The sequence below is a fragment of the Heterodontus francisci genome, chromosome 7 (assembly GCF_036365525.1).
Source record: "Heterodontus francisci isolate sHetFra1 chromosome 7, sHetFra1.hap1, whole genome shotgun sequence".
Taxonomy (NCBI): Eukaryota; Metazoa; Chordata; class Chondrichthyes; order Heterodontiformes; family Heterodontidae; genus Heterodontus; species Heterodontus francisci.
The window spans coordinates 15,386,516-16,224,015 of NC_090377.1; the positions used below are offsets into that span (position 1 = coordinate 15,386,516).

The window sequence follows — 837,500 nt, forward strand, 5'->3', positions numbered from 1 at the left end:
GAAATTTGGTTTCTAGACCTGATTTTTTTTTTAGAGTTTCGGGCCTAGGCAGCTGAAGTCACGGTGCCCAATGGTGGAGCGATTAAAATCAGGATTGCGCAAGATGCCAGAATTGGGGAAACACAGAGTTTTCGGAGAGAAGTAGGGCTAGAGGAGGCTACAGAGATAGGGAAGGGGCGAGGCCGTGGAGGGATTTAAACACAATGATGAGCATTTTTAAATTGTGGCGTTGCTGGACTGGGAACCAATGTATAAACCTCTCCGCTGCTGTACCTCTCTCTCCTCATTTAAGACACTCCTTTGGCCAAGCTTTAGGTCACCTGTTCTAATATTTCCTTGGGTGGCTCGGTGTCAAATATTGTTTGATAATTTTCTCCCTGTGAAGTGCCTTGGCACATTTTACTGCATTAAGAGTGCTATACAAATGCAAGTTGTTGTTGTAGCTGCTGTTTGGTGCAATGCTTCGGCACTCAGGTTTTTTTTATTCGTTCCTGGAATGTGGGCGTCGCTGGCTAGGCCAGCATTTATTGCCCATCCCTGGTTGCCCTTGAGAAGGCGGTGGTGAGCTGCCTTCTTGAACCCCTGCAGTCCTTGGGGTGTAGGCGCACCCACAGTGCTGTTAGGAAGTGTCAAGGTCCAAACTCATTAGGAATGCTGGGCTCCACATAGAGTTCCAGAGAGACCAGGAATGTCTCAGTGGGTTTACTCCCATTGAACCAGGTGGTGTTGACCCGACAGGGACATTCTCCGTGTGGCTTGTGGAATATTGACTGTTTTGTACTGAAGAACGAACTCAAGCGTCAGAAGAAGACAAGTTGAGGTGCTTGTCGAGAGAAGAAAGTGACTGAAATTGACTGTGAGTCAATCAAGTACACTCAGGTTAAGAGAAAAAGCCTCTCCGAAGCTTTAGTATGAGATTGCCGCAGATTGCAATCATTTAAATAAGACCTTCCAGAAGCAGCAATTCCTAATTTATGAGTTCCACTGTGTATCTATACAAGTATTAAATATTTATTAAGCAAAATCCTTTCTTGGTGACTAATGGTCTCATCAATTGTAAACTGTGACCTCTGGATCACTTACCACAGACCTCAAACTGACTGATACAAGCTAATGTACTGGGGGTGGGTGCTGAGCAGGAGGCTCACACTTAACAGAGATCACAGCGGATGCATTTCAAACAACTGCAGTTTTATCAAGCTTGGCTGCCCCTGGGCTTTGTGGTCATTTTGTTTCAGCTGTCAAATTTTCTTCCCCCTCCCCCACCACTACCTTTCTCTCATCCTCCTCTCACTGGGTCATGATTCCATGGGTGCCATCAGTTTTCCAGCAACTTGCCCAAGAGGCTGTTCAGCTGTGAAGGCACCACCTCACAGCCCACTCTTATCCTAACGTGATGCCCCTCCACGCACACAGCAACTTGTTTTTTTGTATTTATATAGCGCCTGTAATGTAGTTGTAGCCCCACAGGCACAATTATTAAACAAAATTTGACACCAAATTACATGAGGAGATATTAGGACAGGTGGGCAAAGAGGTGGTCAAAGAGGTGGTTTTAAGAAGTGTTTTAAAGGAGGAGAGAGAGGCAGAGAGGTTTAGGGAGGGAATTCCAGAGCTTAGGGAATCGGCAGCTGAAGACGCGGCCGCCAATGGTGGAGCGGTGGAAATTGGGGATGCTCAAGAGGCCAGAATTGGAGGAGCGCAGAGATCTCGGAGGGCTGTAAGGCTGGAGGAGCTTACAGAGATAGGGAAGGGCGAGGCCACGGATGGATTCCCTCCAGCATCTGACCGTGATCAAGAGCAAAATGTCTGGGCGATTTGTGTTTTTCTTTCGACTTTCTCCCAAGTTGAGGTCTTATTCGTGACAGTTCTAGATTGCCCCTGATTGCTGACTCAATGCAGATCAAGGGTCAAAAGTGGGACCTCCCTCACCTATTTGCCAAGTGATAGCCAGGCTCAGTTGGTACATTCTCACTTTCCAGTGAGAAGGCTGTAGGCTGCGCTCACAAATGGCCTTGAGTATGTATTCTCAGCTAACATTTCAGTGCAGCGCTTGGAAATGCTGGATGGCAATCCCTTTGACTTCTAACACTCAGCCCTCGATGTTAACGAGGAGGTGGGATGTATGCGGGGGAAGCTCACTAGTGGGTGGCGACCACGGCTCGGCTGGGACGTGGAGGTCCTGCCGATTCCAATGGCTAGACCCAAGAGATGGTGGCCCCAAGAGCAAGTGCCACAAGCAGGAAGTATTAGCCTCACCACCACAAGAATTTTGTACCAATGAATAATGCCTTCAATGCCTTTGAGAGCAGAAAGGATATAGAGGCACAAGTGATACCAGGTTATAATAATCAGGAAAGACTGAACAGGCTGGAGATTATTCTTGTAGAAAAGAGAAAGCTGAAGGGTGACCTGATAGAGGGCTTTACGATTCTGAAGGGGCTTGTTAAGGTAGACATAGAAATGATATTTCCACTTTTGGGAAGTCCAAAACTAGAGGATATAAATATAAGGTCATCACAAATAAATCCAATAGGGAATTCAGAAGAAATTGCTTTATCCAGAGAGTAGTGAGAATCTGGAACTCGCTACCAGAAGGGATAGTTGAATTGGGGGAGTACTCTAGGTCCGAGAGGCTAAGGAATCCCTAAGGACCTGGGGAGTGAGTAGGGGAGGAAGAGAACTCCTGGCCCACTGGAAGTGATGAAAGGAACTGATCTTCAACACTTTCTTTAACCAATGGGCACTTGCCGCCTTGGACCTGTTGCCGAGTAACCCGCAGTGTGAAACTCCTCCTGATATTCGCCAATGGCCTGATTTGGGGGCTGGAAGGAGGCAGACGGGTTGGAACTGGGAGATAGAACTTTCAAATTTGAAACCCTCCTATCCACTATTCCCGCTGGACTGTGTGGGAGGGTGGGATGGGGAAAAATTGGGGCCTCAGTATCTGAGTTCAAACATGAAGCACAACTTTACAAATCATCGGGAAATGGTGGCATAATGGTAATGTCACTGACCAGTGGCCTATGCTAATTCCCTGAAGACCCCTGTTCAAAGCCCATAATGGAATTTAAATTCCATTAATTAATAATAATCTGGGATTGAAAACTAATTTCATTAATGGTACTATGAAACTATCATCAATTGTTGCAAAAACCCATCTACTGCATAAATGTCCTTTCGGGAAGAAAACCTGCCATCCTTACCTGGTCTGGTCTACATTTGACTCCAGACCCATAACAATGTGGTTAACTCTTAACTACCTGCTAAAATGGCCTAGTAGGTCACTCAGATGTCAAAGGCAACAAATGTCAGCACTTGCTCATGATGCCCACACCCCATGAAAGAATAAACAAAATCCAAAAGGTACCAGTACTTGTAACTGTGAGACAGTGCTGACTATTTTGGGGGTACATCACCAGCATTTGTTTGACTCAGTCCCATATGGGCCAGTGCTATTGGCTGGGGAGAGGGGGAGGGGGAAGTGGTGACAGAATGTTGAGTGGGGGTCCGCACTGTGTCCTTTTAAGGTTATTCCTGCATTTCTAATAAATGAACTGTGGAACAATGTGTTCAATTCACATGAAATTCTTCTCCTTGCTATATTAGGCATTAACCCATTTTTTGAGTGAGTTTATGACTTCCCTAAAGATCATAAGAACTAGGAGCAGGAGTAGGCCGTCCGGCCCCTCGAGCCTGCTCCGCCATTCAATAAGATCATGGCTGATCTTTTCGTGGACTCAGATCCACTTACCCGCACTCTCACCGTGTCCCTTCATTCCTTTATTGTTCAAAAAGATATCTACCTTAGCTTTAAAAACGTTTACTGAAGAAGCGTCAACTACTTCACTGGGCAAGGAATTCCATAGATTAACAACCCTCTGGGTGAAGAAGTTCCTTCTTAATTCAGTCCTAAATCTGCTCCCTCTAATCTTGAGGCTATGCCCTCTTGTCCTAGCTTCACCTGCCAGTGGAAACATCCTCTCTACTCTTATCGTATCTATTCCCTTTATGATTTTATATGTTTCTATAAGATCCCCCCTCATTCTTCTGAATTCCAATGAATATAATCCCAATCTACTCAGTCTCTCCTCATAAACCAACCCCCTCAACTCCGGAATCAACCTAGTGAACCTCCTCTGCACCCTCTCCAGTGCCCGTACATCCTTTCTCAAGTAAGGAGACCAAAACTGCACACAGTACTCCAGGTGCGGCCTCACCAGTACCTTATACAGCTGCAACATAACCTCTCTGCTTTTAAACTCAATCCCTTTACCAATGAAGGACAAAATTCCATTTGCCTTCCTAATTACTTGCTGTACCTGCAGACCAACCTTCTGCGATTCATGCACAAGGACACCCAGGTCCCTCTGCATAGCAGCATGCTGCAACTTTTTACCATTCAAGTAATAATCCTTTTTACTGTTATTCCTACCGAAATGAATGACTTCACATTTATTAACATTGTATTCCATCTGCCAGACCTTTGCCCACTCACTCAATGTATCTATGTTCCTCTGCAAAGTTTCAGTCATCTGCACACTTTGCTCTGCCACTCATCTTAGTGTCATCTGCAAACTTTGACACCCTACATGTGGTCCCCAACTCCAAATCATCTATATAAATTGTGAATAATTGCGGTCCCAACACCGATCCCTGAGGCACACCACTAGTGACTGATTGCCAGCCAGAATAGCACTCATTTATCCCCACTCTCTGCTTCCTGTTAGTCAACCAATCCTCTATCCATGCTAATACTTTACCCCTAACGCCATGCATCCTTATCTTATGCAGCAGCCTCTTGTGCGGCACCTTGTCGAAGGCCTTTTGGAAATCTAGGTACACCACATCCACTGGGTCCCCATTGTCCACCTTGCTCGTAATGGCATCATAGAATTCCAAAAGATTTGTCAAGCATGACCTGCCCTTCATGAACCCATGCTGCGTCTGCCCAACGGGACAATTTCTATTGAGATGCCCTGCTATTTCTTCCTTGATAATAGACTCAAGCATCTTCCCCACTACAGAGGTTAAGCTAATCGGTCTATAATTCCCCATCTTTTGTCTACCTCCCTTTTTAAACAGTGGCATCACATCTGCTGCTTTCCAATCTGCTGGGACTACCCCAGAGTCCAGCGAATTTTGGAAAATTACCGCCAGTGCACCTGCTATTTCTCCCGCCATCTCTTTTAGTACCCTAGGATGCATTCCATCAGGGCCAGGAGACTTATCAATCCTCAGCTCCATTCGCTTGCCCAACACTACCTCTTCCATAATAATGATTGTTTCCAGGTCCTCACCTACGTTCGTCTCTTTGTCAATTACTGGCATGTTATTAATGTCCTCCACTGTGAAGACCGATACAAAATACCTGTTCAACGCCTCGGCCATTTCATCATATCCCATAACTAAATTCCCCTTCTCATCCTCTAAAGGACCAACATTTACTTTAGCCACTCTTTTTCGTTTTATATATTTATAGAAACTTTTGCTATCTGTCTTTATATTCTGTGCTAGTTTTTTCTCATGTTCTATCTTATTTTTCTTTATAGCTCTTTTTGTGGCTTTCTGTTGACCTTTAAAGTTTTCCCAATCTTCTAGTTTCATGCTGTTTTTGGCCACTTTGTATGCCTTCTCTTTCAATTTGATAGCCTCCCTTATTTCCTTAGACACCCATGGCAGATTACCCCTTTTCTTCCAGTCCTTCCTTTTCACTGGAATATACTTTTGCTGAGCACTTTGAAAAATTGCTTTGAAAGTCCTCCACTGCTCGTCAACTGTCCCACCATAAAATCTTTGTTTCCAGTCTACTTTAGCCAAGTCCTCCCTCATTCTATTGTAGTCCCCCTTGTTCAAGCGCAGGACCCTGGTATTGGATTTTATCTTCACACTCTCCATCTGTATTCTAAATTCATCCATACTGTGATCACTCCTTCCAAGAGGATCCCTAACTATGAGGTCATTAATTATTCCTGTCTCATTACACAGGACTAGATCTAGGATAGCTTGCTCCCTCATCGGTTCCATTACATACTGTTCAAGAAAACTATCACGGATACACTCAATGAACTCCTCCTCAAGGCTACCCTGACTGAGCTGGTTCGACCAATCTACATGTAGATTAAAATCCCCCATGATAATTGCCGTACCATTTTTACAGGCATTAGTTATTTCTTTGTTTATTGCCCGCCCCAATGTGATGTTATTATTTGGTGGCCTATAGACTACGCCTATCAATGACTTTTTCTTCTTCGAGTTTCTAATTTCCACCCAAATGGATTCAACCTCATTCTCCATAGAGTAGCAGAGTTTCAAGTAAAAGGTGGGATAGTGTAGTTAGAAATAGACTGTGTTATTATTTATTTATATATTGGATATGGGCATCGCTGGCATTTATTGCCCATCCCTAATTTCCCTCGAGGAGGCAGTGGTGAGCCGCCTTCTTGAACCGCTGCAGTACATGCGGTGTTTAAAGTGATAGAGAAGTTTAGAATGAGCGGAAATGGGTATGAGATTAAATATAAGAGAATTAGGACAAAGAGCAGGAGAAATCTTTTCTTTTAATGAGGTTGCAAAATGCACTACCAGAATTAGTGATTGAATCAGAGATCATATCAACATTTAAGATTAGGTTAGATGATTGAAGGAAAAAGCAAACACAGGGATAGGGAAATGGAGCAAAATAATAGCACTTGGACTACTGCTCGTGTGAAGGATCAAATCAAACATGGACTGGTTGAGCTGAACAGGCTGTTTCCATGTTGTAATGTCTAAAGACAAGGTAATAAAATCCTTCAATCCATCTCTTTTCCCCAGGTCAGCAACTGAAATTATTCCCTCCACTAGCCATTCTCACTTTAGAGTAGGAACTTCCCCCTAATGTCCAACATTCTGCCCCAAGTCAGAAGGTTTAGGGTTCATGCCCCACTCCAGAGACACAAGTGCAAATCCAGTCTGACGCACCCAGTGCTGGCACTGAGGGAGTGCTGCACTGTCAAAGGTGCCGTCTTTCAGAAGAGACATTACGCTGAGACCCTGTTTGCCCTGACAGGTGGATGCAAAAGATTCTATGGCACAATTTTGAAGAGAGCAGGGGATTTCTCCCCAGTGTTATGGCCAATATTTATTCCTCAATCAACATCACTTAAAAAATATTTTTGTGGTCATTGTTACATTGTTCTTTGTGGGAGCTTGCTGTGCGCAAATTGGCTACTGTGTTTCTCTACATTACAATAGTGACTACGCTTCAAAAGTACTTAAATGAAAGCAAAATACTGCAGATGCTGGAAATCTGAAATAAAAACAAAAAGGGCTGGAAATACTCAGCAGGTCTGGCAGCGTCTATGGAGAGAGAAGCAGAGCTAATGTTTCAGGTCAGTGACCTTTCATCCGAACAGGCTGCCAAGTATTACTGGGCGGCCTCCTCAGGTGCTGAAGTGCCTGTCCGCCGCTGGTAAGATACCAGCAGCAGTAGGAGGAGACCCTTAAGTGGCAATTAATTGGCCACTTAAAGGCCTCAGTTGGCCTGGGGTGGGTGGGCCATTTGCCAACCCACTCCCCCCACCTTGCCGCTGGTAAAATAGCAGTGGGGGCGGGCAGGTGACAGCAGGGTACCCTCCCCCCCCGCCTCCCACTCGATTTAACGCCCCGCCCCCCGCTGCCCAGCCCACTCCCAAAGGGGCGTAAAATTCCGGTCATGGCATGTGAGTCTGAAATGGGACTAACTGTACGACTAATGTCCTAAAAGGCAGCAATTAAAGAATTCAGCTACAGGGCTTTGTTTTCATCGATGCATTTTGCTTCATTTAACAGCTGCACTGCAGAATCTGCAGCCGTACAATCGTCCCATCAACAGGAGCTGGATGACATCACTATCAATGAACAGGACAATCAATCAGGCCTGGTTTCCATGGCAACCCTGGATTGCGGCGCAGAATGCAATCGGAAGCCTGCTGGTGTTGTTCGGCAGACAGACTGTGTAAATAAGCTGGTTCTTTATTGCTTTTGACTGTGAGACGAGAACACTAGAGGACCCGACGATTTACCTCATGGACAAGGGGATAAGATGAGGAAGTTTGTTTGTGACTAATTGCAGCTCTATTGCAGTTTGAACCAACACAATCCGTTTAGCTGTCAGTTGTGTGCCAACTGACGCATTGTGTTATTGATGAACTCTTGAGAGAGGCAATAGTGGGAACATAGCAACATAGGAATTGTCAACGCAGGAAGACTAAGGTTCATCTAGTGCGCGTTCTACCATCCTGGTAGTCGCATAAAGCAATGTTCATGGATTTGTTGGCTAATCATAGCAATCAATCTCTATCAATGAGTCTACAACAGACCCAGACACGAGGCAAGGAAGACTGTGTCGAGAAAGTCAGATGGTTTATACATTGACTAATGGATACCCGGGAGTGAGATACAGGCTGGAATCTAATCGAGAGGTTCAGGTGGTTTATATATAGAATAATGGATACCCGGGAGTGAGTTACAGGCTGGAATCTAATCGAGAGGTTCAGGTGGTTTATATATAGAATAATGGATACCCGGGAGTGAGATACAGGCTGGAATCTAATCGAGAGGTTCAGGTGGTTTATACATTGACTAATGGATACCCGGGAGTGAGATACAGGCTGGAATCTAATCGAGAGGTTCAGATGGTTTATATATAGAATAATGGATACCCGGGAGTGAGTTACAGGCTGGAATCTAATCGAGAGGTTCAGATGGTTTATATATAGAATAATGGACACCCGGGAGTGAGTTACAGGCTGGAATCTAATCGAGAGGTTCAGGTGGTTTATACATTGACTAATGGATACCCGGGAGTGAGTTACAGGCTGGAATCTAATCGAGAGGTTCAGATGGTTTATATATAGAATAATGGATACCCGGGAGTGAGTTACAGGCTGGAATCTAATCGAGAGGTTCAGATGGTTTATATATAGAATAATGGATACCCGGGAGTGAGTTACAGGCTGGAATCTAATCGAGGGGTTCAGATGGTTTATATATAGAATAATGGATACCCGGGAGTGAGTTACAGGCTGGAATCTAATCGAGAGGTTCAGGTGGTTTATACATTGACTAATGGATACCCGGGAGTGAGTTACAGGCTGGAATCTAATCGAGAGGTTCAGATGGTTTATATATAGAATAATGGATACCCGGGAGTGAGTTACAGGCTGGAATCTAATCGAGAGGTTCAGATGGTTATAATATAGAATAATGGATACCCGGGAGTGAGTTACAGGCTGGAATCTAATCGAGAGGTTCAGGTGGTTTATACATTGACTAATGGATACCCGGGAGTGAGTTACAGGCTGGAATCTAATCGAGAGGTTCAGATGGTTTATATATAGAATAATGGATACCCGGGAGTGAGTTACAGGCTGGAATCTAATCGAGAGGTTCAGATGGTTTATATATAGAATAATGGATACCCGGGAGTGAGATACAGGCTGGAATCTAATCGAGAGGTTCAGGTGGTTTATATATAGAATAACAAATACCCAGGAGTGAGTTACAGACTGGAATCTAATCGAGGGGTTCAGATGGTTTATATATAGAATAATGGATACCCGGGAGTGAGTTACAGGCTGGAATCTAATCGAGAGGTTCAGATGGTTTATATATAGAATAATGGATACCCGGGAGTGAGTTACAGGCTGGAATCTAATCGAGAGGTTCAGATGGTTTATATATAGAATAATGGATACCCGGGAGTGAGTTACAGGCTGGAATCTAATCGAGAGGTTCAGATGGTTTATATATAGAATAATGGATACCCGGGAGTGAGTTACAGGCTGGGATCTAATCGAGAGGTTCAGATGGTTTATATATAGAATAATGGATACCCGGGAGTGAGTTACAGGCTGGAATCTAATCGAGAGGTTCAGATGGTTTATATATAGAATAATGGATACCCGGGAGTGAGTTACAGGCTGGAATCTAATCGAGAGGTTCAGATGGTTTATATATAGAATAATGGATACCCGGGAGTGAGTTACAGGCTGGAATCTAATCGAGAGGTTCAGATGGTTTATATATAGAATAATGGATACCCGGGAGTGAGTTACAGGCTGGAATCTAATCGAGAGGTTCAGGTGGTTTATATATAGAATAATGGATACCCGGGAGTGAGATACAGGCTGGAATCTAATCGAGAGGTTCAGATGGTTTATACATTGACTAATGGATACCCGGGAGTGAGATACAGACTGGAATCTAATCGAGAGGTTCAGATGGTTTATACATTGACTAATGGATACCCGGGAGTGAGATACAGGCTGGAATCTAATCGAGGGGTTTAGATGGTTTATATATAGAATAATGGATACCCGGGAGTGAGTTACAGGCTGGAATCTAATCGAGAGGTTCAGATGGTTTATATATAGAATAATGGATACCCGGGAGTGAGTTACAGGCTGGAATCTAATCGAGAGGTTCAGATGGTTTATATATAGAATAATGGATACCCGGGAGTGAGTTACAGGCTGGAATCTAATCGAGAGGTTCAGATGGTTTATATATAGAATAATGGATACCCGGGAGTGAGTTACAGGCTGGAATCTAATCGAGAGGTTCAGGTGGTTTATATATAGAATAATGGATACCCGGGAGTGAGATACAGGCTGGAATCTAATCGAGAGGTTCAGATGGTTTATTTATAGAATAATGGATACCCGGGAGTGAGATACAGACTGGAATCTAATCGAGAGGTTCAGATGGTTTATATATAGAATAATGGATACCCGGGAGTGAGATACAGACTGGAATCTAATCGAGAGGTTCAGATGGTTTATATATAGAATAATGGATACCCGGGAGTGAGATACAGACTGGAATCTAATCGAGAGGTTCAGATGGTTTATATATAGAATAATGGATACCCGGGAGTGAGATACAGACTGGAATCTAATCGAGAGGTTCAGATGGTTTATATATAGAATAATGGATACCCGGGAGTGAGATACAGACTGGAATCTAATCGAGAGGTTCAGATGGTTTATATATAGAATAATGGATACCCGGGAGTGAGTTACAGGCTGGAATCTAATCGAGAGGTTCAGGTGGTTTATATATAGAATAATGGATACCCGGGAGTGAGTTACAGGCTGGAATCTAATCGAGAGGTTCAGGTGGTTTATATATAGAATAATGGATACCCGGGAGTGAGTTACAGACTGGAATCTAATCAAGAGGTTCAGATGGTTTATATATAGAATAATGGATACCCGGGAGTGAGTTACAGGCTGGAATCTAATCGAGAGGTTCAGATGGTTTATATATAGAATAATGGATACCCGGGAGTGAGTTACAGGCTGGAATCTAATCGAGGGGTTCAGATGGTTTATATATAGAATAATGGATACCCGGGAGTGAGTTACAGGCTGGAATCTAATCGAGAGGTTCAGATGGTTTATATATAGAATAATGGATACCCGGGAGTGAGTTACAGGCTGGAATCTAATCGAGAGGTTCAGGTGGTTTATATATAGAATAATGGATACCCGGGAGTGAGTTACAGGCTGGAATCTAATCGAGAGGTTCAGGTGGTTTATATATAGAATAATGGATACCCGGGAGTGAGTTACAGACTGGAATCTAATCGAGAGGTTCAGATGGTTTATATATAGAATAATGGATACCCGGGAGTGAGTTACAGGCTGGAATCTAATCGAGAGGTTCAGATGGTTTATATATAGAATAATGGATACCCGGGAGTGAGATACAGGCTGGAATCTAATCGAGAGGTTCAGATGGTTTATATATAGAATAATGGATACCCGGGAGTGAGTTACAGGCTGGAATCTAATCGAGGGGTTCAGATGGTTTATATATAGAATAATGGATACCCGGGAGTGAGTTACAGGCTGGAATCTAATCGAGGGGTTCAGATGGTTTATATATAGAATAATGGATACCCGGGAGTGAGTAACAGGCTGGAATCTAATCGAGAGGTTCAGATGGTTTATATATAGAATAATGGATACCCGGGAGTGAGTTACAGGCTGGAATCTAATCGAGAGGTTCAGGTGGTTTATATATAGAATAACAAATACCCAGGAGTGAGTTACAGACTGGAATCTAATCGAGGGGTTCAGATGGTTTATATATAGAATAATGGATACCCGGGAGTGAGTTACAGGCTGGAATCTAATCGAGGGGTTCAGATGGTTTATATATAGAATAATGGATACCCAGGAGTGAGTTACAGGCTGGAATCTAATCGAGAGGTTCAGGTGGTTTATATATAGAATAACAAATACCCAGGAGTGAGTTACAGACTGGAATCTAATCGAGGGGTTCAGATGGTTTATATATAGAATGATGGATACCCGGGAGTGAGTTACAGGCTGGAATCTAATCGAGGGGTTCAGATGGTTTATATATAGAATAATGGATACCCGGGAGTGAGTTACAGGCTGGAATCTAATCGAGAGGTTCAGGTGGTTTATATATAGAATAACAAATACCCAGGAGTGAGTTACAGACTGGAATCTAATCGAGGGGTTCAGATGGTTTATATATAGAATGATGGATACCCGGGAGTGAGTTACAGGCTGGAATCTAATCGAGGGGTTCAGATGGTTTATATATAGAATAATGGATACCCGGGAGTGAGTTACAGGCTGGAATCTAATCGAGAGGTTCAGGTGGTTTATATATAGAATAACAAATACCCAGGAGTGAGTTACAGACTGGAATCTAATCGAGGGGTTCAGATGGTTTATATATAGAATGATGGATACCCGGGAGTGAGTTACAGGCTGGAATCTAATCGAGGGGTTCAGATGGTTTATATATAGAATAATGGATACCCGGGAGTGAGTTACAGGCTGGAATCTAATCGAGAGGTTCAGGTGGTTTATATATAGAATAATGGATACCCGGGAGTGAGTTACAGACTGGAATCTAATCGAGGGGTTCAGATGGTTTATATATAGAATAATGGATACCCGGGAGTGAGTTACAGGCTGGAATCTAATCGAAGGGTTCAGATGGTTTATATATAGAATAATGGATACCCGGGAGTGAGGTACAGGCTGGAATCTAATCGAGAGGTTCAGGTGGTTTATATATAGAATAATGGATACCCGGGAGTAAGTTACAGACTGGAATCTAATCGAGGGGTTCAGATGGTTTATATATAGAATAATGGATACCCGGGAGTGAGTTACAGGCTGGAATCTAATCGAGGGGTTCAGATGGTTTATATATAGAATAATGGATACCCGGGAGTGAGATACAGGCTGGAATCTAATCGAGGGGTTCAGATGGTTTATATATAGAATAATGGATACCCGGGAGTGAGATACAGGCTGGAATCTAATCGAGAGGTTCAGATGGTTTATACATGAAACAGAAGCAAAAATTCAGAGGATGCTGGAAATCTGAAGTAAATACAGTAAATGCTGGAAATACTCAGCAGGTCTGTCAGTATCTGCGGAAAGAGAAATCAAGTTAATGTTTCAGATCGATGACTTTTCATCAGAACCAGAAGACGTTAGTGATGTAACAGGTTTTAAGCAAGTACAGAGGAAGGGAAAGGGGGAGAAAGGAGAGCGAACAAAGGAGAAGGTCTGTGATGTGGTGGCGGGCAGGAGAGATTAAATGACATAAAGGGATGAATGTACAAGGCAAAAGGTGTGGGAATGGACAAATAATGAAATAAAAAATGGATCCAGAGGATCTGCAAATGGCAACAGCAGAACCATCACTAACAGCTACTGTCAGTGAAAATGAGGTCTGTGGTTATGATCAACATTGTTGAACTCAACGTTGAGTCCAGAAGGCTGTAATCGAAAGATAAGGTGCTTATTCTCAAACTTGCATTGAGCTTCATTGGACCAATGTTGGAGGCTATGGACAGAAAGGTCAGAGTGAGATTGGGGCAAAGAATTAAAATGACAGGCAACCGGAAGCTCGGGGTCACATTTGCAGACTGGATGGAGCTGTTCAACGAAGCAACATAGAGGAGACTGCATTGTGATCAGCGAATACGACATGCTAAATGGAAAGAAGTACAAGTAACTAATTGTTTCACCTAGAAGACGTGTTTGGGGCCCTGGATAGTGAGAAAGATAGAATTGAAAGGGCAGGTGTTGTATCTCCTGCATTTGCATGGGAAGGTGCTGTGGGGAGGGGATTGGATGTTGGAGTTGATGAAAAAGGGGACCAGGATGTTGGGGAGACAACGGTCTCTGCGGAATGCTGAAAGGAGAGAGGGGAGGGGAAGATGTGTTTAGTGATGACATCATGCTGGAGGTGGTGGAAATGGTGGAGGATGATCCATTGAATAGGAAGGTGAGGACAAGGGGAACCCTATCATGGTTCTTGGAGGGAGAGGAAGGGGTGAGGGTAGTAGTGCAGGAATTAGGACAGATACGTCCGATATACGGACAGCAATAAAAATCAGTAGTAGAGGTCTGGAAACACTCAGCAGGTCAGGCAGCATCTGTGGGAGAGCGAAACAGAGTTGAAGTTTTAGGTTGATGACCTTTCATCACTACTGTTTTCAAGCAAATACAGAGGCAGGGACAAAGAGTGTTGGGAGAAAGGTGGAGGAAAGGACAAAGTGAAGGTGTGCCATAGGAGGGCAGGGAGTGATTAAATGACAAGGGATGATGGCACAAGGCAGGCGGGGGTGGGGGGAGGTTGTGGGGGTGGGGGGGTGGGGGGGTGGTGGGGATTGGTAATGAGGCAAGAAAAGAAACAAATGATGGGTCCAGAGAAGCCGGAAATGGTTTCTGTGGAATAGCAGAGGGGGAGGGAAACATGGAAAATCTGGCAAAGAGAAGTAGCCTGGGAATGTGATAAAGATGGAGACTATGTGCGGACCACCCCACTGGCTGTGCACCCATGGGGGAATCCCCAAACCCCTAGCAGCAGCCCAGAACTTCCTCCTTTTCCAGTGAGTCTGATGCTGTCATCCTCCATTGTCAGCACCTGCTGTCCCAGAGAAGAATGGCTCAGTTCTAACATTGGGTTAATTTAAAAAAAATTTTTGCAGTCACCTTGACCTTTCCTGATTTTTCTTCCTCAGCATTCCCTCCCTGGCTGTCGGAGGTCCAGCTCTGACGCGGCCTATGGGACTACGGAGACCGCCAAGGCCCAGCGTGAATGCCGCCTGCGCCCCCATTTCAGCGACCCCATGCCAGCGGACGCAGTCAAGCGGAAGCAGCTGGAGATGAGGATAGCAGCAGCTGCCTGGGGCCTCGGCCAGAAAAGACGCCAAGACAAGGACTGCAGCGGTGGGTCTGAGTAAAACACCCTGCTTTGGAAGTCAAGGTTTTAGCTATGGCTCCATTGGGTAGCACTCTTGCCTCAGAGTCAGAAAGTAGTGGGGTCAAGTTCTGCTCCATAACACACACTGTGGGAGAAATTTGTTCATATAGCGCTGCTTCTAGTGGCACCTTGCAGACCTACACCATTCCCTGGGGGCAGAGAGTGCCACGGGCTGCTATCTTCCTGGCCCATGTGCCGTTCTTCAGTGATATCATTGAACAAAATTCACCCCCTTAACCTAGGTTGACACTCTTGTGACGCTACTGAGGGAGTGCTGCACTGTCAGAGGTGCTGTCTTTAGGATAAGATTCTAAAATTGAGGGCCCATTTTTCCTCTCAGGTGGATGTAATAGATCCTACGGCACTATGTTGAAGACGTATATAGTCTCATCCAAAAGACATCACCTCTGACAATGCAGCACTCCCTCTGTACTGCACTAGGAACATCAGGTTAGATTTTGTGTTCAGGTCTCTGGAGTGGGATGTGAATACACAGACAGGTGATTCAGAGGTGACAGTGCCACATTGAGCCACAGTTGACAATAAATTGCATGTTTCAAAGTTGTACGATGTTGCAATTTCTGCACTTGAGATGGGGGGGAAGAGAGGGTAGGAACACAAGGAATCTCTTGGCACTTCCGACCCTGATTCCTGGCTTTTCAGAGAAGGGGACAATAGTGCATGCGCATCACCACATCACCACGCCCAGTGACTCAGTGGGCAGGTCCAAGGTGCAAACTCTGCTCTGTGCTGAGTTAGCCAGTGTTGGGCAGAAGGGGTGCTACAGCTGGTCTCAACACACTGGTCAAAGAAGGGGATAAGGTAGCCAGACGTCCCAATCCAGTTTGCTGTCTACTGATCCACTGAGAATTGTTGGATGACAAGAGGGTGCAGCTGGAATTGATGCTCTGTCCACTCACCGCCACAAATCAAATAACTTGCTGAGACTCCCTCTCATGACTCACACGTGAAAAATTATCATTTGGGCTTATATTCTCTTGAGTTTAGAAAAAAAATAGAGATGATCTCATTGAAATGTGTAAGACTCTGACAATGTGGATGTGGAGAGGCTGTCTCCCCTGGCTGGAGAGTCTGAAACAGAGGCCATCGTCTCATGATCAGGGTCATTTAGGTCAGATGGTTTCACAGGTCGGCGCAACATCGAGGGCCGAAGGGCCTGTACTGTGCTGTAATGTTCTATGAAATGAGGAGAAATTTCTTCACTCAGAAGGTTGTGAATCTTTGGAATTCTCTACCCTGAGAGCTGTAGATGCTCAGTCGTCGACAGATGCTCGGACTGAGATTGATAGATTTTTGGACTCTAAGGAAATTAAGGGATAGGGCAGGAAAGTGGAGTTGAGGCAGAAAATCAGCCATAAGTTATTGAATAGTGGAGGAGGCTCAAACGGAGCCATGGTGACTCTTGCTCCTACTTCTTAACTTTTTATGTATAGAGGTTGCCTGGTACAGGGACTGACGAATGTGTTCTGATCCTGTGACCAACTGTGTTCTTTGTCCCCTGCCCTTCCAAAATCTACAGAAGCATAGAAATTAAACATTGAAAGGAAGTTTTTAACTGATATTGAGAGAAGATGAGTGTAGCAGTAATTACTGTGAATGATGAGTGCTTACTACTAGATTTATCCCCTTGGTATTCAGTTATAATTTAACCTACATTTGTTCCTAAAGTATTCCCATTTGTTACTTTATTATATCACACATTATGATTACACATTGACAGTGTGTGTTAATATTCCAGAACACTGTATTAATATCCACGACGATGTATGTTAATATCACAGGATGATGTATGTTTTTTTTAAATTCGTTTATGGGATGTGGGCGTTGCTGGCCAGGCCAGCATTTATTGCCCATCCCTAATTGCCCTTGAGAAGGTGGTGGTGAGTATCCCATGACGATATGTGTTAATATCCCATGACGATGTATGTTAGTATCCCATGCCGATGTATGTTAGTATCCCATAATGATGGGCCGCACTTTGTGGAGCTGCTGCGATATTAAACATGATGGCTCATTTAAATAGTCGGGGCGGACCGCCCCACACGATGTCGTGGAGAGGGCGGGCAGTCCATCCCCATCAATGGCCTCAGCTGCCCTTGCACAGGTGCTGATGTCATTTTTAAAGGGCTTTGAGTCCTATCGTGACATTTACATATTTAAAGGAGATTTGATTTTATAAAATAAAATAAGTTGATCTTGCCCCTCTCCTACCCCCCAAACAACCATAGATTTAATTACCTGCCCTCTCCGCCACCCCCCCCCCCCGAAATACTTAACTTTTGCACCTGTCCTTCCGCCCCCCCCCCCAAAGATCATCAACTATAAACTTTACCCCTTCCCACCATCCCCTACACAAATGAAAAGACTCTCTCCCCCCACCCCGACCTCACACTGAAAAACTGACCTGGATCCCCCCCCCACCCCCCGCCCCCCCACATGTGTTCCACCTCGGATCCCCGGATGGGTACCCGAAGGTGCAGCAGTGCCGTCCCACCGGCATGAATATTGCTCCGGGATGGATGGTGGGAACGCGACATTCATTAATTCAGGTATGTAAATTAATTAACATTGAAATGGGGCTCCCATCGCCGAACGGCGGGGGCAGGCTGCCACGAGGCCTCGCCACCGCCAGCAATATGGGGCCAGGCCTTCCTGGCGTCGAGGTCTGTGGTGGCCCCCTCCCCAACCACGACCCCCATCGTTGGGAGGCTGTAAAATTCATCCCAATGTGTGTTAATATTCCATGGCAGTGTATGTTAGTATCCATGATGATGTGTATTAGTGTCTCAGGATAACGTGTCTTACTATCCCATGACAGTATGTGTTAATATCCCATGACAGCGTGTAATTATCCCATGATGATCTGTAATATCCCATGGTGATGTGCATTAATATCCCATGATGATATGTTAGTATCCCATGACAATGTATGCTGAGTGGACTCACAAGGCCATCTGGAATAGATTGGCATGTAGACCTAGAGAAAGCCGTGAAATAATTTGCAAATGGGGTGAAAAGAGCCAGCATGGACTTGATGGGCCGAAGGGCCCCCTTCTATGCTGTTATGACTCTATTGACCAGTGTTCATATCCCATGACGATGTGTGTTAATTTCCCGTAACGATGTGTGTTAATTTGCCATGACGATGTATGTTAATTTTCCCGTAACAATGTATGTTACAACCTTATGGTGCTGTGTTGATCACTTTAGTACTGGTACCACAGTATCAGTAATCAGTATAGTCCTGTGCTTTTCTGTTTCTTTCCGTATCCGGTGCATCAAGAAATCTAACAACGGTTGTGATTTTACGATGTCTGATACACAGATCCACTTTCCAACCAGTGCAACAGGACAGCCGACTCCTCTCCGAGCTCAAAGCCAAGAGACAATCACCTGGGACCTGGCTCCAGCCACAGATCGAAGCATCGCTGGAGTAACCTGAGCACGGACAGCGGCGTGGTGGGACTAAATGACAGGAGCGAAGAGAGGGAGGAAGAAGACGAAGAGTGGGCGAGGAAGAGCAAACCGGCGGAGGTGGAGAGAGCAGACAGCGGTATTGGGCCGGCCATGGCCAAGAAATGGAAGAGCCGCGTGGGGGAGAGGGCACGCTCCGTGCAGGCCTGGGTGGCTCACCGACCCTGTGTTGACTGCGGGGAGAGAGACATCTTGGAGGCAGACCCGAGGGCCACGGTGAAGAGACGGGAAAACCTCTGTGGCAAGTGCGCAAAGCGCAGGACGGAGCGCAAGGAGGCTATCCTGGAGTTTGTCAACACGGAGTCCAGCTACGGGGAGGACCTGCGCATCATCAAGGAGGAGTTTCAACTCCCCATGCAGGCGGCCGGACTCCTGACCCCAGAACAGCTAGCTGTGATCTTCAGTAACATACAGGAACTCATAGAAGTCAACGAGAGATTTCTGGAGCGGCTGCATGACTCCACTGAACAAGCATTTGACCAGGTGAGCAGACACCTGCATCAAAAACATCCAAACAACAGCTCTCTCTCTCTAACCCGCAAGATAAACTTTATACATCCCAAAACATCACAGCCAATGAAGCACTTTTGAAGTGTGTCACTATTGTCATGTTGGAAATATTGGCCAGGATAGGAGAATTCCTCTTCTCTTTGAAATAGTGCCATGGTATCTTGTACATACAGGGCCCTTTTATTTTGCTTGAGGGGGCCTGTTTCCCCAGGCCCCATTTATATACATTTTAAATAAATAACTTTATTAAAAACAGGTAAAAACAAAACTCAAACTAAAATGCCATTCTCGGCATCGATGATGCACTCCAGCCCCTGTGGTGCCTATCTAACCCCGTGTTGTACCTGCCCTGGGAGTGTTTGATAGGACAGTGTAGAGGGAGCTTTACTCTGTATCAAGCCCCTTTTTTTTAACAAGGTGGCCTTTACACCCCAGGCCCCTTTTATGTATTTCATGTCGAGGGGGCCCTTATTCCTCAGGCCCTCCTTATATACGTTTTATAAAATAACTTTATTAAAACAGATTAGTAAAACAAAACTCAAATTAAGATGCCATTCTCAGCATCAATGATGCACTCCAGCCTCTGCAGTGCCTTTCTAATCCTGTTTTTTTTCTCTTTCCTGTCCTGGGAATGTTTGATGGGGACAGTGTAGAGGGAGCTTTACTCTGTATCTAATCCTGGTTTTTTTTTGTTTTTTTTTGTTTTTTTTTTAGCTTTACTCTGTAGCTAACTCCTGTTTTTTTCTCTCTTTTTTTAGTGTAGAGGGACATTTATTCTGTATCTAAACCCGTTTTTTTTTCCATTAAGGTGGCCTTTATACCCCGGGCCCCTTTTATATTTTTCACGTCGAGGGGGCCTTTATTTCTCAGGCCCCCTTTATATACATATTTACATTTTTAAAATAACTTTATTAACACCACATAAGTAAACAAAAAACTCAAATTAAAATGCCATTCTCGACATCGATGATGCACTCCAGTCCCTGCGGTGCCCACCGGTCGCGGAAGGCCTCAAGCGTACCGGCAGACACCGCATGCTCCTTCTCCAGGGACACCCGGGCGCGAACGTAACCGCGGAAGAGGGGCAGGCAATCAGGGAGGACGGACCCCCCAACGGCCCGCAGCCTGGACCTGTGAATTGCCACCTTGGCCAGGCCCAGGAGCAGACCGACGAGGAGATCCTCCTCCCGGCCCACGCCCCTCCGCACCGGGTGCCCAAAGATCAGGAGCGTGGGACTGAAGTGTCGCCAGAACTTGAGGAGCAGCCCCTTCAAATACTCAAAGAGGGGCTGCAACCTCACACATTCCGTATATATGTGGAACACGGACTCATCCAGGCCGCAGAAATTACAGGCGGCCTGGGAGTCCGTGAACCTACTTAAAAGCCTATTGCACAGGACTGCCCTATGCAACACCCTCCACCCCAGGTCCCCGATGTAAAGGGGGAAGACTCCCGCGTAGAGAGACCTCCATCGGGGTTTCCCCTCGCCGCCAGATGGCAACGCGGACCGCCAGGGCGTGTCCGGCAGGCTGACGAGGGCGAGGAAGTGGAGAGTGTGCAGGAGCAGCCCGTACAGGAAACCCCTCCGCACCGATTGGAATGGCACAGAGGGCATTTCTGAGAGGCGGCTCGGGTTGTGCGGGACAGGCTCCTGAGGAGGGTTTCGGGGCCTGGGTCCGATGAGCAGTTCCGGCCGAGCGGGAGTCAGCTCGGCCCGAAGCGTTCCGCACTCCTGAGCCCCCTTGCCACCCGCAGTGAGGGGCGTCCCGGGGGTTACGGCTACACATCCGCCCGCCGGACCGTCCCCGGAGTCGGCCGCCCGGACAGCCGAGGCGCTCACCTCCGCCGGCGGGGGAGTGCCCTGACTGGAGGCTACCATGTTCCAGACTCAGAATAGATCCTGGTAAAAGACAGGCAACTCCCTCAGAGAAGCGCGGCTAACGGACTCCACCGGGAGCTGCGTGTCGTCTTGAAGGCAGAGACACTGGCGGAAAAAATACGTCGCCAGCGCACACCATGTAGGAGGACGCTCGACGTACAGGTATCTCTGCAGGGTCCGAAGGCGGAGAGTCGCAGCCTGGGTGCGGACGCACACCAGCGACTGACCGCCCTCCTCAATCAGGAGACTCAGGACCGTGGCAGAGACCCAGTGTTTCCTCTTACCCCAGAAGAAATCGACGAGTTTCTTCTGGATCTTGGTGGCGAATGCAGGGGGCGGGGCCAAAGTGACCAACCGGTACCACAGCATGGAGGCCACCAGTTGGTTTATGACCAGCGCTCGGCCTCTGTAGGAAAGCACTCGGAGCAGTCCTGCCCAGCGCCCCAGCCGAGCGGTGACGTTCGCCTCCAACTCCTCCCAGTTTGCCGGCCAGGCTTCCTCAGCGGGGCTAAGGTGGACTCCCAGATAGAGGAGGTGCGTGGTGCTCCACGCAAAAGGTGTCATCTCCTCCGGCAGGGAGTCCACCCGCCACTGACCCACCAGGAGTCCGGAACATTTCTCCCAATTGATCCTCGCGGAGGACGCGGCAGAAAAGGTCTGCTGGCAGTCGCGCATCCTCCGCAAGTCAACGGGATCTGTGACCGCGAGGAGCACGTCGTCGGCGTAAGCCGAGAGGACGACCCGCATGGCTGGCTCGCGCAGAACCAATCCCGTCAACCTCCTGCGAAGCAGGCACAGGAAGGACTTCACGCAGATGGTGTACAATTGGCCGGACATGGGGCATCCCTGACGCACTCCTCTCCCAAAGCGAAGGGGCGCCGTCAAGGACCCGTTATCCTTGACGAGATACTCTGCGGCGACGTATAAAAGTTGGACCCGGGCCACGAAATGCGGCCCGACACCGAAAGCGCTCAGAGTCCCGAAAAGATATTCGTGATCCACCCTGTCGAACGCCTTCTCCCGATCGAGGGAGAGAAAAGTGACCGACTGACCAGTCCTCTGGGAAAGATGGATCAGATCCCGGACCAGGTGGATATTGTCCTGGATGGACCGGCCCGGGACTGTGTAGGACTGGTCGGGGTGGATCATGTGGGTCAAAACGGAGCCCAGCCCGTGCTGAGGAGGGAGACCGGGCGCCAGTTTTTAAGCAGGCGGTGATCGTCCCTCTTCGGCAGCAGGACGATGACCGCCCTGCGCCACGAGAGGGGCATCTCCCCGGACGCCAGGCTTTCCCCCAGGACCCGCGCGTAATCGTCCCCCAGGACGTCCCAGAACGCCCTGAGGAACTCCACGGTCAGCCCGTCCAGCCCTGGGGATTTGCCCCTTTCTAACCCTGTGTTGTACCTGTCCTAGGAGTGTTTGATAGGACAGTGTAGAGGGAGCTTTACTCTGTATCTAACCCGATTTTTTTTTTTTCTTCGTTTTTGTTTCTTTTTCTTTTTTTTTTCTTTGACAGTGTAGAGGGAGCTTTACTCTGTATCTAACCCCGTTTTTTGTTCTGTAGAGGGAGCTTTACTCTGTATCTAACCCGATTTTTTTCCTTTTGTTTTCTTTTTCCCTGTATCTAACCCATGCCGAACCCGTCCTGGGAGTGTTTGATGGGACAGTGTAGAGGGAGCTTTAATCTGCATCTAACCTGATTTTATTTATTTATTTTTTTTTTCTTTTTCATTTTTTTTTCTTTGACAGTGTAGAGGGAGCTTTACTCTGTATCTAACCCCCGCTTTTTTTTTCTTTAAGGTGGCCTTTATACCCCAGGCCCCTTTTATATTTTTCACGTCGAGGGGGCCTTTATTCCTCAAGCCCCCTTTATATACATATTTACAGTTTTAAAATAACTTTATTAAAACCAGATAAATCAACAAAAAACTCAAATTAAAATGCCATTCTCGGCATCAACGATGCACTCCAGTCCCTGCGGTGCCCACCGGTCGCGGAAGGCCTCAAGCGTACCGGCGGACACCGCATGCTCCTTCTCCAGGGACGCCCGGGCGCGAACGTAACCGCGGAAGAGGGGCAGGCAATCGGGGAGGACGGACCCCCCGACGGCCCGCAGCCTGGACCTGTGAATTACCATCTTGGCCAGGTCCAGGAGCAGACCGACGAGGAGATCCCCCTCCCGGCCCAAGCCCCTCCGCACCGGGTGCCCAAAGATCAGGAGCGTGGGACTGAAGTGCAGCCAGAATTTGAGGAGCAGCCCCTTCAGATACTCAAATAGGGGCTGCAACCTCGCACACTCCGTATAAACGTGGAACACGGACTCGTCCAGGCCGCAGAAAGTACAGGCGTTTCTTTCTTCGTGCTGTACTTGTCCTGGAAGTGTAGAGGGTGATTTACTCTGTATCTAACCCGTGCTGTACCTGTGCTGGGAGTGTTTGATGGGACAGTGTAGGGGGTGTTTTACTCTGTATCTAACGCCATGCTGTACCTGCCCTGGGAGTATTTGATGGGACAGTGTAGAGGGTGATTTACTCTGTATCAAACTGTTACAGTGCAGAAGGAGTCCATTCGGCCCATCGTGTTTACACCCATGCTGTAACTGCCCTGGGAGTGCTTAAAGGGCTTTTGGGAGATGGAGGACAGCATCACACCTGTATTCAGACAATATTTCAATATCTACACACATATGTATTTCCCACTGGATAGCAATTGGGAGCAGGAACCATGGCTGATTTTATGTCACCTCCTAATCTTTGACATACCGAGTCCAATGGTAGTTCACCAACTGTAATCCTGGCTGAGATTGGTAAACACAAAATGGCTTAGAGATTGGCCCTGGTGCCGTACTACACTAGGTGTTGGCATCACTAACCTGGGCCATCCTTGCTTACACTGCCGAGTGGCTGGAAAAAGTTGATATCCAAAGAGTAGTCTGGAAAGATAGCTTTAAAATGTGGCAAGAAATCAATTTTAAAAAAAAAACACTGACCCCTCAAAATATATATACCATAATCGCAATAACTTCAATTCTGTTCTCTGCGTCTTGTCTCTCTGTGTTCAGACAGTGGAGTACATAAATTTGCAACACAGAAATAGGCCATTCAGCCCACTGGTCTATGCCGGTGTTTATGCTTCAAACGAGTCCCCTCCCACCCTTCTTCATATAAGCCCATCAGTATATGCTTCTATGCCTTTCTCTCTCATGTGTTTATCTAGCTTCCCCTTAAATGCATCTGTGCTATTCATCTTAATTACTCCATGTGGTAGTGAGTTCCACATTCTCACTACTCTCTGTGTACAAAAGTTTATCAACCAGCGTAGGTTTTAGTAAAATGCCAAGTCCCCTCCTGGACAGTACTGATGGTAAGTGGTCCTCAGAGTGTGGAACTGAACTGTACAGAGCAGAAACTGCCCACGTTAGATCCCTTATTCATTCTGTCTTAGCTGATCTCAGACGTGGAGAGGGGATGTCCTGCATGTGGCTCCAAACTAGGGGAGGGGATAGGGAAATATATAACCCAATGACTCCTGATAGGAAGTGTTGCCTGTGTGGACACAAATGGGGGATGGGGACTGCCTCAACTGCGATGCTGTAACGAGCTGACGACACTCTCTACAAAGGCCGACAAGTGACGAATGGCCACTTTTGGTGAAATCTTACATCGGTGTTTGTCAGCAGCTTCATGAGAGGAGGGGAAGAAATGGAAAAGTCAGACACCATGAGAGTGCACCTTGTACCTCCGTAAGCTTCAGCCTGCCCAGAACTCTGCTGCCCATGTCCTTACCCTCACCAAGTCCCGAACAACCATCACCCTCACTGTGTTCACTTGACCTAAATTGGCTCCAGGTCCGGTCACACTACGATTCTAAAATTCTCACCCTTGTTTTCAAATCACTCCATGGCCTCATCACCCTCCCGCCACTGCCTCCCCCAATCTCTTTAACCTCCTCCAGCCCTAAACCCTCTGAGATGTCCGCAGTCCTCCAATTCTGGCCTTTTTGTGCATCCCTGATTTCAATTGCTCCGCCATTGGTGGCTGCGACTTCAGCTGCCGAGGCCCTCAGCTGTGGAATTCACTCCCGAGATCTCTTTCCTCCTTTAAGACACTTCTTAAAACCTACCTCTTTGACCGAGGCAAGTCCTAATATCTCCTGCTGTGGCTTGGTGTCAAACTTTAATGCTCCTGAGAAACACCTTGGGAACATTTTACTATGTTAAAGTTGCTATATAAATGCAAGTTGTTGTTGCTTTTTAAATTGTCCATTCTTTTTAATGTGTTGCCAGGACGACGAGGACTTTTTAACAGTGTGCATTGGCGAGATGTTCCTAGAGTTTGTTAACATGCTGCCAGCATTTCAGACTTACTGCATCCACCAGTCTACCTCCATCAACATGCTCAATACTCTGGAGAAAGAGAAGGAACTCCTCAGGTCGAAATTCCATCAACTCTTTACACTTTGTAGAAACCTGGTAAAAATCACATAGAAACATTCAAAACACAGGAACAGGAACAGACTATTTAATGGGCCAAGTCTGATCTGTACTTCAAATCCACTTACCCACCTTTGTTCTGTTTCCTTTAATACCCTTAGCGAACAAAGATTTATCAAACGCTGACCTGAAATTTTCAGTTTCAATTCAGTGGACAGTTATTTGGCAAGGACTAATTTGCAGGGTTGTGGGGGAAAAAGCTGGGGTGTGGGATTAAATTGGACAGCTCTTTCAAAAGAGGCCAAATGGCTTCTTCTTAAATGCGTCTACGCTATGCTTTTTAAAAAAATTATTCTTTCGTGGGATGTGGGCGTCGATGGCAAGGCCAGCATTTATTGCCCATCCCTAATTGCCCTTGACATCTGAGTGGCTTGCTAGGCCATTTCAGAGGGAGGTTAAGAGTCAACCACATTGCTGTGGGTCTGCAGTCACATGTAGGCCAGACCAGGTGAGACCGACAGATTTCCTTCCCTCAAGGACATTAGTGAAACAGATGAGTTTCTACGACTAATTGATGATGGTTTCATGGTACCATTACTGAGACTATCTTTCAATTGCAGATTTTTATTAATTAATTGAATTTAAACTCCACCAGCTGCCATGGTGGGCTTTGAACCTATGTCCCCAGGGCATTAGCCTTCATCCCAACTAGTCCTTGTGCTACTGAGTTCCACATTCCCACCACTCTCAGAGTAAGGTGACTATATATTTATGGGCCCTTGTTTTGGTCTCATCTAGAAGTGAAAGCAGCTTCTCCACGTCCATCTTATCAAACCCCTCCTAATCTTAGAGCCCCTATCAGTCAACCCCTCAGCCTTCTCTGTTCAATCGTTCTTGATAGATATAAGTGGTGTACCGCAGGGATCGGTGCTGGGGCCCTTGCTGTGTGTCGTGTACGTTAATGATTTAGATGTGAATATAGGAGGTATGTTCTGGTACCATCCTTGCAAATCTTTTATTGCACTTTCTCCATTGTCTCTGTATCATTTCTGTAATATGGAGACCAGTACTCCAAGTGTGGTCTAACCAATGTTCAATACAAGTTTAACATAGCTTCACTGCTTTTTAATTCTATGCCCCTAGACTAGTCGAAGGGTTAATAAGGGTCCTGTGAACCCAAGCATTTTGATGTTTACAAGGAGTTCTTCACACTGTCACCTCCTGATCCTGAATCAGAACATGGGAACATAGGAACAGGAGGAGGTCATTTAGCCCCTTGAGCTTGTTCTGCCATTCAATGAGATCATGACTGATCTGTGACCTAACTCAATAACCCTTAATTTCTTTGGTTAACAAAAACCTATCAATCTCAGATCTAAAATTAACAAATGATCGAGCGTCAATTACCATTTGCAGAAGACAGTTCCAGATCACCTTTTATGTGGCAGGAGGCAGAGGGTGATGGTCGAGGGTTGTTTCTGCACGTCGAGGGTGGAAGCCTGTGGCCAGTAGTGTACCACAGGGATCGGTGCTGGGACCCTTGCTGTGTGTACTGTACGTTAATGATTTAGACGTGAATATAAGAGGTATGATCAGTAAGTTCACAGATGACACGAAAATTGGTGGTGTAAATAGTGAGGAGGAAAGCCTTAGTTTAGTTTAGTTTAGTTTAGTTTAGAGATACAGCACTGAAACAGGCCCTTCGGCCCACCGAGTCTGTGCCGACCATCAACCACCCATTTATACTAATCCTACACTAATTCCATATTCCTACCACATCCCCACCTGTCCCTATATTTCCCTACCACCTACCTATACTAGGGGCAATTTATAATGGCCAATTAACCTATCAACCAGCAAGTCTTTGGCATGTGGGAGGAAACCGGAGCACCCGGAGGAAACCCACGCAGACACAGGAAGAACTTGCAAACTCCACACAGGCAGTACCCAGAATTGAACCTGGGTCGCTGGAGCTGTGAGGCTGCGGTGCTAACCACTGCGCCACTGTGCCACCCCAGCTTAGATGGGCTGGTAAGATGGGCGGAGCAGTGGCAAATGGAATTTAATCCTGAGACGTGTGAGGTGATGCATTTTGGGAGGAGTAACAAGGCAAGAGAATATACAATTGATGGTAGGACCATAGGAAGTACAGAGGGTCAGAGGGACCTTGGTGTACTAGTCCATAGATCACTGAAGGCAGCAGCACAGGTAGATAAGGTATTTAGGAAGGCATATGGGATACTTGCCTTTATTAGCCGAGGCATAGAATATAAGAGCAGGAAGGTTATGATGGAGCTGTTAGGCCACAGCTGGAGTACTGTGTACAGTTCTGGGCACCACACTATAGGAAGGGTGTGATTGTACTGGAGAGGGTGCAAAGGAGATTCACCAGGATGTTGCCTGGGCTGGAGCATTTCAGCTATGAAGAGAGACTGAAAAGGCGAGGGCTGTTTTCCTTAGAGCAGAGAAGGCTGACGGGGGAGATGATCGAGGTATATAAAATTATGAGGGGCATTGATAGATTGGATAGGAAGAAACTTTTTCCCTTAGTGGAGGGGTCAATAACCAGGGGGCATAGATTTAAGGTAAGGGGGCAGGAGGTTTAGAGGGGATTTGAGGAAAAATATTTTCACCCAGAGGGTGGTTGGAATCTGGAACACACTGCCTGAAGGGGTGGTAGAGGCAGGAACCCTCACAACATTTAAGAAGTATTTAGATGAGCACTTGAAACGCCATAGCATACAAGGCCTTTATTTCCAAGTGCTGGAAAATGGGATTAGAATAGATAGGTGCTTGATGGCCGGCACAGACACGATGGGCCGAAGGACCTGTTTCTGTGCTGTATAACTCTATGACTCTATAAAGTGTTTCCTAATTTCACTCCTGAAAGATTTGGCTCGAACCTCTAGACTATGCTGCCTAGTCCTAGACTCCCCAAGTAAATAAGATTTCCAGGCAAAAGGTTCAATTTGCTTGTGAAACCTGTCTCAGCTCTGTCCTTTCCTGTCACTCTTCCAGTTATAACCTATTAGACAATCAATTACTTGATTATACTAGTCAATGCTGTTTAAGCAAGCTTGCTCTGGGTTAATATAATGTTCTATTGCTTGCTTCCAGGATTTTCCTGGACGTGTCCCAGAATGACAACACTGCGCTCCGTCGCATGAATCTGCGGTCCTTCCTAATGGCTCCGCTGCAAAGGGTCACCAAGTACCCCCTGCTCCTCAGCCGGATCAGCAACTCTACTCCAGAGTACCACCCAGACCACTGTGGCCTGCGGGAGGCCAAGAGCAGGGTGGAGTCCCACCTGGAGCACATCAACATGAAGACCAAACAGGAGGGTGCCCCGCCCTGGTCCCTGCGCTCCTTCCGCCGTGACAGCCGGCGCAACCGGGAGGTCGTCAACATCGAGATGAGGGAGATCGCCATCAAGGCAGTGGGGTGGCCGCGAGAGGACACGCGGTTCGCCATGGAGGGAACACTGCAGTCTTCGCAGCCCAGCGACGGTCAGTGGGCCAAGAAGGGGAGCAGGTCGCTCAAATTCCAGAACCTTCACGTGCTCCTGATGGTCAACGCCGGACGGGAGCTCGAGCCCAGCCAAGAAGGGACAGCGGGCGAACACGGCTGGGAGCCGCTGCCAGTGCGGGATGCCGCGCTGGTGCTGATCCGGGACAAGAGTGGCGGCAAGTTTGCTTTGTTCCGACGCCCGATCCACCTTAGCAACTGCGTGGTCTCCTCGGACCCGGACTGCGATGACACGTTTGAGCTGCTGGACATCCGCAAGGAGGCGTTTGTCTTCCGGGACGCCGACAAGCACCGGACCCGCCACTGGTTCAGGCTGATCAAGCGCTTCTCGCGGGACCTGGGCTCATGGCGGAAGAGGCGCAACGCGCTTCCCAACATCATGATCAACGCGACTTACAGCAGGGCCTGAGCCCAAAATGGGGTCCATCTTGCCACCACCCCCCAAATAAAACAATGTTACAGGCACAGTTACCGAGTGGGGTAGAGGGACAAGCGAGATGGGGAGGGTGCAGATGTTCATCCTTCTGAACAGGGGTGCCAGCACTTCAGGATTTGCTGGAGTCTCCAGGGATTGAAGGTTAACCTCGCCAACACTGCTGGAGGGGCAGGGGGGAAATCATTAGGGCATTAAAGAGATTATTTTCTTTAAACACTTTCCCTAATTAGTTGTAAAAATACTGGAGATGAGACATAAAGGTTCTTTGACTGACAGTGAAGAGCAATATTCCCTCTAAGCTGCGTGTGCACAGGCCGTGCACAAGTTGTCCTCTTTAAGATACCATGCAAGTAAGTTTAACAGCACCACGCACTTAAATGAATAGGCCGCACTCAACAACAAAAAAGTTAGAGGGGACGCTAGTCAAAGATCATCCAATCGGGTAATAAAGAGTCTATTCGCTTACCAATTGGCATCAGAAAGGTGGTGCGTCGCAATGACATGTCGGGCAACCAATGGCAGGAGGGTGGGGACAGGGCATTCAGAGGCAGGAGGGTCACATGACGAAACCTCCAGGAATACGTCCAACTAGTGTTGGCAACCCTACTTCTGAGTTTGGCTATCTTTACCTCAGTGCTTCACTTGGTGTCTTAGCGCCAATTGGAGTACAGCACACAATAGATTTAACCGTCTTTTTCCATCTATACTTCCACATGGGGCAGCTCGGTGAGGGGGGGGGGGGGTGGGGAAGGGGGGGGGGGCGGGTGGGGTTGGGGTCAGCGAGCATGACTTGGCGTTCTGATTTGCTGCTGATGCACTGAAAACCTTCTTGAGTATTGCCCCCATATTGTCAGATAGATAAAGTAATGGGGGTAAGGGTTGCCAACTCTGGTCGGAGGCATGACCTCCCACCCTCAGTCAAATATCTGTATTCCGCCCACCCGCCCTCTCCAATATTATTATAACTCATAAACAAAAGTATTCAAAGATAACGAAGAAGGAACACAATTGTTTTAATGCCAGTATGATTTTTACCCCCTGGGTTTTGCTCACAGCAGTGTACTGGAGATTAACCTCCAATTCGTGAAGACTCCAGGCCAATCCTAGCCAGTTGGCAACCCTAAGTGAAGGGAGTGGGGGTTGGGGAGTTGGGAGGGGAATGAACTTTTACGTGTTTAAAAACACAGATATTTCATGTCCCGTTTTCATTTTAGAGGTTTGTGGTTATAAACTTGAACCTGCGGCCTAAAATCAGACAGGTCATTACGCCCAAGCCCGGTGCAGTTTTCAATGCGGTTTCCCATCTTCACATTGGACAAGTCAAGATGAAAAGCGACTGCTACAACTGTATCTTGTGTATCAGTCTAACTTATGAAGCACTTTCTGTCGGTATCTCTCTGCCAGGAGCATCCGCTTAACCGCACGTGGTTGATTTGACTGAACTGATTAATAGAACAGCAACGTAGCAGTGTTTGACACTCGATTTAACATAGTTCAGTCTCCTCACTCATTGTCCTCAGAAACAAAACCAGTTTCAGTTTGAATCAGCAGTCTGTTTATCCGTTTTGGTTTTTAAATGATCTATTTTATATCTATATGTATATATAATCTGGCATCTGGCACACACCCGTTACACCAGTGGTTCTCAAAGTGTGGTCTGCGGAGCACTGGTGGTCCGCGAGGGTCCTCCAAGTGGGCTGGTCCAAAATGCACGTCCCTGATGTGCAACGACACGGTCAAGGCCATACAAGAGAACAGGCTAGAACCCGCATTTCCAACGCTGATGCGGCATGAGTCGTCATAAGCGTGAACATGGTAGTTTTATAAGCAAGATTTATGTTCCTGTTACAACATACAACTACGAGATGGGATTTTCAACACTGGTGAGACTTAAAACAAAGAAGAGGAACTGGCTGAACGTGGAGCCTGACATGAGACTGAAGCTGTCCAGCTCGGGACCAGGCATCGCCTCATTGGTGTTTAATCAAAAACAGCGCCATTCTTCCCATTAATTCTGATCAGTTTAGTTTTGCGATAGCAAGTGAAAGCGGGTGGGTTCGGACCTGGTAGGTGGTCTGTGGGGTCTTTTACCCTGCCTCAGTGGTCCGCGGACGAAAGAGTTTGAGAACCACTGCGTTATGCATCAGGTGTCACACTGTAGATGTCCCACTTTGTTACGGGTACAAAGCAACTGGGAAAAAATGAACGGCTGTTACTGAACCGCAGCCTGAAATTTACAAGATGTTACAACTTCCCTCTGACTGGCATCAGCCTATTTATGAGCGGTCAACATTTATCTATTTAAAGCAGTTGTCTTAAAGGCTAAAAATTATATCTGTGCTTCAGACTCCACATTGCCCGTAAGCAGGGCGTCAGGGGGTCAGCCAGTGTTTTATATATATATATTATATAAAGATCACACATTTCAGTGTCATCTCAGCAATACATAGGTCTGCTACCTCACTCAAGTTGGGTTACAAATTGCAATAAACAGGGAGGGAAGTGGAGTCGGTGCTGCAGTGGTTAGACCCCATTGTGATCTGGGTTGAAATCTAATCCAGACTAATGGGATGACTGTCTCCTTTGCTGGCTGTAAAGGATCCGCTTGGCATGAAGTTTAGTCAGTCTCATTCCTCAGCACTAACATGGCTCAACCTCGAGCACAAGATTTAATAAAAAAAAGTTTTAAAAAAAAGTAATGTACCCAAAACACAAATTAATATATCCATGTTTATAAAAGCACCTGCCAATAAATGTCACACTCTCATTAGCCCCGCCCTCAGTGAAGGCTCAGCAGTGCCACTACTGGTAGGAGAGTATAACTACAGCGTGAGCCGTTTACATGCACAGTTTGCATTATAACCCGATTAGTCATTGTCCATTGAGTTCATTGTCTTGAAACCCTACCTTCCTCTCCCCACGGATGCTGCCTGTCCTGCTGAGTGTTACAACTTGTACTTATTGTTATGACCAGGTGAGAAAGGTGTCTTGGGGTCCCTTTCAGCCTTCACTGGTCTTACTGTAACAGGGTTTTATTTTTTAAACACTCCGTGTTTTGAGCTCCCCCTTGGTAAATCCTTGCTCACCGCTTTCCAATTATAAGGCAAAGAAATGAGCACATACAGGCTTTCTTAGGTTTAAAGAAGAAAAGTGAAATTTATTAAAACTTAAAACTCTAATTCAGTTAACGCCGACGGATACACTCCGTGCCCCATGCTAGCATGCATACGCAATACACACATGCAAATAGAGACAGAAAAGAGCAGAAGAAAAATAAAGTGAAGAGGTTTGAGGCAATATCTGAAGAGTTGTTACGGTTCTTCGAGCTCACTGTAGAGTCCTTGATTCTTGCTTTTCGTTGGGGCCCAGTATTCTTATTAAACCTTTCTCACTTGAGGAGACTTTTCTCTCTTGGGGTTCAGGTGTCTTCAGTGAGTTTCAGTTCCGTGAGAAAGAGATGAGAGCAGACAGGAGAGAGATGCAGGAGCCAGGAGCTTTCTGTCTTCAAACAGTTTCTCTAATTTAAAACTCTCAGTTCAAAACTCTGCTACATCCAGTTAGTCATGTGACTAAACTGGTCTGACCACGTCTGTTCTGTGTATTGGGAGCAGGGACTGGTTCCTTTGTTCCAACACTGTCTGCTAGGATACAAAAATGTCTTTCCGGCTAGGGGCCTGGCAATTCCTTGTAATAGGACCTCTTTTCTTCCCAGCAACAATTTGAAGTTTAATATCCATGTGGCGAAATTAATGTGCCTCATTCTTGGCAGGTGGGGGCCTGCATGACATTATACAGTGCCTTTAATGTCGAAAAAGTCCCAAGATACTCCAGCATTTTCTGTTAATATCCCATTATAAATGTGAACATAGGAATTTAGAATGGAAATGTAAAGAAAAAGACTTTGAAACAGGGACCGAATTCCCTCTGTGCATTCCAAGAGGGACTACAATTGGCCGTGTGTAATATCATTAGGGTTCAGTTATTGAACAAATACACCAATGCAACAATGCACAAACCAGGCTGCATTTAAGACTTAAATGTAAGCAAAATACTGTGGATGCTGGAAATATGAAATAAAACCAGAAAGTGCTGGAAATACTCAGCAGGTCTGGCAGCATCTGTGGAGAGAGAACAGTAACGTTAATTCTGTGAATCTATCCATTGATGCTGCCAGACCTGCTGAGTATTTCCAGCGTTTTCTGCATTTAAACCTTCTTTCCCACCTGCCCTCCTCTAGGAGATAACTCAGCTACCATAGTTGCACACATCCCACCTACACCCGCACCCGCCCCCCACCCCACTATCTCACCCAAATGGCCATTCTTCACATGTGAACCTAGATGGAGAGTTGCAGCAAGATATTCCTCCATGGCGGGCAGCGTTGTTTCTGAGCCTGACCTTGGTCCTCACACCGAGCAGTTTCCAGAATAAATGCCAGTCAGAAGCAGGAACTGTGACAGATCTTTCCCTTCTCTAACCCAGTGAGGGCTGAGACCCCCACCTGAGATCAGCTTACTCACCACAGACCTTCCTGTTCTACATGGCTCAGTTCCGTGTTGATCACTTTACCAATGGAGCCACTGGTGCCAAGGCTGCTTTTTGCTTTAGTTACTCCAACACATTTATTGTCTGTTTTGGTCATCTGACCTAATATCTCCTTATGTGGCTCGGTGTCATATTTTGCTTTATAACGCTCCTGTGAAGCGCCTTGGGATATTTTATTACGTTAAAGGCGCTATATAACTATAAGTTGTTGTTGTTGTTGTCTTAAATGTAAGATTTAAAGGGTGTTGCCAGGAACTCTCCAAGATCTCTGCTCTCCTCCAATTCTCACCTCTTGCAATTCCCTGCATTTCTTCACTCCACAATTGCTGGCTGTGCCTGCGGCTGCCTCAGTCCTAAGCTCTGGAATTCCCTCCCTAAACCTCTCCGCCTCTCTTTCCTCTTTAAGAGTCACCTATCCTAATAGTTCCTGATGCTGTCTGGTGTCAAGTGTTGTTTGATAATGCTCCTGTGAAGCTCCTTGGGACGTTTTTTACTATGTTAAAGGTGTTATGTAAATGCAATGTTGTTGTTGACCTGCAATCATGCAGACAATGTGTGTCTCGGGCGTATAGGAACATAGCAGGGGGCGGAACTGGAAGAAGTCACTCTGCTCCATCTGGCCAGGTCCAAATTTCAAATACTATCCCGCCCTACCCTGTCTCAAGCCCCTCAGTTGCCTTCTCTGATTTGTTCTTGTCTGTGCTGATAGCATCTACCCTATTGCCATCTTAGGGGCGGCACAGTGGCGCAGTGGTTAGCACCGCAGCCTCACAGCTCCAGCGACCCGGGTTCGATTCCGGGTACTGCCTGTGTGGAGTTTGCAAGTTCTCCCTGTGTCTGCGTGGGTTTCCTCCGGGTGCTCCGGTTTCCTCCCACATGCCAAAGACTTGCAGGTTGATAGGTAAATTGGCCATTATAAATTGCCCCTAGTGTAGGTAGGTGGTAGGGAAATATAGGGACAGGTGGGGATGTGGTAGGAATATGGGATTAATGTAGGATTAGTATAAATGGGTGGTTGATGGTCGGCACAGACTCGGTGGGCTGAAGGGCCTGTTTCAGTGCTGTATCTCTAAAACTAAAACATTAGACAGACTGTTCCATGTACTTGTGAACCTCTATGTAGAATACATAAAGCTAAACCGTCCATTCTTCCCTCTTCTGTGGTTGGATCTGTGCTTCCTCGTCACAGAGCTTGTCAAAGACATTATTGGTGTTGAGTTAAACTCAACCCTGTATAATCTTGAGTATCTCAATTGGATCCGGAAGATCTTGATGTCCATAGTCTTGTGTGCTTATGTAATATGACCCGTATTTCCTCCACTCCCAGTGACTATGAATTACACAATGGAAGATTTGATACTCAATAAATGTTATCTGTATCGTCAAACAAAAATGACATTTAGCCTTCAAAATGGCAGATTGGTGATACCAGACATCCCAACACTGCCATCTCATAAATTAAGAAACAAATTCCTAAAAATCAAGAGATTTGGCATAAAAATCATGAGTTTTTTTTTCAAATATAAGCCAAATGGAGATTGACAATTGGTTTATAAACATCCATAGTGATTTATTTAATCTCTGACAAGTTGGAGCTCTTTATAAAAGCTTTATTACTGAATCTGTCTGAAAATGCTTTACAAAAAATCTTTAAAAAAAACCTCCCTGTTTTCCCCGCTTGTGTTCCCCTCCATTTTCCACACCAGTCAAGGAGGTTAAATGGCTAATTCGAGCCAGATGAGGGATGTGAGTCCAGCCCAACTGGCAATTGAGGCTCCAGGAACAACAGGGCCATTGTATCTCGGCTGGATTAAAGCCCAGATCATAAAGGTAAACGGCCAACCCCTAACCCATTGCACAGACCAGGTCTCCACTGATCGCACTTCGGAAACTCTGCCGTCTGAGCAGATTTAAGGCTCCAAAATTGCATTGAAACTAGGAAAGGTGGAATACTCCAGACTCAAGGCGTCTCACTCATTCCCCTGTGTTGACAGATCCCATTCTTTAAAACGAGCAGAGCTGCAAGGGATTAACTGGGCCGGGCTCTCTTTAACCTAAACACTCACTGAGATCTCCTCCAAAACCTCTAGCCCAAAACCAACAGTAGAACCCAGGCTACAATTTCTGGGACGAGCCATTACTTCAGGTCAACACACGGACGCCAGCCTGGAGGGATAAAGCCTGGCTCGGGTATTAAATTAAAACCCGACCCCCAGGTCCGACCCGACAACAGCCAACTCCACCCCGACACGTAGTCGGGTTTGGTCGGGTAGCCAGGCTTTATTGCAGAGTGCGGAGTCCGGACTGCACGTTTCCCGCCTTGACGTCCTGAATGTTCATCTGCAGATCACTTCCCGGAGCAAGGCAGCACCGTCCACGTCCAGCCTGACCCGACCCGCGCCCGAACGCTGGACCCGGTAGAGGCACCCAACTCGATCCGAACCCGACACTTGTCGTTGGGTCTGGTTGGGTAGCTATGCTTTATGGAGGGACCCCCCACAACCCCACTGACTTCAAGAGCTACCGCCACTGCTGAGGTCTCTCGACCACAGTTAGTGGCCACAGGTCTGTGCTCTCTCTCTTCCCTGGGCCTGGAACAATGTGGGAATTGCCTCCTCCTGTGCTGCTTCCTTCTATCTAATCCTGCCCTGAGAAAAGCAAAATACTACAGAGGCTTAGCAATGTGAACTGCAAATGGCAGAGCAATGGAAGTTGGAGAGGTGCAAGAACACAGAGATGTTAGAGGGCTGTAGAGCTGGAGGAGGTTACAGAGATAGGCAGGGGCAAGGGTCATGGAAGGATTTGAAAACAAAGATGGGACTTTTAAAATCGAGGCATTGCCGGACTGGGAGCCAATGTAGGTCACAAGGATCACAAGAAAACCAATTGGATATAACGTGAAAAAACATGCGTTGAACCAGAGAATGAATGGAATACGAAATCTGTCAGTTTACCAAGAATATAGGTGATTGACCATCACGGACAAATCCTTGAATGGATTATCAACAAGATAAGAACGAGGCAAACCAGGATTCGTATTCGGCAATGCTTCATAATTTGTTGTTTGCTCATGGAACTAATGGTTTTTTAAAATAAAGAATGAAATATTTCAACAAGTACGGCAGAAACTAGATAAAAGCGAGGCTAGCGAGCAAGGTGGTGCCTGGGTTAATGCTAGCACAAAACCGTATTGAATTAACTGGCACGTCAAACTTTGAGTGAATGGGCTGTAATCAGTCTATCATTTATATCCAGCCAGGGAATCACGTGGAGAGGATATTGCCTTCCTTTCAGAGGTACTGAAGTAAGTTAGAAGGCACTAAGAAAGTGCATCTCTTGTGATAATTTCGTGAGAATTTGCGTGTCTGTAAAATTGTCACGGGGTAACTAGTTTCCAGACTGAGTCTGGAAACTCACGATTCCATGCAATCCCACTGCTTCCAGAGTTGGCCAATCAGACTTAAGATTGGGCAATTTAAATGTCCTATTTTACAGTCTTATTTAAGATAATTGGCAAAAGAACCAGAGGAGAGCTAAAAAAAAAGGCTTTTCTTTCAATTTCTTTGAATACTTCTGTTTATTAGTTGTAACATATTGGAGATTTTGGGGGGGTGGGGGGGGGGAGAAAGGTTATTTGACTGAGAGTCAAGAACTATCCAGTTGGGTACTGAAGAATCTGATGAGTCATTTACAGCATTGAAGGAGGCCATTCAGCCCATCAAGTCCTTGCCGTGTTGGGTGACGACCGGTGGGAGTGTGGGGTGGGGGCGGTTAGAGGCAGGTTCATGGGATAAAACCTCTAGGAATATATTCAACCAGAGTTGGCAACGCTTTGTCCTGGGGATATGAAAGGTGCTATATAAATGCAAGCTATTTCTTTATATTAAAGATGCTTGTAGTCCTGAAGAGTTATGCAGTGTGGGGTCAACGGAAGCAGGGAAGGATGAAGCAGATGGTTAGGAGGGAAGCAAGCAAGGATGGGCGGAAGCAGGCTAGGATAGAGGCACTGCAATAAGCACAAGTGACTAAAGCAAATGGAGGCCAAGAAAAGTTATGTAAAAGGATATCATACTGTTCTGGCAAGTGAAATTGTACTGTCCTATTTCCATATACTTTTAATCTTTTAGCTAAGAATGCCTGTGATTTATTCGGAACGTGAGGGGGGCTTTAAGCAGGAATTAAATATCCGCCACTACGAGTTCTCAGGGCCCCATCTCGTTTGTTCTGCTTGAGCTGTGATGCTAAGAGCTGATGTATTAGCTGTAGGATTAACTTCACTGTCAGCTGTAATCCCAAATGGACTTTACCGATACTTGAAGTTTATTTACTGCTCTGCTTTGTTCCTTGAACCTACTCACTGGGAACTCTTCGACGATACCCATTTCTCTGCTCATGAGACAGCTAGGAAGGACAATCTTTCTGACCATCTCACCTCCTCCATCCACAACCTCCATTCACAATGTCCACCCTTTCTTAAATGTTTATGATCAGCAACAATAAACATAAGAAAAGGGGGGAGAAAAAGGGGGCAGAGGTTATGACCTAAAATGCTCGCAGTGTGGTCTCCTCTACATCTCTAAAAACAGACTGGGTGACTGCTTTGCAGAACATCCCCGTTCAGTCTGCAAGCGTGACCCCCCCCCCCCCCCCCCCCCCCACCCACCCCCTCAAGATTCCAGTTACATGCCATTTCAAATCCCCACCTTGCTCCCACTCTGACCTTTCTGTCCTTGGAGCTCAATGTAAGCTCAAGGAACAGCACCTCCTCTTTCGACTGGGCACTTTACAGCCTTCCAGACTCAACACTGAGTTCAATCATTTTAGATCATAACCTCTGTCCCATTTTTTTCCCTTTTCTCTTTTTTTTTGCAGAATTTTCCAACCCCCCCCCCCCCACCCCCGACTTTTTTCTTAATCTCTTTACTCTGTGTTCAGACTGCTGCTATACAGTAATTTATACCTCATCCAGACACATCTTTTGTTCCTTTACTTGGCTTTGTATCATGAAACCTTTTGTCATTTAATATCTCCTGCCCTCTACCCTATCACAGACCTTCCCTTTTGTTCTTCCCCAGCCCCCTTTCTCTTGCTCAAAACCTAATACATTTCTAACCTTTGCCAGTTCTGATGAAAAGTCATCGACCTGAAACATTAACTTGGCTTTTCTCCCCACGGATGTTGCCTGACCCGCTGAGTATTTCCAGCTTTTCCTGTTTTTGTTTCAGATTTCCAGCATCCGCAGCATTTTGCTTTAGCAAAAAAATTTTTTAAATGCTCACCTTGGTTTTCAAATCCTACCTCGATTTGCCCCTCCCTATCTCTGCAACCTCCTCCAAACCTCCAACCCTCCAAGATCGCTGCACTTCTCCAGTCCTGGCCTCTTGCACATCCCTGATCACTCCACCATTGGCAACTATGCTTTCAGCTGCTTAAGCCTTAAGCTCTGGAATTCCCTCCCTAAACCTCTCCGTCTCTCTCTCCTCCTTTAAGACACTCCTTAAAACCTACCTCTTTGACCAAACTTTTGGTCACCTGTCCCAACATCTCCTTATATGGCTCAATATCAAATGTTTGAGAACGCTCCTGCAAAGTTTCTTGGGATGTTTGACTATATTAAAGGCACTATATAAATGCAATTTGTTATTGTTGATTTAGGGCTCACACCTGTGACCTCACAAACTCCTTTAGTTTGTTTTCTATCTTTGCCCACAGTGTGGATGCTCACCATCACTTGGAAGTCTGACCAGAGGGAGGGAAGACAAGTCATTCTTTTCTTGGGAATGTGAGGAACTCTGAATTGATTCTCCACTTTGTAATTCAGTGGCATCGGTGCATATGCAAATTTCTCTGATTTGCGTTCTGATGCAGGCTGCTTTGAACGTTTGAAACCAGACTGAACTGCTGATCCTTCTGTGAGGCATTCATCGTCTTGTGGCTGGTTGTTTGGTCAGTCAAGTGTCTGACCTGCATGGAAATCCATCACCATGCTTGATGAAAGTCTCCGAGCCAAACCACTGAGAAACCCACATCGGCAGAGTCTGTTTGTCCAACATGGAGTGCAAACTCTCTGCCTCTTGGGATATCCTGCACATACACACTTCCAGGCAGCTTAGACAGAGATTAGCAAGAACCAATGTATAGTCAATGTACACCAATGAATTATTGAGTATATTCAACACTGAGATTGATAGATTTTTGGACACTAACGGAATCAAAGGATATGGGGATAGGGCAGAAAAGCGTAGTTGATTTAATTCAGCAGAGCAGACTTGAGGGGTCATATGAACTCTCACGTGTATGTAAGAATATTACAGGAATTTAACCATATAAAATCTACTGGCACTGCACGTGAGGAAGTTTCCTGCTACTTATCCAGTGACCCTATGCATTAAGGTACTGGCTTGCACGGTCTAACTGGGCATGACGGGTCTAACCCTCTATGTACCATTAATGAACCGAGACCAATAATCAACAATGCCCTGGATTACTGCAGACCTGGCTTGGGTGTTGCATTGGTTCTGGTCTTTCAGCACTGCAGTTTAACCTTGCAGCCACTGAGGGAGTGCTGCACTGTCGGAGGTGCCATCTTTCGGATGAGATGTTAATCCAAGTCCCCATGTGCTTTCCTCAGTGGACATAAAAGATGCCATGCACTATATTGAATAAGAGCAGGAGAGTCATCCCTGGTGCCCTGGTCAATATTTATCCCTCAATCAACATCACCTGATCATTATCACATTGTTGTTTGTGGGAGCTTGCTGTGCATAAATTGGCTGCCACCTTCCTACAGTGCAACAGTGACTACACTTGAAAAGTACTTCACTAGCGGTAAAGCACTTTGGGACACCCTTAGGATATGGATGGCGCTATAAAAATGCAAGTCTTTGCAGTATTGCCCAAGGTGAATTTCTAGCCCCATCTCTGCCAGATGGGATAGGGGATGAGATCACGGCTTGAGTTCTTTACTGAGGATTAAAATTCACTGAAAGCCTCATTAACTAATCTGCACACATTATGCGATGCAGAACTAAATAGGAGGGGGGGGGGGGGGGGGGGGTTGCGGATTGAGAGCTGTTTCCAAAAATTAAATATTTTGGTATCCAATTTGCACTTCATAAACCTACAGAAAGCCTACTCAAAAACCTGCCATGTGATTGACCTGCCAATCACAAATCAGATGTAAATACAGCACCAAAGTGGTGAAAATAATTAGCAGAAACAATTATGGGACAATGTGATGACCTGAGTGCTGAGTACAATGTTAGTCGTTGTGTGTGGACTGTTTTTTCTCGGTGTGCGATCCCTCTAAATCTTTTTTGCCTGGTCGCACAGCTGGGCAATTTAGTGGTGATAGTGCCTGTGTGCCTCCTAAAGAGGCAGGTCTTCACAAAAACCAGTAGTGGCCAATCAGCTCGGGAAAAAACAAAGCAGGAAAAATAGAAAGACTTGCATTGGTGCCTTTCACAACCTCAATACGTCCCAAAGTGCTTTACAACCAATAAAATATTTTTGAAGTGTAGTCACATTTGTAATGTAAGAAATGTGGCAGCCAATTTGTGCACAGCAAAGTCCCACAGAGGGGAGACAGTGGTGTAGCAGTAATGTCACTGGACCAGTAATCCAGAGCCCTTACTAATGCTCTGGGGACAGGGGTTTGAATCCCACCACGGCAGATGGTGAAATTTGAATTCAATTAATAAATCTGGAATTAAAAGCTAGCCTAATGGTGACCATGAAACCATCGTCAATTGTTGTAAAAACTCATCTGGTTGACGAATCTCCTTTAGGGAAGGAAATCTGTTGTCCTTACCTGGTCTGGCCTACATGTAACTCCAGACCCACAGCAATGTAGTTGACTCTTAAATAGCAAGCCATTCAGTTCAAGGGCAATTAGGGATGGGCAACAGATGCTGGCTGAGCCAGTGACGCCCACATCCCACAAATAAAAAAGTCAGTAATGTGATAATGACCGGATAATCTGTTTTTAGTTGAGGGATAGAATAAAAGGGGAGAACTCACCTGCTCTTCTTCAAAATAGTACCATGGGATCTTTTACATCTGCCTAAAATGGTACATGGTTTAACATCTCATCTAAAAGCATAGCACTCCCTTGAATTGCCAACTTAAATTCCGTACTCAAGTCACTGGAGTGGGACGTGAACCTGTAACCTTCTAACTCAAGTGATGAGAGTGTTTCCAATTGAGCCACAGCTAACATCTAAACAAACAGTTAGCTAATATTGTGTGGCCATTACAAAATTATCCTGGAAATAAGATCCCTGATGGTCTCAAAAGCAAACAATATAAAATTTTTAATACACTCTGAGTACTATCAAAAATTTCTTTCTAAATGTTTTAAGGAACTTAGAAACAGAAGTAAGCCATTCAACCTCTCGAGCCTGTCCTGCCATTTAATTAGATCATGGCTGATCTGTATCTTAACTCCATCTACCCACCTTGGTTCCGTGGCAGTATTCTTTACATAACCATACCTCACTCGTGAACCTGTATATCCTCCAACTCAATACATGCAACACTAGGAGAGATCTACTGGTGATACTTTTAAAGCAGAGCACATTTCAGTCTGAAATTTAGGCGCTTATTACGTAGGTCACCTTACTGTATATCTAGTCTTCGGCAGACACCAAATGGAGTATCTTTCTGTGTTTGATAGCCTGTCAGTGTCTGGATCGTGACTACATCGTAACTGTCCCCTTTTTACACAAACCGTAGTTACGCCACCTACAAAGTTACAAGCAAAGATTCAGGCTGTTGTTTTGTAGTGAAAATAATTGCTCATACTTAGTCCTGAAACTTCAAGACTCATGAGAAACCAACTTGTGAATTGTGTTTTAACTTTGTAAATGTTTTTTTTCCTCTGGAATTTTTTTGTAGCATAACTGTAGTTAATTCCTTCCAATTTAAAACTCGGACCGGGCGTTACTGAGGTGTGTATAGTGTATTATTGTGCATCTTATAATAATTAAAAACACAATTCTAAAGAACATGCACAGATGTTTTCTTCATTCTCAGAAGTTCTCAGTACACCTGCGGGATGGCAAGGCCGCTGCTTTCAGAGAAGAATGGAATGTGATCCCCAGAACAACAATAAAAATCCTACCAGGTAATTTTCATTTTTGCTGGTCGAGCAGTAAATTTGCAGAATGGATTGTTTGCCTGCTATATGACCCACCCAATTTACAACTCCACTGAAATTAAACTACCCCCCTCAATGTAATGAAAACAGCATTTGACTGCATATGAACACTGTGACTACAAGAGGTCAGAGGCTCGGAATCCTGTGGCGAGTAACTCACCTCCTGACTCCCCAAAGCCTTTCCACCATCTACAAGGCACAAGTCAGGAGTGTGATGGAATACTCTCCACTTGCCTGGATGGGTGCAGCTCCAACAACACTCAAGAAGCTCGACACCATCCAGGACAAAGCAGCCATTTGATCAGCTCCCTATCCATCATTCACTCCCTCCACCACCAGTGCAGTGGCAGCAGTGTGTACCATCTATAAGATGCACTGCAGCAACTCACCAAGGCTCCTAAGACAGCACCTTCCAAACCCAGGACTTCTACCACCTAGAAGGACAAAGGCAGCAAACGCATGGAAATACCACCACCTCTAAGTTCTCCTCCGAGTCACACACCACCCTGACTTGGAGCTATATTGCTGTACCTTCACTGTTGCTGGGTCAAAATCCTGGAACTCCCTTCCTAACAGTACTGTGGGAGTACCTACACCAGTTGGACTGCAGCAGGCTCACCACCAACTTCTCAAAGGCAATTAGGGATGGGCATCAAAATGCCAGCCTTGCCAACGACACTCACATTCCATGAACAAAAAAAAAACATCAAGCCAGTTGCCCTGAAAATTCCCTCCCTAAACCTCTCTATCCTCCTTTAAGGCACTCCTTAAAACTTACCGTATATGAACAGCCTTTTGGTCTCCTATCCTCAGATTACCTTATGTGGATCGGTATCAAATTGTATCTGATAATCACAGTATGGTTACAGCACAGGAGGCCATTCTGCCCATCGTGTTCATGCTGCTTCTTTGTAAGAGCAACTCAGCTAGTCCCACTTTCCGCTTTTCCCCATAGCCCTGCATTTTCTTTTCTCTTTAATTATCCAATTCTCTTTTGAAAGCTACAATCGAACCTGCCTCCACGACACTTTCAGACAGTGCATTCCCGATCCTAACCACTCGCTCAGTAAAAATGTTTTTCCTCATGTTGCCTCTGGTTCTTTTGCCAATCACCTTAAATCAGTGTCCTCAACCCTTCCACCAATGGGAACAGCTTCCCCCTATCTACTCTGTCGAGACCCCTCATGATTGTGAACACCTCTATCAAATATCCTCTCAATGTCTTGATTTACCGGTTTGGGACATTTTGCTACGTTAAACAAGAACACAAGAATTAGGAGCAGGAGTAGGCTGTTCGGCCCCTCACGCCTGCTCCGCCATTCGATAAGATCATAAAGGTGATAAGATTGATTAAAGGTGCTACAGAAATACAAGTTGTTGTTGTTAAGGACAGAAAGTGAACAGGAGTAAAAGGTTTAAAAGGGAAAGATAGGTTAGTGTTTATGAGTGGGACCCACAATCTTCTGACTCAGAGGTGATCGATACAGCTGCAAGCCTTTTCTTCCTTTGACATGCTTACACGTGCAAGGTGCATTTTACATTCAAATCAAAGAAAAATACTGTAACTTAACCAGGGAAACGACTGCCTTCAGTTTTGGCTTTAAAACAATTAGTTTTTTTTCTGGAAATGCATTTACAAAATGGTGCCGGGGAATTCAAGTTTAAAATTCACTTGCAAGTGGTGACCTGGACTGGGCTGCAGTGCCTCAGATGTCAGCCATCTGTTAGTAGCTCACCAATTTTCACACAAGAACAAGGGCAGTGGGCTTGGCAGGCTATTCAACCACAAGGCGCATCGCAGTTTCTCCTGCTGTTGTCCTCACCTGCTAACCACCAGCATATGCTGCAGCAGGGGTTACCAGATAGCTAACCCTGGGTGAATATTCCCTCACTCAAACCTGGATACATTAGTAGATGTCAGTTATGGCTCAGTGGGTAGCACTAATGCCTGAGTCAGAAGATTGTTGGGTCCTACTCCAGGGACTTGAACATATAATCCAGGCTAGCACTCCAGTGCAGTTCAGAGGGACTACCGCACTCTCAGAGGGGCCCTCTTTTGGATGAGATGGTGAAAAAAATACTTGCACCTTTCATGACTGCAGGATATGCCAAAGCACTTACTTTGAAGTGTAGTCACTTTTGTAATGTAGAAAATGTGGCAATTAATTTGCACACTGTAAGGTCCCACCAGAAAATCAGATTTAGAGATGATGGTTGAGGGATAAATATTGGCCAGGGCACTGGGGAGAACTTCCCTGATCTTCTTCGAAATAGTGCTATGGGATCTTTTATGTCCACCTGAGGGGGCAGATGGAGCCACAGTTTAACATCTCATCCAAAAGGTGGCACTTCTGATAATGCAACACGTCCCTTACTGCTACACAGGAGCATCAACCTACATTATGTGCATAAGTTTCTGGAGTGGGTACTGATCCCAGTGGTGAGTGCTACTCACTGAGATACAGCTAGGCTGAGGCCCCATGCGTCCTTTCGGGTGGATGTGAAATATTTCATGACGTTATTTTAAAGAGTAGGGAGATGGGTAAATAGTTAACCCTCAATCAACGTCACAAAAATAGCACAGCAGGTTATCTGGTCATTCTCACATTGCTATTTGTGGGACTTTGCTGTGTGTGTAAATCACAACAGTTGATTATACTTCGAAAGCTATGTCATTGGCTGTAAAGCGCTTTGAGGAGTACGGAGGTCATTAATGGTGCTACATAAATGCAAGTCTTTTTTTTATTGAGGGCAATCATAATAACCTCAATTTTTGTTCCACCTAAGACCAGCCAAACAACTGATACTGTCTGCAGAGCCTCCATGTTCTCTACGATTCCATACCACACTATGAATCAGATTCTCAAAGAGCAGGCGGCCATTCGGCCCATCATGCCTATGCCGATTGTTCGAAAAAACTATCCAATTGGTCCCACTCCCCCCTGCAATTTTGCCTCTTCAGGTATTTATTCAATTCCTTTTGAAAGTTACTATGGAATCTATTTCCACCGTCCTTTCAAGCAACACGTTCCAGTCCGGCAGAACCATTCACCCACCTCCAGCATTTCCCCTCCACCTGGACCCTTCCCTCTGGCTTCTTACCCACTCTTGATCTTTTCATTGAAAACTGTCAGCGAGACATCGCTATCCCCCATCACTCACTCTAACCTGTCCCCCTCTGAACTCTGTTCTCTCGGGTCTAACCCTGACATTGTCATCAACCTGCAGACAAGGTTGGTGCTGTTGTTATCTGGAGTACCGAACTCTACCTTGCAGAGGCTCAGCGCCAACTCTCAGACAATTCTTCCTACTTCCCCCGGACCATGACCCCACCACCAAACATCAAGCTACTGTCCACAGGATGGTCACTGAGCTCATCTCCTCTGGAGATCTTCCCTCTACAGCTTCCAATCTCATAGTCCCACAGACCCGGACAGCCCGCTTCTACCTCCTTCCTAAAATCCACAAACAGGATTGTCCTGGCAGACCCACGCTTTCAGCCTGGTCCTGCCCCACTGAACTTATTTCTTCCTATCTTGACTATCAATTCTCCCCTGGTCCAGTCTTTTCCCACCTACATCCGTGACTCTTCTGACGCCTTACGCCATTCTGACAATTTCCAGTTTCCTGGCCCCAACCGCCTCCTCTTCGCTATGGACGTCCAATCTCTCTACACCTCCATCCCCCACCAGGACGGGTTGAGGGCTCTCTGCTTCTTCCTTGAACAAAGGCCCAACCAATCCCCATCCACCAACACCTTCCTCCGCCTGGCTGAACTTGTTCCCACATTGAACAATTTCTCCTTCAATTCCACTCACTTCCTTCAAGTAAAAGGTGTTTCTTTGGGTACTCGCATGGGTCCTAGTTATGTCTGTCTGTTTGTGGAATATGCCAAACATTCCTTGTTCCAGTCCTACTCAGGCCCCCACCCCAACTCTTTTTCCAGTACATTGATGACTGTGTCAGTGCTATTTCCTGCTCCCGCCCCGAACTGGAAAACTTTGTCAACTTTGCTTCCAATTTCCACCCTTCTCACCTTTACATGGTCCATCTCTGATTCTTCCCTTCCCTTCCTCGACTTCTCTGTCTCCATCTCTGGGGATAGGCTGTCTACTAATCTCCATTATAAGCCTACCGACTCCCACAGCTACCTCGACTACACTCCTTCACACCCTGCCTCCTGTAAGGACTCCATTCCATTCTTTCAGTTTCTCTGTCTCCGACTCATCTGCTCTGATGATGCTACCTTCCACGACAGTGCTTCTGATATGTCTTCCTTTTTCCTCAATCGAGGATTCCCCCCCACAGTGATTGACAGGCCCTCATCCGTGTCCAGCCCATTTCCCGCAGCTCTACCCTCACCCCTTCCCCTCCCTTCCTGAACCGCGACCGGGTTCCCCTTGTCCTCACTTTCCACCCCAACCGCCTCCACATCCAAAGGATCATCCCCTGCCATTTCCGCCACATCCAGAGTGATACCACTATCAAACACATCTTCCCCTCTCTTCCTGTCAGCATTCCGAAGGGATCGTTCCCTCCGCGACACCCTGGTCCACACCTCCATTACCTCCTATACCTCGTCCCATTCCCACGGCACGTTCCCATGCAATTGCAGGAGGTGTAATAGCTGCCCTTTTACCTCCACGCTCATTATCCAAAGGCCTTGAACACTCCTTTCAGGTGAAGCAGCGAGTTACTTGTTTCAATTTAGTTTACTGTATTCACTGCTCACAATGTAGTCTTCTCTACATTGGGGAGACCAAATCCAGATTGGGTGACTGCTTTGCGGATCACCTCTGCTCACTCCGAAAGCATGACCCCGAGCTTCTGGTCGCTTGCCATTTCAACACACCCCCTGCTCTCATGCCCACATATCAATCCTGGGCTTGCTGCAGTGTTCCACTGAACATCAATGCAAGCTCGAGCAACAGCATCACATTTACCAATTAGGCACGCTACAGCCTGTAGTTCAATTATTTCAGAGCATGACGGGCCCCCCTTTTATTTTTAGTTACCTTTTCTTTTTTGTTTATTTTATTTTAGTTCGTTTCATCATTTTTTTTAACCACATATTTTTTCCATGTTTGTGCTTTGGGCCAGGGCTGTTCATTTTTCTGTCAATTAACACCCTCTCTGCACTAATACTGTCTTTTAGCACACCATTAACATACTATTTGCCTTTGCTCCATGATCTTCATGTCAGCTATTCTCTGTGACCCTGTCCTATAACACCTTCCCTTTTGTTATCTCTTGCCCCACCACCGGTTTATTTGCTTAAAACCTATCACATTTCTAAACTTTGCCAGTTTTGATGAATGGTCACTGACCTGAAATGTTAACTCTTCTTCTCTCTCCACAGACTGCTGAGTATTTTCAGCATTTCTTGTTTTTATTCCAGATCATAATAACTTGCTGCATTAAAAAAAAGGTCTCATCTCCTGCTTTGCTTCTTTGCCAATGATCTTAAATCTGTGTCCTCTGCTTACTGACCCTCCTACCAGTGCAGTTTCTCTTTATTTATTCTGTCAAAGCCCTTCACGCTTTTGAAAACCTCTAATAAATCTTCTCTTAACCTTCTCTGCTCTCAGGAGAACCCCAGCTTCTCCAGTCTCGGAACATAACTGAAGTCCCTCAACCCTGGTACCAAGCTAGAAAATATACTTTCCAAACGCACAGTGGCGCAGTGGTTAGCACCGCAGCCTCACAGCTCCAGCGACCCGGGTTCAATTCTGGGTACTGCCTGTGTGGAGTTTGCAAGTTCTCCCTGTGTCTGCGTGGGTTTCCTCCGGGTGCTCCGGTTTCCTCCCACATGCCAAAGACTTGCAGGTTGATAGGTAAATTGGCCATTATAAAAAAAATTGCCCCTAGTATAGGAAGGTGGTAGGGAAATATAGGGATAGGTGCGGATGTGGTAGGAATATGGAATTAATGTAGGATTAGTATAAAAATGGGTGGTTGATGGTCGGCACAGACTCGGTGGGCCAAAGGGCCTGTTTCAGTGCTGTAGCTCTAAATTAAAAAAAAAATTAAACCCTTGACATCCTTCCCAAAGTGCCGTTCCCAAAATTCAACACAAAGTACACCAGCCAAGGCCTAACCAATGTTTTATCAAGGTTTAGTGTAACTTCCTTGCTATTTTTATTCTGTGCCTTTAATTATAAAGCCAGAATTCAGAAATCAACCTAGAAAATTAAAATACTGAGGTGCCTCTCTGCCACTTGAATGACCCATCAAAGCCATTGTCTGGGATCAACCAGGAAAGGTGGAGACTTGGGGTGAGGTAGTGGTGGGGCAGCATTGTCAGGAGAGGAGCTGTGAAAATAGGGAGGGTGGAAGAGAGGGAGTCGAAGAGGAAAAGCGTGGTAACAAATACGACTATAAATCTGTTAATGAACTGGCACTTTACATTGTGGGAGCACAATGCCCCCTCATGGCGGAATATCATCCCAGTTATAGGAACTACACAGAGTCACGAGATAATCAAGGAAGCTATTCAGTCTATCTTGCTTCATCTAGCCTGGAAAACCTTTCAATCCCCCCCCCCCCCCATTTCAGCATTTAACTGTTCCTTAAATAACTCCAGGGTTATCGTCTCCACTAATGTATCTGGAAGATCAGTCCACGTATTGACTACTGTGCGTGGGAGGAGTTTCCTGACATCAGTGCGAAGTTTGCTTTACACTAGTTGGACCCCAAGGCCTACTCTTCGCAGTTTAATTTGAAGTAACATTCTGGAGTTACCTTTTCCATTCAGTTGCCTATCTTCAGGATCCTCGCATTCATCAGATTGAATCAGAATTCAAATTCCATATCGGGCACAGACGGAGTGGACCGAATGGCCACCTTTGTTGTATCATTCTACAAAATCTTCTTCCCTCCCCCCCACCCCGCCTCCCCAAAGCAAGACCACAAGCATGCCTCTACATTTAGTTTATTCCATTCGCAATACATAAAAGTCGAATCTAAAATTAAATGACTGAACACAAACTTTAGTGGCAAGGGTAGGATGAATTGTACATTTTCAGGAATGCTCAGCAGTTTTTAAAAAAAAATTAGTGGCATGGATTTTTCTTGAAAAACAAAATAAGGCTGTGCAGACCCCATTAAGGGAGAACTAAACCTCTTAAACACTAGATTGCAGCAGTGCAGGATAATTTCACTTCTTTTGCCACATGCCAGAGTCATGGTGTAACCAACATCTTCCTCATCTCCAACACCACAGTTATATCACAAATAATGTCCATCAATAATCAATTTCTCTTCCTCAAACCCCGCCCTCCCCCTCACCAAAAACTATTTTCCCGCCACCTTGCCCTCGGCGGACTCATCCCCTCTCCCTAGCCCCCGTATTGACAGGTCATACACCACTTCCTCTATCTTTTTCACGTCGTACTTTAGGCCGTCGTAGCGCTTCCGCAGGGAGTCGTTCTTCAGGTTGAGCAGGCGGAATCCGGAATCCAGCTCGTTGATAAAGGAGGAGATTCGGAGGGGTCGGGAGTAGTCGCCAGCGGTGACACTGTTCAGAGCGAGCCTCGACTACCCAGCGGCGAGCAGGAAGAGAACAGGAAACGCTGCGTTATTACAAGAGTTGGCATTAGCAAACTCTTTTTATTACCCCTCCCATTAACCTCCTCTTCTCCTCTGTAGCCCCTATTCATTCCCTACCCCATTCACTCCCTCCCCCCAACGCTAGTGTTGCCTCCTTGCCCCCATCACAAATGTTCTCCACTCTCACCTGAAGAAGTTGAGAGGGACATGGGGATATAGGAACATAGAAAGATAGGAACAGGAGTTAGCCATTCGGCCCCTCGAGCCTGTCCCATCATTCAATGAGAACATGGCTGATCTGCGGCCTAACTGCTTTTGGCCCATATCCCTTAATATCTTTGCTTAACAAAAATCTATCTATCTCAGATTTAAAATTAACTGTTCTAGCTTCAACTGCTGCTTGTGGGAGAGAGTTCCAAACCTCTACCACCCTAAGCGTATATTGTAAAGAGGGAACAGCCTGGTGATATGGGTGAGGAAGAGGGGGTATTAGGACATGAGCTGCCCTCAGATTCCTCGCCCATGTAGCCATTGCTCATGTAGGTTTCTAAGCTATGAATGAATATCAGTAAACTATTCCTTTAAGGGGCGGAGAGTGGGGAGGATATCTCAACACACCTAGTCCTGCCCTCACCCAACATCCACACTCAGAAGGGGACTTTGGATAGTGATCAGGATTTAGAGCCTTGGCTCATTTTTCTCTCCCTAATATTACTGGACTGGTAATCCAGATACCCAGACTAACGCTCCAGAGCCATGCGTTCAAATCCCACCACGGCAGCTGGGGGAATTCAAATTCAATTCATTAATATATGAAATTAAATGTTGGTCTCATTAATAATGATCATGAAACTGCTGGATTGTTGTAAAATTCCAACTGGTTCATTAATGCCCTTCATGGGAGGAAATCTGCCGTCCTTACCCAGTGACTTCAGACCCACAGAAATCTGGTTGACTCTTGACTGCCCTCTGAAATGGCTTAGCAAGCCTCTCAGTTGTATCAAATTGCTACAAGAAAAAATGCATGTGGGTGTACTTACACCACACTACCACAGTGGTTCAAGAAAGCGGCTCACGCCAGCCTTCAAGGGCAATGAGGGACGGGCAACAAATGCTGGTCTTGCCAACAATGCCCACATCCCAAAAAGGAATTTTTTTAAAAATTGGTGGGATGAGATGAAGTTGGGTGGAAGGAGGCTCATGTGGAGCATGCACCAGTTGGGCTGAATGGCCGGTTTCAGAGCTGCACAGTATTATTCCATTGTAGCAAAGCCCAATCTTTTCCTCACTTCACATTCACGCCTGCACACTTCTCTAACAAGTAGGAATTCTGGCCGATTTTCCCCTTCCTAGTCTATCCTCGACTTCCAACATCAAGAGTTGCCCGGACACTTTCTCCTTGGGGAGACTGGACAATCTAAAGAAATCTCACCTATTGTCCATGCTCATGCACACCCTTCTCCAACTGTATTTCCCAGAGAGAAACCCTAATATGTGGACGTTCGACCACGGATAGGAACGAGTGCAAGTGAAAACTCAAGGGAAAGGGCAAACAAAATAACTACTGTAACATTTGAAGTAAGAGCTAGTTAGCATTCATTTAACACACTAATCAACTGATTAGATAGAGTGTAATTGATGATCAAGAGATCACAAGGAAATAATCGGTGATTCACATAGATGTGCAGCAATCAGCAGCATGGATCCTCTCCGACTTCTCCCATTTCCTAGTCCTGCAAAAGAGAGGTTAATTGCTTCCTCCCTGATTATAGGGATATACAAGATGGACTTCTTTTGTCCATCTATTTTGCCAGGAATTCTGGTCGATTTTCCCCCTTCCCTAATCTATCCTTGACTCATTATTTCAGGAGTGAGTTACGGACTGGAATCTGATTGATGTGTTAGATGATTTACCTACAGAATAGCAGATATCCAGGAGTGAGTTACAAGCTGTAGTCCAATCAAGGGATTTAGAAGGTTGGCAAGTAGAAAGTTTGTGGAGAATAATATTGCAGTACAAGATATCTGTGGCTCTCAGTGAGTTGTGTAAACATTCAATCTCACAAGCAGTAGTCATTTACTCTGCTGGTCCATTTGCCTTCAAGCGACATTCCATCAAACATTACCATGTCTTACCAGTTCATTAGCTAGGATCAGCAGTCCTGAAAGATAATCCTCGATATCGAGATGAAAGCCTTTGTCTCGGTGCACTTCAACTGCATCCCACCCCCAAAAAAAGGTATAATTAGGCATGGTAGTAGCACCTCCAGTGAATTAAACAGTACGCGCAAATAATGCACAGCGCACAGAATCTTACAGCACAGAAGGCGGCCATTCGGCCCATTGTGCATGTGTAAGCTCGTTGAAAGAGCTATCCAATTAATCCCATTCACCTGCGCTTTCCCCTGGGGCCTGCAAAATTTTCCCCAAGTATTTATTCAATTCGCTTTTGAAAGTTACTATTGAATCTTCTTCCGCTGCTCTTTCAGGCAGGGCAATTCCAGATCACAAAAACTTGCTGTATAAAATATGTCTCTCATCTCTCCCTTTCTTTTTTAAACTAGTCACTTTAAATCTGAGTCCTCTGATAACTGGTAATTCTGCCAGTGGAAATTATTTCTCCTTAGTTACTCTGTCAAAAACCCTCTTGATTTTAAATACATCCACTAAAGTGTGGTGTCCAGATTTGGACACAATACTCCAGCTGAGGCCTAATCAGTGATTTATAAATCATAGCATAACTACCTTACTTTTGTAACGTACACCTCTATTTATAAATCCCAGGATCTTATGCTTTTTTAAAAAAACAGTTGGAGCAACTAGTCCTGCCATCTTCAAAAATTTGGGTATGTGAACCCCAGGTTTCTCTGTTACTGCAACCCCTTAAAATTGTACCATTTGATTGATATCGCCTCTCCTCATTCTTCCAAGTTATCGGGTGGACAGAAAAGTGACAAATGGAAATCAATCTGGAGAGTGTGAGGTAATGCATTTTGAGTAGGCAAAAAAGGCAAGGGAATACACAATAAATGACAGGATATCGAGATGTGTAAACAAACAGAGGGACCTTGGAGTACATGTCCACAGATCCCCGAAAGTGGCAAGACAGTAGATAAAGGTGGTCAATAAGGCATATGAGATACTTGCCTTTATTAGCCAAAGCATACAATTTAAGAGCAGGGAGGTTATATTAGAACTGTAGAAAATACCAGTAAGGCCACAGCTAGAGTACTGCGTTCAGTTCTGGCCTTTTCTGGTTGGCACAGACATGATCGGCTGAATAGCCTCTCCTGTGTGGCAAATCTTTTATTTTTATTCATTCATGGGATGTGAACATTGCTGGCAAGGTGGCATTTATTGCCCATCCCTAATTACCCTATGAGAAGGTGGTGTTGAACCTCCTTCCTGAACTGCTGCAGTCCATATGGTGTAACTACACTCACGTGCTTTTCGGGAGGGAGCTCCAGGATTTTGACCCACTGACAGTGAAGGAACGATGATAATGTTTCCAAGTCAAAACGGTGTGCGACTTGGAGGGGAACTTGCAGATGGTGGTGTTCCCATTATCTGCTGCCTTTGTCACTCTAGTTGGTAGAGGTTGCAGATTTGGAAGGTGCTGTCAAAGGAGCCTTGGCGAGTTGCTGCAGTGCATCTTTTAGATGGTACACACTGCTGCCACTGTGCGCCAGAGGGAATGAATGTTTAAGGTGATGGATGGGGTGCCAATCAAGTGGGCTGCTTTGCCTGGATGGTGTCGAGCTTCTTGAGTGTTACTGGAGCTGCACCCATCCAGGCAAGTGAGGAGTATTCACACTCCTGACTTGTGCCTTGTATATGCTGGACAGGGCTTGGGGGTCAGAAGGTGAGTTACTTGCTGCAGAATTCCCAGCCTCTGGCCTGGTCTTGTAGCCACAGTATTTATATGGCTGGTCCAGTTAAGTTTCGGGTCAATGGTAAGCCCCAGGATGTTGACAATGTGGGATTCAGCAATGATAATGCTGTTGAATGTCCGATCTATGTTTCTAAGAAGCGTTTCCTAATTTCTCCCTTGAAAGGTCCGGTTCTAATTTTTAGACTCTGTACACATTACTCCTAATGTAGTCTAACCAGGGATTCATACAGCTATAGCTAAATTTCCTCCCTTTTATATTCTAGCCCTCTAGATAGAGAGACTAATATTAAATTTTTTTGCACTTGACCATTGCATTCACGAACGAACATCAACAGCGAGTGTTGACAGGCTCTTCCATTATTGGAGGTGGGGTGGGGGTGAAGTTCATCACAACCACATCCAATCCTGTATGCTCATACTCCCCTGGCCACACATAACCCTGAGCACTGAGGCACAACTCTGACAACACTACAGCCTGTGATTGGATCCTGGTCCCCTTGCTGCCTCTGTCCAATATACTTGACAACTGGTCCGCTGAGAAAATGCAATGCATATTTTAAACAATGTTTTAACGGCAGAAAAAAAAAAATCAATGCAGAGAAGTGTGCAGTGATGGATTTTAGAGAAAAACATAGAAACTTTATGGCACAGAAAGAGACCATTTGGCCCATCCTATCTGTGCCGGCTGATGAAGAGCTATCCAGCTTAATCCCACTTTCCAGCTCTTGATCTGTAGCCCCTTAGGTCACAGCATCTCAAGTGTTTTTTTTAAACACTATGAGGATTTCTGCCTCTACCGCCCTTTTAGGTAGTGAGTTCCAGACCCCCACCACCCTTTGGGTGAAAAAAATTACCCCTCAACTCCCCTCTAATCATTCCAACAATCACTTTAATTCTGTGCTTGGTTATTGATCTGTTACAGGAAATAGGTCCTTCCTATCTGCACTAACCAGGTCCCTCAGAATTTTCAACACTTCAATTAAATCTCCCCTCAGCCTCCTCTGTTCCAAAGAAAACCCAGCCTATTCTTCGCACAGAGAGTGGTAGAAGTGTGGAACTCTCGCTGTAGATCTTACTTCAATTAATAATTTTAAATTGGAGATTGATAGATTTTTGCTAGCCAAAGTTATTAAGGGATATGGAGCCAAGGTGGCTGGATAGGGTTCGGATTCAGATCAGCCATAATCTCAGCGAATAGTGGAACAGACTCAAGGGGCTGTATTGCCTACTCCAGCAAGATAACAAAAGGATGGCCGGTATCCACAAAGCTGTCAAACAGCATGAGCCAGCTTCATCAAGATGGGGGCGGCGGGTGGGGGGGCAGATGCGGGTGCAGGATGAAAGTAAGGACGTGTACTTCACACATTTGGCTGGCCAGTTACCTAGGCAACCTTGCATCATATTTGATACACAAGAAATAGGAGCAGGAGTAAGCCATTCAGCCCGTCATGCCTGCTGTGCAACTCACTATAATCACGGCTAATCATCTACCTCGGCTCCACTTTTCTGCACTATCCCCACATCCCTTGATTTCCTTAGTGACAAAAAAAAAAATCCATCAATGTCAACCTTGAACATACTCAGCGACTGAGCACCTACAGCCCTCTGGGGAGAATTCCAAAGATTCACAACCCTCTGAGGGAAGAATTTTCTCCTCATCTCACTCCTAAATGGCCAACATCTTATTCTAACACAATGAACCCTAATTCAAGACTTTCCAGCCAGGGGAAACATCCTTCCAGCATCTAGCCTGTCAAGCCCCTTGAGAATTTTATGTTTCAATAAGATCACCCCTCATTCCTCCAAACTCTTGGGAATATAGGCCTAGTCTACTCAATCTCTCCTCATAGGACAATCCCCTTATCCCAGTAATGCAATCTACAAGATGACTGTGGGTTATAAAGAACAGTGGTACATCAGAATTGGGTAAAATAGGGAACTGGAACCTGCGTGATGCATTCCTTTCAGGAACATGCTTAGCTTCCCTTCTGCTACGGCAATGACCAGATCAGGAATCACCCACAAGGGAAATCCACACCCTACATTTGGTGGCACAGTGTATTTTCACAGCAACACACAAGAGGCAGGGATGGTGGCCCTTAAAATTATATCCAGGTCCTTGCTTTGCGGGCCAGAAGCTTTATGAAGGAGAGCTGTCTTGCAGCTACAGCAGCTTAACAAAATCACCGACAGAAATAAGGGAACAGCAGCGTGACGCACCTCCTAGTATTCCTGCAACAGCTTCCCGAGTCACCAAGGTTTCCGACTCCAGATAGACCACGAATGCTGCCAGGAAGATGAGGCGCTGCAGCACGAACCTCCAATGCTCATTAAATCTGGATAACAAAATGTGCGTCAGATAAGCATTTGTGTCGGCACTCAGGACACCGCAATGCATGGTAGTGTAATGCTTACAATACTAGATTAATAATCCAGAGAACCCGAGTTCAAATCTTACTATAGGAGTTTGAGAATTTTAATTCAGTTTTTAAAAAAAATCTAGAAATATGAAAACTGGTATCAGTAATGGTGACCACAAAGCTGTCATAAACTGGTTCACTAACATCCTTTAGGGACAGAAACCTGCCTTGGTCTGGCCTAAAGGAGACTCTAGTCCCTCACCAACATGATGACTGACTCTGAAATAATGTGTTCTGATGAAAGGTCACAGACCTGAGACGTTAACTCTGTTTCTCTCTCCACAGATGCTGCCTGATCTGCTGAGTATTTCCAGCACTTTCTGTTTTTATTATGACCGACTCTGAACTTTCCTTTGAAGTGGCCTCATCAAGTTGTAACTAAGGATGGGCAGTAAGTGCCAGTAGTGTGAATTTAAAATAAGAAATACAGTGAATCCTGACACCAGATCCAGTTTCCCAGACAGGTGACAGCAATAAAAGCTGTTGTGGTCCCTCGTACGAATCTTTCTTTAAAAAAATACATATTTTGGGTGTAGCTTTAACAGCACACCAAGTTTATCTTGGTGAATAGCTGAATCATACAAATGAGGAAGATCCCAGGCTTGATGACAGGCTGTGTTAATAGTTGGCGATAGGAATGTTGCAATCGGCCTTGGGAGTTGGGGAAGGAAAGTCGGCCAGGATTCTCTAGAGGAACAAAAAAAACAAAAGTCAAAAGAGAAAAGTGGAGTTACAAACGTGAAGGAAAATGCCAGGCAGGAAAAGACCAGCCGGTTCATCGAGCCAACCACACAGCTCAATGGCTGCAACGTCGTGGCTAAACACTGGAAAATTCCTCCCCGAGTCCTTCAGCTGATCAAAACCAGCTCAGATGATCACAGAGACCATGCATTGTCTGTAAAACCACTTGCATTCTCGATGATGCAATCTCTGCCCCAGTCAGGAACCAGTCCAGTTCACTCTTAAGAACTACAGAAAGTCCACACCCAACACACCAGCCGGCAATCCATTTCACAGGGTCACTAGTCTCTCGCAAAGTAAGAACTGCCCAACATCCATTCTATTCCTTCTCTTACATGGTTTAAACTCATGTCCCCGGTTCTTCCCAAACTGGAATAATCTATGAATAGGCACAGAACCCAGTCAAGATTTCATTAGTTTATAAGCCTCAATCAGGTCACCTTAAAGTCTCAAATAAAAGCAAAATACTGCGGATGCTGGAAATCTGAAATAAAAACAAGAAATGCTAGAAATACTCAACAGGTCTGGCAGCATCTGTGGAAAGAGAAGCAGAGCTAACGTTTCGGGTCAGTGACCCTTCTTCGGATCACTGGGTCACTGACCCTAAACGTTAACTCTGCTTCTCTTTCCACAGATGCTGCCAGACCTGTTGAGTATTTCTAGCATTTCTTGTTTTTATTTCACCATAAAGTCTCCGTTGCTCTAAAGTAAATAGATCCAGCTCGTTCATCCTTTCTATGGTAACTTGTGACTCAAGTGATGGCTCATTTGGTCAACTCACTTCCCATAACAAGACATTCAATACCAGGTTCAACGTCTAGTCAGAGTGGCGACAGGGAAGGCAAAGGCTGAAAGTGAATGGCGCAATCATATCACACAAGCCACATACTATTCTCTCCATATTGCAACCAGTGCTCTGAAATCTACCCCATAGGGTCAATGGAGTACATCCCAGGGCACTGCAAGGAAGATGGTGGTGTAGTGGTAATGTCACTACACTAGTAATCCAGAGACCCAGGCTACTGCCCACATGGGTTCAAATCCCAGCATGGCAACTGGTGGAATTTAAATTCAATTAATTAATTAAAGTCTGGGAGTGAAATCTAGTCTCAGTAATGGTGTCATGAAACTATGTTCAAATGTTGTAAAAACCCATCTGTTTCACTAATGTCCTTTAGGGAAGGAAATCTGCCATCCTTACCTGGTCTGGCCTACATATGACTGCAGACCGACAGCAATGTGGTTGACTCTTAACATCACTCTGAAATGGCCTAGCAGGTCACTCAGTTGTCAAGGGTAATAAGGGGTGGGGAACAAATTTAGGCCTTGCTAGCGATGCCCACGTCCCATGAATGAATGAAACAAAAAGCCTAATCACAATGTACAACATGTACACTGGTTCAAGGGGATGGCACACCACCTTCTCAGGGAAATCAGACCTGAGCTATATAGTGATGGCCACACCTTGAAAATGAATAAGGAACTGCTTTTAAAGAGAAGCTACTCTGATTGAGGTTAAGCATTGATGCCCAAGACCCTGATGACATGGGTGGGTTTGCGCAGGTTTCATTCTACGTGGCAAAGACAACAATAGAAAATGCAGGAAATCAAAACTGCCCATATTTGTTAAGAGGATGATGGTGCGCCGACATAACAGTCTCTGCCCTCAAGTGAATGTTCTGGATGTATCCAGAGACATTCTTCAGAAAAGTCCACAGTTTCAGTTCTGATGAAAGTCCTTCACTCAAAATGTTAACGTGTCTTTTTTTCTTCACAGATACTGATGGGTTTTTATTTCCATCTGTGTTTCCTGTTTCTATTCCCATTTCCATTTCCAGCAGTTGTATTATAATTTTCGTCACCAACCTGTAGTACTGGTCTGCAGGGAACTTGGTCTTCAGTTCTACTAGATGTGTCTTCACGGCATCAAAATGTTCACGGGCTTTCTGGCACTTATTTGGTACTAAGACACACAAAGAAAAACAATGACTTGGACCGATATAATTCATTAATAAGACATCTCATCGTGGTAAAACTATAAAGCTCATCACCATCGAGTCATACCTTTCAAAGAGCAGGGAAGTATTTTCCGGTGTCCTGGGGTCAATATTTACTCCTCAATCACCATCACTAAAACAGATTAACTAGTCATTAACACACTGCTGTTTGTGGGAGCTTACTGTGCAAAAATTGGTTGCCGTTTTTCCTATATTACACCAGTGACTACACTTCAAAAAGTGCTTCATTGGTTGTAAGAGCTTTGGGATGTCCTGAGGTTGTGAAAGACACTTTTCTTTCCTTCTGTTGCCCACTAATTTTTAGTTGACAGACACAATCACCATCAAAAGCAGCTTTTGAGAGAATAACAACACACTACGCTACCATTGGTCGTAGTTTAGTGCCTGCAGTTTGCCACACAATGAGCTTCTTATCTCAAGTACTCCACTGTGGGAAATTGTCAATTGGGGACCATGCACTTCCCCACAGGAACAGAATGAAAACTTATCAGATCGATATTTAGTAAGTATCTGATTCTATCGCTTCCGTATTGAAGCTGGGATAATCCTGCCCCAGCAATATTTTCTTGCCTACTTTTACTAGAGAGCAAGAAAAGGAGAGGGTAATAGCACCAAATCAGTTTGACCATAAAGCCCAACTAGTCACGAAAGCAGCGACACAACAAGCAGTAATATGTATATATCCAGTAAGGCCACCTGGCACATCCCACCCATGGGGACTTGCTGCAAGAGCAATGTACTTATTTCCACTCCCCTACCTGACTATTTTTTTCTTGTTTCAAGGCGGTGAAGTAGCAGATACAGGGAAGAAAATAGAAGACAAAAGAAAGACACACACATATAAAGACAGAAGTGAATGAGAAAACAAAATTCCAAAAAACAAATCAAAGAGCCAGAATATTCTACTACATTAGATTTCTTCCTCCCTGGTAACAACACAGGAGGCCATTCGACCCATCAGACCTGTGCTAGTTCTTTGGGTGAGCTATCCAATTAATTCCACTCCCCAGCTCTTTTGCCTTAGCCCAACAAATGTTTTCCCTCATACTTACTGTCTTTAAAGCCGGATGTCTGATGCACATTCTGTAGCAGGGTTAGAATCTCACGAGCTGTCTGTTCGAGGCCTTGAACAACTTTTCTTATTTCCTATAAACATCAACAGAAATGACAGAATGGGGTGAATACAGCAGCACTGGGTGTTAATGAAAGGAAGATCTCAGAATCCACCATTTAGTCAGCAACAATTTGTGGATTTATCTTAAAAATGACATTGAAATGTCCAGCGGACATGGCAAGCCACTCTATCAAAGCATGCTTTCCTAAATCCTTGTTGTCTTCTCTGAAGTGTTGGATGGTGCACAATATACCAAACGTGGTGTCATTGAGTTAAACTGTAATTGAAAAAGCTAAGTTGTCAATAGAACCTTAGGAAATATGCAAACTAACGTAGATTTTTAGGCATGAGAGCAACTCAGTGGAACCTGGAATAAAAGCAAAATACTGCAGATGCTGTAAGTCTGAAATAAAAACAGAAAGTGCTGGATATACTCAGCAGGTCTTGCAGCATCTGTGGAGAGAGAAACAGAGTTAAAGTTTCATCTCTCTCCACTGATGCTCCCAAAACTGCTGAGTAGTTCCAGCACTTTCTGTTTCTAGTTCAGCGGAATCTGGCCTCACCCGACCAGGGAAAGTCTACTGCTCTATGTAAACTCAACATTCCTACGTTGAGGTCTTCGCCATCGGTCTGTGGGTAGTATTCTCGCATTGGAGTCAGAAGATTGTGGGTTCCAAGCTCTGCTCCAGAGATTTGAGTACAAAATCTCGGCTGACACCCCCAGGGCAGCACCGAGGGGAGTGCTCCACTGCCGCAGGTGCCATCTGTCAGGTGAGATGTTAAACACAGGCCCTATCTGCCCTGTCAGGTGGGCGCAAAAGATCCCAAGACATCCGGCATGGACTCTATAGGCCGAACGGCCTCCTTCTGTGCCGTAGATGACTCTAAAGACTATTTCGAAGAGCAGGGTGGGTTCTCCCTGGCTTCCTGGGCCAGTATTTATCCCTCAGTCCCCACCCTGGGGGCTCCGTGGTCTCTTGCTGTGCTCACGACTCCTCCACTAGCTGCACCCATTGGCTGCAGAGTTTCCCAATCAGGGCTTGGGCCCCCTGGCTGCCTGGAAACCCACCTCCCTGACATCCTGGTCCGCGGCGAGGGAGCTCTGGATAACACTGAACAAATCCGTCACCGACATCACCGCCAAGACACTGACAGAATAAACAGCCCAAACGTTCCAGCCACCGACAGAAGCTGCAGCTTCTCCTTCTCTGCAGCCGCGGCGGGGAGAGACATGCGACAGACCCCGAGGGGTCCTTCCCTATCGCTGGTCGCATATAATGCCCATCCGCAAATTAGCCTGATTTTTCTTTTTAATTATTAAAAAAAAATCTACAAGCATCATTAATTGTAAAAAAATTATCTATGGTGAAGCACTACGTCGAAAGAGCTACAATCATTCTTAACGTAGAAGTTGTTTTGTTCTTTTTGATTTTTTTTTTCTGGCGGCATCTGTTCGGACACCCCCCCCAACCGGGGTTTAACCTCTGACCTCCCGGACATCACTTCCTCCTTTCTCTTTCCGCCATTGAAGTTGCTGGAGCGGAGTTTTGGCCATGGTGAGTGCGAGCGGATCCAATCCGTCGCCATCAGCCTTATTACGGCCGCTTGATTGTCAAATAAGATAAATATCTGTCCCGAAAGGCTCGGTGGGGCTTTCGGCATCGGTATTGGAGTGAACGTTTTAACGATTAAATAAATAACCCATTTTTTTGTCAGTTAAGGGGGACGCTTAGGCCTGTAACTGGGCCTCGCTGGGCAGCGGATGGGGATTTAAATCTTTCGTTGGTCCCCCTTTTTAAAGTGGACGTAGGAGCAGAGGGACCTGGGGTATATGTGCACAAACCGTTGAAGTTGACAGGGCTTTAAAAAGGCCTACGGGATCCTGAGCTTTAGAAATAGAGACAAATCAAGGAAGTTATGGTCAATCTTTATAAAACACTGGTTTAACCTCACTGGAGCATTGTGCCCAATTCTGGTCACCACACTTTAGGAAGGATGTGATGGCTTTAGAGAGGGTGCAGAAGAGATTCGCGAGAGTTGTTCCAGAGATGGGGAACTTTGGTTACGTGAATAGACTGGAGGAGCTGGGATTGTTCTCCATAGAGAAGAGATTTGATAGAGATGCTCAAAATCCTGAGGGGTCTTAGACTGAGTTTAAAGTAAAAGGAATTAAATGTATGTAATGCCTTTTATGATGTCCGAAAGTGTTTTACAGCTAATTAAGTACTTTTCAAGAGCAATGATTGTTGTAATGTAGGAAAAACAGCAGCTAATTTGTGCACAGCAAGCTCCCACGTACAACATTCTGATAATGACCAGTTAATTTTTTTTTTTGATGTTGATTGAGAGATAAATTTTGGCCACAGCACTGGGGAGAACTGCTCTGCTTCCAAATAGTGGCCGTGAGATGGAAGGCCTCGGTTTAATGTCTCATTCAAAAGACGGCACCTTTTGACAGTGCAGCATTCCATCAGTACTGGCACTATAGTGTCGATCTCTCTTTGTGCTCAAGTCCTGGAGTGGGACTTGAACCCACAGCCTTGTGATTGAGGCGAGAGTGCTAGCAACTGAGCCAAGGCTGACACAGCCAATAGAAACTGTTCCCGTTGGAAGAATGGTTGAGAACCAGTGGGCACTTATTTAAGGTGATTGATAGAAGGAAAAACCTTTTTGTGCAGTGAGTGGTTAGGATCTGGAATGCACTACCTGAGTTTGTTGAGGCATATTCAAGCGGGGCCTTCAAAAGGGAATTGGATAAACACCTGAAGGAGAAAAAAAATTGCAGGTCTACGGGGAAAGCTAAATTTGGCCTTGCAGAGAGCTAGCACAAATGCACCAGGCCGAATGGCTTCCATCTATGCTGTAACCATTCTATGATCCTGTGACTTAACAGTTCGTTTATTTGGTTTGCTTTATTCTTGCAGCCATCCCACAAAACCTTCAGGATAAAGCGCTTCCTAGCCAAGAAGATGAAGCAAAACAGGCCGATTCCACAGTGGATCCGCATGAAAACTGGCAACAAGATCAGGTGCGGGTTTACCAGACCCTGGAGGCTGCGTAGTCCCTCTGTCTCAACTTGTTTGCTGCTGAGACCCTCTTTCATGCCCTTGTTATCTCCGGACTTGAGCATTCTAATGCACTCCTGGCTGGCATCCCAAGTTCTACCCTCTGTAAACTTGCAGTCTTCCAAGACTGCATCCAATGACCTAACTTGCTCCATGTCCCATTCGCCCATCACTCCCCGTGCTCACTGACCTACATTGGCTCCCAGTCTACCAACACCTTGTTTTTAAAAAATTCATGTCCTTGTTTTCAAGTCCCTCCATGGTCTCAACCCTCCCTAACCTCCTCGATAACTGCATTCTTCTAGTGGCAGCAGTGTGTACCATCTACAAGATGCACTGCAGCAACGCACCAGGGCTCCTTAGACAGCACCTTCCAAACCTGCGACCTCTACCAACTAGAAGGACAAGGGCAGCAAATGCACCACCTGCAGGTTCCCCTCCAAACCACACACCATCCTGACTTGGAACTATATCGCTGTTCCTTCACTGTCACTGGGTCAAAATCCTGGAACTCCCTAAAAGCACTGTGGGTGTATCTACCTCCCATGGACTGCAGCAGTTCAAGAAGTCGGCTCACGACTACCTTCTTAAGGGCAACTAGGGATGGGCAATAAATGCTGATCTAGCCAGCGACATCCACAACCAATGAATGAATAAAAAAAAAAATTCTGGCCTGTTGAGCATCCCTAATTTTAATAGATCCACCCATTGGTGGCTGTGTCTTCAGCTGCTAAGGCATTAACTTCTGGACTTCCTTACAACTCTGACTCTCTACCTCACTTTTCCTTTAAGATGCTTTAAAACCTACCTCTAGCCAAGCCTTTTGGCCATCTGCCCTAATATCTTAGTATGTGGCTTTGTGTCAGATTTTGTTTGACGCCCTTGTGAAGTTAAAGGTGCTGTGTAAATGTTGTAAGGATGGTGATTATAACTGTGAATAGCGTTATTTTTTATCTGCATATGTCAAAATAGTTGCGAGTGTGTCTGTATTTATAGTGTATGTAAAAGTTATCCTGACAAAAGAAACAGGGGAAATGAGATGATCTAGAATCTGTTGCTTGAAAGTGTGGTGGGAGTAGATTCAATTGTAATTTTCAGCAAGGAATTGGATATGGTAATTTTTGCAGGGCCAAGGGGAAAATGCAGGGAAGCTGACTTGAGCACAATGGGCCGAATGGCCCGTGTAGTAAGTTTCTGTGAAGTCATGCACTATCCAACCTCTGACATATAGCGTTGCTGGATCAGTATCCTGGAATTCCTGACCCAGCACCATTAGGGGTGTACCATCAGCACAATGGGGATTCATGAAAGAGACCCAACACTGCCAGATTCTGAGACTCCGGGATGGGCAATAAATAATACCCACCTCCAAGAATCAAAATACATATTTCACTAAAATTGTGCATATATTGTAGAACTATAGGAAGGACTACCTAGCACAGAAATAATGGCTCTGTGGCTTTCTCCTGTACTGTATGATACTGTTATAGAATATATAATTTGTGTATGTGTAAGGACAACCCATCCAAGTTCATTAGTTAGAAAACTGTTATAAATGTATTCATTCCTCAATATCAGGGTAATATCATCTGTAGTGAGTTCTTTGGGCCTTTTTTGTTGGGAATGTAGATTGAACAGTGGATCCTGGATACACCAGGTTAGGATCTTGGTTTTTCAGGAGAAACTTCCTCAGCCTGTATTTGCGTTCAACTTCAAGCAGTACGTCAGGCCTCATATTTGGAGGTGCCTTCATTGATTTTTCACCAGGTTTCCTCATCTTGATCAAGATGTTCCCGCTTGTGGCTGTTTATTTTGCACTATTTGAGTCACCTTTGAGCAGTCTCTGGGTTGCTTTTGCAGTTCAGAACATCACTTCCCGGTTGTCAACGTGCTGTTTGTTTATTAGACATTTGCACCACGTGCCTTGACTATCGTAACCATGTTTTCAAGATTGGAGCATCTGCTTCGCATTTAAGCTTTTTTTGAAAAAGAAAAAGACATAACCAGGCAGTTTAGGTGAGACAAGATGAAAAACCATCCAACTATGAGGCCCGTGGTATTGCTGAAAGTAAACACCAACTGAGAAAGTCTCCTGAGAAACCCAAGATCCCCAGCCTGGTGTATCTGGGATCCACTGTTCATTTTACAGGTGTTCATTCCCAGTAAAAAAAAAAAAATAGGGCTCATCAAAGCACTGGGTGCAAAAAAAAAAATGACATTGTGGATGACATGTATATTTGCACATTTGTGTGTGTGCGCCTGTATAGAGAATATATAATGTTTGCAAAGCTCATTCAACTGGTCAGTTTATCCTTCAGCTGTCCCAAGACTGTTTACACTGATGCAGATTTGGTTCTAGTCTGGCGTTGTTGTTTTATGCTGCCTGATAATGCGCAGAGCTCCTATCCCAGCCAGTCAACTTGAAATGCATTGATGGCTTATGTGTTATACTCCATGTGATGCTAACCTTGATGGGGATGGGGGAGCAGGGGGAGATTAGATTTTCTTAAGGGAGAGGGTTCTCTCTGGTGTTTCAGATTGGGTCTAACTCTAAGATTGTATTCTCAGTTCCCAGTGGAAACTGCTTTTAGCAGTCCGGAAGTGATCTTTAATGAAGCCTCCCGAGGTGTTTTATGGTATAAAGTGTACAATAGTTAAAAGATTGAGATAACTGACGCTTAATTGAAGAAAGGCTTTGAGATTATTTGTATGTAGTAAGGCGAGTGTTTAGGGAGGGGGTCCCAGGGAGGAAGAAGACATACTTGTATTTGTATTGTGCCTTTACAACCTCAGGATGCCCCAAAGTGCTTTGCAGCCAGTTTGCACACCACAAGCAACAGTGAGATAAATGACCAGATAATCTGTTTCTATGATGTTGATTGAGGAATAAATATTCACCAGGACACCAGGGAGAACTCCTCTTAAAAGATCGCATGGCAATATTTCTACATCCACCTGAGAGGATATTCAGGACCTCTGTTTTAACATCTTATCCAAAAGACAGCACCTGACACTGTATCACGTCCTCAGTACTGCTGGGTGGCTGGTTTGAACTTATGTCATTTTGTTTTATGAATAGTTAGAGAAGGTGGTCAAGAAGACGTATTGATGCTTTCCTTTATTGGCTGAGGCCTAGAGTATAAGAGCAGGGAGATTGTGCTAGAACTGTGTAAAATATGGTTAGAGTGTGGCTAGAGTACTGGGTACAGTTTTGGTCATCGCATAACAGGAAGGATATGATCACTAGAGAGGGTACAGAGGAGATTTACAAGGAAGTTGCCAGGAATTGAGAATTTTAGCTGTGAGGAAAGATTGAATAAGCTGGATTTTGTCCTCTTTGAACCAAATGGCTGAAGGAAGATTTAATTGAGGGGCTGAGATATAGTGGATTGGAAGGATCTGTTTCACTTATTAGAGAGATAATAACCAAGGGGCATAGATTTAAAGTAATTGGAAGGATTATAGGGGAGAGGAGTTTAGGAGAGGTCTGGAACTCGCTGCCTGAAAGAGGCAGGAACTCTGAGTGCATTTAAAAACACTTGGATATGCATTTGAGGTGCTGTAATATACAGGGCTATGGACCAAGACCTGGAAGGTGAGATTAGACTGGATAGCTCTTTTTCAGCTGGCATGGACAGGTGGGATGAATGGCCTCGTTCTGTGCTGTAATCTTTCTGTTTCTAATTAGCTATAATACTGAAGAACTCCAATTGTTGATAATCATCTGTCAAAGCTCCCTCATTTAACAACCTTATTAATGCTAAATAAATGCCATAATTTTAAATGAGGTGGTTAGATTTTTGTTAAAACAAAAGTATTAAAGTTTATTGAGGTAAGCAAGTTAAGATGCGGCTACATAAAGAACTAAGTGAATAGTGGAACAGACTTGAGGGAGGCTGGGTGGTCTACTCCTGTTCCTGTGTCCACTCTCCTTTTTTCTTGTAGTTTATCTCACACTTGTGATCAGTGTTGGTCCTCTCTGCACGGAACTTCTATTTGGTTTGGAATCCCCTAGACATGCAACAGAGGATTGGCCCTCAACCTCATAGTCTGGTCCTGTAGCAAAAGAGGGTGAATGGTTGTGGGGGAGAGAGGCTAAGTCTTCCAGGGAGTTGTAACAGATGGTCACCTCTTCCCAAAGCTTCTGATTTCCTGGGTTAAGAAGTTCATGTTGAATAAGCCTGCAATGTAATGGAAAGCAAAATACTGCGGATGCTGGAAATCAAATAAAAACAAGAAATGCTGGAAATACTCAGCAGGTCTGGCAGCATCTGTGGAGAGAGAAGCAGAGTTAGCGTTTCGGGTCAGTGACCCTCCTGTCTGCAAGAGCAACTCACCTCGTCCCACTTCCCGGTCTTTTCCCCACAGCCCTGCAAATTTTTTCTCTTCAGATAATTATCCAATTCTCTTTTGAAGGCCTCGATTGAATCTGCCACCACCACACTGTCAGGCAGTACATTCCAGATCCTAACCACTCGCTGCGTTAAAGTTTTTCCTCGCAGTTGCTGCTTTTGTTAATCACCTTAAATTGTCCTCTGGTTCTCGATCCCTCAGCCAATGGGAACAGTTTCTCACCATCTGCTCTGTCCAGATTTCACATGTTTTTGAACACCTCTATCAAATCTCCTCTTAATCTGTGTTCTCCAAGGAGAACAGACCCAGCTTCTCCAACCGATCTGTGTAACTAAAGTTCCTCATCCCTGGAACCATGCTCGTGAATCTTTTCTGCATCCTCTCTAATGCCTTCACATCTTCCTAAAATGTCCAGAACTGGATACAATACTCCAGTTGAGGTCAAACCAGTATTTGATACAGGTTTATCATAACTTCCTTGGTTTTTGTACTCTTATGCCTCTATTTATAAAGCCCAGGATCTCGTGCTTTATTAACTGCTTTCTCAGCCTGCCCTGCCACTTACAATGTATTGTGCTCCTGTACCCACTTTAGACCTGTACCCTTTAATTTATATTGTCTCTCCTCATTCTTCTGACAAAAACAAATCACTTCACACTTTTCTGCATTACATTTAACCTGCCACTTGTCTGCCCATTCCATAATCCTGTCAATGTCCACTTGAAGTTTATCCATATTCTCCTCTCAATTCACTATTTCCAAGTTTTGTGTCATTCGCAAGTTTTGAAATTCTGCCCTCTCCACCCAAGTCTAGGTTATTAATAGAAAGAAAAGCCGGGGTCTTCACACCTGAATCCTAGGGAGTGATAGTCGTTTACAGCACAGAAGGGGACCATTCGGCCTATTGAGTACATGCCAGCTCTCCGTGGAGCTATGCAGTTAGACCCACTCCCTGGCTTGCTCCCTGCAAGTCTATTTCTCTCTGGGATCCATCCAACTTTCTCTTGGAAGCAGAGGCAATCACTGACTTCACCACCCTTGTGGACTGAGTTTCAGGTCATTACTACCTGCTGTGTTTTTAAAAAAAAAAAAGTGCTTCCTCATATCCCCCTGCATCTTTTGTCCAAAACTTTCAATCTGTGACCGCCTTGGGTTACAGCAAGGGGCTAGCACCTAAAACTCTGCACCTCTGAGTGGATGTGTATCCAATCTGTCAGGAGGATGGTGAGAGCACTCGTTTTATGGTCAGTTCTTTGTCCTCACCGTGCCTCATGAGGCGTTCTTGTTAGAGCATAGCTACAGGACCCGACCATGTGTGTCGGGATTGGGTCGGATGCACTCTATCACCACTTCCGGTACGTGGCTCCAATGTTAATGTACTTTTTGGACTTGAAAGATTGTTTAATTACATTTTTTTTTAAGTTTGTGCAGATCAGCAACAAAGTGAAAAACAAGAAGCTAGGTTAACAGATGGTCGGGTCGGATGTGGTTCTTTCAGACCCGAACCGGCCTTTAGTTCTTGTGCCAAAAGTCTGCATAGCAACACTCGAGTACACATTTATCATCAGTCACGCCACAACTATTGACTGACCGCCTTAGAAGCACACATCTGGGTCTCTGGGCAAAAGCTGGAGTAACTGAGCATGATCATGTGTGGGCTGTTGATGTATTAGGTATGGCCTACTGCTCATTCAGGGCTTTTTTGATCAAAATTCAAATCCAACAGATGAGAATTAAAAGCAGTAGACTATTCCCCTCAATGCCACAAACTTCAGCATTATAAGGGTGCTCTCTCTTCAGTACTTTATCCCTTCGGTACCATATAGCTTAAAATGCTTCCAGATTTTGTGTATACTGAGCTGTATAACAGGAGAAAGTAGGCTGGGAGACATTTGATGAATAAAGCTACTGTTATACTATGAGACCTGTACTCAGCATCCAGTTCCTTACACAGCACGTCAGTGTAAACCTGTCTGCATTTGGTATGGACACCCATTAGGAAAAGCTTTTTATTTTTAAAACTGGATCTTGGCAACTGGTCTCTGCTAATGGGATAAAATTGCCGTTTGTCTTGCAGCTGACTGCATAAAGACCTCTGTATCAGGACCTGCTAGTGCTCTTGTAGATGGAATAAAAGTAGCTTGATTATCATGTAAGGAATGAATTGGATACTGATTTTTCTCCCTCTTTTCCTCACTCCCCAAAGCTTGTTAAACATCCACTATTCTTAATCTCCAGTAAACCCAACAGGCTTGCCAATCTGTCATACTGCTCGATGGGTGGAAAGGCCAGGAAACTGATGAGTCTTGAGATAGCTTGACATTACTTCAGGTCTTGAGATTCTCCAAGTTAGAGGGTGTGAGGTGGGGAGCAGAATACACCTGTTGCTGTTTTGCCTCCTTGTCAGCTTGAGGTCATGAATCAGACACTGTGCAACTAGTCAGATATAGACCCGACTGGGTAAGGATGGCAGGTTCTGTTAGCTGGAAGATATTAATGAACTAGTTGCATTCATGATGAAAGTTAACTCTTCTTCTGGTGCTGGCCCACAAATTATATATACTGAGTTCAGTGACAACCTTTCCAGGGTGAGTCAAACTCCTGACGGTTGTTTTACAGGTTTTGTACTTGTCTTGCTTTTTAAAAAAAAAATACAAAAGATTTTAAATGAAGTTTGAATGATGGCTTGCAATAAATTGTAATCTAGCGGGCAATGCTTTACCAGCATGTCAGTCGTCTCAATGAATAGCAATTAACTGTCCTTTTTTCCCTCAAGTTTCTGTAAAAGCAGGTCTGCAATTGCAGTGCTTCCTTCTGTGATGTGCTGTCATTTACCCTGCTGAGATCAAAGGCTGTCAATGCATTCTATTTAGTCTTGCCTTCCAGGGGTGAGATTTGGTTATAACAGCTACATGTGTTTGTAAAATTGCTTCGCATCTTAAATGTTAGCTATTCAGCTTTTTTAAAAAAAAAAGTTAAAGCAAAGTGCCTTGAGCTATGTCTGAAATTTGCTCAATGATTACTACTTTTGTAGTAGAATTTGGAAAGAACTAATACAACGAGCCTTAATCACAGCTATTTCTTATACTTGTAGGTACAACTCCAAGAGGAGACACTGGAGAAGGACTAAGCTGGGCTTGTAAAGGGATTCATCACCATTGGCACACTACCATCAACAGCTATTTCTCAATGGACCATGTGGGGCAAAAGACATTTTTTTTGTTTTCTATTGTGGAAAATAAATTAGATTTATCAACTTAATGTGCTGCAGTTTTACCTGAAATATAGTTAATGTGCTTTGGCTTCCCTATTGCTACCTGAGTTGGAAAATTCACTATTTCCCAAATAGAGCTTCTGACCATATCTGTGCCATTACTAAAGTTTTTTGTTTCCCCCTTTAACATTGCCCTACTCTACCCCTGCTGAAACCCTCCCACATTCTACCCTCTAAATTTGTTCATCCAAAACTTTTTTTTTTGGGTAGAGGGAGCTTTACTCTATCTAACCCTGTGCTGTACCTGTCCCAGGAGCGTTTGATGGGATAGTGTAGAGACTCTCCTGCCTATATCCTTACTTTAGAGTCCAAGTAGTCATTCCTGTGCTTGCTGCCCTACTTTGCTTAACCTGGAACCAATGCTTTAAAATACTCATCCTCTTACTCAAATCCTGCCAGCCCCACAACCTTCTGTGCACTATCTCCAATTTTAATTGCTCCACTGGTAGCAGCTATGGCTTCAGCTGCCTTGGCCCTAAATTCTAGAATTCTCTTCTCTCCTTTGAAGATGCTCCTTAAAACTTACCTCTTAGATCAAGTTTTTGACCAGCTGCCCTAAAATCACCTTGTGTGGTTCAGTCAGATTTTGCTTTAATACTCCTATAAAACATCTTGATTTATCAAAGGCACAATATCAATGCAGTGCCATTAAAAATGGCCCAGATTGTGGGCTGTCTTGTGTGCTCCACTCAACCGTCACTTTTTAAGCTCAGAATTTGCCCTGGACATGCAAGCTGATAATGTGGTGAGGGCATCTGGGACCTTGAATGATGAGACCATTTAACCAGTGAGCTAAAGAATGGCTGGGAAGGAAAAACAATGTCAAATCGGGTACAAGAGAAGGAAATACAGGAAAAATAATTTAAAAACTCATTACTAGTAGGAGTGAGACTCCAGTTTAACGCACAAAGCAATTCATGGGTATCTCCAAGTTGGACAATTTAGACAAACTCCATCAAAATTAGTGTTATTTTGGCAGCAAAATTCAAACAATGATGGCCAGATTTGTGTGAGCCGAGTGAGGTTTATAGTGCATGTCACAAGCGGATTAGTGTATGAATATGGGTGATAACATTATACATGCTCAGATTTTTCCTTAAAAGCAAAATAACTGCTGCTGTTGGAAATCAAAAACAATGCTGCAAATATAACTTAGATTACACAAAAGTACTGGCTTCAGAGTAAGACTGAGCCAAGTGGACACGGAAAAAAAGCAAAATACTACAGATGTTGGAAAAATCTCATGCAGCATCTGTACAGAAAGAAATAACATTAACTTTCCAGGTCAATGACCCCCTGACTAAGGGACACAAACTACTTCTACATGAGGGCTGCCATTACAAATTTATCAAATGTGTGAAATTGCACCAAGTGCTTAGCACTTCTGGATAGTGTATGATTTGCAGTAAACCAGTAAAAGGAATTAAGGGGAAGAAACCATAGCTTAAAACTAATTGGGTTAAAGACAACATACATTTAGGTTGCCCCAAAGAATTACTGTTGGATTATAGTCAAGTGTTTATGTAGACATGAACAGCAGTCAAAATGCACAGAAAGGCTCTTATAGGACATATGGAAAGGGGAAGTAGTAAAAAGAAAAATGGAGGTTAGCAGAGATCTGGGATCAGGAAAGGATAGCAGGCAACAAAAAAGATTGTATTTACATAGCACCTTTCATGACCCCAGTATATTCCAAAGTGTTTTACAGCCAATTAAGTACTTAACAACTGTGACATCATAATGAGAAACAGCAGCCAATTTGTTCACAGGAAGGTTCAACAAACAGCATTGCAATAATGACCAGAATATTTTTTTTTTTAGTGACGTCAGTTGAGGGATTAAATACTGGCCCAGAGGTTTTGGGGGTGGGGGTGGGTGCAGAAATTCCCCTGCTCCTGCCATGTGAATATATGAAAATGTAGGAAAATGAGACAGGGCAAAACATTACTTTTTTTTTTTATAAACAAAAATTAATTCCTTTATTATTTGAAAGAATCGGAAGGCAATTGAAGCCTAGTAAATGTCAGTACAAGCTAACAGTGCGCATCATCCTTGCTGACATCTTGCATCTCTAATATATTACAGCGCTCAATAAAATTTTTTAAAAATCTGAAAGATGCAAAAAAACCCAAAAAAGGATTAATCCCACACTCCCAATTACAATGATCGAGCAGCAGACACAAAAGCAAGTCAAGAGTGGGAAAAACTGCCAAGGTGATTTTCTTCGTGGGGAAGGAATAAAGCAAAGTACAACTATAAACAATCTGTTCAACATACAGTATAATAGAATTTATTTGGGGAGGAAGAAAGTTGGTTTCCATCTTATTGTGATGACTTTAAGTACAAGCAGTTTATGCATATATAAGCAGAATAAAATAGGGAGCAAAAAGATTGACAAAATAAAGTGATCAACTTCCTTCAAGCCCATTTTTGCTACCAACTTAAAGGTGGGAGTAGTTTCTAGCCTACTCCCGGTAGCACTCGAGTCCAAGAAAATCTGAGTTATCTAACAGCTTAAAAAATTAAGTAATCCAAATATTGGACGAACAAATCCAGAGCCTGCAAATAAGACCATCTCTAATAAATCCAAGAGGGAATTTAGGAGAAACATTTTTACCCAGATTAGTGAGAATGTGGAACTCACTACCACAGGGAATAGTTCAGGCAAATAGCACAGATGCAGTTAAAAGGAAGCAAGATAAGGGAGAAAGGAATACACAGTCAAATGAGAAGGGTGGTGTGGCCTGTTCCTTTGCTTAAACATATAAACAAAACAGTAAAGTGGGAATTTAGTGCCTCTCCCCCCACCCCACCCCCCAAAAAAAACTGGAGTAAAGTGACTTAGGAGAAGGCTATGCACAAGTCTGAAGGGATCCAGGCAGAACAAGACTCAACTAAGAAATGACTACTTTGCAGACCACATGATAGCACCCTCACCAGGATGTTGGATTTTGATGGCAGGGTTTAACAATCCTTGGGCACACTTGGGGGTGGTGGGGCATGGGAGAACTACAATGGTTATGAGTCATCATAAACATCTACTTTTTGACTGCATGGAAGTGGGGGCTGCTTACTGAACATCCAGTGGCCAGAGCCATATTCCCTACTAAGCCAGAAGAGAGGGCAAGAGTTTCATAAATACATTCATTACAAGAAATGTTTCCATTTTTATATTTTTATTGGGGGCACAGGGAGAATGGTTGGTTAAAAACCCCACCATAAATAAAACGCTTCAAGTGGATCTGCGAGCGGCTTGCTTGGACACAAAAGTGTTGGACAATCTTTCCTGAGGACCCTAGAAGCTAACTTTACCTAATCGGTGTACAATATGATCAAGATCCTACTGTGGCACCAGTGCATCAGAATATAGGGAAAAAAACTTCCAACATCTGGCAAAGAAACATTACATGTGTAAAGTCTTCATAACCAATAATTAGACCCCACCTTCTATTTTCCAGAACTGATCCACTCTGCAGTTGAGGTTCAAACCCTGTCCATTTATTCAATGGCACGTGGCTGCTCTTTAAGATTGCTTTTCATTACATGTTACACTGATTTGGCATAGAATTCACCATTAAAACTTTACAACACGATTAATATAGATTTTTTTGGGAAACCATCACATCCAATATCCCACGCGCTGCTCTGCAAGAACATCAGATTGCATCCAAGTTAACAATTCTGCATTTCAGCTAGTCCTACTTTGAATGCTTATTACTATGCAACAGGTCAATCTGGGTGAGTAGGTGGGATATGCGAAAGACCATACAAGAGCTATCTTGTTAACAAGTCATATTACCCAATCCAATGGGATAATCAGGACATGATGTATTCCTCAGGCTATGAAAAGGATCCATGAATGCTGCACTCTTCATGGTGGACATTCGAGAGGCTAAGCTTATAGTTTCTCTTCCCCAGTATCTGTAACCTTTGCTGTAAATCTGCAGGGAGTGCTCATGAGTGACACTTCAAAGTCTGAGGTTAAACACGGGCATAAAAAGCAAATCCCAATATTGTTTTGACCTTTTCAGTGAACATGGGACGAGATGTGACCATGGAAAATGCGTCCACGCGTTTTCCAGGTCTCTCAAAGCTTCTGTATCAAGGATCCCAGTAACTGACCAGTTCCAGGTGGTGTGTTGTGCATGTGTCGGTGAGGTTTGAAGGAGAGAGATGTGTATTGCGTTTTTATTGTCACGAGAACTGCAACTTGTCAATCACCACCTGCCCAGGAACACTCGGGACAGACGCACTCATTCTGCCAGAAAACTAGAAGATAAAAAAAATCTAAGTTTGGATACGGCATGGTATTCAAATGCAACAAATGAGGGATGCAAACTGGCACCAAGCCAGATGTAATTAAATCAACATAGTGTGCGTTATACAGAGGTGAAATCAGAATCTCCACTCTGATGAAAACTACTTGGAATCTAGTAAAGGCAGTGCAGTGGAGCGTCACAGAACAGAATGCCCGCACCATCAATCCAGCCCATAGCAAGCTCACTGCACCATGAATCCAGCCCATAATATGCTCACGAATCGTGAATCCAGCCCATAATACACTATGCATCATCACTTTTGCTTTACTCATTTCTCTGATCAAATCATGCTAAGTTGATTATTTCAAAGCCCTGGGGTGTTACAAGATGTTTTTAAAATATGCAATTGCTTTTAGGTACCTTTTCTAACACAGCTCTCAGGGGACCCCCTTCTTTATCAATTGTGTGCTCACACACCTTATCCTAGGTCTCAACTTACTGATCAGGTTGTGTCGCCAGTGTAAAATCTTGTACACTATCGGTGAATTCCAGGTTCCACAAGAGCAGTCAAAATTGGGAACAGTTGAAAGCCAGGACAAACAACTGGCTCAAGACCCTTGTCCTAGACTTGTAGCAGGAAACTCAGCACTGTACAGAGCAGTGTCCAACTCAGTGCCATGTCTTCACACAGATACCCAGACTAGGTTTCAAAAAAGCCACAGCATTCCTGTTTGAGGCAGGCACTGAAACAGTTTGTTCAACTCTGCCGAATTACAAACATTTAAAAACGAATCCCCGCTTATTCTCAACTCTGGCGCCTTCGGGTAGCCCTGCAAGGTTCATGTGTCTTTTAATTTGAACCCTGGCGAATCTCCCTTTCCCTAACCCAGGAGTGCTGCAGCCAACAGCAGCCTCTCTCCTCAGCTATTCTGGCTGACCTCAGCTGACTAAGCACTGGGTGGGATTTGAACCTTTCGCTACCTTCATCTGGCTCAGAGACTGTAGCAGAACTGCACAAGGATAGATCATGACAGTGACCTTTTCTGAATGGGCATCTTCCTTATGAGAGTCTGTTACAGAGCTTCCACGATTTCTCGCAAGGGCAACTAACTAGAGCTCCCAAGTAGCAGGGATAGCAAGATAGAGTGTGCAAATGTATTAAATACACAGAGCTGAAAGAGATAACTAAAGATAATTAGAAATTAAGTAATTAGAGCCACTTTTCATTAAAGCGAGAGGGAGAAAGAAAATGTCCACAGTAAACACCCACTAAAGGGGATATCTCGAATGCCGACCTTAACCTTTAGTGCAGTACTCCCGCTGCATCACACAAAACCTCAGCAGCATCTAGCACAATAACACGGAAACCAGGACATCTGCATGGAGACGCACACGGGGTGTCACTTCTCTTAAAGCAGAGGCTGCTGAAAGTAGTTAGAGTGTTGCTGAGGGATATGCTGGGCTTGGGAGGCCATGGGGTAGCCTGCAGCTGGAGGTCCGCTGACAGTAGTGTTCTGATAGGTGGGCATGTCGTTATTCAGTCCTGCTTGCGCAGCGTAGGGAGCGGCTGGTCCGGCTGTCACCTGAAGGCTTGCTGCTTGGTTCATATACATTTGTGGAGGTCCAGTGCTGTTTGAAAAAATTTTTTTTATTTGTTAAAGAAAAGGTTGGTTGCAAGAAAATTTGCTGCAGGCAGACCTCTGCTAAAAGGCTGCATATATTGACACAAGTCCAGGCGAGAATGGAGATGATGGGGGAATTCTCCCATCAATCAAGCCTGGAGACGGCACTACTGTAATGTGACTGGGATTGGTTTTAAGCAATTTGTGTGATGTAACTATCCTCCATTCAGTACACTTTGCTGGAAAATTAAATGACTTGCATCTTTAGAAGGCATTTGAGGCCATAGAGGAGTAAGGCTCATTGAATCAGACTCAGAATCATAGAATGGTCACAGTAAAGAAAGTGGCCATTCAGCTTGTCGTATCTGTGCTGACTATGAATTACACAGTTGTAATACGCCACTGTTTCCCCATAACCCTGCAATTTCTCTCTTCAGGCGCTCATCCAATTCCCTTTTGAAAGCCATGACTGAATCTGCCTCCACCACATTCTCAGGCAGTGCATTCCAGATCCAAACCACTCGCTGCATAAAAAAGATTTCCTCATGTAGTTGTTGGTTCTTTTGCCAATCACCTCAAATCGGTGTCCTCTGGTTCTAGACCCGTTTTGCCACTGGGAGCAGTTTCTCCTCATCTAATCTGTCCAGAGCCCTCATGATCTTGAACACCTCTATAAAATCCCCTCTCAACCTTCTCTGAGGAGAACTGCCCTAGTTTCGCTTATCTAGCCATGTAACTGAAGTTCTTCATTCCCAGACCCATTCTTGTCAATCTTTTCTGAACCCTCTGCAATTCCCTTCACATCCTTCCTAAAGTACAGTGCCCAGAATTGGACAATACTTCAGTTAAAGACAAACCAATTTTCTAAAGATCCACCATAACTTCCTTGTTTTTGCGCACTCTACTTCTATTCATTAAGCCCAGGATCCCGTTTTAACTACTTTCTCAACCTGCCCTGCCACCTTCAACAATCTGTGCACATATACCCCCCTCAGGTCCCTCTGCTCCTGCACCCCCTTTAGAATTGTATCCTTTATTTTATATTGCTTTTTCTCATTCTTCCTGCCAAAATGAATTATTGATAAATCAGCTAGCTATACGGAAAGCCGCTTAACAAGAGAATACAGAAAGTGACTAATTAATGGAAGTACCAATGATGTGGGGACATAGATTAGCAAAGTTCCACTGGGACCTGTTCCTGGTCTAATAATGTTTCCATTCCTCAAATGGCATGAGGGCACAGCTGATGAAATAACAGGTCTCCCTCGGTTCTTCCACACCCTTCAATATCTTACCATTGATTGTACACTTCTATTCATAGAATCAGAGCACAGGAGGGGGCCATTCAGCCCATCATGCCTGTGCCAGCTCTCTGAAAGAGCTAAACAATTAGTCCCACTTCCCCATTCTTTTCCCCATATCCTTAGACTTTTCCTTTTCAGCTAATTATCGAATTACAGTTTAAAAAGTTACTATTGAACCTGCTTCCACCACCCTTTCAGGTAATGCATTCCAGATCACAGCAACTCGCTGTAGAAGAGAAAAAAAAAACATTCTCAACTCCCCTTTGGTCAAGAAGAAACACAGTTGTGAATGGGAACATGTAGAAGGGCAGGGAAGCGAGAGACATAAAAGAACGTGTTACCTAGGACATTAGAGTGGGCCAGAAAAAGTCTCTACAAGAAAGAGTGACGAGGGAGTGATGCTTAATTTACTTTGACACCCCCCCCCCCCCCCCCCCCCCCCACCATTTCAAAATAAGATATTCCAGCCCTTCTTATTGTCTCTCCTTGGATCACACCAAGACAGCTGGCCAGCGATCTGCTTCTCGGCCTCTGCTAGTTTGCAGCCAGATACCTAAAAGCACACAGGAGCCTCAGAGTCAGCTTTTCACCTTGTTTTCTCCCTCTGGGGGAGGGTTGAGAGCACACCTGGCCTCCACATAACAGTGGTGCCGAGACCAGCAAGTCAACGCTTGGTGGGACAGAAAGGCACCATTCCCGCTTCAGGGCATCGATTTAATGTCTCCTCTGAAAGACAGCAGCTCTGACAGTGAGGCACTCCCTCTGGACTGCACTAGGAGTGTCAGCCTAGATTTTTGTACTCATACTTCTGGAGTGGGCTTGAGACAAATGACCTTGACTTGATGGATGATATGCGAGTGCAGAATAGGGCTTGGTTGTCCACCGTAGTCAGATACGGTAAAGCTGTCGGAACACTGTGTGACTAGCCCGAGTGCAAGTGAAAACCTTCAGTGAAGGAGGAAAAACAGCTCGCGTGAACTGCATTATAAAGTTAGTCTTAACTTTTGAGACCACTGTACCTCAGGTAGGACATCTGACTGCTCTGGGTTGCAGTGGCAGAGTTTATAGTTGGGGGCAGAGACCTCAGTGCGCCAATCTGATCAGGTCCTAAACTGTAGCCCTGGCTGGCCGTCACCTGCGAGATGCCCGCTGGCATGTAGGTCCCACTCTGGGACTGTCCTGGATACACCTGTGGAGAACAAAAAAGTAGCACATTACTAACATTTTCAGGAGATAAAAATACCTCATAGTAGGAAAATAGAAACACATGGTATTAAAGGGATGGTGGCAACTTGGGTATGGAATTGTCTAAGAAATAGGAGGCAGACTGTGGCGGTGGACAGATGTTTTCCTGACTGGACAGAAGTATGCAGTGGGGTCCACTGTTATTCCCGTTATGGATAAATGACCTGGACTTGGGTATTGGGCATACAATGTCAAAGCGAGGATGACACAAAACTTGGCAATGTACAGTGAACAGGATAGCAGTAGACATCAGGAGGACGGACTGGTGAAATGGACAGATGTAATTTAATGTGGGTAGGCATGAAGTGATGTGCTTTGGGAGAAACAACATGGAGAGGCAGTATAATTCTAATGGTACTACTTTGAGGAAGATACAAAAATAGAGGGGTCCGAAGGTGCATATTCACAAATCTGTGAAGGTGGCAGGGAAATTTGAGAAGATGGTTAAGAAAGCATATGGATAATTGGCTGTGTAAAAAGAGAGTGTCATTGAATACAAAAACAAGGAAGTCATGATAAACCCTCATAAATCTCTGGTTAGGCCACAGCTGGAGTGTTATGTATAATTCTGGACACCACAGGATGCCAAGGCCCTGGAGAGGGTACAGAGGTGGTTTACTAGGGATGAGGGATTTCAATTGCAGGAAGAGATTGGAGAAGCTGAAAATGTTGTCCTTGGAGCAGAGCAGGTTAAAGGGAAAAATAAAAAAGTGTTCAAAATTAGGTGGGGTTTTGATACAGCAAGTAGGGAAAAACTATTTTCTCTGGCAAGTGGGTCAGTAACCAGAGGTCATAAATTTAAAATAATTGGCAAAAGAACTAGAGGGGAAATGAGGAGAAATATCTTCACGGAGAGGGCTAAGATCTGGAATGCAATACCTTTCGAGGTGGTGGAATCAGATTCCAAAGGAACTTTTAAAAGTCAATTGAACATGTATTTGAAGAGGACCAATGCGCAGGGTTAAGGGGTATGGGATTCAATTGGACAGAACCGGCAGACTTGAGATTAATGGCCTCTTCCTATGCTGTAAAATTCTATGCTCACTGTGATTACAAAGGTTAAGAGAAAAACAAATGCCCTGGTTAAAGCTTAAAGCGCTCATTCACTGCTTTCTACATTCCTTTTAGCTTTAGATATTGTGTATCTATATATTACCTGAGAACACAGAAGGTTTCGGGGAGATTTATTAGAGATGCTCAAAATTATATGGGATTTTGAAAGAGTATATATTGAGAGAAACTGTTTCCATTGGCAGGACGGTCAATAACCAAAGGTCATAGATTTAAGAAAATTGGCCAAAAAAAGAGGGGAGATGAGGGAAAAATGTATTAAAAATAAAGTGAGTTGCTGTTATCTGGAATACACTGTCTGAAAGGGAAGTAGAAGATTCAATAGTAATTTTCAAAAGGGAATTGGATAAATACTTGATGAAAATTTTGCACGGCTGTGGAGGAAAAAGCAGGGGAGAATAGGACTAATTGGATAGCTCGTTCACAGAGCCTGCACAGAAACAATGGGCCCAAGGGCTTCCTTCTGTGCTGTATAATTTTGTGTCTAAAGCACTTAGTCCTTTATCTTAGGGTGAACTATTACATTTTTCTGACTGTGCAAAACCAAACATTGGATTTCAAAAATGGGAAACTGAAGTTCTATATTGCAGATAATAGTGTTAATGTTATCTAGATAGTGTTGTCTAGTCAGTGTCAGCAAATCCAGAGAACAAATTTAACAAAAAGGGGGAGGGTGGGTATGTGTGGAGAAAGTAAGTTCAAATCAATAAAATTATATTAAAATACCTTCTTTGACTGGCAAATTTGCTGAAAAACACACATCACTCGGCTAAGGATGCAAGACAGCCTGGGCTTTAGCAGTCAATGAATGTCAGGAAGTGAAAATTATCCTCTCTCCAACCTCCTTCCTGCCCCATCCCTAAATTAAAATGGAATACATCACAGGTCTACTCACACTCTCATCTCTTAACCGTGCTGAAGAGTCAAAAGATGTGAATGCATGTAGACTTGTGACTTGATCAAGGCAAAGAGAGTCTAGAGAGATACAGGCAGGCAGAGATCTGAGCTTGCAGATTCTGACTGAATGCTCAAACCATTCCAAGTTACTATCCACAACCCCCAGTCACAGCCCCAATCGAAAAGCCAATATGGTAGACCACAACTTTTCCAAACCAAGACAATTTCTCAATGGTAACTGTTAGAATTCAATGTAAACATAAAGAGCTGTTTTAACAAAATTTAAACTCTCTGATAAATCATCATCCCTAATGGAATGTTTTCAATATTCTTAGTTAGTTGAGCACTGGACTGGGTTTGAACCTGATGGTGTTCACTCAGCATTTCACTTTTCCAAGGTGGATGGAACAGGAGCCATACATTAGAATGTGGCGTGAGAGGAGGGCATAGGCACTCTGCACAGTGCTCCTCAAGTTACCGTCTTCAGACAGTCCCTGGCCCTCAACAACAATGGAACACTGCGTCAAGGTGCTGACCGCAAGATACGTCTACTGCTCTCAACACACATGGCACATTAACATTTTTACATTGTAATAAATTTCACCTGCGTGTCCAATTCTGTGCTCAACAGGAGGAATGTCAACACTGGGGAATGGAACACATTTTGTACCCAATGCCTGAATTTAATACTTCAGGTGGTCAAGTCTAACATGAATTAGTTGCAGAGTGAAGCTCCCCCCAATCTCTCTCAAATTTGTTCCTTGTCCTCAATCTCAGCAAAAAAAGTCCCTACTGCACCAGTACCACATTTCCCCCCACCCCTCCCCCACAACTCCCTTTCAAGCATCAAGGTTGGCAAGTTTCCCTGTCATGCTCTGGAACTAACCTGCATAGGAACAGTGGCTGACTGTTGTGCATAGTAAGCCTGCGACTGGGTCTGAGGCTTGGAATACATGGAAGAGTACATAGGCACGTCATTCATCAGTTTGTTGTACAGCTCCAGGGCTTCTAAAACTTTCACATTCAGCTCCGACAGCTCAGAGTGCTTCCTGAATAAGAGTGTGATGGGAAAGGTCACTTGAGAGCAGTTATTATATGCAAAGAACAAAAAACATATTTCCAAGTCATGGGACCATTTGTAGATTTAACTTAATGTCATTTGAAAATAGTTTTTATGTCAAATGATGGTAAAGACTGAACCAAATTTCCGTAACATACAAAGACAGGTTGACATTTTAACTTCACCCATGAACAATGTGTTCTGACTAAATTCCTCTGCTCGCTATTTTCAAACAGATTGTAACACAAAGTTTAGAATTTCTACCCTACATAGTTCAAACAATGCAAACATATTGCTCAAACTAACTTCACTCGATTCTACAGGTTCCCTCCACTGGTGTTCCTTAACCTCTTAACAACCACTTGCTTTCCTTCTATCTCTAGCCTAGTGGAATAAGCGCTGGTGTCACGTACAAAATGTGCAAAGGATCAGCACACGACAGGTTAATTACAAGGAAAACTGCCAAATGTGAAACAGTGAACATTTCTGGCGAGTTCATGGAGCTCCAATGCTTTATGTGCAAGAACAGAAAATGATTTAGCTCTTGCTATTCCAGACCAGAAGAGAGTTTGCACAGACTAGGATAAGCAATGCCTCGATTTTAACATTCTCAACCTTTATTTCAAATCTCTCTATTGCCTCACCACCACCGCCCCCTCCTCCTATTTCTGTAACCTCCTCCTATAATACTCAGATATATGTGCTCCTCCAATTTTTCTTTTCTTTGCTGAAAATAGAGACATTATGTCGAAGCTTTTTGTCTTGCACTCATCAGGACAATCCGCAAGAATACCAATGTAAGGGAAAACAACAAATTTATACCATACGAGAAGAGTGCTGACTGGTTGGCAAGTGCACTCTGATTGGTAGGGGCGTTGCCATGGCGAATGCATCAGTTAACAGTGACTGACAGTTAACTGCCAAGCTTTATTTGAAATTTAAACTAGACAGCTTGACTCCAGTTAGTCAAGGCAGTGCCCGGAGGAATGAACCAGCGAATGGCTATCACTCATTTCGTTTAGCTGAAACAGGCGTAACGTTTATATTCTTTCTGTCTGCAAAGAACAGGGCCCTGTGTATAAATATATATAGCTTCCAGTATGCACAAATCTTCAACTGCCCAGGTCCTAAAATCTGGGATCCCCTCACTAAACTTCTCTGCCTCTCTACCTCTCTCTCTGCCTTTAAAACTCTCCTTAAAAGCTATCTTTGACCAAGCTTTCTTCATCTGCCCCAATATCTCATTATGTGGCCTGCTGTCAAATTTTGTTTGATAACAGTCCTGTGAAGGGCCTTGGGACGTTTTACAATGTTAAAGGCGCTATATAAACATAAGCTGTTGTTGAAGGTCCCGGGGTCGAGTTCAATTCCACATCCTCAGTGCAGTAGCTGCCCTCAGGTTCAAGAGAGAACTGGCCAAGGCTCCTGCTACCAATCTCTGTCTAATAACCCATCTGACATGAAGACTGGGTCAAGTGCATCAGTAATGCACCCTGCGGTAAAATAGCTCATCTGAGCTCTCAGAATTGCAACGGAGTGAGGTATTAGAGGAGGGCTGACATGCAGGACTGGATCCCAGTGGGTACCAGTACACTCAGGGAGGAGGAGGAGTAAGAAAGTGCACTGAGTGTTTTACGGAGCTGCTTTATCCTTCAACCATTCTCACTGGCTGGAAAACTCGAAACACAGAATCCCAGTGCTGAGGGGGTTTTGCTCCACCAGCCTCTGAGCAGTCACTGCAGCGTGGCTGCCCCGATGTGCGTGATGTCTGTGGAAACAGCAGCATGGAAAAGGAAGTCAAACACATTATGGAAAAACAAATGCTTTTGCCTTTTTACTTACTTGTATTTTAAAAATGAGTAAGAACGCAATGCTCAGAACAAATCATTAACTTGTGTTTGGGCAGTATGCAGTGACATACAATGCCAGAGATGGGACACAGGCGTGAACCCGCAATTATGCATGTGTCTGGCAAGTTTGGGCCAGGCAAGGTAACCACCGGAGCAACAGGGAGCAGAGAAAAAATAAATTCTGAGTTAGATTGGCTGCAAAATACAACCGAAAACTAATCAGGAAAATGAATTACTTATCTGGTTTCCTACCTGTCTATCTCTTCAAGCTTTTCATCAATAATTGGTCCCATTTGTTGGCAGACATCTGGAAATAAAGACACAAGACAGGTCATTTGTCAAAAGCTGAATGAGCAAAAACAAGGTCAGCACTTGAGATTAGGAATTTGAGTCCGTACAGTGCGAGGCCCTCAAACCCAAGACCAATTGCTAACTCTCCAGTTCACTATCGTGCATTCGCAGGCCCGATGCTTTTTTTTGGATGTTTAAAAAAATTTTATTTTAAAGATACAGCACTGAAGCAGGCCCTTCGGCCCACTGAGTCTGTGCCGACCATCAACCACCCATTTATACTAATCCTACACTAATCCCATATTCCTACCACATCCCCACCTTCCCTATATTCCCCTACCACCTACCTATACTAGGGGCAATTTATAATGGCCAATTTACCTATCAACCTGCAAGTCTTTGGCTGTGGGAGGAAACCGGAGCACCCAGCGAAAACCCACGCAGTCACAGGGACAACTTGCAAACTCCGCACAGGCAGTACACAATTGAACCCGGGTCGCTGGAGCCGTGAGTCTGCAGTGCTAACCACTGCGCCACTAAGAAAAGGTGAGTCCAACAGTGCTCACCCTATGCATTACAGAGTAGCCTCTTACTCATTCTATCTATGAGACAGAGCAGCTTGGTTCCCACCCTATCCATTATACAGGATAGCCTTGTATTCACAGTATGTAGATAGTCCAACTAGGGAAGAGGCCGTACTGGACCTGGTATTGGGGAATGAGCCCGGCCAAGTGGTCGAAGTCTCAGTAGGGGCGCATTTTGGGAACAGCGACCATAATTCCTTAAGTTTTAAGGTACTTGTGGATAAGGATAAGAGGAGCGCTCGGGTGAAGGTGCTAAATTGGAGGAAGGCTAATTATAACAATATTAGGCAGGAACTGAAGAATTTAGACTGGGGGCAGCTGTTGGAGGGTAAATCAACATCTGACATATGGAAGTCTTTCAAACATCAGTTGATTAGAATCCAGGACTGGCATATTCCTGTGAGGAAGAAGGATAAATTTGGCACGTTTCGGGAACCTTGGATAACGAGGGATATTGTGAGCCTAGTCAAAAAGAAAAAGGAAGCATTCGTAAGGGCTAGAAGGCCAGAAACAGACGAATCCCTTGAGGAATATAAAGACAGTAGAAAGGAACTTAAGCAAGGAGTCAGGAGGGCTAAAAGGGGTCATGAAAAGTCATTGGCAAACAGGATAAAGGAGAATCCCAAGGCTTTTTATATGTATATAAAGAGCAAGAGGGTAACCAGGGAAAGGGTTGGCCCACTCAAGGACAGAGGAGGGAATCTATGTGTGCAGCCAGAGGAAATGGGCGAGGGACTAAATGAGTACTTTGCATCAGTATTCACCAAAGAGAAGGACTTGGTGGATGATGAGTCTAGGGAAGGGAGTGGAGATAGTCTGGGTCATGTTGTTATCAAAGAGGTGGTGGTGTTGGGCGTCTTGCAAAGCATCAAGGTAGATAAGTCCCCAGGGCCAGATGGGATCTACCCCAGAATACTGAGGGAGGCAAGGGAAGAAATTGCTGGGGCCTTGACAGAAATCTTTGTATCCTCATTGGCGACAGGTGAGGTCCCAGAGGACTGGAGAATAGCCAATGTTGTTCCTTTGTTTAAGAAGGGTAGCAAGGATAATCCAGGAAATTATAGGCCGGTGAGCCTTACGTCAGTGATAGGGAAATTATGAGAGAGGATTCTTTGGGACAGGATTTACTCCCATTTGGAAACAAATGAACTTATTAGTGAGAGGCAGCATGGTTTTGTGAAGGGGAGGTCATGTCTCACTAACCTGATTGAGTTTTTTTGAGGAAGTGACGAAGATGGTTGATGAAGGAAGGGCAGTGGATGTTGTCTATATGGACTTTAGTAAAGTCTTTGACAAGGTCCCTCATGGCAGACTGGTACAAAAGGTGAAGTCACACGGGATCAGAGGTGAGCTGGCAAGATGGATACAGAACCGGCTCGGTCATAGAAGACAGAGGGTAGCAGTGGAAGGGTGCGTTTCTGAATGGAGGGATGTGACTAGTGGTGTTCCGCAGGGATCAGTGCTGGGACCTTTGCTGTTTGTAGTATATATAAATGATTTGGAGGAAAATGTAGCTGGTCTGATTAGTAAGTTTGTGGACAACACAAAGGTTGGTGGAGTTGTGGATAGTGATGAGGATTGTCAGAGGATACAGCAGGATATAGCTCGTTTGGAGACTTGGGCGGAGAAATGGCAGATGGAATTTAATCCGGACAAATGTGAGGTAATGCATTTTGGAAGATCTAATGCAGGTGGGAAGTATACAGTAAATGGCAGAACCCTTAGGAGTATTGACAGGCAGAGAGATCTGGGCGTACAGGTCCACAGGTCACTGAAAGTGGCAATGCAGGTGGATAAGGTAGTAAAGAAGGCATACGGCATGCTTGCCTTCATCGGTTAGGGCATAGAGTATAAAAATTGGCAAGTCATGCTGCAGCTGTACAGAACCTTAGTTAGGCCACACTTAGAATACTGCGTGCAATTCTGGTCGCCACACTACCAGAAGGACGTGGAGGCTTTGGAGAGGGTACAGAGGAGGTTTACCAGGATATTGCCTGGTCTGGAGGGCATTAGCTATGAGGAGAGGTTGGATAAACTCGGATTGTTTTTACCGGAACAATGGAGGTGGAGGGGCGACATGATAGAGGTTTACAAAGTTATGAGTGCCATGGACAGAGTGGATAGTCAGAAGTTTTTTCCCCAAGGTGGAAGTCAGTTACTAGGGGACATAGGTTTAAGGTACGAGGGGCAAAGTTTAGAGGGGATGTGCGAGGCAAGTTCTTTATACAGCGGGTGGTGAGTGCCTGGAACTTGCTGCCGGGAGAGGTGGTGGAAGCAGGTATGATAGCGGCGTTTAAGAGGCATCTTGACAAATACATGAATAGGATGGGAATAGAGGGATACGGTCCCCAGAAGTGCAGAAGGTTTTAGTTTCGACAGGCATCAAGATCGGCGCAGGTTTGGAGAGCCGAATGGCCTGTTCCTGTGCTGTTCTTTATTCACCCTAAGTCTGTACCTCAGGAACTGTTAGTTTCAGCACCTTTTTTTTTTTATTTGCTTCATGGGATGTGGGCGTCACTAGCAAAGCCAGCATTGGCTGCCAGCCCTAATTGCCCTCAAGAAGATGGTGGTGAGCTTCCTTCTTGAACCGCTGCAATCCATCCGGTGCAGGTACACCCACAGTGCTGTTAGGGAGGGAGTTCCATGATTTTGACCCAGTGACAGTGAAGGAACGGCAACCTATTTCCAAGTCAGGATGGTGTGTGGCCTGGAGGGGAACTTGCAGTTGGTGGTGTTCCCATGTGTCTGCCCTTGTCCTTCAAGATGGCAGAGGTCACGTGTTTGAAAGGTGCTGTCGAAGGAGCCTTGGCGAGTTGCTGCAGTGCATCTTGTATATGGTACACACTGCTGCCACTGCACGGTGGTGGAGGGAGTGAATGTTGAAGGTAGTTGATGGGGTGCTGATCAAGCTGGCTGCTTGAGTGTTGTTGGAGCTGCACCCATCCAGGCCAGTGGTGAGTATTCCATCACACTCTTGACTTGTGCCTTGTAGATGGTGGACAGGCTTTGGGGAGTCAGGAGTTGAGTTACTCGCTACAGAATTCCTGTCTCTGACCTGCTCTTGTAGCCACAGTATTTATATGGCTGCTCCAGTTGTTCTGCATCAATGGTAACCCCCCCCCAGGATGTGATAGTGGGGGATTCAGTGATGGCAATGCCATTAAATGTCAAGGGGAGATGGTTAGATTCTCTCTTATTGAAGATGGTCATTGCCTGGCACTTGTGTGGTGCAAATGTTATTTGCCACATATCAGCCCAAGCCTGGATGTTGTCCAGGTCTTGCTGCATACAGACATGTGCTGCTTCAGTATCTGAGGAGTTGCGAATGGTACTGAACATCATACAATCATCAGTGAACATCCCCATTTCGCACCTTATGATGGAGGGAAGGTCATTGAAGCAGCTGAGAAGAGTTTCTCAGGGTAGCGTCCTATGGCTCAGATGATTGGTTGTAGCTGTTGGAGGCCATCATCCTTTGTGCAAGGCACCCGATATAAAAGGTAGCCATATGGAACTTGTTTGTTTAATTTCTATTTCAGATGGTTCAGTCTTTCATATTGCAACACCACAGACAGCTGATAAGCTGTTCAAACAGTTGAGACATTGCAATCTGTGTTTTGGTGTAGAATGGGCAGAGCTGGTCGTCAGCTCTAGGGCTGACGGAACTGAAGGGACTCAAAAGCACCCCAGACCAGTCGACTCTACAAAGTCCTCCTCACTAACATCTGGACTCGTGACAAAACTGGGAGAGCTGCCCTGCAGACGTCAAGCAACAGCCCAAGAGTCATACTCTCAGAATCATACCTTACAGCCAATATCCCAGACTCCTCCATCACCATCCTTGGGTATGCCCTGTCCTACTGGCAGGACAGACACACCATCGGTAGCGGCACAATGGTATACGGTCAGGAGGGAGTGGCCCTGGGAGTCCTCAAGATTGACGCTGGGCTCCAGGAAGTCTCATGGCATCAGGTCAAATAAGGGCAAGGAAACCTCCTGCTGATTACCACCTACTGCCCTCCTGCAGCTGATGAATCAATACTCCTCCATCTTGAACACCACTTGGAAGAAACAGAAGCCAGCAAGGGCACAGAATGTATCCATGCACAGCAAGGTCCATCACCAAGAATGGTTCAGAAGTACTACTAGTGACTGAGTCCTGAAGGACATAACTGCCAGCCTGGGCTTGCGGCAGGTAGTGAGAACACTAATACAAGGGGAAAAGCCTGCTTGATCTCATCCTCACCAAACTACCCTTTTCAGATGTATCTGTCCATGGCTGGTAGCAGTGACCACTGCACAATCCTCGTGGAGACAAAGTTCTGACTTCACACCAAGAATACCTTCTTTTGTGTTTTGTGGCACCACCACCATGCTAAATGAGATAGATTCAGAACAAATCTAGCAGCTCAAACTTGGCATCCATGAAGTGTTGTGAGCAATCAGCAGCAGCAGAATTAAATTCCACCACAATCTGTAACCTCATGGCCTGGCATATCCCTCACTCTATCATCAGGCTAGGGGACAACCCTGGTTCAATAAAGAATGTAGAAGAGTAGCACTGGGCATACCTAAACATGAGGCACCAGCCTGATGAAGCTACAACATAGCACTACATGCATGCTAAAGAGTGGAAGCAGCATGCTATAGACAGAGCTAAGCAATCCCACAACCAATGGATCAGATCAAAACTCTGCAGTGCTATCACATCCAGTAATGAATGGCAGTAGATAATGAATCTATCCAGAGGAGGCGGCTCAATGAACATCCCCAATCACAGTTTTGGAGGCCAATCATCACGACAGGAGTTCCTCAAGGCAGCTTCCTAGGCTCAACCATGGTCAGCGGCTTCAATGACTTGACCTCCATCAGGTGGTCATAAATGGCGACGTTCGCTGATGATTGTAGAGTATTCAGTTCCATTTGCAACTCCTCAGATAATGAAGCAGTCTGTGCCCAACATGCAGCAAGACCTGGACAACATTCAGGCTTGGGCTGACAAGCAGCAAGTGACAGGCAATGACCATCTCCAAACGAACATACAAATTAGGAGAAGTAGGCCACTCTGACCCTCGAGCCTGCTCTGCCATTCAATAAGATCATGGCTGATCGGACTGTAACCTCAACTCCACATTCCCGCCTACCTCCGATAACCTTTCACCTCCTTGCTCATCAAGAATTTATCGACCTCTGCCTTAAAAATATTTAAAGACACTGCTTCCACTGCCTTTTGAGGAAGAGTTCCATGACCCTCAGATTCTCATCTGTGTCTTAAATGGGCGACTCCTTACTTTTAAATAGTGACTCCCAGTTCTAGATTCTCCCACAAGGGGAAACATCCTTTCCACATCCACCCTGTCAAGACCCCTCAGGATCTTATATTTTTCAATCAAGTCGCGTCTTACTCTTCCAAACTCCAGTAGATACAAGACTAGCGAGTCCAACCTTTCCTCATAAGACAAACTGCTCATTCCAAGTATTAATCTAGTAAACATTCTCTGAACTGCTTCCAACGCATGTACATCCTTCTTTAAACAAGGAGACCAATACTGCACACAGACTCCAGATGTGGTCTCACCAATGCCCTGTATAACTCCAATAAGTGAGAAAGTCTCATCATCTCCCCTTGCCATTCAATGGCATTACCGTCATCAAATCCACACCATCAAAATCTTGGGGAAGTCACCATTGATCAGAAACTTAACTGGACCAACCACAAATTCTGTGGCTCCAAGAGCAGCTCAGAGGTGGGAATTCTGCAGCGACTGAATAAACTTCTGATGCCCCAAAGCCTGTCCACCATCTACAAGGCACAAGTCAGGAGTGTGATGGAATACTCTCCGCTTGCCTGGATGAGTGCAGCTTTAACAACACAAGAAGCTCAACACCATCCAGGAAAAAGCTGCCTGCTTGATTTGCACCTCATCCACCACCTTAAACATTCACTCCCTCCACCATCGGCACATAGTGGTAGCAGTCTGTACCACATACAAGATGCACTGCAGCAACTTACCGAGACTCCTTCAACAGCACCTTCCACATCCACAACCTCTACCATCAAAAGGGCAGCAGGCTCATGGGAACACCATCACCTGCAAATTCCCTGCAAGTCACACACCATCCTGAATTGGAACTATATCGCCGTTCCTTCACTGTCGCTGGATCAAAATCCTGGAACTCCTTCTGTAATAGCACCGTGGATGCACGTAAACCACACTGACTGCAGTGGTTCAAGACAGCAGCTCACCACTACCTTCTCAAGGGCAATTAGAGATGGGCAATAAATGTCATCTTGCCAGCAAAGCCCACAGCCTGCGAATGTATTAAAATATTATTTCACTATATATTAGAGGGCCTTAACCTACATGAGCTGATGTAACCTTTGTTATATTAAAGAGGTGTTCAATTGCTGAGCTCAACTGCACCTCAGCATTTTCATTCATTTAAAAGAAATGTCAGTGCAACATCAGCTTAAGGGAGCTAGTTTCAGTAAACATTGGGAGCCAGTCCCACTAACCACCTGCAATGGGAACTGCACGGTGCACAGCAGAATCGTCATGATGGACACTCTCCCCAGACCAAACAGAGGGAAAGAGCCAGGGTGAAAGCACGTTTAAAATATCTGGATTAAGTGTTCAAAAATCATGAAGGGTTGAGACAGAGGTAGAAAAGAGAAACTGTTTCCGTGGCCGAAAGACTGATAACCAGAGGGCACAGATTTAAGGAGACTGGCAAAAGAACTAGAGAACATGAGGAAAAACTGTTTTAAGCGTTGAGTGGTTAGGACTTGGAATGTACTGCCTGGTAGGGTGGTGGATACAGATTCAAGAATAGTCTTCAAATTGGATAAATACTTAGAGAAAAGTTTGCTGTGATACTGGGAAAGAGCAGGGGAGTAGGACTAACTGGACTGCTCTTTGATGGGCCGAATGGCCTCCTTCTGTGCTGTACTATGATTCTATGAAATGATGAGCAAGAAAAAGGATTTATCCATGGACTGTATTTACAGATAATAAAACCGGCATTGGCGTTCATTGTCTGAGGCTGGTTACCTTCTAGATGTAGCAGTTCTGCTGAATCAGGCTGTTGATCGGTGGGAATTGCGTTTTGAAGCAACTGCAAAACCTGGTCCATCTTATCCTGCAAAAATGCATGCATTTCAAAAAAAAGTTGAACATTAAAAACAGTAATGGGCACAGGTAATCCAAACTTAGTTTTTAAGCATACACGCAAGGGTAGATGCTGAATGTTCATGGGCTGTGATATCCCATCACCAATCTAACATCCAATACTGCAAGGGCATTCCAGGATGCAGAGGTGACTGTTGTGCTCAATTTTTTTTTTAAAACTATACCCCTTTCCGCTAAACTATCTCCTTGTTTCATTCCTATAATTACTCTCCTGAATATCTTTTTGGCTTTTATACATTCAGCTTGGCGTCACCGAATCACTGCTTCTTGATGGAAAGGAAAAGGAAAGGACTTGCATTTATGTAGAATGCTGAGCCACAGATGTGACTCCAAGATGAAGGGGTTGTCTTAGGAAGAAAGGTTGAGCAGGTTGGGCCTATACTCATTGAAGTTTAGCAGAATGAGAGGTGATCTTATTGAAACATTCAAAACTCTGAGGGGGCTTGACAGGATAAATGCGGAGAGGATTCCCCCTTGTGGGGGAATCTAGAACTAAGAGACAGAGTTTCAAAATAAGGGGCCTCCCATTTAAGATAGAGGGGAGGAGGAATTTCTTCTCTCAGAGGGGCGTTAATCTTTAGAATTCTCTACCTCAGAGAGCAGTGGAGACTGGGTCATTGAATATATTCAAGGCTGAGTTGGACAGATTTTTGATCTACAAGGGCTAAGGAGGCAGGCAGGAAAGTGGAGTTAAGGCCACAATCAGACCAGCCATGCAACTGAAATAAAAGCAAAATACTGCAGATGCTGGAAATCTGAAACAAAAACAAGAAATGCTGGAATCACTCAGCAGGTCTGGCAGCATCTGTGGAAAGAGCAGAGTTAACGTTTCGGGTCGGTTCCGAAGAAGGGTCACTGACCCAAAACGTTAACTCTGCTTCTCTTTCCACAGATGCTGCCAGACCTGCTGAGTGATTCCAGCATTTCTTGTTTTTGTTTCAGCCATGATACTGAATGGCATAGCAGGCTCGAGGGGTCGAATGGCCTACTCATGCTCCTATTTCTTATGTTATGTTCTTATGTTCAAAAGTTTGACCAAAGAGGTAGGTTTTAAGGAGCGGCAGATAGAGGTGCTGAGAGACTCAGAGGAAGAAATTTCAGAGCTTGGGAGCTAGGCAGTGGAAGGTATGTCCGTCAACATTGGAGATAAGGAAATCAAGAACATGCAAGAGGCCGCAGTTAGCGGAATGCAGAGCACCCTGGTGACAATCACCTTCTAGGCTCAGTGTAAGAGCAGCCGGTTGGGTGAAGTACTGGAGGCCTGCCAGCATCTAGTGACAGTCTGCATTTCCAGGGAAGGAGAAAGAAAATGGCAAAAACAGAGATAAAAGCGTCAAAACCGGAACAAAATCTGCATACCTCGTCTATATAAACCGGTTCAGGCTCCGAAGGCTGAACATCTTGTACAGTTGTCTCCTCCGTGACAACAATCTTCTCTGTAGTCAATGCAGAACAAATAGATTCCCATTAGTAAAGTCACAAATTCCTTTAAGCATGTATGCATGTGCTATTCACACTGTGCCATACTAACACTGCTGCTTATATCACAAGCTCCCAATTCCTTACACAGACTGATATGAACCAAAGGATAGAATCTTTCTATTGTGCTACAGTAATAAGGCAAGTATCTAAAAGCAGTGTGCAGTTACGTCCTCGAAAGGGTATGGAAGTGAGCACAGATACAGAGCACACAATGAAGATTTACAAAGTTCTGTCCTCATGGGTAAAGAGCCGGGAGTGGAACTAACTGGATTGCTCTTTGAAGCCAGCGTTGACTTGATGGGCCAAATACCCTTCCTCTGTGCTATACTAGTCTATGATCCTCCTATCCACTGGCTGTGCAGCAATAAAACACTAACACTGCACAACCCTTGCTATTTGTTCTCTAAAGTGAAAAACATTGTACCAAACCTTGAAAAGAGAAAAAGATTCAAAAACAAAACCTCTTGACTCCCAAGTCTAGAATAGACTGCAGTTAAATACTTTGCTCTTTGCTGCAATCCAAAGGCCACGATAACCCAGAAGGACCCGCAATAAACATACAAGGACAACCCCAACATAGCCTGTTATCTGAAAGAAGTTGTACTGTCAGAAAGAGAACAAGATGGAAAGGTTTAGGGGGTGCTGAAAACACAGGATATCAGGCATTCCATTTGAGCAGGAACTATTTCTTCATCGACACACTGTACTTATCAGACACTGTTGAAATACTATGATTACCAAACAAAACTTCTCAGATCATTTCAAACCTCCTGGGATCAGATACTAAGATTCTTCCTTTGAAAATAAATTCTGATCTGGTGTATACACACCATCACAGGAATACAGCACATGGCAGCAGGAACTATTTATTTACACAGGACCTCAAACAGATTCAACAGGAAGATGCCAGGAAGATGGCTGCCATCAGGACACTACACAGTTAAGGAATAGCTAGAAACTCCAATGGGAGGAGAGCAGGATTGGTATTCTGAACCCATGTGAACAAAACAGACTGAATGGCTGCCTTCATCCTGTTCCCACATTCATCCAAACCCATCCTGTGGCTTTTGGTGCTGAACAGTTACTGTCTCCCATATACTTCACTCTCACTGGCAGCTATGGCACTTACTCCAGAGTTACTTGCAAGGCAAACAGTGGATACTGGGTGGAGGGAGAGAGAAAAGTTTATGGTGCCAACTAAAGCCCATGAGCAAAGCTTGAGCAGTTTGTCAAGTTATCTGCAACCAGTGACTAAACTACTGTTTGGAATTCTGTTTAATGTTCCAACAAACATTCCGAAAATGGATTTTAAAAACACACACACACACACACACACACACACACTCCCACACTGCTGTTGAATTTGAGTGGTGCAGAATGACACACACACACACCAATGTCAAAAGGTCCTCGATCTGAAACACCATCTGTCTCTCCACAGATGGTGCCTGACCTGCTGAGCATTTCCAGCATTTTCTGTTTTTCTTTCAGATTTTCAGCATTCACAGTATTTTATTTTTGTACTGCATTTCACAAGATAATTATGGGTGGCGGCAGCGACAATGCTAAAAATGGCCTCACCACAATGGGTCTAGGGATGAAGGGAAATGAAAAGTCAGGGTTGTTGTCCTGTGACCCCTGACTGACAGCAGACAAAACAGGATTGAGCGCAGCCGAGATATTCCTCTCCGCCCTCCAAAGTTGACAAAACAACATCTTGTATTTACGTAGCACCTTTAATGTACAAAACATCCCAAGGGGATTCACAGAAGCGTTAAACAAAATTTGACACCAAGTCACATATTAGGATGGATGATGAAAAGCTTGGTTAAAGACGTAGGTTTAAAGCAGTGTCTTAAAAGGAGGAAAGAGAGGTAGAGGGGTAAAAGGAGAGAATTCAAGAGTTTAGTGCCCTGGGCAGCTGAAGGCACGGTGCCAATGGTATATACATACATACGAATGAGCAGAAGGGGAGGCCATTCGGCCCCTCGAGCCTGCTCCGTCATTTGATAAGATCATGGCTGATCTGATTGAAGCCACAACTCTACTTTCCTGTCTACTCCCCATACCCTGACTCCCTTGAATATTTTTTTTTTTATTTTAGAGATACAGCACTAAAACAGGCCCTTCGGCCCACCGAGTCTGTGCCGACCAACCATTTATACTAATCCTACATTAACCCCATATTCTCTACCACATCCCCACCATTCTCCTACCACCTACCTGCACTAGGGGCAATTTACAATGGCCAATTTACCTATCAGCCTGCAAGTCTTTGGCTGTGGGAGGAAACCGGAGCACCCGGCGGAAACCCACGCAGACACAGGGAGGACTTGCAAACACTGCACAGGCAGTACCCAGAACTGAACCCGAGTCGCTGGAGCTGTGAGGCTGCGGTGCTAACCACTGCGCCGCCCAAAATTGTCCATCAAGAATCTATCTAACTCGGTCTTAAAAATATTCAATGACCCTGCCTCCACTGCTCTCTGGGGAAGAGAATTCCACAGACTAATGACCGAGAGAAAAATTTTCCCCTCATCTCCATCTTAAATGGGAGACCTCTAATTTTTAAACCGTGCCTCCCAGTTCTAGTCTCTCCCATAAGGGTAAATATCCTCTAAGCATCCACCCCGCCAAGTCCCCTCAGGATCTTATGTGTTTTAATAAGATCACCTCTCATTCTTCTAAATTCCAATGGATACAGGCCGAACCTGTCTAACCTTTCCTCTTAAGATAATCCCTTCATCCCAGGAATCAGTCAAGAGAACCTTCTCTGAACTGCTTCCAATGCAATTATATCATTTCTTAAGAAAGGAGACCAAAACTGTACACAGTACTCCAGATGTGGTCTCCCCAATGCCCTGTACAACTGTGGCAAAACTTCGCTACTTTTATATTCCCCTTGCAATAAATAACATTTCATTTGACTTCCTAATCACTTGCTGCATCTGCATACAAACTTTGTGAATCATGTACCAGGACACCCAGATCCCTCTGTACCATAGTTCTGCAATCTCTCTCCATTTAAATAATATTCTGCTTTTCTATTCTTCCTGCCAAAATGGACAAGTTCACACTTTCCCACATTATACTCCATCTGCCAAACTTTTGCCCAGTCACTTAACCTATGTATACCCCTTTGCAGACTCTATGTCCTCTTCACAACTTACTTTCTTATCTATCTTTGTGTCATCAGCAAATTTAGCTACCATACATTCCAGCCCTTTATCCATCATTGATATAGATTGTAAATATTTGAAGCTCCAGCACTGACCCCGTGGCACTCCACTAGTTTAGTTTAGAGATACAGCACTGAAACAGGCCCTTCAGCCCACCGAGTCTGTGCCGACCATCAACCACCCATATATACTAATCCCATATTCCTACCACATCCCCACCTGTCTCTATATTTTCCCTACTACCTACCTATACTAGGGGCAATTTATAATGGCCAATTTACCTACCAACCTGCAAGTCTTTTGGCTTGCAGGTTATAGCTTGCCAACCTGAAAATGCCCCATTTATCCCTACTCTGCTTCATGTTAGCTACCCAATCCTCTATCAGTGCTAATATGTCACCCCTACACCATGAGCTCTTATTTTAGTAGAACCATTAAAACTGGGGATGTGCAAGAGGCCAGAATTGGAGGCAAGTAGAGACCTTGGAAAGTTGTAGGGGGTTACAGAGATAGGGAGGGGTAAGTGCATGGAGAGATTTGAAAACAAGGATGAGAAATTAAAAAAAATTAAGGCATTGCCAGACCGGGGGTTAATGTAGGTCAGTGAACACCGGAGTCGTGGGCAAATAGAACTTGGTGCAAGTAGGATATGGGCAGCTGAGATTTTGGAAGAACATACGTTTACAGCAGGTTGCACCTTCCAGGTGCTCAACTTTTGAGCACGAGGGTAAGAGAATATCACAGCTAAGCTCAAGCCTGCATCGCTTGATGCAGTCAGGGGTCACGAGACAGCAACCAGGATCAGAAACCCTGACGTTTCTTCCTCCTAGTTTGTCAAGGCCAATTGTAGCAATGCTGCTGCCCAACCTATCTCATTTATTTCCAAAGAACCTAAAGGTTCCTGTATCACTTATTAGCATGAGGGGTAACATATTAGCAATGATCCAACTACATCAGGCTAAGGGGTCAGCCATTTAGGACAGAGATGAGAAGAACTTTCATCACTCAGAGGGTTGTGGTTCTTTGGAATTCTCCACCCAGAGGGCTGTGGATGCTCAAGTCATTCAGAATATTCAAGACCGAGATCGATAGATTTTTAGCCACTAAGGAAATCAAGGGATACAGGGATAGTGCAAGAACATGGAGCTGAGAAAGCCTGGAATGAAGGACTTATGAAGAAACGTTGAACAGGTTGGGCCTTTACCCATTGCAGTTTAGAAGAATGAGAGGTGATCTTTTTGAAACATTCAAGATCCTGGAGGGACTTGATGGGGTGGATGTTTCCTCTTGTAGGGGACTAGAACTAGGGGACACGGTTAAAAAAAAATTAGGGGTCTCCCTTTTAAGATGGAGATGAGGAAATTTTTTTCTCTGAGGACCATTAGTCTGTGGAATTCTCTTCCCCAGAAAACAGCGGAGGCTGTGTAATTGAATTTATCCAAGGCTGAGTTAGACAGATTTTTAACAGACAAGGGAGTCAAGGGTTATGCGGGGGGCAGACAGGAAAGTGGAATTGCGACAACAATCAGATGCGACATGATTTTATCAAATGGCGGAGCAGACTTGAAGGACTGAATGGCCTACTTCTGCTGCAAATTTAAACAGACAAGCCTTTTCAGTACCTTTTGACAAACAAACAACACTGAAATCAGAACACCCATCACACATAGGTTTATCGACGCAAGACCCTCTCTTAAAAGTAATCTTTTACAGACAGGCTTCATAATATTTTGGCCATGGAAGGAGCATTTACATCAGCCTGTGACTGAATCCTTTCACTACTTCACCATGTTCTCCAAAGGAAGAGCGTGATGATTGCAAAACAACTGTTAGACCACAGCAAGTTGGCCACACTTACCTGGCTCAGGGTCTGCATTCAGACTGGTTGATACAAAATTAGAAGGAAAAAGCCCAACTCCTCTTTTTGTCTCTCCTCTCCACCAGTTAGGGTCACTAAACAAGACAGCAAAATATAGATTGTAACCACATGAGTCTGGATATTAGGGAGTTTATGCAATGCTGTTGTAGTCATTTTATTGAAACCTTAACTTAGCCTCAGTATTGGAAATGGCTGCTTTGTGCACCTGAAAAAAAAACTGGCTGCTCAGCCCACATCGATATAAAACTCCTAGCTATCTGGTTCATTGCTTCTCTATACTAGCACATTCCATGCATTCACAGGTGTATTTAAATAAGAGATCTTTACAGCTTTTCAGTATTAATCTTCCCTTGATGGTGCAGTACCCAAGCAAGGCAGGGTTTTAAAACCCCAGTTCAGAACATTAACTAAACTGTAGTTGGTTGGCCATTTGTTTGATTCAAGAACTGGGAAGTCTGTCCTTCAGTTTTTTCAAACCCGGATATAGACTCCTTTGAACTTTATCTGATCAAGAATGGAAAGAGTTGCAGCTAATTGTGGTGTGGAAAATTGCCTCACTTTTATTATGGAAACAGTTGTTAGATATCCAAAGTTTTGAAAGATTAAGTCAAAAATTACAGATGTTCTTTATCCAAATCAGTAAGCTCCATCAAAAGCACACTGCGGATCAAAAGGAACCGATCTGACAAGCACCCATTAACTAGTATTTAATCATAACGAACTCCTTCATTCGGAGTTAAACATATCAAAAAAAAAATTAAAACTATTATGGTGTCCAAAGAATCTAACCAACACGCACCAGTCATTGTGATAGATAGGAACAGGAGGAGGCCATTCAGTTTCTTGAGCCTGTTTCGTCATTCAATTAGATCATGGCTGATCTGCATCTTAACTCCATTCACCTGCCTTGGTTCTGTACCCCTGAATTCTCTTGCCTAACAAAAATCCATCAATCTCAGTCTTGAAACCTTCCATTGTCCCCCAACTTCGACAGCTTTTTGGGGATAAAGAGTGCTTCAGATTTCCACTACCACGTGTGAAGAAGTGCTTCCTAACATCACCCCTGAACAGCCTAGCTCTAATTTTAAGATTATGCCCCCTTGTTCTGGACACCAGAGGAAATTGTTTCTCTCTATACATCCCATGAATGCCTTTAATCATTTTAAACACCTGAATTAGATTATATAACTTGCATGAAAATAAATGCTGATATAATCTATACTCCAATAATACAGAGCACATCAGATACCTTGCCAGCTAACATCTACAAGTCAGTCTACTAGCATGAATAGATAAGGAAGCAGTTTGTGCCCACATGCAGCAAGACCTGGACAACATTCTGGCTTGGGCTGCCAAACAAATGCCAGCCAATGACAATCTCCAAGAGAGAATCAAACCACTTCCCTTTGACATTCAACAGCATTACCATCACTGAATGCCCCACCAACATCCTGGGGTTACCACTGACCAGAAACTTAAAATGGACCAGCCATATAAATACTGCGGCTAAAAAATCAAGTCAGAGGCTGGGAATTCTGTGGTTAGCAACTCACCTCATGGCTCCCCAAAGCCTGTCCACCATCGGCAAGGCACAAGTCAGGAGTGTAATGGAATACACTCCACTTGCCTGAATGAGCGCAACTCCAACAACTCAAAGCTCGATGTTATCCAGGACAAAGCAGCCTGCTTGATTGGCACCCCATCCACCAACTTCAACATTCACTCCCTCGTGTACTGTATCTGCAGTGTGTACCAAGTACAAAATACACTGCAGTAATTTGCTAAGGCTTCTACAGCAGCCCTTCCAAATCCAGCAGGAGATGCATGGGACCATCACCACTTGTAAGATCCCCTCCATTACATACCATCCTGACTTGGAAATATATCGCCTTCACTATTACTGGGTCAAAATCCTGGAACTCCCTCCCTAGCAACACTGTGGGTGTACCTACACCCCACGAACTGCAGCGGTTCAAGGCAGCGGCTCACCACCACCTGCTCAAGGGCCACTAGGGACGGGCAATAAATGCTGGCTTTACCAACAATGCCCACATTCCACGAATGAACAAAAACGACGACAGTCAGTGCCAAGGTAGACATTACTATTAAGTCTGGGTAATGCATCATGCTCACGGCCTTCTGCGGTTTACTTATTACAACCAGCTTCAACCAAGGAAAGAAAAGAACTTAACAAAATGAAACCCGGAGGTGGGGACGGGGTGAAGAATCGCAGCTTGTGGATTTGGTGCCATTGACTGGTAGTTTGCCTTCTGCATAACTCACATTGGTCAGAGTTCTCAGAAGACACAAGCCTACAATATCACACCAACCAAATTTGACTCCAACTGGGAAGACTCTAAAGATAAGAACCACTGGTGTCGGACACTGAGCTGTTGAACCGATGTAATAAGGGGTACTGTGAACAGCACTTAAACCCATCTGGAATCAAGCAAGGGGTACTGTGAACTATACTTACACCTTCCTCAACTCACAGAACTTGCTGTTGAGTCAGAAAACAAAGAACTGCTCAGCACTCTGCTCAATGAACGCAAATTCAGCAGGAAAGTAAGCCGCTGATAAAACCACGTAGGGACTGGGCTGGCAAGATGTTAATCAGGAGTCACAAGTGTGTCTGTCACATCAGGAACGGCAAAGTAAAAATGTGTAAAATGCTATACGAAGTATTGCAGCTAACAGCTACACCATTCTGAAGAAAGCAAACCAATATTCCCCCCTCTCTATCGACTTCTGAGTCCAATTTATTTTACTCATCCAGAGCATTGTACGGAAAGTATTTATCTTTTAAATTCTGACTCACAAGCTCTCCAAATCAGATCGACTTTACAGAACCAAACGACAGGAAATAATTTTGTAGGGTTTCCCTGATCTTGAAGCATCAGATGTGGTTCAGTTGGTAGCACTCTTGCCTCAGAGTCAGAATGTTGTGGGCTCGCATCCCACTCCGGAGACATGACCACATAATTTAAACTGACACTTGGTTCAGTACTTAGGGAGTGCCATTATTTAGCCATTTATTCAGGGATTCCACAATAAAGTTACACCAGAACATCGAGAACCTTCCTATGATCCCTTGTTCAGGTTCATTAATATTAAAAAATGCAGAACAAATTGCATTGATGTAGCTCCTTTAACATAGTAAAACGTCCCAAGGTGCTTCACAGAAGCGTCATCAGACAAAATTTGACAGACCCAATGTCGACCATCAACTGTTAGCCATGGCTCAGTTGGTAGCACTCTCGCCTCAGAGTCAAAAGGTTCTAGGTCCTACTTGAGACTTCAGCACAAAAATCAAGACTGACACTCCAGCGCAGTACCAATGTGTCCTGACCATTTATCCCAAAAATCAACATCACAATAATAGATTTGATCATTTACTGCTGTTTGTGGGAGCTGGCAGTGAATAAACTGGCTGCTGCTTTTCCTACATTTCATAAGTATTTCATTGGCTGTAAAGTGCTTTGGGATGTCTTGTGGCCATAAAAGGTTTTCTTTGTCCTCCCTTAGTTGTCTCTCTCTGGTACTCCTCCGCCCCATCATTTACATTTCTCTTATTTTTCAGATTTTACCTTTGTCTCCATAATTTTGGGTGATAGAGGTAGCAACAGGGAAGAACTCGGGCGGTAGACAGAAGCAGCAGCAGTGGTGGGATCCGCATCTGGTTCATGCCTGGAAGCGATGCTGCCATATCCCGAGGTAAGAGTCTGCGGTTAGTGTCTGCCTTTGGGGCTCAGGGCTACTATGAGCCTGGGAGCAATCATTTGGGGTATCTTCCCTGTTGCACTGCCCAACAACCAGAGGGCCACATATAACTGGTAAGTACTTGAGAAGGAAACATTTGTAGAGCTATGGGGAAAGGGCAGGGGAGTGCGACTAATTGGATAGCTCTTTTAAAAGCGCAGGCACAATGGGCTGTACAATTCTACTAAACTGCTAACCTGCTGGCATTTCAGCTGTGAAGTCAGTTGCTGGGGAGGATCTGGACATGCACAATTTGGCAGTGGCAACTCTACCCCCACTCCAAGGTGAAATACAGTGCCTTTGTTCAGTAACAGATAAGAAGCTTGACAAATCAAGTCATTTCAAACTATACCTGTCATCTAAAATAGTGATAATTTCTCCAGCTTTGAAAGTAAGCTCATTGTCTTCAACAGCCTCAAAGTCGTACAGGGCACGAACCATGCGGATTTCAGTTCTGTGGCTGTTTGGAGCATTTTCTGTTGAAGGGTAGATAGACTTGGTCTCTGTCTGTTGCTGTTTCTGCTCCTGCAAAGAAAGTTCAATAGCTGGAAAACCAAACAAAAAAAAACTATGAATATTTAGTAGCATACACGATCCTCTACTGCATTGTCGCGTTTTCTCTTAAAAAGTTGACATTTGTTCAGTGGGTCAACGAAACCAATTAATTACACCTTCCCTTTGTTTGAGGGATTTTTCACAACATCCAACCATAATATATTAAAAATTTCACACCTTGCGCACACTTCAACTTCATGGTTGGACGAGATAAACAGCACACACTTTTTCCCATAATAAATTCCTATATCCACATTTCTTACTGGGAATTGCCTATGTTAACATGTCACAGTGCAATTACAACCTCCCACCAGAGGACAATCATAGCATGTAAAGTTTACACAGGCATTTTCCACTATAAATGAGAACAGAGATTTATTATGGAAATGATAGAGTGCTCAACTTTAAAATGTTGACTGAATTATATCCGTGCGCCCTGGACTAATTAGCCTTTGAAACTTATTTCCACAAGAGCAACTGGGTAATTACTTTATTGCACTACTTTGCTTCATATTTTGCAATGCCCTGCAGCTCTTGGACAGCGCGCACATTGGGCTGCTTTTGAAACCTTTGCCAGACAGCAAGCATCATTGTTGCTAGCTGAACCACAGTAAACAGAGCACTACTTTCCAGGAACTCAAACGCTCTTCCATGCTGCAAAGCACTCTTTTTTGCCACTGACAACTCCTGCGGAGCGCTCTACAAGGCTCGCTATGCTTTCCTGCCTGACTGAAGAATGTGCTTTTTTCTTCGGAGATTTAAGGGTCCATGTACACAGATCAAAATGTAGTGGTCAGGTACAAAGAAAATCAAATAAGCTAATAGAATGTTAGCCTTTTTATCTAGAGGGCTATAATATAAAAAGGGAAGGAAACTTTGTTAGAGCTAATCAAAGCCCGGTTAGACCACATCTGGAATACTGTGTACAGCACTGAGCACCACAACTTAAAAAAGGATGTATTGTCCTTTCAAGGAGTACAGATTCACTAGAATGTTAGCAGGCCTCCAAGGGTTAAATTATGCAAACAGATTACATAAAACAAGCTTGTTCCCTGGAATATAGTGTTAAGGGGTGATTTGATTGATGTTTTTAGAATTTTGAAAGGAATAGACTTTTTTCACCTGGTGGGGGAGTCTAAGGCAAGGAGACACACATCGTGAAAATCAGAGCCAGGTCATTCAGGAGGGAAGTTAGGAAATACTTTTTCACGTCCAGCATGGTAGAACTGTCTGGAACACCCTCCACGAAGTTCAATTACTAATTTTAAATCTCAGATCAAGAGATTTTTGCTAGCCAAAGGTATTAAGGGATATGGAGCCAAGATGGGAGGATGAAGTTAGGATACAGATCAGCCATGATCGCACTGAACGGCGAAGCCACATGTCCATGCTTGGCCGATAGTCTCGTCATGCTGTAACTGTGACATGAAGTTGACAGCGCACCAATGTGGTTGCAAGCTCTCTGAAATTTGGGTTCATTAAAGGAATGGGTACTAGCATTGGGACTTTCCCCATTTTAGTCACCCAGCGTCAGCACTCCCAGGTAGGTATGCTGTGGTTAGATGCAGAGTCAAGAGTAGAGCACTTCACCTCTGTATTATGAGAAGTGTCCCACTGGTGGACCAATAGGACATTTTCCATATCTTTCTTGTGGTGTTTGCCCAGGTGTCCTGACTAGTGAACTCGAGTGCAATTTTATGCTGTAGGATCATTCCATTACAAATCCGGCCTGGATCTGAACCCAGATCCCAGAATAGAAAAGCCACTATGCACTGAGCCAGAGGTAGGCTTTTTTTCACCCCTGCTCCTGGATTCCTGTTTTAGAGTACAGTTCCACAGGTGCCAGGTCTGCTCCAGTTCTAAACACAAGTGGCTGTTATTCACAAGCGAAGTTCACAAGTGAATTCCAGCAGACTATTTAAACTTGGAGGGCATCACATGCACATTACTGTCTGACCCTGGAAAGCAAGCAGCTATGAGTGGGAAACTTGGCCAATTTTTAAACCACTCCCATCTTTGAAAGTGCTGACGGTAACTGCAACAATCCTCCTCCTAGCCTGTGATCCACCACCCAGACAGAGGAGGGTGGTGAAGTGGGGAGGGGGTTTGCATGCAGTGCGTAGAACAGGTCCTTACTAGTTTGCATGATTCAGCTATCCACTGGATAAACTCACTGAGCCTTTATGGAGTGAACAGCACCAGAATAGCAAACCTTTCGATAATCAAGCTTTCTCTCTTCCCACTCCACCTGGCAACATGCCATCAGTCCTGGCTTATTTTGAACGCAATCACCACAAATTTAAAAATAAAAGATTCATGTAATGACTGTTATTCCTTACCTTTAGCTAGATCTACATCTTCAGTATTTCTACTTATTGCTGCAGTGCCATTTTTAGATGAATTTGAAGTGCTCTGGCTCTGTTTAAAGAAAAAGAACATGCATATATTCTCCAAAATACATACTCTGTCCCACTACCACTAGAGTGCAGTTTGACTTCAATACTTATTTGCTCAGCGTCCCTCTTTTCTCCCTCTGCTGTGTAAAATGTTGAGAACTGCACCATGAAAAGGAAGGTTTCTGTTCTATTGTAAAAAGTGTGGAAAGTTTAGCAGAGAAAGAACCCATTTGACCCACAGTGCCTGTGGCAGCACCGAATCCACATCAGAGCTATTTAATCCCATTTTCCTGCCCTTTCACTGCATCTTTCAAAGTTTTTCTTTAAGTGTTCGTATCTAATTTCCACCCCTCTTCAAATGTCAATTTGTAATGTACTCTAGACTCGCATTTGCATGAAAATGTCTTCTAATGCTCATCTACATTAACTTGGTCTATACAATTGGTAATTTACAACAAAAATTAGATTAAATTAGCCAAGAATGACCAACCCGTAACAAATCCATAACTAAACCTGATTAGCTCATTCCTTCAAATGTTCAATAAACATAACCACAATTCATACCTCTAGCAGCTCTTCTACTACTTCCAACATGATGCTAACTGCTCTCCTTTCTTCCCTTGTTTTGAACAGGATGCAATGTTTACCAACTTACAGCCCTTTGAATCTTCAAAAGAATTTTGGGAACTTTCTGGCTGCTGCCTCTTCCATTTCATCATTAACATGTCAGGGTCTGGTGCAGGAGCAGCACCAGGCATACCTCAAAACGAGGCGTCAACCTAGTGAGGCTACGACTCAGGGCTACTTGCATGCCAACCAGCGGAAGCAACATGCGATAGACAGGGCTAAGCGATCCCACAACCAACGGATCAGGTCTCAGCTCTGCAGTTCTAACACATCCTGTCGTGAGTGGTCGTGGACAATTAAACAACTAACTGGAGGAGGTAGCTCCACAAATATCCCCATCCTCAATGATGGGGGAGCCCAGCACATCAGTGCAAAAGAAATGGCTGAAGCATTTGCAACAGTCGTCAGCCAGAAGTGCCGAGTTGATGATCCATCTCAGCCTCCTCCTGAAGTCCCCAGCATCACAGATGCCAGATTTCAGACAATTCGATTCACTCCGCGTGATATCAAGAAACGACTAAAGGCACTGGATACTGCAAAGGCTATGGGTCCTGACAACATTCTGGCAATAGTACTGAAGACATGTGCTCCAGAACTTGCCACACCCCTAGCCAAGCTGTTCCAGCATAGCTACAACACTGGCATCTACGGCAATGTGGAAAATTGCCCACATGTGCCCTGTACACAAAAAGCAGGACAAATCCAACCCCAATTACTGCCCAACAATCTACTCTCACTCGTCAGTAAAGTGATGGAAGGTGTTGTTAACAGTGATAAAGTAGCACTTACTTAGCAATAACCTGGTCAGTGACGCTCAGTTTGGGTTCCGCCAGGGCCACTCAGCTTCTAATCTCATTACAGCCTTGGTTAAAACATGGACGAAAGACCTGAACTCAAGAGGTGAAGTACGAGTAACTGCTTTTGACATCAAGGCAGCATTTGACCGAGTATGGCATCAAGCAGCCCTAGCAAAATTGAAGTCAATGGGAATCAGGGAGAAAACTCTCTGCTGGTTGGAATCGTACCTAGTGCAAAGGAAGATGGTTGTGGCTGTTGGAGGTCAATCATCTGAGCTCCAGGACATCACTGCAGGCGTTCCTCAGTTTAGTGTCCTGGGCCCAACCATCTTCAGCTGCTTCATTAATGACCTTCCTTCAATCATAAGGTCAGAAGTGGGGATGTTCACTGATGATTGCACAATGCTCAGCACCATTCGCAACTCCTCAGATACTGAAGCAGTCAGTGTAGAAATGCAGCAAGACCTGGACAATATCCAGGCTTGGGCTCATAAGTGGCAAGTAACATTCGCGCTGAAGTAATTTATGACTTTAACCCATTAAGATTCACATTGCCTAGGGGTGTAATTTGGGACTGCACTGGCTGTCTCAGACAGAGGAAAGCCTGCAGCACCATCATTAGCAAAAGCCTGGAGAAGTGCTGGTTTCATTTGAAGGTAATGTACCAGTAGCTGTCTATAATCCTCCTGCAAATTCTGATCACGCAGAGACACCCAGGACCTACAATTCTACCATGGATACCTATACCCTATCGTGCACCAGTCATTAGGCCACCCAATTGTGCAGGTGTGCACTTTATCATTAAGGAATGTTGTGGGTCTGGGGTATCAGTCTGATTATCCCATTAGATATCTGCTATCCCTTCCTCCTGGGGGTCAGCCACAATAGTACCATGTGCTCGACCTGAACCATCAGCATCAAAATTATCTCTCTCAAAGACTACCACCTGAACTGCCTGAGGCGGCTGAATGGGATTCTGTAACCTACTGAAACAAGCTGATGGTTCACCCTATGGGAAAATTAAGCTAATCCCTTCTTCATTAGCCATTATATCTGAACTGAACCTGAACTAGAAATTAGAATATGTCAGGACCTAATCTCAACTAGGACTTAAAAGTGAACTTAAGGAAATTTCCAAACCTCAAAAGTAGAATGAGGGAGTTCTGATTTAAGATCCACAAACTGTGATCAAGAGTTTGCCATCTCTAGATTCTTAAATCTGGGTCTTAATACCACTGACAGTAAACATTCCTTCTGTACTTACAAATCTAAAATAAACATTACAGGATTCTGTTAACATAGGACATGTTTTTGGGTGCCAACTGAAGTGATTTATGAATTTAACCCCTAAACCAAATCAGGCATACATCCCTATGCATCTCCCTTAATTAAGTTCAAACCAGACAAATTCTTATAGACACTTATTTGGGTCCAAAGAATTGAACTAGTTTTCCCTCAAAGAAAGAAAATTAACAGAATATTACCATCTTTCGGATAGCCTATTTTAAAAATAATTATGGCTAAGTCATACATATCCCAGATATAAGGGTCTGGGAAACTCTCTCCAATATGTATCTCCCCACTTAAGGGGAGACAGAGAGGGGGTTCTTGTAGTTGTATACAGAATGCTACAAGACGATTTATTAACTTTTATATATTTAAAGAATTGAACATGTAATACCCTCAAGTGGATAAGTATATCACAATATCACTAAGAGATGTAACACATATTATTTCTAAAATAGAATCCAAAAGTTCAACCTTGCTAATATTACAGCAAAATATCTTAGAATATCCATCAAAATTTAAAGTAAACTTTTACCTTAAATTCCCCGAGTAAGCCATAGGGTGAGTAGTATTGATGAGGAATTCAACACTAATTTTTGCTTCAGAAACCCTTGTTTATACTATTTCTAAAGGTATGATCTGATCTTTTAGCATATAGGTGTTACCTTACTGTGCGTTTTTCCTGCTTTTGAAATCCATATATGGTAGTATTAACTAATATCTCCACTTAATGTTTTCCCCTGCTCTTGAAATTGTGAGCATTTATCTGGTCAAAATGTTTATAATTATGTTTACTTGATATCTGTTCCTAGAAGTACCATTCCATTTATTTTATTATCTACAATTGTGTGGTGACCTTTTGAGTTGATCTGTCTACATTTTACCAACACTATCAATTAAGTTTATTGCTACCTCTTACTGATGTCACACAGGATGTTTCAATGTGTGTTTATCCTCCAAGTCCCTGGCAACAGAAACACTGAAATGGATTTTCCAACTTAAAAGGCGTTTCTGGTTCACATTCTATTGTAACAGGGACCTTGAAATTCCTATCTCTACCTTCTTAAAGGGGAATGTCAGTGAATCTTGAAAACTGACCATTTATTCAATCTTTAATTCTAAAAAGGTATAATATATTAACCATATCTAAATTCTACTCAATTAAGCCTATTATACCCATGTTTCATCACAGTGCCACACAGCTGTCAGGCAGTGACCATCTCCAACTAGAGAGAATCTAACCATCTCCCCTTGATATTCAATGGCATTATGATCATCGAATCTCCCACTATCAAGATGCTGGGGGTTACCATTGACCAGAAACTGAACTGGAGTAGCCATATAAATACCATGGCTACAAGAGCAGGTCAGAGGCTAGGAATCCTGCAGCGAGTAACTTACCTCCCGACTCCCCAGAGCCTGTCCACCATCGACAAGACACAAGTCAGGAGGGTGATGGAATACTTTCCACTTACCTGGATGGTGCAGCTCCTACAACACTCAAGAAGCTCGACACCACCTGGAACAAAGCAGCCTGCTTGATTGGCACCCCATCCACAAACACTCTCTCCTTCCACCACGTGTCTCTGCTGCTGCTTTATCCTTAACTTTAAGACTGCCCTCTCATCTTTGGTGAATGCGTACAAGCTTTTGCATGGTTTTCTCCACACCACTCTCAAGGAAATTAAGTGGGTGACATGACAACACAGTCCACATGATTCTATAGGAGGAGTGAGCTTCACAGGCTAAATGATTATAGAAACCTATAAAATTCTAACAGGACTTGACAGGGTAGATGCAGGAAGGATGTTCTCGATGGTGGGGGAGTTCAGAACCAGGGGTCATAGTCTGAAGATATGGGGTAAACCTTTCAGGACTGAGATGAGGAGAAATTTTTTTCACTCAGAGTGGTGAGCTTGTGGAATTCGCTACTGCAGAAAACAGTTGAGGCCAAAACATTGTATGTTTTCAAGAAGGAGTTAGATATAGCTCTTGGGTCTAAAGGGATCAAAGGGTATGGGGCGAAAGCAGGAACAGGCGACTGAGTTGGATGATCAGCCATGATCATAATGAATGGCGGAGCAGGCTCGAAGGGCCGAATGGCCTACTCCTGCTCCTATTTTCTATGTTTTATCATTCAGCTTTCAATTTCTTCACTGTAGCTGGGTCAAAATCCTGGAACTTCCTAACAGCACTGTAGGTGTAGCTACATCACATGGACTGCAACGGTTCTAAACGGTGGCTCACCACTACCTTCTTGAGGGCAATTAGCAAGGGCAATAAATGTTGGTCTTGCCAATGACACCCATGTCCCATGAACTAATTTTTAAATAACTGCCTAAACCCCCAAACTCTGGAATTCCCACCCTTAATCTCTCAACCTCTTGCTACTCCTTGAAGACACCCCTCAAAACATAACATCACCTAATCTCTCCCTGTGGCTTGCTGTCAAATTTTGTTTGATAACTCCTCTGTGGAGCACCTTGGGACATTTTACTACATTAAAAACTTTTTATAAATGCTTGTTATCATCACTATGAAGGGTGAATGGATGAGACACAGCACTTAATGTACAGATACCTCCCATACTAAAATTTAGGGTGTTTGGGGCAAAGTCAATACATTGTTCTCTTTTCAAACAGAGGTGCTACATTCCAGTGCAACACCTCCTAAACCCACAACCCCCACCACCTAGAATGACGAAGCCAGCAGTTGTACAGGTACACAAAGTTAGTCTTCTAGTCACATACCATTCCAACGTGCACACATATCACTATCCCTTCATTGTTGCTGGGTTAAAATCCTGAAGCCCCCTTGGGGGAGATGGTGGCATAGTGGTAATATTGCTGAGCTAGTAATCTAGAGGCCGAGGCTAATGACCCGAGGACGTGTACAAATCCCACCACAGCAGCTGCTGGAATTTAAATTCAATTAATAAACTAAAAAATCTGGAATTGAAAAGTAGTCTCAGTAATGGTGCCATGAAACTATCACTGATTGTGGTAAAAACTCATCTTGTTCACCAATATCCTTTAGGGAAGGAAATCTGCCATCCTTACCTGGTCTGGCCTACATGTCACTCCAGATCCACAGCAATGTGGTTGACTCTTACCTGCCCTCTAAAATGGCCTACCAAGCCACTCAGTTGTCAAGCACAATTAGGGATGGGCAACAAATACTGGCTTTGCCAATGACACCCACATCCCACAAAAGAATATAAAAAAAAATTCCCTACCCATCAGCACTGTAGGAATATTTTCATCACATGGACTCCAGCAGGTCAAGGAGGGGGTAGGAATGGGCAATAAATGCCAACCTCACGACAGCCACATCTCATGAATTAATATTTTAAAAAATACCTGGGAACCAGCTGAAGGAAAGGAGATGCCATCTTCTTTAAGTGCTTTAATGGTAGCAGCAATAAGACTGAGCTGGGGATCCTTTTGAAACTCCTCCACCCATTCCACCATTAATGCCTTCAGCTTTTCGCACACTTTTGGATGAGCCTGTAAACAAACAGTAAGGTGCAGCTCATTATACTGCGCAGCTAATATATTTTTGAAAAAGCCTGATCTATATAATCAGCAACTCTTCCAAGAGCAAGAGTTCTCAGTTCCTTGGCCAACATTTCCCTCGCATCTGTCAACGTTCCCCCTTCAATCAATTCCATCGTGAATGGATTCACTTCATCACCATTTATGGGATCTTGTTATGCACAAAGGGCTGCTATCATTTGTCCACATAAACAGTCACTGTGCTTCAATGTAATTCATTGTACGAGAAGCACTGTAAGACATTCCTGAGACGAGATAAGACGCTATATAAATGCACATCTTTTCTCAATAATATTATAACTAGTAATTATATACCAGCATAAAAATTTTCATTGACAACTTGGTCAGTAGCCTGGCGAGCATGGACTGCCTCTTGGTGCAGCAATAAACCCTAGAGTTGGAACTCACATGCTCAAACCCTGATCTACGTCCAGTTGTCTAACTTTAGATCAGATATAATGCCCAGTTACTGGCCTGACCTCAGATAAGCTTACCGCTCCTACCCTTTCTCCAGTGATCCTGTTTGTAACGGCATGGGAGCATGTGTATAGCAAATAAGAACAAGATCTGACTTGGCTGCAACACACCTGCAGTTTGGACTCTCACATGAAGAATGGCAAGCCAGAACTGTGCCCCAGGAAGAGTCAGATCCTCCATTAGGGAAAACATTGGACAAATCAAAAGACAATTACAAACTGAACCTTCAGATCTTCCTACACTGGCAAGATCGGTGACATACACACTAAATTTACCCGTGTAGCATGCTGATCTCACCAGCAATAACCTCCTCTATACTTTCCTGCATTTCTAATTAGAATTGCATTGAATTTACAACACAGAAAACAGACTATTCAGCCTCACTAATTCAAAGTTTGTGATTATACATTACACAAGATTCCTCCCAGCCTTCTTAATCATCAGCTTAACCTTTCATTCCTTCCTTTCTCATGTGTTCATCTAGCTTCCCCTGAAATGCCTTCATGTTGTTCGCCTCAACTACTCCTTATAGTAGCAAATTCCACATTCTAACTACTCACTGGGTAAAGATGATTCTCCTGAATTTCCTATTGGACTTATCAGTGACCATCTTATACTTATGACCTCTAGTTTTGGACTCCCTCTATCAAACCCTTTCATAATCTTAAAGGCGTCTTTCAGGTCATCCCTCAGGTTTCTCTTTTCTAGAGAAAAGAGCCCCAGCCTGGTCAGTATTTTCTGATAGTTAAAACCTGGTAGCACCCTTGTAAATCTTTCTTGTACCTTCTCCAGTGCCTCTATATCCTCTTTTTAACATGGAGACTAGAACTGGGGCGGTACAGTGGCGCAGTGGTTAGCACCGCATCCTCACAGATCCAGCGATCCGGGTTCGATTCTGGGTACTGCCTGTGCGACGTTTACAAGTTCTCCCTATGACCGCGTGGGTTCCCGCCGGGTGCTCCGGTTTCCTCCCACAGCCAAAGACTTGTAGGTTAATAGGTAAATTGGCCATTGGAAATTGCCCCGAGTGTAGGTAGGTGGTGGGAATATGGGATTAATGTAGGATTAGTATAAATGGGTGGTTGCTGGTCAGCACAGACTCGGTGGGCCGAAGGGCCTGTTTCAGTGCTGTATCTCTCTATGACTCTCTATAACTGTACACAAGTTGAACACAACTTGTCTGCTTTTCAATTCTATCCCTCTAGAAATTAACTCCAATGCTTGGTTTGCTATAACACCACAGCAAACATGGCTAGGACAGAAAGGAATTCAGCTCTAGTACTCAGCTCTTTTGAGAGAATATCAAAAGTACCAGGTTACAGTAATTTGGACACGAACAGGTACGTGCATGCCTTTCTTTATCAAGACTGAAAGTGGCCAGAAAACCAGCGTGAATGAAGGAAAACCCCGACTGCTACCATTTGTATTGGTTGGGGCGGAGCTATTATGAACATTTTAATTGTTTCAGTGGCAGAATGGTGCAAGCGGCCCAGGAAATTTTGGCCTGGCATAAAATCTACAATAGCTCACTCACCCCATAATTTCCTTGAACTTCTGCGCGGGAATAATGGCGATGCAGATACACTATTACTACGGCAAGAGTTTGTAGAAATATCCAGGCCATTATAATTGTTACATTTTCAGATTGTGTGCGCTTAACTGTGGCTAACACCTTTCATCAAAATGGAATGGAGACAAAAGCAACAGCAACACCACCATTACAAACTCATCCGAGTCAATTGTTCAGAGATTACTGGAAAGTCGGATTTACTGTACCTTATTATACACACTTAACAAATTTCCAACTTCACTTGTGAAGTCACGAGAACATATTTCTAGGTGAAAAATCTTCCCACAGTTTGAGACACAGGCACCTAGTAACTGTAAAATGAGACAGCAGAGCGAAGACTGTTAGTTTTACTTTGTCAATCAGGAGATCAGCAGATGCTGAATACCTGGAAGAAGGTTTAAAAAGAGCATCAGAAACACAACAAATTAATAAACAGTGACTAATTGGACCTCTGAAAGATATTTAAATGTAGCCACAGAACTACGCAGGTCGTTACACTGCTGTCATATCGCAATAGAAACCCTTACTTTGCTACTACTTACTGACAGGAAACACTTAACAAGCAGAGAGTTGCGCCAGAAATGAGTGTTCCCAAGACAACTTTCCATTCTAAATACCAATGATAGATCGCTCTTTCATAAACCCAGGTGTCCACACAGTGGGAATCACAATGACATGGTTGAGGGTGACTGTGATTTACCCCTTTTCAATTTTTTTCTTTAAAAGGTATGGCAATGATTTTTTGGCAGGAATATTTGAGTACTGGTGTGATACCAGTAGCAGAGGTTAGTTCTAAGAGTTATAGAGCTGGCCAGCTCAAACAAAGCTTGACTGGTGGACGCTCATTAACTCAGGCATGTCTTCGACAACTAAACTCTTATTGCACCATTTACAAACATAGCTTCAATGTGGCATTAGGCAACGCCCTCCGGCACTGACTGTTCGCGCACGCATACTCCCAGAAGAAATCTTGTAGGTGCTTTCCTCCTCTCAAGTTGGACATCAACGGAGCTTAATTATGATACCTCACAAACAGCATAGTCTCAAAAGAGTACAATCTGGGGAAGAAGGGGCATTCCTGGTCGGTATGGCTGAGTGCCACAAACAGGTCAGATTTCCTTACTCAGCTATGTACTTTGAGAAGAGTTGGAAGAGAAAGCTTCATCTTAAACTCTGCATGAGCAAAGAAATGAAAAGGCAGGCACTGAAATGGCCTCACTCACCGTTAACGCCTTCATTGCCACGTGAGGATTTTTGTGATTTACTCTCTTAATGATGGCCTTCAAACAATCTTTAGGCCTGAAGTTAAAGTAATGGAAAAACTGCTTGCATTAAAGTAAAAATAGAGAGACACAAATAATGCTTGCAAAATATATATCAAATATAATAAAAGGTAAAATTGACACTCCAGCTGTTGCACTTTGTTGCATATGCAAAACAATCCAAGATGCTTTCTACGCTGGGCTGCCAACAGGCAGATTCCAGTCTCCAGCATTCTCAGACCAAATAACAATTAAACTGAGTGACCTTTAAACTCTACTTAAATTACAATTAGGTTCTTAAGAATGCCAGTCTGACCTGAAATGAATGACAAGCTGGATGACAAAAATACAAAGCAATTTCCCGTTGCCGTCTTAAATAGGCACATGCCTGCAACTTAGTTACATACGAATACCCTTCAGCAGAGTTATGTTACATGGCTCCTGACTTTATTAAACAATGCATCCTCTGACTGTCAGCGATGCCACACGAGGGCCGCGAATATAAACAGAAAAAGCTGAAAGTTCTGACTGAATGCCTCCCCTAAAGCATCCACCTTGTCTTTGCTCATTTCAGATGCTGTGTATTTCGCAAATTTAGTTTTTCTTTCATATTCTCATCAAGTTTTATCAATTTCTAATTATGCTGAATAAATCATTTTTGGATAAATCAAGTCAAAGGCATTTTAAAAGATATTATGACATTTCAACAGTCGCCAGCACTGACAGTTCGATCAGAAATCACTGATGAACAGTAGTTACATAGTCTCTGTATTTGAGCACTCAAACTGTGATCCTGCAGTGATCACTGCCCCGATCAGTGGAGGAGGCAGAAACCTTCAACTCTTTTAAAAGATACCTGAACATGCACTTGAAGTGGGATTAGATTGGGGTGCAAGTTTTCCAGCCAGCACAGACATGATGGGCTGAACGGCCTCCTTCTGTGCTGTAACTGTTCTATGATTCTGCTGGGGCTCTCCACAACTCAAGGTGACACAGTAAGGAAATTACACACAATATTACGAGTAACCTAAATTCTACACTGGTAATAATTGTCACGCACAAATGCAGTGTATTTATGGGTTATCCACCAATGCCTCACCCAAGTGGGCATTATTTGCATGTGAGAGTCATCAACAGGCAATTGCAGAAAGTCTCACTGGATAGTGATCAGGGGGTAGAACAATGATCAATTTCCCTCCTCAAAATTGGGACACAAAGCTAATTGTTGTGATTACATTACCACTCTGGCTGTAATCAGGCCACTCAGCACAGGCCAGAGATCCAACCCAGCACAGTCCTCGTCTGTACGGCTCAATTACTCGCTTGCTAAATCCCTCCACGCCATCAAGCAAACTCCTAAAACAGACATGCTTAAAAAAAAGAGGGGAAAGTGAAAGGGGAAGAGAAAATACATTAAAATATATTTCCCATCCATACCCATTTGGTGTAGTCCCAACACGATCACAGATATCCATGATCAGAGTCCAGTCTTCACTGGTGTTGTGCTCATTCGTGGCCTTTTCTGGATAAAAAAAAGAGACATGTTACTAACAGTTCAGCACATAATCAAATGCTTTTTTTGGGGAGGGGTATTATTTATGCATAAAATGTCACTGGTGGACAGTGAAATGCATTATGCATCTGGGTACAACATCTGTAGTCAGATACAACATGGGACATATGCAGTAGGAAGTATCGATTTACCTCGTTCCAACAACGTCTTGAGAGATGCAGGCACATTCTCTACGGCACCTGTTTCCCACACAGACCATGCTCACAGCCACCAAGTGAGCCCGTCAATTCAGTGTTAAATAGTGCTGAGAGCTTTTGTCCGCTAAGAACTCGGCTCCTCTCCTGATAGCGCTGACTGCTGTCGGTTGAGGCGCTGGTAGTGCTTTAGCACCTTGCCCAAGTGAGGTTATTCCACCATGAAGGTATAACATCTGAGCATAGCCTCACCTCATATCCCAGTCACCGAACAACAACTGCAAGAGTCCCAAGTGGATCCCTCTCACTGTGCCCCATTTTGTCAGCCTAGGGGCATAGACAGCAAATTGTGATTGATAACAGATAATTCAGCACAGGCCAGAAACAGAACCCAAGAATTTCTTGATCTATGAAGCTCAGAACCACGCCTGTGCGCTTAGCCACAAAGCCATTTGGGAGCAGGAAAGGCATTTTGAGTCACTGGGTTGTCCAGTCCTCTACTGGGAAGGAATCATGCGTCAAAATGTGTTGACACCACCCCGTACAAAGTAAACAAAATGCCATAGCAAAAATATTCCCAGTTGTTCAATTTGTAAACTTAGCTGCAATTCTAATTATCAAGAAGCTACAGCTGTGCGGCAAAGCACTGTAGCAAAGCATCCCAAGAAACATCAGACACAGAACAGAAGTTGGAAGAGTGGATCAAGGAGGCTTTAGAAGGTGAGTAAGAGATACAGCAAGGTGGAAGAGTACAGAAGATAGATCTGAAATACACACACAGCTAAAGGCTCTACCAGTTATGGAATAGAGGGGCAGCACAACAGACTAGAGTGAAGTGAGTGAACAATACAGCACAGGAGGCGTCATTTGGCCCAACAAGTCTGCGCCGGCTCTTTCAAAAAGCAATCCCACCCCAATTCCCCCATTCCTGCAATCTTTTCTCCTTCAGTTCCCTTTTGAAAGATACTACTGAATCTGTTTCCACCCCCCCCCCCCCCCCCCTTCATCAGGCAGTGCATTACAAATCATAACCACTCGTTGCATTAGAAACTTTCTCTCACATCACCTCTGGTTGTTTTGCCAATCACCCTCAATCTGTATTTTCTGCTTATCGACCCTTCAGTCATTGGAAACAGTTGCTTATTATTAATTTTATCTAAACACTTCAGAATTTTGAATACCTCTATCAAATAGCCTCTCAGCCTTCTTTGTTCCAAGAATGACCCCAGCTTCTCCAGTTTATCCACAACTGTAAACTCAGCTATAAAAACTCAGACTGTCTCTCCCATGCCTGTAACTTGTTTCTTTGATTGTAAGTGTCAAGATTACCATGGTCACGGGACAAGGTGTTGCATCTCCATCCCTGATCACATTGGAAGTGGTTAGCAAATTCCACTACCTTGGGTCCACGGTAACAGACTATCTGTCCCTTGATGCAGAGCTCGATACACGGATAGGAAAGCAGCTACCACTTTTGGCTGACTTGCGCAACACACATGGGCAACACCAAGCTGGCCCTTAGGACCAAGCTGATGGTTTATAAGGCCTGTGTCCTTCGGACCTTTCTGTATGGCTGTTTCATATCTCGCAGGGAATCGAGGGTTATGGGGAGGGTGCAGGAAAGTGGAGTTGAAGCCCAAAATCAGCCATGATCGTATTGAATGGCAGAGCAGGCTTGATGGGCCATATGGTCTACTTCTGCTCCTATTTCTTGTGTTCTTGAAACATAGGTGACTTGCAGCTACCAGGAAAAGCAGCAGTCCTCTCAAAGGCAGAGCTCCCAAGTGTGTTGGTACTAATCAAACAGAGGCGGCTTTGGTGGTTCAGACACGTCCACAGGATGGAAGACTGTCTGTATGGCGAGGTAGCCGGGTCAGATGACCAGTGGAACGCCCAAAGCTCCGCTTCAAGGATGCTTGCAAGCATGACGTGAAGGCCCTAAAAACATCGACTATTGCATCTGGGAGTCACTAGCTGGCAAACAAGGGAAATGGTGACACATCCTGTGGACTGGTGTGCACTACCATGATGCCCAGTAGCTACAGCAGCTTGGCAACAGGCACCAACATTAAAAACTTACAGCGTCACTTAGCAGCTTCAGGTGCAGCACTTGTGGCAGAACCTGCCCGTCAAGGATTGGTCTTCACAGCCATCAGCAAAGGTGCACCAAGAGAAGACAACATCACATAAATGGAATGTTTACTGTGTGCCCATCATCTTTCATAGATGGAAGGATGCCAACCATAATCTTATATTTTTGAAACTATTATGTTGAGACCAGATGGTTGCAGAGATAGGGATGATTAAGACATGGAGGGGTTTACAAAAAAAAAAGATAAGGAGTTTGAAATCACTGGTGCTCAAAAGGAGAAAGTGGAGGGGCACCAATTAAACAGGAAGGTTGCAAAATACAGCAAACCCTATCCTACCCTTTAATTAGCCAATCAACAAACAAGACACTGCTTCAGGTGAGGGCTACAGTTCAAACTTCTCTAAATTTAGAATAATATTCAGCCTTCCATTTTCCTAAATGGCATTTTCTCCTAAAATGCGGTGAAACCTTCATCCCAGTTTGCACATTAGAGTGGAACTAAAGCGAAATATTCTTTGTAGAATAACTAAACACTGATTTAAGCACAGACTCTTCATATAATCAACTAGCAACATCAGATCTACTTCAACAGCTGCTTTCATGCAGGCTGTATTTCAGAGTAGGAGCGACAGGAACCCTAGGGAAATAAACAGCAATTCTGCTAAAATATTTTCTTTCTATAAACCCTTTCCTGCTCTCAATGCGCAACATACAGCCGAGATGATCAGATGACCTACTTTCCATCCTGGGAGCTGCAACGAAACAGTTAGGATGGATGGATCTCAGCCCCACCTCAAGGGCAAATTTCCCACCTTCACTTGAGGGCCCCCCAAAATGTGACATGACCGAGATCGAGGATTCCTCACATAGAGCACTATGCATCCTGCTACTCTATGGTGCTGCACTCACTCACTCTAATCAATAACAATTTATACTTATATAGCGGCTTTAACATTTTAAAACATCCCAAGGCACTTCACAGGAGCATTATAAATCAAAGTATGACACCGAACCACAAAAGGAGAGAATAGGTCAGATGACTAAAAACTTGGTCAAAGAAGTATGTTTTAAGCAGCGTCTTAAAGGAGGAAGGCGAGGTGGAGAGACAGAGAAGCGTAGGGAGGGTAGTCCAGAGCTTAGGGCTGAGGCAACTGAAGGCACAGCCTTCAATGATGGAGCAATTAAAATAGGGGATCCACAAGAGGCCACAATTAGAGGAGTGCAGATATCTTGGAGGGTTGTGGGGCTGGAGAAGATTAGAGATAGGGAAGGGCAAGGCCATGGAGGGATTTGAAAACAAGGATCAGAATTTTAAAATCAATACGTTGCTTGACCGGGAGCCAATGTAGGTCAGTGAGCACAGGGGTGATAGGGGAATGGGACTTGGTGCAAGGTAAGACAAGGGCATCAGAGTTTTGGATTACCTCAAATTTATGGAGTGCATAATGTGGGAGACCATCCAGGAGTGCACTGAAATAGTCAAGTTTAGAGGCAACAAGACACGAATGAGGCTTTCAGCAACAGATGAGCCGAGACGGGGCAAAGTCAAGCGATGTTATGGAGGTGGAAATAGGCGGTGTTAATGATAACATAAATATGAAGACAGAAGCTCATCTTGGGGTCAAATGTAACACCAAGGTTGCCAAAAGACTGGCTTAATCTGACTCTTGCCAGGTAGAGGATGGAGTCAGTAGCTAGAAAATGGGGTTTGGAGCAGGGACCGAAAACCATGGCTTCAAGTCTTGCCAATATTTAACTGGAGAAATTTCTACTCATCCATTACTGTACGTCGGAAAAGCAGTCTGGTAATTTAGCAACAGTGAAGAAGTCGGAAGTGGTGGTGAGGTAGAGCTGAGTGTCATCAGCATACATGTGAGGGGCAGCATGCAGATGAGATATAGGAGGGAGCCAAGGATAAACCCTTAAGGGGCACCAGGGGCAACAGTACAGAAGCAGGCAGTGAAGCCATTGCAGGTGATTCTCTGGCTACGATTAGATAAATAAGAATGGTACCAGGTGAGAGCAGTCCCACCCAGCTGGATGACAGAGGACAGGCGTTGGAGAAGGATGGTGTGGTCAACTGTGCTAAAGGCTGCAGGCAGGTTGTGTCAAAAAGGATGAGGAGGGAAATCGTACCTTTGTTACAGTCACATAGGATGTTATTTGTGACTTTGATAAGAGCTGTTTTGGTACTGTAGCAGGAGCAGAAACCTGATTGAGGGATTCAAACATGGAGTTCTGGGAAAGATGGGAACAGATTTGGAAGGTGACAACATGTTCAAGGACTTTGAAGGTGGGACAGTAGTTTGTAAGGGCAGTGGGCTGAAGGATTTTTTATTTTTGAGGAGAGGAACGATGTCAAAATATTTAAAAGGAGAGAGAGGAACAACACCTGAAGAAAGAGAACCGTTTTCAATATTGGCTAACATGGGGACCAGAAGGAGAAGTTGGGTGATTGGCAGTTTAATGGGAATAGGATCGAGGGAACAGGAGGTGGGTCTCGTGGACAAGATGAGCTCAGAGAGTGCATGGAGAGAGAGAGGAGAGAACTAGAGAAAGATGCAAGTTTCGGACTAGGGCAGGGGAAAGCATTATAGGAAGTTTGCCAGGTCGGCTAGCGGAAAGGAGGGATGTGAGGATCGAGGGGAAAGGAGTTTAAAACAGAATGTTTGCAGCAGAGAAAAAAAGCTGGGGGTTATATTTGCATTCCAAGATGATCCTGAAATAGTAAGCAGTGTTAGCAGACGAGAGCATGACCCGAGAGTGTTTCAAGTGATCCAGCCAGATATTGTCGTGGATGGCTAAACCAGGTGTCCGCCATATCCTTTCAAGTCTATGTCCCTTGGACTTAAAAGGAGCAGAGATGAGGGCTGTACCAGGGGAACGGCCAGTGTGAGAGAGACTGATCTTTTTATTGGGGTCTAGGGCATCAAAGGTGAAGGTGAATTTCTTGGGATGAGAGGGTTGCCCCATGATGATAGGCTGAATAAATTGGGTTTATACTCTCTGTAGTTTAGAAGAATGAGAGATGATCCTATTGAAACATTTAAGATTCTAAAGGGACTTGATAGGGTAGACACAGAGGTTGTTGCCCCTTGCTGGGGAATCTACAACACAAGGGCACAGCATCAAGATAAGGGGCCAATTATTTAGGACTGAGATGAGGAGAAATTTCTTCACTCATAGGGTTGCATATCTTTGGAATTCGCTACCCCAGAGTGTGTTATGGATGCGTCATCATTGAGTATATTCAAGGCTGGGACAGACAGACTTTTGGTCTCAGGGAATTAAGGGATAGGGGAAGTGGGCAGGAAAGTGGAATTGAGACTGAGGATCAGCCACGATCATACTGAATAGCGGAGCAGGCTTGAGGGGTCATCTGGTCTAACTCCTGCTCCTAGTTCTTCGGTTATGTTCATTAGGCTACAGGGGAAAATTGTAATCCTCAACACAAACGATGATTTAAATGAGGAAAATTAGATGTGCAGGAGGGCAAGAGAGAATAACCAAAGTACTTTTTGAAGTGCCATCACTGTTGGAATGCAGGAAACATGGTAGCCAATTTGCACATAGCAAGTTCCCACAAACAGCAATGTGATAAAGACAAGATCTTCAGTCTTCAGTGATGTCCGTTGAAGAATAAATATTGGCTAGCACATCAGGGTGAGCTCCACTGCTTGTCAAAATAATGCCATGGGATCTTTTACATTTACCCGAAAAGGAAGATAGGTCCCCGGTTAAATGTCTTATCCCAAGGATGGTACCTGCAACCAGTGTCAGCACTCCCTCAGAACTGCACTGGGAGTATCAGCCTAGATTTTGCGCTCAAGTCCCTGGAGCGAATTCTTGTACTCACAACCTTCTGACTCAGAGGCGGGAGTGCTACCCACTGAGCCCGGGCTAGCAGAACAGTTCCATTGCAATCAGTGCTATAATGCTATCTATTGAAAATGGCAACTCGATCAAATTAAATTCCTATACTGCAACATATACTCTGCCTAATGATGCTGAAGTGCAAACTTTGAATGTGCACAATAACTGGACACATTTTTTGATAAGATTCCACAGCTATTCTTGTTATGTTGGTTAAACTAAGAATGGCCCCTTGACAGTGTTTAAATAAGCTAACAGAGCTGCAATTCAAAATCTAAACTCGAATAAAGACAGTGAGAGAAAAATGGGTTATTTGTCTCATCATGGCAGAACCACGCCAGCACATTACTACCAAAAATAAAAAGCTACACCAAAAGTCTATTCGAGAACTACAGGAAGAATTAGCCTTCAGATCATTTATTTTCTCTTGCTTTTTATTCTGCTCATTACCCACAATTAAAACTCAGGAAAGGCTGCCTAGTCACTGCTATGTCTACCCAGATAAAACTAGAGCTGCATTCTTCCCCCACTCGTCATTCATCATAAAACCTATCCAGGACAGGTAGTTGAGGCTGGGACTTGAAATTTGGACTCTCAGGTCAGATTCCATCTACTGCAGTTTCACTCACTTTTTTTTTTCCAAGGCCACAATCCCAAATTCCTTTCAGGCCGACTCTTAAAACATGTTGCAACATACTGCATTAAAAAGCCACAGTGCGCACTTCTGATTTCAATTGTACCACGTGGGCAGTTGCAAAGGCTCTTCCCTGCTGGGATATTAAGAGGGAAGGGAGGAGCGGGGAGGTGGAGAAGTTTTAATAAACTCTTTCACACCATTCTGACTTGGAAATATATCTTTGTTTCTTTGCTGTTACTGGGTCAAAATCCTGGAACTCCCTCCCTAACAGCACTGCGGGTGTAGCTACACCACATGAACTGCAGTGATTCAAGGCGGCAGCTCACCACCTTGTCAAGGACAATTAGAAATGGGCAATAAATACTGGCCAAGCCAGGAACACCCACATCTCGAAAACAAAAAAAAAAAATCTGGAATAACACTGCCTCCTAAAATAATTCCCTTACTATCCTCTTAAGGAGCGGAAAACAGCACTGAGTCCCATTTGGCCAACATTGCACAGCCACTGATAAGGTTGATTTTTAGTCAGGTCTGGGTATTAAGGGATATGGAGCAAGTGCAGGTAAATGGATTGAAATATGATCAGCCAGGATCTTACTAAATGACGGGATGGGAGGAAAGTGTCATTAGGAGAATCATTGCTCTTGCTGCTGAAGTTACAGGGTCTGCTTGTAGCAAGAGGTCTACCAACGTCAAGTCCTTCAAAGGCTAGCCCATTCAGTCAATGGTGGAACCTTGTAGACCATTCGTCCATCCTATACATCATACCTAAAACAAGGAGGCTGCAAAAAAAAAATCTGCTGCCAATTTAGAAAAATAACTTTTGAAACATCCTCTCTAATGCCCCATGACAAATTGCAGGAAATTGCATGTTCTATGACTCACTAGAATTGCAAACATCATATAACTGGAAAAGTTCTCTTGTCAGGGAGTTGTGAAGTTTACTTTTAAAAGGGAGGTCATGATCCCATACCATACATCAGCAGCCTGTTCCAGAGAGCGATGACTCTCTAGTGCCTGACATCCAAACTAACACTTCATCCGTGGGTTAATCATAGAACAATATAGCACAGAGGGTGGCCATTCTGCCCATCGAGTCTGTGTCAGCTCTTTTGAAGAGCAATCCAACTAGCCCCACTCTTGGGCTCTTTCCAAATATACCTGCAATTTTATCTCCTTCAGGTATTTATCCAGTTCCCTTTTGAAAGCTACTATGGAATCTATTAATGCGCCTACAGTCAACCTCACGGTCCAGATGGATTTGGGGTACAGATCAGCCATGACCTAATTGAATGGCGTAACAGTCTCGAGAGGCTGACTGACCCCTACTCTGTTCCTTCCGTTTTTACACAATCACACAGAGAACTAGACAGATGAAAGGAAATGGAAAAGGTTAACCTCATCAATTGCTGCTGAGAGTTGGAGAGCAAGAAACGATATGCACCTACAGTCAACCTCATGGTACGTCATTTGTGTCCACAGAAGTTTGGAAAGACAATATCTGTATTTACACTGTTGGGACCAGACATGGGAACTAAAATGATATTTTTTGGCACTTATACATTCCTATGTGCATTTCACAATATACGTGGACATACTTCAAGGACGTCTTAATTTAGTCAGTGACAACATATAATCCTGTTCAAATAAACTAAGCAAATCTAAACTGTACATGCCTGTATTTCAAACCGTCAATAATGTAGATAAAACAGCAGCTCCAGAAGCCTGTTTCAAATGTTCTCCATCCCCTTTATCTGCCATCAGATACCAAACACTAACCTGACAAGATATGGAAGTGCTATTCGAAATGCTGACCTGGGATTCCCCCCGTCCAAATACTGTCCAGCTTCTGCTCTTAAAACAAATACATGTCTTTGTAGGTCAAATTGTCATCCAATATATGAAGACATTGGAATAGGCCAATGTAGATCACGATTTAGATCATTTTAAATGCCAACCAGCATTCCCGAGGGATCGCTATAGATCACTGGATGCAGTTTGTCAGACAACACATAGCTATCTATCCCTCTCAGCTTGTTGCAGATAACGACCCATTAAGTTCCAATTAAGTTATGCCTCCAAAATGTCACACTGCATATTTCATTCTTATTGTTCTTTTAAAGGGCTGACATATATTGAAATAGGCATGGGGATTGGGGGGTGCAATAATTAAGGCTAGTACCATTGTGAGTACTGAAACTGTTTCTGCTGCTTCCTGTAGAGGCAAGTAAACAGCGTCAACATTTCTCACCATATGGAGCCTCTGTACTAACAGGTAATGTTATCGGAGATAGAGATTTATCACTGACCCAACAGAACACCACTCAGATAAATTCCCTACATTGTAACAGTCAGAGTCATTTGCGGCACAAGGCGGCCATTTGGCCCACTGAGTCCATGCTAGCTCTCCACAGAGCTATGCAGTCAGTCCCACTCCCTGGCGCTATCTCTCAGGTGCCCATCCAACTTCCTCTTGAAGTCACTGATCGTCTCCGCTTCCACCACCCTTGTGTGCAGCGAGTTCCAGGTCACTACCACCCACTGGGTAAAAAAAATGATACCTCATTTTCCCCCTGCATCTTTTGCCCAAAACTTACAGTCCGAGTCCCCTTGTTCTATATGTTAATGGGAACAGATTTTCCATGTCTAACTTATCTAAACCGGTCAATCTTGAACACTTCTATTAAGTCTCCCCTCAATCTCCTTTGTTCCAAGAAGAACAAACCCAGCTTTTCCAACCTAACCTTGTAACTAAAATCCTCCATCCCGGGAACTATTCTGATAAATCTCCTCTGCATTTCTTTAAAAAAAAAAATAATTTGACTCTAAAGCACTTTGGAACATGATGCTATATAAATGCAAGTCTTTCTCTGGGAAATTTTTTCTATTTACACCACAAATCTGACACGGATTTCAATACTTTATTCAACGGTAGACCGATAGTGTCAACAGATTATTAATTCCAAGCTCTATCTTTGCAACAATTGTCACAGGGTATTGTCACATTTTTGCATTTTGCAATAACTAGCTCTGTAGCAATGAATCCTGCATTAATAGCGTAAGTCCATTTCTAGGGTATTAAACATACAAAATTTCAAACCATTAATGCTGAATGACTAGATAGTAACCCAACAAATTTCACTAACCACAACTGCAAAGTTCAGGTGCTCTGGGTTCATTATATGAAGTAACTCCACCAAAAAAATTACACAGCGCTAGGGTGGGTCAAATCAACCAGGGTTTCTATTCTTAATATCACCTTGCAATATGTCAGAGGTCAAGTTAAGGCTTGACATTAATGATTTACACAGTAAAATAGGCAGCTAACAGTCACAATCTCGGCTTGTAGATGAAGTTTGGCTAGGTTGGACAAGGCATCGTCCTCAGGAAGCAAGATTGCAAAGTATAAAGACTGTATTACAAGTATTGCTATTTTATTGCAAATATATTCAATGCACCTACAATCAGCAGGACAAGCCATCTTTATCAGAAGACAACTCAACAGCACAGAAAGAGGTCGTTCGGCCTGTCGTGTCCATGCCACCAGCTCAGCTAGTCCCACTCCCCCACCTTTTACCCATAGCTCTACAGTTTTTTTTCTTTAGTTAATTACTCAATTCCCTTTTGAAAGCCACAATTGCACCTGCCAGCACCACACACTCAGGCAGTCCATTCCAGATCCTAACCACTGACGCATAAAAAAAGATTTTCCTCATGTCGCCATTGCTTCTTTCTCCATCCACCTTAAATCAGCGTCCTCTGGTTCTCAACCCTTCTACCAATGGAAACAGTTTCTCCCCATCTACTCTGTCCAGATGCCTTATAATTTTGAGCACCTATCAATTGTCCTCTCAACCTTCTGTTCGCTATGGAGAACAGCTCCAGCTCCTCCAATTCAACCACATAACTAAAGTCTCTATTCCCCAGAACCATTCTTGTAAATCTTTTCCATCATCTCTCCAATGCCTTTACATCCTTCCCAAAGTGCAGTGCCCAGAATTGGACACAACATTCCAGTTGAACCCAAACCAGTGTTTTATAAAGGCTCACCAAAGCTTCCTTGCTTTACGAACATACGAACTCGGAGTAGGCCACTCGGTCCTTCGAGCCTGCTCCACTATTCAATATGTTCATGGCTGAACTGATTACTCCACATTTCCACCTACCTCCGATAACCTTTCACTCCCCTTTGCTTATCAAGTATCTAAATACCTCTGCCTTAAAAATATTCAAAGACTCTGCTTCCACCACCTTTTGAGGAAGAGATTTCCAAAGACTCATGACCTTCAGAGAAATAATTTCTCATCTCTGTCTTAAATGGTCGACCCCTTATTTTTAAACAGTAACCCCTAGTTCTAGATGCTCCCACAAGGGGAAACATCCTTTCCACATCCACCCTGAAACATATAAGATCCTGAGGGATCTTGACAATCAAGTGGCCTCTTACACTTCTAAATTCCAGCGGATACAGGGCTAGCCTGTACAATCTTTCCTTGTAAGACAGCCCGCTCATTCTAGGTATTAGTCTAGTAAACCTTCTCTGTACTGCCTCCAATGCATTTACATCCTTCCTTAAATAAGGAGATCAGTACTGTACACAGTACTCCAGATGTGATCTCACCAATGCTCTGTATAGCTAAAGCATAACCTCCCTACTATTGTATTCAATTCCCCTCACAATAAACAATAACATTCTATTAGCTTTCCTAATTACGCGCTGTGCCTGCATACTAACCTTTTGCGATTCATGCACTAGGCCACCCAGATCCCTCTGCATCTCAGAGCTCTGCAATCTCTCACCATTTAGATAATATGCTTGTTATTCTTCCTGCCAAAGTGGACAATTTCACACTTTCACACATTATACTCCATTTGCCACGTCTTTGGCTACTCACAACCTATCTACATCCCTTTGTAGCCCCCTTATGTCCTCTTCATAAGTTATTTACCTACCTATCTGTGTCATCAGCAAATTTAACAACCATACCTTTGGCCCCTTCATCTAAGTCAATTATATAAATTGCAAAATGTTGAGGCCCCAGCACAGATCCCTGCGGCACATCATTTGTTACATCTTGCCAACCGGAAAATGACCCATTTATGCCTACTGTTTCCTGTTAGCTAGCCAATCTTCTATCCATGCCAATATGTTACCCCTACACCATGAGCTTTTTCTGCAATAACCTTTGATGTGGCACTTTATCAAATGTCTTCTTGTGTCTTTTGTCCTCTATGCCACGATTAATGAAATCCAGAACCCCATATGCCTTTTTAACCACTTTTTCAACCTGCCCTAGCACCTTCAACCATTTATGCACATATACCCCCAGGTCCCTCTGCTCTTGCACTCCCTTTAGAATTGTAACCTTTAATTTATGTTGCCTCTCCTCGTTCTTCCTATCAAAAGTATCACTTCATACTCTTCTGCATTAAAGTTTATCTGCCACTTGTCCACCCATTCCATCAGCATGTCTATATTCTCTTGAGGTTTATCACTATCCTCTTCACAGTTGACAATACCTTCAAGTCATCTGCAAATATTGCAATTGTGCGCTGCATACCCAAGTGAAGGTCATTAATAAAAATCAAGAAAAACAGTGGTCCTAATACCGACCTCTGGGGAACCCTAGCCCGAAAACCACTACTTTCTGTTTCCAGTCAGCCAACTTTTTTTTCTATGTCACTCATACAGCACTGAAACAGGCCCTTTGGTCCACCGAGTCTGTGCCGACCAACAACCACCCATTTATACTAATCCTACATTAATCCCATATTCCCTACCACATCCCCACCATTCCCCTACCACCTACCTACACTAGGGGCAATTTACAATGGCCAATTTACCTATCAACCCGCAAATATTTGGCTGTGGGAGGAAACTGGAGCGCCCGGCGGAAACCCACGCGGTCACAGGGAGAACTTGCAAACTCCGCACAGGCAGTACCCAGAACCGAACCAGAGTCGTTGGAGCTGTGAGGCTGCAGTGTTAGCCACTGCGCCGCCCCAAGTTTGTACTCATGCTTCCACTGTCCCTTTTATTCCATGGGCTTTAAGTTTGCTAACAAGCCTATTATGTGGCACTTTATCAAATGCATTTTGGAAGTCCATGTACACCACATCAAACGCATTACCCTCATCAATCCTGTTACCTTATCAGAAGACTCAATCAAGTTATTTAAATATGATTTGCCTTTAACAAATCGTGCTGGCTTTTTAAAATTAATCCACATTTGTCCAATTGACTTAATTTTATCTCAAATTATTGTTTCTAAAAGCTTCGTAAGAGGTTGTAGTTATCTGCCCAAGGGCAGGTCCTCTGCTCATTTCTCCACACCACGCGCCTTCCTCTTCAGTTCTTCGTAGCAGCCTTCCATTGACAATTTCAAGTTGTCTATCATCATTGTCTTTCTCCCTCTTAGTCTACATCCCTCTAATCTTCCTTCAATCACCTGCTTCAGCAAGTTCCCATACCTTAGAATATGGCCATTCCAACCTTGTTGCCTTTTCTTGATATTCACTAATGATCTATTCTCCTCCAATATCCTGAGAACAACTGCATTGCTCTTTTCTTTTGCAAGAGACTATTCACAATTCTCAACTGAACGGAAATCCCACCATGGCAGCCCCTTAAAAATCTATAACCCCTCCAGCGCTACACTCCCCAACCCCAAAATTCTGCGTTCCCCTAACTAGGTCTCTTGTGCAAACCCTTTCCCTACACCCTACCACCAGTAGCTGGGCTTTTAGCCGCCTGAATAGAATTACATAGAATTTACAGCACAGAAAGAGGCCATTAGGCCCATCTGGCATTTAGGTTCCACACAAGCGTCCTCCCACCCTCCTTCATCTCACTATCAGTATATGTTTCTATTTCTCTTGCCCTCCTGTTCTTATCTAGCTTCTCCTTGAATGCTATTCACCTCAACTACTCTACATGGTAGCAATTTCCACATTCTAACCTAGGCCCCACACTATGGAACCCCATCCCTAATGGCTCCCTACCTCCCACTTTAAGACTTTCTTGAAACCCACCTCTGAACATGGTTTTGGTCACTCTTCCCAGTCTCCTCTTTTGACCTGGCATGCTTTTTTAAAACTGCAATTCTGCAGAGTTTGTGATGCGTTCCTACATTAAAGACAGTATATAAATTGTTGTTGTAACATGAAAAATGTGATGAGTCAGGGTGTCGTTGTCTTCAAATAGCATTGCGTTGTGTGGAACATTCTAGTAAGGGAGCTATGTTAAAGGTGGATCCAGAATAAATGTCTAATTGAGAGGAATTTAAAAACTGAGTCACCCAGGAGACGAGGTCTCACCAATAGAACTCCTTTGGAAAATCAACCAGTTCAAAAAAATTAAGATCAATTTTAGCATACCTGCCAATTCCCTCCCCATTTTAACTTTTTGTTTCAATGCTAAATGCTGGCAACATCTGCTGAGGAGTTAAAGAACCCAACATCTTGCAAGGATCACTATTATACTGTGGGTATGGACTTGTAGTTAGGCACTAGCCAGTGAGAAACCAAAGCTATGCAAGACACTCAGGATTTGTATCTCACACTGCTTCCCTACATTACAATAGTGACTACACTTCAAAAGTATTTCATTGGCTGTAAAGCGTCCTCGGATGTTGCAAAAAGTGTTGTATAAATACAAGTCTTTCCTTTTATCTGAATTTGATAGAATCATACAACACAGGAGGCGGCAATTCAGTCCATCATCTCTGTGCCAGCTCCTGGAAAGAGCTCTCTAATTAGTCTACTGCCTTATCCTTTCCACATGGTGCTGCAAACTTTACTTTTTCAAGTATATATCCAATTCCCTTTTGAAAGTTACTCTTGAATCTGCTTCCACCGCCCTTTCAGGCAGCGCATTCCAGATCATAATAACTCGCCGTGTAAAAGAATCCAAAATACATCACTTCACATTTCTCTGTATTAAATTTCATCTACCACTTGTCTGCCCATTTCACGAGTCTGCCTATGTCCTTCTATCATCCTCAATGTTTATGACATTTACAAGTAGTGTGTCATCTGCAAATGTTGAAATTATGTCCTGTATACCCAAGATCAGGTTATTAATACATCACAAAAAGAGCGGTGGTCCCAATACTGAGCACTAGGAGATACTGTATACTTGCCTCCAGCCAGAAGAATAATTGTTCACCACCACCTTTTGCTTTCTGTCTCTTGGCCAATTTCACATGCACGCTGCCACTGCCTCTCTAATCACTGGTCTTGAAGGATAGCTTTGTACTAGCAGCGCAATTTGAATCAGTACAAAGCAGAAACTACTTCAAGCTGTGAACTGCAGAGCACACCAGGCCTATAAGAAAATGTCTTCCAAAATTGTGTGTGGGGAACCCATGCAGACATCGACAATACAATCACAATGTGAATTCTGTATATGACAACTTGGTGCTTTTTTTCCTGTTGCTGCCCACTAGCGAGCTCCTAGGACTCACCCCACCTCACCCCAGCAAATATCGATACTCCAAGCGATCCTGTATCCGAAATTCTAAAAGACCGCTTCCACTACTCAAAGGGAAAAGGCACTTTGGCTGCAGGAAACACTCATAAGCATGCAACCACACAAAGAACATGGTAATAAGTAAACAATTCCAGAAAAAATGCGGAATAAAGAATTTGACAGAGTTCACATGTGTAAAATATATCCAACAGCTGACCTCATGCAACCCCTGACAGTGGAGCATGCAGTTTGAAAACCTATCCCATTAGGGAACTGAATCATTGGGTCCTGATAATCATTCAACAAAACTTACAATATTTTATACCAAACTCCTCCAAGGCACAAAAGTGAGTAACATTCAGTGGAAATTTAGTGTGTACGCACTCGTGTTATTTTTACTGCTTTTTAAATGTCTGTTGTGAAACGGAGGTCTCCAGCAGTGTTCATCCATCAATAATCTTTACAAGATAAAGACAAAGAAGTGTACCTTGGCTCATCTGCCGAGAAAAACCTACTATTCTCTCCATGCTCCCAAATCCCCAAAGCAGCTGACTGACTGCATCTTAAATGGTTCCAAGGTTACACTCTCCAGTCTTCCATAATAATTCACACAAGGAATCAGCCTTATGTCTCGTCTCAACACCTCCAGACTAGTAAATTCCAGCATGCAACTCAGTAAAGGAAACTGAACACAGTACTTAAGCTGTAGTCTGGCCAGAGAACAGGATTGTTTCAACACGAGTTCACACCAACCTGTCTGCAATGAAAATTAAAATGGGCAAATTTGTCTCTCAATTCCCTTTCATTATTACGCAGTTACAGGGGCAGAAAGGCTACAAGCTTCGGTCACAGTTTGTGACGTCCCTCCTGGGTATCCATTATTCTATATATAAACTGCCTGAACCCCTCAATTAGATTCTGTAACTCACATGCAGATTTTCATTACTTTCTGTGCAATTAGCATTGTAGATGATTACTTTGAAAGAAAAGTTAGACAAAGTTATCTATTTACCCTTTCCCAATTCACATGTTAAGTGAGACAGTATCTGTTAGTGTTTATTTTTCTGATTTTAAGTTGATGGGTTACTTTTCCTGTCATTCTATCTGGATAAAAATATATTTTTCATGAAATGCGCCAAGCCACACTTTAGGGAGTGCCTGTATGAAAATACTACTAATGCTTCTAACTTATCTATGCGCCAACACTGACTCAGCACAGCCAAAGGTGTGATATCAGAAGCACAAAGCTCCAGTCTTTGCATTTATATAAAAAAAAAGTTGCGTGTGCAAGTTTTGGACACTTCAGAAAAAAAGGAGATATTTTATTAACTTACAGTGCTGCACAAATGCCTTTCCTGCCACCTTCACAAGTCCATTGAACAGGACTTTACAGAAAGTCCTTGATAACAGCACCTTTACAGTGCAGCAGCATATTTGCCGAAGTTGCTCAATACACTTAAAAATAAAGGGTACCAATCCAACCATGCTTTTGCTTGAGGGGCACTTTCAGAATGTTGCAATGTCTGGGGGTTCTGTAGTTACCCAGAAGGTTAGCTCCCACTTACAATCAGGCCACTGTGACCAGTTATCAAATGAAGACATGACATTCCCCCAGGAAAATAAAACTACACGAGTTCTAATTGATAGCTCTATTTTAATGGGGTCCTTTCACCACCTAAACAAGAGCTGGGATAAGTCTGCCACACTTATCTTCTTAGGGAAGAGTGAATCCAAGCTCAGTCAAATCTGGGAGTGCTTTGAACAAAGGTTCTGAAGTGCACAGAACATTGTGTATACTGAGGCCCACGGCTTCTTGCGAGTCTGCTGACATACATAGCCACAGTCATAGCAATTCTGTGAACAATGTCATCACTGCTCCGTACCATAGCTAAACAAAATATTCACGGTAACAAGAGTCTTTACTTGCTGGTAAAGCAATTGTGTGGACGCGCTGTACAGATCAGGGGGGGTGACCAAGTTCCTGATTTGTGCTGGTACAGCCTAGATCAAATTTAGGAGCCTACAAATGCCCTCAACATTTAATGGGGGCAGGGGTTAACGAAATAATCTACAGTTTCCACTCCCGATTGCTATGCAGCGATTTCTATCGGAAAGTGCTTGCGTGCAGATGTTTAGTGAAAGCAGGCCTGGGTTCTACTGTGCTGCCCTTGCCCCCACAATGTTTGGTTATGGCATTCACAACTGAGGATCACACAAGAAATGTCCACTTGGATAAGGTAGTGGATGGGCTTCTCGTGCAGTTATACTCCAGCATATGTCAGTGTCTTCAGGAGATGGAATAAACTGGCAAAGAAATGAAGGGGAAGCAAAACTCAACCAATCATACAAGATACAAGGGCGGCACAGTGGTTAGCACCGCAGCCTCACAGCTCCAGCGACCAGTGTTCAATTCTGGGTACTGTCTGTGTGGAGTTTGCAAGTTCTCCCTGTGTCTGCGTGGGTTTCCTCCGGGTGCTCCGGTTTCCTCCCACATGCCAAAAGACTTGCAGGTTGATAGGTAAATTGGCCATTATAAATTACCCCTAGTATAGGTAGGTAGTAGGGAAATATAGGGACAGGTGAGGATGTGATAGGAATATGGAATTAGTGTAGGATTAGTATAAATGGGTGGTTGATGGTTGGCACAGACTCGGTAGGCCGAAGGGCCTGTTTCAGTGCTGTACCTCTAACTAACTATCACTGCCACCCCTTAAATGCATGGTTTAGTTTTTTAGTTTAGTCTACAAACATTCACTCCCTCCACCACCGACGCACAGTGGCAGCAGTGTGTACCATCTACAAGATGCACTGCAGCAATGCACCAAGGCTCCTTAGACAGCACCTTCCAAACCCGCGACCTCTACCAACTAGAAGGACAAGGGCAGCAAATACATGGGAATACCAACACCTGCAAGTTCTCCTCCAAGTCACACACCATCCTGACTTGGAACTATATCGCCGTTCCTTCACTGTCGCGGAGTCAAAATCCTGGAACTCCCTTCCTAACAGCACTGTGGGTATACCTACCCCAAATGGACTGCAGCGGTTCAAGAAGGCAGCTCACCACCACCTTCTCAAGGGCAATTAAGGATGGGCAATAAATGCTGGCCTGGCCAGCGACGCCCACATCCCTGAATGAATAATAAAAAAAAACTTCCGTAAACATGAGCTCACCCAAAACTCTACTGCCCATCTCATATCTCGCACTAAGTCCCATTCACCTATCACCCCTGTGCTCACTGACGTACATTTGCTCCCGGTCTAACAAAGCTTCAATTAGAAAATTCTCATCCTTGATTTCAAGTCCCTCCCAATCTCCTCTAGCCCTACAACCCTCAAGAGAACTCTTCACGCCTCTAATTCTGGCCTCTTGCCCACCCCTGAATTTCATCGCTCCACCACTGGCAGTCGGGTATTAGGTCCTTAGCTCTGGAATGCCCTCCCTAAACCTCTCCATCTCTCTTTCCTCCTTAAAACCTATCTCTCTCACCAAGCTTTTGGCTACTATCACCTTATGCGGCTCCATGTCAAACTTTCACAGAACCACAGAATGGTTACAACACAGTCGGAGGCCATTCAGCCAGTCATGTCTGTGCTTATCCAATTCCCTTTTGAAAAACATGATTGAATCTGCCTCCACCACACACTCAGGCACTGCATTTAGATCCTAATCATTCGCCGCGTAAAAGAGATTTTCCTCATGTCGCTGTTGGTTCTTTTGCCATTCACCTTGAATCAGTGTTTGTTTGATAACACTCCCGTGAAGTGCCTTAGAATGTTTTATGTTAAAGGCACCATATAAATAAACGTTGTTTCCAGTCAACAGAAGGGTCACAGAAAAGCAACTTAAAATTCCCATACAATGCATAGACATATTTACACACAGTGGGTACCCAAGGGGCTGGAGGGTATGTTGACCACCAATTGCAATATCAATTAATTTATAAGATTCCTTTGATTTAGAGTCAAAGTTATACAGCACAGAAACAGGCCCTTTGGCCACACCACCACCCCGCCCACCCCCCCCCCCCCCCCCCCCGTGTCCGTGCTGACCATCAAGCACCTATCTAATCTAATCCCATTTTCCAGCACTTGGCCCGTAGCCTTGTATGCTGTGGGTTTCAAGTGCTCATCTAAATACTTCTTAAATGTTGTGAGGGTTCCTGCCTCTCCTACCCTCTCAGGTAGTGCATTCCAGATTCCAACCACCCTTTGGGTGAAAAAAAACTTTTCCTCAAATCCTCTCTAAACCTCCTGCCCCTTACCTTAAATCTATGCCCCCTGGTTATTGACACATCTGCTAAGGGAAAAAGTTTCTTCCTATCTACGCCCCTCATAATTCTGTATACCTCAATCAGGTCCCCCCCCTTAGCCTCCTCTGCTCTAAGGAAAACAACTCTAGCCTATCCAGTCTCTCTTCATAGCTGAAATGCTCTAGCCCTCTGCAGTGTAATCACATCCTTCCTATAGTGTGGCAACCAGAACTGTACACAGTACTCCAGCTGTGGCCTAGCTAGTGTTTTATGCAGCTCCATCATAACCTCCCAGATTTTATATTCTATGCCTCGACTAATAAAGGCAAGTATCCAATATGCCTTCCTAACCACCTTATCTACCTGCTGCCTTCAGTGATCTATGGACAGGTACACCAAGGTCCCTCTGACCTCTGTACTTCCTAGGGTCCTATTCCCTTGCCTTGTTAGTCCTCCCAAAATGCATCACCTCAAACTTCTCAGGATTAAATTCCACTTGCCACTGTTCTGCCCATCGATATCATTCTGTAATCTAAGGCTTTCCTCCTCACTATTTATGACACCAATTTTTGTGTCATCTGCTAACATACTGATCATACCTCCTATATTCACGTCTCAATCATTAATGTATCCCACAAACAGCAAGGGTCCCAGCACCAATCCCTGCGGTACACCATTGGTCACAGGCTTCCAATCGCAAAAGCAACCCTCGACCATCATCCTCTACCTCCTGCCACTAAGCCAATTTTGGATCCAATTTGCCCTGGATCCCATGGGCTCTTACCTTCTTGGCAAATCTCCCATGCGGGACCTTATCAAAAGCCTTACACACCTAATCACCTCCTCGAAAAATTCAATCAGATTTCTTAGATGTGATCTCCCCCTGACAAAGCCACACTGACTATCCTTGATTAATCCCTGCCTCTCCAAGTGGAGATTAATCCTGTCCCTCAGAATTTTTTTCCAATAGCTTCCCTACCACTGATGTTCGACTCACTGGCTTGTAATTAACTGGTTTATCCCGACTACCCTTCTTGAATAATGGTACCACAATCACTGTCCTCCAGTCCTCTGGCACCTCTCCTGTGGCCAGAGAGAATTTGAAAATTTGTGTCAGAGCCCCTGCTATCTCCTCCCTTGCCTCACATAGCAGCCTGGGATACATCTCATCTGGGCCTGGGGATTTGTCCATTTTTAAGCCCGCTAAAAAACAGCTAATACCTCCTCCCTTTCAATGCCAATTTGTTCTAGTATCTCACAATCCCCCTCCTTGATCTCTTCACCTACATCGTCCTTCTCCATTGTGAACACAGATCAAAAGTAATCATTTAAAACCTCCTACTTCCTCCAGCTCTACACGCAGATTGCCACTTTGTCCCTATTGGGCCCTACTCTTTCCCTGGTTATCCTCTGTCCTTAATATACTTATAAAACGCCTTGGGGTTTTCCTTTATCTTGCCCGCCAGTGTTTTTACATGCCCCCTCTTCGCGCTCCTAATTACTTTTTTTTTAAAGTACCCCCTACACTTTCTATACTCTTCTAGGGCCTCCACTGTTTTCAGCCCTCTGAATCTGACATAAGCCTCCTTTTTTTTCTTTATCCAATCCTCTATATCCCTCGACATCCAGGGGTCCTTGGACTTATTGGTTCTAGCCTTCACCTTTACGGGAACATGTTGGAACTGAACTCTCACTATTTCCTTTTTGAATAACTCCCACTGGTCTGATGTAGACTTTCCTACAAGTAGCTACTCCCAGTCCACTTTGGCCAGATCCTGTTTTATCATATTGAAATCAGCCTTCCCCCAATTCAGTACCTTTATTTTGGGCCATCATTGTCATTTTCCGAAACGACCTTAAATCTTAGAGTTATGGTCACTATCCCCGAAATGCTCCCCCACTGACACTTCTACCACTTGTCTGGATTCATTCCCCAAGATTAGGTCCATTACCACCCCTTCTCTTGTAGGACTCGCTACGTGCTGGCTCAAAAAGCTCTCCTGGATGTACTTTAAGAATTCCGCCCCCTTTTGCACCAAGACAATCCCAGTTAATATTGGGGAAGTTGAAATCCCCTATTATGACCCCATTAGTTTTACACCTCTCTGATGTGCCTACATTAGGGCGGCACAGTGGCTAGCACCGCAGCCTCACAGCTCCAGGGACCCGGGTTCAATTCTGGGTACTGTCTGTGTGGAGTTTGCAAGTTCTCCGTGTCTGCGTGAGTTTCCTCCAGGTGCTCCAGTTTCCTCCCACCGCCAAAGATTTGCAGGTGATAGGTAAATTGGCTGTTATAAATTGCCCCTAGTATAGGTAGGTGGTAGGGCATATGGGATTACTGTAGGGTTAGTATAAATGGGTGGTTGTTGGTCGGCACAGACTCGGTGGGCCGAAGGGCCTGTTTCAGTGCTGTATCTCTAAATAAATAAAAAAATCTGCTCCTCTATCTCTCCCTGACTGTTTGGAGGCTTGTAGTACACTCCCAGCAAAGTGATTGCCCTCTTTTGTTTTCAAGTTCTACCCATATGGCCTCATTTGAGGAACCTTCTAAGATATCATCCCTCCTTACTGCAGTAATTGACTCCTTGATTAATAATGCGACGCCACCTCCTCTTTTACACCCCCGCTGTCACGCCTGAAGATTCTATACTCTGGAATATTGAGCTGCCAGTCCTGCCCTTCCCTCAAACATGTCTCTGTGATAGCAATATCATATTCCCATGTGTTAATCAATGCCCTCAATTCATCTGCCTTACTTGTAAGACTCATTGCATTAAAATAGATGCAATCCAGCCTTGCATTATTCACTTGTGCCTTAACAGGTTTATATTTGCTCTGCCTTCCAGACTGACTGGATGTTGGTCCCGTTCTGGTTCAGGTGCAACCTGTCCAACTTGTACAGGGTCCCACCTTTGCTGGAAGCAGACCCAGGGATCCAGGAAATTAAAGCCCTCCCTCCTGCACCATCTCTTCATCCACGCATTCATCTGCTCTATCCTCCTACTCCTATACTCACTAGCACGTGGCACCGGGAGTAATCCAGAGATTACAACCTTTGCAGTCCTGCTTTTTAATCTGCTACCTAGCTCCCTAAATTCTTGTCGCAGGATCTCATCCCACTTTCTACCTATATCATTGGTACCAATGTGAACCTCGACCTCTGACTGTTCACCCTCCCCCTTCAGGATGTCCTGACATCCTTGACCCTAGCACCAGAAGGAAACATACCATCCTGGTGTCACACCTATCTGTATCCCTTATGATAGGGAACTCTATCACTATAATGCTTCCATTCTTTTTCCTCCCCTCCTGTGCAGCTGAGCCAACCATGGTGCCACAGACTTGGCTCTTACTGCATTCCCCTGTGAAGCCATCTCCCCCAACAGTATCCAAAGTGGAAAATCTGTTAGAGAGGGAGATGTACCCAGGGGACTCAAAGAACAAAAGATAATTACAGCACAGGAACAGGCCCTTCGGCCCTCCAAGCCTGCGCCGATCCAGAGCCTCTCTCTAAACATGTCGCCTATTTTCTAAGCTTCTGTATCTCTTTTCTTCCTGCCCATTCATGTATCTGTCTAGATACATCTTAAAAGACTCCATCGTGCCCGCATCTACCACCTCCGCTGGCAATGCGTTCCAGGTGCCCACCACCCTCTGCGTAAAGAACTTTCCACGCATATCCCCCCTAAACTTTTCCCCTTTCACTTTGAACTCGTGTCCTCTAGTAATTGAAACCCCCACTCTGGGAAAAAGCTTCTTGCTATCCACCCTGTCTATACCTCTCATGATTTTGTACACCTCAATCAGGTCCCCCCTCAACCTCCGTCTTTCTAATGAAAATAATCCTAATCTACTCAACCTCTCTTCATAGCTAGCGCCCTCCATACCAGGCAACATCCTGGTGAACCTCCTCTGCACCCTCTCCAAAGCATCCACATCCTTTTGATAATGTGGCGACCAGAACTGTACGCAGTATTCCAAATGTGGCCGAACCAAAGTCCTATACAACTGTAACATGACCTGCCAACTCTTGTACTCAATGCCCCGTCCGATGAAGGAAAGCATGCCGTATGCCTTCTTGACCACTCTATTTACCTGCGTTGCCACCTTCAGGGAACAGTGGACCTGAACACCCAAATCTCTCTGGACATCAATTTTCCCCAGGACTTTTCCATTTACTGTATAGTTCACTCTTGAATTGGATCTTCCAAAATGCATCACCTCGCATTTGCCCTGATTGAACTCCATCTGCCATTTCTCTGCCCAACTCTCCAATCTATCTATATTCTGCTGTATTCTCTGACAGTCCCCTTCACTATCTGCTACTCCACCAATCTTAGTGTCGTCTGCAAATTTGCTAATCAGTCCACCTATACTTTCCTCCAAATCACTAATGTATATCACAAGCAACAGTGGTCCCAGCACGGATCCCTGTGGAACACCACTGGTCACACGTCTCCATTTTGAGAAACTCCCTTCAACTGCTACTCTCTGTCTCCTGTTGCCCAGCCAGTTCTTTATCCATCTAGCTAGTACACCTTGGACCCCAAGCGCCTTCACTTTCTCCATCAGCCTGCCATGGGGAACCTTATCAAACGCCTTACTGAAGTCCATGTATATGACATCGACAGCCCTTCCGTCATCAATCAACTTTGTCACTTCCTCAAAGAATTCTATTAAGTTGGTAAGACATGACCTTCCCTGCACAAAACCATGTTGCCTATCACTGATGAGCCCATTTTCTTCCAAATGGGATTAGATCCTATCCCTCAGTATCTTCTCCAGCAGCTTCCCTCCCACTGACGTCAGGCTCACCGGTCTATAATTACCTGGATTATCCCTGCTACCCTTCTTAAACAAGGGGACAACATTAGCAATTCTCCAGTCCTCCGGGACCTCACCCGTGTTTAAGGATGCTGCAAAGATATCTGTTAAGGCCCCAGCTATTTCCTCTCTCGCTTCCCTCAGTAACCTGGGATAGATCCCATCCGGACCTGGGGACTTGTCCACCTTAATGCCCTTTAGAATACCCAACACTTCCTCCCTCCTTATGCCGACTTGACCTAGAGTAATCAAACATCTGTTCCTAACCTCAACATCCGTCATGTCCCTCTCCTCGGTGAATACCGATGCACTACCTGCCTAGTTCTTGTACTCTGCCTGGTGGTCACCCATTCCCTTTCTGCCCCTGAGCAGTCTTTACATTTAGGGTTTAGTTCCTTTTCAGTTGTGCCCCTCTACAAAGGAGGCACTTTCATTTGCTTCCATTTAATGACACCGGTTGTTAAAATGGCATACGGGATCCTTGGCTTCCTAAATAAAGGCACAGAATACAAAAGCAAGAAAGTTATGCTAAACCTTTGTAAGAGATTGGTTAGGCCCTAGCTGGACCGAATGGCCTTCTCCTGTGCTGTATCATTCTATGGTCAATATTTCCTGCCTACAACTTAAGGCGGTGACTCATACACAGATTTGGTACCCTATGACTATTACATTTAAGTTGTTTAAAAGTTACATAGAAAATAGTAATTTATATAAAACCAAAAGCCAATAGATAGGAAAACCCCTGATCATCTCAGCCGTAACTTACCGACATCTTGGTCGAATGGGTTGTTGGCGAAGAATGGCATGGTTGAAATTAAATAGGAAACCTTTTAACTGGGGGTAAATATCCTCTAGAGGTAGGCCGCGGCGTTTCTCCCGCTCTAACCCCACAACACCCGCTCCTCTGCCAGTCTTTGGCGCATCCTAACAGCCGAGGCCTCCGACCAATTTCCCCCCCTCCCCCCTTTCTTCGCCTTTAGTTATTTGTTTGCTACACGAATTGAAGCACCCCCAACGAAATAACTATTCCCCGTCCAACAAATCTGCCAGGAGCTAAATGACGTCGCGGGAGGTGGGGAAAAATAAAATAAATAATAACTTGAGCGCCGGTCAGGTGATTCCTTTCGCCTCCGCCCCGCTTTCTTCCATTGGAGGTGTCGTTCCGCGGTCCTCCAGTGTATTCAGCCAAGCTAGAGGGCAGCACTGGGAGAAGTGCTGGAGGCGCAATTCGCTATCAGCCGGGCCAGGGGGCAGCACTGGGAGAAGAGCTGGAGGCGCAATTCTCTGTCAGCCGGGCCAGGGGGCAGCACCGAGCAATAAATGCAGGCGGCGTAGTTCACTGTTCGTCCGTCAAGGGGGGGCGGGGCGAGGCGAGGCGAGGCGAGGCGAGGCCGGGGCGGGGCAGCGCAGCACCAAGCACATATTGCGCATGTGCGGTGGAGCTGGTGGTTGGCGCTCAGTGACGGATTGATCACCATGGCGGCGGTGACTGGGAGCTGGTCGGAGCAGAAACGTGGGATTAGTGATGGGCCGCAGAGGAAAAGAAGAGGCCCAGGACCCATCGCCACCGCCTATATGGTCGTTTACAACGTGGTAATGACAGCTGGGTGAGAAGTTGCACTTTTAAAGCTGGGCGACAGATTATTCCGTATTCTGCGCAGGGACCGTCCGCAAATTGCTACCTCTCTTTGTGAGCGTACAAAGGCCCCTACTGTGTTTTTTTAGCGTCGTCTTAAATAATGTTGTAATAATGCCATAGGTTTATGTAGAAAAATAATTATACATTCAAAGATAACATTCCGCTTTATTCCTCCTTATTCTCCATTCTTGCAGAATTGGTTGCCTTTTATGGATGGTCCCTAAATGAGTGAGTTTAGTACAGGATGGAGGAAAATTATTTGTGGGAGAACTATATGAAATGCAACAAAGTTCTGCATATATATTGTAATAGAAGGAATACTCCTTTTTGCCTTCCATTGAAGCTTTATTTACATTAGTGGGCTAAATGGTGTTACAGTCGAGGTAGGAAGTGTGTATGCAAATCACTGATGAATATCATTGCAATGCATATGTGTACCCATGTTGTGTAAAAAAAAAAGCAACTACAACTTTGTTCCAGTGTAGTTCTCCTCTTCAGGACTCAGCTGAGAAGCTCTATCAGTGCACTGTTGCTTCATACTGAACTGAGTTGTCAGGCTTTTTGATGTGGAGGAGAGTGGTGCCAAGCTGGGAGCTTGGTACATATTTATCTCGATAGATGGAGAGAATGTATTTATCTCCAACTGGCAGATATCTGGGAGCAGGTTGACTGACTGTCCTTGGTTTGAAATGCCTCCTGAAAGAATAGATAAAAGCAATTATATTGTTTCAGTTCTCCCCTGCTCTGCATGTAGAAAAACAACATTTTATGTTCCTGAAAAAAAAAGAAATGGTAATATTCAAGGTTATCAAAAGATTTCTTTATTTATAGCTCTCTGTTGAAGCTTCTGTACAAGACAATAACTTGTAATTATATGGTGGTTGTTATGTGAAAGCACATTTTTGAGCACTCTACAAAGATAACCCTGAACTGGAAAGGGGGCAGGACAAATGCAGGCTGTGGGGGGCACAGTATTAAAACAAAAAGGCTTTTGAAGGCAGTTAAAAGTTTAAAAAAAAACAAAGATGTGCACGTCATCAGGGTCTCAAAGCATTTTACAGCAAATACTTTTTGAAGTGTAGTTGCTGTTGAAGTGTAGGAAATGTGGCAATCACTTCATGCACAGAAAGATCCCACAAATAACAATGAAATAATGGCCGGATTGTCTGTTTTGTGAAGTAATGTTATTTGAAGGATAAATTAGGGCACCAACCAGGAAGAACTCCCCTGCTTTTTGAAACAGTGTCGTTGGATCTTTTACAGTTTAATGTCTCAATGGAAAGACAGCACCTCTGGCAGTCTTCCTGAAAGGACTGGCAGGGCCTTAGTTTGATGTCTGAACTGAAAGATGGAAGAAAGATGAAGACAGAGCGAGTTAGGGATGCAGAATGGTTTTGAGAAGGAGTAGGGATGGATGGCTGATCAGTTTCTGATAGTGGAATGTGATAACTGGGGGAGTAGTCAATAACCTGGAGTCACAGCAACACGGGTGAAACATTTGGAGAGATTTAATTGGGTTATGTGAGGTTGTGGCGCAGTTTGGGATTGAGACAGGGATCTTGACAGTTTTTTTTTATACCCACTTCTTTTCTCCACCCCCCCCCCAAAAAAAAATTTGTCTTCAGCCAAAGGTGACCAGTTGCATGAGGTACACTAATCTCAGTCCCGAAAACAACCTCATCCTGCAATGGTCGAGGAATATTTTTTTTTCTGTCTTGCTGGTGAATTCATCTTTTAGGTTGCTTTTTTTCAATTTCCTCCTCATTGACCTACTAAATGTATCCCGAAGGAACTGGGTAATTGCACTTGTATCAAGTCAGATTTTCAACCCTGGGAGAGCTAGGAAACATTAGCACAAGGTAGTTTGGCTGCTTTCCTCTGTTCCCTCTTCTCTTGTGGAGCAACCATTTCCCTCTGGAACTTGGTCAAGTTGCCATTCTTCCCATCAGCATGAACAGTGAATATTCATGATCTATCTGACTCTGGAAGATTTCGTAGCCAAGTCATGGGAACACGGGGACAGGAGCAGGCCAGTTTGCACTGCAACTTGTTCTGCCATTCAATGAGATCATGGCTGATCTGCAAATTAACTCCTTATACCCATTTTTTGGCCAATATCCCTTAATGCCCCAGTGAATAAAAATTTTAAATCTGAGATCGATAAATTAACAATTGACCTAGCATCAATTGCCGTTTATGGATGAGATTCCAAACTTCTACCAGCCTTTCTCTTTCCTAATTTCACTCCTGAAAAGTCTCACTCTAATTTTGACTATGCCACCTAGTCCTCGACTCCCCTACTAGCACAGTTTCCTTATCTGTTCCCCTTAATAGCTTGAAAGGGAGGCAGACTAGTGATTCAGAGCCCAGGCTAATGCTCTAGGGAAATGGTTTCAAATCCCACCACAGCAGATGGTGAAATTTGAATTCCATTAATAAATCTGGAATTAAATTCTAGTCTAATGGTGACCATTGGCGGTTGGTGTAAAAGAAAAATCCATCTGGTTCTTTTTAGGGAATGTCCACTAGGGAAGGAAATCTGCTGTCCTTATCTGGTCTGGGCTACATAGACTCCAGACCCACATTTTGGCTCTGAAATGGCCTAGGAAGCCACTTAGTTCAAGGGCAATTAAGGGTGGGCAATAAATGCTGGCCTAGCCAGTGATGCCACGTCCCACGAATGAATAAAAACAAAAATCGCCCTTAACCTTCTAAATTCCTGTCCTGTCCTCGCTCGGCATCTTCACGCGTGCAGCTCTGGTTGTGGGGTAGGGGTGTGTGGTGTCTGCAAGATGATGCTGCATAGTCCAGAGCAAGAAATACCTGAATTTTTTTTCCCCCCTTCTCTAATTTAAGGGAGATGTAGCTGACTCGGCACAGAACTGGGAGGCAGCTGTGGCTCAGTGTGTGGTATGCTCACCTCTTGATTCAGAATGTTGTGTGGGTTCAAGTCCTATTCCAGAGACTTTAGCACAAAAGTATCAGCACTACTGAAGGAGTTCTGCACTGAGGTGCTATGTTTTGGATGAGACGTTAAACAGAGGCCCTGTTTGCTCTCAGGCGGACATAAAAGATCTCGTGATGCTATTTTGAATGCCCAGTATCCTGGGCCAATATTTATCCCTCAACCAACATCGTAAAAACAGATTCTGGTCATTTATCACATACTGCTTGTGGGGCCTTGCTGTACACAAATTAATTGGTTTTAAAACACTTTGGGATGTCCTGAGGTGGTGAAAGGCACTATATAAATGCAAGTCTTCCTCTCAGATCTCCCTTATCTGCATTGCTCAAATCTGGAGAGTTTTTTATGCTTTTTTGTAAATTGTACTTTGGCTAATGTGGTTAATTAGATTTTCTCTTCTGGGTCTGATTAAAGAAGCTTCTTGATGAGAGAGAGGCTTTAGTGCTTTGTGATGATGGTGGATTTTCTTTTGTTAAACAGGCCTGGGATTCAGACTCAATTACGCTCTGCATTTACTCCAGAATCGCTGACCTGATCTATTGCATTCTCATAAATGTGTCTATTTAAGGAAAATACCGAGGGATTACTCTTGTCCTAATATCTGTGACTTCTACCTCTGTTGCATTGCAGTGTCGGAGAAATTTAAAGAAAAACAGAGCCGAGCCATTTTGCTGTTTCTTTCTGATCTGGAGCTGTGAGCTTAACAAGCATCTGCCATTCTACAACCTGCCCTTAGCAGTGGCCGTTGGTCTTTAATTGTCTATGAACTTAAAAGGGCAGGAGAACTTAAACTTAGCAGCAGAATGTTACATGGGACATTACATGGTCTAAGTCCTATCTTAATATCAATGCTGATCAAAAAGGCTAATGAAATGCTGGCCTTTATATCTGGAGGACTAGAATACAAGGGGATAGAAGTCATGCCTCAGCTGTACTAAGCCCTAGTTAGATCACACATGCTGTGAGCAATTCTCAGCACCACAACCTAGGAAGGATATATTGGTCATGGAAGGAGTGCAGTGTAGATTTACCAGAATGATACCTAGGCTCCAAGGGTTAAATTACGAGGAGGAATTGCACAAACTAGGGTTGCATTCCCTGGAATTCAGCAGGTTAAGGAGTGATTTGATCAAAGTTTTCAAGCTATTAAGTGGCACAGGTACAGTTGATCGAAACTATTTCTACTGGTTGCGGAGTCTCGGACTAAGGGGCACAGTCTAAAAATTAGAGAAAGACCTTTTCAGGAGTGAAATTAGGAAACTCTTCTACGCACAAAGGGTGGTAAAAGTTTGGAACTCTGTTCTGCAAATGGCAACTGATGCTAGATCAATTGTAAATTTTAAATCTGAGATTGATAGATTTTTGTTAACCAAAGTTATTGAAGGTATAAGGAGTTAGGTTGCAGGTCAACCATTGAATGGTAGAGCAAGCTCAAGGTGCTGAATAGCCTCCTCCTGTTCCTATCTCCTTTACTATGAGTGACACAAAAGCGCTTCGTTCAGTATTCAAAATAAATTGTGGGGAAGTGAGATGTAAAGTTGCCAGAAGTCACTGGCGCTTATTAACTAAGGTGAGAGAGTTGGATGTTTGATCCCCATTCACTGTTCTGTTGGTTGATGTCAGCCATGATGGTAGCACTGCTGCGATTGGCCTCTGCTCCCCTAGATTAAAGAGGGGAAAAGTCACCCTTGTGGGGGGGGGCAGTGTCCCTACTCCTACTTACTGTCCAACCATATCCGCTGGCAAGTGTGTGTGTTTAGGTTGGACCAAGGTTGAATTGTGTGTCACTTGCGCAGGCTCCATCATGACGAAAGGAGACTTCAGAGAAACTGGTGGTTGGTACAAGGGGAGGAACATTACCACATGCAAAGAGGCATTTCAGTAAAGGTGACCGTGTGGATGTTGCTCAAGCAGGAGGGTGTGAATAATAAACCTGAAATCACAGTAGAGTTCTGATGAAAGGTCATAGACCTGAAATATTAACTTTGTTTCTATCTCCAAAGATGCTGCCAGACCTGTTGAGTATTTTCAGCACTTTCTGTTTTCATTATCACAGTAGTGTAAATTGGTGTACTTGGAAAAAAAATTGCACTGCCCTAGAATTAGTTTAAACTTTGTCCTTCACTACCAATACTGAGCTCGCTTTTTTGGGGATAAGAAGCCAGGAGCTTTCCATAGAGAAAAAAGGAGAGCAAATCATCGAGAATTTCACTTGCAAGACCTGGGCTACCTTCAAGTTTCCTCCATTGGTCAGTCTTGCATTCAGAATTACCAGGAACCTAGAAGCAGAAGGCTGTGACAGGAGTGTGCAGGAGAGTGGGTGAGAACATGGGACACCCGGTAGATCTAGGGGCTTGGGGGAAAAGCGTAGAGGACGCAAATTTGGAATGAAGAGCATGCAACAAATCATAGTCGTAATGTCGGCTCTGTTGAAATTATTAATAGATGCAACTCAACAACCTGGACTTGGACAAAATAAAGTTTCTGCCTTATGAGAAATGTCTTATCAATTAGAAGTGGGTTAAAAGGCATCTAATCACAAAAATTAGAAAACGTGAACTGACGGCTGCTGGGCAGCAACACCTCAATTTAAAAATTATCATCCTTACTTTCAAATGGCCTCATTTTCTCCCCCACCCCACTACATCTCTGTAACCTCCAGCAGTCCTCCAATTCTGTCCTGCACATCCCTGATTTTAATAGCTCCACCATTGGTGGCAGTGTCTTTGACTGCCTAGACCCTAAGTTCTGGTATTCTCACCCTACACCTCTGGTCCTCTTTTTTTCCTCCTTTAGGAGGCTCCTTGATACCTTCTTCTGTGACCAAACTTTTAATCATCTGCCCTAATAACTGCTTATGTGGCTTGGTGTCAAATTTTGTTTGATAATTGTGTCTGTGAAGCACTTTGGGGCGGTTTGCTATGTTAAAGGTGCGATTATAAATGCAGGTTGTTGTTGAGCTGAGAGTAGATAGCTTAGTCTTTCATCTCAACCAGAGTAGTCACCTGAAGTGATTAAAGGTCAGTGAGCTTCCACAATGGTTAACACTGGTTAAATGCAACTGAGTCAGGCTGACCTAGAGGGTACAAAGGTTCAGTCTGCAGCCAGTGCTAAATTAGCTGATTTCCACTGCAGGAGAAATTGGGTTGTTGCAATTGGTGTCAAAAGAACAAAGATAATTACAGCACAGGAACAGGCCCTTCGGCCCTCCAAGCCTGCGCCGATCCAGATCCTCTCTCTAAACATGTCGCCTATTTTCTAAGCTTCTGTATCTCTTTTCTTCCTGCCCATTCATGTATCTGTCCAGATACATCTTAAAAGACTCCATCGTGCCCGCATCTACCACCTCCGCTGGCAATGCGTTCCAGGTGCCCACCACCCTCTGCGTAAAGAACTTTCCACGCATATCCCCCCTAAACTTTTCCCCTTTCACTTTGAACTCGTGTCCTCTAGTAATTGAAACCCCCACTCTGGGAAAAAGCTTCTTGCTATCCACCCTGTCTATACCTCTCATGATTTTGTACACCTCAATCAGGTCCCCCTTCAACCTCCGTCTTTCTAATGAAAATAATCCTAATCTACTCAACCTCTCTTCATAGCTAGCGCCCTCCATACCAGGCAACATCCTGGTGAACCTCCTCTGCACCCTCTCCAAAGCATCCACATCCTTTTGATAATGTGGTGACCAGAACTGTACGCAGTATTCCAAATGTGGCCGAACCAAAGTCCTATACAACTGTAACATGACCTGCCAACTCTTGTACTCAATGCCCCGTCCGATGAAGGAAAGCATGCCGTATGCCTTCTTGACCACTCTATTTACCTGCGTTGCCACCTTCAGGGAACAGTGGACCTGAACACCCAAATCTCTCTGGACATCAATTTTCCCCAGGACTTTTCCATTTACTGTATAGTTCACTCTTGAATTGGATCTTCCAAAATGCATCACCTCGCATTTGCCCTGATTGAACTCCATCTGCCATTTCTCTGCCCAACTCTCCAATCTATCTATATTCTGCTGTATTCTCTGACAGTCCCCTTCACTATCTGCTACTCCACCAATCTTAGTGTCGTCTGCAAATTTGCTAATCAGTCCACCTATACTTTCCTCCAAATCATTAATGTATATCACAAACAACAGTGGTCCCAGCACGGATCCCTGTGGAACACCACTGGTCACACGTCTCCATTTTGAGAAACTCCCTTCTACTGCTACTCTCTGTCTCCTGTTGCCCAGCCAGTTCTTTATCCATCTAGCTAGTACACCTTGGACCCCAAGCGCCTTCACTTTCTCCATCAGCCTGCCATGGGGAACCTTATCAAACGCCTTACTGAAGTCCATGTATATGACATCGACAGCCCTTCCGTCATCAATCAACTTTGTCACTTCCTCAAAGAATTCTATTAAGTTGGTAAGACATGACCTTCCCTGCACAAAACCATGTTGCCTATCACTGATGAGCCCATTTTCTTCCAAATGGGATTAGATCCTATCCCTCAGTATCTTCTCCAGCAGCTTCCCTCCCACTGACGTCAGGCTCACCGGTCTATAATTACCTGGATTATCCCTGCTACCCTTCTTAAACAAGGGGACAACATTAGCAATTCTCCAGTCCTCCGGGACCTCACCCGTGTTTAAGGATGCTGCAAAGATATCTGTTAAGGCCCCAGCTATTTCCTCTCTCGCTTCCCTCAGTAACCTGGGATAGATCCCATCCGGACCTGGGGACTTGTCCACCTTAATGCCCTTTAGAATACCCAACACTTCCTCCCTCCTTATGCCGACTTGACCTAGAGTAATCAAACATCTGTTCCTAACCTCAACATCCGTCATGTCCCTCTCCTCGGTGAATACCGATGCAAAGTACTCGTTTAGAATCTCACCCATTTTCTCTGAGTCCAAGCATAACATTCCTCCTTTGTCCTTTAGTGGGCCAATCCTTTCTCTAGATACCCTCTTTCTCCTTATATATGAATGAAAGGCTTTGGGATTTTCCTTAACCCTGTTTGCTAAAGATATTTCATGACCCCTTTTAGCCCTCTTAATTCCTCGTTTCAGATTGGTCCTACATTCCCGATATTCTTTCAAAGCTTCGTCTTTCATCAGCCGCCTAGACCTTATGTATGCTTCCTTTTTCCTCTTAGCTAGTCTCACAATTTCACCTGTCATCCATGGTTCCCTAATCTTGCCATTTCTATCCCTCATTTTCACAGGAACATGTCTCTCCTGCACGCTAATCAACCTCTCTTTAAAAGCCTCCCACATATCACATGTGGATTTACCTTCAAACAGCTGCTCCCAATCTACATTTCCCAGCTCCTGCCGAATTTTGGTATAGTTGGCCTTCCCCCAATTTAGCACTCTTCCTTTAGGACCACTCTCGTCTTTGTCCATGAGTATTTTAAAGCTTACGGAATTGTGATCACTATTCCCAAAGTAGTCCCCTACTGAAACTTCAACAACCTGGCCGGGCTCATTCCCCAACACCAGGTCCAGTATGGCCCCTTCCCGAGTTGGACTATTTACATACTGCTCTAGAAAACCCTCCTGGATGCTCCTTACAAATTCTGCTCCATCTGGACCTCTAACATTAAGCGAATCCCAGTCAATGTTGGGAAAATTAAAATCTCCTATCACCACCACCCTGTTGCTCCTACATCTTTCCATAATCTGTTTACATATTTGTACCTCTATCTCACGCTCGCTGTTGGGAGGCCTGTAGTACAGCCCCAACATTGTTACCGCACCCTTCCTATTTCTGAGTTCTGTCCATATTGCCTCACTGCTCGAGTCCTCCATAGTGCCCTCCTTCAGCACAGCTGTGATATCCTCTTTGACCAGTAATGCAACTCCTCCACCCCTTTTACCTCCCTCTCTATCCCGCCTGAAGCATCGATATCCTGGGATATTTAGTTGCCAATCATGCCCTTCCCTCAACCAAGTCTCAGTAATAGCAATAACATCATACTCCCAGGTACTAATCCAAGCCCTAAGTTCATCTGCCTTACCTACTACACTTCTTGCATTAAAACAAATGCACCTCAGACCACCAGTCCCTTTATATTCATCATCTGCTCCCTGCCTGCTCTTCCCCTTAGTCACACTGACTTCATTATCTAGTTTCTTACAGGCTTTTGTTACTACCTCCTCACTGTCAACTGACCTCAATTGGTTCCCATCCCCCTGCCACATTAGTTTAAACCCTCCCCAACAGCGTTAGCAAAAGCACCGCCAAGGACATTGGTTCCAGTCCGGCCCAGGTGTAGACCGTCCAATTTGTAATAGTCCCACCTCCCCCAGAACCGGTCCCAATGTCCCAAAAATCTGAACCCCTCCTTCCTGCACCATCTCTCAAGCCACGCATTCATCCTGACTATTCTTTCATTTTTACTCTGACTATCACGTGGCACTGGTAGTAATCCTGAGATTACTACCTCTGAGGTCCTACTTTTTAACTTGGCTCCTAACTCCCTAAACTCTGCTTGTAGGACCTCATCCCGTTTTTTACCTATATCATTAGTGCCTATGTGCACAATGACAACTGGCTGTTCACCCTCCCCCTTTAGAATGTTCTGCAGCCGATTTGAGACGTCCCTGACCCGTGCACCTGGGAGGCAACATACCATTCGGGAGCCTCGTTTTCGACCACAGAACCGCCTATCTACTCCCCTTACAATCGAATCCCCTACGACTATAGCCCTTCCACTCTTTTTCCCGCCCTTCTGAGCAGCAGAGCCAGCCACGGTGCCATGGACCTGGCTACTGCTGCCTTCCCCTGGTGAGCCATCTCCCTCAACAGTATCCAAAACGGTATACTTGTTTTGGAGGGAGATGACCGCAGGGGACTCCTGCGCTGCCTTCCTGCTCTTTCTCTGCCTTTTGGTCACCCATTCCCTTTCTCCTTCAGCAATCCTAATCTGCGGTGTGATCAATTCACTGAACGTGCTATCCACGACCTCCTCAGCATCGCGCATGCTCCAAAGTGAGTCCATCCGCAGCTCGAGAGCCGTCATGCGGTCTAACAAGAGCTGCAGCTGGACACACTTCCTGCACGTGAAGGAGTCAGGGACATCAGCCATGTCCCTGAGCTCCCACATTGAGCAAGAGGAGCATGATACGGGTCTGAGATCTCCTGCCATTTTTAATCTTAAGTTTAAACTTAGTTAAATGAAAAAGGAACGAAAAGTTTTTCCCAATCACAATAAAACCAGAGAAATCGAAAAAGCCTGACCTTATAAACACCCCACCGAGTCCTTTTTTTTTTGGTTAGAGGAGGAGGGCGGGTGGGAGACACTACAAGTGTGGTGTCTCGGGTTCAGAAACCGCCCAAATATATAGTGTTTTACTTACCCAGCAGCCCCCTGGCCTCCGCCGAAAAACAAAAGGAAATTAAATTTACTTTCAAACTGACTTTCCCAGCTGCTCACACGCTGCTCCCGAAAAAGCTGCTGCACTGAAAGGGGCTGATGGGCTAAGAGACGGGAACGCAGCAGGTTCCGAGAAGTATTCACAAATCTTTAAAGATGGCAGGGCAAGTTGATAAGGTGGTTAAGAAAGCATATGGAATTTTTAGCTTTGTAAATGGGTACATTGAATGCAAAGACAAGGACAGTGCTAAACCTTTACAAATCCCTGGTTAGGTCTCTGCTGAAGTGTTGTGTACAATTTTGGGCACCACACTTTAGGAAAGATGTTAAGGCCCTGGAGAGGGTGCAGGGAATGTATACCAGGATGATATCAGGGATAACCGGCTTCTTCAATTATATGGAGAGGTTGGGAAAGCTGAGATTTTTCTCCTTGGAGCAGAAAAGATTAACAATTTGCAAATTCTCCCTGTGACAGCGTGGGTTTTAGCCGGGTGCTCCGGTTTTCTCCCACAGCCAAAGACTTGCAGGTGATGGGTAAATTGGCCGTTGTAAATTGCCCCTAGTGTAGGTAGGTGGTAGGGAATATGGGATTACTGTAGGGTTAGTATAAATGGGTGGTTGTTGGTCGGCACTGACTCGGGCCGAAGGGCCTGTTTCAGTGCTGTATCTCTAAAATAAAAAAAATAAAATAAAATTGATCTAGCATCAATTGCTATTTGTGGAAGAGAGTTCCAAACTTCTGCCACCCTTTGCATGAAGAGGTGTTTCCTAATTGCACTAATTGGCTCTAATTTTTAGACTACTCCCCAACCAGTGGAAATAGTTTCTCGGTAAAACAGGAGTCTGTGCTCTCTGGTCTGTTCCCAGGGATGCACACCGAGATAAACATCAACTGCTGCTGGAGGATCATCAACTCCGTGAAAGACGCTCTTTGGTTTGCCCAAAATTTCCTGGTCTTCCACTGCAAAGAGTTGTCCACGATCGAATGTTGCAGACTGGCACATTCCAAGGTCCAGGACTATGTGCTGAGGGACGCACTAAAGCTTGGGGCAGTCGCTGCAAAAGCTGAATGGGGAAAAACCACTGTGTAAGGTCCTCCCGCCATAGTGAACTGAGGGGCTGGACCCTTGGGAAACCCCTCAGGCTGTATGCACCAAAGTATGGTTTTGCTGTGTAATGCAAACGTGCATTGCATGTAAAATGGAAGCATTGTGAGACAACTCACGTTCTCTATTGAAGAAAACTGATTTGTTTTGCACTTTCTGGAATGTCAACTTGGAACTATTTTGAACTGTTATGTAGTGTATTTTTTTTTTACAGATTTTTATGAATAAAGTATATTTTTCGGGAAAAAAATCTACCCTATCCGTTCCCCTTTAATTTTTTGAAAACTTCAATCAAGTCACCCTTTAACCTTCTAAATTCCAGGGAATGCAACCCTAGTTTGTGTAATCTGTATTGTAGCTTAACCCTTAGAATCCAGGTAATATTCTAGTACATCTACACTGCACTCCCTCTAAGAATAATATATTTTTCCTCAGGTGTGGTGCCCAGAACTGCTCACAGTAATCCAGATGTGGCGTAAGCTGAAGCATAACTTCTACCCCCTTGTATTCCATTAGCCTTTTTGATTATTTTCTGTACCTGTTTGTGCCATTTTAATATTTCCATATCTGGAGAGGTATGTACAATTTGAGTTACCTATGAACAACTTCCCAAAGAGTTAGTTACCATTTAAGCCCCTCTGCCATGGAATCCACTAGCTTTTTTTTCCACAAGGCCTGCCTTGTGTGACTCCATCTATCATTGGACTCTGTCTCACTCCCCGGCCCTCCGTTGGACAATCCTGACTCTCTTGCGTTCTGGTTCTCATTTGCAGTGGGGAAAGGTCAGTGTAATCTGTTCATTCACCAATCATTGGCATCTCATTCTTGGGAAGGATCAGTCAACCAGTGAGGTGGTTTAAAATTCACCACAGGCAGCACTCTCAATCGCCTGACTTGCCAAGTGTGAAACTTAAGCTGATCTAAAACTGTGCAGCCCATATGTTAACTTGCACTAAGTCCCGTTCACCTGTGCTCGCTGACCTACATTTGTTCACTACCTGCACCCTCGCTTCGCGCTCTCTCCTCCTCTCTCCTCCCTGTTCGAGCAAACCTTTGGGCGCCTATCCTAATATCTCCTCTTCGGCTCTGCATCAATTTTATTCTGATGATGTTCCTGTGAAGCAACTTGGGATGTTTCACTATGTCAAAGGTGCTGTATAAATGCAAGTTGCTGCTGTTGAACCAGGCATTAAACTGTTGGAATTCTGTCAAGGGAAGTTGGTGTGGGTAATGGGAATGTTAACATGGCTTCAGTAGGAGATGCTGTTCTGAGGCTGTGGCTACGGCATGTTGGAGAGTAATAGAGGAGAGCTTTACTGTGTCTTTAGTAGCTCGGAGTCCCCAATGTTGGTGCTGATCTGCATGATGTTGTGCCTACTTAATAAATGTTTTCATTTCCAGATGGCTAGTCATCGCTGTGGGACTAATTCGAGCTGGCTTGGCAAGGGGCACATACCACGGTCTCTATTATTCCATTGAGAAGCCACTGAAGTTCTTCCAAACAGGAGCGTTGCTGGAGGTGGGTGGTGCAGATGGTCCTTTTTTTATCAGCCAGGTAGAGCTGGGCTGTTCCCTGGCAACACATTCCTTATGTCAAACATGGTTGAAACATTTGTTTTACTTCGATCCTGACAGCTGCAGAGTTTGAAAGTTGAGTCAGCAATGGTCACACCGCGGGTAGTGACGACGCAGTAATAGTAGGAGCTGCCCTTTACAGTAACGTCAGCAGTCTTGAGTCTATCTTAGAACTTCAGGGTTCCTGTAACATTTTGCCCTTTATCGGGTGGCACAAGAACTGCCAGTTGCTCGTATTTAACAGTGATTGTTCTCCATTAATTAATCTTGAATGAAAATGTGCTTTTCTGCAGCAGATACTGGAGCTTCTCTGGTTAGAGGGAGCTTGGCTGTATTAGTACCATGGGGAGACTGATGGATGGTGTTTTGGGTGGGACTGGATGTTTGCTAGTGGGACTAATTGGCGAGTATGATTGGTAGGAATTGGGGAAGCCTGGCTTTGTGCTTCAAGGTGCATTCCATTAGAGTTATATTTGCTGATCACATAAGGAATGTTCCTGGGATGGAGGGATTTTCCTATGAGGAAAGATTAAATAGACTGGGCCTTTATTCTCTGGAGTTCAGAAGAATGAGAGGTGATCTCATTCAAAATACAAAATTCTTACAGGGCTCCACAGGGTTGAGTCCAGAACCAGGAAACATGGAATGTCCCTTTTGAAGCTGCTTTAATAATCGATGGTTAGAGGACAAACTTCTGTAACAGCTTTCACAACTTAAAACGTCCCAAAGAGCTTCACAGCCGATGAAGTACTTCTGATATATAAACAGGATGTGCTGGAAATACTCAGCAGGTCAAGCAATAACTGTGGAGAGAGAAAAACAGTTAACATTTCAGCTCTGTGACCCTTCATCAGAACTGGAAGATGTTGCAGATGCAACAAGTTGCAAGGGAAGGTCTGTGATGGGATAGAATGCAGGAGTAATTATAAATGAACAGCAGAATCAATATCAGCACCCACTGTCTGAATAATGAGAGCAGTGGATATGACCTGCAATTGTTGAACGTAGTGTTGAGTGCAGAAGGTTGTAAAGTGCCATTCCTTGAGCTTCCATTGAACTTAATTGGAACAATGTAGGAGGCTGAGGGCAGAGAAGTCAGTGGGAGTAGGATGGAGAATTAAAATAGCAAGCGACTGGATGTTCTTGACGCTAATGAACAGAGTTGTTCTGCAAAGCGATCACTTGTGTAGCAACAACTGTTGTGGAGAAAACGCTACAGCCCAATTTGTGCATAGCTTGGCCCCACAATCATCCATAAGATAAGTGATTAAAAACATGAAAATTTTGGAAAAATTAAGTTTAAGTAGAATTTGAAGAGAAATGGAGTTAGTGTTTCAATTCAATGATCTTTGATCAGAACTGAGACATTAACTCTGTTTCTCTCCCTATTCATTTGTGGGATATGGGCGCTGGCTGACTAGGCCAGCATTTATTGCCCATCCGTAATTTCCCTTGAGAAGGTGGTGGTGAGCTGCCTTCCTGAACCGCTGCAGTCCATGTGGGGTAGGTACACCTACAGTGCTGTTTGGAAGGAGTTCCAGGATTTTGACCCAGCAACCGTGAAGGAACGGCGGTATAGTTCCAAGTCAGGATGGCGTGTGGCTTGGAGGGGAAATTGCTGGTGGTGGTGGTCCCATGCATCTCCTGATTCCCTTGTCTTCTAGGTGGTTTTGGTTATGCGTTTGGAAGGTGCTGTCGAAGGAGAAGTTGAGTTGCTGTAGTGCATCATGTAGATGGTACACGTTGCTGCCACTGTGTGTTGAAGGCAGTGAATGTTGAAGGTGATGGATGGGGTGCCAGTCAAGTAGGCTGCTTTTCTTGAATGGTGTCAAATTCCTTGAATGTTGGAGCTGCACCCATCCAGGCAAGTAGATGGTATTCCATCACACTCCTGATTTGTGCCTTGTAGATGGTGGACAGGCAGGTTTCTAGTCAATGGTAACCCCCAGGATGTTGATGGTGGAGGATTCAGTGATGGTAATGCCATTGAACATCAAAGGAAGATGGTTGAATTCTCTCTTATTGGAAATTATCATTGCCTGGCACTTGTGTGGCGCGAATGTTACTCCACAGATGCTGCCTAATCTGAGTGTTTTTAGCATTTTCTGTTTTTGAATTTCCAGCATCCACAGTATTTTTCTCTTTTTGTTTTTAATGTTTTAGTGATGTTGGTTAAGGGACAAATGTTGGCCAGAATGCCTAGCAAACTCTCCATTTCTTCTCTGTATTCTACGCCCAGTTGAGAAGGCAGATGAGTTTGATATCTCGACCAAAAAGCAGCACCTCTGACAGTGTAGCACTCCCTCAGCACTGCGTTAATATGTCATCCTGGATATGTGCTCCGTCTCTAGAGTGGGTCTTGATCCCATGACTCGGGAAAGAGCCAATTGATGCTAAAATGAATGTACTAAAGGGGGCGTAATGTGCCAGGGAATGGAAGTAAGTGTGCATGTTAACATAACAGGGTCCTGATCTCTGCCGTGCTCTGATAAGAAGGCAACAAGCAAAGATTTGAAGAATCATGCATGGAAGGGTAGAAGGTCAGCATGCATCAAACCTGTGGCCCCCTTCGCGCACTTCTGCAGTGATTGCAAGCTGTTTGAGAGCAGTTGAATTGTATGTGGTGAGGATGCGGATGAAACTGGCTTATAAAGAATTGGCAATATGAATTGGCAATCTTTTTTAAATTCATTCATAGGGTGTAGGAATCGCTGACCAAGCCTAGTTGCCCTTGAGAAGGTGGTGATGATCTGCTTTCTTGAATACAATTGAATGGCTTGCTATATAATTTCAGAAGGCAATTAAGAGTCAACCACCTTGCTTTGGTTCTGGAGTCACAGATTGCCAAACCAAGCAAAGGCAGCAGATTTTCTTCCCGAAGGAGCATTAGTGAACCGGATGGATTTTTACGACAATCCATTACTGAGGCAGCCTTTTATTGCAGATTTATTTAACTGAGTTTAAATTCCATAGCTGGTGTGATTTTTTTATTTTGGAACTCAAATCTCTGGTTCATTAGTCCAGGCCTCTGGATTACTAGTCCAATTACTAGTCGACTACACTACTGTTCCCCTAGCTATTGAAGGCCAAATGTGTGTGTAATGAGAACTCTACTACACTGGTCGAACTGGAGCTGAAGCATATTTGGCAGAGTAAAGGGACTTCTGACTGCTCTACGTCGTGGGTTCAAGTCACCCCCCCCCCCCCCCCCCCCCCCCCATAGTCTTAAGCAAAAATTCTAGGCTGATGCTCCAGTGCAGTACTGAGGGAGTGCTGCATTGTTGAAAGTGCCAACTTTCAGATGAGACCTCAAACCGAGGTCCTCATCTACTTCCATCATGGGACGTAAAAGATCACATGTCACTGTTCGAAGAAGAGCAGGGGAGTTCTTCCCAAAATCCTGACCATTATTTATCCCTCAACCAATATCAAAAAGGCTGCGTTTGCTGACAGCGCCAGCACTAGGTGGCGCTGCAATGGCACAAGCGCAAATGCAGCCTGTGCCACTAAAACGTCACAGCCTGCGACCACAGGGTGCTGCCAGGATTAAAGATGGCACTGCTCAAATAATCACACGATGGCAACCTAAACACATGGCAGCATACAATGGCAGAAGGGGAGGGAGCGGGAGGGGAGGGAGCGAGCGGGTGGGCGAGCCAGCGGTCAGGGGTGTGGAAGCGAGCGGACGGGACTGTGAGCGAGCCGGCCGGTGGCTGTGAGAAAGCGGGGGTGGGCAGGTGAGCGAGCAGGCGGGGGTCAGGAGTGGGCGGCGGGTGGAAGGAGGAAAGCGCACCCGCCACCAGCAAGGTCTTCGGCCGGCTCTCCCCGCACCCGCTCTCTACCCGCTCCCCAGACCCCCCCTTTTTCTCCCCCCCCACCCCCCCAACCCTGCTCTCTCCGGCTCGGATCCCCCACCATCTGCCCGCGTTGCTCAATGACGCCATTTGCGCATGTACCAACCCCATCTGCCCGCGTTTATGACGTCATCTGCGCATGCAGCAACCAGTCCTGGCACTGCGGAACGCAGCACATGCGCAAAGGGTAGGGACCAATCTGCGCATGTGCGCAGTTTGGCACAGTCGGATGATGTAAGCTGCCGGCTGCGTTGTCAGTAATCACTTTGTATCAAAAAAAACATCTGGTCATTATCACATTGGTGTTTGTGAGCTTGCTGTGCACAAATTAGCTGCCATCTTTCCTGCATTACAACAATGATTGCACTTCCAAAGTACTTCATTGGCTGTACAGTGCTTTGAGACATTGAGATTGTGAAAGGTGCTATATTAGTGCAAGTCTTTCTTTTCTGTGAATGCTTCAAGATGTTTTATGTTTGCGAAACTCAAAAGCAGTTTATCATTTGATTATTTTTCATGGAATTTTGTGGTATGAATGATTTAGTTAATGAGATGTTGCAGTGTGAGCACTTTAGGGAATGGAATGTTTTGTGACTCAGCAGCTGAACTCTTGTAGTCCTGTGTGTTCCATAATTCAGTCTATAAAATGGGTGCAAGAGTGGGAGCATACTAAGTATTTGTCTCTTCTGTTTCTTTCAGATCCTTCATTGTGCTGTAGGTATGTATGCATCTCTAGTCCCCAAGGACAAGGTAATTGTTTCATTAAAAGAAACTTCCATAATCTATTAAGAATTTTATTTACAGCAGCTACTTCTTTTAACACTTTCCTATTGGACGTTGTTAAAACCCTTACTTATAAAAGGGTGTACCTCTAGCTCAGTGAGCTATACCAAGAGTGATCTGCTATATTTAAAAAAAAAAACCACCCTGGTTTAGTTACTTAACCGAAAGGAGTGGGTTTGTCAAATCGCTGTTGGTGGATCTTGATAGTATTTATACCCAGCAATATGCCGATTCAAAAGCAATAATTTGAGGCGTACTCCTGGGGTTGTGAAGGAAAGAGACATTGGTGCAGTGGGTTAACTCTCTCTCGTCTTTCACCTGTGAGCTGGGTTTCAAACAGTCTGAGCTACGGAAGCTGTCTGAGTTTTTGAATGAAATGAATTTTGGTACACCTTGACTAAGGTCCATGAGGGCAGAGCCGCGTGATTCGCTGTGGGTTTTCATGTTCGCTCAAAAGCTGCAGTGGCGGCTAATATGGGAAATTCAAGATGATAATTTATTAAAGTTCTCTCAAGCCGGGGCTGAGATATGTTGTGAGGGCAGAGTTTAGAGTCATAGTCAGAGTCGTACAGCATAGAAACAGGCCCTTCGGCCCACCGCATCCATGCCGACCATAATGCCTATCTATACTAATCCCACCTGCCTGCATTAATTCCATATTCCTCTATGCCTTGCTCGTTCAAGTACCTGTCCAGTTGCCTTTTAAATGTCGCTAGTTCCTGCTTCCACCACCTCCGGCAGCTCATTCCAGATACCCACTATTCTTTGTGTGAAAAATGTACCCCTTTAATCCTCCTCCCTCTCACCTTAAATCTATGCCCTCTAGTTTTATCACCCCTACCATGGGAAACAGACTCTGGCTATCTACCCTATCTATGCCTCTCATAATTTTATATACCTCTATCATGTCCCCTCTCAGCCTCCTTCGCTCCAGGGAAAACAGACCCAGCCTATCCAATCTCTCTTTACAGCTCAAGCCCTCTAAACCAGGCAACATCCTTGTGAATCTTTTCTGCACCCTCTCTAGCTTAATCACATCTTTTCTGTAGTGCGGCGGCCAGAACTGCACACAATACTCCAAATGCGGCCTAACCAACGTTATGTACAACTGTGCCATGACATCCCAACTCTTGCCTTCATCGGCCGAGGCATTAAGTACAAGCATGCCATACGCCTTCTTCGCCACCCTGCCTACCTGTGTTGCCACTTTCAGGGAACTATGTACTTGCACCCCAAGGTGTCTCTGCTCAACAACACTCCCCAGGGCCCTGCCATTCACTATATGTCCTGCCCTGGTTTAACTTCCCAAAATGCATCACTTCACACTTGTCTGTGTTAAATTCCATTTGCCACTCCCTTGCCCACTGTCCCAGTTGATCTATATCCTGTTGTAACCTTAGACAACCCTTTTCACTGTCCACTATACCACCAATTTTGGTGTCATCTGCAAACTTACTAATCATGCCCCCTACATTCACATCCAAGTCATTAATATAGATGATAAACAACAGAGGGCACACCACTGGTCACCGGCCTCCCATCTGAAAAGCAAGCCTCCACTACCACCCTGTGCCTCCTATCACCAAGCTAATTTTGTATCCAATTTGCTAGCTCACCCTGGGTCCCATGCGTTTGAACCTTCTGGACCAGCCTATCATGCAGGACCTTGTCAAAGGCCTTGCTAAAGTCCATGTCGACAATGTCCATTGCCCTGCCCTCGTCAATCCTCTTGGTCACCTCCTCAAAAAACTCAATCAAATTCGTGAGACATGATTTCCCACGCACAAAGCCCTGCTGACTATCCCTAATCAAAACATGCCTTCCCAGATGCATATCAATCCTGTCTCTCAGAATCCCTTCCAATAACTTTCCCACCACTGACATAAGGCTCACCGGCCTGTAGTTCCCTGGCTTTACCCTGCTGCCCTTCTTAAATAAAGGCACAACATTAGCTATCCTCCAGTCTTCCGGTACCTCACCCGTGGCTAACGATGATACAAAAATCTCTGCCAGGGCCCCAGCAATCTCCTCCCTTGCTTCCCAGAGCATCCTAGGATACACCTGGTCAGGCCGTGGGGATTTATCCACCTTAATGCACTTCAAGACCTCCAACACCACCTCTTTTTGTAATGTTGATATGCTCCAGGATATCGGTGTTCCCTCCCTTGAACTCACTAGCTTCCATGACCACCTCCACAGTAAATACGGACGAGAAATATTCATTTAAGACCTCGTCCATTTCCTGTGGCTCCACGCATAGATTGCCACACTGATCCTTAAGGGGACCTACTCTCTCTCCCGAGCTACCCTTTTACTCTTAATATACTTATAGAATCTTTTAGGATTCTCCTTTTATCTTATCTGCCAGGGAAATCTCATGGCCGCTTTTCGCCCTCGTAACTTCCTTCTTAAGTGTACTGCTACATCCCCTATACTCCTCGAGGGACTCGCCTGATCCCAGCTGCCTATACCTGACATATGCCTCCTTCTTTGTCCTGACCAGATCCTAAATAACTCTAGTCAACCAAGGTTCCCTGAACTTGCCAGCCTTGCTCTTCAATCTAACAGGAACATGCCGGCCCTGAACTCTTCCTATCTCTCTTTTAAAAGCCTCCCGCTTGCCAGACATCCCTCTTACCTGTAAGCAGCCTCTCCCATTCAATTTTTGAGAGTTCCTGTCTGATGCCATCGGAATTAGCCTTCCCCCAGTTTAGGACTTCAATCTGAGGACCAGTCCTATCCTTTTCCAGAACTATCTTGAAGCTAATAGAGTTATGGTCACGGGTCCCAAAGTGCTCCCCCACTGACACACCAACCATCTGCCCATCCTCATTTCCTAAGAGGAGGTCGAGTGTAGCCCCTTCTCTAGTAGGGCCATCCACATATTGCTTCAGAAAACTATCCTGGACACACTTAACAAATTCTTCCCCATCTGATCCCTTAGCACTAAGGCAGTCCCAGTCAATATGAGGGAAGTTAAAATCTCCTACTATTACAACCCTATAATTCCTACACCTATCTGTGATTTCCCTACATATATGCTCCTCCACATCCCTCTGACTATTGGGCCTGTAGTATAATCCCATCAAAGTGATCACCCCTTTCTTATTTCTAAGTTTTACCCATATGGCCTTGCTGGACGTTTTCCCCCTCCCCACCGCAGGCTATCCTTGCTAAGTACTGCTGCGATGTCCTCCCTAATCAATAGTGCAACACTTTTTCTCCACCCCCCCCCCCCCCCCCCCCTTACCTCCACCTCTGTCACGCCGGAAGTTGGTACCCCGGAACATTGAGCTGCCAGTCCTGCCCATCCCTCAACCATGTTTCCGTAATAGCTATAATATCTTAGGAGGAGGTTTGATGCTGCATCTGGCCTTGCTATACCTGACCTGGGAGTGAATGATGCTAAAGATGTAAAATATTTAATTCCCTGCGGTGACATCACATGCCTTGATGAATGCTAAAATTCACAACAAAAAAAAAGCTTGAGGTGAAGATTCACAAATAACACCTGTGAAGTTAAACCCAATTGCTGTAAGTTCATTCATTGAGAGTTCCTCACTTCTTCATTCTTCTTTTTATTCTTGATATCACCTTTAGTGGCAGAATCCACACTTCTGAACCACTCAGTTTTAAAGCCTCAAATATTATGGGATGTCCTTGCTCCCCTGGATTTCAACACCAAACCATATTTTGTGTTTAATGCCCAATCGCATCACTGTAGCGTCGGTGCTGCTGTAGAGGAAGTACAGTTTGAAACGGGAACAAAACAGTGAGTGAGTGAGCCTTAGTACACTTCTGTTCAGTCGATTCCGACCTTCGAATGGAATTTATGCCCCGACAGTGTCTACACGCAATTGAAACTAATTTGTGCTGGTGCTAAACTCGTGTGAATACATTTTTAAAATTTTATTGGACCAGTTACACTCCTCGCTTCTTGTAGCCCTGGGGATCATTTTTTTTAAGGAAGCAAAGCACTATAATTTGGAGACATAATTATAGACTCATTTCAGAACTGAAGAAGGCCATTCAGCCTGCTGTGCCTGTGCTAACCCTTTCAAAGAACTATACTGTTAGGACCAGGTGAGAAAGGTGTCTAGAGGTCTCTTTCAGCCTTCACCTGGTCGTCTTGTAACAGGATTTAATTTTTTAAAGAGTGTTTTGAGCTCCCCCTTTTTGTTTTTATTTTTTTATTCATTCATGGGATGTGGGCGTAGCTGGCCAGGCCAGCATTTTTATTGCCCTTCCCTAATTGCCCTTGAGAAGGTGGTGGTGAACTGCCTTCTTGAACTGCTGCAGTCCATTGGGGTAGGTACACCCACAGTGCTGTTAGGAAGGGAGTTCCAGGATTTTGACTCAGTGACAGTGAAGAAACCGTGATATAGTTCCAAGTCAGGATGGTGTGTGACTTGGAGGGGATCGTGCAGGTGATGGTGTTTCCATGCATTTGCTGCCGTTGTCCTTCTAGGTGCTAGAGATCGCGAGTTTGGAAGGTGCTGTCTAAGGAGCCTTGGTGCATTGCTGCAGTGCATCTTGTAGATGGTGTACACTGCTGCCACTGTGCCTCAGTGGTGGAGGGAGTGAATGTTTGTTTGTAGATGAGGTGCCAATCAAGCGGGCTGCTTTGTCCTGGAAGGTGTCGAGCTTCTTGAGTGTTGTTGGAGCTGCACCCCTCCAGGCAAGTGGCGAGTATTCCATCACACTCCTGACTTGTGCCTTGTAGATGGTGGACAGGCTTTGGGGAGTCAGGAGGTGAGTTACCCGCCTCAGGATTCCTAGCCTCTGTCCTGCTATTGTAGCCACAGTATTTATATGGCTACTCCAGTTCCGTTTCTGGTCAATGGTAGCCCCTAGGATGTTGATAGTGGGGGATTCAGCAATGGAAATGCCATTGAATGTCAAGGGGAGATGGTCATTGTCTGGCACTTGTGTGGCGCGAATGTTACTTGCCACTTATCAGCCCAAGCCTGGATATTGTCCAGGTCTTGCTGCATTTCTACACAGACTGCTTCAGTATCTGAGGAGTCACAAATGGTGCTGAACATTGTGCAATGATCAGCGAACAGCCCACTTCTGACCTTATGATTGAAGGTAGGTCATTGATGAAGCAGCTGAAGATGGTTGGGCCTAGTACACTACCCAGAGAAACTCCTGCAGTGATGTCCTGGAGCTCAGATGATTGACCTTCAACAACGACAACCATCTTCCTTTGCGCTAGGTATGACTCCAGCCAGCGGAGGGTTTTCCCCCTGATTCCCATTGACTTCAGTTTTGCTAGGGCTCCTTGATGCCACATTCGGTCAAATGCTGCCTTGATGTCAAGGGCAGTCACTCTCACCTCAGCTCTTGAGTTCAGCTCTTTTGTCCATGTTTGAACCAAGGCTGTAATGAGGTCAGGAGCTGAGTTGCCCTGGTGGAACCCAAACTGAGCGTCACTGACCAGGTTATTGTTCACTGCTTTCCAATCATAAGGCAAAGAAATAAGCACAAACAGGCCTTCTTGGGGTTAAAGAAGAAAAATTGAATTTATTACAACTTAAACTCTAATTCGGTTAACGCCTACGGATATACACCATGCCCCACGCCAACATGCATACGCGATAAGTATGTGCAAATAGAGACAGAAAAGAGCAGAAATTAAAGGAGAGGTTTGAGGCAATCTCTGATGAGGGGTTTTTGATGCTGTGCTTCGAGCTTGCTGTAGTTCTTGCTTTTCGTTGGGGCCCATTATTCTTAAACCTTCGCTGTAAGAGACTTTACACCCTTGGGGGTTCAATTGTCTTCAATGGTTTCTGAAGCTGGGGTGAGAGAGATGAGAGCAGACAGGAGAGAGGTCTTTTCCAGTCCAGGAGCAAACCGCTTTCAGAGTTCAAATTCAAAAAACTCCAACAGCCAGTTAGTCAAAGAACAAAGAAAATTACAGCACAGGAACAGGCCCTTCGGCCGTCCAAGCCGACGCCGATCCAAATCCTCTATCTAAACCTGTCGCCTATTTTCTAAGGGTCTTTATCTCTTTACTTCCTGCCCATTCATGTATCTGTCTCGATACATCTTAAAAGACGCTATCGTGCCCGCGTCTACCACCTCCGCTGGCAATGCGTTCCAGGCACCCACCACCCTCTGCGTAAAGAACTTTCCACGCATATCCCCCCCTATTTTTCCCCTCTCACTTTGAACTCGTGACCCCTTGTAATTGAATCCCCCACTGAGGGAAAAAGCTTCTTGCTATCCACCCTGTCTATACCTCTCATGATTTTGTACACCTCAATCAGGTCCCCCCTCAACCTCCGTCTTTCTAATGAAAATAATCCTAATCTACTCGACCTCTCTTCATAGCTAGCGCCCTCCATACCAGGCAACATCCTGGTGAACCTCCTCTGCACCCTCTCCAAAGCATCCACATCCTTTTGGTAATGTGGCGACCAGAACTGCACGCAGTATTCCAAATGTGGCCGAACCAAAGTCCTATACAACTGTAACATGACCTGCCAACCCTTGTACTCAATACCCCGTCCGATGAAGGAAAGCATGCCATATGCCTTCTTGACCACTCTATTGACCTGCGTTGCCACCTTCAGGGAACAATGGACCTGAACACCCAAATCTCTCTGTACATCAATTTTCCCCAGGACTTTTCCATTTACTGTATAGTTCACTCTTGAATTGGATCTTCCAAAATGCATCAACTCGCATTTGCCTTGATTGAACTCCATCTGCCATTTCTCTGCCCAACTCTCCAGTCTATCTGTATTCTGCTGTATTCTCTGACAGTCCCCTTCACTATCTGCTACTCCACCAATCTTAGTGTCGTCTGCAAACTTGCTAATCAGACTACCTATACTTTCCTCCAAATCATTTATGTATATCACAAACAACAGTGGTCCCAGCACGGATCCCTGTGGACCACTACTGGTCACACGTCTCCATTTTGAGAAACTCCCTTCCACTGCTACTCTCTGTCTCCTGTTGCCCAGCCAGTTCTTTATCCATCTAGCTAGTACACCTTGGACCCCATGCGCCTTCACTTTCTCCATCAGCCTACCATGGGGAACCTTATCAAACGCCTTACTGAAGTCCATGTATACAACATCTACAGCCCTTCCCTCATCAATCAACTTTGTCACTTCCTCAAAGAATTCTATTAAGTTGGTAAGACATGACCTTCCCTGCACAAAACCATGTTGCCCATCACTGATAAGCCCATTTTCTTCCAAATGGGAATAGATCCTATCCCTCAGTATCTTCTCCAGCAGCTTCCCTACCACTGACGTCAGGCTCACCGGTCTATAATTACCTGGATTATCCCTGCTACCCTTCTTAAACAAGGGGACAACATTAGCAATTCTCCAGTCCTCCGGGACCTCACCCGTGTTTAAGGATGTTGCAAAGATATCTGTCAAGGCCCCAACTATTTCCTCTCTCGCTTCCCACAGTAACCTGGGATAGATCCCATCCGGACCTGGGGACTGTGGTCCACCTTAATGCCTTTTAGAATACCCAACACTTCCTCCCTCCTTATGCCGACTTGACCTAGAGTAATCAAACATCTGTCCCTAACATCAACATCCGTCATGTCCCTCTCCTCGGTGAATACCGATGCAAAGTACTCGTTTAGAATCTCACCCATTTTCTCTGACTCCACGCATAACTTTCCTCCTTTGTCCTTGAGTGGGCCAATCCTTTCTCTCGTTACCCTCTTGCTCCTTATATATGAATAAAAGGCTTTGGGATTTTCCTTAACCCTGTTCGCTAAAGATATTTCATGACCCCTTTTAGCCCTCTTAATTCCTCGTTTCAGATTGCGCCTACAATCCCGATATTCTTTCAAAACTTCGTCTTTCTTCAGCCACCTAGACCTTATGTATGCTTCCTTTTTCCTCTTAGCTAGTCTCACAATTTCACCTGTCATCCATGGTTCCCTAATCTTGCCATTTCTACCCCTCATTTTCATAGGAACATGTCTCTCCTGCACGCTAATCAACCTCTCTTTAAAAGCCTCCCACATATCAAATGTGGATTTACCTTCAAACAGCTGCTCCCAATCTACATTCCCCAGCTCCTGCCGAATTTTGGTATAGTTGGCCTTCCCCCAATTTAGCACTATTCCTTTAGGACCACTCTCGTCTTTGTCCATGAGTATTCTAAAACTTACGGAATTGTGATCACTATTCCCAAAGTAGTCCCCTACTGAAACTTCAACCACCTGGCCCGGCTCATTCCTCAACACCAGGTCCAGTATGGCCCCTTCCCGAGTTGGACTATTTACATACTGCTCTAGAAAACCCTCCTGGATGCTCCTTACAAATTCTGCTCCATCTAGACCTCTAACACTAAGTGAATCCCAGTCAATGTTGGGAAAATTAAAATCTCCTATCACCACCACCCTGTTGCTCCTACATCTTTCCATAATCTGTTTACATATTTGTACCTCCATCTCACGCTCGCTGTTGGGAGGCCTGTAGTACAGCCCCAACATTGTTACCGCACCCTTCCTATTTCTGAGTTCTGCCCATATTGCCCCTCAGCTCGAGTCCTCCATAGTGCCCTCCTTCAGCACAGCTGTGATATCCTCTTTGACCAGTAATGCAACTCCTCCACCCCTTTTACCTCCCTCTCTATCCCGCCTGAAGCATCGGTATCCTGGGATATTTAGTTGCCAATCATGCCCTTCCCTTAACCAAGTCTCAGTAATAGCAATAACATCACACTCCCAGGTACTAATCCAAGCCCCAAGTTCATCTGCCTTACCTACTACACTCCTTGCATTAAAACAAATACACCTCAGTCCACCAGTCCCTTTGCTTTCATCATCTGCTCCCTGCCTACTCTTTCCCTTAGTCACGCTGACTTCATTATCTAGTTCCTTACAGGATTTAGTTACTACCTCCTTTCTCTCCACTGACCTCATTTGGTTCCCATACCCCTGCCACATTAGTTTAAACCCTCCCCAACAGCGTTAGCAAAAGCACCCCCAAGGACATTGGTTCCAGTCCGGCCCAGGTGTAGACTGTCCAATTTGTAATAGTCCCACCTCCCCCAGAACCGGTCCCAATGTCCCAAAAATCTGAACCCCTCCCTCCTGCACCATCTCTCAAGCCACGCATTCATCCTGACTATTCTTTCATTTCTACTCTGACTATCACGTGGCACTGGTAGCAATCCTGAGATTACTACCTCTGAGGTCCTACTTTTTAACTTGGCTCCTTACTCCCTAAATTCTGCTTGTAGGACCTCATCCCGTTTTTTACCTATATCATTGGTGCCTATGTGCACAACGACAACTGGCTGTTCACCCTCCCCCTTCAGAATGTTCTGCAGCCGATCTGAGACATCCCTGACCCGTGCACCTGGGAGGCAACATACCATTCGGGAGTCTCGTTTTCGACCACAGAACCGCCTATCTACTCCCCTTACAATCGAATCCCCTATGACAATAGCCCTTCCACTCTTTTTCCCGCCCTTCTGAACAGCAGAGCCAGCCACGGTGCCATGAACCTGGCTACTGCTGCCTTCCCCTGGTGAGCCATCTCCCTCAACAGTATCCAAAACGGTATACCTGTTGTGGAGGGAGATGACCGCAGGGGACTCCTGCGCTGCCTTCCTGCTCTTTCTCTGCCTTTTGGTCACCCATTCCCTTTCTCCCTCAGCAATCCTAATCTGCGGTGTGACCAATTCACTGAACGTGCTATCCACTACCTCCTCAGCATCGCGGATGCTCCAAAGTGAGTCCATCCACAGCTCCAGAGCCGTCATGCGGTCTAACAAGAGCTGCAGCTGGACACACTTCCTGCACGTGAAGGAGTCAGGGACATCAGCCATGTCCCTGAGCTCCCACATTGAGCAAGAGGAGCATATCACGGGTCTGAGATCGCCTGCCATTTTTAATCTTAAGCTTAAACTTAGTTAAATGAAATAGGAACGAAAAGTTTTTAACCAATCACACGATTAAAAAAAAAAGAGAAATAGAAAAAGCCTTAGCTTATCTACACACCACCGAGTCTTTTTTTTTTTGGTTAGAGGAGGAGGGCGGGTGGGAGACACTACAGGTGTAGTGTCTCGGGTTCAGAAACGGCCCAAATATATAGGGTTTTACTTACCCAGCAGCCCCCTGGTCTCCGCCGAAAACAAAAAGAAATTAATTTTACTTTAAACTGACCTTCCCAGCTGCTCACTCGCTCGCACTCTCTGCTCCCGAAAAAGCTGCTGCAATGAAAAGTCATGTGACTAAACTGGTCTGACCACATCTGTTTGTGTATTCGGCCATCTTAGCAGTTAACCTGGAATGCTACCCCCTCCACCTTCAACGTCTGGTAATCAAAAGTCCATTGTGGATTAAATTGGAGCAGGGAGTGGCCCCTTTGTCCTTTCCAAGCACTGTTAGTATGCAAATGTCTTTCCAGTCAGGGGCTTGGCAACCCCTTGTAAAAGGCCTCCTTTTCTTTCCAGCAACAATTTTAAAATTTTAATGTCCATGTGACAAAATATATGTGCCTCATTCTTGGCAGGTGGGGGCCTGCGTGACATATACAATTATCCTACTCCCTGCTCTTTCTCCATAGCCCTGCAATTTTTTCTTTTTCAAGTATTTATCCAATTCCCCTTTGAAAGTTACTGTTGAATCTGCTTCCATCGCCCTGTCAGGCAGTACATTCTAGATCATAACAACTTGCTGTGTTTATATAAAAAAAAAATCTAATTTCCCTCTATTTGTTGCCAATTTACCTTAAATCTGTGTCCTCTGGTTATTGACCAGAACACTGTCTGTGAAAATGCTCATTTTGAATGATTATAGGTGATGCTTTATGACAGTGTTACCAACATGCAGCCCTGAGATCTATCAACTCCAGTCATAACTGTATAGAAATCTCTTCTGGTTTTGGTTGCAGAAGTTTACAGTGCTGCAGGTCTCAAAGCTGCTCTTGGCAATGTTGTCTCATTGATAGATGAATCCTAAACAAGAAACCTTTACTTCATGCTACGCAACAAAATGGCCCACAAAGATTTTGCAAAAGAATCAGAGGCTGGATGGCGAGAAAAATTTTTTATGCAGCGATTTGTCCTGATCAGGAATGCACAGCCTGAAAGGGTGTTGGAAGCCAATTCTATAGAAACTTGGGGGAATTGGATAAATACTTCAAGGGGAAAAATTTGTGGAGCGATGGAGAAAGAAAGAGAATAGGCCTACCTGGATAATTCTGCCAAAGAGCCAGCACCGGAATGATGGGCGGAGCAGCCTCCTTTTGTGCTCTATAATGCTACGATTCTATCTTTCTTCTTTGGCCTCCTTGTCTCGAGAGACAATGGGTATGTGCCTGGAGGTGGTCAGTGGTTTGTGGAGCAGCGCCTGGAGTGGCTATAAAGGCCAATTCTAGAGTGACAGGCTCTTCCACAAGTGCTACAGATAAAATTGGTTGTCGGGGACAGTTGGCTCTCCCCTTGCGCTTCTGTCTTTTTTCCTACCAACTGCTAAGTCTCTTCGACTCACCACATTTTAGCCCCACCTTTATGGCTGTCCGCCAGCTCTGGCGATCGCTGGCAACTGACTCCCACGACTTGTGATCAATGTCACAGGACTTCATGTCGCGTTTGCAGACGTCTTTAAAGCGGAGACGTGGACGGCCGGTGGGTCTGATACCAGTGGCGAGCTCGCTGTACAATGTGTCCTTGGGGATCCTGCCATTTTCCATGCGGCTCACATGGCCAAGCCATTTCAAGTGCCGCTGGCTCAGTAGGGTGTATATGCTGGAGATGTTGGCCGCCTCGAGGACTTCTGTGTTGGAGATACGGTCCTGCCACCTGATGCCAATGATTCTCCGGAGGCAGCGAAGATGGAATGAATTGAGACGTCGCTCTTGGCTGACATACATTATCCAGGCCTCGCTGCTGTAGAGCAAGGTACTGAGGACACAGGCTTGATACACTTGGACTTTTGTGATCCGTGTCAGATTCTATAACTCTAGTCTAACCCAATGCCTTGCTCAGGGCCCACTCTCTGGAATGTTATAAGGCACACAGTGCCATCGTTGTGTCTGCTATTCCCCCGCACACTGAGCGTCTGACTTTAACCCATGTGGGTGATTGTCAAACAAAGAAAGGCACTTCCCCACAGGGCAGAAAGGAAGGAAATGGAAGCATCAGTAGTTCTATTTTACGCTGTCCTTTCTGCTTGTTCAATGGGAACTCCTCTGTAATAGCAATCACAGAACCCACTCCAAATTCAGGTATGCAGCACCAAGGGTACATGGTGCAGCATGTCTGTCATGGGTCATAGGTGAAGGAGAGGCAGGCAGTAAAAGACGGTTCAACCTCTCAAGTGCCACCACGCTGCGGACTAAAACCCCTCTTGTGTGGGAACTAAGCACCCGAATAGGAAGGATGGAGCCCAAGAACTGAGATTTGTCATTTGGAGGAAATCCACCAATCTCACTACTGGCAGTCGTGCCGTCAGCTGGCTAAGCCCTAAACCCCTCTGCCTCTCTTGCCTTGTAAGTCACTCCTTTAAAACCTACCTCTTTGACCAATCTTTTGATCACCTGTCCCACTATCTCCATGCATGCTTCAGTCCAATTTTGTTTGAATTTGCTCCTGTGAAGTAAATTTAAAGGGACTATATAAATGTAAATTGTTGTTTTACAGGAATCGTTCCGTCCTCCGTGGTCCTGACTGGGTTCCAGGTGATGTCACGTGTGTTCTTGACCTGGGCAGTTACACACAGTGTGAAACAGGTAAGGGAGAAAGGAGGGAAAAATCCAGGACCATAATCGTATCAGCGTGTGTTTCATTGACCCTCCCATTTATAATGAACGATGCACCTCCACCCTGCTCATTCTGGGAAAGAATGTTGCCCAGTACCTCATTCAAGTGGCCACCCTTAACATGTGATCCCGCGTTGTGCTTGCAGTCTATTCCAATATGGAACCAATTGCAGCAGAGCCTAATCCTGTGCAAGCTCTTTTCAATGGCCAAGGTGGATCTGTCTTTTGATCATGGAATGATACAGTACAGAAGGAGGCCATTTGGCACATCGTACATGTGCCAGCTCTTGAGCTATCCACTCTGTTCTTTCTAAGAACTTATCCAATTTTCTTTTGGATGTTGCAGTTGAATCTGTTGATAGTTCTTTGCTACTGATCACTTTGCTGGCTGTCCTCCTTTCTTTTCACTTCCCCCATAATGTCTCCTTCTCTTAGGCAAAGGGTATTGAGCTCATTTGCAGCATCTCTATTACTTTCCGAGTTAACAGGTCAGGTCCTGGACATGGGCATTTCCTGTTGTGTATGCCCCAGTTTAACAAGGGACAGTATGCTCACCAGCCTTGCCATTGAACAGGAACTACGTGAAAAGAGTTAACACGATGAACTTTCCAGTTGGAAGTGCTGCAGTGCAGTCATTGAGGTAAAGGAGTAACATAATTGGTGTCAGGATGCAAATAGTGCTGGCAGTGTCAGTTATTGAGGTATTGGCTGTGGCTCAGTAGATACAGCACTTCTGCCTCCGAGTCCAAAGGATCCAAAGTCTTGAACACAAATTCTAGGCTGATGCTCCCATTGCAGCACTGAGGGAGTGTTGGAGCATCAGAGATGCCATCTGAGATGAGTTAAACTGATGCCCCACCTGCCCCCTCAGCTTGAAGTAAAAGATCCCACGGTGCTATTTCGATGAAGGTCGGGGGAATGCACCTTGGTGTCTTGACCAATATTTATTCCTCAACCAACATCATTGAAACAGATTATTTGGTCATTATCACTTTGCTTGTGGGATCTTGCTGTGTGTAAATTGCCTGTGTTGTGTTTCCTACATTACAACAGTGACTGCATTTCAAAGTATACTTAATTGGTTGTAAAGTGTTTTGGGACATCCTGAGTCTTGACAGACACTATATAATTGCATTTCTGTCGTCTTTCATGCCTAGTTGCTGACTTACAGCTGTGTGCCTTGCATTAGGAGTCAACCGTGTAATGTGGGACTGGAGTCATAGTTAGTTCTCCTCCCTGGGGGACATTAGCGAGCCAACTGTGTTTCTTTTGACAATCTGGCAGCCTTCGTTTGTCCCCATAATTCAATTTCATGACTTACTATAGTGAGATTTGAACTCTGAATTCTGAAGTTTTGATAGAGTAAATGAGAAACTGTTTCCACTGGCATGCAGCTCAGGAGCCAGAGGACATAGATTTAGGGTAATTGGAAAGGAAACCAGCGAAGAGATGAGAATTTTTAAGCAACGAGTTTTTCTATCCTGGAATGCGCTGCCTCAAAGGGCAGTGGAAGCAGATTCAATAATAACTTACAAAAGGGAATTGGATAAATCCTTAAAATAGGGATAAGAAATTGTAGGGCTATGGGGAAAGAGCAGAGGACATTGGACTAATTTGATAGCTCTTTCAAAGAGCAGTAACAGGCCTGATGGGCTGAATGGCCTACTTCTGTGCTGTACGATGCCAGGAATTACAAGGACAGAAGGCCGGCGCAGTGGTTAGCACCGCAGCCTCACAGCTCCAGGGACCCAGGTTCGATTCTGGGTACTGCCTGTGCGGAGTTTGCAAGTTCTCCCTGTGACCGTGTGGGTTTTCGCCGGGTGCTCTGGTTTCCTCCCACAGCCAAAGACTTGCAGGTGGTAGGTAAATTGACCATTGTAAATTGCCCCTAGTGTAGGTAGGTGGTAGGGCATATGGGATTACTGTAGGGTTAGTATAAATGGGTGGTTGTTGGTCGGCACAGACTCGGGCTGAAGGGCCTGTTTCAGTGCTGTATTTCTAAATAAATAAAAAAATAAATAACTGTAGTCGCTACACTACCATGTCTTGTTTATGTAAATGCTTTGCCACCCTGAAGGTGGCAACGCAGGTAAATAGAGTGGTCAAGAAGGCATACGGCATGCTTTCCTTCATCGGACGGGGTATTGAGTACAAGAGTTGGCAGGTCATGTTACAGTTGTATAGGACTTTGGTTCGGCCACATTTGGAATACTGTGTGCAGTTCTGGTCGCCACATTACCAAAAGGATGTGGATGCTTTGGAGAGGGTGCAGAGGAGGTTCACCAGGATGTTGCCTGGTATGGAGGGCGCTAGCTATGAAGAGAGGTTGAGTAGATTAGGATTATTTTCATTAGAAAGACGGAGGTTGAGGGGGGACCTGATTGAGATGTACAAAATCATGAGAGGTATAAACAGGGTGGATAGCAAGAGGCTTTTTCCCAGAGTGGGGGATTCAATTACTAGAGGACACGAGTTCAAAGTGAGAGGGGAAAAGTTTAGGGGGGATATGCGTGGAAAGTTCTTTACGCAGAGGGTGGTGGGTGCCTGGAACGCGTTGCCAGCGGAGGTGGTAGATGCAGGCACGATGGCGTCTTTTAAGATGTATCTAGACAGATACGTGAATGGGCAGGAAGTAAAGAGATACAGACCCTTAGAAAATAGGCGACATGTTTAGATAGAGGATCTGGGTCGGCGCAGGCTTGGAGGGCCGAAGGGCCTGTTCCTGTGCTGTAATTTTCTTTGTTCTTTGGGTAAATCTCATTGTCTCTATGAACTGCTTCTGCTGTTTTTGTTTCACTTTGTTTTTATGCTCCTCAGGTACAGAGTGAGGACAGCGTGCTCCTGTTTGTCACCGCATGGACACTCACTGAAATCGTGCGTTATTCCTTTTACACCTTCAGCCTCCTGAACCACCTGCCTTACGTGATCAAATGGGCCAGGTAATGTTTCGCCAAAGAGGTCCTGGCTCAGTAACTCATTTCTATTATGTTGCAATGTGCGTCCCAAGGCAGAACTTAATTGGCAAAGTGACATAGATGAGGAGCGCTGTGGTTGCAAATTATGAAGCATATAAGGGAGTGTAAATCGCAGCTCAACTGATGAAGAAAGTAACCTCTTTTTTGAACTTTTCTGCCTTCTCTTCCACCCCTCCCAGTGGCCCAGGGAGTTCACCCAGTAAGATACTGAGCCAGGAAGATCCCAGAACAAACTGTTGCTCTGTACTGAATTGGTGTTACAGTAGGGATTTGGTGCTATAAATGGGGAGAGGGAGGAACCGTAAGCCTGGACTCTTCTCCCACCCCTCCCCCATCACCCATGATCGCTGCCTAGTGACCTCGGATGGAATTGGTCATAAGTAACAAGTGGTGATGCCCCTTTGGCTGAATAGCCTGCTGACCATCAAGGCTTATGCACAATAAATCTCCACTTGGGGGAGATGGTGGTGTAGTGGTAATGTCACTGGGCTAGCAATGCAGAGGCCCAGGTTAATGCCTGGGGTTACTGGTTCAAATTCCACCATGGCAGCTGGTAGAATTTAAATTCAATTAATCAATAAAATATCTGGAATTGAAAGCCACTCTCATTAATGGTGCCATGAAACTATTAGCAATTGTCGTTTTTAAAAAAAAACTCATCTGGTTCACTCTCCTTTTTAGGGAAGGAGATCTGCCATCCTTACGTGGTCTGGCCTACATGTGACTCTAGACCCGCAGCAATGTGTTTGACTCTTAACTGCACTAGCAAGCCACTCAGTTGTCATGGGCAATACGGATGGGCAACAAATGCTGGCCTTGCCAGTGACACCCACATTCCATGAAAGAATAATTAAAAAAAAAAAGGCAACCAGCAGCTCTGAAAATGTGCACAAAGTTGTGTGTGCATGGAGAGCTCAACAACAATAATTTGTATTTATATAGCACCTTTTAAATCACATTCAGCACAGCTAGAGCTTATGATGGGGCTTTTTTTAAAGTGCATAGCTTGCTCTGAAATTGGATATATTGCAAATACTCATCTCCCTACCACCCAGTTGGCTTGCCGCAGTCAACGGGCATCTCTTATATGGTCAAACTATGACAGAAGGAAACACAAACTCCTAACCTCTCGTCAAAAGGTGGGAAAAGAACAAAAATTCTGCTGGAACATGAGAACAATGCTCTACTCTGGTGACAACAACTGCATCCAACGACACTCAGCCCTGGTGGCCCATGAGCTAGCCAGATGAGACATTGAAGTCTGCTTCTCCGAGCAAGGCAGCCTAACAGAACACAATGCTGGCTACGCCCTCTATTGGTCAGGTAGACCTCAAGCTGAACAACACCTCTTTGGCATCAGCTTCATGGTGAAGACTATCGCCACTGTCGTCCTTGTAATTCCTGGCATCATACAGCACAGAAGGAGGCCATTCAGCCCATCAGGTCTGTTATGATGCTCTTTGAAAGAGCTATCGGCACAGTGGCTAGCACCGCAGCCTCACAGCTCCTGTGACCTGGGTTCGATTCTGGGTTCTGCCTGTGTGGAGTTTGCAAGTTCTCCCTGTGGCTGTGTGGGTTTCCACTGGGTGCTCCTGTTTCCTCCCACAGCCAAAGACTTGATAGGTAAATTGGCCATTGTAAATTGCCCTTAGTGTAGGTAGGTGGTAGGAGAATTGTGGGGATGTGATGAGGAATATGGGATTAATGTAGGATTAGTATAAAATGGGTGGTTGATGGTCGGCACAGACTCAGTGGGCCAAAGGGCCTGTTTCAGTGCTGTATCTCTAAATAAACAAATAAATAAACTTTCAAGCCTGCCAGTCGGCCACTCCTGAACGCATCATTTCCCTGCGCCTGCCCCTCCAAGATCAGCAGCATGCAACCCTCATCAGTGTTTATGCTCCAACCCTGAAGGCTAACCCAGCTGACAAAGATAAGTTCTACAGTGATCTCTGTGAACTCATCCAGAATACCCCGCCCCAGGACAAAATTGTCATCCTTGGCGATTTCAACACCAGAGTGGGCTGTGACAGCGTGGCATGGAAAAGAGTGCTCAGAAACCATGGAGTTAGAAACTGTAATGAAAACTGATGTTTACTTTTGGAATTCTGTGCAGAAAAGCAGCTGTCCATAACACCTTTCATTAAAAAGATCGGTTCATGACCACATAGATGCATTCCCATTCTAAACACTGGCACCTGAGTTTACATCTTGGTGCACCGGTATGACCGAAAGGACATCCTGCATACTAGAGTCATGCCCAGTGCTGACTGTCATACAGACCATCGGCTTGTTCGTTCAAAGCTGAACTTCCACTTCCAGCCTAAGCCCAAGAACAGGCCTAGAGACTACCCATCAAAGAAATTTTGAGTCAGCAACTTGCACATCTCATCTTGCAGAGATAGATGTCAAGTGACCTTACAGACTAGACTGGAACATCCTGATCTCACTGCTGATTCCACTCCAGAAGAACTGGAGTCAGAGTCGTACAGCATAGAAACAGGCCCTTCTGCCTACCGCGTCCATGCCAACCATAATGCCTATCTATACTAATCCCATCTGCCTGCATTAATTCCATATCCCTCTGTGCCTTGCTCATTCAAGTACCTGTCCAGATGCCTCTTAAATGTCGCTACTGTTCCTGTCTCAGGCAGCTCATTCCAGATATCCACCATTCTTTGTGAAAAATTTACCCCTTTGATCCCCTTTAAACCTCCTCTCTCTCCTTAAATCCATGCCTCTAGTTTTAGTCACCCCTACCATGGGAAACAGACTCTGGCTATCTACCCTGTCTATGCCTCTCATAATTTTATATACCTCTATCATACCTCTGGGAATGCATCAAAGCTGCAGTACTGGATACTTCCAATGAGGTCATTGGACCCAGCAGCAAGAAGAATGGGGACTGGTTTGATGAAAATGACAAGGAAATTCAAGTTCTGCTAAAAATTTAAAAGGTCATCTCAGCTGGCCAGCCAAGAGAAAAAGACAGTCTATCGTCAAGCATGCAGCACCCTTCAATGTAAATTGAGGAACATCCAAGATGACTGGATTGCACTTATGGAAAAACTCAACTGTACACTGATACTGGCGACATAGGTTTCTATGAAGCACTGAAATCTGTCTATGGACCAGCATATCAAACTCAAAACCCCTTGAGGAATGCCGATGGCACTAGTGCATGATGCTGCCATCATTCGAATCCAACAACAGCCTGTTAAAGAAGAATTGGATGAGAGCTAAACTCTGGAGGAAACTGTGACTGCCATCAACCAGATGAAAAACAACAAAGCCCCGGAGCCGATGGAATTTCACTTGAAGCATGGTGGCCCTGCCCTATACACCAGACTCGTCCATGAGTTTTTCACGGCCTGCTGGGAACAGGGCAGGATTCCATGGGATCTTTGTGATGCCATTATCACCTTTTGTACAAAAACAAAGGAGAAAAATCCGACTGCTCCAACTACCATGGGATCACCTTCCTTTCTATTGCTGGGAAAATCCTGGCTAAAATACTTCTGAACAGGCTTGTGCCTATCATTGCGGAAGAAAACCTCCCAGAGAGTCAGTGTGGTTTCAGAGCAAGCAGAGGCACCACAGACATGGTATTGTAACTCCAGACAATTACAAGAAAAGTGTCATGACCAAAGCAAAGGCCTATACGTCACTTTCATAGACCTCACCAAGGCATTCGACACTGAGCAGAGATGGACTTTGGAAAATCCTTGAAAAACTTGGATGCCCACCCAGGTTCCTGGCCATGGTGAAGCAGTTTCATGAAAATCAGTATGAACAAGTCAAGCAAAACAGCGAACTCTCAAGTCCCATCTGTATCTCCAATGGCGTGAAGCAGGATGTGTGTTGGCCCCGACCCTATTAATCGTTTTTAGCATGATGCTGCAGAAGGCAACGGAAGACCTTGAGGGAGTTTACATACTTCAGGACTGAGTGAGGCCTTTTCAACTTCAGGCTCGCACAAAGACACAAAAACTCATCTGGGAACTTCTTTTCGCCGATGACTGACTGGCTCTCCTGGCCCACAGTCAGTCAGACCTGCAATGTATAACACTTTTCCGAGGTCGCAGAACTCTTCAGCCTAAAAATCAGTTTCAAGAAAACTGAAGTCTTGCATCGGCCTGCACCCCAAAAAGAATATAGACCGCCAAGCATTGTCATCGAGGGAACCAAGCTGAATGTCGTCAAGCAGTTTAGTTATTTGGGGAGCATCAATTCGTTTGATGCCATCATAGGCAAGGAAGTGGACAATAGTCTTTCAAAAGCAAACAGTACATTCAGTAGACTCTACAAACGTGTGGAGAAACCACAGCCTCAGAGCACAGATCAAACTCAGTGTACAAGCCATAGTCCTCACTACCCTTCTGTATGGCGCTGAGTTATGGGTCCTATACCGACATCATGTACGCCTTCTAGAGTGCTTCCATCAGCGCTGCTTCCGTAGCATCCTCAAGATCTGCTGGCAGAACCACATCTCAAACATTGAAGTCCTGGAAACAGCCAACATCACCAGCATTGAGGCCATCCTCCTGCAAAGCCAACTGCATTGGGCGGGTCACGTTGCCCGGACGACAGTCACCCGCCCAAGATCGTGTTGTATGGAGAGCTGACCACTGGTAAAAGAAACCAAGGGGCCCCAAGTAAATGTTTCAAGGACTCCCTGAAGCAGTCTCTCTCCATGTGCCACACTGACCAACGCCAGTGCGAAGTGCAGGCCATAGAACGTGATGTCTGGAGATGCTACATCAGGAGGGCTGCATACATCGGAGACTGAGTGAAGAACCAGCATGAAAGAGAAAAGGAGGAGAAGGATAGATCCAATTGCCCCAAGCAGCGACTACCCCTTCACCTGTACCCTCTGGGCAAATCTGCAGGTCAGAGATGGGCCTAACTAGCCACTAGCAGGCCCGCAACCGATGGCTACAACATTCCCAAAATCTTTGTCTGCGAAGAAATGCCAAGCCAATGATTTATTCCACACATTTACTTGCCTTTTTGCACTACATTTGTACCGTATATTTGGGGTTGAAACTGAGGACTAGAATTTGGGGAAATTTTAAATGTTCTGGCGAATGGGCATGTGTTAATTCTATCCCCCCATTCCCACCCCACCCCACAACCCTCTAAGTAAAATTGTGGCCATCTGTAGCAACAACCTAAACTGAAAATTCTCAGGCCTGCCAGCAGATGACAGAAGAGATGAGTTAAAATCCTAAGCAGATCCCTCCGCAGGACCTCACCAATGAAGGGTCTCCTCATCCTGAATTTTGACTTTACATGCTGACATCTTGCTTTGTATTTCCAAGCATTTGCAGTTTGTTTTTTTGCTTGTCTTTGCAGCCCTTTGTAACTTGTATGGAAAACGTAGCTGTGGTGTGCGACGGAATCTCCCCGCTGCCCCCGATCAACAGAATATAACCCACACCCCATCTGTAAGACGGGAGTTATTTTTGTGAATGTGTGGGGAGAATTTGCATTGCTTTGTTTCCTGGCTGTTTGCCGCTTGTCTGTTATGAGGAATGTCAAAATACCTGCTGCCGTTAATAGCTGGAGCCGTTAACCACAGTCGTGTACTCTATTGGCTGAAGTTTAACATTACTGGTTGAGTGTTCCTATTATTATACGTGTAATTTACTGGGGGGAGGTGGTGCAGATGGGGGGATTCTACCTTTATTTCCTAAAAGTTGCTGCACTTTAGAGCAAGTCCTTTTCTGCAAAGTGCTTGGCATAGAATTTGCAGCACTGCAATGGGCCATTTGATCCAACATCTTTGTGCCAGTGTTTATGCTGCACACATACCTCCTCTCACTCTACTTCCTCTCGCCCTATCAACATATCTTTTTTTTTTCTTCCTTATGTTTATCAAGCTTCTCCTTAAATGCATCTATGATATTGTCTCAACTATGACTTAAGGTTTTGGGCAAGAGATACAGGGGGTGTGAGGAACTTTTTTACAGAGCAAGTGGTAATGACCTGGAGCTTGCTGCCTATGAGCCTGGTGGAAGCGGAGACGATGAATGATTTCAAAAGGAAATTAGATGGGCACTTGAAGGAAATAAACTTGCAGGGCCATAGGGATAGAAAAGGGAAATCTGCCTGGCTGGATTACTCTATAGAGCTGGCAAGGACTTTCTCAGCTGGTAGCACTCTTGTCTCAAGTCAGTAGACAGTGGGTTCACGCCCAACTTCAGGACTTGAGCACATAATCTACACTCCAATGCAGTAATGAGGGAACAATGCATTAGATTTAATATCAACTTTAGGAAGGGAGTTCAATAAATATTTGGGAAATGTTTTGGGGGGGAAAAAATAGAGTGGGACGAATTGAATAATCATTATAAAGCCAGCGCAGACATGATGGGCCAAATGGCCTCCAGGGTGGCTCAGCCCGTCCATTGTGCAGCACATTTACCCATTGAACTATCTCGTGACCAAAAGGAACTGCATCTCCTAAATGATGTTTAGAAATTTTTGTATTTGCCAGTGTCTTCCCTCATTCCTGCATGTTGCTTAGGAATAGGAGGCCATTCAGTCCCGTGAGCCTGCGCCGCCATTCATTTAGGTCACGGCTGATCTGCTCAATCACATTTACCCACCTTTCCTCAATCTCCCTTAACTAAAGTCTATCCATCTCAAAATTGAATGTTTCAATTTCTCTAGCATTCTCGTATTTCCAGGCTGTGGGGCAAGAGCAGTGAAGTAAGTGTGACTAATTGGATAGCTCTTTCCAAAAGCCAGCTGAGGCATTGTGGGACGAATGGCATCCTTTAGTTCTCTCTCATTCTCTGAAATCTGCCTGTGTACACGGAGGAGACTTTGTACTGTAGAATCCCATACAGACCAGAAAGCTGTATGATTCAGTCTCCTGAGACATCGTGAGTGGAGCTATGACTATGACTATCGTGTAGCATTTGTGACATCTAAAGGGATAGTTCTACGCCAAGATGCTGTTTGAAAATGATAAATGGATTCCCATTTTTGATGATGCCAAGAGGCCCTGATTTTTTTTAAAAAGTTGCTAATTGCCTAGGGGAAAAGTAGATACAATTATCCCATTGACCACGAAGAGATGGAGTTATTTTACTTATGGCATTCTGGCAAAGCCCTCAGGCTCAGCAAGTCAGTCCAGTGCCTACCTTTAGAAGGATATGTTGATGGGGTTAGATGACGAGGGGTGGGAGGAGGCTTGTGTGGTGCATAATCCTGTTGGCCCAAATGGCTTATTTCTGTGCTGTAAATACTTGGCAAGACCTTGTAAGGTGTCTGCTGTCAGGCTGCTGACCAGTCCCAAAACTGAAAACACAGCGACAATATAGAAAGAAAAGAAAGACTTGCATTTATATAGCGACTTTCGCAACCTCAGGACGTCCCAAAGCGCTTTATAGCCAATGAAGTACTTTATACTGTAGGAAATACAGCAGCCAATTTGCGCACAGCAAGCTCCCACAAACAGCAGTATGATTTTTTGTTTCTTTGCGAATGATCAGATCATTTTTTTTTTTTAAATTGAAGTTGTTTCAGGGATAAGTATTGGCCAGGACATTGGGGAGAACTCTCTGCTGCTCTATAAAATAATGCGATGGGATTTTTTACATCTGCCTGAGAGGGCAGAGGGGACCTTTCATACATTCAAAGAATACGGACGCTTTTGTATTTGTGCTAGTGTGTCTCTCTCTCCATTAAGTGTACAAACAATCCTGGAGATTTGATACAGCCCATTATCTTCCTCCACTCACCTATTCCCCACCCTGTGTCCCAAAGAATTGATCCAAATAATTTTGCCACTGAATCTGAATTCGCATTCTTCGACTCTAAACTGGTGGTAGTCCAGGTAATGGGAATGCAGTCTCTCCTTTTTCATTTAAGCTGCTGTTACAACTATTTCTTTGCCTGAATGTACTGGCTGCTTTGTGTTTTGCATATTGCTCAGAGGGACCTCTGACCATCTTCTGTGGCCCTTGTGTTGGAGCAGCATACAGTGTTTGTAAACTCTAACCCTGGGAATGGGATGCAGTGTGAGTGCAGACTCTAACCCTGGGAATGGATGCATTGTGTGTAACCCTGTGAATGGGATGTAGTCTGTGTGTAGCCTGTAACCCCTAGAATGGGATGCAGTGTGAGTGTAGACTCTAACCCTGAAATTGTGGGAAAGCAGAGTGTTCTAAGAAATGCGCGACTGAAGGTTTCATTTAAAAGTTCTCTGCTTTCCCTCCTGCCTAGGTACACGCTGTTTATCGTTCTGTATCCAATGGGTGTCACAGGAGAGCTGCTGACAATATATGCAGCTCTGCCTCACGTTCGAAGGATTGGCTTGTATTCGGTGACCCTGCCAAACAAGTACAACATCTCCTTCGACTATTACACAGTCCTGATCCTAGTCATGATTTCCTACATTCCGCGTAAGTAAATATGTCATTTCGTTGCTGGGATCCAAAATGGCTGAATGTCTGTTAGGCTGAATATAATATCATTGCAAACTGGTTTCATAAAATGATGCAGTACAAATGAGGCCATTTGGCCCATCATGCCTGTACTTGTTCTTGGAAAGAGCTAGCCTATTAGGGTACCACACCCCTTGCCTTGTCTCCATGGCCTTGCAAATTTTTTCCCTCCAAGTCTTTATCCAATTTCCTTTTGGAAGTTTTTATTACATCTGCTTCCACTGTCCTTTTAAGTCAGTGTATTCCAGATCATCTTGATTTGCTCTGTAAAAGCATTTTTCCTCCTCTCTTCTCTGGTTCTTTTGCTAATTACTGTAAATCTGTGCCCTCTGTTTGCTGACCCTTCTGCCACTGGAAACAGTTTCACCTTGTTTATCAAGACACTTCATAATTTCCCCTTAACCTTCTCTGCAGTCTGGAGAACAATTTCAGCTCCTCCACTCTCCATGTAAATTGAAGTCCCTCAGCCCTAGTATCATTCTAGTCAATCTCCTCTGCACCCTGTCCAAGGTTTATTTATCTGTGCAGTGAAGGAGAAGTGCAATGCAATGTGGCTACCTGACAAAGATTCTCTGAGAAAGCTGCCGCGGTCATCTCCCTACTCTCTGAAGCTTGGAAGTCCTTCTGAGCAGGAGGTTCGGTTTCAGCCCTTGTTAGTTGATAACTCATCGGGAGCCGGGGTTGCTACTCTCTGGGTTCATGCCCCTACACTAGGGCGAGGGTAAGGTCAAATAGCCTGGCAGGATGCACAATGTTTTTTACACGCAAGCCTAGATAGTCATTGGGACAGGCTACCACAGGTCTGGAATTGTGCCCCAGGAAGAGGTAAGCACGGGATGTTACAGCACAAACTGGCCATTGAGTCTATCAAGTCTGCACCAGTGTTTTCTCTGAGCCACCCAGTCTAATCCCACTCCTCTTATCATGCCCTTTACTACTTTCTGTTAAGTGACTATTAAATTTATTTTAAATGAATTTACGGACTTGACTCAGCAACTGTTTGTGGCAGAGAATTCCACCTTTAACCACCCTTTGTGCAAAGAAATATTACTTCCTGTGGAATCATATGGTACAGGAGGAGGCTGTTCAGCCCATTGGGCTTATGGCCACTGTCTGAAAGAACTCCCAGACAGTTGTTACAATCTGGAATGGAAGGGTGATTGAAGCAGATTCAATGGTAACTTTCAAAAAGGAAATTGGATTTATGCTTGAAAAAATTACAAGGATATGGGAAATGCAGGAGTGAGACACAAATTGGATAGCCCTACCAAAGAGCTATCACAGGCACGATGGGCCTGCTGTGAGGTATCATTCTATGATGTAATTAGTCCCACTTCCCTGTTCCCATAACCCTGCAGATATTTCCTGTTCAAGTATTTCTCCAATTCCCTTTTGTGAAAAGTTACTATTTAATTTGCTTCCTCGTCAGGCAGTGCATTCCAGATCATAAACTCACTGCCTATTTGAAATAAGTAAATAAATTCTACTCGCCTTCCACTATGTCCTCTGGTTAGTCTCCCCTCTAATCTTTCTGATGGCCTTAAATTTATACCTTCAAGGGATGAGGGCACGAAGCTCTGTGGGGAGAGAGCAAACGAAAAGCCAAAATAAAAGATGCTTTCCTTGGAGTATTTTAAGAAACTTGACCTGAAAATGTTTTTCTTCCCTCCCTCTCCCCAAATTAGGAAACAAAAGGGTGGTAGAAGTTTGGAACACTCTTCCACAAACAGCAATAGATGCTAGATGAGTTAATTTAAAATCTGAGATTGACAGAAATTTGTTAACGAAGTTTGTTATGGGGCATGGTACAAAGGCGTGTATGTGGAGTTATGTTGCAGATCATTGGATAGTGGACCAGGCTCACAGGATGAAATGGCCTCTTCCTGTTTCTATACTCCTAACTCAATCTTTCTGAATCAGTTTTTCCACAGCTCTATTTCCACATGCTTCGCCAGAGGCGGAAGGTCCTGACCAGCACAGAAGAGAGCAAGAAGAGCGAATAGCCACAGCCCCCTTCATTGTGGGGGGAGGGGGGTGTAGGGAAAGAGCATCTCAAGACGATCTCCCTTTCTGCTAGATTATTGTGCTACCGTCTGATGAACTCAACCAATGTAATTGCCATGGTTTTGATTGAGTGTCAAACACTAGTCACAAAGCTGTCCAAAGGGGCAGCGTTCCTTATGTTGGCCAACTGAAAACGGACCCTCCAAAACCTGAATTTAGGTTGTACTCCCAGTGTGCTCAGGAGAGGGGAGGCGAAAAGGGGTAATTCTATCTTTTTATAGTCACTGTCATCAAGGGTCCTGAGGAGCGGTGGCCAAACAGACCTCCGATTTCACGTCACCTCTTCAATTGCATTATTTCCCGACTGCTCCACCAGATGGCACAGTCCCTTCAATAAAACAACTAGAGGGGAGGGAGTCCATCTCGTCGGTTGCTGGACGTGGAGATCTAGCAGCAACTCTTAAGACCTATTAAAAGTCCGAATGTCCAGAGGCCAGATCCTTTTATTTTGAGCACCATTGAGGTTGGTTAATGGTCATTCATCTTCTATCAACGTCACTCCCTTCAGTATCCCAGGGCCCTTTGTGGGAGTCCTGGAAGCAGGGCCACCTGCTGAGGTTGGACCCCAGAAGGGGAAGAAGATATCCTTGACGAGATGTTCTGATGAAATGGGTATTGTGGTTGCCCTGCGGAGTTGAGCATCAGCTGCTTGAACGAGTGTCCGGCTTCGCTTGGTTGAGTAGCCAAGGCTGTTCCCACTGCCTTTGGTTTGAGTTTGGCATAGGGATGCCAACTCTGGTGGATGCATTCCTGGAGGTGTCATCAAATGACTTGGCACCAACTGCTTTCCACCCCCCCCCCCCGCCCCAAACACCTGCCATTGGTTGTCCGTGCCCAAACTTGTGGCATGCCACCTTCTTGCACCATTCAGAAAGCAAATAGACTTTGTTCCCTACTTGGACGATTCTTGACTGTTAATCAAAAACTGCCTTTTTTACCCCATGTCTGATTTTATTTTTAACAAAATCTCCATCTGAAATTCTTTATAAAGAAAAACACAATTTCTAAATGCTCCCTATGATTTTGCTCCTCGGTGTTTTTCTCAGCAATGTCCTGGAAATTAATCTTTAATTCCTGGAGACTCCAGGGCACTCCTGGAGGGTTGGCAACCCTAGACTGGTGATGCCTCTGGTATCGCTAGTCATACTTTTCATTGAACCACCTTCATGGAAACCATAGTTAGGACCTGTACCGTGTGACCTATTTGTTTTGTTTTATTTTCCTGTCTGCATATTACTCATCTCACACCCAACAACTATCTTTTGAAAGTAAGACTGTTCTGTTTGCGTTTTTGCTTTGACCTCAAAGGCAAAGGCCACTTGTAAATGTGAACAGTTTGTGGTTAAATGCTGCTGCTGCTTTAGGAACACTTGACTGATTGCAGCTTTCCAGCAAAGTTGACCATTCCAAACTCTAATGACAGTTTGTCATAAAACTGGAAGATTGATAATTCTGCAATTTTTTTAAACAGGTCTTTGTGGCCTCTAACTGGATCATGTAATGTTGAAAAACATTTTTTTTAACAAAACATTTAAGGGCATGTCTGGCTCAGCTTGAGTGTCTCAGATCTTAATATGTTCTTTTGTATATTTGGGATTGCTCTTTGTAAATTAAGGATGTGAGCGCATAGGGTTCTCAAGTTTGCACTTTTATTTGCATGAAGAATTTGTAATGAAACTTTCCTAAATGTCTTTTGGTTGTGTAGATGGGAGAAGAAAGTAACAGATTACTGTGACGCGATTGCTCATTATCGCGTTTGCCAATTTGTCCATCCTCTCTCGGAGAAAATGAGCATGGTTTCCATAAATGCTCATTTTGTTTCTCAAACCGTGTGCTTCCTATTTCTTATGTAATGCAGTCGCCAGGCTTTGCCGACGCAGGTCTTCTTAGGCTGGGCATTTTTGCTTAAACCTGTTTAAGTTGTCTTGGTGATGTTAGCTTTGTCTAAGATTTAAAACAAATCACAGATCAACTCATAAATGCTTTTGCCTGTGTTAATAAACTCTTGTGAAACAGCAGCGATGTCACAGTCTCTTATTCATAGAGTAAGAGTGAAGACACATTTCCCTCTCTAGAGGTTGTGCCGATGTGCAAGTGAATTGATAACTATTAGCTGCAGTACAGCAAAGCTACCACTGAAAGGTGCTACAGGTCAAAAAATTAATCACAGTACAGTCAAGATGTTTGTATTTGTAACAGTGGACCAGACTCTTAAACTGTGCCTGTAGTCCTATCTTCCCCACCTTGTTGCTATAGTGTTTCCAACTCTCCAGGGTTGACATGGAGTCCCCAAGAATTGGAGATTAATATCCAGGACACTGAGGAAAACCATCAAAAAAAAAATTGTGATTTCATCTTTGAACACTTTTCTGTGTTTAGTTGTAAAAATATTGGTGGGGGGTGGTGGAGAAAGGCCGTTTGGATGATTCTTGATTCTGAAAATCAGGAAATGAAGAATATTTGCTTTCCAATTGGCCGTGGGAAGATGGTGCCTCGTGGGGATGGGTCTCAGCTGCCTAGTGGTGGGGAGTGTGGAATAATATTTGGTGTGTGTATGTCTGTACTGTGGCAATGCTCATTGTCTCATTGAGGAGGAGCTCCCAGGACCTTCTGCCTGCCTAGTGAGGGCTCAAGCCTGGGCACCAATCCGTGGCTACCTCTTTGTGTTTCTCCAAGATGACATGACTGGCGATGGAAGCTAGGAATCAAGTCTATCCTCTCTGGTAGGCTCTAACCCAATGCCCTAAAGCAGCCTGTTCCACAGTGAATGACTCAATGACCGGGGTACCCTGCAGGTCAAAGCCCTATGTGACAGTGATCCTAGCTGGACATATCTAGGTACACTGAGTACAGCTCAGCCATTTGGTTCAACTCATTCATGCCAGTATTTTTGCTCCACATGCCCTTCCTCCCACTCCCCTTCATCTAACCTAATCAGCATCACTTTCTATTCCTTTCTCCCTCGTGCTTATCTAGCTTCCCTTTAAACACAACTGTTCTGTTCACCATCAACTACTCCTCGTGGTAGCACATTCTACTTTCTTACCACGCGTTGGGTGAAGAAACTGCTCCTGAGTTTTTGTATTTATTAGTGCTACTAAGTGGGTCAAGTACACAGATTTAGCTGGTTATTTCAGATTGCCAGCATCCGCAGTATTTTGCTTTTATTTTAGTGTTCAAGTCTCTGGAGAGGGGCTTAAAATCACAACCTTTCTGACTCAGAGGCAAGAATGTGAGCCACACATGAGGACTACATCATTAACATCAGTTTGGCAACCCTGTTGGGCACCCCAAGGAACCTTGTCCAGATAAGACCTCTAAAGATGTTTACAAGAGGTTAATCAGTCTAGCCAGTCAGACAAATCCTTTTGCAATTCTCTTACTGATCTTGTAAAAAAAACTGCCTCTTCAAAATATGTATTCATATTTGTTCCATTGAGAACATAGATCACAGACATTGCAAGATTTAGATAAGCACCAGTATATCCCCATACACTACTGCAGGATAACTGAAGTGGTTAACAAAGAGTGTTCTGGTATCCTATGCTAATAACTCCTTTCAAGAACAGACACTTTCCTTTGAAATTCAGTGTGCTAAACAAAGGCTCATCAAAGCCAGTACCGCTTATAACTTTTAAGCACAAAGTCATTGAAAATGTTCTCTTGCAATGCTAATGAGGGTTGTTCATTTACATTCTCTGGGTTTGGACAATTCAACCCAGACTAGACATGAGACACTTTCGAATTAGATACTTGGTTCAAAGCATCTTTAACATTAATTGATTTCCTAATGTAAATAAAAGAAAATCTTGCATCCTTGTAGCACTTTCCTAAGTGCTTAACAGTCAATTACAACAGTGACTACACTTCAAAAATACTGGTTGTAAAGTGCCTTGTTGTGCACTGTGGTTGTGAAAGGCATTATATAAATGCAAGTCTTTCTTTCAATTAAGTACTTTTGAAGTTGTAGGGAAATGTGGCAGCCAGTTATTGCACAGCAAGATCCCACAAATAGGTTATGAAAGGTGCTATATAAATGCAAGTCTCTTTTTTTGGAGCAAAAAATGCACACCGAAGCTGAGATATTGAGGGAGAAATGCTAGCCCTCAGTTTGTTGCTAGACTGTGCAACACATGGAACAGTGTCGAATATCTTATTTCCTAGTACTAATGCATTTTTATGACTTTGTACAAGATAAGCAAGTTTCAAAGTGCATGTTTGCCATTTACTGACAATCTCCATTAATTGATAACTTGCAGGCCTGTGAACGACTTTCAGAAAACTATGATTTGGTAACACTTTGAATCTGGAAATCTGGGTGCTCAGTATTTTATAAATTGATTTTTTTTTGTTGATAATGGTAAATAGTATTTGCCTTTATATGGCACCATTGGAACATCACAAACCCTTTTGTACAATGATTTAATGTTAATGTGCAAAAGAGCTGGTATGTAAGCTATAGAGGAGGCATTCAACACCACCAATATGTCACAAAGGATCTGGTTGCAAAGAGTTGCTAGGCACATGTAAACAGTGCACCACAAGGCACTTTACAGCCAATGAAATATTATCTTGTACTCAAATTATGGGAGTTCAAATCCCATCATGGCAGTTTAAGAACTTAATTTCAGTTTTAAAAACATTTATTAAAAATCTAAATAAAGCTGGTATTAGTAAAAGAAACCATGAAGTTGTCAGATTGTCGTAAAAACCCGACTGGTTCTCTGATGTCCTTTAGTGAAAGAAACCTGCTGTCCTTACCCAATCAGGCCTATATGTGACTCCAGTCCCACACCAACGTAGTCGACTCTTAATTTTCCTCTAAAATGGCCAAGCTAGTCAATCACATGTATCCCACAGCTACAAAAAAGAATGAGATGAAGGCACTGTGGGAGAAATTTCTCTAAGCGTACTGTAGCGGTTATAAGAAGAAGGCTTACTTTCTCAAGGGCAACTCCAAGATTTTCTACAAATCACACACCATCTTGACTGGGGCATATATCAACCATTCCTTCATTGTCGCTGGGTGAAAGTCCTGAAACTCCCTAACCAACAGGACTGGGGGAGAATCTTCACGGACTATAGCCGTTCAAGGAGACAGCTCACCACCAGCTTCTCAAGGACAATTAAGGATGGGCAATAAAGGCTGCCCTTGCCACATTCACAAAGAATGAATAAAAATACTGCAACGTGACAAAGCTGATTTTCAACAGCACTAGTGGAGAGAGGAATGGAAGATGGCCATTTAGCATGGCAAGCCTGTTCGTGTCATGTGCAATCTAGGTCCTAACTGCAGTGGCACAATTCAAGGAAGGGGGTTCTTTCCCAATCAACACTGCCATTGACCATTTATCTCATTGCTGTGTATGGGACCCTATCTGTGCACAGAATGTCTGTCGTGTTTTCCTGTATAATGGTCACTGCACTATAAACAGCAATTTATTGTGTGCAAAGTGACTTGGAATGTTTCTGGAAGACATGATAAGGAACTGCATTAAACCTTTTTCTTCCTTCCGCTTTCTGTCTCCAGCAGTCATGGTGACATCATTGTGGTACTACAATGGTGTTACATGAGCTTCCTATTAGGACAGTTAATGGCTGCTGTCAGGGAGTAGAAAATGAGCCTTTTAGATGTGTCTTTAATATGTAGATAAAAAGGAAATAATGCTCAGAATTTAATACTGGGCTAGCAGTAATACTGGTGTATTAAATAGAAGTTACTTGGAATATGGAGTTTTTAGTTTCTAATCAGTTTACTTAACTTTTATTCAGCGCCAGGAACTGAGAAACCCCCCCAACTCCATATTCCTACCCATTTCTAATGTTTGTACTGGTATAAATAAACACCAGAATTTCCTCGGAGCAGCTCCTGCTCTGCTGTCGTAACTTCACCATAAGTGCAGTGGAAATCGTGTTTGTTCCGAGGGAAGTTTGACCCAAATAATTTGTCAAAACATCAAAACATCTTAAGAAAAAAAGTAGGAATTTGCCTTTTCATAACCTCAGGATGCTCCAACACTCCACAGCCAGTGAAGTACTTTTGAAGTGTTATAATGTAAGAAAAATGCCACAGCCAATTTGCATGCAGGCAGATTCCACAAACAGCAATGAGATAATGACCAAAAAATTGGCTTTAACAATTTTGGGGTGAACATTAACCCTGTCTCCTACATTGTACCTCCTTAAAATACAATATTTTACATCCACCTGAGAAGAAAGGAAGACTTTTACTTTAACATCTCATTTCTAAGACAGCACCTTCCTCAGTACAACATCAGAAATGTTAACCTAGCTTTCACTCACGGGCTCCTCCAGTGGAACTGGAACCTACAACCTTCAATATCCAGCAAGCAAGAGTGCTAGCAACTGAGTCACAGCTGACACCTAGCAAATAGGGGGACTCCACCAACTTTTCCTAGTTCATGGGAAGGACTTTATTTAACAACACCATTCACAGTTTGGATAAAGGTGAGGGAGAAATTGTAGTTACGACGTTCTGTGTTTTATATCTGATTTAGCCAGCATGTGGTCACAATTTTCATAAATTATTTTGGAAAAATCGTTTTTAATTAGCTATAAATATAACACAGGAAATTGTGTTTAGACTTAATTCTTTGTTTTGAGGTTACCCATGTTTAAAATGGGACAAGACTCTTCTTTGCGAAACAAACTAAGGATTGCTAAATGGCCTTAAACACATAATAACTTTTATCCGGGTTTATCCAAATACGGTATGGTAAACAGTCTTGCTTTCTAAGAAAACTAAAAAAAAAATTACTTGCACTAACTTGGCACCTTTAAGAATACCAAAATTCACACAACAATTTGAGTTTTGGAATGTAGTGGTTGTTGTGCAGACAAACAGAATGGCCATCTTGCGCACAGCAAGATCACACAAATGCCAAAGTGTCTTTTTGGAGCTTATAATGGTTGAGAATAAAAATAATAGCCAGAAAACTCAGAGTACCTCCCCCCCCCCCCACCACCCCCCCACCTTCTTCGAATAGTAACAATATTCAATTGAATGAGTAGAATTGAAAAGCAGAGTATTTATTTTAAACTTGTATAGAACCTTGTTTAGATCACACTTGTCTGAATGGTTACTGTGCTTATATTATGAAAAGTATATAGAGGCATTGGAAAAGGTGTTAAAAAAATTTATAAGCGTGATACCAGAAGTGTGAAGTTATACCTACCAGGAAAGATTGAACAAACTGGAGCTCTTTTCTCCAGAACAGAGAAGGACGAGGAGTCACCCAATAAAGGTCTTTAAAATTATGAAATTATGAAAGTGTTTGATAGGGTAGTCATGGAAAAGATGTTTCCAGAACTAGGGGCCACAATTATAAGATAGTTACTAATAAATCCAATCATGAATTCAGAAGAAACCTCTTTACCCAGAGAGTGGTGAGAATGTGGAACTTGCTACCACAGAGAGTGGTTGAGGTGAATAGCATAGGTGCATTTAAGAGGAATTTAGATAAGCACATGAGGGAGAAAGGAACAGAAGGATGCGTTGATAGGGTGAGATGAAGTAGGGTGGGAGGAGGCTTGTGTGAAGCATAAAGATGTCTATCAGGTCTCCCCTCAGCCATCCCTTTTCCAGAGAAAAGAACCTCAGACTGTTTACTCTTTCCTAATACTGGGAGCGACCTGAGGGTGGTCGCGGGGAAGCCTTCCATGACTACTGTGGAGTTGGGGTGATGGGGTTCAGGGGAGCACTCCTGCTCCTCCAGACTCCACACATGTTCTACTGTGATAGACCACTAAAGAGTCCTGAGCGGGACAGGTCCTAACGCTACGACCCATTCATCGCCTACAAATTTCTCAGTGGAATCCTCTCACGGGCTTTAGTCCCCCAATTTGCATACTTGAGGAGCCTAATACCTGTAGTAGGTGCCCACCTACGTCAGCCGCCTAAAAATAGCATACACCACAAGTTTAGCAATGGGCAACGCCTGTGCAGATAGAGTGCAGGCTATTCCACTGATAAATTGGTATGTGTTGCACCAATTTTTTCCCCCTCTCCCTCATATTGGGTAATTTCAAGGGGAATCAAATATAAAAGTAGGGAAGTTTTACTACAGCTGTACAGGACCTTAGTGAGACCACATCCGGAGTACTGTATACCGTTTTGGTCTCCTTATTTGAAAGAGGATATAAATGCTTTAGAAGCAGTTCAGAGAAGGGCGCAGGGCGGCACAGTGGCGTAGTGGTTAGCACCGCAGCCTCACAGCTCCAGGGACCCGGGTTCGATTCCGGGTACTGCCTGTGTGGAGTTTGCAAGTTCTCCCTGTGTCTGCGTGGGGTTTCTCCGGGTGCTCCAGTTTCCTCCCACAAGCCAAAAGACTTGCAGGTTGATAGGTAAATTGGCCATTATAAATTGTCACTAGTATAGGTAGGTGGTAGGGAAATATAGGGACAGGTGGGGATGTTTGGTAGGAATTTGGGATTAGTGTAGGATTAGTATAAATGGGTGGTTGATGTTCGGCACAGACTCGGTGGGCCGAAGGGCCTGTTTCAGTGCTGTATCTCTAATCTAAAATTCACAAGAAGGTTCACGCAACTAATTCTGGGAATGAAGGGTTTATCTTATAAAGAAAGGTTGAACAGGTTTGGCCTTTGCCCAATGGAGTTTGGAAGAATGAGAGGTGATCTTATTGAAACATATAAGATCCTGAGGGGACTTGATAGAGTGGATAGGCTTAAAATGCAGAATAATGTCAAGAAGACAAGGTTAAGGGCACTTTACCTGAATGCATGCAGCATTTGCAACAAGGTAGATGATTTACAAACCCAAATAGAGGTAAATGGGTATGATCTAATAACGGAAACATGGCTACAGGGTGACCAAGACTGGGAACTGAATATTCAAGGATATTAGACATTTAGGAAGGACAAAAAAAAAAGGAAAAGGAGGTGCTGTTGTGCTGATAATAAGGGATGGGATCAGTATATTAGTAAGGGAAGATCTCAGATCAGAAGAACAAAATGTAGAATCTGTTTGGGTGGAGCTAAGAAACAGTAAGGGGCAGCAAACATTGGTAGGAATTGTTTATAGGCCACCAAGCAGTAGTGGTAGTGTGGGGCATGGCATTAATCAGGAGAGTAGAGAAGCATGTGGCATGGGTAATACAGTAATCATGGGTGACTTCAATCCGCATATAGACTGGGTAAACGTAATGAGAACTAATGCTGTGAGGATGAGTTTCTGGAGTGTGTTAGGTTTGGTTTTTTTAGAGCAGTATGTTGAGGAACCAACTAGAGAACAGGCTATTTTAGATCTAGTTTTATGTAATGAGAAAGGGCTAATTAATAATCTTGTTGTAAAAGAAACTTTAGGAATGAGTGACCATAATATGATAGATTTTTACATTATGTTTGAAAGTGAGGTAGTTCAATCTGAAGCCAGGGTGTTAAATTTGAACAAAGGAAATTATGAAGATATGAGGGGCAAATTGGCTGAGGTGGATTGGGAATATACATTAAAAGGTATGACTGTACATAGGCAATGTATAGTCTTTAAAGAAATATTACATAGTTTGCAGCAACTATACATTCCGCCAAGGCACAAAAACCCCAAAAGTAAAGGCAGTCACCATGGATAACAAAGAAAGTTAAGGATTGTATAAGATTAAAAGAAAAGGCATATAAAGTTGCCAGAAATAGTAGTAAAACCTGAGGATTGGGAGGATTTTAGAATACAGCAAAGAAGGACGAAGAAACTGATAAAGAAAGGGAAAATAGAATATGAATGTAAACTAGCAAAAAATATAAAACGGACTGTAAAAGCTTCTACAGGTACATAAAAAGGAAACGTTTGACTAAGACAAATGTGGGTCCATTACAGGCAGAGTCAGGAGAATTTATAATGGGGTATAGAGTAATGGCAGAGAAGCTATGTGATTACTTTGTGTCTGTCTTCACTGAGGAAGATACAAGAAATCTCTCAGGATTAGAGATCCCAGGGATTTGGGGGAATTAGGAATTGAAGGAAATTAGTATTAGTAAGAAGGTTGTATTGGAGAAATGAATGGGGCTGAAGGTTGATAAGTCCCCAGGCCCTGATATTCTACATCCCAGAGTGTTGAAAGCGGTAGCTATGGAGATAGTGGATGCATTGGTGATCATCTTCCAAAATTCTATAGATTCTGGAATGGTTCCTGCCATTGGAGGTCGTAAATGTCACCCCACTATTTAAGAAGGGAGGGAGAGAGAAAACAGGGAATTACAGACCTGTTAGCCTTACATCAGTCATTGGAAAAATGCTAGAATCTATTCTAAATGATATGATAAATGGACACTTGGATAATAATGATCCGATTGGGCATAGTCAACATGGATTTATGAATGGGAAATCATGTTTGACGAACCTGGTAGAGTTTTTTGAGGATATTACGAACAGAATTGATAAAGGTGAGTTGGTGGACATGGTATACTTGGATTTTCAGAAGGCTTTTTGATAAAGTGCCCCACAGGAGGTCAGAGTGACTGCCCTTGACATCAAGGCAGCATTTGACCGAGTATGGCATCAAGGAGCCCTAGCAAAACTGAGGTCAATGGGAATCAGGGGGAAAACTCTGCGCTGGTTGGAGGCATACCTAGTGCAAAAGAAGATGGTTGTGGTTGTTGGAAGTCAATCATCTGAGCTCCAGGACATCACAGCAGGAGTTCCTCAGGGTAGTGTCCTAGGCCCAACCACCTTCAGCTGCTTCATCATACCTTCCTTCAATCATAAGTTCAGAAGTGGGGATGTTCGCTGATGATTGCACAATGTTCAGCACCATTCGCAACTCCTCAGATACTGAAGCAGTCCGTGTAGAAATGCAGCAAGACTTCGACAATATCCAGGCTTGGGCTGATAAGTGGCAAGTAACATTTGTGCCACACAAGTGCCAGGCAATGACCATCTCCAACGAGAGAGAATCTAACCATCTCCCCTTGACATTCATTGGCATTACCATCGCTGAATCCCCCACTATCAACATCCTAAGGGCTACTATTGACCAGAAACTGAACTGGAGTAGCCATATAAATACCATGGCTACAAGATCAGGTCAGAGGCTAGGAATGTTGTGGCGAGTAACTCACCTCCTGACTTCCCAAAGCTGTCCATCATCTACAAGGCACAAGTCAGGAGTGTGATGGAATACTCTTTACTTGCCTGGATGGGTGCAGCTCCAACAACACTCAAGAATCTCGACACCATCCAAGTCAAAGCAGCCCGCTTGATTGGCACCCCATCCACAAACATTCACTCCCTCCACCACCGATGCACAGTGGCAGCAGTGTGTACCATCTACAAGATGCACTGCAGCAATGCACCAAGGCTCCTTAGACAGCACCTTCCAAACCCGCGACCTCTACCAACTAGAAGGACATGGGCAGTAAATGCATGGGAACTCCACCACCTGCAGGCTCCCCTCCAAGTCACACACCATTCTGACTAGGAATTATATTGCTGTTCCTTCACTGTCACTGGGTCAAAATCCTGGAACTGCCTTCCCAATAGCACTGTGGGTGTACCTACCCCACATGGACTGCAGCGGTTCAAGAAGGCACCTTCTCAAGGGCAATTAGGGATGGACAATAAATGCTGGCCTGGCCAACGACGCCCACATCCCATGAATGAATTAAAAAAAGGAGGTTGGTTAGCATAAGCACATAGGATAGGAGGTAATATACTGGCATGGATTAAGGATTGGTTAACAAGCAGAAAGCAGAAAACAGGCAGAATAGGAATAAACGGGTCATTCTCGTGTTGGCAGGCTGTGTCTAGTGGGGTACTGCAGGGATCAGTACTTGAGCCCCAGCTGTTCACAATATATATCCATGATTTGGATGTGGGGACCAAATGTAGCATTCCCAAGTTCGCAGATGACACAAAACTGGGTGGGATCGTGTCTTGTGAGAAAGAGACAAAGTGGCTTCAAGGGGATTTGGACAGACTTAGTGAGTGGGCAAGAACATGGCAGATGGAATATAATGTGGAAAAATGTTAGGATATCCACTTTGGTAGGAGGAATAGATGTGCAGAGTATTTCTTAAATTGTAAGAGATCAGAAAGTGTAGATGTACAAAGGGACCTGGGTGTCCTTGTCAATAAGTCACTGAAAGTGAATATGCAGGAAGGCTAATGGTATGTTAGCCTTTATCGCAAGAGGATTTGAGTACAGGAGTAGTGAAGACTTGCTTCAATTGTATAGAACCTTGGTTAGACTGCACTTGGAGTATTGTGTGCAGGTTTGGTTCCCTTACCTTAGGAAGGATATTATTGCCATAGAGGGATTGCAACGAAGGTTCACCAGACTTGTTCCCAGGATGGCGGGACTGTCCTATGAAGAGAGATTGGGGAAACTGAGCCTGTATTTTCTAGAGTTTTGGAAAATGAGGGGTAATCTCATTGAAGCCTGCAAAATACTGCAAAAGAGTTTATACAGAGCAAGCTTCTACAAACAGCAATGTGATAATAACCAGGTTAAATATTGGCCAGGATACCAGGGAGAACTCCCCTGCTCTTGTTCAAAGTAGTGCCATAGGAATTTGTATGTCCACCTGAGAGGGCAGACAGGACTTTGGTTTATCACCTTACCCGACAGACAACGCCACCGACAGCGCAGGACTCCCTCGGTATTGCACTGGAGTGCCAGCCTAGGTGTTGTGTTCAAGTCCCTGGAGTGGGACTTGAACCCACGACATATCTGACTCAGAGGTTAGAGAGGGCTACCACTAAGTAAAGTGAGTAGTAAAAAGAGTGTAATTAGGTAAAGTGACTCATATGGAGACAGCACAGACTTGACGTGCCAAACGATATGGTTTCTGTGCCAGAATATTCTATGATACAATTTGCTGCTGTTAATGGGATCTTGCTACAAGTACGATGCTGCCCTTTGCAATGCTTCTGAGACACTTGATCAGTTATTATATAAATGGAAGTCTTTTATTTTTGATTCCCCTCTTTGCCAGGATACCTTTTGCAGCATTAATGTCATTATAAAAGTGTAATGTGTTGTTTATGTATGAATTAAAATTTGAATCCAGCACAAACAATGTCAGTCATAAACTAAAGTCTTCCGTGTGTTAACTGCTGTTGTTTTTTAACTTCTGCAATGAACAGCTGTCATATGTAGTGGCACACTGTATAGACTAAATATTTGTCATATTGCTCACAATGCTCGCTGAACATGGCATTTGGATCGTGCTATACAGGTGTATCACCACATGGGAAATGTTTTATGAGCTCAAACTTGCAACATCATTTGACTGACTGGTGGGTCTCCTTAGGAAAATGCAACATCTTTAAAAAGTAATAATAGCGCCACTCAGGTAAATCCACACTTGCCACAGTGATTCATCCATCACCATCCCTGGGTGTGCCCTGTCCCACCAGCTAAGTTTCTTAGTTGATGGTTGGGGATTTGATGATGATAATGTCATGGGATGGCAAGGGGAGATGGTTAGGCTCTTTCATTGGAGATAGTTGCTTATGTGGCATGAATGTTAGATGCCCAAGTCTGGATGTTGTCCAGGCCTTCCTGCATGTGGGCATGGACTCCTTCATTTTCCGACGAATTGTGAATGGAGCTGGAAACTGCGCAATTGTCAGTGAATAGCCCTACTTCTGGATTAGCTCCAATTGTAAGACTATTCCCGCTTGTTCTGGATTTGCTCTGATGACACCCAGTTCTATGTCACCACCACCTCTCTCGATCCCTCCACTGCCACTCAATTGTCAGACTGCTTGTCCGACATCCAGTACTGGATGAGCAGACATTTCCTCCAATTATATATTGGGAAGACTGAAGCTATTATCTTTGGTCGCTGTAGCAGACTCTGTTCCCAAGCCACCAACTCCACCCTCCTCCATGGTCATTGGCAGAACCAGAATGTTCGCAACCTCGCCGTCCTATTTGACCCCACATCCTCTCCATCACCAAGATCACCTACTTCCATCTCCATAAGATTGCCTGTCTCCGCCCCTACCTCAGCTAATCTGCTGCTGAATTCCTTATCTGTGCCTTAGTTACCTCTAGACTTGGCTATTTCAATGCTCTCCTGACTGGCCTTCCATCTCCCATCGAAAACTTCAGCTCATCCAAAACAAGGCTTCCCGTACCCTAACTTGCACCAGTTCCTGTTCATCACACCCCTGTGTTCTGTGACTTACATTGGCTCCCGGTCCGGCAACACCCGGATTTTATAATTCTCAACCTTGTTTTCAGATTCCTCCATTGTCTCCTCCTTCCCTATCTCTGTAACCTCCTTCAGCCATATAGCTCTCCAATATCTGTACTCCAATTCTGGCATCCATATTTTCCATCATCCCACTTTTTGTGGCCTAGGCCCTAAGCTTTGGAATTTCCTCACCAACCTCTCCGATTCTCCATTTCTCTCTCCACCTTTACGATGCTTCTTAAAACCTACCTCTTTCACCAAGCTTTTGGCCACCTATCCTAATGTCTCGTTATGTGGCTTGGAGTCAATTTTTGTCTGATAATGCTCCTGTGAAGCCCCTTGTGTTGTTTTACTACATTTAAGGCACTATATAAATGCATGTTGCTACTGATGAATCAAGATGCAGAACTCTGTGCATGAGAACTTCAACCTGTCCACAGAGCTTCACTCTTTCTAGTGTTAGTTTGTAATATTTGGATAATTATCTGAAGAGAAAAGAAATGCAGGGCTATGGGGAAAAGACAGGGGAGTGGGACTAGCTGAGTAGTTTGTACAAAAAGCCGGCATGGAAAGATGGGCTGAATGGCCTCCTTCTGTGCTTCTATGATGCTAGGAAACAACACCGGAAGCACTCATTGCATCCAAACATTAAAAAGGACTCAAAGGAAGTTTTAAATATGAACATATGAACAATGTCAGAAAGGAAATAGACCTCAGGTTCATCAATCCATTCTTGTGAAACACAATATACAGACTCCCCACCCAAAGTCATGTGATCTCCTGGGCGAGGCGACGAGTCAAATAAAAACTCAAACCAATTTGGGAAAACTAATCTTGGAAACTCTTCGCTGATCCCCTTAGACGGCTGAAACTAATCCAGGAGATCACTCTGGCCCTCATTGATGTCATGCTGTGCCTATCTTTTATACAAGGCAATACCTACTCCAAGCAGAAACCGGTTGAGCTCTCATTTGAAGCAATTCACTTTCCTTATCAGATTAATAAGGCCAAAAAAGTAGACCAAGCAATAGGGTTTATTTCTAGAGGGACAGAACTGAAAAGAGCATCGAACCTTGGTTAGAACATACTTAGAGTACTGTGTACAGTTTTGGTCACCATATTATAAAAAGGGTTATAGAGCCACTGGCAAGGGTTCAAAAAAGATGTACAAGGATGATACCAGAAATGTGAGGTTATACCCATCAGGAAAGGATGTACAGGTTGTGTCTCTTTACTCTTGAAAAGGGAAGACTGAGGGGTGATTCAATAGAGGTCTTTAAAATTATGAAAGGTTTTGACAGAGTAGACACAGAGAGGGTGTGGGGAAGAGCAAAATTAGAGGCTATTAATATATCACCAAAAAAATCCAAAAGGGAATTCAGAAGAAACTTCTTTCCCCAAAGAGTGGTGAGAATGTGGAACTTGCTGGTACAGGGAGTAGTTGAAGCAAATAATATAAATCCATTTAAGGGGAGGCTAGATAAGCATGCGAGGGAGAAAGAAATACAGGGTTATGCTGATAGTCAGATAAGGAAGGATGGGAGGAGGCATGAGTGGAGCAGAAATGCCAACATAGACTGTTTGAGCTGAATTGCCTGTTTCTGTGCTGTATATTCTATATAAACACAAAAGTCCGAGTGTATCAGGCCTGTGTCCTCAGTACCTTGCTCTATGGCAGCGAGGCCCGGACAACGTATGTCAGCCAAGAGCGACGTCTCAATTCATTCCATCTTCGCTGCCTCCGGAGAATACTTGGCATCAGGTGGCAGGACCGTATCTCCAACACAGAAGTCCTCGAGGCGCCCAACATCCCCAGCTTGTACACATTACTGAGTCAGCGGCGCTTGAGATGGCTTGGCCATGTGAGCCGCATGGAAGATGGCAGGATCCCCAAGGACACATTGTACAGTGAGCTCGCCACTGGTATCAGAACCACTGGCCGTCCATGTCTCCGCTATAAAGACGTCTGCAAACGCGACATGAAATCGTGTGACATTGATCACAAGTCGTGGGAGTCAGTTGCCAGCGTTCGCCAGAGCTGGCGGGCAGCCATAAAGACGGGGCTAAAGTGTGGCGAGTCGAAGAGACTTAGCAGTTGGCAGGAAAAAAGACAGAGGCGCAAGGGGAGAGCCAACTGTGTAACAGCCCCGACAAACAAATTTCTCTGCAGCACCTGTGGAAGAGCCTGTCACTCCAGAATTGGCCTTTATAGCCACTCCAGGCGCTGCTTCACAAACCACTGACCACCTCCAGGCGCGTATCCATTGTCTCTCGAGATAAGGAGGCCAAAGAAGAAGATTTAATATAATTCCATGAGCTGGCAGCCTGATCCAGAAGTCCACCATTCTCTGGAAATTGAACAACCTCCTGACATCTAACCTGGAGCTGGCCTTACACACATTAAAATTTTGACCCCTATCTTTTCTTCCCTATCATACTTAGTTTAATCAAGCTGTCTACATGAACAAATCTTATAAACCTTGATGAAATCACCCCTTAGTCTATATTTCTTTGTGCTTTGAACCTACCTTAGAGACTCAGATGTTTCAAATGGGGAACTAAACTAGTAATCCTCCTCCTCAAAATATTTCCAAAACCTCAGTATCACCCATCACCCCAATGATACCCCCAAAATGCAGCACCGCACCAGACTGTAGTTATATCGTATATATGAATTCAGATTGGTATGAGTGCGTGCTTGGCGAGAATCTTACACAGTTTGTCTTCGGCATTGATGCATAACTGGCAGTATAACTAGAGCTAAGGAAGAAAATGACAACCCTGCAGCAGCAAATCACAGCAGAGAACAAATCGAAACATGGCATAACATCAATAGCGATTTCCAAACTTATTATTTCCTTGAAGAAACAAAGTAGCTTCCAATTTAAAAAGAAACCTGATGATGAATTTACTGCAGTAAGATATCAATGGACTTGTCACATGGACAGAAAAGTGGCCAAAGGAATTCAATGTGGAGAAGTGTGAAGTAATGCATTTGGGAAGGACAAACAAGGCAAGAGAATACACAATAAATGGTAGGTTTCTGAGAAGTGTAGCAGTACAAAGGGACCTTGGAGTGTATGTCTACAGATCCCTGAAGGTAGCAGGACAGGTAGATAAGGTGGTCAAAAAGGCATACAGGATATTTGCCTTTAGTGGCCAAGGCCTAGAGTATAAAAGCAGGGAGGTTATGCTAGAACTACATAAAACACTAGTTAGATCACAACTAGAGTACTGAGTACGGTTCTGGTCAACACAATACAGAAAAGATGTGATAACACTAGAGAGGGTTCAGAAGAGATTTATGAGGATGGTGCCAGGAATGGAGAATTTTAGCTATGATGAAAGTTTGGATAGGCTGGGTTTGTTTTCTTTGGAGCAGAGGGGGCTGAGGGGAGATTTAATTGAAGTGTATAAAATTATGAGGGGCATTGATACAGTGGATAGGAAGGATCTATTTCTGTTACCTAAGGAAGGATGCACTTGTCATAGAGGGAGTGCAATGAAGTTTCAACAAACTGATTCCTGGGATGGCGGGATTGTCCTATGAGGAGAGATTGAGGAGGTTGGACCTGTATTCTCTAGAGTTTAGATGAATGAGAGGCGATCTCATTGAGACATACAAAATTCTTATAGGGCTCGACAGAAAAGATGCAGGAAGGATGTTTCCCCTGGTTGGTGAGTGTAAAACAAGGGGACACAGTCTCAGAAAACGGGTAGGCCATTTAGGACTGAGATGCGGAGGAATTTCTTTGGATACGTGCTTGACATGCCGTAACCTACAGGGCTACAGACCAAGAGTTGGCAGGTGGGTGACTCTTTTTCTGCTGGCAGGACACAATGGGCTGAATGGCCTCCTGTGCCATAGATAAATAGAACCATATCTGTGCCACAGATCTTTCGATATTTCAAGGTTTTTTCCCTCCCCAATGGTATATTTAAGTCATTAATCTTCTGCAAAACTTCCACATGCAAGGGTTAAGCAGCCACCCCATTGTCAGCTAGGAATTCAAGTCCAACCCCCGATTTTAACCCATTCAAAGCCCCTCACCCAGAAACACAAAGTTAAAATCGAGCCCCAAGCCGAGCGAGGTGTGCGTAGCCCCGCCCACTGGTCGCCGCAGTCAAACCTGATGAGCCATTGTGACGCAACCTGACCGCGGCCAATCGAGAGGCCGGGAAGGCGTGCGCGGACCAATGAGAGCTGGGGGGGGAGGAGTCTGTAGGGAGGCGGGGTCTACTTGGCCATGGATCAAGTTTGACTGGCGCACAAAGAGGGTGCGGAGATCCGGGGCAATGTCCACTGGCAAAAGGCAGCGCTGTGAAGCGCAGGAAAAGCTGCACTGCATTCACCCCAATTACTACTTGTCTTTCCAAATAACTGCTTCATGTTTTAATGCATTTTCCTCCCCCTCTCAACATCATCACAGAATTTTTGGACCTATTTGCATCAACAATCAATCTTAACCATACTGCAGGAAGGAGGCAAAGAATGCGTGTTTTTGTGCAAATCTATTGCCTTGTTTTTAATTTGGGGGGAGATGCAAAACTAAAGTAGCAGGAATGCATGCAGGATGTGCCATTCTTTCAACAATGCACACACCAGCGTTCTGTTAAATGGGACCATCCATCTCTTTAAAAAAAATGCTCACGTATCCTTTATGTGTAAATTGTGGATCGACAAGGCTGATCTGATGGCAAGCTCGTTTGCATTCAGCCGGGGTTTTTTGGGAGGGGGGGGGGGGTGAGAAATGCTTTGAATCGGGGTTCGGGGTTTGGGGGGGGCGCGGGGGTTTAACAGTCTGAGCTCATTCCCCACTCCCTCCTCTGATGTATTTTCCTTGCTCTAAATGAAACTAGCAGCCTTGCTTCGCTGCTGTGCTTGCTCCGCCCAGCACTGGCAGTCGATTCAGGGTCAGTTTTATTCCTCCACTCAGTTGGAGCGATGAAGAAGCTAAAGAAGCATCTCTACTTCTCCGAAAGAAAAGGGAAGGGGTGATTAAAACGGCAGGAGCGTTGCTTCTGAGTCCTGCTGACTGACAAGAAGAAGGAGCATTTGGTGGAACTTTCCTTGGGATGTGAACCCATCTCTCCTGAGCTCTGGATAATATACTGTGTGGGAATAACTCACGAAATCGGAGCTTCCCAGAACCGTCTTTTGCTGCTATGGGAAGATAAAACCATTTTATTTCCAAGCATTGCACGTCCAGAAGCTTTCATTTTAATAAAGAAGTGTATATCCTTAATGATATATGCTTAAAATGGAGATGGTACCGACTCCTGGTTTCTTATGTTTTCCTTAGACCTGGATTCACATGAAGATCACCGGTAAGGGAATTGGGAGGTAATTTTTCAAGTTCAGAAAAACTTCAGATTATTGTCACAGTTTAAAAGACTGGTTTTATATATATATATATATTAAAAAGACCTGGAATTTGTAATTTGCCTTGGAGTCTATGGGATTAGTCGATTTGAGAGACGTTCAGGAATTATTCCAGCAAGGACCACACAGATAATAATAAATTAGAAGGTTTTGGAGTGTTTTACAGTGGTTTAAGCGGTTGTGGAGATCTGATCTAGTGGATGCGTAAAGAGGAATTGAAGACGTTAAGTGGAGGAAGCGGGTTGCAAGTTGTATAAAGGAAGACTTGCCTGGGGCAGACCATGTCCAGGGCAAACAGTGTGAGTCCCCCGGGTGCTGGACCACCTCCTATAGGAGGAAATGAGCACCGGGCGGCTTGGGCAGAGGGTCAAGAGGGCCCCTTGCAGTCCAGAGCCAACGGTGTCCTGATGCCTGGCAGGAGAACCAGGGACAAGCGGTGGAGGGATGATGATGAGCAAGAGGATTGCCAACAGCACCTACCGGGCAAAATCAGCAGACTGAGCTTCCGATCCAAGTCAGCCTGGCAAGAGCAGCTGGGCAGGGAAGGGGGTCCAGGGAGCCGCAACAATGTGGTCAGACCCAGGCATCAGCTCCAACTGGATGGAGAGGTTAGACCCAAGTCGGTGGAAGTGGGACTGGACGACACAGCTGGGTCCAAGCTGGCAGACCTTAACTCCTCGGCTTCCGATGTGAAGATTTCCTTCGCGGACTGCTGCTATGGACTGCTTCATATCTTCCAGTCCAAGAAGTTCCAATCCACGAAATTGGAGAGACTTTACCAACGTTATTTCTTCCGACTGAACCAGAGCAGCCTGACCATGCTGATGGGGGTCTTAGTGCTGGTCTGCGCCGTCATGCTGGCTTTCCATTGCGCCCACGGGAGCTACGAGGTCCCTTACCTGGTAGTCTTGGTCTTGGCCATCGTCCTGGTCCTCGTGCTGATGGTGGTCTGCAACCGCAACGGATTCCACCAGGACCACATGTGGATCATCTGCTACCTGGTCATTCTGGTGATCCTAACAGTGGAGATCATCGGGGTCCTCCTGGCGGAGCCCCGCTCTGCATCGGAAGGGATCTGGTGGACTGTCTTCTTCATTTACATCATCTACACCCTGCTGCCCATCAGGATGAGAGCCGCGGTAATCAGCGGCATCCTCCTGTCAGCCCTACACCTCGGCATTTCCTGGGTGAGAAACCTGGTGGACCCTTTCCTGTGGAAACAGGTAAGAATTTTGTTGGAAAATAAATCATTAGCTTTGCTTGATGATAGAATGTGTGATTTAAAGGGGATTCTGGTAGTTCCTCCAGACAGCTACCTTACTGCTACCTTACCTCGAGACAGCTACCTTACTGCTGGCTAGTAGCCCTTTTTTGATGTTGGATCTGGATGCTTGTGGCATTGATTGGATTTCTCACTGTGCATTTATAAGTTACCTGATTTATGCTCAATTATTTGACCAGCTGTTTTCAGAGGCCGGTTCAGAAATTGTTTGTGGTAATATACCAGCCTGAGTTTGCAAGGATTCTACTGAGACATTAGTACTGCTTGGAACATGTTAGATGAGCTGTTGCTTATTTTTAGTGTTGGTTATTGCAGTGATTGGTCATCGTGGCATCAGGGTGATATGCATGCATGAGACCTTCTTAATCGCCCTCTCAATACTTCACATTGCTTGTAATCGAAACTGGTTATGGAAACAATAGGCAGGGGAAAATATTGGATCAAGGGTGATCCCATTGTGGCATTTGTGATCCTAAAAAAGTACTGAGAGGCTGAACCCAAAGAATGCGTGTTGTTATAATCTACATATAGACATGGACTCTCTTGCTCAGAGAAAGAAGGTGATTGGGTGGTTTAGATTGAACATTTTGAGTTAAGAGTGGTGAATCTATGAAACAGACGAGGCATTGGGACTGGATGTTGTTGACAGGGAACTGCACAGGCATTTGTCTGAGGGGGTAAGAGTGAGAGGTTGGTGTATGGTCGTCTTTGAACTTTGGGACCAAACACACAGGACATGTGTTCCTGCCCCCCTCTGTCCCCGTGTTCTTGTACTAAATTGGTTTGTATGAAATCAGCAACCTTGTAATGCATTGTATGGAAATGCTGAGATAAGTATTCTGAGTATTAACAGAAACAGGAGCCTGCCAAGGCTAGTACAAAACCCATTCTCTGTTTCATTACTATTCCACTGGGTCATGTCTAAATCTGGCTCTTTTATCAACTGGCTTCTGTCAACATTGGCATATTTTCCAACTTTTAATTTTGAAGCAGTTTGTTGAGTTGAGTTGGATCTAAGGGGAATATCCACTCATTATGCAACACCTTACAAAGTCATTTTTATTTCTGTAAAAATGGTATTTAAAAACACAATGGGGTGTCAGTCGACTGCGCTGCATCACTGGTAAGTCTGGGTGGTTGTTACATCGAAAGAGCAGGTTGTATTCTTCTTAAAGGGGCATTGTCTTTTTTTGTCTTAAAATTTGTCATAGCGTATTTGTAAATGTTGGATATTTTCCTCCCTCCTCTCCACCACTTGTACTGCCCAGCCCACCCCTACCAGAAGAGATCAGCTAACTCTCCACAGACTTGGGACCAAACTTGGTGTATTCATAGTCTATATGACTGAGCCACTTGCTGTATCCATGAAGTGTCCCGTCAGTAGAAGCCTATTGTTTCAATTTGTTAATCTTTCCTCACTTACTGCACCCGTCACACCCTCAGAGATCTTGCGATTCTTATAATTTTCAAAATCTGATTTCAGAAGACTGCAAAATTATTTCACACTCTTAATCTCCTGCAGTCTTCCGAGATCATGACTGGGATTTCTTATCGCCTGCACATTGCATAAATTTTGCATATTTCTACATATTCTTCCATGTATTCTTTGCTGTATATTTGTTAGGAGTACAAATGTATTGGAAAAATGATGTTTTAAATGAATGTTTTTTTGTTAACCTTCCTGTCTCTGGTTAAAACCAATCCAATCCTCAGTGTACCCCCTAGGTTTGTTGCAGTGCAAAGGCCCCCTGTGAGGAACATAATTTGAACATAAGTTCTTATAATCATTGAAGTTTTATTTAGATTGAAATCACTGACACTGAAGTATGTATCGCTGAAATACTGAGTTCTACTTCTTTCATCCCGGTGGTGCTGTTCCCAGTCTATAGTGGCTATGGGGAACTAGGACTATTACGGTCAGTGCCTCTTGTACTCAAAACTGAATGCACCGGGGAGCAAAGAAAGGGAGAGAAGTTGTTTCATTAGTGAGTTATGTGTGTTTTTTATGGCGTCCTGGTTATTCGCTCCTTCGCCCACCTTCAGCACCACACAGATATACTGATAAAATTGAACAATGGGAGCTGTGGAAGGTTGGTAAAGTCACTGCTTTAAGTGGACCTTCTTCATGTTTGAAACTAGACGGCGAGGATTGGCTTGTTATTTGTCATTGGGAACTGAGTCCAATCTTCGTTCTCACATGAGGTTCACATACATACGCTTTCCAGCAAGAATCGCTCGATGGTGATAATAGTGATAATATTCTTTCTCCTCCCTAACCCAGAGATGCTGAAGGCAATTAAAATGGAAACCCACTGAGTGAAACTGAATTGTACAATGAAGGTGATGTGCTTTAATTTTGAAATGGATCGATGGGGCAGAGGAGTTCAGAATCTGCTTTATTAGGTTGGTGTAAGATGGGTTCTTGGAATAAATTCCAAAATGTCTTTTTTTGTTTACATTTGTTGATTAAAGTCAGCCTCATTTAAAAGGGTAAGTGTTGGACAACTGGATTCTCATTTCCCATTTTAAAGCGGTGTTCTGATTACTCTATGCCTCATTAGAACTATTGAATGTTTTTGGCTGTGGAAGTCCATGAGAACAGGATTTTAAAAAAAATAAACACTCAAGGTGTAAGAAGTAACACGCATGTTTCCCTCAGCAAGGAAATAATGAAGTATCTTGTGCCTCATAAATGCCACATTTATTGACTTTGAAAAGCAGCTCTCTTACGGACATGCCTGATGCCTGGCTCTAGGCCCTGATGCCATGGTGGGTTACCATGGAAACCCCATCTCTGCTTTACAGTCTCTGGATCCTGAAGCCAAACAAGCGTATTCCTTTCTTGACTGAGGATGTGTGGGTGGGTAAGAATGTAATGTTAATGGGGCGCGGAGGTGGGTGGAGAGAGTGGGAAGCACAGCAAGACTGTCGGGTCTGTCGAAAGAAAAAAATCCAGCCATTTTATTGAAAGGTAGTTCTGTACATTTTCAATGACTGCTCAGCTCTTAAAGGGACAGTGCTGAATTCCTTAAGCACTTCTTGGTTAGCCCATTTAAAGGGACACCATCTTCATTTCAGAGTCCCTTTTTACTGTTTGCTTGCCAGCACGCACAGATCAAAGAATGAATTGTCCAAAAATGCCTCTGCGCCTTCTCTTTATTTCACTCCCCTTTGCTGGTGTCACTTAAATTGCCATCCTTTATGTGTGAGTGTCAGGCAGGCTGGCCAACTATAGTCGGGATGGAAAGGGCGGGGGGAATGGGTTTTAGGCGTTTCAGGTGGACCTGCTGTCCTTGCCTGATATGAATGTTCCAGTGGGGATCCTTGCATAGGAATTAGGATTGGGAAGTCTGATTGAGTTACTTTTTAAACTACCACCCACCTCCCCCCCATTGGCTCGGCCAAGTGTGGCCCAAGGGTGCAGAAAACAATTGTAGGCCTAACATTTCCTGCAAGAAGGTTTGTACATTCAATTAGCCTACCTGTTGCATGTCTTTCAGTCTCTGTGGGGTTGGGGAACAAATTGTATTGCTCTGTGTACCTCTTGTTTTCCCAAATTCTAAATTTATCATCACTTCCTAAGGAATGAGCGTGTGCATGAGTATTGCAGCTAGTGTGCCCATCATGGCAAATGTTGTACTCCTGTTACAGATGTTCACAAGCAGTAACAAGCGTTAACCTCAGCAGTTTCTAAGCAGCTTGGAGTTAGGTGGCCTTAAAGGTACAGGTCGGTTTAGCAAATAAAGATTATAACTGTGGTCCGGGCTACTCATGTGCAACGCTATGGGAGTGCTGCATTTTTGACGAAAAAAATTGCATTTTCATTTTGTGTCCTGTAAATGAAACAAGCTGTGATTGTTGTGTATTTGCGCAAGCAACTTAGGGAAGAAGCAGAGGCTATTTGCTGCATTTAGCCCAGTTCTTTCAACAGAGCATATACAAGGTTGAGCTGATGTACATTCACTCGTGTCTTACAATGGGATGCAGCCGCATGGCAAAAGTGTGGTTCAGAAGCTGTTGCCCTCGTAAATATGAAGCAAGAATGATCTGAGGGGCAGAGGGGATCTACAAGAACCTTGCAAGCTTCTGTCAAATCTACGCAGAAAGGTAAGAGGTCAGAATTCCTCCTCTTGACATTAGTGATCAGCCATGTGCCTTCTCTGTTCACCATCCCCAAGAGCTTGAATGCCTCCCTTGTGTTCTGGTGCCAAAACTGGACATATGCCAGCGTGTAGTTTGTCCAGAGCACTGCATATCCCCCAGCTGATACTGTAATGATTTAATAGGAGGAAGCATTAGGAAACGCGTAAGAATAGGCAACTTCTCTGGCCTTTCTGGCTGGTAATTGGTGTTTGCTCCATGGGGAGAGGAAGGGGATCTTGCCTTTTTAAGGGGAAGTGAAAATTTGAGACGGTCAGAATAACTTGCATCTGTAACTAAAGAATTTGCAGGCTGAGTGTTCAACTGAATATGAGACAAAACGATCCCTGAAATGTTGAACATCTCCAATTTAAGCTGGCAGCAGAAAAATTTACTTTGCAGCCTTGAACCCTCCCTCTCCTAATTTTCAGCTTCGTAATGAACCTGACTCTCATCTATCCGACCATCTCAAAGAGGAACGGGGCCAGCTTGTGTTGTCCTATCTATAACTGACCCTAGGTTACGGAGGTGCTTCCTCAATTACCTGTGATGTATCATTCTTTCCCTTTCAATCTTTCCTGTTGTGAAGGTTGGAGCACAGTTCTGTCACAGCTTCCTCTGGTCCCTCATCTAAGTGTAACAGCCTAAATAGTGAGTGCTGGCTGGCCGGCCATGTATAGCTCAGTCAAGTCCTCTGCACATCACCACTGCCCACCTGCACCAGCTTTCCAGCAGGGTAATCATTAGCAATGAGAACCCTGGCAGTATTTTTTAATCTTCGCTTTCCCAGGCAGGGAGGGAGAGGTTGGCTGCTAAGGTGAGTTGCTGTATCATCCCAATTGAATAACAAACATGCATTTACCTAACGTCTTTCACAACCTCAGGATGTCCCAGAGCAAATGAAGCACTTTTTGAAGTGTTTGTGATGGAGGAAACGTGATGATCAATTTGCACACAGCAAGGTCTCACCCACAGCAATCAGATAAATGACCCATCTCTTTTAGTGCTGTAGCTTCAGGGATAAATATTGGCCAGAACGCCCCTGCTCTTCTTTGAAATGGTGCGATGCGATCTTTTATGTCCACCTGAGAGGGAAGACAGAGCCTCGGTTTAACGACTTATCCGAAAGCCTAGATTTTGTACTAATGTCTGTAAAGTAGGGCTTGTACACGTGACCTTCTGACTTAGCGGTGAGAGCACTATCCATGGAGCTGGTGCTGACACCAAGGCTGAGCTGCATAATCATACCTGAGTCTCATCTTTTCTGTGGCTTGTACCATTGATGGAGCCCTGAATGTTCTACATAGTATAGATGATGACATGCACAGATTTAGCAACCAAGGACCAGTTGGATCTTGAATTCATTTCCAGGTGTGAAACTGCTGCCATGCGCAGTGCAGTTTGCTGAACAGCACACTGGTTCTTATCACTTCCCTTTGTTGGGGAGATTGGAAACAGTTGCAGCTTCCAGTCATTCATGTGTGGACAGATGTTAACTTATCACTAACCATTTCTCTGCAGTCATGGTTGACCTTTACAAGGAGGAGCTATTTGCTTCTTTTATGCAATCGCCTGCTGTTTGCCCATTGACTGTTTATGGATTTAATATTCCCTGTATGAGCACAACTAACTTTCCTTTAGCAACGAGTAGGGGGTGAATAAGGAGAGAGGGCAGTCAACGTGAACTATTCACCTCAGCCTCTTGGGATGTGACCAGGTCTTCTGTGAACCGTTATATTTGGGTAGTTCTATTGAGGAACCATTTTCTTGACTGTTCAGCACTGTGTTGGAAGCACTGTAAGCAAGATTCCAATGCCGCACTAATGCTTAAACATGCTATTTGTTGTTTCTCTCTCATCCCCTGATGCTGAACAAGGCTGACAGCCATCTGGTACCTTGTGCAACTGGGGATTCTTCCTCTATAAGCATAGATGATGAAGCCCTCCAAACAGCATTGACCCATTTAGTTTAAAGTGCCAATTGGAAAATTGAGGCTTGAGTGTTGGCAGGCTGTGATCAACACCCTGGCAAGGCAAATAAAAGTCATTTTCCCCCAATATCTCCCTGGACCTTTACTTGGTCAGAAATGTCTCTAAGCCCTTACCAAAAAGTTAGTGGCTTCGTCACGGCAGTTATTTGTTACGTAGATAAATGCGACAGCTAATTTGTACACAGTGAGGTCTTACAAACAGCAATGAGGTAAATCATTAGTTACGTGGAACATATTGAGGAACAGATGTTGGTAAAGTCTGTAAGAGAGCTCTCTACTCTTCATCAAGTAGTTCTGTTGGCTTTGCTGCACTCCCTCAGTACTGCACTAGAGTACAAGTCTGAGATGTCAGTTGAATTGTGGAGCATTCTGCTGACTGATATACAAAATCCTCTCCTTTCCTCACCCAGCATCTACACCTACAGTTTCCAGCAGTCAGGAGCAGAAATTTAGAGTAATATTCCCCTCCCCTATCCCAGGAGCACTGATGCAAACTCTGGGGTCCTAATAGTTGCTTTGGCTAAGGCTTCAACATTGTTCAACATTGGGCAGGAGTTGAACCTTGAGCATACCTGGCATGTACAGCACAGCTGCTCAGTGGGTCATGAACTTCCTCACTGAGCCATTTGGAGGGAGCTAAGCTTTGGTTGGGATGGGGTAGTGAGAAGGAACTGTCATGTTATGTAACTGATGTTACATAAGGGTCAGGTAAGACTATCAAGGATATGGAGCTAAGGCTCCATATATGTAGTTGAGGTACAGATCACCCATGATCTAACTGAATGGCTGAACAGGCTCGAGGGAGTGAATTGCCTCTCCTGTACCTATGTGTTTTGATACCGCTTAATGCGATTTTATTTTAGGTTAGGAAATAAGTGAAGGTTTTCCATGTAAATCAGACATGATCCTGTTGGTGGAACAGGCTCAAGGGTGAATGGTCACCTCCTGTTCCTTTGTGTTTCAACACAACTTAACACCATTTCATTCTTGGTTGGGAAACAAATGAATTAAGCTTTTCCATGTAAACCAAGTGGCAGTTTTTTGTTCCTATGTTCCTTGCTCACTGTAATGTGACTACAGCAGCCCTTTTGCATAATGCTGATCTCCCGGCGGGGAGCAGAACCTCAATATCGTGAGGTGGGTCGGCGGTGGTGGGGGCACGTGTGCACACGGAAGTTAAAGGTCACCTTGAGCGGAGAGGGACCAAAAGGTGGAGTGGGAGAAGCCATACCCATGGGAACCTCTTAACATTACTTGAGGAGCACAAATTCTGTACAGCAATGAAAGGTAGGAACTGAACACAAGGCTAGGCCTCTTGAGAATGGAGAGATCAATGGAGGTAAAAGTTGGCAAGATATAGTATGGTGCCATGGGCAACTGTATTGTTTCCTGTATTTTGTGAATTTTACATGTGTTTTTTAGTAAAGGTGTCTGAGAAAGTAATATACCCAATATTAGCATTTCCTACATGCCCTTGTTTGGGGGAAATCACACGGCTGTTTGAATTAATTAAAAGTATGACCTTTCTTTTGTGCTGTGGACGCATTTGAAGAATGATATACAAGATATGCAGTGATGAGGGAGACGACTCCTGTGGAGTTATTCTTGAGTTTTTGGAGGATCTGCTGCTCTATAACAATCAGATATGATGCCTTGTAACAGATAAGGTACCATGAAAACTCTTACTTTACCAGCTGATTCTTTTGCTTTCTTGTTCATATCTTACTAAGCTCTTCAATTAAGATTTGCTGTTGAGTTACTGTGGCTGAATCCTTTGATTGTGACAGGGAATTCGCATAGAAAATCTCGAGAAATAAGGAGATGTTTTTGATTTTAAATCCTAGGTCTTTTATCCATTAACTCGAACCTCTAGCACCTAAAAGGTCAAGGGAACGTCATCACCTCTTAGTTACCCTCTAGGTCACGCACATTCACAACTTGGACACAAATCGGCTTTTCCTTCATGGTTATAAATCCTGGAACTTCTTACTTAACAGCACTACGGGAGCACCTTCCCCACGCAGACTGCAGCGGTTCAAGAAGAAAGTCCAAGAAAGTCCACTATTGAACATTGGCCAGTGCAGGGAGAACTCTCTTGCTGTGCTTCAAAATAGTGCCATGGGTAAATCAAAGGATGTGCCAAAGTGTGACAAATGTGATGGTTATAGGACGTGTGCATTACACCCAAAGCCTTTAAAAAGTAAGATTGGGAGCACTGCGAGTGTTGAAAGTGTAAAAGGTCTAATCTAGCCAGTGCACACTGCAATACACCATTACAATGTGATTTGAATGCTGTGTCTTTGTTAGTGAATGGTTAATCAAATGGGATTGCGGATGATTCTCTTCATATTAATTTAATTGTGTCCTGTAACTGATCTCACTAGCAGGATTATTTTCCCTTTGACACGGACAGATCCTACAACATCTCAGGAGACTTGTAGTTGCGAGTTGGTAAGTAACTGTAATGGAATCTTTAGATTAATCATCTTTTAATTTCCAGGGACATCGGAAAGATCTGACAATGTCTGGAAAGTTGAATGTGGTTGTACTGATATATAGATGGCTCTCTGTGAAGACCACCTTGGAAGATGACATCAGTTGAGAGGAATACAGCCTAGGGTGATGAAAACAAACCCACACGGAGGTGTTAGAAGCACTTTGATAGTTCATGGATTTCTGTAACTGTCTTCAGCCTAAGCATTTGATTGATCAATCAGGATTACTAAAACTAATGTCATTGACAGCAGATCTGAAAGGAAGATTAGGAAATGCTAAACAGAAATGATGTTAACTAGTAGTTGCTGGGAGAGAGACCTCAGAATTCGATGAGACCCAATCAGGCTACAACTCCACTGTTAATGTATGGATTCACTAGTGAACTCGCAAGGTTTTGCTGTAAGTGTTGCTGTTAAGTATATGTTTAAATATTGTCAATGATAGTTATTACCATATGCTTAATAAATCTGTGAATATTTGTTCATAAGGCAGTGAACCCTGTTATTTTGAATATTAACTTATAAGTAAGAACATCGATTCTCCAAAATCAACAATTGAAGATTTACATCGGTGAGTTTAATTTTATATTCTGTTCTACTTTAGCATACTCCTTAACTCTTCTACTTTTTAGTTGCTAAGAGAATCAAGGAATCTGGGGATAGGATGAGAAAGTGGAGTTGAGGTAGAAGATCAGCCATGATCTTGTTGAATGGTGGAGCAGGCTGGAGGAGGAGGCCTATACCTGCTCCTATTTCTTATGTTCTTATAACTGTTTAATGGTGCAAAGAGGAATTTATGTGAATGTGTTTATGGGTGTATTAGAAATTAAACCAATAAATGTCAATTTGAGCAAGAACATCAAAGATTCTGTATCAACTAATCAGTCAAGGCGCCTACTTGGATTCTCATTGTTGGAGGCAAATTGCCCGGATTCATGTGCCAGAGATACAATGAGGTAGTAGGGACCTGATTGCACTATTGCCTATGAAAATTATACCATTTATTAAAGTATTGCTTTGTTAATTGCATAAGATTCTAAACCACTGACTTGACTCCCAGTTTTTCTTGTAAAAATTGTATCTGTTTTCATTGGACTTATTTACAATAAGCCATTAATGTTCATTATACTGAACCAACATGGGGTCCACTTCTGGAAAGGTGGAGAAGTTTTTTCTTTTAAAACATAGGTCTTTCGTTCACCAACTTGACCTCCACCACCTAGAAGGACAAGAGAACACCATCACCTTCTGTTTTCCCTCCAAGTCTCACACTATCCTGAATCAGCCATTCCTTCATTGTCTTTGTGTCAAAATCCTGGAACTCCCTATGTAACAGGACTGTAGGAGCACCTTTAGCACATGGACTGTGTTATGGCATGACCGCTCAAGACAAAGCCCCCAATCAATATATATAAAATTCTGACTATGGTGGGAGCAATGCACTGTCAATTCAGTCCCGCCGCTCCACGGGTCACATCATACATATCTTAAAGCTTTCCAAATCAAAGAAAGGCACAGCTGAATTGAAACAATCTAGTAACCCCCGAATGAGGCTAACAAACCAGGTATCTTTGGATATCAACAAATGAACTGTTTATCTTAAACACGACTAAGATAAACCAATATCTAAAGATCTTATATCTTATTTAAAAAATCTAACTCCTGCATTCGCATACATATACTCAAACTAATAGTATTTTTATTGTTTAATTAGATGCCCGAAAAAATAGAAATAACAATGAAGTCTTTGCAGATTTATGCTCCTGATGAAATGGAATCTTCAATGTAGAAATGTTCCAAGGTTGCTTGAAGTCTTTGCAGTTGTCCGATGGGGGGAAAAAAGTTCTTCAATGATGGGAAATTCAGCAGTCCAGTTCAGCAGTTGAAGTGTTATTCTTTTTTCCAGCAATTAGAAATTTGCTATTATTTTTTTAAAGAATTAATCTGGCTTGACTTTTTAGAATTTTGAGAGATAAATAAACAAACTAACTTCTCTTCCTTCAGTTTAAATTTGCCTGACAGCTCTCCTTTCAGCTGCTAACATGCAGCTGTCTCCCTGGTTATGAAAAAAGAAGTTTTTTGCCAGCCAGTTTCAAAAGTCAAACGGCAACATTGTATGTCTGGTTCTCCCTCTCTGTATCCAGGCAACCAAGATGCACCTTCACTCAGTCTCTGGAGCTTGCTGCCTTAAAGATATACTGCTCTCTTACAGCCTTAAAGACACACCGCATATTTCCCGAGGAAAAGAAAAGGATCATGTCAACTGCACCTACTCAGAGTTGGACACTAAAACTGGCCTTGCAGTGATGCCCATATATCGAGAAAGAATAACAAAAAACTTCTAATGCTACTTCTGTCGTTTCATGATCAGGCTCCAAACCGAGTTAATGCATTTAGTCCTTTCATCTCTGAGATCTGGGCTCAGACCCTGCATAGGTTCTCCAAAACAGAGATGAGGAGAAATTACTTCTCTCAAAGGGTTGTGAGTCTGTGGAATTCACGACCCCAGAATGCGGTGGATGCAGGGACATTGAGTAAATTTAAGGAGGAGATAGACAGATTTTTAATTAGTAATGGGTTGAAGGGTTATGGAGAACGGGCAGGAAAGTGGAGTTGAGGCCAAGATGAGATCAGCCATGATCGTATTGAATGGCGGAGCAGACTCGAGGGGCTGAATTGCCTACTCCTGCTCCTAGTTCTTATGTTCTTATAGGTTGATGGGACAAAGTCTTCTGGTTTTTCCGCCCTACACAAACATCTTGCATGAAACGAGTTCAGGTAGTCATCCAGTTCTGGTGTAATGTTGACATTAACTCTGTTTCTCTGTCCAGAGATGCTGCCAGATCTGCTGAGTGTTTGCCAGCATTTTCTGTTTTTTTAATTTCAGATAGTCTTGGCTCTGTTTCACTGCAAGATTTCACCCTGTAAGATTTAAGATAGTTATGGAAAAGGACAAAGGTGGACCGGAAATAAAGGTACTGAATTGGGGGAAGGCCGATTTCAATATGATAAAACAGGATCTGGCCAAAGTGGACTGGGAGCAGCTATTTGTAGGAAAGTCTACATCAGACCAATGGGAGTCATTCAAAAAGGAAATAGTGAGAGGTCAGGTCCAACATGCCCCCGTAAAGGTGAAGGGTAGAACCAATAAGTCCAGGGAACCCTGGATGTCAAGGAATATAGAGGATTGGATAAGGAAAAAAGGAGGCTTATGGCAGATTCAGAGTGCTGAAAACAGCAGAGGCACTAGAGGAGTGTAGGAAATGTATGGGAATACTTAAAAAAATTAATTAGGAGAGCGAAGAGGGGGCATGAAAAAAACACTGGCGGGAGAGATAAAGGAAAATCCCAAGGTGTTTTATAAGTATATTAAGGGGAAGAGGATAACCAGGGAAAGAGTAGGCCTCATTAAGGACCAAAGTGGCAATCTGTTTGTGGAGCCAGAGGATGTAGGTGAGGTTTTAAATGATTACTTTTCATCTGTGTTCACTTTGGAGAAGGACGATGAAGGTGTAGAGATCAGGGCGGGGGATTATGATATATTTGAACAAATTAGCATTGAAAGGGAGGAGATATTAGCTCTTTTAGTGGGTTTAAAAGTGGATAAATTCCCAGGCCCTGATGAGATAAATCCCAGGCTGCCATGTGAGGCAAGGGAGGAGATTGAAGGGGCTCTGATACAAATTTTCAAATCCTCTCTGGCCACAGGGGACAGGGGACTGGAGAACAGCGAATATGGTACCATTATTTAAGAGGGTTACAGGGAGAAACAAGGTAATTACAGGCCTGTGAGTCTAACATCAGTGGTTGGGAAACTATTGGAAAAAATTCTGAGGGACAGGATTGATCTCCACTTGGAGAGGCAGGGATTAATCTGGGATAGTCAGCATGGCTTTGTCAGGGGGAGATCATGTCTAACAAATTTGATTGAATTTTTCGAGGAGGTGACTAGGTGTGTAGATGAGGGTAAAGCAGTTGATGTAGTCTACATGGACTTCAGTAAGGCTTTTAATAAGGTCCCGCATTGGAGATTGGTCAAGAAGGTAAGAGCCCATGGGATTCATGGCAATTTGTCAAATTGGATCCAAAATTGGCTTAGTGGCAGGAGGCAGAGGGTGATGGTCGAGGGTTGTTTTTGCGATTGGAAACCTGTGACCAGTGGTGTACCGCAGGGATCGGTGCTGGGACCCTTACTGTTTGTAGTGTACATTAATGATTTACACATGAATATAGGAGGTATGATCAGTAAGTTCGCATATGACACGAAAATTGGTGGTGTCGTAAGTAGTGAGGAGGAAAGCCTTAGATTACAGGACGATATGGATGGGCTGGTAAAATGGGCAGGGCAATGGCAAATGGAATTTAATCCTGAGAAGTGTGAGGTGATGCGTTTTGGGAGGACTAATAAGGCAAGGGAATATACAATGGATGGTAGGACCCTAGGAAGTACAGAGGGTCAGAGGGACCTTGGTGTACTTGTCCATAGATCACTGAAGGCAGCAGCACAGGTAGATAAGGTGATCAGGAAGGCATATGGGATCCTTGGCTTCATTAGCCAAGGCATAGAATATAAGAGCAGGGAGGTTATGATGGAGCTGTATAAAATGCTAGTTAGGCCACAGCTGGAGTACTGTGTACAGTTCTGGTCGCCACACTATAGGAAGGATGTGATTGCACTGGAGAGGGTGCAGAGGAGATTCACTAGGATGTTGCCTGGGCTGCAGCATTTCAGCTATGAAAAAAGACTGGATAGGCTAGGGTTGTTTTCCTTAGAGCAGAGAAGGCTAAGGGGGGACCTGATTGAGGTATACAAAATTATGAGGGGCATAGATAAGGTAGATAGGAAGAAACTTTTTCTCTTAGTGGAGGTGTCAATAACCAGGGGGCATAGATTTAAGGTAAGGGGCAGGAGGTTCAGAGGGGATTTGAGGAAAACTTTTTTTACCCAGAGGGTGGTTAGAATCTGGAACACACTGCCTGAAGGGGTGGTAGAGGCAGGAACCCTCACAACATTTAAGAAGTATTTAGATGAGCACTTGAAATGCCATAGCACGTAAGGCTACTGGCCAAGTGTTGGAAAATGGGATTAGAATAGATAGGCTTGATGGCTGGCGGGGACACGGGCCAAAGGGCCTGTTTCTGTGCTGTATAACTATGACTGTATGACTGCCGAGAACAGCTCGCAGTTTTAGAGAATATTGAGGTTGAATTTGCAATCACACCGATGGTTCAAGAACAGCTAGGCTGGAAATGGAAACAAAAGAATCGCATTGGTGCAGTCGAGGATGTTCTAGAGTATGGTTTGTGTTAAGACATATTCTAAGGGAAGAGAGAAAGGTGAATTATTGTGTACTTGGCTGTGCTTTTCCTGATCTAAATTTCAAGTCTGAAGCTTTGATTTCTAGATGGACATTTACTGTAACACTATTATTGGGATTACAAAGTTATGTTTTGATTGAGTGTGCTAACTGCTTACTTCCGTTATGTGGAAAGTTTGGAGTACCTGGGATTGTTCTCCTTTGAGCAGAGATGCATGCATATGAACATACGAATTAGGAGCAGAAGTAGGCCATTCAGCCCCTCTAGCCTGCTTCGCCATTCAATAAGATCATGGCTGATCTGTTTGTGTCTCGAATTCCACATTCCCATCTACCACCCCCCCCCCCACCGCCCCATAATCTTTGATTCTGTTGCCTAGCAAGAATCTATCTACCTCCGCCTTAAAAATATTCAATGACCCCGCCTCCACCACCTACTGAGGCAGAGTTCCAAAGTCGCACAACCCTCCGAGAGAAAAAATTTCTCCTCATCTCTGTCCTAAAAGGGTGACCCCTAATTTTAAAACAGTATCCCCTAGTTCTGAGATTGTTAGCGGGGAGACCTAACAGAGGTATTAAAAATTATGAAGGATTTTGACAGGTCAAGTGGAGAGAAACTGTTTCCTCTGACTAGTGGGTCAGTAACCAGAGATCCTAGACTGAAATTAATTGGCAAAAGAACTAGAGGGAAAATGAGGAGAATTTTTTTTTCACATAGTAAATTTAAAGATCTGGAATGCACAACCTGAAGGGATGGTTGAATCAGATTGCTTAGGACTTGCAAAAGGACATGTGCTTGAAGAGAACTAATTTGCAGGGCTGTGGGGAAAAAATTGGAGTGTGGAACTAAATTCGATAGCTTTTTCAAAAAGCCCAGCATGATGGGTCAAATGGCCTCCTTTTGTGCTGCAGGTGTATTATTCTATGATTCTAACTACTCTGGTCTGTTTGCAGGACTTCTTCTTTGGTGTGTTCTGTCCCTGTATAGGACTTCATGCTGGGCTCCCTGGCATGTCAATATGCTGTCACCATTCACCACGAGCTCCTGGCAGAGATGTGGGTAAGCCACTGAGAACTGATCAGCTTGCATAACTTGACACAAAACATTTGACATTTCTCTTAAAAAACATTGCAATTGTATTTGAGCAGTAGTTGCTGTAGAAACCGTTCGTATTCCAAACCTTCATTTTAATAATTTAATTCTCCTCAGTCATATTTCCGCAGAACGTGGGAAGGTTTTGTTGCAGAATCTCACTGAATGAAGTTGGCATGTTCTTACCAAATAAGGACACTTGTGTCTTGAAACTAAATGTGCGTGCAGTAACCTATTCAATCCTCAGCTCATGTTAACTTAGTCAACAAGCCAACCTTTGTAAATATTACTGCATGATAACGGGGGTGTTCAGTTACTTGTAGCGTTGAAACTTAAAGGGGCTTCTACATTGCTAGAGCATTGTTATGATCTGCTGTCTCAATGGTGACCCTCTCTTGATGGCCTTTTAGATGTGACATGAGCATGCTGATGAGTGGCAGAAGGTCAGTGCCAAGTGCCATGCCTCTCCGCTTGGTGCAAATGCTGATGGAGCTTTGAAGTGGCGCCTCCTGAACCAGTCTCAGATGAGCCTCAGCGGAAACTGGAGCAAAGTGACGCAGGGAAACGACTCTCACTGAACTGGAAGAAAGGAAGATGGTAAATATTGGAGCATCTTTTAGAGCATGGGACCAGTTCAATCAGCCTAGCACTGTGTGGAGCTTTTGCAGATGTTGTTTTCTGAGCATTTCTGCCACTGAGGTCTAATGATAATCCATTGCTGGGAGATGTTTAGGAGGGAATAGTTCAGTGCATATCTGATTTTGGAGAAGGGTAACCGAATTGGACTTCAAATCATTTACATTCAGTCTCTTATCGGGGTACTGGGGAAAGGGTGGCCTGGTAGAACTGCAGTGCTGATTAATGTTGGGAGACTGAGTGCAATGGAGAGCCGAGACCACATCCAAGCAGTAGAGTATCGGGAGTGGAAGTGTTGGCCAATGTGTTGGAATTACCCCTAATTCTATTGATGTAGCGCAATCTACCCTGTATTACCAGTTGGAAATGGAAACCTAATCAATGGCAAAGCAGTTGGGCCATTCAGCTGTCACCTGTGATTTTAAATATGAAGTAAGAAAGCAAAAAAATAGGAATTTAAGAAAAGCCTTATCCTTGCCAATATGGCTTCCTGCCACCATGAGTACAATGATGGCTCCACAGAGACATCCAGAGCATTGCAAAAACATGGCTGACTACCAAATCTGAAGAAGGTGTTATCTCACAACCCACTCCTTTCGCTGCCTTGTGATCGAGATTAGACCCAATTGCATTTCAACCAATATCCAAACATAGTCAATCATCTTTACTCTCTGATCTTACTCCTGAGGACTGTTGACAATTTCTGAAGGTTCTTTCATGCTGCCTGTGATCACCATTTTTGTGTCTATAGAGACTCGTAGAAATATAGGAATAGGACCATAGGAACTGGAGAAGGCCATTCAGCCCCTCAAGCCTATTCAGCCATTCAGTTAGATTATGGCTGATCTGTATCTTAACTCTATCTACCTGCCTTGGTTCCACATCCCTTAATATCCTTACCTAACAAAAATCTATCAATCTTAGTTTTCAAATTTTCAGTTGCTCCCTGCTGCCACCTCCCCCCTCCCCTAACAATCAACAGTGTTTTGGGGGAGAGGATTCAGAAGGGTCACTGACCTGAAACGTTAACTCTGCTTCTCTCCCCACAGATGCTGCCAGACCTGCTGAGTATTTCCAGCATTTCTTGTTTTTATTTCAGATTTCCAGCATTCGCAGTATTTTGCTTCTAATTTTAGTTCTGGATTTCCCCCACCAGCAGAAATAGTTTCTCTCTACCTACGCTATCAACTCCTTTAATCATTTTAAAAATACCTGAATTAGATCACCCCTTAATCTTCAATATTCAAGGGAATTCTAGTCTCTGTCCTCATAATTGAACCTTTTTAGCCCCAATTTCAATGATGAGGCACCTCTTCACCTCCTTTTCACTGTACAGGATGCAACACTCGGTGGCAACAGGAGCATGGGGGCGGAGGGTGGATCACAGGGATCCCCATGGTTACCTTCCCAAAAGCTATACCTTTAGTCTGGCAGGGTCACTGACCCCATGCTGCTGGTTGCCTAACTTTGGGGCTGTTCATACCATGGGTCAGAGATGCAGGAGGAAAGTGGCTTTGTTCAGTCTGCTGCCAGCAGAAGTCAGGTTTAGCAGTATGGACGCCACCTCCCAGAATCCAAATGCAAGAGCGCCAGTACAAAAATGACTTTAGAATCACTTGGGGTTGAGTCTGCAATCGTCCCTTATCCTTTATCTTGACCTTACTGTGAAGGTTGATTGAAATGAAGGGGAAACAGTTTCCACTAGCGGGAGGGTCAGTAAGAGGACACAGATTTAAGATAATTGGCAAAAGAACCAGAGGGGAGATGAGGAAATGTTTTTTTATACAGCAACTTATTATGATCTGGAATGCACTGCCTGAAAGGGTGGTGAAAGCAGATTCAATCGTAACTTTCAAATGCGAGTTGGACAAACAGCTGAAAAGAAAGATAGTTACAGGGCTATGGGGAAACAGCAGAGGAGTGAGACTAATTGGGTAGCTTTTTCAGATAGCTGGCACAGGTGTAATGGGCCGAATTGCCTTCCTGTGCACTGCATGATTCTATGCAGTGCTTATATGAATGGCAGTGATTGTACAGAGATTACATTATGTGCTGTACAGTTCATTAATTCTGTTTACTCGAATTACACCTGATTTACTGAGGGCCTCCACTTTCTATGTTTGGGATAATGGTTGCTAGCATGGGGAATGACTTTTGCCCGTGAATAAAGTGAAACAATGAGGTAAAATCATGACCAACGAGTTTCGGGAAGTAATTTCAAAACTCACCAAACTTATATCGACACCATAAATGTGATTTTGTCCTCCCCTAGTCCCCAGAACGCATTTCAAAGAGAGAAACGGGCTAATTTTATGAGTAGAGAACCTTAGTCTGAGTTGTCCTCCTTTCAGATCTAATGTGTATTTCGAGCACATTCTGATTTTACCTGAAAACGCTGGATTTTGTAGAAAGAAAAAAAATGTAGCACCCTCTCCTTAACCGACATCCTCCCATTTTGTTTTTGGTAGAAAACCCAATATTATTATCCGGTCACAACATATGAACATACATACTAGGAGCAGGAGTAGGCCACTTGACCCTTCGAGCCTGCTCCTCCATTCAACAAGATCGTGGGATCATGGCTGATCTGATTGTAACCTCAACTCCACATTCCTGCCTCCCCATAACCTTTCACCCCATGTTTATCAAGAATCTATCTACCTCTGCCTTAAGAATATTCAAAGACTCTGCTTCCATTGCCTTTTGAGGAAGAGAGTTCCAAAGACTCACGATCCTCTGAGAGAAAAAAGATTTCTTCTCATCTCTGTCTTAAATGGCCAATCCCTTATTTTTAAACAGTGACCCCTAGTTCTAGATTCCCCCACAAGGGGAAACATCCTTTCCACATCCACCCTGTCAAGACCCCTCAGAATCATTTATGGTTCAATCAAGTCACCTCTTATTCTCCTAAACCTAGCCTGTCCAACTTTTCCTCATAAGGCAACCCGCACATTCCAGGTATTAGTCTAGTAAACCTTCTCTGAACTGCTTCCAATGCATTTAAATCCTTCTTTAAGTAAGGAGACCAATACTGCACACAGTACTCCAGATGTGGTCTCACCAATACCCTGTATAGCTGAAGCATAACACCCTACTTTTGTATTCAGTTCCCTTTGCAATAAATTATAACATTCTATTAGATTTCCTAATTAGTTGCTGTGCCTGCATACTAACCTTTTGCGATTCATGCACTAGGATGCCCAGATCCCTCTGCATCTCAGAGCTCTGCAATCTCTTATCATTTAGATGATATGCTTCTTTTTATTCTTCCTGCCAAAATGGACAATTTCACATTTTCCCACATTATACTCCATTTGCCAGATCTTTGCACACTCACTTAACCTATCTATATCCCTTGGTAGACTCATTATGTCTTCTTCACAACTTTAATTTCCTACCTATCTTTGTTTCATCAGCAAATTTAGCAACCATACCTTTGGTCCCTTCATCCATGTCATGATATAAATTGTAAAAAGTTGAGGCTCCAGCACTGATCTCTGCAGCATACCACTCGTTACATCTTGCCAATCAGAAAATGACCCATTTATGCCTACTCTCTGTTTCCTGTTAGCTAGCTAATCTTCTATCTATGCCAAAATGTTACCCCCCTACAGCATGAGTTTTTATTTTCCACAATAACCTTTGATGTGGCACCTTATCAAATGCCTTCTGGAAATCTAAGTACAGTACGTCCACCAGTTCCCCTTTATCCACAGCACATGTTACCTCTTCAAAGAATTCCAATAAATTGGTTAAACATGATTTCTTTTTCACAAAACCACGTTGACTCTGCCTGATTACTTTGAACTTTTCGAAGTGTCCTGCTATAACGTCTTTAATAATAACTTCTAACATTTTACATAAGACTGATGTTAAGCTATCTGGCCTGTAGTTTCTTGCTCTCTGTCTCCCTCCTTTTTGAATAAAAGAGTTACTTTGGCTATTTTTCAATCTAACGGAACCTTCCCCGAATCTAGGGAATTTTGGAAAATTAAAACCAATGCATCAACTATCTCATTAGCCACTTCTTTTAACACCCTAGGATGAAGTCCATCAGGACCCGGGGACTTGTCAACCCGCAGCTCCAACAATTTGCTCAGTACCACTTCCCTGGTGATTGTAATTTTCTTGAGTTCCTCCCTCCCTTCCATTTCCTGATTTACAGCTATTTCTGGGATGTTACTTGTATACTGTGAAGACCGACGCAAAATACCTGTTCAATTCATCTGCCATCTCCTTATTTTGCTTTATTAATTCCTCAGACTCACTTTCTATAGGACCAACATTCACTTTGTTTCCTCTTCTTTTTTATATATCTATAGAAACTCTTACTGTCTGTTTTTATATTTATAGCTAGCTTTCTCTCGTACTTTAATTTTTCCTCCCTTATTATCTTTTAGTCGTTCTTTGCTGTTTTTTATATTCTGTCCAATCTTCTGGCCTGCCACCCATCTTTGTATAATTATATGCTTTTTCTCTAAGTTTGATACTATCTTTAACTGTTTTAGTTAACCACGGATGGCAGGTCCCACCCTTGGAATTTTTCTTTCTCATTGGAATGTATCTATTCTGTGCATTCTGAAATATCCCCTTAAATGTCTGCTACTGCATCTCTATTGACCTATCCCTTAACCTACGTTGCCAGTTCACTTTAGCTAGGTTTGCTTTCATGCCCACATAATTGCCCTTATTAAGTTTAAAATACTAGTCTTAGACCCACTCTTCACTCCCTCAAACTGGATGTAAAATCCAATCATATTATGATCACTGCTGCCTAGGGGTGCCTTCACGATGAGGTCATTAATCTCGTTGCACAATACCAGGTCTAATATAGCCTATTCTCTGGTTGGCTCCAGAGCGTGCTGTTCTAAGAAACTATCCTGAAAATATTCTATGAATTCCTCATCTAGGCTACCTTTGCCATTCGTATTTTTCCAGTCTATCTGTAGATTAAAATCCCCCATTATTATTTTATTTAGAGATACAGCACTGAAACAGGCCCTTCGGCCCACCGAGTCTGTGCCGACCAACAACCACCCATTTATACTAACCCTAGAGTAATCCCATATTCCTTATCACCTACCTACAATTTACAATGGCCAATTTACCTATCACCTGCAAGTCTTTGGCTGTGGGAGGAAACCGGAGCACCCGCGAAAACCCATGTGGTCGCAGGGAGAACTTGCAAACTCCACACAGGCAGTACCCAGAATTGAACCCGGGTCGCTGGAGCTGTGAGGCTGCGGTGCTAACCACTGCGCCACTGTACCTTTCTGACAAGTACCCATTATTTCTTTCTTTATACCCCGTCCTGCCATGTGGTTACTCTTAGGGAGCCTGTACACCACTCCCATAAGAGACAGGTGGTCCAATTGCCACTAATCCCACAACCAATGCTGGCCTGAGAGGGGTTCTTCAGAAGGCCATGGCCAAGATTCTTCACCATTGCAGCATGCACTTTCCGCATGTCGCTCAATGCAACTTGTATCTCCTTCTCTCACGGTCTTCCTCATGGTGGAGAAGATCCCTATGTCTTGGAGTCCTGTGGTCAGCTGTAATGATTGAAGGTCAGGTGCTTCTTGACGTTTCCCATCTTCAGAGAGAGCAAGCTCTGAGTGTCCTGGAGGTATTGTGTGACTGGCCGATTCTGGCCAGGTGCCCTAACAGGGACAAACACCTTTTGGCAATCGTGAGACCTAGGGGAGGGTGAGCTATCATCTTTCTGACATGCTAAGATTGGTACATGGATATGCAAGCCTCTTTGTAGCACTACATTGAATAAAGAAATTAATTGCCTTAGAATTAACTTGAATAAGTACACACTGTTCTTTCCACTTAGTTCATCTAAAGTTCCATTTAATCTTGTAATTCTTACCTCCACCACCACCCCCTAAGGCCCTTAAGTTAAAGAAGCATTATTGTACATAAATCAGACCATTGACTATGTACCTAAGGAATTGATTTGTCCCAAGCTATTTGTGTTTATTTCAGAAGAGAGTCCTTTTCAGCTGCTGAATTTGCAACGTGCTAAAAGTGAGGTGAGAGTGACTGCCCTTGACATCAAGGCAGCATTTGACCGAGTATGGCATCAAGGAGCCCTAGCAAAACTGGTGTCAATGGGAATCAGGGGGAAAATTCTCCACTGGTTGGAGTCATACCTAACGCAAAGGAAGTGGTTGTTGGCGGTCAATTATCTGAGCTCCAGGACATCACTGCAGGAGTTCCTCAGGGTAGTGTCCTAGGCCCAACCATCTTCAGCTGCTTCATCAATGACCTTCCTTCAATCATAAGGTCAGAAGTGGGGATGTTCGCTGATGATTGCGCAATGTTCAGCACCATTCGTGACTCCTCAGATACTGAAACAGTCCGTGTAGAAATGCAGCAAGACCTGGACAATATCCAGCTTGGGCTGATAAATGGCAAGTAACATTCGCAGCAAATGCATGGGAACACCACCACCTGCAAGTTCTCCTCCAAGCCACACACCATCCTGACTTGGAACTATATCGCCGTTCCTTCACTGTCGTTGGGTCAAAATCCTGGAAGTCCCTTCCTAACAGCACTGTGGGTGTACCTACCCCACATGGACTGCAGTGGTTCAACCACCACCACCTTCTCAAGGGCAATTAGGGATGGGCAACAAATGCTGGCCTAGCCAGTGACGCCCACATCCCATGATGAATAAAACAAAAAATTGTCAATTCCATTGCTCTCACGGCTGATCTACCACCCTCTGTAAACTTGAGCTTATTCAAAATTCTGCTGCCGGTATCCTAATTCACAAGTCGTGTTCACCCATCATCTCCTGTGCTTGCTGACCTACATTGATTTCCAGTCCAACAATCCCTCAAATTTACAATTCTCAACCTTGTGTTCAAATCCCTTCATGGCCTCATTCCTCTCTGTCTCTGCAACCTCCTGAAGCCCTGCACTCCTCCCCAAGATCTCTGCGCTCTTCCATTTCTGGCCTCTTGTCCATCCCCAATTTCCTTCAACCCACCATTGGCAGCTATGTCTTCAGTTGCTTTTTTTTTATTCATTCAACGGATGTGGGCATTGCTGGCCAGGCCAGCATTTATTGCCCATCCCTAATTGCCCTTGAGAAGGTGGTGGTGAGCTGCCTTCTTGAACCGCTGCAGTCCATGTGGGGTAGGTACACCCACAGTGCTGTTAGGAAGGGACTTCCAGGATTTTGACCCAGCGACAGTGAAGGAACGGCGATATAGTTCCAAGTCAGGATGGTGTGTGGCTTGGAGGGGAACTTGCAGGTGGTGATGTAACAATGCATTTGCTGCCCTTGTCATTCTAGTTGGTAGAGGTCGTGGGTTTGGAAGGTGCTGTCTAAGGAGCCTTGGTGCGTTGCTGCAGTGTATCTTGTAGATGGTACACATTGCTGCCACTGTGTGGTGGTGGTGGAGGGAGTGAATATTTGCAGATGGGGTGCAATCAAGCGGGCTGCTTTGTCCTGGATGGTGTCGAGCTTCTTGAGTGTTGTTGGAGCTGCACCCATCCAGGCAAGTGGAGAATATTCCATCACACTCCTGACTTGTACCATGTAGATGGTGGACAGGCTTTGGGAAGTCAGGAGGTGAGTTACTCGCTGCAGGATTCCTAGCCTCTGACCTGCTCTTGTAGCCACGTAGCCACGGTATTTATATGGCTACTCCAGTTCAGTTTCTGGTCAATGGTAGCCGCTAGGATGTTGATCGTGGGGGATTCAGTGATGGTAATGCCAATGAATGTCAAGGGGAGATGGTTAGATTGTCTCTTGTTGGACATGGTCATTGCCTGGCACTTGTGTGGCACGAATGTTACTTGCCACTCATCAGCCCAAGCCTGGATATTGTCCAAGTCTTGCTGCATTTCTACATGGACTGCTTCAGTATCTGAGGAGTCACGAATGGTGCTGACCACTGTGCAATCATCAGTGAACATCCCCACTTCTGACCTTATGATTGAAGGAAGGTCATTGATGAAGCAGCTGAAGATGGTTGGGCCTGGCCCTGAGGATCTCCTGCAGTGATGTCCTGGAGCTCAGATAATTGACCTCCAACAACCACAACCATCTTCCTTTGCGCTAGGCATGACTCCAACCAGCAGAGGATTTTCCCCCTGATTCCCATCGACCTCAGCTTTGCTCGGGCTCCTTGATGCCGCACTCGGTCAAGTGCTGTCTTCATGTCAAGGGCAGTCACTCTCACCTCACCTCTTCAGTTCAGCTCTTTTGTTCATGCTTGAACCAAGGCTGTAGTGAGGTCAGGAGCTGAGTGGCCCTGGCCCGAAGTTCTTAAATACCCTTCCTAAACCTCTCCACCTCCCTCTGCTCCTTTTAGAAGCTCCCGAAAAGCAACCTCTGCCCAAGCTTTTGATTACCTATCCTAATATCTCCTTTTGTGTGATTTTTCTCCTGTGAAGCGCATTGGGCCATTTCACTATGTTAAAGGTGCTACATAAATGCAATGTTATTGTTTTCTATTACATTACATCAGGTTATTGATACAAACTACGGTCCTCAATCATTGGAAAATGCCGACTGTATGGACAGCTGCCTTTGAAGTGGACCTCACCAGTGAGTTCATTTTACATTTTCTTTTTCAGTGAAGGTATGAACCTGTTGCATGACTGAAGACTGAAAATCCATTTGAATGTTTGCTGCGATCGTTAAGATAAGGAAACCATGTCATGTAGAACAGGATCCGAGTGACTGAGCTCAATGTGCACAGTAGGCCTTGATCACAGCGATTTTCTATGAGACCCTATTATATCATTCTGTGGTTTTAGATTTCTTTACTTTTAATTAAAAATGTCGTACTTGGTGTAGCCTTGCATCTGTACTAAACTATGCAAACTGAACAGGGCCTGTTCAGTCTAATTACTTTGACTTTGTCATAAATATAAATAGTCACTAATAAATCCAATAGGAACTTCAGGAGGAACTTCTCTACCCAGAGAGTGGTTAGAATGTGGAACTCGCTACCACAGGGAGTGGTTGAGATGAATAGAATCGATACATTTAAGGGGATGCTAGATAAACACATTAGGGAGAAAGGAACAGAAGGATATACTGATACTGTTAGATAAGGTCGGCTGGAAGGAGGCTCGAATGGAGTATAAACATAGGCATAGACCAGGTGGGCCGAATGGCCTGTTTCTGCGCTGTGAAATCTTTGTCATTCTATGTACTGAATGTTTCTGGGAGAGGGACATGAACCCTCGGCAGCAAAAAAAAACATTACAAACATCCCTTCCGATTCCTTTCTTTTAACTCATGTGGAGGAATCAGTTCAGCCATAAACATATTGAATGGCGGAGCAGGCTCAAAGAGCTGAGTGGCCGACTCCTGCTCCTAATTCATATGTTCGTATGTCCTCAGGGAAATGAAGGGATTTAAGCGCGAGAATGAAAAATTAAAATCTGAGGTGTTGCAGGACTGGGAGCCAATGTAGGCCAGGAGGTGCTCGGTGAGTGGGATTTGCTGTTTGATAGGATAAGGGCAGCAGAGTTTTGGATGAGTTGAAGTTCATGAACAGTAGAGGATGTGAGGTCAGCCTGGAGAGCATTGGTATGGATGAGGCTGGAGACGATAAAGGCATGAGTTTCATGGGTGGAGGCGGTGGTGGAGATGGGGAAAAGGACCATACGGATTGTATTGCCTTCGCCAAGTCAATCAGATGCTTCTTCTCAACATTTTCCCCTTAACTCGAGGTTTACCTACATCGAGCATCTACAAATCAGCAGTGGATTAGATTTCGGTTTTATGATAAATTAGGAAGTAGACAGTCTTTGTGATGGAGAAGATATGAAAAGTCAATTGGATAAATACTTGAAGGGGAGAAAACTTACAGGGCTATGGGGAAACAGCAGAGGAGTGATAGTAATTGGAGAGCTCTTTCAAAGAGACAGCAGGGGCACAATTGACTGAATGGCCTCCTTCTGTGCTGTAAAATTCAATGATTCTATAATCCTAAGTGCCAAGTCAGTACCATATCCTTCCTGATGCTCTGGCCTTTAGAGACTGACAGCAACTTCAATGAAAACGTGTAAGATGCTTTGAGGCTGATGAATGGAGAAGAACAGGATAACAAAACAAAATGGCTCTTCTTAACCATCTTTGCTTGACCTTATGTGGCTAAGTGTAAAATTTTGTCTGGTAACACTCTTGTGAGGTACTTTACTTTGTACGTTAAAAGGCACTATGTAAGTTCAAAGTTGTTGTTGTTGTTGGTCATATATTCCTTCCTTCATGAATAATTTCACTGTGAGGAAGTTGCCAGAACAGAGGTTCTTTGAGGGCAACAGCTTTGATGATGCTTTACTGAATAGCAGTCGTTCAGTCTGTGAAAACTACACAATTTGTTCAATTCATTCTCAAAATATGAGCAATGATTGTAAGGCCTCCTTTTATTGTCCATCTCCATATGTTCTTGAAAGAAAGATTTGCATTTTTATAGTGCCTTTCATGGCCTCAAGACGTCCCAAAACACTTTACAGCCAAGGAAGTACTTTTGAAGTGTTGTCACTGTCCGTAATGTGGGAAACACGGCGCACAATTTGCACGCAGCAAGACCCGACAAGCAGCAGTGTGATAAATGACTCGATCATCTGTTTTGGTGATGTTGCTTGTAGGATCAATATTGACCAGGACACTGGGGAGAAGTTTGAAATACTGCTTTTATGTCCACATGAGAGGGATGTTGGGATGACGGTGCAACTCTCCCTCAGCATTGTACTGTAACATCAGATTTTATGCTTAGGTTTCTGGAGCAGGGCTTGGACCTGTGACTTTCTCATTCAGAGTGCTATCACTGAGCCATGGGCCCCTCTACTTGGATTGCTGCGGTTCGTATGGTGAAGATGCTCCCACACTGCTTTTAGGTGGGGATCCCAGGGTTTTGACCTGGCTCCAATAAAGGAATGACACATTCAGCCCATTAGCTGTGAACTGTAGTGCTCCTTAGTTTGACCATGCACCACCTGGGAGTACATGGGCCTCTACCCTGACATTAATTGATGACGAAAATGTGAGAGAGGTCACAGGGTAACTGGTGTGAGGAGTGAAAATGATGTAATGCTGGTGAAATAGGAATGGTGTTGGTGAAACTGGGGTCAAGGCAAACTGTTGGGGACTTTTAATTTGCCGGTGATGGACCATTGAGGGGTAGATATTCTGCTTAGGGCAGAGAAGGTTAAGGGGAGATTTAATAGTTGTATTCGAAATTATGAAGAATTCTGATTTACGATAAATGGCAAAAGAACTAGACGGGAGATGAGGATTTTTTTTTTTGACGCAGTGTGTTGTTGGGCAACGAACATCGGCCTCACAAGCGGTGCCAGTATCCCGAGAATGAATTGAACAAATTGTGTGGTTATCACAGATGAACCACTGCTAGCAGTAGAACATCATCAAAGCTCTTGCCTCCAAAAGAGGCTCTGTTCTGTCAGCACCAACTTCCTCACATTGTTATTGTTCATGCTGAAGAGAGACTACGAACAGCAACAACATCTCGCATTCATAAAGTGCCTTCAAAGTAATAAAATTCCCCAAGGCGCTTGACAGAAGCGTTATCAAACAAAATTTGGATTGCGCCGACTGGAAGGGTGATTAGAAGCTGATTCAGTAGTAACTGGCACAGCAGAATTTGATAGAGGCTTGAAAAGGAAAAAAAGGTGCAAAGTTATGGCGAATGAGCAGGACGAGTGGGAGGAAGAGCCCTCTCAGAGAACTGGCACAGTCGCCATGAGTCGAATGGGCTTCTCCTGTGCTGTTTGAGTCGGTGATGAGATATTGAGTGAGGGCGCATGATTGGAAAATATTTAGCTTCCCCGCACTGACATCCCTCACTCCAAACATAAAAATTCCAGTACGTTTGAAGTGAATCCAGAAAATCTTCAGTCAACGTCCTGCCGGAATCTGTTTTGCATGGATATTAGAAAGCTCCCAGATCGCTCAAAGGCAGGGGCACATCTTGTTCTTTTTTGAAGCCAGTTTGAATTCAGACATTTGTAATCTCATGACTGATAAATATATAATGAAGTACTTCAAGTTACTACTTGGTTAGCGCGCACGTCCTGTTGTTTGGCTTGCGTTGTGGAAATGTTAAGTACTTTCAGTAATATTTAAAATCTTCCCTGAGGAATGTTGTTTTTTTAATCCATGTATGCTGTCATTCTGGGATTTGATGATTTGTATTTTTTGGCCATGAGTCAAAAACACAACTGTGCTTCATTTTGAGTTTGTGCACAGAACAGGGGTCTCTTGTAGGAAAGTAACAAGCCGAGTGGTGGGATTTATCTGACCCTAAGTCCACTCTTTCTCTCTTGCTCCTTGGGACTTTAGAATCCTACTTAGAAGGCCCAGTGGTGAATTCAGATCACCGTGGTGACAGGGGTTCTCATGGTTTTGGCCTGCTGAGCAAGTAGGAATTGGATGAATATCTGAAAAAGGAAAATGTAAGAGGGTATGGAGGGGAAAGGGCAGGGCAATTGGACTTAGCCTTTTCAGAGAGCTGGCACAGCTGCTGTGGGTTGAATGGTTCCTTCATGTGTTGTAACAACGTGTGATTCTATAAGAAGATTGTGGGTTCAAGGCCCGCTATGAGCATGAGCCATAATCTAAGCTGACACTCCAATGCAGGACTGAAGGAATGCTGCTTTGTTAGAGGTTCCATGTTTTGGATGATTTGGATGAGACATTAAACTACAGCCCTGTCTGTCTTCTTAGGTTGATGTAAAAGGTCCCATGGCTCTATTCAAATATGAGGAGCGTGTTTTGGTGCCCTGTCCAAAAGGCAAACCCCCCGACCCCCCCCCCCCCACCCCAACTCCCGTCAATAATTAAGGGGTGATATTTAAGCCCATAACCCTTCACACAAAAGGGCAGTGCTGGGTAGAGGCCTGCTACCCGATGGGGCCCGACAACATATGTCGGGTTCGGGTCGGGTCGGGCCCATCTTCGTGCTCCGGCTTTCGGGCTCGGGTCAGGTTGGGCCAAGTCCAAGTCGAGTCGGGTCGGGTCGGGCCGGACACACATGGGGTCAGTGATGTGCCGGTAAGTATTAAAAATAAAAAACTTACCTGAGCTGGGAGTCCGGGACGAAACTGAATCTGCGCAGTGACTTCAATATGACGCATGCGCGGCAGCTTCGTGGAGGTTCCGAGTCGGGAGGTAAGTAAACGGATGGCCAGGTCTGGCTCGGATCGGGTCGAGTCAGGGCGGGCTTGGGTCGGGTCGGGCTTGGGGCAAAAGCGGAGGGACTCGGTGGTTCAGTCGGGTTCGTTTTAACCCGGCCTAAAGTAGGCCTCTAGTGCTAGGCAATGAAGGGATTTGAGCACAAGGAAGAGAATTTTAATAGCTGGGTGTTTCCCGACCGGGAGCCAATGTAGTTCAGCGAGCACGGGGTGGGGGTGATAGGTGAACAGAACTTGGTGCGAGTTGGGATACAGGCAGCAGAGTTTCGGATGAGCTGCATTTTGCTGACAGTTTCTCAATCAAGCCCATGCTTTACCCTGAATTCCCCACAGCTTTGAGCTTCACTAAATACCTTTCATGAGGGACTTTGTTAAATACCTTCCAGAAGTCTAGATACTCTATTTCATAGGACTCACTGCAATCCACTTTGGATGTTACTTCCTCAAGGAAGTCAAGGAATTTGGACAGGCAGGATCCTCCCCTTCTGAATCATACTGTTTACTAGATAAATATTTTACAGGTACTCAAATTTGCTTATGGTAATTGATAATTTTCATTATTTTAATGGAACACTTCAACAGTACCTCCCAGACCTGGGTCACCATCACCTAGAAGGACAAGGGCAGCAGATGCATGGGAACACCACGACCTGCAAGAGACACAGCATCCTGATTTGGACAAAAATTGGCTGTTCCTTCATAGCTACTGGATCAACATCCTGGCACTGCCTCCCTAACTGCATGGTGGGTGTACCTACACCAGATGGATTGCAGCGGTTCAAGAAGACAGCTCAACACCGCCTTCTAAAGGGTAACTAAGGGTTGGACAATATATCCTGAGAATTAATTAAAAACATAAACGGGGGACCCCTTATTCTGAAACTGTGCCCCCTAGTTCTAGATTCCCCTATGAGGGGAAACATTCTCTCAGATCTACCCTGTCAAGCCCCCTAGCGAATCTTCTCTGAACTGCTTCCAATGCAGGTATAACCCTCCTTAAGTAAGGAGACCAAAACTGTACACAGAACTCTAGGTGTGGTCTCACCAATGCCCGCTACAATAGTAGCAAGACTTCCCTGTTTTATACTCCATCCCCCCTTACAATAAAGGCCAATATTCCATTTGCCTTCCTAATTACTTGCTGCACCTGCATGCCAACCTTTTGTGATTCGTGTACAAGGATGCACAGATCCCTCTGTACTGCAGCAGTCTGCAGTCTGTGTCTGTGATTCTCCCCACAGTGAGGATATTGTGAAAGGGTTAAAATAACGAGAAACTCCTCTCCCTAGCCTTGCATCACACTTTCCAGATCATTCCAGTGTAGGTCAACAGAATTGATCTGTTCTGCAGATAAAAGCAACAAGTTACCTGTCGGAATACATGATTAACGTGGCAATCAGTTACCAAGGAGACCCGTTGGCGGGGGATGCATAGTGATCAGCACATCATGCAGCGCACCTGGTTGGCGTGGTGACGGGATAATTCTGAGGGCGTCGTTTGAAGCAAATGGTAAAATAAAAAGGCCGGCCGTGAGAAGTGAGGTCAACAGAAAAGAAAAGTAAAGAGAAAACGAGAAGCGGAATCCACTCAAGCTGAACGGGCTGTGTAAGCGAGCTACTTTGGTACTGTGCCAAAAATAACCACTGCAGCACAGAATCCTCACCAAAGGACTCTTGAGAGGGATCCATCACAGAATCAGATCGAATGTACAGCACAGAAACAGGCCATTCGGCCCAACTATTTATGCCAGTGTTTATGCTCCATGTGAGCCTCCTTCCACTCCTCTTCATTTAATCCCATCAATTTATCCTACTGTTACTTTCTCCCTCATATGTTTATTTAGCTTCCCCTTAAACGTTAGTCACCTCAACTACTCCTTGTATTAGGGTGTTCCACATTCTCACCGCTATCTGTGCAAAGAAATTTCTCCTGAATTCTCTATTGGATTTATTAATGACTAACTTATTCTTATGAGCCCTAGTTCTGGTCTCCCCCAAAACATTTTCTTTGCATCTACCCTAACAAATCTTTTCATAATCTTAAAGACCTCGACCAGATCATCCTTCAGCCTTCTCTTTTCTGGAGAAAAGACCCTTAACCTGTTCAGCCTTTCCTGCTAGTTACAGTCTCTCAGTTCTGCTATCATGTTTGAAAATCTTTTTTTCACCTTCACCAAAGCCTCGATGTCCTTTTTTATAATACGGAGACTAGAACTGTGCACAGTCCTCCAAGTACAGTTTGATATAAGGTTAACATCACTTCTCTGCTCTTCAATTCAATTTCTCTAAAAAATAAACTCTAGGGCTCGGTTTGCCAATGGCTTTATTAAGCTGCACTGCTGCTTTCAATGATTTGTGAAAGTGCACCCCCAGACCCTGTAGTTCCTCAATCCCGTTGATATTCATGATATTTTACACAGACTACGAAGGGTTGCCTGTCGATTTTATAAAAAGGTTTGTAGTTGTAACTAAAGGATAATGAACAGATATTCTGTTTATTTAACAAGGTTGATTGAGAGATAAATATTGGCCAGGACACCAGGGAGAATTCTCCTACTTTTCTTCAAAAGTAGGATCTTTTACGTTCATTTGAGAGGGCAGATGGGGCCTCGGTTTAATGCCTCATTTGGAAGATGACACTGCTGATAGTGCAGCACACCCTCAGTACTGGACTGGAGTGTCGGCCTGGAGTTTTGTGCTCAAGGTTGTTAGGTCTGGTTGGGTGTATTACTGGAGATCTCATCACATGAATGCCCTCCTGCAATCGTCCTCCCATGTCAAGCAACCTTCTTACAGCCCACCGCCCCTATCGTCAATGTTTTTATAAATAATAAACAAAATGGTTTAACAAAATCTTTAAAATGCACAAAACTATTTTGTGTGATTTTTTTTTTCTCCTGGGTTTTTACTTCCTCCACCCTCTTTAGTTCCCGCCTCCCCCCCACCCCCCATTCATCACCCCCAACGGACACCAGCCCGTCACACTCATAACTGATGGGTGACTAACCTGTCCGGGACTGTCAGTCTGGGAAGCAACTGGATTGGGTTCACTTCAACATGTAACAAGACAGGAAATGGGAGCCCGTGACAGCATTAGTGTCCCTGTACTCCTTTGTGCTCATTGGGTTGAGGGATGTTATTGTTGGGAAGTGGAATATGTTTGATTTCAGACACATTCAACATTCCCAGGTCATCTGTAAGATAATTCGATGCACACGAAGCTCCCTCTAAAACAAAAGCTAAATATTGCAAGTGCTGGAAATCCAAAATAAAAAGAGAAAATGCTGGAAATACTCAACAGGTCTGGCAGCACTGTTTACTATTCCAGGATCATCTTGGAATGCAAAAATACCCCCCTGCTTTTTTTCTGTACTGCAAACATTCTTTTTTAAACCCCTCTCCCCTCCATCTTCACATCCCTCCTTTCCGCTAGCCGACCTGGCAAACTGCCTATAATGCTTCCCCCTGCCCTAGTCCTGAACTTGCATCTTTCTCTAGTTCTCTCCTCTCTCTCCTCATGCCCTCTCTGAGCTCATCTTGTCCACGAGACCCACCTCCTGTTCCCTTGATCCGATTCCCGCTAACCTGCCAAACGCCCAACTTCTCTTCCCCGGTCCCCATGTTAGCCAGTATTGCAAACGGTTCTCTTTCTTCAGGTATATAATAAAAGCAAAATACTGCAGATGCTGGAAATCTAAAATAAAAACAAAAAGTGCTGGCAATACTCTGCAGGTCTGGCAGCATCTGTGGAGAGAGAAACAGAGTTAACGTTTCAGGTCAATAATCTTTCATCAAAACACCCTTTGCTCTGCCTCAGCCTGGGCCACGGCCACAATCTGAATAATATTCAGCTTTGGACACCAACCTTTCATCTCTGGGATCATGTGTAGCCCTGAAATTCCTCTTTCTGCAGTATGTAAAGGTCCCATTTTGAAGTGAGTTTTGACAGTTTTACCCCAGTTCTTAGTGTGCACGAGCCCCGAGCATAAAGGTGCACTTAAATATGGCACAAATTTGAAGTCGTAATTAGAACTTGCATTTATGTAGCGCCTCTCATGACCTCAGGCCATCCCGAAGTGCTTTATGGCCAATGAAGAACTATGTTCACATTGTAATGTGAGAAATGCAGCAGCCAATTTGAGCACAGCAAGCTCCCACAAACAGCAATCAGATAATGTCCGGATCATCTGTTTTAATGATGTAGGTTGAGGGATAAATATTGGCCAGGTTACTGGGGAAAATTCCTCTGCTCTTCTTCAAAATAGTGCCGTGGAATCTTTTATGTCTGCCTGAGAGGATAGACGGGGTCTTGGTTTAATGTCCCATCTGAAAGACGGCACCTGTGACAGTGCAGTGCTCCCTCAGTACTGCATTGGGAGGATCAGCCTGGATTTTTGTGCTGAGAGTCTCTGGAGTGGGATTTAAACCCACAGCCCTTTCGGGCTGAACTTCCAGACCCTCCCAGAGTCGGACCGGAGGTGGGGGTGGAGTGGGGGGTGGCCAGAAAATGCCGGCGCTGGCCGATGCATCAGTTCAGGACTCCATTCCCGACACTGGTAATGTTAAACAGGCAGGAGGAAAAGCGAGACAGGAATCCCACTCTCCTCCCTGGTGACGCCAACTAAAGTAGTTTAAAAGCTGGTTCAGAGCTTGTTGCAGGGGAGAGTGGAATTTTTAATGGGCACATGGATTTCAGCAGGTGCCTGTTGCAGATTGGCTGAAGGGAGGTGGGTACGGAGTGGGGAGCCAGTCATGGTTGCCCCAGGGCATCGCCCCAGCCCCATAAGTGGGTCAGTGGGGCAAAGAGGGACCTGGCATTTGGTAAGGAGTTGGGCATTGCACAGGTGGCGGGAAGAGTGGGCACTCATTGCTTGGACATTGAAAGGAATCAGCATCCCCTGGCATGAAGGGGGCAGAAGAACAGGGGGCAAAGCTGCCAAGGACAAATGGGTAGCCTCCTGTCCAAAAGACATACTGCAGCTGGCAATGGGAGCACGACTGCCAGATTTTGGGTGCAGTGGCGATAAGGGGCAATACCCTCCACAGGAAGGGTGGAACCCTGAGCAGGGCATGGGAGAGGAAAGACGGGCAGGAAGGCAATGGAGGCCATATCCTCACCACAGGATCTACCCCCAAAGACAGAACGACCTGGAGACAACCGAGGCACGGTGCCACAGGAGACTGTGACCCTCCAGCTGGTTGGTCACTCATATCTGTGACCTCGTCGCTGAAGACCTTGCACCTCACAGCACTGGTCATTGTGCTCTGCCAGTGGCCGTCAATGTCACTATGGCCTTGAACCTCTTTGCTTCTGGCTCCTTCCAAGGATCAGCTATGGACCTTAGTGGCATCTTGGAAATGGCTGTACACCACTGCATCTCACTGGTCACTGCTGCCCTGTGTGCAAGAGCTGGGTGCTACATCTAGTTTCAGGCAGATGGGGCTTTGCTGGCACAAAAGGCAGTGTGGGTTTTTCCTCCATCGCTGTATTCCCCCAGGTGCAGGGCATCATCAATTGCACCCATGTGGCCATCAAGGCACCGAGTGACCGGCCTTTGAGACCCATCAACAGAAAGGGCTTCTGCTTCCTCAACGTTTAGCTGGTCTGTGACTACAGAGAGCTTCCTCCATGTGTGCGTCACTTTCCTGGCAGCTGTCATGACTCCTTCCTCCTCCGCCAATCAATACTGCCACAGATCTTCACTCCAACCAAAGAATGGATCGTAGGGGACAAGGGGTATCCCTTGAAGATATGGCTATTCACCCCTTCACAGGAGCTCCAGACAGTGGCATGGAGGCTATACAACCAGTGTCACCTGCTCAGTATGACAACCATTGAGCAGGCCATCCAGCTTCTGAAGTTGAGATTCCAGTGCCTGGACCAGTCCGGTGTTGCTCAACAAGGTGGCCTCCTCCTGCCACCCTTCAGGAAGAGGACCTCCCTCCTCTCCCTCATAGTCTCCAACATTAGATCCAGATCGGCAGCCCTGCCCTGGTGCCAGGCCTCAACTCTCCTGTGACATTTTACTTCCCTCTGGTGCTGTGGAAGGCTTTGGCACAATCCGCAGATCACTCCCTCAGGCCGACCAGCAGCCTCAGTGATGGCTGCGGTGGGGAGTTCAAATCAGTGCCACGCTTCATCTGACCCGCCTCCGTTCCCACCCTCACTGGCTCTAATTGGAACAGGTAACCCAACTCCATCCCAGTTAAGGCCTCACCCCCATGAAAATGTTAACTTTAATCAGTTTCCACCTGTTCCTGATCTAAAAACAAATCCAGTTCTTCTTTCCTCCCTCCGTGGCAAAAATGCCTAGATCCGCAGCCTTTTGGGGGAGAGATTTCGAGATTTCCACTACCCCATGTATGAAAAATCTAGCTTGTATTCCCTTGAGTTTGGAAGGTTAAGAGGTGATCTGATCGAGGTGTTTAAAATGTTAAATGTCAATTCAGTAGACACAGAGAAATTGCTTCCTCTGATGGGAGGAATCAAGGATGAGGGGACAGAATCTTGACATTAGAGATCAGCCATTGAGGAGGGAAGTCAAGAAACACAGCTTCACACAAAGGTTAGTGGAACTCTGTCGAACTCTGGAACTCTCTACCCCAAAAGGCTGTGGATGCTGGGGGGACAATTTGAGTTTTCAAGACTGGGATCGAAGGACAGAAACAGACAGACAGGAATCATTTTCTGCTGGGTAAGTGTATTGAGGATTATGGATCAAACGCGAGTAAATGGAGTTGAGGTACAGATCAACCATGATCTAACTGAATGATGGAGCAGGCTCTTGATGTTCCGACAATGTGTTGAGGTTTGCTCTGGGATGGGAAGAGGACCATTAGATGTCAAGCCGGAGATCCCACTCCAGATCGCGATCCAACGACTGCTGCTGCATAGTGTGCGTGTGAACCCCGATGCCAGACAGGATCTCAGTAGGCTCTGGCGCTCTCCGTGATCAGGAAGTACGCAGGTGCTGACCGTCTAGCCTCTCTCAGGAATAATGGCCACTTGGGTGAGGTGCCAGAGACTGTGGAGACTCAGGCAGAGTGGAGAAGGATAGGTGGAGAGGTGGGGGAAGGGAGTGAGGGGAGGTGGCGGTGTAGTAGGTTAGCTCGGTTTGATGTGGTAGTTGCTGCTGAGCTGAAACAGAAGTTAGACAAGATAATATATTTGAGAAAGTAAATATTCTGGACAAAAGCCAAGATGTGAATCAACTTCTCATCTCTCAAAGGAAATAAAATTTTCCAGCTCATCTCGAAGGTTTTCAATCTCTCCTTTCCACATTTTAATTAACCACAAGAGGGGAAGAGAGTGAAAGACTGATAAGAAATAATATTTAGACGCTCAAATACACACATTCACAGACCCATCCCCACACAACACACACTCACCCCCCACACATACTCTCACACACACACACACACTCACACATGCTCACACACAATCACATCCACACACACACTAACACTCACACACATGCCCACACTTACTGTTACGACCAGGTGAGAAAGGTGTCTAGGGGTCCCTCCCAGCCTTCACCTGGTCTTCCTGTAACAGTGTTTAATTTTAAACACACAGTGTTTTTCACTCCCCCTTGGTGAATCCTTGTTCACCGCTTTCCAATTATAAGGCAAAGAAACCAGCACAAACAGGCTTTCTTAGGTTTAAAGAAGAAAAGTTGAAATTTATTAAACTTGGACTTAAACTCTAATTCAGTTGATGCCTATGGATACACGACGCACCCCCGCTAGCATGCTTACGCGATACACGCATGCGAACAAAAAAAATGCAGAAGAAAAATAAAGTGGAAAAGTTTGAGGCAATACCTGAAAAGTTTTTGTTACGGTTCTTCAAGCTCACTGTAGAGTCCTTGATTTTAGGTAGATCTTGCTTTTCATTGGGGCCCAGTATTCTTCTTAAATCTTGTTCGCTGTAGGAGACTTTTCTCTCTTGGGTTTCATGTGTCCTCAAGTGGATTCAGAGGCTTGAGAGAAAGAGATGGGAGCAGACAGAAGAGATCTTCTCAGTCCAGGAGCAAACAGACACTCTGAGTTCAAACTGTACAGTTCAGGTTGCCAAGCAGGTTAGTCATGTGACTAACTGGTCTGACCACATCTTGGATTGTATCACCCTAGCAGTCTCTAGAATGGTCCTCTTACACATAATACCTGGTGATCAAGGTCCATTGTAGATTGAATGTGTCAGGGAATGGTCCTTCGTCATTCCAATCACCGTCTGTTAATATGCAAATGTCTTTTCGAGCCACGGCTGATCTGTTTAACTCCAGTAACAGTTTGAAATCAATGTTTATGACAAAATTAATGTGCCTCATTCTTGGCAGGCGGGGGCCTAGCATGACACTTACCCACACACACATACCCATATGCACACTCACTCACACACGATCACACACACACACCACACTCACCAACAAACACACACTCACACACAGACGCACATACACCTTAATGATTATTGTCTGTCACACGAGGGCTTTCTCTGCCTTCTCAGTCACTTGTGAAGTCATTAAGTCTCCCTCTTGTTGACAGTAGTCAGTGGTCCATGGAGATTGGTATGTGACTGCATCGGATGAGCGGAGCTGGAATTCTACTCGCACCCCCGAAAACTCAAATGACTGGTTCAATATCATTATTCTAGGTGAGCACTTGCTTAATATAGAACCATAGAATTATAGAAAAATTGCAGCACAGAAGGAGGCCATTCAGCCCGTTGTGTCCGTGCTGGCCAAAAAATACTAGCCGCCCAATCTAATCCCACTTTCCAGTATCTGGTCCATAGCCTTGCCGGTTACAGCACTTCAGGTGCATGTCCAGGTACCTTTTAAAAGAATTGAGGCCTCCACCACTGATCGGGGCAGTGAATTCCAGACATCCACCACCCTCTGGGTGAAAAAGTTATTCCTCATGTCCCCTTGAATCCTTCTAACAATCACCTTAAATCTGTGCCCCCTGGTAATTGACCTCTCCGCTAGGGGAAACAGGTCCTTCTTGTCTACTCTATCTAGGCCCCACATAATTTTATACACCTCTATTAAGTCACTCTTCAGCCTCCTCTTCTAAGGAAAACAACCCTAGCCTATCCAATCTTTCCTCATAGCTGCAACTTTCGAGCCCTGGCAACATTCTTGTAAATCTTCTCTGTACTCTCTCCAGAGCAATTATATCCCCTCTGTAATGCGGTGACCAGAACTGTACGCAATACTCCAGCGTTTTATAGAGTTCCAGCATTACATCCCTGCTTTTGTATTCTACACCTCGTCCAATAAAGGAAAGCATTCCATGTGCCTTCTTCACCACTCTATCTACCTGTCCTGCCACCTTCAGGGACCTGTGGACATGCACTCCAAGGTCTCTCACTTCTACTATGCCTCTCAATATCCTCCCATTTATTGTGTATTTCCTCGCTTTATTTGCCCTCCCCAAATGCATTACCTCACACTTCTCTGGATTGAATTCCATTTGTCACTTTTCCGCCCACTTAACCAAAATTTCTGGAGTCTATGGCTATCCTCTTCACTATCAACTACACGACCAATTTTTGTGTCATCAGCAAACTTCCCAATCATGCCTCCCACATTTAAGTCCAAATCCTTAATATATATCACAAACAGCAAGGGACCCAACACTGAGCCCTGTGGAACACCACTGGAAACAGCTTTCCATTCAGAATAACATCCATCAGCTACTACCCTTTGTTTCCTGTCCCTGAGCCAATTCTGGATCCAACCTGCCACATTCCCCTGTATCCCATGGGCTTTCATTTTACTGACCAGTCTGCCATGCGGGACCTTGTCAAATGCCTTACTAAAATCCATGTAGACCACATCCACTGCACTACTCTCATCAATCCTCCTTGTTACTTCCTCAAAAAACTCTATTAAGTTAGTAAGACGACCTTCCCTTAAAAATCCCTGCTGACTATCCCTGATTAATCCATGCCTTTCTAAGTGACAGTTTATCCTGTCCCTCAGAATAGATTCTAACAATTTACCCACCACTGAGGTCGGACTGACTGACCTATAATTATTTGGCCTATCCCTCGCACCCTTTTTTAAACAATGGTACAACGTTCGCAGACTTCCAATCATCTGGTACCTCTCCTGTATCTAGTGAGGATTTGAAGATGATCCTCAGCGCAACCACTATTTCTTTTCTGGCTTCCTTTAACAACCTGGGATGCAATCCATCCGGCCCCGGCGATTTATCCACTTTCAAGGATGTCAGACCCTCTAGTACTTCCTCTCTCATTATTTACTAAAAAGGAGGTTTGTCGTCTACTTAAAAGAAGAGAACTTATAATTCAGAGCGCTGCCTGTGGGGAAGTAGAGGGTCAAAATGTAAAATGTAAAATAGCAAGGTTAGAGATGTTAGGGTTTAAGAAGAGGTAAATGAGGAAGATGTGGCATCAAGATAGCCACATGAAAGTATGATGTTGTGGTATTAATGGAGACCAAGCTTAAAGAAGAGCAAGACTGGGTACTACATATTTCTGGATACAAGGTGTTCAGGAAAGATACGGAAGAAAAGGGGGAGAGGTGGCAGTTTTGATTAAGGAGAACTTTGCAGTGCTGGAGAGAGAGGATGTGGCAGAGTTGTCAAGGACAGAATCTATTTGGCTGGAGCTGAGGAACAAAAAAAAGGTATAATTACATTGCTCTGTGTAGTATATAGGCTGTTATGACTGAGGTGGGAGGAGTGAACTGTATTTTCTAGTTCCACATCTCCACAGGTCACAACATATGTTTACCCAGTTACCGATATGGTCAATCATATGTTCTATTCTTTATCCCACAATAAAATATACCAACCAGGTTTCTTTAATAAACAACAAAATTATTAGTTTATTATAAAACAAGACTTATCCAGTAATGAAGCAAAGCCTTAACACACAGATTGAAATATGAAAGTTCCCTTTTTAAATACCCAACATGTACACGCACACACACACTGGTTAAAGGGAAAAAAAAGGAATTTTCTCTGCAGAGGTCTTTTACAAAAAAAAAATCAACATAAAAGAATACTTTGGCCAAATACTTGTTAATTCTTGAAGAAAAAGGATGAGCTATGTTGTGTCCCAAAAATGGCATACAGTCTGGCGTCCAAGTACACGTAGATGAGTCACTGGGATGTTTTTCTGGAGCAGTTCTTTTCAGAGAATTAATCCGGCAGGCCTTCCAGGAGCGTCTCAGGAGAAGTGTGACATCAGGTGTTTTAGCTCTCACACACTGGATTCTTTTGCAAAGAGGTAGAGAAAGAGGAATTGAGTGTTTTTCAGCAGGCTACAAACCCAACTGTTTTCAACACAGTCCACACCCCAACTGAACCAAAACAATATCCCAAAAGCGAAACCTCCTGACCACCATAAATCTTGACATATTACTTCTCTGTAAACATCTCCCCCAAGTCGCCAAGGTTTCTGTTATTTATTGAGCTTAAGGCATGTAATATCCACTAAAGGTTTGTTTTCAAACACGACGTCTCAGTGACCCTTGTAAAAAAAAAACACATCCATGGAATCTTTTCAGTTTTCCCAAATGAACCAATGCCCATAATTCTAAAATATGAGACCTCAAAAAAACTTTTTTTTAAAAAAGAAGCACTTTCATAACAAGGTCACTAACCAGCGAGAAAGATGTAATGGAAAAAATTTGCAAGGAAGTTACAGAGAGATGTAAGAATTATAGAGTGGTTATAATGAGGGACTTTAATTATCTGAATATAGACTGGGATAGTAGTAGTGTAAAGGGCAGAGAGGGGCAAGAGTTCCTAGAGTGTGTTCAGGAGAATTTTCTACAGTGGTATGTTTCCAGTCCAATGAGAAATGAGGCACTTCCAGACCTGGTTCTTGGGAATGAGGTGGGCCAAGTGGATCAAGTGTCAGTAGGGGAACATTGTATCATAAGGTTTAGGTTTGCTATGGAAAAGGACAAAGAGCAATCCAGAGCAAGAATAATTAACTGAGGGAAAACAAACTTCAATGGGGTAAGAATGGATCTGACCCAGATAAATTGGAATCAAATATTGGCAGGCAAAACGGTCACTGAACAATGGGCTGCCGTTAAAGAAGCGATAGTTCAGGCACAGTCAAGGTATATTCCCATAAAGGGGAAAGGTAGGGCAAACAAATACTGAGCTCCTTAGATGATGAAAGAGATAGAAGAGGGGACAAAAATGCTTTTGACAGATCTCAGGTGGATAACACAACCGAAAACATGTTTAACTAACTTGATGGAGTTTTTTGATGAGGTAATAGAGAAGCTTGATCAGGGTGATGCAGTTGATGTAATGTACATGGCCTTCCAAAAAACATTTGATAAAGTGCCACACAACAGAATTGTGAGCAAAATTATAGCTCATGGAATAAAAGGAACAGTAGAAACATAGATACGAAATTGGCTGAATGACAGGAAACAGAGTAGTGGTTACTGGATGTTTTTTGGACTGGAGGAAGGTTTGTAGTGAAGTTCCCCAGGGGTCAGTGTTGGGACCCTTACTGTTCCTCATATATATTAATGACCTAAACCTTGGTGTACAGGATACAATTTCAAAATTTGCAGATGATACAAAAATTGAAAGCATTGTGAAATGTGAGGAGGATAGTGTCGAACTTCGAAAGGACATAGACAGGTTGGCTAAATGGACAGACAACTGGCAGATGAAATGTTACTGCAGAGAAGTGTGAAGTGATTTATTTTGGTAGGAAGAACGTAAAGAGAAAATATAAAATAAAGGGTGCATAAAGGGGGTTCAGGTGCAGAGGGACCTGGGTGTATATGTGCATAAATCATTGAAGGTAGCAGGACAGGTTGGGAGCATGGTTAATGGAGCATACAGTATCCTAGGCTTCATTAATAGGGGAATAGAGTACAAAAGCAAGGAAGTTACGTTAAACTTGTATAGAACACTGGTTCAGCCTCAACTGGAATATTGGGTTGGAGTTTGTTCTCCCCCATGTGTCGGGTTCCGTGACAGAGGTGGGGGGAGGGCCTGAAGATGACTCCGGATGAGGTCTGTCATGGAGCTCGATGCCGGAGGGCCCAGCCCGATCCTCCCAGCGGCAGCGAGGCTCTGTGGAAGGCCCCCCCCCCCGCTGGGAAATGGGACCATGGCAGCCATTCATGATCCCCATCGGGGAAACGAGGCTGGTGGAGAGTGGGGAGGGGGTAAGTTTATCAGTGTGCGTGGGGAGGCGGAGTGGAAGGGGTCAAATACACGTAATGGGTGTAGGGGATGGTGGGAAGTGTTGAACCTTTAACTTTGTGCAGTTTATGGGGGGGGTAAGGTCAGATGTAAAAGTATTTTGTGGGGGGGTGGAGAGAAAATAGTTATTGTAATTGTTATGGGGGGTGGGAAAGGGGTGTTAGAAATTTATTTATTTAATTTTGGGGGGTCTGTCAATAAAAATTTAAATTGGGCAGCAGGGCTCGCTGCCCTTTGAAAAGGGCGCCAGCGCCTGTGCACAGGAAGCTGACGCATTGCCGGGGCTGGACTGCCCACCCCATGAGATTGGGGCGGCCGGGCCACCCCAGCTGTTTAAATGAGCCGCTGCGCTAAAGATCGCGGTGGCACTTTGGTGTGCACGGGCCGCCAAATTTTGAGCTTGTCGCTGACATCGGCAGTGGGCTCTTAAAATCCAGCCCACTGTGTCCAGTTCTGGGCATCACACTTTCGGAAAGATGTTGAAGGCATTGGCGAGAGTGCAGAAAAGGTTCACAAGAATGGTTCCAGGTATGAGATACTTCAGTTATGTGGATAAATTGGAGAGGTTGGGACTGTTTTCTTTAGAAAAGAGAAGGTTGAGAGGAAATTTGATAGAGGTATTCAAAATCATGAGGGGGCTGGACAGGATAGATAGGGAAAAACTGTTCCCATTGGTGGAAGGATCGAGAACGAGAGGGCACAGATTTAAGGTCATTGTCAAAGAAGCAATGGCGAGGAAAATCTTTTCCGCACAGCGAGTGGTTAGGATCTGGAATGCACGGCGAGAGTGTGGTGGAGGCAGGTTCAATCGAGGCATTCAAGAGGGAATTGGATTGTTATCTGAAAAGGAAGAATGTGCAGGGCTATGGGGAGAAGGCAGTGAAATGGCACTAGGTAAATTGCTTTATCGGAGAGCCGGTGCAGACACGATGGGCTGAATGGCCTCCTGCGTTGTAACGATTCTGAGATTGTGAATTTAGGTTTTACAAACCTGATAATTGTTAGAGTAAAGCTGGTACAGGAAACGCAAAAATAATGCAGAGGTTATTTTTTAAAACAACTCTGTTAGGATTCTTCAAAAATTGTGCCGTGGTTATTTAATACTTGGATCATTATTTTTATAGTTAGATTAAGGAGCTCCACAGTTTAGAAATAACTTCATTCATGGGATGTGGGTGTCACTGGCAAGGTCAGCATTTATTGCCCATTCCTAATTGCCCTTGAGAAGGTGGTGGTGAGCTGCCTTCTTGAACCGCTGCACTCCTTGGGGTGTGGGTACACCCAGTGCTGTTAGGAAGGGAGTTCCAGGATTTTGACCCAGCGACAGTGAAGGAACGGCGATATAGTTCCAAGTCAGGATGGTGTGTGACGTGGAGGGGTACTTGCAGGTGGTGGCGTTCCCGTGCATCTGCTGCCCTTTCATTCTGGGTGGTTGAGGTTACGGATTTGGGAGGTGCTGTCAAAGGAGCCTTTGTGCGTTGCTGAAGTGCGCCGGTGGTGGAGGGAGTGAATGTTTAAGATGGTGAATGAGGTGCTAAACAAGTGGGCTGCTTTGTCCTGGATGGTGTCAAGCTTATTGAGTGTTTTTGCAGTGCCACCCATTCAGGCAAGTAAAGAATATTTGAGGTTGTCGTAAAATAGTTCTTCCTCCCATCTTCCCAAAATCTTAAATCTGTGTACTGTAGTCCTTGTGTACCATCAGTTGATGGGAACACCTTTTCTTTGTCTACCTTATCTAAACCTGTCATAATCTTGTACACCATTATCGAATCTCCCCTCAATCTCCTTTGGTCCAAGGAGAACAACCTCAGCTTCTCCAACTTAACGTTGTAGCTAAAATCTCTAATCTCTGGAACCATTCTGGTAAATCTCCTCTGCACCCTCTCAAGGACCCTCACATCCTTCCTAAAGTGTGGTGACCAGAACTGGATGCAATACTCTAGCTGTGGCCTAACCAGAGCTTTATAGAGTCTTAGAGTCATTTACAGCACAGCAGGAGGTCATTCGGTCCATCGAGTCCATGCCGGCTCTTGTACTCAATACATTTGGTGTTCCAGAGGCCAGCTCCACCTGTCAAGCTTACTCCACACCAATTACTAATCCAAGCTTACATGAGTAACAGCCTTGGGCAAAGTGACATGGGAGAACATAAAATGGCTTTTAATAATGAAATCCAGCGATCAAACCCTAATCGTTTTATTTTTAGTTCCTAAACAGCTCTTATTTTTAGCATTTACAGTTGGAGTTGAATTTTTCTGAGTGATTGGTGAAGTTTGCTAAGTGCTAATGGCCTAATTAGACAGCAGGGGACCTGGTATCTGAGCAGAGCAATGGTGTCTTTTAGTCAGTTGTTTAATGGCACTTCCTATTTCCTCACCCGCTTTGTTGGCTGTGGCTCAGTCAGCCGCACTCTTGCGGTTGTTGGTTCAAGCCCCACTCTAGGTACCTGAGCACCAAATCTAAGCTGACACCCACCGTAGGGTGCACTACTGAGGGAGTGCTGCATGGTCAGCGATGCTGTCTTTCAGATGTGATGTAGATTTGAAGGTGTTGAATGGGATGTGCTGGTGCATGGTGCTACACCTCCCACCACATAGCGGCTGAGTTGCCGCTAGACTTGACTATTCCAACTCGATCCTGGCTGGCCTCCCACATTCTACCCTCCGTAAACCTGAGACCAATCAAAACTCTGCTGCCCATGTCCTTACTTACTCCATGTCCTGGCCACCCCTGTGCTCGCTGGCCTACATTGGCTCCCAGTCAAGCAAAGCCACGATTTGAAAATTCTCATCCTTCTTTTCAAGTGCCTCCATAGCCTTGGCCCTCCCTATCTCTGTTATCTCCTCCGGCCACACAGCCCTCCAAGATATCTGCACTCATCTAATTTTGGCCCCTTGAGCATCCTCGATTTTAATCGCCCCACCATTTGTGGCCATGCCTTCAGCTGCCTGGGCCCTAAGCTCTGGAATTCCCTTCCTAAACCTCTCCACCTCTCTATCTCTCTTTGTCCTTTAAGACGGTCCTTGAAACCTGCCTGTTTGACCAAGCTTTTGGCCACCTGCCCTAATATTGCCTTATGTGGCTCAGTGTCCAATGTTGCTTCATAACGTTCCTATGAAAAGTCTTGGGATATTTTATTACATTTTAGGTGCTATATAAATGCACATTGTTGTTGAATTGGTGAACTTACTATCCATTACCAAAGGACCAGGCAAGAGGAAATCAGTCCAAAAATGCATGAAGGGAAGGGTCAACATATCCTCAAAGAGCAAACTCCTCGGTAATGGGATAATCATCATGACAATCCTAAGCAGTTGGCGTCAATGTTTGATGCTTAGTGTCAGAATTTAATTTCCAAGTCAGTCCGAGCTCCCAGTTGGTACATTGCGATTGACAAGTTAATTGTTAGGGGAGGATTCGAAAGGTAAGAGGTTTCAAGTTGAAAATGTTGAGATCAGCCAGCACATCAAGATGATTATATAATTAAGAGCAAGGATGGATTTCTTCAAAAAAAAATTGTGTTTGTGGGTTTGATAGCCTACATGAGGTGTGCCAAGGCTGTGTGCAGTGAAGGTCAAGTTGACATCACCTCTCCAATAACACTGTCTTCTACTAATAAAATGCAAAACTCGTGACATCCTGAAAACTGATTGCTTGAACTTTTTGGCAAAGCTTTTCTGTGCGGGAAGGGTTTCACTGTTTCTCCACTTCTGGCCCTTGGCATCAGTCTTGTCTGGCAGCCAACTAGACAGTTAGAAATGCTAACTGTTGTTACAATAAAGGTATCATCTGTGGCTCAGTTGGCAGCACTCTCTCCCCTGAGTCAGGAGGTTGTGGGTTCACGCTCTCACTGCAGGACTGGAACTCAAAAATCAAGGCTGACGCTCCATTGCAGTACTGAGGGAGTGCTGCACTATCAGCCGTGACACCTTTCAAATGAGACGTTAAACCGAGGCCCCACCTGCTCTCTCAGGTGAAAAATCTTGTGCCACTATTGCGAAAAAGAGCAGGGGAGTTCTCCCCGATGTCCTGGCAAATATTTATCCCTCAATCAGAATCACCAAATCAGAGTATCTGGTCATTATTACCTTCTTGTGGGAGCTTGCTGTGCACAAATTGGCTGCTGTGTTTCCGACATTACAACGGTGATTAGGCTTCAAAAGTACTTTATTGGCTGTAAAGCGCCGTGAGACATCCTGTGGTCATGAAAGGCGCTATATAAATGCGAGCCTTTTTGTAATAATTTACCGAAGCAGCAATGTAACAAACTGCGTTGGAGTATCAGAAATGCCAGGACATGGAGTAATTGGATGGCTAGTTGGCATAAGTGAATTTTTTTCAAAGCAGCATATTTAAACAAAGGATCAAGGCCAATAATGTATGGCTGGGCCTCACCGGTGTTGTTTTCACCATTGCAGGTCTTCTTGGCCATTGTCTGCATGTCTCACTCCACCTGCTAGTGCAGACAGGTGTTCTGATTTAGGATTTATCCGCCAATGAGACAACAGCATGCAGAATAGCCCTGTGCAAATCCCAAGCCATGAAATTTAAACCAGGAATAAGCTGTCAGCTCACCCCTAAAGCATTGAAATTTAAATTGAAAAGATATGGTGACAATGTTCGATGCAGTAGAGCAAGTCTGGAGCATAAACCCTGACATGGACCTGTTGGGCCGAATGGCCTGTTTCTATGCTGTAAATTCTGTGTAATTCTATGAAAAGTGAACTAGGGCCCAATTTAGGCAGAGCCTTAAAAACTGGCCTGAACCAAATTCTACCCCAATAACTTTACTTGGGGCAAAGATATATAGATGTAGAAGTTCTAACAAAGCACCTACTGACTTTAACATGGTAAAAGCTACTTCACACAAGGGCTATCAAACAAAATTTGACATGGAGCCACAAAGGGCGATATTAGGACAGATGATCAAAAGCTTGGCCAAAGAGGTTTAAAGGAGCTAGAGAGATACTGAGGTGGAGAGGCTTAGGGAGGGAGTTCCAAAGCTTCAGGTCTAGGCAGCTGAAGGCATAGCCACCAATGCCCGGGTGATGAATATTGGGGATTCGCAAGAATTGGAGAGGCACTGATCTCGGACTGTTGTAGGCCTGGTGGAGGTTACAAGGATAATACGGCTTCAAGCATGAAAACAGAAAATGCTGGAAGTACTCAGCAGGTCTGGCAGCATCTGTGGCGATAGTGGTGTAGTTGTAATACCATTGAGCTACTAATCCAGCAGCCTAAGCTAAGGCCCTGGAGATGTGGGTTCAAATCCCACCACGGCAGCTGGTGGAATTTAATTCAGTTGATTAAAAGTTCTGGATTGGACGTTAGTCTCAGTAATAATGCCATGAAATTATTATTGATTGTTGCAAAAAGCCCATCTAGTTCACTAATGTCCTTTTGGGAAAGAAATCCTCTGTTCTTACCTGGTTTGGCGTACATGTGACTCCCGCCCCACAGCAATGTGGTTGACTCTTAGCAAGCCGCCGAGTTGTTAAGGGCATTTAGGGATGAGCAACAAATGCTGGCCCTGCCAGTGATGCCCACATCCCATGAAAGAATAAAAAAAAACCATAGTGCTCAACCCGGCACCGGCCCTCAATGACCTTCACCGCAGGATATTTTCTGGGGTCAGGGACATTGGGCGAGGTGCAGGCAGAAAGTCTTGCCATGCTGAAGATGCCTCACCACAGAGTCTGAACAGAAAATTCAGGAGTGGCTTGTTTTCCCAAAACAACAGCAGCTTAATGCCAGCAATATTATAGTAGGATAAATCAAAATCCGAGCATAGAATACATGTGCACCAACATTTTTCCATTCATTCCCAATGTATAGAAATCAGGCAGACTCAATCCCTTCCCTGTCATTCCCTGTGTGGGATACAGATCCCTCATTGTATAGAATTTCAATTAATGAAGTCCTTTCCTGTTCATAAATTGAGTTCCCAAATGAATCAAAAACCCTTAGAATTCTAATAATTCCTAATTCCAAGTATGAATGATAGAATCTTGCAGCACAGAAGCAGACTATTCGGGTGTGTTGGCTCTTTGCATGTTCTAGAGTTGCTCAGTGAGGAGGGAGGTTTATTGCTGATTCCATAAAACATAATCACCTCGCTTCTCGATCTGTCCTGCAGGCAGTTGCATGTTTTACGGATCTAATCTCTTTTGTGTAAAGTTTATTTATAGTTAGTGTTTTGCTTTTGTCCATGGAGAATTGCTGAATCAATGAATTAAATGCAATGTAATGAAAGCATTTTCAAGCTGGCTATTTTTGTCCCTGTTCATTGAAATCTCCAGTTAAGCATAAACTCTGCACTCAGCAGTTCCGTTTATTACTTTCCCATCGTCCAAACATGACAACCTGCAAATCTCAGTTCCAGAAATCTGTTCTGCTTTCTTTATAGAATTGTCTTTTCATTCCTCAGAAGGCTTTGACTTTCAATAGATTTCTGTAGAATGGGAAAGATAGAAACAAGTTACATTTACACAGTGCCTTTCACAACCTCACGCTGTTGCGAAGCACTTTACAGCCAATGGAATATTTTTGAAGTGTAGTCACTATTGTAATGTAGGAAACATGGCAACCAATTTGTGCACAGCAAGATCCTGCAAAAAGCAATGTGATAATGATCAGATAATTTGGTTTAGGTAAAAGCAAAATACTGCAGATGCTGATAATCTGAAATAAAAACAGAAAGTGCTGGAAATACTCAGCAGGTCTGGCAGCATCTGTGGAGAGAGAAGCAGAGTTAACTGATGAAAGGTCACAGACCTGAAACATTAAATCTGGGTTTAGGTGCTGGTTGAGAGATGAACATTGGCCGGGGTTAACGTCCCTGCTCTTCTTCAAAATAGTGCCGTGGGATCTTTTTACATCCACCTGAGAAGGAAGAAGGAGCCTCAGTTTAATGTCTCATCTGAAAGATGGCACCTCCAACTGTGTTTCCTCAGCACTGCATGTTAGTGTTCATAGTGTAGGGAGGTGGTGGCATAGGGGTAATGGCACTAGACTAGTAAACCAGAGTCCCAGGCTAATGCTCTGGAGACATTGATTCGAATCTCACCAAGCCGATCAGAGAATGGCTCTCTGCTTCAAGTTCTTTCTTTTAGTCTTTCTCTGGAACTACTGAGAATTGCTCCTTCATATTTGCATACATCAAAGATACATGTCACAAGTAAGACCTCATGACATATCTATTCCCAAATCCTTTTGAAGACAGGCCATTCACATAAACAGCTGTAGTTATTTACTTCAAAGCTACTTCCCTTGAACAAGATTTCTTGACCTCTTTGAAAAGCAGGCTTTATTAACCATTATGTTCCTGTGCTATAGTTAATGGATTCCTTTACTTTTTTTCTTATTCATTCATGTGATATGGTTGTCACTGGCAATCCCAACATTTATTGTTCATCCGTAATTGCCCTTGAGAAGGTGGTGGTGAAACAGATTCCTTAACTGCTGCAGTCCATGTGGTGTAGGTAACACCCAGAGTGCTGCTACGCAGGGAGTTCCAGGATTTTGACCCATTGGAGATGAAGTAACAGTGATATATTTCCAAGTCAGGATGGTGTGTGTCTTGGAGGGGAACCTGCAGGTGGAGGTGTTCCCATTTGTCTGCTGCCCTTGCTCTTCAGGGGAATTCTCTCAGGTGTCCTGGCCAATATTTATCCCTCAAGCAGCACCACAGCAATAGATGATCTGGCCATTACACACTGCTGTTTGTGGGAGCTTGCTGTGCACAATGTGGCTGCTGTGTTTACTTCATTACAGCGTTGACTGAATTGGCCGAAAAGCAGTTTGGGATGACCTGAGGTGGTAAACAGTCTTATAGAAATGCAAGTTCTTTCTTATTGGCAGTTGGAATTGTCTTTGCCAGGAACTGCTCACACTGCTAACCATCATAATAGGAAACTCAGGGCAACGAGCCATTGGATGACTTGTAAAGTTATATTGCATATGAACATATGAATTAGGAGCGGGAGTAGGCCACTCAGCCCTTCGAGCCTGCTCTGCAATTCAATAAGTTCATGGCTGAACTGATTACTCCACATTTCCACCTACCCCTGATAACCTTCCACCCCCTTGCTTATCAAGAATCTATCTACCTCTGCCTTAAAAATATTCAAAGACTCTGCTTCCACCGCCTTTTGAGGAAGAGAATTCCAAAGACTCACGACCTTCAGAGAAATAATTTCTCCTCATCTCTGTCTTAAATCGGCGAGCCCTTATTCTTAAACAGTGACCCCTAGTTCTAGATTCTCCCACATCCTTTCCACATCCACCCTGTCAAGGCTCTGGAGTTGCCACTCTTGATAATGCTCGCGGTTTCCATTTTCAGCAACCCTGCAGCAAGTGTCTCTCAAGATAAGAAAGAATTCTGTCACTTCCTTATTTCTTTCCCTCTTTTCCTGTTTGATTTTTATTGTACAATTCCTATTGCTGGTCAGGTCTCTCAAGTGGCGAGGACCAGACGACTCTGCCGATTGTGGGCTGTCTGCCACAAGCTGGAGAAGACCCCATTGCCAACTGATGTCACAGCGAGCGACATGTGTCTGATCCTGTTTTCTCAACCTCAGGATGCCCCAATTAAGTACTTTATGAAGTGGCCTCACTATTGTAGTGTGGGAAATGTGGTAGCCACTTGGTGCACAGGAAGATCACGCAAACAGCAATGTGTGATAAATGACCAGATCATTTGTTTTTATAGTTGGGAGATAAATATTAGCCATGTCACTGTGGAGAATCCACCTGCTCCTCTGTGAAATAGTGCCCGAGGATCACATATGTCCATTGAGAGGGCAGACGAGGCCTTGGCTTAGTGTCTAAGGTTCTGCAGATTCCCATTAAAGAGTGGTATTGTCCCTGAGGTATGGGTCGGCCTCCATTCTGATCTGTTTGCTGAGGGGACACGAGGCGGGAAATAGCTTAATTATTCAAAAAAAAAGTAATCAATTTTGCCAATGTTTGTGGTCTGTCTCTGTGGTCTGATATAGAATCATAGGAGATACAACACAAAAGGAGGCTATTCAGCCCATCGTACCTGTGCCAACTCTTTGGTAGAGCTATCCAATTAATCCCGTTCTCCTGCTTTTTCTCCCTTCAAGTACTTATCCAGTTTGCCTTTACAATTGAACCTGCTTCCACCACACTCTCAGGCAGTACATTCCAGATCACAACAACTCGCTGCATAAAAAAGTTTTTCTTCACCTCGCCTCTGGTTCTTTAGCCAATCATGTGTCCTCTGGTTACCGACCTTTCTGACATAAGAAAGAGTTTCTCTTTATTTACTCTACCAAACCTTTCATGATTTTGAACAGCTCTAGCAAACCTCCTCTTAGCCTTTTCTGCTCTAAGGAGAACAGCCCCAGCAACTCCAGTCTCTCCACATTACTGAAGACCCTCATCCTTGGCAGCATTTTAATAAGTCTCTCCCACACCTCTGTGCCCCTGTAACTTGGTTCACTTAACAACTGCAATCCAACTGGCCAAAATGGGGCAGGGTTTCCCATTCATCCGTTGGGAGTTGAGCGGGATCAGGTGCAATGCTTGTTTTACACTCCACCCGATTTCACGTTCCATTTATGTCAGTGGGGAGTAATATCGGAAAAAGGAAAGGCTTGCATTTATATAGCACCTTTCATGACCACTGGACGTCTAAAAGCTCTTTACAGCCAATGAAGCACTTTTTGAAGTGTAGTCACTGTTGTGATGTAGAAAACATAGCAGCCAATTTGCACACAGCAAGCTCCCACAAACAGCAATGTGATAATGACCAGATAATCTGCTTTTGTGATGTTGATTGAGGGATAAATATTGGCCAGGACACTGGGGAGAACTCCCCCAATCTTCTTCAAAATAGTGCCATCGAATCTTTTATGTTCACCTGAGAGGGCAGACGGGGCCTCAGTTTAATGTCTCATCTGAAAGATGGCATGTTCAACAATGCAGCACCCCCTCAGTATTGCAGTGTCAGCCTTCATATTTGTCCTCAAGCCCTGTCATGGGACTTGAACCAAGGCCCTTCCGAGTGCTACCAACTGAGCCACAGCTGACATTGAAAGGGAATAAAACTGAAATTCCACCCGAACCCGTGGGATTACCGCCTGGTTAAAATTCTCCCCAAAGAGAGTGGAGGTGATGGCAGGTTTTAAATAAAAACAAGAAAATGCTGGAAATACTCAGAAGGTCATGCAGCATCTGTGGAGAGAAGCATCAACTCGGCTTCTCTCTCCACTGACGCTGCCAGACCTGCAGAGTATTTCCAGCACTTCCTGTTTTTATTTCATATTTCCAGCATCTGCAGTATTTTGCTTTTATTATGATGGCAGGTTTAATCCTGATTCTAATGTCTCAAACTGCTTCAGGTCGGGTGTGTTTACTTGCCTGGGCGAGTTTTATTTCGGAATGTATCATCTCACTGCTCGACACAAACTCGTGAGCTGTTCACATGTTCAGTGTAACAGGGAACCAGAGACCATCAGCAATGTGATAATTAGATTCTTGGCACAATCTACATTTAGAGCGATTCCAGACACAGTCTCCTTAAAATTCAATTGCTTGCGCAGGGTTCTCATTCATTTCGACAGAAAAGATATTTCTGCCTATACATTGTTCTTTTGTTAAATATTTTTGTTTCGATAATGCAGAGGGCTGATGACACAATTTGGAGAAATCAAGCTTACTGAACAAGTTGGGGTACGGATTAATGTTAATGTATATAGTTATAGCTGCCCAGGTTTGATAGCTCTGTCCAACTCTGTCTCTCTCGCTCTGTCTGTCGCTCTCTGGGGGAATTTTAACCCCCACCCCACAAAAAAAAAAAGAATGAGTTTAGGGTTGAGTGGGACATTAAAATGTCAAAAAACCTCAGACCTAAACCCAATCGGACTCGAATCCGCCCACTTCCAGTTTTAACAGAGGCAAGCGGGTAACAAATCTGCTGCCTGGAGAACAGATTGTTGATTTAAATATTTTAATGAGGCCATGTGCCTGAGATTTTATCTCCCTTCCAGCTTTAACATGGGCTAGCCGCGTTACCCGGATCTTGGGAAATGCAGCAGCTAAAGAGAGGACTGCTGCATGGAATAGGCAAGGTGCTTTTCCAGCACTGCTTGTGGACCGGGCGGAGCAGGATTGCTTTCTGGTGGGCGTCCAAGCCAAACTCTTCCCCACTCCCCGCAATTGGACTCTCTACCCCGTGATCAGACTGCCCCATCCCCCACCACCTCACAATTGGACACCACCTCCGCCTGCAATTTTCCCTTTAAATTTGGCGAAGGTGACATTTGAAAATTGATGGAACAAGACTGCAATTTGGATGTCACTGTTAAAAAGGATTGCTAATGGCAGTGGGAAAAGTGGATACAATTTTTCCTTTGACCAGGAGGAGGCGTTACTTTTTCTTAAGAACAGTTTAGTGAAGACCGAGGACTGCCAGTGACTACCTGAGTCAGGAACCTGTAAGTTCCCAGATTTGATCCTGGGGCTGGTCTGAGGTATTTCCCCTGTGTTCGCTGACCTACATTGGCTCCAGTCAGGCAACGCCTCAATTTAAAAATTCTCATCCTTGTTTTCAAATCCCTCCATGGCCTCATCCCTCCCTATCTCTGTAACCTCCTTCAGTCCTACGATGCTCTGAGAGTTGTGTGCTCCTCCAATTCTGGCCTCTTGCACATCCTAGATTTTCAACGCTCCGCCATTGGTGGCCGTGCCTGCCGCTCTGGAATTCCCTCCCTAAACATCTCCGTCTCTCTCTCCTCCTTTAAGATGCTCCTTAAAACCTACCTGTTTGATCAAGCTTTTGGTCATCTTCCCTAATATCTCTGTATGTGGCTAGGTGTCAAGTTTCATCTGATTTGTGCTCTTGTGAAAGGCCTTGGGTTGTTTTACGATGTTAAAGGCACTATATAAATGGAAGTTGTTGTTGTTTTGGTTATCTGACCTCAGCTTGGGAAGTAGCTCAGGATGCCATGGTTGGACCCATTGCCCCTGGATTAGGGAGGGAGGAAATCAGTTAGAGTTCCTGCTCCTAATCACCGCTCAGTGACAACATCCCTGATTTTAATTGTTCCCCCATTGGCGATCATGCCTAGGCCCTAAGCTCTGGAATTCCCTCCCTAAATTCTCCACCTCTCTCCCTCTCCTTGCTCCTGATCACTACTCAAGCCAATCCATGCTTGGATGGTCCACAGTCCATCCTTGTCAAAGCTCACAAAAGATTGGAGATACTTGGGATGAGGCACCTGGCGCTCATGGAGCTGTGTCTTAGGTTGCCAACTCTCCAGGATTGCCCTGGAGTCTCCAGGAACTCAAGATATAATTCCAGGATGCTGCCTGTGGTGAAACCCTGGAAGGAAAATCATAGGGGCATTAAACAAAATTGTGTTTTTAACAGAAATTTCATCAAAGACTTTGGTTATTGGTTACAAAAACTATCTGACAGGCAGTCATGAATCATCCAATCAGGTAATGAAGGCTCCGCTCGCTTTCTGATTGGCTGTGGGAAGGCAGGGCACCATGAGGGCAACCAATGACGGGAGTGTGGGGGTGGGGTGGTTTGAGGAAGGAGGTCATATGATGAAACCTTCATGAAGTTGGCAACTCTATCCCTCACTCCGGCAATTCCCAGCCCCCCTCCCCCCGGCCATTCCCCCACCGCCCAATCTCTCCAGCCATTGTGTGCTGCCATGTGTTTATGTTGCCTTTGTGTGATTATTTGAGCAGTGCCACCTTTAATCCTGGCAGCTGCCTGAATGTCGCAGACTGTGACGTTTTAGTGGAACAGGCTGCATTTGCGCATGTGTCAGTGCAGCGCCACCTAGTGGTTGCATTGTCAGCAAACACAGCCTTACAAGAATGTTGCCCAGGCTTGAAAGTTGCAGCTATGAGGAAAGATTGGATAGGCTAGGATTGTTTTCCTAAGAACAGAGGAGGCTGAGGGGTAACTTAATTGAGGTGTACAAAATGATGAGGGGCCTAGATAGAGTAGACATGAAGAGCCTGTTTCCTCTAGCGGAGAGGTCAATTACCAGGAGGCGCAGATTTAAGATGATTGGTAGAAGGATTCGAGGGGACATGAGGAAAAACTTTTTCACCCAGAGGGTGGTGGGTGTCTGGAATTCACTGCCAGAATCGGTGATGGAGGCAGAAACCCTCAACTCATTTAAAAGGTACCTGGACATGCACCTGAAGTGCTGTATGCGGCAAGGCTATGGACCAGGTGCTGGAAAGTGGGACTAGATTGGGTGGCTATTTTATTCCCCAACTGGCACAGACACGATGGGCTGAATGGCCTCCTTCTGTGCCGTAATTTTTCTATGGTTCTAACTCTCATTGGAGATATTCCTGGTGGTTTCATCTCATGACCTCCTGCCTCCAATCACCACCCCACCTCATCATCTCCAACATTTTTATAAGGAAGAAATGAAGGGCTTCAAAGAATTTTTTCTTTAAAGTGCACGATTTGTAAAATTGTCCCGCTTGATTTATCTCCTGGGTTTTTGCTCATAGCAAGGGACCTGGAGATTAACCTTCAATTGCTGGAGAATCTAGGGCAATCCTGGAGGGTTGGCAACTGTAGTTGCAGCGCCCAGTGACAAGAACCTTTGCGATCCCCTGTATGAGGTTAAGTAGCCTGGCTGTCATGGCAACACATTTTGAGGTAAATGCTGTGAAAATTCTTTCATCCCGACCGATGACCTTTTCGTGCAAGGGAAGCTCTCACCCGTGCGTGGTCTGACTGATGCCTTGTTTCTAACTGGGCCCCGCTGCCTTGAACCTTCCAATCCATCTGCTTTCTTCACTGTTGCCATGCCGGCTGTGTTCTATTTACGCAACCATCTTCTGGTATCTTTTGAAGTTCAAAGCAGTGACGCAGGAGCATGACTGAAACGCGGATTGTGTGTTTTTCAATCATCTGTCCTTTCTGACATCCTCCCCTCTTCCCCATCCACCCTCAGCTTCGTGGACACTCATGGTCAGCCTCTAGTTCTTCCTCAATATTCATGTGCAAGTCTACAGCGTGAATAGTGAGTGGGCATCACTGTACAGGCCAAGCTTCATAGTATCAGAGTACGATACAGCACAGCCACTCCAAGCCACACACCATCCTGACTTGGAACTATATCGCCGTTCCTTCACTGTCGCTGGGTCAAAATCCTGGAACTCCCTTCCTAACAGCACTGTGGGTGTACCTACCCCTCATGGACTGCAGCGGTTCAAGAAGGCAGCTCACCACCACCTTCTCAAGGGCAATTAGGGATGGGTAATAAATGCTGGCATAGCCAGTGATGCCCACACCCCATGAATGAATAAAAGAAAATCCCAGCTTCTCAAGTCTCTCAACATAATTTAAGTCCCTCAACCCTGGTACCATTCTAGTAGGTAATAGATTGAAAGCGGTATGGGGGTCGACTTTGACTTTTGGTTGCAAGTGCATGTTGAATTTAGCAGGTGAGCTGTGGATGCCAAACAGGGGTCCTGATGGGGCCTCAGGAGTATTGGGAGGCTAGCAGAAGTTTGCAGAGTTTTTTTTTAGAGATACAGCACTGAAACAGGTCCTTCGGCCCACCGAGTCTGTGCCGACCATCAACCACCCATTTATACTAATCCTACACTAATTCCGTATTTTTACCACATCCCCACCTGTCCCTATATTTCCCTACCACCTACCTATACTAGGGGCAATTTATAATGGCCAATTTACCTATCAACCTGCAAGTCTTTGGCATGTGGGAGGAAACCGGAGCACCCGGAGGAAACCCACGCAGACACAGGGAGAACTTGCAAACTCCACACAGGCAGTACCCAGAATTGAACCCGGGTCGCTGGAGCTGTGAGGCTGCGGTGCTAACCACTGCGCCACTAGCCTGGAGAGGGAAATGGATTGAGGGGGAAGTGGAGTGAGGGAGATGCGATGCTAAGAAAGTGTGGGAGGCTGGCCCACAGTAAAGAGCCAGGAGCAGGAGCACCATTTGCCTTTCAGATCACCAGTACCACAGGGGCTGAGCGCTCATATCCCAAGCTCCTTACATTCCCTTAAAATTCCAAGCGAGGTCCAAATCACGTGGTTAGGACTCCGATGGGTGAAAGAGGCCTACTGCTTGTTTCAGGCAGGCACACAGACGCTCAGCATTAGGACCTCTATGAAAGTCTTAGCAGGCCAATCGGCATGGTTACGGTGGCATAAAGGGTATTTACCCCATTGTTTCAGGCCCTTGTTGCCCTGGTAATTAATGCTGACCTTTGCCCTGGGTGAGAATCGACCCCTATAAGTGTAGAACAGCTAACGGCTTTTAAACTGACTAGAGGATAACTGGAGTAACAAAGTGCCAAAGATACTCCAATTAACCTGCCAACCTGCCCAAGGACGGTAGACCTAAGTCCCAGTTACTCATTATTTAACTATAATGTGTAATTTAATCCGACTTATATAGAATTGCATCAGATTTATAGCAGAGAAACAGGCCATTCAGCACCACCTGGCCCATGCCGATGTTTATGCTCCACACGAGCCTCCTCCCACCCCTCTCCATGTCACCCCATCAGCATCTCCCTCTATTCCTTTTTTCCTCATGTCCTTATATAACTTCCATTTAAATGCATCTAGACTATTTGCCTCAACTACTTTTTGTGGTAGTGAGTTCTACATTCTTTCAACTCCCTAGGTAAAGAAGATTCTCCTGAATTCCCTATTGGATTTATTAGTGATTGTCTTATATTGATGACGCTTTGCTTTGGATTCTCCCCAAGTGAACTACATTTAAAAGCAAAGCATCCCACTCTTGAATGGGAAGTATCCTGTTCTCCAGTGCGATCAATGGAAGGTTCTAGCAAGGCTCAAACAAGCACAAATCAACCAACTATGCCTGTAAGTAATATTTCTGTCTTTCTATTCCACAGTCTGGGATCCCTCAGTCTGTTTGTCCCTGCCGTCTCCAAACTTTTGTCAAACCTTGCCCACAAAGGAAGAGATTTACAGTAGCGGTATCTCTTTTTTTCTTTCTCAGCGGCTTCCCTCGATGTTTATGGGCTCTTGCTTGACATTACCAAGTGAGACAGCCAACACGTCGATTGAAATTACGAACATGTACGAAATTGGTGGATAGGAAGAAAGCAGCTGGTCCATCAAGACTGGGGTAGATTTTCCATTTGATTAGGCTGGAGTTTTTCACTGCGATTCGTCTGAAATCAGCAAAAGCTGCAAAAAAAGGGTCGCGGAATTTGGGCGGCACAGTGGCGCAGTGGTTAGCACCGTAGCCTCACAGCTCCAGCGACCCGGGTCCAATTCTGAGTACTGCCTGTGTGGAGTTTGCAAGTTCTCCCTGTGACTGCGTGGGTTTTCGCCGGGTGCTCCGGTTTCCTCCCACAGCCAAAGACTTGCAGGTTGTTAGGTAAATTGGCCAATATAAATTGCCCCTTGTGTAGGTAGGTGATTGAGGGAAGTTGGGGATGTGGTAGGAATATGGGATTAATGTAGGATTAGTATAAATGGGTGGTTGATGGTCGGCACAGACTCGAAGGGCCTGTTTCAGTGCTGTATCTCTAAATAAATAAATAAAATTTTCAGTGCAAATTACTTACAGTGCAATTCGAGTTTCCACAATCTTTTAGGCTAGTTTTTAAAACATTGTGCTGGAGCCAACACCGCCCACAAAACAACCCACCTATCCAGGATGAATGAATCACTCATTGCGAGTCGTCAAGGGGGCTCTAAAGATTTAACTGGTTTTTCTGGGTGTAAGGATGCAAATAGGTGTATTATCAAAACTCTTTGAATTTATTTTTTTCTTAATTTATGAAGAAGCATACCCCTGTGCCTCAATATAACTAGCAAATAGTTCTGTATATTTTTTAGAAGTTGTTTTCAGTCATTTAAAATGAGGTTACTCACAGGTGTTGGGTTGACACAATAATTTAAAATGCTTCTCGCTGTTCTGATAACCCCGTTTTCAGCTCTATTAATCAAACTGCACCGAGTTACCACCCTTAAATATATCAAGGAATATTGCTTGAATAAGAAAGAAAATGGAAGACTTGCATTTATATTATGTTTTTCATGACCGTGGGACATTTCAAAGTGCTTTACAGCCAATGAAGACTTTTGAAGTCTAATCGGTGTTGTAACGAAGCAAATGTTTTTTTGAAAAGTTACATTTTATAATGCTGTCCGCTCATGCAGATGAGTTTGAGCCGAAAAGAAAACCCATCTCAAAACGGGAATGAAAGGATGTTTGATCATGTAGGAGATCATGTGATGAAATCTCAAGGAATGTGTCCATCCAGAGTTAGCAATGCCCAATGCAGCTGGTGTTTATTGTCTTGGGCCCCATGATAGTAATGGGTGGACTAAAGGCAGATGAGCAGCTTTTACCAGTCCCGCTTGTAGAATTGTTAATTTCATGTTAGTTTTAGTTTTGACTTAAAAGGTGCAGAATATACAAAGATTGGAAAGGCTGGAAAAGGCCAGATGGTCCATCGAGACTGACCCACATTCTGGAGCATTGGGAATAGACACTTCCGCGACCCCCACCTCCTCACAGCCATGTAAACTCCTGGGAGAGGCAAACAAACAAACAGAAAATTCCCCGGAGCAACAAGGGAAAAATTACTTTCGGAAAATCCCTCTCCGACTCCCTAAGGCAACTGAAACCAATTCCAGGAGCTCGCACGGGACGGGTGTTATCTGTAAAGACAGTGACCTTCTCCAAAGGGAATCCAAAGGTCCTCTACAGCAGTGGCTCTCAAACTAGAGTCCGTGGACCCTCAGTGGGTGGGGGGAGGGTCCACAGAGACTTCCCAGGAGGTCTGCAAAAACAGTGTGAAAGTGCTTTACCAAGCAGGGCCAGCATTAAGGGTGGGTGACTTTGGTGGCCAGATGCAGGAACAGGAGTGCGGCCACCCCTTATACAGTGCAGAGTGGGCTGGCTGTTTGACCTAGATGGGAGTGAAGCAGTGCTGAGAATGGCTCAAGGATAACTATATCTGTAATTAATCTGTAAGTAAATATCTCTAAGTAAATACCTATTTTCTTAAAAGTTATGAAGACACATTTTACATGCAGAACTTTCATATTAGGAGTATTATGTAGTATTATAATTTAGAGGTGACATGTCAAGATTTATGAGGGTCAGGAGTTGGTTTGGCTCCTGAGATATTGTTTTGGTTCAGTTGGGGTGTGGACAGTGTTGAAAAGCAATTGGTTTTGTAGCCTGCTGAAAAAGAAACCCCCTGCACATCTCTCCTGCACATCTCTAAGAGACCCTGAGAAATGCAGTGTGCCAGCTCCTCTTTCCCGACCTCTTTGAAAAAACCCTGCAAATCCAGAGTGTGATAACTGAAACCCCTGTTGCCACATTTCTTCTGCAAAACCTATCAGAATAATTCTTGACATCTCCAGGATGACTGCTTCTGAAAAAAATCCCAGTGACCCGTCTTAGTGTACCCAGATGCCAGTCCAAATAGGGACAACTGACGTCCTTCCATATCTTTTTTTTCAAGAATTAGCAAGTATTTGGCCTAAGTATTTTTTTTTTGGTCCTTTTTGTAAGAGTTCTGCAGAGAAATATTCTTTATTTTAACGTGTGTGTGTGTGTGTGTGTGTGTGTGTGTGTGTGTGTGTGTGTGTGTGTGTGTGTGTGTGTGTGTGTGTGTGTGTGTGTGTGTGTGTGTGTGTGTGTGATTTAAAAAGGGAACTTTCATATTTCATATTTCAATCTGTGTGTTAATGCTTTGCTTCATTAATGGATAAGTCTTGTTTTACAATAAACTGATGGGGGCTCGCCGGCTAGTGTGTGAGGCAAAAAGATACCAACAGCACGGTTTCAATCCCCATACTGGCTGTGTAGTTCATGGAGGCTTGCCTCCTCGCCTTACCCCGCAGTTGTGGAGTGGTGACCCTCAAGCTATAATCACCAACTGTCTCTCTCAACTGGGAGAGATGCCTATGGTCCTTTGGAACTATGGCTACAACAACAACAATAATAAACTGATAATTACTAGGGGTCACGAGTTCAAAGTGAGAGGGGAAAAGTTTAGGGGGGATATGCGTGGAAAGTTCTTTACGCAGAGGGTGGTGGGTGCCTGGAACGCGTTGCCAGCGGAGGTGGTAGACGCGGGCACGATAGCGTCTTTTAAGATGTATCGAGACAGATACATGAATGGGCAGGAAGCAAAGAGATACAGACCCTTAGAAAATAGGCGACAGGTTTAGATAGAGGATCTGGATCGGCGCAGGCTTGGAGGGCCGAAGGGCCTGTTCCTGTGCTGTAACTTTCTTTGTTCTTTGTTCTTTGTTTATTTTATTCTGGAATAAAGAGTAGAGTATATGATTGACCGTATTGGTAACTGGATGAATATTTAAAATATTTGTTGTGACCTGTGGAGAAGTGGAACGAGAAAAGACAGGGCACTCCTCCCGCCTCAGTCATAACGATATCATTCTGATTTTGGATTTATTTCAGTTGGCTAAGTCCAAATACAGAGTTAATTGGGGGGGGGGGGGGGGGGTGAGGGGTTGTGATTTCACTCTTCTTTGATCATTATTATAAGATGTCGCTCCCTGACCAACAAGATGGCAAGGTACCAACTATTAAGTACTTTTTAATGTCACTGTGAGATACGTCCTGGGATGTGCATGAGGGCAGTCTGTTGCTTCTCTTTTACACTCTCCCCACAACCAATAACATGGCATGCCACATGGCAAGGAGTGGGGCAGGTCATCCAGAGATATAACCTGAGTAAGTTCAGAGCTGTCAGCCCTGGCTCAGTGGGTAGCACTAAAATAAAAGCAAAATACAGCAGATGCTGGAAATCTGAGATTAAAAACAAGAAATGCTGGAAATACTCAGCAGGTCTGGCAGCATCTGTGGAGAGAGAAGCAGAGTTAACGTTTCAGGTCAGTGACCCTTCATCAGAACTGGCAGATATTAGAAATGTAAAAGGTTTTAAGCAAGTAAAGCAGGGGGTGGGGCAAGAGATAACAAAAGAGGTGTTGATAGGACAAGGTCACAGAGAATAACTGACCAGAAGATCATGGAACAAAGGCCAATGGTATGTTAATGGTGTGCTGAAAGACAAAGCGTTAGTACAGAGAGGGTGTCAATAGACTGTAAAGCACAAAGCACTCCAAGCGCAAACATTAAAAAAAACAGAAAGTGGGTAAGCACAGTAGAAACAAACTAAAAAAAAACTAAAATAAAATAACCAAATATAAAAGGTAAAAAAAGGAAAAAATAACTGAACATAAAAAGGGGGCCCATCATTCTCTGAAATTATTGAACTCAATGTTCAGTCCAGCAGGCTGTAACTTGCCTAATCGATAAATGAGAAGCTGTTCCTCAAGCTTGCATTGATGTTCACTGGAACACTGCAGCAAGCCCAGGACTGATATGTGGGCAAGAGAACAGAGGGGGGTGTTGAAATGGCAAGCGACCGGAAGCTCAGGGTCATGCTTTTGGACTGAGAGGTGATCTGCAAAGCAGTCACCCAATCTGCGTTTGGTCTCCCCAGTGTAGAGAAGACCACATTGTGAGCAGTGAATACAGTATACTAAATTGAAAGAAGTACAAGTAAATCGCTGAAAGGAGTGTTTGGGACCTTGGATAGTGAGGAGAGAGGAGGTAAATGGGCAGGTATTACACCTCCTGCAATTGCAGGGGAAGGTGCTGTGGGAACGGGACGAGGTGGTGGGGGTAATGGAGGAGTGGACGAGGGTGTCACGGAGGGACTGATCCCTTCTCTTTTGTTATCTCTTGCCCCACCCCCTGCTTTACTTGCTTAAAACCTTTTACATTTCGAATATTTGTCAGATCTGCCAGTTCTGATGAAGGGTCACTGACCTGAAACGTTAACTCTGCTTCTCTCTCCGCAGACGCTGCCAGACCTGCTGAGTATTTCCAGCATTTCTTGTTTTTAAATTTCAGTGGGTAACACGCTTGTTTCAAAGTCAGAAGGTTGTGGATTCCAGACCCACTCCAGAAACATTAACATAAAATCTAGGTTAAACTGAGGGTGTGCTGCACTGTTGCAGGTGCTGTTTCTCAGGTGAGATGTTTAAACCAAGGTACTGTTTGTTCTCTCAGGGGGATGTACAACAAGCCCGTGGCATTAAAGGGGGAAGGGCAGGGGAGATATCCCCAGTGTCTTGGCCAATGTTTATCCTCAACCAATATCACTAAAGTAAATTGTCTGTTCATCCTCTCACTGCTGTTTGTGAGACTGAGCTGCATGTGTAAATTGGCTGCTGGGTTTCCTACCTCACACTTCTGAAGTGGTGAAAGGTGTTTTTTTTTAATTCATTCATGGGATGTGGGCGACGCTGGCCAGGCCACCATTTATTGCCCATCCCTAATTGCCCTTAAGAAGGTGGTGGTGAGCTGCCTTCTTGAACCGCTGCAGTCCATTTGGGATAGGTATACCCACAGTGCTGTAAGGAAGGGAGTTCCAGGATTTTGACCCAGCGACAGTGAAGGAACGGCGATATAGCTCCAAGTCAGGATGGTGTGTGACTTGGAGGGGTACTTGCAGGTGGTGGTGTTCCCATGTATTTGCTGCCCTTGTCCTTCTAGTTGGTAGAGGTTGTGGGTTTGGTAGGTGCTGTCTAAGGAGCCTTGGTGCGTTGCTGCAGTGCATCTTGTAAATGGTACACACTGCTGCCACAGGTGGTGGAGGGAGTGAATGTTTGTGGATGGGGTGCCAATCAAGCGGGCTGCTTTGTCCTGGATGGTGTCGAGCTTCTTGAGTGTTGTTGGAGCTGCACCCATCCAGGCAAGTGGAGAGTATTCCATCACACACCTGACTTGTGCCTTGTAGATGGTGGACAGGCTTTGGGGAGTCAGGAGATGAGTTACTCGCCTCAGGATTCCTAGCCTCTGACCTGCTCTTGTAGCCATGGTATTCATATGGCTACTCCAGTTCAGTTTCTGGTCAATGGTAGCCCCTAGGATGTTGATAGTGGGGGATTCAGCGATGGTAATGCCATTGAATGTCAAGGGGAGATGGTTAGATTCTCTCTTGTTGGAGATGGTCATTGCCTGGCACTTGTATGGTGCGAATGTTACTTGCCACTTATCAGCCCAAGCCTGGATATTGTCCAGGTATTGCTGCATTTCTACACGGACTGCTTCAGTATCTGAGGAGTCATGAATGGTGCTGAACATTGTGCAATCATCAGCGAACATCCCCACTTCTGATCTTATGTTTGAAGGAAGGTCATTGATGAAGCAGCTGAAGATGGTTGGGCAAGATATTTCAATGCAAGATATTTCATTTGATTGTCAAACTAAGAGATTATTACCTTTGGGTGGTGCTGCAGCAACAGACATCCTGCTGGAATGGGCCATTAATTAACCTGTTGATTTGTATCTACATTTGGAACATTGCCTCTCAATCTTTGCGTTTCTCCCATGCAGGTTTTTCCAACCCTCCCAGACTGCCTGGGAGTCTTTTGAAACAGACAAACTGATCTTGTGGGCGCCGCTGCAGTCGACCCAGAGAGGAAAAGTATTTCCGTGTTTTGCTTTGGGCCTTTGACATGTGGAGAGTATTCCATCACATTCCTGACTTGTGCCTTGTTCGATAAGGTGCCACATAAAAGGTTATTGCACAAAATAGGAGCTCAGGATATTCAGGGTAATGTGTTGGCATGGATTGAGGATTGGGCGGCACAGTGGCGCAGTGGTTAGCACCGCAGCCTCACAGCTCCCGGGACCCGGGTTCGATTCCAGCTACTGCCTGTGTGGAGTTTGCAAGTTCTCCCTGTGTCTGCGTGGGTTTTCTCCGGGTGCTCCGGTTTCCCCCAACAAGCCAAAAGACTTGCAGGTTGATAGGTAAATTGGCCATTATAAATTGTCACTAGTATAGGTAGGTGGTAGGGAAATATAGGGATAGGTGGGGATGTTTGGTAGGAATATGGGATTAGTGTAGGATTAGTATAAATGGGTGGTTGATGTTCGGCACAGACTTGGTGGGCCGAAGGGCCTGTTTCAGTGCTGTATCTCTAATCTAATCTAATCTAAACACACAGAAGGCAGAGAGTCGGGATCAACGGGTCTTTTTCAGGTTGGAAAGCTGTAACTAGTGTGGTGCCACAAGGATCGGTCCTAGGGCCACAGCTATTTACTATCTATATTAATGACTTAGAGGAAAGGACAGAGTGTTGTGTATCCAGATTTGCTGATGATACAAAAATAGGTGGGAGGGCATGTTGTGATGAGGACACAAAGAATCTGCAAAGGGATATAGATAGGTTAAGTTGAGTGGGCAAAAATTTGGCAGATGGTGTTCAATGTGGGAAAGTGTGAGGTAATCCACTTTGGTAGGAAAATAAAAAGGCAGATTACTATTTAGATGGAGAAAGACTACAAAATACTGCAGTACAGAGGGATCTGGGTGTTCTGGTGCATGAAACACATTCTCTCAGGGTATAAAATGACGTTATATTCTCTCTGTGTAAAGTGATGTTATAGTTGCTCTCTGTAAATTGATGTTATATTCTCTCCTTTTTTTAATTCTTTCACGGGATGTGGGCATCACTGGCTAGGCCAGCATTTGTTGCCCATTCTTAAGTGCCCCTGAGAAGGTGGTGGTGAACCACTGCAGTTCATGTGGTATGGGTACACCCACAGTGCTGTTAGGAAGGGAGTACCAGGAATTTGACCCAGCGACAGTGAAGGAACAGTGATATAGTTCCAAGATAGGATGGTGTGTGGCTTGGAGGGGAACTTGCACGTGGTGGTGTTCTCATGCATCTGCTGTACTTGTCCTCTAGGTGGTAAAAGTCACTGGTTTGGAAGGTGCTGTCGAAGGAGCCTTCTTGAGTTGCTGCAGTGCATCTTGTAGATAGTACACACAACTGCCACTGTGCGTCGGTGGTGAAGGGTAGTGAATGTTGAAGGTGGTGGATGGGGTGCTGATCAAGCGGGCTGCTTTGTCCTGGCTGATGTCGAGCTTCTTGAGTGGTGTTGGAGCTGCACCCATCCAGGCAAGTGGAGCGTATTCCATCACACTCCTGACTTGTGCCTTGTAGAAGGTGGACAGGTTTTGGGGAGTCAGGAGATAAGTTACTTGCCACAGAATTCCCAGCTTCTGACCTGCTGTTGCAGCCACAGCATTTATGTGGCTGGTCCAGTTCAGTTTCTGGTTAATGGTGACCCTGAGGATGTTGATAGTGGGGGATTCAGCAATCATAATGCCATTGAATGTCAAGGGGAGATGGTTGGATTCTCTCTTGTTGGAGATGCTCATTGCCTGGCACTTGTGTGGCGCAAATGCAACTTGTAACATGTAAAGCGATGTTATATTCTTTCTGTATAAAGTGACGTTTTATTCTCTCCTGGTATAAAGCAAGTTATATTCACTCCATGTAAAGTGATGCTATATTCTCTGCTGGTATAAAGTGATTTTTATTCCTTCTGTGTAAAGTGATGTTATAGTCTCTCTGTGTAGTTTAACGTTATATTCTGTCATATAGACTCATGGACTTTCTTTCCCATGCCATTAACATGTTCTCCTTGACTAAAAGCGTCAAGAAAACCATAGTCATAGGACAAGGTTTGCATCTTCGACCCTGATCACACGATATAACACCCCAAATGAGATGTATCCCAGACTGTTGTGTGAGGCAAGGAAGGTGATAGCAGGGGCACTGACAAAAATTTTCAGATCCTCTCTGGCCACAGGAGAGGTACCAGAGGATTGGAGGACAGCGAATGCTGTACCATTATTCAAGAAGGGTAGCAGGGATAGACCAGGGAATTACAGGCCGGTGAGTCTAACATCAGTGGTTGGGAAACTATTGGAAAAAATTCTGAGGGACAGGATTAATCTCCACTTGGAGAGGCAGGGAATAATCAGGGATAGTAGGGGGAGATCGTGTCTAACTAACTTGATTGAATTTGTCGAGGCGGTGACTAGATGTGTAAGTGAGGGTAAAGCAGTTGATGTAGTCTACACGGACTTCAGTAAGGCTTTTGATAAGGTCCCGCATGGGAGATCGGTTAAGAAGGTAAGAGCCCATGGGATCCAGGGCAACTTGGCAAATTGGATCCAAAATTGGCTTGGTGGCAGGAAACAGAGGGTAATGGTCGAGGGTTGTTTTTGCGATTGGAAGCCTGTGACCAGTGGTGTACCACAGGGATCGGTGCTGGGACCCTTGCTGTTTGTAGTGTACATTAATGATTTAGATATGAATATAGGAGGTATGATAAGTAAGTTCGCAGATGACACGAAAATTAGTGGTGTCATAAATAGTGGGGAGGAAAGCCTTAGATTACAGGACGATATAGATTGGCTGGTAAGATGGGCAGAGCAGTGGCAAATGGAATTTAATCCTGAGAAGTGTGAGGTGATGCATTTTGGGAGGACTAACAAGGCAAGGGAATATACAATGGATGGTAGGACCCTCGGAAGTACAGAGGGTCACAGGGACCTTGGTGTACTTGTCCATAGATCACTGAAGACAGCAGCACAGATAGATAAGGTGGTTAGGAAGGCATATGGGATACTTGCCTTTATTAGCCGAGGCATAGAATATAAGAGCAGGGAGGTTATGATGGAGTTGTATAAAGCGCTAGTTAGGCCACAGCTGGAATACTGTGTACAGTTCTGGTCGCCACACTATTGGAGGGATGTGATTGCACTGGAGAGGGTGTAGAGGATATTCACCAGGATGTTGCCTGGGCTGGAGCATTTCAGCTATGAAGAGAGACTGAAAAGGATAAGGGTGTTTTCCTTAGAGCAGAGAAGGATGAGGGGGGACATGATTGAGGTATACAAAATTATGAGGGGCATTGATAGGTTAGATAGTAAGAAACTTTTTCCCTTCGTGGAGGGAACAATAACCAGGGGGCATAGATTTAAGGCAAGGGGCAGGAGGTTCAGAGGGGATTTGAGGAAACATTTTTTCACCCAGAGGGCGGTTGGAATCTGGAATACACTGCCTGAAGGTGTGGTAGAAACAGGAACCCTCACAACATTTAAGAAGTATTTAGACGAGCACTTGAAACGCCATAGCATACAAGGCTACGGGCCAAGTGCTGGAAATGGGATTAGAACGGTTAGGTGCTTGATGGCCGGTACAGACATGATGGGCTGATGGGCCTGTTTCTGTGCTGTATGACTCTATGACCCCACTGGAAGAGGTTAGCAAATTCTGCTACCTTGGGTTCACTGTGACAGACAATCTGTCTCTTGATGCAGAGCTCAGAACATGCATAGGGAAAGCAGCCACCACCTTTGGTCGATTGCCAAACGTGCATGGGATAACACCAAGCTGACCCTTAGGACCAAGTTGATGGTTTATAAGGCCTGTGTTCTCAGCTCCTTGCTGTATGGCTGTGAAACAACGGCGACTTACAGCTACCAGAGTAAGAAGTTCAATTATTTCCATCTTCACTATCTGCCGCACATTATGGGTGTTTCCAGGCAGGACAAAATCACAAATGTGGCGGTCCTCTCAGTGGCAGAGCTCCCAAGTGTGTTGGCACTAATCAACCAGAGGCTGCTTCTATGGTTCGGACATGTCCGCAGGATGGAAGACCGTCGCATACCCAAGGACCTTCTGTATGGTGAGGTAGCTGGGGCCAGACGACCAGTGGGGCGCCCAATGCTCCGCTTCAAGGATGCTTGCAAGCGTGACATGAAGGTCCTAAATGTCGACTATCACACCTGGACGTCACTAGCTGACGAAAGAGGGAAATGGGGACACATCCTGTGGACTGGTGTGCACTACCATGATGACCAGTGGCTACAGCAGCTTGGCATCAGGCGGCAACGTCAAAAACAACAACTCACAGCTTCACTTGGCAGCTTCACGTGCAGCACTTGTGGCAGTGTGAAGGATTGGCCTTCACAGCCATCAACAAAGGTGCACCAAGAGAAGACACCCCACATAAATGGATTGTTTGCTGCATGTCCAACAACTTTCATAGATGGAAGGATGCCAACACAACCTATTCTCTCCATGTAAAGTGACGTAATATTCCCTCCTATAAAGTGATTTTTTTTTATTCTCACTGTGTAAAGTGACATTCTGTTCTCTCCTGGTATAAAGTGATTTTTTTATTTCTTCTATGTAAACTGATGTTCTATTCTCTCCTGGTATAAAGTGATGTTATATTCTCTCCTGGTTTAATGTGATGTTATATTTTCTCCTGGTATAAAATGATGTTACATTTTCTCCTGGTATAAAGTGATGTTATATTCTCTCCTGGTATAAAGTGATGTTATATTCTCTCCTGGTTTAATGTGATGTTACATTTTCTCCTGGTATAAAGTGATGTTATATTCTCTCCTGGTATAATGTGATGCTATATTTTCTCCTGGTATAAAGTGACGTTTTATTCTCTTCATGTAAAGTGACGTTATAATCTGTCTTGGTATAAGGTCATGTAAGGACATTATATTCTCTTCTAGGGGAAGGTGATGTTATATTCCCTCCTGGTATAAAGTAATACTATTTTCTCTCCTGGCATAAAGTGATGTCATTTTCTCTCCTGCTACAAAGTGATGTTATATTCGCTCCTGGTGTAAAGTAATGTTATATTTTTTTCCATGAAAAGTGATGTTATATTTGCTATTTGTTTTTTCGGTACACTGCCACCTTAGTTAGTCGAGCTAGAGAAATTCTTAGTCTGTAGTAGTTAAACATTTATAACTATTTACACTCCACTCTAGCCTGTGTGACTCCTCCATAAGCCATGCTACATCTAGCTTCACATCTCTCTCCCATGTGATCTCTTACATCACCATGGTAGGAGATATTCTTTACACTCCCTCAAGATTAATCTTTTCAGATCTTTATACTACATCTCGCCCCAAGTCTTTATCCAAATATATATTTACATATATTTACATTCTTATTTACATACTACCCCATCTCCCCTCAAGTCTCTGACTTCATAAATTCAATCTGACATGAGGCTTCATAACTCTCAGTGTTCTTGTTGTCGTCAGATGTGAAAGATTGGTAGTCTTTCTCTGATCGCTTGTGTCTTGACTTGGACGGCCTTTATTGAGGTTTGCAGTATTCGGTACTTTCTGAATTTCTGGTTCAACATCTGATTCGTCTATATGTATGACCGAGTGATGTCTTTGATGTAAATGAATTAGATTCCTTCTATTTCTCTGTATAGTACCTTCTGGAGTTCTTAGTAAGTAAGATCGCTGTTGATTCTCCTCTTTCTGGAGAATTACTCCGTCTCTGTTTGGTCTCATAGCCATACCTTTGACCTTCTGACAACTTCTGTAGGTTTCTAGTATGGTACTTCCTGTTATAATTATGGGCTTGTTTCTTTCGGTAAGACTTTTCTTTGCCTTCTATTCTCGAATATGGTAAAGTTTCTTCTGTGTTTGAAGAAGATTCTCATCCTCTTACCCTTGGGACTCTGTTGTGACCAACCTTTCTCACAATATTGGTGGAATGGATGTATTCTTCATCTTGCCTCTGTGCCTGACAAATTTGTTGGAGGCTATTTAAGCCTGCCAGCCATTGTGATGCAGTGACCTGCGAATATGACTCAATTCAAATTTGGCAGATGTCTCATTAAGACCTTGTCTGGCAATAACATCATCTGCTATAACCCCGATAGAATATAGCAGCGTATTCACTTGCTCTGCTTCAGACTGGCTGTCTAACTTAGATGCAAATCTGTATCTGAGAAACGTTTTACTCTGTATTACCCAGTTTTGAATCTGATTGGGTCCCTTTTGATTTTGGAAACTCTCTGACATTCCCAATTTTTGATCCATGTTGCTTTTAGAGTGTTCCCCTTTAAGAACAGGTTATCTTGCTTTAATGGAGTTGACACAGCCGTTGAGAGTTCCCTCCTGTTTTTAATAGGCTGTTCTAGGGTTTTCCCCCTTTCTTTGAGAACTTCAGTTTATTTGTTTTTCTTCAGGCCTGGTTGCCTTAATGGAGTGTCCCTGCTGTGTTTGGAGTTTTCCCATGCTTTTTGGCAATTCGTGTGCTTTTCCAGGGTTTCCCTGCTCTTCACCCATGTGTTCCCCGAGTGAAGGATTGGGTTTTTCACTATTTTTTTTCTCTAGTAAGATGCCTCCAGAAAATAACTTTAAGTCCTTCCAAGGTTTTTAACACGATTCCTCAACCATTGGCACTGTAACACACTGGTATTTATTTGCAGGCAACCACGCTTCTGTTCTGTGAAGCTTCTCTCAGCCTCTTCTCAATATCTGCAGTTTTTTGGCACTTTTTTCCAGGTCAGACCTTTTCAGTTAGTTGCTTCAAATTCTTCTTCTGGGTGTAGCATTGTAAGAACTTCTGTTGTTCTTGATCCCACCACTGATCACCATGTTATATGTTTGTTTGGTAATGCTGGCACCTTAGTTAGTTGAGCTAGAGAGATTCTTTGTAGCAGTTAAACATTAATCTTTATTACAGTATAACTATTTACACTCCACATTAGCCTGTGTGATTCCTCCAAAAACCACGCTACATCTCACTTTGAGTCTCTCTCCCATGTGATCTGTTACATCATGCTAGGAGGTAATCTTTACACTCTCTCAAGATTAACCTTGTCAGAGCCATATACTGCAATATTCTCTCCGTGTAAAGTGAAGTTATATTCTCTCCTGGTGTAAAGTGATGTTATATTCTTTCTGTGTAAATTGATGTTATATTCTCTCCATCTAAAATAATGTTATATTCTTTCCTGGTATAAAGTGATGTTATATTACCTCCTGGTATAAAGTGATGTTACATATGACTTGGTATAAAGTGAAGTTATATTCTCTCCTGGTATAAAGTAATGTTATATTTTGTCCTTATAAACTGATGTTATATTCTCCGTGATATCAAGTGATGCTATATTCTCTTTGTGTAAAGTGCTAAAACATTCTCTCCCTGTAAAGGCACATTATATTCTGTCCTTGTTGTTACTACCAGGGTAGGAGTAATGCACTGTTAATTGAGTCCCACTACTCCACAGGTCACAGAATATTAGTAAAGTTTCCCACCTACTGGAAAATAGCCAAATTAAACACTCTATTTGTCCCCAGAATAAAGCACATCAAACCAGGTTTCTTTAAACAACAACAAAATTAATATTTATTAATAAACTAAATCTTAAAGCTCCCTTTAAAATGCAGGGCTTCCTCTCTGCAAAGCAGCCATCCTCCACAGAGAGCAGAAACTCTTCTTTTCCTGGGTCTTTTCCTCTTTCCAGGGGTCTTTTTCTTTCGCCAGGCAGACCACACCTCAAATGTAGGAATTCTTTTTCCAAGAGAGGCAAATCTTATTTTTAGAGAGTAGGTCTTTTATTCTCTGACCTGCAAACACAGGTCGCAGCGAGCTCACTGCAATGCTGTTCAGCTCACTGGTCTTTATCATACTACAAAACTGAAAATAAAACCCTAACAATAAGTCATGTGACGGTCATAAATCTTCCTGTTATTTCCCTGTTGAGTTGCTTGGTGTCGTGCAGTTTGTCACACACAGTTCACAATTCCAAGTTTCAGCATTCAATGTTCAGAGAAAAATCCTTTTTCTCAGTCTTTTAAAAGCACACTGAATTCTTAACTTTCAAATAAAAAAACAAAACTCTTGTGACATTGTAAAGTGATGTTTTATTCTCTCCCGGTGTAAATTGATATATTTTCTGCTGGTATAAAGTGATGTTATATTTGCTCCTGGTATAAAGTGATGTTATATTTGCTCCTGGTATAAAGTGATGTTATATTCTCTCCATGTAACATGATATTACAATCTCTCCTGGTATAAAGTGATGTTATATTTGCTCCTGGTATAAAGTGATGTTATATTCTCTCCATGTAACATGATATTACAATCTCTCCTGGTATAAAGTGATGTTATATTCTCTCCATGTAACATGATATTACAATCTCTCCTGGTATAAAGTGATGTTATATTCTCTCCATGTAACATGATATTACAATCTCTCCTGGTATAAAGTGATGTTATATTCTCTCCATGTAACATGATATTACAATCTCTCCTGGTATAAAGTGATGTTATATTTGCTCCTGGTATAAAGTGATGTTATATCCATGTAACATGATATTACATTCTCTCCTGGTATAAAGTGATGTCATACTCCCTCCTGCTGTAAAGTGATGTCATATTCTCTCTGGGTATAAAGTGATGTAATATTCTCTCTCTGTAGAGTGACGTTCTATGCTTTCTGTGTTCAGTATTATATTCTGACGCAGCATAAAGTGATATTACATTCTCTCCTTAGAGACAGGGATATTCTCTTCTGGTATAAAGTTATGTTATATTCTCAACTCATATAAAGTGATGTTTTATTCAGTACTGGTACAAAGTGATGTTATATTCTTTCTGTGTAAGGTGATGTTATATTCCCTCCCAGTATAAAGTGATGTATTCTGTACTGGTATAAAGTGATGTTATATTCCCTCAACGATTCTATCAGGGCATAAAGTTATGTTATTTTCTCTCCTGTTAAAAAGTGACCTTATATTCTATCTCGGTAAAGTGTTATATTCTCACGGTGTAAAGTGATGTTAAATTCTATCCTGGTATAAAGTGATATATTGTCTCCTGTTATAAAGTGATGTTCTATTCTCACTGTGTAAAGTGATGTTGGACTCTCTTCTGATATAAATGGTGGTTATATTCTGACCCCGTATGAAATGATATTACATTCTCACTGGGTATAAAGTTATATCCTCTCCCCGTATAAAGTGATATCATATCTTTTCTTGTCAAAAATTGATGTTATATTCTCTCTGTATAAAGTGGCGTTATATTTTCTCAGTGAAAATTGATTTATATTCTCTCCATGCAAAATGATGTAATGTTCACTGCTGGAGGGAAGTGATGTTATATTCCCGACTGGGATAAAGTGCTGTTATGTTCTCTCTGGGTATGAATTGATGTTATATTCTCTCCTGGTAGAAAGTCATATTATATTTTGTTCTGGTAGGTTACATTCTCTATGTGTAAACTGATGTTGTATTCTTTCCTGTTACAAAGTGACATTCTATTTTTTCCTAGGATTAAGTGATTTAAATTCTCTCCATGTAAAGTGATTTTAAATTCTTTCCACAAAAAGTTGGCCAGAATTCTACGTCCTCCGCACAAGCAGGCTGGTGGCTGTGGGGAGCGGAAAATTGATTGGGAGGTGGGGGTTTATGCCCCTGCTGCAATTTTACACGGGGTGGCGGTGAGAAACGGTCCACCCTCCCCAGGCCAATCAAGGCCCTTAAGTGGCCAATTAGCTAACACTTAAGGGCCTCCTCCTGCCACCGTTGGTATTGGCTCAGGCCCCCTCCTGGCGGCCTTCTTTCGGACACCTTGTGCCCCACGGAGGGCCCCCCACGGCCCAACTGCCCCTACTGCAAAATACTCCCGCCCGCCCCTCCCCTCCCCCAGCCCCCGCAACTTACCTTGCCGGGCCCGGCCGATTGTCTCCAGCGACACCCCAAAAACCTATCTTGGTTCTGGGGCCACCATCCCTTTTGCTTCTGTTGGCCAGGTGTAGTCCCAGCAGAGGCCACCGCACCCAGTGGCACTGTGAGGACTGAAAGCAGCTGGCCTGCCTATGGCCAGCAGCTCCATTAGGTGGGACTTCCTGCCTCAGAGAGGTGGAAGTCCCGCCCAAGACCAATTAAGGGCCTGGGGTGCGAAAAGTCCCAGTGTGGCTCCCCAGGCCGGGCAAAGGAAGGTTCACCACCGACTTTTTGGCCAGTGGGCGGGGCCTCCCACAATGGAAAATTCCAGCTGTGATGTTATATTCTCTCCTGCTATAAAGTGATGTCAAAGTCATAGAGTTATACAGCACAGAAACAGGCCCTTCGGCCATCGTGTCCGTACTGGCCATCTATTCTAATCCCATTTTCCAGCACTTGGCCCGTAGCCTTGTATGCTATGGCCTTTCAAGTGCTCATCTAGATACTTTTTAAGTGTTGTGAGGGTTTCTGCCTCTACCAGATCTTCAGGCAGTGCGTTCCAGATTCCAACCACCCTCTGGGTGAAATTTGTTTTCCTCAAATCCCCTCTAAGCCTCCTGCCCCTTACCTTAAATCTATGCCCCCGGTTATTGACACCTCCGCTAAGGGAAAAAGTTTCTTCCTATTTACCCTATCTATGCCCCTCATAATTTTGTATACCTCAATCAGGTCCCCCCTCAGCCTTCTCTGCTCTAAGGAAAACAACCCTAGCCTATCCAGTCTTTCTTCATAGTTGAAGTTCTCCAGCACAGGCAACATCCTGGTGAATATTCTCTGCAATACAATGTTATATTGTCTCTGGGCATAAAGTGATGTTGTAATTCTCTTCTGGTATATTGCGACATTGGGCTGGATCTTATGTTGGTGGCGGCTGTAAAAGATGGCGGCCTGCAGGCACGGGTTTTACCCCATGGAGCCGCTTCGATCTTATATATGGCGGCTCATTAACATCGCCTGGGTGGACCGCCACCCCCCTGATGATGTGGAGGGGGCGAGCGGGCCATTCCTGGTGATGGCGTCTGGCGCCATTTTTAATGGGCTTCAAGCCCTTAGAAGAAATTTTAATTTTTAAAAGGACCGAAATGTTAAAATTTAATTTATACATTACATTACCTCTGCACTCCCCTCACCCTCAACCTCAAGGAATAATCGAGTCATTAATAGGCCATTCCCCGCCCCCCAAAAAAAACTTTGATTCAGATCACGATCTTTCCCCCTGACCGTCAATAAACCTAACCCTCAACCTCTTCCTAGCCTACCTCCCCCACCAATCCAAAAGTTTGACCCCGCTCCCTTGCCCCGCACTGAGAAACTTACTTCCACCACCACCACTTCTCTGGAACGTTGCCCATTTGAGAGTTGAGAAAACAGGACCTGGCGAGGAGACAGTTTTCAACCATCTGGGCAGAGTGTCTGGACCATCAAAGTTGGTTTTTCAGGAGTTTTGCCTGAATGCTTGTGGAGCTGGCTTCAAGAAGGACACTAGCGTTTGTTTGACGGTCCTCCCATTGAATCCGGAGGATGCGGCAGAGGCATTGCTGATGGAATTTCTCTAGTGCTCTTATGTGTCGCTGATACATAGTCCAGGTCTCACTGCAGTGCAGGAGTGTAGTGACAACAACTGCTTTGTACACTAGGACTTTTTTTGACTTGCAAAAGTCTTTGTTGTCAAACACTGTTGTCCAACAGTGTTGGAGCTCCTTGTCAATGGTGGCCTTTTGAGAGAGGTGGCTGCCAAGCAAAGGGAAGCGCTCAACATATTCCCAAGTCTCTTCTTCAACATATATGGGAGGTGGAATATTTGGCTGACCGGGTGTGGGCTGATATATGAATTTTAGTTTGGCAACATTCAAGGACAGGCCGAGTCTCTTGTATGCAGAATTGAAGAGACCGAGAGCAGCTTGCAAATCTGGTGCAGAGTGGGCAACAACACTGCAGTCGTCCACAAACTGTAGATCATGCGTGTCCATTGTGATCAGTTTAGTTTTGGCATGGAGGCAACTGAGGTTAAAGAGTTTTCCCTCTAGATGGTGTTTAATACTCACACCAGAGGGCAGCTGAGCTTTGAAGAGGTGAATAGCCACTGTCAGGTAGATTGTAAATAGTATGGGGTCTATCATACAGCCTTGCTTGACCCTGGCTCAGATTTTGAAGGCATGTTTCAGATCTCCCACTCAAGACAGTTGCAGTCATATCATCATGGAGCAATTGCAGGATTGTGATTCTTGGATGCCCAAATCTTTGCAGTACAATCCACAGAATCTCATGATTTACTGAGTCAAATGCTTTGGTCAAGTTGATGAATTCCTGAAGAGTTCCTGGTGTTGTCCTCGCCATTTTTCCTGGATTTGTCTGGCAACAAAGACCATGTTGGAGGTTCCTCTGGAAGGTCTGAAGCCACACTGCGTCTCTGGGAGGATTTCCTCAGCCACAAAGACGTAGGCCATTCAGGATGATGCATGTCAGGATTTTCCCTGCTATGGACAAGAGAGAAATAACTCAATAGTTTCCACAGCATGATTTATTTCCTTCTTGATAGTTACAATTGTCACATTCCTGAAGACGGAGGGGAGTTCTTTTTCCTCCCAAATACATAGGATGAGTGCATGGGGTCTTGAAGTGATCAAAAGTCCACCAGCTTTGAAGACCTCAGCTGGAACACAATCGGGGCCGCAGACTTTTTTGTTTTTCATCCGTTTGATTGCTTTTTGCAGCTCTCCCATTGATGGTTCCATTCATCCATGGATACTGCCACAGGATACTGGGGATAGCCTGAAGAATATCAGCTACCACTGTGCATTCATGGTTGAGGAGTTGTGGAAAGTGTTCTTTCCAGCGTTGACAGATGGCATTGTCATCGGTAAGAAGAGAGACACCATCCTGTGAGCGAGGGGGATTTTGTCCATTTGACCTTGGTCTATCGATGGCCCTGATGGCTTCAAAAAAGCTTCTCATGTCATGATGGTCGGCTTATTGTTGGATCTCTCAGGCTTTCTATTACCACCACTTGTTCTTTATCTTACAATTTGTCTTTGGGTGTCAGCCTTGAGCTGTTGGAATGCTGCCTTCTTGACTTCTGACCTTGGGCTGTTCTGCCAGGCAACGAAGGCTGATCGTTTTTGTTCCAGGAAGTCACATATTTCAGCATCGTTTTCATCGGACCAGTCCTGGTGATGGCGATGCTCGAACCAAATGGTCTGGACACAGGAGTCTAGTGCAGCTGACTTCATTTGTTCCCACTGTTCTGAAATTGAGTTGGATGCGTGAAGATTTTCCAGATTGGTTGTGAGCTGCACTTGGAATTCCTCTCCTCGGTCGGGCTGCTTTAGGGCTGAGACATTGATCTTCTTCCTTTTGGACTATTGGGTCTTGTGATGCCTTGGTGCTAGGTGAATGTTCATCACCGACCGAACAAGTCGATGATCTGTCCAGCAGGCATCAGTTCTCTGCATGGATCAAGTGATAAAGTCATCACTTAAATCTTTGACTCAAGCAATGGCGAATTCTAGGAGGTGCTTTGATCTAAGATGCCTCCATGTGGTTTTGTATTTGCCCTTCTGGTGTAAGAGGGTGTTTGTTATAATGAGGCCATGCCGAGTACACTTTGTCAGCAGGACAACATTTGCATTGGCTTTTTCCACCCCATTTTTCCGAATGGTTCCACTCCAGACATTGGAGTTACAGCCAACCCTGGCATTAAAGTCCCTCGGAAGGGTGATCTTTTCTTCTTTTGGGATGGCAGCGAGGACTTCATCAAGGTCAGAATAGAACTTTTCCTTAATATCTTCATCGGAGTCAAGGGTCGGGCATAAGCGCTGAATATGGTGGCATATTGATTATGGCTGAGCTATGGGTGATGTATCATGAGCCTTTCATTTATGCAGTTGGGGAGTTCTGGCAATGCATCCAAGATCCTATTCCAGATGACAAAACCAACACCGTGGACACGAGGGTCCCTGTCAGCCTTGTCTATTCTCTCTTGGTATAAAGTGATGCATTCTCTCCATGTACGTGATATATTCTCTCCTGATATAGAGTGATGTTATATTTTCTCTGTGTAAAGTGATGTTATAGTCTTTCCTGGTATTAAAGGATGTTATATTCTGACACCGCATAAAGTGATTTTACATTGTCTCTTGTTATAAACCGATGTTTACTTCTCCTTGTATAAAGTGATGCTATTTTTCATCCTGTTATAAAGTGACATTATATTCTTTCCATGTAAATTGATGTTATATTCTTTCCTGGTATAAATGGTGGTTATATTCTGATCCTATATAAAGTGATATTACATTTATCTCTGAGTATAAAGTAATATTTTCTCATCTCCTGGTATAAAGTGATCATATATTTTCTCCTGTTATAAAGTGTTATTATAGTCTCTCTGTTTAAAGTAATGTTTTATTCTCTCAGTTTAAAGTGATGTTACATTTACTTCAGGTAAAATGATGTTATATTCACTGCTGGTGGAAAGTGATGTTATAGTGCCTCCCAGTATACCGTGATGTTATACTCTTTCCATGAACTGTGATGTTATATTCTCTCCTGACACAGTGGCGCAGTGGTTAGCACTGCAGCCTCACAGCTCCAGCAACCCGGGTTCAATTCTGGGTACTGCCTGTGTGGAGTCTGCAAGTTCTCCCTGTGTCTGCGTGGGTTTCCTCCGGGTGCTCTGGTTTCCTCCCACATGCCAAAGACTTGCAGGTTGATAGGTTAACTGGCCATTATAAATTGCCCCTAGTATAGGTAGGTGGTAGGGAAATATAGGGACAGGTGGGGATGTGGTAGGGATATGGGATTAGTGTAGGATTAGTATAAGTGGGTGGTTGATGGTCGGCACAGACTTGGTGGGCCGAAGGGCCTGTTTCAGTGCTGTATCTCTAAATTAAAAATTAAATTAAATGGAGGTTATCTTCTGACATCATATAAAGTGATATTACATTGTATATCGGTATAAACTAATGTTTTCTTCTCTTCTGGTATAAAGTGATGTTATTTTTTCCCCTGTTATAAAGTGACATTATATTCTTGCCATGTAAATTGATGTTATAGTCACTCCTGGTATAAATGGAGGTTACATTTTCTCCATGTAAAGCAATGTATATTCTCTCCCCTGGTATAAAGTTATGTTGCATTCTGTCTGTGTGAACTGATGTTTTATCTCTGTGTAAAGCGACATTTTATTTTCTCCTCATATAAAGTGATATTAAATTCTCTCCATGTAAAGTGCTGTTATATGCTCTGCTGGTATAAAGTGATGCTTTTTAGTCTCGGTATAATTTTTTTTATTCTTTAGATGTTAAGTGATGTTATATTCTCTCCTCTTATAAAGTGATGTTATAGTGTGTCCTGGTAAAAAATAATTTTTTTATTCTCTCTCTGTAAAGCGATGTTAAATTCTCTCCATGAAATGTATTGTTATATGCTCTGCTGGTATAAAGTAATGTTTTATTCTCTCCTGGTATAAAATGTTTTTTAATTCTCTGTGTGTGAAGTGACAATATATTCTCTCCAGTTTTAGGTATAAAGTGATTATATTCTTTCTGTGAAAAGTGATGTTATATTCTCTGATGGTATGAAGTGACATTATATTCACTCCGTGTAGAGTGTAGTTATATTCTGCCTGCATAAAGTGATGCTACATTCTCTCCAGGTATTCTCTCCTGTTATAAAATGATATGATATTCCCTCCTGTTGTAAAGTGATGTTATATTGTCTCCTGGTATAAATGGTGGTTATATTCTGATCCTGTATAAAATGATATTACATTCTCACTGGGTATAAAGTGATGTTTTATTCTCTCCTGGTATAAAATGTTTTTTCATTGTGTGTGAAGTGACAATATATTCTCTCCAGTTTTAGGTATAAAGTGATTATATTCTTTCTGTGAAAAGTGATGTTATTTTCTCTGTTGCTATAATGTGCTATATTCTCTCCATAAAGTGATGTTATCTTCTCTTCTGGTAGAAAATGATTGCTTATTCTCTCCGTGTAAAGTGGTGGTGTAGTGGTGATGTCACTGGACTAATTATCCTGATGCCTAGACTAATGCTCTGGGGGCATGGATTCCAATACCACCACAGCAGGTGGTGAAATTTGAATTCAATTAATATATCTGGAATTAAAAGCTAGTCTAATGGTGATCATGAAGCCATTGTCGATTGTTGTTAAAAATCCATCTGGTTCACTAATGCCCTTTAGGGAAGGAAATCTGCCAAACTTACCTTGTCTGGCCTACATATGTCTCCAGACCTGGTTGACTCTTAAATTCCCTCTGAAACAGTCTAAAAAGCCACACAGTTGTATCAAACTGCCACAAAGCCTAAAAAAAGGAATGAAACCAGACGGATCACCCGGCATTGACCCAGGCACTGGAAATTACAATGGCAAACCCAGCCCTGTTGACCCACTAACATTTGGGAGCCTGTCCCAAAATTGGGAGAGCTGTCCCACAGACTAGTCAAGCAACAGCCTGACATAGTCATACTCACAGAATCATACCTTACAGACAATGCCCCTGACATCGCCATCCCAGAGGTGGCGGAAGCCAAACTGAGCGTCACTGAGCCATTATACAGTGGTATACAGTCAGGAGGAAGTTGCCCTGGGAGTCCTCAACATCGACTCAGGACCCCATGAAGTCTCATAGCATTAGGTCAAACATGGGCAAGGAAACCTCCTGCTGATTACTACCTACTGCCCCTCTTTGGCTGATGAATCAGTGCTTCTCTGTGTTGAACACCAATTGGAAGAGGGTAGCAAGAACACAAAACGTACTCTGGATGCGGGACTTCAATGTCTATCACCAAGACTGGTTTGGTAGTACCACGACTGACTGAGCTGGCCGAGTCCTAAAAGACATAGCTGCTAGACTGGGTCTGCAACAGGTGGTGAGGGAACCAATAAAAGGGAAAAAACTACTTGACCTCTGTTATGCCCAAGGCGGGAGGAGTGCGCTATTTATTCTAGTTGCACTTCTTCACAGGTCACAACATAGAACATAGAACATTACAGCGCAGTACAGGCCCTTCAGCCCTCGATGTTGCGCCAACCTGTGAAACCATCTGACCTACACTATTCCATTTTCATCCATATGTCTATCCAATGACCACTTAAATGCCCTTAAAGTTGGCGAGTCTACTACTGTTGCAGGCAGGGCGTTCCACGCCCCTACTACTCTCTGAGTAAAGAAACTACCTCTCACATCTGTCCTATATCTATCACCCCTCAACTTAAAGCTATGTCCCTATTTAAATCTATTTAAATTTTTCCCACTTACCGACAGGGTCAATCATAGACCCTATTTTTTGTCCCAGAATAAAACACACCAACCAGGTTCCTTTAATAAACGACAAAATTATCAGTTTATTATAAAACAAGTCTTAACCTGTAATGAAACAAAGCATAAACACACAGATCTCAATATAAAAGTTTATTTTTTACTTTAGCCCCTCACACAGACACACACACATACACCAGTTAACCAAAAAAAAGAGATTTATTCTTTAGCGATCTATTACAAAAAAACCAACAAAAAAAAATACGTTGGCCAAAATAATTGTTAATTCTTGAAGAAAAGAAAAAGATATGAAAAGTTGTTAGCGGAAACCAAACTGAGCGTCACTGAGCAGGTTATTGCTAAGCACATGCTTCGTGATAGCACTGTCGACAACACCTTCCATCACTTTACTGATGATCAAAGGTAGACTGATAGGGCAGTAATTGGCTGGGTTGGATCTGTCCCGTTTTTTGTGATGTCATATTCTTTGCTGCTAAACATAGAAACATAGAAAATAGGAGCAGGAGTAGGCCATTCGGCCCTTCGGGCCTGCTCTGCCATTCAAAAAAGATCATGGCTGATCGTCTAATTCTGTACTCTGTTCCCGCTTTCTCCCCATATCTCTTGATCCCTTTGGCATTAAGTATAAGGTGATGTTATGTTCATTCCGTGTAAAGTGATGTTATATTGTTTCAGGCATAAATTCATGTTATATTCTCTCGGTGTAAAATGATGTTGTATTCTCTCTTTGTATCAAGTGATGATATATTCTTTCATTGTAAGTGATGTGATATTGTCTCCTGGTATGAATGGATGTTACATTCTGATCCTGTATAAAGTGGTTTTATATTGCTCACAGTATACAGTGATGTTTTATTCTCTCCGTGTAAAGTTATGTTATTCTCTCTCCTGGTATAATGTTAAGGTATACTCTCTCCTGTTATATTCCCTCCTGGTATAAAATGATTTCTTATTCTCTCTGTGTAAAGTGACATTATATACTCTTCTGTTATAAATTTGACAGGGGGATGGGATACAGAGTGGAGGTACAGTAGGGGGTGATGCATAGCCAAATATAGAAGAGAAACGAAGTCAGTCTGGATGGCAGAGCAAATATAGACCTGTTGAGGCACAAGCAAATAATGCAACGCTGGATTGCATCTAATTTAATGCAAGGAGTCTTACAAGTAAGGCAGATGAATTGAGGGCTTTGATTAACACATGGGAATATGATATTATTGCTATCACAGAGACATGGTTGAGGGAAGGGCAGGACTTATACTTATAAAGCGCCTTAGGATTTATAAGTATATTAAAGGCATCTCATTTTCCAGGGTATAGAATCTTCAGGCGTGACGGGGGTGGGGGGGCGGGGGTGGATGTAAAAGAGGAGGTGGCATTGCACTATTGATCAAGGAGTCAATTACTGCAGTAAGGAGGGATGATATCTTAGAAAGTTCTTCAAATGAGGCCATATGGGTAGAACTTAAAAACAAAAAGGGGGCAATCACTTTGCTGGGAGTGTACTACAGGCCTCCAAACAATCAGGGAGAGATAGAGGAGCAGATATGTAGGCAAATCTCAGAGAGGTGTAAAAATAATAGGGTAATAATAGTAGGGGATTTCAACTTCCGCATTATCAACTGGGATAGTCTTAGTGCAAAAGGCTTAAAGGGGGCCCTTCAGCCCACTGAGTCTATGCTGACCATCAACCACCCATTTATACTAATCCTACATTAATCCCATATTCCCACAATTCTCCTACCACCTACCTACACTAGGGGCAATTTATAATGGCCAATTTACCTATCAACTTGCAAGTCTTTGGCATGTGGGAGGAAACTGGGGTACCCAGCGGAAACCCATGTGGTCACAGGGAGAACTTGCAAACTCCACACAGGCAGCGCACAGAACTGAACCCGGGTCGCTGGAGCTGTAATGCTAACTACTGCACCACTGTGCTGCCCACTGAGGAAATGATCTGAGGAAATGAAGCCTGATAAGTGATTGAAGTGTCAGTGGGGGAGCATTTCGGGCATAGTGACCATAACGCTGTAAGATTTAAGGTAGTTATGGAAAAGGAGAAAGATGGACCGGAAATAAAGGTACTGAATTGGAGAAGGCCGATTTCAATTTCATAAAACAGGATCTAGCCAAAGTGGACTGGGAGCAGCTACTTGTAGGAAAGTCTACATCAGACCAGTGGGAGTCATTCAAAAAGGAAATAGTGAGGGTTCAGGGCCAACATGTTCCCATAAAGGTGAAGAGTAGGACCAATCAGTCCAGGGAACCCTGGATGTCAAGGGATATAGAGGATTGGATAAGGAAAAAAAAGGTTTATGGCAGTTTCAGGAGGCTGAAAACAGCGGCGGCCCTGGAGGAGTATAGAAAGTGTAGGGGGTACTTAAAAAAGTAATTAGGGGAACAAAGAAGGGGCATGAAAAAACACTGGTGGGCAAGATAAAGGAAAATCCTAAGGTGTTTTATAAGTATATTAAAGGCAAGAGGATAACCAGGAATGGAGTAGGGCCCATTAAGGACCAAAGTGGCAACGTGTGTGGAGCTGGAGGACGTAAGTGAGGTTTTAACTGATTACTTTTCATCTGTGTTCACTATGGAAAAGGATGATGTTGGTGTAGAGATCAGGGAGGGGGATTGTGATATACTTGAACAAATTAGCATTGAAAGGGAGGAAGTATTAGCTATTTTAGTGGGCTTAAAAGTGGATAAATCCCCAGACCCAGACGAGATGTATCCCAGGCTGCTATGTGAGGCAAGGGAAGAGATCGCAGGGGCTCTGACACAAATTTTCAAATCCTCTCTGGCCACAGGAGAGGTGCCAGAGGACTGGAGGACAGCGAATGTGGTACCATTATTCAAGAAGGGTAGTAGGGTAAACCAGTAATTACAAGCCAGTGAGTCTAACATCAGTGGTAGGGTATTGGAAAAAATTCTGAGGGACAGGATTAATCTCCAATTGGAGAGGCAGGGATTAATCAAGGATAGTCAGCATGGCTTTGTCAGGGGGAGATCATGTCCAACAAATTTGATTGAATTTTTTGAGGAGGTGACTAGGTGTGTAGATGAGGGTAAGGCAGTTGATGTAGTCCACATTGACTTCACTAAGGCTTTTGATAAGGTCCCATGTGGGAGATTGGTCAAGAAGGTAAGAGCCCATGGGATCCAGGACAATTTGGCAAATTGGATCCAAAATTGGCTTAGTGGTAGGAGGCAGAGGGTAATGGTTGAAGGTCGTTTTTGTGATTGGAAGCCTGTGACCAGTGGTGTACCGCAGGGATCGGTGCTGGGACCCTTACTGTTTGTAGTGTACATTAATGATTTAGACGTGAATATAGGAGGTATGATCAGTAAGTTCACAGATGACAGGAAAATTGGTCGTGTCGTAAATAGTGAGGAGGAAAACATTAGATTACAGAATGATATGGATGGGCTGGTAAGATGGGCAGAGCAGTGGCAAATGGAATTTACTCCTGAGAAATGTGAGGTGATGCATTTTGGGAGGACTAACAAGTCAAGGGAATATACAATGGATGGTAGGACCCTCGGAAGTACAGAGGGTCACAGGGACCTTGGTGTACTTGTCCATCGATCACTGAAGACAGCAGCACAGGTATATAATGTGGTTAGGAAGGCACATGGGATACTTGCCTTTATTAGCCAAGGCTTAAAATATAAGAGCAGGGAGGTTATGATGGAGCTGTGTAAAATGCTAGCTAGGCCACAGTTGAAGTACTGTGGACAGTTCTGGTCACCACACTATAGGAAGGATGTGATTGCACTGGAGAGGGTGCAGAGGAGATTCACCAGGATGTTGCCTGGGCTGGAGCATTTCAGCTATGAAGAGAGACTGGATAGGCTAGGGTTGTTTTCCTTAGAGCAGAGAAGGCTGAGGGGGGGATCTGATTGAGGTATACAAAATTATGAGAGGCATAGATAGGGTAGATAGGAAGAAGCTTTTTCCCTTAGCAGAGGTGTCAATGACCAGGGGGCATAGATTTAATGTGAGAGGCAAGAAGTTCAGAGGGGATTTGAGGAAAAATTTTTTCAACCAGAGGGTGGTTGGAATCTGGAACACTCTGCCTGAAGGAGTGGTTGAAGCAGGAACCCTCACAACATTAAGGAAATATTTAGATGAGCACTTGAAACGCCATAGCATACAAGGCTACAGGCCAAGTGATGGCAAATGGGATTAGAATAGGTAGACTTGATGGCCGGTGTGGACACGGTGGGCCAAAGGGCCTGTTTCTGTGCTGTATAACGCTATGACTCTATGATATATTGTCTGCTGGTATAAGCGATGTTCTACTCTTTCCATGAAAAGTGATGTTATATTCTCTCCTGGTATAAATGGAGGCTATATTCTGACCCCTTATAAAATGATGTTACATTTTCTGGGTGTAGAGGGATGTTTTCTTCTCTCCTGCTATAAAGTGATGTTATATTCTTTCCCTGCAAAGTCACATCTATTCTCTCCGTGAAATGTGTTGTTATACTCTTTTTGTGTAAAGTAATATTAAATTCTAAGTACGTTAAGAAAGTAATTAAAGTAAATTAACTAATAACATAAGTAACAATGGCAGGACAGGTGATATGTTGCAGCTGTGGCATGTGGGAGATCCTGGAAGCCAAGGCGATCCAGAACAAACGCGTCTGTGTAAGCAGCTAGAGGAATTCCGGATCAGGATTATTGATCTGGAAGCCCCGAACTGCAAGCACTGCGCAACATCAGGGAACGGGAGAAATACCTGGACAGTTTGTTCCAGAAGATGGTCACACCTCTTAGAACAGGGTCATCTGTTTTGGTCAGCAGTGAGGGACAGGAGGATGTGACAGTGAGTGAGGCAGGTAAAGGGACTGAGCAGACAGCTGTGGAGGAGCCTCAGACTTTGCTATTGTCAAACAGGTTTGAGGTGCTCTCAACCTATTTGGATGAAAGCGAGGTCTGCAAGGTGGATGAGCAGACTGGTCATGGCACTGTGGTACAGGAAGCCATTCAAGTGGGGGGGAGCAAAAAGGAATGTAGTGGTAGTAGGGGATAGGATAGTGAGGGGGATTGACACTGTTCTGTGCAGCCGAGAGCAAGAGTCCCGAAGGCTGTGTTGTCGACCCGGTGCCAGGGTTCAGAACATCTGCTCAGGGCTGGACAGGAACTTGGAGTGGGAGCGTGGGTGGGTGGGGGGGTGGGGGAGGATCCAGTTGTCATCGTCCATGTAGGTACCAACAGCAAGGCAGGACTAGGAAAGAGGTTCTGCTTAGACAGTATGAGCAGCTAGGCAACAAATTGAATAGCAGTACCTCAAGGGTAATAATCTCTGGGTTATCACTTGAGCCACGTGCCAATTGACAGAGGGAACAAGATTAGTGAAGTGAATACATGGCTGAAGTGTGGGAGAAGTGGGTTTTGGTTTGTGGGGCACTGGCGCCAGTACTGGGGAAAATGGGGGCTGTACCTTTGGGGCGGTCTGCACCTGAACTGTGCTGGGACCAATCTTCTAGCAAACCATATAACTAGGGAAGTAGAGAGGGCATTAAACTAAACGGGGTTGTGGTGGGGGTGGGGGATGCTGGTGGGGTGAGGGATCAAGCCTGGGTAGATATAGCAAATCAAGGGGTAGAGTTAAGGCAGGAGAGCAGAATAGTAATATGGGAAATGAAGGTCAGAGAATGGCAGGAAGGGACAGAGAGAAAAAACCTAATAACAAACCAACAGTAAAGTCCAGATGTTACAAAGATAACAACAAAATAAAACTAAAGGCTTTGTATCTGAATGCACGTAGCATTCACAACAAAGTAGACGAACTGATAGCACATATTGAAGTAAATAAATATGACCTGATAGCCATTACGGAGATGTGGCTGCAGGATGACAAGGATTGAGGAGTATATAACATTCAAGAAGAATAGGAAGCTAGGTAAAGTGGAGGGGTACTGTAAATCAAAGAAGGCATTGGTGCAATAGTTAGAGATGACCTTGGTTCAGGAGATCAGGATGTAGAATCAGTTTGGGTGGAGATGAGGAATAATAGGGGAAAGAAGTCACTAGTGGGAGTGGTGTACAGGCCCCCTAACAGTAACCACAATATAGGACGAAGTATGCAAGAAAAAATAATGGATGCTTGTGATAAAGGGACAGCAATAATCATGGGTGATTTTAATCCACATATAAACTGGGAAAAATCAGATTGGCAACAGTAGCCTGGATGAGGAGTTCATAGAATGCTTTTGAGAGAGTTTCTTAGATCAGCATGTTCTGGAACCAACCAGAGTGCAGGTTATATTAGACTTGGTATTGTGTAATGTGACAGAATTAATTAATGACCTCAGAGTAAAAGCACCTCTAGGTAGCAGTGACCACAATGTGATTGAATTTTACATCCAGTTTGAAAGAGAGAGGAGTGGGTCTAAGACTAGTATTTTAAACTTAAATAAGGGCAACTATGTGGGCATGAAAGCTGAGCTAGCTGAAGTGAACAGGGTTACTAGGCGAGGAGATAGTTCAATAGAGAAGCAGTGGCAGACATTTAAGTGGATATTTCAGAATACTCAGAATAAGTATATCCTACTATTAAAAAAATTCTAAGGGAGGATCCACAATGTGTGGTTAACTAAAAACGGTAAGGAACGCATTAAGGAAAAAGCACATAATTGTGCAAAGATGAATGGCAGGGCAGAATGTCAAGAATAGCAGAGAATGACTAAAAGGTTAATCAGATAAATAAATTAGGGTATGAGAGGAAGCTAGCTAGAAATGTAAAAACGGATAGCAAGAGTTTCTACAGGTATTTAAAAAGGAAAAGAGTAAGTAAAGTGAGTGTTGGTCCTCGAGAGAGTGAGAATGGGGAGTTAATAGTAGATAATAAGGAAATGGCAGATGAAATGAACAAATATTTTGCTTCTGTCTTCACTAACAAGGATACAAAAACATTCCAATAATAGCTATAAATCAAGAGGTGTAAGGAAGAGAGGAACTGCCTGAAATTACAATCACCAGGGAAGCGGTACTGAGCAAGCTGATGGAGCTGTGGGCTGACAAGTTCCCGGGTCCTGATGGGCTTCATCCTAGGGTCTTAAAAGAGGTGGCTAATGAGGTAGTAGATGCTTGGGGTTAATTTTTCAAAATTTGCTAAATTCTGGAAAGGTACCATCAGACTGGAAAGTAGCAAATATAACCCTTCTTTTCAAGGGGGGGGGGGAGGGGGGGAGGCAGAAAACAGGTAACAATAGGCCAGTTAACTTGACGTCTTTCGTGGGAAGGTGTTAGAATAGATCATTAAGGAGGCTATAGCTGGGCACTTAGAAAAACTCAAGGTAATCGGGAATAGTCAACATGGTTTTGTGAAAGGGAAATCATATTTAACCGATTTATTGGAGTTCTTTGAAGGAGTAACATGCGCTGTGGATAAAGGGGAGCCTGCTCACATACTGTACTTGGTTTTCCAAAGGGCATTTGACAAGGTGCCACATAAAGGTTATTGTGCAAAGTAGGAGCTCATGGTGTAGGGGGTAACATATTAGCATGGATAGAAGATTAGCTAGCTGACAGAAACTAGAGAGTATGCATAAATGGGTCCTTTTCTGATTGGCAGGATGTGACGAGTGGAGTCCCGCAGGGGTCTGTGCTGGGGCCTCAACTTTTTACAATTTATATCAATGAGTTAGATGAGGGGAGCGATAGCATGGAAGCTAAATTTATAAATGGCACAAAGATAGGTAGGAAAGTATGTTGTGAAGAGGCCATAAGGACCTTGCAGACTGATATAGATAGGTTGAGTGAATGGGCAAAAATCTGGCAGATGGAGTATAATGTGGGCAAATGTGAAGTTGTTTACTTTGGCAGGAAGAATGAAAAAGCAGTGTATTTCTTAAGCAGAGATCTACTGAAGAATTCTGAGGTGCAGAGGGATGTAGGTGTTCTCGTGCACAAGTCACAAACAGTTAGTATGTAGGTACAGCAAGTAATAAAGAAGGCTAATGGAATGCCATCCTTTATTACAAGAGGAATTGAAAATAAAAGTAAGGATGTTATGCTTCATTTATACAGGGCATTGGTGAGATCACATCTCAAATACTGTATGCAGTTTTGGTCTCCTTATTTAAGGAAGGATGTGACTGCGTTGGAGGCAGTTCAGAGGAAGTTTAAGAGATTGATACCTGGAATGAGCGGGTTGTCTTATGAGGAAAGGGTGGACAGACTGGACTTGTTTTCACTTGAGTTTGGAAGAGTGAGGGGAGACTTGATTGAAGTTTATAAGATCCTGAACAGTCTTGACAAGGTGAATGTGGAAAGGATGTTTCCTGTTGTGGGTGAGTCCAGAACTAGGGGGCACTGTTTTAAAATTAGGGTTCGCCCTAAAGGCCTGCTACCCGACCCGAACCCAACGGGACCCGACGACGTGTTTGGTTCTGGTCGGGTCGGGTTGCACTTCTGGCTCCGGCATTCAGGCTCAGGTCGGGCCGGGTCGGACACGCTCTATCACAGGTAAGTGGCTCCAATGTTAATTTAATTTGTGGATGAGAAAGGTGGTTTTGTTACAGTTATTTAAGCTTGTGCAGATCAGCAACAAAGTGAAAAATGGAAGGCAAGTTAACTGATGGTCGGGTCAGGTCAGCTGTGGGAAAAAATGGAAGGACTCAGGCCGGGTCGGACTCGGGTTGGATTTGGGCCTGTCGGGCTCGAATCGGGGTTTTTTTTGCAGACCCGCACAAGCCTTTTGTTCGCCCTTTTAGGACAGAGATGAGGAGAATTTTTTTCTCTCAGAGGGTTGTGTGACTTTGGAATTCCCTGCCTCAGAAGGGGCTGGAGGCGAGGTCATTGACTATTTTTAAGGCGGAGGTAGATAGATTCCTGTTAGGTAAGGGAATCAAAGATTATCGAGGTAGATGGGAGTGTGGAATTCAAGAAAGAAACAGTCAGCCAAGATCTTATTGAATCGCGAAACAGGAATGATGGGCCAAATGGCCTACTTCCGCTCCGAACTCGTATGGTTGTATGTTCTGCTGGTCTAAAGTATTTTTTATTGTCTCTTAGTATAAAAGGATGTTTTATTATCTCCTAGCAAAAACTGGCATTAAACTCCCTCCTGTTACAAAATGATATGATATTCTCTCCTGGTATAAATGGAGGTTAAATTCTGACCCTGTATAAAGTGATATTACATTATCTCTGGGTGTACAGAGATGCTTTCTTCTCTCCTCAAATAATTTGATGATATATTCTGTCCGTGAAAAGTATTGTTATATTCCTTTTGTGTAAAGTGATGTTAAATTCTCTAGATCTAAATGTTGTTATTATCTATCCTGGTATAATATGATGCTATATTCCCTCCTGGCATAAAATAATATATTGTTTCCTGGTATAAAGTGATGTTATAATTCTCTGCTCGTAAAAGTGATGTTATATTCCTTCAAGGTATAAAGTGATATGTTCTCCCCTGGTATACAGTGGTGTTATATTCTCTCCTGGTGTACAGTGGTGTTATATTCCCTCCTGGTACACAGTGGTGTTATATTCTCTCCTGATATACAGTGGTGTTATAATCTCTCCTGGTATACAGTGGTGTTATAATCTCTCCTGGTATACAGTGGTGTTATATTCTCTCCTGGTATACAGTCGTGTTATATTCTGTCCTCGTGTACAATGGTGTTATATTCTCTCCTGATATACAGTGGTGGTATATTCTCTCCTAGTGTACATGGTGCTATATTCTCTCCTGGCATACAGTGGTGTTATATTCTCTCCTGAAATACAGTGGTGTTATGTTCTCTGCTGGTTTACAGTGATGTTATATTCTCTCCTGGTATACAGTGATGTTATATTCTGTCCTCGTGTACAGTGGTGTTATATTCTCTCCTGGTATACAGTCGTGTTATATTCTCTCTTGACATACAGTGGTGTTATATTCTCTGCTGGTATACAGTGGTGTTATATTCTCTTCTGATATACAGTGGTGTTATATTCTCTGCTGGTTTACAGTGATGTTATATTCTCTCCTGGTATACAGTGATGTTATTTTCTGTCCTCGTGTACAGTGGTGTTATATTCTCTCCTGGTATACAGTCGTGTTATATTCTTTCCTGATATACAGTGGTGGTATATTCTCTCCCAGTGTACATGGTGTTATATTCTCTCCTGGCATACAGTGGTGTTATATTCTCTCCTGATATACAGTGGTGGTACATTCTCTCCTAGTGTACATGGTGTTATATTCTCTCCTGGCATACAATGGTGTTATATTCTCTCCTGATATACAGTGGTGTTATATTCTCTGCTGGTTTACAGTGATGTTATATTCTCTCCTGGTATACAGTGGTATTATATTCTCTCCTGGTATACAGTGGTGTTATATTCTCTCCGAATATACAGTGGTATTATATTCTCTCCTGGTATACAGTGGTGTTATATTCTCTCCTGGTATACAGTCGTGTTATATTCTGTCCTCGTGTACAGTGGTGTTATATTCTCTCCTGATATACAGTGGTGGTATATTCTCTCCTAGTGTACATGGTGTTATATTCTCTCCTGATATACAGTGGTGGTATATTCTCTCCTAGTGTACATGGTGTTATATTCTCTCCTGGCATACAGTGGTGTTATATTCTCTCCTGAAATACAGTGGTGTTATGTTCTCTGCTGGTTTACAGTGATGTTATATTCTCTCCTGGCATACAGTGGTGTTATATTCTCTCCTGAAATACAGTGGTGTTATATTCTCTCCTGGTATACAGTGGTGTTATATTCTGTCCTCGTGTACAGTGGTGTTATATTCTCTCCTGGTATACAGTCGTGTTATATTCTCTCCTGACATACAGTGGTGGTATATTCTCTGCTGGTATACAGTGGTGTTATATTCTCTTCTGATATACAGTGGTGTTATATTCTCTGCTGGTTTACAGTGATGTTATATTCTCTCCTGGTATACAGTGATGTTATATTCTGTCCTCGTGTACAGTGGTGTTATATTCTCTCCTGGTATACAGTCGTGTTATATTCTCTCCTGACATACAGTGGTGGTATATTCTCTGCTGGTATACAGTGGTGTTATATTCTCTCCTGGTATACAGTGATGTTATATTCTGTCCTCGTGTACAGTGGTGTTATATTCTCTCCTGGTATACAGTCGTGTTATATTCTCTCCTGACATACAGTGGTGGTATATTCTCTGCTGGTATACAGTGGTGTTATATTCTCTTCTGATATACAGTGGTGTTATATTCTCTGCTGGTTTACAGTGATGTTATATTCTCTCCTGGTATACAGTGATGTTATATTCTGTCCTCGTGTACAGTGGTGGTATATTCTCTTCCAGTGTACATGGTGTTATATTCTCTCCTGGCATACAGTGGTGTTATATTCTCTCCTGATATACAGTGGTGGTATATTCTCTCCTAGTGTACATGGTGTTATATTCTCTCCTGGCATACAATGGTGTTATATTCTCTCCTGATATTCAGTGGTATTATATTCTCTCCTGGTATACAGTGGTGTTATATTCTCTCCGAATATACAGTGGTATTATATTCTCTGCTGGTATACAGTGGTGTTATATTCTCTCCTAATATACAGTGGTATTATATTCTCTCCTGGTATACAGTGGTGTTATATTCTCTCCTAATATACAGTGGTATTATATTCTCTCCTGGTATACAGTGGTGTTATATTCTCTCCGAATATACAGTGGTATTATATTCTCTGCTGGTATGCAATGATGTTATATTCTCTCCTGGTGTCAAGTGGTGTTATATTCTCTGCTGTTTTACAGTGAAGTTTCATTCTCTCCTAATATACAGTGGTATTATATTCTATCCTAATATACAGTGGTGTTATATTAGAATTAGAATTAGAACATTACAGCGCAGTACAGGCCCTTCGGCCCTCGATGTTGCGCCGACCTGTGAAACCATCTGACCTACACTATTCCATTTTCATCCATATGTCTATCCAATGACCACTTAAATGCCCTTAAAGTTGGCGAGTCTACTACTGTTGCAGGCAGGGCGTTCCACGCCCCTACTACTCTCTGAGTAAAGAAACTACCTCTGACATCTGTCCTATATCTATCACCCCTCAACGTAAAGCTATGTCCCCTCGTGTTTGCCATCACCATCCGAGGAAAAAGACTCTCACTATCCACCCTATCTAACCCTCTGATTATCTTATATGTCTCTATTAAGTCACCTCTCCTCCTCCTTCTCTCCAACGAAAACAACCACAAGTCCCTCAGCCTTTCCTTGTAAGACCTTCCCTCCATACCAGGCAACATCCTAGTAAATCTCCTCTGCACCCTTTCCAAAGATTCCACATCCTTCCTATAATGCGGTGACCAAAACTGCACGCAATACTCCAGGTGCGGTCTCACCAGTGTTTTGTACAGCTGCAGCATGACCTCGTGGCTCCGAAACTCGATCCCCCAACTAATAAAAGCTAACACACCATATGCCTTCTTAACAGCCCTATTAACCTGGGTAGCAACCTTCAGGGATTTATGTACCTGGACACCAAGATCTCTCTGTTCATCTACACTACCAAGAATCTTCCCATTAGCCCAGTACTCTGCATTGCTGTTACTCCTTCCAAAGTGAATCACCTCACACTTTTCCGCATTAAACTCCATTTGCCATCTCTCAGCCCATTCTCTCCTAATATACAGTGGTATTATATTCTCTGCTGGTATGCAATGATGTTATATTCTCTCCTGGTCTGAAGTGGTGTTATATTCTCTCCTGGTATACAGTGGTGTTATATTCTCTGCTGGTTTACAGTGAAGTTATATTCTCTCCTAATATACAGTGGTATTATATTCTCTCCTGGTATACAGTCGTGTTATATTCTCTCCTGATATGCAGTGGTGGTATATTCTGTCATGGTATCAATGGTGTTATATTCTCTCCTGGTGCACAGTGGCGTTACATTCTTTGCTGGTGTACAGTCTTGTTATATTCCCTCCTGCTATAAGGTGTTGTTATATTCTCTGCTTATGTACAGTGCTGTTATATTCTTTCCTGGTATACAGTGATGTTATATTCTCTCCTGGTATACAGTGGTATTATATTCTCTCCTAGTATACAGTGCTGTTATATTCTCTCCTGATATAGTGGTGTTATATTCTCTCCTGGTATAAAGTGCTCTTATATTCTCTCCTGATATACTTTGGTGTTATATTCTCTGCTGGTATACAGTGGTGTTACATTCTTTCCTGGTATAAACTGCTGTTATATTCTCTCCTGGTATACAGTGCTGTATTCTCTCCTGGTCTACAGTGCTGTTATATTCTCTCCTGGTGTACAGTCCTGTTAAATTCTCTCCTGGTATACAATGGTGTTATATTCTCTCCTGGTGTAAAGTGCTGTTATATTCTCTCCTGATATACAGTGGTGTTATATTCTCTCCTGGTATACAGTCCTGTTATGTTCTCTCCTGGTGTACAGTCCTGTTAAATTCTCTCCTGGTACACGGTGGTGATATATTCTCTCCTAGTATAAAGTGATCTTATATTCTCTCCTGGTACAAAGTGCTGTTATAGTCTCTCCCAGTATACAGTGGTGTTATATTCTCTGCTGGTATAAAGTGGTGTTATATTATTTCCTGGTATACTTTGGTGTTATATTTTCTCCAGGTATAAAGTGACGTTATATTCTCTCCTGGTATATAGTGTTATATTCTCTTCTGGTATGCAGTGGTATTATGTTCTATTCTGTTCTAAAATGCTGTTATATTCTCTCCTGGTATATAGTGCTGTTATATTATTTCCTAGTATACTTTGGTGTTATATTCTATGCTGGTATACAGTGATGTTACATTCTCTCCTGGTAGACAGTGGAGTTACATTCTCTCCTGGTATACAGTGGTGTTATATTCTCTCCTGGTATACAGTGGTGTTATATTGTCTCCTGGTATACAGTGGTGTTATATTCTCCTGGTATACAGTGGAGTTACATTCTCTCCTGGTATGCAGTGATGTTATATTCTCTCCTGGTATACAGTGGTGTTATATTCTCTCCTGGTATACAGTGGTGTTATATTCTCCTGGTATACAGTGGAGTTACATTCTCTCCTGGGATGCAGTGATGTTATATTCTCTCCTGGTATACAGTGGAGTTACATTCTCTCCTGGTATGCAGTGATGTTATATTCTCTCCTGGTATACAGTGGTGTTATATTCTCCTGGTATACAGTGGAGTTACATTCTCTCCTGGTATGCAGTGATGTTATATTCTGTCCTGGTATACAGTGGTGTTATATTCTCCTGGTATACAGTGGAGTTACATTCTCTCCTGGTATGCAGTGATGTTATATTCTCTCCTGGTATACAGTGGAGTTACATTCTCTCCTGGTATGCAGTGATGTTATATTCTCTCCTGGTATACAGTGGAGTTACATTCTCTCCTGGTATGCAGTGATGTTACATTCTCTCCTGGTATGCAGTGATGTTATATTCTCTCCTGGTATACAGTGGAGTTACATTCTCTCCTGGTATGCAGTGATGTTACATTCTGTCCTGGGATGCAGTGATGTTAAATTCTCTCCTGGTATACAGTGGTGTTATATTCTCTCCTGGTATGCAGTGATGTTACATTCTCTCCTGGTATGCAGTGATGTTATATTCTCTCCTGGTATGCAGTGATATTAAATTCTCTCCTGGTATACAGTGATGTTACATTCTCTCCTGGTATGCAGTGATGTTACATTCTCTCCTGGTATACAGTGGTATTATATTCTCTGCTGGTATACAGTGATGTTACATTCTCTCCTGGTATGCAGTGATGTTATATTCTCTCCTGGTATGCAGTGATGTTATCTTCTCTCTTGGTATACAGTGGTGTTATATTCTCTCCTGGTCTACAGTGGAGTTACATTCTCTCCTGGTATGCAGTGATGTTATCTTCTCTCCTGGTATGCAGTGATGTTACATTCTCTCCTGGTATGCAGTGATGTTACATTCTCTCATGGTATACAGTGGTGTTACATTCTCTCCTGGTATACAGTGATGTTACATTCTGTGTTGGTATGCCGTGATGTTAAATTCTCTCCTGCTATACAGTGATGTTACATTCTCTCCTGGTATACAGTGGTGTTATATTCTCTCCTGGTATACAGTGATGTTACATTCTCTCCTGGTATACAGTGGTGTTACATTCTCTCCTGGTATACAGTGGTGTTATATTCTCTCCTGGTATACAGTGATATTACATTCTCTCCTGGTATGCAGTGATGTTACATTCTCTCATGGTATACAGTGGTGTTACATTCTCTCCTGGTATACAGTGATGTTACATTCTCTCATGGTATACAGTGGTGTTACATTCTCTCCTGGTATACAGTGATATTACATTCTCTCCTGGTATGCAGTGATGTTACATTCTCTCCTGGTATACAGTGGTGTTACATTCTCTCCTGGTATGCAGTGGAGTTACATTCTCTCCTGGTATGCAGTGATGTTATCTTCTCTCCAGGGATGCAGTGATGTTACATTCTCTCATGGTATGCAGTGATGTTATCTTCTCTCCTGGTATACAGTGGTGTTATATTCTCTCCTGGTATACAGTGATATTACATTCTCTCCTGGTATGCAGTGATGTTACATTCTCTCATGGTATACAGTGATGTTACATTCTCTCATGGTATACAGTGGTGTTACATTCTCTCCTGGTATACAGTGATGTTACATTCTGTGTTGGTATGCCGTGATGTTAAATTCTCTCCTGCTATACAGTGATGTTACATTCTCTCCTGGTATACAGTGGTGTTATATTCTCTCCTGGTATGCAGTGATGTTACATTCTCTCCTGGTATACAGTGATGTTATCTTCTCTCCTGGTATGCAGTGATGTTACATTCTCTCCTGGTATGCAGTGATGTTACATTCTCTCATGGTATGCAGTGATATTACATTCTCTCCTGGTATACAGTGGTGTTATATTCTCTCCTGGTACACAGTGGTGTTATATTCCCTCCTGGGATGCAGTGATGTTAAATTCTCTCCTGGTATACAGTGGTGTTATATTCTCTCCTGGTATGCAGTGATGTTACATTCTCTCCTGGTATGCAGTGATGTTATATTCTCTCCTGGTATGCAGTGATATTAAATTCTCTCCTGGTATACAGTGATGTTAAATTCTCTCCTGGTATGCAGTGATGTTACATTCTCTCCTGGTATGCAGTGATGTTACATTCTCTCCTGGTATGCAGTGATGTTACATTCTCTCCTGGTATGCAGTGATGTTACATTCTCTCCTGGTATGCAGTGATGTTACATTCTCTCCTGGTATGCAGTGATGTTATATTCTCTCCTGGTATGCAGTGATATTAAATTCTCTCCTGGTATACAGTGATGTTAAATTCTCTCCTGGTATGCAGTGATGTTACATTCTCTCCTGGTATGCAGTGATGTTACATTCTCTCCTGGTATGCAGTGATGTTACATTCTCTCCTGGTATACAGTGATGTTACATTCTCTCCTGGTATGCAGTGATGTTACATTCTCTCCTGGTATGCAGTGATGTTATATTCTCTCCTGGTATGCAGTGATATTAAATTCTCTCCTGGTATACAGTGATGTTACATTCTCTCCTGGTATGCAGTGATGTTACATTCTCTCCTGGTATACAGTGGTATTATATTCTCTGCTGGTATACAGTGATGTTACATTCTCTCCTGGTATGCAGTGATGTTATATTCTCTCCTGGTATGCAGTGATGTTATCTTCTCTCCTGGTATACAGTGGTGTTATATTCTCTCCTGGTCTACAGTGGAGTTACATTCTCTCCTGGTATGCAGTGATGTTATCTTCTCTCCTGGTATGCAGTGATGTTACATTCTCTCCTGGTATACAGTGATGTTACATTCTCTCCTGGTATGCAGTGATGTTACATTCTCTCCTGGTATGCAGTGATGTTACATTCTCTCATGGTATACAGTGGTGTTACATTCTCTCCTGGTATACAGTGGTGTTACATTCTCTCCTGGTTACAGTGGAGTTACATTCTCTCCTGGTATGCAGTGATGTTATCTTCTCTCCAGGGATGCAGTGATGTTACATTCTCTCATGGTATGCAGTGATGTTATCTTCTCTCCTGGTATGCAGTGATGTTACATTCTCTCCTGGTATACAGTGATGTTACATTCTCTCATGGTATGCAGTGATGTTATCTTCTCTCCTGGTATGCAGTGATGTTACATTCTCTCCTGGTATACAGTGATGTTATCTTCTCTCCTGGTATGCAGTGATGTTACATTCTCTCCTGGTATGCAGTGATGTTACATTCTCTCATGGTATGCAGTGATGTTATCTTCTCCCCTGGTATACAGTGATGTTACATTCTCTCCTGGTATACAGTGATGTTACATTCTCTCATGGTATGCAGTGATGTTATCTTCTCTCCTGGTATGCAGTGATGTTACATTCTCTCCTGGTATACAGTGATGTTATCTTCTCTCCTGGTATGCAGTGATGTTACATTCTCTCCTGGTATGCAGTGATGTTACATTCTCTCATGGTATGCAGTGATGTTATCTTCTCCCCTGGTATACAGTGGTGTTATATTCTGTCCTCGTGTACAGTGGTGTTATATTCTCTCCTGGTATACAGTGATGTTATATTCTCTCCTGGTATACAGTGATGTTATATTCTGTCCTCGTGTACAGTGGTGTTATATTCTCTCCTGGTATACAGTCGTGTTATATTCTCTCCTGACATACAGTGGTGGTATATTCTCTGCTGGTATACAGTGGTGTTATATTCTCTTCTGATATACAGTGGTGTTATATTCTCTGCTGGTTTACAGTGATGTTATATTCTCTCCTGGTATACAGTGATGTTATATTCTGTCCTCGTGTACAGTGGTGTTATATTCTCTCCTGGTATACAGTCGTGTTATATTCTCTCCTGATATACAGTGGTGGTATATTCTCTTCCAGTGTACATGGTGTTATATTCTCTCCTGGCATACAGTGGTGTTATATTCTCTCCTGATATACAGTGGTGGTATATTCTCTCCTAGTGTACATGGTGTTATATTCTCTCCTGGCATACAATGGTGTTATATTCTCTCCTGATATTCAGTGGTATTATATTCTCTCCTGGTATACAGTGGTGTTATATTCTCTCCGAATATACAGTGGTATTATATTCTCTGCTGGTATACAGTGGTGTTATATTCTCTCCTAATATACAGTGGTATTATATTCTCTCCTGGTATACAGTGGTGTTATATTCTCTCCTAATATACAGTGGTATTATATTCTCTCCTGGTATACAGTGGTGTTATATTCTCTCCGAATATACAGTGGTATTATATTCTCTGCTGGTATGCAATGATGTTATATTCTCTCCTGGTGTCAAGTGGTGTTATATTCTCTGCTGTTTTACAGTGAAGTTTCATTCTCTCCTAATATACAGTGGTATTATATTCTCTCCTAATATACAGTGGTGTTATATTAGAATTAGAACATTACAGCGCAGTACAGGCCCTTCGGCCCTCGATGTTGCGCCGACCTGTGAAACCATCTGACCTACACTATTCCATTTTCATCCATATGTCTATCCAATGACCACTTAAATGCCCTTAAAGTTGGCGAGTCTACTACTGCTGCAGGAAGGGCGTTCCACGCCCCTACTACTCTCTGAGTAAAGAAACTACCTCTGACATCTGTCCTATATCTATCACCCCTCAACGTAAAGCTATGTCCCCTCGTGTTTGCCATCACCATCCGAGGAAAAAGACTCTCACTATCCACCCTATCTAACCCTCTGATTATCTTATATGTCTCTATTAAGTCACCTCTCCTCCTCCTTCTCTCCAACGAAAACAACCACAAGTCCCTCAGCCTTTCCTTGTAAGACCTTCCCTCCATACCAGGCAACATCCTAGTAAATCTCCTCTGCACCCTTTCCAAAGATTCCACATCCTTCCTATAATGCGGTGACCAAAACTGCACGCAATACTCCAGGTGCGGTCTCACCAGTGTTTTGTACAGCTGCAGCATGACCTCGTGGCTCCGAAACTCGATCCCCCAACTAATAAAAGCTAACACACCATATGCCTTCTTAACAGCCCTTTTAACCTGGGTAGCAACCTTCAGGGATTTATGTACCTGGACACCAAGATCTCTCTGTTCATCTACACTACCAAGAATCTTCCCATTAGCCCAGTACTCTGCATTGCTGTTACTCCTTCCAAAGTGAATCACCTCACACTTTTCCGCATTAAACTCCATTTGCCATCTCTCAGCCCATTCTCTCCTAATATACAGTGGTATTATATTCTCTGCTGGTATGCAATGATGTTATATTCTCTCCTGGTCTGAAGTGGTGTTATATTCTCTCCTGGTATACAGTGGTGTTATATTCTCTGCTGGTTTACAGTGAAGTTATATTCTCTCCTAATATACAGTGGTATTATATTCTCTCCTGGTATACAGTCGTGTTATATTCTCTCCTGATATGCAGTGGTGGTATATTCTGTCATGGTATCAATGGTGTTATATTCTCTCCTGGTGCACAGTGGCGTTACATTCTTTGCTGGTGTACAGTCTTGTTATATTCTCTCCTGCTATAAGGTGTTGTTATATTCTCTGCTTATGTACAGTGCTGTTATATTCTTTCCTGGTATACAGTGATGTTATATTCTCTCCTGGTATACAGTGGTATTATATTCTCTCCTAGTATACAGTGCTGTTATATTCTCTCCTGATATAGTGGTGTTATATTCTCTCCTGGTATAAAGTGCTCTTATATTCTCTCCTGATATACTTTGGTGTTATATTCTCTGCTGGTATACAGTGGTGTTACATTCTTTCCTGGTATAAACTGCTGTTATATTCTCTCCTGGTATACAGTGCTGTATTCTCTCCTGGTCTACAGTGCTGTTATATTCTCTCCTGGTGTACAGTCCTGTTAAATTCTCTCCTGGTATACAATGGTGTTATATTCTCTCCTGGTGTAAAGTGCTGTTATATTCTCTCCTGATATACAGTGGTGTTATATTCTCTCCTGGTATACAGTCCTGTTATGTTCTCTCCTGGTGTACAGTCCTGTTAAATTCTCTCCTGGTACACGGTGGTGATATATTCTCTCCTAGTATAAAGTGATCTTATATTCTCTCCTGGTACAAAGTGCTGTTATAGTCTCTCCCAGTATACAGTGGTGTTATATTCTCTGCTGGTATAAAGTGGTGTTATATTATTTCCTGGTATACTTTGGTGTTATATTTTCTCCAGGTATAAAGTGACGTTATATTCTCTCCTGGTATATAGTGTTATATTCTCTTCTGGTATGCAGTGGTATTATGTTCTATTCTGTTCTAAAATGCTGTTATATTCTCTCCTGGTATATAGTGCTGTTATATTATTTCCTAGTATACTTTGGTGTTATATTCTATGCTGGTATACAGTGATGTTACATTCTCTCCTGGTAGACAGTGGAGTTACATTCTCTCCTGGTATACAGTGGTGTTATATTCTCTCCTGGTATACAGTGGTGTTATATTGTCTCCTGGTATACAGTGGTGTTATATTCTCCTGGTATACAGTGGAGTTACATTCTCTCCTGGTATGCAGTGATGTTATATTCTCTCCTGGTATACAGTGATGTTATATTCTCTCCTGGTATACAGTGGTGTTATATTCTCCTGGTATACAGTGGAGTTACATTCTCTCCTGGTATGCAGTGATGTTATATTCTGTCCTGGTATACAGTGGTGTTATATTCTCCTGGTATACAGTGGAGTTACATTCTCTCCTGGTATGCAGTGATGTTATATTCTCTCCTGGTATACAGTGGAGTTACATTCTCTCCTGGTATGCAGTGATGTTATATTCTCTCCTGGTATACAGTGGAGTTACATTCTCTCCTGGTATGCAGTGATGTTACATTCTCTCCTGGTATGCAGTGATGTTATATTCTCTCCTGGTATACAGTGGAGTTACATTCTCTCCTGGTATGCAGTGATGTTACATTCTGTCCTGGGATGCAGTGATGTTATATTCTCTCCTGGTATACAGTGGAGTTACATTCTCTCCTGGTATGCAGTGATGTTACATTCTCTCCTGGTATGCAGTGATGTTATATTCTCTCCTGGTATACAGTGGAGTTACATTCTCTCCTGGTATGCAGTGATGTTACATTCTGTCCTGGGATGCAGTGATGTTACATTCTCTCCTGGTATGCAGTGATGTTACATTCTCTCCTGGTATACAGTGGTATTATATTCTCTGCTGGTATACAGTGATGTTACATTCTCTCCTGGTATGCAGTGATGTTATATTCTCTCCTGGTATGCAGTGATGTTATCTTCTCTCTTGGTATACAGTGGTGTTATATTCTCTCCTGGTCTACAGTGGAGTTACATTCTCTCCTGGTATGCAGTGATCTTATCTTCTCTCCTGGTATGCAGTGATGTTACATTCTCTCCTGGTATGCAGTGATGTTACATTCTCTCCTGGTATGCAGTGATGTTACATTCTCTCATGGTATACAGTGGTGTTACATTCTCTCCTGGTATACAGTGGTGTTACATTCTCTCCTGGTATGCAGTGGAGTTACATTCTCTCCTGGTATGCAGTGATGTTATCTTCTCTCCAGGGATGCAGTGATGTTACATTCTCTCATGGTATGCAGTGATGTTATCTTCTCTCCTGGTATACAGTGGTGTTATCTTCTCTCCTGGTATACAGTGGTGTTATATTCTCCTGGTATACAGTGGAGTTACATTCTCTCCTGGTATGCAGTGATGTTATATTCTCTCCTGGTATACAGTGGAGTTACATTCTCTCCTGGTATGCAGTGATGTTATATTCTCTCCTGGTATACAGTGGAGTTACATTCTCTCCTGGTATGCAGTGATGTTATATTCTCTCCTGGTATACAGTGGAGTTACATTCTCTCCTGGTATGCAGTGATGTTACATTCTGTCCTGGGATGCAGTGATGTTAAATTCTCTCCTGGTATACAGTGGTGTTATATTCTCTCCTGGTATGCAGTGATGTTACATTCTCTCCTGGTATGCAGTGATGTTACATTCTCTCCTGGTATGCAGTGATGTTACATTCTCTCCTGGTATGCAGTGATGTTACATTCTCTCCTGGTATACAGTGATGTTACATTCTCTCCTGGTATGCAGTGATGTTACATTCTCTCCTGGTATGCAGTGATGTTACATTCTCTCCTGGTATACAGTGATGTTACATTCTCTCCTGGTATGCAGTGATGTTACATTCTCTCTTGGTATACAGTGGTGTTACATTCTCTCCTGGTATGCAGTGATATTAAATTCTCTCCTGGTATACAGTGATGTTACATTCTCTCCTGGTATGCAGTGATGTTACATTCTCTCCTGGTATCCAGTGGTATTATATTCTCTGCTGGTATACAGTGATGTTACATTCTCTCCTGGTATGCAGTGATGTTATATTCTCTCCTGGTATGCAGTGATGTTATCTTCTCTCCTGGTATACAGTGGTGTTATATTCTCTCCTGGTCTACAGTGGAGTTACATTCTCTCCTGGTATGCAGTGATGTTACATTCTCTCCTGGTATACAGTGATGTTACTTTCTCTCCTGGTATGCAGTGATGTTACATTCTCTCCTGGTATGCAGTGATGTTACATTCTCTCATGGTATACAGTGGTGTTACATTCTCTCCTGGTATACAGTGGTGTTACATTCTCTCCTGGTTACAGTGGAGTTACATTCTCTCCTGGTATGCAGTGATGTTATCTTCTCTCCAGGGATGCAGTGATGTTACATTCTCTCATGGTATGCAGTGATGTTATCTTCTCTCCTGGTATACAGTGATGTTACATTCTCTCCTGGTATACAGTGATGTTACATTCTCTCATGGTATGCAGTGATGTTATCTTCTCTCCTGGTATGCAGTGATGTTACATTCTCTCCTGGTATACAGTGATGTTATCTTCTCTCCTGGTATGCAGTGATGTTACATTCTCTCCTGGTATGCAGTGATGTTACATTCTCTCATGGTATGCAGTGATGTTATCTTCTCCCCTGGTATACAGTGGTGTTATATTCTCTCCTGGTATACAGTGGTGTTATATTCCCTCCTGGTATGCAGTGATGTTACATTCTCTCCTGGTATGCAGTGATGTTACATTCTCTCCTGGTATACAGTGGTGTTATATTCTCTCCGAATATACAGTGGTATTATATTCTCTCCTGGTATACAGTGGTGTTATATTCTCTCCTGGTATACAGTCGTGTTATATTCTGTCCTCGTGTACAGTGGTGTTATATTCTCTCCTGATATACAGTGGTGGTATATTCTCTCCTAGTGTACATGGTGTTATATTCTCTCCTGATATACAGTGGTGGTATATTCTCTCCTAGTGTACATGGTGTTATATTCTCTCCTGGCATACAGTGGTGTTATATTCTCTCCTGAAATACAGTGGTGTTATGTTCTCTGCTGGTTTACAGTGATGTTATATTCTCTCCTGGCATACAGTGGTGTTATATTCTCTCCTGAAATACAGTGGTGTTATATTCTCTCCTGGTATACAGTGGTGTTATATTCTGTCCTCGTGTACAGTGGTGTTATATTCTCTCCTGGTATACAGTCGTGTTATATTCTCTCCTGACATACAGTGGTGGTATATTCTCTGCTGGTATACAGTGGTGTTATATTCTCTTCTGATATACAGTGGTGTTATATTCTCTGCTGGTTTACAGTGATGTTATATTCTCTCCTGGTATACAGTGATGTTATATTCTGTCCTCGTGTACAGTGGTGTTATATTCTCTCCTGGTATACAGTCGTGTTATATTCTCTCCTGACATACAGTGGTGGTATATTCTCTGCTGGTATACAGTGGTGTTATATTCTCTTCTGATATACAGTGGTGTTATATTCTCTGCTGGTTTACAGTGATGTTATATTCTCTCCTGGTATACAGTGATGTTATATTCTGTCCTCGTGTACAGTGGTGTTATATTCTCTCCTGGTATACAGTCGTGTTATATTCTCTCCTGATATACAGTGGTGGTATATTCTCTTCCAGTGTACATGGTGTTATATTCTCTCCTGGCATACAGTGGTGTTATATTCTCTCCTGATATACAGTGGTGGTATATTCTCTCCTAGTGTACATGGTGTTATATTCTCTCCTGGCATACAATGGTGTTATATTCTCTCCTGATATTCAGTGGTATTATATTCACTCCTGGTATACAGTGGTGTTATATTCTCTCCGAATATACAGTGGTATTATATTCTCTGCTGGTATACAGTGGTGTTATATTCTCTCCTAATATACAGTGGTATTATATTCTCTCCTGGTATACAGTGGTGTTATATTCTCTCCGAATATACAGTGGTATTATATTCTCTGCTGGTATACAGTGGTGTTATATTCTCTCCGAATATCCAGTGGTATTATATTCTCTCCTGGTATACAGTGGTGTTATATTCTCTCCTAATATACAGTGGTATTATATTCTCTCCTGGTATACAGTGGTGTTATATTCTCTCCGAATATACAGTGGTATTATATTCTCTCCTGGTATACAGTGGTGTTATATTCTCTCCTAATATACAGTGGTATTATATTCTCTCCTGGTATACAGTGGTGTTATATTCTCTCCGAATATACAGTGGTATTATATTCTCTGCTGGTATGCAATGATGTTATATTCTCTCCTGGTGTCAAGTGGTGTTATATTCTCTGCTGTTTTACAGTGAAGTTTCATTCTCTCCTAATATACAGTGGTATTATATTCTCTCCTAATATACAGTGGTGTTATATTAGAATTAGAATTAGAACATTACAGCGCAGTACAGGCCCTTCGGCCCTCGATGTTGCGCCGACCTGTGAAACCATCTGACCTACACTATTCCATTTTCATCCATATGTCTATCCAATGACCACTTAAATGCCCTTAAAGTTGGCGAGTCTACTACTGCTGCAGGAAGGGCGTTCCACGCCCCTACTACTCTCTGAGTAAAGAAACTACCTCTGACATCTGTCCTATATCTATCACCCCTCAACGTAAAGCTATGTCCCCTCGTGTTTGCCATCACCATCCGAGGAAAAAGACTCTCACTATCCACCCTATCTAACCCTCTGATTATCTTATATGTCTCTATTAAGTCACCTCTCCTCCTCCTTCTCTCCAACGAAAACAACCACAAGTCCCTCAGCCTTTCCTTGTAAGACCTTCCCTCCATACCAGGCAACATCCTAGTAAATCTCCTCTGCACCCTTTCCAAAGATTCCACATCCTTCCTATAATGCGGTGACCAAAACTGCACGCAATACTCCAGGTGCGGTCTCACCAGTGTTTTGTACAGCTGCAGCATGACCTCGTGGCTCCGAAACTCGATCCCCCAACTAATAAAAGCTAACACACCATATGCCTTCTTAACAGCCCTATTAACCTGGGTAGCAACCTTCAGGGATTTATGTACCTGGACACCAAGATCTCTCTGTTCATCTACACTACCAAGAATCTTCCCATTAGCCCAGTACTCTGCATTGCTGTTACTCCTTCCAAAGTGAATCACCTCACACTTTTCCGCATTAAACTCCATTTGCCATCTCTCAGCCCATTCTCTCCTAATATACAGTGGTATTATATTCTCTGCTGGTATGCAATGATGTTATATTCTCTCCTGGTCTGAAGTGGTGTTATATTCTCTCCTGGTATACAGTGGTGTTATATTCTCTGCTGGTTTACAGTGAAGTTATATTCTCTCCTAATATACAGTGGTATTATATTCTCTCCTGGTATACAGTCGTGTTATATTCTCTCCTGATATGCAGTGGTGGTATATTCTGTCATGGTATCAATGGTGTTATATTCTCTCCTGGTGCACAGTGGCGTTACATTCTTTGCTGGTGTACAGTCTTGTTATATTCTCTCCTGCTATAAGGTGCTGTTATATTCTCTGCTTATGTACAGTGCTGTTATATTCTTTCCTGGTATACAGTGATGTTATATTCTCTCCTGGTATACAGTGGTATTATATTCTCTCCTAGTATACAGTGCTGTTATATTCTCTCCTGATATAGTGGTGTTATATTCTCTCCTGGTATAAAGTGCTCTTATATTCTCTCCTGATATACTTTGGTGTTATATTCTCTGCTGGTATACAGTGGTGTTACATTCTTTCCTGGTATAAACTGCTGTTATATTCTCTCCTGGTATACAGTGCTGTATTCTCTCCTGGTCTACAGTGCTGTTATATTCTCTCCTGGTGTACAGTCCTGTTAAATTCTCTCCTGGTATACAATGGTGTTATATTCTCTCCTGGTGTAAAGTGCTGTTATATTCTCTCCTGATATACAGTGGTGTTATATTCTCTCCTGGTATACAGTCCTGTTATGTTCTCTCCTGGTGTACAGTCCTGTTAAATTCTCTCCTGGTACACGGTGGTGATATATTCTCTCCTAGTATAAAGTGATCTTATATTCTCTCCTGGTACAAAGTGCTGTTATAGTCTCTCCCAGTAGACAGTGGTGTTATATTCTCTGCTGGTATAAAGTGGTGTTATATTATTTCCTGGTATACTTTGGTGTTATATTTTCTCCAGGTATAAAGTGACGTTATATTCTCTCCTGGTATATAGTGTTATATTCTCTTCTGGTATGCAGTGGTATTATGTTCTATTCTGTTCTAAAATGCTGTTATATTCTCTCCTGGTATATAGTGCTGTTATATTATTTCCTAGTATACTTTGGTGTTATATTCGATGCTGGTATACAGTGATGTTACATTCTCTCCTGGTAGACAGTGGAGTTACATTCTCTCCTGGTATACAGTGGTGTTATATTCTCTCCTGGTATACAGTGGTGTTATATTGTCTCCTGGTATACAGTGGTGTTATATTCTCCTGGTATACAGTGGAGTTACATTCTCTCCTGGTATGCAGTGATGTTATATTCTCTCCTGGTATACAGTGGTGTTATATTCTCTCCTGGTATACAGTGGTGTTATATTCTCCTGGTATACAGTGGAGTTACATTCTCTCCTGGTATGCAGTGATGTTATATTCTCTCCTGGTATACAGTGGAGTTACATTCTCTCCTGGTATGCAGTGATGTTATATTCTCTCCTGGTATACAGTGGTGTTATATTCTCCTGGTATACAGTGGAGTTACATTCTCTCCTGGTATGCAGTGATGTTATATTCTCTCCTGGTATACAGTGGAGTTACATTCTCTCCTGGTATGCAGTGATGTTATATTCTCTCCTGGTATACAGTGGAGTTACATTCTCTCCTGGTATGCAGTGATGTTACATTCTCTCCTGGTATGCAGTGATGTTATATTCTCTCCTGGTATACAGTGGAGTTACATTCTCTCCTGGTATGCAGTGATGTTACATTCTGTCCTGGGATGCAGTGATGTTAAATTCTCTCCTGGTATACAGTGGTGTTATATTCTCTCCTGGTATGCAGTGATGTTACATTCTCTCCTGGTATGCAGTGATGTTATATTCTCTCCTGGTATGCAGTGATATTAAATTCTCTCCTGGTATACAGTGATGTTACATTCTCTCCTGGTATGCAGTGATGTTACATTCTCTCCTGGTATACAGTGGTATTACATTCTCTGCTGGTATACAGTGATGTTACATTCTCTCCTGGTATGCAGTGATGTTATATTCTCTCCTGGTATGCAGTGATGTTATCTTCTCTCCTGGTATACAGTGGTGTTATATTCTCTCCTGGTCTACAGTGGAGTTAAATTCTCTCCTGGTATGCAGTGATGTTATCTTCTCTCCTGGTATGCAGTGATGTTACATTCTCTCCTGGTATACAGTGATGTTACATTCTCTCCTGGTATGCAGTGATGTTACATTCTCTCATGGTATACAGTGGTGTTACATTCTCTCCTGGTATACAGTGGTGTTACATTCTCTCCTGGTCTACAGTGGAGTTACATTCTCTCCTGGTATGCAGTGATGTTATCTTCTCTCCAGGGATGCAGTGATGTTACATTCTCTCATGGTATGCAGTGATGTTATCTTCTCTCCTGGTATACAGTGGTGTTATCTTCTCTCCTGGTATGCAGTGATGTTACATTCTCTCCTGGTATACAGTGATGTTATCTTCTCTCCTGGTATGCAGTGATGTTACATTCTCTCCTGGTATGCAGTGATGTTACATTCTCTCATGGTATGCAGTGATGTTATCTTCTCTCCTGGTATACAGTGATGTTACATTCTCTCCTGGTATACAGTGGTGTTATCTTCTCTCCTGGTATGCAGTGATGTTACATTCTCTCCTGGTATACAGTGATGTTATCTTCTCTCCTGGTATGCAGTGATGTTACATTCTCTCCTGGTATACAGTGATGTTATCTTCTCTCCTGGTATGCAGTGATGTTACATTCTCTCCTGGTATGCAGTGATGTTATCTTCTCTCCTGGTATACAGTGGTGTTATATTCTCTCCTGGTCTACAGTGGAGTTAAATTCTCTCCTGGTATGCAGTGATGTTATCTTCTCTCCTGGTATGCAGTGATGTTACATTCTCTCCTGGTATACAGTGATGTTACATTCTCTCCTGGTATGCAGTGATGTTACATTCTCTCCTGGTATGCAGTGATGTTACATTCTCTCATGGTATACAGTGGTGTTACATTCTCTCCTGGTATACAGTGGTGTTACATTCTCTCCTGGTCTACAGTGGAGTTACATTCTCTCCTGGTATGCAGTGATGTTATCTTCTCTCCAGGGATGCAGTGATGTTACATTCTCTCATGGTATGCAGTGATGTTACATTCTCTCCTGGTATGCAGTGATGTTACATTCTCTCATGGTATACAGTGGTGTTACATTCTCTCCTGGTATACAGTGGTGTTACATTCTCTCCTGGTCTACAGTGGAGTTACATTCTCTCCTGGTATGCAGTGATGTTATCTTCTCTCCTGGTATACAGTGGTGTTATCTTCTCTCCTGGTATGCAGTGATGTTACATTCTCTCCTGGTATGCAGTGATGTTACATTCTCTCATGGTATGCAGTGATATTACATTCTCTCCTGGTATACAGTGGTGTTATATTCTCTCCTGGTATACAGTGGTGTTATATTCCCTCCTGGGATGCAGTGATGTTTAATTCTCTCCTGGTATACAGTGATGTTACATTCTCTCCTGGTATGCAGTGATGTTACATTCTCTCATGGTATACAGTGGTGTTACATTCTCTCCTGGTATACAGTGGTGTTACATTCTCTCCTGGTATGCAGTGATGTTACATTCTCTCATGGTATACAGTGGTGTTACATTCTCTCCTGGTCTACAGTGGAGTTACATTCTCTCCTGGTATGCAGTGATGTTATCTTCTCTCCAGGGATGCAGTGATGTTACATTCTCTCATGGTATGCAGTGATGTTATCTTCTCTCCTGGTATACAGTGGTGTTATCTTCTCTCCTGGTATGCAGTGATGTTACATTCTCTCCTGGTATACAGTGATGTTATCTTCTCTCCTGGTATACAGTGGTGTTATCTTCTCTCCTGGTATGCAGTGATGTTACATTCTCTCCTGGTATACAGTGATGTTATCTTCTCTCCTGGTATGCAGTGATGTTACATTCTCTCCTGGTATGCAGTGATGTTACATTCTCTCATGGTATACAGTGGTGTTACATTCTCTCCTGGTATACAGTGGTGTTACATTCTCTCCTGGTCTACAGTGGAGTTACATTCTCTCCTGGTATGCAGTGATGTTATCTTCTCTCCAGGGATGCAGTGATGTTATCTTCTCTCCTGGTATACAGTGGTGTTATCTTCTCTCCTGGTATGCAGTGATGTTACATTCTCTCCTGGTATACAGTGATGTTATCTTCTCTCCTGGTATGCAGTGATGTTACATTCTCTCCTGGTATACAGTGATGTTATCTTCTCTCCTGGTATACAGTGGTGTTATATTCTCTCCTGGTCTACAGTGGAGTTAAATTCTCTCCTGGTATGCAGTGATGTTATCTTCTCTCCTGGTATGCAGTGATGTTACATTCTCTCCTGGTATACAGTGATGTTACATTCTCTCCTGGTATGCAGTGATGTTACATTCTCTCCTGGTATGCAGTGATGTTACATTCTCTCATGGTATACAGTGGTGTTACATTCTCTCCTGGTATACAGTGGTGTTACATTCTCTCCTGGTCTACAGTGGAGTTACATTCTCTCCTGGTATGCAGTGATGTTATCTTCTCTCCAGGGATGCAGTGATGTTACATTCTCTCATGGTATGCAGTGATGTTATCTTCTCTCCTGGTATACAGTGGTGTTATCTTCTCTCCTGGTATGCAGTGATGTTACATTCTCTCCTGGTATACAGTGGTGTTATCTTCTCTCCTGGTATGCAGTGATGTTACATTCTCTCCTGGTATGCAGTGATGTTACATTCTCTCATGGTATGCAGTGATATTACATTCTCTCCTGGTATACAGTGGTGTTATATTCTCTGCTGGTATACAGTGGTGTTATATTCCCTCCTGGGATGCAGTGATGTTTAATTCTCTCCTGGTATACAGTGATGTTACATTCTCTCCTGGTATGCAGTGATGTTACATTCTCTCCTGGTATACAGTGGTATTATATTCTCTGCTGGTATACAGTGATGTTACATTCTCTCCTGGTATGCAGTGATGTTAAATTTTCTCCTGGTATGCAGTGATGTTACATTCTCTCCTGGTATACAGTGGTGTTATATTCCCTCCTGGTATGCAGTGATGTTACATTCTCTCCTGGCATACAGTGGTGTTATATTCCCTCCTGGTGTGCAGTGATGTTACATTCTCTCCTGGTATGCAGTGATGTTACATTCTCTCCTGGTATGAAGTGATGTTACATTCTCTCCTGGTATGCAGTGATGTTACATTCTCTCCTGGTATACAGTGATGTTACATTCTGTCCTTGTATACAGTGGTGTTATATTCACTCCTGATATACAGTGGTGTTATGTTCTCTCCTGGTATACAGTGGTGTTATAATCTCTCCTGGTATAAAGTGATGTTACATTCTCTCCTGGTATACAGTGGTGTTACATTCTCTCCTGGTATACAGTGGTGTTACATTCTCTCCTGGTCTACAGTGGAGTTACATTCTCTCCTGGTATGCAGTGATGTTATCTTCTCTCCAGGGATGCAGTGATGTTACATTCTCTCATGGTATGCAGTGATGTTATCTTCTCTCCTGGTATACAGTGGTGTTATCTTCTCTCCTGGTATGCAGTGATGTTACATTCTCTCCTGGTATACAGTGATGTTATCTTCTCTCCTGGTATGCAGTGATGTTACATTCTCTCCTGGTATGCAGTGATGTTACATTCTCTCATGGTATGCAGTGATATTACATTCTCTCCTGGTATACAGTGGTGTTATATTCTCTCCTGGTATACAGTGGTGTTATATTCCCTCCTGGGATGCAGTGATGTTTAATTCTCTCCTGGTATACAGTGATGTTACATTCTCTCCTGGTATGCAGTGATGTTACATTCTCTCCTGGTATACAGTGGTATTATATTCTCTGCTGGTATACAGTGATGTTACATTCTCTCCTGGTATGCAGTGATGTTACATTCTCTCCTGGTATGCAGTGATGTTACATTCTCTCCTGGTATGAAGTGATGTTACATTCTCTCCTGGTATGCAGTGATGTTACATTCTCTCCTGGTATGAAGTGATGTTACATTCTCTCCTGGTATGCAGTGATGTTACATTCTCTCCTGGTATGAAGTGATGTTACATTCTCTCCTGGTATGCAGTGATGTTACATTCTCTCCTGGTATGCAGTGATGTTACATTCTCTCCTGGTATGAAGTGATGTTACATTCTCTCCTGGTATGCAGTGATGTTACATTCTCTCCTGGTATACAGTGGTGTTATATTCACTCCTGATATACAGTGGTGTTATGTTCTCTCCTGGTATAAAGTGATGTTACATTCTCTCATGGTATACAGTGGTGTTATATTTTCTCCTGGTAAACAGTGTTATTATATTCTCTCCTGGTATACAGTGGTGTTATATTTTCTCCTGGTAAACAGTGTTGTTATATTCTCTCCTGGTATGCAGTGATGTTAAATTCTCTCCTGGTATACAGTGATGTTACATTCTCTCCTGGTATACAGTAGAGTTACATTCTCTCCTGGTATGCAGTGATGTTAAATTCTCTCATGGGATACATTGGTGTTACATTCTCTCATGGCATACAGTGGTGTTATATTTTCTCCTGGTAAACAGTGTTGTTATATTCTCTCATGGTATGCAGTGATATTACATTCTCTCCTGGTATACAGTGGTGTTATATTCTCTCCTGGTATACAGTGGTGTTATATTCCCTCCTGGTATGCAGTGATGTTACATTCTCTCCTGGTATACAGTGGTGTTATATTCTCTCCTGGTATACAGTGGTGTTATCTTCCCTCCTGGTATGCAGTGTTGTTATATTCTCTCATGGTATACAGTGGTGTTATATTTTCTCCTGGTAAACAGTGTTGTTATATTCTCTTTTGGTATACAGTGGTGTTATCTTCTCTCCTGGTATGCAGTGATGTTACATTCTCTCCTGGTATACAGTGATGTTATCTTCTCTCCTGGTATGCAGTGATGTTACATTCTCTCCTGGTATGCAGTGATGTTACATTCTCTCATGGTATGCAGTGATGTTATCTTCTCCCCTGGTATACAGTGATGTTACATTCTCTCCTGATATGCAGTGATGTTACATTCTCTCCTGGTATGCAGTGATGTTACATTCTCTCCTGGTATACAGTGGTGTTATATTCTCTCCTGGTATACAGTGGTGTTATATTCCCTCCTGGTATGCAGTGATGTTACATTCTCTCCTGGTATGCAGTGATGTTAAATTTTCTCCTGGTATGCAGTGATGTTACATTCTCTCCTGGTATACAGTGGTGTTATATTCCCTCCTGGTGTGCAGTGATGTTACATTCTCTCCTGGTATGCAGTGATGTTACATTCTCTCCTGGTATACAGTGGTGTTATATTCCCTCCTGGTGTGCAGTGATGTTCCATTCTCTCCTGGTATGCAGTGATGTTAAATTCTCTCCTGGTATACAGTGATGTTACATTCTCTCCTGGTATACAGTGGTGTTATATTCCCTCCTGGTATGCAGTGGTGTTATATTCCCTCCTGGTATGCAGTGATGTTACATGCTCTCCTGGTATGCAGTGATGTTCCATTCTCTCCTGGTATGCAGTGATGTTACATGCTCTCCTGGTATGCAGTGATGTTAAATTCTCTCCTGGTATACAGTGATGTTACATTCTCTCCTGGTATACAGTGGTGTTATATTCCCTCCTGGTATGCAGTGATGTTACATACTCTCCTGGTATGCAGTGATGTTAAATTCTCTCCTGGTATACAGTGATGTTACATTCTCTGCTGGTATACAGTGGTGTTATATTCCCTCCTGGTATGCAGTGATGTTACATTCTCTCCTGGTATGCAGTGATATTACATTCTCTCCTGGTATGCAGTGATGTTACATTCTCTCCTGGTATACAGTGGTGTTATATTCCCTCCTGGTATGCAGTGATGTTACATTCTCTCCTGGTCTGCAGTGATGTTACATTCTCTCCTGGTATGCAGTGATGTTACATTCTCTCCTGGTATACAGTGGTGTTATATTCCCTCCTGGTATGCAGTGATGTTACATTCTCTCCTGGTATGCAGTGATGTTAAATTTTCTCCTGGTATACAGTGATGTTACATTCTCTCCTGGTATACAGTGGTGTTATATTCCCTCCTGGTATGCAGTGATGTTACATTCTCTCCTGGTATACAGTGGTGTTATATTCCCTCCTGGTATGCAGTGATGTTCCATTCTCTCCTGGTATGCAGTGATGTTAAATTCTCTCCTGGTATACAGTGATGTTACATTCTCTCCTGGTAAACAGTGGTGTTATATTCCCTCCTGGTATGCAGTGATGTTACATTCTCTTGTGGTATGAAGTGATGTTACATTCTCTTTTGGTATGCAGTGATGTTACATTCTCTCCTGGTATACAGTGATGTTACATTCTGTCCTTGTATACAGTGGTGTTATATTCACTCCTGATATACAGTGGTGTTATGTTCTCTCCTGGTATACAGTGGTGTTATAATCTCTCCTGGTATAAAGTGATGTTACATTCTCTCATGGTATACAGTAGAGTTACATTCTCTCATGGTATACAGTGGTGTTATATTTTCTCCTGGTAAACAGTGTTGTTATATTCTCTCCTGGTATACATTGGTGTTACATTCTCTCATGGTATACAGTGGTGTTATATTTTCTCCTGGTAAACAGTGTTGTTATATTCTCTCCTGGTTTACATTGGTGTTACATTCTCTCATGGTATACATTGGTGTTACATTCTCTCATGGTATACAGTGGTGTTATATTTTCTCCTGGTAAACAGTGTTGTTATATTCTCTCATGGTATACAGTGGTGTTATATTTTCTCCTGGTAAACAGTGTTATATTCTCTCCTGGTATACATTGGTGTTACATTCTCTCATGGTATACATTGGTGTTACATTCTCTCATGGTATACAGTGGTGTTATATTTTCTCCTGGTAAACAGTGTTGTTATATTCTCTCCTGGTATAGATTGGTGTTACATTCTCTCATGGTATACATTGCTGTTATATTCTCTCCTGGTATAAAGTGGTGTGATATTCCCTGCTTGTATACAGTGATGTTATATTCTCTCCCGGTATAATGTGAGGTTACATTCTCTCCTGGTATACAGTGATGTTATATTCTCTCCCGGTATAATGTGAGGTTACATTCTCTCCCGGTATACAGTGCTGTTATATTCTCTCCTGGTATATACTGGTGTTATATTCTCTCCAGATATACAGTGGTGTTATGTTCTCTCCTGGTAAAACAGTGGTGTTATACTCTCTCCTGGTATAAGGTGCTGTTGTATTCTCTCCTGCTATCGAGTGGTTTTATATTCTCTCCTGGTGCAATCTGCTGTGATATTCTCTTCTGTTATACAGTGGTGGTATATTTTCTCGTGGTATAATAGCTATTGTATTCTCTTTTGGTATTCATTGCTGTTATATTCCCTCCTGGTATAAAGTGAAGTTATGTTTTCTCCTGGAATACAGTGTTGTTATATTCTCTCCTGATATACAGTGGTGTTGTATTCTCTCCTGATATACAGTGGTGTTGTATTCTCTCCTGATATACAGTGCTGTTATATTCTGTCCGGGTATACAGTAGTGCAATGTACTCTACTGCTATAAAGTGCTGTTATATTCTCCCTTGGTATGCTATGGTAGTATATTTTCTCCTGGTAAACAGTGTTGTTATATTCTCTCATGGTATACAGTGGTGTTATATTCTCTCCTGGTATACAGTGGTGTTTTATTCCCTCCTGGTATGCAGTGATGTTACATTCTCTCCTGGTATACAGTGGTGTTATATTCTCTCCTGGTATACAGTGGTGTTATATTCTCTCCTGGTATACATTGGTGTTACATTCTCTCATGGTATACAGTGGTGTTATATTTTCTCCTGGTAATCAGTGTTGTTATATTCTCTCCTGGTATACATTGGTGTTACATTCTCTCATGGTATACAGTGGTGTTATATTTTCTCCTGGTAAACAATGTTGTTATATTCTCTCCTGGTATACATTGGTGTTACATTCTCTCATGGTATACAGTGGTGTTATATTTTCTCCTGGTAAACAGTGTTGTTATATTCTCTCCTGGTATACATTGGTGTTACATTCTCTCATGGTATACAGTGGTGTTATATTTTCTCCTGGTAAACAGTGTTGTTATATTCTCTCCTGGTATAGATTGGTGTTACATTCTCTCATGGTATACATTGCTGTTATATTCTCTCCTGGTATAAAGTGGTGTGATATTCCCTGCTTGTATACAGTGATGTTATATTCTCTCCCGGTATAATGTGAGGTTACATTCTCTCCCGGTATACAGTGCTGTTATATTCTCTCCTGGTATATACTGGTGTTATATTCTCTCCAGATATACAGTGGTGTTATGTTCTCTCCTGGTATACAGTGGTGTTATACTCTCTCCTGGTATAAGGTGCTGTTGTATTCTCTCCTGCTATCGAGTGGTTTTATATTCTCTCCTGGTGCAATCTGCTGTGATATTCTCTTCTGTTATACAGTGGTGGTATATTTTCTCGTGGTATAATAGCTATTGTATTCTCTTTTGGTATTCATTGCTGTTATATTCCCTCCTGGTATAAAGTGAAGTTATATTTTCTCCTGGAATACAGTGGTGTTATATTCTCTCCAGGTATACAGTGGTGTTATATTCTCTCCTGGTATACATTGGTGTTACATTCTCTCATGGTATACAGTGGTGTTATATTTTCTCCTGGTAATCAGTGTTGTTATATTCTCTCCTGGTATACATTGGTGTTACATTCTCTCATGGTATACAGTGGTGTTATATTTTCTCCTGGTAAACAGTGTTGTTATATTCTCTCCTGGTATACATTGGTGTTACATTCTCTCATGGTATACAGTGGTGTTATATTTTCTCCTGGTAAACAGTGTTGTTATATTCTCTCCTGGTATACATTGGTGTTACATTCTCTCATTGTATACATTGCTGTTATATTCTCTCCTGGTATAAAGTGGTGTGATATTCCCTGCTTGTATACAGTGGTGTTATATTATCTCCTGGCATAAATTGCTTTTAAATTCTCTATTACTATAGAGTCTTTTTATATTCTCTCCTGGTACAAATTGTTATATTCTCTCCTGGTATTCAGTGGTATTATATTTTCTCCTGGTATAATAGCTATTGTATTCTCTTTTGGTATTTATTGCTGTTATATTCCCTCCTGGTATAAAGTGAAGTTATATTCTCTCCTGGTATACAGTGGTGTTATATTCTCTCCTGGTAGACAGTGGTGTTATATTCTCTCCTGGTATACAGTGGTGTTATATTCCCTCCTGGTATGCAGTGATGTTACTTTCTCTCCTGGTATACAGTGGTGTTATATTCCCTCCTGGTATGCAGTGATGTTACATTCTCTCCTGGTATGCAGTGATGTTACATTCTCTCCTGGTATACAGTGGTGTTATATTCCCTCCTGGTATGCAGTGATGTTACATTCTCTCCTGGTATGCAGTGATGTTACATTCTCTCCTGGTTTGCAGTGATGTTAAATTCTCTCCTGGTATACAGTGATGTTACATTCTCTCCTGGTACACAGTGGTGTTATATTCCCTGCTTGTATACAGTGATGTTATATTCTCTCCCGGTATAATGTAAGGTTACGTTCTCTCCTGGTATACAGTGATGTTATATTCTCTCCTGGTATATACTGGTGTTATATTCTCTCCAGATATACAGTGGTGTTATGTTCTCTCCTGGTAAAAGAGTGGTGTTATACTCTCTCCTGGTATAAGGTGCTGTTGTATTCTCTCCTGCTATCGAGTGGTTTTATATTCTCTCCTGGTGCAATCTGCTGTGATATTCTCTTCTGTTATACAGTGGTGGTATATTTTCTCGTGGTATAATAGCTATTGTATTCTCTTTTGGTATTCATTGCTGTTATATTCCCTCCTGGTATAAAGTGAAGTTATGTTTTCTCCTGGAATACAGTGTTGTTATATTCTCTCCTGATATACAGTGGTGTTGTATTCTCTCCTGATATACAGTGGTGTTGTATTCTCTCCTGATATACAGTGCTGTTATATTCTGTCCGGGTATACAGTAGTGCAATGTACTCTACTGCTATAAAGTGCTGTTATATTCTCCCTTGGTATGCTATGGTAGTATATTTTCTCCTGGTAAACAGTGTTGTTATATTCTCTCATGGTATACAGTGGTGTTATATTCCCTGCTTGTATACAGTGATGTTATATTCTCTCCCGGTATAATGTGAGGTTACATTCTCTCCTGGTATACAGTGGTGTTATACTCTCTCCTGGTATAAGGTGCTGTTGTATTCTCTCCTGCTATCGAGTGGTTTTATATTCTCTCCTGGTGCAATCTGCTGTGATATTCTCTTCTGTTATACAGTGGTGGTATATTTTCTCGTGGTATAATAGCTATTGTATTCTCTTTTCGTATTCATTGCTGTTATATTCCCTCCTGGTATAAAGTGAAGTTATATTTTCTCCTGGAATACAGTGGTGTTATATTCTCTCCTGGTATACAGTGGTGTTATATTCTCTCCTGGTATACATTGGTGTTACATTCTCTCATGGTATACAGTGGTGTTATATTTTCTCCTGGTAATCAGTGTTGTTATATTCTCTCCTGGTATACATTGGTGTTACATTCTCTCATGGTATACATTGCTGTTATATTCTCTCCTGGTATAAAGTGGTGTGATATTCCCTGCTTGTATACAGTGGTGTTATATTATCTCCTGGCATAAATTGCTTTTAAATTCTCTATTACTATAGAGTCTTTTTATATTCTCTCCTGGTACAAATTGTTATATTCTCTCCTGGTATTCAGTGGTATTATATTTTCTCCTGGAATAATAGCTATTGTATTCTCTTTTGGTATTTATTGCTGTTATATTCCCTCCTGGTATAAAGTGAAGTTATATTCTCTCCTGGTATACAGTGGTGTTATATTCTCTCCTGGTAGACAGTGGTGTTATATTCTCTCCTGGTATACAGTGGTGTTATATTCCCTCCTGGTATGCAGTGATGTTACTTTCTCTCCTGGTATACAGTGGTGTTATATTCCCTCCTGGTATGCAGTGATGTTACATTCTCTCCTGGTATGCAGTGATGTTACATTCTCTCCTGGTATGCAGTGATGTTACATTCTCTCCTGGTATACAGTGGTGTTATATTCCCTCCTGGTATGCAGTGATGTTACATTCTCTCCTGGTATGCAGTGATGTTACATTCTCTCCTGGTTTGCAGTGATGTTACATTCTCTCCTGGTATACAGTGGTGTTATATTCCCTCTTGGTATGCAGTGATGTTACATGCTCTCCTGGTATGCAGTGATGTTAAATTCTCTCCTGGTATACAGTGATGTTACATTCTCTCCTGGTATACAGTGGTGTTATATTCCCTCCTGGTATGCAGTGCTGTTACATTCTCTCCTGGTATGCAGTGATATTACATTCTCTCCTGGTATGCAGTGATGTTAAATTTTCGCCTGGTATACAGTGATGTTACATTCTCTCCTGGTATACAGTGGTGTTATATTCCCTCCTGGTATGCAGTGATGTTACATTCTCTCCTGGTATACAGTGGTGTTATATTCTCTCCTGGTATACAGTGATGTTACATTCTCTCTTGGTAAACAGTGTTGTTATATTCTCTCCTGGTATGCAGTGATGTTAAATTCTCTCCTGGTATACAGTGATGTTACATTCTCTCCTGGTATACAGTGGAGTTACATTCTCTCCTGGTATGCAGTGATGTTATATTTTCTCCTGGTAAACAGTGTTGTTATATTCTCTCATGGTATGCAGTGATATTACATTCTCTCCTGGTATACAGTGGTGTTATATTCTCTCCTGGTATACAGTGGTGTTATATTCCCTCCTGGTATGCAGTGATGTTACATTCTCTCCTGGTATACAGTGGTGTTATATTCTCTCCTGGTATACAGTGGTGTTATATTCCCTCCTGGTATGCAGTGTTGTTATATTCTCTCATGGTATACAGTGGTGTTATATTTTCTCCTGGTAATCAGTGTTGTTATATTCTCTCCTGGTATACATTGGTGTTACATTCTCTCATGGTATACAGTGGTGTTATATTTTCTCCTGGTAAACAGTGTTGTTATATTCTCTCCTGGTATACAGTGGTGTTACATTCTCTCATGGTATACAGTGGTGTTATATTTTCTCCTGGTATGCAGTGATGTTATATTCCCTCCTGGTATGCAGTGATGTTACATTCTCTCCTGGTATGCAGTGATGTTACATTCTCTCCTGGTATGCAGTGATGTTAAATTTTCTCCTGGTATACAGTGATGTTACATTCTCTCCTGGTATACAGTGGTGTTATATTCCCTCCTGGTATGCAGTGATGTTACATTCTCTCCTGGTATGCAGTGATGTTAAATTTTCTCCTGGTATACAGTGATGTTACATTCTCTCCTGGTATACAGTGGTGTTATATTCCCTCCTGGTATGCAGTGATGTTACATTCTCTCCTGGTATACAGTGGTGTTATATTCCCTCCTGGTATGCAGTGATGTTACATTCTCTCCTGGTATGCAGTGATGTTAAATTCTCTCCTGGTATACAGTGATGTTACATTCTCTCCTGGTATACAGTGGTGTTATATTCCCTCCTGGTATGCAGTGATGTTACATTCTCTCCTGGTATGCAGTGATGTTACATTCTCTCCTGGTATACAGTGGTGTTATATTCCCTCCTGGTATGCAGTGATGTTACATTCTCTCCTGGTATACAGTGGTGTTATATTCTCTCCTGGTATACAGTGGTGTTATATTCCCTCCTGGTATGCAGTGTTGTTATATTCTCTCATGGTATACAGTGGTGTTATATTTTCTCCTGGTAATCAGTGTTGTTATATTCTCTCCTGGTATACATTGGTGTTACATTCTCTCATGGTATACAGTGGTGTTATATTTTCTCCTGGTAAACAGTGTTGTTATATTCTCTCCTGGTATACATTGGTGTTACATTCTCTCATGGTATACAGTGGTGTTATATTTTCTCCTGGTAAACAGTGTTGTTATATTCTCTCCTGGTATACATTGGTGTTATATTTTCTCCTGGTAAACAGTGTTGTTATATTCTCTCCTGGTATAGATTGGTGTTACATTCTCTCATGGTATACATTGCTGTTATATTCTCTCCTGGTATAAAGTGGTGTGATATTCCCTGCTTGTATACAGTGATGTTATATTCTCTCCCGGTATAATGTGAGGTTACATTCTCTCCCGGTATACAGTGCTGTTATATTCTCTCCTGGTATATACTGGTGTTATATTCTCTCCAGATATACAGTGGTGTCATGTTCTCTCCTGGTATACAGTGGTGTTATACTCTCTCCTGGTATAAGGTGCTGTTGTATTCTCTCCTGCTATCGAGTGGTTTTATATTCTCTCCTGGTGCAATCTGCTGTGATATTCTCTTCTGTTATACAGTGGTGGTATATTTTCTCGTGGTATAATAGCTATTGTATTCTCTTTTGGTATTCATTGCTGTTATATTCCCTCCTGGTATAAAGTGAAGTTATGTTTTCTCCTGGAATACAGTGGTGTTATATTTTCTCCTGGTATAATAGCTATTGTATTCTCTTTTGGTATTTATTGCTGTTATATTCCCTCCTGGTAGAAAGTGAAGTTATATTCTCTCCTGATATACAGTGGTGTTGTATTCTCTCCTGATATACAGTGCTGTTATATTCTGTCCGGGTATACAGTAGTGCAATGTACTCTACTGCTATAAAGTGCTGTTATATTCTCCCTTGGTATGCTATGGTATTATATTTTCTCCTGGTAAACAGTGTTGTTATATTCTCTCATGGTATGCAGTGATATTACATTCTCTCCTGGTATACAGTGGTGTTATATTCTCTCCTGGTATACAGTGGTGTTATATTCCCTCCTGGTATGCAGTGATGTTACATTCTCTCCTGGTATGCAGTGATGTTACATTCTCTCCTGGTATGCAGTGATGTTACATTCTCTCCTGGTATACAGTGGTGTTACATTCTCTCCTGGTATACAGTGGTGTTATATTCCCTCCTGGTATGCAGTGATGTTACATTCTCTCCTGGTATGCAGTGATGTTACATTCTCTCCTGGTATGCAGTGATGTTACATTCTCTCCTGGTATACAGTGGTGTTATATTCCCTCCTGGTATGCAGTGATGTTAAATTTTCTCCTGGTATACAGTGATGTTACATTCTCTCCTGGTATACGGTGGTGTTATATTCCCTCCTGGTATGCAGTGATGTTACATTCTCTCCTGGTATGCAGTGATGTTAAATTTTCTCCTGGTATACAGTGATGTTACATTCTCTCCTGGTATACGGTGGTGTTATATTCCCTCCTGGTATGCAGTGATGTTACATTCTCTCCTGGTATGCAGTGATGTTAAATTCTCTCCTGGTATCCAGTGATGTTACATTCTCTCCTGGTATACAGTGGTGTTATATTCCCTCCTGGTATGCAGTGATGTTACATTCTCTCCTGGTATACAGTGGTGTTACATTCTCTCCTGGTATGCAGTGATGTTACACTCTCTCCTGGTATGCAGTGATGTTACATTCTCTCATGGTATACAGTGGTGTTACATTCTCTCCTGGTAGACAGTGATGTTACATTCTGTCCTGGTATACAGTGGTGTTATATTCTCTCCTGGTATACAGTGGTGTTACATTCTCTCCTGGTATACAGTGATGTTACATTCTGTCCTGGTATACAGTGATGTTAAATTCTCTCCTGCTAGACAGTGATGTTACATTCTCTCCTGGTATACAGTGGTGTTATATTCTCTCCTGGTATACAGTGATGTTACATTCTCTCTTGGTATACAGTGGTGTTACATTCTCTCCTGGTATGCAGTGATGTTAAATTCTCTCCTGGTATACAGTGATGTTACATTCTCTCCTGGTATACAGTGATGTTATATTCTCTCCTGGTATACAGTGGTGTTATATTCACTCCTGATATACAGTGGTGTTATGTTCTCTCCTGGTATACAGTGGTGTTATAATCTCTCCTGGTATAAAGTGATGTTACATTCTCTCATGGTATACAGTGGTGTTATATTTTCTCCTGGTAAACAGTGTTGTTATATTCTCTCCTGGTATACAGTGGTGTTATATTTTCTCCTGGTAAACAGTGTTGTTATATTCTCTCCTGGTATGCAGTGATAGAACATAGAACATAGAACATACAGCACAGAACAGGCCCTTCGGCCCACAATGTTGTGCCGATCCTTTGTCCTCTGTCAAGGACAATTTAATCTATACCCCATCATTCTCCTTTATCCATATACCTATCCAAAAGCCTTTTGAAAGTCCCTAAAGTTTCTGACTCAACAACTTCCCCGGGCAAGGCATTCCATGCCTCGACCACTCTCTGGGTAAAGAACCTTCCCCTGACATCCCCCTTATATCTCCCACCCTTCACCTTAAATTTATGACCCCTTGTAACGCTTTGCTCCACCCGGGGAAAAAGTTTCTGACTGTCTACCCTATCTATTCCCCTGATCATCTTATAAACCTCTATCATGTCACCCCTCATCCTTCTCCTTTCTAATGAGAAGAGGCCTAGAATGTTCAGCCTTTCCTCGTAAGACTTATTCTCCATTCCAGGCAACATCCTGGTAAATCTCCTCTGCACCCTCTCCAAGGCTTCCACATCCTTCCTAAAATGAGGCGACCAGAACTGCACACAGTACTCCAAATGAGGCCTTACCAAGGTCCTGTACAGCTGCATCATCACCTCACGGCTCTTAAATTCAATCCCTCTGCTAATGAACGCTAACACCCCATATGCCTTCTTCACAGCCCTATCCACTTGAGTTGCAACTTTCAATGATCTATGCACATAGACCCCAAGGTCTCTCTGCTCCTCCACATGCCCAAGAACCCTACCGTTAACCCAGTATTTTGCATTCATGTTTGTCCTTCCAAAATGGACGACCTCACACTTTTCAGGGTTAAACTCCATCTGCCACTTTTCAGCCCAGCACTGCAACCTATCCAAGTCCCTTTGCAGACGACAATAGCCCTCCTCGGTATCCACAACTCCACCAACCTTTGTATCATCTGCAAATTTACTGACCCACCCTTCGACTTCCTCATCCAAGTCGTTAATAAAAATCACAAACAGGAGAGGACCCAGAACTGATCCCTGCGGCACGCCACTGGTAACTGGGCTCCAGGCTGAGTATTTACCATCTAAGACCACTCTCTGCCTTCTATCAGTTAGCCAATTCTTAATCCAACTGGCCACATTCCCCACTATCCCATGCCTCCTGACTTTCTCCATAAGTCTACCATGGGGGACCTTATCAAATGCCTTACTAAAATCCATGTACACCACATCCACTGGTTTACCCTCATCCACTTGCTTGGTCACCTGCTCAAAGAATTCAATCAGGCTTGTGAGGCAAGACCTACCCCTCACAAAACCGTGCTGACTGTCCCGAATCAAGCAGTGTCTTTCCAGATGCTCATAAATCCTATCCCTCAGCACCTTTTCCATCAACTTGCCTACCACCGAAGTAAGACTAACTGGCCTGTAATTCCCAGGGTTGTTCCTATTCCCTTTCTTGAACAGGGGCACAACATTTGCCACCCTCCAATCACCTGGTACCACCCCCGTCAGCAGAGAAGATGAAAAGATCATTGCCAGCGGCTCTGCAATTTCATCCCTTGCTTCCCATAACATCCTTGGATATACCCCGTCAGGCCCGGGAGACTTGTCTATCTTCAAGTTATTCAAAAACCCCAACACATCTTCCCTCCTAACGAGCACTTCCTCGAGCTTACCAGTCTGTTTCACACCGTCCTCTTCAGTAATACACCCCTTCTCATTCGTAAATACCGAAGAGAAGTACTCATTCAAAACCTCACTTATCTCTTACGGCTCAACACACAGTCTCCCGCTATTGTCCTTGACCGGACCTACGGTCCCCCTAGTCATCCTCATATTTCTGACATACGCGTAAAAGGCCTTGGGGTTTTCTTTTATCCTACCCGCCAAGCATTTTTCATGCCCTCTCTTAGCTCTCCTAATCCCTTTCTTCAGATCCTTCCTGGCCATCTTGTATCCCTCCAGAGCTATGCCTGTGCCCTTTTTCCTCAACTTTATATACGCATCCTTCTTCTTCCTAACAAGACTCTCAACCTCTCTTGTCAACCACGGTTCCCTCACATGACCATCCCTTCCCTGTCTGACAGGGACATGCTTATCAATGGCCCCTACTATCTGCTCCTTGAAAAAGTTCCACATTTCGACCGTGCCCTTCCCTGCCAGCATATGCTCCCAACTTATGCTCCTCAGTTCCTGCCTGACAGCATCATATCTACCCTTCCCCCAATTGTAAACCTTGCCCTGTTGCACATACCTATCCCTCTCCATTACCACAGTGAATGCTACAGAATTGTGATCACTATCTCCAAAGTGCTCGCCCACCAACAGCTCTATCACTTGCCCTGGTTCATTACCTAGTACCAAATCCAATATTGCCTCCCCTCTGGTCGGGCAGTCTACATACTGAGTCAGAAAAGCTTCCTGGACATACTGCACAAACACTACCCCATCCAAACTATTCTCTCCTGGTATACAGTGATGTTAAATTCTCTCCTGGTATACAGTGATGTTACATTCTCTCCCGGTATACAGTGGAGTTACATTCTCTCCTGGTATGCAGTGATGTTAAATTCTCTCATGGGATACATTGGTGTTACATTCTCTCATGGCATACAGTGGTGTTATATTTTCTCCTGGTAAACAGTGTTGTTATATTCTCTCATGGTATGCAGTGATATTACATTCTCTCCTGGTATACAGTGGTGTTATATTCTCTCCTGGTATACAGTGGTGTTATATTCCCTCCTGGTATGCAGTGATGTTACATTCTCTCCTGGTATACAGTGATGTTACATTCTCTCATGGCATACAGTGGTGTTATATTTTCTCCTGGTAAACAGTGTTGTTATATTCTCTCATGGTATGCAGTGATATTACATTCTCTCCTGGTATACAGTGGTGTTATATTCTCTCCTGGTATACAGTGGTGTTATATTCTCTCCTGGTATGCAGTGATGTTACATTCTCTCCTGGTATGCAGTGATGTTACATTCTCTCCTGGTATACAGTGGTGTTATATTCCCTCCTGGTATGCAGTGATGTTAAATTTTCTCCTGGTATACAGTGATGTTACATTCTCTCCTGGTATACGGTGGTGTTATATTCCCTGCTGGTATGCAGTGATGTTACATTCTCTCCTGGTATGCAGTGATGTTACATTCTCTCCTGGTATACAGTGGTGTTATATTCTCTCCTGGTATACAGTGGTGTTATATTCTCTCCTGGTATGCAGTGATGTTACATTCTCTCCTGGTATGCAGTGATGTTACATTCTCTCCTGGTATACAGTGGTGTTATATTCCCTCCTGGTATGCAGTGATGTTATATTCCCTCCTGGTATGCAGTGATGTTAAATTTTCTCCTGGTATACAGTGATGTTACATTCTCTCCTGGTATACGGTGGTGTTATATTCCCTCCTGGTATGCAGTGAAGTTCCATTCTCTCCTGGTATGCAGTGATGTTACATTCTCTCCTGGTATGCAGTGATGTTACATTCTCTCCTGGTATACAGTGGTGTTATATTCCCTCCTGGTATGCTGTGATGTTACATTCTCTCCTGGTATGCAGTGATGTTACATTCTCTCCTGGTATGCAGTGATGTTACATTCTCTCATGGTATACAGTGGTGTTACATTCTCTCATGGTATACAGTGATGTTACATTCTGTCCTGGTATACAGTGGTGTTATATTCTCTCCTGGTATACAGTGGTGTTACATTCTCTCCTGGTATACAGTGATGTTACATTCTGTCCTGGTATACAGTGGTGTTATATTCTCTCCTGGTATACAGTGGTGTTATATTCCCTCCTGGTATGCAGTGATGTTACATTCTCTCCTGGTATGCAGTGATGTTACATTCTCTCATGGTATACAGTGGTGTTACATTCTCTCCTGGTATACAGTGATGTTACATTCTGTCCTGGTATGCAGTGGTGTTATATTCTCTCCTGGTATACAGTGGTGTTATATTCCCTCCTGGTATGCAGTGATGTTACATTCTCTCCTGGTATGCAGTGATGTTACATTCTCTCATGGCATACAGTGGTGTAACATTCTCTCCTGGTATACAGTGATGTTACATTCTGTCCTGGTATACAGTGGTGTTATATTCTCTCCTGGTATACAGTGGTGTTACATTCTCTACTGGTATACAGTGATGTTACATTCTGTCCTGGTATACAGTGATGTTAAATTCTCTCCTGCTATACAGTGATGTTACATTCTCTCCTGGTATACAGTGGTGTTACATTCTCTCCTGGTATACAGTGATGTTACATTCTCTCTTGGTATACAGTGGTGTTACATTCTCTCCTGGTATGCAGTGATGTTAAAATCTCTCCTGGTATACAGTGATGTTACATTCTCTCCTGGTATACAGTGATGTTATATTCTCTCCTGGTATACAGTGGTGTTATATTCACTCCTGATATACAGTGGTGTTATGTTCTCTCCTGGTATACAGTAGTGTTATAATCTCTCCTGGTATAAAGTGATGTTACATTCTCTCATGGTATACAGTGGTGTTATATTTTCTCCTGGTAAACAGTGTTGTTATATTCTCTCCTGGTATACAGTGGTGTTATATTTTCTCCTGGTAAACAGTGTTGTTATATTCTCTCCTGGTATGCAGTGATGTTAAATTCTCTCCTGGTATACAGTGATGTTACATTCTCTCCTGGTATACAGTGGAGTTACATTCTCTCCTGGTATGCAGTGATGTTAAATTCTCTCATGGGATACATTGGTGTTACATTCTCTCATGGCATACAGTGGTGTTATATTTTCTCCTGGTAAACAGTGTTGTTATATTCTCTCATGGTATGCAGTGATATTACATTCTCTCCTGGTAACAGTGGTGTTATATTCTCTCCTGGTATACAGTGGTGTTATATTCCCTCCTGGTATGCAGTGTTGTTATATTCTCTCATGGTATACAGTGGTGTTATATTTTCTCCTGGTGAACAGTGTTGTTATATTCTCTCATGGTATACAGTGGTGTTATATTTTCTCCTGGTAAACAGTGTTATATTCTCTCCTGGTATACATTGGTGTTACATTCTCTCATGGTATACATTGGTGTTACATTCTCTCATGGTATACAGTGGTGTTATATTTTCTCCTGGTAAACAGTGTTGTTATATTCTCTCCTGGTATAGATTGGTGTTACATTCTCTCATGGTATACATTGCTGTTATATTCTCTCCTGGTATAAAGTGGTGTGATATTCCCTGCTTGTATACAGTGATGTTATATTCTCTCCCGGTATAATGTGAGGTTACATTCTCTCCCGGTATACAGTGCTGTTATATTCTCTCCTGGTATATACTGGTGTTATATTCTCTCCAGATATACAGTGGTGTTATGTTCTCTCCTGGTATACAGTGGTGTTATATTCACTCCTGATATACAGTGGTGTTATGTTCTCTCCTGGTATACAGTAGTGTTATAATCTCTCCTGGTATAAAGTGATGTTACATTCTCTCATGGTATACAGTGGTGTTATATTTTCTCCTGGTAAACAGTGTTGTTATATTCTCTCCTGGTATACAGTGGTGTTATATTTTCTCCTGGTAAACAGTGTTGTTATATTCTCTCCTGGTATGCAGTGATGTTAAATTCTCTCCTGGTATACAGTGATGTTACATTCTCTCCTGGTATACAGTGGAGTTACATTCTCTCCTGGTATGCAGTGATGTTAAATTCTCTCATGGGATACATTGGTGTTACATTCTCTCATGGCATACAGTGGTGTTATATTTTCTCCTGGTAAACAGTGTTGTTATATTCTCTCATGGTATGCAGTGATATTACATTCTCTCCTGGTAACAGTGGTGTTATATTCTCTCCTGGTATACAGTGGTGTTATATTCCCTCCTGGTATGCAGTGTTGTTATATTCTCTCATGGTATACAGTGGTGTTATATTTTCTCCTGGTGAACAGTGTTGTTATATTCTCTCATGGTATACAGTGGTGTTATATTTTCTCCTGGTAAACAGTGTTATATTCTCTCCTGGTATACATTGGTGTTACATTCTCTCATGGTATACATTGGTGTTACATTCTCTCATGGTATACAGTGGTGTTATATTTTCTCCTGGTAAACAGTGTTGTTATATTCTCTCCTGGTATAGATTGGTGTTACATTCTCTCATGGTATACATTGCTGTTATATTCTCTCCTGGTATAAAGTGGTGTGATATTCCCTGCTTGTATACAGTGATGTTATATTCTCTCCCGGTATAATGTGAGGTTACATTCTCTCCCGGTATACAGTGCTGTTATATTCTCTCCTGGTATATACTGGTGTTATATTCTCTCCAGATATACAGTGGTGTTATGTTCTCTCCTGGTATACAGTGGTGTTATACTCTCTCCTGGTATAAGGTGCTGTTGTATTCTCTCCTGCTATCGAGTGGTTTTATATTCTCTCCTGGTGCAATCTGCTGTGATATTCTCTTCTGTTATACAGTGGTGGTATATTTTCTCGTGGTATAATAGCTATTGTATTCTCTTTTGGTATTCATTGCTGTTATATTCCCTCCTGGTATAAAGTGAAGTTATGTTTTCTCCTGGAATACAGTGGTGTTATATTTTCTCCTGGTATAATAGCTATTGTATTCTCTTTTGGTATTTATTGCTGTTATATTCTCTCCTGGTATACAGTGGTGTTATATTCTCTCCTGATATACTGTGGTGTTATAATCTCCTGGTATAAACTGCTTTTATATTCTCTCCTGCTATCGAGTGGTTTTATATTCTCTCCTGGTGCAATCTGCTGTGATATTCTCTTCTGTTATACAGTGGTGTTATATTTTCTCCTGGTATAATTGCTATTGTATTCTCTTTTGGTATTTATTGCTGTTATATTCCCTCCTGGTATAAAGTGAAGTTATATTCTCTCCTGGTATACAGTCGTGTTATATTCTCTCCTGGTATACAGAGGTGTTATATTCTCTACTGCTATAAAATGCTGTTATATTCTCTCCTGATAAACAGTGATGTTATATTATCTTCTGGTGTACAGAGGTGTTATATTCTCTCCTGGTATAAAGTGATGTTATAGTCTGTCCTGATATATAGCATTGTTATGTTGTCTCCTGGTACAATGTGCCGTTTATTCTTTCCTGGTATAAGGTGCTGTTGTATTCTCTGCTGGTGTACAGTGGTGTTATATTCCCTTCCGGTATACAGTAGTGTTATATTCTCTCCTGGTATAAACTGCTTTTATATTCCCTCCTGCTATAGAGTGGTTTTATATTCTCTCCTGGTGCAATCTGCTGTGATATTCTCTTCTGTTACACAGTGGTGTTATATTTTATTCTGGTATAATTGCTATTGTATTCTCTTTTGGTATTCATTGCTGTTATATTCCCTCCTGGTATAAAGTGAAGTTATATTCTCTCCTGGTATACAGTCGTGTTTATTCTTTCCTGGTATACAATGCTGTTATATTCTCTCCTGTATGCACTGGTGTTATATTCTCGCCTGGTATACTGTGGTGTTATATTCTCTCCTGATCTACAGTGGTGTTGTATTCTCTCCTGGTATGGAATGGAGTTATATTCTCTCCTGATATACAGTGGTGTTGTATTCTCTCCTGGTATACAGTGCTGTTATATTCTGTCCGGGTATACAGTGGTGTTATGGACTCTACTGCTATAAAGTCCTGTTATATTCTCTGTTGGTAAACTGAGGTGTTATATTTTCTCCTGGGATACAGTGCTATTGTAATCTCTCCTGATATACAGTGGTACTATATTCTGTGCTGGTACAAAGTGCTGTTATATTCTCACCTGGTATAAAGTGGTGTTATATGCTCTCCTGCTGTACAGTGGTGTTTTATTCATTCCTGATGTAAATTGCAGGTATATTCCCTCCTGGTATATAGTGGTGTTATATTCTCTCCTGATATACAGTGGTGTTGTATTCTCTCCTGATATACAGTGGTGTTGTATTCTCTCCTGATATACAGTGGTGTTGTATTCTCTCCTGATATACAGTGCTGTTATATTCTGTCCGGGTATACAGTAGTGCAATGTACTCTACTGCTATAAAGTGCTGTTATATTCTCCCTTGGTATGCTATGGTATTATATGTTCTCCTGGTAAACAGTGCTCAGATATTCTCTCCAGTTCCAAAGTGCTGTGAAACTCTCTCCTGGTATACAGTGCTGTTGTATTCTCTCCTGGTACGAGGTGCTATGATATTCTCTCCTGATAAACAGTGGTGTTATATTCCCTCCTGGTATACAGTGGTGTTATATTCTCCACTGGTACACAGTGGTGTTATATTCTCTGCTGGTAAAAAGTGCTGTTATAGTCTCTCCTGGTATGCATGCTGTTATATTCCCTCCTGGTATACAGTGGTGTTATATTCTCTCTTGGTATACAGTGGTGTTATATTCTCTCCTGGTATACAGTGGTGTTATACTCTCTCCATGGAATAAATGCTGTTATATTCTCTCCTGCAGTGCAGTGGTGTTATATTGTCTCCTGCTGTACAGTGGTGATATGTTCTCTCCTGGCATAAAGTGCTGCTGTAATCTCTCCTGGTATAAATTGCAGTTTTATTCTCTCCTGATATACAGTTGTGTTATATTCTCTCCTGGTATAGAATGGTGTTATATTCTCTCCTGATATACAGTGGTGTTGTATTCTCTCCTGGTATAGAATGGAGTTATATTCTCTGCTGGTACAAAGTGCTGTTATATTCTCTCCTGGTACAGAATGGTGTTATATTCTCTCCTGATATACAGTGGTGTTGTATTCTCTCCTGGTATACAGTGCTGTATATTCTGTGCAGGTATACAGTGGTGTTATAGACTCTACTGCTATTTTTTTTTAGAATATTACAGCGCAGTACAGGCCCTTCGGCCCTCGATGTTGCGCCGATCATCTGACCTACACTATTCCATTTACATCCATATGTCTATCCAATGACCACTTAAATGCCCTTAAAGTTGGCGAGTCTACTACTGTTGCAGGCAGGGCGTTCCACGCCCCTACTACTCTCTGCGTAAAGAAACTACCTCTGACATCTGTCCTATATCTTTCACCCCTCAACTTAAAGCTATGTCCCCTCGTGTTTGCCATCCTCATCCGAGGAAAAAGACTCTCACTATCCACCCTATCTAACCCTCTGATTATCTTGTATGTCTCTATTAAGTCACCACTCCTCCTCCTTCTCTCCAACGAAAACAACCCCAAGTCCCTCAGCCTTTCCTCGTAAGACCTTCCTTCCATACCAGGCAACATCCTAGTAAATCTCCTCTGCACCCTTTCCAAAGCTTCCACATCCTTCCTATAATGCGGTGACCAGAACTGCACGCAATACTCCAGGTGCGGCCTCACCAGAGTTTTGTACAGCTGCATCATGACCTCGTGGCTCCGAAACTCGATCCCCCTACTAATAAAGGCTAACACACCATATGCCTTCTTAACAGCCCTATTAACCTGGGTAGCAACTTTCAGGGATTTATGTACCTGGATACCAAGATCTCTCTGCTCATCTACACTACCAAGAATCTTCCCATTAGCCCAGTACTCTGCATTGCTGTTACTCCTTCCAAAGTGAATCACCTCACACTTCTCCGCATTAAACTCCATTTGCCATCTCTCAGCCCAGCTCTGCAGCCTATCTATGTCCCTCTGTACCCTACAACACCCTTCGACACTATCCACAACTCCACCGACCTTCGTGTCATCCGCAAATTTACTAACCCACCCTTCTACACCCTCATCCAGGTCGTTTATAAAAATGACAAACAGCAGTGGCCCCAAAACAGAACCTTGCGGTACACCACTAGTAACTAAACTCCAGGATGAACATTTGCCATCAACCACCACCCTCTGTCTTCTTTCAGCTAGCCAATTTCTGATCCAAAGCTCTAAATCACCTTCAACCCCATACTTCCGTATTTTCTGCAATAGCCTACCGTGGGGAACCTTATCAAACGCCTTACTGAAATCCATATACACCACATCCACGGCTTTACCCTCATCCACCTGTTTGGTCACCTTCTCGAAAAACTCAATAAGGTTTGTTAGGCACGACCTACCTTTCACAAAACCGTGCTGACTATCGCAAATGAACTTATTCTTTTCAAGATGATTATAAATCCTGTCTCTTATAACCTTTTCCAACATTTTACCCACAACCGAAGTAAGGCTCACAGGTCTATAATTACCAGGGCTGTCTCTACTCCCCTTCTTGAACAAGGGGACAACATTTGCTATCCTCCAGTCCTCCGGCACTACTCCTGTCGACAATGACGACATAAAGATCAATAACAACGGCTCTGCAATCTCCTCCCTGGCTTCCCAGAGAATCCTAGGATAAATCCCATCTGGCCCAGGGGACTTATCTATTTTCACTCTTTCCAAAATTGCTAACACCTCCTCCTTGTGAATCTCAATCCCATCTAGCCTAGTAGGCTGTATCTCAGTAATCTCCTCGGCAACATTTTCTTTTTCTACTGTAAATACTGACGAAAAATATTCATTTAACGCTTCCCCTATCTCCTCTGATTCCGCACACAACTTCCCACTACTATCCTTGATTGGCCCTGTTCTAACTCTTATCATTCGTTTATTCCTGATATACCTATAGAAAGCCTTAGGGTTTTCTTTGATCCTATCCGCCAATGACTTCTCGTGTCCTCTCCTTGCTCTTCTTAGCCCTCCCTTTAGATCCTTCCTGGCTAGCTTGTAACTCTCAAGCGCCCTAACTGAGCCTTCACGTCTCATCCTAACATAAGCCGCCCTCTTCCTCTTGACAAGCGCTTCAACTTCTTGAGTAAACCACGGCTCCCTCACTCGACAACTTCCTCCCTGCCTGACAGGTACATACTTATCAAGGACACGCATTAGCTGCTCCTTGAATAAGCTCCACATTTCGTTTGTGCCCATCCCCTGCAGTTTCCTTCCCCATCCTACGCATCCTAAATCTTGCCTAATCGCGTCATAATTTCCTTTCCCCCAGCTATAATTCTTGCCCTGCGGTATATACCTGTCCCTGCCCATCGCTAAGGTAAACCTAACTGAATTGTGATCACTATCGCCAAAGTGCTCACCTACATCTAAATCGAACACCTGGCCGGGTTCATTACCCAGTACCAAATCCAATGTGGCATCGCCCCTGGTTGGCCTGTCCACATACTGTGTCAGAAAACCCTCCTGCACACACTGGACAAAAACAGACCCATCTAAAGTACTCGAACTATAGTATTTCCAGTCAATATTTGGAAAGTTAAAGTCCCCCATAACCACTACCCTGTTACTCTCGCTCCTGTCGAGAATCATCTTCGCTATCCTTTCCTCTACATCTCTGGAACTATTCGGAGGTCTATAGAAAACTCCCAACAGGGTGACCTCTCCTCTCCTGTTTCTAACCTCGGCCCATACTACCTCAGTAGACGAGTCCTCAAACGTCCTTTCTGCCGCTGTAATACTTTCCTTGATTAACAATGCCACACCCCACCCCCTCTTTTACCCTCTTCTCTGTTCTTACTGAAACATCTAAATCCCGGAACCTGCAACATCCATTCCTGCCCCTGCTCTACCCATGTCTCTGAAATGGCCACAACATCAGGATCCCAGGTACCAACCCATGCTGCAAGCTCACCCACCTTATTCCGGATGCTCCTGGCGTTGAAGTAGACACACTTTAAACCAAGTTTTTGCTTGCCAGTGCCCTCTTGCGTCCCTGTAACCTTATCCTCTACCTCACTACTCTCAACAGCCTGTACACTGGAACTACAATTTAGGTTCCCATTCCCCTGCTGATTTAGTTTAAACCCCCCCGAAGAGCACTAACAAATCTCCCCCCCAGGATATTGGTACCCCTCTGGTTCAGGTGAAGACCATCCTGTTTGTAGAGGTCCCACCTACCCCAGAAAGAGCCCCAATTATCCAGGAAACCAAAACCCTCCCTCCTACACCATCCCTGCGGCCATGTGTTCAACTCCTCTCTCTCCCTATTCCTCTCTTCGCTAGCACGTGGCACAGGCAACAACCCAGAGATAACAACTCTGGTTGTTCTCGCTCTAAGCTTCCACCCTAGCTCCCTGAATTTCTGCCTTAAATCCCCATCTCTCTTCCTACCTATGTCGTTGGTGCCTATGTGGACCACGACTTGGGGGTGCTCCCCCTCCCCCTTAAGGATCCCAAAAACACGATCGGAGACATCATGTACCCTGGCACCTGGGAGGCAACACACCAACCGTGAGTCTCTCTCGTTCCCACAGAACCTCCTATCTGTTCCCCTAACTATGGAGTCCCCAATGACTAATGCTCTGCTCCTCTTCCCTTTTCCCTTCTGAGCAACAGGGACAGACTCTGTGCCAGAGACCTGCACCCCATTGCTTACCCCTAGTAAGTCGTCCCCCCCAACAGTATCCAAAACGGTATACCTGTTGTTGAGGGAAACGGCCACAGGGGATCCCTGCACTGCCTGCTGGTTCCCTTTCCTTCCCCTGACGGTAACCCATCTACCTACTTCTTTTACCTGAGGTGTGACTGCCTCCCTATAACTCCTGTCAATAATCCCCTCCGCCTCCCGAATGATCCGAAGTTCATCCAGCTCCAGCTCCAGCTCCAGTTCCCTAACGCGGTCTGCGAGGAGCTGGAGTTGGGTGCACTTCCCGCAGATGCAGTCAGCAGGGACACTCTTGGCGACCCCTACCTCCCACATTCTGCAGGAGGAACATACAACTGCCTTTACCTCCATTCCCACTATTCTAGATTCCCAATAAATCTACAGAAAAACCAAACGAAAAAAAAAAAGTCAAAACTTGTTCGCTTAGCAATCCGACGGACTGAACTTTTTAAATAAAAAGCTTACCTTATCAACACACTAGAGTCCTTTTTTTTTTGGTTAGAGGAGGAGGGTGGGTGGGAGACACTACACGTGTAGTGTCTCGGGTACTGCCACTGCCCAAATAAATAGTTTTCCCCTACCCAGCAGTCCCCTGGTCCTCCGAAACAAAAGGGGATTAACTTGTAACTTACTGAAATTGACCGCTCAGCTGAAAGTCCGCTCCGCACCTCGTTCTGTCAAGGCTGCTCCTCGCAAAAGACAAAGATTTTAAAACTGCCCAAATAAATAGTTTTCCCCTACCCAGCAGTCCCCAGTCCTCCGAAACAAACTGCTGTTATATTCTCTCTTGGTATACTGAGGTGTTATATTTTCTCCTGGTATACAGTGCTATTGTATTCTCTCCTGGTATACAGTGGTATTGTTTATGTTTAGTTCAGAGATAAAGCACTGAATCAGGCCCTTCGGCCCACCGAGTCTGTGCCGACCATCAACCACCCATTTATACGAATCCTACACTAATCCCATATTCCTACCACATCCCCACCTGTCCCTATATTTCCCTACCACCTACCTATACTAGGGGCAATTTATAATGGCCAATTTACCTACCAACCTGCAAGTCTTTTGGCTTGTGGGAGGAAACCGGAGCACCCGGAGGAAACCCACGCAGACACCGGGAGAACTTGCAAACTCCACACAGGCAGTACCCAGAATTTATTATATTCTCTGCTGGTACAAAGTGCTGTTATATTCACTCCTGGTATACAGTGGTACTATATTCTCTCCTGATATACAGTGGTATTATATTCTGTGCTGGTACAAAGTGCTGCTTTATTCTCACCTGGTATAAAGTGGTGTTATATGCTCTCCTGCTGTACAGTGGTGTTTTATTCATTCCTGACATAAATTGCAGGTATATTCCCTCCTGGTATATAGTGGTGTTATATTCTCTCCTGATATACAGTGGTGTTGTATTCTCTCCTGATATCCAGTGGTGTTGTATTCTCTCCTGATATACAGTGGTGTTGTATTCTCTCCTGATATACAGTGCTGTTATATTCTGTCCGGCTATACAGTAGTGCAATGTATTCTACTGCTATAAATTGCTGTTATATTCTCCCTTGGTATGCTATGGTATTATATGTTCTCCTGGTAAACAGTGCTCAGATATTCTCCCCAGTTCCAAAGTGCTGTTGTATTCTCTCCTGGTACGAGGTGCTATGATATTCTCTCCTGATATACAGTGGTGTTATATTCTCTCCTGGTATACAGTGCTGTTATATTCTCTCCTGCAATACAGTGGTGTTATATTCTCTCCTGGTATACAGTGCTGTTATATTCTCTCCTGCAATACAGTGGTGTTATATTCTCTACTGCAGTGCAGTGGTGTTATATTGTCTCCTGGTATACAGTGGTGTTATATTCTCTCCTGCAGTGCAGTGGTGTTATATTGTCTCCTGGTATACAGTGGTGTTATGTTCCCTCCTGGTATACAGTGCTGTTGTATTCCCTCCTGGTATACAGTGCTGTTATATTCTCTCTTCGTTTACAGTGGTGTTATATTCTCTCCTGGTATACAGTGCTGTTATATTCTCTCTTGGTATACAGTAGTGTTATATTCTGTCCTGGTATACAGTGGTGTTATACTCTCTCCTGAAATAAAGTGCTGTTATATTGTCTCTCTGTATACAGTGGTGTTATATTCTCTCCTGCAGTGCAGTGGTGTTATATTGTCTCCTGGTATACAGTGGTGTTATATTCTCTCCTGGTATACAGTGGCGTTATAGTCTCTCCTGGAATAAAGTGCTGTTATATTGTCTCTCCGTATACAGTGGTGTTATATTCTCTCCTGCAGTGCAGTGGTGTTATATTGTCTCTTTGTATACAGTGGTGTTATATTCTCTCCTGCAGTGCAGTGGTGTTATATTCTCTCCTGGTATACAGTGGTGTTATATTCTCTCCTGGTATACAGTGCTGTTATATTCTCTCCTGGTATACAGTGGTGTTATATTCTCTCTTGGTATACAGTGGTGTTATATTCTCTCCTGCAGTGCAGTGGTGTTATATTCTCTCCTGGTATGCAGTGGTGTTGTATTCTCTCCTGGTATACAGTGCTGTTATATTCTCTCCTGGTATACAGTGGTGTTATATTCTCTCCTGGTATACAGTGGTGTTAAATTCTCTCCTGGTATACAGTGGTGTTATACTCTCTCCTGAAATAAAGTGCTGTTATATTGTCTCTCCGTATACAGTGGTGTTATATTCTCTCCTGCAGTGCAGTGGTGTGATATTGTCTCCTGGTATACAGTGGTGTTATATTCTCTCCTGGTATACAGTGGTGTTATAGTCTCTCCTGGAATAAAGTGCTGTTATATTGACTCTCCGTATACAGTGGTGTTATATTCTCTCCTGGTCTAAATTGTGGTTTTATTCTCTCCTGATATACAGTGGTGTTATATTCTCTCATTGTATAAAATGCTGTTATATTCTCTCCTGGTATAAAGTGATTTTATATTCTCCCCTGGTATAATGTCGTATTTTATTCTTTCCTTGTGCACCGTGGTGTTATATTTCCTCCTGATATACAGTGCTGTGATATTCTCTCCTGGTATACAGTGCTGTTATATTCTCTCCTGTATACAGTGCTGTTATATTCTCTCCTGGTACGAGGTGCTATGATAATCTCTCCTGATATTCAGTGGTGTTATATTCTCTCCTGGTATACAGTGGAACTATATTCTCTCCTGGTATACAGTGATGTTATATTCCCTCCTGGTATACAGTGCTGTTATATTCTCTCCTGGTATACAGTGCTGTTATATTCTCTCCTGGTATACTGTGGTATTATATTCCCTCCTGGTATACAGTGCTGTTATATTCTCTCCTGGTATACTGTGGTGTTATATTCTCTCCTGGTATAGAGTGGTGTTATATTCCCTCCTGGTATACAGTGCTGTTATATTCTCTCCTGGTATACAGTGCTGTTATATTCTCTCCTGGTATACAGTGCTGTTATATTGTCTCCTGGTATACAGTGGTGTTATATTCTCTCCTGGTACAAAGTGCTGCTATATTCTCTCCTGGTATAGAGTGGTGTTATATTCCCTCCTGGTATACAGTGCTGTTATATTCTCCCCTGATAGACAGTCGTGTTATATTGTCTCCTGGTATACAGTGCTGTTATATTCTCTCATGGTATAAAATGCTGATATATTCTCACCTGGTACAAAGTGATGTTATATTCTCCCCTGGTATAATGTCGTGTTTTATTCTTTCCTTGTATACCGTGGTGTTATATTTTCTCCTGGTATACAGTGCTGTTGTATTCTGTCCGGTTATGCTGTGGTGTTATATTCTCTCCTGCAGTACAGTGGTGTTATATTCTCTACTGGTATACAGTGGTGTTATATTCTCTCCGGCTATAAAGTGGTGTTATATTCTCTCCTGCAGTACAGTGGTGTTATATTCTCTACTGGAATCGAGTGGTGTTATATTCTCTCCTGATATACAGTGGTGTTATATTCTCTCCTGCAGTACAGTGGTGTTATATTCTCTCCGGCTATAAAGCGGTGTTATATTCTCTCCTGCAGTACAGTGGTGTTATATTCTCTCTGGTATAGAGTGCTGTTATATTCTCTCCAGCTATAAAGTGGTGTTGTATTCTCTCCTGATGTATAGTGGTTTTAAATTCTCTCCTGATATACTGGGGTGTTGTATTCTCTCCTGATGTACAGTGGTGTTGTAGTCTATCCTGATATACAGTGGTGTTATATTCTCTCCTGATGTATAGTGGTTTTAAATTCTCTCCTGATGTACAGTGGTGTTGTATTCTCTCCTCATGTACAGTGGTTTTAAATTCTCTCCTGATATACTGGGGTGTTGTATTCTATCCTGATATACAGTGGTGTTATATTCTCTCCTGATGTATAGTGGTTTTAAATTCTCTCCTGAGGTACAGTGGTGTTTTATTCTCTCCTGGTATACAGTGGTGTTATATACTCTCCAGATATCCAGTGATGTTATATTCTCTCCTGGTATACAGTGCTGTTATATTCTCTCCTGCTATAGAGTGGTTTTATATTATCTCCTGGTGTAATCTGCTGTGATATTCTCTTCTGATATACAGTGGTGTTATATTTTCTCCTGGTATAAACTGAAGTTATATTCTCTCCTGGTATACAGTGGTGCTATATTCTCCCCTGGTATACAGTGGTATAATATTCTCTCCTGATATACGGTGGTGCTAAATTCTCTCCTGATATACAGTGGTGTTGTATTCTCTCCTGATGTATAGTGGTTTAATTTCTCTCCTGATATACTGGGGTGTTGTATTCTCTCCTGATCTTCAGTGGTGTTATATTCTCTCCTGATATATAGTGGTTTTAAATTCTCTCCTGATATACAGTGGTGTTATATTCGCTCCTGATGTATAGTGGTTTAAATTCTCTCCTGATATACAGCGGTGTTGTATTCTCTCCTGATATACAGTGGTGTTGTATTCTCTCCTGATATACAGTGGTGTTATATTCTCTCCTGATGTATAGTGGTTTAAATTCTCTCCTGATATACAGCGGTGTTGTATTCTCTCCTGATGTATAGTGATTTAAATTCTCTCCTGATATACAGTGGTGTTATATTCTCTCCTGTTATATAGTGATTTAAATTCTCTCCTGATATACAGTGGTGTTGTTGTCTCTCCTGATGTATCGTGGTTTTAAATTCTCTCCTGATATACAGTGGTGTTATATTCTCTCCTGTTATTTAGTGATTTAAATTCTCTCCTGATGTACAGTGGTGTTGTATTCTCTCCTGATATACAGTGGTGTTGTATTCTCTCCTGATGTATAGTGGTTTTAAATTCTCTCCAGATATACAGTGGTGTTGTATTCTCTCCTGATGTATAGTGGTGTTGTATTCTCTCCTGCTAGAAAGTGGTTTTAAATTCTCTCCTGATATACAGTGGTGTTGTATTCTCTCCTGATGTATAGTGGTGTTGTATTCTCTCCTGATATACAGTGGTTTTAAATTCTCTCCTGATATACAGTGGTGTTGTTATCTCTCCCGATGTATAGTGGTTTTAAATTCTCTCCTGATATACAGTGGTGTTGTATTCTCTCCTGATGTATAGTGGTTTTAAATTCTCTCCTGATATACAGTGGTGTTATATTCTCTCCTGACATACCGTGGTGATACATTCTCTCCTGATATACAGTGGTGTTATATTCTCTCCTGTTATATAGTGACTTAAATTCTCTCCTGATATACAGTGGTGTTGTAGTCTCTCCTGATATATAGTGGTTTAAATTCTCTCCTGATATATTGGGGTGTTGTATTCTCTCCTGATGTACAGAGGTGTTGTATTCCCTCCTGATGTACAGTGGTGTTGTAGTCTCTCCTGATGTACAGTGGTGTTATATTCTCTCCTGTTCTATAGTGATTTAAATTCTCTCCTGACATACAGTGGTGTTGTATTCTCTCCTGATGTACAGTGGTGTTGTTGTCTCTCCTGGTGTACAGTGGTGTTATATTCTATCCTGATATACAGTGGTGTTGTAGTCTCTCCTGATGTACAGTGGTGTTATATTCTCTCCTGATATATAGTGGTTTAAATTCTCTCCTGATATACAGTGGTGTTGTATTCTCTCCTGATGTACAGAGGTGTTGTAGTCTATCCTGATACACAGTGGTGTTGTATTCTCTCCTGATGTACAGTGGTTTTAATTTCTCACCTGATATACTGGGGTGTTGTATTCTGTCCTGATGTACAGTGGTGTTGTAGTCTATCCTGATATACAGTGGTGTTGTATTCTCTCCTGTTGTTCAGTGGTTTTAAATTCTCACCTGATATACTGGGGTGTTGTATTCTGTCCTGATGTACAGTGGTGTTGTAGTCTATCCTGATATACAGTGGTGTTATATTCTCTCCTGATATACAGTGGTGTTGTATTCTCTCCTGATGTATAGTGGTGTTGTATTCTCTCCTATTATATAGTGATTTAAATTCTCTCCTGATGTACAGTGGTGTTGTAGTCTCTCCTGATATACAGTGGTGTTATATTCTTTCCTGTTATATAGTGATTTAAATTCTCTCCTGATGTACAGTGGTGTTATATTCTCTCCTATTATATAGTGATTTAAATTCTCTCTTGATGTACAGTGGTGTTGTAGTCTCTCCTGTTATACAGTGGTGTTATATTCTTTCCTGTTATATAGTGATTTAAATTCTCTCCTGATATACAGTGGTGTTGTATTCTCTCCTGATGTGCAGTGGTGTTGTTGTCTGTCCTGATATACAGTGGTGTTATATTCTTTCCTGTTATATAGTGATTTAAATTCTCTCCTGATATACAGTGGTGTTGTATTCTCTCCTGATGTGCAGTGGTGTTGTTGTCTCTCCTGATATACAGTGGTGTTATATTCTCTCCTGATGTGCAGTGGTGTTGTTGTCTCTCCTGATATACAGTGGTGTTGTATTCTCTCCTGATGTGCAGTGGTGTTGTTGTCTCTCCTGATATACAGTGGTGTTATATTCTCTCCTGATGTACAGTGGTGTTGTATTCTCTCCTGATGTATAGTGATTTAAATTCTCTCCTGATATACAGTGGTGTTATATTCTCTCCTGTTATATAGTGATTTAAATTCTCTCCTGATATACAGTGGTGTTGTATTCTCTCCTGATGTGCAGTGGTGTTGTAGTCTCTCCTGATATACAGTGGTGTTATATTCTCTCCTTATATATGGTGGTTTTAAATTCTCTCCTGATATACAGTGGTGTTATATTCTCTCCTGATGTATAGTGGTTTAAATTCTCTCCTGATATACAGTGGTGTTGTATTCTCTCCTGATATACAGTGGTGTTGTATTCTCTCCTGATGTACAGTGGTTTTAATTTCTCACCTGATATACTGGGGTGTTGTATTCTGTCCTGATGTACAGTGGTGTTGTAGTCTATCCTGATATACAGTGGTGTTGTATTCTCTCCTGATGTTCAGTGGTTTTAAATTCTCACCTGATATACTGGGGTGTTGTATTCTGTCCTGATGTACAGTGGTGTTGTAGTCTATCCTGATATACAGTGGTGTTATATTCTCTCCTGATATACAGTGGTGTTGTATTCTCTCCTGATGTATAGTGGTGTTGTATTCTCTCCTATTATATAGTGATTTAAATTCTCTCCTGATGTACAGTGGTGTTGTAGTCTCTCCTGATATACAGTGGTGTTATATTCTTTCCTGTTATATAGTGATTTAAATTCTCTCCTGATGTACAGTGGTGTTATATTCTCTCCTATTATATAGTGATTTAAATTCTCTCCTGATGTACAGTGGTGTTGTAGTCTCTCCTGATATACAGTGGTGTTATATTCTTTCCTGTTATATAGTGATTTAAATTCTCTCCTGATATACAGTGGTGTTGTATTCTCTCCTGATATACAGTGGTGTTATATTCTCTCCTGATGTATAGTGGTTTAAGTTCTCTCCTGATATACAGTGGTGTTGTATTCTCTCCTGATATACAGCGGTGTTGTATTCTCTCCTGATGTATAGTGATTTAAATTCTCTCCTGATATACAGTGGTGTTGTATTCTCTCCTGATGTGCAGTGGTGTTGTTGTCTCTCCTGATATACAGTGGTGTTATATTCTCTCCTGATGTACAGTGGTGTTGTATTCTCTCCTGATGTATAGTGATTTAAATTCTCTCCTGATATACAGTGGTGTTATATTCTCTCCTGTTATATAGTGATTTAAATTCTCTCCTGATATGCAGTGGTGTTGTATTCTCTCCTGATGTGCAGTGGTGTTGTAGTCTCTCCTGATATACAGTGGTGTTATATTCTCTCCTTATATATGGTGGTTTTAAATTCTCTCCTGATATACAGTGGTGTTATATTCTCTCCTGATGTATAGTGGTTTAAATTCTCTCCTGATATACAGTGGTGTTGTATTCTCTCCTGATATACAGTGGTGTTGTATTCTCTCCTGATGTACAGTGGTTTTAATTTCTCACCTGATATACTGGGGTGTTGTATTCTGTCCTGATGTACAGTGGTGTTGTAGTCTATCCTGATATACAGTGGTGTTGTATTCTCTCCTGATGTTCAGTGGTTTTAAATTCTCACCTGATATACTGGGGTGTTGTATTCTGTCCTGATGTACAGTGGTGTTGTAGTCTATCCTGATATACAGTGGTGTTATATTCTCTCCTGATATACAGTGGTGTTGTATTCTCTCCTGATGTATAGTGGTGTTGTATTCTCTCCTATTATATAGTGATTTAAATTCTCTCCTGATGTACAGTGGTGTTGTAGTCTCTCCTGATATACAGTGGTGTTATATTCTTTCCTGTTATATAGTGATTTAAATTCTCTCCTGATGTACAGTGGTGTTATATTCTCTCCTATTATATAGTGATTTAAATTCTCTCCTGATGTACAGTGGTGTTGTAGTCTCTCCTGATATACAGTGGTGTTATATTCTTTCCTGTTATATAGTGATTTAAATTCTCTCCTGATATACAGTGGTGTTGTATTCTCTCCTGATGTGCAGTGGTGTTGTTGTCTCTCCTGATATACAGTGGTGTTATATTCTCTCCTGATGTACAGTGGTGTTGTATTCTCTCCTGATGTATAGTGATTTAAATTCTCTCCTGATATACAGTGGTGTTGTATTCTCTCCTGATATACAGTGGTGTTGTATTCTCTCCTGATGTACAGTGGTTTTAATTTCTCACCTGATATACTGGGGTGTTGTATTCTGTCCTGATATACAGTGGTGTTGTATTCTCTCCTGATATACAGTGGTGTTATATTCTCTCCTGATGTATAGTGATTTAAATTCTCTCCTGATATACAGTGGTGTTGTATTCTCTCCTGATATACAGTGGTGTTGTATTCTCTCCTGATGTATAGTGATTTAAATTCTCTCCTGATATACAGTGGTGTTGTATTCTCTCCTGATATACAGTGGTGTTGTATTCTCTCCTGATGTATAGTGGTTTAAATTCTCTCCTGATATACAGTGGTGTTGTATTCTCTCCTGATATACAGTGGTGTTGTATTCTCTCCTGATGTACAGTGGTTTTAATTTCTCACCTGATATACTGGGGTGTTGTATTCTGTCCTGATGTACAGTGGTGTTGTAGTCTATCCTGATATACAGTGGTGTTGTATTCTCTCCTGATGTTCAGTGGTTTTAAATTCTCACCTGATATACTGGGGTGTTGTATTCTGTCCTGATGTACAGTGGTGTTGTAGTCTATCCTGATATACAGTGGTGTTATATTCTCTCCTGATATACAGTGGTGTTGTATTCTCTCCTGATGTATAGTGGTGTTGTATTCTCTCCTATTATATAGTGATTTAAATTCTCTCCTGATGTACAGTGGTGTTGTAGTCTCTCCTGATATACAGTGGTGTTATATTCTTTCCTGTTATATAGTGATTTAAATTCTCTCCTGATGTACAGTGGTGTTATATTCTCTCCTATTATATAGTGATTTAAATTCTCTCCTGATGTACAGTGGTGTTGTAGTCTCTCCTGATATACAGTGGTGTTATATTCTTTCCTGTTATATAGTGATTTAAATTCTCTCCTGATATACAGTGGTGTTGTATTCTCTCCTGATGTGCAGTGGTGTTGTTGTCTCTCCTGATATACAGTGGTGTTATATTCTCTCCTGATGTACAGTGGTGTTGTATTCTCTCCTGATGTATAGTGATTTAAATTCTCTCCTGATATACAGTGGTGTTATATTCTCTCCTGTTATATAGTGATTTAAATTCTCTCCTGATATACAGTGGTGTTGTATTCTCTCCTGATGTGCAGTGGTGTTGTAGTCTCTCCTGATATACAGTGGTGTTATATTCTCTCCTTATATATGGTGGTTTTAAATTCTCTCCTGATATACAGTGGTGTTATATTCTCTCCTGATGTATAGTGGTTTAAATTCTCTCCTGATATACAGTGGTGTTGTATTCTCTCCTGATATACAGTGGTGTTATATTCTCTCCTGATGTATAGTGGTTTAAGTTCTCTCCTGATATACAGTGGTGTTGTATTCTCTCCTGATATACAGCGGTGTTGTATTCTCTCCTGATGTATAGTGATTTAAATTCTCTCCTGATATACAGTGGTGTTATATTCTCTCCTGTTATATAGTGATTTAAATTCTCTCCTGATATACAGTGGTGTTATATTCTCTCCTGTTATTTAGTGATTTAAATTCTCTCCTGATGTACAGTGGTGTTGTATTCTCTCCTGATATACAGTGGTGTTGTATTCTCTCCTGATGTATAGTGGTTTTAAATTCTCTCCTGATATACAGTGGTGTTGTATTCTCTCCTGATGTATAGTGGTGTTGTATTCTCTCCTGATATACAGTGGTGTTGTATTCTCTCCTGATATATAGTGGTTTTAAATTCTCTCCTGATATTCAGTGGTGTTGTATTCTCTCCTGATGTATAGTGGTGTTGTATTCTCTCCTGATATACAGTGGTGTTGTATTCTCTCCTGATATATAGTGGTTTTAAATTCTCTCCTGATATACAGTGGTGTTGTATTCTCTGCTGATGTATAGTGGTTTTAAATTCTCTCCTGATATCCAGTGGTGTTGTATTCTCTCCTGATGTATAGTGGTTTTAAATTCTCTCCTGATATACAGTGGTGTTAGATTCTCTCCTGTTATATAGTGATTTAAATTCTCTCCTTATATACAGTGGTGTTGTAGTCTCTCCTGATATATAGTGGTTTAAATTCTCTCCTGATATATTGGGGAGTTGTATTCTCTCCTGATGTACAGTGGTGTTGTATTCTCTCCTGATGTACAGTGGTGTTGTAGTCTCTCCTGATGTACAGTGGTGTTATATTCTCTCCTGTTCTATAGTGATTTAAATTCTCTCCTGATATACAGTGGTGTTATATTCTCTCCTGTTATATAGTGATTTAAATTCTCTCCTGATGTACAGTGGTGTTGTAGTCTCTCCTGATATACAGTGGTGTTATATTCTTTCCTGTTATATAGTGATTTAAATTCTCTCCTGATGTACAGTGGTGTTATATTCTCTCCTATTATATAGTGATTTAAATTCTCTCCTGATATACAGTGGTGTTGTATTCTCTCCTGATGTGCAGTGGTGTTGTTGTCTCTCCTGATATACAGTGGTGTTATATTCTCTCCTGATGTACAGTGGTGTTGTATTCTCTCCTGATGTATAGTGATTTAAATTCTCTCCTGATATACAGTGGTGTTATATTCTCTCCTGTTATATAGTGATTTAAATTCTCTCCTGATATACAGTGGTGTTGTATTCTCTCCTGATGTGCAGTGGTGTTGTAGTCTCTCCTGATATACAGTGGTGTTATATTCTCTCCTTATATATGGTGGTTTTAAATTCTCTCCTGATATACAGTGGTGTTATATTCTCTCCTGATGTATAGTGGTTTAAATTCTCTCCTGATATACAGTGGTGTTGTATTCTCTCCTGATATACAGTGGTGTTATATTCTCTCCTGTTATATAGTGATTTAAATTCTCTCCTGATATACAGTGGTGTTATATTCTCTCCTGTTATTTAGTGATTTAAATTCTCTCCTAATGTACAGTGGTGTTGTATTCTCTCCTGATATACAGTGGTGTTGTATTCTCTCCTGATGTATAGTGGTTTTAAATTCTCTCCTGATATACAGTGGTGTTGTATTCTCTCCTGATATATAGTGGTTTTAAATTCTCTCCTGATATACAGTGGTGTTGTATTCTCTCCTGATGTATAGTGGTGTTGTATTCTCTCCTGATATACAGTGGTGTTGTATTCTCTCCTGATATATAGTGGTTTTAAATTCTCTCCTGATATACAGTGGTGTTGTATTCTCTGCTGATGTATAGTGGTTTTAAATTCTCTCCTGATATACAGTGGTGTTGTATTCTCTCCTGATGTATAGTGGTTTTAAATTCTCTCCTGATATACAGTGGTGTTAGATTCTCTCCTGTTATATAGTGATTTAAATTCTCTCCTGATATACAGTGGTGTTGTAGTCTCTCCTGATATATAGTGGTTTAAATTCTCTCCTGATATATTGGGGTGTTGTATTCTCTCCTGATGTACAGTGGTGTTGTATTCTCTCCTGATGTACAGTGGTGTTGTAGTCTCTCCTGATGTACAGTGGTGTTATATTCTCTCCTGTTCTATAGTGATTTAAATTCTCTCCTGATATACAGTGGTGTTATATTCTTTCCTGTTATATAGTGATTTAAATTCTCTCCTGATGTACAGTGGTGTTATATTCTCTCCTATTATATAGTGATTTAAATTCTCTCCTGATGTACAGTGGTGTTTTAGTCTCTCCTGATATACAGTGGTGTTATATTCTTTCCTGTTATATAGTGATTTAAATTCTCTCCTGATATACAGTGGTGTTGTATTCTCTCCTGATGTGCAGTGGTGTTGTTGTCTCTCCTGATATACAGTGGTGTTATATTCTCTCCTGATGTACAGTGGTGTTGTATTCTCTCCTGATGTATAGTGATTTAAATTCTCTCCTGATATACAGTGGTGTTATATTCTCTCCTGTTATATAGTGATTTAAATTCTCTCCTGATATACAGTGGTGTTGTATTCTCTCCTGATGTGCAGTGGTGTTGTAGTCTCTCCTGATATACAGTGGTGTTATATTCTCTCCTTATATATGGTGGTTTTAAATTCTCTCCTAATATACAGTGGTGTTATATTCTCTCCTGATGTATAGTGGTTTAAATTCTCTCCTGATATACAGTGGTGTTGTAGTCTCTCCTGATATATAGTGGTTTAAATTCTCTCCTGATATATTGGGGTGTTGTATTCTCTCCTGATGTACAGTCTTGTTGTATTCTCTCCTGATGTACAGTGGTGTTGTAGTCTCTCCTGATGTACAGTGGTGTTATATTCTCTCCTGTTCTATAGTGATTTAAATTCTCTCCTAATATACAGTGGTGTTATATTCTCTCCTGTTATATAGTGATTTAAATTCTCTCCTGATATACAGTGGTGTTGTATTCTCTCCTGATGTATAGTGGTGTTGTTGTCTCTCCTGGTGTACAGTGGTGTTATATGCTCTCCTGATATACAGTGGTGTTGTAGTCTCTCCTGATGTACAGTGGTGTTATATTCTCTCCTGATATATAGTGGTTTAAATTCTCTCCTGATATACAGTGGTGTTGTATTCTCTCCTGATGTACAGTGGTGTTGTAGTCTATCCTGATACACAGTGGTGTTATATTCTCTCCTGATATACAGTGGTGTTGTATTCTCTCCTGATGTATAGTGGTGTTGTATTCTCTCCTATTATATAGTGATTTAAATTCTCTCCTGATGTGCAGTCGTGTTGTAGTCTCTCCTGATATACAGTGGTGTTATATTCTTTCCTGTTATATAGTGATTTAAATTCTCTCCTGATGTACAGTGGTGTTATATTCTCTCCTATTATATAGTGATTTAAATTCTCTCCTGATGTACAGTGGTGTTGTAGTCTCTCCTGATATACAGTGGTGTTATATTCTTTCCTGTTATATAGTGATTTAAATTCTCTCCTGATATATAGTGGTGTTGTATTCTCTCCTGATGTGCAGTGGTGTTGTTGTCTCTCCTGATATACAGTGGTGTTATATTCTCTCCTGATGTACAGTGGTGTTGTATTCTCTCCTGATGTATAGTGATTTAAATTCTCTCCTGATATACAGTGGTGTTATATTCTCTCCTGTTATATAGTGATTTAAATTCTCTCCTGATATACAGTGGTGTTGTATTCTCTCCTGATGTGCAGTGGTGTTGTAGTCTCTCCTGATATACAGTGGTGTTATATTCTCTCCTTATATATGGTGGTTTTAAATTCTCTCCTGATATACAGTGGTGTTATATTCTCTCCTGATGTATAGTGGTTTAAATTCTCTCCTGACATACAGTGGTGTTGTATTCTCTCCTGATATACAGTGGTGTTATATTCTCTCCTGATGTATAGTGGTTTAAGTTCTCTCCTGATATACAGTGGTGTTGTATTCTCTCCTGATATACAGCGGTGTTGTATTCTCTCCTGATGTATAGTGATTTAATTTCTCTCCTGATATACAGTGGTGTTATATTCTCTCCTGTTATATAGTGATTTAAATTCTCTCCTGATATACAGTGGTGTTATATTCTCTCCTGTTATTTAGTGATTTAAATTCTCTCCTAATGTACAGTGGTGTTGTATTCTCTCCTGATATACAGTGGTGTTGTATTCTCTCCTGATGTATAGTGGTTTTAAATTCTCTCCTGATATACAGTGGTGTTGTATTCTCTCCTGATGTATAGTGGTGTTGTATTCTCTCCTGATATACAGTGGTGTTGTATTCTCTCCTGATATATAGTGGTTTTAAATTCTCTCCTGATATACAGTGGTGTTGTATTCTCTCCTGATGTATAGTGGTGTTGTATTCTCTCCTGATATACAGTGGTGTTGTATTCTCTCCTGATATATAGTGGTTTTAAATTCTCTCCTGATATACAGTGGTGTTGTATTCTCTGCTGATGTATAGTGGTTTTAAATTCTCTCCTGATATACAGTGGTGTTGTATTCTCTCCTGATGTATAGTGGTTTTAAATTCTCTCCTGATATACAGTGGTGTTGTATTCTCTCCTGATATATAGTGGTTTTAAATTCTCTCCTGATATACAGTGGTGTTATATTCTCTCCTGTTATATAGTGATTTAAATTCTCTCCTGATATACAGTGGTGTTGTAGTCTCTCCTGATATATAGTGGTTTAAATTCTCTCCTGATATATTGGGGTGTTGATGTACAGTGGTGTTGTATTCTCTCCTGATGTACAGTGGTGTTATATTCTCTCCTGTTATATAGTGATTTAAATTCTCTCCTGATATACAGTGGTGTTGTATTCTCTCCTGATGTATAGTGGTGTTGTTGTCTCTCCTGATATACAGTGGTGTTGTATTCTCTCCTGATGTGTAGTGGTATTGTTGTCTCTCCTGGTGTACAGTGGTGTTATATGCTCTCCTGATATACAGTGGTGTTGTAGTCTCTCCTGATATATAGTGGTTTAAATTCTCTCCTGATATACAGTGGTGTTGTATTCTCTCCTGATGTACAGTGGTGTTGTAGTCTATCCTGATACACAGTGGTGTTGTATTCTCTCCTGATGTACAGAGGTGTTGTAGTCTATCCTGATATACAGTGGTTTTAAATTCTCACCTGATATACTGGGGTGTTGTATTCTGTCCTGATGTACAGTGGTGTTGTAGTCTATCCTGATATACAGTGGTGTTATATTCTCTCCTGATATACAGTGGTGTTGTATTCTCTCCTGATGTACAGTGGTGTTGTTGTCTCTCCTGATATACAGTGGTGTTATATTCTCTCCTGATGTACAGTGGTTTTAAATTCTCACCTGATATACTGGGGTGTTGTAGTCTATCCTGATATACAGTGGTGTTGTATTCTCTCCTGATATACAGTGGTTTTAAATTCTCACCTGATATACTGGGGTGTTGTATTCTGTCCTGATGTACAGTGGTGTTGTAGTCTATCCTGATATACAGTGGTGTTATATTCTCTCCTGATATACAGTGGTGTTGTATTCTATCCTGATGTACAGTGGTGTTGTATTCTCTCCTATTATATAGTGATTTAAATTCTCTCCTGATGTACAGTGGTGTTGTAGTCTCTCCTGATATACAGTGGTGTTATATTCATTCCTGTTATATAGTGATTTAAATTCTCTCCTGATATACAGTGGTGTTGTATTCTTTCCTGATGTACAGTGGTGTTGTTGTCTCTCCTGATATACAGTGGTGTTATATTCTTTCCTGTTATATAGTGATTTAAATTCTCTCCTGATATACAGTGGTGTTGTATTCTCTCCTGATGTACAGTGGTGTTGTTGTCTCTCCTGATATACAGTGGTGTTATATTCTTTCCTGTTATATAGTGATTTAAATTCTCTCCTGATATACAGTGGTTTTGTATTCTCTCCTGATGTACAGTGGTGTTGTTGTCTCTCCTGATATACAGTGGTGTTATATTCTCTCCTGATGTACAGTGGTGTTGTATTCTCTCCTGATATACAGTGGTGTTATATTCTCTCCTTATATATGGTGGTTTTAAATTCTCTCCTGATATACAGTGGTGTTATATTCTCTCCTGATATATAGTGGTTTTAAATTCTCTCCTGATATACAGTGGTGTTGTATTCTCTCCTGATGTACAGTGGTGTTGTTGTCTCTCCTGATATACAGTGGTGTTATATTCTCTCCTGATATATAGTGGTGTTATATTCTCTCCTGTTATATAGTGGTTTTAAATTCTCTCCTGATATACAGTGGTGTTGTTGTCTCTCTTGATGTATCGTGGTTTTAAATTCTCTCCTGATATACAGTGGTGTTGTATTCTCTCCTGATATACAGTGGTGTTGTATTCTCTCCTGATGTATAGTGATTTAAATTCTCTCCTGATGTACAGTGGTGTTGTATTCTCTCCTGATATACAGTGGTGTTGTATTCTCTCCTTATGTGGAGTGGTTTTAAATTCTCTCCTGATATACAGTGGTGTTGTATTCTCTCCTGATGTATAGTGGTGTTGTATTCTCTCCTGATATACAGTGGTGTTGTATTCTCTCCTGATATATAGTGGTTTTAAATTCTCTCCTGATATACAGTGGTGTTGTATTCTCTCCTGATATACAGTGGTGTTGTATTCTCTCCTGATATATAGTGGTTTTAAATTCTCTCCTGATCTCCAGTGGTGTTGTATTCTCTCCTAATGTATAGTGGTTTTAAAGTCTCTCCTGATATACAGTGGTGTTGTTGTCTCTCTTGATGTATCGTGGTTTTAAATTCTCTCCTGATATACAGTGGTGTTGTATTCTCTCCTGATATACAGTGGTGTTGTATTCTCTCCTGATGTATAGTGATTTAAATTCTCTCCTGATGTACAGTGGTGTTGTATTCTCTCCTGATATACAGTGGTGTTGTATTCTCTCCTTATGTAGAGTGGTTTTAAATTCTCTCCTGATATACAGTGGTGTTGTATTCTCTCCTGATGTATAGTGGTGTTGTATTCTCTCCTGATATACAGTGGTGTTGTATTCTCTCCTGATATATAGTGGTTTTAAATTCTCTCCTGATGTACAGTGGTGTTGTATTCTCTCCTGATGGATAGTGGTGTTGTATTCTCTCCTGATATATAGTGGTTTTAAATTCTCTCCTGATATACAGTGGTGTTGTATTCTCTCCTGATGTATAGTGGTGTTGTATTCTCTCCTGATATACAGTGGTGTTGTATTCTCTCCTGATATATAGTGGTTTTAAATTCTCTCCTGATATACAGTGGTGTTGTATTCTCTCCTGATATACAGTGGTGTTGTATTCTCTCCGGATATATAGTGGTTTTAAATTCTCTCCTGATATACAGTGGTGTTATATTCTCTCATTGTATAAAATGCTGTTATATTCTCTCCTGGTATAAAGTGATTTTATATTCTCCCCTGGTATAATGTCGTATTTTATTCTTTTCTTGTGCACCGTGGTGTTATATTTCCTCCTGATATACAGTGCTGTGATATTTTCTCGTGGTATACAGTGCTGTTGTATTCTGTCCGGGTCTGCTGTGGTGTTATATTCTCTCCTGCAGTACAGTGGTGTTATATTCTCTACTGGTATACAGTGGTGTTATATTCTCTCCGGCTATAAAGTGGTGTTATATTCTCTCCTGCAGTACAGTGGTGTTATATTCTCTACTGGTATACAGTGGTGTTATATTCTCTCCGGCTATAAAGCGGTGTTATATTCTCTCCTGCAGTACAGTGGTGTTATATTCTCTACTGGTATAGAGTGGTGTTATATTCTCTCCTGATATACAGTGGTGTTATATTCTCTCCTGCAGTACAGTGGTGTTATATTCTCTACTGGTATACAGTGCTGTTATGTTCTCTCCGGCTATAAAGTGGTGTTATATTCTCCCCAGCTATAAAGCGGTGTTATATTCTCTCCTGCAGTACAGTGGTGTTATATTCTCTCTGGTATAGAGTGCTGTTATATTCTCTCCAGCTATAAAGTGGTGTTGTATTCTCTCCTGATGTATAGTGGTTTTAAATTCTCTCCTGATATACTGGGGTGTTGTATTCTCTCCTGATGTACAGTGGTGTTGTATTCTCTCCTGATGTATAGTGGTTTTAAAGTCTCTCCTGATATACAGTGGTGTTGTTGTCTCTCTTGATGTATCGTGGTTTTAAATTCTCTCCTGATATACAGTGGTGTTGTATTCTCTCCTGATATACAGTGGTGTTGTATTCTCTCCTGATGTATAGTGATTTAAATTCTCTCCTGATGTACAGTGGTGTTGTATTCTCTCCTGATATACAGTGGTGTTGTATTCTCTCCTTATGTAGAGTAGTTTTAAATTCTCTCCTGATGTACAGTGGTGTTGTATTCTCTCCTGATGTATAGTGGTGTTGTATTCTCTCCTGATATACAGTGGTGTTGTATTCTCTCCTGATATATAGTGGTTTTAAATTCTCTCCTGATGTACAGTGGTGTTGTATTCTCTCCTGATATATAGTGGTTTTAAATTCTCTCCTGATGTACAGTGGTGTTGTATTCTCTCCTGATATACAGTGGTGTTGTATTCTCTCCTGATGTATAGTGGTGTTGTATTCTCTCCTGATATACAGTGGTGTTGTATTCTCTCCTGATGTATAGTGGTGTTGTATTCTCTCCTGATATATAGTGGTTTTAAATTCTCTCCTGATGTACAGTGGTGTTGTATTCTCTCCTGATATACAGTGGTGTTGTATTCTCTCCTGATGTATAGTGGTGTTGTATTCTCTCCTGATATACAGTGGTGTTGTATTCTCTCCTGATGGATAGTGGTGTTGTATTCTCTCCTGATATATAGTGGTTTTAAATTCACTCCTGATATACAGTGGTGTTGTATTCTCTCCTGATGTATAGTGGTGTTGTATTCTCTCCTGATATACAGTGGTGTTGTATTCTCTCCTGATATATAGTGGTTTTAAATTCTCTCCTGATATACAGTGGTGTTGTATTCTCTCCTGATATACAGTGGTGTTGTATTCTCTCCGGATATATAGTGGTTTTAAATTCTCTCCTGATATACAGTGGTGTTATATTCTCTCATTGTATAAAATGCTGTTATATTCTCTCCTGGTATAAAGTGATTTTATATTCTCCCCTGGTATAATGTCGTATTTTATTCTTTTCTTGTGCACCGTGGTGTTATATTTCCTCCTGATATACAGTGCTGTGATATTTTCTCGTAGTATACAGTGCTGTTGTATTCTGTCCGGGTCTGCTGTGGTGTTATATTCTCTCCTGCAGTACAGTGGTGTTATATTCTCTACTGGTATACAGTGGTGTTATATTCTCTCCGGCTATAAAGTGGTGTTATATTCTCTCCTGCAGTACAGTGGTGTTATATTCTCTACTGGTATACAGTGGTGTTATATTCTCTCCGGCTATAAAGCGGTGTTATATTCTCTCCTGCAGTACAGTGGTGTTATATTCTCTACTGGTATAGAGTGGTGTTATATTCTCTCCTGATATACAGTGGTGTTATATTCTCTCCTGCAGTACAGTGGTGTTATATTCTCTACTGGTATACAGTGCTGTTATGTTCTCTCCGGCTATAAAGTGGTGTTATATTCTCCCCAGCTATAAAGCGGTGTTATATTCTCTCCTGCAGTACAGTGGTGTTATATTCTCTCTGGTATAGAGTGCTGTTATATTCTCTCCAGCTATAAAGTGGTGTTGTATTCTCTCCTGATGTATAGTGGTTTTAAATTCTCTCCTGATATACTGGGGTGTTGTATTCTCTCCTGATGTACAGTGGTGTTGTAGTCTATCCTGATATACAGTGGTGTTATATTCTCTCCTGATGTATAGTGGTTTTAAATTCTCTCCTGATGTACAGTGGTGTTGTATTCTCTCCTCATGTACAGTGGTTTTAAATTCTCTCCTGATATACTGGGGTGTTGTATTCTCTCCTGATATACAGTGGTGTTGTATTCTCTGCTGATGTATAGTGGTTTTAAATTCTCTCCTGATATACAGTGGTGTTGTATTCTCTCCTGATGTATAGTGGTTTTAAATTCTCTCCTGATATACAGTGGTGTTAGATTCTCTCCTGTTATATAGTGATTTAAATTCTCTCCTGATATACAGTGGTGTTGTATTCTCTCCTGATGTATAGTGGTGTTGTAGTCTCTCCTGATATACAGTGGTGTTATATTCTCTCCTTATATATGGTGGTTTTAAATTCTCTCCTGATATACAGTGGTGTTGTATTCTCTCCTGATGTACAGTGGTGTTGTTGTCTCTCCTGATCTTCAGTGGTGTTATATTCTCTCCTGATATATAGTGGTTTTAAATTCTCTCCTGATATACAGTGGTGTTGTTGTCTCTCTTGATGTATCGTGGTTTTAAATTCTCTCCTGATATACAGTGGTGTTGTATTCTCTCCTGATATACAGTGGTGTTGTATTCTCTCCTGATATATAGTGGTTTTTAATTCTCTCCTGATATACAGTGGTGTTGTATTCTCTCCTGATGTACAGTGGTGTTGTTGTCTCTCCTGATCTTCAGTGGTGTTATATTCTCTCCTGATATACAGTGGTGTTGTTGTCTCTCTTGATGTATCGTGGTTTTAAATTCTCTCCTGATATACAGTGGTGTTGTATTCTCTCCTGATATACAGTGGTGTTGTATTCTCTCCTTATGTGGAGTGGTTTTAAATTCTCTCCTGATATACAGTGGTGTTGTATTCTCTCCTGATGTATAGTGGTGTTGTATTCTCTCCTGATATACAGTGGTGTTGTATTCTCTCCTGATATATAGTGGTTTTAAATTCTCTCCTGATATACAGTGGTGTTGTATTCTCTCCTGATATATAGTGGTTTTAAATTCTCTCCTGATGTATAGTGGTGTTGTATTCTCTCCTGATGGATAGTGGTGTTGTATTCTCTCCTGATATATAGTGGTTTTAAATTCTCTCCTGATATACAGTGGTGTTGTATTCTCTCCTGATATATCGTGGTTTTAAATTCTCTCCTGATGTATAGTGGTGTTGTATTCTCTCCTGATATACAGTGGTGTTGTATTCTCTCCTGATATATAGTGGTTTTAAATTCTCTCCTGATATACAGTGGTGTTGTATTCTCTCCTGATATATAGTGGTTTTAAATTCTCTCCTGATGTATAGTGGTGTTGTATTCTCTCCTGATGTATAGTGGTGTTGTATTCTCTCCTGATATACAGTGGTGTTGTATTCTCTCCTGATATATAGTGGTTTTAAATTCTCTCCTGATGTATAGTGGTGTTGTATTCTCTCCTGATGGATAGTGGTGTTGTATTCTCTCCTGATATATAGTGGTTTTAAATTCTCTCCTGATATACAGTGGTGTTGTATTCTCTCCTGATGTATAGTGGTGTTGTATTCTCTCCTGATATACAGTGGTGTTGTATTCTCTCCTGATATATAGTGGTTTTAAATTCTCTCCTGATATACAGTGGTGTTGTATTCTCTCCTGATATACAGTGGTGTTGTATTCTCTCCTGATATATAGTGGTTTTAAATTCTCTCCTGATCTCCAGTGGTGTTGTATTCTCTCCTGATGTATAGTGGTGTTGTATTCTCTCCTGATATACAGTGGTGTTGTATTCTCTCCTGATATATAGTGGTTTTAAATTCTCTCCTGATATACAGTGGTGTTGTATTCTCTCCTGATGTACAGTGGTGTTGTTGTCTCTCCTGATATACAGTGGTGTTATATTCTCTCCTGATATATAGTGGTGTTATATTCTCTCCTGATATATAGTGGTTTTAAATTCTCTCCTGATATACAGTGGTGTTGTTGTCTCTCTTGATGTATCGTGGTTTTAAATTCTCTCCTGATATACAGTGGTGTTGTATTCTCTCCTGATATACAGTGGTGTTGTATTCTCTCCTGATGTATAGTGATTTAAATTCTCTCCTGATGTACAGTGGTGTTGTATTCTCTCCTGATATACAGTGGTGTTGTATTCTCTCCTGATATACAGTGGTGTTGTATTCTCTCCTTATGTGGAGTGGTTTTAAATTCTCTCCTGATATACAGTGGTGTTGTATTCTCTCCTGATGTATAGTGGTGTTGTATTCTCTCCTGATATACAGTGGTGTTGTATTCTCTCCTGATATATAGTGGTTTTAAATTCTCTCCTGATATACAGTGGTGTTGTATTCTCTCCTGATGGATAGTGGTGTTGTATTCTCTCCTGATATATAGTGGTTTTAAATTCTTTCCTGATATACAGTGGTGTTGTATTCTCTCCTGATGTATAGTGGTGTTGTATTCTCTCCTGATATACAGTGGTGTTGTATTCTCTCCTGATATACAGTGGTGTTGTATTCTCTCCTGATATACAGTGGTGTTGTATTCTCTCCTGATGTATAGTGGTGTTGTATTCTCTCCTGATGTATAGTGGTGTTGTATTCTCTCCTGATATACAGTGGTGTTGTATTCTCTCCTGATATACAGTGGTGTTGTATTCTCTCCTGATATATAGTGGTTTTAAATTCTCTCCTGATGTACAGTGGTGTTGTATTCTCTCCTGATATACAGTGGTGTTGTATTCTCTCCGGATATATAGTGGTTTTAACTTCTCTCCTGATATACAGTGGTGTTATATTCTCTCATTGTATAAAATGCTGTTATATTCTCTCCTGGTATAAAGTGATTTTATATTCTCCCCTGGTATAATGTCGCATTTTATTCTTTCCTTGTGCACCGTGGTGTTATATTTCCTCCTGATATACAGTGCTGTGATATTTTCTCGTGGTATACAGTGCTGTTGTATTCTGTCCGGGTCTGCTGTGGTGTTATATTCTCTCCTGCAGTACAGTGGTGTTATATTCTCTACTGGTATACAGTGGTGTTATATTCTCTCCGGCTATAAAGTGGTGTTATATTCTCTCCTGCAGTACAGTGGTGTTATATTCTCTACTGGTATACAGTGGTGTTATATTCTCTCCGGCTATAAAGCGGTGTTATATTCTCTCCTGCAGTACAGTGGTGTTATATTCTCTACTGGTATAGAGTGGTGTTATATTCTCTCCTGATATACAGTGGTGTTATATTCTCTCCTGCAGTACAGTGGTGTTATATTCTCTACTGGTATACAGTGCTGTTATGTTCTCTCCGGCTATAAAGTGGTGTTATATTCTCCCCAGCTATAAAGCGGTGTTATATTCTCTCCTGCAGTACAGTGGTGTTATATTCTCTCTGGTATAGAGTGCTGTTATATTCTCTCCAGCTATAAAGTGGTGTTGTATTCTCTCCTGATGTATAGTGGTTTTAAATTCTCTCCTGATATACTGGGGTGTTGTATTCTCTCCTGATGTACAGTGGTGTTGTAGTCTATCCTGATATACAGTGGTGTTATATTCTCTCCTGATGTATAGTGGTTTTAAATTCTCTCCTGATGTACAGTGGTGTTGTATTCTCTCCTCATGTACAGTGGTTTTAAATTCTCTCCTGATATACTGGGGTGTTGTATTCTCTCCTGATATACAGTGGTGTTGTATTCTCTGCTGATGTATAGTGGTTTTAAATTCTCTCCTGATATACAGTGGTGTTGTATTCTCTCCTGATGTATAGTGGTTTTAAATTCTCTCCTGATATACAGTGGTGTTAGATTCTCTCCTGTTATATAGTGATTTAAATTCTCTCCTGATATACAGTGGTGTTGTATTCTCTCCTGATGTATAGTGGTGTTGTAGTCTCTCCTGATATACAGTGGTGTTATATTCTCTCCTTATATATGGTGGTTTTAAATTCTCTCCTGATATACAGTGGTGTTGTATTCTCTCCTGATGTACAGTGGTGTTGTTGTCTCTCCTGATCTTCAGTGGTGTTATATTCTCTCCTGATATATAGTGGTTTTAAATTCTCTCCTGATATACAGTGGTGTTGTTGTCTCTCTTGATGTATCGTGGTTTTAAATTCTCTCCTGATATACAGTGGTGTTGTATTCTCTCCTGATATACAGTGGTGTTGTATTCTCTCCTGATATATAGTGGTTTTTAATTCTCTCCTGATATACAGTGGTGTTGTATTCTCTCCTGATGTACAGTGGTGTTGTTGTGTCTCCTGATCTTCAGTGGTGTTATATTCTCTCCTGATATACAGTGGTGTTGTTGTCTCTCTTGATGTATCGTGGTTTTAAATTCTCTCCTGATATACAGTGGTGTTGTATTCTCTCCTGATATACAGTGGTGTTGTATTCTCTCCTTATGTGGAGTGGTTTTAAATTCTCTCCTGATATACAGTGGTGTTGTATTCTCTCCTGATGTATAGTGGTGTTGTATTCTCTCCTGATATACAGTGGTGTTGTATTCTCTCCTGATATATAGTGGTTTTAAATTCTCTCCTGATATACAGTGGTGTTGTATTCTCTCCTGATATATAGTGGTTTTAAATTCTCTCCTGATGTATAGTGGTGTTGTATTCTCTCCTGATGGATAGTGGTGTTGTATTCTCTCCTGATATATAGTGGTTTTAAATTCTCTCCTGATATACAGTGGTGTTGTATTCTCTCCTGATATATCGTGGTTTTAAATTCTCTCCTGATGTATAGTGGTGTTGTATTCTCTCCTGATATACAGTGGTGTTGTATTCTCTCCTGATATACAGTGGTGTTGTATTCTCTCCTGATATATAGTGGTTTTAAATTCTCTCCTGATATACAGTGGTGTTGTATTCTCTCCTGATGTACAGTGGTGTTGTTGTCTCTCCTGATATACAGTGGTGTTATATTCTCTCCTGATATATAGTGGTGTTATATTCTCTCCTGATATATAGTGGTTTTAAATTCTCTCCTGATATACAGTGGTGTTGTTGTCTCTCTTGATGTATCGTGGTTTTAAATTCTCTCCTGATATACAGTGGTGTTGTATTCTCTCCTGATATACAGTGGTGTTGTATTCTCTCCTGATGTATAGTGATTTAAATTCTCTCCTGATGTACAGTGGTGTTGTATTCTCTCCTGATATACAGTGGTGTTGTATTCTCTCCTGATATACAGTGGTGTTGTATTCTCTCCTTATGTGGAGTGGTTTTAAATTCTCTCCTGATATACAGTGGTGTTGTATTCTCTCCTGATGTATAGTGGTGTTGTATTCTCTCCTGATATACAGTGGTGTTGTATTCTCTCCTGATATATAGTGGTTTTAAATTCTCTCCTGATATACAGTGGTGTTGTATTCTCTCCTGATGGATAGTGGTGTTGTATTCTCTCCTGATATATAGTGGTTTTAAATTCTTTCCTGATATACAGTGGTGTTGTATTCTCTCCTGATGTATAGTGGTGTTGTATTCTCTCCTGATATACAGTGGTGTTGTATTCTCTCCTGATATACAGTGGTGTTGTATTCTCTCCTGATATACAGTGGTGTTGTATTCTCTCCTGATGTATAGTGGTGTTGTATTCTCTCCTGATGTATAGTGGTGTTGTATTCTCTCCTGATATACAGTGGTGTTGTATTCTCTCCTGATATACAGTGGTGTTGTATTCTCTCCTGATATATAGTGGTTTTAAATTCTCTCCTGATCTCCAGTGGTGTTGTATTCTCTCCTGATGTATAGTGGTTTTAAAGTCTCTCCTGATATACAGTGGTGTTGTTGTCTCTCTTGATGTATCGTGGTTTTAAATTCTCTCCTGATATACAGTGGTGTTGTATTCTCTCCTGATATACAGTGGTGTTGTATTCTCTCCTGATGTATAGTGATTTATATTCTCTCCTGATGTACAGTGGTGTTGTATTCTCTCCTGATATACAGTGGTGTTGTATTCTCTCCTTATGTAGAGTGGTTTTAAATTCTCTCCTGATATACAGTGGTGTTGTATTCTCTCCTTATGTAGAGTGGTTTTAAATTCTCTCCTGATATACAGTGGTGTTGTATTCTCTCCTGATGTATAGTGGTGTTGTATTCTCTCCTGATATACAGTGGTGTTGTATTCTCTCCTGATATATAGTGGTTTTAAATTCACTCCTGATATACAGTGGTGTTGTATTCTCTCCTGATGTATAGTGGTGTTGTATTCTCTCCTGATATACAGTGGTGTTGTATTCTCTCCTGATATATAGTGGTTTTAAATTCTCTCCTGATGTACAGTGGTGTTGTATTCTCTCCTGATATACAGTGGTGTTGTATTCACTCCGGATATATAGTGGTTTTAACTTCTCTCCTGATATACAGTGGTGTTATATTCTCTCATTGTATAAAATGCTGTTATATTCTCTCCTGGTATAAAGTGATTTTATATTCTCCCCTGGTATAATGTCGCATTTTATTCTTTCCTTGTGCACCGTGGTGTTATATTTCCTCCTGATATACAGTGCTGTGATATTTTCTCGTGGTATACAGTGCTGTTGTATTCTGTCCGGGTCTGCTGTGGTGTTATATTCTCTCCTGCAGTACAGTGGTGTTATATTCTCTACTGGTATACAGTGGTGTTATATTCTCTCCGGCTATAAAGTGGTGTTATATTCTCTCCTGCAGTACAGTGGTGTTATATTCTCTACTGGTATACAGTGGTGTTATATTCTCTCCGGCTATAAAGCGGTGTTATATTCTCTCCTGCAGTACAGTGGTGTTATATTCTCTACTGGTATAGAGTGGTGTTATATTCTCTCCTGATATACAGTGGTGTTATATTCTCTCCTGCAGTACAGTGGTGTTATATTCTCTACTGGTATACAGTGCTGTTATGTTCTCTCCGGCTATAAAGTGGTGTTATATTCTCCCCAGCTATAAAGCGGTGTTATATTCTCTCCTGCAGTACAGTGGTGTTATATTCTCTCTGGTATAGAGTGCTGTTATATTCTCTCCAGCTATAAAGTGGTGTTGTATTCTCTCCTGATGTATAGTGGTTTTAAATTCTCTCCTGATATACTGGGGTGTTGTATTCTCTCCTGATGTACAGTGGTGTTGTAGTCTATCCTGATATACAGTGGTGTTATATTCTCTCCTGATGTATAGTGGTTTTAAATTCTCTCCTGATGTACAGTGGTGTTGTATTCTCTCCTCATGTACAGTGGTTTTAAATTCTCTCCTGATATACTGGGGTGTTGTATTCTCTCCTGATGTACAGTGGTGTTGTAGTCTATCCTGATATACAGTGGTGTTATATTCTCTCCTGATGTATAGTGGTTTTAAATTCTCTCCTGATATACTGGGGTGTTGTATTCTCTCCTGATGTACAGTGGTGTTGTAGTCTATCCTGATATATAGTGGTTTTAAATTCTCTCCTGATGTACAGTGGTGTTGTATTCTCTCCTGATATATAGTGGTTTTAAATTCTCTCCTGATACACAGTGGTGTTATATTCTCTCCTGGTATACAGTGGTGTTATACTCCCTCCTGAAATAAAGTGCTGTTATATTGTCTCTCCGTATACAGTGGTGTTATATTCCCTCCTACAGTGCAGTGGTGTCATATTGTCTCCTGGTATACAGTGGTGTTATATTCTCTCCTGGTATACAGTGGTGTTATAGTCTCTCCTGGAATAAAGTGCTGTTATATTGTCCCTCCGTATACAGTGGTGTTATATTCTCTCCTGGTATACAGTGGTGTTATAGTCTCTCCTGGAATAAAGTGCTGTTATATTGTCCCTCCATATCCAGTGGTGTTATATTCTCTCCTGGTATACAGTGGTGTTATACTCCCTCCTGAAAGAAAGTGCTGTTATATTGTCTCTCTGTATACAGTGGTGTTATATTCTCTCCTGCAGTGCAGTGGTGTTATATTGTCTTCTGGTATACAGTGGTGTTATACTCTCTCCTGGAATAAAGTGCTGTTATATTGTCTCTCCGTATACAGTGGTGTTATATTCTCTCCTGGTATACAGTGGTGTTATACTCTCTCCTGGAATAAAGTGCTGTTATATTGTCTCTCCGTATACAGTGGTGTTATATTCTCTCCTGGTATAAATTGTGGTTTTATTCTCTCCTGATATACAGTGCTGTTATATTCTCTCATTGTATAAAATGCTGTTATATTCTCTCCTGGTATAAAGTGGTTTTATATTCTCCCCTGGTATAATGTCGTATTTTATTCTTTTCTTGTACACGGTGGTGTTATATTTCCTCCTGATATACAGTGCTGTGATATTCTCTCCTGATATACAGTAGTGTTATATTCTCCCCTGATATAAAGTGCTGTTATATTCTCTCCTGGTACGAGGTGCTATGATAATATCTCCTGGTATTCAGTGCTGTTATATTCCCTCCTGCTATACAGTGGTGTTATATTCTCTCCTGGTATAGAGTGGTGTTATATTCTCTCCTGGTATACAGTGCTGTTATATTCTCTCCTGGTATACAGTGCTGATATATTCTCTTCTGGTATACTGTGGTGTTATATTCTCTCCTGGTATACAGTGATGTTATATTCTCGTCTGCTATACAGAGGTGTTATATTCTCTCCTGGTATACAGAGGTGTTATATTCTCTCCTGATACAAGTTGCTGTTGTATTCTCTCCTGGTATAAAGTGCTGTGATATTCTCTCCTGGTACAAAGTGCTGTGATAATCTCTCCTGGTATACAGTGGTGTTATATTCTCCCCTGGTATACAGTGGTGTTTTATTCTCTCCTGGTATACAGTGGTGTTATATACTCTCCAGATATCCAGTGATGTTATATTCTCTCCTGGTATACAGTGCTGTTATATTCTCTCCTGCTATAGAGTAGTTTTATATTATCTCCTGGTGTAATCTGCTGTGATATTCTCTTCTGATATACAGTGGTGTTATATTTTCTCCTGGTATAAACTGAAGTTATATTCTCTCCTGGTATACAGTGGTGCTATATTCTCCCCTGGTATACAGTGGTGTAATATTCTCTCCTGATATACGGTGGTGCTAAATTCTCTCCTGATATACAGTGGTGTTGTATTCTCTCCTGATGTATAGTGGTTTAATTTCTCTCCTGATATACTGGGGTGTTGTATTCTCTCCTGATCTTCAGTGGTGTTATGTTCTCTCCTGATATATAGTGGTTTAAATTCTCTCCTGATATACTGGGGTGTTGTATTCTCTCCTGATGTATAGTGGTTTAAATTCTCTCCTGATATACAGCGGTGTTGTATTCTCTCCTGTTATTTAGTGATTTAAATTCTCTCCTGATGTACAGTGGTGTTGTATTCTCTCCTGATGTATAGTGGTTTTAAATTCTCTCCTGATATACAGTGGTGTTGTATTCTCTCCTGATGTATAGTGGTTTTAAATTCTCTCCTGATATACAGTGGTGTTATATTCTCTCCTGTTATATAGTGACTTAAATTCTCTCCTGATATACAGTGGTGTTGTAGTCTCTCCTGATATATAGTGGTTTAAATTCTCTCCTGATATATTGGGGTGTTGTATTCTCTCCTGATGTACAGAGGTGTTGTATTCTCTCCTGATGTACAGTGGTGTTGTAGTCTCTCCTGATGTACAGTGGTGTTATATTCTCTCCTGTTATGTAGTGATTTAAATTCTCTCCTGATATACAGTGGTGTTGTATTCTCTCCTGATGTACAGTGGTGTTGTTGTCTCTCCTGGTGTACAGTGGTGTTATATTCTATCCTGATATACAGTGGTGTTGTAGTCTCTCCTGATGTACAGTGGTGTTATATTCTCTCCTGATATATAGTGGTTTAAATTCTCTCCTGATATACAGTGGTGTTGTATTCTCTCCTGATGTACAGAGGTGTTGTAGTCTATCCTGATACACAGTGGTGTTGTATTCTCTCCTGATGTACAGTGGTTTTAAATTCTCACCTGATATACTGGGGTGTTGTATTCTGTCCTGATGTACAGTGGTGTTGTAGTCTATCCTGATATACAGTGGTGTTATATTCTCTCCTGATATACAGTGGTGTTGTATTCTCTCCTGATGTATAGTGGTGTTATATTCTTTCCTGTTATATAGTGATTTAAATTCTCTCCTGATGTACAGTGGTGTTATATTCTCTCCTATTTTATAGTGATTTAAATTCTCTCCTGATGTACAGTGGTGTTGTAGACTCTCCTGATATACAGTGGTGTTATATTCTTTCCTGTTATATAGTGATTTAAATTCTCTCCTGATATACAGTGGTGTTGTATTCTCTCCTGATGTACAGTGGTGTTGTTGTCTCTCCTGATATACAGTGGTGTTATATTCTTTCCTGTTATATAGTGATTTAAATTCTCTCCTGATATACAGTGGTGTTGTATTCTCTCCTGATGTGCAGTGGTGTTGTTGTCTCTCCTGATATACAGTGGTGTTATATTCTCTCCTGATGTACAGTGGTGTTGTATTCTCTCCTGATGTACAGTGGTGTTGTAGTCTCTCCTGATATACAGTGGTGTTATATTCTCTCCTTATATATGGTGGTTTTAAATTCTCTCCTGATATACAGTGGTGTTATATTCTCTCCTGATGTATAGTGGTTTAAATTCTCTCCTGATATACAGTGGTGTTGTATTCTCTCCTGATATACAGCGGTGTTGTATTCTCTCCTGATGTATAGTGATTTAAATTCTCTCCTGATATACAGTGGTGTTATATTCTCTCCTGTTATATAGTGATTTAAATTCTCTCCTGATATACAGTGGTGTTATATTCTCTCCTGTTATATAGTGATTTAAATTCTCTCCTGATATACAGTGGTGTTATATTCTCTCCTGTTATTTAGTGATTTAAATTCTCTCCTGATGTACAGTGGTGTTGTATTCTCTCCTGATATACAGTGGTGTTGTATTCTCTCCTGATGTATAGTGGTTTTAAATTCTCTCCTGATATACAGTGGTGTTGTATTCTCTCCTGATGTATAGTGGTGTTGTATTCTCTCCTGATATACAGTGGTGTTGTATTCTCTCCTGATATATAGTGGTTTTAAATTCTCTCCTGATATACAGTGGTGTTGTATTCTCTCCTGATGTATAGTGGTGTTGTATTCTCTCCTGATATACAGTGGTGTTGTATTCTCTCCTGATATATAGTGGTTTTAAATTCTCTCCTGATATACAGTGGTGTTGTATTCTCTGCTGATGTATAGTGGTTTTAAATTCTCTCCTGATATACAGTGGTGTTGTATTCTCTCCTGATGTATAGTGGTTTTAAATTCTCTCCTGATATACAGTGGTGTTAGATTCTCTCCTGTTATATAGTGATTTAAATTCTCTCCTGATCTCCAGTCATGTTATATTCTCTCCTGATATACCGTGGTGATACATTCTCTCCTGATATACAGTGGTGTTATATTCGCTCCTGTTATATAGTGATTTAAATTCTCTCCTGATATACAGTGGTGTTATAGTCTCTCCTGATATATAGTGGTTTAAATTCTCTCCTGATATATTGGGGTGTTGTATTCTCTCCTGATGTACAGTGGTGTTGTATTCTCTCCTGATGTACAGTGGTGATGTAGTCTCTCCTGATGTACAGTGGTGTTATATTCTCTCCTGTTCTATAGTGATTTAAATTCTCTCCTGATATACAGTGGTGTTATATTCTCTCCTGTTATATAGTGATTTAAATTCTCTCCTGATATACAGTGGTGTTGTATTCTCTCCTGATGTATAGTGGTGTTGTTGTCTCTCCTGGTGTACAGTGGTGTTATATTCTCTCCTGATATATAGCGGTTTAAATTCTCTCCTGATATACAGTGGTGTTGTAGTCTCTCCTGATGTACAGTGGTGTTATATTCTCTCCTGATATATAGTGGTTTAAATTCTCTCCTGATATACAGTGGTGTTGTATTCTATCCTGATATACAGTGGTTAAAATTCTCACCTGATATACTGGGGTGTTGTATTCTGTCCTGATGTACAGTGGTGTTGTAGTCTATCCTGATATACAGTGGTGTTATATTCTCTCCTGATATACAGTGGTGTTGTATTCTCTCCTGATGTACAGTGGTGTTGTTGTCTCTCCTGATATACAGTGGTGTTATATTCTCTCCTGATGGACAGTGGTTTTAAATTCTCACCTGATATACTGGGGTGTTGTATTCTGTCCTGATGTACAGTGGTGTTGTAGTCTATCCTGATATACAGTGGTGTTGTATTCTCTCCTGATATACAGTGGTTTTAAATTCTCACCTGATATACTGGGGTGTTGTATTCTGTCCTGATGTACAGTGGTGTTGTAGTCTCTCCTGATATACAGTGGTGTTATATTCTTTCCTGTTATATAGTGATTTAAATTCTCTCCTGATATACAGTGGTGTTGTATTCTCTCCTGATGTACAGTGGTGTTGTTGTCTCTCCTGATATACAGTGGTGTTGTATTCTCTCCTGATGTACAGTGGTGTTGTTGTCTCTCCTGATATACAGTGGTGTTATATTCTCTCCTGATGTACAGTGGTGTTGTATTCTCTCCTGATGTATAGTGGTGTTGTAGTCTCTCCTGATATACAGTGGTGTTATATTCTCTCCTTATATATGGTGGTTTTAAATTCTCTCCTGATATACAGTGGTGTTATATTCTCTCCTGATATATAGTGGTTTTAAATTCTCTCCTGATATACAGTGGTGTTGTATTCTCTCCTGATGTACAGTGGTGTTGTTGTCTCTCCTGATATACAGTGGTGTTATATTCTCTCCTGATATATAGTGGTGTTATATTCTCTCCTGATATATAGTGGTTTTAAATTCTCTCCTGATATACAGTGGTGTTGTTGTCTCTCTTGATGTATCGTGGTTTTAAATTCTCTCCTGATATACAGTGGTGTTGTATTCTCTCCTAATATACAGTGGTGTTGTATTCTCTCCTGATGTATAGTGATTTAAATTCTCTCCTGATGTACAGTGGTGTTGTATTCTCTCCTGATATACAGTGGTGTTGTATTCTCTCCTTATGTAGAGTGGTTTTAAATTCTCTCCTGATATACAGTGGTGTTGTATTCTCTCCTGATGTATAGTGGTGTTGTATTCTCTCCTGATATACAGTGGTGTTGTATTCTCTCCTGATGTATAGTGGTATTGTATTCTCTCCTGATATACAGTGGTGTTGTATTCTCTCCTGATATATAGTGGTTTTAAATTCTCTCCTGATATACAGTGGTGTTGTATTCTCTCCTGATGTATAGTGGTGTTGTATTCTCTCCTGATATACAGTGGTGTTGTATTCTCTCCTGATATATAGTGGTTTTAAATTCTCTCCTGATATACAGTGGTGTTGTATTCTCTCCTGATATACAGTGGTGTTGTATTCTCTCCTGATATATAGTGGTTTTAAATTCTCTCCTGATATACAGTGGTGTTGTATTCTCTCCTGATGTATAATGGTGTTGTATTCTCTCCTGATATATAGTGGTTTTAAATTCTCTCCTGATATACAGTGGTGTTGTTGTCTCTCTTGATGTATCGTGGTTTTAAATTCTCTCCTGATATACAGTGGTGTTGTATTCTCTCCTGATATACAGTGGTGTTGTATTCTCTCCTGATGTATAGTGATTTAAATTCTCTCCTGATGTACAGTGGTGTTGTATTCTCTCCTGATATACAGTGGTGTTGTATTCTCTCCTTATGTAGAGTGGTTTTAAATTCTCTCCTGATATACAGTGGTGTTGTATTCTCTCCTGATGTATAGTGGTGTTGTATTCTCTCCTGATATACAGTGGTGTTGTATTCTCTCCTGATATATAGTGGTTTTAAATTCTCTCCTGATATACAGTGGTGTTGTATTCTCTCCTGATGGATAGTGGTGTTGTATTCTCTCCTGATATATAGTGGTTTTAAATTCTCTCCTGATATACAGTGGTGTTGTATTCTCTCCTGATGTATAGTGGTGTTGTATTCTCTCCTGATATACAGTGGTGTTGTATCCTCTCCTGATATATAGTGGTTTTAAATTCTCTCCTGATATACAGTGGTGTTGTATTCTCTCCTGATATACAGTGGTGTTGTATTCTTTCCTGATATATAGTGGTTTTAAATTCTCTCCTGATATACAGTGGTGTTGTATTCTCTCCTGATGTATAGTGGTGTTGTATTCTCTCCTGATATATAGTGGTTTTAAATTCTCTCCTGATATACAGTGGTGTTGTATTCTCTCCTGATGTATAGTGGTGTTGTATTCTCTCCTGATATACAGTGGTGTTGTATTCTCTCCTGATATATAGTGGTTTTAAATTCTCTCCTGATATACAGTGGTGTTGTATTCTCTCCTGATGTATAGTGGTTTTAAATTCTCTCCTGATATACAGTGGTGTTGTATACTCTCCTGATGTATAGAGGTTTTAAATTCTCTCCTGATATACAGTGGTGTTGTATTCTCTCCTGATATATAGTGGTTTTAAATTCTCTCCTGATATCCAGTGGTGTTGTATTCTCTCCTGATGTATAGTGGTTTTAAATTCTCTCCTGATATACAGTGGTGTTGTATTCTCTCCTGACATACCGTGGTGATACATTCTCTCCTGATATATAGTGGTTTTAAATTCTCTCCCGATACACAGTGGTGTTGTATTCTCTCCTGATGTACAGTGGTTTTAAATTCTCACCTGATATACTGGGGTGTTGTATTCTGTCCTGATGTACAGTGGTGTTGTAGTCTATCCTGATATACAGTGGTGTTATATTCTCTCCTGATATACAGTGGTGTTGTATTCTCTCCTGATTTATAGTGGTGTTATATTCTTTCCTGTTATATAATGATTTAAATTCTCTCCTGATGTACAGTGGTGTTATATTCTCTCCTATTTTATAGTGATTTAAATTCTCTCCTGATGTACAGTGGTGTTGTAGACTCTCCTGATATACAGTGGTGTTATATTCTTTCCTGTTATATAGTGATTTAAATTCTCTCCTGATATACAGTGGTGTTGTATTCTCTCCTGATGTACAGTGGTGTTGTTGTCTCTCCTGATATACAGTGGTGTTATATTCTTTCCTGTTATATAGTGATTTAAATTCTCTCCTGATATACAGTGGTGTTGTATTCTCTCCTGATGTGCAGTGGTGTTGTTGTCTCTCCTGATATACAGTGGTGTTATATTCTCTCCTGATGTACAGTGGTGTTGTATTCTCTCCTGATGTACAGTGGTGTTGTAGTCTCTCCTGATATACAGTGGTGTTATATTCTCTCCTTATATATGGTGGTTTTAAATTCTCTCCTGATATACAGTGGTGTTATATTCTCTCCTGATGTATAGTGGTTTAAATTGTCTCCTGATATACAGTGGTGTTGTATTCTCTCCTGATATACAGCGGTGTTGTATTCTCTCCTGATGTATAGTGATTTAAATTCTCTCCTGATATACAGTGGTGTTATATTCTCTCCTGTTATATAGTGATTTAAATTCTCTCCTGATATACAGTGGTGTTATATTCTCTCCTGTTATATAGTGATTTAAATTCTCTCCTGATATACAGTGGTGTTATATTCTCTCCTGTTATTTAGTGATTTAAATTCTCTCCTGATGTACAGTGGTGTTGTATTCTCTCCTGATATACAGTGGTGTTGTATTCTCTCCTGATGTATAGTGGTTTTAAATTCTCTCCTGATATACAGTGGTGTTGTATTCTCTCCTGATGTATAGTGGTGTTGTATTCTCTCCTGATATACAGTGGTGTTGTATTCTCTCCTGATATATAGTGGTTTTAAATTCTCTCCTGATATACAGTGGTGTTGTATTCTCTCCTGATGTATAGTGGTGTTGTATTCTCTCCTGATATACAGTGGTGTTGTATTCTCTCCTGATATATAGTGGTTTTAAATTCTCTCCTGATATACAGTGGTGTTGTATTCTCTGCTGATGTATAGTGGTTTTAAATTCTCTCCTGATATACAGTGGTGTTATATTCGCTCCTGTTATATAGTGATTTAAATTCTCTCCTGATATACAGTGGTGTTATAGTCTCTCCTGATATATAGTGGTTTAAATTCTCTCCTGATATATTGGGGTGTTGTATTCTCTCCTGATGTACAGTGGTGTTGTATTCTCTCCTGATGTACAGTGGTGATGTAGTCTCTCCTGATGTACAGTGGTGTTATATTCTCTCCTGTTCTATAGTGATTTAAATTCTCTCCTGATATACAGTGGTGTTATATTCTCTCCTGTTATATAGTGATTTAAATTCTCTCCTGATATACAGTGGTGTTGTATTCTCTCCTGATGTATAGTGGTGTTGTTGTCTCTCCTGGTGTACAGTGGTGTTATATTCTCTCCTGATATATAGTGGTTTAAATTCTCTCCTGATATACAGTGGTGTTGTAGTCTCTCCTGATGTACAGTGGTGTTATATTCTCTCCTGATATATAGTGGTTTAAATTCTCTCCTGAGATACAGTGGTGTTGTATTCTATCCTGATATACAGTGGTTAAAATTCTCACCTGATATACTGGGGTGTTGTATTCTGTCCTGATGTACAGTGGTGTTGTAGTCTATCCTGATATACAGTGGTGTTATATTCTCTCCTGATATACAGTGGTGTTGTATTCTCTCCTGATGTACAGTGGTGTTGTTGTCTCTCCTGATATACAGTGGTGTTATATTCTCTCCTGATGGACAGTGGTTTTAAATTCTCACCTGATATACTGGGGTGTTGTATTCTGTCCTGATGTACAGTGGTGTTGTAGTCTCTCCTGATATACAGTGGTGTTATATTCTTTCCTGTTATATAGTGATTTAAATTCTCTCCTGATATACAGTGGTGTTGTATTCTCTCCTGATGTACAGTGGTGTTGTTGTCTCTCCTGATATACAGTGGTGTTGTATTCTCTCCTGATGTACAGTGGTGTTGTTGTCTCTCCTGATATACAGTGGTGTTATATTCTCTCCTGATGTACAGTGGTGTTGTATTCTCTCCTGATGTATAGTGGTGTTGTAGTCTCTCCTGATATACAGTGGTGTTATATTCTCTCCTTATATATGGTGGTTTTAAATTCTCTCCTGATATACAGTGGTGTTATATTCTCTCCTGATATATAGTGGTTTTAAATTCTCTCCTGATATACAGTGGTGTTGTATTCTCTCCTGATGTACAGTGGTGTTGTTGTCTCTCCTGATATACAGTGGTGTTATATTCTCTCCTGATATATAGTGGTGTTATATTCTCTCCTGATATATAGTGGTTTTAAATTCTCTCCTGATATACAGTGGTGTTGTTGTCTCTCTTGATGTATCGTGGTTTTAAATTCTCTCCTGATATACAGTGGTGTTGTATTCTCTCCTGATATACAGTGGTGTTGTATTCTCTCCTGATGTATAGTGATTTAAATTCTCTCCTGATGTACAGTGGTGTTGTATTCTCTCCTGATATACAGTGGTGTTGTATTCTCTCCTTATGTAGAGTGGTTTTAAATTCTCTCCTGATATACAGTGGTGTTGTATTCTCTCCTGATGTATAGTGGTGTTGTATTCTCTCCTGATATACAGTGGTGTTGTATTCTCTCCTGATGTATAGTGGTGTTGTATTCTCTCCTGATATACAGTGGTGTTGTATTCTCTCCTGATATATAGTGGTTTTAAATTCTCTCCTGATATACAGTGGTGTTGTATTCTCTCCTGATGTATAGTGGTGTTGTATTCTCTCCTGATATACAGTGGTGTTGTATTCTCTCCTGATATATAGTGGTTTTAAATTCTCTCCTGATATACAGTGGTGTTGTATTCTCTCCTGATATACAGTGGTGTTGTATTCTCTCCTGATATATAGTGGTTTTAAATTCTCTCCTGATATACAGTGGTGTTGTATTCTCTCCTGATGTATAATGGTGTTGTATTCTCTCCTGATATATAGTGGTTTTAAATTCTCTCCTGATATACAGTGGTGTTGTTGTCTCTCTTGATGTATCGTGGTTTTAAATTCTCTCCTGATATACAGTGGTGTTGTATTCTCTCCTGATATACAGTGGTGTTGTATTCTCTCCTGATGTATAGTGATTTAAATTCTCTCCTGATGTACAGTGGTGTTGTATTCTCTCCTGATATACAGTGGTGTTGTATTCTCTCCTTATGTAGAGTGGTTTTAAATTCTCTCCTGATATACAGTGGTGTTGTATTCTCTCCTGATGGATAGTGGTGTTGTATTCTCTCCTGATATATAGTGGTTTTAAATTCTCTCCTGATATACAGTGGTGTTGTATTCTCTCCTGATGTATAGTGGTGTTGTATTCTCTCCTGATATACAGTGGTGTTGTATTCTCTCCTGATATATAGTGGTTTTAAATTCTCTCCTGATATACAGTGGTGTTGTATTCTCTCCTGATATACAGTGGTGTTGTATTCTTTCCTGATATATAGTGGTTTTAAATTCTCTCCTGATATACAGTGGTGTTGTATTCTCTCCTGATGTATAGTGGTGTTGTATTCTCTCCTGATATATAGTGGTTTTAAATTCTCTCCTGATATACAGTGGTGTTGTATTCTCTCCTGATGTATAGTGGTGTTGTATTCTCTCCTGATATACAGTGGTGTTGTATTCTCTCCTGATATATAGTGGTTTTAAATTCTCTCCTGATATACAGTGGTGTTGTATTCTCTCCTGATGTATAGTGGTTTTAAATTCTCTCCTGATATACAGTGGTGTTGTACACTCTCCTGATGTATAGTGGTTTTAAATTCTCTCCTGATATACAGTGGTGTTGTATTCTCCCCTGACATACCGTGGTGATACATTCTCTCCTGATATATAGTGGTTTTAAATTCTCTCCCGATATACAGTGGTGTTGTATTCTCTCCTGATGTATAGTGGTTTTAAATTCTCTCCTGATATACAGTGGTGTTATATTCTCTCCTGACATACCGTGGTGATACATTCTCTCCTGATATATAGTGGTTTTAAATTCTCTCCCGATATACAGTGGTGTTGTATTCTCTCCTGATGTATAGTGGTTTTAAATTCTCTCCTGATATACTGGGGTGTTGTATTCTCTCCTGATGTATAGTGGTTTTAAAGTCTCTCCTGATATACAGTGGTATTATATTCTCTCCTGTTATATAGTGATTTAAATTCTCTCCTGATGTACAGTGGTGTTGTATTCTCTCCTGATATACAGTGGTGTTGTATTCTCTCCTGATGTATAGTGGTTTTAAATTCTCTCCTGATATACAGTGGTGTTGTATTCTCTCCTGATGTACAGTGGTGTTGTATTCTCTCCTGATATATAGTGGTTTTAAATTCTCTCCTGATTTACAGTGGTGTTGTATTCTCTCCTGATATACAGTGGTGTTGTATTCTCTCCTGATATATAGTGGTTTTAAATTCTCTCCTGATATACAGTGGTGTTGTATTCTCTCCTGGTGTATAGTGGTGTTGTATTCTCTCCTGATATATAGTGGTTTTAAATTCTCTCCTGATATACAGTGGTGTTGTATTCTCTCCTGATGTATGGAGGTTTTAAATTCTCTCCTGATATACAGTGGTGTTGTATTCTCTCCTGATATATAGTGGTTTTAAATTCTCTCCTGATATACAGTGGTGTTGTATTCTCTCCTGATGTATAGTGGTTTTAAATTCTCTCCTGATATACAGTGGTGTTGTATTCTCTCCTGATGTATAGTGGTTTTAAATTCTCTCCTGATATACAGTGGTGTTATATTCTCTCCTGACATACCGTGGTGATACATTCTCTCCTGATATATAGTGGTTTTAAATTCTCTCCCGATATACAGTGGTGTTGTATTCTCTCCTGATGGATAGTGGTTTTAAATTCTCTCCTGATATACAGTGGTGTTGTATTCTCTCCTGATGTATAGTGGTTTTAAATTCTCTCCTGATATACAGTGGTGTTGTATTCTCTCCTGATATATAGTGGTTTTAAATTCTCTTCTGCTGTACAGTGGTGTTATATTCTTTCCTGTTATATCGTGATTTAAATTCTCTCCTGATATACAGTGGTGTTGTATTCTCTCCTGATGTACAGTGGTGTTGTTGTCTCTCCTGATATACAGTGGTGTTATATTCTCTCCTGATATATAGTGGTGTTATATTCTCTCCTGATATATAGTGGTTTTAAATTCTCTCCTGATATACAGTGGTGTTGTTGTCTCTCTTGATGTATAGTGATTTAAATTCTCTCCTGATGTACAGTGGTGTTGTATTCTCTCCTGATATACAGTGGTGTTGTATTCTCTCCTGATGTATAGTGGTTTTAAATTCTCTCCTGATATACAGTGGTGTTGTATTCTCTCCTGATGTACAGTGGTGTTGTATTCTCTCCTGATATATAGTGGTTTTAAATTCTCTCCTGATTTACAGTGGTGTTGTATTCTCTCCTGATATACAGTGGTGTTGTATTCTCTCCTGATATATAGTGGTTTTAAATTCTCTCCTGATATACAGTGGTGTTGTATTCTCTCCTGGTGTATAGTGGTGTTGTATTCTCTCCTGATATATAGTGGTTTTAAATTCTCTCCTGATATACAGTGGTGTTGTATTCTCTCCTGATGTATGGAGGTTTTAAATTCTCTCCTGATATACAGTGGTGTTGTATTCTCTCCTGATATATAGTGGTTTTAAATTCTCTCCTGATATACAGTGGTGTTGTATTCTCTCCTGATGTATAGTGGTTTTAAATTCTCTCCTGATATACAGTGGTGTTGTATTCTCTCCTGATGTATAGTGGTTTTAAATTCTCTCCTGATATACAGTGGTGTTATATTCTCTCCTGACATACCGTGGTGATACATTCTCTCCTGATATATAGTGGTTTTAAATTCTCTCCCGATATACAGTGGTGTTGTATTCTCTCCTGATGGATAGTGGTTTTAAATTCTCTCCTGATATACAGTGGTGTTGTATTCTCTCCTGATGTATAGTGGTTTTAAATTCTCTCCTGATATACAGTGGTGTTGTATTCTCTCCTGATATATAGTGGTTTTAAATTCTCTTCTGCTGTACAGTGGTGTTATATTCTTTCCTGTTATATCGTGATTTAAATTCTCTCCTGATATACAGTGGTGTTGTATTCTCTCCTGATGTACAGTGGTGTTGTTGTCTCTCCTGATATACAGTGGTGTTATATTCTCTCCTGATATATAGTGGTGTTATATTCTCTCCTGATATATAGTGGTTTTAAATTCTCTCCTGATATACAGTGGTGTTGTTGTCTCTCTTGATGTATAGTGATTTAAATTCTCTCCTGATGTACAGTGGTGTTGTATTCTCTCCTGATATACAGTGGTGTTGTATTCTCTCCTTATGTAGAGTGGTTTTAAATTCTCTCCTGATATACAGTGGTGTTGTATTCTCTCCTGATATATAGTGGTTTTAAATTCTCTCCTGATATACAGTGGTGTTGTATTCTCTCCTGATGGATAGTGGTGTTGTATTCTCTCCTGATATATAGTGGTTTTAAATTCTCTCCTGATATACAGTGGTGTTGTCTTCTCTCCTGATGTATAGTGGTGTTGTATTCTCTCCTGATATACAGTGGTGTTGTATTCTCTCCTGATATATAGTGGTTTTAAAGTCTCTCCTGATATACAGTGGTGTTGTATTCTCTCCTGATGTATAGTGGTGTTGTATTCTCTCCTGATATATAGTGGTGTTGTATTCTCTCCTGATGTATAGTGGTTTTAAATTCTCTCCTGATATACAGTGGTGTTGTATTCTCTCCTGATGTATAGTGGTGTTGTATTCTCTCCTGATATATAGTGGTGTTGTATTCTCTCCTGATGTATAGTGGTTTTAAATTCTCTCCTGATATACAGTGGTGTTGTATTCTCTCCTGATGTATAGTGGTTTTAAATTCTCTCCTGATATACAGTGGTGTTGTATTCTCTCCTGATATATAGTGGTTTTAAATTCTCTCCTGATATACAGTGGTGTTGTATTCTCTCCTGATGTATAGTGGTGTTGTATTCTCTCTTGATATATAGTGGTTTTAAATTCTCTCCTGATATACAGTGGTGTTGTATTCTCTCCTGATGTATAGAGGTTTTTAATTCTCTCCTGATATACAGTGGTGTTGTATTCTCTCCTGATATATAGTGGTTTTAAATTCTCTCCTGATATACAGTGGTGTTGTATTCTCTCCTGATATATAGTGGTTTTAAATTCTCTCCTGATATACAGTGGTGTTGTATTCTCTCCTGATGTATAGTGGTGTTGTATTCTCTCCTGATATATAGTGGTTTTAAATTCTCTCCTGATATACAGTGGTGTTGTATTCTCTCCTGATGTATAGAGGTTTTTAATTCTCTCCTGATATACAGTGGTGTTGTATTCTCTCCTGATATATAGTGGTTTTAAATTCTCTCCTGATATACAGTGGTGTTGTATTCTCTCCTGATGTATAGTGGTTTTAAATTCTCTCCTGATATACAGTGGTGTTATATTCTCTCCTGACATACCGTGGTGATACATTCTCTCCTGATATATAGTGGTTTTAAATTCTCTCCCGATATACAGTGGTGTTGTATTCTCTCCTGATGTATAGTGGTTTTAAATTCTCTCCTGATATACAGTGGTGTTATATTCTCTCCTGACATACCGTGGTGATACATTCTCTCCTGATATATAGTGGTTTTAAATTCTCTCCCGATATACAGTGGTGTTGTATACTCTCCTGATGTACAGTGGTTTTAAATTCTCTCCTGATATACAGTGGTGTTGTATACTCTCCTGATGTATAGTGGTTTTAAATTCTCTCCTGATATACAGTGGTGTTGTATACTCTCCTGATGTATAGTGGTTTTACATTCTCTCCTGATATACAGTGGTGTTGTATTCTCTCCTGATATATAGTGGTTTTAAATTCTCTCCCGATATACAGTGGTGTTGTATTCTCTCCTGATGTATAGTGGTTTTAAATTCTCTCCTGATATACAGTGGTGTTGTATTCTCTCCTGATATATAGTGGTTTTAAATTCTCTCCTGATATACAGTGGTGTTGTATTCTCTCCTGACATACCGTGGTGATACATTCTCTCCTGATATATAGTGGTTTGAAATTCCCTCCTGATATACGATGGTGTTATATTCTCTCCTGACATACCGTGGTGATACATTCTCTCCTGATCTTTAGTGGTTTTAAATTCTCTCCTGATATACTGGGGTGTTGTATTCTCTCCTGATGTATAGTGGTTTTAAAGTCTCTCCTGATATACAGTGGTGTTATATTCTCTCCTGTTATATAGTGATTTAAATTCTCTCCTGATGTACAGTGGTGTTGTATTCTCTCCTGATATACAGTGGTGTTGTATTCTCTCCTGATGTATAGTGGTTTTAAATTCTCTCCTGATATACAGTGGTGTTGTATTCTCTCCTGATGTACAGTGGTGTTGTATTCTCTCCTGATATATAGTGGTTTTAAATTCTCTCCTGATTTACAGTGATGTTGTATTCTCTCCTGATATACAGTGGTGTTGTATTCTCTCCTGATATATAGTGGTTTTAAATTCTCTCCTGATATACAGTGGTGTTGTATTCTCTCCTGATATACAGTGGTGTTGTATTCTCTCCTGATATATAGTGGTTTTAAATTCTCTCCTGATATACAGTGGTGTTGTATTCTCTCCTGGTGTATAGTGGTGTTGTATTCTCTCCTGATATATAGTGGTTTTAAATTCTCTCCTGATATACAGTGGTGTTGTATTCTCTCCTGATGTATAGAGGTTTTAAATTCTCTCCTGATATACAGTGGTGTTGTATTCTCTCCTGATATATAGTGGTTTTAAATTCTCTCCCGATATACAGTGGTGTTGTATTCTCTCCTGATGTATAGTGGTTTTAAATTCTCTCCTGATATACAGTGGTGTTATATTCTCTCCTGACATTCCGTGGTGATACATTCATTCCTGATATATAGTGGTTTTAAATTCTCTCCCGATATACAGTGGTGTTGTATTCTCTCCTGATGGATAGTGGTTTTAAATTCTCTCCTGATATACAGTGGTGTTGTATTCTCTCCTGATGTATAGTGGTTTTAAATTCTCTCCTGATATACAGTGGTGTTGTATTCTCTCCTGATATATAGTGGTTTTAAATTCTCTTCTGCTGTACAGTGGTGTTATATTCTTTCCTGTTATATCGTGATTTAAATTCTCTCCTGATATACAGTGGTGTTGTATTCTCTCCTGATGTACAGTGGTGTTGTTGTCTCTCCTGATATACAGTGGTGTTATATTCTCTCCTGATATATAGTGGTGTTATATTCTCTCCTGATATATAGTGGTTTTAAATTCTCTCCTGATATACAGTGGTGTTGTTGTCTCTCTTGATGTATAGTGATTTAAATTCTCTCCTGATGTACAGTGGTGTTGTATTCTCTCCTGATATACAGTGGTGTTGTATTCTCTCCTGATGTATAGTGGTTTTAAATTCTCTCCTGATATACAGTGGTGTTGTATTCTCTCCTGATGTACAGTGGTGTTGTATTCTCTCCTGATATATAGTGGTTTTAAATTCTCTCCTGATTTACAGTGGTGTTGTATTCTCTCCTGATATACAGTGGTGTTGTATTCTCTCCTGATATATAGTGGTTTTAAATTCTCTCCTGATATACAGTGGTGTTGTATTCTCTCCTGGTGTATAGTGGTGTTGTATTCTCTCCTGATATATAGTGGTTTTAAATTCTCTCCTGATATACAGTGGTGTTGTATTCTCTCCTGATGTATGGAGGTTTTAAATTCTCTCCTGATATACAGTGGTGTTGTATTCTCTCCTGATATATAGTGGTTTTAAATTCTCTCCTGATATACAGTGGTGTTGTATTCTCTCCTGATGTATAGTGGTTTTAAATTCTCTCCTGATATACAGTGGTGTTGTATTCTCTCCTGATGTATAGTGGTTTTAAATTCTCTCCTGATATACAGTGGTGTTATATTCTCTCCTGACATACCGTGGTGATACATTCTCTCCTGATATATAGTGGTTTTAAATTCTCTCCCGATATACAGTGGTGTTGTATTCTCTCCTGATGGATAGTGGTTTTAAATTCTCTCCTGATATACAGTGGTGTTGTATTCTCTCCTGATGTATAGTGGTTTTAAATTCTCTCCTGATATACAGTGGTGTTGTATTCTCTCCTGATATATAGTGGTTTTAAATTCTCTTCTGCTGTACAGTGGTGTTATATTCTTTCCTGTTATATCGTGATTTAAATTCTCTCCTGATATACAGTGGTGTTGTATTCTCTCCTGATGTACAGTGGTGTTGTTGTCTCTCCTGATATACAGTGGTGTTATATTCTCTCCTGATATATAGTGGTGTTATATTCTCTCCTGATATATAGTGGTTTTAAATTCTCTCCTGATATACAGTGGTGTTGTTGTCTCTCTTGATGTATAGTGATTTAAATTCTCTCCTGATGTACAGTGGTGTTGTATTCTCTCCTGATATACAGTGGTGTTGTATTCTCTCCTTATGTAGAGTGGTTTTAAATTCTCTCCTGATATACAGTGGTGTTGTATTCTCTCCTGATATATAGTGGTTTTAAATTCTCTCCTGATATACAGTGGTGTTGTATTCTCTCCTGATGGATAGTGGTGTTGTATTCTCTCCTGATATATAGTGGTTTTAAATTCTCTCCTGATATACAGTGGTGTTGTCTTCTCTCCTGATGTATAGTGGTGTTGTATTCTCTCCTGATATACAGTGGTGTTGTATTCTCTCCTGATATATAGTGGTTTTAAAGTCTCTCCTGATATACAGTGGTGTTGTATTCTCTCCTGATGTATAGTGGTGTTGTATTCTCTCCTGATATATAGTGGTGTTGTATTCTCTCCTGATGTATAGTGGTTTTAAATTCTCTCCTGATATACAGTGGTGTTGTATTCTCTCCTGATGTATAGTGGTGTTGTATTCTCTCCTGATATATAGTGGTGTTGTATTCTCTCCTGATGTATAGTGGTTTTAAATTCTCTCCTGATATACAGTGGTGTTGTATTCTCTCCTGATGTATAGTGGTTTTAAATTCTCTCCTGATATACAGTGGTGTTGTATTCTCTCCTGATATATAGTGGTTTTAAATTCTCTCCTGATATACAGTGGTGTTGTATTCTCTCCTGATGTATAGTGGTGTTGTATTCTCTCTTGATATATAGTGGTTTTAAATTCTCTCCTGATATACAGTGGTGTTGTATTCTCTCCTGATGTATAGAGGTTTTTAATTCTCTCCTGATATACAGTGGTGTTGTATTCTCTCCTGATATATAGTGGTTTTAAATTCTCTCCTGATATACAGTGGTGTTGTATTCTCTCCTGATATATAGTGGTTTTAAATTCTCTCCTGATATACAGTGGTGTTGTATTCTCTCCTGATGTATAGTGGTGTTGTATTCTCTCCTGATATATAGTGGTTTTAAATTCTCTCCTGATATACAGTGGTGTTGTATTCTCTCCTGATGTATAGAGGTTTTTAATTCTCTCCTGATATACAGTGGTGTTGTATTCTCTCCTGATATATAGTGGTTTTAAATTCTCTCCTGATATACAGTGGTGTTGTATTCTCTCCTGATGTATAGTGGTTTTAAATTCTCTCCTGATATACAGTGGTGTTATATTCTCTCCTGACATACCGTGGTGATACATTCTCTCCTGATATATAGTGGTTTTAAATTCTCTCCCGATATACAGTGGTGTTGTATTCTCTCCTGATGTATAGTGGTTTTAAATTCTCTCCTGATATACAGTGGTGTTATATTCTCTCCTGACATACCGTGGTGATACATTCTCTCCTGATATATAGTGGTTTTAAATTCTCTCCCGATATACAGTGGTGTTGTATACTCTCCTGATGTACAGTGGTTTTAAATTCTCTCCTGATATACAGTGGTGTTGTATACTCTCCTGATGTATAGTGGTTTTAAATTCTCTCCTGATATACAGTGGTGTTGTATACTCTCCTGATGTATAGTGGTTTTACATTCTCTCCTGATATACAGTGGTGTTGTATTCTCTCCTGATATATAGTGGTTTTAAATTCTCTCCCGATATACAGTGGTGTTGTATTCTCTCCTGATGTATAGTGGTTTTAAATTCTCTCCTGATATACAGTGGTGTTGTATTCTCTCCTGATATATAGTGGTTTTAAATTCTCTCCTGATATACAGTGGTGTTGTATTCTCTCCTGACATACCGTGGTGATACATTCTCTCCTGATATATAGTGGTTTGAAATTCCCTCCTGATATACGATGGTGTTATATTCTCTCCTGACATACCGTGGTGATACATTCTCTCCTGATCTTTAGTGGTTTTAAATTCTCTCCTGATATACTGGGGTGTTGTATTCTCTCCTGATGTATAGTGGTTTTAAAGTCTCTCCTGATATACAGTGGTGTTATATTCTCTCCTGTTATATAGTGATTTAAATTCTCTCCTGATGTACAGTGGTGTTGTATTCTCTCCTGATATACAGTGGTGTTGTATTCTCTCCTGATGTATAGTGGTTTTAAATTCTCTCCTGATATACAGTGGTGTTGTATTCTCTCCTGATGTACAGTGGTGTTGTATTCTCTCCTGATATATAGTGGTTTTAAATTCTCTCCTGATTTACAGTGATGTTGTATTCTCTCCTGATATACAGTGGTGTTGTATTCTCTCCTGATATATAGTGGTTTTAAATTCTCTCCTGATATACAGTGGTGTTGTATTCTCTCCTGATATACAGTGGTGTTGTATTCTCTCCTGATATATAGTGGTTTTAAATTCTCTCCTGATATACAGTGGTGTTGTATTCTCTCCTGGTGTATAGTGGTGTTGTATTCTCTCCTGATATATAGTGGTTTTAAATTCTCTCCTGATATACAGTGGTGTTGTATTCTCTCCTGATGTATAGAGGTTTTAAATTCTCTCCTGATATACAGTGGTGTTGTATTCTCTCCTGATATATAGTGGTTTTAAATTCTCTCCCGATATACAGTGGTGTTGTATTCTCTCCTGATGTATAGTGGTTTTAAATTCTCTCCTGATATACAGTGGTGTTATATTCTCTCCTGACATTCCGTGGTGATACATTCATTCCTGATATATAGTGGTTTTAAATTCTCTCCCGATATACAGTGGTGTTGTATTCTCTCCTGATGTATAGTGGTTTTAAATTCTCTCCTGATATACAGTGGTGTTGTATTCTCTCCTGATGTATAGTGGTTTTTATTTCTCTCCTGATATACAGTGGTGTTGTATTCTCTCTTGATATATAGTGGTTTTAAATTCTCTTCTGCTGTACAGTGGTGTTATATTCTTTCCTGTTATATAGTGATTTAAATTCTATCCTGATATACAGTGGTGTTGTATTCTCTCCTGATGTACAGTGGTGTTGTTGTCTCTCCTGATATACAGTGGTGTTATATTCTTTCCTGTTATATAGTGATTTAAATTCTCTCCTGATATACAGTGGTGTTGTATTCTCTCCTGATGTACAGTGGTGTTGTTGTCTCTCCTGATATACAGTGGTGTTATGTTCTCTCCTGATGTACAGTGGTGTTGTATTCTCTCCTGATGTATAGTGGTGTTGTAGTCTCTCCTGATATACAGTGGTGTTATATTCTCTCCTTATATATGGTGGTTTTAAATTCTCTCCTGATATACAGTGGTGTTATATTCTCTCCTGATATATAGTGGTTTTAAATTCTCTCCTGATATACAGTGGTGTTGTATTCTCTCCTGATGTACAGTGGTGTTGTTGTCTCTCCTGATATACAGTGGTGTTATATTCTCTCCTGATATATAGTGGTGTTATATTCTCTCCTGATATATAGTGGTTTTAAATTCTCTCCTGATATACAGTGGTGTTGTTGTCTCTCTTGATGTATCGTGGTTTTAAATTCTCTCCTGATATACAGTGGTGTTGTATTCTCTCCTGATATACAGTGGTGTTGTATTCTCTCCTGATGTATAGTGATTTAAATTCTCTCCTGATGTACAGTGGTGTATTCTCTCCTGATATACAGTGGTGTTGTATTCTCTCCTTATGTAGAGTGGTTTTAAAATCTCTCCTGATATACAGTGGTGTTGTATTCTCTCCTGATATACAGTGGTGTTGTATTCTCTCCTGATATATAGTGGTTTTAAATTCTCTCCTGATATACAGTGGTGTTGTATTCTCTCCTGATGGATAGTGGTGTTGTATTCTCTCCTGATATATAGTGGTTTTAAATTCTCTCCTGATATACAGTGGTGTTGTATTCTCTCCTGATGTATAGTGGTGTTGTATTCTCTCCTGATATACAGTGGTGTTGTATTCTCTCCTGATATATAGTGGTTTTAAATTCTCTCCTGATATACAGTGGTGTTGTATTCTCTCCTGATATACAGTGGTGTTGTATTCTCTCCTGATATATAGTGGTTTTAAATTCTCTCCTGATATACAGTGGTGTTGTATTCTCTCCTGATGTATAGTGGTGTATTCTGTCCTGATATATAGTGGTTTTAAATTCTCTCCTGATATACAGTGGTGTTGTATTCTCTCCTGATGTATAGTGGTTTTAAAGTCTCTCCTGATATACAGTGGTGTTATATTCTCTCCTGTTATATAGTGATTTAAATTCTCTCCTGATGTACAGTGGTGTTGTATTCTCTCCTGATATACAGTGGTGTTGTATTCTCTCCTGATGTATAGTGGTTTTAAATTCTCTCCTGATATACAGTGGTGTTGTATTCTCTCCTGATGTACAGTGGTGTTGTATTCTCTCCTGATATGTAGTGGTTTTAAATTCTCTCCTGATTTACAGTGGTGTTGTATTCTCTCCTGATATACAGTGGTGTTGTATTCTCTCCTGATATATAGTGGTTTTAAATTCTCTCCTGATATACAGTGGTGTTGTATTCTCTCCTGATATACAGTGGTGTTGTATTCTCTCCTGATATATAGTGGTTTTAAATTCTCTCCTGATATACAGTGGTGTTGTATTCTCTCCTGGTGTCTAGTGGTGTTGTATTCTCTCCTGATATATAGTGGTTTTAAATTCTCTCCTGATATACAGTGGTGTTGTATTCTCTCCTGATGTATAGAGGTTTTAAATTCTCTCCTGATATACAGTGGTGTTGTATTCTCTCCTGATGTATAGTGGTTTTAAATTCTCTCCTGATATACAGTGGTGTTGTATTCTCTCCTGACATACCGTGGTGGTACATTCTCTCCTGATAGATAGTGGTTTTAAATTCTCTCCCGATATACAGTGGTGTTGTATTCTCTCCTGATGTATAGTGGTTTTAAATTCTCTCCTGATATACAGTGGTGTTGTATTCTCTCCTGATGTATAGTGGTTTTAAATTCTCTCCTGATATACAGTGGTGTTGTATTCTCTCCTGATATATAGTGGTTTTAAATTCTCTCCTGCTGTACAGTGGTGTTGTATTCTTTCCTGTTACATAGTGATTTAAATTCTCTCCTGATATACAGTGGTGTTGTATTCTCTCCTGATGTACAGTGGTGTTGTTGTCTCTCCTGATATACAGTGGTGTTATATTCTCTCCTGATGTACAGTGGTGTTGTATTCTCTCCTGATGTATAGTGGTGTTGTAGTCTCTCCTGATATACAGTGGTGTTATATTCTCTCCTTATATATGGTGGTTTTAAATTCACTCCTGATATACAGTGGTGTTATATTCTCTCCTGATATATATTGGTTGTAAATTCTCTCCTGATATACAGTGGTGTTATATTCTCTCCTGATGTACAGTGGTGTTGTATTCTCTCCTGATGTATAGTGGTGTTGTAGTCTCTCCTGATATACAGTGGTGTTATATTCTCTCCTGATATATAGTGGTTTTAAATTCTCTCCTGATATACAGTGGTGTTATATTCTCTCCTTATATATGGTGGGTTTAAATTCACTCCTGATATACAGTGGTGTTATATTCTCTCCTGATATATAGTGGTGTTATATTCTCTCCTGATATATAGTGGTTTGAAATTCTCTCCTGATATACAGTGGTGTTGTATTCTCTCCTGATATATAGTGGTTTTAAATTCTCTCCTGATATACAGTGGTGTTGTATTCTCTCCTGATATACAGTGGTGTTGTATTCTCTCCTGATATATAGTGGTTTTAAATTCTCTCCTGATATACAAGGGTGTTGTATTCTCTCCTGATGTATAGAGGTGTTGTATTCTCTCCTGATATATAGTGGTTTTAAATTCTCTCCTGATATACAGTGGTGTTGTTGTCTCTCTTGATGTATCGTGGTTTTAAATTCTCTCCTGATATACAGTGGTGTTGTATTCTCTCCTGATGTATAGTGATTTAAATTCTCTCCTGATGTACAGTGGTGTTGTATTCTCTCCTGATATACAGTGGTGTTGTATTCTCTCCTTATGTAGAGTGGTTTTAAATTCTCTCCTGATATACAGTGGTGTTCTATTCTCTCCTGATGTATAGTGGTGTTGTATTCTCTCCTGATATACAGTGGTGTTGTATTCTCTCCTGATATATAGTGGTTTTAAATTCTCTCCTGATATACAGTGGTGTTGTATTCTCTCCTTATGTATAGTGGTGTTGTATTCTCTCCTGATATACAGTGGTGTTGTATTCTCTCCTGATATATAGTGGTTTTAAATTCTCTCCTGATATACAGTGGTGTTGTATTCTCTCCTGATATACAGTGGTGTTGTATTCTCTCCTGATATATAGTGGTTTTAAATTCTCTCCTGATATACAGTGGTGTTGTATTCTCTCCTGATGTATAGTGGTGTTGTATTCTGATATATAGTGGTTTTAAATTCTCTCCTGATATACAGTGGTGTTGTATTCTCTCCTGATGTATAGAGGTTTTAAATTCTCTCCTGATATACAGTGGTGTTGTATTCTCTCCTGATATATAGTGGTTTTAAATTCTCTCCTGATATACAGTGGTGTTGTATTCTCTCCTGATGTATAGTGGTTTTAAATTCTCTCCTGATATACAGTGGTGTTGTATTCTCTCCTGACATACCGTGGTGATACATTCTCTCCTGATATATAGTGGTTTTAAATTCTCTCCCGATACACAGTGGTGTTGTATTCTCTCCTGATGTATAGTGGTTTTAAATTCTCTCCTGATATGCAGTGGTGTTATATTCTCTCCTGACATACCGTGGTGATACATTCTCTCCTGATATATAGTGGTTTTAAATTCTCTCCCGATATACAGTGGTGTTGTATACTCTCCTGATGTATAGTGGTTTTAAATTCTCTCCTGATATACAGTGGTGTTGTATTCTCTCCTGATGTATAGTGGTTTTAAATTCTCTCCTGATATACAGTGGTGTTGTATTCTCTCCTGATATATAGTGGTTTTAAATTCTCTCCTGATATACAGTGGTGTTGTAGTCTCTCCTGACATACCGTGGTGATACATTCTCTCCTGATATATAGTGGTTTTAAATTCCCTCCTGATATACGATGGTGTTATATTCTCTCCTGACATACCGTGGTGATACATTCTCTCCTGATATATAGTGGTTTTAAATTCTCTCCTGATATACAGTGGTGTTGTATTCTCTCCTGATGTATAGTGGTTTTAAAGTCTCTCCTGATATGCAGTGGTGTTATATTCTCTCCTGTTATATAGTGATTTAAATTCTCTCCTGATGTACAGTGGTGTTGTATTCTCTCCTGATATACAGTGGTGTTGTATTCTCTCCTGATGTATAGTGGTTTTAAATTCTCTCCTGATATACAGTGGTGTTGTATTCTCTCCTGATGTACAGTGGTGTTGTATTCTCTCCTGATATATAGTGGTTTTAAATTCTCTCCTGATTTACAGTGGTGTTGTATTCTCTCCTGATATACAGTGGTGTTGTATTCTCTCCTGATATACAGTGGTGTTGTATTCTCTCCTGATATACAGTGGTGTTGTATTCTCTCCTGATATATAGTGGTTTTAAATTCTCTCCTGATATACAGTGGTGTTGTATTCTCTCCTGGTGTATAGTGGTGTTGTATTCTCTCCTGATATATAGTGGTTTTAAATTCTCTCCTGATATACAGTGGTGTTGTATTCTCTCCTGATGTATAGAGGTTTTTAATTCTCTCCTGATATACAGTGGTGTTGTATTCTCTCCTGATATATAGTGGTTTTAAATTCTCTCCTGATATACAGTGGTGTTGTATTCTCTCCTGATGTATAGTGGTTTTAAATTCTCTCCTGATATACAGTGGTGTTGTATTCTCTCCTGATGTATAGTGGTTTTAAATTCTCTCCTGATATACAGTGGTGTTATATTCTCTCCTGACATACCGTGGTGATACATTCTCTCCTGATATATAGTGGTTTTATATTCTCTCCCGATATACAGTGGTGTTATATTCTCTCCTGACATACCGTGGTGATACATTCTCTCCTGATATATAGTGGTTTTAAATTCTCTCCCGATATACAGTGGTGTTGTATTCTCTCCTGATGTATAGTGGTTTTAAATTCTCTCCTGATATACAGTGGTGTTATATTCTCTCCTGACATACCGTGGTGATACATTCTCTCCTGATATATAGTGGTTTTAAATTCTCTCCCGATATACAGTGGTGTTGTATTCTCTCCTGATGTATAGTGGTTTTAAATTCTCTCCTGATATACAGTGGTGTTGTATTCTCTCCTGATGTATATTGGTTTTAAATTCTCTCCTGATATACAGTGGTGTTGTATTCTCTCCTGATATATAGTGGTTTTAAATTCTCTCCTGATAGACAGTGGTGTTGTATTCTCTCCTGACGGATAGTGGTTTTAAATTCTCTCCTGATATACTGGGGTGTTGTATTCTCTCCTCATCTACAGTGGTGTTGTATTCTCTCCTGATGTACAGTGGTGTTGTAGTCTATCCTGGTATACAGTGGTGTTATATTCTCCCCAGCTATAAAGTGGTGTTATATTCTCTCCTGCAGTACAGTGGTTTTATATTCTCTACTGGTATACAGTGCTGTTATATTCTCTCCGGCTATAATGTGGTGTTCTATTCTCTCCTGGTATAATTGTTATTCTCTTCTCTTTTGGTATTCATTGCTGTTATATTCTCTCCTGATCTACAGTGGTGTTATATTCTCTCCTGATATACAGTGGTACTATTTTCTCTGCTGGTACAAAGTGCTGTTATATTCTCTCCTGATATACAGTGGTACTATAATCTCTCCTGCTGTACAGTGGTGTTTTATTCATTCCTGATATAAATTGCAGGTAAATTCCCTCTTGGTATATCGTGGTGTTATATTCTCTCCTGATATACAGTGGTGTTATATTCCCTCCTAGTATACAGTGGTGTTATATTCTCTCCTGATATACAGTGGTGATATATTCCTCCTTGGTATACTGTGGTATTATATTTTCTCCTGGGAAACAGGAGAAATATTCTCTCCGGTTACAAAGTGCTGTTATACTCTCTCCTGGTATACAGTGCTTTTGTATTCTCTCCTGATATACAGTGGTGTTATATTCTCTCCTGATATACAGTGGTGTTATATTCCCTCCTGGTATACAGTGGTGTTATATTCTCTCCTGGTATACGGTGGTGTTATATTCTCTCCTGATATACAGTGGTGTTATATTCCCTCCTGGTATACAGTGCTGTTATATTCTCTCCTGATATACAGTGGTGTTATATTCTCTCCAGATATACAGTGGTGTTATATTCCCTCCTAGTATACAGTGGTGTTATATTCTCTCCTGATATACAGTGGTGTTATATTCTCTCCTGGTATACAGTGGTGTTATATTCTCTCCTGATATACAGTGGTGTTATATTCTCTCCTGGTATACAGTGGTGTTGTATTCACTCCTGGTATACAGTGGTGTTATATTCTCTCCTGATATACAGTGGTGTTATATTCCCTCCTGGTACACAGTGGTGTTATATTCTCTCCTGGTATACAGTGGTATTATATTCTCTCCTGATATACATTGGTGTGATCTTCTCTCCTGGTATACAGTGGTACTATAATCTCTCCTGATATACAGTGGTGTTATATTCTCTGCTGGTACAAAGTGCTGTTATATTCTCACCTGGTATACAGTGGTATTATATTCTCACCTGGTATAAAGTGGTGTTATATTCTCTCCTGGTATACAGTGGTACTATAATCTCTCCTGATATACAGTGGTGTTATATTCTCTGCTGGTACAAAGTGCTGTTATATTCTCACCTGGTATAAAGTGGTGTTATATGCTCTCCTGCTGTACAGTGGTGTTTTATTCATTCCTGATATAAATTGCAGGTAAATTCCCTCTTGGTATATCGTGGTGTTATATTCTCTCCTGATATACAGTGGTGTTATATTCCCTCCTAGTATACAGTGGTGTTATATTCTCTCCTGATATACAGTGGTGATATATTCCTCCTTGGTATACTGTGGTATTATATTTTCTCCTGGGAAACAGTGCTGTTATATTCTCTCCGGTTACAAAGTGCTGTTATACTCTCTCCTGGTATACAGTGCTTTTGTATTCTCTCCTGATATACAGTGGTGTTATATTCTCTCCTGATATACAGTGGTGTTATATTCCCTCCTGGTATACAGTGGTGTTATATTCTCTCCTGGTATACGGTGGTGTTATATTCTCTCCTGATATACAGTGGTGTTATATTCCCTCCTGGTATACAGTGCTGTTATATTCTCTCCTGATATACAGTGGTGTTATATTCTCTCCAGATATACAGTGGTGTTATATTCCCTCCTAGTATACAGTGGTGTTATATTCTCTCCTGATATACAGTGGTGTTATATTCTCTCCTGGTATACAGTGGTGTTATATTCTCTCCTGATATACAGTGGTGTTATATTCTCTCCTGGTATACAGTGGTGTTGTATTCACTCCTGGTATACAGTGGTGTTATATTCTCTCCTGATATACAGTGGTGTTATATTCCCTCCTGGTACACAGTGGTGTTATATTCTCTCCTGGTATACAGTGGTGTTATATTCTCTCCTGCAATACAGTGGTGTTATAGTCTCTCCTGGTATACAGTGGTGTTATATTCTCTCTTGGTATACAGTGCTGTTATATTCCCTCCTGGTATACAGTGGTGTTATATTCTCTCCTGGTATACAGTGGTGTTATATTCTCTCCTGCAATACAGTGCTGTTATATTCCCTCCTGGTATACAGTGCTTTTGTATTCTCTCCTGATATACAGTGGTGTTATATTCCCTCCTGGTATACAGTGGTGTTATATTCTCTCTTGGTATACAGTGCTGTTATATTCCCTCCTGGTATACAGTGCTGTTATATTCTCTATTGATAAACAGTGGTGTTATATTCCCTCCTGGAATAAAGTGCTGTTATATTTTCTCTCCGTATACAGTGGTGTTATATTCTCTCCTGCAGTGCAGTGGTGTTATATTGTCTCCTGGTATACAGTGGTGTTATACTCTCTCCTTGAATAAAGTGCTGTTATATTTTCTCTCCGTATACAGTGGTGTTATATTCTCTCCTGGTATACAGTGGTATTATATTCTCTCCTGATATACATTGGTGTGATCTTCTCTCCTGGTATACAGTGGTACTATAATCTCTCCTGATATACAGTGGTGTTATATTCTCTGCTGGTACAAAGTGCTGTTATATTCTCACCTGGTATACAGTGGTATTATATTCTCACCTGGTATAAAGTGGTGTTATATTCTCTCCTGGTATACAGTGGTACTATAATCTCTCCTGATATACAGTGGTGTTATATTCTCTGCTGGTACAAAGTGCTGTTATATTCTCACCTGGTATAAAGTGGTGTTATATGCTCTCCTGCTGTACAGTGGTGTTTTATTCATTCCTGATATAAATTGCAGGTAAATTCCCTCTTGGTATATCGTGGTGTTATATTCTCTCCTGATATACAGTGGTGTTATATTCCCTCCTAGTATACAGTGGTGTTATATTCTCTCCTGATATACAGTGGTGATATATTCCTCCTTGGTATACTGTGGTATTATATTTTCTCCTGGGAAACAGGAGAAATATTCTCTCCGGTTACAAAGTGCTGTTATACTCTCTCCTGGTATACAGTGCTTTTGTATTCTCTCCTGATATACAGTGGTGTTATATTCTCTCCTGATATACAGTGGTGTTATATTCCCTCCTGGTATACAGTGGTGTTATATTCTCTCCTGGTATACGGTGGTGTTATATTCTCTCCTGATATACAGTGGTGTTATATTCCCTCCTGGTATACAGTGCTGTTATATTCTCTCCTGATATACAGTGGTGTTATATTCTCTCCAGATATACAGTGGTGTTATATTCCCTCCTAGTATACAGTGGTGTTATATTCTCTCCTGATATACATTGGTGTGATCTTCTCTCCTGGTATACAGTGGTACTATAATCTCTCCTGATATACAGTGGTGTTATATTCTCTGCTGGTACAAAGTGCTGTTATATTCTCACCTGGTATACAGTGGTATTATATTCTCACCTGGTATAAAGTGGTGTTATATTCTCTCCTGGTATACAGTGGTACTATAATCTCTCCTGATATACAGTGGTGTTATATTCTCTGCTGGTACAAAGTGCTGTTATATTCTCACCTGGTATAAAGTGGTGTTATATGCTCTCCTGCTGTACAGTGGTGTTTTATTCATTCCTGATATAAATTGCAGGTAAATTCCCTCTTGGTATATCGTGGTGTTATATTCTCTCCTGATATACAGTGGTGTTATATTCCCTCCTAGTATACAGTGGTGTTATATTCTCTCCTGATATACAGTGGTGATATATTCCTCCTTGGTATACTGTGGTATTATATTTTCTCCTGGGAAACAGTGCTGTTATATTCTCTCCGGTTACAAAGTGCTGTTATACTCTCTCCTGGTATACAGTGCTTTTGTATTCTCTCCTGATATACAGTGGTGTTATATTCTCTCCTGATATACAGTGGTGTTATATTCCCTCCTGGTATACAGTGGTGTTATATTCTCTCCTGGTATACGGTGGTGTTATATTCTCTCCTGATATACAGTGGTGTTATATTCCCTCCTGGTATACAGTGCTGTTATATTCTCTCCTGATATACAGTGGTGTTATATTCTCTCCAGATATACAGTGGTGTTATATTCCCTCCTAGTATACAGTGGTGTTATATTCTCTCCTGATATACAGTGGTGTTATATTCTCTCCTGGTATACAGTGGTGTTATATTCTCTCCTGATATACAGTGGTGTTATATTCTCTCCTGGTATACAGTGGTGTTGTATTCACTCCTGGTATACAGTGGTGTTATATTCTCTCCTGATATACAGTGGTGTTATATTCCCTCCTGGTACACAGTGGTGTTATATTCTCTCCTGGTATACAGTGGTGTTATATTCTCTCCTGCAATACAGTGGTGTTATAGTCTCTCCTGGTATACAGTGGTGTTATATTCTCTCTTGGTATACAGTGCTGTTATATTCCCTCCTGGTATACAGTGGTGTTATATTCTCTCCTGGTATACAGTGGTGTTATATTCTCTCCTGCAATACAGTGCTGTTATATTCCCTCCTGGTATACAGTGCTTTTGTATTCTCTCCTGATATACAGTGGTGTTATATTCCCTCCTGGTATACAGTGGTGTTATATTCTCTCTTGGTATACAGTGCTGTTATATTCCCTCCTGGTATACAGTGCTGTTATATTCTCTATTGATAAACAGTGGTGTTATATTCCCTCCTGGAATAAAGTGCTGTTATATTTTCTCTCCGTATACAGTGGTGTTATATTCTCTCCTGCAGTGCAGTGGTGTTATATTGTCTCCTGGTATACAGTGGTGTTATACTCTCTCCTTGAATAAAGTGCTGTTATATTTTCTCTCCGTATACAGTGGTGTTATATTCTCTCCTGCAGTGCAGTGGTGTTATATTCTCTCCTGGTATAAATTGCAGTTTTATTCTCTCCTGATGTATAGTGGCTTAAATTCTCTCCTGATCTACAGTGGTGTGTATTCTCTCCTGATATTCAAGGCAGTTATATTATCTCCTGGTATACAGTGGTGTTATATTCTTTACTGGTATACAGTGCTGTTGTATTCTCTCCTGGTATACAGTGGTATTATGTTCTCTGCTGGTACAAAGTGGTGTTATATTCTCTCCTGCTGGACAGTGGTCTTATATTCTCTACTGGTATACAGTGGTGTTATATTCTCTACTGCTAGACAGTGGTGTTCCATTCCGTACTGCTGTACAGTGGTGTTATATTCTGTACTGCTGTACAGTGGTGTTATATTCTGTACTGTTGTACAGTGGTGTTATATTCTGTACGGCTGTACAGTGGTGTTATATCCTGTACTGCTGTACAGTGGTGTTATATTCTGTACGGCTGTACAGTGGTGTTATATTCTGTACTGCAGTACAGTGGAGTTATATTCTGTACTGCTGTACAGTGGTGTTATATTCTTTACGGCTGTACAGTGATGTTATATTCTGTACTGCTGGACAGTGGTGTTCCATTCTGTACTGCTGTACAGTGGTGTTATATTCTGTACTGCTGTACAGTGGTGTTATATTCTGTACTGCTGGACAGTGGTGTTCCATTCTGTACTGCTGTACAGTGGTGTTATATTCTGTACTGCTGTACAGTGGTGTCATATTCTGTACTGCTGTACAGTGGTGTTCCATTCTGTACTGTTGTACAGTGGTGTTATATTCTGTACTGCTGTACAGTGGTGTCATATTCTTTACTGCTGTACAGTGGTGTTATATTCTGTACTGCTGTACAGTGGTGTCATATTCTGTACTGCTGTACAGTGGTGTTGCATTCTGTACTGCTGTACAGAGGTGTTATATTCTGTACTGCTGTACAGTGGTGTTATATGCTGTACTGCTGTACAGTGGTGTTCCATTCTGTACTGCTGTACAGTGGTGTTATATTCTGTACTGCTGTACAGTGGTGTTCCATTCTGTACTGTTGTACAGTGGTGTTATATTCTGTACTGCTGTACAGTGGTGTTATATTCTGTACTGCTGTACAGTGGTGTTGTATTCTGTACTGCTGTACAGTGGTGTTATATTCTGTACTGTTGTACAGTGGTGTTATATTCTGTACTGCTATACAGTGGTGTTATATTCTGTACTGCAGTACAGTGGTGTTATATTCTGTACTGCTGTACAGTGGTGTTATATTCTGTACTGCTGTACAGTGGTGTTGTATTCTGTACTGCTGTACAGTGGTGTTATATTCTGTACTGCTGTACAGTGGTGTTGTATTCTGTACTGCTGTACAGTGGTGTTATATTCTGTACTGCTGTACAGTGGTGTTATATTCTGTACTGCTGTACAGTGGTGTTGTATTCTGTACTGCTGTACAGTGGTGTTATATTCTGTACTGCTGTACAGTGGTGTTATATTCTGTACTGCTGTACAGTGGTGTTATATTCTGTCCTGCTATACAGTGTTGTTATAGTCTCTCCTGCTATACTGCAGTGTTATATTCTCTCCAGATATACAGTGGTGTTATATTCTCTCCTGATATACATTGGTGTTTTTTCTCTCCTGGTATAATGTAGTGTTATATTCTCTCCTGATATACATTGGTGTGATCTTCTCTCCTGGTATACAATGGTGTTATATTCTCTCCTGATATACATTGGTGTGATCTTCTCTCCTGGTATACAATGGTGTTATATTGTCTCCTGGTATACAGTAGTGTTATATTCTCTCCTGATATACATTGGTGTGATCTTCTCTCCTGGTATACAATGGTGTTATATTCTCTCCTGGTATACTGTAGTGTTATATTCTCTCCTGATATACATTGGTGTGATCTTCTCTCCTGGTATACAATGGTGTTATATTCTCTCCTGGTATACAATGCTGTTATATTCTCTCCTGGTATACTGTAGTGTTATATTCTCTCCTGATGTACATTGGTGTGATCTTCTCTCCTGGTATACAATGGTGTTATATTCTCTCCTGGTATACTGTCGTGTTATATTCTCTCCTGATATACATTGGTGTGATCTTCTCTCCTGGTATACAATGGTGTTATATTCTCTCCTGGTATACTGTAGTGTTATATTCTCTCCTGATATACATTGGTGTGATCTTCTCTCCTGGTATACAATGGTGTTATATTCTCTCCTGGTATACTGTAGTGTTATATTCTCTCCTGATATACATTGGTGTGATCTTCTCTCCTGGTATACAATGGTGTTATATTCTCTCCTGGTATACTGTAGTGTTATATTCTCTCCTGCTATACAATGGTGTTATATTCCTTCCTGATATACCGTGGTGTTATATTCTCTCCGGGAAAACAGTGCTGTTATATTATCTTCTGGTTTACAGTGGTGTAAAACTCTCTCCAGGTACAAAGTGCTGCTATATTTTCACCTGGTATACAGTTGTATTATATTCTCTCCTGGTATTATGTGGTTTTAAATTCTCTCCTGATATACAGTGGTGTTGTATTCTCTCCTGATGTACAGTGGTGTTGTATTCTCTCCTGATGTACAGTGGTGTTATATTCTCTCCTGATATATAGTGGTTTTAAATTCTCTCCTGATATACAGTGGTGTTGTATTCTCTCCTGATATACAGTGGTGTTGTATTCTCTCCTGATGTATAGTGGTTTTAAATTCTCTCCTGATATACAGTGGTGTTATATTCTCTCCTGATATACAGTGGTGTTGTATTCTCTCCTGATATACAGTGGTGTTGTATTCTCTCCTGATGTATAGTGGTTTTAAATTCTCTCCTGATATACAGTGGTGTTATATTCTCTCCTGATATATAGTGGTGTTGTATTCTCTCCGGATATATAGTGGTGTTATATTCTCTCCGGGAAAACAGTGCTGTTATATTATCTTCTGGTGTACAGTGGTGTAAAACTCTCTCCAGGTACAAAGTGCTGCTATATTTTCACCTGGTATACAGTTGTATTATATTCTCTCCTGGTATTATGTGGTTTTAAATTCTCTCCTGATATCCAGTGGTGTTGTATTCTCTCCTGATGTACAGTGGTGTTATATTCTCTCCTGATATCTAGTGGTTTTAAATTCTCTCCTGATATACAGTGGTGTTGTATTCTCTCCTGATATACAGTGGTGTTGTATTCTCTCCTGATGTATAGTGGTTTTAAATTCTCTCCTGATATACAGTGGTGTTATATTCTCTCCTGATATATAGTGGTGTTGTATTCTCTCCTGATGTATAGTGGTTTTAAATTCTCTCCACACATACCGTGGTGTTATATTCTCTCCTGATATACAGTGGTGTTGTACTCTCTCCTGATGTACAGTGGTGTTGTAGTCTATCCTGATATACAGTGGTGTTATATTCTCTCCTCATCTACAGTGGTGTATTCTCTCCTAATGTACAGTGGTGTTGTCGTCTATCCTGATATACAGTGGTGTTATATTCTCTCCTCATCTACAGTGGTGTTATATTCTCTCCTCATCTACAGTGGTGTTGTATTCTCTCCTGATATACAGTGGTGTTATATTCTCTCCTCATCTACAGTGGTGTTGTATTCTCTCCTGATGTACAGTGGTGTTGTAGTCTATCCTGATATACAGTGGTGTTATATTCTCTCCTCATCTACAGTGGTGTTGTATTCTCTCCTGATGTACAGTGGTGTTGTAGTCTATCCTGATATACAGTGGTGTTATATTCTCTCCTCATCTACAGTGGTGTTGTATTCTCTCCTGATGTACAGTGGTGTTGTAGTCTATCCTGATATACAGTGGTGTTATATTCTCTCCTCATCTACAGTGGTGTTATATTCTCTCCTGATATACAATGCAGTTATATTATCTCCTGGTATACAGTGGTGTTGTATTCTCTCCCGATGTATAGTGGTTTTAAATTCTCTCCTGATATACAGTGGTGTTGTATTCTCTCCTGATGTATAGTGGTTTTAAATTCTCTCCTGATATACAGTGGTTTTATATTCTCTCCTCATCTACAGTGGTGTTGTATTCTCTCCTAATGTACAGTGGTGTTGTCGTCTATCCTGATATACAGTGGTGTTATATTCTCTCCTCATCTACAGTGGTGTTATATTCTCTCCTGATATACAATGCAGTTATATTATCTCCTGGTATACAGTGGTGTTGTATTCTCTCCCGATGTATAGTGGTTTTAAATTCTCTCCTGACATACAGTGGTGTTATATTCTCTCCTGATATACAGTGGTGTTGTATTCTCTCCTGATATACAGTGGTGTTAAATTCTCTCCTGATATACAGTGGTGTTATATTCTCTCCTGATATATAGTGGTGTTGTATTCTCTCCCGATGTATAGTGGTTTTAAATTCTCTCCTGACATACCGTGGTGTTATATTCTCTCCTGATATACAGTGGTGTTATATTCTCTCCTGATATACAGTGGTGTTGTATTCTCTCCTGATATACAGTGGTGTTATATTCTCTCCTGATATACAGTGGTGTTATATTCTCTCCTGATATACAGTGGTGTTGTATTCTCTCCTGATATACAGTGGTGTTGTATTCTCTCCTGATATACAGTGGTGTTATATTCTCTCCTGATATACAGTGGTGTTGTATTCTCTCCTGATATACAGTGGCGTTATATTCTCTCCTGATATACAGTGGTGTTATATTCTCTCCTGATATACAGTGGTGTTATATTCTCTCCTGATATACAGTGGTGTTATATTCTCTCCTGATATACAGTGGTGTTGTATTCTCTCCTGATATACAGTGGTGTTATATTCTCTCCTGATATACAGTGGTGTTATATTCTCTCCTGATATACAGTGGTGTTGTATTCTCTCCTGATGTACAGTTGTGTTGTAGTCTATCCTGATATACAGTGGTGTTGTATTCTCTCCTGATATAGAGTGGTGTTGTATTCTCTCCTGATATACAGTGGTGTTATATTCTCTCCTGATATACAGTGGTGTTATATTCTCTCCTGATATACAGTGGTGTTATATTCTCTCCTGATATACAGTGGTGTTGTATTCTCTCCTGATATACAGTGGTGTTATATTCTCTCCTGATATACAGTGGTGTTATATTCTCTCCTGATATACAGTGGTGTTGTATTCTCTCCTGATATACAGTGGTGTTATATTCTCTCCTGATATACAGTGGTGTTGTATTCTCTCCTGATATACAGTGGTGTTATATTCTCTCCTGATATATAGTGGTGTTGTATTCTCTCCTGATGTACAGTTGTGTTGTAGTCTATCCTGATATACAGTGGTGTTATATTCTCTCCTGATATACAGTGGTGTTTTATTCTCTCCTGATATATAGTGGTTTTAAATTCTCTCCTGATATAAAGTGGTGTTTTATTCTCTCCTGATATACAGTGGTGTTGTATTCTCTCCTGATATAAAGTGGTGTTTTATTCTCTCCTGATATATAGTGGTTTTAAATTCTCTCCTGATATAAAGTGGTGTTTTATTCTCTCCTGATATATAGTGGTTTTAAATTCTCTCCTGATATAAAGTGGTGTTTTATTCTCTCCTGATATACAGTGGTGTTGTATTCTCTCCTGATATAAAGTGGTGTTTTATTCTCTCCTGATATATAGTGGTTTTAAATTCTCTCCTGATATACAGTGGTGTTGTATTCTCTCCTGATATACAGTGGTGTTTTATTCTCTCCTGATATATAGTGGTTTTAAATTCTCTCCTGATATACAGTGGTGTTGTATTCTCTCCTGATATAAAGTGGTTTTAAATTCTCTCCTGATATAAAGTGGTGTTTTATTCTCTCCTGATATATAGTGGTTTTAAATTCTCTCCTGATATAAAGTGGTGTTTTATTCTCTCCTGATATACAGTGGTGTTGTATTCTCTCCTGATATAAAGTGGTGTTTTATTCTCTCCTGATATATAGTGGTTTTAAATTCTCTCCTGATATAAAGTGGTGTTTTATTCTCTCCTGATATACAGTGGTGTTGTATTCTCTCCTGATATAAAGTGGTGTTTTATTCTCTCCTGATATACAGTGGTGTTATATTCTCTCCTGATATACAATGCAGTTATATTATCTCCTGGTATACAGTGGTGTTGTATTCTCTCCCGATGTATAGTGGTTTTAAATTCTCTCCTGACATACAGTGGTGTTATATTCTCTCCTGATATACAGTGGTGTTGTATTCTCTCCTGATATACAGTGGTGTTAAATTCTCTCCTGATATACAGTGGTGTTATATTCTCTCCTGATATATAGTGGTGTTGTATTCTCTCCCGATGTATAGTGGTTTTAAATTCTCTCCTGACATACCGTGGTGTTATATTCTCTCCTGATATACAGTGGTGTTATATTCTCTCCTGATATACAGTGGTGTTGTATTCTCTCCTGATATACAGTGGTGTTATATTCTCTCCTGATATACAGTGGTGTTATATTCTCTCCTGATATACAGTGGTGTTGTATTCTCTCCTGATATACAGTGGTGTTGTATTCTCTCCTGATATACAGTGGTGTTATATTCTCTCCTGATATACAGTGGTGTTGTATTCTCTCCTGATATACAGTGGCGTTATATTCTCTCCTGATATACAGTGGTGTTATATTCTCTCCTGATATACAGTGGTGTTATATTCTCTCCTGATATACAGTGGTGTTATATTCTCTCCTGATATACAGTGGTGTTGTATTCTCTCCTGATATACAGTGGTGTTATATTCTCTCCTGATATACAGTGGTGTTATATTCTCTCCTGATATACAGTGGTGTTGTATTCTCTCCTGATGTACAGTTGTGTTGTAGTCTATCCTGATATACAGTGGTGTTGTATTCTCTCCTGATATAGAGTGGTGTTGTATTCTCTCCTGATATACAGTGGTGTTATATTCTCTCCTGATATACAGTGGTGTTATATTCTCTCCTGATATACAGTGGTGTTATATTCTCTCCTGATATACAGTGGTGTTGTATTCTCTCCTGATATACAGTGGTGTTATATTCTCTCCTGATATACAGTGGTGTTATATTCTCTCCTGATATACAGTGGTGTTGTATTCTCTCCTGATATACAGTGGTGTTATATTCTCTCCTGATATACAGTGGTGTTGTATTCTCTCCTGATATACAGTGGTGTTATATTCTCTCCTGATATATAGTGGTGTTGTATTCTCTCCTGATGTACAGTTGTGTTGTAGTCTATCCTGATATACAGTGGTGTTATATTCTCTCCTGATATACAGTGGTGTTTTATTCTCTCCTGATATATAGTGGTTTTAAATTCTCTCCTGATATAAAGTGGTGTTTTATTCTCTCCTGATATACAGTGGTGTTGTATTCTCTCCTGATATAAAGTGGTGTTTTATTCTCTCCTGATATATAGTGGTTTTAAATTCTCTCCTGATATAAAGTGGTGTTTTATTCTCTCCTGATATATAGTGGTTTTAAATTCTCTCCTGATATAAAGTGGTGTTTTATTCTCTCCTGATATACAGTGGTGTTGTATTCTCTCCTGATATAAAGTGGTGTTTTATTCTCTCCTGATATATAGTGGTTTTAAATTCTCTCCTGATATACAGTGGTGTTGTATTCTCTCCTGATATACAGTGGTGTTTTATTCTCTCCTGATATATAGTGGTTTTAAATTCTCTCCTGATATACAGTGGTGTTGTATTCTCTCCTGATATAAAGTGGTTTTAAATTCTCTCCTGATATAAAGTGGTGTTTTATTCTCTCCTGATATATAGTGGTTTTAAATTCTCTCCTGATATAAAGTGGTGTTTTATTCTCTCCTGATATACAGTGGTGTTGTATTCTCTCCTGATATAAAGTGGTGTTTTATTCTCTCCTGATATATAGTGGTTTTAAATTCTCTCCTGATATAAAGTGGTGTTTTATTCTCTCCTGATATACAGTGGTGTTGTATTCTCTCCTGATATAAAGTGGTGTTTTATTCTCTCCTGATATACAGTGGTGTTGTATTCTCTCCTGATATAAAGTGGTGTTTTATTCTCTCCTGATATATAGTGGTTTTAAATTCTCTCCTGATATAAAGTGGTGTTATATTCTCTCCTGATATATAGTGGTGTTGTATTCTCTCCTGATATAAAGTGGTGTTTTATTCTCTCCTGATATATAGTGGTTTTAAATTCTCTCCTGATATACAGTGGTGTTGTATTCTCTCCTGATATTTAGTGGTTTTAAATTCTCTCCTGATATACAGTGGTGTTGTATTCTCTCCTGATATTTAGTGGTTTTAAATTCCTTCCTGATATACAGTGGTGTTGTATTCTCTCCTGATATTTAGTGGTTTTAAATTCTCTCCTGATATACAGTGGTGTTGTATTCTCTCCTGATATAAAGTGGTGTTTTATTCTCTCCTGATATTTAGTGGTTTTAAATTCTCTCCTGATATACAGTGGTGTTTTATTCTCTCCTGATATTTAGTGGTTTTAAATTCTCTCCTGATATACAGTGGTGTTGTATTCTCTCCTGATATTTAGTGGTTTTAAATTCTCTCCTGATATACAGTGGTGTTGTATTCTCTCCTGATATAAAGTGGTGTTTTATTCTCTCCTGATATTTAGTGGTTTTAAATTCTCTCCTGATATACAGTGGTGTTGTATTCTCTCCTGATATAAAGTGGTGTTTTATTCTCTCCTGATATTTAGTGGTTTTAAATTCTCTCCTGACATACCGTGGTGTTATATTCTCTCCTGATGTATAGTGGTGTTATATTCTCTCCTGACATACCGTGGTGTTATATTCTCTCCTGATGTACAGTGGTGTTGTATTCTCTCCTGATATAAGATGGTGTTTTATTCTCTCCTGATATATAGTGGTTTTAAATTCTCTCCTGATATACTGTGGTGTTGTATTCTCTCCTGATATATAGTGGTTTTAAATTCTCTCCTGATATACAGTGGTGTTGTATTCTCTCCTGATATAAAGTGGTGTTTTATTCTCTCCTGATATTTAGTGGTTTTAAATTCTCTCCTGATATACAGTGGTGTTGTATTCTCTCCTGATATATAGTGGTTTTAAATTCTCTCCTGATATACAGTGGTGTTGTATTCTCTCCTGATATAAAGTGGTGTTTTATTCTCTCCTGATATTTAGTGGTTTTAAATTCTCTCCTGACATACCGTGGTGTTATATTCTCTCCTGATATATAGTGGTGTTATATTCTCTCCTGACATACCGTGGTGTTATATTCTCTCCTGATGTACAGTGGTGTTGTATTCTCTCCTGATATAAGATGGTGTTTTATTCTCTCCTGATATATAGTGGTGTTGTATTCTCTCCTGATATACAGTGGTGTTGTATTCTCTCCTGATGTACAGTGGTGTTATATTCTCTCCTGATGTATAGTGGTGTTTTATTCTCTCCTGATATTTAGTGGATTTAAATTCTCTCCTGACATACCGTGGTGTTATATTCTCTCCTGATGTACAGTGGTGTTGTATTCTCTCCTGATGTACAGTGGTGTTATATTCTCTCCTGATGTATAGTCGTGTTTTATTCTCTCCTGATATTTAGTGGATTTAAATTCTCTCCTGACATACCGTGGTGTTATATTCTCTCCTGATGTACAGTGGTGTTGTATTCTCTCCTGATGTACAGTGGTGTTGTATTCTCTCCTGATGTACAGTGGTGTTGTATTCTCTCCTGATATAAGATGGTGTTTTATTCTCTCCTGATATATAGTGGTGTTGTATTCTCTCCTGATATAAAGTGGTGTTGTATTCTCTCCTGATATAAGATGGTGTTTTATTCTCTCCTGATATATAGTGGTGTTATATTCTCTCCTGATATATAGTGGTGTTGTATTCTCTCCTGATATAAAGTGGTGTTTTATTCTCTCCTGATATATAGTGGTTTTAAATTCTCTCCTGATATACAGTGGTGTTGTATTCTCTCCTGATATTTAGTGGTTTTAAATTCTCTCCTGATATACAGTGGTGTTGTATTCTCTCCTGATATTTAGTGGTTTTAAATTCCTTCCTGATATACAGTGGTGTTGTATTCTCTCCTGATATTTAGTGGTTTTAAATTCTCTCCTGATATACAGTGGTGTTGTATTCTCTCCTGATATAAAGTGGTGTTTTATTCTCTCCTGATATTTAGTGGTTTTAAATTCTCTCCTGATATACAGTGGTGTTTTATTCTCTCCTGATATTTAGTGGTTTTAAATTCTCTCCTGATATACAGTGGTGTTGTATTCTCTCCTGATATTTAGTGGTTTTAAATTCTCTCCTGATATACAGTGGTGTTGTATTCTCTCCTGATATAAAGTGGTGTTTTATTCTCTCCTGATATTTAGTGGTTTTAAATTCTCTCCTGATATACAGTGGTGTTGTATTCTCTCCTGATATAAAGTGGTGTTTTATTCTCTCCTGATATTTAGTGGTTTTAAATTCTCTCCTGACATACCGTGGTGTTATATTCTCTCCTGATGTATAGTGGTGTTATATTCTCTCCTGACATACCGTGGTGTTATATTCTCTCCTGATGTACAGTGGTGTTGTATTCTCTCCTGATATAAGATGGTGTTTTATTCTCTCCTGATATATAGTGGTTTTAAATTCTCTCCTGATATACTGTGGTGTTGTATTCTCTCCTGATATATAGTGGTTTTAAATTCTCTCCTGATATACAGTGGTGTTGTATTCTCTCCTGATATAAAGTGGTGTTTTATTCTCTCCTGATATTTAGTGGTTTTAAATTCTCTCCTGATATACAGTGGTGTTGTATTCTCTCCTGATATATAGTGGTTTTAAATTCTCTCCTGATATACAGTGGTGTTGTATTCTCTCCTGATATAAAGTGGTGTTTTATTCTCTCCTGATATTTAGTGGTTTTAAATTCTCTCCTGACATACCGTGGTGTTATATTCTCTCCTGATGTATAGTGGTGTTATATTCTCTCCTGACATACCGTGGTGTTATATTCTCTCCTGATGTACAGTGGTGTTGTATTCTCTCCTGATATAAGATGGTGTTTTATTCTCTCCTGATATATAGTGGTGTTGTATTCTCTCCTGATATACAGTGGTGTTGTATTCTCTCCTGATGTACAGTGGTGTTATATTCTCTCCTGATGTATAGTGGTGTTTTATTCTCTCCTGATATTTAGTGGATTTAAATTCTCTCCTGACATACCGTGGTGTTATATTCTCTCCTGATGTACAGTGGTGTTGTATTCTCTCCTGATGTACAGTGGTGTTATATTCTCTCCTGATGTATAGTGGTGTTTTATTCTCTCCTGATATTTAGTGGATTTAAATTCTCTCCTGACATACCGTGGTGTTATATTCTCTCCTGATGTACAGTGGTGTTGTATTCTCTCCTGATGTACAGTGGTGTTGTATTCTCTCCTGATGTACAGTGGTGTTGTATTCTCTCCTGATATAAGATGGTGTTTTATTCTCTCCTGATATATAGTGGTGTTGTATTCTCTCCTGATATAAAGTGGTGTTGTATTCTCTCCTGATATAAGATGGTGTTTTATTCTCTCCTGATATATAGTGGTGTTGTATTCTCTCCTGATGTATAGTGGTGTTGTATTCTCTCCTGATGTATAGTGGTTTTAAATTCTCTCCTGATATACTGTGGTGTTGTATTCTCTCCTGATGTATAGTGGTGTTGTATTCTCTCCTGATGTATAGTGGTGTTGTATTCTCTCCTGATGTATAGTGGTTTTAAATTCTCTCCTGATATGCAGTGGTGTTGTATTCTCTCCTGATATATAGTGGTGTTGTATTCTCTCCTGATGTACAGTGGTGTTGTAGTCTATCCTGATGTATAGTGGTTTTAAATTCTCTCCTGATATACTGTGGTGTTGTATTCTCTCCTGATGTATAGTTTTAAATTCTCTCCTGATATACAGTGGTGTTATATTCTCTCCTGATATATAGTGGTTTTAAATTCTCTCCTGATATACAGTGGTGTTGTATTCTCTCCTGATATATAGTGGTTTTAAATTCTCTCCTGATATACAGTGGTGTTATATTCTCTCCTGATATATAGTGGTTTTAAATTCTCTCCTGATATACAGTGGTGTTTTATTCTCTCCTGATATATAGTGGTGTTGTATTCTCTCCTGATATATAGTGGTTTTAAATTCTCTCCTGATATACCGTGGTGTTATATTCTCTCCTGATATATAGTGGTGTTGTATTCTCTCCTGTTATTTAGTGGATTTAAATTCTCTCCTGACATACCGTGGTGTTATATTCTCTCCTGATGTACAGTGGTGTTGTATTCTCTCCTGATGTATAGTGGTTTTAAATTCTCTCCTGATATACAGTGGTGTTGTATTCTCTCCTGATGTACAGTGGTGTTGTATTCTCTCCTGATGTATAGTGGTGTTGTATTCTCTCCTGATGTATAGTGGTGTTGTATTCTCTCCTGATGTATAGTGGTTTTAAATTCTCTCCTGATATACAGTGGTGTTGTATTCTCTCCTGATGTACAGTGGTTTTAAATTCTCTCCTGATATACAGTGGTGTTGTATTCTCTCCTGATATATAGTGGTTTTAAATTCTCTCCTGATGTACAGTGGTTTTAAATTCTCTCCTGATATACAGTGGTGTTGTATTCGCTCCTGATGTACAGTGGTTTTAAATTCTCTCCTGATATACAGTGGTGTTGTATTCTCTCCTGATATATAGTGGTTTTAAATTCTCTCCTGATGTACAGTGGTTTTAAATTCTCTCCTGATGTACAGTGGTGTTATATTCTCTCCTGATATATAGTGGTTTTAAATTCTCTCCTGATGTACAGTGGTGTTATATTCTCTCCTGATGTATAGTGGTTTTAAATTCTCTCCTGATATACTGTGGTGTTGTATTCTCTCCTGATGGATAGTGGTGTTGTATTCTCTCCTGATGTATAGTGGTGTTGTATTCTCTCCTGATGTATAGTGGTTTTAAATTCTCTCCTGATATACTATGGTGTTGTATTCTCTCCTGATGTATAGTGGTGTTGTATTCTCTCCTGATGTATAGTGGTGTTGTATTCTCTCCTGATGTATAGTGGTTTTAAATTCTCTCCTGATATACTGTGGTGTTGTATTCTCTCCTGATGTATAGTGATTTTAAATTCTCTCCTGATATGCAGTGGTGTTGTATTCTCTCCTGATATATAGTGGTGTTGTATTCTCTCCTGATGTATAGTGGTGTTGTATTCTCTCCTGATGTATAGTGGTTTTAAATTCTCTCCTGATATACTGTGGTGTTGTATTCTCTCCTGATGTATAGTGGTGTTGTATTCTCTCCTGATGTATCGTGGTTTTAAATTCTCTCCTGATATACTGTGGTGTTGTATTCTCTCCTGATGTACAGTGGTGTTGTATTCTCTCCTGATGTATAGTGGTGTTGTATTCTCTCCTGATATATAGTGGTGTTGTATTCTCTCCTGATATATAGTGGTGTTGTATTCTCTCCTGATGTATAGTGGTTTTAAATTCTCTCCTGATATACAGTGGTGTTGTATTCTCTCCTGATATATAGTGGTGTTGTATTCTCTCCTGATATACCGTGGTGTTATATTCTCTCCTGATGTACAGTGGTGTTGTATTCTCTCCTGATTTATAGTGGTTTTAAATTCTCTCCTGATATACAGTGGTGTTGTATTCTCTCCTGATATACAGTGGTATTGTATTCTCTCCTGATGTATAGTGGTTTTAAATTCTCTCCTGATATACAGTGGTGTTGTATTCTCTCCTGATGTACAGTGGTGTTGTATTCTCTCCTGATGTACAGTGGTGTTGTATTCTCTCCTGATTTATAGTGGTTTTAAATTCTCTCCTGATATACAGTGGTGTTGTATTCTCTCCTGATATACAGTGGTGTTGTATTCTCTCCTGATGTATAGTGGTTTTAAATTCTCTCCTGATATACAGTGGTGTTGTATTCTCTCCTGATGTACAGTGGTGTTGTATTCTCTCCTGATGTATAGTGGTGTTGTATTCTCTCCTGATGTACAGTGGTGTTGTATTCACTCCTGATGTATAGTGGTTTTAAATTCTCTCCTGATATACAGTGGTGTTGTATTCTATCCTGATGTATAGTGGTTTTAAATTCTCTCCTGATATACAGTGGTGTTGTATTCTCTCCTGATGTACAGTGGTTTTAAATTCTCTCCTGATATACAGTGGTGTTGTATTCTCTCCTGATATATAGTGGTTTTAAATTCTCTCCTGATGTACAGTGGTTTTAAATTCTCTCCTGATATACAGTGGTGTTGTATTCTCTCCTGATGTACAGTTTTTTTAAATTCTCTCCTGATATACAGTGGTATTGTATTCTCTCCTGATATATAGTGGTTTTAAATTCTCTCCTGATGTACAGTGGTTTTAAATTCTCTCCTGATGTACAGTGGTGTTATATTCTCTCCTGATATATAGTGGTTTTAAATTCTCTCCTGATGTACAGTGGTGTTATATTCTCTCCTGATGTATAGTGGTTTTAAATTCTCTCCTGATATACAGTGGTGTTGTATTCTCTCCTGATGTATAGTGGTGTTGTATTCTCTCCTGATGTATAGTGATTTTAAATTCTCTCCTGATATGCAGTGGTGTTGTATTCTCTCCTGATGTATAGTGGTGTTGTATTCTCTCCTGATGTATAGTGGTGTTGTATTCTCTCCTGATGTATAGTGGTTTTAAATTCTCTCCTGATATACTGTGGTGTTGTATTCTCTCCTGATGTATAGTGGTGTTGTATTCTCTCCTGATGTATAGTGGTGTTGTATTCTCTCCTGATGTATAGTGGTTTTAAATTCTCTCCTGATGTATTGTGGTTTTAAATTCTCTCCTGATATACAGTGGTGTTGTATTCTCTCCTGATATATAGTGGTGTTGTATTCTCTCCTGATATATAGTGGTGTTGTATTCTCTCCTGATATATAGTGGTGTTGTATTCTCTCCTGATATACCGTGGTGTTATATTCTCTCCTGATATATAGTGGTGTTGTATTCTCTCCTGATATATAGTGGTGTTGTCATCTCTCCTGATATACAGTGGTGTTGTATTCTCTCCTGATATATAGTGGTTTTAAATTCTCTCCTGATATACAGTGGTGTTATATTCTCTCCTGATATATAGTGGTGTTGTATTCTCTCCTGATATATCGTGGTTTTAAATTCTCTCCTAATATACAGTGGTGTTATATTCTCGCCTGATATATAGTGGTTTTAAATTCTCTCCTGATATATAGTGGTTTTAAATTCTCTCCTGATCTACAGTGGTCTTATATTCTCTCCTGATATATAGTGGTTTTAAATTCTCTCCTGACATACCGTGGTTTTATATTCTCTCCTGATATATAGTGGTTTTAAATTCTCTCCTGACATACCGTGGTTTTAAATTCTCTCCTGATATGCAGTGGTGTTATATTCTCTCCTCATCTGCAGTGGTGTTGTATTCTCTCCTGATATATAGTGGTTTTAAATTCTCTCCTGATATACAGTGGTGTTATATTCTCTCCTGATATATAGTGGTGTTGTATTCTCTCCTGATGTATAGTGGTTTTAAATTCTCTCCTGATATACAGTGGTGTTATATTCTCTCCTGATATATAGTGGTTTTAAATTCTCTCCTGATATACAGTGGTGTTATATTCTCTCCTGATATATAGTGGTGTTGTATTCTCTCCTGATATATAGTGGTTTTAAATTCTCTCCTGATATATAGTGGTTTGAAATTCTCTCCTGATATACAGTGGTGTTATTTTCTCTCCTCATCTACAGTGGTGTTGTATTCTCTCCTGATGTACAGTGGTGTTATAGTCTATCCTGATATATAGTGGTTTAAATTCTCTCCTGATACACAGTTGTGTTATAGTCTATCCTGATATATAGTGGTTTAAATTCTCTCCTGATATACAGTGGTGTTGTAGTCTATCCTGATATATAGTGGTTTAAATTCTCTCCTGATATACAGTGGTGTTGTAGTCTATCCTGATATACAGTGGTGTTATTTTCTCTCCTCATCTACAGTGGTGTTGTATTCTCTCCTGATGTACAGTGGTGTTATTGTCTATCCTGATATACAGTGGTGTTATATTCTCTCCTGCAGTACAGTGCTGTTATATTCTCTCCGGCTATAAAGTGGTGTTATATTCTCTCCTGAAGTACAGTGGTGTTATATTCTCTGCTGGTACAAAGTGCTGTTGTATTCTCACCTGGTATACAATGGTGTTATATTCTCTCCTGCAGTACAGTGGTGTTATATTCTCTGCTGGTACAAAGTGCTGTTGTATTCTCTCCTGGTGTACAATGGTATTGTGTTCTCTGCTGGTACAAAGTGCTGTTATATGCTCTCCGGCTATAAAGTGTTCTGATATTCTCTACTGGTATACAGTGGTGTTATATTCTCTACTGGTATACAGTGCTGTTATATTCTCTCCTACTGTACAGTGGTGTTTTCTTCTTTCCTGGTTTTCAGTGCTGTTCTATTCTCTCCTGGTACGAAGTGCTGTGATATTCTCCCTTGATATACAGTGGTGTTTTATTCTCTCCTGCAGTACAGTGGTGTTATATTCTCTCCTGGTATACTGTAGTGTTATATTCTCTCCTGATGTACATTGGTGTGACCTTCTCTCCTGGTATACAATGGTGTCATATTCTCTCCTCGTATACAGTGGTGTTATATTCTCTGCTGGGAGAACGTGCTGTTAAAATCTCTCCTGGTATAAATTGCTGTTACATTCTCACCTGGTTTAAAGTGCTGTGATATTCTCTCCTGATATGCAGTGGTGTTATATTCTCTGCTGTTATAAAGTGCTTTTGTATTATCTCCTAGTATATAGTGGTGTTATATTGACTCCTGTAAAACAGTGCTGTTATATTCTCTCCTGGTACAAAGAGCTGTTATATTCTCTCCTTGTTTCCAGTGGTGATATATTCTCTCTTGAGAAACTGCGCTGTTATGTTTTGTCATGGTATTCAGTGATGTAATCATTCTTTGCTGCTATAAAGTGTTGTTATATCATCTCCTGGTATAAAATTATGTTATATTCTCTCCTGATATAAAGTGATGTTATGCTCTCTCTGTGTTGAGTGATGTTATTTTTCCTCCCGGTATAGATGAAGTTTATATTGTAACCCCCTATAAAGTGATATGACATTCTCTCTGGGTATAAACTGATGTTTTTGACTCTCCTGGTACAAAGTTGTGTATTCTCTCCATGAAAATTGTTATATTCTTTTTGTGTAAAGATATATTATATTCTCTGCTTTTAAATTGATGTTATATCCTCTCCTGGTATTAAATTGTTATTTTCTGTACTGTGATAAAGTGTCGTTATATTCTCTCCAGGTAAAGTGATGTTATATTCTCTCCTGTAATAAAGTGATGAGATATCTTCTGTGAAAAGCACATGAATACATTTAAATAACATTGACCACAATCTTACCGGTTGTCCGGGATCTTCCTTGTGGTGGCTCGCACTCACGGTCCTTCACTTTTCCATTCAGGGAAAGCTGGCACCACTGAGGTGGGGGAAGAGGGGAACTTAGGAATTATAGTGTAGTGGAGGGTGGATGGGATCCAATTCGCATGTCTAGTGTAGAGAATGCGGGACGGGTGGCCTCTGCACTTTGAACAGTTGGAGACGAAAGATCAAATGTTCCATGTAAGTGTTTTGGTGGGGGTGAGGGCAACTCTTCTATGTCAGTGTTATTGGGGATGGGGGAAGGTGCAAATTTTTTTTGTGGTGTACTGTAGGGTATTTAAATTTAATGGCATGTCTGGCTGCCCTTTGAGAATGACTCCAGCGCCTGTGCAGAGGCAGTTGATGCTGTTGCCGCTGTCAGAGACCACCCCCACCAAGTGACTGGGGTGGTGGGGGAGTGGCGGTGAAATGGCCCAACCAGCGTATTGTTGTGAGCTACTGCGCACGAGATCGCGGCGGTATGGTGGCGCACCGCACGATCCGTGTAAAGTGATGATATATTTTGTACCTGCATAATGTGATGTTATATTCTGTACTGGTTTCAGGTGCTGCTAAATGCTCTCCAGGTATAAAGTGATGTTTTATTATTCGTTCCTGGGATGAGGGCTTTGCTGGCTAAGCCACCATTTATTGCCCATCCCTAATTGCCCCTTGAGAATGTGGTGGTAAACTGTGATGTTATATACACTGCTGGCATAGAATCACAGAATCACAGAATAATGCAGTGAAGAGGCCCTTCGGCCCATCGAGTCTGCACCGATGCATTAAAACACCTGACCTGTCTACCTAATCCCATTTGCCAGCACTTGGCCCATAGCCTTGAATGTTATGATGTGCCAATTGCTCATCCAGGTACTTTTTAAAGGATGTGAGGCAACCCTCCTCTACCACCCTCCCAGGCAGGGCATTCCAGACCGTCACCACCCTCGGGGTAAAGAAGTTCTTCCTCAAATCCCCCTTAAACCACCCGCCCCTCACCTTAAACTTGTGACCCCTCGTAACTGAGCCTTCAACTAAGGGGAACAGCTGCTCCCTATCCACCCTGTCCATGCCCCTCAGTCTTGTACACCTCGATCAGGTCACCCCTCAGTCTTCTCTGCTCCAGTGAAAACAACCCAAGCCTATCCAACCTCTCTTCATAGCTTAAATGTTCCATCCCAGGCACCATCCTGGTGAATCGCCTCTGCACCCCCTCCAATGCAATCACATCCTACCTATAATGTGGCAACCAGAATTGCACACAGTACTCCAGCTGTGGCCTTACCAAAGTTCTATACAACTCCAACATGACCTCCCTGCTTTTGTAATCTATGCCTCAATTGATAAAGGCAAGTGTCCCATATGCCTTTTAAACCACCCTATTAACCTGCCCTTCTGCCTTCAGAGATCTATGGACAAACATGCCAAGGTCCCTTTGTGCCTCTGACCTTCCCAGTGTCAGGCCATTCATTGAATACTTCCGTGTCACATTACTCCTTCCAAAGTGTATCACCTCACACTTTTCAGCATTAAATTCCATCTGCCACTTTTCTGCCCATTTGACCATCCCGTCTCTATCTTCCTGTAACCCAAGACACTCCAGCTCACTGTTAACCACTCGGCCAATCTTTGTGTCATCCGCGAACTTTCTGATCCTACCCCCCACATAGTCATCTATGTCGTTTATATAAATGACAAACAATAGGGGACCCAGCACAGATCGCTGCGGTACGCCACTGGACACTGAATTCCAGTCACTAAAACAGCCGTCTGTCATCACTCTCTGTCTCCTACAGCTAAGCCACTTTTGAATCCACCTTATCAAGTTACCCTGTATTCCATCTGCATTTGCTTTCTTGATAAGTCTCCCATGTGGGACCTTGTCAAAGGCTTTGCTGAAATCCATGTAAACTACATCAACTGCACTACCCTCATCTACACACCTGGTCACATGCTCAAAAAATTCAATCACATTTGTTAGGCATGACCTCCCTCTGACAAAGCCATGCTGACTATTCCTAATCCAATTTTGCCTCTCCAAGTGGTGATAGATTCTCTCCTTCAGAAATTTCTCCAATAGTTTCCCTACCACTGACGTGAGACTCACTGGTCTGTATTCCCTGGCTTATCGCTACAACCTTTCTTAAATAGTGGGACCACATTAGCTGTTCTCCAGTCCTCTGGCACCTCCCCCGTGGTGGGAGAGGAATTAAAAATTTGGGTCAGAGCCCCTGCAATCTCCACCCTCACCTCCCACAGCATCCTGGGACACAAATCGTCCGGACCTGGAGATTTGTCCACTTTTAAGCCTTCCAAAACCTCCAATACCTTGTCACTCCCTTTGACAATTTGCTCAAGAACCTCAGTCTCTCTCTCTAAGTTCCGTATCTACACCCTTTTTCTCTTGGGTGAAGACAGATGTGAAGTATTCGTTCAACACCCTACCAATGTCCTCTGGCTCTGCCCAGAAATTTGCCCCTTGGTCCCTAATGGGTCCTACTCTTTCCTTGGTTATCCTCTTCCCATTGATATAGAATATCTTGGAATTTTCCCTATTTTTACCAGGCAGAGCTTTCTCATATCCCCTCTTTGCTCTCCTAATTGCTTTCTTAAGCTCCATCCTACACTTTCTGTACTCCACTAATGCTTCCATTGACTTGCTGTCCTTGCATTTGCTGAAAGCCTCTCTTTTCCTACTCATCGTACCCTGAATGGTTCTGGTCATCCATGGTTCTCTGGGCTTGTTGCTCCTACCTATTACCCTCGAGGGAACATGTTGGGCCTGTACCCTCCCCATTTCCTTTTTGAATGCCCTCCACTGCTCTTCTGTAGATTTCCCAACAAGTAACTCTTTCCAGTCTAACTTGGCCAGATCCTGCCTTATTTTACTAAAATTCACTCTCCCCCAATCCAATACCTTTTTTTGCAACTTGTCTATTTCTTTCTCCATAACAAGCTTGAATTGTACCATGTTGTGGTCGCTATCACCAAAATGCGCCCCCACCAACACATCAACCACCTGTCCGGCTTCATTCCCCAGAATTAGGTCCAGCACTGCACCCTCCCTGGTTGGCTCCTCTACATATTGAGCTAAAAAGTTCTCCTGTATACATTTTAAGAACTCCACTCCATCTGAGCTCTTAACACGATGACTATCCCAATTAATGTTGGGAAAGTTGAAATCACCTAATATAATTACCCTATTATTTTTACACACCTCTGTAAATTGTGCACATATTTGCTCCTCAATTTCCCGCTGACTATCTGGAGGTCTATAATAAACACCTAGCAATGTGGCTGTCCCTTTGTTTTCCTAAACTCTACCCATAAAGCTTCATTTGATGCCCCCTCCAAGAAATCATCTCTCCTTACTGCAGTAACTGACTCCTTAACTAATATTGCAATGCCCCCTCCTCTTTTACTCCCTCCTCTGGCTCGCCTGAAGATTCTATGTCCCGGGATATTGAGCTGCCAATCCTGCCCCTCCCTCAACCATGTCTCTGTGATGGCTACTATATCAATTCCACGTGTCAATCATTGCCCTTAACTCATCCGTTTTATCTGCAATACTCCTGGCATTAAAGTAGAGGCCTTCCATCCTGGTCTTACTCCCTTGAAACTTACTTCCGCTGTATTCCCTCTGACTTGTTCGCTTTCCTGTGTTTAGCTGTGTCCCTATTCTGCTAGGAGTCTGCGTCCTCTCCCCCTGCCAAATTAGTTTAAACTCCTCCCAACAGCACTAGCAAACCCGCCAGCAAGGATGTTAGTCCCCCTCTGGTTCAGATGTAGACCGTTCCGCTTGTACAGGTCCCACCTTCCCCAGAAACGGTCACAGTGGTCCAGGAATCTAAAACCCTCCCTCCTGCACCAACTCTTAAGCCACGCATTCATCTGTGCTATTCTCCTATTTCTATACTTGCTAGCACGTGGCACTGGGAGTAATCCGGAGATTACAACCAGAGAGGTCCTGCTTTTTAGTCTACTGCCTAACTCCCTGAATTCTTGATGCAAGACCTCATCCCTCTTTCTACCTCTGTCATTGGTACCAACATGTACCATGACCTCTGCCTCATCACCCTCCCCATTCAGGATGCCCTGCAGCCGTTCAGTGACATCCCGGACCCTGGCACCTGGGAGGCAATACACCATCCTGGAGTCATGTTGACGGCCACAGTAGCGCCTATCTGTCCCCCTGACTATAGAATCCCCTATTGCTATTGCTCTTCCTCTCTCTCCCCCTTCCTGTGCAGACAGGCTGCTTGCGGTGCCAGAAGCTTGGCTCTGTCTGCACCCCCTGGAGGAACCAGCCTCATCAGCCTCCAAAATGGAACACCAATTTGAAAGCGGGACCCCAGGGGACTCCTGAACTACCTGTCTGTTTCTCTTGGACTGCCTGGTGGTCACCCATTCCCTTCCTTCCTCAAGTCCCTTCAGCTGCGGTGTGACCACCTCTCTATACGTGTTATCCACAATGCTCTCAGACTCGCGGATGCTCCACAGTGTTTCCAGCCGCCGTTCCAGCTCTGAAACCTGAGCTTCCAGGAGCTGCAGCTGGACACACTTCCTGCACACATGCTGGTCCCGGGGACTGGAAATGTTCCCGCATTCCCACATGCAGCAAGAGGAGCAAACCACGGCTGCAAGCTCTCCTGCCATGACTAAACCCTTTAAATTTAAAACTTTAGAAGATTATAATTTTAAAAAAACAACTAAGTCTTGCTAAAACAATGACTTACAATTCAAACCACTTTGAAAAATACCCACCAGGACTTACTCACCAGTCTTTGGAAACTTTTGGCTCCCCTCACTCTGAGGACAGGTAGAAAATGAAAGGAGCTCCTCGCTCCCTCCTCACCGAACTTCCTCAGTCACCAAACTTCCCCTTTAACACTCTAATGCAACCCAAGTCAGCACTCCAGTGCAAAGAAGTGATTGATTGATTGTTTTATTTTCTCTGTGTAAAGTGATGTTATATTCCCTGCTGGTATTAATGGATGTTATATTCTGACCCCGTCTTAAGTGATACTACATTCTCTCTGGGGATAAAGTGATGTTAGATTCTCTCTGTATATCATGATGCTATATTTTCTCCGGTTATAAAGTGACTTTATATTCTTTTTGTGTAAAGTGATGTTATATTCTCACCTGGGGGTAAGTGATGTGATATTGCCTCCTTGTTCAAAGTGATGTTATATTCTCCCCTGATATAAAGTGATGTTATATTCTGTCTGAGCAAATTAATGTTATATTCTCTCCTGGTATAAATTGACATTGTATCCTCTTTATGTAAAGTGATGCTCTATTCTTACCATGTAAAATGACATTATATTTTCTCCATGTAAAACATGGGGCGGCACAGTGGCGCAGTGGTTAGCACTGCAGCCTCACAGCTCCAGCGACCCGGGTTCAATTCTGGGTACTGCCTGTGTCTGCGTGGGTTTCCTCCGGGTGCTCCGGTTTCCTCCCACATGCCAAAGATTGATAGGTAAATTTGCCATTATAAATTGCCCCTACTATAGGTAGGTGGTAGGGAAATTTAGCAACAGGTGGGGATGTGGTAGGAATATGGAATTAGTGTCGGATTAGTATAAGTGGGCGGTTGATGGTCAGCACAGACTCGGTGGGCCGAAGGGCCTGTTTCAGTGCTGTATCTCTAAATAAAAATAAAGTGACATTATACTATCTCTTGGTAAAAAATGATTTCGTATTCTCTGTGTGTAAAGTGACGTTAGATTTGCTCCTGTTCTAAAATGCTCTTACATGTCTCCTGGTATAATGTGATGTTATATTCTCTCCGTATAAAGTGTAGTTACGATCTCTCCGGGTAAAGTAATGTTTTATTCTCTGCTGGTATTAAGTAATGTTATATTCTCCGTGTATAAATAGAAGTTATATTCTATTCTGGTCTAACGTGATGTTATAATTCTCTCCTAGTGTATCGGGATGTTCTATACTCTCCATGTAAAGTTACATTATATTCTTTCCATGTGAAGTGATGTTATATTTTTTCCGTGTAATGTGGTGTTATATTCACCCCTGGGGGAAAGTGATGTTATATGCTCTCTGTGCAAAGTGATTTTGTTTTCTCTCCTGCTATAAAATGATGTTATATTCTCTCCTGGTATAAAGTGATGTTATATTCTTGTTAATTGTGTATTACAGAGATACTGTGGCATAGTGGTAATGTTAATGAATCAAGTGGTCCAGGCTATTGCCCTTGGGACACATGTTCAAATCTCTGGTGGAATGGTGGAATTTAAATTCAATTAATAAAAAAAGTGTGGAATTGAAAGCTAGTCTCAGTAATGTTGCCATGAAAGTATCATCGATTGTTCGAAAAACCCATACATTTCACTGATGTCCTTTAGCGAAGGGACTGCCGTCCTTACCTGGTCTGGCCTACATGTGACTTCAGACCCACAGCAATGTTTTTAACTCTCAAATACTCTCTGTGACGGCAAACCAAGCCATTCAGTTGTCAAGGGCAATTCTGGATGGGCAACAAATGCTGGCACTGCCAGCAACATGCACATCCCATGAAAGAATAAAAACAATTGTTTTTAATTATGTGCAGGTGGAGGGCATTAATTGGGGTGGTACTTGAGCATATATTAGGAGACACTTACTGAAACTGGGTTTGAGTTAGGAGCTACATGTTTGTAATCTTTCACTCGGTGAATAAATGTAAGACTGCGTAAAGATTGGCTCTGGTTTCATCCTTCAAAAACTGGCTTTCTGGAATAGAACATGGTAGCAGAGGATGGTTGTCTAAAGATGAATGTTGGAAATTTAAAAAAACAATTCAGACAGAAGTCTACATTCTTAGTAACTGTTGTGAGAAATGGCAGAAAGCAAGTGTAAATTGTTAGGGTATAAATACCCTCCGATATTCTCCGAGTCTGAACCGTATGACCCAGTGGAAGAATGAAGTGGATATATGGACATGGGTTACATCCCTACCAAAGAGGAAACATGTTATAGCTTTGGTGTTGTCACATCCTACCAAAAGTAAAACCAGAAGTAAAGTATTTTGTGAACTGGGTGCACCTCGGTTGGATACTGATGAAGGTTTGGATCTTCTATTTGAATTCTTGGATGAAATTTACAAGAAAGTTGACCTACTAAATGCCTGTGAGGCATGGTCAGACTTTGATAGATTTCAGAAAACAGATTGTTATTCAGTGGAAGAATATGGTAGAAGCAGCTAAGATGTTTCCCCTGGTTGGAGAGTCTAGAACCAGGGGACACAATTTCAAAATAAGGGGGAAGCCACTTAGGACAGAGATGAGGAGAAATTTCTTTACTCAGGGGGTTGTGAATCTTTGGAATTCTCTGCCCCAGAGGGCTGTGGAAGCTCAGTCATTGAGTATGTTTAAAGCAGAGATTGACAAGATTTCTAAACACAAATGACATAAGGGGATATGAGGATAGTGTGGGAAAAAGGCATTGAAGTGGATGATCAGCCATGATCATATTGAATGGCAGGCAGGCTCGATGGGCTGAATGGCCTACACCTGCTCCTATGTTCTTATGTTCCTATACAATGGACTTTAACATACTGTATCGAAGATTGAGAACACTCAATTTAGAGATCCCTGGTTCAGCACTAGCATTTAAATTGCTGGATTATGCTCAGGTGTCACATATGGACAGGCTCCTGGTTCTAACTGCTGTTCCATTCTTGGAAAAGGACTCCCTGTTGGATCAGATGTCTGCTGCCTTAAATGAATTCCTGGGGAAACAGTTATTTCAAGCACCCTTGGAGCAAATGGGACATTCTGCGCTGCCACAAAGAATAGAGGACTCGATGATTGCCGGATATTAGACGCAAGCATCAGTACAGTGGAAGAGTTACAGACAAGCGGAATGAGGATGAAAGCACCTTTAGCAGATCTGGCTATTACAGCAGAAGACAGAATTGGAGCTGCCATAATTGGCGAATGAATCGCAGGAATGCCCAAGGAACAGTTAATGGGTGCTTCAGGTGTGACTTGAAGTATCATTATGCAATGAACTCCCCAAAGCGGAGAGGCAGGGTCCTCGAAATGACACATGACACAGAGAATTCTGAGGCAGAAAATGGAGATGATGAATCTGAATGAATTGCACTGGTCACAAGGAGTCTTAGTCCTGTGATGAATGTGTTAGTTGCAGATTCGTTCAACTATACTATGCCATGATGTGGTCTCTAGTGAGAATGCTGTTTGCTGTTGAGTATACCTTCTATGAAGAAGGCACAAATAAAACTTGACATGGAGCATTATAAGGCAATTGTTTTTGGAAAGTCAGTAGATCTGCAGTTTACCTAGTCAGGGAATTACTCTATCCCCTTAACCAAACCTGATGTTTCTCGTCAGAGTGTTAGCGAGATATTAATGGCATCAGGTGATAACAATTAGAGAGAAAAAAATTGTCTTAAAGTTACACAAACAATTTGCTCACCTTTCTTGTCAAAGATTAAAAATCCTGCCAAAGGATGCAGTTATGGCTGATGAAGAGGATACAAGGCTAATAGAAGAGATTAGTGAAAAGTGTGAAATCAGTAAAAAGTATCGGAGTACTTTTGCTGTGAAAATACTGCTTTTGTGGAGGCAGTGGATATGGGGATCTAGTTGTCAAATATTTTAGGTGAGATTCTGTACAAGGTGCATAGCGAAGATCGTATATCCATGAAATATTATGTGGATAACTGTTCCTTGTGGAATAATGTGAGTGTGAGTGTGAAAAGGTTACAGATTGACCTTGCTGGCTTGAAACAAATGTTGGAGAGAAAGGAAATCTCTAAAGCTAAATGGCTAGATGCAAGTCATCAGCTGTACAAAGAAACTGTTAGGGGTCCTAGAAGAGGGACATCTCACAATTTAATGCTTTGTACAGAATCTGGAATTTATTTTGACTTGTTTTGAAATGTTGTTTGTGCCTGTTAAACTCTAAGTTTTATTTAAAGAGAAAGAGGGAATCTGTTAATTGTATATCAGTTGTGTTTAATTATATGCAGGTGGACGGTGTTAATTGGGGGTTGTACTTGAGCACATATAGGAGACACTCACTGAAACTGGGTGAAGCGTTCGAGTTCTGAGCCATATGTTTCTAATCTTTTACTCTGTGAATAAAAGTAAGATTGCGTAAAGATTGGCTCTGGTTTCATCCTTCAAAAACAGGCTTTCTGGAATAGAATAATTTTCTCCATGTAAAGTGATGTTATTTTTGCCCCAGGGGTAAAGCGATGTTATCTGATATAAAATGATGTTTTAGTCTCTCCGTGAAAAGTGATGTTATGTTCTCTGACGGTAAAGAGATATTTCCCCATATTTCATGGTCAGTGGTGAATGAATGATGTTCGCCATTTATTGTGTTTAGTCCTATTCACAGGGCTTTCGTGTGATTTTTCACAGGAACCTACCATAGTTAGAGATCCTTTTTAACACGTTGTCCTGCACTGGGGTCTGTGGGGTGTATGCGTGTGAGAGCGGGGCAAGTTGAAGCATGACTTTTCAACCAATCGCATTGAAGAATCCTTACTGAGTTACAAATTAGAAATTTAATTAAGTGTAAAATTGTGTACGGAAGGCAAAATAAAGATTAGGAAGGAAATTTGGAATTAAGATTTAGCTGTGAGAGAGAGAATGAAAAAGTAAAATAAGTATTTTAATTTCTGTTTTTTAAATCTTGTCCAATGACTAATCTCTGCAGTAATGAGATGTCGCTCTTGTAAAAGTATATTTTTGGTGTCAGATGGTTGTTTAATAGTAATTAAGATTTAACACTTTGTTAAAAATTGACTTACTCTTGAATGGACAAGCCCTAAGTTTCTCTGGCGTGTTTAGTCGGTATTTAATGAGTCAGTATCGCGACTTCACTCCTTTCGTGTTTAAATGCTGAGGCTTTTGTCCAGGTACCAGTATATCAAAGCTTGTGCAGGACCAGAGAACTCCGACAATAACTTCCTGTATTCCGCATTTAACTGCGCATATGTGGACTCTGGAGCTGCGGTCCAATTTATTTCTTAATAACAATGTGCGCTGATACCCTCACTATTCTTCTTAATGCAAAATCCTGGCCATTATATTCTCCCCAAGTGAAGTGATGTTATATTGTAGAATCATGGAATAGTACAGCACAGAAGGAGGCCATTCAGCCAATCGAATCTGCACCAGCTCTTTCGAGGAGTAATCCAGTTAGTCCCCAATCCCCCGCTGTTTCGCCATATCACTGCAATTTTATCTCTTTTAAGTATTTATCCAATTTGCTTCTGAAGTCTACTATTAAATCTGTATCACCATCCTATCAGACAGTACACTTAGGAACATAGGATCATAGGAAATAGGAACAGGAGTAGGCCATTCAGCCCATTGAGCCCGGTCCGCCATTCAAACAGGTCATGGCTGATCTTCTACCTCTACGCCATTTTCCCCCACTATCCCCATATCCCTTGATGTCGTTAGTATCCAGAAATCTATTGATTTCTGTCTTGAACACGCTCAATGATTGAGCTTCCACAGCCCTCTGGGAGAGAGAATTCCACAGATTCACCACCCTCTGAGTAAAGAAACTCCTCTCAGTCTTAAATGGCCTGCCCTTATTCTGAGACTGTGTCCCCTGGTTTTAGACTCACCAGTTAGGTGAGTTCTTTTGGGCCTCCTTATCTCGAGAGACAATGGATACGCGCCTGGAGGTGGTCAGTGGCTTGTGAAGCAGCGCCTGGAGTGGCTATAAAGGCCAATTCTGGAGTAACAGGCTCTTCCACAGGTGCTGCAGAGAAATTTGTTTGTTGGGGCTGTTGGACAGTTGGCTCTCCCCTTGCGCCTCTGTCTTTTTTCCTGCCAACTACTAAGTCTCTTCGACTCGCCACAATTTAGCCCTGTCTTTATGGCTGCCCGCCAGCTCTGGCGAATGCTGGCAACTGACTCCCACGACTTGTGATCAATGTCACACGATTTCATGTCGCGTTTGCAGACGTCTTTATAACGGAGACATGGACGGCCGGTGGGTCTGATACCAGTGGCGAGCTCGCTGTACAATGTGTCTTTGGGGATCCTGCCATCTTCCATGCGGCTCACATGGCCAAGCCATCTCAAGCGCCGCTGACTCAGTAGTGTGTATAAGCTGGGGATGTTGGCCGCTTCAAGGACTTCTGTGTTGGAGATATAGTCCTGCCACCTGATGTCAAGTATTCTCCGAAGGCAGCGAAGATGGAATGAATTGAGACGTCGCTCTTGGCTGGCATACGTTGTCCAGGCCTCGCTGCCGTAGAGCAAGGTACTGAGGACACAGGCCTGATACACTCGGACTTTTGTGTTCCGTGTCAGTGCGCCATTTTCCCACACTCTCTTGGCCAGTCTGAACATAGCAGACTCTCAGTCTTAAATGGCCTGCCCTTATTCTGAGACTGTGTCCCCTGGTTTTAGACTCACCAGTCAGGTGAGTACATCCACCCTATAAGAATTTTATAAGTGTCAATGAGTTCATCTCTCATTCTTCAAAACTCTGGAGAATACAGGCCCAGTTTCTGCAATCTCTCCTCATAAGACAATCCCGCCATCCCAGGAATCAATCTGGTGAACCTCCATTGCACTCTCGCTATGGCAAGTATATCCTTCCTTAGATAAAGAGAGCAAAACTGTACACAATACTCAAGGTGCGGTCTCACCAAGACTCTATACAATTGCCGCAATACATCTTTACTCCTATACTCAAATCCGCTTGCAATAAAGGCCAACATACCATTTGCCTTCCTAATGCTTGCCGCACCTGCATACTAGCTTTTAGTGGCTCATGAACAAGGACACCCAGGTCCCTTTGGACATCAACATTTCCCAACCTATCACCATTTAAGAAACACTCTGCCTTTCTGTTTTTTTTCTACCAAAGTGGATAACTTCACACTTATTCACATTATATTCCATCTGCCATGTTCTTGCCCATTCACTTAGCCTGTCCAAATCCCCTTGCAGCCTCCGCACAACTTACATTCCCATCAAGTTGTGTCATCAGCAAATTTGGAAATACTACATTTGGTCCCCACATCCAAATCATTGATATAGATTGTAAACAGCTGTGGCCCAAACACTGATCCTTGTGGTATCCCACTAGTAACAGCCTGCCATCCTGAGAATGACCGGTTTATTCCTACTCTCTGCTTTCTGTCTGTTAACCAATTCTCAATCCATAGCGGTACATTACCCCTAGTCCCATGTTCTCTAATTTTGTTTACTAACCTCCTGTGTGGGACCTTATCAAAAACCTTCTGAAAATCCAAATACACCACATCCACTGGTTCTCCTTTATCCATGCTACAAGTAACATCCTCAGAATTTCCAACAGGTTTGTCAAATATGATTTCCCTTTCATAAATCACTTCAAATTCTAATCATTCTTTTCATGAGAAGGTTTTTCCTCATGTTGCCTCTGGTTATTTTGCCAATCACTTTTAATCTGTGACCTCTGCTTATCAACCCTTCAGCCATTGGAAACAGCTTCTCTTTATTATATTCTATCTAAACCCTCCACGATTTTAAACACCTCTATCAAACTTCCTCTTAGTCTTCTCTGCTCTAAGGGGAACAACCCCAGCTTCTCTGGTCTGTCCACGCAACAGTAATGCTTCATCCCTGGAAGCATGCTAGTAAATCAATCTCTTCTGTACTCTCAGCAAAGCTTTCACATCCTTTTAAAGTGTGGTGCTAAGAATTCCATCTGGGGCCGAACTGGTGTTTCTTATATATTTAGCATAACTTCCTGGCTATTGTACTCTATGCCTCTTTTTCTAAAGCCTAGGATGCTGTATGCTTTATTCACTACTTTCAACCATGCCAGGTGGCACCACCCATTTAAAATTGAACCATTTAGCATTCTTCTTACCAAAGATATCACCTCATACTTTTTGGTTGAATTTCAAGTCTGTATTTTTGCCATATAACATGGTGTTCTCTCCGTATAAAGTGACGATATAGTCTCCACATATAAGGTGATGTTATATTCTCTGTCGTAACAGTGTGAGAGAGCGAGACAATGGCCGGAATTTTATAGCACCCAATGCACAATACTCCCCCACCTCCCCCCCCCCCCCCCCCCCCCCCCCCAACCGACCCCCCACCTTGCCTCACCGGGGCCCGGCCAATTATCCCAAGGCCCCAAAAACATACCTGAGTTCAGGAGCCGTCCTTCCTGTTGCTTCCGATGGCTGGGTGTATTCCCAGCAGTGGCCACCGCTCCCGGTGGCACTGCCGGGACTAACAGCTGCCAACCCACTGATTGGCTGGCAGCTCCATTAGGCAGGACTTCCTGCCTCAAGGAGGTGGAAGTCCCGCCCAAGACAATTAAGGGCCTGGGGAGCGAAAAGTCCCGGCGTGGCTCCCTAGGCCCAGCAGAGGTGGGCTCGCCCCTGACTTTTCGACTGGTGGGCAGGGCCTCCATCCAACATAAAATTCCAGCCAATATGTGAGCCATAGGCTTTTGAGAGCTCTGATCAGGGTACAACTTTAAGAAACTATGTAAATAATCAGAAGGACTAAGGCAATGTAGTGCAGCTTTAAGAAACCATTGACCTTAATTGTCTTTAAGCAGGGGAGGGGTGAGACTATGGAGTGATTTGACAACAAGGATGAGAATTTTAAAATCAAGATGTCGGTTGACTGGGTCAGCGAGCGCTGGGGTGATAGGGGAACAGGTCTTTGTGCAAGTTAAGACACGGGCAGCAGAGCTTTGGATGACCTCAAGTTTATGGAGGGTAGAATGTGGGAGACCAGCCATGAGTGTGCTGGAATAGTCAAGTCCAGAGGCATGAATGATGGTTTCAGCAGCAGATGAGCTGGCATGGGGTGAAGTTGGGCAATGTTACGGAGGCAGAAATAGGCAGTCTTAGTGATGACCACATTTATCTTAGCTAAACGTTTCCTTTTTATGTACCTATAGAAGCTTTTACAGTCCGTTTTTATGTTTTGTGCTAGTTTACATTCATATTCTATTCACCCTTTCTTTATCAGTTTCTTGGTTCTCCTTTGCTGTACTCTAAAGTCCTCCCAATCCTCAAGTTTACTGCTATTTCTGGCAACTTTATAGGCCTTTTCTTTCAATCTTATACAATCCTTAACTTTCTTTGTTAGTCACGGTTGACTGCCTTTACTTTTGGGGGGGTTTGCGCCTTGAAGGAATGTACAGTTGCTGTAAATGATGTAATAATTCTTTGAAGACTATCCATTGTCTATGCACGGTTATACCTTTTCATGTATTTTCCCAATCCACCTCAGCCAATTTGCCCCTCATACCTTCATAATTTTCTTTATTCAAATTTAACACCCTGGCCTCAGATTGAACTACCTCACTTTCAAACAGAATGTAAAATTCTATCATATTATGGTCACTTATCCCTAAAGCTTCTTTTACAACAAGATTATTAATTCGTCCTTTCTCATTTCATAATATTAGATCTAAAATAGCCTGTTCTCTAGTCGGTTCCTCTACATACTGCTCTAGAAAACCATCCCTAACGCAATCCAGAAACTCGTCCTCCACAGCATTAGTGCTCATTAGGTTTACCCAGTCTATATGCGGATTGAACTCACCCATGATTACTGTATTACCTATGTTACATGCTTCTTTAATCTCCTGATTAATGCCATGCCCCACACTACCACTACTGTTTGGTGGCCTATAAACAACAACTACCAATGTTTGCTGCCCCTTGCTGTTTCTTAGCTCCACCCAAACAGATTCCCCATTTTGTTCTTCCTCCCTTACTAATGTACTCATCCCATCCCTTATTATCAGCACAACACCACCTCCTTTTCTTTTTTACCTGTCCTTCCTAAATATCAAATATCCTTGAATATTCAGTTCCCAGTCTTGGTCACCCTGTAGCCATGTTTCCGTAATGGCAATTAGATCATACCCATTTACTTCTATTTGGGGCTTTAAATCATCTACCTTCTTGCGAATACTGCATGCATTCAGGTAGAGTGCCCTCAACCTTGTCTTCTTGACATTATTCTGCATCCTAAGCCTGGTTGATGCTCGCCTTTGTTTCGTCTGCCTTCTAATGTCACTTGCTACTTTTCTGCCTCCTGTTACCAGCTTTACTTCCTTCCAGTTTGAGCTACCCCTCAGGTTCCCATCCCCCTGACAAGCTAGTTTAAACCCTCCCCAACAGCACTAGCAAATCTCCCTGCGAGGATATTAGTGCCATTCCTGTGAAGGTGTACCCCGTCCATCTTGTACAGGTCCCACCTGCCCCAGAACTGGTCCCAATGCCTCAGAAATCTGATGCCCTCCCTCCTATACCAGTTCTCCAAGGTTTAATCTCAGACTGTTGCCAGGGAGAGGGATGGAGTCGGTAGCTAGGGAACAGAGTTTGGAGCGGGGACCGAAAACAATGGTTATAGTCTTCCCAATATTTAATTGGAGGAAATTTCTGCTCATTCAGTACTGTATGTCAGATAACCAGTCTGATAATTTATTAACAGTGAGGGAGTCGCGAGAAGTGGTGGTGAGGTAGAGCTGAGTGTCGTCAGCGTACGTGTGAAAACTAATGCTGTTTCAGATAATGTCACTGAGGGACAGCATGCAGATGAGAAATAAGCAGGGGCCAAGGATAGATCCTTGGGGGACACCAGAGGTAATGGTGCTGGAATGGGAGGAGAAGCCATTGCAAGTGATTCTCTCACTATGATTAGATAGATAAGAATGGAACCAGGTGAGCGCAGTCCCACCCAACTGGACAACAGTGGAGAGGCATTGGAGGAGGATGGTGTGGTCAACCATGTCAAAGGCTGCAGACAGGTTGAGAAAGATGAGGAGGGACAGTTTACCTTTGTTTCAGTCATATGGGATGTCATTTGTGACTTTGTTAAGAGCCGTTCCGGTTCTGTGTCGGGGTGGAAACCTGATTGGAGGGATTCAAACATGGAGTTCCGGAAAAGATGGGCACGGATTTGGGAGGTGACAACATATTGAAGGACTTTGGAGAGGAAAGGGTGGTTGAAGATGGGGTGGTCGTTTGCAAGGATGGTAGGGTTAAAGGTTGTTTTTTTTGAGGAGAGGAGAGGGGTGATGACAGAAGATTTAAAGGAGAGAGGGACAGCACCTGAGGATAGAGAAATGTTAACAATCTGGGTAACATGGCAACCGGGAGGAGAACTTGGGTGGTCAGCAGTTTAAAGGGAATATGGTTGAGGGAGCAGGAGGTGGGTCTCATGGACAACATGAGCTCGGAGAGGGAATGAAGGGAGATAGAAGAGAAACTAGAGAATAATACAAATACAGGGATAGGGCAGCAGGGAACCTTAGAGGAAGTTTGGCCAGTGGGCTAAGGGAAGGGAGGGATGCGACAGAGGCAGCTGATGGGTTGGTCTTGATCTTAGTAACAAAGAACTCCATGAGCTCCTTCTTGTTGGAGGTGAGGGTGGAGGAGACAGGGGAGAGGGGTTTAAGAAGATGGTTTGCAGTAGAGAAGAGAAGCCAGTGGTTATCTTTGCATTTCAGAATGATCCTGGAATAGTGAGCAGTTTTAGTAGATGAGAGCAGGACTCGATAGTGCTTTATGTGGCGGTGAATGGTTAAACTAGTTGCCATATCCTTTCAAATCTGTATCCCTTGGAGTTAAGTGAGCAGAGATGAGGGTCCTACCTGGTGAATGGCCACAATGAGAGAGTAATGGTTTTACTGGGGACTAAGGCAATAAAGGTGACAGTGAGGGGGTGGCTGAGCAAATTAGTATCTGCAGAAATATTGTGGTGAACGCAGGGTCAAAGGTCAGACAGCTGGTATTTTGAAAGTGCAGTTGTAAGTGAATGGAGGATAGTTTCTTCCGGGGTGGATACAGAAGGAAATAGGGATCGGGTGTGGAAGGGAGCTGTGGGTGGAGAGAGATACATGGAAGTGATCATAGATGTACTTATCTGAGATTGATACGATGGAACTAGCAAGATCACATGAGATGGCAAGGTCATGCTGTCTCGCCACTCAATTCATTGCATTCTTACCCTCCCTAAAACTCCCCCCCCCCCCCTCTCCATGTAAACTCCCCATATATATTCACATACAAAGGACAAAATTTACTCTCACGTGGAGAAGAATGGGTTAATAGGGGCAGCCAGTATGAAATTGTTACAGTTAATTGTGCCTGACTAACCTGATTGATGAAAGTTGTGCAGTAGATGGTGTACAAGTGGACTTACGAAATGCATTTGATAAAGTGCCATATAACAGACTAATTTGGAAAATAGAAGCAAACAGTAATAAGGGGACGGTGGTAACTTGGGTATGTTATTGGCTAAGGGATAGGAGGCAGATTGTAGTGGTGAATGGATGTTTTTCTGACAGGTGCGGAGTTTGTAGTGGTTCCATCTAAATGGTACTATTTGAGAGAGTGCAAGAGGCGAGGGACCTGGGGGTGCATAATCACAAATCCTTGACAGAGACAGAGGAAGTTAAAAAGTCAGTTAGAAAGCGCACGAGATATTTGGCTCACAAGCAGGGGCATTGAATTCAAGAACAAGGAAGTCATGCTAAACCTTTACAAATCCCCGGTTACACCTCAAATTATGATTTTGTACAGTTCTAGGCACCACACTCAAGGAAAAGATAGAGCAGCTTGACCAGAGTGATACCAGCGATGAGGGACTTCGCTTATCGACAGAGATTGTAGAAGCTGCGATTGTTCTCCTTAGGGCAGAGAAGTTTAACAGAAGACCTAATCGAGACTTTCCAAATTGTGAGAGGTTTTGATGGAGCAAGTAGGAGGAAACTGTTGCCTCTGGAGAGTCAGTAAACAGAGATCGCAGTTTTAAAATAATTGGTAAAAGAACTAGAAATTTTTCAAGTAAGTTATTACCACCCAGAGGGTGGTTGGAATCTGGAACACACTTCCTGAAAAGGTGGTAGAGGCAGGAACCATCACAACATTTAAGAAGTATTTAGATGAGCACTTGAAATGCCAAATGCATACAAGGTACGGGCCAAGTGCTGGAAAATGGGATTAGAATAGATAGGTACTTCTTGACCGGCACAGGCATGATGGGCCGAAGGGCCTGTTTCTGTGCTGTATAACTCCAAGACTCTATGATCTGGAACTGGTTGCCTGAAAGGGCGGTAGACTCAAATTCCATAGGAATCTCAAAAGGCAATTGGCCATGTATTTGAACAGAACAAATTTTCTGGATTATGGGGAAAAGGCTAAAGTGTGGGACTAAATTGGACCGTTCTTTCAAAGAGCTGGTAAGATTCTATGGCGATGAAATTCAGTAACCCCTGAAAATGGGCGTGGGGATTGAGATGTGCAACTTATCCGTGCCCGTGGCTTCTAATGCAAGCAGCACGCAAATGTCATGCTGCCTGCCAATTTAAATGATCATAGCTCCCCCCCCAGGCCTCCCGTCCATATCTCAGGCCCGCGGATCCAGCCCGCGATCCGGCTGCGACCCGCACTTGCTGCCCAGGAACCTGAGCTCCAGACTCACCCGGAAGTGGATCCGCGTGCACCACTCAGCACGGGATAGTGCGGATTCTGAGTGGGGTCACCCCCATAACCACCTGCTGCTCCCTGTCCCGGCTTCCGGGTAGCAAATACTTCCTGTCCGGTTCCATACATTTGTGCGTGCGTGTGTGTATTTTGTGGTGAAACCTCCAAGATCAGATAGTACAGGATCCAAAGTGATATTCTAGAATCAATTGACAGGCCAGATGGAAACCTTTGGTGGGCCCATGAGCCGTGTGTTGGGCAACCCTGGATTAGAATGTGAAACCTGCTACCACATGGAGTGATTGAGGTGAATAGCAGAGATGCATTTAAGGGGAAGCTGGATAAACACATGAGGGAGAAAGGAATTAAAGGATATATTGATGGGGTGAGATGAAGAAGGCTGGGAGGAGGCTCGTGTGAAGCATCAACACTGGCATGGACCAGTTGGGCCGAATGGCCTGTTTCTGCCCTGTACACTGTATGTACCTCAATGTAAAGTGATGTTATATTATTCCTGTATAGAGTCATTTATATTCGCTCTGTATAAAGAGATGTTATATTCTCCTGGGTTTGTTAATTTGGCAGTCAGTGGTGGCTCAGTTGATCACACTCCTGCCTCTGTATCTAGAAGTTTGTGGGTTTAAGTCCCACTCCAGGAGATGAGCATAAACATTCAGGCTTACACTCCAATGCAGTACTGAGGTCGTGCTGCAATGTTGGAGGTGCTGTCTTTTGAATGAGACATTAAATGGAGGCCCAGTCTGTCCTATCAGCTGAGTGTAAAAGATCCCAAGGCATTATTTCGAAGAAGAGCAGGGGAGTTATCCCCTTGTGCCCTGGCCAACATTTACCCTCAATTAATAGCACAAAAACAGATGATCTGGTCATTATCACATTTCTATTCGTGGGATCTTGCTGTGTGCAAATTGACTGCCGCCTTTCTTACATTACAACAGTCACTACACTTCAAAAGTACTTCATTGTCTGCAAAGCGCTTTGGGATGTCCTGAGGTTGTGAAAGGTGCTAGATAGATGCAAGCTTTTTTCAGTAATATGGTGTCAACTCCATGCAAAGAGAATGGTTCCAGGGATGAGGAACTTCAGTTACATGGATACATTGGAGCAGCTGGGCCAGTTCCCTTTGGAGAAGAGAAGATTAAGAGGAGATTTGATAGAGGTATTAAAAATTATAAGGGCCTGGATAAAGTAGATAGGGAGAAGCTGTTCCCATTGGCGGAAGGGTTGAGAACCAGAGGACACCGATATAAGGTGATTGGCAAAAGAAGCAGAGGTGACACGAGGAAAAACATTTTTACACAGCGAGTGGTTGGGATCTGGAATGCACTGTCTGAAAGTGTGGTGGAGGCAGAGTCAATCATGGCTTTCAAGAGGGAATTGGACAATTATCAGGAAAAAGGCGGGTGAGTGGGACTAGGTGAGTTGCTGTTGCGTAGACATGATGGGGCCAAATGGCCTCATTCTGGCTGTAACTATTCTATCATTCAAAGTGCAATTTTTTTTACTATCTTAGGCCAGTTACTACGAGACTGTTAACCATTGCTTTCTCTTTGTGCCACAGTTGGGTGAATATTAGCCTGGTGGTTGACCAACTGAAAGAAAGAGGGTTTGCGTTCGCTCAACACCGTTTCACGTCTCTCCAAAGTGGCAGGACACTGGGGGCCTCCAGTGAAAGGACCATACGGAGGTATTTGTTCACGCAAAAGAGTGATCCTCACTTTGGACTGTTGCCATGTGCAGGTGGCAGAGGGAAGGTTTCGCTAGCTGTCCCTTTCACTTGTGGTGCGGTATCCCATCATAGTTGTGGGGCGGAGGGGACAGTGCTGCCTCAGCTCAGCACTTCAGAGCTGGTTCCTGGTTAAATGATCACTACTGTGAGCAGTGCTGGGTGTGGTGATTCACTGGGACCTCATGAGCAGCAGCCTGGAGGGAAGCCAAGTTAGAAGTACAAACAGATGTCTGAATTATGTTGGTCACAGATTCATTCCAACCTTCATTTCACACGGATGCTAGTTTATTTCGGCTCAGTCGTGTTTTTAAGACTGCAGGCTGCTGCTGTTTTATAGAGTCATACAGCACAGAAGGTGGCCATTCAGCCCATCCTGCCTGTGCCAACTTTTTGAAAGAGCTGTCCAATTAATCTCACTGCCCTGCTCTTTCCCCATAGCCCTACATTTTTAAAAATTCCCTTTTCAAGCATTTATTCAATTCCCTTTTGAAAGTTACTATTGAATCTGCTTCCACTGCCCTTTCAGGCAGCGCATTCCAGATCACAACAACTCGCTGGGTCAAAAGATAACTCCTCATCGCCCTCTCTGGTGTTTTTGCCAATTGCCTTAAGGTTTTGTCCTCTGGTTATCGACACTTCTTTCAGTGAAAACAGTTTCTCTTTATTTGTTCTATCAAAACCCTTCATGAATTTGTACACCTCTATTAAATCTCCCCTTCACCTTCTCTGCTGTAAGGAAAAAAATCCCAGCTTCTCTAGTCTCGCCACATAACTCACCCCTGGTATCATTCTGGTAAATCTCTGCTTTCTCTCTGAGGCCTTAACATCCTTCCTAAAGTGCGGTGCCCAGAATTGGACACAATACTCCAACTGGGGCCTAACCAGTGATTTATGAAGTGCCTTGTGTGTTCTCCTGAGTCATTTGTTCTGGTCTGGCTCTAGTCATGTGCGTCTGCTTTCTTTTCTTTCTGATGTTAAATTTGTAAAGGACCTGGCCAGGCTACACTTAAATTCCTGTACCATAAAGAAGCACGGAAAGTGTGCAAAAAAGATGAAAAAAGGATGATGCTAGAACTGAGAAATTACAGCTGTCGGAAAAGATTGAAGAGATTGGTACTTTTATCTTTAGAAAATAGCTTTGAGAAGACCTGTTAGAGGTCTTTAAAATGATGAATGGGTTGCAAAGGGGTAGATGTGGAGAGAATATTTCCCACTTGTGGGACAATTCAGAACTACAGGCCAGACATGCAAGGTAGTTCCTAATAAATCCAATAAGGAAATACATTTCTTTACTCAGAGTGATTAGAATGTGGTACTCGCCACCACACGAAGTTGTTGAGGCAAATAGCTTAGATGATTTCAAAAAGAAAATTGACAAGTATATGAGAGAGAAGGGAATAGAAAAATATGTTGAAAGATGTGCTGAAAGGCTGAGATGAGGTAGATGGAATGGGAGGAGACGCGGAATGGAATATAAGCATCAGCACAGACTACTTGGGCCTGAATGTTCTGCTTCTGTGTTGATTATTCTGTCATTCAATCCAGACTTACAACAAGGACTTGCATTTATAAAGCAGCTTTAATGTAGTAAAATGACCCAAGGTGCTTCACAGGAGCGTAATCAAACAAAATTTGGCACCGAGCCACATGAAATGATATTAGGATAGGTGACCAAAAGCTTGGTTAAAGGGTAGGTTTTAAGGAGCGTCTTGAAGGAGGAGAGAGAGGTAAAGATTTAGAGCAACTAAAGGCCTAGCTGCATAGTGGAGCAACTAAAATTGGGGAGTTAGTGATGTTTTATTGGCTGATTGTGTTTCTGACCTCTTTCTGAGCTCCATTTGTGTTGCATTGTGTTTGTATATCTGTGAAAATTCATTTAAACGAACAGGTTAGCAAAAATCTAATTGATAAGTAAGGACATTAATTATTGGTCAAGGTGAATACCTTGTAAACTAGTGAACTTTTGGAAGCAATTAATTGTTAAAAGTCTCTTCCTGTGGATTACCCCAGTGCAGAGTGTTAATCTAGGCTGATGATCCAGTGCGGTACTGAGGGAGAGCTGCACTGTTTGAGGTGCCGTCTGTCAGATAAAATGTTAAACTGGGGTCCCGTCTGTCGGATGGATGTAAAAGATCCCATGGCACTATTTAAAAGTAGGGCAGGGGAGTTCTCCCTGGTGTCCTGGCCAATATTTATCCTTCAATCAATATCCCTTTAAGAAAAAAAGGTTATCTAGTCATTATCACATTATTGTTTGTGGGATCTTGCTGTGCCACGTTTCCTAGATTTACAATAGTGACTTCACTTCAGAAATTACTACATTGGCTGTAAAGTGTTTTGGAACATCCTAAGGTTGTGAAAGGTGCTATATAAATGCAAGTTATTTCTCTTTTTAATCAGCTGCTGCATTGGAAGTCTGGAGTTGTGGCTTCAGAGGGTAGATGAATGCAAATAAGATAAAAGGACATTTGTGGAATAACTCATAAGAGGGTGAATTTAGAAGCAGGACTCTGCATGATAGTGTGCCTTGGAGTCAAATGAAGTAAATATTTATTTTCTAAATAAAACTGCCTTTACTATACTTCATTGTGTTACAGAAATAGAAAAGACACTGGCAAGTTTTTGAGGGATTTTGGTAAATTTGCAGTCATATTTGGGGTTGTCAACTCTGATTGGAGCCATTCCTAGAGGTTTGATCACATGATGCCTGACCATGCAGCACCTACCAATGTTACTGCATTTACCTTCTAAAGGTTCAGTCCCCTGTTGTTCAGGGTTTTTGCTCCTGGTTTGGCGCCAATGGCTGTTGTGCGAGAAGTTCCAAGAACCAGGTGGTCACCCGTGAGCAGGCGAGGTGGGGAAACTGAGGGGCAGAGGCTGGGGGGGGGGGAAGAGAGTAAACTGAGGGTGGGGGACAGGGGAATCCGAGGATACCCACTCGACTGCCAGCTCTCCAGCCCCCTCCCCATTGTGCTTCGCACTATCACACTCTCTGTGCGGTGGGAAATTCAAATCATAGAATCTGCTGGAGGCAATGCAGGAGGGTATAACCCTTAATTCTGAGAGGGTTGGCAACCCGTGGTCATGTATGAGGCTTGTGGAGTTGGATGTTACATTCCTGATAGTTAGGGAATGGCATGTTCGACATTGCGAAGTCATCTGGTGCCTTGAATGTGCAGGGTGCAGGAAAGAAACGTTAATCAGAACAAAAAATTGAATCAGCTTAAAAAATTTTAATTGCAGGCTTCAAAAACTTCCTGGGCCTCCGAACTCCATCAGGTTCAGTAGCACCAAACTAATTTCATTTAATACCTCAGTGCCAGAGTCAGAGTTGAAAGATACTTCACTTGTGAGCACACTGACTATTACGTGGCTACAGCGCTCTCGGCTCCATGTGAAAAACAGCACGTGAATAATAAATAGGCCTTTCTTTTTCCCTGGGACTGAGCCAAGTTCCACAATACCCCCTCCCTTGCTCCCAGCCCAGTCAGTGTGGGTTTTTTGTTTTAACTCATTCTTGGGATGTGGGCATCACTGTCAAGGCTGCCATTTATTGTCCACCCCTATTAATTGAGCAGCTCTCTCGGCCATTTCAGAGAGCAGTTAAGAGCCAACCACGCTGGTGTGAGACCAGAGTCACCGATAGGCCCAGACCAGGTAAGGACATGAATGATCTCGTTGAGTTCTTGCTCCAATCCAACAGCTTCGTAGTCACATTTGCTGATACCGGTTTCTTTCTTAATTCCAGATTTTTAAAAAAAATCAACATTCAAATTACTAAACTACCACGACAGGATGTGAATTCATGTCCTCTGGATCATTAGTCCAGTAATGTAACTCATACACTAACACACCTTCTGAGGCCCTAGATCGCTGATGCGGAGTGGGTCAGGCTAGCTTTGGGTTTGTGTTGTTCCACTGGCTCGAAGTTGGGAAGGTCAATTTGTGTTCACGACCTCGCCTCCCTTCGCCCTGATATAGTAGCATGGACAGAGGATTGGTTAGCAGACAGGAAGCAGAGAGTAGGGATATATGGGACATTTTCAAAGTTGGCAGGCTGTGACTAACGGATCAGCGCTGGGGCCTCAGCTATTTACAACTGAGATTAATGACTTAGAGGAAGGGACCGAGAGTAATGTATCTACTTTTGCTGACCATATAAGGTTAGGTGGGAATGCAAGCTGTGAGGACACAAAGAGGCTGCAAAGAGACATAGACAGGTTAAGTGAGTGAGCAACAAGGTGGCAGATGGAGTATAATGTGGTTATTCACTTTGTTAGTGACAATAGAAAAGCAGTATTTTTTTAAAAGGTGTGAAACTTGTAAATGTGGATGTTCAGAGAGCCTTGGGTGTATTCGTACAAGGAGCACAAAAGGTTAGCATGCAAGTACAGCAAGCGATTCGGAGAGCAAATGGCATGTTGGCCTTTATTGCAAGGGGATTGAAGTACAAGAATAAAGACTTGCCACAACTGTACAGGGCTTTGGTGAGACCACACCTGGGGCTGGCATTTTACAAGCCATCTTCAAATATGGCGGCACGCACGCGCTGGCTTTACTCCGCGGAGCTGCCGCAATATTAAACGCAGCAGCTCATTCACATAGCTGGAGCGGATCGCTCCCCCAACCCTCCCATGACCAGGAGAGGGTGGGCAGTGCATCCCCGGCAACGGCATTAGCTGCCACTGCGCAGGCGCGATTTCTAAAGGGCTTCCAGCCCTTACATTTCAATTTAAAGTTTAAAAGGGATAGTTCAATAAAATTTATTGAAGAGAATTACATACATATTTCCAGCCCCTCTTCCACTCCCCCAATAACCATACACTCATTCCTTTCCCGCTCCGCTGCCCCCCCCCAAATACTTACCTTGTGTACCTGACTGTCCCCCCCCCTCAAAGTTCACAAACTTTTAACTTTATCCATCCTCCACCAATAACATTTGTTTAACCACCCCCCCCCCCCACCCACCCCACCAGCTCCTGCACTGTAATACCTATCTGCTCCCCCCTCCCCACTAGTGTCCTGCATCCGATCTCCAAACGGAGGTCCAAAGGCACGGGAGTGCTAGCCACCACCACCAAATGGCACCTGAACAGACGGTGAGAGCAGGTATTTAATTCATTGATGAACATTTTTTTGACTATGTAAATTTGGCTTCCGTTGCCGAGCGACGGCAGGGGTTGGGGGTGTGTCACCACGAGGCCTCGCTGCTGCCGGCAATATGAGGCCAGGGCCAGGTCTTCCCGTCGTTGAGGCCCGTGGCGGGCCTTTACCGGAGCCATTTTCTGGCCCACCCCCCCACCCCCCCCCGCCATGACCCCCGACGTCAGGGGGGCCTGAAAAGTCACACCCTGGAATACTGTGTGCAATTTTATTCTACATATGTAAGGAAGGATATACTTGTATTGGAGGCAATACAGCGAAGGTTCACTAGATTGATCCCTGGGATGAGAGGGTTGTCCAATGATGGGAGACTAAGTAAATTGTGTCTATAATTCTTAGTTTAGAGATACAGCACTGAAACAGGCCCTTCGGCCCACTGAGTCTGTGCCGACCATCAACCACCCATTTATACTAATCCTACACTAATCCCATATTCCTACCACATCCCCACCTGTCCCTATATTTCCCTACCACCTAACTATACTAGGGGCAATTTATAATGGCCAATTTACCTACCAACCTGCAAGTCTTTTGGCTTGTGGGAGGAAACCGGAGCACCCGGAGAAAACTCACGCAGACACAGGGACAACTTGAAAACTCCACACAGGCAGTACCCAGAATTGAAACCGGGTCGCTGGAGCTGTGAGGCTGCGGTGCTAACCACTGCGCCACTGTGCCGCCCTTCTTGAGTTTAGAAGAATGAGAGGTGATCTCATTGAAACATTCAAGATTATGAAGTGTCTTGACCAGGGTAGATACTGACACTTTTCCGCTGGCTGGGAATATAGAACAAGGGGGCACAGTTTTAGGATAAGGGGCCTGTCATTTAGGACTGAGATGAGGAGAAATTTCTTCCCTCAAAGGGCTGTGAATCTTTGAAATTCTCTACCTCCATCGCTGAATATATTTAAGGCTGAGATGTTTGGTCTCTCAGCGAATCAAGGGATATGGGGAGCAGGCGGAAAAAGTGGAGTCTAAGCCCATGATCATACTGAATAGTGGAGCAGGCCCGATGGGCCGTATGGTTTACTCCTGCTCCTACTTCTTATGTTCTTATGTCCTAAACCTGTCTCTGATTGGAGGCGCAGGTTGGGGAGACCTGGTGGGAGTGATGGGCGGAGTAGCAGGGAAAGGAAGCACACTGGCGTAAAGTGTGTGTCTAATGCAATGCTTGGGAGATTGATCTTCCATTGCAGGAGCCTCTCGGACAGCCTGGAGGGTTGGCACTCAAATAGGCCTTGCATCTGAGAACCCGTATGTGAAGCCAGCCAAATACATTGAAAATTTGCTTTTGCTGCCAATTGTATGAGTCCTAAGCAGGGAAATCTTGATCCAGCTCCAAGTAGACATGAGTCCATGGCCCATATATCAGATATAATTGATATTAAACTGGCCATCACCCTCTTCAAGAATGCAATTATGATTTGTATAGGAAATGGAAATGTTACACTATATTAATGGAAATCTGCTGAGGATAAGATTAAATATCTTGTTGGGACAGTATGAAGAAAGCTTTAGTCCATCCCATACCTGGCCTGAGAATGCATCAATCTCACATCTTCAAGGGATATCTCTGCTGAAGACCATCAGTTTGACTGGTATCAGTAGAGTTTGATGATCTGATTTGAAATCTTTAAACTAAAACATATATCATTTGATTTTCCTTCAAATGATTTGCCTTCCAAGTGCCAACTGGGAGCACCATCACCTTCAGGTCACAAGCCATCCCAACTTGGTACATATCCTGGCGTTCCTTCATCGTCGCTGGGGATCAGTATCCTGGAACTTCCCTCCCTGACAGCACTGTGGGAGCACCATCACCGACATCACTACAGCGGTTCAATGAGAAAGCCTACCGCAATGTTTGTAGTGAGCAGTTAGGGCCAGACAAAAAAAACACAGTCTTATCAGTGGCGCCCACATCTGGTAAACAAATGAAGAAAAATAATTTGCGAGCAGGATTTATACTTTGTGCACAGTTACATTTGTATATAAACGCGTGTTCCCTCTACCTTCCAAGGTGTGTCAGTCTTGGCTCAGTTGGTAGCACTCTTGCCTCTGAGTTAGAAGGTCCTTTGTTTATGTCCCGCTGCAGAGACTTGAGTGGAAAGACTCCTAGTGCAGTACTGAGAGAGTGCTGCACTGGCGGAGAGAAATTAGCCCGAGGCCTCGTCTGCCCTCCTGGGTAGATGTGAAAGATGCCATGGCACAATTTCGAAGAAAAGCAGGGTAGTTCTCCTTCGTGTCCAGGCCAATATTTATCCCTCAACCAGCAGCACTTAAACAAACTGTTTGTTATCATATTGCTTTTCTGGGAGCTTTCTGTGTGCAAATTGACTGTGATGTTCCCTTCATTACAACATTGACTACACTTCAAAAAGCTCTTCATTAGCTGTGATGTGCTTTGGGAAGTGCTGAGGTTATCCCAGTGCAAGTCTTACTTGTCTTTTTCACTCCATCTGTTGATCACACTGGTTGAATTGGAGCATCCACCCTGGAGCATTCCATCAAAAATGAAAAGATGGGACAGAGCAGCCCCTCCCCCACCCTTCCCCATTAAGAATTCATCTTTTGTGATTCAATTACTGCCAAAGGCAATAAGCCAGGGTTGGGGGCAGGACACCAAACATCTGCATAAAGTGTTGCACTGAAACAGGTGAACCTCTTTGTTTGCATCAAAAAAAAAAGAAAAAAAAATCAGCAGACAACTTTTCATTGGGATGTGACTGTTCTCTCGGCCTCGTTGCACGGTGTCAAAACAACGATTAATTATAAAAGAGAAAGTGCTGGAAATATTCAGCAGGTCTGGCAGCATCTGTGTAGAGAGAAACAGAGTTAACGTTTCAGGTCCGTGACCTTTCATCGGAACTGGCAAAAGTTAGAAATGTAACAGTCTTTGAGCAAGTGAAGGGTCACAAAGCGGTCTCCTCTACATTGGGAGACCAAGCATAGATTGGGTGATCGCTTTGCAGAACACCTTCGCTTGGTCCGCAAACATGACCCCGAGCATCCGGGAGTTTGTCATTTTAATTCACCACACTGGTCACACGCCCACGTCTTTGGTTGGCTGCGGTGTTCCAGTGACGGTCAACGCAAGCTCGAGGAACAGAACCTCACTAAGCCTTCTGGATTCAATATTGAGTTCAATAATTTCAGACCATGAGCCCCATTATTACCCATTTATTTATTTAATATATTTTCATTTTTAAATTTATTTTCTAACCACTTGCTAGTCTTAAACTTGTTTTCGCTTTTGGACACAGCTGTGTCTTTTACTACGACTATTTTAACTATTTCGCGCCTTATTTTCATTCTGTTCCATTAGATCTGTCGTTAATCTCTCCTGCCCTCCATCCTATCACACACCTTCCCTTTGGTTCTTCTTTCCCTCTCCCCGGTTTCACTTGCTCAAAGCTTATTACACTTCTAACTTTTGCCGATTCTGATGACAGGTCACTGACCTGAGATGTTAACTCTTTCTCTCTCCACAGATGCTGCCAGATCTGCTGAATATTTCCAGCACTTTCTGTTCTCATTTCAGAGTTCCCACATCCACAGTACTTTGCTTTTATTAAATATTGAAGTCCTCAATCTATTGGTTGTGACAAAGGAGCTGCAGTGGAAAAGGAGAATTCTGTGTTTCTCAATTTTCTGCAGCCTCTCCTTTCCTCTTTTGGCAGTCTCCTGTATGATGGCCAGGCATTATTTTGTCTTTCTTTTTAAAATATGAGAACCACTTTGAAAAGCCAGACCCATCAGTCAGCAGCCTGCAGGCTCGCTTCCCCTTAAGGACATATTGTCCTTGTGAGAGTGTGCAGCAGAACGTTTAGTTGTTTCATGCACATGGTGAACTCAGTCACGTCACAGTGAACCCTCGTGTGACTGCTTTTTAGTGTTCATTCATGGGATGTGGGCATCGCTGGTAAGGCCAGCATTTATTGCCCATCGCTAATTGCCCTTGAGAAGGTGGTGGTGAGCCGCCTTGAATGCAACTGAGTGGCTTGCTCGGCCATTTCAGATGGCAGATAAGAGTCAACCACATTGCTGTGGGTCTGGAGTCACATATAGGCCAGATCAGGCAAGGTTGGCAGATTGCCTTCCCTAAAGGATAGTAAAGGACATGCTGTCCACGTGACAGGAATGTCACATGTCTCTCCTGGCTGTTGCTCATCTTCAAAGGAGGAAAGATTTGACAAAGGCTGTTTTCGTGTGAAGAGTGTGCACCTTTTCAGATGGTTTGATCTCCTGAATAGCCTTTAAGTGCCAGTTGTGACTCAGTGAGTGGCACTCTTTCCTCTGAGTCAGTCAGTTGTAGATTCAAGTCCCACAACAGATTAGACTGAGGGAGTACTGCAATGCGGCAGGTGCCATCTTTTGGATGGGGCATTAAAACTGAGGCCCTGTCTTCTCTCTCAGGTGAACGGAAAAGATCCCATGGCACACAATTTGAAGAAGAGCAAGGGAATTCTCCACAGAGTCCTGAATAATACTAATCCCTCAATCAACATCATTGAAAAACAGATTATCTGGTCATTATCACATTGCAAGAAACTTGTATTTATATAATGCTTTTCAGGATGTCCCAAACTGCTTTTACAACCAATGAAGTACTTTCTGATTTGTGGTCACTGTTGCAATGTAGAAAACACAGCAGCCAATACGTGTACAACTAGATCACACAAATAACCATGTGGGAATGACCCAGATAACTTGTTTTTAGTGGCGTTGATTGAAAATAAATAGTATCCAAAATACATGGAACAATTACAGAACTACAAGGTTTATTTTGCCAGTGTGCCCAGGAGTTAAATTTTAAATCAGTGCTATCACCTCCTGCAATTCTTCTGTATAATTTCAACGACTAAGCTTTAAAAAGCATTTCATTGGCTGTGAAGTCATGGAGGTCATGGAAGACACTCTGTAACGCAGGTCCTTTCTTTTGAAGTGCTTTGTCAGTATTGGATCGGGAGAAATAAAGTATTATGATTGGGACGACACTCCAGGGCGATGACTTGGCTCAACGCACATGTGCTGCGTTTGTGTACTTTAGACAGACGGTGTGTGTCGGGGAGGTGAGAAGGGGAGGCAGCGTTGGCAAGGAGAGCTGTCGGAATGGTAGGCAGCTGGTTGTTTGGGTAATAGCTCCCACTGCCGCGGGACAATCATTTTACGTGGCGGGTGTTTGATCGGTGAGCAGTGGTGCTGTGGATGTGTTTGAACTGATATTTTCCAGCTGTGTTTGACCAAAGCTGCATACTGTCGCTCTCCATGTACATATTGCTCAAATGTTATTTAATACCCTAAACTAGAAAACAACATTAACTTGGCTGGACCGCCTGTACGGTAGTCTAATCGTTATGCAGTTGGCCTAGTAACCTAGAAGCTGTGTGTTTAAATCCCAGCATAATTTTAGCATTGCATTGAATGAATGTGGTTGCTTGTGATCTAGCGCTGTTTTGTTGCAAAAACTCAATTGATTCATTAATGGCCTTCAAGGAAGGGATTAAAACAGAAAATGCTGGAAATACTCAGCAGGTTAGGCAGCATCTGTAGAGAGAGAAACAGAGTTAACATTTCAGGTTGGTAGCCATTCCTGAGAACCCATTCAGAATCAGTTCTGACAAAAGGTCATCAGCCTGAAACATTAACTCTGTTTCTCCACAGACGCTGCCTGACCTGTTGAGTATTTCCAGCATTTTCTGCTTTTATTTCAGATTTCCAGCATCCGCAGCATTTTGCTTTCTCTTCAAGGAAGGGATTTTGCCGACTCATCATCTTGCCTCTTGCGACTCAAGTGCCATAACCTTCTCAAGCATCTAAGGATGAGTGATAAAGCTTCACCCATGTTCCAGGAACAAATGGGAACAAGACTGCCCATTTAATCATCAGGATCTGCAAAGATTCTCTGACTGTCTCTGTTTTCTACAGATCGTTCAATTCGCTCTGCTGTCTGTAGATCCCTGTGACTTTGCTGTCTTGAATCTGATTGATGTTGTAGCTGAGTTTATACTTAGAGCAGAGGTCAGTAACTGAAACTCTGGCAGATTTATGTCCTTAGACCACTCCCGAAAGCCTGTCATACTGAGAAGACTGAGGGGTGACCTGATTGAGGTGTACAAGATTATGAGGGGCATGGACAGGGTGGCCAAGAGAGTGTGGGAAAATGGCGCACTGACACGGAACACAAAAGTCCAAGTGTATCAAGCCTGTGTCCTCAGTACCTTGCTCTACAGCAGCGAGGCCTGGACAACGTATGTCAGCCAACAGCAACGTCTCAATTCATTCCACCTTCGCTGCCTCCGAAGAATCCTTGGCATCAGGTGGCAGGACTGTATCTCCAACACAGAAGTCCTCGAGGCGGCCAACATCCCCAGCAGATACACCCTACTGAGCCAGCGGCGCTTGAGATGGCTTGAGCTGCATGGAAAATGGCAGGATCCCAGAGGACACATTGTACAGCGAGCTCGCCACTGGTATCAGACCCACGGGCCGTCCATGTCTCCGCTTTAAACACGTCTGCAAGCGCGACATGAAGTCCTGTGACATTGATCACAAGTCGTGGGAGTCAGTTGCCAGCGATCGCCAGAGCTGGCGGGCAGCCGTAAAGGCGGGGCTAAAGTGTGGCGAGTTGAAGAGACTTAGCAGTTGGCAGGAAAAAAGACAGAGGCGCAAGGGGAGAGCCAACTGTGTAACAGCCCCGACAACCAATTTTATCTGCAGCACCTGTGGAAGAGTCTGTCACTCTAGAATTGACCTTTATAGCCACTCCAGGCGCTGCTCCACAAACCACTGACCACCTCCAGGCGCTTACCCATTGTCTCTCGAGATAAGGAGGCCAAAGAAGAAGAAGGACAGTGTGGATAGGGAGTAGTTGTTCCCCTTAGTTGAAGGGTCAGTTACGAGGGGACACAAGTTTAAGGTGAGGGGCAGGAGGTTTAAGGGGGATTTGAGGAAGAGATTTTTTACCCAGAGGGTGGTGACGGTCTGGAATGCCCTGCCAGGGAGGGTGGTAGAGGCAGGTTGCCTCACATCCTTTAAAAACTACCTGGATGAGCACTTGGCACGTCATAACATTCAAGGCTATGGGCCAAGTGCTGGCAAATGGGATTAGGTAGACAGGTGGGCGGCACAGTGGCGCAGTGGTTGGCACCGCAGCCTCACAGCTCCAGCGACCCGGGTTCAATTCTGGGTACTGCCTGTGTGGAGTTTGCAAGTTCTCCCTGTGTCTGCGTGGGTTTTCGCCGGGCACTCCGGTTTCTTCCCACCACCAAAAGACTTGCAGGTTGATAGGTAAATTGGCCAATATAAATTGCCCCTAGTATAGGTAGGGGAATATAGGGACAGGTGGGGATGTGGTAGGAATATGGGATTAGTGTAGGATTAGTATAAATGGGTGGTTGATGGTCGGCACAGACTCGGTGGGCCGAAGGGCCTGTTTCAGTGCTGTATCTCTTAATAAATAAAAAAAGGTCAGGAGTCTTTAATACATCGGTGCAGACTCAATGGGCCGAAGGGCCTCTTCTGCACTGTATTATTCTGTGATTCTGAGACCAAGGCTAACATTTTAGTGCTCTTAATGGGTGAAACTGGCTCCCAGGGATCAATTCTGAGATTGTTCCAGTGTATCATGGCTCAGCGACCCACTGGATCTACATGCCAAGTCATCAAGAGAGTAATCGCCAATTAGAGCATTTTACAATACAGTTAATACTAGGAACAACTTTCCTGGGAATTTGCTAAGCTGGATGTAGCACCTCATTAAGGCATTGCTGAATTACAGGATGTAGAATTTGCAGCACAGAAACAGGCCATTTTTTTTTTATTCATTCATGCTGGGCCAGCATTTATTGCTCATCTCTAATTGCCCTTGAGAAGGTGGTGTTGAGCTGCCTTCTTGAACCGCTGCAGTCCATGTGGGGTAGGAACACCCACAGTGCTGTTAGGAAGGGAGTTCCAGGATTTTGACCCAGTGACAGTGAAGGAATGGCGATTTAGTTCCAAGTCAGGATGGTGTGTGGCTTGGAGGGGAACTTGCAGGTGGTGGTGTTCCCATGCATCTGCTGCCCTTGTCCTTCTCGGTGGTAGAGGTCACGGGTTTGGAAGATGCTGTCGAAGGAGCCTTGGTGCATTGCTGCAGTGCATCTTGTAGATGGTACACACTGCTGCCACTGTGCGTCGGTGGTGGAGGGAGTGAATGTTGAAGGTCGTGGATGGGGTGCTACTCAAGCGGGCTGCTTTGTCCTGGATGGTGTCGAGCTTCTTGAGTGTTGCTTTTTTTTTATTTCCAAAATATACTTTATTCATAAAAATCTGTAAAAATTACATTACCAGTTTCAAACAGCACCAAGTCAAAAAATACAAACAGTGCAAGGGAGGTCTGTTTGCTTCATTACAATCATGAGTTGCCTCACAACCCTTCCATTTCACATTTGTCATGCCAATTACATTTTTACATTTTACAGCAAATGAAAATTTTCCCTATACAGTTCGAGGGGTTTCCCATGGATCCAGCCCCTCCGTTCGGCTTGGTGGGGAGGACCTTACACTGTGGTCTTTCCCCATTGAGCCTTTGCTGCGGCTGCCCCAAGCTTTAGTGCGTCCCTCAGCATGTAGTCCTGGACCTTGGAATGTGCCAGTCTGCAACATTCGGTCGTGGACAACTCTTTACGCTGGAAGACCAGCAAGTTTTGGGCAGACCAAAGGGCGTCTTTCACCGAATTGATAGTCCGTGTTGCTGGAGCTGCACCCATCCAGGCAAGTGGAGAGTATTCCATCACACTCCTGACTTGTGCCTTGTAGATGATGGACAGGCTTTGGGGAATCAGAGGGTGAGTTACTCACCACATAATTCCCAACCTCTGACCTGCTGTTGTAGCCACAGCACACCTATTCAGCCCAACTCGTCCTTATCGGTATTTATGCTCCACGCAAGCCTCCTCCCACCCCTCTTCATCTCACCCCATCAACATATCCTTCTATTTCTTTCTCCCTCATGTGCATATCTGGCTTCCCCTTAAATGCATCTATGCTAATTGCCTCAACTACTCCTTGTGCTGGATTGACACAGTTTCTTTTGTTCCAATCTGTTGTAGCTTGGATTGGTGCAGCTTCATTTGTATGGATGCAGTGTGGCATGGGGTGGTAGAGATTGAGCTCAGTCGTGTTGGCTGCCTGTTAGAATACCTGCCCATTATCCCTACTTTCTGTCTCCTGCTGCTCAGCCAATTTCCTAACCAGGACAATAATTTGCCTTCAATCCTATGGCTTCAAATTTCGCTAACAGTCTCTTATGAGGGACATTAGCAAATGCTTTCTGGAAGTCCATACAAATAGCATCCATAGAAATTCCCCTGTCCACTACTTTAGTCACCTCTTCAAAGCGTTCTATCAGTTTCCTATAATTATGAAGGTTAAGTCCTGCTTTGTGTCTGAACTGCGTTAGCTCCTGTTGATAGCTCTGCTCGCTCATGCACTACCCAGTATGGAACTAAATCATGCAGACTTGTAATGTTGTAAGATTTAGATTCAGGAGTCGCAGATGCCCAAGAAGGAAGTCGAGCTCATAATGTGATTTTTAAAGTAGTTTATTAAGAAGCAACAGCTTAAGTATAATGTATAGGTTTAATAGACAGAAAAACATATGACCGTGACAGGTGAGAATGGTTTCCCGATCCCAGAAAGCAAACGGACAATGAAGCCGATTTCTGCAGCTGGAGGTGGCAGTCTCTTGTCTGTTCTGTTCGCCGCTGCCTTCTCTTTGTTCACTGTCTTCCCGAGCTCACTGAGATGTCAGGAGGTTTGTTCCAGGTCTTCTTCTGCCTGATGAGGACTGCCCTCTGATTCTCTGAGCATCCATTGATATACCTTATTTCTGGGGGCTGGTAGCTCACCCTATGTCAATCACTTGTTCGAGCCCTTCTAACCAATGGCTACAGGACAGGCACCTGAGGTGTCCGAGGTGGTCACCTCCCCCTTGCCCATCACTTTAGCTTGAGGTCATCTTACAGTTTGTTGGGGGCTATTTGTTAGCCTTTACTAGCATTTGTATAGATAGGAGGGAGTCTTCTGATGCCTTGTGCACCCTCTTACCAGCTTAGGAATGACTATAGTGTCTAAAGCCTTTTATATGGCCCCCTCAGGAACGTCCTTGGCCCCTATCTTTGTTTATACCAGTGGTATCCCTGGCTGCTAAAATCTGCTTCTCTGTCCCTTGGGGAGAGAGGGAGAGAGAAAACAGCTTTTCTGCAGGTGGTCTCATACTGTGCCTACTATTTCCATTAGAATTTTATGCTACACTGAGAAGTATATTTATTTATTAAAAGTCCCATTTCTTACAATGCCCCCAGGTTCAGGCCCTGATCAGTGTTGAGTGTGGCCACATCTTGGCCTAAGAAAGCAGACAGTCAGCAGCTCAGGTTTGTCACTGCAGATTGCTCTCCAGTGACCCCTGTTGGATAGTGCAAAGGTTTGCACTGTCAGGTACAGTTGCCAACCCTCCGGAAATACCCTGGAGTCTCCAGGAATTAACAAGTAATCTCCCAAGACATAGCTGCGAGCAAAACTCAGGAGAAAAATCATAAGTACGTTTGAAAAAAAATTGTCCTTTTTAAAAAATATATTCTTGGAACACTCTTGTTTCTTCTTCTTCTTCTTCTTTGGCCGAGAGACAATGGGTAAGCGCCTAGAGGTGGTCAGTGATTTGTGAAGCAGCGCCTGGAGTGGCTATGAAGGCCAATTCTAGAGTGACAGACTCTTCCACAAGTGCAGCAGATAAAATTGGTTGTCGGGGCTGTTACACAGTTGGCTCTCTCCTTGTGCTTCTGTCTTTTTTCCTGCCAACTGCTAAGTCTCTTCGACTCGCCACTCTTTAGCCCCGCCTTTATGGCTGCCCGCCAGCTCTGGCGATCACTGGCAACAGACGCCCACGACTTGTGATCAATGTCACAGGACTTCATGTCGCATTTGCAGACGTATTTAAAGCGGAGACATGGACGGCCGGTGGGTCTGATACCAGTGACGAGCCCGCTGTGCAATATGTCCTTGGGGATCCTGCCATCTTCCATGTGGCTCACATGGCCAAGCCATCTAAAGCACCGCTGACTCAGTAGGGTGTATATGCTGGGGATGTTGGCCGCCTCGAGGACTTCTGTGTTGGAGATATGGTCCTGCCATCTGATGCCAAGGATTCTCTGGAGGCAGTGAAGATGGAATGAGTTGAGACGTCGCTCTTAGCTGACATACGTTGTCCAGGCCTCACTGCCGTAGAGCAAAGTACTGAGGACACAGGCTTGATACACTCGGACTTTTGTGTTCCGTGTCAGTGCACCATTTTCCCACACTCTCTTGGCCAGTCTGGACATAGCAGCGGACGCCTTTCCCATGCACTTGTTGATTTCTGCATCAAGAGACAGGTTACTGGTGATAGTTGAGCCTAGGTAGGTGAACACTTGAACCACTTCCAGAGCATGGTCGCCGATATTGATGGATGGAGCATTTTGACGTCCTTTCCCACGTTGTTCGTTTTCTTGAGGTTGATGGTTAGGTCAAATTCGTTGCAGGCAGCCGCAATCCAGTCGATGAGTCTCTGCAGACACTCTTCTGTGTGGGATGTTAATGCAGCATCGTCAGCAAAGAGGAGTTCCCCGATGAGGACCTTCCATACTTTGGTCTTCGCTCTAAGACGGGCAAGGTTGAACAACCTGCCATCTGATCTTGTGTGGAGGAAAATTCCTTCTTCTGAACACTTGAATGCATGTGAGAGCAGCAGTGAGAAGAAGATCCCAAACAGTGTAGGTGCGAGAACACAGCCCTGTTTAGTTTAGTTTAGTGATACAGCACTGAAACAGGCCCTTCGGCCCACCGAGTCTGTGCCAACCATCAACCACCCATTTATACTAATCCTACACTAATTCCATATTCCTACCACATCCCCACCTGTCCCTATATTTCCCTACCACCTACCTATACTAGGGGCAATTTTATAATGGCCAATTAACCTATCAACCAGCAAGTCTTTGGCATGTGGGAGGAAACCGGAGCACCCGGAGGAAACCCACGCAGACACAGGGAGAACTTGCAAACTCCACACAGGCAGTACCCAGAATTGAACCCGGGTCGCTGGAGCTGTGAGGCTGCAGTGCTAACCACTGCGCCACTGTGCCGCCCTTTCACGCCATTCAGGATGGGAAAGGGGTCTGATGAGGTGCCGCTATGCTGAATTGTGCCTTTCATATTGTCATGGAATGAGGTGATGATACTTTGTAGATTTGGTGGACATCCGATCTTTGCTAGTAGTCTGAAGAGACCATGTCTGCTGACGAGGTCAAAAGCTTTGGTGAGATCAATGAAAGCATCGTAGAGGGGCATCTGTTGTTTGTGGCATTTCTCCTGTAGCTGATGAAGGGAGAACAGCATGTCAATAGTGGAATAAAAGAAAAACACTGCGGATGCTGGAAATCTGAAATAAAAACAAGAAATGCTGGAACCACTCCGCAGGTCTGGCAGCATCTGTGGAAAGAGAAGCAGAGTTAACGTTTTGGGTCAGTGACCCTTCTTCGGAACTGACCCGAGACGTTAACTCTGCTTCTCTTCCCACAGATGCTGCCAGACCTGCTGAGTGGTTCCAGCATTTCTTGTTTTTATGTCAACAGTGGATCTCTCTGCTCGAAAGCCGCACTGTGCCTCAGGGTAAACATGTTCAGCCAGCTTCTGGAGTCTGTTTAAAATGACTCGAGCGAAGACTTTCCCCACTAAGCTGAGCAGGGAGATTCCATGGTAGTTGTTGCAGTCGCCGCGGTCACCCTTGTTCTTATAGAGGGTGATGATATTGGCATCGCGCATGTCCTGAGGTACTGCTCCCTCTCCCAGCACAGGCAAAGCAGTTCATGTAGTGCTGAGAGTATAGCAGGCTTGGCACTCTTGATTATTTCAGGGGTAATGCCATCCTTTCCAGGGACTTTTCCACTGGCTAGAGAATCAATGGCATCACTGAGTTCTGATTTTGTTGCTGTACGTCCAGCTCATCCATGACTGGCAGAGACTGGGCTGCATTGAGGGCGGTCTCAGTGACAACATTTTCCGTGGAGTACAGTTCTAGGTAGTGCTCCACCTTGCGTCGGTCAGTGATTGTGTCCCCTGATTTAGGCTTGAGGGGGGCGATCTTCTTGATGGTTGGCCCAAAAGCTCTCTCAATGCCATCATACATTCCTCTGATGTTTCCGGTGTCGGAGGCCAGCTGAATACGACTGCATAGGTGTTGCCAGTAGCCATTTGCGCAGCGCCTGGCTGTTCTTTGTGCAGCGCTTCTGGAGCGTTTATTAGTGATAAAACATAGTGGGTAAAGGCTATTTGACTGACAGTCAAGGATCAGCCAATTGGATATTGAAGCATCTGATGGCTTTCCAAAAGCAAAATATTGCAGAAGCTCAGTGTTACATTCAGAAAGCTGTAAAGTGACTAATCAAAACAAGAGGTGCAGATTGATATCGATAGGTTGAGTGAGTGGGCAAAAATCTGACAGATGGAGTATAATGTGGAAAATGTGAAGTTGTTCACTTTGGCAGGAAGAATAAAAAAGCTGAGTATTACTTAAACGGCAAACGACAGCAGAATTCCGAGGTACAGAGGGATCTAGGTATTCTAGTGCATGAGTCACAAAAAGTTAGTGTACAGGTACAGCAATTAATAAAGAAGGCTAATAGAATGCTATCCTTTATTACGAGAGGATTTGAAAATAAAAGTAAGGATGTTATGCTTCAGTTATACAGGGCATTGGTGAGACCACATCTCGAATACTGTGTGCAGTTTTGGTCTCCTTATTTAAGGAAGGATGTAAATGCGTTGGAGGTGATTCAGAGGAGGTTTACTAGATTGATACCCGGGGAATGAGCAGGTTATTTTATGAGGAAAGGTTGGACAAACTGGGCTTGTTTTCACTGGAGTTTAGAAGAGTGAGGGGAGACTTGATTGAAGTATATAAGATCCTGGACAGTCTTGACAAGGTGAATGTGGAAAGGATGTTTCCTCTTGTGGGGGAGTCCAGAACTAGGGGGCACTGTTTTAAAATTAGGGATCGCCCTTTTAGGACAGAGATGAGGAGAAATTTTTTCTCTCTGAGGGTTGTGCAACTTTGGAACTCTCTGCCTCAGAAGGTGGTGGAGGCGGGGTCATTGAATAATTTTAAGGCGGAGGTAGATAGATTCTTGTTAGGCAAGGGAATCAAAGGTAGATGGGAGTGTGGAATTTGAGACGCAAACAGATCAGCCATGATCTTATTGAATGGCAGAGCAGGCTAGAGGGGCTGAGTGGCCTACTTCTGCTCCTAATTCGTATGCTCGTATGTTTGTATTCCTGAAGCTTGTTGGCTTTCGGATTGTTGGAGGAAGGTGACGCGTTATTAAGACAGATGTGTGAGGTGACCAATGGCAGGAGTGTGGGGGCGGGGCAGTTGGAGCCAGGTGATGACACCTCCAGGAATATGTCTAACTAGAGTTGGCAACTCTAGGTGGGAATGGGCTCCACTTGGGACAGCCTACCGGGGTCAAGCAATTCTCAAGCACCTATCGTCCAGACTCAGCATCTGAGCATTGGTCAGTCGGGGGGAGGGGTTTACCCCAGTGGGATTGGAGGGATGGTGAGAAGCAGGGGTCAGGCACCTAAAGGAGAGGAGAAAATGAGTGGGGAAGAAAGAATAAACAGAAGATTGGATCTTGCCTGTATTGAATATGGAGGCTGTTTAGTGTCTCACGGGTCATGGTAGTGATAGAGGAATTGCACGTTATAATCACGTTGACAATCTCAATGCATGTCCAAGCCTCACAACACAGCTTTTCCCATGTATTAATGGGACTAAAAATAGACAAGGTGCATCGAAGAGATGTTCAAACAAAACAACTACACTCTTAAAACTGGGCAGTGCAAATGTCAACACTACGAGGGCCTGCAAGGAAACAAGCGGACGGCAATCATTAATGAATGGGGAAATCCAGCAGCGGTTTTTAGGGGTGGGAAAGCCATCTGTCAGCTTAAACTGAACAAAGTACACAATGACACACAGTGGTTAAACGATTAGGGCAACAGAAATACACACTGAATTGTAATAATTATACAGCTGCGTGCTTCAAATGAGATTGTCATGGGTGGCTTGCTTATTATTGCGTACATATTGTTTTTGAAAAATGGCCAATCTGCTATTTTGGTACCTCACTTAATCATTCGGACTGTGCTCACTTCCAAGTTAATGCACGTGCAGCGATGTATCGAAGGTGCAGCACAGAAACAGGCCATTCGGCCCATCAGGTTCATGGCAGTATTTACGCTCCACACAAGCCTCCTCTTGCCCTTCCTCATCTCACTCTATCAGCATATCCTTCTATTCCTTTCTCCCTCATATATTTACTTAGCTTCCTCTTAACTTCTATTCTTCTCGATCACTCCATGTGGTAGTTTTTTAAAAAATTCATTCACAGGATGTGAGTAGTGCTGGCAAGGCCAGCATCTATTTCCCATCATGGCAGTTTACATACAGAAGGAGGACATTCGGCCCATCATGTCCATGCCAGCTGACAATTAGCCATCCAGCCTAATCCCACTTTCCAACACTTGGTCCGTAATCTTGTAGGTTACGGCACTTCAAGTACATATCGGAGTACTTTTTAAATGTTATGAGGGTTCCTGCCTCTACCACCCTTTCAGGCAGTGAGGTCCACATCCCCACCACCCTCCAGATGAAAGAATTTCCCCTCGAATCCCTTCTAAGCCTCCTGCCTCTTAACATAAATCTATGCCCCCTTGTTACGGATCCCTCAACCATGGCGAATCTACTCTATCTAGATCCCCCCCCTCGCCCCGCATAATTTTACACACTTCATTTAGGTCTGCCCTCAGCCTCCTCTGTTCCAAAGAAAACAATGCTAACCTATCCTATCTTTCCTCATTTACTAAAATTTTCCAGTCCAGGCAACATCCTCGTAAGTGAGAAGGTGGCGAGCCGCCTCCTTGAAGCGCTGATTAGCGATTGGTACAACTGGGAGGTTTGCTAGGCCATCTCAGAGGGTAGTTAAGAGTCAACCACATTTGTGTGTGTCCTGGAGTCACTTATAGGTATGGTCATATGGTCACAGACCAGGTAAGGACGGCAGATTTCCTGCCCTAAAGGGCATTAGTGAACCATATGGATTTTTTACAAGGCAGTAGTTTCATGGTCACCATTACAAATGCCAAGCTGTTTAATTCAGACATATTTAATTAACTGAATTTAAATTTCCTATCTACTGCGCTAGGATTTAAACTCATGGGCTGAATTTTATGAGGGACATAGGGACCCTGGCATCGAGTTAAAAAGCGGGTCCCAAGCCCACACTTGCCACAGGCCTTCTAATTGGCTACCTGTGGGCCCGCCGTCCAATTAAGGATGGCGGGCGGACTACTGATGCTCCCAGACCAATCAGAGGGACGGCAGCTCTGAAGCCTTAGCAATGCCACTGGGAGGAATGGCCGCCGCTGTGGTATGCAGGAGACATGAAGCCTCCTCGCAGTATGTTGAAAAAAGAATAAATAAATTCACAGGACCGAGGGTCAGAGGGGAAACCCTCTCTGGGGAGATCGTTGGGGCTGCAAGTGCTGCCTTCCTTCCTTGCCCGCAGCCCCCTTTTTGGGCCTTGACCCCCCACCCCGGGCTGCTCCTGAGAGGCCGCCCCCATTTAGCTGGCGGCCTCCCCATGCAGCTGGGTTGGTGGTGGGGCGGGGGGGGGTCTCCCCAATTATCAGCAAAATGCCAACGACACCATAAAATGGTCCCCAATTAGGCATTTAATTACCATCATTGGTAAAATGCCTTCACTGCCAGACTGTGACGGGGATCCGATAAGATGCGACTCCCCTCCCCACCTCCTGGGGGCTGGTAAAATCCTGGCCCACATCTCTGGATCATTAATCTAGGCCTCTGATTACTAGTCCAATAACATAACCACAATGTTACTGTATCCATTGTTTCACATTCCACTAGCTAGACATATTTCCTGGGAATGTTATATTCGTGCTGAGCATACTCACATCGAATCCCTCTTCCCACGGTTCCCCTGCTCCAAAAATAAGTTAATTCTTCCAATAAAATAACAAAGAGAGAAATCCAAGATGAGGTATTTGCACTGAAGCATCCCCCGGCAGTAATTTGGGGTTTGTTGTGTTTATATAAAGTTTGATCCCCTGAAAGAGTGAGGAGGAGCTTCACACAGAAGCTATGGGGTCAGTCATTTCGGACTGAGATGAGGGAGAAATGTCTCCACTCAAAGGGTTGTGAATCTTTGGAATTCTCTATCCCAGAGAGCTTTGAGTATATTCAAGACAGAGGTCGATAGATTTTTGGGTATTAGGGGATATGGGGATAGTGCAGGAAGGTGAGGTTGAGATAGAAGATCAGCCATGATCTTATTGAATGGCGGAGCAGGCTCAAAGGGACAAATGGCCGACTACTGCCCATATTTTTTAATGTTCTTACGTTGTTATAAAAAGAATTTCTATTGATATAGCGCCTTTCCCGAACTCAGGACGTCTCAAAGCGCTTTAAAGCCAATGAAGGTTTTTCTCAAGCACAGTTTCTGTTCGAAAGCATGGAAACACAGTGGCCAATGCACGCACTGCACGATCCCACAAACAACTAGATAAATGACCAGATCGGTTTTTTTTTGTTTAGTAATGTTGAGATCGACTAGTGATCATTAAACGAGGCAGTCCCTAAATAAGATATCCCCTTGCTGATCCTCATGTATTTGAGATCCCAAGGAAGGTCATTTAGTTTTGGCCATACCCTCTACTGCTCAAAATCACAGAAGGTCACCTTCCTGGAGTCTGGGCAGAATTCACAACCTCAGCACAATGCGATCTAACTAAGGGAGAAAAATGAATGGCATGGGAGATCAGCACGAATTAACATTTATTTCAAGTGACATAGTTTGATTGTTGCAGCATCAATAAAGAAAAGGGACTGGAGTTCCTTTGTTGGTACGATGTACTCACTTGTGTGAAATTAAAAATACTTGGCTCTGTTTCTTTTGGCTCTGAGTGTGAGAGTGTCTGTTTTTATTTTCCAGTTCTCCCATGCCATGCCTCATAGAATCATACAGCACAGAAGGAGGCCATTTGGCCCTTTGCTCCTGTGCCAGCTCTTTGAAACAGCCATTCAATTAGTCCCGTCCCACTACGCCACTCTTTCCCCGTAACCCTGCAAATATTGTCTTTCTCAGTATTTATCCCATTTACTTTTGAAAGTCATTGTTGAATCGGCTTCCGTCACCCTTTCAGTCAGTGCATTCCAGATCACAACTAACTGAGTAAAAAAAATTTCACCATCTCCCCTCTGGTTCTTTTGCCAATTTTCGTAAATCTGCGTCCTTTGGTTACTGGCATACTCCCCAGAACTTTCTCCGCTCTAAAGAGATCAATCCCAGCTTCTCTAGTCTCTGCACATGACTGCAATCCCTTATCCCTGGTTCCAGTAAATCTCCTCTACATCCTCTCCAAAGCCTTAACATTCTTCCTAAAGTGTGGTCCCCAGAATTAGATACAGTGCTCCAGCTGAGGCCTAACCTTCTCCAAGGCCTTGGTATCACCTGAGATTGAGACGGTGGCTGACGATCTTCAAATGAGATGGTAAGGCCAGTTAAGGGCCATCAACTATGTCCATTGTGCGAAAGGTTAGCTTAGGTTTTGGCTATAAACAGACTGCTGACTCACTGTTGAGGCTCATCTACAATGTTAATCTTGGCCGCAGATTACAGTTTGCTGAATTATTTCAAGTCAGTTCGGCACATAACTATTTCCCTTCCCTCATCTGTCTCTTTAGATGCATAGCCAATGATCTCCCCAAGGAACACTGTAAATATACATTCTGACTTCAAAAAGGAGCAGATCCTGGAAGTGAGACCAGACTATGATCTGTTTTGGTATCCTTGGAGTTTAATTAGTAGAAGGGTTCTCATTAACAGAATCATTTTTCAAACAATTTAACATGAGTGGGCTATATTGAGCTCGTGTGTCTGTTTTGTCAAACCCAACTTGTCAATTGTTTGTACTCAGAACAAGATTTTCCATAAACCAGAGTTAAAAATAGCTGCTTTGTGAATATTTGCACTGAGACCCAATGCATCATTCACTTACTATTTCCATCCAAACTATAGAAATGGTAAAACATTTCGACAGAATGCCTGTCTCCAATCAAGTAATTGAGCAACAGTTTACATTTCATATTTAAATGTTTATTGAGATAATGAGTTTCATGAAATGTTAGTTGTGGCTCAGTGGGTCACTTGCTTGCCCCTGAGTTAGAAGGTTGTGGGTTCAAGTCCTATTTTGGAGACTTGTACATACAATCTGGGCTGACTCTCCCGATGCAGAACTGAGGGATTCTTTTAGATAAGACTTTCAGCTGAGGCCCCGTCTGCCCTCTCAGGTGGACATAAAATATCCCACGGTAGAATGTCAAAGAAGAGCAGGGGAAATAGTTGCAGTGCCCTGGCCAATGTTAATCCATCAACCAACATCGCTAAAACAGATTATCTGGTCAATAGCTCATTGCTGTCTGTGGAAGTTTGCTGTGTGAAAATTGGCTGTCATGTTCCCTACATTACGACAGTCATCACACCTCAAAAGCATTTCATTAGCAGTAAAGCACTCTGGGACGTTCTGGGGTCATGAAAGGCGCTATGGAAATGCAAGTTATTTCTTTTTCTTGATTTGTACAATAGAGGTTATTGGAAGTGAGTCGGAGATTTGTCCATTGGAGGTTTGTACAATGGGAGTGATCAGAAAGGCATTGAGTCCATGGGAAATTTGTGCAATGGGCTGAAATGTCATCCGTTGAGAATCTGTGCAATGAGAGTGAATGGGAAGGATTTGCCTGTTGGGAGATTTGTACAACTGGAGTGAATGGAAAGATTTTTGATCTGTTGCACCATTGTTCCTACATTCCTTCCTATGTGACTGCTTATTGATGCTTCAGATTTATCAAAAATAGAGTCTCACTGAGGATTTCAATGCACGTCTCCATAGTCAACTAAGACATCCTCAAGACATTATTTCAAAGCTATTTAAACCCTATGTAGGATTAGGTCTGTCAAAATAATATATGTGGATTGCATACAATAACCATGAACCCGGAGTGACCCTGTTTAAGCATTTATCTTAATAAAGCACATTTTGCCACATGTTGAGTCCATTTGGTGTACTCTGGCTGTTTTTGTCCACTTTTCCACTACTGTTCCAAAGGGATAATATCAATGTGGATGGGGTCAGGGTGTTGGATGGGGGCATCTTTGATGGGAGGGATTTCTGAGCCCGGGGAGCTAATTTTAGAAACAGATGTGACGACATAATTGTTGGCTTATAACTACCATCTGCCCGGAAATGTGTACCACAAGGTCTAATGTCCCCTCGCCCATCGTGCGACTTGGCACCAGGCTGTTGCTCAATATTGGCACAGCCTGGACTGACAAAAATCACATTTGCGTCACGGCAGCAGTGAGGAGGCATCCAAAATGTTTGTATTTCCAGTGACAGAATAGGGTTTAAATAGCTTTGAAATAATGTCTTGAGGATGTCTTAGTTGACTATGGAGACGTGCATTGAAATCCTCAGTGAGACTCTATTTTTGATAAATCTGAAGCATCAATAAGCAAGCACATAGGAAGGAATGTAGGAACAAGATTGCAACATCTGGCCTCTAGAGCCTGTTGTCACATTCTATTTGATAATGGTGAGCTGTGGCTCAGTTGGTAGCACATCTTGCTTCTGACTCAGAAGGTTGTGAGTTCAAGTCCCACTCTAAAGACTTAGACACAAATAAGAATTTAGGTTGACACTCCAGTATGAGTACTTTTTTTTTTATTTGTTCATGGGATGTGGGCATCGCTGGCTAGGCCAGCATTTATTTCCCATCCCTAATTGCCCACTGAATGCATTTAAGAGTCAACCACATTGCTGTGGGTCTGGAGTCACAGACCAGGTAAGGACGGCAGATTTCCTTCCCTAAAGGACAAACTAAGGGAGTGCTGCACTGTTGGAGGTGCCGTCTTTCAGATGAGGCCCTCCCTCCCCTCTTAGGCGGATGTTAAAGATCACATGGCAGGGCAGTCCTGGTTAATATTTATCCCTCAATAACACCGCCAAAAAAAACATTTATCTGCTCTTTATCACATTGCTGTTTGTGAGAGTTTGCTGTGAGCAAATTGGCTGCCATGTTTCCTACATTACAACAGTGTCTACACTTCAAAAGTACTTGATTGGCTGTAAAGCTCTTTGGGATATTCTGTGGTTGTGAAAAGCGCTATATAAATGCAAGTCTATTTTGCTTTTTATCTTCACCCTTACCTGACATAAATACTGGCAGAATTTGAACATGTTATTTATGCCTAACTGTAAATACAATTTCATGAAATTCTCCAGTCAGTCAAATTGCAGCCGATGAAATCAGATTGTCTATCGCAGGAACCCAGCGAGAATTCCTTTTTATTGTGTGGAGTGCTGACGCAAATATCATTTCTTCAGTTCCACAGTAGGTTATCACATGCCTGCTACCTGTAGTGGTGACTAATGATATTCATCTTCAAGTCTTCAAGAAGAAAGTTATGGTGAACCTTTATTAAAATAAAAACACTGGTTTTGCCTCAACAGGAGTATTGTGTCCAATTCTGGGCATCACACTTTAGGAAGGATGTGAAGGCTTTAGAGAGGGTGCAGAAAAGATTTACGAGAATGAGTCTGGGGACTTCAGTTCAATGGATGGATTGGAGAAGTGGGTGTTGTTCTTTCCAGAGAAGAGAAGGTTGAGAGAAGATTTGATAGAGGTGTTTAAAATCATGAGGCATCTAGAGCAGAAACTATTCCCACTTGTGGAAGGGCACAGATTGAAGCTGATTGGCAAAAGAACCAAAGGCGGCAAGTGGTTAGGATCTGGAATGCACCGCCTGAGAGTGTGGTGGAGGCAGATTTAATTGCAGCTCTCCAAAGGGCTAAGCACCTGAAGGGAAAAAAATTACAGGGCTACGGGGAAAGAGCAAAGGAAAGGGACGAGCTAAATTGCTCTCGCAGAGAGCCAGCACAGACCCAGCAGGCCGAATGGCCTCCTCTGTGCTGTAACCATCCTATCATAAGCCATTGGAACTTGGGCTGGAAGCATCAGGTAGTTTATCACAGGATGGGGTTGGTTGCAGCCCTGTTCAATGGCTCCTCAAATGGTAAGTTCACCATTTGGAGTTGAGCCAAATGGGAGGTGTCAGGGTTTGACTGCCAACCTGGACTGAGTTAGCTGAGCTCAATTGGGAGGTGGTCTCAGGAAAAGGAGGGGAGTGAGGTGGCAGGGGTTAATGGGAGGGGTGGACGTGGGGTGATGAAATCAGCCAGGCTTTTGGGATTGCTATCCTTTCTGTAAAGTGTGTGGGGGTTTTGGGTTAGGGCAGGATTTGCTTTCACTATGAAATCTTTCATGCTGCTGGCCAGCATTCATTTACTCCCTTCCTAACAGCACTGTCTACCCCACATGGACTGAAGCAGTTCAAGAAGGTGGCTCACTACCATCTTCTCAAGGGCAATTAGGGATGGGCAATAAGTGCTGGCCTAGCCAGCGACGCTCACATCCCATCAATGAATAAAAAAAATTGCGAAGAATGGCCAGTTGGTTGAGGCACTGGGAGAGTTCCAGCTGGTGGAACCAATTGTGGCAGGGAGGTGGGGGGGTGGGGGGGGGTGGATTAGTTAGGGGTTAGGGAGAATGTTTTGGTTGATAGGAAGTTGTGGCTCTTGAATACATTGAGGAAGACTCAACGGCGCTCTACAAAAAGGCCGGTCTTTCAGAGGACAAAATGCAAGAGTCTGGCGACGATCCTGAGTGTTCATGGGATAAATAAACCTATTTAAAACTCATTAGCCTTGCACATCCGACTTAGTTGTTGGTCTGTGATTGTTTCAATTTATCAACTCACAAGGAGGGAGAGTTGTGAGTGAGCAGGAGTGTACACAGTGCAATCAGTCACCGGCAAGGAAAAGTAAACCCATTAGCAGCTTGCTACTGTGCTCCTGAATCAGTATCAGACAATCTGTCTTTATGTGGGCCATACACTAGCAATTGTCAGCGTCACTTATCTACCAGGATAGGTCTATTCATAGCGTGTTCTATTTAGCGGTATGTCCGTGGAATGATACGGCACAGGACACCCATCGTGTCTGTGCTGGCTCTCTGAAAGAGCTATCCAATTAGTTTCAATCCCTGCTGCTCTTTTCCCTATCGCCCTGCAAATTTTTCCTTTTCAAGTATTTATCCAATTCCCTTTTGAAAGTTGTTATTAAATCTGCTTCCACCGCCCTTTCAGGCAGCGCATTCCTGATCACAACAACTCACTGCATTAAAAAAAGTCTCCTCACTTCCCCCTCAGTTCCTTTGTCAATTGTCTTAAATCTGTAAATCTTACATCTATAACTTTTCCCTTTGTAACACGAGATGAGAAGTCGCTTATCTTACTGGAACACTGAATCTACCTCCAAAGCTTTACAGGAGAAATGATGCACAATAGTTTTTTTTATTTGTCAAGGAGTCAAAAGGAAAAGTCCTCTGTTAGAGGTCAGTGTGGGTTTTGCATGGAATATTAGTGTAGGGGATAACCTGGTAGCTGGAAATCAGTGTTGTCAATAAGTGGTGAAACAACCCAGTGTTTAAGGGTTAGGGCTTTAAAAATGTTGACGGCTGATGTGGGAGTAGAGAACTCGGTGTGGGCTACAAACCACCATGTCAAATTAAGAAGAAAGACAGTCTTCCCTATGCAGAGATAAGAACATAGTTTTAACAAGGTCAGCTTTGGTCAACTAATTCTAAATTGGGAATGCTCAAGTGATTTGGAGTCATGAGTTTGCTAAACTTAATGGATGAATGCTTCATGACTTAGTGCGTCAGAGAAGTCACAAGAGGCAGTACACAACTTGTTAATGGTACGTGACCTAGACAGCATACAGGGAATTGAAATGGTGGCTCCCCTGGCTAATATTGACCATGAAATGATCAAGTTCGACATGATTTGGGATCACTGAGGATTAGAAACCCGGTATATAATTTTCAAAGGCCTAACACCAAAGATTTTTTAAAAATTCTTTCATGGGATGTGGGCGTCAGTGGCTAGGCCAGCATTTATTGCCCATCCCTAACTGCCCTTGAGAAGCTGGTGGTGAGCTGCCTTCTTGAACCGCTGTAGTCCATGTGGGGTAGGTACACCCACAGTGCTGTTAGGAAGGGACTTCCAGGATTTTGACCCAATGACAGTGAAGGAATGGCGATATAGTTCCAACTCATGATGGTGTGTGGCTTGGAGGGGAACTTGCAGGTGGTGGTGTTCCCATGTCTGAACCAGATGCTGCCAGCATTTGCTGCCTTTGTCCGTCTAGGTGGTAGAGGTCGTAGGTTTGGAAGGTTCAATCTAAGGAGCCTTGATGAATTGCTAAAGTGCATCTTGTAGATGGTACACCCTGCTGTCACTGTGCGTTGATGGTGGAGAGAATGATTGTTTGCGGATGGGGTGCCAATCAAGCAGGCTGCTTTGTTCTGGAAGGTGTCGAGCTTCTTGAGTGTTGTTGGAGCTGCACCCATCCAGGCAAGTGGAGAGTATTCCATCACACTCCTGATTTGTGCCTTGTGGATGGTGGACAGGCTTTGGGAGTCAGGAGGTGAGTTACTCGCCGCAGGATTCCTAGCCTCTGAGCTGATCTTGTAGCCACGTATTTATATTCCGAAGAAGGGTCACTGACCCGAAACGTTAACGCTGCTTCTCTTTTCACAGATGCTGCCAGACCTGCTGAGTGGTTCCAGCATTTCTTGTTTTTATTTCAGATTTCCAGCATCCGCAGTATTTTGCTTTTATTTATATGGCTACTCCAGTTCAGTTTCTGGTCAATGGTAACCCCTCAGATGTTGATAGTGGGGGTTTCAGCGATTGCAATGCCATTGAATATCAAGGGGAGATGGTTAGATTCTCTCTTGTTGGAGATGGTCATTGTGTGGCACTTGTGTGGCGCGAATGTTACTTGCCACTTATCAGCCCAAGCCTGGATATTGTCCAGGTCTTGCTGAATTTCTACACAGACTGCTTCAGATTCTGAGGAGTCACGAATGGTGCTGAATATTGTGCAATCATCAGCGAACATCCCCACTTCTGACCTTATGATTGAAGGAAGGTCATTGATGAAGCAGGGTGAAGATGGTTGGGCCTAGGAGACTACCCTGAGGAACTCCTGCAGTGATGTCCTGGAGCTCAGATGATTGACCTCCAACAACCACAACCATCTTCCCTTGCACTAGATGCGACTCCAGCCAGTGGAGAGTTTCCTCCCTGATTTCCATTGACTCCAGTTTTGCTAGGGCTCCTTGATGCCATACTCAGTCAAGTGTTGCCTTGATGTCAAGGGCAGTCACTGTCACCTCACCTCTTGAGTTCAACTCTTTTGTCCATGTCTGAACCAAGGCTGTAATGAGGTCAGGAGCTGAGTGGCCCTGGCGGAACCCAAACTGAGCGTCAGTGAGTAGGGTTATTGCTAAGCAAGTGCCACTTGATGGCACTGTCTATGACATCTTCCATCACTTTACTGATGATTGAGAGTAGACTGATGTGGCGGTAATTGGCCGCGTTGGACTTGTCCTGCTTTATGTGTAGAGGACGTACCTGGGCAATCTTCCACATTGCTGGGTAGATGCCAATATTGTAGCTGTACTGGAACAGCTTGGCTCGGTGTGCGGCACGATCTGAAGCACAAGTCTTCAGTACTATTGCTGGAATGTTGTCAGGGCCCATTGCCTTTGCAGTATCCAGTGTCTTCCGTCGTTTCTTGATATCACGTGGAGTGAATCGAATTGGCTGAAGACTAGGATATAAAAAAGGTGGACGGGGTAGCATTATTAGTTAAGGAATCAATAACAGCTTTGAGGAGGGATGATATGCTAAATGAATCATCAAATGAGGCGATATGGGTAGAGCTCAGAAATAGAAATAGGGGCAGCCACACTACAAGGAGTGTACTGTAGACCACAAATAGTGAGAGGGAGGTAGAAGAACAAATATGTAGGCAAATTTCTGAGTGCAAAAACAATGGGGCAATAATAATGAAGAAAGAACAAAGAACAGTACAGCACAGGAACAGGCCATTCGACCCTCCAAGCCTGCGCCGATCTTAATGCCTGCCTAAACTAAAACCTTGTGCACTTCCGGGGACGGTATCCCTCTATTCCCATCCTATTCATGTATTTGTCAAGATGCCTCTTAAACGTCGCTATCGTACCTGCTGGCACCACCTCCCCCGACAGCAAGTTCCAGGCACTCACCACCCTCTGTGTAAAGAACTTGCCTCGCACATCCCCTCTAAACTTTGTCCCTCTCACCTTAAACCTATGTCCCCTCGTAACTGATTCTTCCACCCTGGGAAAAAGCTTCTGACTATCCACTCTGTCTATGCCGCTCATAACTTTGTAAACCACTGTCATGTCACCCCACCACCTCCATCGTTCCAGTGAAAACAATCCGAGTTTATCCAACCTCTCCTCATATCTAATGCCCTCCAGACCAGGCAACATCCTTGGTAAATCTCTTCTGTACCCTCTCCAAAGCCTCCACGTCCTTCTGGTAGTGTGGCGACCAGAATTGCACGCAATATTCTAAATGTGGCCTAACTAAAGTTCTGTACAGCTGCAGCATGACTTGCCATAGTTGGGGATTTCAACTACCCTAATATCAACTGGGATACAAACAGTGTGAAGGGCACAGAGGGGACAAAATTCTTGAACTAAGTTCAAAAAAACTTTTTTAGCCAGCACCTGTAGCAAGCCCAATGAGAGGGGGTGCCTCTAGATTTAATCTTCAGTATTGAGGCTGGGCAAGTTGAGGAAGTAACAGTGGGTGACCATTTTGGAGATAGTGACCATAATACAGTAAGTTTTAGCATAATCATAGAAAAGGACAAAGATAAAACAGGAGTAAAAGTTCTAAATTGGGGGAAGGCAATTTTAAGAAATTGAGAGGTGACCTGGCAAAAGTGGACTGGATACAGCTACTTGAAGGAAAATCAGTGACAAACCAGTGGGAGGCATTCAAAAGCGAGATACTACAGGCACAGTGTAGGCATGTCCCCACAAAGATAAAGGGTGGTACAGCCAAATCTAGAGGCCCCTGGTTATCTAGAAGCTTACAGGGTAAGTTAAAGCAGAAAAAGAAAGCTTATGATGATCATAAAAAGCTTAATACTTTAGAAAGCCTAGAGGAGTATAGAAAGTGCAGGGGTGAAGTAAAAATGGAAATTAGAAAAACAAAGTGAGGAAAAATTATTGGAAAATAAAATCAAGGAAAACCCAAAAATGTTTTATCAGTACATTAAGAGCAAGAGGATAACTAAGGAAAGGGTGGGGCCTATCAGAGATGTACAAGGGAACATATGTGTGGATGCAAAAGATGTGGGCAGGGTTCTTAATGATTTTTTTGTCCCTGTCTTCACAAAGGAGAGGGTTGATGTAGACATTGTAGTTAAAGAGGAGGAGTGTGAAATATTAGATACGATGAGCATAATGAGAGAGGAAGTAGAGAGGGTCTGACATCCTTGAAAGTGGATAAATCGCCAGGGCCAGATAGATTGCATCCCAGGTTGTTAAAGGAAGCCAGGGAGGAAATAGTGGTTGCGCTGAGGATCATCTTCAAATCCTCACCAGATACAGGAGAGGTACCTGATATTTGGAGCTCTGCGACCATTCTACCATTGTTTAAAAAGGGTGCGAGGGATAGGCCAAATAGTTATAGGCCGGTCAGTCTGATCTCGGTGGTGGGTAAATTGTTAGAATCTATTCTGAGGGACAGGATAAACTGCCACTTAGAAAGGCACGGATTAATCAGGGGTAGTCAGCATGGATTTGTTAAGGGAAGGTCATGTCTTACTAACTTAATTGAGTTTTTTGAGGAAGTAACAAGATGAGGGTAGTGCAGTGGATGTGATCTACATGGATTTTAGTAAGGCATTTGACAAGGTTCCACATGGCAGACTGGTCAGTAAAATGAAAGCCCATGGGATACAGGAGAATGTGGCAGGTTGGATCCAAAATTGGCTCAGCGCCAGGAAACAAAGGGTAGTAGTTGATGGATGTTTTTTGTGAATGGAAAGCTGTTTCCAGTGGCGTACCACAGGGCTCGGTGTTGGGCCCCTTGCTATATGTAGTATATATTAATGATTTGGCCATAAATGTGAGAGGCATGATAGGGAAATTGCTGATGACACAAAAATTGGCTGTGTAGTTGATAGTGAAGAGGATAGCCATAGACTCCAGAAAGATATCAATGGCTTGGTTGAGTGGGCAGAAAAGTGGCAAATGGACTTCAATCCTGAAAAGTATAGGTAATGTATTTGGGAAGGGCAAATAAAATGAGGGAATATACAATAAACTGGAGGATATTGAGAGGGGTAGAAGAAGTGAGAGACATTGGAGTGCATGTCCACAGGTCTCTAAAGGTGGCAGGACAGATAGAGTGGTGAAGAAGACATATGGAATGCTTTCCTTTATTGGCCGAGGTGTAGAATTCAAAAGCGGGGATGGAATGCTGGAACTGTATAAAACGCTGGTTAGGCCACAGTTGGAGTAGTGTGTATAGTTCTGGTCACCACATTACAGAAAGGACAGAAAAACAAGAAATGCTGGAATCACTCAGCAGGTCTGGCAGCATCTGTGGAAAGAGAAGCAGAGTGAACGTTTCGGGTCAGTGACCCTTCTTCGGAACTGACAAATATTAAAAATGTCACAGGTTATAAGCAAGTGAGGTGGGGGTGGGGCAAGAGATAACAAAGGAGAAGGTATAGATTGGACAAGGCCACATAGCTGACCAAAAGGTCATGGAGCAAAGGCAAAGGACGTAATTGCTCTGGAGAGAGTACAGAGGAGATTTACAAGAATATTGCCAGGGCTGGAAAATTGCAGTTATGAGGAAAGCTTGGATCGACTAGGTTTGTTTTCCTTAGAACAGAGGAGGCTGAGGGGTGACTTAATAGAGGTGTACAAAATTATGAGGGGCCTAGATAGTGTAGACGGGAAGGACCTGTTTCCCCTAGCGGAGAGGTCAATTACCAGGGGGGCACAGATTTAAGGTGATTGGTAGAAGGATTAGAGGGGACATGAGAAAAACCTTTTTCACCCAGAGGGTGGTGAGTGTCAGGAATTCACTGCCAGGAATGGTGGTGGAGGCAGAAACCCTCAATTCTTTTAAAAGGTACCTGGGCATGCACCTGAAATGCTGCAATCGGCAAAGCTACGGACCGGGTGCTGGAAGGTGGGATTAGATTGGGTGACTAGTTTTTTTTTTCTCCGGCCGTCATGGACATAATGAGCTGAATGACCTCCTTCTGTCCAGTAATTTTTCTGTGGTAATTTTTTTATGATTCTATGCTGGAGACTTCAGGAGGAGGCCGAGATGGATGATCAACTTGGCACATCCGGCTGAAGATTGTTGCAATTGCTTCAGCCTTATCTTTCTCACTGATGTGCTGGGCTCCCCCATCATTGAGGATGGGGATATTTTGGAGCCACCTCCTCCAGTTAGTTGTTTAATTGTCCACCACCATTCACGACTGGATGTGACAGGACTGCAGAGCTTAGATCTGGTCCGATGGTTATGGGATCGCTTAGCTCTGTCTATCGCATGCTGCTTAGGCTGTTTGGCAGCAAGTAGTCCTGTGTTGCAGCTTCACCAGGTTGACAACTCATATAGAATGGAACAGTACAGAAGGATACCATTGAGGCTTCATTGAAAAGAGTGCGGAGAGTGGGAGAGGCTTCATTGAAAAGAGCGCCGAATGCTGGGAGAGGCTAGCGAACCATCGAGCCTTCCCTCTAGGCTACCCTCTAGCCTACCCTCTGGCCTACCCTCTGGCCTATCCTCTGGCCTATCCTCTGGCCTACCCTCTGGCCTACCCTCTGGCCTACCCTCTGGCCTATCCTCTGGCCTAACCTCTAGCCTACCCTCTAGCCTACCCTCTAGCCTACCCTCTGGCCTACCCTCTGGCCTATCCTCTGGCCTATCCTCTGGCCTATCCTCTAGCCTCTATCTATTATCTACCCTCTAGCCTATCCTCTGGCCTATCCTCTGGCCTATCCTCTAGCCTCTACCTATTATCTATTCTCTAGCCTATACTCTGGCCTATCCTCTGGCCTATCCTCTAGCCTACCCTCTAGCCTATCCTCTAGCCTATCCTCTGGCCTATCCTCTAGCCTACCCTCTGGCCTATCCTCTGGCCTATCCTCTGGCCTATCCTCTAGCCTATCCTCTAGCCTATCCTCTGGCCTACCCTCTAGCCTACCCTCTGGCCGATCCTCTAGCCTACCCTCTGGCCTACCCTCTGGCCTATCCTCTGGCCTTCCTTCTAGCCTACCCTCTAGCCTATCCTCTAGCCTTCCCTCTAGCCTTCCCTCTAGCCTACCCTCTGACCTACCCTCTGACCTACCCTCTGACCTACCCTCTGACCTACCCTCTGGCCTATCCTCTAGCCTACCCTCTAGCCTATCCTCTAGCCTTCCCTCTAGCCTACACTCTAGCCTATCCTCTAGCCTTCCCTCCAGCCTACCCTCCGGCCTACCCTCTGGCCTACCCTCTGGCCTATCCTCTGGCCTATCCTCTGGACTATCCTCTGACCTATCCTCTGGCCTATCCTCTAGCCTACCCTCTAGCCTACCCTCTGGCCTATCCTCTGGCCTATCCTCTGGCCTATCCTCTGGACTATCCTCTGGCCTACCCTCTGGCCTACCCTCTGGCCGATCCTCTAGCCTACCCTCTGGCCTATCCTCTGGCCTATCCTCTAGCCTATCCTCTGGCCTATCCTCTGGCCTACCCTCTGGCCTACCCTCTAGCCTACCCTCTAGCCTACCCTCTGGCCTACCCTCTGGCCTATCCTCTGGCCTATCCTCTGGCCTTCCCTCTAGCCTACACTCTAGCCTACACTCTAGCCTACACTCTAGCCTATCCTCTAGCCAATCCTCTAGCCTTCCCTCCAGCCTACCCTCTGACCTACCCTATGGCCTTCCCTCTGGCCTATCCTCTAGCCTACCCTCTAGCCTACCCTCTGACCTACCCTCTGGCCTACCCTCTAGCCTACCCTCTAGCCTACCCTCTGGCCGATCCTCTAGCCTACCCTCTGGCCTATCCTCTGGCCTTCCCTCTAGCCTACACTCTAGCCTACACTCTAGCCTACCCTCTAGCCAATCCTCTAGCCTTCCCTCCAGCCTACCCTCTGACCTACCCTATGGCCTACCCTATGGCCTACCCTATGGCCTATCCTCTAGCCTACCCTCTGACCTACCCTACCCTCTGGCCTATCCTCTAGCCTACCCTCTAGCCTACCCTCTAGCCTACCCTCTGACCTACCCTCTGGCCTATCCTCTAGCCTATCCTCTGACCTACCCTCTGGCCTACCCTCTAGCCTATCCTCTGACCTACCCTCTAGCCCACCCTCTAGCCTACCCTCTAGCCTACCCTCTGACCTACCCTCTGGCCTATCCTCTAGCCTATCCTCTGACCTACCCTCTAGCCTAACCTCTGGCCTATCCTCTAGCCTATCCTCTGACCTACCCTCTAGCCTACCCTCTGACCTATCCTCTAGCCTATCCTCTAGCCTATCCTCTAGCCTATCCTCTAGCCTATCCTCTGGCCTATCCTCTGGCCTATCCTCTGGCCTATCCTCTAGCCTACCCTCTGGCCTATCTGGCCTATCCTCTAGCCTATCCTCTAGCCTTCCCTCGCCTACCCTCTGGCCTACCCTCTGGCCTACCCTCTGGCCTCCCCTCTGGCCTATCCTCCAGCCTACCCGCTAGCCTACCCGCTAGCCTACCCTCTGGCCTATCCTCTAGCCTTCCCTCTTGCCTACCCTCTGGCCTACCCTCTGGCCTACCCTCTTGCCTACCCTCTGGCCTACCCTCTGGCCTACCCTCTAGCCGACCCTCTAGCCTTCCCTCTAGCCTACCCTCTAGCCTATCCTCCAGCCTACCCGCTAGCCTACCCTCTGGCATATCCTCTAGCCTACCCTCTAGCCTTCCCTATAGCCTACCCTCTAGCCTATCCTCTGGCCTATCCTCCAGCCTACCCGCTAGCCTACCCGCTAGCCTACCCTCTGACCTACCCTCTGGCCTACCCTCTAGCCTACCCTCTGACCTACCCTCTGGCCTACCCTCTAGCCTACCCTCTAGCCTACGCTCTGGCCGATCCTCTAGCCTACCCTCTGGCCTATCCTCTAGCCTTCCCTCCAGCCTACCCTCTGACCTACCCTATGGCCTACCCTCTGGCCTATCCTCTGGCCTACCCTCTGGCCTACCCTCTAGCCTACCCTCTGGCCGATCCTCTAGCCTACCCTCTGGCCTATCCTCTGGCCTTCCCTCTAGCCTACACTCTAGCCTACCCTCTAGCCTACCCTCCAGCCAATCCTCTAGCCTTCCCTCCAGCCTACCCTCTGACCTACCCTATGGCCTACCCTATGGCCTACCCTATGGCCTACCCTATGGCCTATCCTCTAGCCTACCCTCTGACCTACCCTACCCTCTGGCCTACCCTCTAGCCTACCCTCTAGCCTACCCTCTAGCCTACCCTCTGACCTACCCTCTGGCCTATCCTCTAGCCTATCCTCTGACCTACCCTCTAGCCCACCCTCTAGCCTACCCTCTAGCCTACCCTCTGACCTACCCTCTGGCCTATCCTCTAGCCTATCCTCTGACCTACCCTCTAGCCCACCCTCTAGCCTACCCTCTAGCCTACCCTCTGACCTACCCTCTGGCCTATCCTCTAGCCTATCCTCTGACCTACCCTCTAGCCTAACCTCTGGCCTATCCTCTAGCCTATCTGACCTACCCTCTAGCCTACCCTCTGACCTATCCTCTAGCCTATCCTCTAGCCTATCCTCTAGCCTATCCTCTGGCCTATCCTCTGGCCTATCCTCTAGCCTACCCTCTGGCCTATCTGGCCTATCCTCTAGCCTATCCTCTAGCCTTCCCTCGCCTACCCTCTGGCCTACCCTCTGGCCTACCCTCTGGCCTCCCCTCTGGCCTATCCTCCAGCCTACCCGCTAGCCTACCCGCTAGCCTACCCTCTGGCCTATCCTCTAGCCTTCCCTCTTGCCTACCCTCTTGCCTACCCTCTGGCCTACCCTCTTGCCTACCCTCTGGCCTACCCTCTAGCCGACCCTCTAGCCTTCCCTCTAGCCTACCCTCTAGCCTATCCTCCAGCCTACCCGCTAGCCTACCCTCTGGCATATCCTCTAGCCTACCCTCTAGCCTTCCCTATAGCCTACCCTCTAGCCTATCCTCTGGCCTATCCTCCAGCCTACCCGCTAGCCTACCCGCTAGCCTATCCTCTAGCCTACCCTCTAGCCTACCCTCTAGCCTACCCTCTGGCCTACCCTCTGGCCTATCCTCCAGCCTACCCGCTAGCCTACCCGCTAGCCTACCCGCTAGCCTACCCTCTGGCCTACCCTCTAGCCTACCCTCTAGCCTTCCCTCTAGCCTACCCTCTAGCCTACCCTCTAGCCTACCCTCTGGCCTACCCTCTGGCCTACCCTCTGGCCTACCCTCTCGCCTTCCCCCTAGCCTACCCTCTAGCCTCTCCTCTAGCCTACCCTCTGGCCTACCCTCTGGCCTACCCTCTGGCCTATCCTCTGGCCTATCCTCTGGCCTATCCTCTAGCCTACCCTCTAGCCTACCCTCTGGCCTACCCTCTGGCCTACCCTCTGGCCTACCCTCTCGCCTTCCCCCTAGCCTATCCTCTAGCCTATCCTCTGGCCTATCCTCTAGCCTTCCCTCGAGCCTCCCCTCTGGCCTACCCTCTGGCCTCTCCTCTAGCCTACCCGCTGGCCTACCCTCTGGCCTATCCTCTAGCCTACCCTCTAGCCTTCCCTCTAGCCTTCCCTCTAGCCTACCCTCTAGCCTACCCTCTAGGCTACCCTCTAGCCTACCCTCTAGCCTACCCTCTGACCTATCCTCGAGCCTACCCTCTAGACTACCCTCTAGCCTACCCTCTAGCCTACCCTCTAGTGTCTCCTCTAGCCTACCCTCTAGCCTTCCCTCTAGCCTACCCTCTGGCCTATCCTGTAGCCTACCCTCTAGCCTTCCCTCTAGCCTACCCTCTGGCCTACCCTCTGGCCTACCCTCTGGCCTACCCTCTGGCCTATCCTCTGGCCTATCCTCTGGCCTACCCTCTAGCCTTCCCTCTAGCCTAACCTCTGGCCTATCCTCTAGCCTACCCTCTAGCCTTCCCTCTAGCCTACCCTCTGGCCTACCCTCTGGCCTACCCTCTGGCCTACCCTCTAGCCTACCCTTGGCCTATCCTCTAGCCTACCCTCTAGCCTACCCTCTAGCCTATCCTCTGGCCTATCCTCTAGCCTATCCTCTAGCCTATCCTCTGGCCTATCCTCTGGCCTATCCTCTGGCCTACCCTCTAATCTTCCCTCTAGCCTACCCTCTGGCCTACCCTCTGGCCTACCCTCTGGCCTACCCTCTGGCCTTCCCTCTGGTCTTCCCTCTGGCCTACCCTCTGGCCTACCCTCTGGCCTACCCTCTGGCCTACCCTCTGGCCTATCCGCTGGCCTATCCTCTAGCCTACCCTCTAGCCTATCCTCTAGCCTATCCTCTAGCCTATCCTCTAGCCTCTACCCTCTGGCCTACCCTCTAGCCTACCCTCTAGCCTCCAGCCTATCCAGTTCAGTGGAACAAGCCCTTCAAAGAAAATCAAGTGTGACATCACAGGCAGGCTGGTCGGTGATTGGTTTGGGAAGTAGCTACTTGTCTAGTTAATGGTTAAGATCCATTCTAATCCTAACATTTAAAATAGTAAAGAAACTAGTGGTAAGCTTAATAAAATATATAATAGTTGGAAAATAAAATAAATAATTGAATAAAATAATTAAGTCGTTAATTAAAACACGTTAAGGATGGCAGGACAGGTGATGTGTCACGGCTACAGCATGTGGGAGCTCCTGGATGCCAGTGTGATCCAGGGCAAACACGTCTGCAGTAAGTGTTTGTGGCTCGAAGAACTTCGGCTGAGAGTCATTGAACTGGAGTCCAAGCTGCAGATACTGCGACACATCAGGGAGGGGGAAGGTTACCTGGACATTTTGTACCAGGAGGCAGTCACACCCCTCAGGATAGGGTATTCTGATTTGGTCAATGGTCAGGGACAGGATAGTGTGGCTGAAGCTGAGGCAGGTAAGGGGACCCAGAGGGCAGGAGTGCAGGAGTCTCGGCCTTTGCGCTTGTCCAACAGGTATAAGATTCTTTCAGCTTGTTTGGATGAGAGTGGGGGCTGCAGGGTGGATGAACAACCTGACCATGGGACCATGGTACAGGAAGCCATTCAAGTGCAGGGAGAAAAAAGGAATGTAGTGGTCGTAGGGGACAGTATAGTTAGGGGGATTGACACTATTCTCTGCAGCGAAGAGTGAGAGACCAGACGGCTGTGTTGCCTGCCTGGTGCCAGGGTTCGGGGCATCTGCTCAGGGCTGGAGAGGAGCTTACAGCGGGAGGGGGAGGATCCAGTCGTCATGGTTCATGTAGGTACCAATGACATAGGCAGGACAAGGAAAGAGGTTCTGCATAGTCAGTATGAGGAATTAGGCATTAAATTAAGAAACAGAACCTCAAAGGTAATAATCTGAGTCACATACAAATTGGCATAAGGTAAATAAAATTAGAGAAATTAATGCGTGGCTCAAAGACTAGTGTGGTAGAAGTGGGTTCCGGTTTGTGGGGCACTGGCACCAGTACTGGGGAAAGTGGTGGTTGTACCATTGGGACGGTCTACACCTGAACCATGCTGGGGCTGGTGTTCTAGCGAGCCACGTAGCTAGGGCAGTGGAGAGGGTTTTAAACTGAATACTGGGGGCAAGGGATCTAATTTGGGAAGATATGGTAAATCAAGGAGCAGAGATAAGGCAAGAGAGGACAGTATTAATATGGGAAATAATAAACAGACTATGACAGGAAGGGACAGAATGTACAAATCTAAGAATAAATCAACAGATCAGGCTAGAGGTTACAAAAATAATAAAAGGACAAAACTAAAGGCTGTGTATCTGAATGCACGTTTGAAACAAAACAGATGAACTGAGAGCGCAAATAGAAATAAATAAGGAAGATCTGATAGCCATTACAGTGACATGGCTGCAGGATGACATAGATTGGGGCCTGAATATTGAAGGGTGCATGGCATTTAGGAAAGACAGGAAGCTTGGAAAAGGTGGAGGGGTGACTCAGTTAATTAATAATGGTATTAGTGCAATAGCGAGGGATGACCTAAGTTCAGGAGACCAGGATATAGTAGCAGTTTAGGTAGTGATGAGGAATCAGAAAGGCAAGAAGTCACTTGTGGGAGTGGTGTGCAGGCCACCTAATGTTAACCACACTGTAGGAGGGGGTATAAAAGGAAGAAATAATGGCAGCTTGTCAGAAAGGTACGGCTATAATCATGGGGGATTTTAACCTACATATAGACTGGAAAAATCAGATGGGCAGAGGTAGCCTAGATGAGGAGTACATAGAATGTTTTTGGGATAATTTCTTGGAACTGTACGTTCTGGAGCCAACCAGAGAGCAGGCTATACTAGACCTGGTATTGTCCAATGAGATAGGATTAATTAATGACTTCATAGTTAAGGCACTCCAAAGTAGCAGCGATCATAATATGGTTGAATTTTACATTCAGTTTGAGGGAGAGAAGAGTGGATCCAAGACAAGTATTTTAAACTTAAGGGCAATTATGAGCGCATGAAAGCCCTCTAGCAAATTAGGTTAAGGGATAGGTCAACAGAGATGCAGTGGCAGACATTTAAGGGGATATTTCAGAATACACAGAATAGATGCATTCCAATGAGAAAGAAAAATTTCAAGGCGGTGGGGGGGACCCGCCATCCGTGGTTAACTAAAAGATTTAAAGATAGTATCAAACTTAAAGAAAAAGCCTGTCATTGTGCAACGATGGGAGGCAGGTCAGAAGATTGGACAGAATATAAAAACAGCAAAGAATGACTAAAAGATTGATAAGGAAGGTAAAATTAGAGTACAAGAGAAAGCTAACGAGAGATATAAAGAGTCTTTATATATATAAAGAGTTTCTATAGATATTTAAAAAAGAAAAGTTAACAAAGTGAACGTTGGTCCAATAGAAAGTGAATCTGGGGAATTAATAATGGATAATAAGGAGATGGCAGATGAATTGAACAGGTATTTTGCATCGGTCTTCACTATTGAGGATACAAGTAACATCCCAGAATTAGCTGTGTGTCAGGAAATGGAAGGGAGGGAGGAACTCAAGAAAATTACATTCACCAGGGAAGTAGTACTGAACAAACTGTTGGAGCTGCGGGCTGACAAGTCCCCTGGTCCTGATGGACTTCATCCTAGGGCCTTAAAAGAAGTGGCTAGTGAGATTGTTGATGCGTTAGTTTGATTTTTCCAAAATTCCCTAGATTTGGGGAAGGTTCCGCTAGACTGGGGCGGCACAGTGGCGCAGTGGTTAGCACCGCAGCCTCACAGCTCCAGCGACCCGGGTTCAATTCTGGGTACTGCCTGTATGGAGTTTGCAAGTTCTCCCTGTGTCTGCGTGGGTTTCCTCCGGGTGCTCCGGTTTCCTCCCACATGCCAAAGACTTGCTGGTTGATAGGTTAATTGGCCTTTATAAATTTCCCCTAGTATAGGTAAGTGGTAGGAAAATATAGGGATGGGTGGGGATGTGGTAGGAATATGGAATTAGTGTCCTTTCTTTTGGGCCTCCTTATCTCGAGAGACAATGGATACGCGCCTGGAGGTGGTCAGTGGTTTGTGAAGCAGCGCCTGGAGTGGCTATAAAGGCCAATTCTAGAGTGACAGGCTCTTCCACAGGTGCTGCAGAGAAATTTGTTTGTCGGGGCTGTTGCACAGTTGGCTCTCCCCTTGCGCTTCTGTCTTTTTTCCTGCCAGCTATTAAGTCTCTTCGACTCGCCACATTTTAGCCCTGTCTTTATGGCTGCCCGCCAGCTCTGGCGAACGCTGGCAACTGACTCCCACGACTTGTGATCAATGTCACAGGATTTCATGTCGCGTTTGCAGACGTCTTGAAAGCGGAGACGTGGACGGCCGGTGGGTCTGATACCAGTGGCGAGCTCGCTGTACAATGTGTCTTTGGGGATCCTGCCATCTTCCATGCGGCTCACATGGCCAAGCCATCTCAAGCGCCGCTGACTCTTTAGTGTGTACAAGCTGGGGATGTTGGCCGCCTCGAGGACTTCTGTGTTGGAGATACGGTCCTGCCACCTGATGCCAAGTATTCTCCGGAGGCAGCGAAGATGGAATGAATTGAGACGTCGTTCTTGGCTGACATACGTTGTCCAGGCCTCGCTGCCATAGAGCAAGGTACTGAGGACACAGGCCTGATACACTCGGACTTTTGTGTTCCGTGTCAGTGCGCCATTTTCCCACACTCTCTTGGCCAGTCTGGACATAGCAGTGGAAGCCTTACCCATGCGCTTGTTGATTTCTGCATCTAGAGACAGGTTACTGGTGATAGTTGAGCCTAGGTAGGTGAACTCTTGAACCACTTCCAGAGCGTGGTCGCCAATATTGATGGATGGAGCATTTCTGACGTCCTGCCCCATGATGTTCGTTTTCTTGAGGCTGATGGTTAGGCCAAATTCATTGCAGGCAGCCGCAAACCTGTCGATGAGACTCTGCAGGCACTCTTCAGTGTGAGATGTTAAAGCAGCATCGTCAGCAAAGAGGAGTTCCCTGATGAGGACTTTCCGTACTTTGGACTTCGCTCTTAGACGGGCAAGGTTGAACAACCTGCCCCCTGATCTTGTGTGGAGGAAAATTCCTTCTTCAGAGGACTTGAACGCATGTGAAAGCAGCAGGGAGAAGAAAATCCCAAAAAGTGTGGGTGCGAGAACACAGCCCTGTTTCACGCCACTCAGGATAGGAAAGGGCTCTGATGAGGAGCCACCATGTTGAATTGTGCCTTTCATATTGTCATGGAATGAGGTGATGATACTTAGTAGCTTTGGTGGGCATCCGATCTTTTCTAGTAGTCTGAAGAGACCACGTCTGCTGACGAGGTCAAAGGCTTTGGTGAGATCAATGAAAGCAATGTAGAGGGGCATCTGTTGTTCACGGCATTTCTCCTGTATCTGACGAAGGGAGAACAGCATGTCAACGGTCGATCTCTCTGCACGAAAGCCACACTGTGCCTCAGGGTAGACGCGCTCGGTCAGCTTCTGGAGCCTGTTCAGCATGACTCAAGCAAAGACTTTCCCCACTATGCTGAGCAGGGAGATTCCACGGTAGTTGTTGCAGTCACCGCGGTCACCTTTGTTTTTATAGAGGGTGATGATATTGGCATCACGCATGTCCTGTGGTACTGCTCCCTTGTCCCAGCACAGGCAAAGCAGTTTATGTAGTGCTGAGAGTATAGCAGGCTTGGCACTCTTGATTATTTCAGGGGTAATGCTGTCCTTCCCAGGGTCTTTTCCGCTGGCTAGAGAATCAATGGCATCACTGAGTTCCAATTTGGTTGGCTGTATGTCCAGCTCATCCATGACTGGTAGAGGCTGGGCTGCATTGAGGGCAGTCTCAGTGACAGCATTCTCCCTGGAGTATAGTTCTAGGTAGTGCTCAACCCAGCGGTCCATTTGTTTGCGTTGGTCAGTGATTATGTCCCCTGATTTAGATTTGAGGGGGGCGATCTTCTTAATGGTTGGCCCAAGAGCTCTCTTCATGCCATCATACCTTCCTCTGATGTTTCCGGTGTCTGAGGCCAGCTGAATATGACTGCATAGGTGTTGCCAGTAGTCGTTTGCGCAGCGCCTGGCTGTTCTTTGTGCAGTGCTTCTGGCTGCTTTAAGTGCTGCGGATGTTAAATCGCTGGGGGCTTTCTTGTAGTTCAACAGTGCAATGCGCTTAGCGGCTATGACAGGTTCCAGCTCTTCATTATGAGATTGAAACCAGTCTGCATTTCTCTTCGTGTAGGATTAGTGTAGGATTAGTATAAATGGGTGGTTGATGGTCGGCACAGACTCAGTGGGCCGAAGGGCCTGTTTCAGTGATGTATCTCTAAACTAAACTAAACTAAACTGGAAAATAGCGAATGTAACTCCTTTATTCAAAAAGAGAGGGAGACAGAAAGCAGGAAACTACAGGCCAGTTAGCTTTACATCTGCCTTCGGGAAAATGTTAGAAGCTATTATTAAAGACATTATAGCAGGGCACTTAGAAAAATTCAAGGTAATCAGGCAGAGTCAACATGGTTTTGTCAAAGGGAAATCATGTTTAACCAATTTATTGGTGATCTTTGAGGGAGTTACATGTGCTGTGGATGAAGGGGAACTGGTGGATGTATTGTACTTAGATTTCCAGAAGGCATTTGATAAGATGCCACATCAAAGGTTATTGCAAAAAATGAAAGCTCATAGTTTAGGGGGTAATATATTGGCATGGATAGAAGATTGGCTAGCTAACAGGAAACAGAGAATAGGCGTAAATGAGTAATTTTCTGGTTGACAAGATGTAACGAGTGGTGTGCCACAGGGATCTGTGCAGGGGCCTCAATTTTTTACAATTTATATAAATGACTTAGATGAAGGAATCGAAGGTTTGGTTGTTAAATTTGCTGATGACACATAGATAGATAGGAAAGTAAGTTGTGAAAAGGACATAAGGAGGCTACAAAGGGATATAGATAGGTTAAGTGAGTGGGCAAAGACCTGGCAGATGGAGTGTAATGTGGGAAAGTGGGAAATTGTCCATTTAGGCAGGAAGAATAACAAAGAAGCATATTATCTAAATGGTGAGAAATTGCAGAGGTCTGAGATGCAGAGGGATCCTGGTGCATGAATTGCAAAAGGTCAGTATGCAGGTTCAGCACGTAATTAGGAAAGCTAATCGAATGTTATCGTTTATCGCGAGGGGAATTGAATACAAAAGTAGGGAGGTTATGCTTCAGCTATAAAGGGCATTGGTGAGACCACATCTGGAGTACTGTGTACAGTATTAGTCTCCTTATTTAAGGAAGGATGCAAATCCTTGGAAGCAGTTCAAAGAAGGTTTACTTGACTGATACCTGGAATGGGCGGGCTATCTTATGAGGAAAGATTGGACGGGCTCGGCTTGTCTCTGCTGGAATTTAGAAGAAGCAGAGGCAACTTGATTGTAACATATAAGATCCTGAGGGGTCTTGACAGGATGGATGGGAAAGGATGTTTCCCCTTATGGGAGAATCTAGAATCAGGGGTCACTGTTTACATATAAAGGGTCGCCCTTTTAAGACAGATGATTTTTTTTTATTCATTCGTGGGATGTGGGCGTCACTGACTATGCCAGCATTTATTGCCCATCTCTAATTGCCCTTGAGAAGGTGGTGGTGAGCTGCCTTCTTGAACCGCTGCAGTCCATGTGAGGCAGGTACACCCACAGTGCTGTTAGGAAGGGACTTCCAGGATTTTGACCCAGTCACAGTGAAGGAACGGTGATACAGTTCCAAGTCAGGATGGTGTGTGACTTGGAGGGGAACTTGCAGGTGGTGATGTTCTCATGCATCTGCTGCTCTTGTCCTTGGAGGTGGTAGAGGTCGCGGGTTTGGAAGGTGCTGTCGAAGGAGCCTTGGCGTATTGCTGCAGTGCATCTTGTAGATGGTACACACTGCTGCCACTATGCGTTGGTGGTGGAGGGAGTGAATGTTTGTGGATGGTGTGCCAATCAAGCGGGCTGCTTTGTTCTGGATAGTGTCGAGCTTCTTGAGTGTTGTTGGAGCTGCACCTATCCAGGCAAGTGGAGAGTATTCCATCACACTCCTGACTTGTGCCTTGTAGATGATGGACAGGCTTTGGGGAGTCAGGAGGTGAGTTACTCGCCTCAGGATTCCTAGCCTCTGACCTGCTCTTGTAGCCACAGTATTTATATGGCTACTCCAGTTCAGTTTCTGGTCAATGGTAGCCCTAGGATGTTGATAGTGGGGAATTCAGTGATGGTAATGCCATTGAATGACAAGGGGAGATGGTTAGATTCTTTCTTGTTGGAGATGGTCATTGCCTGGCACTTGTGTGGCGCAAATGTTACTTTAATGAGGAGAAATTCTTTCTCTCAGAGGGTCGTGAGTCTTTGGAATTCTCTTCCTCAAAAGGCAGTGGAAGCAGAGTCTTTGAATATTTTTAAGGCAGAGGTAGATAGATTCTTGATAAGCAAGGGGGTGGAAGGTTATCGGGGGTAGGTGGAAATGTGGAGCAATCAGTTCAGCGATGAACACATTGAATGGCGGTGCAGGCTCGAGGGGCCGAGTGACCTACTCCTGCTCTTAATTCGTGTGTTTGTATGTTCATATATATTTGGCCCATCTTACTTGTCCTAGCCCCCTGACTTGAATCCTATTCCCCTGCTCTTTTCCCATAACCCTATCTTTTTTCTTTCTCATATATTTATCCTCTTCCCTTATAAAAGCCATCACAGTTCTGGTTCCCCTACTGTTTCTGGTAGAGCACTCACGTCCTAAGAAATGGTTGTACAGAAAAAGTTTTCTAACCTCTTTGATGATGACCTTAAGTTGATGTCATCTAGTTACCAACTCACTGTGCATGGAAATAGTTGACTCCAATGTGACTGATCAAAACCCATCATAATTTTGAACATCTCTATTAGACTTCCTCATAATCTTCTCTGCTGTCATCTTCTCATCTTTTGGATGCCCTCTCAGATGGGCGTAAAAGATACCATGGTACTATTTTGAAGAAGAGCAGGGGAGTTTTCCCCAATGTCCTGTTCAATATTTATCCCTCAGACAACATCACAAAGGAATATTATCAGGTTATTTATCACACAGCTGTTTGTGGGACCTTGCAGGCACAAATTGGCTTCCGTTTCCTGCATTAACACAGGTTTACACTTCAAAATTACTTCATTGGCTGTGAAGCAGCTTGGGACATCCTGAGGTCATGAAAAGTGCTACATAAATGCAAGTTCTTTCTTTTATCTTATAACTAAAGCCTCTCATCCCTTACATAGAGGCATATAAGATAATAAATGTATGGAAAAGGTAGTTTCTGAAAATTACCTCAAACTAAATTACAAACTAAACTTGGGACAAGAGGAAGGAGATTCCAATTTCCTCACACAAGGAGTGACCAACACATTCAATGAACTCCTGTCTGTGAAAAAGAAAGACTTGCGTTTTGTTCTTTTGGCAATGTTTTGTCAGATAATCGCTCCTATAATGGGCCTTTGGATGCCTTACGCTATAAATGCAAGTTGTTTCTGTTGTTGTGTTGTGTCTTTGTTGGCAGATAGGTGAATTTGGAAGCTAAATCTAGGGGGAAAAATGTAGACCCTTCCATGCCTCAGAAAAGGGAGCTGTATCTGGCAATACATTGTTCATGTTGATAAATGCATTGGCTTAATACATCATGGTTGGTATTTATTATTTAATTACTGTGATTGTAACTAATAAATATTATTCATTAATAATCAAGTAACAGATGTCCTTCGTGCATTGTACAAAAACAATGCTATAAAATAAATGACAGCGTTGGCATGAAGATTTCACTGGTGACAGTGACGTAGATCAATAGTGATGGAAATGGGAACATAGGAAAAGGAGGAGGACATTTAGCCCCTCAAAACTGTTCCGCCATTCAATGAGATCATGCCTTTGGCTCATACCCTTTAATACCTTTGGCTAACAAAAATCTATCAAGCTCAGCTTTTAAAATTAACAATTATCTCGCATCAATTGCTGTTTGCTAAAGAGAGTTCCAAACTTCTACCAAACTTGTGTGTAGACTATACCCCCCAGTCCTAGAGACCCCAGCCAAAGGAAATAGTTTTCTCTCTATCCACCCGATCTGTTCCCCTTAATCGCTTGAAAACGTTGATCAAATCACCCCTTCTAAAATCCAGGAAATACAACCCTAGTTTGTGTGGTCTCTCCTTGTAATTTAATCCTTGGAGTCCAGGTATCATTCTGGTAAATCTATGCTTCCTAAGTGTGGTGCTGAAAATTGCTCCGAGTACTCCGGGTGTGGTTGAACCAGGGCTTTGTATAGCTGAAGAATGGCCTCTGTCCCTTGTAATCTAGTCCTTGAAATATAAAGGCCAGAATTCCAACAGCCTTTTTGATTATTTTCTGTACCTGTTCATGACATTTTAATGATTTATGTGCCTGGATACCCAAGTTTCTTTGGACCTCTACTGTTTCTAGCTTTTCACCGTTTAGAAAGTACCTTCTTTTATTCTTTTTTGGTCCAAAGTGCATGACCTCACATTTGCTTACATTGAAATCAATTTGCCACAGTTTCGGCTATTCACTTAATCAATATCGCTGTAATGTTGCACTTCCACCTACACTGCTTACAACGCCACTTCATAGAATCATTGAATTGTTACAGCACAGAAGGAGGCCATTTGGCCTGTCATGTCTATGCTGGCTCTCTGCAAGAGCAACTTACCTTGTCCCACTTCCCAGTAAAGTCTGGCTACGCGACCCGAACCTGCCCAAACCCGACTACATGTGTCAGGTTCAGGTCTGGTCAGGTGTCAGCATTCGGGCTCAGGTCGGGTTCGGGTTACAAAGAACAAAGAACAGTACAGCACAGGAACAGGCCATTCGGCCCTCCAAGCCTGCGCCGATCTTGGTGCCTGTCTAAACTAAAACCTTCTGCACTTCCGGGGACCGTATCCCTCTATTCCCTTCCTATTCATGTATTTGTCAAGATGCCTCTTAAACGTCGCTATCGTACCTGCTTCCACCACCTCCCCCGGCAGCAAGTTCCAGGCACTCACCACCCTCTGTGTAAAGAACTTGCCTCGCACATCCCCTCTAAACTTTGCCCCTCTCACCTTAAGCCTATGTCCCCTAGTAACTGACTCTTCCACCCTGGGAAAAAGCTTCTGACTATCCACTCTGTCCATGCCGCTCATAACTTTGTAAACCTCTATCATGTCGCCCCTCCACCTCCGTCGTTCCAGTGAAAACAATCCGAGTTTATCCAACCTCTCCTCATAGCTAATGCCCTCCAGAGCAGGGCAACATCCTGGTAAACCTCTTCTGTACCCTCTCCAAAGCCTCCACGCCCTTCTGGTAGTGTGGCGACCAGAATTGCATGCAATATTCTAAATGTGGCCTAACTAAGGTTCTGTATAGCTGCAACATGACTTGCCAATTTTTATACTCTATGCCCCGACCGATGAAGGCAAGCATGCCGTATGCCTTCTTGACTACCTTATCCACCTGCGTTGCCACTTTCAGTGACCTGTGGACCTGTACGCCCAGATCTCTCTGCCTGTCAATACTCCTAAGGGTTCTGCCATTTACTATATACTTCCCACCTGCATTAGACCTCCCAAAATGCATTACCTCACATTTGTCCGGATTAAACTCCGGGTTAGCTGTGTTCGAGCTTTTTTTTGTATTGTTTTCTTTTTAATCTACCTTTTGACATGTTTCTATTTTTCTATATTAATAACATGTTTGATATTTTCGGGTCAGGTTTGGGTTGGCTGTGGTCGGGTCGGGCCTGGGTCGGGTTTTAATTTTATACTCGAGCCAGGCTTTACTTCCCAGTCTTTTCCCCATAGCCTTGCAAATTTTTGCTCTTCAGCTAATTATCCAGTTTTCCTTTGAAGGCCGCAATTGAACGTGCCTCCACTCTCAGGCAGTGCATCCCAGATCCTAACCACTCGCTGCAAAAAAAACATTTTTCTCCATGTCGTCTATAGTTCTTTTGCCAATCACCTTAAATCGGTGTCCTCTGGTTCTGGATCCTTTGGCTAGTGGGAACAGTTTCTCCTTATCTACTCTGTCCCAACCCCTTATGATTTTGAACACCTCTATCAATTCTCCTCTTAATCCTCTAATCACCACGGAGAACAGACACAGCTTCTCCAACCTATCCACGCAACTGAAGATTGTCATCTTTGGAACTATTCTTGTGAATCTTTTCTACACCTTCTCTAATGCCTTCACATCCTTACTAAAGTGTGGTGCCCAGAACTGGACACAATACACCAGTTGAAGCCGAATCAGTGTTCTCTGCAGTTTTATCATAACTTCCTAGTTCTTGTATTTCATGATGCATAGAATGAAACAGTTGAATGATCTCCTCTGGCCTTGGCTGCCTTGAGACTGTCCTACAGAGGCCCACATTCCCTGTGGCTTTGCATAACCTATTCTAAAGGGATTTCTCAGCAAGTGAGCTCTTACTGTGACAAATGAGGTTTAGATGTTTAACCAAAAAAAATGCACATACGCAGTTTCACACTAAACATATCTTTGCTTCAGCTGCATTGTACACGCAGGTTAGATACAGAGACAAAGCTCAGGAATTGCTGTTGTCCATATTGGTATCTGAGTATGCAGCACGTCCGTTTGATATACCTCTGTCTGCTATTTTCCTGGAGGCATTATCCTGCTTTCTATTAACTTGCTTAATGTCTCCCTTAAAGAAAGACTTACATTTACTGTATATTGTACCTTTTGTGACCTCGGGCCATCTCAAAGCACTTTGCAGCCAACCAAGTAATCTTGAAGTCAAGTCACCGTTGTAATACAGGAAAAGCGGCAGCCAATTTACTCACAGCAAGATCCCACAAACCGTAATGAGATAATGACCAGATAATCAGTTTTTTTTTCATGATGTTGGTTGAGGGACAAATATTGGCCCAGGGTACTGGGCGCATTTCCCTGCTCATCTTGCAAATTGTGGCCATGGGATCTTTTATATCCAATTGAGAGGGCAGACGGGGCCTCAGTTTCATGTCTCATCCAAAAGACGAGCATTAAATAGCGTACAGATGGAAGTCATGCAGCCGAGTTGATGCTAACCACCATGTATCTGCAGGCGGTGCAGACGACAGTCTGAATTAACATTGTACACGAGCAATTCTCTCCTGTTCTGATTTATTTTTCTTCTCTTCTGCTTCTATCTCTTTTGCTTCCTGCTTCTCTTTGCCTTCTTTATTACTTCCCTGTCCTCTTAATTATGGAATCATACACCACACGTGGAGGTCGTTCAGTCCATCAGGCCTGTGCTGGCCCTCTGCAAGAGCTCTCCACCTTTTCTTTTTCCTTCCTCTGTATGCTCCTCTGAACTGATATATTTGGATTGCACTCCTAATGAACTAAGAATCAGTCCATTAATTCCTTTGCTGAGCAGGATGTTTCATGCTGTGGGCACAGAATGCTTTGCACATTCCTGGTTTATTTTCTGTTTTTATGCCTTCCAAAAATTAAGGATTCTCAATTTTGCTGCCTTGTAGGGCATTGAGTCAAACAGACCATGAACGTCCCAGCTTTAACTCCTGGTCTCCTGCTTTATGACATTGGTAAAAGCCTGCCTAAGGCCCACCTCTTTGGCCAAGCCTTTGGTCACCTGCCCTAATATCTCCTTTTATGGCTTGGTGTCAACTCTAATTGGGTCCTGTAAAGCACCTTGGGATGTTCTATTATGTTAAAAGGCACTATATAAATGCAAGTTGTTGGTCTGAGTTACTTAATCTCAGATAGGGAGCAGCACAATTGCCACAGTTAGCCTCAGCTCCCTGTTCTCCCTCCTCCCCTCGCTTGTGCGCTTCCTCTCTCTCTCTCTCTCCCTCTCACTTTGCCCCGTGCATCACATAACGATAGCTAACCCTGAGCACAGAGATTCACCCCAGACCGAAAGCCAAATGATCACTCACGCTTGTCTCAGTGATGCACAAACTTAAGGCTGGGGGTACTTAGTATGGGGTGAGTTTACTTTTGTTACCTCAGTCAACAACAACAACTTACATTTATATAGCAACTGCAAAGCAATAAAATGTCCCAAGGTGCTTCGCAGGATCATTATGAAACAAAATATGGCACCGAGCCACATCAGGAGATATTAGGTTAGAAGACCAAAAGCTTGGTCAAAGAGGTAGGTTTTAAGGAGTGTCTTAAAGGAGGAAAGTGAGGTGGAGAAGCAGAGAGATGTAGGGAATGTATTCCAGAGCTTGGAGCCTAGGCAACTGAAGACACGACCACCAATGGTGGAGCAATTAAAATTGGGGATGTTCAAGAGGCCAGAATCAGAGGATCGCAAATATCTCAGAGTGTTGTGGGGCTGGAGCAGATTACAGAGATAGGGAGGGCCGAAGCCATTTAGGAATTTGAAAACAAGGATGCAAATTTTAAAAATCAAGACACTGGTTGGCTGGGAGCCAATATAGGTCAGTGAGCACAGGGGTGATAAGTGAATGGCACTTGGTGCAAGTTAAGATATGGGCAGCAGAATTTGGATGACCTCAGGTTTACAGAGGGTAGAATGTGGGAGACCAGCCAAGATTGCATTGGAATAGTCAAGTCTAGAGGTAGCGAAGGCATGAATGAGGGTTTGAGCAGAAGCTGAGTTGAGGTAGGAACGAAGTCGGGTGATTTTACAGAGGTGGTAATAGGCGGCCTTAGTGATGGCACAAAAGTGAGGTCGGAAGCTCATAATGGGGTTAAATATGACACCAAGATTGCGAACAGACTGTTTTAGTCTCAGACTGTTGCCAGGGAGAGGGATGGAGTCAGTAACTAGAGCGGGGATATTACTAAGTAACTACAAGTCAAAAGTACTTCTTTGACTGTAAAGCGCTTTGGGATGTCCTGAGGTTGTAAAAGACACTTTCGGAATCTGAGTTCTTTCCCTTTTATTGTGCCTTTATAGGCCCTCCTATAAGCTATCGCATTCTTCTGGTGTTAGCCGTAGCTCAGTGGGTAGCACTTTTGCCTCTGATTCTTAAAATTGGGAGTTCATGTCCCACACTAGAGGGTGACGCTCCCAGCACAGTGCTGAGGGAGTACTGCACTGTTGGAGCTGTTGTCTTTCAGATGAGATCTGAAATGGAGGCCCTGTGCCCTCTCAGGTGGGTATCAAAGATCCCATGGTACTATTTCAAGTTAAGAGTAGGGATGTTATCCCCAGTGTCCCGGGCCAATGTTTAATCTCTCAACAAACATCTCTAAAACAGTTGGTCTGATCATAATCATGTTGCTGTTTGTGGGAGCTTGCTGTGTGTTTGGCTACTGCATTTCCTACATTACAACAGTGACTGCACTTCAAAAGGACTTCTTTAGTGCAAAGCGCTTTGGGAGGTCTTGAGGTTGAGAAAGGCGCTATAGAAATGCGAGTTCTTTATCCTTTATATGGTCCCCTTTAAGATGTCTCTTTTCAAAGCTGAAACGCTGTAGTTTATGAAGTCACTGATCATCAACCATCCCTCTAACATCGTGCTTCAGTCGCTTTGCACCCCACCCTGGTCACTCACAATCAGCACAGTGATGTTTCAACGTGAATTATGTATGTCGAGCAAAGAAGATTAAGGGAAGATTTAACAGAAGTTTTAAAATTATGAAGGGTTTTGTGAGGATAGATAAGGAGAAAATGTTTACACTGGCAGGAGAGTCGGTAACCAGAGGACATAGAATTAAGATAAATGACAAAAGAACTAGCGGGGGGGGCGATGAGGAGAATATTTTTTACACAGTGAGTTGTGATCTGGAATGCACTGCCCAAAAGGGCAGTAGAAGCAGATTCAATAGTAACTTTCAAAAAGGAATTGGATAAATACTTGAAAAGGAAAGAATTGCAGGGGCTATGAGGAAAAAGTGCGAAGAGTGGGACTAATTGGATAGCTCTTTCAAAGAACCAGCACCAGCATAATGGGTGGAATGGCCTCCTTCGGTGCTGGATGACTCTGTGTAAAGAGAAACGTTCGCTGACACATTTTCAGCAAGACAACGCCTATTTTTGATAGGAGGGGAAAAAATAAATAAGTAAAAACATCACCTGAATAGACATGTGGACAAATATATTGCGCTGGGTCATATGTAAGATCAGATACAAGTATGGGGTAAATGGGGGAATTGTTCAAAGGAGCTGAAAGACTCACACTGGAGGGTATTTTCCTCTTTGATCTTTGAACGGTGAAAGGATTCCTTTGTGGGTGGTGAGCAATCAAGTAACAATGAAGGGATTGTGAAACAATATGAAACAATACTTATCATTAATTAATGAACATGATTGGCAAACTGACTTTGTAAGAGATTATAACACTGCCTCTGGGGGTACTAACGAGCATCATACCTTTTAAGATCTTAATCAAGAAAAGTTCTCTGTTATAAAAACAAAAAATGCTGGAAATACCCAACAGGTCTGGCAGCATTTGTAAAGAGGGAAGCAGAATTAACGTTTCAGGTCAGTGACCTTTCATCAGAACTGGCAAAGGTTAGAAATGTAATAGGTTTTAAGCAAATAAAGCAGGGGTGGGGCAAGATTTTGTCCCATTTCCTGAAATGATTAATTATCTCTTTGCAGAGGATGTATATTCCTAATGGTTACAGGATATAGTGTAGCGAATTTAATGCAGCTATCACTGAGATTCAGTCAAGCCATGGGCTTGTGAAGTCTTTCTACAATATAGAGAAGGAGGAACTGCTTTACACAGAGAGTGGTGAGAATGTAGAACTCGCTACCACAAGGAGCAGTTGAGGCAAATAGCATAGATACATTTAAGGGAAAGCTGGATAAGCATATTGAGGGAGAAAGAAATAGAAGGGTATGTTGCTGTGATTAGATGAAGAGGGATGGGAGGAAGCTCATGTGGAGCATGACCTCCATTTAACCCCATTCCCCAACTTAAACATTCATTTTCTTCACCACCGACGCACAGTGGCAGCAGTGTGTACCATCTACAAGATGCACTGCAGCAACTCACCAAGGCTGCTTCGACAGCACCTTCCAAACCCTCACTCTCTACCACCTAGTAGAACAAGAACAAACAGGCAGATGGGACACCATCATCTGCAAGTTCCCCTCCAAGTCATACACCATTCTGACTTGGAACTATATAATTGTTCCTTTGCTATTGCTGGGTCAAACTCCTGGAACTCCCTCCCAAACAGCACTGTGGGTGTACCTACCCCACATGGACTGTAACGGTTCAAGAAGGCTCACTTATTCTCCCTCAATAAGCTCACCACCACCTCCCAAGGGCAATTAGGGATGGGCAATAAATGCTGGCCTAGCCAGCGATGCCCACATCCCATGAACGAATAAAAACAAATAACCACCAGTATGTCTCTCTTGGGCCAAATTGCCTGTTGTGCTGTGAATCTTTGCAGTGCGATTTAACTTATGCCTCACAAATTGAGTTGAACAAAGTATGTAGATAGCCAGATCAATTTAGATAGCATTTATAAACCATTTCATCAACTACAGCTCACTCCGTTATTAATTCAACCTTAAAGTCCAGAGACACAACGTGATGATGCAAAGTCAGTTGATACTAAGTGAGTTATCTCTTGCATCCCCTCTCTGAGTCATGTGGCTCAGTTGGTAACACACTGACCTCTGAGTCAGAGGTTCTGGCTTTCAAGGCCCACTCCAGAGACTTTGAGCACAAAATCTAGATTGGTGCTCAGTGCAATATTGAGGGAGTGCTGCATTATCAGAGGTGCTGTCTTTCAGGTGAGATGTTAAATTGAGTTCTTCCCAGTGAATTAAACAATGTTTATCTTCAGTCAACATAATTAAAAACAAAAACAGATTGTCTGGTCATTATATAATTGCCATTTGTGTGATCTTGCTGTGCACAAATTATTTGCTGCGTTTCCTATATAACAACAGTGACTACACTTCAAAAGTATTTCATTGGCTGTGAAGCACTTTGGGACATCCTGAGGTTATGAAAGGTGCTATATAAATGCAAGACTTTCTTTCTAAACCTCTCTACCTCTCTTTCCTCCTTTAAGACACTCCTTAAAACCTACCTCTTTGACCAACTTGTCCTGTCCTAATAGCTCCTGATGTGGCTCGGTGTCAAATTTCTATCTGATGAGGCTCCTGCAAATTTCCTTGGGATGTTTTGCTCCATTAAAGGTACTATATAAATGCAAGCTGTTGTTGTGATGTGTGTAGTCAATGTTTCGGGGAAGTTATACACAACTCTTCTATCTCATTTTCTCCAAAGGAAATAAAAACAAATCTGCCAGACACTTTTCCACTATGGTTAGACCCCCTTTAAGAAAAGGGAGTTTTAGTTATTATTTTACGGTGTTGGTTCAGCCTCATTAGTCAAGGGCACACAATAGTTCTCCCTGTGAGGCATGCCTTTAAATCACAGTCGTTGTAACTGGGGATGAGTTTTTCTAATTAACACAGCAGGCCCCAATGATTTCATCAGGCAGAAGGCCCATTTGTAGCTCTGACGAGATATTGCTAAATTAATGGCTTTTTCACTGTCATCACTGGCTCGAGAACCAACACAGCACAGTAATAACAGAACTTAGTGCCAGCAACAAGCGTCCCCAGCTCAGGCAGATCAAAGCAGAGGCAGATTTAAGAGACTCCCTACCTAATCTTGGGGGCCTTAATCCCAACCTCAATAGAAGATTCCTAGCTGCAAGGCTTCATTACATAATATTTACAGCAAAGAAACAGGCCATTCAGCCCAACTCGTCCATACTGGTGTTTCTGCTCCAAATGAGCCTTCTCCCACCCTTTCTCTAACCCCAACAATATATCCTTCTATTCCTTTCTGACTCATGTGCTTATCTAGCTTCCCATCATATACAAATGAACCATAGAATCTTACAGCACAGAAGGAGGCCATTCAGCCTGTCATGCCTGTGCTTGTTTTTTTTGGCTGTTCTTGAGATAGATTGAGGGGGTGGGGGGCGGGTGGGGGGTGGAATCGTGCTAGGTTTTCCCTTCTGATCAGAATCTAGTGAGCCCTACTGGGAAGTGTGTGGGTGCATGTGCCAAGTGAGAACAGATTCTGAGCTCAACTACACTGCCCGCCCCCCCCCCCCCCCCTCAACCCCGCACAAGGTCAAATAGCCTACTGAAACTGTTGAGATCCACACGAGCAGTCAAGCTTCTGGGAGACACATCCTGAGAGTCAGCGCCTTTGGGAAATGAGGGAATTTCACAACTCTGCCTTGGCTATTTAATTCTCCCTAAACATCGGTGGGTCACTTCTGGAACAATCCATGACATCCTACCGCCCAACATTTCTCAGCATAAGCAAGAGCTCCTGATGTTTAGCAGGAGAGATGCTGTGACCATTTTGATTTGCAGGAAACTGCTGCAGTTCCTCCGTATTGTAAACTAAGATAATGTTTGACCTTCCTAATGGCATTTGGGATCTTGATAAACTATTTACTGCTTCGTTAAGGAGGGTTCTGCTTGGAACAGACTTCCATAAGCTTCAGATAAAAGCGGCCAATTTGCTGATTTTTATGACTTGGCCCATTTAGTCAGCCACTCAATTCAAACATATCTTAAACAAAATGCACCAAGACTTCACATGAAAGTCATTAGGAGCCTAAATGATTCTGCTCTTTAGGGGGTTTTGGCAAAGTTCCATGGATAATAGTGGATACTTTGGGAGATGTTACAAACAGAATGAGAGAGCTTGCAGTGTAACACAAGGTGAATGTAAGGCAGACATCGTAAACCACAGGGGCCAAACCTCAGGGAGTCTGTCCGTGTCATCTCAACCCCACACATGTAATACACATCAGAGCATCATAGAATACATCCAAAATCAGCAATTGGCCTTTCCTCCACTTAGCTTTTTTGCTGATAGTTGGCGAGGAAACAGGATGGAGAGGGGCTCCAGTGATTCCATCAGGTCTTGAGCTGTCAGCGTACAGGAGCCTCTGATAGTTTGTGAATGCTAACAAACCTCTCATGAAGTTGCTCATAGCGAATCGAAGGTTGTGTTGTTTGATGACTGGAGTGTTGGTGCTATTTTCCTACTAAAGTGTAGCTGTCCGTAACCTTAATGTGTCTGGGGTGTGTGCATATTTGTGTATATGCACTCTTTGTGTGTATATTAATGTTGCGTTTAGGTGTATATGTGTAGTCTGTGTATACATAGTGTGCATTATGTATATTTTGTCTGTATATGTATGTGTCTGGTGTGAGTGAAGTTTTACACAGTTTCCAGCCTCTCAATGTACTCTGGCGGGAGGGCCTTATACAGTGGCTTTTCTCCATTGAGCTTTGCAGCAGCTGCCCCAAGCTTTAGTGCGTCCCTCAGCACATAGTCCTGGACCTTGGAATGTGCCAGTCTGCAACACTCAGTCGTCGGCAGCTCTTTGCACTGGGAGATCAGCAAGTTTCGGGGCATGATCATATTGAATGGTGGAGCAAGTCTATTCCTGCCCCCAATTCTTATGTTCTTCGGCTACATTTGATTGCACATTTACATTACACTAACTGAACTCCCTCAAATTGATTCAACTTATACAGTGTGATGGATTGACAGCATCAAGGCCAACAAAAGTTGCAGCTATCTAAAAGTTGCAAAAGCATTCTGACTCTCTGCCTGCTGCCACTCGCGATGTGGCACCAAGTTTTTAAATGCCAAAAATATAGACAAGAAAAGCTGCTTTGCTGGTCTGTACAAGAATAGTCAAGTCAAAGTCAAAAACAGTACTGCAGTGCATGCTGTCTCTTGCCATAGGAACTGACTGTTTATGTCAGCCACAGGCGGTGCTTTGATTGCAGGGGCTACTGGAAAGCACATCTTGAAATGGTAACACTGGCAGCACAAAATACTCCTGTTTCCAGTGTAAAAATTGGTATACCTAAATGCCGTGGATACTGGAGCAGCACAGAGGCTGGAATTCTGCGGCGAGTGACTCACCTCCTGATTCCCCAGTGCCCGTCCACCACCTTCAAGACACAAGTCAGGAGTGTGATGGAATACTCTCCACTTGCCTGGATGGGTGCAGCTCCAACAACACTCAAGAAGCTCAACACCATCCAGGACGAAGCAGCCCGCTTGATTGGCACCCCGTCCACCACCTTAAACATTCACTCCTTCCATTACAGGCACATAGTGTACCATCTACAGCACTGCAGCAACTCACCAAGACTCCTTTGACAGCGCCTTCCAAATCTGCGTCCTCTACCACCTAGAAGGACAAGGGCAGCAGATGCATGGGAACACCACCACCTGCAAGGTCTACTCCAAGCCACACACCATCCTGACGTGGAACTATATTGCTGTTCCTTCACTGTTGCTGGGCCAAAGTCCTGGCACTCCCTCCCTATCGGCACTGTGGGAGTACCTACACCACATGGACTGCAGTGGTTCAAGATGGCAGCTCACCACCATCTTCTCAAGGGCAGTTAGGGATGGGCAATAAATGCTGCTGACACCCACATCCTGAGAATGAAGAGTAACAAAAATAATGCCCAGTGTTTAGGATCAGTGGTTGTGGCTGAGGTAATTCATTCTGTTACACAAGGTAAGAAGTAAACACAGCCAGTGAACAGAACAATCAGGGCACTGAAATGATTCAGCAGCTTGAGCACTGATTAAATGACACTAAAACAAAGTAGACAGTTGAATTAATAGAAATCCATGGTCTGGGTATTCTGCCAGTAGTCATAAACTAGTCCTTAGTAGAGTTATTTCTTGGCAACATAGATTGTTGGGGAGGGTTTTTTGTGCTTTGTCAGGAGCCCTTAATGTTGTCAGCTGCTCTGCAGTTAATTGAATTTTGTGTTTTTTGAATTGATTGAAGCTAAACTATCTTGTCTGTCAAAGTGTGGCCATCATTTTAGGTTCCAATGAATGTACAACACAGAAGCAGACCATACAGCCGAACAGATCCATTCCGATTTGGATGCTCCACACGAGCTTCCTCTCACCCTATCACAATAACCCTCTATTCCTTTCTCCATCAAGTGTTTATCTTGTTTCCCTTTGAATGCATCTATACTATTCACCTCAATTACTCCCTGTCGCAGTGAGTTCCACGGTCTCACCACTCTCTGAATGAAGAGGTTTCTCCTGAATTCCCCATTCGGTTCATTAGTGACTATCATATATTGATATGATATTGAGACTTGTCACCAAAAGGAAGAATGCGAGAGGTTGTTAAGATATGGTGATAAATCCCTCTGATTGGAATGGATAACCGTGAACGTGTTACCGAAGGATGGGTTTGCAGTGTTCCTCAAAGTATTGAACAGAGAAAGACTCCAACCAATGCATCTATTAACATCGTCGCTACATAAAACCACCACGGAGAAGAAAGGAAAGAATTGTTTTTGTATAACACCTTACCACATAGGAATTGCTAGGCGAGATAAGAACAAGGTCCGTCTAGTTCAACTTCTGCCATTCTTGACTAATCATAGCAATCAATCTCTATCAATTAGTGTGCAACAGACCCAGACATGGGGCGAGGAAAACCCTCAAATTGTGGAGAGCATTGGGAACCATGGGTGTTGAGTTATCTTTGTCCCTCCTAAGCACACTACACTCACCACATGTCACGTCTCAAAGTACTCCTATATCTCAAAAAGTTAATTTCTGAAAGAAATGATCTAATTTGCAATTAAATGAAGCAATAGTAACAGCTTCCACCGTCTTCCTAGGGAGGCTATTTCATAGATTGACACTTGCTCGCCGAAATATTGTTTCCACAAATTAATTTTGAAATTATCCCCTTCCAGCGCGGGCCGTGTCCTCTGTTCTGGACAACTGAAACAGCTTGTCATGGTCTAACATTACTTAGTCCCGTTTTGAATCCTAAAAACATTCAAATCACCCTTTCCCAATGACAGTGTGCTCAATTTATATCATTGCACTTTGTAATTCAATCACTCCATTCCTCAATGATTCTGTATCCTTTCAATAGCTGCAATATCTTTTATGTACTTTGTTAATCAGAACTGTGCATAGTATTCTAAGTGTGGTCGAACCAATGATTTATAATTCTATTAGAAATATCTCGAGAACACAGCCCTGTTTTTTTGGGATTTTTTTGGGATTTTCTTCTCCCTGCTGCTTTCACATGCGTTCAAATCCTCTGAAGAAGGAATTTTCCTCCACACAAGATCAGGGGGCAGGTTGTTCAACCTTGCCCGTCTAAGAGCGAAGTCCAAAGTACGGAAAGTCCTCATCAGAGAACTCCTCTTCGCTGACGATGCTGCTTTAACATCTCACACTGAAGAATGCCTGCAGAGTCTCATCGACAGGTTTGCGTCTGCCTGCAATGAATTTGGCCTAACCATCAGCCTCAAGAAAACGAACATCATGGGGCAGGATGTCAGAAATGCTCCATCCATCAATATTGGCGACCACACTCTGGAAGTGGTTCAAGAGTTCACCTACCTAGGCTCAACTATCACCAGTAACCTGTCTCTAGATGCAGAAATCAACAAGCGCATGGGTAAGGCTTCCACTGCTATGTTCAGACTGGCCAAGAGAGTGTGGGAAAATGGCGCACTGACACGGAACACAAAAGTCCGAGTGTATCAGGCCTGTGTCCTCAGTACCTTGCTCTACGGCAGCGAGGCCTGGACAACGTATGCCAGCCAAGAGCGACGTCTCAATTCATTCCATCTTCGCTGCCTTCGGAGAATACTTGGCATCAGGTGGCAGGACTATATCTCCCACACAGAAGTCCTCGAAGCGGCCAACATCCCCAGCTTATACACACTACTGAGTCAGCGGCGCTTGAGATGGCTTGGCCATGTGAGCCGCATGGAAGATGGCAGGATCCCCAAAGACACATTGTACAGCGAGCTCGCCACTGGTATCAGACCCACCGGCCGTCCATGTCTCCGTTATAAAGACGTCTGCAAACGCGACATGAAATCGTGTGACATTGATCACAAGTCGTGGGAGTCAGTTGCCAGCATTCGCCAGAGCTGGCGGGCAGCCATAAAGACAGGGCTAAATTGTGGCGAGTCGAAGAGACTTAGTAGTTGGCAGGAAAAAAGACAGAGGCGCAAGGGGAGAGCCAACTGTGCAACAGCCCCAACAAACAAATTTCTCTGCAGCACCTGTGGAAAAGCCTGTCACTCCAGAATTGGCCTTTATAGCCACTCCAGGCGCTGCTTCACAAACCACTGACCACCTCCAGGCGCGTATCCATTGTCTCTCGAGATAAGGAGGCCCAAAAGAAAGAAAGAAATATCTCCAATTGTGTTGCGTACAGTGAATAACTTTGAAGTGTACTGACTGTTATGTAAACAAGCATGGGAACTATTTCACACACACATCTCACAAACAGCAATGAGATCAATAGCTATTGCATTATAAACCATTTGTTCCACCAATCCGATCAACTGATTCTAATGTATAGCTTCCTCAGGGGTTACATTTTGTGTTTGGTGTAGTACTGAGTCATTACGGAGCTGAAAAATCCCAGGTTTGTTGCCAAGTTAGTGTTGCATTTCCTAATTTCAGCTGGGCTGCTACAAACAGCCTCTATAGGCCAGAGAGGAGAATAGCATGCATTAGGGTTCCGTTTTGGATCACTGCCCAGTGCTGGGGCTTCAATCTGATGCCTCCCATGGTGGGACAGCCTACCAATGATGCTCACTAAGTGGATTCATTCATGAGGAATGGTCTTTTGAGCGAGTTAACAAAATGAAACGTGTCAATTTAGTCCTCACCCTGTCCCCAGTGGGCATGGGCACACAGTGTAAAACTGGCACAGATAGACCATCAGAACACTTTACATTCTATATAGCACCAAGTCACATTTCTCATGGCACTTCACACTCACAGTGAATTACTTTCAAATGTAATGATTATTGGCGAGCCCAGCAGTCAGTTTGCTCACAACAAGATCCCAGCACCAGCAATAAGTTGAATGGCTTATTTTATTGATGTTGCTTGAGAGAGGAATATTAGCCAAGAAACTGGAAGAATTCCCAGCTCTTCCAATTGGTGCCATGAGATCTTTTAGCTTCCACCTGGATCACTGAAGCAGGACCCATGTTCAACATCTTGGGCTAAGGGATGGCACCGCTGACAGTGCAGCACTCTCTCAACACTGCACCCCAGTGTCAATCTACATTATGTGCTCAAGTCCTGGACTGAGGCTTGAACCTAGAACCTTCTGCTTCATTTCAAAGATTGAGACCATGAAAAAATCTATGAAAAATTGTTCCCATTTTGGCTGTATAAAATGTTGGTGGGTGGTTTGGTGAGTATTTACTATAACCAGGCCCAGTGCCATACAATTAGTGTTGTAACTTCTGTAAAGGGCTATTTTCTGTTTATAAATGAAGAGACGACATTAATTCTGTTTCTCTTTTCACAGATGCTGTCTGACCAGGTGAGTATTTCCAGCATTTCCTGTTATTATAGATAGTAGGGCAGCACAGTGGCACAATGGTTAGCACCGCAGCCTCTCAGCTCCAGAGATTCTGGGTTCTGCCTGTGCGGAGTTTGCAAGTTCTCCCTGTGACCGCGTGGGTTTTCCGCCGGGTGCTCCGGTTTCCTCCCACAGCCAAAGACTTGCAGGTTGATAGGTAAATTGGCCATTGTAAATTGCCCCTAGTGTAGGTAGGTGGTAGGGGAATTGAGGGAAGGTGGGGATGTGGTAGGAATATGGGATTAATGTAGGATTAGTATAAATGGGTGGTTGATGGTCGGCACGGACTTGGTGGGCCGAAGGGCCTGTTTCAGTGCTGTATCTCTAAATAAATAGATCTAACCTTGAGCTCTAAAATTTATTTTCATTACTTAGTACTGCCTTGAACCACTTCCAGCTGAAAAGTAATGGAAATTAAGAAGTGAAATCTTGGAACTCAGAAGAAATGATGCCACACCAAAACTGCTGAAAACAAGACTACATGTATCCTTAAGTCAATATTTATGCAATGTGATCTTGCCAGTGTTTAATATTTGTCTTCATACATTTTCCTGAGCAACTGTAACAATTTGGATTTTGTCTGAACTGAATTTCTTAATTTATAATAATTCTGTCATGTTAATTCCTGCATTTTTCTCAAAGCGTGACATTTCAGTAGCTGGTGTACTGAGCCAGTGTTGCCTTTTATGGTCCCCAGATCTTGCTATCTTTTAACTATGTTCTAGGTAAGTAAAAGGCACAGTTCAGATTGCAGGGGCTGTGAGGTCTCAAGAAAGTATCTCGCAGCAAAACCTGGAAATTGTAACTGTGTGCTCCAGTGCTGGTTTGGAGTCAGGCTGGTTACGTAACCTTAAACGGTGCAGCTTTTCAGAATTTGCATCTGCTGAAGACTGCTGAAAAAAAATGAGGAGAAAACCAAAATGGAAACATGTACATATATGGGTATTAAGAGTTCACATCGCCACTGATTAAGGGCAGATCATGTCATGATCATGTGATTGCCTCCAGCTGTCTAAGCTCTGGAATTCCCTCCTTAAATCTCTCCGCCTCTCTAACTTTCTCTCCCCCCCCCACTTTAAGACGTTCCTTAAAACTTCACTATATGACCAAGCTTTTGGTCACTTGTCCTAATATCTCCTTGTGCGACTCAGTGTTAATTTTTGCTTGATCATGCTCCTGTGAATCCTCTTGGGACATTTTCCTATGTTAAAGGTACTATATAAATGCAGGTTGTTGTATATAAAGAACGGCCTTGAGGAGGATGAACAGAGCAGGAGCAGTAAAGGAGAAAGGATCAGATGATTTAAACACTCGTGGTCACCTGTTGTCCAAAGGATTGTCAGTTCTCCTTTACTGGCTTGTTACGACATGTAACCAGTTGTAATAGATTATTAAAATTACTGATTGCTACCATATTGGTCGTCTCATCAATGTTAGTCTACTGTTACTATGGTCTTATAAAGTGTTAATCAGTAAAAGAAGTGGGGTGATTGTTATGTACAACCTCAAGCATTTTATGCTATTGTCAACAAGAGGGTACCTTCTAAGGTTTAAGTGTCATTCCATTCCCTTTGCATTGCGGAGGTTAGTCATACTCATGAATCAAAGGATTGAGATGGCCTTTGTCTCTCTTGGTCTGTTAGACACAAGGCGCTAACGGGCAACAACAGGAAGGCATGCTCCAGTTAGCTTTGAATACACTTATTAGAAAAGTGAACCTACACATGCAAAATAAGTGCGTTGCATCATTATTATTTTACTGTAAATGGAGGAACGTTGCAAATAGACCATTTCTCAATGCATTCCTGTCACTTTTACATCACATAAACGAGTTGTTTGCAGTCTGGTACCAGGTCGCACAAGAGTGCTTTTCAATGTCCCCTGTGAAGGGAGGAGAATGCTGAAATGTGTGATGTTTCAGGAGGTCGTGGCTGACTTTAAGCTTCAGAATCCTTTGCGCAGTGAGTGTCAGGAACGCCTGAAGCACGCGACTGGGTTCATCGACCCAGAGTTGGGCATCGGGCCTCGTTTCTGTAAAACCAGGGGAAGCTGCAGTTGCCAATTAGGGCAGCTCCTCCCGGTCAGGACCTTCCCAGGAAGCTCCTGGGTTGTGGGTCTTGATTGAATTGAAAAGAAGTGACTGAATGTCTGCATTGATCTAGTTTGTGGATTGATTTGCATTATTGGACAAAGGGTAATATAAGTCAACAGCAATTTGCACATTATATTCCCTGAATTTTTCTTATCAGTCTATCATCAGTCTATCTCTGCTGATTCATGATAGCAAGAGTCCAGTATATGATAAGCACTCATTGGGGTGAGGGTAGAAATCTCCTGGCGGTCGATTGTAACTTTGGCAGACAATTGGCAGAAACCACGGAGAAAATGGCTTAAATGGCATTCACGCCATTTCTCCATGGTTTCTATGAGCAGGAACAGGCTATTCAGCCCCTCGAGCCTGTTCCATCATTCAATCAGATCATGGCTAAATTCCTGTCAAAGTTGCAGCAGCTGCTCAGGGGAATCCCCAAAGAAAGTCCTCCTTGCCAGGAGTTTAAACCTGGATCATCACTGTGACAATAATGTATTTTTTCTGCATATCAGATGAATGATTTGAATTCCTTATGACTAATAATGGTACGCAAAGGATTAATGCAAACTTTTGTGAATTGTCTCTGCAAGGTACAAAAACACATTTGGTTCTAGCTGGTGAAAGTTGGCTTTATGAGCATCTGGGTCTTGGTTTCTATTGGAATTAAAGGTGGTTTTATTGCACTATTGTTGACTGAGGCTTTGGGTTGTACTTGTTTTGTCATTCCTTTGGTGACTGGATGGATGAAGCAATGGGCTAGAATTTTGCTGTCAAAGTTATGGTGAAGCTAATGGTGCTCTCCAGTATTTATTGGTAAATGGGGCAGTAGCTTCAGGCAAGGAGCAGATGCACGGTTAAATGCGGATATCCAAAGGTTGCACCCCCTGCATCATTAGCTTTGCAAAATGGCATTTCTCTGTCTGCCTCATCATTGATGAACATTGAGTTGTGTGAACATAAGAACATAAGTGCATGAGTAATAGAAGCAGCAGGCGGCCGTTTAGCTCTTTGATCCCGCTCCGCCATTTAGTAAGATCATGGCTGATCTTACAGCTGTTGTTGTATTTGAACGATCAATATAAGCTAAACTCGTGACAGATATTTAAGACCAGTAATTATTGGCATATGCATCCTTTTAATGATGTGATCGGTCTTATTGTCAATCAACCTCTCTGGTACAGAAAGTGTGGATTCTCATTCCTTCAGGTTGTGAATTGTTTTGGGAGATATTTGAAAAAGTTTTTTTCTCACTTTTGTTTACAGCCCTTTTTTCTCTCTCTCTTAATTCAATATTCCTTTCCCTGATTTTCAGTCTGTACCTGATTTGATATTGAATTCACCCCCTTTAATTCACCCTCCTTTTTAGTCCTTTCTCTGTTTATTTCCCAATCCTCAGATCTCATTAGTTAAGGCGATATCCTGTTGGTTGCCCTTTTCACTCTGGCCCTGGATGCCCTGTTTCCCTTGCAATGCCATTACCAGCTCGCACTTTCAGTAACTTACAAGGCAAATTATTTTTGAGCTGAAGGGTGCAGAGAGATGCTGTTAGATTTTTTAAAATTCATTTATGGGATGTTGGCGTTGCTGACGAGGCCATTTATTGCCCATCCTTAATTGCCTTTGAGAAGTTGGTGGTGAGCTGCTTTCTTGAACCACTGCAGTCCATGTGGATTATAGATTTCTATACAACTGAGTGGCTTTCTGGGCAATTTCAGAGAGCATTTAAGAGTCAACCTCATTGCTGTGGGTCTGGAGTCACAAAAAAGCCAGACTGGGTAAGGGCGGTAGATTTCCTTACCTGAAAGGCATTAGTAACCAGATGAGTTTTTAACCACAATCCAGTAGTTTCATGGTAACTTTTTAGTTCATATTTACTTAATTAACTGAATTTAAATTCCCCAGCTGCTGTGGTGGTGGGATTTAAACTCATGTCTCTGGGTTATTAGACCAGGTCTCTGTGTAACATAACCACTATGTTACAGCAAAATATTGCCCACTAGGTTTCAATAATCATAGATATTTCAACTGGAGGTTAAATATCTCTTACATTTGACCAACACTGGCCCACGAGCCAAATCTCCATCAAGGAAGGAGAAGGCAGTAACTGTCAGCCTTGCCTCATTAGTAGTGCTCTCACCTCTGAGTCACAAGGTTTAAGCCACTCTCTTGAGCATGTGATCCAGGTCTGTGCAGGCAGCAGGAGATTTGTAGTGGGCCACAATCCCCTACAAGGCCTAGGGGTCGATGAGCTGCTTGTCTTGTTTGTTGGTACTGCCCAGGGAGGCTCCCAATCTGTGCCAGGTTGACTGTTCTTGAACAATCCTCATTAATGCCTTTGTCAGCTCTAGACTTGACAATTACAACAGCTGGCCTCCCACCTTGCACCATCCATTAATAAGTTCATTTAAAACACTGCTGCCTGTATCCGAACGCTTCAGTTTTAAAATTGTCATCCTCGTTTTTCAAATCCCTCCATGACCATGCACCTGCTGTCTCTCTAATTTCCTCCAGCCCTCCAACCCCCCGGGATCTCTCTGCTTTTATAACTCTGTTCTCTTGTGCATCCCCCATTTTACTCACTCCACAATTGGTAGCCATGCCTTCAGTGGCCTAAGTCCTAAGCTCTGGAATTCCCTCCCAAAACCTCTCTGCCTCACTACTTCTCTCTCTCTATGACTCTAAGACGCTCCTTAAAACCTACTTCTTTGACCAAGCTTTTGGTCATCTGTCCTAATATCGTCTTGTGTGGCTCAGTGTCAAATATTGTTTTGATAAGCGTCCCTGTGAAGTGTCTTGGGACGTTCTACTACATTAAAGGCATTATATAAATGCAAGGTTTTGTATGTATATGCTGATGTTGGATGCGAATGTTGGGCTCAGTGATGAATTCCCACATGACTGAATATCTTGTTGGCTCTTGTGATCCAGATTCAAACTTATAGAATGGCAAATTGGGCAGATACCACAGTGGATCATACATCACAATGAGATCATGCGAAGCTGGCAGGGGTGGCGGGAGGGGGGGAGCGCAGGTGAGCAGAAATTGGAGAAGCTGGGGAGGGGAAAAGAGATGTGACAACAATATCACATTGGGAGAAATACATAAATATAGTTTTCACAACTGGTAAAAGCTTTTATCTGCTCTTTTGTTTGCCTTCATAGTTTTAGATGTTGTAATCTTTATGTTATAATAATGGTCTGTTTTCAACCTGTAAAATTCTTCCTCTTTCAGCTGGTCTCCAACGTGCTGATCTTCTCCTGCACCAACATTGTTGGGGTCTGCACCCATTACCCAGCGGAGGTGTCCCAGAGGCAGGCATTTCAGGAGACGCGCGAGTGCATCCAGGCTAGATTGCACTCACAGAATGAAAACCAACAGCAGGTAAGAATCCAGACGTCAGTGTTAAATGGGGCCACGTGTGCTGATTACAAAGGCCAAGAAAACACCTCGTAACAGGAAGACTTGTATTTTCATATCACACCTTTCACGATCACAGAACGTCCTAAAGTGCTTTAGAGTCATGGAGTCGTAGAGTTATACAGCACAGAAACAGGCCCTTCAGCCCACTGTGTCTGTGCCGGCCATCAAGCACCTATCTATTCTAATCCCATTTTCCAGCACTTGACCCGTAATCTTAGATTAGATTTTAGATTAGATTAGATTAGAGATACAGCACTGAAACAGGCCCTTCGGCCCACCGAGTCTGTGCCGAACATCAACCACCCATTTATACTAATCCTACATTAATCCCATATTCCTACCAAACATCCCCACCTGTCCCTATATTTCCCTACCACCTACCTATACTAGTGACAATTTATAATGGCCAATTTACCTATCAACCTGCAAGTCTTTTGGCTTGTGGGAGGAAACCGGAGCACCCGGAGGAAACCCACGCAGACACAGGGAGAACTTGCAAACTCCACACAGGCAGTACCCAGAATTGAACCCGGGTCCCTGGAGCTGTGAGGCTGCGGTGCTAACCACTGCGCCACTGTGCCGCCCTGCTTGTATGCTATGACGTTTCAAGTGCTCATCTAAATACTTCTTAAATGTTGTGAAGGTTCCTGCCTCTACCACCCCTTCAGGCAGTGTGTTCCAGATTCCAACCACCCTCTGGGTGAAAACGGTTTTCCTCAAAACCCCTCTAAACCTCCTGCCCCTTGCCTTAAATCTATGCCCCCTGGTTATTGACACCTCCGCTAAGGGAAAAAGTTCCTTCCTATCTAACCTATCAATGCCCCTCATAATTTTGTATACCTCAATCAGGTCCCCCCTCGGCCTTCTCTGCTCTAAGGAAAACAACCCGAGCATTTTCAGTCTCTCTTCATAGCTGAAATGCTCCAGCCCAGGCAACATCCTGGTGAATCTCCTCTGCACCCTCTCCAGTGCAATCACATCCTTCCTATAGTGTGGTGCCCAGAACTGTACACAGTACTCCAGCTATGGCCTAACTATCATTTTATACAGCTCTCTGCTCTTATATTCTATGCCTCAGCTAATAAAGGCAAGTATCCCATATGCCTTCCTAACCACCTTATCTACCTGTGCTGCTGCCTTCAGTGATCTATGGACAAGTACACCAAGGTCCCTCTGACCCACTGTACTTCCGAGGGTCCTACCATCCATTGTGTATTCCCTTGCCTTGTTAGTCCTCCCCAAATGCATCACCTCACACTTATCAGGATTAAATTCCATTTGCCACTGCTCCGCCCATCTTACCAGCCAATCTGTATCGTCCTGTAATCTAAGGCTTTCCTCCTCAGCCAATATATAGCCAATTAAGTACTTACTGAAGTGTTGTCACTGTTGTAAACACAGAGCCAATTTTGTGCATAGCAAATTCTCACAAACAGGAATATGATAAAGACCAGAATATATGTTTTTATAAGTTGAGGGATAATTATTTGCCAGAATAGTGTTATGGAAATTTTCACATCCACGTGAGAGGACAGACAGTCAGTTTAGCATCTCATGTGGAAAAGTGCACCTCCAACAGTGCGACACTCCCTCAGTGCTGCACTGGAGTCTCAGGCTGAATCAAGTGCTTAAATCTCTGGAGTGGGACTTGAATTCACAACCTGTGATTCAGAGTTGAGTCTGCTACCAGCTGAAGGCTGACACAGTGGAAGAGAGGTTGAGTTCCACCATCGAGTTTAGGAAGGGTTGAGTAAGACACTCGTGGGATATACCCCCAGAGTTCCGATTGGAGAACTGGCACAATAGTGTTGCAAAAATGACCACAACAACTTGCATTTATATAGCACCTTTAATATCGCAAAACATTCCAAGGTTCTTCACAGGAGTGAAATCACTCAAAAATTGACACTGAGCCAAAGAAGGAGAAATTAGGACAGGTGAGGTAGGTTTTAAGGAGTTTTTTTTATTCGTTCGCGGGTTGCGGGCATCGCTGACTAGGCCAGCATTTATTGCCCATCCCTAATTGCCCTTGAGAAGGTGGTGGTGAGCTGCCTTCGTGAACCGCTGCAGTCCTTGGAGTGTAGGTGTACCCACAGCAATTGTAATGCCATTGAATGTCAAGGGGAGACAGTTAGATTCTCTCTTGTTGGAGATGGTCATTGTCTGGCACTTGTGTGGCACGTATTTTACTTTCCACTTATTAGCCCAAGCCTGGATGTTGTCCAGGTCTTGCTGCATCTGGACACGGGCTGCTTCAGTATCTGAGGAGTCGCGAATGGTGCTGAACATCATGCAGTCATCAGTAAACATCCCCACTTCTGCCCTTATGATGGAGGGAAGGTCATTGATGAAGCAGCTGAAGATGGTTGGGTCTAGGACACAACCCTGAGGAACTCGTGCAGTGGTGTCCTGGGACTGAGGTGATTGACCTCCAACAACCACAACCATCTTCCTTTATGCTAGGTACGACTCCGACAAGTGGAGAGTTTTCCCTGATTCCCATTGACTCCAGTCAAGGAGCTCACTCAAGCAGGTCACTCTCACCTCACCTCTTGAGTTCAGCTCTTTTGTCCATGTTTGGACCAAGGCTGTAATGAGGTCAGGAGCTGAGTGGCCCTGGGTGGAACCCAAACTGAGCGTCAGTGAGCAGGTTATTGCTGATCAAGTGCCGCTTGATAGCACTGTCGACGACCCCTTCCATCACTTTGCTGATGATCAGGAGTAGACTGATAGGGCGGTAATTGGCCAGGTTGGATTTGTCCTGCTTTTTGTGTGCAGGACATACCTGGGCAATTTTCCACATTGCCGAGTAAATGCCAGTGTTGTAGCTGTACTGGAACAGCTTTGCTAGGGACGCAGATAGTTCTGGAGCACAAGTCTTCAGTACTAGTGCCGGAATGTTGTCAGGGCCCATAGCTTTTACAGTATCCAGTGCCTTCAGCCATTTCTTGATTTCACATGGAGTGAATTGGATTGGCTGAAGACTCGCATCTGCTCCCTTGTCGTAAAGGAGGAAAGAGTGGTGGAGAGGCAGAGAGATTTAGGGAGGGAATTCTAAACTTATGACCTAGGTGGCTGAAAACACGACTGCCAATGTTGGAGTAAAGGAAGGTTGGGATGCACAAGAGGCCAGAGTTGGAGGAAAGCAGAGACCTCAGAGGATTGTAGGGCACAGAGGGGGTTACAGAGATAGGAACGGGTGAGGACATGGAGGGATTTAAAAACTAGGATGAGAATTTTAAAATAGAAGATGTTGAAGGAGGATGGTGTGCTCAACCATGTCAGACTGGTCAAGAAGGACAAGGAGGAATGGTTTCCCATGACCATAATTACATATGACACCATTTGTGATTTTGACTGTGGTCATTTCAGTGTTGTGATGGGATCCAAACATGGAATAATGGGAAGGTTGGGCGTGAATTTGGAAGGCAACAACACATTCAAGGACTTTGGAAAGGAAAAGACAGTTGTTGGTGGAGCAGTAGTTTGCAAGGACAGAGGGTTCTAGGGTGGGTAATTGAGGAAGGGGTTGATGATGGCAGATTTGAAGGGGATGAGGACAGTACCTGAGGAAAGGGAACCATTAACGATATCAGCTAACGTGGGGGCCAGGAAGGGAAGTTGGGTGGTCAACAGTTTGGGGAGGAATCGAGTCGAGGGAGCAGGAGGTAGGTTTCATTGACATGATCAGCTCGGAGAGATAGGAAAGAAACTAGAAAAAGATGCGGGTTCAGGGCTAGGGCAGGGGGATCTTTAGGGGAAGTTTGGTCTGGTGGGCTAGGGGTTGGAGGCGAAGTGGCAGAGGCAGTTGAATGGATTGTCACAATATTAGTGGCAAAGGGCAAAGAAGTCCATGAGCTCCTCGCACTTGTGGTTGAAGGTGAGGCTGGAGGGAGTGGGAGGAGGGTTTAAGGAGACAGTTGATAGCACGGAAAAAGAAGGCGGAGTTCTCTCTGCATTTTAGGGTGAAAATAGTGAGCAGTTCGACAGAGGAGAGTAGGGGGCAAATTTGGGGGCTGTACCAAGGGGGACGTACTAAGGGTGGGCAAGTGTAAGGGATTTACTGGGGGAAAGATGGAACAAAGAACAAAGAAAATTACAGCACAGGAACAGGCCCTTCGGCCCTCCAAGCCTGCGCCGATCCAGATCCTCTATCTAAACGTCGCCTATTTTCTAAGGGTCTGTATCTCTTTTCTTCCTGCCCATTCATGTATCTGTCCAGATACATCTTAAAAGACGCCATCGTGCCCGCATCTACCACCTCCGCTGGCAACGCTTTCCAGACACCCACCACCCTCTGCGTAAAGAACTTTCCACGCATATCCCCCCTAAACTTTTCCCCTTTCACTTTGAACTTGTGTCCTCTAGTAATTGAATCCCCCACTCTGGGAAAAAGCCTCTTGCTATCCACCCTGTCTATACCTCTCATGATTTTGTACACCTCAATCAGGTCCCCCCTCAACCTCCGTCTTTCTAATGAAAATAATCCTAATCTACTCAACCTCTCTTCATAGCTAGCGCCCTCCATAGCAGGCAACATCCTGGTGAACCTCCTCTGCACCCTCTCCAAAGCATCCACATCCTTTTGGTAATGTGGCGACCAGAACTGCACGCAGTATTCCAAATGTGGCCGAACCAAAGTCCTATACAACTGTAACATGACCTGCCAACTCTTGTACTCAATACCCCGTCCGATGAAGGAAAGCATGCCGTATGCCTTCTTGACCACTCTATTTACCTGCGTTGCCACCTTCAGGGAACAGTGGACCTGAACACCCAAATCTCTCTGGACATCAATTTTCCCCAGGACTTTTCCATTTACTGTATAGTTCACTCTTGAATTGGATCTTCCAAAATGCATCACCTCACATTTTCCCTGATTGAACTCCATCTGCCATTTCTCTGCCCAAATCTCCAATCTATCTATATTCTGCTGTATTCTCTGACAGTCCCCTTCACTATCTGCTACTCCACCAATCTTAGTGTCGTCTGCAAACTTGCTAATCAGTCCACCTATACTTTCCTCCAAATCATTAATGTATATCACAAACAACAGTGGTCCCAGCACGGATCCCTGTGGAGATGAGGATGTGACTGTGCAGGTCAGTAGATGCAGAACAAGAAAAATTTGAAGCCGCTCAATTCGAAATTCAAAGATAATTCAAATTTATATTGTGCTCTTCAAAAAGCAGTTTTATTCCAATTGATCAATTCAAGTCATTGAATAATTCAGATTTTACTTTGAGCAACAATGTCTAATTATCAGTAAACTGCAGCACACAGAGGGAAAAGTGGGTGTATCAAATTGTGCTAAACACCTGAATAATTCATACGATAGGTTTAAATTATATGAATAATGAATGTTTCTCAAAAACCACTTATGAATATGTTAAATGAGCATGTAAGGGAAATATTTAACACTAATAGGATTCAGGCGGCAGCTCAGGTGTGAGAATTGGCCAAGGACCCAAACTAAGGAGATGACAAATCTGCCAGAGTTCTAAGCTCCTGGAACCTCTCATGGTAGTCTGAATGTCTGAGGAGGACAGGATTCTCAATAACACTCAATGCACAGATAGAAGAAAAGAACTTGTATTTATATAGCGCCTTTCATGACCTCAGGATTCACAAGACCTGGACAACATCCAGGCTTGGGCTGATAAGTCGCAAATAACATTCGATTTACACAATTGCCAAGCAATGACCATCTCCAACAAGAGAGAATCTAACCATTTCCCCTTGACAGTCAATGGCATTACCACTGCTGAAGCCCTGACTATTAACATTCTGGGGCTACCATTGACCAGAAACTGAACTGGAGCAGACATATAAATACCATGGCTACAAGAGCAGGTCAGAGGCTAGTAATTCTGCGGCGAGTAACTCACCTCCTGACTCTCCAAAGCCTGTCCACCATCTACAAGGCATAAGTCAGGAGTGTGATGGAATACTCTCCACTTGCCTGGATGGATGGAGCTCCAACAACACTCAAGAAACTCGACACCATCCAGGACAAAGCAACCTACTTGATTGGCACCCCATCCACAAACATTCACTCCCTCCACCACCGACGCTCAGTGGCAGCAGTGTGTACCATCTACAAGATGCACTGCAGCAACATACCTTCGAAGCACCTTCCAAACCCGCGACCTCTCCCTGGAAGGACAAGGACAGCAGATGCATGGGAACGCCACCACCTGCAAGTTCCCCTCCAAGCCACACACCATCCTGACTTGGAACTATATCACCATTCCTTCACTGTCGCTGGGTCAAAATCCTGGAACTCCCTCCCTAACAGCACTGTGGGTGTATCTACCCCACATAGACTGCAGCGGTTCAAGAAGGCAGCTCACCACCACCTTCTCAAGGGCAATTAGGGATGGGCAATAAATGCTGGCCTAGCCAGCGACGCCCACATGCCATGAATGATTAAAAATATTTTTTTTTTAAGAATGTCCCAAAATGCGTTACAGCCAATGAAGTATGTTAAACATGCATAGAACCTTGGTTTGACCACACTTGGAGTACTGTGCACAGTTCTGGTCTCCATGTTACAAAAGGCCCCAGAGACGGTGCAAAAAAGATTTCCTAGAATGATACCAGAACTGAGAGGTTACACCTATCAGGTAAGATTGAACCGGCTGGGACAGAAAAGATTGAGGGATGAGCTGATAGAGGTCATTAAGATTATGAAAGGGTTTGATAGGGTAGATGCAGAGAAAGTGTTTCCACTTGCAGGTGAGACCTTAATTTGGGATCATAGGTGTAAGATAGTTCACTGGGGAATTCAGGAGGAACTTCTTTACCCAGAGAGTGTTTAGAATGTGGAACTCGCTACCACAGGGAGTGGTTGAGGTGAATAGTATAGATGCCTTTAAGGGGAAGTTAGATTTGCACTTGAGGAAGAAAGGATTAGAAGGATATATTAATAGGTTGGATGAAGAAGGGTGAAAGGAAGTTTGTGAGGAGCATAAAGATTGTCAGGTCAAAAGGTCTGTTTCAGTGCTGTAAATACTCTGTAATACTTTGTAAAGTACTTTTGAAGTGGTGTCACTTCATGGAAGAGCAGGGGAGTTCCACCCAGTGTCCTGGCCAACATTACCAAAATCAGGGAGAGACATTGGCATAGTGGTAATGTCACTGAGCTCGTAATCCAGTCTAATGTTCTGGGGGTATGGGTTCAAATCCCACCAAGGTAGCTGGTGGGATTTGAACTTAATCAATAAAAATATGAAATTTAAAGCTAGTCTCAGTAACGGTGTCAAGAAACTCTCATCAATTGTAGTAAAAACCCATCTGGTTCACTAATGCCCTTTAGGGAAGGAAATCTACAGTCCTCACCTGGTCTGGCGTACATGTGAATCCAGACCATTTGACTCTTAAAAGCTCTCTGAAATGCCAAAGCAACCCACTCACTTATTAAGGGCAATTAGGGATGGGCAACAAATGCCTGCGACGCCCACATCCCAAAAAAGATGATCTAGTCATTATCTCATTGCTGTTTGTGGGATCTTGCTGTGCATAAATTGGCTGTTGTGTTTCCTACATTACAACTGTGGCTACACTTCAAAAAGTACTTAATTGGTTATAAAGTGCTTTGGGATGTCCTGAGATCATGAAAGGTGCTAAGTAAAATTATTTTTTTTAATTTTACCGAATAGCCCTACATGTGTGGCCTCCCTGATGGTTATTTTGCGACCCTTTACCTGTGAAGGTCTCAGACTCGATCCTTGGTCTGTGCTGAGTGAGCTGGTTGCAGTCAGTCAGGATGCTACAGCTAGGCCTGGTGTGCCTTGACCAGAGAGAGGGGAGAAAGATCGGGCCTAGTCCCTGTTCCAGATTACGTGCCGGATTGAGTTTCCAAGTGTTTCCAGCCAACGCGTTCAGGAGCGAAAGGAAGAATGTTGGAGAGGAATTCCTTACCTTGGTTGACCATTTAAATTGCTTCCTCCCCGCACAGGAACGACTCCTGTTGTCAGTGCTTCCGCGGCACGTTGCCATGGAGATGAAGGCCGACATTAACGCAAAACAGGAGGACATGATGTTTCACAAGATTTACATACAGAAGCACGACAATGTCAGGTAGGTGATGCCACCTTTGCCATTGGTATCTCAACCTGGTCTCTGCGTGTTGCCAATTCATCAATATCACCATGCGTTATAGAGGATTAGAAAGGGCAGTGACTGCATGGATATGAAATTGGCTGAGGCTGAAAGCTATCCAGAAGTAAACAGTTGTTTATCAGATCAGAGGAAAGTATACAGTGGTGTCCCCCAAGACAGTAGTATTAGGATCACTGCACTTTTTGGTACTTATTATTGATACTTTTGATATTCATTAATGAATAATGAGTATGATGGGTACAATTTCAAACAAACTGAGATGAAAGTCTGGAAATGTAGTAAACAATCAGGAGGACATCGACAGACTGGTGAAATGGGCAGGCGCATGGCAGATGAAATTTAACGCAGGGAAGTGTTAAGTGATACATTTTGTTGGTAAGATTGAGGAGAGGCAATATAAAATAAATGGTGCAATTTAAAGGAGGTGCAGGAACAGAGAGACCTGGTAGGCGTGTGTGCACAAAATCTTGAGGGTGGCAAGACACACTGAGAAGGCATATGGGATTCTGGGATTTAGAGTATATGCTAAATCACTGGTTAGGCCTCAGCTGGAGTATTGTGTCCAATTCTGGGCACCACACTATGGGAAGGATATCAAGGCCTTGAAGAGGGCACAGAGGAGATTTACTGGACTGGTACCAGGGCTGAGGGACTTTAGTAATGCGGACAGACTAGTGGAACTGGGATTATTCTCTTTAGAGTAAAGAAGATTAAGGGGAGATTAACCGAGATGTTCAAATTTATGACATTTTTGATAAAGTAAATAGAAATTATTTCCCCAGGCAGGAGGGTCGGTAACCAGGGGACACAGATTTCAGTTAATTGACAAAAGAACCAGGGAGGAGATGAGGAGAATATATTTTACATTCTGATGAAGGGTGACTGACCTGAAACGTTAACTCTGCTTCTCTCTCCACGGATGCTGCCGGACCTGCTGAGTATTTCCAGCACTTTTTGTTTTTATTTATTTTACGTTACTAGTTGTTGTGATCTGGAACTCGCTGCCTGAAAGGACGGTGAAAGCAGACTCAATAGTAACTTTCAAAAGGGAATTGGATAAATACTAGAAAATGAAAAATTTGCAGGGATATGGGGAAGGCGCAGGAGGGGCTGATATTAATTGCATAGCTCTTTAAAAGAGTTGGCACAGATTTAATGGGCCAAATGGCCTTTTTTCTGTGCTGTATGGTTCTATGGTGAAGGAATCCAGAACAAAGGAGCAGAATCTTAAAATTACAGCTAGGCCATTTAGAAGAGTTATTCGGAAGCAAATTTTTCAAATAAAGGATAGTGGAAACCTGGAGCCCTGCTGAAAAGATTGTGGATACTTTTTTTTAGTCATTTGCAGAATATGAGCATCACTGGCAAGGCCATCATTTATTGGCCATCCCTAGTTGCCCTTGAGAAAATCCAACTAAGTAATTTGTTAGGTAATTTTAACAGCATTTAAGAGTCAACCACATTGCTGTGGGTCTGGAGTCACATGTAGGCCAGACTGGGCAAGGACAGCAGATTTCCTTCCCTAAAGGGCATTAGTGAACCAGATGGGCTTTTACAACAATCCAGTAGTTTTCTTTGCATGATCACTATTACTAACTTTTTAATTCTAGATTTTATTTAATTAATTGAATTGTAATGCCCCAGCTGTTGTGGGGGGATTTGAACTCAGATTTCTGGATTATTAGGTCTAGTAATATAACCACCATGCTACCATATCAAGCCAGGGGACCATTGGCATTTTCAAGACTGAGATGGATAGATTTTTATTGGGTAAGATTATCAAGGGATATGGAGTTGAGATAGAGATGAGTTATGATCTGATTGAATGGCGGTATAGTCTTGATTGGACAAATGGTCTACTCCTGTTCCAAATGTTCAAACACTCAGATAGTTCCAGTTTTTGATGCTCCATTATCTGCTGCTGTTTGAGTGTCTCCTGTGCTGTTGGAGAAAGTACTAGTGCAAGTTTGCAGGATGTTGAACAGTGGAATGACTGTGAGTGATAGGCCTGGCATCAGGTGGCAGGACCGTATCTCCAACACAGAAGTCCTCGAGGCGGCCAACATCCCCAGCTTATACACACTACTGAGTCAGCGGCGCTTGAGATGGCTTGGCCATGTGAGCCGCATGGAAGATGGCAGGATCCCCAAAGACACATTGTACAGCGAGCTCGCCACTGGTATCAGACCCACCGGCCGTCCATGTCTCCGCTTTAAAGACGTCTGCAAACGCGACATGAAATCCTGTGACATTGATCACAAGTCGTGGGAGTCAGTTCCCAGTGTTCGCCAGAGCTGGCGGGCAGCCATAAAGGCGGGGCTAAAGTGTGGCGAGTCGAAGAGACTTAGTAGTTGGCAGGAAAAAAGATAGAGGCGCAAGGGGAGAGCCAACTGTGTAACAGCCCCGACAAACAAATTTCTCTGCAGCACCTGTGGAAGAGTCTGTCACTCTAGAATTGGCCTTTATAGCCACTCCAGGCGCTGCTTCACAAACCACTGACCACATCCAGGCGCTTACCCATTGTCTCTCGAGATAAGGAGGCCAAAGAAGATAGGCCTGTGGAAATCCTGGCGTTTCTGGCATTTTCTCACGGGATGGCAGCAGAATGAACATGGCGGTTGAGCAGTAATAAGAAAAGACAATTGTCTGACCCTTATGTAAAGGCCAGCACGAAGTAAGGGTGGCAACCTAAATGGGCAGTTGGTGAGTGAACACAGGATTGCTTTAAGACACTTGTGCCTGTGCTGCACCTGAAATATGGGGTATTTTAAAATGCCGAAGAAAAAGTCATGCTAAGTGTATGAAAATTATTGAGTAGGCTGCATTTATAAGTGTTTTTCTTTCATAAGGATGTCAAGGCCAGTGAAAGGTGCAATAATAATTCAATAGGATAATACTCAGAGAATGTGAGACGTCAGTTTGAGGAGAAACAAGGTCTCATTTTACTGGAATATGGAATGCTAAAGGGAGATCTGAGGGAGGTGGTCAAAATTATGAGGGATTTTGATAAGGTTAATGAAGAAAACTGATTTTCACTGGTCAGAGTCGGTAATTAGAAAGTATAAATTCAAGGTTATCACCAAAAGTACAAAGTGAAGCTTAGAAGATTGTTTTTTTTACCCCAAGGGCTTTAAGGAATGCCTGACCAGAAACAGCACTGGGAGCAGAATCCATAATCGCTATTAAAAGGGAAGTGGATTTGAAAAAGGAAAGTTTAATAGGTTGTAAGGAAATGGCAGAGAAGTGGAGCTCCTCAAAGAGTGGCCTGCAGAGACAGGATGGGCCGAATGACCTCCTACTATGCTGTAAAATTATGTGGAATTCACGGCACTCCTTTACTGGTCCAATTGGCACTGTTCTATCTGGACAACGGCAACATCCCAAGGTGCTTCACAGGAGGGTATCAGACAGAATTTGACACCAAGCCACACAGAGATATTAGGTCAGCTGACCAAAAATTTGGCCAAAGAGGTCGGTTTTAAGGGGTGTCTTAAAGGAGGAGAGAGAAGCGGAAATGTTTAGGGGAGGGAATTCCAGAGCTTAGGGTCCAGGCAGCTGAAGGCACGGCCCCCAGTGATGATGAAAATCAGGGATGCACACGAGGCCAGAATTAGGAGGAGAGCAGATATCTCAGAGATTTGTGGGGCTGGAGGAGATTGGGAGAGGTCGAGGCCATGAGGAGATTTGAAAATCGGGGATGCAGATTTTAACACCAAGCTCTGCGATTTGCGTTGGTGCTTTACAAGTGAGCTGAGCCTTTCTGACGAGGAGATCCTGCCAGATTCCAGGCAGCTGAACATAATGATGAGTTTATAAAATCTAGCAGCCTTTGCATGGGCCTCAAAACTGACCTGGGGTGCGCACTGGTCTTCAACACAGCCTGACTATTAAATTATCCAGTAGCCGTAAAAACGAAAAGGTGACCAAAGGGAGTAAGAAAGGTGTCTGGTTGAGCTGAGAAGATGGGGGTAGGGGGGAGTGCGGCCCTGGTGTAACGGTCACGACTAAGGGAAGTGGCTGTGATGTATAATTCAGCCCATTCTATTCCTGGCCTCTGCACAGCAAACTGTGAAGCTCTCAGCCAGAATGCCATCAGGCTTTGTGAATGTAGGAGAGGGACGGAGTCACATTGATGGGCGAAATAGAGCAGTGAGCCACAGGCAGCCTGGTCTGAGGAACACCAAGAGGGAATGACTTCAATGAGATTCCAGTTTGTTGTAACTGTAAACAGTTTAAAATGCTGAGTAGTAAACTTCAGTTCCGAAACTCCATGATAGAGGAAGGTGGCCATCTATCTGTATTATTATTTAGAAGAAAGTAATTCTTTTTCCTTGAAAGAGGAGAGCTATTGAACATTTCTGTGACAAGGTAAGAGATGGAAATTTTTGGAAATAGCAGCAATATCAGACAAACCAGCTCCGTTCTTCAACGACAAACCTGCATTTATATAGCGCCTTTAATGTTGTAAAATGTCCCAAGGTGCTTCACAGGAGCATAATCAGACAAAAAGATTGATACCACGTGAAAGAAGGGGACATTGGGACAGGTGGTCAAGCTTGGCGGGTTTTAAGGTTTGTCTTGCAAGAGGATCTAATGGAGGACAGGCCGAGAGGTTTCGGGAGGGAATTCCGGAGCTTAGGGACTAGGCAGCTGAAGCCACAGTCTCCAGTGGCAGGGGGCAAGGAGTGGGGATGTGCAAGAGGCCAGAGTTGGGGAGATCTCGGAAGATTGTGGAGCTGGAGGAGGTGGCAGAAATAAGGGGGCATAAGGCAACTGATCCGTAAACTGGGACAGGATTACAATATCTGGCTGAGTTTCAGTGCATTGACTCTGCATTACAAACGCCCGCTGTCGATTGCTCCTTTCATAAGCGACACAGCCCAACCTCAGACTCTGAGCAGCTGATATCCCTCCATCTGCTATTTGTAGCGCACAAGTTAAGCTACTTCAATGTGTGTTTTATTAACGCAGTTGAAGTCAAAGTGCTAATTAAATGCGCTTAAGAATAGCACAGAAGAATTTTCCAACCATTCAGCGGACTGTAGTTTAAACAAATTCATTTAAGTAGGAGCAATCCACTAGCTTCATTGTATTGTGGATAATGACTGCTTTTGTGGAATACAGCCTAATATAATGCAGGGAGAACACTAGATCTGCTTTGAACAATATTTTAACAGCAAACACTTTGAATATGGGGAGGCGGTGGCATACTAGACTAGTAATCCAGAGCCCCAGACTAATGCTATGGGGATATGGGTTTGAATCCCACCACGGCAGATGGTGCAATTTAAATTTAATTAATAAATCTGGAATTAGAAAGCTAGTCTATTGGTGATCATGGAACCATTGTCGATTGTTATCCCTTTAGGGATAAAGGAAGGAAATCTGCCGTCCTGACCTGGTCTGGCTACGTGTGACTCCAGACCCACAGCAAGCCACTCAGTTGTGTCAAACCACTGAAAAGCCTTATGAAACTGGCTGGACCACCCGGCATCGACCTAAGCACCTGAAACGACAGCAGCAAACCCAGCCCCGTCGATCCTGCAAAGTTCCCTTTATTAATACCTGGGGGCTTGTGCCAAAATTGGGAGAGCTGTCCCACAGACTAGTCAAGCAACAGTCTGACATAGTCATGATCCTAGAATCATACATTGCAGACAATGTCCCAGACACCACCATCATCATCCCCGAGTATGTCCTGTCCCACTGGCAGGACAGACCCAGCAGAGGTGGCGGCACAGTGGTATACAATCAGCTGGGAGTTCTCAACATCGACTCTAGACCCCATGAAGTCTCATGGCATCAGGCCAAACGTGGTCAAGGAAACCTCCTGCCTACAGCCTCCACCCCCCCCCCCCCCACTACCTCGGCTGATGAATCAGTACTTCCCCATGTTGAACACCAATTGGAAGAAGCACTGAGGGTAGCAAGGGCACAGAATGTACTCTGGGTGGGGTACTTCAATGTCTGTCACCAAGAGTGGCTCGGTAGCACCACTACTGGCCATCTCTACTGGGTCTCCCCAGCGTAGAGCAAACAGCATTGTGAGTAGCGAATCCAGTCTACTAAATTGAGAGGTGTATACATAAATCGCTGCTTCACCTGGAAGGAGCGTTTGGGGCCTTTTTAAAAGCAGAAGCGGTTTAGAAACTTCTAAAGGTGAGGTTTTATCTTTGCACTGTCACGAAGCAGAAGAAGCATTCAGCAAAATCGTTGGCAAATTGAGGTCCAGCTTCTGTGACAAATGTTTAATATCCCGATACCTAAGGGAGCCCTCGCTAAAGCTGCTTTGTTGATCTGGGCACTTGAGCCCTGACCAGGACAGTCTGATGGGGTTAAAATCTCTTCTGCCTGCTGCCTGGTAAGGGTTCTGATGTGGAATGGGGGTTTTGGAAGTCTAAACTTGGTTCCTGGCTGGTATAGATTCACAGTGTTCCAGGAGACAAAAGGCCATTGTCTGATCCACAGCACTCTGAACACACCTCAACTTCTCAATTTAAGTACAAACAAAAAATGCTGGTGGGGAGAAAAATAAACTAGAGCTAATGTTTCAGGTCACTGACCTTTCACCCCGTCGTACTCATCTTTTTGTCCTCCCAGCATCTAAGGTTTGCACCTCCAATGCAGGAGGCGCTGTAGTGGTATACAACACAGCATTGCTTTGTCCTGCCTCGCGCTAAGGCCTACCGCTTCCCAAAAGTTGGCCTTTGTAATGGCGGCCTTATCCTTTCTCCCGATTGGCAGCCTCTTTCCTCTGTGCCTGGGCTCCTGCTCCTGATCATCGTCCAGCTGTTCCTGTTGACATTGAGTGAGGGCAGGAGCAGCCTCCAATTGTCATGCACCCACCCCATGGTCGAATTTCCTCAGGGTTTCAGCCACTTCCAGGTTGTCCCAAGGCAAAATCTTTCCCCGTCCCTGGACCTGGCCAATGATGGGGACTCTCTTGATTGGATATTCTTACTAACCCCAGGTTCAGTCGGCTTATTGATGGAGAGAATGCCGAGGGAGATGTGAATTGATACATTTTGGTCAGAAGGATGGTGGGAGGTAATATAAACTAAATGGTACAATTTTAAAGGGGGAGCACTAACCTGGGGTGCACGCGCCCAAATCTTTGAAGGTGGCAAGATAAGTTGAGAAGGCTTTTTTTAAAAACTATGGGATCCTTGGTTTATTAGTAGAGGCACATCTTAATGCTGCATCCCCTAATATGATGGGCAAGGGAGGATCGAGGGGGGGGAATTATTAAATTGGTAAAAATGTCAAACCTGATCATTTATCATTCTCTGGTCTTAAAAAAGAGAAAGAGGGAAGCAGAACAGGAGAGAGATGGACACAGAAGGTAAGGCAAAGACAGAGAGGCCAGGCAGGAGAGAGAGAGAAATGAAAGAGAAAAGCAAACTAGATGAGGAGAGAAAGAGACGGACAATCACGAGAGGAGCGAGCGAGCATCAACACAGCACAAAGACAAGAGGGGCACGGAAGAGCAACCATATCCTGTGACTTACTGCGCGTGGGAGATCTGATGGTTTTATATATAAAGAACTCTTGTGTCTACTATGCATCAGTTACAACAAAAAAACTTGCATTTATATAACGCCTTTCATGACCACAGGATATCCCTAAGTATTTTACAGCCAATGAAGTACCTTTGAAGTGTGGTTATGGATTTAAAGTAGAAAACACAGCAGCCAATGTACACAGAGCAAGCTCCCACAAACAGCAACGCGATGATGACCAGTATATCTTTTTTAGACAGCTATCCATATCTTAACGCATCAAGTCCCATTCCCCTATCACCCCTGTGCCGTCTGACCAATATGCTCCCGGTCAAGCAACGCATTGATTTTAAAACTCTCATTCTTGCTTTCAAATCCCCCCATGGCCTCACTCCTCCCTATCTCTGTCATCTCCTCCAGCCCCACAACCCTCCAAGATATCTGTACTCCTCTAATTCTGGTTTCTTGTGCATACCTGATTTTAATTGCTCCACCATTGGCGGCCACACCTTCAGTTGCCGAGGCCCCAAGCTCTGGAATATCCTCCCTAAACCTCTCTGCTTCTCCGCCTTGTTTTTCTCCTTTATGAAACTGCTTAAAACATACATCTTTGGTCATCTGACCTAATATCTCCTTTTGTGGCTCGATGCCATACTTTGTTTCATAATGCCCCTGGAAAGCACCTTGAGACGTTTTATTAAGTTAAAGGCGCTATATGAAGATAAGTTGTTGCTGTTGTTGTTGGATAAATATTGCCCTAGACACCGGGGATAATGCCCCTGCTCTTCTTCAAAAGAGTGCCATGGGATTTTTTACATCGACCCAAAAGGGCAGACAGGGTCTCAGTTTAACATCTCGTCCAAAAGACAGCATTACCTCAGAACTAGTACGGGAGTGTCAGTCTAGATTTTTATGCAGGGGTGGGGGGGGAACCCTCCTAATTGGGCCCTCTGTGGTCCATAAAGGGGCTCCCCGACAGCAATGGCTATCCCTGGGGACACATCCTCTCTGCCCTCACCAAGCAATAGCACCCTCCCCCCCACCTCGCTAGGGCCTGCCTGACTGGTCCTGGCGACCCCGCCCCCCCCCCCCACCACACCTCCACTTCCACCTCCACCAGTCCCCCTTCTCTCAACTCACCTCCTTCTGATGGCATCCTCTCGGCTGGTTGCAGTCCCAGCAGTGGCCACCGCTCCCAGTGGAGCTGCTGAGACTGAAGAGCTGCCAGCCCTCTGATTGGCCAGCAGCTCCTGGAGGTGGGCTCTTGACCTCTAAAGTGTCAAGGCAGGTCTTGGGGAGTCTTTGCAATCCACGTGGTAAAACAACCGACAGCGACTCATTGCCCAGTCTGCGCCGCTCCCAAGTCTCTCTTCCTTCGAAACCAATGAGATATTTTTTGAAATGCGGTCACTGCTGCCATGTAGGGATGCACAGCAACCAGTAGCGCACAGCAAAATTCCACAGGCAGCGCCAAGGTAATGACTGGATCATCTGTTTTTTATTCCTATTGGTTGAGAGATATATATCGGCCAGGACACCCGGAACAACACCCCTGCTCTTAAGAACATAAGCAAAAGGTGCAGCGGTAGGCTATTTGGCCACTTGGGTCTGCTCTGCCATTCAGTAGGATCATAGCTGATCTTCTACCTCAAGTCCATTTTCCCACCCTATCCCCATATCCCTTGATTGACTCCGTATCCAAAAATCTATCGATCTCTGTCTTGAATATACTTAATGACTGAAAAGTTCCAAAGAATAACAGCACTCCCAAGAAATTTCTTCTCTTAGTTCTAAATGACCGACCACGTATCCTGAGTCAGTGACCTTGTGTTCTAGACTCTCCAGCCAGGGGAAAGAACCTCTCAGTGTCTACCCTGTCAAATCCCCTAAGAATGTTTCAGTCTGCCGGTTATAACCTATTAATGCAAGCAATGATTGTTTGTCACTGAATTTTCCTAAAATAGAATGGATTCTGCAAATGGCGCGGAAAATGTCCTTATATATATTTTTTTTAACTAGTGCGAGGCAATGTTTTTGTTAGTTGGCATGATAGAAGCCAGCTGTTCCCCAGCCAGTAATGCACTTCAGAAGATCTGCTGTTGACAGTTCTGCTAATGCGTAGGAATGGGCTCCAGCACTAAAACTTCTCCATGCACAGACCAAAGCAACAGCAGCAATAAAACCACTGAGCTCACTGGTGGATAATCATTGAGTTCTGCAAGCAAAGTCTCAGCAATCCGCACCTCTGTCCTGCCTCCTACCAAGGCTGTCGGAGGCTTTAATGCTGTTCGTATATTTTTAGCCTCCATTGACTGCTTACTGGAACCAGTCTCGTTTGCTCTCAAGCAGCCAGTAAAAAAAGAAAAAGACTTGTATTTATATAGCATCGTTCATAGGGTTGGGGGTTGGTTAGTTCTGTTGCCTAGACAGCTAGAGTGTGATGCAGAAAGATGCTAAAAACACAGGTTCAATCCCCATGCCAGCTGTGGTAGTTTCCCCCATGCTTGAGGAGTGGTACCCCTCAAGCTATACATTACCACCTGTCTCTCCCTATGCCTATGGTCCTTTGGGACTACAGCCAGAACAACAGCTACCAAATGTTTACAGCCAATAAAGTACTTTTGCAATGTTGTCACTGTTGTAATGTAGGGAAACTCAGCAACCTATTTGCAAACATCAAGGACCCATTAACAGCAACGTGATAATGACCCGTGCATCTGTTTTTTTTTGTGATGTTGATTGATGGATAAATATCAACCAGGCCATTGGGGATAACTCCCCTGTTCTTCTTCGAAATAATGCCATGGGATCTTTTACACCCAGCTGAGAGGGCAGACAGTGCCTTGGTTTAACGTCTCATCGGAAAAGCAGCACCTCCAACATTGCAGCACTCCCTCAGTACTGCACTGGGATTGTTAGCCAGTCTCTGACTGGGATCTGAAACCCAAAGCCTTCTGAACTCAGAGGTGAGATTACTACCCACTGTTGAAAATGACCAGATCATCTGTTTCTGTGACGTTGGTTGAAGAATAAATATCAGCCCAGGTCACTGGGGAAAACTCTCCCGCTCTTCTTCGAAATAGTGCCATAGAATCTCTTACGTCCACCTGAGAGGATTAGGTGACACCGACCTTGGTTTTTGAAAACCTGCAGATGTGGGAAGGCAGGAACTTTAGGGAAATGGGCCACTTCTGTGGGAATGCAGTAATAACCTTTCCAATAAAGCTTCATCTTAAATTGATTCAGTGTGACAATCTGTACATACACCTTGGCAGTCAAGCATCACATGGCAGCCAGATTCCTTCAAGCCTGGCTTTGTCACAAATCCACGAGACAGCAGGCTGCTCAGAGCCGACTTCTTAAGCTGCAGTTATTTCTGGAAATCGATACGAGACCGTGTTTAAAAGCTGAAGCAGATGGGACTGTAGCTCGTGATGGTTTTGGAGGTGTTCTCTTTTGGTCTCGTTTACCTATTGTGAAGGTCAATTGCAATTCATCCCGACAGCCAAAGCTTGAAGCTCCTCTCCCGCCACTGCTACAGGGATGGGACAGCTCCTAACAAATGTCATACAGTACCTTCAGCTGCCTAGGCCCTAAACTAGGGAATTCACTACCTCAATCTCTCCGTCTCTCTTCCCCTTTAAAAGGCTGCTTAAAACCTACCTCTTTGACCAAGCGTTTGGTCAATGTTCCTAAATGTCTCATTGGCTGGGGGTCAAATCTTGTCCAATTACACACCCGTTAGGGGTCTGGGACGTTTTACTAGATCAAAGGCGCTATATAAATACAAGTTATTGTTGTGTCTTTATAGCGTTTTACAGCCAATGAAGGATGTTTTGAACTGGCTCACTGATTGTTAATGCCACAGCCAATGTGCGCACATCAATCTCCCTCAAAAAGCAATATGATAATGACAAAATAAGCTGTTTAGGTTCTGGTTGAGGGATAAATATTGACACACAAGGGACAACTCCCCTGCTCTTCTTGGAAAACCTTCAGTACTGCACAGGGACTATCAGACAATCGAGTCTCCGGGTGCGACTTCTACCGTCTGACTCCGAGGCAAGAGTGCTACCCAGTGAGCTACAGCTGACAACAAGAAAAGACATTCCAACCCATTATGATGCAAATGCTTATTAGCCCCTGAGATTATGGAATGATGCAGCACAGAACGAGGCCATTCGGCCCATTGAGCCAGTGATGAAATAACAAATCCCCTAGTGTCTCCTGTCGTCCTGGCTACCAATTTATACAGCATTAATATAACTTCTCTGAATGATTTCATCCTTTGGGCCTTTCTCTTTAAACCTAGCACTTGAAGGCATCTATTTTCCAGATCATGTCTGTGGAAAAATAATCCAACACATCTCAAAATTGGCTTAGCCCAAGTCTGCTAATATACTGCATCGCTGACATTCTCCGCTAGCTCAGCCTACGGGATAGGAGGACTTTGCAAGTCACTTACCTTGTGGGTTGTGCTTTCCTGTTTCTTTGATGTTCCTATCTACCAAAATACAGCAAAAGAAGCCCACATCCGGTGCAAAAGTTCGAGAAGCTGCGTCAGTCTGGAATTTTTCACTGCAACCATTGCTGGCCAGCACATTATGTAAACTCCAGAACTCTGCTGCTTGTATCCTAACACGCACCAAATCTCACTCACCCATCACTCCTGTGCTTGCTGATCTACATTGTCCCCCGGTCCAGCAATGCCTCAATTTTAAAATTCTCATCCTTGTTTTCAAATCCCTCCGTGACATCGCCCTTCCCTATCTCTGTAACATCCTCCAACCCTACAACTCTCCAAGTTTTCTGCACTCCTCCAATCCTGGCTATTTGTGCATCCTCGATTTTCATCACTCCACTATTGGCTCCGGAAGCTCTGGAATTCCCTCCCTAAACCTCTCTCTCTCTCCTTTAATATGTTCCTTAAAACTTACCTTTTTGACCAAGCTTTTGGCCATCCAGCTAGCATCTTCTCATGTGGCTTGGTGCCAAATTTTGTTTGATAATTGCTCCTGTAAATTCATTATATAAATTCAACTTGTTGCTATTGTTACAAATGACCGGATTAGTGGTGTCAGCTGTGGCACTCTAGCCTCTGAGTCAGAGGTATCTGGACTCAAGCCCCACTCCAGGGACCTCAGCATCCAATCTAGGTGAAGTACTGAGGGAGTGCTGCATTGTTGGAGGTACCGTCTTTCGGATCATATGTTAAACCGAGGCCCTGTCTGCCATCTCAGTTGGGCGAGAAAGATCCCATGGCGGGGGCAGTTCTACCTGATGCCTCGATTTATCGCTCAAGCAACATCAGTGAGAAACATTATAATATTGGGTCATGCTCCCCATTGCTGTTTGTGGGATCTTGCTATGCTTAAATTGTTGCTGCTTTTCCAACATTAGTTCATTGGCTGTAAAGCATTTTGGAATGTCCTTAGGTTTTGAAAGGTGCTATATAAATGCACGTCTTCTCTTTCTTTATATGATCAGAGTGAACCTTTAAATTTTCAAAGCTGTGGTTGGATAGATTGACCTGCACTAGTTGCAAAGTTGACTTTTTCCTCCTAATGTAGATCCCTGTAAAACACAGGGAGAGGTCTTTTAAATGGAACTAAATGTACTTCATGGAATTTATTGAGATAGTATGATTAGAACTATTTTGTAGCTGTATGCTAGAATGTCGACAGCGCCTTCTGGAAGCTTCTATCTATGCTTCATTGGTTCAGATCCTCTCCATTACCAGTTAAACATGTGTAAAAATTATTTCCGTCAGAATGTGTAACATTTTCCATTCCGTATTAAATAAACAAAGTTCTTATCAAATTGGATGTTAACAAGAGGAATTAAATCATTGAGCTCTGTTTGCATTAGAGGATAACTTCACCATTTTCTATCATATTTTAACATTAAGCCCCCTTATTCTGCATTTCCCAACCAGAAGAAATAAAGAACTTGCATTTATATAGAGCCTTCACAACCTTAGGCTTTCCTAAAGCACATTACACCCGAGGAAGTGCTTTTTTGAAGTATAATCAATGTTGTAATGCAGGAAATTCAGCAATCAATTTGTGCACAGCAAGTTCCCATAAACAACAATGTGATAATTGAGCAAATACAACAACAACAACATGCATTTATAAAGTGATTTTAACGTAGCAAAATTTGACAGTGTTCCAAGTAAGGAGATATGAGAGATGACCAAAAGCTTGGTCAAAGAGGTTGGCTTTTTGAGCATCTTAAAGGAGGAGAGTCTTAATGACAATACAATAGCAAAATACCGTGGATTCTGTAAACCTGCAATAAATGCAGAAAATGCTGGAAATACTCTGCAGGTCTGGCAGCATCGTTGGGGAGAGGAACAGCGTTAATGGGCAGGATTTTCCCACGGGTATCGCGACCCCGATGACAGGACCACCTGGGGTTCCCGAGGCCACACTTGCCGGGAGCCAGACCAGCAGAGCTATTTTCCCCGAGGCGAGCTCCAGATGCTGCTGTCAAATTGCCGGCGGTGCCGCAAAATCACCCCTAATTATGACCTTAACTTTTTAAATTGCCTGCCTGCCTCCACTTCCCAGGGCGCTCCTGGAAAACATCCCGACATGGCTCCCCCCTATTTACCCAGCACCCTCCCATCCCCCACCTCCGCTCCCACTACCACGGGGCCAGATAACTAATGTTTCTGGTCACTGACTTTTCGTTGGAACTGGAAAACGTGAGAGATGCAACAGGTTTTCAACAAGTACAGAGGCAGGGATAAGAGAGAAGGGAGGAAAAGAACAAAAGGGAGGGTCTGTGATAGGGTTGAAAGCAGGAGAGATTAAACAACAAAAGGTGATGGTAATGGGACAGGTAAAGAAACAAAAGATGGGTGTAAAGGAGGTGTAAACCTCTGAGTCTCCCTAGCCGGTCAGCCATCATGAACTACCGGGTACAAGGGAACAGCCATAAGAGGTGAAAAAGCAATACTGCGATGAAATTTCTGCTGCAAAGACACTTGTCTTGGAGAAGAGTGCAGTGTTGCAGCCTCGTTTTAACTTTAAAATTAGAGATAGGCTGTTCAGGGGTGATGGAAGGAAGCATTTCTTCATACAAAGGGTAGTGGAAATCTAGAACTCACTCCCCCAAAATGCTGTTGAGGCTGGGAGTCAATGAAAATTTCCAAACCGAGGTCAATAGATTTTCGTTAGGCAAATGTTAGAGAAACTTGTAAGCCTGTTTGTGAAGAAGACACTGAGACTAGGATGATTAGGTGGAGACTGTTTATTGCTTGCCATAGAGCTTACTTCAACACTGCTAACAACACCCAGCCAGTCGTGGCCAGCGCTTTATATATACATCTTACATTGAACCAATCAACGCCTGTTCACCCTATTAACTTTAACTACTTGGTATTTAAAATCCATTAACTATTAGACACCAACAGCAAGGACAGTAAGGGCCATGGAGTAAAGTGGGGAAGTGGAGTTAAGATGCAGATCTGCCATGATCTATTTGAATGGAGGGGCAGGCGTGAGGGGCTAATGGGCCTCCTTCTGTTCCTATGTTGGCATGACTGTAAAATTATTATTTTTAATCCACAGTTCAAAAACAAAGTTGAAAATGATAAAAAGCCAACTGAGTGTGGTTACACAGCAGGGAACTTCACCTCATAAATCAAACCATGCTAACTTTTGCGGCACAAGAAAACTCAACAGCTCTGCTTCTGATTGTTCCAGGAAAAGATATCCAGGAAACATTGACCCTTGAATTAACTTTAACTCAGTGCTGGGACATCAGATGCAAAGGAGATGCTATACACCACTATTCTATCATCACTCCTTTGGTGGAAGCCATTCTAATGGCAAGAGGCCACCTTGCCCCTTCTCACTCCAACCATGCTGATCTCCCTTTGGCCCCTTCACCTAGGTTGCTCAGTGCACAGGCTATATACACTCTCCCTTTCAATAAATGTAAAGTGGACTGGAGTATAAAAGTAGGGATGTCTTGCTACAACTATACAAGGAATTGGTGAGACCACACCCTCGAGTACTGCGTACAGTTTTGGTCTCCTTATTTAAGTAGGGATATATTTACATTGGAGGCAGTTCAGGGAAGGTTCACTAGGTTGATTCCAGGGATGAAGGAGTTGACTTATGAGGAAAGGTTGAGCAGGTTGGGTCTATACTCATTGGAGTTTAGAAGATTGAGAGGTGATCTTATTGAAACATATAAGATTCTGAGGGGGCTTGACAGGGTAGATGCTGAGAGGAAGTTTCCCCTCTTGGGGGAGTCTAGAACTAGGGGGAACAGTTTCAAAACACAAAGCGACTTCTGACAACGCAGTCCAGTGCCGACGTCAACAGAGCGCTCCAAACTTCGCACATGCGTAGAATGGACTCTTGCTGTCAGTGTGGTGCTGCGCATGCGCAGCCTACGTCAGCACCTGGCTCGCCAGGACAAATTTGCAGATTGCAACGTCTGATCACCGCTTGCTCCCCGCCTCGCCACTTCTCCCCACTCAGCCGCTCGCTTCCGTTTCACCACCCCCACTACCTAACTTTGGGCCACTCGCTCCTGGCCTTGCCACTTCCTCCCCTCTGCTTCCCTGCTCCCTCCCGCTTCTGCTTCCCGCTTCTTCCCGCGATCGCCGCCTTTCTTCCCCACACAGGGGAAGTGGGGGAGCGAGAGAGTGACGTGATAGGCAGGGGAGGGGAGGGAGACTGTGAGCGGGAGGGAGCAGGGAGCAGAGGGAATGAAGCGGCGAGGCCGGGGGCGAGTGGCCCAAGGTGGGGGGATGGTGGTGAAACGGGGAGCGAGTGGCTGAGGGGAGAAGTGGCAAGGTGTGGAGCATGCGGCGAGCAGATGAGAGCGGGAGGCAGAGGCGAGAAGCTTGGTGGCAGGAGGGTAAGGGCTACTGTTGGCAGTGGAATGGAGGCGGCAATAACAGCCACTGTGGGCATTTGGGTTTCATTTGTTTTTGTTTTTGTGATAAATTGAGCAGCGCCATCTTTACTACTGTCAACGGCCAAAAACGTCGCAGTCAGTGACGTTTCAGTGCATGAGGCTACATTTGCGCATGTGCAAGCACTGCGCCACCTAGTGGTTGCGTTGTCAGCAAATGCAGCCTTCAAAATAAGGGGCCTCCCATTTAAGACTGAGATGGGGAGGAATTTCTTGTCTTTGAGAGTCGTTAATCTTTGGCATTCTGTACCCAAGGGAGCAGTGGCGGCTGGGTCAATGAATATATTCAAGGCTGAGTTAGACAGATTTTTGATCTACAGGAAAGTCAAGGGTTATGGGGGCAGGCAGGAAAGGAGAGTTAGGCCACAATCTGATCAGCCATGATCTTATTGAATGGCAGAGCAGGTTCGAAGGGCCAAATGGCCTACTCCTGCATCTATTTCTTAAGTTCTTTTCTGTGCTGGTGAAGCACAAAAACTTTGGACCCTTTCCCTGAATGTGCCACTGTAAACTCTACATCTCCCCAACAAAAACGTCACAGTTCAACACTCAGATATATCCCTTTTTTTTTTCTTCTTTATTCATTCTTGAGATAGGGGTGTTGTTGGGAAGGCCCTAGTAGAACTTCAGGCCACTTCAAAGGGCAGATAAGAGTCAAACCATGTTGGTATGGAGTCGGGGGTGACCTTTTGTCAATGCTGCTCTGATGAAGAGTCCCCACTTGAAACATTGGCCCTAATTCTCCAGTGGGAATGACAGTGAAACTGTCAGTGCTCACCGTCATTAGTCCACTGAGACTGACAGCAACCTTGGGAGCCCGCACATGCGCAGAATAATGCGGAAATCCACAATTTGCTGTCAGTGTTCTAAGCTCCGCCAGAGGGTGTACTTAGGTGCCCCAGAGTGCAATCCCGAAGCAATCAATGAATTGATGAAAACTTCCAGTGTTACGCTGTTAGTCTCGCTGTGAAAACTCTTGAAAAAAATTACATCTTGCTGAATGAGGTGTAACTGAGTTTTTAATGGTGTGTGAAGTTCATACTTACTGCTGAATAGCCTCAATGGCCCTGAAAAGCTAATTTTGTATTTGTGAAATGTCAAATTTCTCCATTATGATAAAAAAAATTGCATAGTTTTAATTTTTTTAAAGATTGTTTACGATATTTTAGTTTCTATCTTAATCCAGCCATAATTATTTAGTTCGCTGTCTGAAAAGTGAAGGATAATCAGTGTTTGTAATTTCCTGGTTTGTTGTCTGTGAGAATGTTTTAATGTAATTGGCTGCTTAGCCTATCTGACGATATCACTGCTGCTGCACCCCTGGAGATTCTCTTGACTTGGTGCCAGCTTCAAACTGGCATTGGGAAAGGGGAAATCTACACCACAGAAATTGCTAGATCTTTCTGGACCACTCTCTTTGAGGTCAGCAGTGAGTGCCATCACTTGACTGCAAAATCCAATCCAATAGCACACATTTATTTCTTTCAAACCCAACTGTGTATCTCCAGCATTTTCTCTCTTCATTTTTCATGTTCCTGAATGTTTGATGTAATTATTGCAGCTGCAGTCCCAGCAGCTATAGGCCAGTTAGTTTAACATCAGTGGTAGGTAAAGTTTAAGAAACAATAATCAGGAAAAAATCAGCAGGCACTTGGAGAGGTTTGAGTTAATTGAGGACTTACCAGCACGGATTTGTAAAAGGTAGATCATGTTTGACTAATCTAATTGAAGCATCGGAGATGGTTGACAAAGGGAATGCAGTGGATATTGTCTCTATGGATTTTACCTAAGTATTTGATAAAGTACCACATAAAAGGCTGGTTAACAAAATTGAGGCTCAAGGAATAGGAAGGTCATAAAAAAATTGGCTGAAGGACAGAAAACAGCTAGTCATGGTAAATGGTTGTTTTTCAGACTTGAGGGTGGAGGACAACACTGTTCCCCAAGGTTCAATGCTAGGACCACTGCTTTTTTTAACTATATATAAATTACCTGGATCTTGGAATACAGCAGAATTTCAAAATTTATTGATGATACCAAACTTGAAGAAGTGGCAAACAGTAAAAATGATACAAATCGCCTGCAACAGGACATAGATAGGCGAGCAGAATGAGCAGACAGGTGGCAGATAGAATTTAATACTGACAAAGTGATGCACTTTGGCTGAAGGGATAAAGTGAGCCAATATAGACGTAATGGCACAGTTCTAAAGAGTATGCCGGAACAGAGGGACCTGGGGATGCACGTGCATCGATCTTTGAAGGTGGCAGGACAGAGTGAGAGAGTGGTTAGTAAAGCATATGGGATCTTGGGCTTCATAAATAGAGGGTATTGAGTACAAAAGCAGAGAAGTTATGCTGAACTTTATAAAGCTCTTTTACGTCCCAACTAGAGTATTGCATCCAGTTCTCGTCACAACACTTTAGGAATGATGTGAGGGTCCTTGAGAGGGTGCAGAAGAGATTTGTCAGAATGGTTCCAGGGATGAGGGATTTTAGTTACAAGATTAGGTTGGAAAAGCTGATGTTATTCTCCTTGGAGCAAAGGAGATTGAGGGGAGATTTGATAGAGATTATAACAGGCTTCAATAATTTAGACAAGGAAAACTGTTCCCATTAACTGACGGTACAAGGACTAGAGGATGCAGATTGAAGGTTTTGGGCGAGAGATGCAGGGGGAATAGGAGGAAGAACTTTTTTACGCAGTGGGTGGTAATGACCTGGAGCTCACTGCCCACAAGGGTGGTGGAAGCAAAGATAATCAATGACTTCAAAAGGAAATTGGATACATACTTGAAGGAAATAAACTTTCAGGGTTGAGGGGATCGAGCAGGGGAGTGGGACTGTGGATCTTTCCTCGGAGAGCTGGCATGAACTCGATGGGCCGAATGGCCTCCGTCTGTGCCATATTTGAATCTATAGCATTTTTTTCTTTCAGTCTCAACTGTGTATGTTCAGCATATTCTCTTTTCACTTCTCATATCTTCAGATGTTTGATGTAATTATTGCAGGTCATTGGAGACCTATGGGAGGATGAAATTGGTTTTGGATGACAGCAAATTAGCTGTAATGGAAAATAAAGATTGGGTGAGCTCTAAAAACAGGTTGCTGATTCGCTGTTGCTCATTTCATGCCCCCTGCCCCAAAGATCAGTTTGACCCCCGTTGTTTCACTGGTAGTGTCCTTGGTTGCAAGGGATCTTTCCTTGTGATGTAATGGAAATTTTGTGACTGCAGAAATATGTGTATAATAGCATAGTGGTAATGTTACTGGATAGTGACTAATTCTATGGAGTCTTGAGTTCAAATCTTGCTCGGGGAATTTAAATTCATTTAATTATTTCTTTTAATCCGCTCATGGGATGTGGGTGTTGCTGGCTAGGCCAGCATTTATTGCCCATCCCTAATTGCCCTTGAGAAGGTGGTTGTGAGCTGCCTTCCTGAACCACTGCAGTCCTTTGGGTGAAGGTACACCAACAGTGTGCTAGGAGGGGAGTTCCAGGATTTTGACCCAGCGACAGTGAAGGAACGGCAGTATAGTTCCAAGTCAGATGGTGTGTGGCTTGGAGGGTAACTTACAGGTGGTGCTGTTCCCATGCATTTGTTACCCTTGTCCTTCTAGGTGACAGAGGTCGTGGGTTTGGAAGGTGCTGTCAAAGGAGCCTTGGTGATTTGCTGCTGTGCATGTTGTAGATGGTACACACTTCTGCCAATGTGTGTCGGGGGTGGAGAGAGTGTATGTTGAAGGTGGTAGATGGGGTGCCAATCAAGCGGGCTACTTTGTCCTGGAAGGTGTCGAGCTTCTTGAATGTTGTTGGAGCTGCACCCGTCCAGGCAAGTGGAGAGTACTCCATTGCACTCCTGACTTGTGCCTTGTAGATGGTGGCCAGTCTTTGGGGAGACAGGGGTTGAGTTATTCGCCACAGAATTCGCAGCCTCTGACCTGTTCTTGTAGCCACAGCATTTATGTAGCTGGTCTAGTTCAGTTTCTGGTCAATGGTGACCCGCAGGTAGTTGATAGTGGGGGATTCAGCAATGGTAATGCCATCGAACGTCAAGGGGAGATGGTTAGATTTTCTCTTGTTTGAGATGGTCATTGCCTGGCACTTGTGTGGCGTGAATGTTACTTACCACTTACCAGCCCAGCTAGGACAGTGTCCAGGTCTTGCTACATATGGACATGGGCTGCTTCAGTAGCTGAGGAGTCATGAATAGCTGAACATTGCGCAGTCATCAGCGAACATTCCCACTTCTGATCTTATGATAGAGGGAAGGTCAGTGATGAAGCAGCTGAAGATGATTGGGCCTAGGGCATTGCCCTGAGGAACTCCTGCAGTGATGTCCTGGGACTGAGATGATTGACCTCCAACAACCAGAACCATCTTCCTTTGTGCTAGGTATGACTCCAACCAGCAGAGAATTTTCCCCCTGATTCCCATTGACTCCAGATTTGCTAGGCCTCCTTGATGTCATACTCAGTCAAATGCTGCCTTTATGTCAAGGGCAGTCACTCTCACCTAATTTCTGGAGTTCAGCTCTTTTGTCCATGTTTGGACCAAGGCTGTAATGAGGTCAGGAACTGAGTGGCCCTTGGCGGAACCCAAACTGAACGTCAGTGAGCAGGTTATTGCTGAGCAAGTGCTACTTGATAGCACTGTTGACGACCCCTTCCATCACTTTGCTAATGATCAGGAGTAGACTGAAAGGGCGGTAAATGGCCAGGTTAGATTTGTCTTGCTTTTTGTGTACAGAACATACCTGGGCAATTTTCCACATTGCCAGGTAGATGCCAGTGTTGTAGCTGTACTGGAACAGCTTGGCTCGGGGTGCGGCTAGTTCTGCAGCACAATTCTTCAGTACTATTGCCGGAGTGTTGTCAGGGCCCATAGCCTTTGCAGTATCCAGTGCCTTCAGCCTTTATTTATCACAAGTAATGAATTGGATTGGCTGAAGACTGGCATCTATAATGCTGGGGACTGCAGGAGGAGGCCAAGATGGATCATCCACTCGGCACTTCTGGCTGAAGATGGATGCAAATGCTTCAGCCTTGTCTTTTGCACCATTGCTGGGCTCCCCCATCATTGAGGATGGGGATATTTGTGGAGCCTCCTCCTCCTGTCAGTTGTTTAATTATCCACCACCATTCACAACTGGATGTGGCAGGACTGCAGAGCTTAGATCTGATCCGTTGGCTGTGGGATCGCTTAGTCCTGTCTATCGCATGCTGCTTCTGCTGTTTGACATGCAAGTAGTATGTGTTGTAGCTTCACCAGGCTAACACTTCATTTTGAGGTATGCCTGGTACTGCTCCTGGCATGCCCTCCTGCACTCTTCACTGAACCAGGGTTGGTCCCCTGCCTTGATGGTAATGGTAGAGTTAGGGTATATGCCAGGTCATGAGGTTGCCGATTGCGGTTTAGTACAATTCTGCTGCTGCTGATGGTCCACAGTGCCTCATGGATGCCCAGTTTTGCATTGCTGGATCTGTTCGAAATCTATCCCATTTAACACAGTGGTAGTGCCACACAACACAATTGAGGGTATCCTCAATGTGAAGGCAGGGCTTCGTTGCGACAAGGACTGTGCCGTAGTCACTCCTACCAATACTGTCATGAACAGATGCATCTGGTATAGGTAGATTGGTGAGGATGCTGTCAAGTAGGTTTTTCTCTCGGTTCTCTCACCACCTGCCGCAGACCCAGTCTAGCAGCTATGTCCTTTAGGACTTGGCCTGTAGTGGTGCCACTTAGCCACTCTTGGTGATGGACATTGAAGTCCCCCAACCAGAGTACATTCTGTGCCCTTGCTACCCTTAGTGCCTCTTCCAATTGATGTTCAACATGGAGAAGCACTGATTCATCAGCTGAGGGAGGAGCATTAGGTGGTAATCAGCAGGAGGTTTCCTTGCCCACGTTTGATCTGATACCATGAGACTTCATCAGGTCCGGAATCAATGTTGAGGACTCCCAGGGCAACTCCCTCCTGATGGTATATCACTGTGCACCACCTTTGGGATGGTGTTGGTGTAGTCAGGGACATTGTCTGCAAGATATTATTCCCTGAGTATGACTATGTTAGGCTGTTGCTTGACTAGTCTGTGGGACAGCTCTCCCAATTTGGCACAAGACCCCACATGTTAGTAAGGAGGACGTTGCAGGGTCAACAGGGCTGGGTTTACCCTTGTCATCTCCAGTGCCTAGGTCGATGCCGGATGTCCAGTTTCATTCCTTTTCGTAGGCTTTTTAGTAGTTTAATACAACTAAGTGACTTACTAGGCCATTTCAGAGGGCATTTAAGAGTCAACCACATTACTGTGGGTCTGGAATCACATGTAGGCCAGACCAGGTCAAGATGGCAGATTTCCTTCCCTAAAGGGCATTGGTGAACCAGATGGGTTTTTACAACAAGTGACAATAGCTTTCAAATCCAGATTTATTCATTGAATTCAAATTCCATCATTTGTTGTGGTGGGATTCGAACCCCTGCCCCCAGAGCGTTAGCCTGGGACTCTGGGTTACTGTTCTAGTGGCATTACCACTGCGCCACCACCACCCCTCTTAATAAAACTGGAATAAAAAGCTTGTCTCATTCATATTCATGCAACTACTGAATTGTTGTAAAAATCAATCTGGTTTACTAATGTCCTTCAGGGGTGGAAATCTGCTGTACTTACCTGGTCTGGCCTGCATGTGACTCCAGATCCACAGCAATGTAGTTACTTTTAACTGCCCTCCGAAATGGCCATTAAATTGTATTAAACCGCTACAGGAAATAGCACTGTGGGTGCCCCTCTACCACATGGACTGCAGCAGTTCAAGAAGCAGCTATGAGGAAAGATTGGATAGGCTGGGGTTGTTCTCCATGGAACATAGAAGACTGAGGGAGATCTGATTGAAATGTACAAAATTTTGAGGGGCCTGGATAGAGTGGAGGTGAAGGGTCTGTTCAACTTAGCAGAGAGGTCAGTGACTAGGGATCATAGATTTAAAGTGATTGGTAGAAAGATTGGAGGGGAGATGAGGAAAAGTTTTTTTTTACCCAGAGGGTGGTGGGGGTCTGGAACTCATTGCCTGAAAGGGTAGTTGAGGCAGAAACCCTCAACTCATTCAAAAGGAGTCTGGATATGCACCTCAAGTGCCGTAATCTTCAGGACTACGGACCAAATGCTGGAAGGGGGATTAGAATAGGTGAATCATTTTTCAGCCAGCACAGACACGATGGGCCAAGTGGCCTCTTACTGTGCCGTAAACTTTCCATGATTTCTATGATTCTAAGGCGGCTCACCACCACCTTCTCAAGGGCAGTTGGGATGGGCAATAAATTCTGGGCTTGCCCGCAACACTCACATCCCAAGAACAAATTAAAAAAATCCACAGTGATGATCACTTGAAGGAATCGCTGAGTTTATTCAAAACTTTTCTGGAGTACAGTTCAGAAAGATCCTGATCGCAAGGGCTCCCTTGGCCTGAAGTTAGCATCGTGTAAACATGCTGTTAATGGCGGTGTCTACAATATTCCTTTGTGTGTGGGACAATCCAGCACACATATTAATATGATTGACTGTGTGGTCAAAATGCAGCCTCAATGCATTTCCAGTGGGACTACTCCCTGTTTCCTTTCCTCCTACTCTTTTCCCGAGGGTGCTACATCTTGCTTGAGGGGGACAGTTCCACAAAAAGCTGGCTATGCCCCACCTTCCCAGCACCTCTGCCAGTCTATGTTGCCACCTTTGAGGTTCCATGAACAAACTCTTTCACTTCTCCCTGGTATAAGCGGTTGCTTCAGTCGTGCTCGGAATGCCACCCAAGTTCTGAGCCCAGATGACCTTAACGTCCTGCTGATTCACTCCCTGGATTGAAAGTCTGCAAGAGACATAACGACCTTCATTGCTAAGCGATTAGCAGGATGTAAATCATTTATGATCACAAGATTAATACAGATGAAAAAGGCCATTTGTCCACCCTTACTCATCCATCTAGAAAGCCATCCTAGCGTCCACTGCTTCTTAACTGGTTCCAAGCGTTTTGCCTCTGCTCCCCTACCTTGGATTTTTTAAAATGAAGACCTTCCCGACAACAGTCCAAAATTTATCTTTGAAGTGCTTTGCTCACTTGTTCTATTCTCACTGTTTTAATTTGATGAGAGAAAGCTGTTTTTGGTTCATTCGGAGGCCTGTTTGAAGAGTTTTTTAAAAATTCATCCTCGAGATGTGGGCAAGGCCAGCATTTGTTGCCCATCCCTAATTGCCTTTGAGAAGATGGCGGTGAGCTGCCTTCTTGAAACGCTGCAGTCCTCGTGGATGCGTGCCGTTCCCAGGAGGGACACAGCTCTCTCAACATGAAGCTCAGAGCTTGTTTCAAAGATGAGGAAGAAACCCCCAGCTTTGTCTCGGCAGTGACCATTAACCTGCTGTCATAACGCAATTAATCTGATTATGTTCAATAAGGAGATTGTTGGAAAGCCTAAATTCTGGTGAGATGTTCCTCTCAGTAAAATCCAATTAATTAGACTGATGTGCTCATGAGATAGGACTGAAATATTTAAGTTTACTTCATTAACACAGCAATGCTCGTTAAATTATTAAGTAGTGTGAAATAATTTTTGCTCGTATGTCCCACATTTGCATTGCCATGTTCTTAAGGAGCCATTGCTGTGAGGCAAAAGATCTGATGTGAGTTATGTTATGACTGTGTACACTTGGCTCAGTTGGTAGCATTCTTCCCTTTCTGCTTCAGAAGGTTGTGCGTTCAAATCTCATGCCCGGCCTTGAGCAAGTAATCAAAGATTCAATGCAATAGAATCATACAACACAGAGGGAGGCCATTTGGCCCATCGTATCTGTGCTGGCTCTTTGAAAGAGCTATCCAATTGGTCCCACTTCTCCATAGTGCAGCAGTTTTATTTCCTTTTCAAGTATTCTTGAAAGTTACCGCGGAATCTGCTTCCACCACCCTTTCACACAGTGCATTCCAGATCATAACTCGTTGCATGAAAAAAATCTTATCTCCCCTCTTTATCTTTTGCTGATGATGCTGATGAGTTTTTAAAAATGTTGGTGAGAGGGCACCTTCATGTTGAAGCACCCTCTCAGTTACTTACCCTTTACTGCAGGCTGCTGCTCATCTCAAGCTGGAAGGCCTCTGATTGGTCCTCCAGGTTTGAGAGCCTGCCTGCCACACTTAATTGGACAAGGAACCTGTCTCTACCAATTCAGGGGGCGGCCCGGTCAAAATCACAAAGAGTGACTGCTTCCCCCTGGGGGGGATGGGTTCAGGATCCAGAAACAGTCCCAACTCAAGTTTCCTGTCCTTGAAGTGAAAATTCAGCCTTTGCTCCATATCCCTTAATACCTTTGGATAATAAAAATCTATCAATCTCAGAATTAAAATTAACAATTGATAATAGCGTTGATTGCCATTTGTCGAGGAGAGTTCCAAACTTTTACCACCCTTTTTGTCTAGACGTCTTACCTCATTTCACTCCTGAAAGGTTTGGCTCTAATTTTTAGACTGGTCCTAGACTCCCAAGCCCGCGGAATTTTTCTCTCCATCTATCCTATTTGTTCCCCTTAATATCTTGAAAACTGCGATCAAATTCCTCTTCAACCTTCTAAATTCTAGGGAATACAACCCGAGTTTGTGTAATCTCTCCTTGTAATTTAACCCTTGGAGTCCAGGTATCATTCTGGTAAATCTATGCTGTACTCCCTTCAGGGCCCATATATCCTTCTTAAGGTGTGCTGCCCAGAACTGCTCACAGTAACTCCAGGTGTGGTCTGACCACAGTAACTCCAGGTGTGGTCTGACCACAGTAACTCCAGGTGTGGTCTGACCACAGTATTCCTACCCAGCAGTTCCATTCACCAGGTTGATGCCAGAATGGGGTTTCAACACACAACCAACGCCATTGCTAATTCAGTATCATAACTGCTATACAACCCCTACTCATCACGGTTCCTATTACCTCACTGCTACCTGTCAGTTCATGTCTGCTCTCCTCAAACTACAAATTACCACAAGTGATATTAATGAGCCTGTGTGTTTGGACAGGTGCTCCAATACCAGTGTCTTCTCTCAGGCCAACATCCCCAGTATCGAGACACTGGTCACGGCTAGTCAGTTACGTTGGGTGGGTCACATCGTCTTCATGCCTGCCACAAGGCTCCCAAAACAAGGTTTCTATTCCGAGCTCTGTCATGACAAGAGGTTACCGGGGGCAGATGAAACGCTGCAAGGATGTCCTGAAAAAATGTGACATCTCCAGTGATCCGTGGGAATCTCTTGCCCGAGACCACCCAAAATGGAAAAGAAGCATCCGCGAAGGTGCCAGCCAGTTCGAGCAACGTCAACATGCCCAGGCAGCGACCAAGTGCAAACAGCGGAAGGAGCGTTCGGAAATTCGAGCATCCCATTCACTCGCCTCAACAAGCACCACCTGCCCCACTCATGGCAGAGTGTGCGGATCCAGAATTAGACTATTCAGTCACCTAAGGACCCGCAACCCTGGAGTGGAAGAACGTCATCCTCGTTCCCGAGGGACTGCCTAAGAAGAGGAAGACAAATCCCATTGATACTGAATTGGTCAACTCATTCATTAAAATGGCGGACTGAAGGAATGTTACACAAGCGCATTCCAGTCAATCTGTAAGTATCCTCGCCACAATATCAATCTTTCCCACCTCAGGGATGGCTCATAACTTGGGAGCCTGGTTTGATCCTGCAGCTTTCTCTGGAGAAGCAGTGAAAATACGTTATGAATCTAAGTTGCTCTGACAGCAGTAATACCGGAGGGAGATTGATAGTTTCCAACAATTATCCATTACGTCGGGATTTTTTTTCCCTCTCCTTCGTGTTTTTAAAATACACAGTAGATGAATAATAGGTGTTTGCATTCAGTTGTTCAACAGTTCCCAGGCACTGAGTTTCTAAGGTGATAATTGCTAAGCGCTGCAGGGATGTTTATTCTCTGTGTAATGTAGCATTGAACATCTATAAGCAGCAGTTAGAAATGTTTGGCATCACGATTCCAATGGGTTCTGTTTTGCCAGCACAAGGGGCACAAGATAATGCCAGAAATGGGCGATGCAGGTCCCAAATAATGGGGATTGGGGCCATTAACCCTGGTAGGAGTTGACCAATCTTCCAGGGTTGTCCTGGAGTCTCCAGGAATTAAAGATTGAGCCCCTGGGCATAGCTTCCAGCAACCCTGAAGAAAAATCATAGAGGCATGAAAAAAATTGTGTGTTTATTTTCATTTTCATTTGAACCCTTGTTTATAAGTTATAAGGAGAAGGGGGGGGGGGGGAGAGAGAAAGCTATTTGACTGAGAGTCAAGGGTCATCCAATCGGGTAACAAGGAGTCTGTTGGCTTTCCCATTGGCCACGGGAAGGTGGTGTGATGTGAGATGGACATGTTGGGTGACCAATGGTGGGAGCATGTGGGGACGGGGCAGTTGTAGACCAGAATCTCATGTGACAATGCTCCAGGCAGGCATCCAACTTGAGTTGGAAACCCTAGTCCCAGGACAGACAAGCCTTTTCTACCAGCTAGGTCCCCAGGGACCTCTTTGGGCCAAAAAAAAAGGCAGCAGGAAAGGACCTTTAGCGCCACCTGGCGGAACAAGCTCCCAGGATCAATTCCTTTACTTCTACAGCCAGGTCTTGTGCTAGCTTTCAGTCAACGAGCATTCCCCGCAAGCCTTTTAAGGAAAAGAAAGACTTGAATTTACATACTGTCTTCCATCACATCCCAAAGTGCTTCACAGCCAATGAAGTACTTTTGAAGCATTGTTACTGTTGGTAATGGAGCAGCCATTTTGCACAGAGCAAGATCCCACAAGCAGCAATGAGATAATGAAGATCTGTTTTGGGTTTTGGTCAAGACCCTGGGCAGAACTCCCCTGCTATGGTAATCATTTACATCCACCTGACAGGACAGATGGGGCCTCAGTTTAACATCTGAGGTACAAGGCAGTACCTCTGACAGTGCAGTGTCAGCCAGTTTTTCACTTAATCCCTTAAGCAAGTCTTGAACCCACAATCTTCAGAGGTAAGAGTGCTACCCAGTGAGCCGCAGCTAACTCTAAGGTGTAGCTGCTTCCACTGGTTGGTGAGTCAGTCACTAGAGAGCATCAATTTTAGATAGTTCCCAAAAGAATGAAGGGAAAGATTAAAAGAATTTTCTTTTGTTTTACTCAGAGTGTTGTTAGCACGAGGAATGCATAATCAGAAACAACGGCAGAGCAGAATCCCTAGAAGCTTTTAAAAGGGAAGTGGATAAATAATTGAAAAAGCAAAATTTAAGAGTACGTGGAAAGGTCATGGGAATAGGGCTAAATTGAAGAGCTTCATTGGAGACGCATCACAGACACAATGGGCCGAATGGCCTTCTTCACGACTCTATTCTGAAATATTTATCATTTGCTGCAAAAACCATTGTGGATAACGTACGAACTTAAAAAGTAGGAGCAGGAGTAGCCCATAGTGCTCTTTAAGTCTGTTCCGCCATTCATGAAGAAAATAAAGGCTTGCATTTCTATAGCATCCAAATGCTTTACAGCCAGTGAAGTACTTTTGAAGTGTAGTCTCTGTTGCAATGCAGGAAGCATGGCAGCTAATTTGTGCACAAAACAAACAGCAATGTGATAATGATCAGATAATCTGTGTATTTTGGTGGTGCTGATTGAGGGATAAGTATTGTCCAGGGTGGGGAGAACTCCCCTGCTCTTCTGTGAAATGCACCACGGGATCTCTTACGTCCACCTGGGAGGGCAGACGGGTCCTTGGTCTCATCCAAAAGACAGCACTTCCAACAGTGCAGCACTCCTTCAGTACTAGTCCTAGATTTTGTGCTGAAGTCCTGCAGTGGGACTTAAACCTACAACATGGCCGATCTTATACGTCAACTCCACTTTCCCCTCTCTATCCCCATATCCCTTGATTCCCTTTGCACCCAAAAAATTTCCTTGATTGTCAAAAAGTGAAACATAGGATGCTAGTACAGAGAAAATATGAAATAAATGAAGAATTTATTGATCAAACAATACCGAAGTTATTGATTGCAATAGGATAGGAACTTAGGTAAGGAACCCAGACACTCCTGAAATATGGTACAGAAACACCCAAAGCAAAGAGCCTTCAATCTACCCCAACAGCCTGCCTCAGCGTAACATCCCCAGCGGTCTCACCCAAGTGAAAGACGTGGGAGTTAATTGGGAAAGAGTTAATTTCGGGTCATTTAGTTGTAAATGAGGAGGAGTTATTCTGCTGACAGTTCATGGACTGATTCAGCCCAAACACGTTTCACAAAAGACCTCTCCATGTATAAAATTGATCTATATATATAATTGTTTTGTTGGCTGATGCTCGTACTATTTAACAGTGCTGTGCTAAATCCTGGATAAACACAAAAAGCATTAGATTTTGGCATTAGGTTGTGTGTTCTGGATGTTTGTTTTCTTTCACTTATTTTAAATACATCTCTGGGTGTCTGTGATACTCCTGCTGCTGAGCAGTGACAGACTTAGGCAGTGGTGACACTCTGCAGACATTGCAGCCTTTATGCTGGTTCTTCGATAGCCAGAGCTTGCATTTGTTTATTCCAGACACTCAGCCCCCTGCTCTCCCCCACCTCCCCCCACACTGATCTTCCCAGCTGCTCTTTTCATCCGCCTGAGGGGGAGGGGGTCAGAGTGGAATTTTACAGATTTTTTTCCCTTTATTGGGCCTGAGATTTTTTCCTCTGGCATTTTGCCTCTCCCAGGAGATTACATAGTTGTGGCCGGGTTGGTTGGGCCGGAGGTAAGGAGTGTTTAGTTATGGCTCTCTGGCCATCGTGGCGTGGACCAGCTGGTCAATTCCTGCCCATCACGTTTGTATGGTCATATGTTTCCTGAAGTGGCCCCAAACTCATTCTGGAATATTCTTACCCCCTTGCCCCCCCCCCAAACCCAGACACATCAGTGAGGAGGGTGAGCAACACAACAGAACCCAATCTCAATCCCACATGAGTTCAGCAACCGCACTCTTTGTGGGGGGATAGTTTTAAATTTAGAATTAATTTTCATTTGTATAGCATCTTTTCATGACCTCAGGATGTCCCAAAGAGCTTTACAGTCGAAAAGGTACTTTTTAAAATGCAGTCACTGTTGTTGGAAACGTGGCGGCCAATGTGCACAGAGTACAATCTCACAAACTGAAATGGCCTGTCTTTTAGTGATTTTTAGTTGAGGGATAAATACTGGCCCGGACACCAAGGAGAATGCCCTTGTTCTTCTGAAATAGTGCCACAGGATCTTTTACCTGAGAGGGCAGGCAGGGCCTCGGTTTAACATCTCATCTGAAAGATAGTACCTCTGACAGTGTTGTACTTGACAACAGATCTGGAGTAGGAACCCTAACTTTGAGTCCCCGCCGTTCACAAGCCCAGCAATGCCGTGGACAAACTCAGACTTTAAACCAAGGCCCCACTTTCCATCTTGTGTGGGCAAAAAAGATCCCTTGGCACTATTCTCAAGAAGAGCAGGGGAGCTCTCCCCAGTGTCCTGACCAATATTGATCCCTCAAGCAGCATCACTAAAAGAACACATTATCTAGTCGTCATCACACTGCTGTTGTGGGATCTTGCTGTGCACAAATTGTCTGCTGAATTTCCTACATTATAACAGTGACTACACACCTACTTGACCTCAGCCTCACCAATCTGCCTGTCGCAGATGCATCTGTTCGTGACAATATTCATAGGAGTGAGCACCGCACATTCCTTGTGGAGACAAAGTCCCGTCTTCACGTTGAGGGTACCCAGCATTGTGTTGTGTGGCACTACCACTGTGCTAAATGTGATAGATTTCAAACAGATTTAGCAACTCAAAAATGGGCATCCATGAGGCACTGTGGGCCAACAGCAGCAGCAGAACTGTATTCAACCACAATCTGTAACCTCATGTCTCGGCATATCCCCCACTCTACCATTACCATCAAGCTGGGGGACCAACCCTGGTTGAAGAGTGCAGGAGGGCATGCCTGGAGCAGCACCTGGCATACCTAAAAAAAAAAAAGGGTGTCCGCCTGGTGAAGCTACAACACAGGACTACTTGCATGCCAAATAGCGGAAGCAGCATGAAATAAAGAGGGCTAATGATCCCACAACCAACGGATCAGAGGTAAGCTCTGCCACATCCAGTCATGAATGGTGGTGGACAATTAAACAACTGACAGGAGGAGGAGGCTCCACAAATATCCCATTCCTCAACGATGAAGGAGCCCAGCAATTCAGTGCAAAAGACAAGGCTGAAGCATTTGCATCCATCTTCAGCCAGAAGTGCTGAGTGGATGATCTATCTCGGCCTCCTCCTGAGGTCCCAAGCATCACAGATGCCAGTCTTCAGCCAATCCAATTCACTCCACGTGATATCAGGAAACGGCTGAAGACACCGGATACTGCAAAGGCTATGGGCTCTGACAACATTCCGGCAATAGTTCTGAGACCTGTGCTCCAGGACTTGCCGCGCCCCTAGCCAAGCTGTTCCAGTACAGCTACAACACTGGCATCTACCCTGCAATGTGGAAAATTGCCCAGGTATGTCCTGTACACAAAAAGCAGGACAAATCCAACCCAGCCAATTACCGCCCTATCAGTCTACTCTCGATCATCAGCAAAGTGATGGAAGGGGTCATCGACAGTGCTATCAAGCAGCACTTGCTTAGCAATAACCTGCTCACTGACAGTCAGGACATCACTGCAGGAGACCGTTAGGGTTGTGTCCTAAGCCCAACCATCTTCAGCTGCTTCATCAATGACCTTCCCACTATCATAAGGTCAGAAGTGGAGATGTTCGCTGATGACTGCATCGTGTTCAGCACCATTCACAACCCCTCAGATACTGAAGCAGCCTGTATCCATATGCAGCAAGGCCTGGACAACATCCAGGTTTGGGCTGATAAGTGGCAAGTAACATTCGGGTCACACAAGTGCCAGGCAGTGACCATCTCAAACAAGAGAGAATCTAACCATCTCTACTTGCCGTTCAACGGCATTACCATCGCTGAGTCCCTCACTAGGAACATCCTGGGGGTCACTATTGATCAGAAACTGAACTGGACCAGCCACATAAATGCTGTGGCTACAAGAGCAGGTCAGAGGCTAGGATTCCTGAGGCAAGTAACTCACCTCCTGACTCCCCAGTGACTGTCCACCATCAACAAGACACAAGTCAGGACTGTGATGGAATACTCTCCACTTGCCTGGATGGGTGCAGCTCCAACAACACTCAAGAAGCTCAACACAATCCAGGACAAAGCAGCCCATTTAATTGGCACTCCAAATACCACCTTCAACATTCACTCCCTTCACCACCGACGCACAGTGGCAGCAGTGTGTACCATCTACAAGATGCTCTGCAGCAACGCACCAAGACTCCTTAGACAGCATCTTCCAAACCCGCGACCTCTACCACCTAGAAAGACAAGGGCAGTAAATGCATGGGAACACCACCACCTGCAAGTTTCCCTCCAAGCCACACACCATCCTGACTTGGAACTATATCGCCGTTCCTTCACTGTCACTGGGTCAAAATCCTGGAACTCCCTTCCTAACAGCACTGTGGGTGTACCTGCACTACAAGGACTGGTTCAAGAAGGCAGCTCACCGCCACCTTCTCAAGGGCAATCAGGGATAGGCAATAAATGCTGGCTTTGCCAGTGACACCCACATCCCCGAACGAATAAAAAAAACCCTTGGCTGCAGTGTAGTTTGGGATGTCCTGATGTTGTGAAAGGGGCAATTGTTTCTTTCTTATTTCATGGTCATTATTTGTAATTGGACTCCTGCTTTGGTGTTCAAAAGGTTACAACTGCCTGACATTACAGGCATAAAACCCTGGTAGATTTAACAAGAGTCACTTCGTTGCTGTACAAATTAGTCACCGGGTTGTTTAAAATGCTTTCAAATCTCTCTGAACCATCTCGCTCTTCATCACATCTTCCCCCTCCCCACTCCCTCCTCCAGCCCTCTTCACCCCATGGTTTTAAAGTTATTTTAAGGGGGCTAACGAAAGGGGAAAAAAGCGGTGTTTCTGCAACTTCACGATTAAAATTTTTCTTTTTTTCTCTCTCTTTCCTGTTTGTCTGTTCCAGCATCCTCTTTGCAGATATCGAAGGCTTCACCAGTCTGGCCTCACAGTGCACGGCGCAAGAACTGGTCATGACACTCAATGAGCTCTTCGCCAGGTTCGACAAGCTCGCAGCAGTAAGTGAGCGCCTCCTGAAGTGTACTGTTACGCTCCATCTTGTAATATTCTGCAGTTGTCTGGGCCTTTTGTTACTTTGCGGGCCTTAAAAGGAAAGCTGTTCTGCAGTCTTGACATTTCTCTTTCTCCAGCCACCCTTTGCTCACATATGTTTCTCCCTTGTTTTTCCTTTCCCAGGAGAACCATTGCCTGCGTATTAAGATCCTCGGCGATTGCTATTATTGTGTTTCAGGTCTACCTGAGGCTCGGGCTGACCACGCGCACTGTTGCGTCGAATTGGGGGTGGATATGATTGAGGCCATCTCGTAAGTATGACAGCCTTTCACCTCATCCACCTCTCAGCCCCTGGATCTCTGTCTTTGTCATTATAAAACAAAATATGACACCAAGCCACTAAAGGAGATATTAGGGCATATGACCAAAAACTTGGTCAAAGAGATAGGTTTTAAAGAGTGTCTTAAAGGAGGAAAGTAAGGTGGAGAGACAGGGAGGTGTAGGGAGGGTATTCCAGATCTTGGACCTGGGCAACTGAAGGCACAGCCACCAATGGTGGAGCGATTAAAATCAGGGAGGCACAAGAGGCTAGAATTAGAGGAGTGCAGATATCTTGGAGGGTTGTGGGGCTGGAGGAGATTACAGAGATAGGGAGGGGCGAGGCCATGGAGGGATTAGAAAACAAGGATGAGAATTTTAAAATCAAGGCGTTGTTCAACTAGGAGCCAATGTAGGTCAGTAAGCATAGGGGTGATAGGGGAACGGGACTTGTTAAGACACGGGCAGCAGAATTTTCCTTGATCTCAAGTTTACAGATAGTAGAATGTGGGAGACCAGCCAGGGGTAAACTAGGAGTAAAGGGGCTATGTCCACCAAGCAGGCATGAGGAGGCCTGGTAACAGTAATAAGGGATTGAATATTTGCCCACACACTAAGCTTGTTCATTCCCAGGATCTCATGACCCTTATCTGTTCTCTCTGCATCCCCCATCCTCCTCCTATACTTTCAGATTTTTAAAACTTGGCATCGCTTGAGATTGCCTACAAAATAAACACATGTACAGATATTTCATTCCCTTATATATATATATATATATTTACATGGGCAGATGACAAGAATTTCTTTTTAATGTAATGAGTTGTTGTGATCTAGAATGCACTGCCTGAAAGGGCGGTGGAAGCAGATTCAATAGTAAGTTTCAAAAGGGAATTGGATAAATACTTGAAAAGGAAAAAATTTGAAGGGCAATGTGGAAAGATAACGGAGTGGGACTATTGGATAGCTCTTTTAAGAGTTGGCATGGGAATATTGGGCCGAGTGGCCTTCTGTGCTGTATGATTCTATATACGGGAGATCTGCTAGATTGTCTAAATTGTATGTGAATAGTAGAAGTTGCTCATTTCAGTTAATGGTTAGGTTTCTACAAAAAAACACCCTCAACAACTGGATCTTTGTAGACTGTCACCCCCATCTCTGACCTTCCTTCCCTCTCCAAACTTCTCAAATTCTGCCCATTTCTGTGCTCATCCTTCCCAGTGTTCAGAATTTATCCTGACAAGTTTGCAACACTGCCAAAGCACCAGAATTGCCCTAACCAAAGTCGCAAAGGACGTCCTCTGTGACTGTGACCGCAGTGCGGTATCCCTCCTCAACCTTTGACGTGGCCAGTCGCACCATTCTCCTCCAATGCTTCTTCTTCATTCTCCACTTCAAGTGGAACTACCCGCTCACCACGTGAAAGAAAGACTTGCAATTATAAAGCGCCTTTCACGACCTCAGGACTTCCCAAAGCACTTCATATTCAATCAAGTACTTCTGAAGTATAGAAAATTTAGCAGTCAGTTTGCACACAGTAAGCTCCCACAAACAACAATGTGATAAATGACCAGATCATGTAGCTTCAGTTTAACATTGAATCTGAAAGACAGCGCCTCCAATAGTGAAGCACTCCCTCAGTACTGCACAGGGAGCACCAGCCTGGATGACGTGCTCAAGTGGGTCTTGTGCCCACAACCTTCTGTTCTAGAACCAAGCCTGTTACCTACAAATGCACAACTGACATGGTGGGGTGGGGTGGGGGTGAGTAATATTTTTTATTTATTTTTTTTTATTTTAGAGATGCAGCACTGAAACAGGCCCTTCGGCCCACCAAGTCTGTGCCGACCATCAACCACTCATTTATACTAATCCTACACTAATTCCATATTCCTACCACATCCCCACCTGTCCCTATATTTCCCTACCACCTACCTATACTAGGGGCAATTTATAATGGCCAATTTACCTATCAACCTGCAAGTCTTTGGCATGTGGGAGGAAACCGGAGCACCCGGAGAAAACCCACGCAGACACAGGGAGAACTTGCAAACTCCACACAGGCAGTACCCAGAATTGAACCCGGGTCGCTGGAGCTGTGAGGCTGCGGTGCTAACCACTGCGCCACTGTGCCGCCCTAGGACATACCTGCATCCTACCACCTTGGTTAACCTCAGTCAGAGCAGCTAGTTCCTGGCCACTGAATAAAGAAAGTTCACTTTCCATTGCTCAGCATCTTTGCTGGTGTTTTGGAAATCACATTCCACAGCCTGCCCATTTTGAACGCAAGCTACAAGTCAGCAAGTGGTGGAGGTTTGTCCAATTTTAAGAAAGAGAGACTAGTGTTTATATAGCACCTATCATGACTATGGGACATCCCAAAGACACTAAGGCAAATGAAGCATTTTTGAAATGTAGTCACTGTTGTAATGTAGTTTAGTTTAGAGATACAGCACTGAAACAGGCCCTTCGGCCCACCGAGTCTGTGCCGACCATCAACCACTCACTTATACTAATCCTACACTAATCCCATATTCCTACCACATCCCCACCTGTCCCTATATTTCCCTACCACCTACCTATGCTAGGGGCAATTTCTGATGGCCAATTTACCTATCAACCTGCAAGTCTTTGGCATGTGGGAGGAAACCGGAGCACCCGGAGAAAACCCACGCAGACACAGGGAGAACTTGCAAACTCCACACAGGCAGTACCCAGAATTGAACCCGGGTCGCTGGAGCTGTGAGGCTGCGGTGCTAACCACTGCGCCACTGTTCAGCCAATTTGTGCACAGCAAGCTCCCACAAATAGCAACATGATAATGACCAGGTAATCTATTTTTGTGATGTTGGTTGAAGGATAAGTATTGGCCAGGACACCAGGGATAACTCCCTGCTATTCTTTGAAATCATGACATGGAATCTTTTAGATTTACCCAAGAGGGCAGACTGGGACGCATATTAACATTTCATCCAAACAACAGCACCTCTGACAGCTCAGCACTCCCTCAGTGCTGTGCTGGGGTGTCAGGCTTAGGTTCTGGAAGGGGACTTGACACCACAACATTCTGACTTAAAGGCAAGAGGGTTACTCACTGAGCCATGTCAACCATTACAAAGGAAGCAACATCCATTCAAATGGCAAGTGTCATCTGACTAGGCAGTCAACCTCCCCAGAAGGAGTTGGTATCAGTTTCCAGCAAGGGTACGCCAGGCCCTGAGGGAAGAGGCCGGACGTTTCAGAAGATGTAGCACAGTGTGCTTGAGATCACTTCCCGAGCTTCACATTGGCGAGATGTATTAAAAACTGCGAGAGTAGAAAGTTAATGAGACTGCTGTCATAGTCCTTGCTTTCCCTGTCTTTTGGGTCGGGTTCAAATTAAGATATCATCCAAATTAATTAGCAAATTGTCTGTAATTATAATATAGCTTCTTTAAAAGGTGTTTTTCATTGTAGACACTAATTAGTACCAAGGGAAGTACCCTTGATCATTTGATAATGAGATACAGAAATGTCATCCAGTCTTGGCTTCATGATGTGGCCTATCTTTGCTCACAGTTAAATTAATATTTTACTAACACTCCTATGGAAATAAAATAAGAATCATATCTCCACAAGTAGGATGTCGTCTTACTCTCTTGATCTTCAAAAATTTGCTAAAGAACTCACTAAAATTAATTTTCGGCTGAAGTCTCAGCACAAGTATAATAAATAGCATTGCTGGTGACCAGCACTGTCTGCATGGGTTTCCCTTGACGGTTCAGCTAATAACGGCACTTTCCAATGTGGTGACGAGGCCGGAAGGGAAAGCAAGTCCCAGGTTATACCCCTGTCTCCGCGGAGTTTGGTGAAAACCAGGCAGACATTCGGGTGTACTGCAGGTTGGCTACCGTGCAGGAGAAAGGGGATGGGGGGGGGGGAGGGCCGAGGGGGAAGGGGAGGAGAGATGGGGAGAGGGAGACGGGGAGGGTAAGAGATGGAGGAGGGAGAGGCGGGAGGTAGGAGAGGAGAAAGAAAGGAGGAGGGGAGACAGGAGACGAGAGAGAAGGGAGAAAGGAAGGGAAGACATGGAGGAGGGAGAGGCTGATGGTAGGAGAGGAGAAAGAAAGGAGGAGGGGAGACAGGAGACGAGAGAGAAGGGAGAAAGGAGAGGAAGGAGAGGGGAAAGAGGAAAGGTGGATGAGGGGGAATATCAACTAGCATTCCCAATGACTCCCATTGGAAAGTGGATGTCAGGCAAGGGCAGGATTGCCAACCCTCAGTCCCTCTAGGCCCACATGTGAAGAGTGGCCACTTGGCAATTTATTAGAAGGTGGCTGAAGATGGCGGCCCAGCAGAATGTGATACCTTCAAGAAGAGGAAAGAGGTCAAATGACTGCAGTTGTGAGGCTCCCTTGTAACAACCTATCGGGCTGCCACCCCTTTATCCACATAAGAAATGTAACATTCATTTTTTCAAGAGAGCATGTTGGTCCTAAAAATATACCAGTGATATCTTCATTCTCATTACCTGACTCCATCGCTTTATTCCCACCATTCCTCGTTAGTCACACATCCCAATCTGTCCTTCTGAATCAGTGTGAATTGGGGAATAATACGCCCACTCAGGATACAGGTTAGCCTAGAGGCTGCTCATGCTAGATTTAATTTAATGGATTGCTCAATTAATTCAGATGAGGCCAAGAAGATCTGGTTACCATGGCAACACAGGCAATCGGTTTATATAGGTTGGCCAGTGTCTTTTCTCTTTAAAGAAGTACAAATGGGATGAGGCTTAGCTTTGGTAAGCAGCCGTGAGGTGAGGGACTTAAGTTAGATTGGGATTCTAGAGAAGATGGGATTGTTCTCCCTTAGAGCAGAGAAGGTTTAGGGGAGATTTAACAGAGATGTTCAAATTAGTGAGGATGATAAGAAAGTAGATAAGGAGAAACCATTTCCACCGGCAGGATGGTCAATAATTAAAGGACACAGATTTAAGATATGACAAAAGAACCCTGAGGAGACTAGGATTTTTTTTTTTTACGCAGCAAGTTGTTGTGATCTGCAATGCACTGCCTGAAAGGGCAGATTCAATAGTAACTTTCAAAATGGAATTAATAAATATTCGAAAAGGAAATATTTTCAGGACTATGGAGAAAGAGCAGGGGGATTGGGACCAATTGGCTGGCTCTTTCAAAGAGCCAGCACAGTTACGATGGACAGAATGGCCTCCTCCTGTATGTATGATTCTAAATGGCTTATATGGAGAAAGAACTACATCAATGATATTGGTAGGGTGAGGGAGAATTACTTATTATAGAAGTTTAATTATAAAAGTAAGAAAGACTTGCATTTATATAGCACCTTTTATGATTTCAGGACGTCCCAAAGTGCTTTACAACCACTTAAATACCTCTGAAGTGTTGTTCACTGCTTTAATGTAGGAAACTTTGCAGACAATTTGCGCACAGCAAGCTCCCACAAACAGCAATGTGATAATGACCAAATGATCTGTATTAGTGATGTTGGTTGAGAACATAAGAGTTAGGAGTAGGAGTAGGCCATTCGGCCCCTCAAGCCTGCTCCACCATTCAATTAGATCGTGGCTGATTTTCTACCGCAACTCCACTTTCCTGCCCAAACCTCATAATCCCATGATTCCCTTGGTGCCCAAGAATTCATTGATCTCAGTCTTGAATATACTCAACGACTGAGCATCTGCAGCTCTCTGGATAGAGAATTCCAAAGATCAATGGATAAATATTGACCAGCACGCCAGGGAGAACTCCCCTGCTCTTCTTCAAAACATTAGATTTGTTAGAAAAACAAGAAATGCTGGATTCACTCAGCAGGTCTGGCAGCATCTGTGGAAAGAGAAGCAGAGTTAACGTTTCGGGTCAGTGACCCTTCTTCGGAACTGACAAATATTAGAAAAGTCACAGATTATAAACAAGTGAGGTGGGGGTTGGGCAAGAGATAACAAAGGAGAAGGTGCAGATTGGACCAGGCCACATAGCTGACCAAAAGGTCACAGAGCAAAGGCAAACAATATGTTAATGGTGTTTTGAAAGACAAAGCATTAGTACAGATTAGGTGTGAATATACTGAATATAGAACATCAGCAAGTGCAAACCTGAAGAAAAACAACCTGAAAAAAACAGTGGGTAAGCAAACTGAACAAACTAAGATGAAATGAAATAAATGCAAAAAATGTAAAAAGGAATGCAAAAAAAAGGAAGAAAAAATAACTAAAAATGACTAAAAATGAAAGTAAAGTGGGGGGCTGTCATGCTCTGAAATTATTGAACTCAATGTTCAGTCCGGCAGGCTGTAGTGTGCCTAATCGGTAGATGAGATGCTGTTCCTCGAGCTTGCGTTGATGTTCACTGGAACACTGCAGCAATCCCAGGACAGAGATGTGAGCATGAGAGCAGGGGGGAGTGTTGAAATGGCAAGCAACCGGAAGCTCAGGGTCCTGCTTGCGGACTGAGCGGAGATGTTCCGCAAAGCGGTCACCCAGTCTGCGCTTGGTCTCCCCAATGTAGAGGAGACCACACTGTGAGCAGCGAATACAGTATACTACATTGAAAGAAGTACAAGTAAATCGCTGCTTCACCTGAAAGGAGTGTTTGGGGCCTGGGATAGTGAGGAGAGAGGAGGTAAATGGGCAGGTATTACACCTCCTGCGATTGCAAGGGAAGGTGCCCTGGGACGGGGACGAGGTGGTGGGGGTAATGGAGGAGTGGACCAGGGTGTCGCGGAGGGAACGATCCCTTCGGAATGCTGACAGGGGAAGGGAGGGGAAGATGCGACTGGTAGTGGCATCACGCTGGAGGTGGCGAAAATGGCGGAGGATGATCCTTTGGATATGGAGGCTGGTGGGATGAAAAGTGAGGACAAGGGGAACCCTGTCACGGTTCTGGGAGGGAGGGGAAGGGGTGAGGGTAGAGGTGCGGGGAATGGGTCGGACACGGTTGAGGGCCCTGTCAACCACAGTGGGGGGAAATCCTCGGTTGAGGAAAAAGGAGGTCATATCAGAAGCACCGTCATGGAAGGTAGCATCATCAGAGCAGATGCGTCGGAGACGGAGAAACTGGGAGAATGGAATGGAGTCCTTACAGGAGGTAGGGTGTGAAGAAGTGTAGTCGAGGTAGCTGTGGGAGTCAGTGGGCTTATAATGGATATTGGTAGACAACCTATCCCCAGAGATGGAGACAGAGAAGTCGAGGAAGGGAAGGGAAGTGTCAGAGATGGACCATGTAAAGGTGAGAGAAGGGTGGAAATTGGAAGCAAAGTTGATAAAGTTTTCGAGTTCGGGGCGGGAGCAGGAAACGGCACCGATACAGTCATCAATGTACCGGAAAAAGAGTTGTGGGGGGGGGGCCTGAGTAGGACTGGAACAAAGAATGCTCGACATATCCCACAAAAAGACAGGCATAACTAGGACCCATGCGGGTACCCATAGCGACACCTTTTACTTGAAGGAAGTGCGTGGAGTTGAAGGAGAAGTTGTTCAATGTGAGAACAAGTTCAGCCAGGCGGAGGAGGGTGGTGGTGGATGGGGACTGGTTGGGCCTCTGTTCCAGGAAGAAGCGGAGAGCCCTCAAACCATCCTGGTGGGGGATGGAGGTGTAGAGCGATTGGACGTCCATAGTGAAGAGGAGGCGGTTGGGACCAGGAAACTGGAAATTGTCAAAATGACGTAGGGCGTCAGAAGAGTCACGGATGTAGGTGGGAAGAGACTGCACCAGCGGAGAAAAGATAGAGTCTAGATAGGAAGAAATAAGTTCAGTTGGGCAGGAGCAGGCTGACACAATGGGTCTGCCGGGACAGTCCCGTTTGTGGATTTTGGGAAGGAGATAGAAGCGGGCTGTCCGGGGTTGCGGGACTATGAGGTTGGAAGCTGTAGAGGGAAGATCTCCAGAGGAGATGAGGTCAGTGACAGTCCTTTGGATGGTGGCTTGATGTTCGGTGGTGGGGTCATGGTCCAGAGGGAGGTAGGAAGAGGTGTCTGTGAGTTGGCGTTGAGCTTCTGCAAGGTAGAGGTCGGTACGCCATACAACAACAGCACCACCCTTGTCTGCAGGTTTGATGACCATGTCGGGGTTAGACCTGAGAGAACGGAGTGCCTCAAGTTCAGAGGGGGACAGGTTAGAGTGAGTGAGGGGGGCAGAGAAATTGAGACGACCAATGTCTCGCCGACAGTTTTCAATGAAGAGATCAAGAGCGGGTAAGAGGCCAGGGTGAGGGGTCCAGGTAGAGGGAGAATACTGGAGGCGGGTGAATGGGTCTGCTGGTCGGGGGGAGGACTCCTGGTCAAAGAAGTGAGCCCGGAGGCGGAGGCGACGGAAGAAGAGCTCAACGTCATGCCGAGTGCGAAATTCATTGAGGTGGGGGTGTAAGGGGATAAAACTGAGTCCTTTGCTGAGTACAGAACGCTCAGCATCAGAGAGGGGGAGGTCAGAGGGTATAGTGAATACACGGCAAGGGGTCAGATCAGAAGGGGTGGGGTCAGAGGGAAGTGAAGCGGAAGGAGGATCTGGAGGGGCATTAGTCCCCATCAGCTGCTGGAGCTTGCGTTCCTTAACACCTGAAAGGAAGAAAAAAAGTTTTTTGTTAATGCGTCGGATGAGACGTAAGATGAGATGAAACTGCGGAGTAGAACAGATTTGAGATAAGGTGAGACGGTGCTGCTGGAGAGAGAGGTCCAGTGTGTGCATATGGCGGCGCATAGCACTGAGTGTAGATCTCAGGATGCGGCGAGAGTAGCAGTCCGAGGAACGTTGTATTTCTCGGAGATACCTGTGATCCTGGGTGGTTTCAAAGCATGATGGGTGAAACTGCAGTTGGAATCCACGTGGAATCAGTCGGAGCCGGAGACAGTCACTGAGGAAGGAGATGTGGCTGTGAAAACGAGTTTTGGTAGATACCTTATCAAACACCAGGAGGGAAATAGAAAGCAATGAAGGTGAACAAGGTAAAAGAGACAAACGAAAATCCCGTCGGAGAGAAGAGCAGAACTTCTTCAAGGTAGGCATTCCTGGAAGAGAAGTGGCAGTGAATTAAACACTAAAATAAAAGCAAAATACTGCGGATGCTGGAAATCTGAAACAAAAACGGGAAATGCTGGATTCACTCAGCAGGTCTGGCAGCATCTGTGGAAAGAGAAGCAGAGTTAACGTTTCGGGTCAGTGACCCTTCTTCGGAACTGACAAATATTAGAAAATATTAGATTTGTTACATCCACCTGAGAGAGCAGACAGGGCCTCAGTTTCACATCAGAAAGGCAGTACCTCCAACAGTGCTGGTATTGGCAGTGTCAGCCTAACCTTTATGCTGTAGTCACTGGAGCAGAACGTGAACTCACAACCTTTGGACTTTGTAGGCAAGAATGCTATTCACTGAGCCACTGCTACATTAACCTGTTGTGTGGGTGTTTAATGTTGACTATGGCTGCCCAAATTAGGCAGGATCTTCTATTACTGGCACCTTGATAATAAAACTTGTCCTGCACTCCTACCCATCACCAACAACAACAACACATTTATATAGGGCCTGTAATGTAATAAAACACCCCAAGCCACTTTACAGGAGTATGATTAAAAAAAAATATAACACTGAGCCACATACCAAAGCTTGGTCAAAGTGGTAGGTATTAAGGAGCATCTTAAAGGAGAAAGGTGAGGCAGAGAGGTGTAGCCAGGATATTCCAGAGTTTGGGGTCTAGACAACTGGAGGTGCAGCCACCAATGATGGAATGATTAAAATCAGGGATATACAAGTGGCCAGAATTAGATGAGCACAGATATCTTGGAGGGTTGTGGGGCTGGAGGAGATTACAAAGAACAAAGAACAAAGAAAATTACAGCACAGGAACAGGCCCTTCGGCCCTCCAAGCCTGCGCCGATCCAAATCCTCTATCTAAACATGTCGCCTATTTTCTAAGGGTCTGTATCTCTTTTCTTCCTGCCCATTCATGTATCTGTCTAGATACATCTTAAAAGACGCCATCGTGCCCGCATCTACCACCTCCGCTGGCAACGCGTTCCAGGCACCCACCACCCTCTGCGTAAAGAACTTTCCACGCATATCCCCCCTAAACGTTTCCCCTTTCACTACAGAGACAGGGAGGGGCGAGGCCATTGAGGGATTTGAAAATAAGGTTGAGAATTTTAAAATCAAGACTTTGCTTGACCGGGAGCCAATGTAGGTCAGTGACCACAGGGGTAATAGGGGAACAGGACTTGGTGCGAGTTAAGACACGGGCAGCAGAGTTTTGGATCTCCTCAATTTTACAGACAGAGAATGTAGGTGATCAGCTAGGAGTGCATTGGAATAGTCAAGACGAGAGGTAACGAAGACATGAATGAGAGTTTCAGCAGGAGATGAACTGAGACAGGGGCGAAGTTGGGCGATGTTACTGAGGTGGAAATAGGCAGTCATCGCAGGGTCAAATGTGACACCAAGGTTGCAAACAGACTAGCTTAATCTTTGACCGCTGCCAAGGAGAGGGATGGAGTCGGTAGCTAAGGAAGGGAGTTTGGAGTGGGGATCGAAAATAATGGATTCAGTCTTCCCAATATTTAACTGGAAGAAATTTCTGCTCATTCAGTACTGTATGTTGGATAAGCAGTCTGTTAGTTTAGCAACAGTGGAGGAGTCGATAGAGTTTGTGGTGAGGCAGAGTTGAGTGTGATGTCGCCGAGGGACAGCATGTAGTTGAGACATAGGAGGGGGGCAAATATAGATCCTTGGGGACACCAGAGGTAACGGTGTGGGAGCAGGAAGAGAAGCCACTTGAAATTAAAAAAAAGAAATTGAAGCTGAGAAGAATATTACCCAGCAGGGCTGATGTTAACTTAATTTATAGAGTCATTAAAATTTCATTTCAGCATTTAATAGGGCTGTGTGGAATGCTTTCAGATGTGGGGGCGTACATTGTATGGATTTAACCCGTAACATTTGAAAAGGACAGTTTGACTGCCAAGCATTAACTCCTCAAAGTAATTCTGATTTCTGTAGCAAAACATGGAGCAACTTAAAAAAAGAAAGACTTGCATTTATATAGCACTTTTCACAGCCTCCCAAAATGCTCTCCTTCCAATTAAGTCCTTTTGAAGCGTAGTCATTGTTGAAAACACAGCAGCAATTTGCACACAGCAAGCTCCCACAAACAGCAATGTGATAATGACTAGATCATCTATTTGGGTGATGTTGGTTGAGGGATAATTATCGGTCAGGACACTAGGGAGAACAGCCCTGCTGTTTTTTGAAGTAGTGCATTCGGATCTTTTACATCTGCTGGTGAGGGCAGATGGGGCTTCAGCTTAAAATCTTATCCAGAAAATGGCACCTCCAACAGTACAGCACTCCCTCAGTGTCCGTCTGGATTTTGTGCAAGTTCCTGGAGTAAGACTCACAATCTTCTGACTCAGAGATGTAAGAGCTACTCACTGAGCCATGGCTGACCCTATAAGCACCTATTCATCGATTTATATCCATACCCTTCAACATCCTTGCATTGCTTGTATGTTCTCATTCCTTCTTTTTCTGCCCAAAATATACTAACTTACACAATTATCCACATTATATTGTATCTGCCACCAGGCTGCCCACTCTACTAACCTGTCCATATCTTCTCCAGTCCTCCTCCTACCAAACCCCTACTTTTCAGCATACTTTGAGATTATGCTTTCCATATCCAAGCCCAAATCATCTATAGACACACCTTGAGCAAAGGGTGACCCACCACTGACCCCTGAGCACACTGCTTCTGACCTTTCTCCAACCTGAGCAACATCGACTGGCGCTGACTCTATGATTCCTGCCCATCATCCATCTCTCTGATAGCAGGGCATTTGGAAAAATTCAAGGTAATCAGGCAGAGTCAACATAGTTTTGTGAAAGGGAAATCATGTATAAGCAATTTATTGGAGTGCTTTGAGGGAGTTACATGTGCTGTAGATAAAGGAGAACCGGTTGATATATTGTACTTAGATTTCCAGAAGGCATTTGATAAGGTGTTACATCAAAGGTTATTGCACAAAATAAAAGCTCATGGTGTAGGGGGTAACATATTGGCATGGATATAAGATTGGCTAGCTAACAGGAAACAGAGAGTAGGCATAAATGGGTCATTTTCTGGTTGGCAAGATGTAACGAGTGGTGTGCCACAGGGATCTGTGCTGGGGCCTCAACATTTTACAATTTATATAAATGACTTAGATGAAGGGACCGAAGGTATGGATGCTAAATTTGCTGATGACACAAATATAGGTAAGAAAGTAACTTGTGAAGAGGACATAAGGGGGCTACAAAGGGATATCAATAGGTTAGGTGAGTGGGCAAAGACCTGGCAAATGGAGTATAATGTGGGAAAATGTGAAATTGTCCACTTTGGCAGGAAGAATAAAAAGAAGCATATTATCTAAATGGTGAGAGATTGCAGATGGTGAGAGAGCTCTGCGATGCAGAGGGATCTAGGTGTCCTAGTGCATGAATAGCATAATGTTAGTATGCAGGTACAGCACGTAATTAGGAAACCTGATAGCATGTTATCATTTATCACGAGGGAACTGAATACAAAAGTGGAGAGGTTATGCTTCAGCTATACAGGGCATTGGTGAGACCACATCTGGAGTACTGTGTGCAGTACTGGCCTCCTTATTTAAGGAAGGATGTAAATGTGTTGGAGGCATAACAGAGAAGGTTTACTAGACTAATACCTGGAATGGGTGGGCTGTCTTATGAGGAAGGATTGGACAGGCTTGGCTTGTATCCGCTGGAAGTTAGAAGAGTAAGAGGCGACTTCATTGAAACATATAAGATCCTGAGGGGTCTTGACAGGGTGGATGTGGAAAGGATGTTTCCCCTTGTGGGAGAATCTAGAACTTTAAGGGGTCGCCCATCTGTACTCTCAGGTGGACGAAAAGGATCCCATGGCCACTATTTTGAAGAAGAGCAGGGGAGTTATCCCTGGCCAATATTTGTCCTTCAATCAATATCACTAAAACAGACTACCTGGTCATTTTCACATTGCTGTTTGTAGGAGTTTACAGTGCTCACATTGGCAGTATTTCCTACATTACAACAGTGACTATGCTTCAAAAGTACTTCCCTGATTCTAAAGCACTTTGGGATGTCCTGTGGCCATGAAAGGCACTATATAAATGCAGCTTTTTTTTTAGTGTAGTGTCAGTTGTGGGCGAACTCATTGAATCCATCATTGTGTAGAAGTTGGCATAGTAGTAATGTCACTGAACTCGTAATCCAGAGGCCCAGGCTAATTTCCTGGGGCATGGACTGAAATCCCACCATGGCAGCTGGTGGAATTTAAATTCAATTAATAAATTTTAAAAATATGGAATTAAAAACTAGTCTCAGTAATGGTACTTTGAATCTATTATTGAATGTTGCAAAAACCCATCTCATTCACTAATGTCCTTTAGGGAAGGAAATCTGCCTTCCTTACCTGGTCTGGCCTACATATGACTCCTGACCCACAGCAATATAGTTGACTCTTAACTGCCCTCCGAAATGGCCTAGCAAACCACTCAGTTCAAGGGTAATTAGGGATGGGCAAAAAATGCTGGCTTGCCAGTGATGCACACATACCATGAAAAAATTAAAAAAAATTGAGATAAAATGAGTGAGCCTTCAGAAATACTCAGGTTAATCAAGTGTTGGATGGGGTGGAGGATGCATATTTTCTGTGTCAAGAAAAACGATGTGCCAAATGAGGAATTTTAATTAATCGGTTGGAAACTTATATTAAACTTTTAATGGAAAAAATCCTGCAGTTAACTTTTTAAAAACTGACAGCCAAGATGGCCACTGCAATTTGCATCTGAAATACTTTTTGACATTCCAAAGCCTCCAACAGGAGACACATGTCTGAGGACTCTGGTCCCAAAACAATGGCTTGCTGTAAGTGATTGAAATACCTAAGATTGCTTCATTAGCCAGCCTGACAGACTGACTTTGAAAGAGCAAACCCCTCCAAGTGTAAATATTGGCATCCTGGGGAGATGGACATTCCTAACCTTGAATCTCATTAGAAGGTTCCAGAGAATACAATGAAGCAGTCATGTGACCATTTGTTCATCTCTGTGAAAGCTGGTAGTTTCCTTAAACAAAGAGAGACAAGCAGTGACTCAGATTGTGCAGCAGCAGAAAGGCTGTGTGCCTCCCACTCTCTCTCTCCCTCTCCAGATAACACTACAAGTTTGAAAGCTGTCTGCGACTGTGGACCTTCTAAGCCTACAGATTGCTACAGACAAAGAGTGCCACCTACAAGACAGCCTCCAAGAAAACCCTGAGCCAAGCGGGCCAGCCACAAAGTGCACTTTGACCAGCCAAAGACTTCAAGAATACAACTTTAGCCTGAAGACCACAGAATCATCCAACCTCACAGACTGTATATTTAACTTTATTCTGGACTTGAATCCAACCACAAAATCTACTTTTCACTCTGTAAACTATTTGTGTATGTGTGGTTCTCATGTGAATGTGTGCATGAATGTGTGGCATATTTTTTATTATTTTATTTGGATCGTGTTTAGATTGTTAAGTATAATAAACTCACCTCTTGTTTAAACTCAAGAAAACCTGTCTGATTGGTTCTTTCACGATCACATTAAAAGTAAAAGGTAAAACGCTCACTGAGGTAGTAAGCATATCCTGTTTAAAAAGGAATAAGCCCTGTTACGGTCAAATATGAGGAAGGACAAGGAGGGGAGCATGTGACCCCTCCCCCCCTCCTCACCTGGCCATAACATCTGATACACAATCTATCAAAAGGCTGGACAGGTCAGGGGGTCTTTACCTTCACCATTGTTTGTATATTTGTATGCCTTGAAAAGGGGCAGGAGAAAATTGGAGAGGGAAGAATGCCCTTCAGTGCATTTAACTGTGGTATCAAAGATCCTCTTAGTTGCTGAAGGATGATAATATCATTAGTGGAGCAAAGTTAAATTATGGGCGTTAATACTGCAGTTCAGATGACCTGGGTCCCTAGCTCAGCTGGAAATTCAAGTCCATTATGTGGTGAAGATTTTATGAACTTTCTGACATCACTTTCCTTACGTTCGTAAATGGTTAGGATTTATGATTTCCTGCATGTACCCAACTCACATTGCAAAGTTGCTATTAGAGCCACTTTTTTCTCACTCATTGTGATAGCACTTACATTCTAATTGGTAAATGACCGAGATAATGACGTGTTAGTTACTGCCAAGCAGCCTCTCTGGTACCAAACGTTTACTATTGCAAGTCTCATTCTTTCAGCTTTTAGAATTTTTTGCAGAACTTTTTAAAAGAAAATGTCCGATTTTAAATGTTTTTTTTTTCTCACTTTTTCTTTCCCTCTCTCTTTAATTTTTCCTCTCTTTCCTTCTCTTTCTGTACTTGGTTTGACGTTGAATTCACCCCCTTTAATTCACCCTCCTTCTCAGTCCTTCCACTGTTTCTTTCCCAATCCTTAAATCTCACTGGTTAAGGAGATACCCTGTTAGTTGCTCTGCTTCCCTTGCTGCGTCGTTATCAGCTCACACTTTCAACAACTTAGTGGGGCAAAGTTGTTACGAGCGGATGGGTACAGGGGAAAGTTTAACTAAAGGCAGGTGCAATTAAATGCCCTGATGCAGCAAACTCTGAGGTGCCCTCTCAGGTGGATGTAAAAGATCCCCTAGCTCTATTTCAAAGAAGAGCAGTGGGGTTTTTATTTTATTTAGAGATACAGCACTGAAACAGGCCCTTCGGCCCACCGAGTCTGTGCCGACCAACAACCACCCATTTATACTAACCCTACAGTAATCCCTTATTCCCTATCACCTACCTACACTAGGGGCAATTTACAACGGCCAATTTACCTATCAACCTGCAAGTCTTTGGCTGTGGGAGGAAACCGGGGAAAACCCACGCAGTCACAGGGAGAACTTGCAAACTCCACACAGGCAGTACCCAGAATCAAACCCGGGTCCCTGGAGCTGTGAGGTTCTCCCACACCTTCTGACCAATATATCCCTCAACCAGCACAATTAAAACAGATTATCTGATTATCATCACATTGCTGGTTGCAGGAGCTTGCTGTGCATAAATTGGCTGCCACGTTTCCTACATTATAACAGTGACTACACTGTAAAGCGCTTTGGGATGTCCTGAGGTCGTGAAAGGCGTGGGAGAAATGCAAGTCTTTCTTTTCTAATTAGCAACCTTTCTTGTCTTTCTTTCCATTTAATGAAAACTACTATGGTTGTTGCTCCGCTAAATAATTATTTTCCCAGACCTCCAGTAAACTATTCAATGCACTCTTCCTCTTCTGTGCATCTTCACTCTATCAAAATCAAAGGCCTCATCATCTGACCATTCTTTCACAGGCCCCGAAAACAATTTCAGCTCCCCCAGTCTTCCCTTCGTCCGATCAGTCTCCAGACCTTCAAGTAGCCACTTGAGTAAAGTGTTCATGATAGCTCATTCCAAGAGCCAGCACAGGTACGACAGGCTGAATCACCCTCTTCTGGGCTGTAAGATTCTATTCGATAAGAATCCTTCCATTGGGGTAAGATTTCAGCCCCAATTTGACCTCAATGCATAACAATGGACTTACTGTCAGCAGCTAATCTAGCATTAATGTATAAGTGATTAGTTCACTCAATTAGTCAGGGGCATAAGATGAGTTGCCTAATTTCTAGTAAGTGTAATTTACCAGGGAATGTGGATGAACATACCAAGGGAAATTCAAAGTTGCTACATTCAATGGAGAGGCACTGTACCCAAAGGGAGTGCAGGTTGGAAAATTTGTGCTGCGGTTTTTGCAGCTCCATCTCCAGTCTGTGGTCTCTTGGATTGCAGTTCCCCATTGGGAATATGGGATCAGAAGGGTTACTCTAGCCTATCCAGTCTGAGACGCCACCTGCAGAAGGGGCAAAAACTATGGCCAAGAAATCCGGCTGCGCACTGCCCAATTTTCGTGCACTAAGCAGCCTCTGAATCCTCTGTTATAACAGGCTAGGAAACGTATGCTGATTGTGAGCCTGTAGTACATCATCCACCATATTGTTTAAGGCCATTAAAAAAAACAGTTTAGGCAAACAGCTCTAAATGTGGCCTACCAGCTGATGCTTAAAGCGACTGCCTGTTAGGCCGCAGCCAACAAAGTAAATTCTTAAAAAGAAGCAGGCATTCTTATCCCAACCCCACATCCTTTAAGGAATGCAGGCTGTTGCTCACCTCCCCTCGTCTCAATCGCCATTGGTCCTTCCCCTTAGCCACTGCTACCTCCCAACCCCGTCACCATACCCCCCCCTCCCCCATCCCACCCCTCTCCCCACCTCACCTTCCTGACTTACCTGGGGGCTGTAGCAATGCCATGCAGCTGCCTGATCTTCAACAACAACAACTTGCATTTATGTAGCATCTTTAATATAGTATAGATCTTTGAAGGTTGCAGGACATATTGAGAGAGTAGTTAGCAAGGCATATGGTATCTTGGGCTTCATAAATAGAAGTATTCAGTGCAAAAGCAGGGAAGTTATGATGAACCTTTATAGAACTCTGGTTAGGCCACAACTAGAGTATTGCGTTCAGTTCTGGTCACCACACTTTAGAAATGATGTGAGGGTCCTTGAGAGGGCACAGAGGAGATTTACCAGAATAGTTCCAGAGATGAGGGATTTTAGGTACGAGGTTAGGTTGGAGAAGCTGGGGTTGTTCTCCCTGGAGCAAAGGAGATTGAGGGGTGTATAAGATTATGACAGGTTTAGATAAGGTAGACAAAGAAAAGCTGTTCCCATTAGCTGATGGTACAAGGACTAGGGGATGCAGATTTAAGGTTTTGGGCAAAAGATACAGGAGTACATGTCAGGAAGGATTTTTTTACTCAGCAAGTGGTAATGACCTGGACTGGCTGCCTACGATGGTGGAAGCGGAGATGATCAATGATTTCAAAAAGAAATTGGAGGGGCACTTGTCAGAAATAAATTTGCAGGGCTACAGGGACAGAGCTGGGGAATGGGACTGACTATTGCTCTACAGGGAGCCAGCATAGACTCGATGGGCCAAATGGCCTCTTCGTTTGCCTATTGACTCTATGACTCTGGTAAAATTTCCCAATGCACTTCACAGGAACCTAATCAGACAAAATTTGACACTGAGTTACCAATGGAGATATTAGGACAGATGACATAAGAAGTAGGAGTCCCTCAAGCCTGCTCTGCAGTTCAATATGATCATGGCTGATCTTCTGCCTCAACTCCATTTTCCTGCCTGCTCTCCATATCCCTCGATTCCCTGAGTTACCAAAGGCTTGATCAAAGAGGTAGGTTTTAAGAAGCATCATAAAGGGGAAAAGAGTGGTAGGGAAGTAGAGAGGTTTAGGGAGTGAATTCCAGAGCTTGGGGCCCAGGCAGCTGAAGGCATGGCCACCAATAGTAAAGTGATTAAAATCGGGGCTGCTCAGAGAACAGAATTGGAGGAGGGCAGATATCTCAGAGTGTTGTGGGGATGGAGGAGGTTACAGAGATAGGGAGGGGAGAGGCCTTGGAGGGATTTGAAAACAAGGATGAGAAGTATAAAATTCTTCAACCATGCTTTCGCCTGCAACTGTCCACAGCTCATCGGCTCATTGTAAACAAGGCCCGACACTCAAAATCGTGGGCACGGTGGGCTTCACCATTCAGGCACAGGGATTTTTTTCTGTGTCCCGATAAAGGCTTCGCCCGAATTTCTAGGTCACTACTGTTTACATGATTAAATGCACAAAACTATTTTCGTACTCACAGATATTGGCCAATATTCAAACAGTTTCTCATGTACAACTCATAAATATCATTGTAAGTTCCACAAAGTTTTGAAAGAGCATTGTAAGTTTCATCAGCAGAGGTTCTGTCCTAAAAATCTTAACCCCTTCGACAACCCCTTTCAGCGAGCATTGCCCCCTTTAACAGCTGTGGCTCACACTCTTGCCTCTCAGTTCAGCAGGTTGTGTGTTCAAATCCCATGCCATGGACTTGATCACAAAATCTAGGCTGACACTCCCAGTGCCATGCAGAGGGTGTGCTGCACTGTCAGAAGTGCTGTCTTTCAAATGAGATGTTAAACCCAGGCCCTGCCTGCCCTTTCAGGTAGATGTAAAAGATCTTATGGCAATGTTTTGAACAAGAGCAGGGGAGTTCTCCCCAGTGTCCTGGCCAATATTTATCCCTCAACCAACATTACTACAATGGATGAGCTGGTCATTTATCCCATTGCTGTTTGTGGGCGCCGCACTTGAGGAAAGACGTGAGGGCATTGGAGTACAGAAAATATTCACGAGAATCGTTCCAGGGATGAGGAATTTCAATTATGAAGATAGATTGGAGAAGTTAGGACTGTTTTCCTTGGAGAAGAGAAGACTGAGAGGTGATTTAATAGAGGTATTCAAAATCATGCGAGGTCTGGACAGAGTAGATAGGGAGAAACTTGGCTGGCCCAGAGAAGTCAGAGGGTGGTAGTAGATGGAAAGTATTCAACATGGAGCTCGGTGACCAGTGGTATTCCACAAGGATATGTTCTGGGACCTCTGCTCTTTGTGATTTTTATAAATGACTTGGATGAAAATGTGGAAGGCTGGGTTAGCAAGTTTGCCGATGACACGAAGGTTGCTGGAGTTGTGGATAGTGTGGAAGGCTGTTCTAGGTTGCAACGGGACATTGACAGGATGCAGAGCTGGGCTGAGAAGTGGCAGATGGAGTTTAACCTGGAAAAGTGTGAAGTGATTCATTTTGGAAGGTCGAATTTGAATGCGGAATACAGGCTTAAAGACAGGATTCTTGGTAGTGTGGAGGAACAGAGGGATCTTGGGGTCCATGTCCATAGATCGCTCAAAGTTGCCACCCAAGTTGATAGGGTTGTTAAGAAGGCGTATGGTGTGTTGGCTTTCAGTAACAGGGGGATTGAGTTTAAGAGCCGCGAGGTTATGCTGCAGCTCTATAAGGCCCTGGTTCGACCACACTTGGAATATTGTGTTCAGTTCTGGTCGCCTCATTATAGGAAGGATGTGGAAGCTTTAGAGAGGGTGCAGAGGAGATTTACCAGGATGCTGCCTGGACTGGAGGGCATGTCCTACGAAGAAAGATTGAGGGAGCTAGGGCTTTTCTCATTGGAGCGAAGAAGGATGAGAGGTGACTTGATAGAGGGGTACAAGATGATGAGAGGCATAGATAGAGTGGATAGTCAGAGACTTTTTCCCAGGGTGGAAAGGGCTCTCACCAGGGGGCATAATTTTAAGGTGATTGGAGGAAGGTTTCGGGGAGATGTCAGAGGTAGGTTCTTTACACAGAGAGTGGTGGGTGTGTGGAATGCGCTGCCAGCAGTGGTAGTAGAAGCAGATACATTAGGGGCATTTAAGCGACGCTTGGATAGGTACATGGATGATAATAGAATGAAGGGTAGGTAGTTAGTTTGATCTTAGAGTAGGTTAAAGGTTCGGCACAACATCGTGGGCTGAAGGGCCTGTCCTGTGCTGTACTGTTCTATGTTCTATGTTCTATAAACTGTTCCCACTCATGAAAGGATCGAGAACGAGAGGGCACAGATTTAAAGTACTTGGTAAGAGAGGCAAAAGTGACCTGAGGAAAAACTTTTTCACACAGCGAGTAGTTAAGGCCGGGAATGCACTGCCTGAGAACGTGGTGGAGGCAGGTTCAACTGAAACATTCAAAAGGGAATTAGAAGGCTATATGGAAAGGAGGAATGTGCAGGATTATGGGGAGAAGGCAGGGGAATGGAACTGAGGGAGTTGCTCTTTCAGAGAGCTGGTGTGGACACGATGGGCAGAATGGCCTCCTTCTGCACTGTAACGATTCTGAGATTGTTATGTGCAAATTGGCTGCCGTGTTTCCTAAATTACCACAGTGACTAAACTTCAAAAGACAAAGTACATAATTGCTGTGAAGCATTGGGATGTCCTGAGGTACTGAAAGGTACCCTATAAATCAAAGTCTTTCTTTTCTCTTTAGTTCTGGTCTCTCTGTATTTCTCCTTTAGCCCCTCCCAAGAACATTGAACCTCGCAAGTCTTTTTTTAAAAGAAAACACTCACTTAAATGAATATGTCAACTGTCTGAATAGTAATGCGTGAAATATGAACATGATGCTTCATTTGAAATAATTTCTGCTCTTGCCTCCTCTAGTTTGGTGCGAGAGGTGACGGGGGTGAATGTAAACATGCGAGTCGGGATTCACAGCGGGCGAGTGCACTGCGGGGTCCTGGGACTCCGCAAGTGGCAGTTCGACGTGTGGTCAAATGATGTCACCTTGGCCAATCAAATGGAAGCTGGAGGCAAGGCTGGGTAAGAGTTATATCTCTGTCTGAAACTGAAGAAGTAACAAGGCCCCTATAAATGAGCTCCATATCACTACCATTCCCAACCCAGTACACGACAACCTCCCCTTGCCCCTCCATTTATCCTGCACAACATAGGAACATAGGAGCAGGTGTAGGCCATTCAGCCCATTGAGCCTGCTCCACCATTCAATATGATCATGGCTGATCATCCACTTCAATGCCTTTTTCCCACACTATTCTCACATGTCATTGGTATTTAAAAATCTGTCAATCTCTGCTTTAAACATACTCAATGACTGAGCTTCCACAGCCCTCTGGGGTACAGAATTCCAAAGATTCACAACCCTCTGAGTAAAGAAATTTCTCCTCATTTCTGTCCTAAGTGGCTTCTCCCTTATTTTGAAATTGTGTCCCCTGGTTCTAGACTCCCCAACAAGGGGAAACATCTTACCTGCATCTACCCTGTCTATCCCTTTAAGTATTTTGTAGGTTTCAATGAGATCACCTCTCATTCTTCGAAACTCGAGTGAATACAGGCCCAGTTTCCCCAATCTCTCTTCATAGGACAGTCCTGCCATCCCAGGAACAAGTCTGGTGAACCTTTATTGCACTCCCTCTATGGCAATAATATCCTTCCGAAGGTAAGGGAACCAAAACTGCACACAGTACTTCAGCTGCACTCTAACCAAGCTTCTATACAATTGTAGCAAGACTTCATTACTCCTATACTCAAATCCTCTTGCGATAAAGGCAAACATTCTTAATTGCTTGCTGCACCTGCATTTTGGCTTTCAGTGACTTATTGACAAAGTCACCCAGGTCCCGCTGTACATCTACACTTTCTAATCTCTTACCATTTAAGAAATACTCTGCACATCTGTTCCTCCTACCAAAGTGGATAACCTCTCATTTTTCCACGTTATATTCCATCTGCCACATTCTTGCCCACTCACTAAGTCTTTCCAAATCCCCTTGAAGCAGCTTTGCATCTTCCTCACAACACATATTCCCACCTAACCTTGTGTCATCTGCAAACATGGAAATACTACATTTGGTCTCCACATCCAAATCATTGATATATATTTTGAACAGCTGGTGCCCAAGCACTGATCCTTGCCGTACCCCACTAGTCACAGCCTGCCAACGCGAGAATAACCCGTTTATTCCTACTCTCTGTTTTCTACCCGTTAACCAATCCATAATCCATGCCAGTATATTACCTCCTCTCCCTTGTGCTTTAATTTTGCTGACCAACTTTATCAAAGGCCTTTTGAAAATCCATGTATACCACATCCACCGATTCCCCTTTATCAATTCTGTTAGTAACATCCTCAAAAAACTCCAACAGGTTCATCAAATATGATTTCCCCATTCATAAATCTGGGGAAATGAGGTGCGACACCTTTGGGAGTGGGGAGGAGGTATGCTTATTAGTGAGGGAGGGGGGAGCGGGATCAAACTAACTTGATTGGTCTAGGGCTGATGGGAAGGGGTAAAGGTAACAGGTTCTGAACTTTGTGTGGTGGGGAAGGTCATATATTCAAGCTAAGTATTTCGGGTGGGGGTGGGGGCATGAATGACATGTAATGCTATTGGGGGGAGGTGGGAGAGGGGCTGGAATATTTCTGCAATTATTCTTAATAAGTTTACATGCACTGTCCCTTTACTAATTTAAACTATCAGTAAGGGCTCTAAGCCCTTAAAAAATGGTGGCGGCGCTGGACACCTACCTCTTTGACCAAGCTTTTGGTTGCCTGTCCTGATACCTCCTTAGGTGGCTCAGTGTCAACTATTGTCTGATTAAGTTCCTGCAAAGCACTTTGGGACTTTTTAAACTACATTGAAGGTTCCATTTAAATGCAAGTTGTTGTTGAATGCTTTTTTTGAACATGGGCTGCCCAGCAAATCCCATTCAAAGTATGAAGAAAAGGTGAAAGGAGAGGCAGTGTGGGGGGTTGGGGATGGATGAACAAGTGCACTGCCCTGGAGAGGAGTGGGTTAACCAGCTCGCCTGGCTATTCTGGCTATTTTTCACTCTGCAAAGTGATATTTGTGAACTGAATCTCTTAATAATCTCTCACTTCATTAACTGGTGAGGGCTAGAGCGAGTCTAAAAGTATCTCTGGTTACAGGTTTTCGGTAATGTAACAGTAACTCTGTGCTTCCAGTCTCGGTATTATTTAAAGGAGTCGGGTTACAGTTATATGAAGAGGAGCCAGTAGCCTTATTGCAACAATCAAAAAATATTATTTCACTGGCCCGATCTCCTAGATACTGGGATTAGCATTGAGTTATTTTTTTTGTTGTTTTTTTCTGCTTCTGTTTAAGCGCATGGTCAGGCTTTGGCTGCAATTACTGTGCCTTACAAACTGGGGAGATCCCAGGATCGATATACCGATAGCTGTCAGCAGAGATAAAGGCAGATTCTCATCCTTGGGATTAGGAAGGGGGAAGAGCAGAGATCTCTCACCTCCTCTCTCACACACTGACTCTCACATTGTCTCCATCTTTCATACTCTCTGCCTCTCACACTGTCTATGTCTCTCACAGTCTCCATCTGCCGCTCTCACACTGTCTCTCAAACACTGTCTCATACTGTCTCTCACTCAGTCTCTCACACTCTCCATCTGTCTCTCTCACTCTGTCTCTCATACACTGTCTCATACTGGTGCTCTCTCTCTTTCACTTTGCCTCTCACATTTTGTCACACACTCTCCCTCTATCCCATACACTCTCAGCTCCTGCTAGTTGTTCACTGACTCCTGCACCCTCCTTCCCTGGGAAGACAGCGGGAGAGAGAGCGCGAGAGAGATTCCCCAATTTTAAAAGAGAAGCAATGCACACGAGTTCTGAAGCAGGTCCCCAGAGCATCTTACAACTTAGCATACAAGTTCCTTGACTCTCCTCCGACACCCAGGGCCAGGGCCAGGGCCAGGGCCAGCATCTTGGCTAGCAGAGCAGGATCAGCAACTTAGCAGCAAGATTCTGCAGCCTGGGACCCGTGGGATCAGGGAATGGGAGAAGGCATTCACTATGGTTAGGGATCGGAGGTAGGTGCAGAGGCTGGGGCTGGGGGTCCTTGTGTGTTCTGAGAGGGAGCTGCATCGGACTGGGGAGGGAGAGGGGGTGGCCACAAGCAGTTTTGGAGTTCTGACAGAAGTAAGTCTTTAAAACCTTTGCTGCTCTCCCTCTATAGCAAGAACATCCTTCCTCAGATAAGGAGACCAAAACTGCACACAATATTCCAGGTGTGGCCTTGCCAAGGCCCTGTAAAATTGCAGCAAGACATCCCTGCTCCTGTACTCGAATCCTCTCGCTATGAAGGCCAACATACCATTTGCCTTTTTTACTGCCTGTTGCACCTGCATGCTTACCTTCAGCGACCGGTGTACGAGAACACCCAGGTCTCACTGCATATTCCCTTCTCTCAGTTTATAGCCGTTCAGATAATAATCTGCCTTCCTGCTTTTGCTACGAAAGTGGATAACCTCACATTTATCCACATTATATTGCATCTGCCATGCATTTGCCCACTCACGCAACTTGTCCAAATTACCCTGAAGCCTCTCTGCATCCTCCTCACAACTCACCCTCCCACCTAGTTTTGTGTCATCTGCAAATTTGGAGATATTACATTTAGTTCCCTCTAGGATGAAGGTGGCTGTGAGAGGAACTTGGGGCGAAGTGGTGTTCCCATGATATTGCTGCTCTTCTCCTTCACAGACAAGATACGAAAGGGTACCTGACACCCATGAAACTGTATCCCTGATGACGTCATTGTCTTCAGGAATGAAGAGGAGAACTTTGGTGAAGGGGGAAAAATTAATAAGATTTTCAGCCTGGTGAACTTTCTGGCAGTCTGGAAGTTAAAACCTAGAAAGATTGCCAATGATGAGTCGATTGGAACTTGCATCACTTAATCCAGCCTATAACTTACACCCGGGTGTCCTTTAGTCTATATAATGGTCAGTTGGCAGAGCGTCAGAAACCAGAGGGCGCAGATTTAACATAAGTGGCAAAGGAAACAACTTTTTTACGCAACAAGTTGTTATGATTTGGATTTCACTGCCTGGGAGGGTGGCGGAAGCACATTCAGTAGTAACTTTCAAAAGGAAATTGGATAAATACTTGAAAGGGAAAAACAAATAAGGACTATTGGGAAAGGACAGGGGGAGTGGGACTAGTTGGATAGCTCTGCCATAGAGCCAGCATGGCTGCGATGGGATGAATGGCCTCCTTCGATGCTGTATCATTCCATGATTCTACAGTATAAAACAGCTGAACCCTTGATTAGATTCCAGCCTGTAACTCACTCCCTGCTATCCATTATTCCATCGTTATGGCCAGGTCAGGAGGGGGGCACAGTCCCCCCTTACCCTTCCTCTTATTTGACTGCAACAGGGTTTATTCCTTTTTAAACAGTGGTTGTACCTACCACCCCAGTGAGTGTTTTATATTTTACCTTTAATGTGATCGTGAAAGAACAAATCAGACAGGTTTTCTTGAGTTTAAACAAGAAAGAGGTAAGTTTGTTATTCTTAACAATCTAAACCCGATCTAAAATAATAAAAAAAAAGCTACACATTCATGCTCACATTTACACGAGGATCTCTCTCACACACACATAAATAGATTACAAAGAGGAAAGTAGGTTTTTAGATTAAAATCCAGAATAAATAAAAATTAGATACACCGTCTGATGTTCGATGATTCGGTTGCCTTCCAGCTGCTTGAAGTCTTTGCCTGGTCAAAGTGCACTTTGTGGCTGGCCCACTTGACTCAGGGTTTTCTTGGAGGCTGTCTTGTATGTGGCTCTCTTCCCCTGGTCTCTGTAGCAATCTGTAGGCTTGGAGGGTCCACAATCACAGACGGTTTTCAAACTTGATGTTTTCTGGAGAGCCTTCTCTGCTGCTGCAGCCTCAGTTACTGCTTGTCTCTGTGTAACCAAACTCCCAGTTTTACACAGCCTGGGGAGACGGTCACATGGTTCTATCAATCCCTTTTGTTTTTAATGAGGTCCAAAGTCTGAAAGCCCAAAACCTCTCTCAGGTGGTATTAGCAGTGTTTATCCCCTGCAGGGATGTCTCCACTCATGAATGCCTCAAGATGGCTTTGAATGTTCCGCTAACGAGGATGATCTGGATAATCTACTCAGTTAGCCAAAGCATGGTCCTGGCTGGGCTTCTTGTTAGACTTGTGTCTCCAATTCAATGTTCTGGAATGTGAGGTATTTCAGATGCAAATTGCAGTGGCCATCTTGGTTGCCAGTTTTTTAAAAAGTTAACTGTAGGAGTTTCTCCATGAAAAGTTTAATATAAGTTTCGAACCAATGAATTAATATTTCTCATTTAGCATATTGTGTTTTCTTGACACCATATATAAACCTCCTAAACTCCTCAAATAGATTCTAGCCTGTAAATCATTCTCCAATGTCCATTATTCACTATGTATCTAAACCCTTGGATTAGTTTTAGTTGTAATTGGCAGACTCAGATCTGATGGGAAGATGGAGAGTTGGTGGTTTTAGATTGGTATTTTACTTGATTGCTTGATTTGCGCGTGCTGTTCTCAATCTATTCACTTTCTGAAAGTTGTCTCTTCCTGCTTGCAGGCGAATCCACATAACGAAAGCCACACTGAACTATCTGAACGGGGATTACGAGGTGGAGGCAGGTTCTGGAGGCGAGAGGAATGTTTACTTGAAGGACCACAATATTGAGACCTACCTCATCGTGGGATGTAGCCAGAAACGGGTAAACCAAAGGATTTCATTAGAAGCAAAGAAGGAGGAGCAGAAGAAGGCCATTCAGCCCCTTGAGTCTGCTGCAACATTTGATAAGATCATGTCTGATCTTCTACCTCAACTCCACCTTCCTGCCCTAACCCACTATTACTTGATGCCCTCAGTGCCCAAAAATCTATTGATCTCTGTCTTGAATATACTCAACGACTGAGCATCCATAGTCCCCTGGTGTAGAGAATTCCAAAGATTCACCAAGTGAGAAAATGTCTCCCATCTCAGTCCTGGATGGCCATGGCCATTTCTTGGGAATCTCCACGATTATCCTATAGATTATGATATACACCAGCACAAAATTGTCAAAAGAACTGGTAGGGGAGATGAGGAGTGTTTATTGTAACGCAGCGAGTTGTTATGATCTGGGATGTGCTGCCTGAAAGGATGATAGAAGCAGATTTTATAGTAAGCTTTGAATGGAAATCACAGAATTCTCAGAATTGTTACAACGCCGAAGGAGGCCATTTGGGCCATCATGTCTGCACCAGCTCTCTGAAAGAGCAATTCACTTCGTGCCATTCCCCTGTCTTCTCTCTATAGCTCTGCGCATTCTTCCTTCTCATATAATGGTCTAATTCCCTTTTGAATGCTTCAATTGAACCCCAGGGCTTTGTCTGTTTTCTTTTATTTAATGGCACCTGCCTCCACCACACTCTCAGGCAGTGCATTCCAGACCTTAACCACTCGCTGTGTGAAAAAGTTTTTCCTCGCGTCGCTTTTGCTTCTCTTACCAAATACTTTAAATCCGTGCCCTCTCGTTCTCGATCCTTTCACGAGTGGGAACAGTTTCTCTCTATCTACTCTGTCGAGACCCCTCAAGATTTTGAATACCTCTATCAAATCACCTCTCAGCTTTCTCTTCAAGGAAAACAGTCTGAACTTCTCCAATCTATCTTCATAACTGAAGTTCCTCATCCTTGGAACCATTCTCGTGAATCTTTTTCTGTACTCTCTCCAATGCCCTCACGTCTTTCCTAAAGTGCGGCACCCAGAACTGAACACAATACTCCAGCTGAGGCCAAACTGCTTATATAAGTTCAACATAACTTCCTTGCTCTTGTACTCTATGCCCCATTAATAAAGCCCAGGATATTGTATGTCTTATGAACCGCTTTCTCAACCTGTCCTGCCACAGTCAATAACTTATGCACATATGCACCCAGATCCCTCTGCTCCTGCACCCCCTTCAGAATTTCACTCTATTTTATATTGTCTCTCCATGTTCTTCCTACCAAAATGAATCACTTCACATTTCTCTGCATTGAACTTCATCTGCCACCTGTCCGCCCATTCCACCAACTTGCCTATGTCCTTTTGAAGTTCTACACTATCCTCCTTACAGTTCACAATTGTTCCAAGTTTTGTATAATTCTCAAACTTTGAAATTGTGCCCTGTACACAAGGTCTAGGCCATTAATATATATCAGGAAAAACAAGGGTCCCAACACTGACCCTTGAATAAATACTTGAAAAATAAATATTTGTAAAGGTATGGGGGAAGAACAGGGGCAGTGGTGGGACTAGGGACTAATTTGATAGCTCTACCAAACAGGGTGGAAAAGTTATGACAGTAGCAGCTGTTAGAATATCTTAAAAAAATAAGGGGAAAGTTGTTTTATTTTGTTGGAAAAAATCTCTGGTGATAAGACGAGTACTACTAAAGTGCTTTTTTTTAAACTTTAGATTGAAGTGGGTAGAACAAGGCCCCTAGTATAATTAGTATTTTTTAATTAAGGGAGTAACTAATTAATCTGAGGGTAAGTCATGGCAGGAGAGCTCAGCCCCGTGATCTGCTCCTCCTGCACTACATGGAAAATCAGGGACGCTTCCAGCAGCTACTGGCTACCCGCATTATGAAGCTGAAGCTGCGGGTGGATTCACTGTGGAGCATCCGCGATGCTGAGGACGTCGTGGATAGCACGTATAGTGAGGTGGTCTCACCGCAGGTAATGGCTGCACAGGCAGAAAAGAGATGGGTGAGCACCAGACGGAGTAGTGGGCGCAGGCAGGTAGTGCAGCAGTCCCCTGTGGCCATCCCCCTCTCAAACACGTATATTGCTTTGGATACTGTTGGGGGTGATGACCTCCCAGGGGAAAGCAACAACAGCCAAGTTCGTGGCACCACGGAGGTCTCTGCTGCACAGCAGGGGAGGAAAAGGATTGGAAGAGCGAGAGTGAAAGGGGATTCTATTGTAAGGGGTGCAGATAGGCATTTCTGTGGCCACAAACGAGACTCCAAGATGGTATGTTGCTTCCCTGGTGCTAGGGTCAAGGATGTCTTGGAGAGGCTGCAGGACATTCTGAAAGGGGAGGGTGAGCAGCCAGAGGTCGTGGTCCATATTGGTACTAACGACATAGGCAGGAAGAGAGATGAGGTCCTGCAAAGTGAATATAGGGAGTTAGGCAGGAGGTTAAAAAGCAGGACCTTTAGGGTTGTAATCTCAGGATTACTCCCTGTGCCACGTGCTAATGAGGTTAGGAATAGGCGGATTAGGCAAATGAATGCGTGGCTGAAGAGCTGGTGTAGGCGGGAGGGCTTCAGCTACTTGGATCATTGGGATCTCTTCTGGTGCAGAGGTGACCTGTACAAGAAGGACGGGTTGCATCTAAATTGGAGGGGAACCAATATCCTTGTGGGGAGGTTTGCTAGTACTACTCGGGAGGGTTTAAACTAGCCTTGCAGGGAGGTGGGTCTCAAAGTAGTAGTCTCTCAGATGAGATAGTTGAGGCAAATGTAGAGCTTAAAGCAAGCAAGTCCAGTAGGCAGGCCGGGCAGGGGCAGGACAGGGAGCGTGGAAGGTCTGGTAGGCTAAACTGCATTTACTTTAATGCAAGAAGCCTTACAGATAGGGCAGATGAAGTCAGAGCATGGATCGGTACATGGGATTGTGACATTATAGCTATTATGGAAACGTGGTTGAAGGACGGGCAGGACTGGCAGCTCAATGTTCCGGGGTACCGATCTTTCCGGCGTGACAGAGGTGGAGGTAAGAGAGGAGGGGGAGTTGCACTATTGATTAGGGAGGACATCACAGCAGTACTTAGAGAGGATATCCCAGGAGAATGTCCAGCGAGGCCATATGGGTAGAACTTAGAAATAAGAAAGGGGCGATCACTTTGATGGGATTATACATATAGGCCCCCCAATAGTCAGAGGGATGTGGAGGAGCATATATGTAGGGAAATCACAGATAGGTGTAGGAATTATAAGATTGTAATAGTAGGTGATTTTTACTTCCCTAATATTGACTGGGACTGCCTTAGTGCTAAGGGATCAGATGGGGAAGAATTTGTTAAGTGTGTCCAGGATAGTTTTCTGAAGCAATATGTGGATGGCCCTACTAGAGAAGGGGCTACACTCGATCTCCTCTTAGGAAATGAAGATGGGCAGGTGGTTGATGTGTCAGTGGGGGAGCACTTTGGGACCAGTGACCATAACTCTATTAGCTTCAAGATAGTTATGGAAAAGGATAGGACTGGTCCTCAGGTTGAAGTCCTAAATTGGGGGAAGGCTAATTTCGATGGCATCAGACAGGAACTCTCAAAGGTTGAATGGGAGAGGCTGTTTACAGGTAAAGGGACGTCTGGCAAGTGGGAGGCTTTTAGAAGTGAGATAGGAAGAGATCAGGGCTGGCATGTTCCTGCTAGATGGAAGGGCAAGGCTGGCAAGTTTAGGGAACCTTGGTTGATGAGGGATATTGAGGGTCTGGTCAGGACAAAGAAGGAGGCATATGTCAGGTATAGGCAGCTGGGATCGAGCGAACCCCTCGAGGAGTATAGGGGATGTAGGAGTACACTAAAGAAGGAAATTAGGAGGGTGAAAAGGGGTCAAGAGATTTCCCTGGCTGATAAGATAAAGGAGAATCCTAAAAGAGGGAGGGGCCATCCTTCACTCGCTCATTTCATGTGTACAGTGCTCATTACTTTGGTAGGCTGGTTGTATATCATTTGGTATGCATATGTTAATCGTTAAAACTCTTAAAGTCAAAGGTTAAATCATTTTCATTTTGTTTCTAATCATCAATTCCAGTCCACTGGTTGCTTCTCCTTTACTGCCATGGTCAGGCTAAGGCACTATTGATATCTGAGGATGCTATAACATTATGACTTAGTAATCTGGCATTAATTCTAGTACTGTATTTATTGTGATACTTAAATATCACAGTCATGGTGTAAAGATACAGTAACTTTATTTTGGGAAAAAATTGATTTTATACTTTTTTTGCTAGAGAAGTATATTAAGAGGAAAAGGGTAGCTAGGGAGAGAGTAGGTCCCCTTCAGGATCAGTGTGGTAATCTATGTGTGGAGCCACGGGAAATGGGCGAGGTCTTAAATGAATATTTCTCATCCGTATTTACCGTGGAGAAGGTCATGGAAGCTAGTGAGTTCAAGGGTGGAACACCAATATCCTGGAGCATATCAACATTACAAAGGAGGAGGTGTTGGAGGTTTTGAAGTGCATTAAGGTGGATAAATCCCCAGGGCCTGACCAGGTGTATCCTAGGATGCTCTGGGAAGTAAGGGAGGAGATTGCTGGGGCCCTGGCAGAGATTTTTGTATCATCGTTAGCCAGGGGTGAGGTACCGGAAGACTGGAGGATAGCTAATGTTATGCCTTTATTTAAGAAGGGCAGCAGGGATAAGCCAGGGAACTACAGGCCGGTGAGCCTTACATCAGTGGTGGGAAAGTTATTGGAAGAGATTCTGAGAGTCAGGATTTATATGCATCTGGAAAGGCATGGTCTGATTAGGCAATAGTCAGCATGGCTTTGTGTGTGGGAAATCATGTCTCACGAATTTGATTGAGTTTTTCGAGGAGGTGACCAAGAGGATTGACGAGGGCAGGGCGATGGACGTTGTCTACATGGACTTTAGCAAGGTCTTTGACAAGGTCCTGCGTGGTAGGCTGGTCCAGAAGATTCGAACACATGGGATCCAGGGTGAGCTAGCAAATTGGATACAAAATTGGCTTGGTGATAGGAGACAGAGGGTGGTAGTGGAGGGTTGTTTTTCAGATTGGAGGCCGGTGACCAGTGGTGTGCCGCAGGGATCGGTGCTGGGCCCTCTCTTGTTTGTCATATATATTAATGACTTGGATGTGAATGTAGGGGGCATGATTAGTAAGTTTGCAGATGACACCAAAATTGGTGGTATAGTGGGCAGTGAAGAAGGTTGTCTCAGGTTACAACAGGATATAGATCAACTGGGAAAGTGGGCAAGGGAGTGGCAAATGGAATTTAACACAGACAAGTGTGAAGTGATGCATTTTGGGAAGTTAAACCAGGGCAGGACATATACAGTGAATGGCAGGGCCCTAGGGAGTGTTCTTGAGCAGAGAGACCTTGGGGTGCAAGTACATAGTTCCCTGAAAGTGGCAACACAGGTAGACAGGGTGGTGAAGAAGGCATATGGCATGCTTACCTTCATCGGCCGAGGCATTGAGTACAAGAGTTGGGACGTCATGTTACAGTTGTACATAACTTTAGTTAGGCCGCATTTGGAGTACTGTGTGCAGTTCTGGTCGCCGCACTACAGGAAAGATGTGATTAAGCTAGAGAGGGTGCAGAAAAGATTCACAAGGATGTTGCCTGGTTTGGAGGGCTTGAGTTATAAAGAGAGATTGGATAGGCTGGGTCTGTTTTCCCTGGAGTGAAGGAGGCTGAGAGGGGACATGATAGAGGTATATAAAATTATGAGAGGCATAGATAGGGTAGATAGCCAGAGTCTGTTTCCTATGGTAGGGGTGACGAAAACTAGAGGGCATAGATTTAAGGTGAGAGGGAGGAGGTTTAAAGGGGATCAAAGGGGTAAAATTTTCACACAAAGAATAGTGGGTATCTGGAATGAGCTGCCTGAGGAGGTGGTGGAGGCAGGAACAGTAGCGACATTTAAGAGGCATCTGGACAGGTACTTGAATGAGCAAGGCATAGAGGGATATGGAATTAATGCAGGCAGGTGGAATTAGTATAGATAGGCATTATGGTCAGCATGGTCGCCGTGGGCCGAAGGGCCTGTTTCTATGCTGTACGACTCTATGATTCTATGACTCTATAACACTGTAATAAAGAGCATGATAGATACAAATGTGACAGGGTATATCTTGACTCTGTACAATAGCAAATGAACAGACCATTTCTTTTCCTAATGTACTGCCTCAGTAGTGCATGTTTAGACTTTGCACTCAAGCCTCTGGAGTGGGGTTTGAGCTGACAGCTCTCTAAGGCAAAAGTGAGAGTGCTACCCACTGAGCCACAACTGATACTATATAAATCAGCTGGAGGTTGCAGAGATTTCTGAATGAGGAGGGTCTTGAATCTGATGCTTCGACAGGGTCCCTGTGGAGATCTGAGAGGATGAGGGTGATGGGCCAGTAAGACGAGATGTAAGTGGGGGGGAGAGTTTGGGACCAGTTGGAGTCTTTAAACAGGCAGCTTCAGAGGCTGGAGAGGGGGAGAGGTTCTTGCTGGTGGTGGGTGTGAGGTGAAGGCAGAAGGAGGTGGCCGTGAGGCAGTGGCCGAATTATCAACCTCTAAAGATTAAGAGGACATTGGCACAATCTGGTAGCAATGCATCTTGTTTTCACTGTTGTTCAAACACCAACGCACCAGCCAGCTGAAAATGTCATAGACAGAACAAGATTAAATCTCTATTTCACAGCAAATCAGACTGCGAACAAAGCAAAACCCCATTTCGATTCCTCTGTCAGAGACAGCATCTTGTCACAAAGCCTTCATGTCTAGACATTTATTTTCACTTGTAAAGATCACATTGAATGACTCACTGAGTCACCTGATACCAGTTGCCAATAAAGTTTCACAGAGTTAAACTATCAGGGTTGATATTAAGACTCAAAGAAATCTTGAGGAATTTACTCAGCCAGTTTTCCCGATCGCTTGGCGTAAGATTGTTGGAATTCCCGTTTCCCTGTGCATCCAGACGTCGTGACAACAGGGGCCGCGTGGGAGAATCCTCAGAGAATATCCCCCCACAGTGGTTCACTAGATGGATGTGTGACACTACAGTCCCAGACTAGAGCCCTGTCTGTGCAGATTTCAGTGCTCTGGAAGCTACAGGCCCTTTCAGTTCAAAGGATGGGGAACCTCAGCCAGGGACCCCTTCACATAATCACCAGCAGTGAGTCTTCATTGGAGTGTGCGTGCACATTTCTTAAAGGAGAAGAGAGAGGTAGTGAGGTTGAGAGGTTTAGGGAGGGAATTGCAGAGCTTAGGACCAAGCCTGCTGAAGGCACAGCTACCAATGGTGGGGCAAAGGATATGCACAAGAGACCAGAGTTGGACGAATGCAGAGATCTAAGAGGGGAAAGCTTTGAGATACGGTATATGAGTATTTTGAGACATAACATGTGGTAAGTGTGGAATGCTAGGGGAAAATGGGTGACTTTAGAACCGTGTTTCTCAAAGCTCTTCACCACTGGGGGTTTTCCTAACCGCCTGTCTGGGTCTGTTGTAGAATAATTGATAGAGATTGGTTGCTATGATTAGTCAACAGCCCCATTATCATTGTATCGTGAGATTACCAGGAAGGTGAACTAGACAGCCCTTGGCCTTTCCTCATCTCGCTATTCTTACGCTGCTAATTCAAAGCCAGAAAATTACCATTTTTTGCAGAAATTCCTCTGTTGTGACACTAATGAACTCTACTCCATGTTATAACATGACAGCGGATGTGTCCAGAATGTTACATTATAGCCCTAGCAAAGATGCAATGTTAGCTCTGGTAATGGGTTTATATTGCATTATATCTGGTCCATTAGCTCAATTGGTTAGATGGCCAGAGTATGATACAGAAAAATGCCAACAGTGTGGGTTTAATCCCCACACCAGCTGTGGTAGTTCATGGAGGCCTGCTTCCTCACCTTACCCCAAGCTTGAGGAGTGGTGACCCTCAAGTTATACATCACCAACTGTCTCTCTCTAATAGAGAGATGTCTATGGTTCCCTGGGACTATAGCTACAACAACAACATCTGCAGCATAGAGGAAATCACATAGAATTGATCACACTGATTCAGCCTAACAGGTCCATGCTGGTGTTAATGTTCCACACGAGCCTCCTTCCACCCCTAACCGTATTAATATAACTTCCTGTTCCTTTCTCTCTCATGTGTTCATCTAGTTTTTCCATAAATGTACCTATGTTACTCATCTCAACCACTCCAAGCAGTAGCGAGTTCCATATTCTCACCACTCTCTAGGTAAAGATATTTCCCCTGAATTCCCTATTTGATTTATTGCTGACCTGCTTATATTTGTCATCCAAACGCAAAATAATGCAGATGCTGCAAATCTGAAACAGAACGTTCTGGAAATACTCATCAGGTATGGAGAGAGGGAAGCAGAGTTAATGTTTCAGGTCTGCGTGACATTTCAGATTCTGGTGAAAGGTCCCGCAGGCCAACCCTGTTTCTCTCTCCACAGATGCTGCCTGACCTGCTGAGTATTTCCTATATTTGTGGTCCCTAATTTTGGAGTCACCCAGAAATGGAAACATCTTCTCTACTTCTACCCTCTCGAACCCCTTCAAAATTGTAATGACCTCAATCAGGTCACCCCCTCAACGTTCTCTGTTCCAGAGAAAAGTGCCCGAGCCTAGTCAGTCTTTCCTGATAGTTATCATCCCTCAATTCTGGTATCGTCTTTGTAAATCCTCTCCCATTCATAGAATAGTATAGCACAGAAGGAGGCCATTCAGCCCATTATATCTAAAACTGAATCCCAATTCTCAAACTGCTGCTGTGGGATTTAAACTCACTCTCCAACTGCATATTTAGTCCAAGTCCATGGGCCTACTAGTCATAGAGTCATAATGGCACAGAAGGAGGCCATTTGGCCCATCGGGTCTATGCAGGCTAGTCCAGTGACATAACCATTACACTGCTGTGCCCCTTCTCCCTCCTCGTTCTTATTCTCTTGCTTTAAGTTTGTTGCAACTTCTGTTTCCTCCGGAAAGCTCTTCCCTTTCAAGGCTAACGCTGGCCCTGCTTCATTTTGTTTGCAGAAGGATGAGAAGGCAATGATTGCAAAACTCAACAGGGCGCGGTCCAACTCGATATCCAACATTGGCTCACCGTGGAACGTGGAGCGTCAGTTCTACAACCATATCTCCAAAGAGATGAAAACAATGGTAAGGAAATAAAACACATATCTCACTATCAAATCAATTCAAGAAATATGGGTACTATTAGTGATTTGCAACCTGACAGATCTGCACAATGTCTGCATTGCTCCTTGTGAATATTTCTCACTTGTGCTTGTGACTTGTCGCAGCAAATGATGTTCTATTGTTCAGAAGCAAATATTATTTATGTTATGTTATGTTATTGTGGTATTGGGACACCTAATACGCAAATGTAGAAGTGTATAGGATTTATTGTATTTACATTTCACAAGACAAAAAATTAACACTGAACCGCATAAGGAGATAGTAAAACAGGTGGCCAAAAGCTTGGACAAAGAGGCAGGTTTTAAGGATCTTCCAACAACCTAAAGGAGGTTGGAGAGATGGAGATATTTAGAGAGGGAATTGCAGAGTTAAGGGCCATGGTGACTTTACATGCCCACCCATTGGTTAGTAGGTGAGTTGGTCTGCCTGAAAGTTCCTGGTCTTCTAGCGCAAAGAGTTGTCCACGACCGAGTGTTGCAGACTGGCACATTCCAAGGTCCAGGACTATGTGCTGAGGGACGCACTAAAGCTTGGGACGGCCGCGGAAAAGGCTCAATGGGGAAAGACCACTGTGTAAGGTCCTCCCGCCGTAGTGAACTGAGGGGCTGGACCCATGGGAAACCCCTCGGGCTGTATACACCAAATATGGGTTTGCTGTAAAATGTATATGGCATGTTAAATGGAATGGAAGGGTTGTGAGGTGACTCACTCCCGTATTGAAGAAAACTGATTTCCTTTGCACTTCTTGGAATGTCAACTTGGTGCTGTTTAGAACTGTTTTGTAATGTATTTTTTACAGATTTTTATGAATATATTTTTGGGATAAAAAGTAGGTGAATTATGCATCTGTCCACATTGGGGAGGCAGTGCTGTTGTGGTAATGTCATTGGACTAGTAATCCAGAGCCCAGGCTAATGCTCTGGGGACGTTGGTTTGAATCCCACCACAACAGCTGGTGGAATTTGGATTCAATTAATAAATCTGGAATTAAAAAGTTAGTCTAATGGTGACCATGAAACCATTGTTGTAAAACCCATCTGTTTCACTAATGTCCTTCAGGGAAGGAAATCTGCTGTCCTTACCTGGTCTGACCGACATGTGACTCCAGATCCACAGCAATGTGGTTAATTCTTAAAATGCTCTAACAAGCCAGGCAATAAATGCTGGCCTAGCCAGAGATGCTCACATCCCACAAAAACAAATTAAAAAAAAAATATTGTCAGAAATTCTGACGCATTAAAAATTCCTGCTCGGCCCATGGAGGTTTAATGGTGGTGGTTCAGAGGGGTCTCCTGTCCCCATGCACCATAAACATGCCTATCCAGCATCAAGGCCCTCGCAGCCCTTATCCCAGTCCCCGGTGATCTACATTGACTCCTGGTCCCCCTTCAATTTAAAAGTCTCATCCCTTCATGGCCTTGCACCTCCCTACAACAGCCCTGTTCCTCTGTCTTCCCTTTGCCCAACATTAGGTTGCCGTATTCTCAATTGTCTATGGCTCACACTCTCCTCCATAAAAACCCTCCTTAAAACCCACGTCTTTAACGAAGCTTCCTTCGTCATTCTTCCTAATAACATGGAGGATTGTGGGACTGGAGGAGATTGCAGAGATAGGGAGGGGCGAGGCCATGGAGGGATTTGAAAACAAGGATGAGAATTTTAAAATCAAGACGTTGCTCGACTGGGAGCCAATGTAGGTCAGCGAGCACGGGGTTAATAGTGGAGCAGGACTTGGTGTGAGTTAGGTAAGACATGGGCATCAGAGTTTTGGATGACCTCAGGTTTATGAAGAGTAGAATGTGGGAAAATAGCCAGGCGTATGTTGGAATAGTCAAGTCTAGAGGTAACGAAGGCATCTTAAGGGAGGAAAGAGAGGCGGAGAGCATTAGGGAGGGAATTCCCTCAGCAGCTGAAGGCAGTGCTGCCAATGGTGGAGCGATTAAAATAAGGGATGTGCAGGAGACCAGAATTGGAGGATTATCTGACTAATGGTCTACAAAGCACCTTGGAGATTATTTCTACAATAAAGCTGCCATGCAATCACAATCTATTCCTGTTGTTAAGGAGATAATTGGTTTAAAGACTTGCATTTTTATCGCGCATTATCACATCTCTGAGAGAACATTGCGAAATGCTTCACACAACCACTTAGTCCTAAATATCCAACCAACTTGACCAGGATGCTCCAGGACTGGTTGCTAGGAGATGGCTGAACCTGTGTGTTGCCACTCCATGGCCAGATGCACTCACACTGTCTTATTCTTTGCTCTTGACTAATCATCAGTTAAAATCATCTTTCATTTTACAGTTTAAAAAATTATTCGCCTCTGGTAACAGAGGAAAGTTAATCGAAAATTATGGAACAGAATTCCACACAGTATCAATTTTTGCAGTTTTTAAAAATACTGTTGTTTGCAAGATGTGTGTCATCAGCATCCCTCACATTGTCACAGCGGATCAGATTAGATGATAAATCAATCCATCCACATTCAGTAGTTAGGCCACACTTAGAATATTGCGTGCAATTCTGGTCGCCACACTACCAGAAGGACGTGGAGGCTTTGGAGAGGGTACAGAAGAGGTTTACCAGGATGTTGCCCTGGTCTGGAGGGCATTAGCTATAAGGAGAGGTTGGATAAACTCGGATTGTTTTCGCTGGAACGACAGAGGTGGAGGGGCGACATGATCGAGGTTTACAAAGTTATGAGCGGCATGGACAGAGTGGATAGTCAGAAGCTTTTTCCCAGGGTGGAAGAGTCAGTTACTAGGGGGCATAGGTTTAAGGTGAGAGGGGCAAAGTTTAGAGGGGATGTGCGAGGCAAGTTCTTTACACAGAGGGTGGTGAATGCCTGGAACTTGCTGCCGGGGTAGGTGGTGGAAGCAGGTACGATAGCGACGTTTAAGAGGCATCTTGACAAATACATGAATAGGATGGGAATAGAGGGATACGGTCCCAGAAGTGCAGAAGGTTTTAGTTTAGCCAGGCATCAAGATCGGCGCAGGCTTGGAGGGCCGAATGGCCTGTTCCTGTGCTGTACTGTTCTTTGTTCTTTGTTCTATTCACATTGGGTTTGTGAATATGCAGCAATGGCTTGTGATCAGGCATGTCACCAAGGCACTGAGAGCAATGGGCTTTCAGAGAAGCTGCTTAATGCACTGGTATTCAATACAGCACAGTATACATCACTGATATACAGCACTGATATACAGGACAGCACTGGTATACAGCACTGATACACAGCACTGAGACACAGCAAATACAGCACTGGTGTACAGTGACCTTACGCTTACCCAACAGGAGGTGCTGTTTAGTGTGAAATATATATATCAAAGGAACATAGGAATGTAAGAAATAGGAGCAGGAGTAGGCCATTCGGCCCCTTGAACCTGCTCCACCAGTGACCTAGATCATGGCTGATCTTCTACCTCAATGCCATTTTCCTGCACTATCCCCATATCCCTTGATGTCTTTAATATCTAGAAATCTATCGATCTCTGTCTTGAACATACTCACTGACTGAGCCTCCACTGCCCTCTGGGGTAGAGAATTCCAAAGATTCACCACCCTCCGAGTGAAGAAATTCCTCCTAGTCTCAGTCCTAAATGGCTTATCTCTTCTGAGACTGTGTCCCCTGGTACTGGACACCCCTCAGCCATGGGAAACATCCTTCCTGCAACAACCCTGTTGAGCCCTATAAGAATTTTGTATGCTTCAATGAGATCACCTCTCATTGAAACTCTCGAGAACACAGGCCCAGTCTCCTCAATCTCTCCTTATAGGACAATCCCACCATCCCAGGAATCAGTCTAATGAACCTTTGTTGCACTCCCTCTCTGGTAAGTATCACATATATCACCTCATATATATATATGTATATATATTAACTTGTGTCTGCAGTTTCTAGGAGCTGGGTGAAGCCACAGAACAACATCTGTTGTTTACTGCTGAAGAAAAGTCATAGAGTCATTTACTGCAAAGATGGAGGCCATTCAGCCCATTAATTCCATGCTGGCTCCCTGTAGAGCAATCCAATCAATCCCATTCCCCCACTCTATCCCCATAGCCCTGCAGTTTTATTTCCCTCAAGTGCCTATCCAATTTTCTTTTGAAATCATTGATCGTCTCCACTTGCACCACTCTCGTAGGCAGCGAGTTCCAGGTCATTACCACTCACTGGGTAAAAACGTTCTTCCTCACATCACCCCTGCATCTCTTGTCCAAAAACATTTAATCTATCTTTCCTAGACTTTGTACCATCAGCTAATGAGAACAGCTTTTCTTTGTCTAACTTATCTAAACCTGTCATAATTTTGAACATCTCTATTAAATATCCCCTCAATCTCCTTTGTTCCAAGGAGAACAACCCAACTTCTCCAACCTAACCTTGTAGCAAAAATCCCTGATCCCTGGAACCATTCTGGTAAATCTCCTCTGCGCTCTTTCAAGGACCCTCGCATCCTTCCTAAAGTGTGGTGACCAGAACTGAATGCAATACTCTATCTAGTTGTGGCCTGACCAGAGTTTCATAAAGTCATAGAAAAGCTCAATAATTAACATCCTTGCATCATAACATAGAGAAAAAAGGGGAAAAAATGTTTTTTAAAGTTTTTTGAGATATGGATTTAATTTTGGATGATAAACATTTCAAAACACTCTCCAGTGAAAATGAAAATCAAAAGTTTGCATTTATGTAGTGGCTTTCATGACCTCAGGAAGTCCCAAAGCACTTGACAGCCTATCACATACCTTTGACGTGTAGCCATTGTTGTAATGCAGGAAATGTGGCAGCCAATTTGTACACAGCAAGCTCCCAACAAACAGCAGTGCAGTAATGACTAGATAATCTGTGTTTTTTAGTGGTGTTTGTTGAGGGACAAATATTGACCAGGACGCTGTGAAGAGCTCCCCTGCTCTTCTTCGAAATAGTGCCATGGGATCTTTTACATAAACCTGAGAGGACAGATGGGACCTCCACTTAGCATCTTATTTGAAAGATGGGATGTCTGATGGTGCAGCACTCCCTCTGTACTGGCATTAAGTGCATCAGCCTAGATTCTGCAGTCAAGTCTCTGGAGTGGGATTATGAACTCACAACCTTCTGTCTTAGAGGCAAGAGTGCTACTCACTGAACCAAGGCTGACACCAGCAGGGCATTCCTTGGTAACCAGGTGGCAGGTTTAGCAGGCTGCAACCCTGTGTACTCGCCGCCAATGATGTAGTTGCATGTATTTTAAAAGACCCATTTAACCAGTGTTGCCATGGAAACATTTCTGAGCAAATAAGCATGTTGTGATAACCAAGATCTCAGTTGCAAACTGTTACTGTTTAACTACAGTTCAACGGCAAATTAACGCAGACATCTCAAAAGTGGCAGTTCACAATTTCACAGGCGTGAAAGAAGATTAACAAGCAAGCGTGTTAAATGGCTTATTCTTACACGTGAACGGAATGAACCCTGCCCCGCACCACGCCGTGTAACCGGATAAACTATTGCACTAGAGGTATTGATCACAAGTGGCGGCATGATCAGACCGGAAGCGATTTTCCTAATTAGGTCCTAATCTTGTACATTAGATAAAATGTGGACTCAGTTGGTTGCATGACCCTCTCTAGGTCAGAAAGCTGTGGGTCTCAAGTCCCTACTAGGACTGGACTGGAGATGTTGTTTGCAATTAGGTGTCAACTGTGGCTCAGCTGCCAGTATGCAGAAGGTGGTGGGTTCAAGTTCCACTCTAGAGAGTCAAGCACAAAATCTAGGCTGTCACACCTCGTGCCAGTACTGAGGGAGTGAAGGCTCCTGGTTCAGATGAAATGTTAACCCAAGGCTCTGTCTTCCCTCTCAGATGCCACTATTTCGAAGAAGAGCAGGGGAGTTCTCCCCAGTGTCCTGGCCAATATTTATCCTTCAACCAACATAATTAAAAACAGATTATCTGGTTATTATCACATTGCTGTCTGTGGGAGCTTGCTGTGCACAAATTGGCTACCATATTTCCTACATTACAACAGTGACTACACTTCAAAGGTACTTCATTCCTGGGAGTTCCTGAGGTTGTGAAAGGTGCTATATAAATGCAAATTCTGTCTCTCACTTCCTGCACCAAACTAACCTTGTTGTAAGGTACCTTGTTCACATGGACATCAGGTGGCATCAAAGTAACTCCAATGTGATAATTGCCAATGTATGTACAAGTTCGAGCGCTTGCGTGAGCAAATATGAGATGGTGAACACACACAGAGACAACATTAACCCATGTATGACATTAAAATTAAAAGGAACCATCTGATCCATTGAGAATTTGGGCAACAGCATGTGGCCTCCTGTTGTACTGTCCTCTGAAGCACAGCATTGCACTGTAATCAGGTGAAGTGGATGCTATCTCAAACCCATTGTAGCTATCAAAACATGTGAGAGCGATAGGTTAGAGTCCTAACATTTCAGCTTTGGGTTCAGTTCCAGGTTGGATTAATGGAATGGTTTTCTACTTCCTGTGTGGAAGTAGGGTTCTGCGTGGCATATCTTTCAGATGAGCTGTTCAGTCAAGGCCCCGTCTGCCCTCTCAGGTGGATGTAAAAGATCCCTGGCACTATTTCGAAGAAGCGCAGGGGAATTCTCTCCAATATTTATCCCTCAATCAACATCACAAAAGCAGGTTATCTGATCATTATCACATTGCTGTTTGTGGGAGCTTGCTGTGCGCAAAGTGGCTGCAGTATTTCCTACATTAAAACAGTGGCTACACTTCGAAAAGCACTTCATTGTCTGTCAAGTGCTTTAGGATGTCCTGAGATCATGAACGGCGCTATAGAAATGCAAGTCTGTTTTTTTTAAGGTTTGCGCATGGCATTAGTCCGGTTCTCATTGGGCATGAGTTCTAGTCTGGCACTGCTTGACAATCTCATTTGGGCAGCTCACACTGATACCCTACGTGGGAACGTTTAGCTCCTCGAGCCTGTTCCAGAAGTCGGAAAAGGGATTGGGCTGATGGTTATGAATGGCTGGAAGATGTGTCCACATGTGATAGATGACTGTTTTATCAAAATGTGTAAGACAAGCCATTCAAAACCATGAAAAAAAGGTTAACGGGAGTTACATAAAATCCTTTGGAGGAGAAGATCGGCAACTGACCATCCCTACATGTTATTAGCACAAGTGACCAAGATGGGCACCCAAGGACAGGTTACGGTTTGGGCTGAAATGTTGGGTGTGGAGAAGGAAGTGTGAGGGGCACAGTCAACCAATACAGCGAAGGTTCACTAGATTGGCCCCTGCGTTGAGAGGTTGAGTAAATTGGGCCTATATCGAAGAATGAGAGGTGATCTCATTGAAACGTTCAAGATTATGAAGGGGTTTGACAGAGTAGACACTGAGACATTATTTCACCTGGATGGGGAATATAGAACAAGCGGCACAGTTTCAGAATAAGGGGCCGATCATTCAGGACTGAGATGAGGAGAAATCTCTTCACTCAAAGGGTTGTGAATCTTTGGAATTCTCTACCCCAGAGGGCTGTGGATGCTCCATCATTGAATACATCTAAGGCTGAGATAGATAGATTTTTGGTCTCTTAGGAACTCAAGGGTTTTGGGCAGCGGGCGGGAAAGTGGAATTGAAGCCCAAGATCAGCCATGATCATATTGAATGGCGGAGCAGGCTCGATGGGCCATATGGTCCATATTGAGGATGCAAGTAACATCCTAGTATTAGCTATAAGTCAGGAAATGGAAGGGAGGGAGGAACTCAAGAAAATTACAATCACCAGGGAAGTGGTACTGTGCAAATTGTTGGAGCTGCGGGCTGACAAGTCCCCGGGTCCTGATGGACTTCATCCTAGGATGTTAAAAGAAGTGGCTAGCGAGATAGTTAATGCATTAGTTTTAATTTTCCAAAATTCCTTAGATTTGGGGAAGGTTCCATTAGATTGGAAAATAGCGACTGTAACTCCTTTATTCAAAAAGGGACGGAGAAGAAAGCAGGAAACTACAGGTCAGTTATCTTAACATCTGTCTTAGGGAAAATGTTAGAAACTATTATTAAAGACGTTTTAGCAGGGCATTTAGAAAAATTCAAGGTAATCAGGCAGAGTCAATATGGTTTTGTGAAAAGGAAATCATGTTTAACCAATTTATTGGAGTTCTTTGAGGGTGTTACATGTGCTGTAGAATAAGGGAAACCAGTGGATGTATTGTACTTAGATTTCCAGAAGGCATTTGATAAGGTGTCACATCAAAGGTTATTGCAGAAAATAAAAGCTCATGGTATAAGGGATTGCATATTGGCATGGATAGAAGATTGGTTAGCTAACAGGAAACAGAGAGTAGGCATAAATGGGTCATTTTCTGGTTGGCAAGATGTAACGAGTGGTGTGCCACAGGGATCTGTTCTGGGGCCTCAACATTTTACAATTTATATAAATGACTTAGATGAAGGGACCGAAGGTATGGTTGGGGCGGCACAGTGGCGCAGTGGTTAGCACCGCAGCCTCACAGCTCCAGCGACCCAGGTTCAATTCTGGGTACTGCCTGTGTGGAGTTTGCAAGTTCTCTCTGTGTCTGCGTGGGTTTCCTCCGGGTGCTGCGGTTTCCTCCCACATGCCAAAGACTTGCAGGTTGATAGGTTAATTGGCCATTATAAATTGCCCCTAGTATAGGTAGGTGGTAGGGAAACATAGGGACAGGTGGGGATGTGGTAGGAATATGGAATTAGTGTAGGATTAGTATAAATGGGTGGTTGATGGTCGGCACAGACTCGGTGGGCCGAAGGGCCTGTTTCAGTGCTGTATCTCTAAACTAAACTAAACTAAACTTGCTATGACACATAAGGAGGCTACAAAGGGATATAGATAGGTTAAGTGAGTGGGCAAAGATCTGGCAGATGGAGTATAATGTGGGAAAGTGTGAAATTGTCCACTTTGGCAGGCAGAATAAAAAAGAAGCATATTATCTAAATGGTGAGAGATTGCAGAGCTCTGAGATGCAGAGAGATCTGGGTGTCCTAGTACATGAATTGCAAAAGGTCAGTATGCAGGTAGAGTACATAATTAGGAAAGCTAATAGAATGTAATTGTTTATCGTCAGGGGAATTGAATACAAAAGTAGGGAGATTATGCTTCAGCTATCCAGGGCATTGGTGAGACCACATCTGGAGTACTGGTACTGGTCTCCTTATTTAAGGAAGGATGTAAATGTGTTGGAGGCAGTACAGAGAAGGTTTACTAGACTAATACCTGGAATGGGAAGCTGTCTTACGAGGAAAGATTGGACAGGCTAGGCTTGGAATTTAGAAGAGTAAGAAGCGACTTGATTGAAACATATAAGATCCTGAGGGGTCTTGACAGGGTGGATGTGGAAAGGATGTTTCCCCTTGTTGGACAATCTAGAACTTTAAGGGGTCGCCCATTTAAGACAGAGATGAGGCGAATTTTTTTCTCTCAGAGCATCGTGATTCTTTGGAATTCTCTTCCACAAAAGGCAGTGGAAGCAGAGTCTTTGAATATTTTTAAGGCGGAGGTAGATAGATTCTTGATAAGCAAGGGGGTGGAAGTCTATCGGGGGTAGGTGGAAATGTGGAGCAATCAGCATGAACTTATTGAATGGTGGAGCAGGCTCAAAGGGCTGAGTGGCCTACTCCTGCTCTTAATTCGTATATTTGTATGGTCTACTCTTGCTTCTATTTCTTATGTTCTTATATGTTTGGAATTAATTCAGGTAGAGTTTGGAAACGGTAACCCGAAGGATTTCAGCAATGTAAGTTAAAGGCTGCAGGGGAAGGGGGGGATCTGAATTTCAGCATTTCTTCCAACAATTAACTAAAAATAACATAAATTAAAGTGGAAGCTAAATAAGTGCATGGGGGAGAAAGGAATATGAGGATAAGCTGCAGAGTTAGATGGAGTGATGCTTTGGAGCATAAACACCAGCATAGACCAGTTGGGCCAAATGGCCTGTTTCTATGCTCTAAATTCTATGTAAACACTTCCCTTTTACCTGATGTGAATGTTGTTCAACTCTATTGGCTCATACCCCGGAAAAATAAAAAGTCGAGTGTTTGTAGGTTTTCTTTTGCCTATTTTTAGTAAATCTCCTGAAACACTCCCAAAATACATATCTTGTTCAAAAAATATTGAAATGGGTTCCCACTGTGTTTGATTGTGCTGAGGCCAGCAGTTGGCATGGTAACTGTTTAGACTGTGCAAAGCGTTAACTGTATCCGTGCTCTTCACTTCAGTTCTATCTTCAGGATTAACTCATCTGCTGCTGATTCAGGTCTGGGCACCAAACGTCAGTGAGGATATATTGGCCTTGGAGAGGGTGCAGCACAGATTCGCCAGAAAGATACTGAGGCTAAAAGGGTTAAATTATGAGGATAGGTTGCATAGACTAGGCTTGCATTCATAACCTTGGAGACCAGTTTGATCCTGTGCTGAGCTTCCGACCCCATGTACTTCCCCCTCGATAACATCACCCATCTCTGCTCCTGCCTTCAGCTCATCTGCTGCCAAAACCCTCATCCATCTGTTTGTTACCTCTAGACTTGACTTTTCCAACACTGTCCTGGCCTTTCACCCTCCATAAAATTGAGCCCATCTCGTACTCTGCTGCCCGTATCCTAATTCGCATCAAGTCCTGTTCATTCATCACCCTGTTCTTGCCGACTTACATTGGCTCCCAGTCAATGCCTCGATTTTAAAATTCTCATCCTTCTTTCAAATTCCTCCATTGTCTCACCCTTCCCTATCTCTGTAACCTTCTCCAGCCCTACAACCCTCCGAAATAGCTACACTTCTGCAATTCCCAAGCTGCTATGCCTTCAACCACGTAAAATAAGAAGAAATAGGAGCCATTCGGCCCCTTGAGCCTGCTCCACCATTCATAGCTGATCTGATTGTGGTCTTAACTCTACTTTCCTGCCTGCCCCCCATAACCCTTGACACCCTTATAGATTAAAAATCAAACCCAGCCTTGAATATATTCAACGATCCAGCCTCCAGTGCTCTCTGGGGAAGAGAATTCCAAAGATTAACAACCCTCTGAAAGAAGAAATTCCTCCTCATCTCAGTTTTAAAAGGGAGACCCCTTATTTTGAGACTGTGTCCCCTTGTTCTAGATACCCCCACGAGGGGAAACATCCTCTCAGCATCTACCCTGACAAGCCCTCTCAGAATTTTATATGTTTCAATAAGATCAGCTCTCATTCTAAACTCGGCATGGACTCAATGGGCCAATGACCTCCTTCTGTGCCAGAGATGACTCTATGACTTAATGACTTTAATTCCAATGAGCATAGGCACAACTTGATCAACCTTTCCTTATAGGATAACCCCTTTATCCCAGGAATCAGCCTAGTGAACCTTCTCTGAACCGTTTCCAATGCAAGTATATCCCTATATCCCTCCTCAAATAAGGAGACCAAAACTGTGCACTCTAGGTGTAGTCTCACCAATGCCCTGTATAGTTGTAGCAAGACTTCAGTACTTTTCTACTCCACCCTCCTTGCAATAAATGTTAACATTCCATTTGCCTTCCTAATTATTTGCTGTACCTGCATGCTAACTTTTTGTGATTTATGTACAAAGACACCCAGATCCCTCTTTATCGAAGCATTCTGCAGTCTCTCTCCATTTAAATAATATTCTGCATTTCTATTCTTCCTGCCAAAGTGGACAACCTCACATTTTGCCACATTATACTTCATTTGCCATTTTCCTTTCCTACTCACTTAACCTATCTGTATCACTTTGCAGACACTTTTGTGTCTTCCTCACAACTTGCTTTCCTACTTATCTTTGTATCGTCCACAAATTTGGCTACAATACAGTCGGTCCCTTTGTCCAAGCCATTAATATAGATCATAAATAGTTGAGGCCCCAACACTGATCCCTGTGGCACTCCTTTCGTTACGGTTTGCCAACCTGAAAATGGACCATTTATCCTGACTCTCAGTTTCCTGTTAGTTAGCCAATCCTCTATCCATGCTAATATATTACCCCCAACACCATGGGCTGTTATCTTCTGTAGTGACCTTTTGTGTGGCACCTTATCGAATGCCTTTTGGAAATCCAAGTACACCACTACTTGTTCCCCTTTATCCACCTTGCTTGTTACAGCCTCAAAGAACTCCAATAAATTTGTCAAACACGATTTTCATTTCATAAAACCATGTTGAGGCTTCCTGATTTTCTAAATGTCCTGCTACGACTTCCTTAATGATGGATTCTAGCATTTTCCTAATGACAGACTTTAGGCTAACTGGCATATAGTTTCCTGCTTTCTGTCTCCCTCCTTTACTGATTAGACGTGTTACGTTTGTGGTTTTCCAATCCATGGGGACCTTTCTAGAATCTAGGGAATTTTGTAAGATGACAACCAATGCAACCACTACCTCTGCAGCTGTTTCTCTTAACACCCAAGGATGCAGGCTAGCGGGTCCAAGGGACTTGTTAGCCTTTAGTCCCATTAATTTTTCCAACACTTTTTCTTAGTGATAATGATTGTTTTAAGTTCCTCCCTCCTTTATGCCTCTTGATTTTTTACTATTCTAGGCATGCTTTTTGTGTCTTCTACTGTAAAGACAGATTCAAAATACTTGTTCAACTTCTCTGCCATTTCCTTGTTTCTCATTATTAATTCCCCAGTCTCATCCTCCTAGGGACCAACACTTCCTTTAGCTACTTTTTCCTTTTTATATATTTGTAGAAGCTTTTACTGTTGTTTTTATATTTCTTGCTAGTTTACTCTCTTACTCTAATTTCTGCCCCTTTATATTTTTATTCATACTTTGCTGGATTCTAAAATTTTCACAATCGTCTGGCCTACCACTAATCCTTGCAGCATTGTATGCCTTTTCTTTCATTTTGATATCATCCTTAACTTCCTTAGTTAGCCACGGTTGGTGCATCCTTCTCACAGAGTCTTTGTTTCTCAATGGAATATATCTTTGTTGAGAGTTATAAAATATCTCCTTAAATGTCTGCGTCTGCTTCTGTACTGTCTTACCTTTTAACTTATTTTCCCAGTCCACTTTAGTGAATTCTGTTTTCATACCCTTGTAATTGCCTTTATTTAAGTTTAAGACACTACTTTCGGGCCCAAATTTCTCACCTGCAAACTGAATGTGAAATTATATCGTGTTATGATCACTCTTGCCTAGAGGATCCTTTAAAATGAGGTCATTTATTAATCCTGTCTCATTACACATTACCAGGTCTAAAATAGCCTGCTCCCGGGTTGGCTCCAAAACGTATTGTTCTAAAAACTGTCCATGATACGCTCTATACGCTCATTCTCCAGGCTACCTTTGCCAATTTGATAAGTCCAATCTATATGAAGATAATTATTGCAGTACCTTTCCTACTCTGTCCTACAGTGTAGCTTCTGTTAGAAGGTCTGCAAACTACTCCCACCAGTGACTTTTCTTTGCTATTTCTTATTTCCACCCAAACTGATTTTACATCTTGATTTTCTGAGCAAAGATAATTTCTCACTACTATACTGATCTCATCCCTTATTAATTGAAGTACCACACCTCCTTTTCCTTTCTTCCTATCCTTCCAAAATGTCAAATACCCTTGAATATTTATTTCCCAGCCTTGGTCACTTTTCAACCACGTCTGTGTAATGGCTATCATATCAGACCCATTTATTTCTATTTATGCTGTCAATTCACCTATCTTGTTATGAGTGCTGCGTGCATTCAGATAACGAGCCTTTAATTCTGTCTTTTTATCATTTTTCCCTAGTCTGACCTTATTTGCTGTTACACACCGATGTTTGTATGCTCTGTCCCTTCCCGTCACGCTCTGGTTATCATTACCCGTATCATTACCCTGCACTGTTGCCTTGTCCTTTCTCGTTAACTTTCTAAATTTTCCCTCACCTGAACCTTCCCTCCCCACCCCAACTATTTAGTTTAAAACCCTCTCTTCACCTCTAGTTATATGATTCACCAGAGTGGGTCTGGTGAAGGCCGTCCCAATGGTACAGCTCCCTCTTTCCGCATTACTGGTGCCACCTGGGCTCTAAGCTCTGGCATTTCCTTCATAAACCTCTCCGCCTCTCACTCCTCTTTTAAGTCACTCCTTAAAACCTACCTCTTTGACGAAGCATTTGATCACTTGTCCTAATGTTTCCTTCTTTGGCTTAATGTCAATTTTTGTCTGATAACGCCTCTGGGACATTTAATTATGTTAAAGGCACTTGATAACTGTAAGTTCATGTTGAAGGCACAAGGCTACAGTTCCATGGCCGTTGGCACCCTTTCAGTACATTCCCCTTGTAATCCTTCTTCAGGCCTAAGGGCCTTGTTTTATGAATGACCACTCCTAGTATGAAGCCTCATTTGTCAGGAGTACATACTGAAAAATCAAGGGCATGCTCCCTGTAATTGACCAGCCATATTTTGAAAGAAAACAGGATGTTCAACCATAGCAGTCATCACAGTCAAGTCTGGCCCTGTCCTTGTGTATACCTCCACATGCATGAAGTTTGCAACATGGGGGGGTGGTTGTGGTTTCTGTTTAGTGATCTAGAGTCTAGAGCTAGGGGTCATAGTTTCATGGGAAGGGGCATCTATTTAGGACTGAGACGAAGAGAAAATTTTTGTTCCATCAGTCTTTGGAATTCTCTACCCCAGAGGGCTGTGGATGCTTAATTGTTGAGTATATTCAAGACTGAGAATGATCGATCTTTGGGCACTAAAGGAATTGAGGGACATGGGGAGTGGGCGGAAATGTGGAGCTGATATATAAGTTCAGGCATGATCTTGTTGAATGATGGAGCAGACTTGTGGGGCCAAATGGCCTAATCCTGCTCCTGTTGCTGATGACTCAAAAGTAGGAGGGAATGTAAGTTGTGAGGAAGATGCAAGGAGGCTTCAAGGGGACTTGCACAGGTTAAGTGAATGGACAAGAACATGGGAGATGAAATAGAATGTGAATAAATGTGAAGTTAGACACTTTGGTAGAAAAAACAGAATAACAGAGGTTGGGAAGTGTTGATGTCCAAAGGAACCTGAGTGTATTTGTTCATGAGTCACTAAAAGTTAACATACAGGTGCAGCAAGCAATGGGAAGGTATATGGTACGTTGGCCTTCAGTGCAAGGGGTTTTGAGTACAGGAGTAAAGAAGTCTTGCTGCAATAGTATAAAGCCTTTGTGAGACTGCACCTGGAGTATTGCATACAGTTTTGGTCTCCTCATCTAAGGAATGATATACTTGCCATAGAGGGAGTGCAAAGGACGTTCACCAGACTAGTCCCTGGGATGGCGGGATTGTCTTATGCAGAGTGATTGAGGAAACTGGGCCTGTATTCTCTAGAGTTTCAAAGAATGAGAGGTGATCTCATTGAAACTTACAAAATTCTTACAGGGCGTGACAGGGTGGATGTGGATAGGATGTTTCCCCTGGCTGGTGAGTCTAGAACTAGGGGACATAGTCTCAGAATAAGGGGTAGACCATTTAAGACTGAGATGAGGAGGAATTTCTTCACTCAGAGGGTGGTGAATCTTTGGAATTCTCTACCCCAGAGGGCTGTGGAAGCTCAATCATTGAGCATGTTCAAGACGGAAATCGATAGATATCTGGATACTAATGACTTTAAGAGATATGGGGATAGCGTGGGAAAGTGGCGTTGAGGTAGATGATCAGCCATGATCTAATTGAATGGCAGAACAGGCTCGGTGGGCTGAATGACCTACTCCTGCTCCTTTGTTCATATGTTTCTATGTTTCTTATATTCTAATGATCTTATGATCAGCAATGGAATTTTTTTCTGCCTTATCCAGTGATGCTGAGCTTAGTTATATCACCCTACACCCCCGTCTCATGTTCAGCTTCAGAACGAGTGAATATTGTGAGGAAGCAGAAATCTCACCTTCAGTTAAATATCATAGAAGGAGGCCATTCAGCCCTTCGAGTCAGCACCAGCTCTTTCAAAGAGCAATCCAGTTAGTCCCACTCCCACCGCCCCCTTTCCCTCTATCCCTGCAATTTTTTTCTCCTTCAAGTATTTATCCAATTCTCTTTTGAAAGCTACTATTGAATCAATGTCACCTCTAGTTTTTTTCCCCAATAACCTTAGATTGATGCCCTCTGGTTGTCAACCCTCCAACCATTGGAAACAGTTTCTCTTTATTTATTCTATGTAAACCCTTCATAAGAACATAAGAACTAGGAGCAGGAGTAGGCAATTCAGCCCCTCGAGCCTGCTCCGCCATTCAATATGATCATGGCTGATCTCATCTCAGCCTCAACTCCACTTTCTTGCCTGTTCTCCATAGCCCTTCAACCCTTTACGAATTATAAATCTGTCTATCTCCTCCTTAAATTTACTCAATGTCCCGGCATCCACCACACTTTGGGCTAGTGAATTCCATAGACTCACAACCCTTTGAGAGAAGTAATTTCTCCTCATCTCTGTTTTAAATCTGCTATCCCTTATCCTAAAACTATGACCACTCGTTCTAGAATTCCCCACAAGAGGAAGTATCCTCTCTACGTCTACTTTGTCAATCCAAGAAGTATCTTAAAGGAGGAGAGAGAGGTGGAGAGGCGGAGAGGTTTAAAGTGGAAATTCCAGAACTTACGCTAAAAGTTGTTGATGATGCTATCTTTTGGTTGAGACATTAAACCAAGGCCCTGTCTGCTGTCTCAGATGGGCATGAAAAATGGCATGTATTGTTTGGAGAAGTGCACTGTGATGTCTGTAGATTTTGTGCTAAGGATCTCTGGAGTGGGACTTGAACCCACTATTGGCATTACCATCACAGAATCCTCCACCATTAACACCCTGAGGGGGGGTACCATTGTTCAGATATTGAACTGGACCAGCCACATAAATACCGTGGCTACAAGAGCAGGTCAGAGGCTGGGAATTCTGTGGCGAGTAACTCACCTCCTGACTCCCCAAAGCCTGTCCACCATCTACAAGGCACAAGTCAGGAGTGTGATGGAATACTCTCCATTTGCCTGGATGGGTGTAGCTCCAACAACACTCAAGAAGCTTGACACCATCCAGGACAAAGCACCCCATCCACCACCTTAAACACTCACTCCCTGAACCACCAATGCACAGTGGCAGTAGTGTGTACCATATACAAGATGCACTGCAGCAACTCACCAAGGCTCCTTCGACAGCACCTTCCAAACCCGCAACCTCTTCCACCGAGAGGGACAAGGGCAGCAGATGCATTGGAACACCACCACCTGCAAGTTCCCTTCCAAGCCACAAACCGACCTAGCTTGGAACTATATCGCCGTTCCTTCACTGTCGCTGGGTCAAAATCCTGGAACTCCCTTCCTAACAGCACTGTGGGTGTACCTACCCCACATGGACTGCAGTGGTTCAACAAGGCGGCTCACCACCACCTTCTCAAGGGCAATTAGGGATGGGCAATAAATGCTGGCCTTGCCAGTGACACCCACATTCCATGAACAAATAAAAAAAAAACTTCCAACTGAGAAGTGAGAGTGCTACTACGTTAACACAGCTGTAAAATGAACAAGCCTTAAGTGAATCTATGGATTAGAGAAACTTTCACTCCCTCCACACAGTAATGATCAAGTGGAACTGCAAAAATGGTTACGGCTGCATTATGTATTGCCTCCAGAAAAAAAATATTGGGATCAGATCAGAATTGGAGGTAACAGACTGTGACGATCAAATGCTCCTTTTGAAATGATTGTATTTTGTTGCTGGGGCTGTGAGTTATACATGGCAGAGCAGCACCCAGGATTCAATAGCAGAGATAGATACATGTTTCTGAGCTGCACTTGGTATCATTTAGGAAGCAAGGAGCGTTTCTATGGAACCTTCCCTCAGTGGATCAATCAGGGGCTAAACTGGATTGCACATAATTTGTTGGTGGAGAGTGCTTGTTGGTCCTAATGACCTTCTCTCGACCCAGGCTGTCTTATGGGGCTGAGTTTTGTTGCACTTGCCGAAAAGGCAGAAGGTATCCCCCCCCGGCCATTTAATACCCCCCACACCCCCACAATGTGATTCTACAGTGCCAGGCCAATTAACAGCCTGGTGCTGGGATCCCTTTAAAAACTGGGAGCCCACCTCCAAGTGCTGCCCGCCAATCCCAGAGCCAGCCGCTCAGTAGTATTGGCAGCGTCACTGGGAGTGATGGCCGTTGCCAATACTGTACTAGGCATTGGGCCCAGTACGGATCTGGGGACCCAGATCTAAGGTAAGTGAGGTGGGGCCGCCGGGGCTAGGCCCTGGCGATGGATGGGCGTCCAGCACAGATTGCCAACAGAGGAGGACTTCCCCTGCCCCAAGCCAGCAAGGAGGTTGCCTCATTTTACTGTGTGCCCTCCCCTGCATGATGGAGGCCCCCCCACTCCCACCTCGCTGCTGGCTTGATGCCAGCACTGAGGCAAGAGGCCCTTAAGTGGCTGTAATCAGGCCTCTGAGTGGGAAGGTTGTCTTCAGCGTATCCTGCCCCTGACAAAATTGAGGTGTGACAGGAAGGCGATGAGCCCTCCGCGTCCCCTCGCCTCCCATCGCAATTCTGTGGCACCGCCCCCCCTCCCCCGCCGCACCTCCTAGCCCGTTTCCGGGGGGAGCCCATAAAATTGAGCCCATGTTTTGAAAAGCTTTCACTGTGTAGATAGTGCTGTTCAACAACAAGAAGAACCTGCATTAATGCAATGAAATCTCCCCAAGGGGCTTCACAGGTGCGACTCTCCAATAAAATTTGACACCAGAAGCTTAGTCAAAGAGGTAGGTTTTAATGAGTGTCTTAAAGGAGGAAGGAGAGGTGGAGAGGTTTAAAGTGGGAATCCCAGAACTTACTCTTGGCAGCTGAAGGCATGGTCACCAAAGGTGGAGCATTAAAAATTGAGGATGTGTAAGAGACCAGAATCGGAGGAGCGTATGTATCTCAGAGGGTTCGGGATCTGGAGGAGGTTTTTAGTTATTAATACACAAATCAGCATGTTGTTCAGTTGATGCTAATGAGTTGTTTTTGTTCTGTCTCCTCGTTTCTAGGGCATTGTGGACTATATGGCCAAGGATAAGTAAGTGATGTATCTTTTTCAAGAAAATATATTACTGTCACCTGGTGATATGACAAAACAATCAAGAATATTAACCCTTTGCAATGTATGCCTCAGAACTCTATGTTGTCAGCTGTGGCTCAGTATGTAGTACTTTTCACCTCTGAAGTCAAAGGTCATAGGTTCAAGTCCAACTTCAGAAGACTGAGCACAAAATCCAGGCTGCTACTTCAGTACAATACTAAGGGGGAGCTGCAGTGTTGGAGGTGACATCTTTCAGGGGAGACAGGGGAGTTCTCCCTGGTGTCCTAGGCTAATATTAATCCCTCAACTGACATCACAAAAACAGATTATCTGCTTATTATCTCATCGCTGTTTGTTGGACTTTGCTGTATGCAAATTAGTTGCTGTGTTTCCTGCATTACTCCAGTGACAACATTTGAAAAAGTATTTGAGTGGCTGTTAAGGGCTTTGGGATGTCCTGAAGTTGCGAAAGGCACTACATAAATGCAAATCTTTCTTGCATGTCTCTCAATTCATAGGATGCCAGTTCTGGGATGTTACACAGAGAGAAGTAATAATGTAGAAACTTAAAAAATATAAGTGCTTGATGTAGCTTTATGCATTTGGTATGTGAAAGTAGCTCTTGAGCTAGTCACTGCTTATTTTTATTCGTTCCTGGGATGTGAACATCGCTGGCAAGGCCAGCATTTATTGCCCATCCCTAATTGCCCTTGAGAAGGTGATGGTGAGCTGCCTTCTTGAACCGCTGCAGTCCATTTGGGGTAGGTACACCCACAGTGCTGTTAGGAAGAGAATTCCAGGATTTTGACCCAGCGACAGGGAAGGAACGGCGATATAGTTCCAAGTCAGGATGGTGTGTGACTTGGAGGGGAACTTGCAGGTGATGGTGTTCCCATGCATTTGCTGCCCTTGTCCTTCTAGTTGGTAGAGGTCGCGGGTTTGGAAGGTGCTGTCTAAGGAGCCTTGGTGCATTGCTTCAGTGCATCTTGTAGATGGTACACACTGCTGCCACTGAGCGTCGGTGGTGGATGAGTGAATGATTGTAGATGGGGTGCCAATCAAGTGGGCTGCTTTGTCCTGGATGGTGTCGAGCTTCTTGAGTGTTGTTGGAGCTGCAGCCATCCAGGCAAGTGGAGAGTATTCCATCACACTCCTGACTTGTGCCTTGTAGATGGTGGACAGGCTTTGGGGAGTCAAGAGGTGAGTTACTCGCCTCAGGATTCCTAGCCTCTGACCTGCTCTTGTAGCCACGGTATTTATATGGCTACTTCAGTTCAGTTTCTGGTCAATGATAGCCCGTAGGATGTTGATAGTGGGGGATTCAGCGATGGTAATGCCATTGAATGTCAAGGGGAGATGGTTAGATTCTCTCTTGTTGGAGATGGTCATTGCTTGGCACTTGTGTGGCGTGAATGTTACTTGCCACTTATCAGCCCAAGCCTGGATATTGTCCAGGTCGTGCTGCATTTCTACATGGACTGCTTCAGTATCTGAGGAGTCACGAATGGTGCTGAACATTGTGCAATCATCAGCAAACATCTGACCTTGTGATTGAAGGAAGGTCATTGATGAAGCAGCTGAAGATGGTTGAGCCTAGGACACTACCCTAAGGAACTCCTGCAGTGATGTCCTGGAGCTCAGATGATTGACTTCCAACAACCACAACCATCTTCCTTTGCGCTAGGTATGACTCCAGCCAGCGGAGGGCTTTCCCCCTGATTCCCATTGACCTCAGTTTTGCTCGGGCTCCTTGATGCCATACTCGGTCAACTGCTACCTTGATGTCAAGGGCAGTCACTCTCACCTCACCTCTTGAGTTCAGCTCTTTTGGCCATGTTTGAACCAAGGCTGTAATGAGGTCAGGAGCTAAGTGGCCTGGGTGGAACCCAAACTGAGCGTCACTGAGCAGGTTATTGCTAAGTAAGTGCCGCTTGATGGCACTGTTGATGACACCTTCCATCACTTTACTGATGATTGAGAGTAGACTGATGGAGCGGTAATTAGCCGGGTTGGACTCGTCCTGCTTTTTGTGCACAGGACATACCTGGGCACTTTTCCACATTGCAGGGTAGATGCCAGTGTTGAAGCTGTACTGGAACAGCTTGGCTAGGGGCGCGGCAAGTTCTGGAGCACAGGTCTTCAGTACTATTGCAGGAATATTGTCGGGGCCCATAGCTTTTGCGGTATCCAGTGCCTTCAGTCGTTTCTTGATATCACGTGGAGTGAATCGAATTGGCTGAAGTCTGGCAGGAGGCAGAGATCGATCATCAACTCGGCACTTCTGGCTGAAGATTGTTGCAAATGCTTCAGCCTTATCTTTCGCACTGATGTGCTGGGCTCCCCCATCATTGAGGATGGGGATATTTGTGGAGCCACCTCCTCCAGTTAGTTGTTTAATTGTCCACCACCATTCACGGCTGGATGTGGCAGGACTGCAGAGCTTAGATCTGATCCGTTGGTTATGGGATCGCTTAGCTCTGTCTATTGCATGCTACTAACGCAGCTTGGCATGCAGATAGTCCTGGGTTGTAGCTTCACCAGGTCGACACCTCATTTTGAGGTATGTCTGGTGCTGCTCCTGGCATGCCCTCCTGCACTTTTCATTGAACAAGGGTTGGTCTCCTGGCTTGAAGGTAATGGTAGAGTAAGGGATATGCCAGGCCATGAGGTTACAGATTGTAGTTGAGTACAATTCTGCTGCTGATGATGGCTCACAGCGCCTCATGGATGCTCATGGATGTCTTGCGCAAAACCTTCAATCGGTGTCCCCTAGTCCTTGTACCATCAGCTAGTGGGAACTTTTAGCTTAACCCTCATATCAAAAGAGCAACCCATCAGCACCAGTGTGATATTTTTCCAGTTTCCCATATTTGCAATTTCTGTTGCCTTTCTGAGTGGGATCACCAACACAGTGCCAAATCATTTGATTAAGGAATCTGTATCATTCGAGGGTTTCTTAAACGGGGAACTACAGCAGAATTCCAAGGTGCAGAGGAATCTAGGTGTTCTAGTGCATGAGTCACTAAAAGTTAGCATGCAGGTACAGCAAGTAATAAAGAAGGCTAATGGAATGCTATCCTTTATCACGAGAGGAATTGAAAATAAAAGTAAGGATGTTATGCTTCAGTTATACAGGGCATTGGTGGGGCCACATCTCGAATACTGTGTGCAGTTTTGGTCTCCTTATTTCAGGAAGGATGTGTTGGTGGCAGTTCAGAGGAGGTTTACTAGATTGATACCTGCAATGAGAAGGTTGTCTTATGAGGAAAGGTTGGACAGACTGGGCTTGTTTTCACTGGAGTTTAAAAGAGTGAAGGGAGACTTGATTGAAGTTTATAAGATCCTAAACGGTCTTGACAAGGTGGATGTGGAAAGGATGTTTCCTCTTGTGGGTGATTCCAGAACTAGGGGGCACTGTTTTAAAATTAGGGGTTACCCTTTTAGGACAGAGATCAGGAGAATTTATTTTCTCTCAGAGGCTTGTGCCATTGTTGTTTCCGGTGCCTAGGTCAATGCCATGTGGTCCGTCCAGTTTCATTCCTTTTCTTAGACTTTGTAGCGGTTTGATACAACCGAGTGGCTTGCTGAGCCATGAGGGCATTTAAGAGTCAAGCACATTGCTGTGGGTCTGGAGTCACATGTAGGCCAGACCAGGTATGGACGGCAGATTTCCTTCCCTAAAAGACATTAGTGAACCAGATGGGCTTTTACAACAATCGACAATGGTTTCATGGTCACCACTGGACTAGCTTTTAATTCCAGATTTATTAATCGAATTCAAATTCCACCATCTGCCGTGGTGGGATTCAAACCCATGTCCCCAGAGCTATCTAAGGAAATGTAACAGATCCCTTGGTACTAAGAAGCCGGGGGAGTTCCTGCCGGTGCCCTACCCAATATTTATCCCACAACCAATATCACTATAAATGGATTATCTGGTCACTTTTCTCATTGCTGTTTGTGGGACCTTGTCTTGTTAGCTGACATACAACTTCAAGGCTCCTTCGACAGTACCTTCCAAACCTGTGACCTCTGCCACCTAGAAGAAGGGCAGCAGGTGATTGGGAACACCAGCACCTGCAAGTTTCCTCCAAGTCACACACCATCCTTACTTGTATATCATCATTCCTTCACCGTCACTGGGTCAAAATCCTGGAACTCCCTCCCAGACAGCACTGTGGGTGTACCAGGACTGCAGCGGTTTAAGATGGTGGCTCACCACCACCTTCTCAAGGGCAATTAGGGATGGGCAATAAATGCTGTCCTAGCCAGCGACGCCCACATCCCACGCATGAATAAAAAAAATTGTCTGTCAAGTGCTTTAGGATGTCCTGAGGATGCACCAAAAGTAGCACCATTCTTACCTCTAGACATACAGTCAGGCTTCTGCTCGATGTCAAGTCATGTCTCACAGAAGGAAATAACAAAGATCAAAGGTACAAGTGAAGTACTAACTTCAGAGACTGCAAATACGAGGGCATCGATGAAGCGTCATGTTGAGTGGATGAGCAGTTTCTATTGCATGTTGACTTGAAGTGTGATAAACACCCATCCCAGCTATTAGTCTAAATCTTCCTTTCGCAGGACCTTGTAGTTGTGGAGCTACAAAGCTCACCTGCTTTAGTCTTCCCTTTCTTCTGAAATCTACAAGCTTTTAAAAACCCAAGCTTTTCGTCAGTCACACACTACCTTGTGCTACCTCCCTCTGGACAGTAATCTCCATAAACACTAGCTAAGTTCAGAAATATCTATATTGGAAGGAAGAAAAGAAGGAAGGAAGATAAATGAATAGTTAGATAGCTGAATGGATAGATGGAAGGATAAAGAGGTAGTGGGATGGATAGATGGTTGGATAGATAGACGGACAGATAGATAAACAGATAGATGGATGGATAAAGCAGCAGATAGAGAAATGTATCGATGGATGTTGATGAACATGATAGCCTGATTGAGATGTCTGTGCTCAAAAGGGATTGATTTTAAAGAAGGAGATTTGCCAAGACAATTCCTTAAAGACAAGGTCCAAGAATTTCTGTTGGGTGCAATCCTGTGAACTGGGTGCAAACTGTGTTCAAAATACCAGATTTACAGGGTGGGGTTTTTTTGGCTCAAGTTTCTGCTCAAACGTATTTGCACATCAGAATGGAAAATCTTCCATGAAACAGTGCAATCAGGCAATGTTTCTGCACTTAACTTTTTTTTTAAAATTATATTGAAAAATACTCCATGATATATTGAAGAGTGGCAACCTGGTGCAGTTTAATTAATAAAAAAATAAGCATTTTTAATCAGAGTATCAAGACCACCACTTGTAAGTAACCTGATTTAAATAAGTGAAAATGACTTTTAAAAAACTGAACGGAGCTATTTACTAGTTAAATTGGTTAGTTTCTTAGTAAATTCAAAAAAAATGTATTTAAAAACATTTACAAGGTGACTTGCACCTAAAAATAACAGTTTAATTTTAAGAGCCTCTTTGAAGGCTTGCAAATGGGTACAATTACTGACAAGTTTTTGTGGGCGGGACTGGCTCCCAGTTTGATGGTTTTTAAGCCAGCTCAAACGATTGCAGAAACTTGATTTTGTGCTGAATGTCATTTGCGCTTAAAATTACGCAATCGTTTGCGCTGGTTTGGTCAATTTCGGGCAAACTTCGCTGGGAAAAAAAACCAATGCAACCGACAGGAAACTCCCAGCCAAGGTTTCTTTCCAACAGAACCGATTTCAAAGCGGGCAAGTCAGCACCAGGAAGATGACCTCAGAATATCTTGCAGAACCTTCTGAGTTTGGTCTGGAAATGATCCAAGATGTTACTGTGCAGAATTAATTCCCAAATTCCCAAATTGAATCCTAAAGATGCCTGAATGCCTGAATGCACACTATAATCTAATATCCTGTCTTCTTTCATTTCCAGTCTGTAAATATGGCCTATAATCCACTTTATACTCTGCACTGTCCTTACTCACCCTCAAATTTCAGCACGAGCTCGTGCACTCATCTCTGATCCACATCAGAATTTTGTGTCATAAAGTTTAATCGCTCAGATGGAACCACGCTGGAACACGCCCCTGGTTAGCATTTGTAATTTTATTGAATCATTTGTGGGGCGTGGGTGTCACTGGCAAGGCTGGCATTTATTGCCCATCCATAGTTGCCATCGAAAAGGTGCTGGTGAATCGCCTTCTTGAGCCACTGCAGTCCGTGTGGTGAAGACGTTTGTACAGTACTGTTAGGGAGGGTGTTCCAGGATTTGGACCCAGCGACGATGAAGGATCAGCCAATATAAGTCCTCGTCGGGGTGGGGTGTGTGATTTGGAGGGGTCTTGCAGGTGGTGATCTTCCCAAGTGCCTGCTGTGCTGGTGCTTCTAGGTGTTAGATGTGGCGGGTTCGGGAGCTGCTGTCAAAGAGAGCAAGAGCGGATGGAATATGTAAAAATAAAATTGTTGAAGGTCTGAAATAGAAACAGAAAATACTGGAAATGCACAGCGGATTCATCAGAAATGGACAGAGATTCTTCATGGGAAAGGGAGGACTGGTGAGCCTCTGTATTGGACTGGCCATAACAAAGAGGGGAGGGAGAATTAATAAGTAAAGGTTACGATTGAATTCAGTGCAGATAGGAGCTAATGGTTAGTGTTTTTTGCTTTATTCATTCTTGGGATGTGAATGTCACTGGCAATGCTGGCAATTACTGCCCTTCCCTAATTGCACTGAGGAGGTAATGTTGATGGGCAGCCTTCTTGAATCACTGCAGTGCATATGGAGAGGGTACTCAGTGGTGGTTTGATCTGACTCAGTGCGTCACTTGTCCACTTAAGAGGGCGGTTAAGAGTCAATCACAGTGTGGGACTAGAGTCCCATATAGGGCCAGACCAAGTAAGGACGGCAGATCTCCTTCCCTAAAGGCTGTCAGGTACATTTGATAGATCACAAGTTCTGCACAGATGAAGAACGCTCGACAGCTCATTTGGTCTCATCCACCCAGAATACCAACAATACAATCTCCCAGTACCTAGATGTTTCTGAAAGCCGTCCAGTGTCCTACCCTCAGCTAAGCTTCCTGGAAATGCATTCCTGCTATTGATCATTTTCTGACTAAAAGAGCTGAATAGAAATTGTTTCTTTGTTCAAACTGAAGTACTGGATAATAGATAAAGGGAAAAAGTCAATCATTTTCTCCTTGAGATGTTTGAGATAATTGAGTGGTGTTCAAAATTATGAAGCGGTTTTGATAGAGTAAATAAGAAGAAACTGTTCCCACTGGCAAGAGAGTCGGTAATCAGAGGACACGGATTTAGGGTAATGGGCAAAAGAACCAGAGGCAACATGAGGAAAAACATTCGACACAGCGAGTTGTTGTGACCTGGAAGGCACTGCCTGAAAGGGTAATGGAAGCAGATTCAATAGTAACTTCCAAAAGGGAATTTAGGGGGAAAGATTTTCAGGTCTATTGGGAGAAAGAGCAGGGGAGATTGGGACTAATTGGACAGCTCTTTGAAAGAGCCAACACAGGCATGATGGGTTGAATGGCCTCTTTCTGTGCTGAATGATTCTATGAAGCAAGACAGCTTGAAAATGTAAAGGGGCAAACTTTAATGGCGCTGTCATCAGTTCAGATTCCTTCACATATGTGGCCTCCACCCAGGCTGCGTACAATATCAGAGCTGCATGGCCCTTAGCACAAAACGATCGCTGTTGGGGGTCTCTCGGCTCATTCACTTTGTACCTCATGATGTGGAAGAATAGCACAGACTATAGGGGTTTATCACTTCAGCATTGCATCAATGACGTCCTGTAGATGTGAACAGTGTAGTAAGGAGTCACAGGAACCCATCCTGGGGAGACACATAGTGGGTAATCTTAACTTTGTATGATAGCGTCGAACAATAGTGGGTTGGTGGCCAGTTTGCATCTCATCCCATCGCTGACTCGCTTCTACACAATCACACAAAGTCAGAATCAGCCCCATATCATTGTATTGTTGTAGTGTTTTGAAATGGCAATTGCATTGTGCATTGTGTACTCTAGAGGCTGCTGTAGATCTCATGCCAGCAAAGAGAAAGTGAAACCAAGACAGAATAAATGGAGAAGCCTTTATGTTCAGCTGCTGCAGTCTTTGTCTCTTAAACTTTGCCTCATCCCTTATACTAAACTTGGCTAAACCTCACTCGAGGACATCACAATAATAAACAGCTTGGATTTATATAGCACCTTTAACATATTAAAAATGTCCCAAAGTGCTTCACAGGAGGGTTATCAAACAAAATTCAACACTGAGCCACATAACGAGATAATAACAGTTCCGAAGAAGGGTCACTGACCCGAAACGTTAACTCTGCTTCTCTTTCCACAGATGCTGCCAGACCTGCTGAGTGGTTCCAGCATTTCTTGTTTTTATTTGAGATAATAACAGTAATGGGAGTTGTTGAGTATTCATTGCAAAATTGTAACTTATTGAAATATTGAAAGAATTAACTATATAGAATAATGAGAATTCGAGGGAATAATTTATTGGGTTCTGATGTATCCTAAACTGCGAGAGGGGGGAATGGGTTGGGTAGCTATGATAGTTTCCTTGAAAAAAGCAAAACCGGAGTCTGGATGAATACATGCTATTCTTGCGCGCAGTCTCGTGATTGATCACATACTGGAGACAAGCCAAGGAGCAATCTATGACATGAGGAAGTAGGAAATAAATGAAAGAAAACGTGCATTTATTTAGCGCCTTGCACATGCTCACGACGTCCCAAAGCAGTTCACAGCCTAAGAATTACGTTCGAAGGTCAGTCACTATCATTTCAGAGCAGCCACCACACGCACAGCAGGATCCCACACCAACCCTATGCCATGTCACCACTGAAGGCTGGAGAAGCCGGGATTCCACACACAAATTAGATAAACAATTATTCATGCTGCTTTTTGGTCAACAGATAAACGTTGGCTTGAACACCTCCTCTGCTCTTTCTTTGCAAAGTGCTATGGGGGAATCTTACACAAAGACTGCGGCGCCAACAACGTGGAACCTCCCTCAGGGCAGGAGTGGGGTGGTGGTGGTTACTGCACTGCTGGATAGGCCTTGAACCCATGATATTCTGATTCAGAGACAAGAGTCAAGAGGGGGCCTTGGCTTGCTGCCTTATAGTTGGTTTGTGGGTTGCACAGTTGACCATTTAAGGAATGGAACATTCAGTCTCTGACAGCTCAACAACTATTGGTAGAGGTCTACAATAGTTCACCAGGCTTGCCCAGTAGCTCAGGGGAACAGTGTAAACATAGCAGACAGAGGAAGGAATATTATAAAAAGGGATATAACTTCAAAATGTTATGCTGGTGAAAGAGTTGACTATGCAGTTTGAGGTAAGTTACATTTGTTGATTTATTTTTTTGTCTTCCTTTAGCAGAAGCACTCAAGAAAACATGAATACTGAAGATGAGGTGGATGAGTTCCTCGGGCGAGCAATCGATGCTAGAAGCATAGATCGGCTACGTTCTGAGCATGTGCGAAAATTTCTACTCACGTTCAGGAAAACCGAGCTAGAAAAGAAGGTAAATGTTCATACGAATATAAGATATAGGAGCAGGTGTAGGCCATACGGCCCCTCGAACCTGCTCCGCCATTCAATAAAATTATGGCTGATCTAGCATATCTCCACCTTCGCATCCTATCCCCATATTCCGTTATTCCCTTAGTGCCCAAAAGTCTATCAATCTGTCTTGCATATACTCAACGACTGAGCATCCACAGCCCTCTGGGGTAGAGAATTCCAGGAATTCATAAGCCTCTGAGTGAAGAAGTTTATCCTCATCGCTGTCTTAAATGGCTGATTCCTTATCCTGAAAGTACTAAACTTTCTGACCAGGAGAAACAGGCTCTCAGCGTCCACCCTGTTAAGCCTCTAAGAATATTATATTTTTCAATGAGATCACCTCTCATTCTTCAATTCCAGAGAGAATAGACCCATTCTACTTAATCCCTCCTCATAGGACAATCCCTTCATCTCAGGAAGTAATAACTACTGCTGTCTTTGTGTTTCCAGCATTTTCTGTTTTTATTTCAGATATCCGGCATCTGCAGTATCTTGCTTTTGTATCAGTCACCTCCATTTCAGTTTAAGTTACTAGCTTCACCATTTGTTGGTTTAAGATTACATCTCTTTCTGTCAGATGTTAACTGTGGCTCCACTGATAGCACGCTTACCTTTTGAGTTAGAAGGCTGTGGGTTCAAGTCCCACTCAATGAGATGCTGACACTCCATTGCAGTACTGCGAGGGTGCTGTCTTTCAGATGCAATGTTAAATCGAGGCCCCACCTACCCTCCCAGGTGAATGTAAATGATTCCAAGGCAGTGTGTAGAGGAAGAGCAGGAATGTTATCCCGAGTGTCCTGGCTAATATTAATCCATCAATCAACATCACTGAAAGCAGATTATCTGGTCATTATCACATTGCTGTTTGTGGGAGCTTGCTGTGTGTAAATCGGCTGCTGCCTTTCCTACATTATAACAGTGACTAGACTACAAAAGTTAGTTCATTGGCTTTAAGGTGCTTTGCGATGTCCTGAGGTTGTGAAATATGCAGCTCCAACGGGAAAAAAATCTTAAATCCAACAACAACAACTTACATTTATATAGCACCTTTAACGTAATAAAACATCCCAAGGCACTTCACAGGAACATTACAAAGCAAAATATGAAACCGAGCCACATAAGGAGATATTAGATCCGATGGCCAAAAGCTTGGTCAAAGTGATAGGGTTTTAAGGAGTGTCTTAAAGAAAGCGAGATAGAGAGGTGGAGAGGTTTAGGGAGGGAATTCCAGAGCTTAGGGCCCAGGTTACTGAAGGCATGTCTACCAATAGTGTGGCGATTAAAATGGGGGATGCTCAAGAGGCCAGAATTAGATGAGCGCAGATATCTCGGAGGGTTGTGGGGCTGGAGAAGATTACAGAGACAGGGAGCAACAAGGTCCTGGAGGGATTCGAAAACAAGAATAAGAATTTTTTTAAAAGACACTGTTTACCCAGGAGCCAATGCAGGTCAGTGAGTATAGGGGCCATAGGGGAACGAGACTTGGTGTGAGTTAAGACAAGAACAAAGAATAATGTTACCAGGGATGAGGGATTCAGTGATGAGGAGATGTTGGAAAAGTTAGGACTGTTCTCCTTGGAACTGAGAATGTGAAGAGGTGACCAAATAGAGGTTTACAAGATGATGAGAGGTTTTGATAGAGAAAAACTATTCCCTCTGGCGAGTGGGTCAATAACCAGAGGTCATAGATTTAAAATCATTGGCAAAAGATCTAGTGAGGAGAGTTGTCGAGATCTGGAACGCTCAACCTGAAAAGGTTAAAAAGGAGTTGGCCAGGTACTTGAGAATGAAGAACTTACAGGCGTACGGACAAAAAGTGGAGATGTGGGAATAAGCAGGACTGCTCTTTCAAAGAGACGATGGGCCGAATGGCCTCCTTTTGTGCTGTCAGATCCCACCATTCTATGATTCCAATAATTTTCTCTCTCTTTCTTGCAGTATTCGAAGGAGGTGGATGACCGATTTGGAGCCTATGTGGCCTGTTCCTGCCTCGTCTTCCTCTTTATCTGTTGTATTCAAATAACCATTGTGCCACAGTAAGTCTTCTATTTTCTCTTAAATTGAGAGGAGTTTCCAGATGTTCACTTTCACTCAGCCTCCATCTGATGAGGAATTGAGAGCTGGTTGACCACTGGTCAATAAGATGATCATGGTCCTTTGGACCATGGGCCTGGAAATCCACAATCCTTCCGGCATATTCCAGCTGTAACTTGGTAGTAATCTGCCTCCAGGGTCAATACTTAGGCCGGGAATCAAAAGCCCAGATTTCACATAGTTCTGCCATTCTTTTAAAGGTCACTTGGCTGTCGTGCTCCTGTTATGACTTGCTGGGGTTCCTCTAATCGAATAATACAAGGAAATCCTCACCCTTTGTTACCTCCAGGCTCAACTATTCCAACAATTCCAACGCTGTCCTTGCCAGCCTCCCACCTTGCGTAAACATCAGCTCGTCCGAAGTTTCGCTGCCTGTTTCCTAACTCGCACTATGACCCGGCCACCCATCACCCCTGTGCTCACTGACTTGCATTGACTGTTGGTCTAGCAATGCCTCGATTTTAAAATTTGTGTCTTTGTTTTCAAATCCCTCCATGACCTCACATGCCCCCCCCCCCACCCACTATCTCTGTAACCTCCTCCAGCCCTACAATCCTGTGAGATCTCTGCGCTCCTCCAATTCTGGCCTGTTGTGCACTCCAATCTCCATCGCCCCACCATTGGTGGCTGTGCCTCGGCCCTAAGCTCTGGAATTCCCTCCCTAAACCTCTCTCTTTGAACACTGTTAAATCACCCCTAAACCTTCAACTAACCCAACTTCTCCAGTCTCTCCACATAACTGAAGTCCCCCATTCCTGGTACCATTCTAGTAAATCTCTGCACCCTCTCCAAGGCCTTGACAGCCTTCCTAAAGTGTGGTGCCTAGAATTGAAGACGATGGGCCAAAGTTTTCTGTAACAAACATCTAACAGCATCTGTCATTAGTTAGACTTGCTTCTGCACCCTTCAGCTCAAAAGCTTGTGGTCTACAAAGCTTGTGGAATTGCAAACAGGTAGCGGCATCTGAGACCTTGGTGAATGATGGAACAAACAGTGTATCTGGGTATCAGTTGTGACTCAATTGATAGTACGCTTGCCTCTGAGTCACAAGGTTTCAAATTAAGTCCCATTCTGGGATTTGAGAACAAAAATCAAGGCCGACACTTGAGAACTAAACTAAGGGAGTGCTGCATGGTCAGATGTGCCATCTTTCGGATGAGACATTAAACTGATTTTTTTTTAAAGCCCGCCAGAAAACCCTGAACTTGTCGGAATTGGAAGCTGCTGTTCCCATGTTCAGCACCTGTCAGCTGTGAAACGAATACTAACAGCTTAATTTTTTTTAAAATGGACCAATCACAAAGCTGAGAGTTTCCGCTGTCTGTAACTATCAGAAAGAGGGAGGGAGGGAGAGAGAGAGGAAGGGAGAGAGAGGGAGGGGGGAACAGAGAGAGGGAGAGAGAAGGCGGAAGGGAGAGAAGGAGGGAAACAGAGAGAGGGGGAGAGGGGATGGGGGAGTGAGAGGGGAGAGAGAGTGGGAGAGGGAAGGGGAGAGGGAGAGAGAGGGGCAGAGAGAGAAAGCAGAGAGAGAGAAAGGGGGCAGAGAGCAAAGGGGTAATGACACAGAGGGGGGAAATGACACAGAGAGGGGGACACAGAGAGGGAGTGGGAGAGAGTGACAGAGACAGACAGACAGAGACAAAGAGAAGTGGGAGAGAGCGCGATCAATATCACTTGTGACAATGGACATCTATCCGGAATACTCCGCATTGCTACAGCAAGTGTGCAGGCAAACATTGACAACTTGTGCAAGCAAAAAAATGCCAGGTGTCTCACTAAATCAGTGTCCAACATAGTGACCAGAAAGTTAGTCAATAAATTAGTCTTCTCATTTTAAGCTTCTTCACAAAAATGCACCTTTGTTGATGTTTTGATTAATAATAAGATACATTTTTAATGCCTTTATCTTTCTGAAGTTGTTTCACTGACCCCCCCATGTAAGACAAAAATTGTAATGTGGGTCCCCCCACATGAAAATGTTGAGCATCCCTGCTTCAAGCCTTTAACCGTGTGTTTTAAAATAACATAGCAGCAAAAGTAATTGCAAAGGTTATTCACATTGACATTGTATACTGTTTTGCTTGCTAGCTAGCTAATACAGTTGTGCTGCTCTCCATTGATATATGTATGCTTAGCTACTTTATTTATCGGGAGAAATGTGTTTTACATTGGGCTGTGTTTCGATGGCGTTAGATTGACTATATACTTTATATACAGATTAATCGCCCCCATATCCATGGCTGAGTCAATAATTTTGTCAAATATCTGTGGTGCAACATGTTGGTGCCTATCCCTGAGTGGATATAAAAGATCTCATGGCTCTGTTTCAAAGAAGAGCAAGGGAGTTCTCCCCAGTGTCATGGCCAATATTTATCCTTCAATCAACATCACAAAATAAATTCAGGTCATTATCAAATTGCTGTTTGTGGGAGCTTGCTGTGCGCCAACTAGCTGCTGCATTTCCTACATTACTACAGTGACTGTATTTCAAAAAGTACTTTATTGGCTGCAGCAGTGGTCATGAAAGGCACTATATAAATGCAAGCCTTTCTTTTTATCTCCTTAACCAAAGAGATTTAAGGATTGAGAAATAAACAGAGGAAGGACTGAGAAGGAGGGTGAATTAGAATGGATGAAATCAATGTCAAATAAGATACGGAAAGAGAAATAATAAGAGGGAAAGAAAGATTGCATTAAGAGAGAGAGAAAAAAGGTACAGAAAGGAAAGGTTAAAAAAAAAATTATAATTTGACATTTTTAAATCACCCTGAAAAATTCCAATCCTCAAGGAATGAGTCTACAGATTTATAATAGTTAATTTTCAGGGCCAGAGAGGTTGATTGGCAGTCATTAACATTTATCACATTGTTAAAAGGGTATTTACGCCCAAAATGACAAGACTTACCTTTCTCTGACCAGTTTAATGGGCAAATATAGCAAGTTCCTAAACAAAATATGGAGGCTAAGTGCAAGATTCCATTTTCGCAATGTTGATAGCAGAGTGGCACAACTTGAACAGCAACGTTTAGATACTCACATTTAACCGCACATCTGTCCCTCACCTGAAGTTGCTGCACCACTTACCCAGAAATAGCGGCATGCGTTCTTAGCCTCACCCTTATTGTGACAGCAATTTTTTCCCTGATACTCCAACCGCGGTCTACCGAGCCTTTTATAAAGGTTTGCCATAACTTCCTTGCTTTTGTACTCTGTTCCTCTATTAATAAAGCCCAGGATCACATATACCTTTTTTTAACAGCCTTCTCAACTTGTCCTGCCACCTTCAAAGATTTGTGTCTCACTGTTCCTATACCCCCTTTAAAATTGTACCATTTAGTTTATATTGCCCGTTAGTAGATTTGTTTGCGAGGTGAGAACTCTTGGTGCTCAGTCTCTCTGAGGGTCTGACAATGGAAGAAGATGTAGAAAACTCATTTTTAGTGTCAAAAAAGAAAGCAGCACAATGTGTGATGCTCTCTGGGCAGCGTGTGAGGACACACTGCGTCGCATGACCGTCTGGGAGCTAATTCTTGTTCTTTCTCTTCCTCTGTTCACAGCTCCGTTTTGATGCTGGCCTTCTACCTGTCCTGCCTGTTGGTCCTGGCCAGTGTGTTGTTTGTTTCCACCATCTATTGTTGTGTCAAGGTGAGTAACTAAAAGCGCTCCAAATTCCCCATCCTGCCCATCTCTCACCTCACAACTCCTGCTCGCTTGGTGCAAGTCTTTCATATGAACACAAAAACAAAAGCAGGCCATTCAGCCCCTTAAGTCTGTTCCACCATTCAATGCAGTCATGGCTGATCTGTATCCTACCTCCATCCACCCACCTTGGCTCCATTTCCCTTACTACCCTTGGCTAGCAAAGATCTATTGACCTCAATTGAAAATTACTGTTTTTTGTGGCAGAGAGTTCCACTCTCGGGTCACCCTTGGCACAAAGAAGTGTTTCCTAACTTCTCTCCTGAATAAAAGCAAAATACTGCGGATGCTGGAAATCTGAAACAAAAACAAGAAATGCTGGAATCACTCGGCAGGTCTGGCAGCATCTGTGGAAAGAGAAGCAGAGTTAACGTTTCGGGTCAGTGACCCTTCTTCGGAACTGACCCGAAACGTTAACTCTGCTTCTCTTTCCACAGATGCTGCCAGACCTGCTGAGTGATTCCAGCATTTCTTGTTTTTCTCTCCTGAATGGTCTGACTCTGATTTAAGGTTACTGTCCCCTTGTTCTAGACTCCCCCAACAGCAGAAAAAGTTTCTCTCCATTTACCTTATCACTTTCTTTAAAAGTCCCTAAAACTTCAATTAAATCACCCTTTAATTTTCTATATTCCAAGGAATACAAGCCTTGTTTATGTAATCTCACCTCATAATTTAACCTTTGCCGTCATGATATCATTCTGCACTCCTTCCAAGGCCAACATATCCTTTCTCAGGTGTGGTGTCCAGAACCGTACATTGTACTTCGGACGTGGTCTAACCAAGGCTTTTTATACCAGTAGCAAAACTGCGTCCCATTAATATTCCAGCCTCCTAGATATAAAGGCCAGCATTCCATTCACCTTTTTGATTTTTTGTGTACTTGCTCACTACATTTTAGTGATCTGTACATGGACCCATAAATCTCTTTGCACCTCCACTGTTCTTTTTTATTCTTTCATGGGATGTGGGCATCACTGGCAAGGCCAGAATTTGTTGCCCATCCCTAACTGCCCTTGAACAACTGAGTGGCTTGCGAGGCCATTTCAGACAGCAGTTGAGAGTCAACCACATTGCTGTGGGTCTGGAGTCACATGTAGGCCACACCAAGTAAGGACAGCAGATTTCCTTCCCTAAAGGACATTAGTGAAGCAGATGGGTTTTAAATTCCAGATTTTTATGAATTGATTGAATTTAATACCACCAGATACCATGGTGGGATTTAAACTCCCGTCCAGCCTAGGCCTCTGGATTAACAGTTTAGTGACATTATCACACCACCATCTCCCACTACTCCGCCCAAGTGGGGGGGACAATTGGCCTGGAGCGACCTGCAGTAAACATACAAACAATGATCCATAAGAAATGATCATCTGGTTCATCCAGCTTTGCCTACAGTATTCCGATACCTTGTGTATCACAATATTTACACACCCCATCCCACCCGAAAGCACGTGATTTCCTGGGAGAGGTGTAAAAAAAAATGATTAAAACCCAGACCAATTTGGAAAACAATATCTGGGAAATTCCTCCCTGATGCCCTTAGGCGATGGAACTAGTCCAGGAGATCACTCTGGCCTCGGTCGTTTTATGCTCTATCTACCTTTCTAAGAGGTGATCTCTGCCCCAGCCAGAAACAGGTCCAGCTCTTGCTTGAACTATGCCCCAGTGACTTACACAGCTGCTTAAAGAAGGTAGGTAGAAAGTGCTATTCACCAGGAGTAAATTCTTATGCCATGGCAACAAGCAAGTCATTAACAGCAAGAGATTGTTCAGCTGCTCGATTTGTTGCATATACTATAAACCAGGCTCTTCATTCTTTTGAACTAAGATGCAAAAGCTTTAAGATTGTGGGCTCTAGTCCAATATGAGAGAACTGAGCAAAATATCTAGGCAGACACTCCAATGCAGTACAGAAGGAGTGCTGCACTGTCAGAGGATGCGACGTTAAGCCAAGGCCCGTCTGCCCTCTCAGGTGGGCAATATCATGGCCACTATTTTGAAGAAGAGCAGGGGAGTTCTTCCCCGGTATCCTGGCCAATATTTATCCCTCAGCCAACATCACTAAAGTAAAACAGATTATCTGGTCGTTATCTGATTGCTGGGAGCTTGCTGTGCGTAAAGTGGCTGCCACGTTTCCAACATTGTAATAGTGACTGCACTTCAAAAGTTGTGTCAGTGGCTGTAAAGCGTTTCGGGACTTCCTGAGATCATGAAAGGCCCTTTAAAAATGCAACTCTTTCTTTATTTCATAGCATCATAGAAAGTTTACGGCACAGAAAGAGGCCACTTGACCCATCGTGTCTGCGCTGTTCGAAAAAAGAGCCACCCAGTCTAATCCCATTTGGGCCATAGCCCTGCAGGTTACGGCACTTCAGGTGCACATCCAGGCACCTTTTAAATGAGTTGAGGTTTTCTGCCTCTACCACCCTTTCAGACAGTGAGTTCCAGACCCCCACCAAGGGATTGAGTTTAAAAGCAGAGAGGTTATGTTGCAGCTGTATAAGGTACTGGTGAGGCCACACCTGGAGTACTGTGTGCAGTTTTGGTCTCCTCACTTGAGAAAGGATATACTGGCACTGGAGAGGGTGCAGAGGAGGTTCACTAGGTTGATTCCGGAGTTGAGGGGGTTGGCTTATGAGGAGAGACTGAGTAGATTGGGATTATATTCATTGGAGTTCAGAAGAATGAGGGGGGATCTTATAGAAACATATAAAATCATGAAGGGAATAGATAAGATACCAGTGGAGAGTATGTTTCCACTGGCAGGTGAAGCTAGGACAAGAGGGCATAGCCTCAAGATTAGAGGGAGCAGATTTAGGACTGAATTAAGAAGGAACTTCTTCACCCAGAGGGTTGTTAATCTATGGAATTCCTTGCCCAGTGAAGTAGTTGACGCTTCTTCAGTAAACGTCTTTAAAGCTAAGGTAGATATCTTTTTGAACAATAAAGGAATTAAGGGATACAGTGAGAGCGCGGGTAAGTGGATCTGAGTCCACGAGAAGATCAGCCATGATCTTATTGAATGGCGGAGCAGGCTCGAGGGGCCAGACGGCCTACTCCTGCTCCTAGTTCTTATGTTCTTATGATCAAATCTCCCCTCAGGCTCCTCTGTTCCAAGGAGAACAAGCCCAGCATTTCCAATCTTCCCTCATAGCTGCAATTTTCCAGTCCTGGCAACATTCTTGTAAATCTCCTCTGTACCCCATTTATTGTGCATTCCTTTGCCTTGTTTGACCTCCCCAAATGCACCACCTCACACTTCTCTGGATTAAATTCCATTTGCCACTTTTCTGCCCAGCTGACCAGTCCATTGATATCAAACTGCAGTCTACAGCTATCCTCCTCGCTATCTACCACACGGCCAATTTTTGTGTCATCCACTGAAATTAAGTCTGGGGCAGGAAGGCCTGTGAATGACCTTCCCACATCACCACCAATTAACTAGGGAATTAACCCCCAATTAGGATCCCCTTCCTGCTGCAGCGGCAGGCGGGCCCCTCGCTGCACGGGAAGCACGGTAGGAAAAAGCGTGCGAGGGGTGGGGTCCCTCGTTCAAGGGCACTTAGTGCCTGAACAAGTGTCCTGGCATCAGGTAGGGGGGGCCACTGAGGGGCCACCCCCCTGCCCTTGCTGTCGGCACTCCTCCCCCGCAACCCCCACCCCGCAAGACCCCCCGCCCCCACCCTGACCTACCTTAAGCCTGGTTCCAGCACCACTCCTCAGTGTCTGGTCACTGCAGTTGAAGCAGCTACCAGCCTCTGATTGGCTGGCAGTTCTGCAAGGCCGGGACTTCCAGTGATGGTGTCCTAAATCCTATGGAAGGCCCGCCGCTGTCCACTGAGTACCTGATTGACACTAAATTCGGCAGCCCTTCCAGAAAGAGGCGGCACGAGGATCTCAGCGTCAGTTTTCCCTGACATCGAGACCCCTGCTGCCAGCACAAAATTCCCCCAATAATTCAGGATAAAATTAACAGTCATTTGGACATATGTGGATTAATTAGGGAAAGCCAGCATGGATTTATTAAGGGAAAATTATGTTTAACTAACTTGCTTGAGTTTCTTGATGAGACTTCTTTGGCCTCCTTGTCTCGAGAGACAATGGCTAAGCGCCTGGAGGTGGTCAGTGGTTTGTGAAGCAGCGCCTGGAGTGGCTATAAAGGCCAATTCTAGAGTGACAGACTCTTCCACAGGTGCTGCAGATAAAATCGGTTGTCGGGGCTGTTACACAGTTGGCTCTCCCCTTGCGCTTCTGTCTTTTTTCCTGCCAACTGCTAAGTCTCTTCGACTCGCCACACTTTAGCCCCGCCTTTATGGTTGTCCGCCAGCTCTGGCGATCGCTGGCAACTGACTCCCACAACTTGTGATCAATGTCACAGGACTTCATGTCACATTTGCAGACGTCTTTAAAGCGGAGACATGGACGGCCGGTGGGTCTGGTACCAGTGGCGAGCTCGATGTACAATGTGTCCTTGGGGATCCTGTCATCTTCCATGCAGCTCACATGGCCAAGCCATCTCAGGCGCCGCTGGCTTAGTAGGGTGTATATGCTGGGGATGTTGGCCGCCTTGAGGACTTCTGTATTGGAGATACGGTCCTGCCACCTGATGCCAAGGATTCTTCAGAGGCAGCAAAGATGGAATGAATTGAGACGTCGCTCTTGGCTGACGTACGTTGTCCAGGCCTCGCTGCCGTAGAGCAATTCAGGCTTGATACACTTGGACTTTTGTGTTCTGTGTCAGTGCGCCATTTTCCCACACTCTCTTGGCCAGTCTGGACATAGCAGAGGAAGCCTTTCCCATGCACTTCTTTAATTCTGCATCGAGAGACAGGTTACTGGTGATAGTTGAGCCTAGGTAGGTGAACTTGTGAACCACTTCCAGAGTGTGATCGCCGATATTGATGGATGGGGCATTTCTGGCGTCCTGTCCCATGATGTTTGTTTTCTTGAGGCTGATGGTTAGGACAAATTCATTGCAGGCAGCCGCAAACCTGTCGATGAGTCTCTGCAGACACTCTTCTGTGTGAGCTATTAATGCAGCATCGTCAGCAAAGAGCAGTTCCCTGATGAGGACTTTCTGTACTTTGGTCTTTGCTCTTAGATGGGCAAGGTTGAACAACCTGCCACCTGATCTTGCGTGGAGGAAAATTTCTTCTTCTGAAGACTTGAACGCATGTGAGAGCAGCAGGGAGAAGAAGATCCCAAACAGTGTAGGTGCGAGAACACAGCCCTGTTTCACACCACTCAGGACTGAAAAGGGGTCTGATGAGGCGCCGCTATGCTGAATTGTGCCTTTCATGTTGTCATGGAATGAGGTGATGATACTCAGTAGCTTTGGTGGGCATCTGATCTTTTCTAGTAGTCTGAAGAGACCACGTCTGCTGACGAGGTCAAAGGCTTTGGTGAGATCAATGAAAGCAACGTAGAGGGGCATCTGTTGCTCGCAGCATTTCTCCTGTAGCTGGCGAAGGGAGAACAGCATGTCAATGGTGGATCTCTTTGATCGAAAGCCACACTGTGCCTCAGGGTAGACACGCTCAGCCAGCTTCTGGAGCCTGTTTAAAGCGACACGAGCGAAGATGAGGATAATGCAATTGATGTGGTGTAAATGGACTTTCAAAAGGCATTTGATAAAGTGCCATATACCAGGCTTGTCAGCAAAGTTAGAGCCCATGGAATAAAAGGGACAGTAGCACCTCTACCACCTCGAAGGACAAGAGCAGCAAATGCATGGGAACATCACCACCTGCAATTTCCCGTCCATGTCACACATCATCCTGACTTGGAACTATATCGCCGTTCCTTCACTGTCGCTGGGTCAAAATCCTGGAACTCCCTTCCTAACAGCACTGTGGGTGTACCTACCTCACATAGACTGCAGTGGTTCAAGGCGGCAGCTCACCACCACCTTCTCAAGGGCAATTAGGGACAGGCAATAGCCAGCGACGCCCACATCCCATGAATGAAGTTTTAAAAAAAAGCAGCATGGATACAAAATTGGCTGAGTGACAGGAAGCAGAAAGTAGTGGTGAATGGTTGTTTTTCAGACTGGAGGAAGGTACATAGTGGGGGTTTCCAGGGGTCATGGCTAGGACCCCTTCTTTTCCTTGATATATAGACTTGGGCGTACCGGACACAATTTCAAAACTTGCGGATGACACAAAACATGGAAGTATTGTGAACTGTGAGAGGGATAGTGATAGACTTCAAGAGGACATATACAGGCTGGTGGCATGGTCAGACAAGTGACAGATGAAATTGAATTCAGAAAAGTGTGAAGTGAGTCATTTTGGTAGGAAGAATGAGGAGAGGCAACATAAAATAAAGGAAACAATTCTAAAGAGGGTGCAGGAGCAGAGGCACCTGGGGTTATATGTGCACAAATCATTGAACGTTGCAGGACAGGTTGAGAAAGCGATTAATAAAGCATACAGGATCCTGGGATTTATAAATAGGGGCAGAGAGTACAAGAATAAGGAAGTTATAATAAACCTGTATAAAACACTAGTCCGGCCTCAGCTGGAGTATTGTGTCCAGTTCTGGGTGCCGCACTTTAGGAAGTATGTTAAGGCATTAGGGAGCGTGCAGAGAATGGTTTCAGGGATGAAGAACTTCATTAACATGGATAGGTTGGAGACGCTGGGTCTGTTCTCCTTGGAGAAGTGAAGATTAAGAGGAGATTTGATAGATGTGTTCAAAATTGTAAGGGGTCTGGACAGAGTAGATCGGAAGAAGCTGTTCCCATCGGCTGAAGATTCCAGAACCAGAGGACACCAATATAAAGTGATTGGCAAAAGAAGCAACAGCGACGTGATATGGTTGGGATCTGGAATGCACTGCCTGAGAGTATGGTGGCAGCAGATTCAATCGAGGCTTTCAAAAGAGAACTGGATAATTATCTGAAGAGAAAACATTTGCAAGGCTATGGGGAAAAGGCAAGGGAGTGGGAGTAGGTGAGTTGCTCTTGCAGAAAGCCAGCACAGACATGACAGGCCGAATGACCTCATTCTGTGTTGTAACCATTCTATGATTCTATGATAAATTTGGTTCTATGATGGGGTGTCTGTGATTGTTAATCCATTTGAAAAGGGGTCCTCCAACCAAAAAGAGTTTGAGAACTACCGGGTTAATAGATGAAGATTATTGTCACTGATAAACCAGTCAACCAGGCTTCAACCTCCTGATACCACCTAAACACGTGGAACTAATATTTGCTTCGTTACTCATCTTCAGTATCACTGAATCCTGAAAAATGTGACAAAAGTAAAACAAACATGTGAGAGGAAATTATCAGTTACACGCTCGAGCGTTTAGAACTTCGGTGCTTCATGATAGAATTGTAGGGGTCTACGTCTAATGAGTGTCTCTATACTTCATCCAACTTACAAGCACAAATTGTCTCTGTTACTGTAAATAAGTCTATTGCTCCTGATCCAGTCTGTGATTCACCCCAATCCAGTTTGATTAGCTTCCTATTCCAGTCAAATCCAATTTTGCTTGTTTTCCATTCTTCCAAAACCAAACTGATTTACCATTTACTCCAAATTTACTTTGATGTTAACTGTAAAGTGTCAGAAGGCATAAACTGAGACCAAAGGCAAAATACTACAGATGCTGAAATTCTCAAGGGCAATTAGGATGGGCAATAAATACTGGCTTTGCCAGAGACACCCACATCCCGTGAACAAATCAAAGACAAAACCTGAAATAAAAATGCTGGAAACACTTAACAGGTCAGGCAGAATCTGTAGAGAGAGAAACAGAGTTAACGTTTCAGGTGGTCAGCCTTTCATCAGAAACTGAGAACAAGAAAGGTTTTCTCACGTCAGGGATGTAAAGGAGAGAGCTGCGTATTCTCGTGTATGCGGTTGATCTTTTGTGAAATGAAAGTTTTTGCTTGTGCGCTTTAGTCCTGATTTGATCCTTTTTTAATTTTATTTCGGATGAGATCATTTTTCTTTTCCTTTGATGTTTTCTATTCCCAGCAGCTTTTTCCATGACACAGTGGGAGTGGAGGTCATTGTAAGTTTTCTTAGTGAGTGACCCTGGAGTCCAGCTTGTTTCAAGTTGCTCATTATGTTGCTCATTATGTTCCTTCTGACTTTTGAAATGAAACCTTTCACTTTCTCACCTGTAGCCCTCCGAAGGCCTCTTTTTAAAACAAAACAAGCTCACTCTCTATTATCTGCCGAACGAAGAACGACTCGATCGACAGAGACTGTCAGTGGGTTCAGATTATTTCGTGAATGGGTAACTAAGCTGTCAAAGTGCCTGTTCGAATAGTTAGGAAAATTAGGGTTGCTTTATATTTGAGCTCTGCTGAAATGGTAACAAACCCCTGACTGCATTCACCAACCAACCGTGAATCCTATTCCTCTTTGCTCTCTATATATATCTGCGCGAGATTTATTCAAATGTTGTAATTCATTATTTTCATAATTACAGGAACTGGAGGAGGCCATTCAGCCCTTCAGGCCTGTTCCGTTAAATCAATTAGATCATGGCTGATCTGTGCTTCAATCCCATCTTACCCACCTTGGTTCCATAACAGAATCTAACAAGCTCAATTTAGAAATTTTCAATTAACCCCCAGCCTCTGAAGCTTTTTAGGGAGCGAGTTCCAGATTTGCACTACCCTTTGTGTAGAACATCACCCCTGAATGCCCCAGCTCTAATTTTAAGGTTACACCCTTTTGTTCTGGACACCCCACCACCAGAGGAAATAGTTTTTTTCGATCTTCCTTATCAAATTCTTTAATCATCTTATACACCTCAATTAGATCACGTCTTAATCTTCTATAGTCAAGGGAATAAAGTAACAACAACTTGCATTTATATAGCGTCTTTAACGTAATAAAACTTCCCAAGGTGCTTCACAGAAGCATTATCAAACAAAATTTGACACCAAGCCACATAAGGGGATATTAGGGCAGACGCCCAAAAGCGTGGTCAGAGAGGTCCGTTTAACTAGCATTTTAAAGGATGAGGGAAAGGCGGAGAGGTGTTGGAAGGGTATTCCAGAGTTTAGGGCCCAGGCAGCTGAACGCACGGCGGCCAATGGTGGAATAATTAAAATAGGTGATGTGCAAGAGGCCAGGATCAGTTACAGAGATATGGAGAGGGCGAGGTCAACAGGGAGTTGAAAACAAGGCTGAAGATTTTAAAATTCTCCTATCCTTATAATTTAACCCTTTTGGCTTCAGGTTCTTGTTTAGAACCTACATAGGATTACATATGATATACAGCACAGAAACAGGCGATTCAACCCAACCAGTCCATGTCAGTCCATCTGTGTCATATGACCAAAAAAAAATTGAAGTCATACTTCTCTGCGAATTTAATGCTTAATTCAACCTTCCAGTTTTCTCTCCCGAGTTTGGACTGCAGTTCCGCCTGTAGATTAAGACTGTCTCGGCAAACTAACTGATGAAGAGCATCTCGGCTGAAGGCTGATCAAACCTTGTAAAACATCCCCCTCAATGTTCCAGAGGCACTGAGCGTGACTATAGTGCACCTAGGCAGTGTCAGAGGTGCGGTATTTCGATTGAGACGTTAAACTGAAGCCCTGTCTGTCCTCTCAGGTGGGCATACAAGATCCCATGGCTCCTATTTCGAAAAAGAGTAGACGAGTTCTCTTCAGTTTACCAGCCAATATTTATCCCTCAACCAACATCAATGAAAAACAGATTATCTGGTCTTTTTGCTGTTTGTGGGATCTTGCTGTGCACAAATTGGCTGCCTTGTTTCCTACAACAGTGACTAGGCTTCAAAAGTACTTTATTGGTTGCGAAGTGCTTTGGCACAACTGAGGTCATGAAAGGCACTATTGAAATGCAAGTTTTTCTTCCTTTCTTCTTGACTGCATAAGTTCCATCTTTAGTCTACCAGGTTAGCTTGCTCGTGCTGACCTAGAAATGACCCACAAAAATTCTCCATGGTGGGATTTGAATGCTGAATATCTGTATCGTGTCCAGTCCCATACCACAGGCGCAGTGGTTAGCACCGCAGCCTCACAGCTCCAGCGACCTGGGTTCAATTCTGGGTACTGCCTGTGCAGAGTTTGCAAGTTCTCCCTGTGACTGTGTGGGTGCTCTGGTTTCCTCCCACAGCCAAAGACTTGCAGGTTGATAGGTAAATTGGCCATTATAAAAATTGCTGCTAGTATAGGGTGGGGATGTGGTAGGAATATGGGATTAATGTAGGATTAGTATAAGTGGATGGTTGATGGCTCAGACTTGAAGGGCCTGTTTCAGTGCTGTATCTCTAAATAAAACCTCAAGGCACCCTGATTCACTTTAAATTTCGAGGTAAGGAGGTGAATCTTTGACCTTCTTTACTTTGGTTTGCAAAGAGGGCGGCAGAGTTTAAGGATAGGATAGGGTGCAGAGGTGATTCACCAGGATGTTGCCTGGGCTGGAGCATTTCAGCTATGAAGAGAGACTGGATAGGCTAGGGTTGTTTTCCTTAGAGCAGAGAAGGCTGAGAGGGGACCTGATTGAGGTATACTAAATTATGAGGAGCATAGATAGGGTAGATAGAAAGAAACTTTTTCCCTTAGCAGCGGTGTCAATAATCAGGGGGCATAGATTTAAGGTAAGGGCAGGAAGTTTAGAGGGGATTTGAGGAAAACAATTTTCACCCAGAGGGTGCTTGGAATCTGGAAGAGGTGGAAGAGGCAGGAACCTTCACAACATTTAAGAAGTATTTAGATGAGCACTTGAAACGCCATAGCATAAATGCTACAGGCCAAGTGCTGGAAAAATGGGATTAGAATAGATAGGTGCTTGATGGCCGGCATGGACATGATGGGCCGAAGGGCCTGTTTCTGTGCTATATGACTCTATGACTCTAAGGAGAGCGGCAGAGTTTAAAAGAGTGGGAGAGAGGAAGACCCGGAGAGCTATCATAGCCAAGCCAGTCCAGTCCAGTCCAGGCCAGGCCAGTCCACCAGAGCGGAACAACTGTGTTCTGAGAAAAAAATCAGGGTGACGTCACAGGAAAACAGGTAGTTGATTGATTGGTGAGAGTTTTTCTCATTTATCTTTCAAAAACTCGGGTAATTGTAGTATTAAGGTTCTATTTACTAATGCTTAATAAATTGGCTGGTGAGTATTTCCTATTAATTAAATAAATAGATGTTTAAAACACAATAAAGATGGCAGGGCAGGTGATGTGTTGCAGCTGCAATATGTGGGAGCTGGTGAACGCCAGTGTGATCCACGGCAAGCATGTCTGCAGTAAGTGTCTGTAGATCAAGGAGCTTTTCAGCTCAGAGTTAATGAGCTGGAGGCCAAACTATAGACAGTGCAATGCATCAGGGGGGAGGAAAGTTACCTGGACACTTTCGAGGAGGCAGTCACATCCCTTAGGATAGGGTCTTCAGGGACAGGAGACTGTGGCTGCAGCTGAGGCGGGTAAGGGGACCCAGAGGGCAGAGTGGAGGAGCCTCAGCCTTTGCAGTTGTCCAACAGGTTTGAGGTTCTTTCAGCTTGTTTGGATAAGAGTGGGGGCTGCAGGAGGGATGAGCAACCTGACCATGGCACCATGGTACAGGAAGCCATTCAAGTGGGGGGAGAAAAAAGGAATGTAGTGGTTATAGGGGACAGTATAGTTAGGGGGATTGACACTGTTCTCTGCAGCAAAGAGTGAGAGTCCAGACAGCTGTATTGGCTGCCTGCTACCAGGGTTCGGGACATCTGCTTAGGGCTGGAGAGGAACTTACAGTGGGAGGGGGAGGATCCAGTTGTCGTGGTCCATGTAGGTACTAACGATATAGGCAGGACAAGGAAAGAGGTTCTGCATAGTCAGTATGAGGAACTAGGCACCAAATTAAGAAGCAGAACTCAAAGGTAATAATCTCTGGATTATTACCTGAGCCACATGCAAATTGACATAGGGCAAATAAGATTAGAGAAATTAATGCGTGGCTGAAAGACTGGTGTGGTAGAAGTGGGTTCCGGTTCGTGGGGCAGTGGCACCAGTACTGGGGAAAGTGGTGGCTGTACCGTTGGGACGGTCTACACCTGAACCATGCTGGGGCCGGTGTTCTAGCGAGCTGCATAACTAGCGAAGTAGAGAGGGTTTTCAACTAAATAGTGCGGACAAGGGATCAAATTTGGGAATATATGGTAAATCAAAGGGGAGAGACAAGACAAGAGAGAAAGGTATTAATATGGGAAATGATAAACAGACTGTGACAGGATGGACAGAAAGTACAAATCTAAGAGTAAATCAGCAGTCAAGGATAGAGGTTACAAAAATAATAGGACAAAACTAAAGGCTGTGTATCTGAATGCACGTAGCATTCGAAACAAAACTGATGAACTGAGAGCGCAAATGGAAATAAGTAAGTACGATTTAATAGCCATTACAGAGACATGGCTGCAGGATGACATCGATTGGGACCTGAATATTGAAGGGTACATGGCATTTAGGAAGGACAAGAAGCTGGGAAAAGGTGAAGGGGTGACTGTTAATTAATGATGGTATTAGCACATTAGAGACTGGAAAAATCAGATGGTAAAGATAGCCTAGATGAGGAATTCATAGAATATTTTCAGGATAGTTTCTTAGAGCAGCACATTCTTTAGCAAACCAGAGAACAGGCTATATTAGACCTGGTATTGTTTAACGAGATAGGATTAATTGATGAGCTCATAGTGAAGGCACCTCTAGGTAGCAGTGATCATAATATGCTTGAATTTTACATTCAGTTTGAGGGAGAGAAGAATGGGTCCAAAACTAGTATTTTAAACTTAAATAAGGGCAGGTATGGGGACATGAAAGCGGAGCTAGCTAAAGTGAACTGGCAAATCAGGTTAAGGGATAGGTCAATAGAGTTGCACTGGCAGACATTTAAGGGGATATTTCAGCATACACAGAATAGATACATTCCAACGAGAAATAAAAATTCCAAGGGGAGGATCCACCATCCATGGTTAACTGAAACAGTTTAAATAGTATCAGACTTAAAGAAAAAACATATAATTGCACAAAGATGGGTGGCAGGTCAGATGATAGGACAGAATATAAAAGACAGCTAAGAGTGACTAAAGGATTGATAAGGAGAAAAAAATTAGAGTATGAGAGAAAGCTAGCTAGAAATATAAGAACAGATAGTAAGAGTTTCTATAGCTATATAAAAAAGAGTTAACAAAGTGAGTGTTGGTCCTATAGAAAGCGAGTCTGCAGAATTAATAAGGGAAAATAAGGAGATGGCAGATGAATTGAACAGGTAATTTGAATCGGTCTTCACTATTGAGGATTCAAGTAACATCCCAGAAGTAGCTGTAAATCAGGAAATGGAAGGGAGGGAGAAACTCAAGAAAATTACAATCACCGGGGAGGTGGTACTGTACAAATTGTTGGAGCTGCGGGCTGACAAGTCCCCGGGTCCTGATGGACTTCATCCTAGGGTCTTAAAAGAAGTGGCTAGTGAGATAGTTGATGCGTTGGTTTTAATTTTCCAAAATTCCCTAGATTTGGGGATGGTTCCATTAGATTGGAAAATAGCGAATGTAACTCCTTTATTCAAAAAGGGAGGGAGACAGAAAGCAGGAAACAACAGGCCAGTTATCTTAACATCTGTCTTAGGGAAACTGTTAGAAGCTATTATTAAAGACATTATAGCAGGGCACTTAGAAAAATTCAAGATAATAAGGTAGAGTCAACATGGTTTGTGAAAGGGAAATTATGTTTAACCCATTTATTGGAGTTCTTTAAAGAAGTAACATGTGCTGTGGATAAAGGGGAACCAATGGATGTATTGTACTTAGATTTCCAGAAGGCATTTGATAAGGTGCCACATGAAAGGTTATTGCAGAAAATAAAAGCTTATAGCATAGAGGGTAACATATTGGCATGGATAGAAGATTGGCTAGCTAACAGGAAACAGAGAGTTGGTATAAATTGGTCATTTCTGGTTGGCAAGATGTAATGAGTAGTGTGCTGCAGGAATCAGTGCTGAGGCCTCAACTTTTTACAATTTATGTAAATGACTTGGACGAAGGGACCGAAGATATGGTTGTTAAATTTGCTGATGACGCAAAGATAGGTAGGAAAGTAAGTTGTGAAGAGGATATAAGGAGGCTACAAAGGGATAGGTTAAGTGAGTGGGCAAAGATCTGGCAAATGGAGTATAACGTGGGGAAATGTAAAATTGTCCATTTTGGCAGGAAGAATAAAAAAGAAGCATATTATCTAAATGGTGAGAGATTGCAGAGCTCTGAGATGCAGAGAGATCTGGGTGTCTTAGTGCATGAATTGCAAAAGGTTGGTATGCAGGTTCAGCAAGTAATTAGGAAAGCTAATAGAATGTTATTGTTTATTGCGAGGGGAATTGAATACAATAGTAGGGAGGTTATGCTTCAGCTATACAGGGCATTAGTGAGACCACATCTAGAGTACTGTGTACAGTACTGGTCTCCTTATTTTAAGGAAGGATGCAAATGTTTCGGAAGCAGTTCAGAGAAGGTTTACTAGACTAATACCTGGAATAAGCAGGTTGTCTTATGAGGAAAGGTTGAACAGGCTAGGCTTGTATCCGCTGGGGTTTAGAAGAGTAAGAAGTGACTTGATTGAAACATATAAAATCCAAAGGGTTCTAGACAGGGTGGACGTGGAACGGATGTTTCCCCTTGTGGGTGAATCTAGAACTGGGATCACTGTCTAAAAATAAGGGGTCGCCCATTTAAGACCTAGACAAGGAGAATTTTTTTTTCTCAGAGGGTTGTGAGTCTTTGGAAGACTCTTCCTCAAAAGGCAGTGGAAACAGAGTCTGAATATTTTTAAGGTAGGGGCAGATAGATTCTTGATAAGCAAGGGGTGAAAGGTTATCAGAGGTAGGCGGGAATGGAGATTTGAGATTATAATCAGATCAGCCATGATCTTATTGAATGGCGGTGCAGGCTCGAGGGGCCGAGTGGCTACTCCTGCTCCTAATTCGTATCAGTGGCAGTTTCAAGCTGGCCCTTGCTGCAGTTATCTCCAACGCCACTCAGTTTCTTAGCCACCAGATAGGACAGGACCATGGAAATAACTGATAGAACTATACAAAAATTTCAATTCAATTCAATGAAATTCCACCCCATTTCATGGTAATCAAGGAGTGGGTGTCGTGCTTTATGCAACAATGATTAAAAATATACTATCTGTATAGCCATATTTTGTTACATATTTAGAACATGTCTGTGTGTTGTAAGAGCTGGGGAAAGAACTTACTCTGAATTAGTAATAAAGCTTACATAAGAGCTGACTGCAGTATGAGTCATCAGGTATCTGAGACTAAAATAAGAGCAGCAAACATGGGTATGCTTGCCAGCAAAGGGAAGGTAGTCCTAGTTGTATTAAAGTCACATTGCTCAAGACACTTTACTCTCCCTCCCTAAACCCCTCTGCCTCACCACCTCCCTCCTCTAGTTCAAAAAGACCTGACAGTTATATAGCACTTTTCATGACCTCAAGATAAATCACATCAACAAATTGTATTTATATATTGCCTTTAATGTAATAAAATGTCCCAAGGCAATTCACAGGAGCATTATAAAGCACAATTTGACACCGAACCACTGAGAGATATTAGGGCAGAAGGCCAGAAGCTTGGTCAAAGAGGTATCTTTTAAGGAGCGTTTTAAAGGAGGAAAGCGAGGTCGAGAGACGGAGAGGTATAGGGAGGGAATTCCAGAGCTTAGGACCTAAACAACTGAAGGTGCAGCCAACAATGTTGGAGCAATGAAAATCAGGGATGCTCATGAGGCCAGAATTAGAAGAGCACAGGTATCTCAGAGGATTGTGGTTGTAGCCACTTATATACTTTTGTAGTCATAATGTAGGAAATACAGCAGCAAAACTGGACACAGCAAGATCCCACCAAAGGCAATACGATAATGATCAGATAATCTAGTGATGCTGGTTGAGGGCTAAATATTGGTTAGGACACCAGGAATAACTCCCCTGCTTATCTCCCAGACAGTGCCATGGGATCTTTTACATCCACCTGAGAGGGGCCCCAGTTTAACATCTCATCCAAAGTATGATTTTTCCAGCCAAGTAAATTTCCTCCTGCTCTTTTCAATGAAATCATTAGCATTTCTTCAATATGGTTGCACAGAACAACGTTAGAATTTATATCCTAAGCAGTATTGACAATGTCTGCAAACACAAACTAATTTTTATTAATGCTAGACGATCTTTTACGTCCACCTGAGAGGGCAGACGGGGCCTCATTTTAACATCTCATCTGAGATATGACACCTCTGACAGTGCAGCACTCCCTCAGCAAGAGCACTAGAGGGTCAGCCGAGATTTTGGTACTCAAGTTTCCAAAGTGGGGTAAGAGTGTTAAACACTGAGCCACAACTGACAGGGTTTCATTTGGCGCTGCTGCATTTTACTAGTCACTAATCCTTAGCCTGGTGTCAGATCCACACGCCCTTGTGTGAAGCTTGTTAATAATCGATAAAGTCAAGATCGGTTTCGTTCAATCCTAAACTTTACTGCTGAATCTACTTACTGCCCCTGATTGGTACAAGGCTCTGTGCACCATCCTAACACTGCTAAGACCCACTTTAAAACGTACCTCCTTGATAAAGCTCCTGTTCACGTCTCCTTTAGCTCAAAGTTCATTTCCTTCATAGGCTGGATTTTCTGTTTGGGGTCGGCACCCCGACATCGGGATCAAATGTGCATCCCGACCCTGAATTGTGCTGGGAATGGTTACCCGACATGATTTTTAAAGGATTTTCTTTTCATTTGTTCAAGGGATGTGGGAGTCACTGGCAAGGCCAGCATTTATTGCCCATCCCTAAATGCCCTTGAGAAACTGAATGGCTTGCTCGGCCATTTCAGAGGCCTTCAAGAGTCAACCACATTGCTGTGGGTCTGGAGTCACATGTAGGCCAGACAGGGTAAGGACAGCAGATTTCCTTCCCTAAAGGGCATTAGTGAACCAGATGGGCTTTTACAACAATTGACAATGGTTTCACGGCCACCATTAGACTAGCTTTTTAATTCCAGATTGATGGCTGGAGGGCTCGCCGTCCAATTAATGACAGCGGGCGGGCTCCCAAGGCTGGAGGGCCTATAGGAGGCCCTTCAACACTGAGAGAACTGCAGCCTACCAATGCAGGTAGGGCAGGGAGAGTGCATTTCAAGATGGAGGTGCCCTCTCAGCCCGTTTAAAATTGTTGAAACTAAACATGGTCACAGCTGCCTGACTGCCATTGTGGAAGGGGAGCCCCTTCACAAAGCATCGTGCAGCTGAAGCTGTGACCATTTGTAAGTCTGCACTGGCCTCCTCAGTCCGCTGCCGAGAGATCTCCTCCTTTCACTGGCCATGTTTCGGCCGCAGTCGGGACTCACAAGCCGTCTGGAAAATTCCGGTTGGTACAGGAGACTTAATTACCTCAAGTGGCTACCCGCCAGTTGTGGGCTTGTAGCCATTGCTCCTTTGTCCTAGCCTCTTTGAAAATGGCCCGGAGGTGGGAAAGTGCAAGCAAACTGACACACTGCTCTCCCGCGGCTGATTATTTTGCCTTTCCGCCTCCCACCTCCCCCTCCACCCACTGGCTTCGAAATCCTGCCCCATGTCTCGGTCTGTGAAGCTCCTTGAAGTATTTTTTTACAGGAAAAAGGTTCTGAAACAAAGCAAGTCGTAATCCTTCCAGGATTTCCAGGACTGAAAGACTAACCTCCAGGAGAGTACTGCAAGTAAAACCTTGGGGAGAAACCATAGGGGCCTTAATAAATGGTGTGTTTGTTTTTATCATTTGCTTTGAACACTTACATTTTAATTTGTTAATAATGCCAAATATTGGCGATGGAAGAAAATTGTCTCTTTGAGTGGGGGCCAGGACAGTTGGAGGCAGGAGGTCTTGCAATAAAACCTCGAGGAATAGACCCAGCAAGAGTTGGCAACTCTAACTATAATGGTTCTTATTGTGCTTAGTGGGCCTTTACAAGTCTGCCAAGTGCACAGCAATTGCATAAAGACTTGCGCATCTGGAACCAACAGCCTCCGTGTCCCATTGAGCACAGGAAACATTTTTTCACACACCGTGTTGTTGTGATCTGACACACACTGCCTGAAAGCATGGTGGAAGCAGATTCAATCATAACTTTCAAAAGGAAGTTGCATAAATACTTGAAGGGGGAAAAATTGCACGGCTATGAGGAAAGAGTTGGGGGAGTGGGACTAATCGATAGCTCTTTTATGGGAAGGGGTGTGGGGCAATGTATTCCAACACACTCCTGGCTCGTCTCCCACATGCTACCCTCTGTAAACTTGAGGTCTTCCAAGACTATGCTGTCCGTGACCTAACTCACACCAAGTCCTGTTCCCCTATCACCCTTGCGCTGGCTGACCTACGTTGGTTCCCAGTTAAGCAACAACTCGATTTTAAAATTCTCTTCCTTGTTTTCAATCCCTTCATGGCCTCACCCCTCCCTATCTCTGTGATTTCCTCCAGCACCTCTGAGATATCTGCGCTCCTCCAATTCTGGCCTCTTGAGCAACACCATTGGTGGTCGTGCATCCAGCTGCCAAGACCCTAAGCTCTGGAATTCCCTCCCTAAACCTCTCCCTACCTCATCTTTTTCCTTAAAGCCTACCTCTTTGACCAACCTTTGGTCATCTGCCCTAATATCTCCTTACAGAAGCAAAATACTGCAAATGCTGGAAATCTGAAATAAAAACAGAAAATGCTGGAAATACTCAGAAGGTCTGGCAGCATCTGTGGAGAGAGAAGCAGAGTTAATGTTTCAGTTCTTTGGCCTTTCATCAGTTAACTCTGTGTTTCTCTCGACAGATGCTGCCAGACCTGCTGAGTGTTTCTAATATCTCCTTACGTAACTAGCTGTCACATTTTGTTCTATAACGCTCCTTGGGAATTTTTATTATAGTCAAGGTGCTATAGAAATACTAGCTGTGGTTATTGTGTTAATGATGATTCTGGCCCATCCTTTTCCCTCTGATATGAAGGGTATGCATTTTACAGGCAGCTGGATTGATTTTATAAACAACTGCCATCGATAAGTTGAAGTATTTAAACAAAGGCTTCACTGCTCAGACTGAAATTTCTGCACAACCTCCTTCCCCCTCCAATAAACTTTTTGAGACTTTACGTTGTGGCTTAAAAGCCGTGAATTTGTTTTTTTTTCCTTGTAGATACTTCCTCCACCTGCAGTGAATTGCATTAGCACTGCGGCATTACAGGCAGTTTCCAGTCTGGTGTCTATTATCCCAGCCAGTGCCTTTGGCTGTCAGAATTGTCATGGTGCACAGTTAGATCAGTGACTTGTTTAATTCAGACTCAGATCAGTGCAGAGTTCTTTGAATCCGCTCATTCCACCGTCTCAGGCATGCTTGGAAATGTCAGGACAAGCGGAAAGGATTAAAATGGCTTACTGAGTTATTTTTAAACTAAATCACTGAAATGGGGCAGAGTCATAGAATCATAGAAAGTTTAAGGCACAGAAAGAGGCAGCTTGGCCCATCGTGTCTGTGCCTGACAAGAAAAAACAATCCACCTATTCTAATTCCACCTTCCAGCATTTGCTCCGTAGCCCTGCAGATTACAGCACTTGAGGTGCATATCCAGACTCCTTTTGAATGAGTTGAGGGTTTCTACCTCAACTACACTTTCAGGCAGTGAGTTCCAGACCCCCACCACCCTCTGGGTGAAAAGGTTTTCCCCCATCTCCCCTCTACGTTTTCTACCAATCACTTTAAATCTATGCCCCCTCGTCACTGACCTCTCTGCTAAGGTGAACAGACCCTTCACCTCCACTCTATCCAGGCCGCTCAAAATTTTGTACATTTCAATCAGATCTGCCCTCGGCCTTCTCTGTTCCAAGGAGAACAACCCCAGCCGATCCAATCCTTCCTCATAGCTGCATTTTTCCAGTCCTGGCAACATCCTCGTAAATCCCCTCTGTACTCTCTCTAGTGCAATTACATCCTTTCTGTAATGAGGTGACCAGAACTGCACACAGTACTCAAGTTGTGGCCTAACCAATGAGTTATCCAGTTCCAGCATAACCTCCCTGCTCTTATATTCTATACCTTGGCTAATAAAGGAAAGGATTCCATATGTCTTCTTAACCACCTTATCGACTTGCCCTGCTACCTTCAGGGATCTGTGGACATTCACTCCAAGGTCCCTCACTTCCTCTACACTTCTCAGCATTTTCCCATTAATTGTGTATTCCTTTGCCTTGTTTGACCTCCCCAAATGCATCACCTCACACTTCTCCAAGTTGAATTCCATTTGCCACTTTTCGGCCCATCTGACCAGACCATCAATATCTTCCTGCAGCCTACAGCTATCCCCCTCACTATCTACCACACAGCCAATCTTTGTGTCATTCGCAAACTTCTTGATCATGCCCCTTACATTTACATCCAAATCATTAATATACATCACAAAAAGCAGGGTACCCAGTACTGTGCCCTGCGGAACTTCACTCCAGCCCTCCAGTCGCTAAAACAGCCATCGACAATTACCCTTTCTTTCCTGCCACTGAGACAATTTTGTATCCGCCTTGCTGCATTTTGCTGGATCCTGTGGGATTCTATTTTTTTAATCAGTCTGCCATGTGGGACCTTGTCAAAAGCCTTGCTAAAATCCATGTAGACCACATCAACTGCACTACCCTCATCTATTTTCCTTGTTACTTCTTCAAAAAATTCGATCAAGTTAGTCAAACAAGATCTTCCCTTAACAAATCCATGCTGACTATCCTTGATTAACCTGTGCCTTTCTAAGTGACAGTTTATGCTGTCTCTCAGATTAGATTCCAATAATTTACCCACTACTGAGGTTAGACTGACTGACCTGTAATTATTCGGTCTATCCCTCGCTCCCTTTTTAAACAGAGGTACAACGTTAGCAGTTCTCCAATCCTCTTAATGTATTGACAAAACATCTTTGGGTTCACCTTGATTTTGCTTGCCAATATTCTTTCATACCCTCTCTTTGCTTTCCTAATTTCCTATTTGAGTTCTCCCCTCCATTTTCTATACTCCTCTCGGCTCTCTGTAGTATTGAGTTTTTGGTGTCGGACATAAGCTTTCCTTTTTTGCTTTATCTTACCCTGTAAGCTCCATGACATCCATGGGGCTCTAGATTTGGCCGCCTCACCCTTTTTCTTTGTGGGAACATGTTTACCTTGAACCCCTTGAATATCCTGTTTGAATGCCTCCCACTGTTCTGACTCTGATTTACCTTCAAGTAGCTGTTTCCAGTCCACTTTCACTAAATCACTCCTCAGTTTAGTAAAATTGGCTTCGCCCCAATTGAGAACTCTAACTCCTGTTCTATCTCCGTCCTTTTCCATAATTAGGTTAAAACTGACTGATGGTGGCATAGTGGTAATCTCACTGGACTAGTAATTCAGAGACCTTAGTTAATACTCTGGGTACATGGGTTCAAATCCCACCATGGCAGCTGGTAGGATTTAAATTCAATTAATTAAAATCTGGAATTGAACACCAGTCTCAGTAATGGTGCCATGAAACTACCATCGATTGTTGTAAAGACCCATCTGGTTCAATGATGTCCTTTAGGGAAGGAAATCTGCCGTCCTTACCTGGTCTGGCCTACATGTGACTCCAGACCCACAGCAATGTGGTTGACTCTTAACTGCCCTCTGAATTCAGTTGTCAAGGGCAATTAGGGATGGGCAACAAATGCTGTCCTTGGCAGCGACACCCACACCCCATGAAATGAATAAATTAAAAAAAACTATCACCAAAATGCTCTCCCACTGCCACTCTTTCCACCTGACCATCTTCATTTCTTAAAACTAAGTCTAAAACTAGACCCTCTCTTGTTGGACATACTGGGCAAAAAAGTTCTCCTGAATGCACCTCAAGAATTCTGCTCCATCAATTCCTTTCACACTAAAACTAACCCAGTTAATATTGGAGTAGTTAAAATCCCTTACTATTACTGCCCTATTGTTCTTGCACTTCTCAGAGATTTGCCTACATATCTGCTCTTCTATCTCCCTCTGACTGTTTGAGGGTCTATAGTACACTCCCAGCAGTGTGATTGCCCCTTTTTGTTCCTTAGCCCAATCCATATGGCCTCATTTGATGAACCTTCCAACATATCATCCCTCCTCACAACTGTAATAGTTTTCTTGACCAAAATTGCCACTCCCACTTCTTTCTTATCCCCTTTCCTATCGCGTCTGTAAACCCTGTAACCAGGAACTTTGAGCTGCCATTCCTGTCCCTCCTTCAGCCATGTTTCTGTAATAGCTATGATATCATACTGCCATGTGTCTATCTGTGCCCTCAGCTCATCTGCTTTATTTGTTATACTCCTTACATTGAAATAGATACCCTTGAGCACAGCCAAACTCTTTTTTTATTTTCTAACTTTTGTTTCCTCTGTCTTCCAAACTCATCCATTAATTTTCTGCCTTCCATTTTCATTTCTGATTTTGTCCCAACTGAGTCTACTCTCAGGTTCCCATCCCCCTGCCAAACTAGTTTAAACCTTCCCCAACAGCTCTAGCAAAACATCCCGCAAGAAACTCAGTCCTAGCTCCGTTCAGGTGCAACCCATCCAGCCTCTACAGGTCCCATCTCCCCCAGAGCCAGTCCCAATGTCCCAGGAATCTAAAGCCCTCCCTCCTGCACCATCTTTCCAGCCATGCATCCATCTGTCTTATCCTTCTATTTCAATACCCACTTGCGCATGGCACTGGGAGTAATCCAGAGATTTCTACTTTTGAGGTCCTGCTTGCTAATTTCTTCCCTAGCTCCCTAAATTCTGACTGAAAGACCACATCCCACCTTCTAAGTTTGTCGTTGGTTCCCATGTGGAGCACGACTGCTGGCTGTTCACCCTCCCCCTTCAGGATGCTCTGCAGTTGCTCAGTGACATCCTTGACCTTGGCACCAGGGAGGCAACACACCATCCTGGGTTCACGTCTGCAGCCACAGAAACATCTGTCTGTTTCCCTAACTATTGAATCACCTATCACTATGACTTTTCCAGTCTTCCCTGTACCCTCCTGTGCAGCTGAGCCACCCATGGTGCCATGGGGTTTGCTGTGGCTGCACTCCCCAGATGAAGCATCACTTTCCTCTGTATTCAGAACTGAATACCTTTTGGAGAGTGAGATGCAGTCAGGGGTCTCCTGCACTACCTGCCTGATTCTTTTTGACTGCCTGGTGGTCACCCATTCCCTCTCTCCCTGTATACTCTTAAGCTGTGGGGTGACCACATCTATAAACATGCTATCCACGTAGCTCTCAACCTTACGAATGCACCGCAGTGTTGCCAGCTTCCACCCAAGTTCCAAAACCCAAACCTCAAGCTGCTTCAATTGATGACACTTCCTGCACAAATGGTTCTCCAGGATACAGGAAGCATCTTGGAGCTCCCACATAGCACAGGAGGTGCACTCTCGAGGTTGTAGCACCCTTGCCATTCCTTTATTTAATTAGTTGACCTTTTGCTACTGCTAAAAAAAACCTTAACAATACTACAACACCTTAGAATTATTAATAAAACCTTACGAGTACTGATAAGTCCTACTAAAAATCAATACAGTTCACTAGTTAAAATAAACCTTACTCAAAAACAAATACTCACCAGCTACTCACTTGTTCCTTATTATTAATACTTAATTTGTGCTCTTTTTTTATTTAGTCTGCCAGTTGTTGAGATGCTATAACCCAGCTATTTATACACACACCCTCACAGTAGTGTACTAACCCAGTTATTTACTGATGCTCCCTAACAGCAGTTACTCACCAACTAATCACCTTGCAGGTTTCCTGAGATGTCACTGTTCATTTTGTTTTCAAACTCCGGCGCACATGGACTCCTGTCCTCTCCTCTCTCCCTGTTTCCTGCTTTCCGAGTGAAATAGGGACATATGAGCAGGAGGAGGCCATACAGATTCCCAAGCCTCATCAGCCATTCAATTAGATCACGGCTGACCTGTATCCCGACACACTGAGAGTGTCAAGGTGGAAATCCGCAGGGAATTTGTTGAGCATGTTGTTGGGAGGGCAGGGGAATACTCCACATGGAACACACGGAGAGTGTCAGCTTGAAATTCCCCAAGGAACAGGTTGAGTGAGTTGGGGGTGAAATTCCCTAAAGAACATGTTGAGAGAGTCGTCATGATGCTTGGCAGTTGTTGCTGATTCTGTAACTTTGTCAAATAAAGTTGTGTGTGGATTTTTATTTCACCACTGCTTTTAGCTATTGAGTTCTCGATCCTTCTTTTGCCACCAGATCTTCCCCCGCCCACTGCAGCACTTGTCGAAGAAGATTGTCCAGTCGAAATTAAACAGCACCATCGTTGGGGTATTCACCATCTCGCTGGTGTTCCTGTCTGCGTTTGTCAACATGGTAGGTGGAATCCATTGTGAGGTGAGCCCGTGTTTTACAGCAGGCATGTTCCCATAATAAACCACGGGAAAGGGATATCCGATTGTCAGATCCAGGCTAACCTAGAGTATGAAGTGTGTTAGACCCAGTATAACACAGAGTATGGAGGTAGTTAGATCTGGGATGACACAAAGGTTAAAATTAGTTAGACTCAGGGTAACACAGAGACTATTCCCATCTCATTACAACAGTGACTACACTTCAGAAGTACTTCATTGGCTGTAAAGCACTTTGGGATGTCCTGAGGTGATGAAAGGCGCTATATAAATGCAAGTCGTTCTTGTTCAATTGTTTAATTTCCCTTTACAAATAGTGAGTGCTCGAAGGACAACTAAGGAAACCAGGCATGGAGAAATAATTGGGCCTATTAACATAAGGGAATGGAATTAACACACAATTGAAGGAACACAATTACTCAAGCCCTCTAGAATTCTGAATGACTGTATTTCAACCGATATTAATTCAGCTTCCTCGTACTGTACAGGTCAGGAGTTCCTCTCAGCCAGCCACCCCCCCCCTTTACTCGTTTAATCTCGACTGATCTTAGTCCAGCTCCCTGTTGCTGGCTGGGTCAACGACCTCTCCCAGTGTCTCATGTTACTGACTGTATCTCTACCAATCTTATTGAAGGTTCCCTCTTACTGTCAGGCTCTGTAGCTCCTCCCAGCTAGGATCCTGTGATACTCATGCATGGAATTGTACAGCACAGAAGGAGGCCATTCAGCCCATTGTGCTTGTGCTGGCTCTTTGAAAGATCTATCCAAATATTTCCAGTCCCCCTTGCTGTATTCACACAGCCCTGCAAATTTTTCTTTTCAAGTACTTCTCCAATTCCCTTTTGAGAGTTTCTATTGAATCTGCTTCCACCGCCCTTTCAGACAGTGCATTCCATAACAACTCTCTGCGAAAATAATTTTCTTCTCACCTCTGCCTGTGATTGTTTTACCTTAAATCTATTGCATACATAAACTCAAACTAACATCTCGTACAAACTCACACATGGGGATAAGTTTGACCTTTATACCCAAGTGATAAACGGGTGATAGCCAATGGACTTCCAGGTTGCATCTCGCACAATCTTCTTTTCCAATCAGACAAGGCGTAACATGGGCTGTCAATTCCCTATGACCCAGCAATATAAGTTAAAATTTACTCCCTAAACCCATGCGCATGCACAGACTGTGTTGAAGAGAAATATTTCCTCATCCCAGTTTCTTACGAGTGTGAGGAACCCTGTAAATGACAGAAAGAACTTGCATTTCTGTGGCGCCTTTCACGACCATAGGATGTCCGAAAGCACTTTATAGCAAAAGAAATGCTTGTTTTGAAGTGTAGTCACGGTTGTAATGTAGGAAGGACAATAGCCAGTTTGCACACAGCAAGCTCCCCCAAACAGCAATATGATAATGACCAGAAAACCTGTTTTAATGGTTTTAGTTGAGGGATAAATATTGGCCAGGACACTGGGATACACTCCTGAAATAGTGTGCCATGGAATCTTTTCAGTGCCCGAGTGGGCAGACGAGGCCTCGGTTTAATGTCTCATTGGAACGCTGGCATCTCCTAATATGCAGCGTTCCCTGGTTTGCTGTAGTGTTGGGATTAATAGGGTAGGATTTGACACTCTTTATTAGCAAGTGATGTTTTGATGCCTCCCTGCTGACTTCCAAAGCATTCTAAAATACTAAATTCTAAAATTACCGTTTTCCCCAAGGAATTCATGTCCCTTTTTCATAAGGATAATCCTCCTTGTCCTTGGGGAAACGTACTGATCAATAGAGGTTGTAAATAGAAGGAAAGATAACCATGAGGATCATATTTGAAAAACAACAAGATCAAAAATAAAATTGGCTACTCTCCAGCCTGTCTAATTCTGCATGCCAGTGGTGTTCAGAAGGAATAACTCAACTGAGCCTCTCTGTAGTGTATATATTACTAAAGAAATGAAAAGACCCCTAGTCAGGTACCCTAGGGTACTTTCATAGAGTTATAGAGTCATTTACGGCACAGAAGGAGGCCATTCATCCCATCGAGTCCATACCAGCTATCCACGGAGCTATGCAGTCAGTCTCACTCCCTGCTTGATCCCTGTTGCCCTGCAAGTCCAATTCTCTCAGGTGACCATCCAACTTCGTTTTGAAGTCATTGATCATCTCCACTTCCGCCTTGTGGGCAGCGAATTCCAGGTCATTACTACCTGCTGCGTGAAAAAGTTCTTCCTCGTATTCCTCCTGCATCTTGTGCCCAAAACCTTCAATCTGTGTCCCCTAGTCATTGTAGCCAACTGTGTAACAGCCCCGACAACCAATTTTATCTGCAGCGCCTGTGGAAGAGTCTGTCACTCTAGAATTGGCCTTTATAGCCACTCCAGGCGCTGCTTCACAAACCACTGACCACCTCTAGGCGCTTACCCATTGTCTCTCGAGACAAGGAGGCCAAAGAAGAAGAAGTCATTGTATCATTAGTTAATAGGAACAGTCTTTCCCTGTCTAAACTAACTAAGCCTGTCATAATGTTGTACACTTCTATGAGTTCTCCCCTCAATCTCCTCTGTTCCAAGAAGAACAAACCCAGCTTTTCCAACCTAACCTTGTAACTAAAATCCTCCATCCCTGGAACCATTCACTTGGTTGTCCATGTGTCTCAAATACCCAGGAATCTGTATGCCCAATATGGGGCGCATTCTCTCTCGGGGTAGTTTTAGCATTGGTTGATGCTGTGAAGCACCCATTATACCAGCCAGATCTTCCCTTCAGTTGCCTCTTACAGAAAGGAAAGTTGGTGCTGGTGTCTAACAGACGGCTGATTCATTATCACCTGTTCTTTTTTCACCATTGCCCAAAGTTAGAATTACCTCCTCCCCTCTTTCTCCAAAGGTACACAATCCACTTGCCAAAGCCCAGGCAGCTTAGATGTAGATTGGCAGGAGCCAAAGGTTGGAAACCCACCCGTGTGCCAATGGTAGAGTACCAATTCAGAGCAGGTAACTCCTGACCCTCTGGTGCTGGTCCTACCTGTTAGGTCACTGGTTTGGAAGTAACCATCAGGTCCCAACAGTGAACCAAACTGGCTGGTCAGTTACTAATGATAGCTGGGACTACCGTGGTCACCTGGAGTTACTGTGAGCAGTCTGGGCACCACACCTTAGAAAGGATACATTGGCCTTGGAGGGAGTGCAGCGTAGATTTACCAGAATGATACCTCGACTCCAAGACTTAAATTATGAGGAAAGAGTACACAAACTAGGATTGTATTCCCTGGAATTTACAAGGTTGGGGCGGGGGGGTGGGGGGGGGCGGGTTTGATCAAAGTTTAAAGGTATTAAGGGGAACAGATGCAATAGATTGGGAGAAATTATTTCAGCTAGTTGAGGAATCTAGGACTAGGGACCATAGTCAAAAAATTAGAGCCAGACCTTTCCCGAGTGAAATTAAGAAACACTTCTAGACACAAAGGGTGACAGAAGATTGGAACTCTCTTCAGCAAATAGGAATTGATGCTAAATTAATTGTTAACTTTAAATCGGAGATTGATAGACATTTTGTTAACCAACAAAAGGCGTTAAGGGATATGGGAAAAAGGCGAGTATATGGAGTTAGATTGCAGATCAGCTAAATGGCCTTCTCCTGTTCTTCTGTTTCTTTCTGGCTCAGCTCGGTCTCTTAGTGCAGTGGTTATGTTTCTGGACCAGTTCAAACTTGGACTAACAGAATCAAGTCTGGAGTTCAAATTCATGGCTCTTTGACAATTGTAATTTAAATAAAAAGTGGGTATCAGTCATAGTGACCATGAAACTGTTGGATTGCCATAGAAACCCAGCTGCCTGTATTGCATAGAATTACATAAAATGTCCAGCACAAAAACAGGCCCCTCATTTGGTCTGTGCCATTGTTTATGCTGCACGCAAGCCTCCTTCCACACCTTTTCATCTAAACCTATCAGCATATCCTTCTATTCCTTTCTCCCTCCTTGTGTTAGCTAGCTTCCCCTTAAATGCATCTATGCGGATTCACCCCAATTACTCCTGATCAACTGATTCACTAATATCCTTTAGGGAAGGAAGCCATCTGTCCTTAACTGGTGGGAGCCTATTTGTGACTCCAGTCCCACAGAAGTATGGTTGACTCTTAACTACCCTCTGACATGGTCCAGCAAACCACTCTGTTATATTAGGAATGGGCAATAAATGTCAACCTTGCCAGCAATGTCCACATCCCGAGAATGAATAAAAAGTGTGTGTATGTGTGTGTGCATAATTCACTAACCAACCAACACTCGACGCTTTAGGCTCACAGGCGAAAGATATTCACTTGGGTGAGGCAGTACAGGGCTGGGGAACTGAATTCCAACATGGAAAGGAGAAAGAGGACAAGAGTGGAGACAACTGGGGGGGAAAGACTTAGTTACGACCCAAGGCGAATTGCATAAAGTGACCAATGACGTTTTACTTTGTTTCGTCCCTTCAGTTTGTGTGCAACACCCAGGATTTGCACGGCTGTGTGGCTAAAGAGTACAACATCACACCAAGCAAAGTCAATGCGTGTCACGTCGCCAATTCCTTCTCCAACTACAGTCTGGACTTAGAAACAGGATTCTGCGGGGGAAAACAACCCAACTGCAACTTCCCTGAGGTACATGATTGCCTGATTCAGATATCATAAAGTGATACTGCACAGAAGGAGGCCATTCAGCCCATCATGACTATGCTGGCTCTTTGAAAGGCCTATCCAATCAGTCCCATCCTCCCCCAATCTTTCCCTATAGTAATTTTTTCCTTTGCAAGTACATATCCACAGATGCTTATCACATTTTTCAATAAGTTTTCACTCCCAGTAATTAACATTTGCCCATAATAATAAACTGAAAATATGGACTTACATTTTAATTTGGGCTCCAATTTATATGTTTGAAATTTCTTTGATGTCAGATAGGTGGGAGGAGCCTTATAAATATAATCATTTCTTACTGATTCAGACAAAGGTGATGAGGGTTGTTCCTGGTGTTGGAGCACTGAGTTATGAGGAGAGGTTGGGTAAACTCCCCTCCAAGACATACACCACTCCAACCACTGCTGTTCCTTCATTGTCGCTGGGTCAAAATCCTGGAAGACCCTACCTAACAGCACTGTGTGTGCACCTACACCACACAGATAGCAGCGGTTCAGGAAGGCAGCTCAGCACCATCTTCTCAAGGGCAATTAGGGATAGGCAATAAATGCTGGTCTAGCCAGTGACCCCCACATCCTGTGAATGAATTAAAAACAATGAGGTTGGACTCTCCAAACAGGACAGGATGAATGGAGGGAACCAAGGTGGGTGAGGGGTGGGGGGGGTGGTGGGGGTGTGATACCATCAATGGGTGAGTGGGGATTGTTGAAGTGCATGAGGAACTAAATTGGAAAGAAAAGAGCACTGCTTCAGTTTAAACCAGGATAAGGGGACACAGGGAGATGGTGACGTAGTGGTAGTGTTACTGGGCTAGCAATCCAGTGACCCCCCCTCCAGGGACGTGGGTTTAAATCCCACCATAGCAGCTGGTGGAATTTGAATTCAATTAATTAAAAATCTGGAATTGAAAGCTAGTCTTAGTCATAGTGCCTTGAAGCTGTCATTGATTATTGTAAAAACCCATCTGGTTCACTTCTGCCCGAAGGGAAGCTGCTGTCCTTACCTGGTCTGGCCTTGCTAGTCCCATGAAAGAATATATTTTATTAAAGGTGCAACTAGTAAAGGGCAAGCTTAGGATCAATGGCAGGAAGCCCTTCTTCACACAAAATGCGTGATGAATACATGGAATGGGTGGGTTTATGGCGACTGAAATTGGATGGGTGCAGAGATGCAAAGCTGGCAGTATCGCATCGGTCGGCCATTACACCCCATCCCATATTCAGTTCTGTGAACCTCCAATACAACTGGAGATGGGGCTTGTCCTAATACAGCTGGCAGAAGTGATTCTCCCTGTTTTTTCATCTCCACCCCCGTCCAATTTTACCCCCTGAAACTCTGGAGTCAGTCACGGGAAAGTGCGACACGTTGATTTGGAGGGATCACATTGAGATCAGCATTCTCTCCTGTTTGTATTTATATTAGTGATCCATTCTGTGAAGTGTTTTCAAATGTCTTGACATCATAAAGTGCGATATCAATAGGAATAATATCATTATTGTCATTATCATTAATATTATTAATATTGCTGGGGGAGGCTAACAGCCCTGGACAGTAATGGTACGATTCTGGTATGTTAGTGAACAATGAGTGAGAGTGATTCCCTCTTTGTACAAGGAGATCAATTCTAACGAACCCCTTTGTCTCCTTTCTCTTGGGCAGTACTTCACCTATTGTGTGCTGCTGAGCTTGCTCGCCTGCGCTGTGTTCCTGCAGATCAGCAGTATTGGAAAGCTGGTCATCATGTTGGTCATTGAGTTGATTTACATCATAATGATGGAGGTGCCCGGGGTCACCCTTTTCGACAACGCAGACCTACTTGTCACCGCCAACAGTCTGTAAGTAGTCAGTTTCAAACTCTTTCCCTTACTTGTTATCCACATTCTAGTAAATTTAAGGTGATAAGTTAATGAAGCTGTTTGAAAGGAAGCTTTTGGGATCCTTGGCTCTATACATAGAGTCATAGAGTATACAAGATAGGAGGTTTTAGTAAACCTTTATGAATCACCGGTTAGGCAACAGCTACGTGTCCCATTCTGGGCACCAACCTTTAGGGGCACAGTAACAGGAGGAGGCCATTCAGCCCCTCATGCCAGTTCTGCCACTCAACTCGATCATGGCTGATCTGTACCTTAACTCCATCCACCTGCCTTGGTTCCTTAACCCTTTAGGAAGGATGCAGAGGAGACTTACTGGAACGGTACATGGGAACATAGGAACAGGTGGAAGCCATTCGGCCCCTCAAGCCTGTTCTGCCATTCAATGAGATCCTTGCCCCATAACCCTTAATACCTTCGGATAACAAAAATTTAACAGTTTTAAAATCGACAATTGGTCTAGCATTAGTTACAGTTTGTGGAAGAGTTCCAAACTTCTACCACCCTTTATGTGAAGAACTGTTTCCTTATTTCAGTCCTAAAAGGTCTGGCTCTAATCTTTAAGACCATGACCCCTAGTCCTAGACTCCCCAACTAGCAGAAAGTTTCTCCCAATCTACCCCCGATCTGTTCTCGTTATTACCTTGAAGACTTACATGGGATGAGGAACTTCAACTAAATGGAGAGCCTGAAGAACTTTGATTGTTCTTAGAGCAACAAAGGTTATGGGAATATTTAATGGAGGTCTTCAAAATTATGGCTTTTTTGATAGGGTGAATAAGGAGAAACAGTTTCCAGAGGCAGGAGTGTCAGTAGCCAGAGGACACAGATTTAAGATAATTGGCAAAAGAACCAAAGCGGAGATGAGGAGAATTTGTTTTACACAGTGAGTTGTTGTGATCTGGAACACAGTACCTGAAAGGGCGGTGGAAGCAGATTCAATAGTAACTTTCAAAGGAGAATTGGATAAAAACTTGAAATGGAAAAATTGGCAGGACAACAGGGAAGTGAGATTAATTGGATAGTTCTTTCAAAGAGCTGGCACAGGCACGCTGGGCTGAATGGCCTCCTTCTGTGCTGTACAGACAGGTTAAGTGACTGGGCAAGAACATGGCATATTGAATATAATGTGGGGAAGTGTGAAGTTATCCACTTTGGAAGGAGAAGTAGAAAAGCAGAATAGTCTTTACACTTTACATGTAACGGAATTGTGGAATATGTTACTGGGAAGACCTTTAAGAGAAGATACAATGAATGAATTCATGGCACAGCTGTATTCATTTCTGGAGAGAGGGATGTTGAGGAGCAGGGGAATATTCTGTGTTATGTGCAATGAGATTGTAAACACATTCTTTATAAATGCATCTAAAAGTGTCTCAACGACTGGTGTGCACAGAAATTCTCCCCCCAATGTGAGAACATGGCTTGAGCACATAATCTAGACAGACACTCCTAGTGCAGGACTGAGGGACATCTGCACTGTTGGCGGTGCCTTATTTCAGATGTTAAGAGTTAAACCCCGTCTGCCCTCTCAGGTAGGTGTAAAAGATCCCATGGTTACTATTTCAAAGACCAAGAGAGTTCTCCCCAGTGTCCTGGTCGATACATACCACCCAACTAACACTTAAAATAAATGATCTGGTCATTATCACATTATTGTTTGCAGGACCTTGCTATGTGCAAATTTCCTCCATTATACAACAGTGACTACACTTCAAAAATACTGTAAAGCACTTTGGGACATCCTGAGGGTGTGAAAGATGCTATATAAATGCAAGTTCTTTTGTTCTCTAAGTGGAGGTTGATCTGTCCAAAAGATGGTCAGATTGGGTTTAGCTTTAATGGCTTTTCTTGTTCCTAGAAACCCTTACATTTAATGTGAGTGTGGGGAGCAACGCTTTACAGGGTATTATCTGTTTACTATCTGTTTCCTAGATTAACTTCTGTGTCCCCATCCCTCCCCAAAGGTTTTATAAAATAGTGACAAAATATGACCATGGTATGTGTAAGGAGTGAGTCAACATGTCAGCAAATCTGATGCAACAATTATGTAAAGGTAGTTGGAGAAGTTATACAAGGAGTAATGGTGTTTGCAAGATCATTGGTTTTATTTTTAACTCATGAGAGCTGGAAGATTTCTTACATTCAAAAACAAAACAGCAAGTATGACATAAAAGCAGCAAATGCTGACAATATAGATGTGTCAGCAGCTATAACAAGTGAAGGCTGTTTGATGTGCCGTGTGTCAATGTTTTATGTTGACACATATCAATAAGCCTGTTGTGTATGGCCAGCATTTTCCAGCTTCCTTACAGTTGTCTTGCTAACTCGGCAGATTCTTCCCGTACTGCATCGACTTCTCCATTTGCTGTTAAAACCAAGGCACTTTCTGCCTCTCCAGTGATGTTTAAGAATCTTGGAACTACCTGGCAAAGAACAGGGAATTCTTGCAATGTCCTGACCAACAGTCCTCCCTGAACCAACACTGCCAGAGAAATAGCTCATTGGTCACTCAGAACAAGTGTGACATACACGCTTTAGAAAGATAGACAGTCAACTTACTTTTTAAAACACTTTGTCCATTAGCAGTGCCACAGTTCATGACACAATAAGAATTGTAAACATGGGGGTGGGGAGGGGGGAGTTTTATAGATAAAAAGAGCTTGCCTTTATATAGCGCCTTTCACGATCAACGGATATTCTTTACAGCCAATGAAGTACTTTTATGAAGTGCAGTCAATGTTGTAATGTTGGAAATGCAACAGCCAATTTGTGCACAGCAAGCTCCCACAAACAGCAATGAAATAAATGACCATATCATCAATTTCAGTGATAATGGTTGAGGGATAAATATTGACCAGGACACCAGGGATAACTCCTCTGCTCTTCAAAAATAGAGTCTTTGGATCTTTGCCTTCCATCTGAGAGGACGGGCAAGGTCTCGGTTTAACATCTCATTGCAAAGGTGGTACCACTAAAAGTGCAGCACTCCCTCAGTACTGTACTGTAAAGACCTGCTCGGGTCTGCAAATGAGACCCGACCCGAGCTCGACAGAACCCCATTCGACCCCGAGCCCGACCCGGCCCAAGTCCTTCCATTTCTTCCCACGTCCGACCCGACCCGACCCGACCCGACCCAAGCATCAGTTAACCTACCTTCTGTTTTTCACTTTGTTCCTTACCTGCACAAGCTTAAAATAACTGGAACAAAACCACCATTAAAGTCCAAAAGTAAATTAACATTAGAGTCACTTACCTGAGGTGGTGATAGAGCGTTTCTGATCCGGCCTGGCCCGAGCCCGAATGCCGGACCCGGAAGTGTGACCCGACCCGACCTGAACCCAACACATGTCGTCAGGTTTGGGTCGGGTAGCAGGCCTTTACTGCACTGGGGGTGTCAACATAGATTTTGTGCTCAAGTCTCAGGAATGGGAACTTGAACTCATAACGCCTGACTCAGAGGGGTAATTTGTTTTTTGTTGCACACCAAGGCTCTGTACAACTGTTTAGTTTAGTTTAGTTTAGAGATACAGCACTGAAACAGGCCCTTCGGCCCACCGAGTCTGTGCCGACCATCAACCACCCATTTATACTAATCCTACACTTATCCCATATTCCTACCACATCCCCACCTGTCCCTATATTTACCTACCACCTACCTATACTAGGGGCAATTTATAATGGCCAATTTACCTATCAACCTGCAAGTCTTTGGCATGTGGGAGGAAACCGGAGCACCCGGAGGAAGCCCACGCGGTCACAGGGAGAACTTGCAAACTCCACACAGGCAGTACCCAGAACCGAACCTGGGTCGCTGGAGCTGTGAGGCTGCAGTGCTAACCACTGTGCCACTGTGCACCTCGACACCTAAATTCCTTTGCACCTCTACACCTCCTGGTCTCTCACCATTAAGAAATTATCCCGAGTTGTCATTCACTCAGTGTTGCATTATAACATATATAACATTATGGTGAAAGGGTTAAAGTTCAACTCAGTGAACTGTCGTAAGGACCATGTTCTGGTATCTCTCAGCATCTCTGGCTCACAGGCAGAAGCTTGGGTGATGCCCAAGTCAAACAATTAGCCTTAAATTCAACATTTCAAATATATTTTAAAAAGCTTCTGAATGATGGGTTCTGATTATTATCAAAAGGACAAGGTAGCTTATGGTTCTGTTTTACTTAAATAACCAGTAACTGGTCGTTCAGTCAACACTATCACGAACAATGCATTTGTCCAACTCAAATATTTATTTTACACATTTTACTAAAACCCCCAATGACATTTGAAAATGAACACATGTATTTTCTGATTGATTTTACATCCGATTACCATTGTCTTGTGAGCAGCATACAATATACTTGTGAAATGTTACTGTTTAACGCAGTGAATTATTAGCGCAACAGAAGGAAGTGTACTAACTGTGGCTGATTAACGAGTAGAATCATAATGGGCTTTTGGAGTGAAATGTAAATGTGAATTGTGTTGATTTGAATTGGCCCCATAATTCATAAATGTTAATCTGAGGAATATCTGTAATTACTGGTGTCTTGCCCCCTTTGCTGCTTTGTGTTTTGCCACATTTGCTCCTGAAAGGCAGATTGTAAATAGGCACTCTAGTACTGAAATCTCGCCCACTGCCACATTGGGAAGTTCTGCTCCAGTGATAACTTCATGAGGAAAATAAACACAGGAATATTCTGGAACTTCCCAGCAGGACAACTCAGCTTTCGATAAGGAAAATCAATTGAGGTTTTGGGCAGAACCGAACAATAGTGCCCACAATGAATTAGTTGGGGTAATTTTCCCTTTGAGCAATAACAGGTTTGGTGCCTTTAAAAAAAGACCTGCATTTATAGAGCACCTTTCACACCCTCAGGATGTCCCAAAGTGCTTTACAGCCAATGAAGTACTTTTAAAATGTAGCCACTGTTGTAATGTGTAAAACGCAGGAGTCAATTTGCACACAGCAAGCTCGCACAAACAGCAATATGATAAAGGCCAGATAATCTGTTTTTTTAGTGATGTTGATTGAGGGATAAATATTGGGACACTGGAGAAAACTCCCTTGTTCTTCCTCAAAATAGTTGTTTTACATCCACCTAAAAAGGCAGACAGGGCTTTGGTTTATCATTTTATTCAAAAGATGGCACCTCTGTCATTGCAGCACTCCCTCAGTATTGCACTGGATTCTCAGCCTGTATTTTTGTGTTCAAGTCTCTGGATTGGGACTTAAACACACAACCTTCTGCTGCAGAAGTGAAAGTGCTACCCACTAAACCATAGCTGACTTCTTTTGCTTAAAAGGTTCTCTTTTAAACACTTCTCCCAAATTTTGTTTCCACTGAAGTCAAGCCTGCCCTGTCAGGTGGACATGAATGACCTTGTGCCACTATTTCGCAGAAAGGCAGGGGAGTTCTCCCTGGTGTCCTGGCCAATGTTTATCCCTCAATCAACATCACAAAAGAAAAACTAGATTATCTAATCATGTAGATTGTCTGATTATATTTCACATTACTGTTTGTGAGAGCTCTCTGTTGGCAATTTGGCTGCCATGTTTCACTACTTCACAACAGTGACTACACTTCAAAAGTACTTCATTGACTGTAAAGCGCTTTGGGTTGTCCTGAGGTCCTGAAAGGCGCTATATAAATGCAAATCCTCTCATCTCTTTCACAACCCAGAGCCTCTCTGCCCAGAATCATGATGTCAGTGGAGTGCAGCTTCATAAGCAGCAGTTTTAAGGCATAACATTCTGTATCAAGATGTCAATTGAGGGACGAAGTGCTTGCACAGATATCTGACTGATAGGAGGAGTGTAATGTAATTGTAAAACCATTCTTTATAAACACATTGTGTGCTTTGGAGGAAATTTTCCAACCCGACCCACAAGAATATTTAGAATAATTTGGGAGCAATTCACAAAGCTATAGTTTCATGTAAATTGTTCCTAACTGATTCTTTCTTTTCCTCTCTAGTAACCCCTCCAATGCAACATGGACTTGGTGAGTATGAACCTGAGTATGATGTGTTTAATATAAATACAAGTTGGCCAGTTTAGTCCTCAATAATGTTGTGGACTTTGTGGTAGAAATAATGGTGAGGCTATCAGCTTTCATTGTTATTAAAGTGTAAATCGGAGAGCAAATTTGGCAGCCACAAGTGCGTAGTAAAATTCAGAAACTGGAGGTTGCTGTCCCAGATGCCCTGCTCCTCCAGAAACTTCGCTAAACTGGTATCTCGCTGAAAGATAGGGTATTGAAATACATGGTTGCAGTAATTACATAATAGATACCCAATAAACACGACAGAAATAGTTAGGGCTTGTCCTTTCAAGAGTAAGTGGATTTTTAATGATGTGGTAACAATTACTGCCAGTTCTGTGGTACTGAACATTAACTTTTACAAGTGTGGAGTCTCAGTCCTTCAGATTTTAATTATTGTTAGAACAATTTTTTTAATTAATTTTTTTTTAAACTTTTTCTTTCAGTCTCTTTTATCTCTCTGTTAATTCCATCTTACTTTCCCCTGTTTTTTCTACTTCCTGTACATGATTTTACATTGAATTATATATTATAACTTACACTTCCTGGTTTAGACTTTGCGCGGCTCAGTAACGATTCTTCAATTTGATTGGGTAAGGTGATATACAGTTGTTCACACAGGTCCCAGAGTGTAAGTGTAATAAATAACTGGTGCTATTCGTTCCCAACTAAAAGCATAAATGGAACATTATCTTCGCATAGAACAGCAGAGGAGAGTAAGAAGAGGCCTGTTGTATTTTTCCAATTATGGATAACAACTGGTCTAAAATGGCTGAAAGAAAAAGGCTTTGGTGATCACGAAATGCTTTTTTAAAAAATGTGACCCCTGCCATATTGGCATCATATAGCACTGTCACTAGATGGCCAACAAATCTGACAGCTCAAATACATCATATTCTGCATGCTCCATGTTTTAGTTGTGGTTGGGTACGACTTCTTCTTGAGCAAGGCCTGAAAGGGTTACACTAGCACAGTTTAGCAGTTGAAGTTTGCTTATTTATATCACCAACAAGATTCATTTCCTCACCTCACCACTTTCAGGTCAATAGTTATTTATTCTCCAATTTGCTGGTATAATCTAATGATAAATGAAATTAATTTTTTGCAATGTGTACAAGAAAATCAATGCAAGTGGAAATTAAAGGCCAATGCCTTTAAAACAGTTGGTATTTGTTATTTGGTGTTGGTGGGATTACTGGCAGTGAGATTACATAGAAGTTACAGCACAGAAACAGGCCATTTGACCCAACAGGTCCATGCTGGTGTTTATGCTCCATATGAGCCTCCTCCTACTCCTCTTCATCTCACCCTATCAACATATCCTTCTATTCCTTTATCCCACAATCTTATTGTTTGGCCTATAGTTCTGGTCTCCCCCACAACCGGAAACATCTTCTCTATACATCTACTCTATCAAACCCCTTCATAATCTTAAAGACTTCTATTGGGTCATTTCTCAGCTTTCTCTTTTCTAGAGAAAAGAGCTCCAGCCTGTTCAATCTTTTCTGATGCTTAAAACCTCTCAATTCTAGTCTCAGTCCTGCAAATCTTTTTCTCACTTTCTCCAGTGCTTCTCTATCCTTTTTATAATATGGACATCAGAACTGCACACAGTACTCTATGTGTGCTCTAACCAAGGTTGTATACATGTTTAACATAACTTCTCTGCTTTTCAATTCTATCCCTCCAGAAATGAACCCTAGTGCTTTCATATGGCCTTACTAATCTGCATTGATACTGTTATTGATTGTGCATCTTGTTACGACCGAAACGGGAGTGATGCACTGTCAATTCAGTCCCATCACTCCACAGGTCACAGGATATTATTAAAGTTTTCCCACCCAACCAGAAAAACAGCCAAATTAAACACTCTAGTAACCCCCAGAATAAAACAGACCAAACCAGAAAAGTCCTGGGGAAAATTGATGTACAGAGAGATTTGGGTGTTCAGGTCCATTGTTCCCTGAAGGTGGCAACGCAGGTCAATAGAGTGGTCAAGAAGGCATACGGCATGCTTTCCTTCATCGGACGGGGTATTGAGTACAAGAGTTGGCAGGTCATGTTACAGTTGTATAGGACTTTGGTTCGGCCACGTTTGGAATACTGCGTGCAGTTCTGGTCGCCACATTACCAAAAGGATGTGGATGCTTTGGACAGGGTGCAGAGGATGTTGCCTGGTATGGAGGGTGCTAGCTATGAAGAGAGGTTGAGTAGATTAGGATTATTTTCATTAGAAAGACGGAGGTTGAGGGGGGACCTGATTGAGGTGTACAAAATCATGAGAGGTATAGACAGAGTGGATAGCAAGAAGCTTTTTCCCAGAGTGGGGGATTCAATTACAAGGGGACACGAGTTCAAAGTGAAAGGGGAAAAGTTTAGGGGGGATATGCGTGGAAAGTTCTTTACGCAGAGGGTGGTGGGTGCATGGAACGCTTTGCCAGCGGAGGTGGTAGACGCGGGCACGATGGCGTCTTTTAAGATGTATCTAGACAGATACATGAATGGGCAGGAAGTAAAGAGATACAGACCCTTAGAAAATAGGCGACAGGTTTAGATAGAGGATTTGGATCGGCGTAGGCTTGGAGGGCCGAAGGGCCTGTTCCTGTGCTGTAATTTTCTTTGTTCTTTGTTCTTTAGACATCAACAAATTAACTATTTATTAAAAACTAAATCCTTAAACACTATTAAGATAAAACTATGTCTAAAGACCTTATAACTTCTTATTTTAACCTATCTCGTCATTCACACATATACACTCAAAAATCATGGTTAACCGGTTTCTTTTTAAACAAATGATGTTTTAAAAATTAGCTGTTTCTCAAGAATAAATAAATCTGTGGATTAGGTTCCTGATGGGTGAGGTATTCTAATGTAAAAATAATCAATTGCCACTTAAAGTCTCCACGCGGATTTGATGCAATAGTCTCGTAGTAGATAGGCATTCAAAGCACTTCAGCTGCAGCAGGCATCAAACAGTTCTTTCAATGATGAGCACAGCAACAGGTCTGCTTGAATTTTAAAGCCAACAGTTTCTCAGTCGAAACTTTACTTCAGCAATACTAACGGTCTCTTCAAAGGGTTTTTTCCTCCTTAGGCTATTAACTCAGCCTGGAGCTCCTTGTAGAATTTTTGCTGAGAGCAATAGACAGCTCTTTTTAGGAGCATGCTTTGCTGGTGAGTCTCTCAAAACTGGTTTCAACTGGTTTTTCCACACAATTAAGTTGAAACATTATACTATGTGACCTCTCTCTCCTCCTGTGGCCTCGGCAGCAAGTGCAGCTGGCACATTGTGCCTCAGAAATCCAAAAGCTTCTCTCTCTGTCTTAAAGGTACACTATTTTAATCTGAGGAGAAAATAAACGCGGTTCCATGACAATCTGGACCACTCAATCCCTTTGCTCCTCTTCCCCATTTAGATGATCTTTAAAAAAATTCATTCACAGCATGTGAGTGTCACTGGTAAGACCAGCTTTTAATGTCAGTCCCTAATTTCCCTTTGAGAAGGTGGTGATGAGCTGCCATCTTGAATATAACTGAGTGATTTGCCAGGCCATTTCAGGGGGCAGTTAAGACTCAACACATTACTGTGGGTCTTTCTTTGGCCTCCTTGTCTCGAGAGACAATGGGTAAGCACCTGGAGGTGGTCAGTGGTTTGTGAAGCAGCGCCTGGAGTGGCTATAAAGGCCAATTCTAGAGTGACAGACTCTTCCAAAGGCGCTGCAGATAAAATTGGTTGTCAGGGCTGTTACACAGTTGGCTCGCCCCTTGCGCTTCTGTCTTTTTTCCTGCCAACAGCTAAGTCTCTTCGACTCGCCACTCTTTAGTCCCGCCTTTATGGCTGTCCGCCAGCTCTGGCGATCGCTGGCAACTGACTCCCACAACTTGTGATCAATGTCACAGGACTTCATGTCACGTTTTTAAAGCGGAGACATGGCTGGCCGTTGGGTCTGATACCAGTGACGAGCTCGCTGTACAATGTGTCCTTGGGGATCAAGCGCCGCTGGCTCAGTAGGGTGCATATGCTGGGGATGTCGGCCGCCTCGAGGACTTCTGTGTTGGAGATACGGTCCTGCCACCTGATGCCAAGTATTCTCCGGAGGCAGCAAAGATGGAATGAATTGAGACGTCGCTCTTGGCTGACATACGTTGTCCAGGCCTCGCTGCTGTAGAGCAAAGTACTGAGGACACAGGCTTGATACACTCATATTTTTGTGTTCCGTGTCAGTGCGCCATTTTCCCACTCTTTTGGCCAGTCTGGACATAGCAGCGGATGCCTTTCTTGTTGATTTCTGCATTGAGAGACAGGTTACTGGTGATAGTTGAGCCTAGGTAGGTGAACTCTTGAACCACTTCCAGAACGTGGTCACCGATATTGATGGAAGTTAAATTCATTGGAGGCAGCCGCAATCCTGTCGATGAGTCTCTGCAGACACTCTTCTGTGTGGGATGTTAATGCAGCATCGTCAGCAAAGAGGAGTTCCCTGATGAGGACCTTCCGTACTTTGGTCTTCACTCTTAGACGGGCAAGGTTGAACAACCTGCCATCTGATCTTGTGTGGAAGAAAATTCCTTCTTCTGAAGACTTGAACGCGTGTGAGAGCAGCAGTGGGAAGAAGATCCCAAACAGTGTAGGTGCGAGTACACAGCCCTGTTTCATGCTACTCAGGATAGGAAAGGGGTCTGATGAGGTGCTGCTATGTTGAATTGTGCCTTTCATATTGTCATGGAATGAGGTGATGATATTTAGTAGCTTTGGTGGACATTCAATCTTTGCTAATAGTCTGAAGAGACCATGTCTGCTGATGAGGTCAAAGGCTTTGGTGAGATCTATGAAAGAGGGGCATCTGTTGTTCGCGGCATTTCTCCTGTGGCTGGCAAAGGGAGAACAGCATGTCAATGGTGGATCTCTCTGCTCGAAAGCCGCACTGTGCCTCAGGGTAGACATGTTCAGCCAGCTTCTGGAGCCTGTTTAAAATGACTCGAGTGAAGACTTTCCCCACAATGCTGAGCAGGGAGATTCCACGGTAGTTATTGCACTGTGTGTCTGACGTCACATATAGACCAGACCGGGCAAGGATGGCAGATTTCATTCTCTAATGGCCGTTCATGAGCCAGGTGGGTTTTTACCACAATCCGGTAGTCTCATGGTCACCATTACCAATGCTAACTTTTTCGCAGAATTACAAAATTTCGCAGAATTGTTACAGAAGGAGGCCATCGTGTCTGCACTGGCTCTCCAAAACAGAAAATCATTTAGTTCCATTCCCCTGCTATCTCCCTGTAACCCTGCACATTCTTCCTTTCATACAAAAGTCTAATTCCCTTTTGAAGATTTCAGTTGAACCTGCCTTCACCACACTCTCAGGCACCGCATTCCAGAACTTAACTACTCGCTGCATGAACAAGTTTTCCTCATGCCGCCTTTGCTTCTTTTAACAATTACTTTAAATCTGCAAACTCTCATTCTTGATCCTTTCACAAGTGGGAACAGTTTCTATCTACTCTGTCCAGACCTCTCATGATTTTGAACACCTCTATCAAATCACCTCTCCGCCTTCTTTTATCCAAGGAAAACAGTCCTAACTTCTCCGATCTATCTTCATAACTGAAGTTCCTCATCCCTGGAACCATTCTCATGAATCTTTTCTGCACTCTCTCCAATGCCTTCACATCTTTCCTAAAGTGCAGTGCCCAGAACTGGCCGCAATACTCCAGCTGAGGCCAAACCAGTGTCTTATATAAGTTCAACATAATCTCCTTGCTCTTGTATTCTATGCCCCTATTAATAAAGCTTTATTAACTGCTCTCTCAACCTGTCTTGCCACCTTCAATGACTTATGCACATATACACCCAGGTCCCTCTGCTTAATTAATTAACTGAATTTTTAAATTCATGGTGGTATTTGAATTCATGCTGTCAGATCATTATCTAGCCTCTGCAATTACTAATTCAGTAGCATAGCCACTTAGTTTTCGCACCCCTAACTTATGACACAGGGAGTATGTGGCCTTTATTCCTCCCAGCAAAATGCACCAACTCACACTGATTGATACTGAAATACATTTACCATTTGCATGCTGATACCAAATTTTTAAAAATTAAGAACATAAAAGTTTTGCCACTAATTTCAGGCAGAGAACTTCTTTATTTAGATTTAGATTTTTAGATACAGCACGGAAACAGGCCCTTCGGCCCACCGAGTCTGTGCCGACCATTAACCACCCATTTATACTAATCCTACACTAATCCCATATTCCTACCACATCCTCACCTGTCCCCATATTCCCCTACCTATACTAGGGGCAATTTATAATGGCCAATTTACCTATCAACCTGCAAGTCTTTTGGCTGTGGGAGGAAACCGGAGCACCCGGCAGAAACCCACACAGACACAGGGAGAACTTGCAAACTCCACACAGGCAGTACCCAGAATTGAACCCAGGTCGCTGGAGCTGTGAGGCTGCGGTGCTAACCACTGCGCCACTGTGCTGCCATAAGTGCCAAGTTGGCAAGTACAGGATGGAGTATTTATCACCACCATCCCCCCACCCGACTCCCGTATTAAAATCGGGATTGCATAAACATTCGTTATCCTTTAATCCCACTGTTAAGATATTCAGTGTCAACCGTGGCTCAGTGGGTATCACTTTTACCTGTGAGTCAGAAGATTGTGTGATTGAGTTCCATAGCTGAGACATGAGCACATCATCTAGGCTGACATTCCAATGCAGTAATGAGGGAGTGCTGCACTGTTTATGGAGCCGTCTTTTGATAAAGAAGTTAAATTAGGGCCCTGATTGCCGTCTCAGTTTGATGTAAAAGATCCCATGGCACTATTTTTGAGGAAGAACAGGGGAGTTATCCCCAGTGTGCTGGCCAATATTTATCCCTCAGTCAACATTACCAAAATCGATTATCTGGTCCTTCGCTCATTACTGTTTGTGGGAGCTTGCTGTGCACAAATTGGCTGCTGCGTTTCCGACATTACAACAGTGACTTCAAAAGTTCTTCATTGGCTGAAAAGCACTTTGGGATATCCTGAGGTCTTTCGTTTCTTTGTGCCTCACTCCAGACAGGTGCTCAGAAGCTGGGAACTGGAATGCTGTCTATCATTTGTCCTGGTGCTCTTCTGCTGCTGGGGTCACCTGTTTGAATGTAATCCTCTGGAAATACTTTTTCTAATCAGAGCTGCTCCCAGTAGTTGCTTTGGGATTTATTTTCGGGAGCAGCAGGGAGAAGGGAAATGCCATACTGATAAGCCCACCAAACCTCACACAAGTGAGACCCAGCAGCAGAGGAATACAAACACTACTTGTGTCATCCCCTGTGCACAGTGTGGAGACAAACTGAGGCATGGGGAGACCATATCTGGAGGGTCCAGAACAGGAGCTGAATGTAATCCCTGATGGCATTCAGGCTGTTGGATTCCTGGCAAAACACAGCACTATAAGTTTGCACCAGAGATTCTGATGCACTTCTGTCCTCTCTGAAAGTCAGGAAATAGGCCATACCATATCATTCAGGCTAAAACTACAAATTTAAATTTATTTACATAACTTTCGATTCCACGGAGAACAAGGTAAAGCAATGACAGAGCAACACGGCTTACATGATAGTTTAAATTGTCTGAAGAAGTTAGTGTCCAAAACCTTAAAAGTTATGTAACCTGACATGGAACCAGCACAAATCAGAGCCTTCAGAAGAGGAGAGGTGAGGCAGGAACATTGGAAACAAGTAGAAGTCTAATACTGCCCAATTGTGAAGTACGTGAACTCCACTATGTTGCCTAAACCTGACTCATCCTTTAAATTGTTCATGTGTATTTCAATCAATTCAGTAATTTTCTTTTTTCAGGATGTAATATGAGGACTCAGCAAAGAAAAACATTCAGCTATGGCTGTTTATGTTAATTATCTCTTTCCTTGTGACAGCTCTCTGAAGTTCTCAAAGGTAGCCTTGAAGATCATGACTCCTATTGTTATCATGGTGTTTGTTCTGGCACTCTATCTCCATGCTCAGCAGGTAGAATCAACAGCCCGGCTGGACTTCCTATGGAAGCTGCAGGTAAGAATGCAGCCACAATCTTTGATCACACCACTCTTCAGATTATTCAGCTGCCAAGTTCCCTCAGTGCCAAACCATGTTTGTACCTCGCTACTTTCTTTAACCCTTCAGTCATCGACCAGCAGTTGAAAAGATCTCTTGTTGATGTGAGATTATTTCTTATCTCTCAATGCAGTGCCCAGTGAGCTATGCACATCAGTAAGGTTCCCAAACTGTGCAGTTTCATTCAGCAGTGTGAGGGCTACAATTGAACTCAGTGCCATTTGAAATGGGTGGGGGAGGGAGGGGGGGGTTGTGCTCCAGTGATTCGGATTCAAAAATGGTCGCAAGCCCAACCTCAGTTGGCTCATCTAGGCTGCGATGTGTAAATGTGATGCATGCACTGATGATCCAGGTTCATCCATGACTAGTGTTGGTTTGAGAGAGGTAGCGGAGTTCTGATGAAAGGTCACAGACTCGAAACGTTAACTCTGCTTCTGTCTCCACGGATACTGCCTGACCTGCTGTGTATTTCCAGCACTTTCTGTTTTTATTATAGCAGAAGACAACATTAGTTCTTTTGATGCCTTGTGAAGATCGGGGGGCAGGGCAGAATGTGAAATAAAAAGCAATCAACCTTTATTACTATCTGAAGAAAGAACTTGACTTTATCGGTCAGGATCTTGTGGAGGCAGCAGGGCTCCTGGCACTGGGATGAAAGGGCGGGGTGGACTCCGCCTCTGCCTTTTTTGTGCACCTCCCCCCCCCCCGCACCCTCCCCCCTTCCAGGCACAATTCTTTGTTGTTCCGGAGGCGAAGTTTCCGCCCCCAGGATCTCCGTCCCTTTAAAGACGAGGATACCCCCTCCAAGAGCTGCTGGCCAGTCAGAAGGCTGGCAGCTCATCTGTATCGCGCGGCGCCACCGGGGGCGGTGGCCACAACCAGTACTGCAGAGGCCTCAGACCCAGGCCCAGCGCTGGAACGCCGGACTTCAGGTAAGTGAGGCGGGGTCGCTGGGGCCAGTCCGGAAGGCCTTGGCGAGGGGGGGAGTGGTCAATGGAAGTGGAGGTTTTGCCAGCGGGGGTCCTCCCTATGTGGCGAACTCACCCCCACCACTGGTAAGATCCCAGCAGTGATGGGAAGAGGCCCTTACTTGGCCATTAATAGGCCTCTTAAGGGCCTCAGTTGGCAAAATCACTTGGCGATGGAGCGGTGATGGGCCCTCCATCCTCCACCACCCGTTGCGATGCTATGGGCCTGCCCACCGCCGATCCCGCCTCAGGGGGGGGACCATAAAATCCAACCTATGGTGTGTCAGCTGAGGTTCAGTGGGTAGCACTCTCACCGATAAGTCAGAGAGTTATGGGTTCAAGTCTCCCTCTGGAGGCTTCATTGCAGTACTGAGGGAGTGCTGCACTGTCGGAGGTGCTCCCTTTTGGACCAGATGTTAAACCGAGGCTCTATCTGCCCTCCCAGGTGGTCGTAAAAGATCCCATGGCACTATTTCAAAGAATAGCAGGGGAATTATGCCCAGTGATTTCAAACAATATCACTAAAACAGATTACCTGGTGTAATGTTTGTTTGCGTTTTTGTTACTGTTTGTGGGAGGTAACTGTGAGCAAATTGAGCGCCTTGTTGCCTACATTATAACAATGACCACACTTCAAAAGTACATACAGGTGTAGAGTAGGGAAGGGAGAGCGATCCTTTGGCTTAGTGATAGCATTCCCTGCTCTGAGTCAGCAGGTGAATAGTTAGAGTCCCTCGTTCAACAGACCAAGTGAGTAGAGACTAGAAAATGATCTCTTAAGTACTGGGTTGACACCCAGCGATGGCTGCAGCAGCCCTCCTTCCAAAAAGGTTGTGGGGCTTTTTCGCTTTGTGTTGTAGACCACTTAGGAGAAGGTGATCCCACCCTCACCTGAACCCGAGACCTAAACCTAAACCAAACACTAACCTTAGCAGTAACCCTAACCCTAGCCTTAGTCATAACCCCAAGCTAAACCTAGCCCAAGCTTATAAATTCAGAGCATTTTCTACAAGACATCAAGAAAATCTTGAAGAAATTAAAAACTGAGTATTCCGGAACTTCCCGGGTGAGCCAGCATTAATCTACCAAGGGAAAAGACAGCTTCTTCATGGCTAAACCGTGAAGGTTTGCATTGGCTACAGGCAGGAAACAAAATGATGGCAATGATTGGGCTTTATGCCATGAATGTCTGATGTATATTTAAATGAGCGGTGCTGTGTCAGGACAATATTGTCATCAGGGTTAGGGCTAGGTATTGGATTAGGGTTAGGGTGAAGGATTAGGGCAGGACTAGAGTTAAGGCAAAGGCTAAGGCTAACATTGGGTTGGGGCTCAGGCTAGGGTAAACACTAGGACTCGGGTTATTGTTTAGACTAAGGCTAGGGTTAGGTCTAAGCTTGGGTTAGGTTTAGCTTGGGGTTATGACTAGGGCTAGCGTTAGGGTTACTGCTAGGGTTAGTGTTTGGTTTAGGTTTAGGTCTCAGGTTAGGGTGAGGGTGGGATCACCATTAAAGGTTAGGATGGGGCTAGGACTAAGACTCAGGTCATGGTTTGGATTCGGGCTTGTGTCAGATCTAGTCAGGGCTAGGGTTATAGTTAGGGTGGGGTAATTGGGCAGCAGTGGTGGGAAAAGCCTCCCCTCCCATTTTTACATACTCATTTCTTGAGTTTCATTTCACTAGTATCTGCCACTTTTATTCGGCTCATGCCTTGCATCGGTGTCTGTCCAACTCTTCTTGCCAATTCTCATACCCACCTAGGGTTATAATTGGAATTGGAATGTAAGGCATATATTACTAACTTTGCAGTGAGTGTATCTAATTGAAAGAGCAGTCATGCTTAAGGTCAAGTCAAAGAGCATAGATTTTATGGTAAGGGTTTTGAAGAAGATTAAGGGCATAGTGTTGAGAATGGCTAGGTTAGAGTTAAGGCTTGTATAGGGACTATGTAAGGGCTGTTTAGGTTTAGGAGTCAGGGTTAGGAGTTAGCTGGGGGTTAGGGTTAGGATTACCTTAGTTTTCGGGTTAAAGCTAGGGATAGGATTAGGGTTAGGTTTAGGGTTTTGGCCTAGGTTATGGTTAGGGTTAGTGTTAGTGTTTGTATCTGCAACTACATTAGGGTTAGGTTTAAGGTTTTTCTCTGCGTACACTGCACTGGGATCAGTCTTCGGAAAGCATGAATGGACAGTGCTTCCTGGATTTTCCCATTGTCACTGTTTTCATTTGTGTGTTACCACCAGCATTTAGAAACATTACTCAGATGGTCCTGGTCCTAATTTCAGATGGTTCTGGTGCCAAGAGTGGCTGGTATTCATTCAGTGGTCACATTAGGTAGAATATCACTGCACTGAATAGGGCTTTAAGGCACTGTTAAACGATAATTCTCAAGTTGGACTCAGATCAATGAGAACAGTGGCTCCAAGTGGTTTGAACAAGTAGTGCATTTAGTTGAAAGAGTTTCTGCATCAGAAAATCTCTCCAGTTTAATTTGAAGTAATTGTTACCAATTCAGAGCATTTTCTACAAGGCACCAAGAAAATCTTGAAGAAATTAAAAACTGAGCATTCCGGAACTTCACGGGCGAGCCGGCATTAATCTACCAAGGGATAAGACAGCTTCATGTATTGGGTCTAAACCCCCTTCAGGGAACTGAAACCTGAGAGACTTGGAAGCCTCTGTATGGGGCTGAATAAAGTGAAGACAGGAGATGCATTTTTTTTTCCATTTGCAGAGTTTAAATATTTATCCTGCATATCCTTGGGACATTGGATGTTACAGGTGGCTGTTAATTATTGTTTTAAAATGGATAGGTAACTCAAAAATTGATTATCTGATCATTCATTTATTTCATTGTTGATTGATTCCTTATTGGTTGCAATGTTTGCCTCTATAACAACAGTGACTGAAGACAAAAATGAACTCATTGTATGTGAAGGACTTTCAGATTTATCAGATTAGTGTTTCAGGATTTTGACTCACGACGATGAAGAATGTCCAAATCAGGATGGTGTGTGACTAGAGGGGGTAGATTACAAATGATGGGGTTCCTTCAACATTGCTGCTCTTGGCTTTCGTCACAGTAGAGGTCACATAGGGAGGAGGATGCTGTCAGATTACCTTCAGCAATTTACTGTGTTGCATCCTGTAGATAGTGGATAGCACATACAGTAGCCACCATGCGCCAGTGGTGGAAGGAGTGAATACCGAATCCAATGGGAGGGGCACTGATCAAGCCAACTGTTCTGTCCTGGATGGTGTTCCTGCTTTTTGAGCAGTGTTGCAGCTGCACCCAGCCAGGTGCATAATGAATATTCCATGACTAAACTGAGCTGACCCTTGTAGATGGTGAAGAGCCTTTGCGTGTTCAGGAAGTGAGCTACTCACTGCAGAATATCCAGCCTCTGCTTTCTTAACCATGGTGTTAATATGGTTGGTCCAGTTACGTGTTTGGTCAATAATTCTTTGTATCATTCAGTTCAGTGTTGCTCAGGCTCTTCCTGTCATACTCAGTTGAATGCTGTCTTGATGTCGAGGGACAATCTCTCTCACCTCTGTGTGATGCATGACAGCATATTGGTTATGTTACTGTGCTAGTAATCCAGAGGCCTGGACTGATAATCCAGTGACAGGAGTTCAAATCCCACCATGGCAGCTGGGGGGATTTCAATTAAATAAATCTGGATTTTTTTTTTAAAGCTACGACAGTAATGGTGACCATAATGGTGGAACATTAGCAAATAGAGTTCAGTCTGGAGAAGTGTAAGGTAATGCCTTTGGTGAAGGCTAACAAGGCAAGGGAATGCACAATAAATGGTAGGATACAGAGAAGTGTGGAGGAACCTTGGATTGTATGTCCACAGATCCCTGAGGATGGCTGGGCAGGTAGATAAGGTGGTCAAGAAGGCATATGGGATAGTTCCCTTTATTAGCCAAGGCATAGAATATAAGAGCAGAGATGAGGAGGAATTTCTTCTCTCAGAGGGTCGTTCATCTTTGGAATTCTGTACCTCAGAGAGCAGTGGAGGCTGGGTCATTGAATATATTCAAGGCTGAGTTAGACAGATTTTTGATTGCCAAGGGAGTCAAGATGTCACGATCAGATGAGAAAGACATCTAAGGTTCCCTTTCAGCCTTCACCTGGTCTTACTGTAACAGGGTTTTATTTTTAAACATTGTTTTTAGCTCCCCCTTGGTGAATCCTTGTTCACCGCTTTCCAATTATAAGGCAAAGAAATCAGCACAAACAGGCTTTCTTAGGATTAAAGAAGAAAAGTTGAAATTTATTAAACAAACTCTAATTTGGTTTAACGTCTGCAGATACACACCACGCCCCACACTAACATGTATACGTGATACACATATGCAAATAGAGACATAAAGAGCAGAAGGAAATAAAGTGGAAAGGTTTGAGGCAATATCTGAAGAGTTGTTGTTACGGTTCTTCAAGCTCATTGTAGAGTCCTTGATTGTAGGTAGATCTTGCTTTTCGTCTTGTTCGCTGTAGGAGGCTTTTCTTTCTTGGGATTCATGTGTCTTCAGTGGATTCAGAGGCTTATGAGAAAGAGATGGGAGCAGACAGGAGAGAGATCTTCACAGTCCAGGAGCAAATAGCTTTTTGCCCAAACAGTTTGTACAAATTCAAAAAAACTCAGGTTGCCCAGCAGGTTAGTCATGTGACTAGCTGGTGTGACCATGTCCATTTGTGTATTCGGCCATCTTAGCAGTCAACCTGGAATGCGAGCTCCCCCACCTTCAACATCTGGTGATCAAACGTCCATTGTGGGTGGCTGCTTTGTCCTTCCATGCACCATCTGTTAATATGCAAATGTCTTTTCCAACCACGGCTGATCTGTTTAACAAGTCCTTTCTTAACTCCAGTAACAGTTTTAAAATCAATGTTCATGACAAAATTAATGTGCCTCATTCTTGGCAGGTGGGGCTAGCATGACACGAGGGTTATTGGTGGCAGGCAGGAAAGTGGAGTTAAGACCACAATCAGACAAGCCATGATCTTATTGAATGGCGGAGCAGGCTAGAGGGGCCGAATGGCCTACTCCTATTTCTTATGTTATGTGGTTATTTCCGAACCCAAACTGAACATTGACAAGCAGGTTACTGGTGAGTAGGTGTTGCATGATGGCACTTTTGATGACTTCTTTCCATCACTTTGCTGATAATTGGGAAGAGGCAAATAGGTTGGATTTGTCCAGATTTTTGTGATGGGAAATGGCTGGACAATTTTCTACATGTCGTAGCTGCACTGGAGCAACTTGGCTTTGGAGGATGGAGGGTGTAATGAGTAGCTCTGGTGTGCAGGTCTTCAGCACTACAGCTGGCATGTGGTCACGTCACAACCTTTGCTGTCTCCAGTGCACTTAGACGCTTCCTAATGCCATGTGGAGTGAACTGAATTGGCTGGAGACTGACCCCTATGATGGTGGGGACCCGAGGAAGAGGCTGCGTGGGATCATCCACTTGCTACTTGCGGCAGAAAATGATTGGCCACACTTCAGCTTTGTCTCTTGCCCTTGCATATTGGGTGCTGCCCATTGGTTGAGGATGAGGATATTTCTGGGGCTGTTGCCCTGGTGCCAGTCCATAAGTTACCTGATTTATTCAATACAATTTCACAACTTGCCTTGTCAAGGTTTGAACTCACAAACCTCTCTTGTTGATTAGTAGCCTGTGTATCATAACCAGAACAATTAAGATAATTGGCAAAAGAACCTGGCAGGGAGATGAGGAAAAATATTTTTACACAGCTACTACTTGTTCTGATCTGGAATGCACTGCCTGAAAAAGTGGTGGAAGCAGATTGAACTGTAACTTTCAAAAAGGAACTGAAAAGAGTGGGACAAATTAGCTCTTTCAAAGAGCCAGCACAGGCAAGATAGGCCAAATGGCCTCCATCTGTGCTGTATGGTTCTAGGACTATCATACCTGAGAGATATATGATACTGCGCAATAACTGTGATTGAGCATTGTGTAAACAATGTGATAAGACACTGTGTATATAAATGTAAGTCTGAAGTTCATTAAGAACAAGTGTTCAAAAATGTCAACATGAGATTAAGTCTTTACCATTTCCTTGTTCAGGCCACAGAAGAGAAAGAAGAAATGGAGGAACTTCAGGCATACAACAGACGTCTTCTGCACAACATCCTGCCCAAAGATGTCGCCGCACACTTCCTTGCACGCGAGAGGCGTAATGACGAGTTGTACTACCAGTCCTGCGAGTGTGTGGCTGTAATGTTTGCCTCCATCAGCAACTTCTCCGAGTTTTACGTCGAGTTGGAGGCAAACAATGAAGGAGTCGAGTGCCTCCGGCTTCTAAATGAAATCATTGCTGACTTTGATGAGGCAAGTGCTGCTAGCGATGCTGACATTGGGTGACTGGATGTAAGGATGTGTCAATCCATGTTTCTGCTGCTAAAGCCCTCATCTGTTACATCCAGACTCGACTATTCCAACACACTCCAGGCCAGCTTCCCCACCTTGCAGCCTCCGTAAATTCTTTGAGTCCATCTTTAACTTTGCTCGCTGTATCTTATCTCACACCAAGCCCTGTTCACCCATCACCCCTGTGCTCAATGACTTACATTGGGCTCCCAGTCTGGCAATGCCTCAATTTTTAAAAATGCACCTCATTGACCGAGCACTGTTGTAATATCTCTTTATGTCGCTCGGTGTCAGATTTTGTTTGTTAATGCTGCTCTGAAGCACCTTGGGAGATTTTACTATGCTACATTAATTTAGGACAGATGACCAAAAAACGGTAAAGAGGTAGGTGTAAGGTGCGTCTTAAAGGAGGAGAGAGAGGCTGAGTGATTTAGGGAGGGGAATTCAGAGCTTAGGGTCTAGGCAGCTGAAGGTACAGCTTCAAATGATTAGCCAGCGATTATAATCGGGGATGCGCAAGAAGTCAGAATTGGGGGAGTGCAGAGATCTCAGAGGGATATAGGACTGGAGGAGGTTACAGAGATGGGCGGGGTGGGTTGGTGAGGCTCAGAAGGGATTTTAAAACAAGAATGGGAACTTTAAAATCTAGGCGTTGCTGGACCGGAAGGAGCACCATCAGTATCCCAGCTAAAATCCTATCCTAATGGCAACACTGGGTTGTCAATTCTGGTTGGATGTATGCCTGTGGTGTCATGACATGATGTGCTGCCTCCCACTGCCCTGCCATTGGTTAACCCAACACGTTCATCCTCAGGGCACATGGCTTTCCCATGCCAATTGGGAAGCGTATGAGATTTGTTTTAAGGTCCAGTTGGATGATTCTTGACTGTTCAACACCCTTTTGTACTCCAACTGCTACATTTTGATAAATGTTAATATTTTGTTGATGCTGTCATGATTATTCTGTTTTGGCTCGAAGCAGTGTCTCGGAGTTTAATCTTTAATTCCTGGAGTCTCCTGGAGGGTTGGCAATCTTAATGTACTTTCGGGTAGGATACTGTGGGCAGAATCCGGGGATGGGTGCTGTGATAGGTGAACAGTGGTGGAGGGTGGAAAGTGGGGGTGGGTGGTGAAACCACACATCATTTTCCAGATGCCTGATTTAAGATGGGGCCAATTTTATTTTATTTATTTCTGGGATGTGGGTGTCACTGCCAAGGCCAGCATTTAATGTTCACCCCTAATTGCCATTGAGAAGGGGGTGGTGAGCTGCCTTCTTGAACTGCTGCAGTCCATGTGGGGTAGGAACACCCAGAGTGCTGTTAGGGAGGGAATTCCAGGATTTTGACCCAGTGACAGTGAAGGAACGGCGGCGATATGGTTCCAAGTCAGGATGGCATGTGACTTCGAGGGGAACTTGGAGGTGATCAGTGTTCCCATGTGCCTGCTGAAAATAAAAACTATTAGGAGCCATGAGCAGAACTTTTGCCATTTCTAAACCAAATACTTGACAAATTGCCAACTGTCTGTGGTGGAATGAATAATTTTCATACATAGTAATAAAATACGCATTAAATTTATGTATCAATCGAAAAAAAATTGAAATTGTAATAGATCAAACTCTGAATTATTGCGTTTTTTAAACTTTTTTAACAATAATTTTGTCAGTCAAGTTTTAAAACAATCTATAACTTAAGATGGATAAAATTAAGACAATTTTTTCAGCTATCGATTCTCGTGATTTAAAAAAAAGTTTCTAATTGCACATTCAGAATAACTTATCGTCTCAGCTATAATAGAAACAATAATGGTTGTGACCATGAAACTTGCTCATCGAACCAAAGGCATTATCTATAACCATGGTGTAGCTATACCATTTGAACAGGTTTATTTAGAGCACGATGATGTTTTTGCATTAAAATTATTATTTGAAACTGTAAAGTGCAGCATAATGATGAGCTTTTTAGCCCCACAATAAAAAACACGGCTCTTAATTTACTTGATTTAATTTTTCTTTAAGGGTTTTTCATGTTAATGTAATCCAACTGGGAAAGGTTGAGAGTCGCAAATGAGATGTTAAACAACCCATTGCAGCTCCGGAGCCACAGGCTGCCGACCCCTGACCCTAGACGGTAGAGGTCATTAATATCTACCTTGCAAATGATGGAATTATGGCCCGTGTCTCTAAGTTACAGCAAGGTGTTCTTTGATTCATTACAGATCATTAGCGAAGAGCAATTCCGCCAGCTGGAGAAGATTAAGACCATAGGCAGCACATACATGGCAGCGTCAGGTCTGAATGACTCCACGTATGACAAAGCTGGGAAAACACACATCAAGGCCCTGGCAGACTATGCTATGAGACTGATGGACCAGATGAAGTACATCAACGAGCACTCATTTAATAATTTCCAGATGAAAATAGGTAACTTGGACCTTTATTTGGAAGGATGTCAAGACATTGGGCAGCGTGCTGAGGAGATTTATTAGAATGGTGCTGGGGATGAGGGGCTTCAATTATGTGGAGAGACTGGAGAAGCTGGGGTTGTTCTACTTAGAGCAGAGAAAGTTAGGAGGGTAATTAATCGAGGTGTTCAAAATTATTTAGGGTTTTGATTGGGTATATAGGGAGAAACTGTTTGCACTGGCAATAAAAGCACTAACCAGAGGACACAGACTTAACATGATTGGCAAAATAACCAGAGGCAACATGAGAAAACATTTTTTTTTACACAAGGCGTTGTTATGACCTGGAATGTACTACCCGAGAGGGTAGTGGAAGCAGATTCACTAGTAACTTTCAAAAAGGGATTGGCTAAATATTTGAAGGGAAACGTTTGCAAGGCAATGAGGAAAGAGCAGAGTGTGGAATAATTGAATAGTTATTTGAAAGAGCTGGCACAGGCATGATGGGCCGAATGGCCTCCTTCTGCGCTCTATGATCCAGATATGGTGGTGTAGTGATACTGTCACTGGACTAGTAATCCAGAGGCTCAGGCTATGGCCCTGAAGACATGGGTCCAAATCCCACCACAGCAGCTGGTGGCATTTAATTTCTATTAATAAAAAATCTGGAATTGAAAGCTAGTCTTAGTAATGGTGCCAGAAAACTATCATAAAAACCCATCTGGTTCACCACTCTCCTTTATGGAAGGAAATCTGCTGTCCTTAAGCTGGTCTGGCCTACATGTTACTCCAGAAGAAGCATTTACAGTGTCTAACTTCTCGAATTGATACAAGCAATATATAATTGGTTTAAATCTCTAGCATATCTTTTATACCAATGGTATTTGGTTCTATAAAAGTCCATGGTACTTAATGACAGCTTTCTTGCAAAAAGTGTACACTGACTGCCAGATTATTTTATCTTTTCATGGGATGTGGGCGCTGCTGGCAAAGCCAGCATTTGTTGCCCATCCCCCATTGCCCTTGACAAATGAGTGGGTTGCTAGGCCATTTCAGAGGGCAGTTAAGAATCAACCACATTGTTATGGGTCTGGAGTCACATGTAGGCCAGTCCGGGTAAGGACAGCAGATTTCCTTCCCTTAAGGACATTAGTGAGTCAGATGGGTTTTATGAATGTTGATAGTTTTATGGCACCATTACTAAAACTAGCTTTCAATTCCAGATTTTTTATTAATTGAATTTAAATCCCACCAGCTGCTGTGGTGAGATCTGAACCTATGTCTCCACGGCCATAGCCTGGACCTCTGGATTACTAGTCCAGTCAAATCATGGGTTTGATTGCACTGGTAACGGGGAATAGCGAATTCTGCATTTCTGAAGTTCTGTTGCCGGGGAAGTCAGGATGAGGCAAATCGAGGAGTTAAGGTTAGACGCTAAGTGTAGGGTTTAAAAACCTGTAGACCATAGGAGGAAGAAAGACTGAAAGAGGTGAGGAGTTCCACATGAGGTGCTGGGAAGAAGTTGGAGGTTTTGTTACACATCTGAGTAGGCAAAAGTGATACAACAGTCTCTCCTTTTCCAATTAGGACTCAACATTGGTCCTGTAGTAGCAGGGGTGATTGGAGCCCGCAAGCCTCAATATGATATCTGGGGAAACACTGTCAATGTGGCAAGCCGAATGGACAGTACAGGAGTCCCTGACAGAATTCAGGTAAAGGGAAAAGCTTTGTCTATGCCATAAATTGACTTTTGACTTCAACATGAATTATCTCTGGGTTGTTGCCCGTGCCACGTGATAGCGAAGTGAGGAATAGAGAGAGAGGGGAGTTGAACACATGGCTGCAGGGATGGTGTAGGAGGGAGGGTTTTGGTTTCCTGGATAATTGGGGCTCTTTCTGGGGTAGGTGGGACCTCTACAAACAGGATGGTCTTCACCTGAACCAGAGGGGTACCAATATCCTGGGGGGGAGATTTGCTAGTGCTCTTCGGAGGGGTTTAAACTAATTCAGCAGGGGAATGGGAACCTAAAATGTAGTGCCAGTGTACAGGATGTTGAGAGTAGTGAGGTCAGGGATAAGGTTACAAGGACGCAAGAGGGCACTGGCAAGCAAGAACCTGGTTTAAAGTGTGTCTACTTCAACGCCAGGAGCATCCGGAATAAGGTGGGTGAGCTTGCAGCATGGGTTGGTACCTGGGATCTCGATGTAGTGGCCATTTCGGAGACATGGGTAGAGCAGGGACAGGAATGGATGTTGCAGGTTCCGGGATTTAGATGTTTCACTAAGAACAGAGAAGATGGTAAAAGAGGGGGGGATGTGGCATTGTTAATCAAGGAGAGTATTACAGCGACAGAAAGGACGTTTGAGGACTCGTCTACTGAGGTAGTATGGGCCGAGGTTAGAAACAGGAGAGGTGAGGTCACCCTGTTGGGAGTCTTCTATAGACCTCCAAATAGTTCCAGAGATGTAGAGGAAAGGATAGCGAAGATGATTCTCGACAGGGGCGAGAGTAACAGGGTAGTTGTTATGGGGGACTTTAACTTTCCAAATATCAACTGGAAATACTATAGTTCAAGTACTTTAGATGGGTCAGTTTTTGTCCAGTGTGTGCAGGAGGGTTTTCTGACACAGTATGTAGACAGGCCAACCAGGGGCGATGCCACATTGGATTTGGTACTGGGTAATGAACCCGGCCAGGTGTTAGATTTAGATGTAGGTGAGCACTTTGTTGATAGTGATCACAATTCGGTTAGGTTTACCTTAGCGATGGGCAGGGACAGGTATATACCGCAGGGCAAAAATTATAGCTGGGGGAAAGGAAATTATGATGCGATGAGGCAAGATTTAGGATGCGTAGGATGGGGAAGGAAACTGCAGGGGATGGGAACAATCGAAATGTGGAGCTTATTCAAGGAGCAGCTACTGCGTGTCCTTGATAAGTATGTACCTGTGAGGCAGGGAGGAAGTTGTCGAGCGAGGGAGCCGTGGTTTACTAAAGAAGTTGAAGCGCTTGTCAAGAGGAAGAAGAAGGCTTATGTTAGGATGAGACGTGAAGGCTCAGTTAGGGCGCTTGAGAGTTACAAGCTAGCCAGGAAGGATCTAAAGGGAGAGCTAAGAAGAGCAAGGAGAGGACACGAGAAGTCATTGGCGGATAGGATCAGGGAAACCCCTAAGGCTTTCTATAGGTATATCAGGAATAAAAGAATGACTAGAGTTAGATTAGGGCCAATCAGGATAGTAGTGGGAAGTTGTGTGTGGAATCAGAGGAGGTAGGGGAAGTGTTAAATGAATATTTTTCGTCAGTATTTACAGTAGAGAAAGAAAATGTTGTTGAGGAGAATACTGAGATTCAGGCTACTAGGCTAGATGGGATTGAGGTTCACAAGGAGGAGGTGTTATCAATTTTGGAAAGTGTGAAAATAGATAAGTCCCCTGGGCCAGATGGGATTTATCGTAGGATTCTCTGGGAAGCTAGGGAGGAGATTGCAGAGCCTTTGTCCTTGATCTTTATGTCGTCATTGTCGACAGGAATAGTGCCGGAAGACTGGAGGATAGCAAATGTTGTCCCCTTGTTCAAGAAGGGCAGTAGAGACAGCCCTGGTAATTATAGACCTGTGAGCCTTACTTCGGTTGTGGGTAAAATGTTGGAAAAGGATATAAGAGACAGGATTTATAATCATCTTGAAAAGAATAAGTTCATTAGCGATAGTCAGCACGGTTTTGTGACGGGTAGGTCGTGCCTCACAAACCTTATTGAGTTTTTCGAGAAGGAGACCAAACAGGTGGATGAGGGTAAAGCAGTGGATGTGGTGTATATGGATTTCAGTAAGGCGTTTGATAAGGTTCCCCATGGTAGGCTATTGCAGAAAATACGGAAGTATGGGGTTGAAGGTGATTTAGAGCTTTGGATCAGAAATTGGCTAGCTGAAAGAAGACAGAGGGTGGTGGTTGATGGCAAATGTTCATCCTGGAGTTTAGTTACTAGTGGTGTACCGCAAGGATCTGTTTTGGGGCCACTGCTGTTTGTCATTTTTATAAATGACCTGGAAAAGGATGTAGAAGGGTGGGTTAGTAAATTTGCGGATGACACTAAGGTCGGTGGAGTTGTGGATAGTGCCGAAGGATGTTGTAGGGTACAGAGGGACATAGATAGGCTGCAGAGCTGGGCTGAGAGATGGCAAATGGAGTTTAATGCGGAAAAGTACGAGGTGATTCACTTTGGAAGGAGTAACAGGAATGCAGAGTACTGGGCTAATGGGAAGATTCTTGGTAGTGTAGATGAACAGAGAGATCTTAGTGTCCAGGTACATAAATCCCTGAAGGTTGCTACCCAGGTTAATAGGGCTGTTAAGAAGGCATATGGTGTGTTAGTATTTATTAGTAGGGGGATCGAGTTTCGGAGCCATGAGGTCATGATGCAGCTGTACAAAACTCTGGTGAGACCGCACCTGGAGTATTGCGTGCAGTTCTGGTCACCGCATTATAGGAAGGATGTGGAAGCTATGGAAAGGGTGCAGAGGAGATTTACTAGGATGTTGCCTGGTATGGAGGGAAGGTCTTACGAGGAAAGGCTGAGGGATTTGAGGTTGTTTTCGTTGGAGAGGAGGAGGAGGAGAGGTGACTTAATAGAGACATATAAGATAATCAGAGGGTTAGATAGGGTGGATAGTGAGAGTCTTTTTCCTCGGATGGTGATGGCAAACACGAGGGGACATAGCTTTAAGTTGAGGGGTGATAGATATAGGACAGATGTCAGAGGTAGTTTCTTTACTCAGAGAGTAGTAGGGGCGTGGAACGCCCTGCCTGCAACAGTAGTAGACTCGCCAACTTTAAGGGCATTTAAGTGGTCATTGGATAGACATATGGATGAAAATGGAATAGTGTAGGTCAGATGGTTTCACAGGTCGGCGCAACATCGAGGGCCGAAGGGCCTGTACTGCGCTGTAATGTTCTAAAAAAAAAAGCGGATGGCGTGTAAAACGGGTGTCATTTTCCCACTAGGCTGCAGTTGCCCCCATAATTTTGAGATGGAAGTTTAGTTCTTCTTGGAGGAAACTCAAGCTTTTTGAATACTTTCTTCCTAATTTGGTGGCTGTTTGCCCCTTCTATCTTCAGATGCATGCCCAATGCTGCTTCCCATCCAAGAGGAAGGGTAATCAAGCTTCTACCAGCCCTTTGCCAACTAATCAATCACCAATGGGTGCTTAAAGTCTCACAGTCCCACACCAACAGGGTTGACTATTAACTGCCTTCTGTAGTGACCAACAAGCCACTAAGCTAAGAACAACTAGAGATGGGCAATAAATGCTGGCCTTGCCAATGACATGCACATCTGAAGAATTAATAAAGTAAAAAAAATCCTTCAAAAAAAGAAAAATGCTGGAAATACACAGCAAAACCATCAAGGCTAAAAGGAGAATAGAAAAGTTTTGGGTCGCGTCCCTTCACTAGAACTGGTCAGCTGTGGCTCAGTGGTAGCACTCTCACCTCTGAGGCAGGAAAGTCCTGCTCCAGGACTTCAATGTAAAAAGTCTTGGCTGGCACTCCAGCGCCATACTGAGGGAGTGCTGCACTGTCAATTGCACCATCAATTGAATGAGGCCCTGTCTGCTCTCTCAGGTAGCCGTAAGTGATCCCATGGCCTCTATTTGGAAGAAGAGCAACTGAGTTCTCCCAATGTCCCGGTCAATATTTATCTCTGGGAGCTTGCTGTGTGCAAATTGGCTGCTGTCTTTCCAACATGACTTCAAAAAGTATGTCAATGACTGTAAATTGGTTTGGAGCATCTTGAGGTTGTGAAAGGTGATATGTAAATTATACCCGAAACATTAGCCTGCCATTTCTCTCTGCAGTTACTTATGCATCCTGCTGTGTATTTACAGCAAATTCCAGTTTTGTACTTAACTTCATCTTCTTCTGTCATCCTTTAATTTGGTTGCTTGTTATCTCCTCAGGTGACTACAGATATGTACCAGGTCCTGTCAGCTGAAAATTATCACTTGGAGTACCGGGGACTGGTTAAGGTCAAGGGCAAGGGCGAGATGTGTACATATTTCCTGAACGAAGGTCCAGACAGCAGTTAGCGATGGCAGGCACAGAAAAAAAACTATGGTCGTCAAAACCCTTTGAAATCCTGTGCCGTATATGATCGAGAGGGATGGACTGAGGATGTGCAATGTTTGGGCCACAGCTGAGTGACGTTCTCAACCCCAACAGGACAAACTCCAGGCGGAGACCTTTCCAAAAAAAATCCCTCAAAAAAACAAGAAGAAGATGGGAACGTAGGAACAGGAAGAGGCCATTCAATCCCTTGAGTCTGTTCCACCACTCAGTGAGACCATGGCTGATCTGCATCTGAACTCCATCCACCCGCCTTGTTCCAAATGCCTAAGGCACAAAAACCACGCCAGCTCTGGCGAACACTCCAATTGGATAATTGTCCCCCTCCTACCACTTTTAAGGTCGCATAACCAAAGAATGTATGTTTAATATGTGTTCTGGAGATTTGGTGTACCATAAACACTCACACAAACACTTACATATACTCACTTACACATGTAGGCACATATACACACAATCAGTTACATGCATACACACATATGTCAACATATAAACACTTACATATACACACACAAACACTTACATGCACACACAATCACCCCACAAGCACATATACACACATCCAAATCCTTACATATACATACACTTAACCCCGCAAACACTTACATTTACACACATATGCACTTACATATATACACAAATACTTACACACACACACTCACCCCCGCAAACATATGTACACACATGCAAACACTTACATATATACACATATGCAAACACATGAGCAAGGCTGTTACGGGGTGAAACTTGTAACCAGCATGAATTATAGATAGGCACCGACAACAGATTATGGGCAGCCCAGCTGCCATTGTGATGTACCTGGCACTCACTTTTAATGGGCCCCCACCGTTAAAATCAGGCCAGGTATCTTTCCCACCAGAGTACTCCCGCAGCCCGGCGCTGAACAGTAGGTGCTAACAGAGGGCAGGTGAAACGAGGATCACTCACCGGCAATTAACCTGACGGCGTCCTCTTCTTAGTGGATTCAGCAGACTGCTCGGGCAGTCGGGAGTCCAGACTGTGACTTTACAGTCACATGAAAATGGGAGAACTTTTGGATGTTCTTCTGAGTGCGCCTTCCACACAGCAGAGAGGGATGGAAGCAAAAATACTTTCAAATTTACCACTTTTTGTTTTAGTTTGTAATATTACAACTGCAGATTTAGCAGAGCACTAGAATTCTATATTTTGTAAAAACAATAGCAGATGCCACGTACACCAGTGTATATTATTCTGATGTATTAGATGCCATTACAAGTACTCAGCGCAGCGCCCTTTCTGTGCAATACACTTTCCATCCCAGTCACACATTATTCTCGATTTGCAATACGGGTTCATTGCATGCAGGTCAGAGGACCTATTGATCTTCCCCCCACCCCGCAACTCCACCATCTTTGTTCCCCCCACCCCCATCCAGATATTCCTTCCTTCGTTGTTAAACAGTATCTGATTCCACAGGCGCTGCCCTTCACCATTGCAAGTACTGTTTGAATAGCCCGTGAGCAGGGATCAATGATGTTTCGTGAACGGAGAGGGTCATGTATGGGTCTCTAACTACTGGAATGTCATTGGAGGGGCAAACTTTTGTGATTTATAAGAGGGAAATACACTCTTTTGTTTTAATCCACATCTTGCAGACATTATGGTAATTTCCCATGGAAATTGAAATGTGTTCAATAATTTATTACAAACTGTATTAAACAAAAGATTGCTACACTGGCAAAGGGTCATGTGTGTCGTTTGTCGATGTCTCTGGCTCTAGGATTAGGAATCATTGAGGGAAAAAATGCCAGTGTTGTTCTGATGCAAAGTTTAACCCAAAACATTAACAAACGTCAACAGCAACTTGCATTTATATAGCACCTTTAATGTAATAAAACATCCCAAAGCACCTCACTGGAGTGCTATCAAACAAAATTTAGCACTGAGCCACATAAGGAGATAATAGCAAGAAATGCTGGATTCACTCAGCAGGTCTGGCAGCATCTGTGGAAAGAGAAGCAGAGTTAACGTTTCGGGTCAGTGACCCTGTTCCGAAGAAGGGTCACCGACCCGAAACGTTAACTCTGCTTCTCTTTCCACAGATGCTGCCAGACCTGCTGAGTGAATCCAGCATTTCTTGTTTTTGTTTCAGATTTCCAGCATCCGCAGTATTTTGCTTTTATTAAGGAGATAATAGGGCAGGTGACCAAAAGCTTGATCAAAAAGGTAGGATTTTAAGGAATGGCTTAAAGTTGGAGAGAAGGGTAGAGAGGTGGAGAGGTTTAGGAGGGAATTCCAGAGCTTAGGGCCCAGACAGCTGAAGGCACAGCCGCAAATGGTGGAACGATTAAAATCAGAGACGCTCAAGAGGCCAGAATTGGAGGAGTGCAGAGATCTCAGAGGGTTGTGGGGCTGGAGGGGTTTGAAAACAAAGATGAGAATTTTAAAATCAAGGCATTGCTCAACCAGGAACCAATGTAGGTAGTAAGCACAGGGGTGATGGGTGAACGGGACTTGGTGCAAGTTAGAATCCGGGCAATAGAGTTTTGGATGAGGTTAAGTTTGTGGAAGATGAATGTGGGAGTCTGGCCAGGAGTGTGTTAGACTAGTCAAATCTAAAGGTACACAACTCTGTGTTTCCAGAATTTCTGATTCTGGGATTGAGCCTTTCCGCTTCCACTTCAACTTTCCTCACTCTCTCCATTGCCACTTTCTTCCCCTCACTCTCTCCTGCAGCCGCTTCTCTTTCATTCATTGTCCCCGCCACCATTTCTTATTCCTTCACTCTCTCCTCTACCACTTTCTTTCTTCCATTCTCTCCTCTGCCACTTCTTATTCTATTGCTCGCACCTCTTAGATGTTGCTTGAGGAATAAATATTGGCCAGGACACTGGAGGGAACTTCCCTGCTTCGAAATGGAGTCATTGATGGCATGGAAGGATGCCAATTGCCTCATTGAGTCTATGCTGACTCTCTGTGGAACAATGCAGTCAGTTCCACTCCCCTGCTCGATCCCCATAGCCCTGCAATTTTATTTCCTTCTGCTCATCCAATTTCCTTTTTAATCATTGATTGTACCGCTTCCACCACTCTCATGGGCAACGAGATCCAAATCATTACCACTTGCTGTGTAAAACAGTTCTTCCTCACATTCCCCCTGCATCTCTTGCCCAAAGCCTTCAATCTGTGTCCCCTGGTCCTTGCACCATCAGTTAATGGGAACTGTTTTTCCTTGTCTAACTTATCTAAGCCTGGAAAAACTGTTTCTGTGCCATGGGATCTTTTACTTCCACCTGAGGGGGGCAGACAGGGCCTTGGTTTAATGTTTCATTCAAAGGTTGGCACCTCTGACAAATGCACCGCTCCCTCAGTACTGCACTGGAGTGTCATCCTAGAATATGTGGTCAAGTTTCTGGAGTGGTTCTCAAACCCACAAATACTGAAAATAATGAAACTGTAACACATCTAGATGTATAACACGCAATATATATATGTAAGTGAATGAACAGAGGGTATATAATATGAAAACTCATTTAAAAAATCCATTGTTGATAACAGTTTAATCAGTTTTGCTTATATTTATTTTAAACTATCTATTTCTGTGAATCAAATATTTGAACAGGAACATTTTGTTCCTCATATCTGTCACAGTAAAGGCAAAAATCTGGCTGAAATAAAGGTAATTCTTAAATTCTACGAATGGCAGAAGCCTGGATATTATTATTGGCATTGTTATTGTGTTTACCACTCAATGAATGCACTGTTTTAAATTACTCCTGTTAAGTGTATATGTTGACCAACAATGGTTTCTAAACCAAAAGATTACAAATGGCTCTGTACAGCAATTTTACACGTCCAGCAGAGGGAGCCAGTACGTACCTGTGAACGAGGTAAGATCCAGTGTGAGTCAAGCAGTACAGTCAGGATTTTAACAAATTCCGTTTAAAACTTATTTGTTGTTTATCTTTTTTTTTGCCTACATAATGGCGACGACAGTCTCTATATACCCAAGGTAGAATATACTTGGCTTAGAGGGGGTGCAACGAAGGTTCACTAGATTCCTGGGATGAGAGGGTTGTCCTATGAGAGATTGAGTAGAATGGGCCGATATTCTCCGCAGTAGAGAATTCCAAAGATTCACATTCCCGTGAGTGAGGAAATTTCTCCTCATCTCAGTCCGAAATGACCAACCCCATATCCTGAGACTTTGCCCCCTAGTTCTAAGCTCACTAATTAGAAGAAACAGCCTCTCAGCATCTACCCTATCAAGCTCCCTCAAGATCTTATGCTGATTCAGCCGTAGCACATAGCATCTCAAATCATAACAATCATTTGGCTGGAACCTCTGTCCAACGGAAGACACAAAGAAACAGTGCAAAAGGCTAAAAATGACCACTTTCTGGAGGCATTTGGTGATCTCCCCATTGAAGTTATGGCAGGAAAACCAATTAAATTTGTTACTGAACTTGTCAGATGTCCAAGGCCTTGTGCTTTGTCTCACTGCACACATTCCTGTCTTTAAGGAAAGTTCTGTGATATTCGCAGAACTGATGTGAGCAGGATGGGAATTGCACCTGTCGGAATCTCGCACGCACTGATCTCATCTCATTTGGGTTGCCAATGCTTCAGGACTGTCCTGGAATCACTGGGAATTTGACTGATCTGCCTGAGCATTGCTTCCAGCAAGTTTGGATAAATGTCAGGGAAAAATGTGGACTTTTTTTGGAGAAAAAACATGAGTCATTGAGTCATAATGGAACAGAAGGAGGCTATTCAGCCCATCGATTCTATGCTGGCTCTCTGTAGAGCAATCCAGCCTGTCCCATTCCCCTGCTCTGTCGCCTTAGCCCTGCAAGTTTATTGTCCTCAAGTGCCCATCCAATTTCTTTTTGTAATCGTTCAGTATCCGCTTCCGCCACTCTTGTAGACAGCAGTTTCCAGGTCATTACCATTCACTGTGTAAAAAAAGTTCTTCCTCACATTCCCACCTGCATTTCTTGGTGTTAAAACATTGTGGGCTTTTACCCGTCTACTTAGAACACTTCCTTTTTTTAGTTATACAAATATAGAAGAGTGGGGGGAGGCCGTTTGAGTCAAAAATTCCCCATTCCGGTAACAAAGGGCTGAAGGGTGGCAGGGCGGGTGGGGTGTGTGAAAATACTGCAGCGTGCCGATTTCCCAACGCCATTCCTAGCGCCAGCAAGTTTCATCAGGGCAGCCCCAACTTGCCCCCGATCCATCAAGAAGGCCAATTAAGATTGTTAAAGAGCTCATTGAAAGCCTGTTAAGGGGTATGTTCTGCTTTTGACAGGCACACATGGGTTGCATGCGCTGACTGGGCCAGAACAGAAGGGAACAGGGCCACTGGGAAACAGTGGGCAATAAGCGCTCAGGCAGTGAGGCAGGTCATCACCCTCCTGACATCGCAGGGACGTAAGAGAAGGGGCCAAGGCTGCCAAACACAACTGGGGGAACTACTTGAGGAAGGCTACAGCTGGCAATGGGGCTCCAATGGTGATGAGGAGCAGGAAGGACACGAAGGCCTTACCCTCAGCATAGGATCTAATGGCGAGAAGGAGCTATCTTGAGATGACCGAGAACCAGTGCCACAGGAGACTGCAAAAATCCAGCTACATGATCACAGAGATCTGTGCCCTCATCGCCAAAGACCTCACAGTGCTGCTTGCTATGCACTGCCAGTATCCGTCAAAGTCACTGTGGCCTTAAACTTCACTTCTGGCTCCTTCCAAGGATCACCCACAGATGTTGTAGCATCTTGTAAACGGCTGCACACCACTGCATCTCGCAGGTTACTGATGCTCTTTTTGCCAGAGCTGGACAGTAGTCAATTTGAAAAAGATGCAGCCTCACAGGGACAGAGGGCTGTGGGTTTTGCTGCCATCACTGGATTCCCACAGGTGCAGGGTATCATCAATTGCACCCATGTGACCGTCAAGGCACCAACTCACTGCCCAGTGAGAAAGGGCTTCCACTCCCCCAACGTTCAGCTGGTCTGCAACCACAAGAGCTTCTTCAATGTGTACGCTCACCTTCCTGGCAGCTGCCATGACTCCTTCATCCTCTGCCAGTCTTCACTCCAATCCCCAAACTCCATGGATGGATTCTAGAGCAAGAGATGGCTCTTCATCGCTCTACGAGAGCTCCAGACAGAAGCACATCTGACAAAAGGTCACAGACCTGAAATGCTAATTCTGTTTCTCTCTCTACAGATGCTCTCTACAGTGTTTCCAGCATTTTCTGTTTTTATTTCAGGATATTCTTCTATTCCTTTCTCCCTCATGTACTTATCTAGCATCTCCTTAAATACATCTCTGTTCTTTGCCTCAACTACTCCCTGTAACTGTGCGTTCTAACTCTCTGAGTAAACAGCTTTCTTCTGAATTCTTTATTGGATTTATTAGTGACTCTCGTATGACTCTTAGTTTTGGACTAGTTTTCTTTTCATCTCCCCTATCAAATTCCTTCATAATTTTAAAGGCTTCCATCAGGTCAGCCCTCAGCCTTCTCGTTTCTACAGAGTCACAGCCTATTCAGTCATTCCTACTAGTTATAACCTCTCAGTTGATAGTCCACATCCATTGCTAGCTAAAAGAGTGGGCAGGAAACCTGCTCAAGGCTGCGCCAAGTGTGCTTTATTAACCAGTTCAGAGCAACTCTTTTCACTGTTGGTAAGTGTTTGGAGCCTGATGGGTAGCTCCTAATGTTACTATGAAGATGGACACCTAAAGTTATGGAGGGGTTTCTCCAAAACGTCTGCCAAAGTTACAGCAGACAAACAAAAGCACCATAGTGGAAATTCTACCTCATAAAATCACAAACACATGTCCAAACACTTAATGTTGGAATCCCGTTTCCCATCCCATTCATGCGCTCTATTTTTTTCACACTTCCCATATCAATTGTGACTCAGTGGGTAGCACTCTTGCCTCTGAGTCAAAAGATTGTTATTTCAAGTCCCATTATGAAACTTGAGCACAAAATCCAGACTAACACTCCAGCCAAGTACTGAGAGCATGCTGCACTGTCAGAGGTACTGCTGTTTGGGTCAGATTTTAAACCCTCAGAACAACCTTCTCAGGTGGATATAAAAGATCCCATAGCACAGTTTTGAAGAAGAGCAGAGGAGTTCTCTCTGGTGCCCTGGCCAACATTTATCTCTCAACCAACATAATTAAAACAGATCACCTGTTCATTATCACATTGCAGGTTGTGGAACCTTGCACAGTTAGTTTTTAGTTTAGAGATACAGCACTGAAACAGGCCCTTCGGCCCACCGAGTCTGTGCCGACCATCAACCACCCATTTATACTAATCCTACACTAATCCCATATTCCTACCACATCCCCACCTGTCCCTATATTTCCCTACCACCTACCTATACTAGGGGCAATTTATAATGGCCAATTAACCTATCAACCTGCAAGTCTTTGGCATGTGGGAGGAAACCGGAGCACCCGGAGGAAACCCACGCAGACACAGGGAGAACTTGCAAACTCCACACAGTTAGCTGCTACGTTTTCTACGGTACAACAGACTATAGTTATAAAGTACTTATTGGGCTGTAAAATACTTTGGGATGTCCTGAGGTTGTGAAAGTTGCTATATAAATGCAAGTCTTCACTTTGTCTTTTTTAAATTCCCACATCACGCATGCATTGAGCAGATAGCGCATTGCTTTGCCAGTGTCATGTACAACAGTGATCCTTGACCCTATCTCCTACTTGTCCTCTCTGTATGTACACCTATTGATCAGTGGCCCAATATGTTGGCACCACGCCACCTGTGCAGCAACAACATAATTGCTGCATTTATAACTTCCTTTGTTACTTTGATGTTTTAAAATTTGCCACTTAATCTACAATTCCTTGAACCATTATTAGTTAGTTCAATATGTTTGAATTGACAGTGTGAGTAGCGCTTCTGCTCGGGCACTACTACTTAATTTGTAATTGGTTACACTTCAGTAGTTCTATTGTGATCTGAATCTGAATTCATATTCTGGGGCAGCTGTTTAGCTTTGCTCTTGTAAATCAATGAGAGTGCACATAGGCCTTGCAGGTGTGATCAAACACCTTAAAAACTCCAAAAATAATTTGGCATTGTTAGAAATAAAAGATAACTTAGCAACAGTAAGCACTATTGAACTGTGATGCTTTGTGCACAATATGGAGCAGTTAAGTAGAAACTTGGATTCAAAAAATAAGTGGAATTTTACATAGAATTTAACGCAAAGAAACAGGCCATTTAGCCCAACTGGTCTATGCTAGTGCTTGTGCTCCACATTAGCCAACCCCACCCCTCTTCATCCAACTCGATCAGCATAACCTTCTATTCCTTTCTCCCTTATCTAGCTTTCCCTGTTTACAGCAGATTATTTGAACATCCCAGCAGATCCCCTATGGCACTGCTCCTGGTGATGTATATAAGCCTGTTCACTCGGCGGCTCCGCGCTGTTTCCACGCGGGCTTTCCCCGCGGCTCCGGCTCGGCTCCCGAACCCAATCCCAGTGGCAGTGCATCATTGTGGGGGGGACGATGGTGAGGTGTTTTGTTGCCTGCACCCCACCCCCTCGCACCCCCTCGCACCCCCTTCCCCTGCACCCCTCTCCCCTACCCCATGCAGCCCCTTCCCAGCTCCCCCTCGCACCACCTTCCCCTGCACCCTTCTCCCCTACCCCCTGCTGCCCCCTTCCCAGCTCCCCCTCGCACCCCCTTCCTCTGCACCCCTCTCCCCTACCCCCTGCTGGCCCCTTCCCAGCTCCCCCCTCGCACCCCCTCCTCCCCACCGGCATCCACCTACCCTTGTGTAGGGGCCCTAACAACCCCACTGCCTTGTGGGCGTCTCGGGAGAGGCCAAGGCTAAGGGAGTAAACACTAACAGAAAATCCGGAGCGGAACCCCGAAGGCGGTCATGTGTAACCTTTGGCATGTTTCCGGCAGTTCCTGCAGCCATACCGGTGCCAAACGTCGTGCTCTGCACTCCTTTGGACCCCACCAGGAAGGCCGAGAGGGGGGGTTTTGCCACTTGGGCAACTCACAACTTCCATACATCCGCCCAGGCATGCGCCATGGAGAGGCCACTCCATAGTCGCCTCACAGCGACCAAATCAACACGGAAGGCAGCAGTTACAGGTTATAAGTCCAGCTCAATTGGTGTAGAGATTGGGTGCCACGGGTTGCCTTTATCGGTGGGAGAGGTCATCGCATCTCACTGGACAGCTACCGCCCGCCTCAAACCGGGCAGCCACCGGTCAGTAAGGTTCTGTCCCGCCACAGTCCACCTGCTTCAATGGGTGCTTGGAGCTCAGGGTCATTGCCCGACAAGTGGACTGCAACACCACATCAAACGGCACGACCAAAAAAGGAAAGAAGGTACCAGCCCTTCGTTTTGCAAGCTGGAACGTCAGAACTGTGTGTCCTGGCCTGTTGGAAGACCTTACACAAATCAACGATTCTCGGAAGACCGCCATCATTAACAACGAGCTCAGTAGACTCAATGTAGACATTGCAGCACTTCAGGAGACACGCCTCCCTGCGAGCGGATCTCTAAGAGAGAAACACTACACCTTCTTCTGGCAGGGTGGGGATCCTGAAGAACCAAGACAGCATGGAGTGGGCTTCGCCATCAGAAACTCTTTGCTCAGCATGATAAAGCCACCCTCAAATGGCTCGGAACGCATACTATCCATCCGACTGTTCACCGCCTCTGGTCTAGTACACCTACTCAGCATCTATGCGCCAACACTCTGCTCCCCACCTGAAGCTAAAGACCAGTTCCATGTGGAACTCCATAATATCATTAGTAGCATCCCCAACACCGAACACCTGTTCCTGCTGGGGGACTTTAATGCCAGGGTTGGGGCCGACCATGACTCATGGCCCTCCTGCCTTGGACGCTATGGCACTGGTAGGATGAATGAGAATGGTCAGAGACTGCTTGAGTTGTGTACCTATCATAACCTCTGTATCACCAACTCATTCTTTCACACTAAATCCTGTCACCAGGTTTCTTGGAGGCACCCAAGATCACGCCGTTGGCACCAGCTGGACCTCATCGTCACAAGGTGAGCCTCTTTAAACAGAGTTCAAATCACACGCAGCTTCCACAGTACGGACTGCGACACTGACCACTCCCTGGTGTGCAGCAAGGTTAGCCTCAAAGCAAAGAAGCTGCATCACTCCAAGCAGAAGGGCTGCCCGCGCATCAACACTAGCAGAATTTCTCATCCACAGCTGTTACGTAAGTTTCTAAATTGACTCAAAAAAGCCCTTCAAAATACTCCCACAGGGGATGCAGAGACCAAATGGGCCCACATCAGAGACGCCATCTACGACTCAGCAACGACCACCTATGGCAAACGTGTGAAGTGGAATGCAGACTAGTTTCAATCTCACATTGAAGAGCTGGAACCTGTCATAGCTTCCAAGCGCATTGCACTGCTGAACTACAAGAAAGCCCCCAGCGAGTTAACATCTCTAGCACTTAAACCAACCAGAAGCGCTGCACAAAGAACAGCCAGGCGCTGCGCAAATGACTACTGGCAACACCAATGCAGTCATATTCAGCTGGCCTCTGACACCGGAAATATCAGAGGAATGTATGATGGCATTAAGAGGGCTTTTGGGCCAACCATCATGAGGATTGCCCCCCTCAAATCTAAATCAGGGGACACAATCACTGACAAACGCAAGAAAATGGACCGCTGGGTGGAACACTACCTAGAACTGTACTCCAGGGAAAATGTTGTCACTGAGACCGCCCTCAATGCAGCCCAATCTCTGCCAGTCAAGGATGAGCTAGACATACAGCCAACAAAATTGGAACTCAGTGATGCCATTGATTCTCCAGCCAGCGGAAAAGCCCCTGGGAAGGACGGCATTACCCCTGAAATCAAGAGTGCCAAGCCTGCTATACTTTCAGCATCGTACGAACGGCTTTGCCCGTGCTGGGACAAGGGAGCAGTACCACAGGACATGCGCGATGCCAATATCATCACCCTCTATAAGAACAAGGGTGACCGCGGTGACTGCAACGACTACCGTGAAATCTCCCTGCTCAGCATAGTGGGGAAAGTCTTTGCTCGAGTCGCTTTAAACAGGCTCCAGAAGCTGGCTGAGCGTGTCTACCCTGAGGCACAGTGTGGCTTTCGAGCAGAAAGATCCACCATTGACATGCTGTTCTCCCTTCGACAGCTACAGGAGAAATACCACAAACAACAGATGCCCCTCTACGTTGCTTTCATTGATCTCTCCAAAGCCTTTGACCTTGTCAGCAGACGTGGTCTCTTCAGACTACTAGAAAAGATTGGATGCCCACCAAAGCTACTAAGTATCATCACCTCATTCCATGACAGTATGAAAGGCACAATTCAGCATAGCGGCGCATCATCAGACCTCTTTCCTATCCTGAGAGGCGTGAAACAGGGCTGTGTACTCGCACCTACACTGTTTGGGATCTTCTTCTCCCTGCTGCTCTCACATGTGTTCAAGTCTTCAGAAGAAGGAATTTTCCTCCACACAAGATCAGGTGGCAGGTTGTTCAACCTTGCCCGTCTAAGAGCGAAGACCAAAGTACGGAAAGTCCTCATCAGGGAACTCCTCTTTGCTGACGATGCTGCATTAACATCTCACACTGAAGAGTGTCTGCAGAGACTCATCGACAGGTTTGCGGCTGCCTGCACCGAATTTGGCCTAACCAACAGCCTCAAGAAAACGAACATCATGGGACAGGACGTCACAAATGCCCCATCCATCAATATCGGCGACCATACTCTGGAAGTGGTTCAAGAGTTCACCTACCTAGGCTCAACTATCACCAGTAACCTGTCTCTCGATGCAGAAATCAACAAGCGCATGGGAAAGGCTTCCACCGCTATGTCCAGACTGGCCAAAAGAGTGTGGGAAAATGGTGCACTGACACGGAACACAAAAGTCCAAGTGTATCAAGCCTGTGTCCTCAGTACCTTGCTCTACGGCAGCGAGGCCTGGACAACGTACGTCAGCCAAGAGCGACGTCTCAATTCATTCCATCTTCGCTGCCTCCGGAGAATCCTTGGCATCAGGTGGCAGGACCGTATCTCCAACACTGAAGTCCTCGAGCCAGCCAATATCCCCAGCATATACACCCTACTAAGCCAGCGGCGCCTGAGATGCCTTGGCCATGTGAGCCGCATGGAAGATGGCAGGATCCCCAAGGACACATTGTACAGCGAGCTCGTCACTGCTATCAGACCCACCGGCCGTCCTTGTCTCCGTTTTAAAGACGTCTGCAAACGCGACATGACGTCCTGTGACATTGATCACAAGTCGTGGGAGTCAGTTGCCAGCATTCGCCAGAGCTGGCGGGCAACCATAAAGGCGGGGCTAAAGCGTGGTGAATCGAAGAGACTTAGCAGTTGGCAGGAAAAAAGTCAGAAGTGCAAGGTGAGAGCCAACTGCGTTACAGCCCTGTCAACCAATTTTATCTGCAGCACCTGTGGAAGAGTCTGTCACTCTAGAATTGGCCTTTATAGCCACTCCAGGTGCTGCTTCACAAACCACTGACCATCTCCAGGCGCTTACCCATTGTCTCTCGAGACAAAGAGGCCAAAGAAGAAGAAACTCAATAGGGTTAATTTAACTCCTGTCCGGGAGTCACGCAAACGGGGACAGAGGCAGATGGCAAACCATCGGATCCTCCACAACATGAAGCCTGAGGGCATTTAAACTCCCAGACCTCATTGCATAGGGTGTGCGGGAAGGGAAGGGTCGGAGAAAGTAGAGAGAAGCACAGGGCAAGGAAGGTCATAGGCTTCCTTTTGAGGCTTGGAGGAGCAAGCCTCTTGTGCTTTGGCTTCTCTTGTTGCCTCGTTGACTTGGGAGGAAAGCCACAATGGCAGCCTCAGGTGAAAGCAGCTGTTTCCCAATCAAAAGAAGGACCTCATGTACCTTCCAATCGTTGGGTGGCCCTTTCGCCTACCTAAAGAGCAGAATAAGACTGAACTTGTGGGAAGGCAGGTGCGCAGTTTTTGCCTGGCTGACCACCCAGATTCCACTAGGGGGAATGGGATAAATCAGCCCTAATAATCTATGGCTCAGAAGCATAATTTGTGCATTGATTTTAATCATTTATAGACCCTTTGTTTTATAAATATGATTAAAATTGGATGCAACATCCAAATACAATTGTTTACATTTGACAGTATTCCACGCCCTCGGAACTTGCAGCTATAGATATACTCTTTGCCTTAGCAGTCACTACAATGTGACAACTTGCAACACCTTAACAAAAAAAAAATCACTTGTGTTATTTCATTGTTGCTTATAGTATCAATACAGATTACTTTGCCTCAATATTACATGATAGGAATCTAAGATACTACACCTTTCGATGTCTGAAAAAATCACCCTCTGAAAAAAATTCTGCTTTGCTACACAGTTTGCTATCATCCACACACTAAAATAACCTCACTGAAACTATTAATAAGCATATGACAAATGGTAAGAGTCCTAGAGTGGATGCCTGAGGGGGTCCATCAGTTATAGCAGCTCGGTTAGAACTACTTCATTGTTAACTACAGTATGCTTCAAATTATCTAGCCAATTTATCATCTAATTTATGATTTCCTCCTTGATCTTTAGAACTTTCACTTTAACCAAGTCTCCTGTGAGGGTTTTTTTTTGAAAGTCAAGATACAGCGGGTCAGCCACATTACCTCAGAGAATTCCACTAAGCCTATTAGGCATGACCTGCCTTTCATGAACCCACTTTAGCCGAGATATATTGCCTGCACTCTTGCCAGATCTCTTGAATTACTTTCTTTGTAACTGACTAACATTTCTTTCATTACGGATGCAGACCTCACGGACCTATACTGTAATTTCTCCTATAATTCACGGCACTAACTTATTAAAACATTAGCCACTTCCCAGTTTTTTAGTTGTGTTTCTTTGGATCATAAATTTTGTTAAGATTCCATCAGAACTCTCCTATTTTTTTTCCTTTTTTATAAAAAAAGGGTCAGTTCAATTGTTGATTTCTGGTTTCTCTTTGAATTCGGATATACCCCTTAAGCGATTTTTAAGCATTTGATTTGAAAGCAATACCATATATTAAAACACAATGAATACAGTTGATTTGTTAAAAAGGATATTATTTTAATCGTCCAGCTGAAAATAATGTAGACTGAACAATGAAGCTATACAGAAGTAACTCTTCCACAAAACCCAACACACAGCACCTTTTCATTCCTCCATGTTTAAAGTGAATCAATGTCTGCATTGTATGAAACAGATCTAAAGGCATCACACAAACTAACTAATATCCAAATATAAAAAGAATGAAATGAAGAAGCTGATAAATTGCTATTTTAACTCTTGACGTGTAATTCAACTTTGCTTTAGAAGTTTCATTCTGTTCCTTCATCAGCTGTAAGAGAAAGGATGAGAGAAAATATACATGATGAAATTAACAGCAATATAATAATTTGCATATACAGGCATAGTTTAAGGATAGTGTAAGAAATTGAATATAAATACAATGGTTAATGGTAGAATAATGAATTGGAAATGCATGCAGAGTTTAATGACAGTGTGGTAATTGGGTATACATGCATGAGATTAATGGCAGTGTAATAATGGATACGCATTCAACGTTTAACATCAGTGGTGATAAATTGGGTATAAATGTTGGGGTTAATTGCATTGTAGTAAATTGTATAATCGAGCTTGAGATTACTGGTAGTATAATAAAATGGCTATACTTACAGAGTTGGATGGTGTAGTGGAACATAAGCATTATGCATGCATGAGATTAATGGTAGTGTAATAACTTGGGTCTAAGTGCAAGTCCCGAAATTCCTGGATTAAGGGAGGACAAAAATTCCCTATTGCACCTTTGCAGGGGCAAGAAATTTTGACAGGGCTGACCCCAATCCCGTGATATATCTGGTCTCCTTACAGCGGGACTCTCACCTTGTCCTACCAGGATTATTTAAATCAACTGAGCCAGGGATTTTTAAGGGGTCAGCCTTCACCTATTTCGACATGTGTGGGTCCCCCCACCTAACCTACACCACCACACTGGGACTCAGGAATTGGCAAGCTGTAGAGTTTAATGGCAATGTAATAAATTCAGTATAAATAAGAAGTTAATGATAGTTTCATAGATTGGGTGTACATGGCATAAGATTAATGGCAGTGGACATAAATGCAGTGTCTAATTCCAGCATAATAAATTATAAATTAATTATAAATGAAATGTTTAATTGCAGTATAATACATTGGATATAAATTAAGCATTTAGTTGCAGTTAATAAATTATAAATTAAGTTTTTAATTCCAATATAATAATTGAATATAAATGCAGAGGTTAATAGCAGTACAATAAATCAGATGAACATGCAGGAGATTAATGGTGGTGGAACAAATAGATGCAGAATTTGATGTTAGTGTTATATTAGGGAGATCTACTAAAGTCAGATATTATTTTTAAACTGTGCATAATACACATTATGACAAATTTCCTTACAAGTAGAAATTAAATATTCATAAATATATTTACAAAAGACATGACATGTAGACTAGTGATTTGGATTTGGGTACATTTTGTGCTTTTGGTTTTAGGAGTATTAACTTTTGGATTTAACACAACTATTCTTCCATATGAAATCCCTCATTCTTCCAGCTGGCAGCAGCCTTTCACCACTTCTGTATTAATGCTCATGCCATAGATTGGCTAGCTAACAGGAAAGAGAGAGTAGGCATAAATGGGCCATTTTCTGGTTAGCAAGATGTAATGAGCGGTGTGCCACAGGGATCGGTGCTGGGGCCTCAACATTTTACAATTTATATAAATGATTTAGATGAAGAGACCGAAGATGTGGTTGCTAAATTTGCTGATGACACAAATATAGGTAGGAAAATAGGTTGTGAAGACATAAGGAGGCAACAAGGGGATATAGATAGATTAAGTGAGTGCACTAAGATCTGACAGATGGAGTATAATGTGGGAAAATGCGAAGTTGTCCATTTTGGCAGGAAGAATAACAGAGGCATATTATCTAAATGGTGAGAGACTGCGGAGCTCCGAGATGCAGAGGGATCTGGGTGTCCTTGTGAACGAATCGCAAAAGGTTAGTCTGCAGGTACAGCACGTAATTAGGAAAGCTAATAGAATGTTATCGTTTATCGCGAGGGGAATTGAATACAAAAGTAGGGAGGTTATGCTTCAGCTATACAGGGCATTGGTGAAACCACCTCTGGAGTACTGTGTACAGTATTGGTCTCATTTAAGGAAGGATGTAAGTGCATTGGGAGCAGTTCAAAGATGGTTTACTAGACTGATACCTGGAATGGGCAGGCTATATTATGAGGCAAGATTTGACAAGCTAGTCTTGTATCCGCTGGAATTTAGAAGAGTAGGAGGCGACTTGATTGAAACAAATAAGATCCTGAGGGGTCTTGACAGGGTGAATGTGGAAAGGATGTTTCCCCTTGTGGGAGAACCTAGAACCAGGGGTCACTGTTTAAAAATAAGGGGTCGACCATTTAAGACAGAGATGAGGAGAATTTTTTTCTCTGAGGGTCTTGAGTCTTTGGAACCGCTCTTCCTCAAAAGGCAGTGGAAACAGAGACTTTGAATATGTTTAAGGCAGAGGTAGATAGATTCTTGATAAGCAAGAGGGGGAAAGGTTATTGGGGGTAGGTGGCAATGTGGAGAAATCAGTTCATCCATGAACTTATTGAATGGCGGAGCAGCTCCTAATTCGTATGTACGTAAATCTGGCCAGTAGTATTGTATCTCTGATAATGCTGGTTTCACATTTCTCAAGCAGCTTAACAGTCACTTAACAAGTGTAGATGACTCCTGCAGATATTAGCCCAGCTGTAGAGTGTGATCCAGTTCTTTATATTGCATATTTGTTCAAACTTGTGAGTGTGGTGCTCAAAGAGAAAGGGGGTCATTTTAAATTTATTCAGTAGTGTAAAATGAGCAATATTACCCATCATACAACCGTTCCTGATCTTTATTTCCAAAATTCAAGAGAGGTGTATAATGGGCAGCTGATCCAATACCATCCTTTTTACGTTATAAGCAACAGTTAAATTTACCCCCATGTGCTTTTCGAGTTAATAAGTATGAACACCACCGAGGCCAGCTGGTTGAAGTCCTTCCCCGAGTAGGTTCTAACCAGTCCCTCAAGGCCAAGGCTCAACTTCGTAAAGGTGTGTAACTGCCTATGCACATGCCTCTCACTGATAATGCCAACTGAAATCAGCAATTAAACAAAAACTGCACAAATAGAATATTTACTGGGATCAATGGTTTACAGAGAATAATCCAAACATTTCATGGCTATTATATTCACTCACATCTGCAACGTTCATAAATTAAGCAGCCAGCACTACTACTGTAAACCACATGAACCATAACCTTTCCTACACAACTTTCATTTAGTACTCATAGGATTACACAAGTTATATTTACCTTTTCTTAGCTTCAAAGTTTGAGAACATCAATACTTTCTACTTGTATATCTCCAAAAACTATAACAGTATCAGGCTTCCAATCTTCTAATCGGTGTGGGTAGTCAAGAATGTGTCTACCATTCACAGATACCTAAATAAACAGTTTGTAAATGATAGCTTAGTTCTCAAAAAATGCCAGCAAATGGTATGTCTAACACACCATTATAGTAAATAGCAATTTACAATGAATTGTAACTGCTAATATAACTTAGTAAAGGGTTCCAAAGCTACACCTGCAGTCCTGCCATGTGTGCCCATCCATATTGCAGGGATTAAAGTTCGATGTAGTTACATTTAAAAGAATTCTAGGCAGTATTTTTCAGGAACAGTACATGCTGCTTCAGAAATATCAATTCAAAGGGGCACACACATGAAAAATCTTAAGTTGTCTGACTGTCCTTAAGTTAAATCGCACAAGGGAATATTAGATGTAATGATACAAATTAAACACCTGAACAAAAGACACTAAACCAAATGACTTTTAAGAAGTCAAAGTTTATTTCACTTGGTGCTAACGGAAGAAAATTATGCATTCTCAGCTTGCACCAATGTCCAACTGCTTCATTTAGATCAACATTCAGATCAGATCAGAAAGCAGTTTCTGGGTGTCCCTTATCAAATCAAATCCTGAATACACCGATAAATTGAAAGTAATGAAATAATTTTATAGTGCAAGAGCCCTGAAAGTATTTAAGTAAGTATTTGGCCTCTGCTCGGGACTTCCACACAGTGACATGATCAAAGATGTAAGAGATTGCTGGCATAAACTTACATCCCACCATTCTAAGTGTTGCCATCCTGCATATGAATGAACATATATTTTGTGAGGTGATGAACTGGTTATGAGGGGAGAGGTGTCAATGATTGGAGTAAAATACATTTCCACCTTTGGCATTCAGTTTAAACACGAATGGCAAACAAGTCAAGCCATATTTATGAGCTTTGCTGCATTTGGAGAAATATTCATAGAATAAAGAAATAGGCAAATGAAGACAAATTATTATTTCAGGCTACTGTATGGTCATTCTCACTTTGTGCTTTTTCCCCCCCATAAAACAAATCACAGATTATTGATAAGATTGGTAAGACAGTACCTGGAAAGAGTTGTTCCACACCATAAACACCAGCTTAAATGGAGAATTTCTGGAAGCAATCTTTTCATACTTCTCACCCTGAAATCCCCAGCCATCTGGTCCCCGAGAATTAAAGATCACTTTTTCAAGCTCCTCTTTAAAACGGGGATTGAAATGGAATAAAATGTCTGCATCAGGATGGTCACCCTTCTGAAAATTAACATCGAATCTGAAGAAAAGATAATCTTGATTTGAGGTAACAATGTTATCAACTACAAAACATTGCAATAAATAACTGATATTATTAGTAACTGGCAGCTACTGCAGTTAGTAGTATTACAGATTGGTGGCCTTGCTAAACCTGACATGGCAATGGATGCTGAATAGCTTCTTGAGATCAAATGTATGTGGAATAGGGAAACCATACCTCGCTGATATTATTTTTGTCAGGATTTATATCATATAGGTTACTGAGCTTTAACAGTTCTCATCCTTCCCTTAATAGATCGCATATACTTCATTTTCTGCCTGATTAGTGACTGAAACTTCAGTTTTATTTAAACAAATGCAGAAGATTGGTCAGGAATAAAGAAAAACTTATATTGATGTAGTATCTTTAACACTATAAAATGTCCCAAGGTGCTTCACAGGAACGTTATAAAACAAAATATGACACTGAGCCACATATGGAGATATTAGGTCAGATGATCAAAAGCTTGGTCAAAGCTTGAAGGAGTGTCTTAAATGAAGAAAGCGAGGTAGAGAGGCAGAGAGGTGTAGGGAAGGAATTCCAGAGCTTGGGACTTGGCAACTGAAGGCCCGGCCCCAGTGGTGGAGCGATTAAAGTCAGGGATGCTCCAGATGATGAATTAGATGAGCACAGATATCTCGGAGGGTTGTGGGGCTGGAGGAAATTACAGAGATAGGGAGGGGCGAAGCCATGGAGGGATTTGAAAACAAGAATAGAAATTTTAAAATCAAGATGTTGCTTGACTGGTAGCCAATATATGTCAACGAGCAGAGGAGTGAAAGAGGAATGGGACTTGATGCGAGTTAAGACACGGGAACAGAGTTTTGAATTACCTCAAATTTACAAAGAGTAGAATGTGGGAGACCAGCCAGGACTGCGTTGGAATAGTCAAGAGTCGAGGTAACAAAGGTACGAATGAGGGTTTCAGCAGCAGATGAGCTGAGACAGGGGCGAAGTCGGGTGATGCTACGGAGCTGGAAATAGATGGTCTAAGCGATGGCGCGAATATGCAGTTGGAAGCTCATCTTGGGGTCAAATATGACACCAAGATTGCGAACAGACTGGTTTAATTGCAGACTGTTGCCAGAGAGAGGGATAAGTTGGTAGCTCGGGAACAGAGTTTGGAGCGGGGACCAAAAACAATGGCTTCAGTCTTTCCAATATTTCTGCTCATCCTTTTTTTATTCGTTTCATGGGACGCGGGCATCACTAGCAAGGTCAACATTTGTCACCCATCCATAATTGCCCTCGAGAAGGTGGTGGTGAGCTGCCTTATTGAACTGCTGCAGTCCATCTGGTGCGGATACACCATCCACAGTTCCGTTAGGGAGGGAGTTCCAGGATTTTGATACAGCAACAGTGAAGGAGAGTCGATATATTTCTCAGTCAGGATGGTGCGTGGCTTGGAGCGGAACTTGCAAATAGCGGTGTTCCCATGCGTCTGCTGCCCTGCCGTACTCATCCTGGCAAGTGGAAAGTATTCCATCACACTCCTGATTTTTGCCTTGTAGATGGTGGAAAGGCTTTGGGGAGTCAGGAGGTAGGTTACTGACTGCAGAACTCCCAAGCTCTGATCTGCTCTTGTAGCCACATTATTTATGTGGTGCTCCAGTTCAGTTTCTGGTCAATGGTAACCCCACAGGATGTTGATAGTGGGTGATTCAGTAAAGGTAATACCATTGAACGTCATGGGGAGATGGTTAGATTATCTCTTAGAGTCATAGAGATACACAGCACTGAAACAGGCCCTTCGGCCCACCGAGTCTGTGCCGACCATCAACCACTCATTTATACTAATCCTACATTAATCCCATATTCCCTACCACATCCCCACCTTCCCTCAATTCTCCTATCACCTACCTACACTAGGGACAATTTACAATGGCCAATTTACCTATCAACCTGCAAGTCTTTGGCTGTGGGAGGAAACCGAAGCACCCAGCGGAAACCCACGTGGTCACAGGCAGAACTTGCAAACTCCGCACAGGCAGTACCCAGAACGCGGGTCGCTGGAGCTGTGAGGCTGCAATGCTAACCACTGCGCCGCCCAAATCATGGAGATCTTCATTTCCTGGCACTTGTTTGGCTCGAATGTTACTTATCAGCCCATGCCTGAATGTTGTCTAGGTCTTGCTGCATAGGAACACAGACTGCTTCAGTATATGAGCAGCTGTGAATGGTACTGAACATCATACAACCATCAGCGAAAATCCCCACTTCTGACCTTATGATGGAGGGAAGGCCATTGATGAAGCAGCTGAAGACTGTTGGGCCTAGGACACTACCCTGAAGAGCTCCTGCAGCAATGTCCTGAGACGGAGATGATTGGCCTCCAACACCCACAACCATCTTCCTTTCTACTAAGTATGTCTGCAACCAGTGGAGAATGCCCCCCCCACCCCCGATTCCCACTGACTTAAATATGGCTAGAGCTCCTTGATGCCACACTCGGTCAAATGCTGCCTTGATATCAATGGCAATCACTCTCACCTCACGTCTTGAGTTCAGTTCTTTTGTTCATGTTTGGACCAAGGTTGTAATGAGGTCAAGAGCCGAGTGGCCCTGGCGAAACCCAAACTGAGCATCAGTGAACAGGTTGTTGCTGTTTAAGTGAAACGGCGTTTGATAGCACTGTCAGCGACACCTTTCATCATTTTGTGGATGATCGAGAATAACTGATGGGGCGGTACTTGGCTGGATTAGATTTGTCCTTTTTGTGGTCAGGACATACCTGGGCAATTTTCCACATTGTCAGGTAGATGTCAGTGTTGTAGCTGTACTGGAACAGCTTGGCTAGGGGCGCGGCTAGTTCTGCAGCAAAAGTCTTCAGTACTACAGCCAGGATGTTGTCAGGGCCCATAGCTGTATCCAGTGTCTTCAGCCATTTCTTGATATCATGTGGAATGAATCGAATTGACTGAAGACTGGCATCTGTGATGCTGGGGACCTCAGAAGAAGGCCGAGATGGATCATCCACTCGGCACATCTGGCTGAAAATGGTCACAAGTGTTTCAGCCTTGTCATTTTCACTGATGTTCTGGGTTCCTCCATTATTGAGGATGGAGATCCAGCCACCATTCACAACTGGAGGTGGTAGCAGAGCTTTGATCTTATCTACTGGGATCACTTAGCTGTTATTGGATGCTGCTTCCACTGTTTGGCATGCAAGCAGTCCTGTGTTGTAGCTTCACCAGGTTGTCACCTCATTTTTAGATATGCCTAGTGCTGCTCCCGGCAGGCTCTCCTGCACTCCTTATTGAACCAGGGTTGATCTCTTGACTTGATGGTAATGGTAGAGTGAAGGATATGCTGGGTCATGAGGTGACAGATTGTGGTAGTACTAGACAAGCCAGTACTAGACTAAAACAAAATAATTCAGTATATACTAATGTTTAATAAAGTTTGGTCAAAAAGATGAGTTTTGAGTGGTATTTTAAAGATGGATAGACAATGGGGAATATAGGGAGCAGTTCCAGAAATTAGACCCTGAAGTCACTGGTACCAATAGTGGAGTGAAGGGAGGGGCCAGAATCGGGCGACTGAAGGGTGCTGCAAGAAGCTGCAGACAGGTTGGATGAAACTGGGAGTTGAAGATGAAGATTTTAAATGTAATAATGAGAATGAAATTCCATGGGACTCCTCCCACTGCCAACCATAACTTTGACGAAAAGCTCAAAAAATGGTATTAACACATGCGAGCTTGTTGGTGAAGATGATGGAGAGTTTGAAGCTCACTGCTGAGTCAAAATGGACACAAAGGTTTTGCATAGTCTTATTCAGCCTGAGTGACTGGCCAGAGAAGAGGACGGAGTTATTGGCAATTGAGCAGAGATGACAGTGTGAACTGAAAACGATGGCTTCGATCTTCCCAGTTAGTTAAAGGAAGCTGTGGCTTATCCATGACTTGATATTGGGAAGGCAACCATTAGCAATGCCAGGTGACAACAGGGCAAGAGGGGAAATTGATTGATCAGGTCTTGGGTGAAGGAAGTTAAAGGAGAAGGAGATACATAAGAGATAAGCCTGGAGCAGATAAGGAAGAAACTAATGGGGGAGCAGGAATTGAAGGGGTGGGAGGCTGGGGATGCTCAGGAGCAGGGAGGAGAGGAAAGAGCAGAGGCAGCTGCAAGTATAACTTTAAGAGATGAAAAATGTATGCATTTTTGCAAGTGGTATTGGAGTTGAGGATGGACAAGATGAAATAAAAAGGGTTTGAGAAAATGGTCAGTCATGAAGAAATTGAATCTAGGTTATAATACAATAAATATATTTATATTTTTTACAAATTTTTACAACTACCAAACATAAAACTGAAAATCATAAATTAAAAAGCTGTGGTTTGGGAATTATTATTTCTCCTATTTCTGTCTCAATTTGGTGGATTTTTCAAGATGCTGGCCATTTCCTTCCATAATATCAGGCAAAGTAATGTGTACTTTGCACTTCCAACAATCATTAAATGCATCTGCAAAATAGCAATAAAAACTAAACATTTATTCTCAAACTAAATACTTCACACCTTACTTGTGGTATCACTGAATGTTCCTAATTTATCTGGAATGTATCCCAAATACAAGAATAATTTATACAATTCACTCACACCCAACTGTGCTCATTGAGATTTGTGGGGCAAATTTTGTATTCACCGCCTAAAAGGTGATTCCCCTATTTACAATACCTATAACTGTCAACCTAAAAAAAAATTCCGTGAAATATTACTTTGAAAATTAACAAATACAAGATACCCCATATGCAAATGTTATGAATGTATGATTTCTTTCCTTATCAAAATGCTATCTTTATATCAGCACATTTGAGCATGTTACCTGAGAGGATCATCAGTCAACTTTCCTTTAATAACTACTATTGACTCTTCACGTAATTCTTCATCAAATTTTGCAGTACAAGGAACCATCTGAAATATAAAATGTACAGCATGTAAACAATGAGTCGGAAACATAATTGAACACCAGGAATAACTACTAATTTATTTTGCCTTTCTGTGAGCCCTTGGACCAAACTATTCCCAACATAAAATTAAAATGCTAAGCAAATAGAAGAGAAACAGGATATTGGAGGGTGACAGTAAAGTAAAAACACTCCTGGCAGTAATCATTGTCAAAGCAGAGCACATAAATTCTTTTAAAGGGGAATTGGATAGGTGCATAAAAAAGAGGGATGGTAAAAGGCATGAAGAGGAAGCGAGAGAGTAGAATTAGATGTCTCATATGGAGAATAAAACAGGTTTTGACTTAATGGGACAACTGTCCCATTTCTGTTTTGTAGAATTTCACGATTCTATCTGCATTTTGAGAAAAGCTATTAATTCAAAAATTCTATATACCATACATAAATTAGAATAAAGCAATGAGTTTCATATTAAAGTAAGTAGAGCATTTGAAAATACACTTAAAATAATTATCTAACTTGTAATGCCATCTTCATTCTTTTGAGAAGCTTTTTGCAAATACTGCTAGAAGTGATCTGGCAACAGACCTCACTGTGCTGGGGATAACACAAAGGGCAATCTCCCTCTAAAATGTTTTGTGATGTCAAGACCTTGGGAGTTTCCCAATGGAATTCCTTCCACTCTTGCGTGGTATATAAGGACCAGAGCTTTCCCCGAGTTTGAATTCATCTCTCAGGAAAGACAATATGTCAATTGCCTGCATTCCTGTGAAGGGATGGTTATTTAGCAATGTAGAATACCTTGGAATACCTAGTTAGACAATATTTCTTTATTCTAAATTCATATTCTCTCTACGTTGTTACAGACTGACTAAAAGTAGTACCTCGAGCCAAGAAAGCTAGAAGTTTTGGCTAGGGAATAGAGACTCCAGCTGCCAAGACAAGCCTGCTAAATGGAATAGCATCCGCAGTTGGTAGAAAGATTGGATATGATCTAAGTAACAAAAAAGGGAGCCCTGGAGGGATCCGCATGGTGAAATCACCTTCAGCAGAAAATCTGGGTATGTAAAGTATATTCGAAACTGCTATTTGATCTCAGACCTGAGTACAACTCCAGCGTCTAGTGGATATTGCCCCAAAGAAACAAAAAAAAGGCAATGATTCAACATTAATTGGCAATTTCAGTCAGACGTAATAGGATAACTGATGTGGGAACTGAAGAAATGTTACTCTTCTCTTCAAGCCTTCTCTCTATGAGCAAAAAATTAAAAAAGAATGTTTGATTCGTGACTGAACTTTACCCGGCCAACTTGCAACAATCAGTTAAAATATGCTAAAATATGCCACGCCATGCCCACAGGTCAGGCAAGACATCCAGCTTTTGCCATTGAAGTTTACAATTATGATGATTCTGGTTTCAGCTCATCAAGCCGGTGAGATCAAAGCACTTTTTGATCAGCATTACTTAAACTGGCACTCTAATAAAGTTGTTCTTAGGGCTCAACCGGGTCAAATGTTGGCCCTGCCAGCAATGCTCACATTCCATGAAAGAATAAAAAAAATCCTAGAAAAAGTAGTTTCTCATTTCAATTTAAGTTAAGGAAGATGCACAGAAATTACAACTAGGAAACAGAAGCATCTGTCCAACTGGTCTGTTTCTCATCCACATAAGCAGTATTCCCAAACCCATGTACCCATTCTGTTCTCATATCCCTTGTCGTTGTTTAATTCATCAACTTGTCCAGTCTATTCTTAAGTGTTGTTATGGTCTTTGCACTCCACAATGTCAGAAATGTCTTTTTATCCACTTCTTCACAAACTGCAGCATAAACTCTGCGGATATTTCTGGAGCTCAGTCATACTCCAGATATTACAACTGTTTGTTTTATACGGTCATAGAACAGTACAGCACAGTATAGGCCCTTCGGCCCACGATGTTGTGCCGAAGCTTTAACCTACTCCAAGATCAAACTACCTACATACCCTTCATTCTACTATCATCCATGTACCTATCCAAGAGTCGCTTAAATGTCCCTAATGTATCTGCTTCTACTACCACTGCTGGCAATGCATTCCACACACCCACCACTCTCTGTGTAAAGAACCTACCTCTGACATCTCAGTTTCAAAGGATTGCAATACAGAGAGCAGAATGCACTTCCTATTGCCTCGGTGGCAGGAAACCAAATGACAGGTCATTCTACCTGTTCCCCAGCTGCTACTAGAGAAATTTAAACAAAGCCATTGCTCAGCGGTAGCACCCTCACCTCTAAATTAGATAACTCACAGGTTCAGGTCCCACTTCAAAAAATCTTGTCTGACTATCCAGTGCCAGTACTGAGGGGGTGCTGCCTATTGGATGAGACATTAAACTAAGGCCCTGTTTGCCCTCTCAGGTGGACGTAAAGATCCATGGCATTATTCTGAAGTAGAGCAAAGGAATTCTCACCAGTGTCCAGGTCAATATTTATCCCTCACCCAACATCACAAACAAATTATCTAGTCATTATCATATGTCTGCTTGTGGGATTTTGTTCTGTATAAATTGGCTGCTGCATTTCTGACATTACAACAGGGTCTATACTTAATTGGTTGTTAATGCTTTGAGATGTCCCGAAGTTGTGATAGGTGCTATATAAATGCAAGATCGCCTCTCTTTCTTCTATGTTCCTGTTTAGGTTCCCACCCTGTGGGTAGGATATTTGCTTTTATTTGTTTGTGGGATGTGGGCGTCACTGGCTAGGCCAACATTTATCGCCCATCCCTAATTGCCCTTGAACTGAGTGGCTTGCTAGGCCATTTCAGAGGGCATTTAAGAGTCAACCACACTTCTGCGGGTCATTTAGGCCAAGATTGTATATCTTACAGGACCTTGTTCAGCCGATTGAACGTTAGTTTAGTCTCTAGATGAAAACAAAATGGCGTATGAAGTTGTGGCTTCTGTTACAGTGATGAAGCGGGAGAGTGTAATCAGCATCAACCAATGTCACAAAGTCAAATATTACCATCTGTACCATGGCAACCTCAGAACATGAATCTGGACTGAACCCACCTCCGCCAGTGCCATTTGATAAACACAGAGAATGTCACTTTACCTCCATTGATTACGTGGCAACCATTAACTTCTCAACTGGACGAAGTCATCGCCATCAAAAACAATCCCCATCGACTCTACATCACAACAAAAATGAGGTGCAACATTTCCCATGGCCAATTCCACCAAAAACAGATCAGCTAGTTAATCATGGACCTATACAGCACAGGAGGTGGCCATTTGACCATCATACATGATTTGCTCTTTGAATTAGAATTAGAACATTACAGCGCAGTACAGGCCCTTCGGCGCTCGATGTTGCGCCGACCCAACCCAATTATTCCCATTCTCCCCTGCTCTTTCCCCATAGCCCTGTAATTGTTTCCCTTTTCAAGAATTTATCCAGTTCCCTTTTCAAAGATATTATTGACCCTTTTCAGTTAGTACCTTCCAGATCACAACAACTCGTTGTGTAAAATGCTCTCCTCTTCCCTTTACCATTTATCTTAACTCGGTCTCCTCTGGCTACCAACCCTCCCACCAGTGGAACCAGTTTCTCCCTGTTTAGTCTTATCAAAACCATCTTGGTGGGGTTGGGCGGGGTTCTCTGGGTGGGATCATGCTGTGAATGGAATTGTTCATAAGCCTCCAGCAACACACCAAAGTCCTCCACTTCCAAACCAACGTGCCAGATGAGAAGCGTTTTGGGAAGCCATTAACCTGTTACCTTACCTTCGACAAAGGTGTCACATTGGGGCTCTGGAAAGGAATTGGACCTAAGTGAAACCAAAGTTGCCATAAACCCAGGCAAAATCACACAAACCACCACCCCTGAACGCAAATTAATTTTTTTTAAACATGTTGACTTAAGTTTTATTCCAAATTATATCATAGAACATATACATTTTTTTTTAAAGTGGGCTTTTTGATTGCCAAAACCAAAAAAAGTACCTACCGGACGGTGAAGCTTTAGAATATTCATTCTTTTTTTGTTTTGTAAAAGGGGAAAGCTGCAGGGAGGGTTGGGACTTGATGGGGTTAGCAGATTTCCTTGGTTTGAGACTGCTGCCGAATGGATCCTCCCAGCTTCAGTGGGCAACAACAACTGATGGACCCGAGGTTGCCAACTGGCACAGAAGGAGTTGCGGTTTGCCGGTCACGTGACCCGGGGATGCTTCACCCTACTCGGTCCGCTCGCGGCACCGGGAGGGGGTGGGGCCGCAGGAGCCTCACGTGCTTCCCCAACGGTTTTTTTTCTCCCTCCCCATCTCTTTTGTGATTGGTGGATTGTCGCGCGCCGTGCTGCTCCTTCCTTTCCCGCCTTCCGGATGGAACGGCCGGCCGTTGGGCTCGCGTGGCCGAGCGCCGCCATTTTGATTTTTTGGCTGTTAATTGAAGCGTTCCCCCCTCCTCCAGTCTTTTTTTTGAATTAACTGTCACTTTCCTTCTCTAAAAATAAACATTTGTCAAAAAGAAATACAGTCTTCAAAAAACGTTTTTGAAACAGCCCTTTTTTTTTTCCATCTGAGTTTCATCCATGTTTGTTCAATTCCAATGCTAGTAGGATTTGACATAAAACATTGGCATCTCAAACAATTGAAACCAATGAGGATTTTTTTTTGCGTAATAAACAGTGAGGTGGATTTTTGCCAACCTATCCTGGATGTATTCTTGTACTGCTCTGTGGCAAGATAGAAAAGGGAAGATTGTTCTGATGAAGGTCTGGCGACCCGGAAACATTAACTCTGCTTCTTTCTCCACAGACCCTGCCAGATCTGCTGAGTATTTCCAGCATTTTCTGTTTTTATTTCAGATTTCCAGCATCCACAATATTTTGCTTTTGTAAAGAAAGATTGTTGCTGTGTTTTGAGTTTTCAGTCTTTTTTCATAACACAAGACTTCTGACTATTCGTGATTCGTAGAATGATGCAACACAGAACGAGGATCATCCAGCCTATGCTGGCTCTTTGAAAGACCTATCCAATTATGTCACCTGTTCTTGCTCTTTCCCTATAGCCTTGCAAAGTTTCCCCCTTCAAGGATTTATCCAATTCCCTTTTGTAAGATATAATTGAACCTGCTTCCACCACCCTTTCAGGCAGTGCATTCCAGATCATAAGGTCTTGTCCCTCCTCCCTTAGGAGTTTTCTGAGTTGGGTTGAAACTCTTCAGAGAGCTGACCCACCCCCTCCATAGGGTGCCACCGTAATATCACAGAGAATCTCAGTGAGTCTCAAATGTGCTTAATTTTCTCTTACAGCTAGTCTGAACAAAAACAAACTCAACATCAAACAGCCGTTCACACAACATGTGCAGTGAGAAGGGTCAAACATGCCATAATACACTGAAGGAAAGCCCCCTTCCCCATGTTCCTGATCTTTAGAGAGTTTCAACCCAACTCAGAAAACTCCTAAAGGAGGAGGGACAATACCTGGTTATGATCTGGAATACAGGACAATGCCTTTATTGGTTAATTTCTACATTTTTCACTTTAGATTTGGCTTCAGAATGTAAACCTATGCTGTTTTCACTCTTCGAGGCCTATGCAGGTGCAAACATAAAAGTACTTCACTCCCAGATTACTGGCAGCTTCCATTCTGAGACTTACGAACAATCCAGAAGGGTAATATGCCTAGCTGTGTTCTAACCTATAGCAGGTCCTAACTGAAGTCTTGTGTATGAGATTCTCGATCCACTTACTCAAGAAGAATAGTTCAGGCAATTTTCTAACAAAAAGCAAAATACTATGGATGGCGGAAATTTTTTTTTTTATTCATTCATGGGATGTGGGCGTTGCTAGCTAGGCCAGCATTTACTGCCCATCCCTAATTGCCCTTGAGAAGGTGGTGGTGAGCTGCCTTCTTGAACAGCTGCAGTACATGTGAGGTAGGTACACCCACAGTGCTGTTAGGAAGATGGTTCCAGGATTTTGACCCAGCGACAGTGAAGGAACGGCGATATAGTTCCAAGTCAGGATGGTGTGTGACTTGGAGGGGTTCGTGCAGGTGATGGTGTTCCCATGTATTTGCTGCCCTTGACCTTCTAGTTGGTAGAGGTCGCGGGTTTGGAAGGTGCTGTCTAAGGAGCCTTGGTGCAACGCTGCAGTGCATCTTGTAGATGGTACACACTGCTGCCACTGTGCGTCGGTGGTGGAGGGAGTGAATGTTTGTAGATGGGGTGCCAATCAAGCGGGCTGCTTTGTCCGGGATGATGTCGAGCTTCTTGAGTGTTGTTGGAGCTGCAGCCATCCAGGCAAGTGGAGAGTATTCCATCACACTCCTGACTTTTGTCTTGTAGATGGTGGACAGGCTTTGGGGAGTCAGGAGGTGAGTTACTCGCCTCAGGATTCCTAGCCTCTGACCTGCTCTCGTAGCCACGGTATTTATATGGCTACTCCAGTTCAGTTTCTGGTCAATGGTAGCCCCTAGGATGTTGATAGTGGGGGATTCAGCGATGGTAATGCCGTTGAATGTAAGGGGAGATGGTTAGATTCTCTTTTGTTGGAGATGGTCATTGCCTGGTACTTGTGTGGCGTGAATGTTACTTGCCACTTCTCAGCCCAAGCCTGGATATTGTTCAGGTCTTGCTGCATTTCTACACGGACTGTTTCAGTATCTGAGGAGTCATGAATGGTGCTGAACATTGTGCAATCATCAGTGAACATTCCCACTTCTGACCTAATGATTGAAGGAAGGTCATTGATGAAGCAGCTGAAGATGGTTGGGCCTAGGACACTACCCTGAGGAACTCCTGAAGTGCTGTCTGGGACTGATGATTGACCTCCAACAACCACAACCATCTTCCTTTGTGCTAGGTATGACACCAGCCAGCAGAGGGTTTTCCCCCTGATTCCCATTGATCTCAGTTTTGCAAGGGCTCCTTGATGCCATACTCGGTCAAATGCTGCCTTGATGTCAAGGGCAATCACTCTCACCTCACCTCTTGAGTTCAGCTCTTTTGTTCATGTTTGAACCAAGGATGTAATGAGGTCAGGAGCTGAGTGGCCCTGGCGGAACCCAAACTGAGCGTCACTGAGCAGGTTATTGCTAAACAAGTGCCACTTGATGGCACTGTTGATGACAACTTCTATCACTTTACTGATTATTGAGAGTAGGCTGATGGGGCGGTAGTTGGCCGGGTTGCACTGGTCCTGCTTTTTGTGTACAGGACATACCTGGGCAATTTTCCACATTGCAGGGTAGATGCCAGTGTTGGAGCTGTACTGGAACAGCTTGGCTAGGGGCGCAGCAAGTTCTGGAGCATAGGTCTTCAGTACTATTGCCGGAATATTGTCAGGGCCCATAGCTTTTGCAGTATCCAGTGCCTTCAGTCGTTTCTTGATATCACACAGAGTGAATCGAATTGACTGAGGTCTGGCATCTGTGATGATGGGGACTTCAGGAGGAGGCCGAGATGGATCATCAACTCGGCACTTCTGGCTGAAGATTGTTGCAAATGCTTCAGCCTTATCTTTCGCATTGATGTGCTGGGCTCCCCCATCATTGAGGATGGGGACTTTTGCGGAGCCACCTCCTCCAGTTCATTGTTTAATTATCCACCACCATTCACAGCTAGATGTGGCAGGACTGCAGAGCTTAGATCTGATCCGTTGGTTATGGGATCGCTTAGCTCTGTCTATCGCATGCTGCTTACGCAGTTTGGCATGCAAGTAGCCCTAGGTTGTCGCTTCACCAGGTTGACACCTCATTTTGAGGTATGCCTGGTGCTGCTCCTGGCGTGTCCCCCTGCACTCTTCATTGAACTAGGGTTGGTCTCCTGGCTTGATGGTAATGGTAGAGTGGGGGATATGCCGGACCATGAGGTTACAGATTGTGGTTGAGTACAATTCTGCTGCTGATGGCCCACAGTGCCTCATGGATGCCCAGTTTTGCATTGCTAGATCTGTTCGAAATCTATCCCATTTAGCACAGTGGTAGTGCCGCACAACACGATGGACGGTATTCTCAATGTGAAGGCGGGACTTCGTCTCCACAAGGACTGTGCGGTGGTCACTCCTACCAATACTGTCATGGACAGAAGCATCTGCGGCAGGCAGATTGGTGAGGACGAGGTCAAGTATGTTCTTCCCTCGTGTTGGTTCCCCCACCACCTGCCACATAGTCAGTCTAGCAGCTATGTCTTTTAGGACTCGGCCAGCTCGGTCAGTAATGGTGCTACCGAGCCACTCTTGGCGATGGACATTGAATTCCCCCACCCAGAGTACATTTTGTGCCCTTGCCACCCTCAGTGCTTCCTCCAAGTGGTGTTCAACATGGAGGAGTACTAAGTCATCAGCTGAGGGAGGGCGGTAGGTGGTAATCAGTAGGAGGTTACCTTGCCCATATTTGACCTGATGCCATGAGACTTCATGGGGTCCGGAGTCAATGTTGAGGACTCCCAGGACAACTCCCTCCCTACTGTATACCACTGTGCCACCACATCTGGTGGGTCTGTCCTGCCAGTGGGACAGGACATAGCCGGGGATGGTGTACCTGGGAATGGTGATGGCAGTGTCTGGGACATTGTCTGTAAGGTATGATTCCCTGAGTACGACTATGTCAGGTTGTTGCTTAACTAGTCTGTGGGACAGCTCTCCCAACTTTGGCACAAGCCCCCAGACGTTAGTAAGGAGGACTTTGCAGGGTCGACAGGGCTGGGTTTGCCGTTGTCGTTTCCGGTGCCTAGGTCAATGCCGGGTGGTCCGGTTTCATTCCTTTTTATTGACTTTGTAGTAGTTAGGTACAACTGAGTGGCTTGCTAGGCCATTTCAGAGGGCATGTAAGAGTTAACCACATTGCTGTGGGTCTGGAGTCACATGTAGGCCAGACCAGGTAAGGACAGCAGATTTCCTTCCCGAAAGGACATTAGTGAACCAGATGGGTTTTTACAACAATCGACAATGGTTTCATGGCCATCATTAGACTAGCTTTTAATTCCAGATTTATTAAATTCAAATTCCACCTTCTGCTGTGGTGGGATTCGAACCCATGTCCCCAGAGAAATACCCTGGGTCTCTGGGTTACTAATCCAGTGATAATACCACTACGCCACCGCCTACCCTAAAAATCTGAAATAAAAACAAAAATTATTGGTAATATTCAGCAGGTCTGGTACCATTTGTGGAGAAAGAAACAGAGTTAATGTTTCACCTCAACTATCTTTCACCAGAACAGTCATCAACTTGACATGCTAACTCTGTTTCTCTCTTCACAGATGCTGCTAGACCTGCTGAGTATTTCCAGCATTTTCTATTTTTATTTCAAGTGGTATCCTGTTGCCTTCCTCATGATTTTTATCTTGGAAATAACATCTCATAGGAGGGCTTCAACCAAGCCTGAAGAGCCTCACGTACCCTTTGTGAAGAGGGAGCATACATCCATTGGACACAGGTACTCCCGTTGGATGTCAATCCAGTATTCAGAGCTGATATTCTGATCTCTGCTTGATGGGACTGTCAAGAGTGGGGCCTGAATTCAATTCTTCTGGCTTAGAAGTGAGAATACAAACCATTGAGTCAGTGGTTTGCCATCCAGACGTGAATATCGCACTGGATATCAATTGGTATTTTGAAACCATAACTCTAATCTCCACGCATTGGGGCTGTCTGGAGTGGCGTTCAAAATGTTCACCTTCTGACTGAGAGCTAGGAATGCTAAACCACAGGCTTATGCTAAAGTCTAATATCTGAAAACTGATTTCAGATCAGTGTAAAGCAGTTTTTTTTTCTAACCCACAGTCCATCTGTGAGGGTCCTTCACATGGTGGTGAAATAGGGGTCCTGAAAAAAATTCAAAAGAGGGCCACGAGACTGATATTTAGCTTAAAGTCTTTTTGTAACCATAAGCGGCTTAGAGTGCTAGGTCTTTTTACTTTAGAAAATCGTAGACTGAGGAGATTTGAGAGAAGTCTTTAAAATAATGAAAGGATTAAACTCTGTTCATGTGAATAGACTATTTATGTTAGGTTAAGGAATACCGAAGAATGTGCAGAGAAGTGACACAAGCATAAAATTAGTTTAGACATCAAGATTTCTTTACGCAGAGTCAGCGACCTCTGCAACAAGTTGCTTGCTCATGGAGTGAATACAGATTCATAGGAAGTGTTCAAAACAGACATGAATGAACTGTGGACAATATCACAAAAAACACCAACATCTTGCACTTATGTAGCACCTTAAACATTGTAAAACATCCTGAGGTGCTTCTCAGGAGCATTATCAAACAAAATTTGACACTGAGCCACATAAGGAGACTTTAGGACAGATGATCAAAAGCTTGGACAAAGGTAGCTTTTAAGGAACATCTAAAGGAGGGGAGAGAGGTAGAAAGGCAGAGATATTTAGGGACTGAATTCCAGAACTTAGGGCCTAGGCAGCTGAAGCCATAGCTGCCAATGGTAGATGCGCAAGGAGGTTAGTCTGATGGACAGGATATACTCAGAGAGGGCATGAGGGGAGATAGGAGAGAAACTAGAGAAAGATGTGAGTTCAGGGCTGGGTGGCGGGGTGGGGGTGGAACCTTAGGGGAAATTTGACCTGGTGCGCTAGGGGTAGGGAGGGAAGCAGCAGAGACAGTTGAATGGATGGTCTCAATCTTACAAAGAAGTCCATGAGCTCCTTGCACTTGTTCTTGGAGGTGTGGATCAAAGAGGCAGGGGAAGGGGATTTAAGAAGACAATTTTAAGTTGAAAAAAGAAGCTGGATATTATCTGTGCATTCCAGGATGATTTCAGTTTACAAAAGGGAGGTGGAGCATCAGTCAATGATTTTTATGATTACAGATCACTTTGTTTTGATTGCCTTCTGGGATCAGAGATTAATTTCCCAGATTTCGCTCCCTGAATTGGCATGGGCCCTCTGTATATCCCCCCTCCCCACATCAGGTTATTAAGTGGCCAGTGGCCATTTTTGTGAGGGGGTGATGAGGCTCAGTTTCACCATGACAATATGGGAGAGATTCCATGGGCAGGTTGGTCTGACATTTTTGTATGTTCAATATTAGTTCATGGTTTCATTCCACTGATCTCCATTAATTACTGTCCAGACATTGAACGCAGAAAACCTACCCCATGCTCTTCTGTAATCTTTGAATGAGGTTCTTCAACTTACAGAGAGAAATTATATAATACAGGGGGAAAATATTTGGTAAAGTTGTAAAATAGGCAAGGACCAAAATCTAGCCCAGCAGCACGGTTAGAATGAATGTAAGGGAAGTTATGATAAATTAGGATGTTGTAGCTAGACTTTTGAAGGAAAAACTGAATACCTCCTGGTTTTATGGTCTTATACAAGAAAATGTTACAGTAGGAGGTTACAACACACAATGACATTTAATTACATAGAACAAAAGCACCAGAATGTAGGAACTGAAATCTGTGCTGGTGCAGGTGGAAAAAGAGGAGAAAGGTAGAAGGTGAGAAGAATGTCTGTGTAAATGGGGGAGAGGGGAGGGTGGACGGACGTGGGAAAAAGCCAGCATGAACGGGCTTTTTTTTTCCTAATATGAGTGATGTAATTTGGGTATTCCCACTAAAGGTATGCTCGGGTGTAAAATTAAAACCCGACCCGGGCCTGACCTGACCACAGCTAAACCGAACCTGACTGGAGCCAGAGTCCTTTAATTTTTCTTCATGCCCAACCCGACCCGGATATCGCAATTAATTTAATATCAAACATGTTATTGAAACAGAAAAAATGCATCTATTTATAAAACATGGAGCCAGTACAGTTCAGCCCGACCTGAGCCCGAATGCTGGACACAGAATATAAACCCAACCCCATCCGAACCTGACACATGTAGTCGGGTTCCGGTCAGGTAGCCAGGCTTTAATTCCTACATTCTTCAAACTACAAGCCCATGCATCCCACCACAATTAAGTGTAATTACATGTTTTTACATGTGTTACAATCAAGTGAGGAGGGGTTGAAGGCCTTCCCCTCTTTTCCCTCTCCTTGTTTGACCACAACAGATTTAATTCTTTCTTAAAGTAGATGTACTGGCCAGTTCAGTAGGTGTTTGATTACATATGTGCTATGATCATAACAAGAACCTATTAGACAGGTTTTCTTTAGTTTAACAGAGAAAGAAGTTAACTTTATTGTACCTAAACCAAACTAAGAAAAATAATAAACAACATGCCAGTTTTCACACACACATACTGAGGTTTACACAAACACAACTAGGTTACAGAGTGAGGAAAGGTTGATTGGTTGAGCTGGAGTCCATAAACAAAAAAGGGGGTATACAGTTTGTGATGTTTGGTGATTTGGCTGGCTTCCCGCTGAATTTGGTGGTCCTGAGGTTTTTAGTTTGAAGAAGTGGATGTCTGGTTTGGTAGGTCTCTTAGAGACAGCAATGCGGGTGATTTTCTCCAACGGGGTTTCTAATTGTAGCCGGAGTATGCAAAGGTGGTCAGTCAACAAGCAGGATTTGAAAGCTTTCAAGCTGGAATGGAGAGAGAGAGAGAGAGAGAAATCCCCACTTGGGTCTGCATGTGTCAGAGTCCAGTTGCTTCTCTGCTGCAGAAAGACACAACCTTAAAACCACAGATGAGGAGGGGCTTGTCACATGACAGTCATTCAAACATAGCAGTTAGCAATATTTCACTCTTGCTAAAATGAACAGGTTGTTCCTTTAAACTTCCTGGGTCTTGGTTCTTCTGGGGCATGAGCAGACATTTCATCTCCCTCCTCAAAGCCCTTTGCAATGTAGGATACAATGTTTTAAACAAGGTAGCTATCTTAAGCTGCCAGCAAGTCATCCTTTTAGCTGGTCTTTTTAAAATGTATTTTAATAAAAATATAAATTCAGGTCTCCAGTCAGTGGATCGAAGAAAATTATCATTCAACAAAGCACATTAGCGTATCATATGGCGTAGGCTTACATCAACTGCTGTATTTTTTCTTGATGCTGAATTGTCATCTTTTTTGAAGCTCTTGGGCAGCTTTACTGGTTTCCTAGATTGGTTTGCATGCATGCGGTCTCTCGATCTTTTGGTCTCCACCAAAAAACAAATTCCGATCGACAAATTCCTTCTCGTAATTTACAACCCAAAGTCGTTGAAACATCCTGGTCACTCCCAAACTGATTGATTCCATGAGCCCCAAGCTTCTTCAGATGTCTCGTATGTGGATGCTATCAAATGTACACTGAAAACGAAAATAAATTATATCCTTGTCCACAAGTTTAGCTGCTCACTCAGAGAATTTTAGAAGATTAATGAGCCATGGTAAATTGCTTCTAAATCTATCTAGACTACAGATGGTATGTGTGCTCATCAGATGAGATCTGTACCATTCAATATTCATCTCTTGAGCATCATGCCAATTGCTAATTTCTAGATTCATTTCTCACACCTTTTTTGATTAAGGGTTAAGATTTTCTATTCTCTGCTTCTCAAATACAGTTCCAGTAGTTATGGGGCTACTAAAAAATGTTCACCAGAGCATTACTATTTCATCTTTAATCTCCTTAGATGGTAATTCCAGGGTAAATAGATTTTGTCCTATTTTGAGGAAAGCTAAGAGAGTGACCTATGGTGAGTGGCTTGTATGTCTTTTATAGAATATAAATAGAATAAAGAGTCTCCTTTAAATCTGCTGTCATCACTCCTCTCCTCAAAAAACCATTCCTTGACCCCACCGCCCTTGCAAACAACCGCCCCATCTCCAACTCCCCTTTCCTCTCCAAAGTCCTATAACATGTTATCACCTTCCAAATCTGTTCCTGTCTTTCCTGGAACTCCATATTTGAATCACTGAAATCAGGTTTCTGCCCCTGCCACAGTACAGAAACAAAGTCACAAATGAAATTCTACGTGACTGTGACATAGGTAAACTTCCCCTCCTTGTCTTTCTCAACCTGTCTGCAGCTTTTGATACTGTTGACCACACCATCCTCCTCCAGCGCCTTTCCACTGTTGTCCACCTGGGTGGGACAGCTCTCACCTGGTTCCGTTCTTACCTATCTAATCATAGCTAGAGAATCACTTACAATGGCTTCTCTTCCTGCTCCTATACCGTTGCCTCTGGTGTCCCCCCAAGGATCTATCTTTGACCCCCTATTTCTCATCTACATGCTGCACCTTGATGACATCATCCAAAAGCATAGCATTAGTTTTCACATGTACGCTGATGACACTCATCTCGACCTCACCACCACTTCTCTCGACTCCTTCGCTGTTGCTAAATTTATCATACCTTTATCTGACATCCAGTAGAGGATGAGCAGCAATTTCCTCCAATTAAATATTGGGAAGACTGAAGCCATTGTTTTCAGTCCACGCTCCAAACTCTGTTCCCTAGCTGCTGACTCCATCCCTCTCCCTGGCAACAGTCAGATTAAGCAAGTCTGTTTTCAACCTGGGTGTCACATTTGATCCCGAGATGAGCTTCTGACCTCATATTTGCGCCATCACTGCCTATATCCACCTCTGGAACATCACCCGACTTCACCTGTCTCAGCTCATCTGCTGCTGAAATTCGCATTAAGGGGAGGCGGTGGCATAGTGGTTATGTCACTGGACTAGTAATCCAGAGTCCCAGGCTAAAGCTCTGGGGATATGGGTTCGAATCCTACCACAGCAGATAATGAAATTTGAATTCAATTAATAAATCTGGAATTAAAAGCTAGTCTAGACCATAAAATTGTTGTAAAAACTCATCTAGTTCACTAATGCCCTTTAGGGAAAGAAATCTGCTGACCTTACTGGTCTGGCCTACATGTGACTCCAGACCCGCAGCAATGTTGTTGACTCTTAAATGCCCTTTGAAATGGCCTAGTGAGCCATTCAGTTGTATCAAACTGCTACCATGTCTAAGAAAAGGAATGAAACTGGACGGACCACACAGCATCAACCTCGGCACTGGAAATGACAATGGCAAACCCAGCCCTGTTGACCCAGCAAAGTCCTCCTGACTAACATCTGGGAGCTTGTGCCAAAATTGGGAGAGCTGTCCCACAGACTAGTCAAGCAACAGCCTGACATAGTCATACTCACAAAATCATACCGTACAATGTCCCTGACAGCACCATCACCATCCCTAGGTACGTCCTGTCCCACCGGCAGGACAGATCCACCAGAGGTGGCAGTACAGTTGGGAGGGAGTGGCCCTGGCAGTTCTCAATATTGACTCCGGACCCCATGAAATCTCATGGCATCAGGTCAAACATGGACAAGGAAACCTCCTGCTGATTAAAACCTACCTCACTCCTTGGCTGATGAATCAGGCTTCTCCATGTTGAATACTGATTGGAGAAGCACTGAGGGTGGCAAGGGCACCGAATGTACTCTGGGTGGGGGACTTCAATGACCAGCACCAAGAATGGCTTGATAGCACCATGACTGACAGCTTGCTGAGTCCTAAAGGACATAGCTGCTAGACTGGGTCTGGAGCAGGTGTTGAGAGAACCAAAAAGACGGAAAAACGTACTTGACCTCGTCATCAGCAATCTACCTGTCGCACATGCATCTGTCCATGACAATATTGGTAGGTGACCACTGCACAGTCCGTGTGGAGACGATGTCTCACCTTCACATTGAGGCTACCCACCATCGTGTTGTATGGCACTACCACCGTGCTAAATGGAATAGATTTCGAACAGACCTAGCAACTCAAAACTGGGCATCCATGAGGTACAGTGGGCCATCAGCAGCAGCAGAATTGTATTCAACCACAATCTGTAACTTCATGGCCTGGGATATCCCCCATTCTACCATTACTATCAAGTCGGGAACCCAACCCTGCTTCAACGAAGAGTGCAGGAGGGATTAAACCAAATCAAGTGTAAATCCTATAAGTCTCCTTTACTTAAGTTCAGACCACTTGTTTGGGTGTGAAGAACTGAAATCGTCTTTCCTCAAAGAAAAAAAACTAACAATGTTATCTTTCGGATAGGTTTTTAAAAAAATTATAGCTAAGTCATAAATATCCCACAAATAAGGGTCTGGGAAGTTCTCGTCAAGTATCTCCCCACTTAAGGAGACACAGAGAGGGGGTTCTTGTAGTTGTATACGGAATGCTACATGGGATGATTTATTAACTTTTATATATTTATTAGAGTTGAACATGCAATATACTTTAAATGGCTAAGTATACTACAATATCAAAGATTACTAAGAAATATAAAACATAATCTAAAAATAGAATCCAAAAGTTCAACTTTGACAATGTTACAGCAAAATATCTTAGAATATCCATCAAAATTTAAAGTAAGCTCTTACCTTAAACTTCCCAAGTACCATAGCTTGAGAAGCATTGATGAGGAATTCAATACTTCTGTTTTTTGATTCAAAACTCTCATGTTTATACTGTATCTAATCTATCATCTCATCTTTTAGAACTCACACCAAGTCCAATTCCCCTATCATTCCTGTTCTCACTGTGTTCTGATGCAAGGTCAAAGACCTGAAATGTGAACCCTGTTTCTCTCTCCACAGATGCTGCCAGACCTGCTGAGTATTTCCAGCACTTTCTGTTTTTATTTTCAAATTCTCATCTTTGTTTTCAAATCCTTCCATGGCCTTGCCCCTCCCCATCTCCGTAATATCCTCCAGCCCCACTCCTCTAAATCTGTGCATCCTAATTTTAATTGTTCCACCTCTGGTGATCACTCCTTCACTTGCCTAGACCCCAAGCTCTGCAAAACTCTCCCTACATCTCTCCATCTCGCTTTCCTCCTTTAAGACACTCCTTAAAACCTACTTCTTTGATCAAGCTTTTGGTCACGTGCCCCAATATCTCCTTTTGTGGCTCGTTGTCATAATTTGCTTTATAATGCTCCTTTGAAGTGCCTTGGGATGTTTTATTATGTTAAAGGCACTCAGCAGGTCAGGCAGCATTTGTGGAGAGAGAAACAGAGTTAATGTTTTAGGTCGATAACTTTTTGCAGTCCAGTCAAGAGATTAAACAATTTTTAAACAAGTGCAGATCCAGGGAATTACCTGCACTGGCTTAAGAACTTTTAAATCACTTACCTCTTTCAGTTATGACTAAGGGTTGTCTGCCTAAAAAGGTTACATCTGTTTCTCTCTCTCTGCAGATGCCGCCTGAGCTGCAGAGTTTTTTTTCAGTATTTTCTGTTTTTATTTCAAATTTCCAGCATCTGCAGTATTTTGTTTCAGGTTGAAAGGAAGATGCTCACACTGGCCCCAAGGCCAGGCCTCAAGCACGAATGCAGGCGGTCAGTAAGGCTGTCACTTTAGAAATAGATTTCCTCAACTCCCTATGGATGCATAGAAAATGTACGAGTGTGAGAGTGTGAGAGGTGTATGCTTGTGAGCATGTTTGACCTCAAGCGTGATTTGTAGTTATTACACACCTATGGTAGCTTTTTTAATCTTTGAATTCTAAACATTTTCTTCTTTTCTTTCCTCAGTGGAAAAGTCAAATTCTTTCTCTATGTAGAACAGTATTTCATGTTGCTTTCAAATTGTATGATATCAACTAAACATTTAAATAATTGCAACTAATTTTATATCTAAAAGCATAAAGTATGTCTTTCCTCAAATTAAATTGAGCTGTTACCAGAAAATGCTAATAATTAGTGGTCAATCACCATTTTTAATAGTTAACTTTGATCCTTAACTTTTCTCACAATGGAATACATTGAACAGTTGAACAGGAATGGAATCTGCTAGTCCAAACAAACGTAAGCTAGCTGGAATTCTTGGGCCAGCCTGGGAAGACCGCCAGACTGCAGCAACATGAAGGGGCTTCAATCTTCAGTTCAATAAGGGGCTCAGACTTGCCCATTGGAATGACAGTGGGCTGTTCTGATTTTCTGATGGCACCTCTCTTAACCTGTCTGTATCTCTTTGCAGCCTCCTTTGTATCATCAACAAATGTAAGATTTAAGGTCTCTTCATGTAAGTCATTAATACAGATTGTGAATAGCTGAGGCCCCAGCACTGATCCATGCAGCACTCCACTAGTTATAGCCTGCCAACTTGAAAATGCCCCATTTATCCCCACTCTCTGCTTCTTGTCTGTTAACCAATCCTCCATTTATGCTAATATATTACCCCCCACTCCATGTGCCCTTAATCTCACTTACTAACCTTTTGTGTGACACCTCATCGAATGCCTTTTGGAAATCTAAGTGTACTACATCTACTGGTTCCCCTTGATCTACCCTACTGGTTACATCCTCAAAAAACTAATAAATTTGTCAAACACAATTTTCCTTTTGTAAAAACATGGTGACTTTGTCTGATCAAACTATGATTTTCTAAGTGCTCTATTAAAACTTCCTTAATAACAAGATTCCAGCATTTTCCTGACAACTGATGTCAGACTAACTGCTCTGTAGTTCCCTATTTTCTCTCTCCCTCCTTTCTTGAACAGCACTGTAACATTTGCTAACTTCCAATCAGCTGGGGCCATTCTAGAATACAAGGAATTTTAGAAAATCATGACGAGTGCATGCAATATCTCCACAGCTACCTCTTTCAGAACAGGCACCGTGAAGCACTGGTTGGCCTGGGATAGACGACTCCGGTCGGTGAATAGTGCCGCTCAATTCAGGGCTGGAGTGTGGCCAGATGGGTGCCGCCTCTCCTGTTAATGCATAGCATGTCCGTGGGGAACTTGGTGCTAAATTTGTTAATCTGTGGAATTCACTTCCTCAGAGAGCAGTAAAGGCTGGGTCATTGAATATATTCAAGGCTAAGTTAGATAGATTCTTGATAGACAAGGGAGTCAAGTGTTATGGGGGCAGACAGGAAAGTGGAGTTGAGGCCACATTCAGATCAGCCATGATCTTATCAAATGGTGGAGCAGGCTCGAGGGACCAAATGGTCCACTTCTGCTCCTAATTCGTGTTTTCCTATGTAACCCTAGGATGTAGGCCATCAGATCTTGGGGATTTGTTGTCTTTTAGTCCCTTAAGTTTCTCCTGTCTCTCCACATAACTGAATTCCATCATTTTTGGTACCATTCTTAGAAATCTCTTCTGCTTGCTAAGGCCTTGACATCCTTCCTAAGGTGTTGTGCCCAGAATTGAACATAATACCCCAGCTGAGGCCTAACCAGTGTTTTATAAAGGTTCAGCATATGGAGATCATAAACTTCCTGCATTTTACACACACAGAGCTGTGGAAGAAATAGTACTTAGCAAAACACACAGGTTATAATCTTTAAACTCTTCAAAATAGACAATAATTACTCATGTACTGACACTATTACTTGATAAACCCCAACGATTAAGCCAATGTTTAACTTGGGCAAATCAAAAAAAATTAACTTTAATGTAGTTAGAGGCAACATTCTGTGCTCCTGCCGGTAAGTCCTGTATATTTATCAGTTTAGTATCATCAGAATTGTATTACATAGCCACTCTTTGTGAATGTTCTAATTAGAGGCAATCCTGCCAGCATGGTGGAACATCAACTTGTAGTGTGACACAGCAAACAGGAGAATGCAGATTCAACCTTACTCCATTCGCCACATCTCACCATAAAAATACTATGGATACCATTGCATCTTCCTGCAAAGAGAAACAAAATACCAAGCAGACCCTTGCCAGACTGTTGTCACATGCTTCCTAGCAGCTGAGCAAACACTGCCATAGTCATAGAGTTATACAGCACAGAAACAGGCACTGCGGCCCATCGTGTATGTGCCGGCCATCAAGCACCCAACTATTCTAATTCCATTTTCCAGCACTTGGCCCGTAGCCTTGTATGCTATGGTGTTTCAAGTGCTCCTCTAAATACTTCTTAAATGTTGTGAGGGTTCCTGCCTCTCCCACCTCTTCAGGCAGTGCGTTCCAGATTCCAACCACCCTCTGGGTGAAAAAATGTTTCCTCAAATCCCCTCTAAACCTCCTGCCCCTTACCTTAAATCTATGTCCCCTGGTTATTGACCCCTCTGTTAAGGGAAAAAGTTTCTTCCTATCTAAGTTATCAATGCCCCTCATAATTTTGTATACTTCAATCATATCCCCCCTCAGCCTTCTCTGCTCTAAGGAAAACAACCCTAGCCTTTTCAGTCTCTCTTCACAGGTAAATGCTCCAGCCCAGGCAACATCCTGGTGAATCTCCTCTGCACCCTCTCCAGTGTAATCACATCCTTCCTATAGTGTGGTGACCAGAACTGTACACAGTACTCCAGCTGTGGCCTAACTAGCATTTTATACAGCTCCATCATAACCTCCCTGCTCTTATATTCTATGCCTCGACTAATAAAGGCAAGTATCCCATATATGCCTTCCTAACCACCTTATCTACCTGTGCTGCTGCCTTCAGTGATCTATGAACAAGTACACCAAGTTCCCTCTGTACTCCCTCAGGTCCTACCATCCATTGTATATTCCCTTGCCTGTTAGTCCCCCCAAAATGTATCACCTCACACTTCTAGGGATTAAATTCCATTTGCCACTGCTCCGCCCATCTTACCAGCCCATCTATATCGTCCTGTAATCTAAGGCTTTCCTCTTCACTATTTACGAAACCACCAATTTTCGTGCCATCTGCGAACTTATTGATCATACCTCCGATATTCATGTCTAAATCATTAATGTACACTACAAACAGCAAGGGTCCCAGTACCGATCCCTGTGGTACACCACTGGTCACAGGCGTCCACTCACAAAAACAGCCCTCGACCATTACCCTCTGCCTCCTGCCACTAAGCCAATTTTGGATCCAATTTGCCAAATTGCCCTGGATCCCATGGGCTCTTACCTTCTTAACCAATCTCCCATGCGGGACCTTATCAAAAGACTTAGTGAAGTCCATGTAGACTACATCAACCTCTTTACCCTCATCGACACATCTGGTCACCGCCTCGAAAAATTCAATCAAGTTAGTTAGACGCGATCTCCCCGACAAAGCCATGCTGACTATCCCTGATTAATCTCTGCCTCTCCAAGTGGAGGTTAATCCTGTCTCTCAGAATTTTTTTCCAATAGTTTCCCAACCACTGATGTTAGACTCACCGGCCTTTAATTACCTGGTTTATCCCTGCCACCCTTCTTGAATAATGGTACCACATTCGCTGTCCTTCAATCCTCTGGTATCTCTCTTATGGCCAGAGAGGATTTGAAAATTTGTGTCAGAGCCCCTGCTATCTCCTCCCTTGCTTCACACAACAGCCTGGGATACATCTCATCTGGGCCTGGGGATTTATCCACTTTTAAGCCCACTAAAACAGCTAATCCTTCCTCCCTTTCAATGCTAATATGTTTAAGAATATCACAATCTCCCTCCCTGATCTCTACACCTACATCGTCCTTCTCCATAATGAACACAGATCAAAAGTAATCATTTAAAACCTCACCTATGTCTTCCGGCTCCACATACAGATTGCCACTTTGGTCCCTAATGGGCCCTACTCTTTCCCTGGTTATCCTCTTGCCCTTAATATACTTATAAAACACCTTAGGATTTTCTTTTATCTTGCCTGCCAGTGTTTTTTCATGTCCCCTCTTCGCCCTCCTAATTACTTTTTTCAGTACCCCCCTACACTTTCTATACTCGTCTAAGGCCTCCGCTGTTTTCAGCACTCTGAATCTGCCATAAGCCTCCTTTTTTTTCCTGATCCAATCCTCTATATCCCTTGACATCCAGGGTTCCCTGGACTTGTTGGTCCTACCCTTCACCTTAACGGGTACATGTTGGTTCTGAACTCTCACTATTTCCTCTTTGAATATCTCCCACTGATCTGATGTAGACTTTCCTACAAGTAGCTGCTCCCAGTCCACTTTGGCCAGCTCCTGTTTTATCATATTGAAATCGGTCTTCCCCCAATTCAGTACCTTTATTTCCGGTCCATCTTTGTCCTTTTCTACAACTACCTTAAATCTTAGAGTTATGGTCACTATCCCTGAAATGCTCCCCCACTGACACTTCCACCACTTGTCCAGCTTCATTCCCTAGGATTAGGTCCAGTACTGCCCCTTCTCTTATAGAACTTTCTATGTACTGGCTCAAAAAGCTCTCCTGGATGCATTTTAAGAATTCTGCCACCTTTAAGACTTTTGCACTAAGACTATCCCAGTTGAAATAAAAACAAGAAATGCTGGAACCACTCAGCAGGTCTGGCAGCATCTGTGGAAAGAGAAGCAGAGTTAACGTTTCGAGCCAGTGAGCCTTCTTCAGAACTCAGTTGAGTTCCCAGTTGATATTGGGGAAGTTGAAATCCCCTACTATTTTTACACCAGAACTCCGATGAAGGGTCACTGACTTGATACATTAACTCTGCTTCTCCCTCCACAGATGCTGCCAGACCTGCTGAGTATTTCCAGCATTTCTTGTTTGTGTGATGGAATACTCTCCACTTGCCTGGATGGGTGCAGCTCCAACGACACTCAAGCTCGACACCATTCAGGATAAAGCGGCCGCTTGATTAGCACCCCGTTAACCACCTTCAACATTCACTCCCGTCACCACCGACGCATAGTGGCAGCAGAGTGTACCATCTACAAAGATGCACTGCAGCAACTCACCAAGTCCCCTTTGACAGCACCTTTCAAACCCGTGACCTCTACCACTTAGAAGGACAAGGGCAGCAGATGCGTGGGAACACCACCAAGTTCCCCACCAAAGCACACACCATCCTGACTTGGAACTATATTGCCGTTCCTTCACTGTCGCTGGGTCGAGATCCTGGAACTTCCTTCCGAACAGCACTGTGGATGTACCTACACCACATGCACTGCATGTGGTTCAAAAAAGTTGGCTCACCACCACCTTCCCAAGGGCAATTAGGGATGAGCAATAAATGCTGGCCTAGTCAGTGACGCCCACATCCCATGAATTAATTAAAAAAAAAAATCACATTTTACAATTTTGTTTTAAATGTAACTAAGCCAACAAAGACTTACAAACTGCAGGAGATTTCTGCCTGATATAAAACATCCACAACGTGATGAGATTACACAGCAGCTGAGTTCAATACCCCAACAGCTGGCTGATATGCATATAAAGGAGTAGTAGCAATTATGAGAGAAGGGTTTCAATTTTATTGTGCATTAAATACCGAAAGAGAAAGAACTGTGATAGATCAAGCATACCCTCAGCTGTGTGAGCTTTGTGTGATACCTATCATAATAAATGCAAATAATTCCTGGTTTCAGAAACAATTCAAAATCAAATTAGCAACCTTCGATGCATATGTAGTTTAATATGCTCCATCTTACATTACCCCTGTAGAATTCAGTATTTTAAAAAATGTGACCGTGAGGATTGACTCATTGGTCAGACTATTTGCTCATTATTAAAATTGGATATTGGACACTTCTGATTTGTAGCATTTGGATTGTGTTTGTCTCCTATTTGAAAGAAAATCTTTGGGACCCATTACCCAACAAGTAGGTAACAAATTTTCAGAGGAAACCTTTTTTTTTTTTTAAATCACTGATAGAAAACACAAACTGTTCCAGGCATTTTCAGCATTGTAGCTTGTGGAATCCACTATGTGAACCAGGCCATTTGAGGCTATAGTCTCAAACAGGAAAGTTGTGGCACAGTGGTTAGCACCGCAGCCTCACAGCTACAGCAACCTGGGTTCGGTTCTGGGTACTGCCTGTGTGGAGTTTGCAAGTTCTCCCTGTGACCGCGTGGGTTTCCGCCGGGTGCTCCGGTTTCCTCCCACAGCCAAAGATTTGCGGGTTGATAGGTAAATTGGCCATTGTAAATTGCCCCTAGTGTAGGTAGGTGGTAGGAGAATTGTGGGGATGTGGGAGGGAATATGGGATTAACGTAGGATTAGTATAAATGGGTGGTCGATGGTCAGCACAGACGCGGTGGGCCGAAGGGCCTGTTTCAGTGCTTTTATCTCTCTACGACTCTAGGAAAGAAAAACAAAGAAACCTTGAGGATTGGATACAGATTGTTTCACGCATCTACTATCTAAAAGGAATTATGTCAGCTGCCTTAGATCCATAATCAGTCCAAGATTCAAATACAACTGGTACTGAAGCTTTGAATTGAAGTCAAGCTCTGGGATGAGCAACCAGAGGAAGAATGTCAATCTCTGCTCTGTTGACTAGCAGCCAGCGTGAATGTACTTTGCTTAAGTTGCTTAGTTCGAATCTGATATGTTAATTTCCAGCGCTCTAATTTCCCACTTTGCAGTATCATCCACTCTCAGTCCAAACCAGGACTGCAGCCTTTGGAACTATACAACTTGGGTGTCTTTTTGCTCTATTCCCTAGTTTTCTTGCTTTTGCTCTTTTCTCTCCTTTTTCGTTTCTTGAGCTCTCTCTGGGGCAAAGATAACCATCCCCCCATGTCCTTGTTCTATTTCCCCCCATTATACTCCCTCTTCTGGTATAATCCCCTACTACAGTTGGTTATGGTAGTGTTGTGGTTATTTATTTATTTAGAGATACAGCACTGAAACAGGCCCTTCGGCCCACCGAGTCTGTGCCAACCATCAACCACCCATTTATACTAATCCTACATTAATCCCATATTCCCTACCACATCCCCTCACTTCCCCTCCCACCTACCTATACTAGGGGCAATTTATAATGGCCAATTTACCTATCAACCTGCAAGTCTTTGGCTGTGGGAGGAAACCGGAGCACCCGGAGAAAACCCACGCAGTCACAGGGAGAACTTGCAAACTCCGCAAGGGCAGTACCCAGAATTGAACCCGGGTCGCTGGAGCTGTGAGGCTGCGGTGCTAACCACTGCGCCACTGTTAATGGTCCAGATGCCTCGACTTACAATCCAGAGAACATGATTTCAAACCCCACTTGAGAGTTTGAGAATTTGAAATCAGTTAAAAATCTGGAAGTAAAAAGAAAGTTGGTTTCAAGTCATTTTTTTTTTTAAAAGTGTTGTACTGTTGTAAAAACCCAACAGGTTCACTAATGCCCTTGAGGGAAGGAAACATGCTGTCCTTACCCAATCTGGCTCTAATCCCACTGCCCTCTTAAGTGACATAGCAAGCCACTCAACCATGTCACTACTTTCTCATGGGCAAAGGATAAATGCTGGCCTTCCCAGCAACACCCACAGCCTGAGAATGAATATACATAACTTAGCACCATGTACAGTGAACTGCATAGTGTAACTAGGAGTCATCTTTTACGTCTACCTTTTAAAAAAGATTTACTGCGAGATTTTTAAAATCTGTTTTATAAAAAATTTACTTGTGGGATTTGGGTGTCATCACCAACGCCAGCATTTATTGCCTGTCCCTAATAGCCTTGAGAAGGTGGTGCTGAGCCACCTTCTTGAATTGCTCAGTCATTTCAGAGAGCAGTTAAGAGCCAACCATATTGTTGAGCATCTGGCGTCACGTATGGGCCAGACCAGGTAAGGACAGCAGGTTTCCCTCCCTAAAGGGCATTAGTGAACCAGATGGGCTTTTACGACAATCCGGTAGTTTCACGATCATCATTACTGATACTAACTTTTTATTTCAGATTTTATTTAAACTCCCCAGCTGCCACGGTGGGTTTTGAAGTCATGTCTCCGGATCATTAATCTTGGCCTCTGTATTACTTGTCCAGTAACATACCCACTACGATACAGTACCCTCCAAATGATCTATTCTTGTTCCACATGCTGGCTTGGAGTTTCCTCTGTGTTTGTGCCCAGAGACACCTGTAATCTGGGCATGGATAAATTATATGGCTCACAGGATTGTGGAATTACCGGGTGTAAGTGAGTTACCCGGGAAACTACAATACATCCAAATCTCCTCAATCTCTTCTTTCGAAAGCTCTACTCTCATCAATCTCCAGCCCTGCCCCCAACTCGTAAATACTAGTATTCTCCAAACATGCTTGTTCTAGGATGAGGATCTCAACATTGCATCAGATTTTCAGATGCAGCAGGAAATAAGGCATTTTTCTAGTTTCTAATAGGAATTTATTTATGATAAACAAAACCTCACTGAGCCTTGCTTTGTATTTTCTGGGCTGAATTTTACCAGCCCTTTGGGGATGAGCTGGGAGGTGGAAAGAGTGGCAAAATGGAGCAGGAAGGCATCGGGTGGTGTGCCTGATGTCGTCCCTCCACCATACCATTTTGCCAGTGGCGGCAAAGGCAGCCGTTGGCCCACCAGCTCAAAGCCCAACTGAGTCACTTAAATGGCCAATTAAGGGCCACTTCCCACTGCCGCTGGCATTTTACCAGTGGCTGGGGGCCCGCCTCGTCTGCTGAGACTGTCAGGTAAGCCCTGGTGGGCCTCAGCAGGTTCCGGGTGGAGGGGGCCTTTCTTCTTGGGCACTCTTTGGCCCACAGAGGGCCCCCCCACAGCAGCAATGGCAACCCCCCTGACAATGGTGCCACCTGTCCTCAGCAACCCCCCCCCACCCCCCCCCCACCGCCACCCTCCCTCAGACCGGCCCCAGAGCCTCAGACCCCACTTACCTGACTTTCAGGGTGTACGGCCATCGATGTGCCCTCATTTTCCAGGTGCAGCCCCAGCAGTGGCTACCACTCGCGTTGAGGCTGCTGACCCTCTGATTGGGCTGGCAACTCTTGGGGGCAGGCTGTCATTCTTAATAGGGATGGGAGCCCTGACGACATATTTCTTTGACTGCCGACAAAATACGGCCCCCAGTCCCACAGACTAACGAAGCAGGGTCACCTCCTCTGTGCTCCCCCCCCTCCCCCCCCACCCCTCTTTCAGCCTCGGAGGTAGGACCACTACTACCTCTACTAAATCCAGCCCTCTGAACCTACAAGGGCATCCTAGTATTTGTACATTTCAGCACACCACTGTTTCTATCTATCTATCCATGGCAACATTGAAAAACAATTGCAGGTTCTTATGTGCATGAATGATGGTTAAATGAGTTGAAACTTAAAATGTAAGAGTCAGGGAAGAGGTAAATCGATGTGGAATTGACATTTCCTTGGGGCTCCAACAGTTTATGCCCATTTTAATTTTGGACACATTCAAATGGGGCTGGGAGGATACTGGGGTGTAACTTGACATTGGCAAAACAAGAGCAACATTGGACATACTTTCAGATCTAACACACAAGGAAACTCCAGAGCTTTATGCCGGTCCATGATTTTAAAAAAGTTTTAGATTGTATTCATTTCACTCCCAAGTTCATAAGTCTGGATTTCAGTTTGATATAGCACTAATTTACTCACCAACATAAATGCATCCACAGTAAAACTGATGAAGACAGAGATTGTACCTTACAAACATCAAAGGCAAATTAGATTTTCAAGCGTTAGGACAGTATTGATTGCAGCAAATGCAACAGTTTCAGCATTTTCCTCACTGTAATTGCTTTAGCTCATTCTCTGCAATGAATTGCATGCACTAACTTACACAGAAGTGAAAACATAAGTCAGCATCACTGGTTTCAACATCTTTTTTTTTTGCTAGAGAATGAATAACTTGTGTATATTAACATTTTAATAAACTAGGTGCATTCTGTTTCATTAATTTGTTTCGATTTCAGGTCAAATACCTTTAAAAGACAATCCCTATTTATCATAGGAACAGAAGGAGACCATTCAGCCCCAAGGGCCTGTATCATGGCGGATTTGTATCTTAACTCTATTTGCCCACCTTGGTTCCCTATCCTTCAAAACCCTTACCTAATAAAAATGTATCAATCTCAGTTTTGAAATTTTCTATTGACTGCTAGCCTCAACAGCTTTTAGTAGTGTCAACCGTGGTTTGGTTGGTTCACTCTTGCCTGAATCAAACAGTTGTGGGTTCAAGTCTTGCTCTGGAGGCCTGAGCCCAAAAATCTAGGCTGACACTCCATTGCAGTACTGAGGGTGTGCTGAACTGTCAGAAGTGCTATCTTTCAGATGAGATGTTAAACCAAGGCCACATCTGTCCTCTCAGATGGATGTAAAAGATCCCATGGCACTACTTCAAAGGAGCAGGGGACTAACCCCAGTGTTTTAATAATTTTGTCACAGGGATATGTCCAAATTTACAGAGATAATAGCGTTCAAAAGTGGTCTTTAAGAAGCTAGATTAAAGATTCATGATAAGCAGATCCAATTAGGGTCCGCCAAAGGAAATTAGGTGAAATATAGAGGCTGCAGCAGCAGAAAACAGCGTGGAGCCATTTTAAAGAAATCAAATAAAGAAAACTGTGATGTTGGTGACTACTTATGGAACTCCTATTTTTCACCCTAGTTGCAATACTGTACATTTGTTAGCACAGAATTTCTTTTGCCATTTTTCTGTCTGCTTTTACAACTGATCTAAATGCTCATGGGAAGAATGCAAAATTAACTCAAGAAATCAAACACAAACTGAGAATAGCTTATCTTGCCATACCCAAATATTGTCATTGATTATAAAGGAAGTAGGTACTTCAGACTATCCTAGCAAGTGTAATAGCAATACATCAATATTAACTGGGATCCTACAAAGTACACTGCACCCATTTAGGTGAGAGGTAGAAGTTCTAGGGAAGGGAAAGTTTTCCCACTTTTAGCATCCGATTTTAGCTTTAAGCACTGATAGATCATGTACAGTGTGGGCAAATTCTGAATAAGCTCCCCTGTTCCTTCCCTCAGTAACGTTCCAACCCCATCCATTTCAGCACTGTGACACTTTTCCATTTCCCACAACATACAGTTGTTAAGTTGCCAAATACGTGTTGCATCACAGGCACTTATTTTGCACGGTGAGCCTACACCTAACAAGGAAGCAAGCTTAATTTATTAAATAATTAGTCGGCACAGCTGCAAACTTGGTATCAAACACAATCATTAACTAATATTACAGTATGCAGTCACAAAAGGCTTGGTACTTCAGCATTTGCTGTGAATTAGCTACATGTTCACAAGAACCATGAGTGCAGCTTTAATATTTACGTAGAATTTACCACACAGCAGCGGGCCATTTGTTCTAGCTGCTTTATGTCAGTGTTTACGTTCCATACGACCCTCCACCCATACCTCTTCATCTAACTCAATCAGCATATCCTTCTATTTCTTTCTCCCTCGTGTGCTTATCTAACTTCCCCTAAATGCATCTATGCTATTTGCCTCAATTACTATGGCAGCAAATTCCACATTCTTACTTCTATCAGAATAAAGAAGTTTCTCCTGAATTCCCTATTGTATTTATTAGTAACTATCATATATTTATGGCTCTTAGTTTGGATCTCACTCACAAGTGAAAACATCTTCTCTACGTCTACCTTATTAAACCACTTTATAATTTTGAAGACCTCTATTAGGCCACCCCTAAGCCTTCTCTTTTCTACAGAAAAGACCCTTTCCTGATGAGTATAACACGTTCGTTATGTACCAGCCATGTAAATTGATTTTGCACTTTCTCTAGTGCCGCTAAATCCTTGTTATAATAGACACCAGAACTGTGCATAGTACTCCAAGTTTGGCCTAACCACGGCTCTATACAAGTGAAACATAACTTCTCTGCTTTTTAATTCTATCTGTCTGGAAATTTTCTTTTAATAAATAGCCTTATTAACCTGTCACCACTTTTAGCGATTTTTGCCTCTGTACCCCTAGATCCCTTTGCTCCTCGATCCCATTTAGACTCTATATTCCAAACAGTACGTGGCTTCCTCATTCTTCCAACCAGAACGTAACATTTCACACTTATCTATATTGAAATTAATTTGTCAATTATATACCCATTCTGCAAGTTTATTAAAACTAAATTAAAATATATTATTTAACATTTCATACTGCCAGGGCTAAACCAGGTAACTAACTGGCCAAGGTAAAAAAAAAAAAAATGACAGTCACATTTAAATGAAATTTGCCATGAAAGCACCCTTGATCCAAGTGAGCAATAACTTGGCAAGTTCATTCACAATTGTGTTACTAACATTTCATTGTAGCCACAATTATTTTGTTTTGAGGGCCACTCTCAGAAATTATGTACTATGGAATGATGGGACGCACGAGTATGCCTACAATTCCCCCCACACAGTGAGCCTCCAATTTCAATGGTTTTACTGTGGGAGGTTACCAATTCGCAGCCACGCATGAAAACTATAGAATCACTCAGCACAAGGGATGGCCATTTGGTCCATCATGCCCATGCTGACTCTTTGAAAGAGTTATCAAATTAGTCTCACTACTCTGCTCTTTCCGCAGAGTGCAGCAATTTTTTTTCCTTTCCAATTATTTATCCAATTTCCTTTTAAAGGTTACTATTGAATATGCTCCATCACTCTTTCAGGCAGTGCACTCCAGATTACAACAACTTGCTGTGTACATGCCCAACAGATATATCTCAATAGCTCTGGGAATACTAGATAACATGGCACCCTAATAGCTTTTGCTCACATTCTTTTACTGGATATTGAGAAAAGTAATAGCACTGAATCACAGCGTGGTTTACATCTCACTGGTGGGCAGCCAGGTGTGCAATACCAATTTTTCCATGAATCACAGGTAAAGTTTTGGGAATGGTAAACAAACCTCAATCCATAATAATTATACATTCGGGGTGGGGGGCGTGGTGGGAACTAGCATCGGTAGTTAAGCACCATCAAAACGGAATAAAATACACTTGGACACATACGCATGAATGAAAAATAATTTTGCGTTGGCTGCTTAAAACACACACAACTTGCATTTATATAGCACCTTTTATGTCATCAGGGTATCCCAAAGCGCTTTAAGACCACTAAATCAGATTATCTGGTCATTACCACATTGCCGTTTGTGGGAGCTTGCTGTGCACAAATTGGCTGCCAGATCTCCTACATTACAACAGACTACACTTCAACATTATTTCATTGGCTGTAAGGTACTTTAGGTCTGCCTGAGGTTGTGAATGACACTATATAAATGCAAGTTCTTTCTTTCTTACTTACTCACGCAGCCTACTATTCAACTGCACTCTGAACACCCCAATGTCTTTGACTCACTTATTGAGTAAAGAACCTGCATTTTTTATTGCACCCGATCCTATTAGTTTCGAAACACTTCACAACCAATGAATAACTTTTGAATTCCAGTCACTTGTTATGCAGGTAAAGGCAGCAGTCCATTTGCACAGATTAAAATCCTGTAACAAATGATCATTAAACTGTTCTTTGTTCAGCACAGACATGATAGGCCTGTTTCTGTGCTGTATGACTCTATGTTCTAATAGTGACCTTGGAGGAAGTGCACTGTAGATTTACTAGAATGATATCTGGACTCTTACGAGAGATTATACAAACTATGATTGGATTGCCTGGTATTTAGAAGGTTAAGGGGTGATTTGTTCAAAGCTTTCTAGGTATTAAGAGGAACCTACGTGGTAGATGGAGAGAAACTATTTCTGCTGGTTGGGGAGTCTAGAGCTCGGGAGTATAGTTTAGAAATTACAGCCAGAGCTTTCAGAGTGAAATTAGACAACACTTCTTCACGCAAAGGGTGGTAGAAATTTGGAACTCTCTTTCACAAATGACAATTGGTGCTAGATCAATTGTTAATTTCAAAACTGAGATTGACAGATTATTGTTAGCCAAAGGTATTAAGGGATAAGGGGTAAAGGTGGATATATAGAGTTAGGTTGCACATCAGCTCACTGAATGGCTGAACAGACTTGAGGGGCTAAATGGTCTACTTCTGTTCCCATGTTGGCTAGCATACCAGAATTCCCCTTCCTTGAGTGCCATGAGGATCTCTTATGTCCACCTGAACACTTTATCCAAAGGACAGCACTTCCAACAACGTAGCAGTCCCTCAGGACCCAGGGCTCAAGTCTTGGGATGGGATTTGAATCCATTACCCTCTCTGATTGAGAGGTGAGTGCTAACTACAGAAATACCTTGTCAAATTATTTCAAATGTTTATCATTCAGCCAAGAATGTTTTTTCTAATATTTGCCCAAAATCTACTTTTCAGCAATTTATATTCACATCCTTTTGGTCCTACTGGCTTGACTTTCCCCAAATTAGTATTCAGGGCTCACCTTTTCTGTACCATTTAATACTTTATTTATGTCAATCAGGTTCTCCCTTAACTTTCTCTCTGGACTGTAGAACTTAAAAAGTTCTAATTCTTTATCATAGTTCATTCTCTTTACACCTGGTATAACTCTTCTCAATGCTCTTCCCTACAGCCGCTACAATACATATGTATCTATGAAGTGTGGTGATTAAAGGTGCCAACAGTGCTCCAAGTACAGCCTCATCAATGCACTAATCTCTGTAGGCCTACCTTACTATGGCTATACATCCCAACAAAAAACTTAAATAGGAGCAGGAGTAGGCCATTCGGGCCTTTGAAGCTGCTCTGCCATTCAATATGATCATGGCTCATCTTCTACCTCAACTTCACTTCCCTGCCCAATCTTCACATCCCTCGATTTCCTTAGTATCTAAAAGATCTATCACACTCTGTTTCGGATATACTCAATGACTGAGCATCCACACCCCTCTGGAGTAGAGAATTCCAAAAATTCACAACCCTTTGAGTGAAGAAATTACTCATCTCAGTATTAAATGGCTGACCACTTATTCTAAGACTATGAACCCTAATTCTAAACTTTCCAGCCAGGGGAAACATCCTTCTGGCATCTACCCTGTCAAGCCCCTTGGGAATTTTATATGTTTCAATGAGAGCTCTCATTCTTCTAAACTCTAGGGAATATAGGCCTAGTCTACTCAATCTCTCCTCATAGGACAATCCCCTCATCCCAGAAATCAGTCCAGTGAACCCTCTAAAGAAAGGATATCCTTCCTTTGGTAAAGAGGCCAAAACTGCACATAGTACTCCAACATCCTTTTTAAAAATTGCTTCTCTTTATTGTCTTGACAATAGGATTCTACTGTTACTTTGAGGCCCCTTTCCAAATTGCACTGTGCTAATTTTAGTCTCTAATTGTTTCCTTACTTGGGTCATTATTTCACCTATTACCCTATACTTTACTTTGAGATATACGTGTGTTCACTTTAACCATTGTACAAGAGCTTCCCCCACCAGAACCCCCTAAGAATGTAAACCTGCCACTCTCTTTCAGACGGGGACTGAGTTGTGTACACTTCCAACATTTTACATTCATTAGCTTCATCATTCAAGGTATTTCCTTTCTACATTAACTGCTGCTCTAGTACTCACACCATCAGTTGAATAGAGACACTTACAATAAGCCTTATGTACCCTTGGGCTGTTATGCAATTTTCTATGCTCATTACTTAATCCTCCAAATTGTCTAAAAGTACAAGAGATCCTTTTTGACATGCAGTTTTTGGTTGAGTTTTCACGAGAGCGCGAATGCTGGTTTTATATTATGGAGTTGCTGCAGGAAAACAAAAATCAATCAGTTTTGAGCAGTCAACTGGAATATAGTTTTATGTCAGAAATGCACAACAAATCCGACATCTTCTGTCTCAATTTCAATGAGATGCAAAGGGAGCCAATCCAGATAAAATGGAAAGAGAATAAGAAGACACTGCACAAACAATGGGAAATATTCTACCAGATTATGATGAAACTAAACATATTGCCACAAGTAGTAAATCAGAAGCTGGAATTCCTTGAGGGAGTAGAGGAATTAAAATGAAACTTTAAAAAAAGAGACATATGAAAAATCTATAGCTAATTAAAAAGAAAACCAAATGAAAATATGTCAAATGTACAATGAAAGTAAAAGAGATTAGAAAGGATAAGAGTCATAAAAAAGAACGAGAGGCAGGTAAAATGGAAATAGTAAAGGATTTCAAAAGTTTGGACAAAAAGGGATCTTATTTTTATAGGGGTCTTAGAGGAGAAAATAGAAGTGAAAGCACTTACAGAGGGACTGGATAGGTGAAAGCACGGCCAGCAATGGTTGGAACACACAAGAATGCAGTATTGAAGCAATGGAGAATTTGGAGACAGAGTCTGTAGGGCTGGAGGAGGTTACAAAGCTAGGGAGAGAGAAAGTCAGGAAGAGATTTAAATATAATAAAAACTTAAAATTGGAGGCACTGGGAAACTGGGAGCCAATGTAGGTCAGCAAGGACAGGGGTTATTGGTGAGTGAGACTTGATACAGGATAGTATTGGCCAGCAGAGCTTTGAATGAGCTGGCATAGAGGGTAGAGAATGGGAAGCCAGCCAGGAGAGTAACAGAATAGTTGGATCTGGATGAGGATTTCAGCAGCAGATGCACAGTAGTTCAACATGAGACGATGGCTAGGAAGAGGGCTGGAATCGGCAGCAAGGATGTGCAATTTGTGGTGGCAGCTGAAGACAATGGCTTCAATCTTCCCAATTTTTAACTGGAGGAAGACTGGATGATGGAAAAGCAGTGTGATAATACAGATGCAGTGTAGCAGTCGATAGAGGAGGTGGCCAGGCACAGCTGCTATTCCCTTGACTATAGCTGATGTACTCCAGCATGAGAAATGAAGGAGGGCCCAAGGATAGATCTTTAAAAGACTCTAGAAGTGTGAAGAAGTCATCATTGGAGATGTTCTGGCTACGATTGAATCAGTAAGACTGGAAATAAGCTGGACAATGGAAATTATTTTTTCTAACTCATTCTGGATGTTGGAAATTTGAAATGCTTTGTATGCATTATTAATTTCACTTATGTCAGCCATGTATGCATTGTAAGTGTGCACTGCATTCTTTCTAGCTCATTGATATTGGAGTTGGGGAAGAGTTTATTCTGAATTATTTGATCCAAACTTTGCCGTGTTTCTGTTAGTGTTCATGATATTTCAGCCGTGATTCAAAATAGACAAAAACTAAAATTCTGCCAGCAAATGTTCATAATACATTATTTGTATCATTTAAATTCAATCCATGAATTTGATATTTTAGTGAAGCTGAGGTGATAGCAAAGTCTGTCACAAGCAATTTGAATCAACTTAGTGAGATGGCAAATTTTCTGTGGGACAAGATGCACAGTTCCATCCATAGAAAAGCAGAATATTATTTAAATGGAGAGAGATTGCAGAACTCTGCTGTACAGAGGGATCTAGGTGTCCTGGTACATCAATCACAAAAAGTTAGAATACAGGTTCAGCAAGTGATTAGGAAGGCAAATTGAAGGTTGTTGTTTATTGCAAGGGACATGGAATATAAAAGTAGGGAAGTTTTGTTACAGTTGTGCAGGGAGTTGGTGAGACCACATCTGGAGTACCGTGTCCATTTTTGGTCTCCTTACTTAAGAAAGAATATAATTGTATTAGAAGCAGTTCAGAGAAGGTTGACTCGACTTGACTCCTGGGATGAAGGAGTTATCTTAAGAGGAAAGGTTGGCAGGTTGGGTCTGGATCCATTGGAGTTTAGAAGAATGAGAGGTGATCTTATTGAACCATATAAGATCCTGAGGGGACTTGACAGGGTGGATGTGACAGGATGTTTCCCCTTATGGGAGAGACTAGAAGTAGGAAACAGAGTTTAAATATAAGGGGCTGGATTTTACCATCACTCCAACATTGGGAGTCGTGGTGGGGCACCCGGAAAATACCTCTGGGAGAGGCCCGCCACAGGTCTCAACACCGGGAAGGGTCCACCCCATATTACCGGTGATGGCGAAATCTCGTGGCGGCACCTCCCCCCGTGCCCCCGCCTCTTGGTGACAGAAACTTCATTTAAAATTTAAATGAATCTTAATGAATGAAGAAATACTTACCTCGTCACGGCGGCTGTCCCGCTTTGATATTCTGGCTGGTTGCCGGAACTCCCGCGCCTTCGGATCTCCATTTGGAGATCTGAAGCAGAACAAGGGTGGGGAGGAGTTAAGTTTTCAGGGTGGGGGGGGGGGGGAAAGAGGTGGAGAGCAGGGAAAAGTCTTGCGATTGGTGGTGAGGATGGTGGGAAGGGGCTGTAGGTCAAAGTGAGGGGCTTGAATAATGTATTAAATTTTGCATATTGCATTTTTATTGCTCGTTTCTTTAAATGTAAATGATTTGTAAGGGCTTGAAGCCCTTTAAAAATGGCACTGACACCTGCCTGCGCAGTGGCGCCGGATACGGTTGCCAGAGCGCCCCCCCCGCCCCATCCACGTCATCGGGGGACAGGCGCAGTCTGCCCCATCCACTTAAATGAGCTGCTGCGCTAAATATTGCGGCAGCTCCGCAGTGCACATCTTGCGCGTCCGCCAAGCCCTTTTTAAAGCTCGCCGCCGATGGAAAAATTGAGCCCAAGCGGTCTACCATTTAAGATGGAGACAAGGAGAAACTGTTTCTCTCAGAGAATCGTTCGTCTGTGGAATTCTCTTCCCCAAAGAGCAGTGCAGGCAGGTTCATTGAATATTTTTAAGGCCAAGTTAGATTGACTGACAAGGGAGTCAAAGGGTGTAGGGGGTAGACAGGAAAGTAGAGTTGAGGCCACAGTTAGATCAGCCACGATCTTATTAAATGGCCTCCTCCTGCTGACTAATTGATATGTTCGCATCCATTCCCCCCACAAAGGTACTGAGGGATATGGGGCAAAGGTGGATATATGAAGTTCGGTTCAGGTCAGCTATGATCTCATGGAATGGCAGACAAGCTCGAGGGGCTAAATGGCATCCTCCTGTTCCCCATGTTCTTGAGATGGTCATGGGCATCCAACCTAGCAGCCTTTCAATCATTTTAAAAGAGCATTCAAAATAACTCTTCCACCAGAACTTAGTGCTTGTATACTAAACCCCTTATTGTAATAGGATGTCCTGATTAACAAAGATGCATCAGTTATTTCCTTGCTTTATCCCATTTCTTCCAATTATATTTGTGTGATACCCTCTCCCATCACCAAAGCACTCTTGCCTCGACCCATTGCTAAAATTGGGACAGTGGGCAAGTAGGCTGTAGATTAATCCATATCTTTCAACTCCAAATGGACAAAATGGGGAGCAGAAAGAGCAAGGGAGAAGTGGGACCCAAAGTTAGATTCAAAAAGGGTTAAGATATAACTGCACTTGCTTCAAACCTGTTACATCTCTTAAGCTTTGCCAGTCTTGATGAAAGGTCAATGACCTGAAATGGTAACTCTGTTTTGCTCTCCACAGATGCTGCCAGACCTGCTGAGTATTTCCAGCATTTTCTGTTTTTATTTAGGATATATACACGTGTAATTTTAGGCTGGATAACTTTAGAAAAAGCTGTACGGCATTATTTTTTTTTTAGCCGGGAGGTGGGGAATAGCTATTCCATAGGAGCTGCCACATTGAAGGTTTCATAAAATATATAAGAAGACATAGTGCATTTCATACTGGAGAAAGTATTTGGGATTACTAGTTTCCCTAAATATATACCTTACATATTTTATTTCTTACCAATCTTCTACAAAAGTTTGGAACATATTCACGTACTGTATATAGAAATTTGCACATATCACACTTTGCATAAAAGAACATATGTCTCACCGCCAATTATGAAAACCTGATCAGAATTTAGTTTCCGACAGGCAGCACAGTGACACAATGTGTGGGTGTAGCAAGGTACCATACCATGGGCTGGAAGAGAGCAGATCCATTCCCGCAATTGCTCACAACTGCATGTCAATGCAAAAGAAAAATTGTGGGGTGCAGTACTCATCCTCTTTATCAGCTAGTTACAGAATGACACTGGCAAGGAGACTTGGCAGAAGTTGACCACACTTGACTTTGTGGATTCTGGGGACAGTAGGAAGGAGTAGAACTAAAGAGAGCAAGTTAAAATTAAAATGAGGAAATAACCCAGGCAAATTCAAAAAGGAGTGATATTACTGGTGGCTGGCTGGAAAGTTGAGGTTGATTGAAGGATAAATATGGGCCAGGACACAGGAGAGAACTCCACTGATTTTCTTCGCAATAGTAGCATGGGATCTTTTCGAGCACCTGAGAGAGCAGACGGGGCCTTGGTTTAACATCTCATCCGAGAGTCAGCACCTCAGACTGTGCTGCAGTCCCTCTGTATGTGCTCAAGTCTCTGTAGGTGGTCATGAAAACGCAGCCTTCTGACTCAACAGCCTGCCCACATTTGTGTTCTCCGCTCTCTCGCGAAGAACGGTCACTTAAGTAGGGTAGCCCGCAGAATCATACCCAAGTACGAATCACTGCCTTTCGAAGAGGGGAAAGATAAACAGGAAATAAAATTAAAGAAAGGGAAGAAATCTCACACCAGTTCAATCCGAACAAAGTAACCAATATAATATTCAAGACTTTTCTAGCCCCATGTCTGAACAGGTAGACTTTTATACATATATTGCAATAATGACACACTGAAGAACTCCAACAGCAGAAATTTATCTTCACAATTTTGATTAATAGCTTTCAGTGTCAGAGTAGCAGCATTTGCCACAACATTTCTGAAGAATTCAAATACATTTTTCCTCATTTGGCCCATTAAATGTACTTGTCCTTTTTAAAAAAAAGAAACCCAATTCTTTGTCCTAGACTGTCCTGTGCTTCCCGCAGAAATCATAAATCACCTGAAACAGGTGCTTTTTATAGTCACAGACTCTCAGACATTGTAGTCTGGGGCCTTTCCCTGTGGTTGCCTCATCCGTGTCTGGACAGTAGCAAACGCAGCCACCGTTACGTGAAACAGAATCTGCCAGGTATTGCGAAGTTCATGCAGGTACAGATTGCACAAGCAAACTAAACCGAACATCAAAAACGATTTCAAATTCCTCCGTCCGCTGCAGCATGCCAGCAGGTAACACTGAAAGAAAATGGAGATAAAAATTTTTTTTTTTTAGAAGATTCAATTTGGAGTAAAATAAACCTAGTGCAATAACAGAGCTCATCTCCATAACACCAGCAGGGCTTGTACAAATGATAAACAGCACCTGTTTTCCAGCTGAAAAAAATGACCCACTCAGTATCAAACACAATTCTAAAATGAGGTGAAATGACACCAGAATTAGGCACCTGAGTAACAGGGAGAGACTGAAGTAGCCAGGAATGTTTACACTGGAGGAAAGACATCGGGAGGCTTTATTTAAGATTCTAATGGGTAAAAAGAAACTGTATATTAACAAACGGTTCAACATAACCACAAACTCTAACCAGTGGCAGTGACTCAGACTCTTCAGATGGTACAATCTCACACACACGGTAAATAATTCGGTAGGTCAGTTGCAAGTTAGTTGTTAAATGGATTTTCCTCATGGGTTGAGCTGGGCACAAAATGCCACGTTCCTTTTATCTACACAGTATAGATGTTTCTTCATTCAACCACAGGTATGCCTGATGTGTTTTTATTCAAAAACTACTGCTGAATTTAACTATTTGGCAGCATTTTCACAGCACTATTTGCTGTAGTGCTGGAGAGCAGAAAGAAATTACACTCTAAGTGGTACAATACGAAAAATAAACAACTGCAGCACCTTACTACATCTTTTACATGCATACATTTGGTCCTGGCTCACCCTAGTCATAACCCTTGCTTCACCCCCGTATCAAAGTTCGATAGTCATTACAGAACACAAACAACTGCACAACAAAACTTAACAGGATATGACAGAAACCTGTCTGGTATAATTTATTGGAGGCACTGGAAAATATCAAAACCAAAAGAAAATGTTTCTTGCAAACGTAATTGTAAAGGTAATTCATTGGTTATTAAGGACTCGGACATTCTGAGGATGTGAAAGGCACTATATGAACGCAAGTTCTTTTTATCCATTTGCATCTATGCAGCAAAAAACACGGTTCAATTTAGCTAGTGACAGCAAAATTCCAAAAGTGAACAAAGGTATTATTAGTTAAAGATATGTCATGAAATTACAGCTGGAAATTTGCATTAGATTACAGTAAGGGATCCAATGTCATTATGAATTGCACTTGGCCCCTTTAATCTTATCCTTCCAGAATGCCAACCTTAGTCCCTCTCTCATTATAGCATCGAACTTAACAACCGAACAATCCATCCATTACATTGAACCTACACTGCTCTTTTATTCCCCCTACCCTGATGTATCTGGAATTAATGTTAGCATTCTTATCTTTGGCCTTGAAAGTTAAGAACATAATGATATTCAATAAAACTGATATTCTAGCAGAGGGGATTTCTCAGTACTTTGGTTTAGAGACTCAAACAGGGCGGCGTGTTTCCACACACATCAGACACCTGGCCTCCCCAAAAAAAGAGAATCCACCTAAAATTGCTCAATAACCAGGAACTTACCTGATACAAACATGCAGCAGTCCCGATGAAAAAAACAGCAACATTGTTGAATTCGTCCTCATCATCCTGTTTGATTTAAAAACAAGGCTTTGTGTTATTCAAATTGTGGAGGAATATGCAAAGCACAGGAAAGAATAGACTACCCTGGAAACTGCAGCATCCACAGCACAGACCCTTCGAACTGCTGAGCAATCAAGCATCACAGTTAGTATCATTGCTCAGATTAACATTTAAAGTTGTTTTACTTGCAGTTTTTTTATTTCTTTATAGGATGAACCAAAACAAGGACCAGCTATCAAAATTAGTTATTTTATTTGATGGGTTGCATCTGATCACAGTCAGGAGAAATGTCCTCATGGGGCGGTTTGCTAGTGCTATTAGGGAGAGTTTAAACTAATTTGGCAGGGGTGTGGGGACGAGGAGGTAACATTAGAAAGGAAAAACAAGGTACACAAAGAATTGGGAGAGACAGATAGCACTAGAGATAGAAGTAGTAAGCATTAGGTGGAGTTCAGAGTAAGAGGATGTGCAATAAGGTTTAAATTAGGTTTACAGTACATATATGTGAATGCATGGAGTGTGGTCAATAAGGTTGGTCAGATGCAGGTGCAGGTAGCCACGTGGGAGTTTGATGTTGTGGCAATAAAGGAGACCTGACTCAAAAAGGGCAGCACTAGGTACCCAATATTTCTGGATACAGTGTTCAGGAAAGACAGGGAAGGAAAGAAAGGAGGAGAGATGGCAGTATTGATTAGGATAATATTACAGTCCTGGAGAGAGAGGACATCCTAGAGGGGCTAGAGTTAAGAAACAATAGAGGCACCATTACACTACTGGGTGTATTCGATAGGCCACCAACTAGTGGGAAACATATAGAGGTACAAATTATGCAAGGAAATTACAGACAGGTGCAAAAACTATAGAGCAGTTACAATGGGGGACATTAGTTATCCTAATATAGACTGGGATAGTAATAGTGTAAAGGAGAGGGGAAGAGTTTCTAAAGTGTGTTCAGGAGAGCTTTCTACATTAGTATGTTCAGTCCAATGAGGAAGGAGACAGTACTAGATCTGGTTCCAGGGAATGAAGTGGGATAAGTGGATCAAATGTCAGTTGGGGAACATTTAGGGGACAATGATCATAGTATCACAAAGTTTAATTAACTATGGAAAAGAACAGAAAGTAATCCAGACTAAAAAATAATTAATTGGGGTAGGAACAAATTCAATGGGGTGAGAACAGATCTGGCCCAGATAAATTGGAAACGAAGATTGGTATGCAAAATTGTAATTGAACAATGGGCTACCTTTAAACAGGAGATAGTTCGGGTACAGTCAAGGTGCATTTTTTCGAGGGGAAAAGGTAGGACAAACAAAACCAGAGCTCCCTGGATGATGAAAGATAGAGAGTAAGATGAAGCAGAAAAAGAGAGCGTATGACAGATGTCAGGTTGATAACACAAGTGAGAACCAGGCTGAAGACAGAAAGTTCAGAGGGAAAGCAAAAAAAAAAACAGCGGCAAAGAGAGAGTATAAGTCAGCAACATAAAAGGGAATCCAAAAATCTTCTACAGGCATATAAATTGTAAAAGCAGGACTAAGTCAGATTAGGAACCGAAAAGGAGATTTACGCATGGAAGCAGAAGGCTTGGCTGAGGTGCTAAAGGAGTATTTTGCATTTGTCTTTACCAAGGAAGATGACGCTGCCTAGGTCATAGTGATAGAGGAGGTAGTTGAGACACTGGATCAGTTAAAAATTGATAAAGAGGAGGTACTAGAAAGGCTGGCTGTACTTAAAGTTGACAAGTCACCAGGACCGGATCAGATGCATCCAAGGCTACTGAGGGGAGTAAGGGTGGAAACTACGGAGGCACTGGCCATAATCTTTCAACCCTTCAGAGATACAGGGGTGGTGCCATAGGATTAGAGAATTGCAAATGTTATGCCCTGTTTAAGGATAAGCCCAGCAACTACAGGATTAATGAAGGAAAACCAACATGGATTTGTTAAGGGAAAATAATATTTAACTAATTTTATTGAGCTTTTCGATGAAGTAACAGGGTTGATGAGGGTAATGCAGTTGATGTGGTGTACATGGACTTCCAAAAGGTGTTTGAAGAAGTGCCACATAACAGGCTTGTAAGCAAAGTTAAAGCCCATGGAATAAAAGGAATGATGGCAGTACGGATACGAAGATGGCTGAGTGACAGGAAACAGAGGGTAGTGGTGAAGGGTTGTTTTTCGGACTGGAGGAATGTATACAGTGGGGTTCCCCAGGGGTTGGTATTAGGACCACTCTTTTTCCTGGCATATATTCGTGACCTCGACTTTGATGTGCAGGGCACAAATTCAAAAATTTGCAGACGATACAAAACTTGGAAGTATTGTGAACCGTAAGCAGGATAATGATGGACTTCAGGAAGACACAGACAGGCTGGTGGAATGGGCAGACACGTGGCAGATTAAATTTAATGCAATGTAGTGTGAAGTAATGCATTTTGGTAGGAAGAAAAAGGAAAGGCAATATAAGATAAAGGATTCAATTCTAAAGCGGGTGCAGGAGTAGAGGGACCTAGGGGTACATGTGGGCAATTCGTTGAAGGTGGCAGGGTGGGGTGAGAAAGCAGTTAATAAGATATACGGGATCCTGGGCTTTATAAATAGAAGCATAGAGTACAAATGCAAGGAACTTATGGTGAATCTTTATAAAACATTGTTTCAGTCTCAACTGGAGTATTGTGTCCAATTCTGGGCACCACACTTCAGGAAGGATGTGAAGGCATTGAAGAGGGTGCAGAAAAGATTTACAAGAATGGTTCCAGGGATGACAGACATCAGTTGTGAGGAAAGACTGGCAAAGCTGGGGTTGATCTCTTTAGGGAAGAGAGGAGATTTGATAGAAGTGTTCAAAATCATGAGGGGTCCAGACAGAACAGATTGGGAGAAACTGTTCCCATTGGCAGAAGGGTTGAGAACCAAAGGACACCAATTCAAGGGGAATGGCAAAAGAACCAAAGGCGACATAAGGAAAGACTTCTTTTATGCAGCGTGTGATTAGGATCTGGGATGCACTGCCTGAGAGCGTGGTGGAGGCAGATTCAATCGTGGCTTTCAAAAAGGAATTGAGTAATTATAAGAAAAAAACTGTAGGGCAATGGCAAAAAGGCAGGGGAATGGGACTAGATGAGTACCTCTTAAAGGGAGCCAGCAGGGATGCAATGAGGTCAAATGGCCTCCTTCTGTGCTGTAACTATTCTATGATTGTATTTTAATATCACTGAAGGATTTGCTTAAATTAAAAAAGAATGTAAAAGAGGGGAAACTGTTGAGTTACTATAGGTGCCCTTTTACCCAAGACACCAGCTTGAATCTGGTTCAGGTTGATGCAATGCAAGCCATCTCTCACTTGGGTCCAAGGATCCTATGTGAAGAGTCTCAGCCCTTCTTATTGGGCATGAATCCACAAAAAACATTATCCCCGATTTCCAAATAAACTGGAAAGTTTGTGAATAGATTGGTGTTAGCAACAGAAAAGTTACACTGCTGCAGTAAGGCAGCATCCTTATGAAGCTAGCAGAAGAGTAGAGATATTTTTCCTCAGCTGGCTTTGCGATAACCTGACTGGTGCTGCAATCAAAAAAAAACTAAACCATGGTTTCAATGGTCATTAAGAATCTTTTAAATAGCTCTCTTGCTATCATATATTGCATTGTACAAAGCCACACACAAGTTCCTGGGTTAGATTCCTGGTGTCTTGAGTTTGCTAGAGCACCAGCTGGGTGTGGGGTGGACTAACTACAACTGGTCTCAATACCCTTGGGCTGCTTCTGATTGACTTCCAGTGACCCTCCTGCTGTACGTGTGTAGACAGGATTAGGCTCGACTCTCTATGTTCTCCACAATCTGCTGACACTCATCTTTTAGATTCGCACACATGAATCAGCCATGTGGGTGAGGTACAAGGACGGCAAGAGAGAACAGGAGGAAATGGGTAAAATGAACCATCTGAAGCAACAAATAATGAGCACATAATACATCATTCCAGCAGAGGGCCATGTAACACCACTGTGTCAATTCAAATCACCATTTACCTGCCCAAAATCATCTTGAAATGCTGTAACTGTCTCAGTGAGTGAAACCATTACAGGTTACAGCACATTAGTCTTAAAAATTGATCTGGTTTCTAGCTAATCCTTTTAAATTCCAACACAGCAGAATAGATTACTTGCATCCTTAGGAGATAGCCACAGCTCAATATAAAAATGCAAGATCATAAATGTGCATTAAAATTCAAGATTACAGCTCATTAAAATATAGCATGTTTTATAAATTGAGGGAACAGTAAACGAAGCAAAGTGCTCTGGCTTTGTACAATTTTCTAACAACTGTGTAATGCTGAATAAAAAGACTGCTTCCCAAAAATTAGTCTGAGTACACAGGGTAGCAATAGACCAGGTACCAACATGCTACATACAGTTCCACAGGCTTGTGCTAGTAATTTTACACATGGAAAAGTCTAGATTTCAGTGAGGAAGCCCTTAGGGGATGGCACTGAGCCAAGTACTTTCCTTCAGTGAAGGAAGGAAAAAACCTGCTGGCAACCGTTTCTAGTGGACTTGCCTAATGGCCAGTTAGAATGGCATGTCAAGGACTATGCGCTTGGCTGCAACCCCTGCTAGGGAGTTGGAATGTAGCATAAGGACATGTGGAAGAGAAACTAGCAACTGTTCTGTTGGCAAAACTCACCCAACCCGGTCACCCACTCCAACTTGCCTGTATTTCGGTCACAGATGAACAATTTTTATGGATTACACAATGGTAGTATAGTGGTTGTGTTATGGAATTAGTAATCCAGAGATTTGCACTAATGATCCGGAGACACAAATTCAAATTCCAATGCAGCAGCTGAGGAATTTAAATTCAATTAATTAAATAAATTGGAAATAAAGAGCTAGTATCTGTAATGGTTACCATGAAACTACCAGATGGTGTAAAAACCCATCTTGTTCATTAATGTCCTTTAGGGAAGGAAATCTCCCATCCTTACCAATCTGGCCTATATGTGAATCCACAGCTGCAACAGTGTGGCTGACTCCTTAACTGCCCTTTGAAATGGCTTACCAAGCAACTAGTGGCTCATCACCACCTTCTCAAGGGCAAGCAGGGATGGGTATTAATTGTTGGCTTTGCCAGCGACACCCACATCCCTTTAATGAATTTTTCATGCCGTTAGAAAAGGCCATTCAGTCCATGAATCCCATATTTCACACATAGGTCGCAAAGAATCTATCCAGATCAGAAATCTGTTCCACTCATTTACTCTCATGAGAGAAAGGTTCTGCATGAATATTTCCAAAATAATTTATGCAAACTCCCAGACAATCTGTGCTTGGTATTAGCAAAGGAATAATGGTGCTCCATGGATCATTTGATCATCACAGTTTACAGTTACCCTTCCAGCCTTTAGACCAGTTCTCAATTAACAATTAAATAAGAAATGTCACTTAACGAACGGCTTCACCGATAAAATAAAGCACTAATGAGCTGAATCTAAAAGAAAGAAGTTACATTTATAACACATATTTCACAATCTCAGGAGGTCCCAAAGCACTTAACATCCAAAGAAGTATTTTTGAAGTGATCACTGTTGTAGGAAATGGGGAAGCCAATTTCTACACAGCAAGATCCCACATACAGCAATGTGATGACGACCAGATAATCTGTCTGCTTTTTAAAGTCATGCTGGCTGAGGAATGAATATTGGTCAGGACACCGGGAAGAATGCCCCTGCTCTTCTTAGAGCAGTGCCATGGGATCTTTTACATCCACCCAAAGGGGCAGACAGGGCTTTGTATTAATGTCACAACTGAAAGATGGCATGCCAGAAGCACTCTCTTAGTACTGCACTGGAATATCAGCCTTGATTGTGTGTTCGAGTCTCTGAAGTGGGATGTGAACCCACAACCTTGTGACTCCAAGGCACTGAACTAGTGCTGAATCTGCAGAGTGTATCCCAGGCACATGAATTATGCACCGAGCGTGACTCAGTGGCTCCCTTTCCAATAAACCACAAACCCTATTGTATCCTCATGCTCAGAGAGTCAGAGGAACACAAAATACCTTGAAAAGAAACTAGAACAATTTCTTCATGAATTTTGTTCACTCTTCCTGTGACTTGAAAGGTGTGAAAAATGCAAAGAAAAATCACCTAAAATACTATGACCTATTACAGAAAAATCTGTGATATTTTTAGATGCACCACACTACGACCCCATGTTATGTGCTGAATTCTTCCCAAAAGGCAAGAGTTGGCAGCTAAAGAAGTAAAGCTAAAATTACCCTTCTTGCACAGAACTATAATCTCAAAATTTCCTCTCCTATTTTCCCCATATTCTCAGAAAATGTTAGAAGCACTCAGTGGGTCAGGCTGCATCTGTGCAGAGAGAGTGTTTCTGTTTCTCTCTCCACAGATGGTGCCAGACCTGCTGAGTATTTCTAGCATTTTCTGTTTTAATTTCAGATTCCCAGCATTTAGAGTATTTTGCTTTTACATTTCACATTTTCTCCGCTGGTCCTACAGCTGATGAGATGCTTTCTCCCCATGAAGGTCCACTCAATTCTGCAAACTTATCAAGACCTGCCAATCAAGAACATAGCCTACCAAAATGAAAGACAAGGGACACATGTAGGGCCTTGCTGTATAAAATTGGCTGCTGGATTTTCCTACATTAAAATAGTGACTATACTTCAAAAGCATATCGGCTGCGAGGTGCTTTGGAATGTCCTGATGTCACAGAATCACAGAATTGTTACAGCGTAGAATGCAGCCATTCAGCCCATTGTGTCCACACTGGCTCTCTGAAAGAGCGAATCCCTCAGTCCCATTCCCCTGCCTTCTCCCCATTCCCCTGCAGGCTCTTCCTTTTCATATAACTGTCCAATTCCCTTTTGAATGCTTCAATTGAACCTGCCTCCACCACTTTCTCAGGCAGCGCATTCCAAACCTTAACCACTCGCTACATAAAATAGTTTTTCCTCATGTCACTTTTGCCTCTCTTACCAAATACTTTAAATCTGTGTCCTCTCATTCTCGATCCTTTCTTGAGTGGGAACAGTTTCTCTCTATGTACTCTGTCCAGACCTCGCATGATTTTGTCATATATAAAAAGAACTCACATTTACTTAATACTAGTGGCACTATGAAGTCAACTGGCAGGGGAGGTCATTAAGGAGCATTCTCTGAAAGTATTAGTGTGCAAGCACGTGAAGCACCTTTACCATCTTCACAATGTGAACGGACAGTGAAAACACAGCTTGACCCCCTGGAATAGAGTGAATACTGCACCCACTGTTTGATACCCATTGAGATTCATGAAACTCAAGTGTCTGAAATATCAGACTTTAACTGATTAGTGTGTCGAGGTTAAGTAATAATTATAAAAATCTTCATAAGTTGTTGAATTCACAGTACCTTACAGGAAATTAAACAGTAATTTGGCATGTTGCATATGAAAATAATTCATTCAGCCCATAAGTTGAGAGAGGATCATTCAGTCCATCAAGCCCTTCTTCCAAGACCAATCTGCTCTGAATTGAACAACCAACCCTTTTTAAACTGGGAAGAAAGAATCTGTAAGGCTTCTTTTATAATTGAATTGGGAAAAAAAGTAAACCAAACAAAATTCCAAAATATCTAATTAGCCTTACATTTCACATTATTCATCTTTGATTATTTGCCTTCCATGGCATTATATTTGAATGGTCCCAATAACTAGGAACTTACAAGTTCTACCCAACACTAAACCACCTCTCAGCAAAATGCTATGGATGCTGGAAATCTGAAATAAAAACAAAGGGCTGGATTTTACCTTAGGCGTATGGGAATTCGCCACCGACGTAAAGGTTGGTGGTGAACCCACTTCCACCTAGCCCAGGTTTTAATTGCCCTGAGGCGGGACTTGCACCCGCCTGAGGGAGGAAGACCCGCCTCAGTGAGCTGCTGGCCAAGCGCCACTGCTGGGACTGCAGCCCAGCCGACCTGATGGAGCCAGCAGTCCAGGGCACACCCGCTTGCCACAGCTAAAATACCAGTGGAGGTGGACACGGGCCCTTAAGTGGCCACTTAAGGGCCTTGATTGGCCTCAGGCAGGCGGGCAGGCCGTTTCCCCCTCCCCATCCCGCCTGACCGCCGTCAAGTTGACCGGAGGTGGGAGCGGGGTGGGTAGGCCTCCCGGAGCCTCCTGCACGCCACCATCCGACCCTCTGGGGCTGCGTAAAATTCAGCCCAGAAAATGCTGGAAGTACTCAGCAGGTCGGGCAGCATCTGTGGAGAGAGGAACAGAGGTAACTTTTGCCAATTCTGACAAAAGGCCATCGGCCTGAAACAGTAGTCAACCTTTCAGATATCTATGTAGGTTTTTGATGGCCACACCATTAACTGGCTGCATAGGAGGTCGATTGAACATATCTATGACTGTGGAGAGGATTTTAAAAAAAAGTTTCAATCGTTAGTCTTGCTTTAGACTTGTTAATCTTAGCCTTTCATGCTCCAGTTGCATACTAATGCCACAATCCACTCCTTTCAGCAGTTTAAAAATCCTTGATCATATTGGCTTTCGTTGTATAGGTCTGTCTACATAACTTAGAACACAGTGCCCTAAATCATCCATGTCACTCCTCTGTGAAGCCTTTCCAACATATCAATATACTTTTGACAGCAAGGTTACTAAAACAACAGAGTAACCCAACTGTGGCCTCAGCAATTGTGCATATAAGGTTAGAGCAACTTGCACTAAATCAAATGCCCTCAAGATACATGAATAGATAGGGTACTTCACCCCTTTATTCCAGTTGTGACAGGCCTGTCCAATTAACTTCTGGGATGTTGAAATCCCCTGTGTATCACAGTATGACTTCCTGTACCCTCTCTCACTTGCCTCAACTGCTCTTGTCATCTCTTAAACTCAAAGTGATTGCAGTTGCCAATTATTACTTTGTTGAACTTATCAAGACTAATTTCTATCAGATTACTTCTGCCATCTCCCCTTCTGCTGTTCCACACACCTTTTCAATTGGTATTATGCTTTATAGAATCAGAGAATGGTTACAGCATAGGAGACAGCCATTCTGTCCAACATGTCCGGGCCGGCTCTCTGCAAGAGCAGCTCAGCTGGTCCCACATCCCTGCCATTTCCCTGTAGTCCTGTAATTATTTTCTAGTCAGATAATTATCCAATTCCCTTTTGAAAGCCACAATTGAATATACCTCCATCACACTCTCAGGCAGTGTATTTCAGATCTTAATTACATGCTGTGTAAAATTTGTTTCCTCATGTTGCCTTTGGTTCTTTTGCCATTCACCTAACTCAGTGTCCTCTGGTTCTCGACCCTTCTGCAAATGGGAACAGTTTCTTCCTAACTACAATGTCCAGACCCCTCATGATTTGGAACACCTCTAACACTTTATGAAGGACGGTAAGCAATTAGAAAAGATGTAGAAAAGACTGACTAGAATGTTTCCAAGGATGAGGGACTTTAGTTACGTGGATAAATTGGAGAAGCTGAGACTGTTCTCCTTAGAGAAGGTGGAGAGGAGTTTGATATAAGTGTGGTGGAGGCAGATATAATCAGAGCTTTCAAAAGGGGATTGGATAAGCACGTGAAGAGAAAAAAGTTGGCAGGGCTACGGGGAAAGGGCAGGGGAGTGGGATTAGCTCAGTTGCTCTTAAAGAGAGCTGGCATGGACACGACAGGCCGAATTGCCTCCTTCTGTGTTGTAATCATTCTACCTTTAATGCCATTCATACTGGCTTATATGTGAATCCATAACTACACCAATATGGTTGGCTTTTAACTGCCTTCTGAACCCACTGAGCAAGCCATGCAGTTGCCACCACCTTCTCAGGACAACTAAGCATAGGCAATAAATGACATCAAATCTTTATAGCGGTATCACATAAACTAAGTATCTTCATCTTCCATGTAGCATTTAGCTAGGTAAGAGCAGCATCCATTTTAACCCAAGAAATTTGTCTTCCTTCTGTTTCCAGAAATTGAGGGACATGGTGGGAAGATGCATAGGGGAGATGGATCTGTCAAAAAAGTGACAGGGTTATTTGGTCCAAAGACATTTTTACATGTATTTACATTCAGCAGATACATTCAACTGGTTATTCTATCTGTACCTGAATATTACCTCCTCTTATTTCACGATCAACCACAACTATTTTCACAGAATCACAGAATTGTTACAGTGCAGAAGGTGGTCATTTGGCCCATTGTGTCCGCACTGGCTTTCTGAAAGAGAAATTCCCTCAGTCCCATTCCCCTGCCTTCTCCCTTTTCATATAACTGTCTAATTCCCTTATGAATGCTTCAATTGAACCTGCGTCCACCAAGTTCTCAGGCAGTGCATTCCAGATCTTAACCACTTTCTGCATGAAAAAGTTTTTCCTCAGGTCATTTTTGCTTCTTTACCAAATACTTTAAATTTGTGCCCTCGCATTCATGAGTGGGAACAATTTCTCTCTATCTACTCTGTCCGGACCCTTCATAATTTTGAATACCTTTATCAAATCACTTCTCAGCCTTCTCTTCTCCAAGGAAGACAGTCCTAACTTCTCCAATCTATCTTCATAACTGAAATTCCTCATCCCTGGAATCAGTCTCGTGATCTCTTCTGTACTCTCTCCAATGCCCTCACATCTTTCCTCAAATGTGGCATCCAGAATTGGATGCAATACTCCAGCTGAGGCCGAACTAGTGTCTTTTACAAGTTCAACATAACTTCCTTGCTCTTGTACTCTATGCCCCTATTAATAAAGCCTATGCTTTATTAACCGCGCTCTCAACCTGCCCTGCCACCTTTAATGACTTCTGCACATATTCACCCTCTGCTCCTGCACCCCCTTTAGAATTGTGCTCTTTATTCTATATTGTCTCTCCATGTTCTTCCTACCAAAATGAATCACCTCACATTTCTCTGCATTGAACTTCATCTGCCACCCGTCTACCCATTCCACCAAACTGTCTATGTCCTTTTGAAGTTCTACACTATCCTCCCCACAGTTCACAATGCTTCCAAGTTTTGTACCATCTGCAAACTTTGAAATTGTGCCCTGTCACCAAGGTCTAGGTCATTAATATGCATCAGAAAAAGCAATGGCAACAACGTTGATCCCTGGTGAACTCCACTACAAACCTTCCTCCAGCCCGAAAAACATCCTTTAACCATTACTCTTTGTTTCCTGTCACTCAGCCAATTTCGTATCCATGTTGCTACCGTCCCTTTTATTCCATGAACTACAAGTTTGCTCACAGGTCTGTTGTGTGGCACTGTATCAAATGCCTTATGAAAGTCCATGTACACCACATCAACAGCATTGCCCTCAAAAAACTCCAGCAAGTTAGTTAAACATGATTTTCCCTCAAGGGATTCATGCTGGCTTTCCTTAATTAACCCGCATTTGTCCATGTGACTATTGATTTACTTGTCTACATTCACCCCTACCAATCCAGGTTAAAAGCCTTGTTGCTTTCTAATGTAGCAATCATTCTAAATACATTTCACTTGCAAGGTTTAGTGTTGCATGTTCTTACTAAATGAATCTATTCGACAACTAGTAATCCCCTTCGGACCTACTGTGAAAAGGTTGCATTTAAAACATTCAAAATGTCAATACTTTTGTTTATATTGAATTTAATTCAGCCGTTAAGTAACATTCAGCTGCAATGACATTGTCGATCCATTCACTTTGTATTAAAGTTGATGTATTAATGAGGAACGAACAATCACAAGGACCATGTAAAACAAGCGAAGGTCCAAAGTTGGCAAGGTTCTCAACAATATACATTAAAACTACGGCATTCACCATGCAGTATTAACACATTGAACTATACCACACCACCACTGATTTTATGATCAGTTGGTACAGCATGACTTTGGTATTTTCCAGAATTTGATCATGAGCTTTCTGTCACAAGCCCAAAAATCAAAACAAAAACAGAATGCTGGAAAACTATATGCATTGTTAATTCTGTACTTATAATAAGAGATGATACACACTACAGCATATTCTAAGGGCAGCAATTCACCTTAGGGTTGGTTTTAAACTGTAAGAGCAAAGTAGTTTGTCAATGCCAGTTTCAAGGCACATTAAAACTTGTACTTTTTTTTAGCGTTCCATGGTAAGATACCAAAGTTGTGTATACATATACGTATAGGATGAGGATTTGGTTTAAGCTCATTCAATTAAAGGCTTTGCTTTCTTTTTGCTTAATGAAATGGTTATAAGTTGTTCATACGCATGACACTTTCAAGTTTGATGCGTCAGGGTACGATTTTATTTCCAGTGGTTTAGGGGTTTGCTGAAATAACGATGATTAAGATTCATGTCATATTGGGAAACAGTTAGACAAGGCAGTTTTGAGGTATAAATAATGGAAGAACAGTTGGCATTTGTTGATTTGAAGAAAATACAACCATTCTGGGGAACTTGTTTGCAATAACACTTGTCATGTCACAAAATACCACTTGTCATACTGTAATACATAATCACTGACAGTAGTGGTGTACCGCAAGGATCTGTTTTGGGGCCACTGCATTTTTATAAATGACCTGGAAGAGGGTGTAGAAGGGTGGGTTAGTAAATTTGCGGATGACACTAAGGTCGGTGGAGTTGTGGATAGTGCCGAAGGATGTTGTAGGGTTCAGAGGGACATAGATAGTCTGCAGAGCTGGGCTGAGAGATGGCAAATGGAGTTTAATGCGGAAAAGTGCGAGGTGATTCACTTTGGAAGGAGTAACAGGAATGCAGAGTACTGGGCTAATGGGAAGATTCTTGGTAGTGTAGATGAACAGAGAGATCTTGGTGTCCAGGTACATAAATCCCTGAAAGTTGCTACCCAGGTTAATAGGGCTGTTAAGAAGGCATATGGTGTGTTAGCTTTTATTAGTAGGGGGATCGAGTTTCGGAGCCACGAGGTCATGCTGCAGCTGTACAAAACTCTGGTGAGACCGCACCTGGAGTATTGCGTGCAGTTCTGGTCACCGCATTATAGGAAGGATGTGGAAGCTATGGAAAGGGTGCAGAGGAGATTTACTAGGATGTTGCCTGGTATGGAGGGAAGGTCTTACGAGGAAAGGCTGAGGGACTTGAGGTTGTTTTCGTTGGAGAGAAGGAGGAGGAGAGGTGACTTAATAGAGACATATAAGATAATCAGAGGGTTAGATAGGGTGGATAGTGAGAGTCTTTTTCCTCGGATGGTGATGGCAAACACAAGGGGACATAGCTTTAAGTTGAGGGGTGATAGATATAGGACAGATGTCAGAGGTAGTTTCTTTACTCAGAGAGTAGTAGGGGCGTGGAACGCCCTGCCTGCAGCAGTAGTAGACTTGCCAACTTTAAGGGCATTTAAGTGGTCATTGAATAGACATATGGATGAAAATGGAATAGTGTAGGTCAGATGGTTTCACAGGTCGGCGCAACATCGAGGGCCGAAGGGCCTGTACTGCGCTGTAATGTTCTAAAAAAAAATGTTGAGTTGAGTTGACATCCTTCCATCTACAAAAGATGATGGACACGCAGCAAAATATCTATTTAGGTGGAGCGTCTTCGCTTGGTGCACCTTTGCTGATGGCTGTGAAAGCCATTCCTTGAGAGGCAGGTTCTGCCACAAGTGCTGCATTTGGAGATGCCAACTGACACTGTGAGCTGTTGTCTTCAGCATTGGTGCCTGTTGCCAAGCTGCTGTAACTGCTGGTCTTCGTGGTAGTGCACACCAGTCCACAGGATGTGTCGCCATTTCCATCTTTCATCAGCTAGTGACTTCCAAGCACAATGGTCAAAGTTTAGGGCCTTCATGTCATACTTGCAAGCATCCTTGAAGAGGAACATTGGGCGCCCCACTGGTCGTCTGGCCCCGACTACCTCACCATACAGAAGATCTTTGGTATGTGACCGTCTTCCATCCTGCGGTGATGTCCGATCCACTGAGGCAGCCTCTGTTTGATTAGTACCAACACACTTGGGAGCTCTGCCTTTGAGAGGGCTGCCTCATTTGTGATTTTGCCCTGCCAGGATATACCCACAATGTGCCAGAGACAACAAAGATGGAAACTACTGAGCTTCTTTTTCTGGTAGCTGTAAATCGCCTGTGTTTAATAGCAATATAGAAAGGTGCTGAGGATACAGACCTTATGAACCATCAGCATGGTCCTAAGGATCAGCTTAGTGTTACCCCGTGTGCATTTTGCAAGTCAGCCAAAGGTGGTAGCTGCTTTCCCCGAGGTATGTATTGAGCTCTGCATCAAGGGACAGATTGTCTTTCATCGTGGACCCAAAGAATTTGCTAACCACTTCCAGTGGGGTGTTATTTAGTGTGATCAGGGACAGCGATGCAACACCTTACCTCATGACCATGATTTTCTTGACGCTTATCGTCAAGGAGAACAAGTTACAGGCATGGGAGAGAAAGTCGTGCGTCTTCATAGCTAAGTTTCCACGTGAGCAACTAGCGCAGCATCATCAGCGTAAAGGAGTTCTCTGATCAGGACACGATGTGTTTTTGTCTTCGCTTTCTGCCTTGATAGATTATAGAGCTTTCTGTCTGACCTAGTGTGCAAGGAGACTCTGCAGGGAATGTGAAAGACAGGAACATGGAGAAGAAGATGGCAAACAAGAGTGGGGGCTAGGACACAAATCTCTTCCACTCTGAAACTATCGGAAGGGGAGCCATCAAACTGTACAGTGCAGCGCATGTTGTCGTGGAAGAAGCAGATGAGACTGAGGAGCTTCGGCGGGCAGCCAATTTTTCCCAGAATCTTGTACAGCCCTGCTCTGCTGGTGGTGTCGAATGCCTCATGTTCACAGTAGATCTGCTGCCATAGAAACCGCACTGTGCTTCCAGGTACACTTGATCGGCAAGTAAATGGAGCCTTATAAGTATTACCCTAGCAAAGGCCTTCCCTGTGACGCTAAATAGTGAGATGCCCTTGTAGTTGTTGCAGTCTTCTCTGTCGCCTGTTTGTATAGTGTGCTGATTTTGGCATCACGCATCTCCTGTGGAAAAGTCTACTTTCCAGCAGAAAAGGAGGTCATAAAGGTGGTAATAGATGAGACTTTCTGTGCTTGAACAGTCTGGCTTGGATTCCATCCTTGCCCGGTGCCTTTCTGCTCGCTAGGCAGTCTATGGCCTTCTTGAGATCCAGTGATGCTGGTTCTTCATCTAAGTCATCCATGACAGGAAGTTGCGGGAGAGCGTCAAGCAGAGAGTGGGAGATGTCCACTCACAGGAGTACAGCTCGCAGTAGTGTTCAGCCCAGTGGGACATTTGTTTACTTCTGTCAAGTAAGTACTTCACCATAGAGGATCTGGATCGGCGCAGGCTTGGAGGGCCGAAGGGCCTGTTCCTGTACTGTAATTTTCTTTGTTCTTTGTTTGTTCTATCTGCCGACTTCAGGGGAGCAACTTTGGCGATGGCCCTCTTAATCCCTTCGTACATAGCTCATAGATTTCATTTGTCACATGCAGTTTGTATCGCTTGACAAATTGATCCAGTGTTTGTTTGCGCAGTATCTCCCTGTCTTTTGCACAGCTGTCTTGGCTACTTTCAGGTCATGCAGTGTCTTAGCTGTTGGGTTTACGTTATGCGTCGTGTTGGGTTTGTTTTTTTGCATCAGTGACATATCATCGCAATTGAGTCGGTCTCAAACCAGTCCTTGCGCGGGTTCCGCCTTTACTAAATGATGCTTCTTCTGTTTCATAGAGGATTGAGCTTAGTGACTTCTAAGCTTTATCCAAGCCAGCATCGGTGCTTCCATTAAGGCTTTGGTGGGTAGCAAGCGTTCTAGCGACAGCGCAAAGTGCTAGTATTTGGCATCATTGCTTGTGCAAGGGTTGCTGATTCGTGGCGGACTGTTGCGTTTGGAGTTGTGATACTTTATTGGGCGCACCTTCACTCTGATGCTGATAAGGGAGTGGTCAGTGGCTATGCCGTGATGGGTGCAGGTGTCAAGAGTATTGGGAAGATCGCGCCTCCTCATGATGACTAGGTCTAGTTGGTACTGATGTCCAGACCTTGGGTGACGCCATGATAACTTGTGGCAATGTCTACCCTGTAAGTAGGTGTTGGTGATGCAGGGTTCATTCAGGGCACGATCGAGGCACATTGGACATGGCTCATTGTCTGCCCCAACACGTGCTGAAGTCACCTAGGAGGAACAGCCTCATGCCATTTGGGATGTTTCTCAGAACATCACCTAGGGAGCCAAAGAAATGCTCTTTATCAGACATGCTGGTGTGCAAAGTTGGTGCGTAGGCGCATATGATGTTGACTGTGCCTCCATCAGATGATAGCCACAGGGAGATGAGGTGCTCCGAGGTGTTACTGGTGGCGAAACTGACTATCAGCCGACTGATCACTGCGAAGCCTACACCATGCTTATGGCAATCTTCAACGCTCTTTCCATGCCAGTAAAAGGTGCAGTTAGCCTCTCTAATAGGTTGTGTCGGCTAATCTGGTTTCTTACAGCAACAATGCCAACACCAAACTTGCATAGCTCACGGTTGATCAGAATTGTCTTGCGTACACTTGCTGTGGAGTATGGGTCGTTGTCCATTCCAGGGCACATAGTCACACATTCCAGCTTCCGAGCTGAAAGATTACTTTTCTTTGTTTGCTGTGCAGCTGAGGCATGATTTTAGGATGCGCAGGCTTGCTTAGCATCTGCACCCTGCTCTCAACCTTGTAGACTGGTGTCTAGGGGAAATATGAAAGCCTATATATCTGGGGCCTATTCAGTTGCAGGAGTTGCCAGAAGGCGCTAACTTGAGGGAAATAGCAACCACCTAATGGCACTCCAATCCAGATTTTGTTGGGTTTACTCCCTTAGCCATTAGTTTTTGATGAGAAACAGACTACAGAGATCTCATGCTTTTCGTAAGTTAGAGAGTCAGGATTGGAAAGGAACAACAAGCTTATGCCTCTATCCAATAAAAGAAAACAGGTTTATTTCTCTATGTTTACTGCTTAAAGATATTGTGTGTATCTGGAATTGGTCTCATACAATTAATTAAACAAGAGTTGTTGAAAACCATAATCTGGCATCAGGAATCCAACCTCTTAAGCTACTTTCTGGTTAACACACTAGCTGGTTTTTGGCACTCACTTACCTCTTTAGAACTAAACGGAGAGAGGATCACTCAATAAACTTGGAAGTAACTGCATTGGAATTATTAAAACTCAACTGCAGATATTAGCCACAGTATCATCCATCGCCTGCCTGTACTTATTAATGTAACTGTTTCGAAACTTATGAGAATTTCTATCAGATCATTTCTGCGGTCTTCATTATCATCCCTTTATATTGTTCCCAGCCACGTGCCTGGAAGACGGGCACAGAGCTGTGCCAATGCTACTCTTTAACTGCCAATTAACATGAGAACAGCCTGCCTTTAGATATTCCCTCCCTCCATCTCTGTAGACCACTACTTGTCACCTCCCAGAAGGGACTGGAAATTCTTGTACAGTGGGGGAAAAATTGCCACAAACTGTTGATGTAGTGTGTTGTTACAGTGGTCTGCCACTATTCTTTAAGCGTTATTCATACAAAATTGTTTTCACATAGTAAAATTTAAATTTCATGAAGAAAAGTTCACAAAATGCGCATTTTACCTGAAATATGTTTTCCATTGCATGAAACCCACGGATTAGGTTTAAAGCCGCACACAGCAGACATAATAAACAAGATATGATTCCTGGCAGCGTCACTGGTTCTAGTCGCTGATTTGGAGCTGCAGAAACAAAGAAAAAAATGGCAACATGAATCTAGCCACATATTTCAAACACTAGCATAACTTGTACATACTGCTTAGTACCAACTGCTCCAATGGTTCAATGGGTAATCTGATGTGATACTGAGGCACAGAGAGTAGTTCTGATTTCCATTTTATGCCGAGTTAATATGTCTCAACCAAGGGGGGACAATTGTGCTGCAGAAATTGGCCTCAATATTCCCGGTGTGGGCGAAGGCAAAAATCTGGCCAGGGTTTCTGCTCCTAATCACTATCGAGTATCTTACACGAGACATTAGACAGAATTGTGCTTGGCTGCGATGCCCCCATGAGCCATTGGCAGGCCAACATTTACCACCTATGCAGAACATTTAACTGGACAAAGATCTGGAGGGCTAGAAACTGTAATCCAGCTGGAGGCAATGGTTTCATCAGGATAAAGGTGGAAAGCTGTTTAATTAAAAAAAGTCATCAAGTCATTCACCATCTGTTATATGTGATTTGCTTAATGTCAGGGACTGGGTAAAAGGAAATGTTGCTGCCGTAGATACATGGAAAAACTGTTTGTACTAGGAGGGGGGTTGGTAACTCCTCTATTCAAGAAAGGAGGGAAACCGAAAGCAGGAAACTACAGGCCAGTCAGCTTAACATCTGTCATAGGGAAAATGCTGGAATTTATTATTAAGGAGGTTATAGCTAAGTGCTTTACTTAGATTTCCAAGAAGGCATTTGACAAGGTGCCACATCAAAGGTTACTAAGCAAAATAAGAGCTCAGGCGTTGGGGGTAACATATTCGCATGGATGGAAGATTGGTTAGTTAACAGGAAAGAGAGAGTAGGCATAAATGGGTCATTTTTGTATTAGCAAGATGTAACGAGTGGAGTGTCAGATAGATCAGTGCTGGACCTCAACTATTTACAATTTATATCAATGACTTGGATGAAGGGACTGTATGTATAGTCGCTAAATTTGCTGATGACACAAAGATAGGTAGGAAAGTAAGTTGTAAAGAGGACATAAGGGGTCTGCAAAGGGAAAAATATAGGTTAAGTGAGTGGGCAAAAATTTGGCAAATGGACTATAATGTGGGAAAATGTGAACTTATCCACTTTGGCAGGAAGAACAGTAAAGCAGAATATTATTTAAATGGAGATTGCAGAACTCTGAGATACAGAGGGATCTGGGTGCTCTGGTATATAAGTAAGGTTGATATGCAGATACAGCAAATAGAATGTTGTCGTTTATTACAAGGGGAATGGAATACAAGAGTAGGGATGTTTTGCTACAGTTGTATAAGGTATTGGTAAGACCACACCTGGAGTACTGTGTACAGTTTTGATCTCCTTATTTAAGAAAGGATATAAATGCAATAGAGGCAGTTCAGAGAAGGTTCATTCGACTGATAACTGGGATTGGGGGGATTATGATATGAAGAAAGGTTGGACAGGTTGGGTCTGTATCCATTGGAGTTTAGAAGAATGAGAGGTGATGTTATTGAAACATACAAGATCTTGAGGGGACTTAACAGGTTAATAGGCTGAAAGGATGTTTCTCTTTTGGGAGAGACTAAAAATAAGGGTTTAAAAATAAGGGATCGCCCATTTAAGATGGAGGTGAGGAGAAATTTTTTCTCAGAGGGTTGTGAGTCTTTGGAACTCTCTTCCCCAGAGAGTGACGGAGGCAGGGTCATTGATATTTTTAAGGCAGAGGTAGATAAATTCTTGACTAACAAAGGAGCCAAAGGGTATTGGGGATCGGCAGGAAAGTGGCACTGAGGCCACAATCAGATCAGCCATGATCTTATTAAATGGTGGAGCAGGCTTGGAGGGGCCGAACAGCCTACTCCTGCTTCTAATTCGTATGCTTGTATGCAACCAGAGGATACAGATTTAAAATAATTGGAAAAGAAGTCAGGAAGGAGATGAAGAGAATTTTTATTTAAACGCAGCAAGTTATGATGATCTGGAATGCAGTGCCTGAAAGGATGATGGAAGCAGATTCGATAGTAACTTTCAAAAGGAAATTGGATATATATTAAAAAGGAAAAATTTGAAGGGCTACGGAGAAAGAACAGGGGGAGTGGTGTTAATTCTCTCTCTTCATGTAGCACCCTCCTTGACCAGGGTTGCTAATCATGGCTTATGCCATGATATCACTATGGGGCAAGGCGAGGAGGTAGGCCCCAAGAACTACCTCCGCCAGTACCACCCATGCTGTTGGCTTTACTCTGTAATGCACTTTAGCCATCTAGCCAACTGACCTAACTGGCCCCATTAATTGGCTAGCTCTTTCAAAGAGCCAGTGTGGGCAGGATGGGTGGAATAGCCACCTTCTGGATGATTCTATCGACACTGCAGCATTGGCAAAGGCTGGGGAACAATTTTTTATTGGCCCATAGGTGATATTTGGCCGAGAACCACAGTTAAAAAAGGTAAGTATTTTTAGAAAAAGCCTCACTAAATGTATAGGTGGTATTGCTTCACTGAACAGAGAGAACACAACAAGCAGCAAGATATTCCACAGCTGAGATAAAATCTTACTTCTGCGGTGCTTTGAATACTGTGAATGTAAATCACCATTTGCATATATAACTTACAAAAACTCAGCAGTCTGGTGTGATTTGTTTGCTACTTTACCAATGCACTACCCCTTGAAATAGTAGAACCCAAGGCAGTAGGTGAACAAGAGAAACACTACTCAATTCTCTGTCCACAATAGCCTATAACTCCCTGAATTACAAGTTCTAGACTATAAGCTAGTTGTTTCTAGACAGGAATAGAGTTTTTAAAAAATCTTCCTCCCTTTAATGTGAGGCACCTTGCCATTTTCAGTCTACTGCTTTTGAACAACAATTTCCTCCAATGGTCACAATGGGGTCTGGCAGTGTTACATCCTTTTGATGTTGAATATATAGTGGCATTAGCTTGGGAGCAGGATACCTCCTCACCTTCTCAACTGCATAATGTGTAGCGAGGGATAAATCTAAGAGGGTTTTTTTTTAATGAGTTACCAATAAATCTAATAAAGAATTCAGGAGAAACTTCTTTATCCAGAGTGTGGTTAGAATGTGGAACTAGTTACCACAAGGAGTCGAAGCAAATAGCATTTAAGGGGAAGCTAGGTAAGCACGAGGGAAAAAGGAACTGAAGGATATGCTGATAGGGTTAGAAGATGATGGGTGGGAGGAGGCTTATGCAGAGCATAAATAACGACAGACCAGTTGCGCTGAATGTTGTAAACTCTACGCAAATATTATAGCTGCACTCATGGTCAGTTGATGGGATTTTTTTCCCCTTATATTTAAGATGGAGACCGAGTTGGGAGAGACACTCCAGAAATTCATTTTAAATAGCCACCTAGTCCCCAGAACCTGTAGCAACACCAAAATGAGAAGGAAGGCTTGTGTAGAGGAATTGTGTATCCTACAACAGCTTGAATTTTTATACAGCGCCTTTAACCTAGTAAAGTGCCCAAAAATGCTGCATAGGAGATTACTGACTGTATCCTACAATGTTCTTAATATATAGTTGAATTTCCAGAAAATTCTATATCCCTAAACCTCACATTGTTAGCTAACTGTGTACAGCTGAGATCAACTGTAAAGTAGCACCTGTAACAGTAGACAGCCATTGCTCTGTGGCTCGATGTCAAATTGTGCTTTATCATGCACCTGTGAAATGCCTTGGGATGTTTTATTACATTAAAGGCACTATATAAATACAAATTGTTGTTGTTATATCGTGCCTAGAACGTTACAAAGCGTTTTATAGGGGTGTTAACATTTGACACCGAGCCACATAAGGAGATATTAGGCCAGATTAAAGGCCTGCTACCCGACCTGAACCCGACGACATGCGTGGGGTTCGTGTCAGGTCAGGCTGCTCTTCTGGGTCCGGCTTTCGGGTTTGGGTCGGGTTGGACACATACTGCAAGAATTGCAGGTTAAGTGTTTAAAGGAAAAAAAAACTTAGCTGAGCTGCAAGTCCGGGACGTCAAGCAAGGAAACTCTGAGTCTGCGCAGTGAGCGTCTCTATGACATCATCACGCTCATGCTGCAGCTTCCTGAAGATTGGGAGTCGCAAGGTAAGTAAGGGGAACATTATGGTGGTCGGGTCGGGGCCTGGTCAGGCTCGGGTCGGGTTGGACTCGGGGGGAAAATGGAGGGACTTGGGCCGGGTTGGGTTCGGGTCTGATGTGGTTCCGTCGGGTTCGGGTTCGGGTTCGGGTCGGGTCTTTTTTTTTGACTTCAGCGGGCCTTTAGGCCAGATGACCAAATGTTTGGCCAAAGAGGTAGGTTTTAGTCTTAAAGGAGGAAAGCGAGGGAATTCCACAGCATAACTTACAATCTGCCAACAGTCATTGCATTAGCTCTTTCAAGAACAGCAGCCATTCGGAAGAGGTTCTTTGGGTGGGCGGTCTGATGTCCATGACACCACATACCCGATTTTAACTCTGTGTAAGTGAATGAGTTTTGAGTGAGTTGAAAACAGGCCCCCATGTTTCTGCAAGAGGCAACATCTCCAGCAGAAAAAATTCGGGGCGGGACTTTCCACTTTTGCATGTAAAACAGGTTATTGGCTTGGCTGCCAGTTGTTCATCCCTCCCCACTTTCCTTTCCAGTGATCCACTAACATTGAAAGTTCCATGCTTAAACCAAAAAATAGTATATTGTGCAGATTAGCTTAATAATGGGTGGCTAGTAATTTACAGATTTGCAGTAGGTTCTTGGTCTGAATATGTATTTCCTGGCTCAAAATCAACCCAGAACAACACACACATCTGTACTTCATCCCTCATTATTCCATACTTTAGTCGATGGATTAATTGTATTTGAAATGACCAATTAAGAGAAATATTTACTAGCTACCAGTAAATTGTTCTTAAATACCAACACATTTTCCTTAATACATCACTCACACCTAAAAGTACTTGGCAGTTTAAAGAGCAAACAGTCACTTCATTAGTCACATTAGTGAAATTGTTTAGCTTGGATAAAACAGAAAAGCAGCTTGAAGGTAACAATAAGATAGCCATAGCATGATTTTATGACATATATAACATACAAAAAGCATTCATGCCAACCTGCACTTCAGATAGAGTTGAACCATATGGTACAGTAATTCAGTCATAGAAAGTCACAGCACAGAAACAAGGCCATCACACAATAGAGTTTTTCGCTACAATCCCACTCTCCTACTTACACCTTTTAACATGCCAATCATTCAAGCAACTTATCCTATTTTTTTAAAAATGAACTCTGCTTTACTGTGACTGAATTTCAAATATCCCTTTGATTCTTCTGGCTATCTCAAAGGTGTGCCCTCTTGTCACAAGTGGAAACAATCATTATTTATCGCCATAATCTTGAAGGCTTTTATCAGAACACCCCTTAAACTTCTCAGCTGTAATGAGAAAGCTTTAACTTTTCAAATGACTCTTCATAACTGTAATCCCACCCACCCGCAACCCAGCAACTTCATACTGGTACCTCTTCCATTGCCTTATAATGAGTTACTCAACACTATGCAATGCTCCAAGTGCAGCCCAAGTAACCTCTCTTAAATGTTTAACATTAATTCCTTGCTTTTCTGTTGTGCGGTCACTGGATACAAAAATCAAGGATTTTGCTTGCCTTTTTATGGCTTTATCTACTTTATTAATCTTATGATTTAAGCTGCATTTCCTTTCCCTATTGTTACTTGCAAAATGTACTGTTTCACAATTTTTTTTTTTTTACATAGGACTGCATCTGCCACATATCTGCCCACACTGCCATCCTATGTTCTCCTTCAATCTTTTGCAGTCCTCATTGCAATTCGCGAACACTCTGTTCCCCCACCCTCCCACCGTTTCCCTACTTTTAGGCTGCCTACTTGTTCCATTTCATTATCCTGAACCAGGTCAAATAACTCCTTCCTTGTCTGAGTTCCACATTGATTGAGAAAATGGATTTTTATCAGGATTTACCAAAATCAGTAGAGGTACAGTCTCTACAGATTTAAGATACATCGTCCAAAAAACAGATTCACCAGGTGCACTGCTTGTGTGTAAACATTGTGTAGGTTAGCAGTGTGCTGGGAACAAATCCAGAAGTCCTTCCCCTTTTTTCTGTCCTCTTATTAAACTTAATTTTAAGATGGCAGAAGTTGATGATGTGAGATAGCGAAGACTATTTTCTTGCATTGCAAAAACCACGTTTCTCACTTACTACTGTTTGCAAAAGCAGCCACAGTATAATTGAGGTATATGCCAAAGTTACAAGCAGTGTCTGGAAATATTTATACTTTTATACCATTCTGGGTCTGTAAATAAGTAATGGTATAATGCTCCCTGATCCAAATCAGCCTTAATATGCGTGACCAAGTTAATTCAGATCTAACTATGCTTCTGTAGTTTAAATGAGGTGTTAGTTTGCTTGGTGAATCAGGGACATAGGTCATGCCAAAGGCAAGTGCAAACAAGGACATGTGTGAAAGAAGGATTTGATAGCTTCAAAGTCCAAAACACTAATAGAAGGGACAATGGATTCAGTGGAATGTGAATGTCAATCTTGAGTCACTGAAGAGTGAGTGAGTGCATCTAAAATTACTGAAGCATTAAAAATAACAGTGATAAAATGATCTATGGAAAGGGGTCCATTAGTGAGATTGTCTCCACTCCTATCTATTATTCCTTTCAGACACAAATTTACAGAATCTCGTAAAATATTAAGTCCATGAAAATAGCATTTTTATGTAGGATACAGCATTACTTACTCTAAGTACAGATGCCAGCAAGTGATATTTCAGCTTTATTGTTTCTGGTACCATGCACTTGCAAATACATTAGAATGAGTCATCTGCAATGTTTTCTTTAATATGACGAACATACACTGAGAACACAGCAGGGGCCAATGACAAAAACCAAAATATGACATACACATCTCGTACTCTGCCCCATTCTCCACTTCTTTGCTGCTATCATAGTCAGGCCCAACTAAGAAACAATAAGTTTGTTTTTAACCTTCCATTCCCACCGCATGACCTGAACACATTTTCCTTTGGTTAGGCGAGGTTTGGACTGTGGGCCTTCACTGATGCAGGCAGCAGTGCTGTGCCAGTTAGTTGTCAAGAGATGCACGTCTCCATAATGGGGTTGATTCTGCAGCAGCTCGCTCTCTCTCAATCGCAGTCAAAATGCTGTGCTTCAGTGCAGCCACTCACACTGAGGCCCCAGTATAGTTAGAAAATCTTGCTCATTAAGCAGAATCAAGCTTGAATAAATTCCAGACTAGGATACCAACTGTTAGAGGTTGACGAATCAAAAACAGTTCAAAAATACAAACCCCTAACACTTGGTAATTAAGAGCTTGAAGCTCTTCCCCACAGCATTAAGTAATCGGAGCAGTCATCATAATTTACTGAAAATTTCCAGCAACTGTTTTTGTCCCACTTCAAACAACCAAAAGATTTTTTCCCTGTGATTGAACTTAAAATTCAGTCTTATCCACTTGCACTGCTGACAAAACAGTTTGGAATGGATTTCAACAACTCTATTCACCCAACCCTGCACCTGAGCAAAGTAAGCAAATTCCAGTGCTGGCCATGAACATTCATTACTTTGAGACTGTAAACCTGTAAACCATCAATTAAACACTATCTCTCACGTAATGTCAGCACAAGTTTAATGCCCAATGCAGATGATTAGCTCTCAATCCATATCTACTGATGATTATCTGTTTACACATGCTGAGGTTTAGCTAAAGTTTTCCCTTCTGGGCAAGACAAAAGATATGGGGTCATATTCCTTAACAGCTAAGGCTGTTCTTGCAAATAGTAGCCGCAATTAAAAAGCACTTTTTTTTTTAAACTGGTGAGTACAAAGTGATGTGCAAGTCCTGTTAAAACTCTTACTAAAAATACACCACAGAATTTAACATCTGGATTACCCCAGAACTTGACATCAGGATAAATCATACAAATCGATGGCCTTCAATTCACTCAATACATTTGGATTCAAAGGAGTTTCATTTTCTCTGTGGCCTTTATTATTAAATTTTAGCGTGTGCTATTTTAATACAGTCATTAACCAGGCTACACTGAATGGGTTAGCAACTGTTTAAATTTGTTTTTGCTTTATTTTAAGACAAAATTTTGAACAATGCAATAACGAGTACACTGAAAGTTAACACGAAGAGAGCTTCTGTTGACATATTTTTAAAAACCTTCAGCTGTCCAGCCCCTAGCTCTGGAATTTCCTCCCTAAGCACCTCCGCCTTGAACTCTCTCTCCTCCTTTAAGACACTCCTTAAAACCTACCTCTTTGACCAATCTTTCGGTCACCTGTCCTAATATCTCTTTATATGACTTGGTATCAAATTTTGTCCGAAAACACTCCTATGAAATGCTTTGGGGTGTTTTACAACAACAATTTGCATTTATATAGCACCTCAAATGTAGTAAAATATCCCAAGGCACTTCACAGGAGTATCAAACAAAATTTGACACCGAGCCACACTGAAGGCACTATATATATGTGCAAGTCATTGCTGTTGAAAGCTCAGTTTCAAGTATATAAAAGCAAGTAGCTAGTGTCCTTTATTTTCATTTTTTTCTGTCAAGTGCACTCAAAAAACATCAGTACTTGTCAGAGTAAAGCAGGTTTCGTGCTGCTCCCAGACATTGGCCTATGCTACTCCCAAGCTGGTATTGTGCAGTGCACAAGCTGTTACCTTAAGCTTGGAAATTGGTGGAAACACCTAGCATATATAACTATTTATCCTTGACAGTAGAAGTCAAGAATAGAAATTCAGAAACAGCTATTCACGAATGAAGCACTGGGTTTGTGGCAGTTTCTATACATACATACAAAAGTTTATGGTCAACTGCTACAACAACTGCATTTAAATAGTATGTTGAATGCTGAAAACCAAGAAACTAGTTGTATGGTCCAGAAGGTTGGAATGGTTGTCCATGTTGAATGCTGCAGAGATCAATGAGGATGAGGAAATGTAGGTCCACCTCGATTTAAGCTATTTGATGGAGTGTAACGGTGGATGAAGATAGACTAGTTGACATTCTATACCTTGATTTTCAAAGTGCATTTAATAAAGGTGATGATGATAAAGTAATTAAATCTCAGCACAGTTATAACATTCAATGGATAGTTGGCTTAAGTCATGTAAGCAAAGGGAGCACCTCATGACTGCACTGGGATTATTAGACATTGTCATGTGGACAAATAATCATAGGCATACCACAAGAGTGCTGCTTAAAGAAACCAGACCAGTAAAAAAGATATGGGCACTGCAGTTGATCATTTAAAGCTTCTACAAGTAAAGCAAAGAGAATTTTGGTTCTATTGCTTTTATCATTTAATTATAAAGTAAAGAACGATTGGTTGGCATCCTTCCATCTATGAAAGATGACGGACACACAGCAAACAATCTTTTTAGGTGGGGTGTCTTCTCTTGGTGCATCTTTGTTGATGGCTGTGAAGGCCAATCTTGAGAGGCAGGTTCTGCCACAAGTGCTCCACGTGAAGCTGCCATGTGATGCTGAGAGTTGTTGCTTTTGAAGTTGGTACATGTTGCCAAGCGGCTGTAGCAACTGGTCATCGGATAAGAATGGATAATACTTCAGTATGTTTACAGTTGGGAGTATCATGTCCAAATGCCCTAACACATACTGATGACTCTGAAAAGAGTGCCAAGCAGGATAACCAGAATGACACCAAATCTTAGGAGCTCTGTTATGAATATAGGCTTCAAGAATTAATGTTACACTGGGGGGAAAAAACACACTCTTGAAGAAGAACAAAGAACAAAGGACAGTACAGCACAGGAACAGGCCATTCGGCCCTCCACGCCTGCGCCGATCTTGATGACTGTCTAAACTAAAACTTTCTGCACTTCCGGGGACCGTACCCCTCTATTGCCATCCTATTCATGTATTTGTCAAGATACCTCTTAAAGGTATATAATGACAAAGAAAAGCTGTTCCCATTAGCTGATGGTACAAGGACTAGGGGACACGGATTTAAGGTTTCGCGCAAGAGATGCAGTGAGGCTGCGAGGAAGAGTTTTTTTTTACACTGTGAGTGCTAATGACCTGGAACACTCTGCCTACAAGGGTGGTGGAAGTGGAGACAATCAAAATGAAATTGGATGGGCATTTCAGGGAAATAAACTTACAGAACTATAGGGATTGGGGGCGGGGGGGAGAAATGGGACTGACTGGATTGCTCTACAGAGAGCCAGCATAGACTCAATGGGCCAAATGGCCCCCTTCTGTGCTGTAATGACTATAGAATGATGAATGGATTGGTTCTAGTAGAGTTAGTTATACTAATCGAAATGGATAGGGATGGTAGGAATTGAGGTAATCCCTATAAAATCCAGAGCGTTTGGTTGGGTGCCAGGACATATTGCTTTTTGCAGAGCATCATTGCACTCTGGATAAAACTACCAAGATATGATGAGTACAAGTGCCCATAGTCCTTTAAAAGGAACTTGAAAAGTTGTGATAGAAAAGGGCATTTCCAGTTATAAAGGGGTAAGTTGCTGGTTAGTTAAGATTGTTATGAATCACGGCCAACCTTGGTCTCCTGAAGTTTGCTCACTGGACTTAGGGAAACGGGTAATTTTTCCTGAACTGGTTGCAAGTTTTTTTTTGCTTCTGCCTTATGGCAATACTGCTAGGAACAATTTGAGAAGCGCAAATAATCTGGGTGAGGTGGCCTGGATGGACCCAACAGTCCTCTCATTCTTCTACATACACATATGAATGTACATGACAGGGATAATATGCTGAAGCTGTAGCCAAATAGGATGTTCTTGGTGATTTTTGTTACCAGTGGTCCCAGTACTGTGGAGAGCAGAGAACCCACACTGAATAGAAAGTGGCAGATCAGTCGAGTGCCAGTGAACTGTTTGAGAACCTTATAAAGGAAGAGAGGTCAAAGCTGGACCTACAGCTGAAAAGTATGGAGTGGGATGGGTGATAACAGTTTTGCTGAGAAAGACTAATGCTTGAGCCACAGAAACAACACTGTCTTGCATTTATATAGCACCTTTAACATAGTAAAACATTCCAAGACACTTTACGGAAGTGTAATCAGACATAATTTAGGATCAAATCACAGAAATATTTGGACAGGTGACCAAAAGCTTGGTCAGAGAGATAGGTTTTAAAAAGGAGCATCTTAAAAGGTAGTTAATGTCAATGATTTGAGGTCAGAGGAGATTATTGTCTGATAATGTTTGTGTGAAGTGTCTAGGGATGTTCTGTTATAGATGCTATATAAAAATAAAACTGTCATTGTTGAGGGATAGCTGAGTCATCAGGAGCTGAGCAGAGAAGGAATAAGGAAGAGGTCTTAGGAGAGGAGATATGAAGCTGCTACTCAACATTGCAGGATCAGGTTGGGACAGAGTAAAATCTTTTAGTGACACAGATTTATGAAACATGCCAAAAATAAAAGTGACTCACCTATCCCCTTGTAGGGGGCAGAATGTGCATGTACATTTCCATTTGCTGTTCCAACATCAAGCATAGTTAGCTGATGGGACGGCCGCAATTTGATCTCTGTCTGCATATCAGCAAGGTTTATCTTCGTTGATAGAGACCGAGGGTTATTGTATCTCTGCTTGGTCTTCTGGATAAAATTATCTAGAGATTTAAAGTAAACACATTTTGAAAAATAAAAATTTTTCTTCTTTTAAAAGTAGACTTTTTTCATTGTTTCACCAAAGACTTTGATTCTAGTTAAATAGATCATTTGTTTCATGGGTGGAAAGGTTTGTTCTAAAACTAATAGAACGGAAAGTTTTATATTTTTCTTCCCAGTAGTGCTTTGGGGGGGGCGGCGGTTGAGTGTGGTACTGGGTTTCTCTAAAATGGCTCAGAAGCCAGTTTGAAATTAGAGCTTGCAATGGAGTCGTACCAGAACGGCCCAGCAAGGAGGGAAACACTACATGATGGTGATAAAATTAACTTAAAAACTACTAGTAAGACAGTTTCTTTTTCTCTACAAAAAGGTGAAGTGATTTGAACCAAAACCTATTTTCAATTTAAACAAGCAACATTCTCTGATGGCACTGCAATGACTAATGGCAATTCTTTAGCCAACAATGAACAGAACAACTAACTTTTAAGATCACTTTCCATTGGAAGCTTATTTTGCTCACCTGCCATTGGGCAAGTTCCTAATCATAACCAGGCTCTCCGGGGGCAGGGAAGGTGAGAGAACCTTGGAAGTCCAAGTAAACCTACAAACCTCATTGTCAGAGAAAGTAAGCATGTTGCCTGTCTACCTTCTCAGTTGAAGGCAGAGAGCCTGATTTTATCCCATCAGTCTGAGATGGATTGAACCCCTTACTGCAGAACTCAGAGGATTATGCACCAAGGTAATGTGCCATATGGTCCCCATTATTCTTTTGGGCCTCCTTATCTCGAGAGACAATGGATACGCGCCTGGAGGTGGTCAGTGGTTTGTGAAGCAGCGCCTGGAGTGGCTATAAAGGCCAATTCTGGAGTGACAGGCTCTTCCACAGGTGCTGCAGAGAAATTTGTTTGTTGGGGCTGTTGCACAGTTGGCTCTCCCCTTGCGCCTCTGTCTTTTTTCCTGCCAACTACTAAGTCTCTTCGACTCGCCACAATTTAGCCCTGTCTTTATGGCTGCCCGCCAGCTCTGGCGAATGCTGGCAACTGACTCCCACGACTTGTGATCAATGTCACACGATTTCATATCGCGTTTGCAGACGTCTTTATAACGGAGACATGGACGGATTATTTATGGTACATTATTCCACAGTACCCAAAAATATTTATTTGCAGTTTAGTCTCAATTATGCAACAGATCTCCTTGTAATAGTAACTTGGGCATGAATGACACTATGTAAGAGACTTATACACCCGACTTCACAGTAGCAAAATGAAAACTGATATTTATGTAAGGAAATTAGATTAACATATTTTTAAAACTCCTCTTTGCTGATGATGCTGCTTTAACATCTCACACTGAAGAGTGCCTGCAGAGTCTCATCGACAGGTTTGCGGCTGCCTGCAATGAATTTGGCCTAACCATCAGCCTCAAGAAAACGAACATCATGGGGCAGGATGTCAGAAATGCTCCATCCATCAATATTGGCGACCACGCTCTGGAAGTGGTTCAAGAGTTCACCTACCTCGGCTCAACTATCACCAGTAACCTGTCTCTAGATGCAGAATTAAACAAGCGCATGGGAAAGGCTTCCAATGCTATGTCCAGACTGGCCAAGAGTGTGTGGGAAACTGGCGCACTGACACGGAACACAAAAGTCCGAGTGTATCAAGCCTGTGTCCTCAGTACCTTGCTCTATGGCAGCGAGGCCTGGACAACGTATGTCAGCCAAGAACGACGTCTCAATTCATTCCATCTTCGCTGCCTCCGGAGAATACTTGGCATCAGGTGGCAGGACCGTATCTCCAACACAGAAGTCCTCGAGGCGGCCAACATCCCCAGCTTATACACACTACTGAGTCAGCGGCGCTTGAGATGGCTTGGCTATGTGAGCTGCATGGAAGATGGCAGGATCCCCAAAGACACATTATACAGCGAGCTCGCCACTGGTATCAGACCCACCGGCCGTCCATGTCTCCGCTTTAAAGATGTCTGCAAACGCGACATGAAATCCTGTGACATTGATCACAAGTCGTGGGAGTCAGTTGCCAGCGTTCGCCAGAGCTGGCGGACAGCCATAAAGGCGGGGCTAAAGTGTGGCGAGTCGAAGAGACTTAGCAGCTGGCAGGAAAAAAGACAGAGGCGCAAGGGAAGAGCCAACTGTGTAACAGCCCCGACAATCAAATTTCTCTGCAGCACCTGTGGAAGAGCCTGTCACTCTAGAATTGGCCTTTATAGCCACACCAGGCGCTGCTCCACACACCACTGACCACCTCCAGGTGCTTATCCATTGTCTCTCGAGATAAGGAGGCCAAAGAAGAAGAATTTTTAAAATTGTATCTGCTTTTCTGTCAGTAATATGTAATTAACACTTTTTGCGTCTTTCCACTCCACAAATTTGCACTTTAGAAGACAGATTATCATTACTTCCAATCATCGTACAATCCATTTACAGAAAAGCCTGCGAGCTCACCGAATTCTATGAAGGAGTATGGCCTGACAGCAATGTTTATCCTCATCGTATCATATAAAGTAATGAATTCTCGTTGCAGTTCATCCAAGAAACAGAAAGCGAGGACATTTGGGTAGTTTTCAGAGCAGATCATCATATACCCCAGTCCTAATGAACTTATAAAACTAAAGAGAAGAACAAATTAATTAGATGCATAATATAGAAAATGAAACAGTTCACGAATAATCTAGCCAAATATACATAACTAAAATTACTCTATTATACAATTTGCAGAAGTATTATATGCACTTAATTCTGCTGAAACAGAAAAAATCTTAAAAACTATGTTTTCATCATACTCCAAACTTGACTGAAAATATGAATTTAACCACAACTTTGATTCAAAGAATATTACAGCACAACATCTGCACCAATGTTTTCTCTCCATGAGCCATCTAATCTAATCCTACTCTGACTCATTTGTCAAAGTATTTAAGGGTTCTACTTCAGCAATTGCAATACAGAATTTCACATAATCATCTTTGCTAAAAAAAAAAATTCTGACCTCCCAAATGATTCTTTTTGAGGTGATCATATATTTGTACCCTCTTGGTACCATCTCACTGATGGAAACAATCTTCTACTTCTTCATATCCCTTCATATCTTGAAGGCAGACATTAGGTCACCCTTCAACCTTCTCAGCACTACTGAAAAACCCATAACTTAGGTCTCTCTTCATAACTGTAATATCCTAGTGAATCTACTGTTATGAGATTTCTTCTGTTTCTGTTGTAAATATGTTTTAAAGAACTAATAGTTGAATTCTGGACATTGATTCATCTGAATATTGCTGAACTTAATTTTTTTTTAAAGTTCGACAAAAGGTTTGGAACTGAGTAAAATGTAAACAGACTGGAAGGCACCTGTGTCCAAATAACCCAGCAGGGGTTGTGCTTGTGACTTTGAAAAAATGTTTGCAAAGGAGTGACAGGCCAAGATTTATAGATGTCACAGAACTTGCATCTGAACAATTTTGGTTTTATTTTAAACGGTTACAAAAAGTCAGTTGCTGCGTGCCTGCCAGGAGAGGACAGCTGATATCTTTCCCTCTTGAAAAGAATTCCTGCATCAAGTGTTTGCTACATCCTCCTGTATTTGAAGAAATCTTTCCTGCTACATTGCTGCTATGAGACGCAAGAGCCTTGTTGCCGCTTTCTGCTGTAAAGCCTGCAAACTGGAGCTTTCTGTGCTGCATCTCTTGGACTGATCATCAACATAGCCTGGAAAGAACTAATCCAGGAAGATCCCATTGACAGCCCTCTATTCACCTTTGGGACACCTCGCCAAAACAAAGGACTTCCTTCCATACTTGCTTCTCAGCATAAGTGTTTTTTTTTTATTCCTTCCATTTCTTTCTAACAGTTGTAAACAAAATCCCTTTTTCCCCCCCAGTTAACCAGTGTTGTGTGTGTGTGTGTGTGTGTGTGTGTGTGTGTGTGTGTGTGTGTGTGGGGGGGGGGGGGCTAGGATAAATAAGAGGCTTTCGCATTTCAATTTGTATGTGTGTTTTACTTCATTATTGGTTAAAACGTGGTTTATAATAAACGGATAATTTAGTTGTTTATTAAAGAAACCTGGTTAGTTTGCTTTATTCTGGGGGAAAAATAGAGTATCTGATAGACGTTTTGGTAAGTGGGAAAATTTAAATATATGTTGTGACCTGTGGAGAAGCGGGACTGCATTAACAATGCACTCCTCCTTCCTCGGTCGCAACACTATGCTGAACCTTTTCCATTGCTTTTACATCATTCTACAACAAGGATTTAACTAGATTCTTACCATTGCTCTAAGAATGTTGTGTGGAACTTGAACTGCCAAAACAATTTTTATTAAGCATTTCACCACCAAGTTCTGAGCTTCACGGTTGACTGTAAAGAAACTTCAGATGGTGACAGGAGAAATAAAGGCTGGTCTTACTGTACTGTTGGGTTGAAATGTAAAAATGAAAATTGACCAAAAAGCTCTTACTTACAGGAGAACAAATTGCATCATTGCTGATGGCCAACAATGGGGAATAGTGAGTAAGTGCTGATATAGCAATAAAAGCACATTATTGCCAACAGATGTCAAAAAGTACCTCAAAATGGACCAATTTTTGGGGGGTGGTGGTGGGAAGTGAACGTGAGGGGACATTCCCCTCTGCTTTGTTAGAAAATTTATTTTCTTCTTTTCCTGGTGTCCCCACATCTCGTGCAGTTAAGGAGAGCAGGCAACCTGCTCACACAACTTCAGTTACTTTGAATCAGCCAGTGGAAGGTGCACAACATTGTTCTAGAGAAAACTCAGCCATTGACACTCTCCCAACTTGTGAAGAAACACAAATTCATCACTTCCCCACAGCAACAGATTGAGACAAGGTTGTGAATCTACCACGCTACAGAGCCATGAGTTAGTGTTCCAATGTCCTGCGCTATGGTGCTGCCCAATATTTCAATTTAATAGAAAGAAAAAATTTAAACCAAAATTGACACCTATATTTTCTTCAATCTAAACTACTGCTGCCTCAGCTTACATCAGTGACCCCAAATGTACAACTGTCTTTAAGCCTGAATTCCTGTTTGACAAACCGAACAGCTTCTTTGCTTCATCAAAATTGCCATGGAGATATAGGACCATCTTAACATAATAACAAAGACAATTTCAAAAGCTTTAAAAGTACATTCCTTGCTTTCATTCTGATGTCATCTTAGAATGCATTTACATTATGGCTGTAGTAGTGGTTTGAAGCAAAACTGCTTCACATTATAATTATAGCGTAAAAACAGCCAGAATCCAGTCAAGGCTTGACCTGTCATAAAAATAAATGGGACCAAAACTCCACTCTGAGCATACTTTGGACCTGATTTATACTACATAAACGTGGTGCTGGTAGTAATCCAAACACTGAATTTGAGTGTATGAATGCATCCTAAAATTGTAAGGAATTAGAAAGTTATCATAATCATGTGCTAACCCCTCATCTCTCCTTATAACAGGATAATACAGTAGTTTTACCCTGATTTTACACACAATGGTCAAATTAGCATTTCTTTTAGCTGCAACGTTACGCCTATTTCTCCTGCCCGCTAAAACTACCAACCTCAATGTTAATCACGTTAGCTGTATCTTCACTAGGACTTCTACACTTCTGTAGTTAATAGGCTATATAAAACAATTTAAGTAGAATAGCAAAAATTCAAGCTTGAAGGATAGATACAGAATCCAAATGTTCCAATTGTTAAAAGATAGCTAGACAATATACTATTTCACAAAGAAAAGGAGGCTTGAACTATTTGTTTTCATATCACTGTATCTGCTACAGATTTCAAAAGCTACATGATCTATTGAAGGAGGCCGCTTATAAAAATATCTGTTCACTATATCATTCCAGCATCAAACAAAAGAGGGAAAAATGACTCTTGGGCAGTAGGTAAAGTTGGGGACTGGGTGGCACAGTGCATTAACAGACTGCCTTTTCTCCTCTAGGGCCTGGATTCAAATCCAGCTAGACTGATGGAAAAAGAGACTCACTGTTCATGCGAAAGGAAGTATCAACCAGTTCTAAGTCAGCATGGGCTCATAGCAGAAATGCGGCACATGATGAGGCACAACTTGGCCATCTCACTCAGCGATGCCATTCCAATTAGTGACTTTGAGGTTGAGATGGTGCTCAAGACATATTGTTGTAGGGAAACAGGGGCTCCTTTGCTCTGTATGTGGCTGGGAGAGAGAAAAGGACCAGGCCGTAATGTAAAAGAGTGGCAGTGGCTGGAAACAGAGAGAGAAAGAGACAGATAGACAGAGCATGGGATCAGCGAGCAGTGTAAAAGAGTGGTGACAGGATGGAGAGAGAGAGCGAGAGAGAGAGAGCGAGCGAGAGCGAGTGAGAAAGAGAAAGAGAAAAAGTGCGAGCAGAACCAGCGAGCTGTGTAAAAGGCCACCAGAGCGGACCGACCGCGTTCTGAGGGAAAAAAAATTAAACTGTAACTTCACAGGAAAACAGGAAGCTGATTGGTTGGTGAGTGTTTTTATCGTATATCTTTCCAAATACAGGTAATTTTCTAATTGCAAGGTTTTTTTTCCACTGATATTAAAGCTTAATAGATTGGCTGGTAAATATTTCCTATTAATTAAGTAAATAATTAATTAGTTATTTAAAATGCAATCAGGATATGGTGAGCGGGCAGGAAAGTGGAGCTGAATCCGAAGAATGGTGGAACAGGCTTGATGGGCCATATAATCTACTCCTGCTCCTATTTCTTGTGTTCTTGTCTTTAATGGATGAGCAAGTTCTGACCAATTGTTAAAGTGTTCAATTTGCTGGCAATGACATCCCCCAACTAGATGAGAACAAAAGTTCACACAGGAAGGAAAAAAGGGGGATCAGGTGTGACATATGATGCTAAAAATCCTTTTTTTTTTAAAAACAACTCTTCAGATTAACCAGAATCTTACAATCTAGCACTTATGCATTTTATGGAACCACAGGATGGTACAGCACTGAAGGAGGCCACTGAATCTGCTTCCACTACCCTTTCAGGCACTGCATTCCAGATCACAACTCACTTTTTAAAAAATGCCTCTTTGTGTCACCTCTGGTTCTTTTGTCAATCACAAATCGGTGCCCTCTGGTTATTGACCCTTCTGCCAGTGGAAACAGTCTCTCCCTACTCTCAATCATCAGTAAAGTGATGGAAGGTGTCATCAACAGTGCCATCAAGCGGCGCTTGCTTAGCAATAACCTGCTCAGTGATGCTCAGTTTGGGTTCCGCGAGGGCCACTCAGCTCCTGACCTCATTACAGCCTTGGTTCAAACATGGCCAAAAGAGCTGAACTCAAGAGGTGAGGTGAGAGTGACTGCCCTTGACATCAAGGCAACATGTGACTGAGTATGGCATCAAGGAGCCCGAGCAAAACTGAGGTCAATGGGAATCAGGGGGAAAACCCTCCACTGGCTGGAGTCATACCTAGGGCAAAGGAAGATGGTTGTGGTTGTTGGAGGTCAATCATCTGAGCTCCAGAACATCACTGCAGGAGTTCCTCAGGGTAGTGTCCTAGGCCCAACCACCTTCAGCTGCTTCATCAATGACCTTCCTTCTATCATAAGGTCAGAAGTGGGGATGTTCGCTGATGATTGCACAATGTTCAGCACCATTCGTGAATCCTCAGATACTGAAGCAGTCCGTGTAGAAATGCAGCAAATCTTGGACAGTATCCAGGCTTGGGCTGATGAGTGGCAAGTAACATTCGTGCCACACAAGTGCCAGGCAATGACCATCTCCAACAAGAGAGAATCTAACCATCTCCCCTTGACATTCAACGGCATTACCATTGGTGAATCCCCCCACTATCAACATCTTAGGGGCTACCATTGACCAGAAACTGAACTGGAGTAGCCATACAAATACCGTGGCTACAAGAGCAGGTCAGAGGCTAGGAATCCTGCAGCAAGTAACTCACCTCCTGACTCCCCAAAGCCTGTCCACCATCTACAAGGCACAAGTCAGGAATGTGATGGAATACCCTCCACGCCTGGATGGGTGCAGCTCCAACAACACTCAAGAAGCTTGACACCATCCAGGACAAAGTAGCCCGCTTGACTGGCACCCCACCTACGAACATTCACTCCCTCCACCACCGACGCACAGTGGCAGCTGTGTGTACCATCTACAAGATACACTGCAGCAATGCACCAAGGCTCCTTAGACAGCACCTTCCAACCCCGCGACCTCTACCAAGTAGAAGGACAAGGGCAGCAAATACATGGGAACACCACCACCTGCAAGTTGCCCTCCAAGCCACACAACATCCTGACTTGGAACTATATCGCCGTTCCTTCACTGTTGTTAGGTCAAAATCCTGGAACTCCCTTCCTAACAGCACTGTGGGTGTACCTACCCTACATGGACTGCAGCGGTTCAAGAAGGCAGCTCACCACCACCTTCTCAAGGGCAATTAGGGATGGGCAATAAATGCTGGCTTGGCCAGCGATGCCCACATCCCATGCATGAATAAAGAAAACTAGGAAAACTGTTCATGATTTTGAACACCCCTATTAAATCTGCCCTTAACCCTCCTACCTGAGATTGAGGTAAACAATCTCAGCATCTCCAGTATTTCCGCATAACTGAAATCTTTCTTTCCTGGTACCATTCTAGTAAATCTCCTCTGCGCCCTCTTCAAGGCCTTGACATCCTTCCTACAGTGTGGTACCCAGAATTGAACACAATACTCCAGCTGAGGCCTAACCAGTGCTTGACAAAGATTTTGCCAAATTTCCATGTTTTTGTACTCTATATCTCTATTAAAGCCAAGGATCCCATATGCAGTATTTTTTTAAAAACCCAGCTTTCTCAACTTGCCTTTCCACTTTCAAAAATTTGTGTACATACACCTCCAGGTCTGTTTGTTCCTGCAGCACTTTGAAACTGTACCATTTACTTTATATTGTCTCTCCTCATTCTTATCAAAATGCATAGCTTCACACCTCTGAGTTAATTTTATTCTGCCATATGTCTTCCTCATTTCACCAGTCTGTCCATGTCCTTCTGAAGTCTGTTATCATACTCCTCACTGTTTACTACATTTCTGAGATTTGTGTCAGCTGTACACTTTGAAATGATGCCCCATTCTCCAGTTTCTGGGGAACACCACTGTATATCTCCCTCCAGTCTGAAAAACAACCATTCATCACTTCTCCCTGTGCTCTGTCCCTTAGCCAAATTAATAACAACACTGCTACTGTCCCTTTAATCCTACGGGCTTTAATTTTGCTAACAAGTCTATTATGCAATACTTTGTCAAACATCTTGTTAAAGTCCATATACACATCAAGCCCCTCCGTTACTTCAAAGAACTCAATCAAGTTAGTCAAACATGATTTGTTTTCAACAAATCTGTGCTGGCGTTTATTTATTAGGTCATACTTTTCCAAATGGCAATTAATTATTTTCCGGATTGTCTCTAAAAGTTTCCCACCACAAACGTTAAGCAAACTGGCCTGTAATTGCCAAGTTTATTCCTTGGCCCTTTTTTGAAATGCAGGTTTCATGGTAATACTAGAAGAGTACAGGAGGGCTTCAATGTTACCGGTTTATAATCATTTGAAAAACACATAACATCTGCACTGGAGAAGCGTAGAAACTACTTTAGAATATCACCACCAGCCTATAGAAATCAAACATAAAAATAAAAACAGATGTCTAGGTCCTTTTTTTTTGGACAAATGTCTCCCCAGTCTTATGCTTTCAACAAGTCCATTAATTTTGGATTAAAAAGACGTCAGTCATCACCTCCCCTCACTTCCCTGACTGACCTCTTCGCTAGGTTACACTGCACATCATAATGCAGTGGGGCTGACCTTAGATTGTGGTGGGAACTGCAGAAACACAATGACACTTATGATGATTAATGAAACAGGCAAACATGGTTTTAGGAGTCACAGGCCTCCAGAACAATAGGTAACACTGGCTTTGTTGTATTTATTTCATTTTAAGGCAGTTTCAACTACTACAGCAAACAAAAGCAGCTTTAACGTCTTCATTTTACACAAGCCCCAAGCCAACAAGGGGCTGCATACACATGTCCAATTCTCCACCAACTGTTCTTTATGTTATACAATACACACAAGGCAGTAACTAATCCAAGCCTACAAAAACACAGCTGACCCTTTGGCTGACATTGACCTGTATACAAGTTTGAACAAATGTGCTCTGTGGAAGACAATCTGTATTTAGGTTTATACAGTTTTGTTCCATTTATTAACAACCAGTAACCTTTCTCATCTGAGCCTTCCTCTGTAAAGCTCAGGATTACTTTTTTTTTGGCATGGAGGAAAACAGATGTAATGAATATTACAACTGATTGTGAAGGAGGGAAATAAGTATCGCTTTATCGATATAACTGATAATGAAAAACCCTTTGTATACTTGTCACTAATTTCTATTCCGCTCACATGTTCAGTGTCCACTATACGGAAACACATGATTTCCTTCTCACCGTGTGAAATCAAACCACTCAAACAATTTCTCGCTAAAGTGTTAGTTCTCAGCGGAGTAAACAATTATAGGTCCAAGCCACACTCCAGGATTTGGGCACATAACCTCAGTGCAGTTATAGAGGGAGTGCTGCATTACGAGAAGTGCTGTCATTAAGATAAGGTGTTAAACCAATCTGATTGTTCAGGTGGATGCTAAGAATCCACATGGCCCTCTACAAAAAAAGAGCAGAGAATTCTCCCAGAGTCCTGGTCAACATTCTTCTCTGAACCCACAATGCTAAAATCAGATTAACATTTGCTGACTTAACAACATTGTCTTCATTGTAGAAGTATTGCATTGATTGTGAGGTGCTTTGGGATGTCCTAGGACATGAGGCACACTATAAAAATGCAAGTGCTTCCTTTCCTTCTAAAGCAAGCAGGGAAAAGGGCAACGACTTACTGTATATTGTAATGTACACCTTTCAGAGTACATCGGTCAGGCAGATGGCCCAGCTTTTTTGACAGCACTTTAAGATGTTTCTTGACCTCTTGTACTCCTTTGTTATGTTCGAAATCTGTGGAAGCTGAAAGCGGAAGGCCATCTCTGATACGCACAACAGAAGCAAACAGGACCATAGACATTTCCAACAACTTCCCAGGGGTGCTGGAAAACATTCAAGGAAAATGCTTTAACTAATTGATATGTTAAATAAATGCACAGTATATAACAGCCAAGGATCCAAGTGAATCACAGTATTGTTAAGATGCACATTTGAAGAAATATTAGGCATTGAAGAATATGGTAAATAATCTGCAAATGAGTACAGCAACATTTCCTTAAGCGTAACATTGAAATATGCTACCTATTGCTAATACAATAGGTTTCCAATCTCTCGCACACTACTTTTGGCCTCAGCACTCCAGGGATTGGAAGGGAAAAACCAGCTGGTGTTCCAACTCCTAATCGTAATCCAGTGACCAGAAGCTCATCAACAAAAATAGCCAGCAAGTGAAAGTTCAGGCTTGGTGATGATGGATCCTATGATCGACATGCCTACCAGAACCTGTCATTCTAGCTTACGTATAAAGAATGACTAATTTGAGAGGATATTTGTTGGCCACTTCAGAACCATGTGCATCACAAGTTGCTACTTTCAAGACTTAAAAAGGGCAACCGAAATAAAACTGACCGAAAAAAAATAAAGATTTTCTTTCCCTCTTTCTGATATAATCTAATTTAGAAAAACGTAATAAAAATCATTTGTTTCGTCTGTAACCAATTAGACGACTTAACTGTAATATCTATTACACTCCTGTTTTTAATTGATCATGAAAACCAGAAGTTTTACTATTTTTCTAGACTCCTGGTTACACTTTTAAAAGTTACAATCACCTCCAGATTGAACCTGCATTCCAGCCTTATACCATGTGGAGATCCAAGTGCCTCTATCAAGTTCCCCACGATATAAAAAAAGCACATTTTTACTACCTGGCTAACAAATCCAACATTTATCACATAGAATTTTGTATGGTAAAAACAGCTGGCCAAATAGAACCCCCCAAAAAACATGCATTTATATAGCGCTTTTCGCAACCACAAGACATCCCAAAATGCTTTGCAGCCAATTAAATACTTTTTGAAATGTAGTCATGATTGTGATGTAGGAAACTCAGCAGCCAATGTGTGTGCAGCAAACCCCCACAAATGCCATTGCAATAATGATGTTTTAGTGATGTTGATTAAGGGATACATATTGGACACCGAGGATAATCCCCCGTTGTTCTTCGAAATAGCGCTATGGGAACTTTTACATCCATCTGAAAGGTCAGACGGGGCCTCTGAAATGGGGGTCTCATCTGAAAGACAGCACTTCCAAGAGTGCAGTGCTCCCTCAGCACTAGCCTAGATTTTCATGTTTCTGGAGTAGGTCTTGAACCCACAAGCTTCTGAATCGGAGGCGGAAGTGCTATCATCTAAGCCATGGCCGATACACATATTTTAAGTGCAGTATCTGAAATATTATGGGATGCAAAGCTGCCTGGGTCATAGTCAATTTCTCCCACTGTCAAGTTTTAGCTGCTCTCAACATTAACCTGTAAAATGCATGAGTGTAATACACAGAGCTTTCTCATGAGAAATTCTTATACACAAGATGAAAGAGGGAACCACTGCTCTTTACCTCATGTGGCTTGCGTGTTTATCCAGGTGCTGTTTCAATATAAATTTAGCCATTGCAGCAGCTTAGATTATCTAAAGGCACAAAGCAATTTTGCCAATTGATTTCAACATTTTCTACCATCAGATATTCATGTGCAACATTGAGATGAAGATTACATTGTGCAAGCATTTATGATTTCAGCAAGCAACTGCATAAATCTATGCTCTCAGCAAGCATTCTACCTTGAGTTCACATGGTTCAATAACAACTTGCATTTACATGGCACCTTTAACGTAATATAACAGCCCTAGGTGCTTCACAGGAGTGTGCAAGGTGGGAAGCTGGCAAGGCCAGCATTTATTGCCCATCCCTAATTGCCCTAAATTTAGTGGTTTTATTCAACTGAGAGGCTTGCTAGGCCATTTCAGAGGACAGTTAGGAGCCAACCACAGAAAGTGCTGGAAATACTCAGCAGGGGCCCTGTCCAATCCATTTCCTGCACTTCTGCCCTCACCCCTTCCCCTCCCTCCCAGAACTGTGACAGGGTTCCCCTTGTCCTCACTTTCCACCCCATCAGCCTCCACATCCAAAGGATCATTCTCCACCATTTCCATCACCTCCAGCATGATACCACTATCAAACACATCTTCCCCTCCGCTCCCCTCCCATCAGCATTCCGAAAGGTCTGTTTCCTCCGCAACACCCAGGTCCACTTCTCCATAACCCGATACCTCGTCTCCTTCCCACGCAATCAGAGGAGGTGTAATACCTTCCCTTTTACCTCCTCTCTCCTCCATCACTCGACACCTCGTCCTCTTCCCATGCAATCGCAGGAGGTGTAAGACCTGCCCTTTTACCTACTCTCTCCTCACCATCCAAGGCCCCAAACACTCCTTCCAGATGAAGCAGCAATTTACTTGTACTTTCTTCAATTTAGTATACTGGATTCACTGCTCAGAATGCAGTTGCCTCTATATTGGGAGAGACCAAAGATAGATTGGGCGACTGCTTTGTGGAACACCTCCACTCAGTCCAAAAGCATGATCCCGAGCTTTTGGTTACTTGCCATTTCAACAGACCCCAACTGCTCTCATGCCCACATTTCTGTCCTTGCCTGCTGCAGTCTTCCAGTGAACATCAACGCAAGATCGAGGAGCAGAACCTCATCTTTCGATTACGCACTCTACAGCCTTACGGACTCAACATTGAGTTCAACAATTTCAGGGCATGACTGGTATTTTTTTTATTTCTTTATAAAAAAAATTTTTTTTTTTTTTTAAACAATGTGCCTGTTTTTCATGTTGTGCTTTTGGACAGAGCTGCTCATTATTCTGCCATTAACACTCCCTGGACTAATGCTTTGTCTTTCACCACGACCATTAACACGCTCTTTGCCTTTATCCCATGACATCATTGTTATTTAATCTCTCCTGCCCTCTGCCCCATCACGCACCTTCCCTCTCATTCTCTTCCCCACCACCACCCCTCCCTTCACTTGCTTAAAACCCAATACTTTTCTTACCTTTGCCAGTTCTGACGAAAGGTCACAGACCTGAAACATTAACTCTGATTCTCTCTCCACAGATGCTGCCTCACCTGCTGAGTATTTCCAGCACTTTGTTTTTATTTCAGATTTCCAGCATCTGCAATATTTTGTTTTTATAGAAGAGTCAGCTGTGGGTCTGGAGTCACATGTAGGCCACACTGGGTAAGGTCATTAGTGAACCAGATGGTTTTTACAACAATCCAGTAGTTTCATGAACATTACTAATGAGATTAGCATTTTATTCCAGATTGAATTCATTAATTGAATTTAAATTCCCCCAAGCTGCTGTGGTGGTGAACTCAATTTTCCCAACATTGACTGGGATTCACTTAGTGTTAGAGGTCTAGATGGAGCAGAATTTGTAAGGAGCATCCAGGATGGTTTTCTCGAGCAGTATGTAAATAGTTCTACTCGGGAAGGGGCCATACTGGACCTGGTGTTGGGGAATGAGACGGGCCAGGTGGTTGACGTTTCAGTAGGGGACTACTTTGGGAATAGTGATCACAATTCCGTAAGTTTTAGAATACTCATGGACAAACACGAGAGTGGTCCCAAAGGAAGAGTGCTAAATTGGGGGAAGGCCAACTATACCAAAATTTGGCAGGAGCTGGGGAACGTAGATTGGGAGCAGCTGTTTGAAGGTAAATCCACATTTGATATGTGGGAGGCTTTTAAAGAGAGGTTGATTAGCGTGCAGGAGAGACATGTTCCTGTGAAAATGAGGGGTAGAAATGGCAAGATTAGGGAACCATGGATGACAGGTGAAATTGTGAGACTAGCTAAGAGGAAAAAGGAAGCATACATAAGGTCTAGGGGCTGAAGAAAGACGAAGCTTTGAAAGAATATCGGGATTGTAGGCGCAATCTGAAACGAGGAATTAAGAGGGCTAAAAGGGGTCATGAAATATCTTTAGCAAACAGGGTTAAGGAAAATCCCAAAGCCTTTTATTCATATATAAGGAGCAAGAGGGTAACTAGAGAAAGGATTGGCCCACTCAAGGACAAAGGAGGAAAGTTATGCGTGGAGTCAGAGAAAATGGGTGAGATTCTAAACGAGTACTTTGCATCGGTATTCACCGAGGAGAGGGACATGACGGATGTTGAGGTTAGGGACAGATGTTTGATTACTCTAGGTCAAGTCAGCATAAGGAGGGAGGAAGTGTTGGGTATTCTAAAAGGCATTAAGGTGGACAAGTCCCCAGGTCCGGATGGGATCTATCCCAGGTTACTGTGGGAAGCGAGAGAGGAAATAGCTGGGGCCTTAACAGATATCTTTGCAACATCCTTAAAGACGGGTGAGGTCCCGGAGGACTGGAGAATTGCTAATGTTGTCCACTTGTTTAAGAAGGGTAGCAGGGATAATCCAGGTAATTATAGACCGGTGAGCCTGACGTCAGTGGTAGGGAAGCTGCTGGAGAAGATACAGAGGGATAGGATCTATTCCCATTTGGAAGAAAATGGGCTTATCAGTGATGGGCAACATGGTTTTGTGCAGGGAAGGTCATGTCTTACCAACTTAATATAATTCTTTGAGGAAGTGACAAAATTGATTGATGAGGGAAGGGCTGTAGATGTCGTATACATGGACTTCAGTAAGGCGTTTGATAAGGTTCCCCATGGTAGGCTGATGGAGAAAGTGAAGGCGCATGGGGTCCAAGGTGTACTAGCTAGATGGATAAAGAACTGGCTGGGCAACAGGAGACAGAGAGTAGCAGTGGAAGGGAGTTTCTCAAAATGGAGATGTGTGACCAGTGGTGTTCCACAGGGATCCGTGCTGGGACCACTGTTGTTTGTGATATACATAAATGATTTGGAGGAAAGTATAGGTGGTCTGATTAGCAAGTTTGCAGACGACACTAAGATTGGTGGAGTAGCAGATAGTGAAGGGGACTGTCAGAGAATACAGCAGAATATAGATAGATTGGAGAGTTGGGCAGAGAAATGGCAGATGGAGTTCAATCAGGGCAAATGCGAGGTGATGCATTTTGGAAGATCCAATTCAAGAGTGAACTATACAGTAAATGGAAAAGTCCTGGGGAAAATTGATGTACAGAGAGATTTGGGTGTTCAGGTCCATTGTTCCCTGAAGGTGGCAACGCAGATCAATAGAGTGGTCAAGAAGGCATATGGCATGCTTTCCTTCATCGGACGGGGTATTGAGTACAAGAGTTGGCAGGTCATGTTACAGTTGTATAGGACTTTGGTTCGGCCACATTTGGAATACTGCGTGCAGTTCTGGTCGCCACATTACCAAAAGGATGTTGATGCTTTGGAGAGGGTGCAGAGGAGGTACACCAGGATGTTGCCTGGTATGGAGGGCGCTAGCTATGAAGAGAGGTTGAGTAGATTAGGATTATTTTCATTAGAAAGACGGAGGTTGAGGGGGGACCTGATTGAGGTGTACAAAATCATGAGAGGTATAGACAGGGTGGATAGCAAGAAGCTTTTTCCCCAGAATGGGGGATTCAATTACAAGGGGACACGAGTTCAAAGTGAAAGGGGAAAAGTTTAGGGGGGATATGCGTGGAAAGTTCTTTACGCAGAGGGTGGTGGGTGCCTGGAACGCATTGCCAGTGGAGGTGGTAGACGCGGGCACGATAGCGTCTTTTAAGATGTATCTAGACAGATACATGAATGGGCAGGAAGAAAAGAGATACAGACCCTTAGAAAATAGGCGACAGGTTTAGATAGAGGATTTGGATCGGCGTAGGCTTGGTGGGCCGAAGGGCCTGTTCCTGTGCTGTAATTTTCTTTGTTCTTCTTTGTTCTATGACTCTGAAGCATTAGTCCGGGACTCTATATTACTAGTGCATTAACATTACCACTATGCTATCATCCCGAGTCCCATGTTGAGTGTAGCGGTAACAAAGGCAAGCTTATCTGGTCACATCTGTTGCTCACTTGCTCTGCACAAATTAGCCGCCACATTTTCTTACATTATAACTACACTTCCCAAGTACTTCACTGGGTGTAAAGTGCTTTATGACATGCCCAAAGTGACCCAATGGAAGAACTGGGAGTAAATAATCAAAGTCAATAACTCCCCACACTGAAAACTCATTACATTGATTATGCTATATCCACACTGTCAGTCATCAGTAAGTCTGAGGGAAGACTGATCTTCACCCTTCTGGCTAGAGCAAAAAGATTAATTCCGTTGTTAATGATGAATAGAAACTTTCTATACAACAATTTGGAGGCCATACATATGTTGAAATTGGTTTGCTCTGGAAACATTATTAAAGCACAGAAGAAAGGTTGGACTTATGAGATGTACAAGTATTATCGCAGACTGCGGCGTATAAAATGTGATTCGCCTTTGTAGGTGTGGGTGGTTGCCATTTTGAAATGTGAAAAAAACAAAATGCCGGTAATTCATATTAATGTGGCATGGTTTATTGAATAGGTTAATTCTACAAAGATACCGCTAACCACAATCAAATCATTTTTGCTGCTGAAGAACCGCTGGAAACTGGTAATTTTGGCAGTCTCTGAGCAATCTTGGTCCTCTGCCGCAATACTGGACATTTTCGTTCCATATAGTGGCCACACCAACTAGCTGTTGCTTGGAAACCTTTACTGGACTCAGGGTGATTTGTCCCACTTAAGTGTATACACATTGCATTTCTGGTGACAATGTAACCATTCTGATGATTTTAGAGGACCCATTCCGATACATCCTTTTTAAGATCAGGCCAGTGACTGGTCCCTGTTCTCATGGCGCATTTGATATTGGGCATCTTCTCCAGGGCGGATTCCTTCTTCCATTCTCGCACTAACATTGAATTCCCTTGCTGCAAGCACAGTTATTTGATGAGTTAGCAAATGTTACGACTTTTAGCTTGAAACCAGCTTCATATTTCATTCATTTTGCTGGAGGATCAATTTCTCTTCGTCGTTCACTTTGCGGGTCTTCTCTGTGTGGGCATGTCAAACTCTTGTGCATCTTTGGAACACTGTATCGCCTGCTTAATCCCTTGCGCCCACATAGAAGGTAAGCAAAATATGCATTTGTGGGGCGAAAAATTGAGGCGAGTATAGCAGGTCGTGGCTGAAGGGGGCGGGGTGGGGGGGGGGGGAGCGTAGACTTATACGCTGAGTGTATGCAAAAACATGATTTTTGGGGCTGGGAAAATTGAATCTTCTTATACACTGGGTCAACCATGATCTATGGTATGATAAAATCTAAATATATATCACCTTTATAAATCACTGGTTAGGCCTCAGCTGGAGTATTGTGCCCAATCCTGGTCACCATACTTTAGGAAAGATGTAAAGGCCTTAGAAAGGGTACACAGGAGGTTTACCAGGATGGGGCCAGAGATGAGGGACTTCAGTTATGGGAGAGGTTTGTCACGAACACGTGCTATGTCAAATGATGATTTTGAATCCACCGGCTGGAAACCTTAATTAAATTTTTAAAAAACGAATGAGAGGTGACTCGATACTGGCAGCTAAAGGTGGCCACCCCAATTTGCATCACTGTACTTTCCACATTCCAACACAATGAGATGGAGACAGCATGCCTGCACAGACCCATCAAGATCAATGACCTGGGGAATCTGAGCAAACCAACTAACCTGCTCCCAACAGCAAGGCGTCAAGGCCATTAGCTGAATATTCAACTGGTAGAGACAAACCATTCAAACTCATCACTTTAACACTGGGACTCTAGCTGTGAGAAGAGAATTCTGAGACATGGACTGATTTGCAAGAGGGAATGTATACTAGTAATCACTGGGTGATGGTCATGTGACAGGCCCACCCTCCATGTGCTTAAGCTGGTGTTTTCTCTGTAGTGAGACAAGCAGCTAGACAATGAAGAGAGAAGACCTGAGTGGGATCCCTCGTTCCTTTCTCTCTCTTTCTACAATCCACATTTCCACCTTCGAACCCTGCTTGCTGACCATAACCACCCAGGGATGCCCCTGCTGCAGACAGAGACTCCTTGAAGGAAATCAGCTGCCCTACTGTCGCCAGGAGAAACAGTGAATCAGCTGTCCAATCTTCAAATTGGAAGCCTCAGGACCAAAGGAAAGTCACACGACCACCGAATTTAGTCTGAAGCCAGCCGAGTCATCAACCTCCACAGCCTGTATACCCCTTTTATTTCTATGGACTCTAATTTGACCAATTTATCCTACCCACACACAGAGTTTACAGAGTGGGGATTGTGTGAGTGAGACAGAGAGAACTTCAAGTGTGTGTGTGTGAGAAAGATGGAGCATATTTTGTTATTCTACTTAGATCAGTTTAAGTATCGTAAAGTTAACCTATTTGTTAAACCTCAAGAAAACCTGTCTAATTGGTTCTTATGATCATGGTGCGTAAACAGTTAAACACTCACTGAATTGGCAAGTATACCCACTTCAAAAAGAAATAAACCTTATGCGGTTAAACAAGGAGAGGGAAAAGACGGGAGCCCTTTGACCCCCTCTTCACCTGATTGTAACAGGTTGGAAAAGTTAGGACTGTTCTCCTTGGAACTGAGATGGTTAAGAGGTGACTTAATAGAGGTTTTCAAGATGATGAGAGGTTTTGATAGAGAAAAACTATTCCCTCTGGCGAGGGGTCAATAACCAGAGGTCAAATATTTAAAATAATTGGCAAAAGATCTAAAGGGAAGATGAGAAATTTTTCAACTCGGTTGTTGGGATTGGGAATGTGCAGCACTGGCTCTTGTCTTCAATCAAATTGCTCGTGTCAGAAATCATATTGGAAATTACGTAAGAAATAGGAGTAGGCCATTCAGCCCCTCGAGCTTGCTTCGCCATTCAATAAGATCACGGCTGATCTGATTGTGGCCATAACTCCACTTTCCTGCTTGCCCCCCATAATCCTGATCAATCAACAATCTGTCTAACTCAGCCTTGAATATATTCAATAACCCAGACTCCACTGCTTGCTGGGGAAGAGCATTCCAAACACTAATGACCCTCAGAGAAGATATTCCTCCTCATTTCCGTCTTAATTGGGAGACTCCTGAATCTGAAAGTAGGCTCCCTAGTTCTAGATTCCACCACGAGGGGAAACATCCTCTCAGATCTACCCTGTCAAGCCCCCTCAGAATCTTATACGTTTCAATAAGTTTATCTCTCAATCTTCTAAACTTCAATGAGTATAGGCCCAACCTGCTCAACCTTTCCTCATAAGACAAATCCCTCATCCCAGGAATCAGCCTAGTGAACCTTCTCTGAACTGCTTCCAATGCAAATATGTTCCTCCTTAAGTAAGGTGACCAAAACTATACACAGTATTCTTGGTGCAGTCTCACCAATGCCCTGTTCAGTCGTAGCAATACTTTCCTACTTTTATACTCCAATCCTCTTGTAATAAAGGCCAACATTCCATTTGCCTTCCTAATTATTTGCTGTACCTGAATGCTAACCTTTTGAGAGTCATGTACAAGGACACCCAGATACCTCTGTACCACAGTATTCTGCAGTCTCTCTCCATCTAAACTGTAATAAATAAAATGCAGTAAAGTTGTTGTAAAAAAGGTGACAAAGCCGATTCTGTAAATAATTTTAAAAGGGAGTTGGATGGATACTTGAGGATCAGGAACTTACAGGGTTATGGGCAAAACGCAAGGAGATGGGATTAAGCTCTTTCAAAGAACCAGCACAGGCATAATGGGCTGAATGGCCCTTATCTGTGCTGTAGGATTCTATGTTCTCATTCATAGTGTCTTAATTCAAACTACATGATAATTCAAACTTTTCTTAGCATTAAATTCCCACTTTACTCACAGTGCTTAATTCAAATTATTGGGTATTGTTGAAAATAGAGACATGTTATCTAAGTTTCTCGTCTTGCACTCATCAGGACAATCCGCAAGGAATACCAATGTAAGGGGAAAACAACAAATTTATACTGTATGAGAAATGAGTGCTGATTCATTCGTTGACAAGTGAATTGTTATTGGTAGAGGCGTTGCAATGGGGAATGCACCAGTTTATGGTGGCTGACAGTTAACTGTCAAGCTATGTTTGAAGTTTAAACCAGACAGCTTGACTCTGATTGGTCAAGAAGGCATTGCACTGAGGAATGAACCATAGAATGGCTGCCACTGGCATTGAAATTCATATATCATGTTACTCATTTGTGTGATAGGCAGGATGTCTTTTTGGCTTGATGGCAGCATCCTGTTAGTGGTGGACACAAGAGTAGGTACTGCATAGTAGCAGCGTGAAACAGCGAGCTTCAATGCCAGTGTGATGCTAGGTGTATAAGCCATATGTCCCAAAGACTGGCGGATCGTATCAAACAACATGTCCCTTCCGCTGTTCGCAACGCTCAAGGTACAACCCGTGCTTGCAAAACTCCGTACACAGTGTCCAACATTAGATGTGACTCTGCGATTGGACAACATTTGCTGAATAACGTGTGCTAAGAATTACGCTGACAACCAATTTAAGATTGTTAGTAGGGCTCACAGTGTGGTGCATTTGCGTGTACTGGAAGCTACATATATTAATACACAGGGCCCTGTTCTTTGCAGACAGAAGGAACATGTACACACATTGCGCCTGTTTCAGCTAAACAAAATAAGTGACAGACATTCGCTGGTTCAATCCTCAAGGCAATGCCTTGACCAATCAGAATGAAGCTGCTTGGTTTAAATGTCAAACAAAGCTCGACAGTCAATTGTCAGTCACCATAAACTGGTGCATTCTCCATGGCAGTACCTCTACCAGAGTCCACTTGCCAACCAATCATCACTCTCTTCTCATACAGTATAAAGTTGTTGCTTTCCCTTACATTGGTATTCTTGTGGATTGTCCTGATGAGTGCAAGACAAAAAGCTTCGACAACATGTCTCTATTTTCAGCAATACTCAAGTTCTGTACTACCAAACAACTATCAAATTATTGGACAATTCACATTTTGACTCTAGCAGTTGGCAATGGCTTCGTTTATGTAAGCCGTGAAATTCCATGCAAGCTATTAAAGGCATTTATATTGCAATACAAATACTAGGTTCTCTTGTGCAAGTAAAAATTTTAAAGTGCCAGGTCTCATTAAGACCAGCAGTCTGGAAGATTCACTGAAAAGAAGAGTTTGAAACCCTTCCCTGATACCTTCAGGAGTCATTAACTCCAAGGATATACATTTGAATAGTAGCATGCATAGAAGCAAGAGTAGGCCATTCAATCTCTCGAGCCTGTTCCTTTAAATGGATCATGGCTGATCTGTACCTCAATTCTATTTACCACATTTGATCCATATCCCTTACTCAATAAAAATCTGTCAATTTGTCTTGAAAATTTTAATTCGGTCACCATCCAGAGCTACCGAAGGGAGATTTCCAGGGTGGAAAAACAGCTCCCTGGTTTTACTTCTGAATGGCCTAGTTACAATTTTAAGATTGTGCCTCCTTGTTCTGGATTCTCCCAGCAGAGGACGTAGCTTCTCTGTACCTACTCTGTCAAATCCTTTTATTATTTCAAACACCTCAATCAGATTGCCCCGAACCTTTGAAACACAAGGGAAAACAAGCAACATTTATGCAACTTTTTCAAAGTGAATTTGTTAATCATCACACCAAATAGTTTTTGGTGTGTCTATTGTTAAATTAAACAGGTCTGGTTTTATTTTCTTCCCTCTTCTTCTGCAGACATGATAAGCTTGGGTACAGTTCCAATGGCACCTTCAGTACTTTGCCGAAGTGGTCATTATTCATGCATGACCCTAGAGTTAAGTGTTGGCAACCTATCTCTGTAGGGCAGCATTCCAGTCAATCTGAATACCCTTCTTACCCAACATTTTTTTGAGCAATATTCACCAGACAGCCTTCAGATGTGGAAACGTGTTAATTTTCTGCCATAGCACAATGAAGCCAATAATTGTGCCCTCATCACCATGCCAAACCAAAATACGAAACTGATAGGCAGGAGAAGACCAGCTGGTCTATCAAGTCTACCCCACATCATGATGGCCAGAGCATCGCGACTAAACAATTCTTCAGTGACCTCCCCAACCCCCGCAGCCATGTAATCTCCAGGACAGGCACAAAACCAGTGAAAAAACCTAGCACCAAGAAGGGAGAAAATACTCTGGAAAATTCCTCTCCGACCCACTCAGGTAATCGAAACCAGTCCAGGAAATCACAAGGACCAAGTGTGAAGTGTAAAGACATTTACTGCAGAGGCTCACCACTCTCTGGGAAAAGAAGAGCTGCCTAACATCCAGAATTCTTAAGAGTTTAAACTCGAGTCCCGCGGTCCTCCCCAATCTGTCAAACTGAAATGATCTATCAATAGGAATGCTGTCCAGTCCTTTCAATTATTTTATAGATCGTTTATCAGGTCACCTCTAAGAGAATGAATCTCTGACTGAGATTCATTGCCTATTTTGAAATTGAACCATGCAGAATTGGTTTGATTGCTGGTGCATGTCGAGGTAGCTAGACTCAGCAGCAGCGTTAACAGAACAACTATACTTGAAATCAGCAAACTGAGTTGAGAGCTGTGATCCAACCTGGGACCTTCCTGGTCAGCGGGGCTGTGTTAAACATTAGACAATGCATTTAGATTAGATTTAGATTTTAGATTAGAGATACAGCACTGAAACAGGCCCTTCGGCCCACCGAGTCTGTGCCGAACATCAACCACCCATTTATACTAATCCTACACTAATCCCATATTCCTACCAAACATCCCCACCTGTCCCTATGTGATCACATAAGCTGCTGGAAGTTCACACAAGCATCTGATTAAAAGAACCACAATTTCATTACATCTCAGTAAAATATACATGCAAGTGTAGCAGTCTGAGTTGGCAACCACACACTCTGCATTGGCAACCATTTTGACTCCATGTTCACATAGGGTGCCTTTGGTATTATATACACTTATTATAATTTTTCTTTTGAGGGTCTTGTGGCAAATATTATGCAGAGTTCAATAACAGAGTAAATATAAAGTGAGTCTCTTTGCAAAGGTTGGAAACCTTGGCAGTTAAGCAGAATAAGCAAATATACAATACAGGCAAAACCACTAACTGAAGTGACTGGGCCTGCCAAATCTCCCACATCTGCCAGGCGTCTCTCTCATTTTCCTTTGGAATTTTTAAAGGAGCATAAGCCTTCATAAAGATTATAATTTTTCCCATTTTTGTAATTCATTTACTGCAAAATTCCTGGAGATGGGAAGACAGTAGAGTAGTGGTAATGTCACTGAACTAGTAATTTAGAGGCCCAAGCTAATGCCCTGGGGACATAGGTTCAAAGCCCACCACAGCAGCTGGTGGAATTTAAATTCAATTAATTAATAAAAATCTGCAATTGAAATCTAGTCTCAGTAATGGTGCCATGAAACGATCATCGATTGTCATAAAAAGCAATCTCGTTCACTAATGTCCTTTTGGGAAGGAAATCTGTTATCCTTACCTGAGCTGGCCTACATGTAACTCCAGACCCATAGCAATGTGGTTGATTCTTAACTGCTGAACAAGCCACTCGGTTGTCAAGGGCAATTAGGGTTGGGCAACAAATGCTGACCTTGCCAGCGATGCCCACATCCCACAAAATTTTTTTTTAAAACTGTTTGACTGGACAGAAGGTCATGTGAACCCTCCAGGAATATGTCCAACCACAGTTGGTAAGCCAGGAGTTAAAGGGATGGTCTTAAGGTTAGAGACCGCTGTTGGTTGGGGGAGGGGGGGGGGTGGGGGTCAGGGTTCAAAACAACTATTGATAAGACTATTAGGGTTGGGGGCAGGTTGGGGTAGGGTGTCAGGGTGAGTAGATGAGGGAGATGGTGTGGGGATCAAGCGGTGAGCCGTGGTCAGAAGCCACCATTGACATGGCTGCTGTCAGTACAGGCAATTGTGTAAAAAGATAGATTTACATTTGCATAGTGCCTTTCACAACCTCAGGACATCCCAGCCATTTTAGATCCAGTGAAGTACAGTCACTGTTGTAATGTAAGAAGCATGGCAGCCAACTTGTGCACAGCAAGATCCCTCTAACAGCAATGTGCTGATGAATCTGTTTTTTTTTTAAGTGATGTTGGTTGAGGCATAAAGACTGGCCAGGACACTGAGCAGCATTCCCCTGCTCCTCTTCTACAAAACAGGGCCACATGATACCACATTTCAGGAGGTAGTCACTCCTGAGCTTAAGAGAGCACATGGAGAGAAGGACTGGGTGGCTGCCAGACAGTCAAGGTCAAGGCATGTAGTGCAGGAGTCCCCGGAGAGCATCCCACTTTCTAACTGGTATTCAGTTCTGAGTACCGATGGGAGAGAGGGTTCCTCTGGAGATAACAGCGAGAGTCATGAACAGAGCACCATGGGTGGCTCAGCTGTGCAGGGAGGAGAAAAGACAAGAGAGCAATAGTGATAGGGATTCTATAGTTAGGGGAACAGATAGGTGTTCTGTTGCAGACGTGATTCCAGGATGGTGTGTTGCCTCCCTGGTGCAAGGGTCATGGATATCACCGAGCGGCTACAGAGCATTCTGGAGGGCAAGGGTGCACAGCCAGAGGTCATGGTCCACATTGGTACCAATGATATAGGAAGGAAGAGGGATGAGGTCCTGCAGGCTGAGTTTAGGGAGTTAGGAACAAGATTAGCAAGCAGGACCTCATAGGTAGTAATCTCCAGATTACTCCCAAGGCTATGCGCAAGTGAGTATGGAAATAGAAAAATACACCAGATGAATGCGTGGCTGGAGATGGTGCAGGAGTGAGGACTTCAGATTTCTGGGGCATTGGGATCGGTAGTGGGGAAGGTGGGACCTGTACAAGCCAGACAGTCTACACCTGAACAGGACTAGGACAAATATCCTTGCAGGAAAGTTTAAACTTTGGCAAGGGGATGGGAATCTGAGCGCAGTCTTAGGTAGGGCAATTTCAGGGCAGAAAATTAGCACATGACTCAAAGACAGAAGAAGCAAAGGCTAAAAACTGTTCAGCACAGGAATTTGGCAGTGTTAAAGGGTATTTATTTAAATGCAAGCAGTATAGTAAATAAAGCCGATGCGCTGAGGGCACAGATAGGCACGTCATTGCTATAACGGAAACTTGGCTTAAAGAAGGGCAAGATGGCAGCTCAATATTATTGGATATAGAGTTTTCAGGTGGGATAGAGAGGGGTAGAAAAAAGGGCTGGTGGCATTATTGGTTAAGGAATCAATAACAGCTTTGAGGTGGGATGATATACTAAATGAATCAAACGAGGCCATATGGGTGGAGCTCAGAAATAAAAAAGGGGCAGCCACATTACTAGTAGTGTACTATAGGCCTCCAAATAGTGAGATAGAAGAACAAACATGAAGGCAAATTTCTGAGCGAAAAAACTATAGGGCAATAATAGTTGGGGATTTCAACTACCCCAATATTAACTGGGAAACAAACAGTGTGAAGGGCACAGAGGGGACAAAATTCTTGAACTGCATTCAAGAAAACTTTTTCGCTAGCACCGAACAAGCCCAACAAGAGGGGGCGCAATTCTAGATTTAGTCTTCGGTATTGAAGCTGGGCAATTGGATGAAGTAACACTGGGTGGCCATTTTGGAGATCGTGACCTTAATAGTTTTAGCATAATCATGGAAAAGGACAAAGATAAAACAGGAGTAAAAGTTCTAAATTGAGTAAAGGCAAATTTTTACAAAACTGAGAGGTGTCCTGGAGAAAATGGACTGGATACAGCTACTTGAAGGAAAATCCGTAGCAAACCAGTGGGAGGCATTCAAAAGTGAGATACTACAGGCACACTGTAGGCATGTCCCCACAAAGATAAAGGGTGGTGCTGCCAAATCTAGAGCTTCCTGGTTATCTAGAAACTTACAGGGTAAGTTAAAGAAAAAGAGAGTTTACGATGATCACATAAAACTTAACTTTAGAAAGCCTAGAAGAGAACAGAAAATGCAGAGGTGAAGTAATAAAGGAAATTAGAAAAGCTAAGACAGAACATGAAAAATTATTGGCAGGTAAAATCAAGAAAAATCCGAAGTTGTTTCATTAGTATATTAAGAGCAAGAGGATAACTAAAGAAAGGGTAGGGCCTATTAGAGATATACAAGGGAACTTATGCATGGATGCAGAAGATGTGGCAGGGTTCTTAATGAATTTTTTGTCTCTGTCTTCACAAAGGAGAGGGATGATGCAGACAATGTAGTTAAAGAGGAAGAGTGTGAAATATTAGATACGATAAGCATAACGAGAGAGGAAGTACTAGAGGGTCTGACATCCTTGAAAGTGGATAAATCACCAGGGCCGGATGGATTGCATTCCAGGTTGTTAAAGGAGACTAGGGAGGAAATAGCGGATGCGCTGAGGATAATCTTCACATCCTCACTAGATACAGGCGAGGTACCAGACGAATGGAGGTCTGCGAACGTTGTACCATTGTTTAAAAAGGGTGCGAGGGATAGGCCAAATAATTATCAGCCAGTCAGTCTGACCTCGGTGGTGGATAAATTATTGGAATCAATTCTGAGGGATAGGATAAACTGCCACTTAGAAAGGCATGGATTATCAGGGATAGTCAGCATGGATTTGTTAAGGGAAGGTCACGTCTTAATAACTTAATTGAGTTTTTTGAGGAAGTAACAAGGATTGTGAAAGTAGTGCAGTGGGTGTGGTCTACATGGATTTTAGTAAGGCATTTGACAAGGTCACACATGGCAAACTGGTCAGTAAAATGAAAGCCCATGGGATACAGGGCAATGTGGCAGGTTGGATCCAAAATTGGCTCAGTGACAGGAAACAAAGGGTAGTAGTCGACGGATGTTTTTGTGAATGGAAAGCGGTTTCCATTGGCGTTCCACAGGGCTCAGTATTGAGTCCTTTGCTGTTTGTTGTATATATTAATGATTTGGACTTAAATGTGGGAGGCATGATTAGGAAATTTGTTGATGACACAAAAATTGGCCATGTAGTTGATAGTGAAGTGGATAGCCGTAGACTCCAGAAGGATATCAATGTTTTGGTTGAGTGGGCGGAATAGAGGCAAACGGAATTCAATCCAGAAAAGTGTGAGGTAATGCATTTGGGGAGGGCAAACAAAGCAAGGGAATACACAATAAACAGGAGGATACTGAGAGGGGTAGAAGTGGTGAGATACCTTGGACTGCATATCCACAGGTCCCTGAAGGTGGCAGGACAGGTAGATAGAGTGAAGGCGGTATATGGAATGCTTTCCTTTATTGGCTGAGATATAGAATACAAAAGCAGGGATATAAAGCTGGAACTGTATAAAATGCTGGTTAGGCCACAGCTGGAATACTGCACACAGTTCTGGTCACGCATTACAGGAAAGGACATAATTGCTCTGGAGAGAGTACAGAGGAGATTTACAAGAATGTTGCCAGGGCTTGAAAGTTGCAGGTATGAGGAAAGATTGGATAGGCTAGGGTTGTTTTCCTTAGAATACAGGAGGCGGAGGGGTGACTTAATTGAGGTATACAAAGTTATGAGGGGCCTAGATAGAGTAGACAGGAAGGACCTGTTTCTCCTAGCGGAGAGGTCAATTACCAGAGGGCAAAGATTTAAGGTGATTGATAGATGGATTAGAGGGGACACGAGGAAAAACTTTTTCACCCAGAGGGTGAAGGTTGTCTGGAATTCACTGCCAGGAATGGTGGCGGAGGCAGAAAACCCTCAATTCTTTTAAAAGGTACCTGCACATCCACCTGAAGTGCTGTAACCTGCAAGGATATGGACCAAGTGCTGGAAGGTAGGATGAGATTGGGTGGCTAGTTTTCCTTTTTTGGCTGGCACGGATGGGCTGAATGGCCTCCTTCCATGCTGTAATTTTTCTATGGTTCTACGATCTTTCATGTCCACCTGAGCAGCCAGACTGCAGTAATGACAACTCCACGCTCATAAATCAGGAGGCAAAGTCTTTTAAAGAGAGATTTGGCATAAAAATCATGTTTTGTTACTTTTTTCCCCCAAACATAAACCAATATAGACTGACAGCTGGCTTTTAAACCTCATGAATGGTTTATTTAATTTCTAACAGGTCATATGAAGCTACTTTTAGTCCCGCAGTTTATCTATGGTAAAAGAAGCAGTTGTAAGGTATTTGGATATCTCTTGCATTTTTGTTATGCTGTGAGACATCTGTTAATATCTCTTGCATTTCTGTTCATAAGTAAAATATAACCAGTTGTGGTGTGGACCAGCGTGTGGGGCTCACCGGGTAGTAAAAACATGGAGGTCATTGGGACGAAGGGAGAAGAATTCTGACCGACATCATGATTGCTAAGGCTCATATTGGACTTTTTAAAAATAAAAGACAGCATAACTGAACAAGGACCTGTTACGACCGAGGCGGAGGAGTGGACTGTTTGTTCTAGTTCCACTTCTCTACAGGTCACAACATAGATTTAAATGTTTACGCAGTTACCGATACGGTCAATCATATAATCGACTCTTTATCCCAGAATAAAATACACCAACCAGGTTTCTTTAATAAACAACAAAATTACCAGTTTATTATAAAACAAGACTTAACCAGTAACAAAGCAATAACACACAGATTGAAATATGAAAGTTCCATTTTTACCTTAGTGCCCCTCACACACACCGGTTAACCAAAAAATATGGATTTTTTTCTTTAGAGCTCTGTTACAAAAAAAAGACAAAAAAGAATACTTTGGCCAAATACTTGCTAATTCTTGAAGAAAAAAAAAGATATGGGAAGACGTCAGTTGTCCCTTTTTGGTTTGGCGCACCAAATACAGCTGTCATTGGGATCTTTCTAGAACAATTCTTTTCAGGTGACACTAAAGATCAGTTTGGCAGGCTTTCCAGAAGAAATGCAGCATCTGTTTCTCTTTTTTTTATACTAGATTCCCAGGAAGTTCTCAGAGATGAAGAGGGTGCTGATGGTGACTGCTCCCTTGGCTGGTTTTCTCCAACTGCCTTCAAAACAGTTCACACCCCAACACACTGTCCAAAGCAAAACCAAAAACAAAATCTCAAGAGTCAAGCTTCCTGACCCATCACTTCGCTGTAAACATCTTCTCAAAGTCAAAATGCCCCTGCTGGGTATTTATCTGAAGACAGGTAATTTCCAGTAAAGGTTGTTTACAAACCAAGTCCAAAAGACCTTTCGATGAACCCAGTGAAAAAAAAAAGCCATGGAATCCTCTTCAGTTTTCCCAAATAAAACAATGTTGATAATTGTAAAATACGAGTCCTCAAAAAAAAACTTAAAGAATATAGAAGCACCGTCATAACAATAGACACACACAGACAGGCAAGTCAGTATATGCCACTGATGTGGTAGCCTGGGCTGTTAGAGCATCAGACAGTCTGAATACAACTACTCTCATGGACAATGGCCTTTTGAAATATGGGTGAATGATTTCCGATTTACATTATCAAGATACAGATATCACATCCATGGGTGGTATGCACTTAAGACCCCACCCCCCGCCCCTCACCCTGCTGAGAGCAGGATTATGACCACATGCAGGTGGTCTTGCATAGTTAGGGTGAGTCCAAAGTACGGAAAGTCCTCATCAGGGAACTCCTCTTTGCTGACGATGCTGCTTTAACATCTCACACTGAAGAGTGCCTGCAGAGTCTCATCGACAGGTTTGCGGCTGCCTACAATGAATTTGGCCTAACCATCAGCCTCAAGAATACAAACATCATGGGGCAGGACGTCAGAAATACTCCATCCATCAATACTGGCGACCACGCTCTGGAAGTGGTTCAAGAGTTCACCTACCTAGGCTCAACTATCACCAGTAACCTGTCTCTAGATGCAGAAATCAACAAGCGCATGGGTAAGGCTTCCACTGCTATGTCCAGACTGGCCAAGAGAGTGTGGGAAAATGGCGCACTGACACGGAACACAAAAGTCCGAGTGTATCAGGCCTGTGTCCTCAGTACCTTGCTCTATGGCAGTGAGGCCTGGACAACATATGTCAGCCAAGAGCGACGTCGAAATTCATTCCATCTTCGCTGCCTCCGGAGAATACTTGGCATCAGGCGGCAGGACCGTATCTCCAACACAGAAGTCCTCGAAGCGGCCAACATCCCCAGCATATACACACTACTGAGTCAGCAGCGCTTGAGATGGCTTGGCCATGTGAGCCGCATGGAAGATGGCAGGATCCCCAAAGACACATTGTACAGCGAGCTCGCCACTGGTATCAGACCCAGCGGCCGTCCATGTCTCCGCTTTAAAGACGTCTGCAAACGCGACATGAAATCCTGTGACATTGATCACAAGTCGTGGGAGTCAGTTGCCAGCGTTCGCCAGAGCTGGCGGGCAGCCATAAAGGCGGGGCTAAAATGTGGCGAGTCGAAGATACTTAGTAGTTGGCAGGAAAAAAGACAGAGGCGCAAGGGGAGAGCCAACTGTGCAACAGCCCCGACAAACAAATTTCTCTGCAGCACCTGTGGAAGAGCCTGTCACTCTAGAATTGGCCTTTATAGCCACTCCAGGCGCTGCTTCACAAACCACTGACCACCTCCAGGCGCTTACCCATTGTCTCTCGAGATAAGGAGGCCCAAAGGATAAGGCACTGAATCCTAACCCAATTCAAAAGATTACATTATTATGTCAAGGGATCAGGGTCATAAAGAAGTATAAGCCACAACTCAAAAGGACTACGTTGCTGCAGCCGGGAAGTGTGACTTGGTCAGTCACAGGAAATCATGTGGAAGATATCTTTCAGCAGATCTGACCACCCGGGAACAAGTTTCTGTACGCAGATCTGCTAAGCAACTGATGTTGTAAGTATATACTATTGCTTGGTGAGTTAATAAAGTCATTCCACATAAAATGGAAATTGTATCCAAAGTTTGTTCCATGCCATTGATACTCAGTTTGCAGTCAGGACCTTAAGAGGGAAAGTGAGGACCCCCTGTTTAAGAGACTTACACAGTCCCAGATTGTGGTGCTCAATCCTTGATCTCCACGCACCCTTTCCCCATTTAATATTCTCTTGCTTCCATTCCAAATTAAGGCTGATTAAAATTCCCATAAGGAAGGAAATCGAGTTCCGTGCTTTTAAACCTGTTCCTTCCGCAGCCCTGGCCACAGGAGAGTGAATTCAGTGCATTGCCTCCCTAGGTTAGCATTACGAAAACCGTCTCCCTTATCCTGTCAGCTGATGGGTTAACGAAAATCTGAGTCGATCAATGATTCTATTGCTGGGATACAGTAGTAGATTTTAAATGTAGACACAGGAAGTCAAGGTACAGACGTCACTCTGCCATCACGAGAACTTCAAAAGCAACAAATATAAAAGCATGTTTAGCTGTAAATGGAGACCTGATGACAGCAGCAAGACTCAGGGCAAACTAGGTCTCCAGACTCCACCATAGGAAAATGTCATCAATGGTGCTTCATAATCATAAATTAAACTATCTTGGTAACAGAAGCAGATAGAAATAACATTGTCATGACTATGCTGCAGTGTTTAAAATTATCTGGACACAAGTAATTATTTTCCCTATAATTAATATTTTGGTAGGAAAATCACATTCAGTATTTTACCATTTTAAATTATGGAAGCGGAGTCAAATTAACTGATCATAAAACGACTATAAATAGATTGCTATCATAAAATCTTTTCTATTCATTTAATGTGAATGTAAAATGTGCGGTTATATTAAGCATATTTTATGCAAATGTTGGGTGTAGGAAAATTTAACTATTCAGTAATAGTAATGCTGCAATTGTTTATACAATTATTGTGTGTTGTACCCTTAACAATAGTGGAAGACTTACCTCACAAAAGTACTGTTATGTTGGAAAAGGTTGAGGGCTCAGCACAATATAAAAACACAACCCAGCAGGGCTTGCTCTCTGCAAACAAGTCCCGATCAGTAGACAGAAAGTCAGCAACCCAGTCCCCAACCAGTTTCCCAAATGGCAATCAAAAGCAGCTGGAAACGGTGGAGTGCTTTAAATTCTGAACCAGTGTAAAGGTGCAGAGATTGATATGTACAGCTGACAGTTGAGCAAAGGAAGAACAAACTTGCATTTAGACAATGAAGTACTTTTTGACGTGTAGTCACTGTTGTAACGCAGGAATCCCAAGCAGCCAATTTGTGCACAGCAAGCTTCCACAAACAGCAGTGTGATAATGACCAGATAATTTTTTATTCGGACTTGTTGGTTGAGGAATAAATATTAGCCAGAACACTGGGGAGAACTCCCCTGTACCTCTTCAAAATAGTACCATGGAAATGTTTACATCCACCTGAAGAGAGGGGGCCTCGATTTAACGTCTCTTCTGAAAGACAACACCTCTGACAGTGCAGCACTCCCTCAGCACAGCACTGGAGTGTCAGCCTAGATGTTTGTGCTCAAGTCCTGGACTGGTTCTTGGAGCCAGAACCTGCTGACCCAGAGGTGAGCGCCATGGCTGACCAACAGTTCAACACTGGGGTTATATGTTGTCCTGCCTTTGGTTCTTACCTTGCTCCAGTGGCTCCTCTGCAGCTACTAGGGCCAGTCACAGTCTCCGGACCGCTCGGTCAAGGCCTCGGCGTTACCCCAGCAACCGGCCGCCCGACTCCTACCACTGTGGAAGCTCAGGCCCGACGCTTTCCACCTTGTGCACAGCTGCTGTTGTTGCGGGCAGGTTCCGGAAACGCCGATGCGCTATTGGCCTGTCACACAAAGCCACCCACTGCCCCTCAGGCCGCGGACAGGAAAGCCCAGTCGACAAGCGCGCATGCGCATCGGTTCCAGCGCTTTCTGGAGGACGAGCGCGCGTGCGTATTCGTCCTCCTCGCCCGGCTCTGCCTGCCAGCCGCATGCGCGTCCGTTCCTCTGCTTGCTCTAGACTCTGGGCGGGCGGGCGGCCCCAGCTGTCAATCAGAAGCCACGTGTCTTATGTTTGCGTGGCACGCGCGATCAGAGCACGAGTTTACAGAAAGAGGGGACAAAACGCTTTATTTTAAAAGAGCGTAGCTTAAGGCAGAAGAATCTGATTGCAAATATTACAGCTAACGGTTACAACTGATGCAATCACCCAAGCGTGACACAAGTTGCAAAATCATTTATTTTTCGCAAAAATACCTGAAAGGTTTTTAGAGGAGATGATACATTTAGATAGGATATAACTACAGATAGGAATCTAATCATAGATAACAATGTAGTACTGAACAAAAGTAAATTTAAATATATGAATATTTACGAGATAAACATTGGCCAGTATACCCGAACTTCCCTGCTCTTTAAAATGCCATCGGATCTTTCATGTCCATTTACGGGGGCAGAAAGGGCCTCAGGTTATCTGAAAAGCAACATTTTTGACTCTGCAACACTCTCATACTGCACTGGAGTGCTAGCTCGTATTTTTGTGCTCGACTCTGGAGTGGGAAGAACCAACAACCTCCTACCTCAAAGGCAAGAATAATACCCAGTGAGCCATGGCTGACACATTTAAGTCAAAATAACTGTCAAGGCTCACCTTGTGAATAATGGCTGTTTAAGGGCGCTACCAACATACACCCATATTGTTGAGTATTATGGGATATAGAAGGAAGGCCGGTAAATGGTGTTAAGGCACAGATAAGCCATGATCTAACTGAATGGGGGAAGGCTTAAGGAGCTGAGTGGCCTACTCCTGTACTTGAAAAGGAAACATTTGCAGAGTCATCAGACAAGAGCAGGAGGAGCGGGGCTAATTGGACAGCTCTTACAGAAAGCTAACAGAGGCACAATGGGCCAAATGGCCTCCCAAGCTATATGTTACATGGTGCCATACTCCGCAAGTAGACAACGCATCAAAAAAAGATAAAACACATATTAGCTACCCTTAAAACACCTGAATATTTCCATAGAATCATAGAAAATTTACAGCACAGAAAGAGGCCACTTGGCCCATCGTGTCTGTGCCGGCCAAAAAAAGTTCCACCCATTCTAATCCCACTTTCCAAAATTTGGTCCGTAGCCCCACAGATTACGGCACTTGAGGTGCATATCCAGACTTCTTTTGAATAAGTTGAGGGTTTCTGCCTCAACTACCCTTTCAGGCAGTGAGTTCCAGACACCCACCACCCTCTGGGTGAGAAAAACTCTTCCTCAGCTCCCCTCTAATCTTTCCACCAATCATTTTAAATCTATGTCCGCTAGTCATTGACCTCTCTGCTAAGGTAAATAGGCCCTTCACCTCCACTCTATCCAGGCCCACAAAATTTTCCCCAGAGGGCTGTGGAAGCTCAGTCATTGAGTATGTTTAAAGCAGAGATTGACAGATTTCTAAATACCAATGACATAAGGGGATATGAGGATAGCGTGTGAAAAAGTCATTGAAGTGGATCATTGAAATAGGAACATAGGAGCAAGAGTAGGCAATCAGATCTCCCCTCGGCCTTCTCTGTTCCAAGGACAACAACCTCAGCCTATCCAATCTTTCCTCATAGCTGCATTTTTCCAGTCCCGGCAACATCCTCATAAATCTCCTCTGTACCCTCTCTAGTGCAATTACATCCTTTCTGAAATGAGGTGACCAGAACTGCACACAGTACTCAAGTTGTGGCCTAACCAATGAGTACTACAGTTCCAGCATAACCTCCCTGCTGTTATATTCTATACCTCAGCTAATAAAGGAAAGGATTCCATATGCTGCCTTAACCACTTTATCGACCTTTTCTGCTACCTGCAGGGATCAATGAACAGTCACTCCAAGGTGTCACACTTCCTCTGCTCTTCTCAGTATTTTCCCATTAATTGTGCATTCCTTTACCTTGTTTGACCTCCCCAAATGCATCACTTCACACTTCTCTGGGTTGAATTCCATTTGCCACTTTTCTGCCCATCTGACCAGATCATCAATATCTTTCTGCATCCTACAGCTATCCTCCTTGCTATCTACCACACGGTCAATCTTTGTCTCACCTGCAAACTTCTTGATCAAGCTCCCCAGATTTACGTCCAATTCATTAATATATACCACAAAAATCAGGGGACCCAGTACTGAGCCCTGTGGAACGTCACAAAAACAGAGTCAACAATTACCCTTTGTTTCCTGCCACTGAGCCAATTTTGTATCCAACTTGCTGCATTTCCCTGGATCCCATGGGATTTTATTTTTTTTTCACCAGTCTGCCATGTGGGACCTTGCTAAAATCCATGTAGACCACTACATCAACTACACTACCCTCATCTATCTTCCTCGCTACTTCTTCAAAAAATTGAATCAAGTTGGTCAGACAAGATCTTCCCTTAACAAATCCATGCTGACTATCCTTGATGAACCTGTGCCTTTCTAAGTGACAGTTTATCCTGTCTCTCAATAGATTCCAATAATTTGCCCACTACTGAGGTTAGACTGACTGGCCTGTAATTATTCAGATAGGATTACATAGGAGATAGAGCACAGAAACTGGCCATTCAGCCCAACCAGTTCATGCCAACATTTATGGACCACTCGAGCCTCCTCCCAACTTTCCTTATCTAAATCTATCATAAACCTCTATTCCCTTCTCCCTCATACATTTGACTACCTTCCCATGAAATGCATCTATACTCTTCACTTCAACTACTCCCTGTGGCAACGAGTTCCACATTTTCACCCATCTTTGGGTAAAGAAGTTTCTTCTGAATTCCCTATTGGATTTCTTGGTGACTATCTTATATTGATGGCTCCTAATTATGTTCTTCTCCACAGTGGAAACATTCTCTCTCTATCCACTCAATCAAGACCTTTCATAATTTTAAAGACCTCTATTACCCCTTCTTTTTCAAGGGAAGAAACCCAGCCTGCTCATCTTTCCTGTTACGTACACCCACGCCTTTCTGGTACGATCCGTGCAAATCTTCTCTGCACCATCTCCAGTTCCTTGATATGCTTTTTATAATATGGCGACCAGAACTACAGACATTATCTTAAGTGTGGTCTAACCAAGGCTCAATACAGAGTTAGCATAACTTCCCTACTTTTCAATTCTGTCCCTCCAGAAATAAAGCCTAGTGCTTGGTTTGCTTTTTTTTTTAATGGCCTTGCTAACCTGTGGCGAAACTTTTAGCGATTGGTGTAATTGTACTCAGATATTTTTGTTCCTCTGCCCCGCTCCTAGACTCGCTGCTTCCAAGTAATGTGACCTCCCTATTCTCCCCATCAAAATGTACAACCTCGCATTTATCGGTGTTGAATTTTATTTGCCAATTATTTGTCCATTCTGCAAGTTTATTGATGCCCTCCTATAATTTACTGCAGCCCTTCTCAGTGTTGACTATTGCTCACAATTTGGTGTCGTCGCCAAATTTAGAAGTGTTTTTGATTCCAAAGTCCAAATCGTTAATGTAAATTGTAATCAGCAGTTTCCAAAAATAAACAAATAATAGTTGTGAGATTCAGATTGAGTGCTTAGGGCAGAATTTCTGCTGCATTATCTCATTACTCTCATTTGTGGTGAGATTTTTGCACATCTGATTTCGACTCCAATCCGACCGACACCGTTTCTTCACACACACTGTCAGTATTATTTCACACCAGTGAAATAAAAGTGATTGCATAGCTCTGAAAATAATTGCTACCACTGCCATATGTTGTCCTCCTTATGCTGCACTGTAATGGTTGAAAGGTGACAACCAAGATATTTCAAATCTCGTGACCTCTCTGGAGCTTTTATCACTTCACAAATCTGTCCCAGGTGGGCATTCTGTAGATTCCTCGAACCATATTTGTTTCTCTACATTCTGTTTCCACTACACCAAAGTGCAAGCACATCAATAAAAGCGATGAACGCTAGTTCATTAGTGTACTCTGCATTTTCATACATTTATTTAAGAATTGAGCTATCTGATCAATCACACTTCCCCTGCTCTATAACCTGGCAAACTTTTCCATTTCAACTATTTATCCAATCCCCTTTTGAAAGTTACTATTGAATCTGCTTCCACCGCCCTTCCAGGCAGTGTATTCCAAATTTTAATAACTCAGCCTAAAAAAATACACCTCTCTCCTGGCTCTTTTACAAATTATCTTAAATCTGTGTTCTCTGGTTACTGACCCTCCTGCCAGTGGAAACAGTTTCTCATTATTTAGTCTATTAAAACGCTTCATGATTTTGAACAATCCTAGCTTTCCAGCTGCTCCATGTAAGTATAATCCAAGAAGGAAGTCCCTCATTCTCTTATCCCTCCTCTGCATCCTCTCCCAGGCCTAGACATCCTTCAAAAGTTGTGACTGGTCTGTTAGGTGGAGCCCCCAAGAAGGTGTAGTCAATGCTGAAGCCCTACGAAATGCCAACAATAACCCTGTAGTTCCCCCAGGTGAAGCCAATGAATTAGAGGAGGAAGGGGGGGAAAAAAAGCCCTCTTCAGTTTACAGGGTTGGCTTCCTTTGGCTCCTGTTCACTGAGGGACAAATCTTTCACAAAGTATTTACAGCTCAGAAACAGGCCATTTGGCCTAACAAGCTGCTGTTTATGCTCTGCATAAGCTTCCTCCCATCCTACTTCATCAAACTCCAACATAGCCTGCTATTCCTTTCTCCCTCATGTGCTTATCTAGCTTCCCCTTAAATGCATCTATGCTATTCACCGCAAATATTCCCTGTGGTAGTGAGCTGCACATTCTCACCACTCTCAGGTAAAGAGGTTTCTCCTGAATTTATTCTTTCATGGGACGTGAGCATCGCTGGCAAGGCCAGACTTTGTTGCCCATTCCTAACTGCCCCACGAGAAGGTGGTGGTGATGAGCTGCTTTTTTGAACTGCTGCAGTCTGTGTGGTATTGGTACACCCACAGCGCTATTAGGGAGGGAGTTCCAGGTTTTCTGACGAAGCGTCAGTGAAGGCATGGTAATATAGTTCCAATATAGGTGGTGGAGTTCCCATGCTTCTGATGCCTTCGACCTTCTAGTTGGTAGAGGTCACAGGTTTGGAAGGTGCTGTTGAAGGATCCTTGGTGAGTTGCTGCAGTGCATCTTGTAGATGCTACATGCTGCTACATTGGCACTCCCTCAACCACCAGTGCACAATCAAGTGGCTGCTTTGTCCTGGATGGTAGAGCTTTGAGTGTTGTTGGAGCTGCATTCATCCAGGCAAGTGAAGAGCACCAAGGCTCCTTAGACAGCACCTTCCAAACACACGACCTCTGCCAACTAGAAGGACAAGGGCAACAATTGCATTGCAACACCAACACCTACAAGTTCCCCTCCAAGTCACACAGCATCCTGACTTGGAATTATATTGCTGTTCCTTCACTGTCGCTGGGTCAAAATCCTGGAACTCCCTTCCTAACAACAATGTGGGTGTACCTACTCAACATGGACTGCAGCAGTTCAAGAAGGCAGCTCACCACCGCCTTCTCAAGGGCAATTAGGAATGGGCAATAAATTCTGTCCTAGCCAGCCATGCCCACATCCCATGAATAAAGAAAAAATTCCTGACTTATGCCTTGTAGATGGTGAACAGGCTTTGGAAAGTCAGGAGGCGAGTTACTTGCCGCAGAATTCCCAGCCTCTGATCTGCTCTTTTAGCTACAGTATTTATCTGGCTGGTCCAGTTATGTTTCTTGTCAATGGTGACTGCCAGGATGTTGATGGTGAGGGTTTCCGCAATGGTAATGCCATTTAATGTCAAGGGGAGATGGTTAGATTCTCTCCAGTTGGAGATGGTAATTGTTTTATGCTTTAACGAATGTTACTTTCAACTTATTAGCCCAAGTCTGGATGTTGTCCACGTCTTGTTGTATCTGGACACGGGCTGCTTTAGTATCTGCGGAGTCGCGAGTAGTGCTGAACATTGTGCAATCATCAGCGAACATCCGCACTTTTGACCTTAAGTTGGAGGGAAGGTTATTAATGAAGTAGCTGAAGATGGTTGGGCCTAGAGCACTACCCTGAGGAACTCCTGTGTTGTGTGACTGCCTTTAAGAGTGGTGTCCCTTTAAGATCTTAGTATGCTAATGAGCCAAGTATCAGTACACAGTCCTGAGTCAGAGGCAGAGCTGCTCTGTAACTGTAACACCAAGAGGCAAGTCCTGTAAATAGATATCTCTGTGCTGTGTTAATAGTTTAGCTGTTCAAAAAACCTGTTTGAGATCTTCAATTAACTGAACTCCACACATTTCATTTATGCTGCATCAGATAACTTAAAAAAGCTTCTCATTATATGGTAGCAGCTATAGTGAGAAGACAGAATCCAAGATTGAAGACCACAGGAAAACAGCTTTAAAAACTAACTACAGCTAAAAGAGAGAAAGGTAGAAGAAACACTGGCCCAAACAGTGTAAAGAAAAAAAAAGATCAAGTTGTAGAAGAAAGCCGAACGACAGGCTGCAGATAAATCACTGTGAGCAGGTGAGTCAATGTGCCGCCTGTACAGGAGCCCCTGTTAAAAAAAAAGCTTTGAGGTGCTTGCAAAGTTGATTTTTTTTTATAAAAGGCTCAGTAAAGAAAATAACAGGGAAAACCCAATCCCTGTCTCAGGCTTATCAATTGTTATCAAAAGGCTCCCCCACGCTGATCAGGTCCACACCATTATAGGAGGCGCCAGACAGCAAAAAGGGCAGGAATCCTCCATTCATGCAGCTCGCAGCTAAAGCTATAAAAAGAAACCCATGAAATCACTCCAGCATGAAGAGCCAAAGTTTAAGAAACTCAAAACCACTCAAACGTGAAGAATTGCCTCTTGAGCAGCTGTATAAATAAACCCCAGTAAAAAAAACACTTGAAATACCTATTGCACAACTGTATAAACAGACAGAGTGCTGAAAGCTAAAACGATAAGCACTGCTAAACACACTTGCTTCTGTCAATCAAAACTGCTAGTCTAGTGAACAGTTTTATTTAAAAGGAAAAGCAGTACAGAGTCACAGAACCAGGTCTTAAAGCAAGTTTTAAAGCAAAAGAACAGCAGGAACATTGAAACCAATTTTTCCAGTATTAACTGGAAAGCCTTGGATATCCTATCCAAGTTCAAACTGTTCCAACAAAGAATGCAATTATGCTTCACAGACCATGTCATTGCAGAACCAGAAAAGCAAAGATCCCGCAAAGATATGGAAAGTGCTGGAAGATCAGTTCCAATTGAGTGTGAATTTTCAAATTCACCAACTGGAATTGATGTCCTACAGGCAACAGCCACAGGAATCAATGGACCAGTTCATCAGCACATGCCACAGTAAAGGCAACGAATGTGATTTTTCGGACACTGAGCCGTTAGACCGAATAATGAAGCTGGTGATTGTATCAACACCAGTCCAAGGACTCAGTCAAATGACTTGGAGCCAGAGTCACTCTGTAACTAACACCCAGAGGCAACTGCTGTAAATAATTAGCTCTGTACTATGTTTAATAGTTTAGCTGTTCAATAAACCAGTTTGAGATCTTCAGTTAACTGAACTCCACGCATCTCATTTATATTGCATCAGACAACATGAAAAGCTTCTCATTGCATCCTGCAGCGATGTCCTGCAGCAGAGATGATTGGCCTCCAACAACCATAACCATCTTCCTTTGTGCTTGGTATCACACCAACCTGTGAAGAGTTTTTCCCGATTCCTATTGACTTCAATTTTGCTAGGGCTCCTTGATGCCATACTGTGTCAAATGCTGCCGTGATGTCAAGGGCAATCACTTTCACCCCACCTCTGGAATTCAGCTCTTTCGTCCATGTTTGAATCAAGACTGTAATGAGGTCTGCAGCTGAGTGGCCCTGGCGGAACACAAACTGAGAATTGGTGGTTTCCTGTAGTTTCCCTGCTCCTGAGATAGCACAATGGCCATTGGGGATTCAGTTGCAGGGCCGCACATATTTTAAATGCTCTGGGCATCAGAATACTCCAACTTTCAATTGATGATGCAGAAGATGCCAAAGTTAGCAACCTCCTGTGAAATGTAGCAATAAAGATTGGCATGACCAATCTCAAAGCAAAAGCGAAATACTGCAGATGCTGAAAATCTGAAACAAAAACAATTTATAGGCATTTTAGGAATTAATTTTGGTTTCATTGGTGATCATGTATGCTGCAAACACAGAAAATGCTGGAAATGCACAGCAGGTCAGTCAACATGAGTTCTAGTGAAGGGTCTCACCAGAAATATAGACTTATTTTTCTGTTTCAGTTGTTGACTGATGTATTGTACATTTCCAGCTTAAAGATAGCTCGCATTTATATAGCGCCCATCGCGATCAGAGAACGTCCCAAAGCACTTTAAAGCCAATGTAGGAAACATGGTAGCCAATTTGTGCACAGCAAGCTCCCACAAACAACAAAGTGATGACCAGATATTCTCTTTTTGTGATGTTAATTGAGGAATAAATATTGGTCAGGCCACCAAGGAGAACTCTGCTGCTCTTCTTTGAAAGAGTGCCATGGGATCTTTATCTCCACCCAAAAGGGCCAATTAGGCCTCAGTTTAACATCTCATCTAAAAGACGACACCTCCAACAGTGCAGCACTCCCTCAGTACTGCACTGGAGTGTCAGCCTAGATTTTGATGCTCATGTCCTGGAATGGGACTCCCCACGACCTACTGACTGATGGGCGAGAGTGCAGTTAACGGAGTCACAGCTGACACCCTAAGGAAGTATGTACTATCTCTCATGGATTTGCTCATGGTCAGTCTGTAAGCAGAGGGCAAAACACAGCGGAAGCTGGAGATCTGTAACAAAAACATAAAATGCTACAAATACTCAGCAGGTCTGGCAGCATCCGTGAAGAAACAGAGTTAACATTTCAGGTTGATGACCTTTTGTCAGAATTGACAAAAGTTAAGAGAAGTAACAGGTTTTAAGTGAGTACAGAGGCAGGGAACTTGTGGGGAGAGAAAAAAAAACAAAAGAGATAGGGTGGAAGACAGAAGTGATTAAATGGCAAAAGGGGTGATTGTCCCAGGTAAAGAGGAAGGTGGTGAAGGGACAAATAAACAATAGATCTGCAACCTCTAAACAAACTAGCTCTGATGTCATTTCAGCAGAGAAGTGCCACAAAATAATTTTTAACATTTTCCTAAAGACAAAGCAGTTTGCAAATTGGCCACTCCCCTGTTTCACTGCACTGAGGAAAAAAATGTTACGTTCTGGAGTGTACTGCTTGGAAGGGCGGTGGAAGCCACTTCAATAACTTTCAAAATAGAATTGGAGAAATACTTTCATAGGGAAAAAATTGCAGGGTATATGAGGGAAAGGGGAGGGAGAAGCAGGACTAAATGGATTGTTCTTTGAAAGAGCCAGCACAGGCACAATGGGCTGAATGGCTTCCTTCTGTGCTGCAACATTCTATGCTGAAAATTGATTTTGCTCAGGGGAACAGCCAAGTTGCAAGAAAAGTGTTGGGACGGTGGGTGGGTGAGTGGTTAACGGGGAAGAATAATCACGTAAAATATCTTGAGGGCCAAATTTCCCATGACTATTTACAATTATAAGCAATGATATAATTCTAACACTCACCAGTGCAAACAAGAAAAAAAATGCCAGGATAATGGTGAGGAAAGTGACTTTGGAACCCAAAAAGTTTGTAGATTCAAAATAAAATTAAGTTGTGCTTTGGCAAAAAGCTTGCAAAACTGGCTAATGTGTAATTTGTCACTTATCCTATAAAAAAAATCCATACTTACTAAATTGTCTTGGAGATTCATGTGTTCTTGGGCCATATTCCACAATGGTGATCCCTCAGGAGTTAGATGGATTCAATATGCTACATAATTTAGCAAGACAAAAATTATATGCAGACCAATTTTAAACGGGCACAATTCGAAGTCCATTTGTAAACAGGGCATGATTATGAAGGAGACGCAGACAGCTGCTGGCCTACAGCTCTGAAGCAATAGCTCCCATGACCCTCATTTGAAGAATTTAGTTCCTGCTCAAAATAATAATGCAATGTGTATTCACTCGCTGAAAACAGTTCAGCTGTTAACCATGCTTCTGCCAGAAAATCTCAGCTTATCCACCCCACTCACTCCCTTTTGACATTGGAAGCCTTTTTTGTACCAAGTAATCTGACTTTTAAAATATTGGCCAGGATTTTGTGTCAGCGGCGAGTGACCTCAAAGAAAGCTGCCCACAAAGATTTAGTGAGCTCTGTGGTGTGGATTTCACATTACACAATGTTAATTTCATTCTGGCGCCAGATCTAGGGGATCTCTGGGGTCCAGCAACAGTGATGTCAGAGCAGGCTAAGCAGCCAATCACACTGAAGAATTCTCATTCAACAAACCAGGAAGTAACAAGCTGGTTTTACCATTCGTTCTTGTAATTTTACAGAAAGCAAAATAAAGACTGGGACATACACATGGGATTAAGGTAGAAGCTGAAATGTCATAAACTTCAAAAAAATGTTTTTGAGTGAAGTGGGTTTAACTTGGATAGCTGTTACAAAGAGCCAGCACAGGCATGATAGGCTGACTGGCCTCCTATGCTGCATGATTCTACGTCAGTGAACAATACTGGATAAAATTAACTTTTGCACCAATGGATCAAAGCCAAAGGCACCAAAGATTGATTTGACCTAGGAGTGGTGGTCCCAACAGTGCACAGGAAGTGGAGGGTGGACATGACAAAGTTAGAACCTTTAGAACGGACAGAACTCTTGCTGATGTCCCTGGTAATTTAATCCACTTTATCCTTGTGTGGAATGTAACACACAATACCCTTGTGTTGATAGTTCCTTATATTTTTATACAAGGTACTATAATCCCTCCTTACATATACCCATGAAGCCTTGGACAGCAGCGGAATATGTAAAACCAGTGCAAGTAAAACACAAGAACATTTTATTAGATTTCTTTGATAAGATCAATTGTCCATTTTCAACATGCAATCCAAAAATAATCAGTCATTACTGGACCAATACGCAAAAGCCAAAATTGTACCCATAACCCTTTCCATTTAGTCTGATTTTCCACCTGCCTAATTTAGTCGCAAGTATTCTGAAGTACCCTAAGTAATCATAGAATTCAAAAATAATTACATTTGACTTGTTCTCTTCTGGAACTTCCTTGTGCCATCCCTGAGCAATTTGATTAAAACTTTTAACCGCTTCCTAATACTCCCAGATGTTAAGCCGCACCCCCTCCCGCCCCAGACCCAAAAGAAAAACCCGGCAACAATAGGCAATCGCAGCCAAACTTATAGACCTTGAAGTAGAAAATCCGCAGCTACAAAACATTTGCATAGAACACGAGCTAGATATCGACCGATGCAGTTCAGTTCCTATGCTTCTTTGTTAATATAGGTCCCCTGTACAAGGTTAGTTCATTCTTGCGTAATTAATAAGGCGGATGTTTTAGCCTTGCTCCATGTTCTGCGTATAATTACACTTTATCTTCCAAACTGTTTGAAGGAATGGCTTTATCCTGCATTTATTGAACCTCTATTTTTTTCCTTATAAACAGTAATCTAAAACTGGATTATTGCAATCAGCAGTGGCACTGACAATATGACACCGGGGCACATTAGTACCAGTTGATCACTAGTTACAAGCATAGTACTTGGACACAATAGTGAGCAAGGTGATATTCAAATTCTAATTCTATTTTCCTCATAATAGAGCATGGTCCTTTTAAAAAAGAACTGCAAGTGGTCCATCGCATTACAACTTCTTTTTCATAATTGATTACTCTTCATTTAAAAAACAAAAGTCCTCTGTCCTTGGAAAGTGTGAAGTTTCAGTACAGTAATGATGAAAATAGGGCCCTTTCACAGTGCAGTGGCAAGCTCGAGGTATGCAAGGTTACAACTCCTCCTTCCTCTTCGCAATCTTCTCATGATCTTGCCCTCTCATTCCTCTGATGTAGTTAACGAAAGCAGCTTCCTAAGACAACAAACAAAAAATACACATAGGAACCAATCAACCTTTCTTAACTCAGTTAAGCTTTTCCTCTGGCAGTGAAAACTTCTCATCCAAATCAGTTGCAGGTAGTACTTGTGTGGTAGACTTGCATCTCCGAGCAAACTCTGTTGGAAAGGTTTAAACGCATTCCTCTGAGGTCAGAGAGGTCAGCTAAAGAGAGTACTTGCACCTTTATCAGTTGGCTAGATTCTCACCCAGATCGCAGAGGTGCAATGTTAAACTCATCTAACTGAAGCATACCTTCCTTTTCTTTGTGTGCACATTGTGCTCGTAAAGACAAAGGATATTAATGGTGGGGAATGGATCAATCTCCATTTCATGCACCCTGTGCCAGCATCAAAGTACTCACACCAGGTACAGCATGGTTAGGTGCACAATAAAGCTCATCTAGTCTACCTCAGCAATATGTCTTAGACACAACCTTAGGAGCCTTTACCAATATCTTTGTCCATTTCTCATGCTCGGCACTCTGTGGCTCCTCTAAGCAAGATAGCCAACTGAGTATTAATTGACACTGAATTACAGGCAATGTTATTATGTGGTTCCATGCCTGCTAAGAACTAGATGGAGACTGCCCAGACTTATTGCACATGTCAACTTTACAGCCAGCAGACTAGTCTGGAACAGTGCCCAGAATGTCTAATCTACTGCATCACCCACTCCTTTGTTTTCTTTAAAAGTAATTGAAAAAGCTGCGACCCAAGTTGTTGAAACACTTTCTCCAAAACATTGTTTTACACTAATTTCGTCAGCATGTAATCTCCTCCCTGTTCAATACTACACAACGGTTTATTCTGATTTCCTCCTCATTAACCTTCTCACCTCCTGTCCCCTCCACTGACTCTATGCTGATTGACAGTTTCCAGTGATGTCAATTGCTTTCTGCATATCTCAAAGCTAGATGGAGGGTACAGAATAGATACACAAGTATATCACAGATAAGAGGATTTAGTTATGGGGAGTTTCTAGCGAAACTGGGGCTGTTTTCAGTAAGGCAGAGAACGGTTAAGATACTTAACAGAAGTGTTCAAAATTATGAAGTATTTTGACGAGTTAAATAGGAAATATCTGTTTCTATTGGCCAGTATGTAGACAGTATAAATTTATCACCAAAAGGACAAAGGGAGAGGATTTTTCTAAACATTACTACCGTACTACACTGTACAACAGACCCCAAAGTGAGAGAGGGAGGTAAAATATGTAGGCAAATTTATGATTGCAGCTACTTGAAGAAGGAAAATCAGTGGCAAACCAGTGGGAGGCATTCAAATACGAGATTCTACAGGCACAGCGTAGGCATGTCCCCACAAAGATAAAGGGTGGTACTGCAAAATTTAGAGCCCCCTGGTTATCTAGAAGCTTACAGGGTAAGTTAAAGCTAAAAAAGAAAGCTTATGACAATCATAAAAATCTTAATACTTCAGAAAGCCTAGAGGAGTATAGAAAGTGCAGGGGTGAAGTAAGAAAGAAAATTCGAAAAGTAAAGAGGGGACTTGAAAAATTATGAGCAGGTAAAATCAAGGAAAACCCAAAGATGTTTTATCAGTACATTAAGAGCAAGAGAAAGGGTAGGGCCTAGCAGAGATGTACAAGGGAACTTATGCATGGATGCAGCGGATGTGGGTAGGGTTCTTAATGAGTTTTTTTGTCTCCGTCTTCACAAAGGAGAGGGCTGATGTAGACATTGTAGTTAAGGAGGAGGAATGTGAAACATAGAAAATAGGAGCAGGAGTAGACCATTCGGCCCTTCGAGCCTGCTCCGCCATTCATTATGATCATGGTTGATCATCCAACTCAGTAACCTGTTCCTGCTTTCGCCCCATATCCTTTGATCCCTTTACACCCAAGAGCTATATCTAACTCCTTCTTGAAAACATACAATGTTTTGGACTCAACTGCTTTCTATGGTAGCGAATTCCACAGGCTCACCACTCTCTGGGTGAAGTAATTTCTCCTCATCCCAGTCCTGAATGGTTTACCCTGTATCCTTAGACTATGACCCCTGGTTCTGGACTCCCCCACCATCGGGAACATCCTTCCTGCATCTACCCTGTCAAGTCCTGTTAGAATTTTATAGGTTTCTATGAGATCCCCCTCACTCTTCTGAACTCCAGCGAATATAATCCTAATCTACTCAATCTCTCCTCATACATCAGTCCTGCCATCCCAGGAATCAGTCTGGTAAACCTTCGCTGCACTCCCTCTATAGCAAGAACATCCTTCCTCAGATAAGGAGACCAAAACTGCACACAATATTCCAGGTGTGGCCTCACTAAGGCCCTGTATAATTGCAGCAAGACATCCCTGCTCCTGCACTCCAATCCTCTCACTATGAAGGCCAACATACCATTTGCCTTTTTTACCGCCTGTTGCACCTGCATGCTTACCTTCAGCGACTGGTATACGAGAACACCCAGATCTCGTTGCATATTCCCTTCTCTCAGTTTATAGCTGTCCAGATAATAATCTGCCTTCCTGTTTTTGCAAACCTCACACTTATCCACATTACACTGCATCTGCTATGCATTTGCCCACTCACTCAACTTGTCCAAATCACCCTGAAGCCTCTCTGCATCCTCCTCACAACTCACCCTCCCACCCAGTTTTGTGTCATCTGCAAATTTGGAGATATTACATTTAGTTACCTCATCTAAACCATTAATATATATTGTGAATAGCTGTGGTCCTAGCACCGATCCCTGCGGTACCCCACTAGTCACTGCCTGCCATTTGGAAAAAGACCCATTTATCCCTACTCTTTTTTTCTTGTCTGCCAACCAATTTTCTATCCATCGCAATACACTACCCCCAATACCATGCGCTTTAATTTTAAGTGCTAATCTCTTATGTGGGACTTTGTCGAAAGCTTTCTAAAAGTCCAAATAAACCACATCCACTAGTTCCCTTCATCAACTCTACTAGTTACATCCTCGAAGAATTCCAGTAGAAATATTAGATACGATAAGCATAATGAGAGAGGAAGTACTAGAGGGTCTGACATCCTGGAAAGTGGATAAACTGGCAGGGCCGGATGGATTGCATCCCAGGTTGTTAAAGGTACCTAGGGAGGAAATAGCGGATGCGGAGGATCATCTTCAAATTCTCACTAGATACAGGAGAGGTACCAGACAATTGGAGGTCTGTGAACGTTGTACCATTGTTTAAAAAGGGTGCGAGGGATAGGCCAAATAATTATAGGTCGGTCAGTCTGACCTCGGTGGTGGGTAAATTGTTAGAATCTATTCTGATGGACAGGATAAATTGCCACTTAGAAAGGCACAGATTAATCAGGGATAGACAGCATGGATTTGTTAAGGGAAGGTCATGTCTTACTAACATAATTGAGTTTTTTGAGGAAGTAACAAGAAGGATTGATGAGGGAAGTGCAGTGGATGTGGTCTACATGGATTTTAATAAGGCATTTGACAAGGTTCCACATGGCAGATTGGTCAGTAAAATGAAAGCCCATGGGATACAGGGGAATGTGGCAGGTTGGATCCAGAATTGGCTCAGGGCCTGGAAATAATGAAACAACGGATGTTTTTATGAATGGAAATCTGTTTCCAGTGGCATTCCACAGGGCTCAGTGTTAGGTCCCTTGCTGTTTGTGGTATATATTATTGATTTGGACTTAAATGTGGGAGGCATGATTGGGAAATTGGATGATGACACAAAAATTGGCCGTGTAGTTGGTAGTGAAGAGGATAGCCATAGACTCCAGAAAGATATCAATGGTTTGGTTGAGTGGGCAGAAAAGTGGCAAATGGAATTCAATTCAGATAAGTGAGAGCTAATGCATTTGGGAAGGGCAAATAAAGCGAGGAAATACGCAATAAACGGGAGGATATTGAGAGGGGTAGACGCGAGATACCTTGGAGTGCATGTCCACAGGTCCCTGAAGGTGGCAGGACAGGTAGGCAGAGTGGTGAAGAAAGCATAAGGAATGCTTTCCTTCATTGGCCGAGGTATGGAATTCAAAAGCAGGGATGTAATGCTGGAACTGTATAAAATGCTGGTTAGGCCACAGTTGGAGCATTGCATACAGTTCTGGTCACCACATTACAGAAAGGACATAATTGCTCTGGAGAGAGCACAGAGGAGATTTACAAGAAGGCTGTCAGGGCTCGAAAGTTGCAGCTATGAGGAAAGATTGGATAGACTAGGGTTGTCTTCCTTAGAACAGAGGAGGCTGAGGGGTGGCTTAATAGAGGTGTACAAAATTATGAGCGGCCTAGATAGAGTAAACAGGAAGGACCTGTTTCCCCTAGCGGAGAGGTCAATTACCAGGAGGCACAGATTTAAGGTGATTGGTAGAAGGATTAGAGGGGACATGAGGAAAAACTTTTTCACCCAGAGAGTGGTGGGTGTCTGAAATTCACTGCCAGGAACGGTGGTGGAAACAGAAACCCTCAATTCTTTTAAAAGGTACCTGGACATTCACCTGAAGTGCTGTAGCCAGCAAGGCTATGAACCAGGTGCTAGAAAGTGGGATTAGATTGGACGGCTAGTTTTATCGGCCAGCGCGGACACAACGGGCTGAATGGCCTCCTTCTGTGCTGTAATTTTTCTATGGTTCTATGATTCTATTAAGGGTTGCAAGGAGATGGAGTGCTGTACTAGAAGCAATGGTAGAAGCAAAATCCAGAATAAGCTTTTAAAAGAATTGAATATATATTTGAATTTTTTTTGTACAATGGGTATGGAGAACGGGATGGTGGAGAGCTCTTTCAGAGAGCTGGGACAGGTACAATGGGCTGAATGGTTCAATTCTCTGTCGTTAACATGATATGATCCTATTAGCAGAGACCCGCAAAAGATTTGCGGGAAATTAGTATCTTCATTGCACTAGTACTTCTCTAAATTCCCTTTCCACTCATCCCTCCCCTTCTTCCTTTACCATACCATCCCCCATTCCATATCTCCCATGCCATTCCACCCCCCCCCCCACCCAACCCCCCTTGCCGTCTCCCCTCCCCGCTCCCATGCCGTCTTCCCCCACCATGCCCCATTCCCCCATGTCCCCTTGCTGATCCTCCCCCTCCCCAAACCCCCCAGCCAGCATAACTTTGCTGTTGGGCTCCCTTTGCTTTCCAACTTTTTTTTTCTCCACCAACCTCCCGCCCACTACACCCTGCTGCCGCCAGCATCGCTGGAAGCCGCACATGCCTCACGCACTCGAGTCGAGACCAAATCAGAGTAGCTACACGTGAAAGCAGCAACCGCTAACTAAAGCTCACAGAAAAGTAAAGCTTTATTTTGAGGAGGGTGTGTCTAAGAGCACGTAGCCAGACACAACTTTGAGCCCTGCTCCTCTCACTTTCTGATCACTCAGCTTCCATTCATTGAAGATGATGAAATGTCTCCCATCTGCAGGAGGAAACAGGGCAGGGAGAGCGGAAAATTAAATGGGAGAGTTTGTTACACTCAGTACACATGGTACCTTTGTGTTGCAGTAAAGTATTACAATATCTAATTAACCAACCATTGTCCACAGGTGCAAAACTTCACTGGCTCAATATCCGACCAATCAAGATAGTCTGGACAGTGAAAAACTGCAGATAATTATAATAAATTTGCCTAAATGGCCATTATTCGCATGTCAGGAGGCTACTCTGACATGTGGTGTGGGATGGAGGTGGTTATCACACATAAGCCTGATTCTATTACCAAGTTTCCTGCACATGCACTTCCAGGAAAGGTCGATGGATGATGATCAGAGCTGGGCAACCTGGATATCCTCCTCTTTCTCGCCCATACACCAATTATTTCAATAGCACTACTCGAGCTGTGATTACACGGTTCAACACAGACTAGTAATTATTTAACCCTAAGCTAAACTCTTACCCCGTATCCTTTCATTACCAAGACCAATTCCCCCGTATCCCTTCATTACCAAGGCCACCTACATCCACCTCCATAATATCGCACTTTTCCACTTTTGCTTCAGTTTATCTGCTGCAGAAACCTTCGTCCATGCTTTTGTTATCTCCTGACTCTCGATGCTTTCAATGGCTGGCCTCCCATCTTCCACACTCCAGAAACTGGAGCTCATTAAAGTCTCTGCTGCTCATATCCTAACTCACATCAGGTCCTGTTCAGCCATCACTCTGTGCTCACTGACCTAAATGGAATTTAAAATTCTCATCTGTGTGTTCAATTTTCTCACCCCTCCCTATCTCCGTAACCTCTTCCAGCCCTACAAATCTCTGAGATCTCAGAATTCCTCCGATTCTGGTCTTGCCACCCACTATTGGCTGCTGTGCCTGGACCCCAAGCTCTGGAATTCTCTTAAACCTACCTCTTTGACCAAGCTTTTACTCACCTCTCCTAGTGTCTCTTTCTTTGGCTGAGTATCTATTTTTGTCTGATAACGCTCCTGTGAAGCACCTTGGGACATTTTTAACGTTAAAAGGTGCTATGTGAATGCAAGCTGCAGTTTTGTATTGAACTTGGGATGTTTTCACTTTGTGTGGCTTAGTGACTCAACGCTTGCTGAGATATTAGCGGAGCCGGCACTCAGTTCTTTTGATAGAAGTAGGGCACCAACAGAACTACACACACAAAAAACTCATCATAAAGCTCCAAGCACTCCAGATCAGAAAGCAAAATGCATAATGGGCAAGGAAGAGGCATCTTTTCACAGAGAGGAAATTACACTGAGAATCTAATTTCTTTTGCAGTTTTTCCTCAATCTTTCAGTATCAGCAACGATTCATTCTTTGTTCTTCTAGAAATAATTTATTTTGGGACACATGGGCGTGATAAGGTCATTCATAAATGCCTTATAAAATACTTGATCTTTTATAATTAGATTTTTAATTAGAATATTACAGCGCAGTACAGGCCCTTCGGCCCTCGATGTTGCGCCGATCATCTGACCTACACTATTCCATTTACATCCATATGTCTATCCAATGACCACTTAAATGCCCTTAAAGTTGGCGAGTCTACTACTGTTGCAGGCAGGGCATTCCACGCCCCTACTACTCTCTGCGTAAAGAAACTACCTCTGACATCTGTCCTATATCTTTCACCCCTCAACTTAAAGCTATGTCCCTTCGTGTTTGCCATCCTCATCCGAGGAAAAAGACTCTCACTATCCACCCTATCTAACCCTCTGATTATCTTGTATGTCTCTATTAAGTCACCTCTCCTCCTCCTTCTCTCTAACGAAAACAACCCCAAGTCCCTCAGCCTTTCCTCGTAAGACCTTCCTTCCATACCAGGCAACATCCTAGTAAATCTCCTCTGCACCCTTTCCAAAGCTTCGACATCCTTCCTATAATGCGGTGACCAGAACTGCACGCAATACTCCAGGTGCGGCCTCACCAGGGTTTTGTACAGCTGCATCATGACCCCGTGGCTCTGAAACTCGATCCCCCTACTAATAAAGGCTAACACACCATATGCCTTCTTAACAGCACGACCTACCTTTCACAAAACCGTGCTGACTATCGCAAATGAACTTATTCTTTTCAAGATGATTATAAATCCTGTCTCTTATAACCTTTTCCAACATTTTACCCACAACCGAAGTAAGGCTCACAGGTCTATAATTACCAGGGCTGTCTCTACTCCCCTTCTTGAACAAGGGGACAACATTTGCTATCCTCCAGTCCTCCGGCACTACTCCTGTCGACAATGACGACTTGAAGATCAACAACAACGGCTCTGCAATCTCCTCCCTGGCTTCCCAGAGAATCCTAGGATAAATCCCATCTGGCCCAGGGGACTTATCTATTTTCACTCTTTCCAAAATTGCTAACACCTCGTCCTTGTGAATCTCAATCCCATCTAGCCTAGTAGGCTGTATCTCAGTAATCTCCTCGGCAACATTTTCTTTCTCTACTGTAAATACTGACGAAAAATATTCATTTAACGCTTCCCCTATCTCCTCTGATTCCGCACACAACTTCCCACTACTATCCTTGATTGGCCCTGTTCTAACTCTTATCATTCGTTTATTCCTGATATACCTATAGAAAGCCTTAGGGTTTTCTTTGATCCTATCCGCCAATGACTTCTCGTGTCCTCTCCTTGCTCTTCTTAGCCCTCCCTTTAGATCCTTCCTGGCTAGCTTGTAGCTCTCAAGCGCCCTAACTGAGCCTTCACGTCTCATCCTAACATAAGCCGCCCTCTTCCTCTTGACAAGCGCTTCAACTTCTTGAGTAAACCACGGCTCCCTTGCTCGACAACTTCCTCCCTGCCTGACAGGTACATACTTATCAAGGACACGCATTAGCTGCTCCTTGAATAAGCTCCACATTTCGTTTGTGCCCATCCCCTGCAGTTTCCTTCCCCATCCTACACATCCTAAATCTTGCCTAATCGCGTCATAATTTCCTTTCCCCCAGCTATAATTCTTGCCCTGCGGTATATACCTGTCCCTGCCCATCGCTAAGGTAAACCTAACCGAATTGTGATCACTATCGCCAAAGTGCTCACCTACATCTAAATCGAACACCTGGCCGGGTTCATTACCCAGTACCAAATCCAATGTGGCATCGCCCCTGGTTGGCCTGTCCACATACTGTGTCAGAAAACCCTCCTGCACACACTGGACAAAAACAGACCCATCTAAAGTACTCGAACTATAGTATTTCCAGTCAATATTTGGAAAGTTAAAGTCCCCCATAACCACTACCCTGTTACTCTCGCTCCTGTCGAGAATCATCTTCGCTATCCTTTCCTCTACATCTCTGGAACTATTCGGAGGTCTATAGAAAACTCCCAACAGGGTGACCTCTCCTCTCCTGTTTCTAACCTCGGCCCATACTACCTCAGTAGACGAGTCCTCAAACGTCCTTTCTGCCGCTGTAATACTTTCCTTGATTAACAATGCCACACCCCCCCCTCTTTTACCCTCTTCTCTGTTCTTTCTGAAACATCTAAATCCCGGAACCTGCAACATCCATTCCTGCCCCTGCTCTACCCATGTCTCCGAAATGGCCACAACATCAGGATCCCAGGTACCAACCCATGCTGCAAGCTCACCCACCTTATTCCGGATGCTCCTGGCGTTGAAGTAGACACACTTTAAACCAAGTTCTTGCTTGTATATGATATATGTATATAATATAATGTATATAATATATGATAAAAATCTACATTTCTGAATGACTAAAGTTGTTTGAAAATAATTTTTCTTTGTGTATAGAGTGAACTGCTCAATCTTGTGTGGTTATAGGTCACTGAATATTAGCCAAGGCACCAGGGAGAATTTGAAATAAAAACAGAAAATGCGGAAGTACTCAGCAGGAGAAAGAAACAGAGTCAATGTTTCAGGTCAGTGACTTTTCATCTGAGAATTCCCCCGCTTGTCTTTGAATGGTATCTTGGGATTCTTTACATCCACTTGAGAGCTGACAGGGCCTCAGTTTAATGACTCATTCGAAAGGCTGCACCCTCCGACATTGCAGCGCTCCCTCACTACTGTCACTAGCGTCAGCCTAGATTTTCTGCTCAGGTGCCTGGAGTGGAACTCAAACCCACAACCTACCGACTGAGAAAAGAACGTGCTACCCACTGAACCATGCTGACACCCATTAGCACACTGGTTTATACAGATCTAGAGCCGAAGAAGAACTGTAGTCCCGAGTGACTGGTTTATCCCTCCAGGTTTCATTAGACTGGTCAATCAACAATAGTGCTTTGAAATACAGCAGGCCTGTCTGATTCAGAAATCAGGACCATTGAAGCTTGCACAAAGGGCTGACTTAATTCTGAGCGTCAACCACCAGACATGTCAGCTGGGAGCTGCTCTGACACCACTACTGCTTACCACCCCGCTCCCCCCAACAAGAAAGAGACTCCTCCGACAAGTAAGAACGAATACTCAACTTCAAGTTGCACTCACCGCTCTTTCCCCGCTGTACCTCTCCACAAACTTGCCATAATTGTAATAGCTGATCATGGGGTATCCCTCCACGCCTTCCTGTTTGCATAACTCGTGATTCTGTCCTTTAGTGCAGTCGACTGCAGCGTAAGCAATCTGCAAGATATGAAATTAAAATGAGCTGATCAACAAGCAAGATAAAGCATGCTTAGGACTGAACAAAAGCAGTGATCGGATCATGTCATGACACAGGAAAATGAAGTACCAAGTGATGCGTTGCTGACTTAATGGCCTTTCATCTTATTGGTCAAGCTCTTTAGGATCACTGTTCAATGACCTTTGTGAGATGGCCATCCCGTGATACTTAAATAGAACATTCAGCACAGAAACAGGCCATTCGGCCCAACCAATTCATGTTCCACTCGAGCCTCCTTCCCTCCTTCCTCAACTAACTATCAGCAGAACCCTCAATTTCCTTCTCCCTCATCGGCTTATCCAGTTTCCCCTTAAATGCATCAATACTATTGGCCTCAACCACTCTCTCTGGTAGCGAGCTCCATTCTCACCAGTCTCTGGGAAAGAAGTTTCTTCTGAATAGTAGGGGGGGGGGGGGGGAGGGTTCAGTTGCATGGAAAATTAGGAATTCAAAGTTAAAGGTGGTAGGAGTGCAGGTTAGTGATGAGGCTGATTTATTTTTTGGTAACAAAGGTAGGGACAGAACATGTGAATGTCATATTGCACCAAGGAATCGTACAAGAGTAGTGAAATTTGATAATAGAACAAACTTAAAAGCTTTGTATCTGAATGCATGAAACATTTGGAATAAAATTAATGAGCTAACAGCGCAACTAGAGATGAATGGGTATGATTTAGTGGCGATTACCGAGACGTGGTTGCGGGGAAACCAGGTTTGGGAATTGAATATCCAAGGGTACTCAGTATTTCGGAAGGATAGGCAGGAAGGAAAAGGAGGTGGTGTAACTTTGTTAGTAAAGGAAGAGATCAGTGCTGTAGTGAGAAATGATATAGGCACTGGAGATCAAGACGTAGAATCAGTCTGGGTAGAAATAAGAAATAGCAAGGGAAAGAAGTCCCTAGTGGGAGTAATCTATAGGTCCCCAAACAGTAGTTCCACAGTGGGGCACAGTATAAACTAGGAAATACTGGGGGCTTGTAAGAAAGGTACGGCAATGATCATGGGTGATTTTAATATGCATATAGACTGGAGTAATCAAATTGGCAAAGGTAGACTCGAGAGCCTCGGTAGCCAATGAGAGTTCATTGAATGTATTAGAGATTGTTTTTTGGAGCAATATGTTGTGGAACCAACCAGGCTATTCTAGGTTTGGTATTGTGTAATGAATTGGGATTAATTAATGATCTCATAGTTAAGGATCCTCTAGGGAAGAGTGATCATAGCATGCTAGAATTTCAAATTCAGTTTGAGGGCGAGAAACTGGAGTCCCACACTAGCAATCTGGAGTTAAACGAAGGTAATTACATAGGCAGGACGACAGATTTGGCCTTAGTGGATTGGGCAGGAAGACTAAAAGGTAGGACAATTGATGAGCAGTGGCAAATATTTAAAGAGATATTCAATTCCTCCCAACTAAAATATATTCCAGAAAGGATGAAAGATTCTAAGAGGGGAAAAACACATCCATGGCTAAGCAAGGAAGTTAAGAATAACATAAAGACAAAAACTAACGCATACCATATTGCAAAGGTCAGTGGCAGGCTGGAAGACTGGGAAACTTTTAAAGATCAACAAAAGGGTTACTAAAAAAAGGTAACAAAAAGAGCAAAGGTAAATTGTGAAAGAAAACTAGCGCAAAACATAAAAATGGATAGCAAAAGCTTCTATAAGTATATAAAAGGTAAGAGAGTAGCTAAAGTGAAAGTTGGTCCCTTAGAGGACGTGACTGGGGAGTTAATAGTGGGGAACACAGAAATGGCAGAGACACTAAATCAGTATTTTGCCTCAGTTTTCACTAGTACCGTCCCAATAGTAACAGGTAATGTAGAGGTTAAAAAAAGGGAGGAACTTAGAACAATCATCACTAGGAAAAAAAGATCTGAGCAAACTATTGGGATTGAAGGCAGACAAGTCCCCAGGGCCTGATGGCCTACATCTTAGGGTCTTAAAAGGAAGTGGCAGCAAAGATAGTGGATCCATTGGCTATAATATTCCAAAATTCCCTGGATGTGGAGAAGGTTCCAATGGATTGGAAAAATGCTAATATAACGCCCTTATTCAAAAAGAGAGGGAGGCAGAAAGTAGGAAACTATAGACCAGTTAGTTTAACATCTGTCGTTGGGAAATTGTTAGAATCCATTATTAAGGAAGTAATAACAGGACATTTAGAAAGTCAAAATGCAATCCATCAGAGTCTGCATGGTTTTATAAAGGGTAAATCATGTTTGACTAATTTGCTAGAGTTCTTCGAAGACATAACAAGTAAAGTGGATAATGGGGACCCTGTAGATGCAGTATATCTGGACTTCCAGAAGGCATTTGATAAGGCGCCGCACAAAAGGTTAATACACTAGGTAAGATCACATGGGGTTAGGGGCAATTTATTAGCTTGGATAGAAGATTGGCTAACCAACAGAAAACAGAGTCGGGATAAATGGGTCCTTTTCTGGTTGGCAAGATATAACTAATGGGGTGCCACAGGGTTCAGTCCTCGGGCCCCAACCATTTACAATCTATATTAATGACTTGGATGCAGGGATAGAAGGTACTATAGCCAAATTTGCAGATGACACTAAAAATAGGTGGGATAGTAAGTTGCAATAAAGAAAAAAGAAATTTACAAATGGATATGGATAGGTTAGGTGACTAGGCCAAAATTTGGCAGATGGAGTTTAACGTGGATAAGTGTGAGGTTATCCACTTTGGTCAGAAGAACAGAAAGGCAAATTATTACCTAAATGGAGAGAAACTTCAGAGTGCTTCAGTGCAGAGGGATCTGGGTGTCCTCATGTATGAATCGCAGAAAACTAGTATGCAGGTGTAGCAGGT

The 837,500-nt window shown here is 43.3% G+C and overlaps 9 protein-coding genes, 1 long non-coding RNA gene and 1 other non-coding gene across 16 annotated transcripts in view; 6 read left to right on the forward strand and 5 right to left on the reverse strand.

Annotated features, from left to right (window-relative positions):
* Positions 1 to 30,238, forward strand: part of arhgef49 (Rho guanine nucleotide exchange factor 49) — a 36,230-nt gene extending 5,992 nt beyond the window's left edge. Inside the window, exons 2-6 of the mRNA XM_068036258.1 lie at positions 7,813 to 7,978; positions 15,050 to 15,257; positions 18,638 to 19,269; positions 25,462 to 25,607; positions 28,726 to 30,238. Of these exons, the coding sequence (XP_067892359.1) occupies positions 7,813 to 7,978; positions 15,050 to 15,257; positions 18,638 to 19,269; positions 25,462 to 25,607; positions 28,726 to 29,542 (1,969 nt within the window). The 3' untranslated portion in view covers positions 29,543 to 30,238. The remainder of the gene's footprint in view (positions 1 to 7,812; positions 7,979 to 15,049; positions 15,258 to 18,637; positions 19,270 to 25,461; positions 25,608 to 28,725) is intronic.
* Positions 30,239 to 50,186: 19,948 nt separating this feature from the next.
* Positions 50,187 to 62,261, reverse strand: tsn (translin). Of its 2 annotated transcripts, XM_068034830.1 has the most exons (6): positions 62,074 to 62,261; positions 60,943 to 61,036; positions 59,739 to 59,835; positions 56,932 to 57,047; positions 52,956 to 53,035; positions 50,187 to 50,807 (listed from the first exon to the last, which is right to left on the reverse strand). In XM_068034830.1, exons 1-6 carry the CDS (start codon positions 62,137 to 62,139, stop codon positions 50,565 to 50,567), a joined length of 696 nt encoding a protein of 231 aa, XP_067890931.1. In that variant the 5' UTR covers positions 62,140 to 62,261; the 3' UTR covers positions 50,187 to 50,564. The 2 variants fall into 2 exon arrangements, with proteins under 2 accessions (XP_067890931.1, XP_067890932.1); XM_068034831.1 differs by lacking the exon at positions 52,956 to 53,035 and having other exon boundaries at positions 62,074 to 62,224.
* A 198-nt stretch (positions 62,262 to 62,459) lies between these two features.
* LOC137371867 (large ribosomal subunit protein eL39) lies at positions 62,460 to 71,683 on the forward strand. Its single transcript, XM_068034832.1, has 3 exons — positions 62,460 to 62,560; positions 63,929 to 64,032; positions 71,517 to 71,683. Exons 1-3 carry the CDS (start codon positions 62,558 to 62,560, stop codon positions 71,563 to 71,565), a joined length of 156 nt encoding a protein of 51 aa, XP_067890933.1. The 5' UTR covers positions 62,460 to 62,557; the 3' UTR covers positions 71,566 to 71,683.
* Positions 71,207 to 71,338, forward strand: LOC137372452 (small nucleolar RNA SNORA69). Its single transcript, XR_010975429.1, has one exon. It is a non-coding gene; the product is annotated as a small nucleolar RNA SNORA69 (small nucleolar RNA).
* A 2,280-nt stretch (positions 71,684 to 73,963) lies between the features above and the next one.
* stam2 (signal transducing adaptor molecule (SH3 domain and ITAM motif) 2) lies at positions 73,964 to 142,908 on the reverse strand. 2 transcript variants are annotated; one of them, XM_068034833.1, is made up of 14 exons: positions 142,516 to 142,908; positions 117,331 to 117,415; positions 115,855 to 115,930; positions 114,838 to 114,942; positions 112,390 to 112,536; positions 106,263 to 106,341; positions 103,721 to 103,913; positions 99,589 to 99,683; positions 94,429 to 94,505; positions 92,932 to 93,019; positions 85,257 to 85,311; positions 82,981 to 83,143; positions 79,901 to 80,070; positions 73,964 to 77,584 (listed from the first exon to the last, which is right to left on the reverse strand). In XM_068034833.1, exons 1-14 carry the CDS (start codon positions 142,553 to 142,555, stop codon positions 77,365 to 77,367), a joined length of 1,593 nt encoding a protein of 530 aa, XP_067890934.1. In that variant the 5' UTR covers positions 142,556 to 142,908; the 3' UTR covers positions 73,964 to 77,364. The 2 variants fall into 2 exon arrangements, with proteins under 2 accessions (XP_067890934.1, XP_067890935.1); XM_068034834.1 differs by lacking the exon at positions 106,263 to 106,341 and having other exon boundaries at positions 103,721 to 103,893.
* A 272-nt stretch (positions 142,909 to 143,180) lies between these two features.
* hacd2 (3-hydroxyacyl-CoA dehydratase 2) lies at positions 143,181 to 189,307 on the forward strand. Its single transcript, XM_068034835.1, has 7 exons — positions 143,181 to 143,356; positions 156,229 to 156,346; positions 160,956 to 160,974; positions 173,676 to 173,764; positions 176,612 to 176,733; positions 185,005 to 185,183; positions 187,146 to 189,307. The coding sequence occupies exons 1-7, from the start codon at positions 143,226 to 143,228 to the stop codon at positions 187,226 to 187,228; spliced, it is 741 nt and encodes a 246-aa protein (XP_067890936.1). The 5' UTR covers positions 143,181 to 143,225; the 3' UTR covers positions 187,229 to 189,307.
* Positions 189,308 to 206,375: 17,068 nt separating this feature from the next.
* Positions 206,376 to 687,518, forward strand: adcy5 (adenylate cyclase 5). 4 transcript variants are annotated; one of them, XM_068034838.1, is made up of 21 exons: positions 206,378 to 208,070; positions 511,587 to 511,736; positions 519,736 to 519,857; positions 553,466 to 553,577; positions 553,756 to 553,883; positions 575,036 to 575,194; positions 580,802 to 580,943; positions 590,005 to 590,130; positions 609,165 to 609,193; positions 618,599 to 618,743; positions 620,723 to 620,820; positions 624,436 to 624,523; positions 648,835 to 648,951; positions 653,457 to 653,621; positions 655,317 to 655,492; positions 661,510 to 661,536; positions 669,508 to 669,640; positions 676,746 to 677,009; positions 679,269 to 679,473; positions 681,042 to 681,166; positions 685,409 to 687,518. In XM_068034838.1, exons 1-21 carry the CDS (start codon positions 207,129 to 207,131, stop codon positions 685,535 to 685,537), a joined length of 3,582 nt encoding a protein of 1,193 aa, XP_067890939.1. In that variant the 5' UTR covers positions 206,378 to 207,128; the 3' UTR covers positions 685,538 to 687,518. The 4 variants fall into 4 exon arrangements, with proteins under 4 accessions (XP_067890940.1, XP_067890939.1, XP_067890937.1 ...); XM_068034836.1 differs by having other exon boundaries at positions 206,379 to 208,070; positions 618,596 to 618,743; XM_068034840.1 differs by lacking the exon at positions 206,378 to 208,070 and adding an exon at positions 452,135 to 452,197 and having other exon boundaries at positions 618,596 to 618,743.
* LOC137371872 (uncharacterized) lies at positions 223,633 to 237,983 on the forward strand. Its single transcript, XR_010975295.1, has 3 exons — positions 223,633 to 223,762; positions 232,291 to 232,370; positions 237,572 to 237,983. It is a non-coding gene; the product is annotated as an uncharacterized lncRNA (long non-coding RNA).
* A 12,208-nt stretch (positions 687,519 to 699,726) lies between the features above and the next one.
* Positions 699,727 to 713,569, reverse strand: LOC137371681 (galectin-8-like). Its single transcript, XM_068034478.1, has 5 exons — positions 713,305 to 713,569; positions 709,234 to 709,322; positions 704,179 to 704,386; positions 703,044 to 703,175; positions 699,727 to 699,983 (listed from the first exon to the last, which is right to left on the reverse strand). Exons 1-4 carry the CDS (start codon positions 713,329 to 713,331, stop codon positions 703,056 to 703,058), a joined length of 444 nt encoding a protein of 147 aa, XP_067890579.1. The 5' UTR covers positions 713,332 to 713,569; the 3' UTR covers positions 699,727 to 699,983; positions 703,044 to 703,055.
* Positions 713,570 to 747,392: 33,823 nt separating this feature from the next.
* On the reverse strand, positions 747,393 to 812,582 carry sec22a (SEC22 homolog A, vesicle trafficking protein). Its single transcript, XM_068034841.1, has 7 exons — positions 812,303 to 812,582; positions 789,664 to 789,867; positions 781,204 to 781,367; positions 778,559 to 778,738; positions 766,971 to 767,089; positions 749,299 to 749,364; positions 747,393 to 747,831 (listed from the first exon to the last, which is right to left on the reverse strand). The coding sequence occupies exons 2-7, from the start codon at positions 789,843 to 789,845 to the stop codon at positions 747,631 to 747,633; spliced, it is 912 nt and encodes a 303-aa protein (XP_067890942.1). The 5' UTR covers positions 789,846 to 789,867; positions 812,303 to 812,582; the 3' UTR covers positions 747,393 to 747,630.
* A 10,962-nt stretch (positions 812,583 to 823,544) lies between these two features.
* Positions 823,545 to 837,500, reverse strand: part of pdia5 (protein disulfide isomerase family A, member 5) — a 126,091-nt gene continuing 112,135 nt past the window's right edge. The window contains exons 16-17 of the mRNA XM_068034842.1: positions 834,497 to 834,631; positions 823,545 to 824,601 (exon numbers count right to left, since the gene is read on the reverse strand). Coding sequence (XP_067890943.1) covers positions 824,521 to 824,601; positions 834,497 to 834,631 — 216 coding nt within the window. The 3' untranslated portion in view covers positions 823,545 to 824,520. The remainder of the gene's footprint in view (positions 824,602 to 834,496; positions 834,632 to 837,500) is intronic.

Coding starts and splice junctions, on each gene's coding strand:
- tsn (XM_068034830.1), bottom strand. CDS start 62,139: ATGTCGGTGACGGATTTGTTCAGTGTTATCCAGAGCTCCCTCGCCGCG. Junction 61,037..62,073: donor CGGACCAGGATGTCAGGGAG/GTGGGTTTCCAG, acceptor TGATGTTTATAG/GAAATAAGAAAAGTTGTTCA. Junction 53,036..56,931: donor TGTTGCAGGAATACTAGGAG/GTGCGTCACGCT, acceptor GGTGGGATGCAG/TTGAAGTGCACCGAGACAAA.
- LOC137371867 (XM_068034832.1), top strand. Junction 64,033..71,516: donor AAAACTGGCAACAAGATCAG/GTGCGGGTTTAC, acceptor TTATACTTGTAG/GTACAACTCCAAGAGGAGAC.
- stam2 (XM_068034833.1), bottom strand. CDS start 142,555: ATGCCATTCTTCGCCAACAACCCATTCGACCAAGATGTCG. Junction 99,684..103,720: donor ATCACTATTTTAGATGACAG/GTATAGTTTGAA, acceptor TGTCTTGTTTAG/TGACCCTAACTGGTGGAGAG. Junction 94,506..99,588: donor GAATGCAGACCCTGAGCCAG/GTAAGTGTGGCC, acceptor CATTGACTACAG/AGAAGATTGTTGTCACGGAG.
- hacd2 (XM_068034835.1), top strand. CDS start 143,226: ATGGCGGCGGTGACTGGGAGCTGGTCGGAGCAGAAACGTGGGATTAGT. Junction 173,765..176,611: donor TTACACACAGTGTGAAACAG/GTAAGGGAGAAA, acceptor TATGCTCCTCAG/GTACAGAGTGAGGACAGCGT. Junction 185,184..187,145: donor CATGATTTCCTACATTCCGC/GTAAGTAAATAT, acceptor TTTCTGAATCAG/TTTTTCCACAGCTCTATTTC.
- adcy5 (XM_068034836.1), top strand. CDS start 207,129: ATGTCCAGGGCAAACAGTGTGAGTCCCCCGGGTGCTGGACCACCTCCT. Junction 511,737..519,735: donor AGAATGAAAACCAACAGCAG/GTAAGAATCCAG, acceptor CTCCCCGCACAG/GAACGACTCCTGTTGTCAGT. Junction 609,194..618,595: donor GACTATATGGCCAAGGATAA/GTAAGTGATGTA, acceptor GTCTTCCTTTAG/CAGAAGCACTCAAGAAAACA.
- LOC137371681 (XM_068034478.1), bottom strand. CDS start 713,331: ATGAATATTCTAAAGCTTCACCGTCCG. Junction 709,323..713,304: donor TTCTAAAGCTTCACCGTCCG/GTAGGTACTTTT, acceptor TTTATATTTCAG/ATGGTTCCTTGTACTGCAAA. Junction 704,387..709,233: donor TTGACTGATGATCCTCTCAG/GTAACATGCTCA, acceptor TCTTTTCTTCAG/ATTCGATGTTAATTTTCAGA.
- sec22a (XM_068034841.1), bottom strand. CDS start 789,845: ATGTCTATGGTCCTGTTTGCTTCTGTTGTGCGTATCAGAGATGGCCTT. Junction 781,368..789,663: donor GGTGTACATTACAATATACA/GTAAGTCGTTGC, acceptor TCTTCTCTTTAG/TTTTATAAGTTCATTAGGAC. Junction 747,832..749,298: donor CTGCTGCATGTTTGTATCAG/GTAAGTTCCTGG, acceptor ATTTTCTTTCAG/TGTTACCTGCTGGCATGCTG.